The sequence below is a fragment of the Stegostoma tigrinum genome, chromosome 15 (genome assembly GCF_030684315.1).
Source record: "Stegostoma tigrinum isolate sSteTig4 chromosome 15, sSteTig4.hap1, whole genome shotgun sequence".
Lineage (NCBI taxonomy): Eukaryota > Metazoa > Chordata > Chondrichthyes > Orectolobiformes > Stegostomatidae > Stegostoma > Stegostoma tigrinum.
In genome coordinates, this window is record NC_081368.1 from 39,220,475 (window position 1) to 40,373,907 (window position 1,153,433).

General features: G+C 41.2%; 4 protein-coding genes and 3 long non-coding RNA genes across 18 annotated transcripts in view; 3 read left to right on the forward strand and 4 right to left on the reverse strand.

Annotated features, from left to right (window-relative positions):
• Positions 1-35,941: 35,941 nt before the first annotated feature.
• Positions 35,942-43,398, forward strand: LOC125458983 (uncharacterized). The gene is made up of 3 exons (XR_007248936.2): positions 35,942-35,986; positions 43,043-43,195; positions 43,305-43,398. It is a non-coding gene; the product is annotated as an uncharacterized LOC125458983 (long non-coding RNA).
• Positions 40,164-66,183, reverse strand: LOC125458982 (uncharacterized). Its single transcript, XR_007248935.1, has 3 exons — positions 65,952-66,183; positions 55,530-55,623; positions 40,164-40,356 (listed from the first exon to the last, which is right to left on the reverse strand). It is a non-coding gene; the product is annotated as an uncharacterized LOC125458982 (long non-coding RNA).
• A 273,312-nt stretch (positions 66,184-339,495) lies between these two features.
• LOC125458906 (P2Y purinoceptor 4-like) lies at positions 339,496-358,225 on the reverse strand. The gene is made up of 2 exons (XM_048544734.2): positions 357,927-358,225; positions 339,496-341,988 (listed from the first exon to the last, which is right to left on the reverse strand). The coding sequence occupies exon 2, from the start codon at positions 341,958-341,960 to the stop codon at positions 340,818-340,820; it is 1,143 nt and encodes a 380-aa protein (XP_048400691.2). The 5' UTR covers positions 341,961-341,988; positions 357,927-358,225; the 3' UTR covers positions 339,496-340,817.
• Positions 358,226-421,235: 63,010 nt separating this feature from the next.
• On the forward strand, positions 421,236-479,634 carry LOC125458927 (ras-related protein Rab-6A-like). 2 transcript variants are annotated; one of them, XM_048544774.1, is made up of 8 exons: positions 421,236-421,410; positions 432,868-432,926; positions 438,253-438,306; positions 446,908-447,013; positions 457,144-457,255; positions 459,126-459,219; positions 467,705-467,771; positions 476,606-479,634. In XM_048544774.1, exons 1-8 carry the CDS (start codon positions 421,338-421,340, stop codon positions 476,668-476,670), a joined length of 630 nt encoding a protein of 209 aa, XP_048400731.1. In that variant the 5' UTR covers positions 421,236-421,337; the 3' UTR covers positions 476,671-479,634. The 2 variants fall into 2 exon arrangements, with proteins under 2 accessions (XP_048400731.1, XP_048400730.1); XM_048544773.1 differs by lacking the exon at positions 446,908-447,013 and adding an exon at positions 448,352-448,457.
• Positions 459,129-488,479, reverse strand: LOC132210572 (uncharacterized). The gene is made up of 4 exons (XR_009446709.1): positions 488,270-488,479; positions 464,061-464,256; positions 459,886-459,964; positions 459,129-459,471 (listed from the first exon to the last, which is right to left on the reverse strand). It is a non-coding gene; the product is annotated as an uncharacterized LOC132210572 (long non-coding RNA).
• Positions 488,471-972,026, forward strand: dlg3 (discs, large homolog 3 (Drosophila)). 11 transcript variants are annotated; one of them, XM_059651426.1, is made up of 24 exons: positions 488,471-488,631; positions 501,701-501,832; positions 544,470-544,606; positions 580,746-580,904; positions 733,138-733,191; positions 748,152-748,202; positions 755,712-755,836; positions 761,344-761,513; positions 772,843-772,979; positions 777,216-777,360; positions 778,039-778,189; positions 861,674-861,830; positions 865,598-865,700; positions 928,757-928,871; positions 933,993-934,169; positions 941,882-941,957; positions 952,430-952,529; positions 955,162-955,203; positions 955,925-955,975; positions 956,961-957,062; positions 961,494-961,666; positions 964,338-964,447; positions 969,556-969,647; positions 971,346-972,026. In XM_059651426.1, the coding sequence occupies exons 1-24, from the start codon at positions 488,553-488,555 to the stop codon at positions 971,450-971,452; spliced, it is 2,745 nt and encodes a 914-aa protein (XP_059507409.1). In that variant the 5' UTR covers positions 488,471-488,552; the 3' UTR covers positions 971,453-972,026. The 11 variants fall into 11 exon arrangements, with proteins under 11 accessions (XP_059507409.1, XP_059507411.1, XP_059507410.1 ...); XM_059651428.1 differs by lacking the exon at positions 952,430-952,529 and adding an exon at positions 953,082-953,127; XM_059651427.1 differs by lacking the exon at positions 955,162-955,203.
• A 29,096-nt stretch (positions 972,027-1,001,122) lies between these two features.
• tex11 (testis expressed 11) overlaps positions 1,001,123-1,153,433 on the reverse strand; it is a 330,058-nt gene continuing 177,747 nt past the window's right edge. Inside the window, exons 7-28 of the mRNA XM_059651258.1 lie at positions 1,150,235-1,150,292; positions 1,141,435-1,141,530; positions 1,139,663-1,139,771; positions 1,124,139-1,124,190; positions 1,111,102-1,111,253; positions 1,106,339-1,106,424; positions 1,092,233-1,092,370; positions 1,089,132-1,089,234; positions 1,084,738-1,084,862; positions 1,081,132-1,081,217; positions 1,077,619-1,077,672; positions 1,076,925-1,076,965; positions 1,063,079-1,063,165; positions 1,061,415-1,061,485; positions 1,055,526-1,055,642; positions 1,049,663-1,049,741; positions 1,047,722-1,047,871; positions 1,033,743-1,033,851; positions 1,019,180-1,019,300; positions 1,006,955-1,007,138; positions 1,004,908-1,005,080; positions 1,001,123-1,001,233 (exon numbers count right to left, since the gene is read on the reverse strand). Of these exons, the coding sequence (XP_059507241.1) occupies positions 1,001,123-1,001,233; positions 1,004,908-1,005,080; positions 1,006,955-1,007,138; positions 1,019,180-1,019,300; positions 1,033,743-1,033,851; positions 1,047,722-1,047,871; positions 1,049,663-1,049,741; positions 1,055,526-1,055,642; positions 1,061,415-1,061,485; positions 1,063,079-1,063,165; positions 1,076,925-1,076,965; positions 1,077,619-1,077,672; positions 1,081,132-1,081,217; positions 1,084,738-1,084,862; positions 1,089,132-1,089,234; positions 1,092,233-1,092,370; positions 1,106,339-1,106,424; positions 1,111,102-1,111,253; positions 1,124,139-1,124,190; positions 1,139,663-1,139,771; positions 1,141,435-1,141,530; positions 1,150,235-1,150,292 (2,302 nt within the window). The remainder of the gene's footprint in view (positions 1,001,234-1,004,907; positions 1,005,081-1,006,954; positions 1,007,139-1,019,179; positions 1,019,301-1,033,742; positions 1,033,852-1,047,721; positions 1,047,872-1,049,662; positions 1,049,742-1,055,525; positions 1,055,643-1,061,414; positions 1,061,486-1,063,078; positions 1,063,166-1,076,924; positions 1,076,966-1,077,618; positions 1,077,673-1,081,131; positions 1,081,218-1,084,737; positions 1,084,863-1,089,131; positions 1,089,235-1,092,232; positions 1,092,371-1,106,338; positions 1,106,425-1,111,101; positions 1,111,254-1,124,138; positions 1,124,191-1,139,662; positions 1,139,772-1,141,434; positions 1,141,531-1,150,234; positions 1,150,293-1,153,433) is intronic.

Sequence of the window (1,153,433 nt, forward strand, 5' to 3'; positions counted from 1 at the left end):
AGGGCTGTACTTGATTGCAGTTTACACATTTTGGGGGTGGGGTGCAGGGCAGGATGGGGGAGTGGGGGTGAGGGTGAGTTGTTGAGTTGTGCTGTCGTTGTTTGAAATGTACAGAATCCTGAGAGGCCTTGACGGAGTGGACATGGCGAAGGTGCTTCCTCTAATAGGAGAGACTAGGAGTTGAGGACAGACCTTGGATGAAGGGGTGACCCTTTAGAACTGAAAGGAGGAATTTCTTTGGCCATAAGGAGGTGAATCTGTGAAACTTATTGCCACAGAAGGCTGTGGAGGCCAAGTCATTAAATGTATTGAAGACAGAGATAGATAAGTTCAAGATTGTTAGAATCTTAGAATCCCTAGAGTATGGAAGCAGGCCATTGAGTCCATACCAATCCTCAAAGAGCATCCCACACCCCAATCCTGTACCTGTAACCCTGCATTTCCCAATGCTGATCCACCTAGGCTGCTCATCCCTGGACACTATGGGGAAATTTAGCATGGCCAATCTATCTATCTGCATGTCTTTGGGCTGTGGGATGAAACTGGCGCTGCTGAAGGAAAACCATGCGGACACAGGGAGAATGTGCAAACTCCACACAGGCAGGCACCATTTTAGAGTTTCACTGAAGGGAATGCTGAAGGATTTCACTCTTCGAAATGAATGTTTAGAGTTTTATTGAAATAAGCAAATGTTCAGAATTTTGCAGAAGATCATCTGATTTGATTACAAATTTCCTCTGTAAAGGAGGAGCGTTGGTCGGCTCGGTGAAAAGGGAAACCAGGCAAGAATTATTTTTTTCACCTTGAACATCAATTGCCTGTGTCTAACAGTACAACAATTGAGTGCTCTTTATCCTCAATGGGCTTCATATATTCTTGCTAGCACATTTAACATAAATTCAAACATTGACTACAAGCCAAGATAATAACGCAAATATTCTTTTTTTCAAAATAACATGTGTTGCACTTTACAAATGACTACAGCATATAAAGAAGGTCAACAATTCATCTTTGTCACTGGCTCATATTCAATTTGAGGGTAGGTGCACATTTGTAATTGACTGCAACATCTGTTTGTCTGGATATAAAAGTATTAGAAAGCTTTGCAGTGAAATTGCGGCACTGAAGACTGTAATGATGAGGTGAGCAGTGAATGTGGAACTCCTTATCATTGGTACCATCATCTCCTCAGAGTGTTTTGCCCAGAGATGTCGGAATTCCCTCATCCCTGCCTTTATCATGTCACTAAGTATTTAAGTAGAACAGTTAATTAAGAAAATTATGATCATGACATTTGGTGATTTCTCTAAAAAGGAAAAGCTGGAGACTGATAATTAATGTTAAAGCTGCAGTGTTATGATAGCTGTAATTGTATGACCATTAGTAAAAGTAATGAGACTGATTGCTGTTCCAACACAGTTTAGGTTAAAGAAGGTCAAAATCTGGAATTTTCTAGGGAGCCTAAAGAAAACCTAGACTGTTTAACCCTTCAAACAAATATTGGAATTAATGGAATTGGATCAAAAATGTAGTGGTCCTCAATTTCCCTCTGAATTACTTTTCCTGCATTGAACTGGTCAGGTTTACAAATAATATAGTACATACAGTTTATAAAATATAATAGCCTATTTGGGTTTAATAGACTATGTCAGTGATAATACTCCTTCCAACTCTCTCCATCATTCTCTATAAGTATATGCTTTGAAACAAAGAGTAGTAGTGGCAGAAAGAATATCAAATGACCCACCGAGAGACTTAAATTTGCGAAGAGATAGGATACAAGTCAACTTCACTATAGACAAGTCCAAGGTACTAAACATAAATGGAAATTGAGAATTATTGGCATACTGGGGACTGGGAGCAATTAGTAAAAGGTGTTCTGATTGATTGATTTATTGCCACATGTACCAAAGTACAGTGAACAGCTGTGTTTACGAGCAGTATAGGCAGATCACAGTTGCAAAGGATGTACAAATCTGAAAGACTTAGACAGAGGGATACAGGTTATATTGCACAGGTCGTGTGCTAGGCAAGATCAACATTAGCAATATCAGTGTTATTTGAGTCAAGAGAGTCCATTCATCAGCCTGATAACAGCCAGGAAGAAGCTGCTGCTGCTGAACCTGCTCGTGCGTATGTTCAGGCTTTTGTATCTTCTGCCTGATAGAAGATGTAGTAGGAGAGCATTACCAGGGTGTGATGGGTCTTTGATGATGTTGGCATCTTTTCCATGGCAGTGAGCAGTGTAAAGAGTCCATGGATGGAAGGTTAGCTTTTGTGATGGTCTGGGCTGTGAATATCACCTTCTGTGGTTTCTTAAGATCCTGGGCAGAGCAATTGTCATACCAGGCCATTGTGCACCTGGACAGTATGCTTTCATTGGCGCATCTGTGGAAGTTGGTGTGGGACTTTACAGACAAGCTAAATTTCCTGAGCTGCCTGAGGAAGAAGAGGTGTGTGCCTTCTTGACTGTCATATTTCCATGACAAGTCCAGGACAGGTCATCAGTTATCATCACTCCAAGGAACTTGATGGTCTTCACACTTGTAGCCTCAGTTCCGCTGATGTAAGTGGGGGTGTTTTCTCCTCCTTTCTTTCTGAAGTCAATGATGAGTTCTTTAGTTTTGCTGATGCTGAGAAATAGATTGTCTTCATTGCATCTCGTTACAAAGCCCTTTATCTTTCTATTGTAGTTTGACTCATCATTAGTTAGCCATCCCACTATGGTGGTGTCGTCAGCGAACTTGTACATGGCATTCATTCGGAATTTGGCAACATAGTCGAAGGTGTACAGGGAGTACAGTAGGGGGCTGAGGGCGCATCCTTGGGGGGCTCCAGTGTTGCGTGTTATTGTGGAGGAGGTGCAGTTACCTATCCTCACCGATTGCAGCCTGTGGGTCAGAAAGCTGAGGATCCAGTTGCGGAGGGTCCGCATGACACCACGGTCATGGAGTTTTGAGATCAGTCTGGAGGGGTTAATGGTGTTGAAGGCAAAGCTGTTGTTGATGAACAGGAGTCTGACATTGATGTTTTTGTTGTCCAGATGTTGCAGGGATGAGTGCAGGGCTAGGGATATGGCATCCTCGGCGGACCTGCTATATCAGTAGGCAAATTGAAAGGGATTGAGATGGACTGAGATATTGGAATTGATGTGGGCCACATCCACCATCTCAAAGCACTTCATGATTATTGAGGTCAAAGCCACAGGTTGATCTTGAGAATGGGTGGAGAATATCATGTTCAACAAATATTGGATTGGATTTTCCAAACAGATATGTTTGAGAAGCATTATTTGAATCCCTCAGTTTCTTCATGCCCTCACTCCAGCTTAGACCTCAAGAGGCTAATTACATTATTTAACATGGTCTTGCAATATCATGAAATTAGCAGGCTTTTCAGATTAACAATTTCTGGCAAAATAATGTGGTCAGCAATCAAAGTTAATCTTGATTCTTTTCATCTTTAATTTTTTCAAGAGATTTCCCCCTCTAATTTACATTAGCTTCAATTTTACTGGAGTGTCTTGATGCCTCATTTGGTCAAATAATGACTTGCTTTCAAGGTCAGTCACTCTTAATTCACCTGTAGAATTCAGTTTCTTTGTCCAAATTTACTCATGGCTGTAATAAGGTCATGGGCTGAGTAACCCTGTCAGAACCCAAATCTAATCTCATTAAGTAGGTTATTGCCAAGTAGGTGCTGCTTGATAAAACTGACGACAACCCCTTTGATCACTTTACTGACAAATGGCTTGGATTTTTTATGTTTTTAATGGACAAAAATTCTCCACCCTGCGACATTCCATATGCTATGACATTAATACACCATTTGAGAAAGCAAGGCCAACATGCTGAATACTCCAAAAGCCCAGTGAAGTTAAGAGCCAGAAACTTCAAGAGTGTCCACTTTCTGATGGTGGCTGATGATAGGTTCACTATTAAATCTGGTATTTGAATTAATCCCAAATTGGAATTGAGGTTTGACAGTGAAAATTCATTATCTATCTAATCAATGATTGTTCTGAAACTAGGATCCTTTGCGGATCTTTTGTAGAAGAGGTTCATTCCTTGACTAATTTGTGCTCCACCTCACTTGAGTGTAAATCATGGGCATAGAATATATAGCACAGAAACAGGCCATTCAATTGAACGAGTCCATGATAGTCATGTTCAAGTGCCTCCATCTTTCCTAGCCTAAATCTATGATGTACCATCTGTTCCATTTCCCTCACATGTATTCAAACTCTAAGTTTCAATCAATCACAGTGATAGTGATCTCCACATTCTAAATAAATTTCTTGTGCATTCCTTCGTTGATTTCTCGGTGATTATAACAATAGCCCCTAGCTGAGTTCTTTCCCAGAAGAGGAACATTCCCCCACTAAAAATATTGCATAATTGGGTGTCCTCCCCTCAGTCTTTTTATTTCAAAGAGAGGTCAAATCTACCAATCTTTTACTGATAATGTACAACTGCATATTTCTGGTACCATCCTTATAAATCTCTGTAGGCCTCTAAATGGTGACTAGAATATCATGCAATACTCTAAGTGTGGTCTAACTAACGTACAGTATGATTTTAGCATAACTTCATTACATTTCACTTCTCTTCCTCTCAGTGGTTTACATGGTGCATGGTTTACCTTATGTGGCCTTGTTAACCCATGCCACAACTTCCAGAGATTTGAACAGAATTTTACAGAGTTGTAGAGACTCCGGGGCACCTATGAAAATGGGTTGGGATTTAACACAAGCCCCACTTCATTTCTAATAGCTCTCATTGCCACCTGTAGGTGAAAGGGACACCACTGGGGACCTCATTTGGAACATTTAAATTCAGCACACGGAGCAAATTGATCCGATTTTATTCTGGAAATAGCCTCAATTGAAATTGAGTGTTCTGCAGCTTCATGGTTGAAACATGAATACATGTGATGGCCACATTAGATAATGTACAGCTGCCAAACAGTTAAGATATTTAAATCATTTGCCCTTTAAATTTGGAAGAAAAAAGTACTTCCTTCTGTCTGCTTAAAAAGAAATGTACTTGCAATTTCATTAGTTCAGTATTGCTAGCCTTCAGGCTCATAACATTATCAGATTAATGCTGCTTAACTGCATCCACAACCTGTCATATATAAGTTGGGTTGATAATTTAATAGCTTCATTGGCAGTTCTAAGCAGCTTAGCAGTTTTGGATGTCACTTCATAAATTCAAATATTTGTTCATAGCGAAAATTGGTTACCTGAAAGGGTGGGACTACTAACATATTTGAAAACCTGAGATTTTATTATCAGGAACATGGAGTAAATGAACAAGGAGGTTATGATAAATTTATATAACACAGTAGCTTGTCCTAAACTGAAGTATTGCATCTAGTTTTGGTTGCAGCATTTTCAGAAGCAAATAAAGACATTGGAGAGGGTGCAGAGAAGATTCAGGAAAATTATTCCAGTGTTGAGAAACCTCTATTATGAAGATAGATTTGAGAAGTAAAGTCTTCTTTTCAACCTGTCAGCAAAGAAGACTGAGAGGAGATTTGATCAAGGTATTCAAAATCAAGAGGATTCTAGTATGTAGAAAGAAATTATTTCTGCTTGTGAAAGGTGTGAGAATGAGAGAGCTCAGATTAAAATCAATTGACAAAAGAAGCAAAAGCAATATGAGAATAAAACTTTCTCATGCTGTAATTGGTCAAGGTCTGGAATGGACTGCTCTACTGTGTAACAGGAACAGGTTCAATTGAACAATTAAAAATAGAATTAGATCATTCATCCAAAAAAGAAGAATGTACAGGGATATGAAGACAATGTGAGAGAATAATTGTAAGTAAATTGTTCATTTAGAGTGCTATACTGTACATATGATGGGCTGAATGGCCAACTTATGCACTGTAGAAATTCTGTGATATCAGCAACATATCAAACAAGGGTTCTATTAACATTTTCTATCATAAAGTGAAGGGAGTCAGAATTTTACTTCTCTCAGCATGACTCCTGAGGTCTTCTCCAAGTAGATACTAGGTATGTTTAAGGGTACAGGAAGGTGGTTAGGAAGCATTGTTTGGAATTATTTACATCAAGCTGGCATAGGAGCTATAAGGGTCCATAATGTGGGAGAGGCACAAGTTAGTACTGAATGTATGGGGCCATATGGGGAAGAAAAGGTGAATTGGTTGACAAGGAAGGTGGGGGCTGGAGGTGGGCATTGGTGTTGATGGGCATGGTTTGGTGACTTCATAGTGGGTTGTGAGGATGGAGAGCTATGGAGCCTCTTATATGACAACTGGCTGTGCTGCAGTAAGTTCCTTTGACTAGCTTCAAACTCTTTCCATGGTCAATTGGTTCAAGTGCAGCCCGCATTGTCTCCTCACAATGAAAATTGTACGCCCATATCCATTATTTTCTGAGGCAAGTGCAGGAGGAATAGAATTTTCCCACCTTCCAATCTCCTGAAACCGAAAATCTGGCTCTTGGACTCTGAGATTCCTTTGTTTCCGTACCTAACGTTAGCTTGCATCTTCAAACGTGATCTCCCTAATCTTCCTTCCACTGTGTAGTACCTCATGTTTATCTCTGTTCGCATTTGCCAATTATTTTCCCATTCTGTATGTTATTAATGGATTGCAGTAACTTGATGCAGTCCTTCTCAGTTTTGAGAGACTGTAATGACCTTACTCTGCATCTAATACATGATAGTCCTGAATTGCTGATATTTAATGATCGTTTGACTTCAAGAAAGGAATACATGATAAAAGTATAAATTGTGCAATTGACAGGGATGACCTGTGGGATCCTTTAGTTCATTCCATCTACTCTTTCTTCAAATCATTTTATTAACTCTCTGATACTAACGTTATTTTTGTATTCTACAAAGCTGAGTGAAATATTTCCAAAGGGTGTTGACTTACTTTTTTTGTTACCTTGCTCTTTGACAGAGCTTAGAATAATAGAAGCAAATGCAAGCTGACGGCACTGAAGAGGCACTTAGTTAAAATGTAATGGAACTGAGAAAAGGCTAATGTAATGTGTTCCATCATATATAAGAAAGTAAGTCTTTCTAGCAAATATTGAATTTGAATTGACAGGAGGCCTTTTGATGCATTCATTCACATTATCTAGACATAAACATTTTAGAATTAAATCTTACTATTGTTTGCTGAATGTTTGATACTGATCATCTATGGATGCATTGTTGAAAAGCCCAAATGCACTCCAATAAATGCTCTCACTGTAATTACCAATGTACAGCACCCTACACTCTGTGCTGCTTTTTGTGAACCTTCCACCCCAGATTGTAACATTTCCACCCCACTTTGATGCACACTGACATTTCATTATACATCCCACTTTAGCTCCCATTGATATCACCAAACCTTTCATGGTAACAAGACTCTGATAGAACATAAAACAGTGATGGTATTTTGTCTTTCTCCCTCTACTTTGTTTATTCATAGGTAAATTGAATTTTCTGTTGACAGATAGTGCTTCTATAATTCCAAATTACGTATTGTTGTACTTACAAGTAATTTTGGTGAATATTGCAGTGCAGTATAGGTGGTTCAGGATATAGTGATGAGTGTTTCAATGTTAATTAAGAATTATATCAAATAATGATACAATTTGAGGTTAAGATATAACAAAAATGACACAGCCAGTGGAGTGGATCAGAAATCATTTCAGTGAGAAAATCAATTTCCATCAATGATTAGAGGTGATGGGATGTATTGTAATTATGGTGAGATACGAGTTATATCATGAGATATGGCAATGAACAGTATAGGTTTTATCTTGAATATAGCGGTGATTGATATGAGATGTTGTTCAAGCGAGGAATGCGGGATGGCTCACAAAGTATTAAAGTGAGAGTTGTAAATGAATTGTAATTATATTTTACCTTAATAATTTGGATTAGATGTTGCTCATGTTGCCATGAGTACATTGTTGATCACTTTGAAACACTTAAAACCTTGAATTGTTGCTGAAGGCAAGTACATGCATTTTCCTGCAGTGCATTAGTATTTCCCTATTCTGCTGATTAGTGTAAGAAATGGCATGTAGCCAGATGAAATAGGAAATGACTCAGAAGGAGCATCTACAAGCCTGTGTTATTGGGAAGATGTGTAACAGATGTCATGTTATCTTTATTAGATGGTTTGTTGATTTCTTTCCAATTGCTGTGTTGCAAGCAGTGTCTACTGCCAGCTCTCATTGAAAGCTTTATCGTTCTTTTTGCCCTTGGAGTTTGCTAATCAGGATCCTGTCTTTATTTGCTGTCACTAATCGAATAGTGACTTTGTACCAAGCCTATGTTGAATATTTATGCCCAACACAAGGCAACTAAACCAGCACTGGAAGTAGCCATCAATTGCATCAGATGAGAAATCTTTATAATCTGTTAGCTGTACTTGCGGATTTCCTTTGCAATGAAGGATCAGCCCTTCAGGGTACAGCAGATGTGGCTGTATGTGAAGGATTTGGGTTGAGGAGCCAACAAATATTTCACATAATAGACAGCTGGGTACGTGAATGATAAGCATAGCCACTGGCTGCAAACAGTGTTGGAGTTAATACATGTACACGTACAGACACACACAAAGATATAGATGTGCACATGCAGACACTTGCAAACTTATATACACACATATGCATATGCACACAAGAAATAGTAATACAGCATTTCTTCACAATAGGATGATAACATTAAATCAGGTGAAGCTGTTTCTACCTTTGGGTATATTTATATATCTTTGCACCATAATTTCTTTTTCCTTCCTTTGGCTTAGTTTGGCTTCTGTGATATTTCAGAAACGATTTTATTGCAAAATTTCATGAGATGAGTGATAACACAAGCTTGGTTTCCACCCAAGACGGTGGGGAGTTCTGGAATTTGGATAGGCACTCTGTTATGTCATTTTAACTGGTTTTTAACAGCAAAAGGAATGAGTGTGCTATTAAACCAACTGCCAATATTCTAGCATTGTAGAGATTCACACAAAGGCATATAAATTGAATTGCTTTTCTTCAAGCTAACTGAAGTTTGTGAAACTACAGCTAGTTGGGCAAAAACTGGAAGCACTGTTCTAGTTGTGTGGGAAGAAATATCTAACAGACATGGCAACTGCTGCAACCCATCCTAAATATAGTAATGATCGCTTCCTGTGGATTTTGATGGATTCTCTGGCTTGTGGATAAGACCACCAGGAATTTTCCCATACGTACAGTAAAACAGGGTCTCAGGAACATTCTGCCCCCTGAATATGGAGCCACACTCCCGAATTTAATGTTACTTACAGCCAGAATTCTTCAAAATATCTCAAATAAAATCTAATACATGTGTAAAAGCCTTAGAAGCCCGTCATGCACTTCAAAAATGATACACAGATTCAAAATAATTTTAAAATGAGTAAAAGGAATTAAGTTATTTCATAATGGGTTTTTCCAATCTGGAGCCAAAGGTTTGCAAGCCATTGCAATTACTGTGTGCCTGACCTAATGGGCCCAAAAATCCATCAAACAATAATGCCAGTAGAGAAGGATTTCTGCCTGCTGATGAATTGCGTTACTGACCCTGCTGTAATTCATGGGATCAGTTCATTACCATATCGAATGGCAGACCAGAATGGACCTGCTGGAATAAATTGCTCAGCTGTAGGGGAAATAAAACATCCTTCAAGTTTAAAAATCTGCAGCGACTTATGTTGTTTGAGAGTTTCTGGAGGCACATCAGGCAAATGATATGCTTTCTTCTTTTGCTATTGGGAGGATGATTGACAGCAGTGATTTATTGTCAAAGGATTGTTCCTTTAGTTTTCTAATACTGCATCATGACTTCACCCTTATTTGATTTATTCAAGTTATTGTAGCAAGGCTAGCATTTACTGCTCATTTCCAGTTGTCCTCAGGAAGGTGGCAATGAGCTGCTTTCTTTAACCATTGCCATCAGGGTTGGAATCCAGAATTCCGACGATGTGATTATGCTATTTAGAGGGAACTTATAGTGTTCCCTTGTACCTTCTGCCCTTATCCTCTTAAATTTTGAGATTACGTATTTTGGAGCTATTGTCGCAAAAGCAGTACTAATCCAATCTGCCAATTATAGCCCCATCACTCAACATTCAATCACAAGCTAAATGGCGATAGGTATAATTAAGACTGCTACTATATTGCACTTACTCACCAATAACGTGGTCACCAAGGCTACATCAGGACAACTATCTTTCAGACTTCATTCCAGCCTTGATCCAAAAACAATTGCTTTCCGGAAATTATGTGACAGTGAAAGCCCTTGACAATGAAGTAGTATTTGACCAAATGCGGCATCATAAGGAGATAATGTGAACTGCAGATGCTGGAGAATCCAAGATAACAAAGTGTGAAGCTGGATGAACACAACAGGCCAAGCAGCATTTCAAGGACACAAAAGCTGACGTTTCGGGCCTAGACCCTTCCTTGGAAGGAGGTTAGGCATCCTTGGAAGAGGCTTTGCAGTGAGGTTAAAATCGTGATCAGCGATAATGGGAACTGCAGATGCTGGAGAATCCAAGATAACAAAGTGTGAAGCTGGATAAACACAGCAGGCCCAGCAGCATCTCAGGAGAACAAAAGCTGACGTTTCAGGCCTAGCCCCTTCTGAAATGCTGCTTGGCCTGCTGTGTTCATCCAGCTTCACACTTTGTTATCGTGGCTTCACTAGGATGCTAGTTAAGTTGAAGTCAATGAAAATCAACAAAAACTTGCCCTAATCATGCATATAGAAAAAAGAAGACGATCTTGGTTGCTGTAGGCCAATCAATTCAATTGGGCATTGTTGTCAGCTGCCATTAAGACAGTGTCCTAACCCAAACATCTTCAGTTGCTTCCCCGATGACAGTTCTTCTGTAATGAAGTCAAAAATAGGAATGCTCATGAATGACTGCAAAGCCCAGTTTCATTCAACATTGTTTCTGATAATGTGGCAGACCACATGCAGCAACACGTAATGTCGTGGCTTGGGCTCATAAATGGTAAGTACACTTGCAACAAACAAGTTGTAGACAATTACTGTCTCCTGCAAACCAAAAAGAGCGTAACCATATTTCCTTGGCATTCAGTATATTACCTTTCAAATCCCCACCATCAATAACATGGGTGTCACCTCAGGCCAGAAACTGAACTAGATTAATGACATAAATGTTATGGCTATAAGAGCAGGTTTTGGGTGAGTATTTTGCAGTGAGTGCCTCACTTTTTGAATCCCTAGAACATCCAAATGAGACAGGTCAGGAGTATGACCAGATAGTTGCCACCCGACTAGATTAGTGGAACGTCACTAACACTCAAGAAATTCAAAATCAATTTTTGTGCAACACACGATCGCCACCGGATCCTTTCGGGCTTACGACACAATATTCAAAATTCAGCAAGTGGCCCGTTCTGCAAGGAGCTATTCCTCCAATCAGAGGCTGCTTCTCTCCACTGCTTATTGTTGATAGGCTTATTACTGGACTTATCAGCAGAAAATGCCAGAGAGAAAGAGCCTATAATTGGAAAACCAGAGAACAATGAATGGTGTGGTTGATGTCAGTTACAGTAAGTTTGCTGGTGGAGGGGAGAAGTGTGATAAGAGACTGACAGTTGCGGGAATGGGAAAGTGAGCTCACCTGCTGAAGTGGGGAAGGGAGGCTGTCTGCCTTACTTGACACAAAGATAGGTGGAGGGACAGGTCATGTGGAGGAGAGAGGAGACTACAGAAGGACTTGGACAGGCAAAGAGAATGAACAAAATAATACCATATGGAGTATAATGTGGAAAAGTTTGAGGTTATGCATTTTGGTCAGAAGAATAGAAGCATAGACTAATTACTGAACGTGGAAAGTTTTTGGAAATCCGAATCACAAAGGGACTTGGGGGACTCAGTTTAGGGTTTTCTTCAAGTTAACATGCAGGTTCAGTTGACATTAAGAAGGCAAATGCAAAGTTAGCATTCATTTCAAGAGGGCTAGAATACAAGAGCAGACAAGTATGTACAGCTGAGGCTTTGGCCAGATTACATTTGGAATACTGTGAGCAGTTTTAGGCCCCATATCTAAGGAAGGATGTGCTTGTGTTGGAGGAGGTCCATAAGAGGGTTACAAGAGTGATCACAGGGATGAAGGATTTGTCCTACGAGGAGCAGTTGAACACCCTGGGTCTATACTCAATGGAGTTTAGAAGAATGAGGGACGAATCTGATTGGAACTTAAAGATTAAAGGTTATAGGGAGAAGGAAGAGAATGGCGTTGAGAAACATATCAACCATAATCAACTAGATTTAGACTTCATGGACTGAATGGCCTAATCCTGCTCTATGTTTTATGGTTTTATGATGGGTGGGCTTTGCCAAGGGAATTAGGAAGTAAAGGCTGCCTGCCAGGGGTGAAGGGAGCTGCTTGATGAGGCTGGGGAGATGAGCAGCTACCCACTTAGTGGATGGGAAGGAATGAGAGCTGTCTCTGACTGCCAGGGGCTAGGAGGAAGGGGGAAGAGGGGCTGAAGACAAAACATAAAAGGTTGCTTTAAGGAATCAAGCTGCAGTGTTAGGCAGGATGGAGGTGCATCTTGGTACCTTCACAACCATCACAAACTTCTCCTCATTGTATTAATCTCAATCAATTCCAGGCTTTAAAAGTGGTTGAGACTCAGTGTGAGTAGGCACAATATGAAAGCGGATTTTTTGTGAGTGTGAGAAAATGTGTGTGTGTGTGTGTGTGTGTGTGTGTGTGTGTGTGTGTGTCAGTGAGATTGTCTATGTGTGAGAATGAGAGAGAGTGGCCAACCTATTTCCAGTCTAGGAGCCTTAGCATCAGTAAACACTAGCACTCACACACCCAAAGTGATTGTGAGTTCATGAGTGAGTGACAGTGAATGAGCAAAAACCTTTTGACTGGGCAAGAGAGTGAGAGAGAGAGGGACATACACTGACACATACACACTCACAGACACACATTCTCTTCTTATTAACCCTCCATCACAAAACAACTTATCCATACAGTTCATATGTTAAGAGGCAGCCCTGCTTCTGATTCCCCTTCTGTATGAATTCTGTTAAAGCCAGTTTGGAATGAATGCCAGCAGAGACGTTTTCAAGGTCAGCATTAGTTTAACCCAGCTCTTTAGCTCAGCTCCGATTATCGAAGTCATTCTTGGTGATCAGAACATTGGGGCCTAATCTGTTTCTCTCTAGGTTTGCTTCTTAAACTAAAAATGGTTATATTAATTAGATGTCTTGTCTGGCACTTCTTAATGGTCGTGTTTGTTAATTACTTAGTGTTTTTGTTGCTTTGACATGCATTTTTCTCGCTAAGCAAGTTGTTCTCATTTATTTCATACATCAACATTTTAAAAAATTCATGTCTAATATTGTGGCAAACCTTATCTTTCTGAAATTTCCTCATTTGCCTGTTAGTAAGAAAAATGTTGAAATGTAGCCTCCTCACATGAGAAGGTTGGACATCCCTGGTCAATACCATTGAACACAATACAGATTGTCACCTCATCCACTAACCCAAATTTTAACTTCTTCCAACATGGATATACCCTGGTTATATCTTTTATCAGCCACCAGATACAATGCCTGGACAATACTAGATCAGCTTGACTAGAAGCAGAGCTAGTTCTGGAGAACTGGGCTTTAGCACCACAGTTGTCATGTTGTCATAGCCTTTGTTATATGTGGTTAGCTCAGCCTTTCTAGATGGTGTTTGGACTGAGTCTGGAGGAGATTACCATTGTTCCTGTCTCACTCCATGGCTTGCAGCATTAAAAATAACATTTTATATAATACTTTATATAATGACTAATTAAATGTCTTATTATCTTAAATATCTTATCGATATCAAGTTTTAAACATAAAGATCTATCAACTAAATTTCTAAACTAATATCTTCATGGGTTTATTATAAAAACAAAATTATTCAATAAAAAATGCAATAATTGGTTAACATACACAGTCAGTAATATACTTGTGAAAATACTTGCTTGTATAAATATCCCCAAAGTACATACACATATAACACCACATTTTTGACAAGAAAGGAAAGAATGTCTCTGCAGAGATGGAGTTTGTTTAAAAAAAACACTTTGACTAATAGGTTATTCTTGAATTAAAAAGATAAAGTGTTATGTCTATTCACCAATCATGCATAATTGTCTCTGAAGTCTTGTAGACACAGCTTGCTCAGGAAATACAATTTTGAGATGTTCTCTCAAACACTGTTTCAAACAAAAACAAAGAGGTTTCACATTGAACTGACAGAGAGGATTTTATTTTCAGAAATGGGAGTTCACAGCAAGCTTCCCTCCAACTCAGCTGGTTCTTGGCATGCTTTCCTCCAGCACATCGGCATAAAAACAAGAACCCCTCTTGTTCACTGTTCAATTCAGCCCAGCAGGGTCTCAGCAAAGCAAGCAGCTACACCAGTCATGTGGTTCCTAGCAAGTCGCGTTTAAAAGACTCTCCACTGTCCACTGTGAACTCTCAATGACCCCTTTTAAAGAAACCGCTCTAGGTACGACCACATAACTAGAAATATATTTATTTTCTACCAAACTTCTAAATGTAAGTCATCCAAGTGACCGTAAATATAAAACATTGTTGTAACTATATCATGTGAAGTTACTCAAAGACTGGCTTCTGTGATAGAGAATACCTCAGCAACAGCTTGAATTATATCCTCCATTTGGTATTTCTGGCTGAAGATGGTTGTAAATCTCTCACCCTTATTTTTCACACTGAGATGTTGAAGATGTAATGTTAAAGGTATCTTTTTCTCTGGTTAGTTGTATAGTTCATCACCATGAATAATACTGGATGCGGCAGGACTGGACAACTTTTTCCCAATCTGTTAGCTGCTGTATCACTTTGCCTTGCTTCGCTAGGAATGTCTGCCAGAAGGATTGTTAACAGTTGATTGACAATTAAGTTAACTTCTCATATTCATTAATGAAACTTTATGATACTTTGGTGACAAATTAATCCCCCTAACCTCAAAGAAACCTGCCGACAGGCAATAAACAAGTCATTGTATAGGATTTTGAATGCTAATTAAAGGCATTTTAATGCTCGCTTTCTGTCTGAAGTTTAAAAAGTATGAGAACATAGAACATAGAACAATACAGCGCAGAATAGGCCCTTCGGCCCTCGATGTTGCGCCGGCCTGTGAGCTAATCCAAGCCCATCCCCCTACACTATCCCATCATCATCCATATGCTTATCCAAGAACTGTTTAAATGTCCCTAATGTGGCTGTGTTAACTACATTGGCAGCAGGGCGTTCCACGCCCTTACCACTCTCTGAGTAAAGAACCTGCCTCTGACATCTGTCTTAAATCTATCACCCCTCAATTTGTAGCTATGCTCCCTCGTACAAGCTGAAATCATCATCCTCGGAAAAAAGTCTCTCACTGTCCACCTTATCTAATCCTCTGATCATCTTGTATATCTCTATTAAATCCCCTCTTAACCTTCTTGTCTCCAATAAGAACAGACCCAAGTCCCTCAGCCTTTCTTCATAAGACCTTCGCTCCAAACCAGGCAACATCCTGGTAAATCTCCCCTGCACCTTTTCCAATGCTTCCACGTCCTTCCTGTAATGGGGCGACCAGAACTGCAGGCAATATTCCAAGTGAGGCCACACTAGCGCTTTGTACAGTTGCAGCATCACATCAGGGCACCGGAACTCAATCCCTCTACCAATAAAACCTAACACACCATAAGCTGCCTTAACAGCACTATCAACCTGGGTCGCAAATTTCAATAATCTATGTACATGGACACCAAGATCCCCCTGAACATCTACACTACTGAGAACCTTTCCATTGACCCGGTATTCTGCCTTCCTATTATTCCTCCCAAAGTGAATCACCTCACATTTATCTGCATTGAACTCCATTTGCCACCTTTCAGCCCAATTCTGCAGTTTATCCGAGTCTCCCTGCAACCTGCAACATTCTTCCACACTGTCCACCACTCCACCGACTTTAGTGTCATCTGCAAACTTACTAACCCATCCACCTATGCCTGCATCCAAGTCATTTATAAAAATGACAAACAGCAGTGGCCCCAAAACACATCCTTGAGGCGCACCACGAGTAACCGGACTCCAGGCTGAATACTTTCCATCAACCACCACTCGTTGGCTTCTGACAGAAAGCCAGTTTCTAATTCAAACTGCTAAATCTCCCTCAATCCCATGCCTCTGTATTTTCTTCAATAGTCTACTTTGTGGAACCTTATCAAAGGCTTTACTGAAGTCCATGTACACCATGTCAACTGCCCTACCTTCATCCACATGCTTGGTCACCTTCTCAAAAAACTCAATGAGGTTAGTGAGACATGATGATGAATCTATGTTGACTATCGCCAATCAAATTGTTGCTTGCTAGATGATTATAAATCCTTTCCGTTATAATCCTTTCCAAAACTTTTCCTACAACAGACATAAGGCTCTTTATTCTTATAACACTTTCTGGGACTGTTTGTCAAGATTTCAATAAAAGTCTATCAGATCATACGACAGAAATCCGAGAACTTCATCTAGAAAGTGTGAGTTTCTTTGCCAATATACTCTATTTGATAACTTATCAGATGAGAGGACAGGAAAAACAGAAGAATCACTGGACTCAAAACATTATCTCTGTTTTCGCTCCACAGATGCTGCCAGACCTGCTGAGTTATCTCAACAATTACTGTTTTTATTTCTGATTTCCAGCATTGACAGTTCTTTGAGTTTTTTTTGTTTGCTTAGGGTAAGAGGAGTTCTTGATTCCATGTATTTTGCTAAGAATCCTGAACTGAAAACAAAAATTACTAGAAATCACTGCAGGTCACGCAACATCCATGAAGAGAGACCAAGCTAACATTTCGCCTCTAGATGAGTCTTCATCAGAATCCTCACTGGCCTGCAGGAATGAGGCAGAGTAATACCAATTCCCTGTTCCCTGCTTGAGAACCTTTGAACTATTATCCTGAACTTTTACCTTTATTTCTTTATTTTTCTAATTTGTACCTTGGATTTTGTACCTCGGAATCTTTGACCCTAAGAATGCACCAGGAATGGGGACTTTGTACACTACACTGCATTCATATATCCCCGCACTTGACTACATGTGACAATAAACCTAATACTAATTTTGAAACTGCTGGAGGACAGTGACAGCCAGGATAGGACAATAGGTTAGGCAGGACAGAATCTTGAATGTCCTGAAGGTAAAAAACATCTTGTGTCTTTCACCTCCAGTATTACATCCGAGAACCTGTGCACCCTCTGAATCAGTCCCTGACTTATCCTCAAAAGAGAAAAGGTGAAAATGTGCTGTCAGAGGGAGGCAACAAAATGATTGACTTGTAAGCATTCATCTCTTCTCTCTAAGTTAGAGAACTACTCTTTTTTTTAAACCAGAATTTTAAAGAGAGACACAGCAGAGATCCAGTGTGGAGTTTAATAAGACCAAGAGCAAATGGCCAAATCTGAGAGCATTGGTGACTGACTCTGAATTCTAAACAATATCACTCATCAGGGAGTCATCGGGGCAATTACTCCACTAAGTTTTTTCATTCAATCTAAATTAATCAAATCTAAAGTAAACCCAAATTAATTGATTGACTAAGTGCAAATATTAAAAACTAAAGCCAATATTATATTTGGTCATGTAATTAAAATTATAATTATAATCACTACTGAATCCATTGATCACATCTTGAAGGTAAAGTTAGAGTCAAATAACAGGAGACAGTAATATTAAAGTGTTCTGGACCTTACAGTGAATTAAAAACTAAGTTTTCTATGCAGTAAGATTTGAGTAAAACAATTTATTTAGCTTCCCATTAAATCTTATTCAAAATGCTACAAAAGGGAAGTGGATAACTGTTGAGTAGCTGATGAATCTTTAGTTATTCATGAAGTTTTGCTGTCCAAGAAAGTAGTGTCAAGTCAATCGAGTCAGGTGGGCCTGGACCCATGGAGTGTCATGGTTCTCATGCCCTGGACCATAAAATCTCCTGGAAATGTTGCCCGCATTTCTGCTTCAAACTCTGGGTTTCAGAGCTTGAGATGTATTTCACCTCACTGCAGCCCACCCATGAGGTTGGGAGCTTTGTGGATGGCATGTGTTTATTTGTGATTGCTGCATGGATTGCAAGTTCGCAAGGAAAGAAGAAATAGATAACCGCCAGCCAGTCAAGACATATCAGGCAAGGGGTACAGGTCCTCTGAGTGCATTTCACTCTCTAATCATCTGAATGATTCATCTAGGAAGAGCAGTTAGAACCAAGGCCATGGCAAAGTGGCTGTCTCAGCTGTGCTGGGATGCAGACAAAAAGACTTGAGAAGTTACAATGATTGGGGATTCAATGGCTTGGGGAACAGTTAGTGTTTTTTTACAGCCGTAAATTTGAGTCCAGGATGACATGTTGTCTCCCTGGTGTCAGGCTCAAGAATGTAACTGAACAGCTGCAGAGCACTCTCAGAGAGAAGGGTGAATAGCCAACTTTTGAGCACTATGGCAATAGCAACAACATAATTAGAAAGTAGGATGTGATCTTGTTCAGGGAGCTAAGAAGTAAACAAGCAAGTATGATTTTAAAGACAGTAATGTCCAGATTCTCCCTAAATTATTCACAAATCATGCCCATCGAATCTGGACTGACCCTCCAAAGAGCATTCCACCCAAACCCACCCCCTTATTCAATCCCTGTAACCTTGCATTTACCATGGCTAACATATTACTGTGCATCCTTAGTTTTACAGACAATTTTACATGGCCAATCCACCTAACCTGCATATCTTTTATCCCTGCAGTCTGGATAGACTATGATGACTTTACTTTTACCTTTTATATCACATAGGCATGCAGACCGAACCACTAATTAGGTAATATTCACTGGCTCTCTCCCATTTTATGTTGCCAATCTTCTAAGATGACCTGGCCACGACACTTCTTCCTCATTTACAGGTGAGAGCTCACCACCTGGCAGGACTACACAAGTTCATCAAGTGCCCATGCATCCATGCCCATCACACATTTTCCTTCATTGCAGGCAGAAGAGGTTTCAGACTGGCAGAGGTGTTCCTGGTTTCACTACAATGTGAGCTTTTTGCCCAAGAGGTGATAAGGTGGTGACAGTAGATATCCACCAGGAGGAGGATCAACAGACAGACATCCTGGGAGTTTCACCTCAGGACATTACAGAAGTGCTGTTTCTCTGACAGTGACCATTTTTCCTGCAGTAGGAGGGTGCACCTGTGCAGGAGAGTCTCACCAGCTTGGGATCTTCGAGATCCTAAGGCCACAGATGGAACCTGCTAAAATCTTCTCAGACACAATGTCACACCAGTCAGCAGATTGTCTCCTTTATAGATGTCAGACCTGCATTAATGTATTGTGTTTGCTCAAGTAGGTGCTGGTGCGTTGATAAAATCCCAAATCTAATAATCAAGAAACACAAGCTAATGCGTTCAATGGCAATTTCACAATGGCAGATGGATAAAACTAGATTCAATAAAAATCTGTAATTTAGAAAACTTATCTAATGGTGACTGGTTGTTGTAAAAGTTCACCTAGTCTGGTCTACATGTAACGCCACAACTACAGCGATATTGTAGACTCTCAAATATACTCAAAGGGATGCATAATAAATACTAAGCTAACCAGTGATGCCAACAGCTTATCAGCAAATAGAAAAAAAATTCTTTTGCAAGTAATCAGTGGCATGAGTGATTAATTGATGCACATAAATGTAACACATGTATGCGTGTGTGCATGTGTATATGTAATACACTTATATATTCACTTTCACATTTATGTGTCTTGCTTCCCCACCTACGTGGTCATTTGAACTGAAAGGAGAGAAACCTATTCCCCATTACGAGGAGATGCTGCATTTCCTTTAGAATGCCTTTGAATGTCTCATTGCATCAGCAATTACATGCTCGTACACTCACATTAATCCCAGCAACATGTTCTTTGCATTTGCGGGTGCACTCACAGCCACATAGATAGCATTCAGGGGCACACTGTTTGTCCCATCAGTTCAGATGCAGGATATTGGGCCTGGAACAACAACATAATGGCCCTTGCACAATTAATTTGTGAAAGACATGCTGAGTTGTGATTAGCCATGGTTGGAATACTTGCAAGTAGGCTAGGTATTCCCAGAGTGTGAAAAAAACAAAACAAACCTGAGAGTTGATTCACATTATTCCTTACTGGAGATGATGAGAAGATGTTGGTAGAAGGTGCTGGTAACGGAGAGTGTGCTCCAATTGCACTGGTACAATGCAAAATTCCAACATTCTACAGGACTGTGGGAGAGGGAGGGCAGAATTGACTTAATGGAATCCGGTAGGAATTGTCAGACCTGTGGAGCCATGCTCAGGATCTCTCATCTGTCTTTTCTTTAATGGAGAAGTGCTCCAGAATAATGCAGCTCTTTGTGAGCTCCTGTCTGTGGCGGTACCTTGTGTTGCAGCTACAGATGTGCACAGTTAGCGCAGAGCCTAAATGTCTCTCATCTAGGCATTTACTTGGGCAGTGGTGACCAAAAGGCAGATAAATAGCAGGAAGGCAGTGCAGGTGTCCCCTGCGGTCATCTCCCTCCGAAACAGGTATACCGTTATGGATACTGTTGGAGGAGATGGCTCACCAGGGGAAGGCAACAGTAGCCAGGTTCATGGCACTGTGGCTGGCTCTGCCCTACGGAAGGGCTGGAAAAAAGTGGAAGGGCGATAGTCATTGGGGATTCAATTGTAAGGGGAGGAGATAGGCGGTTCTGTGGTCGAAAATGAGACTCCCAAATGGTATGTTGCCTCCCAGTTGCACGGGTCAGAGATGTCTCTGATCGGCTGCAGAACATTCTGAAGGGGAAGGGCGAAGAGCCAGTTGTCGTGGTACATATACGCATCTGAGCTAGGTAGAAAATGGGATGAAGTCCTACAAGCAGAATTTAGAGAGTTAGGAGCCAAGTTAAAAACTAGGACCTCAAAGGTAGTAACCTCAGGATTGCGACCAGTGCCACATGCTAGTCAGTGCAGAAATGAAAGAATAGCCAGGATGAATGCGTGGCTTGAGAGATGGTGCAGGAGGGAGGGGTTCAGATTTTTGTGACATTGGAACCGATTCTGGGGAAGGTGGGACTATTACAAATTGGACGGTCTACATCTGGGGCGGACTGGATGCAATGTCCTTGGGGGTGTTTTTGCTAATGCTGTGGGGGAAGGTTTAAACTAATGTGGCAGGGGGATGGGAATCAAATATTGGACAGAAAGGAGGTGGTAACTAAAGCCTGTAGGGAATTAGATAATGGAGTCAGCTTGACTTAAGGGAATAGTAGTCGGGGAGCAGATGATGAACACAAAGGGACAGGTGGTCTGAGGTGCATTTGTTTTAATGCTAGAAGTGTAGTAGGTAAGGCAGATGAGCTTAGGGCTTGGATCAGTACCTGGGAGTACGATGTTATTGCTATTACTGAGACTTGGTTGAGGGAAGGGCATGACTGGCAACTCGTTGTCCCAGGATATCGACGCTTCAGGTGGGATAGAGAGGGAGGTAAAAGGGGTGGAGGAGTTGCAATACTGACCGAAGATGATATCACAGCTGTGCTGAAGGAAGGCACTATGGAGGGCTTGCGCAGTGAGTCAATATGGGTAGAACTCAGAAATAGGAAAGGTGCAGTAACAATGTTGGGGCTGTGCTACAGGCCTCCCAACAGTGAGCATGAGATAAAAGTACAAATATACATACAGATTATGGAAAGGTGTACGAGCAACAGGGTGGTGCTGATGGGAGATTTTAGTTTTCCCAACATTGCCTGGGATTCACTCAGTGTTAGGGGTCAAGACGTAGCAGAATTCATAAGGATCGTCGAGGAGGGTTTTCTAGAGCAGTATGTATGTAGCCCAACTCGGGGAGGGGCCACACTGGACCTGCTGTTGGGGAATGAGCCTGGCCAGGTGGTTGAAATTACAGTAGGGGACTACTTTGGAAGTAGTGACCACAATTCCATAAGTTTTACAATACTCATGGACAAAGATGAGAGTGGTCGTAAAGGAAGAGTTCTAAACTGGGGAAGGCCAACTATCCCAAAATTCGGCAGGATCTGGGGAACTTAGTTTGGGAGAAACTGTTTGAAGGTAAATTCACATTTGATATATGGGAGGCTTTTAAAGAGAGGCTGATTAGCATGCAGGAGAGACATGTTCCTGTGAAAATGAGGGATAGAAATGGCAACATTAGGGAACCATGGATGACAGGTGAAATTGTGAGACTAGTTAAGAGGAAAAAGGAAACACACATAAGGTATAGGCGACTGAAGGCAGATGAATCTTTGGAAGAATATTGGGAATATAGGGCAAATCTGAAACGAGGAATTAAGAGGGCTAAGAGGAGGCATGAGATATTATTAGCAAACATGGTTAGGGAAAATTCCAAAGCCTTTTATTCATATATAAAGAGCAAGAGGGTAACTAGAGAAAGGATTGGCCCACTTAAGGACAAAGAAGGAAAGTTATGCGTTGAGTCAGAGAAAATGGGTGACATTCTTAACGAGTACTTTGCATCAATATTCACCAAGGAGAGGGACATGACAGATGCTGAGGTTAGGGATGGATGTTTGATTACTCTAGGTCAAGTCAGCATAAGGAGGGAGGAAGTGTTGGGTATCCTAAAAGGCACTAAGGTGGACAAGTTCCCAGGTCCGGATGGGATCTATCCCAGGTTACTAAGGGAAGCGAGTGAGGAAATAACCAAGGCCTTAACAGATATCTTTGCAGCATCCTTAGACACAGGTGAGGTCCCGGAGGACTGGAGACTTGCTAATGTTGTGACCTTGTTTAAGAAGGGTAGCAAGGATAATCCACGTAATTATCGACCGGTGAGCCTGACGTCAGTTTGTAGGGAAGCTGCTGGAGAAGATACTGAGGGTTCGGATCTATTCCCATTTGGAAGAAAATGGGCTTATCAGTGATAGGCAACATGGTTTTGTGCAGGGAAGTCATGTCTTACCAACTTAATGGAATTCTTTGAGGACGTGACAAAGTTGATTGATGAGGGAAAGGCTGTAGATGTCATATATATGGACTTCAGTAAGGCGTTTCATAAGGTTCCCCGTGGAAGGCTAATGGAGAAAGTGAAGTCGCATGGGGTCCAGGGTGTGCTAGCTAGATGGATAAAAAACTGGCTGGGCAACAGTTGTAGTGGAAGGGGAATTCTCAAATTGGAGACCTGTGACCAGTGGTGTTCCACAGGGATCTGTGCTGGGACGACTGTTGTTTGCGATAAACGTAAATGATTTGGAGGAAGGTATAGATGGTCTGATTAGCAAGTTTGCAGATGACACTAAGATTGGTGGAGTAGCTGATAGTGAAGGGGACTGTCGGAGATTACAGCAGAATGTAGATAGATTGGAGAGTTGGGCAGATAAATTGCAGATGGAGTTCAATCCAGGCAAATGCGAGGTGTTGCATTTTGGAACATCTAATTCAAGAGCAAACTATACAGTAAATGGAAAAGCCCTCGGGAAAAATGAGGGACAGAGAGATCTGGATGTTCAGGTCCATTGTTCCCTGAAGGTGGCAACACAGGTCAATAGGATGGTCAAGAAGGCATATGGCATGCTTTCCTTCATCGGACAGGGTATTGAATACAAGAGTTGGCAGGTCATGTTATAGTTGTGTAAGACTTTGGTTCGACCACATTTGGAATACTGCATACAGTTCTGGTCGCCACATTACCAAAAGGATGGCGATGCTTTGGAGAGGGTGCAGAGGAGGTTCACCAGGGTGTTGCCTGGTATGGAGGGTGCTAGCTATGAAGAAAGGTTGAGTAGATTAGGCTATTTTCATTAGAAAGATGGAGATTGAGGGTGGACCTGATTGAGGTCTACAAAATCATGGGGGGCATAGACAAGGTGGATAGCAAGAAGCTTTTTTCCCAGAGTGAGGGACTCAATTACTAGGGGTCATGAGTTCAAAGTGAGAGGAGGAAAGTTTATGGGAGATATGCGAGGAAAGTTCTTTACACAGAGGGTGGTGGGTGCCTGGATCGCATTGCCAGCGGAGGTGGTAGACGCAGACACGTTAGTGTCTTTTATGATGGATCTGGACAGGTACATGGATGGGCAGGGATCAAAGGGATACAGAGCCTTAGAAAATAGATGATAGGCTTAGACAGAGGATCTTGATTGAAGAAGGTTGGAGGGCTGAGGGGTCTCTTCCTGTGCTGTAATTTTCTTTGTTCTTTGTTCTTAGGCTTTCTGCCCCAGAGTTGCATATCGCAACCAGATAGAAGAAGAATGTTGCTTTTATTTCCAACAATAGAGTGAAGTTAAATACTTCTCAGTCAATAAGGCATATTGAATAGAAGTTGCAGCGGACACCACAGTCAACAGAACTATAAAATAAACATGGCCATGTAGCTCAGTCCACATGGATGCTGGTGGCTATGAGGTTGTCACATGTCTCTCTGGCTCATTGGACCATAGTCCTGTCATAATGGTGTCTGTGAGGGCTCTCCTGAGGGCCACCTCAACATTCTCGGGATGTGCACCCCCCCAAGAGGAGAACTCCCACTCCTACACGTTGCCTTGTAACAAGAGACCTCCCCCTTTTTAAGACAGGTTATGGTGGTTACAGCAAAGGAGTTTGATATGAAATAATTGGTCGGGGATGTACTTCATTGCATCGTATGACCAGCGTAGACATTCAAATCTCATCTTAGACGACCCATGGCCTACTTTGTAATAGCATTTGTAGAAGCTTGTGCAGTGTTGTACCACTGCTCAGTGAAATGCTGTGGATTACTGGCAGGTGTCAGAAGTCATTGCTGGAGGGTTAGCTCTTATTGCTGGCTACTCACTGTGAGGGAGGCTGAAAGGTGCAGGGATCAGTGAGTGTTCAAGGATATAGACACCATAATGGCTCCTTGGATGATGAGCTCAGAGCTGTGTTATCTGCTGCTGTGGTCACCAACGCTCTGCACAATAATGGAGTGGCAACCTTTCCTTTCCCTGAGCACTGCTGGTTGATGAGAGGGCATTTCAATGGCTCTGTGGGTATATTCAATTGCACCCTGTGTCTGTGAAATTCCTGCAATGGCAGAAAAGCTGACAACTATAGCCACCTGACTCCCGGCATCCAATGGGAAATTAATAAAGAACTCCGCCTGAGGAAACAGAGCATCAGTGCCCTCCCACATGCACTTATGAGCGATGCTTGTGAAATTCTGCAGAGGTCTACAGTGGAACCCCGAAATGATCAAATGATATATTAAATGAAGGCTTCTCCTACCTGTAAGGCAACTGGGTTGGAATTCCTCTTGGCCCATGAAATTGTAGGTATTTATTCAGAAGCTGACAAATACAGAAGCTTGGAGCATACAGAGATGTCATTGCCTTGTGTAGGTGGCTGCATTGAACCCTGCAGAGCCAGTTTTGGACCAATGCTTGCCTTCGTTGTGAAGCCTGTTGTGCAGGCTGTTGGGCCTCTGCAGGCTGGTCTGTACATAGCCAGTACTGGCTCCACCACTGTCGTCACTGGAGTGGATGACACCTTTGGTTTCATCTCAGCAATAAGACAGCCAGACGACTAACAGGGTTAATCTGTGCTAACATTATGATACTTTCAGTAGCTCTGTGGAGGCAGCAATGCCAGACAGACATTTGCTCTGGCAGCCTGTACTATCGTGTCAAGCAGAGTCTGCCACTTGCAATGTTTTTCACCCAGCCTCCACTCCAATCCTGCATTCCATGGGAAGCTGCATCCTGTGCGACTCTAAGGACAAGTCATTGCAAGCTACATGACATTCATATGGTGGCAGCATGCCTTGCCTTGGTAGTGAAAGTCTGGCCAGTGCATCTTCCGATACACAATAGCCAGTTGCCTTCAGGGAGGTTCAGTCTGGCCTTGGCATAATTCAGCATCAGTCCCCGTCCTGCTTAACCTCCAGGTATTCCCAACCTTCACCCATTGTTTTTGTGAAGTATCAGAGACTTGAATATAAAACTGTTTAGCCATTACTGGTTGAAGGGTGTTTGCCGTATGATTTCTTGCACACAAGTTCAAGAGATCAAAGAAAAGTTGTTTTCCCCACTGTTTACAAATGTCAACTGACTTTTTGAAAAGAGTGCCCAGCAAACCTTTTAAGAAAAGGCAAGAGATGGATTTATGGCTTAAGTGTTAGAAAAGCATGCTTGGAAAATCTCATGCACGTGTCCTGAAATAACATCAACTTCCGAGCTAAAGTTGCTTTTTCAGCACAGATGTGACAGCTATGGAAGAGACTTGCAAGGAGAAGCAGTGCTGTCTCTTTCAGTCAGTAAGAGAAAAGTCCTTAAGGAAAAGTCAGCTAAAAAGTTATTTCTCTCTAAGTGAAGTAAATTGGAACAAAAATGAAAACACTTTGATAATCAGAAGTGTTTCCCAACTGAATCAGTAACCTGCCCTGAAGACCTCCCATCATTCTACAGCTGTCCACAATCAAATCTCTTTGGGAGGAAAGCAAAGAAACTGTAAAAATTCAACCATCCCATCTTCTACATTCAAGCCTACAGGGGTGATATTTCATTTTTGGCTATTTTTTCAAATCCGTAATAACTATGCAGAGTTGTCTTGTCTTGTCTGTGTGTAGGATTAGCAGGAGATCTTTTAAGTAGCATATTTATGACAGAGGTGAGGAAACTTTTTTTTTCCTTTTGGAGGGTTGAGAAACTTTTGATTGCCTTCCTCAAAAGGCAGTGGATGCAGAAACTAAAGCAGAGGTAGATATATTTTTATTAGCAAGAGGATGAAAGATTGTCAGGCATAAGCAGGAATGTAACACAAAGAACAAAGAACAAAGAAAATTACAGCACAGGAACAGGGCCTTCGGCCCTCCAAGCCTGCGCCGATCCAGATCCTCTATCTAAACCTGTCGCCTATTTTCCAAAGATCTGTATCCTTCTGCTCTCTGCCCATTAATGTATTTGTCTAGATACATCTTAAATGGCACTACTGTGCCCACTTCTACCACCTTCGCTGGCAACACGTTCCAGCCACCCACCACCATCTGCGTAAAGAACTTTCCACGCATATCTCCCCTAAACTTTTCCCCTCTCACCTTGAAATCGTGAACCCTAGTAATTGAGTTCCCCACTCTGGGAAAAAGCTTCTTGCTATCTACCCTGTCTATACCTCTCATGTTGTAGACCTCCATCTCTCTAATGTAAATAATCCTAATCTATTCAACCTTTCTTCATAGCTAGCACCCTCTATACCCCTGGTGAACCTCCTCTGCACCCTCTCCAAAGCATCCACATCCTTTTGGTAATGTGGCAACCAGAACTGTACGCAGTATTCCAAATGTGGTCGAATTAAAGTCCTACACAATTGTAACATGACCTGCCAATTCTTGTACTCAATACCGTAGAGTTAAGGTTAAAATCAGTTCATTAGACATAGGAGCATAATAAGACCTTCAGCCCATTGAGTCAATCTGCCAAACAATCATACCTTCTCCCCATAATCTTTGATGCCCTTGCTATTCAAGAACCCATCCATCTCAGTTTTAAATACACTTACTAACTTGGCCTCCATGGCCCTCTGCGGCAATTATTTCCACAGAATCACCACCTTCTGACTGAAGAAATTTCTCCTTATTTCAGTTTCAAAGGATTGTCCCTTGATGCTGTACCCTCAGATCTTAGTCTGTCTTACCAGTGGAAACATTTTCTCCACATCCATTCTGTCCAGGCCTCTCAGTATTCTGTAAGTTTCTATGAGATTCTGCCTGATCTTTCTAAACTTGATTGAGTACAGACCCAGAGCCCTGAACCGTTCCTCATATGACAAGACCCTCATCCTGAGATTGTTCTTGTAAACCTCTTAGGGACCCCTCTGATGCCAACACATCTTTCTGAGATCCAGGCGTAAAGCTGCTTACAATACTCGAAATATGACTTGACCAGAGTCTTGTACAACCTCAGAAATAAACCTCTGCTCTTGTTTTCTAGCTCTTGAAATGAATGCCAACATTGCACTTGCCTTCCTAACCTTAAGAGAACCTAAACTAGGACTCCTAAGTTCCTTTGTGTTTCAGATTTCTGAATCCTTTCCCCATTTAGAAAATAGTCTACATCTTTATTGCTCATACCAAGGTGTATAACCTCTCACTTTTCCACATTGTATCCTATCTGCAAATTCTTTGCCCATTCTCCTTGTTTGTCCGAGTCCTTAAGCAGCTATTTCACTTCCCCAATAATACCTGTCCCTCCACCTATCTTTGTGAAACCTACAAACCTAACAACAATGTCTTCAGTTCCTTCATCCAGATCATTTATGAATAACGTGAATAGTTGTGGTCCCCACACAGACCCCTCTGGAGCTTCACTCTTTATCTTCCTGAAAAAGACATTTCCATCCCTATTCTCTTCCTGCTGCCAGTCAGGTAATCCTCTATCTATGCCAGTACCTTGCAAAGCCATGGGCTCTTGTCCTATTTAGCAGCCTCCTGTCTGGCACCTTGTCAAAGGCCTTCTGGAAATTCAAGTAGGTCATTCTAACACATTTGTCAGGCATGAGTCCCTTTGATGAAGCAATGTTGACTTTGCGTGATTTTACCATGCACTTCCAAGTACTCCACAAGCTCATCCTTAATAATGGACTCTAAAATCTTACTAAGGACCCAGGTCAGGCCAGCCAGCCTACAGTTTCCTGACTTCTGCCTCCCTCTTCTCTTAAAAAAGGATATTAAATTCACCAATTTTCACTCCTTTGGGGCTCCCTCTGACCCAAGAGATTCCTGCAAGATCACCACCAATGTCTTTACAATCTCCTGTGCTATCTCCTTCAGAACTCTGGAGCCTAGTCTAGCCACTTGGGTGATTTATCCTCCTCATGATTTTTCAGATTCCCCAGCAGTTTCTCCTTCGTGATGGCCACCTATACTCACCTCTGGCCCCTGACTATCTTGACACTCTGCTGGTGTCTTCCACTGTGAAGACTGATGCAAAGTAACTATCTGGTTCCTTTTGCTTTTTCTTTGTTCCCCGTTACTAGTTCTCCAGCCCCATTTTCCAGCAACCCAATGTCCATCCTTGCCTCTCTCCTACCTTTTAGGCATCAAAAAATATCTCTTGCAATCTTCTTTTATACTACCAGCTATTTGACTCCGTTATTTTATTCTAGCTTACTCTCAAGCAATGATCTTATTGAATGGCAGTGTACCATTGAAGGACCGAGTGGCCTTGTTCCTTCTTCATACATTCTGCATTGTAGTTAGTTAATAACTTTTCTTTTACCAGTTATCTAATGAGTCAGTTTGTTCTTAATATAGAAGTTATTTTTGAATGTATTGAATGAACAAATGAACATGATAAGTCTCTTTGGTTCAGACAATAGTAGTGAAGAGAAACAAATTGACCAAGATTAAGCAAAACATACACTTTTGGTACAGATCATGCAGTAGTTGGCTTGATTTCTGGCAGACTTCACCCATCAGCATCATTACATAAGCAAGGCAGCAAGGAATGGAAATGCAAAGTAGGAGCTACCCTCTTAGCATAGGCCAACCATCAGAAGCACTACATATTGTGGGGAAAAAATGCCAAAAGAACTGCGGATGCTGTAAATCAGGAACAAAAACAAAGTTGCTGGAAAAGCCCAGCAGGTCTAGCAGCATCTGTGAAGGGAAAAACAGAGTTAATGTTTTGGGTCCGGTGAACCTTCCTGAGAACTCACTACATATTGTGGATCCACTTAAAAATGTGAACAGTACTTGGAAAAGTAACAGCACAAATGACAGTGAGCATTATTTAAAGCTCACTTACTATTAGAACACACCAACAATTACTTGTAGACCAAAGGGTTTGATTCAACAGGTTCAGCAAATACTCTCTTTCATTTTTCTGTATTTTTAATTGCTGATTGAAACGAGAAACAAAAACTGCTGGAGGATTGCTTAACATTTTGAAAGCAAATATCCTGACACTGATTTATACCACAAACACAGTTGCTTGTTTGGGTAGTGGTTAAAATGTAGTTGTTAAAATGGAATTGAGAGGTTATGTGCAGATGGAGCTTTGGTTGGTAGCAGTCGCTGATTGGTCTGTAGACGAGTGACCAATTATCAATGACAAAAGCCTTCTGCCTGCCACCAATGATGTGATTGTTTCTCAGCTAGCTGAACAACTTGTCTGTGAACAAATGCAGAAAAGGTGTCTGATCTCCAACATCTGAGTGGCTCTCTCTGCTGTCTGCAGTAGAAGCTACTTAAGGCCTGAAAGAAACCAGTTTTTCTTTATTTTGGCAGTGGCTTTTAATTAATATTGTCTGAGATCTTTTATTAGTAAACCAACTGCACTTCACCTCTTTCAAAGCAATAAAAGCAACCAGGGAGGAATGACCAAGAGGTGGTATTCTAACCAGCACAAGGATTATAGAAATCATCGTAGAAATCTTTGAATTACCTTGCCAACCTTTCTGTCTGTCTAGAACACTCATGGTTTGTTCCACTATCTCTCTGTGTGTGCGTGTGCGTGTGTGTGTGTACATAGCGGGAGTTGATAAGGGGATTAGTTAGTAAAATTACAGCCAATGCTCCCTAATTGTTTTGCCTGTAGCTAGAGTCTAACTATTGTAATAAATAGTACATTTTGTTAAGTCTCAAAATCTGGTCTGTGATTTCTGTCCATCTGGGTCTGAAATTCACGTAAATTGGAGAATCTGAGTACTTCTTTAAAAAGTTAACTTTTGTGATGGCTCCAGAAATGGAGGGGCTTAATTTCCAGCATTCTACTCCAATAAGGCTTGACATGGAGATATTTACTGTCTGTTCTCTGAAGTGTGAGTTTCTCAATTGAATGGAAATTGATTGTTAAGACAAATTTAATTCCAGTAAATTGTGAGAGAATTGAGAGTCAAACATGTGCACTTGGGCTTCACTCCACCTGTTTGTTGACATGCTCGACCTGCCACCTCAATGCAGAGAACTGAAATGTTGAAGCTTTTCCTTAGACTTCTGATTTGATTTTTGGCTTCTGCCCCAGTTGAAATAACTTGCCCATTATTTGAAGAGAACAATTATAGACCTTAAAGTGAAAACAAAGAGGAAAGAGATTTGAGAAATTGCACTCACAGAGAGCCGGTGCTCTTACAACAGGTTGAATGGCTTCCTTCCATGCTGTGACCGTTCTGTGATAACTAAAATCTACCACTGTGCTGTTCAGCCTACTCCACACCTTCAGCAGAAGAAGATGAGAGTTCTGCAAAATCAGTGCTGAGGTACTGAACTGGAATTTATCTGATTTCAGTCAGCAAGTTGAAAAATTCAAAAGAAACAAGCCATTTTACTACAATTTCAGTGTGGCCAGGAAGCAACTGAACGCAGGTCATATTAAAGCCATGGAGCTATTTGCCCCTTCCATTACTGTGGCACATGTAAAACACTTTTGGATTTTAGGATGCAATTACCCCACCCTCCACCTCACGTTGCCTGTGAGAATAAGTCAGTGAGGATGAAATTCATCTCAGGTGGCTATCCATTATGATCAATTGCAAATGGGCAGCCTAGTTTCCAATCAACTCAATGCTGTATTCCATGAGAAAGAGAATTAGGCCTGGTGTAAAACAGGCTGCTGATATACCCCACTTTGTGCTAGTGCCCAAGTTGAATTTCAGCATCAGAATGTGTGTGCTTATGTATAAAGCTACACATGTGTCTGTGTCTGTACAAGAGTCCATCAGTACAATACCACACAGCTGGTAGCTGTTTTCAGTATCACAGTAAGGGAGACAAGTGATGTAAATGGAATCCAGGTTAATATCAGCCAGGTGGCAGTTTCACCACTACATCTGGGAACCATTCATCATTATAATTAGTCAGTGCTGTCATTAGCATGAAGCTGAGACCAGCTGCTACCTCATTCTGCAAATGCTTCGTTAACTCTTCAGCACTGTGGAGATGGGCGTGTTTAGCATTTGACTCTCAGAATGTGAGTTCTGTTCAATGATAATAAATGATGTTGAGGCTGTTAAAGAGACAGAGTCTGCACAGAATGAATGCCCAGATTAAGGTGCAAGGGCAATATGATTGGTCCAATGATGGACCAATATACTGAATAGATGAGCAGTAATTTCAAATAAACTTATTTCAGCTTGGAGTTTGCAACTAGGATCATTGTACAAGATGTTGGAGTAATAATATTCTGTCCACAGACATAGGAGGTTTAAGACCATGATCAGTATTCTGCTTATGCATACAGTATGGGATCTCAGTAGAGAGATACTCATTGAAAAAGATGGATAATTCAGAAAGAGAGTTTGAGAGCTTTCATCAGCACCACAGCACAATTTAACATTGTGCAGCTCAGCTCAGGGCAGAGGCTGGAGCAACAGTATTCATATCATCATCTGGGTAGAGAGGCTGAGATCTCAAATAAACAATTGAAAACCAAGCAGACAGATGGTCACTCTACAAATAAAACAGCCTTCTGCATATAATTAGGTTCACTCTAAAAATCCAAGGTCAAAAATGAAGTTGTGAAATTGATCTTGTAAAAAACTCCGAGTTTCATGAGAACACAAAATGGCTCTTAAATTATGGAGTTTTCTTGAGTTCAACCTCATTAAGCAAGCACATTAATCTTGCATAAAACCATTGCTGCGGAGGTGCTGGTGTTGGGCAAGGTCAAAAATCACACAAAACCAAGTCAGAGTTCAACTGGTTTATTTGAAAATGTTAGCTTTCAGAGCTATACCCAAGGAAGAAGAAACGCTCCAAAAGTTAGTGATTTCAAATAAACCTGCTGGGCCATAACCCAGTGCCGTGTGATTTTTGACCTTGTAAAACCTTTGCATTCGACACATTATGAAGCGTCAAATAACAACAACTAATCTTCAACAAAACCTAAAATATAACCATGACAATTAACAATTGGCTGCAGATAATGAATTAACTCACACCTTGGCTTCCTGAGTATGTAAGAGCTCAGCTCTAAAACTTGTTAAATTACAATGAACAGGCTGTGCTTTGAATTTCTAACATGTCTAATTGGTTGTAAACAATAAAAGATCAGCAGGCAATGTGCTAATCTTCAAGCTAATGTGAATTTTAAAGAATATCAACATCTGATTTAGAGTGGGAACCAAGCAATTTCCCATGAATGACTGAATTCTTAATACCAGACGAATCTTTGGTGTGAGATGTAAACTTTGCCTGGAAGCATAAACACGGTTAAAGAGTACTACATCTCTCAAATGAGTCACAGAAGATGGCCAAATAATGTCAGTAGCTTTTAACTTCTCTTATTTTTCCTTTCGAGGCCCTCACTCCCCTTTTCCATACATGCTTATGCTATTTTCTTGTCTTACCCATGTTAATAGCCCCTTTCACTTGTCATCTTTTGTCCTTTTGTTGATTTTTGATACTGCAATCATCAATTTCTTTCAAACTATACAACCTCACCATTCCAGTCCTCTTTCGGTGCACTGGCTAAATCATAAGATCGTCATTTCTGCTGTGCCTTTAAATGGAAAAGTGAAAATGTTCTTTCATTCAATTCTTCATTGATACAGCAGAGTGGGTTTTCTAGCTGGCAGGATTGCTTCCTCTCAATGTGGAAGTGATGTGCAGGGACTGGAAAATCAGGCTGGAATACATTTTTGACACATTACTGCTTAACTTGGAATGACGTGATCAATTGGCATAATTGTGAAACTAATGTAAAATACTTCCACACATTTTGTGAAATAGCTTAATTATGTGTAATTGAATGGAAATAATTTGCACTATTTCCTATTTAAGATAGAATATAATTGTGTGCTCAGGTGTGGAAGAAAGGATCTATGTGATAAATAATTTTTTATAATGGCAGGACTTTTTCATTTTATTTTATCTTTAGCTTTCTAAGTTTTCAGATATTTAGGCATGTAGAACCAAAAACCGAATATTGGAAAACCAACAGTAAATGAAGCAATTACAGTAATTTAGCAAGTTAGAATATCATAAAAAAGGGGTATGAAAATTACTCATAGAAGTCATACTTTGACTGCAGTTCAGAGAGCAAGAAAACATCAAATAAAAATACTCTAGAAGTCCCATGTTGATTAACAATTGAAGATAAAGTAGAATATTGAAGGAAAGTGTAAAGGTAGTTTGTAGCACAATGATAGCCGAAGAAAGAAACAGAAAGAACAGCCAGACAACTAGAACCTGTCCTTATGCCATCAGCTGTCTATTTGCAAACAGATGAATATCTGACACTAATCAAGGAGAACTACTTTGGGTTCTCACTATCTGGGAGCTGTGCTATCTGTTCTTCGAACACCTGCAGGTAATATAATGGACTGTCAAAAAGAGCCAGGCCACCATCATTCTGAACTTTTCTGCTTCTGTCTTATTCCAGATAAGGCAAGGGATATTCTGAAGGATGAAGATATGTCAAATGGATAAATGGTAGGCCTGGTCAACATTGAAATTGATTGCAGCTGTCAAAATTGACAGAATCTTTTGCTTGATTCTGTTCCCACTCTGGTCTCTGGCTTCACTACTTACTTCTGTCTTGTGTACTGTAACTGACCTGTTGTTACCTATTCAATATGCAACTGGGATGGTGCTAAAAAACATTGACTTGCAGTGCAAGATGACTTCTGATAGGCTAGACTTGCAGATCTGCAATCACAGAAAAGGAACAGATCTTAGAATGCTGACTCAGATATACTTTGGATTTGATTCCCTACAGTGTGGAAACAGGCCCTTCGGCCCAACAAGTCCACACTGCTCCTTGAAGCATCCCACCCAGACCCATCCCCCTATAACCCACACACCCCTGAACACTACAGGCAATTTAGCATGGCCAATCCACCTAGCCTGCACTTCTTTGGACTGTGGGAGGAAACCGATGCAGACACGGGGAGAATGTGCAAACTCCACACAGACAGTCGCCCAAGGTTGGAATCAAACCTGGGTCCCTGGTGCTGTGATGCTGCAGTGCTAACCACTGAGCCACCGTGCTGCCCCTATGCAATATCTTGTCTATACAATATGCTGACTACTGTTTTGTGGTAATGTATGCTCTTATAAATGATCAAAATGAGGAACAAGACATTATGGAGTAGTAGTTTATGGCCCTCAGATTGAAGAAAATCTTATCTCATTTTTCTCCTCCCACTTCTTCAATGCACCTAAAGGCAAAATATCCAAAATGGTGTTCACAAAAGAAGTCAAGGATGTTTAATTTCAAGATTATGCTTTACTTTGGACCTGTCCTATCATATTATTTGCCATCTTAGCATGTCAGTGGATAAGCAGCCTGTAAATATTGCTCAGAAAAGGTCAACATTCAATATTTTGAAGATCAGGATTATTGTTCTTCTTACACATCCACAAAAAAATCTGAATACAGCTTTACTTTCTACTATCCCCTCCTCATCTCTTTTAGTGGCACACTGCCAGCTCAGATTTGTTTGTAAGCCCTAGGATTTTCCATCCATTCTTTCTGCCAGCTTCTTATCAGTATCAGATATGCATGAGCAACTTGTCTATTCCATGAAAATAAGACTTGACCAGCAAATGGTTACAGCATTCTCACAGGTGACATTGGCTAGGCTTTGCAATTGCTGTAGCCAATACCTGCCTGTTAAATGCTACGAATAAAAATCTCACCACAATGTCCGAAAAATAACTTGCTATAGCCTACTCTTCCAACTTAAGTGACTTATTAAATTATATTTATTATCTTTAATTGGCCTAGGCTTGTTTTTAATATAGAGTAAAGAATGTATGGAAACAAAACCTGCTTTGACTGATGTGGTCGTCAAAAGAAATGTCCAATATCAGATTGACATGAATGATTCTCATAGCAAGTAATATGCTATTCAGTATGTCTTCTCCAGGCTTTTGCATGACATCATTTACTATTAATACATCATTTAAATATCCTTGTCCATTTTAGGATCGACAGCAGCAAAAGCAGAAGCGATATCAAGAAATTATGCTGTGAAAAGTAAGTTGAGATCTCAATATAAAGTACTTTGCAACATTTTCTGAATCATCAGGCCTGGGTATTACAAGAAAATTTAAAAATCAATGAAAGATCTGTTTAAAATATTGTTTCGTAATTCTAAAAACAGTTGGGTGATTATCTGGTTTGTGACTGAATTAAGGGATGCAAAGGTGAATAGTGACATGCATTAGCAAATGTTCCATAGAACTTTTTTAGTTTCTGAGTTGGAAGCATGACTGCAGTTTTTCTAGCATCTGGTAGTGGGAAGACCAGAGTAGAGTGGTGGACTAGGAAACCATTCACCTAGTTTACAAGAGTCAGCTATCATTTATGGAATTTTCCGCTGGAAATTGGCATATGCAAACAAAGATGCTAATTCTGTGAGATTGTTAATTTGGTTTTCCATCATTAATTTCCTAATAACCCGAGGACCCGAGAATGCTGCTGTTTCCTGGTATCTAGCATTGCTAACATGGCTGGTTGCTTAAAAATTAAATTATCAAGATAAATTGATAATGACTGCAGGGTGATTTATTGTGGTTTAAAAGCAGAGAGATTAAAAAGAATGAAAGCATGTTTGTTTTTCTTCTTTTCTTCAGCTGGCAAGATGCCAAAACTACATCCCTATTATACCTGTCTCAGGTACGATGGTATTAATGCAAATAGATGTGAGAACCTACACCCATTAAAATTCAGTCAGGGTCTCTACATTTTGTAACCAACAGATATGAAGTCCATTCCATAACTGAGTAGAATGTCCTTGAATCTGAAAATTCAGCCTTTCCTGTTAAGGGAAGAAATGCTTCAAGGATATGTAGGTTGATCTTTGTTTGGAATATTTAGTATTGTATACAGCAGGGTACCTTAGCTATGAATGGATATTTCTTTTTCCAAATATGGAAGAAGTATTAAAACTCAATTCTCACACTTTGATTAAAATGAATTTACTGTTGTAAGAAATGGAGTTAGAAATAAATACCATGTAATGTAAATAAAACATAAATGTCAACAAACGTTAACATACCATTAAGAAGAGACGGCATTTCATTTAACAGATGATCCTCAGTGTTCTGAAATAATGTCAGCATTTATAAATGTATTTTGTTAAATGTCAATGATCCAAACTAACTTTCTCCAGATCCTATGCTACAGTAAAGAATGAATAAACAATTTTCTGCAGTAACTTGTTTCCTTCCCCCCCATTCTAGAGAAACCTACCAACCTTACCACACAACCAGTGAATGTAGCTATTTGATTTTCTATTACAATATGATGAGTTGTTTTTGTTTAGTTTTCAGAGTTAATTTGAGTTCATATTGTAAGGAACAATGCATGGAATAATTTCACATGATGGCAACTTAGCAACTCAAAGAGGGCAGGAACTCATCACCTCAATCTATTAGCAGGAAGAAAGGACTTAGAGAGAGCAATCAAGCCATTTACAGCTTGGACACCAGTGAGTTACAGAATTTCAACGCTTAAGAATGTCTAATAGTGCCCAATGGAAAGTGCATGCATGGCTGAAGGCATTAATGTCTCCATGGAAACCATGGTCTAAAATAGACTAATGTTAATCTCTGTGGCCCAGATAGTTTAAATAGATTGGTGCTCTGCAGCAAATACTAACATTTCAGTAACACTATCCCTCTGACATGCATACAGTTCTTATCTCATTCAAAAAGCTTAAGTTTTATATTAGGTTTAAAAATAACCAAAACCATTGCATTACAATGTTCAACTCCTTCCACTGTTCAATGCTTTCATGAACTCCCCATCCTCCACCCATTTCCCACCCTCTGACAATTGCGTTGAGCAGACTTCATTTTCCCTCTGAGGCTTACAATTTGCCTGATCTCACAACCAGCAATTTCTTACCAACAGTATCAAGTTTAAAAACAATGGGGTTTGGGATAAATTGCCTATCTTCTTCCTTGTTTATGTTCTGTTCATAACAACCCCACCCACTGATTTTAAAGATCAACTGTAAAACAAATGAGGTTTCCTGTTGCCATTCTCATCACCAGTGAATTTTGTCAGGCTGGATCCATGAAACTGCCTGATTCACAAATAAGTCTAATTAAGTTAGTTAAAAGGCTGATAAAGAGACAATTCAAGATTTGACGGGATGGCATGAGCTGTAAAATGGATTAGGGGAAGGAAGATGAAGGTGGTAACACACCAGGAAATCAGTAATTATTTCAAGAACTTCAGTGGTTCTGTGAAAGAGAGAACACGCAACTATTGTTACACACTTGCCACTTGTTGTACAGAGATTACAGTGAAAGTGTTGGCAATAAGCTTAGGTAATTCAGGGGTTTGTTACCCTCCTGACATTGTAGGTACTTAAGAGGAGGCACTATACTCCTAAATGTTATTAGGAGTGCAGCTAAATGCAAGGAAAGCAGCAGTTGGCAATGAAAGCACACCCTTCAGATTTTGAGTCCAGTGGTGTTGAGGATCAATATCCTTTCCACATAGGACTGAGCCCCAGATATGAGGACAGTAGTGAGGACAAGCACCAACAAGGCCACAAAAGCCATTTCCACAATATAGTGTCTCCTGATGAAGGAAGATGACTGAAAGAAAACCAGTGCCGCAGGAGTCTACAACTATCTAGACCAATGGTCACAAAGATTTGTGTCCTTGAGCCACTTCGCAGCATTTGTTGCTATGCCCTACCAGCTGTTGTTAAAGTGGCCATGAACATCCTTGTTGCTGGCTCCTTCCAAAGGTCTGGTAGTATCTTACACGTGGCTGCACACCACTTCATTATCTTTCCCTACAGGATTTGACATTTTATCAAATTCCAGATAGGTGCAATCTTGCTGGCATAGAGGGCATGAGTTTCTTTTCAATCACCCAATTTCCCCAGATGCAAGGCATTATCGACTACACTTTTGTAGCCACCAGGGCATCTAGTGACCGGCCATTGAGATTCATAAACAAAAGACGTTTCACTCTTCAACAATTAACTGACCTGTGATCACAACAAGAGCTTCCTGCTTTAAGCACTTGCTTTCCAGCATCCACAGTTCTCTGTGTTATTAATTGCTTTCCTAGTAGCTTCAATAACTCCTTCATCCTTTTTATTCTTTATTCTTTCATGTGATGTGGGTGTTGCTGACAAAGTCAGTATTTGCTACCCATCTCTAATTGCCCTAGAAATGAAAGACTTAATAGATTGGTTTAGAGGATAAATAACTGTCAACATATTGCTGTTGGTCTGCAGTCATAATTAAACCAGACTAAATAAGGAGGCAGATTTTCAACCTAAAGTATATTAGTGAATGAGATGGGGCTTTTTCAAAAATCAACAACAACTTCATGGCATCAATATTAAGACTAGTTTTCAATTACAAATTCATTAATCAAATTTAAATTCTATCAGTAGCTGTGATGGAATTTGAACCCCAATGCCCTGAACATTAATCTGGGCTTTTTCTACCATTCCAGGGTACTGTAGCTCTTCACTCCACCTAGGTGTTTGTTGCTGATTTCTAGGGAACCATGGTTTCTTTAATGATGTCTTTCCAGACATCTATGAAAGGTCAAGGCAGTGGCACAGTGATAACACAATCACAGTCATCTACTCACAATTATCATCACTATTTGAAGAATTTGGAATTTGAAGATTCAGTTCCAGTGCATGGACCATTTGAGGGAGGCCCTACTGTATGTTCCTGCAATGACCTTGCTCATTGCTGTGCTGCATTATCCATCATATAGTTTTCCACAGAGAAGTGCACTTTGAAGATGATGATGACCTGGTTCGAGAAATTCCATTAGAGGAAAAGGATGATGATGACACAGAAGAGATGGAAGAGAAAGGGAAGAAGGAAATACAGAGCATAGAGACACCTTGGCTGAGTAGAAACGTGATAAATGACTTAATATCTCATCAGGACACTGACAATGTCAGTGATGAACTGACCAAGGGTTATTTCACTTTAGCCCACATAACTCAAGTAGGCCATGGAATAGAATTCACTTTTAGCTGCTTTTCAGAAAACTTTCATTGGAAAAGAAACATGGAAGAACTCTATTCTTACCATCAAAGAGGGACACATATCAGTCCAAAGATCACATTGCCCCCCCACCCTTGCTTCTCTTCATTACCTTCACCCTCTTTTTCTGTCTTGTCATTAAATATTCAAAGCTCACACATCATGCCCCAATATTTACTTTTATTGAAAAAGAGATATGAGACGAGCCCCGATGGTACATAATGTGGTGACTCCTTTTCTCAGCCACTTCAATGCAATGCTCCGTACATGGCCTCAGATGATGTGAAGGTAGCCGGCTCAAATGTAACAGCTTGCAGTTGCTCCATGAGAGGCACTCCCTTCATTCTCCTCATTGACTGCCGCAGTCTAAGGAAGACCACAACACATTAAAAGAAGACATTAATACTAATATACATTCAAACATATGATTTGGAGCAGAGTGGGAATATGACTGGCAAACGAATTTCAACACATCAGGATACTTAACAGGGTCACATATTACTTGGAAAATAAGAATTTAATGGGATGAAGCAATTGGATCTGGTAGTACAAATAAAGAAAGTACAGAAAGTAGCAGCACAAGTTAATAATACTATTAAAAAAGGAAACTCAGCACTGGGCTCCATTTCCAGAAGGAAAAAATTGAAAAGTGGAGAAATTATGTTAAATCTCTGTCAGACCATGGTTAAATCATATATGGTGTACTGTGTATCATTTAAATCAACACATTATAGAATTATATAAATGCACTGGAAAAGAGGCATGTCTTGTGTCTTCTACTCTAATTTTCTTTTTCCCTGAACGGTATCTGACAAATAAAATCATAGGCATTTTCTCATGCTGCACAGAAGGCTCATGGGATTGAGACAATCCTTAATGTGCAGGAGCTAGTTCCTAATATGGAACCAATGCTGGCTGAATCCTTCAAAGATCTTGCAAGACAGGCTATTCTCACCTTTCCATTGACATGGTACTCTGCAAATAAAGGGTAGGATTCTGGCTTTCTGCTACTGTCCTCAAGTAAGACAACATTATGGTGTTGACCTCCAACCACCACCATATACTGTACCAGAATCTGTGGCCACATTAATTGATGGAGTTGTTGGATTGATATTGATCTTTGATATTAATATTTGATTCTGAAAATCCCGAAGTCATGCAGTTATACAGGTTTGCCAAATGCATGACAATCTGTCATCTATTGTGTAAGGACAGGGTTAACATACTGGCTATGAGCTGTGACCAGTTTTGTGTGTGGTACAGTTACAGCAGTCAAGCTGAAGAGAAAAGCAAATCACACTGAACAGAACAATTTACGTTCAATAGGACAATTTACAGTGAAATAGAACAGTTAGTTGTAGGAATAGCTAGTCAAAGCGAACTGATTGAAACCAGCCAGGTAATCACAGCAGGACAGGAAGTCCTTATATGGCTAAGACAAGGCAGGACAATTTGGGAATGTGGTAACCAACCAACAGCTGATATGCACACAACCAGCCAAAGTGCATCCTGAAGGGATAGTGAATGTGCTGTTGCACAAGCTGGATTCTACATGTTAAATTGGTTAATCCACATTGTGTGTTGCTAACACATTAAAGATCTGTGCACATGCAGTGGTCAGTGCTTGTGTACAGCCTTCCATAGTCCTGACACCAGTGACTCAGGACTGCCGTGTCACTCTGCCAATGCACTAATGACATTGTTATACACTGTCAAAAGTGATCAAACCTGCCTAACATACTCCTCCCAAGCCCACTGTCATGAAGGCAGATTATTAGACACGCAATTTAGGTCATCAACACAGTACAGACTATAGGGGTTATAACTTGAAATGTAATGATTTGTATAACTGTGCCCAGCAAACTTTACATTCATGCATTTATCCTTGCTGCTTGTCAGAGGTTATTAAATATTTTCTCTTGTTTCTCACATTCTCAGGTTAATTTTCAATGCAATTATATCTGAAGAATTTGATGCTCAAAAGCCATAGGTATCTGGCTCCTGTAGGCTCTGATTTTTTTTAATGCATCGTTTCTAAAATGCATCAAACCTTGTGTCCTGACACACAGCTCATGGATTTTATTACCATTATCCTACATTTACTGTCAGCATGGAGTGAGCCATATGTATTAATAAAACCTAAGAGCATAAAAACGTAAAAAAAAGCAAGGACAATAAAAGAACTTCCTGTTGGTTTAAGGTCATCCCTTTAGAGGCCTTAAATGATTCATTTTTGATGGATAGGCTGTTGTAAATAATACTCATGGGGCTGACTCTTATGTTTTTGGCTAAGCCTGAGTTGCATCAATTTATTTTCAACACAAAAACCAATAAATTTTCTCGTTGCATTGTTCCAAGCCTGGTTGTATTAATTAAACATTCACTCCAATGGGGCTCATCATGTCTGATTCCAGCCCCATCTTACCAGACCCCATTCCTGCAGCAACTTGTCATTCAATGTAGGTCTGCTGAAAGACCAGCATCATTTGTGTCTGCACCATCTTTAAAAGGTGGCTGTGTACTCAGTAGGTACTGGCATTACAAAGCTGTCCTGCTTAGTCAAAGACAGAGTCTGAACATGCAGGGGAAGGGATACATGGTCCCATGATTCTCCAGCAGAGGCCTACATGTCCTCATTGATGTTATGGTGCAAAGGAGGTGAGTCCATTTCTCCAAGGACCTGGCAGCCTGGCCCAAGGTTGCCACTTGGGTCGATACATTCTTCAGAATGCCAGCAGTATTGAACGAAATTCAATGCCTTTCTCTGATGTGCCAGGATAATTGCCACATGCTTTTCTTAGCCACTCACATTCATTTCATCTCTGTTACTGCACCCACATCACAGCAAGGCTCATGCTCTTCCGCTTCTTCTGCTGCCTGCAGCATCTTCCATCATTCACTCTTGCATCCTCATCCCTAACTCCCCACTACCCATGTCATTAACCCTTCAAGTCCTCTGAGCTGCCTACTCACTTCCTTGGAATGCCTTGCTACCTTTCCAGCACTAACAGCTGTACCACTCACATTCATCTCATTCAATCTTTCATTTCAGGAGAAGATGATCCATTGCAGGCTCATGTGAGGCTTATAGGTGAGAGAAGTGTGCTTGAAATTTGGAAATTTGGCTTCTCACCCCCTACAAGGAGAAAATTCTGGTCCTCATAGGAGAATACAGGGATGCACAAACATCTATGTCCTGAACTGAGTAAGTAGCACTCTTCATTTCATGGTATTTCTCACATTAACTCCTCTTCATTCACTTTCCATCACTTTTAACCATTGCCATGACGCATTCTCTTTCTTCTGCCTTGCAGGTACAGCTTGGATCTCTACCACCTCCATAATGAAATCCAGAGCTCCCACAGGCCTCTGAAGACAAAAGTACCAAGGCAGAGGAAGAATAAGCAGGGCTGTCTCCTGTACCTAGATTCAGCTTAGATATTGACACCATAGTTAGAATGCTAGGCTTTGAGAGTGTGGGACCACAATTTGGTGAGCACCTCGCTGTGACAGTTCCTTAGCTGGCCAAGTAGAAAATGTCCCTGGGCCTTGGCAATCAGAGGACTGCCAGCGAATAGGCATCTGCTCAGCTCCAACAAGAGAAGACCTTGCGGTGTCAACAGTCAGGGATTTCATCCACATGCACAGGGAAGAACAGGAGTAGCAGACAAGCATGCAAGATGCAATATTTCTCATGGCCCAAAAGCTGCAGCAGGGTAGCGAATCTTGCGACTGTTTTGTCTACCTCAGTTGACAGGTTGGAGGCTGTATGGAGAGCTAGGTACAGCACCCTTATGGTACATACCTCCATTGCCCTAGTTATTGATTCTCAGGAGCCAAGGTATGGAGGCAACCTGCTGCTTTTTGTAGAAACCCTGTCTTCACAAGGAGACAGAGTAGTGCCAGAGGTACCAGCAAGAGGAAGAGCCACATGCAGACCCCTCTGAAGTCTTCACATAGGGCACTCCAGAGGTGGCCTGGTCCTCCACCTCCACTATGCTCTGACTCTTGGAAGTTTGATTTAATTTGATTTGATTTATTGTGGCCTCATGTATCTAAGTACAGAGAAAAGCTTTGTTTTGCGAGCAGTGGAGGCAGATCATAACAAATAAGGACATATAGATCATAGGGAGCTTATAGAGAGTGAGGCATACAAGGTTGCCATCGCACAGCATGTATACAAAGCAAGATGAACGTTAGCAAGATCAACATAATTTGAAGCTAGAGAGGTCCATTCGATGGTCTAATAACAATCAAGGAGAGTCAACTTGGTTCTGGCTGGAAGCCCCTCAGCATTCCTGGCCCTTCTAGATGCAAGCACCCTGGGGTAATCCGATCCTCCAAGATCAATGGGCTCTACTGCTGAGCAGAGTCCCCCAGCCTAGCTGCAGAACCAGGGAATATACTAAGATCTACTGTGAGGAAAAGAGAGAGAGAGAGAGAAAGAAAGAGAGAGAGAGAGAGAGAGAGAGAGAGAGAGAGCTTCCCAAATCATGGTCTGTGCCATTAATCCTCTCTTTCCAGTGGTAGCATGTGCATTTGGCAAATGGTCTGGGCAACAATCCCTTTCCAACCTCTCCAAGGTGACCTTCCATAACATAAATGGACTGTCTTCTTGTAGGCTGCCTAGTAGAATTCTCCATTATTCCCAAACTTCAGCCTGTGGGTTTGGTTATCTTATTCAAAACACCTGGTTTATGAGCCAGTTACTGGTGAGAAACCTTCATCTTCTTTCACCCACTTGAATCATGGCCATCATGTGGCCAGGCTCAGGCTTGATGTCCAAGACTTCAAGGTCAGTAGAATTTGGCTTCCAAGGTTATAGGAACACTTCTAATCAAAGTGATGCAAGGAATGCCAAATATTTCCTGTGAAATATTCTGTACAGACACTTTAAGCAATTTGTTACTCATAAAGCATGTTTACCCAGGTGCCCTTACTGTCAGAGACAAACAAAGGTCATTGGCTGCAACTTAGCTTTGTTAAAACACTTACAAACTTAAAAAACAAATCTGACATAAATTACTTTAACTCTTCCCAAATTAAGCTGACTGCCTGAAAAACATAAGTAGTATTGGGATCAACCAAGCCATTTCAGCAGCAAGTACCATATGCTCTGGTGAACTTGAACTGGATCCAATTTACTGAGCTCCATGAACAGGACACTCAATGTCTTCTTAGTATGAAGGTGGTTTTCACATGGAGTCTTTGCCAGCTGAATCTTCACTGAGGGAATGGATGCCAAGTGTTGCTTCTGGAATGTTCTATGAATTCAGCCAGTGGTGTCACAGAGCATGGGTCACAGTGCTCATGAGGTTAGACTAGCTCATCCTAGGTGTACTCAACCCTTTCATGATGTGATTACTCCATGGTGCCAAGGCCTCTAACCAAATAACAAACATAGTGTTTCTCCCTGTTGTCCTGGCTGCATACAGCTGAATGAGTTTTAGGTCATAATGACTCTCCCATTGCTCAACATGCAGTAGAGGCATGGGCTGATCCTTGTTTGCTTTTGAACTGTGGTAACCTTGGCCAAAATACAGTACTGAGGAAATGATGTTCAAACTAACTGTTCAAAAATTCCTTTCTGACCTTGTAAAATAAACAAGTCACTTTCATAGAATTATCACTAAAAATCCCATTTATCTCTGCCTTAAAACCTAGATTCTCAATTGGTAATAATGCATTATAAAGCTTCAGTGTAGTACATACAATGCATCTTCTGCCTACACTGCTTCATTGGTCATAATCTGTCACTGTTTACATTTCATTCAGAGTACCAAGCACAATAAACTGCTCTGTGATTGGATATTAAAGCCTTCTAACTGTTGCCATGATAATTTGATTTTTTTTGTGTAGGGGTCTTTTGATAGATTTTGAATTGTCATGGTGACCTTGTGTCTTTTCATCGCTTTCCACCTGTGTTTCCGATTGTGTGTTATGTGGTATTCCATGTGCTTCTGCAAAAACATTTCAATGTTTACCTTTCTTTGAAGGACTCCACATTAATTTAGAGTGTTAAACAACATTTGTTTTTGCATTCACGGATCAATCAAGGACAAAATGGAAGGCTGGATGTGGCCAGTAATGAAACAGGATAATTATCTACACAACGAGTCCCTGTTTGAATAACATCTGAGTAGTAAAGCTGTGAGTTCTTTTCAATTTCTCAAGAGTGAAGATATTTATTACATCTTGGGGAATTGTGTTCATGGAGAAAAGATAACAGCCAAGATTCATTTTTCTTTTATACAGCTACTGAGCAGCCATCGGATCACCAGTATTTTATCTACTCTCTATTATATAATTGCATAATACTTAACCACGCAAAAAATATCATTAGCCCATAAGGCCAAACAAGACAAAATCTTTGTCTCAGATGTTCGAACATTGATTGTTTCCCTTTGAAGAAATAAACATATAAGTATTTGGAATTTGCTTACACTGATCTCTTATTCCAGAACTCTGTTACTCTTTGGGTGAAACAATCCATTCAACTTCCCTTCTTACCCCAAACACCCCTTTTATGTTACATCTTACAGTCACTATGCCAGTATACCTTCCAGAGACAGGCTAACGATATCATCACTGCATCACAGTATGTGACTTGAGGGCATAAAAATCTTAATGTTGCAGCTGTACAAAACTCTGGTGTGGCCGCACTTGGGGTATTGCGTATAGTTCTGGTCGCCGCATTATAGAAAGGATGTGGCAACACTGGAAAGGGTGCAGAGGAGATTTACCAGGATGTTGCCTAGTATGGAGGGAAAGTCTTATGAGGAAGGGCTGAAGGACTTGAGGCCGTTTTCGTTAGAGAGAAGAAGGTTAAGAGGTGACTTAATAGAGACATACAAGATGATCAGAGGATTAGACAGGGTGGACAGTGAGAGCCTTTTTCCTCGGATGGAGATGGCTAGCATGAGAGGACTTTGCTTTAAATTGATGGGTGATGATGTAAGTCACCTCATGAATATTCATTTTACTACCTTACCAAGCTCACTAAACAATCCAGACTTTCAGTAAACTCAACATGGACATCAGAGCAAATACCTGCTGGATTTAGTTTGCTATGAGTGACCTCCATGTTGCGTAGAAACAAACTGCAGCTTAGGGCATCATCCACCGGCACCAGCTACCACACTCCTCAATTAATGTCCTATATTTACCAAATGCTCAGAACCATCACAACACTTCTCTGATACATCAGCAGTGTGTTATGGATACACAGACCTGATTACAGTGTACATTGGCAACTAGCTGTGAAAAGCTGCAACAAGAACACTTTGCATGTATGGGCTTCCAACTGAAGGATTGGGCCAGGCTGCAATGCAGAGCTGCTTGCTTGTTCTCAAAGCACTGTTGTTACGTCCTCCCAGATGGTCACAACATCCAGGCCTTGTGTTGCCAACTGGTGCAGCCACATAAACATGAAGCTTGCCTTGTTGGTCAGCAATCTTTAGTCAAGGGGGTGTATAGTTTTCTGTACAGCACAGTATTAGTGGTATAACACTGCAAATTTTCCAGACTTTGAATAATTAGAGAAGTGATCATATAGATTTCTCTAGACTGGAGCAGCATTGTCAAGTCTAAGTTGAAGCATTAAACAGACAAAATGGATTCATATTGGGCAGGGAAGTGGCAGGAATAGATAAAACTGGGAATATGGTTAAGAGTTTGCTAATCAACATGTAACACAGACTATAGAGAATTGTAATGTCTAATATTTTCAGTTTTTGCCTTTTATAGCAGGTTTCTGATGTTAAGTTACATACATATAGGAAAAACCAGCATGAGTTAAAGTAATAAAATGTGAGGCTGGATGAACACAGCAGGCCAAGCAGCATCTCAGGAGCACAAAAGCTGACGTTTCGGGCCTAGACCCTTCATCAGAGAGGGGGATGGGGAGAGGGAACTGGAATAAATAGGGAGAGAGGGGGAGGTGGACCGAAGATGGAGAGTAAAGAAGATAGGTGGAGAGAGTATAGGTGGGGAGGTAGGGAGGGGATAGGTCAGTCCAGGGAAGACGGACAGGTCAAGGAGGTGGGATGAGGTTAGTAGGTGGATGGGAGTGCGGCTTGGGGTGGGAGGAAGGGATGGGTGAGAGGAAGAACCGGTTAGGGAGGCAGAGACAGGTTGGACTGGTTTTGGGATGCAGTGGGTGGGGGGGAAGAGCTGGGCTGGTTGTGTGGTGCAGTGGGGGGAGGAGACGAACTGGGCTGGTTTAGGGATGCAGTAGGGGAAGGGGAGATTTTGAAACTGGTGAAGTCCACATTGATACCATTAGGCTGCAGGGTTCCCAGGCGGAATATGAGTTGCTGTTCCTGCAACCTTCGGGTGGCATCATTGTGGCAGTGCAGGAGGCCCATGATGGACATGTCATCTAGAGAATGGGAGGGGGAGTGGAAATGGTTTGCGACTGGGAGGTGCAGTTGTTTGTTGCGAACTGAGCGGAGGTGTTCTGCAAAGCGGTCCCCAAGCCTCCACTTGGTTTCCCCAATGTAGAGGAAGCCGCACCGGGTACAGTGGATGCAGTATACCACATTGGCAGATGTGCAGGTGAACCTCTGCTTAATGTGGAAAGTCATCTTGGGGCCTGGGATAGGGGTGAGGGAGGAGGTGTGGGGGCAAGTGGAGCATTTCCTGCGGTTGCAGGGGAAGGTGCCGGGTGTGGTGGGGTTGGAGGGCAGTGTGGAGCGAACAAGGGAGTCACGGAGAGAGTGGTCTCTCCGGAAAGCAGACAGGGGTGGGGATGGAAAAATGTCTTGGGTGGTGGGGTCGGATTGTAAATGGCGGAAGTGTCAGAGGATGATGCGTTGTATCCGGAGGTTGGTAGGGTGGTGTGTGAGAACGAGGGGGATCCTCTTAGGGCGGTTTTGGCGGGGGCGGGGTGTGAGGGATGTGTTGCAGGAAATATGGGAGACGCGGTCAAGGGCGTTCTCGATCACTGTGGGGGGAAAGTTGCGGTCCTTGAAGAACTTGGACATCTGGGATGTGCAGGAGAGGAATGTCTTATCGTGGGAGCAGATGCGGCGGAGGCGGAGGAATTGGGAATAGGGGATGGAATTTTTGCAGGAGGGTGGGTGGGAGGAGGTGTATTCTAGGTAGCTGTGGGAGTCGGTGGGCTTGAAATGGACATCAGTTACAAGCTGGTTGCCTGAGATGGAGACTGAGAGGTCCAGGAAGGTGAGGGATGTGCTGGAGATGGCCCAGGTGAACTGAAGGTTGGGGTGGAAGGTGTTGGTGAAGTGGATGAACTATTCGAGCTCCTCTGGGGAGCATGAGGCGGCGCCGATACAGTCATCAATGTACCGGAGGAAGAGGTGGGGTTTGGGGCCTGTGTAGGTGCGGAAGAGGGACTGTTCCACGTAACCTACAAAGAGGCAGGCATAGCTGGGGCCCATGCAGGTGCCCATGGCCACCCCCTTAGTCTGTAGGAAGTGGGAAGAGTCAAAAGAGAAGTTGTTGAGGGTGAGGACGAGTTCAGCTAGGCGGATGAGAGTGTCGGTGGAGGGGGACTGGTCAGGTCTGCTGGACAGGAAGAAGCGGAGGGCCTTGAGGCCATCTGCATGCGGAATACAGGTGTATAGGGACTGGACGTCCATGGTGAATATGAGGTGTTGGGGGCCAGGGAATTGGAAGTCCTGGAGGAGGTGGAGGGCGTGGGTGGTGTCACGGACGTAGGTGGGGAGTTCCTGGACCAAAGGGGAGAAAATGGTGTCCAGATAGGTGGAGATGAGTTCGGTGGGGCAGGAGCAGGCTGAGACGATGGGTCGACCAGGGCAGGCAGGTTTGTGGATTTTGGAAGGAGATAGAAGCGGGCCGTGCGGGGTTGGGGAACAATGAGGTTGGAGGCTGTGAGTGGGAGGTCCCCTGATGTGATGAGGCCGTGAATGGTGTTGGAGATGATGGTTTGATGCTCGGGTGTGGAGTCATGATCGAGAGAGCGGTAGGAGGTGGTGTCGGAGAGTTGGCCTCTGGCCTCGGCAATGTAGAGGTCAGTGCGCCATACTACCACTGTGCCACCCTTGTCTGTGGGTTTGATGGTGAGGTTGGGGTTGGAGCGGAGGGAGCGGAGGGCTGCCCGTTCTGCGGGGGAGAGGTTGGAGTGGGTGAGTGCAGCCTAATGGTATCAATGTGGACTTCACCAGTTTCAAAATCTCCCCTTCCCCTGCTGCATCCCTAAACCAGCCCAGTTCATCCCCTCCCCCCACTGCACCACACAACCAGCCCAGCTCTTCCCCCCCACCCACTGCATCCCAAAACCAGTCCAACCTGTCTCTGCCTCCCTAACCGGTTCTTCCTCTCACCCATCCCTTCCTCCCACCACAAGCCGCACCCCCATCCACCTACTAACCTCATCCCACCTCCTTGACCTGTCCGTCTTCCCTGGACTGACCTACCCCCTCCCTACCTCCCCACTATACTCTCTCCACCTATCTTCTTTACTCTCCATCTTCGGTCCGCCTCCCCCTCTCTCCCTATTTATTCCAGTTCCCTCTCCCCATCCCCCTCTCTGATGAAGGGTCCAGGCCCGAAACGTCAGCTTTTGTGCTCCTGAGATGCTGCTTGGCCTGCTGTGTTCATCCAGCCTCACATTTTATTATCTTGGAATTCTCCAGCATCTGCAGTTCCCATTATCTATGAGTTAAAGTAACATCATAGGAGATTGTGGGGTTGGGAGAATGTGAAGTCAGGTGGGTGGAATTGTGGCATATATGGTAGAACATTGCACATTAACAACAGGCAATTCAGAACAGGAAATAAAATAAAAGGGACAGCTGGAGGGAAGAACACAAAGAAGGGAAAAAAGAAAAGGAGGATTGAGGAGAGAATGTTAGGAATGAAAAAAATATAACATGGCAGATTTTCCAGCCTCTGAATAATTAGAGACTTGATATAACCTGAAAGATGCACCTTAGAAACTCTCAGAAGAATCTCAACTCTAAGTGAGAATTGATGACTTATGAGTGTTCCTACTAATTTATTTTAAATGTTAGATAGGATGAGTTGGAGAGGAATTGACAGCATGCTCTAACCCCTTGCTAACTAAAGAACAGATCCTTGCATCACTCACATTGACACTGTTCCCCCCAGTAACGTACATTAAAACCCCACCTCTAAAACAGCTGATCTGCCCACTCACTGGACAGTACTTGGCAGTCACTTCACACTCGCGCCTTTGATACCTAATCCTCACCCCAACATTTGTCATCAACCTCTCCTCCAATCTGCTACTCTACTGCTCACCTACTCATCTATCATCCCACTGCTTTACCCACCTGGCACTCTACCACTCTCTTACCTACCTGTCAACTTATTACATCACCCATAGCCTTCACAATATTCACTTGCCATTTCTGGATAACACGTGGATTGAATTGAACTGGCTGAAGACTTGTGTTGGGTACTTTTGGAGGAGACCAAGATGGATCATTTACTCAGTACTTCTGGCTGAAGGTTGTTGCAAATGCTCCAATGTTATCTTTTGTACTGATGCACTCAACTCACCCAATCAATATTTGTGGAGCCTGTTCCTCTAGTGAATTCATTAACTGATCATCACAATTCCCAATGAGATGTGGCCAGACTCCATAGTTTAGACCTGATCTGTTGGTGATGGAATCACTTAGCCGTGCCTATGACTTGCACGTTTGGAATGCAAGAAATACAGTTTTATTTTATTTTACCAGGTTGACGCCTTACTTTTAGCTATGCATGTTGCTGCTCCTGGGTATGGTCTCCTGCCTTCTTCTTTGAGCGGGGTTGATCCCCTGGCTTGATGGTAGTGCTTGAGTGGAGGAAATTTCAGGTCATGAGGTTGGCATACAATTCTGCTGTTGCCCAGAGCACTTCACAGATGCTCAGTCTTAACTTGTTAGATTTGTTTGAAGTCTAGCCTATTTAACACTTTGGTAGTGTCAGACAATAGAATAGAGGATATTCTCAATGATGACAAGCAGTTCAGTGAAGATGAGATAAGTATGTATTTCACTACTAATGGTTCCTTCATCACTCCTGCAGACTCATTGTAGTAGTTATGTCATTTGGAACTTGATCAGCTCAGTCATCTGTGGTGCTGCCAAGACACTCTTGGTGATGCACATTGATGTTCCCAGTGCTTTCCAATGTGGTAAAAACTGAAAGAACTGTGGATGCTGTAAATCAGGAACAAAAACAGAAGTTGCTGGAAAAGCTCAGCAGGTCTGGCAGCATCTGTGAACAAAAAAATCAGAGCTAACATTTCAGGTCTGGTGACAATTCCTTAGAACTCAGAGTTAACGCTGACTTTTTCTTCACAGATGCTGACAGACCTGCTGAGTTTCCTATGTAGTGTTCAACATGGAGTAGTACTGATTCATCAGCTGAGAGTCTGTGGTACATGGTAATCAACAGGACTTTTCTTTGACCATGATGTCTTGTGATTTCATGGGATCTACAGTCAACGTTGAGGACTCCTAAGAGCACCTCCTACTTTGCTGTTTACCACTGTGCTGCTACCTCTGCCAGGTCTGTCTTGATGGTGGGCCAGACATACCCAGTGGTGGGGATGGTCTTGTTTGAGCCATGACTCTGCCTGTCTTTAGCTTGACTAGTTTGTGAGACAGCATCCCAATTTTGGCACTAACACCTGTTGATAAGAAGGATTTTTCAGGATCAGCTTTTCCATTGTCATTTGCCAGGCCTCAGACAATTCCAGGTGGTCAATCTGGTTTCGTTCGTATTGATTTTTTAATGATATTGATATAAGTGAATGCCTTGCCAGGCCATTTAAGAGGGCAGTTAAGAATGAATAATGTTGCTGTAGATCTGGAGTTAAGTATACTCCAGATGGGATAGGACGGCAGTTTACCTTCCTAAAAACCATTAATGAACCAGATGAATCTTCACAACAATTGACAATGGACAATAACTTCATAGTTATCATTTGATTTTTAATTCCAGATTTTTATTATATTCACTTCCACCATCTGCTGGTTCTCTGGATTGCAAGTCTAGCAACAATTCAATACACCACTACCTCTTCCCTTCAGTCACAGAAAACAGTTTCAAGAGCAGTTGTGCATCTGGAAATTATTTGAAGAATCCTTCATTTAACCATGAGCTAGGAACGTAAGAAAAGGAGTAGGCCTTGAAATAGGAACACAAGATATAGAAATTAGGTGTGAGAGTAGGCAATTTAGTCCTTCAAGCCCACTCTGCTATTTAACATTATCATGGCTGATCTTATCCTATTCTCACCTCTATTTTCCAGCCTGCTACCCTTCGCTCTATATCCTGCTTTCCAGCAGAAACATATCCATTTCTTTTTTGAATCTGTTGATTGATCCTGCCTCCCCCACACTCTGGGACAGGAGTTTGACAGATTCACAACCCTCTGAGAGATGTAGTTTCTCCTCACCTCAGTTTTGAACCTGCCTCCTCTCACTCTGTATCTATGATCTCTTGTTCGAGACTATCCCACAAGAGGGAGCATCTGTTTAATGTACACCTAATCAGTCTCCTTTAGCATTTTATATACCTCAGTCAGAAACCTCCCTCATTCTTCTGAACGCTGGTGAGTATAAGCCCAAGCTATTCAACCACTCCTCATATGACAACCCTTCCATTCCTGGAATCAGGTGAACCTCCTCTGAACTGACTCCAGCGCCAGCACATCACTCCTCAAGTAAGGAGACCAAAACTAGACACATTAATCCAGGTGTCTCACCAATGTTTTTATATAATTGTAACAACACTTCTGTGCTTCTATAATCCAGTCCTTTTGCAAAAAATGCCAGGATTCCATTTGTCTTTCTTATTATATGCTGCACCTGCATACCTACTGTCTGTGCTTCAAGCACAAAGATGCCCAGATCCCTGTGCACTGATGCACTTTGAATCTGCTTCCCATTTAATTAATAATTTGCTCTTTTATTTTTTTCATCCAAAATGGACAATTTGTGTTTATCCACATTATAAGTCACTGCCAGAATCTGATCCATTCTCTTTGCTTATATTATCCATCTACAAACTCTTTACCTCATCATCATAGCCTGCTTTCCCACCTGTTATAGTATCATCCATGAATTTTGCTATGTTACACTCTATCCTTGCTTACAGATCCTATATGAAGATTGTAAATAGTTGAAGTCTGAGAACAATGGCATCCCACTAGCTATAGTTCGCTATCCAGAAAAAGGACTCATTTATTCTGAGATAACAAAGTGTGGAGCTGGATGAACACAGCAGGCCAAGTAGCATCTCAGGAGCACAAAAGCTGACGTTTCGGGCCTAGACCCTTCATCAGAGAGGGAGATGGGGAGAGGGAACTGGAATAAATAGGGAGAGAGGGGGAGGCGGACCGAAGATGGAGAGAAAAGAAGATAGGTAGAGAGGAGAGTATAGGTGAGGAGGTAGGGAGGGGATAGGTCAGTCCAGGGAAGATGGACAGTTCAAGGAGCCGGGATGAGGTGGTAGGTAGTCTTTTATGTGGCACTTTGTCAAGTGCCTTCTGCAAGTCTAAATATACCACATTCACTGAATCCCCATTATCCACCAGGCTAGTTTCATCTTCAAACAACTCCAACAAGTATGTCAAGCACAACATGCCATTCATGAAACTGTGCTGACACTAATGAATTGTTCTTCCAAGTGTTCATTTATCTTCTCCTTTATGATTGATGCCAGCAACTTCTACATTGCAGAGGTCAAACTAACTGGTCTTTAGTTTCCCAGTTGTTGCCTATCTCCTTTCTTTGAATAAAGCTGTCAAATTAGCATGTTTCCAATCCATTGGCCCTTTCCAGAATCCAGGGAATTTTGGAGTATCATAACTAATGCATCCACAATCCCTACTGCCACCTCCTGTAATAGTCTATGGTGCAGGCCATCAAGCCCCAGGGACTTATCTGCCTTTAATCCCATCAATTTACTTAATACCTACTCCCTAGTTATATTAATTTCACCATTTTCTCTATAGTAACCACAAGTTTTTTTAGAAGAAATTACCATCCTCCACTGAGAAAACATAGACAAAATATTGGTTTAGTGCCCCTGTCATTTCTGAGTTTCCTATTATTACCTCGTCATTTTCATCTTCGAAAGGGCCAACATTTACTTTCACTTTTCTCTTCCTTTTTGTATACTTATACAAGCTTTTGGTATCAGTGCTTAGAGTTCTGGTAGTTTTCTTTTGTAATTTTCTTTGAGTTTATACCATCATTCAATGAGGTCTTGGTTGATCTGATGCTAACTCTATCAAGCTGACTTGGTTCCTTACCACCTGAAGTCCTTGACTAGACCATGCAAGGATGGAGAAGTGTAATATGAAGCTAAACAAATGAAGGAAGGAGTCCCAATATCTCTGAAGGAAGGAGTAGTTGGGTAAAATTATTGAGGCTACTATTGACACAAATTTTAGAAATAATTACCTTTCAAGCAATCTGCTAATGGTCAATTTGCTCATTTATATATATGGTTTTCTGATTTATTTGGTAAATTAGATAGGCGTTGCAATGATTTATGCCAATAATCCTTCAATAAGAAAAATGATAGCCAACCTCAAAGCTCCTGGTATCCAACCTCAATGTTCCAAACCTTTCTCTATGTCCTCAGACCTAAATGGATAATGTTTTTAGCTCTTTTCTTGCAATTCTGTCATAAGGTAAAAAGAAAAGATGCTCAGGTAATGAAGAAAATGTTGAGAATCAACTGCTGCATGATATTGTCATCTCTAAAACCAGGTCCATAAACACAAGAAAATCTGAGTGACATTATTACATTTTTACATGTTCCAGAAATTTTTCAACATGGAAGATATCTTACATCATTGTATCACAGTGGGGAAACATGCTGCATAACACAAAGAAATTCAGTTCCATGAATTTACCATTAATGAATATTATGGTAATGACAATGGTGGATAATATAGCAACTTGATCTGTTGGTTCTGAAACTGGACATGTGAATTTCTTGAATCTGACATTGGCTCCTTGGGCAGCTGGCTCTGAAACGGTCCTGAATGTGTAGAAGCTGGTATTTTCTCTCTGCCTTGTTGGTTCTGTTACCAAGTTTTAGGGTATTTTGTGTATCATATTGGATTTTTATGTTAGTGGCAGTTTAGATGAGTGATATTGATGTTGACTCCTTATGTTCATGGCTATGAATTTTGTCTGTTTTTCTATTTGTCACACAATTGCAGTAATTGGTGAAAATTCATGCACAGATCTGATACCCTGCACTTAAACATTTGCATTTCAGTCTATGACTTGACTTCTTCTTTCTTAGTTTTGCTGGCATCTGCTGTTGCAATCAAATATCAGGGGAGTTTAATGTGATTATTTAATATTCAAAGTCATGAGAGCCCTCATTTACAGAATGAACAGGGCCCGTCTTTGATGAGGTGCATTGCTCAATCATTGTACTTACACTAGAGACATTCATTTCCCTCTGTGCTGTTTTTTGTTGCCATGGTTCTGTCTTGTGGGCGTGAGATTTTTGCATTATATATTTTCCAAGGCAGAATCTAACTCACGTTATTCTCACTGTTGCTAAGGTTCTGTGCAGGCACTCTCTTGTCTGTCTCCAAGTCACAGAAGTACAGCCCAATGATATATGGACATAATCAGAAACCTCACAGTGCAGCATTTAAGACAGTCCATTCTTTTTAGCCCATTTGGCTCCTTTCCAGAAATGTGTTTCCCCTCGTTCAATTGTCAGTAATGATCAGAATGGGGAGACACTGTGAATAGGAATTGGCTGCAAGTTTACTCTACAGCCATGGTTCCTCACTTTTGATCCACCAGTCAATCAGCAACATTTTTCTGATTTTGTTGACGGATCAAATTGATGTCTTACCGAATCTCAAGTCTTTCCTCCTTTTTCCTTGGATTTCCTGAACCAATAGAATATAGCTTATGCATTGAACACTGGAGCAGGAATGTGTATTTGAAAACTGAACAAAATGCCTGCTAAGTCACAACTAGAGCACAGCATACCGTCTGGTCACAAAGTCGCTGGAAGATTGGAATTGCAACAGGGAGGTTGCATAAGCTATTGCCAGGAATTAAATGTTTTGGAAATGAAGAAAGATTGGATAGGCTGGGGTTGCTTGCATCAGATGAGACTGAAGGAACATCCAATTAAGTATACAAACTTATGGACAGCTGGATTCAAGTCTTTTGATAATTCCCACATGGGAGACAGACAGCAAAGGTGAAAGCCCATGGAACCCAAGGAAATTTGATTAATTGGATCCGCAGTTGGTTAAATGGCAGAAGTAAAAGGTGATGGTCAAGGGATGTCTTTTCATGACTGGAAGTCTGTGTTCAATAGGCCTCCGCAAGGATCAATGTTGAGGCCATTGCTACTGTAGTATGTCTAAATTATTTAGACGTAAATGTTGAAGTGTTGATCAGTAAGTTCATGGCTGAAACAAAAATTGGTGAGATGCAAAGTAGTGAGAATAGCCTTAGATCATAGGAGGATATAAATGGGTTAGTCAGATGGGCTGATCAGTAGCAAATGGAGCGGCACAGTGGCTCAGTGGCTAGCCCTGCAGCCTCACAGAGCCAGGGACCCGAGTTTGATTCCACCCTTGGGTGACTGTCTGTGCGGAATTTGCACATTCTTCCTGTGTCTGTGTGGGTTTCCTCCAGGTGCTCCCACAGTCCAAAGATGTGCAGTTCAGGTGGATTGGCAATGCTAAATTGCCTGTAGTGTTTAGAGGTGTGTGGGTTATATAGGGATGGATCTGAGTGGGATGCTATAAGGGCCGGTGTGGACTTGTTGGGCTAAAGGCCCTGTTTCCACACTGTAGGGATTCTATGGAAAGAGGATTTACCTATGAAAACAAATGGAATTCAATCCAGGTAAGTGCAAGATGATACTTTGGACAAGACAAACAAGACAAGAGAATATATAATGAATAGTAGAATCTTGGGAATCATCAAGGATCCGTGCATCCCCATTGGCCCCTTAATTTAGCAGGAAAAGTTGTTATGGAGATATATAGGATATGCGACTTTGTGAGTCAAGACTTAGAGTTAACAAGGTTGTGGACAAACTATATTATAGGAACTGCAAATGCTGGAGAATCCGAGATAGCAAGGTGTGGAGCTGAATGAACACAGCAGGCCAAGCAGCATCTTAGGAGCAGGAAAGCTTTCTAAAATGTTTCCTGGAGTGGAGTGTTTAGTTTTGAAGACAGCTTGGTTAGACTGGGGTTGTTTTCCTTGGAACAGAGGAGATTAAGAGAGGACATGATTGAGTTGTATAAAATTTTGTGGAGCATAGATAGGGTGGACAGGAAGGATCTTTTCCCTGTGGCAAAGAGATTAATGACTGGGGGCATAGATTTAATGTAAGGGGCTGATGTATAGTGGGGAGTGAGATTATTTTATTTTCACTCAGAGAGTGGTGGATTTGGAGAATTTGGAGCTCACTGTTTCTTAAGATGGTAGAGGCAGAAAGCTTCATAACATTCAAGAAGTTTTGAGATAAGCAATTGCAATGCCAAAGCATACAAGGCAAAGACCAAGTGCTAGAGAATGGAATTAGAATAGTTAGGTTTTTATTTATTTTGACTGCACAAACTCAACGGGCCAAAGGGCCTTTCTCTGAGCTGTAGACCTCTATGATTCTATGAGCGCACACAAAAGATCTATTTCCATTACTGGAAAAACCAGAGGAGGATTAGAGCAACTGGGGATAATTCAAGAAGAATATTTTTCATTGAGGTGCTGGTAGGCATGAGAAATAACAGCTCAAAACTTACATATCCTAAATACTTCCATAAACCACTTTATCTACCTGCCCTGCTAAGTTAAATGGCCAGTGGGTATGCACTGATCCTTGGTGATTCCCAGGATCCTACCATTCATTATGTAATCCCTTGTCTTGCTTGTCCTATCCAAAGCATCATCTCACACTGATCTGGATTGAATTCCATTTAGAACATAGAACAAAGAACAATACAACGCAGAACAGGCCCTTCGGCTCTCAATGTTGCGCCAACCTGTGAACTAATCTAAGCCCATCCCCCTACACTATCCCATCATCATCCATTTGCTTATCCAAGGACTGTTTAAATGCCCCTAATGTGGCTGCGTCAACTACATTGGCAGGCAGGGCATTCCACGCCCTTGCCACTCTCTGAGTAAAGAACCTGCCTCTGATACCTGTCTTAAATCTATCACCCCTCAATTTGTAGCTATGCCCCCTTGTACAAGCTGACATCATCATCCTCAGGAAAAGAGTCTCACTGTCCACCCTATCTAATCCTCTGATCATCTTGTACGTCTCTATTAGATCCCTTCTTAGCCTCCTTCTCTCCAATGAGAACAGACCCAAGTCCCTCAGCCTTTCTTCATAGGGCCTGCGCTCCAGACCAGGCAACATCCTGGTAAATCTCCTCTGCACCTTTTCCAATGCTTCCACATCCTTCCTGTAATGGGGTGACCAGAACTGCACGCAATATTCCAAGCGATGCCGCACTAGCGTTTTGTACAGTTGCAGCTTGAAAATATGCTCCATATCTGACAGAGTTGCAGACTGAACACTTGATTAGTCAGATATCTTAGAACTCATGGAAACAACTTAAGAATTAATAAAATTCCAAACTGTATTACCAACAGCCAGCATTATATACTCTGCCAATATTGCTTCCCTTATCAAATTCCAAAAGTCTCCATGTCCCAAAGCATTAATTTCGAAACGCTCACCATAATTTATAAATTCTTTATTTGCCTCACCCAATTTTCTTCCAGCAAGCTGCTCGGGCCTATAACTCTGCTCAACTAGATTTTTGAATTCTGGTGTTATGTGTACCCCTCCGTTATTGGCGATCATGTCATCATCCACACTCTTTCCCTCTGAAGGTCACTCGCTACATTTCTCTCAGCTTTAAAACTCTCAAACTCTCAACAACCCATATTTCGAAGTTTCTTTCTGATCAGATCCTCAACATATTTCTTTGACATGAAGCTCCCAATGGGGTTACCAATGTCACTACAAACAAAAGCAAGTTATTTTGAAAGGCAGCTTCATATGATGGATATGTTATTTCTGTGTGAGTTACATGACTATTTGTTTTACACTTTGCATTTATGTAAAGTCTTTAAAATAGTAAAGCACCACTAGATGTATCCATAAAAGATTGATAACTGTATTATCTAGTTCATGTTAATGCATACGGCATGAAGTTGATCTTGGGAGAAATGGGTGTGGAAATAGTCTTTATGGGAAAACGTGGGAAACACTGAGTTGGGCTTGGCATTTCCTTCTGAGAGTGGTGAACAGGATTCTGTTTGGCACATTCATTCTTTTAGTTTTCCAGAGAACTTTTGGGATTTCAATTCATAAGGCAAATTTTAATATGCTTGAAGCAATAGGTTAATCTATGCTGCAAGAGGATCTTAAGGTGGTTCTTGATGTTTCTATATTGTAAGAACATAAGAACTCGGAGCAGGACTAGGCCATCTGGCTCCTCAAGCCTGCCCCACCAATTAAGATCGTGGCTGATCTTTTTGAGACTCACCTCCACTTATCCACCCACTCACCATAACCTTAATTGCTTTACTTTTCAAAAATTTATTCAGCCTTGCCTTAAAAACATTCAGTGAGGTAGATTCAACTGCTTCACTGGGCAGGGAATTCCACAGATTCACAACCCTTTGGGTGAAGAAGTTCCTCCTGGCCTCAGTTCTCTATCTGGTTCCCCTTATTTTGAGGTGATGCCCTCTAGTCCTAGTGTCACCTGCTAGGGGAAACAACCTCCCTGCCTCCACCTTATCTATTCCCTTCATAATCTTATATGTTTCTCTAAGATCTCCCCTCATTCTTCCGAATTACAATGAGTATAATCCCAGTCTACTCAGTCTCACCTCATAATCCAACCCTCTCAACTCTGGAATCAACTGAGTGAATCTCCTCTGCACCCCCTCCAGTGCTAGTATATCTCTTCTCAAGTAAGGAGACCAAAACTGCACACAGTACTCAAGGTGTGGCCTCACCAGGACCCTACACAGCTGCAGCATAGCCTCCCTGTTTTTAAACTCCATCCCTCTAGCAATGGTAGACAAAATTCCATTTGCCTTTTTAATTACCTGCTGCACCTGCAATCCCACCTTCAGCGATTTATGCACAAGGACTCACAAATCCCTCTGCACAGCAGCGTGCTGCAATTTTTTACCATTTAAAATATAGTCCATTTTGCTGTTGTTCCTACCAAAATGGATGACCTCACACTTACCAACATTGTACTCAATCTGCCAGACCTTTGCCCACTCACTTTGAATATCTATATCCCTCTGCAGGCTTTCAGAGCCTTTGCACACTTTGCTCTACCACTCACCTTAGCGTCATGTGCAAATTTTGACACACCACACTTAGTCCCCAACTCCCAAGTCATGTATGTAAATTGTAAACAATTGTGGTCCCAACATTGATACCTGAGGCACACCACTAGCCACTGACTGCCAAACAGAAAAACACCCATTTACCCCTTCTCTTTGTTTTCTACTGGTCAACCAATCCTCTATCCAACCCAATACATTACCTGTAATACCATGCAACTTTATGTTATGTAGCAGCTTTTGGTGTGGCACCTTGTCAGGTGCCTTCTGGAAATTCAGATACACCACATCTACAGGTTCCCCATTGACCACCATGCAAGTAATGTCCTCAAAGAATTCCACCAAATTAGTTAAACATGACCTACACTTCATGAACCCATGCTGGGTGTTCCCAATGGGACAATTTATACCCAGATGTCTTCTTATTTTTTCCTTAATGATAGATTCAAGCGTTTTCCCCCACTACCGAAGTTAAGCTAACTGGCCTATAGTTACTTGCTTTTTGTCTACTTCCTTTTTTAAACAGAGTCATCATACTGGCTGTTTTCCAATCTGTGGGAACCACCTCAAGGTCCAGTGAATTTTGGTAAATAATTACTAGTGCATTTGCTATTTTCCCCATCACCTCTTTTAGTACCCTGGGATGCAATTCATCAGGGCCAAGAGACTTGTCTACCGTTAGCCACATTAGCTTGCCCAGCACTTCGTCCTAGTGATAATGATAGTTTCTAGGTCCTCACCTGCCATAACCTTCTTGACATTAGTTTTCGGCATGTTATGTGTTTCTTCCACTGTGAAGATCGACACAAAATAACTGTTTAATATCTCGGCTATTTCCTCATTCCCAGTTATTAAATTGGCCTTCTCATTCTCTAAAGGACCAACGTTTACCTTCATCACTCTTTTACGATTTACACATTTATAGAAATTTTGCTGCCTGTTTATATATTCTGAGCTATTTTCTCTCATAATCTATCTTACTTTTCATTATAACTTTTTGTGGCTTTCTACTGGCCTTTAAAGATTTCCCAGTATACTAGTTTCCCACTACTCTTTGCTTTTACATATGTGTTTTATTTCAATCTGATACTTTCCTTTATTCTCTTAGACATCTATGGCTGGCTCTTGCTTTTCCTACAGTTCTTCCTTATCACTGGAATAAACTTCTGCTCAGCACTGTGAAAAATTGTTTTGGAAGTCCTCCACTGTTCCTCAATTGACCCACCATGTAGTTTTTTCTCCCATTCTACGTAAGCTAACTCCTTCCTCCTTTGATAACAAAGTGTGGAACTGGATGAACACAGCAGGCCAAGCAGCATCTCAGGAGCACAAAAGCTTTGTTACTGATCAACCTATCTGACTACCCCATTTATATCCTTCCATGGCCCAAGGCTATTCTCACTACTTACCATCTCACCAATTTTTATATCATCCATGTACTTATTGATCAATGCTTTAGCATCCAAGTCTAAATCATTTAGACATTCTACAATAGAAATGGCTTCAACATTGTTCCCTGCAGAGCCCTACTGAACACAGACTTCTGAAGAAGTCTTACCATACCATGCTTCTGATCTGTTTTCCCCAGTGACCCTGTGTATTGCTTCTATTCAAATAATCATCGAATGAATGACCTTTGAATGCTTGTTTGGGGGTCAGTTTAGCTCAGTTGGCCGGATGGTTGGTGTGTGATGCCAACTGCATATGTTCAATTCCTGCACCAGCTGAGATTTCTAATGAAGGACCCTCCTTCTCAACCTGTCCCTTCGCTTGAGGCGTGGTAGCCTTCAAGTTAAATTGCCACCAATCATCTAACTTGAATGCTTGATTCAGCTTGCTCAACCACACTTCCAGACAGTGAATTCCACACCCTAGCTACTCATTGTGTGGAAAAACATTTATTTTGCCTCTTGCAACTTGTTTTGAACCTGTCCTCAATCTTTTCATCAGTGGAAATAATTTTTATCTATTTACTCTGCCCAGGCCCCTTATGATTTTAAAAGATTCTTTCAAATCTTCTCTTAGCCTTCTCCCCTCCAAAGAATACTATACCAACTTGTCCTATTTATCTTCAAAACTGAAGATTTCTCATTCCTGGAACCATTGTAATGAATTTCTGAACTCACTCCAATATTGCTCATATCTTTCCTGATAGCAAACATCCAGGATCACACACAATAATCCAGCTGAGATGAAACTAGTGTCTGATAAAAGACCTGTGATAATGGGAACTGCAGATGCTGGAGAATCCAAGATAACAAAGTGTGAAGCTGGATGACCACAGCAGGCCAAGCAGCATCTCAGGAGCATGCTGCTTGGCCTGTTGTGTTCATCCAGCTTCACACTTTGTTATGTCTGATAAAAGACCCTCTTGGTCTTGTACTCAATGCCTCCACTTCTAAAGCCTAAGGTATTGTATCCTTTATGAGCCACCTTCTCTACATGTCCTGCCACCTTTAATGACTGGTACACATGCACACGAATGTCTGTCTACTCCGCACTCTCTTTAGATAGCCCTCCCTATTTTACAATGAGCCTGTCTATATTCATTCTACCAAAATGTACCACCTCACTATTCTCTTCATTGAAATTCATCTACCACATATCCTCCCACATCACAAAATGTCTATGTCCTTTTGAAGTTCTCCATTGGCCTCACTGTTTACAATGTTTCCACAGCTTGTATTGTCTGCAAACTTGAAATTCTCTGCTGTACTCTGGATCATTAAGCACTCAATACCAACTCCTGAGGAACTTCACAACAAACATTTGTCTAGCCTAAAAAAAATCCAGTAACTATTGCTCTCTGTTTCCTATCACCTGTCCAATTTTGCATCGATGCCCAGGCAGTGTTGATACTGTCTTCTTTATTCCATGAGCTTTTAAATTTGCTGGTAGGACTGATGTGAGGTTGGGTAACTCTTTTTCAACTGGCAGTTACAATGGCCTAAATAACCTCCTTCCCTGCTTTAAATATGTATGATACAATGATTCTAATGAGGAAAACGTCATGCATATCTCAAATAAATATGGTTGACTGAATAGGGCAAATGTTGTTCAAGATAGCAGTAGAGTAGAAGGGCTGCATCCACTCCCATCTACTTTCTTTCTTTCAGAGATGATGGGACCAGCCCAGCTCATCCCCGCCTGCCTAACCTGTTCTTCCTCTCACCTATCTCCTCCTCCCACCTCAAGCTACACCTCCATTTCCCACCTAATAACCTCATCCCGCCCCCTTGACCTGTTCATTCTCCCCAGACTGACCTATCCCCTCCCCACCTCCCCACCCATACTCTCCTCTCCACCTATCTTCTCCTCTATCCATCTTCGGTCCGCCTCCCCCTCTCTCTCTATTTATTCCAGAACCCTCTCCCCATCCCCCTCTCTGATGAAGGGTCTAGGCCCGAAACATCAGCTTTTGTGCTCCTGAGATGCTACCTGGCATGCTGTGTTCATCCAGCTCCACAATTAGTTGTCTACTTTCTTTCTTCCTTCCTTTTTACTTCGACTTTTTCTTTCTTTTCTTTCATTGTTTTGCGCATTTTATATTTCTTTTGTGGCTGACGAATGGGCAGCAACAGCACGGCAGTGAGAGCAGGCCACACACGGAAGCCTCCCAGCAGTTGTAGGGCAGTTACAGCAGTGGGGGCAGATCTCCTTCAGCAATCAGCGGCAAAGGACTTTTCAAAATGGCGCCGCCGGCCAGGTAACTTTTCAGAGGCAGAGCGGGATTCTTGGCAAGGTAGCAGCGGCCTGGCCTGGCGCTGGAGCCAGAGACTCCTGGTTGCAGTAGGCCCAAAGAGTGGACTCCTGGTGTTGGTGAGACGGTTATCAGCGAGACAGCAGCAGCAGCGGGGTCAGGGGCGTAACCCCTGGTTACGGGACAAGTACGGGTTCAGCATGGGACCTGGCAATGGCGGCAGCGTAGGTGAGGCAGGCCCAGCGGCAAAGAGATGGTGCAAGAAGATTGGCAAGTCCTACATTGGCAAGTAAAGTGCAGGTGGCACCGAGGTAGTGGTGGAGGCGCAGGTGTCATTGGTGAACTGGCTCAGGGCTCGGTACACATGGCAGTGGCACATAGAGTCTCTTTCAGTTATATCTTTTTGTTCTTAAATTATTCAAAACAGTGCTGGATTGTGGCAACAATTGAAAATTTTCACTGTCTTTTACTGTATTATTCATTGTAAAATGCAGATGATAATAAATGATTCAATTCTATTCAATCTGTAACAAATAAATGTAAAATTAGGATGTGCTAAGCCCAAAACAGGAAGGAAGAAGAGAAAACTTCAGGCATGATTCCCTGTCCATTGTTATTGCAATGTTTACCATCCTTTCAGTTTGAAAGATTTTTCTACAAATTTAAACTGAATTCACTTTTTGCTCATTTATCTAGTAGGTTTTTCAACGTTAGAAGCATATCGACCGAACAATTTGCTGCCCAAAGGTCCTTGCCAATGTATTGACATGTTGCTGCTGTTCTATTTAATTGAGTAGGATGGAGAATAAGACAGGATAAATCTATTAATCTTATACAGGGGTCAGAACCTCAACTTCTTCCTCATCCAGGGCTTATTAAAATACACAAAGAATTTGTTTGAAAGGAATCTAAGAATGAAAGATACTGACCTCCTCCAGTAGACAACATCTCGCTCTTAGTTTGGGGTTACCTTCTCTTGCAAAGAAAAATAATTCATCCATTATATGCCATGGAATCTCCCAAAACCAGTATATGATATGCAGAGGAATTCCAGTGTGGGAGAAAGCATTTAAGGATTATAATAGTTTGAACAGCTCCTAAATTTAATCTGAGACTGTAGACCGTTATGTTGCTCGTTGTCAGGTCCCTGAATTTCTTCCAGCATCATTTTCTCATTCCCTGCACATTCCCATTTACATTGAGATGCCCGTCATTTCCTGTAAAGAATATTATCCCACACTTGTCTTGACAGCTACTTCAAAAGTTATTGGACTGGTAACAAGGGTTACCGTAATGTCCAGTATTTTACTTATCTTGGAATGAATTGTCAGAATAGAATGATTACAAGACTAAGTACAAGACATTAATTTTAAAAACTTTATCCTCATACTTGTATTTAAGAGATGAATATGAATTGCTTGTATTGTCATTCATCTGGGAGTTTATTCCCCAACCCCTGACCCCTACAGCAAGTAAATACTTCCTTTATAAATATTTCTGAATTTACCGTGTTACATTTCTAGCCGAGTGTCTGTGAATTGAGCTGCCTACAAAGGGTTAATGACCTGGATTAGTGTGCCTCTACACAGGACAGACACTGGGCTGTGAAGCTGCAGCTGAAAGGCCTGCATCTGATTTATTACAGGAGTAAATGGAATGAGTGCCATGCAACAAAGCTCATAAGTCCTTGGGGAATGCAAGTGCTGTGGAGAGAGTCTGATTGCTGGATCTGTTATTGCCTTTATCGCCATAAATAATACAGATGAATAAAAATGATAATCAGTACTGTGGTAAACTCCTAACATTTTTATAAATCTTTGACCTTTAGTGGAGTTTGAAAGTCACATTTCTCCAAGGACAGTAGATGTCGAGATTTTGATTAATGGTGCTTGGTTTAGGAAGATATGGGGCATTCTCGTTTATCACTTACTCTTGCCTGAAACATAGGGTGTATGACAGACTAGATACACTGGGTAGACATTGCACATCTGTATGCTTAACCCAGTATCCATCTGTGATCCTACCTGAGGCTTTGCTTCATAATTAGACAAACAAGAGGGTTTTTTAGGGCTATCATACTTAGGTGGCCTCTTATTGTTTAAAACTATCTCACTTCTGAATTCAAAATTGGGGAACTCTCAATAATTTGATTAAAATCTTTAACTCTCTTTCAGACCCAGGAGTAGTGGGGGTTGAGTATCAGCTCACTTTTCCATTTGGACAGTAGCAATTACCACCAATGTTATGTACAAACAATATAGTTTGAAGTTTCCCCTCCCCAGTTGTCACATGGACGATGGGAGAACGTTGATAAAATATGGGGAGAATAGATAAATAAGCCTCTTATTGACATCAAGATGAAGTTTTACAATGTTCCCTTAAGCTTTAACTGGCAACTTCAGACTCTCCCCATTGACTGTGACTACCTTATTTACTGGCATTTGAATCTCATTCGTCGTCCAAGCTCACCTTATTTCTATCTCGCATCCAACTTGTCTCTCCTTCCCTAAGAAACTAGACAGCCAAATTCTCAACATTGAAGTCACATTGGTTAGTGGACGGTTGCAGGTCACTGAATGCTTGTACTGGCCATCATACAACTGTGTATGTAGCATAATGTCCCTCAATACTCCATGGTTACCGTCCTCCTTAACAAATCCATGCAAATCAGTCTCAACAAATGACCAGCCTCACCACCTCATCATGGCTGCTCTTAACCCAACTCTCACCCCACTTTATCCCTTCAACAACTGACTTTGGATCTCATGGAAACCAAAAACACACATAAATCAAAAACAGAAGCTGCTGGAAAAGCTCAGCAAAAATCAGAGTTAACCTTCAGGTCCAGCGGCCCTTCCACAGAACTGTTTTGAGGAAGGGTCACCGACCTGAAATGTTAACTCTGACTACTTTCTTCACAGATGCTGCCAGACCTGCTGAGCTTTTCCAGCAACTTCTGTTTTTGTTCCTGATTTACAGCATCCACAGTTCTTTTGGTTTCCTATAACATATGTGCTTCTGTCAGGTCGCTTTGCACATAGTGACAAACATGCATCCCATGCATCTGGACAGACAGCATCTTCTGGCTGTTAGTTTGCATTCTTAGTGTTCAAAGTCATATCCCTGTACCTTGCAAAGTGGGAAGCTAGAAATGTGACGAAGGACTTATTTGTGGTTTGCAGGTTATCATGTCTAATGACTTAGGGCCATTTTCAACTGTGAATTTCTTGCCAAACATATATTTTTAAAACAACATGATGCCAAATACCAGAGCTAGTGTCGCCTGCGCTTTATTGTAATAGCTGGTTTGAGCAGATGGCATGGTTTAGACAGCAAAAACAGTGTGTGTCTTACCTTGCAAAAGACAATGAGGCATTTCGCCATGCATCCACTTCAATAATCATGAAATTCTTAGGGCCTAATCATTGTAGTAAGTAAGATTTTTCTGACCAACTTGCTTGCAGAAATCAAAGATGCACATAGTGGACGTTGACAGCTAGCCTCTCTGTGAAGATACTTTGTCCACAAAGTTAGGAATTAATAGAAAGAGGACATTTTAAAAATACCAGGCAACATGGCAAATCTTCTTCATCTTGCAGGGTCAGCATTTGATCATTATGTTTGAATATGCCTGGATTAGGACAGACTCTACAGTTATAGCAAATAGGGCCAAAGTAGTTCATCTGCCACATGTTAGCCCTGGCATTTGCCCTGGCACTTGGTGCTGTTAAATACCAATCTTTGTCACAATGCTGCTGTCATTATTCAGTGATGTTTGGGTCATGTTCTGCCCTTATCTTATGCATGAATGTGACATCATCAGATATACAAATGCAACCAGCTACATTCTCACTAATATCATCCTTGAGCTGCTAGAATATGTTTCGGCTAACTTAATGTTTAGATGGTTACTATCCCTCACAGTAACGTAAATTGGCATCCTAAATATCTTGTGTGTCTTCTGCTAAATATACAGGCTGATATCCATGCTTCACTAGCTATACTAGCTTGGAAAAGAATCTTCCTCCAGCCAAGTTAGCAGTAAATTCTTCCAGCATTGCTATCTTGCGTGGACAGGTGAAAGTATGAACCATGTTGGATTTAGGCATACTCTTATGATGTCATCTTTCTTTCAAATGCACATGATGGAACTACATCACTATGCGGCAGTCAACCTTCCAAAGTATAAAATTTTGCTCCATATATTTCAGTTCCACTTGAAGCTTCTCCTGAATGTACACACTGCACTTCATAAAGGATCAATAAATGGGATTGTATTACACTTAGAACGCAATATTGCATCACCCTTAACATAGTTCATTGTATGAAAGGTGTGTTGGTAGAGGTATTTGAGATAGCTACCTAATTTTAGTTATCACACATGGCCTGTTCTACAACATGAATGTGCTTTGAAAGCCATGAATTATGACAATAATGAGATCTGTTCTGTTAGTCCCGCCACAGTTAGACAATTGGTCGAAAAATACCATGTGGAAGATTTTAGGAAGCAAAGATGAGCTTGTGTATTAGCACAATCACACTACAGTACCAATGCACAGAGCTGGTGATCGATTATGTACCGTAAGATGGCCTCTCATAAGTTGTACCATCTAGTGCCACTTGCTGAGGTACATATCCTCAGGCAATATTGTGGCACAAGTTCCTGTGTCAATCTTAGTTTAAAGCATGTGTTGCCCTGCTGTTTCAAGACATATTATACTAAAGATTATCGTTTCTGATCACTTCATGCCATCAATATTGTGTATGAAATGAGGAGTGTGGAAAGCTTGGTCATTATCTGAAATTTGCTTTTCACTTGATTGACTCTAAGTCTTGTTGATGTGTTGGTATTTACAACTTAATACTTCATAATACTTTACTTAGTGCCAGCATTGTGATGTTATACTGTCTTGCTGATCATCTTTGTTTTGTCCTGGAATTTTGGCATGCCTATGGAACCAGATTTCCAACGGACACATGCCCAACATCCCTTGGCACAGATATTAAGAAAAGCTAGGCAGGAATTGGATAGGTGTGACGCACTGCATCAGTCTAGATTTTAGTGAGTGGTTGTGCTTTGCTAACCCTGGTAGGAGTGTTGACTACACCTAAACCATTTAAACATGAATTGTTGTAGATATGGCCACAATGGCTTTTTCAAATGCATCAAACCTCAAGTAGCGCTTCAATGATATGGCAAGTTTTCTTGCCCAAAAGAATCTTCATAAAGGCTTTAATTGTAGAGATGATCAATGAGTCTCTCCAATAGTACCTGTGTGGAAAACTTAGACTCATGTCTTATGCTGTAGCTTCTTAGACCAGAAGAAATAGGAATATGTGCAAGCCATTTAGCCGCTTGAACCTGCTTCACCATTCAATGGGATTGTGGCTAATCCGACACTCCTCATTCTCACTTGCCTGCCCTTTCCCCATAATCCTTGATTCCCCTACTGATCAAGAATTTATCTATCACAGCATTATATATACTCAAGGAGTCTGTCCCTGCAGATCTCTGCTGCAAGGAGTTTTGAAGACTCACAATCTTCTTAGCGAAGAAATTCCTTCTCATCTCAGTTTTAAATTGGCACGTTTTTACTCTAAGACTAAGTTGTCAAAAGGCTTCTGTGGTTGCTGTCTCCTTAACGTGGGCTGTGAGCATTTATTATTATGATATGGCAATTTCTAGAGTGCTCACACATACTGAAAACTACTCCCTGTTTGCTTCTCCTTACAAACTTTGCTATACTATTATCTTACTGATGGACTCAACATTGAAATCCATATATGGTTCTAATACTTAACCATAGTTACACTTTAAATGCATCAGAAAAAAAGTAGGGCTGGTGCATTCACATGAAGGTGAGGTGAGAGCAACTGTTCATGACATCGCACAGCGTTTTACCTAACGTGGCATCAAAGAACCCCAATAAATCTGAAGTCAATGACAACCAAGGGGAAAATTCTCCTCTGTTTGGAATCATATATAACAGAAAGGAAGGTAGTTGTGGTTTAGGGACTGAAGGGTTAACTATTCTATCTATAATAACTATTGAACAAGTGAATGAGAAGCTGCCATAGTTACATCAGATCAGATAGACCTAGAACCAGAATATGTTGGTTTCCAGAGATCTCTGTTCTTACCATCTTTTAAATATGTAATTGAATATAGGTGAAGGGAAGCAGGTTCAAGTTAGATTGATTAAGGTTCATATCTGTTCAAATTAGATAAATACTCAGGGAAAGAAACCAGGCAAGGAACAAGTTTGGGACGCAGACAGTAGTAGGACTGATTGGATTTCTCTTCAGAAGCACAGATGCAGACTCAATGGACTGAATGGTCTTATTCAGTGCCACACTATTCTCTTGGTCTTGGACACAAAATGCATCACAAGACACTCAGCAGAAATTGTCAAGGGTTGAAAGGGAGGCAGGAATATGGCGGGGAGGAGGTACAGGAAATGTACATGGGCCAATGATTTCTCTCCATTATCCTGGTACTCTGCTATGGAACCAGTTCTCAAATCAAACAGACTCATTCTAAGTAACAAGGTGTAGAGCTGGATGAACACAGCAGATCAAGCAGCATCAGAGGAGCAGGAAGGCTGACCTTTCGGACCTTCCTGTGCCTCTGATGCTGCTTGGCCTGCTATGTTCATCTAGCTCTACACCTTGTTATCTCAGATCCTCCAGCATCTGCAGTTCCTACTATCTCTGAGACTCTTTCAAATATGTGTTAATTTAGCATATTTGAAAAAGTAACCATAAAAGAGATATATCTAACGGCATCAGTAGACAGGAGTCTAAATGCTTGCAAGTAACACGATCTTCACCATCCTGGGTATGAACAGTGACATCTTATCACTTTAAAGAAGCTATACAAATGTAAGTTGTTATTGTATAATTCAATAAAATTCCAATAATCCAATGACCACGTAAGGAAAAGGGAAAATTCAGAATTAACTCTTCCAGGTCAAATCCAGCCATTCATGATATCAAACAGTATGCATTACACTCTTTAATTCTCTTCAAAACTTGTACCTAAACAATACTGCACATAATAGCCGCATTGCACCAATAGTGGAGAAATAGTTAATGATTGCAATACACTGGTTGAGAAGATTAAATTGAGTTTTGAGAAGATTTGTAGCTCAGGTTGAGGTTCTGGATGTGAGATTGCTCGCTGAGCTGGAAGGTTAGTTTTCAGACGTTTCGTCACCATTCTAGGTAACATCATCAGTGAGCCTCCGACGAAGCGCTGGTATTATGTCCCGCTTTCTATTTATCTTGAACGTCTGAAAACTAACCTTCCAGCTCAGCGAGCAATCTCACATCCAAGATTAAATTGAATTAGACTTACTGTGAGCATAGTAGCGATACCCATCCAAGTGGATGGTGAGTAATTCATCATAAGCACAACTTGAAACTGTAAAATGGATAGATTTGAAACAGTTAATGCATCAACCAGCCTCGTTGCTTCTCTTTTGGCCACAATATTGAGGCTGCATTTCACATTAAGTCTCTGGTAAACAGTAATGTTGGTTGGAGAATCATCAGAGTTGATACTGGTGACAGGCTTGTTGGATATGACTGCCCATTTTCTTAGCATAAATGTTATATGTCACTTCTCAGCCCAAAACTTGATATTATTCAAGTTCCTGTCCTGATCTCATTATCAGAGGACTTGTCAACAGAGCAAATTGTCAGTGAACAGCTCCACCTGGTGATGAACATTAATGAAGCAGCTGGACCAAGGACCAAACTGGATCAGTGGGTGATATCCAAGATTGACCTGGACATGAGACTTTCAGAGAATCTGGAACCAATTTTGAGTACAGCCATACCATTCACACCTAACAATGTACTATTGTTCCCTCATCATCGGTTGAATCAAAAGACAGATTAAAAAATGGTGAAGACAGTGTCTCGGCTTTGACTGTTGAATACCATTTAGTGACTATTGTTATGGTAGTGATAAAAACAAATATCTCATTTTAATTTCCATTGTCTTAATGTTATAGCTGAGACCATTTATGGGATAAAGTGATTTTTACAAGGAAGGCTGCAGGGACCGTCTAATAACAGATTGAGAGATAATAGGAACTGCAGATGCTGAAGAATCCAAGATAATAAAATGTGAGGCTGGATGAACACAGCAGGCCAAGCAGCATCTCAGGAGCACAAAAGCTGACGTTTCGGGCCTAGACCCGGGTCTAGGCCCGAAACATCAGCTTTTGTGCTCCTGAGATGCTGCTTGGCCTGCTGTGTTCATCCAGCCTCACATTTTATTATCTAATAACAGATTGAGGCAAGTTTCATGGTACCCATGAGAAATAAACAAAGCTATCTTCACTGGAATTACCATTTTTTTTATCTAAATCAAAAACAACCAACTAAGTCATCATCAGAAATTGACATCTCCATATTGATTCACACCGATGTGCTATGTACAAATTCTATTGCTCATAAAGACTCAAGAAACTGTGAAACGGATTTTAGAATAAACATCTCAAAAACTCTAAAGCATGTTTAACTGTGTAAGCCTTACTTTCTCTATCCACATCAGGCACTCTCACTCATAAATTTACTACTGTGTTGGTGTGTACGTCTGTGCATATTTTACATTGTTTTTATATCATTCTTTTCTCAGGATTAGTAGACAATAAAATTCCTCTTTCTTTCAGTTAAGAAAGTCTTGGTAACTGGCTTCTTTGATTTCCAATGAACTACATTTTAAATGAAGTACAGCAGCTATATGCAAAAAAGACATAATCAAATAAAATGGAATTAAAAAGCAGGGAACCAATTTCTTAATACATTTCTTTGGCTGCCTGAGGGAAAGGGTGTTTGAGGACAAAAACATCAGATCTGATACCAAGATCATAGTCACAGAGCTATGGTGGTTCCCACCATCCTTTATGGATCTGAGATGCAAACTGTCTATAGCAGACACCTCAATGTATTGGAGCAGTACCACCAATGCTGCCTGCACAAGATCCTACGAGCCGGGAAGAAAAGCATTCTTGACCAAGCCAATATCCCCAGCACTGAGACACTGACCATCCCTTGGCCAGCTGCAATGAGCTGGGCACATTGTCTGCATGACTGACATGAGGTTTTCCAAGCAGATGCTTTATTCCCAACTTCCAGTGGCAAGCAAACCTGAGGTAGACAGAGGAAGTGACTCAAGGCCTCACTGGTGAAGGGACACCTGGGAAGCACTGGCCCAAGGCTGTCCAAAGTGGAGGAGGAGCGTCCAGGAAGACATGAGCACCTCGAGACTTGCTGTTGGGAAAAAGTGGAAGCTGGGCAAAAACAGTGAAAGGAGCATACTGCCACACCAATGCACTACACCCTCCTTCCTGTGACCACCTTCTGCCCAAAGTCTAACACAGCCTGCTGTAGATGCATGTACTATGAACTCACCCTGAGAAGAAAGCATCATCATCTATAAGGGACTGTAAATGATGATGATGACATTCCAAGGAGGCATGTCCTTTTTGTACCATTGATAGAACTTATGTCTGCTTTGTTTTCCTGTGCCTCCCTAACTAAAGACTCCTTAGGTATTAGTCTTATTGCAATTGGTTTTGAATTTAATATCCATCAAATAATTACAATGAAAGCATGTTAATTTCTTTACATCACTTTTGGTTCCAGCCTTTCTCCTTTATTACTTTGATGTCTTTTAGTCTGGAGCCTAAGACAAATTCCTCTTCCAGTCACTGATTTTCAGTTGCTCTAATTTCCCCGTGGATTCCATATGACCAGAGATTTTCTATTTTTCTGATTTCATTGTGGATTCCATATGACCATTTCCCCACTTGTAATTGTCTGCGTAAAATATCATTGCCATCTGCCAAAATTGCTGCTTCTCTGATCTGTAATACTTGATGCTTATCTGAATAAGTTTTTAAATTAGCAGGAATGCTATTTCTGAATTCTTCCAGGATCATAATAACCCTACAATCTCAAATTTTTTCCCTGGCTTGCATGTTCTATATCACTGATCCTACAGCGATTCTTTCTTCCTTGCAAATCCATAAATGTCTGATTAGGTTTCTCTCTTGTAGTCCTAAACTTCAGTTGATAAGCTTCAGATACAAGCTCATATGCATTGGATATTGTTTCTTTTACAATATTATACCCTGCAAATAGTTCTTTTGACAAGCTGGCATATGCAGTCTTACCTGTACCTGTCAAAACAGTCTGTAATATTAAAATTCAAACCTTGCTTTGCCACTTCATTTGTCCAGCTACCTTTTTAAATAAGATAACCTTTCAACTCTATCCTTATTAAATTTAGCCACTAAGCATTGGTTCTTTGCTAAATCAAATCTTTCATTGAAAATAGAACCGGTGTCCAAGGTACTACCTCTTTCTTTCTTCTTTATTTCTGTTTTTCATTTGTTAATTCACTCTCTAATTTCTTTAACTCTTTGCAATTCAAATTCACTTAATCCCTTTCTTTCTGCGTTTCTCTCTCCTCAATTTCAAGTTTATTATTTTTATCTTTTCCCTGTCCAAGTCCAGATCATAGAATCCCTACAGTCATCCCTATGACATCCTGATTTTATTTCTGCCTTCTATGTATCTGCTAAAATTTAGTCAATTTCTTTAAAATAATGAATTTCTATCTTTTCCTTTTCCAGAAAACTCTTAGCAACCCGTGAAGTTGCCTTCAAATTTTCTGCAATAAATGTCATCACAACTTAGCCACCCTGTGGTCCAGGAGCACTCTGTAACTGAAAAATTTAACAAGGCATATACAGATCCCTCTTAAATCTAGTGAATTCAAAAATCTGCACTAGTGGGTCAGCAGCAAGCTTTAACACAAAGGATCTCAGTGGTTTCTTCCCATTTTGATTTTGGGCCCCTTAGTCAAGGATCGATTGCAACCATCTGGTTGGGAGCGCAGACACAATAATATCAGGGTTTGTTTGCCATATTTCTGACAAAGTGAGCAGTATGCAGCTGGATCAAAACAGCGGTGGAGGGATTCGGCCTTAACTGGGCATTAATCATCACTTACCATCTCAATTTGCCATGGAATGGGAAAGACTTCCTACATCTGACGTAATTGGGGTGAAGGTGACACTGTGGTAGAGCTGAACCTGCCACTCTCCCAACTGTTAAAATGTAACACTTGCAATCAGTCTCACCATGGAGGAGAAATGGGATTGCTTTTGTTGAAAGAAATGTTAATTCACTTAGTTTAAATTGTCTTAAGTCTTGATATCACAAATTAACATTGCTTGACGATGCCTCCTTGGAGAACTAGCCAGTGCACAATGTACAACTGCAGTTCTCTAAACACTGAGAGAGGGCTCTCAATCAAAAGTACAAAGCGCTAGGCTTTCTGAAATCAACTGCTGTTCTGCTAATACGTAACAAACAATCTACAAGAACTAATGAGAGGCAAGAACCTACATTTTCTCTCTATCCACAAGTCTTGCAGATCTGCTGAGTCCATTTGCACATGACAATACCAATTATTTTATAGCAGAAACCATCATAGTTGTTGGATCTGACTGTGTGGCTTTAAACACTTTACTTTGGAAAGACAAATCTGCGAGAATACCATGCTTGCAATGGTAATGGAGGGTGATCTAATTTCAATCTTCATATAAAAGTTTTACCCTTATTTTCAATCCTTGTATCTGTATTTTCATGAATAATTTTTACTTAATAACATGTAGCAACACTGTGTGATAAACTAACCCATTATCTTGTTTCAAGCATGCAGCCGGACTGCTGCTTATTTCACAACTGAAATGCTTAAAAAAGCTAAAATAGAGGATATAAGTAATCCAAAGAAATTTGTCATTCATGGGCAACTCTGAGGACTTGCTGGTGTGATCATGACACATAGGCACAGCTAATTTTAACAGTGAATGTGAATGCTCTGGTTTGTGCATAACAACATATATAAAAGCAGAGATAGTGTACATAAAATTTAGATAGTATGCCTAAAATTTAAATACAGCCTTTTCATTGAATGTTTCTTCAGAAGCAACACTGATCAAGTATTGGTAAGGTTAGAATAATTATTAGTCGAGAAGGTCATTGAACAGGAATATTTTTATGAAATATTTTTCTCTCCACAACTGCCCTGCCAAGTATTTCCTGCACTTTTCATTTTTATTTCAGATTTCTGGCCTCTATGGTACTTTGCTTTAGTAATCATTAGTCTAGTTAACTTTACGGTTAACTTTTCTGTGGCTTGCTGGTTAGCACTGCAGCCTCACAGCACCAAGGACCCAGGTTCGATTCCACCCTTGGGTGACTGTCTGTGTGGAATTTGCACATTCTCCTCATTTCTGCATGGGTTTCCTCCAGGTGCTCCGGTTTCCTCCCACAGTCCAAAGATGTGCAGGCTAGGTGGATTGGCCATGCTAAAGTGCCCATCGTCTTCAGTGAGGTGTAGATTAGCTGGGCTGTAGGGGGTTGGGTCTGGGTGAGATGCTCCAGGGGTCAGTGTGGACTTGATGGGCTGATGGGTCTGCTTCCACACTGTAGGGAATCCATTAAAAAAATGTAACCAACAGTGTTTACAGGCCTTGTTACACAATGATCATGGGGAACTGTCTTCACAGACTGCAGATCAGCAGAGAGTAAGACATAACTGTACTAAATGTTGCAAGGCCACGTGGAACAAACCTGCTGCAAATGCTTGGCATTGTTAGTAGCAATAGCTGTCAGCTGCAGTCTCTAACATGACTTCATCACTTTCCATGCAATTCAGTAATGCTACTGTGTAGAGGTGGTACAATAGGATGTCAAGCAGAACTGGTAACCTTACAAAAAACTTGAGTCAATGCCTTCTCCACGGAGTTTTTGGCTGTTCTGCCTGTAGACTTAATTTCATATTTTCGTATTGAATTTCCATTCATTTCAACCTGCCTATCATTTTTTCTTCCCTGTTCTCCTTTTAGTCTTGGCCAAACCTACCAATCCATTCACATCCCCCTACATTTCATTTTGTAACATATCTACCTCCCTGAACATAACCAAGGCATATATTGAAAATATGAATAATTACAAAAGCAAAGTACTGAAGATACTGGAAATCTGGAGCAAGAGAGCTTTATAACTATTACAGCACAGAAAGAGCCAACTGGCCTGTTATGTCCATGTTAACTCCTTGAAAGAACAATTCACCTCGTCCGACTCCCCACCTTTTTCCTATAACTCTGCAAGCTCGTTTATCAATTTTACAAATTAGAAAAATACCCAATTTCATTTCAGAAGCTGTGATTGTTGTTCTAACAAACTCAAAGGCAATGTGTTCCACATGCTAATTACATGCAGTGTAAAAATGTTTTTCCTCATGTCACCATTGCTTCTTTTTGCAATCACCTTAAATCTGTGTCATTTCACTTCATCTACCCTGTATAGCTCCGTCATGATTTTGGACACATTTTTCAAATCTCTTTGTAATCTTTTTAAGGAAAACAGAATCAACTTCTCCAATGTATCTACATAACCAAAGTTCATCTGAAGTTAACTGAAGAAATCCATGTCATATGTAGCAATATCTAAGCTTGGGCTAATAATTGGCAAATGATATTTGTGTCGCACAACTTTGAGTCAATAACCCTCTTCAACAACAGAAATCTGACCATCACTCCTTGACATTCAACAGCATTACTTTTACTGAAACACCTATTCACCAGAACCAGAGTTGAACTAGCTGTAGATACTGTGGCCACAAGGGCAGGTGAGAGGCTAGAAATTCTGAGGCAAGTAACGGTACTTTAGATTACTCAGCACCTGTTCACCAACTATGTCTGATGGAATAACAATACTCATAAAGCTCAACGCACCCAGGACAAAGCATGCAGCATGATTGATTCACCAGACAATATTTGTGTTTTATCTTTCTAGGGAGATACAAAAAAGGGGTTAATACAATTATGTTTCCTGGGCCTTTTATGCTCAGAGCCTGACTTTTCTGATGAAGAGTCACTTGACTCAAAATGTAACTCTGCTTTCTTTTCAAGGGGCTGCCAGTTCTGCTGAGTTTCTCCAACACTTGCTGTTTTTGTATTGATAGTATATGGACTAATGTGCAGTAAAGGTCGCAACAAGAACGGTTATTAGACACCCCTGCACTGCAGGTAAAAGAAGAGTATTAGTCAATCACTCTGAGTTGATTGCTACCCACATCTGAGAGGAACCAAGATAAAATAATGTCAATCAATATGCAAAGTCAAGAATCTCAAATTTGATTGCTCAACTGCCAATGTTAATAGTACTAGTAATGTTCAATGTAACAGCTCTAACTTTCTATGACATACTTTTCACAAACAACTCAGAGACAGACCCACATATCTTAATTAACTTGACTTTTTGGGGGCTCACTTCATATTCCTAACCTGTGCATATTTGTGTTGTGTTATTATTTCTTCTTACATTTAATAACTGATAAAGTCACTCATTTGTTTACTTACGAAAGTCTGGATAAATTGGCTCCTTTTAAAAACACACATTTGTTTGGTGCGGGAGAAAGATATCTAAAAAAATCCTTTTGTTAAATTAACCATGTGTTGTCTTGATTTTTAAATAATCAACTGCCCCAGAATGAGAATATATTTTTACAACTCTTTAATTGAAGCAACACAAGGAGAGATTTGCCTCAGTAATTAACTGAAACAAGTCTCAAAAACATACTGAGAGCAGATTGTCTTTGTAGTATAGCATTCTTTTATCCACATCCCAATCTTACCGAACAAATAAAACAGACGTTCCTCTGTCAAAAGTTAATGTGTTATGGTCTCTTTCATCCATCCAGCATTTAAACAATCAATCTTGTCTTGAATATTGTCATATGTTCCTTTATCAATGTCTACCCTACACTACATCCTCCCCTGTCATTCTTTGAATGTTTCCATTGACACTATCTACAGTTTACAGATTCCCATGAACACAAGACTCCAAGCTGCATAAAGTTCACTCCATACAAAATTAAAACTGCCTCTTACTTCTAAGATGGATGTATCATTTAACCCTTAAAGTCTAGGAATCTAAGATTTCCCTAAACACTTGTTTCAGCCAATTGTGGGGAAGAGCGAAGTCCCAAGAGACGCCAATTCATCCCTCCACATCCGGGAGTTTTACAATTCAAGATTTACCAGTATGTTCACCTAACATGGCTCCTCTCCCTATGGTGTTAATTTGTGATATTTCCATTCTTCTCACTCACTGCTGCATTCTCTCACTCAGCTTTGCTGCTCTATTTTTAAAGCTCCTGATGTGTTTTGATGCTCTTTTTTCTGGATTATTAAACTGTAACAAATTGGAAAGCTACATTCAGGGACTGATCATAACACAGTTCACCCAAACTTCTCTGTCTTCTGAAGCCACTCAGAGACATTCTCGAATCTGTAGTGAGCATCCTTCAACCATAAGTGTGCTTGCAGAATGCTCGAATGTTGTTCTATTATAGAATCTCATATTATTGCTTTTGGAGACAGAAAGTACTGAAGATGATAGAGAATCTGAGATAACAAGGCGTAGAGCTGGATGGAGCCAGTAAAGTAGAGTGTAGGTGGAGAATTAGGGAGGCGATAGGTCAGTCCAGGAAGGATGGACAGGTCGGGGGGCGGGATGAGGTTAATAGGTAGGAGATGGGAGTAGGGCTTGAGATGTGAGGAGGGGATGGGGGAGGAAGGATAGGTTAGGGAGGCGGGGGCGAGCTGGGCTGGTTTTGGGATGCTGTAGGGGGAGGGGAGATTTTGAAGCTTGTGAAGTCCACATTAATACCATTGGACTGTAGAGTTACCAAGCGGAATATGAGGTACCGTCCCACCTACCTCCAGATCCAACACATCATCCTCCAACACTTCTGCCATCAGCCATCCGACTCCACCACCAAAGACCTTTTCCCTCCCCACCCTTATCTGCTTTCCAGAGGGACAACTCTCTCCGTGACTCCCTTGTCCGCTCCACACTCCCCTCCAGCCCCACCACACCCAGCACTTTTCCCTGCAACCGCAGGAAGTGCTACACTTTCCCTCATACCTCCTCCCTCACCCCTATCCCAGGCCCCAAGAAGACTTTCCATATGAAGCAGATGTTCACCTGCACATCTGCTAATGTGTTATACTGTATCCGCTGTTCCTGTTGTGACCTCCTCTACAGCAGGGAAACTAAGCGGAGGCTTGGGGGCAGATTTGTAGAACACCTACGTTCAGTTTGCACTAAACAACTGCACTTCCCAGTCATGAACCATTTCAACTACCCCCGTTTTCCTCAGACAACATGTCCATCTTCCTCTCTCATCCACTTCAACCTCTCCCCCACAGAAATGCAGCCCTTCGCACACTCCACTCCAATCCCGACGTCACCATAAAACCAGTGGACAAGGGAGGCGCAGTTGTAGTATGGCGCACTGACCTCTACATCACCGAGGCCAGGTGCCAACTCTCCGACACCTCCACCTACCGCCCCCTTGATCATGATACTTCCTCCAACCACCAAGCCATCATCTCCCAAACCATCCACAACCTCATCACCTCAGGTGACCTCCCACCCACAGCCTCCAACCTCAACATTCCCCAAACCCACACCGCCCACTTCTATCTCCTTCCCAAAATTGACAAACCAGACAGCCCTGGTCAACCCGTTGTCTCTGCCTGCCCCTGCCTCATCGAACTTATCTCCACCTATCTCGACACCATTTTCTCCCCCTTGGTCCAGGAACTCCCTACCTACATCCATGCCCTTCACCTCCTCCAAATCTTCCAATTCCCTGGTACTCAACACCTCGTCTTTACCATGGACACCCAGCCCCTATACATCTGCATTCCACATGCAGATGGCCTCAAGGCCCTCCGTTTCTTCCCGTCCTGCAAGCCTGATCAGTCCCCCTCCACTGACACCCTCATCCACTTAACCAAACTCATCCTCACCCTTAACAACTTCTCTTTCAATTCCTCCCACTTCCTACAGACAAAGGGGGTGGCCATGCGTACCTGCATGGGCCCAAGCTATGCCTGCCTCTTTGTAGGTTACGCAGAACAATCCTTCTTCCATAGCTACACTGACCTAAAACCCCACCTCTACCTCCATTACATCGATGACTGTCTTGTGCTCCCACAAGGAGTGCGAACAGTTCATCTACTTCACCAACATCTTCCACCCCAACCTTAAGTTCACCTGGATCATCTCCAACACCTCTCTCTCCTTCCTGGACGTCTCTGCTTCTATCTTTGGCAACCACCTGGAAACCGATATCCATTTCAAGCCCACCGACTCCCACAGCTACCTTGAATACACCTCCTCCCACCCACCTTCCTGCAAAAATGACATCCCCATTCCCAATTCCTTCACATCCACCATATCTGCTCCCAGGATGAGGCATTCCACTCCCGTAAATCTCAGATGTCTTCGTTTTTCAAGGACCGCAACTCCCCGTCCAGTGGTCAAGAGCGCCCTCGACTGTGTCTCCCACATTTCCTGCAACTCATCCCTCACACTCCCTCCCCACAAGAACAATCAAAACAGAATCCCCCTCGTCCTCACGTACCACCCCACCAACATCCCCACCCTATCTGCTTTCTGGAGGGACCAGTCTCTCTGGGACTCCCTTGTCCGCTCCACACTCCCCTCCAGCCCCACCACACCCGGCACCTTTCCCTGCAACCGCAGGAAGTACTACACCTGCCCCCACACCTCCTCCCTCACCCCCATCCGAGGGCCCAAGAAGACTTTCCATATCAAGCAGACGCTCACCTGCACATCTGCCAATGTGATATACTGCATCTGCTGTACTCATTGTGGCCTCCGCTACATCGGGGAAACCAAGTGGAAGCTTGGGGACTGCTTTGCAGAACACACCTCGCTTGGTTCACATTAAACAACTGCCCCTCCCAGTCACGAACCATTTCAACTCCCTCTCGCATTCCTCAGAAGACATGTCCATCCTGGGCCTCCTGCAGTGCCACAATGATGCCACCCAAAAGTTGCAGAACAGCATCTCATACTCCGCTTGGGAACCCTGAAGCCCAAGGGTTTCGATGTGGACTTCACAAGCTTAAAATCTCACCTCCCCCAACCGCACTCCCAAATCAGCCTAGCTCTTCCCCTCCTCCCTAACCTGTCCTTCCTCCCACCTATCCCCTCCTCCCACCTCAAGCTGCACCCACATTTCCTACCTACTAACTTCATCCCACCCCCTTGACCTGTCCGACCTCCCTGGACTGACCTATCCACTCCCTAATTCTCCACCTACGCTCACCTTTACTGGCTCCATCCCCACCTCTTTAACCTGTTTGTCTCCTCCCCACCTATCTTCTCCTCTATCCATCTCCTATCCACCTCCCCGTCTCTCCCTATTTATTTCAGAACCCCCTTCCCCTCCCCCATTTCTGAAGAAGGGTCTCGACCTGAAATATCAGCATTCCTGCTCCTCTGATGCTGCTTGGCTTGCTGTGTTCATCCAGCTCTACACCTTGTTACTCTTAATTACTGCTTTTTCCAGTTTTCTTCCGGATCGTCCTAGTACAATTGAATTACTGCGCCATACACGGTCCTAAAAGCCATCACTCTCACCAATATTTCAGGAGAGAATACTGGTTGGAGGGAGAGATACGCTCAGGAGATGCCTACATTATCTCTGTATGGCCTAACAGCAACCCATTCCATCTCTACCTATATTCCTTTAAACCCTGCAGTGACTATAATTTATCAATATAACGCTATTCATGGAAATCTCATGGATGTTCAATTAACACCAGCTGCATCTCAAGCTTCGCAATCCAGAGCTCAAGCTGCTGCGGTTGACAACACTTTCTGAAAATATGATTGTTCAGGCTACATTAAATGTCTTGGAGTTTTGACATGGACAGAATATATACTCCGTTGTCCTGAAATGCCCTGCCATGCCGCCATGTATTAGATTATTAAACTAAAAAGTTAAATAAATAGAGATTCAACAGGTACCCACTGATTAGCTGCAATCGCTTAGGCTAACATCAATTTATTTCATAGCCTAGTGAACTGAAATTTTTTTTGCTTAATTTTATTTTCTAAACCCCATGGATTTTACTTACTTTAAATTTAACAGTCCTTTGTGTTACTACCTCCTTGAATTTACTTTTACTTTATCCCATCAGCTTGATTAATTAATTATACATTTGTGTAAATTATCAATTTTTCCTTAATCATATGCTAATTAACTAACTTAGGTTAATTTAAATAAAATTATATTAAAATTAAAATTCAAAATTTACCAGTATGTTGACCCTACATGGCTCCTCACCCTATCAAGTTAATTTGTGATGTTTCCATGCTTGTCACTCACTGCTGCATTCTCTCGCTCAGCTTTGCTGCTCTATTTTTAAAGCTCCTTGCACCTACTGTGTTTTGCTGCTCTTTTCTCTGGGTCGTTAAAGACTTCTCTTTTTCATGTGCTTTGTTGCGTTACCATTGCAATTGTTCTCCAGATATTTTAAAAGCCTCGTCTCACCTGATGATGCTGTTGCCATTGGTCCCTGCATTGTCAATGAAGCCTCATCTGTTTGGCAGTGCCTTGCTGCTCAGCATGTCTGAGGAAAGGTCACAGGCATGAAGCATTAACGCTGCTTCTCACTGCAGATGCTTCCCCAGTGTGTTGAGTATTTCTAGCATTTTCTACCTTTAGTGTTATTATTAATTTCTCCAATTAATTGGCCACAGTAAATTTCATGGTATTAGTTAATTCATTTTTGACTGGTTCTGTGCAAGTTATAGTTAATCAGGATTTAACATTTACTAAAATGCAATAATCTACCTCACTGACATTTTCTGATTTTTATTTTCTTTCTCAGAGCTTTAGAAAATGTCAAAATGATCATGGAATGATCATTTGCAGACTTTTCCATGGTTGATAGCATTGCAGATATTGAACACACAATTTTGGATTATGATCTGAAGTTACTGATTTCAGAAGTGACTCCATACTTTTTGTTAATAGTGTCTCCTTATAATGTTGTTTTGCCCAATTCCATCAGTTAATGAATAATTCACAGATACTCAAAATACATTATTGCAAATTGCTTTAATATCTTTTTCTACCTGTTGCTGTGCTGAAGCTGATAAATGTAACCCCTTGTTAAGGAAAAAATCATTACTTACTTACACAGCTCTTTTGGATTATCTTTTTCCCCAGTTATTGAAACATTGCCAAAAGAATTACATGAAACTATTTCAAAATCTAATAGTTTAATTTTTATTCTTATGGTTTTAGGTATTTGATTTGATTTATTACTGCCGCATGTACCTAGATACAGTGAAATATTTGTTTTGCATGCAGTACAGGCAGATCATACCATATAAAGTGCATTAGGGTAATATAACAGAGCGAAAAATACAGTGTTATGGCAGGAGAGAAGGTACAGAAAGAGCGAGATCAATATTAAATTTAAAATTTGAGAAGTCCATTCATAAGTCTAATAACAGCAGGGGAGGAAGCCATTCTTGAATCTGTTGGTGCATTTAAGCTTCTTTATCCTCTGCCCAATGGAAGAGGTTGGAAGACATTATAATCAGGATGGGAGAGGCTTTGATTATGTTGGCTGCCTTTCTGAGGTAGTGAGAAGTGTAGATGGAGTCAATGGATGGAACGTTGGTTTGCGTGATGGACTGGGCTGTGTTCACAACTATCTGTAGTTTCTTACGATCTTGGGCAGAGTGGTTGCCACACCAGGCTGTGATACATCCAGCTAGAATGTTTTCTTTGGTACATCTATAAAAGCTGGTAAGAGTCTTTACGAACATGCCGAATTTCCTTAAGCTGCTGAGGAAGTAGAGGCATTGAGCTTTCTTGATCATCCCATCAACATGGCTATACCAGGACAGATTGTTGGTGATCATCACTCCTAGGACTGTGATGCTGTTGACCATCTCCATCTCAGCACCATTAATTTTGATAGGGCTGTACCCTCCACTCTGTTTCCTGAAGACAATGACCAGCTATTTGCTTTTGCTGACATTGAGGGAGAAGCTGTGATCTTTATACTATGCCACCAAGCACTTCATCTCTTTCCTGTAATTTATCTTGTCATTGCTTGAGTCCCAGCCTATAACAGTGGTGTTGTCAATGAGCTTGGAGATGGATTTAGGATGAAATTTAGCCACGCAGTTATAAATATATAGTGAGTACAGTAAGGGGCTGATTATACAATCTTGTGGGGCACCTGTATTGAGAATTATCATGCATTATCGTACCAGTGTCTGTGAGAAATTGGACATGAACATGACTTTTCTGGGAAGGTGATCTTCATGCTTATTGATAGTTACAGTTCAGGTGTGAACCGTAAACACCTTGTCTTATGGAATTCACAAAATAGTTACTGGTATTAGCTTTGCAGCACTGATGCATCTAGCCAAAGAATGATACCTTTCTGATCGTTCAGTATTACTGGCGTATTCATCTGTTCATTCATTGTTTAGCCTGGTTTTTCTAAGTACTGTGATGGATAGACCTTGTAGATGGAATACTTTGTCACCCGTTTGGACTAAAAATATAATCAAAGAAGCATGTCTATAAGGTTCAACTTCTAATACATACAAGAGCACCTCAATCTGTACTTTAGGCACAATAAAAATTTGCAGTCAATAGAGATTTTGGGTGAGTCAATCCAAAGCTGAAGTAGAATCAAAAAATTTATTCATAAAAATTACTAAATTAGCCTTCCTCCATCATCTACATTGCATATATTCATATTATTCTACGTTTCATCATTACTGTTGGTGTCTTGCGCAGACATGTACTCAAAAATCTATCCACAACCATTTATATTTATATAGTGCCTTTAATGTGATATAATATTGCAGGGCTTTTTGCTGGAGCACTATAAAACAAAACATGGCATCAAGACACATAAGTAGATATTAGGACAGATGATTTAAAGCTTGAGCAAAATGGTAGTTTTCAAAGAGTGTATGACAGGATGAATGTGAGGGATAGTGCAGAGAGAATTCCAGACCTTTGCAACAGTGGGTGTGATCATCAGTGATGGAATGGTTATATTCGACAATGCACAAGAGCCATGAATCAGAGGAATGAAGAGACCTGGAGAGTCATGTAGGTTGAAGAAATTGCAGAGAACTGGTGGAACAGAACCATGGCGAAATTTAAAAGCAAGGATGAAAATTTTCCAGGCAAGAGTTGCTCGACGAAGAGCTTGTATAGGTTAGCAAACACAGGGGTGAAAATTGAGTGAGATGGATGGGAAGTTAAGGCAAAGCCATCAAGGTTCTGGATCAAGGTGTAGAGCTGGATGAACACAGCAGGCCAAGTAGCATCAGAGGAGCAGGAAAGCTGACGTTTCTGGTGGAGACCCTTCATCAGAAATGGGGGAGGGGAAGGGGATTCTGAAATAAATAAGGAGAGCGGGGGAATGGATAGAAAATGGATAAAGGAGAATATAGGTGGAGAGGAAAGAGACAAGTCAAAGAGGCGGGGACGGAGCCAGTAAAGGTGAATGTAAGTGGGGAGTTAGGGAGGGGATAGGTCGGTCCAGAGAGGACGGACAGGTCAAAGGGGCGAGATGAGATTAGAGGGTAGGTGATGGGGTGGAGCTTGAGGTGGGAGGAATAGTTAGGGAGGAGGGGACGAGCTGGGCTGAATTTGGGATGCGGTCGGGGAGGGGAGATTTTGAAGATTGTGAAGTCCACATTGATACCATTGGATAGGCAGGGTTCCCAAGCGGAATATGAGTTGCTGTTCCTGCATCTTTCGGGTGGCATCATTGTGGCAATGCAGGAGGTCCAGGATCGACATGTCGTCCAAGGAGTGGGAGCGGAAGTTGAAATGGTTCGCAACTGGGAGGTGCAGTTGTTTGTTGCGAACCGAGCATAGGCGCTCCGCAACGCAGTCCCCAAACCTCACTTGGTTTCCCCGATGTAGAGGAAGGCACAATGGGGACAGTGGATACAGTATACCACATTAGCAGATGTGCAAGTGAACATCAAAGCTACACTTGCCCTAAGCCCCACCTCTTCCTCTGTTACATTGATGACTGTGTCAGCGCCGCCTCGTGCTTCCACGAACAGCTCATCCACTTCACTGATACCTTCCACCCTAACGTTAAGTTCACTTGGGCCATCTCTGATACCTCTCTCTCCTTCCTGGACCTCTCTGTCTCCATTTCTGGCATCCACCTGGAAACCAAGATCCATTTTAAGCCTACCAACTCCGACAGCTACCTAGAATACACCTCCTCTCACCCAACTTCCTGCAAAAAGGCCACCTCCTTTTCCCAATTTCTTTGCGTCTGCTGCATCTGCTCCCGAGATTAGGCATTCCACTCCCAGACATTCCAGAAGCCCTTGTTTTCAAGGACCGCAGCTTCCCTACCACTGTGGTCGACCGTATCTCTTGCATTTCCTGCTACTCATCCCTCACAATACCTCCCCACAATAAAGGCCAGAACAGAATTCCCATCATCCTCACGCACCATCCCGCCAGACTGCAGATTCAACGCATCATCCTCCAACACTTCCACCATCTGCATTCTGACTCCACCATCAAAGACATTTTTCCTTCCGCACCCTTATCTCCTTTCCAGCTGGACCACTCTCTCCATGGTTCCGTTGTCCGCTCCATTAGGACTAACCCTGGCACTTTTCCCTGCAACCTGAGCAAGTTGCCCCTACACCTGCCCCTATACCTCCCCCCACACCCCCATCCCAGGCCCTAAGAAGACCTTGTACATCAAACAGATGTTCGCCTGCACATCTGCTTATTTGATATCCTGCATCCACTGTTTCCATTGTGTCCTCCTCTACATCAGGGAAACCAAGCAGAGGTTTGGGAACCACTTTGCGGAACGCCGATGCTCGGTTCACAATAATGAGCTGCACCTTCCATTCGCAAACCATGTCAACTCCCCCTTCCACTCCTTGGACAACATGTCCATCCTGGGCCTCCTGCATTGCCACAATGATGTCACCTTAAAGCTGCAGGAACAGCATCTCATATTTCGCTTGGGAACCCTGCAACCCAAGGGTATCAATGTGGACTTCACAATCTTCAAAATCTTGCCCTCCCACCCCGACCACATCCCAAAACCAGCCCAGCTTGTCTCTGCCTCCCTAACCTGTCCTTCCACCTCATGCCCCATCCCCCTCTCCTACCACTAACCTCATCCCGCTTCCTTGGCCTGTCCGTCCTCCCTGGACTCACCAATCCCCTCCCTACCTCCCTACCTATATTTACCTTTACTGGCTCCAACCCACCTCTTTGACCTGTCTGTCTCCTCTCCACCTATCTTCTCCTTTATCCATCTTCTATCTGCCTCCCCTGCTCTTCCTATTTATTTCAGAATTCCCTTCCCCTCCCTCATTTCTGAAGAAGCGTCTTGACTTGAAACGTCAGCTTTCCTGCTCCACTGATGCTCCTTGGCCTGCTGTGTTCATCCAGCTCTCCACCTTGTTATCTCAGATTCTCCAGCACCGGCAGTTCCTACTATCTCCTTAAGGTTCTGGATTACTACAAATTTATGGGCAGTAGAATTTGGAAGACAAACCAGGATTACATTGGATTTGTCATGTCTAGATGTAATGAAGACATGAATGAGATAAGATTTTTTGGCATGTATAACTAAAAAGTGTTTGCTTATTGTTTCAATGTCAACTAATATGGTGACAGAAGATACAGCCATAAAATATTTCGATTAGGGATGGGTAATAATTGTTGGCCCAGCCAATAACACCCATATCCAATGAATGAATGGATAAAGCCAGAGCTTGACATTTTCAATTGACTTGATAGTTTCTCATCGCTGACTACAAATCTCTGAGTGAGAAGTTCTAGTAAAAACTGAGGAATGAGAATTAGTAGGTGGGCTTCATTGTAAGGTTGTATCAAAATTAAGTTGTAAATTGGATGTAATTTTCTAACAACATTATGCAGGGAAGAGCTATGTCCATCAGCAAGTAAGCTGAGAAATTGTGATGTGCTGCCCAAAATATTTAGTTGATGACAGATTGTGGGTGGTGCATCCTTTTTTTAAAAAATTGTGACAAGTGGAGAAAGTTCCTCATTTGTTTTGCTGTTCAAATAATCCTCCAGATGAAACATTTATTATTCTGGATAATGCCATTTTAAATTAGTCATGAAGTCAGAGATGTACAGCATGGAAACAGACTCTTTCGTCCAACTCATCCGTCCAACTGATCAGATATCCTAAAGAAATCCAGTCCCACTTGCCAGCATTTGGCCTGCATCACTCTAAACCCTTTCAATTCATATATCCATCCAGATAGCTTTAATATGGGGGAGGCGACAGCCTAGTTGTATTATCATTGGACTGTTAATCCAGAGACCCAGATGCTGTTCTGGGGATCTAGGTTTGAATCCCACTATTGCAGATGGTGGAACTTGAATTCAATAAATATCTGGAATTAAGAGCCTAATGATGGCTTTGAATCCATTGACGATTCTTGGGGGAAAAAGCCATGTGGTTCACTGATGTCCTTTAGGGAAGGAAACTGCCATCCTTGCCTGGTCTGACCTACATGTGACTCCAGACCCACAGCAATATGGCTGACTCTTAACTGCCCTCTGGGCAATTAAGGATGGAGAATAAATGCTGACTTGCTAATGATGCTCTCATCCCATGAATGAATAAAAAAAAACAGCCTCCGCCACTTCCCCGGCAGCTCATTTCCGTGCACAAAGCATCCTTTGTGTGAAAAGTTGCCCTTTAGGTTCCTCTTAACCCTTTCCCCTCTCACCTTAAACCTATACGCTCTGGTTTTCGACTCCCCCACCATGGGGAAAAGACCTTGTTTATTCACCCTGTCCATGCCCCTTATGATTTTATAAACCTCCATACCGTCACACGTTAGCCTCTGACGCTCCAGGGAATATAGCCCCAGTCTATTCAGCCTCTCCCTATAGCAGAAAACCTCCAACCCTGGCAACATCCTTGTAAATGTTTTCTGAAACGTTTCAAGTTTCATGTCATCCTTCTAAATTGTGTCTGTGCTAGAAGTGGAAGATTTTGCCTGAATTTCCAGAATCTGTTAATGATGGGAATGGGCTTGACTAACAGTTGAAAATACACTTGCCAAATGTCATGTTGACTCTTCAATCAGAGATCATGGGAGCTGCAGATGCTGGAGAATCCAAGATAATAAAGTGTGAAGCTGGATGAACACAGCACGCCAAGCAGCATCTCAGGAGCACAAAAGCTGACATTTCAGGCCTAGACCCTTGGCCCGAAATGTCAACTTTTGTGCTCCTGAGATGCTGCTTGGCCTGCTGCGTTCATCCAGCTTCACACTTTGTTAACTCGACTTTTAGATATTGTTTTGGCAGTGGCCATATTCAATGGAGTGGTTAAGGAGCAGGCTTTTCACCTCATTTGATTCCTAATTAAGACCTCATCAACAGGTTGAGGAAGCCATTAAGAGCTCATTAAAGCAGATGCAGAGATTTTCTTGAGAACATATATCTGCATGCGTTGTTGGAGGTAAGCCATGTCAAGGGAGGCAGAAACACAGTGTGGAATCTGTTCAGCTCCTAAACTACATGGATCATGTTGAATAAGTTATGAAAATCACACGAGACGACTGGTGAGCAGCTTTCCAACTTGACGCAAATGTCAGTGATCATCTTTTGCTGAATGTTTCAAATAAGGACCTATGACCCAGAAGAAACAACATGACATGGATTTCATTCTGAGATGCCGATGCTATCTCTTCAATTGGGAATGCAACCCAGAACATGTGAGCACGTACCACCGGTGAAGGATACGCATGTGCTGAGAGGTTTTGACATCACTATTGATGAAACCCTTATTTCCTCCACTAGTTCATACCATTTTTGTCAGCATGTTATCAATAAACGGAGTATCAAACATATCTGGCTTCAAGTGTCATTATTTATATGGAATTCATGAAGATAAACAAGGTGCAGTTACAGGAAAATGAGATGCCAGTGAACATAGTGGTAATCCTCTTTTCGGTGACATCCATGGGAAAATTTCCAGAGACTAGGCTACCCCTGTCATTAAGTTCCACTGTGCAGAAGCTCCGTACATCAGAGGAGCTGAGGGTATCAAAGATAATGGTGGTGCCCAGTGCCATTTATTGGTGTCATGATCTTTAGGCAGGGATAGCTCTCCATCAGTCGCAGTCCGCTCCTGAGCATTATGGAACCTACTTTTCCTACAAGGACCAGAGGACTGCTGTCCTCTCTGCTGGCAGCTGCTCAAAGTCATTGGAAGCTATCCGTTTCTGTAGTGATAGGACCTGCACAACTATGGCTTTAAGCTATTCTGAAAGCTATGTTTGAAATCTATACACACAACTTCCCACATTTAGGAGAAGTATGAACTCTGAGGCTACTCTGCTGTGTTGGAGGGTGAATGCCCAGTTCTGAGGCTTGAGGGTAGCACTCAGCTTGCCAGATCTATGAGATGATTCAACCATTTCCAGTCATGGATCCCAAACCTTCCTATGTAGCTTCTGGCACCAAAAGTGCGGTGATAATCACCCATCCCTATTAACTTTGTGAGGGTGGCATCATCCAGCTAATCCTGTGGGAATGGGACCTCTGTCTCTCCCTTATAGCTTGCAACATCCCAATATTGAGGGAATGGTCCCCCACTGAAACACACACACACGCGCGCGCGCACACACACACACACACTCCCTCTCTTCCCTACCACCATTCCGCCTTGCCCACCCTTCAGCCCCACTCCTGTGTGCACCCCACTTTGGCTGCCCTGGGACATTATGGCAATGAGATTTTGTGAGTCTTCAGTTTCCAGTCACAGCAAAGAAATGACAGTGGTGAGTTTAAGTCAGATCTGCATTTAAAGGGTGTCACCTCCAGTCCCACTCCCTACTTATTTCCATAGAGATCATCCCCACAAAATCTGTCCAGTTTTGCTCTACACCCACCTCTCCCAAGAACAGGTTCACAGCCTGAAAATGGTCCCAATTTCTATTTCCCACACTTGCAGTGAAAATCCACAGCCTTGTCTAAACTGACTGTGAAGTGTACCTTTAGAAGAATCAAATTTTGCCTTTAAATTTTAATGTTGAAAGTTTCAGTCTTTGCTGTGTAAATGATGTCATCCTGTCTTCTGAGTTAATTATGATTCGAGATTTTTTGCTAGATCACCTGAGGGTTAATTTGATTTAGTGCATACTATGCTTTCAATATAAATTCTGCCTCAGGTAATGAAAGATTGTTTCTCAGAGAGTCAGCACACTCGTCTGTCTTGCAAACAAAAAGCCTGGAGCCACTGAAACTAAGAGTGGTTCAGAATTTTGATGAACTCACTTAAAACAAACAGGTTAACCATTAACATTTATCTATCACAGATGAGACAGAGTACATTCTAATACCAACTAGAAAAATCAGCACTTGTACTGCTGTGCAGGTTTCATTCATCAATTCCAGAAAGTGACTAATCTCAGCAGACAGTCCAGATAAGGAGGATCCTCAATGCAGTTAACAGTTTTGATTAGCAAGTGTTGACTCAGAGCTGTAGGAGAAATTAAACAAATGGATTGTTGCCTTTGTGAGAATGTTGCATAACTGGAGCAGAGCAACTTGAGAAACAAAGGAGAACGTTGCACTTTCCTCCCCATTCAGAACATGCTGTTAAGAGATTCCAGGCTTGAGCAGAATTTATACAGGCTACAACAGAAAAGGCTTGAGCTAGGGATCAGGGATTGGCAGCAAGTACAAGTCAACCCATGAAGCAATAGTTAGAACAGAATGCTTCAGCTAATCACATTGAAGTCAATTTTAGCACAGTATTCCTTTTGAAGTTGTTGAAGGATTGTGTATTCTAAACTCCTCTGAGGGTCTTCATTTCTTGTCTCTATCATTAGTGGTTATGTTGTTTCATGAACACCCTAGCCTCAGAGATGTCCAGAAATTATGAATTTGTACAAATTTGTTTAGAACCCCTTTTTAGTTTTCAAGTGTCTCAATTTTAAAAATAACCAGTGGGACAACAATAGGCCATAAACAAGGTAAAGGATTAGTTTATTTCACAACTATTCCTGGAAATGATTTAAGTAAAAAACGGATAAAGGTATTAGCTTTATCATAGACACGAAGACTTAAAGTAAGTAAAATTGGAAGTTATGCACCAAGGTAAAGGAGAAATCAGTTTCAACTACTGTTGCGGGCTTGGCATACCTGACTATTCCATTTCTAAAATGGAGTTGTTGAAGTTGCATTCAACAGCTCCGACGGCTTCTGTAGTCTAATAGTTGGAGTTTACTCTCATGGGTGGACTGAGCAGGACTGGTCCTGGGAACGAATGAAGATTCCTTTGATTCACATTTATTGCACTGCAAGGCGTGGCTTTGGTAGCCTAGTTCATAAAACATAGAACATAGAACATTACAGCACAGTACAGGCCCTTCGGCCCTCGATGTTGTGCCGACCTGTCATACCGATCTGAAGCCCATCTAACCTACACTATTCCATGTATGTCCATATGCTTGTCCAATGATGACTTAAATGTGCTTAAAGTTGGCAAATCTACTACCGTTGCAGGCAAAGTGTTCCATTCCATTCCTACTCTCTGAGTAAAGAAACTACTTCTGACATCTGTCCTATATCTTTCACCCCTCAATTTAAAGCTATGCCCCCTCGTGCTCGCCGTCACCATCCTAGGAAAAAGGCTCTCCCTATCCACCCTATCTAACCATCTGATTATCTTATATGTCTCAATTAAGTCACCTCTCAACCTTCTTCTCTCTAACGAAAACAGCCTCAAGTCCCTCAGCCTTTCCTCGTAAGACCTTCCCTCCATACCAGGCAACATCCTAGTAAATCTCCTCTGCACCCTTTCCAAAGCTTCCACATCCTTCTTATAATGCGGTGACCAGAACTGTACACAATACTCCAAGTGCGGCCGCACCAGAGTTTTGTACAGCTTCACCATAACCTCTTGGTTCCGGAACTCGATCCCTCTATTAATAAAAGCTAAAACACTGTATGCCTTCCTAACAGCCCTGTCAACCTGGGTGGCAACTTTCAGGGATCTGTGTACATGGGCACCGAAATCTCTCTGCTCATCTACACTACCAAGAATCTTACCATTAGCCCAGTACTTTGCATTCTGGTTATTCCTACCGAAGTGCATAACCTCACACTTGTCTGCATTAAACTCCATTTGCCACCTCTCAGCCCAGCTCTGCAGATTATCTATGTCTCTCTGTAACCTACAACATCCTTCGTCACTATCCACAACTCCACCGATCTTAGTGTCGTCTGCAAATTTACTAACCCATCCTTCTACGCCCTCATCCAGGTCATTTATGAAAATGACAAACAGCAGTGGACCCAACACCGACCCTTGCGGTACACCACTAGTAACTGGTCTCCAGGATGAACATTTCCCATCAACTACCACCCTCTGTCTTCTTTCAGTAAGTTTCAGTACAGTTGTCCTGGATACTGTGTTCCTGTTCAGAAACAGTGACTGTTTCAAAATGTTTCCTTTATGATGTCTGTAAAAGATGTTTGCTCATGGCCAGACGTTTCTGGAGAAAGAAATCTTAAATGGTTGCTATCCCAAAACTGCTTTGATTTCCAACTGGTGCATTCTCCATGGGCATGCCCCTGCTCATCAGACTCCAAATGCCAACCTACGAGCATTCGCCTCTCAAATAATATCAATGTTGTTTTCCCTTTACATTGTTTTTTCCTGCAAATTATCCTCACGAGTGCAAAACAAGAGCTTCAAAAAATTGTGTCTTTTTCTCAAGTTCTACATTACCAAGGAAGTAGTATATGTTTTCCAAGAAAGCTAATTTGTCTTTGAAATCGATGCAGAAGATCTTAGTGAAGGGATTCCAGAAATCACATCATTACTTAATGGATTAAGATGGTATTGTTTTGTCTCAAGAAGAAATCAGACAACATCTTTTGAATTCCGAGGTACAGTGAAAAGGTATTGGCTTTACAAGCAGAACGTCCTGTACAAGCGCATCAGGGTAACAGAACAGAGCTCAAGGTGCAGTGTTACAGCTGCCAAAAAGGTCCAGAAAGAGACCTATATTAACATCACATTAACATTAACAAGAGGTCCATTCAAAAGTCTGATGTTTCTTTGGGCTTGCGGTTCCAGTTTCTGTAATTGGTCCTCGTTGACTGGAGGATCCTGAGACCTGCAAGTAGATTTAAGAGAACATTGTTCATAATTTTGACAAACTTTCAATTGAGTTTTACAAGACCAGAGTAATTATAAGCATTGGAAGAATAAGATCTGCTGAATATCACTCACAATGAGTTGTTATGCTCTGGCACCATCTTGGTCATTGAGTGACTTGAAAAAGCATTAAAATATGCTTCCATACAGACATTTGATTAGTCTAAATTTGGGGCAAAGATCCTTCCATTGTTTGTTAGCTGAAATAATCAACTTTTTAACTGTCTTAGCATTAGCTTAATACTTCTAATTTGATCAGGTTTTGGCGAATTAGGAGCTACTATTCATGTCTCCAGGGGAACAATTGTTAGGAGTGGAATTCAAATACAGGTAGTTGCAAAAGTTGTCTTCTAATTTCTTCCACAAACAAGAACAGTTTGCCCCACCACCAGCTTAATTCACAAGGATAATTATGTGACTCCTGGGAGCCCTTTTCTGAGAACTTTTGTGTTTATTTTAAAGACAGATCAGCTCCCTTGACAAATATATTCTACTTGTTTGGGAACGTAGGCCTTGAGAAAAAGACACAATTTGTTGAAGCTCTTGTTTTGCACTCATGAGGATAATTTGCATGAAAAACAAAACAGAGGTAAAACAACATTTACTCTACGAGAGTTGAGTGCTGATAGGTTGGGATCTGAAATCTGATTGCCAGAGGCAAGCCATGGAGAATGCATCAGCTGGTTAAGGTTAAAACTGCCATTGCCTTCCCAGACTGTATACAGCTCGCTCAGGTGAAAGAGATGATTGCTGGTGATGTAACCTGAGGGTCACCATGCCTCAGGTGAGGGAAGGTTAAGAAAAAGAATCCTTCATGGTAACATCAGCTGGTGTGGGAATAGAACCCATGCTGTTGGTATCACTCCATGTTAACAATCAGCTGTCCAGGCAACTGAGCATCCCACTGTTTTCCTGCCCCAACTTAGATAATAGCTGATAGTTAACTACCAACATTTGTTTAAGTTTTAAACCAAGCAAGTTGATAATGATTGGTTGAAGCATTGTCTCAAGAAATGCTTCCAGGAGCAGCACCAGGCATACCTTCAACCTGGTGAAGTAATCAAACAGGACTACTATATGCCAAGCAGCATAAGTAGCATGTTATAGATAGAGCTAAGTGAGCCCACATCCAGTAGATCAGATTGAAGCTCTACATTCCCATCACATCCAGTTGTGAATGGTAGGGGACAATTAAATAATTCGCTGGAGGCTCCATAAATATCCCCATCCTCAATGATGGCAGAGCCAAACACAACAGAGTAAAAGATAAGGCTGAAGCATTCTCTGCAATCTACAGCCAGAAGTGTCGTGTAGATGATCCAACACATCCTGGTTTTGTCACGACATGAGTTGCTTACAGCACTGCCAACCCGTTCTCACCTACTCTTATTCCTATTGTCGCATTACATGGGTTGCTTTCAACGCAGCCTATTCATTCTCTCCTATTCTTAACTATCATTATTGCTTATTCAGCTTCTATTCTCTAATGGCTTGCTATCAACAATCCAAGATAACAAAATGTGAGGCTGGATGAACACAGCAGGCCAAGCAGCATCTCAGGAGCGCAAAAGCTGACGTTTCGGGCCTGGACCCTTCATCAGAGAGGGGGATGGGGAGAGGGAACTGGAATAAATAGGGAGAGAGGGGGAGGCGGACCGAAGATGGAGAGTAAAGAAGATAGGTGGAGAGAGTATAGGTGGGGAGGTAGGGAGGGGATAGGTCAGTCCAGGGAAGACGGACAGGTCAAGGAGGTGGGATGAGGTTAGTAGGTAGCTGGGGGTGCGGCTTGGGGTGGGAGGAAGGGATGGGTGATAGGAAGAACCGGTTAGGGAGGCAGAGACAGGTTGGACTGGTTTTGGGATGCAGTGGGTGGGGGGGAAGAGCTGGGCTGGTTGTGTGGTGCAGTGGGGGGAGGGGACGAACTGGGCTGGTTTAGGGATGCAGTGGGGGAAGGGGAGATTTTGAAACTGGTGAAGTCCACATTGATACCATACGGCTGCAGGGTTCCCAGGCGGAATATGAGTTGCTGTTCCTGCAACCTTCGGGTGGCATCATTGTGGCAGTGCAGGAGGCCCATGATGGACATGTCATCTAGAGAATGGGAGGGGGAGTGGAAATGGTTGGCGACTGGGAGGTGCAGTTGTTTGTTGCGAACTGAGCGGAGGTGTTCTGCAAAGCGGTCCCCAAGCCTCCGCTTGGTTTCCCCAATGTAGAGGAAGCCGCACCGGGTACAATGGATGCAGTATACCACATTGGCAGATGTGCAGGTGAACCTCTGCTTAATGTGGAATGTCATCTTGGGGCCTGGGATAGGGGTGAGGGAGGAGGTGTGTGGACAAGTGTAGCATTTCCTGCGGTCCAACCTGTCTCTGCCTCCCTAACCGGTTCTTCCTATCACCCATCCCTTCCTCCCACCCCAAGCCGCACCCCCAGCTACCTACTAACCTCATCCCACCTCCTTGACCTGTCCGTCTTCCCTGGACTGACCTATCCCCCCCCTACCTCCCCACCTATACTCTCTCCACCTATCTTCTTTACTCTCCATCTTCGGTCCGCCTCCCCCTCTCTCCCTATTCATTCCAGTTCCCTCTCCCCATCCCCCTCTCTGATGAAGGGTCTAGGCCCCGAAACGTCAGCTTTTGTGCTCCTGAGATGCTGCTTGGCCTGCTGTGTTCATCCAGCCTCACATTTTGTTATCTTGGAATTCTTCAGCATCTGCAGTTCCCATTATCTCTGATGCTATCAACAATCCTCTTGTTTACCAACTATTTTCAGTATCTCACTCTCTGGGCTCTGTCTCCACTTATCTGCCTCCCTCTTCCCCGGACCCCTACCCTAGCTTCATTATATACACCACTTTTTCTGAGCCACTATCAGTTCTGATGAAGGGTCATCAGACATCTTTTCAAAAAATTCCACCAGATTTATTAGGTATGACCTCTCTCTGACAAAGCCATGATAACTATCCCTGATCAAACCTTGTTTCTCTAAATGTAGATTAATTCTCTCCTTTGGAATTTTCTCCCAGAGTTTATCGACCACTGATGTGAGACTCCGGCAAGGGAGGACGTCCCTGAAATCCTACACATTCAGGTGCTTGTTACTTGAAATCTGATGCTCCTTAAGAACATTCTCAGCTGTGATTACAGTTGACCCTTTATTCTACATTATGAAGAAAAGGTGAACCAGTATTCATGGCATTTAGAAGATTGTGAGGTGTTCTTATACCCTTTCCTGAAAAGAGGTTTTACCTTATGAGAGACAGTGGAACTAGGGGTCACATTTTAAAATAATGGGTCTGTCATTTAAGATGGAGATGAGGAGAAATATTTTTCTTCAGGATCTTTAGTCTGTGAACTCCCTTCCCCAGAATGCATTAGATACAGGGTCATGGTATATGACTATGTCAGATTGATGAGGGAGTTAAAAGGACTCAGGATACAAAGGAGAAATAGAGTTGAGGTCAGAAACAGGTCAGCCATGAGCCTATCAAATGATAGGACATACTTGAGGGACAAATGTCTTACTCCTTTTCCTAACATGTGTTCAAATATTTTCATAGCTCTGGATTACCTAGTTGTGCACACAAACCAAATAGTACAGAGTGGCACAATGGTTAACACTGCTGCCTCACAGCGTCAGGTACCCAGGTTTCATTCCAACCTCAGGCGACGTCTGTGTGGCATTTGCACATCCTCCCCATGTCTGCATGGGTTTCCGCGGGTGCTCTGGTTTCCTCCTACAGTCCAGTGGAGTGTAGGTTAGGTGAATTAGCCATGGGAAATGCAAGGTTACGGGGTAGGGATGTGGGTCTGGGTCGGATGCTCTTTGGAAGGTTGGTGTGGATTTGATGACGCAAATGGCCTGCTTCCTCACTCAAGGGATTCTATGGCACAGATACTGGAAATCTGAAATAAAAACTGAAAATACTGGAAATAGTAGGTGTGGTATCAAATAGGAAAGAGAAGATGAGTCGACAGGCAGAACTTTTCAAGCAAACCTTCGTCAGAACTTTAATCCACCAAGATTGGCCTGTGTCCATGTGTTGCAGGGTGAAAAGATTAGATTAGATTCGATTCCTTACAGTCTGGAAACAGGCCCTTCGGCCCAACAAGTCCACACTGCCTCTTGGGCATCCCAGCCAGACCCATCCCCCTGTAACCCACACATCCCTGAACACTGTGGGCAGTTTAGCAAGGCCAATTCACTTAGCCCGCCCATCTTTGGACTGTGGGAAGAAGCCAGAGCAAACCCATGCAGACGCGGGGAGAATGTGCAAACACCACGCAGACAGTTGCCTGAGGCTGGAATTGAACCCGGGTCCCTGGCGCTGTGAGGCTGCAGTGCTAACCACTGAGCCACCGTTCAAGAAAATGCTGAAACTGGCTGACATTTGCATTTAACTCCTATCTGCTCATTAGAACTGAAGGAAGCCCCATGGGACATCTGCTACTTTCATTGTTTAAAGACACAGCTTTAGCCGTGGATTCTGTTTTTTGCTGTCTGAACCCAGGCTCCCTGAAACTCACCAGGCAAAATCAAGTGGCTGAAATTGGGTGAAGATCACTGTATCTCTGAAGCTGGAAAACCTCTAAATATTTAAACGTTTCAGCTGTTTCTTTACCCAAATAAAAGATTTTGTTCACAGGACTTTTCTTTTATTGCTTTATTGGTGATTCCCAATACCTTGAAGGTCATCTCTGCCACTTTGGAACTGTTTGCCATTGATGTGCTTTTCTCATTCGCATTGAAGCAGCTCACTCAGCTTGGATTTCATAAGACAAACAAGGGCAGCATCATCAGCAACACCAGTGATAGTAGTAGCAGCAGTAACAGCCTTCCCTTCAGACTTCTACCAGGACAGAGTAATGAACACAGAGCCTCAGCTCACAGGCAGCAATACCTTAGTGCAGGGATTCGATTTCAGAGGATTAGATTTCTGAATGCAAATGAGTATCAGTGATTTAAGTAAGAGGTTCAAGCTTTCACACAATTATTGACATTCGCAGCCTCTTGAAAGTCGAATTACTGGTTTTTGAGGTCTAAGTTCTAGCACCTTTTCTTGTGGCCATAAAGTATGGACAAGGCACAGCTATAAAATCAAGGAAGTCAAAAAGTTTTATCTTCAATACTTGCAGGGCATTCAGGATATCTCACAGAAGGACAAAGGCTCAACAGCAGCAGTTCTCTCAAAAGCAAGTCTCCTAGACATGTTGACATCAGGCAGAGGTTGGTTCGAAGGCAAATATATAACCAAAGGTTTACTGCATGGTGAGCTAGCTAAAAGCGTCTAGCTTGATCAGCCACCATTATTTAATACATCTTTCCCAACAATTTCAGGGATAGCTAAAGAAAATTGAGTCAGGATATTAACTGTATAAATCTCTTCCTGCTTATTTGCGTGATCTGAAATCAGAACATGGGGATGAGATTTTGTATGCTGATTAGGACCATGGGCAATGTCATACAGCTGGATAGCTTCAAAGACATTGGTCAAGATCAAAGATTGAAATGTTCAACATAAAGTTTTCCTGGAACCATATTGTTCATGTCATGCAGTCTTATCTACTGGAGCTGGTTTATGTTATGTCTTATTTTAATAAATGTCTAGTATCCATATGGTTTGACATATTTATTTGTTCAACATACCTTTCCCATACAGAAGTAATCTTATTTAATACAATATTAATTGTCCTGATTATTTCAAATTAGTACTGCTCTGTTTACCCTTCTTTCGATGGATCAAATAGTTCTACAGGAAAGGATTTGTGGTATGCTAGAAGAAATGCCAATTTTTTTTACAATCTTTATGAGTCAGGTGCTTGCTGCTGACCTTAGCAAATTGCTTCAAGCATGGCATTTTTCTCCAACTGTTCCAAATCTTGTTGGTTTTATACTTAGCTTTTTGACTTTCTGCTTTTCTCTCTCATTCTGGGTAGCAATTCATTCCATAAATGTTGTTCTTATTTCTCTCCTCATGTTTCCAACTTTACCAGTGCCATTTTAAGTGCCAGGAAACTTGTTTTTCTTTACTGGCTGATTCATTGTTGGGAACATTGCTTTTTGGGAACACTGAGAAATCTTGACTGACAAATTTACATTTTTTAGGGGAGGTAACAAGCAGAATAAATAAAGGAGAATTAATGGATGTATTTGAATTTTCAGAAGGCATTTGGTAACTTACCACACATTAAACTACTTAATAAGTAAGAGCATATTATATTGTTGGAAGTATATTAGCATGGATAGAAGATTCGCTACCTAATAAAAGACAGACAACTGAGATAATTGAGTATTTGCAGGATGGCAGCCTGTAGCTAGTGGTGTGCCATAGGGATCAGTGATGGGGCTACAGTTATTTACAGTAAATGTTAATGATTTGTATCAGAAAAGTGAACGTACTGCAACCAGGTTTGCAAATGACACAAAATAGGTGGGAAAGTAAATGGTGAGGATCATTCAAAGAGTCTGCAGTATGACATTGACTGGTTAAGTGAGTTGATAAAAACCTGACAGGTGAAATATTATGTGAGGAGATGTGAGATTATGCATTTTGGCAGGAAGAGTGGAGGAGCTGAATTTTATTTAACTGGAGAAAGCCTGCAGAAAGCTAGAGAATGAAGTGATTTGGAGTCCTTATACATGAATCATAATAAGTTAGCATCTATGTCCAGCAGGTATAAATGAGGCAATAGAATGTTGGCCTTTATTTAAAAAGGGAAAAAAATATAAAGAATGTTTTGCTAAAACTATAAAATGCACTAGTCAAAATACAACTGTATTACTGTGTTTTGGGCCTCTTATCTAAAGAAAAATGCACTGGCATTAGGGGCAGTTCAAAGATGCTTCATTAGATTGCTACCAGATATGGCCATAATTGTTAATGCAGTTATCGTTTTTTTTGTTCAAACATCTATTATTAAAAAGCATTGAGAAAAATTTTGCTGTCCATAAAGGAAGTTCATTATGCCTTTGGCAGCAAAACATCCAAGGGTTATTTATGTTACTCAGGACATTTCAAGACAGCAGCAACTGTCAGTGATTTGAGTGCTTGTAGATCAATAAACAGCGACTTGCTGTGATCACTCTACCACAGGCAATGTCAGTCACATAGACCAACTTCAGTCTCTAATCACGTCATTCAGCATGCTGAAGTTTTTCATTGATACATTTCAATTATTGCCAGGAAGTATTTATCAGCCCTTCATTAAGCTTTGGCCTTAATAGAATTCAAGTCAACTGAGAGCTAGTCTGAGTCCAGCTAAGTTCTTAAAAAGGATCCGTGTCTGTTTGGAAAGAATTGTTTTGAAATTCATGCATATCATGAGGATGGAAATGATCACCTCACTCTGATAACAGTAAGAGAGGAGACATCAATCTGGAATGAGGATGTGAAGAGACAGGTCTTTGACACTACACTAGAGAGCAGTATTTGATAACCTATAATGTGCGGATGGAAATAAAGAATTGCTACAGTACGATTGAAGAGCCTTGTTTAGGAAAAGAGGAAGCAACCTCAGGGATAGCAAGCATCCATAGCTCAGAGATATTCCATCCAATATTTCAGGTGCAGGTAGCAGCATCACCCCAAAGCCAGAATCAAAAGCTCAAGCAGAATCTAAGGGACACAACTAAAAAGGGAAGACTCTGAAGGCAGCGTTAGAACTTTACAAACTTTGCAGATGTAACTGAATAAAAAGCTGGAAGGTTCCAAAGGGCAGTTTGTGACCTTGGAAGCTCAGCCATGAACTGCCAATAGATTGGGGAGTAGACACATAGCATTGGCACTCTTTACCAGTAAGAAAGAAAGATCCAAGTGCTCTTCCAGGTCAGATGGAAATGGAAGCCTGTAGAGATGGAAGATCTGATTAAAGACCTTTCTGTTATATAACCTGTTTGTTAATGTAGAAAGCCAAAAATGAGGCCTGAAGTGGGATCCCTGGAAATTTCTGTCAGGTGTGCATTTGGTATCTTTTCCAATGTAGGTAAATAATCTAAGTACTTTTGCTAATGATCATGGTTGCTCCATTCCATAGACATTTTTGCATGTGTGACCACAAGAAATTTCATTGTTCTTAAAGTTATTTCTTCACATCGTCAGGAAGCCATGTACATTTTAACAAATATATAGCATTCCTTCTTTGTGGCATTGTCTGTGCCTGTGAGGCCTTCTTGTCAAATGTGCTGACACCTCACTTAGCATTTGCTTTTCATTTATTTTCTATGTTGGCTTGTCACATGCCACTTCAGAGTGTCCATATGTTCCAAAATTAATAGAATGTTGTTCCCCTGAGGAAGGGTTATTCTCCTCATCTCAACATCGGTCTGAGTGTTTTTCTGGTCTTATTTTTCAGTCTTATTTGAATTGTTTTCTGCCTTGTTAAATCTTCCTTGGACAGAAGGAATTTACATTAAGAACTTACATTAAGAATTCCAACAATAATTCTGGTCTCTTATGAGTTCTGATTTGAAAACACAGCAACATTCCACTTGTGTATAAAAGTCATTAATGAAATTGTTCATGGATTCCTGTGGAAATTGAACCCTTCTGTGCTTTAATTAAAATAATTATCAAAATGTTTTAGGACACTATTAAATGGTATCAGCTTTTCTTTAATATTCTACTGATTAAAAGCATTATGCACAATGGGAGGTATTGAATAGAATAACGTATCAATTTGCTCAACTCCAGACTATGTGTTTAATTTTCAGGCAGTGCTGTATCTCAAGAACTGTCATCTCCAAGATGTCCAATGTACAATATGGTGTATCTCTGACCTTGGAACTTTTTCTCTCGTCTCAATTCTGAATTCTATATCCCAGCATTTCATTGCTGCTTGTAACCTCTGCAATCTGCTGTTCTTTATGCTCTTAAGCTTGTACTCAATGCTATTTTAAATTCTGTTGCCGTCATGTTTGCTAGAGTGCATACTACGACAGTGATACTACATTTTTTCCTTAGTTTGCCAGTCTTTCTAAAATCTGTACTGCTGCAATACTTTGTTATATCCTCTCAACAAAGCTTTTAGAATGCTGTTCTGTCATGATTTTCTTTATTTCAAGCTTGCATTGCCAAATGTCTGCACTGCTTACTGGATTTTCCAACCTGTTCCCAATCAAAATGATGTCTAGTCGCCTTTTCCAGAGTTTTTCTGCCCTCTGGAAGGAAGAAGGGGTTATACCACTTCTCTTCAGGCAAAAAGTGAACATTTTCTTGCCTTGCCTGATTCAAAACACATTGCACGTCTTTTTGAATAATTCTTTTTGAATAGTTCTTTTCCTGAACTCTTAATAAATCATCCTGCCAAAATTATAGTTTGTTATTGATTTGTGGTTCTTTTAAATTTCAAGTTTCTTCTCACTTTTCTTGTTCTCTGGACTCTTCCCCCAAATTCAAGTAACAATTTATTTATCTAACTCCAACAGTGAACAATTTAATTAAACTATTAACAAACCAAATAAACCCCTTCTAAGTATTAACTATTCCTGAATGAAACAAGATTCCAATAGAAATCTGTTACGATAAACACAAGCCCTACTTAATATAATTTTTATTTATTTAGTTGTGCCATTGGTACCTTTGATGTTTAGATGGCGCTTTCTCTAAGACTGATAGGAGTCTGTGAGAGCAAATGATTCTCTCTTGAGAGCTGAGAGCTGTTAACTCTGGCAGATGGCAGCTAGTTCTCCTGTCTTTGTCCAACTGACCTCTTGTTTTAGACCCCTAATGACATATCAATTTCTTACCATCAGATTTGGTCCTAGGTTGTCAAAACCATCAAATTCTAATTTGATAGGTTATTGGAATCTAAGTGCCAAGTTCAAATTGGTTGGCTTAATACAAAAACCTGTTGCCTCGGGAAGATTGCTGCTTGGCCTGATAATGGAATGGCCTTTTGATACAAATGTTTCAACTCAGGTGCTCGCTGAACTTGCAAACTTTCAAGCTGCTCACAGACAGCAAGCATCGACAAAGCACAATCTTTTAAAGAGACCATGCAATACTTTTACCATAACATTTTACAAACACCAAATTCTAACACCCTGCCTCCAATCCACAAATACTCCACCCAACTTTGCAACAGAACCTACTTGTGACAGCTTCAATGCTTATTTTGAGCAGGACAAACTCTTCTATACTCTGAGATAATGGGAACTGCAGATGCTGGAGAATTCCAAGATAATAAAATGTGAGGCTGGATGAACACAGCAGGCCAAGCAGCATCTCAGGAGCACAAAAGCTGACGTTTCGGGCCTAGACCCTTCATCAGAGAGGGGGATGGGGGGAGGGAGCTGGAATAAATAGGGAGAGAGGGGGAGGCGGACCGAAGATGGAGAGTAAAGAAGATAGGTGGAGAGAGTGTAGGTGGGTTTCTGGGTGTAGAGGTGGTCACGGTTGGGGCCAAATTGGGAAGGCTGAAATGTGGACTGTAGTCCCTTTGGGATGATCTGGTGCTCCTGAGATGCTGCTCTGCCTTCTGTGTTCATCCAGCCTCACATTTTATTATGCTGAGGAAGGTGATGTGGCCCACCTACACTCTCTCCACCTATCTTCTTTACTCTCCATCTTCGGTCCGCCTCCCCCTCTCTCCCTATTTATTCCAGCTCCCTCCCCCCATCCCCCTCTCTGATGAAGGGTCTAGGCCCGAAACGTCAGCTTTTGTGCTCCTGAGATGCTGCTTGGCCTGCTGTGTTCATCCAGCCTCACATTTTATTATCTTCTATACTCTCTTGTCTTCCCTTCCTTCGCGCTTACTTCATAACATTTTACTCATGGATAACTAACTTTACACCTGGAGCCTTTACTTACTCCCCATAAAGCCTCCTTTGCTCAGGCTAGGTAGCTGGTTTATGAGCAGAGTGACAGCAACACCATGGGCTCAATTCTGTACTGGCTGAGATTACCATGAAGGTCTCAGCTTCTCAACCTCTCCTCACCTACAAACAAATACCTTGGCATAGGTCTAATTAACCTACAAAATAATATCACAAATATTTATAGTACAGACAAAGACCACTGGTCTGAATGGTCATGCTGATTTTATGCTCTGCAAAAGTCTCCTCCCACTCTTTAACCCATAAATACATTTAACTTTTAACTTCATTAATATATCCTTTCATTCTCCCTTGTATAATTATGAGGATTCCTCTTAAATGCATCGATGTTACTCATCCCAATTGTTGTAAAACTTCTTAAATTCTAAATAATCACTGTTAAAGAAAACATTTTCCTGAATTTCCAGCCACATTTATTCGTGATGATCTCACATTTAAGCCCTAGCTTTGATGGCATTTACAACTGGAAACTACTTCTTTGCAGATCCCTTCAGAATTCTGTCAGGTCACCCTTCATCTTCCTTTTAACCCAGCCCATGCAGTTCTTTCTTGCTTGCTATAACCTTTCACTTCAGTATCAGCCCAATAGAAATTTTGTAATTGAATAAAAGCTAGTGAACTGCTCATTTGGCTGCCCCATGTCAAATCCAGTTGAACTGAATCTTTTGTGCAGAAGACAGCGTTACTTCACTTCTGAACAAGTTAACAGTAAATTGACCAGGCATGGAGATTGTAAGCTGTAGCCCACTGAAATGAGCTAACAGCCAAAATTATTAAACAGGGTAGTGATTACCAGAATAACAGTACCTTTACTGTGAAAGCTTTCTTATCTCCAGTTGGTTAATGAAGAGCTGTTCCTGAACTATGGCAAGGAGCCATGGTCTCCTTAAATCCTGATGCCTTGCCATCTGGACAAGAGTCCTGTCCTTTCAATTTATTAGACCGGCCTTCTGACTTCTTCTGCAATGCACCATAAAGAAGGAAATTCTCAACAAGAAATCCACACTCCATCTAGCAAGTACCTTTCAGGGTAATTCCTCTGCATCCACCCACCCTCCAAAAACAGGATGCTTCTGAAAGAAGCTAGAAACCTTAACTGCAGTTTTTTGATGAAAGATCATTCCAAAGTAGGCTCAGATGCTCAGCGTAATAACACGGTGCGACAAAGCATTTACATCTAAAATTCCATTGGTCTTTCATAGCCCCAGTTAAAATTGAAAAACGTCTTATTTACTCCACTGCAGTTAGACCTTCAGTTTATAGGAGAGAAATGGCACAATTCAAAATGATGTCATCTCTAGTACAAGTCCATCATCTTCCTGACTGCACTCTTGCTCGAGTAGGCATGCACTACACTTTCTCTCACTTCAAGTAGAATTCAGATCTGAACTGAAATAAGGTATAGAACTATCAGACAGCTCCCCGTTTCCAAAATTCCTCCCTTTCCCAGTTTTATATATGGCCAAATCATTGGCATACATAAAACATTTAGAAATATTCCAGAAGAATTATTATTGACTTAAAAGGATGAACGTAATAGCACTTAAAGTGTGAAAAATTACTCTTCATATTAAAAAAATCAATTTTTTTCTGGGGCATGGAAGTGACATTGCTTTTAATTGTGTTGGAAGTCTGTGCAGGATTTAACGTTTACTGTCCCTGCAAATTTTATTTGCATGGTCACACTTATATGTTAATTCAAAGGGGTGTACTTGCATTCACACTGCTAGGAGCTGTCACATTTCTGTCTACTTGTGCAACTATGCAAATAAAGGGAACACTGCATGGAAGAGCATTGTCAGGCACCCCTTCAAATTCATTTTATCTATTCGAAAATTTTCTAACTCTGCCAATGCAGAATCTTACTTTTGAACAATTGAAGTAACAATTTTAACTCCTCCATCTGGCGAACATCAAGACAACACAGGAGTTAAATATCAATACGGCCAATTACTTGATTTATTTTCATCCCATGATTTTTCTACAAACATGGCTTTGGCCTAGTGACAGGAGTTAGCCTTCAAGCTCTAGTGGAGGGGCCAAAACACAAAGCAACACTGCCCTGCCTTGCCATTTTGAGCACCTACGTGGCAAAAAATGAGTGGGCATTAAGAGAGAAATTGATGAGCCCTGAAGTGGAGGCTGGTCCAGTTCATGCACGCAAATTGTTCTTGCATCAGCATTGCAATGCTCGCTGTTGATGTATTCATAAGAATAAATACTGTGAACTGTATTGTAGGTGAGTTTGAGAGAGAGTCATGGAGATGTACATCATGGAATCAGACCCTTCCATCCAACTGAGCAGATGTCCTAATTAAATCTAGTCCCATTTGCCAGCATTTGGCCCATTTCCCTTCAAACCCTTCCTATCCATATACCCACCCAAATGCCTCTTAAATATTGCAATTGCTGCAGCCTCCACCACTTCCTCTGGCAGCTCATTGCAGACATGCATGACCCTCTGTGTGAAAAATGTTCCCCTTAGATCCCTTTTAAATCTTTTCCCTGTCACCTTAAACCTATACCCTCTAGTTTTGGACTCTGCCACACTGGGAAATAGACCTTGTTTCTTTACCCTATCCATGCCCATCATGATTTTACGAGCTTCTATAAAGGTCACCCCTCAGCCTCTGACACTCCAGGAAAATTAGCCCCTGCCTATTCAGCCTCTCCCTTTAGCTCAAACCCTCCAACACCAGCAACATCTTTGTAAATCTTTTCTGAACTCTTTCAAGTTTCATAACATCCTTTCGATAGCAGGGAGACCAGAATCGCATGCAATATTCCAAAAGTGACCTAACCAATGCCCTGTAAAGCCAAAAGATGACCTCCCAACTCCTATATTCAATGTACTGACCTATAAAGACAAACATTCCAAGCAACTTATTCACTATCCCATCTAATTGCGACTCCACTTTCAAGGAACTATGAACCTGCACTCCAAGGTCTCTTTGTTCAGCAACACTGCCCAGAACTTATACACTGAATGGTAAAATCCTGCCCTGATTTGCCTTTGCAAAATGTAGCACCTCACATTTATCAAACTTAAACTCCATCTGCGTCTCTTTAGCTCATTGGCCCATCTGATCAAGGTCCCACTGTAATTTGAGGTAACCTTCTTCACTATCACCTACACCTCCAATTTTAGTGTCATCTGCAAACATATTAACCATACCTCCTATGTTCACATCTAAATCATTTATATAAATGACAAAAATCAATGGACCTAGCACTGAACCTTGTGCCACACCATTGGTCTTTGGCCTCTAGCCTAATAAGCAACTCTCTACCACCATCCTGTGACTTCTACCTTTAAGCCAGTTCTGTATCCAAATGGCTAATTCTCCCTGCATTCTATGTGATCTAGCCTTGCTACCAGTCGACCATGAGGAACCTTGTCAAATGCCTTCTTGAATTCCATAGAAATTATGTCCACCTCTCTGTCCTCCATATTAGCCAACCTCCAGTCTTCCAGCACCTCACCTGTGGTTATCAATGATACATATATCTCAGCAAGGGGCCCAGCAAACACTTCTAGCTTCTCACAGAGTTCTAGGATGCACCTGATCAGATCCCAGGGATTCATCCACCTTTGTGTGTTTTAAGCCATTTAGCACTACCTCCTCTGTAATATGGACATTTTTCAAGATGTTGCTGTTTATTTCTCCATTTTCTATCTTGCATATTCTTCTCCACAGTGAACGCTGATACAAAATACTCATTTAGTATCTCCCCCATTTCCTGCAGTTCAACACATATGTAGCCTTGCTGATCATTAAAGGGCCTATTCCCTCCCTCGCTACCCTTTTGTCCTTAAATGTATTTGTAGAATCCCTTTGGCAAATAGGGTTAAGGAGAATCCAAAGCTATCTCATGTCCCCTTTTTGCCCTTCTGATTTCCCTCAAGTCTACTCCTTTATACTCTTCTAGCAATTCACACGATCCCTACTGTCTATATGTGAGGTATGCTTCCTTCTTTTTCTTGGCCAAACCTCAATTTCTCTAGTCATCCAGCATTTACTGCACTTACTAGCTTTGCCCTTCACCCCAGCAGGAACATAATATCTCTAGACTCTTGTTATCTCATTTTGAAGGCTTCCCATTTTCGAGCAGTCCCCTTACCTGCAAACATCTACCACCAATCAACTTTTGGAAGTTCTTGCGTAATATTATCAAAATTGGCCTTCCTCCAATTTAGGACATTAATTCTTAGATCCAGTCTATCCTTTTCTATCACTATTTTAAAATTAATAGAATTATGGTCATTGGCTCCAAAGTGCTCCCCCACTGACACCTCAGGCACCTGCCGTGCCTTATTTCCCAAGAGTAGGTTAAGTTTTGCGCTCTCTCGTAAGTACATCCACATACTGAATCAGAAAATTTTCTTGTACACACTTAAATTCCTTATGCAATGATGATATGATGAGGCTGGCATATGTCCAACTAGACAAATTCATGGTGGAAAAAAAATCAGACTTCTTTTTCCTTGATGTCAAGAATCTAATTTTTTTGATTTCATCATGTCTTCCCCAGTTAACTAACTATTCACCAATTGATCAAGGGCTGGGAAAATTTAACCCCATGTTCCATGTGGTGTGCTCAATTCATTCTGCAGAGAAAACCAAAGTCACATGACTAAGGCAAGTCAAAAGTGTATACTTACAAATGCATTTCTCCAAACAGACAGGACCTCCAATGAGCAGCTCCACTCCCCTGTTGCCTTCTCACTGGCTTAACTGATGTTCATTGCTGATATTGTAGACATTGTTCTGCTTTCCATTCCAGTGAAATTGGCAGTGATAGCAGTCATTAGTCAATACCAAAATAAGTAGATTAAAAATTATGAGACAAAAGAGGTTTAGAAGCTGAAAACTATGCCAGCAATCCAAATATCATGCTTATTTGCAGATGATTATTTCCTTAAATACTGTTTCAGTTATTTTGAGGGACATATCCAAGTTAGTTTACCCGGGAACTAGTCTGATTGTTTCAGAGGTCTCCAAGCTACACATGTTTGCAAAGGTGCTCCTCCCTTCGATGATTTATAAAGCAACATTGTCAGAAAAGGGGAATGGTGAGAGGATTCTGAAATAAGTAGGGAGAAAGGGGGAGGTGGACTGAAGATGGATAGAGGAGAGGATAGGTGGAGAGGTGGGTGTGAGTGGGGAGGTAGGGAGGGGATAGGTCAGTCTGGGTAGGACGGACAGGTCAAGGGGGAGAGATGAGGTTAGTAGGTAGGAAATGGAGGTGTGGCTTGAGGTGGGAGGAGGGTATAGGTGAAAGGAAGAACAGGCTAGGCAGGAGGGGATGAGCTGGGTTGGTTTTGGGATGCAGTGGGGGAAGGGGAGATTTTGAAGCTGGTGAAATCCACCATTGGGCTGCAGGGTTCCCAAGCGGAATATGAGTTGCTGTTCCTGCAACCCGTGGGTGGCATCATTATGGCACTGCAGGAGGCCCAGAATGGACATGTCGTCTAAGGAAAGGGAGGTGATGTTAAAATGGTGCGTGACTGGGAGGTGCAGTTGTTTGCTGCGAACCGAGTGTAGGTATTCTGCTAGGTGGTGCCCAAGTCTCCAATGTAGAGGAAGCCACACCGGGTACAGTGGATGCAGTATACCACATTGGTAGATGTTCAGGTGAACATCTGCTTGATGTGGAAAGTCATCTTGGGGCCTGGGATGGGGTGTGGAGGAGGTGGGGGCAGGTGTAGCACTTCCTGCAGTTGCAGGGGAAAGTGCTGGGTGTGGTGGGGTTGGAGGGGAGTGTGGAGCGGACAAGGGAGTTGTGGAGAGAGTGGTCTCTCCAGAAGGCAGACAAGGGTGGGGTTGGAAAATTGTCCTTAGTGGTACGGCCAGATTGTAGATGGTGGAAGTGTCGGAGGATGATGCGTTGTATCCGGAGGTTGGTGGGGTGGTATGTGAGGACGAGGGGGGGTTCTCATTTGGCGGTTATTGTGGGGGCGGGGTGTGAGGGATGAGGTGCGGGAAATGCGGGAGACACGGTTGAGGGCATTCTCGACCACTGCGGGGGGGGAAGTTGCGATCCTTGAAGAACGAGGGCATCTGGGATGTGCGGGAGTGGAATGCCTCATTCTGGGAGCAGATGCGGCGGAGGCGAAGGAATTGGGAATGGGGGATGGAATTTTTGCAGGAAGGTGGGTGGGAGGAGGTGTATTCCAGGTAGCTGTGGGAGTGGGTGGGCTTGAAATGGACATCGGTTTGTAGATGGTTGGCTGAGATGGAGACAGAAAGGCCCAGGAAGGTGAGGGATGTGTTGGAGATGGTCCAGGTGAACTGAAGATTGGGGTGGAAGGTGTCGGTGAAATGGATGAACTATTTGAGCACCTCTTGGGAGCATGAGGCAGTGCTGATACAGTCATCAATGTAACGGAGAAAGAGGTGGGGTTTATGGCCAGTGTAGGTGCGAAAGAGGGACTGTTCCACATAACCTAGAAAGAGGCAGGCATATTTTGGGCCCATGTGGGTACCCATGGCCACCCCCTTTGTCTGTAGGAAGTGGGAGGAATCGAAAGAGAAGTTGTTGAGGGTGAGGACACGTTCGGCTAGGCTGATGAGGGTGTCGGTGGAGGGGGACTGGTCAGGTCTGTGGGATAGGAAGAAGCAGAGGGCCTGTAGGCCATCTGCATGTGGAATGCAAGTGTATAGGGACTGGTTGTCCATGGTGAAAATGTGGTGTTGGGGGCCAGGGAATTGGAAGTTCTGGAGGAGGTGGAGGGCGTGGGTGGTGTCACGGACGTAGGTAGGGAGTTCTCCGTAGGCAGGTTCTGAGGAAGGTGATGTGGCTGTGGTACCTGGTTTGCTTCAGAACATGGTTGCGCAGTTTCAAGGCCGAAGAGACGACAAGAGAGTTGTGATGGATAGATAGCCCCTGAGGTTGGTCCGGAGGGAGGAGGGTAACAGTGTTTAGAGATGTTGTCTTTTGGATGAGGCAGTAAGTTGAGGATCTCTTAACCTGTTTAACTGAATATAAAGGATTCACTGATACTAATTTGAAGATTGGGTGAGTTATCTTTGGTGTACTGTTCAATAATTATCTCTTATATGAACAGATTGTCTGGTCATTATCACAATGCTGTTTCTGAGAAGTTGATGTATGCAACTTGCCAAGTTTTTGGCATTGCTGCAGTATGCTCCAGATACATTTCATGTCTGTCTACTGCTTTGAGATGTTTGCAGATAAATGCTACATGAACGTAATTTTTCTTTCCTTCCTGAACGCTAACATTCTGACAATGTTGCTTTATAAATCATCGAAGGCAGGAGCACCTTTGCAAATAATGTCAATAATGAGGTGAGTAAGAGAAACCTCACTTCAGCCTTGTGGCATAAAAAGCCTCAAAAATTATATATATAATGCAACCCACATTTAGCCAAAAAGAAGTCAGTCCATAATTACAAATGTGATAACCTAATTGCAATGAAGTGTTACCTGTGCCAATGTACCACAGTAATTGATTTGTAATTGTTTGACAATTGGTATTGCTTTTGTGTAAATGAATATAATTGAAACTGTTTTATTCACTCCCTCCAGTGCTACACTAATGCATAGTACAACAATGCTGCAAGATGTCAAGTTTTAGTTTTTAGTGGACAGTTTGTGGGCACTTAACATAAAATCTAAGCATGATAGCAGACTTGTCAAATCCATTTCAATTCAATCTATCTACATTGCCTGTATTGTACTTGAACTGAACTCCATTAGAAATTTTCAGATGAAACATAGGGTCACATTTTGAATTCTACTCAAAAGAACTGATTAAGTGAGTTGAAACGCGCAGAGAGGATTACGCTGTACAAAGTTCAGGTGAGAACATAAGGAATAAATTCCAGGCATTGGCACAACTTTAATTATGAAAGAAGAAATATTTCATCATTACTCTCACAAATCCTGCAGCTATTTCTTTATCATCAACATGACAGGACTGGGAGTTATCGGTCGAATTAAAGAATGGGAATAACTGAATCCAAATGAGATAATTATTGATTTGCATTGCAGACAAAATACTTTTTATGTGTGAGACAAAGCTACTAATAATTTTAGGCTGAGAAATTACAGAATCATATATTACAGAAAGAAATTATTTTTCTCATTGATTACGCACAGGTTCTTATGAAGGGCAATCTAATTGTTTCTAACCCACTTTTAGTATATATCTCTGCAATCTGGTCTCCTTCAAGTATGTATTTTATTCCTGAAGGCTACTGTTGAATGCATACCCTCAATAGATCCCAAAAATTAATTACACAAAAAATGTTTCTTTCATGACTTTTCTCATTCTTTTTCCATTTACTTTAAATTAACATAATTTTCTTATCTATTCAGTCCTCTCTGTTCAGGTACCTATCTAATATCCAATTACAGTTATTCCTGATTTTATTTGCGTCCTTCATGCCCTTACCAGAGAAGCATTGTAATTTGTATTAGTGTTGATGTTTTCACTCATTGGTGACCTTTGGTCCTTGAGCTGTCTCTCACTATTCTATGTACATTTGATTTGCAGTTGAATTTTTGAGATCGTTTTTTATTTCAGGCTAAATGTCAGAGAGTTGACTTTCACAAGGAAAATGCTTTTTGGGAACTGGCATGCATGTTTCATTTGAGTACAAATAAAGTAAGTTGCAAAGTAAAAGAAAAAGTTAATAATTTTCTAACATATAATTATCTTATGACATTATAAACTATACACACACACACACACACACACACACACACACACACACACACACACACACACACACATACACACACACACAAAATAAACTATAACGCTTCCTGTTACATTTCAACATCACTCTGATCACCATCTGTATCACTATGCAATTTGTCCCAATTGCTGGTGGTATGACATTAACATATAGATCTTTCCTAATTTCTTTTTCATCATCGTCATTGTTTGTACCAGTATTGTCAGCATTTTCCATAAGTAATCTTGCTCTGTATCATTGAGCGCATTCAATATTCGGTAATGGCTCCACCACATTCAAATCTTTGTATAAGAGCTATTTCAACTGTTGTCGCTCTGTACCTATCCTACTTTAGTACATCAACTGGAAGTGAGTTATAACTTTACAAATTTCACCACGTCTTTTCATAGTCTGGCTTTCCTTGTGCCTGTGAGGCCTTTTGATTTTGTGGGCTGATACTGACTCTTAGTTTCACTTGATATAACCCTGTGTTAGCTCATCATTTGTGTCTTTAGAATGTTTACACCTTATAATGTGGATACGTTCCGTTGCTCTCCTGTGACAAGGTTGACTTTGTCCTCTCAGAACCATTACAACACCATTACTGGATGGAAAATTTGTAAGCAAATGGAGATTGAAGGACATTATAAAAGTCGGTTGATGAACCGTCAAATAACATTGTAGAAGATAAAAGATTTCAAATTAATGCACTGGTTAGTGGAGAGCCAGCATGGGGTACGAGAGGCAGATAATCAGTGAACAGGGATTAATATAGGACAAAGTATAACTAGCGGAACTTTGGATATATTGGGGTTTACGGGTGGGTAGATGTCTACTTTATGAATGATGCCACCCAATATTTGGTGCATTCATGTGTAAGCAGAAAGTGAGCTTCTATAATTTGGACTGGATCTTCATTTCTTATTGTTTTAAACACATCTGGGGTGGGGGTGCAAGAGGGCAGAGTTAATGCTGGATGTAACTCTTTTTATTTTTTAGTGAGATAAAATAGAATGCCCGTCCTTATCTCCAATCCTTGGCTATGAACCTAAAGATATGTTACATTCTTCAATCTAACAATTAATCATTTGCTTCTTTCCAATATGTATCAATGTTCACTTAGGAATGCATTAGTTATCTTTCTCTAATGCCAATGGCTCAATCACATTAGCATCTTAGAATGTGTAGCTATTTTACTTTTTAATGCTCTGTAATTGCATCCTATCTCTACATATCTTCCTGAAGTGACTAAAAGTTTTACAAACATATTATCATCAGCATTACCTGTCTAAGCTCAAAATAATTGCCACAACAATTAATTCATGATCTCAAAACTGAATTTAAGTTATGCAGGCAAGTTACATAAGTTTTGATAATATTCCCCTGAGTTTAGAAACTTGAGGGCTGATCTGGTGCTTAAAATTATAAAAGTATACAATATATTTCGTAGATGAATAGAAATGGTTTCCTCTGTTGAAAGCAAAAAAAACATAGGCCGATCATAATTTGATCAGAGCTTGGCACATTTAAGGTAAAATCAAGAAGCTTTCCTCTTCAAAGAGCCAGCATCTGGAAATTCCTCAGCTGCCCCTTTTTCCAAATGACTATGGTTCAATGAAAACTTCACCATCTGCATTAATAGATTTTTTTTCATGAATGATCTTGAAGTGCTGTATATGGTGACATGAAAGTTGGAAAAGTCCTCTAAGAAATATTTAATAAGGTCAGAAATCAAACCTGAATTCTTCCCTTCCCATGCGAATCTGAGACAATTTTTAAAAGAAATAGCGCAGCCTTTTACCTGGGATTCTCCTCTATACATTTCACCAGTCTGTAGGAAAAAATACTTCTAGTAATCAACTTTTTTTTGGAATTCATCCTCATACTTTTAATTGTATCCTGTGATTAATCAGTTGATAATATTGGTACAGGAAGTCTCCAAAGTTGTAGATGGATGGTATAGCTAAACAGGTAATCCTGGCAAACCAATCCACAGGGAAAAGCGTTCGCAATTATGTTCCTACTTCCTTTTCTAGCATTGTGACCTCATTGTAATGCTCCTGTGACGTGTAGGAGATGAACACTAAAGAGGCTAAAAGTTCAGCTATAGGGAATACACTCCCAACCCGTCATTTGCACATTTGTCACTGGTTTTAAATATAGTAGCAGTCGATGAGAAGTGGAACACTTTATTATTATATTATAATCTGGCACTCACTGCACCATTGCAAATGCAATTGAAAGTTCAATTAGTAATTCTCAATCTTCTAGGGGCTGGGAAACACAGCTGTGAAAGGGATTTTGGAACTATTAGCCCAAAAAGATAAACATTACTTCCCACAATTTTTGTGGGGCAGGAATGCTCTCCCCAGCCCGTCAGGCAAGCTTACAAAATTATGTCATCTTCTGGTTTAGATGGCAAGGGATCTCATTGTCTCTTAAATTACTCTGCTGTAATGACTGGACATTAAACAATAATTTTTTTATACACATTATTTATGCAGAGAGTGGAATTTTATTGTGGCCTGAACAACATGGGCTATGACAAGAAATGTGGCAGAATTGTATGGGAATTTGGGTGAGATCTATCTTGAAACAAGTTGCTGCATTTTTAAATAAGTTCCAGATGTCAAAGAAAGTTTTTCACTTGGCAGTGGGGCATTGCCTGTCAAGGGGGATTATAGCCTGTCAATGACCTTAGTAATAGCACATCTCACCTCCTTAATATGTAGCCTCCCACGCTACCACCTGCCATGAGCAAACTAGATGACCAGAAATCTTGAATGTTGGAGCAGGTACCAAGCAACTTCAGCTCAATGCCTTCTCCAAAGAACATCTATGTAGGACACCAGGCACCAACAGTGCAGGGCACAATCCATGGGCACCGATCACATGCACCCCAATTCTCAAATATTGGCTCTGTCACCCTCTAAGAATCACCATGGCACTTCTCCAACCCATTTACAGGATGTTTCTGTACTTCAATGCTGCAGTTCTGGAAACAGCAGCAACTATCATTGTAATGCTGCATTCGGGGCACAGAGAGCTTATTGACAGGGCTAGGCTGTATCTCTGGGTTGGCCACATGCTCTCTTAATGCTCGCTCATTTTGAACTTACCTGCATTGTCTGGACTTGGCTTGCCTTACGTCTCAACCAGAAATTCCTACTGTATTAATGTACTATTTACCACAGACAAGGTCAGGAAGCTTTCTATAACTGTCAGCATTCCTCCGTCAAGTCAAGGAAGATAGCCTTCTCTCAGGTAGACCCAGCGCAATCAGTCAACCACATCCTCTGATACCATCTGGGAAGTTTGAATCAAGCCAGTCAACAACTTGAAAGAATCAAGATCAGGGTCCAACCCTCACAAGGTTTGAAGAGGCCAAAATTCAGGCAGCCACCACTGGTCTTGAACCTTTCTGCCATATAGTATACCATTTTCTTTCCTGGAATAGGAGAGAGGCAGATATTAAGGGAAATGAAAGTTGCTGGCCCAGCTTGTACTTTTGGTGCAGGTGGAAATGTATGACGAGCAAGTGAATACAGACCACAGAGGACATACAGGGTTCATGGCATCAGGATTTCAGTGGCTAACAGTGAGTGGAGGAAAATATTGAAAGAATTAGTGACAGTGGTAGAGCATAAACCTTTGTGGGAGATGAGTACAGTAGCAGTGACAATGTGTCTGTGAGGTAGTGGAAAGCAGATAGTGGCAATTATGTTTGCAGAATGGAGACCTTCATCCTACATTGCACTGTGCATTTGTGAACATGGCTGAGACTATACTAACCTGGGTGGCATGGTCTGATGTTGTGGACTCTACTGGTGCTCCTGGAGGAAAATGATATCCAGCCTCTAAGTCTGATCGCCTACAATTGATGTTAATGTTAGGGATGGGATAGATACCACATTTATACATCGTGGCTGGGTGGCTCAGTTGTTAGCACTGCAGCCTCACAGCACCAGGGACCCGGGTTCGATTCCAGCCTCAGGTAACTGTCTGTGCGGAGTTTGCACATTCTCCCTGTATCTGCGTGGGTTTCCTCCAGGTGGTCTGGTTTCCTCCCACAGTCCAAAAATGTGCAGGGCAGGTGGATTGGCCATGCTGAATTGCCTGTAGTGTTCAGGGGTGAGTGGGTTATAGGGGGATGGGTTTGGGTGGGATGCTCCAAAGGGTGGTGTGGACTTTTTGGGCCGAAGGGCCTGTTTCCACACTGTAGGGAATCTAATCTAATCTAATCTACAATTTAGGGCTTGAGTTGCAGTTTAGTGTATATGTTGCAGAATAGGACTCTGGTATTAAAATGTACAAATTCTTTAAATTCAGAACATGAGAGAAAAAAAGGAAATAACAGTGGACTAAATTTTCCCAGCCACTGAGTAATGTGAGAAATGAGTCAGTTGAAAAGATGTGGCAAAAATCAGAAAAATTAGATTCTTGACAATGAGGAAAATAAATTAGAATTTCCAACCAATTTTTGAATAGCAAGATGAGAATTTCAATAGTGAGTGGAAAGAGTTCCATTTACATGCAATAACATCTCAGTATTATCTTTTCTAGTGTCATCTACATGCAGCCCTCCCACGCAGTGGAGAGAATCTATGTGGTGACAATTCCTGACGTGAAAGCCTGAGTGGATACCTGGTCGCTATAGTTCATCATTTAGCCCTCCAGGCCTCCATCTCGGCCAGCTGTCCCTAACACCTCTGGGCATGCTCCATGTGTAATGCCCATTTCAGACAAACACCACCCTTACCACAGCATAATAGCACATCTTTGATCAACTTGCAAGACAGTTCTACACTTCATTGCTGCACCACAAATCATACTAGCACCTCTCATTTACTGCTGCCATAAAGCCACTTTGCTTGTAGGGGCAGCCACCCATCTCGTGGATTGAAGTTAAATGCATCTGAAGGCACTTACATCTCTTAGCAATAATTCACGTTGTGCCGATTTGAATGCTCACAGCATCTCTGTCTTGTGTTGCTTTTTGAATTTAGGCACCGCATTCAGAACTTACAGTCCAACATTACTTCTTTTTTGCTGCAGATACAAAGCCAAGCTCATTTTCACATGTACCAGCAAAGATCAGTCAAATGGGTGAGGAAGATTGATTGCTGAATAACATTATGGTACATTAATGTCACATCTGCAGCATCTGCCAGCAACTTACGTGGCAAATGCACCTTATGACCTTCAACTAAATAACCACATCTCAAACCCTCAGGGGAGTAACTGTCAGCCAAAGTTAAATGGGGGAAATTGTCAGTAAGGGGGTGCCACTGCATAGTTAAGGGAATGATCCAGCATGTCGGAAATGGTCAGTTGGGAATTTGGGTTGATCAGAGCCAGGAGTCATATCTTTACAGTCCAGGAAAATTCCACCCAAAGTGAATTCTCTTTCTCATGTTAATTTCCAAACCAACTTTTAATATTTTAATCCAAATACTCTGCACTGCACCTGAAGATTCCCCCGATGTGAAGAATGGAAAAGTAAAATCTTGCTAATAAAAGAGGATTAGTGCAGAGTAACAATTATATTCCTCTTCTGCAATATACCATGTGGATCTGACCAGTCAGCAAAACCAGGCTAGAACCATGGAGAATAAGCCCTGAATCAGTCTAATGAAATGTGGAGCTTTGTGTATTGTGATTAATGGTTTGCTAAGTAGTAGAGATTACAATTAATTATGCCATTATGCATTATGTAGAACAGCATATTACCATTAATGAACATATACTAGTTTTATTATAGCTCCTTGGTTCAGGAATTAAGTTGCAGTGAGCAAAGTTATGCCATATTACTAATTATCTATGAGTTCACCACAGGCAATTCACCCAAGAAATTTCACCGTGGATCCACCCACAGGAATTGTGCAGTGCAGCTCCAAACTGACAGTGCTTGTCTTTGAGTACGGCTGTGTTTGAAATATCTCACTGGTGCCAGGGATGCCTGTAAATTCCAGGATGTCTTGTGAGTTGCAAGTTGCTCTAGGAATGAAGCTTAGTGAAATAGGGTGGAAATTGGAAGTGGTCTTCACATAAAGCATTCAGACATCAATTACAGCAGTGTATTTGGTAAGATATGATGACAAAACATATTTGGATTAGCTGTGAGAATCATCCAATGAATATCTCTATCTGCCAAAAGACCACAATATTCAACCTGCATTTATTGAACCCAGTTCTTTCAGTACAGATAGTAAAATGAGATTATTTACCCGAGTTTCACTTTCATTACCACCTTCAAGGTTACGCTCATCTCAAAATGTATTATGTACAACCATCTTCAGCAATAATGTTCCCCCTATCATAGGGTCAAAAGTGGGGATGTTCAATGCTGATCGCACAATATCAACAGGAACATGCATCTGCTGAAGTTGCCCTTCTGGCTGGTGGAGAGTGTAGGTTTGGAAGGAGCTGTCAAAGCAATCTTGGTGAGTTAGTGCAATTCACCTTATAGATGGTGCACGTTGCTGTCTGTATGTGTCAGTTGTGAAGGAAGTGAATGCAGAAAGTGATGGAGAGGGTAACAATCAATTGGGCAGCTTTGTCCTAAATGGTGTCAAACTTCTTGAGTGTTGCTGGTGCTGCTCCAATCCAGGCAAGTGGGCAATATTCCATCACACATGATGTCTGTCTTGCAGCTGGTGGATAGGTATGAGGGAGATGAGATGAGAGCTTGCTGCAAAATTCTTAGCCTCTAAAATTTCTCTTCTAGCCTATAATGACTTAACTTAAGAGCATGTCAATATTCAAGCCCCACTGTTTCACAAGCCATTACCAAGGTTGGAATGGGTAGCCGTGTGGCTGTGGTCACTGTTGTTTCCCTTTAAAAAGGCCACAATTGGTCATTGTACCCAGAGCCTACCTTCCAGGTTGAGTCACTTACCCCGCCCACTCCCAGTGTACTCTCAGCCATTTTCTTCCCCGTTGTCTATATTTGATTTCCAACATGATGGATCGTAACAGTGTGCACTTCTCTTCCAGTGGCTCCCAGCCACAGCCTGACTGTGCCAATGATCCCCCAAACATCCACATTCTTTTCCTGTCAGCCCATCATATAAAAGCCTCAGCCTCACACTTCGCCAAGTTCCCAGCAGCCCCCCACTTTCCACATGGGGTTACACCTGCCCACTGCATCCACACAGACCCTGGTATGTACAGTGACCATGATTGGTGCAGTCAAACAGTGCTCCCCATAACTCACTGAAAACAGGATGCTCTTGGCCATGGACAAACCCCAAGCCACATCCTCTCAAACTTTACTGCTGCCCTCCTTCACAACTGTTATGACCTTTTACCCAGAGCATAAAAGTTCCCAGTTCTGAATTGTAACCAGCTGAAACTCAGTCTCACATTAACTGCCACCCTTGACCCACCACCCTCCTCTCCTCAATTTCTGCATTTGGATCTGATGGACTCATTGTGGCCCACTTTCTTGACTGACACGACCAGACAGCCCCTGGCTACTCAGCCCAGATCCCTGACAGACAGACAATTCTCCAGGTGGATTAGCCTCCAGACTGTCTGCTATGGAGCTTAAAGACTGACCATGATCCACTCGCTGGACTGAAGAGGCACAGACCCCTGACTGATAAAACCCTGACCAGATGCTTGGCCATGGCCAGTGTTCTGGACTGGTATTGGGCACAGCCTGGCTTAAATTTACTGCGCTGGGATCCCCTGACTGGTTGGTTCCTATATGAACTTCAGTGTGGACTACACCCCTAAAACTTTGAGACATGGCTGTATGCTGCAGTTGCAGTATGGTCGCCCTGTAAGCTGCTGACACATGGTACAGGTGTGAGATTGATGCACATTGCAAGCTGCTTGTTTATGTGAGTGTATAAATTGGCAAAAAGCAGGACAAGGCATGACAGGGATTCTGTGAACATGCAGATAGATGCGAAGTGAGCAAGCACTAGACGAGCAACAAAGAGACCTGAGAGGCAGCCTGGCTCAGTCTATGAGCTGGGTGCCTGTGCGCAAAGTATCTCTGTGGCAATCTTTTGATGCTAGTTGTTAGTACACTCTGCAATGCAAGTCTGCACTTCCAGAGCACCGGAGAACTGTCAGGATAGTCATGATGGGGTGACAGATGCTGGATGCTAATGTCCAAGATGAAAGATGCATGTGATTAGTGCCTACCATTTCATCGTAGGCAACCTGGACGTTTTTGGAATAAACGGTGAATTGAATCAGTCAAGTATGTACTTTGGCTTCCTTGCCAAGTTTTCTTGATGCTGAGTTTATTGGCAAGTTTGGAAAGATGAGAGGCTGAATATTATTGAGGAGACTTGAGCTATTAATAAGGTGGTTAATGAGTATTAATCCTGGTCAACTGGCATTTGCTACTTCCTAGCCAGAATCTCACCATGTCACTTGTGAAAAACCTAAAAGATGGAATGAATAGTTCTTGATGTTTTGAGAGAATTTACCATGTTTGCCATCTGATTCTGGCACACGTCTCACCACAGCCAATGTTGTACACACCCTTTCATATTCCACCCAGAGTCAGCTTTTTGATTCTTTATTATTCTGGTTCCTTCACATGAAAAAGGTCTCTTGTGTCTTGAAGAAGAGAACTGGATATATTAATTAAGTAGTGTTTTAATCACAGCAAGGTATGTTTTAACCAGGGCTCTATCTTACTTTATATTATTCTGGCTATGTATTTGTAAACTCTATTGATTTTGTCAATTACTGCTGTGCATTAATTTATTTTGTTCAATCTACTCAGACCCTTGGCTACATTAATCTCTCATTACTTCAATATCATTAATGAAGTATATGTTTCATATTTTCCTTCCAAAATGCAATGCAATTCACTTGTACATATAAATCTTAATTTATTATTGTTCTTCACTCTTGCACATCTTTTCCAATTGATTCTATAAAACACTTGACCTGCTTCAGGCGATCTCACTGACCCTTGTAGTTTCATATGATCTGTAACTCTCATCAATTTGCTTTTCTGAATCAAAGTTGCTGATATAAATCCAAAGCAATAATTCTCTCACCATGGATTCCTGATCTGGCATCACAAATGGTACTTATCCCAACCTTGTAATAAATCTCTCAAAGAATATTCACACTTCACACAGTGTTATGGTCAGATCAAGGCAAGGTTCCACAATTTTTTTTGTCTCCAAGTGGAATACTCCAATTTGTTAAAGTCCCGGGTGAGGAACGATGAACTGGCATTACTTGGTTATTTACCTTCCGACGGCCCCACCCGCCCCTTTGTTGGGCACAGCAAGACTAATTTAAAAGCAATCCCTTCACTTGTGGATACATTTCTCCCAAACACTAACGAAATTATATTTTAAAATGTCGATTTTGTGACTGGACAATTATGTCCAGTGGTGTAGTATAGGATTTAGTGCTGTGACCTTTACTGTTTGTGGTGTACTTAATAATTTAGATATTAATGGAGGAGATTTGATCAGTACATTCACAGACGACATGAAAATTGTTGCTGTAAGACTAACGAAGAGGAAAGTCTTATACTACAATGTGTGGGGATCTGGAATTCATCATCTGAAAATAAAGTCAGAACTATGAATACATTTAAGAAGTACTTAGGTGAACTGTTGAAATACAAAAGCATATTAGTACTGAAAAATGGGACTAGATTTGATAGATGCTTGATGATTAGTGTAGATATAATGGATCAAAAGGATCTCTTACTGTGCTGTAAATCTCAATAACTATATGACTCCAATTAGCGAGGCTTTCTTGAATTAACAAAAAGAGTGAGATGAATGTGAGATGAAGTAACAAAACAACCCACTTAAATGCAGAGTAACAGCTAACATATTTTACACAAACTGAAATTGGTCTGTAGCTCTCTGTCCAATTATTAGCCATTTTGAAAATAAATGCTCGATTTTCCTGTTTGGCACTTTTGTAGCAACCTGTACTCCCCTCACAATGCTGTCTATACCTTGCAAATGTAATCATTAATCCTCTTGAAAGATTGGGATAAATGCTCCAATATCAATGGAAATTGTTTTAATCCCTTTTTAGTTTGCCTTCCATCTTTATCTACATCTTCAGTTATTAATTTTGCTTAGATTAACTCGAACACTTGCAATCCACTGAGAACATTGGTTAAATACAGAATAAATCTTTTTGCACACTGCCCTAGCAAACACTATCAGATTAGACACTAAGAAGATACTTTAGAAAGAAAAAAAACCCATCTAATTTCACTTCATAGTGTCTTGAGTGTCAAACAAACATTTGTAGCCTAATGGTGAAACATATTTCCAAAACCTACTACATCCTGTAATCTGAGTAAGACTCCTGGCATAAATCAGTCCAGGTTCTGATTATTTATTGATGGCTGTTGGCTGGAAAAAAGATGCTGAAAATCTCAAATGTTAATTCTGTTTCTCCCCATCAATGCTGAGTTTCTTCAGCATTTTTTTAATTCTATTTCTGATCCCCAACATTGCTTTTTTTTGTTGAAGATGTGCCTTTGTTTAACTGTAAAAGTTATTTTATTTGCACAGAAATACATTGTCACTTAATCAATGGTCATGACTCTATGCACCTGGGGCTATTCCAATACTTTCTTTCAACACAGTCCAGAAACTCATAAAAGTTTTATCCTGACATTATAGACACGCTGTCAGAGACTTCAGTGTGTTGTGTACTCACTTCCATTGGATACAAGCCAGGCAACGATTAGTCCTCTTAACCTGGTCCTCAAACAAAAGTGCATGCCTAAGTATTGAATGACACTCATCCTGATATTCATTGATTGCACCCTGTTCTTACTGAAGTTAGACCATAACTCAATGTCTCCTAACCTTCCCTCAATCTCCCTCAACTTGGCCTTAATTAGGCCCCCTCCCTCAGACACCATTGGTCTTCTCTAGGTCAGCCTCAACCTGCCCCTCAAAGCTTCTAATAAGACTCCATAATAATCTCCTTCCTTAGAACAAGCTCTTGCAAGATTGATGAAGGCCATCAGCTCATCCAGCTTCCACCTCGAAGGCTACCTCGTCAGTTCTGTATCAATTTTAACTAGTTACGAAAGTGAAGGTCCAGTTCACCTCCAATGTAATCACTAAGGTAAGAATGAAATGCATCCTATGTTTCAATTGTGTTTTAATGAGAATGTATTGTATGCAACCCATCACAGCCAGCCTTCTGCCACAGACCATCAGAACTTCCACGAACTGTTGGGAGAATTTGGCGCATGACATCCTGACATCAGTATTTTAAAACATGGTTTCCCACCCAATGATTCCATGCAAGATAACAAAGTGTGAAGCTGGATGAACACAGCAGGCCAAGCAGCATCTCAGGAGCACAAAAGCTGACGTTTCGGGGCTAGACCCTTCATCAGAGGATTGAATCCCCTCAACTGATTTAGTAAGAATTAAACTCCTGTCTCTGGAGTATGAGTTCAGGTGTTTAGATTACTCATGTTATCACTAGACTTCTGTTCACCTGCAAATCTCTGCGCTAGAATCTGAAGATAGTCTTCAGAACAGACATTGCACTGTCAAAGCCAACTAAGATCACTGCCAGCTTATTTTAATATTTACCTTGGGATCTACTGAACCATGAAAAGGCAACAGGCACATTTGTCAGTCAGCTGTGGATCATTTCCCGTGATTTTAACAGGCATGGATTGGATTGCTGGGAAGAGTGCGCTGCTGGTGTTGTCTGATTCATTGGTACAAACCATCAGCCCATTATAGAAGGACTGATTCAATATGTAAAGGGGAAATGACAGTTTACAAATCCACTGTAAGCAGCAATTCATTACAGGATAGAAATGCAACATTGATAAAAATCATGGGGAGTGGTAAAACTTAGAATCTCTGTGACACGAGGAGGAATCTGAAAAAAATTCAAATCTGTAAATAAGATGTCAGGAGAGTAGTGAAGCCTGAGAAACTACAGCAAATGATTGATTTAATTTATGACTGACTCAAGTGCATAGTTTATCATGTAATGAAGCAGAGTGTTTAATGAATTAATCAGACCTAAGGAGAGTAAAATTAAAAATAACTCATTACAGGAAACTAACAAAGTGTTCTGAATTTTTATTAGATTATAATACGGCATGTAAATAACAAATAAGTGATAAGTAAATAACAATGCCAGGAACAGTTTAAAAAGATGCCCTAATTTAACTTAATTTTCATTAAATAGCCAAATAAATAAAACAAGGTTATTTGTGGATGACAGTACAGGTGCAGTGTTTTCACCTGTAGTGTGAGTGTTTCTGATGATCATTGTTATTCCAAACAACCACATCTGTGGTATCTGCATATAAAAAACTTCAGCTCAGCTATTAAACTAGAATCTGAGGCACAGACATTGTGAGTCAGAGAGGAGGAGCATTGTTTGGACACTTTGATCCAAGAGGCAGTCACCCCCCTTAAATTCAGGAGTGTTGGAGGGTCTACTCAGTTGTCAGGAATGGAAGACTGCACATTTGAGCCAAGCAAATAAAACGACATCATGTGCTGGAATAAGGTGTTTTTATCTAATCATTACAGGATCCTGCACCTGCAGGATGGTCAAGCAAACTGCCAATGGCACCATGATAAAGTGGCCATTCAAGTGGAGGAAGTGATAAGGCAATTACAAACATCACGAGGCTTTGGAGAAGGTACCTTCGAGATTTATTAGGGTGGTTTCAGTAATGTAGGATCATAAATGTGTAAATTGACTCAGTAAACTAGGGTTATTCCCCTTCCAGGAGAAAACATTTAAAGGAGACATACGTCTAAAATCATAGATTTTAGAATAGGTAAAGTTTTCACATAAAAAGATAAAAGAAAACTCACAGAATTAGAGATCCATGTGAATATGGAGAATGAGCAGCTAAAGTAAATTGATATTAATAAAAAGGTAGTACCAGAGAAATTAATGGAACTGCAATTTGAAAAGTCCTTGGGATTTGATAGTCGACATCCCAGAGTTTTTTAAGAGGTGGCTGTAGAGATTGTCAATGTATTGGTAACCATCTTTCAAAGTTGCATAAATTCTAGTATGTTTCCCAGAGATGGGAGGCTTGTAAATGTCACTCTAATATTTAAGAAAGGAATAAGAGAAAGAAACAATCTGTAGGAATGTCAGCCTTACATTAGTAACAGGAAAATGCCAAAATCATTAAAAGACATTTTAAATAGATACTTGGCCAAAGATTGAGTATAGTCAGCATGGATTTGCAAGTAGAAAATTGTGTTTGACAAACTTGTTAGAGTTTGTTGAAGGTATTGCTAACAAAATAGAGAAAAGGGAGTCCATGGGCTTAATTTAATTAGATTTTCAGAAGGCTTTCTGTAAAGTCCACAAGTAGGTCAGTTATTAAAATTAATGCATATGGTACAGGAGGTAATTTACTAGCATGGATTAATGATTCACTCACAGACAGAAAACAGATCAGGAAAAATGGATCATTTTTGCATTGATAGCTGTGACCAACGGAATAATGCATGGATCCATTCTTGAGTCCTAGCTATTCACAGTTAAAAAATCAAATATTTGGATGTGGGAATCAAAGATAATATTTTCAAATTTGCAAAGTTTACAATGCGTGTTGTGAGTAAGACCTAAATTCTTTTCAGGGGCATCATTCAGGGGATTTTGACAAGCTGAGTGATTGGGCAAGAATATGGCAGATGGGCTGAAATTTGGAAAAATGTGAGGTTATCCACCTTGTGGGAAAAACAGATGTGCAGACTATTTCTTAAATGATGCGAAATGGAAAGTGTAGATATTCAAAGGGATCTCAGTGTCCTTTTTGATAAATCGTTGAAGACTAACGTGCAGCTGCAGTAAACTGTTAAGAGGGGCAAGTGGAATATTAGCCTTTATTCCAAGAGATTTGAGTACAGAAGTAATGAAGACTTGCTGCAATTCTGCATGAACTTGGTTACACCACACAAAGAATCCTGTCTGCAGTTTTGGACTCCATATCTCAGGAAAGATTTTGTTGCCAAGGATGAAGTGCAATTTAGGTACCCCAGGCATGTACCTTGGGTGATCGCACCATCCTATGTAGGGATACTCAGGAAAACTGGGCTTGTATTCCATAGCGTTTTGAAGAATGAGAGGAGCTCACATCAGAGAATACAAAATACTTAAAAAGATAGATAGGGTAGATGCAGGTTAGGTGTTTCCCTGGTTGGAGAGTCCAGAACCAGGGCATAATTTAAAAATAAGAAATTAGTCATTTAGAACTGGGTCAGAAAGCACACAGCACCAGGTTAAGTTCCAACAGGCTTATTTGAAAGCACAAACTTTTGGAGTTTTACTCCTTCTTCAGATGTCAGTGAGAGACTTAGAATTAAACACAGGAGGTATAAGCTAAAGATCAAACGGTCACACCACTAATCAGGATGTACTAATAAAACCTAAGATGCTGTTAAGTCTTTAATCAGTCAAAAGGCTTTAATTGTTTAATATGTATATCACTGAATTCCTTTCAAGCCACGGTCCTGAGAGAACCAAAGGTTTCATCAGCATAAAGAAGAGGGGACATTTTAGGTCAGACATTGTATGTTAGGTGTGAGGCCTTGTTTAGAATCTGTTTGTGTTTTAGTTTGCAGTCAGACTGGTTTTATTTCTAATGTAGGAATTTATAAAACGCTGCATTGACTGACTGCCTTTTAATTATGTGCTTTTTGAACAAAATAGAATGCATTTGCAAATACAAATTCACCTCACAGATTTGTGTGTGTGTGTGTGTTTGTGTGTGTGTGTGTGTGTGTGTGTGAGAGAGAGCATGTGTGAATGTGAGCATATGTATGAGAGTGTACAGTGTGGTGGGCTCACCTGTAGTGCGATATGAATCCAAGATCCTGTTTGAGGCCGTCTTCATAGGCACTGAACTTGGCTAGCGGCCTCTGCTCAGTGACACTGCATTGTTGTGTGTCCCAAAGTCCACCTTGGAATATGTTTATCCAAAGATCCAAGGCCGAATATCCTTGACTACTGAAGTGTTCTCCCACTGAGAGGGAATATTCCTGTCTGGAGATTGTTGCACATAGTGTGCATTCATCCGTTGTCATAGCGTCTGCATGGTTTTGCCAATGCACCATCCCTTGGGCATCCTTGCCTGCAGCGTATGAGATAGACAATTGGCCGAGTCACATGATATTGCTGTGCACGTGGGGGTGGTGTTCCCACGTGTTATGGTAGTGTACATGTCATGGATCTGACATGTCTTGCAGAATATGCAATGACAGGATTGTGTATAGTACTGTGGTCAATGTTGTCCTGAAGGCTGGGAAGTTTGCAACAAACAGTGGTGTGCTCAAGGTTTGGCAATTGTTTGTGGCGGCACAGTGGCTCAGTGGTTAGCACTGCAGCTTCACAGCGCCAGGGACCCAGGTTCAATTCCAGCCTCGGGCAACTGTCTGTGTGGAGTTTGCACGTTCTCCCCGTGTCTGCGTGGGTTTTCTCCGGGTGCTCCGGTTTCCTCCCACAGTCCAAAGATGTGCAGGCTAGGCGGATTGGCCATGCTAATTTGCCTGTAGTGTTCAGGGTGTGTGGGTTATAGGGGGATGGGTCTGGGTGGGACACTTCAAGGGGTGGTGTGGACTTGTTGGGCCGAAGGGCCTGTTTTCACACTGTAAGGAATCTAATCTAAATAGATTAGAAGGGGGGGAAGATCTTGGTGAGGTGTTCAACATAATCCATAATGTGTTGAGGTGGAATATGAGGTGTTGCTCCTCCAGTTTGCAGGTGGTGTCATTTTGACACTAGAGGAGGCCCAGGATGGACATGACACTCAGGGGGTTGGGGGGAGGGGGTGGTGTTTAAAATGGTTGACAACTGGAAGGTGTTGTCATTTGTCATGCACAGAGCGCAGATGCTCAACGAAATGGTCTCTATACTTGGTGTCATCGACTTAGAGGAGGCCACATCAGGTGCAGCAGATGCAGTATACCAAGTTGATGGATGTGCAGGTGAATGCCTGTCTGCTACGAAAAGTTTGCTTTGGGCTTTGAATGGAGGTGAGGAGGTGGGAGGTGTAGGGTCAGGTGTAGCACTTCCTGTGAGAACTTCCCCAAAAATCACATGGGCCATCCCTGATACGTCCCTCACAGTGCTGGACCTCTCTGTCTGCATCTCTAGTGACTGCCTCGAAACCGACGTCTATTTCAAGCCCACCAACTCCCACAGCTACCGAGACCATACCTCCTCTCACCCACCCTCCTGCAAGAATGTGATCGTCTACTCCCAACTCCTCTGCCTCTGCCGCAGCTGCTCCCAAGATGGAGTGTTCCACTCCTGAACATCCCAGATATTGTCCTATTTCAAGAACTGTAACTTGCCCCCGAGGTGATTGAAAATTCCCTCAATTGCATCTCACGCATTTCATGCACTTCTGTCCTCACACCCCTCTCCCCAACAAAAATAAAGACAGAATCCCCCTCATCCTCACATATCACCATACCAATCTCTGCATCCAGAATATCATTCTCCACCATTTCTGCCACCTATAATCTGACGCCACAACCAAAGATATACTTCCCTCCCCACCCCATCTGCTTTTAGTAAGGACCGCTCACTCCATGACTCCCTCATCCGCTCCACACCTCCCACTAACCCTGCCACCGCTGGCATCTTTCCCTGCAACCACAGGAAGTGCTACACCTGCCCCTACATCACTCACCTCACCTCCACCCGAGATTCAAAACAAACCTTATATATCAGACAGGGAGTCACCTGCACATCCATCAACATTGTCCACCATATCCATTACTCCTGATGTGAACTCCTCTTCATTGGTGAGACTAAGTGCAGACCTAGAGACTGTTTCACAGCGCACCTGTGCTCTGTTTGCAAAAAATGACAACACCTTCCAGTTTATAGCCATTTTAATTCCCCCCTCCCACACCCTGCGTGACATGTCCATCCTGGGCCTCCTCCAGTGTCACAATGATGCCACCCACAAACTGGAGAAGCAACACCTCAAATTCCGCCTCAGGAGCCCACAACCCAAAGGCCTAAATACGGATTTCACCAGTTTTAAAATCTCCCACCCCTGGCCTCACCCCATGTCCAACCCTCCCTCTCATTCCCGCCTCCTTGACCTGACACAACCTGTCCACCTTCCCTCCCACCTATCCACCTGCCCACCCCACTGACCAATCTCCACCACTCCCTACCTGCACTCACCTATCACCATCCCACCTACCTTCCCCAGCCCCACCTTACTCTCTCTACTTATTTCATAGCTCTTGTCCCCCTCCCCATTTCTGAAGAAGTGCCACTACCTGAAATGTGAACTTTCCTGCTCCTCTGATGCTGCCTGGCCTGCTGTGTTCCTTCAGCTCCACGCTGTGTTGTCTCTGACTCCAGCATCTGCAGTTCTTGCTATCTCGTGAAAACATGTTTGGTTCATTAATGCCCTAAAGGAAGGTGGCTTTACCTGGTCTGCTCTATGTGTAATTCCAGCCCTATGGGAATGTGATTATCTCTAAAATATCTTTGGAAATAGGTGAGCTAGCTATTCAGTTTGGAATCACATGTAGGCCAGACCAGGTACGGATGGCTATTTCCTTCCCTTAAAGGCATTAGGAACCAAATGGGCTTTTACAACAATCGATGGGTTCATGACCATCATTAGGCTCTTAATTACAGATTTTTTAATTGAATTCAAATTTCACCATCTGTCATGGCAGATTCAAACCCAGGTCCACAGAATATTTCCTGAGTGTCTAGATTAACAGTGCGGCAAAAATACCACTGGGCTGTCGCATCCCCTATTGTGACTGACAGGAGAAATGCAATGGAAACCAAGCTTTGCTGCTCCATGGGCTGTACCAAAAGTTTAAATGTTATATTTAATCAATAACAGGGTACAATTGTTTATAATTATTACTGTTATCAAGAGCAAAAGAAAGTTTTACCAGGTTTCTTCAGTATACACAAAATAACTCATTTTTTAAAGAAACAAAACAATTCTTTAAAAAGATAACTGAACCGGTTATCAACTAAACTAATGTACAGAATTATACTGATTCCCCTATTCCCAAACATTCACACGTTCAAACACAGATGCACCGAGGTGGCATGGCTCTACAGGGATATGATGGGTTTGGGAAAAAAAGGCAAATAAAATGAACAACACGTCTGTAAATCGAGAATACAAATTGAGAAAATAGAATGGGTTGACTTTTTTTTACAGTTCCTTTGATTTCTTGCCAATTAGATCAAATAACCAACATTCACAGAATGATGGAAGATTTTCAGATTCTGATGGGAAACAGTTCAGAGCTCAGACTTTTTAATCTTTATGAGGATTGCAAACTACATCAACTAGACGCAGATTTAAGCTTGTTTTTAGTTTTTAAGTTTTGTCTCTTACTGACTGAGACAGAATTGCTCTCTGCTGCAAATGTCTTCAATAACTAATCACATCGCAGGTCTATGAAAACAACTTGACCATCAAGGCTGTTGCTAGGCAATGATTAACAGATCCAAGACTTTGCTGAATCTGTTTGTCCTTCAATTAAACCAAAAATCAATCCTTCTTTAAAGCTTTTAATGTAATATTTCTCCAAAATGTCCTTCCTTTTCTGGTAAACAAGCAAATAATCCTCAGTTCTCCATGACATTTTATCTTTTTCTTTCAAAGAATTCATAAGGTAAAGCTTCTTCAAGCTGGAAACATCCAAACAGTCCCATATCCTAGATTCTCATAGATTCTTTTTTAACAATACCAGGTGCTTTTTTTTTGTCTACCACGCCAGACACAGCAGGCTCTGTCAATTCCTACCAGGAAACAAGATGGTAGCAGTAAATCTGCCAGATAGATGTTACACAATGCTGAACTATTGTGAGAATTAATCTTACACCTGTATTTCAGATAAAAATAAGCACAGTGAGTCAAAGGGATTAATGTGGCTAATGGAAGTATAGGGAAAAATAGAGAAAAGAGGAAGCTAAAGGCACTGTATTGATATGAAATATTTTCTTTAAGTTACTGTATTAACAACATTTTTAGAATTGAATGTATCTGATATAATGGATCTAATTACGAGTATTTTATTGCAAAGTGATTGAGGTTGAGAACTAACCATTGTAGAATAATTGGTGTACCGAAGCAATATGCAATCTGGAAATGGGGCGGAGAGGTAAAAATAACTCAGATTTTGAAGGATGGGAGAAGGACAGCAGAGAGATGAGAAGGCATAGAATGGATCTAAGAAACAAGAAAGGCAGAAAACTTGGTGGCAACCATTTATAAATACCTAACAATAGTTAATGTGCTATGCAGAGAATAAATCAGGAAATTAAAATTTCACTTAATCAGGGCTATAGATTAATCATGGAGAACTTCAATCTAAATATTGTCTGGACAAATCAAATTTGCAGTATTTTGGTGAAGGACGTGTTCAGGAAATGAATACAAACAAATACAATGTTTTCTAGATCAACTCAGGAATAAAGTATTTTAGACTTATTTTTATACAATGAAATTATGATTAATAATGAATGTAGTGCAAAAGAGGCCTCCAGAGAGGTGGGGTCATAATTTACTGGATTTTGAAATTGTGTTCCAAAGTGATTTAGCCAAGTTCAGTTAGGCTGCGAATCTGAACAAAGGAAACTATATGTATGAAAGGGTGAGATGGCTAGAGTAGACTGGGATGATAATGACAATTATTTACAGAATTATTTTTTATTTTGTAACAATACACATTCCCTTGACAAATTGATTGCCCCAAAGGAAAAATGGTGTAGTTGTGGCTGACAAGAAAATTTTTTAAAAAAAGAAAGAAAAGACTTATGATGCTGCCAAGACAAACAGTAAACCTGAGGGCTGAAGGAATTTTATATTTCAGTAAAGAAACGCCAAAACACCACAAGCAAAATAGTAAAATGACAGTAAATTCACAAAACCCATAAAACAGACTGTAAAAGCTTTTGTGGGAAGGAATTTGTGGTAGTAAATGTGGGTCAATTGGAGAAAAAGCCAGGATAAACTATAACGGAAAATACAGACGTGACATCGATATTACATCTATATAGCTTTGCACCTGTCCTCATGGTGAAAGGCAGAAAGAACACTCTGGAAATAATGGGAAAGCAAGGCTCCTGCATGACTAATGAACTTCAGGAAATTATAATATCAAAAAAACTACAGAATTTATTGGACAAAAATTCAATATCCCAGGATCTGATGGCCTGCATCATAAGGTCAAAAGAGAGTCACACAGATTGTGAATGTATTGGTTTTAAAATAACTCCACAGAGGCCAGTATCCTACCATCAAGTCACCCTTTGTTTATAAGTGCATAGTTCTTGGCACTGGTCTGGCCTCCTCAGAGCCAACTCATAGAGTGAACGGAACCTCCGACACTCTTGTATATATCTGTCAGCCAGGGCTCCTTATTGAATCAGGCTAACAGCCCCAATCAAGGAACTCATATTCTATGAGATCCACCTGGCAGATCTTGTTACAATCGCTACCAGGTTTGTCCTCCTGGAATTGTTTGGCTTCCGGAATAGTGTCCATAGATTGAACACTTGGCCATAACTGTGCTATTGAACAACGGAGTGAGAGAGGAGGCAGGAATTAGAAGAGGCAGTCTTATGTCAGTGCTACAGATAATGCTATAAATTGCTTATAGGAATGTGGCTACAGAACTTAGAAAATCACAATATGGTTAATTAAAGTCAAAATGAATTTATATATGTGAAATCATAATTGACAAATTTGTTAAGATTTGCTTTGAGATTGTAAACATCAGGGTAGTTAAAGAAGATGGATGTTGGACCAAATGGATAATTTGTATTTAGATTTTCAAAAAACATTCAATAATATGCTGCACAAGAGTTTATGACACAGCATTGGGACCCATGAGGTTATATATTTAGATTAATTAAGGATTAGTTAAACAGTGGACAGAAATAAACAGGACATTTTGTTTATGGAGCCTAATTTCTCAGACAATACAAGGATTGGTGCTTTAGCATTAGCCATTTACAAACTATACCAATTATTTAGATGATGAGTCCAGGTGTAATAAATTCTAGTTTGCTGATGAGTCAAAGCTTAATGGGCAAGTAAGTTGTAAAGGCCACATGAGGAAGCTGCAAAGAGATATAGGCAGATTAAGTACTTGGCAAATGGAATATAATGCGACAAAGTGCAAAGCTATCTACTTTGCGCATATATTTAAAGGGTAAAGATCTTGGTGCCCAAATACATGAACAATAAAGTTAATATGCCAAGCAATTGGGATGGGAAATGTTATGTTTGCCTTTATTAAACAGGAATGTAAATATAATTGCAAAGTAGTCTTAATTTAATTATATAGGGCTTTAGTAAAATCACCACTGAAATACTGTATATAGTTTTATCCTCCTTACTTTAAGAAGTACATAATTACCTTGGAGAGGGAGTGTAACCACAATTTGCAAGGCTGATTCCTGAAAAGAGATTTCTATCTGAGGAAGGATTGAAAAGCTGCTTTGTAAGGTAGATGTTGCAAAGATGTTTCCCCTGGCTGGGAAGTTAAAGCCTTAGCATTTGGGTTAGCCATTGAAGACAGAACTGAGGAAATATTTCGTCACTCATACGGTTACAAATCTGAGGAATCTTCTACGCTGAGTTTTGAAATGTTAGTTCCTACATGTATTCAAGATGTAGATCAATTAATTATTGTGTATAGTGGAAATTAGAAAATATGAGAATTTATGAACATGGAGTTGAGGTAGATCAGTGACAATCTTAACGAATAGTGGAGCAGATTCAAAAAGCCAAACGACTTATCCTGGGGTAGTAGGAACTGCCAATGCTGGAGATTCTGAGATAACAAGGTATAGAGCCAGATGAACACAACAGGGCAAGCAGCATCAGAGGAGCAGGAAAGTTGCTTTTTTGGGTTGACACCCTTCTTCAACAATTTTATCCTGGGTCCTACTTTTTATTTGAAATTGAGGTATTTCATTGGAAATCAGTTTATCAGTACATGCTCTTACTTTATTTCCCATTTTTCTACACTGAACTGCATTTGGCAACAGTCTTTTAACTTTACCAATCTGCTTCCCTTATTTCTGCCAAACCCTTAATTTATTGCAATGATTGAATTTTGATATGTTCATCTAATTGTCTGTATGCAATCATTCATATGTGAAAAACAATTGGGTGCACATTCAAGGTTGGTGTCTACTTTGTGTCCCCATTATTTCTCTGTCTGAACAGTTTCATTCCCTTTAATACAATTTGCATTCACTTTCAGAACATAGCATTTATGTGACACTTTCACAAATTTCCCCTGAAAATTCATTCATGCTGTATAGTTTGCATTCTATTCATTCATTTACTTTAGGTTTCCTCAAAAATTCAATTTAATTGATCAAGCATGACCTTTCTCTTACAAATTCATTCTGACTGTCTCTGATTAAACATAGAAACGTAGAAGATAGGAGCGGGAGGAGACCATTCGGCCCTTTGAGCCTGCTCTGTCATTCTTCACAATCATGGCTGATCATCCAACTCAATAGCCTAATCCTGATTTCTCCCCATTACCTTTGATCCCATTTGCCCTTAGTGCTATAACTATCCGCCTCTTGAACACATCCAATATTAAGGCATCAACTACTTCCTGTGGTAATGATTTCCACAGGCTCACCGCTCTTTGGGTGAAGAAACATCTCCTCATCTCTGTTCTAAAAAGTCTACACCGAATCCTCAGACTGAGACCCCTGGTTTCTGGACACACCCACCATTGAGAATGTCCTCCCTGCATCTACCCTGTCTAGCCCAATTAGAATTTTATGAGTCTCTATGGGATCACCCTCCCTCATTCATCTGAACTCCAGCAAAAACAATCCTAACCTAATCAATCTCTCCTCATACATCAGGTCTGCCATCTCCGGAATCAGCCTGGTAAACCTTCGCTGCACTCCCTCAAGAGCAAGAGCATCCTTCCTCGGAAAAGGAGACCAAAACCGCACATAGTATTCTAGGTGTGGCCTCACCAAGGTCCTGTATAACTGCTGCAACACATCCCTGCTCCTACACTCAAGACTTCTCGCAATGAAGGCCAATATACCATTTGCCTTCTTTACCACCTGCTGCACCTGCATGCTTACATTCAGCGACTGATGCACAAGACCACTCAGGTCCTGCTGCACACTCCCCTCTCCCAATTTACAGCCATTCAGGTAGTAATCTGCCGCCTTGTTTTAGCTTCCAAAGTGAATAACCTCACATTTATCCAAATTAAACTGCATCTGCCATTGATTTGTCCACTTATCCAACCTGTTCAGATCATGCTGAAGGATCTCTGCATTCTCGTCACAGTTCACCCTTCCACCCAACTTGGTATCACCTGCAAACTTTGAGATGTTACATTTTGTTCCCTCATCCAAATCATGAATATATAATAAACATGTCCATTCTTCTTTAAGTATTCAGTGATTTCAGGTAATATCATAGAATTTAAAAGTTGATCTCAACAGATACAAGACTGACTGTGGCCTGTAATTTGTGCCCAGTCCTTTTCATGCTTCTTTAACATGAGTACGGCAAATGTCATTTCCTAGTCCATTTTTTAAAAATCTGTTTCTTTGTTCAAGGTATCAGTCACCTGTCCTAATATCTCATTTTTTAAACCTATTTTTAAACTTCTTTTAAAATCCTATGCCCTTTTATAAAAATATGTAAAAAGACCTTACAAGTTTGGAAATAGCGCTTACATGGCAACTGTGTAATCTAAGTCACATGCAGGGCCCCTGTGTTACATAAAAGTCTTTGCTATTTCCCTTAATGTTAATTGTCATTAATGCCTCTTCTCAAACCTTCCTATTCACTCTTTTCAGTCCTTTCTATACTTAATCTCAGTTTAACTTCTCAGATTCATTCCTCCAACTTAGTAAGAGACTTTTTTTTAAAGTTATTAATGATCTAATTTCTTTTTTTGATCCAGGGAGCCTTGAAGTATTCTTTTTATAAACATTTGGAATGTTTCCATTCTGGACCTTATCCATTTCTTATTAAATATATTAATGATCTTTGTTTGATCAGCCAATTTTGAAAACAATTAACCTGAGCTATGACCCATTTCATCTACTAAAATTAACTAGTCTATAATCCAACATTTTTATCTTCGCAGAAGTAAAAGACCGTAGATGCTAGAAATCTGAAATAACAACAAAGTGTAGAAACACTCAACAGATCAGACAACGCCTGTTGAGAGACTAAGATATTTCATCTATTTTCAGTTTAAACCTGATCTGGTTATGATCACTATTTCATGAGGGTCTACCAGCCTTCTATCTCTTATCTCTTATCTGCTTAATAACTGGAGCTGGACAAAACATTATAACATTATAACATTCTTGTTATGAATTGAAGTATATCGAAGAGGAAAGCATCTCTGGTGAATTCAAAAACTCTTTATTCATTTTAAACACAAACCTCTGTCTTATCTGAAGCTATTTTATAATAATTAAAGTAACTGAAAAAGAAATGGAGATTTTAAAATGGGCCTACAATTGGAAAGGATGCTAGCTTTGTAATGTAATGGCAACAATTGTAGTTTAGAAGGATGTTAAGGACACGTGAAGCAAGCAGAAATCAAGCAACTAAAATCTGAGAATGCTAGAAATACGCAAGAGAGACAATATGTATAATGAAATAAAGATGGAGTTGACTTTTCACTGGAACTGGAAAATGTCACAAAGTTAATGGGTCTTAAACAAGCAAAGCCAGAAGATAGCGTGAGGAGACAAAAGAACATTTGGGAAGGTGTGTATGGACCAAAAGGCTGAGTTAAATACCAAATTCTATCTTCTACTCCCACTCTGACCTCCCTGACTTCAGCCTCCTACTTTGTTGCAATAGAATCATAGATCAGAACAGCATATAAGGAAGACAGTTGGTCTATAAAATCTATCTTTTAAGGGGAAACAATGGCTTAGTGGTATTATTGCTGGACTATTAATCCAGAGAGCAGACAATATTCTGGGGACCTAATAGTGCAGTGATGGCCATGAAATCGTTGTCAATTGTTGGAAAAATCCATCCTATAGGGGAACATCCCATCCGGAAAGAAACTGCCATGTTTACTCAGTCTGGCCTACATGTGTGAAGAAATGTAGCTGACTTTTAACTGCCCTCCAGCAATTAGGAATGGGCAATAAATGTTGGCCTAAACAGTGACACCCACATCCTGACAGAGAAAAAGTTCTGGTTCTTCTGAAAATCAATCCAACTAGAAGCAGTCACTTGACCTTTCTTCATATCCAAAGGCATTGATTCCTTTAAACATTTATCCAATTCCTTTACAATATCTGCTTTTAAAATCTTTATCACCACCTATCAGACAGTACTTTCTAATCCTAGTTGTTTGTTTTCATTACAGTGCCTCTATTGGAATTCTTTACACAGAGGGTGGTGGGCGCCTGGAACACGTTGGAGTGGAGGTGGTAGATGCAGACACGTTAGTGTCTTTTAAGATACATTTGGACAGGTACATGGATGGGCAGGGAGCAAATGGACACAGACCATTCGAAAATAGATGACAGATTAGACAGAGGATCTTGATCGGTGCAGGCTTGGAGGGCCGAAGGGCCTGTTCCTGTGCTGTAGATTTCTTTGTTTCTTTGTTTCTTTTGTAAAGAGCTATGATTGGGGGTGTGGGGAACAAAGCAGCTACAGAAAGGGCGAAGCATCTGAGAGTTGGTGCTTAGTATCTGCCAGGAAGAGGTCAGCATGCCATTTAACAACAGCAGGTTTGAAAGCAAAACATTAGAAATAGAGCCAAGACAGGAAGAAATAAGTTAGTGACGCAGTAATGGGCTGAAACGTAAGCAGGTTTGATAACTTTGGTCCTAGCATCCTCCTTGCCACCACGGATGTGCATCCTTCTACATATCCAGAATGATCAGAAGGATCTCCACTTCTTCCTTGAAAGGATGCTTAGACAGTCTTCATCCACCACCACTCTCCTTCATCTTGCAGAGTTTGTTCTCATTTTGAATAACTTCTTCTTTAACTCATTTTCTCCAAGTTACAAATGTGCCCACGGGTACCCACATGGTCCCAGGTACATCTGTCTCTTGAAGGGGTATGGGGAACATTCCTTGTTCCAGTCCAACCTGGAACCTTACTTTGTACTTTAATGTGTACAATACCAAGACTACAAGCAATAGCCAATGATAGTGGTCGGACCTGCCACATTCACATTTATTCTCACCTGTGAGAGAAAGTATGAATCAGTGGTCTGTGCAGGCAATGCTGCATTCTATCTCAGCTTTACAAGGGCTTGCACAGCTATTCAATGCTCAGAGTGTAAAAAAAAATTCATTAAATCACTAGGCTCTACTTGCCATCTAACCAGCAGGAAGTAACTTAATATAAGGAAATCTGAATTCAGCTCATTCATCCTGGAAGCATGCCTCAATGAGGATCAGCCGAGCCTCTTGAGCTCGACAATGCATATCTCTATCATGGCCTATTACCTCTCCAAATCACTATCCCAATCCTCATCAAAAGAGGATTTCTCTTAATCTTCCAGTTTGTCTGCAAGTAGGACATCCCACCCTTTGATAAATCCAGTTGTGAAGAGTACAGTACACCACAATAATGCAGCAATTTTTTTCTGGGTTACATTACAAAGTCCCATTGGAGCAGTTCAGCGATCAAAACCTCATAATAGAGCCTGCTGCATTATGGGCCTGGTAGAACCATGGACAGTGCTGTATTGCCATTTTGTGCCACTTTGAGGATTTTGTAAAGGGGTCATCAGCCAAATATGGGTAGCCTTCGTCTCTCTACAGCCACCCACATGTGGCCTGAAAACCTTGAAATGAAACAAGAAGCTGTGAGGTCTCCAGTCTATGTGCATCTATGGTAGCTCCCAGAATATCTGGGTGCACAACTCCAGAATCTGGCATTGATGGTCACAGATAAACTGAATATCGATGGAGCAGAAACCTGTTCTGTTGATGAACTCTGCAACTTGGCGAAAGGTCACTCTCAAAGCTTTATGGACACAATCTAGGAGAATCACTGCCCAAGTCATTTGACACTCTTGTCACAGAGGTAAGTTAAAAGCGGGCGTATTTGGGTATAAATGGTATCCACAACTTTGAGGATGCCTTTATGGAATTAAAGATTGAAAGATGTCACAAAACATTCCAGTTGCTCCAAGGAATGATCCAATGGCTTAAGCTATGACCTTGACAGTCACCAGATTGGGATGGTCATCCATTCTTTCTGAGTGCAAGTCATGCTCCAACAGAGGCACAATGATGCTGATGCAGATCTGGAACATTCTTAATGTGTGCCCCCATTGCATTTCCAACTGCTGCAAAATATGTTGGAGGTGTGGTATATTCAGGCTCTGGTAATTCTTCTATTCAGGGAATCTTCAGCTCCTGGTTCTCTCTGGAAGCTGTGCGACAGCTGTTTGAGGTTTCTGTTGTTGCTAAGCTTGGTGATGAAATCCTCATCAATATCTCCCTCAATGCTGATATCATATTGTCATCAATGGCATAGAGTATCCTCCAACTACTGGTTCATCTCAGAAGAGTAATCAAATAATCTGTGGGGAATGTCAGAATAAAAAAGCATATCAGTATCAGTACTCCTGATTCTTCGATCTAAATGAGGCAGTATCTTATGGCCTAATACACTGTGATATGGGAGTCAAAGTTATGATTTAATATAGAGACTTGTAACCATATTACAAACATACATTGCAGAATCAAGATGCCAATACTACATTGGTCAGTAAAATAAAGACCATGATAGCGCCATTTCCCAAAATGTGCCCCCTCCCCACCTCAAACATTATGGAATGTGTCATTGTATACTTTGGTGTGGAATGTTTGCAGCACCGTTACAATTATCTTTAAGTGTCAGTATAAACATTCATGCAGAAATTTCCAAACTAGGCCAGATTTTTTAAGTTTTCATCTGTATAGCTTTACATACCTGACATGGCAGGAGCTGAATGATGCTAAGAATATAATGGCCACCATTATTTGAGGCCATGCTTTGTAAATATTCATGGCTGCCAAAAGAATGAACTTCCACTAAAATTTGATTTGAGGCAAGGGGGTGACATGACAGAATCAGTGAATGGATAATTCATGCAATTGCCCATATCAGGGTCACACATGTCAATCAATGGGCCCTAGTCCCGAAAAGACAAACAGTAACCTACACTCTACCCACTGTGCATGCAATGGCAGCCATTTGTTTTTCTCCTTCTTGCATGCTGAGTTTCGTGGAAAGATAACAAAGTTTCAATCTTATGCCCTCATGAGTGAGTTGCAGGCTCTGCCTGAGACTGGTAATGAAATCCACAAGTCCTCCATCTTCCTTTTTCCTTGACTGTCTTTGCATCCCAAGTGACCATTCAGTCTCCCTCCGCACCCAGCTTCCATTCAGCCCCTTTATATAACAGTTAATGCTCTCCTTTCACCTCCTGGGGCCATGGCTTCGTGGTTTCTCATACTCATGTTGGCCATTGACTTTCCCCTTATTTAAGCTTGGGTGGTTGTGAATTATGCAAAAGCTTCTCCTACCGCTTCCTATTTGCTCCTATGTTGTTTGAAATTGCATCTTCTTTAATCTGAAATCACTCACTTTATTTATCAGTCTTCCCCCAATAACACAGTTTAAAGAACTTCAACCCAGATTTCAGCATCCCAATTTTCCAGGAGTCCATGGACTGCTCTTGATGAGCCCTCTGAACATTAATACTCAAACCATTAGTATTGACCATGACCCACCATGCTGCCTGATTTACAAGCACAACCTACCCTCCAAATGGATAGCTCCATAGCACCCCCACAAATGTACCAGCAATCCCTGAACCTGCAAGTCTGACCATAGCCCAATCCTTGTACCACAAGGTCATTAGCCTCCAGATTGTGGTGAATCCAAGAGTCTGACTGATTGTGTCCAATCCCCCGGACTGAGATCAAACAAGACCTTTGGCTGATGTGACAGCACTCCCAGAACAGTGCTCCTTCACACTAGTAAGTACTGGTCTCCATTGACTTGCAAACACAGCCATTGGCTTGAAGCTAAGTGCAGTGTGTTTCCCACTTTAGTTGCTGACCCACGCTGTAGGTGTGACATTGAAACAGCCTAGTTCCACAGCAGCATGTCTGTACCCTTGACTGTTCAATGGGCTGGATTGTGACAAGCTGCATGCCTCTCCACCTGCATTTAAAAGCAATGCAAGTCAGACAGTATGGCAACCTCAAAGTCAGTGTAAGGAGAGTGGTAAGAAGGGATGCTAAGAAATGCAAGATGCATCATGGGAAGGCAATGGCCTGATGGTTTTAATGCTGGACCGTTAATCCAGAGATTCAGATAACATTCTGGGACCCAGGTTCAAATTCTGCCACAGCAGATGGTGGGATTTAAAATCAATACAAACCTGGAATTAAGAATCTCATGATGACTGTGAATCCACTGTCAATTGCTGGAAAAACCCATCTGGTTTACTAATGTCCTTTAGGGAAAGAAACTGCCATCCCTATCTGGTCTGGCCTACATGTGACTCCAGAACCACAGCAATGTAGTTGACTCTTAACTGCCCCCTGGGCAATTAGAGATAAGCAATAAATACAGCCTAGCCAGTGACACCCTCATCCCATGTATGAATAAAGGAAAAAAATCATGTGCTGAAGTGTAAGTCTGTGTCCCTGAAACTAAAATGACTTGCCAGAAGTACACAAGGCCTAAATATCTGTAAACTTCAAAGTGAAGTCCTGAGGAGTTGAGCTGATATGCGTATTGATCCAAAAGCAGCCATGATGATATGGTCAGGCTCATGTCTCAGCAATGCCAAGTTGTGCGGAGAATGAGTGGAAAAGGATGGTGGCCATATGGAGTCATTGTAGTGAGGCCATTGCAGGATAAAGGGCTGGAGAGGCAAGTGGTAAACTGCGCTGCAATGAAACGACTCTGACTTTCATGTTGGAAATCGGCATCATTTGGTTTCTCAGGGAAACAAGGGGGAATGAAGAGTTGCTTCAAATTGAGGTGATATTAGTGAATAATGAGACGCAGTTGCATGGATATAAGCTAATTACTGCTAATTAGCAAGATTCATAATTCACCATTTTAAAGATCCAGAGGAAAATTAGAAAATTGTGTGGCTATTTGCATGTGGCTGGGAAAATCTCACCCACAGAAAACATAGTAACGTAAGAAAAATACAACTTTGTGGAACATTTGTTCCAACATATCAATGCCAACTGAGAAAGCTATTCAGCTTAATCCTACTTTTCAGCTGTTGGTTCATAGGCCATTACACTACAGCACTTGAAGCCTTTCTAAGTAACTATTTACTGCAATGAATGTTGCTGCTTCTATCAATCATTCAGCTAGTCAGCTCCAGATCCTCACCACCCTGTGCATGAAAACATTTTTCAACAATTCCCCCTCATACTTCTGTCATTTACTTTAAATCTATGATATCTCTGTGATAACAGAAATAGGTCTTTTCCATCCATTCTATTGAAACTTGTCACAGGTTAAAACATAAATCATCTTTCAACCTTCTCTCTACACACAGGTTCAGTTGGCAGTTCAGAAAGTAAATGTAATGTAAACATTCATTTTAAGAGGGGAGAGTACAATAACAGGGATGTACTGTTGAGGTTGTGTCAGGCTTTTGTCAGACCATATTTTGAATATTGTATCTTAGGAATGATGTACTGACCTTGGATTGAGTCCAAAGAAGGGTTGCAATCCTGGATGAAGGACTTGTCATATGAGGAGCAGCTGAGAATTCTGGGTCTGTACTCGCTGGAGTTTATTTGGATAATGGGGGAATCTTATTGAAATTTATAGAATACTAGGAGGTATGGATGTTGTGGGTGTGGAGAAGATGTTTCCACTGGTAGGGGAGACTAGGATCCAACGGCACCACGATGGAGTGAAGAGACGACACTTTAGAACTGAGATGAGGAATTTCTTCAGTTGGGTGATGGTGAATCTGTGGAACTCATTGCCACAGAGGGCTGTGGAGGCCAAGTTATTGAGTATATTTAAGATAGAGATAGATTAAGTAAACAGTGAATAAATAGAGTAAATACCACCAACAATCTGTTCTGGTCCATCCATATTAATGCTACCGTCAAGAAAGCACACCAATGCCACTACTTCCTCAGAGGTCTAAGAAAATCCAGCATGTTCACAATGACTCTTACCAATTTTTTATTGATGAACCATAGAATGCATCTTATCCAAATGCATCATAGCATGGTTTGGCAAATACTCTGTCCAAGATGGCAAAAAATTACAGAAAGTTGTGAACGCAGGCCAGTTCATCGTGACAACCAGCCTTCCTTTCATTGACTCTACCTACACTTCCTGCTGTCTCGGGAAAGCAGCCAACATAATCAAAGATCACTCCCACCTTGGTTATATTCTCCTTCACCCTCTTCCATCAAGCAGAAGATACAAAAGTTTGAAAATACATACCAACAGATTCAAGAACAGCTTCTTCCCCACTGTTATCAGGCTTATGAACAAACCTCACATATTAGAATCGATCTTTCTTTGCACCTTCTCTGTAGCTGTAACACTATATTCACAATATTCTGCATTCTATTACCTTGATGTACTTGTGTAAAATATGATTTGTCCAATTAGCACATACACACAATCCTTTACACTGTATCTAGGTTCATGGCAATAATAAAGCAAATCAAATAGGGTTGTGTTTAGTCAGGGGTTCAAAGGTTGTATGGAGAAGGCAGGAGAATGGGGTTGAGAAGCACATCAGCCATGATCAAATGGTGGAACAGATTTGGTCAGCTGAATGGTTCCATCTGCTACTAATCATATGATCTATGGTCACTTTGAAAGATAACTTATTAATTTTTCTTCATGACTAAAATTCTCTAGTTCTAGAAACATTCTCTTATGGCTCCGTTTTTCCTTCATATCCTCCCTGTAATACAATAACTGGAATCATAAGAGGGTTCTGGTTGGCTCTAATTACTGTGCTACTCAGTTCAGCATAACGTTCCAGCTTTTATCTGTTACCTTTTGGCTAAAAACATTCCAAATGCTTTTAACCACCTAATATATCTGCCATATTTCCATATGTGATCAATGGAATGGACTCCAAGGTTTGGCTCTTCATCAAAACCACGCAATACCCTGTCATCTATTACATATTCTCTTTCTTTATTTGCCCTCAAGTGCATTTCTGCCAACTTGTCTGTTTTGTTTTTTTTATCATTTTACTGCCCACTTATCTGGGCCATTGATACCTTCCAGCAGCCTATTGCTTTTATCACGTGGTCAATTTTTAGATCATTCGCTAACAGCTCAAATAACTCAACCTAGATCATTGATTTATTTCACAGAAAAGCAAGGGGCCTAATGTTAAGTTCTGTAACTGCCAATGGAAATAGCTTTCAGTCAAAACAAAAGTCTGTCAATTATTCCCTTTTCCTTTTCTGCCACTGAGCCAGTTTAAATTGCCACTTGCCCTTGGATTACGAGCTATTTTTTGACCAGTCTGCATGTGTGACCATGTTCAAAGCCTTGTTCAAGTCCATTTGACTAAATAATCTGCTACCCTCAGAAAGTTGATTAAAGTTAATTTAGTATGTCCTTCTCCTAACAAATCCCTGATAACTTATCTTGGCTTGTGCTTTTTGAAATTGTGACTAATATTATCACTCAGAACTTCTTTCAGTAATTTGCATGTTATTGAGTTTAAGTTGATTGGCTTGTCGTTTTACGTCTCTCCCCTTTTACAAAACATCAGCGCAATGTTTCCAATCCTCCAGCATTGTAAATGTCACCAGAAAGGATGAGGAAATTATGGCCAGAGCTTTCACTGTTTCCTCCCTTGTTTTACGCAATGGCATGGGATAATACATGTTATCCAGGACTGATGTTTTATCTACTTGCAGAACTGTGAAACCTCATAATACTTCATCTCATTATCACATCGAATATTTCACATTCCTCCTCCCTAACTATATTATTCAATAATATTGTCATTTGTGATGACAAACAGAAAATTTTGACTAAGAACAGTGCCTACCTCTTGTTTCAAAACCACAATATCAATTTTTAATCTCTTCTCACACACTCTTTGTGGAGCGTGCCTTACCCCAAAGGGAACACTTATATATCTGGGAGATGCTGAAGATATACATATTGAATGTTATATTAACAGAATTTCTTCAAATACCTTTCATAAAATGAATACCATATTCATTGCTTTAACAAGTGAAAGAGTTGCAGCAGGCAGATACGACTCGCCTTATTTTTCTGGCTTGTCAAGCTGATGGGCAACATTTCTCATTTTCTGGAAGTGTTTTTTTGTGTGGTGATTCTCTTGCCCTATCTCACCAAATGCACGCCATTAAGTATTTACCACACACCTATGGTGTTTCTCATGTTCAATTTTTGACCTATCGTACCACATACTATTCCCAGAAAAATTTGCCACCCACAAGATAACCACCCAAAATCTGACAACGAATGTGACTGTACAATTTTTGAAAGGCTGCTCATTTCTGGACAAGCGTAGCAATCCATTGTTTCCCCTCACCAGTAATTTAGGGACAAAGTAACCACAAAACTGTGCTGACAACTGCACACAGCTGACACAGCCAATTCTCTTTTGCACATACAACCCCAACCTCTCACCTTAGTGACTGTATAACCACCACACCACATGCTTTACCAGTCCTTAGCCATATCCCCTTTAAACAACCTCTAAGTCACCATTACTTTGCCCCCAGTGTCCATTGTAGACCCACATCTTGTCATTATCCAGTAGGGGAGCATCACATAAAAGCAAGCATTTGTAAAATTCCAAACACAAATGTGAACTTTCATTTGCAGAGTTCAAAAGGGAGCAGAAACAAAGCAAAAGAATGCTGAATATTCCTCCATATTGCCAAACAGAATTAGGCATTCTGATCTGGAAATTTAACAGTCAATAATTGTCTGCTGCACCCAGCTGTCTTCCATTGGAAGATGGGTATCAAAGAGATTCCGTTTGACTTATAGTGTCTGTCACAGCTCAGCTGTAATGGGCAACAACAGCTTCCTCCACCCCAACGTCCAAATGCTCCTCCTCGGAAGACTACTTCTGATCTCCCAATTCCTCTGCATCCAGGATGTCTCCCTGTTATCTGATCCAAATGTGCGGGCACAGAACACCGGGATAATCAAAGAATCCCTACAGTGTGGAAACAGGCCCTTCAGCCCAACAAGTCTACACTGACACTCAAAGCATCCCACCCAGACCCATCACCCTAATCTACACATCCCTGAACACAATGGGCAATTTAGCACGGCCAACCCACCTAGCCTGCACATCTTTGGACTGTGGGAGGAAACCAGAGCACCCTAAGGAAACCCACGCAGGCACAGGGAGTATGTACAAACTCCACACAGATAGTCACCCGAGGGTGGATCTCTGGTGCTGTGAGGCAACAGTGCTAACCACTGAGGCACTCAGTCTGGACTAAAATGGAGGCCCACCCCCAGAACAGTCCAAGCATCAGAACTGCATCTCCAACAGCCCTTGCCTTGCAACATTATGGCCGTGGCTGCAGCTTGCACAGCATTATACCTGCATTCTATCAATCACGGAGTTACACAATGGTATCATGAGCCAAGTAACACACCTTGTGAAGTACCTGTGTCCTCACATGCACCAGTACACGAGGGTGCACCAGGGTATAGGACCATGACAGGGTAGCAGGCACTCAACCTCAGGAAGTGGCAACAGTGACCACAGATCATCTGGCTATATATCTAGTGGATCCCCTTCCTATTGATGAATTCCATTGTGATGTGATTCTGCTCTGTCAGACCAACTTGTGTACAATTAGTGGCAATCTGCACCTGGGGAAACCCAACTATGTTTCCAAATCGTACTCCTCAGGCTGCAACACCAACTTCATCATGGGGAATCGGTGTGACATTACACAAATGTCATGGGTCACTAACCTGATACGTTTGTGATGCATTGCTGAGAGAGACCACATGGGTCACACTTTACTCCCTGCAAGGAGCCAGTGACATAGGTGTTCACTGTGGAACCCGACCTTTACAGTCACTGGGTGATGATGGTCTCCCACTTCTGCAGGGCCCTGGCCCACTCCAGCATCCAGCATGGTTTCACCACCATTTTGGTGGTCAGGTCCGATGATCAGACCCTGGAAATAATTAACCAGACTCCTGACAGTTGTGTTCACAATTCTCCGATGCACAATGATGCACAATTCCCCCGATTGCTTGTGATGACCTTACAGGGATGACCATTCAATACTCCTCAGGCTATACTGGAGCCACCCAGAAGTGGAAACTTTAGCAGATACTTTTCCATCTTTAATGTTAAATTTCACCCTTATACTGTACTCAAAATGTAGATGTTTCATTACAGCAATTAGTTCTAAAACATCAAAACTTGCATCTAGTTTTATTTGCATATTCAGCCAATTGAGTTATCTAACCAGATGTTGCGGCTGCTCCATTTCAGTTTTGAAGAATCTGCACGTTTTGGTGAGAAGCTAACATGAGATTAACCATCGTGGGGTAAGCACTCCCCAAGTATGATTGCTGATTTCATATAGAACGATCTTAACTGATATTCTTATTGGACAAATCAGATTCCAGAATGATTCTGGATTGATTTTTTTTTTAATTTAACAGGGCAGTCCTTCACTGAAACATAAGCACAGAAGACTGCAGATCTGATTTTAACAATAAAACAGTAGGTTATTATACGAAAAATAAAATTATAATAAAATAAGCAAAGCAATCAAATCTAACACTTTGTGAAATATTTTAAATACCTGGTAATACAAAATTGCATCTAGTCCTCAAACCCATCTCTTTACACTTAATCAAGACTCAGATATATTTTAATTCCATATCGAATCTGTACATTATAGGTCTTTATCCAAGTCCCACTTCATTGCTGTTTTTTCTCACCTTCTCAGTTTAATTGTTCTTTCATTTCCCTTTATCTCATTTTTCCCTTCTGACAGAAGTCTTTTCATTTCTAATTTTCCCTAGCTAATGCTAGATTTGACATTTCACAGCTAAATTGAAGGTCACTTTAAGTGTTTCCTCCTTGTGATACTCCACTTTTTACTTCAACCTTTACTTTATCTGCTGGATCTCTCACTTTAGCCTTGATCAAATAATTCACTATAGTATCACCTAATCCCAAAATCTCAGCAACTTTCAAAACTGTTCTGAAAAACTATCAATCAATTTCACCACAACACAGCTCTTTTGTATGCAGCAACACGATTTAAGTATTTATCTGTTTTAATTAACAGGTATATGTCACTGTAAGATTTAATGAGCTCAGATCCTGCAGGAGCCCCCCAATATTATGATCCTAGTTGTTGTTACTACTGGACAAGTTCAATCCCTGAATGAAAATGGTGTGCTCCCTTTCCTTAATTTAATGTGACAGTTTTTCACTGAAACATAAGCAGAACAGGCTACATGTAGGATTTCAACAATAAAACCAAAGTTTATTACACAAAAGGAAAAAAAACCAAAATTAAACAAGCTGTCAACACAATTTAAAAGATTTCAAACACCGGGTAAAACAAAGTTGTATCAATTCCTCAACACTAGCACTTTACAGTTAATCAAAATCCAGATATGTTTTGCTTCCCTATCAAATATGTATGTTGACTTAACTGCTTCTTTTCAGCTTCAATCTTTGAGTTATGAACCTTTTTTATGAAACCTCACACAAGCAAGATCTTAGCCTTTCTTCGTTTCCAGTGACAAATGCAAATTTCTAATTAAACAGAGATAGTAGGAACGACCGATGCTGGAGAATCTGAGATAACATGGTGTGAAGGTGGATGAACACAGCAGACCAAGCAACATCAGAGGACCAGGAAAGCTTGATATTTTGGGACTGCTTGGTCTGCTGTGTTCATCCAGCTTCACACCGTGTTATTTCCAATTAAACACTCTTGTTTTGGAAGTTCCAAGGTAACTTATTCCCTTAATGGCTCTGAAAATATTTTTTTCTCTAGGATAACAGCACAGTGGCTCAGTGGTTATCACTGCTGCTTCACAGTGCCAGGGACCTGGGTTTGATCCCACCCTTGGGCAACTGTCTATGTGGAGTTTGAACATTCTCCCTTTGAGTGTGTGGATTTCAGCTGATTTCCTTTCACAGTCCAAAGATGTGCAAGTTAGGTAGATTGGCCATGCTAAATTGCCTACTGTGTTCAGGGATGGGCAGGCTAGGTGAGTTAGCCAAGGGAAATGTAGGGTAGGGGATGAGTATGGCCAGGATTCTCTTCAGAAGGATTGTATAGACCCGTTGGGCCAAATGGCCCATTTCTGGACTGTAGGAATTCTAAACCATTTTGCATCTGATTTCAATCAGATCTCCCTAGAATTGCCTTCACAAATTTTAATTTAGAAACAAAACATTTTTTCATTCTTGTTTCTGCTAAGCTCATGGATTCATGCTTTCTTCTCTCTCCTCTGGTCATAACCCAACAATATAAACAAATTTCCATTATATCTCTAGGGAGTCTTCAGTAACCTGCGCTCTGACACACAATCATTTCACGTCATGGTCCTAAAAGGACTGACTGACTAAATCCCCTCACACAAAAATAGACCAATGCTGTATGTCACGAGTTTTAAATCCAAACTCTAAAAACAATGATGATCATATATAAAAATAGCACACCATTCATCCAAACAGTAACATCCAAACTCTTTTGCTTTATTCCCAACTCAATATATTTAAAGACACAGATGCTCCTTTACCAAGCATAAGTTCTGAGCTCATCTTGTTAATAACATTTTTTCAAACTTGCTAGAATTACTCTATAAGAAGTCATCAACATGAAAATTAAAAATACTCGAGTTTCTCATCATGATACCAATAAAATATGAAAGGATTTATTTTAAGTTTGGTACAGCCGAACATCAACAATATTGACCTTTATTGTTTTTAAGTCACTCATGGGATACAAGTGTTACTGGCTGGGCCAGTATTTAATGCCTAACCCTAGTTGCCCTTGACAAGGTAGTGGTGACTTGCCTTCTTATACTGCTGCAGTCCATGAGCTGTATGTGGAGCCATAATGTTATTAGAGAGGGAATTCTAAGATTTTGATGTAGTGACACTGAAGGAATGCGATATATTTCCAAGTTAGGATGGTGAGTGGCTTGGAGGGGAACTATCAGATGATGGTGTTCCTATGTAATCGCTGTCCTTGTTCTTCAAGATGGAAGTGGCCATGGGTTTGGCGAGTACTGCCTCAGAACCTTTAGTGAATTTTTACAGTGCATCTTGTAGATGGTGTACATTGCTGCTACTGAGCACCAGTGATGACAGAATTGGATGTTAATAGATGTGGTGCCAATCAAGCAGGACGTTTTGTCCTGGATGGTGCCAAGTTTCTTGAATGTGGCTGGAGCCACAATTATCCAGGCAAGTGGGGAGCCAGGAGGAGACTTACTCTCTGCATGTTTCCTCGTCTCTGACCTGCTCTTTTAGCCATTATGTTTATATGGCTATTCCAGTTCAAGTAAATGCTAAATTCAATTGAAAAATATCATTCCTTGCAGTCATTGTTGAAAGCACAGATACATTTATGTAATTCCAAAAATTTCTTCTTTATCTGGTATCTCTCAGATATTGGCAAAACCTGTCTCTCTGAAGCTGATCTGCTGTAGAAATGTAGCTTTTATAACTATCAAATTAAACAGCCAAAAAACACACTAAAAGAGAGGCAGTCATTTTCAAAATGACTTCTCTCACGATGGGGCAGCCTAAATAAAGCCCAAAAGATCTGTGGATGCTGTAAATCGGGAACTAAAACAGAAGTTGCTGGAAAAGTTCAGCAGGTCTGGCAGCATTTGTGAAGAAAAAAAAACCAGAGTCAACTTCTCAGGTCCGGTGAGCCTTCTTCAGAACTGGGGCAACATGTACCTTCTAAACACTCTTCAATATCCTAGGCTTTAATCTAGCTTCAGGCCTTACAAATTCAAACCTTTCTTGTGCAGATGCATCTAAGTGATAATGCTAACTAATCTCTATCCAGAATCTCTGAACGCATGCCTGAACTCTCTAATTTTCTCATTCTTCCATTTTAGCCTCCCATTTAGCTATATCTACTAATCCGTTTGCAGCTACAAAAACATCTTCATTATCAAGACCCCTACTTCACTTATTTTGTCAAGGAGCTTCTGCTTTCTCTATTCTACCGTGTCATCATTACAGACTGTGATTTTTCCCCACACATTGAAACCTTTCCAGACTAATAATAGATTCATCATATACCTGATCTTTCCATGATGCATGAGTTCCCCTCAATCAGAATTTTTCTCCCACGCCATTACTCAAATTTAAGCTACACTTCCTTATTTTCCATTCTTGTGTGCTATTCTGCCAGGGCAAGGCCCTCACTGTTTTTGCATAATCCTTGACATTGAACCCTTTTTTTATATATGTTTTCCAGCATACTTTCCTGTTTGACCTACTATTATGACGCCCTCCCAGATATTTATCCTTCTGGGTGGTATGTCTCCCAGGCAAACAATTTGGACAGTTTGTCTGCAGATAAAATGGATGTTTCCTGTTCATCATGACCATTATATCCACTGACAACTAACTCTTGATCTACCATATCCTGTCCCTCTGTCTCTGCCCATAAGCTATGACTATGCAATACACAAGGTGCCTCATGATACTCTACTGCATTTTCTGTATCCAAAAAAAATTGTAATTTATCCTGATTATCCAGAGGAATGGTATTTTTTAATTTGAATCTGGTGTTGTCGAGCCATTGTTTACCAATCACATCTATTAGCTTTCCACTCCCTACGCTCCTTTCTCATAATTAACCAGACCACCAGAAATAATGCACTAAACCAAAGTTGCTGGAAAAGTTCAGCAGGTCTGGCAGTTTCTGTGAAGGAGAAAAAACAGAGTTAATGCTTCAGGTCTGGTGACTTGTTGACTTCAAAAGATCTTATGTGAATTTACAAATTCTTCCCAAACATTTAGCCTAGATAAAATCTTTCCTGCTTTCATGAAATGCATTCAAATAGGACAGAGGAAATTTAATGCATGGTAGTTATTTCTAAGCCAGTGCAATAATTACAAAGCACATAGGGCAAACTTTAGATTCCTTCCCTGTTCTAATTGGAAAGAGCTTTATCTCCCAACAGTTTCTGCAAAAGAATTCTTAATATGAACCACCCATGTCAGAGCTGTTGGCAACTTGCAAATCAGTTGGCCTGCCAGTCTTAGATGTCCTGTCTTCATTTACTACGTAATTTCTCATACATAAACTGCTGATGAATGGACCTTACAGTAACCATGAAAACAATATTCTAATTCTCATCCATGTCCAGAAATTCATCATTTGTGAATCCTCCTCCATTGTCCATGAAAAAACATTATATCTGTAACAGTCGTCAAGGTCATGGGTCACTTGACCATACTCACTTTATTTGGGACTTTATATGCCTTGTCTGGCCTCTCCAAATGCATCAGCTCACGCTTCTCTGAGTTGAATTCTATTTCAATTTTCTACCCACCTGACTAGTTCATTGATATCTTTCTGCACTCTGTAGCTGTCTTTCTCACTGTCGGCCACGCGAATAATTTTTGCATTGACCTCAAATTGATTATGCCACCACAGTTATGTAAACAATAATACACACTACATAAAGCAGGGTAACTAGTTAAGTCCTACAGAACCTTACTGCAACACAGTTCCAGTCACAAAATCATCCATGAGAAAAAGATATTTTATTTCCTGCCACTGGGTCAATTTTGTGTTTAGATTGCTACATTCCCCGGGATCCCATTTATTATTTTTTTTAACCAATCTGCCATGTGGACCTTATCAAAAACCTTGCTAAAATCCATCTAGACCACATCAAATACAATAAGTCAGTCCATCAATCCTCCTTTTAACTTGCTTAAATCATTCAATCAAGTTAGCCAGACATGATCTTTCCTTAACAATTCCATGTTCACTATCCTTGATTAATATATACCTTTCTAGGTGACAAGTAATCTGTTGTGATAATCCCTGCAAGGCCCATGGGGAATTTCTAATTAATCTCCTTGTGCAGTTCATTGAATATGAGTTCCCTTGGGAGCAGACAATGGCCTTCCCAACTGGAAATCATCAACTGAAACCTTTATGAAGCTATCCCAGGGATGGGTCCGCAGAACTCTGCCCTGGGCCATGGCTAGCCTTTGTATTCCATAAGTAGCAACTTTATTTAGTGTTCAACGCAAAGAAATGTTCCTTTCCTGTTTATCTTCCTGACTTATTACATCTGTCTTAGTCTAGCTGAGGTTAAACTAACTGGCCTACAATTATTTAGTTTAATCCTCACTCCATTTTTAATCAGAAATATAACATGAACAGCCCTTCAACCCTCCAGCACTATACCTGTAGACAGTGAGAATTGGAAAATGATTTGCAGACCTTTGCCATTTCCTTCCAGGGTTCTTTTAATAGCCTGGCATACATTTCATCTGCCTCAGTGATTTATGAACCTTCAAGGAAGCTATTCTCATGACTACTTCCACTCTCATTATGTTTATCACATTCAATTCTTATCACTTGTCTTCCTTAACTATGATATCCATGTTGCCCCTATTGGTGAAGACAGATGCAAAGTATTCATTAAGAACCATTTCAACGTAATTTGCCTCTAAGCTTCAGTTACCTTCTTTCAACATCTGAGACCCCCCACTCTTAACTTAGATTTATTTTAATGTGCTGGTAAATATCCTTGCGTTCATCTTGACTTTACTTAACTATGTGCTTTCATGCCTTCTCTTTGTTTTCCTTGTTTCATTTTTGATTTCACACCTCCACCTTCTATATTCCTCCTTCTTTAACAGCACTGTGTTAGCTTTCGCTGATACTGAAATCTCAGTGTAGGACATAAGCTTTTGTTTTTCTGTCTGATCTTACGCTGTAACCACCTTGACAACCAATGGTCACTTTATCTGGCTGTATTAAACTCACTTTATTTGGGAGTTTACGTGCCTTGTTTGACCTCTGCAAATGCATCAGCTCACGCTTCTCTGAGTTGAATTCTATTTCAATTTTCTGCCCACCTGACAAGCTCATTGATATCTTTCTGCACTCTGTAGCTGTCCTTTGTGGGAACATGTTTACCCTGCATCATTTGTATCTTCCCTTTGAATTCCTCCCAATGCTTTGGCACAGATTTAACATCAAGTGGCTGCATCCAGGTCATTTGCTAAATCACATCAAAACTTAGTAAAATGGGTTTTGGCCTAGCATAAAGTCTTAGCTCCTGTTTTGTCTCTGTGCTGTTATGTATTTAAATCTAACTGAGTTATGACCTCTGCCACCAACTTACTCTCATTACCTTCCATCTACTTAGTTTAATTTAGCAAAGCTAAGCCCAGATCTGTGACCTCTGTTGCTGGACATACTGCATACCAGCCAAAAGAGTTCTCCTGAATATACCTCAAAAATTTAACTTCCTTCATTCATTTCACATGGAAACAATCCTAGTTAATACGGAGGTAGTTCAAATTGCCTATGGCTGCTCTATTGCTTTTGCACTTATCAGAGATTGTCCTAAGTATTTGCAAATATCCCTCTCATTACGTAGGGGCCTATAGACACACTCAACAGTGAGGCCATCACTTTTATTGTTCCTTTGGTCAATCCATATGGCCTCATTTAATGACCCTCCTATCATATTGCCCCCTCCTCATAGTAGTAATCGTTTCTTTAACCAAAACTGTCACCTTTCTTTTATCCCTCTGCCAATGTCATCCCAATATGGAGGTGCTGGTGTTGGACTGGGGTGGACAAGGTCAGAAATCACACAATTCAAGAAATCCTTCTTCAGGTATTAGACTGAAGCTCCGAAAGCTTGTGTTTTCAAATAAATCTATTGGACTATAACCTGGTACTAAGTGATTTTTGACCTTATTTCATCTGAAAATCATATAACCAGGAACATTGAAACAGGAACATTCCTGTCCCTTCTCAAGCTATGCTCTTCTAATTGCTATGATTCTATTTCACAATTCTACTCTTAACCTTAGCATGTCTGCTTTATTTGTTACATTTCTTATTTCAGATTATTACTTGCCACAGACTGCACCTAAAGGCACATACAGCAAGGGTAAAGGCCATGTAACTATAGCAAGCCAACCTGAACACTACGAACAATTGTGTTTCTCCAAACACAAAGGATGTTCTCAGCCAAAGAGAATGTAAAGAGAAAGACACACAGGTATCAACTGCTGTTTAGCAAAAATAGTCTAGGTAATTTAAAAATGCTTTAACTGTGAAAATAAGAAACTTATTTTCTCTCTCTCCCAAATCCTCTGGCCAAAATTTTATTGAGAAAGTTAAACATTTACATTCTGACTTTCCAACACTCAGGCCTGTTATTGAATTGACAGTTTTATTAAAGTGAAGTGTAGCTTTATGTCATTTCAAATTGATTTTGTCACTCCCAACTGTTATTACTTCTGACTTCAGCAGATGCTTTTTGTTATTAAGTGTCATTGAGTACAACATGTCATTAGTCTTTAGACTGGATTACTTTCCAAGTCTTCAGGAGAACTGTTTTTCCATTCAAGGATTGCCTTGAGCAAATAAAAGGAAGATGCTGGAAATTTGAAATAAAAACAAAGCACTGGAGAACTCAACAGGTTTCGCAGTATATGTGGAGAGGAAGAACAATCATACTGAACTCCAAACATTAACTTGCTGCTTCGTTCCACAGATGCTGCCAGACCTGCTGGTTTTCTCTAACACTTTCTGTATTTAATGCCTTATGCAAATCTGTGCTGGTTTTGCTTAATTTATTTATGATTCTTTTACTGATTTTCACTTCCACCTCAGCCTTTCCATTTGACTGAAGATAATGCAGAAAATAATAGGGTATAATTTCCCAATCGTTCATGATGGCACTGACTTCTCCACTTATGAATTCAGGGCCACAGTCACACATCACAATGTCTGCAATGCTGTAATGGCAATAGTGTGCATTTTTCAGCCTCACTGGTAATCATTGACATCAGCTGGTCTAACACCCGATGGTGAGAATAGTAATCAATGGCGACAAAATAATCTGTTCCTTTGAGAGTGAAGGGATCTACTCCTAGTTTCATCCATGCTCTGTCTAACACATCGTATGTCGTAAGCAGCCCTTTAGCTTGCTTCATGTAGTATTTTCTACAATCACCGCACTGACTCATGTGGCCCTTATTTCCATTCTCATGTTTGGCAAGTACATCAGTTCTCTTATCTCTATCAGACTGGATTTAATTCATTGATGACTTGCATTGATATGCTTCAGCATCTCTTTTTCTGATATCCTTATACATAATGAGTCTGTTTCTTTCATACAAAGGTCATAGTTGACTATCACTTCATGTGCATGGCCAATACACTGATGACAATGAAGGTGTCCTTGAAGCTTTCAGGCTGTATTTTCATTGTTGCTTTCTGCAGCACTTGGAGAATCCTACACTGTTGTATAGTCTGCATGATTTGAGCAAGAAACTTGTCTTAAATACACAATATCTCTGCTGAAGGTCATTGCTTGTGTCATGCTGAATATGTCTTGCCCTGAGGCAGGTGCAGCCTCCTCAGTTTGACATCCCACAGGACAGAAGGTGGCAGGAAAGGTAAAGGTAGAAGGCCAAGGCACCTCTAGAGTGTCCTAAAAGGAGACCTCTAGAGAGCAATACGTGCTTTCTCTGCCAGCTGGGGGAAGGACCACCTGGAGTGAGGCCTATCTCCCTGTTGCCTTGCTGTTGGCACTAAGCTCCATTGGCTGCATGGATGGATTGCAAGTCTGTGAGCATATTCAGCAGATTCTGAAAGTGCTGTACCTTGGTCTCCAATGACAACTGCCTAACTGACAACGGAGACAGCCAGACACTTGCATATCAGAGGCAGCAGGATTTTTAAAAAGTGTTCATCACTGACTATGCTAATATTTATTACCCATCCCTAATTGCCCAAAGGGCAGCTAAGAGCCAACCACATTGCTGTGAGTCTGCAGCCACCAGGTAATAATGACAGGTAAAATTAAGGGCATTAGTGAAACAAATGATTTTTTTTAACAGCAAGCAGACAGTAGTTGCCTGGTTGCCACTAGGGTAGATTCCAGATTTTTATTGACTTCTGTTTACACGTTCTGCCATCATGGGATTCAATTTCATTCCCCAAGAACAATAGTCTAGGGTTCTGAATTATTAGTCCAGTGACATTACCACTGTACTACTGCCTCCCAATAACAATCACATTGCTGCAGTTCACCTACAATGTTAGGTTCCCCAGTGCCCAGAAAAGCTTGTCTACTTCTCCAGTGTCAGTGAATATATGTTAATGAAGTCATGAATAGCTGACACCTTGGGTCCCTTCCTGCCTGGGGATGAGCAGATGCCTGGTCTCTGGCCATCCACATTGTACCAGTGGCCTGGGATGTTTCTGCCTCAGCCAGCCACAAAGATGTGGTTAGCATTACCCCCTCACAGCACTAGGGTCCCAGGTTTGATTCCACTCTCAGGTGATTGTCTGTGTGGAGTTTGCACATTCTCCCCACGTCTGCGTGGGTTTCCTTGGGGTGCTCTGGTTTCCTCCCACAGCCCAAGGATGTGCAGGCTAGGTGGGTTGGCTATGCTAAATTGCCCATACTGTTCAGGGATGAGTAGATTATGTGGGTTCCTGGGGGATGCGTCTGGTTGAGATGCTCTGAGCATCAATGTAGACTTTTTGGGCTGAAGCGGCTGTTTCCACACTGTAGGGATTCTATGAACTGGAGGATGACTGGTTGTTTGGAACAGTGATGTTTTGAGTTTAATAAAAAAAGACCTCTAGACTAAATTGACTTATTCCTGGGTAATAATGTGGCTAAAATGAAAATTATAGCTTCACCTATATTCACAGGATATGAAAGGAAGTAGAACAGTTACAGGAATGAGTTTCAGGTATTCATCTATAGTGTGTGGCGACAGGCTAATGTTAAATATAGTCCATCATCAGAGGTCAAAGTAACATCTCAAGAAGATGTGGAACCCAGCAGGCCAGGAATCATCAGAGGAGTAGGAAAGTTGGCATTTCAGGTTGGGACCCTTCTCCATACTGTGTTGACTACAGTTGGAGTTCACTTGTGATATTAGTCCTAAAACAGATGGATTAACTACAGTCACTATAGAATACAGTACAGTAAATGCAGTAATGAAAACTGATTTATACCCACTTCCTTGGTTAGAAGTTAATATTTCTAAGGTTGGGAGTGATTCATTTTAAGATTGGTCATTTAAGGTTTATTGGCAAGTAGCATTGGCCTCAGAGTTAAAGAAACACTAGTCTTTGTTGCCCCATGTAAAAATCATATAAAACAATTAGAAGAACTGCTTAAGCCATATCAGTTTTCTGCCCTAGTAATAAAACTCACCAAGAGTGAATTCACAAAAGCAAGGGCAAACTACTTTGGACACTTTGTAGGCCAAGGTCAAGAACAGCAAAAGTGAGGACTTTGATCAAATTCCTCATTCTTGAAACTAAAAAGGAAATCATAAGATTTCTAGACTGTTTGAGTTTTGTGAGGAATTTGTGCCTTGCTTCATCGCAACAGCTTTAAAAGATTTGTTACAAAAAACAGGCAAAGGTGGTATTGTTAGTAGATTACAAAGCAATCTTTGAGAAGCACGAAGCAATCCTAATAAATGGACTCATGTTAGCCATCCCTAACTTTATAAATCCTTCTAAAATGGCAACTGAAGTAAGTGACTCTAGGATAGGCAGAGTCTTATTGAAAATTGATGAATCAAAGATAGACAAAGCAGTGGGATGCATTTCTAAGGAAGTACACCTATATCAGGGAATGTTCTCTACAGTGAGAAAGGAGGCTTTGGGATTCTAAAGGTTTGTTGATATTTTAATGTATACATCTGTCACGGTGGCAAAGAAACATTCATGTACACTGACCGTAAATTCCTCAACAAAAGATAAGAATTAAGACTCAAAATATTAGGTTGTCTAATAAAAATTGTTAATTCAACCATTTAATGCAATGAATCTGGTTGACCCAGCATATTGCTGGAAAAGGTAATGTAGAAGTTAACTCATTTTCAAGGATAGAATTGTTTTAAGAATTATCTATTTACAGAATGAGGGCACCACTGGCCAGACGAATATTTATTTCCCTTCCTGGGGATCGTTAAGAGTCATCCAATTTGCCGTGGGTCTGGAGTCACATGTAATCCAGACCAGGTAAGGATGGCAGTTTCCTTCCCTAAAGGACATTAATAAATCAGAGGGGCTTTTCTAACCATTGATAATGGATTCCTGGTCATCATTAGACTCTTAATTCCAGATTTTTATTGAATTCAATTCTGTCATCTGCCATGGCAGGATTTGAACCTGAGACTCCAGAATATTACTTGTTCTGCTGGACTGGCAGTCTCGTGATAACACAAGTAGGTTATTACCTCCCCAAAAAATATCGCTTACCACTTTACCCTCAAAGTTTTTCTTCTCCATTTTTTTTGGATGTCCTTTGTTGGTTTTTACAATTTTCTCAATCCCCTGCATTACCACTAATCTTTTCAACATTATATACTTCTTTCTTTCAAAGTGATGCTATCCTTAACTTCGCAGATTTGTAGGTGCAGTACAAACAGAGATCCTAACGGCTGGCAAATAGCAATGATCTTTCTGTCTTCTCTCAGTGTCAGTGAAAAGACAGGAAGCCAAACAAGTTTTAAAAACATTTCACATAATAGAAGGCTTTTGTTCACTGGATCAGCTCCTGAAGTGAACAATGACTTTATACACTTTATCACTTTACAGGCAAAAATGGATGAAGCAGTAAGACTTGAAAATTGACAATGTTGTGATGTTTGTATTAAACTTATAATTTTGCAGTTCCTCAAGATAGATCTTTTTATTCTTATTCTAATATAGAGACAGCAAAAGATTGGCTATATCAGGATTGGCTATATCAGGAACCTGGTAAAATAATTAAATTTAAATTTTGTGACCCATGGAATAGTAGGATAGTGCACTCTACTCATTTTGATCACATCAATTTCCGCAGCAGCTGGGAGAGGATAATGCACAGCAATTTTGACTCAGCCAGTAATTCAAATTTGCAGACAGCTTTGGTTTTGTTTTACTTCTTCCTTGCAGTTTCTTCCAGTAAATGCCTCTCTTAATGTTCTGAAAATTCACACATTTTCAAGTGGACATCCCTTGTTTCTTTTTTACAGTAGTTGGCTTTCCTATAGCTCTGAAAATCCATACACTTTCAGCTGCATCATTCTGGACACCTCTGTTTCAAGTGATATGTTTAATGTCTGCTATAGACTGCACTTAAAAAGGTACTTATAGCAGAGTGGGATATCACATGATAGCGACAAGCCAGTCAACACACTAAATACAATGGCATTTCTCCAAACATTCCATGCATCGAAGTAGATACTTCTGATCCAAAAATTATTCAACCATGTATATGCCCTTTAGCGAATTACCTGTCACAAACCTGCAGTTTAATGTTGAATAGTTGAAGGCACATGCAACATTTGGATCTCCACCACACACTAAACAAACATGAAATTCCCACACAGTGCAAGAATTGCATCCGAAGGGCTGTGATAGTGAAACTCTACCGAAGCTCAGGGCACGGAACTCGTTTCTTTCCATTTAGGCATTTTGCAGCCAAGCTGACTCAACATTGTTTACATAAATTTTAAACCATAATCACTACTCCTATTCATTTGATTTTTCAGGCAACAGATGTTGATTCTGTAATGATTCTGCATTTGTCATCTGCAGCTCATCTGGTTGATCTTTTGTTTCATTGTTCGCCCAATTAGCAAAGCTGATTTTGTATTGCCGTATCATCTATTTTGTCATTGATCCTCTTCTCTGCCTTCCACCCTATTATCAGGTTTCCCTTCTTCTTTTTCCATCCACCCTATTATACACCTTTTAGAGGACCTTATGCCTGCTCAGAGACATCCTTGACCCTGAAACCAGGGAGGCAACACACACCATCGTGGACTCTTACTTGCAGCCACAGTAACGCCTACCTGTCCCCCTGACTAAACAGCCCCTTATCACTACCGCTTACCTATAGTTTGACCCTTCCTGTGTACAACAGAGCCAATCGTGGCACTCATATTTCTTGTGTTCTTGTACTCAAGGCTGTGGACGCATGGGCAAGGCAATTCTTTGTTGCTTTTTTCAAAGTGGCAGTAATTCACTTTCTTGAGTCACTGTAGCCTGCGTATACATGTATTGCCGCAATTATGTTTGGTAGAGTTTAAGAATTTTGACCCAACAATGATTCAGAAAAATGTTATAGTTCTACTTCAAGACTTTACATGACTTTGAGGGAACTTGGACGTGATGGTGTTCCCATGACTTTCATGATTCTAGTGTTAACTGTGAAACTTGCTTTATTTCATGACTTGATATGAATTCAGAGTCTGTTTTGCATTATATTGACTTTCACAATACTTAACAAGACAATTTCAGATACTACAGTCGAGTCACTATCTATAAACCTCTTTGACACTGAATCATAATAATAGATTTTGTGAATGCAGACACAAGCTAACAGCTCATTTACTGTATGGCACCAAGATGTATGTGTTTCACATTTTGATTCGTATATAAATTGCTTTTTGAGAAATGCAGACTATCTAACTGTAAATCTCCAGGATGCAGGTATCAAATCTACTGGACTGATGCCCTGTGGCTTAATTCTTAGGCTGGAATTTTTCACTTCCAATGAGCAGATTACTGCTTACACTAGCAGACCTCTCCCTACACTGCTGATTTACTCCTTGCGCCTGTATAACATACTTTAGCCTGAGAATCACATCTTGAACCGGGGATTTTATCCTTAAATTTGAAAATTACTTCTTTCATTGATAAATCACTTTACAATGCTATAAATTATGCTTTATGCAGGTTAATTAAAACAAAAGCAATTTAAGGCACAGGAAGAGGATTAGATTACCTGGTCCCTTAGCCATCAGCATTCAGTGAGATCATGATTGATCTTCTACTTCAATTTCACCTTCCCACTTTGCTCCTATAGCATGTGATTCCCTTATTCACCGTAAATGTTTCAATCTCAGTGTTGAATATAGTTCATGAATGTGTACCAACTCCCTATGGGAGACAATGCCAAATTTCACAATACTTTAAGAAAGTTATGTTTATCTCAGTCCTAAATATTTTACAATAATTCTTATTTTCAGTCTTTCCAATCAGGATAAACAATCTCTCTAAGTTAATCATCTCACGTTCTCAAGAATCTTAAATGTTTTGATGAGTCAACTTTGCACTCTTCCATCATTTAAAGAATTCAGGTCTACTCTGTTCAAATTCTTATCACGAAATGACCCAGTGAAGAAGACAAAGGGTGAATTGGTAGTGACAGGAGACTATATAGTCAGGGGCACATATAGGCATTTCTGTTGCCACGAACACTCCAGGATGGTGTGCGTTGTCTCCCTGGTGTTAGAATCAAGGATTTCTCTGAGCGGGCAGAGAACATTCTGTGTGTATGGTAGGGTGGACAGACAAATAAAAAGAAAGGCCTGATGTAGATTGAAAGTAGCAAAGTGGTTCAAGGCCAAAAGAGAGGGTGAGCAGCCAGAGGTCATGGTCCATATTGTAACTAATGATGTAAGCAGGAAGAGAGTTGAGATCCTGTAAAGGGAAATTATAGAGTTAGGTCAGAAGTTGAAAAGCAGGGCCTCTAGGATTATAATCATGGGATTATTCTCTGTGCCATGTGCTAGTGAGGACTGAGACAGGAAGATAACACAGTTGAACGTATGGCTAAAGAATTAGTGCAGGAGAGAGTGTTTCAAATATCTGGATCATTGGAATGTCTTCCAGGACAGGAGGGATCTGTATAAGAAGGATGAGTTGCACCTAAACTGGAGGGGCACCAAATATCCTTGCAGGAAAGTTTGCTGGTGTTGCTCAGCAGGATCTAAATTAGCGTGGCAGGGAGAGTGGAGGCCAGTGCAGTAGGTGAATATGTGGAGTGATTGAGGAGAAGGTAGAGGTTAAGTTAATTTGTGCCTAATAAGAGCAACAGGCACAGCCGGGTTAATGAGCATTGTGGGTCTGACAGTGTGAAGTATATTGATTTTAATACAAGATTAATAGATAAGGCAGATGAGTTTAGAGTCTGGGTTAGTACATGGAGCTACAATATTGTAGCCATTACAAAAACTTGATTGAGGGAAAGACAGGAATGGCAACTAAATGTTCCAGGGTCTAGATGTTTCAGGCACGATAGACAGGGATATAGAAGGGGTGGTAGTGTTGCTGATTAAGGACAATGTTATGACTGCTGTAAGAGAGAAGATCTTGGAGGGCTCATCCAGTGATACTATATTGGTCAAAGTTAGGAATAAGAAAGGTACAATAATTACAATACAGTTATACCATCAGCCTCCTAATTACCTTTGGGAGATAGAGGAATGGATATGTAGACAGGTCATGGAAAGTTGTAAAAGCAACTGGATTGTTGTAGTGGACGATTTTAGTTTCCCCAGTATTGCCTGGTACTCCCTTAGTGCCAGGGTCTAGATGGGGCAGAATTTATTAGATACATCCAGGCGGTTTTCTTGAAACAATATTTAGATAGTCCGACTAGGGAAAGGACCATACAGGACCTTGTGCTGGGGGATGTGCTCTGAGGTGATTGAGGTTTCAGTGGGGGGCACTTTGGGAACAGTGATCATAATTCCATACGTTTTAAGAGAGCTATGTATAAGAATAAAATTAGTCCTTGGGTGGAAGTGCGAAACTGAGGGAAGGCCAATTATAGCATTGTTAGGCAGGAACTAGAAAAATTAGAATGGAGATGGCTGTTTAAGGGTAAGCCCAGACATGACCTATGGGAGTATTTTAAAGGCCAGTTGATCAGAGTTCAGGACTAGCATGTCCCCGTGAGGATGAATGATAAGGATGGGCAGATTCAGGAACTGTGGGTGATGAGAGAAATTGTGAGCTCAGTCAAAAAGAAAAATGATGCTTTTTTAAGATTTGGGAAACAGAAGACAAACAGAGCACTCAAAGAATTTAAGGAAATCAGGAAAGAATTTAATCTAGGAGCTAGGAAGGCTAAAAAGGGCCATGTAATGTCCTTCACAAGTATGATCAAGGATAATCCCAAGGCTTTTCATATTAGGAGCAAGAGGATAGCTAGAGAAAGGATAGGTCCACTCAAAGGTAAAGGATGGAATTTATGCATTGAACCAGAGCAAATAGGTGAGGTAAATGTGTATTTGGTGTCAGTATTCACCATGGATAATAACAAAATTAGGGAGTGATATGTTAATATTCTAGGGCATGTCAATATTAAGAAGGAGTTGTTATTAGGTGTCTTGACAAACATTGAGATTGACAAATCCCCAAAACCTGATGGGATCTATCTCAGGATACTGAGGGAGGCAATAGAGGAGATTTCTGGGACCTGGACAGAGATCTTTATTTTCTCTTTAGTCACAGATGATCTCCCAGATGACTGGAGAATATTTAGTGTTTTTCTTTTGTTTAGAAAGGGCACCAGTGATAACCCAGGAAATTACAGGCCGGTGAGCCTTAAATTAGTCATGAGGAAATTTTTGGAGAAGATTGTTTAGGACAGAATTTACTCACATTTGAAAAAGAATGAGTTTATTAGGGTTTTACGCAGGGGAGACTTGCAAACTTGATTGAGTTTTTTGAGGAAGTAATGAAAATTATTGATAAGGGTAAGGCATTGAATGTTGTCTACATGGGCTTTGCTAAAGCATTTGACAAAGTCCATCATGGTAGGCTGGTCCAGAAGATTAAGTCACATGGGATTCACAGTGAATTGTTAAGTTTGACGCAAAATTGACTTGTTCAGAGAAGACAGAGGTGGTTATGGAGGGGTGTTTCTCTGACTGGAGACCTATGACCGGTGCTGAGACCTTTGCTGTTTGTAATATACAGTCAGTTCTGATATAATGTGATAACTCCATCCTCGTGTGATCTTGTGTTATAAGACAATTATGCGATAACCATAACTTTTAAAGTGATGGGGATGGAATTGTGTTATAGCTGCTATAGATGAAGAAAGTTCACATTCTACATATAGCGTTCTATAATTCTTCAATCACTTTAAAATCAATCTGTGTTGAAGAAACATGCATTTTATCAGAACTTACTGTATATAAAAATGATTTGGATGAAAATGTAGGTGGTCTGATCAGCAATTTCGTAAATAACACAAAATTGATGGAATTACAGATTGTAAGGAAGGTTGTCAAAAGATATAGTAGGATATTGATCAGTTAGGCAATTGGGCAGAGAATTGGTGCATGGAGTTTAAACTGGCTTAAGTGTGATGTGGTGCATTTTGAGTGGTCAAAAGCAAGAAGAAACTCAACAGAATATGTGAGGACTCTTAGATGCATTTATATACAGAGGGATCTTGGGGTGCAGGCCTATAGTTATCTGAAGGTGGCGACACTAGTGGATTAGATGGTAAACAAGGTGTATAGCATGGTTGCCTTCATCAGTTGGGATTTTGAGTATAAATCTTGGCAAGCCATGTTGCACCTGTACAAAACTTTGTTAGGCCACATTCGGAGTGCTGCATGCAGTTCTGGTCACCACACAAAAGAAAAAATGTGAGGCTTTTGGAGAGTGTGTGAAAGAGGTTTAGCAGGATGTTTCCTGGACTGGGCTGCATTAGCTATAAGGAAAGGTTGGACAAACTTGATTGTTTTTGCTAGTGTGTCATGGGGAGAGGGGTGGCCTGATAGAAGGATATAAAATTATGAAAGGCATGGATACAGTAGATAGTTGAAGTCCTTTTCCCAGGGAGGAAATGCCAAATACTAGGGAGTATAGGTTTAAAGCGAGACAGTATAAGTTTAAAGATAATGTGCGGGACAGGTTTTTTTACACAGAAGATAGAAGATACTGGAACATGCTGCCAGAAGAGTTGGTAGAAACATACACAATAGCAATGTTTAAGAGATATTGAGACAGATACATGGACAGGCAGGGAAATGAGGGATATGGATGATATGCAGGCAAATGGGATTTATTTGGAATGGTACCATAGCCGGCACAAATGTGGTGGGCTGAAGGGCCTGTTCCTGTGATGTACTGATCTAAGTACAAATAGAGTAGACCACACAGCCTATCAAATCAGCTCAACAACTGAGTATGATTATTCTGGTAGTAGGCTTCAACTTCTTCTCATCCAATCCAAATTCCCTTCATTTACAGAGAAATCCGTAATCTTTATAATGTAGCCTTATCCTCCTGGGGTAGAGAATTCCATAAATTCACAATTCTTTGAGTGGAGCAATTTTTCCTCCTCTTAGTCTTAAATGATGGACCTCTTATCCTAAGACTGCTGCTTTAGATTTCCTGATCAATGGAAACAATCTTTTTATTTTTCATGGCCTTTTAGACATTGTATATCTCAACAAGAGTGCCTCTAATTCTTTTAAACCCCCAAAAATACAGGCCAATTTACTCAGTCTCACATTATAGAGAGGTCGCTTCATCCAAGAAACTATGTTAATGAACCTTCATAGAGTACAATGCAAGAATATCATTTTGTAGTGCAGACCAAAACTGCATATAGTACTCCGGATATGTTGTCATCGAAAGCATGTAAATTTTAGCAAGATTTCTCTATGCCTATCTTCTAAAGACCTTCCAATAAAGGCCAAAACATCATTTGTCTCCTTAGTGGCTTGCTGGATAAATGTTGCCTTTCTCAGTTCCTTGTACAAGCACACCCAAGCATGTTTGAGCATCAGTACTTACAACTTCCACAACTTTTACAAAATATATTGCTTTTCTACACTTAACGATCAAAATGAATAACAACATGACACTACATTATAAGCCATTTTCCATCTTATGGCCAACTATATAACCTGTCTTTACAACCTCTGTCCATACTTGCGCAGCTTAACTTTCCACCTAATATTGTGCAAACAATTCCTTGTTCTTACAGTAGAAATTGCTCTTGTTGAAGAGATTCACTAATCAAGTGCAAGAGGGGCCAGGCTCATAGATAATGGGTCAAAAAAGCCCTATTTCTGACTTGTATTGTTCTTGAATGAACTTTATAAAGTTAACATCACAGGATTTACTATATCTTTGATTGTGGACTAAATTAGGAAAAGGCCTGTTTTATGGCAAATGATTAAGGAAGAAATGGTTATACTTTTAAGAAGCAAGTTTCGGAAACTCATCATAGTGTTTAAACTGCAGCTTTGTTCAGCTGTGGGTGAAGATGTTTGTAGATGGGCTGGCTCCAGGGATTTGATCACAAGGTGAGATTTGGCTGGCAAGCAGCTGCTGATTAGTTTGTGGTGTCGTGACCAGTTTTTCTTGCAAAGGCCCCCGACCAGACAGTAATTATGTGGTTAGCTTCTAAATAACTGGAAAACTGGTAAATGAATCCTTTGGCCAGCTCAAAGAGCAGATGGTATTTTTCTCAAGGAGATGCCTAAAGCCTGCAGAAATTCAGACTATTTTCTCCAACTATTTTCTGTGAGCCATTTCTTTTCAGCAATAAGTCAGAGACTTTGTAATTTGTGTGTCAATTGCTCTGTGCCTCTTATGAAAAAGTGACGGAACTGAAAGACCAGAGAATTGAAGGACTTAGGAAACAAAAGGAACACTTCATTGAATCAATATAGTGTGGAGCTAGAGGTACACAGCAGGCCAGGCAACGTCAGAGGAGCAGGAAAATCGATGTTTCATGTTTACACACTTCATCAGGATTAGGGAGGGGGAAGGGAGATCAGAAATAAATGGAGGACCGGGGCTCAGGGAAGGTAGGTGGGATTGTGATAAGTGGATGCAGGTCAGGCGTAGTGGAGTTTGGTCAGTGGGAAGTGTGAGGCAGATAGTTGAGAAAGAAGATGGATAGGTTGTGCCCAGTCAAGGACGCAGGGATGAGAGGCAGAGTTAGACATGGGATGAGGCTGAGGATGGGGAGATTTTGAAACTGGTGGATTCTATGTTGAGGCCAACAGGCTGTAATGTCCTGAGGCGGAATGGGAGGTGTTATTCTTCTAGTTTGCATTTGGCGTCATTGTGAAATTGGAGGAGGCCTAGGATAGACTTCTCACTGAGGGGATGAGAAGGGGAGTTAAAAAGGTTGGCAAATGGAAAGTGTTGTTGATTATAGTGTACAGAGCACAAATGCCCTGCAAAGTGGTCACAGAGTCGAAGCTTACTCCAGGCTCCAATCATTTTATTGAACCTTGAGGACTGGAGCTGTTAAACTGCTTCTCAGTAAGTTTTTATTTTCCCTACACACATAATGCCAATTATTTTTTGTATATAAGTTTATACAGCAGGGTTGTGGAAGAGGTTTAGATTTTTACCTAGTAGAATTATATCTCAACAGTTCATAGATGATTGCAATGGATACAAATAATTTATTTGTAATAAACTACATTCTTATTTGGTACAAAACGTGGACTGTATTTTCTGTTTACCTGTCTGACAGGTAAAATGAGGTCCTTGTGAACTTTAATGAAATCTTATCATTCGTGATAATTCTAAAAAAGCAGGGCTTAGGATATGTGGCTACTTCTTTGCCCCTTTGCTGAAGGCAATGGATTAAGAAACTCCTCAGAGACAGTAAGAGTTGCCAACGCTGGAATCAGAAATAACACAGCGTGGTGCTGGATTAACACAGCCGGCCAGACAGCATCAGAGGAGCAGGAACGTTGATGTTTCGGGTTGGGACCCTTCCCGATGTGAAACGTCAGCTTTCCTGCTCCTCTGATGCTGCCTGGCCTGCTGTGCTCCTCCAGCTCCACTCTGTGTTATTTCTGGTAGAAGAAACTACACAACTTTTCATCCAAAGGACACCATCTTTAACAAGGCATTCCCTTCATATTGCATGTAGGAACTCCACTGGGAGATGACAAAAATACCACTTTAATTTTGATAACTAATAGTAATAAACTGGATCAACTATGTGATTGTAAAACAAAGATAATTCCTGATCCGTTACATTAAGAGTAGAATAGCTGCTGAGGAGAGAAGCATTGACCTTTCTTTCCATTGTAAATGTCTCTAATAACCCCTTCTGTGTAAGGAACACTATAAAAGTTATTGTTGGCTTTTGGGTTGTTTTATGCTAATTACTCAAGTTGTTCCAATTTCAGCAATGCTGCAAAATAAGTTATACTAAGGCATAAACTTATTTTTGCAAAGTCTTTTGATTTACTTTTCATTGAAGTCAATGGTAATATTGGACTAAGTACAGAAATAGTGGCTGCCTCACTTTTGCTTGTTTTGTTTGACTATCCAAGTCAAATTTTCTACCTCATACAACTGACTGAGCTCTGAAATGATCAGGACTGAAATTTTGTGTAACAGAAATGTCATTCTGATCTGCCTGGAAGCTGACAGCCAGTTTAGGTACATTGGTTCCTACTATATAAAGCTCTAGAAAATGTTCTGTTTTATTGAATTGTCAGCTCTCATATTAAAAAACATCACAAATAAAATCAATGTCAATTGAACATGTAGCAAATGATGACAAGATCTGCACACCTTGGCTGTGCAGCACATACCAGCTGTCACTATTGATCAATCATAACAAATATTTTAGGAGCCGTGTTATGTTTCCATCAAGCAGCCAAGACAGATTCTTGGTATATAGGATGGGCTGAAGGACTAACAGGTAATGATGATATTCGACAGCTGCATGGGAAAATAGATTGTAAAGGATGGGGAAGTAGGCTGGCAAGTTTAGAATGATGCTTGATAATCTGTATGGCCTTGAATGAGTCCTGTGAACACTCATTTATGAGCTGAAGACGACTCCCGCAGCTTGTTTCCCCATCCTGTTTTCTGTATCAGCCAGCAGTTTTGTCTTTCTGTATCTGCTTTCTTTGTGCTGGCTGTTTGTTACACTGTATGAGAGAGAGAGAGTTACATTCCAAGGATGGACTTCGCCTTGACTAGGAATCATGAAAGGTGCCAGGAATGAACCAAAATCCCCAGACCAGCCATCAATTGGGGAGGGTGGTGATTTGGTAAGGTGTCAGGCAGGAGTGTGTGAAACTTGTTGCTTTTTCTAAAAGGGCATGAAACGTTGCTTTTTTCTTTCTTTTACCTTCATTTATTATTACTTAATAAACATTCAAATTAAAGCAAACTGCTGAGGTCGAGCCTTCTCTTTGCTATATTTACCTGAATCTGAGAAGTGCCACTTGGATAAAAGCTGTGATCCAAGACACTTAGAATAGACAATTTCTCCTCAAAGAGTCTCAGTAGGAAACCTATTAGAATGACACCCAGCTTTATGTCACTGTATCCAAGGCTGTCACTATACATTCTTTTTTTTGGTCCAACATTAATATGCAATGAGACAAAACTTTGTTCAATTGAGCCTTTACAAAACAGGAACTATACACTCAACTTCAACTGAAAGATAACAGGCCTGAAAAAACTAACTCTGCTTTACTGTCTCTATAGATACTGGCCTTGACTACTGCATATTTTGAGCATTTTCCTGCTTTTATTTGATGTGCTTTTCATTGCTACATTTGTCCAACTCAGTAACTTCACTACATCTGAGTGCTGATTGAACTTTAGTTACAATTCCCTCTTACCCTGAAACAAACAGTAGTGTTGGTGAAGGCCACTGGACTCTAAACATTAACTTGGTTCTCTCTCCACAGATGTTGTCAGACCTACTGTGTTTCATTAACATTCTGATTTTGTTTCAGATTTCCAGAGCCAGCAGTTCTTTGTTTTTAATCCCTCTAACCCTGCCTACATTCTGTTTTCAAATGTCGCTATTAAAATTTACGACACCATTTTTCAAAATGTCTGCCCATGGCCAAGATCTTAATTAATAGCTTTATCATCTTGACATTTAATTTCTACTGTGATTCCCTACTCCACAAGGTGCAGTAATATAAAAATTATATACTACATAAGTTGAAAATCTGAAATAGACAAAGAGAAAATGCTGGAGAGGCTTATCAGGTATGGTAGCTTCTGTGGAGGCAGCAGCAAACAAAACATTTTTTGAAGTAGATCAAATTGGACTTGAAGCTCAAAATGATCAAGCAAGCATATACTGAGCTGTAAATGGCACATGGGGACAGGCAGGCTGGCAGGTGCCTTATCCCTCTGTATTATGCAGAATAAGTCAGGAGTGGGCTGATCACCCTCTATATTTTACATGCCCCACCTGCTGTAAACATGCCTGGTGAAGTGAGACGTAACCTGGCCGTTGAAATCTTATCTCAAGCCTTTAACTCCTGATTGTGCTCATCTTTTATCCTGAGCTTGGCTTCTTCGACAACGCTACAATTCTTTCTCATTTGAGCAGCCCATACAACCACTTTTAATTCAAAGGCTGCAAAAAGACTTGGTGGATTGGCAGATTTTTTATTGATCACATTGACTTGTTTTGGAAGGATGGGCTTCTGACTTTTTGGCCACATGCTTTTTAGAATAATTATTTGGGAGTAAAAACATTGAAGATTTTGCGACATCTATTTTGTTCAAAGATTGGGGTGAACATCTGCCTGCAGAGCTGAATCCTGATTTAGTTATATTCACACTGTGAGTACATTCCCCAATTAAATAGAGGCTGTTTCAGTTTCTGGCAAATGGTGTTCAAATTGTACAGTGAATCTAAATTTGGCCTGTAGAGATCAAGTTATTTACAAATTATATTTAGTTTTGTGTAAAATAGGCCAAATCTGGTTTTAATATCTGTCAATATACATCAACTTCGAAGACTTCATTATTGGATTCAAATTTAACAATTTTTGTGTTCATGAATTAACTATTCAGGAGACATTAATAGCAAGGTCATAATTACCAAACGAAAAGTGAGTTGGATCAGCAAGAACAGTATGATTCAGTCTCGATTTAGTGAAAAAAAGGGCCAAATTCAAGCCGGTAAGTGGTTGCTCCCAAATGCTAATGAGAAGCCCAAAAGTAAGTCACTGAATAAGCTCATAAAATTTGTATTAGCATTTTTTAAAGCTGCATATACTTTAAACATATACAAAAATTACATTCTCAAAGCAGACCGACCAGTGCATTTCAGTGATATCAAGGTGTAGGGCTGGATGAACACAGCAGGCCAAGCAGCATTAGAGGAGCAGGAAAGCTGACGTTTCGGGCCTAGACCCTTCTTCACACTGCTTTTCAGTGTTTATTCTTCACATGTGAACATGTTTCTTATCTGATTTCTCCATTTACATCCAGAGCTTCACTTTTTTATCCTCATCCATTCAGTCTTCCATGTACTTTGAATCAACCTGTTCCCGTGTGTATTACACATTTCCAGGGTCATTGTCCTTGATAATCATTTGTTAATGAGTATGGCTGTCCAACTTGGAAACTCCATGTCACTGATCATGTGTTCTGTGGGTCCGTGCACAGCTGATGAGCCCAATCCTAGAGGTGCACCTCCAACTACCCATTTAGCAGCTGTTTCTGAAGGCAGAATTGGTCCTTGGCCTCAAGATTGATGGCACTCCATTCTCTGATTCACATTTCCTCTTGCCGATAGGTTTTCTCGAAAAATTATGTCCCATCCTACAGGAGTTCCCTCTGATTCAGTTTTTACTAAATAAGGGCTGCTAAGGCATTGTATTTCTTTAGATAAGCCTTCAGGGAGTCTTTGAAGCACTTATTTGGTCTTTTTGTCGTCCAGGCACCTGCACTAAGCTGAGCGAAGGTTTGCTTTTGCAGTCAGAACTAAGGCAGCCTGAGCACATGGCCAACCCAGCCATGTTGGTTTCCAATGATCATGGCCTCAGTGCTGGTGCTATTGTCTCTTTCAAGGACACTGATGTCCTCCTAGCTAAGGCAAAGAATCTGCCTTGAACTAAGACCTTTGGGCCAGGACAGGAACACTACCACTCTGTCACAGAAGTCCAAATTGAGCAAGTTTTTATGTTGGCTTAATTGCTGCACAAGTACCATTTGCACCATAAAAGGCAACAGCCTTCCCCAAAAAGGAAGAATTCCAAACACCCCCTTTGATGCACAGCAGCATTTCCACCATCAATATCGTGGGAGTTACGACTTAAAATATTTTTTCTTCACCAGCCATATGAATGAAGTAGTTACAAAATGAGGCCAGAATGATTTCATGAATGATTCATCGCTTGAATCCTCAAAACATTTCCCAAGTGAACAATATACAAATCTGGAGTGTAATGAAGTACTTTCCATTTGCCTGGATGTGCATGGATCTAGTACTACTTTAGAAAAAAGACACCATATCCAGCACCTTAATTACTTACAAAATATCAAAACCAAGAGCAAGAATAGGCACTCAGCCATCTGAGCCTTCTCTGCTATTCCATCTGACCATGACTGATCTTTTGTCTCAATGCCATATTTCTGCTTTCTACCCATATTCCATTGATGCCTTTAAAATCCAAACAAAATGCTATCTCGTTCTTAAATATATTCAGTGACTTCACCTCTGCAACCTTCTGCGTTAGGGAATTCAATAGATGCGCTACCATTTGAGGAAAGAAACCTTCCCTTATCTTAGTCCTAAATGGCTTATAGTTCCTTCCAGCTCAGCATCACTGCCACATGCCTGCTGTGCAGTCAACTGTTGTATCCTGAAATGTAAAGATCAGGAGCGGGTGCCAGGTAAGTTTGGGGCACGCTGCCAGCTGTGTAGGGTAACTGGTGGATAGATTGCAATGGGAACAAGGAATGCCAAGTGGGTAGGGTGCCAGGGTGCAAGGTAGCAAGGAGGTAGGTAAGTGATGTCACGTTTAGAGTAGGTTGAGCTGGACGGGAGAAATTGGACCAGCAGGGGTGGAGTTCAGGCCTCAGGGGGTTCGGATTCACAAGTGAGTGTGACTGTTGGGCCAGGTCAGCTGCAGTGATGGAAATCATTGTCATGTGCAGTGGGTTGGGGCTGGAGATTGTTGGAGAGAGAGTTAGGTTGGGTTCTGTGGGGTGAGGGGGAGGACTGAGCAGGGTCAGTAGCCAAGGAGTCATGTCTGACACCGAGACGGGGATTGGATGGGGTGGGTTTGACTGGGGTGCAGAAGAAAGGGTCTTAGATCTGTTCTTGGGGCAAGATGGATTGGGTCCAGTGCAAGAAAGGAAGGTTTAAAAAATTCTGCTGAGTGCAAGAGAGGACCAGGTCCTGCTTGGGAGGAAGCAAGGTCGCATCTAAGGAACGTAAAGCATCTGGGAGAAGATGTGGTTGTGGGTATGTGAGGAAAGTATGGGGCCAGTTTACTAGTTATCAGGAGTTACACTGTGTATTTAACAGTCTAACATTTCATGAGTAATTATTTTGCTAAATTTCATCTAAACTATCCAAAGTCTCCAATTTTAAATGTAGATTTTGGAGGGATCCCGGCATAGAGGAATTGCCCAACAGCATTTTCTATTACAAATCCAGAAATTGCAGGAGAGACTCAGCAGCTCTGACTGCATTTGTGGGAAGAAAACAGAGTTAATGTTTCAAGTCCAGTGACTTTTCATCAGAACTCAATTCTGCTTTTGTTTCAGACCTCCTGCATCTCCAACTTTTTGTTCTGTTATGAAAAATGCTATTACTTTGTCAATTCATTCACAGTGTACAGGGATTCTGAGGGTCCTGTGCAAATCTTCTATCTATGCTGACATAACACTGTCTGCCCCTTTTTACTTTTAAAGTTACCACAATGTCCAGCCTATTTCTACTGTTTTCAGAATCTCTCCATCATCATGTGATCTAGTACATTGTGGCTGCCATCGCTCCCTATTTACCTAGTCAGGTGTTAACAATTGCTTCATCTATACTGTGTCAAAAGCCTGGAATTTTCCTCATCTGAGAATTCTGGCTGGCTCTTCACAACATAGACTGTAGTAGTTCAACCATGTTTCTCACCACTGGCTCTACAAGTGCAATTAGAAATGGACAATCAGTGGTGACCTTTCATTGATACCCGCTTTCCTTGAATTTTGTTTTAAAAAAATACAATGTATGTTCTGCCCCTTAGCAATGTTGCAATCCATAGCTGTTCTCTCCCTTGAACTGAGATAAGTACTTAATGGCATGGTCCAAGCTTTTAGCTACACTTTGTAAATCCAAGCTTTAGAAATGGAAACTGAGTCAGTACACATGCAAGGTACAATTGGATGACCACTGTTCAATATTTCTATACCCCAAAGACGACCCTTCCCCAAATTTACCTGCATAACTGATGAGAATTGTTTTAGGAAGAGGTCAGAGGTAGTTCCTTTACTCAGAGAGTAGTAAGGGAATGGAACGCTTTGCCTGCAACGGTAGTAGATTCGCCAACTTTAGGTACATTTAAGTCGTCATTGGATAAGCATATGGATGTACATGAAATAGTGTAGGTTAGATGGGCTTGAGATCAGTATGACAGGTCGGCACAACATCGAGGGCCGAAGGGCCTGTACTGTGCTGTAATGTTCTATGCCTATGTCTAAACTGCAATAGGTTATCAATGCACATGTTAGGGCAGCCAAATGTAAATACACCAAATAGAGGACAGTTATTATCATTCAGAATTCAGCCCCACAGTAAAAATGTACAAATCTCAAGAAATTGTCAGTAGTAAAAATAACATCACAAATCACTTGGGCAATAAGCTTTTAGTGAGTCCTTAGAAAGTACGGTTTGGTCACTTTTTTGTTGTGCCTAGCAACGCTGACAGCTAAGTTAATATGGGCATGATTACTGCTTATACAGCTGAAATGACAGAAAAATTCAGATGTAAGATGTCACAGCTTTAATATTTCCTTATTTAGGTCTGCTCATCCAGTTAGAATTGATTCTTTAATGTCCACAGGACATACTGGTAGCAGATCTGCTCCCCACTGCAATTTCTGTCTCAGCTCCGAGAATATTCCCTAAAATTATGTAATAGTCACTGAGAATTCCTGATTGCTGAATCACCTAGATCTCTTTCAATCCCACCTTTAGCTACTTCTGCACCAGTGATTGATGATGCATGTCTTTTATTTTCCATTAATCTTTACTTTGCACTTATATCTAAATAAATTTCCGTCTCTCTCCTTGCTACTAATGTATAAAATGTATAACATTATATGTTTGTGAAACAAAATCATTACAGCATAGAAAGAAGCTAATTAGCCTGGTGTGTTCATGCTGGCCCCTCTTCACACGAGCAACTTTATTGATTCCACTCACCTCCTCTTTTCTTCCAGTGTCTGTTTTTCAGATAATTATCTAACTCCCTTTTGAAAATCACAATTGAATCTGACTTCAAATTTTTATGCATTCCAGATCCTGATTATTTTGACATCAATGTTCTCTGATTCTCAATCTTTCCACAACAAGATATGTTTCTTCCTATCTATTCTGTTTAGATCCACTCCCACCCTGATTTTGAGCAACTTACTCAAATATTGTCATCTCCTTTTCTCAGTTTGGAGAATACTAACTATTCCAAACTATACTTATAACTGAAAACTGTTTTTCCCAGATTCATTTGTGTCAACATTTCTGTCCATTCTCTAAAATCCTTACAACCTTTCTAAAATGTGATGCCTTGGACTGGACATAGTAGCCCAGCAATTGTTCATCATAACTTGATTTTGTATTCCATGTACATATAAGGTCTAGAATTTCGTATAATTACTTTCTTAACCTAATCAAACACTTCCAAAAAATTTTGCTGTTACACCCTGCAGGTCTCTCCACTCCTCATTAGAACCGTTCTGTTTGAATTATAAGGCCTCTGTCCATTCTTCCCATTTAATTGTACTACTTTATACTTCTTTGTATTCAATTTAAACTGTCACATGTCTGTCCATTGTACCAGCTTTTCTAGCTCACAACAATTACAATTTTTGCATCATCTGTAAGTTTTTAAAACTGTGCCCTACACGCACAACATTAAACATTAATATTTATCAATAAAAGGAGGGATCCTAATGCCATCCTTGGGAAACTCAGCTGTACAGGTTTCCTCACACTGAAAAAAACCAAGCATTCAGAACTAATCTGTGTTCCCTGTCACACAGCCAACTTTGAATCCAAGCTGACACAGTCCATTTTATTCCATGCATTTCAGTTTTGCTGGTAAGTGTGTTACATGGCATTTATGAAAAGCGTTTTGGAAGTATGTGTATATCACATTAACTGTATTATCCTTGCAAATCCTTTTTGTCACAAATAAAGAACACCTCTATTTTTTGGACTGTGGACTCAAAAATGAGAAAAAAGTAACTGTTTCATACTAAGGGACTGTGAAAGAAGATTTTGCAGATATAAAAACAAACGAGTTCTGGAACCTATTCTTGCTATGTCCAAGGAGGCTTTTTTTCAAGCAGTGAGTGAGGATGTTAGACACCCTGGCTCCACGGTTATTTGTCCATAGCCACTTCTGTCCAGTTACAGAGTTTTGGTTGGTTTTTCAACCCAGTTGCATATGTTCGGGAGAACTCAAATTAGTAATAGCTTATTGTTTGGTTTCTGGATGACTGGCCATAGCCTTGTGCTTGGACAAAACAGCAGATATATTCAGCTTTTGAAAGAAAACAAATCTCTGTCCCTCATTTCCTGCTGGGAGTGGAGAAGTAAAAGAATAATCCAACCAGCTATTAACTCTCACTCTCATTCTCACTCTCTCGTTCTCTCTCCTTGCAAATTCACTCCTTGAAAGGAAAAAGGGACAAACCACCTTCAGATACACTGAAAAAATTGAATCGTCAACCACTGAAAGAAGGGTTGAAATTGATGACATATCAAGCAATGGTTGTTTGCTTGTACAGAAACTGAATGTTTTCTTTTAACCTGGAGCTATCAGTCAGGTAGATTGGGAAATTTGGATAGGTTGATTTAATTTTTTGTCATTTGGGGTGACTTTGATTGTGGGGCTAGATTTCTAATACATTGCCCCAAAGAGTCATGATATATTCATCAAAAAAATCAATCAAGGTAGTTAAATAGAATTTGCCTTTAACAAAGTTGGGTAGGAGGGTAAACTATGAGGGAGATACAGAGATGCTTCAGTGTGATTTACAAGTAGAAATATAGAAAATTGGAGCAGAAATAGGCCATTTTGCTCTTTGAGCCTGCTCCACCATTCAACAATGTCTTAGCTGATGACCATGAGTCCAAAACCAGGTGTCACTGTTTTGTGATATGATTAAGGACTGGACCAGGTGAAATTTCTTCACCCTGTGGTATTGTTTGCCACAGAAAGCAATTGAGGCCAAAACAGAGAATTTTTTCAAGAAGGAGTTAGCTATAGTTCTCAGGCCTGAAATGATCAAAGGCAAAGGGAGAAATGTGGGAACAGGATACTGAGTTGGATGATCAGTTATATTATAAACATCTTAAATGGCAGAAAGGGCTCAAAGGGCCAATTAGAGGTATGAAACAGAGAAAATACTTGCAGGAGTTGGCCATCCTGTCCTTCAACCCTGCATCACCAATTAATATAATCATGGCTGATCATGTAATTTCAGTATCTCACCCCTGCTTTCTCTCTATGTGCCTTGATCCCTTCGGCTGCCAGGACCATGTCTTGCTCCCTCTTGGAAATATTTAACAAACTGGCCCCACCAGCTTCCTGTGGTAGAGAATTCCACAGGTTGACAACTCTTTGAGTAAAGAAATTCTTCCACATCTCAGCCCTGAGTGGCTTATGACTTAGTCTTAAACTGTGAGCCCTGGTTCTGGACTCCCCAAACATCGGGAACCTGCTTCCCACATTTAGCCTGTCTATCAGGATTTTATATGTTTCTATGAGATTTCCCCCACAATTCTTCTAAATTCCAGTGAGTACAAGCCTCGTTAGTCCAATCTTTCCACATACTTGCCAAATGCTTGCCCACTCAGCTAGCCTGTCTGAGTCACCCTGCAGCCTCTTAGCATCCTCCTCATAGCACACACTGCCACCTGGCTTAGTGTTATCTGCAAATTTGGAGACATTGTATATTGCCAACAGCTGGGGCACCAGCACTGAGCCCTGTGGCACCCCACTCATCCCTGCCTGCCACTCTGAAAAGGACCGGCTTATTCCAAATTTCTGCTACCTGTGTGCCAACTAATTCTCTATCCACGTCAATACATTGTGTCTGATATCATGAACTTTAATTTTGCTTACTAATTTCTTGTATAGGACCGTGTCAGAAGTATTTTGAATTTCCAGACCAGCATCCACTGATTCACCCTTGTCCACTTTACTAGTGACATCCTCAAAATATTCCAGAAGATTTGTCAAGCATGATTTCCATTTAATGAATCATGCTGACCTGGACCTAAGACTGGTTTCCGAATTCTCAGTTATTGACTCCAGCATTTTCCCCACCACAGATGCCATGCTAACTGGCCCATAATTCCCTGTTTTCTCTCTCCTTCCTTTAAAAAATATGGGGTTATATTCGCTACCCTCTCGTTCTGTGGAACTCTCCCTGCGTCTTTAGAATGCTGGAAAATGATGACTAATGCATCCACTACTAGGGCCACTTCCTTAAATACTCCAGTATGCAGAGCATCAGGCCCAGGGACTTATCATGTTATAATCCCAGTGTGGAGGAAGCTAAGATGTCATTTAATCAAGATTTACAAAATAATGAGAATCTTGGATAGAATGGACAGCAAAGATTTAATTTTCCTCGCAGCAAGATCAATTACAGGTTTAAATTGATTGTAGGAAAATTACAATGGACACATGGAAAGACCTTTCATCTGAACTTTGCCTGGTGGTTGTCTGGAATTCACTGCCCACTTTGGCAATTAAGTTGAAATGTTTAAACTGAATTAAAAGGAATGTTGTAAAGACTGCCTCTTTCCAGTTCTCTGTATTTTTGATTGTAGACTCAAATAGGAAAAAAACTGATTTAAAACCAAGGACTATGGAGTAGCTGCTGCTGTTCTAAAAACTAGTTCTGAAGCTCAATTGTGAGTTGTGTTCAGGCCACTGCTTTACAGGTAATGTGAGAGCTGAGATAGGATGTTACAGCACAGAGTGTTTGCACAGAGAGATTCAGCCAGCTGCATATCATTGATTGTTTTATACAGTTGCACCCAATTGTGGATGCCAAATGTCATCCGCCTCAGTGATGATTGTTGATTGGTTCCTGGGCTGCTGAACGAGTTTGTTTGTGAATGATGTGGTGGTCGGCAATTTTCAGTCTGGAAGAAGCACTGTCTGTCTTTATGTCTCTCTGCAACCAAGTAATTCAAACCCAAAGACAGTTACTTTCTCCCACCATTTGCTACAAGCTATTGCATCTAACCAGCGATTGTGAAATAACTGAACAATTAATGTGCTTTTCCCTAGAGATAATAGGAACTGCAGATGCTGGAGAATCTGAGATAACAAGGTGCAGAGCTGGATGAACACATCAGGCTAAGTAGCGTCAGAGGAGCAGGAAAGCTGACATTTCGGACCTAGACCCTTCTTCAGAAAAAAAAAAGGGTCTTTCTTCAGAAAAAAAGACTCTTTTTCTGAAGAAGCAGCATTTTGGTTTAGTAAAAACACTGAAAAGACCAGACTCCCTAGGTAGTGAAACATTACGATCAGGTAATATTGAGTTACATTAAAGCATTTGGAGAAGAAGGGAAAGATTTTTAAAAAGTGCCCAAAGACAAAGAAGCAAGAAATGCATGTGATTCCAAAGAGTGGAAAAAGGACATAGAAAAACTGGAAAAAGACAACAGTGTTAAAGAATTAAAGGAAAAAAGCATAAAATGGAAGTGAGAAAACTAGGATTCGAATTGCAGAAGGAAAGGAAGAGAGAGAGAAATCAGAATTTGAAGCTTAAAATGTTGCAATTGAGAAAAAAATACATCAAATGCTGATGCATTCTTCAATGAGGATAATCCAAGTCATAACCTAAAGTCAATAATAAAAGTTTCAGTTTGTACAGACCCTACCAACATTTATGGGAAAAGATGTGAAGGCATTATTTATGTAAATATATTATATTGATAAAATACTGAGACAACTGAATTGGCCAGAAGAAACTTGAAAATTTCCCATGCAGGATCATCAGGCAGATAATCCGCAGAAAATTAACATTTCACTTTCATGAATGAAGCTGTAAAAAGAGCTATTTTGGCTGCATATGCATTGCTGCCTGAGCATTGTAAGCAAAGGTTTTGGATTTTAAGAGAACAGAATGATAAAACCTACATTGGATTTGAAAGGAATTAAGCAAAATAATGTTGACAGGTTGGTACATGCATTAAAAGCTGAAATCCAGTATGTAGCCCTCAGAGACTATTCTCTTACAAGGACTTAGAAACTTCTGTAATTAGAATCCACGTTGAGGACGAAAGGGTGCTAAGGAAGGGTTACTTAATTCGAAATGTTAACTTTGATTTCTCTCCACAGATGCTGCCAAAAATGCTGAGATGTTCCAGCAATTTCTGCCTTGGTTGGATCATAACTATAAGTCTGATAGCAACAATAGTTGACAATTATAAGCTGATCCGTAAAACTTAACATTTCTTCCATTGCCTTCAGAAATCCAAAAGAGACAGAAAGTGGGAAAATGGAAGGAAAACAAGTAGCCAGTGTAAAAAATGGATAGTTGGGAATGCCCTGACATCTCCTCTTCAGATCAGAGAAGAAAGTTCTGAAAATAGAGGTGAAAATCAAAAAGCAAAGTGTTTCAATAGAAAGAAAGTGGGATGCACTCATTCATAATGTTGGAAAATGCAAGAGAAGTCCATGGGACTTATTAGGGTTCATAAGAATTTAAAAGGAAAATGCCAGGGATCAAATTATAGCTTTAACTACAACTTGGAGGTAAATGTTGCTGAGAGTGCATAAGAAGTACATAGGACAGACAAGATATTTGAACAGATTTTGTCATGGAGGAAAGATAACCCCTTTCTTCATCAAATAAGGCAGTCAAGCCCTTAACTATACAATGGAATACAGGAGAATTTCAAACTTTTTTTGCCGGAGTAGGATTTAGCTTTTCCTCCAAAGAGTTCAATGAAAGCCAGTGTTGGTAAAGCCGAATTGGGGAGTGCCTTAGCTGGACTAACGGAGTCAGAGTTTAAGGAATTATTCATGGAACAGAGTTGATATGCTCCTAAGGAATGACTTGGCTATTGAGAAAGTTGTAAGTTCACCATTAATCACAGAAAATGCACAATGGAGCTAGCTTTTGTAAGTTCTTTAATTCAAAAGCTGAGTTCTGATGAGGAAGTGGAGATACCCTCACACACATGTCTTGGAGGAAGGGATGGTTGTTCGTCAAATTGTGATACGACCCAGGCATGACAAGGAGACAATGCGAGTAGCACATGAAATTCCTGTGACAGGAATGGAATATGGAAAATACGGTAGATATTTTACATAGCCAAATTTTCATAAAGGCATTGCCCAGTCTGTAATATCTGTCATATATGTTGGGTAGTGGAAATATCTCAACATTTGATACCCATTGCACTTTTGGAGAGATATTTACTTGAGTGTTAATCGATTGTGTTGGGCATTTACCAGAAATGAAAGCATGACATCAGTATATCCTTACCGTTATGCATGTGACAACCTAATTACCAGAAGTTATTTCTTTCAGGGCAATTGCGCCTAAGCTAGTAGCGGAAAACTTAACTCAGATTTTTATAACCTGTTAAGGATTATCAGTTGAGAAAAAGTTCGAACCCCGCTCAAACTATACATCTAAAATCTTCCAGGATTATCAGCAGTTTGGATGTAAAACAATCAAATCTATTACCTATCATCTGCAAATACAGGGTGTTTTGGAACGATCCGATCAGATTCTCTAAATCACATAGAGTACATAATCACATAGATTAGCACATAGTGTCACAAATACTCACAGGATTTGGACTGAGGATTGTATTTCTTAGTATTTGCCACCAGAGCTACCACAAATGAATCTGCTGGGTTTTATCCATTTGAATTGATTGATAGCCATGAGATTAGAGGTCATTGTAACTTGATAAGAGTTCAGACAAAAGGAAAAAATCCTCAACGTTGGATTATATGACCATATTTTTAGAAAGGCTCATTGGAGAATGTAAGGTAGCACAAGAGAATTTTAAGGCTCCAAGAGTTAAAATGAAAAAAATGGGCAAGTAGGTATACAATGACTTTGGAAAATCAAACCAAGGCAGGACTTATGCAGTAAATGGTAAGGTTCTGAGGGGTGTTGTGGTACTGAGGGACCTAGGAGTTTAGGCACATAATTCATTGAAAGTGGGGTCACAGGTGGACAGGGTGGTGAATAAGGCATTTAGCATGCTGGCCTTCATTGGTTGAGGCATTGAGTATATGAATTGGGGCATTACGTTACACTTGCATGAACTGTTGGTGAGGCTGCACTTGGAGTATTGTATACAATTTTGGCAACCCTGTTATAGGAAAGACATAGTTAAGCTGGAAAGTGTGCAAAGAAGATATACGAGGATGTTACCAGGATTAGTAGGCCTGAGTTATAGGGAGAGGTTGGCTGGGTTAGGACTTTATCCCTTGGAATGTAGGAGAATGAGGGGTGACCTTATTGAGGCATATAAAACCATGTGGGACATAATTAGGATGAACGCATATTGTCTTTTTCCCAGGGATGGGTAATTGAAAACTATCGGCCATCGGTTTAAGGTGAGAGAGGATAGATTGAAGGACCTGACAGCAACTCCTTCATGTAGAGAGTGATGCATAAATGGAATGAGCTGCTGGAAAAGTGGTTGAGGCAGGTACAACAGCAACATTTAAAAAATCATTTAGATAGATTAATGGATGAGAGGGGTTTAGAGAGATATGGGCCAAGTATGGGCAATTGGAACTAGCTGAATTGGCACCATGGTCAGCATGGACCTGTTTCAGCCAAAGAGCCTGTTTCCATGTTGTATGACTCTACAACTAGAAATTTTCATGCAGGAGATGAAGCATTGGTATCTCCCCTTCCCCCACTGCATCCCCAAACCAGCCCAGTTCATCCCCTCCCCCCACTGCACCACACAACCAGCCCAGCTCTTCCCCCCCACCCACTGCATCCCAAAACCAGTCCAACCTGTCTCTGCCTCCCTAACCGGTTCTTCCTCTCACCCATCCCTTCCTCCCACCCCAAGCCGCACCCCCAGCTACCTACTAACCTCATCCCACCTCCTTGACCTGTCCGTCTTCCCCGGACTGACCTATCCCCTCCCTACCTCCCCACCTACACCCTCTCCACCTATCTTCTTTACTCTCCATCTTCGGTCCGCCTCCCCCTCTCTCCCTATTTATTCCAGTTCCCTCCCCCCATCCCCCTCTCTGATGAAGGGTCTAGGCCCGAAACGTCAGCTTTTGTGCTCCTGAGATGCTGCTTGGCCTGCTGTGTTCATCCAGCCTCACATTTTATTATCTTGGAATCTCCAGCATCTGCAGTTCCCATTATCTCTGAAGCATTGGTATTGTTGCTTTTGGGAGGTGAACTCTCAAAATGCCCCATAAATTACAGTTGTGTTACTCACTTTCATCTTCCTTGATATTCTCTCATTCTGGAAGGAAAAGAGCCCACAATAAAACAGAAAGAGCCAAAACGACTGGTGAGCTGCCTGATATTTAGGTTGTCACCCCATATGTGGACTGTATCCTGATTCTGACTCTGCTGAGCTGCTGACTGACTGTATCGAAGCCTCTGGAATGCTACTAGAAGCCACTATTGAACTTTGCCTGACCCCAATCTCCCACCCTGAGCAAAAGTTGTTCACTTGATTGTACGCTGTTGACAATTATGACAAACTTCCTGGTTTTGTGTCAGTGCTAAATAGTAAGCCATTACAGCGGCACTGTAAGCCTGATACTCTGGTTTAGGGAACAAAGAAAGAAAAGGCAAGTAGACAGTGCTAGGCAAGGATGCTGTGAATATCCAGGTAAGAGCTGAATGAGTGAGTAGAAGTGAACAGGCTGGAGGTGAAACATTGTCCAGTCCACAAAGTTGGTGCCTGTCCATGTGGCTACAATGTTCTTGCTTCCACATTATGATGAAAGTTGCTGGTGCTGCCCAAAATGCAGCACTGAAGTGCAAAAGTGTACGAATAAGATGTTTAACAAACAATAGTCCCCTTTAAATAGAAATTGACTTAAGTCTAGTGAGAAACTCACCTCACCGCACTGCAAATGCATAAAAGATGTAGCAAGTTGTTCCTTGCATCTAGATAGACTTCCCCAAATTCTTATGCAATTCTGCCATGTATCATACCATAACCAATGTTGTATGGGTACTTATAAGATTCCACTCTGTGCTCTCATACTTAAAGGAAGGACAGCTAAAGGATCTTGTAAGATTACTGGGTAAGTAAAGTAAATGGTAGCCTGTGGAGGTAAGCCTGGATGTATTATGCTAGCTAAGCAAAATGTAGACAAATGACAGTTGGTGTGAATGAAACAGCATCAATATCAGTTGAGAAATAGTAAGAACTGCCGATGCTGAGTCAGAGATAACACCGTGTGGAGCTAGAAGAACCCAGGAGGCCAGGCAGCATCGGAGGAGCAGGAAAGTTAACTTTTGGGGTCAGACCCCTTCTCCAGAAAGCCAATGTCAGCTTTCCTGCTCCTCCGATGCTGCCTGGTCTCCTGTGCTCCCCCAGGTCCAAACTGTGTTATCACAACGTCAATTGAGCAGAGTAAAAAAAAGTTCAAAAGAAAATGAAGATTCAATAGATGTTGGAAAATGACTTGATTCAACCTCATCGAAGCAGCTGGAGTTCATTGCTAGTGTTAGTGCCCAAACTGGATGTATCAAGTAGTTTCTATATTGATTATAGCAAGGCAAAAGCAGCCATGGAAACATATTTGTATTCAATTCCATTTTTAGAAGATTTGTTTTGTTAAGGTTGGCAGTGCCAATTTTTTATCAAGATGAATTTAATGAAGGAGAGGTTCTGAATGCCGTTAACATCAAAGGTTACTGTGGTATTCACTTTTGTCACACCAAATAGGTTGTATCAATTTTGAGTTATGCTGTTTGGATTAAAGAATGTCCCAGCTACATTGAGAAATGCTGAAAGATTGTATAGGGTTACATAATGAGGAGGAAGGGTGAAGAGATGTAAATTTCATGCTTTGTTGTTTATGTGCCATTACCACAGTGATGAAATGCATTTTTTAAATAGTGCTTAACCTCTTATAAATATGGAGACATGTAAAGACTGCCTTTTTATTATTCTGCATCTTTGATCATGGACTAAAATGCGAAAATAGTTGTTCTAAAACTGTGAAGGATTTATAGCACTTTCAAAAACAATTTCCTGGAACTCTTAGTAGGAGCAAATTATTGCAGATGCTGGAATCTGTACTAAAAATAAGAAATAATGGAGGATTACAGCAGGTCAGGCAGCATCCATGGAGAGAAAGCAAGTTAAAGTTTCAAGTCTAGATAACTCTTCATCGGATCTTTATCAGCTCTGTCATCCAGACCCAAAATGTTAGCTTGTTTTCTCTCCACGGATGATTCCGGACCTGCTGCGATCCTCCAGCATTCCTTGTTTTAAGTACTGGAACTCTTTGTGAGTTGTGTATACACAGGTGCTTTGCAAGCAATGGAGAAGGATAACGCAGAGCAAGATTTGTGTGCAGAGTGTGATTTGGCCAGCAGAACGTAGCTGATTGGTTAGTGCAATTGTGACCAGTTGAGGATAGCAGAGGTCATTAGCCTGACAACAACTTGCTGATTGGTTCCTAAGCAGCTGAACAAATTGGCAAACATTTAAATAAAAACAAAGAATTGTGGATCTCAAAATCTAAAACAAAAATAAAAAAGTGCTGGTTTTCAGTTCTGACCAAGGGTGACAGGGCTCAAAATATTCAATCAGTCTTTCTCTCTACTGATGCTGACAGGCTTGTTGAGTTTGTCTAGCACTCCCTGTTTTTTTTTTGCCAGTGACAATCATTTTCCAGACTGTAAGAATCATCGTCACTCTGCAACTAAGTATTTCAAGCCTGAATACAGTCAGTTATTTCTCCCACCATTACCAAGAAGCTGTTGCTTCTCACCAGTGAACAACTGATGTGTTATTCCCCTGTGGCTTTGGCAAAGAACTGAGGAAAAGAAATGAACACCTCATCTAAACCTGTGAGTTAGTGCTATTGAACTGCATAATTCTCCAGTATTTTTCCCTGCATCCAGAGCTACATGTTTTATCTGTCTATAAGTGTGCATGGGAATTATAAAAGGGGTTAAAGTTTTAATTAGTAGAATTATGTGTTGATTAATTATTGCTGTTTACCTGTGGTTTGAATTTATTTATTTCTAATACAGTTGTTTCTGCTATATGGTGTGTTCCATCAACGCAAATTGGCTGTGACTCGATTGGTGAATAGGGGAATGCTATATCTAAAATGCAACCTTGTGTTGGCTATAACGTGATCCATCAGTGCACAGAGGAGTATGCATCAACATCATTTCACAGGTTTTGTTGTGAATATGTACAATGTTAGTGCCAAAAGAGTCTCTGCTGACATCACATGATCATTTCACAGGTTTTGTTGTGAAGCGCTTCCTGTGAGAGGTACAATACAGCCTCCTCCCCCATCAAGTCACCTTGACATTTTTTCCAGGTAGTGTTAAATTTACTTTTATTTCATTGCAAGATATGAATTAAACATTTATTCAAATTGTGTTATCCTTTGTGTTAGGCTTTTCAGTGATATAAAGTGACTTTTTTAGATGGCCTACCCCAACCCCAGTTTTGGCCCCATTACTTCTATGACATGACTTTCTATAATGTGATGTTGCACAGGAACACAACTATCATGTTCCAGCATAACTAACTGTAAAAGAACATTTCCTGTCAAGTCCAGGAGACTGATCAGTGTTTTCTAGGAAACTGATTAAATCAGACAAGTAAATTAGTGACTTCCCATACACGGATTGAATCATTAATTTTTGTCGTGACCTCAGGAACAGTGGTGCTCAAGAATCAATACAGCTTCCCAAATAGTGTATAAGAACATGGATTTGCAGCTGAATTGCAGTAACCTGTAGTGCTATGGACCCAATGCTGGGAAGTGAATTAAAGTGGGCTGATGCTTCATTCAGATATGATGGTCTGAATGCCCTCTTTCAGTACTGGAACATTTTGTTGGCTCTAATCTAGATAAGAAGGGTGATTGTGCAGACAACAGGCTGCTACTCAGAGCTGTGAGAATGAGGAGGGAGTATGGGATTGTGGGTCATTTTGGTCATTTCTCAAATTCAGGAGAGTCATGAGCTCTCGGATAAAGTGGGCAAATTAATGGTAATATGAAGGACTCAATAGAAATGGAGGGAGGCTGAAATGTCTTAGAGGTCACAGCAGCACAAAAGGGATGCTGAAGGATGAAGACATTATCCTGTGCATCAGTCAGAACCTGAAAATCACTCATACGAGCATTACATTGTTACCTTGCCAGCTCAGAGCAAAACTTCAATACACAATAACTGCACAAAACGGCTGACACTGCAGGTAGAGTCAACAGAGTACATTTCTTTTATTTTTCTTCAGGGCAGAGTGAAACTTCTGGAATGTAAGGCCCTGCCTTGCATAATTGCAACGGTAATGACTGCAGTGATTCAACAAAGCCACTCACCTTCCTTCAATTTACACCTCAGCAGTATATCAAAGAATACAAATTTGGAATTATGGCTTTATACAATCATGAGCATTACATGGTGTGGGCTAATTGTCTCCTTGTCTTCTCAGTGAAGCAAATATAATCAGACATAACAAAATCATGGTATGGTCACTTTCCTATTGGATCTTTCACAATAAGGTTATTAATTAGCCCTTTCTCAGTATACAGCATATGATCTAAAATATTCCAACCCTTAATTGGCTTCTCAACATACTGACTCAGAAGCCTATCTTGTACAAACTCCACAAATTCGTCCTCCACAACATTAGCACTGACTCAGTTAACCTCGATGAAATAACTCCACTGAAGCTAGTATCCCATCACCAAGTAACCCTTTATTTAACACGTGGCAGGTCCTTGGCTCTGATCCAGCTCCCTCAGAGCCAGCTCTCGGAGTGATCAGAAACTCGGACACTCCCTTTTATAAATGGTAGCCAGGGCTCCCTGATTGGACCAGATTAAAAGCCCCAGTCAGGGAACTCATATTCTATGATGTCCCCCGCCTCTGCCACATCTGCTCCCAGGATGAGGCTTTCCACTCCTGCACATCCCAGATGTCCACGTTCTTCAAGGACCGCAACTTTCCCCCCGCAGTGGTCGAGAACGCCCTTAACCGCGTCTCCCGCATTTCCCGCAACACATCCCTCACACCCCGCCCCCGCCACAACCGCCCTAAGAGGATCCCCCTCGTTCTCACACACCACCCCACCAACCTCCGGATACAACGCATCATCCTTCGACACTTCCGCCATCTACAATCCGACCCCACCACGCAAGACATTTTTCCATCCCCACCCTTGTCTGCCTTCCGGAGAGACCACTCTCTCCGTGACTCCCTTGTTCGCTCCACACTGCCCTCCAACCCCACCACACCCGGCACCTTCCCCTGCAAGCGCAGGAAGTGCTACACTTGCCCCCACACCTCTTCCCTCACCCCCATCCCAGGCCCTAAGATGACTTTCCATATTCAGCAGAGGTTCACCTGCACATCTGCCAATGTGGTATACTGTATCCATTGTACCCGGTGTGGCTTCCTCTACATTGGGGAAACCAAGCAGAGGCTTGGGGACCGCCGCTTTGCAGAACACCTCCGCTCAGTTTGCAACAAACAACTGCACCTCCCAGTCGCAAACCATTTCCACTCCCCCTCCCATTCCTCAGACGACATGTCCATCATGGGCCTCCTGCAGTGCCACAATGATGCCACCCGAAGATTGCAAGAACAGCAACTCATATTCCGCTTGGGAACCCTGAAGCCCCATGGTATCAATGTGGACTTCACAAGCTTCAAAATCTCCCCTTCCCCCACTGCATCCCAAAATCAGCCCAGTTCTTCCCCTCCCGCCACTGCATCACAAAACCAGCCCAGTTCATCCCCTCCCCCCACTGCATCCCAAAACCAGCCCAGCCTGTCTCCGCTTCCCTAACCTGTTCTTCCTCTCACCCATCCCTTCCTCCCACCTCAAGCCACACCTCCATTTCCTACCTACCACCTCATCCCACCTCCTTGACCTGTCCGTCTTCCCTGGACTGACCTATCGCCTCCCTACCTCCTCACCTATACTCTCCTCTCTACCTATCTTGTTTTTTTCTCCATCTTCGGTCCACCTCCCCCTCTCTCCCTATTTATTCCAGTTCCCTCTCCCCATCCCCCTCTCTGATGAAGGGTCTAGGCCCGAAACATCAGCTTTTGTGCTCCTGAGATGCTGCTTGGCCTGCCGTGTTCATCCAGCTTCACACTTTATTATCTTGGATTATCCAGCATCTGCAGTTCCCGTTATCTCTGATACAATTCTATGATATCCATCTGGCTGACCTCATTATCATCACTACATTCCTCCTCCTTTGAGTCTGAGACATAGGCCAGTCCTTTTTCTTTGCAGCTCCTCCTGGGGCCAGGTACCTCCAACCCCACTGTTTCTGATACTGGCAGGGTGTAACACACAATAGCTCACCTCATGTGCTCAGAGTGTCTTGGAAGAAATTCATTCTCTTTTTCATGTGTCAAAGGCATCGACATCCGCTGTGTCTATCTCAGATTATGAGGTATCTTCACTGCTTGATGGAGTGGGAGAACCCACATGTTCCAGAACATTTGGAAAGGCAGTTGAGGAGCCAAACATGTTTTGCTCCCACACCTCAACTGAGTTTGCAGCTTTTATATGATGCACGTGTCAATTCAAGACCATCACACATACCCAAGCTTTATATGTCACTGGGCATGACCTTGCACCGACCATGTCTCTCACCCATACAGGGCCATTCCCATGGTTCCTATACCTAACTTTATTCCCGGAAGTAAACTGCCAATGTCGCATAAGAGTCTGGTGTCTGGTATTGACATTTCAGAGGCCACTGCAACCCCCACCCCCGAGGTCTGGAAAGATCAGGTATGGCCTGGTGTGGAGTCTTCTTCAGATTAACAACTATGTTGGAGCTATTCCTGCAGTTGCATAAGGGATAGTCCAATTATCAATTAGAAGCCAGGGCAGTTTGGGATCTATTGAAAGTGTAGGCTGTTTCTTTCATTCTACCTTCAGAATTTGGACTGCTTTTTCTGACGGACTATTGGATGATGAATGGTGTGGAGCTGTCCTTATACGACAAATACCATTCAACTTTCAGAAATATTCAAATTCCCTGCTGGTAAAAAACAATGGCCATTGTCTGTGGCCAACACTTCCAGGGCTCCATGTATTTCAAAAGATGTTCACAGTTTTTCTATCATCATCCCTGTGTTTGATGAATGAGCTCTTTACACATCCAGCCATTTTGAATGGGCATCCACAAGGACTAAGAACATTGCGCCCATGAAAGGACCATCAAAGTTGACATGTAACCAAGTCCAGGGTTTACCCAGCCATTTCAGTAAATGTGGGATGCTGGTAATTTCTGTCCTGTTGGCACTCTGGACACTGCCTCAACAACACAGCTATGTGTACATCCAATCCTGGCCAACAAAATAACTTCTCATCAATATCTTCTTTTTGGAAACCCCTGGATGACCCTGGTGGAGCTCAGCCAGTATCTGGTGGTAACCTTTGCTCAGGATAATCAATCTTTCTCCCCACAAGAATATCCAATCTTTTACTGGGGTCTGGTGTCTCTGCATCCAAACATGTTCCAGTTCAGGTAGTGATAGCTCATCACCATGAGCTATTTCAGTTTTGCTTGGACCAGGTCTTCCTGCGTCTAAAGTTTGATACTGCCAACTGTGACTAGAAGTGCGCCCAGAAAAGTTAATACTATTACAGAGCCTTTTAGTTGCAGTACCACTGGTGGTGTATCTACCAGTGGGAGGTGGCCCAATGCACCTGCATTTGCTACTTGGCCTCCCAGACAATGTTCTAATTTGTAATTAAATACACTTTGTATTGGAGCCCACCACTGAATTTAGCCTGATGCTATGGTCAGCATTGCTTTGCCCTCCTGAAGTAGACATAGCAAGGGTTTTTGGTCCATTATTATTACAAATTTATGACCATGAAGGTATCGAGGGGACTTCCTGATTCCAAAATTGAACTCCAAACCTTCCTTCTCTATCTGGATATATTTGTGCTGTGCATTAGCCAACGTCCAGGATGCATAGCACAGGCATTAATGGGCAAGCAATGCAGCACAGCACCATGAAGCATACTGTATTTTGCCCAGGTGCATTGGTGCTTTTCTCCAGCCAAATTGAGCATTATCTCCTCAAAAGGATTGAGGAGCCTTTTATCTGTCACAGTCCCACTGGTCTTAGATCTCTTGGCCAGGGCAGAGACCAATTGTTCTTGCAATGACGTGAAGGGAGAGATTCAGCATAATGGAAGTGGAATAGAAAGTGCAGGATCAAGAAAGATAGTGAGGTGTCTCCAGTGATTGAATAGGTGTTCACAGCAAGTGAATAGGAAACACCAAGGACAGAAATGGTCGCTAGTAGAAGGCAAAGCTGACTCACTTAGCTGAATGGCCTAATACTACTTCTGTATTTTATGCTCTATGGTATTTCAGGAGGATGGGAGCCTTTGACTGGACATCATACGTGCAATGTCGACTGAGCAACACTAAAACAAACCACTATCTGTGCCCACATTGGCTGTGTTTGGTTACATAATTGCCTTTGACAGTCCATAGGAAAAAGAATGGCCCTGCTCTTTGCAAACCCTTCTGCCAGCAGTACTACATCCTTTACGCAAAACATGGAGCAAACTTGCTTTTCTAGGCCATTTTCCTGAGGATTACAGTATGAAACCATAGTGTGAGGACCAATTTCTTCCCTGCAGCAAGAGAACAGTTGTCGATAGTTGGAACTGCCAGTGCTGGAGTCTGAGATAACAAGGTGTAGAGCTGGATGAACACAGCAGGCCAAGCAGCATCAGAAGAGCAGGAAGCTGACATTATGGGTTTGGGCCCTTCTTCAGAAATCACTTCAGAAGTGCAATAGCGGATACAGTGCATCACATTAACAGATGGGCAGGTCAACATCTGTTTGATGTGAAAAGTCCTCTTAGGGCCTGGAATGGGGGTGAGAGGGAAAAGTATAGGGGCAGGTGTAGCGTTCGCTTTGGTCGCAGGGAGACGTGCTGGGGGTGGTGGGGCTGCCAAAATGCCCTCGACTGTGTCACCCACATTTCCCACAACTCATTCCTCACACCCCCTGTCTGCAATAATAACCAAAGCAGAATCCCTCTCATCCTCACGTACCATCCCACCAACCTCCAAATCCAACGCATCATCCTCCAACATTTCCACCATCTGCAATCTGACCCCACCACCAAAGACATTTTTCCCTCCCCACCCTTATGCGCTTTCCGGAGAGGCCACTCTCTCAGTGACTCCCTTGTCCGCTCCACACTCCCCTCCAGCCCCACCCCCTCCGGCACCTTTCCCTGCAACCATAGGAAGTGCTACACCTGCCCCTATACCTCCCCCTTCACCCCTATCCTAGGCCCTAAGAAGACTTTTCACATCAAACAGATGTTCACCTGCACATCTGCTAATGTGGTATACTGCATCCACTGTTCCTGTTGTGGCCTCCTCTACATCGAGGAAACCAAGCGGAGGCTTGGGGACCGCTTTGCGGAACACCTACATTCAGTTTGCAACAAACAACTACACCTCCCAGTCGCGAACCATTTCAACTACGCCCCCTGCCCAACTTCTCAGACGACATGTCCATCCTGGGCCTCCGGCATTGCCACAATGACACCACCCGAAAGATGCAGGAACAGCATCTCATATTTCTCTTGGGAGCGCTTCTACCCAATGGTAGCAATGTGGATTCACAAGCTTCAAAATCTCCCCTCCGCAGGCCACATCCCAAAACCAGCCCAGCTAGTCCCCGCCTCCCTAACCATTCCTCCCACCTCAAGCCCCACCCCCATCTCCTCCCCACTAACCTCATACTGCATCTTTGACCTGTTCGTCCACCCTGGACTGACCTATCTCACCCCTAACTCCCCATCAACACTCACCTTCACTGGCTCCATCCCCGATTCTTTGACCTGTCTGTCTCCTCTCACCCTATCTTCTCCTTTATCCATCTTGTATCCGCCTCCCCCTGTCTCCCTATTTATTTCAGAATCCCATTCCCCTCCCCCATTTCTGAAGAAGGGTCCCGACCCGAAATGTCAAACTTTCCTTCTCCTCTGATACTGCTTGGTCTGCTGTGTTCATCCAGCTTCACACCGTGTTATCTCAGATTCTCCAGCATCGGTCGACCGACTATCTCTGTAACATATTTAGTATCAGGTCTACACTTCTTCCAGCCCGGTGCTTGACATCATATTTCTATATGATTTTCTGCAAATGTAGTTCAACAACCGTTGTCACCTCACTTCATGTGCCTTCATGCATACACTGTAAACTGAACTATTCCTTATTCTCGTGCTCACTTCTTGCGCATTACATCACATACCTTTTCTCTCATAGGCTACATCTTTGGGACCATTCTGCTGAGTTAAATTCTGTCTACCAACACCCAAAAACTGTCCTATGACAACATTCCCCAGTTTTGTCCAGGTTCAAACCCTGTGCAGCATTCAAATCCCACAGCCTCCAAAAATGATCCCAATATCCCAGTAATGTGAAGAGCATCTACCTGCGCCATCTTTCTTGCCATACTTTCATCTGCCCTGCTTTCCTATTTCTATATTTAAGTGGCATCAGGTTTTATTATCTTTATTTTACTGCTTGCTAGTCTCTTTCCTAGCTCTCTATAATCTGCTTGCAGGACTTCAGCCCTTTTTCCAGCTATGTCATTGTTAGCAGTACGAAGCTTCTGGCTGCTTACCTTGCCACTCCCTCAGAGAGTTCTGCAGTGCTCAGTGTCCATGAACCCTAGCCTGCACAGACAACAAAAATAACTGCCTCACCCAATTATTGTCAAACTCCCTTGTAATATTAATTTTTTAATCTTCGTCTTGCCCCTCTGCACAAGTGAGCCACGCACTTGGCTCTAACTGTAGTCTCCAGAGGAAGTATCACTCTCACAAACATTCAGAACTGAATACTAGTTGGACAGTGTAGTGTAATCAATGGACTTCTATACTGCATGCCTGGTTCTCCTTGACTTCTGGCCATAACCTATTCTCTAACTGCCTGCACTTTCCTGAGCTGTGTTGTGACTGTATCCAGAATCATGCTCTCCATAACTTTCAATTTCACAGATGCATGGCAATGATGTAGGCTGCAGAACAAGCTCTGAAACCTAGAGTTTGAACTGGCCTGGCTGCTGACTGTAACTGTATGTGGTATTGCTTATGACATGAGAAGTGCCCCGGGATTCCCACAAGAAGTTTTGCACTTTAGGAGATGGATGTGCCCTGGCAAGCCTCTATTCATTCAACTAACTAACCAGTAAGAAAATAAACAAAGAAATTCCATTTAACTCTTTTTACAAGATTACAGGAGGTGTCCTCTGATGACTCTCTCCATCTCACCGCCCTAAAAAACATACTGTTTGCTTACTTTCAGCCAATTTCTTTGTTATTTCAATGCTTGTTTTGAATTCCACTACAATTTACTTAACAGCCTTTTACAATGAACTTTGTTTATGTAAATCTCGGTAAACCCAAACACCAAAGTTTTCAATGTCAATTTAGGATCAGACTTGATTTAAAAAGATTAAATTAGATGGGAACACTCCATACTTTTTGAAGTCATCTTGATGACTATACAGATAATACAGAAGTCTACTTAATCTATTCCATCATGTATCCAGTTATTGCTGTATTTCATATCAGTCTGAAGTTTCCTGAATTAAATTTATCACTGTTCTTGAGTGAAGATGCAACTCTTGTTCATCTGCAATCCAGCAAAATCTCTGATTCCAAGCTCAGTCTTTTCAGCAGGGCATATTCCCAGGGGTTATGGTTAATATTTCGATGCGTCTGAAGCCATAAATGTACCTGTGTAAAAGTGATAAACATATCACTATATGACACCTTAATAGCATGCTTGATTCACTCTGATTGATATCCTAATAAGCAGCCGATAGCAAAACACAGCACGTTAATACAAAGAAAATGGTCAACCAGTTATTTCTGTTACTGTCTTACTATTGTGCCCCATACTTATTCTGTTTTTATTTTGTCTGATTATATATGCATATACTTGATAGGGTGAGATATTGATTGATAGTGTGAGTGTTAATAGCAGGCAGCATTGCAAGTCTAATTACTTAATTACCTTTTAAAAAGCTGTGTTGCTGGTTTGATTTGTTTCACATTTTTCAGAATCATATTATACCTTTCATGGAGAACCCTTACAGTGGAGTGGTCGTGTCCTGATGTTGGAGCTGGAAGGCCTGGGTTCAAGGCTCACCTGTACCAAAGGTGTACTATAACATCTCTGAACAGGTTGTTAAAAAATACCTAAAGGATTAGAAAGTAACTGTTGTGTGACTCTCTATACCAGGGTGTCACTGGAATCATGTACCCAGAGACTAATGTATCAATCTACTGGCCACATGCAGAGATGCAGCACGTACCATACCTTTCCTGGAGGGCTCTTGTGGTGCAGTGGCAACATCGCTATCTCTGAGCCAGGAGATCCGGATTCAAGTCTTGTCTCTTGCCAGGCAGAACTCAAAGTTTTCAATAAACTTTATTTTTTCTTCAATACTAGGAAAAGGTGGAAAGTCAGAGGAAATAAAAAGAGTGCTGATACTTAGAGGAAGAAAACATTCTGCTCCTGGGTCCGAAATTGAAAGGTGACACCACTCCGGTCAGCAGCAGGACCTGGGACATCTCTTTGCTGCTGGCAACCAATTCCACTTGGCTACTATCCCTGTTATAGAAGGCTGGCCACCTCCAAGAGCTGCTCACAAAATTTAAGAGCCAGCAGCTCTGCAGTGCCAATCCCAACAATGGTCTTTAGCTTGGGCTACGCCTGGGGGCGGACAGTGTATCAATGGCCATTGACTACGGAGAAAGGTAAGGCACAGGGCCAAGCATGTGGCAGGATGGGAATTACTGAGGCCAGTGGAAGGGGGAGGGTCGGTTTAGCTCAATTGACTGGATGGTTGATTTGTGAAACACTGATGCCAACAACATGCATTCAATTACCATCACTGCCTGAGGCTACCGTGATCAATTTTCCTTCTCAGTGTCTCCCCTTGCCTGAGGTGTGGTGGCCCTCAGGTTAAACCACCACCAGTCATCTCTCTAATGAGACAGCAGACTTTGGTGACATGACACAACACAACACTGTCTGCAAACAGTGCTTTTGCCATGAGCAAACAATTCCCGCCAGTGGTCCCTCCATGGGTCATGAAGTGTCCAAAATGGCCAGGAATCCCCACTCTCAAAACCCTCTGTGAAGCTACCAATTTTACAGTGGGATGCCCACATGTTGAACCATACCCTCAACGGCTGACCATATCCCCAAGGAAAATGGAAACAAAGGCAGTAACACAGAGTAATAAAGATAAAGATACAGTTAGAGAAAAAGAAGGGAAAATGGAGAAAGTATGGCAGAAGAAGAGCAAGCAATAATCAAGACAGGGAGAGAGAGGCACACAGACTCTGGCAGAGACATAAACTCTGAGAGGGAAAACTTGCAACTCAAGCACAACAAACATATGAGAGAGGAAGAAACAGTCTATTAAAGTCAGGGAGCAAGCAAAAACAAAATGGCAGATGAAGCAATAAAATGACAGAAAATCAAAAAGGCAGTAAAACATTGGGAAGTGAAAGAAAGGAAAGAAATAAAGATTGAATACAATGACAAAAATAAGCTGGAATTCCATGTAGACACAGAAGAGAAATGATGCCAAGGTAAACAGAAATCAATATAGCTAAGAAGAGTGAGCAAACCTAAAGGAAAAAGATATTGTGAGTAAAGGGAAAGGTACCTCTCAGAAATGTGAGCCTACCTGAGGGATTAATGAGCTGTAATATAAGTAAGAAAGCTATATTTCATAACTGGATTAGTGCTTTCAAATCTCCTCTGAACTTGACTTTATTTTTTTCTAAACGAATGGTTCCATGCCCTTGTTGAATCAAAATATTGGCCTCTTTAATGCCTCAGGCTGTCCTATGACCCTGGTGAGGTTGGTGAATTGAGGTGCCCAATATCAGTTGTTGTCCAATATCTTGGAAAATTGTGTATTTCTGGTTGGATATGCATCTTGAATTGCCTTCCCGTGGTTGAGATCAAATTTTTGAACCAGGACCAAATAACACAGATAGTAGGAGATAACAAGGTGTGGAGCTTGTGCAGCTAGCTGTGTGTGTGCACAGCGGGCCAAGCAGCATCAGAGGAGCAGGAAGGCTGATGTTTCAGATCTGGACCCTTCTTCAGAAAAGGGGGGAGGGGAAAGGGGCTCTGAAATAAATAGAGAGAGGGAGAGGCAGTGATAGAAGGTGGATAGTGGAACAAATAGGTGTAGACAAGACAGACAGGTCAAGGAGGTGGTCACATGAAGCTAGTAAAGGTAAGTGCAGGAAGAGAGTTGGAAGGGAGGGACGGGTAGGTGGGAGGGAAGACAGACAGGTCAAGGAGGTTGGCATGAAGCTAGTAGGTGAGTGTGGGTAGGAAGTCAGGATGGGGGTTGGTCAGTGAGGTGGGTGGAGCAGATAGGTGGGAGAGAAGACAGACAGGTCAAGTAGGTAGGGACAAGAGGGGGTCTGGTCTTGGGATGAGGTTTGGTTGGTGAGATTTTGAAGCTTGTAAATTTTACATTAAGACCATTGGGTTGGACGGTTCCAAGGCGGAATATGAAGTGCTGTTCTGCCAGTTTTCAGGTGGCATTGTTGTCGTACTGGAGGAGGCCCAGGTTGGACATGTCATCCAAGGAGTGGGAGGGGGAGTTGAAGTGATTCGCAACTGGGAGGTGTTGTCATTTCTCGTGAACTAAGCGTAGGTGTTCCACAAAGTGGTCTCCGAGCCTCCGCTTGGTCTCCCCATTGTAGAAGAGGCCACATCGGGAACAACGGATACAATAGACCATATTAGCGGATGTGCAGGTGAACATCTGTCTGATGTAGAAAGTTTTCTTGGGGCCTGGGATGCAGATGAGGGGTGAAGTGTAGGGGCAGGTGTATCATTGCTGTGGTTGCAGAGAAAGGTGCCTGAGGTGGTGGGGCTAGTGGGGAGTGAGGAGCAGACGAGGGAGTCACGGAGCGAGCGACTCTTCCGAAAGGCAGATAAGGATGGGGAGCAAAATATATCCTTTGCAGTGGGGTCAGATTGCAGGTGGCAGAAGTGGTGGAGAATGTTGGGGTGGATTGCAGGTGGTGGAAGTGGCAAATCACACAGAAGCATGTACAAGTAATTGGCGATAAGTAAAAAGAAAGTTGCAAACACTAGGTAACACTGTCTGCTTTCTTTGTGCAAAGGGAGTTCTATTTTCTTCCTGGTATGAGATACCCCATCTTTCTTTAGCTTAATGGGTTCTTAATGGGTTCCCGATGTATTTTTCATGAGGCTATAACACAATTGTAAAATCCATAAAATATTCACAGGAAAAACCTGTTTCTTACTAAAATAGTTCTTTAAAAAGCATGTTACGCATTTCTGGAAGCAGCCATCCATCACATACCTCTATCCCTCTTAATCATTTAACTCCTCAGCTGCTCCAATTCAAGACAAAGGCAAAAGCTTTGTATCATCCTAGAACTTAGTACACATACCAACAAAAAGGCATATTGAAAGAAGTAACAACTCGAGTTACCTACTGCAGAATCTGGCATCTATATCACTACACCAGGTCATACCTGGAGTACAATCTAAATCCTACTCTCGGGATAGTAGGTGGGTGTGGAGGTAATAGCATAGTGGTGTTACCACTGGACTAATAACCTAGAGACTTAGGTAATACTCTGGGAATCTGAGTTTGAATTCCACCAGAGCAGATGGTAGAAATTGAATTTAATAAAGTATGGAATTAAAACTCTAATGTTGACCATGAAACCATTGTCAATTGTCACAAAAGCCCAAATTGTTCACTAATACGCTTTCAGGAGGGAAATCTTTTGTTCTTCCCTTGTTTGCACATGTGACTCCAGACTCCACAGCAATCTTAACAGCCTATTGAAATGTCTTAGCTAATCTCTGATGCAGTGATTGTAACGAGGTCAACCAGGTGGGCATCATAGAATCCAAATTCCCTGATTGGAGCTGTTAATCTGTTCCAAACAGGGGCCCTTTCTGACAGATATAAACAAGAATGTCAGTAGGTCTGTTTACTCTGAGAGCTGGTGCTGAGGGAGATGGATCATTGTTGAGGATGTGCCTTGTAGAAATAAAAGGTGACTTGGTGATGCAGTACTGGCCTCTGAGGAGTTATTATAGTGGTGACAAAAGAAAAACAAGCTCTTGAGGAAATTCATTTGCAATTGTCATCTTTGACTTGAGGGTAAGTGTTTCTGAATCATGCTGCTATTTGGGAAGATGGGTCATTAGATCCTGCCATTGAAGACTGGGCCCAGTATGTGGAAAGAATGCCTTATTTTTCCAGGCAAATAGTATTGGGACAGATGAAATGCAATGAGTAATTCTGACAGCTTGTGGACCCACAGCTTTTTTGGTTATTAGGAGCCTAACATTCCATGAGCACCAGGTGATAATTATTTTCAAGAATTGATGGTTTTACTTTAGGAATATTTTGACCCTAAGTTTCTTCCAGTTGAGATGCTATCAGTTGGGCTTCAAACAGCCATTACAACTGGCTTTGGGCCTCATGGCCCCCCAGAAATTGCCCCTCAGCATGTTCCAAAAGTATCCCAAGTCCTCAACCTCCACCCTGCCTGCCACTCTCAACCCAGTGGGAGCTCAAGTTTAGGAGGTTGAACCTACACCTGGGGAGAGCACATTCCAAGATGCCTGCACTCTCTAGTTACAAATGCCCACAGGTTTCTTGCCCAAAACTTCCAAATCAACAGGCTTCAGTACAGGGGTGATCCCTCCATCTGATGTGTGGACCTCAGGATTGCACCTAGAAGTAGTGGTAGGGAATAGAAAAAGAAGACTTTATGAAGGGACACTGGCATTGGTGGCACTCTTGTTAATGCATTATCTTATTTGTAAATAATTCTTCACCTTTCTTCATCAGTTGTGAGCTAATGTCATTTTAGCTGCAACTACAAGAATGAAGACTGAGAATCTAGCCATATTTACCCCTGCACAATGTTCTAACCCTGTCTCGGTGATGGCAGCATCTTTTCCTTAGCACCAAACCAGCATGAAACTTTGCTATTAGTAAATGAGGGAGCATCAGATGTTGTAAAGCCTTCAATCTATTTATAAGGTTTGGTTTCATTAAACAGCTTGAATGATATTAAAAAAAATCAAAACATTAAGCTGCACTTCTGGGATTACACAAGGGATGCTGGTGTCAGCAGCATCAAACCATTTACCATCAGTGGAAAAATGACTTCAAGTAACACAGGTCTGTCAAATGAGGCTCAAAAAGTTGTGCCTATATTGCTTTAGCTGATGCTGCTGTGCTGAAGGTGTATTCTGTCTTAAAGATGTCCTCCTCTTTGTTTCTATAGTCTCAGTGAATCCACCAGTTGTCTGGAGCAGAGTTTCTGAGGATCCAGACATAACTTGCATGGAAAGCTGTTGTGGAGGGCCATCCCATGACTCTTGGCCCCAGTTAAAGATGGTGTTGCAATTACACTGGACAGCATGACATGGCAATCTGACCACTACCTGGAAGTTGATGCTGGCTCTAAACTGGGTATATGTTCCTCATACTTTCTCACAGCAGCCACAGAGACAAACTTTGTTTTTAGGTGGAGTGCGCTAGTGACACTGCATCAGAAATAAAACAACAAATGATTTGGGATGTAAATGCTCCAGACAGGGTGCACCTATATGGGCATTGTACTTTTGTTGCCTTATTCAGACATCATCTTTTTTCAAGTCTTTTATTACACCAGCAGTGGGAAATGAAACATGTGGCTACAATCTTGAGGACTTCCCCCACGTTCTATCCATTCAGTATCCAAGGAAAGCAACATGCCACACCAGATGATATGGACATTTTATTGTGACAGCTCCTGCACCTGGGCAGACTATGGGGCTCTGGAAAGTGATTGTGACTTTGGCAAATGAGGTGAATCTTTCTTTCCAGATCAGAAGCCATTGCTGTCTATATCACTGCTATTAGTAGGATTGATTTGTAATGTTGAATGATGTAGTCAACTGTGCTTATGGCCAGACTTTTAATCAGCACAGCAATGGGTGAGGTCCACTTCCAACATTGTGATAACAAAAAAATAGACATGGCTGCAGAAACTCAGCAGGTTTGGCAGCATCTGTGGAGAGAAAAACAACGTCAATGCTTTGAATCCACTGGCCCTTAATCAGAACTGAAAGCAGATGGGAAATTTTATTATTTATACTGATAATGGAGAGTGGGAAAGGAATGAGGCAAATAGATAAAGATGGTGCCCTGAAAAAATAGACAGATATGGAAATTAAAGGGGAAACAGACAGAGGGGTTGCTGATGATAAGCTAAGGCAAAGATCAATGCTGAATGGGTGCAAACAGTAAGTGTGAAAGTTGATTTGATTTATTATTGCCACATGTACCAAGATACAATAAAATGTATTGTTTTGAGTGCTAATCAGAAAAACTGTACTTTACACAAGCACATCAGGGTAATGTAACAAGAATACAGAAAATAGCATTACAGCTGCAGAGAAAAATCAATTCCAATAAATAAGGGGTTCATTCATTAGTCTGATAACAGTGGGGAAAGATCTGTTCTTGAATCTGTTTGTACAAATTTTGAAAATTTGTATCCTCTCTCTCCAATGGAAGAGGGTGCAAAAGAGTAAAACTGAGGTAGAGGTGTCTTTGATTATATTGGTTGCTCTCCCAAGGCAGCAGGAAACAGTCAATGGATGGAAGGCTGGTTTTCCTGATGGGCTGGGTTCACGACTTCCTGTAATTTCTTGTGGTCATGGGCAGAGTGGTTGCTATAACAAGCTGTGATACATCTTGATATGATGGTTTCTATGGCACATCTATAAAAATTTGTAAGAGTTCTTGTGGACATGCTAATTTTCTTAGCATTCTGAGGAGGTAGGCCATTGTTGTGCTTTCTTGATTGTAGCATCGACGTAGATGGATCAGGACAGATTGCTGGTGGTATTTACTCCTAAAGAACTTGAAGGTCTTGACCACCTCCGCCTCTGCACCATTGATACAGACAGAGGCATGCCCTCCACTCTACTTCCTGAGGTTTTGCTGACATTGAGAAAAAGATTGTCTTTATACCACACAAATAAGCTCTCTATCTCTTTTCTGTTCTCTGCCATCTCATTGTTTGAGATCCAATCCACTACACTGGTGTCATCAGCAAATTTGTAAATGGAATTAGAGCTGAATTTGCTCACACGGTTGAGTGTATAAGGACTATAGTAAGGGGCTGACTACACAGTCTACAACATTGGTGCCCGCACGGCTATTGTGGAAGAGGTGTTGCCTATCCATACTGAATGCAAAGGTGGGATCAGACTCCTAGGTCTAGTTTGGAGATGAGATTGGTTAGAATTATGGTGTTGAAGGCAGAGCTAAAGTCAATACATAGGAACAAAAATTGCTGGAAAAACTGTCGGCCTGGCAGCATCTGTGGAAATAAATCAGTTAATATTTTTGGTCCAGTAAGCCTTCCTTGAAATGGACAGTAGGTAGCAAAATGTTTTTTATGCAGAAGATAAGGTGGAGGCAGGAGGTAAGGAGTGGATAACAATCTGCCTGAGAGAATGAATAAATACTGACTGGAACAATTAGTGGCTAGGAATGGCTAATGTGTAATAGCAGACCATGTGATAACAAGGTCTGGTGTGTGGGTGCAGGTGTATGGGCATGGGAGAAGATGCTTCAAGCCATAAAATTGTTGAACTCTCTTTTGAGTCCAGAAAGCTATAGAGTTCCCAAGAAGAAAATGAGGTGCTGAGCTGTACTGGAGCACTGCAGCAAGCCTGAGACAGATGTTGACCAGGGATACAGTGGTGTTGAAGTGACAAGCAACTGGAAGCTCAGGGTCTTTTTGCGGACAGAATACTTCTGCAAAGTGTTCACCAAGTCTACACTTCATTACCCTACTGTAGAGGAGACAACATTATGAACAGCAAATGCAGTAGGCTAGAATGCGTGAAGTGCAGGTAAGGTGCTGCTTCACCTGGAAGGTGTTTGGGCCCTTGGATGCTGAAAAGGAAGTAAGTAAATGGACAGGTGTTACAAATTCTGCTGTTGCAGGGGAAGGTGACATGGGGCTATAGGGGCTGTTGGGAGTGAAGGAGGAGTGGACCAGGGTATCCTGGAGGGAATGGTCCTGATGGAAGTCCAAAGGCAGGGAGGTGAATATACATCAATAAACAGGTGTCTAACATAGGTGTGAGAGATAATGGGAACTGCAGATGCTGGAGATTCCAAGATAATAAAATGTGAGGCTGGATGAACACAGCAGGCCAAGCAGCATCTCAGGAGCACATCCTCCCTCACCCCCATCCCAGGCCCCAAGATGACATTCCACATTAAGCAGAGGTTCACCTGCACATCTGCCAATGTGATATACTGCATCCACTGTACCCGGTGCGGCTTTCTCTACATTGGGGAAACCAAGCGGAGGCTTGGGGACCGCTTTGCAGAACACCTCCGCTCAGTTCGCAACAAACAACTGCACCTCCCAGTCGCAAGCCATTTCCACTCCCCCCTCCCAGTCTCTTGATGACATGTCCATCATGGGCCTCCTGCACTGCCACAATGATGCCACCCGAAGGTTGCAGGAACAGCAACTCATATTCCGCCTGGGAACCCTGCAGCCATATGGTATCAATGTGGACTTCACCAGTTTCAAAATCTCCCCTTCCCCCACTGCATCCCTAAACCAGCCCAGTTCATCCCCCCCCCCCCCCACTGCACCACACAACCAGCCCAGCTCTTTCCCCCCCCCCACCCACTGCATCCCAAAACCAGTCCAACCTGTCTCTGCCTCCCTAACCGGTTCTTCCTCTCACCCATCCCTTCCTCCCACCCCAAGCCGCACCCCCATCTACCTACTAACCTCATCCCACCTCCTTGACCTGTCCGTCTTCCCTGGACTGACCTATCCCCTCCCTACCTCCCCACCTACACCCTCTCCACCTATCTTCTTTACTCTCCATCTTCGGTCCGCCTCCCCCTCTCTCCCTATTTATTCCAGTTCCCTCCCCCCATCCCCCTCTCTGATGAAGGGTCTAGGCCCGAAACGTCAGCTTTTGTGCTCCTGAGATGCTGCTTGGCCTGCTGTGTTCATCCAGCCTCACATTTTATTATCTAACATAGGTGTCTTTGTTATCCAGGCTTTCCAGGAATCTCTGTACCAGCAGGAGATGCCACTTGCCATGGACCAGTTGTGACAGTAGACCAATTGTATAGATTGAGGCAGTCTGGAAGGTTGGAGTTGATGTGTGCCATCACTAACCTCCAAATCAATACTGACCACTATCAGCAAGAGCCCCACCACCAAGCCCTGCAGAACTCTACTGGAAAGATTTCCATTCACAGAAATATTCCTCTAACATTAGTCTTTGTTTCTAGAATTTCAGACAACTTTTGGAGCCGAGGTGTCACGTTTTCTTGGACACCATGGGGTCTTACTTTCTGACCTTCTGCCATTAGGGACCTTAACAAAATCCTTGCTAAAGTCATGTAGGCCATGTCAATCAAAAACCCACACCAGTAATCTAGCTTATCATCTCTGAAATTATATCAAATTTCTCAAACATCATCTTTACAAATCCATGCTGGCCATTCCCGATTAAAGTGAAACACACAAAGCTAGGAAACATTCTATGAGAACTATTTTGAATAACTTCCCCACTCCCAAGTTTAGACTGACTGGCCTGCAATTTCCCGATCTATCCCTTCCTTTTCTAAATAATAGAAATGTTAGCAGCCCTCCAGTCCTCTGGCACCTCAATTGTAGCCAGAGAGGACTTGGAAATTACTATCAGGGCCCTAGCATTTAGCCTCCCTTGCCATCTACAGTGCCATTACTTTGGCTCTGCCTGGTCTCCACAAGAAGCCGGCACTCTGTTTTCCAAAACAAAAACATGGATCGTACTTGGTGGATTCTGTCACTACCCTTCTCGCCTCCTTCTGTCCAGTGGTTACACATTCCAGAGTGTGTGTTGCTCCTACACTTGTGGTCATCCAAGCATGTTTAGGATATCAGATACTGCAGGATGTGCAAATCATGGGTCTGATCTCCCCTGCTTTAACTCTATAGAATAGAATATGGAACCTTGCTTTTATTCCACCCTTATTCTTACTGAAGTATAAGCAAGAAAAAGCTTCTTGTTTCCATCAAGCAAACAGCCAGGACCCCTTAACTTTATCAAGTCAATAAAATAACTTTTGAAGCTCTAAAATAATAATATCTCTATAATCTGCTGTTTCTAGGGCCACTTCCTCAAACTGTCTGGAATGAGGCTGATCAGGCTTTGGGTATTTATCTGCTTTTAATCGCATTAGTTTCCCCAACACCATTTTCCTAATTTATTTCAATTCTTCCTTTACATTTGGCCCTGTGTTTCCCCATGTTCTTAAATTGCTATTTGTACCTTCTTTTATAAAGCCAGAAACAAAGTATGTTTTTAATTAGTCTGCCATCTTTTTGCTCCCAGTTATAAATTCCCTGTTTCTGACAATAGGGGACTCATTCATCTTACTAGATAAGTGTGGAGCTGGATGAACAGCAGGCCAAGCAGCATCAGAGGAGCAGGAAAGCTGATGTTTCGGGCCTAGACCCATCATCAGAGATGGGGAGAGGGAACTAGAATAAATAGGGAGAGAGGGGGAGGCTGACCGAAGATGGAGAGAAAAGAAGATAGGTAGAGAGGACAGTATAGATGAGGAGGTAGGGAGGGGATAGGTCCATCTAGGGAAGATGGACAGATCAAGGAGATAGGATGAGGTGGTAGGTAGGAAATGGAGGTGCAGTTTGAGGTGGGAGGAAGGGATGGGTGAGAGGAAGAACAGGTTAGGGAAGCAGAGCGGACAAGAGAGTCATGGAGAGTGGTCTCTCCGGAAAGCAGACAAGGGTGGGGATGGAAAAATAGCTTGGGTGGTGGGGTCGGATTGTAGATGGCGGAAGTGGCGGAGGATGATACATTATATCTGGAGGTTGATGGGGTGGTATGTGAGAACGAGGGGGATCCTCTGGGGGCGATTGGGGCGGGGTGTGAGGAACGTGTTGCAGGAGACACAGCCAAGGGCATTCTCGAAGTCTTTACTAGTCTTTTCTCTCCATGTACCTATAGAAGCTCTTGCTATATGTTTGTACATTCCTGTGAGCTGACTCTCACTCTGTTTTCCCCCCTCTTAATCAGTTTCTTTGCAACCTGTTGCTGAAATACAAACTTTTCTCAATCCTGAAACCTGTTTTTTTATTTGGCCAATTGTATACCTCTTCCTTGGATTTAATACTATCTCTAATTTCCCTTGTTAGCCCAGATGTGAGCATGTTTCTCATTTTGTTTTTATGCCAGACTGTGGTGAATAACTTTGGCAGGTTATCAAGGCGCTCTTTAAATATTTGGCACTGCCTCTCTGCTGTTATCATTTTAAATAGCAACACCTCCATTGTTTATGATTGCCCCTATTATTCACATTTCCATCAGCATTTGGCAGCATCACTTCCTTCCTTCGCTTCCCTGATGTCATGTTGTAATAGCTGCACCTTGAGCCACCTGGTGCTGGGGTTCACTAAAAATGCAGTGTAAAACTCTTGCTTAAAGCAATCAGCAGAAAATGCTCACTGCTGCTTTGTCATTCGTTCCCAATGGACTTCCTCCTGTGGAGGGATTATGCCAAATGTAATATGGCCACGGCAATCTGACCAACGACCTCACCTGGCCACAACAGGTTATACTGCAGGAAACATCTTGTCATTTGCCAATAATATCACTTCTTCTATCTGCAACCTGCAGAAAAAGATGGAAAGTTTAAAAAAGCAAATAATTTAAAATTTACTTAAATATTACTTCAGTTTCAGTTTAAACATAAGAACATGCAAGATTATAAGTATGAGCTTAATCATACTTGATCTTTAACCTCAAGTACATTTTTCTGACTGCTCCTCACATCCCTTGCTGACTTGACAGGCTAAAAATGTCTTTCTTTGATTTAAATATATTCAACATTGCGTTATCCATAATTTCTAGAGTAGCCAATTACAATGTTTGACATTGTAGCAATAAAATTCTCATCTCAGTCTTAAATGCTCAGCTCCACGCCGCGCACACATGATCTAGATTCTTCAACTAGTGAAGCAACATCCTAGTGTCTACCAAATGCCTTCAGAATACTAACATAGAAAGTAGCACCAGGAATAGGCCACTGAGACCCCAACCTTGTGTGCCATACAATAACATCATGGCTGATCTGATGACTCCAAATTCTTGCTTGCCTCTAATCTTCCACCAAGAATCTATCTATCTGTACCCTAAAAATATTCAAGGATTCTACTTTGATTGCCTTTTGAAAAGGAGTACCACAGACTCTCAACCTCTAAGAAAATGCTCCTCTTTATTCTCCTCTTTGTTTCAAATAGTGACCACTAGCACTAGGTTCTCCCACAAGTAGAAACATGTGGGCCACATCCACCCTCTCAGGACCTTGTGTTTCAGTCAAGTCACCTCTTACCTTTCGAAACTCTAGCACTTGCTTGTCCAGCCTATCCAACCTGCCTAATTAGACAATCCAGCCATTCCAGGTATTAGTTTTAGAAAAAGCAAAACAATGTAGATGTTAAACATCTGAAATAAAAACAAAAAAATCCTGGAGAATCTCAGCAGATCTGGCACCATCTGTGGGGAGAAATGGAATTAATGTTTTGAGTATCGAGGCTCTTCTTTGAAATCCAAAGAGACTTTGGAATCAAAACAGAAACTGTTTCTCTCTGTACTCATGCTGTCAGGCCTGCTGAGTTTCCACAGCATTTTCTTTATCACTTTTTAGTTTTAGTAAACCTTCTTTAAACAGCTTCCAATGCATTTATATCATTTCATAAGTTTAAAAAATGTCTAGCATCTGTACATATTCCAGAAGTTGTGCACCTAACACCCTTCATAACTGAAGAATCATTTTGTATTCAGTTTCTCTTATAGTAAATTACAAGACAATAAAACGTCAAAGTAGAAATAGGCCAATCAGCCCATTAAGTCTGTTCTGCTGTTCAATGAGATTATGGCTGATTTGATAATTCTCAACTTGATTTTCCTACCTTTTCCCCACAACTGTTGATACTCTTATTGACTAAAAAGCTGTCTATCTTAACCTTAAACATATTTAACTAGTCAGCCATGATAGCCTAATCCACAGATTCCCTTTGATAGAAGAAATTCCTCCTCATCTCTGCTAAAAATGTGAGATTCATGATTCATTATTCTGAGACAATGATGTCTAGTCCTAGACTCTACCACAAGGAGAAACAACCTTTCCACATCTACCTTGACAAAGTCCCCCCAGGAATTCCCCCCCCAGGAACCTTGTATGTTTCAATAAGGTCATCTTTCATTTTTATGTATTCCAATGAGTATGGACACAACAGGCTGAACCTCTCCTCATAAGACAGTCACTCCATACTGGGTATCAACTTCGTGAAGCTTCTCTGGATCATCTACGGTACCAATACATCTTTCCTTAGATAATGGATCCAAAACTATTCACAGTATTCCAACTGTGAACTTCGTGGTGTCTTGTATAGATCTAGTAAAACTCCCTACTTAATTTACTTTGTTTATTGTGATATGGATTTTGTTACAAAACAGTGAAAAGGCTTGCATAGTGTCTCCACTCTCTGGTACCATTTTAAAACACAGAAAAATAAACCAAAACATAGAACATAAAGGCTACCATTGTGTCACAAGAGCCCTATACCCTTCCCAAACTTATTTTTCTAATCAATCTATTCAAAAATATTATCACACCATCTTGAACAGGTGAGACTTGAACCTGGGCCCCTCGGTTTAGATATCGGTATGCTATCACTGCCACAAATTCTTCCTAAATATGGAGATGAAAAATGCACAACAGATGTGTTCTCAACAAAGCCCTGTAGAATTATAATAAGACATGTTATTAGGCTAAAACTCTGTTGCATTAATGGGTGGCATAATGGGTAGCACTGCTTCTTCACAGTACCAGGGACCTGGATTCGATTCCAGCCTGTGTGGAATTTGCACATTCTCCTGTCTGCATGGATTTCTTCTCGGTACTCCAGTTTCCTCACACAGACCAAAGATGTGCAAGTTAGGTGGAATTGGCCATGCTAAATTGCCCCATAGTGTCCAGGGATAACCCACCAGAGGTGGGTTAGTGATGGGATATGACAATAGGTGGCTGGTCAGGGTGTGATGCTCTTCAGAGTTGGTGCAAACTCAATCGACCAAATCATCTCTATCTGCACTGTAAGGGTTCTATTCTATTCCAAAAGGAGAAACATGCAATTTGCCTTCCCAATTGTTATCATTGCAGGTACATGAAGCATTCTCTAATTATTTTAAGAATTATTTCTGAGCCTCAACAATCAGAAGTTTTATGTTTTATTTTTAAAAATTTTTGCTTTCTTGTCCTTATTACCAACAAGGATAACCTCACATTTCCTGATTTTGTACTTCACCTGCTACCTGTTACTCACTCACCTAACCTAGCAAGATCTCTTTACAGAGATAGTAGGAGCTGCCGATGCTGGAGAATCTGAGATAACAAGGTGTAGAGCTGGATGAACACAGCAGGCCAAGCAGGATCAGAGAAGGATCGAGACCCTTCTACAGAAATGGGAATGGGGAAGGGGATTCTGAAATAAATAAGGAGAGAGGGGAAGGCGGATATAAGATGGATAAAGGAGAACATAGTTGGAAGGAGACAGACACGTCAAAGCGGTGGGGTTGGAGCCAGTAAAGGTGAATGTAGGTGGGGAGTTAGGGAAGGGATAGGTGGGTCCAGGGAGGACGGACAGGTCAAGGAGGCGGGATGAGGTTAGTGGGTGGGAGAGGGCGGTGGGGCTTGAGGTCGGAGGAGGGGATAGGTGGGGGAATGGTTAGGGAGGCGGGAACAAGCTGGGCTGGTTTTGGGATGCGGTCAGGGGAGGGGAGATTTTGAAGCTTGTGAACTTCTTTACAACCTTTCTGACCTCCTCACAGTTCACATTCATGACTAGCTTTAGACCTTCAGTAAACTTAGATATGTTATTCACAGTTTATTTATCCAAACAATTAATATACTAATAAAGCTGAAACCCCAGTATTAGTCCAGTTGTAATTCACTAGTTACTGATCGTCAACTTCAAACTACCCTGTTTTGTCCTGCTGCCTGCTTCCTGCCCTTTAAACAGTTCTTCCTCCATGCTATTCAATTACACTCGACTCCATCAGCCTGAATCTTGTGTATGAATCTTTTTGTTTGCCATCTTATTAAACAAAATAAGAGTTTGATAAGTCTTTTGGCTGGTACTTTATTGAATACCCTTTGGAAATTCAAGTATTCTACATCTATTGGCATGACTTTGTTAAACCTACCAGTTGTATCCTCAAAAAAAAAACATTTTTCTTTTGTAAAATCGTTTTGACATTGATCAGATCATGGTGTTCTAACCAAAAAGCTGAAAATGCTTGATTATAGCTGATAGCTCGACATCAATCATTGAGAGAATGCTAACAGACAGCAGTTCCCCTATTTCTTGAACCTTCTTTCTTAAACAGAGGTATTACGTTTGCCAACTTCCAATTCACTAGGACCATTTCAGAACCTGAGGGATTTTAGAAAATCAAAATAATGCACCAACCACCTCCGTAATTATCTCTTTTTAGAACTCTAGAATGTAGTCACGGTAAACAGTAGGCTATCATATCTTAGGATCTATTCACTGTTTGTCCTCTTCTTACTGGAGTAAATCTTTCTGCTGATATTAATCATCTTAATTTCCTCGTTTTTATTAGCCTTTTTAACTACCTATTTATGCTACATAATTTTATTTTGTAAAGGCAAGTGTAAAATATTTGTTCAATATCTGTCAGTTCACAATCCTCATAATAATGTCTCCTGTCCCTGCCTCGAAGGAATTAAAATTACTGTACCTATTCTCCTTCCTTTTATACACTTGTAAAGGTCTTACAACCTGGGTTTATTTTCATACTTGTTTATGCTCAATTGTCATAATTTTTATCACTATCAACTTTTTGATAACTCTTAAGCTGCTTCTAAACCTCTGTTTTATGACTATTATATGCTTCAAGCCTCTCATTTGTAACTTAATGCTACCATTAATACGCCCAGCATTTCTTCCTTGCTTTATCAGAGATAGTAAGAACTATTGACGCTAGAGTCAGTGATAACAATATGGAGCTGTAGGAACACAACAGGCCAGGCAGCATCAGAGGAGCAGGAAAATTTGATGTTTCAGATCAGGGCCCTTATTCCGAAATTTGTTTTGCAATTTGTAGGGGTTCTGGTTTGACATCAAGAATTTGCTGATTTTTAGGTGGTTTGAATCATTCCCAGATTCCTGGTTCTGACACTGGACTGACTTAGGGAATGTGAAATGAAGAAGGCACTAGACAGGTGTTTCGGGGCTGAATATTGATTGAAGTTGAATGTCATATATCTGAAGAGGTTCCATAATATCTGGGTTGGGAAAACCCGAAGGGTAAAAGTCAGTTTAGAGTTAGTTCTGGTTAATTGTTCTTTTAGAATCGAGGTTTGAATTGGAGTTTTAGGATGAACTATGCTTCCAACCAGTTAGCGTTGTCTGTGAATGATCCCAAGCATAGCTTTTTTAAACTTATAAGTTATTTGCAAAAAGTCCAGAATTTTGATCCAGTATTTCAGAATGTGGGGATTTTTGCTCACTCCAACATTTTGAATTTCATTTTGTTGAACATTTTGAATATTTTTTAAAGATGTTTATTTACTGCTGCATTATTTAACATATTTACCTAAACAATGCATGTCACATCTACCCTCATATCTATGTAATTAACTTTGTTCAAATTCCTTTCCGAGATTGGAGTGTGTCATCTTTGATCATTTGCTATAATCCATAGTAAAGTTTATTCTTCAACAGATCATTTTCACATGCCTTTGGAGTCCACTGGTACATTGTTCTAATGGAAGGAATGACCTTCTTCTTAAGGGGCTTTGTGACTTCAGTGTTTCTACATTGGCTGAATCTCTCATGTGACCACTTGACACAGTCACACCTCATTAGGGTAGCATGTTGGAAGTTAAACCCCACTGTTCCCAGAGCCATTACAAAAGGTAAAGATTTTATCAAATTGCCCAATTTATCATTTCTAATGCTTGTTTACAGAAAGCAAGCAGAAGCTTTTTGTATTTAACAATAATTACTATTTATTTGTAATAAATATATCCTAGCTGTGGCTAAATAACATCAGAACAAGGGGCAAGAGTAGACCATTTTGTCCTTCAAGTCTGCTCTGCCATTCAATAAGATCATGGCTGATCTGATTTTAATCTCAACCCAAGTACCTGCACATCCCTGATAATCTTTCATCTCCTTGGTAATCTACCTTTGCCTTAAAAAAAATTAAAGATTGCATATCCACTATTTTTGTGGGAAAAATTAAGATTCTCACCACTCCAAAAGGAAAATTCCTCATCTATCTTAAATGGGTAATTTTTCCTTATAAACTATGACCCCTAGTTCTCAATTCACCCACAAGAAGAAACATCACTTCAACATCCACCTGGTCAAGTACCTTCAGGATCCTAGAGAAGACAAGAAATGCTGGCCCTAAAGATTCCACTTTTGGATAAATATATTGCTTGCAATGCAGAGTAATGCCAATAGCATGGGTTCAATCCCCTTACTGGCTTGTTACCATGAAATACTCTCCTTTTCAACCTCTCCCCTCACCTGTGGCATGGTGACCCTTAGGCAAAACTACTAACAGTAAGCTCTCTCTGAGTTCAGTCCCATTGTCCAATAGGATTATGGCAGTTTTACTTTTATTACTAAGTCAGCCAAATGTAATTTTTAAAACAGGTCTACTACTTGCCTAACATCATCTCCCCATGTATTACGATATGGCACAATATTAAAATGAACAATAGTCATGGAGCTTAGCTGCAACTTGATTCATAAACCCTTGGAATAGATCTGGGGGTGTCTCTAACCTAAATGTATTAACTCAATATTGATATAACGTAGATAATAGGAACCGCAGATGCTGAAGAATCCGAGATAAAAGTGTAAAGCTGGATGAACACAGCAGGCCAAACAGCATCTTAGGAGCACAAAAGCTGATGTAACACTTTTGGCACAATAAAGCGAATATTTCTTTTGCAGTTGATGTTAATGGCAATCCTTCAATAGATAAATCATAGAAAGGTATGTGGCATGGCTAACCCCATCAATATGGCCTTCTAGCTGCAGGATTGGTTATGGAAAAGTTTGCATGTCTGAGCAAGTATTTCTGCTATAATACATGTTTCATTAACACATATTGGCTGTAATGCGATTGAATAGTGGATGCTGTGTGGATAACACAACTTTCTACTGTATAACGTAATGATTTTTTTGTGGCAATTTCCCAATAGTGCAATTTTCTGTGGTGATTTTCTACAATGTGATGTTGCACAGGAAGAGAACTATTGTGCTGTAGGACAACCGCCTGTAATTGCCTTTCTATAATCTGCTGAGAATCTGCTTGATCTCTCCTGTTTAGGAATTAACACTGTCACTGAACTCCAGCAGTTTCAATTATGTTCCATCAAGTGATTTTCCAGCATATATTAAATCATTGTTTCCACTGGATCTTATTTCTGCACTCAACCAATATGGATACTCTCTTATTAGCCCTGACCCACTTACATCCACATTATACCTATCTTATATTATGCATCCAGGTAAATCTTTACAGATTAGACTTTCTCAGTAATAGAACAAGATCATCCCACCGTCCTTCATCTCAATATTAGAACAGATTATCTAACTATTGCAGTATGTCTGTTAGCTAGTTAAAATGTGAACATTTACTTCGAGAAATGTCTGCTTCACGCTCTACATCACTCTTATTGTCTTTGTCATCTTCCACTACTCCTGCCACCAGACATGCTTGTTCCTCATTATCATCTTCCCTACAATAACTCTTTTGCAACATGTTTGTGACATAACAGATTTCTTCCTACAATCAGGAGTATGTATCTGATAAGCCACTTTACTAATCCTGCTAATTATTTTACAAGGGCCACTGAATTTTGCTTTCAGAGGTTCACTTTGCAAATACAATAATAACAATACTTTGTCTCCCACCTAAAAATCTCATTGTTGCGGAATATTTGTCTGCCCATTCTCTCTCCAGTTTTGCTTGTAAAACTTTCAGATATTCTTGCGCTACCTTACATGCTGCTGTGAATCTTTCAAGAAATATGGACATGTAACCCATTATTCGTCTGTTTGGTTCAATATCTTTTAGTAGACCTCTAAACCCAAGACCATAAATCAATACAAATGGATCAAATAAAGTAGATTCATTTGGGGACTCTCCAGTAGCAAATGGTAAGAAATCTAAACCTTTGTCCCAATCCTGTGGGTATTCATGGCAGTGCACTTTAATCATGACTTTCAGTCTGACAGCATGTTTCCAAAGCTCCCTGTATTTGCAATAGATTTCAGTTTTATACTCAAGCTGCTAATGATTTGCTGGAAAACTTTAGGTATATGGTTAGAACCTCAATCAGGTTGTATCTCAAATGATAGCTCATAACTAGTAATAAAACTGAGTTACCTTTTCCCTAGTACTATCTTATAGTACTTTTCTCTAGTACTATCCTAGCTGCCATTGAACTTAAAGCAATAGCTTTTGCAAATCAGATTGTCATATCTATAATCATAAGGTTATACTGATTGCCTGCTTTCATTTTTGGAAATGGTCCCATACAATCTGTTAATACTCAATTGAATGTTCTTCAGAAACCAGTATTTGTATCTAAGAGAATAAAATGTGAGGCTGGATGAACACAGCAGGCCAAGCAGCATCTCAGGAGCACAAAAGCTGACGTTTCGGGCCTAGACCCTTCATCAGAGAGTATCTAAGATGTTGTTTTAATAAGATTGCCCTCTGCCTATGAGTTGGGTTTACAGATTAATAATCAAACTATTTGGTCACATTATGAATGCAGCTTCTATAACCATAAAGCCCTGAAGTGGAACTCAAATATGAAGCCTTGGTCTGTTATCCACTGTGCCTCAAGAGCATCTTGAGAAGATTATGTTGAGAGGAAATTTGGTAGAGCTGTTTAAATCGAGGGATCTAGAGTGGAATGAAGCAGAATTGGAAACAGGTTAGATATATTTACATAATTTCATCAATTTTGAATATAGTTCCAATGTCCAATATACTGTTTTGAGCCATTTCACTGCACTAAACTTCTGTGTGTGCCATTCGAAGCATAAAATATGTAAAACAAGCAGTTTGCTTCCATGGCAACAAATCACCCCTAAGATTAATTGCCAGGCAGAAAGTAGCCTTTAGTCTTCATTGTTCTATCTGCCATAAAGTTTGGATTCTCACAAGCAGTTATATGGATGTATGTTTTATCAAGAGGTGGAACTGGCAGAATTTTGGGAAGCTGATGTCACATTACTATAGCAATTAGGATTAAACACCAATCACCTGTACTCTCCTGACTGGGAGTATCATAATTGAGTCAGCACTTAATGAAGGAGACGGGGGCTTTGGGGGAAGAGGTGAGTTTTTTTTTCCACTGCTGACTCTGCACTAATGCTGTAAAAAGAAACAGTCACCCTGGGTTAAAGCAGCCTTATTCCAGTTTCTGCTTCCACCTACCTAGCTAGCAGCTCAAATGTACCTAAGGCATCACAAATGTTTGGTGTCTATATTTGCAAATGGCAACTCAATCACTTTTCCTCTGGAAAGAAACAGAAATTTAAACAAGATAAGGGGCCTCGATTAAATGACACTATTCCTTTGAGTGCAGGATACCAAAAATATCACCTTTTAAGGATCTCTGGGTCCTCATAACAACACCATAGTTTCAAATGAACAGAGAATCACTTATATTATCTAAAGCTATGACTGTTCATCCTGTGTTGAACCTGCTTATCAAAAGCTCTTTTGTGCATGGTGCTCTGTGGTTTGCACTGATACTTCACAGCACCAAGGACCCGGGTTCAATTCCACCCTAGGATGATTGTCTGTGTGGAGCTTGCACATTCACCCCATGTCTGTGTGGGTTTCCTCTAGGTGCTCCTGTTTCTTCTGACAGTCCAAAGATGTGCAGGCTAGGTGGATTGGCCATGCTAAATTCTCTGTAGCGTTCAGAGATGTGTACATGAGGTGGGTTATAGGGGGATGGGTCTGGGTGGGATGCTGTGTGAGTTGGTGTGGACTTTATTGGGTCGAAGGATCTGTTTCCACACTGTAGGGATTCTATGATAAAATCAGTTCTTGTGTGGCATATTATAAGATCTGCTTATTATTTATTCAGTAAGCATATATTCTATTATCATCTTCTCAGTCACTCCTATTCTGCTAATTATTAATCAAAGTGACAGCATCTTATCACCCATGTGGGGAAGAGATTCTAGTTCATTTTATAACTGAAGATCACAATGAAGGAAAGCACAATGGTGGAACTAGGTTCAGCCTACTTTGGTAACTGAACTTGAAAATTTCATTATTTCCTCTTCCCCATTGTTCTTCAAAAGACCTAGTCCACTGGAACAAATATATTTCTCTAGCCTGAGTCGGATATGCTGGTATTTCATGATTTCACTTCCTTGTAAAGCAAATATCTTTTCTCATGCCAGTTCAGATTCTCCACTAGACATAACTGAATTGCAGTGCAACTGTCCAGTTGATGCCAGAACATAGTTTCAAAAAAGGATCTTCGTACTTTGAATAGTGTTGCGGTAATGGATATTCACAGATGGCTAACATAATGGTTCAGATTTCATAAAACTGTGCTACTATTATGTAAGAAAACGACATGCATCTACCAATGATTTCTTGAGTAAAACTTGTGTAGACTGCATTTGCACTTTCTCAAAATGGACTGCGTACTATCACCAAGGAATTAGTTCCATTGCTGTGTCCAAAGTTGGGAGCCAATTGCATATCGGTCTACAGCACAAACCTGGGACAATATTTTCGCAGTAGAGCAAATGAAGAGGCCATTTCCAGGACTGCCATCCAAATGAGGAATGTGACTTGCTTTCTAGAGCTACTAAGCCAATTAGAAGGCTAGCAACTCAACAGTCTTGGCAGTGCCATTGTTAACGGTAAATAATGCTGTCTCTGTAGTGTCAGCGACAGTTTACTTCTTTGTTGAGGGTTGTCAAAAACGAGGTACATTCTTTGAACAAAGTTCTAGTATACCCCAGCAATTTGACAGGCATCTGTGCCTTCTAGCAGTGGTACTAAATCCATAACAGCAGTGTTGATGCTGATCCCACACAATGGGCCATGGAGTATCCATAAATAAGTGACTACTGTAATAATGTTTCTGTTGCCAGGTTTCAGTGGGGACAAAGATGGTGGGCCTTCTGTCACCATTTCACCAGCAGACTCCATAGGGCAGGCAAAATTCGGCCCATGTATTACTAAATGGTAATGCTTTCTGTTGAGAGCACGGCTTAACAAACTCAATGCATAGAGCCTACAATTTGACAATATTGTGCGCTGATGGTGTTCAAGAAATATGGACTGAGTAATAAAATACCCTTGTGGCTCGATTTTTGAATGTGAAATAGCAACACCCAGATACAAACAGGCTATTTAGCAATAAAATTCCAAGTAATGCCTTCCAGCCCAGATAATATGGGGTGCAGAGGGTTTAATAAATTAAAAGGCAGAGGATTGCATAATGTACTAATTGCTCACATGGCTAAAATTGTCATCTTCAGTCACAGGTTTTACTATTAATGAATTGTGATTGATCAAATATAATTGACAGATGCTGTTTCTTCATGCATTTCCAGTTATTTTTGCGCAGGTCATCCTGCAGCTTACCAAACTTCCAAAAAGTGCAGTTTATAAGAGTTTCAATTTTGTAGACTGTAACCAAAGTGTCTCTTTTTTTTTTGCCAGCCAGTGGAAGAACTGAACTTTTGCTTAACAAATACATTTGCTGTGGAAAAGGATTTAAGTTTATGCTTGAAAACCTCTAGATGCTGCTGAGAATTTCTGCCACCAATTGTTCCAATCTTAATTTGAAGCAAGAAATGAGCATGGGACTGACAGGGTGAGGATAAAATCAGGACTTTGTTTTCTGCTTTTTTGAAAAGTGAAAATCCTCTAACTGAAGGAACATTGCTCATTACATTTGTAGTGGATTCAGACTTTTTACACAATCCAATAGGCCTATTGATCCCATCTCCATGGTAACACAGTTTCTGAAATATTGCAGGCTCTTTCCACTTTGTATTCCCATAGCAACAGCAACACTTGGATAGGTCTTGTGGAGTTGAATAATCACAAAATATCTGATAAAGCTACTCACAAAGAGATCAGTCAATGTGGTCACTTCAATGATAAGCAGAAGGGACAAAAGACACAGACTGTCAATGATAGATCTACTGCTTTGGCCTCAGAATCCATTTCTGTCCACAAGAAATCCCAAGACTCCTTATTATTTTAATCTCAATGTGGGAGACCCTACATCACATAAGTAACAAGGGGTGGGGAAATCTTTTTCTACCAAATAATAAATATATCAATAACTATGAAAATTAAGTCCATGAATTATTTATTGTATGTATATTTTTTTCAACCATAGTCATCACTTTTTTTAACTTCCATCCTGAAGAAATTGGTATCCTGTTTAAATATGATTTTTTTTTTTCTTTTGACAGACCTTTTTGGGGCAAGTATAACTTGTCATAAATGTGTAGCTGTGATTTTATAAGACATGGTAATCTCCTTTTTTAAAAGCAGATGCAAAGGAGCTCCCAAATGTCTCCTGATTTCTCTTTGTGGATGTAATTGTGATTAGCCAGCTGGAGGAAACATACTGTGTATTTATTTCATGAAGGACACAAAAGACAACTGAAATTGAATTCATTTCCATAAGGGTAAACAGAAATTTGTGGACAATGCTTTCCCTGGAAGTATGAATAGCTCTTTCCTATTTTACCATACCTGGAAGAATAAGATAATCATGTGATTTAGAAAATTGAAACAAAAATGCCCCACAACCAGGAGCCCCTGGCTCGGCTGCCAGGCTAGGCCGTTGCCATAGTCTCACTAAAAGCCCCTCTGGCCACCGTCCTCTGAAATGTCACCTTGCCAGTGCTAACATCTTGGAATGTCTGCTGCCACTACGTCCAATCTCACTGGAGGAGCTTTGCCCCTGCTGCCCCACCAGCCCCGAATGCTGGGACGATGTCCCTGCTGTGCCACCGCCTCCAGTTGCCATAAGAATCTGCATCTGCCATTACTTCCGAATACTCCAGGAGGAGCTGTCACTCTACACACGCCTCGCTCTTGTTGTCCAAGTTGATTTCAATGACTAACCCACTGCAAAAGACACCAAAGAAAAGAAAAACAAAATCAAAAAATGAAAGAGAGACAGCAGAAGTAGAAAGAAAGAAAGCATGTAGGAGGAGCTGAGACCCAAGCAAAAGTCCACATGCAGGTCTGCTACTCCACGACCATCTTGACTCACTTTTGTGTAGAGTTCTCACCAAAACCTGTAAAGATAGGTCTAGGCACTGCCCCAACTAAACCGTGAGCATCACGTGAGGTGTAGTGAAGAGCCGACTATTCCAGCTGATGTTACTGTATGAGGTAGATTCCAGACTGAAGTCTGACTTGATGGATCACATTTTTAATTTAATTTAATTTGGCAATCTTTCATTGAACACAGGCATGCAATGTCACAGATTTGGCTTAAACAATAAATTACAAGTTTATTATGTAAAAGAAAATATGACAATAGGATAAATCAGACTAACCACACATAACCAAATATTAAATATTTTGAAACATATAATGAAATATAATATAAACATAATGAATAATTGCTGTATTTCCACAGCAATACTCAACATTTACAATATTCAAACATTAGAGAGTTCCATTCTGTATCATATTTATTAAGTTTGACTTAATTGTGGCTTTCCATTCCCAGCCTTGAGAGTTTGAAAGCATCTTCCTTGAATAGTCACACAACTGAGCTTAGACTTTGAGATTCAAACAACTCCTGAAAGGTTATAACCAAACATTTCTGGCCTGAAATTTCAAACTAAGTTCAAATCATCAAGGCAACCTATTTTCCAACAATTCTAAAGTTTCTCCTTTCTTCAGCAGAACCTATCTATAATGTAACTTCCACCAGGACTCCGACAAACTGAAACCAAAAATCATTCTAAGCTATAAGTATTTCCCTCTAAGCCAACAAAAAAATCAATTCTGGATTCTTCTAACTGGAAAATAAATAGATTGTGATGTAAATGCTGCCCCATTGCAAACAAATTCCCATTATACTCCAGGAACTATTACTCATACACAATTTTAAAACAAAAGATATGGCTCTTGGAAGCCAGACAAGATAATCATTTAAATGCCTTCATAGAGATAAACCAAAATCTAGAAATTCCAAACTCCAAAATAAATAATATTGAAATGTATATGAATGACACACCTTATATCACAAGTCATACTCAATCCATCTCTGCCTCATTTTAGGAAAAATTGGTCTATGACTGGGCCAAGAGGGCCAAGCTGGGGAGATCGGGGGTATTTTAACCTCCTCTCCTATGAGGAGAATATTCTGCAGTTAGTTGAAGAACAGCATAAGTGGTCATTTGGAACTGGAGAGATATCAGTGGCCAAGCAAATCAATAAAGTTCATCGTGCTGTGCTGCACCACAATCCATTACCACCACCAGTATAACTCATCCCTACTCTGCGCAAGCTTTGATCCCTCTTATATAACTAATCCTCTCCTTTCTATTAGGGTACTAACTGCACTCAGAAAAACTCCATGAAGAAGCCAGCACCTGAGAATCTTAACTTCAACTCTGAAGAAGAAGCTACTGGACCCTCAAAGGGTGCACTACTGAGGTGTTCTCTAGTTCAGAGATTCATCTCCGTGGGTACACTTTCTAGGTTAGATTCAGAAGTAAAATCTTATGGGCAATATCACTCAAATGTCTCTCAAGCTGGTTGAGGAAGAAATGTCCCAGGTCTCTGGAACTCAGATGATGATCAGAGATGAGGCATCTGCTCAGCTTCAGACAGAGGATGATCCCGTACTTTTGTCCATTAATGACTTTGTTGCACAGATAGGAGCAGCAGACATGTTTGATAGAGACAGTCTGTAAGCTGGATCAAAGGTCTGAACAGTCCATCAACACTATCAGGAGCACATGTCTGGCAGTCTCCATGGGCAGATTGGTGAGCACCGTTGCCAGCCAGGAAAGCACTCTCAGTGCCTGCTGGCTATATGCAGAGACTTGCACTCAATTTTCCTTCCCATGGGTGCGCAGCATCGGTGGCAATGTGAGAGGGAGACAAGAGAACTTGCCTTCACTCTGGTGTTCCTTCCTCTCAAAGAGATAGCATGATGCTACAGGATCCAAAGGAAAAAGGAGCCATGCACAGGATCTAAATGCTTCTTCCCCAGGCACTTCAGAGGTGCCTAGTCCTCCACCATTCCTTGCCTGTGATTGTACAGCCTGCAGGATTTCAAGCCGAGATGGGTGATCCTGCAATTGGGCAGGAGGCTAAGTGGACCCGGACATCAATGGGTGCTCTTGTATGTCAGGCTAAGTACCAACTCTCGAGCACTTCCTCCAATCTCCTCCTGTACCATGACCTCACCATGAACATTAAGCTGTTATATCCAGGACTGTCACTGACTTCATCTCCCCTTTGTGAGATCTCACCTCCACATCTTCCTACCTCCTTGCCTAATCTAATCTAACTCCATACTGACAGGACTACCCTGGCAGACCCATTGTTTCAGCCTGTTCCTGCTGAACGCTGAACTTATTTCTTGCTGTCTTAAGTCAATTTTGTTCACCCTTTGTTTTGCCTCTTCCCACGTACAATTGTAATTCTTCTAATGTTTTATATTTGTTCCACAACTTGCAATTTTTTTGGCCCCAACCACCTTCTCTTCTTCATGGATGCACCACCCTTTACACATCCATCCCCGATCGGGATACACCAAATTCTTTCTGCTTCTTCCTTGAAACAAAACCTGAACAGTTCCCATCCACTATGACCCTTTCCTGCCTGGCTGAGTTGTTCTTAATTTGAACAACTTCCCCCTTAACTGGTCTCACTTTCCTTAGGCCAAAGGTTTAGCTATGAATACCCACACAGATTCTAGTTTTGCCTGTCTGTATGTGGGCATATAGAACACTTCTAATCTTACTCAGACCTCTCCCACCACTCGGTCTCAAGTACTGATAGTGTCATCAGTGCTGCTCTTGTTCGGAATTGGAAGAATTAATCAATTTTGCTTCCGCTTTCCATCCCTTTCTCACCCTCACCTAGTCCTTCTCTGATTCTTCACTTCCCTGCCTTGACATCACTGTTTGACTGTCCACCAGCATGTGTGATTCATATGGATACTGGGTCTCTCATCATTAGACATTCCTTTCTGCAATGCCTCCATTCCATTCTCCCCATCTCTGTCTCCGGAGACAATTTGGTGAACTTTGGACAAGGATATGCTGTTTTCTTTTCCTTTTTTTTAACCGTCAATCAGTAGTTGGTGCTTACTTGCATACAGGAGAAGATGATGATTTGTAAGTAACTGCTGAGTTATAGAAATCAGTTATTGAAGGTAACTGCAACTGACATCAAGGTAACATTTGATTGAGTGTAACATCAAGCAAAACTGAAGTCAGTCATAATCAGGGACAACTCTCCACTTGTTTGAGTCATAATTGGCACACAGAAAGATGATTGTGCTTGTTGCAATTGGTTACCTCAGTTCCAGGAGAAACCTGCAAGAGTTTTTCAGGGAGTGTCCTAGGTCTAATAATCTTCAGCTGCTTCAACAATGACCTCCCCTCAATTATAAGGTCAGAAGTGAGGATATTTTTTGATGATAGCGCAACGTTCAGCAATATTCATGACTCCTCAGATATTGAAGAACTCCGCCTTCAAATGTAATAAGACCTGGACAACATCCAGTCTTTGATTGATAAGTGGCAAGTAACTTTCACACCACATGGGTACCAGTTCGTGACTATCTCCAATAAGAGAAAATCCAACCATTACTCCTTCACATTCAATGGCATTACCGCCACTGAATCACACACAATCAACATCCTGAGAGTTACCATTGACCAGAATTAGACTAGCCATATCAATATTGTGGCCATAACAACAGGTCAAATGTTGCAATGAATAATTCACTCTCTGTCTCCTCAAAGATGTCCATCATCTAAAAGTCAGGAGTATAATTGAATATGCTGCACTTGCCTGGATAATACTCAAGAAATTCAACACCATCAGGACAGAACAGCTTGCTTGATTTGCATCATTTGCATCCCATCTAATTCCTTCAACATTCACTCCTTAACCAATGACACACTCTCCCTAATGGCATTGTAGGTCAACTGATAGCAGGTGGACTGCAGCAATTCAAGAAGGCAGATCACGGCCGTCTTCTCGAGGGCAACTAGGAAAAGACAAAAATTGCTAGCCAACCAGCAATATCCACAGCCCACAAATAAATAAAAAAATACAGAGAGGCAGCAGTATGTACCATGTACAACATCCAGTATAACAACACACCGGGACTCCTTGGACAGCACCTTTCAAAACCATGAAATCTACCACTCAGAAGGACAAGGGTGGCTGACATATGGGAACACATCATCTGCAAGTTCCTTTGCAAACTACATGACATCCTGACTTAGAACTGTGTGACCTTTATCTTACTATAGCTAGCTCAAAAACTTGGAACTCCCTCATTAATAGTGTTGTAGGTATAATTACACATCTTGTCTGCAGCAGTTGAAGAAAGCAACTCTTCTCGTGGAAAATTAGGAATGGACATAAATGCCAATCTAGCCAGCAATGCTCCTTTTAAATGAATTTAAAAACCAATAACGTGAGAGCTATGGTAACTCAAACCAATGTAGTCAGACACCTATCTATGGTACCATGGGTGGCACAAATGCAGGACAGGAGTAGAAGAGTGAAAGAGCAAGACTAATTAAGTGATTTATTTGTTACGTAAACAGAGAAGTATTCTTGTGTCTGTGATTTTAGGATGGCATGTTGCCTCCCTGGTGCCAAGATCAACAATGTCACAGAATGGTTGCAGGGACATTCTCCTGGGGAGGCCATGCTCAACATTAGTACCAATGACAATAGGTAAGGAGAGGAACGAGATCCTGAAAGCAGAGTTTTGGGATTTAAGAGTAGACCACAAAGGAGGACCTCACAAGAAGTAATCTCAGGATTACTCCTGGTAACATGTATTAATGAACATGTATGTAGAATGATTGAACATTTGAACATGCAGCAGGAGGGTTGGCAAAGACGCGAGACCTTCAGATTTCTCATGTAATGAAACAAGTCCTGGAGGAGGTAGGACCTGTACAAGAAGGATGGGTGGCATATTAGTAGGACTAAGACTAATATCCTTGCAGGGAGATTTGCTAGTGCTATGGTGGAGGATCTTAAATTAGAATCACAGAATCCCTAAAGAGCAGAAGGCAGCAATTTGGCCTATCAAGTCCACACCAACCCTCTGAGGACCATCCCACCCAGACCCACCCCGATATGAGACTTCCCACCTGAGACCCTATGGGCAATTTAGCACAGCTAATCCACCTAACCAGCACAACTTTGGAGTGTGGGAGAAAACTACAATACCTGGAGGAAATGCATGCAGACACAGGGAGAATGTGCCAACTCCACACAGACAGTTGCTTGAGGCTGGAATTGAACCCTAGTTCCTGGCGCTGTGAAGCAGTAGTGCTGACCACTGAGCCACTGTGCCACTCCAGAGAAGGAACACAGACAGAACGGGAGCAAAACTGGTGAAAACAAATAGAAAAATGGCAAGTAAAATTTGAATTTAGATGAAATGAAGGCAAGCACCGAATAGAATCAGTATGGAATATATGGTATGAACTAATTGCCATTATGGAGATATGTTTAGATGAGAACAAAGAATAGAAACTGAATATTCAGGCATGGTCATCATTTAAGAAGGAAAAAGGAAAAACAGATGGAATATTTCTCTTACAAGGAATAAAATTAGTAAAATATTGAGGGTGAAACTTACATTGAAGATATGGAATTGGATTGAACAGAGCTAAGAAACAGCAATTGTTAGCAGTTGTTTATAGGCCAGCAAATGGTAGTGATAATATTGGGCATGAGATGAATCAAGAAATTAGAGGTGCATTTTACATGAGTAATGGAGTAGTAACAGGCATCTTTCATTTACATTTAGACTGATTAAACCTAATCAGCTTGAATGCAGTGAAAACAGAATTCTTGGACTAAGAATGAGTTGGATATCTGAAGTAGTACACTGAAGAAGCATTTAGGGAGTGGACTATTTTAGATTTAGTATGATTTAACGTGAAAGGGCTAATTAATAAACTTATTGTAAAGAAAGCTTTGGGAAATATTGACCATAATACAATAGAATTCAACATTAAGTTTGAAAATGGTACAATTCATTCTGAAATAATGGCCTTAATCTGAGCAAAAGAAACCAGGAAAATGTGAGGTTTCTGGAGATCTAAAACAAAAACAGAAAAATGCTGGAGAAATGCCGGAAGTCTTGTAACATCTGTGGGGAGAAAAACAGAATCAATGTTTTCAGTCCAATAATCCTTCATCAGTTGTCCTATAATGGGTTGCCATTGCCTTGTGCAGATCACTGACCAGAAGTTATTCCCTTGCTTATCACCTGCCTATGGCATCTGTTGAAAGTAGTTACAAGCTAACAGTTAACTAGTTAAGCCATATTATGAATGAATCTTCCTTGGCCATCATGCTGTGGAATGGTTCTGGATTGGAAATTCTGGCTCAGAAGTAGCAGCACTATCCATTCCATCAGAAGACCTCCCCAATCAATAAAAGAATGCCAAAAAGCAGAAATTGCTGAGAAATCTTAGAACAGAAAAGGTTCAGAAGAAAGGACACTGGATCTAAAATGTTAACTCTACTTCCTCTCTATAGATGCTGCCAGACCTGCTGAGCTCCCACTGCAATTTCTGTTTGGTTTTAGATTTCCACCATCTACAAGTTCTCTGGGTTTTTTTTTTGTTGTTCAATAGAATTACGCACTCTGTAGTAACCATCCACTCAACTATCAAATCATGGACCATGGAGAAAGCAATATAAAAAGATCAGAAGTCAGACGAACAAGCCAAAAGCAACTTACTACAGATTATCTAATAATTTATCCACACAATTTAATCACATGCAATTAATTCAACTATCCATCTTTCCACCAATGAATTGCTTTATCAATCCATTCATTTGGGCAGGGAGGTGGCAAATGGAGTTTAATGCAGAAAAGTGTGAGGTGATTCACTTTGGAAGGAGTAACAGGAATACAGTGTACTGGGCTAATGGTAAGATCCTTGGTAGTGTGGATGAGCGGAGAGATCTCGGTGTCCATGTATATAGATCCCTGAAAGTTGCCACCCAGGTTGATAAGGTTGTTAAGAAGGCGCTCGGTATGTTAGGTTTTATTGGTAGAGGGATTGAGTTTCGGAGCCATGACATCATGTTACAGCTGTACAAAACTCTGGTGCCGTCCTGGTACGGAGGGAAGGTCTAATGAAGAAAGGCTGAGGGACTTGAGGCTGTTTTCGTTAGAGAGAAGAAGGCTAAGAGGTGACTTAATAGAGACATACAAGATGATCAGAGGATTATATAGGGTGGACAGTGAGAGCCTTTTTCCTCAGATGGTGATGGCTAGCATGCAGGGACATAGCTTTAAATTGAGGGGTGATAGATATAGGACAGATGTCAGTGGAAGGTTCTTTACTCAGAGAGTAGTAAGGGCATGGAATGCCTTGCCTGCAACAGTAGTAGATTCACAAAGTTTAAGGGCATTTAAATGGTCATTGGATAAACATATGGATGATCATGGAATAGAGTAGGTTCAATGGGCTTCAGATTGGTTTCATAGGTCGGCGCAACATCAAAGGCTGAAGGGCCTGTGCTGCACAGTAATGTTCTATGTTCTATTCCTCCAGCCAACAAACAGCCCCGAACTCTACTAATACATTCTTCTTTTCTTTTCAATATTGTTCATCCATCCACCAGCATGACAAATGTCTGTCAATTTATTCATCTACCAAACCTTCTCCTAAATAACCCATCCACTAATCTTATCCATTCATATACCATCTATCCAACAAACTATCCATTTATTATTCTACCAATCTACCCATTTCTCAATGATGAAGTGGAATGATAAAATGAAACACTGAACACCCAGTTCCACCTCAGGCATCAATGATAATGGGAACTGCAGATGCTGGAGAATTCCAAGATAATAAAATGTGAGGCTGGATGAACACAGCAGGCCAAGCAGCATCTCAGGAGCACAAAAGCTGACGTTTCGGGCCTAGGCCCGAAATGTCAGCTTTTGTGCTTCAGGCATCAATGAGTTTATTTTATCCTGGTGAGGAAAGAGCCTCTTGGAAGCCCAGGGACTTCTCTGAACCAAGGAAAACATGCAGTTTACTCAACCCATTTCAGCTGGTTATCATCTAACTACTCATGCAGTTACCTGGGGGTGTTAACATCATGTGACTATGTGATCACTGCGTGGTCAGACCATTCCTTTCAATACCAAGATGAATACCAGGCTTTGAACCAGTCTGGTACAAAGGCTTCTATCAGCATTCCTCAATGGCATTCCTCATTTAACAGCCTCTACATAAACTGCAACATCTGCTTCTGTTCCACAGGGTCTATTGCATACATTTCACAAAATCCTACGTGTGTTATTTTAATCTCGTTACCTTAGATATACTCCTTCTTTGAAAACCTCTAATTACCTTAATTTATAGTTTAACTTCAAACATCAGACAATGGAAGCTGCTGTTTCAGCTATAAATCTTCCTCAGTCACCTTATGACTGAGAATCACTTTCAGTCATTTTATACAGCTTCAGCTGTGGGCAGTCTCAACACCACAAATCCAGACATCCACAAATATATTCTCCCAACTGCTCATCCAGTGGACTCATTGTGATATTGTTTTCTACAAGTTTTGAAATGATTCCAACTCACTGCATGAGATACAGAGCTGATACAAAACATTATTGGGCATTATTGTTTTACATCTGTATTGTGCTTGCAGATAGTGAAAACATCAAAAAAGAATAAAATTGATTTGACTAGTTATCATGCCACTCCTTGTATCCATATAATAAATAACTTCAAGGATGAGAAGTGGTTCTCACACAAAAATATGGGCAACTTGCACCCAAAGATCTGAATCACTGGAATTTGAGCCTCAGAGTCCACAAAATAATATTTGTTCGATACACACTCTTGCACTTGCCACGCTGTGTGTTTAGCCCATATATCCCACAGAGGACTGTCAGTCAACTCTTAATAGTTATATGAAATGGTCTTTATTGGTTCTAACACAATTAATACTATAAGAATGATCATGCTACAGACTAACAATTAATGTGATTAATCTGACTATTAATACTGTTACTCTAGTCCGTATCTTGTACTTTAACTTAACTTGGAATGATCAAATACCACTGCATCAGACCTTGGCCTTGGTTCACACGGTCGACTGGCCACCCTCTCCCGGTGGTCCCTGGGCACATCTTCTTACTGTGGTTAGTCTCGAGTTACCACTTCTGAGGATGCCGTTGCAGTGACGTTTATCCTTGGAAGCTTCCATATCCCTTTGGGAGGCTTTTCGATTCCCACCAATGGATTGATCCAGAATCAATTACCCTGATTGATTACACCCAATCAGGCAGTGCCATGAGGATGGTGGGTGGTCTTTGGTCCTCCATTTCTGAAAGTGTCAGGAGCATATAAGTCAGGTAGGCTTCCCAGATAAGAGTGTCCCTTTGTTCCGGAAACAACTTCATGTTTCCTATTCTCCTGGTAAATTGGCTTAGTCAATTGTATATTGTGCTTTCTGCTGCTGCAGCCTGCCTACCTGGGTCTGCAGCTTGTTTATTTCAGTACCTTTGCTCAGATACTTTGGCCAATGCTTGGTTTGATTTCCCAGCATGCTTGATGTGTTATCCACTTCTGCCATTTTGAGTGGTCTGCCTGGCTGCACTCCCTCCTCTTGATCCTGAATGCAAAGCATGATGGATCACACGATCACAGACCAGTTCCTGTGTGGTGACTATATGATCATTCAAACTCAAACAACTAAACTCCTACAGATAACATGTTAGGAAATGACACCAAGCTGAGATCAAGCAACATCATCAGACTTTACATAAATAGAACATTGAAACTCAAATTTAACAACTAATCAAGCAAGTGTGGTAAACTAGGAATAAATAAGACATCAGGAATTCGAAGTGATGATTCAAAATTAGGGTCATATACATATATATCAGAAGTGATTAAACAATGTTCATACCCATGAACATATAATCCATAGGATGAAGAAATGTTAGACCTCTTATCTTTATGTAGAGAATGCTAGAGACACAAAAATAGTAGGCCTACATGATTTAACTAAGTTGGGAACTGTATACACACTCAACAAAGTAGAGAGAGAACAGTAAACTGAGTGCCACAGCTGGGCCTCGGGATTTCGCTCACTATTAAAACTGAGAGTCACAGCTGAGTCTTAGGATTTTACTGTCATCGCCAGCTCACTCATTCATTCATTCAATTTCACGGAAGCACTATTTGATTCAGTGAATTGTCAAGACCACGGTTCTATGAATAGATTAATGGAATGCAGTAATAGTAAACGTAGGGCGCTGGTGCGTGGGTGATAAAGTTATGAATGAACCAGAACACAGTATTATTAGTAAATGTAGAATGCGTGTGAATGGATGGTTAGTAAAGGTTATGAATGAACAAGATTGCAGTAATAGTAGAAAATATAGAGCGTTTGTCTGTCCTGTTGCTTTGGAATAAAAGGGCCAGCGGGATGGTTTGCTGTTATTATTTGGCAGCTATGTGAGTATCCCCCATAATTTAGGTGATCGGCTAGGAAGGTGAGCACCTTGGAACATTTGACCATTATGTCTCAACCTTGAAGCAGCACGGTCCATTGTGTGGCTCTGGTCTGGCTCACTGAGCCGTCTCTGATTCGGCCATCCAGCAGGAGTTAGAGTGGGCGTGCTCCGTTAACACAGCCAGGGACTTAAACCAACAATGTATCAAAGTACAGGACTGCCCAAAAGACCGCAAGGGGATGCCGTTCACACATGGAAAACCCTTTTTCTATGGGCTACAGGACTCTAGAAGCATAAGCCATTGGGTATAAGCATTGGGCCTAGCCTACCATGCTGTTCCTGTAGCAGAATGGCAGCTATCTTATGGTCTGTGGCGGCAACTTCAAGGGCATATGGTAAGACATGGTTGGGAACTAGCTGGTGCTGTTGCAAGGGCATGCTTTAAATCAGTTACTGTTTTTGTATGTTAGGATGTCCAGTTCCAAGCAGCGTTCCTTTTTAGCAATTCTGTGAGTGGGGCCGCTTTGGAGTCAAAGCTATCGATTTGGTTCCTGCATTATCCCACTCGACCCAAGAAAGATCAGAGTGCACTAACATCTTGGGGAAGCAGGAGTTGCACTACAGAGTCTGTTCGCTTTTGGTCTATCTCTCTTTTCCTATAGGTGACTCTTGTTCCCAAGTACGTAACCATATGCTGTAGAGTGTGTGCCTTTTTTGGGTTTATTTTACAACATGTAACATGCAAGAGGTTGAGTAATTCATCTAGGAGTTGGATGTGTTCCTCCTTTGTTTCAGCTTGCAAAAGTAGGTTGTCTACATATTGTATTAGGCAATCAGGCTGGGAAAAATTTACTGATGTCTTGGCTAATCATCTTTGGAAAATCGAGGGTGAGTTATGGAACACTTGGGGTAAACAGGTTCAGGTATACTGTTGTTCCTGGAAGGTAAATGCAAATTTATACTGACCAGACTGATGTAAGGGTGCGGACCAGAAACCATTACTAATATCAAGTACTATGAAGTACATTTTGCTTGCAGCACGTGATTCATTATTGTGGCTGGGCTGGTGGCTACTGCTAATGCAGTGAGGAGGGTGAGTTTATTGAGTTCCTGGTAGTCAATAGTTAACTGCTACAAACCATCTGGCTTCCTGACAGACCAAATTGGAGCATTATTAGTGGGGGCTACAGGTCACAGCATTCCTTGTTGTAAAAGACTGTCAATCACCTTGGCTACATACCCCTCTACCATCTGGGGAAACTGTATTGTTTTTGTCATTTCGGATTTGGCCCCTCGACTATCACCTCACCCGATATACACTCAGAATTATGTTTATGCTGGGCGAATACCCCTGTGTGTTTCATAATCAGTGCTTGCATAGCCAGATCCTTGGTAATTGTTAGGGGATTGAACCAAAACTCTCCTATTGTACTAATCCAATCAACATAATTTCCTGTTGAGCTGATAGGTGGTGCCTGGTGAATTGGGGGCAGGAATTTACTGGGTCAACAGGAGGGTTACACCTAGTCACGAAATCAACTCTGAGGATGTGTTCTGTATCTTGGGGACGATTAACTAAGATAGCAGGGTGGTGACATGTAATCAGAGATAGTAAGAACAGTCGATGCTGGAGTCTGAGATAACACAGTATGGAGCACTTCACACTCTGCCTTGGAAGCCTACAACCGAATTGTCTCAACATAGACTTTACTAGCTCCAAAATCTCACCACCCCCAGCCTCATCCCAAGACCAACAGTTCCACTCATCCCTGCCTCATTGACCTATCTGTCTTCTCTCCCACTTATCTGCACCTCCCACCTCATTGACCAAACTCCACCACTACCTACCTGCTATCACTATCCCACCTACCTTCCCCAGTCCAACCCCCTCAACGCTGTTTATTTCAGAGCCCCCTTTCCCTCCCTCTCCCCGATTTCTGAAGAAGGGTCCCAACCCAAAACGTCAGCTTTCATAATCTTCTGATGCTGCCTGGCCTGCTGTGTTTCTCCAGCTCCATACAATGGTGGCATGTAGTGTTGCCAAGTTTAAATTCTGTAGGCCCAGTAATGTATGCCTCCAGTGCATGGCCAGTAATTCCACTTAAAATAATAGCCCCTGTGGGTCCGCCAGGATAGATTATTAAATTTCAAGGTGTTTAGTGTTGTGCGGGAACCTCCGGTATCCCAAAGAAATTCTGCATGGCAGCCTCCTACCTTACCATTGACTAGCAGTCTACCTCCTGTGTCCCACTCCATGTCACAATCCCATGTTGGGGAGGTAGGGGCTTGACATTGTCATATGGATACTTCTTAATTAGGAGGTGGAGATTGGTTAATGTCCCTGGAATGGGCCACAGCCTGCCAAATTGGACTTGCTAACGGGAGTTGGTGCCTCCCTCTATTATTCCTTGTTCCTGTCATGTTCAAAGAACAAAGAACAAAGAAAATTACAGCACAGGGACAGGTCCTTCGGCCCTCCAAACCTGTGCCGATCCAGATCCTCTATCTAAACCTGTCGCCTATTTTCCAAAGATCTGTATCCTTCTGCTCCCTGCCCATTCATGTATCTGTCTAGATACATCTTAAATGACACTATCGTGCCTGCCTCTACCACCTCTACTGGCAACACATTCCAGGCACCCACCACCCTCTGTGTAAAGAACCTTCCACACATATCTCCTTAAAACTTTTCTCCTCTCACCTTGAAATCGTGACTACTAGTAATTGAGTCCCCAACTCTGGGGAGAAAGCTTCCTGCTATCCACCCTGTCTATACCTCTCATGATTTTGTAGACCTCAATCAGGTCCAGACTCAACCTCCATCTGTCCAATGAAAATAATCCTGATCTACTCAACCTTCCTTCATAGCTAGCACCCTCCATACCAGGCAACATCCTGATGAACCTCCTCTGCACCCTGTCCAAAGCATCCACATCCTTTTGGTAATGTGGTGACCAGAACTGTATGCAGTACTCCAAATGTGGTCGACCCAAAGTCCTATACAACTGCAACATGACCTGCCAACTCTTGTACTCCACACCCCCGTCTGATGAATGAAAGCATGCCGTATGCCCTCTTGACCACTCTATCCACCTGCGTTGCCACCTTCAGAATACAATGGACCTGAACACCCAGATCTCCCTTTGGATAAGTTTTCCCCAGGGCTTTTCCATTTACCGTATAGTTCACTCTTGAATTGGATCTTCCAAAATGCATCACCTCGCATTTGCCTGGATTGAACTTCATCTGCCATTTCTCCGCCCAACTCTCCAATGTATCTCTATTCTGTTGCATTCCCTGACAGTCCCATTCACTATCAGCTACTCCACCAACCTTACTGTCATCTGCAAACTTGCTAATCAGACTATCTATACCTTCCTCCAGGTCATTTATGTATACCACAAACAACAGTCGTCCCAACACAGATCCCTGTGGAACAACACTGGTCACAATTCTCCATTTTGAGAAACTCCCTTCCACTACAACTATCTGTCTCCTGTTGCCCAGCCAGTTCTCTATCCATCTAGCTAGTCCACCCTGGATCCCATACAACTTCACTTTCTCCATCAGCCTACCATGGGGAATCTTATCAAACGCTTCACTGAAGTCCATGTATATGACATCTACAGCCCTTCCCTCATCTATCAACTTTATCACTTCCTCTAAGAATTCTATCAAGTTGGGAAGGGTTCAAACAAATGTGGCAGGGGGATGGGATCCACATGAGGAGGCTAGTGGACAGTAAGGAGGTAGTAACTAAAGCCTATAAGGAACTAGATAATGAAGTCAGTGTAACTAAGGGGAAGATCTGGCAGAGAGCAGATGATGACCGCAGAGAGGCGGGTGATCTGAGGTGCATTTGTTTTAATGCGAGAAGTGTAGTAGGTAAGGTAGATGAACTCAGGGCTTGGATTAGTACCTGGGAGTATGATGTTATTGCTATTACTGAGACTTGGTTGAGGGAAGGGCAAGGTTGGCAACTAAATATCCCAGGATATAGATGCTTCAGGTGGGATAGCGAAGGAAGTAAAAGGGGTAGAGGAGTTGCATTACGGGTCAAAAAAGATATCACAGCTGTGCTGAAGGAGGGCACTATGGATGGCTCATGTAGTGAGGCAATATGGGCAGAGTTCAGAAATAGGAAGGGTGTCATTACAATGTTGGGGCTGTACTACAGGCCTCCTAACAGCGAGCATGAGATAGAAGCACAAATATGTTGACAGATTATGGAAAAATGTAGGAGCAACAAGGTGGTGGTGATGGGAGATTTTAATTTTTCCAACATTGACTGAGATTCACTTAGTGTTAGGGATTTAGATGGAGCAGAATTAGTAAGGAGCATCCAGGAGGGTTTTCTAGAGCAGTATGTAAATAGTCCAACTCGGGAAGGGGCCATACTGGACCTGGTGTTGGGAATGAGCCCAGCCAGGTGGTTGAAGTTTCAGTAGGGGATTACTTTGGGAATAATGATCACAATTCCGTAAGTTTTAGAATACAGGTGGACAAAGACGAGAGCAGTCCTAAAGAAAGAGTGCTGAATTGGCAAAAGGCCAACTATAGCAAAGTTCGACTGGAGCTGAGGAATGTGGATTGGGAGTAGCTGTTTGAGGGAAAATCCACATTTGATGTGTTGGAGGCTTTTAAAGAGAGGTTGATTAGAGTGCAGAACAGACATGTCCCTGCAGATAGAAAGGGCAAGATTAGGGAACCATGGATGATAGGTGAAATTGTGACACTAGCAAAGAGGAAAAAGGAAGCATACATGAAGTCTAGGTGACTGAAAACAGACGAAGCTTTGGAAGAATATCAGGAAAGTAGGACCAATCTGAAACGGGGAATAAAGAGGGCTAAAAGGGGTCACGAAATATCTTTAGCAAACAGGGTTAAGGAAAATCCCAAAGCCTCTTATTCATACATAAGGAGCAAGAGGGTAACTAGAGAAAGGGTTGGCTCACTCAAAGACAAATGAGTTATGAAGTTATGCGAGGAGTCAGAGAAAATGAGTGAGATTCTTAATGAGTACTCTGTGTCGGTATTCACCGAGGAGAGGGACATGACGGATGTTGAGGTTAGGAATAGATGTTTGATTACCCTAGGTCAAGTCAGCATGAGGAGGGGGGAAGAGTTGGGTATTCTAAAAGGCATTAGGGTGTACAAGTCCCCTGGTCCTGATGGGATCTATCCCAGGTTACTGAGGGAAGCAAGAGAGGAAATAGCTGGGGCCTTAACAGATATCTTTGCAGCACCCTTGAGCACGGGTGAGGTCCCAGAGGACTGGAGAATTGCTAATGTTCCGTGGTCCCTGTGATTGCAAATGCAACTGTGCAGGGGGCCTATATTCTCACACATATTGTCCTGGGCACACTCAGTGGTGGCAATGCACTGGCTCCCATGTGTTGCTCTGCAGTGCTCTCCTCTCTCTCCCTGTGGCTGTGTGAGGTGAAATTGGGTTCCTTTGATAAAGAGTACCTTCTCTTTCTTCATTCCTCCACACTGGAGGCTGGTTGGAGGCTCAGAAAGGAAACATTATCCCTCCTTTCTCTGTTTTATTTTTGTTTAGTTCACAGACATCTTTTCCCCACACGCGGGACATTCTCCTCTGAACTCATGCCTCATTGTGAGTTGGTTCTGTGGGATTGAATTTCTCACATGCCTTCGCACTCTCTCTGGTGGCACGTGAAACTAAATTCCGAGCCCACTTATCTGTGTCAGCCTCGGATAACTGGCCTTTGTTTAAACCTCCAAAGACACACGTAAAATGTGCCCATATACAATCTGCAAAGGCAGTCGGGTGTTCTCCCTTCTTTTTCCGAAACTTGTTAAGTCCATCTACGGGGTGTCCTTTATTGCCTCTTCCGTATCAGCTAGAGTGGTTTGCCCCTACATTTCAAGAGTCTGGGATTGCAGACTACATTGACTGGCTCAAACGCATTACAATGTCTCTCTCATCCAGCCCATGCAAAACCTTTTGTTGTCTGACCCAATTGAAAAATAAATATGGGTCTGTTGATGGTTCAGAATCTGGGATAATTTTAGTGATTCCTGCTAATTGTGCTACTGTAAATGAGGTAGGGTATGTTACTGTTGGGGCATATCCAACTCGTCTTTCATTAGTAATCAGGGTCCTCACAGCGTGGAGTCTCTGCAGGGGTGGGGGTGGTGGTGATCAGTGGGTGGGGGGTGTGCACTGAAGGTGCTGATTCCCCTAGGAATGGTGGTGGCAGATCCCAATCCTCTGTGCACATGGCATACTGCTGCACGTCTTCTCTGAGCTCATCCCAGTCCATTTGCTGTTCCTTTTCCCTTATAATATCCCCATATGTGCATATTATTCTGTTGCAGATTGAGATTTGGGATTTTAATTTCCCAATCTCCTGCAGGCACTCAGTGTGGTCTACGAATGTCTGTTTCTTTTTCTTGTCAAACTGGTCAATTACTCTTCCTGCTGCTTGTAGATTTGCACATTTACTTTTTAACTGGCTGACTTCACTCTCAGCACCCTCTTTAGCTGGATACTATGCGCTGGATGTCTTGGTACGCCTTCTCACATTGGATTTGGAATTGTCCCATGTGTCATAGGTTGGCCTCATTCCTTTGGTCCTGCTCTGTGCTTTTCCGTTATAACTCTGCTATTACTTTCTTTGCATCCTCTAATTCTTTATGAACGTTTTTCAGTTCCCACTCAGTTCCTAACAATTATCCCAGACACACCACTTCCACCGATGATGCCAACATCACCCCGCTCACAGCCGACGCCACTCCACCCACTGCCAGCGTCGCCCTAACTCCACCCCCACAACCACCAGATCTACAGCCTACTCCAGCCTAAAAGCCCTCCACTTCTTCCTGTACCGCAGGCCTGACCAGTCCCCCTCCAACAACACCCTCATCCGCTTGACCAAACTCGCCCTTACCCTTAACAACTTCTCTTTCAACTTCTCCCACTTCCTACAGACAAATGGGGTGGCCATGGGAGCCCACATAGGCCCAACCTATGCCTGCCTCTTCCTAGGATATGTGGAATAGTCCCTCTTTCACAGCTACTCTGGCACTATCCCTCACCTGTTCTTTCACTACATCAATGACTGTATTGGCACTGCCTCGTGCTCCCATGAGGAGCTTGAGCAGTTCATCAACTTTACTAAAACCTTTCACCCCAACCTCAAGTTCACCTAGAGCATCCCTGATACCTCTCTCTCCTTTCTGGACCTCTCTGTCTACATCTCTGGTGACTACCTCAAAACCGATATCTATTTCAAGCCCACCGACTCCCACAGCTACCTCGGCTATATCTCCTCTCACCCAACTTCCTGCAAGAACGCAATCCCCGACTCCCAATTCCTCCACCTCTGCCGCATCTGCTCTCAACATAGAGCATTTTACTCCTGAACATCCCAGATGTCCTCATATTTCAAGGTCCACAATTACAGCCCCCTTCAGTGGTCAAAACTGCTCTTGGCCATATCGCTAGCATTTCTCTGCCCTCACACCCCTTCCTCCCGACAAAAACAAAGACAGAATCCCCCTTATCCTCACGTATCATCCTACTAGCCTATCTAATCAACATGTCATTCTCCGCCACTTCCACCACCTGCAATATGACCCCATACCAAAGATATAGTTCCCTCCCCACCCCTATCTGCCTTACACAGGGACCACTCTCTCTGCGACTCCCTCATCCGCCCCACACTCCCCACTAGTCCCACCAACACTGGCACCTTTCCCTGCAATCACAGGAAGTGCTACACCTACCCCTACACATTACCCTCACCTCCATCCAAGGAATCAAAAAAACCTTCCAAATCAGGCAGATCTTCACCCACACATCCACTGATGTGGTCTGTTGCATCCGCTGTTCCCAAATGTGACCTCCTCTACATCGGGGAAACCAAGCGTTGGCTCGGAAGCCGTTTTATAGAGCACTGTGCTCTGTTCATGACTAATGACAACACCTTCCAGTTGGGAACCGTTTCAACTCCCCCTCCCACAATCTGGGCAATATGTCCTTCCTGGGCCTCCTCCAGTGTCACAACGACACCATATGGAAACTGGAGAAGCAGCATCTCATGTTCTGCCTCAGGAGCCTACAGCTCAATGATCTCAATGTGGACTTTACCAGTTTCATAATTTCCCCACCTCCAGCCTCATCCAATGGCCAACCCTCCCTCCCATCCCCAACTCCTTAACCCGACAGAACCTGTCCATATTCCATCCGCACCTATCCGTTCCTCCCACCTTACTGACCAATCCCCACCACTGCCTACCTACACTCAGCTATCACCATCACATCTACCTTCCCCAGCCCAATCCTACTCTCTCTATTTATTTCTGAGCTCCCTTCCCCCCTCCCCGAAACATCAACTTTCCTGCTCCTCTGCTGCCTGGCCTACTGTGTTCCTCCAGCTCCACACTGTGTTATCTCTGACTCCAGCATCAGCAGTTCTTGTTATCTCTGAGCATATTATCGCTGTGGGTTTTTCAAGTTTGGAAGCCTGTCTCCCTTGAATTTTCCTCAAATCTTCCCATTGGTCCCATTTCATCATTACAGCAGAATTCTGTTCAGATGGGCCACGTAAAGTCAGGTAGGCTTCCTAGATAAGAGTGTGAGGTATCCCTTTGTTCTGGAAACAGCTCGATGTTTCCTATTGTGCTGGTAAATTGCCTTAGTCAAATGCATATTGAGCTGTTTGCAGCTGCAGCCTCTCAGTTTGGATCTGCAGCTTGTTTATTTCAGTATCTTTGCGCAAATACTTTGGCCAATGGTTGGTTTGGTTTCCCTGCATGCTTGGTGTATTATCTGATTCTGCCATTTTGAGTGGCCCATCCGGTTACGATGCCAGTCAGAAATCCCTGTGCAGTTTGCCAATCAAGACCCTGGAAACTGAGCAAAGACAGGCAACAGCTACCTTCCTGAGAAATAGTAAGAACTGCCGATGCTGGAGTCAGAGTTAACACAGTGTGGAACTGCAGGAACACAGCAGGCCAGTCAGCATCAGAGGAGCAGGAAAGTTGATTTTTTGGGTTGGACCCTTCTTCAGAAAAGGCTACATTCCTCAGTTCTGCATTAAGTAATCTAAAAAAAACAAAGTCTTATTTGCTCTGCAGCATCCACCAACATTCCTTTTAAGGATTGTTAACTGGGAACTTACAGATCCATAAAAACTGTGAGGATCAGGCACAGAGATAATGGGAACTGCAGATGCTGGAGAATCCAAGGTAACAAAGTGTGAAGCTGGATGAACACAGCAGGCCAAGCAGCATCTCAGGAGTACAAAAGAGTCAGCTTTTGTGCTCCTGAGATGCTGCTTGGCCTGCTGTGTTCATCAAGCTCCACATTTTGTTATCTAGGATCAGGCACAGCACTTGTTTCTCCCAGTGTTGGAAAATCTTCACATCAGGATCTTGAAACTGACATCAAGCCCCTGTCGAAGATATCCAAGCACTGTATTGATTGTTTTAGGCAAGAACTGTGAGGTTACCAGCTGCTTCTAACTTCCCAACATCTATTCACAATGCTGTTGGGCTCAACAGGGATCAATTTGCCCCCTGCAGATTTTTAACCCAACAAGTATTAAGATAAATATTAAGTACCAGCAACATGCTGTTCTGTGATAGATCCAATTAAATTTTATTCTGCTTAATAAATATCAGCTGTAAACGGATAGCATTGCAAATAATCCTCAATATGTTTAAATTACAGCTACTTAAACAAGTAAAATTGAGTGATTTTTGTCTGATGGAATGAAGATTATCTCTCACAGCAAGTCAATAAATAATGATTAACCACTTATGCACTGCTATACACAATCTCAAGCATAAAGTACTTGAGGAATGGTTGGGATAAAATATGCTTTAATGTCTAGAAAGAAAATCGCAGAGGATGAGAGCATCGGTAATGGTGTGATAATTCATTTTCTCCATCATTTATAAATAAAGTTAACAACAAGTCATATAAAAATAAACACATACAAAACTCAACTTGTCAGACTTTAAATTTTTCGGGAAGATTTGTAACGCGGGTTGTGGATGAGGTTGTAGACATGCTCGCCGAGCCAGTGTGTTTGATTGCAGACATTTCATAACCCTGCTAGGTAACATTGTCAGTGCACATCGGTGAAGCATTGGTGTTCTGCCCAGCTTGTTATTTTTATGCCTCAGTTTGCTGGGATGGTTGGCATCACTTCCAGTTTTGTTTTTTTTGGTGGTTTGTACACAGGGTCTAATTCAATGTGATTATTGATGGAGTACCAGTTAGAATATCAGGCCTCCAGCAATTCCTTGGCAAGTCTCTGTTTGGCTTCTGTGATTATAAATGTGTTGTCCCAGTCGAATTCGTGTCCCTCTTTGTCTGTATGTAGTGAGACAAGCGACAACTGACCATGTCTCTTGGTTGGCTAGTTGGCGTTCGTGAATCTGTATTGTCAGTTTTCTTCCGGTTTGGCCTATGTAATGTTTCTCACAGTCCTTGCATGGTATTTTGTATATTACACCAATTTTGCTGGCTTTGGGTGTGGGATCTGTTATGTTCATCAGTAGCTGTCGTAGGGCAGTTTTTGGTTGTGGGAAATGTCCTTGAAGTTCTTTAGAGTGATTAGTGAGTCTGGTCATTTTGTGTCTTCCTGTTGTGGTCTGTCTGAAAGGTAACAGCGGATTGTGCTTTTTGGATATCCATTCCTTCTGAAGACTGCATATAAGTGCTCCTGTTCTGCTTTTTGTAGTTCCAGGTTGCTGCAATGTGTTTTGGCTCATTTAAATAGTGTCCTGATGTAGCTCCGTTTGTAGTCGTTGGGGTGGATGTTAGTGTAATTGGTCCATATGTGTTGTCTTTCTACATATGCTAGTCTGGAGATTCCCACTGTTTTGCGTTATACCATTCTGTGCAGAAAGGATAGTCAGTTGTTGTTCTCATCTTTGTTTATGAATTTTATCCCAGTGAGGATGTTATATGTTGATGGGTTTCTTCTACTTTTATGCATTTGATAACCACAAAGGTGACATCTACATATCGCACCCAAAGTTTGGGTTGGATAGTGGGTTCACTGTCTGTTCTAGCCTTTGCATTGCTGCGTCTGCAATCAGTCCTGATATGAGTTCTCAGCTGGAGCCTTGTTCATTTGTCATCGCTCCTTATTTCTAAGTACAAAACACTTTTCAGTCTAACTAGCTAACATGTATCAATTCCACAGAGTCATGTGGGTTTAAACTGTTATATGTTAAACCTTACATAATATCTCCCAACTTGGACCTCATCTAATAAACAGCTTGCAAATGTCATCGTATTTTTAAGACACAAACTGCCATTTCTAAATTTGCACTGAGCAGTCCTCATATTAAACGCTAACAGCCCATAAATTGATGTGATGCATTTTTACTATAACTGAGATTGAGCTAATTGCACACAGTTCTTAAATTCAATTTTCACTTAGTTTGAACATTTCTTGTTCTCCACTGTTAGCTAAAATCTCATTACCTAAATTACATTTGCAAAATATTGAATGGGATTTCACGTATTAAAGCAGAATGAATTTTCCAGGCCTCAAACTACAGATTGTATTGGCATCTGCCCATGTTACCATAACACTTCTGAGATGTGTTTCCCTTTCATGCTGGAATCCTTTCACTCTCCATCATTCTTGACATTTGTTGGTCATAACCTTACATCCTGAACCAAAATTCTAGATCTGGAGGTAAATTATTTTGCCTATATTGAAGAGCCAGGTAGAATACCGCACTGGAGCAGAGCAGTAGCAACATGGTTAGAGAATTTGCTTCTTGAAAAGCAATTGCAAAATTGGATCTTAAATTTCCCTACAGAGTAAGTTCTGGTCTTTGTGCTTGTTGAGTTTCGAGTTCTATGGTGTCACTTAGAGAATTTCCTTCTCTGTACTTTGAAACCCTCATCCAATAAACAAAACTAATAGATGATGAAGGTGGTAGTTGATTGTATCATCCACAGCTTTGAATAAACAGTGGATGTGACAAGCCACATTAAAGGTGATATCTTAGGGGAAATTTTCAAGATAAAGAAAAACATGTTGCAAGTAATATTCAAAATACATAGGTCCCCAGGCTGCATTTGCTTGGAAGGTACATATTTATAATTATCATATCAGATGTGGGTTTGATGGAAGTACATAAATTAGTGATATCTTCTGCTCCCTACCTGAAATCTCAAAGGATGATCACTTCACAATGAAACCAGGGTGAATTAATTTTTCAGAACTGAAAATAAAATGTTGACACTTTCAAACTTTACAACCAGGGAGTGGGGATGAAATTATGACTGTATAGCCATTACATGTTCCTCCTAGCAAAGGTGTCAGTCTATCAGTGATGAATAAAAGGAGTGTCGCGTGGAAAAGTATCATACACATGGAATGTTATTTTGCTAGTCATCTGTTTTCCAAAACAGAAAGTTAATGTTGGTCTTCAACAGCTGTTTAATTTGTATTTCATATTTTAGTACAAATTGCAACCTGTTCTTGCACCTGCCCAATCAAGTTCAATTAAAAGGGAAAAAAATCAGTCATTTTATTTTTATTTTAATAGCCCACCATCAATTTATCAACTCCTCCAATTAACAAGTTACCAACATTGCCCACCAGGGACAAATGGCAATGGGCATCAGCTGCTGTCTTATCTCTGGAACACGCCCGGGTCATTCTTAAAGACACTGTAATTTGTAACAATGTCATAGTATTCCCAATCCAGGCTATTACCAAAAACAGTTGTGAGGTTTTAGATGTTCCCTTGTGTACTTTCCCTCTGTGCTGGCAGAATCTAGTAAAATACTGAAGCAATGTTGTGGGAAGTATGATCAAACGTGACTCAGTTGGAAAATAAGAACATAAGAAACAGAAGCAGGTGTAGTCCATTTAATCTCCCAAGCCGGCTCCATTATTCAACGAGATGATGGCTGTTCTGTCCCAGTCCTTAACTCTTCTTTTATGCCAGCTCATCTTAGCCCTTGGCTCCCTGACATTTCAACCTACTTAATTTTTTAATCCCTTCAATGATCTGGCCCCCATAACCCTCTCAGATAGAGATTTACCAACATTCACTATCATCTGGAAGAAATTCATATGCATCTCATATTTCAATAAATGTCCCTTCATTTTGTAATGATGTGCCCTGCTTTGAGCTACCTCCCATAGTGGAAACATCTTATCAATATCTACCCTGTCAAGTCCCCACAGAACCTTGCATGTTTCGGTCAGATCACCCCTCATTCTTCTAAACTGCAATGAATAAAGGCCAAGCCTATATAGATGTTCGTGACAAGTCAACCCCTTCATCCCAGGAATCTGCCAAGCAAATCACTTTTCAACAATCCACTGTCCCAGTACATCCTTTCTTCAATGCACGGACCAAAACTGTGCAAAGTACATTAGGTGCAGTGTCACCAGTTTCTGGTATAAAAATAGCAAGTGCACACCAAAACTACTACTTCATTAGCTATAGTTCACTTTGAGCTATCCTGTCCTGTAAATAACGAAAGATGTTAAACTTACCCCAAGTCTTCCTTTCCACACAGCAATCTTTCTTGGAATAACCATACAACATTCTCTCTGGAGCACACACGAGTGATCACTTGAACATAATATTAGAAAGCAATGTAGTGTGAAGCCCATCAAAAATCTTTAGAAGTGAGGGGAAGAGAACATTGATAAGTGAATTGTTGCTGCATTTCAATTTTACATATTCAGCATCAAAATTGAACAGAAGAGCTTTTTACACAAGGCACAGCAAAAATGCATTTTTAGTTAGGAAGAAAAGAGAGAACTCAGTACTCAAGTGGATCATCCAAATAATGTGATTCTTGCTGTGCAGCTGGAGGTGAAATTATCAGAAGCTGCCAGTGACATACGTACTATTATCATTTCACCAGCACCTGCCTGGTTGCTATCGTTAGTAGCAATATTTTGATAAGTTTTGGAAGGTGGCTGTCAAACAATTTCTTAGTTCTCAAAGAAAATGGCAGTGACATGCATATAGTTGTTACTTGAATTGATGTCTGCAGCATTTGTGCAAGATCTAGTTACTAGTTAAATGTAAGCAGTTTAATTTTCTGTACTGTTATTTTTAGCACATTCGTTAATGTGTTTTAATTCAATTCCAGGCTGCATCATTTAACATAGTTTCTAAAATAAATGCACAGAGAAAATTAAGCACTGGCAAAGGAGTTTGATTTAAGTGAACACTCCAGTAGGCTACAGGACACATTCTTCTAGGCAGATGCAAACAGAAACTCAGCATTTTCCACGAAGCATACTAAACAATTGTGCAGATACCAGAAATCTAAAGCATAATAAATATGACACATTATTTGGTAATAAACAGATTCTTGTCTGCAAAGTTGACCATTTCTAGCTTTACGAATCTCTGCTCCATGAATCTCCCTTCATTTATAGAGTCATAGAATTGTACAGCACAGAAACAGGCCCTACCGCCCAACTGATCCATGCTGAACACTTGTCCTAAATTAATCTAGTTCCATTTGCCAGTGTTTGACCCATAGCCCTCTAAGCCCTTCCCATTCATGTGCCTATTCAGATGTCTTTTTAATGTTGATGCTTCCACCACTTCCTCTGGTAGCTCATTCCATATGCACACCATCCTCTGTGTGAAAATGTTACCCTTTTGGTCCCTTTTAAATCTTTCTCTTTTCACCTTAAACCTACAGGCTCTAGTTTTAGACTCCCCTACCCTGGGAAAAAGACCTTCATTATTTGCCATAGCTATGCCCTTCTTGGTTTTATAAACCTCTACAAGGTCACCCCTCAGCCTCCAATGCTCCAGGGAAAATAACACCAGCCTATTCAGCCTTGCCCTATAGCTCAAATCCTCCAACCCGGGCACTTACGAGGAGAGGTTGAATAGGTTGGACCGGTGTTCATTGGGAGTTTAGATGAATGAGAAGTGACCTGATTGAAACATGCAAGTTTCTAATGGAACTTAGAGTAGGATAAGGGGTCTCACATCTAAGAAAGAGATTAAGAGGAATTTCTTTGCTCAGAGGGCAGTGAATCTGTGGAATGCTTTACTGCAGAGATCAGTAAAGGTTGAATGCATTCATCACTGAGATTTTTGATCACAAGGGGAGTCAAGGGCTCTTGGGAAAAAGCAGGAAGATGGAGTTGTGGGGCCTAATTTTCCCCTCGTATGTCTTATGGTCTTATGGGGCGTACCTTGCATTCTTGTGACTGTACCCTGGACCATCCCTGTATGTAATACTGCTCACTTGTGCAAAGTGTTTGGCCACTTGCTCTAGCTCACTCAATAAGCCAGATAGGTTATAAGGCTTTTTGCCTGTACGGGGCAGTAAGCAATAAGTGGTGAATGAATACCTTTTCTTGCAGGATAAACATAAATTGAACTGATATTTTGTGTAAGTCTACATTGGACAGGATATATGCAACATGCTGATAATAAATGTAAATCGGGAATTGGAGGGAGAGAGGAACTCAAGAAAATTACATTTTACAGGGAAGTAGCACTGATTAACTGTTGGAATTACAAGTTGGCAAGTCCCCAGGTTCTGATAGATTTTATCATAGGGTGCTAAAAGAAGTAGATAGTAAGATAGTTGATGAATTGGTTTTAATTTTTCTAATCTCATTAGATTCATGGAAGCTTCCTTTAGACTGCAAAATAGCTAATGTAACTCCTTTATTCAAAAAGGCACAAAGAAAGAAAGCAGGACGCCACAGGCCAGTTAGCTTAACACATGTGATAATGAAAGTGCGAGAAGCTATAATGAAAGATGTTACAACAGGAATTTTGGGTAAGTTACAGGTAATCGGACAGAGCCAACGTGGTTATGGAAAATCAAACTTAATTATCGAGATCTTTGAAGAAGTAACCTGTACTGTAGATAAAGTAGAACTAGTGGATGTACTGTACCTAGATTTCCAGAAGACATTTCATAAGTTGCATCATCAAAAGAAAATAAAAGTTCATGATATGGGGGTAATATATCAGCATGGTTAGGAAGTTAGCTGGTTAATAGGAAGCAGAAAGTATGGGAATATTTCTGACTGAGAGGGGTCATGAGATGTGTGTCACAGGGGTTGATGCCAGGACATCAAACATTTATAATTTATATAAATTGTTTCTTACAATCATAGAATCCCAACATTTGTCCATTGAGTCTACACTGACCCTTCGAAGAGCATCCCGTCCAGATCTGTAACCCTGCATTTCCCATGGCTAATCCACCTAACCTGCACATCCTTGGATACTGAGGTATCCTTAACCTGAACATGTTTGGACAGTGGGAGGAAACCAGGGCACCTGGAGGGAACCAATGCCGATAATAGGAAAAATGTACAAACTCCACACAGACAGTTACCCAAGGGTGGAATCAAAACTGGGTCCCTGGGGTTGTGAGGTAGCAAAGCTAACCACAATTTGGATGAAGGGGCCAAAGGTATGGTAACTATTTTTGCTGGTGACACAAAAACATATAATACAGTGAGTTGTAAAGTGCACATTAGGAGCCCAGAAAAAGGTGTATATATAGCTTATGTGAGTGTGCAAAGATCTAAGCAAGTAGAGTACAACATGGGAAAGTGGGAAACTGTCCATTTTGCAGCGCAATAAAAAAGTACATCATTAACTGAATGACAAGAGGTTGCAGAACTTTGAGATGCAGAAATGTGTGGGTGAGCTACTACATGAATTAGAGAAGGTTACTGTGCAGATGCAGCAAGTAATCAGGGAAGCTGACAAGAGGTTATGGTTTATTGTGATAGCAATTGAATGCTAGAATATGGAGGCTATGCTCCACTTACGCAGGGCATTGGTAAAACCACATCTGGAGAACTGTGTACAGTATTGGTTACTGTACATATGGAAGGATTCTAATGTGTTGGTAGCAACTCAGAGAAGGTTTATTAGATGATTGCCTGCAATGAGCAGGATGCTTAGTTTCAGAGAGGATCCAGAAGTAACTTGATTAAAACATTTAAGATCCTGAGGGGACTTGACTGGGTGGATGTCCAAAGGATATTTCCTCTTGTGGAAGAATCTAGAACCATGTGTTATTGTTTAAAACAGAAGTGAGGAAACACTTTTTTTTCCTCCCAGTGATAATGGGAACTGCAAATGCTGGAGAATCCAAGATAAAGTGCGGAGCTGGATGAACACAGCAGGCCGAGCAGCATCTCAGGAGTACAAAAGCTGACGTCCCGAAACGTGCTCCTGAGATGCAGCTTGGCCTGCTGTGTTCATCCAGCTCCACACTTTTTTTCTCCCACAGAGTTGTGAGTCTTTGGAATTACTAACCTCAAAAGGCAGTGGATGCAGAATCTTTAAATTATTTTAAGGCAAAGGTAGTTAAATTCTTAATTACCGGGGGATAAAAGATTACTGAAGAGTTTGAAGGAATTGGAGAAGTTAAAATCAGATCAGCCATGATCTTATTGAATGGCAATCATTGTCAAAAGGGTGAGTAGCCCACTCTAATTCCTTGTTTGTATGTTCATATGTTTGAATGAGGTTATCTCTCACTTATATAACTTCCTTAGTGTAATCTCATCTCTGTTAAAAACAGAAATGATATTTCCCATTTGCGATCAGAATCATATGACTATAACACCATAAAATGTCAAAGCAGAAGTAAACCTTTTATGCCACTATTCAATTCAATGTGATAACCTTCAACTCCACTTTCCTGCCCTTCCCTGTAACTCTTGATTCCTTACTGATCAAAAGTTTGTCTATCTCAATCTTAAATATACAGTTAATGACACAGCCTCTACAGCCCTCTGAAGTAAAGAATTCCACAAACTCACAGTTCTGAGAGAAGAAATTCCTCCTCAATTCTGTTGTAAATGTGTAACCTTATTCTAAGATTATACCCTCTGGTCCTAAACTTTCACGTGAGGAGAATCAAATTTTCCACATCTATTGTTTCAAGTCCCTTAAGAATCTTGTCTGTTTCAATAAGGTCTCTTCATTCTTCTAAATTCCAATGAGTACTGGCTCGACCTATTCAACATTTCCTCATAAAATCAATCTAACGTAACTTCTCTGGACTGCTTCCAATGTCAGTATATCTTTTCTTCGGTAAGAAGCCCAAAACTGTTCACACTATTCTAGGTGTGGCCTGTCTGTGCATTGAACGGTTTTAGCAAAACTTCCTTATTTTCTCACTCAATTCCCTTTGAAATGAAAGCCAATATTTCATTGGCCTTCTCTAATGCCTATTGAACTTGAGTGCTAGTTCTTTGTGAGGACTCTCAAATCCCTCTGTTCAGTAGCTTTCTCAGAGTTTCTCCTTTTAAACAGTACTTAGCTTTTCCAGTCTTCCTGCCAGTCTGCATAACTTTGAATTTTCCCACATTATAATCCACTTTTCTCCCAATCACTTAACCTGTCTACATCCTCTGCAGATGCATTGTGTTATCCTTACCACATATCTTCCCATTTACTTTGTGTCATCTGCAAATTCAGGTATAGTGCATTTACTTAGCTCATCGAAATCATTAATATATATTGCAAATAATCTTGGTTCCAGTTTTGATCTACATGGCACTCCGCGAACTACAAAATCATCATAGAGAATCATTATCATAGAATCCCCTCAGTGTGGAAACAGGCCCTTTGGCCCAACAAGTCCACACTGACCTTCAGAACATCCCACCCAGAACCATCCCCCTATAACCCACCTAAGCTACACATCCCTGAACATTATGGGCAATTTAGCATGGCCAATCCACCCTGTACATCTTTGGACTGTGGGAGGAAAATGGAGTACCCGGCGGAAATCCACGCAGATATGGGGAGAATGTGCAAACTCCACACAGACGGTCGCCCAAGGTTGGAATCAAACCTGGGTCCCTGGTGCTGTTAGGCAGCAGTGCTAACACTGACCCATATCCCAACTCTCTGTCCTACAGTGGTTTATTGATTAGACTGAAAGGCAATGTTAGATTAAGATATATCTTATTCTTTTACAACCAGTCACTGAGCAATATAGATTCACTGATTCATTGCAACTCCTGACAGGATATTTATAGGGAGGAAATTAATAAATTAGAAAGGGGCAGGAAAGATTTACTAGGATTTTGTCAGGACTGGAGGATTTACATTGTAAGGAGAGTTTGGATAGGCTGGGATTTTATTGACTGGAGTATAGGAGGTTGCAGTGTGACCTGAGAGAAATTTATAAAATCGTAAGGGACATAGATAAGGTGAATAGCAAAAATCATTTCCCTCAGGTAAGGAAATTCAAAAATAAAGGGCATAGGTTTAAGGTAAAAGTAGAAAGATTTAAAAGGGACCTGGTGGGCAACTTTTCACACAGAGGATAGTGCTTTTATGGAATGAACTGCCAGAGGAAATGGTAGATGCATGTACAGTTACAACATTTAGAACACATTTGGACAGGTACCTAAAAAAGAAAGATTTAGGGTGATATGGGCCAAATGCAAGCATATCCCCTCCGTTGGTTACAACAAAGGAGGATTTTCAAGAAAAGGTAAAGACGTAAAGGAGTGTGAACTAAGACAATTTCAGGTAAGGAGCAGAAACTCTACTATATCTCATAAAGACCCTAATAGCTGAGACTTGAGGGTGGAGGCAACTCAGTTTTCTCATTTAATTCTTAGGTTTAAGGAGGCAAAGTTAAAAAGCTTCCTTTAGTTCTTTTGAATACATGACACAGAAGTTAAAATGACCAGTCCAACAATGGTCCTTAGTATACAGGGTAAGCTTTTGGAGGAAGTGCACAGACCTATTTTTTCTTGCCTAAGGGAATCAGTGCCACTGATTATGAAAGAGTAAAAAGAGTTCTTGTACATGTATACCAGCTAACTGGAGGCAAACTATTAAAAGTTCTATACCCTCAAAAAGTGGACTGATCAGACATCTTTGCAATTTGAAAGGCTTAAAAAAACTTATGTTTGACCAGTAAGTACTGGTGTTTAAAACAGAAGCCAGTTACAAAAATGTGCAAGGAACGTGGGCAATTTTTCATATTGTTAGACAGATAAAAGTGTTGTAGCTGTTATGGAATAACTTGTTGAGGGGCACAGAAAAATCTGGAGCACAGGTCTTAAAACTATTATCCAAATAGTGTCAGAGCCCACACATTTTGTATTATCCTGTGTCTTCAACCATTTCATGATGTCACATAAAGTGAATCAAATTGGTTGAAGGCTGGCATCTGATGCTCCCCGAGGAAGCCAAGATGGATCATCCACTTGGCATTTCCAGCTAAAGATCATTTTGAATGCTTCGGCCTTTGCACCAATGAGCTGGGCTCTGTCATTTTAAAAGATGGTGAAATCTGTGCAGCTTTCTCCATCAGTGAGTTTTTTTAATTGTCCACCAACATTCTTAGCTGCAGAGCTTAGATTGGGTCAGTTCATTATGGATTGACTTAGGCCTGTCTACCACTTGATGCTTGTGTTATTTGGCACAAAATACGCCCTGTGTTGCAGTTTCATCAGGTTGATGTCTCATTTATAAGTATGCCTGGTGCTGCACCTGGAATGTTGCCCTGAACTCTTCACTAAACCATGTTTCAGACTTGGCTTAATGGTAATCGTAGGGTTGATGATATATAGGGTGAAAGATTGTGTTGGCCTACAGTTCTGCCATTGTCAATGGCACAGTGCCACAATCAATGTCCAATCTTCAGCTGCTAGATCAGTTTGAAATCTATCCCATTCAGCATAGTGGTATTACTGTAAAACATAATGTCCTCACTGTAAAGAAGGGATTTCATCTCATTATGTGGTAATCACTCCTGCTGACACTGTCATAAATAGGTGCACTTGTAGCAGGTAGGTTGGTAAGGATGCAGTGAAGTATGTTTTTCTCTCTTGTTGGTTCTCTCACCACCTGTTACGGACAAAGTTTAACAGTCCATGCCTTTTACGACTTGAACAGCTTTGTGGTGGAGCGGTGCTGTCAAGCTTCTCTTTCCCATGGACATTGGAATCCCCAACCCAGGACTAATATGGCGCCTTGCCGCACTTAGTGGTTCCTCCAACTGCTTTTCCCCCTGGAAGAGTACTGATTCACCAGTCGAGATTTGTGGTGGTAGTGGTATTTCGCAGGATATTTTGTTGTCCATGTTTGACCTGATATCATGAAACATTTTGGCATCCAGAGTCAATATTGAGTACTTCCAGATCATCTCCTCCCCATTGTATACAACTGTGCTGCCATCTCTGCTGGATCTGTCTTAACAGGTGAGACAGATGCCTGGGACATTGTCTGTAAGTTATGGTACCATGAGCATGACTAAATCAAGATGTTAATTGACTATCCTGTGAGACAGATCTCTCAGCTTCGTCACTAGCTCTTAGATGTTAGTAAGGAAGACATTACAGTGTTGACAAGGCTGAATATGCTTTTTTAAATTATAATTTATGACTTCTGCCATATAGGCACTGTGGTAGGCTGACTTTTAAAATTTTTTAATGTATTCTTCATGTAAAAGAACATATGACAATAAATTCTAATCTAATAGACCAGATCACTAGAAACAAAGTCTGGTGGAAATTTTACAATGCTTTCTGAAACTTTATTCAAAATAAAAGCTTTTCTGTATTGACATAATGTATTTACATTGGCAGGGAAAATTAAACTGATGCCAGTTTGCACTAGGGCATGGAGACCACCATAGAGTTCAAAAGACAAATTCATTTATATACTTGTTAGTACAGTCTCTGGGATCAGTTAGCTGGGCATTTTGTTTGCAATGTTGAGTGATGCCAACAGTGTGGGTTCAGTTCCCATACTCGATAAGATTACCATGAAGGACATCCTTCTCAATATCCTCCCTTGCATGAGATGTGGTGACACTCTCGTTAATCCACCATCAGTCGTTTCTTTCTGATGAGACAGCAGCCCTATGGTCCTGTAGGACTATGACAGCTTTACTGCCCAACTGTTTGCCACGGCTCTTTACTATGCATCACTCACGCTAGAACTGTTGGCAACTTCAATTCTGTTTATCAGCTTGTATCTTACAAAGCATCTTGTCAAGTGCTGTGGCTTTCTCTCATGTAAACCATTTCTGAAAGGGTTTTGTGCTGTGATGCTCAAAGCTACAAATTCCAAATTCTCACTCATATCCCAAGATCATTTGCAAAATTGCCTTTGTTACACATCAAAAAAGTTTGTTGCCATTCCGAGTCCCGTATGAACCCATTTGTTACTGACCTCCCCTCATTATGGTGTGTTTGTCCTTGCCATTTATCATAATAGATAGGCTAAATCCAATTGCCATATCTGCAGTAGCTCAAAACATGCACCATATTTTTAGGTCTAGTTTTCCAGCCGGCCTGCTTTTTACACAAATATCATATTCAGATTTAATTTGCTCCAGAGAGATTTCATATTCTCTAACAATTGTTGTGGCAGCCTTCAGCAAATCCTTCAATTCCTATGGCAAATGTTATGCAAGTTGTCTATGTAACTTCCAAATAATTCATTTCCTATCAACCAGATTCCTGTCCACTGTAGTCACCAAAACTGCCTGTACTTTAACAATAATTTAACAAACCATTTAACAATGGTTTTTGCAGTGGTGTGAAATAATAGCTTGATCAAGTGAAATGTAAATCCACAGGTTTGCGGATTTTCATTTACCACATCTAGTTCGACCTCTCCCTCTTTCATGGAGGGCTTGCTCCACAATAATCATATCTGACTGAGACCATATCAGTGCTAATGAAGTGACTTATTACAGTTACTTTGCATGGTACAACCACGCTTTTTAAGCTTTTAATGTAGTATCATTCCCAAACCAAAAGAAAATGAAGATTTAATATTTTTGAACCTTATGTTAACTTGCCTTGTCAAGCAATTAGAAGTAATCTACCCAACACACTATTCAGGTGCAACCACTATCACCACAGAATGAATCAAAGACCAAGATCTCATCAGCCAACTAAAGTTTTCAGTAGCTGATGCGCTGCCTTCAGATTGCTGATTTAAATTGTCCTAATTGTCAAGAGTATCTACGACGTACATAACTTCACAGGCCCTGCACTTTGAATAGTCCCTTTCATAATGACATTTAGGCATAAGGAAAATGTTAGTCCACAACCTGTCTAGAGTTGATATACCTTCAGTTGCTAGCCCAGTCCTGCTTTCTGTCTTGATCTACAAGTGAATAAAACAACAACCCTCCTCAGGGCACCTATTAGCAGCTCACATTTGTCCTGACACACAGTTTTCAGGTGGCTTTTACTTATTAGTCCCAATCTTTGCATCATTGTAATTGCCTACTTTTTTAGTGATAATGGGAACTGCAGATGCTGGAGAATTCCAAGATAATAAAATGTGAGGCTGGATGAACACAGCAGGCCAAGCAGCATCTCAGGAGCACAAAAGCTGACGTTTCGGGCCTAGACCCTTCATCAGAGAGGGGGATGGGGAGAGGGAACTGGAATAAATAGGGAGAGAGGGGGAGGCGGACCGAAGATGGAGAGTAAAGAAGATAGGTGGAGAGAGTATAGGTGGGGAGGTAGGGAGGGGATAGGTCAGTCCAGGGAAGACGGACAGGTCAAGGAGGTGGGATGAGGTTAGTAGGTAGGAGATGGAGGTGCAGCTTGGGGTGGGAGGAAGGGATGGGTGAGAGGAAGAACAGGTTAGGGAGGCAGAGACAGGTTGGACTGGTTTTGGAATGCAGTGGGTGGGGGGGAAGAGCTGGGCTGGTTGTGTGGTGCAGTGGGGGGAGGGGACGAACTGGGCTGGTTTAGGGATGCAGTAGGGGAAGGGGAGATTTTGAAACTGGTGAAGTCCACATTGATACCATTAGGCTGCAGGTTTCCCAGGCGGAATATGAGTTGCTGTTCCTGCAACCTTCGGGTGGCATCATTGTGGCACTGCAGGAGGCCCATGATGGACATGTCATCTAGAGAATGGGAGGGGGAGTGGAAATGGTTTGCGACTGGGAGGTGCAGTTGTTTGTTGCGAACTGAGCGGAGGTGTTCTGCAAAGCGGTCTCCAAGCCTCCGCTTGGTTTCCCCAATGTAGAGGAAGCCGCACCGGGTACAGTGGATGCAGTATACCACATTGGCAGATGTGCAGGTGAACCTCTGCTTAATGTGGAAAGTCATCTTGGGGCCTGGGATAGGGGTGAGGGAGGAGGTGTGGGGGCAAGTGTAAGTGTGGAGCTGGATGAACACAGCAGGCCAAGCTGCATCTCAGGAGCACAAAAGCTGATGTTTCGGGCCTAGACCCTTCATCAGAGAGGGGGATGGGAAGAGGGAACTGGAATAAATAGTTTTCTCTCCATCTTCGGTCCGCCTCCCCCTCTCTCCCTATTTATTCCAGTTCCCTCTCCCCATCCCCCTCTCTGACGAAGGGTCTCGGCCCGAAACGTCAGCTTTTGTGCTCCTGAGATGCTGCTTGGCCTGCTGTGTTCATCCAGCTCCACACTTTGTTATCTTGCCTACTTTTTTAGATTAGATTGCCTACAGTGCGGAAACAGGCCCTTCGGCCCAACAAGTCCACACTGCCTCTTAGAGCTTCCCACGCAGTCCCATCCCCCTATAACCCACACACCCCTGAACACTACGGGCAATTTAGCATGCCCGATCCACCTATCCTGCACATCTTTGGGCTGTGGGACGAAACCGGAGCACCCGGAGGAAACCCACGCAGACACGGGGAGAATGTGCAAACTCCACACAGACAGTCACCCAAGGCTGGAATTGAACCCAGGTCCCTGGTGCTGTGAGGCTGCAGTGCTAACCACTGAGCCACCGTGCTGCCCTTTTTGACATGATGGCACTGGAGATAACGGTTTTCCCAAAAATAAAATGGCTTATGGTAGCACAATTAAATTTATCCATTTCCAGCCTCCAAAATACTTGCAATCATACTAGTAACAAAACCAAAGTCAAACCTTTCTCGTTCTCGAGACCTATCAAAGCAACCTAATCTATATTTCCATGTCATGTTTTCACTGCTCATCAAAATAAGATGAGGCCATTCAGCCCCTCCAGCTGGTTCCACCATCAATTAGACCATGGCTGAACTACCTCAAAGAACAAAGAGAACAAGCAGAACTCTACGGTGCAAGAACAGGCCCCTCAGCCTTCCAAGACCGCACCAAACATGATGCCCATCTAAAACTAAAATCTGCTTACCTCTACATTGTCCATATCCGTCTATTCCCTACTTATTCATGTAACTTTCTAAAAGCTTCTTAAATGTTTCCCCAATCTTTGTGCTGTCGGTAAACTTACTAATCATGCCACCTACTTTCTCCTGCAATGTATACATACATAAAACACAGATCCCAGCATTGGTCCCTTCAGAACACCACTGGTCACAGATCTTCATTCAGCAAAGCACCCTTCCACACTACTCCCTTTCTTCTGTGAAAAGCCAGCTCTGTATCCATCTGCACCAGCTCACTGCAATCACTTGACTTCACCTTTTGTCGCAGCATTCCATGAGGGGGATCTTGTCAAAGGCCTTACTAAAATCCACATAGACATCATCCACTGCCTTCATCCATCATCTTTGTCACTTCCTCAAAAGACTCAATCAAATTTGTGAGACATGACCTTTCCCGTACAAAACTACATTGCTGCCTATCACTAATAGGGCCAATTTTTTTCCAAATGCGAATTAATCCTATCCCTAAGAATCTTCTCCAATAATTTCCCTACCACTGACACAAGTCTTGCTGGCCTGTAATTTCCCAAATTTTTCCTGTTGCCCTTCTTAAACAAAGGAACAATGTTGGCTATGCTTCAGCTATCTGGGACCTCCCCTGTGACTACAGGGGATACAAAGACTTCGTACAAGGCCCTTCCAGTTCCCTTACCTCCCTCTGTCAGCATTCAGAGATAGATCACATCAGGTTCTAGGGATTTTCTACCTTAATATTTTTCAAAACACCACACACTACCTCCTTTTTCATACCAACATGCACTAGAATATCAACATACCCCTCCTGAGACTTACCATCAACCATTCTTCTCCATTGTGAATACTGTTGCAAAATATTCATTAAGGACCTCACCCATTTCCTCTGGCTCCGCACATAAATTCCCTCCTTTATCCTTGAGTAGACCTACCTTTTCCCTAGCTACTCTCTTATTCCTTATGCATGTTTAAAAAGCTTTGGGATTTTCCATCATCCTATTTTCCAAAAAATCTCATGGCCTCTTTTAGCTCTCCTAGGTCTTTGTTTGAGGTCTTTCCTGCTATCCTTGTACTCTTTGAGGGATCTGACAGTCTTCAGTTTCCTAAACTTTACCTATGTTTCCTTTTTCTTTTTGACTAACCTCTCAGTTTCTCTTGTCATGCAAGCTTTCCAAATCTTACCATGCTTAACATTCACTTTCGCAGGAACATGCTGGCCCTGAATTCTAATCAACTGGCCAATAAAAGATTCCCACACAACAGATCTGGATTTACCCTCAATCAGCAGCCACTAATCTACATTCCCCAGTTCCCGTTTAATATTGTCATAATTAGCCTTCCTCCAGTTTAATACATTCACCCAAGAACTACTCTTATCCTTATGCATAAGTAACGTAAAGCTTACAGAATTATGGTCACTGTTCCCGAAATGCTTTCCCGCTGAAACTTCAATCACCTAGCCGAGCTGATTCCCCAATATTAGATTGAGTATGGTCCCTTCCATTTTTGGACTATTCACACATTGTTTGCAAAAAACCATCCTCGATACAATTAACAAATAGCCTCCATTGAAGCCCCTGGTGCTACAGGAGTCCCTGTCAATTTAAGGGGAAGTCAAAATCATACACAACAACAATCCTGGATAACAAAGTGTGGAGCTGGATGAACACAGCAGGCCAAGCAGCATCTCAGGAGCACAAAAGCTGACGGTTCGGGCCTAGAGCTCGCTGATGAAGGGTCTTGGCCGGAAACATCAGCTTTTGTGCTCCTGAGATGCTGCTTGGCCTCTTGTGTTCATCCAGCTCCACACTTTGTTATCTTGGATTCTCCAGCATCTGCAGTTCCCATTATCACCACAACAATCCTGTTGTTTTTACATTTTTTCATAATCTGTCCACAAATCTGGTTCTCTATCACCCGTTGGCTGTTGAGAGGCAGGCCTGTAGTGCAATCCTCAACGCTACTTTCCCTCATTATCATCATATCCCTTGATATAATTACTATCCAGAAATCTAATGATTTCTGCTCTGCTCATTTGGTTCAGACTCCCAAAAAAATTGATAATAAAAATCGGCAACCTTACCTCAAGATTCAACTATTTCATATCAGATGTTGCCTGGAACAAGATTTTGTCACAAAAAAATCCTTTATTCTGCTTCCTATCTGAAAAGATCATAGCTATTTGTCTGCTACCATGCTAATCTGTTAAAAGATCCATCTGACAATGGGAAAAAATGGAGATAGCCTGCCTTTCAGGTCAATTTATCCATAAAACCCAGTACAGCATAAGTGCAGAGTGCAGTTCTCTTCCACAGACCAGCCATATCCAAAGAGAAAATTGTTCTTACCCATGCACCCCCACCTTTCCCCAATTAATATCAGCTGCTCTGACTCACAACTAGAGCACACACATTTACACACAAAGGTTTTGTCATGCTGTGGTAAGATCCTACCTCTAGGCCAGAAGATCCAGGTTGAAGTCGTGTGTGGAGTTGTGTCAAAGCATATCTAAGCAAATTGATTCAGGTAACTGCACATATACAAACTCAACTGACACAGCATTTGCAGCATTAACACTAGCTGAATCTGATCATTAGCAGATAAGACATTGTGAACAGCATTCTCAAAACATGCAGCAACCATCCCCACCCTTGTCTGCCTTCCGGAGAGACCACTCTCTCCGCGACTCCCTTGTCCTCTCCACACTCCCCTCCAACCCCACCACACCTGGCACCTTCCCCTGCAAGCGCAGGAAGTGCTACACTTGCCCCCACACCTCCTCCCTCACCCCTATCCAAGGTCCCAAGATGATTTTCCATATCAAGCAGATATTCACCTGCACATCTGCCAATGTGGTATATTGTATCCATTGTACCCGGTGTGGCTTCCTCTACATTGGGGAAACCAAGCGGAGGCTTGGGGACCGCTTTGCAGAACACCTCCGCTCGGTTCACAATAAACAACTGCACCTCCCAGTCGCAAACTATTTCAACTCCCCCTCCCATTCTTTAGATGACACGTCCATCATGGGCCTCCTGCAGTGCCACAATGATGCCACCTGAAGGTTGCAGGAACAGCAACTCATATTCCGCTTGAGAACCCTGCAGCCTAATGGTATCAATGTGGACTTCACAAGCTTCAAAATCTCCCCCTCCCCCACTGCATCCCAAAACCAGCCCAGTTCTTTCCCTCCCCCCACTGCATCCCAAAACCAGCCCAGCCTGTCTCCGCTTCCCTAACCTGTTCTTCCTCTCACCCATCCCTTCCTCCCACCTCAAGCCGCACCTCCATTTCCTACTTACCACCTCATCCTGCCTCCTTGACCTGTCCGTCTTCCTTGGACTGACCTACCCCCACCCTGCCTCCTCACCTATACTCTCCTCTCTACCTATCTTCTTTTCTCTCCATCTTCGGTCCACCTCCCCCTCTCTCCCTACTTATTCCAGTTCCCTCTCTCCAACCCCTCTCTGATGAAGGGTCTAGGCCTGAAATGTCAGCTTTTGTGCTCCTGAGGTGCTGCTTGGCCTGCTGTGTTCATCCAGCTCCACACTTTGTTAACAAGTGCTGACTGAGTTTGCTGCAGGATTAGACTGCTAATCTCTATTTTTTTCATTGAAAGCAGAAACGGCATCCTCATAAAAACATTAGATATGTTGCCTGAGACAGTAAGAACTGCCGATGCTGGAGAATCTGAGATAACAAGGTGTAGAGCTGGATGAACACAGCAGGCCAAGTAGCAACAGATGAGCAGGAAAGCATCCTCTCTGATGAAGGGTCTAGGCCCAAAATGTCAGCTTTTGTGCTCCTGAGATGCTGCTTGGCCTGCTGCGTTCATCGAGCTTCACACTTTGTTATCTTTGCTTCAGATCTAGACTCATCTTCAGAAATGGGGTAGGGGAAGGGGGTTCCTAAATAAATAGGGAGAAAGGGGGAGGCAGATAGAAGATGAATAAAGGAGAAGGTAGGTGGAGAGGAGACAGACAGGTCAAGGAGGCGGGGTTGGAGCCAGTAAAGGTGAGTTAGGGAGGGGATAGGTTGGTCCAGGGAGAACGGACAGGTCCAGGGGGTGAGATGAGACTAGTAGGGTGGAGATGGGGGTGGTGCTTGAGGTGGGAGGAGTGGATAGGTGGGAGGACAGGTTAGGGAGGCAGGTTCGAGCTGGGCTGGTTTTGGGATACGGTCAGGGGAGAGGAGATTTTGAAGCTTGTGAAGTCCACATTGATACCATTGGGCTGCAGAGTTTCACGCGAAATATGAGATGCTGTTCCTGCAACCTGCAGGAAGCCCTGGATGGACATGCAGAGCAAATGTTCCTCTACATTGGGGAAACCAAACAGGGGCTTGGGAACTGCTTTGTGGAACACGTATGATTGGTTCGCAACAAACAACTGCACCTTCCAGTCACAAACTATTTCAACTCCCCCTCCCACTCCTTGAACGATATGTCCAGTTTATAATAGAGTGTACCAGTGATTACTGGCTACAATTTTGCTAGAATATCTTGACACCCTTTGATGCAGGTAACACTAGTAGATGTGTGAAGGGATCAAAAGACAACAGCAAAGCAAGTGGCTTCATTGAAAGACATCAATTGCAATACACAGAACAATTGGTGTAATACTATCTGGAATGTTATTGATTCATTTCCCATCGTCAGAGCTCTTGTCGAAGTCATACTGCTTGAAAATATCAAACACAGAAACTGGTACTTCAGCATGTACACAAATTCCACAGTCTCTGTTAGACAGGGTGGAAAGTGCCTCGCTACACGAAGATTCATCATTATTGCAGTCACTCACAGATGAGGATGACTGTCTTCCACTCTCAGGGTGAATTCACAGGTGGCTGTACAGACCAATGCAGCTACTACAGGCTCTGTTACACTTAGGGCAGGTGGTGGTCATGGAAGGGGTGTTTGAGGCATTAGTGTGGCAGTGCACTCCTTTTGTTCTTTGTACCTGGCTTCCATTCTTTTGTAAAGATTATGACCTTGTACAAGAACAAAAGTGACTGTAGCAATTGCAATATGTATCACTGCATCACCTTGCAATGTTGGAAAGGTATTTGCCCATGTTTTGCCTTCATCTCACTAACACCACCATTATAAGTTTTACTCTAAGCACATGTAATTCACATTTTATCTCACATGGAATCATTTGGATGTATTGTGTGGTAATGAAAGGATAAAAGTGATGTCTCAGAATGGCTTAGCCTAGTGATTTATGGGTTGTAGGAAGTTAGTCAGGAATGAGAGACAGATGGAAATGCTTAATTAGAGTGTCCTTGTATGATAGAGGAGAGATGTTTGGTCAGGGATGCATTGAGTTCAAGGCAGTTAATTTGAGCATCAGTAAGCGACCAGCTGAAGGTGGTTAAGCAAGTATTTTAGTGAATGAAAGATTCAAAGATGAAATAGTTGCAGATATCCATGAATAATAGGTTGGAATATTGTGTGACAGATTAATATTGTATCTCCTTGCTGTGAAAACATATCACCAATAACTAGAATAAAGGTGGATAAATCCCTGGAACCTGATCAGGTGCATCCTAGAACTCAGCGGGAAGCTTGGGAAGAGATTGCTGGGCCCCTTGCTAAGATAGTTGTATCATTGATAGCCACAGGTGAGGTGCCAAAAGACTGGAGGTTGGCTAACATGGTGCCAATATTTTTTAAAAGTGGTAAGGAAAGCCATAAAACTATAGACCAGTGAGCCTGACATCAGTGGTGAGCAAGGTGTTGGAAGGGTTCCTGACAGGCAAGATTAATGTGTATTTGAAAAGGCAGGTACTGATTAGGGACAGTCAACATGGCTTTGTGTGTGCAAGAAATTGTGTCTCACTAAACTGAGTTTTTTTCAAGAAGTAACCAAGAGGATCGATGAGAGCAGAGTGATGGATGCAATCTGTATGGATTTCTCCTCCTCTCTCCCTGCTCCCCGCCCCACCACCCAACAGTAAGCATTCAACAAGGGTCCTCATGGTAGACTGGATTACAGGAAGTACTAGCCTTTTAGTTACAAGCATCCTGAATGTCCACCTTCTTCAAACAACACTTTTCTCCCCCCTCTGTCATCCAGACAGCCTTCCACCATGCTTCTTCCATCCCCACTCCACAACTCTTAACCACCATCCCCCCAAACATAATAAAGATAGGGCCCCTCGGTCCTCACTTTCCATCCCACCAGCTTCTACATCCAATCTATCATTCTCAAACACTTCTGCCAATTCAATTAGACAACACCACCCAAACATCTTCCACTCCCCACCCCTCTCTGCCTTCCACAAGGACCATTCCCTTCGCCACTCCTTAGTTCGTGCCACAGTCCCCTCCAACCTCTCCAACCCACCCCATACCTTCCCCTGTAACTGTAAAAGATGCAACACCTGCTCACACACTACCTCCTCATCTCTATTCAGGGCCATAAACAGTCTTTCCAGATGAGACAGAGCTTCACCTGCATGTCCTCCAATTTAGTCTACTGCATCTGGTGCTCCTATGAGCTCTTCTCTATGTCGGTGAGACCAAACGTAGACAAGGTGATCGTTTCACCAAGCATCTTCACCTGGCCTGTAATGGCCAACCTAACTTCCCAGTCACTACCCATTTCAACTTTGCCCCCCACTCCCCCTCTGGCACATCCAACTTCGGCCTCCTCCAATGTTGCAGTGGTTCAGAATGCAAATTTGAGGAACAAATCCTTATCTTCCGCCTGGGCACTTATAGCCTGGAGGACACAGCATTGAGTTCTCCAATTTCAAATAAGCTTCCCACCTACCTCCTGCCACCCTGCCCAATGCGGTTCCTCCCTTCCATTCCACCTTCTGACCCTCCAGCCACCAAGTGGATTCATCCCTCCCATCAACCAACCAGGTTGTACCTACTACCGACGTCCACCTATCACCACCATTCCGCTACACCCCCTGCCCCACTTTATCTGCAGCTCTCCCTAACCCCATATCCAGTCCTGAAACTTCTCCTTTCCTCCTGGTGCTACCTGGCTTGTTGAGTTCTTCCAGCCTCCACTTTGTCTACCTTTGGATACAGAACTGGCTCAAAGATAGAAGACAGAGGGTTGTGGTAGACAGTTGCTTTTCAGACTGGAGGCCTATGGCCAATGGTGTGCCAAAAGGATTGGTGCTGGGTCCACTGCTTTTTGTCATTTATATCAATGATTTGGATGTGAACATGAGAAGTATGGTTAGTAAGTTTGCAAAATGGCACAAAAATTGGTGGTGTAGTGGACAGTGAAGAAGGTTACCTTAGAGTACAACAGAACCTTGATCAGATGGGCTGATGAGTCGAGGATTTGCAGAAGAAGTTTAATAATAAATGTGAGGAACGGCATTTTGGAAAGGCAAATCAGGGCAGTACTTATGCAGTTAATGGTAAGGTCTTCGAGACTGTTGCTGAACAAAGAGACCTCAGAGTGCAGGTTCATAGCTCCTTGAAAGTAGACAGGATAGTGAAGAAGGCATTTGGTATGCTTGCCTTTATCAGACAGTGCATTAAGTATAGGAGCTGGGAGGTCATGTCGCGGCTGTGCAGGACATTGGTCAGGCCACATTTGGAATTCTGTGTTCAGTTCTGGTCTCCCTGCTATAGGAAGGATGTTGTGAAACTTGAAAGGGTTCAGAAATGATTTACAGCAATGTTGCCAGGATTAGAGCATTTGAGCTATAGGGAGAAGCTGAATAGACCAGAGCTTTCTTCCCTAGAGCATCGGAGGCTGTGGAGTGACCTTATAGGGGTTAATAAAATCATGAGGGGCATGGATAGGGTAGACCAAGTCTTTTCCCCAGTGCAGCAGAGTCTAAAACTAGAGGGCATAGTTTTAAGATGAGAGGGGAAAGATTTAAAAGGGACCTAATCTGCAACATTTTCACACAGAGGGTGGTGCATGTATGGAATGAACTGCCAGAGTAAGTAATGGGTGCTGGTAAAATTGCAACATGTAAAGGCGTCTGGATCGGTATATGAATAGAAATGGTTTAGAGGGGACATGGGCCAAATGCTGGCAAATGGGACTAGATTAATTTAGGATATCTGGTCAGCAAGGACAAATTGCACCAAAGGGTCTGCTTCATGCTGTACAGCTCTATGACTCTAATTAAACTGAAATATTGTTTCTTGTTACACCTTGGAAAGTATGAATGGTGTGATAATGCTTTCAGATGAAAAAGTTGGTCTGGTTTAACTGGAATCCCCTAGGAGAGTAACTGGCGAGAGATTATTACTGCTTATTTTTACACTTGTAATTACACATGAATTCAATATGATTATGTATAATCATTGCCTACAGAAAATAAAGATCTGATGGTATAAAGGCAATCAAAATGTTTGTATCATTGATGTGAACTGGGATATATCCCTGTACATAGAAATAGTAAACATAAGGACTCCAAGGCAATTAAACATCCCCAAGACATACTTAAAAAGCAGTTCCAAATAGAGACTAATCAAGAAAATCATTTCTGGACAAATAGTTTGAGGTGAACTGTGTTTTATTTGCCAAGGGAAGAAATGAATTTCATAAGGCGTTCAGAACAACCCACCTATCAGTGAATGACGCATGAAGGAATATATAAAAGAAAGATACTGCCCAAGCTGGAAGTCATACAGTGTGGAAGCAGGCCATTTGGCCCATCGGGTCTGCACCAACCATCTGAAGAATATCCCACCCAGATATACATCCAAACTATCCCCACCACCCTGCATTTCCCATAGCTAATCCACCTAACCTGCACATCCCTGGACACTATGGATAATATAACATGACCTAACATCTTTGGACTATGGGAGGAAACCAAAGCATTCAGAAGAAATCCATGCAGACACAGGGAAAATGTGCAAACTCCACACAGACAGTCACCTGAGGCTGGAATTGAACCCGGGTGCCTCGTGCTGTGAAGCAGCAATGCTAACCATTGAACCACGGTGCCACCCAAGTCTGAAATGAAAATTGTAAAACATTCACCAGTTCACGCAGCAGACAACCAGAGTTATATTTTAGTCCAATGAGCCCCCACCTGCTTCAAGAAAACTACCATCATCCAGGTACTAAAGAAAACACATGCAACATGCCTCAATGACTGCTGCCCAGTGGCTCTGATCTCCATAATTAGGAAATTCTTTGAGACATTAACTATGACTCACATCAACTCTAGCCTCCCAGCCTACCTTGATCTCTTGCAATTTGCCTACCAGTGCAACAGGTTCACTGCCGACGCCATCTCCCTCGCCCTACACTCATTTCCGAACAACTAGGTAATAAAAATACCTACGTCAGGCTTCTCCCTATTGATTGTAGCTTCACCTTCAACACGATAATCACAACCAAATTAATCTTCAAATTCTGAGACTTAATCTCTGCTCCATTCTCTGCAACTAGATCCATTGACCACAACTAGTGATGATAGACATGACTGTATGGCCAAATTTCATCCAAACTCTATCTACAGTTGGATGAAGATACCTCTGTTGTAAGGCGGATATCAAACGATGATGAGACAGAATAAGGAAGAAGATAGAATTGATCCCTCAATGTCAGCAAAACTAAAGTGCTGATCATTGACTTTAGGAAGCAAGGAGGAGGACTCTCCCCTATCTGCATCAATGGAGCTGAGGTGAAGATGGCTGACAGCTTCAAGTTCCTAAGAGTGACAATCACCAATAATTTATCCTGGACCACCCAGGTTGATGCGGTGGCCAAGAAAACACAACAAAACCTCTTTTTCCTCAGGAGGCTAAGGAAATTTAACAAATCCATAAGGACACTCACCAACTTTTATGGATGCACCATAGAAAGCATTCTATCTGGGTGCATCACGACTTGGTATGGCAACTGCTCTGCCCAATACCATAAGAAACTGTAGAAAGTTGCCCGCAGCCCAGACCATCATGCAAGCCAACCTCCCATCCATTGATTCCATCCACACTCTTGTCGCTGCAGAAAGGCAGGAACATTGTCAAAGACACCTCCGTGATTGGTTATAATCTCTTCCAACTTCTTCCATCAGGCAGAAGATACAAAAACTTAAACGCACATACCAGCTGGTTCAAGAACAGTTTCTTCCCTCCTGCTATTAGACTGCTGAATGGACCTCTCAAACTCAAATCCAAAGGTAATCCTGTTGTTTATACACCTTCTGTGCAGCAGTAACTTTGAATGCCTTGATCTGTTCGATTACCCTGTGATCGGTATGTCCTTGTATGTTATGATCTGCCTGCAAACTGCACACAAAGCAAAACTTTTATCTGTACTCAGGTATGTGACAATAATAAATCAAATCAAGTCAAGATTCTTTAATTGTGAGAAATGAGGAGTTAAAAAAGCTGGCATTGCATCCCCTAATCTTGCCTGTAAAGCTGCTGTCAGAAAGGAGGAGGGCTTTGGAGATGACTGTGTGATAGACCAGAATGTCTTACCAGGAATTTTAAATGTGAAAAGGGAAGATGATGGAAAGATTTGTTTGATAGTGTCATCATGCTGGAGCTGGAAAAATGGTGGAGAATGATCCATTAAATGCATCGGTTGGTGACATCTCCTGTTATAATTTAGCACCAAAAACAAACCTACATTCTGTGACTCCTGCCACTATTTACAGAGTTTTGGCCCTCTACTCTGCTGATAATCTACTCCAAGTGTTCATCAGTCTTTGCATGAAGAAAGCTTTCTTGATATTAGCGTTCGAGTTACATTGTTCTCGTTGGAATTGGTGTCCTCTTAGTCACATCTACAAGTTAGTTTAAAGTTCAAATTCAGTCGTCATCTCCAGCCAAGGATGGTATACTGCAATCCTGTGTGGATAGAATATTAGGGTAGCAAACAAGGTAAATCTGCTCAAGGAAATTATGCAGCACAGACACTACTTTAGTAGCTGAGGAATAGAGAGCCAGGTGCAGACCCTTCATTTGCCTGCAACTCTATTGACTTAAGTCCTGAGTTTTACTCCCGGTAACTTCAATTTATTTCCTGTCCTTCAACCTTGGCAAAGTTCAATAAAGGATTAATTTGGAAATATTGTATCCTGAACATTTTGGGGCCTTGGAAGTAACTTGGAAGCAAGGCTGGTAAGTTGTTGACCAGTGCAGCAATTTGCTATTGACAGAAAGCAGATTACCTTGACTCATTCTTACACGTCATTGTTTCATAGACACTGAACAATTCTCACGTTCCATGATGAACAGTGAAATTCAACAAATCACCACAACAATGAATATATGGATCTAGTTGTGATAAATGGAGTTTTCACCATGCCACTCTCTTAGTTCATTGCTAGATTGCAGTTTCTAAAAGGCTATTAAATCCTCATTAGTTGCATTCTATATCTATGTTTTTCTGTGTAAGTGTAAGAATCTTATTCGTATGCCAACTCACATGTTACGTTTTTAATGTAAACAAAGTACTTTATCATTTATCCATAGCCATTGTGTAGAGGGTAAAATTATTTGTGCAAAACTTAAAAAAATGAAATAGTGCAAAAAAGAAAGAATATGAATAGGTATAATATATAATAAATTAAATGAAGTTAGTCCATAAAGTAATAATACATCCTTTTCTGAAAACTGGTTGCAATTTCTGGACAAGGTTGTTTTTTTTGTTCAGCTGTTGGCATGAGATGCAAGCCATAAAAGACATAAATAGCAAACACAAGTACAGACCACTAGTTAAGGTTTGCCAATTAATATATATTAATATTTTTCAAGGCAGTGCTGTCAATCAAGTACAATTCATGAGAATAATAGAAGGAATATTAAGGAGAAAACAAATACACAGCTGCAGAGACCTTTGGCTTTATGGCATGTAAGGCAAAGATGTTAATCATGATCTTTTTGAGACACGTAAACAGGAAACTGTAGAAAAAGTCCATTGGAGTAAAATATTTAACACCATATGCAGATGCTGTGAAAGATGCAGATAAAGAAATGCTATGTTTGAAGAAATCTGGACATACATCATGTATCAGATAACAAGGTGTGGAGCTGGAGGAACACAGCAGACCAGGTAGCATCAGAGGAGCAGGAAAGCTGACATTTCCAGTCTGGAAGTTTCTTCATCCAGTCCCGAAACGTCAGCTTTCCTGCTCCTCTGATGTTGCCTGGCCTGCTGTGTTCCTCCAGCTCCACACCTTGTTATCTCAAACTCCACACTCAGCAGTTCCTGCTACCTCTACCTCATGTATCAACCAGACATCTCAGGATTGTATTCCACAAAATGGTGTCTGTCGATCTTTCCACATTTACTACTTATCCACAATGTCAAATTTTCAAACAAATATTGCAGCATTTTATCTCTGAAATTTTAATTGTGCCTCTCCACAAATGCCACTAGAGTATTTCCAACATTTTTTGTTATTATCTCAACTTTCCAACATCTGCAGAAATTTAATTTGGAATCTGTCAGGGGTGTCATTTAGGCCAAATTATTTTGAACACACCTAAATCTGGTATCTTACAATGCACATTTTTGTACACCATTCCTGGTTGTCATAATGGGAAGACATTGAAATCATATCTAAGAAGTTTGCACTTAAATTTAAAATGGGTTGCATTCAATATTATCAAAACATCTGTATCTCCCGCACCAATTCAAGGCAATAAATTTCATTGACACCACTGTGACCCAACCCTTGACACAGAGAGTAAGAAAGGTGGAATATCTCTACCTGCCCCTGCCTCTTCTAATCCTCCTGTCTATTTTTCACTTTTGTTCTTTCAGGCAAATTCAGTCCAATTCTATATAAACAAAAGTCAAAAGAACTGCAGACTCTGTAAATTAGAAATTTCCTCAGTTCTGAGGAAGGCTCAGTCGACCAGAAACATTAACTATGATTTCTCTGAGCTTGCCAGAAATTTCTCTTTCTGTTTTGTTTTTGTTTTTGTTTTGCTGATGTTTTTGGTTTTGTTTCTGTTTTTGATTCTATTTAAACATGGCTGACTTCATAAATGCCAGAGTGAGTGGTTGAGAGTCTTATTAGATCATTACTTTAAGTTGCCCCTTATTTAATGTCGTGTTTTTAACAGTGTTTTTAGCATAGTGTATTCTTGTTAACATCATTTCATGCCAGGTGCCATTTTGCAGCAAGCTCTCCCAAGGCCAATATTTCAGACATTGCCAGTTCTCCTGTTCACCACCTTGTAACCACATCCTGTAAAATCATAACTGTTATTAGTCCATTGGTTACGTCCCGTCCCTAAGCATTCATCTCCCTTGCACTCACTCACTGCAATAGTTTCAAAGATGAAAATGGCAAGCAGGTGATTTGAAAACAGAAGGGTTAGGAGAAAGAGACTCATGCAGGGAGATGATTAGCCATCAGGAAGATCAGTTGCTCAGAGAAAAAAACAACAGCAGGTTAGGAGCATGAGATTCAATGTGTTTCAATTAGCTAGACAGATGTTCAGAGGATGAAATCAAAATGAAGGTCAGAGACAAACAAATGAACCAAAGAGGCAATGTGTGAGCCAAAGAGAGTCAAAAAGCGGGAGAGGGAAGGCATGGATGATGCATTTAGTTGGAAAGGCAGTGAGTACAAGTTAAATAGAAGGGGTCAGCATATTTTGTTTCATTTTTAATTGCACTTTATTTCACACATCATTTTGTTTAAGAATATAGTAATTTAGCAATTTACAGTATTTTATTCATGTGAAATACCAGTTTGTTCAGATTCTAAATTATCTTATCTCACTCAAGTTCTTTTCGTAGAGTTATAGAGTCATAAAGCCATGTAGAATGGAAACACTGCCTTCAGTCCAACTCGGCCATGCCAACCAAGCTTCCAAGGTAAACCTGTCCCACTTGCCTGCATTTGGCCTCTGTCCCTCTAAACCTTTCCTAATTGTGTACCTGTCCAAATGTCTTTTAAATGTTAAAATTGTACTCACAACTATCATTTCTTCCGGCAGTTCATCCCACAAATGAACCACTGTCTATGAAAAAATTGCCTCCCTGTTCTCATTTAAACCTTCCTTCTCTCACCTTAAAACTATATGCCCTTGAGTTTTCAGCTCTCCCACTCTCGGGAAAAGACCTTTGCTATTCACTTTATCTATTCCTCTCATGATTTTATAAACCTCTGTAAGGTCACCTCTCAACCTCCTAAGTTCCGGTGGAAAATGTCCCAGTCTACCTACATCACATCTTCTAAGCAAGTTAGGAAAAATCATTTGGTAAAACATATGAAACAAACCTGCATTTGGGACACCCATCTCACAGACATATTCCTAAGCTTGCAAGGCTGGCCCTATGAAATTCCTGTAGCACAAGTGGTAGTGTTCCTACCTCAGGGCCAGTAGGCCTTTATTCGCTACTAAACTTCATTGTTTATAATTGAGCAGTTGCAAACTGAAATGTATAGCACATTAAGGAATCCCTTCCAGAGAAACGAGAATGTTACTGGTCTTTAATTACCATTCAGAATGTATTGAGAACAGTATCTTCAATGTGATGAAACAATTTATGAAAAGCGACCCTATCACAACATGCTTTTATTAACACCGATTCCTCATGATATTTAAAAATATTGTGCAATGAAGCTCCATCATATTCTCTGCCTGAATCGCTGGGATGCAATTGGATCAACAAAAAGATGTGCATAGAGCTGGAAGAAAGTAATTTTCCACTTCCTACTTGCAAAATTGTCTGGTCTTATTATTAAAAGATTGTAAACCAATTTCTAAAGAATTGCATTACAATTTTGTTACACATAGTGCACAGAGGAAATATTTGCCCTAGTACTACTAAATATTTTCCACTAGAAGCATTCATACAATGCTTAGTCACTTCTAAAAGGGCTCTGTACTCAGAGCTCATTCTTTCTGTTAATCTTATTGTGAACTAATTAAATAGTTGGCACAGTGGGAGTGTTGTTTGAGGTTTATAACCAACACTTGAAATGGAGCATTACTTATCTCATGTTTCCATCTGAATATGATTGACGTTTCATCTTCTTCTGATGTGATACTTGTGAAGTGATTATTTAGGAAACAGTTACATGAATTTCATCCAAAATGCTCTGTGTGTTACAAAGCAGAGAACATGAATGGAATTTTGACAGCTAAGGATTAATGGAGGTTGGTGGCTGAAAGATAAAACCAAAGATTGGACACAACAAGTCCATTTCTAGTTTTAAGAGAGGCAGGTAAGAAGGTAAGTAAATTACCTACTCTCCAGAGAGTGGTCAATTATTAAAGTATTGCAGTCTGGCAGGCTGCTGAAGATTGTTGTCTGGGTTTTAAGTTACTTCACTTTAAATGCATAGCATGTGGGAAGCAGTCGGGTCGAGGCAAGGAACTTGGGAGTCAGAGCTCTCTAATGTGTGCTTGAGTTTTTCATCAATGGAGTGGGAGAAAGAGTCAATCAAGAAGGGAAGTGTTCAATTGACTGTGGGAAAGGTGTTCAATTAGAGAGGGGATTCAACTGGCAGACAGAGATTGCTTGGATTGGAGTGGGCACAAGTATCTTCAAAGATGCACAACAAACAATGAGGAGCCCACTTCAAGGTTCAGGTGATGTGCAATGATCCAAAATGCATCATACATGTCTATAGCAGTATAGTGCAGCAGACATTCTGCAGCATTCTGAAGTGTTATCAACATTCCCGCCATTGTGAGAAGGTAAGGGTGGATGCTAGATGACAAGGGCTGTCTGCTGATGACAAACATAATTTAGTACTCCAGTGCACAACCTATTTAGGCATGTACAGCATGCATTAACAAGAGTCATAATATCTTAACAAAATGTCAATGAATAAACCATTAGGCTGCTTACTGTTTTCATTCTTCCACTACTATGGAAATATACCACATTATTCTCCAGAGTGAGTGTCACATTTCATTGTGGCCTGCTGCATCCTGTGCAATTATTGGATTATAATCCTTGCTTTCAGGTGTATAGCAAGCAATTGAAAAGGTAAAAGGGGAGTCAAAAAGTAACCAATATAGCCCCTTCCAGCCAAATGGTATGTGTTCAGCTCATCCAATTGCAATATCACAATCCTAAAACCCCATTCAAGTTCCCACATTCAATCACTCCGTGAATACTCTTACTACAATATTGAAACAAAGATGGCATAAAACAGTTCCAAACTCATTTTGTAAAATGAATCATTTAATATTCCATTAAAGATCCAACTAATCAGTTATTTGCATTCCCCTAATTCTTGTCATGTGGGAGTTTTTGTCTTCATCTACACAGCCAGGACGTTCATTATGAAGTACTGCAGACAGTCTTGCAGCATGATCTCCAGGACTAAGATGCCACTTTAAGGTTACTCCGGATCTGCATTGGCAGCAGCTGTTAAGTGGCTGCCTGACAAGGTCCAGTTCGGCTTTGTCTGTCCGTAAAACATTAAAGCCACTTTTAGAATGGCTTCCAGCATCTTATCCAATCAAAACAGACTCCCACCACCTCCTACCTCTTTTAAGAGGGGGAGGTTGCTTTAGGTGATTTAAGTTTTCTTAGATTCATGCTACATTAAATGATTTTGTATTCGCTGCTTAACTATGCAGTGACACGATAACCTGCTTAGTTAGGATTTCAAGGAACATTTTATTAATCATAGAATCCCTACTGTGCGGAAGGAGGCCATTCAACCCCATTGAGTCTTCACCAACCCTTTGAACAGCATACCATCTGGAGCCAACCCTATCCCATAACCCCACATATACTATGGCAGATCTACATAGCCTGCACATCCCTTGTCACTACAGGCAACTTAGCATTGTTAATCCACCTAACTTGCAAATCTTCGGACTGTGGGCAGAAACCAGGGCACCCAGCAGAAACCCATGCAGACATAGGAGAACTTGCAAACTCCACACAGTCACCTGAGGGCAGAAATGAACCCAAGTCCCTGCCACTGTGAGGCAGAGGTGCTAACCATTGTGTAGCCCGTTAACAATTTTGTATTTCAGACATAACACATCACTTTTATTGAAACATATTTCCAAATGTTTGCACATCGCATCAAAGTTTTCCATTGTAGTGTTAAAGTCTTTCACAATGAGAAGTGTCGATGCTTTTATGGGAATCCTAGAACTTGGAGCAGGCAGTTGGAGACACAATCACTAATATTAGAGGCCTTTCAGCCCATTGAGACAGTGAGTGATGATCGAGCGACTGAAACAGAGTTGATCATAGATCATACAACCTCTACAGTGTGGAAACGGTCTCTGCAGCCCAACAAGTCCACACCAATCCTTAGAGCATTCCACCCAAACCCATCCCTCTATAACCCACCTAATCCACACATTCCTGAACATTACGGGCAATTTAGCATGGCCAATCCATCTAGCCTGCACATCTTTGGACTGTGGGAGGAAACCCACACGGACACAGGGAAAATGTGCAAACTCCACACAGGGAGTTGAGCAAGGGTGGAATTGAAATGTCCCTGGTGCTATGAGGCAACAGTGCTAACCACTGAGCCACTGTGGCCCCAAAGTTATTCAAGAGGTCAGGAGCAGCAATTATCCTGGGTGAGAGAAGATTTCAATTTAGGGTTAAACAAGGCCACAACAGGCTGAATCAACCTGTGGGTGTGTGCCTGTTGGACTAACCTATTAGCTGTTGTGGGGTTCCTTTGACTGATGACACCACAGCCTAAAGACTCTTTTCTGTGTTTCAGGCCATCACCAGAGGAAGACTAAGGTCTCGTGATGAATCTTGGCACATGGAGTGTTTTGTGCGTAAGACGTATTGGAAACAGCTTGGTAGTCAGTGATTCACTGCCCACAAGAACATTCTCTATTGAGTCAACTGCTACAATAACTTCATTGCCAAGAAGTGTGGTGTTTGTCACAAGCCTGTGACTGTTGAGTTACAGTGCGTTGCCACTTTACTCTTTAAATCGTATTGTAAAAAAGAGATGACTTTGTTGAAGGATGCCAGTATCCACCTTTGTGAATCCATCCCTTACCCAAACAGCAATCATTACTCGTGCAGCCACAAGGGGGAGCCTCAGTGCATCCACCAGCCTCCAGCATCCCATCAGAACATGGAACTTCCTTTCATGCGTTCAGTCATCCTTTCCCTCCTGCATTGCACCCTTTGACAGAAAACAAACATCCTCCAACAAATCCTCCCAGTGGGCCTTCTCGATGCAGTTTCCTTCATACATTCTACCCCACGCTCCCTCGGCAGGCTGTTCAAGCATCTCTGGCAACAGTGTCTCTGTCTGCTGTTCCCTCTCGCAAACTCAGTTCTTTCTCTTGATTATAGCGTAGAGAGCAGGTCAGATCCCCCAGGTATGTCAGCTACTCAGCTTTACAGAGTGGAAAGTATGATAAGCGGAGAGGGTGACAGCTGGGGAGAGTGAGTGGCTGGTAATGTTGTTATAGGCTGGATTGGAAATGAGGTTTGCGGTTTGGGGAACTGTTGGAGCATCAGGAGGGGAATCAGTGGGTCAACAAGTCAGGCAACACCTTTGATAGCATTCACTGATGATCAAGAGTGCACTGATGGAGCCACAATTCTTTGATTTTACCTTTCTTTTACTTTCCACAACACACCTGGACAATTCTCTACATTGCCAACTCTATTCCAGTATCGCACCTATACTGAAAAAGTATGGGTAAAAACGTGGTTAACTCGTGCACATCAATCATCTGTAGTACAACTGGAATGTTGTCAGGGCCCTTAGTTTTTATTGTATTGAATGTCTTCAACTATTTCCTAGTATTAATCAAAGTGCATATATTAGTAAATACCTCAGGAGAAGATCAAATGAACAACCACTCAACACCCCTGACTGATGCTGATTGAAAATGCTTCAGCTTATCCTTTATGCTGACGTTCTGGGCTCCCCGATCAGTGACGATGGGGTTGTCCTTGGAGCCTTCATCTCTAGTTAATTGTTCAATTGTCAATCACTTTTCACAATTGGCTGAGATGGGATGGCAGAACATTTTTATGACTGGTTATGCAATTGCTTTGCTCTGTCTGTTTCAGACCTCTTCTGCTGCTGGTCATGCATGTAGTCATGCAATGTAGCTTCATCATGGTCACATCTCGTTTTTAGGTATAGGTACATGCTCTACCACAATCCTCATTGAATCGGAGTTGGTTCCCATGCATGATGTTAATGGTTGAGTAAGGGGCATGTTGGTCACAAGGTTACAGATTACGTTTGAATATAATTCGTATGATGCACACAACACCTCATGGATGCACAGTGTTGAGCTGCTAATTCAGTTCTGAATCTATCCTTTTTATTACAGTATAACACAAGGACTGAATGGGGTCTCTTCTATCATCATACAGCCAAACGCATCTGTCTGGTGAGAACATCATGTTTGACCTGATGGCATGAACCTTCATGGACTTTGGAATCAACTTTGAGATTCCTCAGTACTGATTGTTAACCATTACAAGTTCATTAGACCTTTTGACGTAGGAGCAGAAGTAATTATTCAGCTCATCAAGTCTTCTCAGTCAATAAGATCATAGCTGATCTGACAATCTCCAATTCCACTTTCCTGTCTTTTCCCCATAAAGCTTGATTCCCTTATCAATTAAAAAATTGTCTATCTCACCTTTGAACATACTTAACAACAGGCATTTGCAGCCCTCTGTGGTAAAGAATGCCACAGATTTACTACCTTCTGCATGAAGAAATTCTTCCTATTTCTGGACTGTGTGACCCCGTACTCTGCAATTATATTCTTGTCTAGTCCTAGACTGTCCCACAACCTCTCTGCATTTATACTGTAAAGTCCCCTAAGAAACCTACATGTTTCAAAAAGTCACTTCTCATGCTTCGAAAGCTCCAATGAGTATATGCCCAACCTTCTCAATATCCCTTCATAAGACAATCTCTTCACTCCTGGGATCAACTTCGTGAACCTTCTCTGGAATGCCTCTAATGGCAATATATCTTTCCTTAGACAAGGACAACAAAACAGTTTGCAGTATTGCAGCAGCGTTTTGATTATTGCTTTGTTTGGTTTTATCACAACTTCTGCAGACCCAAGACACTTGTAACAGAGTCCAAATCATCTAAACCGGTAAACCTGTTGGGTGAAAATTGATAAGTATGATTATGTTGAACAGTTGCTTGTCTGATTTGTGTGACATCTCTGTCAATTTTTTTCCAATTGCTAGTGAGAAGCATTTTGCAAATTTAATTGGGTTGGGTATGCCACTGTTTTCTCTGGTGTTTAAGTATCCAGTAATTTAAGAGATTGAAAACGAGTCTGCTTTTGCAGCATTGGACATAAAAACAAATGATAAAACTGAGTTAAATAGGCTTATCTCTGAGTCAAACTTACATGGACTGTATCTTTGGCTTCTTGTCAATTGTTTATACTGTAAGCAGAAGGAAACAATTATCATATCCTGTAGAAAGAAACCCATCAAGTCTCAAAATGCCATGTCTGAGGTCTGACATAGGAGAGACTTGAAAAATCACACAAAAAGCACAGATTGAACTCAACAAATGATCTCTTTTCTCATTAAAATTACTCCCTCTAACTTTGAGGTAATGCATCCAGAAGCACAAAGCAATCTCCTCAGTGTTTGCTTTCACATTTTCCCCATGAAGGATTATAAGAGATTGTGCAGCTGTCAGTGTGTGGGTCAATTGTTCCCATTACCAAAGATGGCCACTGGAACCATCAGATGTGCACATGGAGTCTCTTGATATCAGTCAGCTACTAGGAGGCCTGTTGTAGTAGTAAGATTCTGTGTGCATTGGGAGCACCGAAAAACATTGCAAAAGCCATGACGTCTGAGAAGGCAGTCGTGAAGAAATGCAAGACCCACAAGAAGATGGAAAACCGGAAGGCAAAAACTAAGTCAAAATTAGCTCATACAAAGATGGCAGCTGCCAAGCGGAAATAAAGGCAAAGAGTACTCCATGTAAAAATCTGAAACCAAGTGCACTCCTCAGAGCCAAAGTGTCCATCTAAACAGGGCTGAAACTGCAATAACATTATCCCAGCCCAGCAGGGATTAACATCAACATTTGTTAAATCCCCCCTTTCTTTTACTACTAGATTCAGTGTGACACTGCAACATTGGTGGGTAAATACCATGCTTCAACTTCATTTTTAACACAGGAGGTTCTAAAACAGCTGCAAGAAAATGCTTGTAAACTGCTGGAGCCGTCTGTGTATCAGGATGGTGGCATCACTGAAGGCACTTCTTCCCATAGAATGCACTGTGTTCAGGTCAAATGTTATTGACTGCTCATTGTTAGGGAACTGAGTTGTGTGAATACAAGGTCAGCACCATCTTTGTGACAGGCAGGTGTTATTCTCGCACTTGACAGTGGCAAAAAATGGCAACACTCTGTACATTTGGGCTAATTACACCACCTAGCAGTGGCATTGATAATAAGCACAGCCTTCTGAAAAATGGTTACCATATGTTATCACTTCAGAGTCTCTTTAGGCCTAGCAACATCGTGAATATATTGGGCATGACGTTCCCCTACTTGGGTGAATAAGGGTCACTGTGAGGACTTAACCAGATTCCTGCCATTGAGAAAATCTCTCATATTATTTCTTAAAACGTGTGATTAAATTCTCACTGTCATGTGATGAGTTTCCATTCACACATATTTGCGTCACATTAAGTACACAACTCAACCTATTAACTTCCTGTTCCTGATTAACTTCTCCCCAGTTGAGAAATATGAGGCTTCAAAATCTCAACACTAAAGTCTGAGTTTGTTGTGTCATTCCTCAGCATCAAGTCTTGATAAGATCAAAGCTACTTTCACAGAACCGTTGCACCTGAAGCAATTGCCTTCTTAATTAATGGTTCTGATCTCCCGTGGAATTTTCCAACCGTACAGCTGGGCAAAGACAACTAAACTGCAGGCTACTTGTCATTGAAAAGACTCAGACATTACATGTTAACTTAGAGGCAACATTAGCTTGACAGGCATCTTCTGGCTTTTAACTTTTGTTTTACCTCAGATATACAGCTGGGTATCTTCTGGTTTACAGATAGTGCAGAGGGAGGGACAGCAACTTGTGGATCTAGGAAGCAGTAAATAAAACAGCTAAATATTCTAAAGAGGGTGACCATTGTTACTGTATGGTACAGTGCTGAGGCAATGTTTGAAGTACACCATGTGCCAGCAGCTCATAGGGCAAACACAGCATATGCTTGAAGAGAATGATAGTGAAAGGAAATCAAAGCAGAGTACAGTTTAGTGGGTGAAGATGAACTCTAGCCAGTCGGGGTATCATCACGGTCTGTGCAGTGTCTGGGGTATAATAGATTTGGTCACAATCAGTCCTTGAAGTCAAGTAAAAGCTGTTAGCACCTTGCAAGGTTGGTCCATTAGGATGTTGTTGAAAAAGCAGCCTTGGAGATGAGCTGCAATCAGTCAGGTTGTCCTACCAACTCAAGTCTGAGGATCAATCAAAACCAGTCAGAGGGGGTGGGCCACAAAGACTGCTGGGGCTTTTCAAAGATTAAATGCTACAAGGCTGCAAGCAACTCGATCTAGGGATTGATCTCATCGCACTGGTTGCTAAGGCAATGGCGGCACAGGAAATTGCTGGCAGTTGAGTTGTGCCAAGTAGTAGTGTATCAGAGGGGACTGAGCAGTCTCAAAGAGAAGATTAAAGCACTTTATGGTCATTCTTGCTTCAATTCTGGGAGGATGCAGGGCCACTAAGAGCACTGGAATCTCTGGAGCCATGGGTTCCAGAGGTAAAGAGGGCCCATTAATTGTAATGTAAAGGGACACAAACGAAATTGGGAGAGGGTGAAGAATCATTAGTGAAGTGCCACAGGATAGCAGTGGAAAAGAGGACATGAAGAATGGAGGGTAAACAGGCACAACTTGCAATCCACAAACCTGCCTGCCCTGGTCGACCCATCGTCTCAGCCTGCTCCTGCCCCACCGAACTCATCTCCACCTATCTGGACTCCATTTTCTCCCCTTTGGTCCAGGAACTCCCCACCAATGTCCGTGACACCACCCACGCCCTCCACCTCCTCCAGGACTTCCAATTCCCTGGCCCCCAACACCTCATATTCACCATGGACGTCCAGTCCCTGTACACCTGCATTCCGCATGGAGATGGCCTCAAGGCCCTCCGCTTCTTCCTGTCCCGTAGGCCCGACCAGTCCCCCTCCACTGACACTCTCATCCGCCTAGCCGAACTCGTCCTCACCCTCAACAACTTCGCTTTTGACTCCTCCCACTTCCTACAGACTAAGGGGGTGGCCATGGGCACCTGCATGGGCCGCAGCTATGCCTGCCTCTTTGTAGGTTACGTGGAACAGCGGAGGCTTGGGGACCGCCTTGCAGAACACCTCCGCTCGGTTCGCAACAAACAACTGCACCTCCCAGTCGCAAACCATTTCCACTCCCCCTCCCATTCTCTAGATGACATGTCCATCATGGGCCTCCTGCAGTGCCACAATGATGCCACCCGAAGGTTGCAGAAACAGCAACTCATATTCCGCTCGGGAACTCTGCAGCCTAATGGTATCAATGTGGACTTCACCAGCTTCAAAATCTCCCCTTCCCCCACCGCATCCCAAAACCAGCCCAGTTCTTCCCCTCCCCCGACTGCACCACACAACCAGCCCAGCTCTTCCCCTCCACCCACTGCATCCCAAAACCAGTCCAACCTGTCTCTGCCTCCCTAACCTGTTCTTCCTCTCACCCATCCCTTCCTCCCACCCCAAGCTGCACCTCCATCTCCTACCTACTAACCTCATCCCACCTCCTTGACATGACCGTCTTCCCTGGACTGACCTATCCCCTCCCTACCTCCCCACCTATACTCTCTCCACCTATCTTCTTTTCTCTCCATCTTTGGTCCGCCTCCCCCTTTCTCCCTATTTATTCCAGAACCCTCACCCCATCCCCCTCTCTGATGAAGGGTCTAGGCCCGAAATGTCAGCTTTTGTGCTCCTGAGATGCTGCTTGGCCTGCTGTGTTCATCCAGCCTCACATTTCATTATCACAGTTACATCTTGAACTTGTTTTCTAATTAACCTGCTGAGAGATGTTGTTTTGCATACTCTGCAAACTGACTGAACTTGTTGAGTATTGAGATAACTAGGACTCCTAAGCCTTCCATCTAACACCTCTCCTACAAAGCTGTGGTGCTATCATCTCATTGTTTATTGTTCTTCACAGCTGCTGTATTATCATGTTCATGAATGTGCAGTGTCAGATGTTGACAGTGAGTGAAATAAACTCACAGCCTAGTCAATAGCTCTATCTGTTTAAGGATTATGAAGTGAACGCTTTATAGGGTATATTTCATGCTCTCCATCCCGCTCTGAGGTGCAAATTTTCAGGGTGTTGAAATAACTCCAGAACCATTTAAATTTGTTCAGAAATGATTCTGAAACCAACTAACATAATCAAAAACCCCTATGCTCTCTTTCACTCTCTTGCACCAGACAGAAGATATAAAAGTTTGAATATACAAACGAAAGATTCAAGGACAGCTTCTTCCAGCTGTCATCAGACTTTTGAATGTACCTCTCAAACGTTAATGTTGGTCTCTCTCTCTCTGCCTATACCTTCTCTGCAGCAATAACACTGCACTCTGCATTGTGTTCTGCTACCTGATGCTCTTTGTATGGTCGGTTTAGCACGCATGCTAAATGATTTTGAAATTTCTGCCTCCATTAACAGTGCCCCCACATTTCACTGGCAAAGGTGCAGGTAGCAAGCTTAAACCTTACATTCTGGATCTGACTGGTTCCATTTTGGGTATAAGCATCTCTTCTACCCCCACAGTATTCTTGCAACCAGATCAATTTCTTGATGACTTGTGATTCATTGTCCCTCAGATTTTGACGTTGATTTGATTTATTGTTGTCACATGTACAGAGATACAGTGATGAGTGTTGTTCTGCGTGCTAAACCGACCATACAAAGAGCATCAGGTAGCAGAACACTATGCAGAGTGCAGTGTTATTGCTGCAGAGAAGGTATAGGCAGAGAGAGAGAGACCAACATTAACGTTTGAGAGGTACATTCAAAAGTCTGATGACAGCTGGAAGAAGCTGTCCTTGAATCTTTCGTTTGTATATTCAAACTTTTATATCTTCTGTCTGACGCAAGAGAGTGAAAGAGAGCATAGCTGGGTGAAAGGGGTTTTTGATTATGTTAGCTGGTTTCCCAAGGCACTGCAAAGTATAGGTGGAGTCAATAGATGGTAAGCTGCATGATGGACTGGGCTGTGTCCACAGCTGTCTGTAGTTTCTTGTGGTCTTGAGAACAGCAGTTGCCAGACCAAGCTCTGAGGTATCCACATAGGATGATGTCTATGGTATATCCAAAAAAATTGGTAAGACTCTGTGTGGACATGGCAAATTTCCTTAACCTCCTGAGTAAATTGAGTAATTGTTGTGCTTTCTTGATCGTTGCATCAACACGCATGGACCAGGGCAGATTGTGTGAACCATTTGGATCTGTGAAGCTTTTGAATGGTAAGTTAAAAATTCTGGCTAATAGTTTTCCAAGCTTCCACTATGTTAATTTAAGTCAACTCATGTCTACATTCAAAGTCAAGGTGCCTTACATCCCCAAAGAAATTCATGTCAGTACATGCCTCCACAATCCCGAACGGTCTCTCATGGCCTGTTTATCCAGTCATGGCCCTTCCAGATGCATTCACTCTGTATATGTTATTGCTAGAATATTGAGCCACATGGTAACAGCAGCATGTGTGGAACTGATCAGAAGAGAAAATCTTTCCACACGTCTTCTTTGCAAACAAAGCCTGCTGTTAACACAACTATATCAATCATCTAGATCACTAACATTTCATAGTACAGGCTTCCAGCTTTAACATCTCTGAATACTGAACAAATAAACATTGACACATTGATAAATGAAATCACAGAAAGAAACGTTCACTTTCATAGAATTTAGCTTGCAAGCAAGCCATTTGGTCCACACTGACCCTCTAAAGGGCATCCTACCCAGGCCCTCCCTATCCCTGTAACCCTACATTTTTGATGACTAATTCTCCAAGCCCACACATCCCTGGACTCTATGGGCAATTTAACATGACCATTCCAACTAATTTGAACATTTTGGATTGTGGGAAGAAAACAGAGCACCTGGATGAAACCTACGCAGACATGGGGAGAATGTATAAACTCCCCACAGACGGTTGCTTGAGGCTGGAATTGAACCGATGTCCCTGGTGCTGTGAGCATCCTTGCCACCCCATTATAATCACTTAAATATGCAGTCAAAGTCAAAAATTCCTTCCAGCTATCAAAACAGAATGCCGTGTTGAAACAATCATTATATGTGCATTGATTGTCAGCCAAGCATAAGTAATAATGACATGTATAATAAACCTTTCAGCAGAACTTGTTAAAATACTAGTTAAAATACTTTTAAACAGGCTACCTCAGCATTTGTCTGACCCTGTGACTTCCACTGATTTGCTACATTGGCAGCAGGTCTAATGCTATCCTGTTCCTGCCATTCGCTCCTAATTCTGAGTGAAACTTAGTTCGAGCACCTTTTTAACTGACAAGTCAGAACATTTCCTGATGCAAACTATCTGTCTCTGAAGTGAAAATTCAGGACTATGTTTCATGGACACCATAAAATATGTCAACCATCAAGCATGTATTTTGGTTGTAATTTTGGCAAAGATGAACCAAAATGATTATAAATTTTAACAGGCCCCAGATCTATCAGATGTACTCTTCTTCTGGAATCCAGAGTTGTTTGGGGAGTAGCTTACAGCCAAATGAAATTGTCAGCATAAGGTGTTTGGGGCCAGAATGGGCTGAATTTCATGTTTTGTTGGATTGGTAAGAAGACAAATGGAACACAATACTAATTTGGACATTACTTCTGTCAGAGACATAATCTTTGAGCAATTCATTAGCTTAGTTACTTTCAATTTGTTTAGTTTTGATCAAATCTTACACTCAGAATAAATAATGAAATCACTGTAACTCTATTTGTTGTTATACTGCTGAATGCGATTAGGGAATTAAAGCTGATATGTGGCCCGCTCCAAATTAAGTAAATATTCAATCAATTAATTATGTGATAAGAGCTTATTATATTTTGCACCTATTAAATGTAATATAAAATGACATTGCAGACTTATTCAAATAAATTTAAGGGATTTACCCATCTTTCAAGGATGTGGCCATACCCTATTCCAACAACAATGCTCTGATCCATTTATTAGTGAATTCTCAGGATGGCAAATGCTGGAAGTTACCAAAGTATGCAGACCATGATCTCAAACTTGGGCCTCCAAAGAATAAGATGGGTTTAAAACCATCAAATCAACATTACCACAGGATTAAAGTATCTCATGGGAGGACCCTAAAACCTTTCCTCAATACTCCCTTACCCTTGTCTGGGACCAGCATCATCAACCATAGATGTGTAGTTTGAAAACAAGGCATGCACCCAAAATGCACATAAAGTTGTGTTAGAATGACTGGTACTAAAATTAAAGCATTGCTTTTAATCCTATAAACTTTGAGGTGGTGGAGGTTCGAGTTTATGACAGGCAGTGAAGATATCATGCAGGAACATAGAAACTTGGACAGTAGGGCTAAGAGCAGGCCAGTTAACTTAATGAGTCGACTCCACCATTCAACGTGATCATGGCTGATCTGCTATCTCAACACCATACTCACACGCTCTCCCTGTACTCATTGAGACCTTTAGCCTGTAGAAATCTATTTCTTTCTGAACATTATTCAGAGGGCTGAATTTTTCCTTCTGCGCCACTAAATCACTAATTCTCAGTAAATTACTGATTTGCTTGCAAAACCCATCAGGCAATGTATGGAAATCAAAGCAGAGTACAGTTTAGTGGGTGAAGGTGAACTCTAGCCAGTCAGGGTACCATTTCTGGTGTCATTGCGCATGTTGGAGTGTCATTCCAACATTCCAGCACCTCATTCCATCTTTGAAGAAAACAGCACTAACTCCTCCCCTTTGCAAACAGCTCATTCTAGTTTCGTACTTAATTGTGCACTTGAGTTTCTAATCAATACGTTGAGGTTGTAACTTTGCACTCATGTGACTGACTTGCAAGTTGTAAGATAATAAAATGTGAGGCTGGATGAACACAGCAGGCCAAGCAGAATCTCAGGAGCACAAAAGCTGACGTTTTGGGCCTAGACCCTTCATCAGAGAGGAGGATGGGGTGAGGGCTCTGGAATAAATAGGGAGAGAGGGGGAGGCGGACCGAAGATGGAGAGTAAAGGAGATAGGTGGAGAGAGTATAGATGGGGAGGTAGGGAGGGGATAGGTCAGTCCAGGGAAGACGGACAGGTCAAGGAGGTGGGATGAGGTTAGTAGGTAGATGGGGGTGCGGCTTGAGGTGGGAGGAAGGGATGGGTGAGAGGAAGAACAGGTTAGGGAGGCAGAGACAGGTTGGACTTGTTTTGGGATGCAGTGGGTGGAGGGGAAGAGCTGGGCTGGATGTGTGGTGTAGTAGGGGGAGGGGACGAACTGGGCCGGTTTTGGGATGCGGTGGGGGAAGGGGAGATTTTGAAGCTGGTGAAGTCCACATTGATACCATTAGGCTGCAGGGTTCCCAAGCGGAATATGAGTTGCTGTTCCTGCAACCTTCGGGTGGCATCATTGTGGCACTGCAGGAGGCCCATGATGGACATGTCATCTAAAGAATGGGAGGGGGAGTGGAAATGGTTTGCGACTGGGAGGTGCAGTTGTTTGTTGCGAACTGAGCGGAGGTGTTCTGCAAAGCGGTCCCCAAGCCTCCGCTTGGTTTCCCCAATGTAGAGGAGGCCACACCGGGTACAGTGGATGCAGTATACCACATTGGCAGATGTGCAGGTGAACCTCTGCTTAATGTGGAACGTCAACTTGGGGCCTGGGATAGGGGTGAGTGAGGAGGTGTGGGGGCAAGTGTAGCATTTCCTGCAGTTGCAGTGGAAGGTGCCGGGTGTGGTGGGGTTGGAGGGCAGTGTGGAGCGAACAAGGGAGTCACGGAGAGAGTGATCTCTCCGGAAAGCAGACAGGGGTGGGGATGGAAAAATGTCTTGGGTGGTGGGGTCGGACTGTAGATGGTGGAAGTGTCGGAGGACGATGCATTGTATGCGGAGGTTGGTGGGGTGGTGTATGAGAACGAGGGGGATCCTGTTTGGGCGGTTGTGGCGGGGGCGGGGTATAAGGGATGTGTTGCGGGAAATGCGGGAGACGCGGTCAAGGGCGTTCTAGATTTTTCCATCCCCACCCCTGTCTTCTTTCCAGAGAGACCACTCTCTCCGTGACTCCCTTGTTCGCTCCACACTGCCCTCCAACCCCACCACACCCGGCACCTTCCCCTGCAACCGCAGGAAATGCTACACTTGCCCCCACACCTCCTCCCTCACCCCTATCCCAGGCCCCAAGATGACTTTCCACATTAAGCAGAGGTTCACCTGCACATCTGCCAATTTGGTATACTGCATCCACTGTACCCGGTGTGGCCTCCTCTACATTGGGGAAACCAAGCGGAGGCTTGGGGACCGCTTGCAGAACACCTCCGCTCGGTTCGCAATAAACAACTGCACCTCCCAGTCGCAAACCATTTCCACTCCCCCTCCCATTCTTTAGATGACATGTGCATCATGGGCCTCCTGCAGTGCCACAATGATGCCACCCGAAGGTTGCAGGAACAGCAACTCATATTCCGCTTGGGAACCCTGCAGCCCAATGGTATCAATGTGGACTTCACCAGCTTCAAAATCTCCCCTTCCCCCACCGCATCCCAAAACCAGCCCAGTTCGTCCCCTCCCCCCATTGCACCACACAACCAGCCCAGCTCTTCCCCTCCACCCACTGCATCCCAAAACCAGTCCAACCTGTCTCTGCCTCCCTAACCTGTTCTTCCTCTCACCCATCCCTTCCTTCCACCCCAAGCCGCACCCCCACCTCCTACCTACTAACCTCATCCCACCTCCTTGACCTGACCGTCTTCCCTGGACTGACCTATCCCCTCCCTACCGCCCCACCTATACTCTCTCCACCTATCTTCTTTTCTCTCCATCTTCGGTCCACCTCCGCCTCTCTCCCTATTTATTCCAGAACCCTCACCCCATCCCCCTCTCTGATGAAGGGTCTAGGCCCGAAACGTCAGCTTTTGTGCTCCTGAGATGCTGCTTGGCCTGCTGTGTTCATCCAGCCTCCATTTCATTATCTTGGATTCTCCAGCATCTGCAGTTCCCATTATCTCAAGATGTAACTGTACCCAGTTACCTTGTATACTGATCAGCAAAGAAAAGGGTAACATCCAAGTGGTAAAGGCAGTGCAGAGAAGAAGCTAATCTACATAGTCCACAAATTGAAATTTGAGTAAAGCATCAAGAAACCTTGCCTGAGAAGTAATCTTAAAATACTTAAAATAGGAACTATATAATGAATTTTTGTGCAAAGAATAATAAAACATATTATGTGTTTCCAGTTATAGTAGCAGAAGCAAAACTCCTAATCTAATTTAGGAAACAATTAAAATAGCAATGGGGAGGAAAAGGGAGGGAGAAGAAGTGCAGGTTTGGTGGGTTGTTCTGCATGGATTTGTTAAGTCCTAATAGATGCCTGCCAGAATCTTAGATAACAAAGTGTGGAGCTAGATGAACACAGCAGGCCAAGCAGCATCTTAGGAGCACAAAAGCTGATGTTTTGGGCCTAAATCTGATGAAGGGTCTAGGCCCGAAATGTCAGCTTTTGTGCTCCTAAGATGCTGTTTGGCCTGCTTCGTTCATCCAGCTCCACACTTTGTTAACTGCGAGAATCTTACTATCTTCTGATGTGCCCATATGTTTTCGGTCATTTCCAATGCCAGAAAGTACTACACCGCTAAATACCTTGTTTGGTTAAACAGCTATCCAAATGAGCTTATTGATAAAATAATTAGCTGAAGGTGAAACACTGGACAAAATGCACAACCAAACACAGACATTGCAATAAACCACAATGTACCATTGAAAATAATTTTGAATCCTTCCAGTTTCTTTGAAAATTACTGAACAGCTTACAATTTCACAATGGACTGTACATCCTATTGGAGAAGTAATTTCATTAACATTGTTTTCAGGTTGAAAGTGGGAACTGCAGATGCTGGAGAATCCGAGATAACAAAGTGTAGAGCTGGATGAACACAGCAGGCCAAGCAGTATCTTTGTGCTCCTAAGATGCTACTTGGCCTGCTGTGTTCATCTATACTATGACATTGTTTCCCAACACCTCAAACTTAAAATTCTTAACTTTGTACTTCAATCCCTCCATGACCTTCTCCTTTTATCGTTCTATATGTGCCCAGCCCTAAAAATTGCAAAGTTATTGTTAATAATGAAAATGTGTTATATCAAGGTGCAATTTTAATCCTGCTTCTGCCACTGAGAAAGGCAAATAAAATTCCTCTTGGGACTTTACCCATCAATAACACCAGAAACCAGTTTGGTTCTTTTTAAAATATGCAGATCAAGTTACATTGATATCACTGAATCTCACCATGAACTTGAGGATATAAGCCACTTCAATTGTTGTAGAGAAATTTAGAATCCATTTTAGAGTGGATTTGCTAACACATTAAGAAACAGATCTAACAAGAAATCCGCCTAGCCAAACTCGTCCTCACCCTCAACAACTTCTCTTTCGATTCCTCCCACTTCCTACAAACTAAGGGGGTGGCCATGGGCACCCGCATGGGCCCCGGCTATGCCTGCCTCTTTGTAGGTTACGTGGAACAGTCCCTCCTCCGCACCTACACTGGCCCCAAACCCCACCTCTTCCTCTGGTACATTGATGACTGTATCGGCGCCGCCTCTTGCTCCCCAGAGGAGCTCGAACAGTTCATCCACTTCACCAATATCTTCCACCCCAACCTTCAGTTCACCTGGGCCATCTCCAGCTCATCCCTCACCTTCCTGGACCTCTCAGTCTCCATCTCAGGCAACCAGCTTGTAACTGATGTCCATTTCAAGCCCACCGACTCCCACAGCCACCTAGAATACACCTCCTCCCACCCACCCTCCTGCAAAAATTCCATCCCCTATTCCCAATTCCTCCGCCTCCGCCGCATCTGCTCCCACGATGAGGCATTCCACTCCCGCACATCCCAGATATCCAAGTTCTTCAAGGGCCGCAACTTTCCCCCCACAGTCGTCGAGAATGCCCTTGACCGCGTCTCCCGCATTTCCCGCAACACATCCCTCATGCCCCACCCCCGCCACAACCGCCCAAAGAGGATCCCCCTCGTTCTCACACACCACCCTACCAACCTCCGGATACAACACATCATCCTCCGACACTTCCGCCATCTACAATCCGACCCCACCACCCAAGACATTTTTCCATCCCCACCCTTGTCTGCTTTCCGGAGAGACCACTCTCTCCGTGACTCCCTTGTTCGCTCCACACTGCCCTCCAACCCCACCACACCCGGCACCTTCCCCTGCAACTGCAGGAAATGCTACACTTGTGGGGGCAACACACCTCCTCCCTCACCCCTATCCCAGGCCCCAAGTTGACTTTCCACATTAAGCAGAGGTTCACCTGCACATCTGCCAATGTGGTATACTGCATCCACTGTACCCGGTGTGGCCTCCTCTACATTGGGGAAACCAAGCGGAGGCTTGGGGACTGCTTGCAGAACACCTCCGCTCGGTTCGCAATAAACAACTGCACCTCCCAGTCGCAAACCATTTCCACTCCCCCTCCCATTCTTTAGATGACATGTCCATCATGGGCCTCCTGCAGTGCCACAATGATGCCACCCGAAGGTTGCAGGAACAGCAACTCATATTCCGCTTGGGAACCCTGCAGCCCAATGGTATCAATGTGGACTTCACCAGCTTCAAAATCTCCCCTTCCCCCACCGCATCCCAAAACAAGCCCAGTTCGTCCCCTCCCCCCACTGCACCACACAACCAGCCCAGTTCTTCCCCTCCACCCACTGCATCCCAAAACCAGTCCAACCTGTCTCTGCCTCCCTAACCTGTTCTTCTTCTCACCCAACCCTTCCTCCCACCTCAAGCCGCACCTCCATCTCCTACCTACTAACCTCATCCCACCTCCTTGACCTGACCGTCTTCCCTGAACTGACCTATCCCCTCCCTACCTCCCCACCTATACTCTCCTCTCCACCTATCTTCTTTACTCTCCATCTTCGGTCCACCTCCCCCTCTCTCCCTATTTATTCCAGAACCCTCACCCCAACTCCCTCTCTGATGAAGGGTCTAGGCCCGAAACGTCAGCTTTTGTGCTCCTGAGATGCTGCTGGGCCTGCTGTGTTCATCCAGCCTCACATTTCATTAACAAGAAAATGATTTTTTTTCTTCAACTGTATATGTTTGGTGAATAGGTAATACTTCACATTCCAGAATTGCTGAAAGAAGGCATAACGAAGATACGATGTATTTCACTGCCGTGTGTTGATTAAGTATGTTCTCAAATTTGGCCGGGTCAATATCTATCAGAAGCCCTTTAAAATGGTAGTTCAGTGATTCATGCCCCCATTTATGTCTCCGGCATTTTTCAGTGGTATAGGTAAAAAATGCGAACAGTCAGCCCAAACATAGCAGATGTCCCCTTGCTGGTTTCACTGCCTATAAAACCACAAGACATAGAAGCAGAAGTAGACAATTCAGCCCATTAAGTTCACTCCATTATTCAATGATACCATGGCTGCTATAATAAATCTCAACTCCACTTTCCTGTCTTTTCCCCATAATCTTTGATTCTCTTACTGATTAAAAATCCATCTGTGTCAACCTTGAATATATGTATTGACCCAGCCTATAGTCCTCTGTGAATTCCACAGATTCAGCATTCCCAGAGAGAAGAAACTCCACCTCATCTCTCTCTTAAATGGATGACCCCTTACACTGAAATTATGTCCTCTGGTTATAGACTCTCCCTCAATGTTAAATGCTATTTCTCATCTATTCTATCAAGCTCCTTAAGAAACTCATGTTTCAGTAAGATATCCTCTCATTCTCTGAAACTCCAATGAATACAAGCCCAACCTACTTAATCTCTCCGCATAAGAAAATCCCTCCATAACTGGGATCAGCCTAGTGAGCCTGCTCAAAATTAACTTCAATGCCAGTATACCTTGTATTAGATAAGGGGATAGCAACAGTTCACAGTATTCCAGCTTTGGTGTGACTAGAGCTCTGTATAGTTTTAGCAAGACCTGCCTGTTCATTGCTTGGCCATTTCTGACAAAACATCCAGATTTTTAATGTCTCTGAGCCATATTTTGGACCTTTTTAGCCATTTCATATGGAACCTCCAAGAACTCCTGAGTCCTTTTCTACTAAATAGTAACACTGACCTCTTACTGAGAAAAGAATTACCTTGTCTCTAAGGTTTTACCTTACTAACAACCTCAGAAAAATAGTATATACCCCAACACACTCAGCAACCTTACATCAGGAACACATCTGAACTGACCGCAATACTCCTACAATCACTGGGCATCAGAGTAACACACAAACCCAAATCCATCCTACGCCAACTGCTCACCCGGACCAAAGATCCATTACCCACTATGGACCGGACCAATGTCATTGACAAGATTCCCTGCAAAGACTGTGACAAACACTACACAAGACAAACAGAAAGGAAATTAACAAGGGTATATGAACATCATTTGTCTATAAAAAGACACAACCAATACGCACTCATCTCTATCCACAAGGATAAGGAGAACCACCAATTCGACTGGGACAACACCAAGATCCTGGGACAAGCAAAGCAGAGACAAGCACGGGAGTTCCTAGAAGCTTGGTACTCCACAAAGAAAGCCATCAACAAACACATAGAGCTCGACCCACATAAACTCCACCGTGAAAGAAACCCAGAATTGAAGTAATCCAGCCCAACGGACTCCAATAAAAGGCAGAAAAACACAACAGCACTTCATCAGAGGCTGCGCTGATGATGTTACCCAGCAGGGTAATGAAATGTCTGCGGAAAAACAATGAACCAACTCAGCAAGCCAAGCAGCTACAATTACCTTGTCTCCTCTCAACTTATTACTGAAAATGTCAAATCCCGGACAGGAACACATTTTATTTGTTTTGTTTCCTCCGTCTTTTTTTTAGTTGAAACATAAATTACACAATGCTGCAGGTTTTGTTTTCACAAGTAAATGGAAGCTTATTACAAAGGGAAGAAAGAAAAATGTTAAAAATTAAATAATCTGAATTTTTGACTAATAATACAGGACCCAAAAAATACTGCTTATATAATACTAGTATCAGAATCCCTGTATCTAACACCTTGGTGGGTGTCCCTTGTTTCTCTTATGCTTAAAAATATCCTAGATTCCAGAATACTTTGAGACCCCGTTATTTACCATGCTGGGTCGCAAACCCTTTAAAATAAATGAGTATATAATTGCACGTATCCATTCACTCAACAGAAAAGCTCCAAAAAACATTTCTAAAGTAAATTACCATGGTTCTAGAAATACTTACAAGTTAACTACTAACTACAGATGCACAAAAACCCATCAGTTAATAGCTCAAAAACCAGACCCAAAGTCAACAAATAACATTTTAAAAACATACATAAATCCCACAATTTACGTGTAGGCACAATATTTCCAATAGGATTATGTAGCAGGAACACAGAGTAATTTTTTCACTCCCTAGTTTAGGGACATTGAAGTCAATTATAGTGACAAATTGTTTTAGCCAAAATTGACTCATTCAACAGAAGAACGATTTGACTTGGTTACGTTAAGACCTATATGTTTCTGTACTACAAAAACTGTGTCATTATTCAATAACCCTGAGAAGGGCTCCCAACTGAATATTAGTGCGTTAACTGCAGTATCAAAAATAATGACATTGGCTGGATGGTGATCAAATTCAGCAAGAGAAATTCCTCTGATTCATCTATAGAAACAATGTTAACCATGTTAACCTCCGAGCATTTTTGCTGCACTACTTAACTAGTGTTAAATAGTATTGCTAGAATTACGGTGAGGAGAAAATGAATTCAGATATGCATTTGTGTCATGTGTTGTAAACTGCTAATGAAAATGGAATCGGAGGACAATGTATTTACTGAATTGTTTGTCCCGTTTCTTCAATGTTGGTCTTTCCTGAGGTTGTTGACTTGCTTGCCGAGCTGGCTTGTTTTCATTCGGACGTTTCATCACAGTGCTGTGTGACATCATCAGTGAGGCCGCCGATGAAATGATGTTGTCCTACTCCATTTGGAACTTATACTCTCGAGTCCGTTATGGTCAGTACTGTCATTTCCAGTTTTGTTTTGTATGGATTTGTATATGGGGTCCAATTCTATATGTTTGTTGATTGCATTATGGGTTGAGAACCATGTCTCCAGGAATTCCCGTGCATGTCCATGTTTGGTTTGGGCTACTATGGTTACATTGTCCCAGTTAAATTGATGGCCTTCATTGTCTGTGAATACTGATATTAAGGAAAGTTTGATGTGTCATTTTGCTGCTAGCTGAAGTTTGTGTATTCTGATGGCTAGCTTCCTTCCTGTGCCCAATGTAATTCTTACGGTAACTGTTGCATGGTATTTTGTAAACTACATTGGTTCTGCATGTTTTGGGGATGGGATCTTTAATTCTTGTAAGTGTTTGTCACAGAGGGGCTGTGGGTTTGTGCGCTACCATGATTCCTAGTGGACATAGGAGCTTCATTTTCAGTTCTGATATAGGGCAGTGTGGCCAGCGTGTTAGAGCGTACTGTGTACTCTTGCTGTTGTCTATTTACTAAGCACCTGGTATTTTGTTTTTTACGTTGATTTTATCTGCCATTACCTCTGCAACAGGCCACAAGACGACACAAGATGGCCAGACTCACTTGTCACCCTACTGTATATCAGAGGTATATCAGAGATGACCACAAGACTACTCAGAAACCTTGGTATCAGGGTAGCCCATAAACCTACGACAGATACTGACAAAGATAAAGGATCCCATATGCACAACCAATAAAACCAGCATAATATACAAAATACCGTACAAGGACTGTGAGAAACATTACATAGGGCAAACTGGAAGAAAACTGATAATAGGTACACAAACACCAACTAACCACCAAGCGACCCAACCAGTTCTCATTGGTCTCAATACACTTGGACAATGAAGGACACAAATTCGACTGGGATAACACATCCATAAAAGCTTAAGCCAAACAGAGACATGCCAGGGAATTCCTGGAGGCCTGGCATTCCAACCAGAACTCCATCAACAATTACATTGAACTGGACCCAATATACAAACAGCTGAAAAACAGAACCGGAAGTGATGCCAACCAGCCCAGCAAAGTGAGACACATAAATAACAAGCGTGATAGATTGCCGACGCTTCACTGGGGGCGCACTGACGATGTTACCTAGCAGGGTGGCAAAACGTCTGCAATCAAATACATCGGCTCAGCGAGCGCGTCTATAACCTCATCCGCAAACCGAGCTACCAATCTTCTCAAAAACTTTGAACACCTCTGGGTGCAATACCTTTAAACTGGCCCACAGATGGGAGACAAATGCCATCTGTCTGAGCACGAAACATGAACAACTAGACTTCCTGCACTAATGCCTCAGAAAACAATTACTGCCACAAAGTTTAAAAGAAAAACCACATATCAACAATCCACAGGCACAAAGAACAGCTGAACTGAATGCCCACAAAATGCTAAGAGTTATGATCAATGATGCCCACAAATATGAGTGGGAAATTGTGTGCGAAAAAAATTTTGTAGCCCAAAGCAACTGACCAAGAATGGACAGCCACACTGGACCATGCCATCACCATACAACAGAAGACCAGAACACAGAAAAAATTAGTCCTACAAGGAAAACTATTCAAAATCACCCACAACGATGACATGGACAACACAGAAACATGGATGGAGAACATCTCAGATTGACCACTTACAAACACTGAGAAGACTGTCCTTGTACTCCGACGTCAATAAAACTGACTTTCTGCCTACACTGGAATCGACACTAAAGGGCAACAGACTCACGGAGGAAATACAACAAACCATCAGACAGGCGATAGCACTGAGCAGAAAAGATAAGTGGTACACATTCAACACAGAACAGAAGAAAGCCCTGGAAAGACTCACAAAAGAATAAAAACATTGTACTCTTACCAGCAGACAAATGACACATGACAGTTACCCTTAATAGAGCACAATACATCGAGCAAGCGAATGCACTACTGGCAGATACCAACACCTACCAACAGATGGCGGTAAACACAATACTATAATCAGAGAGAAAAAAAACAAAAGAACTGTAGATGCTGTAAATCAGGAACAAAAACAAAGTTGCTGGAAAAGCTCAGCGGGTCAGGCAGCATCTGTATAGGAGAAAACAGAGTTAACGTTTCAGGCCCGGTAACGCTTCCACAGAACAGACCCTTCCTATAATTAGAAAATCAGATTTCAGCAACCCTGAAGAAATTATACAACTCAGGAGAAATCAGCAACGCAGATTACCAAAAAATGAATCTGGAGGAATCCAACACGCTCCGCTGCTATGGACTCCCAGGTACACAAGCCAGGATTCCCCTTCAGTCCTCTTGTCTCACTACCAGGTAGGGCAGCATGTACACTAGCCAAAGAACCACAACAGAAACTGAAATACTTAGTTGACAACACTACCCACTCTATCCACTCCTCCCAAGAATTCCTCAACATCATCAAGGACACCAGAATAGAAGAGGATGGGATAATGATGTCCTTCTACATAACAGCACTACGTACATCCATAAACATTGACTGAGCCAAAAAGACAATTGCCACACTGCTGGACGAATCAGGAAGGTAGAAGGAAATTGGAATAACTCATTAAGTACCAAATCAATTTTAGTGTTCAGAGTGAAATCACTTCCCTCCTGATCTGTTCACTCTGTGAAATTAATGTGTCAATACCAATTGGAGAATTAGCAGGAACCAGGGTAAATATTCTTATTGTTTTACCTCAAACATAGAGCAATGGTATGATTACTCATGGCAGACTACCATTTTCCATTTATTAATTTTAGTCAATCAGCACCTAATGTGCAATTTTGTGATCTTCTCTTCCAACCTGTGATACTCTGCTTCAGGTATGTATGATTACACAACTTATTCAGAGGCAAGGAGAGATTGAACAATTTAAATTTAGACAGGGAAAGGATTAGTGTAGACCTTTTTACTCCACATTGGAAGTACAATGTATTTTACACAGGAACAATGGAACAATGATACATTTATGGGAAACATGAAACATAGAACATAGAACAATACAGCGCAGAGCAGGACCTTCGGCCCTCGATATTGTGCCGACCTGTGAACTAATCTAAGCCCCTCCCCTACACTATCCCATCATTATCCATACGCTTATCCAAGGACTGTTTAAATGCCCCTAATGTGGCTGAGTTAACTACATTGGCAGGCAGGGCGTTCCACACCCTTACCACTCTCTGAGTGAAGAACCTGCCTCTGACATCTATCTTTAATCTATCACCCCTCACTTTGTAGCTATGCCCCCTCATACAAGCTGACATCATCATCCTAGGAAAAAGACTCTCACTGTCCACCCTATCTAATCCTCTGATCTAAAACATATAGCAAGTTTTATTCTGCAGGGAAATCAAGCTATTGCTGACCTGAGAGCGCACAATAGAGATTTTGCTGTAGATCTTGTTCTGTAGCACCTTGAAAATTAATACGTACAAATCAAATAAGCACAACTATTGTGAAACTAAATATGAAAATTCTACAAAGGTGGATGTGAGTGATTTCCTAAGTACATTTCATATTCTTTATTAGCATTAAAATATAATTTTTCACTTTGAACTCAAACATTATTCACTTGCAATTCTAACCTCTCCAGGGGATTCAAAACCAAATTAAACTAACCTTCTTAAAGGAAACTTCACAGTTATCAAGGAATCAGCAAAATTCCCTCAGCCATGTTATATGCTACTTAAGTGAGAGAAATTGATGTCTCATGCTCTGAACGATGGACAGCATTTTCCAGACAACATGGCAGAAATGTGATCCTTGACAGATTTGAAAGCAGCTGTTACTATGAATGAGATTTAAATTGCTACCTTGGTTATACACAGGAACCATACCATTCCAAACTGCAGTAATTAACTCCAGCTTTGAATCTATGTGATTTCAGCACAGGCTCAGATTGAAATGGTAAATCGCAGCTTTACTTTTACCCAATGCATGAAAATAGGCTTTCTCGGAATTAAATACAGCCACTTCCACCTCAAAATTGCAACTGAGCTCAGGTGTTACAGTCAAATGGCGTAAAGGATCCTGAGTGTATTAGATACAATAGTGTTTCTTTATTGAAATAAAAACTCATTTAAGTGAAGAAAAATAAATTGGGAAGGCTCACAAGAGCTCCAATACTCCCAAAGAGGAAATTATGAGTACAGTGCAGACTGACATCCACTTTCATTGCTGACAATCATACAAAGATTTCAAGAGGCTATTTGCTCCCATCTATTCAATACAAAGGGGTTATACTCCAAGCGACTCCAAAATTGTTTTGACATCCTTATAATTATTTCCGACTTTACATTAATTGAATCAACAGTTTGTGAATAATAATAGGTGACTGATTGCAATACCACCTTTGTGCTGCCAAAAATGTAATGAAGGTCTTCTGAACGAAATATCGGATGAAATGTGATTTATTCCTCAGGTAATTTCATGCCTTAATAAATTCATTTAGATTCCATTTATTCTGGATTTCAGAGATATGATCTTTGAAAGGGCTCTCATGATGCAGCAGTAGTGTCTCTGCCTGTAGGTCAGAAGGCCTAGGTCCAAGTTCCACCTGCTCCAGATATACATCATAATATGTCTGAACTGCTTGATTAAAAGGTATCAGGAGCTTCGAGCCTATAGTCTGGAACCCATTCGTATGTTGGATTTTGATGACAATGATTTGGAAAAAATGCTATTTCATAGTGGCAATTTTTAACTTCTGGATAATCTGTTGCTGAGAAGTTGTCTGTACATTGTATAAGGAAAACATTGTGAAGAGGCAACCTGAAGCCTGGGAAATTTAGAATGCAATTCAGATTTAGGATTTGGGATGAGTGCATGTGGGAAGCTGAAAGCGGACGTGGTGGGGTGTCAGCACTTTGATGGCATCTTGAACAAAGAGCAAAGAACAATACAGCTTAGCAACAGGCCCTTTGGCCCTGCAAGCCTGCCCTTCCATACTAAATCTATCTTCACTTACAGGATCTGTATCTGCCTATTCCCTTCTTATTCATGTATTTGTACAGGTGCTCCTTGGAAGCTGCTATTGTATCTGCTTCCACCACCTCCTCTGGCAGCACTCACCACCCTTTGTGTGAAAAATCTGTCTCGCACATCTGTTTTAAACTACCCCACACTTTGAACCTGTGTCCCCTACTAATTGAGTCCTCCACGCTAGGAAAAAGCCTCAGACTTTCCACTCTATCCCTGCCATGCACAATCTTCTTAACATCTATCAGGTCAACCCTCAATCTCTTGTGTTCCACTGAAAACAAACCCGGTCTACCCAAACTTTCTTCTTCATAGCCAAAATCCCTGGTATCAGGCAACATTCTGGTAAACCTTTTCTGTACTCTCTCGAAAGCATCCACATCCTTCAGGTAGTGTGGTGACCAGAACTGTACACAGTATTCCAAGTGTGGCCTAACTAAAGTTCTATAAAGCTGCAGCACAACTGCCTACATTTATACTTGATGCCCCTTTCATGAAAGGCAAGCATGCCACAGAGATAACAAGGTGTAGAGCTGGATGAACACAGCAGGCCAAGCAGCATCATAGGCAGAGGAAAGCTGAAGACCCACAGGCCTTTTTTACTACCCTATCTACTTGCGCTGCCACCTTCAGTGATCTGTGGGCCTAAAAACCCAGTTCCCTGTTCATATCAATACTCCTAAGGATTCTGCTATTCACTGTATAATTTCCACCAGGACTTGACTTTCCAAAATGCATCACCTCATGTTGGTCCGGATTAAAATCCATCTGCCATCTTTCTGCCCATACCTCCAACTGATCTATAGCCTGCTGTCTCCTCTGGCAATCCTTCTCAATCTTTGTACCATCCACAAACTTAATAATATAACAGCCACATTTTCCTTCAAATCATTTATGTAGACCATGAACAGCAGAGGTCCCAGCACTGATCCCTTGGAATAGCTCTAGTCACAACCCTCCATTCCAAAAAACAATCTTCCACAGCTACCCTCTGATTCCTATGACTCTGTTTCCATCTTGCTAGCTCATCTCAATACCATGTGACTTCACCTATTGCACCAGTCTGCCATGAGGGACCTAATCAAGTGTTTTACTGAAGTCCATGTAGACACCATCAATTGCTTTTCCCTCATCAATCATCTTCATTGCCTCGCCAAAAAAACTCAATTAATTTAGTGAGGCACAATATCTACCACTCAAAACCATGCTGTCTATCACTAATAAATACATTTACTTCTCAATGTATTTAGATCTTGTTTTTGAGAATCTTTTCCAATAATTTCCCTACCACTGATGTGAGGCTTAAAGGACTGTAATTTCCTGGATTGTCCCTGTTACCCTTCATAATCAATGGAATAACATCGGCTATTCTGTTGCCCTCTGGGAGTCACCTGTGGCCAAATAGGATACAAATATGTCTGTCAATGCTCCAGCAATTTGTTCTCTTTCCTTCCTCAATATTCTGGGATGGATCCAATCAGGACCCAGGGACTTATCTACCTTAATACTTTTTCAGACTCTCAACACTTCTTCCTTTTTAATAGCAACCTGGCTTAGAAATTCCACATTCCCTTCCCCGAGATCATCCACCACCAGTTCCTTTTGTTTAGTAAATACAGACACAAAGTATTCACTTAGAACCTCACCTGCCTCTTCTGGCTCCGCACATAGATCCGTTCTTTTTCCTTGAGTGGACCACCCTTCTCCATACACACCCTCTTGCTTTCTATATGTGTATGAAAAGCCTTTGGATTCTCCTTATTCCTGTTTGCTAGTGACTTTTCATAACCCCTTTTACCTTTTCTAATTTGTTGTTCTAGTTCTTTCCTATTTCATTTATATATTTCAAGGGCCTCATCAGTTCCCATCTTCCTAGGCCTTACAAACCCTTCCTTTTTCTTTTTGATCAAGGTCATAACATCCCTGGTCATCCTAGGTTCACTAACTTGCCGTACCTATCTATCAATCTCGCAGGAACATGCTACTCCCAATCTCTTATCAACTGCTGTTTGAAATACTCCCACATGCCCAAAGTGGATTTGCCCTCAAACAGTTACCTCGAATCAAAATTCTCCAGTTCCTACTCCAGTTGTACTTCATCTTCCCCCAATTTAGAACCTTCACCGGAGGACTGCTTTTATCCTAATTCATGTTTACCTTAAAACTCATTGTATTATGATCACTATTCCCAAAATGCTCCCCCCCTGAAACTGGACAGACTAATGTTCCAAAACCAGGTCCAGTATAACCCCTTAGAACAAGGTGTGTAGCTGGATGAACACGGCAGGCCGAGCAGCATGTTGGGAGCAGGAAAGCTGATGTTTCGGGCCTTGACTCTTCATTGGAAAATTGTTTACATACTGTGTCAAGAAACCTTCCTGAATGGTCCTTACAAATTCTGTCCCAGCCAAGCCTCTAGCATGAAGGTGAGTCTTATACCTTGGAGAATTTGGAGACAATTTCATAATTATAATCCCAGGATTTGGTAGCAGTGAGAGAGGATCCCAAGTTCCAGTAGAATGATGAAGCAAATCTCAAATCATGGAACATTAGGAGGAAACTGCATTTCTGAATACTTGGAAACATTGGCCAGAATCTGCAGGAAGGGCCGGTTCTAGATTTTCGATGTATTGTTCTGAGATTGAAGGCTCAAAGAGGAGATAGAGAAAAGTTTATCTGCCTTCTAGCCAATTTTAGGTAATCAGCTAATTTTCCTACTTTTTTTGACCATCAGTTTTCCAGTTTATTCAAAGCATTTAGTGTGCTGCTATACATTTTCCAACTCTGAATGTCTAGGCATTCGTAGAAATTTAGAAATATTCCCAAAGTAAATTTCATTCTGTTTTGATAAACATTTTAGTATACAAAATTTGCATTTTAAAAATTTTACAGAACCTTTTTTCAGATGTGTCCATTGTGCTGCAAGGAAATTAAACTAACATACTGTGTTCCGAGAGAGTCAGCAAGTGGCAGAAGTTGAAGAAATCAAGAATATCAGTGCGAGGATAAACTAAGGTCCAGACTTGGGATTTATCATTACTGAAGGAGGGAATCTGAAACTGGAGCTGACAGGGGCATATTAGAGTTTAAAAGACTGTAAAGTCAGAAATCCATCAAGATATTGAGGGTTGTTTGGCTGAGTTTCCCCTTTCTCCAAAGATAGGGAGCTAGTCTCAGTAGGTAGAAAATTAAAATATATATTAAAAGTGATGAAGGTGAAATAAAATATTCAGTTAGCTTCCTGATATTAAATTGTATCAACAGACAGGACCTGAGGAGCTGGTGAGCCCATCTCTCTTGTTAAGCAGTAAGGATTAATGATAGCAGAAAGATTTATTTTCTTTTCCAAACTTTGGAATATAAACAAATATGAGCAAAAACTAAGAACTGTGAGGCTGAAAATCTGAAACAAAAACAGAAATTGCTGTAGATACACAGCAGCATCTGTGGAGAGAAAGCAGAGTTAGCATTTCCAGTGGCCTTTCATCAGAGCAATGGACCCAAAATGTTGACTCTACTTTATCTTCACAAGATGCTTTATTTTCACAAGATGCTGCACGACCTGCTAAACTTCAGGGTAGTCAGAGAATATCCACAGCTGTCTGGAAAACTCCTGCAAGATGGTCAAAGGGCATAGAGGTAGAATTTGCAATCTCAAGGAAGAAAGACAGCTAAAAGGGGACTGTAATGAATCAAACTCACTAAGATTTCTAATCATCAATGAAACCACAGAAGCTGACTTTCTTCAGTGCTGTATAATGTTAGAACCAAATCTGAATGGGTGCTAAACTTGTCTATTGTCTGTTTGAACAAGTTTTCATTCTTGAATGTGGCAGCAGGCTGGGCAAAGAAGTCATTAACCGTGGTTGAAAAGGATAGCCCTTGTCTCGCAGCAGCCATCCATTTATGGCATTTAACACTGAGAATGAGGCTGGAACGGGAGAGTTTTCAAAAATATGCGCGCCGTGGCCCCTTCCAAGATACCTAGCATGGAACTCTAATATCAGGTGGCTATGATCACGTATGAGATGGATAGTGATCAAATAGAAACTTCTACTGTAAATGAATTCAGGCATGTTATAATATTCTCTCAATACAATGTGTCTAAGTCCTCACCACTCCACACCCAGGGGAACCTAGTGATGCTAGAAAATTCTACTGCCTCTGGGCTGTAGTGCTGACTTCATCACAGGGAAAGAGATGAAGTGGTGTGATCTTGCAGAAAATACATTTATAACATCTTCGATGCATTTGTGAGTTGAGAATTGGAAAATTCCACACAAATCTCCAGCGGAATGAGCCAGTCACATAAAATTAAGTGTGACTGTTACCTGATAGCTAATGGTACAGGATGGCCATTTGCTCCTTCACAGCACAAATCTTACTGCAGCAAATGACATAATTTCATTATGGGGTCCTGGGACATCATCAATCTGCTCCAGCACTGAGCTTCATTCATCTTGAGGAAATAACAGCACAGCAAATTCTGGCCTCCAACACCTCTGCCATATCCTGTGGAAAACTTCTGCAGCAGTTTGGAGTATATTTGGGCACCACGAGAGATTGCTATTGGTCCTGAACTTGCTGACACATTCAGACGTACACATTTCTTCTTTGCATTTTTTTAATGACTGCAACTGCGACTATAACATTGCCCATTGCTGAATCCATTCAGGGTAGGTGTAATGAACCTTTGTGGGGAATATCAGAAACAGAACAGCTTCTTAGTGATCTGATCCTTGACCAGTCATACCAAACAGAAATGAGTCTTTACGATTGGCCATTGATACAGTAGAACTTGGAAGTGTCCGAGAAAAAGGCCCATAAAATGTTTCTACATGGACTTCTGAGATGTTATAACTTATGCAGGTGGTAGGAGTACTCCCTCCTTGCTTCTACACATAAACAAATGCATTAAGAGCTCATTGTGAGAAGAAAGCAGCCCTGAGCCCTTGTGCAGCTATCAAACCTTTGGAATGTGTTTGTGCATTGGTAACCATAGGTGATATTTTTGACATTTTATTCATTCATTCATGGGATGTGGGCATCAGTGCGTGGGCCAACATTTATTGCTCGTTCCCTGTTGACCTTGAGAAGATGGTAGTGAGGTGCCATCTTGAACTTCTGCAGTACATTTTGCATGGGCTGCCTCTTAATAGGTATCATTGTCATTTTCTGCCCAAACCCCAGGATGACAGTGGCTATACCCCCAGAACAACCTTTCAGGGCAGTCGCAACTGAGAATGGCCCAGGTGACTGATTGGTGGTTCTACAATTCCCAAACCTACTCACCTGTACTCCCTGGACTTGTCAGTCCAGACCTGCAGGATTAACCAAGGTGATTGCTGGACTGTAGCGATACAGATGCCCAAATCATGATTGCAGCAGAACCTAGCTAACCGTGGTCAATCCCTTGGACTGATGTTGGACGGTGCCCTTAACAGAGTGTGCTGGCACCCCTGATTATTGTAACCATTCAGTTCACTGTGAACTACTTGTAAAATAGAAACAGAATAATAAAAGGGCATTGATTGACAGTGATGCACAAAAGAAGCAAGGGTGAAGTGAGTAAAAAATGTTTTCACTCAGTGACAAGTTAGGGTACGAAACAGTCTGCCTGGGAAGTGTGGTGGAAACAGCTTCAATTGAGGCATTCAAGAAGGCATTGATGGTTACTTAGAGATAAATCGTGTTCAGGAATATGGGGAATTGGCACCAGACAATAGGACGTTAACAGGCACAAGGGTTGAATGTCCTCCTTTTGCACTGCAACAATTCTGTGATTCTGTCTCTTCGACTTTCAAATATAGCCATTTGATTGAAGCACATGCTTTGTGCTTGCCAAAGAAACAGTTGTCACATTGCTGTGGGTGTGATATTGATGTAACATGTTAACAAGTACTAACATGTCCACCCCATATCTGTTCATTGCTTGCAAACCATGAAAAATTGCTTGGTTTTCTGTCTGAGCTAAAGGCAAAACAAGGCATAGATTCTAAGGTGTCCAAGTAAGTCTAAAGTGAGCAAAAGCTAAGAAAGGGCAAGTATAGAGCCCTGTAATGCACAGATCAATCTGGAAGGCATTTTGCGATGTAAGATATCTGTGAGCTATAAAGTATGATAGGTAAAGTGTTGAAATGTCTTCTGAGGTAGTTCAAGATCGGCCATGATGCTGCGGTGATGCTTGCGTTTGACCAATGCTGACTTCTGTGAATGAAGAATGGGTGCAGTCACTGCTGATTAGCTAAACCATGAGATGTTGGAGAATGAAGTTGAACATAGAGGCTCAGAAAAGCAATCAGTGAGTTCAATTTGCCAGATAAGCACTTACAATTTCAAATGAGAGCTTGCGCACCTAGTTTTTCATCAGTGATTGGGAGAATCATGCAATGCTTAGAAAAGAAGCAGGGTTAGACAGAAATGACAAGCAAATGCAAGGAAATGGGTTCCTTACCACTTACTAGTGTGATTCCCATCTAACTATTGAAAACTCAAGGAGAACATCAGTACTTTTCATCTCAACATCAAGAATCCCATTTTTCCAGTTTTTTTCCCCATATTCCCCCAAATTTCTCATCATTACCCACACCCTCAGAGGAAAATTCTACAAAATGTTTCAACTCGGTCTGGCAATTAGCCTGCTATAGGTCTGCAGGCAGCAAACATAGACATCATTTGTTTTGCTGTTTGCCTGCTTTGTGACTTATGTGTTTTATTGTTTTAAATAAGCAGAGTTAGTGAATCACTGATCAGCAATTAGTTCTTAGACCATTATCATTAACACAAGAAAAGCTAAAATGAAAAGGAAAAGATGCAAATGTAACTGGGTTATCACTAAGACAATTAAAAATAGCCGTGGTGGATATATAAATTTGGACAGTTGTAGAAGTGGAGGTTAGAAGGAGTAAAAGGAAAAATGAAGAAGGATTGCATTTAATTTAAATAAATAAATTGTAATAGTTCTGATAAATGTAAAATATGAAGGAATAATTGAAGACAAATAGAAATATCCAAGTTAATTGAAAAAGACAGTTTGTATAGAATAAGCACATAGTGGAGATATTTATATATATCGCAAAGATATTGCAAATAATAATTGTATTGCAAACCATAGGAAGATATGGAACAATTGGTAGACCTAACAGCAAAAAGGAATTTGGTTTACTTTATAGATAAATTAACAAGTTCTCATAACCTACCTCTTAGGCTGTTGAAATAATTCAGACTGAAGCAAATAAAGGACTATTATGATTTTTCAATCTCCACCCAACATACAGATTTTGCCATTGAATGGAAAATAACTAATCTTGTTCCAGTTCTCAAGAGGGAGAAAAGGATAAATTGGGTAATTACAAATTTATTCAGCTAAAATCAAACTCTTAAGGGCTAACAGTAAGTCATTCTTCTGGTTAGCAGCTCAAAACTTTATGGCATTTGTTTATTTTATGCCATTCTACCATAACTACTTTGCTGGAGGCATTTATATAGATTGGCAATGAGCTTTATTAAAAGATTTCAATATATTTCTATATTGAATAGCACTGAAATACCATTTTTAAGGAAAAAGGAGAACCATTTGGTTGTGTGAATAAAAAATGGCATTTGGGAGCAATATTTAATGGAGCACTTAGCTGCAAGTACTTAAATCATTATATCGATTCATCTGGCCAGGTCCGTGCCTTAGAAATTGAGGTTTTCCACTTCCTTCACTTCAAAATGTTTAAGAAGCTCCAGAAAGGATTGCTCAGTATCATCAGTGGTATCAGGTTGCAAAAGCTTAGGGAACTGCTGTAGAGTGCTAAAGAAACCAGAAAAGGAAAAGGTAACTCACAAATGTTCTTCCACTGCCCACAAGGCTTTAACTCAGAGACTTTCCTGAGGAGCAGTGTGTCAGGAGTTTGCAAATCTACAGGAAGGCTGTCGAAGACACAGATGACTGATCTTCAACCCATTTTCCCTGATACCCATGCGTTGCCTATAAGTCTGAAATTAAAAATAGTTCTCATTTTCAATCTCGGGCTGTTATTTTTAGCTGTGGCCGGTCATATTAGTCAGTCTACAATCCACATTTGCCTCAAGTAAGTCTCTGATACTTTCTATTTCAAGGACAAACAACTGTAAATTTCTTCATGGCTGCCAGCAGCCAGTCAAAAAGTACTGTATCATTTTGTGCAGGAGAGGCTAATAAATGCCATCACTATTTAACCATGACTTTCTAATCATCATAATATTAACAAATCCTAACATTTGTTTACTAGTGATGAGGAAATCAAATAAGGTTGAGACAGTCAGAAGGATGGAGGTTAAAAATATTTTATCATGAGGCAAAGAATTATGTAAATACAAGTTATAAAGGCAGCATAATAAAATTCAGTCTACAACTAATATCTGGAGAGGTGTTGGGAAAGAGTGAGACTTTTTTTGTTTCTTCACATCATATACACATGTTTGCAATATTACAAGTTGTTTTATTTTTCACAGCTAATAAAATTATCATTGCCACATACAGGGATTATTCCACACTGTTCTACAGGAATTGAAATCAATTTCACAAAGGCACAGTGGAAAATAAAATTCTGTTTCAGTTCCCTCAAAATTTCAGGATGAAGAAAACTTAAAGGATATGTTTGTTGCCTTATGATTTATCACATTTTCTAAGTGGAAGTTGCTGAGATGAAAAGCTCCAGATTGTGAATAGTGTTCACTGAACTATGTAGATATTGCTTAGTGAGAATGTATCCATATTTGTTTGGTAGACAACAAACTCAGGGAGTTGGGTAACAGGTAGTCCCATTAGACAGCAGCAATGCCATCATCATTACTATGTTTAGAGATCAACAAGATCAGATACAGGTGTGGCTGTGCCTTTTCCTATATTTTCTGCCTGTGTGTACAATCGGCAGTGATCTCTAATACACCTAAGATAACAAGGTGCAGAACTGGACGAACACAGCAGGCCAAGCAGCATCAGAGGAGCAAGAAAGCTGACATTTCAGGCCTAGACCCGAAACATCAGCTTTCCTGCTCCTCTGATGCTGCTTGGCCTGCTGTGTTTGTCCAGTTCTACACCTTGTTATCTCAGATTCTCCAGCATCTGCAGTATCTCTAATATACCTAATGCACCTTGTAGATCCAGCTCTACACCTTGTATTCTCTATTGTAGCTCCTATGTTTCTTTTTGCTATGTAACAGTGCCCTCTTGTGGCATAATGATTTCTACTCCAGCTGCTCGCAGAAGAGAATCTGTCCTTAATGTGGTACTTTCCTAATTGATCACTCCAGAAGTTTTGTGTTATTTGTTACCTTGGCCAATATATTGCACCAGATAAGGGTTGGTTCAGGTAGTTCACTGCCACCAATCATCTTCTATCTTTATTTTGCTTTGGATTTACCTAGAGATTTGAGGTAAAAGATACACCATAATAGAGTATTCACAGAAGAGGATAAAAGGTGTATTGTCTGACAGCAATATATACAGCAGTGGCTATATTTATTTAGGTATAGTTATTAGGATTTTACGGAACTGGTAGAGATACATCTACTCTCTGAAAAAGTTGGAGTAGAACTCTTTGTCTCCACTGTTGTACTATATATGATATCAATAGAATGTTTGAAGCCATTGCAAAATGAGCATTAACTCCTTTGAACCAATAACTTATACAACATCTTCCCCCAAGCTTTTATCCTCTTAGTTAAACCACTGTTCATCATCAGCAATCACTTGCTAACAAGTATGATTGTCCACTGAGGAAATTTGTTTCATTAGCCATTGGTTCTATGCATCCATACATTGCCGATGATCCTGATCCAAAAGCTGCATCTCTGTCCACACATCTGGCAGTTTGCAAGCGGTGGAAATGGTTCTTGGCATTAAGTTCATTAGCATTTCTTTTTCCAATTCATTTCCACAATTCAGCATACTGATGGCTGTTCTCAAGGAATTATGTCCATTCATACAAGAGTTTCTTCCATGTCAGTTTTCTTTGAATGAGAATCTCCCATGGATTGGCATCTATGTTGCATATCTTGAGAGAAGCTTTCAGAGAGTGTTTGAAATGGTATCCATGTGCTCACCTCATTTAAGTGCCTGCTTTGAACTGGACAAAGATGATTTGCTTTGATAGTCAGGTATTAAGCATCCTAAGCACATGGCTGGCCCCAGTGGAGTTGTTTTCAGATGATCATGGTCTTAATGCTGGTTCTATTAGCTGCTTCAAGGATGCTAGTGTTAGTACTCCTGTCCTCCCAGCTGATGTGGAGAATCCATCTCAAACAACATTGTTGATACTTCTCATGGGTCTTGAGGTGGCAAATTTCAGAGCCAAAAAGAAGTGTCAGAAGAATTATTGCTTTATACAAAAGGATCTTGGTATCAGTGCAGAACATCACAGTCATCAAAGATTCTCATCCATAAATGTGTGAAGGCACCGCTTGCAGATTGGATGTGATTTTGAATCTCCACATAAATGTGGATGATAGGTTTCATCTAGGTAGGGGAAATGTTCCATGCTTTGGAGTATTTATGCATTAATCTTACTTGAGGAATTATCTGAAATTTGCCCTGGAATGGATTGATAAAAGATTTACGTCTTCTTGAAAAGTTCTTCAGTCTGCTTCTGTGAAGTCACTAAGTGAGGCTTGAAGATTCTCTTCTGACAGAACAGAGATGATGTTATCACCCATATGCTGAAGTTCCACAAGCGAAGCCAGTGTCATTTTCTTCTAAGGTTTCAGCTACTTGAGTTTGATTAGGTTTCCATCCAACCTGCAGACAATGTCCACACCACTGGGAAACTTGATCTTGACTAGGTGAGAATAATGGTGATGAAAATGGAGAAAAGGGTGGCAGTGATGACACATTCCTGCATGACTTGTATCTTGATTTCAAATGATTCTATCATTTTACTATCAGCGAAGATCATCACCAACATCTTGTTGTGTAGCATAGCCACCACCTCTTCCCGCAGCTGACCGGCATCTGTTCTTAAAGTATCCCTGCAGGGCAGTGATATCAGTTTGGAAGTGCCTAACTTAACAGACAACAACAACAGTTCTTCATTATGGATAATTATTTTGCTGGTGTTCCATGTGAGTTCGTACATTCCAGGTTTTGAGATTGAGTTTGATTTTGGTTTTCAGGCCACAGTAGATGAACCCACTGGATGCAGATTTCTAGTCAGGCTGGTAAAAGAAGAGATAACAAGGTGTAGAGCTGGATGAACACAGCAGGCCAAGCAGCAACAGAGGAACAGGAAGGTTGATGTTTCGGGCCTAGACCCTTATTCAGAAATGGGGGAGGGGAAGGAGGATTCTGAACTAAATAAGGAGAGAGGGAGAGGCGGATAGAAAATGGAGAGAGGAGAAGAGGGGTGGAGCGGAGACAGACAGGTCAAAGAGGCAGGGATGGAGCCAAATAAGGTGAGTATAGGTGGTGAGTTAGGGAGGAGATAGGTCAGTCCAGTGAGGACAGACAGGCCAAGGGGGCAGGATGAGGTTAGCAGGTAGGGATTGGGGGTTGAGGTGGGAGGAGGGGATAGGTGGGAGGAAGGACAGGTTAGGGAGGCAGGGATGAGCCTGGCTGGTTTTGCGATGCGGTATGGGGAGGGGAGATTTTGAAGCTAGTGAAGTCCACATTGATGTCATTGAGCTGCAGGGTTCCCAAGTGGAATATGATTGCTGTTCCTGCAACCTTTGGGTAGCATCATTGTGGCACTGCAGGAGGCCCAGGATGGGCATGTCATTGGAGGTAATGGGAATTGTAGATGCTTGGGAATCCTAGATAACAAAGCATGGAGCTGGATGAACACAGCAGGCCAAGCAGCACCTTAGGAGCACAAAAGCTGATGTTTCGGGCCTAGACCCTATGCCCAAAACATCAGCTTTTGTGCTCCTAAGATGCTGCCTGGCCTGCTGTGCTCATCCAGCTCTATGCTTTGTTATGCTGTCAGAGGAATGGGAGGGACAGTTGAAATAGATCGCAACTGGGAGGAACAATTGTTTATTGCAAACCAAGCGTAGGTGTTCTGCAAAGTGGTCCTCAAGCCTCCGCTTGGTTTCCCCGATGTAGAGGACGCCACAATGGTAACAGCGGATGCAGTATACCACATTGGCAGATGTGCAGCTGAACATCTGCTTGATGTGGAAAGCCTTCTTGGGGCCTGGTATGGGGGTGAGGGAGGAGGTGTGGGGCAGGTGTAGCATTTCCTGTGGTTGCAGGGAAAAGTGACGGGTGTGCGGAGCAGATAAGGGAGTCACAGAGAGAGTGGTCCCTCCAGACAGCAGATAAGGGTGGGGAGGGAAAAATGTCTTTGGTGATGGGGTCGAATTGCAGATCGCAGAAGTGTCAGAGGATGATGCGTTGGATCCGGAGGTTGGTGGGGTGGTGCATGAGGACGAGGGGGATTCTCTTTTGGTTGTTATTGCGGGGACGGGGTGTGATGGATGAGTTGTGGGAAATGTGGGAGACATGGTCGAGGGCATTCTCAACCACTAGGGTGAGGAAGATGCGGTCCTTGAAAAACGCGGGCATCTGAGATGTACAGGAGTGGAATGCCTCATCCTGGGAGCAGATGCAGTGGAGGTGAAGGAATTGGGAAAAGGGGATGGCCATTTTTGCAGGAAGATGGGTGGGAGGAGGTGTATTCAAGGTAGCTGTGGGAGTCAGTAGGCTTGAAATGGATATCGATTTCTGGGTGGCCAAAGATGGAAACAGAGAGGTCCAGGAAGGAGAGACAGGTATTAGGGATGGTCCAGGTGAACTTAAGGTTGGGGTGGAAGATGTTGGTGAAGTGGATGAACTGATCGAGCCCCTCATTGGAGAACGAGGCTGCGCTGATACAGTCATCGATGTAATACAGATAGAGTTGGAGTTTGGGGCCTGTGTAGGTGCGGAAGAGGGACTGTTCCACATAACTTACAAAGAGGCAGGCATATCTTGGGCTCGTGCGGGTACCCATGGCCACCCACTTTGTCTGTAGGCAATGGGAGGAATTGAAAGCGAAGTTGTTGAGGGTGAGGACGAGTTTGGCTAAGCAGATGACGGTGTCAGTGGAGGGGGTCTGGTCGGCCCTGCGGGACAGGAAGAAGCAGAGGGCGTTTAGACTATCTGCATGGGGAATGCAGGTGTATAGGGATTGGATGTCCATAGTAAAAATAGGTGTTGGGGACCAAGGAGTTGGAAGTTCTGGAGGAGGTGGAGGGCATGGATGTAGGTAGGGGTAGGTAGGACAATGGGTTGACAAGGGCAGTCAGGTTTGTGGATTTTGGGAAGGAGATTGAAGCGGGCAGAGTGGGGTTGGGAAACGATGAGGTTGGAGGCTGTGAGTGGGAGGTCCCCTGAGGTGATGAGGTAGTAGATGGTTTGGGAGATGATGGTTTGGTGGTTGTGGGCGGGGTCATGATCAAGGGGGCGTTAGGTGGTGTTGGAGAGTTGGCGCCTGGCCTCAGCGATGTATAGGTCAATGCGCCATACTACAAATGCGCCTCCCTTGTCTGTGGGTTTTATGGTGAGGTTGGGATTGGAGCAGAGGGAGTGGAGGGCTGCACGTTCTGCAGGGAAGAGGTTGGAGTGGATAAGAGGGGTGGAGAGGTTGTGGCGATTGATGTCTCAACAGCAGTTGAAACATCAGTTTTCCTGCTCCTCTGATGTTGCTTGGCCTGCTGTGTTCATCCAGCTCTACACCGTATTATCTCAGATTCTCCAGCATCTGCAGTTCCTACTGTCTCTGGTAAAGGAACAGACTCGTTTTAGGGCATCTTGTCCAGACCTTGAGCAGAATGGATTCTGAAGAGGGCTGCTCAGTTGCGAAGAAAGTTGTTGAAATGCTCTCTTGCAAATCTCAAACTCCACTGCCTATGTTGCTGTTTGTTGTGTTTGTAATTCACTGGAACCTGAAATAAACATCAGTTAGACAGGAGATAACCTTGAATTGATCTTAATTATACATCATCCCAGCTCCACAGCTGGTCCTAGACTGTTTCCTAATCCCTGTGCTGGGTCACTCGACCCAATCTATTAAGGGGCACCATGCATTTGGCTAGATATGTGACACTTGTCTGAAGCTCGGGACTTCCAGATCTCACAAACCTGTCCCTGTCACCTCACACCAATGGACTGGGAGTTTGTGCTGTGTGCTGAGGGTATTTGAAGTCCTCTGGATAGATGCCATGTGCAGGACATCTTTAACATGGAAATGCCGTTGCACATAAGCAGGCACATGGTCCTTGACAGAGGTAGCTCCAGTTCCATTGGGAAGGAAATCTCAACAGCCGGAAATCTCCTCACTGCAGCATCCTTCATCTGCCATCCCAGCCATTGATATCATATAAATATCCGGATCATTATTGAAGACTTGTTTTGGATTGTGCTTTGTCTGGCTCTTCCCTCAACTTTACCGTCATGGGTGGCCCTGCCAGGAGTTGAGAAATCCCAGCAGTATCCCTCACGGAATCATGAGAACACTCAAGCCTCCACCACAGCAAGGTGGCAATCCACAGAAAGCATCATTATATACAATCTTATGCATAACACCACTACAGTTGGCACAACCCATTTCCCCTGTGTCTCTAGGACAAATGCAGGTGATCTGGACATTTCAGAATCCTCTTAGAATGCACTGTTTTTGATTAGAAAAATGGAAGGCCTTTCACTTGAGGACTGCTAACCTAAGCTATGATAAAAGGATCATTTCTCTGCTGGAGTCTCCATATATTCCAGGACACTGTGATGGAATTATGTTGGATGCTAGAACAGGACCAGAGGAATGCTCTAGTGGGGAGCCATCTTTTTCTGGTGGCTGTGAAATTGACAACCAGTTTAAATATTTATGCAACTGACTCCTTCCAGGAAGCAATGGGTAAACTGTTTGAAGTCATGCACTCACAAATGCAACAGAATAATGACCAGCGCCATCTGCGCAAGACCTTTCTAGTTTCACATTAATCACTTTGTTTCCAGATGATGAGGTCAGTGGTAAATCCTGTGCAGTATGATTAAGAAACATTTGGCTTCCTAAAGGTATAGCGTACTATCAACTGTGCACAAGTGGCACTGCGAGGGCCCCATTGCAACACTAGAAGAATTCATCAACAGGAAGTGTTTCCATTCCATTAAGGTCCAGGCCATCCGTAATTACCATTTGTACTTCCTGGAGGCATGAGTCCACTTCCCTGGCAGCTGCCACATCTCCTACATCATGGAGTACTGTAGGGTACCTGGTGTGTTTGTGAGTCCAAAAGCCTTACAAGGCTAGTTATTGGAGACAAGGGCTACCCACTATAACCATGGCTCGTGATACCACAACCCCTAATTGATGCAGTGCACAGGTATAATGCTATCGATACTTCACCTAGGGCTATGGTGGAGCAGGAGAGATCTGTTGAAATTGCCATTCTGCTGTTTGAGCCAGTGACCTTCAGCATAGTCTGGACAAAGTGTGCTCCATTATCCCAGAGTGCTGTGCTCTGCACAATTGAAGAAGGCCACAAGATGGATGTGATGGATGCAGAGGAACAGGAAGAGGATGAGGTCACTGGGAGGAGGAAGCTCTCCCCATCCATGGCAGAGCTCTCAGCTGCTTTGGGAATCCAAGCCTTTGGTTTGCACTGTGGGAGCAAACTGCAACCTCTAATCAAGCGGTTTGTGTTCAGTTTTGATGACTGTAAATAAAAGGTGATGTTTGGAATTGTCCCATTGCTTGTCTGTAAGTGAGTAGCCCCTACCTGACAATGACAAACTGTGAGTCTATAGTGGACATTTGGGATGGGGTAGCGATGACTTGAAAAGGATGTATCTACGGAAAGTGAAAAGGTGTGGCCTGACAGTGACTAAGGTGAGAGAATGTGTGAAGACAGTGTCCGCCATGCCAGCTATGTGTTGTGAGCAACATGGTTTTGTGGTTGCCGTGCCATCACATTGCCAATGCCTTATCTGGGTGATTTTTTAAAGATAGCACAGGTACCAGCAATGCTGATCTTTCAGTGAGATGTTCTGGGAATGATGCATAGTAAAGGAGGCTCAAATAGAGTGAAAAGGATATCATAGGAGTGAGCTGAGTGGGTAATGATGTGAGTCATATTAGATACAGTGAGCAATCTCATCACAAAAACCCTTCAAGAAATTGACAGTCAATAAAATGTAAGATTCAGTCCTCAATCTTTGAGAATGTTTAAAATAGAGGTTGATAGATTGCTGATTGCAAATGACATGAGAGGCTATGGAGATAATTTGAGCAAAATACATTTAAGTATTTGATCAGCTATGATCAATTTTAATGGCAGGGTAGATTAAATGTCTGAGCAGCTTACTCCAGTTCCAATATATCTACGTTCCTTAGAATTTTCTGTGAACACCATCCCACACTGTAGACAATAATAACATGCTGCATTCTTGTCAAGGCAGATGTGGTATTTGGACAAGGAAGATATAGCTGCCAATTCACAGATGCAGGTTGGTAAAAATCATGCTCTTATTCCAGATCGAATATTGGATCTTACCTTGCTGTACTTGAAGTCAGATGAGTTGTCTAATTGTTCAATTGTATTTTGCTGTTGTATTTTCCTCTTGTTCAATAAGTTACTGAACATCATGGTTTCTGTAATTAACTAATTTTGCAATCGTGTCTCACTATCAATCCTTTGGATTTTCTTCTTTTCACAAGTTAAAATAGTCTTTTAATGTCAGTAATATGTTTACAATCCTCAAGCATCTCAACAATTCTCCCTGGTGGCTCATGAAGTTTATTCAATGAGTATTGGATCTTTAAAGACAAGGAAGATCCCAGTCCTGATTTGTGATCTGTGCTGTTGCGTGATTCCAGCTGGAATGGTATTTTCATCCATTCTTGGGGAAATACGAGGAATTTAGCAAGGTCCTGACTGCCATCTAATGTGTCCCGAACCAATTAGGTTTGACTGAGTGTGTGCTAAGATTAGCTATATGCTACCTTGTTCATTAAAGTAAACTGCTGCATTCTTGTCAAGGCAGATGTGGTATTTGGACAAGGAAGACATAGCTGCCAATTCACAGATGCAGGTTGGTAAAAATCAGGAGTGTGGGAGGGTGTAATTTTATAAAGAAAAATTGGAAAGAGAAAAAGAAAATCAGCCAAGTTATTTATTAGAATAACTTTTGTTTTTTTTGTTGTTCCTATTTTATACAAATTTTGTGGAATCTTGCTGCTGATAAGTTAATGTTAGTTAGCTTCTATGTTGACAGTTGATGATACTCTCGAGGATTATGCTCTTTGTCTTTCTGCCCTGGTGGTCCTTTTCTTGTCCTTTATCATGAATGGCCTTGTTCTCTTCTTCCAAGGTAATGTATTGTTGTCAAAATAAGTCTTGTTCAATTCCCTTCGAACCCTGCAGGATTAATTATGTGGTTCTTATAACATTGTGTGTTGAACTGTGGTTTAAAAGACTTGGGAGCTTCCCAAATGAGAGTCTTGCAAATGCTCCACAACACACTTCCCTTTTTGTTCATCTCTTTATCTGAGTCATCATGGAGGAAGTTGTTTTGACAAGTAAATTAGTTTCTTCTCACAATTACTTCTAATATTATCCTAGTAGCACACCATTATAGTGATTTATTCTGCATGATACAATAGGCATTGCAATTTGGTAAGAAGTTGGGTTCGAAATTTCTTCTTAGCTGCCAAAATTTCTATTAATGCCACTAATCAATGGATGTAAAATTGCTAATACATTCAGGAAAAAAATTGCTGCAACTTAACACATAAACAAATCCCAATTAGCATATCACAAATTAGATTTCCAACCACCTAAAGGAAAAGACTGCACTAATATCTGTATTTTTAACTGAGTGATGTGATGAATTCAACACTGTCACATGGCTTCTTTTTCCTGTTGTAAACATTTCCAAATTGACCTGTTTGGGCATGTTATACACCACTGGAGTAAGTAGGACTTGAACCCAGACTTTTCCATCTCCGAGGTAGGGACACAATCACATCACCCCAAAACCTCTCTACCTTTCTGTTGGTATTTTCCTGGAAAATATTGCACATGAATCAATATAAATGGGTCATTGGGAGAAACACTTTCATATTTTAATGGGTCTCTTGTTTCTACGTGAGCCTTTGACATTTTTTTTTACCCACAAGTGCTCTCACAGAGAACTGAGCAACTTTCCCACCACCAATGATTTTTTTGCATTATTTTAAGCTACTAACTATTGCCAGATAAAAACAATTGTGTAGCCAATTAAATGCTTACATGCAAAGCCCACTAAGGGCAATGAAAGCCATCAAAAGTGAGGGGGAAGGAGGAAGAAAGGGAAGGGGCTAAATCAAAACAGAGTTGGGGGGAAGATAAAACACTGTATAACCCACAGTGACCACCTCCCTCGAAAAGCATGGACCGTATTGATGGACACTGCATGCCCTCTCTCCAAGGTCACCCTGTATGAATGTAACCGGGGAAGGGGGCAGACACTTGGTGAAAATGACCCTCCTCCACAACCCGCAGCCTGGACCAGTTATAGCCACCCTGATCAGGCCCAGAAGCAGACCCAAAAGGAGGTCCTCCAACCTGCCTGCACACTTCCACACCAGGTGCCAAAAGATCAGGAACATAGGGCTGAAGTGCAAACAAAAATACAATGTTTTTTTTAAATCACTAAAAAGGGGTTGCAAATGCCCTCAACCAATATATATGTGGTCCATGGACTCCACAGTACAACAAAATTGAACGTTGGGCTGCGAGTCTATGCGCCACTGCAATCCATGATTACACAGAACTGCGGCATACAATACCGTCCACCCCATGCACCGGACGAAAATGGGAGGACTCCCAAATAGACAGCCCTCCACTTTCAAATAAGTGCACCAAGTCAAGGTGGAGAAAAGGCACATTGGGCTAAGCCAAGAGGCAGTTCAGGCAATGGAAGTTTCAGAACCCCACGGTTAATGTGAAATTCTGTCCGAGCAGGGGTATGCACAGACGGGATTCCACCACACACCTGAGCATCCTCCAACTGGTGCACAACATCAGGGCCAAGCATCACAATTTTCAGGCAACGGATGGCATTGCTGTAAGCTGTACGTCCACCATTACCCTGATTACCAATTCCTGTGGCAATATTCAGCCCAGGCCTCTGCCATCCAGCACGTCCCCGACTCTGGCCACCCACATAGCCATGGCCCTCGAACCCGCTATGGCAGCACAATGGATTCCTGAGCAGTGGCTCTCTGACAATAGTTGCTAATCCTGACAGCAGGATGGTACGGCCCTTTGGCATTGTTAAATCTCACTTCTAAATCATTTAATTAATTTCAAGGATTTGTTTTGACAGGTAAACACTGAAATCCTTTATTGAAAGTGAATTCCGATTGGTGTGTTACTCATTTGTTCACTGTCCTGAGTGTTAGTCGTCTGAATAACCAGTAAAAACAGAGTGCAACTTGTTACAACACAAACTAAAGGAAGGAGTCATGCACTGAAAGTTAATCCTACAGGCAGATAGAAGAATCAGGAAAATTCCTGCTTTAAGCTTCAGCCTCAGGAAAGTGTGGCTCTGGAGGTGTGATTGTAATTCTGGAGACGGATGCATGTTGATTTAGGGACTAACTCCTCTGAAAACAATTCAGAGGCAGCTGCCTGGGTTGCCCATAGAGGAGCACCATATCATTTTGGGCCTTTATCCTGGTTATGAGAAAAACATAATCAGGCCCTCTGGCCTCATCCCTGTGGGTGGAAGGGATTAGACAGCCTATGAAAAGAGGTTTTTAGGGTGGCCTGCAGAATTTGGAGGCCAGGTAAAGAAACACCCAAAGAAGGGAACAGTCTTGTAACCGATGCCTCAGGCAAGGTATTTACCAAAGGATTTATCTGTTTCCTGCATTTTTTTCACCAACATGAGTGAAAAATGGCCTTTCTACTCCCTCTGCCTTCCACTGCCCAGCACATAGTGACAGTGCCATAAGATTGAGGCCTTAAAAGACAATAATTGGACGCAAGGGCCTCAGTAGACTAGGAGTAGACAGCTTCTGTATTTTCGGGACCAAGGGGTACCTGGTGGCACAGTGCTAGCATCCCTACTTCTAGCCCAACCTGGGTTCAAATGCCACCTGCTGCAAAGGTGTGTAACCATGTCTCTGAACAAGTTGATCAAAAAATATTTGTTAGGGAGACCAAGTTAAGAATGCATGAGAAGGCCGCAAACCAGTCACCTGACATATGTCATGCGACTCCTGCTAAATACATACTCAGTGGGCTGCTGTACTATTGAGCCCATTAACTCTGTTTTGGTCTTCACAGATGCTACTCGATCTGTTAAGTATTTTCAGCTTTTCTCCGTTATTTTGTAAGACGGCAACAATGAGCTTGAATGCTTTTTTTTATCTCTTCTTATGACTGTAATTTCCTATATTCCCACGCACATATTCTCCAGTATTTCTTTTCATCTAACTCTTGTGATGGAATCCACTGATTGGAGACCTGTGGGAAAATGTTGTTTGCATAGATGAAGATGAATGCTTTGTTGGGCACGTTAACACAGATCTGCAATCATGATTATTTAAAATGCTCCTTAACTGAAAGAGAGACTAACGCCTGAATTTTCACTCCTGGATAGAGAGCACAGAGTCAGGACAGCTTGAGTTTTCGAACTGGGGAGACAGTTTTGTGAGAGTCATGGTGCTGCCCTCAGAAAAATGTTTAAAGACTGTTGTGTGCAAAATTGGTTTGAACAAAAGGAGAGCCTTCATTCTCTGATACCTTTTTTGGAGATGCAGCAAAGAATTTTAAAAATGCTGTTGAGCCCTCACTGCCTATAACCCTCCCAACTGCCATACACTTTCCATGCCCCATCCATGCCAGCCATGCCCATGATGGATCACACCCTCTGTGCTTATCTATGCTAAGGCTATTCGGGTGGGTTTAAAGTAATTCAGCAGGGGGATGGGCACCAAAATTGTAGTTTGACTATAGAAAAGGTTGAGAGTAGGGTGGTCCGAAATAAAGTTTCAGGGAAGCAAGATGGCACCGGCAAGCAAGAAGTTAGTTTGAAGTGTGTCTACTTCAATGCCAGGCGCGTCCGGAATAAGGTGGGTGAACTTGCAGCATGGGTTAGTACCTGGGACTTCAATGTTGTGGCCATTTCGGAGACATGGATTGAGCAGGGACAGGAATGGTTGTTGCAGGTTCCGGCATTTAGATGTTTCAGTAAGAACAGAGAAGATGGTAAAAGGGGCTGAGGTGTGGCATTGTTGGTCAAGGACAGTATTACAGTTGCAGAAAGGATGTTTGGGGACTCGTCAACTGAGGTAGTATGGGCTGAGGTTAGAAACAGGAAAGGAGAGGTCACCCTGTTGGGAGTTTTCTATAGGCCTCCGAATAGTTCCAGAGATGTAGAAGAAAGGATAGCAAAGATGATTCTCGATAGGAGTGAGAGAGACAGGGTAGTGGTCATGAAAGACTTCAACTTTCCAAATATTGACTGGGAACACTATAGTTCAAGTACTATAGATGGGTCAGTTTTTGTCCAGTGTGTGCAGGAGGGTTTCCTGACACAGTATGTAGATAGGCCAACAAGAGGCAAAGCCACATTCTGTTATGTTTACTTTAGTGATGGAAAGGGATAGGTGTATACCACTGGGAAAGAGTTATAGCTGGGGGAAAGGCAATTACAATGAGATTAGGCAAGATTTAGGGAGCATAGGATGGGGAAGGAAACTGCAGGGGATGGGCACAGTAGAAATGTGGAGCTTATTCAAGGGAAAGCTCCTGTGTGTCCTACATAAGTATATACCTGTCAGGCAGGGAGGAAGCTGTAGAGTGCGGGAGCCGTGGTTTACGAAAGAGGTGGAATCTCTGGTCAAGAGGAGGAAGAAGGCTTATGTTAGGATAAGATGTGAAGGCTCAGTTAGAGCACTTGAGGGCTACGACGTAGCCAGGAAAGACCTAAAGAGAGAGCTCAGAAGAGCCAGGAGGAGACATGAGAAGTTGTTGGCGGATAGGATCAAGGTAAACCCTAAGGCTTTCTATAGGTATTTAAGGAATAAAAGAATGACGAAAGTAAGATTAGGGCCAATCAAGGGTAGTAGTGGAAAGTTGTGTGTGGAGTCAGATGAGATAGGCGAAGCGCTAAATGAATATTTTTCAACAGTATTGACTCTAGAAAATGACAATGTTGTCGAGGAGAATACTGAGATACAGGCTACTAGACTAGGTGGAATTGAGGTTCACAAGGAAGAGGTATTAGAAATCCTACAGAGGGTGAAGATAGATAAGTCCCCTGGGCCGGATCGGATGTATCCTCGGATCCTCTGGAAAGCCAGGGAGGAGATTGCCGAGCCTTTGGCATTGATCTTTAACTCGTCATTGTCTACAGGAATAGTGCCAGATGACTGGAGGATAGCAAAAGTGGTTCCCCTGTTCAAGAAAGGGAGTAGAGACAACACTGGTAATTATAGACCAGTGAGCCTTACCTCAGTTGTTGGTAAAGTGTTGGAAAAGGTTATAAGGGATAGGATTTATAATCATCTAGAAAAGAATAAATTGATCAGGGATAGTCAGCACGGTTTTGTGAAGGGAAGGTCGTGCCTCACAAACCTTATTGAGTTCTTTGAGAAGGTGACCAAACAGATAGATGAGAGTAAACCGGTTGATGTGGTGTATATGGATTTCAGCAAGGCGTTCAATAAGGTTCCCCACAATAGGCTATTGTACAAAATGCAGAGGAATGGAATTGTGGGAGATATTGCAGTTTGGATCGGAAATTGGCTTGCTGAAAGAAGACAGAGGGTGGTGGTTGATGGGAAATGTTCATCCTGGAGACCAGTTACTAGTGGTGTACTGCAAGGGTCGGTGTTGGGTCCACTGCTGTTTGTCATTTTTATAAATGACCTGGATGAGGGCGTAGAAGGATGGGTCAGTAAATTTGCAGATGACACTAAGGTCGGTGGAGTTGTGGAAAGTGACGAAGGATGCTGTAGGTTGAGAGAGACATAGATAAGCTGCAGACCTGGGCTGAGAGGTGGCAAATGGAGTTTAATGCAGACAAGTGTGAGGTGATGCACTTTGGTAGGAATAACCGGAAGGCAAAATACAGGGTTAATGGTAAGATTCTTAGCAGTGTAGATGACCAGAGAGATCTCGGTATCCATGTACACAGATCTTTGAAAGTTGCCACCCAGGTTGACAGGGCTGTTAAGAAGGCATACAGTGTTTTAGCTTTTATTCATCGAGGGATCGAGTTCCAGAACCAAGAGGTTATAGTGAAGCTGTACAAAACTCTGGTGCAGCCGCACTTGGAGTATTGTGTACATTTCTGGTCACCGCATTACAAGAAGGATGTGGAAGCTTTGGAAAGGGTGCAGAGGAGATTTACTAGGATGTTGACTGGTATGGAGGGAAGGTCTTTCGAGGAAAGGCTGAGGGACTTGAGGCTGTTTTCATTAGAGAGAAGAAGGTTGAGAGGTGATTTAATTGAAACATATAAAATTCAGAGGGTTAGATAGGGTGGATAGGGAGAGCCTTTTTCCTAGGATGGTGACGGCAAGCACGAGGGGGCATAGCTTTAAATTGAGGGGTGAAAGACATAGGACAGATGTCAGAGGTAGTTTCTTTACTCAGAGAGTAGTAAGGGAATGGAACGCTTTTCCTGCAACGGTAGTAGATTCGCCAACTTTAGGTACATTTAAGTCATCATTGGACAAGCATATGGACATACATGGAATAGTGTAGGTTAGATGGGCTTGAGATCGGTATGACAGGTCGACACAACATCGAGGGCCAAAGGGCCTGTACTGTGCTGTAATGTTCTATGTTCTTTAAACACCCCAATATCCTCTCATGCCCTGCATGCCAATCTCACCCTCTGTGCACCTCATGGTCCCTTATATCTCCCAAGGCAACATATGCTCTATGCATTCCCCATGACTGCTCAAATCTTCTTGCCTGTACTTAACCCATAAATCTTCGTACCTTCATGCTAACATGTGCCCCTCCAACAACTTCTATTATGGGCATTGATGGTCCATATGTCAACTTATTTCCAACTCATGCCATGCCAACCTATGCCCCTATCCACCTTTCCATTTTTCATGCTAACTCACCTGATATTCACAATGAACTGATTTCAAAATCTGTGTCAAGATTAAATGAAGTTCATAAAGTGAATTCATTACAAAAAAATTGATAAAAATCTACCTGCAAATCCTTAATCCCACATCAAAACTTAATAATTTATATGAAATTATCAATGACACTGTGCACTGATAGGTACCGACATTTATTATAATAGGTTATGAAATTAGTCATTCAGCACCTAGCATGTAATGATAAATCTCTGACCTCATTCAACAGATTGAGCGAAAAAGCAATCACTGATTTTTGAACAACACTACAGAAAGATTTTTTTCCAAATGTTTGAAGGTTGAGAGATGTAAGTGTTTTGACAGCCTGGCAGCTCCATTTGCCAGCTCAATTTGACAGTCCCAATGAGTTTATCCAATTTTTAAATATTTTAATATTTGCATTAACTAGTTCCAAAGAACACATAATCACTCCTGAAGATGCCCTGAGGCCATAACCAATAACGCAATTTACCTCTCCAAAATAGTACACTACTGTCTCCAAAGAACTCTGATAGCTTCTGATGTTTTCCCACCAGAACTAATGTGCATAAGTCATGTTGTGAACATCCCACTCACAAATATTAGGCCTTACCGAAGGCTGTTGCTGTTTTGCATATGAAGCTGGTTCCATGGATGTCCAAAGTGTGACATATACAGCCTCCCCCCCTGTGAAAATATTAGGGGCTAGAGCCATGGGTAGAACTTCTAGATTCAGGCCTCTAGCACCATTTTCATGAAAAAATGGGCATTCTCAATCCATGTGAAAATTCATGCCTAAAACTTCAGGTTTCAAGGACCTGGACAGTGATATTAGGGACAAAAACAAAGTTGCTGGAAAAGCTCAGCAGTTCTGGCAGCATCTTGGAGGAAAAAACAGAGTTAATGTTTCGGGTCCGGTGATCCTTCGTCAGAACGCCCTCAGAACTGATAAACTTCCAGTTCTGAGGAAGGGTCACTGGACCCAAAATGTTAATTCTGTTTTCTCCTCCACAGATGCTTCCAGACCTGCTGAGATTTTCCAGCAACTTTGTTTTTGTTCCTGATTTATAGCATCTGCAGTTCTTTTGGTTTTTATTTAATGATATTAGGGATTCTGGTTGAATCTAGGAAATTTGACAGCCTTTTATGGACCAGACCAGATCTCCCAAAGCATATTATGGAAATAGCATAGGCCCTTTTTTTTTCTAAAAGGCAAGTGTAGCACCTTATATTCCAGATATGATTTGATTGGTCCACCACTAAGCTTTGCCAAAACAACACTTTATTCTTACAACTTACTTAAAATACAACAAAAAGAAGAATTGGAAATCTTTACTCTATTGAGATTCCTTACAAGATAATAAGTAATGAGTAATTTAAACACTAACCATCAACAGTTTCAATATAGGTACCATCTCATAAATACACCTTTTGGCAAAAGGTGCAATTCAGCAAAATAGTTATGACTCTCATGCACTGTCTCTCTCCAGTCCGGAAGAAAGAAACAATCTGCCCCCTTTGATTTTTACAAGGAAGTCTCACCGCCTACAATTTCACTTTAGCAACAGTGAATTCTAGCTTTTAGCTCCAGATCACCTCTCATATGTATCCTTTTCAGTCCAAACTTTGCATGTCTTCATTGCAGAACTATTTAACATTATAGATCACTCTTAATTGCAATGCATCCTTGAATATCAACCTTGTATTTTGAAGACTAGAATGTTCCAAATCACCTTCATGCCATTTAATGGTATTACAGTTGGGTCAGATATATACATGCCATTACTTCAAGAGGAAGTTGGAGACTCAATATTCTGTAGCAAGTAGATCATCTCCTGACTGCCCAAAGTTTCTTCACTACCCATTATTTCCAAACCTTGAATATGCTAGAATATTTTCCATTATTTTGATGTGTGCAGTGGGAATAACCCTCAAAATCTTTAAAACAATCCAGGATAAAGCAATACGTTTAATTGGCACCCCATTCACTAGCTTAAACATCCATTCCCTACACCATTCACATATGATAGTTGAAGTACGTACCAACTGAGGGACGAATGGCAGCAATTCATCAAACCTTTATCAATACCACACCCAAGTTGACAACCTCCACCAACTGGAAGGACAGGATCATCAGATTTCCAGGAACAGTCTCCAACTTGTATACCATCCAGATACAGACATATATCACTTTTGTGCTCCTAAGATGGTGCTTGGCCTGCTGTGTTCATCCAGCTCCACACTTTGTGATCTCGGATTCTCCAGCATCTGCAGCTCCCATTATCACTAGTCATTCCCATTGGTTCAATATCCTGGTACTCTCATTCATCAGCATTGTAGGAGTATTTTCATGGCACTATGTGCTATGATTCAAATACAAGGTTCACCATTTCCTTTAGAGCAGCTTGAAATGGGGAGCAAAGGACAGTTTTGCCAATAATATCTATGTCCAAATAATGACAAGGAAATAAAATTGCATGCAATACACAATATATAGTCTCAGCAGAATCCGCTCTATGGAAGGAACACCCTCATAATAGTATTTTACTGTCTTAACTTTCCAGCTTAACTTTTTATGAGTTGGTTCAGTGATGATCTACATTAGTTCTGGATGTTAAGTATCAAATCCACTAAAACTGTTTTATTTTGCTCTATGACTATTTCAACATTGTTGACTAATTTTTTGTGTCAATATGTTCTTCCTTATCTGCAATACTTTACACTTGCATGTACTAAAAACTTTATATGCCAATGTTCTGTTTGCTAAATTATGGCATCTGGCTCATTCCATACTTTCTGGTTTCTTCCTCCAATTCCTCTGCATATTATGGTGTGACATCATTTAAAATAGAAATGTTTTGTAATAAGCTTCTAAATTAACAACACTGATGTGATTTAGAAACAGCAATGATCCCAATGTCATTCCCTGAACAACTCAGCAAATACCCAGAAATCTCTTGACACTGACAGAACTTTCCTAAGTAAGTTTTCATTGTTTTATATCAAGTTAAACTTCAGGTAATTTCTTCCCTAATCCCAAGATTTTAATCTTTAATTAATTGAATTTAATTAATAGAATTTCATGTATAACCGTGAAAAATATTATAAATCAGGATACACAAAATGTTGTGGTTTTGTTTTGTCTAGTTATGTTGGCACTTCCTCAAATGAGTCAAGGAAATTGGTCAGTAGCGCCTTCCCTAATACAACCTGTGATAGCTGCTGTTCACTAGATTACTGTGTTTAGACAATCTTTGTATATATTTGATAATCAACTCTACTATTCCCACTTAAACAGAAGAGCACAGCCACCTATATTTTGACCTTTTTGAAAATGAGTATCATGTAATTCAGACTCTAATGATGAGATTCTTCAACAACCATGACATCCATGCTGGTAACAAGATCCTTGTGAACAAGGCAATCATCCTTCCGATTCCTCTCTTTGGTTCTGAAACATAGACTGTGTATACATGCCACCGCAAGACCCTTGAGAAGTACCATCGATGCTGTTTGAGGTGGATTCTCCACATTAGCTGGGAAGGACAGGCATACTTTCATCAGCATCTTGAATTAGCTAACAGCACCAGCATTGAAACCATAATCATCTGAAACTAGCGCTGGGCAGGCCGTGTGCTTAGAATATCTAAGTTCCAAATACCAAAGCAAATCTTCTTAACCAGATCAAGGAAGGTACGCAGAGGTCAAAGGAAATGTTTCGAAAACTCCCTCAAAGCTTCCGACAGGAAATGCAACATAGGTGTCAATGCATGGAAATTTCTTGTTCAGAAGAAGCCGATTTGGAAGAAACTCCTGAATGAAGGGATCCAATTCTCTGAGAACACCCATTGTCAAGAGGATATATGGAAAAAGAACCAAAGAAACGCCAATGAGTTCAAGAACAAGGGTCACTTCCACCTCCTGAAAACACCTGCCAATTGTGTAGTTAGAGATGCAGATCTAGAATCAGGGTCATCAACCACAAAAGTACATGCTGAACCCATGTCCAGTGATGGAATTTCCTGGGTATACAAACATACTTATTAGTGAGTGATTGTTGATGACAATGACCAATCAACTGGTACCTCATCACTTTCTAACCTCCCTGATAACTGCAGGCTGACAGCGTCTAGAAAATTGATATTGAAGTCCATTTGATATTTAAAAATCCAGGAAACAACGCTGGGGTACCTCTAATAATTAATGATGTTCTTAGCACAGTAGTAAGAGATGACTTTAGCACAAGATAGCAAGATGTAGAATCAGTTTGAATAGAGATATAAACAGAAGCACTCATGTGATACTTTATAGACTCCCTAAAAGTAACTACATTTTAGGACAAAGAAAACAGGAATAAATAAATGCCACCCGAAGGTTGCAGGAACAGCAACTCATATTCCGCTCGGGAACCCTGCAGCCCAATGGTATCAATGTGGACTTCACCAGCTTCAAAATCTCCCCTTCCCCCACCGCATCCCAAAACCAGCCCAGTTCGTCCCCTCCCCCCACTGCACCACACAACCAGCCCAGCTCTTCCCCTCCACCCACTGCATCTCAAAACCAGTCCAACCTGTCTCTGCCTCCCTAACCTGTTCTTCCTCTCACCCATCCCTTCCTCCCACCCCAAGCCGCACCTCCATCTCCTACCTACTAAGCTCATCCCACCTCCTTGACCTGTCCGTCTTCCCTGGACTGACCTATCCCCTCCCTACCTCTCCACCTATACGCTCCTCTCCACCTATCTTCTTTTCTCTCCATCTTCGGTCCGCCTCTCCCTCTCTCCCTATTTATTCCAGAACCCTCACCCCATCCCCTTCTCTGATGAAGGGTCCAGGCCTGAAACATCAGCTTTTGTGCTCCTGAGATGCTGCTGGGCCTGCTGTGTTCATCCAGCCTCACATTTTATTATCATAAATAAATGGGGCATGTGAGCAATACATCTCAACAATCAAAATGGCAAATACAATGTCAGAAATGAGTGCATAGTTTGTATTGTGGGCAATTTTTTCAGGAAACATATTCAAATGTGGGTTGTGGGGATAAATTGAGAGGGTGTATGTGTGGGGAATGCTGTTCAAAGGATCAGCGCAGACTTGTTTGGCTGAATGGCCTCCTTTTGCACCATAGTGACTCTGTGATTCTATGACCCCATGAACACATAATGAATGAGCAAGCTATTCTAGACCTGGTAATGGCAATGAGAAAAATTAATCAATAACCTCACATTAAAGGATCTTCTAGGTGATGATAGCAATTATAACTTGATTGGGCTTCACATTGAGTTTCAAAGGGATAAGTGTGGGTCCAAGGCTATTTTAAACCTGAATAAAGGTGATTATAAGGGCACAAGGGCAGGATAATTAGACCAAAATGTAATCTCTTTCTCTCCGCAGATACTGTCAGCCTTGATGTTTTTGATTTTGTAACTGAAGCGCTTGTTGGTCTTCTAGAGAGTGACCTAGGCTCAACCACCTTCAGCTAGTCATCAATGACCTTCTCTCCCCTGTAAGGTCAGGAGTGGGGATATTCGCTGATAATTGCACAATGTTCAGCACTGTGATCCTAAGATACTTAAGCAGTCTGTATCCAAATGTAGCAAGACCAAGACAACAGCCAGGCTTGGGCTGACAGTGACAAGTGATATCTGCTCCAAACAAGTTCTAGGAAATGATCTTCTCCAGCAAGACAGTATTCAACAACTACCCATTGACATTCAATGGCTTTACCAATGCTAATATCCCTCAGTATCAACATCCTGATGGGTACCTTGATTAGAAATGAAACTGAGCCAGTCATATAATATTGAGCAGATCAGAGAGTAGGAGTTCCGCAGCAAGTATCTCACTTGGCACCCCAATACCTATCTAGCATTTACAAAGCACATATCAAGATCTAATGGAATACTTTCAGCTTTCCTAGATGAGTGCTGTACAAACAACACTGACGAAAATGAATATGATCCAAGACAAATCAGCCAGCTTGTTTGGCATCCTATCCACTACCTGCAACATATACTCTCTTCACAACAGACACACAGTGGCAGCAATGTGTACCATGCACAGGGTTCTCAGCAGTGACACTGCAAGGCTCCTTCAACAGCAGCCTCTAAGTCTGCAACTTTTACCTCCTGGAAAAACAAGGGGAGCAGGTGTATGGGCACACAAGTTCCTATCATGAAGACAGACAAAAAATACATGGTCAACACTTCTGCCATTGTCTTGTCTTTCATTATCAATTTCCCAGTCAACATTTACTCATTCATGAGTTGGCTGCAACTCTGTCTAAGCCAGCATTCATTGACCAGTTCTAATTTTCATGGAGTGGTGGTGAGTTGCCCTCAAGTCTACAACTGCAGACCTTGGGGTATAGGGTTACTCATTGTCCTGTTAGGAAGGGAATTCTGAAAATTTGACCCAGTCACAGTGAAGGAATGTTGATATATGCTTCATGTTAGGATGGTGTGTGCCTTGGAGTGTCATTACAAAAGGCAGACAAAAAAATGCAGTTGAAATCATATGATCTTATCGAATGGTGAAGCAGGTTTGAAGCAGCAAATGCTCCTAAGTCCTGTGTTCCTATGTTCCAGTAATAATTACCATTTCATTGCACATTTCCTCTTGACGTAATCGTTACATTTTTGAATAAATACCATGTGTTGAGGATATTTAGAATCAATAATGTTGCAGTAAAACCAATGGCAAGATTTCCATTCACTAACAACGTGTACCACTTTATTAACCTTAGCTTATTGCCTCACTTATTGGTAGTCCAATAGTCCACTGCCTATGGTATATATAAGTAAGTGCTAGGGAATCAAGAAAGGAAGAATGTTGCTAGCAGTTTAAAACCTACAATAAATTTAATAGATAGCAGAATCCTCAACATGTCACATGTAAGTGATGAGTTGTTGTCAGTCTGCTTCTGACTAGAATGTCCAACGATAGGAACTTTTGCTTAAAGATTTTCATTTGCCCCCTGCTAGAGCGAGAGGTCATTTTTCTCACTTCTACTTATAGATCTTTCTCAATGTCATTTGCCAGAGGAAAGAACATCTCCTGGGATCAGAAGGAAGAAGGCCAATGTAGGCTCCTTGTAGCATTTCCCTGCACTGTAACATCAGTTGTCAACTGCTGAATGGGGGATTTCCTTGACATAATGCTGTTAATGGAGCTGCTTGTACACTATACCCAGAGCTACATGCTACCGATGGAGGAAATGTGGGTTTAAGGAGTCTCTTAGGTATTTAGGAAGCTGTCTTGTAAGAGGAGAAAAAGCCTTCCCAGTCAATGTTGGCAAAGTTGGTCAGCCAGTGTCATCGATACATGAGTGGATACAAAGTAGTACCTGAATCTTTTACAATAGTTTTCATTGTATTTCAAAATTCACTTTATCTTGCCAATTTTACCATCAGGCTGGTGAGTTACAAATGCAAATAATCAAATATGAATGTGATGTACAGGTAGTGGCAATAATGAAAACATGGTTTAAGCTTCCAAACTCACAATACCTACCACCTAGAAGGAAAAGGGCAGCAGAGGAGTATAAACACCAGCTGTTAGGTCACCTCCAAGCCAATCAACATTCTGACTTGTAGATACGCCACAATTCCTTCACCATCAAGATCAAGATCCTGAAACTCCCTTCCAAACAGCACTGCGGCTATAGCGATCACCAAGGACTTCAATTGTTCAAGAACGTAGCTCGCCTCCACCTTGTAGAGGTCAATTATGGATCGGTAATAGATGTTGGGCCAGGCAGCAATATAGTCTCTCATGAACACATAACTATTGAGCAAAAGTAATAATTATGCGACTGCAGGCAATGTACGGGCCTTTAAATTGTGAATGAGATAGAAGAGCAAATCTGCAGGGAAATCAGAGAGATATGCTGGACTTATAGAGTGATATTATTAGAGAGGCCTATTTCCTTGGGAACTCTCATGATCTTGCTTTGTTTTAAGACCTAAATGCCTAACATAGGTGGTTACTGGCAGACAAGGGATCCCCTCTGCAATCATGGCTAACGATCCTGTTACATAACCAACTGGCTGAGGCCAAACATAGATACAGTGCTACCCATTCTTTGACCAGTGCTACCGTGGATCAGACAACATTCCTCCCTGAAAACAACATTCAAATGCTTTGATCAGTCTTTGGTGGCAGGGGAAACACAAAATCCTCGCATGCCATTTTCTGCACAACTAGAGCAGGCAAAAAGGGGGTTTCAATCGATGCTGAACAGCTGGGAGGAAACTGAGGATATTGTGCAGCAGGACCATCACCTTCCGCGCGATAGAGTGTTGCAACATCATGTGCAATAATCCAGATGAGAATTAATTAACACCCAGTTCCAGTAGATAGTCACTCATTGACAATACATTTTGAGTTGCTTAAAAGGCAGGCAGTCCTGTCTGATCACAAAGGCAATTGCAGCTTATGTTTCAAAAACAGAGATTGCTAAAGAAGCTCAGCAAGTTTGGCAGCATCAGTTAACATTTTGAGTCCAATAACCATTCATCAGAACTGCAGCCTTTTTTTGTTTTCTTATTCTTAACTTTAGTTGTCATTAAAATTTATATTTTTAACTGTTTAAAAGCTTTCCAGTTTGTGATGATCCCACTGCGAGCAATGAGAAGATATTAGGACATGCTGCGTATTCAGGAAAGAGGAACTGTTCACAAGACAAAATTCTAAGATGAGATGAGGCTAAGGATAGATAAACTGCATAACTTGTGTCCTAAATAGCACAAGATTTTCAAATGTGCACTTGTATTTGCAATGAAGTGTTTGCTGTACCACCTACGAGTCCTGAGAAGCATTTATTTTTGTTTCTGCTCTGGTTACATGGACAGTGAAGGGCAATTCCTGGCTGACAGTGCTTGACCTGGTGCATGGGCAGTCTTTAAATATGGAACATAGCCAGGAATCTCAGGAAGTCCTGGCAGCGGTGAGTAGTTCTGCCTTAAGCAAGAGGAAAGATAGGTTGAGCAGGCCAGAATACAAACATGATGCATAGCTAATGAGTCAAGTTTCAGAAAGTAGTGTGGGAAATTTAAACAGGGTTTACAGAGAGAAAACTTTCATGAATCTCAGTAAAATTCACAATTTGCAGATTTCTGGCAAAATTCAACCTATGGTTTAATTTCTGTTGGCTTACTTTGAAACAGCTCAGCATAGGTGTTAACAAATTTTACATCTCTGATAGCTTTGATCCAACAGCACCAGCCATTTTGTAAAGACCACTTTTATGTTTTTGGACTCTAGTCTAAAAATGAGAAGAGATACTGCTTTAAACCAAGGAAACTATGTAGGAAGCTGTTCGCAGTTTTAAAAAACCTAAAGCTCATTATGAGTTGTATCTACAATCACATCTTATTGTGCAATGAGAGGGAAGTCCAGAAAAAATTAGTGCCACTTGTGTATGGTCAGAGCAATTCTGCCCAAAGACAGGGTTTTGATTCAATTTTCAGTTGACAACAGTTATTAAAGCCTCAGGTGATCTCAGCATAGTAACAATCTCTTGACTGGTTCCCAGGCAGGTGACCACAGCCTTAGTCTGGACAATACACCAATTCTCTCTTCTTTGTGAAGCAAAAGCAAATCTCAAGTAGCCACCTACTCTCCCCCATCTTTCCTTTGTAAGCTACCCTCTCTCTGCAAATATCCTGTTAAAACAGCAAAAGGAAAACAACCTTCAGAGAAACTACATTCTCGACAAGTGAATGAAAGACCAAGAACCGGCGTATCTACAACTCATTGTCACCTGTGTCTGAGCAGTATTTCACTAATACTTTTTATCCATCCACAATGCCATGTCATATATGTGTTTGTTTGTCTGTCTGTATGTGTGACTGGTGATTTTTAAAAGATGTAAAGTTTAAGTTATACAGTGTCATGCCTCACTGGGGTAGCTTGCTGGAAATAAAGTCCCACTGTTCCCAGAGTCGACACAAAAGTTAAAGATTTTAGCAGAGTTCATAAAGTTCCTGAATTTACCTGCCTTTTAAAGACTGAGAATAATAGAAAGGGTGAACTAGATTTCTGAACTTACCAAGAATTACTATTTATTAAAAATACATTGGTTTTACTTATAGATAAACAGCAATATACAGCACTACTGCTCAAACTCTTGACCCCTTATAAATGCACCACCCCCATACACAGATGCAGACAAGTTCAAAAGCTTCTATTCAAAATCAATGCCGCAATTGGAGGGAAAAAAACTGGGAAGACTGTTCAAAGCTCCTGGCCCCGAGATTCACTAAGATGACCCTTTTGGCTTCCCAGAACTCAAGGCTTTTTATTCTCTCTTGTCCAGGTACCTTCACTTGCCTGTGGTAGGCACAGGGCGATTGAATCACAATCTTAAAATTATCTACTTATTTGCTAAAAACCAATAGTCACAGCAACAAGAAAGAGAAAATAACCAGCCTTTCTTCAGGCTTTAGATAGTTTTTCCTTCAGGAATCCAAAGGCTTCTGGCTATATCATTTATACCCACAAGCTACCTGACAGCCAATCACAAAGCTGTTGACAGGCAAAAGGCCTTTGTCATTGGACAATTGGTCATTATTCCACAGACCAATCAACCTCTTGCAGCCAGATGAATCTCCCTTCATTTTCACCCTCTGGAGCCAATTCATCTGCGGTTTATCTTTTACCCCACCCCTGGTTGAACAAATAGGTATAAATGGCCTCTGCAGTAAGTGCAAATAGCTTGCTTTCAAAATCTGCAGCAAACCTTGGTTACTAAAGCTGTCCTATTCCCATTCCAATCCATGATCAAAAATGTAGAAAAATAAAAAGATATCATCTCTACAACAGTTATAGATTAGCAGTTCATCTGATCTACTTTTTATTGTTCGTTTAAAAAAGGTTTTGTTCCTGGAAATAGCTTTCCTTGTTAATAAGAAAAAAACGTTGTGTGCATATTCTTTAACCTGAATTAGACAGTAAAGTAGAATTGGACAATGTGGTGATTTAATCAATTTTTCACATTTGTGACAAATCTGAGAGAAGTGGAGCTTGATTTGCAGAACACGACCAAGCTGAGTCATAACAATTTTTGTAAGTAGCCCCCATGCCGTCTGTTCAGGCATATGCCTGAACTACCACATGATAGTATAACCCAGGTGTAAAATTATTGTATCGTTGAGTAATTTAACCTGAATATCAATTAGATGAATTCCCACAAACTGTCTCCAGTACATCAATCATGATTTTGGCAGGAAAATCAATTAAAATCTCCGGCAAAAAAAAACCCACTAGTCACTGATGTCTGATAAGTTTTATCCGTCAAACTATCACTAACTGTATTATTGGTTGTGGCACAACTGCCTATAAACAGTTATCATGAACAGTTTTTTCTATGTTTAGTCCTAGAGACAGACAATATAGTCCTCTGCTATCTGTAGCAATGACCAGTCACCATGCAATAGAGGCAATGACCTATTGGTATTATAGCTGGACTGTTAATCCAGAGACACAGACAATGTTCTGGAGACGCCAGTTTGAATCCTGCCATGGCAGGCAGTGGAATTTGAATTCAATATATATCTGGAATTAAAAATCCAATGATGACCATGAATCCATTGTTGAAAAAGCCAGTCTGGTTCATTAATGCCCATTAGAGAAGCAAACTGCCATCCTTAACTGGCCTGGCCTGCAGATTCATAGCAATGTGGTTGATTCTTAACTGTTGTCTGAGCAATACTCGGGTTCTTTTTCCCTTTCATTGTCCTTCCTTTTTTCTCCTTTCTTTTCTCTCCCTCTGTAGTAAGGAGTCAGGAAGGAGCCAGGTCACAATGGGAAACCATGTAGTGGGAGCTGAATGCACGGGTTCTGTCCTGCAGCAGTGGCAATCGAGCATGGGCCGGAACAACGGCAGCGAATCAAGAGTGGGCCGGAGGGAGCAGGCTGGTGAGGCAGCTGAGAGTGGCACACTGGCAGCAGCCAAGCATGGGCTGGAAAGCCTGGGGCAGAACTCTGACAGAGGCATGGCATGGTCTGGAAAACCTGGATCGGGACTCTGGCAGAAGCATGGCGAGGGCTGGAAAGCCCAGAGTGGGACTGTGACAGTGGAAAGGGAAGTGGACTCTCTTAAGTTATCTTTGTTTTTCTTAACTTATTCTAAGCTAATGTGAATGGAACCATGTATGTACAGTAAGGGTATACACTTTCCACTATATTTTTATATTGAACACACATGACAATAAATGATTCAATTCAATTCATTTCAAAATTCCAGGGTTGCTGCATTCAATGAAAGTAATCAACCTACTGATGTATAAAGTTTCATTCCACTTCCTTGTGTCATGCTGTAATGCTACCCATTGGGAATGGTATCACTGGATGATGCAGAGGACATCCTTCTTGCAGCTATCTCAGGCATACCATGTCTCATTCACCTCCCATCAAATTGATGCTGAGCTTCCCCATCACTTGTCTATCAACTCAACCTTGTACTTTAGGTTTTCATTTGCTTCATTTTTGTTTATTAATGTTGTAAGTTGCTCTCGAGGGTGTACACAAAGGCTTTCAAAATATTTTCACTTGATCGTAGCTTTCAATAACCCCAGAAGTACAATACATTTTAAAACTTTACTAAGGATGTCAAAATTGTGGTATTTTCTTAGTTTTCTATTTATCATCTCACAGAAATTAATAGTTTAAATTCAAGATTCATTAACAGATCTTAAACCAAATTATGTTAATTCAATTACTTTTTTTATTATTTTTCACAATGTGAAACACTTCCATTGTTGCTTTGTGAAGAAAAACTGAATTTCATTTTAACCCAATAGAAATTGGGCATCTCTGGCTAGGCCAGTATTAATTACCCACTATTATTTGCCCTCAGAAAAGCCATTTTAGAGGGCAGTTAAGTATCAACAATGTTGCTATGGATCTGGAGTCACATGTAGGCCAGATCAGGTAAAGACAGCAATTTCATTCCCTAAAGAACATAGTGAACCAGTTGCACTTTTACAACAATGGTTTCATGACCACTGGACTATTAATTCCAGATTTTCCTTTTATCTTGAATTCAAATTCTACGGTCTGCCATGGTGAGATTTGAACCCTGCTTGCCATGACATTATCCTGGATCTCTAGAATATCATTCTAGTGATGTTACCATTAGGTCATCACCTCCTGATAGCTGAGTGCAAAAAGATCAACGCATCCATTTAGAATGTGAATTGAATGACTTGAAATATGATCCATTCTTTTCCAAGAATAATCTTTAAAATTTGTGCAATCACTCTTGGCTCTGTGTCAATGATAGTTAGTTGCTGTAGTAAGTATTGGTTATTAATTCCTGGTTATTGGTTTCAGTTCAAAAGTGTTCACAGTTGAAAAATAGACGGATTTCATGAACATTCTGATAGGCAGGATCAACCTCCAGGAAAACAAATATGCATTTCATAGTCAATTTGTGATCCTTTGATTTTATAGCTGTTTAAAATACAAATCTACTTCAAAATTGTACATTGTGCAGGCACACAGCTGCAGCAAGTAATGCATACTGAAATACTCCCAGCTCTCACCATCAGTTTCGAGATAGATCTTCACCCAGGTAGTCACCTGACCTGTTTAGGCTGAGATGGTTGACACTCTCATCCCTACAACAGAAACTGAGAAGAGAGGAGGGGCTTCAACTAAATGCTATTGCATTGGTGGTCATCAGTGTTCTTCAGCAGGCTGGTTTAATTTTTGCAGAGGCAACATGGACAGCAAAAGTTAATTTTTTCACTATATTTTTGCCCTTTATTGCAACATTGACATAAATAAATCTAAAGAAAGCAAATTCAATCTATTCCAAAATGAAATTCACTACCAAACAAATGAGAAACAAAGCAAACAGACCAGGCTATACGTGAATATTAAAACAAAATTGAAAAAAATCTAAATAATGTCACTGTAGCTTCGACTCAGGGCATGAATCTAAGTCTGTTTCGAAATCAGCCCAAAAACCTGCAGTAAAAAGATTTAGTACAAAATATAGTCGAGCCATATTGAGCAGCAAATAGGAAGTATCAGGGAAAAAAAACCATTTAAAACACATGTAGCAGGCATTCTTATCAAAGAAGGAGTAAGAGACACAATGGGCAAGATTGTTGTAGCCCTGTGGGACAGCAACTGAGGCAGATGGGTGCATTATTCTGCACCACTGACCAGCTTGCCAGTGTACTGGCATCATCCTACTCAAACATTTTCTTTTCTGAAGGCCATTTTGAGTGCAGAACAGGTTAAAATATCACAATGTCATTGACCAAAGGATCACTAGGAGAGCATTGCATATACCTGGAGGAACTTCTTGATAGCAAAATGGGGTAAGAGGAGGCGAGAGGGTAATGCTTCTGGATCATCTGGAGTACCCCAGCCCAATCCACCTACCTGCCCATCACGGTGGCCACAGGGTACCCTGGAGCAAGCCCAACAAATGTGAGTATTGTTTATTTCAAAGCCTTTCAAAGCACAGAAGGCACAAAAGATTAAGATGACCTCAACTGTCCTTTCCTGTAAGTAACCTGTTGATCCTTCAGTTTTAACCAATCCACCATCTTCAATTGGATGATAAACACACCCTTCGGCTAATAACTGTTCAGTCCTGAAACCCTGACTTATTGGATTGCTACTCTCAACGTGGCAGATGGTAAGGACCTACATTTGATCCCAATGTCAGGTTAATGAACCAAAATGGAAACTATTGCCAAATGTGTTAAAATAAAATATCCCCTATAAAAGTTAAATTTTGACATGATGTAATGACTGGAAAATACAGTCTGCATTCTATTTTTTGTTCAGTTTTCCATAAATTATAATCCTGTCCAAATGTCATTCATTTTGGTGTTGACAACAATTGAGAAACCTACTTAGAGGTGTAAGAAATTTCTTTTTCTTTTAGATTATTCCTTGATGGGATGTGAGTGGCAAGGCCAGCATTTTTGTTGTCCAATGAAATTCCTCTCAGAATGGTGATGCTGAGCCACACTGCTATGATCCATATAGAGTAGGTAGACCTTCGGTGCTGTTAGGAAGTTTCAGGATAATAATCCAGGCTCAGGCTCAGTGAAGGAATGGTGATAGAGTTTTACAAATTAAGGTGATACGTGACCTGGAGAGGAATTTGCAATGGATGGTGTTCCTATGCATCTGTTGGTCTTGTCCTTCAAGAAGTCGTGGGTTTGAAAAGTGCTGTAGTAGGCACTTGAATAGGGATGTATTTACATTGATTTGCTTTTCTCAGCTGAACAAGTTGTTGTCTTCACATGATTGTCTTTGATCACTGCAGTAAGCAACGTTTGGCTTGGGCCACAACAGGTTAAGTCAGAACGTCGGTGATACCCAGACCCATTGGTCTGCATCAGTGAGGAAACTTCTATTTAGTGTGTTACCAATCATTTTGGGCCTTCCTGATGATTGTTGACCTAAAGGTTAAGAGACTTTCTTGATTGCATCAGCCTCACCTCTGATCCTGAGTGATGAAATAGACAGTACCAGTGTTAATCACTGACTTTTCATTCATTTTGCCTTCCATGTTTGATACAGTTCGGCGAACACAACCTTTTCTTTTAATCACAACATGCACGGTCTTTTTTCGATACATGTCTCCGGCCAGGTAGTACAAAATAGGGTCAATGCAGCTGTTGATACTGACCAGTGGTCTTGTGATCTTATATGTGAAGTTCACAATGTTAAGCGCATAACAGCTCTTATCAAGTATCCTGAAGGTGTAGTACATTGTCCTTGTGATATGGAAAGGTACAAAACACAAGGAAAAGACAAACAAAACGATGATGATCGTTTTAATGGATTTCTTTCTAACATTGTATGAAGTTCTACTCAATTTAGATACAGGGGCTTTGACCAATTCTTTGGTCATTAAACTGTAACAGATGACAATGATGAAGAATGGTATGATAAAGAGAATCACCATGGTAGCAGAACTGTATGAAACATACTGAGGAAAATCTTCCCTACGAGTTGTGTCATGACAGAGTGTGTCATCAGCCCGTTTACTTGTTGTGACAAAAAGCAAATTGGGAATGAGGCAGATGACGACGGTTGCCCAGACAAGCAGGCACACAACCCAGGCCCGCTTCACTTTAATCCACTTGAGAGATTGGAAAGGGTAACATATGCCTATGAATCTGTGCACACTGATGCAGGTAAGAAAAAGGATGCTGGAGTAAAGGTTGGCATAGAAAAGGAAGCGGGTTAACTTACATAGGGCCACACCAAATGGCCAATCATTCCGATTAGCGTAGTAATATGTGAGGAGTGGCAGAGATAGCACATATAGAAAGTCTGACAGGGCCAAGTTAAACATATAGGTTGTAGTGGCATTCCATGGTCTCAGCCTGCATATAAAGATCCACAGTGCACCAGCATTGAGAACAAGGCCAACCACAAATACCGTTCCATAGGACACTGGCAGTAAGATGAATTTGAATTCTTCATTGAAATGGCAACTGCTATCATTGCTACGAAAATTGCTGCCATTATCAAAGCTCATCTCCAGATGTGCAGAGTCACTATATCCAGCAGTTGAAGATTTTGGTAGAGTAGGGTCCAGACAATAGCTCAATAGTATTCTTGCTGCCATTTTATTCACTTCAAGGTCAGAGATATACCTGGGAAAATAACAACAAAAATGTTCAGGGATGTCTTATGAAGTATATATATAGTACCCATAACCCTCCTACCAACTTTACTATAAACTTAGCTTTACTACAGCACTCCAAACCCACACTCTAGTTGGGGGGAAAGTCTGTCTTGCATTTTTCAAATATATGAATTTTGATGGTAGCTTTTATTTTGCTTACTAACACTCCTGGAATTGGCAATCATCCTAAATTCCTCAAATATCGTTGGAAATGCCTAAGAGAAACATTCTCTATTTTGTTAGGTCAGAAAATCCCCCAAGTGTTTTGATCATTGGCCCAACAACTTCAAACACATTTGGATGCTGCTTGGCCTGCTGTGTTCATCCAGCTCCACACTTTGTTATCTCGGATTCTCCAGCATCTGCAGTTCCTATTATCTCTGATCACATTTCATAATGTAGCAGGTTTTAAGTCTTGTAATCTGATTCTTCACCCTGACATTTACTAATGCTAACAACCTCACATCCAACTCTCACAACCTCCACACACTTCCAGCTGTTCAACTATGCCAAGCACATCCAACAGGACTACATGATTCTCTCTTGCCAAACAAAGTGGCATAAATAAAGATAATATCATGAAGCATCATTTGAAGACATGCTGTATGAATGCTTTTTGTAGTTTATGCCTCCTGACCAGTTGGATTTTGTTAGCTGTCACAGATAAAGTGGTGACTTGGCTACTCCAGACCATGTACTATTTTATAGGATGAATGTTGAGCTTTGACTAGTATGTTCACACATGACACAAAAATTGGTGGTGTATTGAATGGCATAGTGGAAAGCCTTAGACTAGAGGGTGATACAGACAAAATGGTCAGATGGGCTGAGCAATGGGAAATGGAATTTAATCCTGAAAAGTATGAGATCATACCTTTTAGGAGGACTAACAAGTCAAGAGAGTACATGTTGAATGGTATTACCCTAGGAAGTACGGAGGGAGAAAGCGATCTTGGTGTGCATAGATCTTGGAAGGCAGCAGGGCAGGTGTGTAAGGAAAAGGTAAAATCATCATCGTCCTAGAGCTATATGGCTGTTCAGTAAGTAAGGTAGTTAAGAAGGCAAAGGGGATACTTGCCTTTATTCGTCAAGACCATGAAACCAAGAGCAAGGAGGTTATAATGAAGCTGCATATAACGCTAGATAGGCCGCAGCTGAAGTACAGTGTGCAGTTCTAGTCACCACGCTACAGGGAAGATGTGATTGCACTAATGAGGGTCCAGAAAATTCACCAGGAAGATGCCTTTGCTGCAATGATTCAGCTGTGAAGACAGAGTGGATAGGCTGGGCTGGTTGGCCTAAGAGCAAAAAAGGCCAAGGGGGGCCGGATTGAGGTGTGCAAAGTTCTGAGGGGCACAAACAGATCGATAGGGAGAAACCCTTTTCTTTAGCAGAGTGGTCAATAACCAATTTTAAGTTAAGTAGCAGAAGGTTTAGAGGGAATTTGATGAAAAATATTTTCACCAAGAGTGATTTGGGTATCCAGAATTCACTGCCTTAAAAGGTGGTAGAGGTGGGAACTCTCAAAAGATTAACAAATGTTTAGATAAACACTTGAAATACCTTGCGTACAAGGCTCTTGCCCAAGTGCTGGGAATAGATGGATATTTGATGACTGTCACAGAAATAATAAATTGAAGGGCCTTTTTCTGTGCTATGAAAACTCCATAACTCTAGTTTTATTAATCATCTCACATTAATTATATTCAGATTAATCAGGACCGTTTTAATGTTTGCCTGTGGTTAGCTGAAAAACAAACAAACCTTGTGCACAATTGTATTAGCTATAACGAACAACTACCAGACTCAAATTAGACTTTAAAACTTTCCAAGAATGTTTCTTCATCAATCTGCTTTGTCCTCTTCTCATATAAAGTTCCAAATGAACTTTACTCATGAGATTCTTCAGCCACTTACAACAGAATGACTTTTATCTTCAAGTTATCTCTTCCTACATCCATTGCAATAAAGCCTTCAACTTGTAATTGTCCATGGGCAAATAAATTGTCAATTCAATACCTTGATTGGTGCCCTGTTCACCTAAGATTCAATCCCAACATTTTTGGTTTATATGTCAATTACCAGCAATATAAAATATCAAACTCATTTCAAAAGTGCAAATTATCTTCTGTTGTGATGGTTCACTCTCCAGTTAATTACATAATAGTTGGTATTGAGTTGGCTATCGTTCTAGGCTAACAAGTTGTTGATTAAAACAGAGACGAGGAGGAATTACTTCTCTCAAAGAATTGTGAATCTGTGGAATTCACTACCCCCGAATACAGTGGATGCCAGTGCACTAAATAAATTTGAGGAGATAGACAGATCTTTAATTAGCAACTGTTTAGTGGGTTATGGGTGGGGGCAGGAAAGTGGAGATCGGCCATTATTGTATAAGTCACGGAGCAGGGTCACGGGGCTAAATTGCCTACTCATGCTCATAGTACTTATGTTCTTAATGTTCTTATTGAACAATGTTCCAGAATTTACTGAAAAATTAAAAAGCATGTAAATAACAAGGGTACTAATGGCCCAGTGGTATTATTGCTGGCCTGTTAATCCAGAGACCCTGGTAATGCCCTGGGGCCCCAGTTCAAATCCTGCCAAAGCAGATGGTAGAATTTGAATTCAATAAAAATCTGGAATTCAGAATCTAATGGCAACCATAAATGTCAGAAAAAAACCATCTGGTTCACTAATACCTTTTGAGGAAGGAAAGTGCCACCCTTACACTGTGACTCCAGACTCAGAGCAATGTGGTTTACTCTTAACTGCCCTCTGGACAATTAGTGATGGGCAATAAATGCTGGCCTAGCCAGTGACACCCTCATCTCAGGACGAATAACAAAAAAAGGCAACGTTTTAATGAAATCCACCAGAAACCTGTGGCAAGGAGGAGATACCACTTGTTAATGTATGTTGCTCCAAGTTGCTGGACACTTTGCATTGCTCCATTATTGGCTTCACATAAATGGTAACTTGCTCTTAAACTCCTCATAATTTTTGTGAAGCTGTGCTTTTTTACATTAATTCCCCATTAAGCTTTCCATAGAAAGTTAAATCTTGTAAATAACAGTAAAAATTATTTATTTCAATTACATGGTTATTATTAACATCTACCAAACAAAACATTTCACAGAAAGTGAACAATGAGGAGTGTTGAGAATTATCACCGAAGATTTTAATACTGTCATAATTTAAATTCATCCTTTTACCCAGTCCAAATTCCATCTCTTTCTCACAGCCTTTTAATCCAGAATTTCTTTCCTTCATTATTTTACTTGCAACACTTGATGTGAATTCACCCATCGAATTTATTCTCCACCTCAATCCTATTTTCAATATTTCTTAAAAGTCTATTTCAACACCTAAGGAGTACACATTTTGTCCTATTGTTCAGCAAGGTCCCAAATACTTTCTTGGCCTTGCTATGCTACTGTTAATTCACACTTCCAGCAGTGTTGTATGCAAAACAAATTGAAGCTTTAAACATGTACAAACAAGCCAAACAGAGCATGTTACAAAATGCCTCACACTGGATCCTATTTCTTGAACGTACAATAGCAATGTGATAGGTAGAGGAGCATTCAAGTGAGGGTCAGGGTTAGTCACTGCTAATATGGAGGTCAGCCCTGATTCTGTTGCCCGACAAGGGGTGCAGATGTAGGGGATTCCCAGTTTCCATAAATCTGACGTTTAAAAATGGCCACTGGCACTCCCTGCTTTCAGTCCTGGAGGGACCGACTGGATTGGCACTGGTCAGACAACCTGGGCAAAGTCGAAGAGGGGTGAATGGTGTGAGAGTGGAAAGAATGTTTCATGTTTTATATTTTGGATATGATGCTGCACCCCTGAGGCAAGCTATCTTCCCAGACCACCTCAGCAAGTGGCACCCTCATCAGATCTTCCTAGGTTGTCCGGCCACGACTTCCAATCTAGCTCATGCTCCCAACCAAAAATGGAGATCGTGAGTGCCACTTTTAATGATCCAACTTGTGGAGCCAAGAATTCCACAGCCTCTGTGCACCCAGCCCAGAAACAACACCTGGGGCTTACTGTCAATATTAACCTATAGAACAATGGTAGGATTCATGTTAGAGTTCAAGTCAATGGCATTGCTATAGCTCCCATTTAAACTCAGAAGGAAAATTAGGGCTTGCCCTAAAAACTATACCACATCATAGGCTACTCAGCTCAAATACTGTTCGTGTAGTTTTTACTGTTACAGTTAGTAGGGTAAATAATCATAAAAACACTTCAGCACAGCATAAACCTATCAAAAAAATTGTCCTCTGTTAAATGTTAATCCAAAATGACATAAACTACACAGGAGTGCCACCTGTTAACTAAATACCATAAATGTACGTTATTGGCCTGCACCATTACTTTCTGCATAGGGCTAAGAACATGTGAACTAAACATGTCTATTGAGGGCAGGAGCAATGATCCAGCCACGCATTTACCTGTTTAATGGGTTTTTTTTTGCTGAGGATTATGGTGTTAAGTTTGGGCCATTGGAGTTAGAGAGCTAGGAAGCGCAGAGTAAAGCTGTGGTATAGGAGGAAGAAATGGTCAGCGACAAGCAGTCAATTACTGATTGACAGATCTTTCACTGAAGTAATTCATGCATGTACAGTTCAATTTGATTAACCAAAATCCTATGCATCTAACAGTATCATACTTACAATCAACTATTTTTCAATTCCTGTAAATACCCCAACAACTCTTCACCCAACACCTTTAAATCCATCTTTTCAAAAGCATTCAAAACACAGTAAAAATTAAGTGCAACTATTTTATTTCTAGCTCAGTGTATGTGTTTGTTGTTTTTTCATAACACATAGCTCTGGCTTCCTAATCTACTGTTCTTTGTATAATTGTTATTTTAATGGCATATATATTTAGGATGATGGTGGCTGTGCCTCAGTGGGTATCTGAAGAATTTTCAATTTATACCAGCAATTACATATGAGTCTCAGTTTCAATATGTTGTCAACAATCAGTATTTCAACTTCCTCCTGACTCTGAAGGTGAATGTATTGGACAGGTCCCATTCCACCTCAGAATCCCAGAGTAACATAATATCCAGAGTTACTATGCCCATATAAAGCAAGCAGCACTCTCTTTAACACACAAGGGAAATCAGACTCACTTGTTTCCGAAATTGAAAGACAAAAAGAGAACAATTCTGGCTTATACCAATCTAAAATTAAATTTTGGTTTTGTCATTTCAACAAAATGGGCCCAAGTGTGCTTTGCAACGTTTAAATAGTATTTACAATGCAGAAACAGGCCATGCAAGGCAAGAACAGATAAATCAATACAAAAACAAGCCATTCAACCCAGCTGGTCTGTACAAGTGTATGGTCAGTCAACATAAGGTTGAACATTTGCTCCAGGGTTGAATTTACAGGATTGAGACATTTCCCCACTCCACAAACCTGATTCCGGAGAACCAAAAGAATTGCGGATGCTGTAAATCAGGAACAAAAACAAAGTTGTTGGAAAAGCTCAGCAGGCCTGGCAGTGCCTGTGGAGGAGAAAACAGAGAGTACAGTTCAGGTCTGGTGAACCTTCCTCAGAACTTCCTCAATTCTGCAGAAGGTCGCCAGACCCGGAACGTTAACTCTGTTTTCTCCTCCACAGATCCTGCCAGATCTGCTGAGCTTTTCCAATAACTTTGTTTTTGTTCCTGATTCAGGAGAAAGTAGCCTGGAGATTAAAATTTTCTATCCAGTGTGGAAAGCTTCTTTAGGAATCTGGCTGTGTGACCTGAGAATGAGGGATGGAAGAAATTTTTGGGGTTTAGGGTTTGTTTCCAAAATTTAAAAAGTAAGTCATGTATAAAACTTTTCTCCAGCCCTCACTCCTCACCACCCACACATTGCTCAAAGTTCCATCCATTCCAGCTCATGCCACCTCATTCCCCCATAACCCTTCTTACCTTTGAAGCTAACTGTCTCCCTTCACCCACCACATAACTTCTCAGACCCCCTACGTTGTCCTATACCCCATGTTTCATTACCTTTCAGCCCCTATATTGACTAAGCTAAACTTGTGCCATCTTGTGACACCCACTGGTCATTAACTTTTTCCTAATCATCTGCAAGTAGGTATAAACAAAAATATATAGGTTATATATATATATATAACCAGGTTAATCTGCACAATTCATGGTTTAAACAGACAGATCACAAAAATTGTCAAAGTGAAGGGAGCTGCTGATTTATATGGGCAAAAGAAAATGCCTGTAATTTCCATTAATGCATCATATTAAGCATCCATGCTGTTTACAATGCTATTAAAGTGTTAATTAATCTTCCCATTAATGGGTGAATGAATGCATCCACCCTGAATTCAGAGCTTTCATCTCCAGCCATTCATTCAGTCACAACATTACATACATTCATGTCCCAAAAGCCTTCTATAGAGTGTAACTGTTCACTACCATTACATGGTCCCATTCAGTTTTACTTCAAGTAATTAGGAACAGAGGGTAATACTGTTCACTTAAACAGCAGCAGATGGTGGACCTACCAACCTCTAACTTTTCAGTTTTCAAAGGCAAAACACAACAAATCATGATGAGAAGTATTTACACTGTATTGGAGAAATTTATTTAAAAAGGCTATATGCTTGCTTATTCTATGGTGTCCCATATTAACTGTCAGTAAATGTAACATTAAATGCTAATTCCACTCTTTCGACTGCAAGCAACATGAGAACACAACACATCAGGAAATGGTTATGATAACACTTCAAGATATCTCTGCAAAAGACACTGAGCTTTGTTAGTATTTCATGTGAAGTGCTGTTTCCTATGCCAACCCTCCCAACGCCAGCTCAGAAATGTCTCCAATAGAAATATTAGAAATTGTGCCACAGCATTGTACACTGGCTAACATATTGACCATGTGAGCAGGAGGTGCTGCTGATGGCCAATAAAAAGAAAAGCCAGGACGTCATGGAAGATAGACCAACGAAAATCTCTCACAGATTCTTCAATAATTAATATTTGGATTTTAATATGCAAGGAAGCTATGTTCTTGCAAACAGTATTATGAATAGGGTGGCACAGTGATTAGTACCACTGTGGCGCAGTGCCAGAGACCTGTATTCAATACCAACCTTGGGCAACTCTATGTGTGGAAACTTTGCTCGCTTCCCTATGTCTGCATGAGTTTCCTCCAGGTGTTCTAGTTTCCTCCCACAGTCCAATGATGTGCAGTTTAGGTGGATAGGTCATGTAAAATTGCCCCATAGCATTCAGAGGTATGCAGGTTAGGTGGATCATCCATGGTAATAGGGAAGGTGGGATGCTCTTTGGAGTGTCAATGCAGACTGGACAGGATAAATGGCCTCTTTCTGCATTTTAGGGATTATTTGATAAATTAATATGGAATGACACATGCTAGTGATCCAATAATAATTTTGCAGATACATCATTCTTTGCACTAAGTTCAGCTGTGACCATTGGCTTTTTCTTGTGAACATCTTCTACCAGTTACACAACCAAGACCAGCATGGTGGTACAACACATCACCTGACCTCTACTCCTTTGCCACTTTCTCCTATTTTGAGCATTCCAATTGTTCCACCCAATTCACTCAATGTCCTCCTAAGCATGCCAAGTACAACAAACATTTTCCTATCCCCTCCCTACCTCCCCACCTACACTCTCTCCACCTATCTTCTTTACTCTCCATCTTCGGTCCGCCTCCCCCTCTCTCCCTATTTATTCCAGTTCCCTCTCCCCATCCCCCTCTCTGATGAAGGGTCTAGGCCCGAAACGTCAGCTTTTGTGCTCCTGAGATGCTGCTTGGCCTGCTGTGTTCATCCAGCCTCACATTTTATTATCTTGGAATTCTCCAGCATCTGCAGTTCCCATTATCTCTGATACTATTTAAACTCATCTGCATGTTATTCTACTTCCCTAACAATTTACCTCACACATTCTCTGACTTTAATCACTTACCTCCTCTCCATAGATTTTCAAGGAAGCTGAAACGTTTTACTTACTAGAATGGGGCAAGGAACTGAGTGAAATTACAGCCATGATAGAAGTGGTACTAAGCGAACTGATGGAGCCACAGCCTAATAAATCTTTGGTATGACGGACTTCACCCTAGGGTCTTAAAAGAGGTGGTTACTGAATCATTGATCCATTTGAATTAATTTTACAAAAGCACATCAATTCATGAAAGATTCCATCAGACTGGAATGTATCAAATATAACCCTAATATTCAAGATGGGAGGGAGATAGAAGCAGGAAGCTGTATGCTAGTTAGTTTGACTGTCTGTCGTGGGAAAGGTGTTTGGATTAATCACTAAAGCGATTAAAACTGCATTCTTAGAAAAACTCAACGTAAGCAGAAAGACTCTCCTATAAGACCTTAAGAAATACGAACAGGAGTAAATCATTTGGTCCCTGAAGCCTGCTCCACCATTCAATAGGATCATAGCTAATCTAATATTCATGACATCCACGTTTCTGCCTTTTCCTGCAATCTTTTACTTCCCTACTGGTCAAGAATTTATCTATCTCAGTCTTAAATATACATGAGAACTCAGTCCCCAAAGCTTCTGTGGCACAGAGTTTCAAAGGTTCATATCCATTGAGAGAAGAAACTCTTCCTCATCTCAGTCTTAAATTGATGTCCCTTTATTCTGAGACTATTCCCTCTAGTCCTAGACATTCCAATGGAGAAACAACCTCACAGGATTTACCCTTTATGATCCTTTTTTTTTCATTTAGATCATGTCTCATTCCACTACACTCCACGTAGAATCCCAAACTCTTTATCCTTTGCTCAGAAGACAATCCATTCATGGCAGGAGTTATCCTAATGAATCTTCTTTGAAATGCCTCCAACAAACCAATATTTCTCCTTAAATAAGGAGACCAAAACTGCTCACAATATTCCAGAGTTATCTCACCAGCACCCTTGTACGTGTGCAGTCAGTCTTCCCTACTCTTGTACTTCAACCCCCTTGAAATAAGGTGTAACATTCCATTAGTCCTCCTGATTACCTGCAATACCTGTGTGCTGGCTTTCTGTGTTTCATGCAAAATACCCCCAAGCCCATTTGCAGTTTTTCTTCATTTAAATAACACTTCATTCTCTTGCTCTCTCTTCCAAATGAACAATGTCACATTTTCTCACATTGTGCTCCATTTCCAAGTTTTTGTCCACATGCTTAACCTATCAATATATCTATGTAAACTATGTGTATATCCTGTGCAACTTACCTTTCCACCTATTTTTGTGTCATCTGGAAATATGGCTATGGTCTGTTTGCTCCCTTCTTCCAAATCATTAATATATATTGTAAACAACTGTGGTCCCTGCACTGATCCCTATGGAAACCCACTGGTTACAGAATCTATTAGCCCCACTGGCTATTTACTGCTCATTAGCCAATTTTCTATCCATAGCAGTATGCTGCCTTCAACATGGTAGGTCTTATGACTTGTGACTTAGCCTTTTGTAAAGTATCTTATCGACTACCTTCTAGAAGTTCAAACACCACATTTACTAGTTCCCATTTATCAACTCTGGTTGAGACTTCCTTGAAAAACTAATAAATTAGCCAGACATGATCTTTCTTTCATAAAGCCATGCTGACTCTGCATGATTAAATTATGGTGTCCTTTCACCTGTTGTCCTTCCACTTGCTGTTCTTTCAACTGCTGCCCTTTTCATCAGAAGTCCTTTTCACCTGCTATCTTTTCAAATGCTTTCACCTGGAAGGTTCACTGGACCCAGAACTGGTTTCTCTTCACAGTTGCTGCCAGACCTCCTTGAGCTTTTGCAGTAATCTCTATTTCGGTTTTTGCTTTCACCTGTGCGGTGCACAAACATTTCCACAATCTGCTTAGATTTTATTAGCTAAGTCAAAGATAAACAGGCCATCTTATCAGAGCACTCCAGAATAGAAGGGTAAGGTGGCACAATAGAGTTCTGCAGACCAGAGGAAAGATACTTCCACTGCATTATTGATAATCAACAAATATCACTATCAAGCACTGGTGTGTAGTAGTTTGCAAGAAAGTCTGCATCATCCCATTTGAATGAAAAGTTGTAAATCCTGTCCTAATTATGTCTATCTTCAACATGTTCATCAAATAGGAGAATAAAAGGAAGTGCATGACAGCATGCTTGGATGGTGGAGTGATCTAATTCATAGCCCTGAAATTTTTCAAGATCTGATCCTTGATCTGGCCAGAATGGAAATGCTGTGGAGATGGAAATAGGAGTCCAAAATAAACAGGGAGAAAAGATCTGAATATATCCAAATTCAGGGCACGAATGTCAGTGTCACTCTACAGCAAGCTACCAAGTTATTATCACCCTTCATAGGCAGCTCTTCCCTTAAGGCTCTCTCAGGACCAGCTGTTCAGCGAGGAAAAGTTAGGACATTTCCAACCTGAGAATTCAATGGAAGAAAATATCTCAAAGCCCACACTATAATATCTCTCTTATTCACATCCATACACAGAAATCGACACCTTTTAAAAGTTTCGCCTCCATTTGTGATAGCCAGATTGCCAATGAGGTTCCTGATTTTATAAAAGTTCCAGATAGAATATTCCAAATTATTAAGATCCCAGGTGCGGAGGGATAGACTGGCTGTCCTTTATTTACTCCCTTTCTTAGTTGGTTACAACAAGGTTAATTTAGAAAGAAACCCTTCCCTTGTACATGCGTATCTTCCAGGCTGAATGAATTTATGTTTAAAAATCATCTGACTTTACCAGGCTGTCTTGAGGTAATAAAAGAGTGAGTTTATTAGTTAATAAACATGAAAAGAATAATAACACAGCACAGACAAATAGCTTAGAAAATTGAGGAGAGTGTGAAGAAAAGATAATATTTTAAAAAAGATACATAGATCTGGCTCTGAGTTCCAGGAAGAGTTAACTATGGGAGATTGCAGTATCTCAGATGTTTGTGGGTGTGCAGTTTTTGGTGCCTGGTTTTACAGGTCAGCTCAAATTCTTTTGTCCTGTTTCCTTTTGATGCTATCTGGTTATTAAGTACCACGAACTGAACTAACTGGTCCTGCATCCCATTCCTTACAAATAAAATTCAAAACTGTGCCTTTAAAGAGCTAAAAATGGCTCATGTCCAATGGAAAAAATATACAAACATCCTGTAGTATAGTATCAGAGGTATGTCTGAATGGAAGACTTAAAACCAAATGTTATATTCAGTTATGTACAGAGCTTGCCAATTGGATACATAATTAGCTTAATGACACAAAACAGACAGTAATGGCAGAGGTAACAAAAGTGTGGAGCTGGATGAACACGGCAGTCCAAGCAGCATCTCAGGAGCACAAAAGCTGACGTTTCGGGCCTAGACCCTTCATCAGAGAGATGAAGGGTCTAGGCCTGAAATGTCAGCTTTTGTGCTCCTGAGATGCTGCTTGGCCTGCTGTGTTCATCCAGCTCCACACTTTTGTTATCTTGGATTCTCCAGCATCTGCAGTTCCCATTATCACATCAATAATGAAAGAGGGTTGCTTTTCAGACTGGAGGCCTATTCCCAGTGGTGTTCCACAGGGATCGGTTCTGGGTCCTTTTTTTGTCATTTATATAAATGGTTTGGATGAGAAAATAGAAGGCATGGTTGGTAAGTTTGCGCATGACGCCAAAATTGGTGGTATAGTTTTGTTTTCTTTATTCATTCATGGGACAAGGGCATCATTGGCTAGGCAGCATTTATTGCCCATCCCTAATTTGCCCACAGGGCAGTTCAGAGCCAACACATTACTGTGGGTCTGGAGTCTCCTGTAGGCAGGACCTGGTAAGGATGGCAGTTTCCTTCCCGAAAGGACATTAGTGAACCAGATGGGTTTTTCCCACAATCGACATTGGATTCATGGTCATCTTTAGATTCTTAATTTCAGATGTTTTTTATTGAATTCAAATTCCACGATCTACCGTGGTGAGATCAAATCTGGGTTCCCAGAATGTTATATAGGTCTCTGGATTAATATTCCAGCGATAATACCACTAGGCTATTGCCTCCCCCTATAATGGACAGTGAAGAAGGTTTTCTAAGATTACAAAGGGGTCTTGATCAATTGGGTCAAATGGCTGAAAAATGGCAGATGGAGTTCAATCTGGATAAATGCAAGGTATTGCATTCTGGCACAACAAACAAGGGTAGGGCTTAAACAATTAATGGTAGGGCCTTGGATAGTGTCGTAGAATAAAGGGACCTAGGGGGTGAAGGCACATAATTTTGCATCACATAGAGACAGGATGGTTAAAAGGGCATTTGGTAGGCTTGCCTTCATGCTCAATCCTTTGAGTATAGGATTTGGGATGTTATGTTGACGTTGTACAGGACATTGGTGAGGCCTCTTCTGGAATACTGTGTCCAGTTCTGGTCACTCAGTTATTGGAAGGATATTATCAAGGTGTAGATGTTTCAGGGAAGATGTACCAGGATGTTGCCATTTATGAAATGTTTGAGTTGTAAGGAAAGGCTGGATAGGCTGGGAATAGTTTTCCACTGGGCTGTAGGAGGTTGAGAGGTGACCTGAAAGAAGTTTATAAAATAATGAGAGGTATAGATGGAGTTGATGGTAGTTGCCTTTTCCCTAAGATGGGGAATTTCAAGACTAGGAGCACATTTTTAAGGTGAGAGGAGAGAGATTTAAAAAAGAAATCAGGGGCAAATTTTTCACACAGGGGGTGGTTCGTGTATGAAACGAACTTCCTGATGAAATGGTGAATGGGGGTACGATTACAATGTTTAGAAGACATTTGGATGGATATACGAATAAGAAGGATTTGGAGGTATATGGGCCAGGAGCAGGCAAGTGGGTGTAGTTTGGGACTATGTTCAGCATGGAATTGTTGGACCAAAGGGTCTGTCTCCACGGTGTATGACTTTATGACTCCACGACTGTATGAGAAGATCTGGTACCAGTGTTTAAAATTATGAAAGGCAAATGGCTAAGAAAGATAATTTTCAATGCTCAGCTATTTAGAAATAAGATTGCATAAGTTTAGACTTAATATAAGAAGCAAGGAAGAGAAATGTTATTGGAAATAACGCATTAATTTCCAGCAGACTGAATGTTGGCTAATGTGGTGCCACTATTGAAGAAAGATGGTAAGGAAATGCCAGGGAACTACTTATCAGTGAGTCTGACATCGTTGGTGGGCAGGTTGTTTGAGGAAATCCTAAGGGACAGAATTTACATGTATTTGGAAAGGTAAGGACTGATTAGGGATGGTCAACATGGTTTTCTGCATGGGAAACCATGTTTCACTAACTCAATTGAGTATTTTGAAGAATTAACAAAATAATTGAAGAGGACAGAGCATGGAAGTAATCTATATGGACTTCAGGAAGGCATTTGACAAGCTTCCTCATGGAAGACTGATTAGCAAGGTTAGATCACATGGAATACGGGGAGAATTAACCACTTGGATACAGAACTGGCTCGAAGGTAGAAGACAGAGTGTGTTGGTGGAGGGTTACTTTTCAGATTAGAGACCTGTGACCAGTACTGTGCCAAAGGATTGGTGCTGGGTCCACTGCTTTTCATCATTTATATAAATGATTTGGATGTGAACATCAGAGGTATGGCTAGTAGGTTTATAGGCGACACCAAAATTAGAGGTGTAGCGGACAGCATAGAAGGTTACTTCGGAGTACAAAAAGATCTTAAGCAGACAGACCAATGGGCCAAGGAATGGCAGGTGGTGTTTAATTTAGATAAATGTGAAGTACTGCATTTTGGAAAGGCAAATCAGGGCAGGACTTATACACTTAATGGTAAAGTCCTAGGGAGTGTTGCTGAACAAAGAGAGACGTGGAGTTCCTTGAAAGCAGAGTCACAGGCATACAGGATAGTGAAAAAAGCATTTGGTATGCTTATCTTTATTGATCAATGCAGTGAGAATAGGACTTGGGAGGTCATGTTGTGGCTGTACAGGACATTGCTTAGACTACTTATGGAATTCTAGTCTTCCTGCTATAGGAAATATGTTATGAAACTTGAAAGGGTTCAGAAGAGATTTACAAGGATGTTTCCAGGGTTGGAGGATTTAAGCTATAGGAAGCTATGGGGAAATGCTGAATAGGCTAGGGCTATTTTCCTTGAGCATCAGGAGGTTTTGGAGGTTTATAAAATTGTGAGGCCCATGGATATGGTGGATAGCCAAGGTCTTTTCTCCAGGGTGGAGAAGTTCAAAGCTAGAGGGCATAGGTTTAAGGTGAGAGGGGAAAGAGTTAAAAGTGACCCAAGGGGCAACATCTTCACACAAAGTGTGATGCATGTGTGGAATGAGCTGCCAGAGGAAGTGGTGGAGGTTGCCACAATTACAAGTTGTACAATTCCATGCTGTATGACCCTATGACTCCACGACTCTGAGAAGATCGGGTACAGGTGTTCAAAATTACAAAAAACAAATGGCTAAGAAAGATCATTTTCAATGCTCAGTTATTTGGAAATAAGATTGCATAAGCTTAGGCTTAATACAAGAAGTTCAATTGCAACATTAAAAAGGCAACTACTTGGGTACATGAACAGGAAGACTTTAGAGAGGTATGGGCCAAATGCTGGCAGGCGGGACTAGATTAATTTAGGATATCTGGTCAGCATGAATGAGTTGGACTGAAGAGTGTGTTTCCGTCCTATACATCATTATGACTCTAATTATAATAATCAGAACAGCAATGACCTTACTGAATGATAGGGCAGGCTTGAGTGGCCTCCTTCTGTCTTTAATGCATGTGTTGATATGTCAATAAAAATGTGAGAACAGTTTTGAGCATAAAGTCATTAGAATATGCAATTCATTGCAACAATAGCTTTTTATAACAAACACTGTACACTTTTAAGAAAGATATTGAATAATCACCTGAGACAAAATATGACAGTTCCCTGTGAAAGAATAGGTTCAATTAAAACAGTGTATGTATTTGGGAGCAACATTTATTTGTTGGGCCAAATGACTGTCTTCTCAATTGAAATTTCTGTTTCTTTGCAGTTTATTCATAATGTTAATTGAGATTTTGTTATTCTCCTACACTTATGTACTGAACAAAAATGGGAAATTTAGCAATTCATGGTACGTATAAGTTGACTTCTGATTAGGGTCCTTACAACTTTGACCCTGACAACTGTAGAGCAATGGCAATGTTCCACCTCTGGACTAGCAGATCTGTGTCCAAGTTCCACCTGCCCTAGAGGTGTACCATGTCAAAACAGGTTGATTAAAATGACTTACAATTAAACATACAAGAAATGAATAATATGAGGTAAATATCAATCAGATTTGCATGTCAAATAATTCTCTGACTTTAAATGAATGATGTTTTCAGAAACCAAGACTATCTAAGTACTCCCACAGACTCTTATTCATATGTCACTTTCTTTCCATTCTACATTTCAAAACCCAACTCTAGGTATTAAATATCCTCAGTGAAATTTTTAAATCTAATATCATTAGCAGGCTGAAACATTGATGAGGGAATGTTTGTTCATCAGAGTAGCCATCTTTCAGGTAAAAATTTCAACTGGGTTCAATCAGATCCCTTAGGTATACATTAAAGATCCCATGACATTATCGGAAAGAAACAGTGCAGTTCTCCTAGTTTCCTTGTGCCTGAGTCCACACCTATACTTTGCGCCACAACACCAAAACCAAATTTTCTGATCCAATATCTCATTGCTTTTTGTAGGATCTTGTATGTAAAAAAAAACTTAAATTTTCCTAAATTACAATCACCAGGTTTTAAAATAATTCACGGGCTGTTGAAACGTGCAAAAGCTCTTTCCTTGTTTTATACAGAGGATAGTAACTAATCCAAAATATTTTAAGTTAATTCCGTTCTAATTTGCATAGAAGGAACAGCATATTTGAAAATTGAACTCACCAAACTGCAGTGTCTTCTGGTTTGTGAAATAGCTTTACTGCCAGCCTTGGATCTTCTCACAGCTAACGTCTGTATTTCACATACTAAACAACAAAGAGCGCGCTGACTGGGGAGGAATACAGTATCTTATATCCCACAGCTGCTCAACTAATTCACACATCCAGAGCAAGCTTTAAGTGCACAGTTCAGGCTTATACAGCACTCAACAGGAATCATTCTCAACGTTGCTAGAAGAGTAAAATGAAAGATGAACAAAATCAGTTCGTTATTTTGATGTAAAATGTCAAATTTCAGTCACTTAAATTGGAGAAAAGAGACTAAGGCACCAAAGCGTGGATTATATCAATTCAGATCCTTCTGAAATTTTATTGTGCACAAGTACAATTCAGTATGAGTCAGATCAATCATCATCCAATCAAGTGCTGGGGTTTAGATATATCAGCACATTCTACCAGTGACACAAAGGTCAGGATCATTTTAGAAGAGAAAAGCCAAAGCAATGTTAATAATCCAACTCATCACTTTACAAAAGGAACTTTGTAGTTGTGGGGGAGGTGCAGATTGTACATACGATTTTTATTTGCAGATACCACGTCAAATAATACTGAATTGCCAGTATAAAAATGGGTGGGAAAAGATATTCGTATCGTAATCCCTCCGTGGATAAAAAGTAATTGTAGACTTGATAACAAAACGACACGCCAATTTCCCTTCACTGACAGTACTAACATACTCTCAATACTCAATACTGTTGCTTATATTGCTCCCATGAAAGTGCTCAACCTATTTTCATTCCCTTGCTTCCCATTTTGAACATTTGGTCCCTAGATATCATGGGTGAAGCTAGGATGAGAGTTTTAATTAATTGGGTATGTTGCCTAAAATTTAGAAGATTAAAGGTAGTTGATGAAAATAATCAAGCTATAAGGGGAACAGATCAGATGGATAATAATTATTTCTGTGGATCTGGGAATCTGGGAATGGTGTCAAAAGATAATCACAAAATGACAATCAACAGTGAACCTAAAAGAACATTTCTTCATTAAGTTGTGAGTAGACATTTTTCTCTTCTTCTGAAAATGTAGGAAGAGTCTAGATGAACTGCTAATTTTGAAACTGGGTGTGGTAGAATTTTGTTGGCCAAAGTTATTAAGAGATGAAGAAGCAATCTTTTAGATCCAGGTTGACGGCAAACACAGATCCAGTTTCTGTACTTAACAAGAATAAATATTCCTGACAAATAAGTAGATTCTAGCTGTCGATAAATGTCTATGACTGTCAGCATGTAACTCTGTTAGTTAAAACTCTAGCTCCTTTATGAACACCCCTCTGCTAACACAAACAGACACACAAAATGAAGTGTTACAGGTGGAGGAAAAGACTGGGAAGGCAGTTCAGTGGGCCTTTTCCATGGGATTTGCTGAGGTGGTCCTTCTGATGATCAGAACACTGCTTGTTGGTCTTCCTTCTCCAGACACTTTCACTTGTTTGCAGGAGGCACAGAATAACTGATTCACACTTATAAAAGTTTTTGACTTGTCAATTTAAATACACAGTTTACACCAATCGGAGAGGAAAAATAAACTTACTATCTTCAAACTTGAAATGCTTTTAGTGCAGAACAAAATAGTCCCTTTTCTCCCACAGGTCTGGTGGGTTCTGTCAGACATTCATACGCGCTGAGCTGTTCACTACCTGAGAGCCAGTCACATAGGCAGCAGGTCCTTGTCGTCAATAATTTTCATAGTCGACAGACCCATCAACTACCTATTGTTGGCAGAAGTTCCATTCCCACTCTCCCTTTGGTTCCAGCTCATCTGAAAACAAAGTTTTAACTCTTGTCTGAATAAGCAGTTATGTAAACAGTATTTATAATGACTGGCTTAGGTATTAAGTCAATTATTTTTCTATTTCAGTCCATAATCAAAAATACAGAGAAATTAAAAGATACTGTGTTTACATATAGCAGCACTCAACTGGAGATGGATTTCTTACATTTTTCACCAATCATGTACAGTGTTTTGGAAATTCTAACAGAACCTTGTCAATGATGGTACATGCCTAAACTTTGCTTCTTTCCAGTGTACCGTCCTCTGCACTAGACAGGATTTCAATGACTGTAGGGCAGTGTCCTCTGCCTGCTACTGACGTTCTACTCTGTCTTCTCTTATAAAGGGAGAAAGAGGGGGCTTCTGAATGTGATGAATGGAATATGCTGGGACATTGGAAGAAAGTATTTGTGGTGAATAATTGTGAAGGATTGCATAAGATGGCAATAAAATTATGGTGAATATCAGCGCTAACTGTCCATATGTGGATGCACAGTGGTGCCATGAGTGAGAGGACAGGATGGAGCTACAAAGAGATGCAGTGCAGGCAAAGCAGGAGAGGTCAGACTGAGGGATTTGCACTTGAATGCATGTCACTCACCATTTCTATCCTGATGAATAAACTGAACATCTGTCTGCAATGTAACCATGACAGAGACCAGTCTCCCTGCCCTTCAGCCATTTTCATATATGTTACTTAGTTTTCAAAGCAGAATTTTCTCTTCAGCTGCTAAGATCAAAATGTTTCAATGGGCATCATTGAGGGGAGCCAGTGGCCTAGTGGTATTATTGTTGGTCTGTTCACCCAGAGGCCAGACGACATCTGGGGACCCAGGTTTGAATCCTGCCATGGCAAATGGTGGAATTTGAATTCAATAAATATCTGGAATTAAGAATCTAATGATCACCATGAATCCACTGTTGATTGTCAGAAAAACCCATCTGGTTCACTAATGTCCTTTAGGGAAGGAAACCGCCATCCTTACCTGGTCTGGCCTACATGTGACTCCATACCCACAGCAATGTGGTTGACTCTCAACTGCCCTCTGGGCAATTAGGGATGAGCAATAGATGCTGCCTAGCCAGTGAAGCCCACATCCCAGGAATGAATAAAGAAAAATATTTAGCCCACAATATGATCTTCAGCATTACCGCACACCGTACCCTTATTGATTTTGAGTCCCCACCACTCAAGTTGTCGTTTCTCAGTTGTTATTTGTAGAATGAACCCATACTGCCCTTCACCAATGACCTTTTAAATACAATACCATCATTCAGGTGCTTATCATAATCACGTCCACATTAGTAGGTCAGGAGTCCCAAAAGCAGGATGCAATTACCATTGATGAAGGGTCTAGGCCAGAAACGTCAGCTTTTGTGCTCCTGAGATGCAGTTTGGCCTGCTGTGTTCATCCAGCCTCACATTTTATTATCTTGGAATTCTCCAGCATCTGCAGTTCCCATTATCTCTGCAATTACCATAGCTATGCTAAAGGTCCACCAAAAAACATATTCTTCAGAGTTACAGGCTTTCAAATGAATAAATGAAAAAGTACGGCACAGAACAGGCCCTTCAGCCTTCAGCCATCATGCCCTGATAATCTAAAAACAAACCTGCCATTTTTCGATCTGTATCCCTCCATTTCCTCCATATTCTTATAGGTGCCTCTTAAATGTTGTCAATGTGCCCGCTTCCACCGTCTCTTCTGATAATGCGTTGCAGGCTGCTAGCACTCTCTATGTGAAAAAATTCCCTCACACATCTGCCTTAAACTTTCCCCCTCTGACCTTGAACTTGTGTGCCCTTGTAATTTAAACTTCAACCCTGGGAAAAAGCCTCTAACCATCCACTCTATCTATGCCTCTCATAATTTTGTAGACCTCCATCAGGTGTACTTTCAGCTGCCGTCTTTCCAGTGAAAACAATCCTAGGCTTTTTAACCTCTTAAAACCAGGCAACATTCCGGTGAACCTTCTCTGTACTCTCTCCAAAGCTTCCGTGTCCTTCTGGTAAAGTGAAGACCAAAACTGCGCACAATACTCCAAAAGTGCCCTAACAAGGGTTTTACATATCTGCAACATGGTTTGCCAACTCTTGTACTCCATGACCTGGTGATGACGGCAAGTATGCCATATACCTTCTTAATCACCTTAGCTAACTGTGTTGCCACTTTCAGGGAACTGGAACTGCACACCCAGATCAGTCTGAACGTTAATGTTCCTAAGGGTTCTGCAATTTACAGTATAATTCACACCTAAATTTGATCTTCCAAAATGCATCACTTCGCATTTGTCTGGATTAAACTCCATCTGCCATTTCTGTGCCCAAGTCGCCAATCTACCTGCATCCTGTTGTATATTTTCTCAATCGTTGGCACTATCAGCAACTCCACCAATCTTCATGTCAGCAGCAAACCTACTTATAGTCCACCCACATTTTCCTCCAGATCATTTATATATACAACGAACAACAGAGGATCTAAGACTGATCCCTGTGGAACACCACCAGTTACCAGTCTCCATTCTGAAAAAATTTCAGTTCACTACTGACCTGTTCCATTGCAAATGGAACCAAATTTTAAAATTCAAACTTGCACACAAAGGACAGAATGTATTCCAATTCCAATTGTGATTGTTCCTTCTTAAGTTAATGAGTGATATAATTTTGTTCCTAGGACAGTAGTGCACACACAATTGGCCCACTAAATTGCAAAATCTCTTAGTTACTAATTAGTTACAGCAACTGGCAAGGGGAAAAAAAACTGGCTTTCTTCAGGCTTCAGGTATTTAACTGGAGACAAAGATGTATCATCTGGCTTTGCAGCTGACTGAAGGCTTCTGCCAGCATCACTCACACCCATAAGCTGGTAAGCTTCCTAGGAGCCAATCAGATGTTGTTGTCAGGCTGATGGCTCTCATCACCCACAATTGGGCACAAATCCCCAAAGAAATTAATTATTTACTATTGGCTGGAATCTCTTTGCAGACACGGTGGAGCCTAGCCATCTCTCAATAGTGTCCCCTACTGCTTGAACAAAGCAGTAATGTAAACATGATTTACAATGCACTTCTGCCACACGCTTTTAAAGTGTAGAAACTACTTCGACAATCCTTAGCTTTAAAATAGTCTTTTCCTAATTTCAGTCCATCATAAAAGCAATAAAATTAAATTATACAGTCTTTACAAGTCTAAATGCAAATTTATTAAAACATGAACAAGTAATTACCTTGAAACTCTAGCAATGTAATGTAGTGCACTCAACAGGTTCCCCTCTAAGCTACTCACTATCCTGACCTGGAAAAATATCACTGTTCCTTTACTGTCGCTGGGTCAGAATCCTGGAATTCCCTCCCTAATGGCATTGTGGGTCAACCCACAACAGGTGGACTGCAGCGGTTCAAGAAGGCAGCTCACCACCACCTTCTCAAGGGCAACTAGGGATGGGCAAGAAATGCTGGCCAGCCAGTGACACCCACATCCAACAACTGAATAGAAAAAGAAATCCTCCAAGATTATCCATACAACAATACTTTGAATTTCTGAAATCTTTTGCTAAAATACCTTACACTAGATTACTTCATAAAATTGAATTTTGTGGTGCATGTAGACATGCTAGATTAAGAATTGACTCCAATGCACAATAATGAATTCTGGAAAATTGATGTGATTCAGCTTGGAGAATGCCACACATAGCCCCTACACTACCCACCCCCCCGCCCCAAAACCTGTCCTTCTCAGAGATTGGTCCCACAAACCCCACCATTCCTTAACATCTGTCTAAATAACCTTGTCAGTAGTGAGGGTTCTATTAGAAATAAGTTTACTGATGGCATCAAACCCATCCAAGGCTCACAATGGTAAAAACAAACACAAAATCCAAAAAAAATCTGAATGTGCTAGGGATAATGGGAACTGCAGATGCTGGAGATTCCAAGATAATAAAATGTGAGGCTGGATGAACACAGCAGGCCAAGCAGCATCTCAGGAGCACAAAAGCTGACGTTTCGGGTAGGCCCGAAACGTCAGCTTTTGTGCTCCTGAGATGCTGCTTGGCCTGCTGTGTTCATCCAGCCTCACATTTTATTATCTGAATGTGCTAGGAGATGGTCAACATAATGGCAAATGGCATCAGTTTTATAAGCTACAGTTATCTTAGTCTTGTCAGACATTAGGACTGCTCTCATTACAGAGTGTAGACAATGCACATCGGTTAGGCCAACACACGGTACACAAATCAACTGAAGGAGCAATATTGAGTAAGATCAGTCTAGCTTGTAGCAAAAGCAGAAATAGCATTTACATTTTATTGTTAGAACAGTTTGATAGAAGTTACAGCATGCAGTTCTGGCCCAGTGCAGGAACATGGCTGTAACCCAGCAGGGGGCGTGTCAGCAGCAGCCCAGCAGGGAGCATGGCAGCAGCAACCCAGCAGGGGGCGTGTCAGCAGCAGCCCAGCAGGGAGCATGGCAGCAGCAACCCAGCAGGGGGCGTGTCAGCAGCAGCCCAGCAGGGAGCATGGCAGCAGCAACCCTGCGGGGAGCATGGCGGCAGCAACCCAACAAGGAGGGTGTCAGCAGCCCAGAAGTCAGACCACATGGTGGCTCTCTATGTTGAGTTTGCTGCAGACAGCCTTTGGAGGGAGACTGTGATGTTTATTTTTTTAACTTTGCTTCTTGTCTTTCCGACCTATGGTCATACCATGTATAGCAGAATTTTACTTTTTCTTCCCTTCATTTCTCTATTCTGCAACCAATGATTGTACTTAGGTAGCTTTCTACCTAAGATGGTGCTGTGAGAAGTGACTTGTAAACTTTTCACTGTATTCATTTGAGTACATGTGACAATAAAACTAATTCAATTCATTGGTTAGACTAGAGTATTGTGCCTGGTTCTGTCATTCCCAAATTCTCATTACCACCTGAGATAACAAGGTGCGGAGCTGGATGAACACAGCAGGCCCAGCAGCATCAGAGGAGCGAAAGCTGACATTTCCAGCCTAGACCCTTCTTCAGAAATGGGGGAGGGGAAGGGGATTCTGAAATAAATAGGGAGAGAGGGGGAGGCAGATAGAAGGTGGATAACGGAGAAGATAGGTGGAGTGGAGACGGACAGGTCAAGGATGCGGGGATGGAGCCAGTAAAGATGAGTACAGGTGGGGAGTTAGGGAGGAGATAGGTCAGTCTAGGGAGGACGGACAGGTCAAGGGGGTGGGGTGAGGCTGGTAGGTAAGAGATGGGGGTGGGGCTTGAGGTGGGGAGAGGGAATAGGTGGGAGGAAGGACAAATTAGGGGGACAGGGACAAGCTGGACTGGTTTTGGGATGTTCCCTCCCCCGCACACCAATTTTCTGAAGAAGGGTCTAGGCCCAACATGTCAGCTTTCCTGCTCCTCTGATGCTGTGTGGCCTGCTGTGTTCACCCAGCTCTACACCTTGTTATCCAACAATGTACATGCAGGGGATTAGAATGTGAATCAGCAGAACCACCTGTTGAGCAATGGCCATTGTTCATAACCTGCTAAACTCATTAATGAGACCAGAAAAGTTAAACCTGCATCTGATAGCTGAGTTTCTGGATGACTCAGGAATTAAAAGTGATTTCTACAGCTGCTGATGAAAGATGGTGTAAAGCTTTCTTCCATTTGCAAACATTTATCCCATTGTACATTGCAGCCTGTAAACTTTGCAATGGATGCTCTCTGATGAAGGGTCTAGGCCCGAAACATCAGCTTTTGTGCTCCTGAGGTGCTGCTTGGCCTGCTGTGTTCATCCAGCTTCACACTTTGTTAACTTTGCAAGGGACAGTGAATTGTGGTTAATGCACTGATAGCTGTAGTACAAGAGGAAAGTTTTCAATGGTGCAGAGGAAACTCTGAATGTTTGCTGCCAATTTGCAACTTGTTCCCTTGAATAAGCTTCACAGTTTGATGGCTGAAACTGGTCACTCCAACTTGAAGGTGAGCTGTTGCCACAGTAGCCAATTTTCAGTGAATCAAGCCTTGATGTTCTCAGTACACAAGCGTAGCGTAATAGTACAACAATCCACACTTTGCCTTGCCCGAGAATAATGAGAAATAAAACCTTGTCCAAATAAAAACAAAATGAGATGTGTTGATTTAGCTTTGTAATCACTTTAGTGATTATAATGAGGTCATCGGCTGGACCTCATAGAATATGAGTTCCCTGATTGGGACTGTTAATCAGGGAAACCTAGCTGACATTTACTGCTGAACACCAGGGATATTGAGCTCTAAATGCCTCATTCGTTGAGAGGCAGTGCTACTGTCAAAGGCTACGTTTTTGTTAATAAAGGGTGATTGGTAATAGGATGCCAGCTCTGAAAAGCTATTTCAGGCAGCAAGAGTGGGATTTTATTCAAACATAAGCCATTTTTCACAGTTGGGTAAACACTCAATCCCTTGAAAAGAGGATTTGTACGCAAAACTGGCGGGAGGTTTGTCCTTCACAAAGCAGACATGGGCCACAATTACTTGCAATGCATTTAGACCAGGATTCTCAGATGTATGCTCCAATTAATACCCATAAAGGATTGTACAATATAAGAGACTGCCATTCAATGCATCGTCAGTCTGTTCAATATTGCAGTGGGCGATGAAGAGCGTTTTGCAAGGTCTGCCAAGGGGAAGGTGCTAAAAAAAACTAAATGGTCTGAAGGTGGATACATCACCAGGGCCAGATGGACTACACCCCAGACACCCGAAGAGATAGTGGAGGCATTAGTGGTGATCTTTCAGGAAGTGTTAGAGTCAGGGAGGGTCCCAAAGGACTGGAAAATCACTAACATGACAGCCCTGTTCAGAAAAGGAGTAAGGCAAAAGATGGAAAATTACAGGCTGATTAGCATAACCTCGGTCGTGGGTAAGATTTTAGAGTTGTGAAGGATGAGATTTCTGAATATTTGGAAGTGCATGGTAAAATAGGGCAAAATCAACATGGCTTCATCAAGGGAGGTCATACCTGACAAATCTGTTAGAATTCTGTGACGAAGTACCGAGTAAGCCAGACTATGAAGAGCCAATGGATGTTATCTACCTGGACTTCAAGAAGGCCTTTTATAAGGTGCCACACAAGAGGCTGCTGAGTAAGACAGGGCTCATAGTGTTATAGGCAAGGTGAGCAAAGAACTGGCAGATGGAGTACAATGTGGGAAAGTGTGAGGTCATGCACTTTGGTAAGAAGAATAGAAGCTGAAGTACGAAGAGACTTGGGAATTCTAGACCAGGATTCCCTCAAGGTAAACTTGCAGGTTGAGTCAGTAGTTAGGAAGTCAAATGCAACTTTGGCATTTATTTTGAGGAAACTTGAAAATAAAAGCAGGGATGTACTTCTGAGGCTCTATAAGGCTCTGGTCAAGGCACTTTTGGAATATTGTGGACAGTTTTGGGCCCCATATCTCAGGAGAGATGTACTGGCCTGGAAGTAGGTTCAGAGGAGGTTCTGGTCCCAGGGATGAAAAGATTAACTTATGATTGAGGATACTGGCTCTATACTCAATTGAGTTTAGTAGGATGAGGGGGGATCTACTTGAAACTTACAGTATATTAAATGGCCTGGACAGAGTGGATATCAGGAAGATGTTTCCATTGGTAGGAGAAACCAGGATCTGAACGTAAGCTTTAGATAAAGGGAAGATCTTTTAGAACCGAGATAAAGAGAAACTTCTTCGGCCAGAGAGTGTTGAATTTATGGAACTCATTGCCACAGAAGGCTGTGGAGGCCAGGTCATTGAGTATATTTAAGATGGAGATAGATAGGTTCTTGATTGTCAAGGGGATCAACGGTTATGGGGAGAAAGTGGGAGAATGGAGTTCAGAAATTTATCAGCCATGATTAAGTAACAGAGCAGACTCGATGGGCTGAATGGCCTAATATTGCTCTTATGTCTAATGGTCTTATGGCGTTATGGGATACAACTGCTAGAAAGGCAGCAGTCATAGCTGACAAGTAGGAGTTGATCCATTAAACTAAACGTATTGTCCATCTCCCTCAGTAGTTCAAAAGGGATTGAAAGTGGAAGAGTAAAAGGAAAGCATGTAGTCAAGGTAAAGAATGATAAGTGGGAATGCACTAATATCTCCTCCTTCGATCAGAAAAGAATGTAGTGGAAGTACCAGTGAAAATCAAAGGCCAAATTGTTTCCATTGTGGCAAATTTATTGAGCGTGTTCAAAGTTGTTATAAAAACCCATGGGACTTACTAGATGTCATAGTAATGAGTCTGAAAAATGAACTCAAAATAAAAATGTCATAGATCATGCAGTTTTAGTTAAGAGACTAGAGATAAACGATGCTGTAACTGTAAAAGCATAGAGAGTTGGTGAGAGTTATAAACGGTTTCTGAGAAAAAGGGAGTTAACTTTTTTCATATGAGGCAACCAAACCCATAACTATACACAGGGTTACAGGGAGCAAAACTGTTTTTCTTATTAGATTAGATTCCCTACAGTGTGGAAACAGGCCCTTCAGCCCAACAAGTCCACACCGGCCCTTGGAGCATCCCACCCAGACTCATCCCCCTATAACCCACACACCCCTGAACACTACGGGCAATTTAGCACGGGCAATCCACCTAGACTGCACATCTTTGGACTGTGGGAGGAAACCCGAAGCACCTGGAAGAAACCCACGCAGACACTGTGTGCAAACTCCACACAGACAGTTACCCGAGGCTGGAATTGAACCTGGGTCCCTGGCGCTGTAAGGCTGCAGTGCTACCCACTGAGCCACCGTGCCGTTTTGCTGAAGAAGTACTTAGTTTTCCATCAGGAAAGTTCAATGAAAGCCAAGGTGTTGGTACATGGGATAAGTGGAAATTATCTCCTGGTGCCATTATCTGGACCAGTGATAGTGAGGGAAGTTAAAAATTACCTGGTTGGCAGAGTTAATTTACTCCTGGGAATGATTTGGCTAGAGATACAGTTGTAGCTTTGCCTATAATCACAAAGACCAAGTGAAGTGAAAGACGGAGCTATTGCGGGAACGTGTTCTCAGAACAGAGGCATAGAATCCCTACAGTGTGGGGGCAAGCCATTCAGACCATCACACTGACCTTCTGAAGGCCATCCTTCCTAGACCCATCCCTACAACCCTGTAATTCCCATGACTAATCCACCTAGACACTATGAGCAATTTAGCATGGCCAATTCACCCAAACTGTACATCTTTGGATTGTGGGAGGAAAGCAGAGCACCTGGAGGAAACCCACACAGACAGAGGGACAGTTGCTTTTGCAATCTAACTACTGAAAGTGAAATTCTGTGGTGCCTAAAGGATAGTTAGAAGGGTTAATAATGTAGCTCATCCACTTTGAGCACCTGATTATAAGGCGAAGAATTGGTTGTATCATAAACATGTTGAAATATGTCATCGCAGGAAAGAGAATAACAGAGTGTCAGATGGTAAGAGTAGTAAAGGATGAAAGAAATAATAAGACTGTGGGAAATGTAAGAAGTTCTCAAAGCGAATCTCTGATGGTTGAATTTGCCAGCACGGAAATAAATGGAATTAGATTTGTAGACTCATAGAGCTATTGAGCTGTACAGCATGGAAACAGACCCTTTGGTCCAACTTGATGGGCTGACCAGATATCCTAAATTAATCTAGTCCCATTTGCCAGCATTTGGCCCATGTACCTGTAAACCCTTCCTATTCATATACCCATCCAGGTGCCTTTTAAATCTTCTAATTGCACCAGCTTCCACTACTTCCTGCGGCAGCTCATTCCATACATGCACCACCCTCTATGTGAAAAAGTTGCTCCTTTGGTCCCTTTTAAATTTTTCTCTGCTCACCTTAATCATATGCCCTCTAGTTTTGGACTCGCCTGCTCTATGGAAAAGACCTTAGCTATTCACCCTATCAGCGCCCCTCATGATTTTATAAACTTCTATAAGATCGCATCTCAGTGTCCAATGCTCCAGGAAAAGTAGCCCCTGCCTATTCAGCCTCTCCCTCTATTTCAAACCCTCCAACCCTGGCAACATTCTTGTAAATCTTTTCTGAACCCTTTCAAGTTTCACAACATCCTTCCTATAGCAGGGAGACCAAAACTGAACACAGTGTTCCAAAAGTAGCTGAAACAACATCCTGTACAGCTGCAACATGACCTCCCGATTCCTATACTTAATGTACTGACCAATAAAGGCAAACACTCCAAATACCTTCTTCACTATCCTATCTACTTGTGACTGTATTTTCAAGGAACTATAAACCTGCAGTCCAAAGTATCTTTGTTCTTCAGTACTCATCAAGACCTTACCATTAAGTGTATAAGTCCTCCCCTGATTTGCCTTTTCAATGCTGCACTTCACATTTATCTAAATTAAATTCCATCTGCCACTTCTTGACCTACTGGTCCCCTTGTACTCTCTCATAACCTTCTTCACTGTCCACTACACCACTAATTTTGATGTCATCTGAAAACTTAACAATCATACCTCCATTGTTCACATCTAAATCATTCATATAAATGTCAAAAAGCATTGAACCCAGCACCAATCCTCATGGCACACCTCTGGTCATAGCAGCCCTCCACCAAAACCCTCTGTTTCCTACCTTTAAGACAGTTCCATATCCAAATGATTCATTCTCCCCGTATTCTATGTGTCCTAACCCGGCTAACCGCTCTAGCATGAAGAACTTTTTGAATGCTTACCGGAGTACATATAGATCTCATCCACCACTCTGCCTTCATTGATCCTCTTTGTTACTTCTTCAAAAAACTCAATCAATTTAGTGACGCATGATTTCCCATCATAAAACCATGTTGACTATCCCTAATCAGTCCCTCCCTTTCCAAATACATGTAAATCCTGTCCTTCAGGATTCCCTCTAACAACTTGCCCACTACTAATGTCAGACTCACCGGTCTATAATTCCCTGGCTTTTCCTTACCACATTTTCTTAAATAGCGGCAGCACATTAGCCACCCTCCAATCTTCTGGCATTTCACCTGTGGCTATTGATGATGCAAATATCTCAGCAAGGAGCCCAGCAATCATTTCACTAGCTTCCCACAGAGTTCTAGGGTCCACCTGATTAGATCCTGGGGGTATATCCACTGTTATGTGTTTTAAGATGTCTAGCACCTCCTCCTTGATAATATGGGCATTTTTCACAATGTCACTATTTATTTCCCCAAGTTCTGAGCTTCCATATTCTTCTCCACAGTAAACACTGATGCAAAATACTCATGTAGTATCTCCCCCATCTCCTGCAGTGCCACATATAGGCGGCCTTGCTGATCTTTAGTGGTCCCTATTCTCTGCCTAGTTACCCTTTTGTCCTTAATGTGCTTGTCGACTCTATTTGGATTTTCCTTAACCCTATTTGCCAAAGTTATCTCAAGGTCCCCTTTTTGTCCTCCTGATTTCCCTCTTGAGCATACTCCTACTGCCTTTAAAGTCATCTAGGGATTTACTCAATCCCTGCTGTCTCTACCTGACATATGCTTCCTTCTTGTTCTTGGCCAAAACCTCAATATCACTAGTCATCCAGCATTCCCTACACCTACCAGCCTTGCCCTTCACTCTAACAGGAACATTCTGGACTCTTGTTATCTCATTTTTGAAGGGTTCCCACTTCCCAGTTATCCATTTACCTATGAATATCTGCCCAATATCCACCCGCAATCAACTTTTGAAAGTTCTTGCCTAATACTGTCAAAATTGGTCTTCCTCCAACTTTGAACTTTAACTTCTGGATCCACTCTATTCTTTTTCATTACTATTAGAAGTCTGTATCGATAGGTAATAACTCATTCCTTTCTATGGTTGACCTGTTGAGGAGTACTGGAAAGTGCCACTTACATCAAGGGCTAGTGAAATATCTGCTTCCGTCACACCAAATGGATTATAACCAATATAGGGTTCATAGATCATAGAATTCCTACAGTGTGGAAACAGACTCTTTGACCCAACAAGTCCACACCGATCCTTACAGCATCCCACCCAGACCGATCCTCCATAACACACGTAATCTATGGGCAATGTAGCATGGCCAATCCACCTAGCCAGTGGGAGGAACCGGAGCACCCGGAGGAAACCCACACAGACACAGGGAGAACATGCAAACTCCACACAGTCGCCTGAGGGTGGAATCAAACCTGAATCCCTGGCGCTGTGAGGTAGCAGTGCTAACCACTGAGCCACTGTGCCACCCTTTGTGCATCACCATACCATTTGGATTAAAGAATTTCACAGCTACAATCCCAACGCTTACAAATCAAGTCACACCTGAGGTATGTGACTTTAGACACTGAAATATCTAAGGATATAAGGGAAGAGACAATTAGAAGACCTATTCAAGCAATTACATCTGGCTGGCTTAGTAACAAAATAAAACAAAAGTTAAGTTGTGACAGCAAAAATAACTGACCTAGGATATACACTAGGACAAGGGCAAGTGTGGCCATGGGCAGTGAAACTGAAGACTCTGATAAAATTCCTTGTTCCTAAAACCAAATGGGACTTCATGCAATTTTTAGGTTTTACCAAACCTTTGTGTGTAACTTCAGCCCAATTGCTGTACCTTGAATGAATTGGTTAAGGAAACCAGCAACAGTGACATGGTCAGTGGAATGCCAGGCAGCCTTTAAAAAACTGAAGCCAATCCTAATGCATGAACCTGTATTGGCCACCCCTGATTTTTCTACACATTTCAAAATGGTGAATGATGTAAGTGACTTGGAGGTAAATGCAGTCTTGTTATAGGCTGAGAATAAAGGCCAGTGGTGTGGGCATTTCTAAGAAACTAAATCAACATCAGAAGAAGCATCCATTTATAGAAAGACTTTGGGATTATTATTGTCTCTAACTTTGAAGTTCATATCCAACAGGGTAACAAAAGAAACATGAATCTACACCGACGACTGATTCATTCATTTAGGCATTTATTGAAAAGTTTAAAACCTGAAATGTGAGTCTGTTGTTTCAAACACTTGCTGCAGAGATTTTTCACATTGCTGGAAAAGATAATGAGATCACAGATGCATTGCCCCAAGTGTAAACTGATGAAATAAATTAAAAGTGTAATATGTTTGGCTGTATAGACAGCATGAAGTGAAAGGAAGGATGAATGGATATAAGTTTCATGTTCTTTTTTATGTATCACATACCTCGTGATGAAACGCGTATTGGGAATGGCGTTTTACCTTTTCTAAAAGTGGAGTCATGTAAAAACTGTATCTTTTTATCCTTTCTTTATTTCTGATTGTGGGGTGAAATGGGAAAAACATGTTTTAAAGTCAAAGATTGTGGAAGGAATTGCTGTACTTTTGAAAACAAGCACCTGGAACTCTTTGTGAGTCATGCTTATACGGTTGCTTTGCAGGTGGTTGGGGAAATGAGATAATCCAAATGGTATGGTGATGCATTATGGGTGGCACATCACCAGGGTACATATACATAGAAAGATTCAGCTGACGACAGGTAGCTGTTTGTTTTCTGCACACGTCACCAATTGTGAATGCTGGAAGTCATCAGCCTGATGATAGCTCTCTGGGTCTTGGGCAGGTGAATTGCTTAGAAGTCCACAATAGAGGGAAAGAAGTAATTAGTGCACCAATTGTGCTTCCGGTGAAGAAGTGCAAGAACTTTAAAAAAAAGAAGACTGAAGAACAGTACATATTTGGAAACAAAAGGATTACTTTATCTGATCCAGTGGACTGGTGCTATTGAACTGATTTTCTTGCTTTTTTTTCCATCCACCCGTAAAACCTTTATCTTTCTTTCACTCTTGTCTGCCAGTAAGTAAAAATTTGAAAGCATGCTTTATGCTTTATTTTGATGCTTATGAAAGGAATGTACTTGTTTGTAATAACCAGTAATTCTTGGTGGATATAGGAAGCTAGGTTAGTTTTCTTCTGTTAACTAGATTCTGTCAGATTGGTAAATTGGGAACTTTGTGCGCTTTCAATAAATCATTACATTTGTGGCAATCCTAGAAGTAATGATGCTTGAGAATCATTGCACTTTCCCAGCTGGGTTATAACACTACTTAATTAGTTTTCTGCTCTTTCTCCATTTTTATTATACATTCTTTTGTCTCTGCCTGAAACACATCCATAGATTTTTTTTCTAAATCTTTCCTTTTTACAAACCTATAGCATGTGGTGCAATCCATTCTTATGTTTTTGTTTCTTCCTATTTTACATTCATAATGTTCAATTTGATGGAAACTATTAGGTGTAACAGAGGGCGAGCAAGTCCAGCAGATTGAATCAACTAATATTAACAAGTTTATCCCATACAAAAATAGTCTTTTGCATTGTCTGGTGGCAGAAGACAGACAAGAAGGCAATTTATCCACACTATTTTAATATTTTTGGACTATCTACCTTTAATATTATATTATTTTTATTATATTCCTTATTTTACCCCAAACATTTGTGCCATTGTTTGCATTTTAGAGTAAACAGGCCAATATCTGAGTTATTCTATAATTAAAGCATAACTTCCTCCTGTGAAATACTACCCCCTTTCACAGCTTTATGGCTTGAATTTTCAATTTATAGAAAACTTTACCTTTATGTTGTACCCAGTAATTAATAATGTTGGAAGAACTGAAGTGCAAAACGACAGGCAGACATTTCCCCACATCTCCACAACTTCAGATCAACCTCAGATAAGCAGGAGTTTTTTTTATTTTTGTTTCTAAGTCTGTAAGGTTTCATTTTACATCAACTTGCGGCATTTCTGGGTGGCATTTTGGTAGACTCAAGATTGAGGATGTCAGGGTCTTTGATGTCAATCATTCCTTTATAATCTGCCATAACTGTCTGGTTGAATTCTGCAAATAAAACTAAAATTTCAAGAAGGTCTGGAGGATAAAGAGTTATAGAGATTTGTGAACTTGTTAGAACTGTTCTGATCAGATTCCTCAGCTAATTGAAACTGAGCTTATAAATAGATGCATGACGATTAATTAGTCCCAATGTGTAGATATGATGTGAGAATGTGTGGTTGTGTGAATGTGAATGTCTTTCTGTGAAAGACAGAATGTTCCCAAAGTATTGATTCAGAATATAAGCAGTAATCAATTGACTAATGGGAAAACATGGTGAAAGAGGAATGATTATACCATCAGCTTGTGGATATACTGTTGAGTAATTAATTAGCCCTGACATGTAAGCACAGTATGTATGGAAAAATTAACCTCTTGTGTGTGAATACAGTGTGAATGGAATAAAAAGTCTTTCCAATTTAAGATGGCCCTTGATGAAATTCACTTAGAGAAGAGATACCATATGAGAAATGACTTGTCACCCCAGATAAATTGCCTCAAGTGATTAATCTTTCATGGGTGAATGTAATTAAAGATTTAATAGCCTATAGTTTGTGGACAGATCACGATTGTTTGATCATCCACAGACCATAGATGTTGCACAGGGTCCAGTTCTGTTGCCTATCATTCCATGGCTGATCTTGTTTATGGTCCTGGTGTACCTTTCCAGCACTATTACCAGGTGATTCTTTCACTCCCCCCTCCACTTCTTGCTGACTGCCCAGATTACTTTTATCTAAGTTTTCTAAATTCACATTTTATCTAAATTAGTCAAACTGAGGGTATTGACTGTGGACATTCCTGCTCAGTAAGCTGTTGCCAAATCATTCAGCATATCTCCTTTTTAACGGCCCACTGGCCAGGGACTAGCCTCCCCCATGTCGATGCCTGTTTTCTTTCCTACTAGCTGATGGGCCAAATACATGTATGATTCCTGAAGTTCAGAAGGGTACCTCTCTGGCAGCTGGGATCTGGGTATCCCCAACACCATCAACCCAATTCATAGTGTCTGGTGCCAAATAGGTTTTTCCTGTGTTTCAAAAGCACCCTATTTTGTGGCACTGGGGTAATTTTCAGATAAAAATGTAAGGTGCACTTCTAACTGTTTTTAGCTGATTTCTAATTTCATACAAGACATCGTTTCACCTTATGACTTTCTGGGCCATTGTTGCACAGTTTCTAGGCCTTAGTCTGGACCAGTAGCCAAACCATTTATGTTCATATATTTGTGGGAAAACCCTACCAGTCATCCATGAAGTCTGTACTCAGATAACAGCAATCTGAGCTTGCATTGGGTTTCCTATACTGAATTTGCTGGCGTTTGCAGGCAAGCATCATGGATTTGTTGGGATGGGCCCACAAAATGCCATCCTTGTGATCACCTGCCTCTGGTGGGACAGACCACATAGAGCTAGGATAGGTGTTAACTTGTCCAATTAGCTTTTCTGACAATCATATCTTAACATTCCAGCCAATATAGTTCAACAGGCTGTATGTCGTCATCCAGGAGAGGGGATGAAGGTGGCATCTGTTCTTAGATTTATGTAATATCTGACCAAGTTCAGGTATCTCCCCACCTTCTCTAACTGTGGAGACATTTTTCTAACCCTGTCTGATCGTGGACCATACTCAGTCAAACTCCCCCCAAAATCTGCTTTCATCAAATTCTCACAATTACCCTCTTGTCAGTCAATACTGTGTGTGTCGGTCTGACCCTGACCCAAAATGGAGGGTCAGAAGCAAGCCAGTGTGTTGGCATTGTCCAAGTTCTGGACAATTAAAATTTAAATGACAAGATGAAAAATGGGCAAAAGACAAAAATTATCTTTCATTTAAATAAGACAAAGATGAGACAATGAGAAATGGCCAAACGGTGAAGATAGCCTAAAAGACACAAAGATTAGGCATCACCATCAATCATACTGTATGGTGCTGTAGCCCTGCACAACCAGGACAGACTAACAGATTTGGGCTACGATGGTGGTAGAGGTTTATGTTCTTTTATGACCACTTGGATTAGCGGTGCATCAGGGTTGGCGTGTAATGAAGGATGTGTGAGAATCAGCCCCCTGCTGTTGCGCCTCCTTCATGTCTCAGTGGGAATATCAGAATGACTGCCTTCATAAACGGGTTCTCTTTGTTTCGGGGCTAGAGGGCTACATCAGACACATTCCCGTGAGGACTGTCTCTAATCATTCCTTTCACTCCATTGCTGCTGGCAGGAATTGGTGGGGCCAGCAGTGGTTCAGTCCCTGAGGTTAAGGCCTCAGGAGAGACAGTAACCAGGGCTGGACGAGGATCCTGGATCAGGATTGAAAGTTCACTTTGGGTCTAGATCAATAACTGGTTCAGGGTCTGGATGAAGACTTGGGTTAAGGTCTCCTTCCTCCAGTTCCCCAGAAGCACAGAATTGGTCGCCGTTGTTTTGGACTCCATTGGCCTTTAACTGATTAACTCAGTACCACCAGTTTTTCCCTTTGTCTAGCAAAATTCTGCGCAATGACATGCTGGCCTCATCCGCCACTGAGCAAGTATCTAAATATCTGAGGGACAGGAATGTTCCAGGCTGGGAAATTTGTGACACCCCCTCTCCACTGCCCTACCTCATAATCTATTGGGTTCACCTTCCCAAAGTACACCTTGCTCTGCTTTGTCCTTTACACCATTCTGAAGGCCACTGAATTACGTGCAGCCTGTACATTTCTAATAGCAGTTTTAGTTTTCTCATGGCAGAGGACTTCGACCTCTTTATGAGCATGAGAGCAAAGGGTAAAACTATGTTCCATGTTGAGGTATTTTGCTGGATGACCTCTCACAGCAACCCGTAAGGATGCGATTCATCCTCTTTTTAGTTCTGTTGATTTGAGGGCAGTAGGTAATATCGAACCTTTGGCTGACATCAAATACAGTCATCATTATCTGCACTGCCTAGGCTGTGGAATGGGTTCTCTGGTCCGAAACTATACAATGGGGAAGACCACATTTGGTGAAAACATGCTGAATAAAGATGTCTGCTGCAATTTATGTGGTGTTCTTTGGAGTGGGCAACACCTCGACCCATTTGCTGAAAAGGTCCACAACATCAGGATCTACTTGTGCCCTCCTTTTACAGGATGGTAGGAGGTCAACATAGTCTACTTAAAGATCAGTCCATGGTCCTGTTACTGGCCTAGTATGCCTTTATTGACATACTTGTCTGGGTTGTTCTGGGCACCAATGATACAGTTCTCAACAATACTTAACATGTCTTTTCATTTCTGGCCACAAACAGAATCTCTTAATTCTGTTAGTCACATCTATCCCATGATCACCCTAGACTTTGCAGCATTTACAAATCAAATGATTTCAGTCCTGGCTCAGTCCCAAGAACTGTCCATCTTTGAGAACAGGCCCATCCTCAGTACTTACCCTCCCACTTGTTTGGAGAGGATCATTTCCTCCTCTGCTTGCTTGAACTTGGCTTCACTACTCTGAGCCTGTATCGGATCTTTGACCTTGGCTTGAATCACAGCGTTACTATCTATTTGTTCCAGAAATAGTGGGTTTCATGGTTCACCTTCATGAGTACCCTGCTGAGCCTATTCATCAGCCCTTATGTTTCCAGTTGGGGAAGTTCGAGTGTGGGCTACAGCACCAATGATGCAGCGTTCATGGCCATAGGAAGTTTGGAGAATAAATTTGAGCAGGGGTGCAGCTGGTAATGGTTTCCCAACTGCCAGGACACATTCTCTACCTTCCCACTGCAGCAAGAAGTCAGTTAAACGATTGCTGACATACATGTTGACTGCTGGTGCAGGACATTTTTCAGAGCGGTTGGCCGCAGAGTCATCAGATGCTTGCCCAGCAATCTGAGCACTCATTTTGTTGGGGACTTTCAATGCTAATTCTATTAGGGTTTTGCCTCTGTCGTTTTCCATATTATATGCATATACCACACCCTGTCTCTCAATGTTCATCCTCCACCATAGAGGATTCATTTACGAATATTCTTACAAGGAGTTTCACTTCTGCTCCCCAGGTTCCCTTGGGTCTTCCCCATTTTATTCTGGTATACATGGTCCCCTGGGAATATGAGTTGCCACTCCTGGGATTCTCCTCTGTAGCTCACATTGTCAGCTGGATAAGTGGGCACTATGATACATTTGACCGTAATGTCACAGCTCTGTAACATTAAAGTCCAGCGCACTATGTAGTTTTGGCTGACCGTACCATCTTTAATCCTGCCGTCCAGCAAAAGTTGAATGGGTGTGTGCTCTGTCAGAATGGTTAGGAGACTCAGGTCAATAACATCGGCAAAATGTTGTACCACACAGAAAATGGTTTGCAGGTGCTCCTCACATATACAGAATCCCTGCTCTCCTGGTGAAAGTGTCCAGGAGGAATAGGCTACCCATTCGTGTTTATTGTGTCGATCTTGGAAAAGTACAGCTATCAGTCAGATATCCATGGCTACAAATTCCAAGGCAAAGGGAAATTTTGGGTCGGGTACCTGCAGTGTGGGAGCCTGCAGTAGGGTCTGCTGTAATTCAGCAACAGCATCTTTGTGCTGTCCAGTCCATTCCCATATGGCATTCCTTTTAAGGAAGTCAGAGAGTGGGGTGGTTTTACTGGTAAAACCATCAGTGTGCTACAAAGCCCCGGAAGGAAATAATAATCTCGCTTCCCTGGGGAGGGGCAAATGGGTTGTTGCCTTGGTGCACTTCTCTTCTATTTCATGTTTCCACTGAGATATCGTTTTCCCAACAATGAGACCAGGGATCTCATGATCTTTTAGTCCTAGGGCAGGGAGGAGAGTTAACAGTTCCTTTAACAGTGTCAAATGTTTGGCTCCTGTCTCTGTCTACAGGAGGATATCTTCCACATACTGTACCAAGCAGTCCAGTCAAGAAAACCTCTCCAATCCATTAGCCAACCTCTGCTGAAATATGAAGTAAAAACCGAAAGAACTGTGGATGCTATAAATCAAGAACAAAAACAAAAATTGTTGGAAAAAATCAGCACATCTGGCAGCATCTGTCGAGAGAAATCAGAGTTAATGTTTCAGGTCGAGTAACCCTTCCTCAGAACTGGAAGAACCGCCCCAGATCCAAGCAAGGGTCATTCGACCAGAAACATTAACTCTGATTTCTCGCCACAGATGCTGCTAGATCTGCTGTGCTTTTCCAGCAATTTCTGATTTTTTGTTATTTTGACGAAATATTTTTGGAGAACTGTAAAACCTGTAAGGCAAGTAGGTCCATGTATATTTCTGGCCCTGAAATGTGAAGGTAAATGTATATTGGTAGTGTTGGTAAACCAAAATCCATTACTAATGGCCAGTATGGTGAAATATTTTGCTATGGGCCCTACCTTCTCATGATTACTGAGCTAGTCTGGTGATTGGTTTAATTTAGTTCCCTATAATTGTTAGCAACCCACCAAAACCCATCCAGTTTCTTAACCAACCATAATGGCAAGTTAATGATAGTGGCTACAGGACATGGCTCCACCACACTTTGGGGACTGTATCAGCTCAGGGACGCAAAGAGTTGGACAATGGGATTTCCTCCACTAATGGCAGCACGATCTCCTCCCACAAAATTAACTTGCCTTTCCGGTCCTTCCAGCAGCATCGACCGGGGTCTTAACCCTTACTCCTGTGGCGGTGCTAACTACCTGGGGACCCTGAAGTCACTTGCAATGCAACTTGTGCTCCCACAGTCATAGCACTTCCTTTGCAGCAGTGCTAACTGCCTGGGTATCATGCAGTTCCTTGTGAAGTGACCTGTGCCTTGTTTTTGTAAGCCATACGAAAACTTGAGAATCTGACTGCAGCAGCCTGAGGTAGCTCTTCAGATGATCACAAGTCACATGAAATTTTCCCTGCTACCAATCATTAACTTCTCTGTAATACAGTTATATCTGTGCCGGCATATACTTGCTAATGTAATAGCTGTACGACTGTGAGATGCTCGATTGAGACTGCAAGCTGTGTTCTGACACCACTACTGTGTCTACTTACAGGAATGTAGAATGTTAACAAAGGAACACTTTGAAACTGTTTTAGACAGCAAGTATTTTATGAAAGTAGAACATAATGTACCTAAATACACAAGGGAATAAGGAAAAAAATAACTAAATATACGTGAATATATCCAGGAGATGGACAATTTAAGTATGTGTATATATATCATCTATTATGGAAGCGATAGCCTAGTGGTATTACTAATACCACTGTGGACTAATAATAGTGGACTGTTAATCCAGAGACCTAGATAACATTCTGGGGACCTGGGCTCATATCCTGCCATGGCAGAAGATGGAATTTGAATTCAATAAATATCTGGAATAAAGAATCTAATGATGACTGTGTATCCATTGTCAATTGTTGGAAAAACGCATCTGATTCACTAATGTCCTTTAGGGAAGGAAACTGCCATCCTTACCTGGTCTGGCCTACATGTGACTACATTCCCACAGCAATTTGGTAGACTCTTAACTGCCCTCTGGACAATTGGGGATGGGCAATAAATACTGCCTCGCCAGTGACGCCCTAATCCCATGAATGAATAAGTGGTATGTGTATACATATATGTAAAATATATCCATTGCCTCCTTTTTTGGATAATCCAAAGCAGTCTCATAATAAGAAAATGAGATGAAACCCCCATCTGTCTACCTTCATGTCAAGGATCCCTTGGTCTCGTTTATGTGTAGCAGGTGGTAGAATAGGAAGCTGAACATTAATGAGGTCAGATGTGCTGGTAATCAGGTTGTTAACAAGCAACAAGTCCCTTCAATAGGCAACTGTTCTCTTTGGCAGAAATATCACCTCAACAACAATCAATCTGGATTTTCTAAAATATGGAGTGAGTTAATTGCAAGATCAGGAAAGGCCTCACAGGACTTGCTATGAAGTTTTGTCACATTTCTCACTAGGACCACTTCTTTCAGGCCAGGATATAGTTACATCCATAGAAGTCTTATGGGGGTTAAGACCAAGATTTTTACCTAGGTTGCAGAGAGAGTTCTACAGCTAGCACTAACAGTGTTGATATGAAGTTCATTCTGGAATGGCATGACAGAAGCTGCTATTTGACATTTCTGGTACAGGAATAATTCCTCCAGTGCCGTGCCCCTAAGATTCTCAGGTCTTGGTTATACTGCACTGTTAGAAGCAGTTTAACACTAGGCACACATAACTTGATGAACATAGTCTTTAAGAGTTTAGAGTGCATACGCATTTACAACCATTCATAGCCTTGGTCAGTGTCAGTTGGTTATTATACCTGACGCAGTTATATTGTTTTACAATAATGCAAGGCATTATGTCTTATAATAATTGGAGCTTTGCATTATATATGACATCTATGAAGGAGCATCCTACCAAATTGCATTTGAGTGGCATGCATGAAGAGATTAATAAGAGTTTGGGTAAGGGACTGATAAATGTGGACTAAATTGTCTTGCAGTTGATTCTATGCAAGTTTGAATCATCCACTTGATATTTGATGCTGTCAGGTTATCTTATATTTTATGATTCCTGAAATAATTCTTATGCATTTGATCCCTGATCCTGTAGGCATTGAGTCTGTTCACCACCTGATACCAAGAACAATACAATGTTCCTAGCTACAAAGAGGGCACTGAAGTGTTCAAGATCTCTTTGAACAACCGCATGAGAAATACGCTTATTTCCTCAGTCATTAAACTGGAGTTCAGATACTGCATCAATATCATTTCATTTCAGAGTCCTATCTTTTTGTTTCCATTTCATGTTTGATTTCATTTTATTTACACACATCATTTCAAGCCCCCGATTATTAGCAAAGGCTGGCAAATATTGAACCCATATGTCGACCATTACCTTAAATACACATATCTATTTGATTTAGACAGTGACCATGTTTCCACATCACTTATTAAGCTTGCTCCCTGCACAAGGCTAAAGATGTACAATGAATAACCATTTAAATTAGCTGACCATGTGAAATGAGGGTAGTTAGCTCACAGATGTGCAGCCAAGCATCTAGGTCATAACATCTAGACTGATACCAATGATGATAAAATCTTCCTTTTAATAGAAATGGAACTGAATAGCTTCAAAATAAACAGCAGCAAAGCAGCACTCAACAATGCTAAAAGCTTTAATTCATGAGTCTAATAACTGTCTATGGTACATTTCAGGTATCTATAGTGGACCATTTACATTTGGAACCTATGACTAAATTTTTCGGAGGATGAAGGTCTCCCATCTAACTTAGACAACTGGATAAGTTCAATGGTTATCCAGACCAGAGGATGGAAATTCCACAACAAGTAGCTCACTGAACTTCCCAAAGCCTGGCCACCACCGACAGCACATTAGTCGGGAATGTGATGGAAAACTCCCACTTGTTTGGATAAGTGCAATCAACAAAAAACAGTCAAGGAGCTGGATACAACCTGCACACAAAAACTTACTCACATGTTTAAAGAAAATTAAGGCCTCCTCACTCCTACAGTATCTTTCTAATAGTTTTACATGAAGTGAAGTAGCAAGGCCACAGCTAAAGCTTATAAATGAAAGCTTTTTGCATTTTGTGATATGTTCTCCTGGTTTTGATTGCTAAAATCATTGAAACAAAATTTGTGAAGACAGAAGAACTCAGGGAACCAAACAAAGAAAAGTTGGAAATAAATTAACTGACTAAGACATTTACCGCCTGTGCCTCTAACTGCAGTTGAGTTGTTGCCTTCTAACCCAAGCCTGATGGCTCATTGCTTCATTTGTGGCTCAGTTCCACTCCATACTACTTCTTTCCAAGAACTTTAACTAGGGAAGGGGAAAGAAGCAGTCTGCACATGGCTAACTTGATGTTTGTTGAACCTGGCTACGTTACAGTGTTCTTCTTATTTGCTTTAAGTGGGTGAGAACCAGGTATGATTTCTTCCCTTTATTTGTACTTTGGCCATTTTGCCGACTATTTGGGTCCTACAGGTCTCATGAAGCTTGGGAATACAATAGTTCTCTTCGTATTTTTAACATCCAAGGAGATGTCTTTGATCAATGAGTAGTAGAGTCCAATGTAATTAAGAGCCAATAAACTTCTTGTCGTGCAGCAGACGTCATCCTTCACTGATCATCGTCAGATCAAAAGGTGGGTCAACGCCTATACCAGTGCCATCAACACTGCAGAAGGGATTGGGATTTGGGATAAATGCCAAAATAAAAATTCAATGACTTCCTAGGATTAGGAAAGTTATCGATCACGCTTCAATTTTATGCAGGAAGAGGTGGAAAGTTTAGGGTCAAACCGATGTTAAGCAAAAATTTCATTTTCAGCAGGAGGTACAAAATACAGCGAGGAATCATTGTCCAAGTATTCCACCAGAATTTTCTTTGTCTTTGCAAATATTCTTACGTGCAATTTTTTTTTGCTCCTTTCTTTCCATGCATATAATTTTATACCTATAGATGAACCGAAAGCCATTTTTAAAGAAATAAAATGGAAAAGCAGAATGTGAAAATTGTGAAACTGTTACTCTGGGAACATGGAAGAACTCTTTGGATAACCATTATAAAGGATGTGTAATTATTTCAGAGTAACATCTTTATTTTTCCGATAATATAAATGGGGTTGGCGGTGGTGGTTGGGGAGATTATTCGATAAAGAGAGTTGTTCATTATCTCGAACACTGTTCTTTTCGTATTTCTAGACAACCAATTTTTTATGTTCTTGTTTCAACTTAATAAAAAAGTCTAGTGGAAAAGGCAAGACATAGGCTTGGAGTGAAATCTGGAATAATGAGACCAAGACCTCAGAATACCTCTCTGACAGTTTATGACTGTATTTTCATTTTCCCTCAGATCGCAATAAATGCATGTGAATATCAGATTAGTGCTTATCAGCGTGTTGGATTACGAAAAGGTAACAGTTTCTACCAGTCATATTGGCAGTTAATATAGTAAACTAATCTCTGCATAAAACTATATTTGGATTCGCAACCTACCTGTTGATTTAGGGCTGGAATTTCCTTCTCAGGGCAGGTAGCGGAGTGGAGAAAATTTCCGGCTTCACACGTCTGCCTTAATACCAGCTTTAAAGGTACAGTCTTTATTAATTCATTACACTTCTGTGTTGTCTACATTCAGATCGATTGACCCCAGATATTGTTCGGACGCAGCCAGAGGAACTGCAGAATGCCGAGCAGGGCTATTAAAAAGAACTGCCTCATCACAGTGAGACAGCTGTGTAAAATAAACAGAACAAGTCTGTAGCCTTTCAACTTAAAAAAAAGTCTAATGGAAAAGGCAAGACATAGGCTTGGAGTGAAAGTGATAATGGGAACTGCAGATGCTGGAAAATCCAAGATAATAAAATGTGAGGCTGGATGAACACAGCAGGCCCAGCAGCATCTCAGGAGCACAAATGCTGACGTTTCGGGCCTAGACCCTTCATCAGAGAGCCTCACATTTTATTGGCTTGGAGTGAAATCAGGGATAATGAGACCAAGACCTCAGAAGACTTCTCTTTGACAGTTTATGACTTACAACCTTATGCTTCATATTGCCAGGATATGCCTCTCCCACTAGCCTCCCATGATACATCATGCCCCCAAACACCATGGAATGCCTGCATGGTGACGTATAGGACTTCTATGCTATATGATCACTGTACAATATATGGGAGAAAAAAATCTGTGGCGATTGAATTTGTTTTAAAAGAAATTTTATAAAAGATTACCGATACTGAGACTGGAAGGCTTGAGTTGCAATGAGAAGCTGGATAGGACTTTTTTCCCCAGGAGTGTGGGATGTTGAGGGGTGGCCTTTATAGAGGCTTATGAAATCATAAGGAGCATGGATAAGATGAATAGTCAAAGTCTTTCTACCAGGGTAGGGGAATACAAAATTAGAGGGCATAGATTTAAGGTGAGAAGGGAAAGATATAAAGGGGATCTGAGGGACAACTAGCAGGTGGCATAGTGGCTCATAGTGCCAGAGACTCGGGTTCAATTCCACCCTTGGTCCACTGTCTGTGTGGAGTTAACACATTCTCCCTGCATCTGTATGGGTTTCCTCCCACAATCCAAAAATGTGCGGGTTAGGTGGATTGGCCATGCTAAATTGCCCATAGTGTTCAGGGATGTGTTGATTAGGGGGATGGGTATGGGTGAGATGCTCTGAGTGTCAGTGTGGACTTGTTGGGCCAAAGGGCCTGTTTCTACCTTGTAGGGATTCTATGAAGATTCATTCATAAGGTTTCACTGTGTTTAAAAACCTAAGCCAGATTAAGTACTAGATTGTTGAACTGGCAGCACCTCAATTGAATTGACAGGACTAGCCGTTTATGTGAGGTTGAGTGGTTTCAGCTACTAAAATTTCTATAGGTTTAGATTTCTGACACTTCTGTTACATTGTAATAAAAAGCAATTATTTTGACAAACTGAAACGTTATGAATGAATCATGTTTAAAAAAAACCCGGAAATTCTCAAAACTCAGTAGATCTGCAGCTTTGTGGAGAGAGAAACAGAGTTAATGTTTGAAGTGTGATATAAGACCACAAGATATAGGAACAGACTTAAATCATTCAGCCCTTTAAATCTGCTCCATCTTTCAATCATGGATGATATGTTGCTCAACTACATTTTCCTATCTTCTCTCCATAACCCTTGATACCCCGACTAATCAAAAACCTATCTATTGCTATCTTAAACATAATCAATTACTTGGCTTCCACAATCTTCTGCGACAATGAGTTCCACAGATTCACCCTCTGGCTGAATAAATTCCCCTTCTTCTCAATTATTAATGGTTGTCCCTTCACTTTGAGGAGAACCTTCCTCATCCTTCTAAACTCCATCGAATACAGACCTGGAGTTCTTGACCACTCCTCATATGTCAAACCCTGCATCCCGGATAATTCTTGTAAACTCATCTGGACCTCCTCCCTACCCCAACCAAGACTAGCACATCCTTCCTTAGATATGCAGCCCGGACCTGTTCACAATATTCCAAATGCAGACTGTGCAGACCCTTATAAAGCCTCAAAAGTATATGCCTATTCTCGCAAACTAACCCTCTTCAAATGAATATCAACAGTTAATCTTAAGAGAATCCTGAACTAGGATACCTAAATCCTTTTGTGCTTCAGATTTCCAAAGCCTTTCCTCATTTAAAAATCAGTCGATACCTCTAACCTTCTGATCGATGTACGTAGCCCCACGCTTTCCCTCATTGTACTTCATTTGCTACTTCTTTGCCCACTCTCCTAGCTTGACCAAGTCAGCTTCCCAGCCTTCTCAACATTATGTCCCTCCACCCATATTTGTGTCATCTGCAAACTGAGCAACAATACTCTCAGTTCCTTCATCCAAACCAGTAGACAGAGAAGGAGGAGGAGTAAGTGGAACAAATTGTAAGGGTATTCAGAGCCAAAGGCAAAGAGGTCTCTAATGTTGGTGAAGGGATAATGGTACTTTCGCTCTGGCTGTAGGAGGGGCCTTGACTTTCTATTTCAATGAACCGCCTTGCTCAGTGCAAGTATTTCCATCCTGGAGCCTGATACTCACTGTTTCAACAAGTTTGTCACAAGTTAGAAGAGCAATACTTCATTTTCTGCTAAAGCACCTTCCAGCCTCTAGGACTCAACATTGAATTCCACAACTTCAGAACATAACCATGGTTTCCTCCAATCCCTCTCCACCGGGATTTTCTCAAATTTTCTTACTAGTTGTGCGGGTCTCCAAGTCAATGCCTGATTGATGTGCTGACACTGATCACCTTGTGGAGAACATTAGAATGGCTGCACATGCACACTGTTTAGGGGGAATGTTACTCCATACCTGTCTTCTCACACACACACACACACACACACACACACACACACACACACACACACACACACACACACACACACACACACAGTTGTGACTTGTTTGTGTTTTGTTGACTTGCTCTCAGCAGAGCAGGCTCATTTTCTCCTATTTTCATTTTAATTTATATCCTTTTTTTACACCTCTATCCTCCCTTCACTATCATAAACAACCATTGTGTCATTTGCTCCAAATCTCCTTAAAATTTGTCCCGTTTGCCCCTCTTTCATCAACAGTATAAAAAGACAATTTCCAAACTCCTTTCAGTTCTGAAGAAGAGTCAAATCAGACTCAATGTTATTTAAGATAACAAGTTGTGGAGCTGGATGAGCACAGCATGCCAAGCAGCATCTTAGGAGCAGGAAAGTTGACGTTTCTGGCCTAAGAGTCTAGGCCTGAAACGTCAGCTTTCCTGCTCGTCTGATGCTGGTTGGCCTGCTGTGTTCATCTAGCTCCACACCTTGTTATCTTGGATTCCCCAGCATCTATAGTTCCTATTATCTCAATGTTATTTGTTTCTATATCCACAGATGTTGCCAGATCACTGAGTTTCTCTAAAACTTTCTATCTTTATTTCAGAATTCTGTATCCACAGAACTTTGTTTTTTATCTTTTAAGTTTTTTTTTCACTCTCCCAACTGACACTGCAGGACCTGCTGCTTCCCTAATGGGCGTGGAAATGTCTTACATTTATGGTGGGATGACGAGGAGTCATCGGAGTTATTTTGGGGAGGATATTTTAGTTGGGGGGCATGAGGAAGATCATTTGAACTAATCTTTCCAAAGGTTTCTTTACAGAGATTACAGTCCATGATACTTTTAATATGCCATGAACCATAACCCTTTAAAAACCTGGCATAAATCTATGAAAATTGTGGACACATATCTGAACCTATGCACACTTAAAAGGCACTCTGGCCATATCACTGAGGAGTGGTCTATGGATTGGTACCCATGTCTACATCATTTTCACCCATTTTCTCATTTCTCCAATCTTATGTTGATAATTTCATCATGAGGAGAGAGTGGCACATGGTAATGCGACTGGACTTGTATTTCAAGGTCTACAACGAATGTCCTGGAGACATGGGTTTGAATCCCATCATAGCAGATCGTGAAATTTGAATTTCAGAAAAATCTTCAATCAAAAGCTGGCCTAATCAAAACTGCTGCTGGTTGTTGTAAAACTTACGCAATTCACTAATGTCCTTCGGAGAAGGATGTCTGCCATCCTTGCCTGCTCTGGCTTACATATAACTTCAGACCCACAAGAATGTCATTGACTCTTGTGCTGAGAGATGGCCTATCAAAGCACTCCATTTAAGGGCAACATGGGGTGGATGATAAATGTTGGTTCATATGCCATGCCTGTATAAAGAAAATGTATCAATACTAAATTAAAATTTCCAGAAATAGAAATCAAAAGAAATGTTCCCATATTTACAATATTGACTGTCCAAAAGGAATTAGTCTCTACTATTTTCAAAGTAAATCTTCAAAGATTTATTTCATGCTGATTAACAAATAGTTTATAAATGTTAGTTTTGTGCTCACAGTTGGAGGAAAGAACGTGTGTAATCTGTTTTGTTTACAAAGATGATTTATTTTACCAGTTTAACATTTCTTCTTTCTCTGACAATTATTATTATGCCATGGTTAGGCCCAGTTATAATATTCTTTGCTGTCACCACTAGACACCAGCTGAGTATTCTCCTGTGCAAATGTGAATTAGACTCCACAGGCAATTCAACTTTACTGAGCAATTAAACTTCAGTTGGTAGTAATACTGTGCTGGCTGGCTTGCCATGGTCATGTGAAGAACACCTCTGCTGCTGCGGAAATGAAAGTTAGTATGAAACCAAAATAAGTCTTTTTTTACCATTGTCAGTGACAAAACTATGAAATAACAAGAGATTTAATGTTATAAAACCTGAGCAAAAAACAGTTTTCCCTCTATTTTTCAGCTTCTGCATGGATAGCTGAGGTATCTGCACTGCAATGACTTCAAGAATTAGAAATTCTTTTACTTTTCTGCTATAAATTTATGTTCCTTTATTCTGTAGCCATGTTCCCTATTTGGATTTCCCCGCTAATTTGAAATACCTTTTCAACATCTACTCTGTCAAGCCACCTCAGAATCTTGTATATTTCACTAAGATAATTCTTTATTCTTCTAAACGCTGATGAATAAAGGCCTACCCTATTTAGCCATTCTTGTATGTCAATCCCTTCATCCCAAGTATTAGCCTCATGAATCTGTTTTGAACTGCTTCCAAAATGAGCGTATCTTTTCTTAAATGTAGGGACCAAAACTGAACACAGCACTCCAAGTGCAGCTTCACGAATACCCTGCGCAGTTGTAACAGGAATGCCATTTTTATATTACAACACCCAAGCAATACAAGCCAAAATTCCATTTATATTCTTAAAATTGTTTCCTGCACAATAATGTTCCTTGGAATCTTTCTCAATTTGAATAATAGCCTACCTTTTGATTTTTCCTGCCAAAGCCCATGGCTTCATAATTTTCTATATTAGACTTCATGTGGCAAGTTTTTGCTCACTCATTCTGTCCATATCCCATTGCAGGCTCCTATGTTCTTATTGCATTCCCACCTATTTTTGTATCATCAACAATTTTGGCCATCATATACTGTTCCATTAGTATCACCAGTACATAGATGAATCTTGAGGACTGATCCTTGTGGTACTTTCACTAGTAACATTCTTTCAACATGAAAAAGACCATCAATCCCAACGCTCTGTCTTCTGTATGTTAAACAACCCTCAATTCATGTCAATTATCCTTAAAAAAATGAGTTCCTCTGCTGTTGAATAACCTTTTATGTGGCACCTCATCAAATTCCTTCTGGAAATCTAAATACAAGACAGTTACTACTTTTTTTTACTACTCTGTTATATCTTCAAAATCATCTAGCAAATTTGTCAGACATAAATCCCCTTACACAAAACCAGTTGATGCTGTTTAATTATGGCCATGTTTTTTTTCAAAATGACTTGCTGTTTCTTCTTTAATAATGAATCTTAGCAAATTTAAGCTAACTGGCCAATGGTTTCTTGCTTTCTATCTGCACCCCTTATGGAAAAGGATGTCAATAATGTCCCCCACCATGGAGACTGATGCAAAATATTAGGTTACATTATGTGCCATTTTTCTGTTCCCCATTCTTAATTGCCCCAGTTGCATCTTCTAAGTGTCCCACACTTACTAATCTTATTATTCTTCTGTACCCGTAGGTCTCCTGTTATTTACTTTTATATTTCTTGTCAATTTACTTTTATAATAAACTTTCCCACTTTTTATTGACTCTTTAGTCCTCTGCTTCTGGTTCCTAAGATAATTCCAAATGCCTGGCTCACCACTAGTTTCTGTCACTTTCTATGCCATAGGTGTTGATTGAATGCTGTTCTTGACTGGCTTTGTTAACTATGAGTTCATCCTTCTCCTCAACTCCTTCTTTTTGACTGACATACTTTTTATCATGCTTTATGAAATATCTGTTTAAATGCCTGACACTGCTCATCTGCTGGCCTTCCCCTTAGTCTATTTTCCTAGCCAATTTTGACAATTCTTTTTTCATACCTGTGTAGTTGCCCTTATTCAAGTAGTGGACATTAGTTTGACAACAAGTTGCTCTCCCTTATACTGAATTTGAAATTCTACCATGTTGTGATAGCTATACTCCAGAGATCCTCAACTATATATCTCTTATTAATCCTACTGCATTACACATTACAAGATCTAAAGTAGCTGTTCTTGGGTAGGTTCATCAATATTCTGCTCCAAGAAACAATCCCTAATGGACTCTGCAATTTTGTCTTCCATGTTACTCTCGCTTATCTGATTTGACCAGACAATAGGCAGATAAAAGTTACCAATGACAATTACAATTCCTTTCTTACACATCTCAATTATTTCCACATTTATTCTTTGTCCTACAGTGAGGCAACTTTTTGAAGCCTTTAGACCAATCTCACCCATGATGTGTTTCCCTTATTATTCCTTAATTCCACCCAAACTGATGCTACATCATGATCTGTAGCTCCTATACCACTACTCATCAACATGTTGATCATTTCCTTTATTAATAAAGCTGCCCCATCTCCTTTTCTTTTTGCACAATTTTCGAGAATGTCAAGTGCCTTAGAAGATCAAGTTTCCAGTATTGGTCACCCTGCATCACATCTCTGAAACAGTTCTCTATTCTTTTGAATTTATTTCTATTGCATCAGCAATTCTTCTATCTTGTTGCAAGTACTGTGTATATTCCTATAAACAGTCATAGCCTTGACTTTTTACCAGAGAGTGATAAAGTTGCATAGCATGGAAACAGACCCTTTGGTCCATGCTGACCAGATATGTTAGATTAATCAAGTCCCATTTGCCAGCATTTGGCCCATATCCATCTAAAGCCTTCCTATTCATATACCATTTAAAATCATCTAAATGGTATAACTGTACCAGTCTCCACTACTTCCTCTGGGAGCTCCTTCCATACTTGCACCACACTCTGTGTGAAAAAGCTGCTCCTCGGGTCTCTTTTAAATCTTTACCCTCTCACTTTAAATCTATGCCCTCTAGTTTTAGACTCCTCCTGACCCAGGGAAAAGACCTTGGCTATTCATCCTGTCCATGCCCCTCATGATTTTATAAACTTCTATAAGTTTACGCCTCAGCCTCTGATGCTCTGGGAAAATAGGCCCAACCTATTCAGCCTCTCCCTATGGCTCATACTTTCCAACCCTGGCAACATCCTAGTAAATCTTCTCTGAATCTTTTCAAGTTTGACAACATCCTTCCAAACCAGGGAGACCGGAACTACATGCAGTATTCCAAAAGTGTTCGAGCCAATGTCCTGTACAGCTGTAAGATGAACCTCCAACTCTTATACTGAATGCATTGTCCTATAAAGGCAAGCATTCCAAATGCCTTCTTCACTATCCTATCTACCTGGGACTCCATTTTCAAGGGAATATGAACCTTCAGTCCAAGATCTGTTTGTTCAGAAACACTCCCCAGACCTTACCATTAAGTGTATAAGTCCTGCCCTGATTTGCCTTCCCAAAATGCAGCACCTTACATTTGTCTAAAGTAAACTCCATCAGACAGTCCTCAGCCCATTGGCCCATCTGATCAAGGCCCCATTGTACACTGAGGTAACCTTCGCCACTGTCCAATACGCCTCTAATTTTGGTGTCATCTGCAAGTTTACAATCCATACTTCCCATGTTCACATCCAAATCATCCATATTCTTAATAAAAGCCAGAAGAACTTCTGATGCTGTAAATAAGGATCAAAAACAAAATAGCTGGAAAAGCTCAGCAGTTCTGGCAGCATCTGTGCAGAAAAAAACAGAGTTAACATATCAGGTCCGGTGACCCATCAGTTCTGAGCAAGGGTCACTGGACCCAAAACGTTAACTCTATTTTCCTTCACAGGTGCTGCCAGACCTGCTGAGCTTTTCCAGCAACTTTGTTTTTGATCCATATTCTTACTCTGGTTCTAATTTCTGCTGCATTCTTCTGCATATGTTTTCCACCTCTTCCTGTCACACTTTAATTATTGCTCACTTTTTCACTGTTCTGCACTTCTACTCTCTTTCACCTCTTTATGATTTCCTTCTCCTCCAAGTAATCAGTATAAAGCTTTACCTATAACCCTAGTTCTATAATTTGCCTGGACAGTAGTCCCAGCATTGTTCACATGAAGTTGGTCCCAATGGAATTGCTCTCTCTTTCCCCAATACTGGTGGCCAGTATCCATGAAACAGAACCCCTTTCTCACATAACATTGAGATCTGCATCTGAACGTCACTACCTTTATGGTTCTGAATCTTAAATTAGCCCCAAGCTGCTCGTTATCATTCAGCAGGACCTCTTTTCTAGTCATTCCTATGCTGTTGGTATTTACATGGTCCACAACAACTGAATCCTTCCTCTCCCATTCCATTTACTCCTCCAGCCCAGAACAAATGTCCCAAACTTTGACACTGCATGGATAACACAGCCTTTTGGACTCTGTCATTGCTACAAAACCAGCACATATTGCCCTAACTATGCTATCAGCAATTACTATACATTTCTGTTTTCTCCCTCCACCCCCCCATTCAATGGCACTCTAGACCAAGGTGTTGTTGTCAGTCCATTCATCAACCCTTCAACCTCCTGTCTATTAGACAAGGGCACAAGCTGAGGTTCCTCCAGAACGAGGTTCTACATCCCCATCCCTGCCATTGACTAAATTTGAAGTAATGTTTCTAAAGGGTATAGCCTGCCTCCTGAAACAATTGTGAGATACCTTCCCCACTCCCTGATGAGTTGCAGTGTTTTCAGCTTGGACTCCAGCTCATCAAGCTCTGAACCACAGTTTTCCAAGCAGCCAACACTTCTTGAATCCATCACAAATCTATTGCTGCCACACACTGTCTGCCAGTTATCTCTACTCTATATAATTAATTCAGTTGGATATTGAATATGTTAAAAGTGCACTTCTTAAAGCTACTCTTCACTTGCAAGAAAATCCCTTGATTTAAATGATCTATCCAAACAAAAGTGGTACAGGAAAAATACCCAGCAATCACTATCTATTTTCCTGTAACATCACATCTCTCCCTTGAACGTAGGAACAAGTTGAAAGAGCTTTCTGTTGATGGCTTTCATCTCCTGTTGCTGTTGCCCTTCTCATATTGCCTCAATTCTCCAGTTGTGTGTGTAACAACTGACCTGGCTCACTCTCCTACTCTTTAGGGAGCTATCGTCCCTACTCTCTTTTCCACGGTTTCAGAAACATAGGGTTCTCGTCTCTTTAACTCTCACTTTTAAATGCTTGTGAAAGTCTCCAAGTTCTCTTCTCCCTTGCTCTTTTAGGTACTGATGATTATCTTTGGGTTCTCTGCCTCCCTCTCATATTAGATGGTGTGGGAAAAAAGCTTATGGGAACAGGGCAAGCACATGGGATGAGGATAGTGTAACACAACTGCCTTCAATCCAATGTGTACTGCAGATATTGTTGAATACACATCTCTTTGTACACTAGCTATAAAGAAAGTTGATTCAACTTTGCTGCCTAAAAGAGTCTCCACTCCGGCACAACATGATCGTTTCACAGACTTTGTCATGAAGCGCTTTCTGTGAGAGGTACAGTATTTCATAATTTTTTAACTTTTTTGCAAATTCTGCTGTATTATGCAAGGTCAAAGTGACAAGAATATTAGCAAGAAGTGTCCTAGTGATAAAATTGTGAGTAGTGAATGTAAAAGAAAGGCTATAACACTGGAAGAGAAGGTAGATGTTATAAAGTGTTTTGAGCTTAATGAAAGTACATATGATATAGTTTGCATAACAGGAATAAAGGAGCATGCCTTCTGCACCATTAGAGACAATACAGAAAAGATTAAAGCAAACCGTATTGCTGGAACAAGTCTGAGCACTACCAAATCTATGAGGTCATGGACAAAGGAACTTGAGGATATGTTGGTGACCATCAGTTCTTAGGAAGGGTCACCTCAATAAACCTCCCTTCACTACTCTGGCAGGCTCTGCATTCCAACCATGAACCTCTTGTGTGGATAATATTTTCTCACATAACCTTACTTATCTTGTAAACCATTGTAAACCTATGACTGCGTGTTTTCAATCCTTATACGAGTGGGAACAGTTTCTCCCAATCTACTCTATCCAGGCCCCTCATGATTTCAAAATCTTCGACTACGACTCCTGCCAATGTTGGAGCCTGAGATAACACAGCGTGGAGCTGGAGGAATACAGCAGGCCAGGCAGAATCAGAGGAGCAGGAAATCTGACCTTTCGGGTCCAGACCCTTCTTCGGAAATGGGGGAGCGGAAGGGGCTAAGAAACAAATAATTGGGGGGGCGTTCAGGCTGGGGAAGGTAGGTGAGATGGGGATAGGTGAGTGCAGGTAGGCACTGGTGGGGAATAATCAGTGAGTTGGGAGAGAAGACAGACAGATCAAGGAGGCAGGAATGAGAGGGAGGGTTGGTCATGGGATGAAGCCGGGGGTGGGGAGATTTTGAAGCTAATAAAGTCCACATTGAGACCATTGGGTTGTAGGCTCCCTCTTCTCAGTTTTCCACAAAGTCCTGGAAACACATGATCAGGTCTCGAGGATTTATTTACCTTTATGCATTTTGATTCCTCCAGCACCTCCTATTCTGTAATATTAAATTTTTTCAAGACATCACTTTTTATTTTTGCAAGCTTCCATGTCCTTCTTCACAGTAAATACTGATGCAAAACATTTCTTCATCCCCTGCCGTTCCTCGCATAGACGGCCACGTTGATCTTTAAGAGGCCCTATTCTCTCCCCAGTTACTCTTTTGCCTTGAATGTACTTATGGAATTTCTTTGGATTATCCTTAATTATACTTTTCAAAGCTATCTCGTGTCCCTTTTTTAGCCTGGTTTCCATGTTAAATGTACTCCTATTGCCCTTACACTCCTCTGGGGATTCATTCAATCCCACTGTCTATACCTGATATTTTTCTTGACCAGGGCCTCAATTTTTCTACCCATTTAGCATTCCCTATACTTACTGGCCTTGCCTATCACACTAACCAGACCATACTATCTCTGAACTCTCATTATCTCATTTTTGAAGACCCCCAATTTTCCAACCATCACTTTACCTGTGAATAGCTTCTTCCAATCAACTTTTGAAAGTTCCTGTCTAATACCATCAAAATTGGCCTTACTCCAATTTAGAACTTTAACTTTTTAATCAATTCCACCCTTTTCCATAACAATTTTAAATCTAATAGAATTATGATCACTTGCCTAAAGAGCAGCCCCACTGACACCTCAGTCACTTACCCTGCCTTATTTCCCAATAGAAGGTCAGGTTTTGCTCCTTCTCCAGTAGCTACTTACACATATTAAATAAGAATGTTTTCTTGTACAAATGTAACAAATCTCTCACCATCCGATCTGTGAACAGAATGACAGTCTATGTTTGGAAAGTTAAAATCCCTTACCATACAACACTATAATTCTTACAGATATCTGAGATCTCCTTCCATATTTGTTTTCCAATTTCCTGCTGACTACTGGGGACCTATAATACAATCCCAACAAGGTGATCATCCCTTTCATATTCCTCAGTTCAACCCATATAACTTGACTGGTTGATCTCCCAGTAATATTCTATGTAAGGTAGACAAACTGGAGGCTGGAAGAACACAGCAAGCCAAGCAGCATCTGGAGGAAAGGAACAAGAACAAAGAACAAAGAAACCTACAGCACAGGAACAGGCCCTTCGGCCCTCCAAGCCTGCGCCGATCAAGATCCTCTGTCTAACCTGTCATCTATTTTCTAACGGTCTGTGTCCATTTGCTCCCTGCCCATCCATGTACCTGTCCAAATATATCTTAAAAGACGCTAACGTGTCTGCGTCTACCACCTCCGCTGGCAACGCGTTCCAGGCACCCACCACCCTCTGTGTAAAGAACTTTCCACGCATATCTCCCTTAAACTTTCCTCCTCTCACTTTGAACTCATGACCTCTAGTAATTGAGTCCCCCACTCTGGGAAAAAAGCTTTTTGCTATCCACCCTGTCTATACCCCTCATGATTTTGTAGACCTCAATCAGGCCCACCCTCAATCTCCGTCTTTCTAATGAAAATAATCCTAATCTACTCAACCTCTCTTCATAGCTAGCACCCTCCATACCAGGCAACATCCTGGTGAACCTCCTCTGCACCATCTCCAAAGCATCCATATCCTTTTGGTAATGTGATGACCAGAACTGCATACAGTACTCCAAATGTGGCCGAACCAAAGTCCTATACAACTGCAACATGACCTGCCAACTCTTGTAGTCAATACCCCGCCCAATGAAGGAAAGCATGCCATATGCCTTTTTGACCACCCTATTGACCTGCATTGTCACCTTCAGGGAACAATGGACCTGAATACCCAGCTCCCTCTGTTCATCAATTTTACCTAGGACTTTTCCATTTACTGTATAGTTCGCCCTTGAATTTGATCTTCCAAAATGCATTACCTCGCATTTGCCTGGATTGAACTCCATCTGCCATTTATCTGCCCAACTCTCCAGTCTATCTATATTCTGCTGTAATCTCTGACAGTCCCCTTCACTATCAGCTACTCCACCAATCTTAGTATCATCAGCAAACTTGCCGATCAGACCACTTACACCTTCCTCCAGATCATTTACATATATCACAAACAACAGTGGTCCCAGCACAGATCCCTGTGGAACACCACTGATCACAGGTCTCCAATTTGAGAAACTCCCTTCTACTACTACCCTCTGTCTCCTGTTGCCCAGCCAGTTTTTTATCCATCTAGTTAGCACACCCTGGACCCCATGTGACTTCACTTTCTCCATCAGCCTGCCATGGGGAACATTATCAAACGCCTTACTGAAGTCCACATATATGACATCTACAGCCTTTCCCTCATCAATCAACTTTGTCACATCCTCAAAGAATTCTATTAAGTTGGGAAGACATGGCCTTCTCTGCACAAAACCATGTTGCCTATCACTGATAAGCCCATTTTCTTCCAACTGGGAATAGATCCTATCCGTCAGTATCTTTTCCAGTAGCTTCCCTACCACTGACGTCAGGCTCACCAGTTGATAATTATCTGGATTATTCTTGCTGCCCTTTTTAAACAAGGGGACAACATTAGCAAGTCTCCAGTCCTCTGGGACCTCACCTGTGTCTAAGGACGCTGCAAAGATATCTGTTAAGGCCCCGACTATTTCCTCTCTCACTTCACTCAGTAACCTGGGATAGATCCCATCCGGACTTGGGGACTTGACAACCTTAATGCCTTTTAGGATACCCAACACTTCCTCCTTCCTTATGTCAACTCAATTTAGAGTAAGCGAACAGTCAATGTTGTTGGTATAACCCTTCTTCAGGATTGGATGTGGGGGTAGGGGGAGCTGCAGATAAAGAGTGGTGGCAAGGGAGTAGGGAATGATGGTGATAGGTAGACATTGGTAGGAGGTGCAACCTGAATGGCCAATGGGAGGGATGAATCCAGTTGGCGGCTAGAATGGAAAGTCAGAAAGTGGAATGAAATAGAGGATGTGGGGCTGAAAGGGAAGCCAGGGCAGGGATGGAAAGGTTATTTGAAATTGAAGAGCTCAATGTTGTGATCTCTGGGCCACAGGGTGCCCAGGCAGTAGAAACCTGAGTTTCAAACTTGAATTTCCAATGGCTGCGACACTGGAAGAGGCAAAGGATGGACGTGTCGGAGGGGGATTGGGCCAGGAGTTGAATTGGGTGGTGACCAGAAGGTCAGGTTGGTTGTTATGGGCCAGGCAAAGATGTCAGCAAAATGGTCACCTAGTCTAGGTTTGATCTCACCAATGTAGAGAGGACCACATCACGAGTACTAAACAATGTAATAAACTAGGTTGAAGGAAATGCAGGTGAAACTCTGTCTCCCCTGGAAGGACTGTCTAGGGCCCTGAATGGAGGTGAGAGAGGTGGTGTGTGAGCAGGTGTTGCATCTTTTATCCTTACAGGATAATATACCGGGCAGGTTAGAGTAGTTGGTGGGGAGCATTGTGCACATTAAGGAATGGCGAAGGAAATGGTCCTTGTGGAAGGCAGAGAGGGATGGGGAGTGGAGATGTTCTGGGTAGTGCAGTCTAATTGAGTTGGCGGAAGGTTTTGAGGATGATACATTGGGATGCAGAGGCTGGTGGGGTGGAAAGTGAGAACATGGAGACCCTATCTTTGATATGTTTGGGGTGGTGGTTAACAGTTGTGGAGCAGGGAATTGAGGAGGCATGGTGGAGGGAAGTCTGGATGACAGAGGGGGGTAAAGAGCATTGTTTGATAAAGGCAGATATCTGGGATGCCTGGGAGTAGAACGTCTCCTTGTCAAAGCAGATGCAACGGAGACAGAGGAATTAGGAAAACAGGATATTGGGTGGGTGGAGGTGTAGTCGAGGTAACTATGGGAATCTGTGAGTTTATAGTAAATGTCAGACCACAAACTGTCACCAGAACTGGAAATGGAGAGGTCAAGAAAGGGGAGGGAGGCGTCTGAGAAAGACCAAATGAATTTGAGAGTGGAGTGGAAGTTGTTACCGAAATCGATTAACTACTCCAGTTCAGCCTGGGTGCAGGATGTAGCATCGACGCAGCTATCAATGTAATGGTGGGAGAGTTGGGGAACAGTAGCAGTGCACATACTGAACAGGGGCTGTTCAACGTAACCTACCTCCTTGAATACAGCCATGAACTCGAGCATCTCATTAAAGTTCAGCAATAACCTCCTTCCTTTTGTACTTTACTCAATGCCCCTATTAATAAAAAATGCGATACTGTATGCTTTATTAATTTTTCTGATCACCCATCTTGTCACCTTCACTGATCTGTGCACATATGCACCCAGGTTTCTCTGTTCTATTCCTGCATCCGCTTCTGAACAGCACCCTGTATTTTATGTTCCCTGTCTGGCTCTTCCTATCAAAATGCATCACCTTACACTCTCTGCTTTGAAATCCACCTACCACCAATCCACCACCCTACCATCGTATCCATGTCCTTTTGAAGTCTGGGGATTGTGAGTGAGATAGGTATTCAGGAGTTAGACTGTGTATCTAATAGTCTAACTTGCACTTTTACTCAATTTCAATGGAATCATCTAAATCTTGCACTTTTATAGACACTTTTTCACTGTTCCAGGTGAATGGAATTACCCAGTCAAAAACTCAATTTTCTGGTTAATTTATTTAGAAAGTGCTACGATTGGGATTCTGTAGTGTCATCATGTGTAACTCCGATCTATGCCTGCATAACCACTGACAAAAATAGAAATCGCTGGAAAAGTTCAGTAGGTCCAGCAGCACCTGTGGAGAGAAATCAGAGATAATGTTTGTGTCAAGTGATCCTTTCCCAGAACAGATGGTAGCTAGGAAAATGTTGGTTTATATGCAGAAGAAAGGGTGGGGGGAGAGAATAAGGAGTTAAACAATAGGTGGGGATAGAGCCCAAAGAGGGAGAAGATCAGTTGGAGACACAAAGGAGTGGATAACGATCTGGTTAGAGGGTGAATATCTGTTAATAGGGTCTGTTAGTGGCTGACAATGGGTGCTGTATAATAGCAGACTGTGTGGTAAGAATGCCTGGTTTGTGGGAGTTGGAGTTAGGACATAAGAGAGCTCAAACGCTGAAGTTATTGAACTCGATAATGAGTCCAGATGGCTGCAGGGTCTCCAGGTGGAAAATGAGGTGCTGTTCTTCCAGCTTGCGCTGAGCTGTGCTGGAGCTATGCAGGAAGCCTAAGACCGAGATGTTGGCAAGGGAACAGGGTGTTGAAGCGGCAGGCAACTGCAAGTTCAGGGGTAATGGGAACTGCAGATGCTGGAGAATCCAAGATAACAAAGTGTGGAGCTGGATGAACACAGCAGGCCAAGCAGCATCTCAGGAGCACAAAAGCTGACGTTTCGGGCCTAGACCCTCTCTGATGAAGGGTCTAGGCCCGAAACATCAGCTTTTGTGCTCCTGAGATGCTGCTTGGCCTGCTGTGTTCATCCAGCTCCACACTTTGTTATCTTGCAAGTTCAGGGGTCTGTTTTTGGCGAAATTCAAATTTTCTGCAAATCAGTCACCTAGACTACGCTTTATTTCCCCAGTGTACTGGAAACCATATTGTGAGCAGCAAATGTAGTAGACTAGATTGTGTGAAGTGCGAGTAAAGCACTGCTTCACCTGGAAGGTATATTTGGGCCCTTGGATAATGAAGAGGAAGGAAGTAAACAGACAGGGGTTACACCTTCTGCGGTTGCAGAGGAAGGTGCTATGAGACTGTGGGGCCGTGTGCGATTGAAGAAAGAGTGGATCAAGGTGTACCGGAGGGAACGGTTCCTGCACAAGGGAGGGAAAGGGAATGGAATACGTGTCTGATGGTGGCATCTCACTGGAGGTGATGGAAATGGCGGCTAATGATCCTCTGGATGTGGATGCTAGTGGAATGGTAGGTGAGGACAAGGGGGACCCTATCATTGTTGCAGGCGGGAAGACAGGGCGTGGGGACTGAAGTGCGGGATTTGGGTCAGACCTGACTGAGGCACCTGTCAACCACGGTGCTGAGGAATCCTTGGTTAAGGAAGAAGGTGGATATTTCAGAGGCTCCCTTGTCAAAGCTGGTTTCATCAGAACAAACGCAATTGAGATGGAGGAAATGGGAGAATGGAACAGAGTCTTTCTAGGAAGCAGGGTGCAAGGATGTATAGTCCAGCTAGCTGTGGGAGTTGGTGGACTTAGTGGATATTGGTGGCCAGTCTATCCCCAGAAATGGAAACAGAGATGTCGAGGATGTGAAGGGAGGAGTTGGAGATTGACCAGGTGAAGGTGAGAGCAGGGTGGAAATTGGAAGCGAAATTGATAAACTTTTCCAATTCCGGGTAAGAGACGTAGGCCGCACCAATGATATCATCAATATACCAGTGAAAGAGTTGTGGTAGGGGGCTAGAAAAGGATTGGAACAGGGAATCTTCCACGTACTGCTCAAAGAGACAGGCATAACTGGTGCCCATGTGGGTACCCATCGACAATCCTCTGACCTGAAGAAAATGACAGAAATTAAAATAAAATTTGCTCATGATGAGGACAAGCTTGGACAGGTGGAGGAGAGTGGTGGTGGATGCAGATGGTTCAGGCCTTTGTTCCAGGAAGAAGCGGAGAGCCCTGATACCATCCTGATGTGGCATGGATGTGTAAAGGAATTGCACGTCCATAGTGAAGACGGGGTGGCTGGAGCCCGCAAACTGGAAATTCCAAAACTGGTGTAAAGTGTCAGAGGAGTCATGGATGCAAGTTGGCAGGGACTGGACCGGGGAGAAAGGAATGAGTCAAGGTGGGAACAGCTGAGTTCTGTGGGACAGAAACAGGTAGAAACAATGGGTCTGCCCAGAGAGTCCCAGTTGTGGATTTTGAGAAAAGGGTAGAAGCGAGCTATGCATGTTTTGAGGGGTGGGGTGGGGGGACACTGTGATGAAATGAGGTTGGTGACAGTAGCTGACACGATGGCCTGATGTTCCATTGTGGAGTCATGGTCTAAGGGAGCGAGGAAGAGGTTTCTGAGAGCTGGCACTCAGCCTCTGCAATGTAGAAGTCGGTCTACCTGACTATAACAGCACTACCCTTATCTGCAGGCTTTGTTACAAAGTTAGGATTAGATCTGAGAGTACACAGTGATGATAGGTAGGAATAGGTAAAGTGGGGGGAGCAGAGAAACTGAGGCAACCGATGTCATATCAACATTTCTGAATGAACAGAAATCCTGTAAGAGAGAGGCATAGAAGTTCTTCAAAGTGTACTTGCCTAAAAGAGAAGTGGCCGTAAGTTAAGTACTAAACAAAAACCAAAAGAACTGTGAATGCTGTAAATCAGAGACAAAAACAGAAATTGCTGGAAAAGTTCAGCAGGTCTGATACCATCTATGGAGAGACACCTCCTGCATAATAATTGTCTGGCCAGCAGAACATCTGCCCAATATTAACTACAGAAATATAAAATTCTACTTCTATGTTGGGTAACTCACCTTACACAGGCTTTGTCATAAATTGAATTATATTCACACAGTTCAAACCTTTTTTCTTCTTTAATAACAATTCCAAACTTAAAAAAGGGACTTCACTTGACAACTTCAGCCTGACAAAGTTATCATAAAATACTCCATTTCTATACTTCAGATCTCCATAATGTCTCTAAATTCCCAAACATCCCAAATTTACACCTACCAAATTCTTAAAAGCAAATATTCCCATTAAACATCAATGCATTCAAATATTCTCATTAAGCCTTCACATCTGTATTCCAAATTTCAAATGACTTAGAAGAACCTGCAAGAGAGCTAGTAGAATCTTTAAATAAAAATTGACATGCCATGGTCTGAATATCCTCCATCATTTAAGCCTGAAGATTACATTTGATTTCTGTGACAGTGCTATGGTTTTAAGAGATGTATTTTGTTCTGGTTTTTCACAAAGAAACGTTGAGACAGAGGTGATGAGCAATTTGTTCCAAGCCAATAAAGTAAGCTGCTTGTGAGGCCTTGGGTTTTTTTTTAAGTTGGGGCAATAGAAGCAGCATGCAGTGGGATCAAACTCCCACAGAACCAGGATTTTAGTTCAACTTTCAGCAGCTATTGGGGTTTGGAAGCTGTCAAACATCTCTCTCTGCTACAGCAAAATGCTTGAATCCTCACTCTTACAGAGTTTTTTCTTGATGTTTTTTCCTCCTGGACTGGAGAATTGCATGTGAGGTAATCTATTTTGCTGAATTTGCCTTTGCCAAGGGTGTGATTTATAGAATGTTATTATATTGGAATATTTGCTGTTTAGTAGTTAAATAATCAATTACTCTGTTAAATTCTCCAATAGGGTTGTTATTCCAATTTTCTTTTGTTTGTATTATAATTATGGTGCAAGAAAAAGTCTGTGTGTTTTGCTTCATCGTGGTAGTTTGACCAATAGAATTACATTCGGAACGTAATGCCTTACACTTGCCTTTAAAAATAAGAAAACATTAGTGTCTTCTTAACATGTATTGAGGGGTTTGGTTTGGTCCATAACATTTCCCGTGTGTGACACAATGGGACAACAAGTTTAACTTTTAGGAGTTTATAGATTTTAGATGGTAATCAACACTACCATTTAAAGAACATTTTTAAAAAATCACTTCACAAAACTTGCAGTGCATTGGAATTCTTGCAGAGTAGAGTATATGCAATTCTATGATTTACATTTCATTTAAGTGTATAAGTAAGTAAAATGACCACAAAAAAATCAATATTGTAGTGTCTCCCGTATGTTACAAGATGTAATTGTCCAATATTCTCTCTGCTCTTCAATAGAATAACACAGGTTATGCATGGACCAATACTGCAGGGTCAGGGATGTGCCACAGTCCACGTTTACATATCTAAATTTCATTCCTCTTTGTCCTTGTCGTGCTTATGTTGATTTCTACACAATATCATTAATGCTGGTTGTCAGGTACTCATGAAAACCCCATTCCGCCTAAATTTATCACTTTACAAATTAAGCCAAAATTGAGGTTTCACCATTCACAGAGAATGCAGTCACTTTGGACTTGTAAAACTGGGATTGTTGGGTAGAAAACTTTTGCCTTTGATTCTCTCCTTGATAGGTCAGAGCCTCTAGGCCATTTACCGCAGGACATTTAAACTTTTGGATTCCCTTTGTGGAGAATCCCTTCCCACCTGGTATAGCCTATTTCCTCTTTACCGTATCTTGAATCATTGGATATTGATTCAGATTTTTACTTTCAAACTGTCTGTAGCTCTGTGCTGACCCACAAAGACTTCTTACACCGATCTTGGCTGAGTGGTTAGGCATTATTTATGCTCTTAGCCATTGCAATTTTGTTGAACCAACAAGTTTCCTTTCCAAACAAAAACTGAAAGAACTGCGGATGCTGTAAATCAGGAACAAAAACAAATTTGCTGGAAAAACTCAGCAGGTCTGGCAGCATCTGTGAAGCAAAAATCAGAGTTAATGAGTTTCTTTTCCACTTCTGCTATTTGAGGATTGCTTCTTGCTTGGCATGAGTGCTATCAGAGGTACTAATAGCTCTTCCTGGAATGATGTGTCAGATAATATGCTTGAACTTATCTCTTCCAAGTCTCCTCAATATCTAATATTGAAAATAATCTGTATTAGCTATTTGTTTGCCAAGCTTTGTTGCACTCAGAATTACATCAGTTATAAATTCATTAATTAGTTGGAGAGGGGGGTACGACAATCACACTGGCTATCTCACTGCTTGTGTTTACAAAAAACAATACAGCACAGGAACAGATGCTTTGGCCCTCCAAGTGTGTGCTGACACATTTTGCCCCTCCATACTAAAATTGTCTTCACTCACAGCATCCGTAGCCCTCTATTCCCTTTCTATTAAACTTATAGAATCCCTACAGTGTGGAAACAGGCCATTCAGCCCATTGAGTCCACACCAACTCTCCAAAGAACATCCCACCGAGGTCCATGCCTTTGCCTTATTCCTGCATTTGCCACCATAGACACAATGGGCAATTTAGAGGGGGCAATACAGCATAGCCAATCCACCTAAACTGCACATCTTTTGGACTGTGGAACAAAGTATGTGGGAGGAAACTCTGACATGGGGAGAATGTGCAAACTCCACACAGACAGTCTTCCAAGGCTAGAATGGAACCCTGACGCTATGAGGCAGCAGTACTAACCATTGAGCCACCAAGCAGCCCCATGTATTTGTTCAAGTGCTTCTTGAATGTTGTTATTGTATCTGCTTCCACCACCTCCTCCTGTGGCAGCACGTTCCAGGCACTCACCACCATTCGTGTGAAAATTTCTTTTAAATGAATAATTGCATCCTCCCCCCTCCCCCCACACCCTTGAACATCTGTCCCTTAGTAATTAACTTTCTACCCTGGCAAAAAGCCTCATATTTCCACTCTATACATGCCATTGACAATCTTCTAAACTTCTATCAGGCTACACCTCAAACTCCTGCATTCCAGTGAAAACAAACCCAGACTATCCAGCCTTTCGTCATAGCTAAAATCCCCCATACCAGGCAATGTCCTGGTGAACCTTTTCTATACTCCCTTAAAAGCACCCACATCTTTCTGCTTAGTATGGTGACCAGAGCCATATGCAATATCCCAAGCGTGGCCTAACTAAAGGTTTATAAAGCTACAGCATAACTTGCCTATCTTAATAGTCAACATCCCTTTCAATGAAGGCAAGCATGCGACAGGCCTTTTTTACTACCTTATCTACCTGTGCTGCCACCTTCAGTGATCTCTGGACCTGTACACCCAGATCCCTCTGCATATCAATACTCATAAGGGTTCTGCCATTCACTGTCTCATTTCCACCTGCAATTGACCTTCCAAAATGCATCACCTCACATTTGTCCGGATTAAACTCCATCTGCCATCATTCTGCTCATGCCTCCAGTTGAGCTATATCATGCTGAATACTCTGACAATCCTCCTCACAACCTGTATCTCCACCAACCTTTGTATCGTGCGCAAACTTACTAATTAGACCAGCCATGTCTTTCTACAAAATTTATGTGGACCGCGAACAGCAGAGGTCCCAGCACTGATCCCTGTGGAACACCACTAGTCAAAACCATCTATTCTAAAAAGTGTCCTTCCACTGCAATCCTGTCTCCTATCACTAAGCCAGTTCTGTATCCGTCTTGCCAGATCAGCCCGATACTATGTGATTTCACCTTTTGTACCAGTCTGCCATGAAGGACTTTGTCAAAGGCTTACTGAATCCATGTAGACGACATCAACCACTTTTCCCTTGTTAATCACCTTGGTTACCTCCTCAAAAAACTCAATCAAGTTAGTGGAGCACAACACCCCCTGCACAAAACCATGCTGTCCATCACTAGTAAGTCTATTTGCTTCTGAATATGTATAGATCTTGTCCCTGAGAATCTTTTCCAATAATTTCCCTCACAGGCTCTAATTTTCTGGATTATCCCTGCTACCCTTCTTAGACAATGGGATAACATTGGCTACTCTCCAGTCTTCCGGGACGTCACCTGTGAATTTTGGCAGGAGGGTGGGTGGGAGGAGGTGTATTCTAGGTAGCTGTGGGAGTTGGTGGGCTTGAAATGGACATCAGTTACAAGCTGGTTGCCTGAGATGGAGACTGAGAGGTCCAGGAAGGTGAGGGATGTGCTGGAGATGGCCCAGGTGAACTGAAGGTTGGGGTGGAAGGTGTTGGTGAAGTGGATGAACTGTTCGAGCTCCTCTGGGGAGCAAGAGGCGGCGCCGATACAGTCATCAATGTACCGGAGGAAGAGGTGGGGTTTGGGGCCTGTGTAGGTGCAGAAGAGGGACTGTTCCACGTAACCTACAAAGAGGCTGGCATAGCTGGGGCCCATGCGGGTGCCCATGGCCACCCTCTTAGTCTGTAGGAAGTGGGAGGAGTCAAAAGAGAAGTTGTTGAGTGTGAGGACGAGTTCAGCTAGGCGGATGAGAGTGTCGGTGGAGGGGGACTGGTCGGGCTTGCGGGACAGGAAGAAGCGGAGGGCCTTGAGGCCATCTCCATGCGGAATGCAGGTGTACAGGGACTGGACGTCCATGGTGAATATGAGGTGTTGGGGGCCAGGGAATTGGAAGTCCTGGAGGAGGTGGAGGGCGTGGGTGGTGTCACGGACGTAGGTGGGGAGTTCCTGGACCAAAGGAGAGAAAATGGAGTCCAGATACGTGGAGATGAGTTCGGTGGGGCAGGAGCAGGCTGAGACGATGGGTCGACCAGGGCGGGCAGGTTTGTGGATTCCATCCCCTAATCCCAATTCCTCCGCCTCCGCCGCATCTGCTCCCACGATAAGACATTCCACTCCCGCACATCCCAGATGTCCAAGTTCTTTAAGGACCACAACTTTCCCCCCACAGTCATCGAGAACGCCCTTGACCGCGTCTCCCGTATTTCCCGCAACACATCCCTCACACCTCGCCCCCGCCACAACCGCCCTAAGAGGATCCCCCTCGTTCTCACACACCACCCTACCAACCTCCGGATACAACGCATCATCCTCCAACACTTCCACCATTTACAATCCGACCCCACCACCCAAGACATTTTTCCATCCCCTCCCCTGTCTGCTTTCCGGAGGGACCACTCTCTCCGTGACTCCCTTGTTCGCTCCACACTGCCCTCCAACCCCACCACACCCGGCACCTTCCCCTGCAACCGCAGGAAATGCTACACTTGTCCCCACTCCTCCTCCCTCACCCCTATCCCAGGCCCCAAGATGACATTCCACATTAAGCAGAGGTTCACCTGCACATCTGCCAATGTGGTATACTGCATCCATTGTACCCGGTGCGGCTTCCTCTACATTGGGGAAACCAAGCGGAGGCTTGGGGACCGCTTTGCAGAACACCTCCGCTCAGTTCGCAACAAACAACTGCACCTCCCAGTTGCAAACCATTTCCACTCCCCCTCCCATTCTCTAGATGACATGTCCATCATGGGCCTCCTGCACTGCCACAATGATGCCACCCGAAGGTTGCAGGAACAGCAACTCATATTCCGCCTGGGAACCCTGCAGCCATATGGTATCAATGTGGACTTCACCAGTTTCAAAATCTCCCCTTCCCCTACTGCATCCCTAAACCAGCCTAGTTCGTCCCCTCCCCCCACTGCACCACACAACCAGCCCAGCTCTTCCCCCCCACCCACTGCATCCCAAAACCAGTCCAACCTGTCTCTGCCTCCCTAACCGGCTCTTCCTCTCACCCATCCCTTCCTCCCACCCCAAGCCGCACCCCCAGCTACCTACTAACCTCATCCCACCTCCTTGACCTGTCCGTCTTCCCTGGACTGACCTATCCCCTCCCAACCTCCCCACCTATACTCTCTCCACCTATCTTCTTTACTCTCCATCTTCGGTCCGCCTCCCCCTCTCTCCCTATTTATTCCAGTTCCCTCTCCCCATCCCCCTCTCTGATGAAGGGTCTAGGCCCGAAACGTCAGCTTTTGTGCTCCTGAGATGCTGCTTGGCCTGCTGTGTTCATCCAGCCTCACATTTTATAATCTTGGAATTCTCCAGCATCTGCAGTTCCCATTATCTCAGATCACAATGATTGTCTATTGCTGCTGGCAAAGTTAACATGGCAACAAAGGCAGATTCCTACCTAATTTTATTATGGGAGGATTGCATTAAGAAGGCCGGACAATCATGGTTTGTTACAAAAATTGACTTATTAGAAGATATAGGCAAGTTCCATTGACCAATGGAGTAAAAAAAAACATATTTTGCAGCACTAGCTGGCCTTAATAAACATGAAGTTATGCTACTTAGAGTTAAAGATTCACCAGTAACCTTTCAATAATTAACAAAGACATTGAAGGTTTATCCAACTGTGTGGTATTCATAAAAAGCTTAGCTGTATTCAGCCAAACCTAAGGAGGGCTGAATATAAAAATGTTACATGTCGTGCGTCCTCTTTCCAAGAGAATCTGTTAGTGCTGCTGCTGCTTGTAGCTACTGCTCAGAGATCTGCTATCAGGGCATAATTGTCTATCTTGTGCTGTCCTCATTCATCCACATTAGCTCATCTGCAACATCAATGATCCAAAGTATCTTCCTTCTTTTACCATAGACTTTTTGCAATGGGATCATTAATGAATTAACCAATATCATTACACATTTCCAATTCTAATATAGCTTGTACACTAGCTGGTACCTGAATAGTTTATTTTAGGCACTATCCAAAGATACTCTATGCACTCAACCTCAAGGCTTCCTTAGCCAATTTGACGTGCCTAACCTATAAGATTAAAATCATCTGTAATTATTGCAGTATCTTTTTGACATGTCTTCATTATTTCTTGGTATTTGTTTTCTTACGTGATAATAACTACTATTCAGGGCCAATAAACTACTGCCACTAAAAATTAATTTCCCTTGCTATTTAATTCCTCCCAAAGTTATTCTAGATCTTGATTATTAACAAAACAATGTAACCTAACTTTTTTTCTCTCAACTTTTCTGGAATGTTAAATAGCATTGATTATTGAGTTCACAGCCTCAGTTACTGTACATCTTCGATCCGTAATACAAATCATATAGAACATAGAACATAGAACATAGAACAGTACAGCACAGAACAGGCCCTTCAGCCTACAATGTTGTGCCGACCATTGATCCTCATGTATGCACCCTCAAATTTCTGTGACCATATGCATGTCCAGCAGTCTCTTAAATGACGCCAATGACCTTGCTTCCACAACTGCTGCTGGCAACGCATTCCATGCTCTCACAACTCTCTGTGTAAAGAACCCGCCTCTGACATCCCCTCTATACTTTCCACCAACCAGCTTAAAACTATGACCCCTCGTGCTAGCCATTTCTGCCCTGGGAAATAGTCTCTGGCTATCAACTCTATCTATGCCTCTCATTATCTTGTATACCTCAATTAGGTCCCCTCTCCTCCTCCTTTTCTCCAATGAAAAGAGACGAAGCTCAGTCAACCTCTCTTCATAAGATAAGCCCTCCAGTCCAGGCAGCATCCTGGTAAACCTCCTCTGAAGCCTCTCCAAAGCATCCACATCTTTCCTATAATACGGCGACCAGAACTGGACGCAGTATTCCAAGTGCGGTCTAACCAAAGCTTTATAGAGCTGCAACAAGATTTCACGACTCTTAAACTCAATCCCCCTGTTAATGAAAGCCAAAACACCATATGCTTTCTTAACAACCCTGTCCACTTGGGTGGCCATTTTAAGGGATCTATGTATCTGCACACCAAGATCCCTCTGTTCCTCCACACTGCCAAGAATCCTATCCTTAATCCTGTACTCAGCTTTCAAATTCGACCTTCCAAAATGCATCACCTCGCATTTATCCAGGTTGAACTCCATCTGCCACCTCTCATAAACATTTATTTCAATTTTTGCTAGTAATTTATTAATCTTGCCAGGAATGTTTATGCTTTCAAACAAACAGCCTTTAATTCAGAGATTTTACCATTTTTCCCAACACTGATGGTGCACTCATATGTTCGCATGTTCTATTCTTTCCCATCACATTCTGGTCACCAACCATACCCACTTTGAATTGAAATCCATTTCATTCAATCTTTCAGCCAACTTTACAACTATACCCTAAACCATATTTGAGGCTTAGGTAGATTATTGGCTTTTTTAAAAAAAAGTCACTCGCTTCGCATATTATTTTCTTTATAGAATCACACAAGCTATTTGTTCCATTTTGTCAGTAACAACTCTCAGAAGGAGCTGTTTGCAGTTTTTCTCCATTTAAGTAATATTTAGCCCTGCTATTCTTCTGGCTAAAGTGCGTAATCTCACATTTTATCACTTTAGATTCCATCTGCCAAGATTTTGCCCATTCGCTTAACCTCGATATATCCCTCTCTAGATACTTTGTACCATCCTCACCCATTGCTTCCCCACCTATTCATGTGTCAACTGCAATAGGGCATTCACTCCCCTCATCCAAGTCATTTATATAAATTTAAAATATTGTGGTCTGAGTACTCATTCCAGTGTCACTCCACTATTACAGGTTGTCATTCTGAAAATGCCATCTCTATCATACCTCTCTGTTTTCTGATAGTTACCAGTCTTCTAATATTCTAGCAGGGGTCAGTTAGCTGTATGCTGGTTTGTGATGCAGACTGATGCCAACAGCATGTTTTCAATGCCCACATGAGCTGAGGTCACCATGAAGGACTCTCCTTCTCAACACTTGCCTTGCTTGAGGCGCCTTGACCCTCACATTAAGTGACCACCTGCCCTGTTGCTCTTAGAGACAGTTGCAAAGGCTATGGTGACTTTACAATACTCTATGTATGTTGATATACTACCTCCAATATCTTGTCTTATTAAATAGCCTCTTGTGTAGTACCTTGTCAAACACCTCTTGAAAATCCAAAATCCTCTTGTATCTACACTGCATGTAACCTCCTCAAAAATTTCTAATTGATTTGTCAGGCACAATTTCCCTTTCACTAAAATCATGTTTACTCTGCTTGATTTCTTATGTATCTTTGAATGATCGGCTGATGCATCCTTTTTAATACAGATTTTATGGATTAACATTTTCCCAATCACAGATATTAAGCTAACTGGCCTATTGTTTTTTGTCTTCCTCCTTTTTCAAATAAGGGTGCTATATTGATGTTTCCAATCCCCTGGGACTTTGCTAGAATTGAAAGATTCTTGGAAGATTACCATTGCATCCAACACCTCCATAGTTATTTCCTATAATATCCTTTGATGCAACTCTATCAGGTACAAGGGGCTTATCAACCTATAGCTTCATTATCTTCCCTAGTACACTAATAAAAGAAGTTGTATTTATTTCCTCCCCTACTTTTGTCCCCTGATTTAATTAGTATTTTTGCAATATTGTTGGTACCTTCAACTGTGAAGATGCAAAGAATTTAATTAACTCACCTGCCATTTCCTGGTTCTTCTTTATCATTTCCCCAGTCTCATTCTCTAAGGAGTCAATTTTGGCTTTGCATTCTTCTTTCTTGTATATATTTTAAAAAGATCTTCTGTTCGTTTTTTACATTATGCACTAGATTATTAGATTAGATTCCCTACAGTGTGGAAACAGGCCCTGTGGCCCAACAAGTTCACACCGCATCTTGAGGTATCCCACCCAGGCCCATCCCCCCATAACCCACACACCCCTGAACACTACAGGCAATTTAGCATGGCCAATCCACCTAGCCTGCATATCTTTGGACTGTGGGAGGAAACTGGAGCACCCGGAGGAAACCCACGCAGACATGGGAGAATGTGCAAACTCCACACAGACAGTTGCCCGAGGCTGGAATTGAACCCGGGTCCCTGATGCTGTGAGGCTGCAGTACCAACCACTGAGCCACCGTGCCACCCTACTACAACGCCCATATGGCCACACCCTGGCGGCAATAGAACACGTTGCCACAGGCAGTTTGTAGTAAATAACTATCAGCATTAAGAGGCCCGTTATAATAATTGAGATTCTGGAACTGAACTCGCAGGCAACCTCACTTTCCTAGTAACACTTTTCGTGGAACGTGGAATGTTTCTATGTCTTCATTGTCTCATACTGGGAGATATATTGTCTTGCAAATAGTTTCAGTAGTGTAACCTTAGCAACACTCGATAATTTATTGTAGCCCATAAACTATGCTCAGTGATGTTTGATTTTCCTTCGTGAATTAAGTCTTGTAGTATAATTCAAAAATGTCAGAGTGCACTAGATCTGAACATTGTGGTTTCAAAGTCTCGCTGAACACACATTATCTTCAAAGTTAATTTTCTCCCTTTTTCACGATCTTTTAAAGTTTATGAAACATTTCTGATCCTCTGGCTTACAAATAATCTATTCCACATTGTATCCTGAGATACTGCTTGGCCTGTTGTGCTCATCCAGGTCCACACTTTGTTATTCCACATTGTGTTTTATTCTTTCAAATTGATACTATCCTTAACTTCCTTGGTTCAGCCTGGTTGGTTTATCCCTTTCTTTGAATACAGGGATTAGTCTTCATTGTGAGTTGATACTACTTTCTTAAGTGTCTGGCATTTTTGATTTACAGTCTTTTCTGCAAAATTTCTTTCCCAGCCCACTTCAGGTGACTCTGCCTTCATTTCTTTATCACTACCTTAATTAAGTTTAGCACAATGGTTTATGAACTAATTTTCTCACTCCCAAATTGAACATTAAATTCTACTATTTCATGGTCATGGTTTCCTAGGGAATCTTTTCCTCTTGAGACAATTTATCAATCTTGCTGCATTACTCATTTCCTAATCCATAATAATAATTATAATAAATCCAATCCCTGATTGGATCCACAACATATTGTTCTAGGAAACTGTCTCGAATATGCTATGAATTCATTGTGGCTACCTCTCCCAATTTGATTTTCTCAACCTGTATGAAATTTAGAGTGACCCATAATTAATGTACTAATTATTTTTAATGTACCATAATTGTCTCCTTGTTTATTCCCTTAAGGTATGGCAGGCCACCTATAGACTGCTCTTAGTGCCTTCTTCATTCTTATTTCTTACCTGAACCCATATTATTCTACACCTTCCAATCCAAGATAATTTCCTGCTACTGTACATATTCTTCTCTACAAACAAATATTCAAAACATGTGTAGGCCACTTGCTGTTCAAGCCTGTTCTGCTGTTCAACAAGATCATGGCTAATCTTATTTTAACCTTAACTCCATATGTCTGCATACTCTCAAAAATCTTTCACTCCACCACCCTTACTTCCTGCCTGTCCTTTCAGAAAGTTTCATACTGTTGAATATTTAGTTCTCAGCTTTGATCTCCTTGTAACCACATCTCCTTAATAGCAATAAGATCATACCCAATACCTCAATTTTGGGAAGTTAATTCTTTCATTTTGTTCGTAATACTATGCACATTCAAGTAAACAGCTCATAGGTTTTGCCTTTTTTTGCCATCATTTTCTCAATTTGATCCTATTTGCTTCTTTTTATGTTAGTTCTCTGTCCCTTCCTTTAGCACGCTGGGTATCATTACCTAATTGTTATTTAGACACAAAGTTCAGTGCTGGGGCATCAACTATTCACAATTTACGTTAATGACTTGGATAAAGGAACCAAATACATGGTTAATGACATAGTAGGTAGGAAAGCAAGTTCTTAAGGGGACAAAGAATCTACAAAGGGATATTGATAGGTTAGTGAGTGGGCAAAATATTGGCAGATGCAAGTTATTATCTCAAATGTTGGAAGCAGTATGGTTCACTCGACACCCTGCAGCATTGTCTGCTTGTATTTCAGTGAAAGACAATCTCACTTAAAAAAAGCTATGACCTTTCAAGCCAGATTTCAGCCTGGGACTTGATTTGACCATAAATAACATAATACTGAAAATCTCTTTTCATTGGCATTATTGAGAGAAAGAGGGCACAGATTTCACGTAATGGACAAAACAAAAAGCAATGATGACACGAGGAAAACTTCTTTTTTAAATGCAGTAGTGATTAGCAACTGGTAAGGAGTGTTGAAGGCAGATTCAATTGAGGTATTCAAGAGGGAATTGGATTATCACCTGCAAAAGTAAAATATGCAGTTACATGGAGATGGTACAGACATTATCTCATTCAATGGGCCAAATGACCTACTTCTGCTTCCACATCTTATGTGGTACTTTTCCAAATGCCCTCTGAAACTCCAAACACAGCACATGCACAAACTACATTTACCATATTGCTTGTTACATCACATTGTCAAATCTCTAATAAGTTGGTCAAACTTAATTTCCCCTTCACAAAGTCACATTGATGGCACATGATTGCACTTAGATTTTCAACTGCTTTATTAAATTCTCCTGAAGATTTCAGCATTTTCTCTATAAGAGATGTTAATCTGTGGTTTCTTGCTTTGTCTCCCTAACCTCCAGAGGGAAGTCATATTTGTTATTTCCCAATCTGATTGACCTTTCCAGAATGAAGGGAATTTTAGAAAATTAATAAGAATTAATCGACTTTTTTTGCAACTACTCCTTCTAAGAGCCTACGGTGAAATCATCGGGATCTGGGGATTCGTCAGTTTTTAGTTCTAATTTCTTTTTCAGTACCCTTTACATGGTAATTCTAACTGTTTTAAGTTCCTCCCTGTCACCTACTAGTTCACAATTACTTCTGTCATGTCATTTGTATTTAATAATAATGAAGGCTGATGCAAAATGTCTGTTCACTTCTTTTGCCAATTCCTTATTTTGCATTATTCCCCAGACTCCTTCTATAGGGAATCAACACGCATTTAACATATTCCTTTCAGTACCTGCCTAAAACTGTTTTTACATTTCAAACCTATTTTCTTACTGAAATGTGCCCATTCCTACCTTTTTAAAGTATCTCCTTAAATTTCTACCACCTCATCTCAACTGATCTGTCCCGTAACTTTCCAATTCACCTTAACCAACTGTTTTTGTGGCCTTATATATAAGTTCAAAACAGTGATCTTGGACCCATTCCTTATCATGGGCCTTTGTTCTTACGTTCCCTCAAACTGAATGTGGTATTCAATCATATTATGATCACCGCTAATGATGACTTCACTATGATATAATTTATTACTCCTGTCTCTTTGCATATTATCAAATTTAATAGAGCCAGCTCTCTGGATGGCTCTACAACATGCTGCTCTTAGAAACTTTCCTGTAAACACTCCAGGAAATCATTGTTTAGACTGCGTTTTCCAATCGGACTCATCCAATCTATCTGTAGATTAAAATAATTCATAGTTATCACTGTAACTTTCTCACAGGTCCTATTATTTCTTCCTGTAAACCACATTTTAAAGCATAGTTACCTTGAGGCCTCTTTATCACTCTCACAAGTGAGTACTTATCATCAAGATTTCTCATCTGTACCAAATCTGATTCTACATCTTGATCTCCAGAACTAAGTTCACCCTGCCCTATTGTAAAATGTCATCTGTAATTAATAGAGCTACCCCTCCACCTTTTCCCGGCTCCCTTCCTTCCTAAATGGCATATACCCTTGAACATTTAGGTCCAAGCCTTTGTCAGCTTGCAGACACATCTGTAACGGCAACATATAATACATATTTATTTCTACATTTGTATATTTTTTTCTACATGCGTTGATGTTTCATTGTTTCATTACAAGTAGCATGTGTATTCAAGTGCAGAGCCTTTCAGTTTTGACATTTTTCAATTTTTGAACCTCTGACCTTATCTGCCAGATGTGGAGGTGCTGGTGTTGGTCTGGGGTGCACAAAGTCAGAGGGCACACAACGCCAGCTTATAAATCAACAAGTTTATTTGAAATCACAAGGTTTTGGAGCAGGGCTCCTTTGTCAGGTGAGGCACCTGATGTTACAGCATCACTCTTTGACTCAGCATTCTGTCAGCCAAATTCTTCTCTTGTGCCCAGCTCCTAACTTGATTTTGTAAGATCATGATATGGGAGAACAAATAGGCCAATAAGCCTATTGAGTCTGTTCCACCATTCAATCATGGCTGATATGTTATTGATAATGGGAACTGCAGATGCTGGAGAATCCAAGATAATAAAGTGTGAAGCTGGATGAACACAGCAGGCCAAGCAGCATCTCAGGAGCACAAAAGCTGACATTTCGGGCCTAGACCCTTCATCTGATATGTTGTTTAACCCCGTTCTCCTTCCTTCTCCCTGTAACCTTTGATCCCCTTACTAATCAAGACTGTATCCATCTCTGTTTTAAATACACTCAATGGCTTGGTCTCCACAATTTTATTCTGTGGCGATGAGTTCTACAGATTGAGCAGACTCTGGCTGAAGAATCCTACTCATCTCAGTTCTAAAGAGTCATACCTTCATTCTGACACTGAGTCTTTGGGCACTTTTTCCAAGATGGTGGAAGAATAGCTCATGCTATTACTGCCTGGAGCCCACCTGGTCTGTCCACTTTTACTTCTTTTCCCTTCCTTCGCAGTTTTTTTGTATTAATCTACTCACCTTCTACGGAGAGATCATGTCAGCATGGGGAACAGTGAAATACCATGGTGGAGAATGAACCCAAAGTGAAGAATAGAAGGCAGCATTCAGGACAGTAAGACAGTGAGCCCAGCATGGCGAGATTGAGCCCAGTTCAGAAGCAGTAGCTTTCCCCAGGCATCTGCGGCAGCAGCAAGAGCAGGCAGCCTAAGGTCTCCTGACAACTGCAGTGACAAGAACGAGCAACCCGATGTCTCTCAGCATTTGCAGCAATGTTGAGTACAGAAGAGATCAAACTGTTTTGGGCAGTGTGAGTCCAGCATAGCTAAGCACTTAACAATGACTGCAATGTTGAACGTTTGACTTTATTTCTTTAATTTTCTACTTTATGCTAAGAATTAATTTAGTGTTGAATTTTTAACAATATTTCCTTACTTTTCTACATTGTGCCTAAGATTTTGTACCCAGGTACCTTTGTACCTAAGATGGCAGTAGGTTTGGCGGCATTGTACGCTTTTCACTATACTCCTGTACTCCCTGTACTTGAGTACATGTGACAATAAAACCTAATTCTCTGAAATCTAATTCTATAGTGTCTCCTACTACTGGAAACAACTTCTCCATTTCCAACCTATTCAGGCCTCTCAGTATTCTGTCATTCCACTGAAATCCCCCCTCAACCTTTTAAATTCCTAGTACAGGCCCACATCCTCAACCACTCCTCACATAGCAAGACCTTCATCCCTGGAATCATTCTCTTAAACCTCCTCTTGACCCCCTCCAATGCCAGTACATCCTTCCTTAAATACAGGGTCCAAAACTGTTCTCAATGTTCCAAACACAGTCTGACCAGAGCTTTATACAGTCTTAGCAGTACATCCCTGACCCTCTTGAAATGAATGCAAATATTGCATTTGCCTTCCTAACTGCCAAATGAACCTGCACGTTAACAGAATCCTAAACTAGGACTCTCAAATCCCTTTGTGTCTCAGATTTCAGATGCCTTTCCCCAGTTATAAATAGTTTATGCTTCTATTCTTCCTACCATAGTACATAAACTTACACTTTCCTACATTGTATTCCATCATTCATCAAAGAATTCATCATCAGCACTTCACTGCCAATTCTCCTAGCTCATCCAAGTTCTTCTGCAGCCTCCGTTTCCTCAACACTACCTGTTACTCTACGTATCTTTATGTCATCTGAAAACTTCGCAACAATGCCCACAGTTTCTTCATCAGGATCGCTAATGTTTAACATGAACAGTTGCGTCCTAACATTGACCTCTGTGGAACGCCACTAGTCAAAGTCTACCACCCTGAAAAGACCCCTCTATCCCTACTCTCTGCCTTCTGCCAAACAGTCAATCTCCGACCCATGCTAATACCTCGGCTCTTGTCTTATTCCACAGCCTCCTGGAGCAGCGCCTTGTCAAAGCCCTTCTGGAAATGCAAATCGATCATATTCACTGGCTCTGCTTGTCTAACTTGCCTGTTACTTCCTCAAAAAATTCTAACAAATTTATCAAGCATGATCTGCACTTGATGAAGTCATGTTGGCTCAGCCCTATTTTACCAAGTACTTCAAGATACTCCACAAACGCATCCCTGACAATGGGCTCTACAATGTTACCAATGATCAAGGTCAGGATTACCAAACTATAGTTTCCCACCTTCTGCCTTCTTAACTGTTACATTAAACATTTTCCTCTATCTCAAGTCAACTGGGAGCCATCCCTGACTCCAGTGATTCCTGAATGATTACCACCAATGCCACCACAATCTCCTTAGATATATCTCCTTCAGAACTCCAGGGTGTGGTCCATCTGGTCCAGGTAATTTATCCACCTTCAGACCTTTCAGCTTCCCCACTTTAGTGTTGTACACTACACTCACATCTGCCCCCTTACATTCCTGAAGTTCTGGTCTGTTATTGGTTTTCCACTGTGAAGATTGTTTGTCTGTTATTGGTTTTCCACTGTGAAGATTGTTTCTAAGTACCTATTCAGTTCCTCTGCCATTTCTTTGTTCCTCATTACTACTTCTCCTGCCTCATGTCCCAGCAGTCTCATGTTCACTCTTGCCTTTATTAATCTGATAAAGGTTTTTGCAATCTTCTTTTATAATACTAGCTAGCTTACCCTTTTGTTTTATCTTCTACTCTCTGATGGCTTTTTTAGTTGTACCCTGCTGGTTTTTGAATGGTTTTCCAATCCATTGGCTTCCCTTGAATCTTCGATACATTTTTAGTCTCAGATTGTTCCCCTAAATGCTGTAATCTGGCCCTTCATCAAGCCCATCAGTGCACAAACAATTTAAAAGCAGGAAGTAAAATGGTAATGCATTTGTGTGTTTACATGTCACTACCAGGAGTGTTGAACTTGATTTCCTCCACGAGACGTCTCGTTCCACTTTCTCTACTCCCAGAGGTTTCCACAGATGCTGAATATTTCTAGTAATTTTTTGTTTTTATTTCAGATTCCAACATTCACCACAGGGTGGCATGGGGCAGGGATCTAGGTTCCGTTCCCGCCTTGGGCAACTGTGGGAAATTTGCAAGGGTCCAGACCTAAAACATCAGCTTTCCTGCTCCTCTGATGCTGCCTGGCCTGCTGTGCTCATCCAGCTTCAAACCTTGTTATCTTCTGTGTATGGGGGGGTTCTATTCAGGTGTTCTGGTTTCCTCCCACAATCCAAAGATGAGCAAACTAAGTAGATTGGCTATGCTAACTTGCCCTTTGTCCAGGGACATATAATCTAGGTGGATTAGCCATGGCAAGTGCAGTGTTACAGGGATGGGGTAGGGGTGATAGTTTCAAAGTTATGCTCTTCAGAGGGTCAATGTGTACTCAATGGATCGAATGGTCTGTTTCTACACTGTACAGATTCTATGATTAATCACAGAACTTGTTTTTGTCACAAATTAAAAATGGAGTCCTTGCTGGGCTGGGAGGACAGAGGGCAGCACAGTTTTGGCGGAACTTGATTTTTTTTTAATTAGCCGAAATAGGATGAGAAGGGTTCTCCGATAACCGCGGCAGCCATATGGTATCAATGTGGACTTCACCAGTTTCAAAATCTCCCCTTCCCCTACCGCATCCCTAAACCAGCCCAGTTCGTCCCCTCCCCCCACTGCACCACACAACCAGCCCAGCTCTTCCCCTCCACCCACTGCATCCCAAAACCAATCCAACCTGTCTCTGCCTCCCTAACCTGTTCTTCTTCTCACCCATCCCTTCCTCCCACCTCATGCCGCACCTCCATTTCCTTCCTACTAACCTCATCCCGCCTCCTTGACCTGACCGTCTTCCCTGGACTGACCTATCCCCTCCCCACCTACACTCTCTCCACCTATCTTCTTTACTCTCCATCTTCGGTCCGCCTCCCCCTCTCTCCCTATTTATTCCAGTTCCCTCCCCCCATCCCCCTCTCTGATGAAGGGTCTAGGCCCGAAACGGCAGCTTTTGTGCTCCTGAGATGCTGCTTGGCCTGCTGTGTTCATCCAGCCTCACATTTTATTATCTTGGAATTCTCCAGCATCTGCAGTTCCCATTATCATTGTTAAGTACAGCCCAGTTACAGGTTAGCTACTCGGGTTTGCTCTCTATGGGAGTGGCCATTCTCCAGTCCCTTAAATTTTCCTCGCCTCATGCACTACAAAGATTACTTGCATGAGTGCAGTACCTCCCAAGGCACTTCACAAAATTACAATCACGAAAAATCCTTCCTTGCTGCCCTTTAAAACACCAAGATCCTTAACGCCACCTCAGCAGTAAAGCTGCCTACCACGTGACCTCGCCTGGTCGCCATAGCAACGTGACGGACAGGGGCGGGTCAGTCGGAAGTGACGCACCTGTCGCTGCGGTGACGGTTGCCTTGCAGTTCGGACGGTTTCGCTCGTCTTCCTTTTGTTTTTAGCAGCATCATTATGTCCGGTGGCGGCGGAGAGTTCGGAAATCCTTTGCGCAAGTTTAAGCTCGTCTTTTTAGGCGAACAGAGTGGTGAGTGACCAGCGTAGGCCTGGAGATCGAGCTTCGGGCTGTCGTCACCGAAAGGCTGCCTTGCGGCAGGATCATCCGGGCCTTTCAGTCAGGCCCCGAGGCTGCGGTCTTTGCTGTGACTGAAAGGCCCTGTTACTGCTAGAATAGCTTGAACCAGGAAGCCGCCGTAATGAGCCCCCGATCTGACAGCACTGGCCTCACCGAAAAAAATCGTGCCCTCCCCCGTCGCCCTTCACTCAGCTGGAAACTTAAGCGTGATGAACCTGATTGAGAAATATCTGGAGCGCCTATCCTGGTTTTCCCTTGTTTCCTTTTTTTCATAAATGCTGCTTACTTAAAGCGGCTGGCACCCGTCTGTTCTATCGATTGTTTAGGGCTTTCCTTCGGGGCTTTAGAGAAAAGGCCTACATTGTGTTTCACTTTCCAAAGGATGTCACATTCCACGTCAGTTTTGATTAAGGTGCTGGAGTCATTTTCTATACAAAGATGCATAAACATCGACTGAGTTGGACAGATTTATCGGGTGCATCCATCTTTTTGAGAATTTTCAAAAAAATTTTGTTGAACTATGTGTTGCAGAGTTAGGTTCTGGATCTCTCATTTGGTCTATTGCAAGTTTAGGAATTCTAAGCATGTTTTTTGGCCTTTAAAGTCAAGAATGTGCCATTATATGTAATGATTATTTGAGCTGCACATCTCTGGTAGTGGGGTGTTCTGACAGGCTCTCAGGACCAAACACAAACACTGCTTCTGTCAGTGATAGCAAGAACTGCAGGTGCTGGAGTCAGAAACAATGCAGTATGGAGGAGCAGGAAAGTTGATACTTTGGGTTGGGACCTTTCTTCAGAAATGGGAAAGGGAGCTCAGAAATAAAGAGGGAGGAGAGGTGGGGCTGGAGAAAGTAGGTGGGATGGTGATAGGTGAATGGTGGGGATTGGTCATTGGGGTAGGTCGCAGAGAAGGTGGACAAACTGCATCAGGTGAAGGAGGTGGGGATGAGGGGGAGCTTTGGACATGGAGTGGGGAGATTTTTAAATCTGGTAAATTCCATGTTTAGACCATTGGGCTATAGCCTTCCAAGGTGGAAAATGAGGTGTTATTCCTCCAATTTGTGGGAGGTTTCGTGACACTGGAGGAGGCCCAGGATGGACATGTCACCCAGGGAGTGGGAGTTAACATGGTTGGTGACCGCAAGGTGGTGTTGTTTGTTACGTACAGAGCACAGATGCTGTACAAAACGCTCTGAGTCTACACTTGGTCTCTCCGATGTTAAGGTGGCCACAGCGGGAGCAATGGATACAGCTGACCAACTTGTTGGATGTGCAGATGAACCCCTGTCTGATATGAAAGGTTTGTTTTGGGCCTTGAATGGAGTGGAGGGGGGGGTAAGTGTAGCACTTCCTGTGGTTGTCGTGAAAGGTGCTGGGTGTGGTGGGGTTACCGGGGAATGTGGAGCATACAAGGGAGTCGCAGAGAGAACGGTCCCTTTGAAAGACAGATATGGGTGGGGAGGAAAATATCTCTTTAGTTGTGGGATCAGATTATATGTGGTGGAAGTGGCGAAGAATGATACATTGGAAGTGGAGGTTGATGGGTTGGTGTGAGGACAAGTGGGATTCTGTCTTTATTTTTGTAGTGGTAGGGATTGTGAAGGCAGAAGTGCATGAATTAAGAGATGCAGGTGAAGGTATTTTCGATCAACTGAGGGGGAGGTTACGGCCCTTCCAAATGGGCAACATCTAGGATTGTGTTCTTGCCCAGAATAAGCCTTTCACATCAGATAGGGGCTCTGTGTCTGTCAGGCCTGCTCAGTTACTTGAGCACTTTGTTTTTGTTTCACATCTCCAGAGCCTGTAGTTCTTTGTTTTATTCATGAACCTTACTTACTACCATCATCTCTTACTTCACAAGAGACGTCTATTTGCAGCTTTCACAAATCTCTGCTGCTGTTCTGGATTGAGATTATTAATCTTCCTTTCCAAATCTTTTAACTATGAGCTCTTGTTTTTAGGCATCAAGTATCAATTGATCTGTGACGTTAGTTCATGTTTGTCCCAACATTTCAGCAGAAATTCAAGAAAAGACTTCTTGATCTTGAAGTTCTCTTATAATTTGCAGATTAGTTGATTTTTTGATGAGCTTTTGCAGGAGTTTGCAGAAATGCTGCTCTTTTTTAAAAAGGGCAGATCAGCAAGTTCTAAACTAGCTGATAGGTTAGCTACTATGATGTTGACGGGACTAAAGTTGGTTCATGATGTCCAGAAGCAGCCTACTGCCTGATTGTGTTGAGTGGGTGCCTTTTGTAGTTTGCTGCATCCTTTTTATTTCAGTGTCCTTTGTATCTGTTGGGAGAGGCAGAAGTGATTTTCAGTTTTTAAACTCATATTCCCACTCACAGGGTTTCTGAGTAAGCTGTTCCATGAGTTCTCTGCTGTCGTTACGCATGCTGTCTGCACTAGCACTGCACTTGCCACTAGAGGAACCCTTCTTGGGTGTGACTGTTCGCCTAGAATGGCATAACATTTTGTCATTGTTCGTAAAACTTTTTTTCTTATGGTACCAAAAGAAGAGTGGGGTGGGGTGGGGTGGGGTGGGGGTGGGGGGAGAAGAAGCTGCCTGCCTTTTAAGTTTAAAAATTCAGTCAGTATGATCAGTTTTCCCAATTCAGATTGGCCAAAAGCAGGTATCAATTAAGTCCTGTCTGAAACTGCACTGAAATGATATACTTCCCTTATCAAGGTCACCCTGTTACTCCCCAGACGAATGCTGCTGCTGCTCGGCAAACTTTTTAGCACTGATTGCATCCCCTCTTTGCCTGTTCAGATTGTGCAGAATGCAGCAGACAAGGATCATGCTGTGCACTCTGCACAGTATTGCAGTGCCCCGCACAAAATGATACAAGCATCAGAATCTCTTCTTCTGCGCCATAGTGACCCTGGTTGAAGAACAGGCATTATTGTACCTGCCCTGTGCCTGTTTGGGAGTTGTATCATGAAGTTGTCAGTCATTGCGGTGGATAGCTCACACGGTAGTAACTGTTGATTTATGTAAAGTAGGACAATGGGTGTTCAAGGATGTAGGTGCCATAGCAGCTCCTACAGTACCTGATGTAGACTTTTAAGATGTGGTACCGATCATCATTGCAGTGTGTGTTGGCAGTGCTCAAAGCAACATGTATGCATAATTTTGTATTAATAGTGTTCTGCACCTGTGGTGAGCCAGCAGATTGGCAAAGCTTCTGCAATAGTACTGACCCTGCCATGGGGAAACTAGATGTTGCAATGGGCATTCCCAACACCCTTGATAGATTTGTGGGTTGAGGATTGAGATCCCATACAGGTTTCCAATGAATCCTTGGAAGTAGCCATCTGCATTTTTTTAAAAACTCCAACAGCTATTACCTTGGCTACTGGGGTAGGGTGCATATCCAACCTTTCAGGTCATAAGTCCCACTTCAGCAAATGGCACAGTTACATTATCGTGTCCTGGCCCATCCTCCATCTGTGACAGCAATGCACCTTACTCATCCAATGGAAATGACATTGAGGATGTAGATTGAGTTTTCTGTACCATCACTCCATCCTGATGGAGACCTTCAACTGTGACATCTTATTGAGACTGTTTGGTAGTCACCGGAGATTGCTGGTCCTGGGCTTTCTGGTGCAGTTGGTCCTCAATTTCTTTGCTGTTTCATTAGACTGTGGCCACAGTGGTGATAACCAATGGTTCCAGCCACAGAAGGGCTTATTGTAACAATAACCTTTGTGGAATATGTAAAAAGGCCCTTAGAAATGTGAACAGTTGGCATTAATGTCACAAACAAATAACAGTTCAACAGTTCACTTGTCCCTAGTTGGACATATTCAATATGGAGGGCCATGGAATGCCTCTACATGGAACGTCTTGACAGTTAGCCTGAATTTTGACATATGCCACACAAATACAGTAGGATTAAATGCAGTAGGATCACTGAAACTTTGTCTCCCAAGCCCAGCCCACTCCCCTCAATCAGCCAAGGAAAGCAGCATTGCATTGGAGCATGTTGGCCATAACTTACTGTACGAGGTTCACTTCACTTCATGACTTTGTCCATTTTGAGAGACCTTTTAATTGTCGTTGTGAAATACGGCCTACAGGCATTACATTTAGGTCTTCTATGATTACGTCTCCTTCATGAAGATGATAAAGGCCACTTTGTAATGACCAGTGACATGGTTGAGATTGCTTGTGCCTTTGATTGTTATCCCACACAGTTAGAATCTGCATGTAAAACACATGCAATGACCATGATTACAGAAGCCTTTTAGGGACCCTCTGAGAATGGTAGTGTCCCTACACCTGAACTGAGGCCTGGGTTTAAGATATGCCTGCTCCAGAGAGGGGTGTGATTGTCTCTGAACAGGTTGATTTTTTAAAAAGTTGTTCATCAGAAAACATATTTTCTAATGTCTTTAATTTGGACTGTTCCAGTGACTGATGAGGTCCTTCAAGAAGCAAGGACAATAAGTCACTCAAGTGGAGCTTGTCTCTTCTGTGGCAGTCGTCTTTGATTAAACTGAGCGCTACTTACTTGCACTTTCATTCGTGATATTTAGTTGCAGTATATTGTTTGCTTTGTAAGCTACCGGCACATGCTGTAAGTGTGACACTGATTAAGCATAGCACCGTACAGTGACATGTGCAAGGCATTATAATATTGCTGCTGCAGCATTCTGAAGTGCAATGTTAAAGTGGATGTCTGTATTTTAAATGCATTGGAGATGTGCCATGACATGGTGTGGCTAGTGCATTCCTAATGCCAACCGTCATGGAGAGGAAGCATGATGGGGTGGTGCAGGTAGTTACCCATAGAGTGTGCCCTGAGATGTTGCACTGCTGGTCAAAATGGAGGGCCACCCCTCTGCTTCACCCTAAGAGTTGTAAGCGGCAAGATGTAACCACCCTGTTTGAAATTTTTCCATTAGACGAAGCATCCTCTCCACTACCACCATGGCAAGACCCTTCAAGACCTTGATTCAATTCAGTTGCCACTTCCTGTTCTAAACCAGATACAAGCCTAATCTGACCAGCCTTTCTTTATTGGATAACCCACCTGCTTCAAGTATTACTCTGTAGATGTTTGAATTTCAATGCACTGGAAGGAGTTCAAAACAGTGACCAATACAATACCAGAACCTGGTCTTGCCTCTATCCTATATAATAGGCATAACTTACCTAGTTCTCTCTTGAGTTCTCCTTGTAATAAATAATATTAGATTAGCTTTCTCATTACTTGCTGTGTCCGCACAGGCCTCTTGTAATTAGTACACAAGAGCACTGAGATCCCTATACGTTGCAAAGCTTTGAAATCTCTCTTGTTTTGATGTTAATATTTTCTAATCAAAACTGCCAATTGTAAATTTTCCCACAATATTTTCCATTTGCCTGATTTTTGCCCACTCACCTATCTCTTTGTAGCCTCCTTATGTCTTCTTCACAACCTTACTTTCTTGCCTATCTTTGTGTGATCAGCAAACTTGGCAGCCATCTTGTCATCTAAGTCATTTATGCAAATTGTAAACAGTTAAGATCTTCACACTGATCCTTGATCCTTGCACCACATCTTGCCAAGCAGAAAAAATCCTGCTAGCCTGTTTCCTAACCTGCCAATCTTCTATATTTGCCAGTATGCTATCTCCTGCCTCATGATCTTTGGTACTGTTCAATAATTTTTTTTGATATGGCACTCTATCAAATGTTATCTTGTCATCCAAGTACAGTGCATTCACGAGTTCACGTTTATCCTTGGCCCATCCTTACTCGGTGTGGCATTAAATGTGATTTTTCCTTTCAGTCAACCAAATTGATTTGCTTGATTAATTGAACAATGGGAAGGATGTTATTAAACTGTGAAGGGTGCAAAAAAAAGGTTTACAAGGATGTTACTGAGATGGAAGGCTTAAGTTGTACGGAGAGGCTGGAGAGGCTGGGACTTTTTCCCCAAGAAGTGTGGGATGTTGAGGGGTGGCCTTTATAGAGGCTTATAAAATCATAAGGTGAATAGTCAAGGTCTTTTTACCAACATAGAGGGCATAGATTTAAGGTGAGAAGGGAAAGATTTAAAAGGGATCTGAGGGATAACTAGCAGGCAGCATGGTGGCTCAGTGGTTAGCACTGCTGCTTCACAGTGCCAGGGACCTGTCTTCAATTCCACCTTTGGGCCACTGTGTGGAGTTTGCACGTTCTGTGGCAGTTTCCTCTGGCTGCTCTGGTTTCCTCCCACAACCCAAAGATGTGCAGGTTAGGTGGCTTGGCCATGCTAAATTGCCATAGTGTGAAGAAATGTTTAGGTTAAGTGGGTTAAACTTGGGGAAATACAGGGGTAGGGGGTTAGGTCTGGATGGGATGTGCTTCAGAGTGGCTGTGTGAACTTGTTGGGCCAAATGGCCTGTTTCTCCACTGCAGGTCTTCAAAGAGTAGAGATGGGCACAATTACACCAGTTAAAATACATTTGCACAAGTACACATAGTAAAGGTTTGGAAGGATATAGGCCAAAACCGGCACATAGGATTAGCTGAATTTAGGAAGCTGGTTGGCATGGAAGAGTTGGGCTGAAGGACCTTTTTCTATGCTGTATGACTCTAATTTTTCTAACTTGCCTTTATTGGTCAATGCATTGAGTATAGGAGTTAGGACATCACGTTGTGGCTGTACAGAACACTGGTTGGTACACTTTTGGAATACTGTGTGTTCAATTCTGCTCTGCATGCTGTAGGAATGATGTGAAACTTGAAAGGGTTCAGAAAAGGCTTACAAGGAAGTTGCTTGGGTTGGAGGATGCATGCTATAGGGAGACGCTGAACAGACTGGAGTGTCAGAGGCTGAGGGGTGAGCTTTATAGAGATTTATAAAATAGGGTGAATAGCCAAGGTCTCTTTCCAGGGTCGGGGTGGCCAAAACAAGAGGCCGTAGATTTAAGATTAGAGGAGACAGATCTAAATGGGACCGAAGGATCAACAATTTCACACAGATGATGTATGTGCATGTATAGAATGAGTAGCCAGAGGAAGTGGTGGAGGCTGATACAGTAGCAATGTTTAAAAGGCGTACAAATGGATCTGTGAATAGGTAGGGTTAAGGAGGATATGGGACTAGATTAATTTAGGGTATCTGGTGGGCATGGATGACTTGGACTGATGGGTCTATTTCCATGCTGCACAATTCTGACTCTAAGTGCCATGCTATGTCTTTTTTTAAAATAGTTTTTACGAGTTTTCTCTATTACGTATATTGAGTTAACAGGCTTATAGTTTCTTGTGTTCTATTTTGTTTTGTTTGAATAGTTTTTTTCTCCATCAAATGGAATCTTCCCCAAATCAAGGAACTTTGTAAAATTAAAGCCTATGCATCGACTATTTTACTTGCCAATTCTTTTAAGATCCAGGGTGAATAACAGGGCTCAGGACTTTCCAACCTGCAGCTCCAGCAAGTTACTCAGTGCCACTTCTCTTGTGATTTATAATTTGTGCTTCTTTCTGATTTCTAGTTGCTTTTGGCATGTTACTCAATTTGTACAATAAAGACTGAGGCAAAATGCCTGTGCAGTTAAAATGCTGTATCAGCTTATTTTCCACTATTAGATTCCCCAGACTCCCTTTCAATGGGATAAATGCTAACTTTGTTAACTGTTATTGATAGTCTCTTATTGTCTTTTATTTCTGGCAAACTTTCTCTCATACAGTAAATTTGCCTCTTCCGTCAATTTTTTTTGTCCAATCCTCTAACTTGCCACTTGTCTTTGCACAATTGCATGCATTTTATTATCTTAAACTTTTCTAGTTAACCACAGTGGTGGTTCCAGCCTTGAAATTCTTACTTGTTGAAATATATCACTACTGTGTAAACCTGAAATATCCCCTTAAATGTCTGCCATTGCTTTTCTATTGACCCATCCATGAGCCTAAATTGCAAATTCACTTTAACCAGCTCTGCTTTCATATCCTTACTATTGTCCTTTGCAAAACTTTTGAAAAAGTCAGATCCATTCCTCTCCCTCAAATGAATGGAAAATACATACATATAATCATTGCTGTTACATTATATTATCATTTAATTAATCCTGTGTCATTACACAACATCAGGCATAGGATAGCCTGCTGTCTATCTGGCTCTAGAGCACATTTAGGATTTTCTCTGACCAGGACTGCAGAGATATCTCGTAAATAGATCATTTCCTCTTTTTCATTGCAAATCTGCATCTAGTTCTTTAGAATTTTAACCCTGCAGGCAAGTTGTGTGGATCTTCACATTCAACTTGATGCAGCCAGCTCCTCAATATTGCCTTCGTCTCTTGGTAACTTCAGTTTTTTTCTAAAATTCTGTATGCAGTGGTGTTTGGCCCAGACTCTAATGGTCCTGTTTTTCTGCCAAATATATAATAGGTATCATACTACATTGTCTGATTCCTTAGTTAAATATTGTCATTAACATGCACCAGTACTCTGGATGTGAGTTTGCTCGCTGAGCTGGAAGGTTAGTTTTCAGACGTTTCGTCACCATTCTAGGTGACATCCTCAGTGAGCCTCCAACGAAGCGCTGGTGTTATGTCTGGCTTTCTATTTATCTGTTTAGGTTTCCTTGGGTTGGTGATGTCATTTCCTGCTCTTTTTCTCAGAGGATGGTAGATGGGCTCCAAATCAATGTGTTTGTTGATGGAGTTCCAGTTGGAATGCCACGCTTCTAGGAATTCTCGTGCGTGTCTCTGTTTGGCTTGTCCTAGGATGGATGTGTTGTCCCAATCAAAGTGGTGTCCTTCCTCATTTGTATGTAAGAATACTAGTGATAGTGGGTCATGCCATTTTGTGGCTAGTTGATGTTCATGTATCCTGGTGGCTAGCTTTCTGCATTGTATATGCTCTGAAGAATTAAAACTACAACAGACTGCAGAAAGAAATTAGATTGATTTTTAGTGTGTTCCTGGGGGGATTAAAAAAAACTAGCTCTTATTTTGTGTATTTAGTATTTTACCCAGGTACTTTTTTGATGCTTTCATAAATTAATCTATTGAGAAAGTTTGTTTGAGATAAGGCTTTCTCATCTGCATGGTCATCAATTGTGCAATGGTTGCAATACTGTGTGTTTGTCTGGTCTTCTCTCAAGCTTTCTCTGTGCTGTTCATATGTCTGAAAAATTTAATATTTCTTGAACTCTTTAAAAAGCATATGTTAAAGGTACAAGATAGTAGTATAAACTTTTTAAACCGCTTCATCAAAATACTCTTCAGGACCTGTATATCTGAATTCCTCCATGGGTGCTCTTTTTATGTTTAATGTGTATTTTCTCTGTTTTATCCCTTGCTCCCTAAATGTATAACCACATCTTTTTTTCTGCATTAAATTTTGTTTGATATTCATTAACCGCCTTGAATGAAATCCTTTTCAATCCTTTTTGCAGTTAGCCAGTTAGTGAACTTTTTTTAAAGTGCCTTGAAATTTCGTTTTCTCCCTGTATTCAAGCCCTTACTAGTTGTTTTTAATTTATGGATTCACGGAATGGTTTTGGGCTAATTGGCCTTTGAAGTCTTGGAGAACAGGTCTTGCTGGATATGGTAACATATTTTAATAGTTTATGTGGCCTTTAATATATGCTGAGATTAAATTCTCATCTACTATTCAGTTCTTCGAGTATGGTTGTTGGTTATTGGTGCCTATTGCTAATTTCATGTTCATTGGTTATTGACTTTAAATAGAATATTTTGATTGTCTGTGGACATTTTCTAAATAATTGACCAGCACCTTCAATATTGTCAGATTAATTTAGTGGATTACCAAGTTACTTGGAAGTTAATTCTTAATTTTAATCTTGTGTAATTATTGTCAAATAATTGTGTATTACTCTCTGCCAAGGTTACTACTTAACCTGAATGATAAAGTCGAAGTGCTTCCCCAAAATCACCGAGTCTATAATTGATCTTTTTTCCCCATTGTTCAATGTATGAAATCCTCTTTCGTTTTCAATTTTACTGAGATGTGGGCATGCAGAGAGATTCTTCAGGAATGCACCTCCCTTTTCAGTAATTTGACCCCCATTCCAGATTTTCCAAATGCCATGACAGAAGCAGCTTCTTAGGCTGATTATTTGGTAACAAGCTGCGCACCACTGTACTCCCTTGAGTTTCATTGAGGCTCAGAGTCTTTTATATAAAGGAGCAATATATATCAATCGTGAAGATTTTTAATCATTTTCCAAAACAAAACAGGTAGGTTGGTGTTTTTTTAAATTTTTTTACTTCTATCACTTCATGAAAAAGCCTGTATTGAACTGTTCCTTCAGTCCACACAGAAAATGTAGAATAGTGTATCTCGATTTTGAAGATGCCAGTTGATTCTGAAGACTGTATAAACCCAGGCTAAAAGTCATTGGAGTCATCTTTCATCTTGGGGCCTCAGTTTGAATTCAGCTTAGGCTAGTTGCTGTCTTGGACAAGGGGTAAGGTTACATTGCACGGAAAACGCATATTGAAAGAATTGTGTTTCTAATACAATGGACAAGGCATTGCACGGAGACCTGGTAATTGCTGTACGTTTGTAACTATTTTGCAACCTTAAAATTTTAAGGTTCACACTTTGACCAGACAAAGGGTAAGAGTAAACATTACTTCAAAAAGACCATTTGGTATTTGGTAGTGAATACTAATGCAACATAATGTCTATTGTGTCTAATATGGTATAATGCCCTGTCCAGTCTCACGCTAAGTCGTGTTGGATCACTTGCTGTTTGTAGTGTACAGCAATGATCTAGACATTACTGTAGGGGGTTTGATCAATAAAATTGCAAACATGAATTTGTGTAAGTAGTGAGAAAGATGGCTTAACGTACAGGATAATCTCAGCAGGCTGATCAGATGGGTAGAACACTGACAAATTGAATTTAGCGTGTGATAGATTTTGGCAGGACTAACAAGGTGAGGGACGAATTGTAGGTCCCTGGGAAGTAGGCGATCTATGTATATGTCTGCAGATCCTTGAAGGAAGCAGGACAAGTGGTTAAGGATAATTGAAAGCTGAAGAGGAACAGAAAGAAATTTCTTACTTAGCACAGGGATCAATAACCAGAAGTCATGACCTTAATGTAAAGGGCAGAAGATGTAGAGGGGATTTAAGGAAGAATGTGTTTTGCCCTGAGACTAGTGGGTACCTGCTTGAAAGAGCAGTAGAGGCAGGAACTGTCAACATTTATGAAGCAGTTAGGTGAAATGCCATTCCATGCAAGCTAAGAAACAAATGCTTTTATGCATCCATACTGTAAGAAAAAGTTTTTACTTTGCAACTGAGATTATCTACAATCTTCTCCATTTAGTTTCTGAGCAGATCTGATAGCTTTTTTTTAACGTGTCATCTTTGTTCCTTCTGTGAATTATCTACCTTTTTAAGCTATAAAAATATGTTTACTAATTTGAGATGTTCTTTCTATTGTAGTTGGGAAAACATCACTGATAACAAGGTTCATGTATGACAGTTTTGACAACACTTACCAGGTGAGTGACATATTAGACCAGTAGCTCTCAAAAATAAGGAGGTCTGAGCTTTGTGCTTCTCTCTAATGTGCTTCATGTAGTAATGAGACATCCGGTCTTGTCAATGAACAACAGGTTTTATTAAAACTAACACTATATACACAGGATAATAAGAGAGAACATCTCCCTTGTAGCCTAACAGACCCCAGCTTCAGTTCCATGTGATCTGATTTCACTGAGAGAATTCTTTTTGCACACGCTTATACATGTAGTTTGGATATATCATAAAAACACTACTAGGGCAGGTGGAACTTGAACCTGGACCACCATAAGATCTTTGCTTGTTATATCTGAATACGATATATTCTATTGGTCTATGCCGAATTTCTGTTTTTACTTGCACAGACTACAGAAGGGAAATGGGGAAATATCAAAATCTTTTATGAGTAGGCTAGAGATTGTTCCTATGTGTGTTGTTTTTACCATTCTTTCTGGGATGTGGGTGTCACTGACTGATAATGAATTATGACACTATCTCTAATTGCCCTTGAACTGAGTAATTTGCTGAATGTTTTCAGAGGATAATTAACAGTCAACCACATGATATAGATCTGAAGTCATATATACAGGCCAGACCAAGAATAGTAGATTTCTTTTCCCAGAGGGCATTAGTTAGGTTTTTGTAAAAACCTATCATGATTTCGTGGTCACGTTTTCTTAGGTGAGCTTTCATTTCCCAGTTTTATTAATTTGAATTTCAACTTCAAATAAAACTGATAGCAAAACACTAAAAGACGTTTGAGACAAGTGTGCAAAATGTCCATCAAAGAGGTTTTAAAGATAGAAAGGAATTAAGTAATTTCAGAAGGAAATTTGAGTTTGGACTGAGCATGGTATTGTAGTTCCTGAGGGTGAAATTAAGAAAATCAGCAAAGACACAGGCCAAAATTAGGAAATGCACATATCTTGGAATGATTTGGAAGTAGGTTTGTTTGCTCCTATTTCTTGATGAAGTTATGACTTTGATTAGCCATGAGAATTTTCCATGATATAGTTGAGACCAGGGGAGGTATTTAAGGTAATAAGCAACAAACTCACTGATCTTGCTTTTTGCGCATCTTCTTTGCAGTTGTATTCCTTGCTTTATGATCTTTGTTATGATCTGCCTATACTACGTGCAAAACAAAACTTCTAATGTACTTAGGTTCATGTGACAATAATAGATCAAAAAGTTAGATTCAGAAAACTTTTTGTCATGGGAAAATCTCCAAAGATACTTCATTTAATGTCCTGGCACAAATGAAAAGGGGAAGTGGACAGCCATGTATTGAAAGTTCAGCTTGAAAGTAAAGAAACAGATATTTTACTCTCTCCCTGTTAGAAAACAAACTAGAGGCAATAAAAAAAAATTGCTTGTTTGAGCCCTACATTTGATTCTTTGGGCGTTGAGTAAGCTCAGACCTCCAAAACCATTTTTTTGTGGTGGAAATGATCTGCTTTGAGTAAATTGTTTTTGGTATTGGTAGTTGCAGGAAATGGAAGTTGGAGATATGTAAAACAGACAGATCAAAATATCGCAAGCTGTACAATACTGATTTGATGTCAGTGGCGTCATTTTGAATCTGTCATCCAGCTTAATGCCCTCTTATAACATCAGACAACTGAATGTACAGAAGAAATCACAGCAGAACAACTCCCCACAAAAGCTAATTAAAAAGATAATCAGCTAATTTTAAGATCATAAGACATAGGAGTGGAAATAAGGCCATTCAGCCCATCGAGTCTACTCTGCCATTTAATCATGGCTGATGGGCATTTCAACTCCACTTACCCGTACTCTCCCTGTACCCCTTAATTCCTTGTGAGATTAGTTACAAGTCAGCTGCTAGTTGACTTCTTTGGGATGTCACTTTGTTTATACAATATTTAGTTGTGAAACTTTACAGGGAGAGCCACAGCCTGTGCTGAGAAGTTAGTCTTGATTTCTAGGTTTCTGCACAAACTAATTATTTAAGAGCTGTACAATAGCAGGCATTTCCCTTGATTACAGCAGTGTTCAGATGAACAGAGGGAAAGCAGAGCAAGACAGGCAGCTAGAATAAAAAGAGAAGGGTTCTCAGGAGACAACTCCAACTGCCCAAGGTATTCATGAAGCAACTGCCATTGCAAGTCTCAGCAAAGAATACCGCACAAAATACCTGCATTTCAGTAAGGACAGCGTCAACAGAACTTGCTACGTGTTGCAGCCACAACTAAAACCTTAGCAGGGCCTCCGTGACCAATTAGTGGTGTAAGACAAGAGACAAAAGAGCCATGCAGTTTAATGCTTTGCTTATTCCCAGTAATCAGTTTTACCAGCTACAGTATTTAACCCACAAACTAAAGGGTGGTGGGTGGGAGACAGTAACTCCAATGCCCAACCCATGCATGTGTCAAATGCTAGACTGCTACACAAGCAAATCATTGAAGACTTGAAATGATGCTTCTGCTGCTCTCATCATTAAATGCAGGATAATTTTAAATATTATAAAGGCTGTCTTTGCCAGCCACAATGGGGTGGGGGTAGGGGGAGTAACCTAGACTGCTGTTTTCATTCAAGTATGACACTAGTAACTACAGCCCCAATTCTCTGCTCACCAACATTCCAAAATCTTCCCTTTCCAGTGATTAAACATTACAGCATTACTTTGCCACAATGCAAAAATAAAGGCTGACAAAAAAATTCTGCATCAAGTTTCAATACCATCTTTCAAAGGGTATAATCATTTCTCTTGAGCCTTTATTTCCTGCACTAGTACATATACCCATTGCACTGTAGCATAGTTGATGGCTTCCAGTGCAGATGGTAGATGACTTAATAGATTAACATTGCCCAGTTGTGTGTTTAGAAGCCCAGCTGTGGGCTAAATGGGTGGCAATGCCGCAGCAATCTTTATATTCTGTTCAATAAGAATTTGCTGGATTGCTGAAAGACCCTACAAACCTTACTGAACACTAATCCAGTTAGGGCAACCACAGAGAATTTCCACTACGTACTGCACAAAACCCTTAGCCAATGTGGTGCAGTCCCCACCATGCACCTTGATGTTGACTGCAGGTTTCTTACACCCCACCCAACCCCCATCGACTTCCCAATGCACCAAGCAATGCTTTGTATACATCCGTTAGTATTCTATGGTAAACATCACCAAAGTGCTCATCGACATCGCTGACAGCAGGGCCCATCTGTGAAGTCTCCCTCAGTTAACCAGCACCTGTGCTATCCCTGCATCAGTTTAAGGCCACTTGAGCCAAGTGTTTCCCCCACATGCAGATGTCACCTCTATACTAAACAGTGTGAATATCTGAGCTGTTGTTTGAGACTGCAATTGAATTCTGATGCATCTTCATCACAGTTTCCTAACGTCCACCGCCAGCTGGCTTGCACCTCTAGTATCTGAAAGGAGGAGGTGTGCAAGTGCAGATTGCAGAGTGGACAGCAGGTTGAACAATGAATAACTTCCTGAACATCAGACAAGATCATGGAGTGAGGGAGAGGTGAGATATAAAGAGAAGGATTGGTAGGAGGATTTAATTCCTGCTATAAGCCATGACAGCATTGTCTTCCTATGGGGAGTTGCAACATTCAAGCCTGCTTGGATTCATCTGGTGAGGAGTCTTTGTCTGCAACATAGGGAGCATTCCAGTCTGTGCTGTGCGATCTGATTGGCTGATGTTGCTGTCATGGCTGAGTAGCTGGTAACATGGGCAAGCTTCAAGATGTAGGTGCAAGACTTGCCCCAGTATTAAAATATGTGAAGGTGCAGTGCAGGATCTGAATGCCAGATGAGCTAGGTAAATAGACATTGTTTTAGGAAAAAGTGATAGAAGCATGAATGTAGCAGTGCTTAAAGCTAGTGGTACAACTGATGGGAACACTACAGCTGAAGGAGTTGAATTCACTGACCTGAACCACTCGAGATGACTGAGCAACTTTCAGCACTGCTTCCAAATCTAGGCATTGACCTCCACGTTGAATTTTGAACAGGTCTTCTTTCCATCTCCTTCACAAAAACATTGTGTAGAGTCCAAATACCTTGGAGACTGCTGCATCAAACATTGTGCCGTTCTTCAATGATTGAGGTGACAGTCAGATCCTGCATGACTGCCAACACATTCTCTATTTGGAAAGCACCTCAGTTTAAGTTAGCGTTAAGTGATGTGAATCACTCAAAGTTAGCCTCTTGCTGATAGACCCAGCTAATCAACAACATAGTTCTGGCAGGACACTGAAAGCATTGAAGTGATAAGTCCACATGTAGTTAATCTGCTACCAGAATCACAATAAATTGACATGGGTTAAATCAGGAAGTCTGATCTTTGTATGCTGACAAAACTTAGTCCCCTTAAGAGTTTTACGATAAGGGTGTAGATGTTGCATAATGGAATTACATATGGATTGATTTGAGAGATCAAATGGTTATTTCTTTACATGGGTCTTTACAAAATATGGTAACTTGGTAGTACAGGAGTTGAGTAATACTGAAAAAGAGATACGCTGAATCATAGCTTACTGGCTGACTGCTTCCAATAAACCACCAGCAACCACTCACCTCCAGAGTCAGATACTGCCAAACATTTAATGGGAAATTGGGGAGAACTGCTATCTGTCCCAAGTTGCCAACTTTACCAAGCAGTAGTTCACTCGAGCAGGGACTGACTATGAAACTGTATTACTAATCAATGCTTACTTGGAAACAGAGAAGACTATGACTCAATGTAACACATTTCAAAGCTCAGGAGACTTTAGGATGAGGGTTGGGCCAACAAGCTCGCTCCCTTTCAGTTGTGGAAAGTTTCATCATGAATGTATGATTACATAGTCATTAGGCTCCAGAAATAGTGTGTTAAAAAAGAGCTCAGTAAACTTAATGAGCTTTCATAAAGCAAAGTAAGTCAAAAGGCTCCTAGATCAAAGAACATGCCTTCAGAATCAAAAACACTTCATAAGTGATTACAGTCCAGGACTGATCAAGAATATAGATACTTAAAACAGCTGGTTTTAATTTCAATTGCAAATTTCATTTAAAGACTTAAAAACCCAATGGCACCTATACCCGAGAGAGATCATGCAATCAAAAGCCATTACAACTGGAATCATTCAAACATTGATAAATCAGAGTTTTAATTGGGAATTTGAGAGGTCCACTCAAAATCTAATAATGGGAACTCAGATTTAGTGGCAGTGGGCAGAGCAGAGACCCAGGTCTCAAATGTATTTGAGCCCTACATTTTGCACTTGCGATAGTTTGTCCTGTGATAAGTGTATGTATTTTTGCTTTCTCCTAATATGGTGTTCTGTTCCCAGGCAACAATTGGAATTGATTTCCTATCAAAAACAATGTATTTGGAAGATCGGACGGTGAGTATGATCATATTTACAAATAAGAATTTTTGTATCTTAAACCAGTGCTATCATTTTGTGAACCCATTTGTTTCAGGTTGGTGGAAGGGCATTGAATAATTGTGCAGCGGGTGCTGATTGGAAGATTTTGGATTTATGACTAGTCAGCAGAATGGAAATAAAACTAAAATTTGTGTGGTCTTTTATGCCGCAGGATAAAGCAACTGCTTCAATCCTGAATCTACTAGGTTGAAACACGTTTTGCTTTATGTCCTCTAGTATGCTGAATTATGCCAAAAGCTGTTTATATTTCAAAAGATAAGTAATAAAATTGAAACAGTTTACTGGCTGTGAGCTGGTGTTTGGTGCTAGTGAGTATTTCTTAATTAATTTTGATTTGGTTGTTGAGACATATTGCATGGATTGGATTAAGTCTGCAAAATAGCTTTGGAGTATGACAACTGGATTCCTATACTGAAGAGCAGTTATGTTTTCACTACTTGTGTTACAGTTTCTAGTTATCAGAGCAGTTGAACCTTTGCAATTAGTGGACTGTAAATTTTACAGAATGCCCATGTCTCAAAACCATAACATCTGCCTTAGTTTTCTTTCTCCTGAAGATGTTATCCCATCCTGGTATATGATTTCATTAACACAGGTTCCTTTTGAGTATCTTGTTCAATTAGGGTCCAAAATGAAACATGCCTAAATGGTGAGTAGGCTATTCACATAAAGTGAAATCTTGAGTTTGATGTTCTCACTTAATTTTGAGGCGTTAATACAAATAATGGGAATGTGAGCTGCAGTTTATTTGGCATGTTTTCTCCTCACTCCCTCTTGACCACTGCTCACCAGCTACTGAGCCTAATCTTGTCACATTTGCTATAATCCTGGTTAAAATGAGTTAATTCAGAATAGATTAATCAATTGCCATATCGTATTTATGCATCTCATCAAATTAATCATATATCCAAAAATTCATTCTACTTCCCAATGTTTGTAGCAGGTAACTGTTTGTGAAATGTACTGTTCAGATGTTCTGAAAATGCTCCAGCCTTGCTACTGTTCTCCATAATCCCATTTATTATGTGCAGTTAGAGAAAGCATGTTGGTAAGGGGTATTAAAGTAATCAGGAACTTTGCATTCACAGCAAAATCAGGAGTAAATATCAGCCTGAGACTAAAGTTGGTTACTGATAAAGCAATTGAATTTGTTAACCAGGTCCATTCACTTCCATCTCTCAGGCCTTATTGATTTAATCTGGACACAATTTCAATTAATGGCTCAGATTGTAGGAGACTAAGGGAATCCCTTTAGTTCACTTGAAATTGTCTGGCTAAGTAACAGTTGATTTTGAGCAGATTGCATCAATGTATAGAGCATGAAGTGTTGCTAAGTATCACCGTTAAAGTTTCATTGTTTACAGCTTACCTTCTTGCACTTCTTTTCACTTTCCTTTTCTTGTAAGTAGAAAACAAGCTCCCAGCAAACAACCCTGGGGAACACTGTCTGTAACTCTAAAGTTATACAGTTATATCTACTGTCTCTTTGTTCCCTTTTGTTTCATTCATGCTGCTACTGATGCTTTACTATCTTAGAGTTTGAGCAGTTCTCTTAAGATTTGCTTAAAGCTTCGTAAGTCTCAAGACACAAACAGCATCCCAAGAATAATAGAAAACCAGGGAGCATGAGGTCAGAAGAATTTAAACCAATCACTATAACTAGAAGAAAAGGTACTATGAAAACCAATGGGTTAGAGACGCATACTTTCCCTGGACCTGATAGTCTGTATCTCTCATTTTAAATGGAAGTGGCTGCAAAGACAGTGGATGTGTTGGTTGTAATTTTCCAAAATTCCTTAAATTCTGGAAAGGTTGCAGTAAGTTGGTAAGCTGCAAATGTGATATCACCTTTCAAGGAAATGGGAAACTTTAGAACCTGTATGTCAAACGCCTGCCACTGGGGGGGGAAAAAATGTTAGGTTCCATTATTAGGAAGATAGTAAGAATTTTAGAAAATCATAACACAATTAGATGGAATTAGCATTATTTTGAGAAAAATTTGTCACATTTTCTATCAGAGTTCATAGAGGATGTAACAAGCATGGTCAGTAAAGGGGAACCAGTACAGGTAGTGTTTGGATTTCCAAGAAAATACTTGATAAGGCCACATAAAAGGTTATTGCAGAAGACAGAGATCATGGTGTCATGAAGAATCTGTTATCACAGAGGATTTGACTAACTAGGGGGAAAAAGAAAATTGGGATAAACCAGTCATTTTCAGATTGGCAAACTGATTAGTTGCTTTGCTTGAGTTGCAATTGTTTAAAATCTGTACTAGTGGCTTGGGCATAGGGAATATTTGCACTGTATTCAGACTTGATACAAAGAAGTAGGAAAAAGGAAATTGAGGAGAACTTGGTCTGCAAAAAAATATAGCAAGAGAGTAAAATCTGGCAGATGTCGAGTTTAATGTGGGGGAAATATGAAGTCATCCACTTTGGCAAAAAAACAGAAGAAGAATAATCACTTAAAATGAGAGACTGCAGAATATTGCAGTACGTAAAGGGCTCTTAGGTGATCTTGTACGTGAATCTCCAAGGTGTTAGTATGTAGGGTTAGCAAGTAATTAGGTAAGTGGAATGTTGGTTTTTATTGCGAGTGGAATGGAGAATAAGAACACAGATGTCTCGCTGCATTGTGCAGGATATTGGTGTCCTTACTTAAGGAAAGATATCTGTTAAGTTTGTTCAGAGAATGTTTACCAAGTTGTTTCCAGGGTTGAAGGGGGTGTTCTGAGAGAAATTTCGAGCAAGTTGGAAATAAGCTTGTTTGAGTTTGGAAGAATGAGGTGACCACTTTGAAACACAACATTGAAGGAATTTGTCAGAATAGATTCTGCATGTTTCATCTTTGGGGGAAGTCTAACAAGCAGCACAGTTTTAATGCTAAAAGATATTCCATTCGTGACTGGAATCACTCAGGAAATAGAGGAATCCACTCCTATGGAGTTACTTCAGTGTCAACAAGAGAAAGTCACACTCCTGAAGAAATTTGCTGTCAACAATTGTCTTTGAGTTGGGTTAAACACTTTTTGACATCCCATTTATTTGGGAAGCTTGACTCACTTGATTCTACCATCAAAGACTGGGCGCAGTATGTGGGAAGAATGTTTATTTTTGTTCTCTGGGCAAATTGCTTTTCATCTGCCCCAAAGTAATGAGTCAGTCATAATGATTTGGGTCTACAAGCTTCAATTATTTGGAGCCTAACTTTCCCTGAGGCACCAGATGATAAATCCTTTCAAGAGTTGACAGATTTAGAGGAGTGTTACAACCCCAAGCCACCTCCACATTTTCAAATGTGTTAAGCGTAGCTTTTGAGTTGCAGGGTATTCTGATGGAAGTGGACACCGTTGCCGGTCTGACTGAGCTTGGGGAACACCACTTGAGCCTAGGCAATTGCACAGCCTCACTCGGGACACATCCTGAACAGATGCCAGCCCACCACAAAACCCCAAACCAAAACTAAGCTCCAGCCAAACAGTTAAAATTTTCTTCAGGATCCTGGCTAGCCAGCCATCATGGTAGCTGCCAATATGCAGACTTGATTACAAAAGTGTAACTAGACCTAAATTCAGTCAGACAACTTATAAACCAGTATCTTGGAAAGTGCACACCCTGGAAAGTTCACCAACTTCTGGTTTGGAACAGTTGAATTGCTGCATGAGATCCAAATCAGAACCAACCAGAATAGACATCTAATTAAATGGTTTCCTGGTTCTAATGGAGGTTAATATTGGTGTGGCCATTTCAGCGATAACAGAGCCAGTCTTCATCAAAATTTGCTCTGGTCTTCAACTCTTAAGTTTGTGCAAAACTTCAGCTAGACTGAGAACCTATACTGGGGAACTGTTGCAGATTGAGGGAACAACTTTGGTTCTAGTCTCTTATGAGAAGCAACTGGTTCAGTTACCACTGATTGTAGTAGAAGCCCCAAGCTTGATGGAGTGAAATTGGTTGAAAAAGATTAACTTAGAGTGACTCAATTTTTTTTTGTTTGTAAACGGCTGCCTGAGTGAAGTCCTAATTAAATAGAAGTTTTTCAGGAAAGTCTAGGGACTATCAAAGGAGCTGAGGCCACCTTGCATGTTGACCAGGAAGCAATTCCATGATTCTGCAAGGCCCACCCAGTGTCATTTTACCTTTTTGTGGGCAAAAGTAGAGGCAGTAATCAGAAGGCTGGAAAGTGAAAGAATCATCAAACCCAGTCCAATTGAAACCCAATGGGTTGGTTCACCTTTTGTAAGGATTTTAAACAAACGGTTAACTGCTTTTTGCAACAAGATAAATGATCAGTCCTTTAGAGGATTTATAAGCAAAGCTGGCAGGAGGGCTGTCCTTCATGAAGCTGAACATGAGCCATGCAAACTTGCAGTTGCGATTGGATGGTGATTTCCAGAAGTATGCTGCAATTAATACCTGTAAGGGATGTCAGACTGTGCAGTTTTTTCAACGGATGATGGAGGACATTTTACAAGGTCTGTCCGAGGTCGCTGCTTCACTAGATATGCTAGCGACAATGAAGACCAATAAGGAGCACTTGGAGAACTTGAACATCACCTTTAGACATTTCTCCCAGGTGAGTATACAGCTCAGAAGGGAAATACGTGTGCTCTAGGCACCCCAAGTGACCTACTTGGTCTGTAGGCTCAACAAGACAAGGTTACACCCATTGGAAGATAGTAAGGATGATCAAAGGTGGCCAGACTCTCATCAGTACCGGAGTTCAGGTCTTTCCACAGGCTGGTGAATTATTAAAGAAAGTTCATTCATAACCTGGCCTCTATCCTGCTACCTTTACATCAACTCTTAGAAGTTCAGCCTTGGAATTTGACTCTTACCCAAGTCACAGCTTTCCAGGAAATAAAGAAACAGCTATCATCCTCAAAGGTATATGCATGCCTTAATCCCAAGCAAGACCTGGTATTGATATGCGGTACCTATGGCATTGGGGTGATATTAACTCATAGGTGGCCCAGTGGAGTGGAACACCATACAGCTTATGCATCCAAGACTTGAGATGGACATGGCAGATTTTGCCACCTAAAGAGGAGAATGAATTCCTTTGAGGCGCTCTGTGCAAAAGGCTAGCTAGTGTGCGTAACAACACGTTTGCCTATCTCGGAGGCAGAGTTCGAGGATGCTGACCCAATGCTAAAACACCCCAGGACCAGCTACAAAAATAACTGGCCTATGTCCTCTGACTCGGAGGGCGAGGGGTGTAGTGATTTGCAACAATGTCAACCCTGGCTGACAGATTTAAATAGGTGTGTCAGACGTCCTGTTCACTCAGAACTGGATCAATGTCAAGGAATCTACACGTGTAGATGAAAGGTGATGGAAACCAGCCTCTTTGAAATTATTTCCGTTTGTTTTTTAACTTCTCACTGTAGAAGACAATTTTTCAGGTTCAATTAATAAGCATATTTCAAGGGTGAGATTGTGTCTTTCAAAAATCTGTCAAATGGAGTTAAGGATCATGGAAACTAGATTGGCAAGAAAGTGAAATTAAGGCTACAATCATGATCTTGTTGAATGGTGAAGCAGGGTCAATGGGCTAAATGGCCTATTGCTCTTTTTAGAATGATTAAATGACATGTCCAATTCTTTCTTTTTTTGAAACACACCTATTTCCTCAAATCCAGTTGTTTGCAAAATACAACCCGTATTTCACAAATCCAGGCTGCTGATTAACCACTTCTGATCCCTGCCTTTAGAAAGGTTCATTAATTTCGGGCCATATAACACAAGCCAATTGCAAATCCCTGCTACAAATGTAACACATGATTCAAGTGAGGTTTAGACAGGGTCTCTACATGGCAGCAGGTACTGCAAGCTCCACTTGGAATTAATGCAGAGCTGCACTTGGTCACCCTGTGAAGCTATCTGTTTGCACTGAAAGTCAGCAGCATCCTGCCAGCCAGGAATCGGGCCTACTCGTATGGCTAATCATTGGCATCCACTTGGATGGTCTGCAAGTTGATACTCAACCTGGTGGCTGCATTATGGATACACTTTTTTTTGGCTGCCATGGAATGGGACTTTAACCCAGAGCATTTGGCTCGGGCAGGTATGCCACATTTTACCGCAAAAACTTTCTCAATTGTATTAACTATTGGAAGTAAATTTGAAGATGATCAGCAATTTCATTGAAACATCATATGTTGAATATTATTTGTTTTGGTTTTCAGGTTTCTTGCCAATATTGAAGACTCTTGTCATAGGTCCTTGCAGCATCTGGGCCAAATAAATTGCCAAGTTAATTTCACTCAGGTGTTGAGATAGTAGGGACTGCAGATGCTGGACAATCTGAGATAACAAGGTGTAGAGCTGGATGAATGCAGCAGGCCAAGCAACGTCAGCTTGCCTGCTGCGTTCATCCAGTTCTACACCTTGTTATCTCTTCACTCGGGTGCAGTTATGATTGGATGCTGCTGTATAGCCAGCTAGCAAAATCTGCTCAGGTTCACAAAGTGTAATCCTTAGAGACTTAATTTTCTGTTCTCAGTTAAAGCATCTGGTCCCCACATTATACTCAAGATCCCTATCCAAGGGAGCCATAAATGGCGAAGTCAACATAGCCTGTAATTAACCACCCCCTTCCCTAAATCACCAGCAAAGTTTGCTCAACCTGACTGCAATTATTTTTCTGCCAGCTAATGAAATGTGAGCTATTCCTCATCTGTTGCAGACCGAAGCATTTGTCATTTTAAAATTGATGAAATTGATTGGCCTTGCAGGGAGCCAGCAGAGTTCAGACTTCCCAGTTATTTCAGAAAATAGGTTTGTTATGAGAATGTCCTCCTTGTCCAAGAATAGGAGTTTGGCAACAAATCTGTCTTAAATATGTTATGGTAATTTTGTGTTATTCTCCAAGATCTGGTGTTTTGAGCTGTTGTTAGTGATTAAATTGGAAATGAGCAGCCTACAATTAGCGCTTTGGTCATTCTGCTTGTTATATTGCTGATGTTTAGCACAGAGGATTGAAATTACTCGTTTTACTTCCATTTCAGTTCCAAATCTGAGCTATCCCAAAAAAAGCTATAAATTAGAATCTATTATGATTTTACCTTGTCAGCAACCACTTGAACACTGAGCAGTAGGGAAGAGGGTAATGTCAAGACCTGGTAGCACTATTAGTTTTGGTAGGCTACAAGAGTGCTTACAATTTGTGTATAGGAAAAACACTGGAAATGAGTGCTCCTTATTATTCTGCACACACTCTCTCTGAAGTGGTGCTTTGCCTTATTCAGTTTGAGCCCCATGTGTGATATGAAGATAAAGGTAATAACTTTGTCATTGGTCTCATACAGTGAACAAGCATTCCATAATGGGAGAACTGAAAAAGCTGCAATTTTCTACGTGATTAATGTTGAATGATCGTTAATGGGAGTGGAGTTCAAATGAGGACAGAATTTGAGCTTTGTTTCCTTTATGATAATGCATGGTGAATTTAATCCAGACTCCTATACGAAGAATGTACCTTGTCAGTTACCAAAGATTAGCCAGCATATGTGGAATTGTACCCCAGCATGCGTGTACATCTTCAGGGGAGGATAAGAGAAAGCTCTAATATACTAGTGATGCTTCTATTGAAGCTTTAGCCAGGCATCTAATACTCATTGACTGGGTGCATGTTGCAGTGAATCATGTTCTGCTTCCTGTGTGTTCATGTGATGATTATGGAGAGGACGTCCAAGTTTTTAAATGAAAACATTAAATTCTGGAGATCACAGTGGTTCAGACAGCATCCATGGATAGAGAGAGCGAGTGAGCGAGCTAACATTTCGAGTCTGGGTGGCTCTTCATTGGAGCTCTCATGAAGTGTGGATGGGACAGCATTTATGTTGTAGTTTGGGGGGAGGGGTGTCAGTGGTTGTGGAGTGCTGGGAGAAAAAAGGATGTTGAGAGTTCAGATTGTGATTGGAATGTGAGAATGGCAAACAATGGTGTATCTAATTGCCAGACTGAAAGAACAGACAGTCCCATTGGGTGGGACAGGGATGGGTGAGATGACACGGTAACAGACAATATAACAAGTAAAGCTAAAAGAAGAGGAAGGGATGTGAGTTGGTTCACAGTTAGAAGGTGTTGAGCTCAGTCAGTCCAGAAGGGTGTAAAGTGCCTAGTCCAAAGATGAGATGTTGTTCCTCCAGTTTACACCGTGATTCACTGGAACACTGCAGCCTGCCGAGGAAAGACGATTGGATATGTGAGCATCTTCGCATTCTGCACACCTAGGCTCGAGGCATTAGCTTGCTGTCTCTTTGCATGGATGCTGCCCGACCTGCTAGGATTTCCAGCATTTATAGTTTACAGTACAGATTCCAGCATCTGCAGTAATTTGCTCCATGTTTTTAATCATGCTTTTTGTATTTGTATCTGAGAAATGAGATTATCGCAATGGTTACAAAGCGTCTGGCAGGTTTGTAAAATACCATTCTGCTTTTAAGTTTTTAGGTTCCCTGCATTCTTCATTTTATTTACTTTGCCGTTCAGTGTATTTTTCCTGTGTTGTTTTCCCATTTGGTTTTTCCCCTCTGCTCCTCCACCCCAGATCAGACTCCAGCTGTGGGACACCGCAGGCCAGGAGCGATTCCGCAGCCTCATTCCCAGCTACATTCGTGACTCGGCTGCTGCTGTTGTAGTGTTTGATATTGCAAGTAGGTATTCGGTGTATGTGTTTTGATTTCAGTACAATCAGTTCTCTTTATGAAAATATTATAGACTATCTGGCAATTAGCCTACCTTGGCTCTTGAGGAAGCTTGAATAAGATATCTCTTTCACCTGTGGCTACATACTGGTTTTACTGACTTAACAAACCTTTCCTTGGTTATTAGGTGAAAGTTAATGAACTGAAACATTTCACTTGCACCTTTAGACTTCATCAGGCTACCTCCAATAACCCAGGGCAGAACTTTCTTTGAATTTCTTCTGGAGCTTTGTCTATTATGACATAGATTTATCTGCCATGAATTCCTGTATACTATTGATAATGTACCACTCGTTTCATGCTGGTGTATCTGTTCCATCTGCATACAACAGAGTCAGATTTTTCAAATCATCCTGAATTGAAAGTATGTATTTATGAGTTAGCTGCAGTGTTCGAGTATTGCAGCCCCCTTTATCTAATACTACTCTTAACAACACTTCCAGCTATTAAAGAGAAAGGAGTTGGTTCTAGCACTCAACTGTAATCTCAATATAACACTTGAACACTCCCCTTTTGGGGTATTGCTGCTTCTGTAAATTCTAAAATCATTGAGCTTTGGATGAGGAGAGGGTTGAAGTTGAAATATCTCATTTGTATTATCAAATGACATTGTGCAAAGGGTCACTTACACTAGGATGCATTTCAATCCTCTAGAAAATTGACAGGAATGTGATCTTAAGAGGTGGACTGTTTTAAAGTGTATAGTTAAAGATATATTCAAGATTTTCACAACACTTGCACAATTGAATGGTTCAAAGGTTGGTGGGGTCTGAACCTTACAAGGTGTAATGTATGTTGATCTAGCTTATGACTGTCTGTTATCCTGAACTTTCCACACTTTGTACAAGGCACAGCTCTAGCTGCAGAGGTTTCAAAGTTGAACTTAATGCAATGCACCATAAATTGACAGATTTTCTGGTATTACAGAGGTGCCCACAGAATTATGTTCCCTCGTTGTATAATTTATATACTCGACATCTGATAAGTCAAATCTCTGAATTTCAGGAAAGTTATCAGGATATTGCATTGAATTGTCATTGGATGCAGATGCCAGTTTCATTCTGCAGGCCTGAGATGAAATTGATGTAAAATGTTTGCTGAGCGTTTCAGACTTTCTCATTGTTTAAATTTGCGACTAAATCAGATTATCACGAAACCCAATAGTGGAGATTCTGACCTCTTCCCTTTAAGTGGCATTCTGCTGTGCTGATTGAGATTGTTCCTTGATCCTGTCATTTTCCCCTTGCCTTTTCTCTTTCTCTGCTGTTCTGGACCTGGTCTCTGCAGGTTCGACTGCAGCTCTGGGACACAGCCGGCCAGGAGCGGTTCCGCAGTCTGATTCCCAGCTACATCCGTGACTCCACTATTGCTGTTGTAGTCTATGATATTACAAGTGAGTGCAAATTCCTGCTAGTTCTTTCTCTTGCTCCTGGTTCTGTGCATGACATGTTTCTATTTCCATTTTCTCACAGGAATAGCTTTTCTTATGCATAGTTGGCTGCAGTTAATCATTTCTCCATGTTCCTGACTATGTAGTTAACGTAGTGATGCAATTAGTGAAAGTAGTACCACTGTTGAGAATAGCAGTGCATTCAGACAGTTACTTAATTATTTATTTTGATTCCTAAATATAACAATTGGTAACTTTTTATTCATTCATGAGATGTGGGTTGCACGGGTGAGGTCAGCATTGATTACCCGTTCAGTTAAGAGTCAACCAAATTGCTTTGTCACTTTTAAAACATGATTAAAAGTTTGTTTTTTTTCTCCCCCAAGAATAATCCTGGTATCTTTACTGGCTCCAATGTCAAAGGAAATCTGTGTTTGAAACCAGGCATCCTGAAAATAAAACTTAGCGTGTTAAAAAACCAATCCACGGTCTGTTTACAAAAGATTTGGAACCTCCCATTTGTCCATTGCATTCTTGATCTTGCACCATAAATATTGATTTGGATTTCTGATTTGCTTGGGGTTAAGAACTAACAACTAAAAGGTATTACACCTGGCAAGCCATTCCTTTTTCGATTCAAGCCTAATATGTGACCCGCCCACCCCCAATTGCAAGAAATATCTAATTGCTTTTTTGAAGCTATTTGTCAATTTCATTTGGTTTCCCTGGTAACATTCAAATTGATTATGACATTTTCACCAAAAAAGTACAGATTTTACCCCGCACCCCCCACTCCTAACTTCAAAGCAATTATTCCTTTGTACGAATCATTTGTCATGATAAAGAATGTGCTTTATTTGGTCTTGCTTTCTTTCCTAATCTCTCTCGCTTCCTTTTTTTCACTATCTAGATGTTATAATCAAATCACTTTCAGGCTGAGCCACGGCTGCCAATGCACTGGGACTATGTTATTCACTTTTGGGATTTAAGATAACAAGGTGTAGAGCTGTATGAACACAGCAGGCCAGGTAGCATCAGAGGAGAAGGAAAGCTGTTGGGTCCAGCAGAAGGGCCCAGACCCGAAATATCACCTTTCCTGCTCCGCTGCTGCCTGGCCTGCTGTGTTCATCCAGCTCTACACCTTGTTATCTCAGACTGCAGCATTCCTACTACCTCTTCTTATTTAAGAGATGCTTCAGAAATGGATTCAAAATATTAAAGCATTTTCTGATTGTGTAACTCCTTCACATTCAGCTGCTGAATGAATAAATACAGGGATGGTAGAGGTCACGTTAACATGATACAGGGCTGAGAGTCAGTGGGAAAGCAGCCTGTACATTCTTGAAAGTTGGATAAAGCAGTAAATAGTTGATATTTACAGGACGAAAGGAAATGCAGGAAACTGACACTAATGGTCTAACTGTAAAAATAAGTATGTGAAAAAAAATCTAGTTGAAATAAATAGCCTACCAGCAGGGAATGAAGCAGAGAATGCTGTTGTTAGTCTTGATGAGCGCAGAAGGTTTCCATTTTGCTTTTCTTCCTGTGTAAATTGTTCATAGATTAATAATAAATGGAGAAAAATCTGAAAATATTCAGCAAATCTGACCATGTCTGTCGTAAGTGAAGAACAGTTAATGATTAATTTGTTTCAAAAATGGAAAATGTTGAAGATGCAACAAAATTTAAATAAGTATGGAGGAAGGGAAAGTGAAAGTGAAGGCCCATAATGGTGCCGGAAGCTATGATGGTTGAAGACCAAATTTCATGTTAATCGGGCTAATAGCCACACAAGATGGGTCTCCTGGAAGTGTGAATTAGAAGAGCAGAACCATCCTAGATTGTTGATTATGCCGTTCTCCATACACAATCTGTGGCCCCTTCAGAAAAGTGACCATAATATAGTAGAATTTTTTAAGTTCGAAATTGACACGATAGAGCCTGGGACTAAAATCCCTGAGTCTAAAAGGAAACTGCGGTGGTATGAGGCACAAGCTGGCTTTAATAAATTGGGGAGTGTTACTTAAAGGGATGACAGTGGATAAGCAATTGCAAACACTCAGAGTACATGGAAGAACTGCAGTAATTGTTCATTCTTGTCTAATATAAAAATAAAACAGGAAAGGTGGCCCAACCTTGGCTGAGAGGGAGTTCAGGGATTGTCTTAGATACAAAAAAAATCTGCATACACAGGAATGGGAGTAGTTTATTTCAGCAGGGGAGGACAAAGATTGGTTTAATAATGGTTAAGTAAAATATGAGATTAAGCTTGACTGTAAACGCTTGTGTGGGTGTGGGAACAGAAGATCATTTTAGGCCTCTTACAGTCAGAAATGAAGGAGGTTATAAAGAGAAAGAGGTGGCAAACCAATATGACTTATATTCTGGTCCTATCTTCACAAAGGACAACGTGGTTAATTACCCAAAAATTGTTGGGGAACATGGGGTCTAGTGTGAGGGACGACCTGAGGGGAATTAGCATTGGTAGGGAAATTGATAGGATTAAAGACCGATAAAACCCCTTGTCGTGATAATTTATGTCTCTGAATACTTAAGCGACCCTGGAAATAGTGGAAGCATTGGTGGTCATCTTTCAAGATTCTCTATACTGTGGACTGCTAGGTACCTAATACAAATCACTTTTTTTTAAAACTGGAGGGAAAGAGAAGACAGGAACTGTAGATCAGTTTGACTGATATTGGTAGTGAGGAAATTGCTAGAGTCCATCTGACAGATTATACAACGGACCACTTGGAAAACAGTGACAGGACTGGACAGTCAGAATGGTTTTGTAAAAGAGAAATTGTGCTTGACAAATGCAGTGGATTTTTTTTTGAGGTAACTAGTTGAATTGTGATGGATGAGCAGTGGATGTGGTTTGTTTCGGCTATCGGGAGGGTTTGGATAAAGTTTGACATAATCGATTAGTATGCAAAATTAAAATGAATGGGATTGAGCATGGTTGCTTACATGGACAGGAAACAACAGGAATAATTAGGTTTACTTTTTCGCCAAGTAGCAGGTAGTGGCCAGTTTGGTGCTGGTGGAATCTGTATTTGGACTCCAGCTGTTCATTAGAAATTAATGATTTAGATGAGGGAACTAAATATAATATCTCCAAGTTTGTAGATCGGAGGGGCTTTAGTGAAATTTAGACAAGTTGAGGAAGTGGGCAATTTGTGGCAGATGCAGTAAATGAGATTATCCAATCCTGGTTGTTTTTAAAAAAAAGAGGGCCTATTTATTGTCTAAATGGTATATAGGGAAAAGAGGAGGTGCCATAAGATGTGAATATGCTTGTACATCTGTAGCTGAATGTAAACATTCAGCAGACAGTGAAGAAGGTAAACTGTAATGAAAGCGAGGGTTCAAGTACAGGAGCAGGGATGGTTTGCTTTAATTGTATAGGGCTTTGTTGAGACGACAGCTGCAGTATTGAATGCAGTTTTGGCCTCTTTTATCTGTGGAAAGATGTTTTGTCTGTGGAAGGATTTTAACTAAGATTTGGCAGGATGGGTGTATTGAGAGAGGCTGAATTGGTTAGGACAGTATTCACAAGAGTTTAGAAGTATGAAAATCCTGATCAGAAACCTGTAAATTTCCACCAGGACTAGACAGGATAAACACAATGAAAATGTTCTCTCTCTGGGGAGTCCAGAATCAAAGATCACAGTTTAAGGAAATGGGCTGGGCCAGTTGAAGCCAAGATGCGGAGAAAAATCTTCACTTGGAGAATAGTGGGATTGTGAAACTATCTGCCACAGATAGTGGAGCAAGCGGGAATAGGATACGGAGTTTAATAATCAGTTATAGAGTCACAGCTGTACAGCATGAAAACAGATGCTTTGGTCCACGCTGACCAGATATTCAAAATTAATCTAGTCCCATATCCCTCCTAAACCACCCTCATTCATATGCCCATCTGGGTGCTTTTTTAAATGGTGTTGTACCAGCCTCCTCCTCTTTCTCTGGCAGCTCATTCCATACATGCACAAAAAGCTGTCCCTTTTTTATATCATTCACCTCTCACCTTAAACCTATGCCCTCTATTTTTGGATTCCCCCACCCAAGGGAAAAGACCTTGGCTATTCACCCTACCCATGCCCATTGTGATTTTATAAAACCCCATAAGATCATCCTCAACCTCTGATGCTCCAGAAAAAATAGTCCTAACCTATTCAGCGTCTCCCTTTTAGCTCAAACCCGCCAACCCTAACAATGTTCTTAAATCTCTTCTTAGCCCTTTCAAGTTTCATAACATCTCTCCTATAGTAGGGTGACCAGAACTGAACACAGTATTTCAAAAGAGACCTAACCAATGTCCTGAATAACTACATGAGCAAACTCCATACTTGATGCACTGACCAATAAAGGCAAGCTACCAAATGCTGCCTTCACTAACCTATCTACCTTTGACCCTAATTTAGAGGAACAATGAACCTGCACTCCAGGGTCACTTACTCAACAGCACTCACCAAGACCTTACCATTAAGTGTATAAGTCCTGCCTTGATTTGCCTTTCCAAAATGCAGCACCTCACATTTATCTGAATTAAACTCCATCTGCTACTCTTTGGCCCATCTGATCAAGGTCCCATTTGCTCTGGTGTAACCTTCTTAGCTGTAGACAACACCTGCATTATTGGGTGTGGTCTGCAAACTTACTAACCATGCCTTCTATGTTTACATCCAAATCATTTATATAAAATGACGAAAAGCAGTAGATCCAGCACTGATCTTCGTGGCACACTGGCCACAGGCCTCCAGTCTGAAAGCATCTCTCCATCACCACCATCTCTAACCTTTTGAGCCAGTTCTATATCTTAATGGCTAGTCATCACTGTATTCCACGAGATCTAACCTTGCTACTCGGTCTACCATGAGGAACCTTGTCAAACATATTACTGAACTCCGTATAGATCACATACACTGCCCTCATCAATCCTGTTTGTTACTTTTTCAATCAAGTTAGTGAGACACGCTTTACCCCACAGACAGCCATGTTGACTATCCCTAATCAGTCCTTGCCTTTTCATACACATGTATATCCTGTCCTCAGGATTCCCTCCAACAACTTGCCCACCACTGATGTCAGGCTGATTAGTCTTTAGATCCCAGGCTTTCACTTACCACCTTTCTTAAATAGTGAAATCACGTTAGCCAACTGCTGGTTTTCTGGCACCTCACCTGTGACTACCACTGATACAAATATCTAAGCAAAGGGCTTAGCAATCACTTGCCTAGCTTCCCAGAGTTTGAGGCGCCACCTGATTTGTCCACTTTTATGCTTTTTCAGATGTCAAGCACCACCTCTGATATGAACATTTTTCACAATGTTGCTATTTGTTGCCCCAAATTCTGTATCTTCCATGTCCCCCTCCACAGTAAACACTGATGCAAAATACTAGTTTAATATTTCCTCCATCTTCCGCAATATAGGCGGCCTTGCAGATCTTTAATGGGCCCTATTCTCTCCCTAGTTACTCCTTTTTTTTTGTCCTTAATATGTTTGCCGACTCCATTTGGATTCTTTCCCTCTTTGCCAAAGCTCTTTCATGTCACTTTTTTGCCCTCCTGATTTCCCTCTTAAATATACTCCTTTTTGCTTTCATATTCTTCTAGGGATTCACTCGTTCTCTCCTGTCTATACCTGACACATGCCGCCTCCTTTTGACCAAAATGTCAATTTCTCTAGACACCCAGCCTTCCCCTTCATCCTAACAAGAACGTACAGTCTCTGGACTCTTGTTTTTTTTTTCCAAGGCTTTCCATTTTCCAGTGGTCCCTTTTAACCTTGCCCCCAATCAACTTTGGCAAGTTCTTGCCTAATGCCATCAAAATTGGCCTCCCTCCAAATTAGAATTTTAACTCTGAGACTGGATCTATCTTCTTGCATCACTACTTTGAAATGAACAGAATTATGGTCACTGGCCCCCAAAGTGCTACCCCACTAACATCTTGGCCACCCACCCTGCCTTATTCTCAAGAGTAAGTCAAGTTTTGCACCTTCCCCAGTAGGTAAATCCACATACTGGATCAGAAAATTTTCTTGGCACACTTAACAAATTCCTGTCTATCTAAGCCTTTAACTCTATGGCAGTGCTGGGCTATGATTGGAAAGTTAAAGTCCCCCATAGTCCTTACAAATAACAATGTTCACATTGAATGATGGAGCAGGCTTGAAGGGCCAAATGGCTTGCTCCTACTCCAGTTTTGTGTTTCTGTGTCACCATGCTGTCCAGGAAAAAAAACTTCTGGATCCCTACTTTATGATCTGAAATTCTGAACTTGATTTACAGAGTAACAATTTATGAAGTGCCTAATCAAAAGCTGTTCCCTAAGCTTATGTTGAGCTTCATTTGAACAGCTTAGGAGGCTGAGAACAAAGAGACCAGTGAAATGGATGAAGAATTGAAATCGGTTGCAGTTGGAAGCTGTGGGTCAAACAGGTGAACTGATCAGAGGCTGTCTGGAATGTAGTCACAGAATCTGAATTTGATCTTTCTAATGTAGAGAAAACTTTGGTCAAATACTGTATTGAGGTAAGTATGCATAATTCACTGCTTCACTTGGAAGCAGTGACTGAGACTTTGGGTATTGAGAAGACAGGTGATTAAAAAGGACAGATGTTGCATATCCTGTGCTTGCATAAAGATGAAGTTTAGAAGATATGGGAGGTGACGGGTTGGATGGGGTATTCTAGAGGGAATGGGGTCTTCATGCTGAAAGGGGAATGTAAGATGTGTTTGGAATCATGCTGGTTTAATGCAAAGCCAGATGTGGTGATGGGTGAAGGTGAGGGGAACCCAATCATGGATCTGGGTGTGCTGGGAAGACAGAAGTGTAGGATTGAAGAGAATGTCCTAACACTTGATTTAATTCATTCCCTACTTTCTCCCAAACCCCCTGAAGATTAGTTATTTCTATTTTCTTCCTTTTTTGTTTTCAATGCAAATCACTCTCCATATCAACATGCTATTTTACTTAAATTGCAGGTTCTAAAATGGGCAAGTTAGGAAATAGGAGCAGGCTATGGCTGTTCAGCAATTTGAGCCTGCTCCAACATTCAGTGTGAACATGGCTGAGCATCCAACTGTATACCCTGTTCCTGCTTTGATCCCTTTAGGCCTAAGAAATATTTCTAAACTCTTGAACATTCAGTGTTTTGGCCTCAATCATATTCTGTGGCAAAGAATTTCTTGGCCTTACCACCCTCTGGATGAAGAGATTTTTCCCTCCTGTCAGTAGACATGGGTGTCCCTATTAGTAGAAAATGCAACAAGGAGGTTAAGCCTAAAATGCTAGTCCACAAACGGCAGATCATTTTGATCAGTCCTTCTCCCTAATCTTGGATGCAGTATGCGCCTCTCTTGCATCCAAAGGTCCACTTCGAACTTCTGAGTTCAAATCCTGGTGCCTCCTGTCGTCCATAGTATCAGAAACAATTGCAAAGATAAAATCTGAGAGAGTGCAAGAAAAAACAGAATGGTGAGGGAGTGAGGTGGGTGGGAATTTCCTTGTAGAGAAAGGAGAGGGATATGGCTGAAGAAAAGGGTGAAATGGAGAGAAATTGAAGGAAGGTTTGCATGGAAGAGGGTTTTAAGAAGGGTGGAGAAAGAAATAAGCTGGTGAATAAATGAAAGGGCATAGAACACAAGGCACAAGAAATCTTCATGTCCTTGTAATATTCCAAAAGGCTTCACAGCCAATTAACATGATGACAAGGACAGTGGACAATTTGTGTACAGGCTTCGTGTCAATTAAGTGAGTGACTATTCATAATTGATGATTTTACTGAGATGTTTTCCAGGACTCAAGACAAAACCTCTTGTCTTTGAAAATGGTATACTTTGGAATCTCTTGGAAAAACTACTTTGAGCTTCAGTTTGACAACTTATTGTCAGTTGTGCCATCTTATCATGTGATAATCCTTCAGAATGGCATTGACATGCTAACATAGATTATATTACAGCCTTGTAGGGCTTTAACCTGAAAACTTGTCCACTCCATTCATTACTCACCAAGTTTGAACTAATATATGGAAGATTTGCAGTAGAGGTGGCTGTAGAATGTGAAGAAGAAAGCAAAGAACCTGTGGGATAGATATGTAGGGTGAGAAGAGGTCTGCTTTATCACTCAACGTAACTGTTCCAGTTATAGTCATAATTTTTGTCACATTATGCCGTGTTTGCCTGAAATTAGGATCAGCACCTAAATATGAAATATGGAGGCATTATTTGCAAAATCAGCCTTTAATATAAAATCAGCAGCAAGGTTTTTTTGCTTAAACATGAACTTGTGCATGAGAAAAGAAACAGTTGAACCTCCCCATCATAAACGAGGCTGTAAACCATTTGATCTCAACTTCTATGACTTTACAAGTTTCTGGAGCATGTCCAAGAAACCTATTCCTGCAAGATCTCGAGCTTATTAGTCATTGAGGAAACTAATTTCTGCAATAAAATCTTAAATCACCATTTACCAAATTAAATTCATTGAAGGCAGGAAGTGGACATCATTGTATGGATCTTCAAGATGAGAAATGTGTCCCACATAAAGTTACACCGACTGCATCTACTGTTAATTTTTACTAACAGCCCGTTGCAGTGAAAATAACCACCTAAGTTGCTTCACTATGTTCTCAGATTGTCTTTGTCTTTTTCTGTTTGCCCTGTCCCCACGACCTCCAGATTTGAACTCTTTTCAACAGACTTCCAAATGGATTGATGATGTACGGACAGAAAGAGGAAGTGATGTCATCATTATGCTGGTTGGGAATAAAACGGATTTGGCTGACAAAAGGTAACCAGCTTAAATGGGTATTTCATGTCAATGTTTTTTCTCATTCAATTTTTAAAAAATTGATATTAGTAGCCTTAGTTGAAGTGAGCTGTATTTCTTATAATTCCCCCGTTAAGTCAGGTGATTAATAAATTATGCCGTGGATGCCTCAGGTATGTTTCTCATGGAATGTGCACTAAATGTCTGTGCCATTTACTTTGGGGTCTCACTTGTGAGAATTTGGATCTCAAAGCATCAGTTTCTGTGTCGAGAAAAGCAGGAGGGAATTGATGACAAACTGTCAGTACTTGCCATCGTTAACAGCATTCTTGGTGATCACATTTTTGTAGATTATAGGTAAGTGTGAGACCACATCTTAAAAAAAAGAATTTGAACATTCATAAGTGATAATTATTTAGGGACCAATTTATGTGGTCAGTTGGTTAAATTTTTGGCATTGCAATATGGCATGAAGCTTAGTGGAAAAATGTGGTTATTACCTCTGAACCAAATTCAAATTCAGGATTTCGGGCATATCTAGATAACTGTTGGATCGTACATTTAACACTTCTTTTGTGTTCTCAAGTTCAGTACTTTTGTTTCTCTACTAATCATAAAATTATGGGCCATTGTCTCCAAAGCAGACTTAAACGGGTCTTGATTCTCAGCTTCCTCGTTTTTTTTTTTAAAACTTTCAGCAGTTCACCATGCACTGAGAAGATGACAGTGGTGGCTACAGGTTTATTTTGTAGTGGAAGTTTGTTACTCTACATGCCAGATGGATAACTATTAAATTTTAGGTACTATACAAATTAAAAGATTCCAAAGTGTTTCATATGAAGACTGTAGCAAAATTAGGCACTGAGTCAGAAGGCAATATATTGGAAGAGAAGGGTTAAACTGGATAAAATAATAGGTTTTAAGACGCATCTTAAAAGATTCAAGCTCTTTGGAAGGATCCTTGCTGTGGCTAATCTATGAAGAAGAAGAGAATTTCAAAAGTGAGGGGGAAAACATGCAAAATGATTGCTTCTGGTCATGCAATGTAGGTCAGCAAGTACAGGGCAAGGGTGTGGACGGAGTTAAAATAATGAAGTTTTCTTGACTGCAAAAAGAACTCTAGGATTATTGAAACTCTGCATTCGGGCGAATCTTCAAGGACAGTGTTGAGAACTTCTGCCCTGCAGGCAAGTTTCCCAAGAACCATGAGATATTTTGCACTATGGTAAAATACTTAGACTGTTTAGACAATATAAATGTGAAGAGCTGCTGCTCCTGCCAGTTATGATTTCATGCTCTTATTTGCCAGTTACACCCTCTACAGAAATACAAGATGGCACTGACACCAGATGACCCCTTGTGAGCTCCTATGGCAGATCTAACACTAACGTTTCTTACCACCATTCTATACTTTAAAATTTTAAAATTATAAATCTGTAACCTGTATGCTTCTAAGTTTTTTTGATCTGCACACCCATTGCTTGCTGTGATCTGCCTGTACTGCTCATAAACAAAGCTTTTCACTGTATCTCAGTACAATCAATCAATCACTCCTTGAAAGTTAGATCTTGATTGATCTTGTAAATTTCCACTTGCCAAAGTGAGGAAGAATGTGCCATTCTTCAGTTTTCTTCTTTTCTCAGTTCTTAAGATTAAAAAAAAATCATTTATATATGTGAATCTTTTAAATAAATAGGTTCAAGAGATTGACAGTTTCTTATTCAAGAATGTATGGTGTGAGCAAAGTAGGAAAGAAATAATTTAATGTCCTTAGAACTATTGATGGCTGGATGTTGTTACTTGTATAATTTCTGAACTAGAATACGTTAATACCATGGTTCTGTTTCTCGTTTTGATCACGTGCTGATATTTTGCCACATTTTAATTAAAGGCAGGTTTCGATGGAGGAAGGAGAGCGGAAAGCCAGGGAACTGAATGTAATGTATATTGAAACTAGCGCTAAAGCCGGATATAATGTCAAGCAGGTATGTTCGTGTGTACAGACATGTTTATTTAAAAAAACAAGTTCTGAGGAAGGGTTACTGGAGGGGTCTAGGCCCGAAACGTCAGCTTTTGTGCTCCTGAGATGCTGCTTGGCCTGCTGTGTTGATCCAGCTTCACACTTTGTTATCATCAATATTAACTCTGTTTTCTTTCCATAGATGCTGCCAGACCTTGAGTTTCTCCAACAATTTATTTTTGTTTGGTACAGGTTTCCAGCATCTGCACTTCTTTATCTTGTATAAAAATAAAATTGGAAATGCAAAATTCATCTGAGGCTTGAATTACTGAGCTGTTTCTACCTTGAATTCACAAATTGATTCCTGTAAAGTAGGCCAAGTTGATGTGCAGAGAGTTATGCCTTAAAATTTTACACAAGATAAATATTTAAAAATGTTTGGTACTATTAAATATATTGATTCAAATTATTTCTAGTTATTATCACATTTAGCCTTTGTTAATTATCTCTACTGTACCTTTTAATCATTTCACACATTTCTTTTATGCAAGTATCTGCAAGTATCTTTTCTCATTCAATATTTATAGAATTCAAAAGGAAATGGAATGGTTATATCTGCCTTCTTTATCCTTTTCAGGTACTGCATTCCAACTATAATCACGTAGTAAAACAACAAAAATTCTCACATTACCTTTGATTCTTTTGCCAATCGCTTTAAATCTGTCTTCTCTGGTGCTCAACCCTTGCTTCACTTCAGTCACCTTATTTTCCTAGAATCAGATCCAGCAAAGTTATTTTCCTCATTGAGCTGGAAACGTACTAATCAAATTAGTTCACTTGAACACACTACCAATGTTCTACCTTTCTAATTTGTCTTAGGATAATTGAAGTCCTCCATTATTGCTGTACTATAACTCTTCTCCCACTGCAGAAAGTAGTAGTAATCCATTGTAATAATAATATCTTTTCATTTTCTGTTTTTAATCGTGAACTGAAATGGGAAAGGAACTTTTTCTTTAAAGACTGGGTTTATTGAAGGATTGTTTTAAAATAAGTAAACTCCTACTCACTGTAGGCACAATTTACACAGCTGCTTACTCAAAAAGTGGTATAAAGTGTATTGCACATGAGCTGGAGCCAAATGTACGTACAAATGGAAATTCACTGAGCAAAAAGTAACTCTTTATTCTGTGAGCTAGTTGTCGACAATATGACCTTCTACCTGCTAACAACTATGCTGAATGAATCAGCTTAAGTAGCTCAGCAGCCTGTGTCTGTGAACAAGACAGAAAGAAGTCATCTGATCTCCTCCAGCTCAGGAGTCCTCTCTATTCTCTGCAGTACAAGTCACTTTAAGTCTGAGATAAACCAGTTTCTTCCTTCAGCTTCTGTAACCTGTGACTTTTACTAACTCAGACACCTTTTTATAAGAGTGGAACAGCCACTCCTGTGGACCAGCGAAAGTTTTCAAAAAAGAAAAATCTTGGAAGCAGCATTCTGATTGTACATGAATGATCTCAGCAGATCCTCTGAATGGGGACTACTGAACTATCTTTCCAGTTTCCCGTGCCCATAAAAGCTACCTTTGTCAGTCCATGTGTGTGTGTTTAGAGGGGAGTTTTTTAGAGGATTTTAGAGTACTTACAAGTGGAGTTACATGCCAATGGTTTGTAACTGTTTACCTACAGCTACTCGTAATAAGTAGTAATGGTTAAATGAAGTAACCTGGTCCATGCTTTGTTAACCTGAGTCTGTAAATTGTGGAATTTGTGTACTGGTTTCAAAATATTTAAACTTCTGTGACTGTTCTGGAGATTAGTCAGGCATGATACAAGCGAGGTTCTTTCTTTCTAAAATACCCTTTCTGGAACTGGTGTCCTAAACGTTTAATTTGGTGAAGAGAGTTTTCCAAGCTCTTTCAATATAAAAGCATATTGTGCCATTTGGATGCCCAATTCTGAGAACTTTTACTAATTTTAAAAAAAATTTTCAAATAAACAGCATTTTTATTTTTGATGCTAGGCTTGTAATAACCCCATTAACATTGTCATCGTAATTTATTTTGCACGTACCACTATTTACTGATGAGCCTGGTACTTGGAACTGGGTCCAGTTTAATTCTTGCTGCTTTGAGAAAGGTCAGATATTTTGCAAAGGAGGGGTTCTCTGAATGATAACTTTCTGCGTCTGTTTTGCCGTTTAGATAATTCCCCCTTGCCCCCCCCCCCCCCCCCCACCAAAAATCGTACTGTGGTACAGAATAAAATTTCCTTAACTGCTGTTGTGTTTCATACACATGCAACCCTCATCAGTTAAATTATGGAGGATCAGTGGTAAATCTGAGGCCTTTCACCCCTCCCCTCCCCCAGAAACATACCACAACCAATCAAAAAATCCATCTACGTTGCTTTCCTCTCTTTAAAACACTGCTGGCTTTTTAAAAAAAATTCATCTAACATCAACTGAATCTTGGCAGATGTTATGGCTTTCTCAATTTGACTCTTACTTTTTTTTTGAGTTGTGATATATACTTGCAGTTAGTGATATTCCTGTAAGTGAATTTATCACTCCAGAATCTATCCAAACATATCCAATCTCTGGATAATCAACATGAAACCAAAGGAATTAATAGAGAGCTCTTGCCTTGTATGTGAAATGAGAACTAACCTCTGGCAACCACCTAGAAACCGATATCCATTTCAAGCCCACCAACTCCCACAGCTATCTAGAATACACCTCCTTCCACCCACCTTCCTGTAAAAATGCCATCCCCTATTCCCAATTCCTTCGCCTCTGCCACATCTGCTCCTAGCATGAAGCGTTCTACTCCCGTACATCTCAGCTGTCCTCGTTCTTAAAGGACCGCAACTTCACCCCCACAGTGGTCGAGGACGTTCTCTACCACGTCTCCTGCATTTCCCACAACTCATCCGTCATACCCCGTCCCTGCAATAACCGCCAAAAGAGAACTCCCCCTTGTCCTCACATACTACCCCACCAACCTCCGCATCATCCTCCGACACTTCTGCCATCTACAATCCGACCCCACCACCAAAGACATTTTTCCATCCCCACCCTTGTCTGCTTTCCGGAGAGACCAATCTCTCCGTGACTCCCTTGTCCACTCCACACTGCCCTCCAACCCCACCACGCCCGGCACTTTCCCCTGCAACCACAGGAAGTGCGACACTTGCCCCCACACCACTTCCCTCACCTCTGTCCCAGGCCCTAAGAAGACCTTCCACATCAAGCAGATGTTCACCTGCACATCTGCTAATGTGGTATACTGCATCCGCTGTTCCCGTTGTGGCCTCTTCTACATCAGGGAAACCAAGCGGAGGCTTGGGGACCACTTTGCAGAACACCTACGCTCGGTTCGCAGTAATCAACTGCACCTCCCAGTCGCAAACCACTTCAACTCCCCCTCCCATTCCTTAGACGATATGTCCATCCTGGGCCTCCTGCTGTGCCACAACGATGCCACCCAAAGGTTGCAGGAACAGCAACTCCTATTCCGCTTGGGAACCTGCAGTCCAATGGTATCAATGTGGATTTCACAAGCTTCAAAATCTCCCCTCTTCCCCCCCCCCCCCCCCCACCTCTCTTCCCCCCCCCCTCCCCCACTGCATCCCAAAACCAGCCCAACTTGACCCTGCCTCCTTGACCTGTTCTTCCTCTCACCTATACCCCCCCCACCTCAAGCTGCACCTCCATTTCTTACCTACTAACCTCGTCCCGCACCCCCTTGACCTGTCCGTTCACCCCAGACTGACCTATCCCCTCCCAACTCCCCACCTACATTCACCTCTACAGGCTCCATCCCCGCCCCTTCGACTTGTCTGTCTCCTCCCCACCTATCATCTCCTCTATCCGTTTTCGATCCACCTCCACCCCTCTCTGCGTATTTCAGAACCCTCTCCCCATCCCCCTTTTCTGATGAAGGGGCTAGGCCCGAAACATCAGCTTTTGTGCTCCTAAGATGCTGCTTGGCCTGCGGTGTTCATCTAGCTTCACACGTTGTTATCTAGGTTCCCTAGTTTCTGAATATGGACAGTTTTTTTTCTAGAGAAGACTAGTGCAAATTTCTTTTGGATGTTATGTCAAATCATATTTGGAGTTCTGTGTAAACTGCGACAAGACATGCAGGGAGATGTACCTCCCAATTTTTGCAATTGGTGTCCTAAAGCTGTTTAATTTTTTGCTTTCTGTATTCACGAGGTGGTGTTGGACTGTAGCAAGACTGCATTCTCCTTCTAGAATGACATTACTTTCTTCATTATTTGAAAACTTCAATCCACTCCACCTTTAATCTCATTATTTCAGGTTTCATACCTTAGGTTTACCCCTTCCAATTTTGTTCTTAACATACTCCAGATTATTTTACACTCAGGCCCAGCACAAAAGACCACTTATACAAATAAGCTCATGCTTTCTATGAACCAAATGATTTTTAACTGTGCTGTAATCTGGGCAGTATTGTGTTCAGCAGGGCAATAAATCTGTGAACATTGATAGATATAAAAGATACAGTTGTCCTGGATGCACTGGAAAATAATTAACAAAAAGGTTGTATATCTCATGCTGCAGTTATGAACCAGCTTTATTAAAGAAACAAAATTCAAATAAATGTAAATTAGAATGGTTCATTTAACTCTGTTTCGCCCCGGTTTTCTATTGTTGTTTGCCTGTCTGGTACTCTTCATTTAGATTTAACTTTAGGATTTCATGTATTAACTTTAACTCAATGTCACCGCAGTTTTAAACAACCTTTTCATCTTGTGTATCCCTATCTAAAATCATCTTAAATCAGCATGTGTATATTTCTGATGGGATTTATGAAAAAAATTATCCTTGTATTGTGCTTACCTGTTTTTGAGTTGTATTTAATTTGAGTTGAAGTTAGCCCCCATGGAGTTATTTCTTCCACTTGTGCTTCCAGGCATTTCCATTTCTTACAAAGTTTACACAAATATTAGCCTTGTCTATCCTGCTAATTTCGACATTTCAGCTGGCAACAGCTATGTGATCTGACGAGTCAACCGGTTTTGAATTTTTTCGATTCCTAATAGATGATTGAAAACAAAGATTTACTATGTAGATTAAAATCATGAATTTTAGAGAAGTATTGTTATCTCCTCCTTAAAACATCCATGATCCATGTCTAATTAGTTCAGACTAAGAAAATGTTTTTCTCACTAGCCATTACTGTTCAGTTTCAGCTTTGGATTAGTAAATGTCTTGCCAGATTCAAGATGGCGTTCAAGAATGAGTATTTAATATACTTCATACTGTAAACCTTTTGAAATCTCCAGTACAAAAGGAAGTCATCAGTTCGCACTACTGCTTTCTTTTTATCTTGACCTGGGAGCAGAAGTGTCCAAAGACCTTTCAATCTAAAATATATCCTTGAACCCATCTTTAATTTCACATTGGAAACTATTAAATTTTGTGGTTTAAAAGGACAGGCTGAATAAACAAAGATCCAATTTAGCAGATGAATAAACCACTTGCTAACATGGTTTAATGCTATCGTTATTAAATGTCTTGTACAACTGGAGAATATTGGAATCCTTATAAATGACTTGGATGGAGGGAAAAGTCCAAGGAGCTATTGTTGATTGAGATTGAATGGCAGCTTATCGTAGTTCTCTTCACTGTTAGAAAGTTTGAAGCCCAACTTGAATATTAGATTGACAATGTTTTCTGACTATTGAATAGTGTATATTGTAGAGGAGCAGAAATATTTAAAGTCCAAGTTAAGAAAAAGTGCTGGGGACACAACAATGTTAAAAAATAAATGGAATATTGATATTGATCCCAAGGGAGCTGGAATACAATGGGGTAAGACTTTATATTCTAATTGTATAAGGTCCTTGTTACATATCATTTTAAATATTAAGATTCGTTCTCAAAGGATATATGAGCCTTACGGCAGCACAGATTTACTGGAATGATCAGATATGTTGAGAGGATGGATTCTTTAGAAGCTCGTATTCTTTCGTTAAGAGAATGTCCTCTAGAATGGACTAACCTAGTGTTTTAAGATGATTTGAAGGGTTGATGTAGCAGATGAAAAGAAACTATTTAGTGGTAACATTAGTAAGAATTTCCTTTTGTAGAAAAATTGTGGAAATATGGAATGCTCTTCCCCAGTGCAGGTGATGTTTGTTAAACCGAACTTTTAAAAATTTGGTGCTTTGCTAGATCAGGATGCTCAGGAATAAAGAATTGAGGCAGGCTCATGGATTTAAATTGGAGAGCAGCCAGGAACTAATTGAATGGTGGAACAGGCACATGGAATTAAATGGTCTACTCTTGCTCCTACAAAAGATGTTTATCATAAGAATTTGATCAGATGTTTATATATTGTTCCTCACTTTTGTCTGAATTTATTTGAAGATAAGTGAAGAAAATGTTAATTTTCATTACTTACATTATTGGGATGTTGCCTTTTTTCATGAAACTGTCTCATCTCCACTGCACTAACTAATGAATATGCAGTTTCGAGTTATTTCGCCGTGTCCTGAGAATGTTCAAAAGTTAGTATTATTTGGGTAAATTTTGCTATAAGGTTCCATGGGCAATGAATGAATTAACAGATCAATCAATTACCTATTTCTTTTGGGGAAGAAATGTTGTGCCACAGACCGGAACACACACACTCTTGTTTGAACAATACCACAATTTTTCGAACAGGCAGATGAAGCCTTAGTTTAACATCTTGTTGGAAGGACTGTCTCTGAAAAGGCATACATTCATAACTGTATTTCATTGTAGTTAAGCATTCAACAATCAAGAATTGCATACAGGTCTGCTTAGTATTTCGAACATTAGTATTTTCATCACACTGCCTTCTTAATTTAAAAACTATCATTCACTAATAGTGACAGCTCTGCCAAAAGACCAACCTTGACAATTAAACTAAAATGGCTCAAAAATATTTGTAGATATGAGCTCACAAAGACAAATATTCTGGGTTTTGTTATCAGTGTAGAGTCCCTACATTAAAGACTCCTGTTAAGACATGGGAATTGTAGTGTATGTTGGTGTTGAGTACCAGTTTAAATTCTTAACCAGGAGAATGTGAGTTGCTTTATGGGATGTTGTCTGGGTCTCAAATTGACTTTGGTAAACTGTGTTTTTAAGCCTTGACTAGCTTCTTATAAAGCACGACTGTTATCAAATTTGGGTAGGGAATTGTTTCAGTTCTCTTCCCCATTTTGGGTTACCACGTGATTCTTAAGGTTCCTATTTGTGAAAGTTGTGTATTTATGTAGATACTCAACATGACATGTTATATAATTATCCAAATTCCTAAATATTTGTTGGTCTAAATATCTATGCAAAAATTATAATCGAGCTGGGAGGAGTTACTGAAAAGCAAGGTAGCTGGATTTAAATCAATGGGTACAATAAGGATAAGGTTGAAGGCTGGGAGGAAAGAAATACAAAGCTCAGTCAGTACTAGGAAACTGGATTATATCAATGGAAGTACACAATTGAAGTACTGCTGTAATGGTCATCAGTTTTTCTTTGTCGGACATTCCCCTTTTTATTTTCCACTCTTCTTGAAACATTTACAATTAAACGTAATCCTCCTTTCTTAAAGGAGGAATTGGGTCCTGTAGTAAAATCATGCTCTCTGCTGTTGCTATCTGTCAATGAATTCAATCAAAAGTCTTTGTCACTATATTTGGTGTGTCAGGTCTTTGCCCTGCTATATTTCTGAAAGCCCCTCCAACCTTCCATATCCTCCTGAGGCCATTTTTTCAACTGGCCCTTTAGTCACACTTTCAAGCCACTGCAAAGGCAGTGACATACCCTGCTTTCTCAGTTGAGCATGTTGGGATGTTATTTTGAGAAAAGTGCAATGTAAATTGAAGTTATTGATTTTGTGCTTGTGTAATAGGCAGTAAGCCTTTTTAGCTATTCAGTTTCTGTATTGGCCATTTCCGTGCAATACATCTCTTCTCGATAATGGCAATAAGGTTGGTTTGCCATAACTTGGTTCATGATTCTAGCCAAGTGGTCATTTGTAGCTGAGTGACCCCAAATTGGCGTATTCATCTTTCAGTTACTGCAAGCAAATTCATAAAGAACAAAAACGCTAACAAATGAGGATAATTAGTTGTTCGACTTTGGAAAGCACAATTTGTTGATTGTAAACCCTGCAAAAATACATCGTCCAGAGTGTGTCTGTTCTGCTAGCGTAGTTTGTCTTTTTGTTTAGGAGATAGTAGGAACTGCAGATGCTGGAAAATCTGACACTACAAGGTGTAGAGCTGGATGAACACAGCAGGCCAAGCAGCATCAGAGGAGCAGGAAGGCTGACGTTTCATGCCTAGACCCTCCAGAAAATCCTGAACGCTTTCTGAAGAAGGGTCTAGGCCTGAAACGTCAGCCTTCCTGCTCCTCTGCTGCTTAGCCTGCTGTGTTCATCCAGCTGTACACTTGATTGTCTTTTGTTTAAACTAGTTGCGCATCATTAACTTCAAATTTGTTTCTTCCAGCTTTTCCGACGTGTAGCAGCTGCTCTGCCTGGTATGGACAATGCACCCGAAAAGAGTAAAGAAGACAGTATCCTTCACTGTACTTTCCCATTAATTTTTTCTGACTATCTAACTAACTCAGAGGAAAAACCATAATTATGGTAGCACTAGCGATGTAGGATGACAGTGTAAAAACTCAGTATACAGCATATGACTGGTCAGTTTGTTTTTGTTGTAATTGAAATATTAAACATCACTGTTATTTGCTTTTTATTTTACTGGTTTGAAATACAGCATGGGTTCAGTTTCCTTGCGTACGGTAACTGGTATGATAAGTAGGAATAGTACCTTTTTTCTGTTTATACATGGGCTATTACAGATGTGCCAGCAATACTTTGAAACCATTCCATTCCCAGTTTTTGGAAAATTTATTTTCTTTGTTCAAGGACAAACCATGCAATATTAATACAGCCAATTTAGATGGATAAAGTGATACTATTCCATTCTCATGGAGAAAGATGGGAGAAATTAACATTTCATTCATTCCGCTTTACTATTCACTTCGCTTTTGACCACCTAAATGAGATTTGAGACACAAAAAATTAAAGATCGAGTTAAGGGAGGGGGAGCAACTGTAAATGTGGAAACCAAGGCTATGCCAAAAGCATTGGAAATGGCTAATGGGAGGCAAAAATGTCTTAGTTACTGAACAAGCTGGTGTCAGCCAGGGTGTGAATGCTACGCTTGAATTTTCCAGGGTTGGAAAAATTCACCAAAGTACTTGATTGTCGAATTTATTGCTGCTGAGAATTCCATTTAAGTGAGAAAGTTCTTTGCTTCAGGTAGGGACATAAATCATTCTGTGAATCCAGAGTTATCAATCTATCGTCCAAATATTCAAAGAACGTAGAACATAGAACATAGAAAAGTATAGCACAGTACAGGCCCTTCGGCCCACCATGTTGTGCCGTGGAATAATCCCAATCCAAAAATAACCTAACCTAATTTACATTCCCCTCAATTCACTGCTGTCCATGTGCATGTCCAGCAGTCGCTTAAATGTCACTAATGGCTCTGCTTCCACCACTACCACTGGCAAAGTATTCCATGCACTCTCAACTCTCTGGGTGAAGAACCTCCCTCTGACATCTCCTCTATACCTTCCTCCTAACACCTTAAAACTATGCCTCGCGGCAGTCAATCCTGCCCTGGGGAAAAGTCTCTGGCTATCAACTCTATCCATTCCTCTCATTACCTTGTACACCTTGAGCAGGTCACCTCTCTTCCTCCTTCTCTCCAGAGAGCAAAGTCCAAGCTCAGTCAACCTTCTCAACCTGGTAAACCTCCTTTGCACCCTCTCCAAAGCCTCCACATCTTTCCTATAATAGGGCAACCGGGACTGGACACAATATTCCAGTGTGGTCTCACCAGGGTTTTGTAGAGCTGCAGCATAACCTCGCGGCACTTAAACTCGATCCCCCTGTTAATGAAAGCCAAAACACCATATGCTTTCTTAACAACCTTATCCACTTGTGTGGCAACTTGGAGGGAGCTATGCACTTGAACACCAAGATCCTGCTGTTTCTCCACAGTGCCGAGCATCTGCCTTTAATCCTAGATTCAGCATCTAAATTCGACCTTCCAAAATGCATCACCTCGCATTTATCCAGGTTGAACTCCATCTGCCATTTCTCAGCCCACCTCTGCATACTGTCAATGTCTCACTGAAGCCTGCAATAGCCCTCAATACTATCAACGGCACCTCCAACCTTTGTGTCAGCAGCAAACATACTAACCTACCCCTCAACCTCCACATCCAAGTCATTTCTAAAAACTACAAAGAGCAGAGGCCCAAGAACAGAGCCCAGCGGGTCACCACTCAGCACTGACCTCCAGGCAGAATATTTACCATCTACAACCACTCTCTGCCTCCTGTCAGCCAACCAATTCTGAATCCAGACAGCCAAGTCACCCTGATTTCCATACCTCCTGACTTTATGAAAGTGCCTGCCGTGGGGAACCTTATCACATGCTTTGATGAAGTCCATGTACACCACATCCACTGCTCGCCCCTCGTCAACCTGTCTCATGACCTCCTCAAAGAACTCAATCAGATTTGTAAGGCATGACCCGCCCGTCACAAAGCCATGCTGACTCCCTTTAATCACGCTCTGAGCATGTGCAACAGCACATCCACATGAAATTTGACAGGGCAGGTCCTCGTCTTCCTGAAACAAATTTTCTGCTGTCTGGATAACTGGTGAGGCTTCCAGCGCTTGGCAGGGGTAGCAATTGACAGAGTTGCATGATTGGGACTACAGTAGATGAAAATAAAGGCATCACCTACTCACTAACACTCAGTTGGGTTTCTACCAGGGCCACCCAGCTCCTGGCCTCATTGATGCCCTGGTTCAAAAATGGACGAGAGCATGTGATACATGTAGAACTGGATCTCAAAGGGTACTTAGGAAAGATAAATGGAAAGAAATGATGTAAAAGGATTTATGCGAGAGAGAAAATAAACAGGTGGATATGGAAGTGACTATGATATTCTTTTATTGTTTTAGGCAGGTAGAAAAGCAGCGTGATAGCTTTAACAAATAGGCAAGATTTTAGATCATGTTCCAGTGCTGCTTTTTGAATTTTGCATTTTGTGTTGATTGATCATGTAGTCCTTTTTAAGGAGAGTCATCTGGCCTAGCAAAAAGGATAATGCTTATTTTATTTTTGTGGAAATGCTGTTCCAAATAATTGTTGAGGTTTCTGGACTTTTCCCAGCTGATAATTGGAAGAATGCATGTTAAGGAGGATTACAAAAACAACAGTAAAAATTGAAATAAAATTGGTGACAGGTGTTGCAAAGGACTGATAATTCAATCCATGATGCCCTTCAGTAATCTGTCAATCTTACTAATTGTGTTTTTATTGGGTATTACATTTTAAGAGTTCATTCAAATTACAGCTAACTCCTCTGTACTCAAGTGCATCTATTTATCAGTTAGTAAAAGATACTAAGATACTGAATCAACTGAACATAACACTTGGATTTCAACATCAGCTAATGTGAGGCCCTCTATTTGGACATTAAAAAGATAGAGTAACTGAAATGGTGAAACTAAAACTGAAGATGCAGAGAGACCAAAGATCCAAATGTATAGTGCACTGAAATGCCTAACAGGTACAGAAAATAAGCAAAAAGGCAAATCAAATACTGATCTTTAGATCATGAACAGAATACACGAAAGTTAAAGCTAATACTTTGGCAATTTGAAGTCTTGGCTGGACCTCCTTGAGTTTTGGGCATTAAACCTTGGGTTATATTAATCCTTGGGGAAAATGCAGATTAGAATTACTAAAATGATACCGTCACTCCAAGATTTAAGTTGGAACAACTGAATGACAAATCCCAGTCCTTCTGAGGTATTAAAGGAAATAGGGGAGCAGATTATAAATTCTCTAACAGTCATTTGAGCTCCCTATATTCAGGAGTTAGCCCTCTGGATTGGAAGAACGCCAGGGGATTACAGACAAGTTAGCATATCGTTCACAGTTGAAAAGTTGTTGGGATCTATAAATCTGGATAGAATAACTGAACACCTCAAATTTTCAGTTTATCATGGAGAGCCAGCATGGATTCATGAGTGGTACATCGTGCTTGACAAACCTCATTGAGTTTTGAGAAGATCCGTAGCTCAGGTTGAGGTTCTGGATGTGAGTTTGCTCGCTGAGCTGGAAGGTTAGTTTTCAGACATTTCGTCACCATTCTAGGTAACATCATCAGTGAGCCTCTGACGAAGCGCTGGTGTTATGTCCCACTTTCTATTTATCTGTTTAGGTTTCCTGGTGTTGGTGGTGTCATTTCCTGGTGTTGGTGGTGTCATTTCCTGTTTTTTTCTCAGAGGATGGTAGATGGGCTCCAAATCAATGTGTTTGTTGATGGAGTTCCACTTGGAATGCCATGCTTCTAGGAATTCTCGTGTGTGTCTGTTTGGCTTGTCCGAGGATGGATGTGTTGTCCCAATCAAAGTGGCGTCCTTCCTCATCTGTATGTAAGGATACGAGTGATTGTGGGTCACGTCGTTTTGTGGCTAGTTTGTTACCTAGAATAGTGACGAAACGTCTGAAAACTAAACTTCCAGCTCAGCGAACAAACTCACATCCAAAACCTGATTAGATTACTTGAAGGGATGACTAAGATAGTGGGGAGGGGAATGTCTATGGATGTTATGTATATGAACTTCCAGAAGATATTTGATAAAATTCCACATTAGAGACTTAACAAAGGAAGAAGTACATGGAATTGAGCACAAATTACTGACGTGGTTGGGAAATCGGTTTGCAGGTAACAAGAAGTAGGGATTACAGGAAGGCACTCCAGTTAGGATGTGACTGGTAATGTCCTACGAGTATCTGTGCAAGGGCCTCAGTTCTTAACATTCATGAGTTGGATAATGGCAGAGCAAGTTATATATTTAAATTTGCTGCTGACACAAATGTAGGGGGCATTGTAGATTGTGCAGATGATGAATACATAAAGTTACAAAGGCACATTGACTAGGTGAATAGGTAAAAATGGGGCAGATGAATTTCAGTGTAATTATGTGAGAGGTTGTACATTTTGGACCAAAAAAGGATAGATCAGGGTATGTTCAACATGTTACGAAGTTGAATACAGTGGATATCTAAAGAGACTTAGGATTCGGATGCATACATCTGTAAAATATTACTAACAGGTGCAGAAAATAAAGAATGCGAATGGAGGTCTGGCATATCAGGATGTGGAAGTTATGCAGCAGTTATGAGACCCTGATTAGATCCCACTTCGAGCACCGAGTGTAGATCTGGATACCACACCTTGGGAAGATGTAGAGGCCTTGGAGGGAGCACTATGTAGGTTTACAAGAATAATAACCCCAGAAGTCCATTTATGAGAGATTATTCAAGTTAAGTCTGTTTTCTCTGGCATTCAGGAGATTAAGGGGAAATCTGACATCTTCAAGATATTAAAGGGGGAAAAAAAACTGGGTAGATAAAAATAAACCATTTACTCTGGAGCTTCTCAAAGTAGGGATACAAGTCTAAAATTAGGGCCTGGAGAGATGTTAAATGGTTCTACACACAGTAGTGGTTTGAAGTCCTCTTCTGTGAACAGTAATTGATGCTAGATCAATTGTTTAATTTTAAATCTGAGATGGTAAATATTTGTTCAGCAAAAGTATTGAAGATATGGGCCAAAGGCAGGTATATAGTTAGGCCACAGATCAGTCATGATCTCTGGCTGAATGGCCTACTCCTACATCCCTGTAAGTTGTGACAAGAGAATATTCCAGCTAATACAAACCTAAATTAGAGTCATACAATTGTACAGCATGAAAAAGGATCATTTGGTCCAACTTGCCCATGCCAACCAGATATCCTAAATTAACCTAATCCTATTTGCTAGCATTTGGCACATATCCCTCTAAACTGTTCCTAGTCATATACCCTCTGTGTAAAAACATTGCCTGTTGGGTCCCTTTTTTTAAAAACCTTCCCCTCTTTCACCCTAAACCTATGCCCTCTAGTTTTGGGGACACACACACACACACCCACCCACCCCCCCCCCCCCCCCCAGAGGTTGGGGGGGGGGTGTGTGTGTTGTGTGGTTGTGGTGGACCTTGTCTCTTCACTCTTTCCATGTCCATCATGATTTTTGTAAACCTCTATAAGGTCACTACTCGGCTTCCGATGCTCCAGGAAAAATAACCGTAGCCTATTCAGCCTCTCCATATAGCTCAAACCATCCAACCCTGGCAACATTCTTGTAAATCTTTCAAGTTTAATGACATCCTTCCTCTAGCAGGGAGACCAGAATTGAATTTAGTATTCCAAAAGTGGCCTAACCGATGTCCTGTACAGCTGCAACATCACCTCCAAGCTCCATACTTGATGCGCTGATCAATAATGGGGATAAGGCAGGAACAGGATACTGATTGTGGATGATCAGCCATGATCGTAATGAACGGTAGTGCTGGCTCAAAGGGCCGAATGGCCTACTCCAGCCCCTATTGTCTATAATGAAGGCAAACATATCTAATGCCTTCATTATACTATCCACCTGGAGCTCCACTTTCATGGAACTGTGAACCTGCACTCCAAGGTCTCTTTGCTCAGCAACACTCCCCAGGACCTTACCATTAAGTATATAAGACCTGCCCTGATTTGCCTTTCCAAAAAGCAGCACCTCACATTTTTTTTAAATTAAACTCCATCTGCTACTGCTCAGCCCATTGGCTTGTTGTACTGAGGTAACCACTGTCACAGTCCACTGCACGTCCAATTTTGGTGTCATCTGCAACTCACTAACCATATTTCCTATCTTTACATCTAGGTCATTGACATAAATGATGAAAAGCAGTGGACCCAGCACCGATCCTTGTGGCTAACTTTAACTTTTCAAACTATTGACTGGAATAGTTTAGAACATAGAACATTACAGCACAGTACAGGCCCCTCGGCCCTCAATGTTGTGCCGACCTGTCATACCGATCTCAAGCCCATCTAACCTACACTATTCCATGTACGTCCATATGCTTATCCAATGACACCTTAAATGTACCCAAAGTTGGCGAATCTACTACTGTTGCAGGCAAAGCGTTCCATTCCCTTACTACTCTCTGAGTAAAGAAACTACCTCTGACATCTGTCCTATATCTTTCACCCCTCAATTTAAAGCTATGCCCCCTTGTGCTCGCCGTCACCATCCTAGGAGAAAGGCTCTCCCTATCCACTCTATCTAATCCTCCAATTATTTTGTATGTTTCAATTAAGTCACCTCTCAACCTTCTCCTCTCTAATGAAAACAGCCTCAAGTCCCTCAGCCTATCCTCGTAAGACCTTCCCACCATACCAGGCAACATCTTAGTAAATCTCCTCTGCACCCTTTCCTTAAACTCCATTTGCCACCTCTCAGCCCAGCTCTGCAGCTTATCTATGTCTCTCTGCAACCCGTAGCATCCTTCGTCACTATCCACAACTCCACCGACCTTAGTGTCGTCTGCAAATTTACTAACCCATCCTTCTACGCCCTCATCCAGTTCATTTATAAAAATGACAAACAGCAGTGGACCCAACACCAACCCTTGCGGTACACCACTAGTAACTGGTCTCCGGGATGAATATTTCCCATCTACTACCACCCTCTGTCTTCTTTCAGCAAGCCAATTTCCGATCCAAACTGCTATATCTCCCACAATTCCATTCCTCCACAATCATCCAGGTGATTTGGAAGAAAAAGAATACCAATCCCTTGTTTTCTGCAACATGACAAATTGTAGCTACCTTCAAGAATGGAGATAAATTGTGATGTAGAAACTATTGAGGTGTTTCACTTTTGTCCATGGCAGAAAAAATCTGGGTACACATTGTCCTAAATCACCAACCTCCTGTAATGAAGAAAACCAAAGACACAGTACGGCTTTAGACCTAACTAAGAAACCTCTGGTCTTTGTTGCTAGACAAATCCTAAAAAGATGTTGAGAACAACAACAGGAACTCTTCCCCTGACCAAATCATTTGACCCAGTAAATCACAAAGCTCTGTGATTATTCTTCAGAGATTTGGATGTCTAAAAACTTCCTCACAATTCTACAACTTGTCCCTGATGATATAACTGCAACTGTCTTGAGTGGGAGACATGAAAGAAACACCTTCAAATTCTGGCCAGTACCAGTCAAAGCAGTGTGATATCCCCAGTGTTATTTACATTCTACCTGATGATCATTATTCACTTCATCAAAGACTGACTGTCCTCTACTGTCAGTGTTAAGTACTGACTGGAAGAAAAATTCTAACCTCAGTCACTTCCATCTCAAAAGTAAACTGACCACCAAAGATGTACGTGACCTGCAGTATTTGAATGACTGCCATTTTGGTGGCCATTCTGCACCCAATTTGCAAGTCTCTCTCAACATCTTCAATTCTCTGCACAGTTTAGGAGAGAATCCCAGTATTTAGGGGTGTCGGACTAGGATGCAAAGTATTAAAAATTGCAACCAAATCTCTCCTGAGTGAAATTAAAAAAACATCCTTTCACACAGAGTACTGAAGATTTTGAACTGTCTTCTGCAGGCGTCTGATGCCAGACATGTTGTCAGGTTTAAAACTGAGATTGACAGGTTTTTGGTAACTGAAGGTATTGAGTTGTGGGGCAATGAATCCCTTGATCTAGTGTCTGCTACTGTATGCTTCTATTAGCTATAAGTCAGATGGTTGTGATTTCATTACCACTCCAGGATCGGAGCATAAAAATAAAGGCTAACACTCTCTTGTGCAAGGAATGAATGCTTCACTGTCAAAGATGACATCTTTTAGATGAAATCTTGAAATGAAGGGGAGGTTGACTCTCGGGTATGTCAAAACTCTGGCATTACTCAACGAAGCACTGGGAATAATCCCCATGTCTTGGCTGATATTTTAACCCTTGATCAACATTACAAAAGCAGATCCTGTTCGTTATCTACGTCACTATCAGATGTCTATTTGTGGGAGTTTGTGCACAAGTTGATTGCTACCATTTTATTTATTACGGCTGTAACCACACTTCACTTCAGTACTCAATTGGTTGTAAATGTCTGGAATTCTTGATCCTAGAAAGCTGTGGAGGCCAGATCACTGCAAGTATTTAAAGACGAAGTAGGTAAGTTGTTTTTAAATATTTTTGAGTTGAGGGCTGTAACAAACTGGCATGAAAGAGGAGCTGAGGCTTGAGGTAGATCTGTCATGAATATAGAATAGTGAGGCAAACTTCAGGGATCAATTGTCTACTCCTGCTCCCATTTTTTATGTTCTAAAGCACTTAAATGTTGTGAAAGGTACTATATAAATGTAAGTCTCTCTTTTTTTCCATTCAAAAAGGTGAAATTTCCTTAACTCCATTCACAGTGATTGATATCAAGCTGGAGAAACCACCAGAACCACCAATCAATGAGGGTGGCTGCTCCTGTTAATATTGGCACAATCAAACTGTTCCCTATTGGCCAGCATCACCAACTGCATTACAGTCATTGACTATCCACCTTGCTCCTTTTTTTGGTGGTGTGCTGGCTCAGTAATGTGTGAACGTGCTGCTGTAATCACACCAGGAGCTTCTTCATTCAGAAAATTCAATTTCATTTCCTTCAGCTGCATGGTTTATTTAAGATCAGAGATCAAGTTTGATTTAATTATGTTATGTATTGCACTCTTAACACTGAGCGATGCAGTCCTTTACATTGTACAGAAATGTGTGCACGATGTAAAATGTTTGTGTGAATATGCAAAGATGTTGCTGTGTCAGGTTATCAAAAAAAGGATAAATTGCCTATGATGTCTTGATGTGGGTCTGAGCTGAGGTTTAGATGCTGCTTTGACCAGTGGGAATGTTTTTGTAATTGGGAAAGAAGGGAAGCACCATTGTATCCAACAAAATACTTCTGTCTGAGTAATGTCTTAATATGCTGTCTTGGGTGGTCTTTGTTGGCGTGGGGCAGCATTCTTGCTATTGTGTGGTGCTAGAACAGCATTGATTTTCTACAGTTGAAGTAAGCTTCTAAAGCTATATTCCTTTGCTGTCCATGGATGTATGTCTTGGCTCATTTGTGCAGCCATTTAAAGTTCAAGTGCCCTAGTGTAGTGTCTGTTTCATTTAAGGTTGGAAGTTAACTGTTCATCACTGGGGAGAGTATCTGAAGGTTTTGCTGAGTAGCCACTTAGTCCCCTTTCCAAGTAGATGATTGGCACAAGTAGATAGCATCCAGTTTCAATACCCCTGAAATAAGTTAAATAACTTAACCATGCTTTAATTCATCTGTGGTGCAGGATGTGAAGACTGATAAGTAGTGTCATGTCTTGACAGTTGCTGCTTCCTGAATCTTCAGCCAATATTCTTGTGAACAGTAGCCCTTTTAAATGGTCCCTGCAACTTTCAGGTTCAAAATTAATTAGTGCTTTTCTAATCTATTTTTTTCAGTTATGCTAACTCTAAAATGGTGTTTCTTGTGACAGTGGCAAAAAAAAGTAATATTCACTTTCTAGTTGCTCTTGGTGAACAGCATTACATTCCTGGAATTATCTTTTGTTTGGAAAACTGTGGAGAGATACTTCGGAATTTTATTCATAAATCAGGAAGAATGCTTGATTGTAATTTTGGATATGTGATCACACTTCCCTATGTTTCAGATTAATTGGAGTATTTGAGTAATTTAGCTGCAACTAAAAGAAAGTCACAATCTCTGAATAAAGAGTCTGTATTAGTACTAGTCGCAGCTTCTTATGCCAGACTCTTTCATGAGCTAGTAGTTTACAGGAACTATCTTACAGTTAAGCCACAGTTAGTTTTCAAAGCCCCCGAGTATTGTGTTCCGCTGTACAGTCTCTGTACATGCAGTTTCAGAAATGCTGTAATGTGTAATTGGTGCTTTGGATTCAGAAGTAAATTTGTTGCTTTGTGAGCACGTGTAATCTGTGTCTGTTAGCAAGATAAATTCTGGGGTTAGCAAACTCTGTTAACATCAACATATTTATGCAAGTCCTTATTTTTAATGGAACATGTAAAAACCCTCAAATTTATTGGAAAGAGCTTTTTGGTTCATTGGCAGTTTGAACAAACACCAGTAACACAATTGTTGATTAAAACTGTTTGCTGTAAAAATGTGACCTTATTACTGCCAGATTAAATTTTCACATGTTCATAACATCAACATGAACTGATTTATTGCATTACCGCTATTTGTAGACTTTTAAAGTAGCATTTTATACCAGAGTCTTACCCAGAAATGCATGTTAAGCATACTTGGAGCAATGCAGTTTGTTCATATGAACTTCTGTTTAGATTGAAATGTCAACTAAATGGGAACGTATTAAAATAGTGATGGTTGCTGCTAACTCATTAACAAAATCTAAAACTAACACTCTCTATATCCAGTTTTAAAAATGTTTTGTACCAATAAATGTGAAGTCCTATTACTATCCTTTTTATTTTGAAGGACTTGTAATACTTGACAGGACTGATGACTACTGCAAGGATACCTGATTCTGTAAAATTCCCCATATTTTTCTCCACTTTTGAGAATTGACTAGAATGGACAAACCAGAAATTAAAAGCTGAACTCTAAAGTTTAGAAGAAGTCAGGCATTTAGTGATTCTGACTGGGTTTTTTTTAAAAATCAACAGCATCTCACTGTGGCTCACTTTAAAACATGTCTTTCATTTCTAATCATGCTTTTAAAATCAAGTGTACCTTTTTTGTTCTGAAAAATACCAGCATGCATGTGGGCTTAGGTTTGTTGCTCAGTGAAATATCCCATTTGAACTTTGCCATGTCTAATCAGCTTCATTTTGAGGGTGAGTGTATGCAAGGTTGAAGTAACTAATACCAAGTGTGGCTTTCCTGTTTGTGATTACAATAATTGGTATTTTAATGCAGCCTGTGGAGACCAGTAATGAAGGATGCTGTGTTGAATAATTTGGAAGAAAAAAAATCAGCCTATTACAATGGAACTATTTGCAAACAAGTACTGGAGCCTCCTCCATCAGTGATTGTGTTTTTCTTTTTGAATATTTAAGTCTTTGTTGTAAATACTTGACAGTTGTAATGTTCTCATGTCTGTTTGTGTGTATGCATTTAGATTATGATCTTTGGAAAGGCAGTAAGACACTAAACCACTTGCCTGTACTGAAGTTTATACTATTTATCAAATTAGATTAGCTCAGCCTGTGTACCAGTGTCTCAAGTCTTTTGCAAAGATAAATATCCTGTCTCTCAAACCATTCACTGACACATCTGTTTAATAAAGAAAATATTTGTCTTCAGATTCCACTAATTAATGATCTCACTAGCTAGTTGTTAGAATATTTGTGTTAAGGTACCACCTCCTGTTGTAAAGTATCCTCCTTGTATTACACACAATAAAATGAGCCATTTCACAACCAATTTTGTAATGGATTTGTCATGTGTAGTCATCAGACTGTCAAAGTAAAAAGGAGTCAGTTTGGTGTTGAGTTGTTCCTTTGGATTCTGAGAGAGAATTTCTCTATCTTAAAAGGAATACCCCTTATTGAACAAAATGCATAGTTCTACTTTCTCTGCATGTGGAAACATTCTCCCAGTATCTACCTTACCAAACCTTGTATCTTATTGTAACAACAGAGGTGAAAAGATTGTACTGTCTTTAGTTCTGGTGTTCCACAGGTCAGAACATAAAATTAATTGATCCACCTGGTTCCTAATATGACTTTCTGTATATTAGTTTATGGCTCTTGTTACTTAAGTTTAAGTTTCTTTTTATAATAACCAATTTTGTATTTGTTAAAAGAAAATTTCAGTGGTGCTGTAAATCTTGTAAACTCCATTTCTAATATGAAATTTTATTTTTTCCCTTCTAAATATCCCAAACTGCAAACAAGGTAGAGGGAAAAGAAATCAATTTCTCTAGTTCTGGAATACGAAAAGTTTGCCATGTTCAGATGTCTGTCATTCAAAATTTCTAACCTGTTTAGGTGGAGGTAGTTGTGTCAAATCTTTATAAATATAGCTTACTTAGGAAACAGTGCCACCAAATCTTTTAATCGCACTTCAAGAGGACAATCAGAATGCCCACTAACCTGGCAAAATGGTGTATTAATTACTCCTGTGCAAACTTGAAATATTTTCCCTTTAAATCCAAATATGTACAGACTTATTGCCAAAAAGAGGCAGCCAGTTTGCATGAATGTCCTGTATGGAAAATGTAAGCAAAAAATAGTCTATAGATCAAAAGTTCAAACCACAAGGAGAGATGAGGTGACTTTATCCCTCTTAAAATAGAAATTAATGCATTTTTTTGTCATATCCTTCTGATTTACAGTGATCCTCAATTCAAAAATCAGTCATTTGGACTCTACAAATGGAAATACTCCATGAAGTCAGTGAGAGTTTTGAGGTTTGAGCCCTACTTGGTATCATTGTGGCAGAGAATGCATACTCGGAAATAACCTGCTCCCTGATGCCCAGTTTGTGTTCCACCAGAGCCACACAACTCCTGACTTCATTACAGCCTTGGCTCAAAATGTGGACCAAGAGCTGAATTCCAAAGGAGAGGTGAATAACATCAAGGCTGCACTGACAATTTGTGGCATTACCGAGCTGTAGCTAAACTGGAGTGATTTTGAATTGGGGAAGTCTTTCCACTGACACACTGAAGATGGTTGTTGGAGGTCAGTGATCTTGGTAGGAATCCCAAGAACAAAGAAAATTACAAGGCCTGTTCCTATGCTTCAGCCCTCCAAGCCTGCACCAACATGCTACCCATCACAGCTAAAACCCTCTACTGTCCTAGGATTGTATCGCTCTACTCCTGTCCTATTCATGTATTTGTCAAAATGCCATTTAAAAGTCACTATTGTATCTGCTTTGGGGGGGGGGGAGAAAAAAACTTCTCGTACATCACCTTTTAAACCTTGTCCCTTGCACCTTAAACCTATGGCCTTCCACTCTGGGGAAAGAACTTCTGACTGTCCACTCTGTCTGTGCCCTTCATAAATTTGTAGACCTCTATCAGGTTGCCCCTCTGTCATTCTAGTGAGAACAACTCAAGTTTCTCCAACCCCTCCTCCATAGCTAATGCCTTCCATACCAGGCAATATCCTGGTGAATCTTTTCTGTACCTGCTCCAAAGCCACCACATCCTTCTGGTAGTATGGTGACCAAAATTGAACATAATATTTCAGATGCAGCCTAAGGTTCTATGACGTTGCAACATTACCTGCCAGTTTTTGAACTCTGGGCCCTGGCTGATGAAAGCAAGCATGCCATAGGACTTATTGACAATGTTCTCCATCTGCATTACCGCTTTCAGTGACCTATATACCTGTACACCCAAATCCCCATTCCTCACCCAATTCCTCAAGGTAGGGTCTTTGCCTCAACCATCTTTAACTACTACATCAATGACCTTCCCTCTCTTATAAATGTGCAGTCGTTAGCAAACATCTCCACTTCTGACAATGTTCAGCACCATTCATGACTTCCTGATACTAAAACAGCCTATGTCATTTGTAACAAGACCTCATCAATATCCATGCTTGGGCTCTTGTGGCAGGTAATGTTCACGCCTCACAGTGACTACCTCCAACAATCCCTTGAGATTCAGTAGCATTACTATCACTGAAACCCCCTATTACCATGCTAGGGATGATGATGTGGAGGTGCTGGTATTAGACTGGGGTGGTCAAGATCAGAAATCTCACACTACCAGCTTATAGTCTAATAGGTTTATTTGAAAACACAAGCTTTTGGAGTCTTAGTCCAAAATGCTGAAGATGAGTTAAAGATTTAACAGTTTCTTCAGTTTGTTTATACTTCCTCATCAGTGGTGTGATCCTTTGATCTTTTTACTTAAAAATTCTGTGTCTGATACTGCTTCTCTTGCTAACACATGAAGAAAGAATAAAACTCCGAAAGCTTGTGTTTTCAAGTAAACCTGTAAGACTATAACTGGTGTTGTGTGATTTCTGATCTCATCCTGGGAGTTACCATTAACCAGAAACTCAACAGGGCATTCCATATAAATAGCATGGCTACAAGCATACTGCAGAAGTAAATTATCTCTTCCCCATCCTACCCAGTCTGTCCACCATCTACAAGGCTTGGGTTGGGAATGTGTTAGCATACTGTCCACTGTCCTGGATGAATGCACTGAAGAACCTAAACACTATCCAAGCCAAAGCAGCTATTTAATTGATCGTTTGTGGATGTGGTGGCATTCAGTCACTCCATTGCTGATGCTCAATTACAGTGTATACAATACACAATACAATGCAGAAATCCAAAGATTATGAGATGTTACAATCCAAACCCACGTTCTGTAGAAGGACAAGGGCAGCAGGTACATGTGACCAAGTTCACCTCCAAGCCATTCATCCTGACTTGGAAATAGATTACCTTCAGTAGTGTCAGGTCAAAGTTGTGGAACTGCCTCCCTCACAACATTGTGAATATACCTATAGCAGATGGACTGCAGATCATAAAGACACCTCACTAACTTTTCAAGGGCAACTACGGATAGGTGATACATGTTGGCCCAGCCAGTGACACCCTGGTCCCATGAGTGAATGAAAAAAACAACTGTAAACACTCCCTTTCATATGATTCCAGGTATTAGGTCACACACTAGGGAGAAGTGATATCTGATACAGTATAGGTAGATGTTTACTGCCAATAATGTTCACTAAAGCCTTAGGTATTCATGCAAATCCCTCATGGAAAAGCCATGACTTTCTCTTTAGCCAGGAAAAGAGTTTGGATGGCTCCCAGAACTTTTAACTACAAGCATAACTTGCCTCTTGAGAATTAAGTAATTGTTTTTTCTCTTTTTCCAGGCTCTCAGTTATATTTCTACTTTAGTTTTACATTGGCAGTCAAAGTTACAGCTGAATTTGTTGTACTCTCAGTCAAAGCTCCCCTGTCTGCACTGACCTTGTCCATCTAGATAAATCCCATGGATTTACTCTGCCACTCTAGCAATCTGCACAACACTGTCACCTTGTGACAATGGAAACATTTGGGCCTTTGGACATTACTTCTGCTCTTACTATTTTCCTTTCTCACCTGAAGAGGAGATCTGGGCATTACCAGCTCTCCCTTCTCACCCCTGATCATTTTCACTCTTCCCTGTGTTCACTGCTATCAATGTCATGCCCTCTACACTGGGGAGACGAAACATAGACTGGATGACCGCTTTGCAAAACGCCGATGTTCTGTTTGCAAAAATTACCTTGACGATACTATTGTCCACTACTTCAACACATCACTGTGTTCCCATGCCAGCAACTCTGTCTTGGGCTTGCTGCAGTGTCGTAGCGAAGAGCAGCACCTCACTTACTGCTTGGAATCTTTGGAGTTTTCAGGCTTCAATGTCAAGTTCAATGATTTTAGGGCTTGACTACTTTCACGCATGTCCTTAGCCCAAACTCCCTGCAGCAGGCCTTGTCATCATATTGATAGTTTCCACAAACAACCCATTGTTGGTCGGCCACTAATGGTCCCCATTAGCAGCTAGTGATTCTCCCAGGCTTACTTTACCCATTCCTTGATCTGCCCAACTTTTTTTTCCTCTCTCTGTCGCGCTCTCTCTCTCTCTCTCAGCTCCATCTCTACCTATAGTTTATTCCAGTTCCCCTACACTCCACCCCCCCCGCCCACCATCCTTTTTGCAGCATATATACTAACCTTTCCTAACTACAATCTGTTCTGAGAAGGGTCTTTGCGCCTGAAATATTAATTCTGATTTGTCTCCATAACTGCTGTTAGATATGCTGAGTTTTTCCAGCAATTTCTGTTCATTAGTAATTGCAATGTTCATTTTGATGGGGTTATTTCATAATGCAGAACCTGATTATTGCTGAAAAAAGACTTTTTTTTTCAGGAGGAAAGGGTCAAACGTTTCAACCCGAAACATTAGCTCTGATTTCTCTTCACAGATGCTGCCAGACCTGGTGAACTTTTCCAGCAACTTCTGTTTTATTCCCATTTTGTACAAGGTTTTCATCTTGTACTTGGGCTAATGAAGAAATGCCAATGTAAAGGGAAACAATGTTTATACTGTATGAGAGGAGAATGTTGATCATTTGACAAATCTTGCAATAACAGCAATGCATAACATTTGAAGACTGATCACAATGTTTTCACAGATGACCACAAAACTTTGATATAGGAAAGGAGTTGAAGGCGAAATTGGTAGCAGACTGCAGAAAGTAGCAAAAACTGAGTAGATTTGCAAAATAGAAGAATAACCCATCCTATGCTATAGAGTATGCAATGAATTTGCAGAGTTTGTTGACAACTGTAATGCATGTAGAACTCAAGTGGTTATTCCCAAAGATCTGTGGCAACATGTATTGCATATTGCCCATCTGAAAAGGTCACCTTGGTGATGTGAAAATGAAGGAACTACCTTGTGATCTGGTGGTTACAAACAGATTGCCATATAAAAGCATTTATTTTAAAATGTGTAGTTTGTATTCATTTTACTCTATCTGTTCAAACACGTTATGACACACATCAAAGGCAGTCAGGACTTGAGCCTACAATTTCTGACAGGCACCACTACAGTTGGAAGCTACATATGAAAGGGTACACCTGCGTTTGAGCCAGAGGCCTCATGATCTTCAGTTAAATATTGTACCACTGTTATTTTTAAATCAACCTGCTCAGGAATGTTATGATAAATATCTGAGGCAGGTGGGACTTGAACCTTCTAGTTCTGAAGTAGGGACATACTTTCTGTTAGTTTGCCACAATTTTACATGTAGAATTATGTCCCACACCTCTACAACTGAATGCAGGCCCAACAGAAACTTGACAATGACTCAGAGTAGATACTTTCAGCAAAGTGCTAGCAGCCACTAGTATTCCAAGATTTTTGCTTGTGATTCATGATCAATATAGCAATTGCCAGGAAACTGCTGTAACAAATTTGATAATAACTAATGACTGAAGTGATTTTTCTGGACAAATTGTTTACGAAATGGGGTTTGCTACAGTCCATCACAACAGACAATGGCCCATAGTTTATTTACAGTTTAGTGAGTTCCAACAAGCCACAAAGTTCACCACAATTGAATGGTGGCATCAGGTATTCAACAGAGTGATCGAGGACATTGAGAGTCATAATGTCAAGAGAGGAGAACATTTGACCAATCCATTTATGTTCTGTTCACACAGCGATCTACACCACACTGAGTGAAAAGACACTGCTGAACTTAGAACTGCTCATAACTTTTGCATTCCATTGACAACTCCAAAATCATAAACGTTATCCAGCAGGAATTTCAGGGCAAAAGCAGGAAAAAAAATTACAAAGTAATAAAGTAAAGCAAAAGCATACTTTGACAAGCAAGCTGGGAATGATTATTTGAAATTAGAGATTGACTTTGCATCAAATGGTGAAATCACAATTGCAAACTTGCATCATCTCTGTCATATCCAAAACACATCACATAGTTGTTTGGTACTGACACTTGTGGGTGACAACAAAAAATAGAACGAAACATTCTGATTGCAGACTAGAACACTTCAAGGTCAGTGGCTATGACATCATTTCTTTTTACAATGAGCAACTGTGACATTCAAGACAATAAGGACTGCAGATGCTGGAAGCCAGAGTGTATAGGTGTGAGCTGGAAAAGCGCAGCAGGTCAGACAGCATCAGAAGAGCAGGAAAGTCAACATTTCCGGTTGAAACATTTTGGTAGTGAATTTCACAGATTCAACATCGTATCAGAGAAACAATTCTGCCCTGTCGGTTTAAATCTGCTGCTACTTATCTTAAAACCATGGCCTCTTGTTCTGGATTGCTCCTCAAGAGGAGTCTATTTTGTCAATCCCTTTAATATCTTATAAACCTCAATTAGATTTCTCATTCTCCAAAACAATGAACCGTTTAGGTCTAAACCGCTCAATCTCTCTTCATAAGTCAAATCCCTCATCTCTGGAATCAATCTGTGAAATTCCTCTGAACTACTTCCAATATAACTGTATCCTTCCTCAAGTGAGGGGACCAAAAATGTGTACAATACTTAGATGCAATTTCACTAATGCCTTGACCAATTGCAGCAACATTTACACTTTATTCCTTCAGCAATAAATACCAAAATTCCACTTGCCTTTCCTATTATCTGCTGTACCCACAATTTAGTTTTCTGTGATTTATGCAGGAGGGTGCCTAGATCTCTCTGTACTGAAGCACTCTGAAGTTTCTCTCCATTTTGATAAATTGTCTTTCTATGCTGCTGACTGTAATCTCTTACTTATCCATGTTAAACACAATCTGCCAGATTTTGGCCAATTTACTTAACCTATTCATTTTCTTTTTAATTTCACTGTTGCAACTTACTTTACCAATTATTTTAGTGTTATCTGCAAATTCGGCTATCGAACCTTCCATCCCTGCATCCAAGGCATAAACATAGATTGTTAATCGTTACAGCCCGAGGACCAAACACCAAGGTTCCTGCTAGTTACATCTTGCCAACCAGAAAAAGCCCCATTTATCCCAAATTTTTGCTTCCTGTTGGAAAGCAAACCCTCTATCCAAACTGATAAATTACCCTAACTCCATCTGATTCCAAATGTCTTGTTATTACTTCCTTAATAATGGATTCTAACAATTTCCCATTAACTGATGTTAAACTAATTGGTATATAGTTTCCTACTGTTTACCACCCTCCCTTTTTTTAATACGGGTGTTATATAAGCATTTTTTCCCCCAATGCACTGGAAGCTTTCTAGCATTCAGGGAATTTTGGATTCTTAGTGACAATATCTCAAAAGTCACCTTCATATCTTAAAGGTTATTGCTATGCACAGTGAAAGTGGCCAAGGTGAATCTAAAAGAATGACGTACACTTTTTTCCTTAGGGTGGTTTAATTTGATATAGGACTTTAGTTTAACAAATGGGAGAAGCAATAATGTTCCATTTTTCTACTTTAATTATATATCTATTGATTTATTTCTGTACTGTGACTGATTAGTTAAGCTTGGATGTGGTGACTGGAGATTAAAAAAATGACTAAAATGAGTCAAGTTGCTGTCAGCATCTCAGCAGACATTTTCAATCATTGAATGAAACATCTGTTACACACATACAAACCAGTGTATCATTTCTAAATATCTCTGAGGAATAAACCGAACACATGAATGCAGCAGATTGGTGGAATCATTTTGGAATTACTCTTCAAGTATTCTAGGTGGGAGCACAAACATGCAAAGGCAAATTAATAGACTGATTGATTAAGACAAACTTTGGCAGAGGTAGCTTAATCTGAGGATGTCTGAGACCATCTGCATGGGATTTTTGAAAATTCACTGTGTCTTTCTTAACATTGAAAGCCTACAAACTGTGAAGAAACAGGATACATGTGTAAAATCTCCAAATAGTACTGAACAGGCACAAAAATCTAATATATAATCTCATCTTTGAACTCAGGGATGTTGGAGTTCAAAATTGAAGAATTTATCACACAGAATCTTAGTCAAACAGCAACTGGGAGCCCAGCATTATGTTTAATTTTGGACACTTGAAAGTTCAGAAACTATATATTGTTCTTTGAAGGGTGTACCATACACACTCAGCAGGAAGATTACAGGGCGTAAAGAGTTAAAAAAATGAAGACCAGTTGCATAAGCTGGCATTGAATTCTAAGTTTAAAAATCAAGTGGTTATAAAATTGAAACATTTAAAGCCTGCATGCATAACAAAATATTTTCCCTTAGTGGGAAATCAAGAATAAATAGGCAAAGTGTTAAAACATAGGATTTTCAGGAGTGAAATTAGGAAACACTTTGCCATTTAAAGGGTTATGAGATATTAGCTTTTCTCTCATATGTTCTCCGTGTACGTGTTAATACTATTCCTCATCTTTCTATCTGGGCCTCTTGTCTGTTTAACTCCCCTGACTATTTATCTCCGTTCTTTTTCACTTTTTAATCTCTCTTTCTTGCTCCGTTTCTCACTTTATCGCCATCTCAGTCTCTTTCAAATCCGTCAATTTACTGTTTTTTCTACCTGTCAGCATGTTTTTCTCTTACTTTTCCCAATTCCTTTGTCTTCCTGCGCCCTGTCTTGATCTTCTTTCATTCACACAACACTTCTCTCTGATTCTCTGTCTGAATGCACGGAATTTGCCAGATGGCAGTCTGAGTCCGGTTCTGTTTTTGCTGGAATGTCTTGAATGGAGCAGTCGCGGGTTTGCCAACGGAATTAAATCTGAACAGCACAGCAGCAGCAGCGCCATTGGGAGCAGGAAGGAGACGATAGCAAAGCGCCGAATGAAAATTCTCACAAATCCTGTCGATTGCAAAGTACCGCTCGATGAATGCAGTCACTCCTTGGTATAATGGGGTAGGAGTGTGGAGATTTAAAGGAAACTCAACAATGGTTCACAGAGAAGGTGCAGTGTAGCATCTTTATAAAATACAGTACTTGATGTTTATTTTCTCTTGGACTCTCCCTGCCACGTGTGTTTTGTTAGTTTGCACGAAATGTACAACTCGGCGTGAGTAACCGTTTGTTTTAACACTTTTTAACCAATGAGAACAAAATCGGACTCTTCACTCGTCAAATCTCTAATCTTAGCGTCCTGATTTTTGAGGCTAATTAATACACAAGGTCAACCATCTGTGAATATTGACGGAGGTTGCTAGTTACCATGATTGTGCTTGGCATTTTTAAATCTGTTTGCAAGTTAGACACGAGCGGACATAACTTGTTTGATACTTGGGTGTAAGATTTCTGATAATTTTCTCCCAGCTGTTAACATACGGAAAGGCAGAGCAACAACTCGCGAGTAGAAGTTTGGGAATATTTTTATTGTGTGCAAATTTTTTTTTGTTTCTCACATGCATTTAATATTTATTGTTGAAAGCCCACGTGCTCCACAGATTATGTTTCTCCGTTGTGGAGAATACATTTTGAGTAAACTAGCAAGATTAAGTTTGGCCTGGACACATGATAAATTGTTGTTAACACAGCTGAAGGGAGAAACAAATTATGTTTTATTGATGTTTTGCCTTTTTATAGATAGGCTAATCTCACTTGAAGTATGGTTGTTGACTAATTAACTTGGATTGGGTTTTACAGCTCAGGCTGCGTATATAATCGATCCATAAAGCTTGTGTGTTTTAATAGAAAATGTAATTATAGTAGTATAAATCAGGACAGCGTAATGCTATGATTCCAGTGCAATGAATTTCCATGTTGGCCTTTAAACTAGGACAGGTGCTAAACAAAAACTAAGAGTTTAGTTTCCTCACACGCTCCCCCCCCCCTCCCCAGCCCTCAGCGTAGTATCTTTCCAACCCAATCCTTCCTATGTGCTACTTTTATGTATTATTTTATGTCCCGTTTATAATATTTTATTGGTCAAGGGGTTACATTTGCCTTTGAGTGATAATCTACTAGAATCCATAACATGGGTTGATATTACCTTCCTTTAATGAAAGGTGAGGTAATCGTGAACACTCGACAAAGAATATTAAAATTAATGCGATTCCCGATTCGTACGAAATTATTTGAAGAAAGATGATTTGTTTGACTTTTTTCAAGTGATTTCTGCCAAAAATTAATGTAAATGGAATTAAGGTGGTCATTGGCAAGAATAGAGAGCTGGTGGACAACAAATAACGAGTCGGGAGAAAAGGAAGTTTCTCAGACTGAAAAAATTGTTGTTGATGGAGTTCCTTTGGAACTCTGTTGAAGAGTTAGAGCTGACTCCTTACAGTGTGGAAACAGACGCTTCAGCCCAAGTCCGCACCAACTCTTCAGCATCCCCCTGTAACCCACATAATCTACACATCCCTGAGCACTATAGTATAGCCACTCAACCTAACCTGCACATCTTTGGACTGTGGAAGGAATCCGGTGCACCCGGAGGAAACCCACGCAGACACGGGGAGACAATGTGCAAACTCCACACAGACAGTCACCCAAGGGTGGAACCAAACCCAGGTCGCTGCTGCTGTGAGGCTGCAGTGTTAGTCACTGTGCCACTACTTCCATTCGATAAAATAACGAATGATAGACACATTGAAATTTGACAAATCTACCAAATTGGGAGATTTTGCAAATTGTAATAAGGATTGTGAAAGATAGTAGAGACACAATTAGCTATCAGATGGGCAGATATACAACAGATGCAATTTAGTGTATCAGACACTATGTAGTTTTGAAATAAGAATGGAGAAATAGGCATGTGGACCAAGTCAGCCTTTTATGGAGTTGTAGAGTACTGCAGCATGGAGATAGGCCCTTTGACCCTAACTGGTCTATGCTGACCAAAATGTCCATCCAAACTAACCCCATTTCCCTACACTTGGTCCATATCATTCCAAACCTTTTCTATCCACATCTAAATGCCTTCTAAATGTTGTTAATGCACCTGCCTCAGCCACTTCTGCTGGCAGCCTATTCCATATGCGTACCACCCTCTGTGTAAAAGAGTTGCCCCTCAGGTTTCCATGTATTCTTTCCTCTCTCACCTTAAACTGATGCCCTCTGGTCCTTGATTCCCCAATCCTGGGAAAAGGACTGAGTGTGTTCACCCTATCCATGCCTCTCGTGATCTTATGCACTCCTATAGATCCCCCTTCAGTCTCCTCCACTGTGAAGAAAAATGTCCTAGCTTGTCCAACCTCTCCCGATAACTCAGTCCCTTGAATCCTGGAAACATCCTTGTAAATTTCTTCTGCACTCTTTCCAGTTTAATAACATCATTCTTATAGCAAGGAGACCAAAACTAAACAGAATACTCCAAGTGTGGCCTCACCGATGTCCTATAGAACTGCAACATAACTTCTTAACTGTATACTCAGTGCCTTGACTGATGAAGGCCATTGTGCCAAAAGCCATCTTACTGCCCTGTCTACCTGTGACTCCACTTTCTGAGTTCTGAGGAAGGGTCACCAGACCAGAAACGTTAACTCTGTTTTCTTCTCCACAGATGCTGCCAGACCTGCTGAGCTTTCCCAGCAACTTTGTTTTTGTTCCTACTGTATGGAACCTTATCAAAGGCCTTACTGACATCCATATAGACTACATCTACTGCCCTCCCCTCATCAATCTTCCTGGTCACTTCATCAAAGAGCTCTAACAATTTGTGAAGCATGATCTCCCACACACAAAGCTGTGCTGACTACTCTTAATCAAACACTGTCTTTCCAAATGCAACAACCATCTTCTGAACACCTTCAGAGGATTACGTATGTCAGTGCACTATGTCCTTCTTCCATACCCAGCTAGGAATGAAAAATTGGTGTTGCTACAGTATAAAGAATTTGTTCGTCAAATGCTTTCTGAAGTTGTCCCAGGTGTGCTTTAAAAAAACCAGACTGCAGTCTTTGTTTCTGTTGTTAGATCCAGAAAAGCCTGCACTTTGCATTAATGATCACAGCGTGGGATTTACAGCACATATTTACACAGTGAGATCAAAAATGACTCTTGTGCTCCTCTGGACTTGATTTTTCAAAGTAATTGGGGGAAACTGTTTTCCTAGCAAAAGGGTTGCAGGAATTTTCTTAAACCAATTCACCAACTGGAGAATTATTTTTGGTGAAAATTGGTAGGAAACAATCTTAAAGCTTCTTGCTTATCACCCTAAGTTGATAACAAACCAAAAATTTGGAATCAGAATTTAGTGCTATGTATATTAATTTATAAAGCATTTAAAATAAAACTGTAGATTAATAAGTATTAATAACTATCAATAATGATTAATGTTGTTATTGTTTGCATTTAAATAGGACTGAGAACCTAATCCCACTTTTTAGGATAGATGAGAAGAAAGGGAAAGAGAATAACTATAGTGCTAGAAATTGAGGATACCTTAATGTTAAGATATAATAAATGTTGATAGAGTTAAGAACAAGATAGTACAAATCATGGTTCATATTACTGAGATAGAAAGGTCTTAATCAGTTTCAAAAGCTATGTGAGAAAAATAGGAAAACTGTCGGATGGCAGGAAAGACTGGAATAAAATTCATAGTGATAATGGGAACTGCAGATGCTGGAGAATCCAAGATAATAAAGTGTTAAGCTGGATGAACACAGCAGGCCAAGCAGCATCTCAGGAGCACAAAAGCTGACGTTTCAGGCCTAGACCCTTCATCAGAGAGGGGGATGGGGAGAAGGTTCTGGAAAAAATAGGGAGAGAGGGGGAGGCGGACCGAAGATGGAGAGAAAAGAAGATAGGTGGAGAGGAGAGTATAGGTGGGGAGGTAGGGAGGGGATAGGTCAGTCCAGGGAAGACGGACAGGTCAAGGAGGTGGGATGAGGTTAGTAGGTAGGAAATGGAGGTGCAGCTTGGGGTGGGAGGTAGGGATGGGTGAGAGGAAGAACAGGTTAGGGAGGCAGAGGCAGGCTGGGCTGGTTTTGGGATGCAGTGGGTGGAGGGGAAGAGCTGGGCTGGTTGTGTGGTGCAGTGGGGGGAGGGGACAAACTGGGCTGGTTTAGGGATGCGGTGGGGGAAGGAGAGATTTTGAAGCTGGTGAAGTCCACATTGATACCATTGGGCTGCAGGGTTCCCAAGCGGAATATGAGTTGCTGTTCCTGCAACCTTCATGTGGCATCATTGTGGCACTGCAGGAGGCCCATGATGGACATGTCATCTAAAGAATGGGAGGGGGAGTTGAAATGGTTTGCGACTGGGAGGTGCAGTTGTTTATTGCGAACCGAGTGGAGGTGTTCTGCAAAGCTGTCCCCAAGTCTCCGCTTGGTTTCCCCAATGTAGAGGAAGCCACACTGGGTACAATGGATACAGTATACCACATTGGCAGATGTGCAGGTGAACATCTGCTTAATGTGGAAAGTCATCTTGGGGCCTGGGATAGGGGTGCAGGAGGAGGTGTGGGGGCAAGTGTAGCATTTCGTGCAGTTGCAGTGGAAGGTGCCGGGTGTGGTGGGGTTGGAGGGCAGTGTGGAGCGACCAAGGGAGTCACGGAGAGAGTGTTCTCTCCGGAAAGCAGACAAGGGTGGGGATGGAAAAATGTCTTGGGTGGTGGGGTCGGATTGTAGATGGCGGAAGTGTCAGAGGATGATGCGTTGTATCCGGAGGTTGGTGGGGTGGTGTGTGAGAACGAGGGGGATCCTGTTTGGGCGGTGGTGGTGGGGGCGGGGTGTGAGGGATGTGTTGCAGGAAATGCGGGAGACGCGGTCAAGGACGTTCTCGACCACTGTGGGGGGAGATTTGCGATCCTTGAAGAACTTGGACATCTGGGATGTGCGGGAGTGGAATGCCTCATTGTGGGACCAGATGCGGTGGAGGCGGAGGAATTGGGAATAGGGGATGGAATTTACATTCTTTACACACATATTCACTTCCTCCACTACACAGTGCACAGTAGCAGACATTGTGACATCTGAGATGAAGCACTGCAACAATTTGCCTAGGCTGCTTTGACAGACTTTCCAAACTCCTGAACTCTTCCATCTAGAAGGGCAAGGGCAGCAGAAATTTGGGAGCACCACCAGAACCAAGTTCCCCTCCAAGCTACACACCAACCTGAAATGAAACTGTTGTGGTTGTTTTTCGTCACAGAGTCAAAACTTGCAATTCTCTTAATAATAGAGAGGGATATTGGGAGGTCTACACTACTTGCACTGCAGATATTCGAGGCAGCAGTTCACCACAACCATCTGTAGTAAAAGTAAGGATGAGCTACCCTTTGAATGATAAACATCCCCCATGAATGAATTTTAAAAGCCTTCCAGTCACTGGGACTTCACTGTAACTTCTATGATTTAAATTAGCCTCTTTCTCTCAGGTGGTGACCTTCATATGCAGGCAAAATTAGTGAGAGACATGAAAGCATAAACCCCTACCATCTTCAACCTCTGTCAGCCCTGTAGTTTTTGGTCCAACAAGTTAAAATGCATTACTTGATTTAATTCTTGGAAATTAAGTATGGACAATAACTAATGAGAGAGCTGGGAATAAATTTGAATAGTACTCATAAAATATTCAAATTCAAGATAAGAATAGAAAATATTCATGAAATGTCAGCTATAAATTGTGGTAAGCCATAAGGAGCCAAGAGAGATAACAAGGAACCAGGTCTAAATCAAATGAACAGGAAACTTAGCAAAGACAGACTTTCAATTATCTAGTGCTTTTCATTACCTTAAGTTATCCTGAAATGTTTTACAGCCTAATAAGCCCTATGGAAGTGTAATCACTGTTTTTGTAAAAGAAATGCAGTCAGTTTGCTCACAGCATGCTCCTAGAAAACAGTTATATGATAATGAACAAATAATCTGATTTAGTGACATTGTTTAAGAGATAAATATTATCCAGGACAGTGGTAAAAACTCCCCTGTTGCTCTACATGTGGTCTGTCATAACCACTTGAGAGGGAAAGCATTAACAGTGGAAAATTCTTCAAATATGAATTGGATGGAAAACAAGATAAATATATTTTTATAAAGTGTAAAATGGGGGATTTAAAAAAGTTACTAGAGTCTGTAAGTAAAATAGACCTTGAAGAGAAGGGCAGATGATAAATTTTGAGCTAAAATTGTTATTGTACAAGGGCTTGTGTATACAAAGATTTTACCACTACTAGTTTCTTCAAAGCATTATATACTTCGGGGCTCTTATTTATGCATCATTGGCCGTACATTCTATGCTGTTGTAAAGTGGTTTGAATTATTTAATATCAACTTAATCATACATGTTATAATGTATCTTTGGGGTAGGCGGGGCTAAATTCTGACCTTCTGGGTCAGAGGAATGGACGCTACCATTATGGTTTATGTGCAGTCTCCATATATCTGATGGTTCACTGCAAATCTAATGTGGTGACATTAGATATGAATTTGATATAAATTCAAATTCTCTAAATTTGTCATAATCAATAATGAAAGTAGCTTGATGCTGGATTTTGGCGATCCACATGGATTCTGGAAGGATAAATTGGTCACCTTCTGATGGTGCACAATGGGGAACAGCAAGTAAAGAAGTATGGATATACATTATGCAGATTTAACAAAGGTAGACAGGTATAAAGAAGGAGATGGCCAACATAATTTTGGAGTAAATGTCAAAGGCTTAATTGGCCAATTCTGCAATCGTTTTCACTAACATAGTGTGTTACGGGATCTTCAAAACTATCTGCAAGTTAGAACAAGACACTCAAAAATATGATCTAAATGAAACAACCAGTGGAAATCAAACTGGACAGGTTAACAAGAACACAGTACTTCATGGGAGATAGTAAGAATTGTCGATGTTGGAGTTAGAGATAACACAGTGTGGAGCTGGAGGAAGCCAGCAGGCCAGGCAACATCAGAGGAACAGGAAAGTAGACGTTTCAGGTCAGGACCCTTCTTCAGAAATTTCTGAAGAAGGGTCCCGACCCGAAATGTCAGCTTTCCTGTTCCTCTGATGCTGCCTGGCCTGCTGTGTTCCTCCAGCTCCACACTGTATTATCACCGTACTTCATGGATTGTTTAAAAGTACCGATGTAATTATAACGAATGTAAAAAGTGGAATGAAGGTGAAAAGCTCATTAGAAACAATATGAAAATAAACTAGCAGAAATTATGAAGTAGGTAGAAGGGATTTTTACAAATATATTAGAAAAAGAAGTATAGTTCTGGAAAAATGAGGTCCATCTGTAAAATACCAATTATAGATAAAGAAGATATGTTGGAAAATGTAAATATTTGTCACCTGCTTTTACAACTGATGGTTGAAGTGAGGCTAGATGGGGGAGGGCACGGAACTACCGGGAGAAAAAAACTAGATACCTAATTTTGCTTTGAAAAACAGTATAGAACTTGAAATGGGAGAATCTTTGAATCTGGGCCAAAAGGAATACTATTTGCAAATTTTCAACATGGGAACCACATTGTGGGATTACAGAACAAGGATCGGTGCTGGCTCCACCAGATTTTTTGTCATTTATATCAACGATTTGAATATGAATATAGGAGGAATAGTTCATAAGTTTTCAGATGACATCAAAATTGGTGGTGTAGTGGACAGTGAAGAAGATTATCTCGAAGTACAATAGGACCTTGATCAGAAGAGACAATGGACTGAGGAGTGGCAGATGGAATTTAGTTTAGATAAATGTAGGGTGTTGCCTTTTAATAAGGCAAATTAATGGTAGGGCACTGGGGAGTGTTGCCAAACAAAGAGACCTTGGAGTGCAGATTCATAGTTTCTTGAAAGTGGAGTCGCAGGTAGATAGAATAGTAAAGATGTGTTTGGTATGCTTGCCTTTATAGATCAGTGAATTGAGTACAGGACTTGGAAATGTCATGCAGATGTACAGGACATTGGTTAGGCTGCTTTTGGAATACTACGTTCAGTTCTGGTCTCCCTGATATAGGAAAGACGTAGTTAAACTTGAAAGTATGCTGAAAAGATTTGCAAAGATGTTATCAGGGTTGGAAAGTTTGAGCGCTTAAGAGAGAGGCTGAATCAGCTGGTGCTATTTTCCCTGGAACATTGGAAGTTGAGGGGCTTTACCATGAGAAGCATGGATAGGATGAATAGCCAGAGTCATTTTCCCAGGGTAGATTCAAAATAAAAAGGGCATAAGTTCAAGTTGAGAGTGGGAAAATATAAAAAGCACCTAAGGGGCAATTCTTTCACACAGAGGGTGGTGCGTGTATGGATGAGTTGCCACAGGACGTGTTGGAGACTGGTGCAATAACAGCATTTAAAAGGCATCTGGATGGGTATATGAATAGGAATAGAGAATATGGCCCACATGCAGGCAAATAGGACTAGATTAATTTAGGATATCTGTTTGGCATGGATGATTCAGACTGAAGGCTCTGTTTCTCCACTGTGTATCTCCATGACTCTACAACTGCTAATGAAGATTGATCTAATGTTAGTTATGGAGAAATTCCTGTGGCTGCATTCCCTCTTTACCTCCTTCCTTTAAATTCCTCTTGAATTGTACCTATGACCAAATTCTTGATCAAAATAATCTCCTTTGCTTCAATTGCTTTTTATAACAGCAATACTGCAAATCGTGTGATTCTTTTCTAAACTGAAATGTTCTACATGCATGCAACTGATTTTATTCCCTTCAAAAGATTTCACTTGAAAGACTCTCCAAAAGGTCAGGGTTTACACTGATATTTTTGCCCAAGGCCACTTCTGCATTTGGATTGTGCAGTCTGAGCGCGTGCAGGTTATAATTTCCCAGAATGCAGCAGCTCCAGTCAGTCAGGAGCTTTCTAGCAGTTTCAGCTTAACTGTTGCTGTAAGGAAACCCGGAAGACAACTTTACAATTTTTTATTCAGGTAGAAGTTTGATTACATAGCTATTATAATTTTTGCTTATGGTCCACAAAGTCCAGAAACTGCATTAAGCTCAGCAACAGATGGTGTTTTTCATCATAATTGAGTTTACTTGAAACAATCAGCTTGCAATTAACTTCACTAGTTATCACCTGGTATATTGCAAGATAACAACATTCTCATTTTTACAGGTGTCGACTGTCGTCACTTTTCATTTTATTCATTTGGTTACAGTTAGACAAAAATGGATTTTCAAAAATCTCTAGTTGCAGCCTGTATTTTGTTACAGTATTTGGAGTTAGTTTTTAGATATTTTTGGCAATGAAAGACTGCTGAGGGATACAGGTGAATGTAGACACACACATGATCAGCCGGCAGAGCAAATACTGTGTTCATGAAGATCCCTTAAAGTCACAGGCTATGGATATCATACACACAATTTGCCAAATTCTCCTCTTCACACCTTTGTCCACAATGCAGTCAGAGTCATACTTCCTTGATCCCATAACTGCAGACAGACAACAGGTGATTATATGAATGTCACACTGCAAGGAACCATCCTGTCAGTGTTATTTGATAGTTGGTTAAGATATCCTTATCTCTTGCACTACACTTCCCAATCTGCCATAAGTGCAGCCTGTTTGGCCTCTGAGTAAAGATTTCTTTTCCCTGTCAGTGCCTTATGGGAATGATTGACTATTTTAAATTTCTGCTTAATTTGGTCTTCTCTGTGATGTGTTTTGGTTAGTATGTCAATTTGTTGGTTAAATAAGGATAATAATTTGAATATATTTTTATGTAAATATAATAAATCACAAGGAGTGATATATCAACTGTTAGGGCCATATCATCATAGAGATTTACAACACAGAAAACAGCTTATCAACTCTGTGCCAGTCTAAGACAAGCACCTAACCACTATAATCCATTTTTTAGTGCTCGGCCCATAATCCAAATGCATACGTAAATACTTCTTAAAGTTTGAGGATTTGTGCTTCTACCACCCTAACAGACAGGGAGTTCCAAATCCCCACCACCCTCTGGGTTACATTGTCTTCCTCATGTTCCCTCTGGACATCCTGCCCCTTATGTTAAATCTATGCCCCCAGTCATTGATCCCTCCACCAAGAGGAAAAGTTTCCTCATATCTACCTTATAGATGCCCCTCAAGTTTATACAACTCAATTATGTCCTCTCTCAATTTCATATGCTGCAAAAGGGAAACAACTGTAGTCTATCCAAACTGTCTTCATAGCCAGGCAACGTCCTGGTAAAGATAACCAAGTATGAAGCTGGATGAAATTTATTTCAGAACCCTCTCCCCATCCCCCTTTTCTGATGAAGGGTCTAGGCCCGAAACGTCAGCTTTTGTGCTCCTGAGATGCTGTTTGGCCTGCTGTGTTCATCCAGCCCCACACTTTGTTATCTTGGATTCTCCAGCTTCTGCAGTTCCCATTATCTCTGATCACAATTTTAAACTTCCTGGTAAATCTCTATTGCACCCTCTCGAGCATAATCATATCCCTCCTATAATGTGGATTCTAGAATGGCACACAAATCCCCAGCTGTGGCCCAACCAACATTTTACACAGTTCCAGCCTTACTTCCCTTCCCTTAAACTCTGTGCCTTTGCTGATAAAGGCAAGAACCCACATGTTGTGTTATCCACTTTACCTGCTACCTTAAAGGACTAGTGCTCATTCACACCAAGGCCCCTCTGATCTTCAGTGCTTCCCAAAATCCTACTATTTGTCATTATTTCCTCGCCTTGCTTGTCCTGCCCAACTGCCCTACCTTGCACTTATCCAAATTGAAATCCGTTCAAAAGAAGAAAAGAACAAGGAACAATACATCAGGAAGGAGAAGGTCTTTAGGCCCAGCAAGCCTGCACCAATGCATGGCACCTTTTATAGACTAAAGGCTTTGGCACCACGTGGTCCATATCCCTCAGATCACTGCTCAGTGCTGATTAGGCAGCACTTTAACTATAAAGCACACCATTCAGAAGCTGAGAAAGACAAGATACTTGGCAATTCCTCTAGCTCTTCCATGCGCCATGTACAATCAGTTGAATCATGTCTTCAATACTATAATCCAAAGAAAATTACAACACTAGAAGTAGACATGTCACAAATATGCCTTAGTACATGCCTTCTTCTAAATGACAAACCTGTTAGATCAAAAATATCTATTGACCATGCAGGCAAATTATTTCATTACCAAGTGTGAAACTCTCCTATTCGTCTTCAGGATCACAAAGTTCCATACATGCTTATTCAATAAATTGTTTACTGTTGAGAGAGACCATTAGCCTTTGGAAATTATCTGGCCAAAGCTACTTACAAAGGTATTTTCTCAACTCAAAGATTACTCATTAAAATGTAAAGTTATAACTGTGACATCAGGTAGAAAGGTAAAAGCCAGGCTGATGAAGTGTATGTAAGCTTAGAGGATGTAGAGAATGTCTAACAGATTGATCTGAAGTGTATTGGTCATCATCTGGAAAAAATTGGCAAGCTAGTGAAGACTCAAGCGACATGTCGGGAACAAACCAGATGTGCCGCTATTACAACAAATATTCTGTTCTGTCCACCAAAGAATTTGGATTTGTGTTGAGAAAGAGTGTTTGGGAGAAATGGACATTGGATTAGCTAAAGTAGAACTTTATCAATGAAGGCCTGTGTCATTTCCCATCCTTTCTGCTAGCTTCTGCTGACATATCACCATTTAGCTTTCCAAAGCTAATCTGCCTGCTGGCTGGGTCACAGCTGTGATGCATGACGGAATGGAAGTTGCAGTACAAATTGCATGGGACTTGCAGATACATACTACGAATGAGCCGCATATGTTCTGTGCAATTGTGGCATCACTTATCGCCAAAATACTCCATTGCACAGAACTGTTGTAATAAGTAATTGTTGTAATTGAGTTGTGTTGTAAGTGTATTTGAGCTTTTTTTAAAAATCGTAAATAATCTCTTAAAACAGACAGGTTAGCTCCATCGAGAATAATTTTGCACATTCTAATTGAGTTAACTTCAAACATGAAGGCTATTTATGTGAATTGACAGGACATCCTCAGTCATAGGCTGTATTCAAATAGGCAAACATTTTCCCACAGGCGACTGTTTCTACAGTGATTAAACGCACATTGAACTACTGAGATGGAATTTAACCTCCTACGTACATGACTCATCATTATGAAGGTTTTGAATGTAATCTTCTGATTTGCATCCTAAGTATATGATGTCACTATTTCTAAGTCTTTCTGGATGTAACTGTGGTTAAGGTTAGATTGGTGTTCTGGCCCAAAAAGACAGAAAAAAAAATACACCATGTCTGTTAGTATCTGAAGAGTTAAACGTTTCTAGTGCAGACCTTTCTTCTGAGTTACAGGTTACGTGACAAGTATCTAGAACATTACAATACAGATGCATGCTATTTTTCTCTGCAAACCTGTGCTGGCCTTTTTCTCTATGTCAGCCACCTGGTCAAATTCCATTTTTCTACTTAGTCTCCAAACCTGCTAATGTTCCTTTATAAAGCAATTGGTTAATTACCCCCAAAAAGAATTTAGTTTAAACATTTCACATCCTAGTGTATCTAAGGAGTTTTTCTTACTCTCTGATTTATTTACTTTTGTTATGATATCATCTTTTATTGTTCTTACTCTTGTCTCAATGATCAATGGAAATACAAAATTTTTACCAGGTAATCCTGAAGACCTCTCTCAAGTTATTCCTTAATATCCTCAGTTCCAAATTGAATTGCCTAAACTTTACATTTCTTTAACCTGGTTATGTAACAAAATATTTGCACCTGAAATGATAACCAATTTTTCTCCTCTTGACAGCTATCAAACTTAGAACAAATTTCCTCAAACCAACTATTTCTTAATACAGCATAGGTAGGTTCTTTATGAAGAAAATACTGTGGCTTAAGGCTACTGCTACAGATATTAGTATCCTTAATAAGGATTGCTGTAAGTATGTTTTGTTCAATAAAAAGGCCTTCACACTATGCGTATTTAAATTAGATTTTACTATGGTAAATAGTTGTAGAAAGTGTTCCAGTTTTTTATGGGATAAGATGTTCCAGATTGTCTGAATGATTTATTTCTCAATATTTTACCATTACCTAATGTCCTCTGAATATACTGGATAAATGAAATTACCTAGAGCATCCTATTTTGCTTTTTTTTTGTAGATACTGAGCGTGCAGTGCAATTACTTGCAAAGTATGGCATGAATCTTCCAGAACTAGAGGAAGAGCAACTCCGAGTGGCAATTGAGAAAGTCACAGACATTTTAAGAAGTGACTTGTTCCGAGCACTGTTAGGTAATTCTTCTTCTTATATATTAAAGTTAACTAATAATTAGAACTTTATGACAAGCACAGCAATTTGCAAATTTTCAGGAATTAGATCAAATAAAAATTTCAATGAGTAGCATTTATTTTTTGGGAACAGTGTGGTACCTTAGAGGCTACCATGATGTTTGCAGCATTTATGTGCATTTTTCATGTTGAGTTTCATGTGATGACAGTCGACGAGGATGTTAATGGGCTTTGGAAGAAGTTGAAACATGATGTCAATCAGGGTGTAATGCTGAATATGCATTCTGTAGCAGCAAATACCCAACAACATCTAACTACCCACCTATCTACCCCATTCTTCCACCAGCTGTATTTAAAAAAACTCAAGTACTTTCAGATAGATTGTTCTTCAGCAATTCCTCAATGAACTTTCCTTCATCATAAGGTCAGACATGGAGATGGTTGCAATATGTTCAACACCATTTGGCACTCCTCAGGTTTTGTAGCAACCTATATCCAAATGCAGCAACTCTTGGCAATATCCAGGCTGTGGAAAGTAATATTTAAGTCCCATGGATGCCAGGCAGTGGCCAGCTCTAACAAGTGAGGATCTAACCATTGTTTTTTGATATTCAACAGCATTACCATTGTGGAATCCCCCTACTTTCAACATCCTGTGGGTTACTGTTGATCAGAGGCTGAAGTGGACAGTAATTTTTTTCTGAAAATCTAACTGTTCGACACCTTAACAGTGTAAAACAATTTAAAGGCAAGCACTCAGTTGGGAACCTCCAAAAAAGAATTTCTGGTGTTGCATATTGTCTGCAAAATTCTATTATATAGTCTTCTAAAGAATACGCATCTTACTTCCTAAAATTTATTGAAATTTCATAACATTTTTCCTTATTAACGAGATGAGAGTGCCACTGGCTAGGCAGCATTTATTGTCCATCCCTCGTTGCCCAGAGGGCAGTTCAGAGTCAACCACATTGCTGTGGGGAGAGAGAGAGAGAGAGAGAGAGAGAGAGAGATAATGGGAACTGCAGATGCTGGAGAATTCCAAGATAATAAAATGTGAGGCTGGATGAACACAGCAGGCCAAGCAGCATCTCAGGAGCACAAAAGCTGACGTTTCGGGCCTAGACCCTTCATCAGAGAGGACTGTTAGGTAATTCTTCTTATATATTAAAGTTAACTAATAGTTAGAACTTTATGACAAGCACAGCAATTTGCAAATTTTCAGGAATTAGATCAAATAAAAGTTTCAATGAGTATTCATCATTGCTGTGGGTCTGGAGTCACATGTAGGCCAGACCAGATAAGGATGGCAGTTTCTTTCACTAAAGGACATCAGTAAACCAAATGGGTTTTTCTGACAATTGACAGTGGATTTATAGTCATCAATAGACTCTTAATTCCAGATATTTTTATTGAATGCAAATTCCACCATCTGCCATGGCAGGATTTGAACCCAGGTCCCCAAAATGTTATCTGGGTCTCTGGATTAACAGTCCAGCGATAATACCAATAGACCATTGCATATAAATGCCTGAGTTGCATGTATAGATTATCTTTCCTATAAGGGTTTTCCGTAGAACATTTAATACAATTTGTAAACCATCCTCAGTGTCCAGTTGTTGAGGTTCTAGCTGTGAGAATACTTTATATCTGATCTTGCTTTTTATAGGCGGTGACAGTTCCAAGACTATATCTGGCTATTCTTTTAAAATATAACTGGTGTCCACATACCCATTGATCATACCTTCATAGAACCTCAGTGCCAAATCATATCTAAACACTTTTCACTTGGTTTCAACCATTTTTCATCAAAAGTAACTGTACTTTGCAATCTTCTTTCTGAGCACTTTGTGCCATTGTTTATCTTCGGGCAGCCTTCCTCTGCTACCGCTGTCAATCTAGGCCCAAGCCAGTTCCTAAAATAAAAACCAAGACACCTTTCTTTATGGTTAGAGTTTAATAACTGTTCAATCTTACAACTACTTCCACACTCACTAGCCCCATCAGTTCCCACCTCATACACACACAATTAATCCATTAATACCAGTCACTGTCTAACTACCTGTTATAATGTCAGTAATCAATCAGTGTATTTAGAAGCAATTCCCATATCCAAGTCTAAGGTAGAATTGATGTGCAAGACATGTATGCTTCACAAAGAATGTCCTGGCTGAAATCTGCCACCCGCAGCATCCTCACCTCAGGACAGTGGCTGGATCCCTATTGACCATAATGGTGATTGTGGTAATAGACTTTTATTCATGTATGTCCTTCCAGGCTGGTGCTGGGGATAACTGCAACTTCTTTGATAACCACTCAATGCAGTATAAGGGAAGACATTGAGGTTTTCTGTTAACAGAGAGTTGACTATATTTTGTCCCCTCTTGTTTGGGAGCAGCAGGTGGAATAAGCATTTGGTTTCATTCAGGCTGCAAACTTGTTTCTGGTGCATGGTGCCACTGAGTACATGCACATTGCTTTCTGAGCTCAGGATGTCAAATCTGAACTATACTGCAACAAATCAAAAAGTAGTCTTTAGAAAACAAGATCTATCCTCTGACCAAGATAATAAAATGTGAGGCTGGATGAACACAGCTTGGCCTGCTGTGTTCATCCAGCCTCACATTTTATTATCTTGGAATCTCCAGCATCTGCAGTTCCCATTATCTCTATCCTCTGACCATGTGGTTGATAACCCCAGTGTTGCAAATCATAAATATGAGGGTGCCATAGATACAGTGGAAGTCATACTGCTACATACAATGTCATAGAGCAGGTATTAGCTAAATTAGGCTGGTCTCGTAACCAGTCTTGTAACCTGACACTAGCTTAATGAAATAAATCCTCTATGGGGTCCTCAAGTCCTGGCCGCATTCTCATGACAGCCAGAGGAAGTGCTTCAAGAACGTTCTGAAGGCTTCATGTAGGAGATTTATATCAAATTTGAGTCCTGGGAAAAACTCACCCAGAATTGTTGCACCTGATGAAATAAAATAAAAACGACATACACCATCCTTCGAAATTAAGTGAAAGAATATCCTGAACTAGCCGCTCGTTCAGAATATGACCTCTTTGTGCAGATCAACTTTAGCAGTTACCTAATTACTGAGCAAACCCTGCCAAACTCTCTAGATGATGAGCATGTTCGTCTTTGCCTTGAAGAAAGTACAAGACCCCAAGGAGGCCTGGCCTGATCAGGACTGAAGGCAAAAGCAAAGTTGCTGGAAAAGCTCAGCAGGTCTGGCTGCATCTGTGGAGTGAAAAACAGAATTAATGTTTTGGGAGTGGTGACCTTTCCTCAGAACTGATGGTGGCTGGGAAAAAGTCAGTTTATATGCAGGAAATAGGGAGGTGGGTGGGGTAGGGAGTACACGACAGGGTAGTGCCCAAAGAGAGAGAAAGACAGATGGGCAGACAAAGGAGTGATAACGATCAGCCTGGGAGGGTGAATAGTTGTTAATGGGTACTGTCGTGACTAGCAACAGGGGTGTGTAATGGCAGGCTATGTGGTAACAAGGCCTGATGTGTGGGGTAGGGGGCTGGGATATGGGGGAGTTTAGGCCCTAAAATTATTGACCTCAATATTAAGTCTGAAGGGCTGTTGGGTCCCCAAGCAGAAAATGAGGTGTTGTTCCTCCAGTTTGCTTTGGGCTTTGCTGGAACACTGCAGCAAGCCAGAGACAGAGATGTTGGCCAGAGAACAGGGTGGTGCATTAATGTGGCAGGCAACAAATAGTTCAGGGTCCTTTTTGCGAGCAGGGCATAAATGTCCTTCGAAGCAGTCGCCAAGTCTACGATTCATTTCCCCAATGTAGGGGAGACCACATTGTGAGCAGTGAATGCAGTAGACTAGATTCTGGGAAGTGCAAGTGAAGTGTTGCTTAACCTGGAAGGTATGTTTGGGCCCTTGGATATTGAGGAGGGAGGAGGTAAATGGGCAATTGTTCCACCGTCGCCAGTTATAGGGAAAGGTGCCAAAGGGCTGTGGGGGGTGTTGGTGGTGAAGAAAGTGTGGTCCAGGGTGTCCCAGAGGGAACGGCCCCTGGGGAAGGTGGACAAGGGAGGGGAGGGGAATATGTGTCTGGAGGTGGCGGAAATGGTATCTGATGATCTTCTGGATGTGGATGCTGGTGGCTTGGTAGGTGAGGATAAGGGGAATCCTATTGCTCATATGGGAGGGAAGAGAAGGGGTGAGGGTTGTAGCTTGGGAGATGGTTTAGACCTGGTGAGGGTCCTGTCGACAACCGAGCTGGGGAATCCTCAGTTGAGGAAGAAGGTGGACATTGCGGAGGCTGCCTTGTTGAATTTGGCCTCATTTGAACATTTGCAACAGAGATGAAGGAACTAAGAGAATGGAATGGAGTCTTTACAGGAAGTGGGTGTGAGGATGTCTAGTCCAGGTAGCTGTGGGAGTCAGTGGGTTTGTTATGGATATTAGTGGCCAGTCTGTCCCCAGAAATGGAAACTGAAATGTCGAGGAACAGAAGGGAGGAGTTAGAGATAGACCAGGTGAAAGCGAGGGCAGGGTGGATTTTGGAAGCGAAATTGATGAAGTTTTCCAATTCCAGATGAGAGAGGGAAGCAGCACCGATGATAGCATTGATGTATTGATGAAAGAGTTGTGGATGGGGCCAGACTAGGACTGGAACAAAGAATATTCCACATGCCTCATGAAGAGACAGACATAACTAGGGCCCGTGCAGGTAACTATGGAAACCCCTCTTACCTGAAGAAAATCAGTGAGGTTAAAAAATAATAAAGTGTGAACTTTATTATCTTGGATTCTCCAGCATCTGCAGTTCCCATTATCACTGATACAAGGTTAAAAAATAAGCTGTTGAGTGTGAGGACAAGCTTGGCCAAGTGGAGGAGGGTGGCGGTGGTTGGGGATGGTTCAGTTAGTTGCTCCAGGAAGAAGCGGAGAGCCCTAAGACCCTCCTGGTGTTAAATGTGCGTGTAAAGGGATTGCACATCCGTGGTAAAGAGAAGAGGGCTGGAACCGACAAACTGGAAGTTTTGGAAGCAGCTTAAGGCATCAGAGGAATCATGGATGTACGTGGGCAGGGATTCAATCAGGGAAGAGCAGACTGAGCCAATGTAGGAAGAGATGAGTTCTGTGGGGAAGGAGCAGGCTGAAGCAATGGGTCTGCTTGGACAGTCCTGTTTGTGGATTTTTGGGAGGAGGTAGAAACGAGCTGTGCAGGGTTCGGGGACTATCAGGTTGGAAGCAGAGCTGGGGAGACCACCAGATGAAATGAGATCAGTAACCATAGTGGATATAGTGGCCTGATGTATCATGGTGCGGTCATGGTCCAGGGGAAGTTGGAGGAGGTATCGAGAGTTGGTGCTCAGCCTCTGCATGGTAGAGGTCAGTACGCCAGACTACAACAGCACCAACCTTATCGGCAGGCTTGATAACAAAGTCAGGGTTAGATCTGGGTGCGTGGAATGCAGAGATTTTGGAAGGAGATGGATTCGATTTGGTGAGAGGGGCAGTGAATTTGAGACGACTAGTGTCACGTCGACAGTTCTCAATAAACAGATCGAATGCAGGTAAAAGGCCGGAGGGAGGGGTTCCAGGAGGAAGGAGAGTGTTAGAACTGGGCAAAAGGGTCAATGGGACGGGGAGAGGACCCTTGTCCAAAGAAAGGGGCACGGAGGTGAAGATGGCAGAAGAAGAGTTTGATGCCATGTCATGCCCAAAATTCATTAAGGTGTGGATGCAGTGGAATAAAGCTGAGGCCTTTGCTGAGTACAGAGCAGTCGGCATCGGAGAGCAGAAGGTTAGGAGGGATAGTGAATACCTGACAGAAGGTGGGGTTGGGAGTGAAGTGGAGTCAGAGGGAAGGGGAGGAGGCTTCCAGAAGGCCATGGGTATCTTTGAGTTGTTGCATCTCACGGGCCTTGATGTCTGAAAGGAAAAGAAAAAGTTTCTTGTTAGCATGACGAATGAGCCAGATGATGAAGTGGAACTGTGGAGTGGTACAGCCCTGAGCCAATATGTTGCGATGCTGTTGGAGAGAGAGGTCGAGAGTGCGCATATGGTGCTACATGGTACTGAGTGTGGATCTCAGGATGCGGCGAGAGCAGCTGTCTGTGGAATGATGATCAGGACCGACTCACTTATCTGCATGAGCAGAAGACTCACACCACTGACACCTAGGACTGTGCCCAGGAACGAAAATCCTACCACTGTGACCCATCCCTGGGGAGACCAGACCAGCTCAGGCGCGACTGATAACCATGGCGCCTCCTGTCCTGGGGATCCTGTCATTCTCAACTGTGCCCTCCAAGCTGATGGGTTCTCCGTATGTTGCATGGACTGCATGGCGTCCTTGGGAAGGCAAAGGGCTGTGAGGCATGCTTTCTGATCAACTCCTGGTGCTTAGACGTAGTGACCCTGGCAAGCCACTGCTCCCCGGACCTCGAATACATTACAGTAAAATGTCGTCCCTACTATCTGCCCGGAGAGTTCACCTGCGCCATCCTGATAGCAGTCTACATTCTACCCCATGGAGTGAGATGCGTTTCTCCAGCAATTTCTATTTCAGATTTCCACCATCCACAGTTCCTTTTTGTTTAGTACAGATAAATATAAGTCTCTACAGTCAGGAAGAAAGGAATTTATAATATGCACTAAAAAGACAGCAGACCAATTAATACATATTTTTAGCTTTATACGCAAAGGAAGACACAAATAATTTTGCTAATGTTGATCTTGCTTTGTGCACCTCTTGAGCAGTTGTAACTTTGTATGCCTTGCTTTGTACTACTTGCAAAACAAAGCTTGTCACTGTACTTAGGTACATGTGACTGCAATAAATCAAATCAAATCAATGATATTTTCTCTTGCTTGAGAAAGTTGATAAGTGGCCAAAGAACTCCAGGACTCTTGTGCTACATGGTATACTGACCAGTAAAACAGTGAGTGTTTTCTTCTTTTTCTGAAGATTAGTCCTCAGGTTATGAAACAGTTAAAACTGCAGTTCTTGACTTGTTCCTGGAGCTTACCAATGAATGTTTAGGACAGTAAAGGAGAAATCCAATTGGACATTTATTCAATTAGCTTCGGGAAAAGTAACTACTGTGGGATTAATGGTTTTGTTCATTGAAATTAAAGCAAGTTTTAAAAATGTGAGGGAAATTGAGCTTATGGAAAAATTCAAGAATAGTATTTCAGTGACAATTTAGTCCTATTTGGATGAGTATGAGATACCTAAAGTCTGTGGGCAGGAGTTGTTGCAGATGCTTATGTTTTGTTGAGCCATCTAAGTGTTTGTAAGCAGTCATATGGTTACCAACATAATAACTGGAGGAATAGACAAGAATATGGCTTCCAGGAGAAGGAAGTAGAGGTTTCAGTTTATTAAAAGGATAATATAGAGAATGAAAGTAATGATCATAAATCAGCATGTTTTCATTGCCATAAAACAAGGCATATTAAAGCAAACATTAGAAACATAATAGTAGATTGCTACAAGTAATAGGAACACTTAGTGTAGTGATTAAGTGAGGTCAGTCAGCTGGACTTCACAGAATATGAATTCCTTGATAGGGGCTGTTTATCTGGTCCTATCAGGGAGCCCTGGCTGACAGATGTAAACAGAAATGTCAGAGATTCTGGAACTCTGAGAACTGACTCTGAAGAGGAAGTTCAAGAGTCAGTGTCTCTTCATGTGTAATTAAAAGGTGACTTGGTAATGGGATAATGGCCTCTCTGGAGTTATTTTTACTAAAAGTCTTCAAAAAGGTAGTAACAATAAATTAGGTGGATGTTAAACCAGTTAAATAGGTGCAAATGACAGGATAAGTCATATCAGAAAGTAAAACTTGGAAGAAACACATTGCATCTAATATTTTTATAGTAGGAATAGATAAGGGGAGCCAACAATTATAAGGGATTTGCAATTGAAGACCAAGAAAGCCTGAAATCATTCTAACCCTGAGAGATACTCATTTGTGAATTGTGTGGGAGGCTAAAAGTGTTCAAAAGTAATGTTATGAAGGAGAGGTTGATCCCACTCTGATAACTAAAGCCAAAACATCCAGAGGAACTCGCCTTGCCTCGTAATCTGTTAAAGGAAGTCTGAAAAGTATTATAACCTGCCTCTCAACAGACTCCACCCCAATCTGTTATAAAGTAGTGATTAAATGAAAGAAATCCCTGATACTCATTTTATAATCAACAAGTAACAACTGATTTATCCAACAGTAAACAAATTAACAGAAGACTCTCTGATGAAGGGTCTAGGCCCGAAACGTCAGCTTTTGTGCTCCTGAGATGCTGCTTGGTCTGCTGTGTTCATCCAGCTCCACACTTTGTTATCTTGAATTCTCCCTTAAGTAGTAGTTATTCTCGGATAAACAAAATTCTAATGGTATGCTGTTCCAATAAATATAAGCCCCACTTACATAAACCAAAGTAAAAAGAGAAATAAATTAAAACTTAGTCTCTCGAAATTACAGCCAGGATGAGTCTTCCGGAAAACTCCATACCCTCTCCATTGATCCATAGTCAGGAACGCATTTCTCCTTTAAATTACTATGTCAGGAATATTAGCTAAGATTGCCATTGTACCTTTAGTTTAGATGATGGTTTTCTGAGAGCTTGGAGAGTCAGTGATTCTTTCTTTTATAGCTGAGAGCTATTCTCTTGGCAGATGACAGTTGACTCTCACCCGATTTTTGAATACCCGCTTCTTTTATACCCTTGATGACCTATTAATTTTTTGCAATAGGTTTGATCCTAGGTTGTCAAAGCTATTAGCTTTAAATTTAATTGGGTTTTGGTATCTAGGGCCTGGTTGAAATTAATGGGCTAAGTTCAAAAGCCTGTTGTCTTGGCTAAAAATGTTGCTTTGTCTTCTAATAGTGTCGCATTTTGCTACAATGTTTCAATTTCAAGGACTCAGTGCATCTGCTGCTGCCTGCAGACTTTTTTTTATCTCCAAGCCTAAAAAAACATCTTTTAAAGGGACCACACACTCTTCCCCCTTAACAAACATTAAAACAGTCTACCTAGCTTCATAATAGTAAATTCAAAACTAAGTATAGTGAAGCCATGGATGTTGCTCAGAAAGAATTAAATAAGGCATGTTTGAAATGTAATCAGGGGAAAGTAAATTATATTAAAGTGTGCAGAGATCAAATACAGGAAAGCAACACACTTGTATTGAAACACAGAATGTATCTTAATATCCTCAAAAAATGCAGTAAGAGGTTTTAATTCTGAAAGGACAAAGGACTGTCACATTAAAAAAAGCAATTTTAACCTTGTTGTCAATATTCTGATTGAGTTTGGAAAATTAACTTAAAGACAGCATTATGTATATATACAGCTGATGAAAAGAATGATCAGAGATAATGGGAACTGAAAATGCTGGAGAATCTGAGATAACAAAGTGTGAAGCTAGGTGAACACAGCAGGCCAAGCAGCATCGTAGGAGCACAAAAGCTGACGTTTCAGGCCTAGACCCTTCATCAGAGGCCCGAAACGTCAGCTTTTGTGCTCCTAAGATGCTGCTTGGCCTGCTGTGTTCATCCAGCTTCACACTTTGTTATCTATGATGAAAAGAATGATGCCTGGATTGTCAACTTGCCTGAAATTTTCTTCACACAGTTAAAGAAGGACGTAACAAAAACATTGTCACTAAGTTATCTAAATATCATGATTCCCATATCCTGCAAATTCTACTTGTATTCTTACTTCTGTTTGTTTCAATTACGTTTTAAAATTTTTATAAATCTGCTCTATGAGAATGAAAGGCACAAGCTCAAATTCATTTATGGGATGTGGGCATTGTTCACAGAGTCAGCGTTTATTGTCAGTCCCTAATTGCCTCCTGAGACGAATGGTGGATAAGGCCTTTTTGTGACTGAAGTTAGAAGACCAAAACTGTTGCGAATGTAGAGTCATATGTAGCTCAGACCAGGTAGGAAAGGCAGATATTTTCTCTAAAGAACATTAGTGATTCAGGCTTGGGTTTACAACAATCAACAACAGTTACATAATCACAATTAGGCTAGTTTTTATTTAATCCGCATTTTTATCAAATTCAAGTTTCACCATCTGCCATGCTAGGATTCAAACCTATGACTCTTGGGCATTATCCTGGATCTCTGGATTATCAGTTAAATAGTGGTATAGACAAAATGATACTTTCTTTCCTCCAAGAGAAAAGGTGTGATGAAATTTAATTTCAACATTGTATAAGAATGTAAAATTCACAGAATACCGAGTTCCAAAGTCATTAGGTGGCAACATTCAATTCTCTCCACAATCCTGGAGGTGCTTATTACATTGGCTTTAATAGGTCACTCGCCTTACTTCAAAGACAGTTCCGGCTCTCAGTTCAGTTGGACAGAAATAGGGGAATGCCGTGTATTTGGAGTGCTGAGTTTTAGCAGTCTTGCTGGCAAGGAATCAAGAATATTTAATTAATTCTGTGTAGTCAGGATTCTGAAGAAGTCCTGGAAAGTAGAGAAACTGGGGATGTCACTGTATCTGTGTTGGTGGAGGACTCTGGGAGGAGCTCGGGGCGGGGGGGAAGTTACCTACAGCATGAATACGTGAAAGAGTGGGCTTTGAAAACCCTGTAAGCAGCAATTGCTTCATGCAACTAAGCAAGCATAGGAGATCTACCACCAGTAAATAAAATGAAATAGTTAACAGGCTGTTCCCTCAAATGCCTAGCTCTTGAAAATAATATGCACGTAAAAAAAATATAATAGCATCAGAATTTAACTGGCCATTTTATGATATTTAATGCTTAAAGAATGAGATTAACACAGCTTTTTCAAAACTACCAGTGAAAATGTCAGTACAGTACATTGGAATTTTATTGACATTGTACAATATGATAACGTTCAAGGCTGAAGAGTGACTTGTGAACTTAAAGACTGACTCCATCTGGGGTTTATTAGCAATTTGGAGACATTTGTTAGGAAAGAAAATAATAATTGAAAAGCCACACAGATTAACATGACCCACGTATGTGTATTTGCGTTATTAACCCTAATGAATAGGTGCTATATTATCAGTAAAAAGGTCTTAACTTGTTATAAATAATCCAGAATATCAGAAGACTTTACATATTTCTTACTATTGAAATTGTACATGCAACAGACCCTGTAAGGTAGTTGACATAAATGTGAATTAAGTGAATTAAATTGATTAATTGTGAATTTTTCAATGCTTTCTTCAGATAAGACTCATTGTCATTCATCAATAAGTGCTGGCCATTGAGTAAATGCTGGTCAGCCAAGGACGCCCATGTCCCACAAGTGAATTTTAAAAACTCACTATGGCCTCCCAATTGGCCTAATTTACCAGATCAAAAGTCCTGAATGAGAACTGGAGTAAATGGTGAATATCTGTCTGAAAATATGAGCAGTGACTAGTGCACTTTATGGTTTTCTATACTTCAGTTTGCGCAACATTTATACCGCAGAGAATTAGGTTCTTGTTGAAACAAATAGTTTGACATTTATTAAAAATGCTATTTACCAGCTATAATATCAGAGACTTACACACAGTCTGATTCTGTTGTAACTTCTATTACTGTATATTACACACATGGGTGTTTGACAGAACTCACAACACTGACTCCATCTGAAATAATGTTGCTATTGTCCCAGAGGACCAAAGGCTGCTCTCTCATTATAGAGAAATGATTGATAATGAGTATAACCTGAGAGTCACCACGTCTCAGGTGAAGGGCGGGGTTGAGAACAGGACCTTCATGATGAACTCAGCCAGTACAGGAACTGCACCTGCGCTGTTATTGTTCACTCCACATTGCAAACCCAACCATCCAGCCAACTGAGCTACCTGATCTCCTTATTGACTCCATGACACAAAGAATGATTGCAGGTGAGGCCCATAACCTTTATAGAACATAGAACATAGAAAAGTACAGCACAGTACACGCCCTTCGGCGCACGATGTTGTGCCGTGGAATAATCCGAATCCAAAAATAAAATAACCTAACCTACATTCCCCTCAATTCACTGCTGCCCATGTGCATGTCCAGCAGTCGCTTAAATGTCACTAATGGCTCTGCTTCCTCGACTACCACTGGCAAAGTATTCCATGCGCTCATAACTGTCTGGGTGAAGAACCTCCCTCTGACGTCTCCTCTACATCTTCCTCCTAACACCTTAAACCTATGACCCGTCGTGGCAGTCAGTTCTGCCCTGGGGAAAAGCCTCTGGCTATCGACTCTATTCATGCCTCTCATTACCTTGTACACCTTGATCAGGCCACCTCTCTTCCTCCTTCTCTCCAGAGAGAAAAATCCGAGGTCAGCCAACCTCTCCTCGTAAGACAAGCCCTCCAGTCCAGTCAGCATCCTAGTAAACCTCTTTGCACCCTCTCCAAAGCCTCCACATCTTTCCTATAATAGGGTGACCAGAACTGGACACAATATTCCAAGTGTGGTCTCACCAGGGTTTTGTAGAGCTGCAGCAAAACCCCGTGGCTCTTAAACTGGATCCCCCTGTTAATGAAAGCCAAAACACCATGTGCTTTCTTAACAACCTTATCCACATGGGTGGCAACTTTGAGGGAGCTATGCACTTGAACGCCAAGATCCGGCTGTTGTACTGGAACATCACATGTCATAATCTCATAATTATACAAGGCATGTCATGATACAAGATCCCATTCATGGCAACCAGTGTTCCCTGCCCACTGCATAGGACTTCGTACCTTCAATGCCAACTATTCCTTTCTAGCCACCTTACAACTCCTCCTGTGCACTATGACAAAATGTTCCCTCTACGTTTCCACTCCTCCCCGTGATCCTTCAAAACCTCGAAGGTAACGTCATTACCAACCCAGCAACCCACCCCAAAAACCTTCACTCTTGCACCTACCATACCAATGTCTGCAATGACCAGACCTTAGATCCATACTAAAACTAAATAAATAGTTTTAAGTATCTATTACAGACTTCATTTTTGTGAAACTCAAACTCATTCAATAATATAATCTCTTTATCAGAACAAATATGTTTTTAACTGTGTAATTCCTTATAAAGAAAATCACTGGAATTTATCATCCCACCTCAAAGGTCCCAAAACCAGTTGGAGCTCTCAATCTTTATCCTTCCATGGGATGTAAGTGTTGCTGGTAGGCCATCATTTTATGCCTACCCTTAATTGCACTTTTCAAATTTCTGATGAGTTTGACAATTATGAGTTTATGCACTTATTTACATGTCCCTTTTAACAATCGAAAAGGTACTTTATCTCTCCCTTGACCTTGCCAAAGGGTGCTTGACCTTCCGCAAAGATGTCCTGGAATGACGGTAACAGAAAATGATCATTGTCAATCTTGACCTTTGTCTACACTTTCCTGCCAGGTCCTCAAATCCCTTGAGAGTTGAGACACTAAACATTTATCTCTCCCAACCCGCAATGTATTCAATGATAGTTATAGTAAAGGTTATCCCATCTCTTCAAAGGACTCTTTAAAGTTCAGACCCGCTCCTACCAGATCTAATCTATGCCTCTTGTGCTTTGTGCACCTTGATTACAAAAATCAGAAATGGGTGGATGCACTGATATGCCTCTATGAAATCTGCATCTGTGAAAAGTGACCCTGCTCCATTCCTGTTCCAACAAAAATGGTAGGTAGCTTGTTTGGAGGCATGTATTCCAACTTTCAGCCTCCCCTGCCATTTACGCAGTAACAGAGAGGCACTCTATGTTATGAAAATAGTATTTGTGGCTATTATACTTATATTTTAATGAAGGCCACAGATAATGATTTTTATTTCCAGTAAAATAAATCTTGTAACAAATTTAAAGAGTGGCATGTTATAATCGCCAGCAGCAGTTTCTAGTCAGAGTGATAAGCCATTTAACATGCCTCTGACCACTGTTTTTGTGGTGAGTGTTAATCTACTTTATTTTCATGAAAAGTTACAATAAAATAAATCTGCAGATTTGTATGCAGTACAGTTATTCTTCACGTACAGTGCTGAGCCATCCAAAAGATCTGTGGCAAATGTAGTATCACTTGCAACATTGGATGGTCAAATTGAAAAAAAATTGCATCACAACTACTAACTGTCCCAAAGTGTTTTAGACCATCAAAATTACATTTCAACTGTAATTAATATTATAAAGTGTCAAATGCAGCTGATGCTTGCAAGCAATAAGTAACCACAAACAATGTAATAATAACCTGATAAACTGTTGTGCTGTTGTTTGGGAAATGTATATTAGCCAGGATGTGCTATTTCTGTTTTGTGTTCTCGTGTTTACTGAAAATTATTTCAGCTTCCTTTTCTTTGTCGTGGCTGAACTTGTAGTCAAGTGTTTGTGTAATTTACATATGTTTGAAGTTTCGGTTATACATCGCTGAACTTTTTATACATGTATTAGGCCTCAAATTTTCCCAAGGTCAACAGGCTTACCAGTTTCTTTGAATGTGTTTATGATGAACCTAATTTAATTCTACATATCTAGCCAAAGCCAAAAATAACAGAACAGTTCACAGATTAGTCCTTTGAGACACTTTTTCCACCCAAAGAGATTATTTATGATGAAGATGTGATGAACCATCTGCTTAGTATGTATTCCTTTATAAACACTGAATATTTAAAGGCAAGTAGACACTGTTATTGTCGGTACTCCGCCAAGTACGGTGATCCATTAAGTGAAGAACTGCTTGTATGTTGTCTCCAATTTTAATTATCAAGTGGATTTTGTATAACTTTTATTGTAGTAAAACAGAAATATGCATGTATTCTAGTATTGAATTATCCTGTACTTGATTGTTCTGCCCTACATATACCATAATTCTACAGTACTAGTAGTTTATATAGATTGCCTTGTGCAATTTAAAGTAAAATATTATTCTGAAATACCTTGAGACAAATGGCCTCCTGGCTGCTAACCAGTGACTGTAGTATTAGTTCTCTGTGTGTTCCATTAGCAAGTATTGTTTGAAACTGCTTTGTGAATGAATTATGAAGTGAAGTAGTGAATATTTAATTTTTAAGAGTGATCAGTAGCAAAATGCCATACAAGGTTGTGGGAGAATGTGCAGAAAAGTTAGCATTTATTATCTGCATGGTAATTATCTACCAGCTTAAAGTAGGAGGGAATGGTTTTTACACCTCTTAAGTAACCATTCTATAAACTCCAAAGAATTTGATGATGCAGCTTGCAGTATGAAATCTTAATTTATTTGCATTCAGCTAGTTCTCATTTGTTCAACTCAATATATGCATTATATCTGCATAATTGAAATTACGTGACAATGCCAAGTTTTTGGTGTCTGATTGTCAGCCTAATTGACAGGCAAATAGAAGTAGCAGACATAGTTAATCATTTGTTGTTTTGTGCATTCTCACTTGGATAAATGCATTCAAGTTCTTTCAGTTACTGAAAATGGTTGATTGCTAAGTCATGACCTAAACTGATTTGGAAAATAATACAGAATAATATGCCACATCTATGAAACTGAAATAGCAGTGCATGATGATCTTGGACAATTCCACTCTCTCTTTTACCAAAATTAGCATTCATTTGAAAATGAAGTAATTTGTTGATGTCAGTTGATTTGTAGAATTACGTTTTACTATCTTCAACCCCATCTTAATACCGAGTTCAGGCACAAAAGTAGGTCAGCACATCGAGGTTAACAATACCTCATGTAGTCCGAATAGGAAATAGTAAAATATCCACATTGTTTCAGGTAAGTGCAATAACAGGTTGAGTTGCCCTATTTTACAAAGAAGAGGAATTGTGTTTCTTGTAGGGTGTCTGAATGGTAGAGATAAATGAAATAGGATTTTGTAACCCTTTCTTTGAATATTAAAGGTTTGTAAAACTGGCAGGGATGGAATTAACCTCAAAAAATGAAGCAAATATAGAAAAAAAATTGATATGTTTTTGTTAGATCATTAAAAATTGCAAAAAAATTCAGATTGTTTTACAGTGGATACAGTAAGTTGGTTGGATTAGAACTTTTCATGAGTCCACAAATCTATTTCTGACTGAGGTCAAGAATTTCAATTAGTTAAATGAAACTCAGTGTTTTCCCATTTTGCTCCTATTTAGTATTTATAAAATGTAGCTTTAAATGCACATTAATCCATAATGAGTGTGGTATTCTTAAATTTCATTTTCATTGTGGCGAATAAAATGAACAACACATGGGCTTAGATGACGGCCAAATAAGAACATAAGAACACAAGAACACAAGAACTAGGAGCAGGAGTGGGCCATCCGGCCCCTCAAGCCTGCCCTGCCATTTATTAAGATCATGGCTGATCTTTTTGAGACTCAGCTCCACTTACTCGCTCACTCACCATAACCTTAATTCCTTTACTGTTCAAAAATGTATTTATCTTTGCCTTAAAAACATTCAGCGAGGTAGCTTCAATCACTTCACTGAGCAGGGAATTCCACAAATTCGCAAATAGATAACAGTATTTCACTTGTAGAATTTTACTCACTTACTATGCACATTAATTGTGAAGGATGGAAGGAGGAATATTACTCAAATGATAAACCCATAAGAGAACAAGTAAGGGATTAAAGGACATCATCTTCATAAAAGAAAAAGGTAGATTTTATTTATCGGAAAGCAACATGACCATTGAAGAAAAGTAATTTACCTATAAAAGAAATTAATGCAAAAGTTTAGACCCTGAAATAGTTCACACCACTCGATCCAAGATTTTGTAGTATGAAGTATTGATGACATATACCTTATAGATCATGAATTATGTATATCACAGTTGCAATTCACTTTCAATTTGGGAGATTCTTTCCACCATGTTAGGCAGATTGGGGCTTTTAAGAAAATCATGCTAAAATAAATCAGCAAATTTATGGTGCAATTGGAAAAAAAATCTTATGGTAAATAAATGTAGAGTTTTAAAAAAATTGCCATTCATTCTGAAGCACAAACATATAGCTCTGATTTTGTTGGAGTAAATACAACAAAACTGTCAGCATTCACTTTGCTATGCCTTTGAAACTGACAACAATGTCTCAGCTCACACAGGCACAGTTAAATGCAGAATTTCAGAAGTAGCTTTCACTCATTCTGTGCTTATCTACATAGCAGAATGTCGCTGTCCCCAACACCTCTCCGTCGGCATCCACCACCCATCCAGACCAACTGTACTGATTAAATTTCGTACTTTCAATGTCTAGATCTTCTGTAAGAAACCCTAAAAAAAGCTAAACTTGTTGAATGACCTCTGAGATCCTTGTTTAATGGCATCACTCACCCTGAGAGTGTAATATATATGTTGACTGTTTGATTCTCCAATGCAATTAAATTCAACGACTTTCCTTTTATTAAAAAAGTTTGCTATCTTTATTTTAGCTACTATTTGAATTCAAACATAACTGATTTATTACATGGAAATTTAAATTAATGGTGAAGAATATTGAATACTTTTAACTTACTATAAAAACATAACATTGCAGATGCTGGAAATTCAAACTGAAAATGTTAAAAATACTCAGTAAATCAGGCAGCACCTGCAAAGAGAGAAGCAAAATTAACATTAATATTGTTTCTCTCACTGTAGATTTAAAAGATTTCTAGTATTTTCTGGTTTTATTTCTTTTAGTTCCTGGTTTGCTGTGTGCGAACACGTTGATGTGATTGTTTGCTTCCTCTGCTTGCTGACATCCCTGCTGCTTCTTGCCAAGAAGTCCCCGAAACTTGATGTCAGGTTTAAGCAGCAATTGGAAAAAGGACTACATCTTTGTGGGCAACTTAGATCAAGATCTGCTCCAAGTGCCCTTGCTTCACAGTTTCCCATAAATCTGGGACAGAACATGAATAATTTGAGACAAGACATATGGGAAATATGGCATATTTGGGTGTAATATGTGGCTTTGGATGTGCTCCAAAGCGTTTCACTACTGAGATATTTGTCATGTAATGTGTGGGCCTGTTCCAGTCTAATCCTTCGAAATTGATCAGTATGGTTAATAATTCTCCCCCTTATTGGGAAATGTGACAAACAGTAACATAGAAGATGAACGGGGTGTTTTACATCACTTATCGATTCTTGCGAAACATTTAACTCCTTCAAGTCTTAGCTATAATGATTCATACATGCTGTAAGATTTTTTTAACAGAATGAAATTTGTAACATTGAATTTGACCTTGCTATTCATAATCAGACTCACTCTTTTCAGCAATTAAAACTTCATTTTTCTCAATAATACCTTTTCTCTTGTAACGTACATGCTCAATTCTCAAGTTTAAAGTCAACTAATCACTATTTTCTGATTTATCTAACCTTCATTCCTGATTATTTTGACTGTGGTGTTTCATCTTTCGTTCTTAGACATAGATGTAACATTTTGCAAATACTTGTCATTGTGACAAATCCAAGGTAGGTGCAGAAAACAGCATACAAGGCTGCCTTCAATCTCACAAAGGGCCTTGACTCTGTACACCGTGAGGGATTTTGGGATATCCTCTGCAAATTTGGCCGTCCGCAGAAATTTATCCCCACTTCACAAAAACATGTAAGCCATGTTCTTCACCAATGGATCGGACCTAATATAAATGCAAACTGAGGCAAGGAGGGTTGCACCCTCAATGCTGTAGAGAAGGTCTTCTCTGCACACCACCCATCTCCATGAAACTACCCTCTGGAGTGAACCAAACCTACAGGACGAGTGGAAAACTGTTCAATCTTTACCACTTCCAGGCTTGAACCAAGACCACCCCAACTTCTATCAGGCGACACCTGCATGTCTGCTCACTGAGAGGCCAAGCTACAAACCATTGTCGATATATTCACCAAAGCATTCAGGAGGCTAAACCTCAGACTAAACATCCAGAAAACAAAGCTCTGTAAAGCCCAATCCAACCACAGAACACTGCTGCAGCCATCAAAATTCACGGCTAGCCTCTGGACAATATTGATCATTTCCCATACCTCAGTTGCCTCCTCTCAGTACAAGCAGACATTGACAAACAAATCTAACATTGCCTTCACTGCACCAATGCAGCCTTTGGACACCTGGGGAACAGAGTATTCAAAGACTGAGAGCTCAAGCCCAGCACTAAGCTCTGGATTTACAGAGTTGCTGTGGTCCCCACACTGCTGTATGCATCAGAAGCATAGACTATACATAGCAGGGACTTCAAATCCCTGGAGAGCTATCACCAGCACTGCCTTTGCAAAATCCTGAAATCCACTGGCGGGGTAGTCATACCAACATGGGTGTCCACTCTCAGGCCAATATCCCCATTATTGGTCATGCACAACTAGCTGTGATGGATGGATAATATTGTTTGCAATGCCAAACACAAAGCTCCCTGAAAAAGTGCTGTATTTCAAGTTCTGCAATGGTAAGCGATCACAGGAAGGGCAGAGGAAGCACTACAAGTACATCCTGAAAGCCTCTCTAAACAGATGCAACATTCCCATTGACATGTAGCAGTCATTTATCCTAGAATGCATAAACTGGAAAAACATCTGCAGAAATGCCAACCACTTTAAGCATCACTAAGTGGAACATGTGGAGGTCAAGGAGAAATAGCACACAAAACCTAGAACATTCCACCACTTATCAAACACAACCTGCCCCACCTAAGGCAGAGTCAAGTAGCTCCAGGATTGGTCTATTCAGCCATGACAGAAACTGACACCCCCACCTTTCCACACACCCCGAATAGTAGCAATTCATTCTTGACCCTGAGGGACTGCTAAAATAAGACTATTTTCTGATTTATCTAATCTTCTCTTCCAATTATATCAGCTGCCTGTTTCACCTTCAACCTTAGACATAGATTTAACATTTGAAAATGTTTGTCACAGTGTCAAACTGTAGCTATTGAACTGTTGACAACAAGGTGCAGAGCTGGATTAACACAGCAGGCCAAGCAGCATTAGGAGAGCAGGAAGGCTGATGTTTTGGGCCTAGACCCTTTTTCAGAAAATAACTGTTGACAAGTTTAAATTGTAATTATCTTTAACTTTCTGTAGAGTAATTTTCACTATCTTTACTTTTTCACTGTTCTCTAGTACTGAAGTGGATAGTTCATATGTTCTGCTTACATCCAGTGTGGCTACGTCTCTTTATTGGAATTTATCAATTTAGTAATTGTAAAATCCTTGTTCATTTTCATGATGTAGATGAATGTCCGTGCTTCCTGCACATTTAAAGCACTAAGACAAATCTAACACTGAGAAAAGACTTGTATCGTGCTTTGCATAACTTCAGAGTGACAAAATGGTTTACAGTCATTGAGGTAGACCTGAAGTCTGGTCACTATAAAAATGTAATTTTGGTGGATGGAGTGGAAGATGGGGAATTGGAGCTCAGGTAGTAATGAAGAATTGGAACTCAGTGATGGAGGGAAATTAATATCCTTGAATGGGTTTGGGAAATGGAACCTGAAGGTAAAGAGGTCTTGGTGTTCCTTCTTTGCTTGTTCAAGGTAGCTTCTCAATATCTAGCATAAAAACTATAACCAAAGATAAAGAACTCAATTTCTCCAAGGTAAATGCAGTAGCATCTATGTACATTATGAGGTCAAAATATTGCATTCAAATCTCAATCATATTTACTTCTGACTTTGTAATAAAATGAGCAAATGAGCAACTCTGATGTACTTTAAAATATTGAAGAGATTTGATTGCCCTGTCTAACCATTGTTTCTTTGAGCTCGTCCATGTGAAAAATAAAAATTACTGCTTCAGATTCCTGACATGCCTTACTATTGCACTTGTGGACCAAGAGAGAAATAAAAAGATTATGCATCAAACAGGCCAGATTTCCAAATAAGATCAAAAATCAATAATTGGATTCCAATCAATGTCGTGGTTCTCTTTGTCCATGTGGATTGAGATGAGTGAGCTTTTTGTAGCCACCAACTGGCTACAAAAAGCTCACTCATCTCAATCCACATGGACAAGGAGAACCTCGACTTTGACTGGGACAACACCAAGATCCTGGGACAGGCTAGGCAGAGACAAGCACGAGAATTCCTGGAAGCAAGGCACTCCTCGAAGCAGGCTTTTAATAAACACATTGAACTCAACCCCATATACATTCCACTACGGAGGAAACCCGGAAGTGAGGCAATCCATCGCAACGGACCCCAGAGTTTAAAAACCAGGTGGGAAAACACACCGACGCTTAATCAGAGACTGCACTGAGGATGTTACCAAGCACGGTAACGAAACATCTGCGGAACAACAAACCAGCTCGGCGAGCCAACCAACATCAAAACCTTTCAAGCAGCAGCAGGTTGAAGTGAATTATAGATTTTAACTTTTAGGCCTAATTTAAATCAGATGCATTTCCTGGATAACTTCTGTCTGCTGAATTCAACTCAGTCAATTGCACAAACACAACCTTAGGATTGACACGCCTGTTCCAAAGATGAAGAAGCTGTCTGAGATTGCTAACTTCCTCCCAATAACCTGCTTAATTTTAATAAGCCTATGTTATAAACATTCTATGCTATAAAAATGCTATAAACATTCCAGATACTTTAAGAGTCCAGGATTTCTCTGTCTAGAATATATATTTCTCACTTAAAGAATATGTAGAGAGTATCAATTGTAACAGAAAAACTTAAATTGGATGTCTTACTAATTTTATTCTTCCTCTTCTTTTACCCACCTGCCAATCACTCATCATGTTGAGACTAATCATATTTTATTCACACAAAAGCCACAATGTATTCCTCCTTACGGTGCAGAGAAAGTAATTCACCTGCTCCCACCATGGACTCCGACGTGCTGTTGGACCCTATGATTGCTGGCCTTGTTGATGTCTCCATCTGGAATTCCTTGAGCAAACAGTATGATCTCTTCTTGTCTTTGGCTCAGAACAACATTACCTGCTGTTCCAGTGCAGCTTGGAGGAAAATGTCCAGAGAATTGTCATTGAACCACTGTTCCACTAGTTTTCTGCCCTGCAATATTTTTCTGATAATAAACAGCTGGTTTGCTTTGTGGACTGAGCTGTGAAGATGTGGGATTGAAAGCCGTTGATCTGGCTGATGATCTTGCAAGTGAACAATTTACATTTTGCAGATTAATGACCTAGATCTAGAAAATTTCTGGTTTGTGCCTTGGAGATTAATTCTGTTGATTTGTTCTTGAATCTGGGTCCTTGCAGTGGTTCCCACAATGCTGCAGAATACTTTGATATACTGTAAAAGTTTCTGGCTTCCTTTTATAAATGGCACCAGCAACTCTGCTCCCTTACACCACAAACAGCACCTTCCTTCCTGGTTGTGACATTTGAACCTCCATCTTTAAATTGACCAGCCAACAACAGATTGCATTCAGGAACAAAAACAGAAGTTGCTAGGAAAGCTCGGAAGGTCTGGCAGCGTCTGTGAAGGCAAATCAGAGTTAATGTTTCAGGCCCAGTGACCCTTCCTCAGATTGTATTCAGCTGGTCACTGTCACCCCAAAAGATCAAACTGTCCCTAAGTCCACCGCTGTGACCGACGCAATTGGCATTAAATTCCAACTGATATGTGAAATTCATTACTCCACATTAGAGATGTGAATGCATTAGGGATGGTACAGAAAAGATTTGTGAAAATTGTTCCACTTATGAGGTATTTCACTTAGAGAATAGTTAGAAGCTGGGCTTATTCTCCTTGGGTTAAAATGAGATTTGATACAGCTTTTAAAATATCGAACTGTCTAGACAGTGTAGATAGAGAGGGAGAGAGAGCATTCCTGTTGATAGAAGGGTTGCGAATCGGAGGATACTGATTTAAAATGATTGCCAAAGGAACTAATGGAGACATGAGAAATAACCTTTTAAAATACTTATTGGCTAGAATCTAGACTTCAGTATCTTAAATTCTAAAGGGGATTTGATAATTACCTAAAAGGGTCAAAATGTCATGGGGATTAGGAAAGACATCAGCGCTCGCTAGCCGAATTGCTCCTCCAGAGCCAGCATTGTTGAGTGGCCTTCTGTGTTGTCACCATTTGTCATGTTGTTATATGATTCTGTAAGGTAACTTAGTTGTATAACACCTTGGGTCATTGTACATTATTCCACTATATTTGTGCTCACATAGTGTGTGGAGTTACACTTATTTGCCTTTTATATAGTTTACAAAAGCACAGTACTATGGCTCAGATTTTTCAGTGTGCTGTGGACATTCTGTACTATGCATCCATAATGCAGCAATTGAACAATGCATGCCATTGAGCAGAAGCAACTGTACTTCCAACATCCGAAGCAAAATTGGAGTGAAGATCATTTTTAAGACTCTGACTAACAATGTGTATGAAACAAAATAACGTCTCCTAAATTTTTACTAAAAAGGAGCGGAACAATCAGCCATGCTTTTAGAGAGCAAACTGAAATTTCAGTTCACAGAACAAGAAGAATAACAACTTGGCTTTTCGATCACTAGAACAGCAAAAACACATGGATGTTGCAGCAAATGTATTTTGGGAAAAAGACCAAGTGGATACCCTTAAGATTTTATCTGATGAAACATTCTTACTCTGCTTTTGTTCTTTGTTCTTTCATTCCTTTGATGAATATGAGCACAATGACCTTTGCCAGAAAAAAATCATCTATTGCCTTGGAAGTATAATAAAAGTATTTAGTAATGTCCTTTTATTATAGGGTCCAATGTTGTATGACTTCTGAGCTTCCTTCAGATAATTATTTCATCTTATTTAATTTTGACTGTGATTGCATTTGGCAATCTAAACAATTTTGTAGTTGCATTGAATGCAATGCTGTTTCATTTTGGATTAAAGCATTCGTACAATAAACTATTGTGGTTTAATTAGCATTCAATTAATACCAAGTTTTGAATCAATGAATATTTTATGCCCTGTGTTAATGCATTGCTGTTAAATGAAATATGAAATCACACACATTTTATGCCTATTTGTGGAGTCACTCTGGTATTGATCATGGCTCGCTTGCCTGGACCACTGGTTTCCAAATCTGAGTGACGCCAACAGCGGACCAGCTGAGGTCACCATGAAGTCCATGCCATCTTTATCTCATCACAATCACTGATTGGAGTTGTTCTTACATCACCACTCATTAATGATGGGCACCTCCAATGTGGCAATAAATTATTGAGGAAGCTGTTCTCAAAGATCCCTGGTAACTTAACAGGAAACTACCCATTTGTGAGGTGGAGAAAGTGACAGAGAACACTGAGTGTCAAAGACGAATGCTTAAAGTTGAGATCATCTGATTTTTGAGAGTAACTTGTGGGATCCTGTAAGCTTTTATTCCTCCCTTTCTTGGTCTCTCAAGTTTATTCTGGATATCATTAGGCTCTGAACAGATTGAGCAACTGAAGACGGGGTGTTTACGAGGCATTGTAGGCCATCAGCAGTTGCTGAATTGTACTCAAATACAATGTGCAACCTCACAGCCAGCAGATCTACCATTTCCATCAACCCTAGTTCAATGAAGACTGTAGGAGAGCATATCATGAGCAGCAACCATCATTTCCAACAATGAGGTGTCAACCTGCTACAGCTACAAAGCAGGACTACTTGTGTACCAAATAGCATGAGCAGAAAGTGAGAGACAGCCATGTGACTCTACAATGAGCAGATCAGATCTAATCTCTGCAATCCTGCCGCATCCAGTCATGAGTGGGGTGGTGGACAAGTAAACAACTCACTGGAGGAGGAGGCTCCATAAACATCTCCATCTTCAGTAATGGGGCAGTGAAGCACATCAGTGCAAAAGATAAGCTTGAAGTGTTTGCAACAATCTACAATCAGAAGTACAGAGTGTATGGCAGCCTAAACACTTCTCACTTTTCTTTGTAAAAAATACAACTGAAAATAAATTAGTATTATATTCTATTTCACCTTGGCCTTCTTCAGAGGTCCCCAGCAACACAGATGCCAATCTTTGGCAATTTTGATTCACTCCATGTCACATCAAGAAACGGTTGGAGGTACCGGATACTGCACCTTGACAATATTCTGGCAATAGTACTGAAGACTGGTGCTCCAGAGCCTGTCGTACACCTGGCTAAGTTACGACACTAGTATCTACCCAACAGTGTGGAAAATTACCCAAGTATGACCTGCCTGGCCAATTTCTGCTTATCAGTCTACTCTCAATCATTTGTAAAGCAATGGAAGGTCTCATCAGCAGTGCCATAAAGCAGCACTGTTTAGCAATAACCTTCTGATTGATGCTCAGTTTAGGTTCTGACTGAGCCAATGAGCTCCTGCCTTCATTACAGCCTCGGTCCAAACATGGAAAAAAACGACTGAATTACAAAGGTTAGCTGCAAGTGTCTGCCCTTGAAATCAAAGCCATATTTTACTGAGTATGCCATCATGAGGCTCTCATGAAAGTGCAGTCAATGGAATCAGGCAGAAAACTCTGCCGGTTGGAGTTCTATCTCAAAAAAAGGGAGATGGTGTAACTGTTGGAGCTCAGTCATCTTAAACCCAAGACATCTCTGCAGGAGATCATCAGGGTAGTGCTCATGAACCAGTAGTCTTCAGCTGCTTCATTAATGACCTTCACTCCATCATAAGGTCAGAGTTGGGGATAGTCACTGATGACTACATTATATTCAGTACTATATGTGATTCTTTAGGCACTGAAGCAGCCCATGTCCAATGCAACAAGATCTGGCCAATGTCCGGGCTTGGACTGACAAGCGGCATTTAATATTCCTAACAGACAAATGGAAGGTAATGATCATCTTCATCATGAGAGAATCTAACCATCACTGCTTAACCATCAGTGGTAGCACCATCACTGAATCCCCCATTATCAACTATCTTTCAGGTTTCCATTAACCACAAACTGAACTGAACTGGACTACTAGCCATCCAAACCACTGTGGTGGTTCGTTACAGTAGCATTCGCTACATTTTCCCCAGTAGAGTGGCTCTTGAAGTTATGTAGCTTTTAGTTAAGACATCTGTTATCCATTTACATGGAATCAGTTAGCTCAGTTAGTTCAGGTTTTCCTGGTACTCAGCCAGGAGAGCTTTCATAGATTTGAACATTCCTGTCTCCTCTGCTGGCTCCTTTATCCCACCTTGCAACCTTCCTCTACACCTCCCTGTAGTCTTTTTCTCCGCTGAACTTGTAGCTTACTTCTCCTCCCAGTGTTTTTCTACCCCTTCCTCTTGCAGCTTCTATTTCTACCCACTCCCTTTGCAGCCTCCTATTACCCCGGCACCCATCTTGCCACGTCCTTCTCCTGCACTCCTCTTGGATCTCATCCCTCATGCAAATGTCTTCTTCACCAAGCCCCCACAAGCAGACATCTCACCCCTACTATGAACTGAGCAGACAGAACTCCTGGCCTCGGCAGAGACAACACCCAATCTTGGCAAAATGCATCCTCAGCAATGGCCACCCAGTGCTTTGGCCCTGGCAAGGGCTTATGCTGGCAACTCCCTCATTACTAGCACTTACTTTCCTAACTGCTTGTTTATTTTCTCCAATCACAGCCTTACTAGCAACAAACATGGGAAAGAAATGCAAAACGATTCCTCGGATTTTCTGTTTGTGGAGATTAATTTTTCCTGATTGGTTGCCCAGTGATTGATTTTTTTTTTCTGGGCATTTTGGGGAATTGGGTCAAATTTACTATTGTCCCTGTGTATTTTAAGTTCTATATGACTGCAAGTGGTGCATTACATAAATGAGTAACTCAGCTGGTACATGTCCTTTCCAAACCGTTTCCTTACTACAACAAAATCAATGGCCCCCTCAAGCTCAAATGAAGAGTGTTTTGCATCAAACTTATACATGACTGGTAACTGTATACCAGCCTGAGATATAGCTGTCTCACACGTGTAATATTCAGACTTGTTCTCTAACCAGGTGCCTATATAACTGCATTTCATGCACAGCCTCACCCTTGGGTGTACACATTTAAATATATTCAGATAAAAATGCCTAAAGTGGAAAGGATATCCGATTGTGAAGGAAAGGAGGAGAAAACACTATACAGTGTTTTACTTTACAGGGACATTTCAGCAGTAAGCATAATTTACTCCGAGAAAAGGGAACTGCAGATGCTGGAGAATCCAAGATAACAAAGTGTGAAGCTGGATGAACACAGCAGGCCAAGCAGCATCTCAGGTGCACAAAAGCTGACGTTTTGGGCCTAGACCCTTCATCAGAGAAGGGGATGGGGAGTGGGTTCTGAAATAACTAAGGAGAGAGGGGGAGGCAGACTGAAGATGGAGAGAAAAGAGAGAAGGTGGAGAGGAGAGTATAGGTGGGGAGGTAGGGAGGGGATAGGTCAGTCCAGGTAGGACGGACAGGTCAAGGAGGCGGGATGAAGTTAGTAGGTAGGAAATGGAGGTGCAGCTTGAGGTGGGAGAAAGGGATAGGTGAGATGAAGAACAGGTTAGGGAGGCGGGGACAAGCTGGGCTGGTTTCACAAGCTTCAAAATCAATGTGGACTTCACAAGCTTCAAAATCTCCCCCTCCCCCACTGCATCCCAAAACTAGCCCAGCTCATCCCCTCTCCCCACTGCATCCCAAACCCAGCCCAGCTTGTCCCCGCCTCCCTAACCTGTTCTTCATCTCACCTATCCTCTCCTCCCATCTCAAGCCGCACCCCCATTTCCTACCTACTAACCTCATCCCGCCTCCTTGACCTGTCCGTCCTCCCACCTCCCACCTATACTCTCCTCTCCACCTATCTTCTTTTCTCTCCATCTTCGGTCTGCCTCCCCCTCTCTCCCTATTTATTTCAGAACCCACTTCCCATCCCCCTCTCTGAAGAAGGGTCTAGGCCCGAAACGTCAGCTTTTGTGCTCCTGAGATGCTGCTGGGCCTGCTGTGTTCATCCAGCTTCACACTGTTAGCATAATTTACTCAACAGGTAACAGTTTGTGATTGCAAGGTGTAGAGCTGGATGAACACAGCAGGCCAAGCAGCATCAAAGGAGCAGGAAAGCTGACGCTTCGGGCTGAGACCCTTTTGGTTTTTGGTGAATGGGACATTTGATTCGATCAACATGCTTTTCAAGGCCATTTTCCAGATCTATTTTCAAGATTCTGTGGACATTTCTGCTTGTTGATTTCCATTGGATATAAAACTTTAATTATATAACTATCTATAAATACCTATTCTTGGCCCATCAAATTTAATTTACTATCTATAGTGCAGTTATCAATTGAAACTCTTATTTTGTTATATTGTACACTCACATTACCAGTAGTTAGATAAATCAAATTCAGTTAGAAGCGTGTTTCTAAAAATATGCATCATATCAGTATGTTGTAAATCAGGAACATTAATAATAAGACAGCAGTCTGATAAAATTAAGTGACTGGGTCCTTAATTTATAGGTTTATTCGGTGTAGTATATTGCATGCTTAAAAATAGTTTTCTTAGAACACAGGAACTACTGCCACTCCTTTGGCTCTGCTTCCAATGAAGCCAGTAAATCTATAGTTATTAGATAGAAACATGGATCTTTCTAGTCAACATGATTTCTTAAAAATCTAAGCGTTTGAGAAAAATATATTAGGAATACATAACATGCATTTCTGGGTAAACAGTCAACATCACTATGTTGCTTGCACAGTTGCTGCAGTGGTTCTTGAAAAGGCTCTTGTATCTGTGTTAATGAGAATAGAATCTATTGCGCAACTGATTGCCTTAGATTTGCAAATTGGCTTCTCACAAGGCACGACTGTACTTCAAAGAGTGTGACAAATGTAAATTTCAGGCGTTTCAATCAATCCAGTTAATTTTAATTTTTACAAACCATAATAGAAATGGAGATAAAAAATGCAGTTTATGTGGGAGGAATAACAATATAATTCAAAATGTGACAGCAGCTGGTGGGGAGTAGACTGCTACTTAACAACACAACACAGCCAGCAAACTTTTACATGAAAACTCTTCAAAGGAAAACTAGTCAAAGGAAGTCAATGGACTCTGGATAACAAAGTGTGGGGCTGGTTGAACACAGCAGGCCAAGCAGCATCTTAGGAGCACAAAAGCTGACGTTTCGGGCCTAGACCTGCAAAACATCAGCTGTTGTGCTCCTAAGATGCTGCTTGGCCTCCTGTGTTCATCCAGCTCTACACTTTGTTATTTTGGATTCTCCAGCATCTGCAGTTCCCATTATCTCTGAAGTCAATGAACTCTATTTAGCCTTTTAAAAGAGTCACTTCCTTCCCTCGTATTTGCCCAAGAGCTGGTAACATTTTCTAGCTTTGATGAAGGGCATCAAGTTGAAGTCATGTGATACTCATTTTTCGGCAAAGTGTCATCTTTTGTCGAATTTTGAGAGAGTTTTCTACTGCACAGTCTACTGGGAACACTTGGCCTACCTTACCAAACTCACCTCATTAATGATTTGAGATAACAAAGTGTGGAACTGCTCCACACTTTGTTATCTCGGATTCTCCAGCACCTGCAGTTCCCATTATCGCTGATCATTAATGATTTGCCCCACATCAGCAGTGCCCTTCTCACCTGGTGCCAATTTTTCATTTCCAGAAGAACTTGCCATTCACCACACATGTAGCAGAAGACTGACATCCCTGGCACCCATGTCATGTTTGAAAGGCCGCTGTCACCCAGACAAGTGTTGACAATCCACCATTGCCTTTCTCCAGCAACATAGTGGCTCATCAACCTCAAAGCCACACTGTCCACAGCACATATCTTGCATGGCTGGCACTCCTTTGCACATTTAACCTGATTCTCTCACCTTAGTCACTGTTCAAACACCAGGCCACAGTTTGTCTGTCTTTAGCTACATCTCATCTGAAATGTCTCATTAGTTCTCTGTCATCAATGCCCACTGTAGTCCCAGGTCTTGTCATTGTCCAGTAGGGAAGTATCATATTGCAAGCTTGAGGATAATTCCAAAGATTAGCTTTTATTTTCAGTCAGCAAAAAGACAACAAAATGATTAGACGCTGCAGTTTGCCATCATGATACAAACCAAATTCTGGCATGATGACCAACAACTATTTAATATTCCACGATTTTCTACTCATCTAGATTTCATCCACTGAAGCGGATGTCAATCAAGTTGTGCTTAACACAGCTGAACTTTGTCATACACAGGGAGAGCTTCTCTCTCTCCAGGTTCTGATCTTTCTCCTCAGAAGGTTGCTGTCATTCTCCGAGTCCTGCAGCATCCATTGCCTCATTGTCTCCTCCAACTGTGCAGAGCACAGCATGACAGGATGATGCAGCACACTTTGTCTGGACTTTTCTGTAGGGCCCACCCTCAGACCAATCCAGGCAGCACAGTCATATCTTTAGGAGGTCTACTATTTCCTCCACTTTCTAAGGTCGCAGCATGTGTACTAACATGGTGAAGGTGCCATACCATCTGAGTGTCCAATATGTTAGATCAAAAACAGAGTGCCTGTTGTGCTCCACCCACTTTCTCATTCCAGACCCACATCAAACATTCAGCTTTTCATTACATGCAGTGAAGATCTTCTTAATACTTCCACAGATCCTCAGAATCCCTCCAGCGTGGCAACAGACCATTTGGCCCAAAAAGTCTGAAGGGCATCCCATCCAGACTCACCCTCTGTCCTACAACCCTGCATTGCCCATGGCCAATCCAGCTAACCCACACATTCCCTGGTCACTATGGACAATATAGCAAGACCAATCTACCTAACCTTTAAGGGAAGGCAATGGCCTAGTGGTATTATCACTGGACTATTAATTCAGAGACCCGGAGACTGTGCTGGGGACCTGGGTTCGAATACCACCATGGCAGATGGTGGAATTTGCATTCAATAAAAATATCTGGAATTAAGAGCCTCCTGATGACTATGAAGCCATTGTCAATTGTCGGAAGAGCCCATTTGGCTCACTAATGTCCTTTAGGGAAGGAAACTGTCATCCTTACCTGATCTGGCCTACGTGTGACTCCAGACCCAAGCAATGTAGTTGACTCTTAATTACCCTCTGGGCAATAAATATTGCCTGACCAGTGTTGCCCTCATCCTGTGAATGAATAAAAAAACCTACACATCTTTGGACTGTGGGAAGAAACGAGAGTGCCCAGAGGAAACCGAAAGCAGCTACAGGGAGAATGTGCAAACTCCACACATCCAGTCATCCAAGGCTAGAATTGAACCCGAGTCCCTGGTGCTGTGAGGCAGCAGTGCTAACCAATGAACTGACTGTGACCATGAAACTATGTACATTAAGTTTGTTATGCACAAGGAAAAAGATGGTCTGTATAAAATGATTTTGCAGTGGTGGAAGGGAGATTTTATGAAATAAGGCGGGTCTGGCCAAAGTAGACTGGAAACAGCTACTTCTGGGTAAATTTACTGCAGAACAGTGTGGGCATTCAGTTGTCATTATCAAGAGTACAGGCTCAACATGTTCCCTGTGGGGTGAAACCTAGGAGTAAAAAGCCCAGAGAAGCCTGGATACCCAGGAGTGTTCAGAATTGAGAAAAAGGAGGAGAGGCTTTAAACATGTACAAAGGGAGTTAATCAATGCAGGCACTGGAAGAGAATAGCAAGTGCAGTGAGTACTTACGAAAGCAGTTAGAGAGCAAAGAGTAGAAACACTGGCGGAAAAAGTTAGAGAGATTTCCAAGATATTCAGTAAGTATATCAAGGGAACGAGGACCACCAGGAAAAGAGTCGGGCTCAGTGGGGTCTGAGGGGGCACTCTGTGTGTGGGGTCCAAGGATTTTGGCAAGGCCATACAGTCATAGAGCTGTCCAGTATGGAAACAGACCCATCAGCCCAATATATCCATGCTGACCAGATATCCTAAATCAATCCAGTTCCATTTGTCAACATTTGGCCGATATCCTTCTAAGCCCCTCCTATTCATGTATCTATCCACGTGCATTTTAAATGTTGTAATTGTACCAGCCTCCACCACTTCCTCTGGCAGCTCATTCCATACACACCAGCCTAAGCATGAAAATGTTGCTCCTTAAGTCCCTTTTAAATTTTTCCCTCTCACCCTAAACCAATGCCCTCTATATTTGGACTCCCTTACCTATGAGAAAAGACATTGCCTATTCACCTTATCTGCGCCCTTTATGATTCTATAAACTTCTATAAAGTTACGCCTCAGCCCCCATTGTTCTAGGAAAAATAGCCCCAGCCTAATTAGCCTCTCCCTATACCTCAAAAACTTCAACCCTGGCAACATACTTGCAAATCTTTTCTGAACCCTCTTAAGTTTTACAACAACTTTCCTGTAGCAGGACAGCAAGAACTGAACGCAATATTCCAAGAGTGGCCTAACCAATTTCCTGTACAGCAGCAACATGATGCCCAACTCCTAAACCTAATGTACTCCCCAGTAAAGGCAAGCATAGCAAAGGCCTTCTTTACTATCCAGTCTACCTGCAACTCTACTTTTGGGGAACTGTGAACCTGTACTCCAAGGTCCCTTTGTTCAGCAACACTCCCCTGGATCTTACCTTTAACTGTATATGTCTCACCCTGATTTGCCTTTCCAAAATACAACACCTCACATTTATCTAAAAATCAGTGTGCCACTCCTTAGCACACCAGCTGAGTATTTGACATTTGTTTTTACTTTGGAGAAGAAAGATGTAGTTACAGAATTTGGGAAGAGGGTCTGAGAGACTCTTGAGCATTTTGATATAGGGAGTTAGGTATTGAAGGTTTTGGCGGGCGTAAAAGTGGATGAATTACCAGGTCCAGATGGGTTTTATCCCAGGCTGCTATAAGAGATGAGGGATGAAAATACAGTGACTCAGAGTCCAATTTTTAATTCCTCTCTGGCATTTTTCCTCATTATCAGCCCCCACCCAGTCGATCCTTGTGTCAACTGCAAACTTACTTATCATCCCTCCCACATACTAATCTGTATCATTTGTATATCTCATGCACAATAAGGGGATCAGCACTGATCCCTGTGGTAGGTTGAACTGCAGCAGAGGGCATGTTAGGCCACAAAGTGGAGAGAGGTTATTGGTAATGACTTCAGTAGTGTCCATAGCTGGACATAGAGGACCAAGGTGGGTAACGTTAATGTGAAATGTCATAACTCAAGGGCAGGAGGAAAGTTACAGGCAATATTCAATGTGGTGGATCTCCACAAGGGTTGATGAGTGGAACTGTACTGTTGGCATAGTACAAGGTGAAAGGGCACATGGAAGCCTGGGGAATGCTTCCAGGCAACACGGTGCTGATGGTGTCCACTGTGAGCTCAGGTGTGAGCCATCATTTGCAGCCCTCTAGATGTTAACTAGAATTGAAAGATGCCTGGTCAATGCTGTCACTGGATAGATCTGTGTCACCTTGAAGGACAAAAGTATATTAGTCACGTCATGAAAGACAATGAAGGGGCAAACATGTGAAGCATGCAGTTCCAAATTGCAGCTACATTTCAGTTGCAATTATATCTTTGTTCATTTCCATTGTATGCAGAGAGAATGTGTTTAGGTTTCAAATGCTGTCCAAAAGCCAGTAGTGTTTGAAAATTGAACACTGGTATCTTAATTTCGCCAAAGTTTGTCACAATGACTTAAAAAGAACTGAATACTGGCAAAAATGACCCATTATTTTTGAAATTTCCAAGGATGCTGTGAGAGGCAGAGAATATCAACTCTTCATCTGTCAGAGAACACTATAGTACACAAAGGCCCATTGAATCGAGACACCAGAATCTACTCTAGATCTACACTAATCACACGTTCTAACACTTGTCCCAAACCCTTGAATGTTATGACATTTAAAGTGTCCACCAAATACCTTTTTAAAGGTTGTGAAGTTTCCAGCCTTGACTGCCCTCTTTGACAGTGAATTCCAGATTCCCGCCACCATTTGAGAATGAGAAGTTTCTTTGAAATCCTCTGTAAACCTCCTGTCATTCATCTTTAATTTATACCTACCTAATTGACCCTTCAATTAAAGGGAACAGCTGCTTTCTGTCCACCCAATCCATGCCGCTCATAATCTTACACAACTCAGTTAGGTCCCCTCCCAGTCTTCTCCGCACCAAAGAAAACAACCCAAGCATGCCCACCCACTCGTTTTGTGTCTTGAAAAATATAGTTCATATGTCTGCAGGGCCTGATGGTGTGAGGGATAGCAGGAAATTTGTCAGAAGATACTACAGGAGAGAAATCAGTGGAGGAGCCACACACCTTCAACAGAGGCAGTCATGCACACGTTTGCCAGAGCCAGCTTGGTAGAGATTAAGTGGGTGGCCTCCTTCATATTTTCCTCTGGCCTACTTTGTGCCTGTGACAAACCTGACTGTTTTACTTGTGCTTGTTTGTGTGTCATTAATGGCCGTGGGATTATCTTTTGACGAGAGCTGAGCAGGTGCCTGGTCCATAGCAGTCCTTTGAGTGTCAAAGACCTCTGGTGTGCTTCTTCCACGAAGGAGAAGTTGTGACGATGTGCCAGTGATGTGTTCATCAGATTGTGTTCACAGGTCTCATCTAGGTGAAAATGTCTATGCTGGTGAAGGGTGCAGGTGAAATCCTCTGTACCATCTGAAAGTCCAATGCATTCACTGGAGTTGAATGTCTCTGGCTGTGGCTCTAGCCTCTTGTCAGTGCACCTTTGCTGTATACCACAAATGTCTAAATGTGAGAACAGAGGGAATTAGTCGTCTATGAGGGATAGAAACTTGTGCAGATTAAGATTGAATTAGCACTAGTGTTAATGGAAGACCAATGTTGGACAGCAGAATAAATATACTAGATTGGCTGACTATTGAGGCCCCCCTGTCTCCACATAATTAGTCATGGTCTTCTCCAGCATATCTTATATTTTCTCTTGAGATAACAAGGTGGGGAGCTGGATGAACACAGCAGGCCAAGCAGCATCAGAGGAGCAGGAAAGCTGACATTTCAGGTCAAATTTGAGGAGCATTGAACTAAATAGAGGCCAGAATACATGATGCATGATCAGTATAGGTGATTAGGTGTTCATGGCAAGCAAGTACAAAGTGTAATGGCATTGTGGGTCTATCTATACCAAATGGATCACATCAGTTCGCAAAAGCAGCTCACTGCCATCTTCTCAAGGGCAACTAGGGATGGGCAATAAATGCTGGGCTAGCCAGTGACGCCCAAGACTGTGAACTAATAAAACATTGGATAGGAACAGTGAGTAGTTTGGAAGGATGAAGATGGGTGCAATACATTGAGTGGATATGATGCTTGCAATACTGAGAGCTGTAGTCCATGAGCTTTGGTAAAATTTATGTGCTCTTCTCAGGTTGGAATGAGTGGTACCCCTGTATGCATGAGGTAGCAATGAGAAGATTGTGGCAGTTAACCTTGAAGAGCACAGAAGTACACTTACCATCATCTTGCTCTGCTGGACATTGTGTTGCACCCAAAATGCATCACTATCATAGGCTGTTATCTCAATCCGGGCTAGTTTAGTATGGTTACATGGCCTTCTGCAGTCATCAGCAGGCTAAAGAATGGACTTCTTCCATCCACCAGTCCTGGTCCCTCACAAAATGAGCTGCGAATTTTCTTTTCTGTATCATATTGTCCAGCACTATAAGGTAAAGGTCAGCTCCTGGGTTTAACATCTGAAGTAGTGTGTAGCTAGGCTTTAGATACGGCACTTGTAGTGTAAACATCACAAAAAGGTTGGCACTGGCAAGCATTTCTGCTCTATCGCTGCACATTTCCACAAAAATACCAATGAAGAACCTGGTTTCACAATTGAACAGGTGAAGAATGGGAGTTTATGTGAGAAAAATCACTCCAAGCCATGGCAGACCAGGTATCTCACTTGACAACGTACTTTAATAGCAAATGGGAAAATTCGGCTGTGTTACTGAATGAATTTCAAATAAGTTAAACTTATTCCTTAGACCTTGGATTGCCTTTTCATCAACATTGACTTTTCTGAGTAAAGCAACACTTAACTGGATTTCCCATGATGAATTAATACAGATTCCGTGCACCAAACAGCTGGATTTCTGCGTTTTGTCATTCACGCCTAATAAGTAGTACTTGGCTTTTGAATGAATGATTTTATATACAGTGCGAAATAATGTAAAATATCATGAAAAGCTTCCATTTGTCATCACAATACAACACCACTTCAATAGTTTAAGAAAAAGAAGGAAAGGAAAAGATATAGCTTAAAGAGAAGTCCATCTCCATTTGAGTTCTGAGCTGGCTCAGAACCACTATCCTATCACCACCTCCCGCACCAGGCTGTCAGAGTGAAAGGAAAAAGATTATAGGTGTTTCATGACTACACAACTCTCTTCATTGTGACTGCACAATTCCCTTTACTGTGACCGCACAATTCTCTTCTGTTTGCAAACTGCCACTTTTACTTAGAGCCTTTAACATGTCTAAAATCTGAGCAAGATAACGCTTGCCTCACACAAGGTGGAAAGTTATAACGTTTTTTGCAATGATTTGCTAACCTCTCCTTTATGGATGTAATTGAGACTGACATCGTTGATTTTTTCTCTCCAAAGTATATTGGAGATGTGAGAAAATATTCATTCTAACAGCTGTTCATAATTCCCGGAAAGATGTGTATCATGTTGTAACATCTGTTCGTTGGTATTGATATAGCTTTGAGGTGAACAGTCGCAGTGAAGCAGGAGTCACAATTTTGACCTCATTTTCAAGGCAGCAAGTGGGCAGCTGGTTGAATTAAGGCTGCCCAAACTAGGTCCCTTTTGTCATCAACAAGTGCAAAGATGATGGGAGAAAGTCACAAGTGCAGTTAGAGTTGCCAAGTTGAAGTGGTCTGGTTTATATTAATTGATTATACACATATAGGCTTTATCCTTTCGCCCCAATGTGCCAGCACAGGTGGCAGTGAGGCAGCTGGCTCAGAACCTGAACGTAGATGGACTTTTGGTTAAGCTGGAGATAGTGAGAAATGCCGATGCTGAAGTCAGAGATAATAGTGTGGAGCTGGAGGAACACAGCAGGCCAGGCAGCATCAGAGGAACAGGAAAGTTGACATTTTGGGTCAGGACCCTTCCTCAGACCTGAAACGTCAACTTTCTAGCTCCTGGCCTGCTGCGTTCCTCCACCTCCACGGTGTGTTATCTCTATTTTTGATAAAGCTTTATCTTTTTCTTTGCTTCTGAAAGAGATTTTAAAATTTTCTTGATGCCACAGAAGTATTAGTTTGAATTTTGAAGAAAGCTTCCTGCAAAGGTGTGCCAACATCTCTGGGTAGGATTTCACCTTTCCTGACTGACATTGTACTGACATTACTTCGAATCTACTGCTCAGTAATTGTTCAGTAACAATTGTTCATGATGTTACCAAGAGGGCTAATAGTCTAAAAACATTGAGGAATTCTCAAATAGCAAACCTGGAAATTACTGAACTAAGTTATGCTTTTTATAAATTTTTCAGAGTATTAATAGAAGCTAAAATATCAGATTCAAAGATTTAAAAAATGTTCACAAGAAAAAAATCCTTGAATGTAAAAAGTTGGCATTACATCAATGTTTTCTAGTTTTCTAGGGCCAAGAAAATTCCGCAGTGGTAGTTATGACCTGATATGAGTTGCTAAAAACCCAGTTACACCCGATTAACATGATAACGTTTTGGGGAGGCTTTTTAACAGTGATATTACACTCTAAAAAGGAGATGTTTCTGTGTTTCAGTGATTCATACTTACTTTCAATGTGCAGGGGACAGTGCACCCTATGGAGAAGCCTGGGATTCTTAACAGTCATTTTTGGATTTCTGCATACAGAAGAATAATGACAAAGATTGATAATGGATGTGCTGTCATTAATATCACAAAGCCTCAACCAATAAAAACTTGCCCAAGCCAGATCTCTGTAGCATCATTGCCCCCAAAAATGATCAGTAAATGAATGGTGTATTTCTGATAATTAGAGTGGCACAGTGGCTTAATGGTTAGCACTGCTGCTTCACAGCACGAGCAACCCAGCTTCGATTCTATCCTCGGGCAACTGTGTGGAGTTTGCACATTATCCCCATATCTGTGTGGGTTTTTTCCGGGTGCTCCAGTTACCTCCCACAGTCCAAAATGTGCAGATTAGGTGGATTGGCCATACTAAATTGCCCATAGTGTCCAAGGATGTGTAGGTTAGGTGCATTAGCCATGGGAAATGCAGGCTTACGAGGATAGGGTAAGGGGATGGGTCATGTGGGATGCTCTTCGGAGGATTGGCGTAGACTTGGTGGGCGGAAAGGCCTGTTTCCATGCTGTGGAGATTCTGAGGAGTTGAGACGCCTTGTTGCAGTCATACAGGATATTGGTGAAGCCACTTTTGGAGTACTGTGTACAGTTTGGGTTGCCCTGATATTGGAAGGATATTGTTAAATTAGAGTGGGTTCAGAAAAAATTTTACCAGAATGTTGCCAGGATTGGAGAGTTTGAGTTCTAAGGGTAGCCTGAGACTTTTTTCACATGAGCGTAGTAAATGATATTAATATGAAATGATATAAAATGTTTATAAAATGATGAGAGGCATAGATAAGGTGAATAACAAAGGTCTTTCCCCGAGTGTGGGCGAGTTCAAAACTAGGGGGCGCATTTTTAAGGTGAGAAGAGAAGGATTTAAAAGGGACCTGACGGGCAAGTTTTTCATGCGGAAGGCTGTTGGTATATGGAATGAACTGCCAGAGGGAGCAGTAGATGCAGGTACATTTACAGCATTTAAACGACATTTGGACAGGTACGCGAAGGGGAAGGATTTAGAGGGATATGGGCCATGCACAGGCAAGTGGGACTGGTTTAGTTTGGGAAATTCGGTCTGCATGCATGAGTTGGACCGAAGGGCCTGCTTCTGTGCTGTATGTCTTTGTGGCTCTGATACAGAAGATGGAACACTAGGATCCCAGTTTTCACATTGAAATAGATGAACACTATTCTTTTTCACTCCATAGTACTGGATCCATTTCAAAATGTTTCATTGTCATGATTAGTACAGCCTAGAGGAACCATATTGTGTTCCTACTACCTCTGTTAATGATGCATGGAGCTCATGGAAACTGGTTTATAATTGACTGAGTGATTTACACTTGAACACTAAGCATTCTCAGAAGGTCAACCTCAAGATTAGTGTATTTCACAAAGCCAGTATTTGGAATTGTTTTACATTATATTTCCCTGAACATCCCAAGTTTATAGTGCCCAGAGCCTCTTTGACCCTTATTCAAAATCTGTTGTTGGTGCTGTCGCATTGAATGCCCACATGATGGCGCCACATGACAGAAATAAGTTTTGTTCTGGTGAGTAAATATAATTCAATCATTTATGCAGGTTTAAAAAAATGCAGTTAAAGCTAGCATTATTTATTACTAGCAAGTAGACTGATACCAGAAACAAACACAGAAAATGCTGGAGAAACACAGCAAGTCTGGTAGCATCTGTGGAGAGAGATACAGAGCTAGTTTTCGAATTTGTTGTGGACCAGATAACACTCCCTCAAGATATATTAAGAAGATAGTTTAGACTGTAACTTTTTCTAGTTTTAAAGGTAGGTGTAAGGTGTTGCATTCCTAATGTGATTTGATTGGTGAAACTAAGCAAAACACAAGGACTGGATTTGAGCGGACTGCTCAATATCTTTGTCTCAACCTTTCTTCATCAAAAACAAAGGACAAAATACACCTCTTAACCTCACAGTATTGTCACAAATCCAATATTGTCTCTTCTTCAGATCTGACCTGAAAGTAAGTTCCAGTTCATGGGACACTGACATCAATAATGAAATGTTGTGGTTACTGAAGAGTAGAGCCAAGACCAAAGAAAAATAAAAATGGAAATTATATGCAGACCCTGCCTGGAAGCTATAGAGAGTACAAATCTTAGAAGAAACCAATAAATAAGATTAGAATTTGCAAAAAAAATTTAAAATAGTAAACCTAAAGAGTCTGGGTCGAATCTTACTAGGCCTGTGCAACATGGGCTATGGTGAGATTTATGGCAGAATCATGCAGTCTGGCAAAGTCTATCTCACTCCATCTTTTATGCACTTGCCAAGCAGTGAGGCAAATTTCTCACGAGACGACAGCAATTTTCAAATTAAGAAGTATTATAGCTTGTTAAGTGCCTTATTAAATCCACAACTCACCTTATTAATATTCAACTTCCTATTTTCCCAAATGCACTGAGCAAACTGGACATTGGGAATGCTCACAGCTGGCTGCAAGGAGCCTCCATTTTGCTCAGCACCTAACAGCATCTTAGGACATAATCTGTGGTCACCAACCACATGCAACTTCTCATATATGGAATTTGGCATTCGACATATGTCAAAGTCTCCCAACCATCTTGGCATCTCTCACATCAACTTAGGATGCTTAAGAAGCAGAGACTTCCATTGCAGAGTACACCAATAACTAGCATTGAAAGGCCACTGCAAGAACACTACTGCAGGGTAGTCACCTAGCTCTCAGAATGGACCACGGTGCAACTCAGGTCTGTCCGCTTAGTGCTTTCATTTAGCGTGTACTTGCATACTTGCAGCACCCATGCAAATTAATTAAACAGGTATTTTGCATTGGTATGCTCTATAGTGGACGCAAGTAACATCCCAGAAGCAGTTTTAAGTTAGGAAACTGAAGACGCAAAAATTACAGTCACCACAGAAATTTATAGAATAAAATGTTGGGGCTGTTGGTTAATAACTGCCCATATCCTGATGGATTTCATGCTAGGGTCTTAATCGTGGTTGTGAATTTGACATAACTTGGCAAAACTTCCCTGATTTGGGGAAAGACCCTCTAGATTGGAAGAAAGCAGCCTAGTATCATTATTCAAAAGGAAGGAAAGCAGATAGCAGGAATCGACAGACCAGTTAGCTCAACATCTGTCATTGGGAAAATGATGGAAGCTATTTTTAAAGTTGTTAAAGCAGGAATATTTGGGTAAGTTCAAGATAATCAGGTGGATCATTACTATTTTGTGAAAGGGAAATCATTTTGAATCAGACGATTGGAGTTCTTTGAGGAGATAATGGGTGGGAATAAAGGATGACCAGTGAATGTACTGTGGTTAGATTTCCAGAAAGCATTTGAGCAAGTATCATGTTAGAAGTCATTTATGAAAGTAAAAGTCCATGGTGTAGTTGGTGGAATATTTGTGGAAGTAAATGACTGGATGGCAAGCAGGAAGTGTATGAATAAATGGTCCTTTTTCATTTTGGCAGGAAGTAAGGAATGGTGTGTCAGGAATTGGTACTGAGACCTCAACTTCTTATGTTTTATATAAATGAGGTGGATGGAGGAGTGGAAGGTTTGGCTGCCATATTTGCTGATGACACAAGGATAGGTAGGTTGTGTGACTACCACATGCAAGTTAAGCAATTTCATAGATCCCAAGTATAGAAGTTATATTAGTGAGGCACTTCTCATCTTAGAGAAGCATCCTGGAATGCAGTATATTTTAGAGATCCTTCAACTCCTGCGCTCCTAAGTGCAGCCAAGACACAGCACTTTAATGTGGAGATAACTGGCTCCCAAGGTAATGTGAGCACTTTGTAGTAGGGTCATGCCTCCACTCATGTCCCATACTTTTGGCTATCTTGTGTGTTTTTAGGATATAATCATTCACGGGTGCACACTTCTTTGAATGCAAAGGTTTGTTATAGCTTTGCACTGAGCGAAGGAGTACAGACTCATTCAAGTATTGGTGATAATCAAAACTCACCTACCACCCAAGGCCAGCCTCTTGGCAGAAACATATGCATGATACTTCAGCAGACCAAAAACGCTAATACTTACTTCTCTTCAAGTGAATGTGCTGATATGAACATTTCTTCCTTTTTGTGCATTTGAAGTTTGAAGTCTGGTTGAAAATTGCACACTTTCCATGTCATGTTCCAATGAGTGAGTTCCAGGCTCCACCAATAATCAAGGTTCTTCACCCATCAGTCCCTTTATGTACCTTCATGTACCATTTGTACTGCTGTCTTTGTCAACCCCATCAGCATTCAGGCCCCTCACATTCCTTTTAATAATCAATCTCCGTAATCCTCCTCCTCACCTGTTGGCTTGCCATATTATAATGCGGTTTCTTATCTGACTTTGATATCAGAACGCTATTGGCAGTTGCTGTGGTGAGTCTATGTTTGGCATGAGAATGAGAGACGCTAAAATGTGCAAGTATTTCTAAAGTGCATTTTAAATGCCTCTGTGTCAGCATTTGATCTTACTTCCAGTTTCAAAAATTATTTGAATGACTTAATCCTTTCTCATTTTAGTTCCGCGAGAAATGCAGGACGAGGAGGATTGTTGCAGATGTCATCTGTACTAGCACCAAAGGCAACCTTTGACCAATGTCTGCAAGTCTCCACACCTCCTCATCTGAAATGTTGTGAACCAAATTCTTAAAGCGAAACAATATCTTTCCAGCTCCTACACCACTTGACTTTCCATCTCAATGTACTAAAACACCCTCCATCACACCCACAAAGGGGAAGATTATCTATAGCAGATACAAATAACATTGGGAGTCCATTGTGAATATATATGTGTTCAATGTGCACCGAAGAAAGTTGAGTTTGTTTTGTGAGGAGCTACATTGATTGATAAGATGTAGTTCAATGCAAGTTTAGCACAAAATTCACCACCAGGATATCTAGATATCTAGATATTTTTAAATTTAGGGATAGTAAGAGTTTACTGCATAAAGCTTCAAGTGAGATAATTGGACTTTAAGATTTTTAAGTATTTTTAATGGTTTATTTTGTTTCCTTCTGGTAGATATTCGGGAATTTTATGAAGTGACTTTAACTGCTGCGCTCAAACCTACTGATCATAATCTTCTAGCAAGCAATCTATTTTCAACTGAGATGGGGAAGAATTCAACACTTACGAGGATTGAATTTCTCAGTTTGGAGGTGAATAACATAATTGTCCACACAAAAACAATAAAATTGCAAGTTCCGGGAATCCCAAACAAGAACAGGGAATTGAAAACATTTAACTGGTCAGGTTACATCTGTGAAGTATAGTTAGATATTGTCTTAGGGCCAGAAGGTTTAAAGGATTTGAGGAGAAAGTGGGAACACGGTACTGAGATGGATGATCAGCCATGATCATATTGAATGGCAAAGCAGACTTAAAGGGTTGAATGGCCGACTCCTCATATTTTCTATGTTGCTATGTTGTACATGGATTAACGTTTCAAGTGTAAAGACATCATCAAAAATCAATTGATCAAAATGTACATTATTTAAAAGGCGGAAAAAAGTCCATCTAGATTTTTTAAATGAAGGTATTATGCTGAATCCTTAGTGTCTCTGCCGTGACACACAGAAACATTAAAAAAAAAGGTGGACAGGAAATTATCAGGTGTGGCTAGAGTACTAATAAGCAACATGATCCCAATATTTCACAGTTGCCAGCAGCTATGCATTCTAAAGGGAGATGCCAAAAAAGGTGGGTGGGGGATAAACGAAATAACTTTCCAACCCCCATTGTCAAGTGCACCAACATCTCCATAAGACCATAAGATATAGGAGCAGAAATTAGGCCTTACGGCCCATCGAGTCTGCTCCGCCATTCAGTCATGGCTGATAAGTTCCTCAACCTCGTTCTCCTGCTTTCTCCCTGTAACCCTTGATCCCCTTGATAATTAAGAACCTACCTATCTCAGTCTTAAATGTATTCAATGACCTGGCCTCCACAGCTATCTGTGGCATCTCCTAGTAGGACTGGTGTCTGAACATTCATGCCATACGAGTGCCAGGCTGTGACAATCTCCAGTAAGACAAAATCACTTGACATTCAGGATGATTACAGTTGCTGAAGTGCCCGTTGTAAACTTTATGGGAATAATCCATTTCATTCTTACTTATTTCATGGAATGTAGCTGATGCTGGCAAGGACAGCATTCATTGCCCTTCCCCAGTTGCCTTTGAACTGACTGGCTAATAAAGCAGGATAGTTAAGAGTCAACCACATTGATCTGGATCTGGAATTGCATGTTGGCCAGTTAAAGATAGCAGTTTAGCTTGTCTAAAGAATATTTGTGAACCAGATGGGTTTTTGAAGCAATCCAATAACTTGGCTGTCTCTTTTGCTGAGACTGACAGATCTTTAAATTTCCATGAGGTGGTATGGTCGTATGGCAACTTATCTCAGTAGAGAGCCAATAAGGCCTTTTACTGGAGTCCAGCTGGAACTTTCTGCTTAGTCTCTAAGTTTTTGGAGGTGCCAGGGAACAGTGAAATACCTGGAAGCAGCTTCCCAGTAGTAGACCTGTGTGGTGTATGGTGTGTCACTCCAGATGGACGTGCTAGGTCTTCCTGACTGCCTGGTTTCAGCTGCAATTGGAGGCTGCCTTCTGCTGAGGTTGTTATTTTAATTTAAAGTTAAAAATATTGAAGAGAGGGTGCTTCACTCAGTTTCCTGGAGAAGCAGCTTGCTGCATTTTCAGCGCTGGGTGGTCCTCAAAGACCCACAGCTTTCAGAGCAAACCCACTCAGCTTAATTTGGTGGCATGCCCACCCATTAGCCATCAATTGGCCAGTTCAGAGAAAGTCAAAGCTAGCTGACTGTCACTCACATAGTGAACGCTTTTAACTCCCATTTGATCACAGCAGCAAGGTTCTGAAGCCGGCAGAGAAGATCCTGCCCACTATCTTTTAGTCCTTTTACTACCCACCCCTTGCTTAAAACCTATTACATCTGTAACTTCTGTCAGTTCTGATGAATGGATGCTGACCTGAAATATTATCTCTACTTCTCTGTCCACATTGATGCTTCTGTTTTTATCATTGATCACTGATGTTTGGGATAATATTGATGTTTGGGGTAATGACAAATAACATTATTAGGGACAGCTGCTAGAAATCACATCAGTTATGTGAAGCAAACGGAGATTTTGTGACAGTCATAATAAATAATATGAAAACAAATTTTACTGTTTTTCTTGGATCTTAGACATGCATTTCTTTCACATCCATGTGAGGTATCACAAGATTAGACAGGAAAGATAGATTATTTACTTCAATGTTGTAGTAATTGTCTCTGAAGCTCATTTGAGGTTTGCATGAATGAATTCACAATATAGTGCTCAATAGAGAATGATGTCAGGCACAGGGGGAGGCAATGGCCTAAGTGGTATTGTCACTGGACTGTCAATCCAGAGGCCTAGATAATATTCTGAGGATAACGAAATGTGAGGCTGGGTGAACACAGCAGGCCCAGCAGCATCTCAGGAGCACAAAAGCTGACGTTTTGGGCCTAGACCCTTCATCAGAGAGGGGGATGGGGTGAGGGTTCTGGAATAAATAGGGAGAGAGGGGGAGGCGGACCGAAGATGGAGAGAAAAGAAGATAGGTGGAGAGGAGAGTATAGGTGGGGAGGTAGGGAGGGGATAGGTCAGTCCAGGGAAGACGGACAGGTCAAGGAGGTGGGATGAGGTAAGTAGGTAGGAGATGGAGGTGCGGCTTGGGGTGGGAGGAAGGGATGGGTGAGAGGAAGAACAGGTTAGGGAGGCAGAGACAGGTTGGACTGGTTTTGGGATGCAGTGGGTGGGGGGGAAGAGCTGGGCTGGTTGTGTGGTGCAGTGGGGGGAGGGGACGAACTGGGCTGGTTTAGGGATGCGGTGGGGGAAGGGGAGATTTTGAAGCTGGTGAAGTCCACATTGATACCATTAGGCTGCAGGGTTCCCGAGCGGAATATGAGTTGCTGTTCCTGCAACCTTTGGGTGGCATCATTGTGGCACTGCAGGAGGCCCATGATGAACATGTCATCTAAAGAATGGGAGGGGGAGTGGAAATGGTTTGCGACTGGGAGGTGCAGTTGTTTGTTGCCCACCGAGCGGAGGTGTTCTGCAAAGCGGTCCCCAAGCCTCCGCTTGGTTTCCCCAGTGTAGAGTAAGCCACACCGGGTACAGTGGATGCGGTATATCACATTGGCAGATGTGCAGGTGAACCTCTGCTTAATGTGGAAAGTCATCTTGGGGCCTGGGATAGGGGTGAGGGAGGAGGTGTGGGGGCAAGTGTAGCATTTCCTGCGGTTGCAGGGGAAGGTCCCGGGTGTGGTGGGGTTGGAGGGCAGTGTGGAACGAACAAGGGAGTCACAGAGAGAGTGATCTCTCCGGAAAGCAGACAGGGGTGGGGATGGAAAAATGTCTTGGGTGGTGGGGTCGGATTGTAAATGGCAGAAGTGTCGGAGGATGATGCGTTGTATCCGGAGGTTGGTGGGGTGGTGTGTGAGAATGCAAACCATTTCCATTTCCACTCCCCCTCCCATTCTTTAGATGACATGTCCATCATGGGCCTCCTGCAGTGCCACAATGATGCCTCCCGAAGGTTGCAGGAACAGCAACTCATATTCCGCTTGGGAACCCTGCAGCCCAATGGTATCAATGTGGACTTCACCAACTTCAAAATCTCCCCTTCCCCCACTGCATCCCAAAACCAGCCCAGTTCGTCCCCTCCCCCCACTGCACCACACAACCAGCCCAGCTCTTCCCCTCCACCCACTGCACCCCAAAACCAGTCCAACCTGTCTCTGCCTCCCTAACCTGTTCTTCCTCTCACCCATCCCTTCCTCCCACCCCAAGCCACACCTCCATCTCTTACCTACTAACCTCATCCCACCTCCTTGACCTGTCCGTCTTCCCTGGACTGACCTATCCCCTCCCTACCTCCCCACTTATACTCTCCTCTCCACCTATCTTCTTTTCTCTCCATCTTCAGTCCGCCTCCCCCTCTCTCCCTATTTATTCCAGAACCCTCACCCCATCCCCCTCTCTGATGAAGGGTCTAGGCCCGAAACGTCAGCTTTTGTGCTCCTGAGATGCTGCTGGGCCTGCTGTGTTCATCCAGCCTCACATTTCGTTATCTTGGATTCTCCAGCATCTGCAGTTCCCATTATCACTAATATTCTGGGGACCTGGGTTTGAATCCTGCCATGGCAGATGGTGGTATTTGAATTTAATAAATATCTGAAACGAAGAATCTAACAGTGACCACTAATCCATTGTTGATTGCCAGGAAAAACCCATCGGGTTCACTAATGTCCTTTAGGGAAGGAAACTGAAATCCTTACCTGGTCTGACCTACCTGTGACCCAAGACATAGCAATGTGGTTGACTCTTAACTGTCATCCGGGCAATTAGGGACAGGCATTAAATGCTGCCTAGCCAGCGATGTCCTCATCCCATGACTGAATAAGGAAAAAATAACTTAAATGGCTTTGCAAATATAGGACCAGTCAATCTTGGAATTACAGTACATAATGCATGAATGGCATGGACTGGTCCATTATTAATTTCTTAAATATGTTGTTTTCAGTTGCATTTATCTGTAATACCAGTTTTTTTTTAAGATGATATAGATTTAGGAGGAAAAGAAGTATTTGAAACTTTCAATATTTTTAGATTGTTTCAAATAATGGACTCAATAATTAACTAAGTAGTTGTAACATTACTCCATGGAATTTCCACATAGTCTTGTCTTCACATCTTCAGAACAATTGCAGTAAAAATATTCAAATTGCATTTTAATTTAATGCTACATTTCCTACTATTTGTCACCCTGGCAGCCAAGTTATGGATGTTATGTTGTATTTTAAAATTCATAATTAGGACATCAGTAATGACTTGCAGGTAATGTGACCCTAGCACAACTCTAGATTTTAGGTCCAGTTCACATTGAACAATCTTAGCATAAAAATGTTTAGATTAAAATCACGTGTTCAAATCACATGATATACTAGAAAAAAAAGTGAGCAGAAGTGTGGTATCCTTATCAGGTTTGGGTAAAACTATCCATCAGTGTTTACCTAATTGCTGGAAAATATGCGGTGCAACTGCAGTGAGTTGTCACTACAGGAGCTTTCCTGTAGAGATGAACTAAATAAGTATGATGACATTTGTGATTTTTCAATGTGATATTCTCCTAGAGAAATGAGTATGAAGTTCTAGTTCTGGAGCAGTACTGGTGGACTCAAAGGTTGAAAACCAGATAGATATTTTGATTTTTGTTTTGCACTTTCATAGAAGTGGAGACATGCTGGCTGTGGCTATGCGCACCTCTGCATTAGCCAGGAATGATCACGGATTAGACTTCTGACTGGACCAAAAATATTCAAACCTGTCTGTAATTTTCATGCTTACAGCTAAAGGGTACCATCTGTGAAGTGAATTTTTTAAATTAATAAGTAAGGAACTAATTTGTTACTGTTAAACATTACAAATTCTGAAAGATAGGCTACTGATTTATTGTTCTTTATTTTTTACTGTGGCATTATGTTCATCAAGATAAACAACTGGAGAAAGATATATTTCTGCCCAGTCAGTGAAGCTGACATCTGCTGAGTAAATTAAGGAAAAGAACTGGTTTGAGCAGTTCGAAACAGCTCTGACTGGAGTAAAGCTTCCTCTAGTTGGCCTAAAAGCCAACAATTTTTAAAATTTATTCTTGCATTTGATGTGAACATCAATGCCTTGGTCAATATTTGTTGCCTTTTCTTAATTACCCTTTAGAAGATGGTTGTGAACCACTTTCCTGAACCCAATGCAGACCTTAGGGTGTACCAGCAGCGCTACTAGAAAGGGAGTTCCAAGATTTTGACTCAATGAGAGTGAAGGAATGTGATGTTGTTGCAAGTCAGAATGGTCTGAGGTTGCTGTCAATATCCTTGAGTTTTATTGGAGCTATACTCCATCACACAGTAGATTTATGCCTTATAGGTTGTGGACAGGCATTGTGGAATCTATAGGTGAGATACTCCCACACAATTCACAGTGTCTGATCTGATCTTTTAACTCCAGTATTTCTATTGTTGATCCAGTTCAATTTATGGTAAGTTGTAAACCCCAGCGTGGTGTTAATAGGGGTTCGGCGATGCTAATACCATTGAATACTAAGATGAGATGATTAGACTTTTTGGAGATGGTCATTGCAATGCACTCTTGTGGTATTAATATCGCATACTATTCATTATGCCAAGGCTAAATGTTCTTCTAATATTGCATTAGAACGTGGGTTGCTTCAAAATCTGAGCAGTCATAAATAGTTCTGAACATTGTGTGATCATCATTGAACATCAGCGATCTTCTGATGGAGGCTGTAGTGATTGGAATGACGTTCAGAAGGATCTCATTGAGAATGAGATCCCTGATTGGCCCAGGTTAACAAGCCAATCAGAGAGTCCTGGCTGTCAGATATAAACAGGAATCTCAGAGATTCTCTTCATTCTAGGACTGACTCTGAACTGGCAGGTCAGAATCCATGTACAGTGCATGTGTAAATAAAGGGGGACCTTGGTGATACCGACCTCTGTGGAGTTACTTCAGTCAGACTGAGGACACTACCCCGACGAACTCCAGTGATGTTCTGGGACTGAAGTTATTAACAACAATCATCTTTCTTCTGTGTGAGGTATCATTCCGCACATTGGAGAGCCTACTCCTAACTGCACTTTTAAAAGAAGAACTAATTCTACGAAAGTATAATCGCAGCCATCCTTGTGACTCTTCATATTTAGACTTTAAGTTTACTGATAGTTTGTGTTAAGCTTTGGGCAACGTTGTGCCGTGCATCTACTCCCCAGGGAAAGTAGAAGGCCATTGCCAAACTCATGCCGTGCCTGAATATTACGTTTGTCTGAAGGACCACTTATTGAAAATGAGAAGAACTGCAGATGTTGGAAATCAGAAACAAAAACAAAGTTGCTGGAAAAGTTCAGCAGGTGGGGCAGCATCTGTGAAGAAAAAGTCAGAGTTAATGTTTCAGGTCCAGTGACCCTTCCTCAGAACAGTTCCGGGGAAGGGACACTGGACCTGAAACGTTAACTCTGATTTTTTTTCTTCACAGATGCTGCCAGACCTGCTGAACTTTTCCAGCAACTTTGTTTTTGTTTCTTCATTTAATGAGTCAGTCCTATAGGCAAAAGAACAGCACATTAGCTGCATGTGGTGCTCATCATATGTGGTGGGCAGATAAATATCATAAATCGAATCACTTGGTAAAACAGCTCCAATATTCCTCTTTGATTAGTCCAAATGATTAAACAGTTGTGTTTTATCAGAGGTGGAAAATGTTGAATTTAGATGGGTGAGACAGTATAGTTTAGAATATAATCATTTTGGATGAATCTTGATGCCAGATTAATTGTATGCTTCTGGGTTTCTTTTTCTTTTCTTTTCATACAGCTTTGTCTGGCAATAGAATATTGAAATGATTCCTAAAGTTTTCCTGATGAATCAGCAATACATTGCCATTTACACAAAGTTTGTAAAGGGAATTAAATGCAAAAGACTGAACATGATCACAATGTAGAATTGAATGCTTCAATGCATTTGTTGGGTGCATTTTAAAAAGGATGAGTTGATAAGCTGTTACATAGCAACAGCATAGAGGGCTGCTAATGCAGCAAAAGGTGTAATAGTTTGCAAATTGGCACCAGCTTCAAGTGTTTCTTCGTTTGTTGCTTTTTTTATGTCTGTAATTGAGATAATCAAAGCAACAACTTAAGACTTTGTTAATATGAGTGTATGATTTTTGAAATATTTTGTTAGGCGAATGTATAACACATTCTTTATTATTTCACTACACTTACTCAAAAGCACCACTGTTCTGTACCTTGTAATCAACCACTTCAGAGATGTTATTAAGTACCTCTGAAGGAGGTGGCACTTGAACCTATGCTTCCTGGCTCAGGGGTAGGGATATTACCACTGCACCATGAACATCCCTAACACATTCTTCACATCTGTTCAACAGGTAAGAAATATCTGTCATTCAGTCATCGCAAATAATTGTGAAATGAAGTGGGCAACTATTCAACCATTAACATTCAAGGAGATTTAGAATGAGCCACAGTGCTGTAGTTCAGGTGTCCCCTACACAGTTAGTATAATGTTTAACTCAGGCTGAAGGGTTTTGTGGTACAATGGTAGTGCCTTTACATCTGGGTCAGAAGGCTTGGGTTCAAATCCTACCTAATTGAAATGTCTGAGCAAGTTGATTTGAAAAAAAAATGCTTCAACACAGTCTGGAATCCTTCAGAGGTACTTTAGGTGACGACTGGAACAGACAACATTGGAGAGTATTGTCAATGTCCAACCCTCTGAAACAATAATGGGAACAATGCTGGAGTTAATTAGCATCCAAGGGTTACTTTTAAACCAGAGTGACTTTTGGACAGACATGGTAGTAGAGAAGGGAAAAAAAAACATCTTTTAGCCTAAGTTTCAGATTTTGCCTTCTGACCCTGGTGGCAGTGCTCCAGGTGGGACAGGCTGCAGAGTAGCTGACTTTGTCATTCACTTGGTTTCCAAGTAAAGTAGCAAGAAGGAATTCTCAGTGGGGTGCTTTAGGAGGGCAAATGGTAGAGATCCCAAGCAGATGATGCTGTAACTTTTTTTATGGGTACTAAAAGAGATTTTCGGACTCTATAATAAGTGTTGAACTAGCCAGGAGGCTTTCTTTCATCCTCCCATTGACTGATAGGAAATGTGCAATGGTTTCCCTGCTCAGTTAAAGTGCCAAAGGATTCTATTGAAGTCAGGGAATCTGAATGTATATCTATGCACGAGGCTCGCACCTGAACTGGCAGGCGCCTTACACACTGCCCAAGCTAACAGTGTTAAAAGTATAGGTTGGCACCATCAGAGAAGAAATAGATCTGCTTCATTTAAACTGGACACTGTTATTTCTCAGCAGGGAGAATGAAAGGCCCTCCCCAGCGATACAGCCCCCACACTGACTCTCATACGTGGCTGGGTAGTTGCTAGTCCATATGAGTTTAGATATCTTCAGAGTGACTGCACCTTACACCCAGTTGTCATCTTAAACATATCAGTACAGCGAAGAGTAAGCGTACTTATTTTGTAGTGGAACATAGGACCTCTGTCAGTCTTAAAACATGTGAATTGTTTGTCACCGTCAACCTTATGCTGCAATGGGGAAACCCAAGTTTGCCAGAGCCATACCTGGACAAGAACCATACTTGTACCAAAACATTCGTGAAGTGCTCCATGCTGTTTATTCACACCTCTGCATATGTTAAGATAAAACATTAAAATGAGCTTACAGTATTAAAAACAAGGCATGCATTTTATGATAGTGTATAATGCTGAATGTTTAGAAGAAATCAGTCACCAAACTTATCATTCAAACCACAAGTGGTTTTTTTATAAGTCATCATGTGTTGCTTGTATTTTTGTTCATGCTTGTTGTCGTGATGTTTTCACAATATTTAATACATCTGCATCTGTAAAAACCTTTAACAACTATTTTATGCACTCTGAATTTGACAAATGCTGCATTAAACTGTTCAGAATGGTAATTCTTACATCAGTAAAATTCAAATAGTATGCTTTCATTTTCAGTTGTAACACCACCTACAGGTTGTGACGCTAAGCATGAATGTAGAACATTGCATATTCTTTTCATTAAAATTGAATAGAATTTTTTTGAATTACAACACATTGTAACTACTGCTGTGCAGCAAACAATTGTGTCCTTAATTGTTCCAAAGTGATTGTAGGAGCGTCTTACCTGACCCGGGACAAAGACTCAGGAAGCAGGCAGGATTCAGGCGAGTGGAAAATATTTATTAAAGCAGAAACTGGTTTATGCAGGGAGAGGGCCAAAGGATCTTCCCTGAATCTGGCTTTGGAAGATAGATCAATGACACACTCTGCTTTTACAAAGAAATATAGCATTTTTATACGTTTTATGTTACAGTTATCAAATAAAATACAGTCATTGTCCTTCCCCTTAAATCAAACACCCAATTCTTTGGGACACTTAATCAGTGATGAGCACTTCCATGGACAGCCCCAGGTTCCCATGATCTTATGGTATTAGCTAGACATTGTAATCCCTAGGCCTTAGGATCTCCCCGTGCATCCTATTCATTCACATTCCAAAACGTTTAATGGCTACAGTCCTTTGGGTCTTTCTCAGGCTAGTTTATCTATAAGGAAGCTCAAGTTCTATTACCCATTGTATTTTGATGCTGTCTTTATCACATTCACTTTCTTTTTTTTACTTACCCACTGTCCCAATTACATAATGTAAAAATAAAAAGACATTTAGTTTACACTGATAATGGGAACTGCAGATGCTGGAGAATCCAAGATAACGAAATGTGAGGTTGGATGAACACAGCAGGCCCAGCAGCATCTCAGGAGCACAAAAGCTGACGTTTCGGGCCTAGACCCTTCATCAGAGAGGTCTAGGCCCGAAACATCAGCTTTTGTGCTCCTGAGATGCTGCTGGGCCTGCTGTGTTCGTCCAGCCTCACATTTAGTTTACACTAATTGCTGTAAGGTTAACTTCTGTTTCAAGTTAATTATGAATGTAACGTCATACAACTACTTTGACTGTCAGCATTTTGTAATTTATGGGCTGTGATCAATCTATCTTGCTCAGGTTAGAGAAGGTGTCTTCTCAGGCTAGTTAATCTTTATATCTAAGGTTAAATTTTTTTTAAGGCTTGTAGTAAGCCCTGGTTATGTGCTGTAACCAACTTCTATGATTCTAGCATTTTTAGCTATAAACTATTTAATATTGCTGGTAGCTTTAAAGAGGCAACTATTTACTACAAAATAACTTTAGCTGTTATCCTTGCAGCTGCTTGCGGACCTAATCTAGCACCTGACATTATTCATTTACTGGGACAAGCATCCTTTCATTAATAAAGCTGGAATTGGACATGCATCTGTCCTAGATCATCCTTTTATCAAACTGTCTCAGATGGGAACATACAGCATTCTTTTACTGACCTTCTAGCAGTTCTGTTCAAAGATACTATTGTATTTCACTGTGTGAGCAGGCTGCTTGGTTTTGCTTAGCTTCTGTTTGCCATCTTGTAAGCAGGCATGGGCTGCTTAGTGTGTTCAGGTACAAGCCACCTTACATGGCCAGGTACAGGTCACCATTACAGATCCCCCCCCCTTTGGCCCTCAGCTAAGTTATATCTTCAGGGCCACTATTAATTCATGCAGTCCAAATCAGAGTTCAAACATCCAAATCAATTTCCAGGAGTATTCTTTACCTAATTATGTTGCATCCAAGATCCCCTTGCCATTGTTCAATGAGGTGGTCTTCCCTGTTCCACTAGTCTGTTGGCTTGATGGTGCATAGTGCGGCCACCCCCTTGGTCCGTGGCTCCTCTTCAGCCACCTTCTTCATTATCGTGGTCATAATGCTTTTTAGAAGGTGTAAGTAATGTAACATAAGAACAATGCTACAACAAACATTACTATGGTCTGTGCGATGGATGTCCCAAGGGATCCCAGCCACCCTTTTGCACTACTCCATTGGGTCGAAGAGGGAGGTTGTTTGAGGCTATTCACTTCTTTTCAGATATAGTCGGCCAGATCAGTAATTGCTTCTGAGTTATTGGGGATGTATGTGCAGCATTCCTTGCTGATGTGTACACATGTATCCCCTTTCTTGGCTAACATCATGTTGAGGGCAGTTCAGTTCTGTAAAGTTGTGGTTCGTGTGGCGACCATTTCTGTATTTATTTTGTTCAAAGCTCCTGCGGTGTCGTTGGCCACTTTATCTAAGATTGTAATCAAATTGATAGGTTCTCTGGATAACGTTTCTATGCCGTACGAGGGTAAAAATATGGAGAGGAGCCTATCTGCTCCTGAAATTGCAAGTTTGTGTTGTTCTGTCATCATCCATAGGAGGGACACAGTGTGGTGTATAAACGGTACCTCATAGGTCTAGTAACATGAACCTGTCCAGGTTGGGGATAGCCAGGCATAGGCTCTGTGTCCACATACAAAATAGGTGCCATTGGACGGGATGGATAATAATCCCGCAGTACCAGCATTGTTGGAACCTCACTTCTGTTACTAGTGAGGTTCCTGAAGATCAGGAGGCTAGGGCTGCTGTGCATGAGGAGAGATGCATTTATGGGTCCCATGGTCAGGAAAAGTGCCCTGATGGGTCCTGGAAGAGGGTATGTGGAAGTGTTAAAACTCCGGGTGCAGTTGCTAAATCCCATGGGTGTTCCTTCTCCTTGGTTTTCAATTCTTGTTAGGCATATCAAGCAATCAGGTCTTCCTATCCCTAATGTGTTAACCAGTGTGATGAAGGGGGTTGTTCGTGAGGTCATGTAGTTGGATTGCTATCATCCTGTAAAGCTGTTCAGGTTATACCCAGCTAATTTCCATTGTGACTTACCTAGGTCAGTATTTACTGGGCCCATCTCTCTCTCCCTGTTTTGAGCTATTCTATCTTAATACCCATTCAGTTAATTCTGAGACATTAAAGGGAATGGGTCACATTGGTATCCCTCCCTTAGACTGTTTGGGGTCATGGGTGCAGACCCAGCAATTGGAGACATTATGTTCTCTAGCATACACATAATAAATACAAAAACGTATTAACATTCAAATTCCTCTTCTCAACTCACCTGTCAGCTTCTGATGGGATCAAAAGTAAGCCAAACCCACAGATGATTAGCATTTTCATACTCACAGTAATTTGAGCGATGTTCTTAGTTACAGTCTTTACAGCGCAGCTGCGTCACATATACTTACATATGACCTTAATCTGTTCTGATTGTTGTCCTGGGATTGAGGATCCTGTTCCTGCGGTTTTTTGGTGCACAGAGATGAGGGTCTTCTAAAACGTGCAACGTTGCTGGGGTGGGGGGGGGCATGGTTTCCGGTGGGAGAGAGAAAGAGAGCATACCAGACTAGCAAGCTGGACAGTCATCCATTAATAATTATACACTCTTAGCTGTGTAGGATTGCTCCATTTACCAATTTCACTTTCATTAATAAGTGCACTTCTGTTACTTGTTAATATTAGCTCATGAGGTCTGTCCCACTGGGGGTGCAAGGCTCCCCTGCTTGGGGTTATTTTTACCAGAACCTTTTGTCCTGGGCCTGGCATTTCTGTTCGTCCTGGGTACCCTTTGAACTCCCAGTCCTTGACAAGCTACTGGTTTCTTGCCTGTCCATGAATTATGTGTGGATGCTTACTGAGGGATTTCATGTAATCCTAGATTTGTCCTTTGCTGTTATTCAGTTCTGCTCCCCCTGTGATTAAATCCTGGGTGAGTGTCATTGCTCATCCTGTCATGTGTTTATAGGATGTTAGCCCAGTGGTCCTAGAGGGCATTGCTGTCTCGGCCATCAGAGTAGCTGTTAGGGAAAGGGTCCATTTAACCCCTTCTCCAATTATTGTCTTGGTCAGAACATTTTTTCAGTGTTCTGTTCATCTTCTCTACCATGCCCGAGCTCTGTGGATAGTAGGGGATATGATACCTTTGTGTTATTCCAATTAGTTTACATGTTTCCTTCAGGTACTTGACAGTGAAGTGGGTCCCTTGGCCTGAATATAGGGGACTACCCCACTGAGGTATTATTTCTGCTGCCAGTATTTTTGCCACTGGCATTGCAGTATAGTCTTTTTTAGGGAAAGCTTCTACCCATCTGGTAAATTGGTCAACCATGACCAGACAGAATTTTTTATTCTGACTTTGTGGGAATGCCCCTATGAAATCTATTTGAGGGTGTTCCCATGGTCCACTTGAATGGGGCTGATGGCTCATTTTAATTTTAATTCCCTGTCCTGGTTCTACCTGTGCACATGCAGTGCATCTTTGACAAACTTTGGCTATGTCTCTCCCCACTCCTCTCCACCACCAGCAGTTAGATATCAGCTGTGTCATTTTATTTTTCCCTATGTGTGCTAATCCATGGCAAACATTGCATAATGTCGGCTGGTAAAATGTGGGGTCTGTCACTTTGCCTCCTTTTCTCCAAATATCATCTGCTCCAAATGTTGCCCCGTCTTTTATCCATTCCGCTTTTTCTTCTGAACTGGCCGCTGCTTGTAAGTTTAAAATATTCCATTTGTCTCTGCTTTCATGCTGCCTCACAGCTGATATCGTTATCACTTCCTGTTCTAACATTGCTTTTGCTGCATTATCTGTGTAACTATTGCCTCTGCGCTGGTGTTCGAATTTTCCTGTGTGCATTTATTTTAATTACTGCTGCTTCTTTTGGTTCAGTAGCTGCAGTCACTAGGTCCTTGACTAGGTTCTCGTGCTGGATTACACTACCATTTTAAGTAACATAACCTCACCTTGCCCATGCCATCATGTAGTCATGGACTACACTGTCTGTGTTGATGTTAACCCCTTGTCCTCTTCCTAACTTCAGGGTCACAATAAGTGTTTTTAGTTCAGCTACCTGGGCAGAGTGATATCTTCTATTCTCTCTCCTGCTAAAAGCTCCTCTTTCAAACTACGGCCCACTCTGTCAGGACCTCACCATCATAATACCACCTTGCCCCAGCTACAAACATGCATTTCACATTTGGCCCCTCTAATGGCTCGTCCTTAACTTGCCTCTGTTTTTCCTCTCCCAGCTCCAAAGAGGAGGATACAATCATGTCTCTCTCCTTGTGTCTCCAAATTTTTCACTGTCTCTTTAAGTGCCTCAACAGCTTGAGTTCTGATGGGGTGTTGCTTTTTAGGTCGTTGTACATTTCCCAGTATTTCAATCGGTTTTATATCTCATCTTCCGAACTCTGTTTTGGTAGTTGCCCATAATTTGGGACACATCAGTTACTAATTTATGATAGGGATTCTGCAGATCCCATTCCCAACTGTGGGCAGCACAGATGCTCTTAAGGAAGCAAGCAATCCTTTAAATTTAAACTGGCAATCCTAATCAATTTTCGCTTCTCATTTATTAATTATAGCTCTAAATTGTTCCAGCAAATCCATTCCTAATATACTACCTTCAGCATTTTTACACACAGAAGTACAAGCATTGATCACATAATCTGCAATTTTTATTTCAGTCTGTGGGCTGAGGGTGGCTGGTTGAGTACTGCTACCCACACTCTGTAACAACTGCTGCTACTTTCTCATTATCCCCTTGGTCATTTTATGCTTTCATAGCTATTTGATTACTTTATTAATTTGAGTTTTTATTTAACCCTCCAGTTCTCTATCCACAGATTCACTCAGTGGCAGTAAAATATCATCATACATTGGTTAAAATTTCTAAGAAAGTATCTGTCTATCCCATGTCAAGCAGAATGCGTTTATTAGTACTGAACCACCTCCTCTAATAAGATTGCCTTTTCTAATTCAGTTATCAGCTTTCTCAGATTTTAAAATATATCAGAATTTTGCTCAAAGAGAATTGCATTCCTAAGATTCCAAATTTCCTACTATTTGCATATTTTCACATCACAATACCTTTACAATAAGCAAATCATCTGCCTTCAAGGCAGAGATCGACAAATTCTTGATCTCACAAGGAATCAAGGGCTACGGGGAGGGTGCAGGGAAGTGGAGTTGAAATGCCCATCAGCCATGATTTAAACAGCGGAGTGGACTTGATGGGCCGAATGGCCTTACTTCCACTCCTATGTCTTATGGCCTTATAGTTAAAGGTTCACTCGTGTTAAAACAGTTGTTGGTCTTGCATTTCTAGCCAGTAAATGAAATTCCAAAAATGGTAATTTCTGAAATTAAAATTTACCCAAAGCCCAAACACTGTATAGAGCCAATTCTAAAAGATGAATTCTTACTGAGCTTTACAAACTAACCTTTTAAATCAACATTTTGCTGTAGACTTCTGCGTCACACAACCACTCAGAGTTTCTTAACTGGACATAACATTAATCATAACCAGGACATAATACAAGCCTTGGTATGTCTCATACTTACACAGGCACACCACGCATTCCCAAACTGCAAACTAGCTTCAAAGCATCTTGATGGTCTAGGCAACAAAAAAACACAAATTACAAAAGACAATATTTAGCAATCAACAAACAAAGGTGCATTCAAACCAAACCATGAAGAGTTAACACCTCTACAGTATTCAATGATCTAGCAGAGAGCCGTTTTGCTCTCTCTCTTTTGTTACTTATGAACACTATAGCTATTTCAGCATGTTTCTGCACGGTTTTTTAAACACAGTCTGCAAAATGGACTAATCTGGACTGTAGCCCATTTTCCCACAATCCTTCCCTGCCACTTCCCCAGACCCTCTCACAACTGTGGCTGCTTCTATTTTACTGTTTTATTATTTCCCAGAGCCTTGTTCTTTCCTACCTTGCACTTCTCTCATGCCAGAGATTTCTGGTCTTTTTTGTGATAATGGGAACTGCAGATGCTGGAGAATCCAAGATAATAAAATGTGAGGCTGGATGAACACAGCAGGCCCAGCAGCATCCCAGGAGCACTGGTCTTTTTTGTGTTTATTTTTGTCTCTTATTTTACTTCTTTTTTCCTCTTACTTTGTTTTTGTAACTACTGTCTGCTCAATTTTTCACTTATTTTATCTTCTGAATTCACCCTTTTCTTCTCCTTTTTCTGTGCATGATAGCGCTGGGACTTACAGCCCCCATCTTTTCCTCCTATTTTGTGCACCGGGACTCTCAACCCCCTCTTCTTACACATATTCTCACATTATTTCATGCGCTCTCACGCTGGGCGCCCACTGCCACTATGCCTGATTCTGCGTCTCATATTCTCTCCAAGGTTCCAATGATTTTATGGTGTTAGCTAGAGGGTGTATTCTCTCAGCCTTAGGATCTCCCCATGCATCCTATTCATTTGCATTCCAAAACATTTAATGGCTATACACCTTTGGGTTTTTCTCAGGTTTATTCATCTGTCAGGACAGATCGAATTCTATTATCCAAATGTATTTTGGTGCTGTCTTCTATCATATTCAGTTGCTCCTTTTATTTTCCCACTGTTACAATTACATAATGTAAAAATAAAGAGTCATTTAGTTTTAACTAATTGCTGTAAGGTTAACTTCTGTTATAAAGTTAATTATGAATGTAACGTCATACAACTACTTTACTGTCAGCATTTTGTAATTTATGGGTTGTGAACAATCTATCTTGCTCAGGGTATGAAAAGGTGTCTTCTCAGGCTAGTTAAACTTTATATCTAAGGTTAAATTTTTTTAAGGCTTGTATTATGTCCTGGTTATGTGTTGTAACCAACTTCTATGATTCTAGCATTTTTAGCTATAAACTATTTAATTTTGCTGGTAGCTTTAAAGAGGCAACTATTTACTACAAAATAACTTTAGCTGTTATCCTTGCAGCTGCTTGCAGACCCAATCTAGCACCTGACATTATTCATTTACTGGGACAAGCATCCTTTCATTAATAAAGCTGGAATTTGTCTTTTATTTGTCCTAGGGCATCTTTTTATCAGAACTGTCTCAGATGGGAACATACAGTATTCTTTTACTGACCTTCTAGCAGTTCTGTTCAAGTAGGCTGCTTAGTTTTGCTTAGCTTCTGTCTGCCATCTTGTAAGCAGGCACGGGTTACTTAGTGTGTTCAGGTACAAGCCACCTGACAATGATGACAAAGGCATTGATCGTCACCACAACTGCATTTTGATGGGTGGTGCCATATTGATTAAAGAGACTGGGCACTGGAACTCTCAATGAATGTAATGAAGGAGGGTAGTTCTCAAGCTCAATGTTTCAAATACTAATGCAGCAAAATTTGCACATATATCGGGATTACTGTGTTTTTATAACATCCTAAATATTGACCATGTTCAAAGTTGGACAGAAATTTTAATTAACAAAACTGCATTATTGTGCCAGACTTAAGGCTTGTTGATGAACATTTTTTTCATACTTTATCTATTATACTTTGTGTGGTAACCAGTCAACGGCACTTTTAAAGTGATTGTTGAATTTGGTGTGCTTTGTAAATGCATTTCAGTATTTTTGTTTTCAAAGGTACAGTATCCACATTATTTTTTTTATTGCTCAGATTTTGTGATTAGAGGCAAACAAATGGTGCTTGTTGGTCATTATATTTGGAACTGCCAATGACATTTTCTGTGTTTTAATATGGCAATTTATGGTAATTCAAGATAAGTGTTAGCATGATGCTCTTGACAGGGTTTCTGTGATTTGCGTGAATAAGAAAACCTCAGTAGTTGCTTCCAACTAATCAGTTTGAACATCTCTTAATGAGACATGTAGAATCTAAAGCAGAAATTGTACACTAGAAAATTGAATTGATAGTAAAATTACAGACAGCAAAAGAAAATGAAATTAAGAGAGAATGTTAAGAAACTGAGAGAAAAAGATTTTGAAAAGCAACTACCCTATTACTCTAACAATAACTAAAAACCTGAGGAAACAAGATTGTGTGTCAGCTCATGATTTGTCATTTGATTCTTTATATTTATCAGGTTTTTCTCGGGGTCTGTTCTCTTTCCCACTTGGTTCAATCTTCAAGCCAATGAGTAATTTTGCAACATGCATTAACTTCCATATTTACTGGTTATTCCATAATATAATCACTAACTTCATTCCTTGAAATGTCAGACTACAAGTGTTCACAATCTGTTATCCTCTTCTTGTCTGACACTGAAACATTTGAATCATTACAATGAGCAGTTTTATGCATCTTTGGCAGAGAAAAATGTTCCTACTTTACAAAACATTAAAACAAAAAGAAATGGGCAGCAAAACATGATGAAAGAATTAAATGTGACCAAAACATGGCCGAAAAGATGTGGATAGAGACGTACATGGGTTTAAAGGAAAGAGATGGGGTTTTCCCAAAGTCTCCTGCCAATGCATGTTGTAGCAACCCCGATACTCATTTCCTTTTGAAGATGAACATTCACTTGCAACCTTTACCACACAGACGCCTCATGACCCCCGCAGCCACTGCCATTGTGTCATAAAATCAGTTTGGCCAGACTTGCTTGGCAGCAGCCAATGTGCAACAACTTGCAGTCAGGCCCTCACAGTTTGAAGCCCTGTACGTGAGCAATTTGAGGATTTACAAAGGAGGAACACCATTTCTGCACTAATGGCACAAGGAATGCCTTAAATGTAGAGGCATCATTGAGTTATGATTCCTGTTATCTTTGATTTCAAGGCACTGATGTAGCTCTCCTTCCACTGCTTTGTCATCTCTTTCCCCAAACTTCTCCTTTTCTGTAATAGTTGCCACTGCTCCTGCCACATATTGTTGTGTAATATGCAGCAGACCAAATTCAATTTCACTGAGTTTTTTGAGGATTTCCCTCAGTGAGATCTGGCAAGACAATCCACATTGCTTACCTCATTATACGTAAACTCCTTTGCTAAGTGTAAGTGGAAGTACTTGCCAAGACTTTAAAGATTTTCTCTGCTGGTGAGTAGTTAAAGCCAAGCTATTCTACCAGGCAGGAATAGCACTTTACAGTAAATGTAGTTTGAGGGAAACAATGAGAAAAATTCCTGAGAGCACATTAGTGGTATGGGTAACGCTTCATTGGAAATAAAATATCACATTTGTAAATGAATTGACCTTATACGTGACTGCACACATGCTTTTTATGAACTAACTTGGTAATTTAGTCAAGCAAATTCTTGATCAAATCACCTTTCCAGAGTAAGATAATAAAATGTGAGACTGGATGAACACAGCAGGCCCAGCAGCATCTCAGGAGCACAAAAGCTGACGTTTCGGACCCAGACCCTTCATCAGAGAGGGGGATGGGGTGAGGGTTCTGGAATAAATAGGGAGAGAGGGGGAGGCGGACCGAAGATGGAGAGAAAAGAAGATAGGTGGAGAGAGTATAGGTGGGGAGGTAGGGAGGGGATAGGCCAGTCCAGGGAAGACGGACAGGTCAAGGAGGTGGGATGAGGTTAGTAGGTAGATGGGGGTGCAGCTTGGGGTGGGAGGAAGGGGTGGGTGAGAGGAAGAACAGGTTAGGGAGGCAGAGACAGGTTGGACTGGTTTTGGGGTGCAGTGGGTGGAGGGGAAGAGCTGAGCTGGTTGTGTGGTGCAGTGGGGGGAGGGGACGAACTGGGCTGGTTTAGGGATGCGGTGGGGGAAGGGGAGATTTTGAAGCTGGTGAAGTCCACATTGATACCATTAGGCTGCAGGGTTCCCAAGCGGAATATGAGTTGCTGTTCCTGCAATCTACGGGTGGCATCATTGTGGCACTGCAGGAGGCCCATGATGGACATGTCATCTAAAGAATGGGAGGGGGAGTGGAAATGGTTTGCGACTGGGAGGTGCAGTTGTTTGTTGCGAACTGAGCGGAGGTGTTCTGCAAAGCGGTCCCCAAGCCTCCGCTTGGTTTCCCCAGTGTAGAGGAAGCCACACCGGGTACAGTGGATGCAGTATACCACATTGGCAGATGTGCAGGTGAACCTCTGCTTAATGTGGTATACTGCATCCACTGTACCCGGTGTGGCTTCCTCTACATTGGAGAAACCAAGCGGAGGCTTGGGGACCGCTTTGCAGAACACCTCCGCTCAGTTCGCAACAAACAACTGCACCTCCCAGTCGCAAACCATTTCCACTCCCCCTCCCATTCTTTAGATGGCATGTCCATCATGGGCCTCCTGCAGTGCCACAATGATGCCACCCGTAGGTTGCAGGAACAGCAACTCATATTCCGCCTGGGAATCCTGCAGCCTAATGGTATCAATGTGGACTTCACCAGTTTCAAAATCTCCCCTTCCCCCACCGCATCCCTAAACCAGCCCAGTTCGTCCCCTCCCCCCACTGCACCACACAACCAGCCCAGCTCTTCCCCTCCACCCACTGCACCCCAAAACCAGTCCAACCTGTCTCTGCCTCCCTAACCTGTTCTTCCTCTCACCCATCCCTTCCTCCCACCCCAAGCCGCACCCCCATCTACCTACTAACCTCATCCCACCTCCTTGACCTGTCCGTCTTCCCTGGACTGACCTATCCCCTCCCTACCTCCCCACCTATACTCTCTCCACCTATCTTCTTTTCTCTCCATCTTCGGTCCGCCTCCCCCTTTCTCCCTATTTATTCCAGAACCCTCACCCCATCCCCCTCTCTGATGAAGGGTCTAGGCCCGAAACATCAGCTTTTGTGCTCCTGAGATGCTGCTTGGCCTGCTGTGTTCATTCAGCCTCACATTTTATTATCTTGGATTCTCCAGCATCTGCAGTGCCCATTATCTCTGATACCTTTCCAGGGTATTGTGTTATGTTATCTTGTGTAGCTAAAGCTGTAACAATGTTTTCTGGTTTCTGACTGTGGTTGTTAATCTAATACTTTGAAAGTTTTCCAGTCCCTACTGCATGATAGTTAATTTGGTCAAGGTAGAGCTATATTTTTGTTTTAGTGCCCCCAGTTGATGACTCAGGAAAATGTGCCAAAATTTTCTCTGCAATGGACAAAAGGGAAACAACTCAATAGATTCCACAGTGCAGTTGTATAGAAAGTTATAATTGTCACATTCATGAAATGAGTGAGGCTCATAAGGAATTCTTTCTTCTCCTAAATCAGTAGGATGAGTGCATGGAGTCATGATGTAAGCTGTGGATCATCACGTTGATATGGTGAAAAGGCTTAGCATCACTCAGGAACTGTTACCTATTACGAGTTTCTTGCTCCTTGTGTGGGAGCAGGCCCCAAAGAAGAGTAGCTAATGGAGGTTAGACATCAGGTACATCCAGGATATAGGCAGGGCCTAGCTGGAAGGTTGAGAGCAATTGTTGGCCATTGATGAGTGTGAAGAGAAGGTTTAAAGAGTGTGTGTGACTTTGTAGGTATAGAAATGTTTCTGATGAGCACAGGTGGTTCCAAAATTTTCTTAAAAACTGAAAGAACTGCAGATGCTATAAATCAGGAACAAAAACAGAAGTTGCTGGAAAAGCTCAGGTCTGGCAGAACCTGTGAAGAAAAATCCGCATTAATATTTCGGGTCCGGTGACCCTTCCTCTATTCTTAGGACAGATGCTGCCAGACCTGCTGAGCTTTTCCAGAAACTCTTGTTTTTTCCCCAAATTTTCTTGCCCAACACCACCTTCCATGGATAAAACTACCAGGCTATTCACCTGTAGGTCTGACCCTGCCTTGAGCAACATGGTAGACATAACTGCAAGTTACTGCATTAATTGGCCTCTTAATGACCTCAAGAGCAGGTGGGCCACCCAGCTCCTCCACTAGTCCCTCATAAATGGAAGACAGGTTGGGTAGGTAGCAGGTAGACCACATCCTGAGCTCTGAGCCCCAACCAGCTCCTAATCTACCAGAGGTATACTGTAAAATATTGCTCAAAGTGTGAATTGCAGAAATGGTAGATTTTTTTCTGGTTAAGCATTTTCTGAGTGCATACTTATATTTGCAATGCCCCTTGACCATACCTCTATAAACATATTATGATTGTTATAAATTATTTGCAATAAAGCTGTTGTGTTCTCCAAATAATAATTATTTTCTGGTAGATCAGCATTTATGCCAGTGGTAAAACCCACAATGCTAAAGAGAGTTTACAACAATATTTGTCATATAATAGTAAATATAATTGTTTGAAAAGCAAGATACAAATTCATTAAAGTCTTAAATTCTTGAGTATTTTGATTGTTACAAGATGGCTTAACCAGATGGCCATGGTCGAACGAGTAAATGATCTAGTTTATTCCACAGAATTAACATTTTACAGTAAAGCAAAATTTAAGCATATAGACAGCCTGATGATCAAGAAACAGGGATTCTTTATTCTGCTGGCCCAGCCTTGCAAGCATGAAGGAAAATGAATGTTAAACTATAAAAACAGTGGATTTACATTGAATTAAGTCTGTAATATCTGGTTAAAGAACTTCTTTGTGTGTTTCTTCTTTCTAAGAAACTTCTTTCTGATAACAATATCCGTTCTGTAGAGAGGGCCCATGTGACTGCTTCAGCTCCTGGCTCAGTACACTCCCTCACAATCACCTGCTGTTGTTGAACACCCCATTATTCACTTCCCTACATGACGCATTTAGTCCCTGCAACTACGTATAGCACATAATGGCCGTTTACTAAGCAGTTATGTAATCAGCATGTTTGATTCCACCAATATCGCTTGAATGATTGGATCCACATTATTGGTGGCAGCACTGTCTTATTGCATCACTGATCTAGGCAAGTCATAAGAGTTGGTGTGATAGCCAGCATCAGGTTGAGTGCTTACATGTGTTATTAATTCCATGGATTCAAGCCAAGGGGCCTTGTCAGGGTACGGGTCAGTCAGGTGTCCAAAAGCATCTGATTGGCAGTATGTGTTGCCTCATTTGCTGTGCCTTAACCAGCTGGAGGGCAGCTTCAGAAAATGATTCACAGATGTGAGTCGCTTGAGGGCAAAAGTTTGGTTGAACTAGAGTTGGATAGCAATGAGGAATCCTGGATTGACTTGAGCGTTGTGAATTCTGAGGGTGCAGCCAAGATAGCACCATCTTTCTTGTCTGAACAGACCTTTCTATACAGGATGCACCCTCAGAATTCACAACGCTCAAGTCAATCCAGGATTCCTCATTGCTATCCAACTCTAGTTCAACCAAACTTTTGCCCTCAAGCGACTCACATCTGTGAATCGTTTTCTGAAGCTGCCCTCCAGCTGGTTAACGCACAGCAAATGAGGCAACACATACTGCCAATCAGATGCTTTTGGACACCTGACTGACCCGTACCCTGACAAGGCCCCTTGGCAAACTCGGTATGATGACTTTGTGTGTTTCAAAGCACCAGACGCCCTGTACCTTATTCCAACCCCTGATGTTCTGATTTTGGAGGTATACCCCTGCACTGATCAGCAATTCTGTCCTTTCAGCATCATCATTATTCAAAATTTTACTTCTTCCTGCGTCTCTCATTGTTCTCTTGGATATCATCTCGAATGCCTGGCTTAACCAAATGTGATTTGTCTACAACCACCTACCGGGAAATGTTCTGTTGTTGGCTGTTGTTTCAGGTCGGATTCCCCAAATTGTTATGTTCTCAGGTGAGCAGGAGTGAACTGGCCATACTTCTTTATTCACTCACCCCCTCAGTTACCTGTAACACAGTTAATTTATAAAGGATCCTTCTCCTATTAATTCTGTTTCTCCCAGACAATTGAACTTACGTTTCAAAAAGAGCCAATTTCACCAGATTTTCTTGAATTAACACAACTAATGAGTTTATTATTTACTACACATGAGAAGAAATACTAAAGCAGCATACTTACTCAAGTTCTACTTGGTCCACCTCATTCCCATGGACTAAGTCAAACAGTGCCACATTTTTTGTTGGATTACCCACTTACTGCTGTAGGAAATTCTCCTGAACACAATTTAGAAGTGCTTGTCTCTCAGTGCCCCTTACACTACCACTAGTCCAGCCAACATACAGGCAATTAAAATCCCCATTATAATTACTGTATAATGTTTATACCTGACGGTAATTCCCTTGCAGATTTGTTTCTCAATGTCCTTCCCACTAGCTGGTAGTCGATATATTACATCAAGCAATTTATTGAAACCTACTTATTTTTTAGATCTACCCAAATTGATTGTGTTCTTGAACCCTCTGAAACATCCTGTTTCCATCCTGCAATGTCCTCCTTAATCATGGCTTCTTTTTTTTATCTTTTCTATCTTTTGTGAGTACATTGTAACCAGGAATATTTAGCAATAAGACCTGCTCTTCCTAGAGATGCGTCTTCGTTATTTCCATAACCCCATAAATTAATCTTGTAAGCGCTTGTAACTCCCAATCTTATTAATTATTCTCCAAGTATTCATGCATTTTCACTGTTACCCTATTTAGGCTCCAAAAGCTTCTCCCCTATTCTGATTCCACCTATTAACTTGTAAATCTTTATTTTAATGTTACCTGCCTCTCATAGCATTTCGTTCACCCTGATATTACTTTTGAATATTCCTTCTTGGTTCCCACACCTCCACTGAGTTAGTTAAAACTGTCCCCCAACAGCACTAGCAAAACGCTGTGCAAAGCATTCATTCCCCGTTCTGATCAGGTGCACCTGTTCAAATTGTCCAGATGCCATCTCCTCCAGAGCCAGTCCCAATGTCCCAGAAATCTGAGGCCCACCTTTGCATCATTTTTCCAGTTTGCCATCATTATTCTTATCTTCCCATTTCTGAACTTATTTGATGTGGCAATAGAAGTAATCCAGAGATTACTACTTTAGAAACCCTGCTTTCTGACTTTCTACTTAGATCCCTAAATTCTGATTGCAGAACCACGTCCCCATTCCAATCTATGTCATTAGTACCAACATAGAGCATAACCACTGACTGTTTTCTGTCCCCCAGAAGAATTTCTAGCAGCCATCTTGACCCTAACACGAGGGAGTCACCAAACCATTTTAGAGTCATTTTGATGGTTGTAGAAATGCCATTTGTTCCCTTAACTAAAGACTCACCTATTAGTATTATCCTTCCACTCAGCTTCCTCCAATCCTGAACAGCTGGGCTACCTATGGTCCCACAGGCTTGGTTCTTGCTGCATTTCTTCATGTATCCTTTGGTGCACAGATGTCCAGAAAGGAAAACAGTTACCAAACAGGACTTCTGGAGACTCCTGCATGACCTTTAGCAGCCAGTCGTCCTTATGTGCCTGCTTGTCCCTAACATTTAGTGTGACCAACTCTCTCTATGTGCTATCTATGTAGCTCTCTACCTTACAGATGTCCCTCAGAAACTCTAGACATTTCTGATGATCTGAAACCTAGAGTTAAAGCCTTAATATGGGCTTCTGTAGGTCATGAGAATTGTCCATCCACTTTGCTGAGTTGTTCTGTCAAAACTCAACTTATACGTTTTTAAGTTGAAAGTTACTTACTGTAACTTTAATTACTAAACTTACTTTAACCTTACTGTTTAGTACTAACTAAAATCTGGATATTGGTGGGAAATAGAACTTTCACGACATTCCCGCAATGGCACTCTTACACATGTTTCTTCTTCTCCTTTTGCTGTTCTCACTGGCATCTGCTAGTCTCTCTCTCGTACGGAGATTGTCTCCGTATTGTTGCGGTTGCTTGGCAACCAGTGTTCCCAAGCAACAGGGCAAGTCACTTCTCCATTTTAGCCAAAGAAACATCTCACAGCTTCCTTGAAGTTTCTGTCTTCCCTCCCACCGATCCGCTCCACCATCTACCTGCTATCACCGCGCCCCCCTCTATTTATTTCAGAGCCGCCCTCTCCTCCCTCATTTCTGAAGAAGGATCCCGACCTGAAATGTCAGCTTTCCTGCTCCTCTGATGCTGCCTGGCCTGTTGTGTTTGTCCAGCTCCACACTGTGTTATCACAGTTTTGATTGTTGTCAACAATAGCCATTCCTTTGCGTGACGCCCTGTTTGATCATGAGCTGCTATCAACACCTGAGGCAGTAAGGAACGATGAGTTGCATCACCTCTCACTTGTTATCATAACAAGCCAAAAGAGAACTCTTTCCTCCTCCCTGATCCTCTTACGACACCTGAACAGCTTCCGTGCCTATTTGGGACATAGACATAGTGCCAGCCACAACACTTTCAAACAGAGAGGGGTGTGTACTATCCCATAGTCGGCCTTCCAACTAAAGTAAGCATTTGCATTACTCTGGAATGCACTGCCTGGAAGTGTGATGGAGGCAAGTTCAACTGAATTACTCTTGAAGATATTGAATGATTATTTAAATAGGAACAATGTGCAGTTCATAAGGAGAAGACAGGAAATTGGCTTTAAGTTAAAGTATTCAGAAGCTGGTGCAGACATGATGGGTTGATTGGCCTCTTTCTACACTGTAACACTCAGTGATTCAATGACTTTTGCCTGACCTATACCAGATCTGGATTTAAAACTAGCAAGTTAAATAACGCATTGTTTCTTTGTTGTTCCAAGCTCGGCACATGTTTGAAATTTGTGGAATGGTTTGTTGTATGTAAACACTTCAAACTCTACACAGATTAGAACGTCACTGAACTTCTAGGAAATACCCACCTTTATATAAGCAATTCAAGTTTCATAGTCGAGTAATCTTACATATCCCCTCAATTGGTTTGACAATCCAACTGCTCTTAAATCTGTGACAGCACCATTCTTAGGCCAAGAAAACTGATGTTGGTTTACAGTTTGAAAGGGAAACGGAATTCCAGATAGCCAAGAAGAGGCGATAAGATGAGCAAAGTGAAAGTGCAAAAGGAGTCTTCACATGTTGGCGTTCAACATAGTGCAGTGTTTTATGAAGTATCAGTTCTTGAACATACCTTCCTTCTCTGATTTCCTGTCTCTAACCTCTTAAAGTGCAAGCTCATTTTTGAATTCAAGTGCGACTCACGATTTACCCCAAAGAAAATGTCGAATAAACAGTTTATTTCGGTGCTATATAAATCTAAAATCATATATCTATATAATTATTCATTTGGTCCTTTACTCACCTCGTCTTGGTGTGCTACTGCATATAATCTGCCAGTGCCTGAAGTCTGGGTTGTAGACCAATATATTTTCTCCTATGTGCATGGGGACTTGTGGATTTGTTTTATTCATCCTTGGGATAAAAGATCTCTGCTAGGCCATTATCTATTAGGCATATCTATTTACCCTGGAGAGTCTGATGGTGATCTGCTTTCTTGAACTGCTCAGCAGCCCTTGTGTAGCCACAGCACAGTGCTGTTAGTTTGGGAGTTCTAGGGTTTTGACCTAGCAAAAATGAAGGAACAGTGTTACATTCCAAGTCAGGATGGTGTTTGGTTTAGAGGGCAATTTGCAGATGGTGGCATTTCCATGTATCAGTTGTTCTTGTCCTTCTGGATGATAGAATTGACAAATTTTGAAAGTATTGTTCAAGGTGCCTCAGTGAGTTGTTGCAGTGCATCTTATGAAAGGTACACACTGCTGCCATTGTGCACTGATGTTAGATCATTCAATGTTGAAAGTGTTAGATAAGACAGGCTTTTAGTGCTCAAATGTGTCAAACTTCTTAAGTGTTGTTAGTACTGCATTTGTCCAGGATATCCTGTTGGCATGGTAATTGAAAGGGGTTGGGGTAGTATTGACCTAAGTTTGTACAAGTTTATGATGGACCGGGGGATGGGCAGAGGGTATGAAGTGATATGTGTCGAGCTTAGAAAATCTGTTGGGTGTGGGGGTGTGATCGAGTGAGGAGTGAGTACTGCATGAATGTTATATGATTTTCACTTTTTGGAGAGGTAAACTATCCTTTTTGATCTGGTCCTGGGAAACTGTTGATGGAGGTAATCCCTTTGGGGTCATAAAAAAGCATACTTGTTTATAAAATATGCACGAACCCGATGTGACTTGCAAAGCTTTCAAGAAAATTTCCAAAAAAATCTGCACAATTTAAAATAAATACTGCTAGGGTATTTTCCAAGTGCCTGACTATATAAAACTATTTTGTGATTTGTATTGCATGTTAGTTTATTTTCATAAGTTAAATGTTTAAGATAAGTCAATGAAATGTTTATTTTCTTAATTAATTTGTTCTTGTAATTTCACTATTTTGAATGTATGTTTTGTATCAACGAGCATAGGTATTTTCCAATCATTCTGTTCAGGCATTCACCTCTGGACCATGTGGAACTTAAACCCAGGTCTCTTGGCTCAGTGGTAGGCACATTACCATTGCGCCACAAGAGGCCTTATCAATTAATGTATGCTTTCATTGCTAAAACTGACATTACCATTAGATTGGTAACTTTATTTGTGTCCTGATATCGCCTGATTATTGCCCATACTGAAAAGTGATTTGGGAAGGAAAAGGCAACGCGTGATGGTTGAGAGATGAGTTAGCGTAGGGGCTATAAAATGCCTTGGGGATGATTGGGGAAATATGATGTTTGAGGTATCATGAGCTATGAGCATACATTGGCCTAGATGTATGAGGGGCTATGGGATAGACTGACATAGATTGGCATGTGGAGACTGAAGGAGTATGGGAGTGGCTGCAAGCGTTTGGATTGGCTCAGACAGGGAATAGAGAATAAGACAGATGAGGGCAGAATGAATATTTTCAGTTTAAATCTTTATTTTATTTTAAAAATTTTTCATACAATCACAGAATCCACAGGCAGGCTCTCTGCAAGCTAACATAATAAAGCAGATAGATTATTATGCTCTTCCTGGATTATCTGGCCCACCTCCCAGTCCAGTCACATCTCCAGACTGCAAGTCCTAAATTGCAAGTGGTCATTTTTAAAGGTAGAGATCCAGAAAGCCAGGTTTTCTCCTGACCCTGCACACCCAGCCCAGGAATGGAAATTAGGGGTATGATCTGAAGGTTTCTACTAACTCACTTTGCAGAGCATCATGACTCATTGGGGTACTGCATCAAGTCAGGCCCCACTACTGAGTTACCTAATTTTACATACCTGCCAACGTTAGGTAAAAAAAATAGATACACCAAATTCTTGTCATTAATAAGGAAATCATTCTTGTTATAATCAAATTTTTCTTATCTAATGGCAAGAAAGAAACAATAATTGCAAACTTATAATTCCATAACCTTCACCTCTACCCCTTTTAAAAGTTCACAAACACTTACAGGCACACAAATAGAAAACAAGACACAAATTTTGTGGATGGGGAAGGAACAAAGAGACTTAGGAACATTCTGTTGACAGTCTAGCTGTTTCTTTGTTTTATTTTCCACATGCAGGGATGTAGCCACTTGTCCAGGAACCAACCAAGGAGTTGTTGCCATGCTGAGCCATGCTGATTTTAAAAACCAATTAAAGGACTATCACCGAGCAAAACTGCCTTGAACACACACCCATGGAGCTGAGATGTCTAGCATTCCCTCCCACTGCTCGGAAAAGGCAACATTGTAGATGCAACTCAGAATGGGGTCCAGTAACTTTTCTTTTAAAAGATGCAACAACATCGTCCACGATTTCTTTGGTTTAAAGCAGTATCTATTCCAACTTATTACTCCACCATCCAAAAAATAGAAGTGTTAATTTTATGAGAACAAGTATAAATTGCATTGAATTATGAACAAGTAGATACAGAAAGTACTGAAAGAGTGTTGGTTTTTATGGAACATACCATTGCATGACACTAATAACTTCACAAAAGAAAGGAATGAAAGTTGGGACGGTGGGGAAATAGGCTGATATAGAGGTGTTGCCTGTCAGGTTACCAAGCGGATTCATTATCTATGCGGATCATAGGAATTGCAGATGCTGGAGAATCTGAGATAACAAGATGTGGAGCTGGAGGAACACAGCAGGCCAGGTAGCATCTTAGGAGCAGGAAAGCTAAATTTCATTGAGGGGGCATGCTGCTTGGCCTGCTGTGTTCATCCAGCTCCACACCTTGTTATCTACAGGTGTAGCTACTGTCAGGCTGAGGAAATTAAGCAATGGCATGAATACAAAGATCCTTGTTATTTGAATTATTCATTGCTTTTCATCTATATATATGGCAAGGCTGTGAATAATTAACTCTGTAATTTTCTTAATGGGTGTTCATTCTGGTTAGAGAATGTCACTAACTGAGATAATGCTCTGAGGAATTTTGATCAGAACTCATTCACCTATCCACAGATCTTATTATAAAGTATGATACATCAAAAGAATAGAATATTTTAAAGGAAGAACATAGTTTATAGAAAGAATAAGGAGCTGTGCAGGATTTATCATCAAAAATCCAAGAAACATGGTCATATTTTAGACAAAGCTTAAACAATAGAGCAATGTGTTTGTAAGAAATACGAGGATGTTTTGCTAAGGTGAACGGTCTGCTGTGACAAAAATATAGGAAGAAAGTAGAAGCCCTGAGTGACTCTCATTTTCCTGGAGATGGGTTTTAGGGTGTTCCATAACTTGTGATGTGCAGTTCCAGGAGGCACTTGGACATTTAAATTGTCTTAAATTATCTCGGATTTTGGAATGCTTGAGATGTAGTACTTGCGTGTGTAGATTAGAGCAGGTAAGAGCCTGCCAGTTCTCAAAATATTTCTTTTGAACAGCTAGTGTACAATGTTGCAGAGGTATGGTACCCCTTTGGATACCTTGACACTTTTGGGGGAGTTAAGGTATCCTATTGGAGAGGGAGTGCACTCTTCAGTGGGCAGGTCATCATTGAGAACATTCTGCTTAATAGCATTGTTGGTGACTCCGCCTATCACTTTCCTGATGACTGAAATGATAATCGGGACTGCTAAAGCTATAAATGAACTGCCCAAAAATAATATTTGGAATTAAAGTGCCAGCTGCTTCAGTGTTTCAGTTGACATTTTAGGATCTGTGCTCCAAGACTGTGTTTCCTTTAAAGTTCACTTTAGCTAGCATTTCTTTCATCCCTTCATAATTGCCCATATTTAGGTTTAAAATTCTTGGATCCCATCTTCTCTCCCTTAAACTGAATGCAAAATTAAGATTTACTATGATCACTACTACCTAATGGTGCCTTCACTTCAAGATATTCCTTTTTCCTTGAACAATACCAGATCTGCTATAGCCTGCTCTCTTCTCTCTAGGACATGCTTTTCTAAGCAAAATTATCTTGAAAAATTCTATGAACTCTTTAGATAGGTTATGTTTCGATATTGAATTTTTCCATTCTGTATGTAGATTGAAATCCCCCATGATTATCTTTCAGATAGTCTTCCAGTATTTCTTCCTTTGTACTCCTTCCGACTATGTGGCTACTGGTAAAGTTAGACAACTCTCCATACCAGGAATCATCCAAGTGAACCTTCTTTGAATTGCCTTCAATGAAATGATATGTTTTCTTGAATAGGGGATCAAAATTGGTCATAACACTCCAGATGCGTCTCAACAGCAGTTGCAGTAAGACTTCCATACTCTTGTACTCCGACCACCTTGAAATAGGGCCAATTTTCCATTAGTCTTCCTCATTACTTGCTGCACCTATGTGCTAGCATTCTGTGTTTTGTGCACAAGTACCTCAAGTCCATTTGCTCTGTAACTTCCTTCAGTTTTTCTCCATTTAATTATAACAATTTTTTCTCCCCCTCCAAATCGAACAAATTCATATTTTCCCACATTATACTCCATCATTCAACTTTTTGCCCACTTACTTAGCTTCTCAATATTTGATTTGATTTATTGTCGTCACATGTATCTAAGTACAGTGAAAAGCTTTGTTTTGCGAGTAGTACAGGCAGGCCATAGCAAACAAGGACATACAGATCATAAAGTACTTAGAGCGAGGCAAACAAGGTTACAGCTACACAAAGAACGATAAGCATTAGCACAATCAACATTATTTGAAGTTAGATAGGTCCATTCAGCAGTCCAGTAACAGCAGGGAAGAAGAGATAATGGGAACTGCAGATGCTGGAGAATTCTAAGATAATAAAATGTGAGGCTGGATGAACACAGCAGGCCAAGCAGCATCTCAGGAGCACAAAAGCTGACGTTTCGGGCCTAGACCCTTCATCAGGGAGGGTCTCTGATGAAGGGTCTAGGCCCGAAACGTCAGCTTTTGTGCTCCTGAGATGCTGCTTGGCCTGCTGTGTTCATCCAGCCTCACATTTTATTATCACAGCAGGGAAGAAGCTGTTTTTGAACCTGTTGGTGCGTGAGATCAAACTACTGTATCTTCTGCCTGACGGGACTGTAGACTCTTTGTATCACTCTTACAACCTGCCTTTCCACTTAATTTTGTGTTGTCTGCAAATTTACACACAGTACATTCACCTTGCTCCAAGTCATTAATAGATATTGTAAACAGTTGCAGTGCCAATCTGAGAAAGAACCCCTTGCTCCTACTTGCTTTCTCCTGCTCATTAACCTCTGTATCCGTGTTGATATACTGCCTCCAATACTGTGGGTCCTAATCTTATGACTTAACCTTTTGTGACATACCTTGTCAAACGCCTTGTGGAGGTCCAGGTACAATACATCTACTGGTTCCCGTCTATTTGCTGTGGTTCAGACTTACACAAGAAACTCTAATAAATTAATCAGACACAATTTCCCTTTTATGAAGCCATGCTGACTCTGTTTGAATAGAATTTAAATTTCCAAATGTTTTGCTATTATTTCCTTAATAATTGATTCTGGTACTTTTCTAATAATAGGTGTTAAGCTAAAGGGCCTATAGTTACCTGTTTTTGGCTCCTTCCCTTTGGAAATAGGGGTGTCATATTGGCAGTTTTTCAAATCCTCTGGTACTTCTCCAGAATCCAAGGATTTTGGGAAAATTACAACTAATGTCTCCACTGTCTCTGTAGCTACTTCTGGTAGGACCTCAGGATGCAAGCCATCAGGGACAGGCACTTAACTGCCTTTAGCCCCACCAGTTTCTGTAATACTGTTTCTTCAGTGATGGTGATGATAACAGGGCTCATGGGTTTAAACTACAATGACAGCTTGTTTTAACTTTAGTACATAAGATTGAGGGATGATCTAACCAAAGTATTTAAAGTGATGAAAAGTTTGATAGCTTCTGTTGATTTATCCTATTTCCTTTGATGAGCAAATCCAGAATGGATTTATAACTTCCAAGTAAGAGTTGAAAATTTCAATGATGCTGAGCTACCTTATGAGCTTTGGTGCTAAGTATTTAAAGTGCTTACTATGATAGGAAGAACTGATTGCAAAGACAGAACTTGCTTAACTATTGTTCATTGTTACATGATACGACTAGTGGGGGATCAATGCTTGTAACCCAGCTATTTATAACATATATTAATGATTTAGATGTGTGAACTAAATGTAATATTGCCAAGTTTGCAGATGATGTGAGTCAGCATAATATTGTAAAGGACCCAGGACAGCAAGAGTTCAGCCATCTTACAATTTAAGGGAGTAAGATGAGGCCAGATATCTTCTCCTTAAATACCAGGAGTATTATAGGTAAGACAGATGAGGTAACATGAGGTAAGATGAGGTGAGTTGAACGGTGATTTTGTCACCACCACAGAGTCTTGCTTGAATGAGGGTAGGATTGCCACCCCAATATTCCGCGGAAAAGGACCTTCAGCAGTGTTGCATTATTACTTAAGGAGTCTGCTATTATATTCGGGAGGGACAATGTCTTGAAAGGGTTTTCCTTCATAGGTAGAGTTTAAGAGTAAAAAGAGTACTACCACATTGCTGGCAGTGCATTGTAAGTCCTTACACAGTCAATGGACAATAGAGGAGCAGATATGTCGACAATTCACTGAGGTGTGTAATAACAATCGGATAATTATATTCAAAGATTTTAACTTCCTAAATGTTAATTGGGATAGTCAACATGTAAGGGCTTTTCAGGGACAGATTTCGTGAAATATATTCAGGAGATCTTTTTATGTCAACACAAAGAAGGCCCAATACAGGATAGCATAATGCTGGACCTAGTTTTAGTGATCAAATCTGGACAGGTGATTAAGGCTGTAGTAGGGGAGCATTTTATTGATAGCAATCGCAAAACTGTATCTTTCAAGTTTATTATGGAAAAGCAAAGTGATGGTCTGCAAATAATGGTTTTGGATGGAGCGCAGGAAAATTTTATTAAAATATGGCAGCATCTGGCCAACGTGGACTGCGAATAGCCACTTGTGAGAAAATCTACAGCAGAACTGCATGGTGTGTTCAAAAAGGAAATGCAGAGAGTACAGGCCCAACATGTTCCTTTTAAGGTGATATGGATGTCTAGGAATATTGGGTGCATTAAGAGTGCTGTCAAGCAGCACCTGACTCATCAATTACTTGCTCAGTGACACCCAGTTTGGATTCCACTAGGGCCACTCAGCCCCTGACCTCATTACAGCTTTGGTTCAAATATGGACGCGTGGGCTGAATTCCAGAGATGACAGTGACAGCGTTTGGCTTTAATATTGCATTCAAAAACAGGAATACTGATTATTATCTGAATGGTGATAAATTGTGAAAAGAACAGGTGCAATGACACCTGGGTCTTCCTTTACACCTGTTGCTGAAATTAGGCATGCAGGTGCAGCAGGTGCTGAAGAAGGCAAATGATACATTGGGCTTCACAGCAAGAGGATTCAAGTACAGGAACAGGAATGTCTTGCTACAATTGTATATGGCCTCGGCGAGACCACATCTCCTGGAGTATAGTGTGCAGTTTTGGTTTCCTTATCTGATGAAAGATGTCCTGGGTATTGAGAGAATGTAACAATGGTTTACCAGTCTGATTCCTGGGGTGGCAAGACTGATGTATGAGGACACATTGGATTGGTTAGGACTATATTTACTTGCGTTTCGATGAATGAGAAGAAATCTTGTAAAAACCTGTAAAATTCTAACAGGACTAGACAGGATAAATGGAGGAAGAATGTTGGGATACAATGGGTCACATCCTAAGGAATTAGGGTAGGCCATTTTGAATGGAGATGAGGAGAAATTTCTTCACTCAGGGAGTGGAATTCTTTGTTACAGAATGTGGTCGAGACCAAAGTAGTGAACATTTTCAAGAAGTAGTTGGATATGGCTCTTAGTATGAAAAAGATCCAAGAGTATAGAACTAAAGGGGGAGCTGGGTACTAAGGTCAATGAGCAGTCATGATCGTATTGAATGATGGAGCTGGCTTGAGGGGCTACATAGCCAAGCCTGCTCCTATTTTCTATATTTCTGTCTGGCAGGCTCGTACCTTGATTTGATTAGGTAATACGGTTCCATATTATCATATTTCTGTTTAAAGTAGAAAAATAAAGTTAAAAATTAACATTATATTCCTTCCTAGTATCAAGTGAAAAAATAAAGGAATAATGGTAACAGTTCAATAGCCTTTCTTAAGTGCTGTCCCTTCAAGGGCTCAGCCTTCTTCACTTTGGTCTACTCTTCAGGGAACCTCAGGTTTCCTGCTTCCAATGCCACAGATGCCAAAGGACCTCCCTCACCAACACTCTGGGCTTGCTTTAGCCACGTAGGGCTCAGGCCCACAGCTGCTTCCCCACACTGGACCTCTAGCCGACACTGCTACAGGTCCCCAGCCATTCCAAGCACTGGAACTCTAGCTGACACTGCACAGGACCCATGGGCACAGCCATCGTCTCCATGATGCATTTCTAATACTTAAGCAAGAGATTATACAAAATCAACAGTTATGATGTAGAAAACCTCACTTTCTGTAGAGTTACTTTTTAAATGGCTCGTTTAAATTCAATGAGAACTTTCTACTTTCAGCTTCATGGTGAAACCAACTTATAACTGTAAAAGTGCTCTTTGTCTGGCTTAAAGACTAATTTTTTTGTTCAAAGTATTGGTATTTTGTTGAAAGTTTTGGCCTTATATCTCAAAATATTAAGGTTTTCATATTACCAGAATCTAATAAACAATGATGTGTTTGTATTGTTTTATAGAGATGTAACTACTATGATGATGACATCCTCAACCGTCATCCTCTTAACCAGACTCCCAGCGAGAATATGCCCGTGCTCGTACAGATAAAGGAGACAAATACAGTTGAAGTTGAGAACATTTGTAGTTATGTATCCCCCATCCATACCTCCTGTCCAGAGGTCAGTGTCACCTTTTCTTTTATGTATGTACCATTATCAAATGTTAGAGTGTGACGTGGGACATGGCTGTACAGTGGTAAGAGACTATTCTTTTACCAGTTGGACTTAGGTTCACTGCAACCCACGTGCAAGGGTTGAAGTCTTCGTAACATGTCTCTTTGGTACAAGTCTCAACCTGAATTCCCTAGAGGGATCAAAATTATTGCATTGCAGCAGTAAAAGATTGTGTTAATGGCACCGGTTTAACCAGAGTAAACTTTATTCTGAATCTTTACCATCTGTGTCTTACCCAAGACAATGTTTAAGAGACTTTGCCTAAGGACATATGATACATCAAGGACCAGAAAAGGTCACTGGGTTCATTGAAGCTCACCCCTCAAGTAAATTTAATACAAGTTTGCATCCAACATTGTTCTGAGCATGTTAGACTTGTTGCCCACAATATTCTACTGGCAGATTATCGCAAATAATTTTCAGTTTTTAAGTTGTTACTATGTAATTCATTTTTTAAATTTAAATTTAACCTGGTCCCAGCATCTTTTTTCACATTCTCATTTCTAGGCATTGGATTGGTAAATTTCCATGAGATTAGTTGATGCTTATGCGCAAAATGTTGCAATGGTTTGCTGATCAGAAGACTCTCCTGTGCTTATCACCTTCTAGCAGATGTAATGGAAGGATTTTCGCAATAACGTCAACCTGTTTGGCTATGTTACAAAGTCAGCAAGAACTGGCGTGCACTCAAACCTGGAAAATCTGGTTGAGATATATAGATGGTACCACTTTGTCATTAGACGTCAGCATGGTTCTAATTTCTAGGAGTATTTTAGGTTTACCATGTTTTTATTCAGATCTTGCGCTATTGAATCTTGAGACAAGATACTATTCAGAAAGAGTTGCAATAATTGTTTAGCTGATTGCAATTAAGTTGATACTTTGTAACCAAAATACCTGCTTTAAAATGTGTTATTATAACATTGATTTAGAAAATGGGAGGCACATGTGATTTATTGTTCAGATTGCTGGGCAATATTGATCAATCATGATCCTCATGCAGCAATCTATATTTTCACGCAAAAGTTTTGAAATGAAAAGTATCAAAGTTCCTTCTGAGTTTGAATGAGAAAGCTGAAAAATCTAACGTTTATGGAATGTTGTAATGATTTTGATCCTTAATGTGACTTTGTATCAACTATATGTGTAAATTAAGAATGTGTTTCAAACTCTAAGGTTTTGGAGTAGCTTTGTAGCTTGGGTTGTGGGTGTTGAGGTCGGTTGGCTCGCTGAGCTGGTTTGTTGTTCCGCAGACGTTTTATTCTTGTGCTTGGTAACATCCTCAGTGCAGCCTCTGATGATGCGTTGGTGTGTTTTCCCGCCTGGGGTTTCTAAACTCTGGGGTCCGTTGCGATGGATTGCCTCACTTCTGGGTTTCTTCCGTAGTGGAATGTATATGGGGTTGAGTTCAATGTGTTTATTAATAGCCTGCTTTGTGGAGTGCCATGCTTCCAGGAATTTTCATGCTTGTCTCTGCCTAGCCTGTCCCAGGATCTTGGTGTTGTCCCAATCGAAGTCGTGGTTCTCTTTTTCCATATTTCAAACTATTTTGAGAAATACCCACTCCAAGGCATTTAACACAAAAAAAGTGACAGTTTTTCTTTAAAACTGTAGAAATCCCAGTGTGTTTCTTGCGTACTACGCATCTGTGACTGCTTGATGCAAATCAGTAGTCATCATGACTTTACAGGTGGTCCCTTTGGAATGCTGGAGAACTTCCATTCACAGTTAGCCAGTCACCAGTAAAGTTGCTTGTGGCTGTTGCCCTTTAGAACCATCTGCTGGCAGGATCTGTGAATTAAACACAAAATCAAGACTAAAACAAATTAAGTAATAAAACCTGCAGAATATCTAGAAAATATTGCTGTGAAGCTGCAATGTCTAGGACCAGAAAGGCCACAGTAATCGATGTGACTGGTAGTCCCATAGTTCAAAAGGTTCAATGTACAAATGTTATGAATATCCACTCCACTGGTAGGATCTCACACACAGATAACACATATAAAAAGCTGCAAGTGTAATGTTATATTTTCTGATGTAACATGGAGGAAAATTTACAGGTTGGGTAACATAATTTTGACTTATGCATAGCTGATGCAAATTGTCCTGCAAGCGACACGGTTCTTTGCAAAATTTAACCTTATCTCTTGCAATCCTCAATTTCCTTTCACAAAGAATCTTTCTAGTTCCTTCCTGAACTTGTCAACATTTTCTGCTCCCATATAAATATGCAGCATTCATGTCGGGTGATCCGGCCCTGTACAGAAAATCTATACAAAATGAAACACTAAGATGGAGGACAAAGACACATCCCTCCCTGACACACTCAATGCCCAAAGTTTGAACAGAATACTAACAGCATGACATCACCTGCCCCGACATCCCCGGACACACCTGTTTCCTCAGTCACCACTTCAGACATCAGATCAGTCTTACTGGGAATCGACCCAACAAAAGAGGTGGGCCCAGACAGTGTTGCTGGCCGAGGACTTAAATCCTGTGTGGACCAAGCAGCAAACATATTCACCAACATCTTCAACCTCTCCCTCCTCCAAGCCCAGGTCCCCACCTGCTTTAAGAAGACCAGCATCATTCTTGTACCCAAGAAAACACTCGCAGTGTGCCTTAATGACTACCACCCAATAGCTCTGACTTTCAATAATCATGAGGTGCTTTGAGAGGCTGGTCATGACTCATGTCAACTCCAGTTTCCCAGACCATCTCGATCCTCTACAGTTTGCCCACTGACGTAACAGGTCCACAGAGGATGCCATATATCTGACCCTGCTCTCATTCCTGGAACATCTGGCTATCAAAAACACCTAAGCCAGACTCCTGCACGTTGTCTACAGCTCCGCCTTCAACACCATTATCCCCTCCAGACTGATCTCAAAACTGTGTGATCTCTGCAATTGGATCCTCAGCTTTCTGACCCATAGGCAGCCATCAGTGAGGATGGGTAACTGCATCTCCCCCACAATAACACTCAACACTGGACCCCCTTCTGTACTCTCTGTATACCAATGACTGTGTTGCTAAATTCTGAACAAATGCCATCTACAAGTTCGCTGATGACACTACCATAGTGGGACAGATATCTAACAATGACAAGTTAAAATACAGAAGGGAGATAGAGGGCTTGGTGATGTGGTGCAATGAAAACAATCTGTCTCTCAGCACGAGCCATCTAAAGGTCTGATCATCGACTTCAGAAAGAAAGGAGGAGGACGCAACCCCATGTATATCAATGGAACTGAGGTTGAGAGAACGAAGAGCATCAAGTTCCTCGGAGTGATGATAACCGACAACCTGTCCTGGACTTCCCATGTAGATGTGATTGTCAAGAAGGCACAATAATACCTCTTCTTCCTCAGGTGGCTCAGGAAATCTGGCATGTCTGTAATGTCCCTCACCAACTTCTACAGATGTGCTATTGAAAACAGAGATAACAAAGTGTGGAGCTGGATGAACACAGCAGGCCAAGCAGCATCTTAGGAGCGTAAAAGCTGATGTTTTGGGCCTAGACCCTTCATCAGAAAAGCCATTGAAAGCATACTGTCGGGGTGCATAATGCCCTGGTATGGCAACTGTTCTGCCCAGGACCGTAATAAACTACGGAAGGTTATGTGCACAGTCCCATCATGGATTCCATTTACCTGGCTCGCTACTACAAAAAGGCTGCCAACATTATCAAAGACCCATCACACCCTGGTAATAACCTCCTACAACCTCTTCCGTCAGACAAAAGATACAGAAGCCTGAGCACATGCACAAGCAGGTACAGAAACAGCTTTTTACCAGCCATTATCAGACTGCTGAATTGACTCTAGCCTCAAATAATATAATCTGCATGTTACCTGTATGCACCTAAGTCTTTCTGATTTGTACATCCTTTCCTTGCTGTGATCTGCCTGTACCGCTAGTAAACACAATTTTTCACTGTATTTCTGTACACGTGACAATAAATCAATCAATCGGTAAACTACTTCTTCAATTCCTTCTTTTTAGTATTCCACATTCTCTGCATAGTTTGTATTGACCCTAACAAACCTGTTTGCCAGTTCTAAATCTACATCAACTATTTGCCTCACTTAATATCTGTATTAAATTATGAATTTTCTCAGCCAGAATTAGTTTTGTTTTCTGATGATCTACCGCGTATATCCACAGATTGTGAAGCAAATACATCGTTTAATCATTAATCTTGCAAAGACTTCCGAAATTTGTAGTTCTGTTCTGACTATCCAAGCTGCTAATCTGTTTTACTCCTTATTTTTGTCTTCCATTACTTTAAAGATATGCATCATGTTCTGTCATGCTTTATTGCATGAAAATAATTTCAAGCCCTTTAGTCTTTTTTCATAATGCAGTTCTGAAGGATTGGTATAATTCTTGTTACTCTTTTGTGAAATTCTTTTCAGTAAGTCATTTTCAGATTGGTTGATAAAATGATACGTCAAATGTCTGAATCAGCGTAATCACAATCAATGTCATTCAGATTTGTCATGATACAATCTGTGCTTTATTAACTTGCAAAGATACTTTTAATGTAAATTCAGTCAGCACATGGAATTGTTTTCCCTTTTTCAAGATACCCTTTTATGGTATACACATGTAAATCATATACTGTTTGATATATGTGCATTAACTTGTTCATCGAGTTTCATCACTCATAAGCCCCAGCACTTCAGTTACGAGGTATTGCAACAGCAGAGAAGAAAATAAAGAAGTAAATCCTGTATTCTGGATCCCAGTACCTTTTGGAAATTGAGCTGCATGTGCCCAAAGACAAAGGGATTGCGTATTGTCATGTTCAGTCATGTGATGACCCATAATAGAAGCCTCCACTTGACTAGATGTCATCCTCAAATCAAAGGCCAGACAATGGCTACCTTATCTAAAACAGCCTCATTAAATTATATGAAAACAAAGGAACAGGAACATGCCGTAGAATGATAGGTGATAAATGGTGGCCTAGTCAGTAATCCCCACTTCACTTAAGTAATTTTTTTTAGAAAGCCCCTCAAACCTGTTCTACCATTCATTGAAATCTTGGTTGATCGGCATTCTGCCTCCGTATATGTGTTTTCGCCCAATCACATAAAGCCTTTGATTAACAACAAACTATCAATCCCACATTTAAAGTGAACAATTGATCTACCATCAGTTGCCATTTGTTAATGGTAGTTTCAAACTTAAAACTTTTTGTACAGAAGTGTATCCAAATTTTATTCCTGAAAAGTCTAACTTTTAAACTGTGTTCCTTAGTGCTAAACTTGCCAAGCAATGAAAATGTTTACTCCCTACCCTATCTGTTCCTCCTACTATCTTAAAGTTTGATCAAATCATTCCTTAGCCTTCTAAATTCCAGAAAATACAGTTCTAGTTTGCTTCACCTCTCTTTGTTGATTAACCCTTGACTCTCAGTATTATTCTTGTAAATCATCCCTGCACTCTCATGGTGGGAGTACATCTTTCCTAAGATGCAGTACTTAAAATTATTCTCAGTCATGTAGATGTATTCAGTTCAGGACTTTGGAAAGCTCAAACATGACTTCTAACCCTTTGTGTCTAGCTATCTAGATATAAAGATTTAGAGATATTCCATAAGTCTTTTTTGAACATTTTCAGCAGTTGTTCATTACAGTTTAGTTAACCAAGTACTTGGACCTGACTGGTTTCTTCCTTTTCACCTTTTAAGATAGTTCCAAGAATAGCTCACTGGCAGCAATTGCAATCTTAGTTCAAGATACTCACAAGCCACATCAAATTTAGGGCTGGGAAGTGACGTGAAGGGGAGAAATATGGTTGTCGGATTTTTGGTAATGACAAAATTATTACAAAGGGAGTTTGATGAGTTTGCACCTTGGTTCAGGCTAAACCTGCAGCAGTGAATTTTGAAGGAGACCTGCAAATGTCAGTTGACATGCTTACGAGGCCCATATAGGAGATAACAATTAACAAAACAAATAGAAGGCTTGATAGTGTTTCCAAATGAGTGAACTTCAAATCAAGAAAAGTGAATCTGAAGCTACATATCATAATCTTATTTACTTTCTTATGGGTAATGGGCTGAAATAACTGCACAGAGGCCGGTATCCCATCTCCAAGTCACCCTTTATTTACTTGTGCACAGTACGGCTCGGAGACAGGCCCCTGAGCTAAGGAGATTCTAAATCTCCTGTTTATACACATACTTTTCTTTTTTTTCTATACATTTTTTCTCTAGCACTCGTGTGTGTGCAGGTGAGAGACACAGTTAATAAAAAACACCAGGTGTGCAAATAACTTTATTAACATACCACCACTAGGAAAAACACCCATGTGACCAAAGAATCAGTATCAAGCAGAGCCCCTAGGGGCAATGCCTATGTGAAAGAAACCTCCTGTTTATATTGGTTGACCAGGGCTTTCAGATTAGTTCAGGTTAACAACCCCAATCAGGGACCTCATCATCAAGAAGGTCCACCTGGTTCCAGTCACTATGAGGAAATTACAAGAAAGGCCAGTACTTTTTTGCTCATGTCTAACTGCTCTTTAAGTAAGTAGCATGCTCTACCATTTCAGAGAACAGTGAAGAGTCAACCACATTGCTTAGGGCAGGAATAAATGGCAGATTTTCTTCCCTAAAGGGTGTCAGTCAACCAGAAGGGCCTTCACAACAACAGTAGTTTCATGATCACCATTACTGAGACTTACAGGCAGTCCCTGGGTTGCTCTGGAATCCATTTGCAAATCGATTTGTATGCAAGTCAGAATACAACGCAGGACAGTGTAAAGCAGCCATGCGTAAGTAAAGGAAATATTTGTATACTGGGTCTTTAAAATGACACCTCTATATGAGAACCCCTTCATAAGAGTAAGCATTCATAAGCCAGACGTTCATAAATTGGGGACACCCTGTACTTTCAATTCCTAATTTTATTAATTGTATTTGAATTCCACCAGCTGCTATGCTGGTAAGGCTACTTATGGACTGTCGTGTACATTCTTATCACTGAAACACACAGAAACTATCTAGATCTAAACTAGTCTCTAGATGTTGTTCAGAAGAAGGTAACAAAACTAATTCATATGTCAGTGAATAGCTGAGCTTTAACAATCAGATAAAACTTATAAGTTCACAAAAATAAATGCTCAGTGGAGTTCTTGTAGAGGCACTTTATAAGCGTAACTGTAAAGAAGATATAGCACAAAATAATATTTTCAGAGATGTCCGGATAATGAGAAATGCCAGCACATGTTCAGCTTTCAAAGGGCAAATGTCTGATGTCAGTCATTATTTATTGACATAGAAGTGAGCAGCTGGAATAAGTTGCATAGAAGGATGTGTGAGGCCAGGACGGGCTGAATTTGTTACTCAGATACCAAGGGAACTATTGATGTGATCTGACCTTGCCTGCTAAGGGTGATTGACTAATTTCTTACACATCTGGCACGAAACAGAGTGAGGCCAGGACAGAGGACTTCACAGTTAGCTAAATGCTCTGATGGCAGAACAGTCTGGTTGTTTCTCTAGTAGAATAGACTTGACATATTTTCTTGTACAATAATCTAAAGAAACAAAAGATAAAGTCAAGCAGCCCATCATGAAATAATCAATGCCTTTCAGTTCAGAGAAAAAGTATGTGAACTAGTATTTGAACTCTCTTTTAGTGAGTGAAAGCTGTTGCAAAGGCAGATTATTATGTGTTATGCTGGAGGAACACAGCAGGTCAGGCATCATCAGAGGAACAGGAATGTTGAAGTTTCAGTTGAAGAAGGTTCCCGACCTGAAACATCGACTCTCGTGCTCCTCTGATACTGCCTGACCTGCTGTGTTCCTCCAGCTCCACACTGTGTTGTCTTTGACTCCAGCATCTGCCATTCTTGCTATCTCTTAGGTGTTATAGTGTTAGGTGGGGCATTTGGAAAATGGATTGGGGTGAGTGGCTGCTTACATTTGCAAGGGTATGCATTTAATTAAAATATTCCCAGCGTTTTCTTTGGCAAGAGGTTTTCTATGCCATTGCCAATGATGGACTAGCCACATTTTCTCTGTCACTATATTGGATTAACATCTGGAAAACACACAAAACTAATTTATTGTCTGGCCTATTAAATTGTAGTAATGATCTAATTGTATGGAAATTGCATGAACTGCGTGGATATAGAGAATTAGTTCACGAGAAAGCAGTGGACTTTTCTATTGTTTTCTACATGTCATTTACCTTAGCGCTGAAGATATTCTTGCAAAATTGGATTTGCAGCTTCAAAACTGATAGTAAGGGGCAGTTAAATGTGATTCTTCCATTGTTTTGCAGATTACATTGTTTAGATAGCATCTTATTGTAGTCTGAGTCCTTGCTGCATGCATAGGTATTTCCCTCTTCAATGGGCGGCATGTATGAAAGTACAGCTTGGATCTCTGCCTCAGCACTGGTGACATAAAGTGCATCCAATACTATGATAGTGCAGAATGTACTTACTCTTGTTTGCTGTTTTCTAGTTCTATTTGCAGGTTTTCTCAGTTAAGAGGGCAGTCTTGGTACTTTTCAATAATGTTGTCCCTGAAAATACTGAAATACTCAAATTCTAACCTGTGCTCCTTTCAATCATTAAAATGCACAGGGAGCGTACTAGCATTGAACTAGCCAGTACAATACTTCAAGAAATTTTACAAAAAATCCAGGTTCTCATGGGAATGTGAAGAGGTCAGTAATATGAACCAAAGGCACCCAATTGCAGGAAAGACACTGGTATTTTCTTGTCAAGTAATAGGAAGCCAAAAATCTTTAGGAAGGTTGGAGAAACTCTAAACTGGTAAATTAGGAGTTTTTTTAATTGCACCCTCCCTAGCATGCTTAGAGTTTATCAAAGCCATTCCAATGGGCAATAGGACAATGCAGAAACTGATTCCCTGAAGAGAGCTTGTGGTGACAATAGTGGTAAAATATCAATTTTCAAATGGTTTCATGTGATTTAATACCTGACACCTTTCAGGAACTAAAATGTTTTTTAAAAAAAGGAATAAACACTTAGGATGGGCCACATTGAATGCCTAACCAGGTGGAACCAAACTCTTTAAAATAAAGAGGGGTCGAGGCCGAAAATGTCAGCTTCCTTGCTCCTCTGATGCTGCTTGGCCTGCTATGTTCATCCAGCTCTACACCTTGTTATCTCAGATTCACCAGCTTCTGCAGTTCCTACTATCTCTGAAACTAAAGAGGGATAAACAAATGCACTCTGAGTTAAGTTAACATTTTATCAAAAAGTACCAAAACTCAGCCAGGTGTGAAGAAACTCTAGCCTTGTATTTATGATTTACACTTTTCTGTAAGTTTCACATATTAGATGAAAGTCATCTGCAGATTATCTAGCTTGTAAACATGATGAAGTCATGTTTGGAAGTGCGTAATGCATTTCAGGAAAAGAGCTTTTGAGCAAAGGAGAGAATGAAAATAGATTTGCAACACTGAAGGGGAAGACTCTTATGTCTCTGTGTTGCCTCCCTGATCCTTTAGCAGTGCAAAATGCACTTGGTGATGAGGCAAATTACAGAAACATATATTCACTGATAATTCTAGGATACTCACAATTTTGCCACTACTGCAGATACAAGATGTCAGTTAAACAACTGTTGCCTCAGGCTCAAATCCTCAAGGAATTTTTAATCCAAGCATTCCTTTTGTACCAGATGTACTCCTTATAAGCTTTACACCTATGTGTATTTGATATTGCATTTCATTGTTTTTCTTTGGTTGAATAATCAATAAAACATCTGTTATTTGAAAAGACCCCATTATGGGCTGTGTTTTAATTGAAATAAGGTATTGCCATATGCTAACAAACATTAAAATGTATATTATGGCCAACAAAGGATATTAAAAAAAAGGATCCAATTTGCCCTTCCTCAACGGACCATAGCACATCACAAGTGTTAAAGCATTAGATATTAGCTTCAGTGTTGTTTGTTCTTGTTTCATGATAGTAATATGCATAATACAAAACAAGAGCAGCTTTTAATTTCTACAGAAGTTATAAGTAGTACCCATCTCTATTTCTACAGCCTCTTCAAGATTGATCAAACATCTGTTCTCGCATATATAATTCCTACTATAATTATAATTATACAATTATAATTAATTAGCTATAGTTCCTGTTAATCAATAAGGCCACCTATAGAGAGATTACACAAAGAGACTATAAGTAGTATCCAATTGCAAAGAAGACTAGCTATGTTTACCTTGAGCGCACTTTCTCCAAATTGCTTCTGAGTATGGTGATTGCGGTTTCTAGGCATGTATGCACGTTCCTCAAAAATTATTAACCTGTATTTACGACTTCAAGTGCATTTATGATAGCAGCTTAACAATCATGCATTTCTACTATATCTTACACTGCAAAATAATGTAGTGCCAAAATAGATTCTGTACCCTTCTTGATTTTCATTATATGAAGGCAGATCTACTGTCATGAAGCCTACCTTGATTATTTTGAAGGGATGGCAATTACTGAAAGAATCAACCACTATTTTTAAAGAGTTGTGTAATGTACCTTATTTGACACAATTATCTGGCCCCGATGAACCATTATCCTAAATGTTGTGTGCGTAAAAAAAAAATAGAAACAATATTGCTTACTAACATAGGTCTTAGGAGCAGGAGTAGATCATCCAATCATCCCAAACTGCTTTATCATTCAATAAGGTCACGGGCTGATCTCGGTATGGTCTGAACGCTATTTTCCATCCTGCCCATAACCTTGTCTCGCTTGTATATCAAAACACATGCAGCTCAGCCTCAAATAAATCCAATGATTCAGCCTTCAATGTTTTCTGAGCAAAAGAACAAATGACTTCTTTCTGCTTAAAAGTGAGACCTCGTATTCTTAAATGGCATCACCCAGTTCTGGTTCCTTTGAGGAGTATCGTCCTCTAAGAACCCACACCAGTTAGTCCCATGAGGTTCTTAAATGTTTCGGTAAGATCATCTTTCATTCTTCTCTTCTCCAATGGGTAAAGCCCCAACCTATTCTAATTTCCATCATAAGATAACACCCTCAACCCAGGGGTGAGTCCAATGAATTTTCTGTGAACTGCTTCCCGTGCATATATATCTTTTCTCAAAGGCTGCTATGCTAACTTATAGAAGCTTGCGCACTAGCAGCAGTATGTCTCAAATATAATTCAACAAAGAATGAGAAATACCTAACAAAAGTAAATAAAAGAATGTATTGTGTAAGAAAATTAAAGTGTTAAACTTAATGAGATTTTTATTTTAATCTTTAAAAGTAACCTTAATATTGCATGTGTGGACATGTGTGCTTTTGATTTTGATTGATTTATTGTCACATGTACCTAAACACAGGTAAGAGCTTTGTTTACGAGCAGATCACAGTATGCAAGGACATACAGATCATAAGGTAAACTAAAGCTAGAGAGAGACATACAGTTACATAGTACAGGGCGTGCGCTAGGCAAGGTCAACATTATTTGAAGTTAGAGAGTCTAATAATGGCAGAGAAGAAGCTGTTCTTGAACCTGCTGGTTCATATGTTCAAGCTTCTGTATCTTCTGTCTGATGGAAGAGGTAGTAGGAAAGCATTACAAGGGTGTGATGGGTCTTTGATGATGTTGGTACTCTTTCCGTGGCAGCGAGCCATGTAAATGGAGTCAATGGAATGAAGGTTGGCTTCTATGAATGTCTGGGCTGGACACACAACCTTCTCTAGTTTCTTACGGTGCTGGGCGGAGCAGTTATCAAACCAGGTCATAACGCACCCAGATAGTATGCTTTCAATGGTGCGTCAGTAAAAGTTGGTGAGGCACCTTGTGTACATGCCAAATTTCCTGAGCCGCCTGAGGAAGAAGAGGCATTGTTGTGTCTTATTGGCGGTCACGGTTATGTGAGAAGTCCAGAACAAGTTGACAATTGTCATCACTCCTAGGAACTTGATGCTGTCCACCCTCTCAACCTCAGCTCCATTGATGTAGATGGAGGCATGTTCTCCTCCCTTCTTTCAAATTCAACGACCAGTTCTTTAATTTTGCCGACATTGAGAGAGAGTTTGTTCTTGTTGCACCACCTCACCTAGCCCTGTATCTCCTTTCTGTATTCTGACTTGTTGTTTGATACCTGCCCTACTGTGGTGGCGTCGTCAGCAACTGGTAGATGGAAATAATTGGCAGTGAGCATGTACGTTTGTTGGATCATTGGTGTCAGGAAATATATGATCTTTCAAATACAAATAATTGCACAAACTGATACTCTGTATAACCACAGTTTAACTTCCCTACTTGCATCTCCCATTCCCCTTGCAATAAGTGATAATATTCGATTTGTCTTCCTAATCACTTTCAGTACGTGCAAACTAACTTTTTGTGATTAGTTTGCCATCCACTGAGATTACTCTATACCTCCAACTTCAGCAATCATTCGCTAATCAAATAATATACTGATGGTTTTTATTCTTTCTACCAAAACAGCATGTTCATGGCTTCACGCATTATAATCCGTTTGCTGGATTTTGCCCACTTGCTTACCCTATATATGTGTCCCCTTGCTTCATTAATTACTTTCTTACCCTTCCTAATGGCATTGTGTGTCAACCCACAGTAGCTGGACTGCAGCGGTTCAAGAAGGCAGCTCACCACCACCTTCTCAAGGGCAACTAGAGATGGGCAAGAAATGCTGGCCAGCCAGTGACACCCACAATCCACAAATGAATTTTAAAAAACCTAACTTTCTATCATCGACAAATTTAATAACTATACTCTTGACCTGCAAATCTAGTGCATTAATTTGATTGTTAACGAACATGTAAAGCACAAAATAATTGTTTTCAAATTTCACCTTTCGGACAATATCATTCAAATGTAAGCCTCCAGTAATCTTGATTTATGAACCATATAGCAGATTATGGGTATGTAATATAAATGAATCAAATAGTTTGAGCTATCCATTTACAATGACTACCAATAGAATGGGCTAGACAAAACAAACAGAGGTAAAGATCAGGAGACACCATTGATCCCTTCATCAGAGGCCTCCATTGATTAAGAGAAAATCGTGCATACGACAGTTTAAGTACTAAGTAATATGGGGCTGCGCAGTCATCAGTGTGACGTGAAGCACAGGCAGATTTTTTTTACAGGCAAGGAAGGACATTAAGCTGGCAAAGGCAGTAAAGTTTGCGAGGAGCTCTCAGATCTGGAGGCAAAACCAAGAGAAAGTTCAAGGGGAGACCACGCTATGTAGAGGAGGTCAAGCAAGTCAGTGTGGTATGTACGCCCCAAATCAGAAAGTGCACCACAATGAAAACCTACCAAGAGTACTGAAAACATACCAAAGCCAGTTTCAAAGACTGTAGATGGAGCAGGGAAAACGCATGTCAGTGAAATGATTGCTCAGCAGGGGGAGTTAAATATAACAGTTGTAAATGTGATCATTTTAAGAAATAGTTGCAAGGAATTAAATGACAGAATTTAAAGCACAACTAGATCCCAGATGTAGAAGAGTCACAGCCACAGAGGTTAGTCATTCCAGGAGAAATCAATGGCCCAGACAGTAAATATTGGTTGCTAATTTTTGATGTTGAGATACATTCCACTGAGTTTTAACAAGTCACCAGCACAGGAGTTAGTATATTTTCCAATAAAGTTAAAATGGTTAAAACAGATTAAGTTAAAACCCTCTTCATTAAACTGCAAAACTCAGTGAAATAAGTTTGTCAAAAGTTAGATCATGGCAAGGTTTAACAGCTCAATTATGTCCCACCAACTTATTGCAGAGGTGACCAAAATGTAAGATGAAGGCAAAGTGATACATGTTGTCTACAAGGTGTCGCATTTTGGTTAGACAGTCCAGGCCAGGCTTTACACAGTTAATGGTGGGTCCCTGGGCTGTGTTATTGATTAGAGAGGCCTGGGGATGCATGTATATAGTCCCTTGAAAATGACATCACAGGTAGACAGGCTAGTGAAGAAGGCATTTGGCACACTTGCCTTCATCAGTCAGAGCATTGAATACAGGAGTTAGGACATTATGTTATGACAGTACAGACATTGGCCAGGCTGCATTTGGAGTACTACATACAGTTTTGGTCACCTGCTATAGGAAGGATGTTATAAAACTAGGAAGGTTGCAAAAAAGATTTACAAGGACGTCACTGAGACTAGAGGGTTTGATTTATAAGGAGAGGCTAGATAGGCTGGGACTTTGCTCCCTGGAGCTTCAGAGGCTGAGGGCTGACCTTAAAGAGGTTTATAAAATCGTTTGGTACTTAAGTAAGGTGAATAGCCGAGGCTTTTCCTCAGGGTAGTAATGAGCATAGGTTTAAGGTGAGAGGGGAAAGATTTAAAAGGCACCTGAGGGACAACATTTTCAAACAAAGGGTGGTGCGTGTATGGAATGAGCTGCCAGATGAAGTGATAGAGGCAAGTACAATTGCAACATTTAAAAGCCTTTTGGACAGGTACATGGATAGGAAGGGTTGAGAGGTATATGGACCAAATACAGGTAGATGGGAGTTCAGTTTAGCAACTCTGGTCAACATGGATGAATGGGGCTGAAAATTCTGTTTCCATGCTGAATGACTCTATGATGCCAAGTATTAAGCCAGAGAAATAACTGAACCAATTCATATATCATATAGTTTTACTCTCAAATGGTCGGCATGGCAAAAAATTAGTGGTTGACAAGATCAGGTGCATTGCGTGGTTTCTGGCAAATAACTTTAGAGCTGGAATCAAAATTATTAAAAATTTTTATAATGCCTTTTGGTTGATGCTGTTTTAATAGACTGCCATTTGGAATAGTGTAAGCACCTGAAATAACCCAGAAGCCAATGTACAATATACTTCAAGGACAGGAAGAAATAATATGATGTATAGACATTACACAGTTCAACAAAGGGAGAACACAGATGCAGAGTTAAGGCCATTCTGAAAATATTACAGGAGGCAGATCTGGCAGTAATTGACAAACGTGAATTTGCAAAGCTATGATCAAGTTCTTCGACCACCTATTGTAAGTCACAAGAATGTTCAGAAAATCAAGCAAGGTCAGAGAATTATTTCAATCTATGAACTTAACAGAATTGCAAAGATGTCTAGATATTATCAATCAGGCAGGAAATTTCACTCCTAACCTAACAGCAATCTACAAGCAACTGAAAGAACTGCTGAGGTAAGACCAACAGTGATGCTTGAATGTTGAACAAATAAATTATTTTGAAAATATATTGTCCATTTATTCCGAGATATTATCATGTTACAATCTACGGTCATTAATGATAACTGCAGAAAATGCATCTTTCACTGGACTGGGTGTGGTTTTACAAGTCCGGGAAGATGATAAAATGTAGACCAGTTTATTTTGCTGCAGGGTTTAATAGAATTTTAAGAAAAGGTATGTCACAGTTGAAATAGGAGACCTATTTATGGAAAATATTCAGCCTGGAGTTCAGTTACTAGTGGTGTGCCTCAAGGATCTGTTTTGGGACCATTGCTGTTTGTCATTTTTATAAATGACTTGGACGCAGGCATAGGTGGATGGGTTAGTAAGTTTGCAGATGACACTAAAGTCGGTGGAGTGGTGGACAGTGTGGAAGAATGTTGCAGGTTGCAGCGAGACTTGGATAAACCGCAGAATTGGGCCAAAAGGTGGCAAATGCAGTTTAATACGGATAAATGTGAGGTGATTCACTTCGGGAGGAATAATAGGAAGGCAGAATACTGGGTCAATGGAAAGATTCTTGGTAGTGTAGATGTGAAGAGGAATCTTGGTGTCCATGTACATAGATCCCTGAAAGTTGCCACCCAGGTTGATAGTGCCGTTAAGAAGGCTTACGGTGTTTTAGGTTTTATTGGTAGAGGGATTGAGTTCCGGAGCCGTGATGTCATGCTGCAACTGTACATAACGCTAGTGCGGCCTCATTTGGAATATTGCTTGCAGTTCTGGTCACCCCATTACAGGAAGGATGTGGAAGCATTGGAAAAGGTGCAGAGGAGATTTACCAGGATGTTGCCTGGTCTGGAGTGCAGGCCCTATGAAGAAAGGCTGAGGGACTTGGGTCTGTCCTCACTGGAGAGAAGGAGGCTAAGAGGGGATTCAATAGAGACATACAAGATGATCAGAGGATTAGATAGGGTGGACAGTGAGAGTCTTTTTCCGAGGATGATGACTTCAGCTTGTACGAGGGGGCATAGCTACAAATTGAGGGGTGATAGATTTAAGACAGATGTCAGAGGCAGGTTCTTTACTCAGAGAATGGTAAGGGCGCGGAATGCCCTGCCTGCCAATGTAGTTAACTCAGCCACATTAGGGGCATTTAAACAGTCCTTGGATAAGCGTATGGATAATGATGGGATAGTGTAGGGGGAGGGGTTTAGATTAGTTCACAGGTTGGCGCAATATCGAGGGCCGAAGGGCCTTGTTCTGCGCTGTATTGTTCTATGTTCTAGACTTGAGAGGTTTTCAAAATATGTTGTGGGGATAAGATTTAAGAGTGAAACAGATCATTAACCTTCAAATTCTCTTGTCAGTAACAAAACAGTTGCAAAGATGCAATCTTTATTTCGCGTTTCAGAATGTGTTTGAACTGCTGAGTGTAGCTAATGTAAATGTCTAACATGGCTGACACTTTATTCAGAACACTAGTTGCAGAGATCAACAAACAAGATTTAGACTTGATAGCAGAGGTAGAAAGTTATACATTGTTTTTAACAGGAAAGTTACCATTACCAGGGAAGAAATTGCAGCAAATCAGAGTCACTCAAAGCAGACATTGAATTTATCTGGAGGTTAGAAGATATTATCAGAAAAGATAGCCAGCATAAATCTCTAGTAACCCTATATTGAGATGACACTATGAACAATGGAAGCATTTCTCAAACTAGTAGATGTTTTATTGATATTTGATAAAACATTGGTAATAGCTAGAAGAGAGAGAGATAATGGGAACTGCAGATGCTGGAGATTCCAAGATAATAAAATGTGAGGCTGGACGAACACAGCAGGCCAAGCAGCATCTCAGGAGCACAAAAGCTGACGTTTCGGGCCTAGACCCTTCATCAGAGAGCATCTGATGAAGGGTAATAGCTAGAATGCTCAGCAGTGATATTCTCCCAATATTACATCAAGGCCATCTTGTAATTTCAAAATACTGAGCAAGAGTCCAACAGTCAGTTTGATAGCCTGGAATGAATCAATCAATTGAAGAGACAATGGCAAACTTCAGGATTTGCACAATCCACAGTCAAGAATAGCATCAACGTTAACATCAATATTCTGATCAATATCTTGGGAAAGGTTAGGAATGGACTTGTTTGTGTTTTAAAGGATGGTTTATATTGTTGGTTATTACTCAAGATAAATTCCATTGAAAAATGTCTAGTCAACTCATGGTATTCTAAACATGATTGTATCTGAAAACGTACTGCAGTTCACAAATAAGCAAGCTACAGGATTTTCCAATGCATATGCATTAATTTTCATTACCTGGCAGTGAATGATGAAGCAGAACAAGGAGGCAGAATCATAAAAGCAACGCTGAAGAAGAATAACAATATTGATTTGACTTTATGAAACTATAGATCATCACATTGCCAAATGAATAGCCACCATCAGAAATATTAACTGGGAGAAGCCTGCAATCACAGATTCCATCAATGTGTAAAAGGTTAAGCCCTCACATTACCATAGAAGAACATGATGGAGTGAGGTACACACACAAGTCTAAACAGAGAAATAAATGAGGAACTTCAGTCATTGACATTGAGCAACAGAAATGTCAGTTCTTCAGTATAGATCTGTGCGTCCTTACTTATTATAACAATGAAATCAGAGTCTAATGCATCTATAATTGCCGTGTGTGTAGCAGTGGTTAATGTGGAATCATACAATGCAGAAGAGGCCCTTCAGGCTATCAGATCTGTATCACCACACGAGAAGCACCTTTAATCTAATCCCATTTACCAGTGCATAGCCCATTGCCTTAAATGTCATGATGTGCCAAGTGCTCATGTGGGTACACTTTGAAAGATGTGAGGTATCCTGCCTCTAACACCCTCCCGGACAGCGCATTAAAGACCATCGCCACCATCGGGGTAAAAATGTTTTGCCTCAGATTCCCTGTAAACTTCCTGCCCCTCACCTTGAACCTGTGTCCCTTTATGACTGACCCTTCAACTAAGGGGAACAGCTACTCCTTATTCATTCTATTCATACCCCTCATAATCTTGTAGATCTCAATCAGTTTGCCCCCTCAATCTTTACTGCTCCAGTGAAAACAACCCATGTCTTTCCAACCTTTCCTCAATTTAAATTTTCCATCCCAGGCAGCATCCTGGTGAATCTTGTCTGCACCCCCTCCACAGTAACCACATTCTTCCTGTAATATGAGGACCAGAACTGCGCATAGTACTCTAGCTGTGGTCTCACCTTGTTCTATACAACTCCAACATGACCTCTGAGATAACAAGGTGTGGATCTGGATGAACACAGCAGGCCAAGCAGCATCAGAGGAGCAGGAAAGCTGATGTTTCGGGTCTGGACCCTTCTCCAGAAAAAGGGGCCAGACCGAAAACATCAGCTTTCCTGCTCCTCTGATGCTGCTTGGCCTGCTGGGTTCATCCAGATCCACACCTTGTTATCTCAGATTCTCCAGCATCGGCAGTTCCTACTACCTCCGACCTGACCTCCCTGCTTTTGTAATTTACACCTCAGTTGATAAAAGCAACTGCCCCAATGCCTTTTTCACCACCTTACTAACATGCTCTTCCACCTTTTAGAGATCTATGAAGAAACTTACCAAGGTCCTTTTGTTTCACAGAACTTCCTAGTGTCATACCGCTCATTGAATAGTTCCTTGTCAAATTACTCCTTCCAAAGCGTGTGACCGCACACTTTTAACGGCTGAATTCCATCTGCCACATATCTGCTCATTTGTCCTCTTGTAGCCTAAGTCACTCAACCTCGCTGTTAACTACCTCACCAATTTTTGAGCCAGCAGCAAACTTACTAATCTAACTCAAACAATCATCAATGTCATTTATATAAATGATGAATAAGAGTGGTCCGGGGGGGGTGGGGGGGCGTGGTCAGCATGGTCTCCTGTATTATACCACTGAATACTGGCTACCTGTCACTAAAGCAGCCCTTCGGCAACACCTTCTGTCTCCTCTGACTGAGCCAATTTTGAATCCACTTTATGAAATTACTCAGTATCCCATATACATTTGCCTTATTGATGATTCTTCAATGTGAGAACTTGTCAAAGGCTTTGCTGAAATTCATATAATTGACATCAACTGCACTACTCTAATCTACATGCTTGGCCACGTCTCAGAAAATTCAATCAAATTTGTCAGAAAGGCCTCCCTCTGACAAAGCCATGCAGACTATCTCTGATAAAGCCTCACCTCTCCGAGTGGAGATAGATGCTCTGCTTCAGAGTTTTCTGCGATTGTTTCCCTAGCATTGACATGTGACTCACTGGTCTGTAGTTTTCTGGCTTATCTCTACAACCCTTAGAATCATAGAGATGTACAGCATGGAAGCAGATCTGTCCGTCCAACTTATCCATGTTGACCAAATATTCTAAATAAACCTAGTCCCATATCCTTGTAGACCCTTCCTATTCACATACCCGTCCAAATGCCTTTTGAATGTTATAGTTGTACCAGCCTCCAGCAGTTCCTCTGGCAGCTCATTGCATACATGCAACATATTCTTCATGAAAAAGTTGCCCTGTAGGTCTCTTTTAAATCTTTTCTCCCTACCTTAAACCTATGCTCTCTAGTTTTGGATTCCCCCATCCCAGGGAAAAGACCTGGTGTATTTACCCTATCAATGCCCCTCATGATTTTATAAACATCTATAAGCGCCTCTGACGCTTCAGGGAAAATAGCTCCAGTCTATTCAGCCTCTCCCTATAGCTCAAATCCTCCAACCTCGGCAACATCCTTGTGAATCTTTTCTGAACCCTTTCAAGTTTCGTAACATCCTTCCTATAGCAGGGAGACCAGATTGGCACACAGCATTGCAAAAGTGGCTTAACCAATGTCCTGTACAGCCACTCTTGACCTCACAACTCCTAAAGGCAATGCACTGACCAGTAAAAGCAAGCATACCAAATGCCTTCTTCACTTTCCTACTTAGCTGTGACTTCACTTTCAAGGAGCTATGAATCTGCACTCCAAGGTCTCTTTGTTTAGCAACACTCCCCAGGAATTTACCATTAAACCTGCTTAAATATTGGGACCATATTAGCTGTTCTCCAGTCCTATGCCATCTCCCTGTGGGCAGAGAGGAATTAAAATGTGGGTCTGTGCCTCTGTAATTTCCTTCCTTGCTTTCCACAGCAGCCTGGGATGCAATTCATCTAGGCCTGGAGATCACACCACCTTTAAGTTTACCAACACCTCCAGTATCTTGTCCTTCCCTATCTATGTCAGTTTGTCAGGCACCTCACAATCTCTCCCCCTGTGTTCTGTACCTTTATCCTCTTTCTTTTGGGTAAAGATAGATGTGAAGTATTGGTTCAGCACTCTACCAATGTCTTTTGGCCCCATCCACAGGCCTTGGTCCTTAATGGGCTGTACACTTTCCCTGGTTATTGTCTTCCCAATAATATACTTGTAAAATATCTTGGGACTTTCCCTACTTTCACTTGGTAGTGCTTTCTCATATCCCCTCTTTGCTTTCCTGATTGCTTTCATAGGCTCCACCCTTTACTTTCTGTACACCACTAATACCTTCGTTAATTTGTTTCCCTTGTACCTGCCAAAAGTCTCTCATTTCTTTCTCATTGTATCCTGAATATCTCCGGTCATCTGTGGTCCCCAGGCTTGTTATTCCTTCCTATCACTGTAGAGGGAAATTAATGGGCTTGTACTCTCCCCATTTCCTTTTTGAATGTCCTGCACTGCTCTTCTGTAGATTTCCCCACCAGTAGCTATTCCCAGACTACTTTGACTAGATCCTGCCTTATTTTACTAAAATCTGCTTTCTCCCAACCCAAAACTTTTTTTTGCAACTCCTCTGTTTCTTTGTTCAAAATAAGCTTAAGTTGTGCCATGTTGTGATTGCAATCACTGAAATGCTCCCTCACCACCACCTCGACCACCTGCCTGGCTTCATTCCCCAGAATTGGGTCCAGAATAGCCCTGTCCCTTGCTGGACCCTCTACATATTGGCCTATAAATTTCTTCTGTACACATTTCAAGAAATCAACTTATCCATCCAAGCCCTTAACAGTGTGTCTATATCCCAGTTAATATTGTGAACGTTGAAATCACTTACTGTAATTATCCTTTGTTATTTCATTTGATTTATTGCTGTCACATATACAGATATATTGTGAAAAGCATTGCCTTATGTGCTTTACAGGCAAATCAAACTATACAAATACATCAGGGTAACAGAACAGAGTGCAGGATATCATGTTAGAGCTGCTGAGAAGGTGCAGAGAGAGATCAACATTAACATTAAAGAAGTCCATTCAAAAATCTGATAACAGCGGGAAGAAATTGTCCTTGAGTCTGCTCATATGTGTATACAAACTTTTATATCTTCTACCTGATGGAAGTTGGTGGAAGAGAGTATGACTGGGGTGGGAGGGGTCTTTGGTTGTGTTGGTTGCTGTCCTGATACAGAGGGAAATATAAATGAAGTTAGTGGATGGGAGGCTGATTTGCATGATGAATTGGGCCATGTTCACAACTCTCTTCTTTCTTTTGGTCTTTCAGCCATACCATGCTATGATGCATCCAGATAGAATGCTTTCAATGGTGCATCTATAAATGTTTGTAAGAGTCTTTTATGGACATGCCGAATTTCCTTTGATCCTGAGGGAGCAGAGGCATTGCTGTGCTTTCTTGACCGAGGTGTCAACGTGAAGATCTATAACAAACACGTAACAATATAACTGTCCCTTTTTTATTCCGAAGCTATACCCGCACAGCTTCATTTAATACCTCCTCTAAGATGTCATCTTTCCTTGCTGCAGTAACTGTGTCCCTAACTAATAATAAAATCCCTCCTTTTTACTTACCCCTCTCTGTCTTGCTTGAAGATTTCATATGCTAGAATGTTGAGTTGCCAATCTTGCCCCTCTATCACTTTAGTTTTACTTTAAAATCTAAGGTTGAAAACAGCTCTTGATTTTGCCAAAGATAGTAGGAACTGCAGATGCTGGAGAATCTGAGATAACAAGGTGTAGTGCTGGATGAACACAGCAGGCTAAAGCAGCTTCATAGGAGCAGGAAGGCTGACGTTTCGGGCCTAGACCCTTAGGCCTGAAATGTCAGCTTTCCTGCTCCTATGATGCTGCTTTGGCCTGCTGTGTTCATCCAGCGCTACAACTTGTTATCTTGATTTTGCCTTCTGTTCAACCAGTTTGTCTTGAATTCAACTGATAGGGCTGAGTCTTATAATTTGTTGACTAATGTCATTTTCGTTAAGTGTCAAAGAGGGTGTCTCTCCATGACACCAAAGGGGTTTACTGGTGTGACCATTTAAAATCTGCCTCATTAATGAGCATCCCTGCCCCCCGGCACCCCATCCCACCCAATGCTAGCTTCTTTCTCCCACTTGTCAAAACTGGAAAATATTAAATCTGGGATATTTGGGAATAGACCACCATCTCTAATGTCAGCACAATTTTTGAAGGCCCAGCCATGCACTAGGTAAAGCGCAGTAGTTCAAATTGACCCTCACCATCAAGGTAGTGGCACAACCAGCCTCCTCACAGCGCAAAAGCAGTACAACTGGTAGTGACCTGTACATGTAAGTGTACACACCACCCAATTGCTGTTTCAGCACCAGGCCACACACTTCACTGATCCAGAACCACATTCCACCTCACAATCCTTTCGATATCACTACTTTGCTGTGGTTTAATAACTCAATGATTATCCTCTGTCCCAATGCCCCTTGGAGTGCAGCAGCTCATCACTGTCCACCATGGGGTTATCATAGTCAGGAAGGCCTTCAAATATTGTAGAACTTTCAGCTAAAGAATCCAAAAGCAGACAGAAATCAAACCAACAGAGGCAGAATTCCCCTCAGAATTCAACAGAACTGCTGCATCTTCAACAAGTATTTCACAGTCGATGTGTCAGTGCTGAACCCTGCCCCCATCTACTGAAAGTGGGCATCAATTATGTCCTGTCTGGCATGTAATGCCTGATGCAGCTGTACTCTGTCATGCACAAAGGGATTTTCCCCATGATCAATGTCCTCATCCTCCTCAGAAGACAGTTCTCATTCTCCCAGTTTCTCAGCATTCATCATATTCCTTTGTTGCCTGCCCCTGTTATTAGGCTTATGCGGCACACTCCGTCCAGAGTACACTGAAGGGCCAATTCAAATATGTCTAAGCAGTGGAATCTGAGCTTCAGCAGATTTATTGTCTGTTGCACCATAGCCCGGTTTCTATTTCCACTCCATCTCAGTCAAGGGTTGAGTAATAAAGCCATCGGCCATATTTAAAAATGTAGCCCTTGTCCTGCAGTAAAAGTTTTGCAATGCAACTTGACCTTCAAATGCTGAAGGAACATTAGCGTTCTCAAGTATGTAGGAGTCATAGCAGTTCCTACATTACCAGGATCAAACCTTTCAGAAGTGGTACCGCTGATCATTGATCACTCGCACATATATGGAGTTGAACCCATTCTCTTGGTGAACTCTTTAGTGTTGTGATATGGGCCTCAACGTGCAATGTGTGTACTGTCTACCGCATTGTGTATCTGCAATAAGCCAGCAATGTTGCTGAATCTCATGGGCCAGGGTCGCTGCACCAATCTTGTCCCAGAGAAATGAGATGAAGGGGTATAGTTGTGCACAGAAGATACTGGCCACAGGATTAATGTGTTTGTGGTGAACAATTGAGAGATATTGCACAGCTCTCTGGAAGGAACTTGCTGTATTAAAATTCAATATAACTGTCACGTTGATGGTGACCAGGAGAGAGTGACTATCCACTGCAGTTTCAGCAGTCAGCATAATTAAGTCAACTGTCGCAGGACATATGTAGCCTACAGTGGCATTGTGTGTGTCTGAATCAGAAAAAATGGCATAATTGATGAAACTGATCCTCCGTTCACTCTGGTACATCCTGACGGCCCTTAGGTTGTGACCTGTAATCGTGATGGACACTGTTTGATTTCCACTCCAGATGGCTCCTGCTCCCATTCTTTCTCCATTCCTCCAGTACCTCCCTCCATTATTGTTGCATGGCAACAATAACAATGATCACACGGGCTATAGCTGGGTCCTTTGGTCACACTGACAATGTACCTGCCTTGGGAAAGTAGGGAACAGAAGAGAACCTTAGTAATGGGAATGGTCAACACACCTTCACGAATTCCACTCATGAAATGAGACACATTGTATTCCAATGAGGGGAGGCTTGGAATGATGATAACTAGCAAGTATGATGACACTAAACAGCTCTTTTCACTGTATTCATGTCAAATATAAGCGACAATAAATGAATCAAATCAAATCAACCAGTCTGGCTTTGTGCTATACAACATTGGAAGATAAATCAAAAGTAATCTGAGCACTTAAAACATACCTGAGGGGGAAAAGCACTGAAAGGGAATGTAGGGTAGGGATACTGTGAATATCCAGGTATCCACTAAGTGAGCAAGCATTAAAAGAGCAAGCAAGCAGCATTAAGGTACAGCCCATAAATTGGGTTCCTGTCTGTGCCCTCAAAATGTCCTTGGAGCAGCATTGCAATAGTACTTGCCTGTGAACACCAGAGTGGAGCATGGCAGTGTGGAAGTGCCTTGATGGTACTGAGTGTCTGGCGTGAGCCCGATGCCAAAGTCCATGGATCTGCATGTGTGTGGCTGTTGCCTGGCGGTGTGCCCTGAGATTTTGATGTTGGATTTCCAAGGAGGAGCAAATGGAAAGCAGGAGTCACCAAGTACTTTGATGTCAGGCCTTTTCGAAATTATTTCTATTTGAATTTTAGAATAGCAACCTGCATATTAATGAGGTGAGACTTGGTTGGAATGAGCATGATAGTGAGCAATAATCCACACTAAATCGGCGTCTTGCCGTACCCCAGGGAGAATCTTGTCTCAATATCAAGGACTCCGCTGAAAAATGTGAGTTGTTCCCTATGTCCTTGAAAAAGACCACACAGGATTTCAGGTGCAATTCTCGCTGATTTCTTGCCACAGCCTATGATGTTCACAACCCGAAATGATTCTGCTGCTAGTGAGTCAGGAAATTACATGATAAAGTATGTTGGCAATAGCAGGAATTACTGCCTAGAAAACCGTAGCAGTAGTAAGAATCAGGAAACAGAGCTGAAATCATTTGGCGAAGGGTGGAATTCGCAAATTTTTTTTTCAAGAAATTGCCAATACATCTTTAACAGCAGCTACGAAATGTGTCTGAACAGAAATTCCTCCTGAGAAAGCAATAGGGTACTGTGTCAAAAATCTTTTTCCTATGGGGAAAAAAGTATTTAAAATAGCAGTGAGTTCAGTAAAACTCAATAGCAACTAAGGGGACAAATCTGCATTGAGTACTGATGTGGATTAATAATTCCTCAAGGGAAAAGTCAAAAATGGTTAGTTTCTACCCATGACTAGACTGAGGAGCACAGGTAAGACCTCTGGCAGTGAGTTAACAAACATCTGAACTCAAAGGTAATCAGAGCAACTGAATATAATTCTTCAGATCTGGGCTTAAATAACATCATTTAAAAAAGGGAAAAATTTAGGAATAATAATCATCACCGCAATTCAAGGCATTTGAGCCCTAACAGCAGAGTGAATTAAGTCTTTATTATTTGAATAATTTGAACAATGGATTCAAAGTTTCAAGAAAGAACCAAAAGAACTGCAGATGCTGTAAATCAGGAGCAAAAACAAAGTTGCTGGAAAAACTCAGCAGGTCTGGCAGCATCTGCGGAAGAGAAAACAGAGTTAACGTTTCGGATCCGGTGACCATTCCTCAGAACTGTTTGAATTCAAAGCTTTATTTGGCAAGTAACAAGTTCAATTGATTTATTACCTAAAATATGAAAATTTAAAAAAGAGAAAAGTGCACCGATCTGATCATTTTGTGGAATCGTTGCAAAATTGCCTGGGATGTAGAAAAAATCAGCGCAAACAGCCTCATGGCAGACACCTTTGACACAGTCAAACGATTATTGAGTCTTATTAAATGAAGTCATTTTGAGAATGTTCTGTCCACAGACCTTTGGTAAATCCTTCAAATCTTGGAAAAGGAATATCCTTACTCAACTCTGTGATCCTGCCGTAAATGTAAAGGAAGTTAACCTTTGCATTGAAAATGATATTTAAATTGTCTAAAACTATCAGCAAAGTTTTCTTTTGTTTTTAATTTTTAGTTTCTAATTTTCAGCTTCTAGTTTTGGTACTGCAACAACAAACTTTATAAGAACAAATATTCAACAGCAACTTTAGTCAACTAAGAATACCCGTACAAATCCAGAAATCCGTTTAATAGATTGATGAATTAGAAAATGTGGAAAGCACAATTCCTAAAATTTCATACAGTTCCTGGACTGGATGTCAAATCAAAATCTGAATAGGTTAGCGCATTTTTCTACTACATGGGAAGAACATCAGATCATGTGTTGCACAAGCAACGGATTGATAAGAAACAAATTATGTTTGACAACCTTCTAACAGGTTTTCTCAATATTTTACTTCCAGAACAAACATACAACTGATGATATGATGCTTTAATAGCAGGAATCAACTCCTCTGAGTATCTGTAGATAATTTTAATTATGACCTACCTGAATGCAGCTATGGAAATTTACAACAAAGTCTCACTTACAACGGAATCATCACTGGTCTCTTAGATAAATCAATGACTGAATTTCTTCAGTTAGAAGAGGATTGAACTAGAATGAACAGGGCAAGTATTGATGGATACAGAGTATAGAAGATTGTTCAAGAAGCATTATACAGTAAAGGTTCCATTTAATGCAGAACGTTCGACAGAGTGTGCTGACTATTTAAAGCACAATAAACCGTAGGAGACTGACCGCTCATCTGAACAATATAACGCATTTCACAACAATAATACAAAACCCTAGGTAACCTAACACTGCAGTATCTTGTCACAGGTGTGATTCCAAAACCCCACATCAGTAAAGACAAAGCTGGCCCGCCCTCTGCAAACAATATACTCATTGTCGCAAAAGAGGCTGCTTTTAAAGATGTGCTACATCTTTAAAAAGAACATACCAAGCAACGAATCAGATTGTTCCCAATCCAAAATGTACATTTAAATTCCATAGAACAGAACTTTGAAATGCATGTCAATCCTGCAAATGAACAAGCTTCATTACAAGAAGAGCAGCCAGTTAGGAAAAAACTTTATTTCTCTTCACAGGAAAAAATACAGTCGCCTGATGTACAGTTGACAGAAGCCATCTATATAAATGGTTATACAACCAAATTTAGACTAGGTACTGGTATCGGTATCAAGTTTTTATCTTGGATTACACCCCGTGATTAGTGGACATGAACGGTTTATGATCTATTTCGGGCTGCTTGCAGCTGGAGGTTCTATACATACACTTAAAGGGATGTTGTACTGACATTCAAAGAGCACATTTATGTGGAGAAAGCATACATCACCAATGACCAACTTTTTTTTATTCATTCATGGGATGTGAGAATCACTGGCTGGCCAGTATTTATTGCATGCCCCTAGTGGCCCTTGAGATCTTCATTATTGGGTGAGAAGACACAATTTTCCCTCAATGACGTGCACAGAGTCTAGGAACTCTCCCAGGCTGCAAAATTTGTCTTTCAGCACCATAATCCCTAATTATTTGCTGGACTGGGAAAGCTGGAAAACCCTTATTAAATCATTTTGAAAACTGATACCAATCAAATATGTATTTTTACACGTAATAAAACCCCACATGCACTATCAGAAAAAGTGAAGAAATGATTGAAGGACATGATCAATACAAGTGTTGACTCCTCAGTGACTAAACCTATGGAATGGTGCTGGCATATGGTCACATTTCCCAAATGCAGTGGTTCCATATGAATTTGTGTCAATCTCCCACACCTCAATGAAAAAGTTATGAGATTAAAAACCATCCTCTGTCATCAGGTGATGCAAATTTTGCTAAGTTTTCCACCAGTGTGATATTTACCAAGCTAGATACCAATAGCAGTTTTAGCCATTCCTTTTACACACAGCATTTCGAATCCTCACTATCTTCATTACTTCTTTTTGTCAATATTGTTTCAATAGATTACTCTTTGGTGTTGCTTCTGTTCCAGAGATTTTGCAACACACTGAGAATTCAATGGGTCAAATGCACATGGATGACATATTAATACATGCTGTAACTACCCAGCACTATGATAGGAGATTATATTATGTCCTGAACCTGAAATATTTACAAACAGCAAGCTGAATGACAAATGTGCATTTTTTAGAGATTCCATTTGTTTTCTAGGTCACATCATCAGCAAAGATGAGATAAAACCTGACTCCTAGAAAATCAAAGCGATCAAATATTCACTGATCCAAAGTTGGTGCCAAATCCGCAACAGTTTCTGGTTATGGTGAATATGTTGCCTTTGTTACAGGAAACTTGAGAACTTTCATATAGAAGTCATAAACATTGTAGTGGGATGCAACGCAACAGAAAATTAAGAACGTACTGTCCTCCAGTCATATCTTAGCCCATTTCAATCATATGCCATGATTATTGCTGTGGATTCCTTGGCACAGGCATTGGGATTGTCCTTTTTCAAGAAAGTCAGAGGATGTTAAAAACCCCAATTTATGCTTCAAGAACATTTATCGGATAAAGCCTCCAGTTAACTCCATAATCAGGAAAGAGGCTTGAGCAGGTAGATAGGCCTGTTTAAAATATTCTTATTACATTCTAGACTCAAAGTCATGATTGAGACCACTCTTAAGCATTTCGTCCCCTCGCTGGATAAAAAATTTAGCAAAATTTCAACACTTCCATCTCAGACTTATGAGCAACAATGCCTCTGAACAGTTCATTTGATTCAGCACATGGCAATTAGCATGGCCATTGACTTCCAATTCCAGAAATCACTGCTGTACACTGGTCTCTGAGATCCATGCAAAAGAAGAACAAAGAGGGAATGAGATTTTCATACAAGACCCAGTTATGTCTGAGCAAAGTCTCAAGTGTAAACAGATACTCGTTACAGAATCATAGTTGATGCTATAGGAAGAGGCTGAATAACCTGGGGCTATTTTTGTTGGAGTGTCAAAGGCTGACGTGTGACTTTGTAGAAGTTTGTAAAATCATGAAAGGCATGGATTGGGTAGATAGACAAGGTCTTTTCCCTGGGGTGGGGGAATCAAAAACTAGAGGGCATACATATAAGGTGAGAGGGGAAAGATTTAAAAGGGGCCTAAGAGGCAACTTCTTTACGCAGAGGGTGGTGCATGTACGGAATGAACTGCCAGAGGAAGTGGTGGAGGCTGGTACAATTACAACATTAAAAAGACATCTGGATGAGCATATGAATAGAAAGAGTTTAGAAGAATATGGGTCCAATGCTGGCAAATGGGACCAAATTTATCCAGGGTATCTGGTCGGCATGGATGAATTGGACCGAAGGGTCTGCTTCCATGCCATACATTGCTATGACTCTATGACATGCTCACATATGATAATGATGCTTTAAGGGCTGAAGTGTGTTACACTCAGGCACCCATGTTATTTTCGCCAACCTCAAGGAACAAACTTAATCTCATCAGGCACAAAAGGATGACCCTGAGTATATTGTTGTCTGCAAATATTGAACCTAGAAATGCTTTGGAATTCGGTTCGCTGACTTAGCAATGAGGTTTACTTTGAATATAGGTGGCACTTCTCTATTGCTGAGTATTTATTGGGTTTTAGTTCTTTTCTGGTAGTCCCCTGTTTATTGTGGAATGATTTTCTTCAGCTGTTCCATCAGGGCAGTTAGGTATAAGGCCATGATCCCGAGGGTAACATGCTGCAAAGAAACCCCTCTATGCATTGAGTCATCACAAATGTTAATGTTTTTAAAAGAAATACACAAATCCCTAAATTACCTGATTTTCAGACCCAGTTTGGTGGAAAGCACGAGCGGGTTTCTCGTGTTAACTCTATTACTATTTATTATAGGTCATTAGATTCTAACTACACATAAACTAAATTAAGTAACTCATCAAATTAGAACTCTAAACCCATTATAAACTTCCCCCTTACATACAGCCAGGCCGACAAACAACAATAAACAGGGAAAAAACACAGAAGGGCAGAGAAAATACTAGCAAGATAGTTCTGTAGTTTTCGGTCACAAGATCTGTTGGCTTAGTTCTTACTGATCCGAAGGTTTCTCCTTGACCTTTTTGTAAATGCTTACACTTTTTTGAAAGAGGTACAGGGTGGCAGTTTCCCTTAAGACCTTTGACTTATTCAATTCAAATTTACAACTTGAAGCATCTACTGAAGGTAAGATAAGATGATCTCCTTTAGGTTTAAAGTGGTTTACTGTAGAGAATTGGCAGAGAGATTTCTTTAGCTGCTACAGACCTGATTTCAGGTCTGACCTTTCTAATTCTACTTTGCTCATAACCCAACCTGTTCAGCTACCTGACCATTAATTACTGTGTTAGCAGTCAGAGGACTTTTGTCACTGTTGATTGTTCCCTTTTTTCACAGACCAATCAACTGCACTTATAAATGATTGTTCTGTTCTAATTAATCTGCACATTACTGGAACCCACAGCTGCACAGACAGAGTTCATAATTGGTATCAAATTCCTTACTTTCAAAATATGCAGCAATCCTTGTAAATCCTGTGTTTCAAATCGTTATTCCTCATTTGGGGATGTAACTAATAGACTCGATTGGGAAGCCAGTGGATGTGGTTTATTTAGATTTCCAGAAGGCTTTCAACAAAGTCTTACATAAGAGATTAATGTGTAAACTTAAAGCACGTAGGATTGGGGTAATGTCTTGGGATGGATAGAAAACAATGGGTTAGAGTGCACGGGTCTTTTCTAGAATGGCAGGCAGTAACTAGCTGGTACCGCAGGGACCAGTAATAAAACCCTAGCTATTCACAATGTATGCCAATGATTTAGATAAGGGAACTAACTGTAATATTTCAAAATTTGCAGATGACACGGTGAGCTGAGAAAGGTGCAGAGGTGTTGCAGTGTGAATTGGACAGGCTGAGTAAGTGGGCAAATGCATGGCAGATGCAGAATAAGGTGGATAAATGTAACGTTAACTACTTTGATAGCAAAAATAGGAAGGCAGATCATTATTTAAATGACAGTAAATTGAGAGAGGAGAATGTTCAACGAAACTTGGATGCCCTAGTTCATCAATCGCTGAAAGGAAGTGTACAGGTGCAACAGGCAGTAAGAAGGCAGACTGTGAGTTGGCCCTCCATAGCAAAAGGACTGAAGTACAGGAACAAGGATGTCTTGCTGCATTTACAAGGGGCTTCAGTGAGGCCACACCTGGAATATTTCATGCCGTTTTAGCCTTCTTATCTGAGGGAGGATATTCTTGCTATGGAGGGTGTGGTGAAGATTTACCAGATTGATTTGTGGGATGGCAGGAGTGATAAAAGAGGAGCAGTTGAGTCAGTTAGGATTGAATTCACTGGAGTTTAGAAGAATGGCAGGATCTCATAGAAGCCTATAAAGTTCAATCAGAATTAGACTTTTTTAATGCATTCATGGGATATGGGTAATACTGGCTGGAATAGAATTTATTACCCATCCCTAATTGCCCAGAGGGCAGTTGAGAATCAACCATTTAACTGTGGGTCTGGAGTCACATGTAAGCCAGACTAGGTACGGATGGCAGATTTTGTTGCCTAAAGAACATTAGGGCACCAAATGTCATTGCCCCTAATAATTGGCAATAGTTTCAGGGTCACCATTAGGCTCTTATTTCCAGACTATTGTTGAATTCAAATTCCACTATTTGCCAAGGCAAGATTCAAATCCACGTCCCCAGGACATTATCTAGATCTTTAGATTAATAGTCAAGTGATAATACCACAAGGCCATCAACTACCCAAAGGTTAGATGCAAGAAGGATGTCTTTGATAGTAGAGAAGTTGAGAACCAGGGGCTTTAGTCTAAGATTAAGGGTGAATCTTTTAGGACTGAGCTGAGAAGAAATTTCTTCACCCAGAGAGTGATGACCCTGCGAAATTCACTACCACAGAAAGTGGCTGAGGCCAAAATATTATGTGTTTTCAAGAAAGATGTAGATCTAGCTCAAGTGGCTAAAGAGATCAAGGAATCTGGGAGAGAGGGTTAGGTTATTGAACTCGACAATCAGCTACGATCTCATTGAATGTTGGAGCCAGCTGAAGTTGTCAAAAGACCTCGCCCTGTTCCTTTTGTCTGTTTCAGTCCACAGTTTCAGAAACACAAAAATAAAAAAACAGTCTTTGCAATAACCAGGGTGCAGAACAAGAGCTCCTAGGGAAGTTTGGTGGCCAGGGACCTTGAAACAGGTCAAGTACCTCATTGTCAATTATAATATGCGTTCTTTATATCATAATAAATGATGGGGACTTCTTACTACTACAGAACTTCATGATAATCCTTGGGCTCATTTGGGCATGGATTTCTTCATGTATGAAAGTTATTTCTGTTTTATTTTGGTCAATTACCATTCAAGATGGTTTGAAGTTAGGAAAAACTGACATCCACAGCCACTGAAACTGTTGTGAAAACATTCTTGGAATCACTGCCACCAACCATATTCCGGATGTTTGTAACAATGGCGCAAAGTTTGCTAAAAGGTGTATTTGCAACCACAGTTCACTTCCATCATGTCACATTATGAAGTTTTCCTTGAATTCCTCAGTTCAATAGAAATACAAAACAAGTGGTTCGAACAGCAAAAAATCTGCTGAAGGAAAGCCAGATTCTCATATTGCTCTGCCCATTTATTGTTCCGTCGTGCTTTCCCAGGATTGTCTCCCTCAGAACAGCTGCTGCCACGCAGATTTAACACGAAACTCTTGACTTTGCCAAGTAATCTGTATCCAAGAGAAAATAGTAGGACTTTTCAAATTACTTGCCAGAAGGAGCTTCAATTCTGGAGTATGCAAGTACAGAACTATAATAAACATGACCAAACTAAAATGCTGCCTTCACTGGTAGATTATAAAACAGTCTGCATAAGGGACCTTCATAATAAGGAAACCTCTATAGACCAACTGCATAAGTAGAATCCGTTGAAGGCTCTATGCTTCACAACCATCACCATCTCATCTCATTGTTCCAACCACCCAGTTACCACCCTTACTGTAAGAACCACTGGTTCAACTAGACAAAATCAGACATCAGCAGCAATGTGCCACAAAGTACCTCTGACTTATCACTTGGTTCATGCTACCCATTCAGGACCATGTGGTCAGACTTCCAGATCAGTTGAATTTTTGACACAAAGGAAGCCATAAAGGAAGAATGAGTAAAATAATCATCTATGTGTTCTTTGGTAGCTTATTTCATACTTTCCTGATCCACCAATGAAAACAGATGGGTAGGAGAGATAAAGAAAAATGATCAGTGAATGTTATGAACCTGAGTAACTCATCTGAGAATGCATATAACTGTTAACTAATATTTATGACTGGGGAGAAAAGCTTGAGTGAGTTGTTATTTAAGGGCTTCAGGACCCTGGAGTGACCATCATGGAGCTGTGCATCAATGCGTACAGTGTGGCCAAAGTTATACCATTCTACACCAGACTATACTGAGCATAGAAACATAGAAGACAGGAGCAGGAGGAAGCCATTTGGCCCTTTGAGCCTGCTGTGCCATTCTTCATGGTCATGGCTGATCATCCAACTCAGTAGCCTAATCCTGCTTTCTCCCCATTCGCCCCAAGTGCTATACGTAGTCACCTCTTGAATACATGCAATGTTTTGGCATCAGCTACTTCCTGTGGTAATGAATTCCACAGTCTCATCGCTCTTTGGATGAAGAAATATCCCCTCATCTCCATCCTAAATAGTCTACCCCAAAACCTCATACTGTGACCCCTGTTTCTGGACACACCCACCATTGAGAACATCCTCGCTGCATCTACCCTGTCCAGCCCTGTTAAAATTTTATAAGTCTCTGTAAGATTCTGCTCATACAACTCTAATGAAAACATTCCCAACCTAGTCAATCTCTCCTCATATGTCAGACCAGCCATCCCCAGAATCAGCATGGTAAACTTTCACAGCACTCCCGCAACAGCAAAAGCATCCTTCTTCAGAAAAGGAAACCAACACAAGACTAGAAAACCCTAGAATGAGAGAGTCTTGAGAGTGCATTGACATGAATACACAAAGAAGACAGATTAATTGTCCCACTGTGCTAGGAACCCACATTTGATTCCAGCCTTGGGCCACTGTCTGTGTGCAGTTTGCACATTCTCCTTGTGTCTGCATGGGTTTCCACCATGTGCTGTGGTTTCCTCCCCCAGTCTAGAGATGTGCAGGTTAAGTGGATTGGCCATTGCTGAGTTTGTCCCATAGTGTCCAGGGATGTGCAGGCTAAGTGGGTTATCATTAGCAAATGTGGGGTTATGAGGATAAGTGCAGACTTGATGGGCTGAATGGCCTCTCTCTGCACTTTAGGAATTCTGTGATTTTACGAAAGTCTAGATTTTGCCTCTCTTTAACCAGTCTGTCTTGACTGTACTCTCATAGTGTGGCATGAAACCACATGATAAAAGGACATCACTTCCTTCACATCCCATATGATCTGACATGTTTGATGATACGATCTGGCTATTAGCATATTGCTATTAATTAACAAATGGAAACGATTGCTGAGCATAAAATACTGGGAGTTATAATGAAAAGTCATGGCCTGAAACATTAATTCTCTTCCTTTCTCCACAAATGTCGCTGTGAAATATCCAACAATCCAAAATTTTCTGCTTTCTCATGCATGAGAAAAGTGAAAGTCTTTCTTTTTAAAAATGAGTTACTGTATAGAAAGAAGGCTGGAGAACGCTACACAGACCGACGCCACATCTGGTTCGCAGGATGGCCCTTTTTTTTTAAACTGCCTTTCCAGTTTTGTAAGTATTGCTTTATTACAGTGACACAATGGCTTTGTGAGCTTTATGACTTTGTGCCATTCTCCTGCCTTTTCTAGATAACCCGCAATATTGTTTTTATTTAAATGACCATCTAATGCCCTCTTGAATACTTCAATTCCACCACACATTTAGGCAATGAGTTCCAGAACCCAACTGCTCACTGTGCACAAACGTTTTTTCCTCCCATCGCATTTGCTTCTTTTGCCAATTACTTTATATCCATGTCCTCTCGTTCTCGATCCTTTTGTGAGAGGGGATGGATTCCCATGAATTTAGTCTCCTTCTCTTGAAGGAAAACAAATCCAACTTCTCCACCTTACCTTCATAATTGAAGTTTCTAATTTCAGGGCCATTTATGTAAACAACTTGCACAATGTATCCAGCGCACTTGAATCATTCCTCCTGTGTAGGATTCAGAACTGTACACAATACTCCAGCTGAGGTCTAATTAGTAGCAAGATTAATGAATGCAGATATGTACTGAATAGGGTGAACAAAAATGTCTGAGTTGGATAGTATGTAGCAGTGTGCAGCCTGAAGCTAATCTGAAACAAATGTACTTCTTACAATTTGAGATTCCAATTTGTCCTCCTCTTAATCCTTCAAAAATAGAGTTAACAGTTTGCCATCAATTAAATCAGAAACTGCTGAGAATGCTTGAAATGGTATTAAATGATCTGAACAAAAAGTAAGGAAATTAAACATTTGAAGCTGTATTTTGCTGTGTGCCAGAGAGAAGGTTCAGCAGAGCTGAAACACTGAAGAATGACAGAAGACTGTAATTACAGCTTAGAACTTTCATTCAAAATCATTCATTGCGTGTATAAATGCAAAACATTAAAAACACGGCCTCTATCTGAAAACTAACAAAGCGTTATTTTTTGTATGTCGACTTTAACAGATTGAACAGTTCTTTGTGTTTTATTTGTATATGCTTCCTGGCAAATAACAAATTGTAAAGCCAAAAATACTTTGACCATGTGCTGGCCTGCTGTCAAATTAAATGCCTCTCCATACTGTATGATGAAACACAGGGGACTGATAGCTGATTCAGGGTGGTTGAATCTGTCTCTCAGTGTACATTGTTACAACCCAGTCACACAGAGATTACCAGCAGTACAATGCTAATCTGAGCCAGGGAGGACAGTGCTGTCTTTACATCTATTCCATTTTTCTTTGTTGGGAACTCAGCAGACAATTCGTAACTATGCATAGAGAGAAACTCTAGTTAGAAATAAGGCAGGATGAAAAACATTATTGCTTTGGTTATAGTATTTGAAGAATGATTTGAATTCATTCTTGTCTTTTTCAGATTTATCTGGAAGCCCAATGAATTTGCAGATACCATGATCACATTTGAATGTCAGGTCTGTGTGTTCCTTAATATTTCAGCATGGAGCACATTCACTAAAATGCTCTAGATGCTGAACTAACTAAAATTTCAAAACAGAGGTTGTGAGAATTATGTTAGGTGAGAGTATCTGTCAAGGAGTATTGAAAAAAAGATAGTTAATGAACTAATGTGCAGACAGACCATGATCTAATTGAAGGCCAGCACAGGTACAAAGGCCAGATTTAACAATTCCTCGCCCTTGTTTATCATATGTTAGATTAACTTCAATCTCACACAAAACATGAAGAAAGTTTATCATCTGGTTACTTAAATCTTCTGTTACTAGCTCAGACATCTGCCTTTCACAATTTTAGTTAAGTTTCCTTTATTTTACTAATAAAACGTGCTCAGTTTTTCTCTGCATTTTCCTTAAGTGTCTTTCTATTACAAATGTGTGGCACTGTAAGCTTATTTGCAGTGTATATAATCTTACATTTCAGAAAATTATTATATACTTGTTTTAATATCCTTAATTTATTCGAACTATCCTTTGGTCTACAACTTCCAGGCTTTAAAACTCAAGTTTGGTATCACTTAACCACCACTTCTAGATTGGCTGTCTACTAAATGTTCATTCAATTCTCTCAACCATGCCCTGCATTCAAAATTATGGCCATGCTCAACTTATCATTTGTCCTTGCTTTCACACAGCTAACTAAAGATGACTTAAAAATGCAATTCCTCACTCTCAGTCTGCTTGAAATCCACATAAAGATTCTTATTTGTAAACTCTTGCATTCTGCCTTTTGTTCAATTTCCTCCACTCTATTTGATAACCTATAAAGTGGTTTTAATATCTGGCTTGTGCCAGTGATGGTGAGCATTTACCATGGGTGGAATGGAAACTCAAAGGAAAAGCAATCTGTGAATTAATTTATGTCTGCTTTCTAGCTACATAGTTTGAGTAGCAGTGATAGAGGCCTGGAAGCAGTGACCCACCTGCTTTCCTACCCTCAGGTGGTCAAGGGTATTAACCAGGTAACAAAGGGATTTATATTTTCAGTAAAACATTTATGGCTGATTTTAACAGGTTCAAATCTCCTCATCAGTGAAGACAAGAAGGCCATCTGTCAGAAACGAGCAATGTCCTCTGAAATATGCACAGGACACTAGGTTCGAATGTTATTTTAACCTAAGCAGAGCAACGTTTGTGGATTTAGTGCCGGCCCAAGCTAATGAAAAGCAATCGAGAAGCACAAGATGAGAAGGAAAATGAGTTCTTCTCTGAGTACCATTGTTAAAGTCTCCCATGCCATGGGCTATCCTTCTGATTGCATGGCCATCCTGAAACACTTTCTCCCACAGATGTACCGACATGTTCTTTTGATTCCTGGGTTCTGTCTCCTAATGCTTAACATTGCAAATGGCCCAACTGTTCTTTCAAATTGGTTTTGATAAGGCAACTGCCCAGAAGCACGGAGAGGATGTTAAAGTGTTCAGATTCCCCAGCCTCATTCAGCAAAGGTCAGAATGGATTTCCGTACTCCTTGACCACCCACCCATCCAATTTCCAGTCTAAATTAAAATAGTACAAACACTGTCCTGTTTCTGACTGTATTCTCAGGGTTAGATAAACTTAGTATTCACCCTGCTGTTCAAAAACTGCTATTGTAATCTGTATGGTTGTAACAATTATAATAATGTACTGAGCTGTCCACATCCATGTGATATTATCGTAGAGGATGCTCCTTATCACATTAACCCCTCAGAATTAATCTCTCTATAGCATCTCCATCTCACACCAATGTGGAGATTCCTCACAGTTTTCATGCATTTATTTGGCACTTATTTTGGTTTAGTAAGAAGCTTGGGAAATGCACAATACTCCCCTTTTTTTAGAGGAGCCAGCGTTGTGAAATGTTACACCTTTGACGGTTGGTGATGGAAGATGAAGGCACTGGAAATTTTTATCAGTCGGAAGTGTAGATTGTTGATACCTAGCAAATTTAGTGAATGGGGTGCATTTCCAATCATTCTCCATTGATAGAATTGAAGTAAGCCACAGTATTATTGTATGTATGCATATTTACACTAATTCTCAATTCTGGAACAGTTGTATTGGTGAATATTACAGTACAGCCTGTTCCTCAGATCTCAACTTACTGACATTCTGTTAATGCAGCTGGTTTCCTGCCTCTTACTTCACACCTTGTAAATTAGAGAAAAAAAGAAGAAATTCAACTTATTACAACCCAGTGTGTTTGTTTTTTAAGAATGTTTAAAGGGACAATTTTGCTGAAAGAAAATAAACTAGAACATACTAATCAATTAGTAGAAATTTTATTAACATTGCACTCGTTTACACAGTGAATCAGTACTAACAACATAAAACACGTACTTATATTTTGTTACTGGAATATGATGAACTTTATAAAGGATACTTAACCATAATGGTCAAAGCTAGCACAGTTTCCTCATGCATTATAGAGCAACAATTTGGCAATTCACAGTCATTATTATTTTGACTCAAAGCACTAAACTCTGAAATTCCCTGCTTGCATTTCCAACTTCTGCTTCTTGTTTTCTTTTCTTTGAGACACTCATTAAACCTGCCATTTTGTCCATGCATTTGTTTTTGTGGCCTACTATCATGTGTGGCTTGCTGAGGCTTTTTAGGAGTTTTTATTAAGTTAAAAGTGATACATAAAACTAAGTGGCAGTTGTATCAATTCAGTGTCATTGACAAGACGATTTAATTTATAACCGATGGGCATGGTTTGTTACGTTTGCAAGTTGCATTTCATCAACTCCTATTATCTATAAGTATTGTCTAGTTGGCTTAGTCAGATTGCTTGTATTGTATATGCAGTTGTACGAAGTCTCCACCCCATGATGAGTTAGATTTACTGTTACCATTCTTTTAAATGACGGGATCTACAAGGCTAGCTTGGTCTTACATGATACAGGAAAACCACTCCTGGTCCAACTAGAAGATGCTCTTGAATTGAACAAGAACTAGGGTATTGCACATTAGCAATTAGTCACAGGTCACAATAATATGCTGGATGTTTGGCAGAATCTTCCCAGACCCTGAACACTGGGTATTGGCAAAAAAGTTGGGAAAATAGGATAAGATTAACAGAGATAACACGGTGTGAACCTGAATGAACACAGCAGGACAAGCAGCATCAGAGGAGCAGGAAAGCTGAATTTCAGATTGAGATCCTTTTTCACAAATGGGGGAGGGGAAGGGGATTCTGAAATAAATAGCGAGAGAGGGGGAGGCGGATTGAAGATGGATAAAGGAAAAGATAGGGTGAGAGGAGACAGACAGGTCAAAGAGGCGGGGATGGAGCCAGTGAAGGTGAATGTAGGTGGGGAGTTAGGAAGGGGATAGATTGGTCCAGGGAGGACGTGCAGGTCAGGGGCGCAGGATGAGGTTAGTGGGTAGGAGATGGGGGTGGGACTGAAGGTGGGAGGAATGGTTAGGGAGGCGGGGACTAGCTGGGGTGGTTTTGGCATGTGGTCAGGGGAGGGCAAGATTTTGAAGCTTGTGAAGTCCACATTGACACCCTTGGGCTGCAAGGTTCCCAAGCGAAATATGAGATGCTGTTCTTGTATCTTTCGGGTGGCATCATTGTGGCAAGGCAGGAGGCCCAGGATGGACAGTCGTCCGAGTTGTGGGGGATTGAGTTGAAATGGTTTGCGACTGGGAGGTGTAGTTCTTTGTTGTGAACTGAGTGTAGGTGTTCCTCATCACCTTAGGTGACCTCCCACCCACAGCCTCTATCCTCATCGTTCCCCAACCCTGCACTGCCTGCTTCTATCTGCTTCCCAAAATCCACAAACCTGACTGCCCTGGTCGACCCATTTTCTCTGCCTGCTCCTGCCCCACTGAACTTATCCCCACCAATCTGGACTCCATTTTCTCCCCCTTGGTCCAGGAACTCCCTGCTTACATCTGTGACACCACCCACGCTCTCCACCTCCTCCAGAACTTTCAATTCCCCGGTTGCCAACACCTGTTTTCACTCTGGACATCCTGTCCCTATACACCTGCATTCACCATGCAGATGCCTAAAGGCCCTCCACTTCTTTCTGTCCTGCAGGCCCAACCAGTCCCCCTCCACTGACACCCTCATCCGCTTATCCGAACTCGTCCTCACCCTCAACAACTTCTCCTTTAATTCCTCCCACTTCCTACAGACAAAGGGGGTGGCAATGGGTACCCGCTTGGCCCAAGCCATGCCTGCCTCTTTGTAGGTTACGTGGAACAATCCCTCTTCCAAAGCCACACTGGCCCTATCCCCCATCTCTTCCTCCGTTACATTGATGACTGCTTCGGCACTGCCTCGTGTTACCATGAGGAGCTCAAACAGTTCATCCACTTCACTAACACCCTTCCACTCCAACCTTAAGTTTACCTGGACCATCTCTGACACCTCCCTCTCCTTTGTCTGTCTCTGTTTCCATCTCTGGCATCCACCTGGAAACCGATATCCATTTTAAGCCTACCGACTCCCACAACTACCCAGAATATTCGTCCTCTCACCCACCTTCCTGTAAAAAGGCCATCCCCTATTCCCAATTCCTTCGCCTCCGCTGCATCTGCTCCCGAGATGAGGCATTCCACTCCCAAACATCCCAGATGTCCTCTTTTTTTCAAAAACCACAACTTCCCCTCCACAGTGATCGAAAATGCCCTCGACCATGTCTCCCACATTTCCCACAACTCATTCCTCACACCCCCTGTCCGCAATAATAACCAAAACAGAAGCCCCCTCATCCTCACGTACCACCCGACCAACCTCCAAATCCAACGTATCATCCTCCGACATTTCCACCATCTGCAATGTGACCCCACCACCAAAGACATTTTTCCCTCCACATCCTTATGCGCTTTCCGGAGAGACCACTTTCTCAGTGACTCCCTTGTCCGCTCCACACTCCCTCCACCACCCCCGGCACCTTTCCCTGCAACCTAAGCAAGTGCTACACCTGCCCCTATACCTCCCACCTCATCCTCATCCCAGGCCCTAAGAAAATTTTTCACATCAAACAGATGTTCACCTGCGCATCTATCAATGTTATATACTGTATCTGCTGTTCCCGTTGTGGCCTCCTGTACATCGGGGAAACCAAGGCTTGAGGACCGCTTTGCGGAACACCTATGCTCTGTTCACAACAAACAACTGTACCTCCGAGTCGCAAACCATTTCAACTCTCCCCCCCAACTCCTCAGACGACATGTCCATCCTAGGCCTCCTGCATTGCCACAGTGACGCCACCTGAAAGATGCAGAAACAGCATCTCATATTTCGCTTGGGAACCTTGCAGCCCAAGGGTATCAATGTGGACTTCACATGTTTCAAAATCTCCCCTCCCCTGACTACATAACAAAACCACCCCAGCTAGTCCCTGCCTCCCTAACCATTCCTCCCACCTCCAGCCCCACCCCCATCTCCTACCCACTAACCTCATCCCACGCCCCTGACCTGCCCGTCCTCTCTGGACTGACCTATCCCCTCTCTAACACCCCACCTACATTCACCTTCACTGGCTCTAACCCTGCCTCTTTGACCTGTCTATCTCCTCTCACCTTATCTTCTCCTTTATCCACCTTCTATCTGCCTCGTCTGTCTCCCTATTTATTTCAGAATCCCCTTCCCTTCCCCCATTTCTGAAAAAGGGTCCCGACCCGAAACGTCAAACTTTCCTGCTCCTCTGACGCTGCTTGTCCTGCTGTGTTCATCCAGCTTCACACCTTGTTATCTCAGATTCTCCAGCATCGGCAGTTCCTACTATCTCTGTAAGATTAACAAAATTGAATGTTTCAACAGTAAAATCAAGTTGTCTGATTCTCCAATCAAGTGTTGAACAACAAAACAAGAATCGCACGAGTGAATGGCGAGAGGCCGATGCCTGTCATTATGACTTAATTTTGTCTCATTAAGCAGTTTTTTTTCATTCTTCCACCTAATGGAGTCCTGATTCCCTGGGGGTATTGCACCAGAAATCAGACCTTACTCTTCATGGAGTTGTCATGATTGTGAAAATCTGTTTATGCCCGCAAATTGCCAATTTTACAGAACTGTCTAATTCAGGTTACAGCATGTGACGCTTTTGTCATTAAAAAGAAAGTCATTATTGTAATCAAATATTTTTAAGCAATGGCAAGGAAGAAACATCAGATGTTATTTTATAGCTCTATAAGTCTACCCTTTTAAAAAATACATATACAAATAGATAGCCAAAGATAAGGCATAGATATTATGGGTGGGAAGGAACAAAAATGTTGGTAAAGCACAGTTTTGGAACAAGTCCAGATTACAAGTGCCCCTGAGTTGTTTTCCTTCAATTCCTTTTCAATTCCTTTTGACTTTTTGATGAGGGCACGTTGATTGTTGATTGGATACATTGATTGCCAGTCTTTCATTCGCTGGTTGTAGATTTGCCTTTTCAGTGTCTTTGAAAATGTTCTGTCCTCTTTCCTTTCAAGAAGGGAACTTGCAAAGAAAGGGAGGTGCTCAGAATTTTCTTTTATCTCTAAAATCACAGCAGGAAGAGAGAGAGATAGGAAGAGAAAGACGAAGATGTTTTTTCCTTCACAACCTGGATGTTTCTTCTGAATTGTTCAAGCACAAAGTTGTAGCCTTTCATCCAGGAACCATTCAAGAATTGCTACAATGTCGTACACACCTGAACAGAGGCACAACTGGTCCGGTTTGAAAAAGCAATCAAGAGTCTATCACAGGGCAAAGCTCTCCTGAGATAAAACTGACCTTTACACTGAGATAACAAGGTGCAGAGTTAGATGAACACAGCAGGCCAAGCAGCATCAGAGGAGCAGTAAAGCTGATGTTTCAGGCCTAGACCCTTCTTCAGAAAGAAGGGCCTGAAGAGGGGTCTCGGCCCGAAACATCAGCTTTCCTGTTCCTCTGATGCTGCTTGGCCTGCTGTGTTCATCTAACTCTGCACCTTGTTATCTCAGATTCTCTAGCATCTGCACTTCCTACTATCTCTGATCTTTACACTGGATAGAAACTAGATGGCGATAAGTCCTGTCGTGAAAATCAGAGCAGGTACCTGGTCAGTCACGCTCACTATATTTTTCTCTGGCCCTCCACCTTGGATATCAGGTGTCAATGTCTCTGGGCATCTCCCCAGGCAGTAAACACTCACACCCCCTCTCTCTGGAAATGTGCCAGCCTCACTGTACCCTCAGCACATCTGTGACCCACTTACAATACATTTCTGAACTTCATTGCTGCACTTTTAATCAAAATGGCATCTTACATGTGATGCTGCTGCCAGGACAGTATTCATGCAGGGACAGGTATCAAACTCATGGAGGCATCAGGGTGCAGCTAACAGGTCCTCACTTACTCCCTTAGTGCTTGCTCACCTTACTCCTACTGCAGTGCTTGTAGCATCTCTGTGTCATCTTGCCTCGTTGCACTTTGTCCCCTCAGCCATAATTTAAAGGCTTATAATACTTTAGTTGTGCCTTACTTTTCAGTACAGCTATAAAGCCAAGCAAGGTTGTCAGCAGTGATCAGTCAAGGGGGTTAAAGTTTTGTTATCAGGCACTGTGCTAAGCCCGGTCAGGCCAAGGGCGACAGTCTTCACTGAGAATGTGCTATCACTATAAATTGATTCATCAACTGCTATCAGTCCAGGGTTTGGAGACAGTCCTTGGGCTGCTCGGAGTTGTCACAGTCAGGGGATCCGTACTTTGTGATCCATAGATTGGCACATGGTCAGTCCTGCATGTCTGGTGCTCCCAGTCTGAGAAGTCATGATAAATCAGTCGGGGAGCTACACAGACATCAATCAGGGGTCTGGCCAGTCATCAGTCAGGGCTGTTCATGTAGGTCAGTCAGGGGAGTGGACCACAATCCTCCTGCAGATCAGCACAATAAAAGCAAGGGTGTTTATCAGGGGCCACTGCCGTGGTATGGAAGTTGGGGTAGTCAGTTGTGGAGTTTGAGGCAGCATGCTGGGATGCAGAGCGGACAATCATTGTGAAGGAGCGACTCAACAGGGGGAAATAATAGTGCATTAGAGGATATTGTTACGGCAAGAGGCGTGGCATGGAAGGTCATTAATGGTCACAACAACCCATCAAAAAATACAAAGATAGTGCATCATCATTGACATGATTAAGCTGTAGGCTGTAATAGGTATCGGGAGAAGAATAGCACTCCCGTGGACAAGTTCTAAGATGAGATGAGGCTAAGGGCAGGTGGAATGTGCAGCTTGGTTTTTAAATAACATTGCATTAATGAATGTGCAATTGTATTTGCAATGAAATATCAGTGGTGCCACCTTTGTATCCTGAAAATGATTTGTTTTTGCCCCACCCCTAGTCCCCAGGGCAACTACTGGAGAAACCCTCCATGAATCTCGCCAAAATTCACATCTATTTCTGGTAAAATAATCCTTTCAGACTCTTACCACCTCATCGGACATGCATCATTGCACTTCTATAGCATATGGCTATTTTATTGGCGGCAGTTCAGAAATGTGAAAAGAACTGACATAAATTACCAAAAAACTGAGAGAAACACTTGTTAGAGCTGCTAGAAAGCACAGTTATATCCATTAATATTGACCCCAAGTAATATCAAATGCACAACACTACATATACAATAATAATAAAGAAGTTGGACCCAATTCAAGTTTCTCTTTTTTGATGTTTGTTGTAGTGAATCGTACCAAACATTAGAAGTCATTACTGAATTCCATAATATATTAACCTAAAAATTTGCAATGCTAGTATACAATGCCTAATTTGTCAGGTGACATTCTCTCCTAAGTAAACAATAAAAATGACAAAAAGAGGATTGTAATACAGTCCATTACGGGCTTGTAGACTATTTTAGGCAGTTGAGTTAAGTGCCAGAGTTGACGATGCTTATGGTGTGAATCATTCTCTGTGAATGAAATGTGACCTTGTTCAGATGGTGCGATTTGCTTGGTCTAATTGTGAATTCAGTATACCATGAAGCTTATAATGATACAGCACTGATGCCTTCTTGACTTGATGGCATGTTACGCATACTTAATTAGATGCACACTTGAATAGAAATGAATGTACAGCAGAGTGGGTTGGTTCCTTTTAACTCATCTTTTCATCATATCTCTTCACTCTCTTTAAAAACACACTTAATTGTCTAATTTTTTTTAAATCCACTTCAATGACCTTTACAGCTGTTGTAAACTTGAAGTGAGAAATTGCTTCTGAACTCTTTTTCATTCTCTTAATTTATTTTAAACAGTGTCCTCATTTATTCTGAGTTCTTCAATACAATATTGTGAAAAATTTGTTGGATAAACTTTACAAAATAATTTCACTGTCTTTTTTAGGTTTTCTAATTTCCAAAGTCAATAAACTCATTTTCCTTAAGCTTTCCTTGAAGATTCCCATAGTTATTTCCAAAGACTTTTCAACAGCAATAATTCATTTGGTAGTACAGACTTGAGTATTATTGAAATCACATTTTGTCAGAGTATTCTGTCCTGCACTCATCTGTCCAAATCGCAGGAAATATTGTTTCCCTTTACTTCAATGTTGTTTTGCTCCAAAATTGGATGAGGTGATGGCTAGCGGTAGTCTGTAAATCCAGAGACCCAGATAATGTTCTGGAGACACAGGTTCAAATCCCACTGTAGCAGATGGTGAAATTTGAATTCAGTAAAAACAGACAAGAATTAAGATTCTAATGATAACGAAGATGCCATTCGTATTGTCAGAAAAACCCATATTGTCCACTAGGAAGGAAACTGCTACCCTTACCTGGTCTATCCTCCATGTGTCTTCAGACCGACAGCATTGTGGTTGACTCTTAACAGCTCTCTGAAATGGCCTAACAAAACATTCAGCTGCAAGAAAGGAGGAAAGGAATAAAAATGGACATAAAACACATGGACTGCAGAGGTTGAAGAAGACAGCTCATCACCAATTTCTCAAAAGCAACCAGGGACTTGTGATAAATTTTGGCTAAGCCAGCATTACCTATGTCCCATTAGTGAATTTTTTAAAAAGTTACCCTGATGAGTTTAAGGTGAAAAACTTCAACACAAAATGCCTTTTTATCAGTAAGATAATTATTTTCCTGCTTAAGTAAAGATTTTTGAAAAAACGTTATGTATCCACATGAGGTGTGCATGAATTATTGAGGATATTTGTTTTAAATTCAAGCGCAAGTTTTACATTTTTGTCCTGCTGAGTAGCATAATGAGAAGCACCACATTTCTCTCAGCAGCCATGGGATAAGATTAATTAGCTCTATCCTAATTGTCTGTATAATGAGTTCCCTGATTGGGGCTGTTAATCTCATCCAATCACGGAGTCCTGGCTAACAAATATAAACTCAAGTGTCAGAGATTCTGTTCACTCTGAGAGCTCTCTGAACCGGATCAGTGTCAAGGACTCTTCACATATTTATAAAGGGTGCTTTGGTGACAGGATACCAACCTCTGTGGAATTATTTTAGTCTTCATGCTTACTTTTATATATATTTTATGTTTTAGGCTCATTATCTTCCATATCACTTGCAGTTGCTACCATATGGCATATGCTTGGAACTGTTAGATCAGGCTGTTAGATTGTTTGACAATTTTGCTTAAAATTAGCTTTTTGGGGTAACCTACAAGCGCAGGGTGGAATTGAAACTATTGTTAGAGAGTTGCTGGCAACAATTCAGAAATAAGAGCAAAATCAAGTGAGATAAATTGCTTAACAACTAAAGAAATGTATTTAAGGAAAATAGTGCTAACAGTGTGAAAGGTTATGAAGATGTCAAGGAGTGATAGTATTACTTGACTACAGTGGAGTGGTTGGAATATCTGTAATCCATCTGCCTATTGTAAAATTCATTTCTTAAGGCAATGACTTCCTTACAACGTAACCTTACTTTTTATGTCAGAATTTTTGCATCATGACTTTTTATGTCATTGTTTATATTGGCAATGGTCATTATAAGCTTTTGTATTTCATGTGCTAATTGAAATTCTCCCATTATGAAGTAGTAATATTGCTCCTTACTATTGCATTGCATGCCTTCTGTTTTCGGACCCTTTTAAGATCCTGCATCCCCGTTTGTCCCATAGTCAGTCTCCAATGTCTGTATCCACAATTTTTTGATATCATAAATCTGCTTATTTTGTTCAAGAACTCCCATTATGTTGCTCATGTGCCTCCATTTCCACTCCACAGTTTGAGGTTTCAACACGTCTATAGCCATCAGCTGTCATATTAATTCCTGTGAAGCTCTGTCTTCCTATGCCTGTTGGAAAGCAAAAAGGCTAAGTACACAATTCAGTGATGTTCGACTGTCAGTCGATAGACTTTTTAACCTTTGTATTCAACATTTTTTTCTGGTAAAGCGAAATAACAAAAAAAATCTTTTTTAGTATTCTTAAGATTTTTCTTCAGAGTTGCACATTGCAGTGTCCTAGAGCTTGATCTTCAGTTCCAGCACACTCCAGACCAATTCTGGGTATTGCCAGCACTATATGTCATCGCTTCTGTTGTCAGAGAGCTTGATCCTGCTTGTTCCATTTCTGTGTTCAAAAGTTTTGGTATATATTGATATATTTTAAATTTGCTTGTTGAAGGAACTCCAGTGACTTAAACTGCTATTTCTAAAAAGGCCAGAACTAAAGCACTCAGGACACCGAATTCCCACTCTTGCATTCCCTCTGTATAAAACCTGCATAGCCTTCAAACTTTTCAAGCCCCAGCTGTCTGCTTTTGGACAATGCTATCAATGCCCAGCCTTGCCATGAAAATCAAAAATCAGGGCATTAATGAAGAGATAAAACAGTGGATGAGAAATGGGAGGGTTTCAGAGACAATAGTATAGTGCAAACTAGGTACATATCCACGAGAAATAAATATGGGGTATCCAAAACTAGAGTACCCTGAATGGCCAAGGATATTGATGAGAAAATTAGGAGGAAAAAGGAGACATATGGTGCATAGTGCAATAATAATAGCAATAGAAATCAGGAAGAGTATTTCATATTCAGGAGAGAGGCTAGGCTGGAAGAATGAATGCTAAAGAGAAGCATGAGGAAAGGATGGCAGACAGTGTTAAAAGAAAGAGTAAAAGGTTCTTCAAAGATATTAAAAGTAGAAGATTAATGAAGAACAGAAATTGCAACACGAGTGGCAAATGTAGAGATTATGAATTAGAGATTAGAAATTAAGGCTACCAAAGTAGATGAATTAAAATTGGATCAACTGATCATTCGCACCGGAATTCCAACAAAAGGAAGTGGAAAGAGAATTCTGACAATGAGAAGAAGAGTAAGGATGAGAGACAGAAGAGAATGGAAAAAAATTAGAATTCCAGGAAAGGGAAAGGAAGCTGCTCACACTAAGAAGGGAGAATCTATATGAAGGTCATTCTGGTGAGGATCCACACCTAACTTAGACTTAAGGGCTAAAGGTAAGTTCATCCATTTAATTCCAAAGATCTGGTTAACACATTTATGGTAAATTTACAGGAGGTCAGAGAACTGTTCAGATGGGCCAAGAAAAAGTAGAGGCAAAGCCTCCATTTCTGGAAGAGGTGCCTTGGAGTATTACAAAAGCTGAACATCCACCTGATGACTGTGTATTCAAAGGAAGGTGAAACAGTTTAAGGGAAACTCCATTCCAAAAATGAAGCAAGAAAGGGAAATGAACATGACCCATGGCAGACACCACTGTTGAAGACACCAGTGTAGATAAATTACATTTAGATAATACATGAATAGGAAAGATTTACAGGAATATGGGCAAAATGCAAGTAAGACTAGTCTAGTTTGAGAAACTTGGTCAATATGAATGAGTTGGATCGAAGGGTCTGTTTCTGTGCAGTACAACTCTATGACTCTGTAAGTAAAACCAAGGACTGAATTTTCCCAAAATGTGGTTAATTTTACTCTGCTCACATCAGTATGTATACAACCCACCTGAACAGCTGCACTTTCGTGCAATTTTGTGCTGAACAATAATGTAGTACTCACCTGTGTGTTTGATCTTATGGCAATTCAAACCACTGGTGCCATATTTAAACCTAGCTGTGCACCAATTCAATTGCAGCCAGCATGATCTGAAGTAACGACCCTGCCAAGTGCAGTGTTCAGCAGTGCCACAAGAAGGTTAATGATGGTACAGAGGTTAAGAAATGGGCAGTGAAGGGCTAAAACTTGGAATGGTCGTGTCAGCTCAGGGAACAAATCTGCCTACCATTCCCAAAGCAGATTTTGAATACTGGTTAGAACAAAGAAAATGAATACAGATTGTGTGTGTTGTCTTCCCGATTTTTGTACTGTTATTTCATTCCAAACTTATAAAGCAACATTCATTGTAAACAAAAGGGAAAGTATTGTTCACATTTGTTCCTCACCGTTGAGGGGTGTTGTGGTCATGGTAAAAATTGATTCATCAGTTTTGACTTTAATCATCTGATATTTAATGCCTATGACTTTTCATAGATTAAAATCATTTTAATAAAGTAAAAACATTGACTTACGTTGGCAAGAGCAGTCAACTGACATCAGGTTTGACTAGTTCAAGTAACTATCAGTAAGGAAAATCATTCTGAACAGATCTTGTTGGACAGTTCCAAAGGGTTTATACAATATTTACATGCAATCTTTTCTGCAGTTAACAGTACAAAGAACAACAGATACCGCCCATGTCATGCAAACAAGTGAAACCAGTCACACAGATCTGCAACTCTGATTTGATTTACACTTTTCTGAAAATTTTACATAATGGAATAACAGTCGCCTGCAGATTATGCTGTTGGGCAGAAATTGAAACTGGACAGAGGACATTTTTGAAAGAGGTAAGATGCCATTTAGTGGAAATTTGGCACCTTTTCGGATTTTGAAAAAGCATACTTCTGTTTAAAAAGTACATAAACTCATTGGGACTTGTGGAGTTGGCGATAACTGTCCACAAATGTGGAATTAAAAGAACAATGCTAAGCATTTGAGATTGCCAGATTACATAAAACCATTATGACATTTGAGCTGCATAACTGATATCCTAAACTGCCATTTTTATAACAAGGCCCTTGTTGGTGGGCATTTCAGTTTGCTTATTGAATGAAAATGGTTGTTGGCATATGGTTTCATGTACTTAAGTAAAATGTTTGCTGCATAAGTCAGGGGCATTCAAATGAAATACTTGTTTCCACAATGTATTTGTTCTTGCAATTTTACTATGTTAGATGTTTGTTTTGCATCAAATGAAGATACTTATTTTTCAATAGTGACATAATCAATAGACTAGTAACTTCATTTTCCATCATAATGTCTCCTGATTAATGCCCATGTTACATAACAGGTGAGTTGGAGAAGAATGGCAAAGAGTGGATAGCTTCTGCTTTAATATTTATTTATAAGCTTTTCATACAGACCCAAGCGCCTTGACTAGCTGAATGCCCTGACTACCTCAGGAACCAGGCAGCCTCATAGTCTGTTTATGGATCACCTGGCCCAATTTCTAGTCCAGCCTAGCCCACGTCCCTGAACCAAAAATCCCAAATGTAGGCAGGCAGTTTTAAATATCAGGTTCATAGATATCTCTTCTAATTCTGCAGTCTCAACTCCGGAAAGCAAAACTGGAACCTAAGGACTTTCTTTTGTCAAATCTTGACCTTCCTTTTTGTACTAGATGCACTCCCTTTTTCCACTTTGCTGTTGTGTTTGTGTCCGTGCTGGACTTCATGTTTTGTTACTTTACAAAGACTTAGGAAATAAAATCTCTTTCTGTTATTGAAGCAAACCTTATAATTGACTCCTTTTGGACACAAGTATGTCCCACATTTGCCTGTAAGAATAAGTGATGGCCTTCAAAGTAATTAATTGGCTGCAAAACAAGTTGAGAGGACAGCATGGAGGAGGGTATTTAATGAAGGTGATGTAGATCTCTATACCTGGAAGACGTCCTTCTCAAGTATTTAACTGGACAGGTTCAAGGACTCTAGGGGCAAAGTCTCACTACTTTAGACATTCCTTAATTAGTCAGTGGATATGACAAGTGGCTGATCGACTATCACCCATCTGACAGGACTGGCTTTAAGTATTTCCTCAGATATCTTTTATATAGCATGTCACACATTACTTATAATTATTCTACCATTAAAACAGTCTATTTACCAAGGTACTTTGTTTCTTCAAGCAATTGAAAATCCACCATTGGTTAAAAATTCTTATGCACTTTTCATCCCAACTCCCTCCCTAGGCCCACTCCCTTCCTAAATTGTTCCTTGTTAGGGGACAGCTCTTTGAGTAGATCACATCCTCTGGTACATCATCATATGGTTATAATTTGTATCTGAGTCTCAATAGTGAATGTAGCAAATTAGATTGTCTAGTTACATGAAGCAGCAGACTTAATTCTGTTCTTTCTTGACATCTTGCATATGCTCTCTTCTAGCCGAGTTACTCAAACATATCAGATCAATTTCCAAATCGATCTGTATGGATATTCTTAAATTGCATGGAATTGCATCTAATGTAAAGAAGCTTATAACTGGCAAAAGTCTTGAAGTGTGATGAACATAAATTTCAGACTGATCATAAATAAAAAGTTTGAAGCATTAATGGAATATTTTAACTTATGTTCTGCTGATTTTCTAAATGTGCCTTCCAGTGGAAGTTACCTATGGAGATAATTATTAGTTAAGCCATGAGCCATCATTGCTGTTCCTGTGTTTCCCATCCTCTAAGCTGAAAATAGATACAACTCCTTAAAAGCTGCTTTTATTTTGCTTTGATCTGCATTGAATTGTTACTGATAAACTGGCAAGTCCCACGGATAGAATATGATTGATTTTGCTGCAAATCTGGTCAGTCAGATTTTGCTATCCCGACATGGGACAAACATTGAACAAAAACAGTAATTGTTGATTTTCAGTATCCACAGTTCTTTCAGTTTTTATGGGACAAACTACCTTGGCCAGAGGATCCAAAATTTTGACCTCTTGGTTTACAGAACAGTTGCCACCATGTAGTGAGATCTGGGCTGTGTATATCAGTAAAACATGAAAATCCAAGAGAAATTCCGCCACCAATGCTTTCACTGTATTCTTCTGACTCATTGGGAAAATCATTGAACCATCATTAGTATCTATCTTGAAGCCAACTCTGCAATCATTTGGAAAGGGTGATGAAGAAGGCATGCTTGCCTTCATTGAATATAGGAATTGGGAGGTCATGTTGCAGCTGCACAGGACATTTGTGAGGGCACTTTTATAGTACTGCATTCAATTCAGGTCTCCCTGCTACAGGAAAATGTTGTTAAACTTGAAAGGGTTCAGAAAAAATTTACTAGGTCGTTGCTAGGATTGGAGCATTTGAGCTGTAGGGAAAGGCCAAATAAGCTCGGGCTTTTCTCCATTGGAGGCTGAGGGATGACCTCATAGAGGTTTATCAAATCATGAGAGGCATGGATAGGGTATATAGTCAAGGTTGTTTTCCCAGGGTAGGAGGTGTCCAAAAGCATAGGGCATCCACAAGTAGAGGGAGCATTTTTAAGGTGAGATGGGAAAGATTTAAAAGTACCTAAGAAGCAACTTTTTAACGCAGAGGGTGTTGTGTATATGCAATGAGCTTCCAGGTGAAGTGGTGGAGGCTGGTACAATTACAACATTTAAAACGCATCTGGAAGGGTACATGATAGGAAGGGTTTGGAGGGATATGGGCCAAATGCTGGCAAATGGGACTAGATCAGTGTAGATATCTAGTCAGCATGGTCGAGTTGGAATGTAGGGTCTGTTTCCATGCTGTACAGCTGTATGACTACAGCTCCTGCACAACCAACATCCATGAATCGGACACTATTTACGGATAGCCCAAAAACTGTCCCTCTTGCTAGGTCCTGTTACTCACCTCAAAAATAGCCAGAATTCAAGGGAGAGAAAAAAAAACTTCAAAAACACTGTGAAGTTGTCCCTGAAGTCCACAAGGATTTACTTAAATAATGGGGAGGAGCTTGTGACCAAATCTTCAGACGACTTCTCCTAGCTGCATCATGCTTTGAATTACAGTATTGGAATGATCAGGTGGAGTTATTTTGAAGAAGGAAAGAGAAGAAGCAAATCCAGTGTTCCTGATCCCAGTGCCTGATTGTATGTTCTGCCACATATATCCACTGCCTACTCAATGACTTGAAAATTCATGGCAGATACTATGACCCCAATTAACTTTCATCCTCGAATTGAGAAACAGCTGCCACCAACAACATAGCAGAAAAGTGAGTGGGTGGGAAGTGCAGCTGCAGTTTGTCATGCAGAATGTGTTAGGTGAGAAAGAGATAAGAAAGGAAAAGAGAATAAGGTGTACAAACCTGCACAACATCCCTTTAAGCATTGCCGCTTTCAACAGACAAAGCTTACTCCTGCCTATAATAAAAGCAAAGCACTGCAAATACTGGTGATCAGAAATGAAAACAGAAAGTGCTGTAGAGACTCAGCAGGCCTGTCTGTAACGACCAGCAGAAGTTTCCCACAGAAGAAATGATGTATAAGTCAGTTTAGCTTCCTCTGATTGCCAGCTTTTGGTATATGTTGTGCATGGCCGCATACAAGAAAAGAGGGTGTGGTTAGCAATGCTGTGAAATATTTTGAGAATATCTCTGCGACAATTGAGCAATTTGTGTATTGTGTGGAACTTATATGGCTAAGTGAAGGTGCATTCGTAACAGGAATAAGTGGTACAGTGCGTAGGCCAAATACAATCCAACCAATTACCACCTCATCAATCTTCTCTCAATTATTGACAAATGGTGGAAGCTGTTGTTGATATTGCTATGATGTGACACTTACTCAGCAATAACTTACACACCAATGCTTGGTTTAGATTCTGCAAGTCGGTACAGGCAACATTGTAGCCTTAACTCAAATAAAAACAAAAGAGACATTATATGAATGAGGTGAAAGTGACTGCCTTGGATTGCATTTGATGTTGGAATACAAGTCAGAAGTGGAATAGGTTTCACTTAATTAGATGAGTACAGCTCCAGAAATGCTTACATCATCATGAACAAAGCGCCAGTTTGGTCAGCACCACATCCGCCACATTAAACAGTCAATTTCCCCACGATGGGCAGCTTTTTTGTTTCATGGTGTACTATCTTTTGTCTGGGGTCTAAACAAGTTAGTACTGAGATATGTTCTTGATACCACCCACAATGATGATTTGATGTGGACTTGTGAAGGGAAAGCTTACGATATCAAAGGAACAAGACCAAACATCTGGTGCTTTTCAAACTCTCAGAAATAATGTCCATCGTGTCAATGTAACCTGTAACTAGTGGCTAACATGCAATAAACTATTAATGATAAGACATTCTTCCAATTACAGAAGGAATTGCTTTTCTCTACGACACCAGACAAAGCAGACCTTATAGTTTCACACATTTAAAGGTGATGATAGCCAACAACTTTCAACACGAGCAACATCTCAACCAGTGTCCTGGCAAGCCATGTAACATGGTAGACAGTAGCACAGATTTGATTTGACTGCTTATATAATATATGGTGAGCAGAACTGTGAGACTTTCAGAGTCAGTTTTAAGTAGTCTGCTCAATCCGTTCAGTTAGTAGGAGGAAAGAGTTGAAGATTTAAAAGCCCGATGGAAGTAACCCGGGTGAAATTCATGACAAGGAGTAATACACTAGTGAATGATAAAACTATTTCAGCTGTAGTAAGAGACACACTCGAACAGGAGAGTTAGCGGTTTCCTGGAGAAGGAAAATCAGCCTTGGGCATATGTCTGTGTGGAGTTTGCGCATTCTCCCATGTCTGCACAAGTTTCCTCCAGGTGTTGTGGTTTCCTCCCACAGACCAAGAAAATCCAGGCTAGATGGATTGGCCATGTGTGATTACCCTTTAGTGTTCAGGGATGTACACGTAAGGTGGATTAACAATGGGAAATGTGGGGTTATGGAGATAGGATGGGATGCTATATGTAGGGTTGGTGCAGAGTTGATGGGCCAAATGGCCTGTATCTAGACTGGAAGGATTCTATTTCTAAATATGAGTTAATGCATTTGTGGTAGGCAAGCAAAACTGGGCAATAAACTGAAGTATATTGAGGGGGGAGGAGGAACTGAGAGACCTCGGAGTACACATCCACAAGTCCTTGAATGTGACAGTATTAGTAGTAACGTAGTAAAGAAAAAATTTGGAATGCTTTCACTTATTCAATCAAGTTTAGAATACAAAAGCAGAGGTGCAGTATTGAAACTGTGTAAAATACTGGTTAGGCTGGAATTTTGTGTTCTGTTCTGGCTGTCATAATATAGGAAGGACATAATTGTTCTGGAGAGGAGATGTGTAAGAATATTGTCTGGGCTTGAAAAAATGCACTTATATGGGAAGATTAAGCAAGCTAAATTGTTTTCCTTAGAAGAGAAGAGGGTGTGGGTGACTTAATTGTAACCTACAAAGTTAAGAGGTGCCTAGATAGGAAGGATCTGTTCCCATAGTGGAGAGATCTGTTGGCAGAGGATATGAGAAAAAAACCTCCACTCATGAGTGTTTTGTATTTGCTGCCTTTTTTGATGGTAGAGGCAGAAATTATCAACTCATTTAAAATGTACCTGCATCTGTATTTGAAATTTTGTAACCTAAAAGGCTATGGTCCAGGTGCAGCAAGGCAGAATTAGAATGGGCTGCTAGTTATTATTTTCTCAGTAGGCGCAGTCACAGTGGGCTGAATGGCCTCCCCTGTGTGTGAGAGATAGTTGGAAGCTAACTTTTCTATCATGCTAAAGAAATATCCATCTGAGGAAGTCTGGAATTATTTAAAGTGAGAAATGCCTTGATTAACGCTGCAATCATTTATAATATCTGCAAACAGAGATATTCAAGCAGAAAATATTTCAGCTTGTACAAGGGGGCATAGCTACAAATTGAGGGGTGATAGATTTAAGACAGATGTCAGAGGCAGGTTCTTTACTCAGAGAGTGGTAAGGGTGTGGAACGCCCTGCCTGCCAATGTAGTTAACACAGCCACATTAGGGACATTTAAACAGTTCTTGAATAAGCATATGGATGATGATGGGATAGTGTAGGGGGATGGGCTAGATTAGTTCACAGGTTGGCGCAACATCAAGGGCCGAAGGGCCTGTTCTGCGCTGTATTGTTTTATGTTCTAAAAGCCAGAAGAAATGTGGGAATTGTAAATTTTACTCCATTTCAATTGGCCTCAAATGCAGAAAAAATATTTCTCCAGTACACAGCAAAGAGTAGTAGAACTGCAGTACTGCACAATAAAAGTCACCTCAGAAAGCAAAATATATAAACATATTATAAAGCCGGCATCGGATGTAGTATTGTCAGTAAGACTCAATTTCAGAGATGGGCCAAATAGAACATGGAGTTGCAAAAATCAGTTAGAGAAAACAATTTCTGTGAAGTCAAAAGCTGTCCAGATTAGATACCAAATTAGAGGCTGAGCCTGGAATAAAAACCTAGTCTAATAACTGTCATGTGACCATTATGGATTGTTATAAATTTTGTCTGGTTTGCTAATGCTTTAGGAAAGGATATCGACCATCCATACCTAGGACTCCAGATCGATAGCAATGTGGTTGACTCTAAACTGCCAATTTGGGATAGGCAATGAATGTTAACCAAGGCAGTCACACATATTTTCCATGAACAAATGTATGTGAAAAAATATACTTTAGAACAATGAAGCACAGCATCATGAAAGACCATACACCCATCATACCTGTTCAGCTATGCTAGATCATGACAAATCATCTCTTCAATTCACTTTTCCACCCTATCTCCATTTCCCTTAATGCCAATGGTCTCCAAGAAGCTATGATTTCTCTCTTGAATTTGCTGAATGATTGAGCTTCTACAGCTTTCTGAGGCAGAGAATTTCAAAGATTCATGACTTCAATTTTGGAATTAATAAAAATGTAAGGAGCATGTTTTAACAGAGGAGTTCAGCATCAGGGGTATCCATAGATGATTTCATTAACAATCTCTACAGATTAGTGGAGAAATGGGACTATAGTGACTTCAAATCAGATTTGTAAAAATGGAATTGTTATAGGAATTGCTGATGAATCTTTGTCGGATTTATTACAATCCAAAGAAGACCTGACTCTAGGGAATATCATTCAGATGGTGAGTGAAAAGCCTAGAAGTAACACATCAATGCTAAGAGGAGATTCAGAAAATTAGCAGAGTCATTTAAATTCTTCGCACATGACAGGCAATACACATGAAAAATTAATACAGAAGTCTGGACAGGCACCAAACATTAAAATTCCTTGTTTGCAGAATGAAGCAAAGAAATCTCACAGGCACAGGCAGCGCCCAGCTATTAAAAGAGAGTGCGTTGTCTGTCACACAATAAGTCACTTTCAGAAATTATGCAGAAGCAGAACATAATTTCAGAAAAACAAGAAATCAAATAGTTACCCATATAAAGAGCTTAATGAGGTAGAACAGTTTACAACCAAAGAAAAGCATAAAGTGTTCCAATGGAAAATAGGTGACCCAGAATATACATTTTGAAAAGCTAATATTTCTATCAATGGCCATCTCATGAATTTCAAGTACGTCTCTGAGGTGAGTGTGACTACATACTAGATGAAGAGCCACAGTTAAGAAAACACTGTCTACAGTTGTCAACAGTGCACTTCATGGTCCTGGAGGCATAGCACTTCAGATTCAAGGTAAGCAACAAATAACTCTAATGTAGGGCACAAATTGAAGAAAGCCTATCAAATCTTCTCATACTTGAATAGTAAAGTATGCCTTGAGCTCAATCACCTGTACATGGTGGAAAGAGTTAAAATATATAAAGTTAAGAAACAACTGATCAAAGGACAACCAGTAGATTTCATATGGCTCCCTAGACTTGTGGCAGAACCTAAACACAAAGCCAAATTCGTAGCTATGTTGGCATAAGAACTGTGCTCATATTCTCAATGAGATAGGAACTTGTGACAATACTGGATTGCACAAATGTTGTCCTATGTTGTCAATATTGAAGAGCCCTCAGACTGCAAGAAAGGTAAAGTTTAAAAGGGAAAATAAGCAATGAGATGACCAATGAATGGCATACCACACTCCTGTCAAGTGATGAATGTATAACTGATTTAATTCAGAATACAACACTGAATAAGTAATTATGATTGATTAAATTATGGTGTTAAATGCTGAGTTGACTCAAAAGAGACAAGTTCAAGCAGTATATTTGACTTTCTTATCTTCTCAGGAAACATTCTCAGCAGCAGTTGTTATAGCCTTTGCTGATTTTTCAATAGTTTTATTTCATTCTTTTATCAGTTTTGAGTTTGGTACTGTGAACTGGGAACTGTGAATGAAAGATGACTTTTGAACTGTGTTAAGAGGAAAACAAACCAAAAACCCTTTTGTTTATTTGTGAGGCCAGGCTGTGAAGGTAATTGCGGGTTGGTTCCTGATAAAAGTTCAGCAGATACTTCACCACGGAGGAAGAGTGTAATGTTTAAACAGTTAGCAGAAGTTGCTTATTAATGCCGTCAGTACCCAGGAACTGGTTCCAGCAAGTCTGGAAAAAGCCTTATGTTCAAACAGATAGCAGATGTTGAATGGCAACTGGGACCTAATGGAGGAGACAGTTTGTCAGGAAGTGGCTAGACTCTGAATTGGGTTTTGAACTGTGCCTTTGAGAAGAAAACTGGCTGTTGATGTTACAACATAAAGATTTGAGAGCTCCCTATTTAACCACCTTCATCAACTATTGAAAGTTTGGTGAATAGAGAAGCAAGTTATAAATATTATTTCTTTTACCTGAGTGAATATTAGAAATGATCCCAATCAACATCTTCAGAAAATCAACCAAGCAACCATCATCTATGCATGTGGAATAATGCATCATGAAAAACATCTAGGCAATCTAGCCACAACACAGTGTGGAGCTGGAGGAACACAGCAGGCCAGGCAGCATCAGAGGAGCAAGAAAGCTGATGTTTTGGGTCAGGACCCTTCTTCAGAAGTCTTTTGTTTAAATACAAGCCAGTATCTCAAATTGATTGTTTGCAAAGTCTGTAAATAATTATTTAAAAGTCTGTTAAAGAACCATTTGGCTAAAGAGCCAATTTTGAGGGTCTTTGAGGATTTTAATTTTACAGTGTTGCGATGATAGAGGTACAAAGGCTGATTTGGTCTGTCCATATGTGATGACATAGTAATGTAGATCTTGCCAAATGAGAAAATATCCTCAACTAGCAAAACTGGGGAAATGATCAAGGTAGTTTCACTAATAATATAATCACCTGAGGATGAATGAGAAAATCCAAAACAATCCACATGTCAAAATCAAAACAAAAACAAAAACAAAGTTGCTGGAAAAGCTCAGCGGGTCAGGTAGCATCTGTGAAGGAAAGAACAGAGTTAACTTTTTGGGTCTGGTGACCCTTCCTCAGAACGAATTGTCAAAATAAGAAGTTTATCTGCTTGAATATAATCTACAGATGTATTGTGAATAAAAATCAGCTGACACAGATGAAGATGTGATGTATGCAACTCCATGAACGCAACTGCCAAGGATGGACAAACAGCATCCAATAATTCAAACAACCCCAAAGGAGAAGTTGCTTATTTCATAGATGCAGGATAGTGCAAATTAGAAATTACCAGTTTCAGCAGAGAAGACATCTCAAGGACGAAATCCAAGTGATTTAAAATCCTGTTTAATGGCACCCACAGATAACAGACTATCAGAACAGTCAGAGACGGTGGTCTTCCACCCATCGAACTATTAATCTTCCACACCAAAAAGAACATCTTCTGGGAGACTACCATACACTCAACTGCCTGAATTTGTAAAGTTAGACACTTTGCTGGGGATGGAGAAGGAATGGGATGGTGTTAATATAAATATATCCATCAGTGTATAATGTGAATAATAATCTAAAAATTGTTAGGAGGAGATATTGTGTTTTGGTCTGACAGAATCTGAAAGTGTTCATGCTGAGGAGTGCCATAAAAACCACCCACAACAGTGATATGGTTGGATGTGTTGACAGGACAGCTTGGAATCTCAATGGAATGAGACTTAATGACTGTTCCTCTTCAAAAATCTCTGTAATATTACCTATTATGTCGAAGAAACCTGTAATAGTTGCAAAGGTATAATAAAATATATTTTGTTAACTGCAAGAGAAACTCTTCTAGTTAAACAAAAATGTGGTATTCCTCTACCCCACCAGTCCAAATGGGCCCAATAGTCCACTTAAAAGAGAATGGGGCAGCAACTTTCATCATAAGCAGTATCTCATACCACATACTGAGCTGACAAACCCATACAATGTCATCTAAATGAGTCACTGAAGCAACACAACAAACTTGATTAACAAACAAATAGAAAATTGCCGCTGTCACTTAGGAGGACAAAGGCAGCAGGGGTATTGGAAAATCATCACCTTCAAGTTCCATCCAAGTTAAACACCTGATTTGAAAATATATTTCGCCTTTCTTTTTTAATTACTGCATTATAATCCTGGAACTCCCTGCCTAACAACAGTATGGGAGCATCTTTACCACCACTTTCTTAAGTGTAATTGGAGATAGGAAATAAATGCTAACCTTGTCAGTGATGTTCACATACAGTCACTAAAGATTTAATTGAGAAGTTGAGGAAGTGGAGTGCATTGTTACACAATAGTTAAAGGAGAATGAAGTGCAAAGTGTCTCGTGAATATTGTGAATAGTATGACTTGTGAGAAAAGGACATTCAGGTGAGGTGGTTCAGTGGTTAGCTGCCTCACAGCGCCAGGGACCCAGGTTCAGTTCCAGCCTTGGGTGACTGTCTGTGTGGAGTTTGCCCATTCACCCATGTCTGCATGGGTTTCGCCCATGCTCCAGTTTCCTCTCACATTCCAAAGATGTGAAGGTTAGGTGTGTTGGCCATGCTAAATTGCCCATAGTGCCAAGGGATGTGCAGACTGGGTGGATTAGCCATGGGAAATGCAGGGTGACAAGGATAGGGAAGTTGGTGGGGGACAGGTGGAATGCTGTTTGTGGAGACAGTATGGACTTGTTGGGCCGAATGGCCTGTTTCCGTGCTGTAGGGATTCTATGGATTGACAACACTGAAAGTCATTGAATATTTTTATGCTTTGCACAATTCACCTGGAGTTAAGCTGCCAGCACTAAGCTCCATATTGTCTGCTTACTGATCATAGCATAGATGCCTGGAAGACTTTCTAACCATCTGTCATGCAATGAAGCTCTGTGTGATAAAAATAAAATACTACAGCTGATGGAAACTTGAAATAAAAAGCAGAAAATGCTGGAAATACTCAGCATGTCATACTGCTTCTGTGGAAAGCAAAACAGAATTGAAGCTCTGGATTTAACACCAAGACTGGAGCTCCCCATTTCCTCACATAAATTCCATAGCAAGTGTGCCCCCACTTGGTCATCACCCTGCTTAAATCATTTGGGCAATAGCCCTTGAAATAATATGAAATGGGGTTTCCATTTATTTCCATAGGGAATCCCTGTCTCATCAATATGCTGATCAATCAGAGGCGAACAGCTCTGAACTACACCAGAATTAGTGGCAACTGTTGGTATTGTCAGAGGGCCGGAGAAGAGGAAATATGGCTATACCCACTCCCAGATACATCCTGTGGTCTTGCAAAGTCTGGACCAGGAGGATGGAAGTTCATGTTGAACAGGACAGGGTGGTGGGGTGCACTTGAGGAGACAAATCTAAGGGTCAGCCTCCAATTGCCACAAGAGTCCTGGAATGAAAGCATACTTCATTGTTATTCTTTTTTTCAAAACATACTTTCATTGATCAGTGGCCAAAAAAAATAGTTCACAGGCCTTTTCCACAACCCATTAAATTGTAGCAATGGTAAGCTGAGGCCTTTGATTGGATATGAATTGCATACTTGAGAGTCAGAAATCATCCACAGGCAGGCAGCATTTCTAAGTCCTCCACCAGAGCCCATAAAATCATTATGCAGCAGGATGGCATATTGCCAATGGCATAGTGCTTCAATTTACAGGTTTGCCAAGTTGATCTCATGGCTTCAGGTGCCTGCAACATTCAGCTCAATGCTTCAACCAATGACCCAATTAAAATTGCTGGAAATAGCAGCATCTAAAGAGAGATACAGGATGGCATGCTTTGGAGGCCTGAATGACATGGGCAATGGCGAGATTTGGACCATAATGGCCTATATCAACATTGGGAGCACCTTGGCGTAAATTCTATGCTTTTGACAAATGGCATGACAACTTCCTTGTTAAGCAGCAGCAGGTTTTCAGTTAAGTAGGATAATTGCTTTTTAAATGCCTTCTTAATTGTCTAGCTCACCTTCAATCTTACCAAATGTACCAAACAAGATAGACGTCAAGAAAGCTCAACATGGAAACCAGAGTGGGTACCTGAAAGATTGAGCTTGTGTTTGCTCCAAAACACTTCCATCATGGCACCTCTCCAATACACTGGCAGGGTGTCGTGGAAGTACAGATTTGTGTTGCAGGGTGCACCAGCAACTACCATTGAAAGGCTGCTGCAAGGATACTTTGTGCACACAGATAAGCACCCACCTTTTGGATTGGACAGGCTACATCTTAGGGCTGCTCCTTTGCTCTCATCACTTGCAAACTTAATTCCCACCTGCACACTAACACCATCTATGCCTTGCCTTGCCGTGCCAATAGGCACAGTCACACAACCAGGCACCTTGCCTTGCTGGTCAGAAGTCCACAGTCAAGGGGACATACATCTTACTGTACAGTAGTGATCTCCATTAATCTCACACCTGCTCCATGTACCAGCTGCACAGGTATAAAATACACTGCATGTGCAGCAAGCAAGCAAGTAGCCGTGCCTCAAAACCTTAGACTCCTTACCAAAGTCCATGGAGGTGCTTATCAGTCAGGGAGTCCTGGCACAATAAATGAAGGGTAATGTCCCATACCGGACATCAGAATTAGTCACCGTCAGGTGTCCGGTTGGAGTGATCTTGGTTAGGTGTCTGTGCTTCCACAACCTAGGGAGTGGGTCATGGTCAAGGCCTGTGGTTCCATAGTACCTGGCCTGTGTAAAGTTAACACGATCAGAACTCTGAGAACTCCTTATCCAGAGATGTGCAGTTAGTTTGCTTTGGGGCTGGTCTACATTCAGTCTGTTGGTTCCGTCCACAGAAATTAAGGAGAAAGAAGGTTCAAACAGACACAAGAGCAGCCATTGCCATGGGAAGGAGACTCTGCAAAGGTATTATTCTGAAATAGAGGCTGTAAGCTGGGAGTTGGGATGGATGACAATTGGGGGGGGGCGGGTGCGGCAATGATATAAGGCAAGGAGTTATGAATGGGAAGATGGTGATGCTGGAGGGGGCTTTATCCATAGTTCAGGAACACTGGGGCTTGGACAGAGTGGGTGGGGGAGGGACGAATACAATCAATGGCCACACTTGGCATGGTCAACTCATATTCAAGTGGTTGGAGGGGAAAAATGTACAGGTGTGGACTAATTTAAAAAGGTTGGATGAGGACCTGGGCTATTGCGAAGCATGAGGATTTAAGGGATGGGCTACTCGTAAGAGGATTCAGATGTTTAGGCACTCAGAAACACGTTCATTCAGAGGCTGCAAGCCACTGGCCAAAGGGTGCTCACCGTCACTTTCCATTGCACGGACAATCGTTGCAGTGCAATGGGTAAGAAAATGATTACATCCACAGTCAGAAGGGTTGGGCTAAGTGACTCGATCTGTGAGGGAGGGGTCTGAAACACTGCCCAATGTTAGGGCTTTTAAAAAGGAGAAAGAACCATACAGCACAGGAACGAACCCTTCGGCTCTCCAACCTGTGCTGACACATTTTGCTTTTCCATACTAAAACTGTCTTCATTTACAGGATTTATATCCCTCTATTTCCTTCCTATTCATGTTTTCGTCAAAGTGCTTCTTGAAAGCTGCTATGGCGTCTGCTTCCACCACCTCCTCTGGCAGCCCATTCCAGGTACTCACCACCCTTTGTGTGGAAAAACTTGGTCCACACATCTCTTTTAAGCTTCCCCACACCTCGTACCTGTGTCCCCTATTAATTGACCCCTCCACTCTGGGGGAAAAAGCCTCATACTTTCTGCTCTGTCAATGCCATTCACAATCTTATTAACTTCTATCACATCGCCCTCCAATCTCCTGCGTTCCAGTGAAAACAAAGCCAGTATCTCCAACCTTTCTTCATAGCTAAAATCCCCCATACTAGGCAACATCCTGGTAAACCTTTTCTGTACTCTCTTCAAAGCACCCTCATCCTTCTGGGAATGTGGTGACCAGAACTGTACACAATATTCCAAGCGTGGACTAACTATAGTTGTATAAAGCTGAAGCATAACTTGTCTATCCTTATACTTAAGGCCCCTTGCAATGAAGGCAAGTATGCAATAGGCCTTTTTTACTACCTTATCCACCTGCGCTGCCACCTTCAGTGACCTGTGGCCCTGCACACCCAGATCTCTCTGCATATCAATACTCCTGAGAGTTCTGCCATTCACTGTATAATTTCAGCCTGTACATGGCCTTCCAAAATGCATCACCTCATATTTACCGAGCCATGGAGCCGTACAGCATGGAAACAGACTCTTCGGCCCAACTCATGCATGCTGACCAGATATCCTAAATTAACCTAGTCCCATTTGCTAACATTTAGCCCATATCCCTCCAAACCATTCCTATTCATATAGCCATTCAAATGCCTTTTAAATGTAATAATTGTACCAACCTTTACCATTTCTTCTGGCAGTGCACTCCATATACACACCTCCCTCTGTGTGAAAAAGTTGTCCCTTAGGTCCCTTTTAAGTCTTTCCCCTCTCACCTTAAACCTATGTCCTTTAGTTTAGGACTCCCCCACCCAGGGAAAAGACCTTGGCTGCCCATGCCCCTCATGATTTTATAAACCTCTTTAAGGCCACCCTTCAGCCTCTGACGCTCGAGGCAATATAGCCCCATTCTATTCAGTCTATCCGCATAGCTTAAATATTTGTCTGGATTAAACTCCACCTGACATTGTTCTTCCCATGCCTGCAGTTGATCTATAGGCTTCTGTATCCTCTGACAACCCTCCTCACTAACTGCAACTCCACCAATCTTTGTAGCGTCTGCAAACTTACTAATTAGACCAGCCACATTTTCCTCCACATCATTTATATAGACCACAAACAGCGAAATGAAAGAACATTGCACTCAGATCTATTTACTGTAAATGATACAGAATTGTGCGGTCCCTAATCCATTGACATCCTAACACATTGTCTCCTCTGTGTGTTGCATCTCCCCAACATGGAGATTGCAAAGCATTTCATTCACGCCTTCATGTTTGGACAGAGAGGCTGCAATAAGGTAGGGATATTGTAGCTGGAGAGCCAAAAGTGTCAGAAGTACCCTTACCCCTCAAACCTCTTGTTTCCAGTTGATGTAGGAGTCTTTTAGCACAGATCTCCCAATCCCCTGTGAAGATAACAACTCTCCTCTGAATCTCAGTGCTATCATCCCATTTTCATGTTCAAGCTCTGTCCTTGACCAAGCAGGGCAGCTTTAGAATGTCAGTGCTGACATGGTGCATAGCAAACTCTTAAAGATGGTGTGGCGGCAAAGGATGCTGGCCTTTTGCTAGATGTCTACCTTGTGGCAAGTCATTCCGGGATCAGCATGTAGTGAAATGAGGCCAGAATCAGATGTGAAGGATGTCAGGTGTCTTGGTAGGTAGTTAATGCAGTGAGTTTGGTAAGATACAGTGAGAAAGGCCTTGTTGCAGAAATCATTCAGCAATATATATGTACTGGCTGCAAGCCTAACTCTCAATAATGATTTAGTGGGCAATTTTTTAGTGACCCGGGTGATCTTTGCCCCCTTCCAATCCATCCATACCACATCCAATTTCATGACAATCAAATTTCTAGATCTCTGTTTCCCTTTGTCTCTCTCACCAGGTCTCTCCCTTCCACATTCAGAGCTCTGCCTATGTCTTCATTGTTTACCTCTGCGTAACCAACCTTGTTTCTCCCTATGTGTCCCTTTCGTTCTGTGTGTGTATGTCTTATTCTCTAGCTTGTAGACGAGTTCAATGTTAACAGCGGGTCGTCTGTGCATGGAGATGTTGTACACGTGTCCATGTTTGCAAGCTGTGGTTGGATTGGAATGATCAGAGATTACAGAGTGTTTGATCTTTTTCTGTCTGAAAGCTGTTTATTATTCAAACTGCCTCCTGTGTATGTACAGCAGCTGCATGTTAAAAATTTGGTTACAGCAATTGTTTGAATGCACATACAGTAAGTTTGTGATAACCTAGCCTCAGGACACTAGAAATATACTTGTTATGAAGAACTAAATGTGGGTATTTGAAGAGCAAGAAATATGCTAAATAAAACCGAGATTTGGAGATCTGATTAATAGTGTTAATGCACTGTGGATAACTGACGTTTACATTTAATCCTGCACTTAATATGTGGCTGAGGCAGTAAATACATCTAAATGGCATCATACTGCTTTTACACCAAATATCTTAATATAAGTATTCTGCATTTGATAAGTATCTGTCATGATCTACTTGTAGCTACATCAAATAAAAACAAAATAAATATCTGGTTTTGACTTTTATTTCACATGAATACTGTCTATGGTAGGAAACTTAAAATTCTCTGATCCGCCTCTCCAGTGGCAAAAATAAATGCATTTGACTTATGAATGTGAAATAATCTCCATTCTGTGGCAAGCGGTATAACGTTTGTAGCTGAAAAATGTATGTTTTGACATTTAAAATTGACTCTTGTTCACATATGCACAGTAATGTTGAATTCAGGAACATTTGCTCATAATCTGATCAATTGTATGTGCAATGTCGCCCTTGAGATCATCCTATTGCCAAACAACCCGACATGTAATCTTATGCACTGTTTCAAGTATCTCTCAACACCCTCGCATTCCCTGTTAGTACAAGCTTTACCCACCCACCAAACATAAATCAGATGGATGCTTACAATTTCTTTGCCATCATCCTGCTGATGCTATGGAAACAGCCAGAAAGCTAACACCACCTCCTTCCAAAGAGCCCACTCACTGCTGTACTTCTCCCTGCTGCTTTCTTTGCACATCTTACAACATGATAGGTGCCGTGGCTGTGGCTATGACTGTATTACTTGATCCAGTCTGTAACATGGCAGCATGCTTCAGCAGTAATGTAGCCCATAGCATACTGATGGAACCAGTGACAAAATAGCTACTTCAATGCAAATTAATCCATATTTCAAGTAAATCACTTCATAAAAAGAAACACACAACAAATTTGTGCGCATGTCCATGGTGCCATCTGTCATCTGCAGCTAAATTTACCTCAACTTTTCAAACCAAACACTGAATGCTGTATTTTATTGGAACAAACTAAAAGTGCTTCAGCGGTCTTGGTGTTTTAAGATCAATACTTCATGAATGACTGTGCAGAAAAAGCTGGCAATTTGCTAAAACAGGATTCTTATAGCTCCCCTTCTCACAGTTGTCATCCGTTTTTACTAGCGTTGTGACAAACCTCGAGCCTAAACATTTTCCTCAAAGCTGGCTCGTGTTGTGATAATGGCAGATGTGGTCTCAGCCGTGGCAGGAAAAGAGTACAGAAATTGTACTAAGAAGGTGACTACGTCGGTAGTTTTCCAACATTATCCTGTGGAAACCCTAGTAATGTCAAAAAGGAAATTCTGTTATTTTTTGAATAATACATTTCTCCAAGCTGCAAAATAAGGAATACCTTTACAAAACACTCATCTCATCCCTTGTGGGACCATACCCTAAGGTGGGTCCTTTGTCCCACTGGTGATTGGATGTTCCTGAGCATCTCTTGTTACGTAGCGTAAAAATTGAGCATTTTGTGTTCCTGTTGTTTGTTCAGCAGATGTTAATAAAGTCATCATGGCTGTTTACAGAGCATATGGGCTGAAATTTACATTGTTTTGGCTAAGGCCAAGTTGCGTTGAGCGATTTTGAAAGGATAGGCACTGTGAGGCACAGCGTGTTTTCTCACCATTTCCTATCAAACTACCTCATTATCTATGGCATCCATCTTGTCCAACTCTGGTTCCATGTTACCAAGCACCATTCCTGGAATAACTTTCCACTCAGCAGATATGCATTGAAGGACCAGCATCCCTTGTAGCAGTGCCATCTTAAAAATTCAGTTGTGTACATGGATGAGCAGTGATTTGCTGAAGCTGCCTTGCTTATTGACATAAGGAACCTGAACATGTTGGAGAAGGAGAAAACGGCACTACAGTTCCCTGACAGGCACATGGATGAGGAGATGGTGCAAAGGATAGGAATTCTGTTCTTGAAAGGATTGGCAAAGAAGGCCATGGCAACAGAAACTAACAGCCTGCTCTAAAGCCACCAACCAGATATCAGACATCTGATTTGAGGTTTCCAACTGGGTCACTGCCACCTGTATGGTGCAAAGGAGCAGCCAGTTGTGATCAAAGAAGGCCAATGACTTTCTGTGCTGCACCAAATACCACACTCTTTTCTTAGAACCCTCTATCTCTGTTACTGTATCAGCCTCTCACCAAAGCTTGTGTTCTGTGTCTCTCAGTAATGACTGCAACATCTTCCCTCACTCATTCTCACGCCTTCCCCACAAACCTCCTACATCACAAACTGTTCATAGTCTCCATTCTGCCTACTCACTCCCTCAGGATCCCTTGACACATCTGCAGTAGGACTGACTAACAGCCGAGCCACCCACTTTCAGCTTGATCAATCATTTCCGTTCTCTTATTACAGGAGAAGAGAGCCCATGACAGGGCACGCAGGCCCTGTATGGGCAAAACATTAAGCTCCTTGTGAGGAGAAACTCCTGAACCTCACAGGACAACGCTATGACTGCTTTGTGAGATGATGTTTCAGCTAACTGTGTAAGTCTCTTTTTTTCATTCCACTGCAACCCTCACATTAACTCTGCTCTCAGTGTCATTTATTGCACGCCACTTATAACCACAGTCTGCAACACCTTCTATCTCTTTTCTTGTAGCTACTGGCAGCACATCTACCACCTGTGTGGTGAAACGACTGAGCCCCCCCCCACCACCGAGTCCTCCATCTCGACCTTTGATGTCTGTTGTAATGCAGTGACAGTGTCCCTACCTCTGGCCTAGGAGACTTGGATTCGAGTACTGCCTTCTCCAGCAATGTGTAATAACATCTCTAAGTAGGTTGATGAGAAAATATCTGTAGAGGCCCCACATCACAGATACTGACAACTCAGTGGAAGCATTAGGCTTAGAAAACCACAACCTGGTGAATAGTCAAAAGAAATGCCCCAGGTCAATGCACTCAATGGAAGAGGAGGCCAGTCATCTGCTTAGCCCCAGACATGGTGGACCTAGTATTCTTGGCAATCAGGAACTTTGTCCACATGTACAGGGAGGAACAGAAGCAACAGGCAACTTTGTGGGATGGAATTGCCTCTATTGCCCAGAATTTATAAAAGTGCAGAGTCATGTAACCATCTGGCTGCCTCCATGGATAGGTTGATAGCTGCTATGAAGAAACAGATTCAGTGTCCTCATAGCCTGCTGAAGAGATGCACATATCTGAATGCCAATGTCGCAGAAGAGGCAGGAAACTTCCCTCACAGGGAGACAAGGTGCTGCTAGCTGACACCCAGCCGGAGAACCATACACTGCTCACTGAGAAGTCTCCACTCAGGACAGTCCAGAGGTGACTGAGCTCTCCATCTCCACACTGCCTGACCCCACCAACCTTTAAAGTTGCATGTGGCAAGAAGGCCATCAGAACGTTTAGCCGATCCTTGAGCCCCTGGTTGATTGGCCCTCTGTGAACTTTGGGGATTACACCCTAAGATTGACTTGGCTTTCCACTTACTTAACATGTATTATATTTGTCACATAAGCTGCTGGCACATGTAAGATTTTTGTAGCACACTGCCATGTGGCAAAATGCCTGCCCCCTTGATGGAAGACTGTTGACCAGCAAGACAAGCCACCTAGTTGCAAGACTGCACAAATTGGCATGGCACGACAAGGCATGGATACTGCGAATACGCAGGTAAGTGCTAAGAGAGCAAGTGAGCACAGTCGGGTCACAGTCAAGCACACTGAGATACAGTCGGGTCCAAACTGTGCGTTGGATGCTTGTCCCTGTGTGTGAAGTGTCCCTACAACATCTATTCAATGTTAGCTGCTGGTATGCCCTGTGATGTAAGCCTGTGTCTCCCGAGAGGCCATCCATGATGGTGGTGAGTGGATGATAAATGCCAGACATCAATGTTCATAGATGTGGGGTGCATGAGGCTGTTTTGTCCTGTACACCACAGATGTCCTTTGGAATAAGTGATAAACTGAAGCCTTGTGTTGAAATTTTTCAACATCTAACTTGTTTGATGTGTTTGTAAGACAAGAAGCTGAATATTAATGAGCTGATTGAGCCATTAACAAAGCACTTAACAACCTAGAATCCCCTTTAATTGGCAACTCGACGTGCCACTTCTTAACAGCTTATAAGGAATATGGTGCTTTATTTCCTCCTCCCAGTCTATTTTGATTTAGCCCCTACCCTCTCTCCTACTACCTTCGATAGTGTACATTGCCCATAATAGGCTTTGCTTGAATATCTAATTGGCTGCATGGATATTTTATTGATTGGTGGTTAAAAGTTTTTAAAAAACAAAAAAAAAGTCACGGTGATTTGCTGGCAGGAAAGTCGTTCAGTTGTATGTGATAGCACTTCTGGTTAAAAGAAAAAAGCTTGAAAGCTGATGCAAAATGCTCCTGTCATTGAAATCGGCCTTGCTGGAATTTTTGTCTGACTCTGCCACAAATATTACCAGAGCCCATATTGCTCAAACCCTCTATAACATTTGTCCTGTGTGCTTTTCTCAGTGTAGCACACAACAAAATAAAATAGCAACTGGGCTAAAATGGAATTAATTTTTACATTTCAGTTGGAAAGTTCGAGACTGAAAAGCATTGTCTCTTTCTTTCAAAATCTAACATTGGTTTTGAAGGATCTTAAGCGTCTAGAAAGATTGTTGCTTGTGCATATGCTCATGTTCAGGTCAGTGAATCAGCATTGTTTGTAACTGAGTGAAAGAAGGCTCATTAGGCACTTTTTTGGAATGAATAGGAATTCAACCCTCACAAAAAAGACCAGTGTAGTTATAAACTAGAGATTTTCCCACTTAGCTAAAAGCACATAAAATTGGCAAGGCGGATAATAGCGATTGGTGCAAGGTCTGCCAAGTGGATCTCATTGAATATGAGTTCCCTTATTGAGGCTGTTAGCTTGATCCAATCATGGAGCCCTGGCTGACGTAAGCAGGAGTGTCAGAGATTCTGTTCAGTCTAGGAGCCATTTGTGAGCTGGCTGTGTCAGTGTCATGTACTATACACATGTAAGTAAGGGTGAGTTGCAGACGGGATACTGGCCTTCGTGGAGTTACTTCACAAACAGTGCTTTCCAATTGATCCCAGTATTATGAAATAATCTAAAATTAATCCATTACTGGATTCCTGTTATGGTGCGAAGTGAAATTGCACTAAGAATTTTATTCCATCAAATGAAACACTTGCCAAGTGAGAGTGCAGCAGGTTACATTCTAAAGTGAAGGGTACTTTCTCACTAATTTAGTAATTAACCTTAGGGATACTTTTGTAAAAGACCTAAAGCATGCTGAACTCCAAGACTAAATTTTAAGAATGGGCAATGAGCTGACATGAAGAAGGCCAAGGATGAGTCAAAGGCCATGGAGATGACTGAAGGAAAATTGCAAGGGAGATCCTTCGCTGAGCTGGCAGGAAATGTTCACTGGATTACAATGAGATCCAAGCCACAGCAACCAAATTCAAAGCCTGTATCAAAAATTGAGATGTAGTCACGACCCATCTAAATGTTTAATTTGGAATGAAAGAGCTATGTCTCTGGTAAAGTCCGTCACATCTAGATGGAGTGCAGGTGTGAAGGAAGCAGCAGAGCTCTAGGTCACAGCTATGCAATAGATGAAAGTTCAATCTAGAGCTGAGTTATGAAGTCCTCAGATGCATAAATGATGTTGTTGAGTAGAAAGATCAAGAGTTGTATTCAGTTAGAGGGTAAGAAAAACAGCACAACAGAGATGAATATAATCAGACTGAAAAGATAATTCCTGTGCATATAGTAGACATGATACTTGGAAATTCATAGCTTACTTTGTTCATTGAGACAGCTGTAGCAGTGTCTATTACATTGGAAGAAAAGTCCAAGCAATCCCTCTCTTAAGTTCCTTTTTGCAAAACTGACAAGTTACCCCAATAGAGATAACAAGGTGCAGAGCTGGATGAACACAGCAGGCCAAGCAGCATCAGAGGAGCAGGAAAGCTGACATTTCAGGCCTAGACCCTTCTTCAGAATATCCCAATAACAATATTTCAGCGTAGGTTGATTTAGTTTTAGGGTGAAATATAACGATGAATAAATTATATACCATTGCTTATAGTTAAAGGAAACAAAGTGTCACTGATGGGAAGTTATTGACTGAACAAATTACAGATAAACTGGACTGAGTTACTTTATTTGAGGATTTAATAAGACTACATCTGACATTCAGAAAGTTCTAAGGGAGTATAAAGTGGGGCTTTGAGCAAGAAGAACTAAAAAAATTAAACATCACAAGGCTGAAGAGAAGATAAAAGGTGATATGCAGTTGACATTTTGCAAGTCTGAGTAAAAGCCTAATGCACAGTTAGAAGCATGAAATAATGAATTGGCTAGATTGTAAAGAACAGGAACAACTAAAAAGCAGTGAATAGTGGTAGAAAAAGCAATCAAGTCTGTTCAGATTTGTGGAGATTATAAGTAAATTGTAAATAATGTGAACAAGAATGATACTTATCCATTGCCTATCAGTGAAAATTTGATTTATAATTTGACTGATGAAAAGGTATTCAGTAAGATACATCTGTCAAATAGATTTTATAACAGAATTAACTAAACAGAGCAAGAAATCGCTTATCATTCATACATGCAAATGGTTGTACCTCTCATTATGTTACCATTTGGGTGACTACTTTACCTGCCGTATGGATCAGGCAATAGATAGAATGAAAACAGTGTGTCGCTTTTTAGTTGACATTCTAACTAACAATAAGCCAGAGAAAGAGTACAAAGTATAATCGAATGAAGCCCTTGATACATTTCAAGGGAATAGCCATGAAGCTAAAAAGCTAATTGTCACTTTCTGGTGTTAAAATGTAACATACCTGTGACGCCAAATAGATGGTGAAGGTATACACCCAGTGCAGGAGAAGATTGATGAGATTTGAAAGAGACCAGAGAACAAAGGAAAATATAAAACATTCATATGAATTTTTGTTTATTGTTCGAAGTTCATTCCTCCTTTGCAAATACATTTGCTCCACAGTATCAGCTGTTCAAAGATTTAATAGTTTGAGAGCTGTCTGTTCAAGTATTTGTAGACCTTGGTTCACTCATGCCTCTTTTCAACTTGTGAGTAATTTTGCCCTGGCTTCTGATGCATTAAATAACTCCACACCTGACCCTTGTGGTTACACATCACAGGTTAAAACAAGTTACTTTGTTGGCTCATAGTCGATCAAAACAGTGTCATTAGTCAGTATTTCTTCCACTTGCTCAAATGACAGAAAGCATTTAGTTATTGAATTTCATGTAAATTACACAAATCACATGGCAGCGTCTGATAGAGAAATTAATTTTACAAATCACCAGGATGTGCTGCTCAGTAAAGTTCTCAATTATGTCATGAATGGTTGGCCTGACCAATAGAATGATGCGAAAGCAGGAATATTTCATATGTGGGATTGTCTGAATGTGGATCAGTGCTGCCTTCTTTGAAGTTAGAGTTATTATTCTGCTAAGGTATAGAGAGAAGTTAAGGAATGTTATTAAGAGAATGCATGGATAAGCAGTAGGGAGAAGCTATGTTTGGTATCCAAAGGTAGTTAGATTGAGATATTGTTGAAAAGTTCTGAAGTGTTTTCTCAAAAGAAGAATGATTCTGAATGAAATTCCTTTAGTTCTTTGGTCAAGTACCACTAGTGGTATTTTTGCAAGTCTGTTAATCCAGAGACCCAATTAATGTCTGGGGACCCAGGTCTGCCGTGGCAGATGATGCATTTGAATTCAATAAAAATCTGGAGCCTGATGACCATGAAACCATCGTGGGGAAATTCCATCCAGTTCACTAATGTTTTTTAGGAAAGGAAACTGCAGTTCTTTACTGCTCCACACCTACAGCAATAGGTTGACTCTTAACAGCTCTGAAATGGCCTAGCAAGTCACTAAGTTGTATCAATCATTAGAAAGTCTCGAAAAGAAATGAAATTGGCGAGACTACCCGGCATCAAGCTATGCACCAGAAACAACAACAGCAGTGACTATCCAACACAAGTCCTCTTCCTGGACACCACCCCCAGGCCTCCTACCCTCCCTTGACCTCTTCATCTCCAACTGCAGTCGAGACATCCCATTTCCTACCTATCACCTCATCCCGCCTCCTTGACCTGTCCGTCTTCCCTGGACTGACCTATCCCCTCCCTACCTCCTCACCTGTACTCTCCTCTCCACCTATCTTCGCTCCATCTTCGGTCCGCCTCCCCCTATTTATTCCAGAACCCTCACCCCATCCCCCTCTCTGATGAAGGGTCTAGGCCCAAAACGTCAGCTTTTGTGCTCCTGAGATGCTGCTTGGCCTGCTGTGTTCATCCAGCTCCACACTTTGTTATCTTGGATTTTCCAGCACCTGCAGTTCCCATTATCACTTATCAATGACTATCCTGTTGACTGTGCAAAGTGTTCAAGGGGGGTGCGGTGCTGGAAGTGGGAGTGCTATCTCACAGACTAGTCAGTCAACAGACTGCTGTAGTCATACTTGCAGGATCATACTTTATAAACAATGTCCCAGACATCCCCAGCACCATCCCTAGATATGTCCTGTCCTGTCGGCAGGATTGACCCAGCAGAGGTGATGACCCAGTGGTAATACAGCTGGGAGTGAGTTTCCCTGGGACTCCTCAAAATTAGCTTCGGGCTATATGAGGACTCATGGCACAAGATCAAACGTGGGCAAGGAAACTTCCCTTCATGCTGATTACCACGTATTGTCCTCTTTCAGCTGATGAATAAGTGCTCCTCCATGTTGAACAGCACTTGGAGGAAGCACTGAGGGTGAAGGAGTACACAGAATGTATACAGGGTGGGAGATACAACTGTGGCAGCTATGCAACAAAATGGAAAAGTGATGGTAGTTGCCATCAACAGTGCTAGCAAACAGCACCTACTCAGCAATAACCTGCTCGGTGATGCCCACTTTGGGCTCAGCTAGGGCCACTCAGCTCTTGATCTGCGTTCAAATATGGACTGAAGAACTTACTTCCAGTAGTAAGGTGAGAATGATTGACCTCAACATCAAAGCCATTTGACCGAGTGTGGCATCAAGCAGCCGTAGCAAAACTGGAGTCAATAGGAATCAGAGGAAAAACTGCTGTTTGGAGTCATACCTGGCACAAAGGAAGATGAGTGTGTTTTTTGGAGGTGAGTTATCTCAGCTTCAGGATATCTCTGCAGGTCTTAGAATATAAATTTCCTAATCAATGTGTTCAGAGATGTTATTACACTCCTCTGGAGTAGGTGGGATTTGAACCTAAGTCACCTGGACCAGAGGGAGCGACACTACCACTGTACCACAAAAATCCTCCATTTCTCAAATTAGTGTATTAGGCCCAATTATCTTCAGCTGCTTTATCAACTAACTTCTCTCCATAATAAAGTCAAAAGTGAGGATGCTCATCATTGACTGCACTATGCTCTGCACCATTCACAACTCCTCAAATACTGAAGGTGTTCATGTTCTAATGCAGCAAGACCTAGACAATATCCGTGCTTGGTCAGAAAAGTATTGAGTAACATTTGCACCGTACAAATGCCAGGTAATAACTGACTCCAATAAGAGATGATCTTACCCATTGCCCTTTGAAATTCAATGGTGTCACCATGACTGAATCCCTCATTATCAACATATTTGGGATTACCATTAACCAGAAACTCAATTGGGCTAAACATATAAATACTATGGCTACAAGAGCAGGTCAGGGTCTAAGAACCTCCTGACTCCCCACAGTCTGTCTGCCATCCACAAGGCACAGCTCAGGAGTTTGATGGGATACTCCCCATTTTCCTAGATGAGTGCAGCTCCAACAATACTCAAGAAGCTTTACAAATTCAGGTCACAGCAGCCCCTTGGGTCAGCACAACATACACCAAATCCGTAATCTCCATCACACAGGTTCTGTAGATTTTTGAGAATGGATAAGTGTTCAGTTTATTCATAAGTCCTCAATTTCTAAAAATGTTGATCTTTTGAGAAGTTGGTTTATGATTAATGGATTTCCAGAGGTGTTAGTGTCAAAATGCGGTTCAGACTTTGTTTAAATTTCAAACTGGGCAGAATTGCTCTGATTGCTCAGGGTACTTTGTGAGAAATAAGCCAGAGAGTGCCTGTTTCCAGTTTTGTTGGTGAATCCATGTGTATGTTTCTGCATGTGTGTGTGTTCATGTTCTATCTGTCTGCAAGGAACTAGGCCCTGTTTATTAATATATGTAATATATTAATATATTATAATATAATTGTAATTAGATATATTATAAGTTTAGAGGTAGGAGCACTATAGCTACCCCAACCTAAGTTAAATGGCTATGATCACCAGTAATTCTGTTTTATTGGTGTGAAAGAAAGCAAAAGGATGGTTTAATTTTTTTATTGCACATAATCTATAGATGCATAATTTTGACAAATAAGGTGTTAAGTGAATATCTAATTTTAAAATGGATGGCACTGTAGGACCGGAGGTACTATAGAGGGGTCCTTGCAAAAGGGAAATGGCAAACCAGGCTGGATCGCATTACATAGGTCTCTTCACAATTGTTGGAAGGAACCCTCTTATATCTCCAGGAGATAACCTCCTTTCCAATACTATTCTATCAATACTTATATACCATAGGGCCCCCTACACTTTTTTAATTCTTACCTCTAATCCTACATTTACTAAAACTCAGAGATTCTTGAAATTTCACTGTACAGCTACAATATCTTCGTACCCCACTCAGTTGCTCAACCTTTCAGGAAACATCATCCCAGCCACTCTTGTACTCCAGATATTGATATTGATCTCCTCAACTGTGCGATATTTTGAAACTTTCTGTTCAAGTGTTTAATAATATATCAGAAAGCGTTCATGTGGAGAATATATTCTTTAATATATTGACTTTTAATTTCTAATAAAAAAAACTAAAGCTAACTTTTGGCACCTTATAAGTATATTCTTTTCACACTACCATGGTATGAAAATCAATTGATCATGAATTTTATTGATCCAATTATTTATTCTCCCACAAGATTTCTCTTTCCATCCCACAATCTTAGCAAAGATTACTTAAGCAAGTTGCCGCAATATCTAATCTTATACTTTTGCATCCTTGAATAGTCTCCTTCATTGACTGGATATTTCTAAAGTTTCATCAGTTCAGACATCATCAGGTAACCACAATAAGACAGGTCAGCAGTATCCTGCCTTAATGAAGCTGCAGTTCTCGAGCTGTATTTGTGTTAGTTTGGATTTATATCCCATTTTCAAAATGTATAGGCAACAAATTTGCACAGAACTTCTCCTGTTCATCAGCCAGAAAAATCCTGTTAACATGGTGCCAACACAATGTACGCAATTTTTCTGGGGTTTTGGTGGCCTTTTTAGTAAAGTGGCAGCTGGTGATTGAGAGACATCTAACAGATATCACTCCTTTTGCCTATTTTATAAAGACAGTTGTCCTATGTTAGCCAATTTTACAGATGTTTTATAAAATGAATCATTCACGTTATGACAATTAAGTTACAATAGCTCAAATAGCACATTGTGCCAAAAATAATGATTGCCAGTGTCCCATGTTACTTTATTTATTGTATGTAGAGGAAATATCAAGTCTGATTCCTTGATTAAATTCTTCTGACAAGCAGTGATTACTTGCATGAAGAGCTAGCCTGAAAATTATGAGCCAGTGAGCATTATGGCTGAAATTTTCACTGGCATTGGCATGCTATGCAAGTGTAGAATCCAGTGGCAAGCTATAGGGTGCTATGCCCATTGTCTGCCTGCTGCCACTAGTGTTTTCCTACTGGTGGGTTAAATGATGGGCATTAAATGGCCAATTAATAGCCAACTGAGAGTATCCTCCCCATTGCTGCAGGTATTTTATAGTAGTTAAGGGTCAGCAAGGTGCTGGGTCACATGGCATGGTGAGATGCATCCCTGGTGCCTGAATGTGGGCTCATGGAAGTAGTGAATCTGGTCCCTCCTGTTCAGAAAACCATAGAAAATCGCAGCAGGAATAGGCTTTTCAGTCCTGTTCCACCATTCAAAATGATCAATACTGATCCTTCAACTAAGTACTCTACCTTTCAATCCCTTTACCACTAAGAGCTATATCTTGAAATCATTTGATATTTTGGTCTTAGTTGCTTTCTATGTCAAAGAATTCCACAGGCTCTTCTGGGTGAAGAAATTTCTCTATATGTCAGTCCCTTTATCCTTAGACTGTGACTCATGGTCTGGATACACCAATCATCCTGCATTTACCCTGTTATAGTCCTGTTAAAATATTAATGCTTTCCATGAGATCCTCTCTCGTTCTTCAAAAACTCCAGTGAATATAGTCCTAACCAATCCAGTCTCTCTTCATACCTCAGTCCTGCCATCCCAGGAATCAGTCTGATAAATCTTCGTTACACATGCTCCATACCCAGAACACCCTTCCCTTGATAAGGAGATGAAAACTGCACGCAATACAACAGAAGATGTGATCTTACTGTGTCCCTGTACAATTGCAACAAGACATCCCAGCTTCTGTACTGGATTTCTCTCGCTGTGAAGGCCAACATAACCTTTGCCATTTTCACTTTTTGCTTCACCTGCATTCTCAGTTTCAGTAACTGCTTCACAAGGTCACCCAGGCGTCATCACACCTCCCTCCTCTCCAATCCTATACCATTCAGATAATAATCTGCTTCAATTTTTATTAACAAAGTGGACAACATCACATTTACCTACATTGTACTTCATCTGCAGTGCACATGCCAGCTCACTCAACTTGTCCAAGTCACACTGAAACATCCATGCATCCTCCTCACTGTTCACTGTCCCACCCATCTTTGTGTTGTCGTAAACTTGGAAATATTGAGTTTAGTTCCCTCTATCTAGATCATTAACATATATTATGAATAACTGGAGTCCAAGCACTGACCCCAAACGTAACCCACTAGTCACTGGCTGCCACTCAGAAAACAACCCATTTATTTCCTTTTCTTGTTTCCTGTCTGCCAAGTAGTTCTCTATCCATTGTCAGTACATCACTCCCATGCATTTAGTTTCACATGAAAACCATCTTCATGGGAACTTATCAAAAGCCTTCTGAAAGTCCAAGTAAATGATATCCACTGGCTCTCCCTTCTTCCCTCCACTAGTTACATCCTCAAAAAATTCCAGTAGAATTGTCAAACATGATTTCCCTTTTTGTAAGTTCATGCTGACTGATCCTATCACTGCTTTCCGAGTGCTGTGCTATTAAATATTTTATTATGGACTCTAGCATTTTGCCTATTACTAATGTTAGCTAACCAGTCTACAATTCCCTGTTTTCTTTCTATTTTTAACAGCAAGGGTACATTAGCTGCCCTCCAACGCAAAGGAACTGGTCTGGAATCTATAGAATTTTGAAAAATAACCACTCATGCATCCACTAATTTCTGGGTGGCTGTATGCACAGCACCCATCCCAACCAACCTGTTCAGCAGGGTCAGCCTGATTTGTCGCTATGAGTCTGCCCGACTTATATTTACTCCAGGCCTCTATCACTGCTCCTGATTCAATGCCAATTGCACTCCTAATAGGGGCCACCACTCCAGATGGCACTTTCAGTCTTGACAGTGCCACCCTCTGTTTAGTTATCAGAAAACCAAAGAACTGCAGATGCCGAAAATCAGAAACAAAATCATAAATTGCTGGAAGGTCTGGCAGCATCTATGGGAAGAAAGCAGAGTTAACATTTTAGGTCCAATGACTGAAGAAGGGCCACTGGAAATATTAACTCTGCTTGAGTTTTTTACAGTAATTTCTGATTTTGTTTCTTTCTTTAGTAGGTCTTGCACAATTTAACAGAAAGAAATGTCTATTATTCCTATAATGCAAAGTTTTCTTTTCCTGTTTGAAGCAGCAGTAATACTTTACATTTTTTGTAGTTGACCAGACACAAGTCACAAAATGTTACTCCTACTTTAAAATAAGAAACAAATTGTGTATTTCTTGAGTATTTCCTTTAGTTAGTTATTCTATCAAAATTATGAAAATAAATGTGAAACATTTAACCATAATTTATATTTGAAAGAACCATTCCTAAAACTACACGTGAGAGGCTTTCCCTTTCCTTTGTACATATGGGTGGCATTAGATATGGAAGGATAGCATGGAACTGTTTGATGGTTTGTTTCATTTTAGAGTCATTTTGTACAATATATCAGAGATGAGGTCTGCTTCACAGTTTTCTGGAGAAATTCATAATGTATATTATGGCTGCTTGTCAACATTGTACATCAAAATATCAGCAAGAATACCATCACCCAAAGCTACTGCAGGAATCACTATTTCAGCCAAGGGATTGTCTCTCAGTTTCATCAGCTGTAACTCAGCCACTTATATGTGGAGTTCATGCACAGCTAATCATCAATCACTACACCCATGTTTTTGAGGTAAGCATTAAGTCATTACTAACTACTGCTATCAAAGGGCAATTTCTTTCGATTTTAACCATACTCCAAAAAGCCAAGAAACACAATTTTAAGGGACATATGCCCCAGTCACAGACATCACCAGATGTGCATTATGATGTTACCAAATGCACAACCCTCTTCTGGCAAGCCTTGTCTGTTGCTGTAGCAACAGATAATTATTCAATTTAGCTTTATTTACATAAGCACATTCCAATTTTCAGTAATGGGGGAAAAACCATTAGGCCTTGCAAGTTAACCACTGTAAATTAACATCATTGTAAGTCAACCCCACCTACGCTCCTCATCATATCTCTGCACGCATTTTCTGCCTGGAAGCACTTACAGTTGTTCCTTGAACACATTTCTCTTATCCTTTTCAATAACATTTCCTGTAACAGTGCAGCAATGTCATAATCTTTGAGTGAATGCCTTATGGTTCCCATTCTTACCTCCTGACATTTTGTTTGAAAACTTTCAATCGGAGTCTTCACGAAATCAAACAATTTGTCTTGATCAAATTTGTCAGTTTTCTTGAGAGTTTCAAATCAGTCATCTTGTAGTGTCCCATTTGCAATAACACCTCTCAAATTCTTGATATCCATAATCATCTTCATTAATTGCCTTTTCGTTTATTAAAGCCAACAATTATTTCTTAAAATTGGATAATCAAAACTACGTTTCTTTCGGACTTGCCCAATGCCTTGTACAACTCCAGTAGCAGTACCATGTCTTTAATTTGTGACCATATATGTTATTCTTCGCTAATGGAACCCAGGATCTTTTCACCCTTTTCTATTATGGCATTTTATTGACAATTTCATAGCCTTATCCAGTATAGGCATCGATTTATTTCCTAATCCGCACAATATGCAATGCTGTGCTGCAAGCAGAATGAATGGCTTCAGGGACATAGCTTTATTTGTAACACAAACACGAAGAGGGCATCAGGAAGCATATATCTTAACATGCTGTGTTAATTCAATGTCATTAAAATCAAGCAACACTTCCTTCAGGCTTTCTCTGCCTGATTAATATTGCATAACTAATAACCTGAAAAACAAAATATTTTTAATACGAGATCCTACCTTACTTCGGAGGCTTCAGGCCAATCCTCATCCAGTAATGTCCTTTGAAAAATCTGCTCATTGTTTAACACGATGGCAAAAGCAAATGAAACAACCCACAACATTTCAAAAAAATATTAATTCTCACCATCTCCCAGTATTCATGAAACCTTTGAAAAATTTCCAGGATCCATAGCTGGACTTAAATCTTTGCAAAAGGTAACTCTACATTAAGCCATACTTGATACAAAATACAAAGCTACATTGGAATGTGGCTTTTAATTTTTGAGAATGAATTGTTTATGATTAGACGAATAGACATGTTTGGAAATATTACCTTTCCCCCCCTTCAGTGGCAGGTGGTAACATAGAGGAGCTGAGCTAAAGCTTCAAATAAATGATAGCAAATAGAAATATTTAAGTCAATTTTCTAATGCACTGTTTTCTTTCGAACTGGTTGTGTCTGTCTTTCAAATTTGCTTTATCCCCATTCAAATTTACTGTTCCTAACTAAATTGCTCGGCATTGAGAATTCCCTGCACTATTCCCTGGCAGAAAGTTTAAACTGGTCAGCATTTTATCCTGCACTCCTTGCCTGAGAGACTGTAAACCTTTACTTCTCATAGGACAGTTACTTGAGAATGAAATTCAGAGATTTACATATACAAATTAATAAATTAAAACCTTCTAACTGATTAAAGATTTAACAGCATCTTAGGTTTGTTTAGTAAATCCTCTTCAGAGTTTAGTGCATCCTCATCAGTGGTATGACCTTTTGATCTTTTACTTTATAAATTCTGTGCCTGATACTACCTTTCTCACTAACACCTGAAGAAGGACTGAGACTCTGAAAGTTTGTGTTTTCAAACAAACCTGTTGGACAGTAATCTGGTGTTGTGTGATTTCTGACATTGTCCACCCCAGTCCAAGACCAGCATGTCCACATCATGAGACACGCTAAGTCAGTGATTCATAATGGGAGTTGGTGACTTGTGATAAGGCTTTTGAAACTAACAAGGAACGTAGAAAGGTAAAGGAAGGTGATAAGATATTGACTGATTAAGACAATAGACCTGTTGACTGCAGCATTTATCATTTCCTAATCAAGAGATTGATACCAACGGCATCTGTCTGCAACAGTCTGTAAATAAGCAGTGCCATGTTGTTATGGACCCAGGCTTCTGAAGTAATATTCTTGAATCAACTGTTAGAAATACACAAACATAAGAATTGCGAGTAGATGTAGGCCATTCGGTGCTGTGAGCCTGCTCCACCACTCAATATAATCATGGCTGATCTGTTTGAGTTCCAGTTTTTACATTCCCATCTATCCCCAGTAACCTGATTCCCTTGTCAAAAGAATCAATCACTGCCTTGAAAAATTTCAATTACCTTGGTTTCCACCATCTTCTGAGGCAGATTAGTCAAAACTCATATAGCACTCTGAAAGCAAATAAAAATCCCCTCATCTCTGTCCAAAAAGGGCAACCCTAATTTTAAAACAGTGTCCTCTAGTTCTGGCCTCACCCCAAGAATGAACATCCTTTTCATGTCCAAAATTATGAAGGAACTTCTCTATTTGGAGTTAAAGTGGCTTTGTTGAGTAAAATTAATGGCACCCAGTCCAAGTGGCTCAGACTGTGAACACCTTTAAATCCATTAAGGATTGCTCTACTTTGATTTTCATACTTGCTTTTTACTTAGAAAAGTGTGCTTACCACGTAAACTGGTAGCACACACTGCAGTTCTGAATTTGACATAGAATGTTGTCACATACGTCCACCCCCTATCTGACTGTTAGATTAACTGGTCAGTGCTCTCTACTCACAAGCGGTCTCCTTGTCCCTCTGTGCTAAAAAGCAATGTGAGACAGAGACTAGCAGCCTGTGACTGAGCACTAAAGACTGTGTGTGCTCAGAAAACAATATGAGCCACAGAGAAGGTGGGAACCTGTAAATTGGTGCTGAAGTCAATGAGTGTATACTCAGAAAACAGTATGAAGTGTGCAGAGGTCAGCAAACTTCAAGTCAGCTGTAAAGTGGGGGAGCATTAAGGAAGTATAGAATCAAAGAATTTTACAATACAGAAGGAAACCCTTCAGCCAATTGTGTCAGCACTGGCTCCCAAAAGTGCTACACAGCTAGTTCCATTGTTCAGTCCTACCTCCGTGGCCCTCTAAATTAATCACTTTCAAATATATGTCCAGCTGTCTTTTGAAACCTCATATGGAATCAGCCTCCACCACTCTCCCAGGCAGTGCATTCCAAATCCTAACAACTCTGACGTAAGAAGTTTCTTTTCATAGCACTCCTAGATCTTTTGCTCAGAATCTTAAAATTTTAACTCCCAGCTATTGACATACCAACTATTGGATCCAGACTATCTTTCTTTACCCTATCAAAATTGTTTGTAATTTTGAACACCTCAATAAGGTCACCACTTAATCTTCTCTGGTCCAAAGATAATAATCTTTGTAATCTTTCCTTGTATTTAAAATCCGTCAGTCCTGGTATCATTCTAGTAAATATCCTTTGAATCCTCTCCAGTACTTTAACATCCTTTCTTAAATAAGGTGCCCAGAATTGAACACAATGATACAAACGTGGTCTGACCAATGATTTGTAGAGGTGTAGCATCACTTCCTTGCTTTTATATTCTGTGCCTCTATTTATAAACCCAAATATTCTATAATCCTTCTTAGCAACTGTTTCAGCTTGCCTGGTCACCTTCAGAGAACCATGCATGTGAACCCCAAGGTCCTTCTGCTGCTGTCCTCCCCTCAAATTGTACCATTGAGCCTGCATTGTCTCTTTTCCTCTCCTGTTCCTCCTTCCCTCCATTCTACCATCAATTTGCATATCTGCTGTATTGTCTCACACTGTGCAGAAATACATTCATATCTCATCTGCAAACTATTTATGTCAACATTAATTTGAAAATGAGAAATTTGCTTAATTTCTCACTGTCTGAAATCTAGATCTCCTGAGGTTGTCAGGTGAAATCAATGTGCTTTGTCTCTGACTTTCACTCAGTGCATGTGAAGCAGTTATTTACCATTAAACATGAAATGGGATTATTATTCAAATTGTGAAACAGGCCATTTGCAATCAAGTTAAAGAATTATTTAATAAGTTTTATTTTATTTACTCAAGAAATGTAGGCATCGCTGGCTGGCCAACGTTTATTGCTGGAGGTTAGTCATCTCAGCTCCAGGATATATCTGCAGGCGTTCCCCACAGTAGTGTCCGTGGCCCAACTATCTTCAACTTCATTGAAGGAACGGCGATATATTTTCAAGTCAAGATGGTGAGTGACTTGGAGAAGAACATGCATGTAGTAGTACTCCCATGTATCTGTTGGCCTTGTTCTTCTAGATTGAAGTGTAGTTGTGGGTTTGGAAGGTGCTGCTAAGGATTTTGGTGAATTTCTGCAGGGCATCTTATAGGTAGTACACTTTGTGTTGCAAACAGCAACAAGTGGAGAAAGCGGATGCGGTGTTAATCAAGCAGGCTGCTTTGTCCTGGACAAGGCCCTTAAGTGTTTTCAGAGCTGCACCCACCCAGGCAAGTGAAGAATATTCCATTGCATTCCTGACTTATGCCTTGTCATTTGTGGGGAGTCAGGAGTTGAGTTACTTGCTGCAATATTTCTAGCCTCTGCCCTGCACTTGTATCTACTTTATTTATGTGGCAAGTCCAGGTGAGTTTCTGTTCAGTGGTAACCCCTAGGATGATGATAGTGGGGATTCAGTGATGGTAACACCATTGATTTGAGGTGCATGGTTAGATTGTCTCTTGTTGGAAATGGCTATTGCCTGGCATTTGAGTGGTGCAAGTGTTACTTGCCACTTGTTAGCCCAAGCCTGGATATTATCCAGGTCTTGTTGCATTTGACCATGGACCGCTTCAGTAATTGAAGAGTCGTGTATGGTGTTGAACATTTCTACCTCTGACCTTATAATAGAGGAAGGTCATTAGTGAAGCAGCTGAAGATGGTTGGGCCGAGGACACTACCCAGAGGATCTCCTACAGAAATTGTGCAGTGATACATCACTAGAGGGAATTACTGATTTGCAGTGTTTGAAATGATGCACAGTCTGAGTTTAGACAATGGCACCAGCAGCATAATACTGGAAGGTACTGGCATTGGTGAGCACTTCTGCAGCTGCTGGGCATAAGGTAATGTGTGCGCTGTGCTGTGGAGGTAGGTGCTTAATTTACAAAATGAGCAGTGTAAGAGTGCTTGAGAAAAGTTGCCAGAGGTTCACAGAAGAAACCGTTCATGAGACTCCCCAAAATATGGGAAAATACACCCTTATCTTTAAACTTTATAAAGCAGCAAGTGATAGACAGGTCTAAGTGGTCTCACAACAAATGGATCAAATCAAAGCTCTGCAGTCCTGCAACATCTAGTTGTGAATGGTGGTGGACAATTAAACAATTCAGTAGAGGAAGAAGCTCTACAAATATCCCCAGCCTCAATGATGGAAGAGCCCAACTCATTAGTGCTAAAGATAAGGTCAAAGCATTTGCAGCAAACTTTAGGCAGAAGTGCTGATTAGATTATCAATCTCGGTCTCCTCCTATGGTCCCTAGCATCACAGATATCGTTCTTCAGTCAATTTGAATCACTCCACTTGATATCAAGAAATGGTTGTGTACACTGAATATTGCAAAGACAATGGGCCCTGACAATACTCCAACAACAGTCCTGAAGACTTGTGCTCTACAGCTTGCCTAACCAAGCTCTTCCAGTATGGTTACAACACTGGCACCTACCTGACAACATGGAAATTTGGCTAGTGTGTCTTGTACATAAACAGCAGGACAAAGCTAACCTGGTCAATTACTGCTAAATCAGTCTACTCCCAATCATCAATAAAGTAATGGAAGATCATCAACAGTGCTATAAAGCAATCCTGGCTCAGCAATAACCTGCTCACTGACACCAGGTTTGCATTCCACCAGAGCTACTCACCTCCCTACTTCACTACAGCTTTGGTTCAAACATGGACAAGAGTTTAAACCCAAGGATTAAGTGAGAATGACAGTATGTAACATCAAGGCCGCATTTGACCAAATGTGATATCAAGGAGCCCTAGTAAAACTGAAAGCAATGTGCATTTGGGGAAAAATCTCCACTGATTGGAGACATACCTGGCAGGTAAGAAGATGCTTGTGGTTATTGGAGGTCAATTATCTGCACCAGTCACAACCGGATGTTGCAGGACTGCAGAGCTTGTATTGACCCATTTGTTGTGGGATCGCTTAGCTCTGTCTATCACTTGCTGCTTTTTTAAAGTTTAAAGATAAGAATATATTTTCCCATATTTTAGGGAGTTTTATGAACGGCTTCTTCTGTGAACCTCTGGCAACTTTTCTCAAGCACTCTTACACTGCTCATTTTGTAAAGTAAGCACTAATCTCCACAGCACAGCGCACACATTACTTTATGCCCAGCAGCTGCAGAAGTGCTCACCAATGCCAGTACCTTCCAGTATTATGCTGCTGGTGCCATTGTCTAAACCCAGACTGTGCATCATTTCAAACACTGCAAATCAGTAATTCCCTCTAGTGATGTGTCACTGCACAATTCCAAAGAAGTTGCCTGAGAAAGGCAAATTTGTAGCCCACTTTGCTGACAGGGACATTGCTTGCTGCTGGATGGAGTGTTGGGGCGGAGAGTCACCCTTTTTTCCCTGGGGCAGCAAGAACAAAGGTAAGTGCCATCATCTTCTCACTGCTATCTACCATTATAACTCCAGTGTCGCACCCACCTCCCACCAAGGCTCGTTGTCTATCACTGTCCTGACTGCATTGATATGGTAGAATTGCTTCTACCCAGAATTTGTAATCTACATAGTTGGTTAATACATGAGTTAAGTGCGCAAGTGGCTGATTGACTGGAGTGAACTGAGATGGATGTTGCCCTTGACTGACTGTGGTGAGATCACCTGACTGACCATAGCCCCCTAAACTGGACCAAGGCCTACTCCCTTAGACGTTCAGACTTGGCTAATGGGTTAAAGCACACACATCTTGCTTGTCATTAACCAGTGGTAACGCATGCTGTGGATATAACACTAATATAGCACAGGGTGTAAAACAACATGTCTCTCCCCTTGACAGTTCAGTGCTGGCCAACAAGATGCTCGGCTTTATGACTGCGCCAAAAGACGAGGGAATGCAGGAAATCTGTGAGCATCCAATAAAGCACAAATTAAGTGAGCACACAGAAAACAAATGGAAAAGCCCAAAAATGCAGCCCCCCCCAGTTCTGATGCCTGAGATTGGTGCCTGGCAGTTACTTTGAAATGTGAAGTGTCAGTGAACTCCAAACTGCAATATTGAAGTGTTGTATGGGATTGTAAGGTATACGCTGACTTAAACCTCCCCTGATGTTCTATTTCTGTTAAAGTCAGTGGAAACAAAAATCAAGACTGATATACGGCAATCAGTTGATTCTCTATCACCTTTTGTTAACGCTTCACACAAAGTTATATTTACTCCCATTGTCTATATGTATACATGACACATATTGTGAAACCACTGGCAACTGGTCACTAAGCAGAAATCCCACAAAGTGGTTTAAAAATAACAAATGTGATCTCTCAGAGTAACTAAGACAAATAGGTTACTAAATAGCTCACATTATAACGCAGGACCCACAGGTAGTTTCAAAATTGTTGCGTTTTGATAATTAGTCAGGAGGAAGATTTTATGTTAGTTTGCTTCGAATTAGATATCACTCTTCCTTCATCTGGCATATCATTATGGTGCTTTACTAGTACTGACTACCATGGATGGATGATGCAAGTCGTGCTGGCCATAGAGAATTCCCTGATGTATTAGAGAATGCTGGCCAACATAAATGCCTGGGAAAGGCACTAGTGGGCTGCAACCACCAGGTAAACATTTTGACTTTCAAAATAGGAATTAGCATCATCTTGTTTCTCACCAGCACCTGGGAAAACAGTAACCTGCATATAAATGAGATAAGATTAATAATTAGAAATTAATTAATGCAGATAGGCCCCTCATCCCTCACCTAGTGAGATTCTCATCTTTAAATGGAAAATCTGAATTTTTTTCTCGCTGTCGAGAGTCTCATTTTTCATTCTTGTCATATTTACCTAACTTTCTAACTGTAGCCAACATCATTCAGATTCTGAGAAAATTCCACCCAAAATTATGAATATTTGCAAAGAATAAGGACTGTTTCATATTATTTGTATAACACAGCTGTGCAAGGTGCTATATGATGCAAGTCTTTCTTGATTTAGAACAGCTTGACTGCGTATTGGAGAGTGAATATTTTGATAAATATGCTATACATTGAATATTCAACAAAATATTGTAACAATTCATCTTTAATATTGTTCTTTAAACTTTCAAAAAGTGTTTGCAGGTCGGATGTAGTTTCCATTCCTCCTCAGAATCAATGGGCAAAATTAATTTTGCATTTCTGACAGTGACAGAAATTATTTATGCATGTTTGGAAAATATACTTTTTAGTAATTAAGTATTTATTTTTGCTAAAGGGATTTATATTTTTATTTGGAGATAGTAGGAACTGCCGATGCTAGAGAATCTGAGATTACAAGGTATAGAGCTGGATGAACACAGCAGGCCAAGCAGCATCAGAGGAGCGGGAAAGCTGACATTTCAGGCCTAGACCCTTCATCAGAAATCTGCATCAGCAAGAAGCAGCAAAAGAATTGATTTGTTTTCTGATGAAGGGTCTAGGTCCGAAACGTCAGCCTTCCTGCTCCTATGATGCTGCTTGGCCTGCTGTGTTCATCCAGCTCTACACCTCGTTATCTACATTTTTATTTAATTTCTTTTTAAAAATTAGACAGGTGATATAAAGGTATACACTCAGCTAAGGATGGCTGGGGCTTGCTTTTCATTCTGAAGGATGGCTTAACTGCACAGTGTGCACAAGTTTCTGTAAATTATGACAATAAACCTCAGAAAATTAGCAAGTGAGTATCCACTAAGCTTGTTTGGCAAAAGTACAATTTCAAGGGCATCATTTTGAATCAGAAGTGTAAAACCAGAGACACTGAACTGTTGCCCTACTTTAAACCTCCCCTGATGTTCTATTTCTGTTAAAGTCAATGGAAACAAAAATCAAGACTGATGTAAGACAATCTGTTGATTCTCTATCACCTTTTTTAACGCTTCACACAAAGTTATACTTACTCCCATTGTCTATATGTATACATGACACATATTGTGAAACCCGCTGGCAACTCATCACGAAGCAGAAATCCAACAAAGTGGTTTAAAAATAACAAATGTGATCTCTCAGAGTAACTAAGACAAATAGGTTACTAAATAGCTCACATTATAATGCAGGACCTAAAGGTAGTTTCAAAATTGTTGTGTTTTGATAATTAGTCAGGAGGAAGATTTTAAGTTAGTTTGCTTCGAATTAGACATCACTCTCCCTTCGTTTGGCATATCATTATGATAGCCCTAGCAAGCTTTTAAAAGGTCCTGATATTGAGCAACTAGGATGTACTAATCAAGTCCTGAGCATACTCATCAAAGCACATTCATCAATGCAGATGACGTTTCATAGCAGTGAAGGGACTAAAGGCAACAATTCCAATCCCTAAGGTCATCATGAAAGTGCTCCTTAATATCAGTGCTGCATTCGTTCATAGTGGTGTTATTGGATTTCTAACAGCAGCATATACTGAAATGATGCATGCTACTGATGCTGCGGCTCACAGAGCTAGGTATCTGAATGGTGTTCTGTGCAGCATATTGATTGGTGCTGTCTGAGAGAAGGTTGCTGGAGGGATGCTTGCATCCTCAAGTCTATCACTGGCCAGCATCGAGCGCTCTGCAGTTCCAGCTTTCGCCTCCACTGGCAAGGTCTGCCATTAACAGCAAGAAGCAGCAAATCGAAGAAAGAAGGGACAAAGAACAAGGACTATTTCTTTCTGGATTGAAAATAAAGAAAAATAATTGATTTGTTTCCTCTGACTCCAAAGGTGGAAAAAGTATTTGAACGATAGTGTTGGTCATGAAAGCAAATCTACACAAGAACCATCATTGCTGCAAGTGCCCAGAGTGCTATGAGGCAACCAGGATGGCAGCTCTCCGACGGATGGAACCACAGAATTACTCTGAATGGCAGCACGAACCATATGGATATGGTGGTTTCAGCTCACAGACGCTGCCATCTTCATCCGGAGCTGCTGCCAGGAATAAAACCAAGCTCATCCCGACCTCCCGTGATAGTGGACCGATTAAAAGCCAGAATAAGAGTGCACCTAAGGTGAATGGTAACAGTAGTGGATGGTGGCCGGAGTGTACATGTTCTACACGTGACTGGTATGAACAGGTATGGCCCGTAATATTTTTTCACTTAAACCCTTTTGAGCCCTGTGTAGCAAGGGATACAGCCTAGATGCAGCAGTGGAGTTTGGTGCATCTATCTGCTTGAATGATTTTTATGATTGTGAAATATGCCATCAATAATAGCTATGTGCATTCTCTGCACAGTGGAATTGTAAATTTTCCCAGTGAATGAATAATTTGAATTTCTATTGTTCAGACCCTGTAATGGTATGTGCCATCCTGCTGCAAATCATCAAAAGGCTTTAGTTGCTTTTTTGTAGGTTTATATTTGTCATTTTTGTGTAACCTGTTATCATGGGTTAGTAATATATTGATGGAATATAAATGCCAGCTCCACTTTCTATCCTGACCTAATCCTAAGCAGTGGAGAAAGCTAGGAAAAATAATAGTGTGAAATAAAATGGAGACTGAAAAATCATTCACTGTACAATATGAATAGGAGCTATTATGAGCAGTTGATCAAAAGATTTTCATTGGGACTGCTGCTAGGATACAGTGAGATTTTTTTAATACATGCTGAAACATATGTATGACATAGATTCACATAGTGATTCGCCTGTTGAATTTATTATGAAATAATTCTGAGAAAGATTTTGATGTTTAGCTGCATTTTTTTGTTTCATTATTTATAATAAATTGTGACATTTCCACTATAATTTGAATTATAGTCTGAATAGATTCTATGCTTTAGATATTGTTCCTAGAGACCACCCCCCGCCACCTCCCCCAAAGAACTAACACGGCTGATTGCATTAGACTTACATCAAGCACAAATGTTTGTGCAGGGCTGCACCATCCAGGAGGAGTGGGGAAGGAAGCAATGGACAAACAGTATTCTGGTTCTGAGAGCTATTATTGTTGTTGCTTAAAGCTCAATATTGTCGACATGCCTACTCTGACAGGCAGTGCACGAACAGGAATGTGATCATTTTGTAAATGCCATCCCATGTCTCTTCTTCTCTGTACTCCACTTTCAAAATTGCATACTCCATCCTGAATTCTTTAAGAATAATAAAAAAAAACGACGCCGGCTCTGATGTGAGATGTGGAGTCGCTCATCTGTGCTGTGTGATGTCACTGCTGAGCACATCATACATACAAAAACCAAACTTTAACCCTTTGAGTGCCGCTTTATTTAGATGATCCTTGTAGATCCAAAATTGATATTATATTAATAAGTATTCACACTGAGGTACTTTAAATACATTAATCCTCTGCTGTAAATGTGGAGAGACACTTTATATAAATTAATACATTTATGAATAAAAGAGGAATGCCAGGTAATCTGGGATGAGATTGGCATCTGAATAATCAGTTTTAGGACAATGTTGATCTTGAAGATTTGTTATATTTTAAGTAATGTAGGAATTAAGTAAATATTAAGGACCAGAGGCAGCATGTTACAAGGATTTGTGCATTGCAAATTATGATGTTCTCAGCTATCAGGGAATGACGTCTACATCTGAATAATATTCCTCTTCGCACGTTTTGAAAGAAGCGTATGCATTTTCCAGTCAGGTTTAGCAAATCTTAATGGGCACTGTTTTTGTAAGATTCATGAAATCATACAGAAGTAAAGTGTGACCTTTATGCTTATGGTAGCTCTTCAAGAGAGGACTCTAATTTATCAGAGATAATGGGAACTGCAGATGCTGGAGAATCCAAGATCATAAAATGTGAGGCTGGATGAACACAGCAGGCCCAGCAGCATCTCAGGAGCACAAAAGCTGACGTTTCGGGCCTAGACCTTTCATCAGAGAGGGGGATGGGGTGAGGGTTCTGGAATAAACAGGGAGAGAGGGGGAGGCGGACTGAAGATGGAGAGAAAAGAAGACAGGTGGAAAGGAGAGTATAGGTGGGGAGGTAGGCAGGGGATAGTTCAGTCCAGGGAAGACGGACAGGTCAAGGAGGTGGGATGAGGTTAGTAGGTAGGAGATGGAGGTGTGGCTTGGGGTGGGAGGAAGGGATGGGTGAGAGGAAGAACAGGTTAGGGAGGCAGAGACAGGCTGGACTGGTTTGGGGATGCAGTGGGTGGAGGGGAAGAGCTGGGCTGGTTGTGTGGTGCAGTGGGGGGAGGGGACGAACTGGGCTGGTTTTGGGATGCGGTGGGGGAAGGGGAGATTTTGAAGCTGGTGAAGTCCACATTGATACCATTGGGCTGCAGGGTTCCCAAGCGGAATGTGAGTTGCTGTTCCTGCAACCTTCAGGTGGCATCATTGTGGCACTGCAGAAGGCCCATGATGGACATGTCATCTAAAGAATGGGAGGGGAAGTGGAAATGGTTCGCGGCTGGGAAGTGCAGTTGTTTATTGCAAACCGAGCGGAGGTGTTCTCCAAAGCTGTCCCCAAGCCTCCGCTTGGTTTCCCCAATTTAGAGGATGCCACACCGGGTACAATGGATACAGTATACCACATTGGCAGATGTGCAGGTGAACCTCTGCTTAATATGGAAATTCATCTTGGGGCCTGGGATAGGGGTGAGGGAGGAGGTGTGGGGGCAAGTGTAGCATCTCCTGCGGTTGCAGGGGAAGGTGCCGGGTGTGGTGGGCACCTTCCCCTGCAACCGCAAGAGATGCTACACTTGCCCCCACACCTCCTCCCTCACCCCTATCCCAGGCCCCAAGATGACTTACCATATTAAGCAGAGGTTCACCTGCACATCTGCCAATGTGGTATACTGTATCCATTGTACCCGGTGTGGCTTCCTCTACATTGGGGAACCAATCAGAGGCTTGGGGACAGCTTTGCAGAACACCTCCGCTCGTCTCGCAATAAACAACTGCACCTCCCAGTCGCGAACCATTTCCACTCCCCCTCCCATTCTTTAGATGACATGTCCATCATGGGCCTCCTGTAGTGCCACAATGATGCCACCCGAAGGTTGCAGGAACAGCAACTCATATTCCGCTTGGGAACGCTGCAGCCCAATGGTATCAATGTGGACTTCACCAGCTTCAAAACCTCCCCTTCCCCCCCGCGTCCCAAAACCAACCCAGTTCGTCCCCTCCCCCCACTGCACCACACAACCAGCCCAGCTCTTCCCCTCCACCCACTGCATCCCAAAACCAGTCCAGCCTGTCTCCGCCTCCCTAACCTGTTCTTCCTCTCACCCATCCTTTCCTCCCACCCCAAGCCGCACCTCCTTCTCCTACCTACCACCTCATCCCACCTCCTTGACCTGTCCATCTTCCAAGGACTGACCTATCCCCTCCCTACCTCCCCACCTATACTCTCCTCTCCACCTATCTTCTTTTCTCTCCATCTTCGGTCCGCCTCCTCCTCTCTCCCTGTTTATTCCAGCACCCTCACCCCATCTCCCTCTCTGATGAAGGGTCCAGGCCCGAAACGTCAGCTTTTGTGCTCCTGAGATGCTGCTGGGCCTGCTGTGTTCATCCAGCCTCACATTTTATTAACTCTAATTTATCGCTTCCCAAAAGCTCAGCAATCATTTTCCTTTTTCACATTTTTGTCTAGTTTCCATATGAATTGACGTTTAATACTCTTTTCAGACAGCGCATTGTGCAGCAAAAGCTTACAGCAAAAAAAATTCTCCACCCCTCCATTGATTCCTTTGCCCATTACCTTAAATCTGTTCCTTTTGGTTACCAAAAAACAGTTAACAAGTGCAAACAGTTAACATTTTGTGTATTCTATCCAAACAACTCAAAATGTTGCCATCTCCATTAAATCTGTCTTTAACTTTCTCTTCTAAGGGACATGATCCTTAGTGAAATGGCTCAACAAAGGCCAACATCCCATCACCAGTCCATCCTTTATTTACATGTGGAGAGTCCACGACAGTCATCCAGCTCCCTTAGAGCCGGCTCACAATGTGAACAAGATGTCCGACATTCCTGTTCTTATCTGTTAGCTAGGGCTCCCTGATTGAACCAGATTAACTGGCCCATAAAGGAACTCTTACTCTATGAGAAAAAATATATAGTTTGCTGGAAAATGTCAGCAGGTCTGGCGGCGTCTGTGGAGAGAAATCAGAATTCACGTATTGGATCAAGTGACCCTTCTTTGGAACTGATGGTAGCTAGGAAAATGACAGTTTGTACATAGAAGATGGTGTGGGGGCCGGGGGTGAGGAGTAAATGATAGATGGGAATAAAGCCCAGAGAAAGAGAAGAGCAGCTGGACAGACAAACGAGCGGATAATGATCTGGCCAGAAGGGTACATAGCTATTAATGCAAATTGTTAATGGCAAGCAATGGTTGCGTGTAGTAGCAGACTATGTGATAACAAGGCCTGGTGTGTGGGATTTGGGTAAGGACATGGGAGAGCTGAAGCCCTAAAGTTATTGAACACAATATTGAGTCTGGAAGGCTACAAGATACCTAAGTGGAAAATGTGGTGCTGTTCTTCCAGCTTGTGCTGAGCTTCTCTGGAGCACCACAGCAAATCTGAGACAGAGATGTTGGCCAGGGAACATGGTGGTGTATTCAAGTGGCAGGCAACTGGAAGTTCTGGGTCTTTTTTGCAGACAGATCACAAGTGTTCTGCGAAACAGTTAGCCAGTTTATGCTTCGTTTCCCCAATATTGAGAAGACTACATTGTGAGCAGCGATTGTGTGAAGTTAAATTCTATGAGGTCCACCTGGCTGCTCTCTTTATTATCGCTTCTCAAGTCTTGACATAATTGAAACACCTCAAACCTGTTGCTTTTTTTTGAAAATTTCCTTTAGCTTTTGTTCTCTAACATTTATTAGAATTTTGTTACCATATCATTTATGCAATGTGGGCAAGCTCAAAACCCATATTTACTTAGGTGCAAGAAATCTACTATGATTTGAATGGTGACTGCGAATTGTGATACTTACAAGGCATTTGTTAAAAAATTATTAGGTGGGTAGCTAAATTTGAAGATCAACATTTTCTTTGCAATTGTAAAACATGCTAAATATTTTCAGTATGTATTTAGACCTTTGTAATCCTTTTCTTCTACAAAATAAAGATTTCTTACAAAGTCAATGACTTGCAATATAAATTAGGAGTAAGAATGTGAATGTGATCTTGTGATAGTGCGATGTAGCACTCCAACCCCAAGCAGTTTTGTGTCTAATCACTTGTGGTGTCAGAAAACAGGTTGCTATTTTGCACATAGTAACTGAGACAATGATTCTGTTATGTGGCCACGAGTTGTGCACGGTCCGGAAGGAGAGATCACATCTGGAATGCAACACAGCCTGAGTGAGTGTACAGTTTGAGGAATTTGGAGGCAGTGTGGGAATAGAACTGGTAATTATTTGCTTTCTCCATTTTAGAAGTTTAAAATTTAGAACTCTCGTTACAAGGTTAATAAATTAGCTGACTCAGCTATTTGAGGGACAGTTATCAGCCAGTCACCTGAAACATGAATAGGACCTCAATAAGTGTTGATTGCTATTGAAGCTTAACTAAATAAGTCATCTCAATTCACCTTAGCTCTATTTAAAACAGGGCCAGTTGAATGTGTATGATCAGATAGCTGCACACACTTAGGAAGGAGAGATCACATCTGTAGTGAGATGCAGTTTGGGAGAAAATATCAGTGAATTTGGAGCAGAGCAGAAGAGTTGCTTTTTGCTTGCTTTTTTGGCTCAAAGTTTGTAACATTTATTTTTAAGTGGGATAAATTGAGGTCTAGGATTGAGAGCCCAGCACAAGAGGCTATGACATCACAGAAAAATCATATGTTCATTGGTTGGTAATAGCTATTAATTTGACTTTCCTTTATTGACTACTTTTAGAGTGAAAGGAAATGGGGCAAATGTTTACAGGTTATAAACAAAATGCCAACAGGAAAATTTTTAAAAATTGAATTCATAACTAATTAAATAAACTAGAGATACAGATCATGCAATGTGTTGTGCTGGTGTGATGTGAGAACCGTTGGACCTCATTGTGGTTTGTAATTACCACATCTGTAGCAGGTATTGATTGCTTGAGGAACTCCAGCTCAGAGCTGATGAGATGGAGTATGAGGTTTGAAACTGTGACACATCAGGGAGGGGGACAGTTACTTAGACACTGTCGCAGGAGACACACACGCCCACTTTGAGTAACTACCACTAATTTGGTCAGGGACAGGAGGATGTGGCTATGAGTGAGGCAGGCAGAGGGATCCAGGAAGTGACTTCAGTCTTTGAGCATGTCTAACAAGCTTGAGATTCCTGTTCCTTGTGTGAATGAGAGCAGGAGCTGTAAAGGAGATGAGCAAACTGATCATAGCATCGTGATACAGGGAGCCATTCAAGATTGGGGGAAGAAAGAAAGCTATGGTTGTAACGGAGTAGTATAGCCAGGGAAATAGTCACTGTTCCTTATCAGCAATGAGAATCCTGGAGGCAGTGTTGTGTACCTGGTAGCCATGTTCGGGATGTCTCATCTGGGCTGCCGAGGAAATTGGAGTGGGAGGGGAAAGATCTAATTGTCATGTTCAACCATGGTCCGATGGTATCAGCAGAGAGAGGAAAGAGGTTTTGATCAGCGAATATGAGCAGCTAGGCGCACAATTAGAAAGAGGAACCAAAAAGGTAACAATGTCCAGTTTAATATCTAAGGTAAGAGCCAATTGGCACAGGGTCAACATGATTAAAACAGCAAACGTGGTTGAAAGATTGGTATGGAAGGAACAGATTTGAATCCATAAGACACTGGCACAGTACTGGAGAAAAGTGAACTGTTCTGATGGGACAGCTCCACCTGAATCATGCTGGGACTAGATTCCCAAAGCTAAGGTTATGGATAGGATTTTAAACTGGATTCAGTTGCATGGGAAACTATGGAAAAGGTTAAAATTGGGGAGGGCTCAGGTCATTAAAGTATCCAGAACAAGTAATAACACAGAGTCAGGAATCTAACTTCAGGCACAATGGATGAAGGGATGTCTATGAGAAGGGAGGTAATCAATGTAGGACTGAGGATGTTGTACTTAAATGCATGTAATATATGAAACAACAAGGCAACTGAGCCTTTAGTGCAGATTGAAATTAGTAGGTATGATATAGTGGGCATTACAGAGGTGGCTGCAAGGGAATCAGGGCTGAGAACTAAATACCCATGGATTTGTGTTCTGTCAAAAGTGCAGGAAGTTGGGCAAGGTGAGGTTGCCTTGCTATTAAGAAATGAAATTAAATTGATAGGAAGAAGTGATATAGAGTTGGAAGTCATAGAATCTGAAGGTAGAGCTGAGAAGCTACAAAAAAAATGATCCTACTGTGAGTTGTGTACAGGCCTCTGAGCAGTAGTCAGCATGTGTGACAGAAAGCAAATCAGGAGATCAAAAAGGCATGTGAGGAAGGCACTATTACAATCATTGTAGGGGACTTCGCTATGCAGGTGGACTGTGAAAAATCACATTGGTAGCAGATCCTAAGAAAAGGAAATTGTGGAATATTTACATGATGGGTTTTATGGAGTGGTTTATGATTAGAGCCTAACTGGGAACAGACAGGATGGATTTGGTGATGTGCAATGAGATAGGCTTGATTAGGAAGCTTCAAGGTGAAGGAACCCCTGGGGACGTTGACCACAATATGTTGGAATTCACCTTGCAGTTTGAGAGGGAGAAACTGGAATCAGATGTTATGGTATTATGATTAAGTAAAGATAACTACAAAGACAGTCATAGAGTAATACCAGCATGGAAACAGGCTCTTCGACACAACCTGGTCCATGCTGACATTGATGCCTATTCAGCCAGTTCCAACTGCCTGCATTTGGTCCATATCCTTTAAACCCTTGCCATCCATGTACCTATCTAAATGTTTTTTTTTAATGTTGCTGTACCTGTCTTAACCACTTTCTCTGGAAGCCTATTCCATATACGTACTACTCTCTACATGAAGAAGTTGCCCCTCAGGTCCATCTTCAATCTTTCCCCTCTTACCTTAAACCTATGCCCTCTAGTTTTCAAATGCCCGTCCCTGGGAATTAAAAAAAAGCTACATGCATTCATTCTATCTATGCCCTTGCTGATTTTATACACCTCAATAATGTCACTCCTCTTTCTCCTACGTGAGAGAGGACCCTGGCAGGTAGAATGGTGGAGCAGCAATAGCAGGAGTTTCTGGGACAATTTGGGAGGCACAGCAGAAATTCATCCCAAGGAAGAAGAAACGTATTAAGAGGCATCCATGGCTGACAAGGGAAGTAAGAGACAACATAAAAGCTAAAGAAAAAGCATGCAATTTGGTGAAGATTAATGGAAAAGTAGAGGATTGGAAGCCTTTAAAAAAAAACCAACAGGAGATAACTTTTTAAAAAGAATGGGGGAGAAGATGAAATGTGAGGGTAAGCTTGCTAGTAATATAAAAGGAGATTACAAGAGTTTTTTTTTAAATATAAACAAAGTAAGTTAAAAACAAGGGTAGATATTGGATTGCTGGAAAATGAGGCTGGATAATTAATAATGGAGAACAAAGAAATGACAGAGGAACCAAATAGATGCTTTGCATCAATCTTCACTGTAGAAGGCACCAGTAGCAACCGGAACTTCAAAGAGAGTTGGGGGTATAGTTAAGTGTAGTGGTGATCACAAAGGAAAAATTGTTGAGAAAGCTGACAGATCTGAAGGTAGATAAAACACCCAGACCAGATGAACTGCATTCCAGTGTTCTGAAGGAGATAGCTGAGGAGATTGTGGAGGCATTAGTGGTGATCTTTCAAGAATAACTGGAGTCAGCGAGCGTCCCAGAGAACTGGAAACTGGCTAATGTAACACTCCTGTTTAAGTAGGGAGGGAGGCAGAAGGCAGATCATTTTTGGCCAGTTAACCTGACTTTGACCATTTGAAAGATTTTAGAGTCTGTTATTGAAGATGAGATTGCAGAGTATTTGGAAGTTTATGGTAAAATAGGGCTGGGTCAGCACGGCTTCATCAATCCTATTTGGATTTCCAGAAGGCCTTTGACAAGGTGCCACCTAGGAGGCTGCTAAATAAGATAGGATCCCTGGTGTTAGGGGCAAAGTAGCATAGGATTGGTTGATTGGCAGAAGACCGGGATCTTTTTCAAGATGGGAGCTGGTGACTGGTGATGTTCCGCAGGGTCAATGTTGGAACCACAACCAATCACAATATACATTAATTATCTGGATGAAGGAAGTGAAGGCATTTTTTGCTAAATTTGCAGCTGGCACAAAAATGCGTGGAGGATCAGGTAGTATTGAGGAAGCAGAGAGGCTGCACAAGGATTTGGATAGGCTAGGATAGCAGGCAAAGAAGTGGTGGATGGAATACAATGTGTGAAAGTATGCACAAATTTCTAAATGGGGAGAGGCTTCAGAAATCTGAAGCACGTCAGGACTTAAGAGAATCCTGAACTAGGACTCTTAAGGTTAACAAGCAAGTTCAGTTGGCAGATAGAAAAGCAAATGCAATGTTAGAATTAGTTTCAAGAAGCTAGAATACAAGAGCAGAGATATATTACAAAGACTGTATAAATCTCTGTTCGGACTGCATTTAGAATATTTTGAGCAGTTTTGTGCCTCATATCTAAGGAAGGATGTACTGGGATTAGAAGAGGTCAAGAGGAGATTCACAAGAACAATCCTGGTTGCTCACCCTAGGTCTGTAATCAATGGAGTTGAAAAGGATGAGGGAGTGGATCTAATTGAAACTTATAGAATACCGGAAGCTTGGGTAGTGTGGACATGTAGAAGATGTTTCCACTTGCAGACACTAGGACCTGAGGGCACAGCCTCCGAGTGAAGGGACAAACTTTTAGAAACAAGATAAGGAGGAATTTCTTCAGCCAGAGAGTTGTAATTCCGTGGAATTAATTGCCACAGAGGGCTATGGAATGCCAAGTCATTGAGTGTATTTAAGACAGAGCTGGATAGGTTCCTGCATCGTAAAGGAATCAAGGATTATGGGAGAAGGTAAGAGAATGGGCATGAGAAATATATCAGCCATGATTGAATGATTGAGCAGACAATGAGCTAATTCTGCTCCTATATCTTGTGGTCTTATGTTTGAAGGATAGCTTTTGGGTAGTTCATTTGGAAAATGCCTAATTTTTTTTATTTTTGAATATCACTGTGAAACTTCTGCAACCATCTGAAGAATTGAGAGAAATCCTGTAATCAGCAGGTCTGGTTAAAGTTTTGCAATACTGCTATGTCCAGTCAAGAGTAGTACTGATCAATTAATTATAGGAGATCCAGCTCCATGAAATTTGCATTCTCAATGTTGATAGGAGCTCAGCATGTGAATGTAAAAGACAAGACTGAAGCATTTGCAAATGTCTTCATCCGAAAGTGCCTTCTTAACCTTCTTCTGATATTGCCATTATCATAGCAATCTTCACTCAATTCATTTAACTTCATGTGATATCATAAACCATTAAAGCTCTGGATGAAGCAGGAGCTTTGAGTCCTGATGACATCCCAACTGTAGTATTAAAGACCAGTGCTCCAGAACTAATTGTTCTGCGCCTCAAGCTAAGCTGTGCTAAATTATCCAGTACTTGTTTATCAACCAACTCTTAATTATCAACAAGGTGATTGACAGTGTCATCAACAATATTATCAGGCAACATTTACACATAAATAACTTTCTCACTGATGCTCATTTGGGTTCTCAGACCACTTGTCTCCAGAACTCATTACAGCCTTGGTCAAAATGTAAACCCAAGCTGAATTCACAAATAGGTTTTGCGAGTACTTTTATAACATCAAGGCAATATTCAACTGCTTATTTGAACCAGAGTTCCCGGTTGCACAGAAATCAAAGGCAATGAGGGGAAAATAATTCTTACTGGTGAATATACTGTCTGAGTTCCAATTTCAGTTCCTCAGATTATGAAATTGTTTATGCCCATGTTCAACATGACCTGGACAGTAATCAAACTTGGATGATCAGTGACAAATAAGACTTATGCAAAAATGCCAGGCAGTTCCAGTTCGGGGGAAGAAAAGGTCTACTGACAGCCCCTTAACATTCAGTAGGGTTACCATTACTACTATCAGCATTCAAAGGATCATCATCAACCAGAAACTCAACAGATTTAGCCACATAAGGTACTGCCTAATGGAGTAAATCAGAGGTTGAATATTCTAGAAACATGGAGATGTCGAAAATAGGAACAGATGCAGGCCATTTGGCCCCTCAAGCCTGCTTCACTATTCCATATGGTCATGGCTGATTATCCAACTCAATATCCTGTTCCTGATTTTGCCCCATACCTTTTGATCCCTTTTGTCCTAGGACCATATCTCCTTTGTAAAAAAAAAATTCAATGTTTTGGCCTCAACTGATATTTACCACCTCTATGAATTATGGCTCACATTTGAGCCCCAAAGCCTTTCATCACCCGTAAGACACAAGATAGATGTGTGATCCTTCAGTTGCCTGGATGGGTGCAGCTACAACAGCACTGAAGAAGCTTGAAACTGTCCGGGGCAAAGTAGATTTCTTAATTAGCACCCCCATCCTCCGTCTTGTTACCATGTACAATGATTGCAGAATATACTAGCCAAAAGACGCTCCTCAGTCAGTGGCTGAGACTTATTCAACAATGGCTTCCAAACTGATTATATCTGTTACCTAGAGCAGCAAAAGCAACGGGTGCTGCTCGAAAATCTTTGACATGTTACATACTATCCTAACTTGGACGCATACTGCTATACCTTTATCGCCACTGGATCACAATCTAGGACAGCATTGTGGGGTTAACTTCATTGTAAAGACTGCAAAGGTTTGTGCAGGCTTTAAAATTCTTTCAGCAGCAATTAGGGATTGACAAAAAGATAGCTTTTTCCGGAAAACCACCCATCTAGTGATCAAGAAAACAAAAGTATGCACGATTAGGTGTGATAAACAGCAAAGAGAAGCTGCAGCACAGATTATCTTGTCCGTGCCCATCAGCAAGTTCTCTATTCATAGTGAATGAGAATATATGAAGCCCATGTTAACAAATTGTTTAAGTTTGGCTTTAAAATATTAACCAGAATCGTCATTCAGCTGAGCAAAAAATCTGCACTATATTGTCCATAATTATCATGGAAAATTAACATGAATATTTCTACCATGAAGTGATTACACTTGCATTCAAGGATTCTGCAAAGACAGAACTGTTCAGTCAGAGCCTCACAGTTAAAGTAACAGAACTCAATGAAGAGGAGCCATAGAATATTCACAGTGCCTGATCTGCTTTTAGATCCATCATAAACAGCACCTGCAGGGAAAGTCTTTGTTTCTCAATCAGAAAACATTAAGACTGGTTTGATGAGAATAACCTGGAAATCCAGGAACTACTAACATGGAAGCATAAGATGGTTCTGACTGGAAACACCACCAAAGCTCTCAGGAAAGAAAGCAATTCTATAAACAAATCAAAACAAGACCCAACAAAACAAAAACCATAATCTGAAGAAAGATGGTCACAGGAAGGAGAGCAGATAAACCTGCAATTTTCTGACATTCGTCACATGCATTGATTGTTCAGCACAGTTAAGATCTTCCATAGTCCATGTGCCTACCGATCTACCCCACTGAGAGCTAAAAACAAAGTGACACTTATCAAGGACAAAGAGGCATTCAGACCTCAATGGAAGGACTACTTGAAGGATCTCCTTAGTTCTCATAATGAGTGTCCTTTACATCAGCCAACAGCATACAATTCTACCGCCAGCACAATGCACATGACGTGGAAAGACTATCCAATGGCGAAGAGTGCTGGCACAGACAGAATCCCATCAAAATACTGAAATATAGCAAAGAAGCATTCTTAGCATGAATACATGATCTCATCTGTAAACAAAAGAACAGGCCAAGTGATCTCCAAGATATCGTAATAGTGACCATCCTCAAGGGAAGCAATAAAACTGATTGCAGTAGCTGTGAAGAGGTTTCCTGCCATCTGCTGAAGAAACATCATAACAAAGTTCCTCCTCAATAATCTCTCCCACCGTGTGCACTCCATCCATGAAGAGACACAGCAGATACGATCTTTACAGCAATATAATTTGAAGAAAAGTTCAGAAAGCAGAAGCCATCTTTGACCTCACAAAGATCTTTAACTCTCAATCAGGAGGGATAATGAAATGTCCTAATCATATTTGACTATCTGCAAAAAGTCTTCACTATTCTGTTTGCTGCATGCAAATAATGAGCCTCACCAACAAATCAATACAAGGCAAATAGGGTCAAATAAGGCTGTCATCACATCAGTTTATTTCTTCATCTTCTTTGCTGCAGCCCTCCATCCCATATCCATGAAGCTTCCAGCTGGAGTGGAACATTTCTGTGTGAAGAGCAGAAAACTATTTAACTTCTGATACAATCCAGTTCAGAACCAAGAACATTTCAACATTTGTCATTGAAATGTAGTTGGCTTACATGTGCACTCACTCAGAGGCCAAACTGCATTCGTGGAGGCCCTTGAGAGAATGGGTCTTAGGCTAAACATCTTTGAGGCAAAGCTCTTTTACCAACTATTTAACACCACCCCCTGGCTGTCAAGATCCATTGCAAACCACTAGACGATTTGGATCAATTCTCAAATCTTGGGATCATATTTTCAGCCTGTTGGGCTATAACCTGCCACCATGTGATTTCTGACCTTCAGCAAAGGCAAGCCTTGGTGATGAAACACAGCAACTCCACTAGTGCATCCATGCAGATTTTGGCTTTATGAAGAATGGAGTATTTGACATCAGAGACCTCAAACTTACAATCAAGTTTATGATCTACAGGATAGCAATGTTACCTGCTCTCTTGCACACATCAGAGACATGGACCATGTACAAAAGGCACCTCTAATCCCTCAAGAAATATTATGATGCCTCCTCAAAATCCTGCAAATCCAAAGGCTGCAATTTCAGAATCAAATTCAGAATTTGATACATCCCTAGTATCAAAGGTCTTGTTATGGACAACCAGCTGCATTGGCCAGGCAACATCATTCACAAACCTGACTCACAACTACTAAAACTCTGAAGTCTGTGACAGCAGGTAGTGATGAGGAGCCAGAAAAGATGCTCCCATAGCCATCAGAGCCTCCCTCGGAAAATGTAACATCACCATCATAGGATTCTCTTTCCCAAGTCCACCAAACTGGAGATGAAACATCCATGAAGCTGTCAACCATTTCAAGCATCTTTATCTGGTGCAGGTGGAGACTAAATGCAAACAGCAGAAGGACCATGTGGAAACCCAAGGATCCCATTCATGTACCTTATCAAATACCAACCAATATTGCTCTTCCCGGTGGTTGGCAAAATGAATTCAGAATTGGACTGCTTTATCACCTCAGGAGCCACAACACTGGAAGGCAAGGAAGTCATCTAAGGGTTAGGGAAACCTCAGAAGAACGCACAAAAACACAAAACGTTAGAACAGAAACATGCGCTTCATCTGGTTTAGTGATCTGTAATGAGGTAAACTTTAACACCATATGACCAGTTCCTAGCAGTGAAGTTGAAAGCACTAAGACTCTCAGGGGACAGCAACATTTGTGCACTCAGCCTGATCACTTTCTTGTGAAAAAACCTGGATGGAGCACAGTGTAATTGTATAATGCAGAAATAATTTGTTCAGACTCACCTATATGTAAGCAATTGCAGTTCTCCCTGCATGAAGTGGCAAAGTGCATGCTCACAAGTGGATGATATTTTCAGCAACTGACATCTACAAGGCCTGTCTTTTAGCAATTTTAGTAGATAAGGCAGCATCCTAATTTCTGGATACCATATTATTGCACTGTAATTGCCTGGATGGCTTCGAGAAAAAGAAGAGTGATAGGAGATTTAAGGTCTGAATCAAGATGGAAAACATGGTTTATTTCTTTTTTTTAAACTCCAATGTACCTCCTCTCACAATATTATAGTTCTGTGATTCCATGTGCTACAAGCAGTTTCTCAAATGCTGCTTGAATAACCCAGAGAATGTTATCCATCGTTTCAGTACATTCCTTCCCTTTCACAAACAGGATTCAAAGCATTTTCTTGACAATATCCATTACCACATTTTTTACTTGGTACATCATGAAATCTTCATTTGTTTAATCTCCCATGCCTCCAACCTACCACAGACTTTTTTTTCTTGTCCCCATTACTCCTTCACTGGCTTAAAAACTCTAACATTTCTATCTTTCTTCAATTCTGATGAAAGGTGATCAGCCTGAAACCTTAATACACCTGAACTCGGTTAAGGAAGGACCTTAACTCGGTCCTTCTCCATTGCTACTGCCTGACCTGTTGAGCTTATATATCTTTTTTTCTATTTTTCAGATTTCCATCATCTACAGTAGTTTGCTTTTCATCTTCACAGCATCAGGCCTACTTCAGCATTTGTAACTATGTCATTGTGAACTATAAAATGATCTGTTTAACAGTCTTGCATTCTGAAAAGATTTCTTGGTAATTAACTTGATTGAAATGTCTTTAGCTATTTAAATTTTTGTTTCAAGCTCCATGTTTATTTATGCATTGTGCATTTACACCTGGTTATATGCTAGTGCTGTAGGATGCAATGTGTTGTTGTCAAAATGAAACACTGCCTGGGTCTTGGTGATGCAGAGACTCTGGCACAAGAGAGCTTTGCGTTCAGTTTCTTCTTTGAGTAATTAACCAGTGGCAGTGCATCACACAACTACCCATGATACCAAACTACTGACACACAGGGCATCTTAGCCCCGGGAGAGAGCTAATTTGCAGGCCCTTGGTTATGAATATCTATCAATGAGGTCCCAATGTATGGCTCAGGAGAGTCAAAGACATCAGAATGGCGTCCTGTAGTTAGCTGGTGATCTCTGCCAATGAACATCTTCTAGCAATTACAACAACCAAGTGGGTTCCAGAGGTAGTGGCCACCACCTTTCCTTCACTTCCATAATCTGAGATCAAGAGGGAGACACAGATGCTAAGCAAGTCTGTTTCTCTAAATCTTGTGCAACCAAGAAACAAAGGAAGAAGGAACTTCATCCATTCTCTTACCAGCACTAACCATAAGTATGTGCTTGATTTCTCAAACTTTAAAAAGCCACTAGCTTCCTTTTATCAAATAATGTACGTGGAAATGACAGAGTAAAAACTATGACTAAGTATATAAAGCCCCTGCTGCTTCCAAACTTCCATGATCTCTTCTAACTTTGCTGGAAAGAAGCCTCTATCCTACGGGATATATGTGATGCATCTGTCAACATATTATGCAAGACCATAGGTAATTGTGGTTGCAGTAAATGTCAGTACATGTCGCTTTTCATTGTCACTGGGAGGGTCTTTGCCAGAGTCTTTCTAACATGGTTTCATTGGCCAGTTAATGGAATGCAGCTATAAGCACAACTTAGCTTCAGAGTAGGCAGATCCAATTTAAGATTGTGATTTATGGGTATTTTAATATTGTTTAGTTTAGAATTTGACTTTTGAAAGAATGGCATGTGAGTTTGACCTGTGTCCATGAATGAATTTAATGATTAACTTGTAATTATTTCTGTAGCCGTGGTGATTTCTCTTAAAGCAAAGAATGAGCGAGAGACTTTCTAGAGAGTAATACCATTGAGGTTCTAAGCTTCTTTTTAACACCCTCGTAATAAAGCCTAGAATACTGAAATGCTTTAACAGCTTTCCATCCTGGTACTTTTAATGAATTACACATATGTACATTCAAGTCTGTTTGTTCTGCAAACCCTTCAGAGTGGTGCCATTTCTTTTATACTGCCTCTTCATGTTCTTTGTACCAATGTACATTTGCACCTCATACTTCTCTGCAACTTCATCTGCCACCTATCTGCCCACTCCATCAACTTATTAATTTATTTTCAAATTTCTACACTTCCCTCCTTACAATTTGCAATTCTTCCAAGTAGCATGATATATTGAAGTCTGCAGCTATTACACTGTAGGATGTATGGTAGCCCTCGTTTCATAAGGATGAGACATGGGTCACATAGTACTGAAGAATCCAATGAATATTTATCACAGTTTCTAATATTTACATATGTTTATGGCATTTATAAGCTTTTGGGCTCAAGCTAAGTGATTCAGACACAGTATAATATTCTTTCCACAGCAACGTATGTTACAAGATGACTGAACTCAGTTCGATGGAGACAGCCTTTTATGCCAAAAATATACCATGATATAATGATGACATCATGAGCCTGTCCCTTAAAGGTATATCGCATATGTGCCGTGATACATAACACACCAACTTTTTTCCAAAGAAAATAAAGCCAACCAGATATATATATAATTATAGATAGGTACATCTTGTCAATTCAACAAGTTTACATAAATGTTAGGCACAGAGTTCACAAGATTAAACATTCAGATTTTAATTTTTATTTCTGGAGGTTTATGATTTTTCTGATCTAGTGATCATACATCCACCTGGAGAGATACTTGCTATTCTCAGTTGATCTTGATTGACGGCTTTGTTGTCACGCAATCATCATCAAAGCTTTCTTCTTCACTCACTATGTATATGACTAGCATGTTGCACATGGGTTTGAGCTGACTTCTGTTCATTTGCAATTTAGCACCATGATTGGTAATGATCAGCTATTGTGTATTGGTGAAATATTTTCTGGTCTCCAGGTATTTTTGATGGAATTTCTGAATCACACTCTCAACCTGGGATGTAGTTGCAGTTCTCGACTTGCTCACTCATGATGTATCTGTCTGTTTCATTCATCTGTGCCTTTGAGAGGGAAATTCTTTGACTCTTTCATTCTCACTACCATGGACATGGTTTGAATTTCATGAATGGTTACGTTGGTGAGATCGGTGCATTTGTTAGTCCTGCCACTACTGAACATTGGATTTTAGGAATTCAAGCAGAACTTGCACATTGGCACTGCAGTGTGATTTGTAGGAGTACCAGGAAGCACCACCTGTTGAGGTGCGTGTCTTTTAAGATATTTGGTCGTGGTGTGTTGGCATTAGCTCCTGTATCTATTTTGGCATCCAAAGTGTGTTGACCTGCCTACTGGGAACGTCTGATATTGACGGTCATGAAAGCCTCTTCTCACCTTATATCATTGACATAGGTGTGTGAATTTATCAATGTGAAACACTTTGTCATCTTCCATGAGTTGAGTTTCAGTTTGTTGATTGTTCACTTCATTGGTGTTTTTATATGGCTTTGGATAAAGTTCTGTGCTGCTAGTGAGGTCGTGATAGAATACCTTGTGGGTCACCAGGATCTTGTTCTGGGCTGTAGTTTGGCTTTACAAACCAGACGTTTTGCACGTGTGCCCAGTGCCCTTCCATGCCACATTCTTTGCAGATGTGAAGAAATACAAAAGAATTTTTGAGTAACTGTGTCAAACTACATCAATGATTGATCTTGCTGCTTGACACAATTTGATGACCATAGTAATAGTGTTATCTACAGCAAAATCATGTGATCAACATTGATCTGCCGGTACATCTTCATGTTGGCATCTTCCACCAAATTGCCTATGGTACAGCCCTTTGTGTTGTCCAGGGAATCTTTTTCAGAAAATCTGATCAAGGTAGAGATGATTACCAACTTGATTAGCCACTCTGTGAGTCCTTTATCAGAAAAATCACACTCATGACCATTGCTGAGGCATCTCACAGTAAGATTGTTGATAGACAGTTGGGGGTTCTTTTTGAATCACGTAAGTCAGAGTGTGTATTTGCCTTGAGTACTCTCCATATCGTCACTGGATCTTTTTTAATTGTCTGTAAAGTCTCTTGCAATAATTTATGGTTTGATCTGCAAAGTAAAGCTGCCTATGTTGATTAAATAGTTGCAGTTTGGTGACGACATCACTCACTGCTGAATTAGTCAAAATGGTTGACTTCCATTTGTTACAGTTTGTGGCTTTTTGTCTTTTTGAAGTGGATTGCAGGGTTTGTTTATTCCTTTCTTTTACTTGTTTTGCTGTTCTAACATTTTATGTTTGTTTTCCCATTCACTTCCATTTCACTTTATTTTTCTAGGCTGAGGCCTGTTCAGAAAGTGGTAAATGTAAGTCTGCGTCTTGAAAAGATAAAGGCTTACAGCAGCAGGTATTGGTCATTAGAGTGACTCCGCACCAAATAAAGATTGATTACATCACAGCAGCTTTGACTACATATTAAAGGAAACATTATGGCAAACCAACCAAATGGTGCATAAAGGTCAGCTTCCCTCGGTGAAAAAAATCACTTATTAGTGCTTAATAGGTCTTAGACTATAAGTAAAAGCAGGTAATTCTACCCTTCACCATTAAAGTTGGAATCCTGTACTCAGGTAAACTTACTGCAGCTTGTCATTGAAATGCTTTATGACCGGGGCTTTCTAACCCTCAGTGAGGATTTCTTTCCTCAGTGATGAGGTTGATTATTACCAGAAGATGAAAGGAAGGAACAGAGAATGTGAACATCATATTTCACCAAGGAATCATTCAAGAATAGGGAAAATTGATAATAGGACAAATATAAGTGTATTTGAAAGCACATAACTTTCAGAGTAAAATTAATGAGTTAATAAGTGCAAATCAGACAAATAGCCATGATTTGGCAATGATTACTGAGACGTAGCTACAGGGAGAGCAGGACTGGGAACTGAATATCCAAAGGTGCTCATTATTTTGGAAGGATAGACAGAAAGGAAAAGGAGGTAGCTTAGTTTTGTTAGTAAAGGAAAAAATTAACACTGTAGCAAGAAATGCTTTTGGCATTTGGAAATGAAGATGTAGAATTGATCTGGATAGAAATGTGAAATAGCAAAGGAAAGAAGTACCAGGTGTGAGTAGTATGTAGGTCCCCTAACAATTGTTCCATAGCAGGACATAGTATAAACTAGGAAATATTAGGATCTTGCAAGAAAGGTATGACAATAATTGTGGGTGATTTCAATATCCATATAAGACAATAGGACATAGGAGTGGAAGTAAGGCCATTTGGCCCATCGAGTCCACTCCGCCATTTAAGTCATGGCTGATGGGCATTTCAACTCCACTTCCCTGCACTTTCCCCGTAGCACTTGATTCCTTGTGAGATCAAGAATTTATCGATCTCTGCCTTGAAGGCATCTAACGTCCCGGCCTCCGCTGCACTCCGTGGCAAATATAGATTTGATTAATCAAACTGACAAAAGTAGCCCTGAGGAAGACTTCATAGAGTATATTAGAAACTGTTTCGTAAAGCAATATACTGGGGAACCAACCAAGGAGTGGGCTATTTTGGATTTAGCATTGTGTAATGAGATAGGATTAATTAATGATTTCCTAGTAAAGGATCCAGAAAGGGAAGAGTGATTATTGCATGTTGGAATTTTAAATTAAGTTTTAGGATGAGAAACCTGAGTCCCATACCCTTGTTTTCTGATGTTAAACAGAGGTAAGTATGTAGGCATGAGGACAGATTTGGCCTAGTAAACTGGATGGAATGAATGAAGGATGGTTGTTGATCAGCGGCAGACACTCAAGGATGTATGCAGTTCCTCCTAACTAAAATGTATTCCAGAGAGGAAGAAAAATTGTCAAGGAGGAACCAGCTGGATCTTTTGTTGACTGTGAGATCCTTGATTTGGGCTATTGACTTGGACCAATCAGGAAAGCCCTGGCTGACCAATATAACCTAGAGATTTTGAATCTCCTCAGTTCAGGGGACTGACTCCGAGCTGACTGGCTGCAGTCAGTGTGCTGTGTACAAGTAAATAAAGTGTGACTTGGTGACAGGATACTGGTGTCTGTGCAGTTATTTCAATGGCTAAGCAAGAAAGTTAAGGATAACATAAGCGCATAAGTTAAGGCATGACAAATTGCAAAGGTCTGCAGCCGGTTGGAGGATTGGAAAACAAAGAATTGCCAAAAAATATTGAAAATTACAAATGTTAATTATGAGAGAAGGCAAATGCAAATCATAAAAATATATAGCAAAATTTTCTATAAGTATCAAAAGAGAAGAGATTAGCTAACGTGACTGTTTGTCCCTTAGAGGATAAGTCTAGGGAGTGGGGAAATACCGAAATGGCAAAGAGACTAAATCAATATTTTGCCTCAAATTTCATGGTGGAAAACATTGAAACATTCCCAAAACCAGGTAATGGAAAGGTGATAGAAAAGTAGGAACTGAAAACAGTTGCCATCACTAGGGGAACAGTATTGATCAAGCTACTGGGGTAAAAGTGTCCCCAGTGGCCTACAATTTAAGGTCTAGAAGGAAGTGGCAGCAGAGACAGTGAATGCATTGGTTCCAATATTCCAACATTCCCCAGATTCTGAAAAGTTTCCAATAAATTGGAAAATGCAAATGTGACACTTATTAAAAAAAAGGAAGGAGGCAGAAGTTAGGAAACTATGGACCAGTTAGTTTAAAATTTGTCAGTGGGACGTTGTTGGGACACCTTATTAAGGAAATAGTAACAAGACATTTGGAAAGTCAAAATGCAATCCATCAAAGTCAGAAATAACACAGTGTGGAACTAGAAGAACACAGCAGGCCAGGCAGCATCAGAAGAACAGTCTCCTCTGATGCTGCCTGGTCTGCTCAGATCCTCCAGCTCCATACTCTATTATCTCTGATGCCAGCATCAGCTGTTCTTACTATGCATCAGAGCCAGCGTGGTTTCATGACTAATTTGCTCGAGTTATTTGAAGATGTAACAAGTATAATGTGGATCACAAGGATAATGGGGATCCTGTAGATGTAGTATATCTGTATATCTGGACTTCCAGAACGCATTTGATATGGGACTGCACAGAAGATTAATACTCAAGATATGATCACGTACTCTTAGAGAGTTGGCCAACCAACGAAAAATGGAGAGTCAGGATAAGTGAGTCTTTTTCTGCTTGGCAGACTGTGACTTGTGGGTTGCCGCAGGGTTGGTCCTCAGGCCCCATCTATTGGCAATCTAAATTAATGACTTGGATACAGAGATGGAGTGTATTACAGCCAAATTTGCAGATAACACTAAATTACGTAGGAAAGTAAGTTGCAATAGAGAAATAAGAAATGTATAAATAGATAGGGATAGTTTATTTTAATAAGCCAAATTTGGCAGATGAAGTTTAATGTAGATAAATATGAGGTTATCCATTTTGATTAGAAAAATGTAAAGACAACTTATTATCTAAATTGAGAGAAACTTCAGAATGCTTTGGTGCAGATGGATCTGGTTGGTATTCTGAAATATTTGCAGAAAGCAAAAGCAGAATGCATGTACAGCATGAAATAAGGAGACCAAATGGAGTCTTAGCATTTATTGCTAAAGGAATGGAGTATAAAAGTAGAGAAGTGATATCACACTGAACAAAAAAAAACAAAGAACTGTGGATGCTAGAAATCACATTCGAAAGCAGAAATTGCAATTTTAAAACAATTACAAAACAGAAATAGTTATAGGTCTAAAGAAGGTTTACTGGACCCAGAACATTAACACTGCCTTCTTTCCACAGATGCTGCCAAATCTGCTGAATTTTTCTAGCAATTTCTGTTTTTGTTTCTGAAGTGTCATTACAATTGTACAAATCAGCGGTGAGACTGCACGTGGAGTCCTATGCACACTTATATTCCTTTTACTTGAGGAAGGATATAATTGCATTGGAAACGATTCAGAGACGGTTCACTGATTTAATTCCAGAGTCAAAAGTCTTGTCTTATGAGGAGAGATTGAGCAGTTTATGCTTATACACGCGCAAATTTAGAAGAATGAGAGGAGATCTAATTGAGGTATTTAAGATGCTAAAGAGGATTGACAAAGTAGGTGAACAGTAGATATTACCTCTTGTGGGACAATCTAAAATGAGAGGTCATTTTCTTTGCCTAAGGGGTGGCAGATTTAAATCAGAAGTGAGGAGAAATTATTTCTGTCAAAATGTTGTATATCTGTGGAATTCGCTATCTCAGTGTGTGGTGGATGCCAAATCACTAAATAAATTCACGAAGGAAAGAAACAAGAAAACTGCAGATGCTGAAACCCAAGATAGACAAACAGGAGGCCGGAAGAACACAGCAGGCCAGGCAGCATCTGGAGAAAAGGAGAAGTTAACATTTTGGGTATTATCCTTCTTTAGTACTTGATAGGAGGAGGAGATAGATTCTTAATTAGTACTGGGTTGAAGGATTATGGGGAGTAGCGTAGGGAAACAGAATTAAGCTTGAAATGAAACTAACTGTGATAGTATTAAGTGGCAGAGCAGACTCAAAGGACTGAATTGCCCACTCCAGGTCCTAATCCTCAGGTTTGTCTGTTTTTAAGCCATTACTGGTGCTTAATACCATGCTGCCTCCATAACGTGAGGCAACATGATATTCTGACAATCTTCAGCTATCATGCTGTGGCACTTTTGTCATCTCCTGTGCCAAATGGACAAAATGAGAATCCAATGAGCTTTATTACAGCTGCTGGTACTTAAGTTTCTACACTATTAACTGAGGCCTGTCCACGTGACTGGGCTCAAGCTAAACAATTCTGTGTCGTCTTGCTGGAAGAGGAAAGAGCTCAGTAAAATGGAGACTGAGAGATTTATATTTTTAAGACACAAGTCATGTTCTTGATGCCAGCATCATATCATGAAGACCACATTTGCTGCAAGGTATAACACAACAAAATCTATTCAACAATGTGGAAAATTTCTCAAATATATTCTGTGGACAAAAGTAAGACAGTTCCAATCATGTCAGTTACATGTCATTGGGCTATGCTTTTTCACTGGAAAATGCAAAACAGTGGAAGATGTCATCAATCAAGCTTCACCTCTGCCTACTTATAACCCGCTCTCCAGTGTTCAAACAAAAGTAAAATTCTGCAGATGCTGGAAATCTTTAATATAAACATAAGTTTCTCAAGAAACTAAGCAGATCTGGTAGCATTTGTGTAGAGAGAAAATGAATATTTTCTGTCCAATATAACTCTTCTTCAGAACTTGAATTTATGACCACCAACTTCTCAATGGAAGTAATAGATGAGGATTTAATGCTAGCAGTATTCAAGTGCCTGAATGAATTGGGAAAAAAAACCTTAATCCAATCCTGAGTCACTGGTACCTGCATTCCATGACACAATTTTAATTTTAGGCCTATAGTTTCCAATTGTAGAAATTGCTGGAGAAATTGAATGGTGTTCTAAAGAAAGGTCACTGAACCCAAAACATTAACTCTGCTTACCCTTCAATGATGCCACCAGACCTTCTGGGTTACTTAAGCAATTTCTATTTTTGTTTCAAATCTTCAGCATCCACAGCTCTTTGTTTTATTTCAACATTTCCAAATATCATTGCTTCCCACTGACCTCTCAGCTCATGTAATTAGTTAGTCAACAGTACATATGGTAATGAGACCTGACCATTAAATTCACCCAGATCTTAACAGCATTCTAGATTTTGATTTTGTCACCAGTTTGGAGTTTATATTTGTCAGTCCCACTGTTCCTTTAAAACTGGGAGCTTGCTGATCAGTGTCCACATTTTCAATTAGCTGCCCAATAAGCTTTTAAATTTTGCATATTTTTTCCTCAGCACCCCCCTAAACAGTCTGTTCTGTATATTTATTAATTTGTGTGTAAAGTTGTGAAATCTAACTGACTGTTCAGCATTTTCTTCTAAATTTGAGCAGCTGGCCTTAAAATTTGGCAAATTCAAAAACATTCTGTGTTTAAATGTGTTTGAATTTTGAACACTCAAATAGCTACTGCCAATTTCAACCAATCTCTTTTTCAGTCTAAATCTTATATTCTTCAATCTATCCTTACAACTCAGATGTCATAAACTAAGTGTGTGATTGATTACTGTTTTATGCATAAGCTAATGAATTGTCTGAATTCTGTTACTATAGTATGGCAAAGAAAATTGTAAATATTTTTAAATAATCTGTTCAGACACATGAGGACACACGTCTGGGCAGGTGAGACTTGAACCAAAACCTCTGGCCCAGAGGTGGGCAAACTAATATTGGTCCACAAGGTGCCTAAGTAAACAACATTACAGTCATTCATGTGCATATTTATTTCATTGCTCTGGAACAGCTGTGTTTCATTACACCTGATCTTTTATTGGAACTTGAGTGTTCTTGTGGCACAGAGGTAATGCCCCCTATCTCTGAGTCAGGAGGCCCAGGTTCAAGCCCCTACCTGAATAGATCAATTAAAACTATCTATTGGGATTTGTATTTCAGTTCACGACAGTACTAGATCCAGTCACATAAAGCAAAGAGCTATGGATGCTGAGCGTCTGAGACAAAAGCAGAAACTGCTAGAGAATTTCAGCAGATCTGACAACAGCTGTGGAGAGAAAGCAGATCCAGTGAACTTACTTTTCAAGCTCTGCACACTTAATCATTGTCCTTACTGAACCAGTGCCTCAGATTCCTATCATCTGTGGAATTCTGTAGTCTGGAGCCACAGTTTATAGATCTCTAGTTTATTTCCCTCATGTAACATTATTCCTTTGCAAATGTCTATATTAAATATCATTTGCCAGCTTATTTGGATCTTCTACATTTGACTTGCCTGTTCTCAATTGTTTCGGAAATTCTCCAACCTTATTTAGTTAAACCTGCATTTTTTTTTCTGTTCATTTAGATGTACTATCAGCAACGGTGTCTTCTAAACTGATCTCTGTGATGTTTTATTATTGGCCTGTTATACTTCAACTTAGCACCATCCACAGCCTTTCTTTGTTATCTCCAGTTTAGCTATTTACACAAACTTTTCTCTAAGTGTATCTCTTCCTAGCTTTTGGATTACTTGGGTTTCACTCTATCAAAAGGTTTTCTGATATCTAAACAGATCACATCCAAGTATATTCAATTTGTTGAAGAATTTCTGCAAATTTGTTAGGCAAATCCATGGTGTTCTTACTGTAAATATCTACGTGTTTCACTCTCAAATCTATCAGGATGCCTTCTGCCACTTCCCAGTAAATCGCAGGCTCACTGACTTGTAGTCACCTGGATCTTTCCTATAATACGAGGTATTCCTTTTTAGAGGTAGTGGTTATTTTAGTTACTTGACCAGCTTTGGCAATAATCTCATTAAATGATGTCTTAAAGATAGTGGCAAGGATAAGAACAATTTTGATAAGGAAATCACTAAATATCTTTGGTGAAAATCCATCTGGGATAAATGTCTTTCCTTACTTTAACTTAGTCAGGTTACTGGTGATTAGTGATCACCTAATGAAATTTCTGTTTCATCTAACCACTTCAGAAAGTGAACTTCTTGGAGCCTTCTTGACCATTGCTTAATGTCTGGAGCTGTTGGTCCAGCTAAGCTATTCCTGACCGAAGTAGCATGCACCTATGAACCTTTTGGTGGCCTTTGTATTCTCAGGATTTAAGGAAAGAGGAATCAGAGGAGTTGTGCTGGACAGTAGGTTTTTAGACTTGGAAACACCTTTCAGACATCACCTTACCCCAACAGTCATGTATAAAACTGAGTTGTTACATCTGGGCCTATCTGAAGATACCAAACAGCAGAAACGAAGGATGGAAAACATAACCAGGACAAAACTGCACATTTCTACAAACTGATTCCATCACAGGTGCAGAGATAGCAGGAACTGCAGGTGCTGGAGAACCTGAGATACAAGGTGTAGAGCTGGATGAACACAACAGGCCAAGCAGCATCAAAGGAGCAGGAAGGCTGATACTTCAGGCCTAGATCCTTCTTCAGACATGGTGGAGGAGAAGGGGGTTCTGAAATAAATAAGGAGAGAGGGGGAGGCAGATAGAAGATGGACAGAGGAGAAGATAGGTGGAGAGGAGACAGACAGATCAAAGAGGCGGGGATGGAGCCAGTAAAGATGAGTGTAGGTGGGGAGTTAGAGTGGAGATAGGTCAGTCCAAGGAGGACAGACAGATCAAGGAGGCGGGATGAGGTTAGTAGGTAGGAGATGGGGGTGGGGGGAAGGGGATAAGTGGAAGGAAGGGCGAGCTGGGCTGGTTTTGGGATGCAGTGGGGGAGGGGAGATTTTGAAGCTTGTGAAATCCACATTGATACCATTGGGCTGCAGGGTTCTCAAGCGGAATATGAGTTGCTGTTCCTGCAAACTCCGGGTGGCAATATTGTGGCACTGCAGGAGGCCCAGGATGGACATGTTCTCTGAGGAATGGGAGAGGGAGTGGAAATGGTTCACGACTGGGAGGTGCAGTTGTTAAGTGTGACCGAGCGTAGGTGTTCTGTAAAGCGGTCCCCAAGGCTCAGGTGCAGCTTTGTTTGTAGCTGTCATTTGAACTTTATATGATGATGAAGTGCAGAAGATGCTCACAACCTCTGAAACTTCTTGATGTATCTATATCAAGCTTTCCAGTTCCAGGGGTTTTATTATTTTATCCTGAACAGTCCCTTTAAATTGCAACAGGACATAACTGCAAGGAACTGGAGGAAATTGTGGCCACATGTACAGAGCAGAATTGGCTGCATTCTTGTATCCTGAATAGTCCCATTACCAACGCATCTCGATTTCTGAATAGAAGGGCAAACTAATCAGTAAACATGCAGATCCTCTGGAACCATAGGAGTAGAATCGTGTACATCAGTGCTTGTTACCATAGCAGCTGCTCAATTCCTTCATCTCGTGGCAGTCAATCGTGCCAGCATTATTTATCTCCATGGGTGACAGTTGGAGAATGAAGAATATATATATTTGCAGCCATTGCTCATACACCACTGCAACACACAAGTAAAAGACTGGGAGAGATCAAAAAGGTATGATAATATTTAAGCTAGAAAGCACAGAATTAGTTTGTAATCTAATCAGAGAGGATAGAACTTCTTAAATGGATGGATTGCAATTAAAAATTAGAGAAGTGACAGCAAAATCACGATTGTATGTATATATAATTAGAAAAGGCAACATTGCTGGAGAACTGTCAGACAGCTAGTTCATTGGATTGGCCTAACAAGAGAGTAGTCAGGACATGAAAAGCAGAAACAAACAGAACTGGAAAACAAGACCCACTGCTTCCATTACAATAATGAGCTTCTCAGCAGAACACAGTTAACAGACAGAGCCCAATCAATCAAACTTAATTTAATACCTTTTACTGCACACCCAGAAAAATGTTTTCATGTGCCCAATATTCTGTCCAAGTAAATCATTTCAGCTTTTCAGCTGAGCTGTATATCAACACGCATGAATGCTACATCATTTCCTGCCAAAAATCAATATTTCCCATCTGATGTAACAGATAGTGTGAAACAGCACATTTTTTCTCTCTGCAACCTCCATGAATAAAAGCAAGCAACTATTTGCTACACTGCTACCCCCTAGGTGATTCGACATGCATTTCTTTTACCTTGTGCTAATACAAGTGGAACTCAGGACTTGTATTACAAGGAGTGATTTGTTTATCTTGTGATTCAGGGGAGCATTTGGAACATGAGTGGTCTTTTTCTCACAACAGATTTGTCCTACAGGGAGTGGCTGCATTTTGCATTGTAGGAGTTAAGAGTCATAGAGCCATAGAGATGTACAGCACGGAAACAAACCCTTTAGTCCAACTCACCCATGCCAACCAGATATCCTAAATTAATCTAATCCCATTTGCCTGCATTTGGCCCTTTGTTAAGGACCAGATCGCATTAGAAACATTGGAACAGGAGTGGTCATTCAGCCCATTGAGCTTGTTCCTCCATTCAATATGATCATGACTGATTGAACATTTCAATGCATTCTAAGTACATTATCCTTATAACTCTGTACACACTGGTAATCAGAAACCTATCAATCTCTACCTTAACTATACTCCACAACCCTCTGTGGCAGAGAGTTCCAAAGGTTCACAACCCTCTGAGTATAGAATTTCTCCTTAACTCAAACTTAAGTGGAAACTCATTATTTTTAAGTTGTGCTCCATTTCTAATCTCCCCAACAAGAGGAGACATCTTAACTGCACCTACCCTGCCTACCCCTTCAAGTATTTTGTAGATTTCAATTAAATCACCTCACATTCTTCAACATTCTATAGAATACAAATCTTGTTTAGCAATCTCTTTTCAGAGGACAGTCCTGCCATTCAGGTAACAAGTCTGGTGAACACTTGTTATTGCACTCCCTGTGTAGTAAGATAAAGAGACTAAAACTGCACACAATACTCTGTGTGCTTTCTAAACAAGCTTCTATAAAATTAAAGATTTTACTACTCCTGTTTTCAAATCCTCTTGCAATAAAGGCTAAAATTCCGTTCACCTTCCCAATAGCTTGCTGCATAGCTTGTTGGCTTTTAGTGACTTATCAGCCAGGATACCTCGATCCCTTCATACATCTACATTTTCCAACCTCATCATTTAAGAAATTGTCTACACGTCTCCTTCCAAAGTGGATAACTTTAGATTATTCCACATTACAGTTCACCTGCCATGTTCTTGCCCATTCACTGAGTCTGTCCAGTTCCTCCTGATGCTACTTTACGTTTCTCTTACAACCAGCATTGGCTCTTTTTTTATCCCCTCTTCTGTGTGGACCTCCAAGGACCATGAGCTGTAGCAACTTGCAAAAACTGAAGTCAGCACTGTGATTTGCGTATCGATGTGCTGCTCATCGTGGATGGAATGTTACAGTAGCAGCTGAGAGGAAACATTACTTACAGCAACACATTTCCACTTACCTTTGTATCATCCACAAATTTGGAAATGCTTCATTTGGTCCCCATCTCCAAATCATTGATATAGATTGTGAACAGTTGGAGACCAAGCCCTGATCCTTGTAGTACCCAACTAGTGACAGCTTGCAAATATGAGAATAATCATTTATTTCTACTCTGTGTTTTCTGTCTATTAACCAATCTCTAATCCATGTCAGTTCATTACGTCTTATCGTATGTGCTTTAATTTTTCTATCCAGATTCCTGTAGGGGTCTTTACCAAAAGCCTTCTGACTATTTAAGTATATAATTTTGTCAGTAGCATCTTCAAAAAACTACATAAGTTCATCAAACACAATTTTCCATTCACAAACCCATCCTGATTATGCCTTGTCAGATCATGAACCTGGTGTTTATTTATCTCATTCTTTTTAATAGATTCTATCATTTTTTTCCTACTACTAAGCTTCCAAGCTGAAGGAATCAATCCAGAATCTTTAGAATTTTAGAAGATAATCATCAATGCATCAACACATTAATACATCAATGCATCATCAATGCATTTAGAAGATAATCAACAATGCATTTCTATGGCCACCTTCTTCCACATTCTGATATGTAGATCGTTGGGTGCTTGGGACTTATCAACTTTCAGCTCCATTAATTTCTCCAATATAATCTCCTTACTAATGCTAATTTTCTTCAACTCCTCATTCTCCCTAGCCACTTAGGTCAATATTTTCTGGTGTCTTCCTCAGTGAAAACAGGCAAAAATAATCATTTAACTTCTCTGCCATTTCACTGTTCTCCATTATAAATTTGCCTGACTCTTTCTGCAATGGACCCACCAACAAAATCACTGGTGTTACTGTAAATGACGGCTGAAAACTCAAGGGTCACACCTGTTTGATGTTGCGTTCTTTGCATTCTTCTTCACCACGTGGATGAGATTTGAATCTGAAGACATAGGCGGCCCTTGCCTCAGCTTCTGCTTCGTGCTCAGTGAATCATCACATGCCGCATCATTCCTAACAGTATTTAACTGTCAGCGTCTGCATGAGAGAAAGGTGTGAGATGTGAACAAACAAATGTGAGTCCTAAGAATTGAGTTGAAATTCTAAGTGCACAAGGTTTTACACTGATATCGATGCTGTTTAAGGGAGTAGCCATGTCTGATTGTCTCTCAAGGCACTTCCTTTGTCATGCTGTCTGACCCTGATCCTCTTTCACCTGATATAGTTCCATACCACTGAGAAACCCACATAACAGCAATTGATTTTAAACTAATTGCACCTTGGATACCAAGTTTCAAAAGATTAATGAAGTGTTCCGCCTCTTCATGATTAAGCATTCAGCCAGTTTGCTGCCTGACACTGTACAAAAGACATGTTCCCACACGTGCATCCATAATACATCCCGCAATCCCACTACTGACTTTCCAGAGCTGTTTGCCACCCGTTGAAGTTGTGGATGGATGTGGGGAGAGGGATGTTAACAACAAGGCCTATGCCTCTGACCTTACAGCCTTCCACAGCACGAGTAGATTGCATGTTGTGTTTCTTGGGCTGTGGGTTCTTAGTTTGGGATAACCTCTTTGACACCGTGTACTGGGATCCATTTTAAGCAACGTATGAATTAGGAGGACAGAAGTAGAGTGTCTCCCAGATAATATGGAAAAGTGGAAATGAGATGTGGTGATACCATTCCATTAAATTGGAAAAATGATTTAAAAGATCTGATAGTGAAGGCACCCTCGAAATGATCTGACAGTGAAGGTGACCCTAACCTGCAGTGATCATAATGTGTGTGAGCTTTGCATTTAGTTTGAGGGAGAGAGGAGACCAATTTTTAAAATTTACATAAGCAAACTTATGAAGAGATGAAAACAGAGCTGGCTAAGTGAATTGGTGAATTAGTTTAAAGGATACGTCAATAACGTTGCAGTAGCAGACATTTAAGGGATGTGTCAGAATACACAGAACAAATACATTCCAATAATTAAAAATAATTTCAAGGGGCAGACCCATCATCCATGGGTAACTGGGAATGTTAAATATTGCATCAAACTTAAAGCAAAAGCATGTAATTGTGCAAAGTTAGCAGGTCAGAAGATTAAACAGAATATAGAAACAGCAAAGAATGACCAAATATTAAAGAGGGAAAAATTGGAATGCAAGAGAAAGTAGTCAGTAATGAAAAAAATTAATAGGTGTTTCTATAAAACACTAAAGATAAAAAGAGCTATCAAAGCAAATGTAGATCCTGTAGGAATTAAGACTGGAGAAATAAGAAATTCGTGAAATGGCAGATAAATTGATCAGGTATTTTACATCTGTCTTTACAATGGAGAATATATGTACGACACCACAAACAGTAATGTCAGGAAAGGAATGAGGAACTCAGGAAAAGTGCTTGGGTTCTGATTGATTTTATTGTACCATTTTCAAAGAAATAGTTAGAGAGATAATTGATGCATTGGTTTTAATTTCCCTAAACTCTCTTGTTTTGGGACAGTCCTATTAGATTACAAGATAGTAAATACAACTCCTTCATTTAAAAAGAGAGGGAGAAAGAACACTGGAAGCGACAAGCCAGTTAGCTTAACACTTGTCACAGAGAAACTGTCAAAGCTATTATGGAAGAAGCTTTAACAGGGCACTTGGATAAGTTCAAAGTAACAAGGTAAGGGCCAACATTGTTTTGTAAAATGGAAATTATGTTTGACCAAACTATTGGAGTTTTTTGAGGAAGTATCATGTGCTGTGGCTAAAGGAGAACTGGTAGATGTACTGTGCTTTCCAGATAGCATTTGATAAAGTGCCACACTAATAAAAACTTGTGGTGTAGATGATAGCAAATGGGCATGGATAGAAGATTGTGATCAGAGATAATGGGAACTGCAGATGCTGGAGAATCCAAGATAACAAAGTGTGAAGCTGGATGAACACAGCAGGCCAAGCAGCTTCTCAGGGACACAAAAGCTGACATTTCAGGCCTAGACCCCGATGAAGAGTCTAGGCCTGAAACGTCAGCTTTTGTGCTCCTGAGAAGCCGCTTGGCCTGCTGTGTTCATCCAGCTTCACACTTTGTTATCTTGGATAGAAGATTGGCTGGTTATCAGGAAACAGCGAGTATATGTAAGTAGGTCTTTTTCGAGTCAGCAAGATGGAACAAGAAGTGTACCAGATGAGTCAGTGCTGGAAGCTGAACTATTTACAATTTATGTAAATACCTTGGATGAAAGGATTGAAGGTATGGTTGCCAAATTTGTTGATGACACAAAGTTGGTGAGAAATTGCGTTGTGAAGAGGACATGAAGAAAAAATATATATCTATAGGTAGGTTAAGAGAGTGGGTAAGATGTGGCAAATGGAATGTAATATGGAAAAATGTGGAGTTGAGATGAGATAGATCCACCATAATCTTACTGAATAGTGGAGCAAGCTCAAAAAGGCTGAATGGTCTACTGTTGCCCCGGTTTGCATGTTCATGTATAAAGATGGCAGTGCAAGTTAATAATATTAGGGGAATTAGATTGCTAAGGAAAAGGTTGAAACTTCCAGTTTAGCACATTCTGACTAATGTGGGTTGTGAAGAATTTGTTGCACAATTATAACATTTAGATTGTAACCATGCGTTCTTGTTTAACAGGGAAGCCCAGCTGCAAAGTTGTAATTGGCAGGAGTATTACTTTGTATGTTCTAGTTAGGTCATTGAATATATTGTAACACTGGCCTGTAGTCATTAGGGTTAGAGAATGAACACTCGGTGAAGCCTCCCTCCACATACCATAAGTGTTGTTTCTTGTTAGTTCCCCCCGGATTTCAGCCTCTGACACCATTTCCTAACATTCTTTAAAAGTGACGCAAAAGTATTCATGAGACAGCTGACTGAGTAAGCCAAATGCTTCACCGTTTACCTCCTGTTATACAGTCTGTTGATGGAATCTTTGCCAGAATTATCCTTTTAAAAGTGACAGTCTAATTTCCAACCACTCTGCTACACATAATTCCTATCTACACAAGATTTACACCAATAACTTTTCCAAAGGTATGCAAATCAGTGGACCTGCAAAATACTGGGACAGATAGTTGCGCAATTGGTAGGCACATCTGTTACTGTCTTGGCAGTAATGGGACACAACTCACTGCATGTAATTTCATGGCCCATCTGTTTGCTTGAAATTGTACGTTTCTATTTGTTTCTGTTACACGGTAAGAGCGCAACAGTGATGCTAATATCAGTTTAAAGTATACTGTCTAGAAATTACTGCTGATTGTATAAAGAACCATTTAACACGTTCTTAGGATATTCTTCTGCCAGTTGCCTAACAGAGGTGTTAACTTGTTTACTTTAAATGGAATGTTATAACGCCGTATTAAGTGCTGGTAGACAAATATTGTCAACAGTAATTTCTACCATTATAAGGGATTTGTTGAACATATTTCAAATAATTACAATAGTAATATGGTACCATAGCAAACAAAGCATGATTTTCAAAGCTGAATGTCTGATTGGTTCAAAATTTACCTTTCTAATCATGAATCTTTGAAATCCTATCCAAGCAGAAATCGTATAGCCACTATGCATTTAGAAGTGCTTAACATTTAAATTAAACTGGCAGTGTTGAATGGTGTTCTGCATTCAGTGTTTTTGCTGTTTGCATTTGTATGTAGTCTGAGCAAAAATGAGTGAATAACTTAAAAGCCTAAACACTGGCCGTCAGCTCCTGATCCAGCAAAAGCTCCAACAAAGGAGGATCCTGAAATTTCCAATTCCTACACCTGCTGATCACAATGACTGCATTACCAATGTTCAATGCTACCATCTTAATTGATTATGTTGACAATTATGGCAAAGGACATCTAGGGCACTGAAAAAAATTGCAATTATATCATGCTGTTATAATTTGTTATCTCGCCTCAGGTATTCTCTTGACAGTAGTCATTGACATATATCATAGAATCACAGAATACATTATCCCTGCATACTATTTCAATCCAAATAATCATTAACCCTTTTGAATGTTTCATTGAACATGCCTCCACCACATTTTAAGCCAGTCCACTGTATCCCCTAACGACTCACTGTGTGATAATTTGTTTTCACATCACCCCTGCTTCTCTTGATCTGCTCTGCCCAGCCCACTCACATCTTGACAACTTTGCCATTTTGCAAATTGGCACTCAGTATTCTTCTCTCTAACAAAAACAGTCCCAAATTCTTCAATCTATCCTCATAACGGAAGTTTCTCACTCCTGGAACCATTCTTCTAAATCACTTCTACATTCTCTCCAATGCTTTCCTACTATATGGCACCCACAACCATACATGGTACTCTCACTGGTATCTTGTGTTTTGTACAAGTTAACATCACTTCCTTCAAATTGAACTCTTTACCCTTAATATTTAGGACATCAACTTCTAATTGGGCCACTTAATTTTCTGTTCCAGTGAAGAATTCTATCGTGTGTGGTCACTCTTCCTTCAAAGTCCTCGCACAACATGGTTATTAATGAACCCCTTCTCATTGCACTATACAAATCTGGGATTGTCTGCTCCCTAGTTTGTTCCATAACAACCTGGCCTCTATCACTCTATTATTGTACATGGTTTAACCAGTCTATGTGGAGATTAAAATTGTAGATGATTCCATACCTATCTAATTTCCTTTGTTACCTATGCCATTTGGAAACCCACAGTATTTTCTATCTCCCATTGGTTCTTAGCTCCACCAGATTCAATTCTTAGAAGTTTCAAATCAGTAACTTTTCTCATTCTTCTATGGATGCTGTCTGATCCGCTGTGATCTCCAGTATTTGTTATTTTCAGTAATTTTTCTCTCGCCATTGCACTTATTTCATCCGTCATGCCTTTGGATATTCAGTTCCCAGCCCCGGTTACCCTGCAGCCACGTCATAGTCATAAAGTCATAGAGCTGTATAGCAAGGAAACAGATCCTTCATTCCAACTCATCCATATGGACCAGATACACTAAATGAATCTAGTCCCATTTGCCAGCATTTAACCCATATCCCTCTAATCCTTCCTACTCATATACCCATCCAGATTCCTTTTAAATGTTGTTATTGTACCAGCTTCCATCATTTCCTCTGGTAACTCATTCCATACACGCTGCACCCTCTGCGTTAAAAAGTTACACCTTATTTACCTTTTAAATGTTACCCCTTTCATCTTAAAACTATGCCCACTAGTTGTGAACACTCACACCCTGGGGAAAAGTCCTTATCCATTTACCCTACCCATACCCCTCATGATTTTACAAACCTCTATAAGGTCGTGCCTCAGCCTCCGACACTGTAGTGAAAATAGCCCCAAACTATCAGCCTATCCTAACAGCTCAAGCCCTCCAACCCTGATAACATCCTTGCAAATCTTTTCCAAACCCTTTCAAGTTTCACAACATCCTTCCTATAGCAGAGAGACCAGAATTGGATGCAGTATTCCAAAATTGGCCTAACCAATGTCTGTACAGCCACAACATGACCTCCTAACTCCTACATTCAATTCCTTGATCAATAAAGGCAAACATACTGGGGAGCCCCTAAAAATGGCAAGGGAGAGTTCCTGTTTGACAAGCTTACCCTGAGCTGATTGGGAATCTTGGTCATAATTGTAAATGACTTGTTGCTAATTCTCCAGATTTTTTTCTCCAGGTGCTGCTGTAGAAATAAAATTTTCAATCACAATTAATGTTGTCTAATTCTGATGTGATTATTGATCATGTTAAAGCTGTTTTCTGCCAATATATAACAGAAATGGGACGGCACTTTAGCTCAGTGATCAGCACTGCCGCCTCACAGCGCCAGGGATCTGGGTTCAATTCCACCCTCAGGTGACTATCTGTGTGCAGTTTGCACATTCTCTCCCCACATCTGTGTGGGTTTCCCCTGGGTGCTCCAGTTTCCTCCCACAGTCCAAAGACAGGTGGATTGACCATGCTAAATTGCTTGAACATTGAGGGGTGTGTAGATTAGGTGGGTTACAGGGGAATGGATCTGAGTGGGATGCTCTGAGACTTGGTGTGGGCTTGTTGGGCTGAAGGGCCTCTTTCCACACTGTAGGGATTCTATGACTTCAATGACTATACCAAGTTCCTTCTTTACATTGCAGAGGCTGAGTGCCAGGACTCCTCCTAACTTCCCCTGACCATTGCCCTAACGTGGCAGATCAGGCCATTGTATCCACCACAGTCACTGACCTCATTTAATCTGGTGATGTCCCTCTCACTGTCTCCAAGCTGATAGTCCCCCAGCCTCACACAGCTCACTTCTACCTCCTTTTGAAGATCCACAAACAGGACTGCCCAGGCAGACCTATTTTTCAGCCTGCTCCTGCCCCACAGATCTCATTTCTCCGTATCTTTACTCAGACTTCTCTGGTTCAGTCCCTGCCCACGTACAATCATGATTCCTGTGATGCTTTACGCCAGTTTCCGAATTTCCAGTTTTCTGGCTCCAACCGCCTCCTCTTTACCATGGCATCTGAAATCCCTTTATATGTCCATTGCCCACCAAGATGGTCTCAGGTTCTCCACTTCTCCCTGGAGCAAAAGCCTGAACCAGCCCCACTCACCACTCCCTCCTCTGCTTGGCCGAGCCTGTCCTCACCCTCAACAACTACTCTTTTAAATCCTCTCATTTTTTTAAGGCCAGAGGGCTGGCCATAGGTACTTGCATGGCTCCCAGTCATGCCTGTTTCTTCATGGAGTATGTGGAATATTCATTGTTCCAGTCCTATTCCAGCCCCCACCCACAACCCATTCTCCGACATATCGATCATATCATCGGTGCTGCTTCCCTCTCTCGTCTGGAATTGGAAAAGTTTATCGATTTCACTTCCCACTTCCACCCTGTCTTCCCTTCCTCAACATCGCTGACTCCATTTCTGGGGATAGACTGGCCACTAATATCCACTATACACCCACTGACTCGCACAGCTACTTGGACTATACATCAGTGCACCCTGCTTCCTGTAAAGATTCCATCCTCTCAGCTCCATCACATATCTTCTGGTGAGACCATCTTCAACTAAGGATCCTCTGAAATGTCCACCTTCTTCCCCAACTGAGGAATCCCCAGCACTATTATCAACAGGGCCCTCAACTGGGTCTGACCCATCTCCCACACTTCCGCCCATCCCCCTTCTCTTCCCTCCCGCAACAGCAATAGGGCTCCCCTTGTACTTACCTACCATCCCACCAGCAAACACATCCAAAAGATCATCAGCCACCACTTCCGCCACCTCCGGTTGAGATGCCACTACCAGGCAGTTACTCCCCTTCCCTTCCTTGTCAGCCTCCCACAGGGACCGTTTCCAGCAAGATACCCTGGTCGACTCTTCTTTCACCCTCAACATACCCTCTCAACCCCTCGGTACCTTCCCCTGCAACCGCCAAAGGTGTAACATGTGCCTATTTCCCTCATCCCTTAGTATTTAACGTCCCAAACATACTTTCCAGATGATGCAGCACTTGATCTGCACTTCTCACAATCTAGTCTATTGCATTCATTGCTCACAATGCCATCTCCTTTTACATTGGTAAAACAAAGCAGACTGGGTGACTGTTTTGCAGAACATCTACAATCTACCCTCAAAAAAGACCCTGAGCCTCCAGTTGCCCGCTACTTTAACACACCACCCTGTTGCCTGACCAGCATCTCTGTGTCAGATTTGCTGCAGTGTTCCAGCAAAGCTCAGTGCAAGCTGAAAGAACAACACCTCATTTTCCACTTGGGGCCCCTGCAGCCCTCTAGACTCAATATCATATTCAATAATTTTAGGAGCTGACCTTTCCCATGTCCTAACCCCCTACCCCACAAACCAGACCTTGTTATCATCACGTAGTCACCCATTACACACTACCTATTGTTAGTCTCTTAACATTCTCCATTAACAGCTATTCGCCTCTTAAACAGATTGTTATCCACTCCTTTGTCTGCCCAACTGTTCTTCTCTCTCTTTGAGCTCCCTCCCCACCTATCATCTACACCTGACCCCTACCCCCACCCTGCATATCCCAATGTTTTCCTAGCTACCATTAGTTCTGAGGAAGGGTCACCAGACCCAAAAACGTTAACTCTAGTTTCTCTTCACAGATTCTGCCAGACCTGCTGAGATTAACAAGAATTTTTTTTGTGCCTTCTTTACTATCCTGATTACCTGCAACTCCACTTTCAAGGAACTATGAACCTGTACTGCAAGGTCTGTTTGTTCAGCAACACTCCCCAGGACCTTACCATTAAGTGTGTAAGTCCTGCCCTGATTTGTCTTATCAAAATGCAGCACCTCACATTTATCTAAATCAAACCCCATTTGCCCATTTATCCCATCTGATCAAGGTCCCCTTGAACTCTGAGGCAACTTTTTTTGCTGGTCACTACGCCTCTAATATAGGTATCATATGCAAACTTACTTACCATACCTTCCATGTTCATATCCAAATCATTCGTATAATTGATGAAAAGTAGTAGACCCGATCCTTGTGGCACACCATTGGTCACAGACCTGCAGTCTGAAAAGCAACTCTCCACCAACATCCTCTGTCTTCTACCTTTAAAAAAGTTCTGTATCCAAATGGCTAGTTTACCCTGTATTCCACGTGTTCTTACCTTGCTAACCATTCTACCGAGAGGAACCTTGTTGAACACCTTACTGAACTCCATATTGATCACGTCCACCATTCTGCCCTCATTAATCCTCTTCGTTACTTCTTTAAAAAACTCAATCAACTTGGTGAGACATGATTTCTCATGCACAAAGTTACATTGACTATCCCTAATCAGTCCTTTCCTTTCCATATATTTGTAATTCCTGTCCCTCAGGATTTCCTCCAACAACCTACTCACCACCGACATCAGACTCACTGGTCTGTAGGTCCTTGGCTTTTCCTTCCCACCTTTCTTAAATTTAGCACCACATTAGCCAACCTCCAGTCTTCCAGCAACTACACAGTAAGCATTCATACAAAATACTTGTCTAACATCTCCTCTGTCTCCTGTGGTTCTACACATAAGCAGCCTTGCTGATCTTTAAGATGCCCTATTCTCTCACTAGTTACTCTTTTGTCCTTAATGTATTTACAGAATCCCTTTGGATTCTCTTTACCCTACTTGCCAAAGCTGTCTCATGTCCCCTTTTTGCCCTCCTGATTTCCCTCTTAAGTATACTCCTTCTGCCTTCATACTCTTCTAGGGATTCACTCGTCCTTTTCTATCTATAGCTGATGTATGCTTCCTTCTTACTCTTGACCAAAACCTCAATATCTCTAGTTATCCAGCATTCCCTACACCTAACAGCCTTGCCCTTCACCCTAACAGGAACATACCGTCTCTGTACTCTTTCATTTTTGAAGGCTTCCCACTTCCCCAGCTGTCCCTTTATCTGCAAATATCCTCCTTCAATCAACTTTTGAAAGTTCTTGACTAATACCATCAAAATTGGCCTTCGTCCAAATTAGAATTGTAACTTTTAGGTCCAGTCTCTCCTTTTTCATCGCTACTTTAAAACTAATAGAATTACGGTCACTGGCCCCAAAGTGCCCCCACACTGACACCTCAGTCACCTGCCCTGCCATATTTCCCAAGAGTAGGTCAAGCTTTGCACATTTTCTAAAAGGTACATCACATACTGGATCAGAAAATTTTCTTGTACGCACTTAAGAAATTCCTCTTCCTCCAAGCCCTTAACACTGGTAGTTCCAGTCTGTGTTTGGAAAGTTGAAATCCCCTACCATCACCATCCTGTTATTATTACAGGTAACTGAGATCTCCTTACAAATTTGTTTCTCAAATTCCCACTGACTACTTGGGTATTTATATCACAATCCCAATAAGGTGATCATCCCTTTCTTATTTCTCAGTTTCACCTTACCTGCATGTATTCCCTACGTAAAGTTGTAATGTTATCCCTAATCAAAAATGTTACTCCCCTCCTCTCTTGCCACTTCCCCTCCCCCATACATCCTTCGTATACCATCTATACCCTGGAACATTAAGCTGCCAGATGTGCCTATCCCTGAGCCACATCTCTGTAGTCACTATGAAATCTCAGTTCTTAATCATGCCCTGAGCATACCTGCCTTACCTGTTAGGCCTCTTGCATTGAAATAAATGAAATTTAATTTATCAGGCCTACCTTGTTCTCTGCTTTGTTCCTGCTTGCCCTGACGTGCTCCTTCTCCCAATGGCACTTATCTGAAACTGATCGCTTTCCTCACTATCTCCCTGTGTCCCCTGTCACTAATTTAAATCCTCCCGAGCAGTTCTAGCAAATCTCCTGGCCAGTATACGGTCCCCTTCCAATTCAGGTGCACCCTTCTTAAACAGGTCACTCCAACCCCAGAAGAGATTTCAATGATCCAAAAATGTGAATCCTTCTCCCCTGCACCAGCTTCTCACCTCACATTCATCTGTTCTCTCCTCCTGTTCCTACTTTCACTAGCTCATGGCACTAAGGGTACTTATTACTACCCTCAAGGGCCTGCTTTTTAAATTGCTACCTAACTTCCTACATCTCTCCTCAGAATCTCATGCTTTTCTCTTCCCATGTCATTCGTTCCAACATGTACAATCACCTCCTGCTGGCCCCTCTCCCATTTGAGAATATTCTGTACCCTGTCTGAAATATCTTTGATCGTGACACCAGGGAGGCAACACAACAATCTGTGGGCTGCAGAAATGTCTGTCTGTGTCTTTGAAATTGCAATCACATCATACCTGTTTACAATAATTCACATTGTTAATTCATCCATCTTATAGTGCATGCCTTATGATTTCAGATGTGACATCTTTAAATTTTTAGTCTTTTTAGCATTTTACATATTTTTTGTACTATGACTTTGATTTCCCACATGACTGTTGAAGCCCTCTGTGAGGATATTGATCCCAGTCCTGCTGGGTTGCATCCTGTCCAGCTTGTGTAAGTTCTACCTTCCCCAGAATTGGCCGAATGCCACAGGAACTAAATCCTTTCCTCCTGGACAATCTCTTCAGCCATGCATTCATCCAGTCTATTCTCCTATTCCTGATCTCGCCAGCAAATGGTATCGATATTGCTACCTTGTGCTTACTACCTTATGCTTTGTAATTTAGTGCCTGGTTCCCTGTATTCCACTGCAGCACCTCATCCCTCTTTTTGCCAATGTCACTGGTTCCAAAGTAGACCACAAGCTCTGGCTGTTTACCCTTCCTATTTAGAATGTCCTGCAGCCATTCACTGATACCTTTAAGTCTTGCACCAGGGAAACAACATGGCTTCCCTGTGTCATGTCTGTTGCTGTAGTAATGCCCACCTGTCTCACCATCACTATTGCTGTTCCATTTTTTTCCTCCCATCCTGTGCAGCTGAGCCACTCATGGTGCCACAACTTGACTTTTGCTTCATTTCCCTGAGAAACGGTCTTCTTGTTAGAGAGAGAAATTGACCCTGGAGACTTCAGCACTACTTGCCTTGTCCTTTTACTCTGCTTCATGTTCACTCATTCCCTTTCTGCCTGTGCACTCTCTAACTGCAATGTGACTACTTACCTGTAATTACTTAGCTATGAAGATGCCAGCCTTGCAGATCCTCAGCTACTGCAGATCTGAAATGTGGATTTCGAGTGGCTGCAGCTGGAGACACCTACCACACATATTGTCACCCAGGACATTGGAAGTGTCCCTGACTTCCCTCATTGCATAAAAGATACATTCTACCTGGCTAACCTGCCCTGTCATGACTTACCCTTAAATTACTCCTTTCATGTTTACTTCATGTAGTTTAAAACATAATGAATATGTACTTGAGACCTTGCTTTACCTTTTATATCTTAAACTATATTTAACCTAAACAGGAAACCAACTTTTAACTTTAAAGACTATACAATGGAAGTACTCACCTGTGTGCTGGTGATTGCTTGTCTTGGGACCCTGTGCTCTCTTACTCTTTGAGCAATGAAGTTGTGGTTTTCTTGAGAGGTCACTGTTTGAATTTTTTTCACCAAGTTCGGCCTTCTCCCAAGTAAATGTGTTTCCCGTGGACCCAACTGTCTCTGCTCACAAAGAGATGTTGTCTCCAGGTACTCCCTTCCACTGCTCTTCTAGATGATCCTGACTGTTCCTTGTTCCTCTGTTCCCCCATTCTTCTAGAAGATGCTGATCATATCTGGGTGGTTATGTCATCCACTGAGCACTCTCAAAATCTGAAGACCCCACCCTAAGAGGAATGACACCTCCCAAGTACAAATATCCAGGTAATTTCCCTTGTCCCCAGGGTGCTGCATTGTCTCTAGTTCAATGTCTGGTTCCTAAACACTGAACCTAAATGGCTCAAACTTCCGACACTTGCTGCTAATCTGTTTGCCCTAGACCAAACTAGCATCCAAGAGCTGCTAGATGATGCAGCAATGGCACATTACCCACTCAGACATTCTTAATGATCTCTAAATAGCTATTTAATTATTTTATTCAAGTATATGTATTTACTTATGCTCTTATGTGTTTTATCAAACTTACCACGTATTGCTAAGCTATTTTTGAATCTTAGGAACAGAATAAAGCTTAATCATTCACCAGAGGCTCACCAAAAAATTAACTTCTCCTGTGGAAGTTTTTAAGAATCACTTCCTTGAGGCTGAGAAGTTTAGAACAGGTAAAAAAGAACCAATTTCCCTTCCTTACTTGATTATCCAACTCCAGTGCTCTACTCAGAAACAAAAACAGAAATTGCTAGAAAAGCTCAGCAGGTTTGGCAGTACCAATGAAGAGAAATCAGTGTTAATATTTTGGTTCTAATGACCCTTCCTCAGAACTTGTGCTCTAATGTAAGTCACGTTCAAGTGCTGAGTCACACTAACTTCTCTAGACTGTTTTATGTTTCTAACACAAAAGACTTATCTGACCCAGTTACAGTGGATCCATGGGATCACAGAGTTCCTCCAGTGCAGAAGAGTGAATTTGGCCTGTGGCATCTGCATGATCTTCCAAAGAGCATCCCACACTGACACCCTCCCATCATATCCCTTGTAACCCCACATTTACCTGACCTGCATATTCCTGGACCCCTCAGGGCAACTTAGCATGGTCAATCCACCCAACCTGCAGATCTTTGGGCTGTGGGAGCAAACTTGAACACTTGGCAGAAACTCACACAGACACTGGGAGAACGTGCAAACTCCACACAGAGAGTTGCCTGAGGTTAGAATCAAACCTGAGTCACAAGTACTGTGAGGCAGCAGTACTAATTGCCATACCACTCTGGTTTCAGCTGCTTCTCAAATAGGTTAAGCCCAACTGTGCTTCCAGTGGACGCCTTGTGAAAGGTTGGGAATTTAAACCATAGATTTTATTTAATTACTACCTGTAAACAAAAATAAATTTGTATACAAATATTAAGGCTTTTTAATTTAGCGTACTTTTCTAATCAACTTGCAAAGGTGTTACTACGCACTGCTGGAGCAGGTGTTTCTTGAACCCAGGCCTCTTGGTCCAGGGGAGGGACACTACCATAGCAACACAAGTCAGCCACAAATCCAAGCAGTCCAGTTCTCGTCAAATACCATGAGTCGGACAAAATTTGAACATGCAGCCCCCTGACTTGGAGTCAGGCATTTTGTCATTGCTTTTTTACCAATTGACTGCCAGCACTCATGGTAGAACAGACCAGGCCTTACATTAGCTTGATCAGTACTTCCAGCCTAAAGGAGAGAACACTCACAGACAAAGGGAAGGATGCAAGTACTGCAAAAGACATCACACAAAGGAAAATCAGGCATTGTCAGTGAGAAGAAAGCAGAATTTTCACAGCATTTTTTACAAAAGATTGTGGCTATAAACATTATGGCACTGAAAGAGATCATTCAGCCCATCGCCAGTCGAATTAACAATTATCTGCCCGTTTCAGTCCCACTTTCCAGTACTTGATCCACAGCCTTATAGGCATTGCAGGTGGAGATCCAGGTTCCTTTTGAATCAGGCGAGTGTTTCAGCCACATTCACCAAACAGACCTGGAGCAAATTGCAGAAACACACCAGCCTCTGGGTTAAAATGATTTTCTTTCTGCCTACTGTAATGCCTTCACCAATCCACTCACTTTGAATTTGCGCCTCCAGGATAATTGATCTCTCCACAAATGGAAACAGGTCTTCCCTTTACATGAAAGAATTGCAACAAGCAAGGTGGAGAGCTATCAACTAAAGATTCTGACGCCTGCCTCTACCATTATGCAGCAGGCTGGTTCAGTCACGACAATAGGTGGGACATGGTTTGTGACTGTCGGATGATAATGACAGAAAAATAACTTCAGGTAAACAAAAAGTTTCTTACAAACACTATTAAGTAATACATCATCATGGCCTTCACAGATCTGTGTGAAGTGGCTCAACTTGACAATCAACAAAAGAAGCCCTCAAAATTGATGTTGAGGCTTTTCAATGACAGCATACTTGTACTGAGGAGATCAATTACTTTAGAAGCCCTTGCAATGACATGATGAAGATCTGGAGTTTCAGATCACAAACATCAAGCACAAACTGCTCTCTCAAACTACAGCAACTCTAACGTTTGGACTGGTAACCTTCAATGTACCAAAACAGAATCTCGACAAGTTGTAGCATGCTAAATTGTCGACTACAGAACAGACCCTACAGCTCCACAATGTCTTTGCAGGGTTAGGATATCATTTCAAAGTAGAGGATGGTGTGAGACTCGTTTAGCATCTGCTGAGGAAAGTTCCACTGCTCTCAAGTCCAACCTGAAAATCAATGTAGAAGAGCTGGGAAAAAATGGAGTAATAAAATGACAACTCTTACAGAATGCATTAAGCAGGATGTCAGCAGTGAAACACCAAGGTAAGCTGAAGTATACATTGAGTAAAAGGATTTTATAAAAACTCTGAAAAGATTCCGCTACCCACATGCTGACCATGAAAGAAGTTTTGCCTCAACATAAAAAGAAAAAAATTGCCATTACCCTAGATGTGAAGGGTGGTTACTAGCAACTAAAGCTGGATTAAAGCAACAGCTTTCTAATTACATTCTGGGCAACCTTCTGAAGTTACATATGGTTCCACATGCTCTTTTGAATGATGATGCAAACCTGTTGGGCTGAATGGCCTAATTCTACTCCAAATCTTATGGCCCTGTGGTCTTATGCCATATGCATAGCTCCACAGGAATCTTAATGCAGACAAAGTGAGATAGTTAATATTTAAACTTAGGCTATGGACTGATAGCAAAATAACTGGCCAGATCCTAAAAAGGTGAAAGCTACAATAGTGATGTTGCAACCAACAGATGTAAAAGCAGTGCAATGATTATTAGATGCATCAACTATTTAGAAAAATTCTACCCTAACTTGATATTGGAGTGTGAACCATTACATCACCTCACTGCCAAGGACATGTAATGCTATTGGTATTAGAAAAAGAAGCATCATTTACTAAATTCAACCAAGTAGACATGGCAATGGCAGTGCTGAAATACATCAATGCTGACATAAATGAAGAAGTATCCTTGCAATGTCTTGGAGTAACCTTAATGCATCAAGGATATCTGGTTGCATTTACATCCAGGACGTTAATAGAAATGGAATGGTGCTATGCTGAGTTCAAGAATGGGTGCCTGTCTATTGCCTGTGCTTACGAACATTTTGAAACTATACTTACTTTGAAGAGACAAAGCAACGGTTCAGGTGTGATCCACATGCTACTTCAAAGCATTTTTCTCAAGCCACCACTATTGGCTCCTAAGATTCTTCAAAGAATCTTCCCTTGATTTCAGAGCAACTACCTTGATGTGACACACAAGCAAGGGAAGCATATGTATGTTCAGGAAATGCTGTTGAGACCGGCATTCTCAATGAAGAAAGCAAACGGTGCTGCAACACACTGTGAGATGTACCAACCCCAAGATGAAATAACAGCTTAATGTACTCAGGAAGCCATCAGCCCAGCAATGACAATATGAAATATATTTAAACTTTATCTCTGATAAAAATGCAAAATAGTAAAAGTTAAGAGCTGATATCACTGAACTGTTCTTTATGCAGCAAAACTAACATCTGGAATAGATTTGCTGGAATAGAAGTGGTAACAAAAAGGCATATTTTCCTAAAACATAGAAAATAGGAGCTGAAACAGGTCTTTCAGCCTTTTGAGCCTGCTATGTTCAATACCTTCATGTCTGATCATCCAACTCAATACCCTGTTCTCATTTTGTCGCTACACCCTTTGACACCTTTAACTCAAAGAACCATATCTAACTACTACTTGAAAACATTCAATGTTTTGGCCTCAACTATTTATGTGGCAGAGAGTCTCACCACTGTACGGGCAATGAGATTTCTCCTCATCTGAGTCCAAAAAGGCCGACCTCATATCCTGAGACAGTGATCCCTAGTTCTGGACTTCACAGTCATTGGGAGCATCCTTCCTGCATTTACCCGCTCTAGTCCTGTTAGAATTTTGTAGGTTTCTATGAAACACGCCATGCTTCTAAATTCCAGTGAATATAGTCCTACCCAATTCAACCTCTCTTCGCGCAGTAATCTTGCCATCCCAGAAAGTAATTTGATAAACCTTCGCTGCATTTTGGGTCTCAGATACTGGGACATTTTAGTTGATGAAGTAGCCAGACCTCACAGATGTTGCAGTCAAAGTAAGCACAGCAGGCCACTTCAGATAACAAAGTGTGAAGCTGAATGAACACAGCAGGCCAAGCTGCATCTCAGGAGCACAAAAGCTGACGTTTCTGGCCTAGATCCTTCATCAGAGAGGGGGATGGGTAGAGGGTTCTGAAATAAATAGGGAGAGAAGGGGAGGCGGACCGAAGATGGAGAGAAAAGAAGATAGGTGGAGAGGAGAGTATACGTGGGGAGGTAGGGAGGGGATAGGTCAGTCCAGGGAGGATGGACAGGTCAAGGAGGCGGGATGAGGTTAGTAGGTAGGAAATGGAGGTGCGGCTTGAGGTGGGAAGAGGGGATAGGTGAGAGGAAGAACAGGTTAGGGAGGCGGGGACAAGATGGGCTGGTTTTGGGATGCAGTGGGGGGAGGGGACGAGCTGGGCTGGTTTTGGGATGCAGTGGGGGAAGGGTAGATTTTGAAGCTTGTGAAGTCCACATTGATACCATTGGGCTGCATGGTTCCCAAGCGGAATATGAGTTGCTGTTTCTCAACCTTCGGGTGGCATCATTGTGGCACTGCAGGAGGCCCATGATGGACATGTCGCCTAAGGAATGGGAGGGGGAGTTAAAATGGTTCGCGACTGGGAGGTGCAGTTGTTTATTGCGAACTGAGCGGAGGTGTTCAGCAAAGCAGTCCCCAAGCCTTCGCTTGGTTTCCCCGATGTAGAGGAAGCCACACCGGGTACAGTGGATACAGTATACCACTTTGGCAGATGTGCAGATGAACATCTGCTTAATATGGAAAGTCATCTTGGGGCCTGGGATGGGGGTGAGGAGGAGGTGTGGGGGCAAGTGTAGCACTTCCTGCAGTTGCAGGGGAAGGTGCCGGGTGTGGTGGAGTTGGAGAGGAGTGTGGACCGGACAAGGGAGTCACAGAGAGAGTGGTCTCTCCGGAAAGCAGACAAGGGTGGGGATGGAAAAATGTCTTGCGTGGTGGGGTCGGATTGTAGATGGCAGAAGTGTTGGAGGATGATGTGTTGTATCCGGAGCTTGGTGTGGTGGTGTGTGAGAACGAGGGGGATCCTCTTTGGGCGCTTGTGGCGGGGGCGGGGTGTGAGGGATATGTTGCGGGTAATGCGGGAGACGCGGTCAAGGGCGTTCTCGACCACTGTGGGGGGAAAGTGCGGTCCTTGAAGAACGTGGACATCTGAGAGGTGCGGGAGTGGAATGCCTCATTCTGGGAGCAGATGCGGCGGAGGCGGAGGAATTGGGAATAGGGGATGGAACTTTTGCAGGAGGGTGGGTGGGAGGAGGTGTTTTCTAGGTAGCTGTGGGAGTCGGCGGGCTTGAAATGGACATCAGTTTCTAGCTGGTTTTTGTTTTCTTCATTTGCATCTACTTTAACATGCCTCCCAGGAAATGGAAAAGCAATTAAATGACATGGGAGACAGTGAACATTCCTTCATCCTTATTAGCATAACTTTGACTGGTCTGTGTTGACTGATGTACTTCGTGGTCAATTGACATCACGGGATGAGTTCCGCCCAATAAGACCTAACAGTTTTATACTGTACTGGTTCAGTTATCAAAGCTGCATGTAAGGGTTATAAATTTTTTTCTCAAGTTGAGCCTAATGTCTCTCACAAGAAAGCATCAAGTGTTTCAGGTGTAATGTAACTAGCTATTAAGTAATATATAATAAATCTATTTACTGTTCATCATGATTGAACCTGTTTTCTGCTGCAGATTTGTGTGGGCATCCCTTCCATTCTAATAGTTTATGAGGATATATCTGTCATGTGCAACACAAAATAAATTTCAGAAAATTAAATTATATCCTTCAGCATTTTATTAATTTATGGGCTCAAACACGATTTGATGAGAAGAAAGTTACAAAAAAGATTATGTGAATGCAGCAATTAGTAGAAATTCCAGATTACATGTTCATTAAATTGTTTCAATATTCTACAAAACCCTGAAATAAACTCTTGGACTCTGAAATTATACCCTGGATACCGGAATGAACAGTATTTAATATACTTGTCTAAAAAACTACATTTCTATATGATGGTGAAATGTTAGTCTGTTTAAAATAACCTATATTATACAAATTACTTATACTTGTCCTGAAATAATGTTAAGAGAAATTCCAGTTATTGCATTATGTTATTTGTCCTGGGGTTTGCAATCCAAGATGTTTATTGTGGTCTCCAGATTTCACTATAACAACTGTCAGGATCCTGAGTTGTGCTGCTCTGGGTAACACATTTACCATCAGGTATCAAATTATCATACTGCAGACCCTTCTACTTGGTCTCTCACTGGTTGTTTGGGCATCATAATATAAGTTTCTATTACTTTCTCACGTCTGCATTGCTGAAATCCAACCCACATATATTATGTGATGATTCCCTATATTTTCTCTATCTTACCCAAATTTTGCTCTCTCTCCTGCTGGCTTTTAATTTTGATTTTGTGCTATAGTTTAAAAAAGTAAGGGTACAAGTTGGCAGACCCTGTCCTGGTGTAGTCAATGGAAATGAAAGTCAGCTAGTTTATAAAATGTGCCATCAGTTGCAAATGATGGTGTATCTCCTGCCATTGTACTTGAAGGGGAAGTTAGTGGCATTGACATCATTGATAATGGGACCACAACTTTCCCCCCACAGTGACCGAGAATGCCCTTGACCGCGTCTCCCGCATTACCCGCAACACATCCCTCACATCCCACCCCCGCCACAAGCGCCCTAAGAGGATCCCCCTCGTTCTCACACACCACCCCACCAAGCTCCGGATACAACGCATCATCCTCCAACACTTCTGCCATCTACAATCCGACCCCACCACCCAAGACATTTTTCCATCCCCACCCTTGTCTGCTTTCCGGAGAGACCACTCTCTCCATGACTCCCTTGGTCGCTCCACACTGCCCTCCAACCCCACCACACCCGGCACCTTCCACTGCAACCGCAGGAAATGCTACACTTGCCCCCACACCTCCTTCCTCACCCCTATCCCAGGCCCCAAGATGACTTTCCATATTAAGCAGATGTTCACCTGCACATCTGCCAATGTGGTATACTGCATCCACTGTACCTGGTGTGGCATCCTCTACATTGGGGAAACCAAGCGGAGGCTTGGGGACAGCTTTGCAGAACACCTCCGCTCGGTTCGCAATAAACAACTGCAGCTCCCAGTCGCAAACCATTTCCACTCCCCCTCCCATTCTTTAGATGAAATATGCATCATGGGCCTCCTGCAGTGCCACAATGATGCCACCCGAAGGTTGCAGGAACAGCAACTCAGATTCCGCTTGGGAACCCTGCAGCCCAATGGTATCAATGTGGACTTCACAAGCTTCAAAATCTCCCCTTCCCCCACTGCATCCCAAAACCAGCCCAGTTCATCCCCTCCCCCCACTGCACCACATGACCAGCCCAGCTCTTCCCCCCCACCCACTGCATCCTAAAACCAGTCCATCTTGTCTCTGCTTCCCTAACCCATTCTTCCTCTCACCCATCCCTTCCTCCCACCCCAAGCCATACCTCTATTTCCTACCTACTAACCTCATCCCACCTCCTTGACCTGTCCGTCTTCCCTGGACTGACCTATCCCGTCCCTTCCTCCCCACCTATACTCTCCTCTCCACCTATCTTCTTTTCTCTCCATCTTCGGTCCGCCTCCCCCTCTCTCCCTATTTATTCCAGAACCCTCACCCCATCCCCCTGTCTGATGAAGGGTCTGGGCCCAAAACATCAGCTTTTGTGCTCCTGAGATGCTGCTTGGCCTGCTGTGTTCATCCAGCCTCACATTTTATTATAAGGCATTGACATCATCATTGCATTCCTGTGCCACACTGTAACAGGAAATATGTAGCTTTTGTTGATTCCTCTCCCTTGCCCACCTAATGGTGGCCCCCTCAGCACTAACCACACTCCCAACAATGCAGCTGGCCATCCTATTGTTGCTGGTCTCCTTCCTTACTGTTCCTCTCACAGCCTGGCTTGCCTCTTTGTTGTGGGTGTATCATAATGAGTAAAGTGGTGTGTAAGGCACCAAGGGCTCTTTCTGATTGCTTCTTTGAGTCAATGGTTTTGTACATCATTTCAGGCCACCAGACGACTAAATGAAACAAACTGGAAGTATGTAGCTCTTGCCAAGTCCTGCGGCATCGTTGGCCATGACTTCATATGCATTGTGACTGTATAAACTCTGAGGGTGTCCTCTGCCATTGTGATGTCACAAACACAGCTTCTACATTATTGCTTAAACTCGATTATCTCTCCATCCTTCCTGTTGCCTTCACTTGTAGATTCTCTACTCAATCACTATTCTCTTCAATTGTGGATTCCCTAATCACTCACTGTTCCCAGCTGTTCGGTTTTGACTTTTCACTGCTTTATAATTACTAGATTCACCACATCCAAGATTGTTTTGGTTGCTGGGTGAACTTAATTTTAACCTACTTATCCAGTTAAACTGTTCAGAAATGTTGTTACACACCTCTGGAGCAAGTGCAACTTGAACCTGGTATCCCAGTCCAGGGGTAGGGACACTACCACTGTGCCACAAAAGCAAATTAATTGTAATGACTGCAACATTTCCAAAATTGCACCATCATTAGTGCTACTAAGAAATTAAGTTCCAGTTTGGGCACATGAATGCAGAATGCAAGCCTTGTGCTCATATCTCTGTAAAATTTTAACATTGTACTATGAAAATACTGACAGGCTGATACTTGCAATTACTTACATTTAAAAAATACTTTTCTTTGACAATAACAAAATTTTATTTCCAAATTACATGCTGTGGATACTCAAGGTGCATAGACAGCCTGTCCCGGAAACCATCTGCACCTCAAAGCCTTCTCGAGCAGCTGTTGATAAAGCAGCAGTTTCACTGCTTTCTGAAACCTGTATATTTCCATCAACACAACTCTGAATTCCAGAGAAGAATTAGAACTTCATATTTGCACTAGCTATTACGATGGTATGGGAGTAGAACTTTTCATATTTCAGTATTTGTCAAACATCCTTACTTTATGTATGACAAGTACAGTATGGGGACAATGTTAGATATGGAATGCAAATAGAATTCAGTGTCAGATGGGTTAAGTAATTCAAGTGCTTTGGAATAAATTTGTTCCGTTGGCATCTTACGTCATGTAAGGTTAGATGTGGGAGGTTCTAGCTGTCTTTTTAAAAGCATATAATGTCAGGAGAATCTGGAAAGAAAAGTGGAAGCTATAATTATGCGACCCTGTGACCGTCAAAAAATGATGTGAATTTGCATTTGTGATGCGGTAATCTCTGAGGCTTACAATGTTCATTCCCACACTCCCCAAGCAATTACCATTAGATTGTGAAGCAGACAGTCTTATCTATTCTAGTTCTGTTGTGAACATGCCTCAAGAGTAGGCCCAAGATAAAAAGATGCTCTCTGCTCAATAGCAAGAGCTGAAGGCTACAGAAATATCTCCTGATGTAAAAGGTTTATATTATGAGAAATATTTTCCTTGTAAATCTTATTCTGCAGTTTGATTCCTTAATTCTATATTTTGCATTTTGCATTTGAATTGTATCTACTTGCTCTTAGCACTGTTGGGAAACTTTATTGGGGATACTGGGAGCAGGATCCCAGATCCTGAAGCACATACAAGACTTATACTCATAATATTAACACATTTGTATTTAGATAATGCCTTGAATGTAAGAAAACATACCAGGAGACATCAGATTCTGGAGAAATGAAAAAAAAAGCTGGAACTGCCAGAAAAACTCAGCAGATATGGCACCATCTTAGCGTACAAAATGTTAACGCTGTTTTTCGGTCCACAGGTGCTACCAGAACCTGCTGAGTTTCTCTGGCACTTTCAGTTTCTATTTCAGATCACCAGCACTCACTTCAATTTGAGTGTTTCTTTCAGTGCCACTTCTCTTCCTGGTGTTCCCATTTCCAATAAATTCTGCTCCTCGTTCCAACAGAATTCTGTTGTTGTCATGCAGCTTGTACACTTTCATTGTTTTCTATTTCACTCCTAATAGTTCACAAGGTTTTTACCACAACTCATTTTCACACCTATATCTTCCTCAGTGACCGTTTTGGGCTTCTCCTTAACCCATGTGGATTCCAATTGAAACTCCATCTTTCATGTTTTGAATCCATCTAGGATATTTGTGTAACGCACAATGCATGTTGGATAGCTGTTCTTGCCATATCCTGAGATCCACAGATTGCCATGCTCCACCATATGCATACTCTTGACCTCTGTCCCCAAAAGCACCTCTTCGTGCTGTCTCAAAACTGTCCTGGTTCCCAGTTCCATTTTATTCAAGGCCTTCACAAGGAACTTTTTCTCTATTTTTCAAGTGTCAAGGAATGCATTTTTTTCTGAACAGTCACATTAAACTCAAAAATTTAATTCTGTTTCTCTCTCCACAGATGCTACCAGGCGAAATGAGTTTCTCCAGCATTTTTTCTTTTGTATTTTAAAAATACAGAGAGAGCAGATGGCAGGGTAGATCTGAGAGATTAGGAAGATGGTCTAAAGCTTGTTTGAAGAGAGAGATCCTGAGGTGATCCTTGAAAGAGGAAGAGGTTTGCAAAGAGACAGCTGAATCAGCCTAATACACTTGTACCAATAGTGAGATGAAGGGAGCTAAGAAACACTGGGACATAGCAAAAGGACCAGATATTTCAAGAGAATATAGAAAATAAACAAGTATCAGAGATAATGGGAACTGCAGATGCTGGAGAATCCAAGATAATAAAATGTGAGGCTGGATGAACACAGCAGGCCAAGCAGCATCTCAGGAGCACAAAAGCTGACGTTTCGGGCCTAGACTCTTCATCAGAGAGACTCTCTGATAATAATAGAATAATAGAATAATAGAAAATGCTAAAGAAATGCAACAGGCAGCCAAAGGGGTTAGCCAAAGGGGAGAAATGTAGTCTTGTAACACAGTGCCTTGAATACAATGGCTGAAATGCAAAGGAATGGGAGTGGAAACAAAAACAGAAACTGCTGGCAAAATTCAGCAGGTTTGGCAGCGTCTGCAGGAAAGAGTTAATATTTCGAATCCAGTGACCCCCCCAGATCTCCAACGTCCACAGCTGTTTTATTTTAATAAAAAGAGAACTTCATTTTGAACTATTTCCTCAGAAAGACTAATATTCAGGTTAAAAGCTGGCATGTAGCTGCAAAATTCAGGAGAAAAGCACAATGGATTGAGCATTATGCCAAAAAGTCATTTTATTTGAAAAAACATCATGGAGAACGATACATTACTTTTCATTTCTTGGTTCCAGTGTCAGTAACAACTACTTCCTGAATGTTAAATCTGGAACAGAGATTTTTTTAATAGAAGTGAAAGTTACCATAAAGAAAATTTTTGCTGTATTACTGCAGACTGTCATTTTTTTGTTACTTTCATGGGATGTGAGTGTCACTAGTAAGGCCAGCATTTATTACCCAGAGATTAGTTAAGAGTTGATCTGGAATCACACAGACCAGACCAGGTAAGGATATAAAATTTTATTCCATAAAGGTCATTGGTGAACCAAACATGTTTTAATTTAAAACAATGGTTAATAGTCACCTCTAGGCCAGGACCTGGTAGAAGACACACCCACAACCAACCCAATACTGCTGTAAGCTTCTTCAGGACAAGAAGAGCCCCAGTAATGTAAATTTTAAAAATTTATACAATGTTTTCTTGTCGGCCAAGAGAAGGCAAACTCCAGGACCAAAAAGGAAACATTGGGCCTTCTAGAACATAGAACATAGAACATAGAACAGTACAGCACAGAACAGGCCCTTCAGCCCACAATGTTGTGCCGACCATTGATCCTCATGTATGCACCCTCAAATTTCTGTGACCATATACATGCCAGCAGTCTCTTAAATGACCCCAATGACCTTGCTTCCACAACTGCTGCTGGTAACGCATTCCATGCTCTCACAACTCTCTGCGTAAAGAACCTGCCTCTGACATCCCCTCTATACTTTCCACCAACCAGCTTAAAACTATGACCCCTCGTGCTAGCCATTTCTGCCCTGGGAAATAGTCTCTGGCTGTCAACTCTATCTATGCCTCTCATTATCTTGTATACCTCAATTAGGTCCCCTCTCCTCCTCCTTTTCTCCAATGAAAAGAGACCGAGCTCAGTCAACCTCTCTTCATAAGATAAGCCCTCCAGTCCAGGCAGCATCCTGGTAAACCTCCTCTGAACCCTCTCCAAAGCATCCACATCTTTCCTATAATAGGGCGCCCAGAACTGGACGCAGTATTCCAAGTGCGGTCTAACCAAAGTTTTATAGAGCTGCAACAAGATCTCACGACTCTTAAACTCAATCCCCCTGTTAATGAAAGCCAAAACACCATATGCTTTCTTAACAACCCTGTCCACTTGGGTGGCCATTTTAAGGGATCTATGTATCTGCACACCAAGATCCCTCTGTTCCTCCACGCTGCCAAGAATCCTATCCTTAATCCTGTACTCAGCTTTCAAATTCGACCTTCCAAAATGCATCACCTCGCATTTATCCAGGTTGAACTCCATCTGCCACCTCTCAGCCCATCTCTGCATCCTGTCAATGTCCCGCTGCAGCCTACAACAGCCCTCTACACTGTCAACGACACCTCCGACCTTTGTGTCGTCTGCAAACTTGCTGACCCATCCTTCAATTCCCTCGTCCAAGTCATTAATAAAAATTACAAACAGTAGAGGCCCAAGGACAGAGCCCTGTGGAACTCCACTCACCACTGACTTCCAGGCAGAATATTTTCCTTCTACTACCACTCGCTGTCTTCTGTTGGCCAGCCAATTCTGTATCCAAGCAGCTAAGTTCCCCTGTATCCCATTCCTCCTGACCTTCTGAATGAGCCTACCATGGGGAACCTTATCAAATGCCTTACTGAAGTCCATATACACCACATCCACAGCTCGACCCTCATCAACTTTTCTAGTCACATCCTCAAAAAACTCGATAAGGTTTGTAAGGCATGACCTACCCCTCACAAAGCCGTGTTGACTGTATTTGATCAAGCCATGCTCTTCCAGATGGTCATAAATCTTATCCCTCAGAATCCTTTCTAACACCTTGCAGACGACAGACGTAAGACTTACCGGTCTATAATTGCCGGGGATTTCCCTATTTCCTTTCTTGAAGAGAGGAATTACATTTGCCTCTCTCCTCTTCTGTACCTAGACATTCCCTTTTAACTAGCTATGACTCCGCTTAAGAACATTTATTTAATAGTTTGCCTGTAGGTTCTGCCACTGCAAGTTCCCAAAGGTGGCATCAGAACTGCCTAATTTAATCACCCAATCGCTAACTTCCATCTGGGAAATTGCAAGTAACCAGCCGATGAGAGCTGGTCAATAAAATCTATCCTCTGGCAGAGTTAATCATTGACCTGTCCCTGGATTTATATTCAGTCTCTATATTTACATGGGGAGAAATCTTGGTCATTTGTTGAGACCTTCAATATTTTGATTTTATTTCCTATAATTTTTGTTTTGGAGCTTGAGCCAAGAACTGAAGTTGACTTATTGGACTTCAAGCACCAGCTTGATTCAAAAGACGGAACAAACAAACTGGTATTTGTTCATGAGGCAAAGTCTGGAAATTAATTGCAGGTTAAATCTTGCTCAGAGAAAACTTGAGATATTTTGGTTCCAAAAATGAATTATGCTCAGACGGCAGATCTTTGAACGTTAATAATTTCATAGGGAGACAACCAGTCCAACAAAGAGAAACCAAAGCTTGAACAGGTTTTTGAAGTGTACTTAAGTCAGAAGGATTATGCCTTTGAAAACTACAGAATGGAGGTTTGATTGCTCCCCGGCTATCCTCACATGAACAACTCATTGTGAGTTCAGAAAAATAGAGTATCAGTTATAGCTATCAAAAATATTCATCAGAACCAACTGGAAGTTATGGTATGTATCGATGTCTTCAGAAACCAAGCATGATACAATCCTTTGTCCCTGTGATACAGATTAAGGAATCAGTTTAAGTGAACTGGTCAGATATAATGGGAACTGCAGATGCTGGAGAATCCAAGATAACAAAGTGTGGAGCTGGATGAACACAGCAGGCCCAGCAGCACCTCAGGAGCACAAAAGCTGACGTTTCGGGCCTAGACCCTACATCAGAGAGGGGGATGAGGCGAGGGTTCTGGAATAAATAGGGAGAGAGGGGGAGGCGGACCGAAGATGGAGAGAAAAGAAGATAGGTGGAGAGGAGAGTATAGGTGGGGAGGTAGGGAGGGGATAGGTCAGTCCAGGGAAGATAGATGGGTCAAGGAGGTGGGATGAGGTTAGTAGGTAGGAAATAGAGGTGTGGCTTGAGGTGAGAGGAAGAACAGGTTAGGGAGGCAGAGACAGGCTGGGCTGGTTTTGGGATGCAGTGGGTGGAGGGGAGGAGCTGGGATAGTTGTGTGATACAATGGGGGGACCCCCACACCACCTCCCTCACCCCATCCCAGGCCCCAAGATGACTTTCCATGTTAAGCAGAGGTTCACCTGCACATCTGCCAATGTGGTATACTGTATCCATTGTACCCGGTGTGGCTTCCTCTACATTGGGGAAACCAAGCAGAGGCTTGGGGACCGCTTAGCACAACACCTCCACTCGGTTCGCAATAAACAACTGCACCTCCCAGTCGCGAACCATTTCAACTCCCCCTCCCATTCTTTAGATGACATGTCCACCCGGCACCTTCCCCTGCAACTGCAGGAAGTGCTACACTTGCCCCCACACCTCCTCCCTCACCCCCATCCTAGGCCCCAAGATGACTTTCCATATTAAGCAGAGGTTCACCTGCACATCTGCCAATGTGGTATACTGTATCCATTGTACCCGGTGTGGCTTCCTCTAAATTGGGGAAACCAAGCGGAGGCTTGGGGACCGCTTTGCAGAACACCTTCGCTCGGTTCGCAATAAACAACTGCACCTCCCAGTCGTGAACCATTTCAACTCACCCTCCCATTCTTTAGATGACATGTCCATCATGGGCCTCCTGTAACGCCACAATGATGCCACCCGAAGGTTGCAGGAACAGCAACTTATATTCCGCTTGGGAACCCTGCAGCCCAATGGTATCAATGTGAACTTCACCAGCTTCAAAATCTCCCCTTCCCCAACCGCATCCCAAAACCGACCCAGTTCGTCCCCTCCTCCCACTGCATCCCAAAACCAGCCCAGCCTGTCTCTGCCTCCCTAACCTGTTCTTCCTCTCACCTCAAGCCATACCTCTATTTCCTACCTACTAACCTCATCCCACCTCCTTGACCTGTCCGTCTTCCCTGGACTGACCTATCCCCTCCCCACCTATACTCTCCTCTCCACCTATCTTCTTTTCTCTCCATCTTCGGTCCGCCTCCCCCTCTCTCCCTATTTATTCCAGAACCCTCTCCCCATCCCCCTCTCTGATGAAGGGTCTAGGCCTGAAACGTCAGCTTTAGTGCCCCTGAGATGCTGCTTGGCCTGCTGTGTTCAGCCAGGTTCACACTTTATTATCTTAAGTGAACTGGTCAGTTGCATTTATTTCATTCCTTTTTACATTTAATTTTAACTGTGACTGTGTTTGACGTCTGCCTTGTGTGAGTGGGATTTAGAATCAAAGAAAATTGGGTTTTAATCATAGTCATGTATTCGATTACCTTGTAGTTTAACTTTGCTTGTGTATAGCTACTGTATTACCGATAAATTGTTAAACTTTCACTTAAGCTATAAACCTGAAGTCTGGTACTAATTATTCAAAAGGTCTGGTGAGAAACCATTAGGTCAATTTGAGGTTCATTGAATGTTTTAATTTTACTGTATTTTGAATACAAGAATAGGGAGGCTGATTTGATTTGGTTGTCTGTCTCCATATTGTAATACATTGCCTTGATTGAAAATAGGCTTTACTCAGACAAAGCACAGACAGAATTTTCAAAACCTAGCAAGGGATGTGTAAGAGTAATAAAAGTAAATAATGGATTCCAGGAGATGAAAACAGAAAGTTATTACAACAATGAAAATCAGTTAAAAACTAGTATGACTTGGAAGGAAAGTTATTGACCTGAACTGGAATTCCTTTTTCATACATGCAAAATGTAGTTAAACCAGTTCTTTCCAGGCTTTTCTGTTTTCTTCCCTAAACAAAAATTAAACTTAGAGTCAAAAATTAGAAATGAAGTATGACTATTGCAAATTAAAAACAACATTTTGATCACTATTTTATCGTTTCAATGCAGGTATAACACAAGTTAAATGAATAGTGAAAGCCACTTAGCAGTATCCCAAAAAAACCCCAAACTTCAACTTCACAGAAGCAATTGCTACTTATCAGTGTGACCTTCATTCATTTCATGCACCGCTCAAACATATGGGTCATAATCTTATAAGGGCCTGAACAATGTGGCTAAGGTGAGGAATGTAGCAGAATCACGTGAGAACTCTGATGAGACTTATCTCAATGTTGGGAGCGACTTGCTACATCTTTTATAATCTACCAGGCAGCAAGGCAACATTCACGCTAGGCAGTGGCAAGTTGACATAAAGAAGGGGATTAATGCCTATTAATTATCTCATTAATGGCATAACTCACCTAATTAATGTTCAGTTTCCTATCTTAGCAAACATACATGGTTTTGTGGCAGATCTGTCATTATGTTGCCAGTGAGGGAGAAAGCCAGATTACCAACCCTTGCCCATTGGCACAATAGCCTTTGAAGATGATTAAGCATCAAGGATGCCGGTCTTTTGATAGATATGTGCTGAATGGTGAGTTGTTCTGGGAATGGTGTGTGGTAAGCTGGTGCTAGAATCAGAAAGGGAAGATCCATAAGCTAGACAGTTAATGCAATCAGTTTGGTAAGACACAGCAAGAAATCTCATTTGGCCTTGCAGGGGAAATCTCTCCAAAAAAACCAACAACAACTGGCACTTAGCCAAAAAAGAAAGTGAAACTGACAGTGTAGTGCCAAATTATGTGTTATTTTGTGCTGTGGGTTCCTGTCCAGTTAAGAACTGATTGTGATTGATGATGTATGTATCCTTGTAAGCCATTACAGCCAGCAGATAGAAGAAGCTTGCATACTATTATGCTTTACTGGATTCAAAACATTAGCTTTGCTTTGCCTACAGATGCTGTCAAACTTGCTGAGTTTCTCCACGTTTTGCTTGTTTGCCTGGTTAGTTTGATGCCTCATTTGCTGTACAATTCAGCACTAAATGCATTACCAATGTGGCTTGCTTTCTTAGGCAACTGATTGGAATTCTATTTATTTGCAATCACCTGATGTAGAGCAGAAATCATTAAAATTGTTATGTTTGTTACTTTTACAGGCAAACCCTCCGCCCATTATTGTAAACACCGATTCTCTGGATTCTGGGCCTTACGTAAGTACTTTACGTGATTTGCTGCTTAAAATTCACTGCGAAGGAGATGGTCTGAGTGCCCTGAAAACAGGTTGAGGAAGTGATTTTTGTCTCATCATCTTCTGTCATTGGATTGGTTTCTCAGCGTCTCTAGTGTGACTTGAGAGGAGCCTGCGCATGGTTCACTCTCTGGTTGTGTGCCTGGTCGCCAACAGTCCTCCAAATCCTCCAAAGACAGTGGCTGGAGCTGTTTCTTCCTTGGCCAGTTGTGGAGTTATCACTGTGAAGTGCTCATCAGATTGCGTATGCATACTCGCTGCCAAAGGCTCACCCAAAGTGTCAGTATCTGAGCTGGTAGATGGTGCAGGAGGAAGATTTGCCAATTCTGCCTCTGAGCACCCTTCTCCTCAGACATCAACGATGTGGTTTCTGTAGGAATAGGCTGTTTCTCTGTGTTGCCAGTGGTGGAGATGCTGGTGGAACCAGTGAGACGAAACACCAAGAAGGTATCAGAAGCTAGAGGTTAGAGATAGTAAGAACTGCCAATGCTGGAGTCAGAGATAATGCACTGTGGAGCTGGATGAACACAGCAGGGCAGGCAACATCAGAGGAGCAGGAAAGTTGACGTTTCAGATCGGGACCCTTCTTCAAAAATTCGGAAAAAGGGTCCTGACCCGAGACATCAACTTCCCTGTTCTTCTGATGCTACCTGGCCTGCTGTGTTCCTCCAGCTCCACACTGTGTTATAACAGCCAGAGGTTAGTAGTGGTGTGCAATGATTGAGAGTAACAGTGGGGGTCACTGCGAGAGTTGCAGTGAAATGCGAAGTGAGATTCACTCTCTTGGCAGTACATGGATGTCTCAGCATCCCCACAGGAGCAGATCCCGTCTTTCCAAGAGTCAAGATTCTTGCCTCCTTGGGGCTGAGGAGCTGAATGACTGGTATCTCTCTGCTCATCCAGGCTGTTTCTGCCCTATTCCCCTGGAATGAAAGAAAAGGCGAAATTCAGTGAGGTGAAAGTGGGTAACACAGTTATTAGTGCTGATTAAATTCATGTGCCAAGTGAATAGGTAGCTCAGAGGCCATGCTGTGTTCATGATGTGTGAAGTTAGTAGGTGTGAGTTGAGAGTGGGTGAGGGAAGATGTTGCAGATGTATGTCAAGTGGCAGTACATTAGCCTTGGTCGAAAGCACATTCAACCCATCAAGTCCACACTGACCTCAGAAGAGCATCCTACCTGGACCCACCCTCCAACCTATCCCTGCATATCCCATGGCTAGTCCACTTAGCCTGGACATCCCTAGATACTATGGACAATTTAGCACAGCCAATCCACCTGACTGCATATCTTTTTGAAGTGTGGGAGGAAACCGGAGCACCCAGAGGAAACCCATGCAGGCAGGGGGAGAATGTGCAAACTCCACACAGACAGTCACCTGAGGTTGGAATCAAACCCAGGTCCCTGGCACTGTGAGGCAGCAGTGCTAATCACTGTGCCACTGTGCCTTGGACCTGGAGCTCAAATGATAGTCCATTAAGCTGTATGATAGCTATAAAAATAGCCCATTGTCAGTGTCGGTAACTGTACTACAGATTCAAAGGCCATATCGAGAGACATATGTAAGTCACCTTTTGAAAATCTAATTACTGAACTCTTAATGGAGGCACACTCCTCTCCAATCTGATGCCCACAACAAATATGGCAGCAGTTACAGCTGCAGTGCCAGATGCAACTAAGTTAACATCCGTTCCTCTGGTTGAAGGACTTCACTTGCAGATTGTTTTACAGGTACTGTACATTTATAAATTGACTGCAGAGTTGCACACACATTCATCAGAGTGTCTCAAAAACAGCTTACCCCTGTGCCACAGCAGGCATTTGATGACTCTATAAAACCTTTGAAAAGGAGATTCCTCTCTTGATTGATGTGTCTGACTTTCCAGCAGCAAATACCCTTAGCTTCTATCTCTAGCTCCTCTGGTCCCTGTTACACAGGACATCATCCTATGTATTACACTCAACTTTCCCTACTTCACCTGAGTTGATGTCTGGGGAAGGAAAGATCTGTTGATAATCCTGTAGAAAGGTGATGAAGAAGAGAGGAGGCATTCCTCTTGATGCTCTTCCCAGTGTCCTTCTGCTAGTGTACAATGGTCTGGCATATTCAACCAAATTTTGATCTGACACATACTTAGTGTATTGTGAATAATTTCAGCTGAGCAGCAGAAACTTAGTAGACATAGAAGGGAAATATCCTATCCAATTTCTGTTATATCCCTATCTGCATTGTTTTCTCTTCTACTTTCAAAACTTCTTCCTTTAAGGGATGAGTAGGGAACTTCCCTCACTTGGATTTTAGGATATTTTAGGATGAAAGTATTAATGTTTGCAATCTTATGAAATAAACCCTTGGGCCAAAGTACTCCCTAATGTGATTGTAACTGATACTGGAAACAAATAAACATATATAGCTTGTGCCTCATTTGTTATTAGGCTATGAAGTAAGAGTATTTTCAGGGAATGGAAAAAGCTGTGAAGATTGTTCTTGTACCTTATAAACATTATAGGACAGATATGGTGTTAATCACAAAGAAGGCAAGCACTATGATAAATGTGTTTATTCCAATTAATTTTCATGAGGTGTGATTGTCTAATTGTGTCATGGCTAACCTGGTAAAGCTGCTAAACTACTGAGTAGCCTAGCTGGCTGACATTGCAAGTGCAGTCACTGCTATCACCAATTTCTTTCCGTCTTGTCTGACAGCCCCCCTTTTTTTGGCCTCTTTCCTTCACTGCCAATACCTGCTTCCTCCTTTGCCTTGTTTTGGATGAAATCTATATGGACAATTAAAAAAAACTAGGAGCTTTTGGCCCTATTTCTTTTATATTGTCTGGGTTCCTTATCCTAGATAATTGCTGGCCTAGCTTTTCAAGTGCTGTCAGTACCATACTTTTATCTTCTCCCACCTCCACCACTACCACTCCACCCTCCACAGAACTCAGTGCAAATTGTTCTGGCGTCCTCAATGTTACAAATAATTCTATTTCGGCAAGTTTCACAAGGCCAATGCCAAATCATTTCATTTGGGAGACATCCCATCCTCTTGAATGAGCCACTGTCGATCAACCACAATAAAGTGTTGTCCCAGAGCAATGAATGTAATGAGCTCAGATTGATTGTTCAAATCCAACTACTATTAAAAGAAGCACATATTCAAATACAAATTAAGGACATTTTCTTTTAAGAAATGTTACTGTAAGCTTGTATACATCATTGATCAGGCAATATTTGAACCTCTTCGTTTAAACATGATTCTCAATGGAATGTTAGTACACTAAAGTGAATTGAAAGAATTAAGCATTTAGGTTATGAGTTTAATTGAAGAAGAGGATCACATCAATCAAAGGTATAGTGGTGAAAATTGTTAAATAACATGAAGGAGATGAGTTGTAACATGGATTTTTGATGTAGAACTGTAAAAACATAAGAAAACAAAAAAGTATCGTTACTCCCAAAAATAGGTGAATATTTGGAATGCATTCCCGTTAAAAGTACTTGTTGTCATCCCAGTTAGAATCTTAAATGCATGTTGAATGGTTATCTATCATGAGTAGAATTATGAAATGTAAGAATATATATTGATGAAGATGATCGAATGCTTCATGCAATAAGATTGTTGTTGAAATGTTAATACTATAGCAATCTAAGTTCAAGTGATTGTTAATGTCCACCACGGAATACAATTGTGTAGGGCTGCAAATTATTTGGTCCTTTTTTATGTCTCTAGAAAATGATTCACTACCTCCGCAACCTTCACTACCAGGATTCAAATAGATGAAATAAAATGCAAACGTTATTTGTCTACCTCATCTGAATAATTGTGGCATTGGCCCACGTGGCTCCTATGCTGCTGTCAGCTCCTGCCAGTTGTTTGCAGACTTGACATGCAACAGGACAGCACAGAGACTTGTGTACAGATCACCATAGTACCAATAACCTGCTCTTCTTTAAAACAGGCTTTATCTAGAACACAAGCTACAGTAAACAATATTGCTGCTATGTAAGTTATGGCTAAGTAAATATCAGGTTAGAGTAAGGGATCCATAGTGAAGAGTTGAAGCTGTTAGCATGGGTAATGCAGCTGGACAAGAGGAGAAACACTGTGGGCTGGATGCTCAATTTGCCAATAGGGCTGAGCGTCTTTGTGGAGAGGCATTGCAAAGCGCACTCCTGAAGAGCGCCACCAGATTCTAATTCCCCAAAATATGACAGTTTTCAAATGTGGAAGACTATGCACTTCCAGCAAACAGACTGTTGAGCTCCTTAGATAATAAAGTGTGAAGCTGGATGAACACAGCAGGCCAAGCAGCATCTCAGGAGCACAAAAGCTGACATTTCAGGCCTAGTCCCTTCATCAGTGATGAAGCAATATTGTTTACTGTAGCTTGTGTTCTAGATAAAGCCTGTTTTAAAGAAGAGCAGGTTATTGGTACTATGGTGATCTGGACACAAGTCTCTGTGCTGCCCTGTTGCATGTAAAGTCTGCAAACAACTAGCAGGAGCTGACAGCAGAATAGGAGGCACATGGGCCAATGCCACAATTATTCAGATGAGGTAGACAAATAACATTTGCATTTTATTTCATCTATTTTAATCCTGGTAGTGAAGATTGCGGAGGTAGTGAATCATTTTCCAGAGACATAAAAAAGGACCAAATAATTTGCAGCCCTACACAATTGTATTCCGTGGTGGACATTAACAATCACTTGAACTTAGATTGCTATAGTATTAACATTTCAACAACAATCTTATTGCATGAAGCATTCGATCATCTTCATCGACATTTATTATCTTGGATTCTCCAGCATCTGCAGTTCCCATTATCACTGTTGAGCTCCTTAACCAACTTCAGAGGAGTAGTTTGAAATTTTCATTGGCAGGCACCAAGAAAACACAATGTCTGGGTCACATCAGTGTGCAACTGTCATAAACACAGCAACAAGCCATGCGAGCTACAAGTCAGCATACTTAAGAGAATAATGCTCATTTGATCAACCAATGACACAGAGTTGTGACTGCTAGCACTGCGAAACTTACTCTTTTTGAGCAGTGAGTAGTGAAACTCCCAAGAGTGACATGAACTTGCTGGTATTACTTGAGCAACAGAGACCGCCAGAAGAAACCCTGGTAAACAAATAGTGCCAATTATGAGTGTTGAATTGGGAGTTGGCTGCTCCAACAGTGGAGAAAGCAACAGTAAGGGCTGCAGTAGACCATTCTCCAGATCAACGCGGAGCAGAGGAACACAAAGACGGATTGCAAGAGGAAAAAGATGTAACCAAGACATTAAATCTACAACCTAAGAGATGCAGGTGAAAGAACACCAGTGTCATATGATATTGTATCTAACCAGGCAGTTTGTCTTGGACACACTGGGCCACAATGACCTGAAGTTTTGCAGATCTCATTATGGTTACCCTACCTACAACTGTCAAGTCTGTAGCACTTAACTTCTGTGCTTCTGGATTGTTTCAAGGATCAGATGCAGACCTAGCTGGCATCTCAAACTTGAATGTTCGTCATGCCCTCAGGCAGGTCACAGATGCCTTAATCCAAAATCACTTTGAACAGGTGGGCCTGCTTTGAGGTCTTTGGGGTTAACTGTCATGAGTGGATTATCTCAGATAAATCTTACAGGGGGCTGAGTGACATAGACAATGGTGATGTGTGGCAGAATTGAACAAGAAATATGACAAGGCCCATTTCAACATCAGGAGCAACTTGTGCAATCTTTCATGCTTCTCACAAGACATGGCAAGATTCTTACTAGATAGTGATGAGATTCCAATGCAGTTAAATGCCATGTTAAGACTACAACTTGCCATATTAATATTCAGCTTGCCATCTTACCATGGTCAAAGTCAAGTAAACTTGACAAGGAAACAGAATATATTTCAGAATAATGAGGCGTACAAAAAGATCAGAGGTATAGATAGAGTGGATAGCCAGAGACTTTTTCCTAGGGTGGAGGTAGCTATTACGAGGGGACATAGTTTTAAAGTGAGTGGAGGTAGATGTAGGGGAGACGTAAGAGTTAGGTTCTTTACTCAGAGAGTGGTCGTGACGTGGAATGCATTGCCAGAGAGAGTAGTGGAGTCAGCCTCATTAGGGACATTTAAGTGGCTATTTGGATGATAATATAAGGTAGAGGTGGAGGTTAGGTTAACCTTAGGTTGAGGGTAAAGGTTCAGCACAACATCTTGGGCCAAAGGTCCTGTACTGTTCTATGGTCTATGTTTTTTTAATATATTTCTGAAGGATTCAGCTCACTGCTTGCTCTGAATGATTTCCACATTGCTTGCGCAGCACAGGAAATGATCATTAGTGCTGGCCACACAGTTTCTCCACAGAAGTTGGCATATGGCATCCAGCAGACCCTCGTGACGATCCTAAAACTTCTCCAGTGCACTAGCATTGCCGTCTGGAAACACAGACTGGTAATGAACGGTAGCTTGGCAACTAGCAGCAAAAAGCCGAAGTGAATTTCTTTGCAAATAGGCACGTACACCCAGCCCACAGACTGTACTATGTTTCGTCTCAGGGCTACTCAGGTTGCATCTCAAGGCTGCTGGCTTGCTGTCTTAGTGCTCACCCACTTAACACCTTATCTGCATACTCACAGCATCACTGCCTCACCTTGCCTTGCTGTGCCAATGAGAACAGTCACAAAAACACACAGCTTGTTTTGCTGCTAAGCAATTCTCAGTCAAAGGGCTTATAGAACCTTTGTGCACTACATGAATATCACAAGTACTCTATGTGCCAGCAACCCATGCAGCAAGCAAGCAGCCAAGCATGCAACACTTAGGAGCATAAACCTCAATAGAGTCCATGGAAGCACCGTCAGTCGGGGGTGGGGTGAGGCTAGACACAGTAAGTCAAGGGCAGGTATCATCCAATACATGTCCAAAACATTGGCCACGGTCGAGTATCCAGTCAGATGTTTTATTGGTCAGTGATCTGTGCCTCTGCTGTTCGGGAAGTGGGTAATGGTCATTCCATTGCCTCAGTGGTAGACAGTCCATGAAGTAGGGCTAATGCAGTAAGAGTGACATATTGACACCATTCAGGGTCTAGGTAAGCCTCACCCAATCATGTTGATTGTGGGGTGGACCAGGGTTAGTCTGTCAGGCTTATCCATAAAAGCTTAGGGGGAAGGGGCCAAGTGGAGCCATTGCTCTGGGACTTCAGGTCAGCAGGTTACTTGGCAATAATAAGACCTCCAGGGCCTTAGGAAGGGCGCAATACAGTTGCAAAGGGAAATGTTAGGATTTGCGGTGGGGGAAAAGGCATGATTGGAAGGATGTAATGTGGGTAGAGCGCTTCCACTACTGGAATCGCTCTGGCTTGAAAGGGGCAGTGGGGAGCTTATGACCACACCGGGTATGGTCACCTTGCACACCAGGGCCTGTGTGATGGGGTAGGTTCATGTAGACAGGTGGGGTGGAGACTTGGGAGAAGACTGAAGGCTGGGTGGATTTACAGGGTGTGCTACTAGGGAGTGATGTGGATGTTTAGGGACTCATTGGCATTTTCAGGCTGTGACCCCACCAGAAGAGGAGCACTCGTTGTCACCTTCCATCAAAGTGCAGATTGAAATTTGTGCCATAATGAAGAAAATAGCCGAAGTACACATGGAGTGGGTGGGGTAGGTGACTCAACCCTTAAGGGGGACACTGCAGCAATCACCAATCCCAGGGCTTTTAAAGAGCAACAACATTGGTCACAGACTTATAAATGGTACAGCACTCAGGCATGCAGGCTTGCCATTCCCTAGCCATCCTACAACATTGACTGTCTCTGTCTGTTGCACCTCGCTGGCACATCTGATTGGTAACTCATTCATAGATTCATCTTTCCACACAGAGGGAACAAACCATTAGGAATATTAAACTAGGAAAGTCAAATGTATTGGTAAGACCCAATGCTGTATGTACACATCACTCTCCCCACTTCTGGTTGGTTCAGTAGGCTCTATGTACAGACTTCCATTCATTGAGCTTGATCTATGGCCATGGTCGTTTGCCACATGGTGTGAAAATGCATTTAGCTTCCGCAGTGAGGTGCTCACCTGACTGTGTACCCTCACTTACTATGCTTAAAGTTACCCTTGAGATATCGGTATTTGAGCTTGCAAGGGCTGAGGAGACAGCCTTGCCAATGCTTCCTCTGAGGCTTCGGCACTCCCATCCTTGGAATCCCTGGAGGGCACATCTGGCGGAGACAAGTATTTCTGACAGAGGTCGTGAGAAGGCAAGCAAAAACTGCAAGACAGAAGAGGTATAGCGCCGCAGCCAATGATTAGATGTGACGTGCAATGATTGAGACTGACAGCAAAGTTAACGGGAGAGTGGCATTGGAATGAAGAAAGGTACATACTCGCTTGGTGGACCATGGAAGTTTTGGCAACCTTGCAAGGGTGAGAATATTGTCCTCATAAGTGGTGAGGATGCTGATTTGAAGCAACTCATCCCACCTGTACAGGCTTGCTCTGCCCTGCCTTGGACTGTCTTGTAACACCAGAAATTGGGGAAATTAGTCAGATAACAGTGGGTGACACGGTTGGTAGTGCTGGTGCTTGTGAGGGAAAGGCGTTCAAGTATTCCAAAATACTGAGGAGGCAGTGCAGAGAGAATGCAGAATTAGTAGTGTGGGAGGTTGTGGGGGAAATGGGCTGAGTGTGACTGAGGGATGGCGTTGAACGCAGTAGTGAGAGTGGCTAGTATGAAAATTAGTGGGAGATGGTTGCCATTGCTCAGACTGAGGGAGTATGAGATAATGGAATGCAGAGGGTTGTTCTGCCAGCATGTGCTGAGCTTTACTGGAATACTGCAGCAGGTCCAAAACAGAGATGTTGGCCAGCGAACACGATGGTATGTTGAAATGACAGACAACTGAAAGCTCAGGGTCATTTTGCAGACAGAACCTACAAAGAACTCACAACTCTGTTCTAAAAAGCAGTCACCCAGTCTGCGCTACATCTCCCAAGTGTAGAGGAGACCACATTGTGAGCAGGAAATATAGTAGATTAGATTGAGTGAAGTGCTGGTAAATTGCTGCTTCATCTGGAAGATGTGTCTGGGACCTTGGATAGTGAAGAGGGAGAAAATAAACAGGCAGATATTACACCTTCTGTGGTTGGATGTTAAGGTGCTGTCGGTTGTGGGGAAATGTTGGGAATGGTGCAGAAGTAGACTAAGGTGTCGTAGAGGCAGTGGTCTCTGCAGAAGGCTGACAAGGGAGGGGAGGGAAGGGGAGGCAAACATGTGTCTGGTGCTGGCATTCCACTGGAGGCAGTAGAAATGGCAGCTAATGTCCCTTTGGAACTGGATGCTGGCGGGATGGTAGGTGAAGACATGGGAGACCCAATCGCTCTTGTGAGAGGAAAGAGAGGGGTTGAGAGCTGAAGTACAGGAAATGGGGTGGTTGCAGCTGAGGGGTTTGTCAACCAAGGTGCTGGGGAATCCTTGGCTGAGGAAGAAAATGAACAATTCTGAGACCCCCTCATTGAAGTTTGCACCATTATAACAGATGCAATGGATATGGAGGAAGCAGGGAGTGAGGATATATTGTCAAGATAACTGTAGGAGTTCATGTGTTTGTAGTGGATATGAGTGGCCATCCTAACCCTAGAAGTGGAAATATCAAGAAAGGGAAGGGAGGAATCAGAGGTGGACCAGGTCAAGGTGAGAGCGGGGTGGAAATTAGAAGCAAAATTGATAAACTTTTCCAACTCCAAACAAGAGAGAGAAACCGTACTGATGATTTCATCGATATACTGGAGTAAGAGTTGAGGGTAGGGGCTGGAACAGGACAGGAACAGGGAGCGTTCCACCAATCCCTCAAAGAGATAGGCATAACTGGAGACCATGCAGGTATCCATTGCCAACCCTTTGACCTGAAGAAAGTAGGAGGAGTTAAAGGAGAAGTTGTTCAAAGCAAGAATGAGCTTTCCCAGGTGGATGAAAACAGTTCAAGCCTGTTTTCCAGGAAGAAATGGAGAGTCCTGAGACAATTCTGATGAGGGATGGATATGTAAAAGGCTTGCGTGTCCATAGCATAGAGGAGGTGGCTAGAACCCATGAACTGGAAATTCTGAAGCTGACATCAGAAGAATCACAGATTTATGTGGACAAAGGGAGAGAAAAAAAAAATCAAGCCAAGGTAGGAAGAGGTGAGTTCTGTGGGGCAGGAGCAAGCAGAATCGATGAGTCTGCCTGGGCAGTGCTGTTTGTGGATTTTAGGAAGAAGATAGAAACAGGCTGTTTGGGGTTTGGGAAGTATGAGCTTGGAGGCAGACCCAAACCTGTCTTTATAATCACACCTGCCACAAGGGTGCCACTGTTGTTGCCTGACAGGCTGAGCTCTACATCTCAGATACCTCCTCCTATCTCCCCTAGACCATGACCCCACCATGGAACAACTGGCTATTTTGTCCACAAATGTTACTAATCTCATTTCATCTGGTGATTTTACTCCCACCTCCAAGCTCAGAGACCCCAAACGTGCATTTGATCTCCTGGCATCTGGTGTCACTGAGGATATTAAGGAAGATAATCAGCTCATGGTGTATGACTCTTCTCAACTCTGAACTCACCTTCATCTTGCAGTCCAATCTTAACTATCCTCCACATTGATCTAGTGCTCAGATCCACCAGCTCAGCACATACATTGATTGGTGTAGAGTTCAGATCAACATTAGAGGTGGTTCAGACGAGTTTTATTCAAATGATACCCAGAATGAGCAGGTTGTCTTATGCAAATAAAACAGTTGAGTAGACTGGGCTTGTTTCCACTGGAGTTTTGAAGAGTGACATGTGATTTTATTGAATTAAATAAGATCCTGATCAGCCTTGACAGTGTGGACATAGAAAGGCTGTTTCTTGTAGCTCACTTGTGGCTCAGTCCAAAATTAAAGGCTGCTGTTCAAATGTAGACATTTTCCTTTTTAGGTAGAGATGAGGAGAGTTTTTTTTCTGTTCGAGGATTGTGTGACATTGAAACTGACTCCCTCAGAAGGCGGTGGAGGCAGGTTCATGAATTTTTTTTTCATGCAGAGTGAGATAGATTCTTATGAGACAAGGGAATGAAAGTTTACCAGAGGTGCTTGGGGACATGGAATCCAAAACACAAACAGATCAGCTGTGATCCTATTGAATGGTGGAGCAGGCTTGAGGGGCTGAATGGTCTACTTCTGTTCCAATTTCGTATGTCTATATCAGGTGATCCATCTGCACAAGATTGTGCTGCAGCCAGCACTCAGATAAAGGTTGGTACATTTGGCAGCTCGTGGCAGGGCGAGATGGCAAATGCATATCACTGCATAGGACTTGTATGAGAACCTCAATAGGATATCATAGGGGAGAATACTGAATGGGTGTACACAGCAAGATGTTGGTGGCACTGGCCAGAAACTGCCTGCCACTGTCAAGAAACATTCAAGACTGATACTTCAATTTGGCAGGAAAGATGCCTTGAAACCAGCCCTCTCCGTAATCTCTACTCCATCTCAATGAAGACGCAGAATCAATACAATCACTGCCTGCCCACCTGTGGCATAGTCTGCATTAACAGGTCACTTATTCCTTTGCTTACTTTCTGAAGGTGTGGCAACCCTCTCCCATGCATTGAAGAACCCACCAAAACAACTCCAAACACACTTCAGGCATTTTTTAAAAAAGTTTAATTCTTTCATGGAATGAGGGCACTGCTGGCTAGGCAGCATTTATTGCCCATTCCTAACTTCCCATAGGGTAGCTGAGAGTCAACCACATTGCTGTGGATCTGGATTCACATATAGGCCAGACCAGGTAAGGACAGCGTTTTCCTTCCCTACAGCACATTCTGAACCACATGGGGTTTTCCTAACAATCACAATGATTTGATAGTAGTTGTTAGATTCTTAAATACAGACTTTTATTAAATTCAAATTCTACCATCTGCTGTGGTGGGTTTTGAACTCAAATTCCCCAGAATGTTACCTTGATCTCTGGATTAACTGTCCAGCTATAATATCATTAGGCCATTTCCTCCCCTATTTCTGATGGAAAATTTTGCAGAAGTTACTTAGCAATAATCAGCGTATCTGGGCGACGTGGTGGCTCAGTGGTTGGCACTGCTACCTCACAGCGCCAGGGACCTGGGTTCAACTCCAACCTCAGGCGATTTCATGTGTGGAGTTTGCACATTCTCCCCATGTTTGCATGAGTTTCTTCTGGGTGTTCTGGTTTCCTCCCACTGTCGAAAGATGTGCAAGTTAGCTGGATTGGCCATGCTAAATTGCCCATGGTGTTCAAGGCTGTGCAGGATTGTTGAGGTTACAGGGTTAGGGTGAACTGTGTGGAATGTCTTTGGAGGGGTTGGTATGGAGTTGATGAGCTGAATGGCCTGTTTTCACACTGTAGAGATTCTATGATTCTATGACCCTTTAAATAATGGCACTATGTTGGTTCATCTTACAATTTCATGCTTATTTTTCTCTTGAATAAACAATGCAGACTCTCTATATTCATTGCCCAAATTTAGGATTCTGGTATCGCATCAGCCAGATGGGGTTTATATTGTCAGGATAGTGCTGAATCACAAATTTCCCCTGCATGTGAAAGAAACACCCACATGGATTCATATCTTCACAGAATGTCATGCAGACTGAGCAGGAAGCAGCTGGTGGCAACAGGTGGACACTGAGCGTGGTGCATGGCATCTAAAATGCTGCTACATATATGAGGCAAATTTTCATTCAGAAAGCTTTACTGGATTTAAGTGCAGAAATCAAGAAGAGAGTTTGCAGAAACTTCACAGGAGGCTAAATTAATAGGATAGCATGCATGTTGGATTAGATGGATAAAGCTTATAATTAGTTGATGACAAAAAGTGTGCCTATACAACATAATGGCTTTGTGTCTTGCATAACAAAAATGCCTGACACGAAAAATGAGAAAGGCATGGCTAACAAGGGAAGTGTATTAGGTCAAAGGAGAAGACTTATAAAGTTCCAGGAGAAAAAACCTTGTAAGCTTTAGGGTTTAGAGAAGTTTAAAATTCAGCAAAGGAGGACCATGAAATTGATAAAGAATATGAATGTAAAATAGCAAGGAATACAAAAACAGATTTGTGAAAGCTTCTGTAAGGATGTAAAAAGGAAAAGATTAGCAAAGACAAATGTGAGATCTTTTGCAGGCAAATAAAGTGAAACCAAATAAGTACTTTGTACCATTCTTTACAAACATAAGAATTTTCCCTTAAATAATTAAGATCCAAGTGTTTAGTCAATGTGTGTAACTGAAATAAACTGGTATTAGAAAATAAAGTAGCACTGCTGAAATCAATGGGTCCAGAAGTTGACCCGGAACCCAGTAACCTTCACCCTAAAATGTTGAAAAGGATGGCTGCAGAGACGGTGGATGCAATGCTGATCATATTTCAAAATCCTAATAATTCTGTAACAGTATCTACAGATTAGATGGTTGCAAATCTGACGACAGTATTTAAGAAAGCATGAAGCGAGAAAATGGAACCAAAGATCTGTTCACCTTACATTAATAGTTGGGAAAATACTAGAATCTATTATAAAAGATGTGATTGCAGATTATTTAGAATTTAATTGTCTAATTTATCAGAGTCAACTTGTAAGGAGAATTCATGTTTGACAAACCTGACAGAGTATTTTGCAGAAATGGTGAAGGGTCTAGGCCCGAAACGTCAGCTTTTGTGCTCCTGAGATGCTGCTTGGCCTGCTGCGTTCGTCCAGCCTCACATTTTATTATCTTGGATTTTCCAGCATCTGCAGTTCCCATTATCTCTGAGAGTATTTTGCAGATGTTATTAACAAATTAATAAGAAGGAACCATCAGATGTGTTCTCTTTGGATTTTCAGAAGGTTTTTGAATAAGTCCCCCAAAAGAAATTAGTAAACAAAATTAAAACACATAGAATTAGGAAATAATATACTAACATGGATTGAGCTTTGGCTAACAAGCAGAAAGCAGTGCATGGGAATAAATCAGTCATTCTGAGGTTGGCAGGTTGTGACAAGTGAGGTACCGCAAGGATTGTTAGCCTTTATCACAAGAGAATTTGAACAAAGAAATATTGTTTAACTTGGTTAAGAACATAGTGAGACCACACTGGAGTATTGTGTGCTTTTCTGGTCCCCTTTTCTAGGGAAAGATATACTTGCCATAGAGGGAGTTCAGCAGTGGTTCACCAGACTGATTTGTGGGAGGAGAGGTTAAGAAGAACTGAGGCTATCATCTCTGGAATTTAAAAGATTCAAAGATGATATCATGGCAGCATCCAAAATTCTTAAAGAGATAGGCAGAATAGATGCAGCAAGGGTGTTACTCCTAACTGTATATTCTATAACCAGAAAACACAATCTCAGAATTAAAGGCAAGCCATTTAGCACTGAACTATAGAAGAAATTCTTCACTCAGATGATGGTGAACCTTTGGATTCTCTACCTTAGAAAGCTGTGGAAGCTCACTAATTAAGTTAGTTAAAGAAGAATGTGATGGATTTCTAATAGCACCAAGGACTATGAGGATAGCAGGAATATAGCATTGACGTGGAAGAAACCATTAGTTCCTGTCTTGAAAGCAAAGGTGCAATTCAACCCTCCCCGAAGTTCAGAAAAAAAAAGAGATTTTGGTAATGCGTCCTTCACCTTTACAGGATCAACCACATCTCTATTGAATTCCACTTTTAATATTCAAGCATAACTGAAAAGTTCAGCACTGCCCAGTACTTGATTTCTAATTTGCTACATTCCTATCGAATGAGCAAGTTAAGAAGCGTCTCTTTCTGGGAAAAATGAGATTCTCCACAGATTTTTTAACCATGATTTTGAACAAGAAAGAAATTTAGGTATGTAACTCATCATTTGTTTGAAATAATGAAATTTACTTTTTTTTCCCTAGGCTAATGGGAGTGATGGAATGTACAAATATGAAGAGATAATCCTGGAACGTGTGAGTAGAGTGGTTTGTCTTTCCACGAGGGTGTGTAATGGTAATTGTATTTCCCCAGTTGGATTGTTAATGGCAGTATTCTGTCCAGAGGGATTGTCTTAATGCTGTTCACCCAGCAGAATCCAGGCAGATAAAATAAACTGTTCACTTGTCTAATGAGATCCCAGCCCTAATTCTTACATGAAAGCTTGCTGCTCAATATTTGCCTGCTGCAACTGCTTTTGAACCTGTTTACATCCATTCTAGATGGACATAGACCAACCACATATATATAAAATGAGGCTCAGGGATTAAAATGAGTATTGTTGTAGAGTATTGTTTGCTCAAATACATGACCCATTAGCAATTATTTTGACTCCAGGTCTGGCATGTTCATTATTGATTCTCCAGTAAGTGAAGCCATGTGATTTTTAAGTTATAGTAGCCATTAATGTATACCTCTATTGATAGATAGGAGCATATTACTCGCCCTCAGATTTAATCAATGTAACTACGTGCATTCATTTGCTAACCTATTGGCTTTTGGAAACCAAAACAAACCCCTTAGTCTCCCTTTATCATGCTGCCAAAGGAAAGTAATGATTATTCAGTGGAGGTGAGATCAATTGTTCAATTTTTAAATGTCAGACTTTAAACATAACTGAAATCTGGAGACCCCTCGCTGGTATTTAGCATTCAGAGTGTCCTCATCTCTGGGTATTTGCTGAAAATTTACACTGTTGTCAATGAAAACGAGAATGGACCCTGCAGGAGGATTCACTCTCCATCTTTTAGAAATGGCTAAATGCCCTTACATCTGTAATCATTCACCTGGAAAGGTTAATAGATCAATTCCAAGATCAAAGAAAGGTCTCTGTTATAGGAAGCTCACAATTACAAATGCTGCAGGTTGGTGATGCAGAGAAATCAACATTATTTATTGTTGTATTTCTGGATGATCCTTCACAACATCGCCTAGGTATGGTCTACTTACAATGATTATTTTCTTCATGATTCAATATTAAATTTTACACTGCATCCCTCCCATCATTACTGAACTCATGGGGTAGAATTTTCCAGACCTTTGGGGACAGATTCAGGTCTAGCAGGTTATGAAAGTCTTGGCAAGTGACATGAGGACTGGATCCTGATGAGATCTCACCTCTTCCAGCTTTCCCCAGGCAGAGCACTGAAGGTGAGCAAGAACTCCCTTGATTCTGTTAGATAAATAATTAGATTTATACTGAGATTAGATTTATCTATTTGTCACATGTACCACGTGTAGAAATATGTAAACACGGCAAAGAGTGAACAAAGTTGCCATTCACTGGTGCTGACTTGGTTACAAAAACCAGCACTAAAAGATTTAACAGAGCCAAAATGTAAGCAAGAAAAAAAAGTCCACATCTCAGAGTCCCAAGTCCCATTTCCACAATAGTGCAGGTGCCAGTCCAATCACTAGGACACCCAGGAGGTGCCACTATGCCACCATGCGAAAGGCCCACTCTTACCACCAAAAGCTGCTGCCTTACAGACCCGCTCTCACCGCTTTACCGACCCGTCTCACTGCCTTACCCACCTGTCTCACTGCCTTACTGACCCGCTCTCACCGCCTAACCGACCTGTCTCACCGCCTTACCGACCCGCTGTCACTGCCATACCGACCCACTCTCACCGCCTAACCGACCCGTCTCACCGCCTTACCGATCCACTCTCACCGGCTTACCGACCCGCTCTCACTGCCGTACCGGCCCACTCCCACCACCGTACCAACCCACTCTCACCGCCTTACCGACCCACTCTCACCACCTTACCGACCCATTCTCACCACCTTACCGACCCGCTGACTGCCATACCGGCCCACCCCCACCGCCTTACCGAACCATTCTCACCACCTTACCGACCCGCTGTCACTGCCATACCGGCCCACTCCCACCGCCTTACCGACCTGTCTCGCTGCCTTACCGACCTGTCTCACTGCCGTACCGACCCACTCTCACCGCCTTACCGACCTGTCTCACTGCCCTACCGACCCACTCTCACCGCCTTACCGACCCATTCTCACCACCTTACCGACCCGCTCTCACCGCCATACTGGCCCACTCCCACCGCCTTACCAACCTCTCTCGCCGCTTTACTGACCCACTGTCACCGTCTTGCCGACCCATTCTCACCACCTTACTGACCCACTCTCACCGCCTTCCTGACCTGTCTCACAGCCGTACTGACCCACTCTCACTGCCTTACCGACCCATTCTCACCACCTTACCGACCCGCTCTCACTGCCATACCGGCCCACTCCCACCGCCTTACCGACCTCTCTCGCTGCCTTACCAACCTCTCTCGCCGCCTTACTGACCCACTGTCCCCGCCTTATCGACCTGTCTCGCCGCCGTACCGACCTGTCTCACCGCCTTAGCGACCTGTCTCACCGCCTTACCAACCTGTCTCGCCGCCTTACCGACCCGTCTCACCGCCGTACCGGCTCACTCTCACCACCTTACCAACCTGTCTCACCGCCTTAGTGACCTGTCTCATCGCCTTACCGACCCACTCTCACTGCTTTACCAACCCGCTCTCGCCGCCTTACCGGCCTGTCTCACTGCCTTACCAGCCTATTTCACCGCCTTAGCAACCTGTCTCACTGCTGTACTGACCTCTCTCACCGCCTTACCGACCTGCTTTCACCGCCGTACCTACCTGTCTCACTGCCATACTGACCTGTCTCACCGCCTTACCAGCCTATCTTGCCGCCTTACCGACCTGTCTCACCACCGACTGCTGCCGCCTCATTGGCCTGCGTTCACTGCCACCTGCTGCCGCCTTACCAACCTGCTTTCACTGCCGCTTCAGCCACCCTCAATCCGCTATGGCTGCAGACACAGCCTGCACATTCAGCACCTGCCATACGGTTCCTGGTTGCGATCCAACTCTTCAGGTTGATAGGTAAAAGAGCAGGGAGTGCGGCTGGGAAGGATAGAATTACTGCAGAGAGGAGTGAGAAAAAGAAAAGAAAAGGGAATTGGCAAGCTGAATGGAGCAACTTACCCTTCCTAATAATTAAAAGGTTGTTGAGGATCTTATCAAGCCAATTATGGGGTCTTTAAATCCTGAATACTGAATAACACTCATTTCTCAACTGTTCAGCATTACTGCAGTGGAAAGAGCTTCTCTCATGAAATTGACAAGCTAGGAATGCTTTGGTCAGCAAAGTTGAGTAGCTGTAAATATGGCCATTGAAAGACAGCTGTGCAAAGCACTTCTGTTCACTAGTGTTTTCACTGCTTAATGATAATGACCAACTTCTTATAAAGTGCTCCAACTCAGGCAGACAGAAGAACAGTGCTTTGAAATTTTCTGAGCACCATGCCTCTGGGGATCGTAACAGGTTGCTGCTGACATCTGCAGTCTGCCAGAGCAAGACCTCCTTTCCAATGGACCCAGGGGGCACACACTGTCAATGGTCAACAGGTGCCTGCCTTTGGATTCCCACTCAGGTCTCTGCATCTCACCAAGTAGTGAGGCTTCATCTCCTGGAGGAAGAGGGAGAGAAAGTACTTAGGTGTGACTATTGGCTTGAAAGAAAGATATCATTTGTGGAGAATGACCATGAAGTTTGTGTGTAAGAGAGCAATAGGCTCTGAGTGAATGTGGGTGAAAGGGGAAGTGAAATGCCTGTAGCAAAAGGAATGACTGCAACTGTAAATTGTATTATTTTGAAGAGTACCGTTGAGAAGAATGCATTTTGACTCAGAGTGTGCCATTCCACTCGTCTTCAATGACGTTCTGAGGTTTTGGATCCTTTTGGTGCACTCTCTCTAGATTAAAGGGACCACTAAATGGAAGAGCAGTTGACATGTTAGAACACATCCATGCATACCCACATAGTTGGAGAGGTTATCTCTCCATCCCAGTCATGGCTTACACTTCAATGTGTGACATCCCTCACTAATGCCCCTCTATGCAAGAAAGAAAGACCTACAGGTTTAGCCATCTCAGATCACCTCATCATTCTAATGGTCCTGAGGCCTGAAATCTACAAGTGCTAGTGATACTTTCTGAAACATGTGTGGACCTTTCTTCATCCGAATGGATGTATCATCCCACATTCCCACCCAGTTGTTCAGGAAGCTGGAAGTGGGACTGTTAAATGCTCTGAGATAACAAAGTGTGGAGCTGGATGAACACAGCAGGCCAAACAGCATCTTAGGAGCACAACAGCTGACATTCTGGGCCTGGACCCTTTGTTGTCTAGGATTCTCCAGTATCTGCAGTTCCCATTATCTCTGTTAAATACTTTGCTCTGGTAAAGAATAACTGACAGGTGTGCTGTGCCTTGAGTAAAGCTCCAACTTGAAAATTGAACTTGCTTTGCACCAGGAATTAAACAGGTAAAATTCTGCCCATAATCCTGAAAGCATACCTTCCTTTCTCAGATTTTAGAACATACATGAGTGATCAACTGCATAACTAATAAAATAAAGTGTGTAGTTCTTCGAAGTCAGGCACAAGGGACAGAATTTTAGAGAGGTCTGAGAGGCGTGGACCATTGATAGATTTGTGGCAAAATTGGACAAGTGAGGGACAGGGATTTAGAGTGGTACTTACTCAGAATGTGAAACATAGATGTCTCAGCATCTCTACAGAAGTGGTCCAGCCTTCTCCTATGTGAGCCTGGACTCTTCTCGGAGTTGCTGATGAATTGAATACTGGCCCCACCCAGGCCTTTCCACTCTAGTCTGGGCTGTCTTCTCCTGCAGGGAAAGAAAGAGATTGATTGACATGAAATGGGTGACAAGGTTGTTAGTTTTGGTGCAGATGATCAAAAGCTGATGAGATGACTTGGGTGTGAGAGTTGGGGCAGATATTGCAGGCAATAGTGGGAGTGGTAAAGCATGATCCTTGTTTGGAGGTGAATGTAGTGGTAGAAATAGAGTGAGTGTGAGATAACAGAGAGAAGAGTATTGCACTTACCCTGCCAGAACAGAACAGATCATTGACCTTCTTATGGCATTGTTACCTGCACCAATGAGATGGCAGTGACCCGGGTGGTGACCTCAAGTGGTGGTGTGGCCTCCTCTGCCGGAAGAGGATTCCTCTCCTTTGCACCACTCCCTCATCCAGTTTCCTTTTAGGGAATTATGGTGCCATCTTCCCCATCTCTGATATGTTCAGACTCTATCCTTGACCAAGGAAGGCAGCTTCAGAACGTCAGTGCTCATCTGGGTGTATTGCACTCTTTAAAATATGAAGTCATTGCAAGGGATGCAGGTCTTGCAGCTGATAACTGGTGAGAGTTGTTCCAGGAACATTCTGTGATAAAATGAAGGTAGAATCAGATGTGAGCGATACCAAAGTGTCCGGGTAGGTAGTTAAAAAGGTGCGTGTGGTAAGATAGGCCAAGAAATCTTGTTGGTCAAAAGGAGTAATATTCAGCCCATTATGTTAAATAGAGCACTTTAATGGCCTCATTCAAACATTGTGTCTTTCACCATAATATGGCAGTTACCACATACATGATACAGATACTTAGGGCAAGATGTTTCAGATGGTGCAGTCTCCTATCCTGCCACTTAAAGAGTCAACATATCACCCACATCCCATGAATAAATAAATACATTTGAAATAAATGTACTTCTGTCCTGGTACACCTGAAATACCTTGTTCACATGTTGATCGAATATCTGACTTGGTGTTCTTCAGACATAAGATAGACAAAAAAACAGAGATCTTTTGCACCGCACACAATGTGGAGGATTTCCTTGGACTTCCCCATTCAATGCACCTCAACTGCTGGTATTTTAAAAGGCTGTAGGAGGTATCATTTCATTTGGCCTACTTTCTAGATATCTTGTAAGAGAGCATCTGTAGATAAATCAGCCGATAGTTAGCTATCCCTGGAAATCTGCTAGTTGAAGTGTCACAAATCTACTGGAGACAGGCTGGACAGGCATAAAGTTTGTACTTTTTTGTACCTTTCCTGGATTGACATGTGGCACTTAGATCTTCTGGCTACTGGTTTCAATTATTGGCCAAGAGATCCCAACCTTGGAAGGCTGATGCAGAGCCTCAGAAATCTGCAGTTTGGTTTTGTTTTAGGCACAAGGCCCAACCTAGGGACAGGTCTGCACAAATAGCCAAGGAAGGAAATGTCCTTGCATTTTCATGTTCATGATACAACACTTCCGAGGTACACTGTATTGTCTAATAGGAGTATCTGTCCTAATAAGCCAGATGCCACTCCTGAAAAAAAAACGAGAGCCAGTCTTTCATGATGAAACAGTAAATTCAACAATTCGTTATGACGAACCTCAGGCCAAAGCAACTGGTTTATAATTAAAATTACTGATTAATTTGCAGCATAATGGAGCTTTGCGTCCATCACTTTAGAAAATTTTAAAATGTTCAACTTTGAATGTTGTGGATGTAATCTATAAAGTAAGAAGGTCTGCAGCTAAAAGAACCAGCCTTGGTTTCACAAAAAGGAGTGAACAATTTCTGAGGCTACATGCTTAACACAGTTATACAAGGACATTTCATTGTGATGAAGTACATCTGTTGCATTACACTTGAAAGCTCCATGACAATATGTGAGTCAAAATTTTTCTTCTCAAAGGCATCTCATTTAGAAGCTAAAGTTGCAGTTTGTATTGGCTCTGTCACCTTTGACTTTAACTTGAAATTCCTTGATGTCAATGCTATTGTTTAGCACAACAGCTTTAATATGATATCAGCAAGTCAGTGCTCTGCAGAGTTGCTCAGGCACCCATATTTCTGACAGCAACTGAGACTGATGACATAACATACAAACATTTGAGAATAACGTAATGGATTACAGAATTATAAAGTTCAGGATGCCAAAACACTCTACTACCTATTTATAATCATTGCAAACTGCACGTTTAGAAGAACTTGCTTCTGTACATCAGCTAACTTTTTCCAACATTGATTCACCATGCTCCATAATGAATATATTATGTTCAAAATTACAGAGTTAAGCATAATCCATTGGAAAAATTATTTGTATAATTCTGGACTTCTGTGAGCTTGAGTGTCTGAGTGTGTTTCTGGTTGGGTGTAGGTATAAGTGTGAGTACAGTGTTTTGGGTGAGTGACAGGATACAACTTGGTGGATTTTGAGTGAATTAACATTAACTGGGGGGGGAAGTGCATAGATATTTTCTAAACAACCTGGTCAAAGATGCTATCAAACACCTTTGGAGTAGTCAGAATTTGAACTTGAGTCTCCTGGCTCAGCGGTTAAGGTTTCAACAAAATTATATTGAAGTGTGAGCCTTACTATTTTAGTAGCAAGGTATAAGACTTTGTTAATTTGTAGTATATGAAGGCTGAATGTTAATTTAACGAGAACGAGCCCTGGACTACAGTGAATTGGCAATAATTGAAGTCTGTTCCCTATAATAACCAAGACATGAATTTAATTTTAACAGAATGATTTGATATGTCGCAAGATGGTAGATTGCTGGAGTTCGAGTTGAATCTAATAATTGATTGATTTTGTCCTTACAGGGTAATTCAGGCCTTGGATTTAGTATTGCTGGAGGAATCGATAATCCTCATGTTCCAGATGATCCTGGGATTTTTATTACCAAAATTATTCCTGGTGGAGCCGCTGCAATGGATGGACGACTTGGGTAACTAACTAGTAATTTGCAGAAAAGACATTGTGCAATATGAAATTGCATGTGTTCTTACACAGCAAGGTGTGTTCACCACTAGTGACTAACCTTTTGTGATGCACTCTCCATTCATCAAGCAGGTTGACTGTTAGTAGTGGTAGGAGCTGGGTGCTGAAGAAATTATTTGTAGCATTTATAGATGTGTTGTTGGTGACCCAGCTGAAGTGGTGGAGCAGTCAAATCCCTCAATCTGTCAGAATACAGGAACCTGTTAATTTCTACACTAATCGTGTTGGAGAACATCCATCTCAATTGGATTTGATCATCCTTACATTGGAATTGCTTAATTTTTCCTCCACAGGAATTCTCTCTCCCTTCATGCACTTCACAGCTCAAATTACACTGGATCCATTATTTGTCAAATAATTACCTTTTGACTATGACTTCAGAGCATATGAGCAGGAATTATTCATATCTGAATTGTTGAAGTGTATGATGCTGTCCATGCTGTCCTTTATTTCTACTGGATAATTGAATGCGTTTGAATCATGAGCAATTTGTTTCTGCTACTTTTTTGCATGGTATGAACCATTATCATATGTGATCATTCCCATTTCTATGTTGCAAACATGATAGATATCTTTGGACAATGAACAGAGTGATAACCTCATATCCGCACTCTGCAAAGTAAATCTCTGCCATGTACTATATGTGGTCCCATTGGAAATAAATATAGTAATATTTTCCCCCAAGGATTGTAAATTCTGTACATTTCTTTGCATTGCCAAGATGCTGGGGCTGTCATTTCCCCCATCATCAGTTTTGATCAATTGTTTTCACTTTTTAAGTTCAGACAGTAGATTTTTTTCTGGGCAATCTGTCAAGTGCTAGTTAAAGAGAGGATACATTGATCTCTGAAAGAAGAGGAAACCTCATTCCTGTCTGCGTGACCATGAAATGAGTGCCAGTAACTGTTTGGCCTTTCAGGCTAACAGCAGAATTGTTGCTATCCAGATCAATGTGGAGGCACTATGTTTCAAAAGATTCTTCATAAGTATGTTGAAGAGCCTTAGGTTACAGAACACTTACGTTACGGGCCCAGGTTATTTTGCAAAACGATGTTCCTTAATGTAGAGATGACAACATTGAGTATCTACAGACAAAAAAACAATGTATCTGTCGCATTAACGAGCAATAGAAGCAAAAATGAGAAACAGTAAGTTGCGTATGCCACCTGGAGTGCAAAGTCATTCAAGAGCATTAAAATAATCTCATTTTTTTTTCTAAACTCTATTTCCCTTTTCTATATTTCTAAGATTTGTGTGAATTTCTCATTTCCTTCTTTCATTTGACAGTTGGGGAAGATCTGGTGCAGCAACTTATATATAACTAGCATAACCTGGCAAAAAATAAATGATCAAATAAAATAGATATTCAGATAATGTTCTTAACTGCTTGGTCTTACTGAATAGGACAATGAATGAAAGAATAGAGCACAGAGGTCCAAATGCCAGATTTGCAACACTCCCAAATTTCAGGTCATTGAAATTCAGCACAGAAAAGAAGTGTTAAAAATTAAGCAAAACGGAGCAATGGATACTTCAAAATACAGTCACATGAACAAGTGCTGCATCACAAAAATGTAACATGTGCTGAATTTATCCAATTATCTATAGTTTTACTTGAGTTTCATTCAACAAGTTAAATTTCCAGCATTGCTGTACTAATATTTCATGGCCAGATGGCTCTCTTTGCCGTTCTCTTTGTCTAAGCACATCATTGGGATCACGCCTCTTCACTAAACAAGTGGCATCAGTTAGTGTTGGTTTTACTTTGTAAACAGGGTCACCAAAATTTTAAAAAAGGAAATTGCTAAATCACTTGGAATATTGTGTTTAATTTTAATTGTATATCTTACAAAAATATATGGCATTCACCTTGGAATAAAAATACCTGAGATAATAGGATTAGCTAAGATGCAAGATTTATAAGGTTATATTACATACATGAAAAGGTTAAACGATGATTTAATCACGTTTTAGATATTTGAACAGATACTCACCTTTAGTCAGAGAATCAAGAACAAGATTACATATCATGGAATTTGAGATAAAGTGGTTCAAAGGAATTCCAAGAAAAAAATAAATACTTTTGACTTATGAGAATGTGCCCCAGAAAGTTGTAAATATAAAGTTCCTGGGACATTTGAAAAGCAGATATTTCCATGGTATCAGTCATATCAGTCTCAGGACATTACTGCAAGAGTTCCTCAGGTTAGTACCATGGGCATCAGAGGGTCAGAGGTCGGAATGCTCCCTGTTGATTGCACAATGTTAAGACTATAAGACCAGAAGAAGGAGGAATGGACTGTTCAGTCCTTCGAGCCTGTTCCGTCGTTCAACAGGATCGTGGCTGATCTGACAATTCTCATGTTTACTTGCCTGCATTTTCTTAGTAATCCTTGATTCCTGTACTAGCCAAGATCAATCTATCTCACCCTCAAAATGTATACAAGGACTCTGCTCTTAGATCTTTCTTTGGCAATGAGTTCCAAAAACTCTTAACCCTTTGAGAGGAAAAAATCCTCTTTATTTCAGACTTAAACTGGTGCTCCTTTATTCTGAGACTATGTCCTCTGGTCCTAGATTCTCCCATGATGGGATATCCTTTTAGCTTACCTTGTCAAGGTTGTTAGGAATCCTATGTGTTTCAATGAGATCACCTCTCATTCTTCTAAATTCTAATGAGTGGAGCCCCAACCTGTTTATCCTTTACTCATAGGACAATCCCATCGTACGAGGGATCGTCCTAGTGAAGCTTCTCTGAACTGCCTCCAATGAAGTTATATCCTTCCTTAAATAAAGGGACCAAAATTGCCCGCAGTACTCCACTACTCACCAGCACCTTACACATTTGTACAAAGACTTTCCTACTGTTATGCTCCAGCCCTGTTCAAGTAATGTCCAATGTTCAGTCACCCTTCCTGATTACCTGCTGCACCTGTATGCTGGCTTTCTGTGTTTTGTGCACAAGTAACCCCAAGTCCCTCTGCGTTGCAGCTTTCTGCAGTTTTTCTTCAATTAAATAATGCTGTATTGTTTTGTTTTTCTTACCAGAATGAACAACTCAACATTTTCCCACATAATACTCCATTTGCCCATTTACTTAATCTGTCAAAAGCCCTCTGTAAACTATTTGTCTCCTTCTCACAGCTTGCTTTTCCACCTATTTTTGTGTCACCTGCAAATTTGTCTTCAGTATTTTCACTTCTTTCCTCCCAGTCATTAAAGTAAATTTAGCAACATTCCTCACTCCCCAAATATTTAGGCAACTCATGTCTAACAGCAGTGAGACTTGGACAACAATTAGGCTTGAGCCAATAATTGGTAAGTAACACTTCTGTACACAAGTGTCAGGCAATGACAAATTTTAACAAGAGATTCTCACAATCTACTTTTGATATTTAAGAACATTACCATTGCACAATTCCCCACAATTACCATCCTGGGGGTTACCATTAAGCAGAAACTGAACTGAATGAGTCATATAAATGCAATGACAAGAAGAACAGGTTTGAGGCTAGAAATTCTGCTGTGTGTAACTCACCTCTAGCTTCCCCGAAGCCTGTCCGCTGTTTATATGACACGAATCAGGAATAGGATGGAGAATTCTCCAATTTCCCAGATGTGTGCCTCTTTAACAGCATTTAAGAAGCTTGACCCCATCCAGTTCTTGGCAGCTTGCTTAATAGGCTTTCTACCTAATGCCTTCAGCATTAATTCCCCTCACTACCACAGTGGCAACAGTCCACACCATCTACAACATACACTGCAACAACTCACTGTAGTTCCAGAGACAGCATCTTCTAAACTGTGACCACTAACATTTAGAAGGACCAGGACAGCAGATACGTAGGTATACTACCTCCTCAAAATTCTCCTCCAAGTCACACACCACACTGGCTTGGAATTATATCACCATTCCTAAACTGTTGCAAGGTAAAATCCTGAAACTCCCTTCCATTGTGTGAATACCCACACACATGGATTGGAGTAGTTCAAAAAGGCAGATCATCATCACCTTCTCAGGGACAGTTATAAATAGAGAGCAAAATCTGGCCAAGCCAGCAACGTCCACATGCTGTGAATGATTTCTTATAAAAGTAATTTGTTGAGGAATTAGAAGATTTATTCTGGAAACTATGCAGCCTGTGTTGAAACTTATGGGAAGTGCAATCAGATGTTGGATTACCACACCACTGCCCTAATTCTCAAAAATTGCTGATATTCTCATTTAAAGAGAAAGCAGGATGTTACCATTAAAATGGTGGCACAGTTGTTAATAAAATGGTGATCAAGACTGATAAATAAAATTACCTACTTCTGATCATGTAGGATGAATTATCTAATTATGCATTTCCAATGTACAGCCTTATCCTGAGGGAGTGCATATTGAGAAGTTGTGCAAGTGTAGTTTAAAGCTTCCTTTTCTATTATAGTAATAAAATTAAAGTCCATGCAGATATGATTACAGAAAGTGCATTCTGGAGAGTGTGGCTGTATGTGGGAGAATGCCACTGTAAATTTTAACTCTATTTCTATGTTCCTGTAGTGAATAACATATATGTACAACATAAGGATTCAAGATGTACCACAGCCTCTGAGCAGTCCAAACCTATTCACACCACAAGCTAAATTCAATTGACCACCGCAATCTGCTTGTTGGAGACCTCCACTGCTGCCATTTTCACAGACCCCTACAGGAGTAAATGCTAATTAGGCAGTTAATTTCATGCTCTTAAAGCTGAAGGTCCTGCTTCCATAGCCGCCAATCAGAGGTATGGCACTTTTCAGTCCCACACTGATATTGTAACTGACCTAGGAACATGATGGAGGCTCTATGACACATAAACACATTGGCACATTCAGTCAGTAACACAGACCTTCGTGTTGGGTGGTGTGTTGGTTTGTGGAGAGCAAATGTCCTCTTTTAGTGTTACTGGGTTTTACTGCTGAGGGCCACAGATTACCCAATTCCACCTCCTCAAGGATGCTCCCAGTTTTTATTGGGAAGCATCCACATGTGGTATATGGAGCTACTCCCCTCATCTCCACTGTCTACTGCCAATGGTAGAATACAACTTGTGACATGATAATACCTTAAGGTCACCTCAGTTGGCTACCAGATGGAAAATCCATCATCAAAACTTCCACACCTGAATCTGTTCCCTTAATGCATCTCCCAGCCAGCTCAGGGAAAGAGGAATTAAATTCTGCCCCCTATTTGTGTATTCCTCATGCTTAAACCTGCAGTATTTTGTTGCATCTCATTCAAATGTGCGTTTTAATTTTCATCATCTCAGTCTTCCCAATTTTATCATCATTTGCACCCCTATTACACTTTCAATTCTGTTTAATAATTTCAGAATCAAATTCTTTTTTTGGATGAAGTGAAACATGTCTATTTTGCAAGAAATATCCACTGCTGGAGCCCTCAACCTTGATTGCTTTTGGTGTTTTCAGGGTCAATGACTGTGTGCTGCGAGTCAATGATGTGGATGTTTCAGAAGTCGTTCACAGTAAAGCAGTGGAGGCACTGAAGGAGGCAGGACCTGTTGTTCGACTGTTAGTTCGTAGAAGACAGCCAGCCACAGAGGCTATATTAGAAGTGAATCTTTTGAAAGGACCTAAAGGTAACTTGTTAATGACTGACGATAATGCTGATCTATCTGTGCCATTATTACCAGTGCAAGGAAAGGAAAGGAAGATAAAACTACCTGCCTATCAATCCTGAGAACTCAGTCCTTAGTTTTCTTGTTCTGTTGCTAACCCTTCTTCCAATGTTAAAGCAGTATCAGTAAAGTATATGTTTCTTTCCAAACTATGGATGTAAGCAATAACTTCTGATTACGCAACACAAACCTTGACTCAATTATCTAGTGAAACAGCTGGCTTTCTGAATCTTAGTAACTCAAATATTCACAGACTCAATAACAGCAGCTGCACTTTCACACACTCAGAAGTATTCAGTGCCTGCATTCCAGGTCTCAGAAAACACAGAACCTGATTACTCAAAGTCCCAGGAAAACACAGTGCCTACCATTCCCAAACTCAGGAGTATACAGGGTTTTAAAAGCAGAAGTGAAGTTTGGAAAGTGGTCATAGAATAATGAGAATACATATGCTAACAATGATGATGGTCTGGCACGTGCAGTTGAGATGTTAAGAGAGGAATGGATAACTTAACTATAGAATTGTATTGCAAAGATCAGTATTCTGTATAGCAGTATGTAAGTAAAATAGTTTACTAGAACTGCTGAGAGTCAAGCAGTAGTCACTTTTAGAGACAGAGATGCAGTAGACTTAAAATACAGACAGTCCAGCATTAGAAAGTAGCCTCAAGAGTATAGTATAGGTACGCAAAGAACCAGGACAGGGGCACAACAACTGGGACCTCTGGTACTCAGGTCAGAAAGTAGGGTTGCTATGCTTCAGTCAGGCAAAAGGGCTGCTATGCTTTGGTCAGACTTGAGGTGCTCAGGTTGAGGGCTGGTGCTGCTGTGCTCAGATCAGAGACAGGGTCGCTGCACACTGTTTGGATCCAATGTGTTTGGGTCAAGGTCGGGGTTGTAGTGTTCAGGTTAGGGACAGGAGCTGTGTGCAAGTCTGAGGACACAGGGATGCAGCCAGGACATCAGTCCAGAGGCAGCATCAGGGCCTGTGATTTTTGCCCCTGCCCCATCAGCTAGACCTCATGGAAGTCAGAATCTATGAAGAAAGAACAACATGAGATTGATCCATGGAAGCAGCTCAGCCCAATGAGTTCATTTCTGGATTGCAAATCCATCTCTAGCAGGAAGGAAACAAAACTTCTGATCTTTGTGATGGCAATGGTTAATTAAGGAGAAGTCAGAAGTTGTGGGCTTAAGTGGGATTGGAGGCAGACAGTGTAGAGGTGTACTTCCTTTTGGCCTGATTGTGCAGTCATTGCACATATTTTGAAAATTTTACCAATGGCCAAGGTCAGGCTAACTGGCCTATAATTTTGCCTCCCTTCCTTCTTAAACAGGGGAGTTACATTAGCCATTTTCCAGTCCTCTCGAACCCTCAGCTTTCCCAGACTTATAAAGGCTGACAAATCCAACTGCAGTGGAGTCAGTGAAGTGCCTGGTCTGCCTAAATCTAGCTTAGAGTGTCATGTAAAATACAGGGACTTACATGATGCAATCAGTACTAGCTGCATATTGGTGGAGCGATACTCTTTTCTGGTGAAGAACGTTGCTATCTCATGTTGCTAATGGTAGCCAACCACAAACTACACCTTCTCTTGATTGCGGAGGCAGTAGGGAATATGATTTATTGCCCAAACTTGGGAATAAGAGCATTGGTCGCATCTTTATTGCCACTGATGTCCCCGATTACATACTTACACAAGACAGTGGTGTATGCATTCTGAGCTGTGAAGAATTTGGGGGTTACTAATTTGGCACAACCACCTTTCTTAGCATGCAGCTTGTCCTGCTGCAGGATATTGATGCATCTTTGTTACAGCCTGCCTTAAGAAACACTGCGTCCTCCGGCACTTGTTCTCAGTTGAAGCACGATGAGCCTTGGCCTGTGGACAGAGTGTATTGGGTGCAGCGTCATGTATTAAGCCTTTCCACCCCACCCTGATCTAACCTGAGCAGTGCTGCTGGTTGATTGATTGTTAGTGAACCTGCTGTTTCTGCTCCCAGTTGAGCTGCCTTAAGAAGAATCAATTCTATAAAAACAAGAATCCAGGTTTAAATTATTGTTGGGTAGCAAAAGTATAGAAATTGTAATATGGACATTATAAATACTGGCAATCCAAGCAGCAAAATATCCCATAACCCAATGAGCTACAGCGGCAACCGAAAGACCCTTTATCCTGCTTCAGGTAGTCTGACTAATTTAACAAAACTTTACAGTGGAAAAGAGGTTAGATGTTTCCAGCATTTTTTTTGCTCATTTCAATGGGTAGAGTAAATTCCCGTGACTTTATCATTGCCAGCATCAGTTCAGTTCCTGCACCAGCTGAGGTTAACATGAAGGACTCTCCTTCTCAACCTCACCCCTCATCTGAAGTGTGGTGACCCTCAGGTTAAACTACCACCAGTCATCTTTCTGTCTAATGAAAGAGCAGCCCTGTGGTCCAACTAATCCTGGGCTACTTTAGCTTTACTTTTTCCTGATTTGGCACAAATGTCATCTAGTGGCAGAAATCTGCTAGTACAGACCTTTGTTTCTTAAAGGCACATCTAAGGTTATTAAAGTCCAGTAAGGGAGTAGCAAAAGCCAAAAGCAAAGTGCAACAACAGCACAAAGGGGAAAATAAAGAGAAAATCAAAACAAGTAGAAGAAAGGATGGAAGGAACAAAACCTGCACTCCACTTCTGAAAAAGAAGACAATATTGCCTTTTTCTGAATTACAGCTATTCAAGCAACGTATGTAGCTTTATTTTATAAATAAAGTGATGAATGATCCCAAGAACAGATCTCTGAAAATCTTACTTGTCATCGTCAAAAGGGCCTTCACAGAATTAATATAACCAACCATTCTGTGGAAGACCAATAAAAGATCCTGAAAAATTCTGGAGGGTCCTCAAAGAACAACTCCATAGAAGAAATAAGTTCAGCATTAACAGCTTCCAAGTCATATCATACAGACTGCAATTTAAAGAGTTTACTGAACAGCTTGCTGCAAGACGCTGCAGCAAAGGGAAAGAAGCTCATCAAATTCGTAACTACATCTATATCACTTAAAGCCTTTGGGAAGGATCTGCTGGACAAGAAAAAAGGCCATATCATTGATGCATTACTTGAAGATAAACACAAGCATGAAGCGATGGTGGCAGGCCAAGCTCAATAGATGCTTTATGGGCAGACAACGGTATTGCTATGGTAATCAAATTCCATCAAAGCAAAAAAGCTCTGTGATAGATACAGTTTGTCTCACATATTCAAAAGCTGTCTAGCATTTCTTTACATCTGCATAGCATATGGCACCAAAAGACATTAGGCATGCATAAGTAGGAAATCTGGTTCTGACAGCCAACCCAGAACAGAACAGAGTGACCAGCAAGACAGTACATACCACCAGATGAGCAGCAACAAAAATCTAAGACTCTACACAATTTCAAACACTTGGATGAAGTGCAAAGTCAGCTGAGCAAAAGGTTTGGAAGATCATCAAGTTTTCCCAGTTATAATCTCATATATCATGCTATCAGTACAACGCAATCGGAAGCATTTATAACCATCAATATATTTCTTGAAAACACAGCACAAAACAACTGGAATGATAAGAGTTGACAAGAATTGTCACATTAAAACCGAAAGAACTGCGGACGCTGTAAATCAGGAACAGAAACAATGTTGCTGAAAAAGTTCAGCAGGTCTGGCAGCATCTGTGAAGGAGAAAACCGAATTAATGTTTTGGATCTGGTTCTAAGGAAGGGTTACCAGACCCAAAACGTTAACTCTGTTTTCTCCTTCACAGATGCTGCTAGACCTGCTGAGCTTTTCCAGCGACTTTGCTTTTGCTCGAGCTAATGCCAACCTATTACCACTATGCATCTTAAAAGACAAGTATCCCTGTAAGTGGAGCTCCATGGTATGGCCTTACAAGTTATAGAATTATATACAGCATGGAAACAGGCCTTTTGGTTCAACTCATCCACATCAAACCGACATCCCAGTCTGACCTGGTCACATTGGCCAGGATTTGGCCCATATCCCGCTAAACCCTTCCTATTCTTAAACTCATCCAGAAACCTTTAAATATTGTAATTGTACCTGCCTCCACTACTTCCTGCGGCCGCTCATGCCATACACTCACTAACCACTCCATGAAAAATCTAGCCATCAAGTCCCTTTAATTTCCTTTTGTTCTCACCCTATACCCGTGTCCTCTGGTTTTGGATTCCCTGACTAGGAAAAAAAAATTGCTCAACTATTCACCCTATTCATGCCCTTCACGATTTTATAAACCTCGATACGGCCACCCCTTATTCTCTGATGTCTGACAGAAAAAAGGTCCCAGCCAATTCAGCCTCTCCCCATATCTCAAACCTCCAATCCCAGCAACATCCTTGTAATTTTTTTCTGAATCCTCTCAAGTTTAATGGCATCCTTCTAAAGAAGGGTGACCAAAATTGTGCACTGTATTCTAAAAGTACCTTCACCAATGACCTGTAATCTGGACAATGACATTCCAACTCCCATACTCAATATTCTGACCAATGCCAAAGGTCTTCTTTATTATCCTATCTACTTGTGACTCCACTTTCAGGGAACTATGCACCTGCATCCCTAGGTCTCTTCATTCAGCAACACACCTCAGGGCCTATCATTAAGTGTATAAATTCTGTCCTAGTTTGCCTTACCAAAATATAATATCTCACATTTATCTAAATTAGATTTTATCTGCCACTCCTTAGCCCATTGACCCATCTGATCAAGGTCCCATTGTACTTTTGAGATAATCTTCTTCGCTGTCGACATCAGCAATTTTGGTGCCATCTGCAAACTTACTAACCATTCCTCCTATATTCACATCCAAATTATTTACATAAATGATGAAAAGCAGTGGACTCGGCACTGATCCTGGTAGTAGACCGCTGATCACTGGCCTCTAACCAAAAATCAAACCCTCCACCACCACTCTCTGTCTCCTACCTTCAAGTCAATTTTGTATCCAATTGGCTAATTCAATCTGGATCCCATGTAATCTAACCTTGCTCACAAGTCTACAATGAAGAATCTTATCAAATACTTTGCTAAAGTCCATATAGCCAATGCCTACTGCTAAGACTGTCTCTTGGATTATACGAATCACCAATTTTAAGCATTGGCAGAATTACACTATAGTATGAATATGCATTCACATATGGCTTTCTAAAAATCTTCTACCTATTAAGATACTACTGGTCCAGCGGTGGCAGGACTACCATTATGCACAGATAGTGATATGGTCACAATCCATGAGATTTAACCCATACCCGCTCAAATCAGCTGAGTTTGAAGACATTCTGATGGTAGATTTGATATATTTTGGCCATGCCAGTGTGAATTGTTTTTTTCTATTCATTCAGGGGATGTGGGTTTTACCACCTGGGCTAGCAATCATCGCCCATCCCTAACTGCCCTTGAGAAGGTGGTTCTTGAACTGCTGCAAACCATTTGCTGTAGGTAAATCCAAGATGCCTTTCAATATCACTGTCTCACATTTAGTTCTTATGTTATGGGTGCTAACATAAGCATTGTTGCATCACATACAGCCTGCTGGAGCAAAGGCCACACCACAGTGGAAGATTGATATTGGACAAACAGCCTGAAACAGAGCAGCTAAAATGCTGAGGGTGAGGGAATGATGCAATAATTGTGTGGAGTAGTGATAAACTCAATTCTGAATGGAGCTTACTTGGTTTAGTCCCAGACTCAAGGATGACACCATGTTTTCGGTTGGGAACCCAATTTCTTATCGATCAAGCTTTTCTGAGGCTTCTTCCCAAAGCCATGGTATTAGCATCCCACCTCCAGGCACCCTGACTAATTGGGATCATACACCCATTCTGTCAAAGGATTTCTAGTTAACAGGACCAACCATAAATTCTCCCTTTTTAATTGCTGAGACCAGTGGGAATGTTATGTATTGTTTCACACTGGCAATTAGAACATTGGTCATCACTTTTATCACTGGGATATACAAACATTGTACCTCCCAGCTTCTCCTTGCAGGAGAATAGAGCATTTAAAATGATTAGAACCAGTCACTCAAGGAACTCGGGATGTAGCCCTCCACTGATGACACTTTGCTGATCAATGGCAAGGCATGTCAACCAGGAAAGGACATTGGCAGCAGATATTAACAGTTACTTGTTGCTGCTGCTAAGTAAGGCACTAATGCTGACATATCAAGAAGTGCTGTTTCTCTGCCTGTAGATTGTGGGCTTGGAACTTCGTCTCCTTCCAGCTGAATCTCAGTGTTTGTCTCTGTGATAGAGATGTGGTTGAGGAGAAAGCAGCTGATGATTAGCTCCTGCTGGAGTTGTTAGTGCTAGTGTGGCACCTGCCTTTGTCCCTTGGGAGGCTGCATAAGATTTTCCCAGGTTGCAGTGAAGCATAGTAACATAAAAGAGTAGCTGAAAGAGAATGAAGTGCTAAGCAGCTAAAGCAACTTTCAAGGGATTGATAATCAGTGAGAGAAATGCTTTGAACACCAGCCATATCTGGAGCTCCTCATTGCAAATGGTCAAAGATATCCCAGTTTGCCAGTTTCTGTGGAGAAGCGTTTCTCCGTGTGCATTCACTTCAGTGATGCTGGCAAGGTGCATACATAGCACGGAAACCATGCACTATTGGGATAGAAGGATTTTAGATTTCAAAGATTCTTAATTTCCTCCATAATCTCCTCAGTTATTTGCCCATCTGAATTTGGAACCCACACTGGGGAAAGCTAGAAGAGATTGCAATGACATTCAGATCCTGATCTCATATGATTTTATGGAACTATCACATCCTGCACACACCAAACATTGCCTCTTCCTGGCAGTGAAATTTCTGTCTGTAACCCCTGTTTAATCACAGTGTTACTGATGGATGTAGATGCTGTTACAACCATGGGCAGCTGTGATTAAGCACAATAACCTGTAATGTATAGTTCAAACCATAGCCAAATCAAAGTAACCAATTGAGGTTAAATTGATGGATGTGTAAGAAAAACAGGTTTACAAAAACTGGCTAACTGACCCAGTAAAATATACAAAAGCATGGCAAAAAATAAATATGTTTTCCTAAGAAAAAAAGTTAACAGCGAGAAAACAGGTGATGTAAATATTATCCTGGAGTTATGTGTTGGTGTAATAATCAACATTTAGCTAAGTGATACTTTATGTTTTTGAGCATCATAAACACTTGTTATCCATGCTTCAGTAAAACAGACATAGTGACAATGCTATCTAGTGAAATGACCAGAATCAAAGAGAAAATTTGATAAGATCTAAGACTGCTAGTTGGCTCATCTCACACTGTGCTTAAATAGCATTAAAATGATTATATATTCTTGAATAAATGCCTAGTTATATAGCCAGATCACTGAAGTTGAAATTCTCAGTACTGCAGTTGCCTGGTCAGGCTGCATCTGAATTACTGTCTACTGTTCTGTTGTTAGTGATATAAAGAATTCCTGGAGGCAATGAACAGAGAAAAGAGAAATGGGTTGATTTCAGCTGTTAAATGAGCAATTGGATGTGCCATTTGATAGGCTATGGCTCTTCAGCCTTAAATGCACAGAGGAAAGCTTTTGTATGTTTATGAGACAATTAACAAAATAGAGAAGATAATCCCAAAACAATTTTAATCAGATATGCTCATGTAGTAGGACCAGAGATCACAGTTTCATGATTATAGAGAATAACATTAAAATTGAAATCAAGAAACATTAATGTGCACATTTGAATGATTAACAGCAGCAGAATGCCAGCTATAATGGCTGTAGCTGGAACATTGCATTTATTTGTGACATAAATAGTTTAAAAACTAGAGTATTCTGAAAGTGTACGATTATTCAGACTAAATGATCTTCCCTATCATGGTTGTTTTCTGGTTGATAACTTGTAATGAGTGGTGAGCCTTAGTAAGTCAGTGGTAGGACCTTACTTTTTTACAATTTGGATGAAGGGAATGGAAGTGTTGTTGCTAAATTTGCTGATAACACAAAGGTAGGTAGGAAAATAAGTTGTGAAAAGGGCAAAAGGAAACTATAATGGATTACAAGATAATAAAGCGTGAAGCTGGATGAACACAGCATCTCAGGAGCACAAAAGCTGACGTTTTGGGCCTCAACCCTTCATCAGAGAGGGGGATGGGGAGAGGGTTCTGGAATAAATGTAATGGAATACAGATAGGTTAAGTGAGGAGCAAAGATCTTGTAAATGGAATGGGAAAATGGGAATTTATCTAGTTTGTAGGAAAATTATATCTAAGCATTATATCTAAATGGTCAGATGTTGTAGGGCTCTGAAATGCAGTGGAATCAGGGTGTCCTAGTGCAGAAATTGTGAAGTATTAGTGTGTAGGTACAGCACATAGTTAGGAAACCTGTTTGAATATTATCATTTCATACAAGAGGAATTAAATACAGATGTAAGGATGTTTTGCTCAAATTGTACAGAGCATTGGTGAGCACTGTGCACAGTACAGTATTAATCTTATTTAAGAAATGATGGAAATGGCTTGAAAAAAGTTCAGAGAAGGCCAACTAGACTATTACTTGGAATGAATGTGTTGTTTTATGATGAAGATTGGACAGTCTAAGCTTGTAGCCACTGGAGTTCAGAAGAGTAAGAGGTGACTTGATTGAAACATAAGATCCTGAGGGGCTTTGATTAGGAGTATCTGGACAGAATGTTTCCTCTTGTCAGAAAATCTGGAACTAGAGGTAATTCTATTAAAATAAAGGACTGCCCATCAATGAAAGCGAGCAGGAGAAAATACTTCATCCATTGGGGCATCGGTCTTCGGACACCTCTTCTTCAAAGGTACTGGAAGTGCAATCCTTGAATATATTTAATGCCGAGGAAGATAGATACATTCTTGATAACCCAAAAGGTGAAAGGCTTTTGGAGGCAGGTGGGAATGTAGAGCAATGAGATCAACCATGAGCTACTTGAGCCACCTCAAGGGACCAAGTGGCTTACTCCTGCACCTAATTCATACATTTGTACAAACAGTTGAGACTGTTCTCAATACCATTTTTCACCAAGCTAAGCTTTCTTCGGAGTTCTGTTACTTTAATCCTGAATGCACCCTTTTCACCAGTTCATCTTTCACCTACCTTCATGCCCTCTCTGCCACACCTCATACGCGAAACTCACCTCCTCCTTCATTCACCACATTACCAGCAACCTACTGATAACACAGTTGCAGTATTAGCTGCCATAGTAATTTATTTCCATTCCCAGGCAATGTACCCTTCTCTTTCAAGACCACTGTATTCACCTTGCCTTTCACCTTCAGTTGGGAAATACTATCATCTCAGATCACTGCTTTCTTTCCAAAGCTCTTGAACATGTTGTCACCTCCAACTTCCCAGCAACTCCTTGTTTGGATTTTTTCATCAGGGGAATCTTTCCATCAGCAGATATGTGATCAGCTACAACGTATATTGGCTACATTTGTATCAGGTTTCTCATTGTCTCCCTCAACACTTGTAGTATCTGGATTGTCAGACTGCTTGACCAGTATCTAGCTTTGGATCACACACAATTTCTTCCAACTAGACATTGATAAGATCTGTCATAAATTCTAGAATCATCTTTCATGCTATTCATCTACAACGCGAATCTCCGTGGTACGATGGCCTCTACCCTTGGCATAGTCCATTTACTGCTGAAACCATCATCTGCATCTTCACCTCCAGTTTATTTTTAACAATTCTAGTAATGGTGAGAAAGGGACAAAAGGAGGTTAAAGTCTTTACAGGAAGTAATGAGTTAGAAACACAACTCATGGAACTGTGAGGGCTGCAAAATAGTTACACAGACAAAGAATTTGGCTAGATTTCATGAGAGAATTGGCATCTCGCATTAGAATATTTTTATCTCACTGTTTTTTAGACAAAGCAGGGAAGTAATGAGATACATTTTTTAAAGAGAAAGCCTACTATTGAAGGCCTAACACATTTTCAAATGGATTTCTCCTCAACCATCATTAGTCCTTTATTGTTTTTGGAATCTAGGGTGTACTTTGCAATGCAATTTTGTATTTCATCTTGTAAGCATGTAGTTCATGTATTTTGCACCAGAACTAAATGCTATGACAAATCAAAACTCCTTCAGGGGACTGTTTGAGACCATTCCAAATAAGCGTACATTATTTAAGTAATTATTTTAGTGAGACCAGGAGAAGCATGAATTGTCCTGCCTACTACTGATTTCTCCACAGTCTCCAATTCATCATCTGACCCACTGCTGCATGTTTCTCTGGCTCATCATGAAGGAGGATTTATCAATTTATCCACAGCCTACCACTTTCCATTCAGGTGCTTTCTGCTCACATTAGTACAATTCTGGCAGCTCACCAGTTTTATTATTTTGGGCCTCTTCACCAAAAAAATGTTAGTCTTTCAGTTAAATGCATCAGGGAGATTGGACAGTTGTCAAGCCCATTGCTCTCCTAAATCAAAAATCTTCCCCCCCCCCGGCCACATCTGACAATGGCTTTCCACAGACGTTTCATGTAATATCCTCAGTACTGTGTTCAATTGTTAAATTTTTTAATTGTCCAGTTTTGCCTTCTTCTGAACTCCCACATTCTGATGTGCTTAAAGCACTTGTTACTTAAATCCTATAAGCTTTCAAAGTATTGAGGCACACAGTTTGAAACCACTCAAAGCATTGGAATATTCACCTTTCTAGTAATTGTTGCAGTTATTGTGGATTCTCTCTCTTTGCTTCTGTCAGTCTTTCAAAGAAAAGTACCTGCTGATGTATCAAATTGAAGAAATATCTATCCACTGAGAACGCAGCGGTATCTAAACTGTTGCTGCTGCTGAAGATTTAAACTTAATACCTCAAAGACTTGAGACTTTTTTTTATAATTGCATTTACTTCATCATCCTTTTTGTGTTTGATGTCCCATTTTATTATTTTTTCTTGGGGTTAGAAATTAATATCATTCTTTCTTTCAATCGAAAAACCTTGTAATTGTGTCTTTAATTTTGTTTTTTTATCATGTTTTAATTGAAGTGTGATAAAGTTGCATTTTAAAAGTAGTTTAAAATCTTTATTGAGGCCAACCCAAAGGCTTAAAAGAGGGAAATTGATTCTCCACTCCTTTTCTGGTTGTAATACCAGTCAAATCTAGAAGTCTGACATATTCTTCAATTGTTAAAACCCTTATAATTAGGTACATCCGTCTTCATCACAGCCTGCTTAGGCCCTCCTTTAGAATTGCAGTATCGCAAAGAAGTAACATTGTTTCTCATACTTTGTCTCTTAGGTCTCGGATTCAGTATTGCTGGAGGAATTGGGAATCAGCACATTCCAGGAGATAACAGTATCTATATTACTAAAATCATTGAAGGGGGTGCAGCCCAGAAAGATGGTAGACTGCAGACAGGAGATCGGCTGCTTGCTGTAAGCTCTGTTTTATATTCATACTGTCATTTGTGTTTGATGAGCTTTCTGTTTTTGAATGTGAAACTCATCAGTATAGCAATAGTAAATTGCACATGAACAAATTTAAAAACAGGATCAGCACTTAAAAGCATATTTGTTTGCAACTGCATGAAGTAACTGAGAGGTTAATTTGGACCCTGATTTATGCTGTGTATTTGAACTTCCAAAGGCAATTTGCAAGAAGCATTACGTGGTACTCTTGTTGATAAAATGAAAGCTCATGGTCTAAAAAGGCAGTGATTGTGTGAACGGGACATTTGCTAAGAGACATAAAGCAGGAAATCATAATGAGCAGTTGTTTTTCTTCGGTTTGAAGGAAACTGAACAGCAGTGTCCCACAGAGGTTGGTTTTACAGTGGTGTTTTTGACACACATGATTGAGCTTGTTCAGAGCACAATTTCCAGATTTGTAGATAGCACAAAACTCTGAAGTGAGGATGGTAATAACAGACTTGAGGAGGACAGAGATTAGTGAAATAGGAAAACATATGTCACATTAAATTTTCGTAGAGCACCTCATTTTAGGAGGAAGAATGACAGAGGCATCATTAATTAAATTGATTAAGTTAAGTTTAAACTGGTTTGGCTTGAGGATGGGGTACAGAGTAGCTATAAAGTCAGGAGCAAGGCCCAATTAGAGACAGAAAGAATGCTAGGACAGTCAAGTAGGCTAAGAAGACATAAGCAGCATAAGGCACATGGAGAAAGGTCCAGAAGGTTAAATTGTATCTATTTCAATCCAAAGACCTTGACTTCTAAAGCAATGAACTTAAGAGCATTGGTCATCACGTGGAAATATGATATTGCTGCAATCACAGAGACATGGTTGAACGATGGAGAGGGCTGGCAGCTGAACATCCCAAGGTATAAAAATTTCAGGCATGATAGTGGGGAAAGAAAGAGAGGTAGGGGTATAGTTATATTGATAAAGGAACCATCACTGCAATAATGAGAGAGGACATTGTAGAAGGGTGTCCAAATGAGGCCATTGTGTAGATTTAGAAACAAAAAAAGGGGTGATTACCTTACTGGGTTTATACTACAGGTCTCCCAAAAGTTAGAGAAAGATAGAGAAGCAGATATATAGGCAAATCATTGAAAGACATGAGAAAACAGGATTTATAGTTTCAGGGGTCTTTAGTTTGGCTAACATTAACTGGGATCACCTCAGTGTGAAAGGATCAAACGATGTGGAATTTTTAAAGTGCATCCAGGAGATCTTTTTGTTAGAGCACATAAATAGCCCTACTGGAGATGTGGCAGTACTAGACCTAATCCTGGGGAATGAAGCTGATCGAATTGTTGAAGTTTGAGTGAGCAAGCATTTTGGGGATAGTGACCATGCCTGTGTAAATTTCAAAGCTATTAAGGAAAGAGATAAGATTTTGCAGAAGTTATGTGTCTAACCTAGGGAAAGGCCTTTTCCAATATTACTAATCATGATCTGGCAAACGTAGACTGGGAGCAGCTACTTGTGAGTATATCTATATTTGGAAAGTGGGAGTCTTTCAAAAGAAGTAAACTGAGAATTCAGGGCCATTGTGTTCCTCTAAAAGTGAAGGGCAAGGGCAGCAAGTCCAAGGAACCCTGGATATCAAGGGATGTCAAGAGTTTTAAAGAAAAAGCGGGAAGGATATGCAAAGCACAGCAAATTAAAAATAGAGGAAGACCTTCAAAGGTGTAGAGATTGTCGGAGGTTCCTTAAAATTGAAATTAGGAAGGCAAAGAGATGCCATGAAATATCATTGGCAGATGGGATAAAAAAAACCCAAGGCTTTTATGTGTATTAAGAGAAAGAAGGAAAGAATGGGACCTACAAGAGACCAAAGGGATATCCTGTCATGGAGCCAGTGGACAAGGGTGAGGTCTTAAATGAATACTTCTCTTCTGTATTCACAGAGGAAAATGACATTATAGCTGGGAATTTCAGCTGGGATGACGAGGCTCTAGAACATGTTAACAAGGGTTCCTTTGCTCGAGAAGGGCAGCAAGGAAAGTAAGGTAATTACAGACTAGTTAGTCTGACATCGCTGGGAGGGAAATTATTGGAGAAAACTCTGCAGGACAGGATTAATCAGTACTTGGAGAGGCAGGGATTGATTAAAGATAGTCAGCACAAATTTGTTAGAAGGATATCATGTCTGACTAATTTAATTGGACTTTTCTGAAAAGACGATTAAATATATATATGACGGTAGTGCAGTTGATATGGTTTACATGGACCTCAGTAAAGCTATTGACAAAGTCCCACATGGAAGGTTGGTCCAAAGGTAACACCTCGTGGGGCCCAAGGTAAGTTGGCAGACTGGATGCAAAATTGGCTTACAAATAGGAGGCAAAATGTGATGGTGCAGAGTTGTTTTTGTAATTAGAAGCCTGTGATCAATGACATACCACAGGGTTCAGTGCTGAGACCTTTGCGTTCTTGAATGTGAACGTAAAAGGTTTAATTAATAAGATTGCAAATGACATGAACATCATGGCTTTTGTTGATAATGATAAGGCTGGTCTCAGGCTACAGTCTGATATTGATCAGCTGGTGAATTGGGCAGAGCAGTGGCAGATCAACTTTTAACCCGATAAGTCCGAGGTGATGCATTTCGGGAATAATATTGGGAATGATATCACTTAAGAGAATGACATATGCAATGAATGGTAGGACCGTAGGGAGTAGTGAGAAACAAAGGGACTTTGGTCTTTAAGTCCATAGATCCTAAAGATATCAGCACAGATAGGCGTAATGATGAAGGGGGGATGCTTGTCTTCTTTAGGCAGAGAATTGAATTCCTTTTAATGGGGATGTTTTGCTACAACTTTATAAAACATTGGTTAGGGCACAGATGGAATATTGTGCGCAGTCCTGTTTGCCACACAATTGGAAGTGCATGATTACACTGGAAAGGGTGCAGAGGAGATTCACCAGGATGTTGACTGGGATGAAAAGTCTCAGTTATGAGGGGAAATTGGATAGGCTGGGTTTGTTTTCCTTGGAGCAAAAGAAGCGAAGAGGTTATTTGATTGAGGAATACAAAAAATATTTATAAAATAATAATAAAGATATTTTTTAAATAAAAGAGATTTATTGCAGTGTAGGTTGTGAGAATCTCTTCCCCATGACAAATGTGACTAAGACCAGAAAGCATAAGTTTAACATGAGGAACAAGTGGTTTAGAAAAGATCTGAGATTTCTTTTCACCTAAGGGTGATAGATGTATGTAATGTGCTGCCTGATAGGGTGGTAGAGGCAGGCACACTGACAACATTTAAGAAGCATCTGGACATGTACTTGAAATGGCAGGGCATTATAAGCTATGGACAAGGTGCAAGTAAATGGGATCTGTACAGTTTGTGTTTGTTGGTTGGCATAGATTTGTAGGCTAAAAGGTCTGTTTCTATGCTGTCTGACTGGATGACTCTATAGTCCTAAATTATCCAATTTTAATGTAGATGCAGGAAGACTGAGCCCTAGTTATTTGCATAAACACATCTTTGATGCTGCCAAGTCAAGCTAACCGGGCTTTTCTTCAGCTTTATTAATGGAAGCATAAAGTACAAAAGCAAGGAACCTAAGTTAAATAATAATAAATCAATGGTTATGTCATTGTTGGAATTTTCTGCCCATTTCTGGCCACTGCAATTTAGAAAAGTGTCAAACTTTTGAAGATGGTGTGGAAGATATTTATTGCAGTGTTACCAGGGAAATAGAACTTCCATTTACATGAAGATACTGTAGAAGGAGAGAATGTCCTCCTTAGAGCAGAAACAATTAAGAGAGAAAACTTGAGGTTTGAACGGTTGTTATGGTCACTTTTTTCACTAGCAGGAGAATCAATAGTCAAAGAGCACAGATTTAACCAATTAACAAAAAGACCAAAGGGAAGATTAGAATTTAAATTACACAATTTATTGTGAGCTGGAATGCATTGCTTGAAAGGTTGGTGCAAATAGATTCAATGATAACTTTTAAAAGAGAATTGGATAAATATTTGGAATGGTAAAGAAAGTTTGAACTGTGAAGAAGGAGCAGAAAAGTGGGATTAATCTTTTAAATAGCTTCCCCAGATGTGATGAGCAAAAAAGCCTTCTGCGCTTCATGATCCTAAATGTTAAAATGGAACTGTATGACTTACAACACTGTAGCGGTACTTGTTTGGAAGGTTTAAATGTAAAAGCCTTGTTCTTTGTGCTGGACAGGTGAATAACATCAGTCTGCAGGAGGTGCGGCATGAAGAGGCTGTGGCTGCTCTCAAGAATACTTCAGATATGGTTTATTTGAAAGTGGCTAAACCTGGTGGCAGCCACCTCAATGACATATATGCCCCTCCTGACTATGCAAGCAGTAAGTTAACAATGTTATCTTACTCAGTGACATTATTTATTATGTGGCGATTGTGTAATAGCTCATTCAGGTTAATTCTGTCCTCATTTTGAAACTGGAAGCTAATATCTCACCTAGGCATTTTCTGCAGTTTGTCCCTCCAACAGCAAAGTGCGCACATTGTTCTCAGAGATTCCAGATTGAGACTACCACCTGATATAAACCAGATGTACTTTTCATGCTAGTGTCCTCTATGTCTTGATATGTTTCTGCCTTGCTTGGACCACATTGTTGATCTGGCCAGCTGTCTGAGCTGACATAGTCCAGAGTATGTTATTATTACCGTGATCAGTCTGAAATTTCAGTAATTCCTGCTATTTTCCAGAGTGGGTAGCAGGGGTGGTGGGGTTGTGGGGGTTGGTGGGTGTGTGTGGGAGGTGGTGGTGGTGGTTGGGGTGGGGTGGGGTGGGGTGGGGAGTTGGTGGGTGTGGGGAGGTAGAAACGTTTCCTTTGCAAGGTAATAGTGAGGTTATTTCTAGAGATCGGGGGTAGGTCCATTTCCAAATTTTCAAGAAGAACACTTTAATGTCCCAATACATTCTAGCCCTGAGCACCCTTAAAAAAGAAATTCTGGCTGGCATGTTTTGTTTAGCTTTGAGTAGTTGCTTCTAATTAATTGCATTTATCTTTCTGATGCAGCATTTTCTGCCCTGACTGATAATCATGTGAATTCTGGTATGAGCTATATGGGTGGTGTTGAGAATAAACCAACGTATCCGATGCCAGCAATCACTTCAGGGCGATATTCTCCAGTCCCTCGGCATGTGCTTGGAGATGAAGACTTCACAAGGTTAGTTTCTACTGGTATATTGCAACAGAATGCTGGGCTATCACTTTAAGATGAAAAAAATTTATGTGTCAACTATAAATTTTTCTTAGGACACAGATATAGGAGGTTTTGACTATTTGGCAGTTTTCATGATTGAAGAGAGATCACTTGTGAACAAAATCTCATTTATCATGTGAAGAAATGAGGACCTTGGACAATGGAAACTAAATAAAAGTTATGGATTTACATTTCAGCTTTGGATATGGTATATCACACAAAGCTTGATTGTCAACGTTGAAAGACATGGAATGGAATAAAGTACTGAACTTAGCTTAACTCAGTGTGGAATCATGATAAACTAGTTGTTTCAGAGAACAGTGCTTATGAAGTAATGCAAAAAATGACAGGGTACATCTGCAGCACTGTTAGAGAGAGAATGATTGGAGGATGAATGCTGTCGTGCTAAGAAAGGTAATCAGCTTTGTGCTCCATTGTGTCAGTGTCATTTGCTCAAGGCAGCTCCTCAGCAATCCAAGGAATGCATTGCAGGGTAATTTCTGAACTGCTATAGGATTCTGCAGTGTCCTTTTAAACTATACAAGCTGAAATTGTTGCCAATATAATTTGTGTCTAATGAAGCCTTCAACCACTGAGTAGCTGCTATTTGAACTATAATGGAAGGTGTGACATGGGTTATCAGATACTGCTTTATGGCTGGTTCCACAATTATGCTGAGGGAGTTAGCCACCACATTTACCTTGGAAGGAATGGCATTCGAGTTCTGTGCAGAGTTCATATTGGACTTGGATAAATATGTGAATATGTTATAGCCAAATTTGTTGATGACAAAAGTAGGGATTAGAGGAATAATGTCAGAGTAATGGATCAACCAGTTAGGGCAGAAATTAGGAAAACATATTTCTTTCAGACAGTAGTGAATCTGTGGAATCCTTTACCTTAGAGGGCTGTAGAGGTTAGGTTAAGTATATTCAACGCTAAACCAGACAATTTTTTATCAGTAAGGGAATTAAGGGTATTGGGGAAAAGGCCGGAAAGTGGTGTTGAGGATTATCAGATCAGCCACGATCACATTGAATGGCAGAGCAAACTCAATAGACAAAATAACCTGCTTCTGCTGCAATGTCTTATGGTCTTACTATGGTCCTCCATGCTCCTCAACAGTGACCACTGGCTTTCAAACAACATACAACAGGTATTTCATTGGGTGTACATTTCAGTCTTTTAAGGTCAGCTGTTCCATTGAATTCATCATCTGACTCCTCTGCAACAAACTCATGTGACCTCGCCCTCTGCCGAACTGGAACCTGTGCTACATTGTTCTTCTGGCTTGGCTTCAGACCACTTCTGCCTGGTGTTTCATCGTGTGCCGATTGCATTTCTAAGCTACACTAAAGTACACAGAATTCCTACAACTCTAAACCCTAAGTCTGAGAGTGTGAAAGCAAAAGACATTGGTTTTTCATCATCAGACTCTTTCTCTTCTGTTTCTTGCTTGACCATCACTGCCTGGCAAGATCTTGAGTATCAGACAAGACAAACGCACAAAGGTACAGTTGCTAGGTGTTGAGTGGGGTAAAGCAAGAAGTGTGTGTTTAGATGACTTACAGCTTGCAAATCAAAGAGATTGTCAGAGATATGCAAAACTTATAGAGTAATTTGTAAATTATCTGCAACCGATCTTCTTTAAATCTGCATTGCCATTCCATCCTTCCTGTGTCAGTCCTATAATGTTATGCCAAACTATTCATTTCTCTTACATCGTACCATCTCATCTTTTACCCTACTTCTTCTTCCTAAGCCATCAATAACCCCCATTTCACACCTCGCTAGTATTTCCTAACCCTTTTCACGTCCCCACGCTGTCCATTCCTTCTCCAAATACCTCCCATGTAATCGAAGTCTTTGCTTTCCTAGACATCCTATTCTTTTCTATGCCTCCCTCTCATCTAGTCCAGTCTTCCCGTGAAATTCCTTATTCCAAGTACTCTCCTCACTACATTTCCTCCCACATTTTCCCGCCTATGCTACAACATGTAACTGAGGCCAGTGAGCAGCAATAGCTAGAGTACTGAAGACCCAATAACCAAGGATGTGGGCCTGAAACCAGGTAACCAATAATAGAAGCAATGAAAGGTGAGGTCCAGTAATCAAAAACAACTTATGCAGACAGATGAAAACTTTTATTTTGATAGATTATGGGATAAAAGGGAAATGGATATGAGGTGGAGGATCAGGTATGAACATAGTGCCATCTCCAATGATTTCTGCTCTGCTGCAGAGCATGGTCTTAGGCATGGTCACCGTGACGTTGAATAGTGTTCCTTCCATCAGTGTAAAAATTTACATTATGTCTGTGCCCCATTACTTGTGAATGTGTAACACCTTGTCCTGTTGTAGAGATAGGAAAATATGTAAGTGAGTGTGGCACAATGTGCTTGGATGAAGTGCCTGTCATGATTGACTAGCTGCCAGTGCGTGAAAGCTATGAGGTTAGGGTGTGTGATTTGTAGTGATGCCAAGTATGGAAGGGTGAGGTGAAGTTATGAATGACAAATGAGTCATTGTTACGTTTAAAAAAAGTTGGTGAATGTGTGAAGAGTTAGTGGCAAATTGAGCAGTGTGTGAGGCTAATAAAGCTATCGGCGAAATAGTCTATTTTAAGATGCGTTCACGATTTTGGCCACTCGTGTCATTATATTTCTTGTATCATAACAGCCAGGCACACGGATCACTGCAACAAAGACACCAATGAATATTAGTTCCCATGACCTATCACTCTGCAGGGCCTTCTGGTACTTTGTGCATGAAGGTCTTCTTTCCTTCTGCACACCTCTTGCCCAAAGGCTTCCAGTGTTGCAGGGAATCTTGGAGCTTGCTCCCTGCCATTTCTGTATCTCTTCCAAGCCAAATATGCATTTAAAATGATTTTCAGCATCTGCTTCATGCAATGGATGTCCTCTTCATAATATAAGGCCTTATAGCACAGATCAGTTAAAAGTTCATGCTAGCCTTTTGAAATTTCTGTTATCTTCTTAGGCCTGTATTCCGTCAGTGTATTTAATCAGCTGCACTCAATACTCATTTAAATGAGCAGGCAATACAAAGTTTGCATTTTTATACATCATTTATTTTCAGTCAGTCATTGTTGAAAATTTCAACTGTTTCCTGAGGTCAACGGCCTCTATTTGCACATCTACTGGAGATATTAAAATCAGTATCTATATCTGTGCTAATATATTTCTCTAACCTGATCTGTCTCTCCCCTCTGTATTGTGCTGAATATCTCTACCTCTTTGGACCGATGTATTTGTTGTCCTTATGACTGTGCTGTAGGATTGGATTGCAGTCCACCTGTAGGTGGAGTGATTGATTTTGCAGCAACCAATTGTATTGCAAAAATTAAAATCAAGGAATTCACAGTGTGGATTGAAAATCGTAGCTATCATGGCTCAAGACTTTCAACATCGACAGGTTAAGTGAGTACTGCACTATTCTATGGTGGTTTTCAGAACAATGATAAATTACGTGGTGCTTGAAAATATAATAAAAGGTAGAAAACATTTACTTTCAGAGAACTGTTAATTTGCACCTTCAAAGTACTTCCTGGTTATTTAGCTTATTTAGCAGGCTGCAAATCCCTTACTTTGGGTGTTACACTGTACAGAAAGCAGCAAAGCACAGAGCCTACATATCAATCATTTCAATTTAGCACGGCTTTCTCACAGGCCTTGTGTTGGATTTAAATACCTGACAACTGTACTGTGTAACATTTAAATGTTTAGTTGTTACTACTGAAGTGGAAGGAGTGCAATTATAAGTTGAAACTTGTTGATGTAATCCTGTATAACTTGAAAGTCCACATTTTTAGTATCCTGTGGAATTTCAGGCAACCAACCTTGAAAATCATATTGATGTATTGTAAAATCCTAGAAGAATGATCAGAGATGACACGTCAAAACCATAAACTGTAGAAATGGACTGTTGGAACTCCCAGTAAAGTAGCACTGCCCTAGTGTTTCATTGATTTTAGGGTAACTTTTTCAAGGCCTTGCAACATCAGTGAGGCCTTGGACATGTCCAGAAAATTTTAGAATATTGTTGCCTGGCTAGCTGTGCATTGCTGTTTGGTTTTATGAATACGTTCTTGGGATTTTTATTTTTGTAATGCATATTTTCCAACATTTGGTGACTGTAGGATAAATATGTTCCTATATGGCCAACGTCCTGATATGGGACACAAATGTAAGCTTTTCACTTTGAAGCAAGAGAGAGTGTTATGACTTGTGGTGGGAGAGCATTTTGGTGATAGTGACCATAACACTCTCTCATTCTACATAGCTATGGATAAGGAGAGGATTAGGCAGAATGGGAGGATATTTAATTGGGGAAGAGGAAACTATGATGCGATTAGACACGAGTTAGGAAGCATGGACTGGGAGCAGTTGTTCCATGGTAAGGGAACTATAGACATGTGGAGATGGTTTAAGGAACAGTTGTTGGGAGTGATGAGTAAATATGTCCCTCTGAGACAGGCAAGAAGGGGTAAGATAAAGGAACCTTGGATGACGAGAGCGGTGGAGCTTCTAGTGAAAAGGAAGAAGGTAGCTTACATAAGGTGGAGGAAGCTAGGGTCAAGTTCAGCTAGAGAGGATTACATGCAGGCAAGGAAGGAGCTCAAAAATGGTCTGAGGAGAGCTAGGAGGGGGCACGAGAAAGGCTTGGCAGAAGGAATCCGGGAAAACACAAAGGCATTTTACACTTACGTGAGGAATAAGAGAATGGTCAAAGAAAGAGTAGGGCCGATCAGGGATAGCATAGGGAACTTGTGTGTGGAGCCTGAGGAGGTAGGGGAAGCCCTAAATGAGTTTTTTGCTTCTGTCTTTACGAAAGAAACGAACTGTGTAGTGAATGAAACCTTTGAAGAGCAGGTGTGCATGCTGGAATGGATAGAGATAGAGGAAGCTGATGTACTGAAAATTTTGTCAAACATTAAGATTGACAAGTCGCCAGGCCCGGATCAGATTTGTCCTCGGCTGCTTTGGGAAGCGAGAAATGCAATTGCTTCGCCACTTGCGAAGATCTTTGCATCCTCGCTCTCCACTGGAGTCGTACCTGAGGACTGGAGAGAGGCAAATGTAATTCCTCTCTTCAAGAAAGGAAATAGGGAAATCCCCGGCAATTATAGACCGGTAAGTCTCACGTCTGTTGTCTGCAAGGTGTTAGAAAGGATTCTGAGGGATAAGATTTATGACCATCTGGAAGAGCATGGCTTGATCAAATACAGTCAACACGGCTTTGTGAGGGGTAGGTCATGCCTTACAAACCTTATCGAGTTTTTTGAGGATGTGACTAGTAAGGTTGATGAGGGTCGAGCTGTGGATGTGGTGTATATGGACTTCAGTAAGGCATTTGATAAGGTTCCCCATGGAAGGCTCATTCAGAAGGTCAGGAGGAATGGGATACAGGGGAACTTAGCTGCTTGGATACAGAATTGGCTGGCCAACAGAAGACAGCGTGTGGTAGTAGAAGGAAAATATTCTGCCTGGAAGTCAGTGGTGAGTGGGGTTCCACAGGGCTCTGTCCTTGGGCCTCTACTGTTTGTAATTTTTATTAATGACTTGGACGAGGGAATTGAAGGATGGGTCAGCAAGTTTGCAGACGACACAAAGGTCGGAGGTGTCGTTGACAGTGTAGAGGGCTGTTGTAGGCTGCAGCGGGACATTGACAGGATGCAGAGATGGGCTGAGAGGTGGCAGATGGAGTTCAACCTGGATAAATGCGAGGTGATGCATTTTGGAAGGTCGAATTTGAAAGCTGAGTACAGGATTAAGGATAGGATTCTTGGCAGCGTGGAGGAACAGAGGGATCTTGGTGTGCAGATACATAGATCCCTTAAAATGGCCACCCAAGTGGACAGGGTTGTTAAGAAAGCATATGGTGTTTTGGCTTTCATTAACAGGGGGATTGAGTTTAAGAGTCATGAGATCTTGTTGCAGCTCTATAAAACTTTGGTTAGACCGCACTTGGAATACTGCGTCCAGTTCTGGGCGCCCTATTATAGGAAAGATGTGGATGCTTTGGAGAGGGTTCAGAGGAGGTTTACCAGGATGCTGCCTGGACTGGAGGGCTTATCTTATGAAGAGAGGTTGACTGAGCTCGGTCTCTTTTCATTGGAGAAAAGGAGGAGGAGAGGGGACCTAATTGAGGTATACAAGATAATGAGAGGCATAGATAGAGTCGATAGCCAGAGACTATTTCCCAGGGCAGAAATGGCTAGCACGAGGGGTCATAGTTTTAAGCTGGTTGGTGGAAAGTATAGAGGGGATGTCAGAGGCAGGTTCTTTACGCAGAGAGTTGTGAGAGCATGGAATGCGTTGCCAGCAGCAGTTGTGGAAGCAAGGTCATTGGGGTCATTTAAGAGACTGCTGGACATGCATATGGTCACAGAAATTTGAGGGTGCATCCATGAGGATCAATGGTCGGCACAACATTGTGGGCTGAAGGGCCTGTTCTGTGCTGTACTGTTCTATGTTCTATGTTCTATGTTCTAAACTAGCTTAATATTTGCAGAAATCTTGATTGCTTCAGGAGGAGGAGTGTCAATACATTAGTGCGAGATAGAACAATTTCTCATTCAGCACTGTTATTGGAAAACTTTAATAATTGTGCCAATTCAAAAGTGCTCAGCATTTGAGATTTAATGCCTGTTTTCAGAGTGCTGTATAAAGGAGGAACTAAGTTTTGAAAAATACATTTTACTTCAAAAAAACTCCAAGCACTGGTATCAGTGCTGGGGTAACAATTGAGAAATTGTGCTAAGGTAGTAGAATTACCAGTGACTGGATGTTATGGTTCTTGTAATTTTAAATATCAGTTCCAGTTTTGCTAATGCACTCTGCCTATAAGCCAACACCACTTCTCTTAGCAATCACAAACTTCAGGTTGGTCTTCGTTCCTTGATTTTAATGAATAGAATCTGATAATTGCCCAAATTTTCTGATAATTTAGTAGATTCTGAACTGGGGTGGGGGAGGGGAGGAGTGCATAAGTCAGTGAAGTGTTTTGGATTGTTTTCTGTTATTGTGCATCATGGAACTTACATGTCAGAAAAGTGCCTTTTGGCCTGACTGGTGCATTCTGGTGCTTATTGACTAGACTTTCCTTCAGCCAGATACAGTTGTTAATCCAGCATTGAATGAATGTGCAGATGGGATCCTGCAGAGTCCCCATTATGGCATACTGCAAAAGAAAAGCCTAGGAAATTAAATTTTGCACTGGACCATTCTAGGCTGGAACCCTTTAAAATTTTCATTTTAAAGCAGAGACTTGAGGGTTCTAACAAAATTAAGTAAAATAGTTACTCAGGCAAAGTTAAACAATTAAATACAAAGCCTAACTCAATAGCTTTTGAAACAGACCCTGTACTTTCCTCCCATACTCAACTAAACCTCCTCAAGACTCCTTATGTCCCCAGACCCTGAACAAACACCTCTCCCCAGGGGCCTGACCCACCTACCTCCTTGGAGACAATGCAGACTTGACAAGGCCTTCCCTGCACCAGCTGCACACACCACTCTCCCATGGGTGCAATGGGAGCTGATCCCTCACATCCTAGGCTCCAGCACCTGGCTGCTGTGAAAGGGGACGTGGTTCACCTGACAGTTCCATTACAGGAGAATTGTCAGTACGATATAGAAATACAGCTCTGCATTTGAGGGAGCATGAGCAGACCTTCAAAAAAATGCAGAGCTCCCTTCATTCAAAAAAGTGAAGTGGCAGTCAGTGACACAGGGAGTCTCCCCGTCTTAGCCTTTTAGCATATGCTTCTATTCCTTTTATTCTCTTGTACTGTAATAGGAACGCAAGTGCTTACAGACCTATTGAATATTTAATTTCAACATTTGTTTCAAAAAGAAAACACAATTCAGGCTGTAAATTCAGTGGTTGTCTGGGAAGGAATCTTGAAATATACAGTGTGAAGGGTTTAGAGGGTGCATAATTCTTAAATGCATCCAGGACAACTTTTTAAACCAGTACATAGCATATGCTACAAGAGGAAGGGTGGTCCTGGACCTAATTTTAAGTAATGAAGCCAGGCAAGCAGTTGAAGTGTCAGTGGGGAACATTTTGCAGACAGGGACTCAGTCTGTTAGATTCAAGATTGTTCTGGAAGAGGATGAGAATAGGCCTAAAATCAAAGTTCTAAACTTTTGTGGGGAGTTTGGGGGAAAATGCTGATTTTAATATGATCAGATACGGTTTAGCCATATTGGACTAGGAGCAGATACTTTTAACTAAGTCTGCAAAGCAGTGGAATGCATTCAAGAAAGAAATAGGGAGCACTCTGGCTATTGAAGATAGAGGAGATTAGATAAAAACAGAAAAGGTAGGCTTACAGTAGATACCAAGGGCTCAAAACAGCAGAAACCCTAAGAGTGCAGTGTAGGTTATTGGGAAATTTAAAGGAAATTGGGAGACCAAAAAGGTTCTAGAGAAAAAAACCAATGAAAATCCTAAGTTTCTTTGCAAGCTTGCTAGGGGTAAAGGGTTAACTAGGATAAGAGTGGGGCCCATTAATGACCACAGTGGTAATTTATGCTTGGAGTTGGTGGTGGTAAGTAGGGTTCTAAATTAATACTTTCTGGCAGTTTACATGAGCAAGAGGGATTATGTTGGTACAGAAATCAGGGAGAAGGACAATGATTTAGTTAAAGAAATTAGCATAGACAGTGAGGATGTTCTGAATGTTCTGACAAGCTTAAAAGTAGATAAACTGGCGGGACTGAATGAAATGTATCCCAGGCTGTTGAATGGGGTAAAGGAAGAAATAGTAAGGATGCAGCAAATAATTTTCAAATCTTCTCTGGCCACAGGAGCGGTGTTAGAGGACTGGAGGACAGCTAATATGATACCATTATTCAAGAAGGGACCAAGTGATAAACCAGTAAACCACAGGCCAGTCAGTCTAACCTCAGTGGTGGGGAAACTATTGGAAGCAATTCTGAGGGTCATAACTAATTTGCACTTGAAGAGGCAGGATTAACCAAGAACAGTCAACTAGTTTTAAGGGGCAGCCAACTTGATCATGGGCAACACAGTGGCTAGTATTGCTGCCTCAATGCCAGAGACCTAGGTTTGATTCCAACCTTGGGCAACTGTATGTGTTAAGTTTGCACATTCTCCCATGGCTGGGTGGGCTTCCTCCCACAGTCCAAATATGTGCATGCTAGGTGGATTTGCCATGCTATGCTCATAGTGTCCAGAGGTGTGTAGGTTAGGTGCATTTGCGATGGGGAGTGCAGGGGTTGGGAAAGGGGACAGGTCTGGGTGGGATTCTCTGCAGAGGGTTGGTGTCGATTTGTTGGGACAAATAGCCTGTTACCACACTGTAGAGATTCCATGAATTTTTTAGAGGGGTGTCCAGGTGTGTAGATAAGGGCAATGTATTAGATGTAGTCTACTTAGATTTCAGGGCTTTTGATAAAGTCACACATTGGAGACTGATAGCAAAGGTGAGAACTTAAGGGATCTCCAAGGAAATTTAGTTAATTGGATCCAGAATTGGGTGTGTGACTGGCAGAGGGTATCGTCAAGAGGTGTTCTTCTGACTGGAAGTCTGTATCCAGTGGGGTTCTGCAGTTATAGATGATTGATTTACACTTAAAAGTGAAGTTGATCAATAAGTTTGTGGATGTTGTAAAAATTAGTGGAATAATAAATCAAGAAAATGGTCTTTAGATGACAGAAGAATATACTTGGACTGAAGTGGGAGGTGATGCACTTGGGCAGGACAAACAAGACAAGAGAATGCATGAAGGAGTCTAGGCCCCTGGGAAGCACTGAGAATCAAGGACACCTTGGCACGCATCTTCCAGTCCCTTAAGGTAATTGGACAGTTAGATAAAGTTGTTAAGAAATCATTTATCGTTATTAGCCCAGACACAGTTTAAGAGCAGGGAGGTGATGCTGCTACTGTATAAAAATGTTAGGTCATAGCTGGAGTGTTGTTTGCTGTTCTGGAATCCACATTATAGGAGGGACCTGATAGCACTGGAGAGGGTGCAGAGGAGATTTAGCAAGCCTTGGTTGGAGAGTTTTTAAATTATGAAGAGACATTGAATAGACTGGGTGTTTTCTTTGAAGCAGGAAATTGAGCGGGGAACATGTATACAACTCATGAAGGGCACAGATAGGAAAGACAAAAGGAATATTTCCCTTTTGAGGGAAAAATGACTGGGGTCATAGATTTAAGGTTAGGGCAAGATGTTGAGAGGAAAGATTATTTTCCACTCTGGTAGGAATCTGAAACTCGCTGTCTAAGGGTGGTAGAGGCAGATACCTTCATAATATTTAATTAGTATTTAGATGTGCACTTGCAATACAAATGTTTACAGTTCAAGTGGTGGAAAATAGGCATTTGCTTTTGACTGGTGTAGACTCAGCCTTTTCCTGTGCTGTAGATCCATTTCTCTGACCTGGAGGTGCCAAGAGAATAAACAGTAACTCTTCATGGGGAGATAGGCAAGTCAAAACAAACTGACCCTTGTGTCTCCAGTGATAAGAAGGAGTTAACTATAATCCCATGCCCCATATCCAACCAACAAAAAGCCATGTTCTGCAGATGATCCAAGCTGCAGATATTTGTGTTCTTCCCTTTGAAAAATACAGACAGGTGTTAAAATAGATATTACGACCTAGTCTGGGGATGCTAGTGGGTGAACATGTTTGCTGGGAAGGTCACACTTGAGAAACTGAAGTCATCCCAGTACTGCAGGCAAGAAAGGTAGTCTTTTTTTAAGCTAAAGCCAGAAAAGTGAAACTGCAGGTGAAAAGAAACAAGACAAACCTTCCAACTGACTTATTAAACCAAGCATCTCAGAAGAAGTCACTTGCCTACCAACAGTGGCACACTATCACCCAGTGTAACAGCCAAAACATCCTGTTATCTACTCTTCAATGAAGTCAGAGTCTGATCTGTATATCAGATTTTTGTTTCTTTTATTTCTAAAGTGTGCTTCTTTTCACATTTAGTAACTAATAAATTCCCCTCCTTTGTTATCACAAAAGTCTGGTCCGATTGGCTCCTTTTAAACAAATATTTAGTCTGAGAGAAAGGCATCCATGAGTGAAGAGATCCTTTATCAATTAACCTTGCTGCAAACAACTGAGGAGGCAAGTGAATAAAGAAGGCAAACCATTTCATCCCTCACCAGGGCACTTAGTTTGGGGTATCTCATCCAAAAGAGTGGTAAATTAGGAAACTCACTGAGGACTTGATCACAATAGTGATCTTCCTCTTAGATATCTATGTGCTATTTGCCTCAGCTAGTCAGTATTATAGCATGTTCCAGTTCTTCACTGAGTAGTCAATTACAGGCATTTAGGGATATTTTTGCTTCGTTCCTCCAATGTGTAGTTTGTTGTTTGCACTGACAGAATGCCAAGAATTCAGTGACTGGGGCTGAGGGGGAAGTGGAATCTCCCTGGTTAGTTCCTTGATGGAAGATGCATTAAAGCCTCAATAACTTGTGCCTGAATTCTCCAAAAAGGAATAAGGCTGGGATAGGACATTAAATCATATTGGAAGTACTGTGTTAAGTCCCTGACATCTGGAAAAGAGTACTAGGTTCTCCTGATGGGGTGGGGGGGGGGTGCGGTGAGAAGCAATATCAACAGCCCAGGATAGAGTGTTTTGCATGTAATGAATACATACTAAAAACACAACTTATGCAAACTGCTTTTGCAGTTAACTTGAAGACAAATTCAAATCAAGAGCCTTCACTCTGGTTAAAATATATAATGAGCAGTGAGGCACATATTGAAGTGGAAAAGGCCAGTGGTTAGCACCAGGAACCCAGGTTTGATTCCAGCCTCAGGCAACCATCTATATGGAGTTTGCACATTCTCGCCACATCTGCAGGGGTTTCCTCCAGGTCCTCCAGTTTCTTCCCACATGTGTAGGCTGGGTGGATTATCCATAGTGTTCAGGGATGTGTAAATTATAGGGATATTGGTCTGGGTGGGATGCTGAGGGTCACTGTGGACTTGTTGGACCAAAGGGCTTGTTTCCACACTGTGGAGATTGTGATCTAGGAATCAGATGGAATTCTTGCCATTACAGAAGTTTGGTTGAAATAGGGGAATAGGAAGCAGTGGGGAGTAGGTTGGAGCTTGAGAATCACTTGTGAGTGTAGGAAGCAATCAGAATGAGCTTTTGCATTATTATAGGAGCAAGGATAGCCCATTAGATAGTAGTGCCTACACAAACAGTTAATAAGACATTGGTTGATCTTGTCTATTCTTCTGTTTAGCCCCCAGATTTTTGCTGGACAAGTCAAGAGCATATCTAACTCAGCCTGTGGTAAATTTAATGACTTAGTCTCCCCTGCTTTCTAGTGAGGAAAATTTTATTCAGTGGGAAAGACGCTTACACCCCTGCCTTAAAAGAAAGTCCTCTTATTCTTAAACTGGATCTTCTATGCCTAGTCTCTCCTACAAGATGAAACGTCCTGTCAGCACCAGTCCAATCAGTTCATCTCAAAATATTGTATCTTTCATGAACAATGAAAGTTTGACTAAGACAAAAATGAGCTCAGGATCTTGGAACTTTGCTTGTAGAATAAGCAAAAATCTTTGCAGACTAGGTCAGTATGCAAGAACATATCATTGACAAGAGTCTGACTGCTGTGGAGTTTTTGGTGGAGAAGAAGCTGAACTTTATCCAGTCAAATGTGGTCAGACAACCAAAAAAGGTACTTTGCAGTGGGCCCAGATGTGGAGGACAGCAAGGAGAAAGCCATTCAGGATCCAGTCCAACACATGTCAATAGAATGTCCCTAATAGGATCTGTTGTTCGGACCATTTTAGCAGCACTCACTATTTGGCACCTCAAAAGGATCTCGAGGATTATAGAGATGTACTGCATGCCAGATGGAGGAGACCTTGCCAACTATAGGCCTGCAAGGGCCACACTCCCAACTTGAAGAGGAGAATGGATCAAATTAGGCTAGAAATTAGGTTCCAGCACCTAGTGCCAGGTGGTATGCCAATCTGACAGACCTTAATTCTCAACAGATAACAAATGACAATGCATTTGAGAAGTCATCAGCTTCAGATCTTACATCCACAGGACCACTACATCTCCAACTGACATCAATCTGCTTATCTTTTGACATGTCACTCCAGCCTGGTTACCTCTATCACTGAGATGTCAATACTCTGCCTTTACCTACAAAGGTCCCACTGCTTATTCTGTAAGTGATCTTACTGTTAACCAGGCAACTATAATAAAACCATCTGCCTGACAAGAAAATCATCAAGTCTACTTAATCGCATTTTGCTGTCTATGTTAGTGATGTATCATTTGAAACCCCTTGTGCCTTAATACTATTTCCTTTATGCTTAGTCACTAAATATGGTGCAACTGTAAGTCTGCAGAGTTTAGAAACAGGCTGCTCACTGATGCCCTGTTGCCCAAGATTACTTTGGCAGCTGCAGCCTGGATGCTTGATGCCTGGGTACCCCAACATGCCAAGGGTCTCCTGTGACTGTTTCGGGTGCTGCAGTACAGAGGTCACTGAGAGGTGCTTGGAAGCAGCTGCCACCCTCAGTTCAGAGGTGTCCAGAGATGGCAAGTGAGCCCTTCTCCCTCTTGGCGCATGATAGTATCTCCTGAACAAACAGAGAAGGACGATGCTGGGTAGGTTGTTGAGATGCCTCTTTTCCCCTGTTCCTGGGAACTGTTGTATACTGTGGATGCATCAGGGATTGCATTCAGATTCATTCATATTGTGGCCACTGATTAGTCTGCTAAATCTCAATCTCCATGTTTGTGGTCAGCCTCACCATGGAGGAAACCAAATACTTGCACACTTGAGACACTACATACATTGAAGGGACATGACATTGGCTTAATTGTCTGTGCCTATGTACAGTGCCTCTGGCAGGTCTACCAGATTTTACCATACCTGTCACTGTATCTCCAGATGGTACAGTGTAGCCATATTAAGTTGGGACTCAACATGAGCTTCACCCCAGCAGTCTTCAGAGTCAGATCCTTAGGCTGTCTCAGCTTCAATCACCTGCTCCAGTAAGTGATGTTCTCACCACACTGAGCGCTCAGGTTCTAACGTTGATTGCATCCAAAGTGATGGATTCTGCACCAGGGGTGTGTGGGGGAAACGGACATGGCGATACACCCTGAGGTTTCGACATCCTCCCCCTTGGATAGACCAGGACACAAATACCTGCAATGGAGAACAAAGAATTAAGTTCATGATTAAAACTCCTTCCTTCCCCTCCCTCTCTAACACATACTCCTTTCTGCCCAGTGGTGGACACTAAGTTTGCAGTCTCCTCACTCTCCTCTCTGCACCTCTGCTTTGTTGTCACTGATCTTCCAGCCACCCTAATCCTTAACCAATTGCACAGCCTCTTCCCATACCAGTCAAATGTCAGGCATTCCTTTGTCTGTCTTTGTAGTGCTTTGGCAATACAGGTATTTTTCCACTCTGAAGGGGCAAATAAGTCTTAGCTTGACTAAATAACTAACGCACAAAACTTCTCTCCTTTGCCCATTTCAGTGTACAGGGGAAGGTGCACCATCAGGACCTGTGCCAGGATGACTAAATCCTATCATTGTTGCAAGTGTCTCAGAACTACAGGAGACAGATGGTGGTAAGCCCCAGGAGCATTTTATTGCATTTTACAGACACTTAGCTACTGCAGGCCAGAGATTCAATGTTCTTTTGACTAATATCTTTAATTTTTTTGCTGATATTAGAATATCAAACAGTTGATCTCACCTGAGAGGTGGCGAACATACTTAGACAAACAGTATTAGTTTACAAATGCTGGAATTATGAAATAACAGCAGAAAATGCTGAAGACACTCAGCAGGCTGGCAGCTTCCATGCTTTTAAATAAAATTGGAGATGCAAACAGTGCACAGTTTTCTTATCATTCCAATGTTTGATAGATGAACTCTATGCACATCCAACCACTGAGTGGGCATCTACAGTGACTAAGAACATTGCCTACATAGATCCTTTCATGGGCTTAATGTACAAGTGAGACCAGGGTCCACCTGGCTATTCACACAAGTGTCAGGGGAGCTGCTGACAGCAATTTTTGTCCTTGGTTGCACTCTGGGAACTGCCCCACTAATATGGTTATGACTGCATCCAAGCCTGGCCACCAGACAGAATTTCACCAAATATCTTAATTTTGAAATCCAGTGGCAGTACCACATTGAGTCTCTGTTTAGGATATGTCCCAAGTGTGGACATACAGGTACCTTCACTCAAGTGCCAGTCGGGCTGGCAAGTGTGTCCACTTCCATCAGAATAACTTGCAACTCATATGGTCCACTTGCTACATTTTCCAGTAATAAAGCCAATTGTAGCACTTGAAGTTCATTTTTGCATGGTTATCTCATTAATCCCACATAGCAACCAATTTCTTAACATCTCATTGAGAGTTAAACCAAAGTCACATGTCTCTCACAGTCATCTTAACCTAGTCGAAACTCCCAATATGGCTTTCCCTGGTAACAAACAAAATTAGAGGCAGCTTATTCCCTAAATAAACCTATCAGCTCTTGAAACATTTTAGTATCTGGTGCCTCAGGGAAAGTTAGGCTTCTAATAACCACAAAAACTACAGACCAACAAGCTGTCAGGAATATTATTCTTTGTCTGTCATCTGCCTCATTGTCATTTGCCCAGAAAAAAAACACATTCTTTCCACATACCAGACCCAGTCTTCAACAGCACATCAAACAAACCAACTTCCTAAATACTGGCATGATGCCAGAAATGCTTACCCCAAATCAAAGACAACTGTTCTGAGTTTCTTCAGAAATGTGATTTACTGTCATCACAATTGGAATAACTCCAGAGGCCAGTATCCTATCACCCTTTATTTGCACATGGAGAGCTTAATACCATGCCAGCTCTTTTTATCTGCCAGCCAGGAGTCCCTGATCGGGCTGTTAATCTGGCCCAATCAGGGAATTCATACTCCATGAGGTCCACTTGGCTGATCTCATTCCAATCCCTACACTGTTATCTACACGTCCAATACTGTCCTGCATCTTATCAATAAAGTACATGCGGATGAAGTTAAAGTAATCAGTCTTCACATATTTGGCTTAAACATCAAAATCTTTTAATTAGTCCAAACATTTTAGTGGTTATTAAATTGCAAATTTATTTGTCCTTCATAAATGTTCCTCTATATTTAAATTAATTTATACTCAGAACCGTAATCCATAAAATGCAATTATGTACAAATATGCATGTCTAATTGTCAACAATCGAATGCTGTTGTGCACCAAGGGCCATTCTCAAGCCTTTGAGTCCTACTTTACCTGTGATACACCTCTGAGAAAAAATTAGGGGTTCAGCTTGAAATGCCATTTTCTATGTAGAAACCCAGAAGAACCTCCACTTCAAAATCTCTAACTAAAGGGATTAAATGTATCAATTTTCTGAAGTATTGGTGGTCTGATTGCAAAAGAGTTTAAGATATCTTTCAGTCACAGTTTTGTCAATCACCCTTGATTTGACTAGGAATTGTCTGAAATGGGAAGTTACTCTTATGTATGGAGTTGTGAGAAATTCAAGAGAACCATCATGGTTCATTTTGTATTACTCTTGTTTGAGAGAATTCTGGGTCTAAATTCAAATCCTTACAGTCTCACCTGGAACCTAGATCCTTGCTCTTGAGATTCTGAGTGCAAGTGGCTGTCTTATGCTCATGGACATTCCCTATCTGACATGTTAAAGAAAACAATTTCTTGGTTACTGATCTAACTTATCATGAGGTCTGTCTGATCTAGCCTGGCTAACTAAATTATGAGTTTCCAAGAAAACAGTCTGGCCTGTACAGTGACTCTACTGAAACTGTTATAAGGGCATTCAGATCCCTCTTTGTGGAGGGCACGTGACCACAACAAGCCAACTGAAAATTTTGGTACAATATTCCATTTTGTTTCAACTATCTCCATTTTCATACAAGAAACAAGCATGAAAGGTATTTGGATTCATTACAACTTACGTTTTGAGTAGCTAATTTATTCGCAATGCGTGCAACTGTTCTCATGTGCAGGCAGTTGGGTTATTCTCATCAATCTTTGCATGTGCATTGGGTAGTAGCATTTAAATAATGCCAATTCCTTAATATTACATCTTAACGACATGTTGTCATTGGCTGTTCCCCTGGGTGATGTTCCTTCTCCAGGTATGTTCCCATGTCACATGTTGCTGCAGAACCTGTTGTAGTTCCATTTCTGTTCATTGTGGTGATGTAGACCACAAGGACTGATGTTTGATGTGTCAGTTCATTTTTTCTGATCTTGCAGTTGAGGAACAGCAACGCCAGTTGTGCATATGTGCCTGTGATTGCAGTTGTATCCCTGAGTTTTCACATGTATCCTGTACGATCAGGGTGACAGTGCTCTGCACAGCCCCAATTTGTTACTTGGATTAATTGTTGTTGACAGCATTGAAGTTTTGTACTTTGCCTGGTTCTCCAATGTTTACCTCTGGCAGTTTGAAAGTCTTGTTAAAATGAAATTTGGCTTTCTACCTTTTTACCTTGATTTTGAAACTCATGTTTGTTACTACTCTGGCTTCAGTAGCTTATTTGCAATTGCAAGTCAGGTGTGGGTGTGGCACAATATCTGGAATGCTTTATTGATTGAAGTGTGCTTTCAGGCATTCTACAGTCTCACTGTTAGTCATTGCAGTCAACTGGTCCACCTTCAGTAGTCAGAATACTAATCTATATTGTCAAGATATTCAGTGCTTGCAAAAGTGAGAAGCTCAAATCTCAGCTTCATCCATGGTTTTGCCTGGAATCTCATGTGTGGCTTGATACCTTGCTTAGCCTAGTATTTATTATAAGCACTGCACTTGATTTCATTGCTTATGTTTAGTCAATAGAACACAACTCTTGCCTTCCTCAGGCTTTACTCACTTCCTTGGTGATTTGCATGAATATGTTTTAACCTCTCTCCTGTCAACCTCTTGGGGATAAAGACTGTCTTTCCTCTGTACAGTATGCCATCTTGGTCTGAGAATTCCTTCTGTATGCATAATATGCAGCAACAGATGTGTCCTTGATGGTTTTTAAGGCATTCTTTTATCACTACTAGCAACACTTGAAGAGTGTAAGACAGCTACCTACATTCAGGAGATAGGTTCCAGGTGAGGCTGTAAGGATTTGATTTAGACCCAGACTTCTCTCAAACAACAGTGATACAAAATGAACCATGGATGATTCTCTTGGTTTGGTCACAACACCATCCATAGGAATAACTTACGATTCCAGTTCATTTTATTTGAGTGATGCGTCGTCTATTAGATTCAATTTCTGTGCTAGATGATGACTTTCAAAGGATGCTGAGCTGCAGCTTCTCATTGGAACTGAAGAACTTCACATTGTGTTGTAGCATTCTCTGCTTTGTTCATTGGGAGTGCTGCCCTTGATGTCAGTGATGTCCATCACTTTCCCTTGCTTTTATTTCATGTCCAGATGTTGTTTCTGGAACTGAAGTAACATTTTTTGCGGATGCTTTGGAGCAGATAGTAACAGCTTGAGGAAAATGTTTTGAAGTGATTTGTGGTCAGATTCATCTGTCACTTTGTCATTTCCAAGGAAATATTGACGGAAGTGCTCAAAGGCAAAGCAGTTGCACTCGATTGTGATTGTAGTGAGCAAAGATTTTTTTTAATGTGCCTCTACAACAACAAATCAGTGAAATATCTACAGTAGCTTTTACTCTGAAAAAGTTATTAACTATCTCATGTTGTATGCGTTGACACTCCTCTGAAGCTGTGGAGATGCCAAAAAGCACATGCAACCACGTTTATCTCCAAAGGGCGTTCAGAATTTAGTTAGAAAGCCAGTGCTTTCATTCAGCTTCACTTGCCAGTAACCACTAATTACATCTGAGGGAGTGAAAGTTATTACCCTGTGCAAATTGTGGTAGAATTCTTTCCATTGAGATATTACCATGAGATTTAGGAGTAGAATTAGCATTCAGCCCAATGAGTCTTCCCTGCCATTCAATAACAGCTGATATGTTTCTCAGCCCCATTCTTCTGCCTTCACCCTGTAATGCTTGATCCCCTTACTAAGCAAGAACCCATCTATATCTGTATTAAAGACACAATGATTTGGCCTCAACAGACTTCTGTTGCAGCAAGTTCCATAGATTCACCACACTCTAGCTGAAGCAATTCCTCCTCAGTTCTGTTCTAACGAGTCATATCTTCACTCTGAGGCTGCACCCTTGGGTCCTAGTCTTTCCTACTAATGGAAACATCTTCTCTGCATCCACATTGTCCAGGCCTTTCAGGATTCTGTAAGTTTCAACTAGATCCTCCCTCATTCCCCCTCATCCTTCTAAACTCCATAGAGGCAGAGACCTCAACCCTCCTTACATGACAAGCTCTTCATTCCCGGCTCATTTTTGAGAACCTCCTGCAAGGCCAGAACATCCTTCCTTACATATGGGGCCCAAACCACTTTTTTTAGAAAGATGCAGTTCCAGTTTGCATGGTCGTTAGCCTTGGAGTCTTTCCTTCTCTGCTGTCACCGACCGTCCCATCAAACTCAGGTATCACACAGGTCAGACTCGCAGCTTATTCTGGTTCAAACAATGTGCCCTTGCTTCCAGCCTCAGAAAACCACTTCTTCCCCCTTCCTCCTGTTCTGAATGAGTACTGCATCACTCTATCACTATTCCATAACCATCCTATAGACTGCTATAGTATTCCAAATGTGGTCTGTCAAGAGCCTTATGTAGCCTCAGCAGTAAATCCATGCTGTTGTATTCTAGCCTTCTCACAATGAGTGCTATTATTGCATTTGCCTTCCTAACTGCTAATTGAACCTGCTTGTTAACCTTAAGAGAATCCTGAACTAAGATTCTTTTAGTTTCCTTTGTGTTTCAGAGTTTTAAAGCTTTTAGTTCATGCCCTCATTCTTTCTACCAAAGTGCATAACATCACACTTACCCAGATTGAATTCCGTTTGCCATTTCTTTACCCAGTATCCTTGCCTGTCCAAATCCTTTTGTAGAACAGAGTTGAGGAGAAACTTCTTCACCCAGAGAGTGGTGGATATGTGGAATGTTCTGCCCCAGAAGGCAATGGAGGCTAAGTCTCTGGATAGTTTCAAGAAAGTGATAGATAGAGCTCTTAAAGATAGTGGAATCAAGGTTTATGGGGATAAGGCAGGAACAGGATACTGATTGTGGATGATCAGCCATGATCATAACGAATGATGGTGCTGGCTTGTAGGGCCGAATGGCCTACTCTGCACCTATTGTCTATTGTCTATTGTCCTCACTTCCTCAAAACTGCCTGTCCCTCCACCTATCTTTGTGTCATCTGCAAACTTAACAATAATGTCTTTGTTTCCTTTGTCTATATTGTTAATGTATACTGTGAATAGTTGTGGTCCCAACAGTGATCCTTGTGGAATCTCTCTAATCACTGGCTGCTATCTTGAAAAAGATCCCTTTATCCCCAATCTCTGCTTTCTTCCAGTCAGCAAATCATCTATCCATGCCAGTACTTTGCCCTTAACACCATGGGCTCTTATCTTATTTAGCAATCTTCTGTGTAGCACCTTGTTGAAGCTTTTCTAGAAATCCAAATAGATCTGGATATGAGATTGCTCGCTGAGCTGGAAAGTTAGTTTTCAGACATTTCGTCACCATTCCAGGTAACATCATCAGTGAGCCTCCGACAAAGCGCTGGTGTTATGTCCCGCTTTCTATTTATCTGGTTCGGGTTCCTTGGGTTGGAAATGTCATTTCCTGCGTTGGTGATGTCATTTCCTGTTCTTTTTCTTAGGGGATGGTAGATTGGCTCCAAATGTTGAGCAATCTCACATCCAGAACCTCTACCTGAGCTACAAATCTTCTCAAAATTCGCTATCCAAATAGATCAAGTTCACTGGCTCCGCTTTCTTCTAACTTGCTTGTTAACTTCTCAAACAATTCCAACAGATTTGTAAGGTGTGACCTCTCCTTGACAAACCCATGCTGACTAATCCCTATTTTACCATACCCTTACAAGTACTTCACAATCTCATCCTTAATAATGGACTCTAAATACTTAACAATAACCAATGTCAGGCTAGCCAACCTATAATTTTCCTTCTTTAACAGGGCTGTTACATTTTCCATTCCTCTGATTCCGTCTCTGACTCGAGTGATTCCTAAAAGATCACCACCAATGCCTCCACAATCTCCTCAGCTATCTCCTTCTAAACTTTGGGGAATCATCGATCTGGTCTGGTGATTTATCCGCCTTTTAGTTTCTCCAGTACCTTCTCCTCAGTGGTGGCCACTACACTCTGCCTCCTGGCTCTCTTGAAGTTCTGGTATGCTACTACAATCTCCTACCATGAAGACTGAAGCAAAATACCCATTCAGTTCCTCTGTCATTTCTTTATTCATAGTTCCTACTTCTGCCAGCAGTCCAATGTCCACAGTTGCCTCTCTCTTAGCTTTTAGATATCCAAAAACCCTCTTGTAATTTTTTTTATATTACTCGTTAACTTACCGTCATATTTCATCGTCTTCACCTTATTGCTTTTTTTAGTAGTCCTCTGCTGGTTTTTAAAAGCTCCCCAATCCTCTAGCTTCCCTGTAATCTTCACCATATGCCATGTTTTACTTTCGATTTTCTGCTGTCCCTGACATCTGTTGTCAGCATGGTTGCCTCGCCCTCCCTTTAGCATGTTTCTTCTTCTTTCTTCAGGGGATGACTTTCTCCTGTGCCTCCCAAAATACCCCCAGAAACTCCTGTCATTGCTGCTCCATTGTCTTCCCTGCTAGGCACCCCTTTCTATCAACTCCGGCCAGCTGCTCCCTCATGTCTTTATAGTTACCATTATGTCTGATTTCAGCTTCTCTCTCTCAAACTGCAAAGTGAATTCTATCATATTATGGCCACTGCCCACTAGGAAATCCTTTACCTTAGGCGCCCTAAGCTCATTACACATCACCCACGCCAGAATAGCCTGTTCCCTAGTAGGCTGTCCCCCATACTGCTCCATAAAACCATCTCAAGACATTCCGCAAATTCCTTTTCCTGGGATCTGTTACCAACCTCCTGTTCCCCATTCAACCTGCACATTGAAGCCCTTCCTGATGATTTTAATAGTGCCTTTCTTACGTGCCTTTTCTATCTCCTGGTTTGTTTACTGCCTCACATCCTGACTATTGCTAGAGAGTCTGTATACAATTCCCATCAGAGCCTTCTATCCTTTGCGGTTTCTCAACTCTACCTACACAGATTCTAAGCGTTCCAACTCTCTGTATCTTTTCTTGCTATTGATTTAATTTCATGGTTTGCTAACAAGGCAGTCCCGCCCCCTCTGCACATCTGCCTCTGTTTTTGATAGGACATATATCATAAAGTCATAGACGTTAAATATTAATTTTCCAGCCCTGACCACCTTGCAGCCATGTCTCTGCTGCCCCCAACAATGTAGCCACTGATTTCAATCTACCTATTAAGCTCAGTTATCTTGTTTCATATCCTGCAGCATTCAAATACAATGCCCTGAGTCCTGCATTGATCCAACTCCCTTCTCATAGTTTTCCTCTTATCTGCTGTGCCTGATGTTAGATTCCTGGCCTTTTCCATACTTTGTCCTGTTACTTGTTCTGAAAAATCTAATAAGCCCCACTGAGCATCCCTGACCCTGCAAGTAGTTTAAAGTCTGTGTGACCTCTTTATTAAGCCCTATTTAAACTTTCAGTAGTTGTCATGGGATGTGAAGTCAGGTTGTCAAAGTGGAGGCAGGGAGGTTGTTTCCACTAGCAGGTGTAACTAGGACTAGAGGGCATTGCCTCAAAATAAGGGGAAGCAGATGTAGGACTGAGATCAGGAGGAACTTCTTCACCCAAAGGGTTGTGAATCTGTGGAATTCCCTGCCCAGTGAAGTGGTTGAAGCTACCTCACTGAATGGTTTTAAGGCAAGGCTAGATAATTTTTGAACAGTAAAGGAATTAAGGGTTATGGTGAGTGGATGAGTAAGTAGAGCTGAGTGTCAAAGATCGGCCGTGATTTTATTAAATGGTAGGGCAGGATCAAGGGGCTCGATGGCCTACTCCTGCTCCTAGTTCTTATGTTCTTTCGATTGATGTATACTCTTAGCTAGCATTTTTTGTCAATCCATCTGTAGAAGGTGTCACTATCTTGGTGACTCCCATCCTTCTTGACTAGCTCTTCTATCTTGTCTTTCAGGCTGGTCTTCAGGGCTGCCAGAATTTTGGATCTAATATTGAACAAAACATTAGCATTCTGTCCTTTGTCCATGATTGTCTATCCTCTTGGCCTGAAAAGTGTATCAATTTAATGCAAGACCTGATCTATTCTGCTATGAATATACTTTAGCTGCTGCTTTATAACCTCAGTGTTCAGTTGGTATTCCATTCAAATTACTTCGCAATTACATTCTCCAGAAAGACATCCTCACACTGTAAATGCACTGGTGTATGTCATGTGATCAATAACTTAACATGCTGTGACGAGTTGCAAACCTCTTTTGGCACATTAACCATCACCAATCCACGTTTTAAGCAGGCTCCAGCTGTGTTTGCTGTATGTGATCTGGAACTCCAGATCTTTGTTCTTGCCATTGCATTGGGGTCTCAGAATAATCATCCATTCAATACAAGTATGGTGTAAGCAGATAGCCTCAACTTTACTTTGGAGGGCTTCAGTTTTAGATTCCTGTCTTGAAACATTTTGCACATTTCAGTGAGGTTGTCATGATGTTGCATGGCACATTGTTATTTACATGACATTTTGTGCTGACTTGATGCTGTCCTTCTAAGTTATTCTGCCAGTAGTCATAAACCATTTTGCATCTGTTGTCCTGACTGAACCAACTTGTTGAATGATGTAGAATGAATTTTCAGAATCCTCAGTTGCTCAATCTATCCTGGACCTGTTGTTGAGATTCCTTCCAACTAATATGTTTGTGGGTAAGATGATTCGGTGTAAAATCTTCTGAAACATTAGTATCGTGTTCTTTGTCCATGATTGTCTGTCCTCTTGGCCTGAACAATTTAATGCAAGACCTGATCTAATCTGTCACGATTTACTTTAGCTGTTGCTTTATAACCTCATCATATCAATTTACTTCCTGTGAGTGAGTTTCTCCTTTCTCAGTAAACATCCTCTCACTGTGGGATCTCTTATGCTTAATACAATCCTATCTTTCATTAGATTGCTTTTTAATTGCAGAAATTCACAGGATTCTGCAAGATATCATCACTCTGATTAATAGGCTATTTTTTTCATCTTTGGCCCTAATATTGAAACACATAGCATTCACAAGTTATGTTCACTTGAGTTTCAAAGCATGCCTTCAAGGCTTTCAAACTTATTGCCATCTGTTCTTCGGAGAGATTTATGGTGGAATACACGTTGAAACAATCTCTCTCAACGGTGATAAGAGTGTAACTATTCTTAGCTGTTCCTGCCTATTAAGCAGATCTCTCGCAATTTCATAATTCTGCCACTACATGTGGAAGGTAGACAGTCTTGTTTCAGATCACTTTCTTTTCAAGTACTGGGAGAGGAAACATTGCAGCCATTGTATCTTACCTCATGTTCCTGCAGTGACTTGCTTTTTTTGTTCGTTTTCAGTTTTTTTCACTCATATAAGTGCAGCTTTTCCAGCTGTGATCATTCCTGTGACTCCGTATCATTGTGCTTGTTTGCAACTCTTGAACACACAATTTCAGCTCTCCTCTTGATGCCATGTTATAAGATTTTAAGACAACAGTCTGATCAGTATTGTTATTTATTGAAACTAGTTTCAATGTGGATTCCCCAGTCAGTACTGTGTAGTGGAGGTCACATGACTATGTCATGCCAAGAAACATATTGATACAGTGTTGAATTTTAACCCAAAAAAAGACAGTGGATGGTGTGACACCTCTCTACAAGGCAGCACCTTCAGCTGTGTTTACAGAAGGGCCACCCACAAATTCTCTAAATGGTAAACAAAATTGCTGCTAAATGTCTCTGGCCTTGTCTTCCTCAATTTCTGTTGTTTGTACATTGTGTACTGCTCATTCCTCTTATTAAAAGAACACCCCAAGACACAAAGAAAATATAATCGTTACTCCATCCTCTTCCTTTTAAGAAGTCAAAAATGTCGAACCTTGATTTGCACAACATCTTTGTATTTCACAGCAGCAATATAAAAGATGTGTTCATATGGTCACATTATTTGTAATATAGGTATAATGTGTCCTGATTTCGTGGGCACCTTCTCACTCCTACTCTTGTTTACAAAAGGTGTGTGTTGAAGTTAAAGCTACCCTCAATATGTTTGCTGGCACTGCTGCTCCTTGTTTAGCCAAGAAAGACAACATTTAATTCCTTTCCTATGGTAAGTTTGGTGATGGGATTATTTAATCAAATGTGAGGATTGCTGATGGGGACACTGCCACCTTTCTTCCTCTGCTGTGATATGATATCAAGGGGTTTGGTGAGGTGGTAGTAGCCACTTGTTGAAAGACGCGTAGGACTTGATTGAGGATCTTGCATTGGGAAGGGATGGGAGCAGAGCTGTACCCATACCCTCATAGTCTCCATCCCATGCCTCTTCTCCTATCATCACTCACCTGAGGTTTATCAATAATTCTAGGCTTCAGGTGGATGTAGTACCTGCTGCAACTGCTCCCCAGTGGCACAGCCATACAAATAAAGCTGCTTGACCCAATTGGTCAACGGTTGGGGCTTCTGCTCCCAATGTCTTTGATCCAAAAAAATGGCCACCATTGACCAGTTAAGTGCTTGAGCAGCTCTTCCTTAAGTGATGCAATGCAGAAAACATCATCTCTAGTGTATGATATTCCAGAGTCTTGCCTGATCAACATTAATGAACATAATGGCACACAACACTTCAGCTGTATTCCTGCTCCATCAGCCATTTCCTGATAGGCCTGATCGGCTTTCTTTGAAGAGAAGAGTGTACACAAGTGTGTCTCCTGCATGGCCTGGAAGACCTTGATTTGGCATTGTCTGGCCATTGCACAGCCTGGTATGATATGATGCCAGGATTCCAAATTTGGACAACAAATGGGCAGACAACACATACTTTATTCTCTCAAGAAAATCAATCATGATGCTGCAAAATACACCTTGGTTGCCGTCTTTTTTTTAAACTTTGTATATCACAGTGTCTGGAAGGACTCTGGAGTGCTTTTGGAGGCACTGTGGTAAGCCCCTGGATTTTCCAGGATCTGTTGTGGGACTTTGCAGAACAAGGCTAAATGATTTAGTAACCTGTTCACACAAAGACTTCAGTGGTTATCGGGGTAGCAGTAGCAGTGCTACAATATTGTCTCGTGGCGAGTTAGGAAAGGAACCATCCTTTCCACTAATCCTAGTCATAAACCACTCATGCATAAATGACTCAGTATGTATAACCGTCAGCTCTGTACTTGCCTCCAAGGAATGTGCAGTGCTAATATCTGAGTTGGTAACTCCAAGTCAGATGATGTCATCCGGCCTCTTTAGTGCTGTATTGTTACTCACTTCCTTATTTTTGAGCCTGTTATAGCTGAGCAGTCTGAAAACTCAGAAGGGAAATATTGGCATCAGGGAGATATCATAGCAGGTTGCTCGTTATTCCATGTAGCAAAATAAAGATGTTGGAGGACTGAGAGGAATCATAAAGCAGGAACATGCATTCCTCCTTAATTGTTCTTAATAATGTCAGATGCCGTGAGCCCCATCATAGCCATAAGAGCTATCTCCTCAGTCGGCTCAGGAGACAGAAGCATCCTCGTCTCCTGTCAGTTCTGCTTCGTTCTCTATCGTTGTGTGTCACCTTGTCCTGTGTTACGGTTGTGAGATTTATAATTTTATTATGCTATGGTAAATGAAAGAGGTCATGTGAAAGAATTCAAAAAAGATTTACATGCATGTTCCTGGTTTGGACGGTTTGAGCCCGAGGGAGAGGCAGAATAGGTTGGCTTTGTTTTTCCCTGGAGTGTCGGACTCTGAGGGGTGACATAATAGAGATTTATAAAACCATGAGGGCAATGGATTGATAAGTCATTTTCCCATGGTAGGGGAGTCCAAAACTAGAGGTATACATTTAAGGTGAGGGGAAAGATTTAAAAGAGACCTCAGGGACAACTTTTTCACATAGAGGATGGTGTTTGTATGCAACAAGCTGCCAGAGGAGGTGGTGGAGGTGGGTATATGAATAGGAAGGGCTTAGAGGGAAATAGGCCAAATGCTGACAGACGTGTTTAGGTCAGATTGGGATGTCTCGTTGGCATGGACGTGGATCGAAGGGTATGTTTCCATGCTATATGAAGGTATTACTGTATGACTATGACTGGTTTTGAAGTCTGCCAGACAATAAGCTTGAGTGCTTTGATTGTTAGCAATCAAATGAAGGTTTCTGTTGTTTTATGGGAAGAAGTCGTGAGATATTTGTCCTTTGAGGCAATGACAGTAGTCTCTGAGTTTATAATGAATTGATCCTGAGCCTCTCAAATCCCAGAAAGTTACTGTAGATATTGGGATATAAACAGTTGTCCTGTAAACCAAATTTACTTCTAAGTTGAAATTGGTCAGAACAAGGATAGCTTGTATCTAGGTAGAAATGCTGACGTATTTCACATTCTTGGGGGAACAAAATATATGAAATCACCTTTGAAATGAATTTATAAACTTGCCTGTAAATCAATGAATATCTCAGACAGATAGCAGTTCTGTGTGGTCAGCAGCAAGGAAAGGCAGCTTGATTTTGTGAGTCAACAGAATACCACTCTAGTTAAAGAGACACATCCTAAACCTTTCTATGGATTCTAAGAGATCTGTTTTAGCATGGTCAGATGAGAAAAATTATTGGAAAATACTTTACAATTTGTGGTGAAGTTTTGAAACTATTTGTGAACAGAGGAAAAGGCCTAGAGATAGATAATTACTCAAAGATTTTATTTGTCAAAATATGGAAATGGCATCCCATTGGAAACTAGGAATAACTGTAGACTAAATAAAAACCAAAAAAGAACTGCAGATGCAGTAATTCAGGGACAAAAACAAAAGTTGCTGGAAAAGCTCAGCAAGACTGTGAAGAAAATATCATAGTTAATGCTTCAGGTCCAGTGACCCTTCCTCAGAACTGAATGGTTTCTGAGGAAGGATCACTGGATCTAAAACTTCAACTCTGATTTTTTCTTCACAGATGCTACCAGACCTGCTGAGCTTTTCCAACAACTTCTGTTTTTGTAACTGTAGACTGTCGACTATAAGGAATGTATTTGTACGAGGTGTGTGATGTGTGATATGTAAAGACGGGAAATGTTTCTTTTATAGATTAAGTATGAGTTGCCTGGTAAGACAAAATAGTGCTTAGTCAAGCACGTTTTAATCATTTGCTACTGTGAAAGTTTAAAATTGTAAAATCTTGCTATGTTAATTTTTTGCTTAATAATTAAAAGTTCAAATCTCCTTCTGAAAGTTAGTGTTCTGGGATTGTTACACCTGCAGTTGAAACTACAGAATATTTGCTTTATTGCACTGTGTTGGTTGTCATGGCTGGTGTATGTGGAGACAGTAAGAGAAATGTGTAAAGCTGATGGCATTCGTCAGCATATGAAGATAAATTGTAGTGTTTGAATGGAGGCTTTAGTCCTCAGTACTATGCTCCTGTTTAAGTGATGACTGGTGCTTTGTGGAATGTGAGAGGTTGGTGAAAAAACAGGTAAGCGATGTAATGGAAGGTTGCATTCATTTACCACATGTAAGGTCATTTGACCTCTTATGGTTTGGGTGTCAGATTCTTACATTAAAATTCCAGGGGTTAACCTTGCTGGAAACCTGCTGCCGATTGATTTTGAGGGTAATCCTTGATGGTTTTGCAGCCCCTACAGAATCATAGCATCTCTAACTCTACCTATCTGCACCACCAATACCTCTAGGGCACATTCATTACTTTGGAACCCTCTGTCCTGGTGTTCACTTGACAATTACTTGCATTACACTAATACTTCTGTGCAGCTTTCCTTTTGAGGTACAGCTTTCCTTTAAGAGAGCATGTAAGCTGAAACAAGTGATTGGCAAGCAATGCCTCCGGGATCCCTGCTGCACATAGGCAGCATGGAGAACAAAGGAGAATGAGGTACCCACTTAGCCTAATGTAACAATCAATCAAATAAGGCAGATAGACAGAGATTTTGTCCTGCCCACCTCTAGTTGTCATGGGTTGCTCATGCATCACAATCAAATACCCAAAATCAGTGCAAACTAAATTCTAGCACATAATATTCATTTTACAATTTTCAAAATTTTCAAAATTTTTTGTTCCATGCATTCTTGGACTGTATTCTATTGAGGTATTTTCTAATGAAACTGTTCAGAATGTTGTGAATGTTGCTCATCACCCACTTCTGGAACAAGTGAGACTTGAATCTGAAGTAGGGAAGCTGCCACTGTTCCACAAAAGCATGCAATCTTGCAGATATTTTCCTAATCAACCAGTTCAGAGATGTTATTACATTCATCTGAAGCAGATGGGACTTGAACCCATCATCCTGGTTCAGAGATAGGACCACAACTCACTGCACCACTAGACCCCCCCACCTCATCTTGTATTCTGACATTCTTATGGATACACCCAACATTGTTGAGCATGATTCAAGAAAAGGGCTGCAGTAATTGCAGGATTATCTCATCTGACAGTCATTCTGCAGAACTTCCTTGTCCTGCTAGTTTGTAGTGTCCTCAACTGTATGTTTGCTGCAAATTGTATGCTGCTCTTTACCAAAATGTTTCACACATTGTTAGTAGACTTGGAGCAGTTTAATTAAGCTAGGATGTCTACATCATCTGATGTTTTAACTCACTACATCACAGGCAGGTTTCTACTAGCCAACTCCAGCCATTGGAGTTTTCCCTCTAATTGTCATTGTCTTCATTTTTACTTGGGCTCCTTGCTGCCTTGATAGTTAGGGAAGCCTCACCTTCTCCCCTTGAGTTCAGCTTTTTCATTTATTTTTGACCAAAACTGTAACAAGATCAGGCCCTCACTTCAAAACTGAGTGGTTATTACTCTGTCAGTGTCATGTTATAATGTGCATTTTATTGCTTTTCTGAAAATTGAACTCATGTGGCAACATTTGGCCAATTTGGATTTGTTTTATTTCTGTGGACAGAGCATAATCTGGGCAACTATTGGGATCATGAAGCGTTGTTGCCATCCTGAACAGATTAGTTATGGACGTGGCTAGATTTTAAACATAAGTTTTCAGTGTTTCAGTTCCACTAGCCTTTGTAGTGTCCAGCGGTTTTATCAATTTCTTGATGTCCCGTGGAATAACTGGCGGCTTTGTGAGAGAGTGGCAGCATCCCTATTTCTGGACCAGGTGATGCATGTTCAAGTCCTACCTTCACTAGAGATATGTGACAACATCCCTACACAGGTTGAATAGGAATATACCAACCCTTAGAAACTCCTGCAGTCATTCCCTGTGGCTGAGATGGTTGATCTCCAACTACCACAACCATTTCTCTTTGTGCTAGATCTGATTCCAAGCAGCAAAGAATTTTCCCTGATTCCCAGTGACTCCAGTTTTGCTTGAACTCCGTAATGCCACTCAGGTTAATGCTGCCTTGATCTCAATAATGCGTATCCCCATGTTGAGATTGCATGACTTTAAGAGGTGTATTTTGCCCTTTTTCATGAAGAAAGGTTAAGACAGAGATGTAGAGCAGTCTGTTCAAAGACAATAAAGTAAACAGCTTGTAAGACCTTGGCATTTGTTTTGAAGTTGGAACAATACAAGTTGTCTGAATGAGTAGGGTCAAGCTCCTGCAGAACCTGAATTTTCAGCTATAGTTTTCAACAGTTGCTCAGGTCTTGAAACTGGATGTGGAAGCTCTTAGTCCTCTCTCTGTTCCAGCTAAAAGCTGGGGTTCTCTTCCTGCTGCTAGAATTGTATGTGAGAATATCTATTTTACTGAATTGGCTTTTGCCAATAGTGTGTTTATGGGATGTTACTACATTGGAACAGTTAATTATTAGTAGTTAATGTATGTATTATTTTGTTAAGCATTTGGGTAGAGTCACAGTTATGCCACATCTTTTCTCTTTATTTTGTCTATATTTTAACTGCAGTGTAAAAATTAAGTGTGTTTTACTTAAAATCAAGCAGCTTGACCAATTGAATTGTATTTGGAATACAATGCCCTACATACACTTATAAAATAAGAAAAAAAGTGTTTAGACTATCTTAACATATTTTGAGATCCGTAACACCTTCTCATCCCCACATGAACAGAACTGTTCAGAGGAAGAGTCACCAGACCCAAAACATTGACTCTGGTTTTTCTTCACAGATGCTGACAGACCTGCTGAGCTTTTCCAACAACTGCTTTTGTTCAAAGGCTGAATAGTCTGGGCAGAACTTCAACTGAGTTGTGAGCAGATTATTGTTGAGTACATGCTGCTTTGATAACACAATTAATCACAACATCCATTACTTTGATGATGGAGAGTAGGCTGTTGTTGTGGTAGTTGGCCAGGATGGACTTGACCTGGCTTTGTTGGCAGGGCATATGTGGGCAATTTACCACATTGTTGGTAAATGCCAGTGTAACAACAGTACTGGAACAGCTAGGCTAGTGACATGGCTAACTCTGGGCACAAGTTTTCAGTACAATCGCTTGAATATTGTCAGTGCCCATAGCCTTTGCAGAATCCATTGTCTTCAGCTATTTATTGCTCTTGTGTCAAGTGAATTGAATTGGCTGAAGGCAGCCATCTGTGATACTTCGTACCTTAGAAACAGGCCAAGATGGATTGTTCACTCTACACTTCCGCCTGAAGGCTGTAATTTGGCTTTAACTTTTGCACTGATGTGCTGTGCTTCTCCAAAATTGAAGATGGGAATATTTATTGACAATCCTCCCTCTCCTCTAGTGAGTTGTTTAATTGTCCTCTATCATTCATGACTGAATGTATTAGGAGTCCAAAGCTTAGATGTAATCCATTGTTTGTGAATCACTGAGCTCTGTCTATATTTTGCGCCCCATGTTATTTGCTATGCAGGTTGACAGTTCGTGTTTTGGTATGCCCCGTACTGCTCTCAGTGTTAGTAGGAGCTGCTGATGCTGGAGAATCTGAGATAACAAGGTGTAGAACTGGATGAATACAGCAGGCCAAGCAGCATCAGAGGAGCAAGAAGGCTGACGTTTTGGGCCTAGACCCTTCTTCAGAAATGGAGAAATGGCTCTCAGTGTGTCCTTTTGCGTACATTATTGGGCCAGGGTTGATCCCCTGGCTTGGTGGATTATTGGTACAGTGGCAAAATCTGCTGGGCCATGAGATTACAGATTATGGTTGAACACAATTCTGCCGCTGAAGGCCCACAGTGTCTCGTGGATGCCCGGTGTTGAGATGCTAGATCTGTTTGAAATCTATCCACTACAGCTTGTCAATAATGCCATACAACATTGAGGTTATCCTCAACAAGGACTGTGTGGTTATCACTTTTACCAATACTGACCGTATTGAAGCATCTATTACAATTAGATTGGTGAGGATGACATCATGTACATTTTCCGCCTTATTTGGTCTAGAAAAACCTGCTGCAAACCCCATCCACCAGCTGTATCCTTTTGAATGACTTGGTTGGTCTGTTGTGGTGCTACTAAGTCATTCTTGATGATGTTCATTGAAGTATCCACCCAGAGTTCCTTCTGTGCTATTGCTACTGTCAATGTGTCCTGACAGTGGTGTTCAACATAGAGGCCTGATTCATCAGCAAAGGGAGAGTGCAACAGGTGGTAATCAGAAGGTTTCCTTTTTTATGATTGACCTGAAGCCATGAGGTCCAGAGTCAATATTAAGAACACTCAGGGCAACTCTTCTCCCAACTGTATAACACTGTGCCACCAACCCTGGTGAGTCTGTTCTGCCGGTGGTGATGGTGGTGTCTGGGATATTGTGTGTAAGATATGACTCCATGAGAATCACTCTGTGGGCTTTGCCTGGACTTGTCCGTGGCCCAGCTGCACTTATTTCAGCACAAACAGCCAGATATTAGAGAGAAGGATATTGCAGCATCTACAGCGCTGGGTTGTTGCCGTTTCTGCTGACTAGGTTGATGCTGGATGGTCTGTCTAGTTTCATTCCTTTTATAATGTTACCATTATTGCAACTGAGTAGATTGCTGAGACAATCTCCACATTGCTCTGGATCTGGAGTCACATATAGGCCAGACCCAATGAGGATGGCAAAATTTCTTCGCTGAAGGACATTTGTGCACCAGGTGGATTTTATAACAATTGGCAATGTTTTTGCTGTTACTATTGGCTAGCTCTTGATTCCAGACGTTTTATTAATTGAATTCAAATTTTGCATCTTCCTGGCGAGATTCAAACCCATGTCCTCAGACCATCAGCGTAGATCTCGGAACTAGTGCAGCAACAATATCACTATGCCAATCTGTACAGGTTTTAGCACTTGTTTATAGATAGAATGTTGGTATAATTGAACAGATGCCATGGTAATTTCCTAGAACCATACCAAGATTGAAGGAATGCGGTTATAATGATACACATAAGAAACAGAATTGTTTTGGAGATCTGATTGAAGATTTTACAATTTTGAGGGTAACGTATCAAGGATTAATTTTACTGCTTTGTGAATCAATAACACAGGGCATAAATTAAGGACCAACATAAGATTATGAGGTTAAAGTTTTTTTTGCACTAGAGAACACTATGTTATAGAATGGACAGACTCATATGCCCACTGAAACTCAATTTCTCACAGTCTGCAAGATAAATGAGGAAAAGGATACATATTCCATGGTATGGAGAAAGTCAAGGGAAATGGTAATTCTGGCTCGAAGCTTTCTGTGGGAGAAAGAAACATGAGTCAAGTGGCTTCTTTCATGATCAAATTTCCATAATTACACTTTTGGTACTTGTGTGCAGTGACCTCTGTGGATACGGTATCAGGTGTGGGAGTACCATCATCATGTTCACTCTTGCTGTGCATCACAATCTTATCTCAGTGATTCTTTCTGTATTTACTAGGCCTGAACCTGTTTACAGCACGGTGATCAAACAGAGTGGCCTACCTGAGCCACCTCCAACTCCTAAGGTGTATACCAGTATAACTCGTATCATGCATCCTTGTCTCTCATCTGGTCTCACTCGCAACGTTGTCAGCCAGGGAGTTGGTATAATCTCCAGCAGGTACTAACATTGCTTCAAAAGCTTCAGCATATGCAACCCGCTTGTGCCTAACACAGAATGGTGTGCTGATTAATACCTGCGCCATGGCTGCAGTCTAGCCGAATGTTACCAGCTGGCATGCTTTCACTTTTCAAATTCTGAACAATGAAGTAAAACCAATTGCCATTAAAAAAAATACAGATATGAGAATTACATGAATGTGGTTCCCAGTCCCTTCTCCTCCTCAATGTGCAGGAAATTAGCACATTTCAACCTAACACTTCCCTTGCAATTTGTATAGTGGGTGCAGCACAAACTATTTCCCAACTGGTTCAGTGAATTGATTTAAGGATCAAGCTGCAATGAGAGTAGTATCTGAACATTTGTCTTCAATACATTTTTCCTCACCCACCTCCGACTGCAAGGGAAATACATTTGGAAAATATTAGTTATGATGTAATAGGACTGAAGCTGATCATTGAAGTTATTTGTTCAATCATTGTCACACATCGCATGAATTTGCACCTGTGTATGGATTGTGTGGTAAATCTCAGCATTTCTTTTACTTTCTTCCACTGGAGAGAGAGAACGAAAGCGAATCCTATGGAAGAGGGGGCTCCCCCAGTGTCCATCATGGTAATGAAAGCTCTTTATTAAAACTTAGTAGTGCTTGAATGCTACGTGAATACTGCCACTGTGCCATACTCCTGCTTTCACTGTTGCATAACAAAATTCATGAGGGAATCCAGGCAAATTTCACTGTCAGACAAGTTGTGAACGGCAAAGAGGATATTAAAATGAGATTAAAAATTGATGCCATCTTACTAGCAGGCTCAGTGACCCATAGCATCTGAAGTACATTTCTAAAAAAGCTTCTATGCTTGTATCTATTGTGTCATTCTCTTAGACGTCGCCCCCCCCCGTCAAAATTGTCGTAATTATTTTTCATGAAACCTACCCACAGCTCCAATGTCCTCCAACTATTCCCTTAATTCTAGTTTTTCCAGATCAATGCCCATCTCTTCTGCAACTCCCCATTTGAATCCTTCCACTTAATTTCTGTCCTTCTAGCAGCAATTAGCAGCTGTTGCCAAAAAGTAACAAATTACATTTAATATGATTGCATAGATATGAGCTTTTTTTTTATGTGTGGTATCTTTCCTTTCCACATCCTACAAGATCATCAATCCCTATATTCTCTTCTCAAAATTTTTCTCTGTTGTCCAGCATTCTTACCAATTTAATCCCAGACAGTCTCCAACAATGGTGCCTCTTTCCATTTGCACATTGTCACATCACCTTAGAAGTTCCTTCAAGAATCTATCCTTCTTGACCTCCTCCTTTGCTGCTTCACAGGCACAGAATGGAATTCCCGTTATACACTTGTGTCTCTCAGCTCAGTACTTCCATTACCTCTGAATTGTCATCTGTCTTGGAGAAGATTCAGTTTTGTCCAGCCAAACATCGGATGACCAAAGCCGAAATGTTCAGCCCTCACTTTAATCTACATCCTTGAAAATAAAACCATATCCCAAAATGAACCAGAGTACTCATAACCTTAAACCCTAAGTTAAGTTTCTGAAATAAATAATAAAGATTTACCAATATAGCCTTAGCATTCATAATTAATTCTTCAGTCAACATTAATGAAGAACTTAAAAAGGAAACTTATGAACTGTTAACAATTTAATATCAGATAAGAGTTACATTAACCACTTAACCTTACTACCAACCACAGTGTAAATTCTACAGATGTATTTATGCTAACAACTGTGGCTATATTTCAAAAGTACTTTGTTGACAGAAATGCCCTGAGGTTGTGAAAGGCATTATATAAATTCTTTCTTCTCATTAATAGTAGTTTGTTATAATTTATCATACCAAGATTACAAAATGCTTCCTTTCAAATCCTGTTTGTACATTTTAATGCAAGTTTACAAACAGTTTTTTTATACTTGTGATTACTTAAAATTTTAATTTCTGATCCCAAAATAGCTTTTCTTCTTTTTACGTTATTAAAATTGCTGTGACCCGTGTTGCTTTGATCATGCCACATCAGGTGAACACAGGTCATCCGGTTTCATGATTTATGTAATCTCTTATGGTACTAAAAAGGCACTTACATTCCAGGTTTTCATTCCCTTAGGGCATTTTTCTTAAATCCACTTAAATGCTTTTGAAGTGTAGTCAGCATGTGCATATATAGCAGCAAACACACACATACACAAAATAACCTCATGAACAGCAAATGAAACAAATGGTCAGTCTTTTGATAATCATGTTAAAGAAGAAATGCTTGTCAGGAAATCAGAAGATCAGCACAACTTCAGCTAAGGCTGGTGAAAAATTTCCTCCAACTGAAAAAGTATTTTGAGATAACTCAGGAGCAGTTATCTTCTTACCTAAAATGATAAAATAGCAGTGAAAACAGGTGACTGGAAGTTGAGTCTGAATGACCAGTACTGCATGTATTAAAGTGCTCTATCCATGAGGAATGCACCACTTCAGCCATACTATTAAACATGCAAGCCATGAACACTTCAGATGCCTGTGATTTGGTCCCAAGCAACTTGCACTGGCTTCCCTAGACCTTGCATGTGATAAATTTTGTTAGCAGTATCATTGTGTTCCCTGGTGTGGGAGGGAAAGATGTCGGTGGGGCCTTGCTTGAGTTAAATCAGCATTGTAGTGAAGCTCCATAGCCAAACAATTAAAATGTCTGTTGTTGACTAAGCACAGAGCAGCATTGCTATAAAAATTATGGCAAAATTTCTAACTTGCATCTATGCTTTCCCAAAAAAAGCACTTTCTAGCATGACTTCCTAGAGCAAATTGAGCAGAGGACAGATGGCAATAATGAAAATGATGTTGCACTAATAAGCAAATAAAGTATTAGATTAAAATGCATATCAAAAGATGTTGTATTGTTGAGTGCAATATGTAAGCAGATCCATTTGAGATTCTGTATGTAGTCTAATTACCTAAGCGTTGGGAAAAATCATGTCTTTTCAATAGTGAAAAGTAACCAAAAAAAATTCCATCCAAACATTTTTCATTTGTGAGCCAAATTATTCACAATTGGACTGTCAATGAGTTCCAGTTCATAGGCAGTGAGAACCTGAGTATCTCCAATTCCCTGGCTACGGCTATGCCTCATATTATTTGGCAATAATGCAAAACATTTAATGCTATGTTGAAGATGTTTCACTATTGTATCATGTTAATTATTTGATTCAGACTATTTGCATTTTGGATAGTTGTCAGGGCAAATGAATCCCAACTATCCATCAAAAATATATGGCACTAGAACAAGTGATTTTTTTTCAAATGAATTACAAAACTGGTGATTCAATATAAGCAGTTATTTTCTTTGTGGCATAACTTTACAAGAATGGGAAAATGTATTTTTGATCTTGGGACATTCATCAAATTTTTTTGCTTTTAAAAGTTGAACTGTTCTGAAGGATTTTAGATTTAAAACAAGTAGATAAATTACGTAGAACATGCTAATTAGTACAAATCTTGAACAGCTATAACATGAACAGATGTTACAGAAAATGTTTCTGATTTTTTCCAAAATGTCTCCCTGCTGCATCTGTTCTGTTCTCGTCATACCAAGTTTGTCTCCCGTAAGGCTTCGGGTTCTAATTTGGTCACTTTCTCAGAAATCTCAATTTCAGGTCTTTTGAAGATTGGAATTGTGAAAGAAATAATGAGCCAGGTAACTTTTGGAATACAATGGAGAGGGTTCCAACAAGGAAGGGTGGGTAACAGAGGCACTTCACTGAAGGTTTTGATAGAGTGACTATGGAGAGAATGTTGTGGGGAAAACATAACTAGAAACTATTGATATATAATAACCACCAAAAGATCAAATAGAGGATTCAGAAGGCAGTGCTTTATCCACAAAGTTTTCCGAACTGCTAAATAATATGGGGTATCATTAGAAATTTTGTAAGATTGGGTGAAATGTTGAGCAAAACCCAAGACCATAAAGTCACGTTTTTCAACCAAGGCCCAGGTGTTGAGAGGAGATTCTCAAATAGTGAGTATGAGAAGCCTATTAACATGGATTATTGCTCATTTTCTTCATTGTGACCTAATATCACCTCATTAATGTGCAGGCTGTCATTTTTTCATGCTCCACAAAGAATTTAAATGCCAGGAATTCTTGACATACAAGTCTGAGTGGATACGTAATGAATCCAGCTTACTGCTTGCTCCTCTGGATCTCAGTCTAGGACATCAGTCACAAACATCTCAGAGCACAATCTATGAGTAGAGTCTCCCCAACAACACGACATGTTCCTGATCCACTTCGAATCTGGTTGTGCACATCAACCATTACTTTGGAATGCATCAAAAACTATAATTGGAATGTTGCTGCAAGGTCATTGTGCATGCAGGTAAAAAGAAGCCGGCTCACAGATTAGATCAGGTCGCATCTCATAGCTGCCCACTCTGTCCCTTAGCAGTCACTCACTTTGTGCCTACCTTTTCGGCCTTGTTGTTGTGCCTCACCTAGCATTTTCTGCATTTGTTCCTCAACCAGACCTTAAAGGCTTTCAGTATTTCTCTCTTGCTTTGCTGTTTGATGTAGACACAACGCCAGGCAGCATGTTTTAGTTATCAGCAGACAGAATGATGGATATGTTGGTGTGAAAGTTGCAGCAGCTGCATACACACCAAACATATTGCACATGCATTAATCAAATGGCATGTTTCAAATTCCACGGGGAGTAGTCCTCAGTAAAGTCAAGGGAGACACCCTTCAGGCAATGGGTGCTAGTTTTTAAGTGAAAGGCAGCCCTTATATTAGCCCAGGGGCTTGGTCATGGTCAGTCAGCCATTTGGGATGGTTGGGGTAATGTCTCCTCTAAACTGTGTAGCTGCACATGTATGCAATCCTTCCAACATTATGTGCACACAATCTGTGTGCTGACGTGGATCACAGCATTGACTTCAGATTCCAAATGTTGCTGCTGCATGAACTTCAAAGTTCACACCAAAATACTGGTCAGGGGCTTCAAGATTCTATAGTCCAGGTAGTAGTCCATGGTCATCCCTGTGAATCCATTGCAAACAATGTAATGGAGTGTTATTGATATCAGTTGAGGATTTGGTCTGTAGTGGTTCAGAGCTGTCTTGCTACGTTGTTCCAGAGTTCAGTCCTGGGGTTTGGCTACTAAAAGTCGAGAGTAGGTTCAGCAGGGAAGCTATGGAACTTAATTTTAGAGAATTGGTGGCAAACTGCTAGGATGCAGAGTTAATAACGATATTGTAGGAGCGTAATTCTGTATATAAAGGAACGGGCAAGAGATGAAAGGGTAAGACTTGATGCAGGACAGTGGATCATCAACTATCAGCAGCGCCTCGGCTTCAATGGGGTCATTGGGCTACTAGAACTAGCATGTGTACTCAGTGCACCTGGGCCTGGATGTGTAAAGTGGGCAGGTAAAAATGGATAGGGCGGGGACCTGAGGAAGTTCAAAGCCTGTGGGCTGATGGACAGGGCTACCAGAAGGGAATATTTACATTTAGTGTGGTGTCACCAATAAAGGATGCTGAAACTCACTACTTGAGGAATTACCGGAGTTTCCTTCTGTCTGGTGGAAATTACTTAGTGTGCCATGAAGATGAAAATAGATTACCACATCCACAGTCAGTGGGGTAAATTAGGTTTAGATATATTAGATTTAGACTTAATTAATTTCGTCACTTGTACCTAGGAACAGTGAAGAGTGAATAATGTTCTGATGCAAGTGTTTCATTCTTTGAGGGGCCTTCAAAGTTTAGCATTGAGAGGCCTTTTAGCAGGCAATGTCATCACACTGAAAACTGAAACATGCCTGCAAGTGATACACGCTTTGCGATGTTTAGGTATTAACTTAACGTGTACAGTACAAGCCCTTGCCCCAAGTACTGTTGACTGTGTCATGTGCATGAACAAAACCAGAGGTTTCTGGAAAAGCTCAGCAGGTCTGGCAGCATCAGTGGAAAAGAAAATCAGAATTAACATTTAGGGTCTGGCGTCCTTTCCTCAGCCTACAGCTGTTGCAGAAATTGCTCACTTCACACTGGCCCAACAAATAATGTGTAACACTAAGGATGACTCTTGATTTTATTGTTGCAGCAAGCCACACGCTTGCACATACAAAGTGAACGTTTGTTTACAAACATGATAATTATTTTACATCCGTGCCACCTATATGCTGTCAGAGCCTCTTTTTTCTTTCCCTTATAATATGTCTCAGTGCTTCCACATGTTGCAGCTGGGGTGGTGAACACATCCTGCTGTAGTGCCCTCTAGCATTGGAGATTCATAGAATCACAGAATCCCTACAGTGTCAAAAAGCCACTTGACCCATCAAGCTCACACCAGCCCTCTGAAGAGCATCCCACTCAGACCCAACCCTCATCCTATCCATGTAACCCTGCATTCCCAATAGGCCATCCACCTAGCCAGCACATCCCTGGACACTATGGGGCAATTTAGCGTGGCCAACTTACCTAACCTTCACATCTTTGGACTGTGGGAGGAAACCGGAGCACCCTGAGAAAACCCACTCAAACACTGGAAGAATATGCAAACTCCCCACAGACAGTCACCTGAGGCTGAAATCGAACCTGGGTCCCTGGTGCTGTGAGGCAGCAGTGCTGACCACTGAACTGTCATGCCACCCATTTTAAAAAAAATACGTATCAGATAAGGTAAATGAAATTTGCCGAGTAGAGCAGACTTGTGACCCCGGGGCATTTGTACAGAGAGGGCTCAGGCACTGAGTGTGTCCAGCCCAGAGACAGGTGCACCCTCCTTGTCTTGAACTCGCACAGGGCTGAGTGTGGCATGCAAGATAGAATGGAAGGGTTGACCAGCTCTAGAGTGCCCTAAGAGAAGACTTCTAGGAGACCTGCAGCTGAGTGCATAATGCCTCGTCCCTTATTGAGGAAGAAGCATGTGGAATGAGTTCGAGATTCCTCACCCCTGCCCCTGTCATCTTACAGTTGATATTAAGCTCTAGTGACTTGGATGTGACTGACCACTAGACTATGCAGTGGTGTGCTCATTTTCAGTAAACTCTGAGACTGCTGGAGCTAGCTCTCCATGGCTCCTGCCAACCTATCCATGGAGGTAGCCAGACAATTTCATTTCTGAGGCAGCAGGATCCCAAACATCTTGCTACAGAGCGCAGCCTTTGTGTCAGGTTGTCCAGTGCCCCTGATAGCCCTGCCTGTTGCTCCTGTGTCCATGTGTACCTGTCAATGAAGTCAGAAATAGCTAACACAATGGCTCCTCTGCCTGGCTCTGAACAGGTGCCTATTCACCAACATCCTCCAAGTGTCAAAAACCTAGGTGTTTCTTCCTCGGTGAATTGCAGGGTCAGGAAAGTGAAGTGCTTACCAGCAAGTGCTTACTAAATCTAGCTAGCATACCCACGTAGGCAATAATGCCTGAGCTGATGGATAGTGCAGCCGGCAGCCTTGTCTTGCTTCCCTTGAGACAGGTGTGCTCTCTACCTCAGAGGTTCAGGTGGGGTATCTTGTGGCACTGTCCTCTTAACAATAGAGACCAAGAAGTAGAGGTTGTGGCAATGTTAATAATACATTCACTGAAGGGGTAATGAGAAAACAATATTTGGTTGGTGGGACATGGAAGTTTCAGCATCTTCACAGATCTGGTTCTGGACCTTGTTGCCGTCATGGACCAGGACTCTCTCATTATAGAGGGTGAGGAGCCGAATGCTGGGCACCCTGCCACCTAACCGAACTCTTTCAACCAGTGCTGGTTCAGGTGGGTATCCGGAGTGAGGGAGCAAGCAGGATAGGTAGGATAGAAAAGTTGAAAGAGAAGGAAGATGTTGCTTGCAATAGTGAGAGTGAAAGAGCAGAGACTTGGAGAGATGTGTGAGCGGCATCAAAGATAGAGTGAGTGTGAGGTAGCAGAGAAAAGATAATTTCATCAAAAACAAAGTTGCTGGAAAAGCTCAGCAGGTCTGGCAGTACCTGTGAGGGAAAAATCAGAGTTAATGTTTCAGGTCCAGTGACACTGAGTTCTGAGGAAGCATCACTGGACCTGAAAGGTTAACTCTGGTTTTTCCATCACAAATGCTGCCAGACCTACTGAGCTTTTCCAGCAACTTTGCTTTTGTTCCTGATTTACAGCATCTGCAGTTCTTTTTTGGTTTTTAAAGATAATTGCATGTTCCCTGGTGGAGAAGGTCATTGAACCTTTGCCAATGCAATGCAGTTCTCCATATCATGGAGACTGCACTAACCCAGGTGGTAGCTTCGGACCAGGCTAGCAGTGTGTGGTGACTTGGCTTCCTCTGCCAGTTCTGGGAAGAGTACCTCCTTCCTTTACACCATCTGGCCCATCAAGATCTTCCAAGTCCTGTCAACAGAGCAGGGCACCAATTTCTCCCTCGTATGTGTATCTGGAACAAATGTCTCCAACCATGTAGCGCATCTCTGGACTATCAACACTTGACCAGGTGCACAACTGCTATTTAAATATGGTGTTGCCACCAGCAATCCTAGGGTATCCCAACACTACTGAACACTTCTGCCTCCGACAATTTGGAAAATTGAGCTAGCATTGGATGAGAAGGGTGATATAGGTGGTTTGTTTTTAATGAGGTGAGATTGAGATGAGAGTACGAGAAAACCTACTAGGCCTCGCACTACAAGAAGCTCAATGAAAATCACACTAAGCTGATTTCTGGTAGCATTCAGACCAGCAAGATGTTGAAGTGAAAAGTTAGATACGTTTAAGTAATAGTGAAACAAGTGTTGAGAAGTAGGGAATAAAGGTTTAAGCAGATAAAATTTATTTGCAAAAGGACAGGATGCCCGTGTGGAGTATAAAACCAGCAGTTTAGTTGGGTCAAATGTCCTGTACTGTATATCCCATGAAATTCTTTTCACTGTAACAATGGTCTGTTCAGTTCTGAACAGTTAATACTGTCAGAAGGCCCAAGTACAAGATTGGGTCCAAGTTTCATTCCACAATTTAAGAGGATAAACCAGGTTGATACTCAGTACAGTGCTTCCCCTCCCCCCACTGCATCACAAAACCAGCCCAGCTCGTCCCCTCCCCCCACTGCATCCCAAAACCAGCCCAGCCTGTCTCCGCTTCCCTAACGTGCTCTTTCTCTCACCCATCCCTTACTCCCACGTCAAGCCACACCTCCATTTCCTACCTACTACCTCATCCCACCTCCTTGACCTGTCCATCTTCCTTGGACTGACCTGTCCCCTCCCTACCTCCCCACCTATACTTTCCTCTCCACTTATCTTCTTTTCTCTCCATCTTCGGTCCGCCTTCCCCTCTCTCCCTATTTCTTCCAGAACCTTCACCCCATCCCCCTCTCTGATGAAGGGTCGAGGCCCGAAACGTCAGCTTTTGTGCTCCTGAGATGCTGCTTGACCTGCTGTGTTCATCCAGCTTCACACTTTGTTATCTTTGATACTCAGTACAGTACTGAGTGAATGCTGTACTGCCAGAGACATAAATATTCAAATCAAATGTTAAATTGAGATTGAATCCGGTTACTTTAAGGGACATATCCAGTGTTGCCTTTCAAAAAATGACGTCGCTGTTCTCTTGATTTTCTCTATGACATTTATATCACAGCCAACACCATTAAAACTGGTTCTATTTACTAATTTTTGTCGGACTTTCTTTGCACATTTGCCACGTAGCAACAATGACTACCTCTGAAAATTAACTAACTGGCTGTGATGTGGTACTAGGAATTCTGAAATTGTGGAAGATGCCATATTTCATTCGTTTGTAATTTCACAATTGATGTGAGTGTCATGGTAAGGTTTCCTCACTTCATGGACTTTTCTTTTCATTGGTGTTAATAGCTACATAGAATGTTGGTATACTTGTTTCCAAGAAGCCAGTCTACATCCTGGACTTGACTTTGAAATAAAGTAAGCATCACTGGATTATTATAGGATAAAAGGACTATGGCAGTTCCCAATGTACAGTTATGGACATGCAAAAGCCTAGGACTGTAGTTGCAAGCTAATTTGGACATTGAAGGAGTGAAATTGCAGTTATGTAATGTTCTGAATTGAACGTTGGGGCTCAATTGGACAATTGAATGGCAGTCTATAACTCCAAGCAATTATAGGTGAGATTATGGTATACTGGTAATGTTGCTGGACTGGTAATCCAGACTAATCTTCTCATGCCCACATAGAAAAGAGCATGATTGTAGCATAGTGGTACTGTCCCTACCGTTGGGTTAGAGGTCTGAATTCGAGTCCAAACTGCTTGAGTGGCGTGCCATTACATGTTTTTACAGGTTGATTAAAAAATACCCATAACTCCAAGTCATCAAACAAATCTTGCGATTTGATAAAAATTACTTGCTCAGCAGTTTGTTTCACTCCTCAATTATATGTAATCAAACTGACTGCCCTGGCAAATTTGCATTGTGCAGCAATTCACAGCAGCTTGACTGTCATATCGAACTCAAAACATTAACGCTGTTTGTCTCTCCTCAGGTGCTGCCAGACCTGCTGAGTTTCTCCAGCATTCTCTGTGTCTGTTTCTGATGAATTCCCCTGTCGATCTTGGAAATTAAGTGCTGTAGTAATGAGCTGTGGAAATGTTATTTACTTTCAGGGTTCCTGCACAAGAAGTGTGGACAATGTGGTAAAAAGTGCAAATATCAAGTGGATTGGCATTAGGGAGAATTCTGCTCCTGTCTTGCTGTCTCAGAAATTAAGTTTTGGGCCAGGGAACCATGGTCAATCTTCCAGATCTGTTGTCAGTTAAAGGCCCTGAAGTGTTCAATTAGAGATCCTCATCCCACCTGGGTTTCAAATAACTTAGACTCAGGAAAGACAAGAGCTGGGGCAAGGAGACCTGTATTCAAGTCCCACATGCTGCAGTGGTGTGTCATGCCATCTCTGCACAGGTTGATTAGAAAATATCCATGTTGTAATTTGAGAAAAGCTCAACCATATTAGCCATATGTGGGGGTACTTCTGTAGGGCAGTGATAATGCCCCTATATCAGGACCAGGAGGTCTGGGGTGAAGTCTTACTTGTTCCAGAGGTATGTAATAACATCTCAGAACAGGTTGTTTAGAAAATATCCAACAATAAAGAGCTGGCCTACCTAATTGGCAAACCAGTGCAGCAAGCTATCAGTTTGAGGAGAGAGTCCCTTGATTTTCATTAATTTATTACCAGGAATAATGAGGCAGGCTCTGACAGCTTCCCTCCATTAGTTATCACTTCCAAACCCGATACCACTCACTTCCTGTGACCCCAATCTTAGAATACTATCATCCTGTCTCCTGATCTGTGGAACACTTACTTTTCCCACCTCTGATCCTCCATGTGGGGATTGATGAGTGGTGTCCTGGCAGAAAACTGTCAAGTTCTGGAAATGCCAGCCCTGGCAGTTCCAGGTGTTGAGATTTCCTGGTTCTGGCTTCAGAATTTTGTCAGAAAGCCTGCTGACAGCCAATCAACAGCCTTTTGATGTAAGATCTGGCACAGTTCTTGGATGCGATACACTCTTTACAAAATATTCCCACCAAAACAGGAACGTTCTGCCTACAGTGTCCGAGACTATAAATTGGACAGATTGAACTCAGATGTTTTGAGTCTGTGCCCTGTATTTAAAGAGGATGTGGATCTCCTCTTAGATGTTGTTTTGGGTTCTTTGCTGTTCCCATTCTTTTCCCTTTATATTGCAAAGACAGCAAGCCACATTAAGAAATGTTTCAAATGTATTTAGGATCACTTTTCAAACACTATTCAGCCTTAGAGGTAGAATTCCAAATAGAGTTTGGAGCTTCTAAAATTAAAAGCCAAACAATATTGACAAAAGGCCATTGTAAAGTAAGTTGTGAGTCTCTGTAAAACAATAATGAGCCATAGAAAATCACTGTTAAAATAGAGTGGATTCTCAAGTTCACCTGGGCCATCTCCAACACATCCCTCACCTTCCTGGACCTCTCAGTCTCCATGTCAGGCAACCAGCTTGTAACTGATGTCCATTTCAAGCCCACTGACTCCCACAGCTACCTAGAATACACCTCCTCCCACCCACCCTCCTGCAAAAATTCCATCCCCTATTCCCAATTCCTCCACCTCCGCCGCATTTGCTCCCAGGATGAGGCATTCCACTCCTGCACATCCCAGATGTCCAAGTTCTTCAAGGACTGCAACTTTCCCCCCACAGTGGTCGAGAACGCCCTTGACCGCGTCTCCCGCATTTCCCGCAACACATCCCTCACGCCCTGCCCCCGCCACAACCGCCCAAAGAGGATCCCCCTCGTTCTCACACACCACCCCACCAACCTCCGGATACAACGCATCATCCTCCGACACTTCCGCCATCTACAATCCGACCCCAACACCCAAGACATTTTTCCATCCTCACCCTTGTCTGCTTTCCAGAGAGACCACTCTCTCCGTGACTCCCTTGTTCACTCCACACTGCCCTCCAACCCCACCACACCCAGCACCTTCCCCTGCAACCGCAGGAAGTGCTACACTTGCCTCCACACCTCCTCCCTCACCCCTATCCCAGGCCCCAAGATGACTTTCCATATTAAGCAGAGGTTCACCTGCATATCTGCCAATGTGGTATACTCAATCCATTGTACCCGGTGTGGCTTCCTCTACATTGGGGAAACCAAGCGGAGGCTTGGGGACCGCTTTGCAGAACACCTCTGCTCGGTTCGCAATAAACAACTGCACCTCCCAGTCGCAAACCATTTCCACTCCCCCTCCCATTCTTTAGATGACATGTCCATCATGGGCCTCCTGCAGTGCCACAATGATGCCACCCGAAGGTTGCAGGAACAGCAACTCATATTCCGCTTGGGAACCCTGCAGCCCAATGGTATCAATGTGGACTTCACCAGCTTCAAAATCTCCCCTCCCCCCACTGCATCCCAAAACCAGCCCAGCTCTTCCCCTCCCCCCACTGCATCCCCAAACCAGCCCATCCTGTCTCTGCCTCCCTAACCTGTTCTTCGTCTCACCCATCCCTTCCTCCCACCTCAAGCCGCACCTCATTTCCTGCCTACTAACCTCATCCCACCTCCTTGACCTGTCCGTCTTCCCTGGACTGACCTATCCCCTCCCCACGTATACTCTCCTCTCTACCTATCTTCTTTTCTCTCCATCTTCGATCCGCCTCCCCCTCGCTCCCTATTTATTCCAGAACCCTCACCCCATCCCTCTCTCTGATGAAGGGTCTAGGCCTGAAACGTCAGCTTTTGTGTTCCTGAGATGCTGCTTGGTCTGCTGTGTTCATCCAGCTTCACACTTTGTTATCTTGGATACTCCAGCATCTGCAGTTCCCATTATCTCTGGATTCTTCAACTGTCAGGCTGTTCTGTGGTGGCATCTGCCAAACTGGTGGTTGTTAGGGCATGAATGATAAATTCATGTGACATTATGTTGACGTAAATCCATCTTTTTTCTGCTGCACTGTTGCCGGGGGGGTGCAATTCATACTGTTTCAAATCTGGCAGAATTAAAGAGTTCATAACTCAATGGGCTTATGTCCCAAACCAGCCCTGCATGAGTCTGCTATTTCATGCAATGACCAAACAGTTTAGAATTCTGTTTTACATTACTCTAAGTCTTCAATAATCTAGTACATGATTACAATCTGGACCATGTAGTTGTAATTGAAGATGCTGGAAAACCACTTTTCATGGAGCATTTCCATCTGAAATGTGACAAACTCTTCCTAGGCAGAGGTGAAGGGGATTCTCAATGGAGTGCTTTGTTCATACGCTCAATGCCAGTTTCGGAGGAGTGGATGAAGACTCCAGCCTGTACAGTACCTCACAGTAACACTTGCGGAGTCTTCAGGCTTTTATACCCCATCTTTGTCTGACTTATGACAGAGTTTGTCATAACTGTTGACATTTTCAGCTCCTGTTCTTTGTATGTGTGACAGTTATTTCAAACCTTAATTTGCTAAAACCAAGGGATCCCTTTGTTTTATAACTTTCTCTCTGATTTGCATTCTCTGGCAAACAACTGACCTGCCCTCAACATTGTTAAATATTGAAAAGACAATGTTTTTTAAATGCATGTTCCCAGTACTCACCAGTTTAGTCATTGAAACTTTGTAAATATAGATGCATTTGTGCTGCTGCCCAAAGCAGACTGAGATTATAACAGATAACAAGGTATAGAGCTGGTTGAACACAGCAGGCCAAGCAGCATCAGAAGAGCAGGAAACTGACCTTTCAGGCCTAGACCCTTCTTCAGGCCCAAAACGTCAGCCTACCTGCTCCTATAATGCTGCTTGGCCTGCTGTGTTCATCCAGCTCTACACCTTGTTATCTCAGATTCTCCAGCATCTGCAGTTCCTACAATCTCTGAGTTTATTATAGCACAGGTTTTAAGAGGCTGTTCAGAGATTAGGAGAATTATGGAGCTATTAAATCTCATGACACTTTTCTAAACATGAACTTGGATGACACTAAGTGTGGAGCCTGCAGCACGTTCATAACATACCATACAAGCAGCAGAGAAAGGCAGAGTGAAGAACAAGAGTACCAGAGGGGTTTCAGTGAACAACCATGTTTACAGTCAATGTTTCTTCATCCATGACGATCACTCAAAATTCAACAGTGAAATGGCAAGGATGTCAGAAAGTCCAAAGGAAAATACATCCTGTAAGGTAATGTGATGTTGAAACCTTCTTATTTAAGTTACTATATATTCATTCAAAGAAATGCCTTATTTATTTAATTCACTTCCCTCAAGCACAACTGACGATTTATGCACTCTCACATATTGTGTAAGAATTTGCATGGTCTAAAAGCACTGACATTTTGTTCAATAAATTAAAAATTCTATCAGAATTACTGTAAGATTTTGCATTCTTCCTTTTAAGGGATCGGTTGACTTTAAAAGAGAGTCAGTTCTATTTGCTGCAAGATTTGAACATGCCATTTATGTAAATCTTCAAAATAAGGGACTTACTCCCGTATCGGTTCTAAATCTGAGATTGTTTCCAGTACTAAATATGTGTGTTCAAGATAACTCCACAAATGAAAAACAGTATTCACAAACGATGTATTTATTTTTTGGAAAGAAATCAATTTGTTGATTAGAGTAAACCGGGGAAAGTTACTGCACAAGTCAATTTGAAGGGATGGATGAAATCAGGGCTACTAGTGAAAGTTACATTTCTGGTGACTTCCCAGTTCTGAGAATATTCAAGCACATAGCAATTGGAGTCAAAACCAAATCTAATGCTCTTTTTTTCTTGTAAGGAAAACTGTCCTTGTGTAGCTGGTATTGAATCAGTAGCGTAGGTTTCATGTTTTGTCCAGATAAAGTCATAGTGTCTTAGAGTTGTACAGCATGGAACCAGACCCTTGGGTCTAATTCGTCCATGCCGACCAGATATGCTAAATTAATCTAATCCCATTTGCCAGTATTTTTCCCATATGTCTCTAAACCCTTACTATTCATATACCCATACAGATGCCTTTCCCTTTAGCGGAAACCCTCCAACCCTGGCAACATCCTTGTAAATCTTTCCTGATGTTCAAATACTATTTCAAAGAATCATGTGTCTTCACATATGGCACATTCTAAATAGTGTATCAACTGTAAACTATTCTTTCCAGGTTTTTCTTGTAATTATGAAATTTACTAAATGCCTTTTGTATCAAGTTTATTGCAGCTACCAAATTGAAAACTAACACAATGTTAAAATATCCTCAGAACCTCTGTTGATAAAAGTGCTGAAGTGGGCTAAACAAGAAAACTGATTAAAGCAGCATTCGTACATTATTGCATCAATTAAGTATCTGGTATTTTTGACCTCACTAATTTTAATCGAAAAAAGCATGAATTAAAAAAAGGAGGAAAATGTGCGTGAAGTACAAATAAATTTATCATCATTATTTAAGGTTATTCAGCATGCTAATATCCATGTAAAATTAGATTGACTAGAATTGGTTTAAAGGAAGGAGAAAAGGCTTATTAATATTTCTTAAGAGTGTGTTATCTTAATTAATGAAGAACTGGTTAATATTTAAAGTTTTGGCAAAGATCTATAGCTCGGGTTGAGGCTGAGATTGTTGACTTCTCACCAAGCTGGCTTGTTCTTGTTCAGATGTTTCATCATCAGTGGAGCCTCCGATGAAGCGATGTTATTCTACTCCACTTGGAATTTATACTGTCTGGTCTGTTATGGTGAGTAGTGAAATTTCTGGTATTGATCTGTTTGGGTTTGTACATGGGGTCCAATTCTATATGTTTGTTGATTTGCATTATGGATGGAGGACCAAGCCTCTAGGAATTCCCAAGCAAATATCCCCGCAACTTCATCAGCAAATGCTTACTAAACAGACAACAACAGGAGGACACAGGATGCCCTAACACATTGGTCACACTGTCCTACGTCAAGAACATATCAGAACTGATAATGCGACTCCTAAGACCACTAGGTATCATGGTGGCACACAGCCCACAGCCACTCTATGACAAACACTCGCAAGAATTAAAAACTCCATTCCCACAACAAGCAGAACCGACATGGTTCACAAAATACCATGCAACGACTGCCACAAACATTATATCGGACAGATAGGAAGGAAAGTAGCCACCAGAATACATGAACATCAGCTAGCAGTAAAACGGCATGACAAACTCTCTTTAATATCGGTATACTCAGACAATGGAGGCCGTCAGTTTAACTGGGACAAGGTAACCGTAGTAGCCCAAGCCAAACATAGACACGTATGGGAATTCCCAGAGGCATGGTTCTCCACCCATAAAGCAATCAACAAACATATAGAATTGGACCCCATATACAAACTCATATGGAACAAAAGTGGAAATGACAGTACTCACCATAATAGACCAGACAGTCTAAATTCGAAGCAGAGTAGAACAACATCGCTTTATCAGAAGCTCCACTGATGATGTCACCTAGCATGGTGATGAAACGTCTGAACAAAAACAAGCCAGCTCAGCGAGCAAGTCAACAACCTCACTGGTGTAATATTCCGCACCAATATTGACAAACTGAAACCTTGCCGAGGATTGGAGGTTAATAGGCTGGGGTTATTTTTCCTGGACCATGGAGGCTGAGGGGTGACCTTGTAAAAGTTTATAAAGTCATGAGGGACAACGATAGGATGAATAGTTAAAATCTTTTTCCACAGTAGGGAAATTCAATACTAGGGGGCATAGGTTTAAGGTGAGAGGGGAAAGATATAAAAGGGACCTAAGGTGCAACAACCTTTTTGCGCAGAGGGTAGTGCATGTATGGAATTAGCTGCTAGATGAAGGGGTGGAGGCTGGTACAATTGCAACTTTTAAAAGGCACATGGATAGGTATATGAATAGAAAGGGTTTGGAGCGATATAGGCCAATAACTGGCAAGTGGGACTAAATTAATTTCGGATATCTGGTCGACATGGACGAGTTCGACCAAAGGTCTGTCTCCATGCTGTGTATCTACTAGAGATTTTCTTTTTAAAAAGAACAATTTTGATTTAAGTGTAGCAGTGAGAAAACAAAAGTGACCTCTTGTTAACTTCCAGTGTCAGTGTAGTTCAGTGAGTAGCACTCCTGTCTCTGAGCCAGGTGATCATGGATTCATGTCCTGTTGTAGACTTACATTCCAGTAGGTGTTTTGTCTTTAAGGTAACATGTTAAGTCCAGGCCCAATTTGCCATTCACATGGACAGAAAATACCCCATGTCACAATTTCAAAGAAAATGCAGGGTTTTTTTTCCCCCAAGGCTGATCACTTTTTATCCCTCAATGAACTTCTGTAAAACAGGTTCTCTGGTGATTGTCAAGTTGCTGTTTATGAGACCTAGCTGTGCATAAATTGTTGCATTTTGCACTTTGCAGTAGTGGCTGCACTTAAAAGTGTTTAATTCACTGGGAAGCAGTTTGTGATACTCTTTTCTTTTTATTGTTGTTATACAGCAATAGAGGAGAGAATGGATCAAATGTGCAAGACTAAGACGCACATGACATGTTAACAAACACTATCATTCTGCTGTAGTGGTCTGGCTGCTAGGCCCCATCTTTGTTATTCTACTGACTCAATTGCAACTTGTACTTTCCAAGACCAAACTTGTGTAGTTTTCCTGATACCAGTTACTGTTCCGACCCACTGTTACTACAACGAAAATTGTCATGTATAATCGATGATAAGGAATTGTGGGTGTACTACAATACATTGTAGCATATGTGCTACTTTTGTACTTAGATGTAAAGGGGATGAGGTTTGAGAGAGGATAACTTGGCTCATGGAATTCTTTCCAGTAGCATATTCTCTTTCTCATTCTTGCATACATAATACAGAACAATCTTCTTCATCCTTCAGTTGTTGCCCCTTTTTGTATTTCTTGTAACAATGGAATATTAACGTCACTTCAATTTTCATGTATTTACAACTGCAAGACAACTGTATTTACACTTTATATAGAACTCACTGAGACTTCCAGAGCCTTGCCAACCACTTTTCACCAAGCTCAGTTCTAAACTCCTTATTGCCAGGTCTTTCACTCACCACAACTCCATTGATTTGCTCAGCCAGATTCACTTTTCATCTTTGTTGTCATCATCAGCAAAACCTTCACCACCATACTTTATGGTTGTTACAAGTATCTGCAGACAAGGCACTCAGTCCCCACTATCTATTTAAGATCCAAGCCACCTGTCTATCTTCAACTTGTTCCAACAATATATCCATCTAATCTCTTCTCCCTCATTTGTTTATCCAACTTCCAGTTAAATGTTTCTAGACTATTCGCTTCTACTATCTTGTGGCAATGAGTTCCACATGATGGGCTTAATCATATTTTCTTTTGGCTAAGCATCAGTTGTGTCAAGTTTCTTGGAGTGTTTCTTCCCAGGAGGCTGAGCAAATTTACTCATTGTATCTCACTAAAATAGCATCATTATCCATCTATCCATCCCAATAACATACCACTCGTCCAATTTGAGCCCTATTCTACCGCGCACTGTTCTTGAAACACCTGGGATGGCCCTGAATGGACAGGTACCCCTGGTCAACACAGTATGGAGCTGGAGGGACACAACAGATCAGGCAGCATCAGAAGAGCGGAAAGTCAATGTTTCAGGTTTACAGCCTTCATCGGGATTCCGAAGTACCCCTGGTACCACCACTATGTTTAAAAAAGATTGTTGTGCTTCTAGATAAGCGCTATCAGTTTGAAGTTGCTCTGCACAGTTCCTGACATTCACCCAGTATATGGCAGAGAATGGGACAGTTGCAGTCTGCATTGTGGACAAGGATCTGAAGGTCCTGGTTAGTGGGGTGGTGTGGAAGCAGGACATCCTGTTCCTCCAGTATAAAAATATCTTGGACCTCTATTTCTTCTTATCATCTAATAGATTGGCCTTTATTTCAAAGGAAACAGACCACAGCTAGAATACAGTGAACAGTTTGGGCATCTTATCAAAGGAAAGCTATACTGGCATCAAAAGCATTCCAGAGAAAGTTCAATGGAGTGATACCAGGTATAGAGGGACTGTTTTATGAGGAGACATTGAGTAGATTAGGCCTGTATTTATTGGAAAGTAGGAGAATAAGAAGCAACTTTTTTGAAACATACAAGATACTTAGGACACTTGACAGATGCCGAAGATTGTTTCCCCCTTGGGAGAGTATAGAACTGAAGAGCATAATCTCAGAATAAAGAGTCACACATTTAAGGCAAGAGATGAGAAAGAATTTCTTCTCCCAGAGGATCAGACATCTATGGAATTCTTTTTCAGTGGGCTGTTGAGGCTGGGTTGTTAACTATAGTCAATCTGAGATGGCAGATATTTCATCAATAAGGGAATCAAGGTTTATGCGCAAAAAGGAGGACTTGAAAATTATCATATCAGCCATGATCTCATTGAATGGCAGAGCAGATTCAAAGGGCTGATTGGCCTACTTCTGTTCCTACATCTTAAATTGGGTCTGGCAGGGATGTCAATTTTTTTCTACGTCTAGAAGTGCTATCTCACACAACCAAATGGCTATTTCCACCATCAAATCACCTGGCAAATTTCTCTTATCGCCATTAAACCACCAGTGTTCGAAAGTTGGAAGAGCAGGGGTATATAAGACCAAATGGAACTAAGGAATGGCAATAATCATAAACTGGTCCCCATTTAGACCAGCTTTTTATTCCAGACTTTTTATCAAATTCAGTTTCCACATTCTGCCGTGGTAAGATTCAAACCCATGTGTTCAGAGCAACAACCTGGAGTTCGAGGTGACTAGTCCAGTGGTATTATCACAATGGCACTACTCCCTGGAGTCTATGGAGTGAATGTAGGATTCAATTTCTAGCCAAAAAAGCATATGCTTGAATCCAGATGAACTTTTGTATTAACAATTCTAGCCCCATGTCCATCCTAATTCTGTGTAATTGCTCCGTTATTTGCAGCTGTGCCTTAACTTGTATTTGCCCCAATCTTTGAAATTACCTCCCTATACCTTTCCACCTTACCTTTTAAATAAAACACAATAAGATCAAAGGCAGATTTTTCATTATCTTTAGAATCTGTCAAATCTCCCCAGCACCATCCTATCCTATTGTTATAAAGTGGAGGTTGACCCACCCTCTGAGAAGTAAAACCGAAACACCCAAAGAGGAGCACCTCGCCCTGTAATCTGTAAAAGGAGTGTGAAAAGTGGTCTAACCTGCTTTTCAGCAACTTCAAGTGGTTAAATAAAATAAATTCCTGACGCTCACTTTAAAACCAACAAGTGACAATTTATTTATCTAAAAGTGAACAAATTAACTAAACTATTAACAAACTGAATAGATCCCTTCTAACTACTAACTATTCCTGAATAAGGCGAGATTCTAACGGTGTGCTGTTCCAATGAATACAGGTCCCACATGTATATTAAAAGTAGAATTTAGTCTCTTGAAATTACAGCCAGGCTACATGTCTTGTAGAAAGTTCTGTGCCTTATCTGTCAATTCTTCTGTCAGGAATATTAACTAGTTGTGTCATTGGTACTGTTGTTATTTAGATGGTGGTTTCTGTAAGACATGGAGGCGGCTGTGAGACCCAGCGATTCTCTGTTGAGAGCTAAGGGCCATTAGCTCTGGTGGATGACAGCTAGTTCTGGGGTCTTTGTCCGCAACTACCCCTTCTTTTATACCCTTGATGACATATCAGCATTTCTTACAATAAGATTGGTTCTATGTTGTCAAAATCGTCAGATGTAGATATCAAAGACCTATTGAATTTAAGTAGCTGATTCAAATTGATTGGCTAAATTTAAAACTTGCAGTCTTGGTAAAAACTGCTACTTGGCCTGCTAACTGTATGGCCTTTTGATACAAATGTTTCAATTTGGGTGCTGTCTATGTACTTGCAAACTTTCAACCTGCTGTTCAGGGACATACATTTTAAATCTTTAAGCTCAGAAAAATCACATGATCTTTTAAAGGGACTACACAACGCTTTCCACCCCTAGCTTTTTAAAAACACCAAATTCTAACGTCCTACCTCCCAATCCATAAGTACTCTATACAACTTCACAATACTTCCCCCGCTTAAGAAAAAAACAAATCATCCTTACGAAAAGATGGCTTTTCTCTTTTTTTTAAACCTCAACTCTATTATATTACTAGATCCATAGCTCATTAATCTAGAGCTACACATTTATACAGATTCTATGTATGTATAACATTGAACACTGCTGTTGCTATGTTATTGAGGCATCTGCAATAATAATTTCATGACCCACAACATGTACAGTCTAAATTAAATGCTTGTTATTTGAGACTCCAACAAAATGATCTGATGTCCTTCAGTTTTTCCAGAAATGTCAAAGGATTGTGATTGGTATACATAATCGTCTCCAATGCATTGTTTGCAATGTAAACATTAAAATGTTGTGAGGCCGTCACCAAACTCAATAACTCTTTTTTCAATGGTTGAGTTTTTTTGGTGGATATTGAGTGTTTTTGAAAAATAACCGATTGGCCTTTCAATTGCACAATCATTCTCCTGTAACAACACAGCTCCAACCCCTACATCCTCCTGTAACAACACAGCTCCAACCCCCACATCCTCCTGAAACAACACAGCTCCAATCCCCACATCCTCCTGTAACAACACAGCTCCAATCCCCACATCCTCCTGTAACAACACAGCTCCAATCCCTACATCTTCCTGAAACAACACAGCTCCAACCGCCACATCTTCCTGAAACAACACAGCTCTAACCCCCACATGCTCCTGTAAAAACACAGCTCCAATCCCCACATCCTCCTGTAACAACACAGCTCCAACCCATACATCCACTTGTAACAACACAGCTCCAACCCTCACATCTTCCTGAAACAACACAGCTCCAAACCCCACGTCCTCCTGTAAAAACACAGCTCCAACCCTCACATCTTCCTGAAACAACACAGCTCCAAACCCCACATCCTCCTGAAACCACACAGCTCCAACCCCCACATCCTTCTGTAAAAACACAGCTCCAACCCCCACATCCTCCTGTAAAAACACAGCTCCAATCCCCACATCCTCCTGTAACAACACAGCTCCAACCCATACATCCACCTGTAACAACACAGCTCCAATCCCTACATCTTCCTGAAACCACACAGCTCCAACCCCCACATCCTCCTGTAAAAACACAGCTCCAACCCTCACATCTTCCTGAAACAACACAGCTCCAAACCCCACATCCTCCTGTAACAACACAGCTCCAACCCCCACATCTCCTGTAAAAACACAGCTCCAACCCACACATCCTCCTGTAACAACACAGCTCCAACCCCCCACATCCTCCTGTAACAACGCAGCTCCAATCCACACATCCTCCTGAAACCACACAGCTCCAACCCCCACATCCTCCTGAAACAACGCAGCTCCAACCCCTACATCCTCCTGTAACAACACAGCTCCAACCCCCACATCCTCCTGAAACAACACAGCTCCAACCCCCACATCCTCCTGTAAAAACACAGCTCCAATCCCCACATCCTCCTGTAACAACACAGCTCCAACCCATACATCCACCTTTAACAACACAGCTCCAATCCCTACATCTTCCTGAAACCACACAGCTCCAACCCCCACATCCTCCTGTAAAAACACAGCTCCAACCCCCACATCCTCCTGTAAAAACACAGCTCCAACCCACACATCCTCCTGTAACAACACAGCTCCAACCCCCCACATCCTTCTGAAACAACACAGCTCTAACCCCCACATGCTCCTGTAAAAACACAGCTCCAATCCCCACATCCTCCTGTAACAACACAGCTCCAACCCATACATCCACTTGTAACAACACAGCTCCAACCCTCACATCTTCCTGAAACAACACAGCTCCAAACCCCACATCCTCCTGTAAAAACACAGCTCCAACCCTCACATCTTCCTGAAACAACACAGCTCCAAACCCCACATCCTCCTGAAACCACACAGCTCCAACCCCCACATCCTCCTGTAAAAACACAGCTCCAATCCCCACATCCTCCTGTAACAACACAGCTCCAACCCATACATCCACCTGTGACAACACAGCTCCAATCCCTACATCTTCCTGAAACCACACAGCTCCAACCCCCACATCCTCCTGTAAAAACACAGCTCCAACCCTCACATCTTCCTGAAACAACACAGCTCCAAACCCCACATCCTCCTGTAACAACACAGCTCCAACCCCCACATCTCCTGTAAAAACACAGCTCCAACCCACACATCCTCCTGTAACAACACAGCTCCAACCCCCCACATCCTCCTGTAACAACACAGCTCCAATCCACACATCCTCCTGAAACCACACAGCTCCAACCCCCACATCCTCCTGTAAAAACACAGCTCCAATCCCCACATCCTCCTATAACAACACAGCTCCAACCCATACATCCACCTTTAACAACACAGCTCCAATCCCTACATCTTCCTGAAACCACACAGCTCCAACCCCCACATCCTCCTGTAAAAACACAGCTCCAACCCTCACATCTTTCTGAAACAACACAGCTCCAAACCCCACATCCTCCTGTAACAACACAGCTCCAACCCCCACATCCTCCTGTAAAAACACAGCTCCAACCCACACATCCTCCTGTAACAACACAGCTCCAACCCCCCACATCCTCCTGTAACAACGCAGCTCCAATCCACACATCCTCCTGTAACAACACAGCTCCAACCCCCACATCGTCCTGTAACAACGCAGCTCCAACCCACACATCCTCCTGTAACAACACAGCTCCAACCCCCACATCCTACTGTAACAACACAGCTCCAATGCCTACCTCGCTTGCGTCGATGGCAATTTTAAAGAGTTTCAAGAAATTTGGCATGGCTAAAACTGGTCCGGTGATAAGCACTACTTTTAAATTCTCAAAGGTATCTTGGCATTGGTCTGTCCACCGGAATTTCATGTTTTTTATAACAAATCTGTCAGCTGTGCCACTATGCTGTTAACGTGTGGTACAAATTTCCTGTAGAATTTGCTCAATCCTAAAAATCTTAGAACTTGCTTCTTAGAGGATGGTCTAGGAAATTCCTTGATCGCCTTTGTCTCCGTGTTTGTCTGTATCATCCGTCCATGCCCGATGTTGTGCCCTAATAATGTCATTTCGGCCTTCACAAGTTCTGTTTTTGCCAAGTTTATGATCAACTTTGCTTCTGTAGTCTCCATGTGATCTTTTCACAAATGGCTAAAGATCACTAAGTTATCTATGTAGATGGCACAATTAGTCAAGCATACAACAACTCTGTAAATAAGCCTTTGCAAAGAGGCCATTTTATTTTCTTCCAACGAGCAATACTTTAAATTGATATAGCCCATTTTGGGATTACAAAAGCAGAAACTTCTTTCACTGTCTCCAACAAAGGTACTTGCTAGTAACCACCAAGTAAGTCCAACTTTGTGATGTAAGTGGCTTGTCCTGCTTTTCCACACAATCCTCCAACATTGGAATTGGGTATGAGTCAGGTTTCATCATGGTGTTGACTTTCTAATAATCTACACAGAATCATTGAGTACCATCAGGTTTGGGAACCAATATGTTCGGCAAACTCCACTCACTTTGACTTGTCTACATGATGTCTTCTTGGACCATTGATTCCACTTCCTTCTGAACCTACTCTGCTTCGAGAGGATTAAACCTATAAGGGTGTTGTTTTATCAGAACAGCATTCCCTTTGTCAATGTCCTGTACTATCCTGTAGTCCACCCCTTTCTATTTCTACATATGTTCTCATAGCATCGCAACACTTCTTTCACTTCAGTTCTCTCTTCCGGAGACAGATAGCTCACTACCCTATCCCATTCCTTAAGGATTTCCTCATTATTCAATTTATTCTGAGGCATATCAAAATCCAAATCATCTGAATTTGATTCTCCTCTCTGAGTGACAGTTAACTAATACCTGTTTCTCTGGTTCTCCTTCCCTGTCATAATAAGGTTTCAGCACGTTCACACGACATACCCGATAATATTTTCCAATCTGGCACCTTTACCAGATAATTCACCTGACTTAACTTCTCAGTCTGACAGGGACCATTAAACCTTGCTTTGAAGGGATCTCCTAGGATTGGTAACAGCACCAATGCTTTATCTCCACAGGCAAAAACATGAATTTTAGATTTCTTATCTGCTTCTTGCTTCATTAGGTTCTGTGCCACCTTCAAATGTTGTGTTGTTAATTTACCTACACTGTTTAATCCTTCTGTCACCTCAGATACATAATCCAACTGTGAAATCTCTGATTTTGAACCTATCAACTTTTTGTCATTTAATTTTGAAGGCCCTCTTACTTCGTGTCCAAATATCAATTCAAATAGAGTGAACTAAGTTGATTCATTTGTAGCATCTCTAATAGCAAATAATATAAATGGGATATCTTTATTCCAATCAGTTGGGTAATCCTGTCTTTAAGCCCTCAACATTGTCTCTGGAGTCTGATGCCACCTTTCCAGTGCTCCCTGGGATTCAGGATGGTACGCACTTGATTTAAAGTGTTTGATGCCTGAACTATTCATGACCTCCTTAAATAATTTGGCAGCAAAATTGGATCCTTGGTCTGACTGAATCTACCTGGCAATCCATGATGGGTAAAGAAAACAAGCAATTCCACCACAACCATTTTTTCCTTGAAATTCCATAATGGAATTGCTTCCGCAAACCTGGTAGACGCATCCATTACAGTTAGCAAATACTGGTTCCCACTTTCAGTTTTACAGAGGGTACCTACGTGTACAATTATAACCTGCGTAAAAGGTTCTTCAAATATCGGAATTGGCATCAGTGGCACTGGTGTTATCACTGCTTGTGGCTTTCCTACTAACTGACATGTATGACAGGTACAGCAAAATTCAACCACGCCTTAACGTAATCCAGGCCAATAGAAATGCTTCTGTATTTTAGCCTGAGTCTTCGTCACTCCTAGATGACCTGCTACATGTAATTCGTGTGCTGTTCTCAATACCTCCTGTCTGTATTCTACACAATCTAGTGAACATCCTCCTCCTTCTCATCCCTGCACTAACCTGCCACAGTCTCCATTTCCGCCTTAAGATTTTATCCTTAAGGTAAGAACATTTTGGAATACGTTTTGATTCCTTTTCTAGATAGGCTTTATTGATATAAATCCTTTATTGTCTTACCTTTTTGTTGTAACTCCATTTATCTTTCTTAATCTTTTAGAGCTAAATACCTCTGCCAGATCCCGTACCTGCGTAGGTTTTTCCTTTACCATCTCACCAAACAGAGTGTCAGCTAACTAGGCCTTGACTCCTTCATTTTTCTCTTTTGTTTCCCCTTCTTGTTTTAACTTTTGGCTGCGGAATCTTGTCACCACACAGTCTGGAAAAGTTCAAGAATATTTCTCTTTTAACTCCTCAGTTCCCTGATTTGCTTTTGACTTTTTCACGACAATGGGCATCAGTCCCACCTGTGATCCAGCTATATTGTTTCTGAGAATAAACTGTATTCCTAGAATAGCCAATTTTTCTATCACTCCTGCTATCACTTCCCCAGTCTTGACTGGACTTTCTAGCCTTATCTTACACAGGACAACATGACTCTTCTCTCCATTTTTTTCTCAGATTACCACTCTCCAGGCAATATTTCTAAAGGAGTGTACAAATATTTTCATCTCTTACTATCAGATAGCTCCCATGTCTCTGAATATTTTTAACTACTTTACCTTTTCCTGCTGTTTTTCCTAGGTAAACCTTACCCACAGAGATGAAGTCTTTGAAAAGATCAGGCGCTATCTTACTATCCAGCCGGTGACTAGGCTGTGCACTGTCCTGCAGCTCCTTGACTTCTCTTGGGATTTCCTTCACTGCCTTAAATAATCCCACTGGTTTAGCCTCTTTACCCACATCCATTTTCCCAGTGTCCTTCTTAAGCAACCAGCACAGCGACTTTATGTGTCCCACTATATTGCAGTGAAAACACCTGAGGTTTTTTACTTCTTTTCCACACTCTTGGGTTTCTTTTTTTTCCACATATGGTAAACTGTTCCCAGCGTGAGCTACTTTTTGTTTGTCATTGAAGGATCTCCCTCTTTCCCAATTTCTATCCGTCACAGAATGAAATTGCTGTCAGAAGCTAGATTATGATTTATGCACTAATGCATATTCACCTGACATCCCTGCAGCTCCTCTTGCTGATTTACCTTTCTATTCCTCAACATGAGTCCTCATCACTTCTGGAAGTGAGTTTTTAAACTACTCCGGCAGAATAATATCTCTAAGAGTCTCATATGTCTTTTGTATCTTCAGTGCTCTCACCCATCTATCAAAGTTGCTCTGTTTAATTCTTTTCTGTTTAATTCTTTCAAATTTGATATAACTCTGACCTAGTTCCTTTCTTACATTTCTGAACCATTGTTATTTGCTTCTGGTACAAATTCATAGACAGTCAAACCAGCCTGTTTTACTTCTTCATACACTCCTGACACCACCTCATTAAGCCCTGCCTGTAACTTGCTCTGAATTAACATTACCTACACAGTATCTGGCCAGCCCATCTGTTTAGCCAATTTCTCAAAGGAAATGAAAAAGGCTTCTACATCATTCTCATTGAATTTTGGTCATGTTTGAACATATTTCGATATATCCCTACCAGGCTATTGGATATGATGAGTTTGCCCATCATCACTGTATCTTGTACGTTTACTTCTGTTATTTGAAGTCTTTTTGCTTCAAGTTCCAACTTCATCTTTTCCAACTCAAACATCCTTTCACTTTCTCCCTCTTTTGCCAGGGCTATCCTTTGCTTTTCTTCAGCTACAACTTTTATTTTGCTTTCTTTCTCTTCAGCTAGGGCTGTTCCTTCCTGTTCTTTATCCACTATCTCTAGCCTTTTAAGTTCACTTCTTAACTCCAATTGTCTTATTTGCAATTTAATTTTTTCTAACTCCACTGCACTTGACTGTTTCTCTGATATACCTAAATGCTTGGTTAACTCTGTTACAATGTCAGTTTTCTTACTATCGCTAATTAAACACAATTTTAGTCTGATTGCCGTTTCTAAAAATGTCAACATCTTCTGTATTTCTAAGCTTTGTTCACAAAATCGGGAAGCATCTTCAACCCCAGAGCCTCGTTAGCAATGTTAAGTGCCATTTCCCCACTTTTGATTTAACCAACAACAACTGAAATTAAATAGGTTTTTCATTTCTCACTTAAGTTTTATTTAAAGATCTGGGACAGTAGTTCCCCAGTCTGTTTAAATCTACTGGGACTTTCATACCCAACGTCTGTTCAAATCTGTCCAAATCCTGGATAATGAGCTCCCAATCTGTTATAAAGCGGAGGTTGACCCACCCTCTGAGAAGTAAAACCGAAACACCCAAAGAGGAGGACCTCGCCCTGTAATCTGTAAAAGGAGTGTGAAAAGTGGTGTAACCTGCTTTCCAGCAACTTCAAGTGCTTAAACAAAATAAATCCTTGACACTCACTTTAAAATCAATAAGTAACAATTTATTTAGCTAACTCTAACAGTGAATGAATTAATTAAACTATGAACAAACTGAATAAATCCCTTCTAACTACTAACTATTCCCAAATAAAGCAAGATTCTGGTAGGTACGCTGTTCCAATAAATACAAGCCCCACATATATATAAGGAAAAAAATTAGTTTCTTAAAATTATGGACGAGTTACATGCCTGACTAAATATTCTGTGCCTTCTCCGTTGATTCCTCTGTTAGGAGTGCCTTCTCTGTGAGTTCTGACAGGAATATTAACCAGTTGTGCCGTTGATACTATCATTATTTGGATGGTGGTTTCTGTAAGACATAGAGGAGGCTTTGAGACCCAGCAAATCTCTCTTGAGAGCTGAAGGTCATTAGCTCTAGTGGATGGCAGCTAGCAGTGGGGTCTTTGTCCAGTTGCCCCTTCTTTTATATCCTAGATGATGTATCAACATTTCTTACATTAAGATTGTTGTTAAAATCATCAGACTTAGATACCAAAAACCTATTAAATTTAAGTAGCTGGTTCAAATTGATTGGCTAAATTCAAAAGCCTGTTGTCTTGGTAAAAACTGCTGCTTGGCCTGCTAACTGTATGGCTTTTTGATATAAATGTTTCAATTCGGGTGCTGTCTGTGTACTTGCAAATATTTGAGCTGCTACTCACAGACACCATTTTAAATCTCTTAGCACAGAAAAAGCACATGATCTTTTAAAGAGACTGCATAATGCTTTCCCCCCAGCCTTTTTCAAACACCAAATTTCTAATGTCCTACCTCCCAATCCAAAAGTACTGTACCCAACTTCACAACACTTAAAACCATCTCTTATGACTCCTGACGACTCAATTAATTTTCATAGCATTTAGTTTAGATAATTTTGGAAATTATTTTATATACTTAGAAATTGTCAATTTTCCATTTCTTCCCCTTCCAAATCCATCAATTTCACTCATTTTTTCTGAAAGAACAAATTCAGCCATAACCCATCAGATCTTACCCAACCTCCAAACTCCTCTCTCCAAGATTGTTAAAAAAAAGTTGCTTTACAGTTCCATGCACATCTCTTCCACAACTAACTGTCACAATACTTCCAACCAGATATCATCCCACTTCCATGGAAGAGAAGTGCAGCTGACTTGATTTAAATCGACTTACAAATGGCACGAAGCTAATATTCTTTGTCACACCTTGTTTATAACATCTCTTACTACTTTTATATGATCGTCTTCCTACCACAACATCTATTCTTGGATGTCTCCTCTTTCTTCATCTTAATGCTGCTCCTTGATTAAACCCATACACAGTCAAGATTTGAGGAGCTGAACGTCACATTAACTTTGAGGAACAATTGCCTTTTCAGATAAAAGTGAATAATAATGGAAATAGTTAGTGGTTCAGTCAGTATCTGTGGAGAGAGAAACAGAGTTAACATTTCAGGTTGATGGTCATTCATTTGAACAGGGAAGATGTAATAGGTTTTCAGTAAGGGATTGGTGGGACAAGAATGAAAGGAAGGTTTGATGTAGTTGGAAGATAGAAGAGATTGAATGACAAAGATGGTCTTATAGATCCATAGTGAGTTGTGATGGATAAATCAAAGAAACAAAGAGATGGATTTTATGGCCTTCTACTGGATGTGTTTTTGACAAGGTGGCACATAAAGTAAAGATGCTGCCAGCCTACTGCTCTCCACAATGGTTGTAGGCAGTGAGGTGTCAAAATTGGCAACTCACCTACCAATATTTTTTGGAGTGACAATGAAATTGAGCTTATTAAACAAGCCAATTGGCCCAAATTACACATTGCCCACACCACAAATGTGTTGGCAAGGGCAAGCAGATGTGATTCAAAAACGTTTTTACTTCAAAAAAATCATTGTCAAAAAGGCAGGAAGGAAGAGTGTGTATCTTTTTTTGGGCAGGGTCCTCTTTGGGCTTTGGGAAACACCCCACCATCCATCCCCATCCATTCCCCAAGATGTCACTCTCGACCCCTTCTGTTCTTTCTGAGCTAGCATTCAAACCTAAACTCCTACTCCTTCGTCCACCCATACTATTTCTGAGGGACCTACCTTAATCCAAAATCTGTTGCTTTTCTTCCCAGAGCCTCTTTGCAGTTCCAGCTGCCTAAAACAAAACACAAGTGGAGCAAGTAAGGATTATCCACCTGAAATGTTAACTTTGATTCTTTCTCTGCAGATGTGACATGACCTGCTGAGTATTTCCAAAATTTTCTGTTATTTGTACGTTTAAGCATCTGCTGTATTCTGCCTTTTAAGTAGTCATTTCAATCTTCTCAATAATGGCATTCTCCATGAATTATTTCTCCCATCCAAGTGGGATGAATGTAGTTGTTTGGTTCCTTCAGTTGGAATGCTATTTGAATGGTATCCAAATTTATTCAAATTTACTGGAGTAGATTTTTGCAATTATCTGTCATATTTATTTATTTCATCACTCCATATATGTATGTATCATAAAAATATCTTCACTTGCTCTGGTCATGCTCAGATTAGGTAAACTTGAATTCCATCACTTTCAATGCTTACTGACAAAGAATTCATTTTCCTTGTCTCATGATTATGTTTTAAATTTTGTACAGTACCATTGGTTGGGATCTTTTGCCCAGGAGTACAAGTTCGGAGGCAGGCTTGGAAGTGACCATTACTTGTACTTGAAAGTGAATTGGCTTTTCTCATACAATTACATGGTTGTCAGCTAATTGGATCCACTTGTGGAAGAAACATGGCAATTCTTGCAACAGGGCTGACAGGAGTCTGACACACCTCTTGTTACTTTGTGGGGTCAAAGAGTCTGGCGCTGTATTTACAGATACCTGGACAGACGTTCATTCACTGCCAGTCAGGAGCATCACTAAGTGCACTTACTGCAGCTAAACATATTAGCCACCCTCTCCTGATCAACCAATCCCCTCCCTCGGCAGACTTCCTTCCGTAACCAGCCTCCAATCCATTGACTTAGTCCATACTTCCTGCTGCCTTGGGAAAGCAGCAAACATGATCAAAGAACCCTCCCACCCCAGCTATGTTCTCTTCCACCCTCTTCTATTGGGCAGAAAATACAAAAGTTTGAAAACTTATCAACAGACTCAAGAACAGCTTTCTCCCTGCTGTTTTCACACTTTTGAACTGAACTCTCATCTCTTAAAGTTGGTCTTTCTCTGCACCTTTTCTGCAGTGTAATGTTATATTCTGCATTCTGTTATATTATCCTGATGAACACATATGAGGTATGATTTACCTGGATTTCATACAAAACAATACTTTGAGATGTGACATTTATAAATCAAATTAAATCAAACTTCCACCCTTGGGCCAGGCAAACTACTATTTTGTTACATCTCCCAGTTAGTATGCAGTATACATTTATCAGTCTTATGACATGATCTCCATTGTCACAACATGTCATCTGGGAGAATAAAGGTCTCACACTCTATCTTAATTGGAGCTACATTAGAACATGACAAGTTGAAAGCATTACTGCTTGTAATCAAATAGATTAATAATAGCCCAGACATTGAAGTGTGAGTGACAGTGTATCAGGAGCCAAAATAAACATCTATTGACTCTTTAAATGCATATAAAGGAACTAACATAACTAGATTGCCACATCTGGTGTAAGTTCCCAGCTGGAGGCAAAACCCACACCACAGTGGTACGTTTGTAATCACCCTTGGTCAAATCAACCTTCTGAGCCCATGTAATTACACTCCAGCCTCCTGCTTATCCCCTGTACAATGCAAAAGCCAATACTTGACTTTCTCTAATTTTCAGAGAATTTAATGCTTCTTTCAATTTGCTGTTAAAAATCTGATATTTGGCCCCTCTCCCAATTAAATTCTCCCAACCACCTTGCTTTCTACTTGCAGGAGCAGCATAGAAATCCACCTGTTATAATTAAGGGCATGTTATGAGGGAAAGCATTACAGTGTGATGCTCAGTTTTTAACCATGTATTACTGCTGCAACAAAGATAGGATTGATACATGAAAATCCTTCAGCCACATAAATCTGTGCATAATAGTCAACAGAGATCCTTTCTGTTTTATATGAATAGGATTTCTTATTTTCCAGAATGCAGCACAAAGGTTAATTTGGTACAGTTACCCTGTAAAACAAGGGAAATTGAATATTACTAAATAATTCAGACTCAGATCTCTAGCAAAGGTAGGAATTGTTCTTGGTTCCATTGTATCCTTCGTGGTTCATAAATAGGCTTCATAGGTACAAATATAGGCATTCAGGGGCTAGAATGTTCTCATATGTAGGATTGCATGATGTAACTAAGAGGATGATAAAGTGCAATGAAATATTTAAACACCCATACCATATACTTGTTCTGCTAAACCTCAGTTATACTGGTTATCCAAACAAACAATCAGTCAATACATTCTTGTACATGCTGGAAACATTTATTTCAGAAGATTTCAGAAGTTATTCTGTAAGGTTTGGAAATTATGTTCTTTGAAACATAACACACAAAACATAATGCTGCAGATTCTGGAGATCTGAAATCCGTCAAATTAGACTTGAAATGTTAACTGTTTCTTGTCCACAGATCTTGTCAGATCTGTTGACTTTCTCTAGCACTTCTCTTTTCTCTATCTCCTTTCTCAACACTATGAAATATGTGAGCTTCTGCTAGAATCAAATGCACATTAATTTACAAATGTACATTGGTACTTAAGGAAAATAAGTTGCACTCCATGAGCCATGTATCTAACTGTCAGTTTTATTTTGCAACACCGTTCTATCATTCCTTTGTTCAAAGTTTATAATAGAAAGGAACTATACACAGAAGGAGAGCAGGTGTTCTCCCAGAGCTCTTCACCAACATAAACCATGGCTTCTGAAGAGGATGAGAAGCGTGTGTCAAGGATTTTGCTGGATTAGCCCATCTTTATTGCTCCAAACTAGCTGATACAAATTACTTCAGTATTGTCCTTTCAACTACAGGACAATAGTTTAACTCACAAGACAACCAAAATCCAAGTGCTAAGCTGTGTAACTAATAGCACTTATTTAGTACTTGTGGCTGATCTTGATCCTCTGTGACCTTCTGTAGTGTGCATTTTACCATTCCCAATGTTAATTCTGTTCTCATATCAGATGTGGAGAATCTTCACTGTGCAACACGGACATTATTAAGCAAGCCAAGGACTTACCATGTTGAAGGAACCTCATCTGGATAGTCATCTAATAGAGAACAAAATAACAATTGAATTGTATGTATGTGATTAGGTGTGTCAGTCTTACCTTGGGGTTTTGTTTTCATCGTAGTGGCAAGATTTGACACTCAAACATGTGCTTTTTTTTAGGGCCACAGAGGTTGTTCCTCAATAATTCTGACCTAGTATGCCATTAAATTCCCAGTTACAACTCTTGCATAGAGGCATATCATCTTCAAATATTTTACAATGTTACTAAGCACTAAAATTGAAAATTCACATTAAACCAAGTATTAGCACCCCCGTCCATGAGGATTTAGCAGTGCAGTCAGTGGAGAAGCAGGAAAATACCAACAGCACCCTTTTGATTTTTGTGTTTAATTACAGATGAGTGAATGTCAGAAGTTGCCTTTGGCTTCTCAGTGAAATGACACCACATACTTAAATGTTTCACCAGAATTGCAACTGCACAACAGGGCATAGGGGAGTGTTAAGGTGATTCAAAGTGAATTTATTTCTGTCAATTGGAAATGAAAACTTACCGATAGACTTACAGTACAGTCTTTCAACAACATCTTGCATTTATTTAGCACTTTTCACATACAAACCGTTCTAGCATTTACTGAGTGGTAGTTGTGGGATGAATTGAAAACTGAGCTACAAGTGATTTCAGATAACAATTGAAGGATGGTCGAAAGGTGAATTTATGCTAGCCTTTAGAGGAAGAGTGAGAAATATGGAGTTTGAGTATTCCAATGCGGGGTCTACATGGTTAAATGGCATGAACGATGGCTACAGTTATAAAGCCAAAGAAAGTGATTGGGGTCACAAACACAAAGATACTGAAGTTCATTTTAAGTCAGGCTGTGAGAGAAATTAAAGACAAAACGGAGGAATTTAAATTTACAGTGTTGGTGAATGAAGAACCATCTTGAAGTCTTGAGGGTTAATGGGTCAGTGGAGCTTAATGCAGGAAGGAATATGGACAACGTATTCTGAACAATTCCAAATTTACAGAACATGGGTGAAGGAAGGAAGGGGAGGAGTGTCTTGATGTGGATAAAGATATGGGAATAGATATTGGTAGTTTAAAAAAAACTGATGTAAGGTAAAGGCAAACAACATTGTGCAAGTGATTCAGAGGATGCCAGATTGAAACATTAGCTGAAACTAAAACAGAAATATAGTCCTGTTCAACAGATAGTAGGAACTGCAGATGCTGGAGAATCTGAGATAACAAGGTGTAGAGCTGGATAAACACAGCAGGCCAAGCAGCATCAGAGGAGCAGGAAGGCTGACGTTTTGGGTCTAGTCCCTTCTTCAACATGAGTGGCAAGGAATGGTTAGAGTTGTTGTGAGGGAAATTATATATCTGATAATACTCATCTTAGGATACTCAAAGACATAATAACCAACATAATGGATACATTTTATTTTTTATTTCAGGGTTCCCGAAATTTTAGAACAGATCTTACAAATTGAAAGGCAGAGTATAACACCACTATTCAAAAAAAAAGAGGGAGAAAGGAAATAGAGTCAGTTCTCCTGTCCTTGGTAATAAGAAAATGATAGAATCAATTATTAAGGATGTAGTTACAGATCACTTAGAAAATCATAAATCTGTGTTAACCCAACCAGTTACATTTCGAAAGGAAAATGGTGTTTGACAAAGTTAGTATATTGTGGTTCCATCCAGCATTATAGATAGGGGAGGCAAATGGAATTTCAGAAAGTATTCAATGATGTGCCACACTAGGGGCAGTTACAAAAATGTTAGGATTCATGGGATCGTCGTAATACATAGTATGAATAGATAGATAGCAAAGAGGAAATAAAAATGAAGTGATCATTTTCGGGTTAGCAAGCTGTAACAATTGGGGTATAAGTAAGATCATTGTTTGTGTTTGAGGTACTTACAATCTACGTCAATAACTTAGATAAGGTTGTTGATAACTTCACACATCCAGGCTGCACAGCCATTAGCATTTTGTCAAGTGATGCAAATTCAACATGTGCTTTGGAAAGGCTTGTATTTAGGTCTGAACTGAATAAGACCAGGTAGACCAACAATCTCTTGCCAAAGAGATCAAAATGTGAGTCTGCTAAGCCTGCGTTCTCAGTGCACTGCGCTACAGTATTGAGACTTGAATAAATAATACAAAAAGGAGAAAAGGCAGGACAGTTTCCATTTTCAGTGTCTCATGTATCTTTGGTCAGGAGAAGATCAGTAACTTGGACAGCCTTGCTAATTACCAAGCCAATGATATCTGCAATGTCTGGCTCACATTCAGGAAGGTGATGGTCAAATACCCAAAGTCACAATGCTGGATTGAGGCTCCTTATCGACACAGGATGATACTGAATACACGATAGACCACTGAAGTAAAAACCATTATATCGTGAGGCAGACAGCTGACTGACAGGATTTTGAGCATATTTTCAAGTTAACTGACAACACAAAGCTGATTTGGAAGGTAGCTTGTGAAGACAGCACAGAAAGGCTACAAATTGCTATAAATAAGTGAGGTGAGTGTGACAGATGTATTATTATGTGGAAAAATATGAAGTTATGTCAAATTTGTTCGAAAAAATTGAGAATAATACTTTTTTAAAAGTTGAAAGAATGGAAAATGGTATATCTACATGGATTTGGGGATATTTGTGCACAAATCACAAGCTAGCAGCAAGTACAGTGAAGAGATAGAAATACTAATGAAATATTCGATAACAAGGTTAGAGCTGTGAAGGTATAGAGCCAGATGATCCAGCTCTTGTTATCTCATTCTCCAGCATCAGCAGTTCCGACTATCTCTGAATGAAATATTTGCCTTTGCTACAATAGAATTGGAGTACAAATGGTAAGAAGTTACTGCAGTTATCTTGGGCATGAATGAGAACAACCCAGAGTTCAGAGTAGTTTTGGTCTCCTTACCTGATTAGATTACCTACAGTGTGGAAACAGGCCCTTTGGCCCAACAAGTCCACACTGCCCCTTGAAGCATCCCACCCAGACCCATTCCCCTACAACCCACACACCCCTGAACACTACGGGCAATTTAGCATCACCAATCCACCTAACCTGCACATCTTTGGATTGTGGGAGGAAACTGGAGCACCCAGAGGAAAGCCACGCAGACACGGGGAGAATGTGCAACTCCATACAGGCAGTTGCCCCAGGCTGGAGTTGAACCTGGGTCCCTGACGCTGTGAGGCTGCAGTGCTAACCACTGAGCCACCGTGCCGCCCCTAAGGATGGATATACTTGCAATGACGATATACTAAACTGGTTTCTGGGAATGGGGTGATTTTCTTATTAAGAGTGTTTTGAGTAAACTCTGCCTATGTTCTGTAGAAGTGATCTCATTGAAATACGAGAAAAATTCTTAAGGAGCTTCACGTTCTGGATCCCAAGAAGTTGCTTCTCTGTCTTGCAAGTCTAACTGGGGCTCAGAGTCTCAGGGATTAGCTTTGTATGACTAAAGTAAAGTTAAATTTCTTCATTCAAAATATTATGACCTTTCATTGTTCTCTACCATAGAATGTTGTGGGTGTTCTGTCATTATGTGTATTTAGGATAGACATTGATAGATGCATGCAATCTAAAGGAATCAGATCTGTGGATAGACTGAAAATTAGTCTAAACAACATGCAGTTACCAGGTTAAAGTCTTGCTTCGTATCGTAAAATTTTCAAATAAAGGCAACAAAATAAATCTGCAAAATTGCAAATACATGTTCAGCAATCAATGCAAAGTCAAGCCACAACGTTAATAATTTGTATAAGGAAAGATTAGAAAATCACATTCTCTGCCTTAAAATGAGAGAACTTTATGAAGTTTTATAAGATATTAAATATAATTCTTAAGTTTAATTTGGAGCATGTAGGGAAAACTTGCTGGGTAATATGTTGAAAGCTTTAAGGAGAGCAATACAGGAAAAACAGAAGGTATACTGAATAGTTAATGCCAGAGAATATCTCATGTTCAATAACACAGTACTAGATCAAGCACAATAACTTGGAGATTTTGAATTTATTCCCTTTTTTAAATTTTTGTCCAATGGAAATTATATGTAGCTTCCTTCAAGAATAAGGCATCCAACCTCAGTTACAGTTTCCTACACAATCCCTATATCCCTCATTCCCTTAATATCTAAAATCCACCATTCTCTGATTAAAATGATCTAGAATATATGAAGCTTTGGAACATAAAAAGGAGTTTGGGGACAACAAATCACTCAGCAGTCTGCCTTCCCCACACTACTGAACACATTCTTTCTCCAGAAATGCATCATACTGTCTCTTGAGCGTGTGTGATCTCTATTTAGTGGTCACCGTCTCCTTCCTCCACGATACCTGATAACTTAGTTTGACACGTTGAGCCTGGACAATACTGAAGTGTGGTGGACAGCCATCAACAATTTTATTTAAACATAAATCAAGTGTACTTTTGACTGCCTTTTAAATGAAAATGTGAAGTGCAGGTTTTTGATTACTGCACCTTTTGAAGAGTATAAAATGTTGCATTCTAGTCAGTCGCACCCAGATATCAAGTTCACATAAGTTTATCACTTCCTTTGCCACAAGAATTAGATCACAAAGGTCTTGTAGATGGTTTAGCTGGTGAATGAACCATGTTGGCTACAGAGGCAGGCATCAAACTGTATGACTGTGATAGCTGGATTTTCTTCGTCATGCCAAATTAATTTTGTGGACTGACAACATAGAATAATGAAATATTTTGACAGAGGGGGCCTCCCTTCACTGTCCTAACTGGGTTTTTTTCATTGTGCCCACCCCTGCTGAAAACACTGTTGGTCTCTTTTACCCCCAAGGCATAAAAATTCTAGGGATAAACCCTATGGCCCAAACAGATTTTCCCTTATCTGCCTAACTTACTTTATTTTCTATGGACAATATTAGCAAGGGGTGATTATGACTTTTGGTTACTTTTTATTCATGTTATGGGGAGTCAGGAAGTGAGTTATTCGCTGTGGTATTCCTAGCCTCTGACTGCTCTTGTGGTGACTATATGTATATAATGAGTCCAGTTGAATTTCAGGTCAATAATAATCCCCTAATGAATGTGGGTGTCACTGGCTGACCAGCATTTATTGCTCATTCCTAGTTGCCCTTGAGAAGGTCGTATGAGCTGCCTTCTTGAACTACTGCCCTCCATGTGCTGTAGATAGACCCACAATGCCCTTAGGGAGGGAATTCCAGGATTTTGACCAAACAACAGTGAATGAGCGCAATATATTTCCCAGTCACAATGGTGAATGACTTGGGGTGGAACTTGCAGGTGATGGTGTTTCAATGTACCTGCTGCCCTTGTCCTTCTAGATGGAAGTGGTATTTCATTTAGAAGGTGCTACTTAATGATCTTTGGTGAATTACTGTAGTGCATCTTGTAGATAGTAAACACTGCTGCAACTGAGCATTGGAGGTGGAGGGAATGGATGCCTGTGGATGTGGTGTCATTCAAGTGGTTGCTTTGTCCAGGATGGCGTCAAGCTTCTTGGGTGTTGTTGGGGCTGCACTCATCGAGGTGAGTGGGTATTATTTCAACACAATCCTTACCTGTGCCACATTAGATAGTGGACAGACTATGGAGAGTCAGGAGGTGAGTTACTCGCTGTGGTATTCCTAGCCTCTGACCTGCTCTTGTATATAATGAGTCCAGTTGAATTCCAGGTCAATAATAATTCCCTAATAGAGGAAGATGGTTTTGAAACAGTCTCTTCTCTCCTTTCATTTCAATGTCACTTAGAAACTTCAAAACTGTCCAGACTACCTTTGACTGTTGGAATTGCTCTTCAAACTATTATAATCCATCCCTGTAAGAAAGTAATTCTCCAACTGTGACAGAAGGCCATTGTCTACTTACACATCCTAACCAATGAAGAGTGTCTCAGACTGTGATTGTCTTAAATATATTAACCTATTATACTGCAGTGCATTAGATGTTTCATAATTGGCTTATACTGTTACAATAACCAACTGAAAGTGCAGTCTTGGGAATTCATTTGTAGGTCATTAATAATTAGTTGGTAAAATGAGTTTACCTGCTAGTTTTCTTTATAGTATAGCAATGTTGCTAGGATCCCATTTGATGAAAATGTCTGTAATTAGTCTGACTGCCACTGCAAGGGCTTCATTAAAAGAAGAATAGTTTGTTCCATTGACCTCAAACACATCAGTAATGATGTGGGAACACTCATCCTGTAAAGAGAAAATGCAACACCTGTGCTAGGAACCTGAAATCGATAAATAAAATGCTGAAACTGTCAGTGTCTCTAAAATGAACAATTGTGTAAACGTTTTATGCAGGAGTGGTTATAAGCATTCAAAATTATGATGAGTATTGTTAACTATGATATTATATATTTTCCTCTTCTAGTTTGTCATCAACAGTATTTTAATATATTTAATTTTTATTTAACACTCACCCATTTTGGCACGTTCCCACCATATTTGGTATTTTTAGGTTGTTTCGAGAAATTTCTTCAGATAAATTCATTTATTTAATGCTGAAATCCACAAAAAAACGTTGGTCAGGTATCTGGTGAGGTGGAGAAAGCTGGTTTAACCAAGAATATCTATTTGTCAGCAACCTTGTTTCACCATTTCTGTGAATTTTAAAGCCTGTGATCTTAATAAGTAGATTGATATAATGACCCCTATCTGAAATCCTAGCAGTTCTGCCTTTCCTGCTTAACTCAGAATACCATGAAGTTTAGTATACCAATGTCAGGATGGAAACCTAATGCCTGGCTTCTCATTTCCACTGATCTAAAAGCAATTAATTATCACTGATTGTGGCATGAGGAGAGCTTCTTTAAAAAAAACTCCCAACTTGAACTACCTGTTTCTCTACAAAATAGGGTTCAATGACATTTTTCCACCAAGATAGGTTTACTCTGGAAACTAATTTTTCAAGGATAGTTTGATAAATATTGGTATGTATGAATAATAGCTTGTGTTTAGAAATCTAAAAAATACGAACCTTTGGAAATTGATTTGTAACCTTGTGTGGGTGAACGAATTATGAGTGAACTAAAATTGGGCCCATGATATGTCCCAATATGAAGCATTTGTGTCATTGAATAATCTTTTAGTGCAAAATTGTCGCCTAACTGTGGTAATACTAAAAACCAATCAAGGTGAAGTGGGCTTCTAACTATCCCATAGCATCTGGAATAAAAGAGAAATAAAACTTAGATTAATATATCTTTTTTATATTCTTAGGGCACCCTAAAGCACATCACTTCCAATTAAATACTTTTGAAGTGTTGCTGTATTTGTAAATGTGGCAGTTTCTTTGTGCATAGCCGAGTTCTGCATATAGCCATGAGAAAGATGATGAGATTGTATGTTTTAACAGTATTGGTTGAAGCTAAGTGTTAGTTAGGGCATGGGAAAAATGAAACAATTATTCAAAAAGTGTCATAAAATTTTACTTGAACATTTTAAATAAAACAAAATAAAACTAAATTACAATATTGTTACATCTTCCAGAGTGAGCAGTTTAATGTCTCATGCGAAAGATGGCACCTGCCACAGTGCAGCACTTCCACAGTATTGAAGTGTTAGTTTAGGTCATGTTCACAGGTGTCTGGAGTGGGCCTTGAAAGCACAAACTTCTGACTCAGAGCTAACACACTATCATCAAGGCTGACAGCTTGATAAAATCAGCACAAACAAAACCTTCCAGAAAGGACAGTAGTTGCAAGGCTTCCTAATAATTGTGTAAAGCTGAGCATAAATTAACTGATTTAAGTGTTTCACTTGCTGAAATGTGACAGCTTGTCACATTGACATTGACATTGCAAAACATCATTCTTCCTTTACTACTTTTGAATTTGGAAAGACTGAAGCAGATTGCATTACTGACTATGGGAAGAAGGTGGAGTAATATTTAAACTTGTAACTTGTTCCATTCCAGTATAATTCTGCACAGGTGCAGCTAAACTCAAGTTATAGTGCATTCACTCACATTCATTCACCACTTTCTTCCCATATGATGCAGAACTCATACTCTGTGCATGCCCTTTCTCAGTCCTGTGTTTCAGCATGACGATCCTCAGCTGCACATCCTCATTCTCCAGCCACTTCATTGTGATACAAGTTGGGCACCTGAGGACCAACTATTTTTTGAACAAAGATAGTTTTGGTTTTTGGATGCACTTACATATCACTTACATATAGGTCTGTTGGATCAAGCAAAGATTTTACCAAAGGGCCTGCTCTCGGCATGTCCACTTGTCCATTCAAGTCACTTCTGTAAAAACCTTCAGTTTTTAGGTCTTTTCGACTATGTGTATCTACACTCCTACTTTCTTCTCAATGCTGATTCTTACCCTCACAAAAAAATCTAATTAGATCACAGGAGTGCAAATGTTTTATCAATTTGGTCTGTGGACTGAATTTTGTGTAGCTGGAACAGAGTTTGGGAGGCATGGGCAATGACACATTAAGTGCAATAAGCTTAACTGGGTTTTACCAGCAACAGAAAAACTCCAGGGCAATTTTGCTGCCAATACAAAGGGACTGCATGAAGAATGACTAAGCATGTGTGACTAAGGGTCAGTGTGGACTCGATGGACCAAATGGCATGCTTCTGCACTGTATGGATTGGATGATGATTCTAAGCAGATAATTAATCATGAACCAGTGGTGCTCACTGCATCTTATGGGAGATTTCAGATATTATTTGTGGCACAGGCAGATCACATGTTTTCTGGTTCACACCTGATGAAAAGCGGTGGTAATGAGGAAAGACCTCTGTTAATCCAGGAAGGTGGCCAGGCAGTGCTCAGGATGAAAGCAGGAAGGGGAGCAGAGGACTGAATAAACAGTGGTGCTTCACTGATAGCAAAGCTGGTTACTCCAAGAGGATGCTGCATACATGGGAAGGGTAGTGAGGAGGGTCCATCAGCATGTTCTCAGAGGATCTGAGTGGCAAGATGATGACTCAAAGATAATGTCCTATTTCAAAGAGTCATTGCAAGAGATGGGGAAGGAGTATAGGGCAAGGGATTTGCACACCCAATATTCATTGATGTACATGTTAGTAGTAGAGGTTCAAAAAAAGGCAAAGTCACAGGCCATCTAGGAAAGTCAGTGACCCCACATCATAGCAGCCTTCAGAGTCAAACAAGAGTACACCAAACTCATCTTTACTATCTTTAAAATACCAATGGTGATAATGCAGCATCTCGAGAATGCTGCTGCCAATTATGCTAGACTTCAGGATGTGCTGAGATCCAAGAGCTTTGAAAGGCACCCAAGGCCTGCAATCTTGACGATCACCATAGCATTCAATTTGTTTACAGCAAGATCTTCTCAACAACCCAATGGGAATGTGTGTGGCGTTCCCAGGTAGCAACGACAGCCACATCAAAGAGGTGACAGAAATCTTTTTAAGGAAAGCTAGTGATTAATTGTACTACTGGACAGCCAGGAAGAGTGAACCATTGGCTTTGGAGTCATTGCTGAATTTCCATCCATGCAAAGTGCCATAGACTGTGTGCATGTGGCCTTGGAGACTGTCATGAGGTAGCCAAATGCCTTCCATCATACAAAAGGATTGCCATTTCATTCATGTGCAACTCATCAGCAACCATTGAAAACATAACTTGCAATTAGGTGCACTGGGAAGAAGCAATGATGTACATATATTCAGCATTCTTAGGCAGCACGGCTTTCACAACCCACTGCTGTCACTAAGGATGGATTCTTGGTGACATGGGTGATCCATTGAGGACAGGATCTGCTTGTGCCTGTGAGGAAACCTCACTCTGCAGTGGATGAAGAATACAATACCTGCCATGTGTCCAATTCAGCAGCCACAAAGTAGAACATTGGGCTACTGAAAATGTTGTCCAATGCCTTAGTCAATCTGAAAGAGCCCTCCAGTATGACCCAACAAACATGCCATGCACTGTGATGACCTTCTGTGCTATCCACACTTTGGAATTGCAAAGTGGTTATGCCTTGCATCAGGAAAGTATAATTGATGCTAAGCTGGTAATTCATAATCAGGAAGTCTTGACTGGATATGAGGGACACTGAAAAACATGCAGTGGAAGAATGAGACAACCTAATACATATCTGGTTTCTTAACGATGGTCTTTCCCGCTGAATTTAATGAAGTATGAACTAAATGTATACTCCTGTCCACATCTTACTATTATTATCATAGCACTGATTTCTCAAGTCATGAAATTCATTCAGTGTTGAGTCTATGCAAGCATGGCCAACCCCTACATTGACAAACCATTGATGTCCTGAGGATGAGGATGGAGGATGAGGACGGCTTCTGCCAAGGAATGAACAGAAGCATTATAGATTGTCCACAATGAAATTGACCTCCTTGAATTAAGTTACATTAAAAACAAGATCAAATTTGTTAAATCTATGAAACAGAGATAAATATTCTTCACATAAAGGAGGCTGCTGAGAGTACAGTCCCATGACCTGGGATGACATTGAAAGAGGTCATCTGGCAACCTAAGACCTGGAGGACCTGAGTGGTTGAGAAACAGGAACCTCTGTAATAATCTCTGATAGTGGAGCTGGGGTCACTGGCAGACGGCCAAGGTGTTACCGTTTGATCCAGAGCACCCTAATAGGCGTCTGCAAATGTGGAGGGCAGCCAGTCTTCATCCCATTCAAATCTGATGAACCTTCCTCCTGAGCAAAGAAGAGTTAGGACCTGAGGAGATAAAGCACCTTGCCTCTGCACCGCCCCCCCCAACCCGTTCATGTTGACATTCCTGTGTGGAACTAAGGGACTAGGCAATGGTGTGCAAGTCAGCACATCCTTGCTGAATCTGTCTAATCAGTCTGTCCATGGGGCTTGACATCTTCTCAGTAGAGGAGGGCATGTGCTCATCTACTTGAGACATTATGCCAATCAAAACCAACAGGACTCCTCTACTGTCTTCTTATGATTGCCAGATATTCTTGCACACCTCCCTGTAACTCCAGAAATTTCCATCTAGAGGTTCGTTGTCAGCTTTGCTCTCAGTATATTCATGGCCTCCCATAGATCTCCGATAGTTATTGATCTTGCTTGTACAATCTTGGAGAGCCAAATTGTAACCAACAATCTAAGACTGACTGTGACCCACTGAGGTGACAGTATTTGCACTGGATACTGAATACATTGGAATGGTGTTGAAAACATTGGGATGGTGCACTCTCTGATATCTTTAACACCTCCAAATGACCTGGACAGTGTAGCTGAAACCATTCCCCTGGATTTCCACAGCCTGTATTTTAAAAAAAATTGGGAAAAGCAATGTTTGAGGCGGCCTATACTAACTGCATATTCTGCAAGACCCTAGAAAGCCAATGCTGCACATGTGAACACAACAGGTTGGATTTTATGCTCCCCTGCCAGCAGGTTTGATGGCAGGGAGTGTATATAAACTCAATAAGCAACTGTCCACCACCTGTCCATCTGCTCCTTCCGGACGGCAACTTTAAGGTGGTAGTGGGGAATAAACATCAGGTGAACCTAGTGATTAATGTGGACTTGCAGGTCCCCTCCCACTGCCAATGAAATTTAACTGATGGTGGGAAAAGCAGTGGATCCCCTTCAGCAGGCCCCTGAGACTATTGGAAGGTGATGTCGGGAGCTCAAGTCCCTTTCCTCCACTATAGCCTCTCAAACGCACTTCACCGTGTCCCACAGAGGTCCCCAAACACTTAAACACAAAATCCTGATCCAGGGCCAAATGTCTCCTTATGCGCTTAATACCAGCAGAGGACACTGCTCCCAGTGGTAATGCTTCTACTAGAGAGCTGCAGGGTTGGTTGACCACATCTCTGAGGTGGGGCTTTCTGACCCTAAGGGGCATTTCAAATTGATTAATGGCCAACTGGTTGATAAATGGATATGGGGGAAAAAAAACGTTCTTTTGCTACTCGCTCACTCACTCAAGGCCCCCTGCCCCTGTATTATAACAGAATGGTTCCATGCCTTGTTAAGGCTAAATGACCAACTGCTGCATGATTGCAGTCAGCCGTCTGGATTTCTGGGAAATGATGACACATACCTGCTTTCAGTGCTGCTGCTGGATCCCACACCAATGACTTGGAGGCCAGCAATGCTTAAACATGCAGTCCATAACGTTAGCCAGTTAGAATAACTTGGCATGTGAATTTATCGTTTAGTATATTTTTCTGAGAATTTAAATTTTTTTGGGCAAGTAGCTGTTAATAGGAGGCAAGTAGCCATGAACGGGAGGTTGCGTAGGGGGCCAAAAAATGACTAATTTTTAAAATCATAGAAATCAGTCTCTTGTATGCTGAAGAGTTGAAAGCCATGCTGGAGGAGTTGCACAAAAGGAAGGTGGCCCTTCCAAGAATTGAACATCACTCTGCAGTAAATAAATAGCAGTCACGCAGTCTTTTATTTTTGGCTGAAAATGAGAACAATATGTTCTAAAACCAGGATGCTCCTCACCACTGTATTTTTATTTTGTGTGAGCTGGTCAACCATTGCAAAACCTGACAGGATTTCTGTACTCTATATGAGGTATCATCTGAAGCTTGTATACAAACTTTATTATCATACAAACTTTGTTCCTCTTTTATTGCACATGATACAGTTGAAGGTAGAAGGCAGTCAGGAACAATATAAGGATGCTGAGGTGTCCAGGCAAGATCTTCCTCTGCTATTCAAATTCAAAATTATTATCCTTATAAATAAGTCTGCTCATCACTTACCTTTCTCCAGTGCTGTGCCCTGTTAGCACTGTTCCGTGGAATGACTGTGGCCTCCCACGAATTACACTGTCCCTTCATTTCATCAGCCTTCAGCCATTTAACCTTATTTTTGGAGTTACATTTCTACTGCCATCCAATGTGCTCTGCTATCTTGTAAAAGCTACTCAAAACTGTCCATTACAACTTTTCCTTTGACTACTTCCAGCTGATTCCTCTTGCTGGTGCCTGCCCAATCTGTCTTTCTGTAGGATTCTTTCCTGTCTTTTAAAAAAACACACTCTTGTAGTTCTTTTGACTTGTTATTACAGGAAAATAAATTGACCCACTCAAAAGATGGTTATGCTTAATTGGGTTAGTTTGTTTGTAACTAAGATTACAGATTTTAACATGAACATTGATGTGCAATGGTTACAGAGAAATTAGAACATTAATGGATCCAGATTTTACAGATTGAGAAAGGAAAAAAAACGGCAGCTATTTTGTTACTTTGCTTCCAATAATTCAGCCTTTCAGTACTATCAAGTGCCATAATGCTCAAATACATTTACTTACAGCAAGCAAACACTTCACTGATATCAAGCTCAAATATACTTATAACCAAGGTCATTTATACACCAGAAGTAACTAGCTCCTCTGGTTCTAGATTCTTTTAATGATCAGTGATACTTCTCCCTTCTCTCTTTCTCTGTCTCTCCTTTTGACGTTCCCTTCTGTCAACTTTCAGAAACTTCTTTCTTCGATTGCAGTACAGATCATCAATGTATTCCACCTTTTAAATCCTTTATCAAGATATGGAGTTAGTTTATGATACTGACTAGCCATATCACTCAATGAATTAGGAAGCCTTGTGATTCAATGGGTAAGTCCCTTGTGTCTGAGGCTGCAGCTCGAAGTTTGAGTTCCCACCAATGACTCCACCTAGGAATGGATGGCCAAGGAAAGTATGTTAATAACACAAGATAACAAGTTGATTATCCTGATCAATCATGTGCTCGAAGGCAAGTTGCAACTTCAACCATCATTATCCCAAAATATAGTGTACTCCAACAATCATGTTAAAAGTATATGTTCCTGCAACAACTCAGCCTCTGAGTGACCTGTAACACACCACCACTGTCCAATTGTTCAACTTCAACACATAATTATGTTCTGCAGCGTCAGTTTAAATGTGACTTGTACCTGTACAAAGTAACTTATCTTAAGCAAAGCCCTTTATAGTCAGTTTTCCAGGAAAAGAGGTTTATGTTTTGCTGGAATTTCTTATCTCAATTCAAGGCCTAGTTTTCATGGCTAAAACACTAGTGTTTCTGGCTGGGCTATGTTATCTCTCTTATTTCCCTTGATGTCATTTGTTTTGGCCTCTTAACAAGTTTAATTTTAAAAGACTGACAAATAAGTTTCTCTTCAATGCTACTTTTCTAGTTTTGCAAGGTATGCTAATTCAATGCCAAGTTTGCAAAATAAAAGATTTTTTTGTCCTCTATTTCTGAAGTGCTTTGGGATATTCCCCTCTATTGGTATAAGAATATAAGCTGCCTTTATAGCAAAGGAACTGTTCATGAAGCAATGGAGTTCTGTGCTTATAATTTTAACTCATCCCATTTAAATGTTTGGAATTCCACTCTCAATTTATGTAAAATATTTTCTCAAATCCTTGTATTTTTTGTGATGCATGTATAAAATTAGTTTTCACAAGATGTTCTGCATTACTGTAATTTAACTCCTGAAATAATGGTGGTGAATGTGATGCTGGCTGCTTATGTTTCTTACTGTCCTGATTGCTGTTTTGGAATATTGTGTGTAAAGTGCTTTGTAAAGGATTATTTTCAGATGACTTTGCAATTTTGGATTATCATAGCCTTTGACGGCAGTAGTACTGCATTGAAAACTCGATGGAGTAAAGTGTAAAAACGCAGTGAAACTAGTTTCTGGCCCAAATAGCCAGGGACCCTTGATAAGACAATCTTACAATGCATTTCTTAGTTTTGCAAAATTAAATAATGAAGCAAAAGATACAGAATCTTTGTAAATTGTTCTTATAGACTGAGTGTAGACTAAACTGAGGATATAGAAACCTGTTTGTTTCTATAGGCTGAATTTATTTTCTTCTCTTTTACTGTGGCTTTGAGCCTCGCATCAGTTACATTGAGAATTTCACTTAGCTCAAATACTCTGTCATGTGGTTAATCATTTGAAATATCTTTTCAAATGTTCTTGTCCATCTCAATGACAGAATTCAGTGGAGCCATTTTCCTGCGATAGGGATACAATTTTTTACAAGAGTTGGGGCTTGTTGCTTTTTGTTTTACTAATACTGCCCTTGTTTTTATTTCAGAGAACCAAGAAAGATTGTCCTTCACAAAGGATCCACAGGATTAGGCTTTAACATTGTCGGTGGAGAAGATGGTGAAGGGATTTTCGTATCATTCATCTTGGCGGGTGGACCAGCAGACCTCAGTGGAGAGCTACGAAGAGGAGATCGGATTTTATCAGTGAGTGATAAGTGTGTTTACTGAAGATGAGGAAATTCCCTTAGGAGTTTAAGTTGATATCAAGTGTAACATCATTGCTTGAGGCAAGCCCCCTGTTGAATCTAATCAGCTTTTGGAAATTACATTTTACAAAATGAAGAGGAGTTAATCAGCAAGATTTTGTCGTGTACAGAGTGATCAAGCAGCAGTGTGGGCTACCATAAAATAATTGTTAAGTAATCAATACCATGCATGATCTTCACTGTGTACCAAGAGTGTTAAGGGCGTGGAACGCCCTGCTTGTCAATGTAATTAACTCAGCCACATTAGGAGCATTTAAACAGTCCTTGGATAAGCATATGGATGATGATGGGATAGTGTAAGGGGAGGGGCTTAGATTAGTTCACAGGTCGGTGCAACATTGAGGGCCAAAGGCCCTGTTCTGCGCTGTATTGTTCGATGTTCCATGTTCTATGTTGCCAGTTCCAACCTCACAATTAGGAAGTAATATCAAAATGAGGGAGGTACCTCTACGTAAGAAGGAAGCAGGGATCTTGAAGTACATTTTCATAAACTGAAGAGAGCTTTATAGAAGTTAGGATGTGCCATTAAATGACAGAAGTAACTATACACAGGTGGGTGCCGTTATATGATTTGCACAGCTGAAGCAAATACGTGGTTGTATAGATCACAGGAAGCAGATTTTGATAAGTGGAGCATGAGTTGCAATTTAAATTTCCTGAGCGTCAAATGAACTCAGCTTCTAGCAGTAAGTCTTTTATTCGCTGAGGCCATGGAAATGATGAATATGCAAGATGAAAATGACAGTGCTGCATGCAGGTGGCATCCTGAGAAAAGGATTAATTTACCAAATGAACATACAATTTCAGAGTAGGAGAAACTGCTTATCACCATCTTTGAACACAAAAATACTGTTCTTCAGTGAGATGATTTCTAAAGCTTTGTTGACTACCTGTCTGCCTCCTTTCTTCTGACTGGGAATCAGAAGATTCCTTCCCTGACTGCTCTTACTCAGGCAATGGGGTGACCACGTCTAAAAATGTGCTAGCCTCATGGCTGCCCTCCAATGCCCCCACCCAGCATTCAAGCTTGAAAACTTTGTGCTCAAAAGTGGATCAACTAGTGGTGTTTATTGCAGATGTAATCATCCAGACTGATAGGAGTATCTAAGATTTCCTACATACTGCAAGCCATACAATACACATGATTGAGTTCCTCTACCATATCTATACTTCAGAAACATGCTTACCCTAAATTAAACCAAGTAGAAAATTAATTAAATTGTCTTTTAAAAATAAGTTAGAAGTTAACTTTCCCAAGTGCAACTTTAAAATGGACAAAGACAGCTTATCCACTACCTCCCACTCAGCTCACTATCTTGTGCTGATGTCAGCCTTTTTGAATTCTAGTGGGGTCCCTGCTTCTCCATCTGAGCTTCACCCAAAAACCTTTCACAAGGAAGCTCCTCTGCCACCATTCAACTCCAGGTTCCCATGCTGCCACTCTGACTGGCTCCTCTTCAAGCCTATAGACTAGAAAGTCTTATCCTTTTTAATGTCCTGGGTTCAGTTCAGATCCCACTCTGTCTGCTTCACAGTGATGCTGACTTGTTGCCCATTCCTCCCAGCCTACTTCACACTGTGTCTGTTCTGTGCACATTCCTGTAACCTTAGTGCGATTTCCATCTGCCATCACCTTCCTACTTTATTAATACCTCAGATTATAGTTGCACAGTGATATTTGTTGGGGCCAAGGAGAAGGGTGATATATGTATGCAGTTTCTATCTTGTGCTGCGCTTAATCCTGGAGTGTTTGTGAGGGCAATATTCATTGCATAAATTTACTCTGCATTTTAACCAATACTACTTGATCTAAGCCTGCTGGAAATTGGAATTTATTTCACCTCTGGTCTGTAATACACCTGACCGGATAACTTCGTATGTCAACAATGTGAAGTGGAAAAACCATGAGAGATAGAGAATGTTTCACTTTTCTTTGCTGATGGTCTCTGCCTTTGTGAAAACAAAATTGCATAACATTCTCTTGGAAATTTAAACATGTGAAATGCCAGGAATAAACTTTTGGTGTTGCATAGAAAGCAATTACAAAAAATTCATATAACATAATCTGATTATCTTGACTCACCGACTAGTTACAGACATTAAGCCTGTTTATGTCTTACATGAATAATAAACTCTGTTTATACAGTTCATTCTCTTATAGCTTTCTAAAGATAGTAGCTGCATGACTCAATTTTTCCTTCAACACTGCCTCCATGTAGATTGTTCTGGAGTAAAACAGCAGCAGTATTTGTATGATATAAATTAATTCCTACCCTTTAATACAGGATGGCGGAGCACAATCTGCCCAGTACCAATTCATAATTTGCTGAGATGTTTTGGTATATGTCTCTAAGATTCTTCTTTTATGACTGTGGCCACTGCCCCTTTAGCAGAGACTCTGCCAGTTCATTCAAATGGTGTATATTTGTGATGTAGATTCAAATAAGTACAAGGTTTTATGAAAATATAAATAAATTTTATATGTTAGATGTGATCAGCCGTTCCTCTACAACTCATCATTACTTTTCATTGTAAGGATGTCACCAGCCTGCTGCTGCTTTGAGAGGCAGCTAAGAATTATGCAACTCAGAATCAGAAACATATTGCTATGGTTAAGTTGATTATAACAAGGTCAGCCAGGTGGATCTCATAGAATATCAGCTCCCTAATTGGGGCTGTTAACCTGGTTGAATCAGGGAGCCTTGGCTGACAGATATAAATGTAAGTGTCAGCAGTTCTGTTCACTCTGAGAGCTGGCTCTGAGGAGGCTGAATCAAGGACTCTTTATGTGTAAATAAACGATGACCAGGCGTCTATGGAGTTATTTCAAATGGTAACTACCCCAGTTGAGGTTATTGTCACAATCATATGTAGCCTGTATACATTGACACTCTTCTGATCCACCATAATCAAGAACTAAGTATGCTGTAATATTATTCACTATTTATTCCAACAACTCCCTCAAAATGTTTGTGGTTGGAATTCTGTTACTCAAATGTTTGTTCCTTAGGTTAGTGCCCACCTTGATGCCTATATGCCAGATTACTTGCTTTATTAGCATTTCCTCATTCCAAGATGCTTTCCTGCCACCAGCAGGTCATTGGCAAAGCCCTGGTCCTGAGGCAAGAGGGTGGTTGGTGACACCTTACAGTCAAGAGCAAAGATATATTGCAAAGGATTGATCACTTCCAACATATGAAATCATGGTATTTTCATTAGCTATACCTATTTTAATTGATCATAAATACGTTTTATTTCCCTGTTGCATCAATGTAAATGCAACTGTAAAAAATCTTGCCTTCTACCATTCTGGTAGTTGCACAATGGAATGAGAATGGATTTGTTGACTAATCGGCATTTTTAAAATCTATCAATTAATCTAAAACAGACACACACCTGACACAACAAAGATGCCATTGGTTGACATGCATTAGTAAATATATACAAGTTATTTTTTTCCTGTCAAGTACATCATGTTTACCGTGACACATTTTCTTTCAATTACTCAGATACAAATCCCAAAATATTATTTTTAGAAGAGATTTACCTAATTTGGTTATTTCTGGACAAGGTGCAGGAAAGCAGTTTTTTCAGTCTACTTTGTCAGTGGGCACTTAATAAGTAAGTCTGCATCACCACTAGAAATTGCCAATAACAAAATGGGAACTTAATTCTGTTTTAAACAATCCATCTGACTTGTTTCAGGTGAATGGTGTAAATCTTCGGAGTGCTACCCATGAGCAGGCTGCAGCAGCACTGAAAAGAGCTGGTCAGACCGTGACCATTGTTGCCCAGTACAGACCAGAAGGTAAGCATGTGTGCTGTACTAAAACTGATTTTGAGTGAGAAGCTTCAGTGTTTCTGGTGATGATTAGGGAAAGCCAGATGTGGCAAGTTATAATATTCCTCTCTTTTTTTACTGAAGAATGTTTGATGGTTTAATACAATTCTTACATCTCAAAACGTTATACATTATCCCCTCCACAGTCAGTTTTTCCACACTGATGCTTAAACAATGCCTAATATGTAGTCCAACCTGATTGTTGTACTTGATTATAAAATAATTTAAATAATTACTATTTCAAGTTGAACACTATACCTGAGAGTAAGTCTCAAAGGTGACTTCATATTCCATTTTTCTTTTGCTCTGCCAGTGTATTATGTCCATTTCAAGGTAGTTTTAATCTGCCTTTGAGTTTTGGGAAGAAACTTGAAACAGACCCTACACTACATGTGAAGCACTACATAAATGCAATATGTAGATTTTGTTTGAGTGATAATGGGAACTGCAGATGCTGGAGAATCCGAGATAATAAAATGTGAGGCTGGATGAGCACAGCAGCATCTCAGGAGCACAAAAGCTGACGTTTCGGGCCTAGACCCTTCATCAGAGAGGGGGATGGGGTGAGGGTTCTGGAATAAATAGGGAGAGATGGGGAGGCGGACCGAAGATGGAGAGAAAAGAAGATAGGTGAGAGGAGAGTATAGGTGGGGAGGTAGGGAGGGGATAGGTCAGTCCAGGGAAGATGGACAGGTCAAGGAGGTGGGATGAGGTTAGTAGGTTGGAGATGGATGTGTGGCTTGGGGTGGGAGGAAGGGATGGGTGAGAGGAAGAACAGGTTAGGGAGGCAGAGACAGGTTGGACTGGTTTTGGGATGCAGTAGGTGGAGGGGAAGAGCTGGGCTGGTCGTGTGGTGCAGTGGGGGAAGGGGATGAACTGGGCTGGTTTTGGGATGCGGTGGGGGAAGGGGAGATTTTGAAGCTGGTGAAGTCCACATTGATACCATTGGGCTGCAGGGTTCCCAAGCGGAATATGAGTTGCTGTTCCTGCAACCTTCGGGTGGCATCATTGTGGCACTGCAGGAGGCCCATGATGGACATGTCATCTAAAGAATGGGAGGGGGAGTGGAAGTGGTTTGCGACTGGGAGGTGCAGTTGTTTATTGCGAACCGAGCGGAGGTGTACTGCAAAGCGGTCCCCAAGCCTCCGCTTGGTTTCCCCAATGTAGAGGAAGCCACACCGGGTACAATGGATGCAGTATACCACATAGGCAGATGTGCAGGTGAACCTCTGCTTAATATGGAAAGTCCTCCCTAACCTGTTCTTCCTCTCACCCATCCCTTCCTCCCACACCAAGCCGCACCTCCATCTCCTACCTACTAACCTCATCCCAATGTGGTATACTGCATCCATTGTACCCGGTGTGGCTTCCTCTACATTGGGGAAACCAAGCGGAGGCTTGGGGACCGCTTTGCAGAACACCTCCGCTCGGTTCGCAATAAACAACTGCGCCTCCCAGTCGCAAATCATTTCCACTCCCCCTCCCATTCTTTAGATGACATGTCCATCATGGGCCTCCTGCAGTGCCACAATGATGCCACCCGAAGGTTGCAGGAACAGCAACTGATATTCTGCTTGGGAACCCTGCAGCCCAATGGTATCAATGTGGACTTCACCAGCTTCAAAATCTCCCCTTCCCCCACCGCATCCCAAAACCAGCCCAGTTCGTCCCCTCCCCCCACTGCACCACACAACCAGCCCAGCCTGTCTCTGCCTCCCTAACCTGTTCTTCCTCTCACCCATCCCTTCCTCCCACCCCAAGCCGCACCTCCATTTCCTACCTACTAACCTCATCTCACCTCCTTGACCTGTCCGTCTTCCCTGGACTGACCTATCCTCTCCCTACCTCCCCACCTATACTCTCTCCACCTATCTTCTTTTCTCTCCATCCTCGGTCCGCCTCCCCCTCTCTCCCTATTTATTCCAGAACCCTCACCCCATCCCCCTCTCTGATGAAGGGTCTAGGCCCGAAACGTCAGCTTTTGTGCTCCTGAGATGCTGCTGGGCCTGCTGTGTTCATCCAGCCTCACATTTTATTATGTAGATTTTTTTCATTTGGATGGAACTACTGAAGCCTTTATGTGTTACCTCAAGGGGGCCTCAGTGAGCTATAAAAGCACAAACTGCTTGAGAAGAGATTCAAAGACAATTCAATTTCCTTATCAAAAGAGCAAAACAATACTGTCATATATCAGCGACATAGAACAATACAGCGCAGAACAGGCCCTTTGGCCCTCGATGTTGCGCCGACCTGTGAACTAATCTAAGCCCCTCTCCCTACACTATCCCATCATCATACATATATTTATCCGAGGACTCTTTAAATGCCCCTAATGTGGCTGAGTTAATTACATTGGCAGGCAGGGCATTCCACGCCCTTACCACTCTTGGTACACAGTGAAGATCATGCATGGTATTGATTACTTAATCCTCTGATCCAACCCTAAAGGAACACTTAATTTGTCAGGACCAGCAGTTAATATGGTCAAATGGACAGCCAAAACTGTTGGAACAGTTAGCTTACACCGTTCTTCATGGTGAAGAAAGACGACAAATTTGCAAATTATAATCTCTAATTTTTCAAAAATATTCCCGTGGACTTCCTATGCAATTATTTACTTGCTACGGAGTCACAGCTGCACTGTAGCTAAAGTCCACAGGCATACAAAGCAAGTGACAGTCTGTATTCAGAGATAGTGGGAACTGCAGATGCTGGAGAATCCAAGATAACAAAGTGTGAAGCTGGATGAACACAGCAGGCCCAGCAGCATCTCAGGAGCACAAAAGCTGACGTTTTGGGCCTAGACCCATCAGAGAGGGGAAGGGGAGAGGGTTCTGAAATAAATAGGGAGAGAGGGGGAGGCGGACCGAAGATGGATAGAGAAGAAGACAGGTGGAGAGAGTTGCAGTGGGAGAGAGATTCCCTGAGGTTTGTCCGGAGAGAGGAGGGTAACTTCTTCAGGTTAGGCATCCCTGGAAGAGGCTTTGCAGTGAGGTTAAAATTGTGATCAGAGATAATGGGAACTGCAGATGCTGGAGAAAGCCTGCATTTGTTTTTTTTAAGGGTTTCTCCTTTAGACAGATAAGATGGCATGAATACCAAGGACTGCACACACATTAATAAATCTTTTAATTTGGAATCTATAAATACGATATTTTTGTGAGATTAATATAAATAAATCTTATGTACCCCACCATTTTATCAAAATGAGTATTTAAATTAATAACATGGAAAAAGAATGCAACATTAATGCTGAGTTGCAAGGAATTATTATTTCTGGACCCAGGAAAAATATAATTTGTGAATTGTTTCCCGAAAACCTTCATAAAAATTGAATGCAGGATACTGGCTATCATCTGGGTAAACAATTTATAGATTATCTATTGCATTTTCCACTGTGCGTCTATTCGTAAAAATAAGTGTAAAGCCTCAGTTACCCTGATTGCCTTTCCACTACTGAAAGTTCTCCTGTATGCCCTATCCGCACTACAGATTAAGTCTGATAACAAAGTGTGAAGCTGGATAAACTCAGCAGGCCAAGCAGCATCTCGGGAGCACAAAAGCTGACGTTTCGGGCTTAGACCCTTCATCAGAGAGGGAGATGGGGAGAGGGTTCTCCCTCTCTGATGAAGGGTCTAGGCCCGAAACGTCAGCTTTTGTGCTCCTGAGATGCTGCTTGGCCTGCTGAGTTTATCCAGCTTCACACTTTGTTATCTTGGATTCTCCAGCATCTGCAGTTCCCATTATCTCTGATTAAGTCTGATGATTAGTTATAAACTCTAATAAATGTGATCAACACTTGGGCTTCTCAAAATCTTGAAGAAGAATAAAGAAGTAAAATAATTGTAAATGATAGGTGTGAAAGCAGAAAATGGATTAACTCTGCTGTGAGAAAAGACAAGACACCACAAGATATGGTCAGCAGAAGGTGCCATGCAGGGGGAAGCAAGGAAGTGTTAGGCATGGTGGAGGAACGGACTAGGGAAGGAACAGCCCATGTGGAATGCTGACAATGGAGGAGCGACTGTTTTTGCTGGTGATATCCTGCTGGAGATGGTGAAAATGGGAAGGGATCCTTTGAATGCAGAGACTTGTGCAGTGGAAGGTGAGGACAAGGAGACCCCATCATCACTCTAGGAGGGAGGGGGAAGGAATGAGGGCAGAAGTACAGGAAATGCGTCAGACACAGAAGAGAAGCTTGTCAACCACAGTGGAAAAGTTTCCTTGGTTGAGGTGTAAGAAAGGCGTGTCAGGTGTACTTTGATGCAAAATGGCATAATTGGAACAGGTGAGACCGAGGCAGATAAATTGAGAGAATGAAATGGAATCCTTCAGGAAGCGGGGTGTGAGAAATTATTTGGTCAAGGTAACTTTGGGAGGCTGTGGGTTTGAAATGAATATTAATGGATAGCCTATTCCTAGAAATAGAAAAGGAAGGGGAAGGAGGAATCTGATGGAACTGGGAAGTTGAGAGAGGAATAGACATTGGAAACAAAACATTAATTATTTTCCAATTCTAGGTGAAAATGGGAAACAGCGTCAATTACATCATTGATGTATAAGAGAAAAAGTTGTGGATGGGGGTCCAAATTGAACTGGGACAAGGAATATTCCACATATCCCACAAAAAGAGGCAGGTGTAGCTGAGACTGACACACTCTTAAAGCCATATGGGTAAATAGTCACAGTTGGATAAAGTGGGACAAGTTAACAGAGAATTTGTTCAAAGTGAGAACAAAATACCAGATAAAGGAGGGTGGTGGTGACAGATGGGAACTGCAGATGGGAACTGATCAGATCTCCTTTCAACAAAGAAGCAACGGGCCTTCAGACCATCCTGATGTTGAATGGACATGTTGAGAGTTGGACACATATGATGAAGAAGGGGCGGCTGGGCAAGAAAAGTGGAAATTGTGGAATCGTTTAACGCATCAGAAGAGCCATAAAAGGGAAGATGTTGATCAAAATGGAAAATATACATCAAAATAGGAAGAAATAAGTTAGTGGGACAGGAATGGGCTGAAATGATGGATCTGACAGGGCAGTCTTGTTAGTGACTTTGAAAAGAGGATAGAAGCAGGGCTGGAGATCAATGAGGTAGGAAGCTAAGAGGGGATAGAGTGGTAGGGCCATGATCCAGGGGAAATAGGAGTAAGTGTTTGACAGTTGGGACTCAGTGCAAGGTAGACAACAGCAGCACCACCCCTATCAACTGGTTTGAAAGTAGGTTAGATCTGAGAGAACAGAGAGCAGATAGTTCAGAGGGTTGTAGATTAGAGTGGGTAAGAAGAGCAGAAAATTTAATATGGGCAATGTCACATCAACAGTTCTCGATGCTGAAATCAAATGCAAATAAGTGACCACAGGAAGGGGTCCAGGTGGAGGGGGAGTATAGTACTGGAAATGGGTGAAAAGATCTTTGGAGCAGGGAGACATCTCCTGTCTGAACAGGTTGGCACATAAGCAAAGGCAAAAGGAAGATGAGTTAAACAATACGTCATGCCTGAAATGTATTGAGGTGGCGACGTAGAGGGATACCAAGTCACTTGCTGAACACACATCGTTCAGTATCGGAAGATCAGAGGACATGGTGAATAGGCACCATGAGGAGGGAAGGGAAGGGGAGGAAGAATTCAGAAGAATGTTGGTATCTGATGAAGAAGATAATCAGTTGCTACCTGTTAATTCGTTGGATGGATACAGATTCACGTAGATGCAAGGATCTTCTCATCGGTAGTATGGTAAGCAGCACAGTTGACCCATAAATTTTAGTGTACAGCTACCGAGCTGTTTACCACAATGAATATCTCTGATACGCATGCTTGTCTCACTGCAATGTGGTTGTATTAGAAGAGCTATGTCATCAGCATATATTCTCATTTCCAGTCAAGTGAACAACTGACGAGCAGTGGTCCTCTCCTAGACCCTGGCAGACACAGTAAACTGAAGGATAACTCTTTCTTATAAGGTCTAGAAGTTTCATTTGCCACTTTTGTTGCTTTGAGAAAATAGTAATTTATTGGTGTACAGTCAACCACACATGTGGAATGGAGTCACAGGTAGACCAAAGCAGCTAGTAATAAAGGGTATTTTCTTCCTCTGAAAGACATTACTTAACCATTTCACCAGCTCCCAGATTACTTGAATCCAGTTTGAAATGATGAAATTTGAATGTGTAATGACTAGTACCAATACCTTAACCCTTTCATTAACATATCTGACTGATGCTTGAATGTGCACCCTTTGATTTGGAGGGTAGTTTCCTAATACTTGTGAGCTTATACTTAACATCATAAAGATTTTCACAAATATTTACTCTGGTTTGTTAAAATGGCAAAATAAGCCCATTCTTTCCGAACAGGTTAATAATTTTGCAGAAATGCACCTGAAAAAATGAATAGAAATGTCCATGTAATGTTGTTAAATACATCAACAAAGAAAAACAGTTGGAAGCTTACAAGCCCCTGACTGGTATGAAATAGGGTGAAAAATCTGAGGGAGTTGCCTTTCCCTGATGTCAGGAATAACTAGATGTATTTTCCAACCAAGGCATGATGTCGACTTGAGATTCTTGCTAGGCAGTGGCAAGATGCACATTGAGAGGGATTATAACTTGTTATTGACCTCATTAACTGCACTTCTTGTCTAACTAAAAATATTCAGCCAGGAAGTGCCAAGTGGATGGTCCATTTTGCCTCCTCCAAGGTCCCCTGTATTACAGATGCCAGTCTTGAACCAACTCAATTTACTTCACATGTAATCAAGAAACCACTGAAGGCACTGGTTACTGTAAAGGTCCTGACAACATTCCAGTAGTATTCTAGAAAACCTGTGTTCCAGAATATTCCACACCCCAAGCCAATTATTCGAGTACAGGTACAGCACAGATGTTGTAAACTGAAATTGAAAGATCTGATTATGTAGCTCCTTGTCCTCCCACACCCTGTGAGGAAATTAAACACTTAAGAATTTCAGGAAAGCAAGTCAAAACGGGTACCTAGTGACTCCGTCCTGGTCACCAGGAAACATCTCAGGGAACTGACCACACCCAAACTCTATGCATGGACGCTGATGTCACACCTGCCAGCCTCTCTAGACTCTCATGGCTCCTTACCAGTCCTCTTACAGGATGCTTCTGCACTTTAAACCTGCATTAATTATGCCTTGTGCTTAAAGGCATTATACAAATTTGACCAGGCTGCACCTGAGTTTGCTCACTTGCTCTCTTAATACTCAGTCACCAACAGCAACCCACTTGGGATGCTCGCAGCTTCCCTGCCTTGCCTTTTGTTGCTTTCCCTTGACATTTCCTGTTTTTCATCCCCAAGTTAGAGTTACTAGAATCATAACACTTCTGTCTTATCAGGAAGCTTGTCATGGTTGTAAGTAATCCTTAGGTAAGTCAAAGGAGACAGTCTTCAGTAGGGGTGGGTTGCAGCACATGAAGTCAAGGAAACCATTAATATTAGTCCAGAGGCTTGGCCATAGTCAGTCGGCCACTCAGGGCAGTCACAGTCAGGCTCGTCACTTCTCTGGGGCTGAGGAGCTGAATGTCAGGCTGCTCACCAGCTGTCTTGGCTCTTTCTGCTCTATTGTGGGCTGTTTCTCCTGGAATAAGAGAAAGGGAAGTATTGAGTGAGATGAATGTGGGTGGCACAGCTGTTCGTGGTTAGTGTTGATAATGGTGGAGGAAAAGTATTGAGTTATCCAGAGCCAGTGAGTCGGAAGTTCAGAGGCTATGCTGAGTTAGGAGGGAGGGCAATTGAGGTGGGTGAGATAGAGTGAGGAAAGATGTTGCTTTACCACTTTCATCATTGCATGCATGTGTTTTGATAGGAGGTATGTGCAATTGCCAAGATAGAGTGAGTGTGAGGTATCAGAGAGAAGATGGTGGCACTTAACTTGTCATGGACCATTTTCCTTCACTACTGGGCATTCCTGCAGACTGCTGAGAACACAATGACCTGGTTAGAAATCTCAGATCAGATTGACAACACATAACAGTATGGCCTCCTCTTCTGGACTTTGGGAAACAGGATGTTTTCCTCTGCATCACCCCATCAACTAAGACATTTAGGTGCCAGTCCACAAAGCAAAGTGCCAATTTCCCCATATCTGCCACATCAGGGACAAATGTCAGGAACCATGCAGGGCAACAATCAGGCTGACAGTGCTTGTCTGGGTACAAAACAATCTTTTCAAAATGATTCAGACGCCAAGAATGATAGTCTATTCTAGCAAGTCCCAGCAGTATTGGGTTCATACAGACACGGTCTAGCGTCCAATGTCGAGGTCATATAGGGGTAATGTGAGTGATTAATGAGATGACTTTATGACAAAAGTGCAAGAAAATAGGCTAGGCCTTGAGGAGAACGAACCTCCAAGAATCCCAACAAAATTGACACTAAGCCAAAAAAAATCAGTAAAACTTTGCCAAATTTGTTTACACAGAGGAGTAACTCACTTCCTAACTCCCAAAAGGCACAAGTCAGGAGTATGATGGAATACTCCCCACTTGCCTGGATGAATGCAGCCCCAACAACATTTAAGCTTGACACCAACCAGGACAAAGCAGCCCACTCGATTGGCACTGCATCCACAAGCATCCAATCCCTCTACCACCAACACTCAGTAGCATCAGTGTATACTATCTACCAGATGCACTGCAGAAATTCACCAAAGATCCTCAGACAGCACCTTCCAAAACCACGACCACTTCCATCTAGGACAAGGGCAGCAGATAGATGGGGACATCACCACCTTCAAGTTCCATTGCAAGCCGCTCACCATCCTGACTTGGAAATTTATCACTATCCTTCACTGTCAAAATCCTAGAAATCTCCCACAGCAAGTGGACTGCAGCGGTTCAAGAAGGCAGCTCACGACTACCTTCTCAAGGGCAAGCAGAGACAGGCAAGAAATGCTGACCAGCCAGTGATGCTGGCATTCCACAAAATTAATAAACAGAAAAAATTATAATATAATTTCTAAGCAGTCTATATGGGAAAATGATTTGTTGACCTAGGATGAACCTCTCATTAAAATGTTAATTTGACAGATTCCAGACTCAATTTTTAACCTTTTCCTGAATTCAAGTAAATCACACTTTACTGTGCTGATGAAGAATTTGCTTATACTGGAGCTTCTAAAACTGTTGGTGAAAGAATAGCATGGTACTTGTTGATCTACTCAAAAGGTATGCAAAATTACGATCACTGGTTCAACATTAACAGCAGAGACTAAAGGATAAGAAGATCTGAAGCACCTAGGGGAATGTTAAATTGAATTAACACTGAATGCTGGGCAGTAGAATGGAAGTAAAGGGGATGAATATGCTGGAAAGGGAAAAAGGAGTATGGGCTCAGCTGTAGAGTGTGAATAAATTATGAGAGCTGTTTCCTGAAAGGAGTACTCAAACCTTTTAGACAAAACACAGGAAGTCAACTCGGGCTTTAATTCAACAAACCTTTTTCTTTAAATTTAATTCTTTAGGTATCAATACTCCATATAAAACATACATAAATTGAACATTTGCTTTTTACTACAGCTAACTTCAGCTTGAACTCACTTCACCTGACTTCTCTTTATCTTACTTTTAACTTCAGTCATATTTAACTCTAACTTTAACCCTATAAATTTGGCTTCAATCATGCACTACCCTAACTCAAGTGAAGCAGCTAATTTTGCTCTTGATGTAGACCTTACCACATGGTTCTTTGCATTTTTTTGATAACTTTAGGCCTTGTGCTTCTCAGATGTTGGTCTCGAATTGTTACTCCTGCAAAACTGTTTGTGGTGGTAATTTTCATCCCAAAGTGTGCTCATTTTCCAGAAACGTTTCTCTGGCACTCAGCCAATGAATTGAACAAACCTGATCACAATGTTCAATCCCAGTCAATGGATTTTACTGGTAAACAGATGCCAAGCATTTATACTAAGCTGTAAAAAGCTACATTCCATACTCCGTATAAGTTCATTATGGTGCCAGTATGTCTGACAGACCACTATAAAAGCTCCCTTACTTGATCAACACAGGAAACTGCAGGTCACAGTTAACAGACAAGTCCCAATATATCCTGGCTGCAGTTTTAACCTAGGTCAGAGTTTAAATTAGCTTCACCAAAGTTCCTAGATCACTCGATTGTTGTTCTTAACCAGTCACATAGCCATTTCTGCTGCTGGCCATCTAACCACAGAGGACAGCAGTGTAGGAAGTTGGGAGTGGAGCGTTAAATTAAGCTTAATGCAGGGCATATTGTATGAACAATGACTATGAGCAGATGAAGAAGATGTTACTAGGAAGATGATAATTGATGCTTAACTGTCTAATAATGGGTACATAATTGCTACATGCAGTTTAAGTGCTGAATATTCAGTGGGTCACCATTCAACTTAGATAAAAGCCTTTATTAATGTATACAAATAACGTGAAAATCTTATGATCTTTCTAATACTAAACTCTGTCACAAAGTTAAATATTTTTCCATTACTTGGTGACAAAATTTAGAACAACTTAAAGATGTAAATCATTGCTTTAGCTCCATCCCTGTAAAACTTAGTTCTTAAATGTTGCCAAACAGCAGTGCAGCAGTTGAGAGTGGAGACGAGGGTATTTCCATCTGTGGTTTTTAAATTTGGTAATCAAAATATTACAAGCTACTTAGTCACAATCTGATCAATGGGAGAATAGCGGAAAGGTCATTGCACTCATTTGGAATTATTACTGGTTTGTGATTTCATTACACTGCAGTTAGCATTTGTAACATCCATTTAATTATGTTTTACTTCCAGAATTGAAATTATCTGGTGTATATTCTTCTGCCATAGTTTGTGGCATGATCACTAGATTAAAATTTAGTTATTCATTGAATCAGAAACTACTGGACGCCAGAACCTGAAAAATTTTCCAAAACTTTAGAAATCATTAATGTGAGGACAAGATCAGTGAAATTGAGTTTAGTTGCAATGTTAGAAAGCAAAAAATTCCAGTCCTTCTGTAGTAGTTTGGCAGATCCATTCTCTGAACAGTATCAACAATCACAGTCCCTCAGGTGAAACCCATAGAACAAATTTCAATCACACCCTGCTGTCTCTTAACAGCTTGTCTGTAGATAGTTATAAGTCACAATGATTTTTTTTATTTTCTCAATCCCTGTGCCTTTAGCTAGATTGCACATCACAGATATATTTAGATGACTACATTTTTGGATGCTATCCACAGTTAGAGTCTTTTGAATTGGCTTACTGCATTTCAATTTCTTTGATAGTTTCCATTTTTGTAGTCTTACAGAATGTATCCTCACAATCCCTGCCCTTCAGAAGGATCCTGCAATCCTATAGATGGTTTATTCAGAGAAATCCCATGATTCTAAATTTGTTGACATTTAAAATTTAGTTCCCAGTCTATTCTTGATGATTAGAAGAAAATATATACTCTATAGTGGATATGGGGAAGATATGTTTATTGAACAAATACAATAATTAAGCAGAAGATGGTTAGAGTGTGGTGTATGGTTTTTATATCTTTCCTAATTCTTTCCATCTTTCTGCCTCCTTTCAAACCCATATCAGAACTGATGTTGCCTCCTTGAGCTTAGGATTAGTTATTTTTGACCATGTCTCCGTGAAGCACTGGTAGATAATTTTCTACATTAAGGTGCTGTATGGTGTTGCTGTAGCTTGGATGAACAAAATTAATAGTTATTACAATCTTATTTAACAGAAGATAAAAATAGTGATTTACCTCTGATCAATTTGAGCTATCATGCAACATGTGTCCATATCCCTGATTAAATAGTAACTCTGTTCGCCTCATCATAACATACTGGGGTGTTTCTTACATCCTGAAGTCTGCAGCCTTTCACAGTAAGTTACTGTGTCCCCTGCAGTGGTCGAGAACGCCCTCGACCATGTCTACCATGTTTCCCGCAACACATCCCTCACCAACTCCCCCCCCAGTCCCGGCAATAACAACCCCGTGTCCTCACATACCACCCCACCAACCTCCGGATCCAAAGCATCATCCTCTGACACTTCCGCTGTCTACAATCCGACCCCACCACCAAAGACATTTTTCCCTCCCCGCCCTTGTCTGCTTTCTGGAGGGACCACTCTCTCCGCGACACCCTTGTCCGCTCCACACTCCCATCCAACCCCACCACACCCGGCACTTTCCCCTGCAATTGCAGGAAGTGCTACACCTGCCCCCACACCTCCCCACTCGCCCCCATTCCAGGCCCCAAGAAGACTTTCCACATCAAGCAGACATTCACCTGCACATCTGCCAATGTGGTATACTGCATCCGCTGTACCCGGTGTGGCCTCCTCTACATCAGGGGAACCAAGCAGAGGCTTGGGGACCACTTTGCTGATCACCTACGCTCAGGTTGCAATAAACAGCTGCACCCTCCAGTCGTGAACCATTTCAACTCGCCCTCCCATTCCTTAGACGACATGTCCATTCTGGGCCTTCTGCAGTGCCACAACGATACCACCCGAAGGTTTCAGGAACAACAACTCATATTCTGCTTGGGAACCCTGCAGCCCAGCGGTATCAATGTGAATTTCACAAGCTTCAAAGTCTCCCCTCCCACCACTGCATCGCAAAACCAGACCCCCATCCCCGCCTCCATAACCTGTTCTTCCTTTCACCTATACCCTCCTACCATCTCAAGCCGCACCCCCATTTCCTACCTACTAACCTCATCCCACCCCACCTCCTTGACCTGTCCGTCCGCCCTGGACTAACCTATCCCCTCCCTACCTCCCCACCTATACTCTCCTCTATAGGCTCCATCCCCGCCCCTTCAACTTTCTATCCATCTTCAATCCGCCTCCCCCTCTCTCCCTATTTATTTCAGAACCCTCTCCCCCTTCCCATTTCTGATAAAGGACCTAGGCCCAAGACATCAGCTTTCCTGCTTCTAAGATGCTGCTTGGCCTGCTGTGTTCATCCATCTCCACAGCTTGTTATCTTGGATTCTATGGCATCTGCAGTTCCTATTATCACAGCTTTTAATGAATCCATGCATGTCTTTCCAACATTTTTCTTTTTACATAAGCCTAGAAACTTTGTGTCAATTTTTATGTTTCCAATTTACATTCATATTCTATTCTCCATTTCTTCGTCGATTTCTTAGCTTTCCTTTGCTGAATTCTGATGTGCTGCTAACTCTCAGGCTTTTGACATACTTTGGCAAGTTCATTAACCTTCGCTTTTAAAGCAGTATTCTGCTTTTAACAGCAAGAAAAAGGGTACAGAATTTATCATGATCAAAGTAATTTGCACAGCCTCTCCCTTGTTTTGTGTTTTTTCTTCTGTATACAGAAGATTGCAATGATGGGAAATGGATTGTTCAGGGATGATGTAATGGTAAAATTTATAAAGGTTGAGACATCAGTGTGAGATGTCAATAAGATGCAGCTAAGTGTTTGTGTTGATTATTCAAGCTTTGTTTGTGCACTTTAGGAAATGCCAGAAGAGAAGTAAGTGTATGGAGATACGTGTTTTGCAGATCGGAGCATTCTATGCATGAGAATGCAGGGAAAGGTGGAATGTGAGGGTTTCCACCTGCAAATGAGTTGTTATCACAGTGTATAAGGAAATGGGAGATACACTGAAGAAATATTTGTGTTTGTCTTCACAGTGGAAGGCACAAATTAGAAGCCAGAATTGGAGAGTAACAAAGGGGCTAACATAAATGAGAAATTTAAGGTGATTATCACCAGAGAAAAAGAGTTGGAGAAATTTAAGTCACTAAAATCTGACTAATTTCCAAGGCTGAATGGAGTATATCTTAGCTTTTTAAAATCAGCTCAACAGATAACAGATGTGCTGGATGTGATTTTTCAAAATTCCAAAGACCCTAGAATAATCCAAGCAGATTAACGTAAGCAAATGTATCAATACTATTTACGAAAGGAGAGAGAAAAGAGGAAACTGCAGACCTGTTAGTTATCAGGAAAATTCTATTGTTAAGCAAATATTGTTGAGGAAAGACCCATTTTGTTGAAGTTTTTTGTCATGATTCAACTTTTCAATTTACAATGGCATGCAAAAGCAATGAGAAAATAACATTTCCACTCGAAGAGTGGAGAGTGCTGACTGGATCACTAGTGGACTGTGATTGATAACTGTCATGATAAATGCAACACTTCATTGCAGTTTACTACCAAACTCTGTTCAAATTTTAAACCAGACAGATTAACTTTGACTGGTCAAGGTATTGCTCTGAGAAATAAACTGGAGAATGTGACTTAATTTGTCAAGATAAACAGGTATAGTGTTTGTATGTTGTTAAACCAGCTGATGTAATCACAGATAACAAAGTGTGGGGCTGGATGAACACAGCAGGCCCAGCAGCATCTCAGGAGCACAAAAGCTGACGTTTCTGAAGAAGAGTCCAGACTCAAAACGTCAGCTTTCCTGCTCATCTGATGCTGCTTGGCCCCCTGTGTTCATCCAGATCTACACCTTGTTATCTAACTTCAAAGAGGATGTCCAATCTATGGGCTAGATAATAAAATGTGAGGCTGGATGAACACAGCAGGCCCAGCAGCATCCCAGGAGCACAAGATGCTGCTGGGCCTGCTGTGTTCACCCAGCCTCACATTTTATTATCTTGGATTCTCCAGCATCTGCAGTTCCCATTATCACTGGTCCAATCTATGGGCGTTGCCCCTAAGTAAAAGTAAAATTCCTCATCTTTCTAACTGAAAACAGCTTAATGCTATCCAGTGTTTATTCTGCCCACTCCTGAAACTCTGTCAATGTACATGCATTTCCATTAGTATCTAGGAACTACATCTCTCATATTAGTTTCATAAAAACCCATAGCTCCAAAAATATCAGCACGTTAGTAATTAAAGCCACTCATGCACACAGAGCAAAACTCACACGCCATTTGTTTAAAATCTAAACTCAACAAAAAATTTTTAAATTATATATGACATACTTTACCCCTCTCGGAGGAGATGTATCATTAAGAAATATTTTCATTATCTATCAAAAATTACCTTCATGCCATTTTTATGTCACATTAACAGTAGTAACATATTAGTGTTACACTTACAATGTGTTACTCACACCACCTAATTCCATGGTTAGCATATCACTTAACATCCCTTCATATGCTCTTTGCAAAGTGTCTGCTTTAACATTTTCTTTTTCAAATCCATAAACAATTTTCAAGTGATATGGCCAGAAAGTTAATCTCCACCAGAACGTTCATAAGGTATTGTCCTGAAATTGATCAAAGAAAATCAAAAAGCTTGCAGCCCATATAAATAATGGCTTCTAGCACATTTTTGGCAATACATATTTCAAAACAATATAGATTCAACACAAAATGCAATGTCTCTTTCTTAACAGTTGAATATTTTTGCTGACTTGGTCAGTTTCTTTAAAAACTGACTCGTGCCATTCAATTTTCAGTAAATTGTCATTTTGCAGTGAAACAGCCTTCACGCCAATGTCACTGACATCAATAGCTAATTAGATTAGCTTCTCATAGTTCAATGCTGTTTAAAAAATAGTACAGTTGTCAGTACACCTTTCAAATTTTCAGAGACACTGGTACTCTGGCATTCATTCAATTTTTCTTCCTTTCTTCAACAAAATAATTTGAGATCCAATGAAGGTGCTAAGCTCAGAAATAAAATTAATTCAGGCTAGCACAACCCAAAATTTCATATTTTGTCCTAAGCACAGGAAAAAGCCAAAATAGCCATTAATTCTCCAGGTGTTACTTGGCCTTGTCATCTTTCTTTTGACAAATTCACTCTTGGCCAGATTTAGAATCAAATTGGCTGTGTGCAGCCTTTCAAATAGTTATGTCAAGTGGTTTAAATGTTCTTTGAAAATTTCTCTAAAAACAGCCAAATCATCACTGTAAACTACACAATTACAGAGCCTTTCAAGTAATTTACTAATTAATCATTGCCGCAGGGCGAGTGCATTTTTAATTCGAGATGGCAGAACTTTGTATTGATAAAGTCCAGATGTTATAACAAAAGTTAATATTAATTTGGCTGTATCAGTTAATGGAACTTGCCAATATACTGTTAGCAAGTTAACTTTTGTAACAAATTGAGCATGCCCAATTTGGTCAATGTAATCTTCCAATCTTAGAATAGCACATCAGTCCACTTTTGTTATCATGTTGACTTTTGTGATAATCAATATTGAATCTTTGTGATCTATCTGGTTTTAGCTTGATAAGTGAGCTCCAGCCACAATTACCTGATTAGTTATGATCTTAATCTCTCCCTTCCCTTAATCTAATCACTCTGGGTTGAGTTCGTAAGGATACTGCTTTATAGATACCACATTTTCCACATTAACATGATGAATAATCAAAACTATTTTTCCTGGCCTATGCTCATAAATTGATTTATGATTCTTTAATAGCCCTAGTAAGTCACTTCCTTAGTTTTTGCATGATAAAACATGATGCAATTCAACATTTTAAGCACTTCCATATGTTTACTGGAAGATTAACTCAAATTTTCAATTTTTGGTAGTTGTTTACTTGGTCTGATATTTCTATTTCACTTCCTATTTCTTTCATCACATTAAGTTTTCTTTATTGCCTCCATCATAGTATCTCTTTAACATGTTAACATGACAAACTTACTGATTCTTTCTTTTATCTAGTGTATTAACTGCATAATACTCATCACTGAATTTCTTTTTGATTTGACGAAGTCCAGTGAACCTTGATTTTAGTGGTTCCCCAGAAACATAACAACATTAATATTGAATGTTGGCCTTTTAAATCTAGTTTTATTGTTTGCTGAGCACCCTTAAACTGATTTTTAGTCAATTCATAGGCTTTATTTAGGTTTTTTTCTGAAATTTGAAGAATAGGCTGGAAGAGTAGTATCTAGTTTTGCTTTAATCAATTTAAGTGACCCTCACAACTCCTGTCCATTTATTAGTTTAAAAAAAAGTAAATTCTGGGGACTTATTTGGAGCATCCCTACTGGCAGTTCATAACAAAGCAATTTCCTAACCCCAATCATTGGGACATTCTTCATAATACATGCTAATCATGGTTATTAAAGTTTGATGTTTCCAGTACAACTTGAGATTGTTAAGTGACATTATTTACAAACCAGTCATCATTTTTTAAAATATGTGCAATATCAACTTTGAATCTTGATCCGATTATATTCCTTTCATCATCCATATCTTATAACAAATTGAATTAAATATTTTACTACAATTTTTGGACTATTTTTTCCTGAAGGCATTATGAATTATTTTTTAAATTCACTCATAGGACATGGATGTCAGTGGCTGGCCAGTCTTTATTGCCTGTCCAGAATTGCCATCGAGAAGGTGGTGGAGAGTTGCCTTCCTGAACTATTGCAGTCCATGTGCTACAGGTAGACCCAGAGTACTGTTAGGGAGGAATTCCAGAATTTTGACTGAGTGGCAGTGGAGGACTGGTGGTATATTTGCAAGTCAAGATGGTGAGTGATTTTGAAAGGAACTTGCTGGGTGATGGTGTTCCCATGTATCTGTTGCCCTTGTCCTTCTAGATGGATGTGATTGTGGGTTTACAAGGACTTCTAAGGATCTTTGATGAATTTCTGCAGTGCATTTTGTAGATGGTACAGACTTCTCCTACTGAGTGTCAATACGAGAGGGAGTGCATACTTGTGCGAGTGGTGCAAATCAAGCAGGCTGCTCTGTCCTGGATGGTGTCAAGTTCCTTGAATGTTGTTGGAGTTGCATTCATTCAGGCAAGTGGGGAGCATTCCATCACACTCCTTGCTTATACCTTTTAAATTGTGGACAGGCTGTGGGGAGCCAGGGGGTGAATTACTAGCTGTAGTATTCCCAGCCTCTGACCTGCTGTTTTAGCCATTGTGTTTATATAGTAAGTCCAGTTGAATTTCTGGTCATTGTCATCCCAGGATGTTGATTGTGATAGTAATGCCATTGAATGTCATGGGGCAGTGGTTAGATTGTTTCTTATTGTTGATGGTTATTGCTTGCCATTTTTGTGGCATGAATATTATACCCATAATCAATAAAAGATACTGGTTCATATTCATGTTCTAGGTATGTGTCCTACATAATCTAAGACTTTGCTGAACAGTTCTTCAAAAGCTGGTGTCAGAATTACCATAGATTTTTCCAATACCTAAATGTGATCCATTTGTAAAAGTCTCAGACTGTTGAAGGTGGATGAGTGATCGGAGAGGGGATGTGGGCTGTAATTCGGAGGCTGGAGGAGTGGAAGGATGAGAGGAGAGAAAGTGCAAAGTGAAGTGTGTGTCCATGTCTACGCGTGTGTCTGTGTCTATCTGGACAGCAAAACAATGGCCCTAAATAGCACTGTCAGTGCTGTTCAAATATTGTTCTATCTCATGGCTTTGGGTTTACCTACAATGATTCAATGATTTTGCTAAAGTGCCCTCTGACAATATTCTTTAAATTGTATAGAACAGAAGTCCAGCTGAGCCTGCTAGTTCAACCATGCCTAAAAGTGGCAATTACACAGGCACTAATATGACCATTCAGTAAAGACTGAACAAGGATATTTTTCCATAACAGGAAATACACCTAACCCCTCTGTAAACATCAATGCGTGCCAACTGTAAGGCATGCCAGTACATGTACCTCTCAACAAATAACAGTATTGCACACATGAATAAAATGAAACCAAGTAATGTGGGTTACATAGAACATAGAACAGTACAGCACAGTACAGGCCCTTCGGCCCATGATGTTGTGCCGAACTTTTACCCTAAACCTAGGGCCTATCTAACTTCGCTACCTTACACTATCATCCATATGCCTATCTAATAGCTGCTTAAATGCCCCTAATGAGGCTAACTCCACTACCCTCTCTGGCAATGCATTCCACGCCCCTAGCACTCTCTGAGTAAAGAACCTACCTCTGACGTCTCCCCAATATCTACCTCCTTTCACTTTAAAACTATGCTCCCTCATAAAAGTTACCTCCACCCTAGGAAAACGTCTCTGGCTGTGTACTCTATCTATACCTCTGATCAATTGTACACCTCTAAAAAGTCACCTCTCATCCTTCATCATTCTAAGGAGAAAAGCCCTAGCTCTCTCAACCTGCCCTCGTAAGACCTTCCCTCCATTCCATGCAACACCCTGGTAAATCTCCCCTGCACCTTTTCTAATGCTTCCACATCTTTTCTGTAATGAGGTGACCAGAACTGGACACAGTACTCCAGATGTGGCCGAACCAGGCTTTTGTATAGCTGGAGCATAACTTCACAGCTCTTGAACTCAATGCCTCTATTAATGAAAGCTAACGCACCATACGCCCTCTTAATAACTCTATCCACCTGGTGGCAGCTCTCAGGGAACTGTGAACATGAACCCCAAGATCCATCTGCTCCTCCACACTGCCAAGAATCTTTCCATTAACCCTGCATTCTGCTTTCAAGTTTGTCCTTCCAAAATGAATCATTTCACACTTTTCAGGGTTAAACTCCATCTGTCACTTCTCAGCCCAGCTCTGCATTCTATCAATGTCCCTTAATAACCTAAAGCAGCCGTCCGCACTGTCCACGTGACCCACCTTCGTATCATCCGCGAACTTGCTAATCCACCCTTCCACTCCTTCATCCAAATCATTTATAAAAATCACAAACAGAAGAGGACTCAGAACAGATCCTTGTGGATCGTAACTGAGCACCATGTTGAATATTTTAGGTCCGCTACTTCCCTTTGTCTTCTAGGGGCCAACCAATTCTGAATCCAATCTGCCACATTTCCCCCTATCCCATGCTTCCTTACCTTCTGCATGAGCCTACCATGGGGAACTGTATCAAACGCCTTACTTAAATCCATGTGTACCACATCCGCTGTTCCACGTTCATCCACGTGTTTGGTTATCTCTTCAAAGAATTCGATAAGGCTTATGAGGCATGATCTACCCCTCACAAATCCATGTTGACTGTCACGAATGAAATTGTGCCTTTCCAAATGATCATAAATCCTGTCTCTCAGAGCCCTTTCCAATAATTTTCCCACCACTGATGTAAGACTAACTGGCCTGTAATTTCCGGGATTATCCCTGTTCCCTTTTTTGAACAGGAAATGACGTTTGCCTCTTTCCATCTTCCAGCGCCAAACTCATGGACAGTGTGGACAAAAAGATCATCGGCAAATGCCTTTCGATCTCGTCCCTTGCTTCCCATAAAATCCTTGGATAAATCCCATCATGCTCGAGGGACTTATCTATCTTCAACTTACTCAGAATTCCTAGTATATCTTCCTTACTAACATCGACCTCCTCTAGCCTGCCTGCCTGTGTCACAATGTCCTCCTCTACAACTACCTCCCTCTCAGTTATGAATGCTGACGAAAAGTATTCATTAAGGACTTCTCCTATTTCTTTAGGCTCTGTGCACAAATTGCCTTTACAATCCTTGATCAACCCTACCCTTTCTCTGGTCATCCTCTTGTTCTGCATATACATGTAAAAAGTGTTGGAGTTTTCCTTGATCCTATCCACCAAAGTTTTCTTATGTCCCCTTATAGCTCTCCTAAGCTCTTTCTTCAGCTCCTTCCTGGCTAACTTGTATCCCCCTAAAGCCTTTTCTGTTCTTCTTTTGCTAAACCTTACATAATTCTCCTTCTCCCTCTTAACCAGTCATTCGAACTCTCTTGAGAAACATGACTCCCTCACTCAGCCTCATCTTCTATGCCTGCTAGGGACAAACATATCGAGCATATGCAGTATGCATTCCTTAAACAATCTCCACACTTCTGTGGTGCTCTTCCCTGACAGCTTCTGTTCCCAATTTATGTTATCCAGTTCTTGACTAACTGAATTGTAATTACCCTTCCCCCAATTATAAACTTTACCCTGCCTTATGCACCTATCCTTATCCATGACTATTGTGAAAGAAACAGAGTTATGATCTCTACCGCCAAAATGTTCTCCTACCAACAGGTCTAACACTTGGCCCCGTTCATTGCCAAGCACCAAATCCAAAGTGGCCTCTCCTTGTGTTGGCCTATCTACATACTGTGTCAGGGATCCTTCTTGAACACACTGGGCAAAATCCGTTCCATCTAAACTATTACAACTAAAATGTTTCCAATCAATATTTGAAAAGTTGAAGTCACCCAGGACTACAACCCTGTGACTTCTGTGCCTTTCCAGCATCTGCCTCTCAATCCGCTCCTCTACTTCTTTACAACTATTAGGGGGTCTGTAAAAAAAAGCTAACAAAGTGACTGCTCCTTTCTTGTTCCTGACCTCAACCCAAACTGACTCTGAAGACATATCATTCTCGAACTGCTTTTCAGTAGCTGCTATACTCACCCTGACTAGCAATGCCACTCCCCCACCTCTTTTTCTACCCTGCCTATTTCTTTTATAACATCTAAATCCTGGAACTTCAACAACCATTTTGATCCCTGAGTTACCCAAGTTTCTGTAATGGCCACAACATCATAGTTCCAAGTGCCGATGCATGCCCTAAGTTCATTTGCTTTATTTCCGATACTTCAAGCATTGAAGTATACACACCTCAAACCATCTCGGTGTCCACAATTACGCTCCATCGACTGCATTTCTTTATAAACCACCTCACTCCCTGTTGTGACACTTGGAAGGCCGAATACCTCATCCTCTCAATTATAAATCCGGTTCCCCACCCCCTGCCAAATTAGGTTAAACCATCCTGTACAGCTCTAGCAAACCTCCCTCCCAGGATATTTGTGCCCTTCTGGTTCAGGTGTAGCCCATCCTGACTGTGCAGGTCCCACCTTCCCCAGAATGTGCTCCAATTATCCACATAATGGAAGCCCTCCCTCCTACACCAGCCCTGTAGCCACGTGTTTAGTTGCACTCTCTCCCTATTTCTTACTTCGTTATCACGTGGCACTGGTAGTAATCCAGAGATAACTACCCTGTTTGTCCTGGACTTCAGCTTCCAACCTAACTCCCTGTATTTGATTTTCACATTCTCAGTCATTTTTCTACCTATATCATTGGTAGCAATGTGTACCATGACTGCTGGCTGCTCATCCTCCCGCTTAAGGGTCTTGAAGACATGATCCGAGACATCATAGACCCTGGCACCCGGGCGGCAACATACCATCTGTTCATCTCGTTCGCGTCCACAGAACCGCCTGTCTGTGCCTCTTACTATTGAATCTCCCACTATAATTGCTCTCCTGTTCTGGCCCCTTTCCTTCTTTGCCACAGGTTCAGGCTCAGTGCCAGAAACCTGTCCACGATGGCCTTCCCCTGGTAGGTCATTCCCCCCCCCCGCAACAGTATCCAAAACGGGATACTTATTATTGAGGGGAATGGCCACAGGGGATCCCTGCACTGTCTGCCTATTCCCTTTCCCCTTCCTGACAGTCACCTAGGTATCTTTTTCCTGTACCTTGGGTGTGACCACCTCCTTATAACTCCTCTCTATCACCCCCTCAGCCTCCCGAGTGATCCACAGTTCATCCAGCTCCAGGTCCAGTTCCCTAACGTGGTTTGTGAGGAGCTGGAGTTGGGTGTACTTCCCGCAGGTGAAGTCAGAGGGGAAAGTGACCCTCACCTCCCAAATCCTGCAAGAGGAGCATGCACCTGCCCTAGCTTCCACTCCCACTACTCAAGATTTCCGGAAGAAGAATAAAATAAAGAAAAATAACTTCTTTACAAGTTAAGACTAAATTTGAAAAAAATGTGCCCCTCCTGCCTTGTTGCTATCTGAACTTCTTGAGCTAATGGCAGTTGAGTTGGGCAGGAGTGTTTTGGTCATGTTGCAGAATTTCCCTGTTTGATTAGGAAGCTCTCCTATAGCTCATATATAGCTGCAGCTTTGACAATTGACAATGTGGTTTTTTGATAGAAAAGTATTCTTTGTCATTGAATTACATATATCTCCTGTGTAATGCTTCATTCAGTTTTAACTAAATTAAAACTGTAATCTCATGGACAATGAGAAAAAGCAAGAGATTGGAAGTTGTACACATTTCTGGTTCTGTCAGTGTGGTGTGGCACTGTAGGAGTAGGAAAGGATACCTAGCAATGTTTCCTTACAAGTGATCTAATTTTTGTTTTTGGTGTGTTACGACCCATTTTGGGTAGTGTGATATAAATTGCGCCCCACTTTTTCTGGGGTTGAAGGCTTTTTTTTCCAAAATGTGCTAATTCCTCTAATATACCTGACTTTCAGATCAAGCATGACATAACGCATGAACCAGGTTTCTGTAATGAACAAGAATTATTATTTATTGTACATAATTAGACTATACCTACAAGTAAACAGATACAAGCATTGACATATAACACTACTAACTAAAACACTAATCCCCTTAAAACTCCTCCTGTCTCTCTCTCACAGACAGACAGACAAACAAACAACTAGGAAAAATAGATTATTGGCAGAGGTGGAGAAAGCCTGGAAAGTCAGTTCAGTGTTAGTGCGTTCCAGGCCTGCTCCACCTTCTGGCTGAAAAGGTTTTTGCTCAAATCTCCACTAAATCTCCTACTTTTCACCTCAAAGTTGTATGTTCTTGTTATTGACACTTTTACTAATGGGAAACAGCTTCTTTCTATTCACCCAGTCCATGGCTGTCACAATCTTATACCTCCCTGTCAGGTCCCCCCTCAACTTTCTTTACTCCAAAGAAAACAATCCAAGATACCAGGATAACAAAGTGTGGAGCTGGATGAACACAGCAGGCCATCCAGTATCTTAGCGGCTGCTTGGCCTGCTGTGTTCATCCAGCTCCACACTTTGTTATCTTGGATTCTCCAGCATCTGCAGTTCTCATTATCTTGAATCCAAGATACCCAGTCTCTCTGCATGACTGAAATGCTCCCTCCCAGACAACGTTCTTGTGAATCATGTAGCTGTGGCCTTAGTAAAGTTCATAGAATCCCTGCAGTGTGCAATCAGGCCATTTAGTCTATACCAACCCTCCAAAGAGCATCCCACCCAGACCCATTCCACTATCCTATCCACGTAATCTCGCAGTTCCCATGGTTAATCTACCTAGTCTGTACCTCCCTGAACACTATGGGCAATTTAGCATGGTCAATCCACCTAGCCTGCACATCTTTGGACTGTGGGAGGAAACTGGAGCACCCGGAGGAAACCCAGGAAGACACAGGGAGAATGTGCAAACTCCACATTACCTGAAGGTGGAATCGAACCCTGGGCCCTGGTGCTATGAGGCAATAGTGCTAACCACTGAGTCACTGTGTCACCTCCCCAAGTTCTGTACAGTTCCAACAAAACCCACTGCTCTTACAATCCTCATCGCGACTGATAAAGGTAAGTAGCCTGTATGCTGATGTAACTATGCTTTTAACCTGTCCTGCTGCCTTGACAGATCTATGGGCAAGCATCCCAAAATCCTGTTTCTCCAAGCACCCTAGGTCTTGCAATTCATTGAGTACTCCCTTGTCTGGTTTCTTCTCCAAAGTACATCCCCTCACATTTTTCAGAGTTAAATTCCATCTGCTACTGCCATCTGACCAATCTGATCAACCAGTACACAAGAACTGATTCACTTGGAAATGCCTTTGATTTATTAATTCAAAAATCACAGCTTGCAGCAACTGCTGCAGGGAAGATGACTCGTTTTAGTCAAATATAAACTAAATTTTTACTGCAAAGAATGGGCAGCTTTTGCTGGGGAGGATAAGAGCATGTCTTTCTGTCTCTCTTTCTCTCTCTCTCTCTGTCTCTCTGTTTTGCTCTCTCTCTCTCCCTCTGTCTCTCCTTCCCCTCTGTCTCCACCCCCCGACCCCCCTACCCCCCTCCCCCCACCCCTGCCCCCATCTGTGACTCTGTTACTTGTTTCCAGTTTCAGCCTCTGAGCTCAAAACCAGTCAGTTTCACATGTAAACAACTCATCAGTTCCTTCTGGCCCATGCATTACAGAGTTCACAATAGGCATCAGACTCCTTACTGCAAAATTATGCAACCCCCCTGGTAAATTCCTGTTCTTAAGGACAGTTATTTCTCCTTGCAGACAACAACTTTTAAGACATAAAAACAAGAAGACATGGTTCTTAGAAGTTCATGCTTGGTAAGAGCATGTCATATTCATATTTAAATTTAAATATTAAATATGCAACTTTCTGAAACTGCCTTTTATTTTAGAAATGGATATTAAAAATCTGCTGAGATGCCTGTCCAGGGTCACACCTCTGGAAGGTTTCTAATTGAATGACAATCGTAGACAATACGACATCCTTATGTCTCCAGTTGAAGTCAGCCAGTATAAAACTACACCTTGTGCTAACAAGAATTAAATCAACTACTTTTCTCATCTGCTGAAAAGCTTTCTCTGCAACTTTGAAATAAAAGGAGAAAACAGAGTTAATATTTGAGTCCAGTAACCATTCTTCAAAACCACAAGCAGCTAGGAACAAATGGTATTCATCCTGGCGATGGGGTATGTGGAGGAAAAAGAATGAGTGGATAGGTGGAGAGGGAGCCCAGAGAAAAAGAGAGAGAGAGAGCGAGAGAGAGAGAAAGGATAAGCAGACAAAGGGATTGTTGATAGTATCAACAGAGTTATTTGAAATCACAAGCTTTCAAAACGCTGCCTCTTCGTCAGGTGGAGTGAAGAAAAGCATACAGGCACAGAACTTATGGGCAGAGAAATCAAAAGATCATACAATCGGGAGAAGTGAGTGTCGACAGTCTGAATAATAACCTGTTGGACTATAACCAGGTGTCATGTAACTTCTGACCTTGTCCACCCCAATCCAAACCAGCACCTCCACGTCATTGTTGATAGTAAGCTGCAGAGAAAAGAAACTAGACAGGTCATAATGGGATCTATGACTAGTTGTAACTGGGTTGACTGTATTGCAAGCAAACTATTTCATGACAGTACTTAGAGCTTTGGGGATAGGTAAGAGACATGAAAGGATGTGTCATGTTCTCGAATTCTTCAACTCAGTATTGAACCCTGAAGGTTGTAAGGTACCAAAGTTGAATATGAGGTGTTGTTCCTCCAGTTTGCACTGAGTCTGGATGGAGTACAGCAGCATTGGATGGAGACACAATAGTTTGTTGAAGTGGCTGGCAACTGGAGGCTTGGCGTCATTTTTACAGACAGGTGCAGAAACCAATCAGTGTTTTGTCTCCCTATTATAGAAGAAACTGCACTGTGATTAGTGAATACAGGAGACTAGATTGAATGTAGTGAGGGTGAGTTGATATGTCATCTGGAGGTAAAATATCAAGTGTTGCACTTTAGAGTCATAGAATTATTCAGCATGGAAACAGACCCTTTGGTCCAACTCATCCATGCTGACTAGATATCCTAAATTAATCTAGTCTCATTTGCCAGCATTTGGCCCATATTCCTATGAACCTTTCTCTTCATATACCCATCTAGATGCCTTTTAAATGTTCTTATTGTGCCAGCCTCCAGCACTTCCTCTGGCAGTTTGTTCTCTGCATGCACCACCATCTGCATAAATAGTTTGCACCTTAGGTCCCTTCTAAATCTTCCTCTTCTCACCTTTATACCTATGCCCTCTAGTTTTGGAACACCTGTAGTTTTGGACTCCCCATTCTGGGAAAAAGACCTTGGCTATTCAGCTTATCCATGCCCCTCCTGATTTCACAAATCTTTGTGAGGTCACCTCTCAGCCTCCAATGGTCCAGGGAAAATAGCCCCAGCCTACTCAGCTTCCCCCTGTAGCTCAAACCCTCCTACCCTCCGACAAGGCAACCTCCTTGTAAATCTTTTCTGAACTCTTTCAAGTTTTACAACATCCTTTCTAGAGCAGGGAGATCAGAATTGCACATAGTATTCTAAAAGTAGTCTAACCAATGTCCTGTATAGCCACAACATGACCTCCCAACTCCTATAAATGCGCTGTCCAATAAAGGCAAGCATACCAAACGCCTCCTTCACAATTCTATCTGCCCGCAACTCCCCTTTCAAGGAACTGTGAACCTGCACTCCAAGGTCTCTTTGTTCAGCAACACTCCCCAGAACCTTACCAGTGAATGTATAAGTCCTGCCCTGATCTGCCTTTCCAAAATGCAGCACTGCACATTTAACTAAATTAAATTCCATCTGCCATTCCTCGGCCCATTGACTATCTAATCAAGATCCCAATGTACTCTGAGGTAACTTTCTTTGCCGTCCACCTCCATTTTCTGTGATTGTATGGGAAGATGCTGTAAGGGTGTGGAAAAGTGTTGAGAACAGAGGAGGAACAGAATAGCAAGCCAAAGGACAGTGGGTAAAAGATTTCATAAGGCTCACAAGACATATGGAAAAACGTAAACAAAAGAAAATCTATTGAGATTGATATTGGCATGAGAATTTTGTTTCATACTGTCAACATGATGGGAATCTGTGACTATAATAGATTAACACAAATGTTTTCCACTGCTATCAACTCTGAAGTGTGCTCAAACTGCAAAAACCAGCAAGGTTTGCTGGCAGAAACAAGCAAAAAGTAGCTAATGATTAGCATCCACATTGAAACAATTGTTAAAGCCATAACTACACTGGCATATCTCAATGTAGCACTGATTGGTGAACAAATAGCTATGACCGATTCAAGTCTGATGTTAGATGCTGAAGAGGCAAGTGCAAGCAGAATATTTGACTTCCTCTCTTTCCAGGAAGAATAGTTGGTAATTGTGACAGATATTGTGCTAAGTTTGAAGCAATCCTCAAATATAGAAACTGAGGAAATGAACATGTTGTTTTCACTAATAAAGCAGCCACTGCGGGCTGAGAATGCCCAAATCAGTCATTGTATTGATGCAAAATGTTTACTTAGTTCAGCATAAATCTACAAGTGAGTTAAGAATAAAAATCTGCTGACATAGATTGACAATGTGCTGCATACAACTCCGTAAGAGTCACCACTTAGAAGGGATGATCAATATCCAACAATTCAAGATATTGACAGGATAAATGGTCTGTTTCAGAGATACCGGATGCTCCAAAGAAGAAATTACCTGTTTCAGTAAAGAATACACTCTCCCTGAAGGAAAGACAAGTGATTAAATATCCTCCAGTTTTCATTTCTTCATTTCTGAAGAAGGGGCTAGGCCCGAAACGTCAGCTTTCCTGCGCCTCTGATGCTGCTTGGCCTGCTTTGTTCATCCAGCTTTACACCTTGTTATCTCAAATATTTCTAACAGTTCTTAAAAGTTTGTTGAGCTCCGTCATTTGAAATTAACAACAGGGAGCTCAGGACCTGCCTCAGTACCCATATTTTGTCTCCTCCCTACCCTATCCTCCCCTCCTCCAGCTCAACTTTAACCCCCACCCCACTCCTTCGCCACCAATTTCTGAAAAAGCAGCTAATAGACTGGAAAGAATTGGCCGTATCATTTCACATGAAAAAATTTGTAAAAGTTGCAGTGAAAGAAGCAAAGTTTTCTAATGAATGATCCCTGCAGCTTTAATTGGATGCTGATTGACATCATAATCTGTCTGATTTGCATACTTCCTGCAGACATTAACAGTGCAAACTCTTAAAGCCTTTGCCATTCAGAGACCTCCAAGACAGAACTGTGCATATATGCCAAGGTGCCCACTTTAAATCTGTAGAAGCATTTATAGCACCACAAAGAAAGGTGCTACTGAATCCAATTCTCATCCAAAGTTGATACAATGTGAGGCTGGATGAACACAGCAGGCCAAGCAGCATCTCAGGAGCACAAAAGCTGATGTTTCGGGCCTAGACCCTTCATCAGAGAGGGTCTAGGCCCGAAACATCAGCTTTTGTGCTCCTGAGATGCTGCTTGGCCTGCTGTGTTCATCCATCCTCACATTGTATCATCTTGGATTCTCCAGCATCTGCAGTTCACATTACCTCTCATCCAAAGTTACCTGTTTAACTAATGGATCCAGGAAAGAAAAGGTTAAAGAAAGAAAATAATGCCTATAAGTGTTGACTCCCATCTGCTAGATGATTGACTTTGTACACTGAGATAACAAGGTGTGGAGCTGGATGAACACAGCAGGCCAACACCTTGTTATCTCAGAATCTCCAGCATCTGCAGTTCCTATTATCTCTGACTTTGTACACTGTTTTGTCTAACCATGATTAGTTATAATTTTGGATTGGCCAACAAAGCAGAGTCTTGTGGCAATTTCAGCGGGAAAACCTATGGAAAATATCTTCGTACTCCACAATGGAAACAGAAGTTTTAGCAGCTTATATTGCATTTAACACAGCATTAGATAAACGCACTGAGCATCCAGATTTCAGTATCACATAATGTACTCTTTAATCAAAACTTCTCAGGTCACCACTCTCTAATTATGTTTGATTTCCTTAATTTTTCTCTGCAATCAGCCTGCTCTTCCAAGATTACAGGGTTTGTTGATGGATTACCTGAGCCCAGCTTCTCACTCTTCAGCCATTGCTCAGAGGTGTGCTGCAACAGGCTGTTTCTAATTTTCCTTATGCCAGATATCCAATCTTAATTGCTGCAACAGTCAAATGTGAGGTTAAGAGTGATTGTAAGTGAGAATTTTGAACTCCAATATGGCAATAATGGCATCAGTTTTGGGTAATAAAATGTGAGGCTGGATGAACACAGCAGGCCCAGCAGCATCTCAGGAGCACAAAAGCTGACGTTTCGGGCCGAGACCCTTCATCAGAGAGGGGGATGGGGTGAGGGTTCTGGAATAAATAGGGAGAGAGGGGGAGGCGGACTGAAGATGGAGAGAAAAGAAGATAGGTGGAGAGTATAGGTGGGGAGGTAGGGAGGGGATAGGTCAGTCCAGGGAAGACAGACAGGTCAAAGAGGTGGGATGAGGTTAGTAGGTAGGAGATGGAGGTGCGGCTTGGGGTGGGAGGAAGGGATGGGTGAGAGGAAGAACAGGTTAGGCAGGCAGAGACAGGTTGGACTGGTTTTGGGATGCAGTGGGTGGAGGGGAAGAGCTGGGCTGGTTGTGTGGTGCAGTGGGGGGGCGGGGACAAACTGGGCTGGTTTTGGGATGCGGTGGGGGAAGGGGAGATTTTGAAGCTGGTGAAGTCCACATTGATACCATTGGGCTGCAGGGTTCCCAAGCGGAATATGAGTTGCTGTTCCTGCAACCTTCGGGTGGCATCATTGTGGCACTGCAGGAGGCCCATGATGGACATGTCATCTAAAGAATGGGAGGGGGAGTGGAAATGGTTTGCGACTGGGAGGTGCAGTTGTTTATTGCGAACCGAGCGGAGGTGTTCTGCAAAGCGGTCCCCAAGCCTCCGCTTGGTTTCCCCAATGTAGATTGTCCGTCTTCCCTGGACTGACCTATCCCCTCCCTACCTCCCCACCTATACTCTCCTCTCCACCTATCTTCTTTTCTCTCTATCTTCGGTCCGCCTCCCCCTCTCTCCCTATTTATTCCAGAACGCTCACCCCATCCCCCTCTCTGATGAAGGGTCTAGGCCTGAAACGTCAGCTTTTGTGCCCCTGAGATGCTGCTGGGCCTGCTGTGTTCATCCAGCCTCACATTTTATTATCTTGGATTCTCCAGCATCTGCAGTTCCCATTATCACTGATATCAGTTTTGGGTGTTGTTTGATACTATTGTCTGCCTGCTGTGCATTGATCCTCAATAATGTCAACAGTGTGAGATTGAATATGATGTCATATGAGGCATGCTGTATCTCAAAAATATTTATGCATGCTACAGATGCTTGTCTTGCCTTTGTGAAAGAAATTAGCAGTGTTATTATGTACTGAAAAGATTATTGCTGCTTTTTTCTACCGCAATATTGCTGATGGCTGTGTGGTTAAGCTGAAAATGAGAATAATTCTTAAAAGATCTTGTAATGCATGCTGACAGACAATGCCATGCAATCTGAATATATGATGTTGAATCAACAACGAATGAGAACGTTATTGCACAAAGCTCAGTATTGGAAAAGGCTTTTAGCTAATTAAACACCAGTTTCTACATTACCTAATTACACTTTCAGGCAGAAAATGATCGCACCATCTATCCACAGCGCTCCCTAGAAATATTTCTAAAATCATTAAAACCTATTTGTTGACAAGAACTTACTTAATTTCTTCTTGAAACCTATTAATTTTTTTTGTTCTATTACTATTGCTTACAACCTATCTGACACAATTATCATCCTTTTCTCCTATTTTCGTTCACTATCCTTAATTGTTGAATATAGCCCCTTGTTCTCAAACTCTCTGTGTGGTAAGAAGAGTTGCTTTGATCCAGTTCATCGAAACCTCCCCTCTTAGAATTTCTTTAACCATGTCTCCCACCAGTGCCTTCAAGGCAGAAAAGATTCATTGTGGTCCATCTTTCCTCACACATGATCTGGAATCAGTCCATATGCTGTCTGATAACTCAATATATCATCAAGTAAGGAAACAAAAACTGCATGAAGTGCTACATATGTGGTCACACCAGTGTGAAATGTTCAACAAAGATCTCTCTTCGTATTTGTATGTTATAATTTTACTATACATTCCAACATTATGTTTATTTTACAAATAGCCTTTGATGGCATGTGAGCATCACTGACTAGTCTGAAGTGATTTTGCTTCCAGCACGGATTTTTCCCCAATTCAACAATGCTCATATTATTTTTCTTATATTAAAAAGAGAGTGCAGATATTGTGACATTGAAGAATCCAATAGAAAAATGTTAAATTTATTATACACAAACAGTGTTCCTCACACAGAGGTGCCAGGGCTGACACTAAGCATGTAATTTATAGCAGACAAACTTCTTCTATGAGTGTCTTATGCTTCAAGTGATCCAAATTAAGATAACTCTGAGCTGTTTATGTCCTCAGGTCACATGCTGTGATGTAGTTAAGATATCTTGAGCATGCCTCTTAAAGCTATATTGATATACTGACCATGAGACATAATACAACAAAGGCTAGCTTTTGTTCTTGAACTGAGTGGCTTGCTGGACCATTTCAGAGGACAGTCCAGAGTTAATCACACTGCCATGGATCTGGACTCATCTCAATGCCAGCCCAGGTAAACAAGGCAGGTTACCTTTTGAAAGGATGTTGGTGAAACAGTTGGGTTTTAATGACAATTTATGAAGGTTTCAAGCTCTCTGGACAGAAAGGTCTAACTTGATATTTTTTGAGTACTTGGGGATTTGCTTTGTTTATTCAAAACCATTTTTAAAGGAACTTGCAATTGAATTTAAATCTCTATCTTAGTTTTGTGTAAATTCCACATTGATACATCCCTGCAGCAAAAATTGGAAATGATGGGGAGTGGAGAGAAATGTACAGGCAATTCACAGAAGATTTAAGGATGCAATCTATGCTTTGAGAAAGTGGTTTGCTGTATTATCTGACCATAATCCAGATATCAATAGCAGTTGAAGGGAACAGTGTTTGGGCCTTCATCCCATAAAGAATTGAGTATTAATTGGTTATTTGCTTTTTTAAGGCTGCCAAAGAAATGGTCATTGCTTTCTCGAAACTTATTTCAGGCAAATGATACCATTGACCAAGAAAGATTATTTTCTGCTACAAACATCACAGACAATATCTGTAAGACACAGGATAGAAAATAGCAAAGATTGCGAAGGCAATGATTGGAAAAGAAAAATTGTTAAACACAAAATATAGACCATTATTAGCACTGAGTTTGATTCTGTGGGAACCTGAAGGCATGGAAGATGCCAGAGAGTTCAGTCCTGTATGTTTTGACAAAGTACTGCCTGATTGCCACGTTTTGAAGGGCCATTGTGCAGACATCCTCTGCATGTGCTGGAAACATATAATGTAGAGAGATTGTGACATCAATTAGTGTTCAACAGGTTGAGATGCACGGATAATATTGTCAGCATCTGATGAGGCATTACAGGAAATTCTTAACTAATGAAAGCAAGGAGCATGGAACATGTTTTAAGAATATATGTAATCACAATTGAGACAATGACAATAACTAGAGCCCTAACCCTAGAATGTGAAAAACTGAAGAAAATGGTAAAGTCTTGACAACGTTCACCTTGGGCAGATTATCACAGATGATGGGAGATGTGTTTGTGAGACCAGAAGGAGATTTGAGAAAGCTAAGACTAACATTGTTGGAACGAAGGACATGTTAACATGAAAGCAATGAAACTCTAATTGTGGAAAATTTGTTGAAGTACTGTGTTTTGTCATTTTATATGCTCATAGCCTATTCATATGTTGAATGCGCTCAAGACGTTGATGTATAGGAGGACATTCTTCACATCATATACAGAAGGAAAGACTAATGAAGTGCTGAATTGGCCAGAGAAAAGAGGAAATTTTGCATCCCATTCAAAGCGAAAGATAGTCACAGTTTTGGTCATTAGAGCAGTGGATGGATAGAGACTGACAGTTATTGGCAGGAAAGATCAAAAGAATACATAAAATGCAGTCCATCTGTGTGGGCAGCACCAGGCAGGTAGCAGGAGAGATATATGCCAGTCAACCTTCTGGGAAGAAAATGACACCAAGTGAATTAACAAATAAAGGTCTCCTTAGTGCTTACTCTGAGCTAGTGATTTTGTGAGCCAGAGCTTTACTCTTTCTTTTAGTTTTCATCCTGAGGCACCACTGATTGGTCTTCAGTATCTGAAAACATGAACACAAAGGTCAAGATGGGGCATAAATTGAAAGCAGGTGCAATGGTTACATTGTCTGCAGCTGGTACTTCATAGCAGATTAAAAGATGAGGATGATGAAATTTGGGAAATTGTGTGAGGCAGAATCATTCTGCCAGTTTGGATGGCTTCAGCTATGCTGTAGTCATGGCTGTAGGCCCAAACAACATGCCTGTCCTCTGCCAGTTCTTTCCTGCTGTTTCCTTTTACATGTTACCTGGTCCTGCTAAAGAGAAAGAAGAATGTGTTGAGTGGAGTGCAATGTGTTTGAATTATATGACTGTCATAACAGACGAGGTGGAAGTAAATGAAAGCTGTGGGACGTGGATGTGATTGCAATGGTAAGCATGTGTACGTTAAGTGGTTTATGTGAATGTCAAGCATGAGTCCTAAATGCCTAACATCTGTGATGGGGAAATTGTTCGGGTCAATAATCAAGGATAGAGTAGCTGATCATCTAAAAAAGTTATAGTTAATCAGGGAGAGTCAGCATAGATTTGTGAAGGGTAGGTCATGCCAGATAAAACTTAATTTAGACCTGATTCTATTGAGTTCTGTCTTAGCCTGATGTCATGAATAACTTAGTAGTTCTTATTTCTAGTGTTATCTTCCAATACTTTGTGCATATTAGTTTTTTCTCCCTAATGTCACTTTCAGGTGCTCATCTCCCTGTTCAAGGGTTAAATACTCCTCAAAAACATTAATAAACCAGCTCAGTTTCAATGTAAATCATTATGTGACTATGCATGTCCTATTCCTGTCCAGAATGGATTCCAAAGTCCTGCTGTGGAAAGCCATCTCTCCTTCTATCTTTCTTTTTCTCTGCCCTCCTGTTTCTCTACTCACCAGCCTGTTGGACTACTCTAAAGATTACATTATTTAACCCTGGAACAAAACTGTCATTAAATTTTGCCTATTGCATTTATAGTCTATGTACCATTTTACATGGGTATTTGTTTGAAATAAGTTAAGCTGTGTAAAAATTAACTTCACTGATTTTAAAAATTAATTTTGGAATGAATTATTTTCATTCACTACAGAGTGAATGTATGGGAAATGCTTCCAGTTAAAACAACTAACGTAATTAAAATTCAGCAAAGATTTGTATAATATTTTCTGAAAGTGTGATGAATGTGAGGATATGTGCAAAGACATGATCAAATACTCGTTGCAATATCTTCGTTCCGCTGAATGAGGACTGTGCTGGCGTCTTTGATTTGTAGTACGCAAATTCTAAGTAACTTTGAAAATTTTAAAGTTTGATAGTCAACACTTGTCATTACAAACGGACATAAGAATTAAGAGGAGTCGGTCTTTAAGCTATTAAATTGCTTACAATGACAGGTTGCCCTGAAATAATTTGGGGTGCAGAGGAGGTTCACTAGTTTGATTCCGGAGTTGACAGGGTTGGCATATGAGGAGAGACTGAGTAGATTGGGATTATATTCATTGGAATTCAGAAGATTGACGGGGGATCTTATAGAAACATAAAATTATTAAGAGAATAGATAAGATAGAAGTAGAGAGGATGTTTCCACTGGCAGGCGAAGCTAGGACAAGAGGGCATAATGAAATCAGAATTAAATAGCTGGCAAAAATTCTGTGTATGACTGATGGAGTGTAACACCTCAACATGTCGAAGTAACTTCAAACACACTGGATTGTGATCTCTTGCAACTACAAAGATAATGAGGAACTAATGACCTCAGCTCAACAGCAAACCATTTCACTGAACTGAAGTCACATTTTGTGTTTTTCCCTTTAAGGAATACATAAGGACAGCACATAAACCAGACAAAAGGAACAAGACAGGATAACAAAATAAATCTCTCACCCTGAATGCTGGAATTCAATTATGGTCAATCATTTGCAACAATCTTCAGCTTAAAGTATTCAGAGGATGGTCTGCCTCAGCCTCCTGCAGAGATCCCCAGCATCACAGATGCCAGTCTTCAGCCTGTTTGGTTCACACCATGTGATATCAAGAAAGGATTAGAGGCACTAGACACTGCAAAAGCAATGGGCACTGACAAAGTCTAGCAATAGTACTGAAGGCCTATACTTCAGAAGTGTTACATCCCTATCCAAGCTGTTCCAGTACAGCTATAACATTGTTGGATATATGACAATGTGCAAGAGGCCAGTTACTACCCTATCAATCTATTCTTGCTCATCAGCAAAATGGAATGTGTCATCAATAATGCTCTCAAGCAGCACTTGCTCAACAATAACCTGCTCAACAACACTCAGTTTAAGTTTCTCCAGGGCTCACAGTGCTAGGAACTTGAGTTCAATTCCAGCCTTGGGCGACCGTCTGTTTGGAGTTTGCATATTCTCTGTGTAGGCTTCTGCCAAATGCTCCGGTTGCTGCCTACATTCCGAAGATCTGCAAGTTAGGTGGATGAGCCATGGTAAATTTTGGGTTACAGGGATGGTTTAGGAGGGTGGGTCTGGGATGGAGGGGTTGCTTTTCAGAGGTTCAGCATAGACCTGATGCATTGAATGGCATCTACCTATACCGAAGGGATTCCATGACAACTATGAGAAATGGAGCAGACAACACAGGATTGCAAGTATTGCATTTAAATGCATGTAGTATACAAGACAAGGTAAATGAGCTTGTGGCACAGATTGAAATTGACAGGTACAATGTAGTGGGTATCACAGAGATGTGGCTGCAAGGGGATGAGGGCTAAGAACTAGATATCTAAGGGTATTCATCCTATCGAAGGGGCAGGCAGGTAGGCAGAGGGCGTGGGGTTTGCTTATTTGTAAGAAATGAAACTAAGTTGACAGTGAGAAGTGATATTGAGTCAGAAGTTGTAGAATCTATGTGGGTAGTATCAATTTACTGCAAAGATCCTGATGGGAGTTGTATACAGGCCTCCGAGTAGTCGTTAGGATGTGGGGAAGAAAGTAAATCAGGAGATAGAAATGGCATGTAAGAAAGCATGACTACAATAATTGTGGGTCCTCAATAAGCAGTTTGCTGGGAGAATCAGGTTATAGTGGATATCAAGAAAAGGAATTTGTGGAATGCCTATAAGATGTCTTTTTCAGAGCAGCTCATTGTAGAGCCCAATAGGAAACAGGTAATTCTGGATTTGCTGATGTATAATGTGGCAGACTTGATCAGGAAATTTAAAGCAAAGGGATCCCTAGTGGGCAGAGACCATAATATGATAGAATTCACCCTGCAGTTTGAAAGGGAGAATCTAGAATTAGATAAAATGATATTTCAACTGACTAAAGATAACTACAAAAACAGGGGGAGGAGCTGGCCAGAATTGATTGGAAGGGAAACCTAACAGCGAAGATGGAGCAGCATTGGCAGGTGTTTCTGGGGGTATTTTGAGAGGCACAAAATAAATTTGTCCCAAGGAAGAGGAAACATAGTAGGGGGAAGATTAGGCAGCCATGGCTGAGAAAGAAAGTCAGTGTTAGCATGGGGAGGCTAAAGAGAGTTTGGACAGACTGAGAGTGGAGAGAAAAGTGGTAAATGGAATAAAGTAGAGGCACAGACCATTTTCTAAATGGGGAAAGGCTTCAGAAATAAGAACAATGAACAAAGAGCAGTTCAGCACAGGACCAGGCCATCCAGCCCTCCAAGCCTGCGCTGACACATTTTGCCCTTCTGTACTTAAACTGTCTTCACTTACAGGGTCCAAAAAGTGTTAGGGCACGGCCATCTCCAACAAGAAAGAATCCAACCACTGTCCTATAACATTCAATGGCATTTCTCTCACCCATCCCTTCGTCCCACCCCAAGCCGCACCTCCATCTCCTACCTACTAACCTCATCCCACCTCCTTGACCTGTCCGTCTTCCCTGGACTGACCTATCCCCTCCCTGTTGATGGTGGGGGTTTACATGAACCAGACACTGACTAGACAAGCCATATAAATACCTTGACCACAAGAGTAGGTCAGAGGCCAGGAATCTTGCATTGGATAACTCACCTCCTGACTTCCTGAAGACTATCCGCTATCTACAGGAGACAAGTGAGGAACATGATAGAATACTCCGCATTTACCTGGACGAGTGCAGCTCCAACAACATTCATGACATTTGACTCTAGGACAAAGCAGCCCAGTTAACTAACTCCACATCCATAAATATTCAGTCCCTCAGATACCAATGCTCAGTAATAGCACTGTCTACTGTGTGCAAAATGCAACGCAGAAATTCACCAAAATTCCTTTGACAACACATTCCAAACCATGATAATGAAATGTGAGGCTGGATGAACACAGCAGGCCCAGCAGCATCTCAGGAGCACAAAAGCTGACGTTTCGGGCCTAGACCCTTCATCAGAGGGGGGGATGGGGTGAGGGTTCTGGAATAAATAGGGAGAGAGGGGGAGGCGGACCGAAGATGGAGAGAAAAGAAGATAGGTGGAGAGGAGAGTATAAGTGGGGAGGTAGGGAGGGGTTAGGTCAGGCCAGGGAAGACGGACAGGTCAAGGAGGTGGGATGAGGTTAGTAGGTAGGAGATGGAGGTGCGGCTTGGGGTGGGACGAAGGGATGGGTGAGAGAAAGAACAGGTTAGGGAGGCAGAGACAGGTTGGACTGGTTTTGGGATGCAGTGGGTGGAGGGGAAGAGCTGGGCTGGTTGTGTGGTGCAGTGGGGGGAGGGGACAAACTGGGCCCACTGCGTCCCAAAACCAGTCCAACCTGTCTCTGCTTCCCTAACCTGTTCTTTCTCTCACCCATCCCTTCCTCTCACCCCAAGCCGCACCTCCATCTCCTACCTACTAACCTCATCCCACCTCCTTGACCTGTCCGTCTTCCCTGGACTGACCTATCCCCTCCCTACCTCCCCACATATACTCTTCTCTCCACCTATCTTCTTTTCTCTCCATCTTCGGTCCGCCTCCCCCTCTCTCTCTATTTATTCCAGAACCCTCACCCCATCCCCCTCTCTGATGAAGGGTCTAGGCCCAAAACGTCAGTTTTTGTGCTCCTGAGATGCTGCTGGGCCTGCTGTGTTCATCCAGCCTCACATTTCATTATCTTGGATTCTCCAGCATTTGCAGTTCCCATTATCTCACATTCCAAACCATGACGGTTACAATCCAAATGTGCAAAGACAGCAAATACATGGGAACACCACCACCTGCAAATTCCCTCCAAGCCATCTTAACTTGGAAATGTATCGCCGACTCAAAATTTTGGAACTACCTCCTTAGCAGCATTGTGCATCTAGCTACACCTACTGCAGGGAAGTGGTTCAAGAAGGCAGCTCACCACCACCTTCTCTGGCCAAGCTAGAGAAGTACGTATTCAATGAATGAATAATAAAACTAAATTAACTTCTTAAACACTTTTCTTAATGACTGTTCACATTCCTGATATTCCAACAATGCTGCTTCTACAATCTTTATCAGAAGAAGCAAATGGAAACACACCAGTTTGTCAGAAACACCAGAGTCGATGACCAAATGGCATTTTGCTGTTTTATATTTTATTTAGCACTCACCTGTGCACTTGGCAGTAAGTGAGATTCTTACTGTAGTAGAATTAATGAAGTCTCTGTTTCATTCACTCCATTACTCATTAAGTAGATTGAAATTTAGCGTTATGATGAAATGCTATCACTCATTGATTAGGTTTAAAACATTGCTGTTAATTAACTTTTAAAACCTTTCTGCAATCAGTCTTGTGTTCTTGAATCAGTATTATATGTTCTTATGTTCTTTCGCAATTGCTTGGACCTATGGATTGATTTTGCAATGAACAAGTTGAATTATACTGTAAATATTTTTTATTTCTGGTGTCATTGAACCAGCATGAAAAATACCCATGGGGGAATGAAATTATAATGTATATGCACTTAGGCCTACAGAGGTCTTGCCTAATTAGCTCCACTCATCAGGTCCTGAATTGCCTGTTACTTAGTACAAAGCAGGTTATTTTTGCCAGATGCTAACTGCACAAGGTGAAAAGGCATTTATGTTATTAACTTGTGAAATAATGGAAGGTTGCTTTTTTTTATCAGATTTGTAATATTGAGTTGGGAAACTGCAATAAAAGTTGGAAAGGGGGCTATTTAAATTGGGAAGAAGAATAAAGAGACATGGTAAAATACAATACCAAATAGTTATAGAATTCACAACACCTTCCTGTTTTAGTAATTTATTCCCCTCAATTCAGCGTTAAAATATTAAATGTATGTATAATCTTAGGTGTACATTTGGCACTCTCTGCGCAAATGTGTTCTCCATTCAGCAAAAGAGACATTGAAGTACTGTAGAAAGTGCAGAAAAGCTTTACAAGGATGCTGCCAGATCTGAAAGCATAAACAAATGTCAAACTCAGGATTAATAGAAGACCTCAGAATTTTTCAGCATTATGAATGAGTTCTATTGAATGAATGTGAAGCAATTGTTTACACTTGTAGAGGAGGCATGAATATAAAATCGGTACTAACAGGTGAAACAAAGAATTAAATGAACATTCTCTGTGTGCAATGTGGTAGAATGTGAAACTCGCTGTCACATGGGATGCTTGAAACAGATGGTATGATACAGCTAGCTCCTGGGCAAGGTTTCTCAATTTATTTTTTTAGATGGAATGTTTGGAAAGTGATGAAGATGATTAATGAGGGTAAGGCAGTAGATGTTGTCGACGAGGCCTTTACTAAACCATTTCAGAAGATATTTCATGGTAGGCTGGTCCAGAAGATCAAATTGCATGGAACCTATGGTGAGTTGGCAAGTTAGATACAAAATTGGCGTGACCATAGAGACAGATGGTAGTTGGGAGGGGTGTTTTTCCAAATTGAGGTCTGTGGCTGTGGTGTTCTGAAAACATAAGTGCTAGGACCTCTGTTGTTTGTAATATATATAAATGATTTGGACGAAAATGTCAATAATTTGATAAGATTGCCGATGACATGAAAATTGGGGGAGTGTTGTAAAATGACGAAGGATATCAAAGGATGCAGCAGGATACAGATCAGCCTTCATCATTCGGGGCATTGAGTATAAAAGTTGAAAAGCCATGTTGCAACTGTATAAAACTTTAGTCAGGCCATATTTGAAGTACTGTGTACAATTCTGATCACTGTGCTATAGAAAGGAAATGGAGGCTTTGGAGGGGGTGTGGAAGAGATTTATCAAGATGTTGCCTGGAGTGTGTTCGCTATAAGGAGAAGTTGGGTGGGCTTGGATTGTTTCTACTGCAGCACCGGGAGCTGAGGAGTGACCTGATAGATATGAGAAGAATGGATTCGGTAGACAGTCAGAGTCTCTTTTCCAGAGTGAAAATGTCACATACTAGTGAGGGGCAAGGTTTAGGATGAGAGGGGGAAAGTTTAAAGATGTGTGAGGAAGGTTTCTTGCATTGCCCAGGGAGGTAGTAAAAGTAGAAATGTTAGCAAAATTTATTGGGCACTTAGACAGGAGAACAATTTTCTCTTTATTCACAGGATGAGGGTGTCGCAATTTAGGCAGCATTTATTACTCATGCAAGTTGCCCAGAGGGCAGTTGAAAGTCAGCCATGTAGCTATGGGTCTGGAGTCACGTGTAGGCCAGTCCAGGTTAGGATGGCAATTTCCTTCCCTAAAGGACATTAGTGAACCAAATGGGTTTTTTGGACAATCATCAACGGATTCACGGTCATCATTAGATCTTTAATTCCAGGTATATTTTTATTGAATTCAAATTCCACCATCTGCCAAGGTGGGATTTGAAGCCAGAACAGAGGGATATGTATGATTTGCAAATGGGATTAGTTTAGAATAGCATCATGGTTGGCACAGATATGGTAAGCTGAAAGGCCCATTCTGCTGTACTGTTCTATTTTCCAAGTTACTGGGTGATGTACTGACAAGGGGTGTATTGGCTTCCCTTTCTTTTTTTTACCCACCTGCTTCTGTTAGCTGCAACAAGGTTAAAGTAGAAGGGATTGCTTCCCTTGAGGATACCTTTCTCCCAAATCAAAGAATTTAAATTCTAATAGGAGCCAATTTATTAGGCTTTTTTGAATTAACAAGAGTAAGCTTATTCATTACTAAATGTGATAAGATATAATACAACATGTATAAATACAGATTACGACTAAGAAATGAGTCCAAAACAAAACATAAAATTTAAAAGTATATGTATGGATCAGTCTCTGAATCATTCATTTACCACATAGTAGCCCATTGTGGCTGTTACAGTTGGTGGTAGTTGAAAAGCTGATTCTGAGATTCTTAGCTTTGTTAGTTGATTGACATTTTTTTTCTTCCCTTGTTCCTTTTGATAGTGGCTGGTTTCCAGGGCACAGGCTGAAAGAATGTCTTTTCCTTTTCTTTACCTGTAGGGGTATTTAATTGCTGATCTAAAATTGCAACCTTCACGACACATACTGGGCCACTAAATGCCCAGAACAGGGCTGAATTTAATTTTGTACCTGATCTCACCCCCCCATTGATCCCTATAAGGGCAAAAGATAAAATGTGTTTTCTCCTGCTCAGAGGGGCTGGGTAATCAGATTCTCATTATTCCTTTCTCTTTTTTCTTTCTATTTGATGTTCTATGACTCTACAGGGGTGATAATCCAGGATTCCTCTCCAAACAGCTACTCATATTACAATTAAAAGATGAATGCCGCTGTCTTATTTTTAAAAGAACCATGTAATAATTAAACGTTCAGTATGTCCATTGGTGATCAGTGCTTGTGAAAAAGCACATATGCCTTTAATAGCAGACTTGATGCATATATAAGGAAGAACAAAATTGAGATGATAAAGGGACTGAGTGGGAAGAAGCAATTGTGGAATATAAACACTGCTATGGGTCAGATCGCCTGTGTTTTTGCGATGAAGTCCAGTTCTTATTTCAACATGAAGTGTAAATTGGGTAGGCATAATTGAGGCGCATGGTAAACTGTCTGTAGATGTGTGTGGCTTAGAAGACTTAAGCTCCCAAGCCTCATCTAAATGCTCTGGTGAGTTTCCGACCCAAAACTGGCAGGAAACAAAACATAGCCAATGGGGGAGCCATAGTGATGGCAAGAAAGAGATAGCTTCTGGTGACAGAAGAATAGTTGCCTGATATTCTGGTATGTTGAATACATGTGAAGGATCAGGGAAGCCTGAAACCTTTCATGTGGAAACCAGAAGCTGGTCCTGATGCTACAATTTGTGTTTTTTTTGAAAAGTAAGAGGATTTGCTTTCTTGGTTTTTGCAGAACACAATTCCTCTTTCTACTGGGTTAGCCTGATAGTCCCAATTGCTTTCCCATTCAAGCCTATGTTTAAAATATTAGTCAGCCCTCAATAAAATCATAAAAGTTGGATTTAAGCATTTCTAAAAGTTCCCATTGGCTTCCAGCAGGTGTATTTCTGAGTTGTTCAGATATTGTTAGAAATCACCATATTTGTCTTATGGGTGATTTTAAAATGCCCTGATGAGGTATCCTCTGGGTGCATAGGGTTTAAATTAGCCTTTTTGTCATTCTGCATAACAGCAATAGGCTTAATATATGGAACAACATGTGGGTCAATTTCCAGAAAACCTCAAACTGAAGCTTGAGAGACTTGTGAAGCTTTTCCACCAGCTTTGCTCAGCCTAATGGTTTGTAAGCAACACAGAAGCAGTAGAGTAACTGTGTTTACTCGCCTGATTCGAGAGCACAAAGGTCTGAGAACCCTGGGGAGAACTGCCGTCTCACGCTATTTTATTTTGAATCCACGCTCTATTACCATGATGAAGTTGAATTTTCTGGGAGATTCTTAAATTATAACAACCTATTTAAATGCTTTTGAAAGTATAGTCAGTAACACCTGTGTTCAAATGAATCACCTGGAACTACAACTCTATGTACTTTCACATCACAATTATGCGCTTAGATATCAAAGTGTGGAGCCGGATGAACACAGCAGGCCAAGCAGCATCTTAGGAGCACAAAAGCTGACGTTTCGGGCTTAGACCCTTCATCAGAGACGGGGATGGGGAGAGGGAACTGGAATAAATAGGGAGGGAGGGGGAGGCGGATCGAAGATGGATAGAGGAGAAGATAGGTGGAGAGGAGACAGACAAGTTGAAGGGGTGGGGAAGGAGCCTGTAGAGGTGAGTATAGGTGGGCAGGTAGGGAGGGGATAGGTCAGTCCGGGAGGATGGACAGGTTAAAGGGGTGGGATGAGGTGAGGAGGTAGGGAATGGAGGTCTGGCTTGAAGGTGGGAGGAGGGGTCAGGTGAGAGGAAGAACAGGTTAGGGAGGTGGGGATGAGCTGGACTGGTTTTGGGATGCAGTGGGGGCAGGGGAGATTTTGAAACTTGTGAAATCCACATTGATAAGCAGTTGTAGAATGGCACACTGACCTTTACATTTGTTGAGGCCAGATGCCAACTCTCCAACACCTCCTCCTGCAGCCCCCTGGATCACGACCCCACCCCCAAGCACCAAACCATCATCTCCCAAACCAACCACAACCTCATCACCTCAGGGGACCTCCCACCCACAGCCTCCAACCTCATTGTTTCCCAACCCCACTCTGCCCGCTTCTATCTCCTTCCCAAAATCCACAAACCTGCCTGCCCTGGTTGATCCATTGTCTCCGCCTGCTCCTGCCCCACCGAACACATCCCCACCTATCTGGACTCCATTTTCTCCCCGTTGGTCCAGGAACTCCCTATCTATGTCCATAACACCACCCATGTCCTCCACCTCCTCCAGAACTTCCAATTCACCAGTCCCCAACACCTCATTTTCACCATGGACGTTCAGTCCCTATATACCTGCATGCCCCATGCAGATGGGCTAAAGGCCCTCCACTTCTTCCTGTCCTGCAGGCCCGACCAGTCTCCCTTGTCCGACACCCTCATCCGCTTAGCCAGACTCGTCCTCACCCTCAACAACTTCTCTTTCGATTCCTCTCACGTCCTACAGACAAAGGCAGTGGCCATGGGTACCCGCACGGGCCCAAGCTATGCCTGCCTCTTTGTAGGTTATGTGGAACAGTCCCTCTTTCATACCTACACTGGCCCTAACCCCAACACTTCCTCCGTTACACTGATGACTGTATTGGCGCCGCCTCATGCTCCCAAGAGGAGCTCACACAGTTCATCCATTTCACCAACACCTTCCACCCCAACTTCAAGTTCACCTGGGCAATCTCAAACACATCCCTCCCCTTCCTGGGCCCCTCTGTTTCCATCTCAGGCAACCACCTGGCAATCGATATCCATTTCAAGCCCACCGACTCCCACAGCTACCTAGAATACACCTCCTCCCACCCACCCTTCTGCAAAAATTCCATCTCCTATTCCCGATTCCTTCGTCTCTGCCGCACCTGCTCCCAGGATGAGGCATTCCACTCCCATAGATCCCAGACGTCCTCGTTCTTCAAGGACCACAACTTTCCCCCCACAGTGGTCGAGAACGCTCTTGACTGTGTCTCCCGCATTTCCCGTAACTCATCCCTCACACCCCATCCCCGCAATAACCGCCAAAAGAGAATCCCCCTCGTCCTCACATCCCCTACCAACCTCCGGAAACAATGCATCATCCTCCGACACTTCCGCCATCTATAATCCGACCCCACCACCAAAGACATTTTTCCATCCCCACTCTTGTCTGCCTTCCAGAGGGACCACACTCTCCGGGACTCCCTTGTCCGCTCCACACTCCGATCCAGCCCCACTACACCTGGCACTTTCCCCTGCAACCACAGGAAGTGCTACACTTACCCCCACACCTCCTCCCTCGCCCCCATCCCAGGCCCGAAGATGACTTTCCATATTAAGCAGATGTTCACCTGCACATCCGCCAATGTGGTATACTGTATCCACTGTACCCGGTGTGGCTTCCTCTACATTGGGGAAACCAAGCGGAGGCTTGGGGACCACTTTGCAGAACACCTCCACTCGGTTTGCAACAAACAACTGCACCTCCCAGTCGCGAACCATTTCAACTCCCCCTCCCATTCCTTCAACAACATGTCTATCCTGGGCCTCCTGCAGTGCCACAACGATGCCACCCAAAGGTTGCAGGAACAGCAACTCATATTCCGCTTGGGAACCCTGCAGCCCAATGGTATCAATGTGGGCTTTACAAGCTTTAATATTTCCCCTCCCCCCACTGCATCCCAAAACCAGCCCAGCTCGTCCCTGCCTGCCTAACCTGTTCTTCCTCTCACCTATCCCCTCCCCCCACCTCCATTTCCCACCTACTAACCTCATCCCGCCTCCTTGACCTGTCCGTCCTCCCCAGACTGACCTATCCCCTCCCTACCAACCCACCTATACGCTCCTCTACAGGCTCCATCCCCACCCCTTCAACTTGTCTGTCTCCTCACCACCTATCCTCTATCCACTTTCGATCCCCCTCCCCCTCCCTCCCTGTTTATTTCAGAACCCTCTCCGCATCCCCCTTTTCTGATGAAGGGTCTAAGCCCGAAACGTCAGCTTTTGTGCTCCTAAGATGCTGCTTGGCCTGCTGTTGTTCATCCAGCCTCACACTTTGTTACCTCGGATTCTCCAGCATCGGCAGTTCCTATTATCTCTGATACAATTATGCACTTAGCAGGTTGGGATGTTCGTCTGTGTTCTAAGCCACTTTGAAATCTATTCAAAAATTTAAACTGTATGCATCAATTTGATGTGCGGCCACAGTGAATGGTGTTAGCTTTGAGGCAGAGGGAGACAGAGACTGACTCATGCTGTGTTAGAGGCGGGGCTAGTAATGGTAATAAACCACATGGCATGGTCTCCATTGGCTGGATGCGTTAAACCAGGTTGTGTCCCACTCTTTTGATTTTCACAAACCGGTTTAAGCCTCACCAAGCAGCAAGGTTAATGATTCATTCTTTTGACCTCGCCTTCTTCACTTCAATTACACACTGAGAAAGATTTTAAAGAGTCAGATTAAGTAGAGGAACTATTTCATTTACGAACTGATCACTACAGGAGGCGGCCTTAAGTTGATCACCGAGCTGCTTGTCTGTTTTTGTGCAAAAGCTGCGATCAGGCGAAGTCCTTTGAGCTCTGTTTGAGAAGTGTTTGCGTCACCGCAGGCTTAGGCAGGGCAGGTCAAAGCTGAGCCAGGGCAAAGTCGCAAACAGCACGCTTTTTATCCTTCTTCGAGCAGCTCAAATTCCATCATCCTGCCGGGGTGGGGGTGGGAGGGAAGAGGAAGTGATCGCAAAACCTGGGAACTCAATCTGGACTGATGTACGAATCTCTTCATTATCCCATCCTTGTGTATCATTGCATTTCAAACTTGCGGACAGTTCCATACTAACCGCAGCTTTACTGACACTCTGGAAGGTGGGTATTTCTTTTTCATGAATTTTGTGGGGGAGGCGCACTGTAGAGAATGAGGATCGTCTTCTCAGACGTATTAATCTTGTAGCAGCTGCTGGGGCCTTTGTTTTACGGATTTACCTCCAGATAGGGGCAGCGCGGCAAAACACGTATTCGGAAGTGTCGGTGATACTACAGACTTGACGTATCCCAACCGAAACGATGAGAAGTGCCATTTGCCCCAAGATTATTACATGGGTAGAGATGTGAATACGTCAGTATCTACACGGTATACAGGTTGCCTTTAAGTGAACGATTTAATTGAAGCTTAAATCATTTTGATATTTTTTTCATCCGCTGTTACCAATCTTCATACATGAATGATCAATTTATGCACTTTGTCGTGGTGTTTCTCCAAGCGCGATGGAGCCATGAACTTCATCGGGAGGTGCTCTCACTTCTTACGGTAGAGGTTCACATACAAGAACAACTGCCACTCCATTGGAAGTGTCGTTCTGGGCTCCCGCGTGTTCCCATGTATATATATGACTGAATGCAGCATTGCTGGGAATGAGAGGAAGCTCCTACCTGACTTCAGGTTGTGCAGTCTGGTGTGAAAGTCCCCGCTCACAACCGCAGGATGTGAACACTGTTGTTTTGTGCGAGACGTGGGGTGAGTGGTTGGTCGCTGAGGTATTAGTGGTTAGACACGATATTTGTATGTGGGAGTTTACATGTTGCCATATTTTCACCGTCTGCGTTTGTACCTCATCATGAATTCCGACCAATGATTATAGTCCAGTCAGTTTATTTATAAATACCCATGCCACACCTCAAATACCCCCTTGACTTTTTTAAGCGATAGCGTTTAGAATGTATTTAAATGGTTTGACAGCATTGTTGAAATATTGGAGAAAGGATTTGCACATACAGTTTTGTGTGTTCCCCCCCCCCTTAGGTGTAACATCAGGAGTTACATTGTTTCCTTCGGTTTATTTTGATGTGTTTGCATTATTTATACTTCATATTTTAACCATGCAAATCTAAAAAATAAATTCCTCTGTCCAATTTTAAATATATGGAGCAGAGACTGCACGTTTTGTCCCATAATATTAAGGTTTTTAGTTAAAACCTCCATATTAAAATGGTCCTACAACACGTGTTTTATTGCTCTGTTATCTGTGCTATATGAAATGTTTATGATACATGATAATGCAGTAAGGTGCTTTATTTTAAAACCTTTAAAACTTTACCGTACCCTCTGCCAAGAACAGAAGTAAGACCTCTAGTTTATCGGGAATAGGGCAGAGAAAGCAGAAGGTGATTATCATGGAGAAGATCAGCTTGGCGAGAGGGTATGAGGAGACATGGAGGAGAATTAGAGAATTAAGCAACTATGGATCTAGGGCAGGACGGAGCCTTAGCAGGCTTTAGATCAAGTAGACAGAAGACGGGTGGCACTGTGGCTAATGGTTGGTGCTGCAGCTTCACAGCACCAGGGACCCATGTTCAATTCCAGCTTCAGGCAATCATCTGTGTGGAGTTTGCACATTCTTCCCATGTCTGCATTGGTTTCCTCCAGTTTCTTCCCAGAGGTGGATTGGCCATGCTAAATTACCCATTGTGTCTAGGAATGTATAGATTAGGTGGATTAGACATGAGAAATGCAGGGTTACAGCAATAGGTAGGGGTGTGAGTGTGGGTGGGATGCTCTTCAGAGAGTTAGTGTGGATGTGTTCAGCCAGTTGGCCTGTTTTCACACTGTAGGTATTCTAAACAAGAAGAGGGAAGTAACAGAGATAGCTGATTGAATTATTTCCAGCTTGGTGACAGAAATCAACAAGCTCGTTGCATTTGGCACTTGTTGAGGTAATGGTAAAAGAGAAAAGAAGATAACTCAGAGTTAAGAAGTTGCTAATCACTTTTGCATTCTAGCATGACCTTGGAATAGTGAGTTTTCAGATGAGAATGGCACTCTATAGTACTTCATGTGGTCTTTTGTGTTATGTCTAATAGTCACTGTCAATATACCTTTAACAGGAATGCTCATGATATCATCACTTTATCACAGTGTGTGACCTGAGAGCATAAAGAGCTCATACTCCATCTTAGCCCAGGGATCACTTGAAGCATGCTGCTGAATTATGTGTTAATGTGTATAATAGGTGAAATAAATGTTTGTTGCATCCTTCAATATCATTATCCATGCCTAATTTTTTATGCTTTAAGAGATGACATAAGCAATGCCCTATTAGGTAAAATCTCCCATTGGAGACAAATTCATGTTATGGTTAGCAACAGCAACTATCAGTAAAGAAAACTCCAATATCTTGTTGGTAAATATTTGGAAAACTAATTGAAGACAACTTGGTCACAGCTTGGACATAAAAGAATTTGGACAATCAGCAGCATCAGTTTGTGTGAACACAGATAGCTGGACAGATTTGTTGATGAACAAGAAGACTGAACTAAATTCTTTTGATTCTAAGAGTACCTTATTTAAAAACAAAAATGTTAAATTTACAAAATCAGTCAAAACTAAAGACACTGGTCCTGTAATGAAGAATAGTGACCACTCTATCTCTTGTAAAAAGAAATGGCCTGTTGATAGAATTTTTTAAAAATTAAATGGTCCTGTATGCATAGCCCAAAAGTACTCCTAGAGGAAATTACAGCTCAAAACTTAAAAATAGGGGTTGTCTACATTAAATGTCCAGACCTCATTGAGTTCCACTGCTTTCTTCCTCCAAATCCATGTGAAATATAAGTTAATATGATGTCATGTTTTTCCTTTGTTCTTCCTCATGGCCTCCATCTAGAGGCAGCAGCTACTACAAGTCTGCAATTCTTAAAGCAACAAAGAGATCAAAGCCACTGGAACAGCAGTTTTAATTTACAGAGATAACAAGGTGTAGAGCTAGGTGAACACAGCAGGCCAAGCAACATCAGAGGAGCAGGAAAGCTAATGTTTCAGGCCTCAACCCTTCAGCATCTGAAGTTCTTACTATCACTGAAACGGTTTTAATTTACACATAGTTTAAAAAGGAAAGTGTAACATTTTTCAAGTAGATCGCTTAAACACAGTTATGAACTGGGCAACCAGTGACACCTTTGCTGAATTACAATTGTTCAAACAGCATAGGCAATTACATTCTACAGATCAAATGACTGATGTTCCCCAGAAGAGAGCTGTAAAAATCTTCTTTGTTATTGGCTAGAAGGAGCTTCACATAATTAACAAATACGGCCTCTTCATAAATGATCAGAAAGCTCTACAAAATATCTGGAAGGTTCTTGAGGACCAACTGACAGTAATAATTAACTTCAGGATTAATAGACAGCAGCCACCAGAATCCATTGATCAATTTGTTGGAAGATGCTGTAACAAAAAATATGAACATGACATTACCGAAGAGGAACTGTCAGAGAACCGCCTAGAGTTAATCTTGCCTGTACGACAACTAAAGCCTGTTGAAAGGATCTTTAAAAAAGGCCAGGCTGTACTATCTGAGGATGGATGCGAGTAAGCCACAGTGGCTGGTTAGCAACAGTCATGTGCTTTATGAAGAGGCAACATTACTGCTCCAGTCAGCAAAGTGCACCAAACATCCACATTTGTAATGGATGCGGCTTGTTGTACCTGCTTAAAAGCTGGGCAGCTTTTCTTGATACTTGTGAAGTACATGGCACTAAGGGACATTGAGCATGCACGTGCAGAAAATCTCGTTCCAAAGACTACGCTAGACCCCGGAACAAAACAGGATGACAGCACGATACCACAACACCGGTAACAAGGAAATTGTTGAAAATTTCCACAGCTGCAGGTTGGCAACTGCTAATAGTTACCAAACTAAAAGGGAAATTTTAGCAGATGACCAAGCTTTCCATATTGTGAGCTTCACACACCATCTTGGTTTCCCAAAATCTTCGATCTAGTGTGTACTGACAGTCCAACAGTGGCAAGAGTACTGATATGCACAGATCTCAGTATAGTAAGAATTTGTGAGAATTAAAATCACATCTCTTGTGGTGGAACAAACCATGTATTAAATAATCAAATGAGTCAATGACCTGCAAGGATATGACCTTGAAATGACATACAGGCTAGGTATCATACCTAAGATGCTGAGCAAATTACCCAGACCATATGAAGATCTAGACAGACTGTTGATTTACTTTTGTTGATGTCTTTGGCAGCTTATGAAGATAAGTTGCCAAGTAAACTTTGTTTCTGTCTCAACAGATGCTGACCAACCTGCTGTGTTTATTTCAGATTTCCAGATTCTGCGTATTTTGCATTTACTTCATTAATAGTGTCAGACAACTTTTGCAGTTACTTATCTTGTGCCACAGCAAATAAGTCTAAAAACAAAAAACATATTACACCGAGACATCGTGGCTGTACTACACCAGGGTCACATGGATAATGCACAAGACACCTGCAACGTGAATTGGTATACTGGCCAGGACTGTATCAGGATATTCAACAACTTGTGAATATTTCTAAGGCATGCCAACATTCTGTGCACGCAGCCTATATATCTACACAATGTTCCGTCCTCACCTCGGATGAAAGTAGGAACAGACATATTCAAAGTGCATGGTGAAGATTACATCCTTGTGTTGGATTACTTCTAAATTTTCAATTGTTTAACAACTTAGCAATACAGTAAGCCTGAGTGTTACTGACGCAGTGGGTGATAGTTTTTGTTTACAGGCATCCCCAATTCACGGATGTCTGACTTAGGAATGCTCATGCCTGTGAATCCAATCCTATACAGGGATATAATTTTAAAGATCCAAAATACAAATGTTTCCTGTACTTACAAAAGGCTGTTTTATATTCTTCTGCACTTTTGTCCAACCTGCATACAAATTGACTTGTGAATGTACTAAAGAACGGAACCATTCACAATTAGGAAACCTCTTGTACTTCCTGTAAGCAGGAGCAAATAGCATCTGCCAATAGGCACCAGTACACCAACAAACTGTTTTAAGACATGTGTACTAAATGCAGAGTGAGCCACAGTTCATTATCGTTTCACTATCCACGCTCAAATGATTTAGCAGAATGTATGGTATGTACTATCAAGTCAGTGATCACCGTTTCAAGCAACAAAGCAAGATTTTTGGATTGCTTTACTGCATTTTCATGCACCAGCAATTGAGAAGCAATCAGTTATCACCAGGCTGGAGGATGTTTAAAATTAAAAAAATCTATCAACCAGGTTTCTTGATGAACATAATTATGACCTTGTCGTGAAATGAAAATGTATTAATTAAATATGAAGCACTTGTTTAAAACGCAGTCAGTAACATAGAAGCATAAATGCTAAGCCATATAAATATTCCCAAATTACACAAGAAAGCACGTGCAGCAGCACATTCTTGAGAAAAAGAGAAGAAAAGGTTGAAGAGATTGTTTTGTGAAAATACTAGACAGCGTGAAATTTTTGAAGACAAAAGGATGAACTGTAGCATGTTCCAGAATTTGTTGCCTTGATTTGCTGACATATGCGAGAAAGTAACTAGCCATACACGGTTGCCTTTGAAGTCTGGCAGGCTCAGCTTGCTAAGGAAATATAGTATTGAAATGTTCTTTCATTTACTGTTTCAAAAGTACAGATAAGTTTTTCCCAAACTTTCTTCCAACTTAACTTATTTTTGCAGGCTTCCCTCCAACTTAGCTAGTTATTAGTAGACTTTTCTCCAACTGTGCCATACAAACAACAGCCTCTTCACACCAGTCACAGCTCAACAAATAGTCTTGGCAGGGCCTACAGCACAGCGAGTAGTTATCACCAATCACATACTGTACACAATACCATTTTTTTAAAAACGAAGCTATGTGCACTGTCAATGACCTCTTGATAAAAAACTTCAGGTATGCTCATCAATCCTGAAACAAGATTTTTTTTCCCTACAATCTTCAAAATCTAAGTCCTCCAAGCAAAATTTAAATATAAAGTGTCTTTGTAATATCATTAAAGTTTTCAAGAAGATTTGTAGCTTGGGTTGTGGATGAGATTGTGGATATGCACCCCGAGCCAGTGGCTTTGATTGCAAACGTTTCATCACCCTGCTAGGTAACATCATCAGTGCGCCTCTGGTGAGTCATCAGTGTTCTGTCCCACTTGTTATTTATACTCGTTCAACAAACACATTGAATTAGACCCTGTGTACAAATCACTGAGAAACAGAACTGGACGTGGTGCCAAACCACCCAACAAACCAAGGCATATAAATAACAAGGGACACCACACCAATGCTTCACCAGAGGAGCACTGATAATGTTACCTAGCAGGGCGACGAAATGTTTGCAACCAAACTCACTGGCTTGGTTTCATGTCTACAGCTTTGTAATATCGTTCGCGTTTGTGTTTTGACATGTGTTGTCAGTTTGATAATTATGCAATCATGTCTAATGTTTGGGATAGGTTTTTACTTTTGGAAGAAAAAGGGAAATATTGTATGTTTCGGTATAATTTTTTAAAGAAACATGTTGTATCATTACATATTACCTGTGGGTGTAAAGGTCTCATACTCCCATCGCTTGAAGCAGGACCTTCTACTGGAGGCATGCTACTCAATTGTAACGTTTATTGTTTTTGTATGTATATACTCATGGGACTTGGATGTTGCTGGCTTGCCAGCATTTACTGACCATCCCTAGACCCAGCCCTTGAACTGAATGGCTTGCTAGACTGTTTCAGAGGGTAGTTGAGACCATATTGCTGTATGTCTGGAGCCACATGTGGGCCAGACCAGATGAGGATGGCAGATTTCCTTCCTGGTAGGACATTAGTGAGCCAGACGGTTTTTCCAAGAATTGGCAGTGGTTTCATGGTAATCAGATGATTCTTAATTTCAAATTTAAAAAAAAATTCAGATTTCACCATTTGCTGTCTCCAGGACAGTAACTGAATTCCTGGATTAATAATTTAGCGATAATACCTCCTGGCCATCACCTCCCTAACAATGTGTAAGGTTAACTGTGAAAGATGCCTGTTGGAGTCGTAGACATCACAGTATCCATGCCCAGTTTCTTCTGTTACAGAAGATGACATAAAGATTACCACAAGAGGTTTAATACCCTATCATCTGCCATTTCATCTGTATCTCTTAGGCTTGAGAGAAGGGAGATGAGGACCAGGGTGAATTACAGCTTTCTGGGGACCAGGGTGTCACATGTAGAGCTGAGAGGGTAATTGAACAGATTGTCAGTTGTCTTGGTGAATGAAGAGTCAAATACCAATTAATTATGAAATTGAAATTGCAACTCTGTGAGAATGGGGAGAGTATTTCACCCAACATCGTACATGTAAGGGAGATGTGGATTATTTAGTTGGACTTAAATTAACTTCAAACTATTCCTGCATTTAACCTTACTAATTTGGCGAAAGATAATCATAGACCTTTCTATCTAAATTAAGCATCTGACTGTCAACGAATGTTTCTGTTTTTGTCTATCTTTTGAGGAGCAGTGTGCTTGCTGACTGCCTGAGGTGTGAAATGTATATCAATTACTGAGACAGTCTTAAAAAACACATTGTTTTCAGTTTTTGGGTATAACATCAAAACCAAGTGTGTTATAATAATTATCATTTAATCCAGGTGGAATACAAACTGGTTTCTGAGGGCAGCAAGGGTGAAGGTAGCAGACGCACTGACCACAAGATGTTCCATTCCTTCGTAGATGTAGGAATAATATCTTTCAAATGTTGTATTCCAAAAATGAGAGAGGGATATACCCTGTAAATATATTTTTAAAATTTATTTATGGAGGTTGATCAATCCAGTGTGAACGGTGGAAAAATTATTGGATGGATTGTCAGGGATAAAATTAATTCTTGCCTGGATGGTGTTAAATAAGGTATAGCCAGCATCAATTTGTTGAAAGCAAATCCTGCCTGACTTTCAAAAGGCATCTGATAAAGTACGGCATTAGAGAGTTATTCAGAAAATAGAATCACATTAGATTAAAGGGATGGTGGAATTTTAATTTGATTAGGAATAGAGCACGGGTCGTATGATGAAACGATACTTTTCTGATTAGAGAGGAATATATAGTTGTTCCCTTGATGGTCAAATTAGAACCACTGCTAATCATGTTGCATGTAAATAACACAGGCTTGGGTAAAAGAAGCAAGACTTCAAAGTTTAAAGATGCTGTGAAACTTGTGAACTAGTAATTTGTGAAAAGGATAGTAGCAGAGATCAGGAGGACATAGACTGATGAATTGGCCAGACACGTGCAGATGCCACTTAAGACAGATGAAAGGAAATGTGCAGTTTGGTAGAAACAGCATGGAGAAGTAATGCAATCTAAATGATATGTGTGAGTGGATGAGTGCATATTTACAAAACATTTGAATGAGGCGAGACAACCTGATGGTTAAGAAAGCACAAGGATGTTGAACTTCGTTTCAGTTACTAATAAAGCATCCATTGTAGGGCTGTGTACAATTCTGCCTCCGACACTTAGGAAATGTGGTGAGCCTTGAAAGATAGTACGGAGGAGTTTACCTGGTCACCAGAGATGGAGGAACTATCGTGTAGGGAGATTTGAGAAGTTGTGATTATACTTTGCAAATGGGAAACATGATTGGTGCACTCAATCTGGGGACTTTAATTAAGGAAGTAAGTTGAGAATGTTTGAAATGATGGCATAATTGACCAAATGGCATCCTTAAAAATAATATGTGAACGAACTTTGCAAAAAACTTTTCAGTGCATAAGTTTTTCAAACCCTCATTGAGAGGAAAATTAATTGTCAAGCAATTTGGTAACAGACACTCTGACTCTGACAGTGTTATGACCTTTAGTTATTATATTGCCCTTGGACATAGACACATAGATACAGAATGTGGGAATAGGCCATTCAGCCCTTGAGTCCTGCTCCAGTATTCAAGATGACCAGTGGCATGGTGGCTCAGTGGCTGGCACTGCTGCCTGACAGCACCAGGGAGGGGATTCAGTTCCACCCTCGAGTGATTGTGTGTGTGGTTGCACATTCTCCCTGTTTCCGTGTGGGTTTCCTCTGGGTGCTCCAGTATCTCCCCACAGCCCAAAGATGCGCAGGTTCAGTGGATTGCATATGCTAAATTGCCTGTAGTGTCCAGGGGTGTGTAGGTAATGTGGATTAGATATGGGAAAGGGTAGGGGAATGGTTCTGGGTGGGATGCTCTTCTCAGAGACAGTACGGACGTGGTGGACCAAATGGCATATTTCCACACTACAGGGATTCTATGAATTCCGTGGTTGATCGTCCAACTCAGTACCTCGATCCCATTTTCTCTCCATACCTTTTGATTCCTTTAGTTCGAAGTACTGTATCTACATCTTTCTTGAAAGCCTTCAATGCTTTGGCCTCAACAGTTTCCTGTGGCAAAGAATTCCACAGGCTCACCACTGTCTGGGTGAAGAAACTCCTTCTTCATCTCCGTTCTAAAGGCCTACTCCTTATTTTGAGATTGTGACACCTGGTTTTGGACTCCAAGGTTATTAAGAACATCCCTTGTGTACATACCCTCTTTAAAACCCTGTTGGAATTTAATAGGTTTCTATGAGACTCCCTTCATCCTGCTTTACATGCATGAATATAGAGAATTTGTTTGGAATGTCATCACTGACAGTGCAGATGTGGTGGGCTGAGGGGCCTGTACGTGTGCTGTGCTGCACTGTTCTGTGTTCTGTCTTCCAAACTCTTAGTGAATATATTCCTACTCAATCCAATCTTTGCCCATATTGTCAGCTCCACGATCCCAAGAATCATTCTGGTAATCGTACTTGGCACTGCTTTAATAGCCCCAATATCCTCCCTCAGATAAAGAGATCAGAGTTACACATCTTGTTCTAGGTGTGGTCTTATCGATGCCCTGCAGTTCCAGCAAGACATCCCTGCTCCTGTACTCAAATCCTATCCCTATGAAGGCCAACATATCACTTGCAAACTGTGGCAAATGTTTTTTGTTATAGGGTCCCACAATAAGCTTCACTCTGTTATAATGCTCCTCTTTGTAATTAGTTCTGGTATATGACTCTTAGTTATAACTCTGGCAGAGTAATAAAACTTTCATCTATAATCCTTGCTGTGTTATAACTCTCTTAACTAGTATGCTTGCTGTGTTGTAATGTTCTTGACTGTAACTCATGTTGTGTTATGCTTTTAGTTATTTTCATTCCTGTGTTTCTACATTTTTGGTTCTAACTCAGAAGGTTTTTAGTTGCACGGACACAATGCTCAGTGGTTGGTACAACAGCCTCACAGCGCCAGGGACCCAGGTTCAATTCCAGCCTCGGGCAACTGTCTGTGTGGAGTTTGCACATTCTTCCTGTGTCTGCATGGGTTTCTTCTGGATGCTCTTGTTTCAATTCTAAACCTTTCCTATCCATGCACCTGTCCAAATGTCTTTTAAATGTTGTAACATTACCAGCAGCTACCACTTCCTCTGGCAGTTCATGCCACATAAGCACCACCCTCTGTGTAAAAATGTTACCCTTTTAAATCTTTCCCCTCTCACCATAAGCCTATGCCCACTAGTCTTGTACTCCCCTACCCTAGGGAAAAGACCTTTGTTATTCACCCCATCTATGTCTCTCATGATTTTATAAACCTCTACATGGTCACTCTCAACCTTCTACGTTCCAGAGAATAAAGTCCCAGCCTATCCAGCTTCTCCTTATAATTCACATCCTCCAGCTCCAGTAACATACTTGTAAATCATTCTTCCACCCTTTCCAGTTTAATAATATCCTTACTATTGTAGGGTCACCAGAACTGTACACAGTAATCCAAAAGTGGCCTCACAGATGTCCTGTACATCCAGAATTCAGTGTCCCACTCTGACCAATGAAGGCAAGTATGCCAAATTCTGCTTTCACCACCCTGTCTACCTGTGATGCCACTTCTAAGGAACTATATGCATGGACCCTACGTCGCAGTGTTCGACAACACACCCTGCTCAAGGGTCTTGCATTAATTATGTAAGATCTGACCTGGTTTATTTTTCCAAAATATAGCACCTCACATTTATCTCAATTAAACTCCATCTGCTACTCAGTGCATTTCCCCATCTGATCAAGATTCCATTGCACTCTGAGATAGCCTTCACTGTCCACTACACCACTAATTTGGGTGTCATCTGCAAACTTACTAACCATACCTCCTATAATCATGTCCAAATTGTTTACATAAATGATAAACAATAGTTGACCCTGCAAAACACTGATGGTCATGGACCTCTAGACCCTATAACAAAATGTATTTGCCACAGTTTGCATGTGGTACGTTGCCTTTGTAGGGACAGGATTTGAGTACAGGAGCAGGGATGTCTTGCTGAAACTGCAGGGCATCGGTAAGACCACACCTAGAACAGGGTGTGTAACTCTGATCTCTTTATCTGAGGAAGGATATTGGGGCTAACAACCCCGAATCACCAAATAAAAACTGAAAGAACTGCTGATGCTGGTGGTACAGGGTCAAAAACAGAAGTTGCTGGAAAAGCTGAGCAGGTGAAGTAAAAATCAGAGTTAATGTTTCTGGTCCTTTCTGAGTAAGGGTCACCAGACCTGAAATGTTAACTGTGATTCTTTTTTCTTCACAGATGCTGCCAGACGTGCTAAACTTTTCCAGCAACTTCTGTTTTTGACCCTGTACCACCAGCCTCTGTCTCCTGCTATCAAGCCAATTTTGTATCCAGGCAGCTAGCTCTCCCTGGATCTCATGTGATCTAACTTTACTAATCAGTGCACCATACAGATCCTGTTGAAGGCCTTGCCAAAATCCACATAGACAACGTCTACCAGCCTGCTTTCATCTATCTTTTTCGTTATATCCTCAAATCAACTCCGTCAAGTTTGAGACATGATTTCCCATGCACAAACCCATGCTGACTGTCCCTATTCAGTCCTTGCCACTCCAAATGCTTGAAGGTCCTGTCTCAGAATCCCCTCCAACAGCTTACCCACCACTGATGTCAGGCTTACCACTCAACAGTTACCTGGCTTTTCCTTGCAGCCTTTCTTAAATAAAGGCACAACATTAGCCACCCTCCAATCTTTCGGCACCTCGCTCATGGATGTAGATGATACAAATGTCTCTGCTGGTTCCCACAATTTCTTCCCTAGCTTCCCACAATGCTCTGGGATACACGTGATCAGATCTTGGAAATTTAACTACCTTTATGCATTTTAAGACCTCCACCACTACCACCACCTCTTTTGTAATGTGGACTGTTTTCAAGACATCACTGTTTATTTCCCAAGTTCACTAGCTTCTATGTCTTTCTCCACAGCAAATACTAATGCAAAATAGTCCTTTAGTATCTCACACATCTACTGTGGTTCCACATATAGACTGTCTGATTGATTTTTAAGGGGCCCTATTCTCACCCTACATGCTGATTTGCCCGTGATATACTTTTACAATCTCTTATCTGCCAAAGCTACCTCAATCTATTTTTGCCCTCCTGATTCACCTAGTGATTCACTAGATCTTAGCCATCTGTACTTGACATATGCCTCCTCCTTTACCTTGACCAGAGCCTCCGTATCTCTAGTCATCCAGTGTTCCCTACTCCTACCAACATTGCCTTTCACTCTAATAGGAGCATACTGTCTCTGAACCCTCTCACTTTTAAAAGCCTCCTACTTACCACTTGTCCCTTTACCTGTGAACAGCACACCCCATTCAACTTGCTCAAAGTTCCTAATACCATTAAAATTGGTCTTGCTGCAGTTTAGAAGTTTAAACAAGGCCTATTCTTTCTAAAACGAATAGAATTGTGGTCACTGGTCCCAAAGTGCTCCCCCACTAACATCTCAGTTACCTGCCCTACTTTATTTCCCAAGAGAAGGTTGAGTTTTGCTCTTTCTCTGGTAGGTACGGCCACATATTGATGAAGAAAATTTTCTTGAATAAAATTAATAAATCCCTCCCCATTCCAAGCCCTTAACACTATAGCAGTCCCAGTCCATGTTTGGGAAGTTAAAATCTATTAGTATAATAACCCTTTTTTCTTACACATATCTGAGATTGTCCTATATATTTGCTCTTCAGTTTCTCCCTGACTGTTGAGGGGGGGCCTACAGAGGAATTTCACCAAGATGATCATCCCTTTCTTATTTCTCAGTTCCACCCATATAACTTCACTGAACGATTCCCCAGGAATTTCCTCACTGAGGACAGCAGTGATGATTGCTTTAATCAAACACACCATGCCCCCTCCTCTCACCTTCCTTTCTATCTCTCCTATAGCATCTATGCCCCACAACGTTGAGCTGACAGCTATGTTTCTGTAAAAGCTATGATACTTCAGTCCCATGTTCCCATACATGCCTCAAGCTCATCTGCATTACTTCTTAGACATCTTGCATTGAAATAAATGCAGTTTAGTTCTTCAGTTTTGCCTTGTTTCCTGCTGCGCTCGTGCCTATCTTGAATGTTTAACTTGCTCCCTTTAACTTCTGAACAGCCCTCAATATTGGTGCTTTTTTCACTTCCGTTCTCCATACCAATTTAAAGCCTACTGTGTAGCAAATCTCCAGAAACTATATTTAAAAATACATAATTGTCACATGTTTTCTGTTGTTCTAAAGTTGTGAAAGTTGTTTCATAAATGCATATTCTTTCTTCTTTGTGTCATTTCTTTACTGCTGTGTTTTAAAAATGCACCTACAGCTTAAAATCATTTCGTGACTTTTTTGTTGTTCTTTATGATGTTATGGATGATTAGAATAGTGCAGTTTGCTGTCATAGAACACTGCATTTTGGTATTGTGTTTGTTGCCCAGGAAGCACATTCATGGAAATGTGAAATCAAAGTATTGAAAGATGTAATCAATAATGCAATCATAACAGCTCCATAAAATACCTGGAACAACGAATAGTTACTGAGCTCTCCGGCACTTAACAAGACAACTTTATATAGTAGTAATATTTTTAAACTTCACCTCAATATATAGATGTATTGGAGAGCCTGAATTTATCCAAGTGCTGACTGTAAAGATGCTGTATGTCAAATTAAATATTAATATTTTTGTAACTGTTTTTTGTTCCTGAAATTGAAAGAAATGTGTTTATTGACATTCCCAAGTAAATGATCTTCGGCAGCAAGTTGTTAGAGCACCACCCACAGACCTGTTGATAAATAAGTTTGAACCAAAATTCTGTTGTATTTCAAGTTGATTGCTTTTAGAATATTATCATACAGCAAGCCATCTACCTTTGGTTAGCAGAAAATGTAAGTTTATTCCTTGTGAGACAGATTAGATTAACACCAATAATAATGGATGTTCATCTTCTCCAGAAAATACACCCAGCTGTGATATGACACTGATTGCAGCAAGGTTTGTTTAATGTGCTGCCAAAACTAACTTGTTCTATTCCCTGTAAGACGTGGCTAGTATCACTGCTGGTGAATGATTATGGTTTGCCGAGCTGTGTGCTGGGGCTGATCACTAAGCAGCTTGACAAACTAGTAGTGGAACTGATTGGTCCAGTTGTGGAACTCATCTAGCTGTAACTGATAGTAAGCACTGTCAGTAGTAGTAATGTTGTAACTGATCGGTACAATATTTGGCTTTAATCTTATATTGCTTATTTGGTAAGTGACTTCAATTTCCTCAATTCTACTCTGAAATTTCTGCGGAGAAACTTCCGCATTTCTTCTTTTTAAGCCATTACTTGCAACTCACCTCTTTGTCCAAGGATCTATATTATTATCTTAATCATTCATTGTTCTTATCAAATATTGTTTGATAATATTCCTATAACATGCCTTTAATACCTTTTTTCTCAACAGCAAAGGAACTTCATAAATGGAAGTTGTTCTGTGTTCTTTAATTTGCATTCCCCTGTGGATTTTCTGCGTATAAACAATACTCAGACTTAGTGAGGCTTATGCAGTTCAAAAGTGAGATAAAATTGCACTTGTATAGCATTTTGGCATGTCGGCACAATATATCTCAAAAATTATTCCCATAAAATGAATTTCTTTGAACAGTATTGACTCTGACATATAAACAAACATAGTAGATGAAATAAACAACAAAATAAAACTTCCGATAATCACAGGGCCACTACACACAGGAGGACTTTTGATGCCTTAAGAGGGCAACCAGTGATGCTTTGGAAGGAAAGGGTCTTGAATCAGGGACCCAAGTTCCCACTAAGGGGTGTTTTAGGTCTTTGTTCTTGGGGTATGGAGAAACCAATGGGGGGAAAAGAAAGCATTACTTCAGTTCCTCAAAAAAGCAAAGTTGAGATTCCATGAAGCCATTGAAACTGTTCAGGTGAGATTACCTTAAAAGATAATGACGATTTTCCCTCTCGCAACCCCAACCCAACTCTGCCTTGGCTCACTCAAACCACGTGTTGTGAATTAAAATACATAATTTGTGTTAGAATCAGATATTGATTCTCCTTCACTGGTTAGCATCTCAATTGGTGCTAGAGAACATGATGGACTGTGTTCTCATGAACAGATTTAAGACTATCTTATTTGCTTGATCATCTGTAACTTTTGGAAGCAATTTAAAAATCTAATAGTGTTGCCAAGGAACCCAAGTGACTGTATGATATCTGCCAAACTTTGCTTACCCATGTATAAAATTCATCACATCACAGTAGCAAGAGGATTTGATTCAGTCTTACGCAATCTGGCCAACCTTAAAAGTAGACATTATGAATAGACACTGCTGAAGGGATTGTTGACCTGCAAGCCTAAACTTTTCCTGTGAACCCCTGAGTACATAATTTCACATCTGGAATGGAATTCAAAGATTTGCCTTTTTGTATCATAATCTCTCGAACTGGGCGCTGAATTTATTGGTGTCAAGCAGTGATGAAGATTGGGAAGTGTTTTACAAACCAGAGTAACATTATGATTATACAGTCCCAGCAGTTCTGGACTGAATCCATTGGCTTGGTTCTTTGTAGTACATAACTGATGGAGATTTTTGCATGCCTGGTGCTGGTTGCCAGACAATCTGTATGACAAATCAAAGGCATTGGAGAGGTATCGCTGCTGGTAAAGCGGTTGTTGTCAGCACACATGTGGAATCTAAAGTCATTTCAGATAGACTCACTAAAGAGCACCATGTGAGAGTCTGAGAGGCCAAGGGAAGAATCTTGGAGGACCCCGTGAGTGTTGTCTTGTCTGTTTATTAATCAGTTCATATTGCTTCAGTTCTGCTGCAAATCTAATTTATTTTTACAGAGTACAGCCGTTTTGAGTCTAAAATCCATGACCTTCGGGAGCAGATGATGAACAGCAGTATGAGTTCTGGATCTGGCTCCCTGCGGACCAGTGAGAAACGCTCGCTTTATGTCCGGTAAGTTTGTTATTTTGGGGAGGAGGTAGATGCTCTCAAGCATCTCAAGTTAGCAAGAGGCAATACAGTAGTTGAATGAAGAAATGGGTATCTTGGTCATTTATCTCCTCCGAGAATAGTTGTTGTCAGATTGTTGCACTTATTACCATATTACTTGACACTAGACACGCCATTTCAAAATAATTTGTTTTTCAGTGCTTTGAGTCGTTTGGATGTGACCAGTTATTGAATAATTTTTATTATTAAATAAGTTAAACTTTTGTTTGCTGTGGAGTCTCAATTAATTATCAGTTTACACTATTACCATCATCCTAAAGGGGAAACTAGATATAACTGTTAGAATATTTGAGGAAAGCAATAGAAGCATGTCTGCTGTCTGATTCCTGGCTGCCTCAATGATTTACACTTTATCTATTCAGCTTCTTCCATGAGAAATTGAGAAATCAGTGTACTGTACAAACAAACATTTTAAAATTTACACCAGGCATCTATAGCTTACAGTAGAAAATAAAGGATTGAGAATTGCCATGTCAGTCCTGGGTACTGCTTTTAGACTCATGGTATTTGGTGGAACATGGGCAAGTAAATTTCCTGCTGATTACCATCTACTGCCCTACATGAATGATGAATCAGAACACCGCTTGGAGGAAGCATTGAGGATGGCAAGGGTGTTAAATGTACTCAGGGTTGCGCACCAAGTTAGCATGTTAGCACCACTACTGATGGAGGTCACTGAGCCCTAAGCAACATACGTAGATCAATGTCGGGTGACAAGTGAACCAAGAGGGAAAAACCTATTTGACTGTGTTCTCACTGGTTGTCACACATGCATATCTCCATGACAGTATTGGTAGCGTCACAGCTGCATAGTGTTTTTGGCAACAAAGTCCTGTATTCACATCCTTGTATTCAGTGATCATGTGGTGCTGCCCTCCCTCTACAGTAAATTGGAGAAATTTCAAACAGACCCAACAACTCGAGTTGGGCATCCATGAGGTGTTGTGGACCATAGGCAGCAGGATAATTGTGTTGAGCCACAATTGTAACCTGAAGACTTTACGTACATTCCAATCTACCATTACCATTAAGTTGCAGAACCAGCTTTGATCCCCAACAACGTGTCAATCAGGCAAAGCTAAACACACAATTACTTCCATGGCAAGCAGCAAAAACAGCATGTAACAGACAGGGGTAAATGACTCCATGGCCAATAGATCAGATCTCAGCTCTGCAATGTTTTGTTACATTCAGTGTGGACTGTAAAGCAACTACCAGGAGGAGGAAGCTATCTCAACATTCCCACCTTCAACGTTGAGGAGTCCAGTTCTTCAATGAAGAAGTCAATCCTAAAGCAATTGCAACCATTTTACCGGAGCTGCTGAGTGGCTGATCCATCCTGGCCTCTTCCTGAGGTCCTTAGCATTACAGATCACAGTCTTCAATCAAACTGATTTACTCCATGTGATATCAAGACACAGCCAAAATCACTGGATATTGACCATAAGACTTAATGAGTCCGTTCCACCATCGAGATCATAGCTGATCAGATAACCCTCAACTCAATTTTCCTCCCTTACCTCCATTACCCTTGATTCCTTCAATAATTAGAAATCTGTCTATCTCATCTCTGAAAATACTTAACTCATCCTTGACAGCCCTCTGCAGTAAAGAATTCCACAGATTCACCACCCTGTGAGAGGAAAAAACATCCTCCTCATCGCTGTCTTATATAGGTAACCTATTGATCAAGATTATGCTTCTGGCCTTCAACACTACCCCCAAGGAAAAACAATCTCTCTGAAACAACCATATCAAGCCCCTTAAGAATTGTCATTGTTTCACTAATGTCTTGTCTCATTCTTCTAAACTTCAATGAATACAAACTCATCCCCTCCTCATAAGAAAATCCCTACTTACCCAAGAACAACAAAGTGAATCTTCTCTGGACTGTATCCAATGCCAAGGGTTATGGATCCTGCCAGTGTTCTGCATTTGTACGGGTCATACGTGCCCAGAACTAACAGAACTTCTAACCAAGCTGTTTCAATGCAACTACAACACTCGCACCTGCTCACCAATATGGAAAATTGGCAGACAAACAGGAGGCTGGAAGAGCACAGCAGAACAAGCAATATCTGGAGGAAAGGAGCAGTCAATGTTTCGGGTTATTACCCTTCTTCAGAAAATTGGCCAAGTATCTGATGTACACAAAAAGCAAAACCCACTGACCCTGCCAGTTGATGCCCTGTCACTCTATTTTTGATCATCAGCAAAGTGATGGGCATGGCCCTCAATGGTGCCATCAAGCAGCACTGGCTTAACAGTAACTTGGCCACTGATATTCAGTTTGTATTCTGCCAAGCATGCTCAGCTCTTGACCTCATTGCAGCTTCGGTTCAAATAAGGATGGAACTGGTTTTTTTTCCTGTAGTGACTACCCTCATCATCAAGGCAGCATTTGAAGGACTGTGGCATTAAGGAGAACTAACAAAACTGGAGTCAATGACAGATGGGTTGGAATGCTGGTTGGAGACATAACCTTCATGAAGGATGATGGTGCTGGTCCCAGGACATCCCTGCAGGAGCTCCTCTTGGTAGAGTTGTAGGCCCAACCATCATCAGATGCTTCAGCAATGCCATTCCCTCAGTCATGAGGTTAGGAATGGTGATGTTTGCCGAGGCTTGCACAATATGTAGAACTATTTGTGATTCCTCAGACGCTGAACGAGGTTGCAGTCATAAGTGCAATTCGTGTTTGTACTACACAACAACCAAGAAATGATCTCCAACAAGGGAAAACCTAACGATTGCCCCTTGTGATTCAATGAATTTACTATCATTGAATCATTCATAATCAGAATTCTGGGAATTACCATTGGCTAGAAACTGAACTGGATCAACAAGAAAAACAGATCCGATGAGCAGGTCAGAGGCTGGGAATTATATGAGAAGTAGCTCACTTCCTAACAACCCTGTCCATTGCCTACAGGTGCTAGTCAAGAGCATGATCGAATATCTGAATTCACATAGTTCCAACAATACTCAAACTTGACACCATCCACGACAAAGCAGTCTGCTTTCTAGCACGCTATCTAAAAGCTAGAACATTCGCTCCTTCTGTGTAAATTGGCGGCAGTGTACGGTGTTTGCAACACACCCTGTAATGACTCATCAAACCGCCTTTGACAGCACTTTTTAGACCTGCCATCTCTACCATCTGGAAGGACAAGATCAACCTTTTTAACAGTCTTATGGGTCTACCTACACCAATAACTGCAGTGGTACAAGAAGGCAGCTCACCATTACCTTCTCAAGGGCAATTAGGGATGTGCAATAAACGCTGGCCTGGACAGTGGCACATAAATCCCAAATGAACAAAATGGATGTGTGCAGCCTAAGTAACCAAATAAATATTCAGACGACTGAGATTCCAGGGAACGTTCCATGAGACTGGAAAACAGCAAATACAATTCCTTTCTTCAAGAAGCGGGTTGAAAGCAGGAAGCTACAGGCTAGATAGCATAACATCTTCATGGGGAAGATGACAGAAGTTATGAGTAAAGAAACTATGGTTGGGCAATTAAAAAAAGATCCAAGGTAATCAGACAAAGTAAGTTTGAACTTGTGCAAGGGAAATCCTATTTAACCGATTTATTAAGCTTTTTGAGGAAGTGCTGTAAATAAAAAGTGACTGATGGATGTACTGCGTTTAAATTTAAAGAAAGTGTTTGTAAATTTGTCATACCAATGGTTATTGTGGAAAATAAAAGCTCATGGTATAGCTGGTAATATTAGCATGGGTGGAAGATTGGCTAGCTAATGAAACAAAGAGAAAGCATAATCAGTGCAGGAATCTCAAGTTTTTATATTTATATAAATTACTTGGATGAAAGGACTGAGGTTGTGGTTGCTAAATTTGTGATAGCAGAAAGATTGGTAGGAAAGTAAGTTGTGAGGAGGACATTTTAAGAAAGCCACAAAGGTATTATATGATGGGTCATGTGAGTGGGCAAAGAACTGGCAATGAAATATGATGTGGGAAAATGTGGAATTGTCCACTTTGGCAGGAAGAATTTTTAAAAAGACATGTTTATCTAAATGATAAGAGATTTCAAAGTTCTGCGATAAAGAGGGATTTGAGCAAATTGTGAAAATATAAAAATCTTTAGATGCATTAGATTAATTTAACCAGCCTGTGCTTGCAAAATTCAAAAACATAATGTCAAATTTTAGATGTGATTCCATGATTTAATAGCACTGACTAAAAATTACTAAGAAGTATTGACTGATTGGTCTTCATCTGTCAGTTTTGCCCATTCAGTATAGAAAAATGGATCTCAGAAGGATAAACAAGGTTGTTTTCTAAATGCCAAGAACCTGAAAACTGCATGCAGTTTTGGAGACACCTGTTGAGAGAGGTTTGATGCAGATTCACCAGAATTATATCATGGCTAAAAGGGGTGACTTATGAGGACAGGTTGCTTAAACATAGCTTATATTACCTTAAATGCAGAAGAGAAAGGGGTGCAATACTTGAAACATTTAAAATGATCAGAGGACTTTATTTTAAAAAAATCCTCTAGAGGAGAAGTTCAGAACAGGGAGGCAGAACTTTGATAGTTGGGAGAAATCAGGCATCAAGTCAGAAATCACTTCTTCACACAAAGTTAATGGAAATCTGGAGCTTACAGCCCATTCCTGCCCCGAAGGAGAGAAAAGGCTGATGAGGCTGTGTCAGTAGGAAATTGAACATTTGATTGTAAATCACTTTTTGTTACAGAAGAATATTGAGGGCTACAGACCAAAATGGATAAGCATAGGTAATACTGGTCAGCCATGGTCTAATTGAATGGCAGAGCAGACTGACCAGCCCATTGTTTTTCCTTTTAATTTCTCAGCCCAGTTATCCATATGTTTATTCAACGTGATCGATACCGACGCTGGAGCGTTTGGGAAGATAGTTCCCAGATCTCACTGTGCATCATTGCAGTGTGTGTGTGTGTGTGTGTGTGTGTGTGTGTGTGTGCGCGCATGCATTTGTGTAGTATCTGTCTCATCTCCCTGTAATAATTGTCAAAGTGTTCTGAGCTTACAGTATACCTTATGCCATTTGTTTTTCAGTGCTCTCTTTGACTATGATAGAACCAAGGACAGTTGTCTGCCAAGTCAAGGGCTGAGTTTCTTGTATGGTGATATTTTACATGTCATTAATGCCTCTGATGATGAATGGTGGCAAGCACGACTTGTTACCCCTCATGGCGAAAGTGAGCAGATTGGTGTCATACCAAGTAAGAAACGGTGAGTGAGAAACTTTTCTGCCAACACTTGAGTACATTGAATCATCCAGAAATGTTCTTATCTGCCCTGAAAAGGCAGTAAAGCATTTTGATGTCATCAATCCCCCAGCGAAGGCTTAATTTTCCAGGCACAAATCTAGTCAACTCACTGACACTGCCTTGAGGGCAAGTCAGATTGTTCACAGTCTTGGAATACTATATCCTAAAATAAACTTGCAATCGCTTAACCCTTGCATCACAAAAGATCTCAAACATCCACTTCTGTAACCTTGTTATCTCTGCCTTAGCTAGGTTTCTCTGTTGCTGAAATCATCATTCATGCTTTTCGTTAAGTCCACACTTGACTGTTCCCGTATTCTCTGTTATGTCTCTCACCTTCCAACCTCCATAAATGTGAACACGTCCAAAACTGTGCTCTCTGTTTTCTAATTAGACTGTCCGTCCTATACCATCTGAACTGCTGTGGCTCCCAGCTCAGCATTGCTTTACATTTGAAGTTCTCATCTTTATGTTCCCATTTTTCCATGGTCTCATCTCTCCCATCTCCTTTAGTCCTATAACTTGCACAGAACTATGCATTCCTCCAACTCTAACTGCTTGTAGATACCCTACTGCCTTCTCACCAGTAGTACCTCTACCTTGAGCTAGTTAGGCCCCAAGCTCTGTACTTTTCTCCCTAAAGCTCTCCACATTAACTCCTTTAATAAACCTATCTGTTGAATTATTCTTTTCACCACAATTTCCTAATATCTCAATTTTTTTAAGCTTGGTATCAATTTTTATCTGATTATATAATCCTCAAAAGTTTCTCAGGATTGTTTTTTTCCATGATGAAATTTGAATATAAATGTAAGTCATTGTTCTTGGTCCAGTGGATAAGTGGTTAGTATTGTGAAGTCGCCATTCTTCCTTTTTTCTTAATTGGGAAAAAAATAGGTTTCTCCATCTTTCTAATCACTGATATTGCACAATTTGCTCTGTAATAGATTTAATGGTGCTTGCTTACAGCAAATTCTTCTTTTGTGTACAAATCGTTTCATTTCAGTCCTTGCTTCAAAATAGTGAAATGGACTATTCTTCTATTAAAAAAAGTTCTCAAGAATAAGCCCAAGAAATGGCATTACTAAATTTATCTACTGCTCTGCTGGTAGTGCTGAACCAAAAAAGACATTCATTTCTATAGTACTTTTCAGGACCATTGGATATCTCAAAATATTTCACAGCTAAGGAATTACTTTTTAAAGTGTAGCCACTGTTAACAGTGTAGGAAGCGTGGCAGCAATTTCTTACAGACAGGAATGAGACTGATAGAATCGTTTTGGCCAAGATGTAAGAAAGGTGACAAGTAGTCCTAATAGCCACAGACCAGTTATTCTGACATTAATGATGGGCAAGATATTTGGAATCCTTAATTAGGAAAAATTACAAAAGGCTGACGTCATTCTTCTTGGAGCAGAGGAGACGAAGATGAGATTTGATATAGGTGAACAAAATCATGTTAGACTTAGTAAAGTAGACCAAGGAAGAACTCTTCGTATTGCTGATTTTAAAGAGACCAGGGGATACAGATTTCAGATTTTGAGAGGGGGAAAAACTGTTTTCTGTAGTAAATAGTAATGACTTGGAAGTCATTCCTCATGAGGATGGTGGATGTGGAAAGATTGATTTAGAAAGAAAATTGGATGGGCACTTGAAGGAAGTACACCTGCAGGGAAATAGGAAGTGAATCGGGATTGGAGGTCAATGCCATCTTCTGTCCTGAGGATTACATTATGATTCTAAGAATCCAAGGATAAATCCCCTGCTCTTTTTTAAAATAATGTCATGCAATCTTTAACATCAACTGAACAGACATCTGGGGCCTCATTTTAACATCTCATCCAAAGGATGGCACCTCAACTGTGCAGTAGTCCCTCAGCACTACAATGGAACGTCAGTCTAATATGTACAGTTGAGGCACGATGAGGGACGTGAGCTTAGGATCTTAAGGCTCAGGTGAAACTGTACGAATTGAGCCATGATTGGTAGACCCCATCTGGTGATGTTTTTAGCTTGTAGTGTCTGCTATATTGCCCTGTCAATCAAATCAAGAGTTGAGATTTGTGGAGAAGGAGAAACACTTGTGGCAAAAATAAATAGTAATAGATTAAGTCCCACTCTAAGTTTCATGACTATGAGTGAGGTGCCATGATCAGTATACACCTCGTCCATATAAGATAGGCACTTATATGCCCAACTGGCATAACTGCCTTTGCCTAATTGTTAAAGCATAGGTATTGAGGTTTCAGAGTATATGTAAATGTATTTTTTTCACATGCATTGCAATGAGATTTTGACAAATACTTTGACCCGTGTGTACTTACAGTTTAATGCTGACTGGTCAATCAATGCTGAATTATGTAACAAAATCATATGGATTGAATCTTTTTGACTGTTTTTGCTGATTTAAATTAATCAAATGAAGAGCTGCTCACAAGCATCTTAAGCTTGCAGTACATTTACACTTATCAATATTCATGCATGCATCTTAACAGGCAGGACACACTTCTACAGCAGAGAGCTGTCTGTGTGAGATTTGTTTTACTGCAAATTGACTCAATGACAACCTCAAGGTTCTCGCACAGTTGTGAAAGTCACAATGTTTGACCTGAGTATAACATTTTCTTTCCTGGACGCTATTGGAGAGAAGTCAGTCTGCAGTTTATACCTGGATACAGCAAATGACTAATACATATTGGGTCAGCAAAGCACTGTTAATACTTCCATATTGGAGAGGGCAGAGAAGTTTTAATTTTGCGGGTTTTCCAAGTGTACAGGACATTTTAGATGAAATCTGAGAAATTGGCTTAATGCACATGTTAACCGGAGAGGGCACTTAGAGCCATACAGCACGGAAACAGACCCTTCGGTTTATAATCCCAAACTAAATTAGCTCCACCTGCCTGCTCCTGGCCCATATCCCTACAGAACATTTCCTACTCATGTATCTATCCAAATGTCTTCTAAAAGTTGCAAATGTACCTGCATCCACCGCTTCCTCAGGAAGTTCATTCCACACGCGAGCCACCCTCTCTGTAAAAATTTCCCTCTCGTATCTTTTTAAAATCTCTGTCCTTTCACTTTAAAAATATGCCCCCCCCCTCCAATCTTGAAATCTCCCATCCTAGGGAAAAGATGACTACCATTAATTCTGTCTGTACCTTACATTATTTTATAAACTTCTTTCAGGTCGCCTTTCAACCTCCTACACTCCAGCGATAAAAAGTCCCAGCCTATCCAGCCTTTCTTAATAACTCAAACCTTCCATACCTGGCAACATTCTGGTGAATTTCATCTGAAGCCTTTCCAGCTTGATAATATCCTTCCCGTAACTGGGTAACCAGAACTGGATGCTGTATTCCAGAAGAAGCCCCACCAATGTTTTGTACAACCTCAATAAGAATTCCCGACTCCTGTACTCAAAGGACTGAGCAATGAAAGCAAGCATGCCAAATACCTTTGTAAACAGAAATAGTAGGAACTGCCGATTCTGGAGAATCTGGGATAACGACGTGTAGAGCTGAATGATTCGGCTTAGACCCGAAAAGTCAGCTTTCCTGCTCCTCTGATGCTGCTTGGCCTGCTGTGTTTATCCAGCTCTACACCTTGTTAATAAAATGTGAGGCTGGATGAACACAGCAGGCCAAGCAGCATTTCAGGAGCACAAAAGCTGACGTTTCGGGCCTAGACCCTTCATCAGAGAGGGGGATGGGGTGAGGGTTCTCCCGTATTTCCCACAACACATCCCTCACACCCCGCCCCCGCCACAACCGCCCAAAGAGGATCCCCCTCGTTCTCATACATCACCCCACCAACCTCCGGATACAACACATCATCCTCCGACACTTCCGCCATCTACAATCCGACCCCACCACCCAAGACATATTTCCATCCCCACCCCTGTCTGTTTCCGGAGATACCACTCTCTCCGTGACTCCCTTGTTCGCTCCACACTGCCCTCCAACCCCACCACACCCGGCACCTTCCCCTGCAACCGCAGGAAATGCTACACTTGCCCCCACACCTCCTCCCTCACCCCTATCCCAGGCCCCAAGATGACATTCCACTTTAAGCAGAGGTTCACCTGCACATCTGCCAATGTGGTACACTGCATCCACTGTAGCCGGTGTGGCTTCCTCTACATTGGGGAAACCAAGCGGAGGCTTGGGGACCGCTTTGCAGAACACCTCCGCTCAGTTCGCAACAAACAACTGCACCTCCCAGTCGCAAACCATTTCCACTCCCCCTCCCATTCTCTAGATGACATGTCCATCATGGGCCTCCTGCAGTGCCACAGTGATGCCACCCGAAGGTTGCAGGAACAGCAACTCATATTCCGCCTGGGAACCCTGCAGCCCAATGGTATCAATGTGGACTTCACCAGTTTCAAAATCTCCCCTTCCCCCACCGCATCCCTAAACCAGCCCAGTTCGTCCCCTCCCCCCACTGCACCACACAACCAGCCCAGCTCTTCCCCTCCACCCACTGCATCCCGAAACCAGTCCAACCTGTCTCTGCCTCCCTAACCTGTTCTTCCTCTCACCCCAAGCCGCACCCCCATCTACCTACTAACCTCATCCCACCTCCTTGACCTGTCCGTCTTCCCTGGACTGACCTATCCCCTCCCTACCTCCCCACCTATACTCTCTCCACCTATCTTCTTTTCTATCCATCTTCAGTCCGCCTCCCCCTCTCTCCCTATTTATTCCAGAACCCTCACCCCATCCCCCTCTCTGATGAAGGGTCTAGGCCCGAAATGTCAGCTTTTGTGCTCCTGAGATGCTGCTTGGCCTGCTGTGTTCATCCAGCCTCACATTTTATTATCTTGGAATTCTCCAGCATCTGCAGTTCCCATTATCTGTACACCTTGTTACCTTTTTAAACACCCTATTTATAGGTGATGTAAATTTCAAAAAGTTCGGTTCTTGCAAATCTTGCCCCCCCCCGCTCCGTTCTACAAAATGTTCTGGTGGTTTTTGGCGATAGAAATGGGACCCTTTGTTTTAGTACCTATTTGCTAGAGAACATTTTTTTTGATGGAGCTCTCCATTGTGTTATTTAAAGGACCTAACTGATGGATATCTAAGGGGAAATTGGGAAAGAAGAGGACCCAAAACCCTATGGAAAGCCTACTTTCAACAAATCTGATATTTTAACTCTAATTTCTTTCTCTTCCTAGCCAGCTTGTAATCCGATGTTTTACCCTTGAAATACCCATCTTCTTTCCATCCAGCCTGTATCCTCCTGTGTAATTAAAGCATCCTCTGACTCTACTTACAATATACAATACCATTTTCGACCTCTGATTTGAGGCCATGTCACAAATTCTGATTTGCTGAACAAACTGAGTTGTATTTCGTAGTGTCAGTTGTTCTTGCAGCTAACCCTTGGTTTGCATAAGAGTTGGCTTGCAATATCCTGTATCTACTGGTAAAACAGCAAAATCTGCACATGTAAAATTGGAATCTAAACCGGCTGTCTGTCCTTTGCATGCATTTTTACTTGTACATATTTCTTCAATCTTCATTGAGTTGTGCTCCCAGTGAGCAAGGCTTGCTCCAAATCATTAAGCAGCTTTACTCAATATTAAGATGAACTTGCAAAGGAATGATTATAGCCAAATTGATTCATCAAACTGGAAGCTTCTAACTCATTAGTCTGTGCATCAGTGTTATATTCCAAAGGAACTATATTTGCTCACCTCCTGTACTTTATTGCTGTTTTATTAACAAGGATTTCTGAAAATTATCAAACAAAGCTGCGCTTATTTTCTGTCTTTAATTCCTTGAGAACTTTAAAATGTACTCCATACAAGTTAAGAGCATTATTGACATTTATACCTCTGTTTCTGCACAGTGGTGTTCTTTGTGTATAGAGTTCTGGGTATTATGGATTATTTCTCCATTTAGTAGATGATTGGAGTTTGCTTACAATCTTCTGTTGTGAAAAAAAATGTGAAAAGACCGTTTAATATATCTGCTATATCATGATTATGTTGCTTTAACAAGTCAACTTGTACAATTATTCCTTCTGTCTAGGAAATCATGCCCCTAGTCCTATTGGTAGACTACACAAATAAAATTGTGTACGCACTTTCCATGTTAAAATAAGGGGATCTGAACTGGTGGCACCTGTGTATGTTGAGAATGCACAATGTCCCATCCTGCTAATAACTAAGTCACAGGCCCTGATTTTAATATGCTTACCTAACTTGGGTATTTTTTGCCATTCATTCAGTTAAGTTATCATAATTTCAGTTGTATTGCTAATGATAAAATAGTTACTTTCAGTCTTTGAACATTGGTGCAGTGTGATGTTTTGTAAGAGAATACTATATTAAATTTAAAATATTTATCTGCTTTCAACCAGTCTTGAGAAAGCACTTAAAAAAATTAGTCTGCAAGTTAAACCTCAAGGGTCAACTTAGCTCAGTTAATGCTATTATCTGCATCAGTAAAAATTAATTAAGTACATTGTCTAGGCTGAAGAGGACATGGTTAAGGCTGGCATCGCATCAGATCTTAAGGACGTGCTATATTGTTGGAAATGAAACTTGAAACTACTTACTGTACAAGTGGATGTTGAAGATTTCATACATCATAAAATGAAAGGCAGAAAGCTCATTTTCTGCAACCAGCACCATCTAATGAACTAGACATTTCATCACTGGTTCTGTTTATTGACTAAGGATTGACCATATTTATCAACATATAGGACTTTGTCTTACAAATAATTGCAGGTGAAGAGTTTTAGGATATTTCTGATTCTTTTTTCTGACATGACTTATCTAATTACATGATTGGAAGCCTAAGATTTAAATCGTTGTGTTCCTCTTTTTATTTATTTCAACCACACTTCTGTTTATTATTTTTTTTGCCATTTTATACTTTTCAACTAGTTTTGTAGTGTGGGTGCTTAGTTTATTTTAAAAAATGAATATTTATACTTCTTTGCTGTTTGGGAAGGTATTCAATTCCTTCTATGTTAAATCATTACTCGCCATCAGCACTCCTCATGATTGCAATTTTCTCAGTAGCTACGTCTCAGGAATAGGAATGGGCTGTATGCTTAGTTAATTTATTTTATTTATTATTAGTTGCAGAACATAAAGTTCATGTTCTTTTTTTAGTGTGACATCTCGAATATCCACCTGAACAGGCAGAAATCATTTTGCTTTAATGTTTCATCATCAACACTGCAGCACTTCTTTCATAACTGAACTGTAATGTCATCCCAGATGATGCCTTATCCCCAAGATTGATTATTTTACAGCATGAAGCTTGAATCAAAAAATGACGGTGCGACTGATATCATTAATAATGGCCTTAACCTGACTCGGTGAAAATACAATGCCTCGTGGACTTAACTGCAAATTCTGAATATAATATTGTGCTGCCTGAACAGGGGTTACAATTGCAGAAAGCTGTATTGAAATATGGGAAATTGCTTTCTTGTTTGATTTAATCTCCATTAGGCATGATAGACAGACATATCATTGGTCTGTACTGGCAAAGGTACAAAGATCCTATTTTACAAAGCTTACTCACTCAGCATTGCATATCTTCCTGTGTAATTTTCTGTACTGTAGACAAAGTGGTACTTGACTTAAGGGTAATAACCAGCCAGGTTCTATTATTGATTTATGTGTTTTCATTTTGTGTTTTTATTTCTCAGTGTTGAGAAGAAAGAACGAGCAAGATTAAAAACTGTAAAATTCCATGCCAGACCTGGAGTTATTGAAATGAAAGGGGTAAGTTTTAGAGTGGGGGAGAAAAAAATCTGTTTGGAAAAAACTAACATTTGAGAACAATACCAAGATTATTGATCCTTATTTCTTTTCGCCTTACTTGAAGCATGCAAAAATGTGAACCAGATAATTCACTCTTCTGTTGACCATATAACCATTTTTCTGATTAGTACAGTAGCGTCAAAAAGTGACTTTAACAGTATTTTGTAAGAGATATTGATTGTGATGAGGATGCCAGAAGAGACCTCATTTAATCTGAGATTCCACGTATTCTTTTTAAATTTTGTATATATAAAAAGAATCTGAATGTGACACAATGAACATTACTCGATTCTATGAGCAGAGATAAAGTAAGGCCTGAGTTTAAATTCTTTTTTTATCCCCTCTTCACATATGAATGGTGGAAGAAATATGAAAGCAAACTTCCACAGACAGTTATTTTTATTTTCACATAAATTGCACTTCCCGTGATACATATGCTCAGTAACGTTTTGTAGAAAAGTAATTACTTCTTGATCACATTGCCTTGTTTTCATTATGCTAAAGTTGAAAGCTAGAGTTGGATGATCCTGAGTCCAAACCTGTCTGGTTGATGCCCCTTTGTGACTCTGAGCATGGCATTGAGCTGACTAGTCTGGTTAGCAGCCTAGAACTGCTCTGGTCCAGCAGAATAAAAATACAAAAGTCTTGGTTTTCAGCTTTAGCACAATAATTATGCTTGAGAATGTCAACCCTTTGTTGGCTTATCCTGATGTGACTGACAATGCCCCAGATTGGTTTCAGTACACATGCATCAGATTGTAGCATTTCCACACCAAAAATAGGGCATTTGAGGACCATGTGCCTCAATTATAAAATTAAGCAGGTGGTGCATTTCCTCATGAACCTGAGGCCTGAAACTCTCTAAACTCAGACAAGTAATTAATCCATTTGTATTTACTGAAACTTAAACTACAGCTGGAAAAAAGATGCTGTGCTTATTAGCATTGAACTGCTCTTGCTTGTGATGCAGGAAGTCTATCTGTTGAATCAGTGAGATGGATATTTCTGACAGTTGGTGCTTATTTTAATTTATAGTCTTACAGTCACTCTTTCATGCAAATCCGTTCTCTCACACAATCACTCATTTACCCATGCTTGTTTGGGAATGTTCAAGATGGTGTGTTTTTTCACATATGCTTCTTCTCCAGTTTGGGCACTCTAGAACAAGAGATTCCCATGAGCTTTGGAAATACTGAATTTTTTTCCTGGAGGCTTTGAGGACATTGTCGAAACACTTTTATTGCTGTTTTGGTAGCCACTTGCTTTAACTGAACTTGGAGTAGAGAGCTTGCTTTGGAAATCTTGGGTCAAACATTAACAATATGGTCCACACGAGGAGCACAATGACAATAAGTATTGTCTTGAAACTGGGGATATTGTCCTGAAATAGGCCTCTGATACTGGAGCCCCTACCTTTCTACTGGATTTGCAGAAGCATTGGTGATGAATTTTTCTCTGAATTTGAAATTTGAAGTCAAAATATACATTGTCCATGTTGTTAGGAGAAACAAAGCCAAACATTGAGAATGTTTCATGACATCAAAAAGACAAAGTTAAGGGCACTCCATCTGAGTGCCCACAGCATTTACACCAAATTAGGTGATCCTAAGGTACAAGTGCGGATAGATGGATACAATCCAATTGCCATTATAGCTACAAGGCCCATAGTCACCAGGACTGGGAACTGACTATCCAAGGATGTTTGACATTTAGGAAGAACAGACAAGAAGGAAAAGGAGGTGGAGTCATGCTGATAGTAAAGGATGGAATCAGTACATTTGTATGAAGAACATATGGAATTTGTTTCCATTAGAACCAAGAAACTGCAAGGAGCAGCAGACATCAGTTGAAGTTATTTATAGGCCACCAGATATTAACAATAGTGTAGTGCTAGGAAGAGAAGTAAGAAGTATAGACAACATAGTTATTATGGTTGACTTCAGTCTGCATATAGACTCGGTAAGCTAACTGAGTACTAAGCTGTGGAGGAATGGAATATGTTAGGTAGGGATGGGTTTCTAGAGCAGTATGTTGACAAGCCAACTACAGGAAATGCTATTTTAGATCTAGTATTGTGTAATGAGAAAAGGGCTAATTGACAATCTTATTGTAAAAGAACCTTCAGGGATGAGTGACCTCAGTCTTTGATATTTAGAAATCTATTGATTTTTATTTTGAACATAATTGATGAGTCTCCACAGTCCTCTTGGGTATAGAATTCCAAAGAATCACCATTCAGTGACCTAAGAAATTCCTCCTCATCACAGCCCTAAACAGGAAAGATAGGGGAGTGGGTGGGTGCACTGCATATGGAGGGGGACGGCTGGTGTTAGGACACTTTCCTGCATTTACCCTGTGAAACCCTTCAAGAAATTAGTATATTTATATAAGATCATTTCATTCTTCTGAACTCTATAGAATGCAGGTCCAGTTTCTACATTCTGTAATTCTAAGAATCAGTCTGATCTACTTTTTTTGTACCCCTTCTATGACAAATATATCCCTCCTTAAGTAAGGAACCCAAATCCCTGACTCAAAACTGTATACAATATTTAAGTTGTGGTCTCGGCATACTTTTATACAGTTGAAGCATGGCCTCTTTACTCCTCTTAAATCTATTTGCAATAAAGGCCAATTTACCACTTACTTTCTCAATTGCTGCATGTGCATGTTTGCTTTTTGTGACATATGAACAGGGAAATGCATGATACTACGGACATCAACATTTCCCAATCTCTCCCTGTTTAATAACGTTTTGCACCTCTGTTCCTGTTATCAAAGTGGGTAACCTCACTTTATTTGCATCATATTCTGTTGGCCATATTCTTGCCTATTCACTTGGCATTTCTTAATCTTCTTGAAGCACTTTTGCATTCTCAGCATAACTTGCATTTTGTTATAAGTAAACTAATTATCTACCACTTTAATTGATGTTACAGTACATTCTTTTTAAACCTGAGAGGGAAGAACTTTTAAGATGTTTTCAAGTTCCTTTCTCATCAATCCTACTAGTTTGAGAGGGTGGTGAATAAGACAACCTGCATTGTTATAGTACTTATTGATATAATGAAATCTAGGCATTGCACAAGAGAGAATCAGTATGAAGAAATCAACCTGATTGAGAGAAGAACTTCTGTTCATGGGCTGACTAATAGTGCGAAATATAATTTTTTCAAAAATATTGGTTTTGAGAATACCTTTAAAAATGTAAATAAGTGTAGTAAGATTGGGAGATTGAGAAAGAGTTTGAGATTCCATAAGAGAAAGGGGCCCATCCAATGGGGAGAACAGGCCAGTGGAGAATGTCACACGGAACTCTGTGCAGGAGGAGATTGTAAATGTAAGGTAGGCTGTGAAGAGATTTTTAATGTTCCAAATCCTGTGATAAATAGGTTTGTGTAGATGCTTGTTCTAATCGAAATTTAGAGTATCTCCTATTAATTAGGCAGTTAAGAACTGGTATTTAGAGGGTTCTTGTACACAGTGATTTGTCCCTACCTTTGCACCGAGTAGGCTAGGGTTCAAGTCAAACCTTTGTCAAATGTATCTCATAATACACCTAGACAAGTGATTAGGAAACTTAAAAGAAAAAAAAGGTGCCAAGGGCTCTTGCAATATGGTGGTCATTTCCCGACTTCTAGGCCAGAAGGTCACGGTTCAAACATCACTGGCCCTAAATGTGTTGTAACATGCCTGAACAGGCTAATTTAAGAAAAATGAACTAGATTCCATAGTTTTAGAGGTGGCTAGTAGAACGGTACTAGTACTAGTATGTTGGAATTCAGAGGGGTGAACTCGTGGATTTCCCTGCCACAGCTTTCTACTGTTCTCAACAATTTTTACATTTAAAATGGGAAACTACGTACATGTTTTAACTGAGTGTCTCAAACAATCCAGTGAAGTTATTTACCAGTTAGTTTATTGAAAACAAAATTTGCTTAAGCAATGATATAAAGGAATGTTAACAAAAGATTTAAACTGGAAATATTTACAACTTCCCTTCTTGAACAATATACTCAAACTCCATGCCTGTGGGGAAAAAAAACAAATACTCTGCAGTGTTAGCTTAAAAACACATTGGCCGAGTAACAGTTAAAATCAGAAAAATATAACAGATGGTCCCAAATGCTTGTCTGTAACTGAAATCACTTTGCATGCAAGTTGCCAGCACTGGGACATATTCCTGGATCAGTTATGGCTGATCTGAAGTCAGTGTTGGTAGATTATAGAATTTTGTCTCTGATTTCTCAGTTGCAAACATAAAGTCCTTTTTTTGTGGTGATGATACCTTGCCAATATGTTTTCAACTCTTAAAATTTGATGAGAAGAGTTTCAGAGAAAAGAGAGAGAGAGAGGGGGCGAAGAGACTTCAGACTGTTTGAATCCAGTAGCTCTGTTATAACTGTCAACTAGATCATGAAAGTACTTCTTTGAAAAGCTTTGTAGACGAAATGATGCTAGTTCAGCGACTGGTGTCCTTTGCAAATGCAACTTTGTCCTTGCTGTAGCCAGTGTCCTCAGTTTGCAAAGTATTCTTTCCAATAGGTCCACAATATAGTAATATGTCCAGTCAATGATATTCTAAATTAGTATTTCCAATAACACATCTTCATAACAGTATATTGTGAGTAAATCGATGTAGAAAAAAAACTGGTTCCTACTTATACATTTTCCTGAATGAATATTTAATTAATTGATGATAATGATTTTGAAATGAATACATTGAGTTATGGTGATCTATCAAGCATAGGAAGAAGAATCGGCCATTCAGCCCCTCAAACCTGTTCCACCATTTAGTGAGATCATAGCTGGTCTGTGACCTAAGGTCACCATCACTGAATCCCCACAATGTTAACATTTTAGGGGTTACCACTGACCAGAAACTGAACTGGATTCAGCCACGTAAATAATGTGGCTACAGGAACCGGCCAGAGATAAGGAATCCTGCAATGAGAAACTGATCAGCTGACTGTAGAACCTGTTCACCATCTACAAGGCACAAGTCAGGTGTTTGATAGACCACTGACTAATTACCAAGATTAGTGCAGCTCCAACAACACTCGAGAAACTTGGCAGCATCAAAGCAGCCACTTGATTTGCACGACATGTACCCCCCCTCGTAGCAGTTATGTGAATCATTTGCAAGATGTGCTGCAGAAATTCACCAGGGCTTCTTAGATAGCATCATCCAAGTCGCAACCACTAAGGACAAGGGTAACAGGTACACGGGAACAGCACCACCTGTAAGTTCCCCTTCAGTCTACTCACTTGAAAATATATTGCCATTCCTTCACTTTCTGTAGCTTAAAATCCTGGAACTCCCACCCGAAGAGCATTGTGAGAATACCGACGCCGAACGTAGTGGTTCGAGAAGGCAGTTCACTGTCACCTTCTCAAGGGAAACAAGGAATGCACAATAATGCTGGTTTAGGCAGTGAAACTTGCATCCCTGAACGAATACAAAAATGACTTGCCCGTTGCTGCTGGAACTGGCCAGGCAGATTGACTGACAGTTGTCTGAGGGAGGAATTCTTCCTAATAAAAGGTGGAAGATCCATCAATGTATCGTTGTATGTCATCATATTGTTGCAAGTTGCCAGCTATATTTTTAACCTTAAGCACTATGACTTAATGCAGTATCCTAACATGGTTGCACATCTCTACATTGTTATGCTTTGCATGTTACCAACATTTTAACTGGCATTCATACACCATGTTTGAAATTCTGGGCATGTTTCCTTTTTTCAAAAAAAAAATGTTGTGGGCTGCATGTTTTTTCATTGACTAACTGTCACCCCACTGCTAAGAAAATGTTGCCCTATTTCCGATCAACACATTAAGACCTGATAGGTAATAATAGTTGAGTTTCCCAGCGGATCGGAGACATCGACACTGGTGTTCCAATCTAGAACAGTACAGCACAGGAACAGGTCTTTTGGCCCACTGTGTTTGTGCTGACTGTGATACCATTCTAAACTAATTCCATCTTGCATATGCTCTGTATTCCTTTATTCCCTACTGTTCATGTTTCTGTCTAAATGCCTATCAAACATTGCTATTGTATTTGCTTCTACTGTCTCCAGGCACCAAAAAACTCCTTTAAACTCACTTTCTCTCGACTTCTGTTAATCCTATGCCTCTAGTAATTGACATAGGAAGAAAGACTCTGACTGTCTATCCTATCTATGCCTCTCATAATTTTATATACTGTATCAGGTGCCCTCAGCCTCTGATGCTCCAGCAAAAACATTCCAGGTTTTTTCAACATCCCCTCATAGCTAATACACTTCATTCCAGGTAATATCCTGGTAAACCTCTCTTGCATCCTCTCCAAAGCCACCATATCCTTCCTATAGTGGGGTAACCAGAACTGCACACAGTACACCAAATGGGGTCTAACTAATACAGCTGCAACATGACTTGTCAACACTAATACTCGCTGCCCTGACCAATGAAGGCAAGCATGCTGTGTACCTTCTTTATCACCTTATCAACTTGTTTCATCGCTTTCAGGGAGCTATGGACTTGCATTTCAAGATCCCTCAGAAAATCAGTGCTCCTACAGGTCCATTTACTATATACTTGCCTCTTGCATTTGACCTCCCAAAATGCATCACCCTCAAACTTGTCTGAATTAAACTGCACTTGCCATTGATCCACCTAACTTTCCAATTTGTTTATATCCTGCTGTGTCGTTTGACAACCTTCCTCATTATCTAAAATACCACCAACTTTCCTATTCCAGTTCATTTATATACATATTACAACAACAGAGGTACCAGCACTAATCCTTGCAGAACACCACTGGTCACAGATTAACGGTCTCCATTCAGACAAACACCCTGCCATAACTACCCTAAATCTCTTATGACCAGGCCAATTTTGTATCCAAGTTACCAGCTCACAATGGATCCCACATGTCTTAATCTCCTGGATCAGCCTACCATGAGGGACCTTGTCAAATGCTTTAATAAAGTCCATGTAGACACATCCAGTGTCCTACCCTCATCGATCAAGTTTGTCACTTCCTCAAAAAACTAATCAACTTTGTGAACCAAGACCTCCCCTGCATATAACCACGTTAACAGTCCCTCCTAAGTTCATTCTTTTTCAAATGTGAGAAAAATCTTATCCCTAAGAACCTTGCCAGTAATTTCTTTACCACAGATATAAAGCTAACTTGTTTATGATTTCCTGGACTATCCCTGTTGCCCGTTTTAAACAAAGGAACAGTGCTGGCTATTCTCCAGTCTTCTGGGACCTTGCTTGTGACTGAAGAGGGTACAGAGATCTCTGTTAAGGCCCTAGCAATCTCTTTCCTTGCCTCCTTCAATATCCACGTTGTCAAAGGCTGGCAGCTTCAGATTTGGAAAAATTGGAGGCCCCTTGACACCTTGGTTTCCCAGTCAGGAAACAAGCAAACTTGCTTGCCTACTATGAAACCAGGTAGTTGGGAAGATGGTGAGTTGTGGCCATTAATTAACCACCTCAGTGCCTTGATGGGTGGTGAGTTGGCAAGGTTGACTATGGACTCTCCGGTCCAGAAATTTATTAGAAAGGTGGCAAGAAAGGGATAAATATCTTGTCAGGGTCAACTTGCCCATTATTTCTCATCAATACTTTTCTCCACACCACCAGGGAAGAGAAATTCTGCCCGCTGTATTGAAAAAAGTTCCTCTGTTCTCATATGCATAGATCACAAAATTAGTCCAATGCAATGTTTTTATTCTTATTTTTGAGGCTCAGATGAATAACTGTGTACTTACCAGGCTGCTAAAAGAGGGCTTATGTGTTTTGGTTCTGATTTCCAGCATCTGCAGCTTTTTGGTTTGCTTAGTGCTTATGTACAAAGCTGCTAACAGAGTGATAGTAGCTGCATTAATTCTGAGTTTGTATGTGTGGTTTTGCAACTCAGGTTATTGTGACCTTTGTCAAAAAGAATGGGTTGGATTTGCATCCAGGAAGTTGTCGTCATTACATTCAGCGAGAGTTGCACTGGATCTTGGCTCCAAAACTGTGCTTTACAGTCATATATCTGTGCTTTTATTTTGGTTTTTATTCAATCTGTCTTGTAACTCTTTTCAATACCAGAATTACAAGTCCTTACAACCAGTTACATTCTCTCAATTCTAGCCATTTATGCATCCTCCCTCTGCTTCACCACTGGGGACTGTTTTAGTAATTTGTATCTGAATGCTTGGGCCTTTCCTTTTCTGAAAATCCATATCTGACCAAGTTTTTTTGGATCATCTTTGCTTTCCATCCTTTTTTTTAATTTGGCATCCGTATTTATTGATGAAGCTTGTGAAATGGTCTGGAAATATTTTTTACATTTAGAGGTGATTCATAAATATAAGTTGTTGAGAAAATATTAGGGGTGCTGCAATCTAACAGAATATTTATTGCTAATAAGAAAGTTCCTTTAAAATGTCAGAATCACAGATCTACATTCCCAACAGTAAATAGTATTGCTGCCTCACATTCCCATCTGTCTGGTACCGGATTCCACGACTTAATATCTATTATTTTCAATTTTCTTCATCTTTAAATTATTTTTTTAAATTTAAAAGGTAAAATTTTTGTTTCTTTACAGACTAGCTAACCATAACAAAGGATAATAGATTCCATTAGGTCTCGAAATTGGGGAGGGGTGGAATTTGTTGGTTACAGAAATCGATTAGGATAAGGCTGTAAAAGGAGGTTTGGTGAGTGGTTTGGCACTTCATGTGTTATTGATTATTGTGGCATATACAGCTACGGGTATCAATAAAATAGAGGCATTTACACTATGATTGTTGCTGCAGGTAATATTAGTACTGTTGAGGTGGTGTGGGCAAGTTGTACACTCTTCTCAGATGTCACCACAGATTCTTTAGGGATCTTAATACTGTCTGGCCAGTTTTGACAAGGGCAGTTTGAGAGTGTACTTCTTAGATCATGTTAGTGCTATCTCCAGGAATTAATTCCCCATGTAATATGGGAATGGATTACTTTGGTTAGTATTAGTTGGAGAGGTGTACTTCCAGGCAGTATTATCACTGGGGTGGGGTAAAACTACTGAGATGTCAGTGGTGTGCTCTTTTAGGCTTGCAAATTTATTGTTAATATTACCACTTGGGGTGTGCATTCGATTTCCTTTCTTGATGTTTTCTGCCTCCTACGTTCGAACAATACCTGCTATTACAGCCTTTAATTTCAACCAGTGGGGAGAAGAAAAAGATTGAATGATGTCCTGTGTCTTCTGAGACCACAGTTTCTGTTATGGCTTTAAAGTAAATTGAAGAGTATGATTCAAACTAAACAGTGCTTCAGTTAAATGTGTTCAGCGATATCAGTCTAATACAATGCTGCCTCAAAGGCTGGAGTGTGTGTGGTTAGTCTAGGATAGTTTCATTTGTTATTTGTTATTTATTTTTTCCTATAACGTTATCATTTCAAACATTTCCCTTTACAAGTCGTAAACGTGGTGATGCAATGACTGTAAAATCCAAGGCGTCAATACATGGCATCCTCAAATAACAGTTTCTATTTAACTAATACTGCTGGGGATGGGCAGGTCTTGGCTGAGTTAGTCCTTCCCAGTTGGGGATCTTCGCACAGTCAATATTAGGGTTAGGATTATTGCAATCAATTTCAACATTTTAGTAAAGAATTCAACCTCTGCCCTTCTGCTATAGGATGTGAACATTTATATTTTGGAAACAGCATTCAGGTGAATATCTGGTCTCCAGCATTGTGATTTATGTGTCATTTCTCCAGATCCATGTGAACATCGTTATATTACTACAGAGATAATGTTCTTAGGGTAAATTTAATTCTGGATTAGTGGCAAGAAGTCTTGCCTACCAATAAGCACAGTTAGACATAGATAACAGTTTTTAATGGCACACTGGTAAAGTTCTGACAACAATTGAAAAATCCTAGTCAAGTGTGTGTTAGAAGTTCTGGCATGTGCTACCCGTTGATAAGGCCATCTGTAACCAGCATGAATGCATTAAATTATCCATAAATTCTGCCTCTAGACGCAAGCATCTAAGTTATTATCAGGATTCACTACAGTACTTGAACTGTTGATAGGTACAAATGTCTAGGCGGTAAATAGGCTCATCAGCCTTTAGTTTCATTACAGTCCATATCTTCAACATGAAGTACAGATTTTATTGCATGAGTAGTTAGGTAATGAATTAGTGCTGTTGGAGAGCAAAGAACGTCAATAGATAATGGGGAATTTTGGTTTAATACACTTGGCTGGTTGGTTGTGTGAAAGAATTTGGTTATTTAGAGGAGATGCCATAAAATGCAGTTAAGAAAAGCCTTGTTTACCTGATTTTGCTCGCCACGTCAATGCTGATCCACATTTACAATGTGTTTTGCATGACTGAAACATCCATTCATCCTCCTATGTCCTCCATCCATCCTCTTCTCCTTCACAGTCATCCAGAGCCAAGCGTAAAAAGAGCATCTTGTCTCGAAAGTTTACCTTCTACAGGAGCAAGGAGAATATTGTGCAGGAGCACACAGGTGATCATGGCCGTAAGTAACTGTAGGCTTACATGAAGTCTGATCAGAGGGAACAACATTCTGTAAACACTAACTCAGTGTGGTGCAAACACTAACATGTCAGTACAATGGTTCCAATGTTCCAAGCACTTTTCCATGGACTGTATCAAATGGGGCTTCAGCAGGTCCAGACTGAGGTATAATTTTGATGTTAGACAGTGAGCAGAGTGAGATCTGATATTAATGTCTTATGTTGCAGAATTAACACGTTGTAATTATTTCAGTAGCATTCGCAAAATTCATGTAATATCATGTCTGCTCAATCTGAGTTAACACTGAATATATTTAAAACAATTACAATTTAACAGACTAACAATTCTGCATGAATATTCCCTGGTCTCAATATCATGAAACAGTTAAAATCAATGAAATCCTCAGTAACTGCAGTGGCCCCAGTAGCAACTTCTATTCTGCTCTATCACTGTGCAGGAGTCCAGGTGCTAATTCACTCCTTTCCTCTGTTTCTATATCTCTTTTTGTTTCTGTGTTACTTCTAAATTTTTGCTGTCCGGTGATTGGATCCAGGAGTTCCCTGGATTAAGTGATGACTATTACGGGATGAAGAACCTGAGTAAGTGAGAGACCAACATTTGTGAATGTAGAAATCACAAACAACTACCTCTTGAACATCTGATCTCTCTTCACTTCTGTAACCCCAAGTAACTTTATTAGCATTGCCGGTGCTTCAAGTCCATTTTTACACTGGTTACTAAGGACTGCCTCTCTCCAATAATTTCAAAAATGACGACCTAGTGTTGCAAACTAAATTAAGTCACAAGTTAATGATTTATCAGTTTAATTGTACAACAAATTCTTAACCAACACTTAGTCATTAATGCAATATAAATCACATAACTCATCTATAATTTTGTGCACCGTTTAAAGGATTTGTGTCTAATTTGAGAGATTTTATGTGTTTATAATGCATATGGTTTATAAAAAGAGAATTGAAAAGGGATGATTTTAGTCTGTTTTGTTTATAGCTTTTGCAAATGATTAGTCCCAGCCTATCATAAAGCACATTGCAAAGTGCCCCTTTGGATGCTGCAGCTCAGGGTATCAGTGCTATCAACTAGGATGTAAATAGTTGGGGTTATAATTACCTGTTTAATCTGTCTCGATCAAACCTTTGCTTTTTGTTCCAATACTCCACAGTGGGAAGGTTTGTGGATCAAGTTTTTGTAGTATTTTTAGTAGTACCTTCTGATATTAATTTTCCATGAAAAGACAACTGCTTAAATCTCTTGCTTTGCCACTTTTTAACTTCATCCCTGACCTGTGCTGCTATAATGTATTATATTACTTGCTCACTACATATAACTAGCTAATAACTCACTCATGATGTATGAACATTTAATAAATCCTCAGTTTGGATCCTTTCTCAGACCTAGATCTTCTCATCTCCAGATAGCTAGAAAGCAGACATACCCTGTAAGGTACATTATGGATCTGTTAGAAATCCTGATGCAGTAATCGCTTGGGAAATTTAAGCTTCTGGTGGGCAGTTGCCCAGCGCTTGGAGCCCTCTGGATACTAACCTTGATAATAATTTCTAAAAATTTAGAGGAGTTTAAAATCACTCACTGTGACCCCTTCTCTGGGTATTCAATTGAATTCCTCCACATCACCCTGACCTGCAATTCCTGAGGCGTCCTGTTTAGCTGCTACCTGTACCCATTTAGCTGCTACCTGTATCCCTTCACTTACTTGCCCATCCTACCACCTTGCCTGTTTGTCACTGAACCTGTCATCCACCCTAGTCTCTCATCCACTTATATTACACATTTACCCTTTCTCCTTGTCAAAGAGGCTTTGGGCCGTTAAATATTGGAATATCTAAGTTACTGCTGTAAAGAGCAGGTGTATTGAGCCTCTAGCGTTGATCCAGCGCTGTGGTAGGAGGCTTCCTGAATAGTAACACTTTGCGTGTCTGAAGAAGCTCAAATCATGGAGCTGTGGAGCAGGCTAAGTGAAAAGGAGCAGTGGCAATTTGACTAATATTGCCACACCTCTTAAGAGTCAGTCCTTGGTTTCTTGATCTCACTTCTACCAGGGCTTTTTTCTGGCAGAATGGACGGACCCATCTGATGAAGATGCTGGATGAGTCAGGCAGCGCACAGGTGGTTGAAAGCTAACTTTTATATCCTATAAAAAATAATCACTGTTGCACTTGCTAAGATCTTGAACAGCATTGGAAAATGATGTGCGGGTGGGAAGTACATTTCATCAGTGTGATGCAACACAGAACAGACTAAGCATTCTGCAATTGAATACCAGCCTATGAGATCATCCTCACCATAGCGATAAAGGATAATAGCTGTGAATGCTCAGTAACTTTATATATTCAGACCTATTATTAGCAGCAGAATCACATCCCACAGGAAACAACAAATTGTTTTGTAGTAAACAAAAATCCAGTAAGAATCAGTGTAAGATTTTGATCAGCACATTTTTCCAAACGTACATTAAAATATTCAGTGTTAGTAATGTTCAGGAAGTTACTGTGCCAGTACATTGTAATCAGAAGCACGTACCGAAGGACAGTGCCCATCTGTTGTATGCTCCTTTTATAATCTGAAACTCTGGCACCTTGCTTTTTTTGCAGAGTGTATGACGTCCAACACCAGTGACAGTGAAAGCAGCTCCAGTAAGTAACCCCTTCGGGTTCCTTCATTTATTTTTCTTCTCCCTTTGCAGGTCATTTGTCTCCACAGGTCCTGTCCTCAGGTGGGACAAACGGTTGGGAACACTGACAACCTGCATAGCCTTATCATGAGGCCATCAACATATTCAATTGCTTTTTGGTTGGATAGTCAATCAGGACCTCAGCCCTAATCAGGACTAAAGAAGAGCTTGCAACCCAAGCTTCATTAGCTGTCACCACCTAGGATAGAGTTGGAGGCTTTAGCTTCAGTCTCTTTGAAATGAATCAAACAGTGCCATTTAAGCTGCATTTATCTAGTAGTGAGCAGGACAATCTGGGCTGCTCACCCCCACATATTCTGTGCTTGGGTCAATGTTGTGGTCTGGGAATTCACAAAGATGCAGTTCATTGTTGCTTTTTATTTGCTCCAGCCTTAGCCTGCTATAACACAGGATACACACCACAGGATACACACCAGACTTACCAGTAAGATGGATACCTTAATACAAATGATGAATTATCACCAAAACTGACTGACTTATAATTCCGTTTTGTATTCTACTTGTGTCTCAAATTAAATTCCTAGTGGATTAGATTTAAGCAAGCGCTGGCAGACTGGGCAGATGGAAATGCAGGAGCAAGAGGATGGTATGGGGTGAGTGGAGTTTAAATGTTGAGGAGGATTTCAGCTGATCATAATGTTTTCTATTTTCTTTCTTCATAGAGGGTCAGGATGATACTGTTCTATCTTATGAAGCAGTTACTCGCCTGGAGAGTAAGTAGATATTTTCAGATGGATGCTCTTTTGTAGGAAGTTATAATATTGTGTTTGGAAATATTCAGTTAGCAATGTGCAGGAAGATACTGTGCTATTACGTTGTAATCAGAAACCCTTACCCGATCACATAGAATTAGTGGACTTGCTATACAAGAGACCAAATGAGGTTTTTGTGCTATATCATTGTATTAAATCTAGATCTAAACCTAATATTTTTATGGTAACTTGAGTGCTATTCTATGGCAAATGCATGAGACTCCATCTGCTAACTCCAGTTCGAACTCCAGCATCTACACACTTTTGCTTTTATGCAACTCACTCTTCTTACTTAGTCATGTCACCATTTATTTTGCCCACTGATTTCAATTGTTGGAATTCACTTTGTAACAGTACAATGGTACTTTCACATCAGGAACTGCAGTAGTTCAAGGATAAATATTGCTCTTGCTAGCAACATACATCCTTTGTCTTAATTTTCTGTAAGGAATCCTCTGTAAAAGCCTGGAACCAAAGTGATGAGAGCTCTCTGTACTTCTGCAGTACTAACTCTATAACATCAGGTCTGTTTGAAGCAGATAACACCTCTGTAATCAATTAGAATGAGTTTGCTATTATATATTGGTTCTTAGAATAATTAGACAATCCACCTCTGGTCCAATTTGTTACCTTATTCTTTTGTCTTTTCCGTTACATGTAGTGAGATAGGAGCACTGAAACAGTCCTAAAACAATTGAAACTAGCACAGCTGTTGATCTGGTCTTCCCATGCACGTGTGCAAAACCTGTGATGGACGTCACAGCTTTAAAGGGTGCTGCTGAAATAAGTCTTGTTCAGTTGCTGCAGTGCATTTTTGTAGACAGTAAACAGTACGTTGACAGTCTGTAAACAGTTGAGGGATAGTGGGAGGGGTGCTACTTAGGCTATTTAATATGTTTGGTTCTATGTAATTGTTAATTCTCTTTTAATTGTTTTTAAATTTCAGTTCACTATGCTCGGCCAATAATAATTCTGGGGCCAATGAAGGACAGAATTAATGATGATTTGATTTCAGAGTTTCCAAACAAATTTGGTTCCTGTGTACCGCGTAAGTACTTCAAAAATATCATCTTATCCATGAAACATCTACTTTTGGATTCAAAATAATGACAAACCATTGTTCACTTGGGGAAAGTACATTGATACTCAAGCTTCACTATTCCTAGGCTTGCCACAAAAGTTAAAAGTTTGATTATATTACTGGAAGTGCCCAAGTTACATGTCTTATGGACTCGTGATAATAGAAAAAAAGCAGTGATCAGGTTTCTGTACTTGATATGAGCTACTATTTATTATAAATAAATGAATTCCAACCACAAGGAAACACAAACATGAATTATTAACATATAACTTGATTAGCTGAAACTGTAACCCTTTCTCAAACCTATACATACACATGCACACAAACAAATAATATGGATGTTAAGGGTGAAGGAAAAAGAATTGGGGAAACACCTTTCAATAGCAATGTCCATAGGATTCAGTGATATATCTCTTTTGCTTCATCCAAAGCCCTCTATCTCCATAGCCAAACCTTTTTGATTCTTTGCTAAAGACACAGGAAGAGGAGTTTGACACATTGTGTTCAGTTTTTCAGTCACTGAATAGGGGTGATGCTTACGGCAAATGGTGGGAAAGAATAGCAGCCTTTCCTTTTTGTTTACTTCACTGCAGAGACTTCACTGTCTACTGCAATCTGAAGATCTTCTGTCTTTGTCTGCACTGTTCACACAGAAGCTGTTCAGGAACCAGTCCAGGAGGTGTTCTGTTGATGATTCAGGATGAAGTTTTCTCTGATAACATGCATCTTGTCCTATTGTTTAAACAAACCAGTGGTGTAAATATAACTCAGTGATTTGTTTTTAAAAGTACAGCAACTCCTTCTGCAGTCCTTGGTTTAAAGTAGTCCTTTTCCCATTTTGATTTAGAATCCGAAATAAAGAAAATTGAAAGATGTGATCTTTACAGTTCTCTTCAATATATGACAGGCAATCACAGGGGATTCCTAGAAATAGTGATATTCTCCCAGAAATCCTATTCTGCAAAAGTGTCCATTATGCACACTATCATGGCATTTTATTGGTGTTTAATGATACACTATGATGCTGGCAAATAATAATATATAATATACAAAAATCCAATGATTTCAGGTACCTACTAAGCCCTTTAGTTTGAAGGCTCTGCTAACACCAAATATGAACCTGACGATGCATAAAGAGGTTGGGGGGGGGTGGTTGATTTATTTTTATTATTCATGATGAATGATTAGAATAATATGAATCTTAGACAGAAGCATAAATTCTCTAGTCATCAACTATGGATGGGTTCAATCTGAATTTAAATCAAAATCTAAGAATTTCCTTGGAGCTGGTCTTGCCTTGCTGCTATAAATCCATAAAATTCAGGGTAAAGTTGTTGATGTTTCCATAGTACTTCTGTTGAAATGACAGTGTCAAAATCAATCAAAACTGTTCTGAGCGAATTCCTGGCAAAAGATGATTAAGCAAACCAGAAGAGCCCCAATAAAACAGTGCATGCAGTATGAGAGGACATCTAGTGGTCAAATTACAACAGAATATTAGTAATTAATAATCTTTATAGAATTCTTTAGCATAGAGATTTTGTACAAGCTGTAGCTCGTGGACGGAGATCTCCATTCTCCTGACTGCCAATATCTGTTTTAAAATTCAAGTTTCTGTTTTCCTTTTAAAAGTTATCATGGATGGTAAGGTATTCCAAGTCTTAATCAGCCTCTGCCAAAAATATATTATTTTAATATCTCCAGTCATTCTTTTAGTGGCAGCATTTTCAAATAAATGTTGCCTCATGTCAAGCATGTCTACCTACACAGTTCTTGCATTTTTTGTGCCCTAATAAGGATTCAAGGCTGTTACCTGATCTAGAACCTAGAGACTCTGGATCGTGTGTAGAAGGAATTGCTTTTGCGTGTATGAGGAATCTCTAGCTTTTTATATTTGTTTCATGAGTGAAGGTTTAGTATTATTTAACTGTATGTGACTCACTCACAGGTTTAAATGTGTTTTCAGTCCTTGCCTCTTATCAAAAAGGGATTATTCCATAGAGTACTGAAAGTTTAGTTTCACAGCATTGCCAAATATCATGCTTGGGTACCTGTAGCAATACACTTCAGTAGGAGAAAGTATGGATTTCAATTGTATTGTGATCACAGCACTGCTACGTCATAGTACCGGGGACCTGGGTTCGATTCAATCCTTAGACAACTGTGTGGATTTCTGTCAGGTTCTGTGGTTTCCAGGCATACGCCAGAGATGTACATGGTGGATGGCTTGGCTATGCTGAGTTGCCCTGTAGTGTTGAAGAATGTGCAGGATAGGTGGATTAGTCATGGTAAATTCAGGGTTACAGGTGTTGAGGGGTCTGGGTGGGATGCTTTTCAGAGGCTTGGTGCAGACTCACATGGTCTCTTTCTGCACTGTAGCGATTCTTTGATTCTGAGAAATCAAATACAGGCAGTCCCTGAGTTGTGAATGAGTTTTGTTCTGGAGTCCATTCACAAGTCAATTTGTATGTAACTTGGCACATGATGCAGGACAATGTAAGGCAGCTGTTCATAATTAAAGGAAATGTTCATATGTCAGGTCTTTAAAATTACAGTCCTGGGATCAGGATTATAAGTCCAAGCGTTCTTAAGTTGGGTGTTTATGCATTGAGGATACAGTGTAAGTAATTAAAAAGAAATTTATTCCTCAAGATCAGTCATGAGAATTTGCTACTGCACAGGATAATTGAAGCAGCTAATGTCTGTATTTAAGGGCAAGCTCAAAAAACATTAGAGAGGAGAGGATAAAAGGTTACACTGTTAATAAGGTCCCAGCTGATATTATTACTGGACAAGTCAGATCCCAGAATTAAATCTGGCTTGGTAGATCATATTTTGTTGTTTTTAACATGGTCTTCCACTGAAAAGTAGGTATGCAATGCTGCAGATTTGGTTTTAACAATAAAATAGAATTTTATTGCCCAAAAGAAAATAATATAAAATAGAATAAGCAAGGCCATTTATACAAAATACAACTTGAAAAATTTAGATACATTAAACAGAAATAACAATCCCATCTGTCGTAACACCATCTTTGCACCAACACAGATAATTTCCTTTTGCAGTACATCTACATGGGTAATTTAACTAAAAACCAAAACATCTGCATATGCTGGAAATCAGAAACAAAAACAGAAATTGTTGGTCAGGCTCAGCAAGTCTGGAATCATCTGTGGAAAGAAATGAGCATTGGTTAACTCAACTGTTTCTTTCAGATTTAGTCTTGAGTTTGGTAACCTCTTCATTGATTAATCACACAACTGCGCTTAGTCTGTTGCAACTACTGAATAGTCCTTCAGGGTTAGAACATAGAACAATACTGTGCCGATCTATAATCCTACTAAGATCAATCTACCGTGTGTACCCTACATTTTACTGTCCTCCATGTGTCAATCCAAGAGTTGCTTATAAGTCTCTAAAGTATGTGACTCCGCTGCCACTGCTGGCAGTGCATTCCACAAGCCCACCACACTGTGTGAAGAACTACCTCTGACATCTCCCCTATACTTTACTCCAATCACATTAAAATTATGCCTCCTTGTAATAGTCATTTCTGTCTGGGAACATGTCTCTGATTATCCACTCTATCTATGCCTTTCATAATCTTGTACACCGCTATCAAGTCACCTCTTATCCTTCTTTGCTCCAATGAGCTGCAGCATAACCTCACAGCTCTTAAACTCAATTCCCCTGCCAATGAAAGCCAACAGAGACCATATGCCGTCTTTACAACCCTATCAACTTGGGTTGCAACTTTGAGGGATCTGTGGACATGGACACGAAGATCCCTCTGTTCTTCCACAATACCAAGGATCCTGCCTTTAACCCTGTATTCTGCATTCAAATTTCACCTTCCAAAATGAATCATATAATACTTCCAGTTCGGAATTTTAAAACTGAAGTCATTACACTTAGAGAGCCTATTTTCTAACAAATCTCCCTTCTTCAGTAGAAACTGTTTCGTGAGAATCTCTGTGAACTGAAAACCGAAAGGTTCGCAAGCTATTGACTTTACCCTAAACACAAATAAAAAGTTTCTCTGTTCTGAAAACTCTTACAATGCAAACATTGTCCATTATCACCCTAAGAACTCCTCTTTCATACTGTTTTATTTAAATCATAGCCCCAGAAATACTGGCAAGTTAATCGTTAAAACCCTTCATACCAAAACTCAGAAGCTACCATTTTAAAGTCTGAAATATAAAATAAATACTCTTAAAAGGTACACCTTACCTCTCAATAGTCAGGTGAGGAAAGGTTGGAGGAAGCTGAAGTAGGACACAAACACTAGCACACGTGGTTTGAGGCTAACTGGCCTGTTTCAGTGCTATAAATTCAACATAATTCATAACATATCAGATGAAATATAATTGAATCTTCTGCTTCCTTGCCTTGCAGACACCACCAGATCAAGACGTGAAAATGAAATTGATGGACAGGATTATCACTTTGTGACTTCCCGGGAGCAAATGGAGAAAGATATTCAGGACAATAAGTTCATTGAAGCTGGTCAATATAATGACAACCTATATGGGACCAGTATTCAATCTGTTAGAGCTGTTGCTGAGAGGGTAAGTACAGTTAAGGGTTACAAATAAAAATCTCGTTAAAGGGAAGGCTAACAACAAGTTGCGCCATGAATAGATAATGCATATTCCTATTATTAAATTGCTGGGCAAACTATATGTACGCTAAGACACTGTCCACCACCATAGTACATTCCCCATGAAAACGTTCTCTCTTGAGTTAAGATAATTTCTTTGTTGCCAAAATACACATTTGACACTGCGTGAAACAAATTGTGTTGAAAATACAGCCAAGTATTCTTAGTTAGCAATGGAAGAATTGTAAATGAGTCATAGAATTACACTTGGCATGGACAAGGTGGGTGGGAATGGGATTCACATTTTTTGTTATGAAGTGTATAAAACACTGGGAAGGGAAAGTCAGTGTTGTCTTCAGGAAATGCTATTTACATATTGATTGAAAGCAACCCTGAAAAATAGAATCAGAGATAATGGGAACTGCAGATGCTGGAGAATTCCAAGATAATAAAATGTGAGGCTGGATGAACACAGCAGGCCAAGCAGCATCTCAGGAGCACAAAAGCTGACGTTTCGGGCCTAGACCCTTCATCAGAGAGGGGGATGGGGAGAGGGAACTGGAATAAATAGGGAGAGAGGGGGAGGCGGACCGAAGATGGAGAGTAAAGAAGATAGGTGGGGAGGTAGGGAGGGGATAGGTCAGTCCAGGGAAGACGGACAGGTCAAGGAGGTGGGATGAGGTTAGTAGGTAGCTGGGGGTGCGGCTTGGGGTGGGAGGAAGGGATGGGTGAGAGGAAGAACCGGTGAGGGAGGCAGAGACAGGTTGGACTGGTTTTGGGATGCAGTGGGTGGGGGGGAAGAGCTGGGCTGGTTGTGTGGTGCAGTCGGGGAAGGGGAGATTTTGAAACTGGTGAAGTCCACACATTGATACCATATGGCTGCAGGCTTCCCAGGCGGAATATGAGTTGCTGTTCCTGCAACCTTCGGGTGGCATCATTGTGGCAGTGCAGGAGGCCCATGATGGACATGTCATCTAGAGAATGGGAGGGGGGGTGGAAATGGTTTGCGACTGGGAGGTGCAGTTGTTTGTTGCGAACTGAGCGGAGGTGTTCTGCAAAGTGGTCCCCAAGCCTCCGCTTGGTTTCCCCAATGTAGAGGAAGCCGCACCGGGTACAGTGGATGCAGTATACCACATTGGCAGATGTGCAGGTGAACCTCTGCTTAATGTGGAATGTCATCTTGGGGCCTGGGATAGGGGTGAGGGAGGAGGTGTGGGGGCAAGTGTAGCATTTCCTGCGGTTGCAGGAATTCCCAATTCCTATTCCCAATTCCTCCGCCTCTACCGCATCTGCTCCCACGATAAGACATTCCACTCCCGCACATCCCAGATGTCCAAGTTCTTTAAGGACCGCAACTTTCCCCCCACAGCGATCGAGAACGCCCTTGACCGCGTCTCCCATATTTCCCGCAACACATTCCTCACACCCCGCCCCCGCTACAACCGCCCTAAGAGGATCCCCCTCGTTCTCACACACCACCCTACCAACCTCCGGATACAACGCATCATCCTCCGACACTTCCGCCATTTACAATCTGACCCCACCACCCAAGACATTTTACCATCCCCTCCCCTGTCTGCTTTCCGGAGAGACCACTCTCTCCGTGACTCCCTTGTTCGCTCCACACTGCCCTCCAACCCCACCACACCCGGCACCTTCCCCTGCTCCAAAACAAAATTCAACACCCAATCCTCCCTTCCTAAGCTTTTCAAAAATATCCTTGAACCAGTCCTCTGGACGTTCTTATAGAATCACCTTGTGGGCCTGCCTACAGTACCAAGAATACCCATTACTTAGCTTGTGATATTGCCCAGTACTATTGGAGCTATCAACCAATCTGATCAACAGGCACATCCTGCTCCCTCACGAAAAGCATTAATCTTCACAGTGGGGTGGGTGGGCTTCTGATGGTTGTCAGCTTCCAGCTGAATTTTCAGGGTAACGTGGAAATAGTGTATCCTCTTCCCCACCCCCTCGCCACTGCCACCAACTTACCCAGTAATTTTCAATCCTTAAATATTGTAAGTTTTATAATTGAGGTTTAAAAGATATGCTTCTTGAAATCCCAAGAAGAACTGGCAGTATTTATAGTTTGGAGGCATGAACGCATGTCAGACAGGTACATCATTCTCTTTAAAATGTGTATGAAGATATGACACTGCTTAGGATGATGATGCTGAGCTTACCACGCCTGTTTGCCATCTGCTGTTGATTTTGTATGTTGACATGCATGCAATTCCAAGAAAGACTATGTTTTGATGATACATCGCTAAAGAGTTGATTTTGGCTGACACAGCAGTGATGTTTCTAGCTCTAGAGTGGAGCTGGAGGGCAGGAAAGGATATCGATTAGATGTAGCTCTTAAAAATTAACTGGTGATCCTTGCTGGCATGCCTTATGTGAGGCGGCAGCAAGTCAGGTTCTTTAGGATTCCATAATTTAATAGCCTTTCAGTGCTTACTGTTAGGATGTATATGTGGAGCTTTGACCCAGCAAGATTCATAGTATTTAGAAGACAGGACAATATATTCTTCATTGTGTGAACTGTTCTTATTTTCATAGCATATTATCTTAATTTTAAGAACTGCAGTTCATTTTTAATAGGTTTGTTGTTGAGGCTGTTGCTTCCATCTTTGCAGGGAAAACACTGCATACTTGATGTGTCTGGGAATGCTATCAAGAGGTTACAGCTTGCACTACTCTATTCTATTGCCATTTTCATCAAACCCAAATCTGTGCAATCCCTAATGTAAGTATTAACATTCTCTCTGTCTGGCTGCAAATGACATTTTTAGAAATTTACTTAGTAAATGTAAGTGTCGCTGGCCAGGCCAGCATTTATTGTCTGTCTTTAATTGACTGTGAACAGGTGGTGGTGAGTGGCTTTCTTGAACCACTGCAGTACTATCAGAAAATAGGTAGGTTTATTGACTATCATTCTACTGAATGATGCCATTGTGAATGTTTTTAGGGAAAAGCGGGTATTTGGATTTTTAAAGGTTTCTCTATGACTTTTTAAACCTAAATAAATGTAGTTTGAAAGTCAACATGGTACATAGTCCATGCTGTTGCATTTAAAAATAATGCTCTTTCAGAATTTTCTATTTCTTCCACAGTGGAAAATTTTGTTATTTACAAAGAAACACTATGATGTCCACAGGCAACTTACTAGTTTACTAGTGACACACTACATTAAATATTGCTGAGTATTTTTACTTGCTGTAGAACTGTGAATAATAACTCAGACTGCTCAGATGCCACTACCGCAACAAAAGTCATTCATCCATTTAACTTAGCAGAACAGCTTCCAGTAAACCTGTTGTTAGAGCTAAGAATATTATATTGCACCAGTTTATAAAAGGAATATTGAAATTATGTTCCCCTGAAAGATCATTTCCTCGTAAATCGAACACAAGTGATTGGCCTTGAACTTCAATGACAATGAACTAGATTTTCAGTTCAAACTGATCATCTGATGTCAAGTTTTGCTGATAGTGAGATTACGTTCAATCGGCACCGACAGTGCACTACACAACAAATTGGATTGGATTACTAAAACTTCCTTCAGAGTACGTGCAAGACATATGAAATATTTAAACAAGGCTTCTACGGTTGATATTACCTTGTATGGATGACTGATTCACACTATATTAGTCTTAACTAGCAATCTTTAGCATTAATGAGCAAAAAGGAATGTACACTATATAATTTAAGAGGGGCTTACTCTTTTTGACTTTTAAGAACAGTTTTAACTGAAAATGTTAAACAAATTTGCATACTTGAACTAAAATATGGTCCCGAATTCTTAAGTGCATACATGTGCTAAAAAAAAACAAACTTAAAAACAAGTAGGAGTTCTTTGTATACTGTTGGTATGTTTTGAACTATTTTTGGCTTTTTCTAACAAGGCAGTCAGTTGAATCACTAACAACCGAATACCCTGAAGAGCATGTGGATCAAGTGACTGTATTTTTATTGTCTACTTAATTGCCAACAACACTAATTTGACTGCCCATCAGTTAGAGGTATCTGAATAAATAGCAGCAATTTGTCCATAGTTGCTGAAGATATGAAAACTTCTATAGCTTTGGTCTAGATCTTGTGAAGAGGATTTCTCTTTCACACTTTGGCTTAATTTAAGGTATTTTTGGAACTGTGCAAAGTTTTGTTGTACTCAACTGACCTTACTGAGGTTAGTTTCTTATCATGCAAGCAAGAGGCCACATCAACAGCCTGTCTTTTTACAGTAGTCATCTTATATGAATATGTCAGCAGGGATGAGAAATTTCCACTGTTTGGTGGATTTCCATTTTAAACATTTGTCCTGTCTCAAATAGCAACATTGAGGAGCAGACATTTTGGGAGAAATGGAACTACTCCTCTAATTCTATATCCTGTCTTTCTCATCTTAGATCGTTTCTCCCAATCTTGCTGCTTCTTCAGAAACCAAAATCTGTAATTGGAGTGGCAGTTAAGAGTAGGAGAGGAACCTTGTGCTTGAAGGAATTGGAATGACCTGAACAGTTATTTTTTAGGGTAGGAAAGTGAGACAGGCAAATAATGTTGTTTTATTTTTGAGTGAGAAAGGAAGAAGATCCAACAGCTAGTGATTTTTTTTTAAAGCAGAAGACTAGAAGAGAAAAGGCATTTGGAACCAACCGATCATTCATTTTCCCTTTTGAGTGAAAAACCGCACAGAAGGAAATGTGCTTTGAGGATTGGTTATTGTGAAGATTCTGGAACTCAGTCCATCTTTGCTGGTCGCTGTAGCTCCTGAGCCTCTGCTGATACAGCCACCACCTCCCAGCTCCTTCCCTCATGACCCTTTAAAAACATGGCCTATGAAAACTGCAAATTCCATGTTGGAGGTGGTCAGAATCAGCCAGCGCTTTTGGAAGATCCTGGTGAAACATTGGCAAACCAAGGAATGGGGTCAGTAATGCTGGCCATCATTTTTGAATGGCTCCCATGTGATTTGACCACGAAAACCTGGCCATCCCTCTCTCACACCTCATCTGTTCACAATACCCTTCCCCTTTCTGTTATTTCCCTCTCCACTTCTCACCTCCTAGTAACACCGACTCTTGCCCTGCTCTTCTGGGTGTGTTGACACTTCAGTAAGATTTTTATTTTGTTCTTTTCATAATGAAATAACTGGAAAAATTCAGCAACTTAGCCAGCTCAGGTGACTGTAATATACGTTTTTGAGCTTTAAATCTAACTGCATTCATTTAGAATAGAATATAGAATATCCTTTATCATCACGTACTCAAATATGGAAGTACAGGAATACAATGAAAAGTTTACAATGTTGTCCCATATAGCACCATTTAGGTACAGATCTTAGATACAAAATACAGAAATATAGGGACAAAAGGGAAAAAACAAAAGTTACATTACTTACAGTTGTTCATAGTACAAGTTAAAAAATGAGAATAAAGTTTAGAAAAAGTAAGCATTACAGTCTTTCAAGTAGATCAGCACAGGGGACTTCTACATGTGGTCTGCCCAAGTTCACAAGCCGTTGAATGCCTGCACCAGTTCCCAGTCCAACAACCCTCTGGCTCTGCTCAGGCCTCTAGCCCACCATTGCTCAAAACACCAACAGCAGAAAAAAGGGAGAACAGGAAATAAAAAGGAGCAGAGGACCTCCAGTTGGAGCACCCTAATCCGTCACCATCTTGACTGAGAAAATAAGTACTCTTACAGTTCTGCCTTTTTGAAATGGACCAAAAGATTTGGCATATTGACAGAGTGCCATAATATCTCTTCACCCAGCGGTTTCTCTGTTGCAGAAATGTTTCAGATTTTTTTAATGACCATTTCATGCTGCTGAGGATTGACAGGTTGTGCACCTTTGCTTCAAAAAGGCTACACAAACCTAGGTTTGTGCGGCAAACACAATTTTGACCCTCACATTTGGGCATGGACAGTCTTTTCTATAACTGTCAATGTCATAATTTCTCTTACATTTCATTTAATCGGCCCAGTTAAATTACGGCCCTGAATTCTTTAATGCATACATATGCTAAAAAGCAAAACAAACTTAAAAACAAATAGGAATTCGATTTCTATTGACTAAACTAAAAACAAAGTTCTGGAGAAATTCACCTGGTCTGGCAACATCCGTGGAGAAGGAAATGGTGACTTTTACACTGTAGATGCGGGGAAAGTGCTCAGAGCAAAAGCCAAAATCAATGATAATGATGGAACAACAGATATTCTTACAGCTACCATTTGCACGTATTTTACATGAGGAAGAGTTTGATCTGTTGAGAGCAAAGGTAAACAAGGCACACACTGGGGTAGGTGGGCAGTGTAAGAAAAGTGGAGTACATATGTTGAAATTGTGAAGTTCATTTTTCCTAGCAGATGTCAAGTGCTTAAGTGGAAAATGAAGTGTTCATTTAGTTTACATTGATCTTCACTGGAACACTAGCAGGCTATAAGAAGGAAATGTTAGCATGAGAAAAAGTGGTTTTATTTAAATGGCAGGCAACTGGAAGGTTGGAGTAATTCCTACAGGCATACAGGGAAAGAGGATATCAGTGGCAAATCTTACAGATGTATCTTGAAACTCATAGGTTCCCTACAAATCAGTGAATATCACAGAGAGGTGAGAGAAAAAACTGCTCAATTTCCTGAACCACCATAGCCAGATGCAGGGTTCAGTGGTGGTTTGTTGAAACAATGCATCCTTTAGCTTCCTCTTGAATCTGGGAGAATTGTTCTGGCATGGCCTGAGCAAAGAATCAGTGGGTCAGATTTTGCTGCTCATCCCAGGAATGGAAAGCTCAACATATGAGGAACGCCCGAGGACTCTGGGTCTATACTCATTGGAGTTGAGAAGGATGAGGGGGATCTAATTGAAACTTACAGAATACTGAATGGCCTGGACAGAGTAGATGTTGGGAAGATGCTTCCAATGGTAGGAGAGACTAGGACCCTAGAGTACCTTACCCACCTTAGAGTAAAGGGAAGACCTTTTAGATTGGAGATAAGGAGAAACTTCTTTAGCCAGAAAGTGGTGAATCTCCGGAATTCAGTGCCACAGAAGGCTGTGCAGGCCAGATCATTGGGTACATTTAAGACTGAGATAGATAGGTTCTTTATTATCAAGAGTATCAAGGGTTACGGGGAGAAAGTAGGAGAATGGGGTTGAGGAACTTATCAGCTATGATTGAATGATGAAGTAGACTCAATGGGTCGAATGGCCTAATTTCTGCTCCTATGTCTATTGATCTAAATAACGGAGAACACTTTGGAGAGGCTCAGTCACAGTTAAACAGAACAGGGAAATGGGACTGCATGGAGTAACTTTTGACTGCTTGCTGCAAAGACTGAGGGGCTGGTAATTCTGAGGGGATGGCATGTGATAAAAAAGAAATGTTTGTTAGTTTTTGTATTTTAAGTTACAAGTTGCCTACAAGAAATATAGTTTTCAGTCAATAGTGCTTTTAGTCTTACATAAGTTTTAACACATCAAATCTTTATGCATCACCCTCTTAACACCACCATCTTCTAACTGGAAGCTTTTTTTTAAACATCATTGGGTTCCCTGAAGCTAGTGTTCACCTCCACTGTTAAGAGGTACAACTGGCTGTCTTTAATTATTATTGAAAAAGTCCAATTTTATGCTTCAACACTGCACCTTCAGCATTCGCCCAAACTGGCCTGCATTCCATGAATAGCACCGTGTGTATCGCAAAAACATAATGAAATTCTTCATTGTTCCTCTGACCACAAATGAGCATGAGATACATCCCACTATTAAAGTGTCACTGTTAAATCATTTGTTCAGTTACCTGTAAAGGAATTAAAAGCGGAATGCAAATCTTTTGACTTTTTTTTAAATAGGGAGATGAATAAACGACAAACTGAAGAGCAAGCAACCAAAGCCTTTGATAAAGCATTGAAGTTAGAGCAAGAATTTGGAGAGTTTTTCACAGGTAGGTGCATTGCACGTAATTTGATGCTTGCTAAGATCATTGGAAGGCAAATTCCTGCATTTTCGTGGTTTAACTGAGACTTGTACTCACAGAAATATTTGGAATTTAACTTAGATGAACTTGAAACAGTAGTAAGGATACTGTTAACTGGAGCTGGAATTATCTTCTCATTGTTTCAGGGCCTTTCATCCCTGTCCACAGCCGATTACCATTGGAATTCCTGTTGTAAAGGGAGAGAGCCCACATTTGGCCACTTGTAAAATCCATGGGAGAATATATCTATCTAAAAATGGCACTCCTAACTTATACCTCTCTGGTTATCAAAGATGCTAAGTATCAAAATAGAAGTACATTAGATGCAAGGAGCAACTTGATTTTTTGACAATTTCCGTAAAAGTCTTTAAAATATGAAGTACATTAGTAATAAAACAAGTACATAGTCAATTAGTCAGCAGTTTCGATTGCACCAACAACTATAATCCTCGGCTCAGCAAAAGGGTAGAGAGAAAAATGTATAAAGAAAATCTGAAGAACTTAAAATTTGGAAATTAAATGGTATGTTTTGTTGAGGACTAAACTTTCAAGGAATATAATGCAAGTGAATTTGGATATGAACCATTTTGCCAGCATCTTATTTAAATTTCTTACTAAATTTCAATCCTAATTTCTATCTCTCCTGCTACCTGATCCAAATTGTTGAGCTTAAAGAGGTGATGTCCAAATTGAAACTATCTACCAAGTCTTTGGAATGTATAACATATATACCTGGCATCAACTGCCACTGAAATTTATATACAATATTCATTTGTGTGATAAACAGAACATATTTTTGGGTGACATCAGCTTGTTAGTGGTGGACACTAGTTGGTTTGTATTGCAGCAACATGTAACAGTTGGTTTTACCTGTTGCTGAAAATATTGACTGCATGTGCGGATTTGTAATACTACCAACATGAGTATCTAACATTGGATGTGATTCTGTAATTTGACAATATTTACCAAATAATTCTGAGTGAGCAAGGAATTTAGGATTGTCCGTCAATGTTATACTTGTGCGTACTGGAAATTTCTTATTAACACAAAAGGCCTTTTTCTTTGCCGGCAGAAAGAATAACTACACATTGTGTCTGTCGTTTCAAATGAAAAAAAGTACAATTATTGGTTCAATTCTGAGGGAAATGCCTCGATCAATCAAGAGTCAGTTTTCCTGGTTTAAATTTTAAAAAGTGTCTGGCTGTTAACTATCTATCAATCAACTTCAGTGAGTGCATTCTCTGTGATAATGCCACTATCAATCAGCACACTCACTTCTTAAGCAGTGTAAATATTGGTTGTCCTCTTGAATTTGTAGATTTTTTATAATCAATCAATCTGTACAGTGAAGTTAGTACACACCTCTGGTGTAGGTTGGACTGCAACTTGGGCCCTCTGGCTTAGAGGTAGTAGAACAAACACTGCAAGCACCAAACCCTGAATTTATATTCTTGCAAATTTCCCAAGGACTGCAAGACAAAAAGCTTTGACAAAACGTGTCTTTTAGCAGTAAGTTCTGTACTACCAAGCAACTATTTAAAAGGTCAAATTTTCAGTGCTGATTGACACAGTGAATTTTTTAATAATTTCAAAATTTGTTGCACATTTCTAACACTTAGCTGTGTTTTACCTTTTATAAAGTAGCAGTGTTTTTCTTTTCAACAGCTATTGTACAGGGAGATTCATTAGAAGAGATCTACAACAAAATTAAACAGGTCATTGAAGAACAATCTGGTCCGTACATCTGGATTCCTTCATCTGAAAAACTCTAAACATGACCCAATGTTTAGAGGGAAGATATTGTTGGGGTGAAAGATCCTCCTTTTAAGATATGTTGCATATCGAGTTTTATCTTTCTCATTATGTTATGAATTCTCACCGTCGCTGTGGCTGTTTCCATTCTGCATGGTTTTTATGGAATTCCATCAAAGACATGGAAATGCACACCTGAATATTTTACAGAACATCTTCGGGAAACATGACCAGGATTGGTAATGAGTTTGTACGTTTGTATTACCTGAAGATCAGCTTGGAGAGTTTCATATCGACTAAGCAGTGGTTTTAAAGAACCAGTGTTCACAGGGGATTCTGTTGGTGCCAATCCTTTCGAAAAAAAATCTGTCTGAAATTTCCTAATACAGATAGGTTTGAAAAAAGAGAAAGCCACTTCTTCTGTGATCACACATGGCAGTGCTTTTAAAGACTGTACACAATTCCTCATTGCAGGAGGAGAATGAAGAGAATGAAAATCATAAAAGAATTTTAAATCATAATTATGGTACTGTAGATGAAAATATACAAATAATTTTCAACATATTAAATTGCACATTGTTTTACACATGAAAACATGGTTGTCTGCATGGACATTTTACATTTTTTTGCTTTTTTTTATAAAAAGTGATTCCAATCAGAACTGAGCAGATGAATGATAAGGAATGTGTCAGTTGCTCAGATTGATGATGTTGATGTTGCTTTGTATGAATGAAATGTATTTTTGTCTTTGCCTAAACCCTGTGTCTCCCATTTAGTGAAATTGATCATTCTTAAACAACTGGCTTTAATTTGAATTTGTAATGGTAAAGTAACCTGCTTTACCACCTCTCCACACTTCTATCATATAATCAGATCTATTTAATTTGTTGGTATACAATGCAAGTATTAGCTCCTTTCACGTATTGACATATATGTTGTACAATATTCCCCTTTAATTTAGGAACCATGATATCTGCATTTTAAGTATAACATTTGAACAGAATGAGGAAAATGTGTTATAACCTTGAAAGTCTTTACCAACTTAGTGAATTCTACCTAAAAAGCATAAGGGGGCTATAATAGTTTGACATTTTCAAAGACAATGTTCAATCCAAAAAAAACATGATATCCAAATTGAACAGTGAATACAAACCTTTGTAGTAATATTTTTACTCTTTTAAAGAAGAGTTCTGGATCTTTTATGTGGAGGGAGGGGGGTTAGGAGCAGGCAGCAGGGGAGAGAAAAATGAGGTTTACTTGTTACAGAACATGCCATTGATGTTTGTGATGCAGGATGTAATTTTTGAAATATGTTCAAACCACGTGTGTTCATCTTCATACATTCATGATCGTTGCTTTTAAATCAGTATGAAAGCAGATAGAGAGCTCTTTATTACCCGAGTTTCCCTTGCAAGAGGTTGGTCTGTTCATCTCTGGGGAAAAAGCTTTAATTACTTGCTCCTATCCTTCATTGGCTCTTGTTTATAAATCTTATTAGTGATCACGCTTGCACTCCATAAGATATCAATGTTGCATGAAAAACCAGTTCATACATATTTTTAGTGTAAATAGTCAAACACCTTTGATCAACAAACAAGTTATCCAGTAGGATACCCCACAAGGTGACTGTGTCAACACGTAAGTGCAGTTATCCCTGGCCTTTTATTATAGACTACTGTATTATGTATGGCTGTTTATCTATTATACTGCAAAAATGTTATTTTCTAATGGTAGTTGGAAGAGTATAGCACAACAGGGGGGCAGATAGAAAAATTGCTGAATGGATTGAGAGTAAGACAGGGAGCCTGTCCCATCTTTTTATTTATTTAGTCCAACTCTCATATAGCGACAATGTGTGGTAAATTTTTCATGTCAAGTTTTGGCAGAAGGGAAGATCAAGTGCCTATGTTGTAATACTTAAGGCCATTCTGCATTTGGATTCAATTTCCCTCTGTACTGTGGCACAGCACTGTGATCTTTTAAATGCTCCACTTGGTAGTTGGGTTTTGCTTCCTCCTAGATACACAAGTTACAGGAATGGGCTTTATATTTCAGGCTGTGATTTTACAATTAAGAATATTTTCAATTCTCAGGGTTTCCAATGGAGTACCTTTGATAATTAGCCCGAGCATGGTAAATAATTCCACTTGTGGGGTGGGGCTTGTGTGCCTGTTCTTAACTCGGCCAAGTCACTGTACATATACTAATAGCAATGAGATGAGATTGGAATGCTGACTTCCATTTCCATGAGTTGAAGAGTCTACTTGCCAAGATACTGCAGATGGACTCTACTTTTTCCATGCATTATTTCTGTAAATATTTTACTTTTTCCATCATAGAAATTAGTCTTTTATAGATAATTCTTCCCAAAGTGAACTAACAATCAAGCAAACTAACATTTTGATCAATTTCCACTGGGTTACTCAGAATTATGTTTGCTCAATTCAAACTAGCTCAACTTGAATATGTGAGCATTTTTGTCCAGCAAAATTACCCATGAAATTTTGAAGCATACTAGAAATAAATGTGGCAGGTAACATGCTGAGTTAAAGTTCTGCATTTAGCACAGATTAAACAGTGAAGTGACATGGTTTAATGTAACATACTCAAATCTGGAAACTGACAGAAATAGTTCTCAACCTTTACTTTAAGCAAATGATAAACCCATCTCAATATTCAATCAAAACTAAGCTTCATTTGTCACCCCTCTACATTTTTGTTTTTGCCCATGAAGGATCAGTTATGGTTGGATTTCTAGTGATGCTGATTTTTGAAAGTATTTGGTATGTTTAGTTGAAACTAGTATTCATTTTGTTCTCATTTTTAAAAGAGCCATAGCTTACATTAATATATCTCGATTAAGATTTTTTTCTTGCCACATTTAAATGTACAAGTTATATTTACCTGTCATTATATTCAAAACACATCATAATTTAACTGCATGTTACATGTCAAGATTTGAAAGTTACAATGACCGATTTTTTGCACAAGATTAATCCTTCAAGAATTATTAGAATTATCTATAATTCCACAATTTCTCATTTGAGTGGCATTTGCTTCTGTTGCAACACTCCCATGCATATCTGCAACATGCAGCCTAGTCTATTATATGATCACCAAGGCCTAGATTTTGCACTGCACTTAGTGTTTGAAAATTCTTTCTCCCACTGTTTTAACAAAAGTATTAACCTCATTATATTGGAAGCAATGCTGCAGTGTAATGTCTAAGATAAAATGTGCTGTATACCTGATGGCCTCTGCCACCTGATAAGGCTTATTTTCTTGTACGTGCATTAATGTAGAAAATTATAAACTTTAGCTGCCACAGTAGGAATACATTTAAACACCTTGGGCCAGTAATAATTTATTGTAAAAAATCAAATTAAATATCTAGAGCAGCGAGATTTAAACTAAACAGAACTTTGGGATAATGAGAAGATTGCCCTGTCTAGTTCAGTTTATTATACTTTGATCATTATTTACATTTCATATTGACATGAGAAGAAAATGCAGTCGTCAGAGAGCAATTTTTTTTTCTTTGTTGGAATTTCTAATCTTAAGTAATTTTATGGTGTTCTAAAGAATTATAGGATAAAGAAAATGCATGATTGAAGTCATGAGACATTTTTATGTGAACCACACACTAAAATATAAGCTGTGGAAAATCTATTTTAGATTTGAAACAGCTGTAAATATTCAAAGCAACATTTAAAATGTTTTAACTTGGTTAAGCACTGTGCAAGATATTTTTCTCATTTAAATTGAGGAAATTTTAACATTTTATTCTTATTAGACCAATAAATACACTGGGACCAGAGTATATTTGAAAAAATTCCATTTAAAAACTATTTTCATAGCTTGTAGCTTTCAAAACAAAATGGGTGGCGATTCATCTAATTTCTGTTATCAATACTGAATAATTTTAGCCGGCTAATAGTAAATGTAAGTAATTCAAAGGGCTAAATAAACTCTGTAGTCACAGCATCAATGAGCCGGATTTTCAACCACAAAGAGGCAAATTTTGGAAGAAAAAAATGATCAATTGAATTCCTAGCAATGAAATGCTTAAAATAATAGATTAAATTGTGACAAATTTTGAAATGTAGCCTATATAGACCATCCCTAGATGACATTTTTGCTCTGTATCATTGATGCCCCTAGGTTGTAAATAGTGTGGAATAATGTATCAGAAAACTTTGGACCCAACAAACCTCAACTGAAATTTGTATACAAGTGAGCATGAATTTATGCTATCCTGCTTCTGAGAATAACATGAGGTAAAACTCACAGACGTAGTTTTATTCAGGCTTTTTCATTATGTGCAGACCAACAGAAATCAACAAGGGCCTGAAAGTACAATGCAGAAATGTACTTATATAAGTAACATCACTTGGTAACTGTGATATTTTACTTACCTTTGGTTATAGTTGAAATGAAAATTCACAGCTTTTATTTTGTTGGTAAATAAAGAGGCAAAATAATAGTTGAATGGATTGGTATACGGCACACATCAGGATGAGGCACTCTCCTATGCATCATCAGTTCCATGTTTGCTATGTTCCGATCAGAAATATGAAAGACAACAAAGTTGATGTGGGATCACATTACTGTTGTGTTAATTTTTGTGCCTAGCAGAGTGAAGGCTGCCAAAAAAGTAGACTACAGCCTAGCATATCAGTCCTTGGATTATAAACGTTGTATATTCTGTTAAGAAACTGTAGCTGTAGGAGGGAATTTCCTGTGGTAGATGGGTTGTCCTGATGCAGCCATTCTTTGCTGCAGTGCAATATAAATGGATTATCTTTTCCTTTTTAAAAAAACTCCGTGGAGGGATGGTAAGAGGCCTTCTGGTTACAGATGTTGAAGAGTTTGTTATTTTCCTGATTACATTATGTGGAGTACCTACAGGTTTCCAACTATTGCTATAGTGGCAAATCAAAGGAATAAAATAATTCCCTTTTTTTTTAAATTGGCTCTGGCAATAAAAATAAAATCAGTTTACTTTATTTAAAATTGAGTAAAATTGTTGCCTATTTTCAAAACTTCCCATAATTAACTGAGTCCAGCATTACTTACGGGTTGTTATTTAAAAATATAAATCTAGCCTCCAACTCTTACCTCACCTAGTCAAAAGCAATTTTCCTGCTGAATAAAAATAAATCATCAACAGCAGGAGTGGGCAACTGATGACCCAACCCTCAATTCCTTGGCAAAGTTAGTGCTGGCTTTAATTCCTTACTAATTAGTTAATCCAACTTAAGTTTCTTTGAATCATTAGATTTTACAAAATGGCACTTTTGTGTTGTCATCTCATTGATGGATAAATAACAACTCTGAATTTTGAGTCTTGCTAGTATCAGCATTTTGAGGTCAATGTAAATTAATGACAACATTAAAGGCCATGCAACTTCCAATTACATAATGATTAAGTACCCCTACTTCTCAGTGCTTAAATGCATGCCAGATCCATTCAAGCTTACCAAGAAATTAAGGATACAGAGGGCTTATAATGTGGCAGAGCACAGTGCCAATTCTAACAACTGACACTATTATAGAAACCAGCAAAAAGGTCATCAAAGTTGATTTTAAAAAAGGGAGTAGAACAACAGAGTAAACTGAATAAAATTAAATTGTAAGCGCCTTTGTAAGTAGAGGTTAGCTAAAGTAAACTTCGTTCGAGGTGGAAATGGGAGGACATTGAACATTTTGTGTTCACAGGAGAAGACACAGGTTCGATACCAGGATCAGAAGGTAACTAAAATGCTAGCAAGTGTGAGGCATCTAAGGTAATTAAGTATCAGGAGGAAAAATGTGCCAGAGAACTTGGGACTAACAGCAATAAATCCACAGGACCTAACGGCCTACAGTTTAGCATTCCAGAAATAGTAGCTACTGGAATAGTGAATACATGGGTTGAGATTTTTCAGCAGATTGGAAGTTAGTAAACAAACCTCGTCTCTTGGAAGAATTGAGAGGAAAGAGAACTACATGCCAGTTAACCTGGCATCAGTCATCAGGGAAAATGCTGGAATTTCTTAGCAATCTCTAACAAAGCACTTCAAAAATGACAAATGTACTAAAACCTTTATGAAGTACGTGCAATTAGTAGGGGAAATTACAGATAAACTATAAAATGTAGTATACTTGGATATCCAAACGTCATTCTATAAGACAGGAGCTCACGGAGTAGGGTATTACATATTAGCATGAGTGGAGGATTGGTTAACAAACTGCAAACAGAAATTTGGGATAAGTAGGCATTTTTAAATTGGCTGGTTCTGCCTAGTGAAAGAATTAATGCTGGATGGAGCAACCACTGTTTACAATTTATATTAATGGCCTACACAAAGAGATTGATATATCTAGATTTGTTGACAAGACAAAGGTGGGTGAAAATATAAGTTCTGATGACACAGACTACCAAGAAATCTAGATAGATTAAAAAAAATGGACAACAAGGTGTCACATACCCTCCCCACTCTTGTCTGCTTTCCGGAGGGATCATTCTCTCCATGACTCCCTTGTCTGCTCCACACTCCCCTCCAGGCCTACCACACCTGGCACTTTTCCCTGCAACTGCAGAAATTGTTACACCTGCTCCCATACCTCCTCCCTCACCCACACCCCAGGCCCCAAGTAGACTTTCCACATCAAACACAGGTTCACTTGCTTTTCTGCTAATGTGTATACTGCATCTGCTGTACCCGTTGTGGCCTCCTCTACCTCGGGGAAACCAAGCAGAGGCTTGGGGACCGCTTTGCAGAACACCTATGCTCGGTTCACAATAAACAGCTACACCTCCCAGTCGCAAACCATTTCCATTCCCTGTCCCATTCCTCAGACAACATGTCCATCCTGGGCCTCCTGCAGTGCCACAACAATACCACCTGAAGATTGCAGTAACTGCAACTCATATTCCACTTGGGAACCCTGCAGCCCAATGGTATCAATGTGGATTTCACAAGCTTCAAAATCTCCCCTCCCCCACCGCATACCAAAACCAACCCAGCTTGTCCCTGCCTCCCTAACCTGTTCTTCCACTCACCTATCCCCTCCTCCCACCTCAAGCCACACCCCCATTTCCCACCTGCTAAACTCATCCCGCCCCCTTGACTTGTCCGTCGTCCCCGGACTGGCCTATCTCCTCCCTACCTCCCCACCTACATTCACCTTTACTGATTACATCCCTGCCTCTTTCACTTGTCTGTCTCCTGTCCACCTATCTTCTCCCCTATCCATCTTCAATCCACATGCCCCCTCTCCCTATTTATTTCAGAACCCTCTTCCCCTCCCCCATTTTGAAGAGGAGCCTTGGCCCTAAACATCAGCTTTCCTGCTCCTAAGATGCTGCTTGGCCTACTTTGTTTATCGAGCTCCACAACTTGTTACCTCAGATTTTCCAGCATCTGCAGTTCCTATTATCTCTGCCAGATATAGGGGAAGTGTAAGTTATCGCTTTGATCGACTGGAAATGTGATTCTTTTTTAAAAGGTGCAAAACTTGTAGATGTTGACTCTCAGAGGCATTTGGGCATACTTTTACAAGGAATACAAAGTTTGCATTTAAGTACAGCAAGCAATTAGGAAGATTTGTAAAGGGTTGTGCTGAGGCCACATCTTGAGTATTCTGGGCATTTTTAGCATGCTCAATTTACATTACAGTGAAGGTTCACATGACTGGTTCCTGAAATTAGTGCGCTGTCCTATGATAGGCTGAGTAAACTAGACCTTTATACTTAGGAAACTTAGAAAAATGACAAATGATATAATTGAAAAATGCAAGATTCTGAAATGGCTTGTCAGACGTAGCTTTTATCACTTCGCTTAGGAATCTAGAACACAGGATGTATTGTCTCCGCGTTAGAGACCAATCGTTTAGGAGTACAATGGGTAACTTTTTTTTCATTCAAAAGTGTCATGAGTTTTTGGTACTGTCTGTTTCAGAAGGTTGCGAATGTTCTATTATTAAACACATTTAAGGTGAAAACAGACAAAAAATTACTGAACAGGAATTCCTGCTTTTCTTGTAAAGTAGTCTCTATTGAAAAATGCATATTGGGTGTGAACTGGGCTGGGTTTGCACCTTCCATGCTTTTAGAGCCTGGTATTAAAGCCATGTGATCTTGTTTTCGAACAATCCTCTGCATCCAAGCTATGTTAGCTGACAGTTTAGAAGGTAACAGGGAGAATGGAGTCAGCGGTGTCAGGTATTTCCTGTATTTCAACAAAGTTACCATCTTGAAGAGTGTAGGAGAGGAGAGACATCAAGGGAAAAAAACCAAGCAGTAGGTATTTAGCACCATTTGATCACATTAATTTGCATCTGTGCTCTTTTCAAATTGCTACTTTTCAATTATCAACAAAACAACAGATTTGCCCTGAATATCAATATGCATCTTTATGGCACCTTTAGCTTAGTGAAATGTCTCAAAGCCCTCTCCGAAGTGTCATCAAACACAAATTGATAACAAGCTACAGGAGACAGTATGACAGGTGATTCAGTTTGTAACTGTAGAAAAAGGTGGAGAAGTTTATTAAGATAAGCCAGAGGCCTAGCTTTTTAACCATTCCATTTATTACCAACTCTTGTGCTGCTATGTCCTCAGTGTTGCTGTTTAATTATAACTTGTCTATGAAAAATAGTTTGGGGTGTTTATCAAAGATAGTTGGATAAAAGATAGATACTAGGTTTATTGAAAAATTTATCATGGCAGTAGGTGCTAAATTGTGGTGATGATACAAATAAAACAAGTGATCATTGTTAGAGAAAGTCATTGTAAATAAAAAAATGCACAATTATGTCAACGTAGATTGCAAAGTGCATGTCTCCTTTATTAAAAGAATATAAAGGAAATACCTACTGCACTATGCATTTTGTATTAAAGTCCATAAATTATATGTTGTCAGGTTGAGTTCATTAAATTCTCAGTCATTTGCATATTTTAAGTTTTTACAAACTAGGCATTGGACTGTCTCCTGGTCTATTTGCTCTATATTTCATTTAAAGTCTTGATACAAATGCAACTTGCTAGTCTTGCTTCAAAATGAAACTGATCATTTTCCTATACTGCTTTTATGTGGTCTACCATAATGTTAGTCAATAACTTCTCCTTCCGTACCTGTATAATCACTTCTCATGTATTCGGAGGTCCATTTTTAAGATTGGAGCTTCGAATCCCCATTTATAATTTGCCCCCTAGGATTACAGACATAGGGTCAGCTTTCATGTGTATGCCGTCGAACCTACATTTATAGATCTGCCGACCAAAAGCTAGCACTAGATGAATCAGAACTTTCTGAAGTTCAAGGATTCATTTATCATCAGTTATCATTAAGCTGGTAGTGCTCGTACTTCTCCGTTAGAAGACTGGAATATTTACATCCCAGTCCAAAGATTTGAGCACAGTAAACAAAGCGACAAACCAGTGAATATTGAAGAAGTGCTGACTGTCAGAGGAAATATTTTTTGGATAAAGCATCAAATTGAGACGCTTTTGTTGCTCTCAGAGGAATATGAAAGATCCAATGGTACTATGTTGAGGAGATGGAGTTGCCGGGGGGGCGGGGGGGGGGGGGTGTATATTTACTCCCTTGAATTGGGTCATTATTTAGCCCTCACATCAATCTCACAAAAAAATCTGCTCATTATCACATTTTTGTGGGAGTCTTGTGTGTGAATTGGTTGATACCTTTCCAACATTACAATATTAAACAAAATAGTACTTTATTGGGATGTAGGATACCTATCAACAGTGCTACATAAATACAACTTTATCCCTATTTGACATCTTATTTTCTCAAAGGGATTAGCTACAACTGCATTGTCTTTTTAGGAAATAACTGCATAAATGGAATTCATTTACTAAGATATGCACATTCACATACTTTCAATTATATACATATATATGTACACAATTATTCAGATTGATACTTCACCTCCATTCAGAAAAAAAGTTTGATCTTTGTGTGGGCTCTCGGAATGATACTTAAGAAGTGCCAGTAAAGATGCAGAGAAGTGCACGTTAGTGACCCAGAATACTGGCCTGAAGAGTATGATACATTGTGCCTTTGAGTTGATACGAATAAAATAAATATTGATATATTCTATATGCAAACAAATTGGCTCATTCCTGCCTAACAGTAATTCACCAGATAGACTGCAGTGATTCAAGAAGGCAGATCACCAAGACTCTTATCAAGCAATTATGGATGGGCAACTAATTTCCGGTCTTGTGAGCAATGCTTGTTAAACAGTCAGGGAAGTGCTCAGCATATTGATTTTAATTCAAAATATATGAAGGGACTAACAAAATTGGGTAGTTAGTTTCTCATGGCAGCTGGATTTTCACAAACTACAATGAAACTGTTACTGTAACTAGATTATGATCTCCCTGGCAACCAGAACAAATGAGGCAGTGTAATCTAATTGTGTCACTTTGCAGACACTGAATATTGGGGGTTCAACTCAACCCATATAGGTTGCTTACCTGAAAATGTCCAGATATGATTCTTACGATTTCACAAAGGTCAAAATGAATGCAACAAAATATCTGGAATTAAGAATCTAATGATGACTGTGAAACCATTGTCAACTGTCAGAAAAACCCATCTAGTTCACTAAAGTCCTTTAGGAAAGGGAACTGCCAGCCTTACCTGGTCTGGCCTACATGTAACTCTAGACCGACAGCAATGTGGTTGACTCTCAACTGCCCTCTACCTGGCCAGTGCGCCCTCATCCCGTAATACTCCTTCAAATTCAAAGTTTAGGATATCTTTGGGATGCTTGGTCTATGATGTCACTTTTACAGAGACAGCTAAGCAATTTGTGACAACTATCAGTCAATCAATAAAGGCTGATTTTATTTTAAAGGTGTCCGTTTACATAAAGTCATCTACAAAACACACTGCACACACTGACAGTCTGGCAACAAAACATTTCTGAAGGCTATTTTGTCTCATCATAAATTGTTAACATTTTCTGAACATGTCTGGAAATAACAGAACTGTTACAAATTTTTAATTCACAATCTAAAATATGACAAGCTATTCCCAGAATACCATCTCCTAAAGTATGTTTTTGTGGATATTACCCTACAGACAATTTGCATCACTTGTGAGGAATCTTGTGAACTGGAGATAAGTCAACATCTCTGACATTCTTTCAACTGAACCTACTGTAGTTTAGAACATGTATGATAATAATGTAAATTTGGTCAATTAAAAAATCTTAAAATAAGCAAACAAAATAAATAATAGGTAACACATATCTAAATTAAGAATTCACATCCCCACATTCCTGAAAGGAAATGCTTTACTTTCCTGTTATTCTTCAACAGGGAGTACCTTCTTCTCTCTATCCATTCTATCCAAAATTTCAGCGTAGAGACCTATCATCTGTCAAAACAATCAAATTAACATCTTCATCAAGCACACAAAAATTGTTTTATTGCACAAAACTGAAAGCTACAAAAAGATGTAAGTTCTGTTTATCCAAAATCCCAGGTTGTTGTAAATAATATGAAGCTGTCATTCAAAACTTGATCACAAGCCTGCATACCTTGAGAAATGAATAGTCATGTAAAAACCCCAGTTCAAAGTAATTATTCTACAAACTATAAAATATCCAAACATTATCAATTATTTTAATTGGACTAGAAAACACTATTTTGGAATGAACCAGTGTATCAAATGCTGAAACATAATAAAGAGCCAACATCAATAAAACTTTGTCCTCGTAAAATAGGCATGTGAGCAAATGGTTGTTTGTGTCATGAGGAGTGAAAAGATGGACCTTGTGGCCAAGAGTCTTGAATTAATCATTGTTGTAATAGGTAGATTCAAATCTTCTGGTCTCCAGATAACCAACAACTGGATAAACAGGGGATGATGCACATCAGGAGCCTGATCTCTGGATCAATGCAGAAATTGCCCAGGAAGCTGAATGGGCAATTTCTCTGCTGCCTGGGACCCGTGGAAATATATCCTATTCTGAATTAGAGCCAGAGACCTGATACAAATTTGTGCTTTTCGTCATTTCTGTAAATGATTTGGATGTGACTACTGGAGGTACTGCTAGCGAGTTTGCAGATGACAGCAAAATTGGTGTAGCAGTCAGTGATGCAAGTTATCTCAGAGTATGTTGGGACCTTGATCAGATGGGCCAATAGGCCAAGGAGTGGCAGGTGGAGTTTAATTTAGATAAATGTGAGGTGTTGCATTTTGGTAAGGCAAACCAGGGCAGGACTTATACAGTTAATGGGACAGCCCTGGAGAGTGTTGCTAAATAAAGGGGTGCAGTTACATAGTTCGTGGAGTCACAGGGTGGTGTAGAAGACATTTGGCATGCTTGCCTTCATTGGTCAGTGCATTCAGCACAAGAGTTGGGACGTCATCTTGTGGCTTTATAGGACATTAGTGAGGCCACTTTTATAATACTGTGTTCAATTCTGGTCTCCCCACAATAGGAAAGATGTAAAATTGACGTGGAGGTGTCAGTGTTAGACTGAGATGTTCAAAATCAGAAGTCACATGACACCAAGTTATAGTTCAACAGGTTTATTTGGAATCACAAGCTTTTGGAGCATTGCTCCTTCAACTGGAGCATTGGATGAAGGAGCAGCACTCCAAAATAAACCTGTTGGACTATAACCTGGTGTCATGTGACTTCTGTTGTTAAAATTGAAAAGGTTCAGAAAAAGTTAACAAGGATGTTGCCGGGAGCAGAGCATTTGAGCTATAGGGAGAGGCTGAATTGGCCGGGGCTATTTTCCCTGGAGGGTTGGAGGCTGAGGGGTGATCTTATAGAGGTTTATAAATTCACAAGGGGCATAGAAAGGGTGAATAACCAAGGCTTTTTCCCAGGGTAGGGGAGACCAAAACTAGATGGCATAGGTTTAAAGTGACAGGGGACCTGAGGGGCAACATTTCCATGCAGACGGTGGTGCATGTATAGAACGAGTTGCCAGAGGAAATGGTGGAGACAGGTACAGTTATGACATTTACAACATGAACAGAAAGTGTTTAGAAGGGTATGGGCTAAATACTAGGAAGTGGGGCTAAATCAGTTTAGGATATCTGGTCAACATGAATGAATTGGACCAAGGGACTGCTTCTGTGCTGTGTAATTGTGGCTCTCAAACTGATCATTCCCCAGAAAATGTAGGAAAAATTAAAACTGCACATAACAAATATGTATCTCCTCAACCACCTATCAATGTAACCCAATTAATCTCTATCTCCCCAACATGACTTGAATGCTACCTGATAAGACCAGACTACACTCACCAAGTACCCAACGACCATTCCCAATGACCACCCAATCCAACTCCACTACGTGCTGACCATCTCGGCACCCACTAACTGATGAACTACCTCCACTTGACTAGCCAAAGCCTTGTGCATCCAGCTGCACCCACCAAAACTGACAACCTCCATCCACCCAACCTGACTACTTTCCAACAATCCCCATAATCCTATCATCCCCACCCTGGACTAGACTTAATCAACCAAATGTGACAACCTTTTACCTGACCTAGGCAGTTCTGACTATCTTGCTAAACTGAACCATGAATGTTCCCACAAGCAAACCTGACTATGCCATAAGATCAGCATACACTCAAAAGATTTGCTTTTTATGGTACTTGAATGCTGCCTCGATAAGGGAGTGTGCTGTTTTACACTGATGGTAGTCTGCTTTTATATAGTTCCCTGGCAGGGACTGTACATTTCTTCCACAACTATGATCAGGGTGTCACAGAAGACACACGTAGCAGAATCAACTGGAAGAACATTCATGTGCATAGCACTATAGCTGCTCAGAGGATTTAACTCATGATTTGTAGCTCATCTTTGGGATTAGTATTTTCAAATTACTTATGATGAATACACAAGAAGACCCAAACAAATTAAGAGACTTGGATTTAGCAGTTCATTTGATGGTCAGCTTTCAGTTTCTATTTTGGATAATGCAATCCTTAAAGGAACAAATAAACCAAATGAAACTCCTTTTGTTTTGCTTCCTTTTCAGAAGCTGTGTTTTTATTTAATGGATAAAATGTGTGGTACATTCTGATAATTGTTGACCCAATGCTGGTACCAACTGCGTAAGTAATATATGAGAAGTCTATTGATTTATTGTTCAGAATTTTAGTTCCTGTACTGGCTGAAGTAGAATGAATATTAAATTCCAAGCAGATCTTTGAGAAAATGGAACTAAGTCAATAGCATAGAAACAGACCTACCGGACCACCATATCTATGCCCCAACAAACATCAAACTACACAAATCCTATTTGCTTGCACTTTGTCCAAAGCCTACTTTGCCCCAGCATTTTAAGTTCTTATCCAAATGCTTCTTAAATATTGAGAAAATACCTGCCTCCACCACCATCTCAGGCAGTACATTCCATCTAACTACCACCCTTTTACATGAAAATATATTTTCTTTCAAATCTTCTCTAAATCACTTGCTGTTCAGCTTAAATTTCCTCTGGTCTTAGATGTCTGTTGTGGACAAGAGGTTCTCACAATATACTCTTTCATAATTGTATATATCTCAATTAGATTACCCCTCAGCCTACCTAGACTCTCTTCGTAACTGAGACACTTCAGCCCAGACAATGTCCTGATGAAAATCCTCTGCACCTTCTGCACTGCAAGCACGTCCCTCCAACAGTGTAGCAATGAGGACTGCGTACAGAATTCCATCTGTGGTCTAGCCAATGTTTTACAAAGTTGTAACAGGACTTCTCTGCTTCTACACTTCAGCTCATGAGGACATGCATCCTGTACACCTTCTTCACTACCCTGTCATATGTGCTGACAGGTCATCTGTGCTAATGGCAGTTCCCAATAATCATGTTCTCAGAAAATAAATATGTTTTCAAGAGAGGCTACAACTGTTCTCATGGGGGAGAAAACACAACTGAAAGTAGATAATGATTCACGTTTATTGAAATCATGAAGAGAACTGGCAATAATGGCAGAAACATTTCTCTGCAGAACTGGGAGAAGAAATAAAAAAATCCAGTGAGACTAGTTTCCTATTCTTTGAGCTAATTTACATAAGAATTTGCTATTTATATATTAATAATAAATGTAAAGTTGCAGTAATCCTACCGGTTGACAGGGCTGCTCTCTCATTAAAGAATTTATGTTGTCCACATCTCAGGCAAAGGGAGAAGTTGAGAAGGGGAATCCTTCATTGTAACCTGTGAAGCAAATCTGATCTGGTACCAAAGCAGAACGATGAAGTGTCAACCAAAGTAGTCATCTGACATTAGGAGATATTGGAAAAACTATCATGCGTCATGAAAGGACTTCTGGGAATGAGCTGTTTGCACTGTGGTTGACTCCTAATTTGTTCTCAAACTGCTTAATGAGTCACTCAGTTGCATCAAACTGCTACAAACTTGAAACAAAGAAATGGCACTTTATAGACCATCTGGCATCAATCTAGGCACTAGAAATGACAATTGTTCAATTTCTTCCCAACATCTCGGGCTTGTGTTAATTTTGGAAAACTGTCCCACAGATCAGTCAGACACAGTCATACTTGTGGAATCATAGGTTATGAAGTTTTAAAAACCATCATCATCCTTGAGTACAGAGAGATAACAAGGTGTAGAACTGATGAACACAGCAGGCCAAGCAGCATCATAGGAGCAGGAAGGCTGCTGTTTCGGGCCTAGATCCTTCATCAGAAATGGGGGAGGGGAAGGCGTTTCTGAGATAAACAGGGAGACGGGGAGGCGGATCGAAGATGGATAGAGAAGACAGGTGGAGAGGAGACAGACAAGTCAGTGGGAGAGAGATCCCCCGAGGTTTGTCCGGAGAGAGGAGGGTAAATTCTTCAGGGGAGGCATCCTTAGAAGAGGCTTCGCGGTGGGGTTAAAATTGTATCAGAGATGATAGGAACTGCAGATGCTATGATGCAGACCTATGATGGTGCTTGGCCTGCTGTGTTCATCCAGCTCTACACCTTGTTATCTCGGATTTGACAGCATCTGCTGTTCCTATTATCTCTGATACATCATCCTTGGGTATGTCTGGTCTCGCTAGAGGTGGTGACACAATGCCAAATGCAGTGTAATGTGGAAAAGTGAAGTTGTTTACTATGGAAGGGAGAACAAAAGAACAGTATATTATTTAAATGGAGAAAAGCTGCAGAAAGCTCCAACACAAAGGTCTTGGGGTAGTTGTACATAAAACACAAAAAGCTACCACACAGATACAACAGGTAATTAGGAAGGCTAAAACACTGTTGGCCCATATTTCAAGGGGTTTGGAGTAAAAGTGTAGGAAAGTCTTACTGCAAAGTACTAGTGAGACCACATCTGGAGCACTGTGAACAGTTCTGGTCCCCTTACTTGAGATATAATTTCACTGGAGGCAATTCAGAGAAGGTTCACTCGGATGATTCCTGGTACGGAGTGATTGTCTTATGAGCAATGGTTAAATACGTTACGCTCGACTAACTGGAGTTCAGAAGAATGAGAGGTGACCTCGTTGAAACATAGAGAATTCTTCAGGGGCTGGACTGGGTAAATGCTAACAGGATGTTTTCCTTCCTGGGAGAATCTAGGATTGGAGGGCAATGTCTGAATAAAGGTATGCCAATTTAAGACTGAGATGAGGAGGAATTTCTTTTCTCAATTCTGTGAACTGTGTCAAGGAGTTCCAAAGACAGCTGTGGAGCCATTGTCCTTGTGTATGTTTAATGCTGAGACAGATGCTTGATCAGTAGGAGAATCAAAGGTTATGGGGAAAGGGCAAGATATGAAGAATGTCGGAACAGCCACAATTCTATTAATAGGTGGAGCAAGCTGAAGTGGCCAATGGTCTACTCCTGTTTCTATTTCTTATGGTCTCTAAAACCCGAGAACCCTCAGGGCATCAATTTAAACTTGGGCATGGAAATCTACTGATTATCAGGCTACAAACCATCACTAATAGGAGACAATCTAATCATCAACCTTTGACATTCAATGGTGTTTCCACCACTGAACCTCCACCATCAACATCCTGAGGCTTATCATTGACCAGAAACTCAACTAGATTCACCACATAAACACAGTGGCTATAACAGTAGGTCAGAGGGTAGGAATACTGCAGCGAGTAACTCACTGCTGGATTCCCCAAAGCCTGTCCATCATCTACAAGGCACAAGTTAGGAGTGCGATGGAATACTCCCCACTTGCCTGAATGGGTGCAGCTTCAACGATGAAGAAGCTTGACACCATTCAGGACAAATCAGCCCGTGTGACTAGCACTACATCTATAAGCATCAATTTCTGTAGTAAGGTCTGGAGATGAGTTGGCCTGTTAGAATCCAGAATGAACATCAGTAAGCAGGTCAATTTTTGAGTAAATATCACTGTCAGTAACATCTGGCATCGCTTTGCTGATGATTGAGAGTCCACCTCTAAAGCAGTAAAAAAAAATTAGTATTTTTCTGAAACAAAACCAGAAATTGCTGGAAAAACTCTGTTCTGAGGAAGGGTAACTTGACCCAAAACATTAACTCTGATTTCTCTCCAAAGATGCCACCAGACCTGCAGAGCTTTTCCAGCAATTTCCATTTTTGATTCTGATTAACAGTATCTGTAGATTTTTCAGTTTTTACTAAGTATTTTTCTGTTATTTTTGTGGAAAGGATATTTAGAAACAACATGCAGGGTTATAGGGAAAAAGCAGCATATTGGTAGTAAGATGCTCAAACACTGGTGCAGACAAGATGGACAAAGTGGCTTCCCTCTGCACATTACCAATTTTGAGATTCTGAAGATAGAACTGGGCAATATTTTACACTGTTGGTTAACACCAGATTTTTTAACTGTTCCGGAACAGCCTTGCCAGATGCCGAGTAGACGATGCGGCTCCATTTTAACTTACTATCATCTCCTTTAAGAAAGATTTCAAAAAAAGGCTGATCCTTTCAACAATGTCCACAATCCACACACAAATAGGAACATTTGTCCCTTCATGCCGATTTGGTCATGGCCTTAACATTACATTCCTGTTTGCCCCTCACAGCATTAGATTCTCTTCTGTTGACACAGTAATATCATTGTCGGAAAAACTCTTAAACATTTAGCTCACATACTGTAATGAAAAACTGGCTTTTTAGTTAAATATGAGCAGGAAATGTGAGTGCTCCTCAGATAAAGTGCTGTGATATCTTTTTATGGAAAATCCTGCTCACCATAACAGAATAGACAACAAGAGATTTTGTTCCGATAACTGGCCCAGGTGGAAATCAGACAGCAATGTAAGCTTATTGTTAACTGGAGATTGGGGCAAGTATTCAAGGTGTAACTAGTTTCACCACCCTTTCTTGCTCTCACCGAAATTTCAATGAGGGAAGAAGGACTCCTGATTCTCATATCAAGGGAGGAAGCACCATTACCGGAGTGATGTTAACAGAAGGAACTCAGGCTCTCATGCTTCAAAAAGAGCAATCAAGTACTATTCATAAACTTAAACATTTAATCTGCTTATCTGGTCTGATATATAAATGTCCTGGTTACCGTACAGCCACCTAACAGGCATTTCATCTACCATCCTAACCCTGGAACTGACCAGAATCCCATAGATTCCTAACTATTGTGCCCCTCCTGTTCCAAAACTGTGCCCCACCGCGCCCCAGCCCACCCCACCCGCCTCAACTCCCCACAGACACCTGACCATCCCAAACTGCCCAAGCACTAATGTATATACTTACCACTCTTTGATCCTGCCAACCTAATCCTACCCTACTGGTGCCTCTACCTCCCAACTAACTGGCACCCTTGCTCTTTCCCCAACTCTCACCTGTACCTCCCACCGAGCTGACATCATATTTCCCTTTCCTACTTCTAACATGCTCCCTCACCCACATGCCACCCTATGGCCTTATCGGCCAGCCACCATAGCCACTTACCCTGTTGGCATGCTACCCGCTTATCCCCATGCACCATCTGCTAACCCTTCATTTACTTGATACCCAATATTAATAGGGCTGGTACAGTCACACAGTGGTTAGCACTGCTGCCTAACAGCACGATGGACTGGTGTTTGATTTCAGCCTTGGGTGTCTGTCTGTGTAGGTTTTATGTGACAGTCATCAAGGGAAAAGGCATCACAGCTGACAAGACTGGAACTGGGAAGAAGGAATTAAATCAAACCTATAGTTTTGGTAGGAAAGTCATTTCTCTGGGAGGCTGGCATTATTACCCCACCTCTGACACCCAAACCCTCATCTCTCAGACCATTCAATAACTTCATCACCTCAGGGCACCTCCCACCTACAGCCTCCAAATTCATCGTTCCCCAAACTCACACCACCTGGTTCTATCTCCTTCCCAAAATCCACTAACCGGCTATTCCGGTTGACCCATCGTCTCCGCCTGTTCCTGCCCCACTGAACTCATCTCTGCTTTCTTCGACTCTGTCTTTTCCCTGCAATCCAGGAAATCCATACCTACTTTTAGGACACTACCCATGCCCTCCACCTCTTCCAAGACTTTCAATTCACTGGTCTCAAACATTATCCTCACAGTGGACATCCAATCCCTGTACACTTATACCCCCACGGAGACAGCCTAAAAGCCCTCCGCTTCTTCCTCTCCCGTAGGCCCAACCAGTCCCCCTCTACCAACACCCTCGTCTGCTTAACGTAACCTTTCCTTACCCTCAATAACTTTTCCTTTAACTCTTTCCACTTCCTACAAACTAAAGGGTTGGCTATGGGCACCCCTATGGGTCCAAACCATGCCTGCCTCTTTGTAGGATACATAGAACAATCCGTCTTTTAACGTTACACCAGCACCATCCCTCACCTCTTCCTCTGCTACACTGATGACTGTACTGGCGCTACCTTGTGCTCCCATGAGGAGTTTGAACAGTTCATCGACTTTACCAACACTTTCAGCCCAACCTCAAATTCACCTGGACAATCTCCGATACCTCCCTCCCCTTCCTGGAGCTCTCTGCCTCCAGGGCAGAAATGGCTAGCACGAGGGGTCATAGTTTTAAGCTAGTTGGTGGAAAGTATAGAGGGGATGTCAGAGGCAGGTTCTTTACGCAGAGAGTTGTGAGAGCATGGAATGCGTTGCCAGCAGCAGTTGTGGAAGCAAGGTCATTGGGGTCATTTAAGAGACTGCTGGACATGTATATGGTCACAGAAATTTGAGGGTGCATACATGAGGATCAATGGTCGGCACAACATTGTGGGCTGAAGGGCCTGTTCTGTGCTGTACTGTTCTATGTTCTATATCGAGTAACCGTCTCAACACCAACATCTATTGCAAACCCACCAAAACCCATTGCGACCTTGACTACACCTCCTCTCACTCACCCTCCTGCAAGAATGTGATCCCTTACTCCCAATTTTCTGCCTCCGCCATATCTGCTCCCAAGGCATCCCAGATGCCCTCCTACTTCAAGGATTGCAACATCCCCGTTTTCCCCCACCACCACTGATTGAAAATGCCCTCAACTACATCTCTTGCATTTCCCGCACTTCTGCCCTCAAACCTCTCCCTTCAACAAAAATAAAGACAGAGTCCCCCGGTCCTCACATACCACCCAACCAATCTCCAGATCTGGCACATCATCCTTTGCCATTTCCGCTACCTACAATCTGACCCCACCACCAAAGAGATACTTCTCCCCCCACCTGATGTGCCTTTTGTAGGGGCCGCTCACGCCATGACTCCCTTGTCTGCTCCACACTCCCCACCAACCCGACCCACCACACCCAGCATCTTTCTCTGCAACTGCAGGAGGTGCTCCACCTGCCCCTACACCTCCCCTCTCATCTCAATCCAAGGGCCAAGACAAACTTTCCGTATTCGTCAAGGGTTAACCTGTACATTCTCCAACCTGGTCTACTGTATCCGTTGCTCCCAAAGCAGTCTCCTCAGCATCGATCAGACCAAGTGCACACATGGTGACTAATTCGCGGAGCACTTGTGCTCTGAACGCTGTAATCAACTACAACTTCCTATTCCCAATGATTTTAATTCCCCATCCTACTGCCTTGGTGACATGTCCATCCTGAGCCTCCTCCAGTGTCACAATATTCCACTTGGGAGCTTACAGCCTGATTGTCTGAACATGGAATTCACCAGTTTCAAAATCTCCCCACCACCAGCCTCATCCCATGTCTAACCCTTCCTCTGATTCCCACCTCCTTGGCCTGACACAACCTGCCCATCTTCTTCTCCACTTATCCACCCTACCCTCCCACTGACCAACCCCCACTAGCCCTACCTGCATCCACCTATTGCCGTCCCACCTGTCTACCCCCAGCCCCACGCCCCTTCTATTTATTTCCCAGCTCCATTCCCCAGTATTGAAGGGTCCTGACCTGAAACATCGACTCTCCTGCTCCTCTGATGCTGCCTGACCAGTTGTTCCTCCAGGTCCACACTGTATTGACTATGAATCCAGCATCTCCAACACCATTCATGACCTCATCACCTCAGGAGACCTTCCACCCACAGCCTCCAACCTTATTATGCCACAATCCCGCACGGCCCATTTCTATCTCCTTCCCAAAATCCACAAACCTGCCTGCCCTGGTTGACCCATTGTCTCAGCCTGTTCCTGCCCCACCGAACTCATCTCCACCTATCTGGACTCCATTTTCTCCCCTTTGGTCCAGGAACTCCCTGACGACGTCCGTGACACCACCCACGCCCTCCACCTCCTCCAGAACTTCCAATTGCCTGGCCCCCAACACCTCATTTTCACCATGGACATCCAGTCCCTACACACCTGTATTCCGCATGCAGGTGGCCTCAAGGCCCTCCACTTCTTCCTGTCCCGCAGGCCCGACCAGTCCCCCTCCACCGACACCCTCATCCGCCTAGCCAAACTTGTCCTCACCCTCAACAACTTCTCTTTCAATTCCTCCCACTTCCTACAAAGGGGGTGGCCATGGGCACCCGCATGGGCCCCAGCTATGCCTGCCTCTTTGTAGGTTACGTGAAACAGTCCGTCTTCCGCACCTACACAGGGCCCAAACCCCACCTCTTCCTCCGTTACATTGATGACTGTATCAGCGCCGTCTCTTGCTCCTCAGAGGAGCTCGAACAGTTCATCCACTTCACCAACACCTTCCACCCCAACATCAAATTCACCTGGGCCATCTCCAACACATCCCTCACCTTCCTGGACCTCTCAGTCTCCATCTCAGGTAACCAGCTTGTAACTGATGTCCATTTCAAGCCCACCGACTCCCACTGCTACCTAGAATACACCTCCTCCCACCCACCCTCCTGCAAAAATTCCATCCTCTATTCACAATTCCTCCGCCGCATCTGCTCCCAGGATGAGGCATTCCACTCCTGCACATCCCAGATGTCCACGTTCTTCAAGGACAGCAACTCGCCTCCCACAGTGGTCGAGAACACCCTTGACCGCGTCTCCCACATTTCCCGCAACACATCCCTCACACCCCACCCCAACCGCCCAAAGAGGATCCCCGTCGTCCTCACACACCACCCCAACAACCTCCAGATACAACGCATCATCCTCCGACACTTCCGCCATCTACAATCTGACCCCACCACCCAAGACATTTTTCCATTCCCACCCTTGTCTGCTTTCCGGAGAGACCACTCTCTCCGTGAATCCCTTGTTCACTCCACACTGCCCTCCAACCCCACCACACCCGGCACCTTCCCCTGCAATCGCAGGAAGTGCTACACTTGCCCCCATACCTCCTCCCTCACCCCTATCCCAGGCCCCAAGATGACTTTCCACATTAAGCAGAGGTTCACATGCACATCTGCCAATGTGTTATACTGTATCCATTGTACCCAGTGTGGCTTCCTCTACATTGGGGAAACCAAGTGGAGGCTTAGGGATCGCTTTGCAGAACACCTCCGCTCGGTTCGCAATAAACAACTGGACCTCCCAGACACAAACCATTTCAACTCCCCCTCCCATTCTTTAGATGACATTTCCATCATGGGCCTCCTGCAGTGCCACAATTATGCCACCCGAAGGGTGCAGGAACAGCAACTCATATTCCACTTGGGAACCCTGCAGCCCAATGGTATCAATGTGGACTTCACCAGTTTCAAAATCTCCCCTCCCCCTACTGCATCCCAAAACCAGACCAGCTCTTCCCCTCCCCCGACTGCATCCCAAAACCAGTCCAACCTGTCTCTGCCTCCCTAACCTGTTCTTCCTCTCACCCATCCCTTCCTCCCACCCCAAGCCGCACCTCCATTTCCTACCTACTAACCTCATCCCACCTCCTTGACCTGTCCGTCTTCCCTGGACTGACCTATCCCCTCCCTACCTCCCCACCTATACTCTCCTCTCCACCTATCTTCTTTTCTCTCCATCTTCGGTCTGCATCCCCCTCTCTCCCTATTTATTCCAGAACCCTCACCTCATCCCCCTCTCTGATGAAGGGTCTAGGCCCGAAACATAAGCTTTTGTGCTCCTGAGATGCTGCTTGGCCTGCTGTGTTCATCCAGCTTCACACTTTATTACCTTGGATTCTCCAGCATCTGCAGTTCCCATTATCTCTCTCTACAGTTTTTGCTGTTTTTTTGATGCTGCCAAATAGTTGATGGGTTTTGGTTTGGTGCAAGTTTCAAAATCTTTAAAGTTGTGTCATATGTGATTGTTGTATGTGGCTTGGTTCATTCTTTTTGCATTTAAGCTGCAAACTTCAGATTGTTTTGAAAACCAAATCTGCAGCCTTGTGTAATTATGTTTCAGTGAAAAACCGCCATGTTCAATAAAGACAAAATTATATTCATCAAGTCAGATTTCATTCTGGGATCTGATCTGTCAGATATTCGTGGCAGTTAGGATAATAAATGGTAGAATCTGAGTTCATTGAATTTAAAATGGCTTTGTGTCTCCTTGAAAGAAATGGATAATTGGGCTGGACATAAAATTGCTATGCTGTGGGTAAACTTTATTGCACAGACTTTGAAGGTGGTTTTTAATGCTGCTAAGAGATTTCTTAAAATAGGAGAGGCAACAGTGGATCATTTGCAATCTTCACCTACAGTTAAACTGAGAAAGTGATCGGATACATTTCAGGTATAATTAAAAGTAGGATCTCGTAAGATGATGATGCAGGGTGTTTATCCAGCATTTGGAATTAGAATGGAAGTATGAAATTGAGACATTACATCTAGAATTCACTGGGATACAGTTATAAATGAAAAGATGGGAATTAGAAGAAAAATGAAAACACAGGAAAATGAGGAGAGAAAACAGATTAACAGAGGAGAAAGAAATTAAAAAGCTTGTATTCCAATATGGATAAGCAGACAATATGACCTGACCACTGAGAAGCTTAAAGTAAAAGGAGGAAACTGGAAGTTGTGGCTTGAAGATGATTTGGATTCCATTGAGTGATTTGATTTAATTTTTTTTTCTATTCATTTATACGATGTGGGATTCACTGGCTGGCCAGCATTTATTGCCTGTCCCTAGTTGTCCTTGAGAAGGTGGTAGTGAGCTGCCTTCTTAAATTGCTGCAGTCCACCTGTTGTGGGTTAACCCACAATGCCATTAGAGAGAGAATACCAGGATTTTGACCCAGTGACAATGAACAAATGGCGATATATTTCGAAGTCAGGATGAGGAGTAACTTGGAGGGGAATTTGAAAGTAGTAGTGTTCCCATATATCTGCTGCCCTTATCATTCTCGATGAAAGGGGTCATAAGACCATAAGACATAGGAGTGGAAGTAAGGCCATTCGGCCCATCAAGTCCACTCTACCATTTAAATCATGGCTGATGGGCACTTGAACTCCACTTCCCTGCACTCTCCCCGTAGCCCTTGATTCCTTTTGAGATCAAGAATTTGTCGATCTCTGCCTTGAAGGCATCCAGTGTCCCAGCCTCCACTGCACTCTGCAGCAATGAATTCCACAAGCCTACCATTCTCTGGCTGAAGAAATGTCGTCTCATTTCAGTTTTAAATTTACCCCCTTTAATTTTAAGGCTGTGCCCACGGGTCCTAGTCTCCCTGCCTAACGGAAACAACTTCCTAGCATCCACCCCTTCTAAACCATACATTATCTTATAAGTTTCTATTAGATCTCCCCATAACCTTCTAAACTCTAATGAGTACAATCCCATGATCCTTAGCCATTCATCATACGTTAAACCTACAATTCCAGGGATCATCTGTGTGAATCTCCGCTGGACACGCTCCAGGGCTAGTATGTCCTTCCTGAGGTGTGGGGCCCAAAATTGCACACACTATTCTAAATGGGGCCTAACTAGGGCCTTATACAGCCTCAGAAGCACATCGCTGCTTTTATATTCCAACCAAGATAAACGACATTACATTCGTTTTCTTTATTACGGACTCTACCTGCAAGTTAACCTTTAGAGAATCCTGGACCAACACTCCCAGATCCCTTTGCACTTCTGATGTGCAAATTTTCTCACCGTTTAGAAAATAGTCCATGAGTTGGAAGGCGTTGTCTGAGGACCTTTGGTGAATTTCTGCAGTGCATCTTGTAGATAGTAACACACTGCTGCTACTGAGTGTCAGTGGAGGAGGGAGAGGATGTAGTGTTAATCAAGCCAGCTGCTTTATCCTGAATAGTGTCAAACTTCTTGAGTGTTGTTGCAGTTGCATTCATGCAGGCAAGTGGGGTGTATTCCAACACACTTCTTACTAATGCCTTGTAGATGGCGGACAGGTTTTGCGGACTCAGGAGGTGAATTACTCGCTGCAGTATACCTAGCAACCTATGCTTCATGCTTAGAATTAAAACTATGAATGGAACAGAAGATATTTCACTGATTTGAGAAGGTAACTAGATAGATGAAGTGACCAAATGAAATGTGAATCTTCACGTTATAAAACTTTTTGACAGGTACAGTTATGACAGTGTATTTTACTCTCTCAGAAGAACAATCTGCAGAGTGTGAAGCATCAAATGAGTAATAGTCAATGCTATGAACTTGCACCTGTGTTTATCAATTAAAGTTAAGGACTATAAGAAATCAGACAGTTGCAGAATTTAAGGTAAAAATAAGTGCTGTAGAATTTAAATTTAATAAAATACTTAGAATTAAGATTCTAATGATGACCATAAATCAATTGTCAATGGTCAGAAAAATGCATCTGATTCACTAATGTCCTTAAAGCAAGGTAACTGCCATCCTTACCTGGTCTGGCCTACATGTGATATCAGACCCACAGCAATGTGGGTGACTCTGAACTGCCATCTGGGTAATTAGGGATGGGCAATAAATGCTGCCTAACCAATGAGCCCTCATCGCATGAATGAATAAAGACAAGAATTGGTGGTGGTGATAACTAAAGCTAGAAAAATTTTGACAAGGTGTTTGAAATTATGATTATGGAAGAATTCCTACAAACTTATAGAAGCAGAGTGTCTAGTATCAAAGATCAGAGAAGCATTTCACATGGACAGTTAAAGGTGGGGAGATGGTCAAATGGAAATCCACAAGGAAATTGACGAAAATTGGATTAAGTCAGTCAATGATGCTGGCTGATGATACTCTTTGGCTACCAGACGGGCTAATGGAACAGAAAGCATTAATTTGAAGTAAACAGAAAAGCTACAAAACTAGTCCACCTCTGTATAATGGGAGTAAACAGTGACGTAGAAAATGGAGAAGTTGGAGCTGGAGTTGTGAAAAATTCTTATAGGAGAAATTGATCTTGGGTGGTGACCTTGCTGTTTCAAAAATACTATCCTGACCAAGGGTGAGGAAGAAAAAAAAACCCTGTAATGTTCGAGGAAAAACCAGACTGTATTGTGATTAAATTTCAAGCCAAAAGAGATAGACAGGAAGAAGAGGAGTCTATGAAAGAGGCAGATGAATTGTAAATTTAACTATCAGATATAATCTTTTGAGAATTTAACCTAAAAGAATGATGATAAAGCGAACAAGGCTGGCATGTTTAGTCCATCTTCTTTAATAGAAATGCAACAAGCAGATCCTGAATTGAAAGAGTTATACTAAAGTGCCTACTCAGAAGTTGTGACAGAATTAATACCTAACTTTTATTACTTGAAAGACAAAGAAAATGGAAACCACTGGAAACCATCTCAAATATCAGTCAATGAGGAATGGGCAGTGGTCCATCAGGCAGTAGTTTCAGGATCAAAAACAAAGCTGCTAGAAAAGCTCAGGAGGTCTGGCAGCATCTGTGAAGAAAAAGTCAGAGTTAATGTTTCAGGTTCTGAGGAAGGGTCACAGATGCTGCCAAACCTGCAGAGCTTTTCCAGCAACTTTGTCTTTGTTCCTGATTTACAGCATCTGCATTTCTTTCAGTTTTTATTAGGCAGATATCTCATGTGAGCATCTGAATCAAATTACAATGGCATGTCATTTGGATATGTGGAAAACACAGATTAAAGTATTAATGTTTTTATTGGTCAAGATTACATAAAGATGCAGACACATTTTGCCAAACATATTGCACATGACAGATAAGGAAGAAATCCCAACCATTATTACACCTGCATCTTTAATTCTGATTCCAGCTTTTGAAGAACCATTTATCAGAACTTTAGTTGATTGTTCAGGATCACCATCTAAAACCAACAATGGGAATCAGCATTTTTTAATGATGATGAATATTTCCACAAGACTCCCTTAATCACTGGGTTTAGGTAAAATTACTTTAAATATGTTAGTGAAGAAGTTAGTTTAGTTTTTTCACAAAAATAGATTACCGAAAAAAAAATCAAGGTTCAAATATCATGTCGTAAATACTCAAAGAAATGATTAGTTTAAGAAGGAGACAAGTGACATCTTCAGCTTGTTACCCAGAATCAAGATACAAGACAATATCAAACTTTGAAGATCAAAATTATAATTTATTGCCAAGAATACACTTGGGCTAATGATTGGGCTTTAAAAATCCCCTCGGTAGTGTTTCCCACTAGAGTTGTGCACATGCAAATCAAAGCCTAACATACAGGCTGGCACCCATAAGACTGTAAGATCATAAGCACAAGAATAGGATATCTGACCGCTCAAGTCTGCACTAACAATCAAGAAAATGATGCCTAATCGGATTGTGGCCTTAATGTCACCTCCTTGCCTGCCCCTCATAATCCTTAAACGCTTGTAGATCAGATATTCAATGGCCCAACCTTCTACCACTCTCTGAATGAGAACGTCAAAGGCTAACAACTCTGAGGGAACAAATTCTTCATTTTTGTTTTAGATGGGGAATCCTTAACTTTCAAAATGTATCCCCAGATTCTAGATTTTTCCCATGAGAGGTAATATCCTTTCAGCATTTACTCAGTCACACCTCCTCAGAAGCTTAAATAATGTCAACATGATCAACTTTCATTCTTCAAAAGTCTAACGAGTAAAGGCCCAAACTACTCAACTTCTTTCGAATGTCAACCCTATACCACAGAAATCAGTTAGAAAACTTTCTTGCAATTGCTTCCAATTCAAGTATATCTTTTCTTCTTGGGAAACCAAAACTGTACATACTATCTAGGTGTAGCATCGACTAATCCCCTGTTCAGTTGTAGCAAGATGTCCCTTCATTTCTACTCCAAACTGCCATAAAAGCCAACATTCTATCTGCCTACTGAATGCTGACTGTACTTAAATATGAAATCTTTTGGGAATTATGTCCAAGAACACACTATCTCGTAGCGTGCAGAGTGCAGTACTGTCTCCATTTAAATAGTATTTGTATTTCTATTCCTCCTGCTTATGAGGACAACCTAACATCTTCCCATTTGATACACCAATTTCCGGTAGTTTGCCCACTTATTTGCCTAACTTAATATTGTTCCAGTTACTTTGTATTGTCCTCACAACATGTTCTCCTATCCATCTCTGGAGTAACAGCAAATTTGGCTGCAGCGCAGTCAGTCTCTTCATCCATGTCAATAATACAGATCACAAATAATTGAAGTACCACCATTAATTTCACCTCAATACAGACTATAAACTTGAAAAATGATCCATTTACGATCCCAACTCTCTGGTTCCAGTTAGTTAGCCTATTCACGTGAAGAGGTCATCACCAACAGCATGAATTGCAAGCTTGAGTAACTTTCTATGTACGTACCTATTGAAGGTCTTTTTGAAATCCAAATACACTTTTCCCCATTACCCACTCTCTTGATAAAAACTTCAAAGTAATTCTCAAACACTATTTCCTTTGCATGAAATCCTGTCGTTATTGTCTAAGTGCATTAGGATCCCACTACTGCTTCTGCAAGAACGGCTTTCCAATGCTCGCTTGCAATCAATTTTAAAATGTCACACTGGAAAAGTTGTATTCAGTACTAAGGCTATTGTGGTGATGCTGTCGTCGCGGGGGATGCTAGTGTAGACTGCTGAAACATTTATTGTGACAAGGAATGTTCTTGGTTTGACTGGTCTGTAGATGCTGTGTTTCTGCAAGAAATCTGCAGTGTCGCAACAGAAGCTGGGGGTTCCCTGTATAATGGGTTTTAAGATACCCTCAACATGGCCAGAGAGGTTCTCATATAGGGTCCCATTGCCTGATACAGTGTGGCATCCAGGTGTGTTGGCTGTGTACATCTTTGGAAGGCAGTAGAACTCTCCTAGATGGGAAGTACATAGGATGAGAGTTCACAGGATGCTCTGAAGGACTGGATCAAAAGTCTTGACCAGTCTGTTCAGTTGACGGGTGTTTCTTTGGTTGGATCGGCAGGTAGTCGTCTGTAGTGTTCCTGGTTGTTCAGCTGTTGGTACATCTCCTATTCTGTATTACAATGGTCCCCCCTTTGTCTGTTGGGTTGATGACAATGCTGCGATTGGTCTTGAGAGCACGGATGGCATTGCATTGTGCCTGGGTTACATGAGCACAGTTGACAAAAATCTGGCATTCACTCATTCTCTGATGGCTTCAGAATACCTGTCAAATCCTGGGCAATGACCCTCCGGAGAGTCCAATTTGACTCCACTAACACCTGAAGGAGGACTGAGGCTTCGAAAGCTTGTGTTTTCAAATAAAGCCGTTGATCTATAACCTGGTGTTGTGATTTCTGACTTTGTCCACCCCAGTCCAACACCTGCACCTTCACACCATGGAAAGATTGGGCAGAGGACAGGAAAGACAATCAGATTATCTTTACACTTTCTATCCCTTGCTTACAAGGAAGTAGTATAACTTTCTAATTGCAGCTCTTCACAACAGGTAACTGTGTGGAACGCCCAATTACTGTGGCCGCTTCACTTCTAAAACCGCAAATGTGAATGATGAATAAGATGTGTCATGCAAGGCTAAGTCAACCATTTATCATTGGAACATTTATCTGTAGTGCTGTCATCATGAAATGAGATTCATAACTCTTGCTGTAATTAGCTGGTCAGCTGCTCCTGTGTTTGTAGCTTCATGTATATATGTCCATTTCTTAAAAGAAGATCTTTACACGGGGTAACATTTGAATGAGTAAGGAAAGAAAATGGCTCACTTACATAAAAAACCTAGGCCATGAAAACACTTTCCACCAGCTATAGATAACAAGGTATAGGGCTGGATGAACACAGCAGGCCAAGCAGCAGCAGCAGAGGAGCAGGAAAGCTGACGTTTTGGGTCCAAACCTGAAACATCAGCTTTCCTGTTCCTCTGATGCTGCCTTGGCCTGTTGTGTTCATCCAGCTCTATGCCTTGTTACCTCAGATTCTCCAGCATCAGCAGTTCCTCCTATCACTTACACCAGCTACATTTGACTATAAAGAAATGCATGATATTTTTATCCTTACTTTATATTCCTAATGACTAATACTTTAAAACATACACACATTTTAACAAAATAGAGTTTTTCAATTTTGATCAAGGTACTACCATCTTGCTAAGTATTTAAGCAGTCAGTTTTAGAAATGAAATACATCCAGAGAAATTGCTTTTAAGGCCACAAGCTCTGATAATTAATGTTTTTATAATTGCTGTGATGATGGCACTGCTGAATGACACATAGCCATCTTGGAATGCTAACTGTTATTTCATGGAAGCTGGAAATAGCTGGGTGAACTAAAGCCATAACACATTCTGACTTACTTTTTCCATTAGGTTACCTAATGATTAAGATACTAAACAAGTGGTACAAAAAATTGAGTGTACAAATTTACACAAAAGAAAAATGGTCAAAGTGAAAGATATCGCTTCAATTGTGGGAAACAAGAAGGTATCACCTACCCCAACCAGATCTGGATTGAAACTGTAATTCCAATCTCATACTAGATGGTTGACTCGATGAACCAGATGTTCAGAGTTAGGAGGAATTTGCAGACCTTCAAATATCAATGTGGGGCCCAGATGTTGAATTCCTGGCCTATTTTCTAAAAATATGATGCTTGCCGGGAAGGGAAAGAGTTCAGGAAATAATCCACACAAATGAGGAAATCCAAACTCAGCAAGTTTGCTTGAACATTAGTATTGTGTTTACACCCTTTTGGATGGGTTCAAAGGCCTTAACTCATGCTGGTCAAATTTATGGAACAGGCAATAAATACTCTCAAAAGGCAAATTAGGTCTGTTAAAATGTCCTGATCTAAAGCTCTCAAAATTCCTTATTCAATACACTTGAAAAAATATAACTTCAAGGTTAATACTTAAAGCTGTCAGTAATGTTTTAAAACAAAAGCGTCGACCAGAATGCTTTGGTTTGACAGTTAATCTGATCCAGTTACAGTAAAGTCATTACCATACATTGTTCACTTTCAATACAGCTGGGTGGGAGAACTGAGAGGAAGATTCAGAGATGCTTTTCTGTTGTTTGTACAAATTGAGTGAGTAGGGACAATGTACGACGGATGAAGAATAATGTCAGTTAATTAAAGGTTATCTGCTTAGCTCATATAAACCGGAAGACAGATTATTATCAGAATGGCACAGATGGGAAAGGTGAAATGTAGAACATAGAACATTACAGCGCAGTACAGGCCCTTCGGCCCTCGGTGTTGAGCCGACCTGTGAAACCAATCTGAAGCCCATCTAACCTACACTATTCCATTATCATCTACGTATTTATCCAATGACTATTTAAATGCCCTTAAACTTGGCGAGTCTACTACTGTTGCAGGCAGGGCATTCCATGCCCTTACTATTGTCTGAGTAAAGAACCTCTGACATCTGTCCTATATTTATTACCTCTCAATTTAAAACTATGTCCCCTCGTACTAGCCATCACCATCCGAGGAAAAAGACTCTCACTGTCTGCCCTATTTAATCCTCTGATCATCTTGTATGTCTCTATTAGGTTGCCTCTTAACGGTCTTCTCTCTAACAAAAACAGCCTCAAGTCCCTCAGCCTTTCCTCGTAAGGCCTTCCCTCCATAACAGGCAAGATCCTGGTAAATCTCCTCTGCACCCTTTCCAATGCTTCCGCGTCCTTCCTATAATGCGGCCACCAAAACTGTACACAATACTCCAAGTGTGGCCGCACCAGAGTTTTGTACAGCTGCAACATGATCTCATGCTGGCCTTCATAGCAAGGGGACTCAAGTACAAGTGCAGGCTTGTCTTGCTACAATTGTACAGAGTATTGGTCATGCCTAGAGAACTGTATACAATTTTGGTCTCCTTATCTATGGATGGAGTGTAACAAAGGTTTACCACAATTTGTTCTGGTATAGCAGGACTGATATCTGAAGTGAAACTAGACAGTTGACTACATTCACTGACATTTAGAAAACTGAGGTGAGATCACATAGAAACCTGCTCAGTGATGCCCAGTTTGGGTTCTGCCAGAGCCACTCAGGTCCTGACCTCATTTGGTTTAAACATGGACAAAACAGCTGAATTCCAGGAGGTCTGGAGACAGTGAGAGCCCTTTACACTAAGACCACATTCGGCCGAGTAATCAAGGAGCCCTAGCAAAAGTGGGGTGCTTGCCAATGATTGCATAACTTTCAGCTCCAGTCCTGACTTCTTAGATACTGAAGCAGCCTATGTCCAAATGCTGCAAGACCTGACAATATCCAAGCAGTAATGACAAGTGGCAAGTAACATCGGTGCCACTAAGATGCCACATAAGGACCACCTCCAATAAAAAAAAATCACCACCCCTTGACATTCAATGATGTTACCATCAATGAATCCTCCATTATCAACATCCCTGAAATTAACATTGACTCATCTCAACTTACCACACAAACGCGGTAGCTGGAAAAGCAGGTCAGAAGCTAGGAATGCTTCAGCAATTAAGTCACCTTTGATCCCCCGGAAACTGTCCACTGTCTACAAGGCACAAGTCAGGAGTGTGATGGAATACTACCCACTTGCCTGGATGGGTCCAGCTCCAACAACACTCAAGAAACTTGGCACCATCCACAACAAAACAGCCTACTCGAATGGCAGTATATCCATGCCTCCACCACTGACACTCAGAAGCAGCAGTGCGCACCAACTACAAGATACAATGCAGAATATCACCAAAGATCCTCAGACAGCACTTTCCAAACCCTCGACCACTTCCATCTCAAAATACAAGGCCAGTTGATACATCAGAACACTATTACCTGCAAGTTCCCCAACAAGCTGCCCACCATCATGATTTGAAAATATAACTGCCGTTCCTTCGCTGCCACTGGGTCAAAATCCTGGGGGTTCTCTTCCTCAGGGCATTGTAGGTCTAACCAAGAGCATGCGAGCTGCCGTTCAAGAAGGCAGCTCACCAACTTCTCAAGGGTCACTAGGGATTGTCAATACATGCTGGTCAGTCAGCAATGCCCATGACCCACAAAGGAATATTAAAAAAAAACTTATTAAATTTGAACAGGACCAGACAAGGTAAACATAGGAAAAAGTCCCTGATGAACATGAGGCCCAGAACCAGGATCTCAGTCCAAGGATATGTAATATGCCATGAGGATTCACAGGAAAGCGAAGACCAAGATAGTGAATGTTTTCCGAAAAGGTGATTGATGTAATTCTTAGCTCTGAAGAGATCAAAGCATATGGGGAGAAAACGGGAATCAGGGACTGGGTTTGATGATTTATGTTGAATGGTGGAGCAGGCATGATATTTCCCAAATGATAGCTTCATGTCATTATGAATAAATGGTTGAATTTCAAAAGCTACAAATACCACAGTAAGAGGTTTGGAGTTCAGTTTGATTGAGAGTGTAAATGGCATATTAAAGTATTAGCTGTCTTTTATGTGAGTCTCAATGCAAGTTTATTTTAAGAGATTGAACACATGATTTAAAAGGTTCGCATGGGGGTCATGAATGGCATTTATTTTTCCACTGGCAAGTATGCATTAGTGACAGGAGTGCCGACATTTCAATATGTATACTTCTTCATTTGGCTTGTAATGTATGCTGAGGGCAAATATTGTGTCAGTCGCTAGTGAGACTTGACATGGGGGCTGTGACAACACAAACGTTTTAAGGGGTGTATTTTGTCCTGTGCTTTTGAAGAAGAGGTTGAGACAGAGATAAGGAGCGGTCTGTTCCAAGCCAATGAAGTTAACAGCTAGGGAGACCTTGGTTATTTTTTGAAATTGGAAGATTAGAGGCAGCATGAATGGGTGGGGTCAATCTCCCACGGAGCCAGGATTTTAGTTTAACTTTCAGTAGCTGTTGGGGTTTGGAAGCTGCTATACATCTCTCCCTGCTACAGCAAAATGCTTGAATTCTCTCTCTCGCTCAGTTTTCTCTTGATGCTCTTTCCTTCTGGACAGGAGAAACACTGCATGTGAGTCAACCTATTTAACTGAATTTGCCCTTGCCAATGATGTATTTTTGGGAGTTTATTATCTTGGAACAGCTAATCTGTGGTAGTTAACATATATGCCATCCTGTTAAACACTGTGATTAGAGTTATAGTCAAGCATTTTTTCAAAAACAATTCTTATTTTGTCTGTATTTTAACAGGAATGTAAGAATAAAGTGTGTTTTGCTTCAAGCCTCGTAGTTTGACCAACTGAACTGCATCCACAATGCAATGTCTTACAAATGCCTTTGAAAATCAGAAAAAAATTGCAGTCTAGGCTATCTTCTTAAAATATTTTGAGGGGGCTTGGTCTACTCCATAAGGTGAGCATATGAATGAGGTCAGAACACCGAGCAGCCTTTCAAACAACTAGGATAAAGCCTAGAGAATTAACTCAAGCCTTCTAACTAGGTCACTTAACCAGTGCCTACGGTTGCCTAGAACATGCCAAGTAAGAAAATTTCCTGACCTGCACTTCATAAAAATCCAGCCCAATGTGTTCAAGACAATCAGTAATGGATAATTAAAACTACCTTGCTTGTGGCTACTGACAACCATGCCTTTAGTCTGCTGTTCTCATACTCGCACTTCCCCATTAAACCTCTTTGCTGTTCCACCTCCCTGTTCCCCATTATGAGTTTACTCATAATCATGACCAAGGCTTTCATCAATCCTGCTATTATCTCACTCTTTAACTTGCATCAATTTCTTTTTCACTTGTAGATGGAAGTGCCTTGTAATTTTTTTATGCATTAAGGGCAATAAATGAATGCAATATTTTATATATGAAAGCTAATAACTAATTAGGCAATTAATTTTATACTTTTTCTATAAATGAGTAATTCTTACTGTGAATGGGTCTTACCTGACTTTCATAGCTGGCCTGGAGAGATCCCAGATATTTGAGGAAGCGCATTCCAAGCCCACACCATTTCTCTGCCTCAGCATATTTACCCAAACTATATAAGGAAGCCCCAGTGTTCCAAGCTCGAGTCATCAGCCAAAGCATTTCCGTCTCTGGGTATTCCTCTTGCTACACACAGAAAAGCAAAAGTTTAAGAGAGAGTAAGGCAGAATGTTCTCACTTTGACATAACAATCCTCAACACTTACAACGAAGTTAACGCTTTTGGTCTGGTGACCCTTTTCAGAACTCTGAGGAAGAGAGTCACTAGACCCAAAACATTAACTCTGATTTTTTATTCAGATGCTGCCAGACCTGCTGAGCTTTTCCAGCAACTTCTGTCTGTCTTCCCGATTCACGGCATCTGCAGTTCTTTTGGTTTTTACTCAATACTTAAAAGTCGGGTAGAAAGGGCCTTTGCTCTATTCTTAATTTCGGAAAGGAGTCTAGTGGTGAGTGATCTTCTTAAATCACTGTAATACACATGATATATGTTATCCAATTATGATTGGAGGTCAATACATGCCTATTTGGAAGTAGGTTCTCATTGAAAAGAACATAAGGACAGGATAGATACTCACAGATTGCCTTCCCTGACTAGAGAATCCAGAACACAAACAGTCACAGCATAAGGAGTCAATCATACAGGACTGAAATGTGTAGAAATTTCTTCATTCAAAGGGTTGTGAATCTTTGGAATTCTCTACCCAAAGGATAATGGATTATATAACACCATACTTGGGATAGGTGTTTGAACTCAATTCCCACTATTCCTGGGGTTGCGACAAATTTTCTGTTTGACTACATAAATGTTACGATTTTTTGAGTCATCAAAAGCTCCAATCTGCCTCTGACTGCTACCCTTGATAAAAGCAAACCACACCAAGTTCCTTCAGTCACAATAAAAGTATAACTACTTTTTATAATACTCTTAACTTTGACAAGAACAGTAAAAGAACAGAATTTCTAATTCACATTGCTTAAGCTTTCTCTCTTTTAATACTCCAACACATACACACAAAAACAAATACAAAGAAAAACAGACAAAACACAAATGTCATAAATGGGTTGGAAGAAAAATGTCAGGAAAATCAATTACTGCATTACCAGTCCAAAATCACAAAACTAGATAAGTTATTTCATATTCCTTTCAATTCTTTGATGATGCCTTAATGTTATTTGCACTGCCATGATCAATCTGTAATTCACTGGTTGTTTTATTGGACCTGATGTCTTTCTGGGTTGTATTTGGGTTATACTATTATTTCTTTCAATGTCACCAAACATAGCTCTTCTGCTCTTTTGACAGAAAATTTAAAACAACAGTTTTACAGAACATGGGAAAAGAGAAAAAACAATGTAGCTAACTTCATGGGGTAGATTCCTTACTTGTCTGTTTCATTGCCCTCAGAGTCTGTGTTAAATTGCAATCTGATTAATCAGAGGGCTGTACCTACACTGAGCTCTCCTGAACGCTTAACAAACAGTGCCAATTTGTGTGGACTTTGCTTCTCCAAAGCTAGCACTGTCTCATGAGCATTAGTTAGCTTCATTTGCTTTGCACATCTCTCTGTAATGTGCCCATTTAAGCACTGTCTATTTTTCTCACTTTTAATCCATATTCCAAAAATACTCCAATAATGAACATATAGCAGTCAAAATCACCTGACTGTTCTTATGTCAGACGTCATGTTTACAGCTTAAGGAGAAATTACAAATTCATTAGTACTGCAAGTAAAATAGAATTTCCACAGTCTTGCTCTCTCAATAGAGACAGAGATGGCTGGTGGTGGTTTATTCTGAGGGCCACCATGCCTAAGGAGAGGGTGGGGGTGGAGAAGCAGGATCCTTCATGGCAACCTCAGTCATTGTGGGAATTAAACCCTATTGAGATTCTTCTTGTAATGCAAACTGGAGCGAGACACAGAGAAACTATAAATTGGTTTTCGGTTGTCTTCATTTGGAGACCTTGCATGTTACAGGGTTCTGGGCTTAAGTTCGAAGTGGAACTCTCTCTCTCCCTCCTTCTCTTTTAGCCCCATTTCTTACACGCAGTAGATGTGGATTTTTTTATACCAGATTGTACCTGATACAAAGTACTACAGTATCACATGCTCAATATAATCAAGGACTTTGAGGTTATTTTGGACCACTGTTCAACCAATTTGGGGCCAGGAAGTTCATGAGAACCCATTTCCTAAAATCATATCAGGTTCTGTCTGTCAGTTTGCCATGTGCATCTATATCAGTTTCCTTATGGTGTTACTCTGCTCATATCCAACCAGTCACATCTGGGATAGGGACTCATGTCCTTCTTCCTCTCTGGGGTCAGAATCTGAGACAGGGACTAACGGGGTATTGGGTTTGCTTGGGGAATGATTATAAAGTAGAGGTGTGCAGGATATGGCCCTCTGCCTGATTTAAGGTGTTCTATTTCCTTTTGTGCCTTTGTCAGGGTCTGATAGTTTTTAATTCACTACAGACAATGGACAATTGATCTTTAAGGCAATCGGGTGGTCTGTCATGATTTGACTCAACAATGATTTCCTGTGTTTGTCTTAGTTGTTACATGACACACAGGGACTAAGGGACTCGTTTTTTAATACCTGAAACGGGCTGTTTATCCCCAGGCTCGCTTTATATCATCGAGGGACCATTGTCCCATAGAGGTTCCATATTTCTTTGAGATTTTGGCTAGGTGGGAAGAGAAGTCGAATTATCGCTCAATATATTCCTTTAGTTTTTGTAAAAGTTCCTTCTCCAGAATATCAGGTGGTGCCCAGCCACCCTTTACTGTAGTTGGTAGTTTCTCAGCCATTATTGCCACTCTCTTATTTACAAGAATTCACAGCCAAGAAACTTTTTTTTAGCAAATTACTGGTGGGGACGTCTCCCTCTAAGTAGAATTCACCGTAAATAGATTCGAGGTTTGTTTCAGATCACATTGTACGGTACTTTCCCAGTAAGGGTCTGGCCTTTTTGAAAAGATGCGCTCTTACCTCACTGTACAGCGAAGCAACAACTGTGTGGAAAGCAGACCCATTCCTGTGATCCTGCCAAATCTACCAAGCTGTTGAGGCTCTTCGTGTACAGCAAACCAGAGTGACAATAAAATGGCCTCCAGGTGTCTTTATTTGGAGAGTTGGCTGTTACATGGTTCGGGGTCGAAGCTCGAGCTGGATCTCTCTCTTACAGACAGTAGATGTGGCTTCTTTTTATACCACATTGTACCAGATACAAAGTACTACAGGTGTCAGATCTTCAATATAATCAATAGAGGCTTTCTTTTCTCTATTACAGGGTGTTATTATTGTAATTCTTTAACAACTAGTATCTGTTTCCCTTAAGGGGCTTGTTGTCTTGATACAATTAAGTTTCCCTGACACAATTAAGTTTCCCTTAACTCTTTCCTGCCCTGTGGGTTTCTGCTGAACCCCACAACCCCACTGTTGACATAACTTAGCCATTCAAGCAACTGAGCTAACCTGTCCCGCTTTAACTTTAGCGAAGCGGGAGTTAAAAACAAGGTAATCTAATTTATCTCTGATTTAAACCCAATTTTCTTGCTCATAGGCCCCGCTGATAAATACAGACAGACACAGTTAAGGGACAAATTAAAAGAAAAATAAAGAACTGTCATTTGCCACTTCAATGGTTTCACAATGGGTACCAGACGTTCCAAAATCTTTGGTAAATGGAATTATTCAGAGGCAAGTAAACTGTATGTCTTGCCTGAATTCCAAAATCACCTATTCGTGCAAACAGTTTCCACCAGGCTCCAAGGATTGCTCACTAATCTATTATAATCAGGGATTTATTTTTGAGAACTTTCATAAGTTGATCACTGGAGGATAACTAGAGAGAAACCAAATACTCTGTCCAGCAGCTTTCACTGTCATGCTGTCTTTTGTCAAACAAAAACCTGCTCAGTGTATAGCTTCTTTTTTGTAAAAACATTCTCTTTGATTGACAGGTCGGCACCGGCCTCCTTATGAAGACTTAACATCCAAGAATCTGCTAGTCCTTAGCATCTTAGGTCCAAAATACCTACAGTGTTCTTAAAACTATTTTCAAGGGCAGTTTTCATGAACAAATATCAGTTGATTGTTCTGAGATAATGGGAACTGCAGATGCTGGAGATTCCAAGATAATAAAATGTGAGGCTGGATGAACACAGCAGGCCAAGCAGCATCTCAGGAGCACAAAAGCTGACGTTTCGGGCCTAGACCCTCTCTGATGAAGGGTCTAGGCCCGAAACGTCAGCTTTTGTGCTCCTGAGATGCTGCTTGGCCTGCTGTGTTCATCCAGCCTCACATTTTATTATCAGTTGATTGTTCTTTCGTTTTAAAAAAAAAGTTGCTGCTCTAAGTCCAAAGGTCAACTCTGAACTACAGCTCATACTTCCAAACCAAAAATGCACAAAGCAAAGTAAAACAGTAATGGTCCCAACAATATAGTGAGCAGGCAAGAAAGTGAAGTTAATGATGAGAATTACCAATACGTCTCCTGAACGTTAGAACGGCCTTGACAGACAGCATAGCCCTCTCGTGCTTTTAACTTTTATTTTAAAGTATTGTTAAGAAGAGAGTTATGGGATATTGGCACAGGAAAAGTCAGGAAGGGTGCCTAACTTTGAGCTGAACTTGTAGATGGTGATGTCCTTTTATCTGCTGTCCTCATGCTAGGTGGACAACAATATGGGTTTGGAAGGTGCTATCAAATAAGGGGCTGGAGGAGGCCCCAGAACAAGGGCAGGGAAAGAGAGAGTGCCAACGGTGAAACTGAGGCTCCAAAGAAAGGAAGGGACTGAAGAAGGTTATTGAGGGAGAAAGCGAGCTGCAAAGTCAGGAGACAGGCTGCAATGAGGGAAAAGGAGCAGCAACTGAGTACTGATGTAAGTCAGAGGCAAATGAAATTCAATCCAGGTAAGAGTGAGGCAATGCATTTGGGCAGGATAAACAAGGCAAGGGAATAGATGATGAATGGTAGGACCCTGGGAGGCACAGCGGATGTAAGTGACATATACACTAGTTCCTTAAGGTTGCAGCACAGGTACAGACAGTGGTTAAGAAGGCATATGGGATGCTTGAATTTATTAGCTGAGGAATAGGTGATGCTGGAACTTTTCAAAAAATTAGTTAGGTCACAGGTAGAGTATTGTGGACATTTCTGGATTCCACATTATAAGAGGGATGTGATTGAACGGAGACAGTGCAGAGAAGATTGAGCAGGATGTTGCCTGGGCTGGAGAATTCAAATTATGATGAGATGCTGGGTGGACTGAGATTGATTTCCATTGAGTAGAGGAGACTGAAGGGGTCAGGATTAAGATGTATAAAATTACGAGGGGCATAGATAAGATAGACAGGAAGAAACATTTCCTTTTCATAGAGGGCTCAGTGAGTAGGGGAATGCATTTAAGGGGTGGAGCAGAAGGTTTACAGCAGATGAGTGGAAATTTTTTTCACCTACAGAGTGGTGGGAATCTGAAACTCACCGGCTGTAAGGTTGGTAAAAGCACAAATTCTGTTAACATTTAACAAGTATTTAGATGTACATTTGTGATGCCAAGGCATACAAGACTATGCGTCAAGTGCTGGAAAATAGGATTAGAATAGATATGCAGTTACTCTCGACTGTTGCACACTCAAAAGTGACCTTTTTCTCTGCTGGAGACCTCTATGACTCTATAAGAGATGAAAACAGGGAGAAGGCTACAAAGGTAGGACAGCAGCTATAAAGGGGAGTCTGGGCCTGTTAAGGAGACACGAGAGTCTGAAAAGGTGCAGGGAGTAGAAGAAAATCCACAAAAGGGAAGGGAACAATTTAAAAATTCTCAACAATGGAATACTCAGCCAACTGGGAATCAAGAAAATTGAAGTCACCCCTTTGAAAATGAAAGTGGAATCTTTAGTCTAGTTGAAGGCTGCAGATGTTCAGACCCTATCGTACGAGGAAAATTATTCGGTATTGATATAATAAACGCTGTTAATTGGATGATTTAATACCGAACAGTCTTCCTTCATAAAGTTTTCATTTATGGATTATCGCATCCCAAATCATTTCACATATTGCAAATTACTCAAGGTGCCACAATTATGCGGCCATTCTGCTATTATCTTACCAATTTTTGTAAAGTATGTTTAAGATGGTGACTTTTTGTGTGTCTATAGATCATAGGACATTACAGCGCAGTACAGGCCCTTCAGCCTTCAATGTTGCGCTGACCTGTGAAACCAATCTGAAGCCTATCTAACCTAGACTATTCCATTATCATCCACATGTTTATCCAATGACCATTTAAATGCCCTTAAACTTGGCGAGTCTACTACTGTTGCAGGCAGGGCCTTCCACGCCCTTACTACTCTCTGAGTAAAGAACCTACCTCTGACTTCTGTCCTATATCTATCACCCGTCAATTTAAAGCCATGTCCCCTCGTGCTAGCCATCACCATCCGAGGAAAAAGGCTCTCACCCTATCCAATCCTCTGATCATCTTGTGTGGAAATGTTTGCCTTTATTTGCAAAACTATTCATTGTTAACTAATGCCTCTTAACTTCTGCCAATTTAAATACTTGGGGGTTCAGAAAAGTCACAAATTCGTGTGTTAACAAAGTGTGGGGCTGGATGAACACAGCAGGCCAAGCAGCATCTTAGGAGCACAAAAGAAGCTGCTTGGCCTGCTGTGTTCATCCAGCCCCACACTTTGTTATCTTGGATTCTCCAGCATCTGCAGTTCCCATATTCTCTGTTACGCATTTGTGTGTGCTGTGACTTTTGGTTTAATGGAACAGTGATACGTTTTGAGAATACTGATTAGTTCTTCTAACTCTGTTTTTGTACAAGTCAAAATATTCCAAGTGGTAACTCAGTTCTGAAGAAAGGTCACTTGACCCAAAACGTTGACTCTACTTTATCTGCACAGATGCTTCATGACCAGATGCGTATCTCCAGCTATTTCTATTTCAGATTTCCACCATCCGCAGTTCCATTTTTGTTTATTAAAGATAAATATAGGTCACTAGGGTCAGGAAAAAAGGAATTTATAATGTGGAATAAAAAGACAGCAGATCAATTAATACATACTTTTAGCTTTATACACAAAGGAAGACACAAATAACATCCCAACGATATGGAGCAATATAGTGCTTAGTGGGAAGGAGGAATTGAAATAAAATTAATATTAATAGGGAAATGATGTTGGGAAAACTAATGTGTGAGTAAAAGGCAAGTAAATCCCCAGAGCCTGATAAGCTTCATGTCAGAGTACTTAAGGAAAATGGTGCCAGAGATAGCAGGTGTGGTAACAGTCATCTTCCCAATTTTTTAAAACTCTGGTATGGTTCCTATAGATTGGAGGACAGCTAACATAACCATATTATTTAATAAGAGAGGCAGAGAGAAAACAGAAAATTATAGACTAGTTAGCTTATATTGGTAGTGGGAAAATACCAGAGTCCATTATAAAAGATCTAACAGCAAAGCACTTGAAAGAAAGATTGTGACAAGACAGGCCAGAAATAGCATGAATTTATGAAGGGAAACTAGTGCTTGACAGATCTGTTGGAATTTGAGGATTTAACCAATAGAGTGGATAAGGGAAAGCCTGTGGATATGGTTTAGTTGGATTTTCAGAAGGCATTTGAAAAGATCCCACATACGAGAACAGCATACAACATTATAGCATATGGGACTGGAGAACAGTTTGGCAGACAAGGAACAATAAGTATAGATAAATGGGTCTCCTTCTCAATGGCAGGCAGTGCCTAGTGAGGAACCACAGTGACCAGTCCTTGGATCCCAAGTATTCACAATAACGATTTAGATGATGAAACTATGTGTAATATCTACAATTAGATAAATTAGATAAAGCAGATAAATCAAAGTTGGATGGGAAGTATGCTATGAAGATGATGCAATGTATCTTCAATGTCATTTAGGCAAGATACGCATCCAGGCAAATACATGGCAAATGCAGTATATTGCAGATATGTGAAGTTATCCACTTTGGTAACAAAAAATGCAAGCAGATTATTATCTGAATGGTGACAGCTTAGAAAGGAGAGAGTGCAATGAGTCCTGGGTGTCCTCGTATGTTAGTCACTAAAATTTAACATGCAGGTACAGCAGGCAATGAGCAGGTAAATGATATAACGGCCTTCATAGCAACAATATTCAAGTACAGGGGCAAGATGTCTTGCTGCAACTAGACAGGGCATTGGTAAGATCATACCTGGAGTACTGTATGCAGTTTTGGTCACCTTATTTGAAGAATGCTCTGGCTACAGAGGAAGAGCAACCAAGGTTTCCTAGACTGATTCCTGTGATAGTGAGACTATAGGGAGGAAGGTAGAGACAGTAGATGTATGGAATGCTCAATGACTAGAGAATTTGAGGTTTTGGGTAAAAATAAGAAGGAAACGTAGATCTGGTGTAGGCAGCAGAGATCAAGTGAATCCCTAGAAGAATATAAAGGCAGTAGAAGTATACTTTGATGGAAAATCAGGACGGCAAAAAGTGGACATGAGATAGCTTTGGCAAATATGGTTAAGGAGAATCCAAAAGGAATGCTACAAATACATTAAGGACAACAGAGTAATTGGGCAAACAATAGGGCCCCTTAAAGATCAGCAAGGCCACTTGTGTATGGAACTGCAGGAGATGGGGGAGAATACCAAACGAGTATTTTCCATCAGTGTTTACTGTGCAGAAGGATACGGAAGCTACAGAACTTGGGGAAATAAATAGTGACATCTTGAAAATGTCCATTTAACAGAGGTGGTCATTCTGGATGTCTTAAAACACAAAGATGGATATATCCTCAGAACTTGATCAGGTGTACTCTAGAACTCTGTAGGAAGCTAGGGATGTGATTGCTGGGCTGAGCTATCTGTATCATCAATAGCCATAGGTGAGGTGCCGGAAGACTGAACATTGGATAATGCTGTGCCACTATTTAAGAAAGGTGGTAAGGAAAAGTCAAGGATCTACAGACCAGTGAGCCTGACGTCAGTGATGGGTAAGTTGTTCAAAGGAATTCTGAAGGACAGAATTTACACCTATTTGGAGAAGTAAGGACTGATTAGGGATAGTCAACATGACTTTGTGCATGAGAAATGGTGTCTCACTAACAATTGAGTTTTCTGAAGTAGTAGCGAAAGGGATTGATGAAGGCAGAGTGGTGGACATGATTTACATGGATTTCACTTAGACGTCCAACAAGATACCACATGGTAGACTGGTTAGCAAGTTAAATCACATGGAATATTGGGAGAACTAGTCACTTGGATACAAAACTGGCTCAAAATATTGGAAGACAGTGGCTGGTGGTGCAGTGTTGCTTTTCAGACTGGAGGCCTGTGACCAGCTGCGTGCCACAAGGATCAGTACTGGGCCTACTGCTTACTGTCATTTATGTGACCATAGGAGGTATGGTTAGTAAGTTTGCAGAATACACCAAAATTGGTGGTGTGGTACAGTGGACAACCAAGAAGGTAACCTCAGAGTACAACGGGTCTTTGATCAGAGGGCCAATGAGCCGAGGAGTGGCAGATAGAGTTTCATTAGACAAATGTGAGGTGTTGCATTTTGGAAAGGCATCTTAGGGCGGGGAATTTCACACTTAAAGGTAAGGTCTGGGGAGCAATGCTTAACAAACAGACCTTGGAGTGCAGGTTCACTGAAAGTGGCATTGCAGGTAGATAGGATTGTGAAAAAGACATTTAGTATGCTTGCCTTTATTGCTCAGAGCATTGAGTATAAGAGTTGGGAGGTCACGTTGCGGCCATACAGGACATTGGTTAGGCCACTTTTGGAAAACTCTGTTCAGTTCTGGCCTCCATGCTATGGGAAGGATGTTGTGGAACTTGAAGAGTTCAGGGAAGGTTTACATAGATGTTGCCAGGGTTGGAGGGCTTGAGCTATAGGGAGAGGCTGAATAGGCTGGGGCTATTTTCCCCTGGAGTGTCGGAGGCGGAGGGGTGATCTTTTGGAGTTTATAAAATCATGAGAGGCATAGACAGGGTGAATAGCCAAGTTCTTTTCCCCAGGGTCAGCAAGTCCAAAACTAGAGGGCATAGGTTTAAGGTAAGAGGGGAAATATTTAAAAGGGACCTAAGGGGGCAACATTTTCAAGCAGAGGGTGGTGCGTGAATGCAATGAGCTGCCAGAGGAAGTGGTGGAGGCTGGTACAATTACAACATTTAAAATGCATCCGGATGGTCTGTGAATGTAGGAGGAATGTTTAGTAAGTCTGCAGATGACACCAAAATTGGTGGTGTCGTGGCCAGTGTAGGAGGTTATGTCAGAGTATGACAGGACCTTGATCAGATGGGAAAGGAGTAGCAGATACAGTTTAATTTAGTTGAATGTGAGGTGTTGCACTTTAGTGAGGCAAATCAGAGTAGGACTTACACACTTCATATGGTAGGGTCCTGGGGAGTACTGCTGAACAAAGAGACCTAAATGTGCAGGTTCACAGATCCTTGAAGGTGGAGTCACAGGTAGACAAGGTAGTGAAGTAAGCATTCGATACACTTGCCTTTATTGGTCAGTTTGTTGAATATAGGAGTTGGGATGTCATGTTAGAGCTGCACAGGACATTGGTTATGCTAGTTTTGGAATATTGTGTTCAATCCTGAGGGGTATGGATGGGATGAATAACCTAGGTCTTTTTCCCAGTGTAGGGGCATCTAAAGCTACAGGACACAGGTTTAAGATGAGAGGGAAAAATTATAAAGGCACCTAAGGGGCAACTTTTTCATGCAGGGGGTGGCACATGTATGGAATGACCTGCCAGAGGAAATGCTGGAGGGTGGTGCAATTACAACATTTAAAAAACATCTAGATGGCTACATGAACAGGACTGGTTTAGATGGATGTGGGTGAAATGCAGGCAAATGGGAGTAGATTAATTTAGGATATCTGGTTGGCACGGACAAGTTAGACTGAAGGGTGTTTTTCAGTGCTACACAACTCTATAATTCCATGATTAGACAGGATAGATGCAGGAAGGACTGGGGGGCGGTCAGATCTTCCTGCCTGTACAACCCCATTAGAATCACTGTTCAATTCACATGCATAATTAACAAGCAGAAGACTGCATGATCACAAAAAAAATCTACCCAAGCAGAAGTGAAGACTACTAACATGCCTGATGTCACACTTAATAACACAGGAACATGCCCTGTAAGTTTAACCACTGTTACTAGCCCAAAATCACAAAATAAAAGCCAGAGAAATGCATCATATCACAGGATTCCCAAAAATGTTGAAGCAGGCCATTTGGTTCATCCACCAAACCTGCACATTTTGACTTTTAGAGGAAACCACAGCACCTGGAGGAAACACACACAGACATGGGCAGAACACACAACTCCATTCAGACAATCGCTGAGGCTGGAATCTAACTGGGGACCTGGAGCTGTGAGACAGCTGTGCTTATCACTGAGCCGAAGGTTATCACACACCCGAAGGTTGCAGGAACAGCAACTCATATTCCGCCTGGGAACCCTGCAGCCATATGGTATCAATGTGGACTTCACCAGTTTCAAAATCTCCCCTTCCCCTACTGCATCCCTAAACCAGCCCAGTTCGTCCCCTCCCCCCACTGCACCAAACAACCAGCCCAGCTCTTCCCCCCCCACCCACTGCATCCCAAAACCAGTCCAACCTGTCTCTGCCTCCCTAACCGGTTCTTCCTCTCACCCATCCCTTCCTCCCACCCCAAGCCGCACCCCCAGCTACCTACTAACCTCATCCCACCTCCTTGACCTGTCCGTCTTCCCTGGACTGACCTATCCCCTCCCTACCTCCCCATCTATACTCTCCTCTCCACCTATCTTCTTTACTCTCCATCTTCGGTCCACCTCCCCCGCTCTCCCTATTTATTCCAGTTCCCTCTCCCCATCCCCCTCTCTGATGAAGGGTCTAGGCCCGAAACGTCAGCTTTTGTGCTCCTGAGATGCTGCTTGGCCTGCTGTGTTCATCCAGCCTCACATTTTATTATCTTGGAATTCTCCAGCATCTGCAGTTCCCATTATCTCTTATCACTGAGCCACTGTGTTGGCCCTTTCAGAACTGGATCCATCCAGAGGACAGAGTAATGGCTTTTTCAGATATACATTTTACTTATTCACTTTGACATCATTGCAATCTAGGCTAACACTCACCGAATTCTCAATCATAATGAGTGCTTCCTCATAGTAGCACCAGACCTCGTCAAGAACCCGAGGTTCAATTTCTGTTAATCCTGTCGGGAGTGAGATCTGGACCAGGCTGTGGAGCAATTTGCTGTCAAGAAAGGATGCACGTTAAGTGCCTAATGACTATTCTCCAAAACATTAAAAGAAGGCTTTGATTCCGTCCTGGCAACAGGCAAGTCTTTTAAAAAAAAAATCTGTTAATTTGATTAAAAGAAGCACACAACATTCTTTAAAAAAAACTAGATCGGGTAATATCTGTTGAGAAATAACCAGTTATTATTTCATCAAAATTGCTTTAGGCACAGTTTTAAATTTGCAAATATGGTACAATTAGTTTTTAATGCTGTATCAGTGAAAATGGAAACTGCAGATGCAAACGGCCCCCCCGGGGACTTGTTCACTTACCTTCCTTCCTTACTTACTTAATCTGCTTGCTGCTTCTCCAAAGGCTATTCTTCTCCCACATTTACTGCATGACTGCTTTGCATTTTACTTAATGGGATTGTGGGAGGTGATTTTTCTCAGGTTGGTCACCCGAGTGGTTGGATCTTTACGATGTTTTGGGAATTTATCTATCCTAGTATATGGAGTGGTGATCTGAATTATCCACCAAAAAGAAAAAGCACCTTGACACCCCACACCAGACAAGGACTTGTCTAGAGATTAGAGTGAAGTAGTACAGTACATCCTTAAGACACATTTCTAGCAATGCCCCAACAGCCATAGGAATATAGTTTGGTATCACAGTAAAGAAGCCATTTTGCATGCTGACATTGAATGTTGATATTATTTACTGGCCTACAGATACAGAACACTGCAACATGTCTGATAGGTTTTAAGTAAGCACGGAGATGGTGAGATTGCTACGCAAGTGTGAAGACCAACACCTGTAACTGGGTAGTAGAGAGTTTAAAAAAAATTCTATAACACAGAAAACTAATAAAGAGGCAGATAAGAAAACGAAGGATAAGTTCATAAGCGATCAGAAATTGCTAGAAAAACTCAGCAGACATGGGATACTTGCATCTGTGAAGAGAAAATAGAGTTAACATTTCAGGTCCAACAACCTTTCTTCATGACAGAAGTGGTAGAAACAGTGGAACGCTATCTGATGTTTGTGGAAGGAAAGCCAAGAACAAAGGAAATTCAATTGGGCTTCTAGGTCGGAAGGGAAGGAATTAGAACAAAAGTTCAGGAAACAGTACAGCATACAGATCCACAAAGTTAGTGCCTTCTGAAATGGCCAAAAAAAATGCACTTAGTAATATCAAGATACAACATAAAACCATACAGACCACCTGACATTGTTCTAGGCAATGAAAAAGACAACGGCACAGACAGCCCTCCCGACCTGCAAGGTCTTCTTACTCACATCTGGAACACTGTGCTAAATTTAAGAGAATTGTCCCACACATTAGTCAACTAACAGAGTCACAGAATCACTGCGTCCTTCAGCAAGATTACTATTAAGATGGACAGGGTTCAAAACAGATTTACCAGGAAGATTCTGGGTACGGAAGGTTTGAGTTATAAGGAAATTCTGGCTAACCTGGGCCTTTTTTCACTGCAGCATTGAAGGTTGGAAGATAACCTTACAGAAGTTTATAAAATCACGAAAGGTAAAGATAGGGTTAATGGCAGTTTTTTTTTGCTGGGATGGTGGATTTCAATAGTCGGGGGCATATTTTTAAGGGGAGAAGACAGAAATTTTAAGGATGTCATCAGGGCAACTTGTTTTCCCCAACGTAGAAAGTGTTTCGCAATGAAATGAATTTCCGAAGGAAGTGGTGGATATGGGCACAATTACAACATTTAAAGAGACACTTGGATAAGCACTTGAATAAGAAAGGTTTGGAAGGATATTGGCCAGGAGCACGCAGCTTAGTTTGGGATTAATGTTCGGCATGGACTGATTGGATCAAAGGGTCTGTTTTCATACTGTATCTTGGAATAATCACAAACACCATGTCATACCCTATGCACTGCTGGCACCACCATCATCCCACAGTATGTCCCGTCCCATCATAAGGGGCTGTGGAGTAGAATCAGAGACAGTTGCCCTGGGCGCCCTCAAAAATGACACCAGGCAAATAAACTCCCATTCACAGGACAAGCATGGGCAATAAAATCTCCTGTTGGTTACTAACTACTTCTCTGCCCCCAGCTGATGACTCAGTACTATTCCATATTAAAATCAACTGGAGGATGCACTGATGGTGGCAAGGCCACAGAACGTACATCAACGGCATCTCCAACAGCAAGAATACTGATCAAGCTGGCCAAATCCTGATAGACGTTTCTGACAGACTGCACCCACAGCTGGTGGTGACATATCAAGTGGGAAAACAACGCTAGACTTTCTCCTTATCAATCTATACTGTCGATGACAGTGTCAGTAGAACTGATCACAAGCAGTCCTTGTGAAGATGATGACTTCACAATTTCAGACAGAAGATACTCTCCAGCATATTGTGATGCTGCCTCACTATGCTAAATGGGTTAGATTCAGAACAGATTTAGAGGGTCAAAACTCGACATCTATTTGGTATAGAGTGTCATCAGTCATCAGTCATCTGCAGATGACATGACCTGGTGTATTCCTTATGCCACTATTACCATTAGGCAAAGGGATCAACTATGGTTCAATGGAAATTGCAGAAGGACTTGCCTGGAACAGCACTGGGCACACCAAAAACTGAAGTGTCAAACATTTGAAGCTACAACACAGAACTACTCACAAGCTAAACAGTAGCGTACGATAACAGAGTAACAAACAATCCCATGAGCAATAGATCAAATCAACTTTCTACAGTCTGGTTGCATCCAGTTATAAATTGTGGTGGACAATTAAACAACTAATTAAAGGAGGCTGTTCCAAAAATATCCATATCGCTAATGATGGGGGTGCCAAAGTTCACGTAAATGAGAAGGCTGAACAATGTGAAACCATCTTCAGCCTGAAGTGAGAGTGGGCAATCGATCTTAGCCTTCCTGAGGTCCCCAACATCACACATGCCAGTCTTCAACCAATATTGATATCACATGGAATGAATCAAAAACTGCTGAAAATATCAGAGACTGAAAATGCAGGGAACCTTGACAATATTCTGCTAATAGCACTGAAGACCTGGAATCCAGAACTTGTCACAGCCTAGCCAAGCCATTCGAGTTACAACATTGGTGCCTACCTGACAATGTGGAAAATTGTCCAGTTATGCACTAACCACAAAACCAGGACAAATCCGCGTTGATAATAAAATGTGAGGCTGGATGAACACAGCAGGCCAAGCAGCATCTCAGGAGCACAAAAGCTGACGTTTCGGGCCTAGACCCTTCATCAGAGAGGGGGATGGGGAGAGGGAACTGGAATAAATAGGGAGAGAGGGGGAGGCGGACCGAAGATGGAGAGTAAAGAAGATAGGTGGAGAGAGTACAGGTGGGGAGGTAGGGAGGGGATAGGTCAGTCCAGGGAAGACGGACAGGTCAAGGAGGTGAGATGAGGTTAGTAGGTAGATGGGGGTGCGGCTTGGGGTGGGAGGAAGGGATGGGTGAGAGGAAGAACCGGTTAGGGAGGCAGAGACAGGTTGGACTGGTTTTGGGATGCAGTGGGGGGGGGGGAGGAAGAGAGCTGGGCTGGTTGTGTGGTGCAGTGGGGGGAGGAGATGAACTGGGCTGGTTTAGGGATGCAGTAGGGGAAGGGGAGATTTTGAAACTGGTGAAGTCCACATTGATACCATTAGGCTGCAGGGTTCCCAGGCGGAATATGAGTTGCTGTTCCTGCAACCTTCGGGTGGCATCATTGTGGCAGTGGAGGAGGCCCATGATGGACATGTCATCTAGAGAATGGGAGGGGGAGTGGAAATGGTTTGCGACTGGGAGGGCAGTTGTTTGTTGCGAACCGAGCGGACCCTGTTGCGGCTTCTTCTACATTGGGGAAACCAAGCGGAGGCTTGGGGACCGCTTTGCAGAACACCTCCGCTCGGTTCGCAACAAACAACTGCACCTCCCAGTCGCAAACCATTTCCACTCCCCCTCCCATTCTCTAGATGACATGTCCATCATGGGCCTCCTGCACTGCCACAATGATGCCACCCGAAGGTTGCAGGAACAGCAACTCATATTCTGCTTGGGAACCCTGCAGCCATATGGTATCAATGTGGACTTCACCAGTTTCAAAATCTCCCCTTCCCCTACTGCATCCCTAAACCAGCCCAGTTCGTCCCCTCCCCCCACTGCACCACACAACCAGCCCAGCTCTTCCCCCCCACCCACTGCATCCCAAAACCAGTCCAACCTGTCTCTGCCTCCCTAACCGGTTCTTCCTATCACCCATCCCTTCCTCCCACCCCAAGCCGCACCCCCATCTACCTACTAACCTCATCCCACCTCCTTGACCTGTCCGTCTTCCCTGGACTGACCTATCCCCTCCCTACCTCCCCACCTATCTTCTTTACTCTCCATCTTCGGTCCGCCTCCCCCTCTCTCCCTATTTATTCCAGTTCCCTCTCCCCAACCCCCTCTCTGATGAAGGGTCTAGGCCCGAAACGTCAGCTCTTGTGCTCCTGAGATGCTGCTTGGCCTGCTGTGTTCATCCAGCCTCACATTTTATTATCTTGGAATTCTCCAGCATCTGCAGTTCCCATTATCACAAATCCGCGTTGGTTGCTTACTATGCCGTAAGCCTACTCTTAGTTATCAGGCAACAGGCAAAAAGTGTCTCTGGATGCTGTCAAGTAGTTCCTGTTCAGTGATGGAGATAATGGGAATTGCAGATGCTGGAGAATTTGAGATAACAAAGTGTGGAGCTGGATGAACATAGCAGGCCAAGCAGCATTTTAGGAGCACAAAAGTTAGGGCTCCTCAGTGCGGCGTTAATCCAAACAGACACTGAGAAACTGAACTCAAGAGGGGAAAAACATTGACTACACTTAACATCAATGCAATATTTGACCAAGTGTAGCATTAAGAAACCCTAGCAAAGCAGTTTACAGTTGGAATTGTGGCAGCAGTGGATACATTCAATGGGCACAACGTTCGATGTCACTCAAAATTTCTCAGTTACAATAGCAGTGCCTGCACAAATGCAGCAAGAATTGGGCAACATTCAGGGAGGTAACATTTTGGCTGAGGAGCTTTTGCATGACCGAGGTAGCAACCTTTCTGTAAGCTAATAACTGAGTTCAAGTCCAACTTTAGAACAGTGTATTCATAGAAGGTGTGTTTATAATGCACCAGAGAGGCTGATTATCATCTTTTATATCTTTCAAAGACATATGACAGGAGTAACAGCAAGTGACGCTTCAGGTCAGTCATGTTTGATGCAAAATGGCACCATCAAGAAGACTAGATTTCAGAGAAGATTTCAAAATCATGATGGGCTTGGAGAGTGTGCATAGGCTGAAATGTTCCCATGTGGAAAAGGATCCACCACCAGGGACACAGGTTTTGAAATGTTTTACAAAAGAAGCAAATGCAAGATAAGAAAGAAGATGCTTTTAAACAGTGAACAGTAGGATATGGAATGCATTGCCTAGACATATGGTGGAGTCAGGTTGAATTGAGATATTCAGGAGGGTCTCATTCATGAAATGATCAGTTAAATAGAAATAATGTACGAGGGAATGGGGAAAAGACAGTAAATCAAAATACTCAGACAGCCAGTACAGGCCACAACAGCCCAAATTGCCTTCTGCAGCATAACAACGGTGTGATTCACAGAAGTGTCAGGTTTACCATCTCCAACAAGAGAAAACATACCACTTCTTTGAAATTCAATGGCATTACCATGGATCAGCCATAATCATCATGGAACTTCCCACTGTCCAGAAATCGAATTGGATCAGCCATATAAATAATGTGGCTACAGAAGCCAATTGATGACTGGGAATTCAGTAGCCCCAAGTCGCCTCCTGACTGTCCAAGGTTGTCCAGTTTCTACAATGCACAAGTCAAGAGCATCATGGGACTCTTTGCTTGCTCAGATGACTGGAGCACCAACAATATTCAAGATGTTCAATATCATTCAGGATAAAGCAGCCCACTTGATAGCTTTTCAACCTTTGACTGAAAGATTTATCATTGGTGCAGAGTATGAATAAAGCATGCTATATGCCACAGCCACGAACCATATCTCCTTCAACCTCCTAAACCCATGCCCACTACTACACAGATGGTTGAGCACTAACTACATGGCAGCACCACCAAATCCAAGGTTTGTTTCAAGCCACACACCATCCTGACTTGAAGCTATGATGCTGCATCTTCATTGTTTCCTGGATTAAAATCTGGGACTCCTGTATTATGAAGAACCTGTAACAAATGAGCTGAAGTAGGTCAAGGCAATGGTCTTCCCAAAGACAATTATGAATGGGCATCAAATGTTGAACTTGCCAGCAACATTCACACCTCATTCAAGAGCTGAGGGCTATAGAGAGCTGAAAGCCTTACAGGAGGAAAAAGGTGAAAGTACCATAATCATCGAATATGGCAACATAGAAAGTGGCTATTCACATCTCCATACCTAGGCATGTAGACGGCTCTCCATAATCATGAAAATTCATCCTTTAAAATTAATCCAACTCTCATTTGAATGCCTCAATTAAAACTGTATCTACATTCTCAAGCACTGCATTCCAGATCTGAAACTTTTAAGGTGTAAAACTATTTTTCCTTCAATCACAAGAATTGCTGGAGAAACTCAGCAGGTCTGGCTGCATCAGTGGACAGAAAGCAGAGTTAATGCTTCAGGTCCAGTGACTCTTCTTTAAAATTCCAACAGTTTCAGATTTCCATTTCCTTCTATTACCATTGCTTCTTTATAAATTACATTAAATCCATGCCTTCTGGTCTACATTTCTTCAACTAATCAGAAAATATTTCTCCCCATTATTTGAGGTGTCTGAGGGAGGTCTTTGAGGCAAGTGGTCATAATTCAATTTCAAATGCAACAAGATCTGGACAATATCCATGCTTGGGCTGATGCTTTACTCCATTAACACTCAGCAGCAGCAGTGTGTACTATCTACATGATTCAATACAAAAGTTTACCAAAAATCTCTATACAGCACCTTCCAAACCTATGACTACTCCACCTAGAAGGGAAAGGGCAGCAGATACACGGTAACACTACCCACCTGCGAATTATCCTCCAACCCATTCACCACCCTGACATGGAAATATATTGCCACTCCATAACTGTTGCCAGGTCAAAATCTTTTAATTCTGCAACCACTCCCCCCACCCCACCTCCTAGCCAAGGGCACAGTGGGTCAAACTACAGCACACAAAGCAGTTCACGAAGGCAGCTCACCACCACTACCTCCTCACCAACCCATCCCACGAGTGAATAACAACAACTTCAATCAATGTTGTCTCTGGCACATTTATTCTGGTTGCCATGAGTTGAAATATGTCTTCCCATACTATATCGTCTCTCATTTGTATAGTGTAGGAAAATGGTCAAGTTTGTGCTACAAGGATTATTGGTTCCCAGCACTCACCAGTGGAGTAATGTCTCATCGACATTTCTGGGCCTTTTTGAAAAATATGGCATTTGGTCTTGTTCTTTCGTTGGAAAAGAATTTTCCGTTGTTTCCTCATTATCCACACTCTTTTGTCATGGGTGGCTTCAACAAATTAAAGCTGTGCATGAATAACGTCAAAGAACTTGGAGTGATGTTCCAGTACATTAGCAAAACTTTGCTCAGTTTTTTGAAATGTGATCCTTATGTGTCATCCTTAAGCAAAGTTTCATTGTCTGAACACACATTTCTGCCAAATCCTTTGTGACTGAGTGATAAGGAGTTGATCCGATACCTGTGAATTCCGTTCTGCTTTAGATAGTCCGTAAATTCATGCGATATTAATTGGGGACCATTATCCCTCACACTAAAATTTGCAAAGAACTCTCCCAAACTTTCAATGATTTTCTTCGATAGCAACCTCAGGCCATTTAGTATGTGCATCAGCCACTAAGAAAAACATCTGCCCTTTAAAAGGTTCAATGCAGTCAATGTGGATTGTTTTGGCCTTTCTGGAAATTCTGATGGGTGTAATGGTACTAATTGAGGTAGACCGTGTCCCCTTATGCAAGCTGCACATTTTCCTACCTTCTCCTCAATCTGAGGTTGGGTTTTGGCCACCAAAAACTGCTTCTGCTATCTCCTTCATTTTGACAATACCACAGTGACCTTGTGAGGCCGAGTTACCATATGTTTCTTCAAGCTAGACTTGATATAATGAGGACCCTTACTCTTCAAAAGAGATATCCTGCTTCTATGGATAATTCTAGCTTCCACATGACTTACAGCTTCACTTCTGGGGCTGTTCCTGTGATCTTGCTATAAAGTGCCATGTCCATCACGTGATTGACGTGATCATTTCTAGTGTACTTCTAAACTTATCCTGCCATACTAAAATGTTCTCTACTGGCTCAAGGTAGAAAATGTCTCCATAAGGACTGTTTGTATTCGATTCAGTTGACAAAGGTAATCTAGAGTGTCCATCAGCATTACCAGATAAATTGGGTTGTTTATATGTAATTTTATAAGTTTGAGCAGATAGCAACAACACCCATTTCTGCAAATAGCTTGCTGCTAAAGACTATATGAGGTCCTAATATTGCAGACAGTGGTCTGGGAACCAACAGCTGGGGACTTGTTAATTTAAAGTTCCAACTATTTACTAGGTACTACTTCCCCAGTAATTGCAATTTTGAGTTCCTCCCTGCCATTCAATTCCTAATTTACTGCTCTTTGCAGGATACCACTTGTATCTCATCCAGCAAAGACCATTACAAAACATCAATTCGATTCATCTGCCATCTTTTTATCTTCCATTACTAATTCCTCAAGCTCATTTTCTCAGGACGAACACTTGCTGAGTTGATTCTTTCCGTTTTAAGTATCTGAAGAAAGTTTTCCTACATGCTTTTACATTTTTGGCTAACTTTCTTTTGTATTCTAACTTTTCCCCCCACATTAATCTTCACATAATTATTTGCTATCTTCTATGTTGTGTCTAATCTTCTGACCTGCCACCCACCTTTGCACAACTATTTGTCTTTTCAAAAGAGAAAGAACTGCAGATGTTGTAAACCAGAGACAAAAACAGAAACTGCTGGAAAAGCACCACAGGTCTGGCAGCTTCTATGGACAGAAATCAGAATTAATATTTCTGATCAAGTTCTAAGGAAGGATCATCCAACCCAATGCGTTAAGTCTGATTTCACTTCACAGAAGCTGCCTGATCTGCTGAGCTTTTCTGGCAATTTCTATTTTTGTATATTTCCCTTCTTTTCAGTGTTATACTGTTTTTGACATTTTTAGATAGGAACATCCCCTTAATTTGTACTACTAGTTATCTGTTCATTTGGAATGCTATGTGCATTTAAATAAAATGCCCTAAGTTTTATACAATTTTATTTATTTAGATAAATTCTGTAATTTTGCAATCTCTAGTGGTATCTGATTTGCTCTTAGATCTGCATTCTCCATTCCTTTTGTCTCTTTATCATTTTCCACATTAATTCCTCCCTCTGTTGCAAATTCCCCACATTTTAATTCACTACAACTTCCCAAATTTAGTCCCTGTCCTCCTTTTTTAATTTAAAACCTGCTCTAATTCGCTAAGTATGCAGTCTGCAAGCATTGTTCAAGTATATACTGTTCAAATGGTACAAATTTCACATTTGTCACATTAGTATCAGTCTCCTACAAACTAGAACCTAGTTCTCCCATATCAGGCCTTTAACTACTATTCATCTTTCCAGAGGTACCAAGGTGCAGAGCTGGATGAACACAGCTGCAGAGGAGCAGGAAGGCTGAAGTTTCGGGCCTACAGCCCATTCAGAAATGGGGAAGGGGTTTCTGAAATAAATAGGGAGAGAGGGAGAGGCAGATAGAAGATGGATAGTGGAGAAGATAGATGGAGAGGAGACAGACAGATCAAAGGAGGTGTGGATGGAGCCAGTAAAGGTGTGTGCAGTTGGGGAGGAGATAGGTCAGTCCAGAGAGGATGGGCAGGTCAAGGGGGCGGGATGAGGTTAGTAGGTAGGAGGTGGGGGTGGGGCTTGAGGTGGGAGGAGGGGATAGGTAGGAGGGAGGGACAAGCTGGGCTAGTTTTGGATGCGGTCAAGGAAGGGGAGATTTTGAAGCTTGTGAAATCCACATTGATATCATTGGGCTGCAGAGTTCCCAAACGGAATATGAGATGCTGTTCCTGCAACCTTCAGGTGGCATTGTTTTGGCACTGCTGGAGGCCCAGGATGGACGTGTCCCGCAACTTATCCCTCACACCCACTCCCCGCAAATAACATGCAAAACAGAATCCACCTCATCCTCACACACCATCCCACCAACCTCCGGATCCAACACATTATCCTCCAACACTTATGCCATCTGCAATCCGACCCATCACCAAAGACATTTTCCCCTCCCCACCCTTATCTGCTTTCTGGAGGGACCACTCTCTCCAGGACTCCCTTGTCCACTCCACACTCCCCTCCAGCCCCACCACACCTGGCACTTTTCCCTGCAACCGCAGGATGTGCTACACCTGCCCCTACACCTTCCCCCCACTCATCCCATCCCAGGCCCCAAGATGACTTTCCACATCAAACACAGGTTTATCAGCACATCTGCTAATGTGGCATATTGTATCCGCTGTTCCCGTTGTGGCCTCCTCTACATCGGGGAAACCAAGCAGAGGCTTGGGGACCACTTTGCAGAACACCTATGCTCTGTTCGCACTAAACAACTGCACCTCCCAGTCGCAAACCATTTCAACTCCCTTTCACGTTCCTCCGATGACATATCCATTCTGGGCCTCCTGCAATGCCACAACGATGCCACCCGAAGGTTACAGGAACAGCGACTCATATTCCACTTGGGAACCCTGCAGCCCAGTGGGATCAATGTGGACTTCATAACCTTCAAAATCTCCCCTCCCCATACTGCATCTCAAAACCAGCCCAGCTTGTCCCCACATCCCTAACCTGTCCTTCCTCCCACCTATCTCCTCCTCCCACCTCAAGCCGCATCCCCATCTTCTACCTACTAACCTCATCGCATCCCCTTGACCTGTCCATCCTCCCTGGCCTGACCTATCTCCTCCCTAACTCCCCACCTACACTCACTTTACTGGCTCCAAGGCCACCTCTTTGATCTGTCTGTCTCCCCTCCACCTATCTTCTCCTCTATTCCTCTTATATCCGCCTCCCCCTCTCTCCCTATTTATTTCAGAAAACCCTCCTCTCCCCCATTTCTGAAGAAGGGTCTAGGCCTGAAACACCAGCTTTCCTGCTCCTCTGATGCTGCTTGGCCCGCTGTGCTCATCCAGCTCTACACCTTGGTATCTCAGATGCTCCTGCATCTGCAGTTCCTACTATCCCATTCATCTCTCTAACCTTGTTTATTACATGCCAATCTGCACATGGCTCAACTAATAATTCCTGTATTATTGCCACTAGGTTCTCCTTCTTAATTTGATGCCTAGCACCTCATATTGGATATGCAGAATCTCTTTCCTCATTTTGCCCAAGTCATTGGTGCTTACACAGGCCAAAACAACATAATCTCCCCCTTCCACTGCAATTTCTTCTTCAGCCAAGACCGGTTAATGACACAAGCACTTTGACGATCGCTCTTTGCTATGGAGAACAGTATCAATCACCCCTAACTATACTGCCCTGATTACATCCCTTTTGGCTCCCCCAACTTGGACAATTACCTCGTGACATGGTCATTTAGCTCATCTATCCCACAGCCCCTGCTCTCATCCAAGAGAATCTCAAACCTGTGGGACAATTGCAGAGTCTGGTACTCTTGTCCTGTGGGTCTATTTACCTGCCTCACCTACAATCACATGTTCCTATCCCTGACCATTGATCATATCAGAAGCCCCATCTTAAGAGGTGTGACAGCATCCTGGTATAAAGAACCCAGGTCCCCCAAACCTAGACCTCTAACTTTTATGCCATCTTTTCAGCCACCCCATTTATCAGGTTTCCTTGTTTTTATAACCACATGCAAGGTACTTAAAGTAACTGAAGATGACAATTTCTTTTCTGCTCTGCTTATTGATGTCTTCCTAGTTCCTTAAAATCTGATTGTAAGACTGCATTTCTTTGTCTACTTATGTTATTGGTACCAATGTGGACCATGACCCTTTGCTGTTCAACTACCTCCTCTTATGACACTCTGTGGAACATAACATTCTAACCTTAGCAGCAGAGAGGTAACTACCACCGTGGATTCACAGTGGTAGCTTCAAAATGCCTGTCTGATAGTCCTTCAAATTTCCTATCACCACTGTTCCTTTTGGTCTAGCTCTCCTGTATAACTGAGCTGGGCACTACGACATGAACATGACTTCAGCGGCACTCTTCAGATAACCATCCCTCTTGTTAGTGAGTCTTGGCTGTAAAGTGAGATGCACTGAAGGGCCTCCTGCACTATGTGACTTGTTTCTCCTTGACTGTCTAATGATCAACAATTCTGTCTCTTTTGACCTTAGATGCTGTGCTGTGACTGCATGTGTTAATATCATATCTATAAAGTTCTCCATCTCATAGCTAAATTACAATGATGTCAATGGGAAACCTGGAACTCAAACTGCTACAGCTGACAACATTTCTTGCACATGTAGTTATAGAGAACATGGAAGTGTCCAGAGCTAACACACAGCACAGGATGTGCGCTTGAGAAGTTAGTAACTATTAGATAACAAAATTGACTACTGTAAAAGACTCACTATCTACTAATTTCCATTCTGCTGACATCACTTAAGGAGAAGTTTACTTGGATGTTTTGCCTAATTAACATCTAAATAAAATGGAAATGTTGACTTCCCAGCTTCCTTAACAAAATTCTTAACTTTCAAGAAAAAAAAAGTAACAACACTCACCAGATAATCAATTCCTGGTCTTCCTGTAATGTTACTGGGTGACATTTTTTCCCTCATTTTTAAAAATTAAGCTTGCCCTATTCTGCTGTTGCTACTGTCTCCAATCAAGTCTGACCTGTTCTCTCCAAATAGGTCTGTCTAATAATATTGTAAAAAATGGTATTATCTGATGCAACAAAGCAGGAGAAAATGGTAGAATGCAACAAAATCTCAGATCTTATTTCACTCTCCTTTCAGTATTTTGAAATAAGCATTACCTCCATGACACCTGGGCCACCTTTCAATCATTCCACCAACTTCTCTCCTACCACGGCAGCTTCTCCTGCAAAGGCAGGAGATACAATATCTGCCTTTTTAAATCCTTCTCTCCAACCATCCAAGCACCAAACATTGCTACAAAGGTTAAAAAGATAATATTTGTGTTCACTGTTCACAATGCCATCTCCTCTATTAATGGAAGATGAAATACAAAATGGACAGCAGCTTTGTGAAATGCTTCTGTTCAGTTGAGAATGAGAAAGACAGAGGGGAGCCATGAAATTAAATTACGAAGGAGCATAAAGCAAGAGATAAATATTTTAGAACAGCATGAAACTGAAAAAAAGGATGGCTAAACTGAGATGAAAACATGACCAGTAAGGGACAGACAGGATAATGTCACAAGTGACAAAAGAGATCACAGAAATACTAAGTAATGATTTTGTTGTGGTAATTATCAGAGATAGATCAAGTGGACATGATGAAATGGATACACTTAGTTTATGCCTTATTTTGATTCTATCAGAGATTGAGGGGCCCCTGGTCCTTGGATATACAACCATAATGCATGTTAAAACAACCTACAACAGAGTTAGCAGAGGTGTCATGACACATTGCTAATCAATTATAAGAATAAAGTGTAGTTCCAAAGGAATCAAACACATTTGAATAAATACTGTATAGATTAAAAAAAACCTAACATGAGTAGCAAGAAAATTATAGAATCTGTATCAAAGGAGAGAATAATCCAGAAACCCAGTTAATGTTGTGGAGACCCTGGCTTGAATCCCACCACAGAGATGGTGGAATTTGAATTCAATAAAAATCTAGAAGAATCTAACAATGACCATAAAACTATTGCCGGTTTACCAGTGTCCTTTAGGGAAGGAAGCTGCCATCCTTATCTGATTTGGCCTACATGTGCCCCCAGATTCACATCAATGTGGCTGACACTTAACTGCCCTATGAGTAATTAGGGATGGACAATAAATGCTAGCCTAGCCAGCGACGTCCACGTCCCGTGAACAAATCAGAAGAATTCTTGTTTTCCAAATTTCCCTGGAGAGCACATTACCTTAGATGATTTAGGGCACATTTATGTTGCATAATACAAAATATGCTATAATAAAAGACTGTGTTGTGTGGATGGACCTGAATGGCTTCATCCGTCTGTTATTGTATCAACTGAACTTGGTAGTGGTGTCATAATGCAGTCAGATTCTTCAACAGATCAAAGAGAATTGTAACAACTATGTAAAGTATAAATCAATGAAATAGAGGCAATGCTTAACAATTTCAACTTTGGAGAAGGTTAAATTAGTTAATAGATTCAAATGTGATTGTATATTCCTCTGGCTTGGCTACTGACCTGCATCGTATCACATCTTTATCAGGCTGCTTCTTTTGAAGAGATAAGGCAATTTTCAAGGCCTTTTTACAAACTGATGGGAAGTGAGCAGGCGATTCCATGGCTAATGCTTTAATTTACAAGAAAATAAAAAGCAATTAACTTTTTCTAGTGGAGAGACAGTACATATCCAAAGACTGATGGCAATTTCATCTAAGGTACTATTCTATTTGTTTTCCAGATATAAGACCATAAGACATAGGAGTGGAAGTAAGGCCATTCGGCCCATTGAGACCACTCCGCCATTTAATCATGGCTGATGGGCATTTCAACTCCACTTACCCACACTCTTCCCGTAGCCCTTAATTCCTTGCAAGAGCAAGAATTTATCAATCTCTGCCTTGAAGACATTTAACGTCCCGGCCTCCACTGCGTTCCGTGGCAATGAATTCCACAGGCCCACCACTCTCTGGCTGAAGAAATGTCTCCTCATTTCCATTCTAAATTGACCCCCTCTAATTCTAAGGCTGTACCCACAGGTCCTAGTCTCCCTGCCTAACAGAAACAACTTCCCAGTGTCCACCCTTTCTAAGCCATGCATTATCTTGTAAGTTTCTATTAGATCTCCCCTCAACCTTCTAAACTCTAATGAACACAGTTCCAGGATCCTCAATCTACATCTATCTATAATATCTAGTAAATGGAGCGATATTGCATTAGTGACTTTGTATCACAGCAAATTAAGATATTCATTATTTAGCATGCTTATTTGGGTTTCTTAAAATAGATGTTCTAAACAAAAACACGCGAAATGAAAACAATTTTGCCATAAGATTGTATTTTTAAAAAATGGATTAACATTAACCTCATGATTGAACGCTGCTTAATGCCTTCCTCCCCATTCACTGCAAGAGCACTGGACATAACAAGTGTTAGGTGAAAAACTTCAACTGCAACTCACCCTACACCTCAGAAAAGAAGATGTCAGAACTTTCTTTTTAAAGGTGGGAGGGGCTACAGTGGCAAAAGCTGGCAGATGAGTTGTACTCGATCTGGGAGCATTTCTTTGCATTAGCAAGCCTGGCTAGCCCAGTGGTCGGTGTGGCATGAATCTAAACAGCCACACCCGAGAACCTGCACAGGGGATGGTCCAACCAGCTTCCAGCTGCTCCTTGCTGTCACTACTCATCCATTTTAACAATTTAGGTAGCCTGCCTCAGTTCAGGTGTGTGAGGTGCACTGGGCGTAGGTCCAGACTTGAAGGATTAACCTGGATATGGTGACCTAGTTGAATGAGGGAGTGGTTGGTAGGCTAGAATTCAGATAGATAGCTGACAGGTAAAGTGATCTAACCAGCTAACTGATAGAGCTATCATCACTATGGGGACTGGTTGCTCACCATGTACAGTACAATCTTTTATAAGATTTGTGGCTGTGAAAACTGAAAGCACATGAATTGAAAATAGAACTGAGAACATAGAAAAGTACAGCACAGTACATGCCCTTCGGCCCACAATGTTGTGCTGTGGAATAATCCTAATTCAAAAATTAAATAACCTAACCTACATTCCCCTCAATTCACTGCTGTCCATGTGCATGTCCAGCAGTCGCTTAGATGTCACTAATGACTCCGCTTCCATGGCTACCACTGGTAAACTATTCCATACGCTCGCAACTCTCTGGGTGAAGAATCTCCCTCTGACGTCTCCTCTATACCTTCCTCCTAACACCTTAAAACTACGACCCCTCGTGGCCCCTCAATCCTGCCCTGGGGAAAAGTCTCCGGCTATCGAATCTATCCATGCCTCTCATTACCTTGTACACCTCGATCAGGTCAGCTCTCTTCCTCCTCCTCTCCAGAGAGAAAAGTTCGAGCTCAGTCAACCTCTCCTCGTAAGACAAGCCCTCCAGTCCAGGCAGCATCCTGGTAAACCTCCTTTGCACCCTCTCCAAAGCCTCCACATCTTTCCTATAATAGGGCGACCAGAACTGGACACAATATTCCAAGTGTGGTCTCACCAGGGTTTTGAAGAGCTGCAGCATAACCTCGCGGCTCTTAAACTCAATCCCCCTGTTAATGAAAGCCAAAACACCATATGCTTTCTTAACAGCCTTATCCACCTGGGTGGCAACTTTGAGGGAGCTATGCACTTGAACACCAAGATCCCGCTGATCCTCCACACTGCCAAGAATCCTGCCTTTAACCCTATATTCAGCATTTAAGTTTGACCTTCCAAAATGCATCACTTCACATTTATCCAGGTTGAACTCCATCTGCCATTTCTCAGCCCAGCTCTGCATTCTGTCAATGTCTTGCTGAAGCCTGCAATAGCCCTCGATACTATCAACGGCACCTCCTACCTTTGTGTCAGCAGCAAACATACTAACCCACCCCTCAACCTCCTCATCCAAGTCATTTATAAAAACTACAAAGAGCAGAGGCCCAAGAACAGAGACCTGCGGGACACCACTCAGCACTGACCTCCAGGCAGAATACTTAACATGTACAACCACTCTCTGCCTCCTGTCAGACAACCAATTCTGTATCCAGACAGCCAAATCACCCTGTAGCCCATAGCTCCTGACTTTATGGATGAGCCTGCTGTGGGGAACCTTATCAAATGCCTTGCTGAAGTCCATGTACACCACATCCACTGCTCGACCTTAGTCAACTAAAGGCTGAACTTTTCCATTTTCTGACAGTTTTCTTTTGGTGCGGCCTGCCATAGTTCACTAAACTCTCCTTGTGCAATCTTCATTAGTTCAGCAACTGACTCTTACAATTGTGTTGTAATTGTGATGGAAATGTTTGCCACTGTCAGGGCATTGCAACATTCAGGCTGCTGGCACAAAGCTGCAAAGCACTTCACATACAGCAAGCCACGAACTGCTTTTCACAGTGTGCTGACAAACTCTCATCACAGAGAACGTGATCCAGAAAGGAAAGCTGGTAGCTAGAAGTTTTGCACGCAGAGACCTAGAGGTGTTAATGGTCAGAGTGGTCATGAGAAGGACAGTGCTGTTTCCTCCAGACCAAAGTAGGCCAACACCACCAGACAGAATCAGCCTGGACAGAGATAGCAGCCTAGGTCAATGTGGCATCAGGGTGAAAAGCAATATTCAGCAGTGCCAAAAAGGAGGTAAATGACCTTCTTGATTGGCAAGGCTAAGATGCTGCCATTTTTCCTGTTACTCTATACACATAGGTCCACCACTGCTCATTATCTCTACACGGTTTGGTAGTACACGCATCCACTTAGCGTCTTCAGGCCAACACGATCAACTATAAAGTAGGCTTCCTCCACACCATCTATAGATGTTGGGACAGCTCTTCAATATAGCGGGAGGAAAAGAAAGAGAGAAAAGAAAACATTTACTGAGGGTGCATAGGTGGTGCAGGTGATACTTCACTAAATAATCTTGTGCTTTTTAAACATACGATCACTTATACTCTTAAAATGTTTGCTCTAGTCTCTTCACAGCTGTAAGATCTGGAGAAGTCATATATGTTTGACATATGAGCAGCCTCTTTACTTATGGCAAGGAAGAAATAAGTTGTATGGCCAAATATTGCTCATCTCTCATCAGCAACTCATTCCTTACAGTAGATAGCATTGGATGTCATGAATCCTCGAACTATAACAGCATTGACTCTAGAAAAAGGCATTGCACTTTAATGCGGGCAACACCAAGTTTGGTATGGTAGGGTCCACCGTGTGTAGTGTATTCATTTATAACTACTTTTTGGGTGAGAGGACGGAATCAGTGATCAATCCACACATTGCTGTAGGCAAAGATTCATTTTATCAAAACAGCTTTTCAAGGATGTATAGCGTCACTTATAATGCAAGTCCACATGTCAATACTACATAAAACAACAGTGGCCGACTGCGTGAAGTTCCTCAAACAGCCATCTCTCTCAGATTAAACGCAGGACGCACAAGCGTTTAAGGGCAATCTAACAACTCATACAAACTCAAACAGCGATGGCCAGTCATGACTAAAGAGTGTAAAAGAGGTGCCTCACGACTGCTCTACACCTGCTGTCTATTATGAGGGACAGTAATGCACGGCACTCAGATTCCACATGCTGGCTGAAGCCTGAAAAAGCACCAAACAGCAGTACCATGCCGTGTTACTGCCCTGTCTCACTGACTGCTGCTGTCTCTCAAACAGAAAAATGCAGATGAAATCAACCAAATTTACATTGCTTACAATCATATAAATAAGAAAACATTTATCCATCAACAGAAAATCCTTTCCAAGTTGCTGGCAAAGTAGAATGCTTCAGCCAGACTTCGTCTGCTCTGTCTGTTTCTTTTTCTTTTCTTCTCTTTTGAGATTTTTTTCCTCTCTCTTCTTGGTGACATACCAAACTCCTGGCCTCCACGCAGACTGGGGCTCCCGGCCTCAACATGAGCACAGCAAGGTGACCTCTTGGCCCGACATAGTAGTTTCTCAGCCCAGCGTGGCAATCTCTCAGCAAGGCAGTGTCATGGTCTTTTGGAGGCCCACAGCAATCTTGGGATGCCCTTAGCGTGAACTTCTGGCCTTAAGTGAAGCCCAGCACAGTCTGGAGTCTGCTGAAGACTGGCTGCTAGGTACCAGTGTTGGGCTGGGTTGGAAGAACTGTTGCTCTGAAGCTTTTATGTCTGTGATTTCTAATTTGTTCCTACAAACTGTAATGCTGCATGTTTTATTTCTTTATTTTTCCAATTCTGTTTTCCTAAGAATTGGCACTGAAGAATCTATATCTTGTAATTAAATTGGTACCTTAGGTGACAACTTGTAAACTTTTCACTGTACTCATTTGCATTCATTTGAGTACAAACAACAATAAAGCTAATCCAATTCAATTCAAGGAGTGCAGAGATAAAGATTTCAAAAAATACAATGCATTGACTGGGGCTGCTCACCAGACATCATATAACTTTAGGGTAAAGACACTGTATTTAATAGTACTTCAAGAACTAAAGTTTTGAAGGATTGCAAAAAAGAGATTTATTCGAAGCTTGTTGTTCAAAGCTAAAATGGTTTAAAAGAGGCAATTGAAGGAATTCCTAAAAATATGATGGCTATTAACTGCTTTAGAAGTTGCTGTAGAACCCTGCTGTTTTGAACAGTGACTGGCTTGAAGTAATGCTAGAGCAAAGCTTGCTAAAAACGACTAGTTGGAGGAAACCCTACTAAGAATAAGCTGCATAGCTGAGCTCTCTTATGCTCAAAAATCAAAATGAAGAGAACATCTTATACTACTGCTGATATCTCTGGAAATTCCTTTAAGATTCATATAGGCTAAGAATTACTACTCAGCCCTTAAAATTGGTATCCATGATCGGCCGAGCTGGGACCTCCTACGCAAAAAAATTTCTTATGTGCCCAGCATTATAAAGGATCTGATATAACTCTGGCAACACAGAAAACAGGAGCAGGCACTGGCCATTTGAGGCTTCAAACCTACTCCGCCATTCATTATGATTACTCACTCAATAGCCTGTTCGCACATTTCCCCTATACCCTTTGAACCTTTTAGCCACAAGTACTACAACCAACTCCTTCTTGAAATCAAACAATGCTTTGGCCTTGACTACAGTCTGTGGTTACAAATGCCGTAGGCTCACCACTCTTTTAGATTTTATTAGATCTATTTTGTCAGATCTGCAATTATCATATTATTGCCATTTGCAGCATTGAGTCAAACTGCCAAGATTGGTGGATCATCACACATGCATGGACATAATAAGCAAAATACTCTTCTTCCTTGTCATGGTGACTATACCAAATGACAGAGAAACAATTTCCTGTTAGATTACAAGAGGCTTGGCAAGTTAGTAGTTCATTTTGTTGGCAAGGGGCTGCTCACATAAAAACAGCAGCTTGTGAACTGAAGTAACCCAAGTCTCAGCTGCTGGTTTATGCTGAGTGGAACCAGTTGGAACAAGAAGCAAGGGAAGTGACATAAGGTATATATCCTTATTTGGTAGAAGAATAATGAAGTTATGTTACCAGTGACCTTGGACTGCAGTGTCTAACAAAAGGACACAAGCTCAGATGAGCCAGAGCTAACGAAAGTAAGATATCACATTTTAGGAAGGAAAAAAATAAAAATGAAGGGTCTAGGGTGTGCAAGCAGTGAAAACTCTGGAGATCAATCTTCATCGAAGTAGAAACCCTACGTTGAAAGCGTGGACACTACACTGGGGACCTAAGGGATCACCTGACCAGCATGAAATCGTATTCGAGTATTTTGACAATTCAGGAAATGTCTCAGAAACCTAGTGGGTGTGCGCACAGAGCTTAGTCTTGTATGAATTACATGCCTGTTTTACTCTTTCTTAACAAAATGGTTTGAATTGTATGTCTTTTAACTAACCAATAAAGTCGATTGTTGATACAGGCTTGATTCTTTTCCTCGTTGTGCTGAGTCAATAACTGCTATTGAGGGCTGTAACCAGGCAACAACCTTATGCAGCACTTAACTAACAACCTTCTAACATTATAAATAACAATACTCTAAAGGAGGATAATAAAGTGTGGAGCTGGATGAACACAGCAGGCCAAGCAGCATCTCAGGAGCACAAAAGCTGACGTTTCGGGCCTAGACCCTTCATTCTCTGATGAAGGTTCTAGGCCCGAAACGTCAGCTTTTGTGCTCCTGAGATGCTGCTTGGCCTGCTGTGTTCATCCAGCTCCACACTTTATTATCTTGGATTCTCCAGCATCTGCAGTTCCCATTATCATTGATACTCTAAGGAGGATTCTGGGTAATCCAAGAAAGCTGACAGTACAAAATTGCGGCAGAACTTTGTGGTAAAAAAAAGAGATTAAGACAACGGCATTTTGAAAAGGAGCAAGAGAGACAAAGGCAATGACCACATGGGAACTGAATCAAAAGGAGAAATTAACCTATACTGCTATGTGATCCAGCAGCAAGCCTGCACAGCTAACGGCCTCTGCTGTTTGGTTTCAAGTACCTCTGGGCATTAGAATTTGTCTAAGGTAAATAAACAGTGAAATTCTCAGCTGATTTGGAGAAACCTGTGTGGGGGAGCACACAACAGGTGAGCAGTTAAGTAACTAGTTTTAAACAGGAAACTTACTGTTGCTTTTGTAATTCTACAATAGTACGTACAGTGGGTTGTTTTTTGATTGTATGTTTTTATTGAGATCTGTCTCTTGACCAAATTTTTAAAATGCAAAAACAGAGGTACTGAGTTAACCTGGAGCAGTGTTTTTTGAGCAGTTAAGACTTTGCTTCTTTCTAGGACTGTAGATTTTTAAGGTGCAAAGTTGGCCTTTAGTAGAATGATGTGCTCTTTTTGTTGGATATGGGAGTTAAGGAGTATTTCCATGTTACTGATGATTATGTCTGCAGGAAGTGTGCATTCTTGCAAATCCTATTGGATCGCAAGGATTGATCGAATCGACAGTTATAGGCAATGACAAATTTACAGGAGGGGCTGGAGGAACACAGTAGGCCAGTCAGCATCAGACCCTTATTTAGGTCCTAAACCAAAACGTCAACTTTCCTGCTTCTCTGATGCTGCCTGGCTTGCTGTGTTCCTCCAGCCTCACACGGTGTTATCTGTGACTCCAGCATCTGCATTTCTTACTATCTCAAGGAATTTACAGGAGCAAGGGGATGTGACAGATGACTGTTGCAGGAAGGGAGATAAGCTGAAGGTACAGTCAGAGAGACGGGTTACCTCAAGGAAAGGTAGGAGAGGGAGGCAGGTAGTGTAGGAGTCTCCTATGGCTATTCCCATCTCAAACACGTATGCTGTTTTGGAAACGTAGTGGGTGATGGGCTCTCAGGGGAATGCAGCACTGATAGCTAGGTTTCTAGTACTAAGACTGGCTCTCATACAATGAGGGATACTTCAGGCTCCAAGCAACGATTGTGACAGGGGACTCTCTAGTCAGATGCACAAACAGACGTTTCTGCGGCTGACAGTGAGACATGAGAAGGGTGTGTTGTCTCCCTGGTGCTAGGACCAAGGATATCTCAGAGAGGGTGCAGAATATTCTCAAAGGGGAGAGGGGCCAGTAAGAACGAACGACATAAGATGAAATTTAGAGGAAAGGATATAGTAGGTTAGGCAGGTATTTGAAAACGATGTTCTCGAGGGTAGTAATATCTCGATTATTCCTGATGCCACAAGCTAGTGAGGGTAGGAATAGGAGATAGGGTAGATGAATGCGTGACTGAGATGATGATGCAGGGGAGAAGGATTCACATTTTTGGATGATTGGAATGTCTCCTGGGGGAGAAGTGACCTGTATAAGAAGGAAGAATTTTATCTGAATTGGAAGGAAACTGATCTACTGGGGGGAGATTTGCGAGAGCTGTTTGGGAGAATTTCAACTAGCAAGATGTGGGGGGAGGTAGGGCTCAGGGACATAAATGGGGAACGAGATCAATCTGATACTGGTATAGTTGGGGAAAGGAGCAAGTCAACAGACAGCGCTGGCAGAAACAAGGCTGAGAACAAAGATAGGACTGAAATAAAACTGCATTTATTTCGATGCAAGAGGCCTAACAGGTAAGGCAGCTGGACTCAGGGCATGGTTGGAAACATGGGACTGAGACATCATAGCAATTATAGAGACATGGCTCGGGGATGGTCAAAATTGGCAGCTTAATGTTTCAGGGTATAGGTGTTATCGGAAGAATAGAAACAGGAGTAAAAGGAGGGGGAAAGTGGTGATTTTGATTAGGGATAACATTATGGCCGTACTTGAGGAGGCTATTCCTGGGAATATATCCAAGAATGTTATTTGGGTAGAACCGAGAAATGAAAAAGTAATGATCACCTTATTGGGATTGTGCTGTAGATCACCCATAGTCAGCAGGAAATTGAGAAACAAATTTGTAAGGAGATCTCAGTTATTTGTAAGAATTATAACATACTTATGGTAGAGAATTTTAACTTTCCAAGCACAGACTGGGGCTGCCATAGTGTTAAAGGCCTGGATGGAGACAACTTTGTTAAGTGAGTGCAGGAAAATTTTTCTGATTCAGTGTGCAGATGTATTTACTAGAAAAGGTGCAAAACTTTACCTACTCTTGGGAAGGCAGGTGACTGAAGTGTCAGTGGGGAAGCACTTTGGGGCCACTGACCATAATTCCAGTAGTTGGCTTTGGAAAGGCAAATCAGGGCAGGTCTTATACACTTAATGGTGGGGTCCTGGAGTCTTGCTCAACAGAGACCTTGGAGTGCAAGTTCACAGTTCATTGAAAGTGGAGATGGAGGTAGATAGGCTAGCAAAGAAGGTGTTAAAAAAAGTTGTAAAACTAGTGATGGGAAAGGATGGATTGGATCTAAAAGTTAAAGTTCTAAACTGGAGGAAGGCCAATTTTGATAGTATTAGGCAAGAATTTTCAAAAGTTGATTGGGGGTGGGTGTTTGCAGTTAAGGGGATGGTTGGAAAATGGGAAGTCTTCAAAAGTGAGATAACAAAGAGTCCAGAGGCAGTATACTCCTGTTAGGGTGAATGGCAAGGTTTGTAGGTTAAGAAATGCTGGATAACTACAGAAATTGGGGTTTTGGTCAAGAATTAGAAGGAAGCATATGTCAGATATAGACAGAGATTAAATGACTTCCCAAAAGAATATACAGGCAGGAGGATTATACTTAAAAGGGAAAATCAGGAGGGCAAAAAGCAGGCATGATATAGTTTTGGCAACAAGGGGTTAAGGAGAATCCAAAAGGGATTTTACAGACACGTTAAGGACAACATGTTAACTAGGGAGAGAATAGGGCCCCTTAAAAGATCAGCAAGGCCACCTATGTGTGGAACCACAAGAGATGACAGAGCTGCTAAACAATTGTTTTGCAAAAGTGTTTATGGTGGAGAAGGATATGGAAAATACAGAACAAGGACAAATAAATAGCAACATTTTAAAAACTGTCCAATAGTACAGAACAGGTGGTGGTGCTGGGCGCCTTAACATGCATAAAGATGGATAAATCCCCAGGACCTGATCGGGTGTACTCTAGAACTCGGTGGGAAGCTAGCGAAATGATTGCTGGGTCCCCTGCTGAGATATGTGCATCATCGATAGCCAGCAGATTGGAGGTTGGTTAATGCTGTGCCACTTTTTAAGGAAGGTGTTAAAGAAAAGCCAGAGAACTACAGACCGGTGAACCTGACATTAGTGATGGACAAATTGTTGGAGGGAATCCTGAGGGACAGGACTGACATGTATTTGGAAAGGTAAGGACTGATTAGGGAAAGTCAACATGGGTTTGTGCGTGGGAAATCGTGCCTCACTAACTTGATTAAGTTATTTGAAGATGTAACAAACAGAATTGGTGAGGACAGAGTGGTGGACGTGATCTATATGGACTTCAGTAAGGCATTCAACAAGGTTCCTCTTGATAGACTAGTTAACAATATTAACAATTAGTTAACAATTAGATCGCATGGAATACAATTAGCTACCTGGATACAGAACTGCCTCGAAGGTAGAAGGCAGAGGGTGGTGATGGAGATAATGGGAATTGCAGATGCTGGAGAATTCCAAGATAATAAAATGTGAGGCTGGATGAACACAGCAGGCCAAGCAGTATCTCAGGAGCACAAAAGCTGACGTTTCGGGCCTAGTGGTGATGGAGGGTTGCTTTTCAGACTGGAGGCCTGTCACCAGTTGTGTGCCACAAGGACTGGTGATTAATCCACTGCTTTACATCATTTATATAAATGATTTGGTCAGGAACATAGGAGACATGGTTAATAAGTTTGCAGATGACACCAAAATTGGAGATTTAATAGACAGCGAAGGAGGCTGCCTCAGTACAACAGGATCTCGATCAGATGGGCCAATGACTGCGGAATGGTAGATGGAGTTACATTTTAGATAATTGCTGTATTTTGGAAAGGCAAATCAGGACGAGTCTTATACACTTAATGGTAGGGTCCTGGGGAATCTTGCTGAACAAAGCAATCTTGGAGTGTAAGTTCATCGTTCATCATTCATTGCAAGTGGAAACGCAGGTAGATACAATAGTGAAGGTGGCACTTGGTATGCTTGCCGTTAGTTATCACTGCATTGAGTGTGAGGTTATGTTGTACCTGTACAGGGCATCGGTTAGGCTACTTCTGGAATACTGTGTTCAGTTCTGGTCTCCCTGTCATAGGAAGGATGTCGTGAGACTTGAAAAGTTTCGAAAATGATTTGAGAGGAATGTGCCAGGACGGTTTGAGCTACAATGACAGGCTGAACAGACAGAGGTTATTTTCCCTGGAGCATTGGAGGCTAAGGGATGACCTTATAGAGGTTTATAAAATCACGAAGGGCATGGATACTCTATGGGTTGCAACATAAACATAAAAATACTTCTTCAAGTTACTGTGATAACTAATTAAATACACTATCCACGTCAGATTTCAAACGAAGAGATCTGAGATTTCTTAATCAATACAATTATGGGCTGATTATCAAAACAAAACGTATTTAAGAACGATGCAATAATTGGATAACAATGTCAAATAATATGCAAATACAAATGCTTATCCCTTCAATTATCTCAAACTCATGTGCAAACACATGAATTCTATTCAAGGAAATAGAAATATATATTTCTCTGCAGAAACTGGCTTTCAGACAAAAAACAAGCACTTTGGCTAATGGGTTATTTTTGAAGCAAAAGGATAAACAAACGGATATTCTGAAGTCTGCTGCTCCAATGTTCGAGCACGTGTTGAAGATGTCTTCAAGACACAGTTTGCTCAGGAAATAAAATCTTGAGACTTTTTTCATACAGTCTTTCAATTTAATAAATAGGTTTCACCCTAGACTCTTTTAGAGAATTTCTATTTCAGAAATGAGAGAGATGAGCTGGGCACCTGTTCTCTCGAATTCAGTTGATTCTGAGCACATTTTTTTCCTGTTCAGCTTGATAATACCATCATTCTGCAGCCAGTCACACAGGGTCTGTAGCAAAGCATGCAATTACCCCTGTCATGTGACTTACAGGAAGCCTTGTTACAAAGAAGTATTCACTGTGAATTTTCAATTACGCCCTCTGAAGAAACCATTCCAGGAAGAAATGTATCCCAGGCTGTTTTGGGAGATGAGGGAGGAAATTACAGGGACCTTGGCCTAATTTTTAAAATCATTTCTGGGCACAGGTGAAGTACCAGAGGACTGGAGGACAACTAATGTGGTTCCAATTCATAAGAAGGGTGGTAGGGACACACTGGAGAACGACAGACTACTGAGTCTAACAACAGTGGTGGGGAAACTAGAATAGAATATCCTTTATTGTCAAGGAGGTGTAAATTAACTTCCATTCAGAGAGGGGCAAATTTGATCAGGGATAATCAGCATGGCTTTGGCAGAGAGAGGTCATGTCTAACATTGTAGAATCTAGCAGAAATTTTTGAGTTGGTGACCAAGTACTTGGATGAGGGTAGGTCAGCTGACATAGTTTAAATGCATTTCAGAAAGACTTCTGACAGGGTCCCACATGGGAAGCTGATAACGAAGGTAAAACGCGTGGGATCTAAGGTAACTTGGCAAGATGGACCCAAAATTGGTTTAGTGACAGGAGACAAAAGATGCTGCTTTATACTGTTTGTAAGACTGGACCCTGGTGTACAGTAATGTAACACAGGGCTGTGTCCATTATTGTTTGGGATATTTATAAATAATGTAGATGAGAAGAGGGAGGAATGATAAGCTTGCAGATGACACAAAGATTGACCAGGTTGTTGACAGTGTAAGATGCAAGGTGTTAGGTTATAGCAGAATATAAATGGGTTGATTAGATGGGCAGATCAATGACAGATTGAATTTAACCCTGATAAATGTCAGGTGAAGCACTTTGGAAGGAGGAACAAGACAAGACAGTACTCAATGAATAGCAAGACACTAGGACGCTCAGAGGAACACGGGAAGGATCTTAGATCACCTGTCCACAGATTCCTTAAGGTTGTAGAACAGTCAAAAGAATACTTCAGAAGGCATTTGGGATGCATGCTTTTATCAATCGTGGCACAGACTATAGGGGCAGGGAGTTCATGTTGGAAAGGTACATAACAACTAGCGCTGGAATAGTGTGCACAGTGTTGGTCATCACACTATATGAAGGATGTGATTACCAGGTCTTTGAAGCATTCCAACCATGAAGAGCAGAGAAGGTTGTTTGGGGTGGGGGGAGGATCCTAAAAGAGATATACATGATTATGAGGGGCATGGACAGGGTGAATAGAAAGCAGCAGTTCTCCTTAGTTGAAGGGTCAAAAACAAGGAGGTATAATTTTAAAGTGAAAGGCAGGAGGTTGAGAGGGAATTTGAAGAAAAACGTTTTCATTCAGAGAGTGGTGGGAGTCTAGAATGCATTGTTTGGTAGGGTAGGTGAGGTCGGGAACCTCATAACCCTTAAAAGGTTTAAACCTTTTAAACTCTGGATGAGCAGTGTCATAACATTCAGGGCAATGGACCTTGAGCAGGAAAGTGGGACAGGAAAGCGATAGCATATTAGGGCTTCCTCTGCGCTGCATAACTCTATATATGTCCACAAAAATCAAAATAAGTTTCTTTTATCACAATCCTTCAAAACTTAAGTTCTCCAGGCAATGTCAAATATGATGCATCTTCATAACAAGAGAGTTAATTATTTAGAAGAAGGCTATTACTCCCTGGATAAAATTGACAGAAACATCTGCATTACTTGTCTGACAAGTAACTATTACATCAGCCCAATAAAGGTTAATTCCTTCAGAGGTAGCCACTTAATAGACTAAATGCTGGAGGCTCGTGGGAGGCCTACATTATATTCAACTACACGAAGCTGTCAGAGAGTCACAGCATCACAGGAAATCATTTAGCCCACTAAATGTGTCGGTACTCCTCACAACAATCCAGTCAGTCCTGCTTGTGCACTGAAACCCACAACCGTGCACATTAATGTTCATTCATTACATAGAATTATTACTCCATCTTATGAAACTTAGCCAAAATATTCATCAGGGTTGAAATGCTTCATGCTTACATGCCAAGGTTTCCAGTGTTTTGGGCTCTATCTTTTGAAGGTGCAACACTTTCTCCAATACATTCTCTATCTTGGGATCATTCAGCTTAGCCCTGGCTTCAAACTCATACAGAAGTAAAAGGGTTTCCGTTGGGTCTTTTGAGACATCACCTGCAGAAAAACACATTCACAGCAGTCTCACATTAAATGGTCATAGTTAGGTACACATTGTTAAAATTAAATGATAATCTTGGTACATTTTAAAGTACACAGATCATCGGACTTAATTTTAATACTGCCACCTTGGCACTGAACACCAAATAGTGGAGCTTTAATTAGAACAACCAATGGAAAACTAAAGAAATACTACAATAAAAAGGAATATTCAGCACTGTAAGCACTGTAATGCAAGGAGCTTCCTTCATGATCACACATCTTCCACAGCCATCAAGTTATAAATGTGCCTTACACAGTGCCTTTGCAGAAACTACAGAAATTACAATATTAGATTCTTTCATTTAGATTGAAGATGTTGGAGAAATAAGTTCAAGGAATGACTCTTGGGTAAATTTCTGTCCACTACATGAATGGAAATCTGGTGGAAAGCATCTGTAGTCCATCATAGAACTCAGCAAATTCTCTTCAAATCAGCAGAATTAAACTGGACAGGTTTCCTAATAAAAACAGCTTGAGAAACCCACACATCTGGCAGTTTCTGTGGAGAGAAAAATGGAGTTAATGTTTCGAGTACAACATGACTTCTTTAGAGCTGAAGGGAATTTGAAAATGATGGTTATTATCCTGGTGTGAGAAAGGGACAAGCTGCAAGTAGAAAGATGGTGAAGGGGCACAGAGTAGACGACTCATTGTGCTAATTGTACTAAAGGAGAGGTAGAGATATAAAGTAGGTGTACATGCACATGGACAGCAGTGAATTGAGGGGAATGGAGGTTAGGTTATTTTATTTTTGGATTAGGATTATTCCACGGCACAACATCGTGGGCTGAAGGGCCTGTACTGTGCTGTACTGTACTTTTCTATGTTCTATGTAAGTGATTGGTGTAAAAATGAGAAAATGGCTCTGTCTACTCTGGTTCTGATCAACATTAAGTTTGTTTCTATCTCCATCGGTGCTGTCATACTTGCTGGATTTGGGTTTTTCAAACATTTTCTATTTTCTGGCATGTACAGTTGATATACCTGTACAAATGCCAGTATCCTATCACCAAGTCAACCTTTATTGTACATGGGGTCTGACCAGCCATCTCAGAGAGTCCCAAGATGAGGAGACTCTCTGATCCTTCTGTTTAAATCTGTCAACCAGGGCTTGCTGATTGGCGTGGGTTAACAACCCCAAATCAAGGATCTCATAGTCAATGATCCATTTAGCCCCTGTTCCAACCACCACAATAGTATTTCGTTTTTATCTGAGGTGACTGAACCGCTCCACCAGATTATTTTCCAGGTGATGAAGTTGGGAAATTATCCCATGGTTCACTACTGCACTTGGGAAAACTGTACACTCTATGAAGCCTATAACAACTAAAAGCATGGCAACAAATGGTGCAGCAATTAAAACTTGGATTGTACAGGAGGCTAGAATGAGAAGAGCATAAATGTCATGTAATTTTTTAGGACTGAAAGATATTTCAGAGAAAGGGAGAGGTATAATGAGACAGGACTTTGAAAGTAAGCATGGGAATTCTAAAATAAAATTTTTAATTCAGGTTGATCACAATTGTTAACTAGTACCTGAATGTCTAAATTCCTGCAAATTGCATTTTGTTCGCCATTACTCAATCTCAGGAAATAAACTGAATTATTGTACTTAGATATGTACATGAATGAATAATTCCCAAATACATCTATGAATAATACTTTCAGCAGTCAAAGCCTCTAATAGCAAGATTTGCTCTAATACATTATTTTGTCTGACATATCTGGCTTGTCCTGGTCACTTACCTCCTATTGTGGATTTCAGTGTTGTCCAAATGTCCCAACAAACCTGTATATGCTCCTGTGCCTGAGTCAGACTTTCAATCTAAGGAAAATAATAATTATGAAACAAAAGGCTGTGTGCATATGTTTAAATATTTTTAACCTGAGTGGAAGAAAGCATGACAAAAACGTATTTTTTGCGTATAAACAATGCATAGTTACCCAAACTTCACAGATCATAAGACTGCAGATGCTGGGTTTATGCCCATAATAGCATTCAAAGTCTTCATAAACAAAATGACCTCCAGTCTATTCAATCCAGACCAAAATCTTAATCTGTGCAAATTGATGTTGGTCAATCTTTATACAGTTGGTTTGGTAGATGGAATGGCAACTGTACCTGGACTCTTATGATGCAGATGCCGGGCAGCAACAGAAAGTTAACTGGAGGCTATTAGCCTGAAACCAGATACCATTACTTGTGCTAATGAGCTGACATAATTTTCCAGGAACAGCAGGTATTACTGCGAGTTCGAAAGATAAAAGGAGCGAGTGCTATAATGATAATAAAATGTGAGGCTGGATGAACACAGCAGGCCAAGCAGCATCTCAGGAGCACAAAAGCTGACGTTTCGGGCCTAGACCCTTCATCAGAGAGGGGGATGGGGTGAGGGTTCTGGAATAAATAGGGAGAGGGGGAGGTGGACCGAAGATGGAGAGAAAAGAAGATAGGTGGAGAGGAGAGTATAGGTGGGGAGGTAGGGAGGGGATTGGTCAGTCCAGGGAAGACGGACAGGTCAAGGAGGTGGGATGAGGTTATTAGGTAGGAGATGGAGGTGCGGCTTGAGGTGGGAGGAAGGGATGGGTGAGAGGAAGAACAGGTTAGGGAGGCAGAGACAGGTTGGAGTGGTTTTGGGATGCAGTGGGGGGAGGGGACGAACTGGGCTGGTTTTGGGATGTGGTGGGGGAAGGGGAGATTTTGAAGCTGGTGAAGTCCACATTGATACCATTGGGCTGCAGGGTTCCCAAGCGGAATGAGTTGCTGTTTTGTGCTCCTGAGATGCTGCTTGGCCTGCTGTGTTCATCCAGCCTCACATTTTATTATCTTGGATTCTCCAGCATCTGCAGTTCCCATTATCACGAAAATGACTATAATGAAGACTGTTGCGCTTATTGTACAGATAAGAGGGTTCTTGTTTTTTGAGAGGTCAGGAACAAAGTTGGCAAGGTGGGTAAGCAAATTATGCATTATGCATACAACAGGAAGACAATCAAATCAGTTGGTAGGAAGTTGGTTAGCTTAGGCAGCTGGACAGCTAGTTTGTGATGTCACCATAGAAGGTCCTGTCTTCTCAGCCTTGCTCCTTGCCTAAGATGTAGTAACCCTCAGTTTAAACCCATCACCAGCTGTCTCTCTCGAATAAGAGAGTAACCCTATGGTCCTCAGGGTCTCTGGCAACTTTACCTTTAGTGGGAAGGAGCAGGATACTGATTTCAGGAACTCACAGGTGTTAACTTCCAGATTGTTACCTGAGCCAAATGCGAAATGGCACACGGACAAATAGATTAGAATAATAAATGTTTAGTGAAACAGTAGTATAGCTATTAGGGGTTTCAAATCATGATGTCAATTCACAGGACATTAACATTAGTACTGTGGGAAAAGTTGCTCAATGGGTCAACTTCTACCTAAAACAGAAGATAATGGATGCTTTCTTTACACTCAAGAGTTCAATCTATTCACTCACTGGACTCTAAGAGAATTCTTGGATTGGAAAGCAGCAAATAAAATCCCATTATTCAGCAAAGGAAGCATAAAGAACATACTGAACAATAGGCTAGTTAGCTCCATCAGCAGTATGAAATATGCCAGAATTTATTAATGGGAAGGGATACCAGGTCAAAAACAGATAAGGGTGCATCTGCACTGTTTTATTATAAAGAAATCGTTTCTGACCAATCTGTTACATTTTTCAGCATGTAACTGTTTGAACTTAAAAGAGGACACCAGTGGATGCAGTGTATTTGAATTTTCAACAACACATTGGATAAGGTGCTACACAAAACACCAAAGAAAATAAGGGATCAGGCAATTAGGGAAATTTAAATAATACCCATGGAAAGACTGACAAGCTTGTGCCCACACCATATGTTAACGGCTGCTGAGCACCCAGGCAGGTGTTGGCGGTTCAATGTTGCTCCTCACTGGCAGGGGAAGGGCAAAGCAGCCACGAAGTCACAGACACACAGAGCACATAGCTGACACTCCCTTGCACATGCAAGCCCATTCTCTCACCCTAGTCGCTGTTCAAACATGCCACACACTCTACCTGCCCTTAGATACTTCCCATCTAAGCATCCTGTGAGTCCGCAGTCCCCACTGGCTACCTGTATCTCATTATTTTCCAGTAGTGGGACATTACATGCAAACAAGCAGTCAGACAAGTGCAAAAATGAGTTTTTATTTTCAGCCCGCAAAATGGTCCACAAAGGAAATCCAACTACAGTACATCAAATGGTCCCCCTATACCTACAGTATATATTAATAACTCAAAGAACTCCAACTGTTTGGCCAAATGTGATTTCCCTGAGCACTGCTACCTCACAGCGCCAGGGCCCCGGTTTAATTCCAGCCTCAGCTGACTGTGTGGAATTTCCACATTCTCTGCGTGCGTTTTCGCTGGGTGGTCCAGTTTCCTCCCACAGTTGAAAGATCTGCAAGCTAGGTGGATTGGCTGTGCTAAATTGTCCATAGTGTTCAAGGATGTGCCGGTTAGGTGTGTTAGCTATGGGAAATACAGGAATAGGGTTAAGGGCTGGGGTATAGTAGGGATGATCTTCAGAAGGTCTGTGTGGACTTGTTCGGCCTGCTTCCGCATTGTGGGGATTCTACGAAAACTATGCTGATGCTATCTGATTATCTTGAACCTCTCCAAGTGGTATACCACTTAATAGTATCTGCTAATATTTTCTCTGTGACAGCTGTTAGACTAACTAGTCTGTAGTTCTCTTCTTACTGACTCCTCCTCTTTCTGAAAGTGCTGTTTTCCAACCAATTGGGACCATCACTGAATCAGGGATCAGAGATTGGGAAAATTAAAGCCAATGAATTAACTAACTCACAAGCCATTACTTTTAAAACTCTAGGAATGAAGTCCATCAGAAGCCATACACTTATCAACCTGCAGTTCCACAATTTACAAAATATCACTCCTTTGGTGATTATGATTTTCCTGAGTTCGTCCCTTACTTCTATTTCCCATTCTAATGGTGCTTTCAGGATATTATTTGCATCCTCTATTGTGAAGGACAGCCATTTCCTTATTTTCCATTATTAATTCTACAGTCTCACTTTCTATAGCACCAAACTGTCACTTTGTTGTCTTCTTCTTAAAATACATATTTTAAAAAACACAATATGTCTTAATATTTCTATCTAGCTTTCTTTTTAACTCTAATTTTTCCTTATTTACTGAATCATACAGTTTTTCTCAGTTTGACACTATCTTTAACATTGCTAGTTAAGTGTGAATAGTGCATCTGTCCCCTCAAATTTTTTGTAACTCACTGGAAACATTCCCTCAAATATGTGTCACTGCATCACTTTTGATTATCCTTTAATCTACATTACCAATTCAAAGTGAAGGGAATTTTGAAGGGAATGCTGCAAAAGTATTTGGATAGGGTCAAAGGTGGAAAAGTACGTTTAACATGGTAGACAGAATAAAATGTGGGCAACTGTGAAGGTACCCACTCTGGCAGAAAGCATAAAGTTTATAAATGTTGGCAAACCAGGGGGGTGAATTTCTGGGCAAAGCATTTTTCTAGGTTAAATTCATGGTGGACAGTGCCATGGCCTGTGTTGACTAGCTCCTCAGATTCCCCCCACCCCAGGAACCTAGAAGGCCTGGTGAATGGGGTGGCAGGAAGAATGGCAGTGTTTTTGCCCACTGTCCAACAAAGGAGACCACACCATGAGACTCAGCCTGCCTAGACCAAGATGGCAGCCCAATGCATCGTAATCCCCTGGTGAAACACAACGTACAGCAGTGTAAAGAGAAGGTTAATAATCTCCTGCACTCTGTAAGAGTAGGTGCCTAATCTTCCTCGTACTCTCAGGCCACCAATGACTAAATCTGTCAACACATACGCATCTCTAAGTCTGAGAGACTTCGACCCATTATTCCATGCATTATTTCATATTAATTTCCTTTCATTCACCTCATCTTCCAAAACTATTAACTCAACCTGCCCTCTGCACTTCCATCCCACTCACAGCAGGCATGGTATTTCCTCTGCTGCTCAACCATAACCAATAATTATTCTTCCAACCATTTCCACCATAATAGATCCCTCAGTTTCCTGGCAGAAAAATTGGCCTAACCCGAACAAGAATCAGATGAACCCTCAACTAATTGCAGCGGGACCCCACGAATGATGACAATCGCTCTTAAGCCCACAAAGGAGTGGTTTCCTTTGATTTTCAGATGAGGACAATTACTTGATGCAGTGTATTTGCTGTCCAAGTTGCTGGCATATGCTATAGATATGACACTGATGTAGCAAAGTGCTTTACAGCAATGTGTCGAATCCATCCTAAAACTACGACAGAGTTCCCTTTGTGTTCAGATCCACACCAGGTGTCCGAATATTCAACAGATTATTTTCTGCCATTTCCTCCACTTTCAGCATAACGCAATCACCAAACACACCTTTCCTCCTCCTTTCAGGATTCCTTTCAGGATTCTGAAGTGACCATTCAATTTGTACGCGCTCTGCTCCTCAATTATCCGTAGCAGCCTGTCTCCTTCCATTGCACTTTTCCATGCAAACTGAGGTGCAGCACTTTTCCTTTTATCGACTAAACTTCTAAAGTCCTAAATGCTCGCTTCAGATGGAAAAGCAATTGAAATGTATTTTTTTCAACTGAGTCTATATACATTTAGAGTTTACAATGTGATCTCTCGACAGGGAAGAACAAACAAAGATTGGGTGATCGTTTTGCAAAGCACCTCAATTGAGAGCACAAATATTAAACTCCGAGCTACCAGCGGAGTCTTATTTTAATTCTTTACCTTGCTCTCACCCTGATATCTTTTTCCTTGGCCACTGCAGTGTTCCAGCATAGCTCACCATAAGCATGAGGGATAGCATTTCATCTTTCAGTCAGGTACATTCCAGCCTACTAGACTTAATATTGAGTTCAATAATTTGAGTGCAAACTCTGACTCCTGATTTTCTTTTCTTTTCTTCATTATTTTCTCTTATTTTCAAACGGCAGGATTTCTGCTCTTTCGCTTCTTTAGTTGCCCTATCATCATTCCCTTCGGCCCTTTAAGACTATTCTTTTGTCATTCATTCTCAAACTTTCCTTCTATTCTGGTTGCACCCATCCCTTGGTCAAAATCTATGATCATTTCCAATTTTAATGAAACATCATTAACCTGAAATTTCTGACTCTGTTTCTCTCTCTACAGTTGCTGCATGATTGGCTGAACATTTCTGGCACTTTATTTTTAATTCACGCATGCACAGTTTTCTGCTTATTGAAATTAAGTTCATTTGCCCATTACCTACCATTTTGAAAGTTTACAACAATCTTCCATATTTTATGAAGTTATTAGAAGAGTGCAAATCCCAATTTGGAGTCATCCACAAATTCAGAAACTAAACTGCATTTCTACTTGAAATCCCAATACTTTTTGTAAATAATTAATTACTTCTTTTATAGTCAGTTACGGTTGGGTTATTAAATCTCAGAAAATGGCACCTACTTCCTGATATTAATTGAGATAACTGATTAGTCTGGTAAATAGAATTTTTGCGGCTATTTTACAACTTACACTGCATCCATACAGCTACACTTTCAAATTTAAGCCTGTCTCACCTGGTCTGAGGTATTTGGTGCTTTTCGACTGATCTCCAGACTAGCCGCTGCAGCCATTAATAAACAAGTCTTTTGACCAATTAGAATGGCCTTGTCGGTTGAGACCATCTGTGAAAGCTAAACAGAAATATGCTGCACTTACATGCTCTGTTCAAAGATCAGAAATAACAAATATGCATTTGAAATTCAAATTTGGTGGTGGAATACTCATATTAGTCCAAAAATTGATAGAAGAAGAATAACAGGCTCCCCACTATACAATTCACCTTATTTTCTTTTCCATTGACTTAAAACTGTGTTTCCTTTCCACATACTTAAATAATCAACGACATGTGACAGTTTTCATCATGATGGTAAAAGCACTTAAAAATCTTACGGCTAGTATTTTTCGTCTCTTCCTCATTCACCATCCAATTTACTCATCTGTTCAAATCTTCTTTGATTAAAGAATTGCTGCAATTCCTAGCATACAGAAAATAGCTCACCCTTATCCAAAAACAAAAAGGTGAAAGTAAGTTGCTGGAGGGAAACTCTTGAAATTGAGAGATAAGTGAACCTCTTATTCAATTCACTCATAGGAAACAAATGTCACTGGAATTTGTTGTCCACGAGAAGTTGGGATGATCTGCGTTCTTGTATGTTACAGTCACATGCTGTAGGTAAGCACACAATATTGTTGGAAAAGATGTTCCAGGACTTTGACCTAGCAACTGTGAAGGAACAGCAATATGTTTCCAATTTAGGATGGTGAGCAGCTTGGAGGAGAGCTTGCATGGGAGCTCTTCAAAGGATTTGAAGAGTTTACACTCTTCCAATTGTATGAAGCATTTCAACACTAAGTGCTTATATTCCTCCACAATTAACAACGAGAGCTAGATCCTGAACTAGTTACTGGATAATTAGGAGCATTAGGTTGCTACTTCTAGTTTGTGGGCTCCAGCCACCTCCTCTTTACCCGTCCATCCCCAATCAGGATGTTCTCAGGGCTCTCTGCTTCTTCCTAGAGAAAACACCTGAACCGTCCCCATCCTCACTATCATCTCTGCCTGGCTGAGCTCTTCCTCACCCTAAACAACATTTAATACTTCTCACTTTTTCAAAGTCAAAGGGTGGCCACGAGTACCTGAATGGGCCCCAGTTATGTCTGTCTCTTTGTGGGGCAACTTTATCTCCAGTATGTTGGTGAATCATCAGTGCTGCTTTCCTCTCTAATTCAGATTTGGGAAAGTTTATCCATTTTGCTTCCAATATTCACTTCATTCTCGCCTTCACTAGGCCCAGTTCTGACTCCTTCCTTGATACTTCTGCTTCCATTTCTGGAAACATGCTGGCCAACAATATACACTACAAATCCACCAACTCCAACCGTAACCTTGCCTATGCTTCCTCACAATCTGCTTCCTTAAAGATTCTATTCCATTGCCCCAGATCCTCCAACTCTGTCGCATCTGATCTGCTGATACCAACTTCGACAATGAGCCCTCCAAAATGCCCACATTATTCCACAACTAAGAATTCCCCAGAACCTTTGTGAACACACCCTCACAGCCAGGTCCAATCCATCTCCTGCACTTCAGCCCTCATCTCGTCTATCCACTCCCACAATAGTCACAGAATCTCCCTTTCCTCACCTACCACCTAGCCACTATCCACATCCATAGGATCATTAGCCACCATTTCTGGTGACTCCAGTGGATGACCCCACCAGACACATTCTCCTCTCTCCCTTGTTAGGGTTCTGCAGGGATCATTCCCTCAGGGGCACCCTGGTCTTCAACCTCTCCTCCACTCCCAACACATCTCCATGTCAAGTTCGTTTTCGGAGACCCTCACGGACTTGCTGCAATAACAAGACACTGACCTGTTTAGAAAAACACAAATCCTTTTATTACCAAGCAAGTACAAGCTGTGGAGAATCACTGTGCTTAACCCAGCACAGAGTGCAGAGTCACGCAAGTAATTCTCCCCGAGCAGAGGACAGTCCCCGCTTTTTATACTTTACAAAAGATATGATACATAAAACGATTTCACAATTTACAATGGCATGATACATAAAACAATTACTACAACAGACAAAAACAGGACACTAAACAATTATTCCACAACAACGTAAAAGACCAGGATATAGTATTGATTGCTAGTGAAGTAGCTGCTAATGGCAGGAGGCAATTTCGAGTTGTTGTCCGGGACAGATTGTGATTTCAAGTTGCCAGTTTGTCTGGCTAGAACAAAGTCAGTGCCCTGGCCCCTTTGCCAGCAACAGAAGTTACATGCTTTAGAGGTTTCACACCTTTACAAATTTTCCCCACCTAACCCTATTTGAAACAGTTTGATTCTAATTTTAATTCAGACAGGAAGCTTAAGACAGTGCCTGCATACCTATGTGTGAGAAGATAAGGAGTTACAAAAGCTTTACACTGAATTCCTAGCTGGGCAGGAAGCTTCAGGGCAGTGCCTGCGTACTTACGTGTAGGTAGATAAGAGTTTACTTCTATAAACTGAAGTCTCTGCATAGGAATCAAATGCAGATAAAAGACTTTAATTTATATAAGTATAGAAATCAATGGGATGTTATCACATTAACATCTCATCCAGACCCCCAATACACATTGTCCTACAACTGCAGGTGTATCACCTGCCCCTTTACCTCCTCTCTCCTCACCAAAGCCCCAAACACACCTTCTTGAAGCAGCGCTCTGCCTGCACTTCACTCAATCTAGTCTACCGTATTTGCTGCTCATGATGTGGTCATCTCCACACTGAGCAGATTGGGTGACCGCTCCACAAAACATCTACGTTCTGTCCACAAAAATAATCCTTCCAGTTGCCTGCCATTTCGATGCTCCACCATGTTTCTTGACCAATGTCACTGTCTCATATATGCTGCAGTGCCCCAGAGTTCAGGACAAGGTGGAGAAACAGCACCTCACTTTCCACTTGGCAATTTGGACTCAATATCGATTTCAACAAATTTTAGGGTTTGGGCACCTTCCCCCATTCCCACGCTCCAGGTCATGTCATCACATGGGCTGGTACCACACATTACCCATTGTCAGCATCATCAGCTGCTATTCATTCTCCTGGGCTGACCTTTACAGCGAATTGTTTTTTCCTCACTCTTAGGGCTTTTCTCCACATATCATTTATTCCTTCCCTACCCCACCTTCTGCATGAATACCAACCTTTTCCTAGTTATCATCAGTTCTGAAGAAGTGACCCCAAATGTTAACTCTGCTTTCTCACCACAGATGCTACCAGGCCTGCTGAGCTTTTCCAGCAATTTCTGCTTTCGTTACTGAGTTAGGTTGCTATTGTTCAAAAATGGAATTACACATTTACACACGGGATGGCACGGTGGCTCAGTGGTTAGCACTGCAGCCACACAGCACCAGGGACCCGGGTTCAATCCCAGCCTCGGGCGACTGCCTGTGTGGAGTTTGCACATTCTCCCCGTGTCTGCGTGGGTTTCCTCCAGGTGCTCTGGTTTCCTCCCGCAGTCCAAAGATGTGCAGACTAGGTGGATCGGCCATGCTAAATCGCCCATTGTGTTCAGGGGTGTGTGGGTTACAGGGGGATGGTTCTGGGTGGGACGCTTCAAGGGGCGGTGTGGACTTGTTGGGCCGAAGGGCTGTTTCCACACTGTAGGGAATCTTAAAAAAAATTTATGAAGATTAGTGCATTGGTGTCCTTAAGTAGGTATCAATTTGCTAACTGGCTTTTCACGATGAGAAAATAAGCAAAAGTGACTCATATGGTGTTCTTTATTTCTCCCTCGTGATTCTCCGCCATTCTCAAAACATTTGGCTTCTTTTACCTGAAATTTTCAGTCTATTTTTAAAACGGCTCAAGGTCGACAGGAATTACAAAGTATTTTCAAAATTATGGCCCTTTTTCAGTCCTGTCTTTCAGCATAAATTATTTTTCTCCTGAATTTGTTCCGAGCTCCCCCTTACTTGGCCACAGATCCTGTACACCAAAAAACAAAACAGGCCCTTCAGCCTTCCAAACTTGCGCTGACACATTTTCCCTTCAAAATCAAAACAGCCTTCACTTGTAGGATCCTTTTCCCTCTATTCCCTTCCTATTTGTCCAGGTGCTTCTTGAAAGCTGCTATTATTTCTGCTTCCACCACTTCCTCTGGCAGCACGTTCCAGTCACTCACTGCCCTTTGTGCGAAAACCTGCCTTGCCACCATCACCCTGCCCCCCACCATCTCTGCACCTAGAACCTGTGTCCCCTCGTAATTGATCCCTACACGCTGAGAAAAAGCTTCATACTTTCCACTATATCTATTCCATTCAAAATATTATAAACTTCTACCAGGTTGCAAGGTATACAGCTGGGTGAACACAGAAGGCCAAGCAGCATCAGAGGAGGAGGAACGTTTTGGGTCTGGACCCTTCATCCTGCTCCTATGATGCTGCTTGGCCTGCTGCGTTCATTCAGCTCTATACATTGTTATCGGCAGTTCCCACTATCTCTCCCAGTCTATCCAACCTTTCTTCATAGTTAACATCCCCTATAACAGGCAATATCCTGGTAAACCTTTTCTGTACCCTCTCCAACATATCCACATCCTTTAGCCAGCGTGCTGAACAGAGCTGTATGCAATATTCCAAATGTGACCTAACTAAAGTTCTATAAAACTGCAGCATTACTTGTCTATCCTTATACGCAATGCCCCTTCCAATGAAGGTAAGCATGACACAGGCCTTTTTTACTACCTTATCCATTTGCACTGCCACCTTCAGTGATGTGTGGACCTGCACACCCAGATCTCTCTGCATATCAATACTCCTGAGGGTTCTGCCATTCACTGTATAATTTCCACCTGTACATGGCCTTCCAAAACGCATCACCTCACATTTGTTCGGAGATCATCTCATATTTGTCTGAACATTTTTGAAAAATGTGGCAGCTTTTCTACATCTTCCCAGTACTACTATTTAGAAAAACAAGGTTCAAAATGGTTCAGCTCTTCTACATCAATCCAACCCTGCTCCAAAATCATTTTACCTTCAAATTCTGTGTCCGTGCTCAGGTTTTATTTTGTTCTTTAAGCTTTTCCCAACAGCACTTTCTGATCTCAATTCCCATTAGCCACTTTATCACCACTTGCAGCAACAATTTATTTTCAGCATTCCTCACCCCAATCCCAGGGACAGCTTCATCCACTGTGGTTACTTTCAACTCTAATAGAAATGCTTCCTTCAGTTGCTAACATTCACTTCAATTATTTCTGCTGCTCCATTCCAAGTTCAACATTCACCCAACAGTAATCATATTATCACTGCCTGTCAGAGTTTAAGAGATATTTTACAATCCTGACCCCTTTTGCAATTCAATTTCACTTGCCCAGTCTTCTTCCTGATTTCCATTATCTCTCCATTCCAAGGAGAAACTCTCACTCAAACCCCATCAAACTCAAATCCTATTCAGCTCCCAAGACGTGTTAAAAGCTGAAAGAACTGCAGATCCTGTAAATCAGAGTCAAAACTGGAAACAGCTGGAAAAGCTCAGCAAGTCTGGCAGCATCTGTGGAGAGCAAATCCAGTCCTATCCACTGCTACTTCTGATGCTGATTCATGGTATGAAGGGAAGGAACATCTCTCCACTCTTCAGCTCAGATCTGTTGCAGTAAGTTTCAGCCCAAACCATAAATGAATATCTCAACCAACAATTTTTATGCACCTTATCCCCTGATTTACCATGGGAGATTAACAAATATTTCTATTGAAAGTTGTTGTAAGGGACTAGATTTTCCAGCTTGCATATCAAGAAAACAGGCATCTTTGCTGGCATTTTTGGAGCAGATTGTATCTTATGCATCCACTTTTTAGCTATCACAATGGCACACAACAAAAAACTTAAGATACAGCTTCAACTTACCTGATAAGAAAGAATGAAGAAGTCTCTCATTCTGCTTGGGCAGTTCTCACACTGCAGAGCTAAATTCCAGGCTTACAAACACAAAACACATCGGTATCATGTATAGGTTTGTAAAAGAAAAAAATCCAAATATTTACACGAGCTTTGTAGCTATAGTTAAAAACACTGGAACTTGTCACTCAATGAATTTATGATCAAATTAATTGGTTTTTTGAATCATAGCAAATTCTCAGCTCTTTTGCACATTTGTCAAAGATTTTCAAATCAATGCACTTACCATTTACAGTGCTACTGCCTCAAAAGGGCACAAGGTCCAAAATGCAGCTGGGGGGTAACCTTTGCATTTTGATTTTTGGGCCAAACTAAAACTGAATATTTTAACATTTTAAGGTACAGAATGCATCCAGTTTTGAAGCGTCAGGCCTTGCCTCAGGGCAGAGGTTGAATCCCATTGTAAGGTTAAAAAGGTACAGATTGGTCCAAGTAAAGAAGCTGAAGAGCTCTGCAAGAGACAGAAAATGCCTTTCGAAACTGTGGAAATAGTTGCTCAGATGATTGGGATTTCAGTACAGAGACCATCCCACTGGGTCAGGGTAGGTGGTTGTGGTTCATAAACTAGCCCATGAAAAGATTTTGCTGTAGCTGTCAATAGCTCTTTGCAGATGGGAAGCTGATTGCACATTCTAGCTGGTGAAACAGGAAGTGCTTTATTTTATCTCAACAAAATGCTGCCTGAATTGTTGAGTTTCTCCAGCACTTTTTGTTTCTATTTCAGATCTATAGCATTCCCGTGACTTTATGTTTATTTAGACAGGTTTGGACGCTGAAAATACAAACACCATCTTGGCAAGAAGTAGTCTAAAAAGAACGCTCAAGTAACAAAAAGAAAATTCAAACATGTTTTAAGATAAAAAGACATTTGTTTCATATATGTGTGCAAATAATGCTTCTTTCACAGACTGTAAAGAAAAAATGTCTTTAGCTCATTCAGAATCACTGTAATGCAGTTGATTCCCATTAAACAACGCTTTAATTAGCCAAGAAGTGACAGGGTCACAATGCAGCTTTTCTCTACCTCACCTTTAGTGAATGAAGTCAAGGTCAACAGCTTGGACTGAGGTCAGAAGACATTAAAAAAAATCATTTTATTAATTCCCTTGTGGGTCTGTTGATTCTCTTCCCTGAATTTCCCCAAGGAGATTAGCATCAGATGTTAAACCCACTGCTGCCAGTTAAAATTTAATCAGGATCTAAATTATTTAATTAGACACCAAATGCAAATTTCAATGACATTGCTTGCCTGTTTGTGTGAAGGGCTTGCATGCTATTTGAAACACATTTGTTTGAGGGTTTGGGTGTATGGGAATCATAGCAGTAAACTGACCACCAGCATTTCAGTCTATCTAATTTTCCTTTCTAATGCCTAACCAATGTTTAATTTTACCCCTTTCATCCTGTCCCAAGTCTAGTGCAACACACATACTAGTACAACATATTTGATGGAAACTTTAATCATAGTTACAAATGAGTTAAACACTGAATGTTCCAACAGTTGTTTGATCAAATAGTTCTGACATTGTTTAGGCCTGAGCCTTTGGACACTGAAGTTTTCCTAGTATGTAGACGTACATGCTTGCTAATATTTAACAAAAACTTTTCTTTACCTATTTTTCGAAACCAATTTGCTTCACTACTTCTCAGCTCAGCAGTTATCTTTCCTTCAGCTAGGTGAACTACTAGTTTTTCATGAGCTAAAAAAAATTGCATAAATAATTTTTATACAGCAAGAATTCTTGCATATGCTCTTTGTAACAGCAAGAAATTTGTTTACAATTCTTTTTGATCATTAATGAAGTTAAATATGTGAAAGTTACATGAAATAACCTTAAAAGAATTAAAACTGCCAAATCTGAATTTTCCGCATACAATTTCCCAAATTCAATACGCCATCAATTCTTCACAACGTCACATTAACTGTTAGCTAAACACAAGAATGTGAAGCCAAAACATAAAAGAAACAAACAACTTGACTGGTAAGTTAAAGGTTTTCATCAGGCTCTAAAGGAGTTGAAACAAAACTACTAAATTTACATGTTGCAGATAAAGACAAATCTTTGTTTTAACTAAACATCAGCAATTAACATCAGTTAACCGTTGTACAATTACAGCAATAAATGGTAAAACATAAAATATGAATATTTTGTGTATCAACATTATAAGTACCTTTTCAAAAAGTTTGATTGTAATGCAATGAGCCAAATTCCAAGTCAGCGACACAACCAAAGTGTAATATAACATGGCATTAGACAATTAATACAGCTGAGCATTTTAAGAATATGGCAGATAACATAGTAGATGGAAGTAAAAATCTAACAATATTTACTACTGCCCTCAAAATATAGGGAACCCTTAGTGGTGTTATGGTTGTTCTAAAGAAAAATCATGAGCTGGAAAATGTATTGTCAACAAGCAGATCTGAAGATTAAAAAGATATCAAAAAGATTTAATATTGAAGGTCAAGAAGCACAATTCAGGCTACTGATAAGATGATACTGGATCGAGGTAATGACAGACATTGCTGTAGGGGCAATAAGCCATTAAGCTTCATTGTGCTATGTTGCAATGCTCTCGTATTACTACCAATGCAAACTCATCCTTAATCTGCACAGGTTTTTACCCCTCTTATAGAGCTAAATATCTTTCTTCTCCTATGCAGATACTGGCAACAGCTAACAAATCTCCCCTAAGATTAAACAAACACAAGAGACTTTAAACGCCACTTACGGAGGAAGAAGTCACTAATTCTTATGAGGCTGCATCAATAATCAGCCAGGTTTTCATCCGCACCCTCCAACATCTCAGGGCGCTATAACTAAATTCGACTTGATGAGCAGATTGTTGACGTGATTCCGCTGATAGTTCAGCAAGAAATGCTCCAGGTCTCTGACACTCAGAACTACCAGAAATCAAGCACCTGCCCAAACCCAGGCAGTAGATGAAGCCACAATCTTGACCAGAGATATGTCTTTCACAATACACATAAAGACATGCAAGCAATAAACAAGCATGTCAAAAGTACTCAGTAGATTGCACCAAAGGATTGAGGAAACAATATCATCATCAGTACCCTGATAATTCGAACTTGCATTTGGCTGCCTCCATGGCAGGGTGATGGCCTCCATGGAAGGCCATGCCCATCATGATCAGTACCTACCAGATTTGCATTCAATGGCAAGGAGAGGGGCCTTGACCTCACTTTATAACACAATGTAGAGCTGATGGAACACAGCAGGCCAGGCAGCATCAGAGGAGCAGGAAAGCTGACATTTCGGGTTGGGACCCATCTTCAGAAATGGGGAGGGGGGGGGAGAAGGGAGCTCTGAAATAAATAGAGAAAGGAGGGGTGGAGTTGGGGATCCCACCTTTCCTCCTCCTCTGATGCTGCCTGGCCTGCCATATTCCTCCAACTCCACACTGTTACCTCTGACTCCAGCATCGGTAGTTCTTTCTATCTCTCATGGCCTTACTTCACGTGCGTCTTCCTTTCAGAGACAATACCCAAAGGGAAGAGGAGCAGTACACAATACTCACAGAAACATGTGCTCAGGGTACTCCAGAAATCATGGCTCTGGCCCCTTCCCTCGTCTACGATGTTAAACCTTACAACAGTTTCAGCAAACAGTCTGGGAAGGAGAATCTCAACAGATATGGCCCTCCAGGCACAGAAGATTGCAGCTAAGATGTTGCATTTTAATGCATACAACAACGAGCCTAAAAGGAATGTACAGAGAATGTGGTAGGGCGTGGCTTGCACACATCATGCACACTTTTATCTTTATTGTGTTGACAGCGTAGAAAAAGGGATGTTTCCACACATCACTGGAAGGGAAATTTTCAAGGAACAGTACTGCCATTCAAAACTAGAAGATACGCAATGGGTAGCTCACTTCATTCTCTCCCAGAGCAGAGTGGATAGTTGCAAAATCTCTACACAATGTACTGTCTTCCACTGGTTCGTTGATGTTTTAGGACAGGGCAACTGAATAAAATGTACAATCTGAAATATCAATGGGTTACAGATGATGAAAGGCTCGAAAAGACTGGATGGTACATGAACAGGAATGGCTTAGAGAGACATGGGCCAAATGCTGGCAAAAGGGACTAGATCAGTACAGAACTTCTGGTCAGCATGGCTAAACTGTACTAGAGGGTCTATTTCTGTACTGTGTAACTCTAATGACTCTATAAATTTCTGAGATTTTCTCCCTACCTATCAGCTATCATGACAGATGATATCCTGAGGGAAGCCTCAAGGACTCTTTAATCTTAACAGCACACAATATTAATGGTCAGTCTTACTGATTGTTGCTATCTCTCAACATTAAAGGACATGTAATTTGTCGTTACTTGAAAGTTATTTGTCGTTACTTTGACACCCAAAGACAAATCAGGAGTACAATGGAATACACTCGACTTGCCTGGACGAGTGCAGCTCTAACATTTAAGAAGTTTCACATTCAAATTCAGTCAATGCACCCCACATGATTGGCATGCCACCTACAAACATTCAATCCTTCCATGACTGATGCAGTAGCAGCTATATACAAGATGCATTGCAAAAATTCTCAGAGGTTCCTTATACAGCACTTTCCAAATGTGCGAATCTACCATTTAGGATACAAGGAGCATACATGGGAACACCACCAGCAGCAAGTTTTTCTCCAGGCCACTCAGTATCCTGGCTTGGGAAAACATCACCATTTTTCAGTGTCACTGGTTCCAAATTTTGGAATGCCTCTCTAATAGCATTGTGGGTATAACTATATCAAATTCAATTCCATTGGTTCAAATCAGTAGCTCACCACCATCTCAAGGATAACTAGGTTTGTTCAATAAACTAGCTGGAAAAACCAACATTCCATGAAGGAATAAACAAAAATGTTTAACCAGACGGTGAATAAGACATCCAGCAAAACAAAAGAAAGATCGAAGACCTCAAAAATGATAAGGTGCAGAATTGTTCTGCACTAAGCCAGGGCTGCTCACCAGAGTACCAACCAAATCTTAAATAGAGGTTCTGGACGTGAGTTTGCTCGCTGAGCTGGAAGGTTAGTTTTCAGACGTTTCATCACCATTCTAGGTAACATCATCGGTGAGCCTCCGACGAAGCGCTGGTGTTATGTCCCGCTTTCTATTTATCTGGTGAGGTTTCCTTGGGTTGGTGATGTCATTTCCTGCGTTGGTGATGTCATTTCCGGTTCTTTTTCTCAGGGGATGGTAGATTGATTTGGAGCCAATGTGTTTGTCGATGGAGTTCCGGTTGGAATGCCATGCTTCTAGGAATTCTCGTGCGTGTCTCTGTTTGGCTTGTCCTAGGATGGATGTGCTGTCCCAATCAAAGTGGTGTCTTTCCTCATCCGTGTGTAAGGATACGAGTGATAGTGGGTCATATCATTTTGTGGCTAGTTGATGTTCATGTATTCTGGTGGCTAGCTTTCTGCCAGTTTGTCCAATGTAGTGTTTGTCACAGTTCTTGCAAGGTATTTTGTAGATGACGTTTGTTTTGCTTGTTGTCTATATAGGGTCTTTTAAGTTCATTAGCTGCTGTTTTAGTGTGTTGGTGGGTTTGCGGGCTACCCTGATGCCAAGAGGTCTGAGTAGTCTGGCAGTCATTTCGGAAATGTCTTTGATGTAGGGGAGAGTGGTTATGGTTTCTGAGCCCGTTTTGTCTGTTTGTTTGAGTTTATTGCTGAGGAATCGGCGGACTGTGTTCCCTAGGGTACCCGTTCTTTTTGAATACGCTGTATAGGTGATATTCTTCTGCTCTTCGTAGTTCCTCTGTGCTGCAGTGTGTGGTGGCTCGTTGGAATAATGTTCTAATGCAGCTTCGTTTGTGGGTGTTGGGTTGGTTGCTCCTGTAGTTCAGTATTTGGTCCGTATGTGTTGTTTTCCTGTAGACACTGGTTTGAAACCAAAAAATGAAACCAGATGGATCCAACACACCACGCTTCTACGGACTACCAAAAATTCACAAACCAGGAGCCCCCCCTCAGACCCACAGTGTCGCTCCCTGGAACACCAACCTACAGATTAGCCAAGGAACTACACCAAAGACTAAAACACCTAGTAGAAGACTCACACCACTCCATTCGCTCCAACCAAGAATTCCTGAACACCAAAGACACCAAGATAGAAGAGGATGAAATAATGGTCTCCTTTGATGTAACAGCCCTGTTCACATCCATCAACATCAACCTGGCCAAAGAAACACTGACTACACTATTAGAAGAACCGAAGACACATACACCAGACACCACCAACCTCATCAGCAAGGACATCATCAAGCTAGTGGACCTATGCCTCACCACCCACTTCACTTTCAATAACAAAACCTACAGACAAACCAATGGTACACCCATGGGATCTCCGATATCAGGGTTCTTAGCAGAGGCAGTAATGCAGAGACTCGAACAAACAGCTCTGCCAATCATCCAACCCAAACTTTGGGTCCGCTATGTGGATAACACCTTTGTCATCACTAAACAAGGCAAATTAGAGGAAACCTTCAAGACCATCAATAATACCCTTACTGGCATAACATTCACAAAAGAGGAAGAAAACAACAACAAACTGCCATTCCTAGATGTCACAGTAGAGCGAACAGCCAATGGGGAACTTCAAACCAGCGTCTACAGGAAAACAACACATACGGACCAAACACTGAACTACAGGAGCAACCATCCCAACACCCACAAACGAAGCTGCATTAGAACATTATTCCAACGAGCGACCACACACTGCAGCACAGAGGAACTACGAAGAGCAGAAGAATATCACCTATACAGCGTATTCAAAAAGAACGGGTACCCTAGGGAACACAGTCCGCCGATTCCTCAGCAATAAACTCAAACAAACAGACAAAACGGGCTCAGAAACCATAACCACTCTCCCCTACATCAAAGACATTTCCGAAATGACTGCCAGACTACTCAGACCTCTTGGCATCAGGGTAGCCCGCAAACCCACCAACACACTAAAACAGCAGCTAATGAACTTAAAAGACCCTATATAGACAACAAACAAAACAAACGTCATCTACAAAATACCTTGCAAGAACTGTGACAAACACTACATTGGACAAACTGGCAGAAAGCTAGCCACCAGAATACATGAACATCAACTAGCCACAAAATGATATGACCCACTATCACTCGTATCCTTACACACAGATGAAGAAAGACACCGCTTTGATTGGGACAACACATCCATCCTAGGACAAGCCAAACAGAGACACGCACGAGAATTCCTAGAAGCATGGCAATCCAACCGGAACTCCATCAGCAAACACAGTGATTTGGAGCCAATCTACCATCCCCTGAGAAAAAGAACAGGAATTGACATCACCAACCCAAGGAAACCTAACCAGATAAATAGAAAGCGGGACATAACACCAGCGCTTCGTCAGAGGCTCACTGATGATGTTACCTAGAATGGTGATGAAACGTCTGAAAACTAACCTTCCAGCTCAGCGAGCAAACTCACATCCAAATCTTAAATAACTATATAAGGTCTTCAACCAGGTAATTTATTTTTAATCAGTTCTACTTTGCCCCAACATTTTAATGTTACATTGGAAATAGAATTCAGCCAATTCACCCCCATCACAAGACCTGATAAATAAAAGGCTCAATAGAACTGTGGATGCTGTAAATCAGGAACAAAAACAAAGTTGCTGGAGAAGCTCTGCAAGTCTGGCAGCATCTGTGACGGAAAAAACAAAGTTAATGTTTTGGGTCCGGTGACCCTTCCTCAGAACCTTCCTACAAGGGTCACCAGGCCCGAAACATTAACTCTTTTTTCCTTCACAGATGTTGCCAGACCTGCTGAGCTTTTCCAGCAAATAAAAGGCTTATGCTGCACCAAACCAATCTTCATACCCTGACACTATTTTTTCTTCCCTCGTACAGTTGTAATTCTTCTGCCACTTTAGATCAGTTCCAGAATGTTCAGTTTCCTGGTCGTGGCCACATTCTCTTCTCCACACACGTAGCTGAGCAATCACTCCATACATTTAACTTTATCAGGTTGCTCCTAAGGCTTTTTTCTTGAAAGGAGACCTGAACAGTCTCCATCACAGCCCTCCCATGCCTAAGCTCATTTTCACTTTGAACAACATCTCCATTAACTTATCCCACTTCTTCCAATTCAAAGGCGTGTGTGTGGGTCCCGTTATGCCTGTCTCTCTGTGGGGAATATGGAACATTCCTTTTGCCAATCCTCCTTGGCCTCCTTCCCACAACTCTTTCACTGGTACATCAATGAGGTCACTGGTGCTGCTTCCTGCTCTCATAAGGAATTGGAAAAGTTATACAGTCACAGAATGTACAGCATGGAAACAAACCCTTTGGTCCAACTTGTCTATACCAACCAGATGTCCTAAATGAAGCTAGTCCCATTTGCCAGCATTTGGCCAATATCCCTCCAAACCCTTCAGAATCATATACCCATCCAGAAGCCTTTTAAACGTTGTAACCATACCAGCCTTCTCCTCCTCTGGCAGCTCATTCAATACACGCACCACCGTCTGCATTCAAACATTGCCCCTCAGGTCCCTTTTAAATCTTCTCCCTCTCACTTTAAACCAATGCCCTCTAGTTTAATTCTTGCCTATCCCAAGGCAAGATCTTGGCTATTTACCTTATCCGTGTAACTCATGATTTTACAAACCTCAATAAAGGTCACCCCACAGCCTCTGACACCCCAGCAAAAACAGTCCCAGCCTATTCAGCCTCTCCCGACAGCTCAAACCCTCCAACTCTGATGTTGAGGTTCTTCTTGTAGCGCGAACCAGAGTAAGAGACAGAGAGATGGTAAAATGGCCTTCAGTTGACTTTATTTGGAGAACTTGCTGTTTTGTTATATGGTTCTGAGCTTTAAGCTCAAACTGGAACTCTCTCTCTCTCTTTTTTGTCTCTTCTCTTTTTCTACAGATAGTAGATTTAGCTTCCTTTTATACCAGATTGTACCAGATACAAAGAATTACAGTTATCAGATCCTCAATATAATTAGTAGAGGTTTCTTTTTTACAGTGTGCACTTATTACAGTGCTTTAACAACTAGTATCTGTTTCCCTTAAGGAATTTGTTTGTCCTATCAGGACATACCTGAAAATGACCTGTAACTAACTGCTGGAAACCTTAACCCTGATACAATTGTGTTTCTTTCACACAATTAAGTTTCTTTTAACTCTTTCCTGCCCTGTGGGTTTCTGCTGAATCCCACAATTGGCAACATCCTTTCTGAATTCTTTCAAGTTTCACAACATCCTTCCTATATCAGGGATACCAGAATTGAAAGCAGTATTGCAAAGGTGGCCTGAACAATGTCTTGTACAGCCACAACATGACCTCCAATTCCTATACTCAACACACTGACCAAATGTCTTCTTGACTATATTGTCCTCATGTGACTCCACTTTCAAGGAATTATGAACCTGCACTCCAAGTACAACTGAGATTGCAGCGGTATACAAAAACACCCTTGTCCAAATTAAAGTTAGAATTAACTCACTTTTCGTAGTTCCTTCAGTTTCCTATTCAGAAGATCAGCTGCTGTTTTTCACTAAGCACTGGGAGACCACTAGACCAGATTTCAGAATTAGATGGGAAACAACTATACTAATTAGATGCGAAACCATACTATATTGATATCTGAAAAGTGATCAGAATTTTTTTCCAAAACTACTTCAACAGGAAAAGAGCCTTTTAAAATGGTTTTATGTTCAAAATCTTTCTCTTACTGAGATAAAGAAAGACCTCTTCCTCTTCACCAGCTTTCCTCCAATTGCGAATTTTCAGAAGCGATTGTATTTGCTATTCACCTTGGAGTTTTCTAACTAACCAAAAGCAATTTACTAGAAGTCACAGAAACTTCAATTCAGAGACTGTTGCTACTAACAACAGGCCCCCTTCTCAGTGTACCTGTTCAGGAATTATGGCTCATAAAAGCAATCTCTAATCTCTTATAATTTTTTTCCCTAAATTCACTTGGCCTTTGTAAAGAGAAGATAGTTCCCAATTCTCTTTGGCCTTTTGAACTGAGTTCCAAAACAGTGCACAGTAAATCCTTGCAACCTCCTAATTACCCAACTCTTCCATCTTTCAATTTTCAATATTCCATAATTCCAAATGTTTCTAACGCTATACAGACTTGCACGTAATGCTGGGAGCAATCTGGAGACTAGCACTTTTCAGGTCCTGCTTGCTAAGTTCCTGCTGGCTCTTTAAATTCTGACTGCTGTTCAATAACATCATTGACTGTGGCTTTAGGCAGACAGCACAAAGCCATGGATTCACGTCTGCTGCTGCAAAAATGCCTGTCTGTTTTCCTAACTATACAAGTTCCTCTCACTACTACTCTTCCTTCATGGTCCATGTACAGTTGAAGCACCAATTGTGCCATGGACTTCAATCCAGCTGCACTCACCAGATAAAGCATCACTCTATTAGTATTAAGAATTAACTTGCCCACACTGCTTCACGGCACGGTTTCCCCATGTGCTCTAACCAGCAGAGGCAAAATGAGAGGGGCAAGGCACCAGGTGATTCCACCAGCAACTTATATATCATAGCTCAGCAGGGATATATAATGTGCCTAGAGAGGAGTTGTTGAGAGCAACTTCTCAGTTGCTTTGCCTGGGACATCTATGTCTCAAGCTGCTGTAGTGGCAGAAGGCCTCATCAGTATGCTGGCACTTTAAAGTTTTTGACAGTTAAAGGATAGGTGCAACGATATTTTGGGCCACAGGGCAGCAGGGTCAGGAGCAACTTGGAGTCAGGAGCTCTATTGGTGGGTAAGAAGATAACCACATATAAAACATAACTAAGAAAACATTTTAGATGCACTTTTTAAATTCATTCATGGGGTTTGGGTGTTGCAGTATAAATTGCCTATGAATAACATCACGAGAGAAGGGGTGAAGTTGCCTTCAGGAACCACTGCAGTTCCTGGGATAAGGCAACACCACTAATGCAGTTAAGCTGCTCTTGGATTTTCACCCAGTGCCAGTGAAGGAGAGGCAACATGGTTTCCAATGATGATGGTGCATGGCTTGGAGGGAATTTACACATGTTGTTGTTCCCAAGCATTTGCTGCCCTTTTTCTTCTGGGTGATAGAGGTAGCATGCTTGGTAGGTGCTGCCACAGAAGTTTGGAGAGTTACTGCAGTGCCTCTTGTAGAAGGTATATACTGATGTCACTGCCATTTGATAGTGAAGAGAATGAACGAAGGCTGTGAATGGGTAAAACTCAAGTGAACTGCTTTGGCCTGAATGGCATCAAGCCTCTTCAATATTGCTGAAGTTGCACTCAGCCAGTCAAGTGGGGAACATTCCACCACACTCCTGACTTGTGACTCATAGATGATGAATCTTGTAGCCACGGTATATTTATGTATTGTCCAGCTCAGTTTTTGGTCAAAGGTAGCCACCCCACCAGGATACTAATCAGTGATGGCGATGCCACTAAATAAAAGGGGTCAAAGTTCAATTCTTTCTTGTTGGAAATGTCATTGCTGCTACTTGGGTTGTGTGAATGTTACTTGTCAGTTGCCAGATCAAATTTACACGCAATCCAGACCGTTGCAATCTTACCAGAATTAAGCCATTTGGTCCGTCAAATGGGATCACGGCCAACTTCATAACCTCTTTCCTGGCTTTTCCACACAACTCTATTCCCTCATTGATTTTTATCTCAGCCTTAGATATACTTAATATAACCGCTACAGCCTTCTGTGGTGGTAAAAATAAAATCCAGAATGATTACCACTTGAAGAAATTCCTTTTAATCTCTGCAGCCAATCTGGTCAACCCCTTACCCTGAGAAGGCACTCTAGTCCTAGTCTCTCCAACAAGGTAAAATTACTTCCTACATCTACATTGTCAAATCCCTAGTCTGGTTTGCTGCAATTGCGACTGACTGCAATTGCATGAGGAGTTACGAATGGTGGATACTGTGCAGTCATCAGCAAACATCCCCATTCCTGACTTTATAACAGAGGGAAGATCATTGATGCAGCAACTGAAGAAAGTGGGGTCTAAGGCAGTACCTGTTTTTATTTGAACATGTTTATAATAAAGGATTATTTGTTTTCATTCTTTTAAATTCACTCAGGGGACATGGGTGTCATTGGATGCTAGTATTTATTGTTCACGACTAGTTTCTTTTAGGAAGGTAGTGAACAGCCACCTTCTTGAAATGCTGTACTCCATTTGGTGTGGGTTTACCACAATATTGTTAGACATCATGATGTTTCTGTTATTTGTTGGTGTACCTCTGGAGCTGGAGTACCAAAAACTACCCCCAAGGCATGTTTGGAAGATAATATACTGAGTTTGGCAGTCTTCAGAACTGCCAAATTGTACTAGGTGATGGAGAGTTGGCACTTTCGGAAGGGTCATCAAAATCACGCATGTCTGAGTGCATCTTGAGCCTCCCTTGTGCAGCTTTACATCATCTGAGAGCATCTTGAGTCTTCCTTGTACAGTTTTACAACATTGTCTGTATGACCTCAAATATTTCTGGGCTTTACAGCTCATCAGCAATTTCTGCATGTTCCTCTACAACGGAATGCACCTTGTTATCCAGGGTTTCTCCCCTCTGCACAACAAGGTTGTGCAAAGTGCAGCAGACCACTCCATCTTGGAGACCCACATTGGCGCATTCTGAACTTGCAAGCAGCTGAATGTAATCTTCAGGAGATTTATAGTTTGCTTTATGGTGCTGCAGGTTGCCCTGATTTGATTTGCCTTGTTCCTCTGCCTCTGTATCAGCAGCCATGTATGGTAGATATCCATTACTGGCAAGAATCCACCTTTAAGATACAAGGGAGGAATAAAAAAAACTAGGCCACTGATGAGTGTCAGAGCAAGATGGTGCTGTGACTGTCACAATGACTTGCACAACTGCAAGTGGTCACAACCAGTTTTACAATGATAGAATGGAACTGAATGCCTTCTTTAAATAAAGGCAGCAAGATGGTCTTTAGGGGTTTGGCTGGCCACATGCTTGCAGTCCATAACACCCTTTATTTGAGAAATTGAGAAATGGAGCCAAATCTATGGTTCTTTCTGATTGTCAGGATCAGTTCAATACAGGATGTGTTGATGGGATCCCCTACAAAAGGATCAGTCAACACCTTCAGATGTGTTACTGATTAGGAGACACTACATAGTCTCTAGTGGATGCCAGAGTGACTCTGAAGCACAGAAATTGATGCTTGTGGGGGCCTAGGGCGCCAAGCGCATTGGATGACTCGCAGTGGAATTAAAGTGCAGCTCTTCCTTCAACGTTGCATGAAGAACTGATGATATCTCACAAGTGTCATCTTAGAAATCTGATTGTAGCTCATTCTCCAAATGATTCTGCTGCAGGATACCTTCTCCTGCACACTGGAGCCTGTTTGTGGCTTTCTGCTGCTTTTCTATCCCAAAATTTCCCTTCAGTAGAATATGAAGTTGCTGCTACACAGTTCTACATAGCTGCGTCTGCCTCCCTTAGCATTAGCCACTGGCAGGATCTGAACGATCCCTCTGCCACTTGCTTCCTCAATATTGGTGAGCATATCTGCTCTCCAATTGTCCAGATGCTAAGAGCTGGATGAAGGCTTAAACCCAATGCCTAACATGTCAAGTCATCGAACAAAATTGCTCCAGTCATGAGATGAACTGAATGATCTCAGCTGTGGTCCTGTTGCCTTAAAAAATCTATTAGGCCTCTGATGCCCTAGATCACTGTGTAATAACCATCTCCAACAAGGTTGCATCCAACCATCACCACCTAACTTAGAATATTAACATTATTCTACACTATCAACATCCTTGGAGGCTTGTCACATTGGTCAGAAGTGGAACTTGATTAATTGTTTAAACACTTTCAGAGGGTGATAAATCTGAAGCAAGTAACTCACCTCCTGACACCCCAAAAGGCTATCCATCAACTTCAAGGAATAAATCACAAGTATAACTGAATACGCTCCATTTTCCTGATTAAACGCACCTCCAACAACATTAAAGAGGCTCAATACCTCTTGAACAACGTATCACTTTATTGTCTCCCTATCCACTACCTTCAACATGCATCTCCTCTAGTACCCATGCAGGGTGGCAGCACTGTGCACCATCTCCAAGATGAAACGTATCAACATCCCAAAGTTGCTTCAGCTGCATCTTCCAAACTTGCAACTTAGAAGGTCAAGGGCTACAAGTCCATTGGAAAAGCATCACCTGAAAATTCCTAGATAACAAAGTGTGAAGCTGGATGAACACAGCACTCTGACCTGAAAATTCCTTCCCATGTCAAAAGCCACCCTGCCTCGGAACTATATTTACATTCCTTCAAGTCACTGGGACAAAATTCAGCACCATGGACTTATCTATCATGCATGGATTGCAATGGTTCAAGGAAGTAGCTCATCACCACCTTCTAAAGGATAATTATGAATGCGAAATAAATGCTGGCTCAGCCAAGCATGTCCCCACCTTGAGAAAGAATAAATAAAATCCCTTAGTAAGATTCTAACAGGTGTAGGAAATGCTATTTAATTGAAAGTTTATTAAGTTTACAATTGCCAGGGCAAGCCCATTCACACTAGGCTTGCCATCTACTACTGGTAAATTAGAGATGGGATGCCTGACTTGAAAGTCAATGCTGATGCCCTATTTCAAACTGCCTCATCTGCTATGGGCCCCAAATGTCCAGGCCAATGTCTCTGTAATGGGAAATCAATTTTAACTTATTTATATTTATTTATGCCAATAATGCAGCTGAATTATAATGAATGCCTTGTGTACTCAAACAAGAACGTCATTTTAAACTACTACTCTTTTCATGGATGTTACATCTGAAGCATTATTGTTATTCCCTGTCTTAATATACTTGCCATTACCCACCTCCTCCATTAATTCAACTACAAAATATTCATATATCTTTTAACATAATTGAGAAAGTTCTAACTTTCCTAGGAGACATCACATTCAGAGATACATTGCATTGAAAGGAAAATAGCTTGCATATTTTACAGCACATGGCACAACCTCAGGACAACCCAAGCAACAACTTTTCAAGTACTGTCACTGTTGTTTGAAAGAAATGCAGCCACCAATTTTGAAACAGCAATCACCTGTAAGCAGCAATTACAAAAATGTTTTAATGAGTTGGTTGAAAGATAAACATTGGCCAGAGGAACAGACAATCTTTCCCTATATTTTTTTAAAACAGTACAACGTAAACTTTTACATTCATTCCAGCACACACAAGGTCATAATTTATTTTTTCAATGAAACACACAAAAAAAACCCAACATAAACTCACACCTATTGAAAAGGAACATCAAAGTTTCGAAATTATTCTGTCCAATATTAACTACTTCAAGCAACGTAACTGATATGGTTGGAAAAAAGGTGTTTTCAGTTACAATATCTTCAGAATATCAGATCTTCTTATTGGACCTACCAGCCTTTAAATATGATTTAAGAGAGTCCAGTCGCTCAAGTCTGCCAACAGAAACAAGACATTCACAGTTAGGTGTCGACAATAAAAAAAATAGGAAGTGCGGGTTACTCGCAAATAAGCAACACTTTGTATAATTTAGGTATACATAGTTCCAATCAGCAATGTTAAAATTTGTGCTGCAAAAAGGCTAAATCTGTATATCACAACTTATAAGTGACTTTCAAGATTTCTCCTGAGTGTTTTAATGAGAGATTATTTTGACTGCTTAGACTTCTACGCAGTAACAATAATCCACCTCTGTATCTTTAATATTTAACATCGTGTAGTATAGTTAACTTAGCTGTATGCTTTTGTATCCTTGTGTAGTTAGTGCTTACACTGATCAGCAATAAAGTTACAATTTTAGACTAAATTCAACTCGCATCTCCGACTCGTTTAGCTGATCATGCTCATTGTTGCCATAAAAGCCCTTGTTTTATGAACAATGTGTGGATGATCAAAGCTGTTATCCTGTGTACTCCATTTTAACTGTAAATGTCGGTAACCCTGCATTCTCTGCTGCAGCAAAATGAAGAGCTATGTTATGCTTCTTATTGCAAGAAGTATTCCTGCCTACCATAACAGATCTGTACCTATGGCAAAAGGATACAATTAGAACTGAAATTCGACCAGATTATAGTCCTTGTGAAGTTACCTGGTTTCTTGATCATCTGTGTTTGTAATGGATGGAACAAGGCGAATTAAACATCTGTTTAGGGTAAAAGGAAATCAAGTGAGAACGTTGAAAATACATGACAATTTCTGTAAATATCTGAAGTATAAGGTGTACAATTGGATAAACGGTAGTAACAGTGGTAATGTCAATAGACCAAGGCTTGTGTTCTGAGGACACGAGTTTGAATCCCACCATGGCAGATGGTAAAATCTGGCTTTAATAAAAAGCTACCCAAATGGCAACCGTAATGACCACTGCTAATTGTTATAAAAATCCATCTGGTTCAATAATGTCTCTCAGGAAAGGAAACCTGCCATCTTTACATGGTCTACCCTACATGTGACTCCAGACTCTCAGCAATGTAGATGACTCTTAACTGCCTTTTGGAAAATTGGGGATGGACAACAGATGCTTGCCTAGTCAATGATGCCATCCACCTAAGTTTTTTTTAAAAATTCTTCACATTTTTAAAAGCCTGTCATTCCTATAAGCATGACATTCAGAAATTTTAATATTAGGATCGCACTGAAATATTACAGAAGTATTTTCCTGTTGTTCTGGTAAAAATAAGGTCGTAAAAAGGCAAATTTTGTTGACATACGCTTATGCAGGATATTGTATGGAATTTCTTTTTGCAATGAGCCTTGACATCGGTTTCTGAATCGAACACTTCTGCAAACAGGATCAGGTTACATGTGATCAGAGATAATGGGAATTGCAGAATCCAAGATAACAAAGTGTGAAGCTGGATGAACACAGCAGGCCAAGTAGATGCTGCTTGGCCTGCTGTGTTCATCCAGTTTCAATGGGCTCTCTGATGAAGGGTCTAGGCCCGAAACGTCAGCTTTTGTGCTCCTGAGATGCTGCTTGGCCTGCTGTGTTCATCCAGCCTCACATTTTATTATCACACTTTGTTATGTCAGGTTACATGTGAGCTCCCTGTCTATTTCTTTTCTATGAAAATTAAGGTCTGTAAAAATACAGGAAATTTTCTTTGCCTAAGATAAACATTTTATAAATAACCTAATATGTAAAGGTTAGGTCAGTATAGTCCTATTGGACCACAAAGCTGCTCTCTTTTCAGAAGAAGATAACTGGTGGTGGTTTAAACTGAAGGTCACCAATGCAAAAGAAGAGGTTGAGAAGAACAACTCCTTGTGGTAACCTCAGTCAGTACAGGAATTGAACCCACACTGTTGCTATTAACCTGCAGCGTAAACCAACCACCCAGGCAACTGACTTAATTGACCATATACATAAACTATATCTTGACCTACAGAACACAAGAGTGAGGTCTGGTTACAATTAGACTTTTGGAGACACGACTATTGGAGTCCTATGTGTAGTTTTGATCTCCATATCAAAAGAGATATATACTTGAATTGGAGGCGATTTAACTAAGTTGCTTCCTGGGATGTGACAGCTGTGGTATGAGAACAGTAAATTTGTAATTTGGACTCATATTCTGTGAATAATAAACATATATAATAATTTGAATGGGCTTAAAAGAGGGCTGAAAAGCTGTTTCACCTGGCTACAGAATCTAGACGGAGAGAGAGCAGCTGTTGGAAGGTGTTCAAGGTGAAGTCACCGAGGAAGGGCTGTGGGTATCGTGCTCGGAGAGGTAGTCTGGTCCAACAGGATCCAGTTGGGCTGCAGCAGAGTGAAGGATTTTGGTGGGTGCGGCAAAACTCAATAACACCCCAGTCTGTTAGAATTACATTCATGGATATATTACCATTATGCAAAAATAGGAAGGACATGCTCATAAACCCGGCTTCACGTATGAGTGGACCCCTTGTGATAGACATCAGCTGAGAGTGCTCTGAGCAGAGGCAGATACAGAAGCAGTCTTTGAACGTCTCTACATTAAAAATGAGTTGATGAGCTCAAATACATTGAGCTATTTGTCTGAGCTGTGTACGGAGGGGCCATTGTTTATACTGACAAACCATTAACTTTCATGAAAAGCTTTTAAGACTCAGAACATCAGGTTATTCCATTGGAGTTTCTTCCACCTAGAAGTCATTGCCAGGAAATAAAAGTGAGATTGCAGGTGACAGATCCCAAATTTTAGAAAGACCCTGTTAGAACTGAAGAGATATAACTGACCGAGAATAAAACAATTCATGGGTATGTTTGTTATTTGATGTTAAAGGAGAAAAATAACTTAAAATCTGCAATCATACTGTTTTCATTCATTATGTGGGACAAGTGTCATGGTGTCAGATGATCATCTGTGGAGATAATGAATTTAAAAGAATGTGGTAGCTAAATGTGGATATACAGCTTTAAAAAAGGATCGAAAATGAAAATTCCGAGCAATGCAATTCAATGACTATCTGGACGGCCTGTGTGGGTTATTCTCTGACTTTAGGGAACCTTTGTAAGTCACACCCGATGGGTATCAAGAAAGCTTCAAAGAGTAGGACTTCAGAGGGAAAAATAAACTACAAACTGAACTTTAAGCTTGAGGGCAGCCATTAAATAACTTAGCATGGCAAGTGAAAAGGCAAATGTACTTTGTTGCTCTGAATTACTTATGTGAAGGCTCCAACATCCCATTGTCCATTCTTTATGAAACTCTCAAGTTTTATATTCCTTCGAATTCACTTATCATTTGTAATCCACTTGTATTTCTGTCAAATTATCATTTAGAGTAGTCACCAGTCACACAGAATGGAAGCAGGTCCATTGGTCTAACCAGTCCATGCTATCCATAATCTCAAACTAAACAAGTCCCATCTGCCTGCGCTTCACTCATTTCCTTCCAACTTTTTCTTTATTTATGTACTTCATTAAATGCCTTTTAGAAGTTGCAACTATACCTACATCACCACTTCCTTTGGAAGTTCATTTCAAACACACTCCACTCTTATGTGTAAAAAAAACTGTCCAAAGTGTCTATTTTCAAACCTTTCTACTCTTACCTCAAAAAATGACCCCTAGTCTTGAAATCCCCACTTCTTCTTACATTTAGTAACTAATAAAACTACTCTGTTTAACTTTTAAAAGCCTGGTTAACGAGGCCTATTTTTAAAACATAAATTTGTTTGGTCTGGGAGAAATGCATCCAACAGAGGGGATCCTTTTTCATTCATTTGTGACCTAAATTAAGGCACAAGTAAACAAAGAAGGGAAGCCAGGTTATCCCTCCACACCTGGGAGCAGATGAATTTGGGAAATCCTATTTGGAACCATTACAAATTGGGAACTTAGCCCTGGTTGCAACACTGGATACAAATGAGAGGGCCAAACATTTCAAGCAGTTGGACTGACCAACTCTGCCAATTTGCATCCTAAGGTAGTTTTTAAACCGGTTTACACTGAGCACTCAGAAGGTAGTCAGGTCACAAGCTGAGGAAAAACTCCTTCGGGCAGTGACTCAGACTCATTATGTAACCACAAGAAAGTGTTGTAGAAGTAATATGTCTTAGAATTATCAATGTAAGTCATAAGATCTTTCTGGCATAATCAAAAACAGTTCTATACCTGAGAGCTGCTAACAATTGACTACAGTCTTGGGAGTATTCACATAAATACTCAAATGCCTTTCTGGCAGCATCTTCCTGGTCATTCTGAAAAAACATAGACATGTAAGATTTCAAGGGTTAGATTGTCAATCATGTTTTAAATTTTGAAACATCACATTATACTTTTGGATATTTGTGAAGAAACACTATTTCACTATCCTTATTTTCAACTGCCACCAGAGTCCCAACAACAAAGCGGGCAAGGACAACAGTGCCAGTGGCTACCAAGCTCATCATAGTCCTCACTTTCTGCAGTAGTAGATCCTTTAGACTGAAGTATAACATTGCCAACATATCTTAGTTTGGCATCCACTATCACATTCAGACAGCCACTAACGCCCTGTAAAGCATAAAAAGAACATCATTGATTTCTTTCCAAGTAAAGTCATTTCTTATAATGCAGGGCGCTGATGAGACTGCAACTGTGGGTCTGCGTGTGCATATCAATAGAAACAACTGTCACAAGTGCAAAAGTTCTAATGGCCAAAAGTGCAGATGGCGTGAAACCATGTTCAGGACATCCTGGTGATCAAATTCCTGCTAGTCTAACAGCAATCATAATGACATCTTTTGATATCCAGAGTGTGCTGATAGGCCATTTAGCTTATCAAGTCCACACTGATCCTCCAAAAGGCATCCCACCTAAACTAACCCTCTACCCTATCCCTGTAATCTTGCATTTGCAATGGCTAATACATCCAGCTTGCACATGTTTGGAGACTATGGGCAATTTAGCATGGCCAATCCACCACAGTAGTTTCATTTTGTGTCAGTCAACAATCTGAGAGCCACCATAATGAACATGACCATGACTGCTCGAATGATAAAAATTTTTCACTATGCATGTTGTTGATGAACTCCAATAGCCATCTCACCACTAGTGGAGATCATGATTCCACAATGACACCCATGCAACAATTTGGAATGTTATGCAACAAAACAATGATCTCTATGAAATTCAATTGTCGTAAATGGCTTGTTTATCTAAGTGTATATTCTCTTAAATTATTTTAGGCAGCTGTGTGGACGTGTTGTTTCTCATAGGAGTAAATTAAGGGCATAGCCATACCATCATCATTTTGTTGATAATCCCAGAAAGAAAAAAAAGGACAGGGAGAAAATGTGGAGACATCTAGTAAGCCACTGCTCTGGACTGGCTGCATATGAGCATCTCAGACTCCAATTCGTCAGAAAGAATTCCCCAGATTACCATTACTTTACCTTTCCACCCTTCTGTTACAGATCAGTGTTCTCTAAAAAAATCCCAAAATAAAAGACACCTCAAAACAACAGAATAGGAGTACTTATCATGGAGAACAGGGAAATGGTGTTGAAACTAAACAATAACTTTGTAATTGCCTTCTCAAAATAAAGTGCGTAAAATTTTCCCCAGATACCAAGTGACCAAGGGAACTGTAAAACCGAGGCACTAAAAGAAATTAGTGAAAAGGTAGTTCTTGAGAAGTTAACTGAACTGAAGAATGGTATATACTCTTGACTAGATGAGTTTCATCTCAGAAAGCTAAAGAAGTTTGGAATCATAGTATCATTCAATACAGCACAGGCCCTCTGGCCTATTACTTCTGGACTAACAAAAAATATATACCAATTGCATTAGTCCCACCTTACCCAGAATGTTACGATACTTCAAGTGCTCATCCAACTACTTTCAAAAGGTTGTGAGATCTCCCACCACAACTGACATTATAAGCGGTGCATTCCAGACCCCACCACCCACAGGGTGAAAAGGATTTTCCTCAAGGTGCCCTCTAAGCATTCCGCCTTTCGCTTTATCGAGCCTTCTTTCACAGCTGAAATGCTCACTCTCAAGGCAACATCCAGTTTAATCCCCTTTTCACTATTCCAGCACAGTCACATCTTTCCAGCAGTGTGGCTACCGGAAATACTTCAGCTGTGACTTACCAAAGTTTTGTACAGCTACAACATGACCTTCCTGTTCTTACAATATATGCCATGACTGTTAAAGCAGAGCAACAGGTATGCCTTCTTAACTATACTATTAACCTGTCCTACTAGCTTTAGGATTTGTGGACAAGCATACCAAGATCCCTTTGTTCCTCTGAGCTTCTTAGTGTCTAGTCATTCATCAAGTACTCCCTTGTCTAGTTCTCTCTTCCAAAGTGCTCATTTAACTCTGAGTTAAATATTGCCTGCAACTGATCTGCCTCTCTGACCAATCCTGTAACCTAACACCTTCCTCCTCACTGCCAGCTTTAGTGTCAATTGCAAACTTGGATCTCATCCCCCTGCAATAATTTAACTATATCTTTTATGAATACCACAAACAATAAAGGGACCCAGCTGTGGCACTCCAATATTTACCAGGCTCCAGTCACACAAACCACCTTCTATCACCACTTTGTTTCCTGTTGCTTACCCAATTTTCGGTTCATCTTGCCAAATTACCCTTGTCCATGCTGACTATTTCTTATCAAACCTTGCCTCGCTAAATAGCGATTAATTTTCTTCCTCACTATTTTCCCCATTAGTTTCACCACTGATACTGGACTCATTGACCTATTGTTCCCTATTTTATTGTTATCACCCTTCTTGTAAAATGGAACCACGTTTGCCATTTTCCAGTCCTCTGGGATTTCCTGTGTGGCCCTATACAATTTAAAAATTGGTCAGGGCCTGTGTAATTTCTGCCCTCATCTCCCAAAGCAGCCAGTGGTACAACTCATTTCGGACTAGGGATTACTCCACTTCTAGAACTCCTCGCTTGAAACATCAATGTGCTCAAGAACTTCACAGTCCATAACCTCAAATTCTATATTTGCATCCTCCTTTACCCAAATGGGTTTCCTCTGAGTTCCTCCCACAATCCAAAAATGTGCAGATTAGGTAAACTGGCCATGCTAAATTGCCCATAGTCTTCAGGGATAGGCAGGCGAGGTGGATTAGGCATGGGAAACACAGGTTACAGCGATAGGGTAGGGGGAGGGGGTCTTGGTCAGATGCTCTTCAGAAGGGCCAGTGTGAACTTAATGGGATGAATGGCTTGCTTCCACATTGTGCGGTTTCTATGATCTTGATCATTGGCGTGAGGTCAGTGAACTTTTCGCTGCCCTGGATCCAAGTTTACTGGGTCAGACTCATGGAATTGGATTTCCATGGATATCTTCATCCACAGTCCTTTCAACATATCTTTGGATGGCCTGCTCTAAAGAATTGGCCTTGCTCATCTTTTCTATCCCCTGCAGTCCTCAGTACCTGCATTAGCCAGAATGCTCTTCCCCTTTAAAATACATGGGCCGATTTTAAGGATGGCAAACCAGTTATCACTGGTGCCAGCTTGCAATGAACTTGGGCCCTCCACTGAGTGTGCACCTAATCAGGAGTGCATTTTGTTTAGGGCTGCATACTAAAATTATGGAAATGACAGCAGGAACACAAACTTTGTGCACCGTCTGTAATATCCATCAAGCATGTGCTAATTGTGCACTGCAGTCTCAGCAACTATCATGCCAAATTTACCAAATTTTCTTCTCTAGTGAATTCAATTTCTAAGTTATGATATTGACCAACTCAATTACTTCATTACCTCCAAAGCAATATGTGCAGCAAGACTCAGAAAATCAGTCACTGAGATTCTATTGATTAGCATGTTATCTTCACACTCCACAGATTTTTCTGCCAGCGTTCCTATGATTTTAATTGCCTCCACAGCTAAAAAAACAGAAAAATCACCAGGAATTAATCTTTCCAGTCACATTCTGTAAATTGAATATTGAATTAATCCATCACATTGAATTAATACCAGTTTATTTAATTTGGGATGTAAATTTGCCACTTGAAAACAACTAGTTAAGGTACAGGATTGTTATCAGGAAAGATGTAGTGTATGATTTTTATCAATTTCATCTTGAATTATTACATGGTATATTCCTTTTAAATGCAGGAAAACAATTGGTAGTGATAAATCAGAGTTCATAGAACATAGAACAATACAGCGCAGAACAGGCCCTTCCGCCCTCGATGTTGCGCCGACCTGTGAACTAATCTAAGCCCCTCCCCCTACACTATCACATCATTATCCATACGCTTATCCAAGGACTGTTTAAATGCCCCTAACGTGGCTGAGTAAACTACATTGGCAGGCAGGGCGTTCCACGCCCTTACCACTCTCTGAGTAAAGAACCTGCCTCTGACATCTGTCTTAAATCTATTAACCCTAAATTTGTGGCTATGCCCCCTCGTACAAGCCGAAGTCATCATCCTCTGAAAAAGACTCTCACTGTCCACCCTACCTAATCCTCTGATCATCTTGTATGCCTCTATTAAATCCCCTCTTAGCCTCCTTCTCTCCAATGAGAACAGACTCAAGTCCCTCAGCCTTTCTTCATAGGGCCTGCGCTCCAGACCAGGCAACATCCTGGTAAATCTCCTCTGCACCTTTTCTAATGCTTCCACATCCTTCCTGTAATGGGGCAACCAGAACCGCACGCAATATTCCAAATGAGGCCGCACTAGCATTTTGTACAGTTTCAGCATGACATCACGGCTCCGGAACTCAATCCCTCTACCAATAAAACCTAACACACTGTAAGCCTTCTGAACAGCACTATCAACCTGGGTGGCCACTTTCAGGGATCTATGTACATGGACACCAAGATCCCTCTGCACATCCACACTACCAAGAATCTTTCCATTGACCCGGTATTCTGTCTTCCTATTATTCTTCCCAAAGTGAATCATCTCACATTTATCCGTATTAAACTCCATTTGTCACCTTTCCGCCCAATTCTGCAGTTTATCCAAGTCTCCCTGCAACATTTTTCCCCACACTGTCCACCACTCCACCGACTTTAGTGTCATCTGCAAACGTACTAACCCATCCACCTATGCCTGCATCCAAGTCATTTATAAAAATGCCGAACAGCAGTGGTCCCAAAACAGATCCTTGAGGCACACCACTAGTAACAGGACTGCAGGATGAATATTTTCCATCAACCACCACTCGTTGCCTTCTTACAGAGGCCAGTTTCTAATCCAAACTGCTAAATCTCCCTCATTCCCATGCCTCTGTATTTTCTCCAATAGTCTACCATGTGGAACCTTATCAAAGGCTTCACTGAAGTCCATGTACACCACGTCAACTGCCCTTCCCTCATCCACATGCTTAGTCACCTTCTCAAAAAACTCTGAGGTTTGTGAGACACAACCTGCCCTTGACGAATCTATGCAGACTATCTCCAATCAAATTGTTGCTTGCTAGATTATTATAAATCCTATCTCTTATAATCCTTTCCAAAATTTTTCCTACAACAGACATAAGGCTCACTGGTCTATAATTACCTGGGTCATCTCTACTGCCCTTTTTGAAGAAGGGCACAACATTTGCAATCCTCCAGTCCTCTGGTCCTAAACCTGTAGACAATGAGGACTCAAAGATCAAGGCCAAAGGCTCCGCCACCTCCTCCCTAGCTTCCCACACAATCCTCGGAAAAATCCCATCTGGCCCAGGGGATTTATCTACCTTCACACCTTCTAGAATTGATAACACCTCCTCCTTACTAACCTTCATCCTTTCAATTCTAGTAGCCCATAACTCAGTCATCTCTTCTACAATATTCTCCTGTTCCTCAGTGAAAACAGATGAGAAATAATCATTTAGCACCTCTCCAATCTCCACAGGGTCCCCACACAACTTCTAATTTCTGTCTTTGACTGGCCCTATTCCTACCCTAGTCATCCTCTCATTCCTCACATACCTGTAGAAAGATTTAGGGTTCTCTTTTATTCTATCTGCCAATGTCTGCTCATGTCCCCTCCTTGCTCTTCTTAACTCTCTCTTTAAATCCTTCCTTGCTAATTTGTAACTCTCCATCGCCTCATCTGAACCATCTCGTCTCATCATCACATAAGCCTCCCTCTTCTGCTTAAGAAGAGATACAATTTCTTTAGCAAACCATTCACGTCTATTAACAACTTTTAAAATTAACTGCATAAATCATTTCTATTAATCTATTAACCCATTAATTTGCAGTTATACTAAGTGCAATTTCCCTGTACTAGCCAGCGCCCCCATTCAAACAAATTTAGGGGCTCACTACCGTGTCAGGTTACAACGACTTCAATTTGCGGTTATACATTTGCAGTTATTCATAACGCACAATGTAAACAGCCCCATATAACAAGACCGTCATTCCATTCAATGGTACAGTCAGGTGCAATGGCTAACAAAATTGCACAGGCACTACAGGATGAAACTTTTTTGCACCCCCACACCAACAATAGTGTGGTTTGATATTAAAATTCAACTGTGAATAGGTGCTATTACTAAGCTGTTTATCATCTCCCTCCAGCTAGAGTAGCTCCAAGTATCAGTCAAGGATGATAATTAGATTAGCCCTCTTCCTTTAAAGTAAAATGTTACTTCCTGCAGACTTTTCCTGTATGTTATGTAACCAGGTACTAGTCCCAAGTTTTTATTCAACATGTATATAAAACCTTACCCCACCAATAAAACTAACAAACACTGTGTAGCATATGTCAGCATCCTTTAACGTACCAATAAAACTAACAGCGCTATGTCCAGACCCACGCAACCTTGACACTGACAGTATTACTACAACAGGTGTGACTACGAAACTGGACGGATGGATGGATGGATGGACGGACAGACAGACGGACGGACGGACGTAAATAGAACCCACAGATCAACGCAACCATGAAGCTAACTAAAAAAAAGCAAGAATAAATAAAAACCAGACAAGCAAAACTGTTGGGAACTCAGACGTGTGTTTAAAAAAAACACACAATGCCTTTTTCTAACTTTAAAATTCTAACCTTAAATAACAAGACTAACACCTTTGATATATACAAAGACAAACCAGACAGACACTCTAATCTCATTAAAATAACCATTAGTACTCAACAATAACCGCTAACATTTAGCACATGTTTAAACCATCTCCAATTTCCTGCAAAAGTTTTTTTAACAAAATATCTACTGCTTAACATTCAAATGTTAGAATGTTAACGTATGCTTGAATTCTGTATAAAATGGCTACTTTTGAGCAATGATTTTGGGATTCTATTTTGCCTTACATCTGTGAATATACAATAAAAACGCTATTTTTGCCACTCTCTGATCCTGGTCTCCTGGTTCTTTGAATGCGATCTCACAGTAGGAATCAATTTCTTTTTTCATTTCCATTTAATTGTGTCCATCTCCCTCCCACACAGCTTCTAATTTCCCCAAATGTTTTCCTTAAATCATGCTATTTGAGCACAAGTTACTAATCAAAACATTTACTAGCCTCAACTTCTCAATGAAGATTTGGCTCAGCTCATGATTTCCCTTCCTTAGTGAAATTTAGCAAATCAATGAATTTTATTGTCTCAACAATATCAAAGAACTCCTGGTTATTATTTAAGATGTGGATGCTTTGGAGAGGGTTCAGAGGAGGTTTACCAGGATGCTGCCTGGACTGGAGGGCTTATCTTATGAAGAGAGGTTGACTGAGCTCGGTCTCTTTTCATTGGAGAAAAGGAGGAGGAGAGGGGACCTAATTGAGGTATACAAGATAATGAGAGGCATAGATAGAGTTGATAGCCAGAGACTATTTCCCAGGGCAGAAATGGCTAGCACGAGGGGTCATAGTTTTAAGCTGGTTGGTGGAAAGTATAGAGGAGATGTCAGAGGCAGGTTCTTTACGCAGAGAGTTGTGAGAGCATGGACTGCGTTGCCAGCAGCAGTTGTGGAAGCAAGGTCATTGGGGTCATTTAAGAGACTGCTGGACATGTATATGGTCACAGAAATTTGAGGGTGCATACATGAGGATCAATGGTCGGCACAACATTGTGGGCTGAAGGGCCTGTTCTGTGCTGTACTGTTCTATGTTCTATTAGCAATATTATAACAACTTTATATAGCAAATGTACAGTTAACAGTTCATAAGATTTTTAATCTGCAAGTTAGTAATGTAGTACCTTTTTGCGTATCACTTTCCAAAATTGCAATTTTGTAGATAGTGAACTGAGTGAAGAAATTATCTGGGTCAATTTGTTCTGCATCTTTTATTGCCTCTTTTGCCTGGACAGAGAACATTTGAAGAAGGTTCAATAATTTAAAACAGCTTGTCCATTCTCTGTTGAAAATTCCAATAAAAAGTAAGCACAATTTAGGAAGGTTTCTCACAATTATTTCAGTATTCTGAAACATTACTGTGTACTGTTAACACAGTATCACTGGTTAAGAGAAAAATGTTGCTGGTGTATTTTAAGATTTTTTTTAATGAGCCTTAGCATTTGTCTGGGCTTATATTCACTATAGTAGAGAAGAATGAGAGGGGATCTACTGAAATGAATAAAATTACTTTAAATCTAGATATACAAGATGTAGGAAGGATGCTTCCCTTGGTGTAGGAGTCAAGAACTGGGTGTTACAGTCTTGGGGTATGGAGTAGGCCATTTAGGACTGAGGTGAGGGAACGTTTCTTCGTTCAGAAGGTGGTAAACCGGTAGAATTTTCTAGCACAGAAGGCTTTGGAGGCCAGGTCACTGAATGTATTCAAGAAGGAGATTGATTTTTTTTTAAGACAGTAAACGCATGAAGTTATATGGAGAGAAAAAAGGAATATGGTGTTGAGATAGGATCAGCTATGATCATACTGAATGGTGGAGTAGACCCAAAGTGCCAAATAGACTACTTCTAATCCGAGATTCTAATTTTCTTAATTGCAGGTACACAGTATGCTAACATGGATGGAACTCTTCAACATCAAGGATCTAACAAGGGCAATGAAACATACATTTTAAACAAATAGATTGTCTACAAATGGAAGTAGTGTGATGGAGAAGTTTTTTGCTAAAATGTGGGTACGTGTCCATAAAATAACATTTCCCACACAGGTAATTAAAAATAGTTCAAGAAATGGTTGAACTTCCAAATTTCTATCAATTCAGGAACTGTCCTCAGGAATGGAAACTTACCAATGCCCTCCACTATGTAAAGAGGTTCAGAAAGATAAGTTTGTAAATTATAAATCTAGTAACTTACTGTCAACTGTAATGAAGTTAGTAGAACTTGTTGGTACAGACATTGTGTCAGAAAAAAAACATTAGAATCTAACTTTTAAGTCATCTGTAAATTTGAAATTGTCTTGATCGTTATATATATCAAAGTAAGTAGGAATCTTAACACTGACACCTGGGAAACTCCATTGTTAAAGTTCCTCCATTCTAAGCAACAATTCACTACACTTTCTACAGTCATTCAATCAATCAATCTCGTACCATAGTTGACATTGTCCCTTTTATTCTTTCAGCACAAACTTCAAACTGTGTTTTGTGGTAATTCATCAATCCCTTGCCAATGTGCACATCAGCAATTGTACTACCCTCATCAACTCTAATACTGATCAAAAAGCTCCAGTGAATTAGTTCTGAGATAATGGGAACTGCAGATGCTGGAGATTCCAAGATAATAAAATGTGAGGCTGGATGAACACAGCAGGCCAAGCAGCATCTCAGGAGCACAAAAGCTGACGTTTCGGGCCTAGACCCTTCATCTGATGAAGGGTCTAGGCCCGAAACGTCAGCTTTTGTGCTCCTGAGATGCTGCTTGGCCTGCTGTGTTCATCCAGCCTCACATTTTATTATCAGTGAATTAGTTCTATTTAGTTTATGGCATCTCCTCCCATGCCAATTATTTGGGTGTTTCTTACAGCTATCTAAAAATCTTGAATTATATAGCAGTTGCTGAAGATTCAATGAAGCTCTGCCTTAACAACTTTGTATTTTTTAAAGAATTTCCCTGACTGGGAACCAGACGCCAAATCTCAGGTAAAACATTTAAAGTCACTGTCTGATATTAAATTTAGAATTGCAGAAGCATCACCAGACATCTACAGCTCCTCTGTTTTCTGCTGAGAACTGCTCATACGAACTGCAATTAAAATAATACATCATTCTCCCAAAAGGCTGCGAATAGTAAGATTTTGCTAAGGCATAATTTATAAGATTTTTGTTAGGTGAGACTATTAAGAGATACAGAAGAAAAATTCGTAAATTAAGTTTAAGGGCCAAGCAGTTGTCACCCTGTTAGACCGCAGAAGAAAACCAAAGGGCTAAAGGAACCACTCATTCCACATCAAGCAGATGTTCACCTGCACATCTGCCAATGTGGTATACTGCATCTGTTGTGGCTTCCTCTACATCGGGGAAACCAAGCGGAGGCTTGGGGATTGCTTTGCAGAACACCTACGCTCAGTTCACAATAAACAATCACAATAAACAACTGCACCTCCCAGTCGCGAACCATTTCAACTCCCCCTCGCATTCCTTAGACAACATGTCCATCCTGTGCCTCCTGCAGTGCCACAATGATGCCACCCGAAAGTTGCAGGAACAGCAACTCAAATTCCGCTTGGGAACCCTGCAGCCCAATAGTATCAATGTGGATTTCACAAGCTTCAAAATCTCCCCTCCCCCCACTGCAGCCCAGAACCAGCCCAGCTCGTCCCCGCCTCCCTAACCTGTTCTTCCTCTCAACTATCCCCCCTCCCACCTCAAGCTGCACCTCCATTTCCTACCTACTAATCTCATCCCGCCCCCTTGACCTATTCCCTCCCTACCTCAGCACCTACACAGGCTGCATCCCCACCCCTTTAACTTGTCTGTCTCCTCTCCACCTATCTTCTCCTCTATCCATCTTCGATCCACCTCCCCCCCTCTCCCTATTTATTTCAGAATCCTCTCCCCTTCCCCCTTTTCTGATGAAGGGTCTAGGCCCGAAACGTCTGCTTTTGTGCTCCTACAATGCTGCTTTGCCTGCTGTGCTCATCCAGCTCCACACTTTGTTAACAAAGGACCACTCATGTTCTGTTTAAGTTGACTGCTGCATTTTAAACTATACATTTAAAAGGTTCTTTCTCTCTATAATGATAACAAGACCATTGATACACTATCATTCCTTGCAATGCAACAAAATCTGCGCATTCACAGGGCACTGGTCTAACCATAGGAACTGAGAGGCATTATCTTCCCCACTTACACTCTCATATATTGATTCTAACAATAACAGATGGTACCTTTTCCAGCTGATTTAGATGCAGGTAGCATGACGCTCTGTTTCTTTGCAGTCTAGCCAGGTTCTGATCCAGTTGTCCATTAGAAAAGAAACTTAAGGAATAATTGTACCATTGGAGAGCCTCTGTATAATTCTGTACCTATACAGGGCAAAAAGAATGGTGAAAAAAATGGGATTCCCATGCACTAAAATTACCCTGATTCTTTAAAGTCAAGTTCTAGAGTTTGCAGAGATAATGGGAACTGCAGATGCTGAAGAATCCAAGAAGAATATTGCTTAGGGATTATCTCATTCCTGGTCCTTAGATAGTTCCATGGTGTTCAGTGGTGTATGGGTTATAGGGGGATGGGTCTGGGTGGGATGCTTCAACGGGCAGTGTGGACTTGTTGAGCTGAAGGGCCTGTTTCCCCACTGTAGGATACCTAATCTAAATCTAATCTATAACGAAGTGTAGGGCTGGATGAACACAGCAGGCCAAGCAGCATCTTAGGAGCACAAAAGCTGACGTTTCGGGCCTTGACCCTTCTTCAGAAAAGGGGGATGGGGAGAGGATTCTGAAATAAATAGGGAGAGATGGGGAGGCGAACTGAAGATGGATAGAGGAGAAGGTAGGTGGAGAGGAGAGTATGGGTGGGGAGGTAGGGAGGGGATAGGTCTGTCCGGGGAGGACAGGCAGGTCAAGGGGGTGGGATGAGTTTAGTAGGTAGGAAATGGGGGTGCCACTTCAGGTGGGAGGAGGGGATAGGTGAGAGGAAGAACAGGTTAGGCAGACAGGGACGAGCTGGGCTGGTTTTGGGATGCCGTGGGGGGAGGGGAGATTTTGAAGCTGGTGAAATCCCCATTGATACCATTGGGCTGGAGGAGTCCCAAGCGGAATACGAGTTGCTGTTCCTGAAACCTACGGGTGGCATCGTTATGGCACTGCAGGAGGCCCAGGATGGACATGTCGTCTAGGGAATGGGAGGGGGAGTTGAAATGGTTCACAACTGGGAGGTGCTGTCGTTTACTGCAAGCCAAGCATAGGTGTTCTGCAAAGCAGTTTCCCCAATGTCGAAGAAGCCACAACGTGTACAGCGGATGCAGTATCCGACATTGACAGATGTGCAGGTGAACATCTGCTTGATGTGGAAAGTCATCTTGGGGCGTGGGATGGGAGTGAGGGAGGTGGTGTGGGGGCAGGTGTAGCAGTTCCTGCGGTTGCAGGGGAAAGTGCCAGGTGTGGTGGGGTTGGATGGGAGCGTGGAGCGGACAAGTGAATCGCAGAGAGAGTGGTCTCTCCAAAAGGAAGACAAGGGTGGGGTGGGGAAAAATGTCTTTAGTGATGGGGTCAGATAGTAGATGGCGGAAGTGTCGGAGGATGATGCGTTGTATCCGGAGGTCGGAGACATGGTCGAGGTTGTTCTCGACCTCTGCGGGGCCGGGGGGGGGGGGGGGGGGGGGGGTGTAGTAGTTGCAGCCCTTGAACAATGAGGACATCTGGAATGTGCAGGAGTGGAATGCCTCATCCTGGGAGCAGGTGCGGCAGAGGCAAAGGAATTGGGAATAAGGGATTCAATTTTTGCAGAAATCTGGGTGGGAGGAGGTTTATTTCAGGTAGCTGTGGGATTCAGTGGGCTTGAAATGGACACGGATAGGTGGTTGCCTGAGATGGAGACAGAAAGGTAAGGGATGTGTTGGAGATGATCCAAGTGAACTTGACATTGGGGTGGAAGGTATTGGTGAAGTGGATGAACTGTTCGAGCTCCTCTGGGGAGCAAGAGGCAGCACCAATACAGTCGACGTAACAGAGGAAGAGGTGGTGTTTGGGGCCTGTGTAGGTGCAAAAGAGGGACTGTTCCACGTAACCTACAAAGAGGCAGGCATAGCTTGGGCCCATGTGGGTACGCATGGCCACCCCCTTAGTCTGGAGCAAGTGGGAGGAATTGAAAGAGAGGTTGTTGAGGGTGAGGACGAGTTTGGCTAGGTGGATGAGGGTGTCGGTGGAGGGAGACTGGTTGGGTCTGCGGGACAGGAAGAAGCAGAGGACCTTGAGGCCATCTGCATGGGGAATGCAGTTGTATAGGGACTGGGCGTCCATGGTGAAAGAGGTGTTGGGTACCGGGGAAGTGTAAGTTCTGGAGGAGATGGAGGGCATGGGTGGTGTCACGGACATAGGTAGGGACTTCCTGGACCAAGGGGGAGAAAATGGAGTCCAGATAGGTGGAGATGAGTTCGGTGTGGCCGGAGCAGGCGGAGACAATAGGTCAACCAGGGCAGCGGGTTTGTGTATTTTGGGAAGGAGATAGAAGCAGGCGGTGCCGGGTTGGGGAACAATGAGGTTGGTGGGTGTGGGCGGGAGGTCACCTGAGGTGATGAGGTCCTGGATGGTTTGGGAGATGATGGTTTGGTGCTCAGGGGTGGGGTCATGATCAAGGGGGCGGTGGGAGGTGGTGCTGGAGAGTTGGCATCTGGCCTCAGCAACGTAAAGGTCAGTGCGCCATACTACAACTGCGCCTCCCTTGTCTGCGGGTTTGATGGCGAGGTTGGGATTGGATCGGAGGGCTGCCTGTTCTGCAGGGGAGAGGTTGAGGCGGTTAATGTCTCGACGGCAGCTGGAAACGAAGAGGTCGACGGAGGGTAGGAGGCTTGGGGGTGGCGTCCTGGAGGAGGACTTGTGTTGGAGGCCGGAGAAAGGGTCAGTGGGAGGGAGGGTTAGGCTCAAGGTTACAGAAGCAAGCGTGGAGGCTGAGGCGGCAGAAAAACTGCTCAATGTCCAGACGTGGCTGGTACTCGTTGACATGTGGGTGGAGGGGAACAAAGGTGAGCCCCTTGCTGAGGACTGACCGTTCGATTTCCGTCAGTGGGAGGTCTGGGGAGAGGGTGAAGATTTGGCACGCCTCAGTGTGGCTGTCTTCTTGGGATAACTGGCTGCAGAGGCCGTGGGCAGAGCGATGTGGTCATCGGTTGTGGGTGGGGTAGCGGTGGGCGGAGAGTCGCTGGCATCAGCGGTGGGTGAAGTTCCGTTGGCGGTGGGCAGAGCTGCATCGGCGTTGGGCGGACTGGGGTGGACAGCAGCAGTGGTGATGGTGGTGTTTTTAGTGTAAGTAGTAGAGGCGAGGGCGGTGGCAGTGGCCCCAGCAGCGGTAGTGTTCGTGATCCCGGAAGTGGTGTGTCCATCGGTGGCGGATGTGACATCATCGGTGGGTTCACTGGCCATGTCCTCATGGCCAATGGCAGCTTGAACATTGTGGGGGAGGTGCAGGGTCAGGCTGGGGATGTGGGAGGTGGAGGAATCCTGTTTAAGGTGGCAGGAGCCAGTGAGTTTGTTGTACTTAGATTTTTGGTGTACAGTAAAGCTGAGTAGAACTGTGTGTTTATAGTCTGAGGATCCTGCGGAGGTTAAAAAACAGGAGAGGTCCTTTGCAGGTCAGGGAGAGGGAGGCTCTGAGCTGGGGCAGGCTGGGTTGCAGTGCCTGGAGATGTCGGCGCATGGCTGTGTGTGTGTGTTTCAGGGCTCACAGGGAGAAACGCTTCCGAAGGGTCTCGATGTTCTGGATGTAAATACGGTCACATTGGGAAGACTTGAATGTAGACTGTAGTCCATTCCCCCTCCCATTGCTTAGACGATACATCCATCCTGGGCCTCCTGCGGTGGCATAATGATGCCACCCGTAGGTTGCAGGAACAGCAACTCACATTTACTTGGGAACCCTGCAGCCTGATGGTATCAATGTGGATTTCAGCAGCTTCAAAATCTCCCCTTCCCCCACTGCAGCCCAAAACCAGCCCAGCTTGTCTCCGTCTGCCTAACCTGTTCTTCCTCTCACCTATCCCCTCCTCCCACCTCAAGCCGCACCCCCATTTCCTACCTACTAAACTCATCCCGGCCCCTTGGCCTGTCCGTCCTCCCCGGACTGACCTATCTCCTCCCTACCTCCCCACCCATACTCTCCTCTCCACCCATCTTCTCCTCTATCCATCTTCAGTCCACCTCCCCCTCTCTCCCTATTTATTTCAGAATCCTCTCCCCATGCCCCTTTTCTGATGAAGGGTCTAGGCCCAAAACGTCAGCTTTTGTGCTCCTAAGATGCTGCTTGGCCTGCTGTGTTCATCCAGCCCCACACTTTCTAGAGTTTGCACTCAAGTTATGCTGTTAACAAATCAGAATAAACTAAAATAACCTGTTTGGACAAAGGGCAGGAAATATTAGTACGAAGTCATTCAAGCACAGTGCAACAGAAATATCTTAGCAAAACATGTTCTCTCCAAACAACCAGATAACTGTTCAATCTCGGAAGAAGTTTAATGATCTGACTGGTTGAAACAAAGTCAGAGGACTAAGACACACCTTCCAATAATGTATACTGGCAACCAAATTTTAAATCTGTAACCACCTTCCTCTCACTTAGCTCAAATGCAGAAATGCTTCCCAATGTTCAAAGGTAGAAGTTAGGCTGATTAGAGTTATATGTATGTATCACATTCTTTAAAAAAGAGCAACCATGACCATACTGAATAGTGGAGCAAACCTGATGGACCAAATGGCCTATTTCTATTTCAGTCCTGTGAAGTAATAAGTGTTTAGTTGATATAGGTGGCATAAACAGACTATCATAGTCATGCTGTTAATAACTCAGTTTAAGTGAATCCTCTGAATGGACTGATATAGCATTAACTGGAAATTGTGGTACATTTACAATCCAGGCAAGGGGAACACTTCATGAGCACCATACATTTCTGTGGCCTCTAGGTTCCTGACAAAGGTTCACATCTCACGATGGAGGAAGGTGAAATTTGAATTCATTAAAAAGTCTGTAATTAAAAGCAAAGCTAGTGACAATCCTGTAACCATGTAACAGAGAGTGATGGAGGGTTGATTTTTTGGACTACAGACCTTGTGACTAGCAGTATTCCACAGGGTTCTGTGCAGTGTCTAATTTTGCTTGTCATTTGTATAAAAGATTTGAGAATACAGAGGGCGAGATGAGTAAGTTTTCGGATGACATCAAGATTGGTGGTCTAGTGGACAGTGATGAAGGTTATCTAAGACTACAAAGTGATCTTGATCAAATTTTGGGTCAATGGACTGATGAGTGGCAAATGGAGTTTAATTTGGATAAATACAAGGTATTGAGTTTTGGCAAAACTAACAAGGGCAGGAGTTATACAACTAAAAGTAGGGCATTGGGTAATCTTGTAGAACAGAGAGACCTAGGGGTTCATGTACATAGTTTTTTGAAGTTTGCATCACATGTACACAGAGTGGTTAAGAAGGTACTTAGCACACTTCCTTTCGCTGCTCAGACTTTTGAGTGCAGGAGTTGGGATGTTATGTTGAGGTGGTACAGGATGTTAGTTAGGCCTCTTCTGGAGTACTATGCCCAGTTCTGGTCACGCTGTTACAGAAAGGTTATTATTAAACTGGAGAGGATTCAGAAGTGATTTACCAGGATGTTGCCAGGAAAGGAGGGTTTGAGTTATAAGGGGAAGCTGGATAGATTGGAACATCTTTCACTAGAGGGTAGGTGGTTGAAGGGTGACCTTATAGAAATTTATAAAATCATGAGGGGTATGGATAAGGTGAATGGCAGATGTCTTTTCCTGAGGGTGGAGAATTTCAAGATTAGGAGCCCTATTTTTAAAGCGAGTCACAGAGTGGTTCACGTGTGGAATGAACTTCCACAGGAAGTAGTGGATAAGGATACAGTTACAACATTTAAAAAGACATTTAAGCAAGTATATGAATAAGAAATGTTTGGAGGGCTATGGGCCAAGAGCAGGCAAGTAGGACTAATTTAGTTTGGGATTATGGTCAGCATAAACCAGTTGGACCAAAGGATGTGTTTCTACACTGCATGACTCTACAACTGTTGTTTGTTTAAAAAAAAAACCCATCTGATTGAATAATGTCTTTTCTGCAAATGAAGTCCTGTCCTTACTTGATCTGATTATGTGACTCCAAAGGTGGACATTAAATACTGGCCTAGCACAGACACCTAAATCAACAAAATAAATTCAAAAACATCAGTTTTGATGATTGGGTGACCAAAAAAAAATGTAATTTAACTTAAGGAAAGCACTGAAGAAGTAATCAGTCGTGGAATATCTTCTGAAAACAAAAGATAAGAACTTTCAAAACATAACATGACCCTCAACCTATCTAACACGTGAGGTAGATCAATTGATCATACATTTTGAAGGGTTATCATTTTAATCCAAGGTATTCACTAGGGAAATTCAGTTCTGGAAAAAGGGATCCTGTTTAAAACAGAGCATAGACTTTGATACCAAGAACAGAAGTGGGAGCTTTTAAAATACTTAAGTAATGCCAATCCCACCTGGTCTTTTTCAGGGTGGCAAGGTGATGGCTGGAGGTCTGCAAGATCAGTGTTAGGACCATAACTGTTCACAAGATATATTAATGATCTGAATAAAGGAACTGAAGGCATTGTTGCTAAGCTTGCAGATGACACAAAGATAGGTGGAGGCATAGGTAGTGTTGAGGAGGTAGGAAGGCTGCAGAAAGTTTTAACTGACTGTGAGATTGGGCAAAGAAGCAGCAGATTGAATACAATGTTGGAAAGTGAGATTATGCCCTTTAGTAGGAAGAATAGATCATAGACTATTTTCTCAATGGCAGAAGACTTTGGAAATCTGAAGCACAAAGAGACTTAAGAGGCATTGCTCAGGGTTCTCTTGAGGTTGGCGTGTAGGTTCAGTTGAGTTAGGAATGCAAATGCAACATTAGCATTCATTTCGAGAGGTCTAGAATACAAAAGCAAGGATGCACTGCTGATGCTACATAAGGTTGTAGTCAGATCATGTTTAAAATTATGTAAGTAGTTTTGGGCCCTGTATCAAGGCAAAGCAATGATATACTCGTATGAAGGGGATCCAGAGGAGGTTTACGAGAATGATCCTGGGGATGAAGGGAATATCATATGAGGAGCAATAGAGGACTCTGGGTCTATAATCAATGCAGTTTAGAAGGACAATGGATTTCTCAATGAAACTTACAGAATACTGAGAAGCCTGGAAAGAGTGGACATGGAGATGTTTCTACAAGTAGTTGTTACTAAAAAGTTGAGGACACAGTCTCACAGCAAAGAGATGACCCTTCAGAACTGAGATGAGGAGGAATTTCTTCAGCCAGAAGATGATGAATCTGTGGAACTCACTGACACAGAAGACTGTGAAGGCCAAATCATTGAGTGCATTTAAGACAGAGATTGTTAGTGTCTTCATTAGTAAAGAGATCAAAGTTACAGGAAGAAGGAAAGACAATGGGGTTGAGAAACACATCAGCCATGATCAAATGGAGGAGACTTGATGGGTCAAACAGCCTAATTCTGCTCTACAACGTATGGTCTAAGAGAGACACTGATCATCTCATCACTGGCTCCAAGTATCTAGAGGGACAATGGCATCCACGGTTCAATATAAATCAAGGAGACAACGAAGCCCATAGGAAGGGAGTTCACACATCATATAAATATTCAGTTTAGCAGTTCCAATTATCCCACAATAGTTGATGAGCAGGAAGAAGTCTGCATTCAAACACAGCTTTCTTGCCAAGTGACATAACTGCACAAAAGCCAGTATCTCATCACCAAGTCAGCCTTTATTTACATGTACACCGTACATGGACTCTGACCAGCTATCTCAGAGCCAGTCCCTAGAATGACTAGAAATTCTGAGTGTTGTTTATATCTGTCAGCCAGGGCTCACTGATTGGCCTATGTCAACAACCACAGTCAGGGAACTCATATTTAATGAGATCCATCTGGCCCTCTTTCCAATCACTACACCAAAGGAACCCCACAAAACAAGGGCAGCCTCAACAAGGAATGGAGTGAGCCGTGGAAAACGGAGGAGAATTGAGGCGCCTAGCTCTACAAGGTCAGGGCATCACAGTCTCTCGCTCTCTCACTCTCTGTCTCACCAAGAACAAGTAAATCGTGTAGCCCAAGGAATAGGCACAGCTCTGAGAACGTCGGCTGGTAAAGGCATAACTCTGCAGCTGAAGCCAATAAGGATAACATTTCATCCATAGCCTACAGAATACTGAACACACTGTCATGCTGCCCCGCAACTAAAAGTAGGGCACTGGGTAACGGTGTAGCACAGAGGCCTAGGGGACTACCCTTAGGTAACTTTGAGAGTTTACCAACCATAAGTAAGGGAACCCAAGGGGCTTATTTCCATGATGTTTAAGGGGAAGAAATCTATTTTGTTGTTATTAGTCACTAAGGAATGTTACTTGAATCAATTGTGCCACTTTGAGATTAACTGTACATAATAATCAAGCTCTTATTCAAAATATGAAATCTGTATCCATTACATTACTCATCATCCTTCAGTGATTCAAAGGAAAGCGCACAGACTTCAATTACAAATAAGTGAATTCAGCTGTGCTCAGCAAGGGTGAACAACCATCACACAATCAGAAACACATTATAAGCACTTTTTAAAGAGTTTTATACTAGCCTCTTTTCCAGAAGTATTGTTGGGCACGAATATGCAGGTGGAAAGGGGTTACAATACAACAAGTACAAATCAATGATTCATGCTCATTTTATAAAGGCCCATGTTAGAAGTGCAACAATGTAGAACCTATGGCTATCAACTTCATACCTGACAACAGGGGAAATCAATTTTTTTGAACTATTCCTAAACGGACCTACAAACACATATGTAAAATATATGAAGCTTCAGTTTTTGCTCACAGCAACAAGATAGGCCAAGTAGTAAGATCAAAATATTAGAGGCCAAACACAAAACTGTCTGAAAATTTTAATGTCAAGAAATTATGTAATAATGAGTCTTTTTTATCTGTTGTAGGTTTATGTAAGAACTCTGTGTAAAGCATGTAAAAAGGGAGTATAAAAGAGGCTACTCTAAGAACTGTCCCTTGAATTCCATCACCACCTCAAACTGTGCTACCACGGATGCTGAATAAAAGAGGTTATCTTCACCACTTGCAATTTTCGGTCGTTATTAGGACACGATCCCACAGACTACAACAGCAGTCACCAACTATTTTCCAACAAAGGCGCCGGCTTTTGTGCTCCTGGGATGCTGTTTGGCCTGCTGTGTTCATCCAGCTCCACACTTTGTTATCTTGGATTCTCCAGCATCTGCAGTTCCCATTATCTCTGATACAATTTTAACCTCACTGCGAAGCCTCTTCCAGGGATGCCTAACCTGAAGAAGTTACCCTCATCCCTCTGGACAAACCTCAGGGGATCTCTCTCCCACTGCAACTCTCTTGTCCTCTCCATCTATCTTCTCCGATATCCATCTTCGGTCAGCCTCCCCTTCTCTCCCTATTTATTTCAGAACCCTCTCCCCCTCCCCCTTTTCTGATGAAGGGTCTAGGCCCGAAACATCAGCTTTTGTGCTCCTAAGATGCTGCTTGGCCTGCTGTGTTCATCCAGCTCCACACTTCGTTATCTCGGATTCTCCATCATTTGCAGTTCCTATTATCTCTAACAATCTGAGGACATGGGTTTGAATCCCACCATGGCAGGTAGTGGAATTTGAATTCAAAAAAATATTTTACAAATCTGGAATTAAGAATCTAATTGTCAGCAAAAATCTCATCTGGCTCACTTACGTCCTTTAGAAAAGGAAACTGAAATCCTTACCTGGTCTAGCCTACAGATGACTCCAGACCCACAGCAATGTGGTTGACTCTTAACTGCCCTCTGGGCAATTAAGAATGGGTAATAAATGCTGCCTGGTCAGTGACACCCTCATCCCATTAATGAGCAAAGGTAAAGGATGATCAAGGACCATTTTACTCTGACATACTCTTTTTTGCTGTCCATTACAAGTCCAATATTGGTGTCATCTGCAAGCTTACTAAGCATACTTACTGTGTTCACATCCAAATTATTTGTATAAATGATGAAAAGTAGTGGACCCAGCACCAATTCTTGTAGCACACTGCTGGTCACAGGCTTTCAGTCTGTAAAGCAATCCTCCACCACCGCCCTCTGTCTTCCACCTTTGAACCAGTTCTCTGTCCAAATGGCTAGTTCTCTCTGTTTTCCATGTCATCTGACAATAGTAACAAGTCAGCAGCTGATGGAAAAATGATCTTCAGGTGAAACCTTGTTTTAGTTTAGACTAAGTGAAATTAGTTTAGCTTGGGAAGCTTGGTTGGTATGAACAAGCTGGACAAACGGTCTGTTTCCACACCATATGACTCCATGACTCTAAGTGAAGATGAGGTCCTAGAAGTAGAGGTAGTAACACTCATGTGGGCTGGACTTTCTTGTGCAATTATGTGCAATTGTGCATTAAAATGACTAATTTATTGTCAAATAGGTTAGAAATTCCCCATTCCGCAGGATCTTCTGTGTTCCAAATTTTGGGTGCCATATTTAGTAAGTACCCAGACAGCACCCAAATCTCTGCAACTGAGGAGTATCACAGTAGCACTGACTACTCAGTGCTTCATGCCCTTATGAGTGTGAGTTAGCATTGTAAAGTTGACACTGAAGAGAACTGCCACACACAAGAATGGGAGCCAGGCATCTTATTAGGTGGCTAATGCCACCCAGGTTGATAGTGCTGTTAAGAAGGCTTACAGTGTGTTAGGTTTTATTGGCAGAGGGATTGAGTTCCGGAGCCATGATGTCATGCTGCAACTGTACAAAATGCTAGTGTGACCTCACCTGGAATATTGCTTGCAGTTCTGATCACCCCATTACAGGAAAGATGTGGAAGCATTGGAAAAGGTGCAGAGGAGATTTACCAGGATATTGCCTGGTCTGGAGAGACGGCCTTATGAAGAAAGGCTGAGGGACTTGGGTCTGTTCTCATTGGACAGAACAAGGCTAAGAAGGGATTTAATAGAGACATACAAGATGATCAGAGGATTAGATAGGGTGGACAGTGAGAGTCTTTTTTCGAGGATGATGACATCAGCTTGTACGAGGTGGCATAGCTACAAATTAAGGGGTGATAGATTTAAGACAGATGTCAGAGGCAGGTTCTTTACTCAGAGAGTGGTAAGGGTGTAGAACGCCCTGCCTGCCAATGTCTTTAACTCAGCCACATTAGGGACATTTAAACAGTCCTTGGATAAGCATATGGATGATGATGGGATAGTATGGGGGATGGGCTTAGATTAGTTCACAGGTCGGTGCAACATCGAGGGCGGAAGGGCCTGTTCTGTGCTGTATTGTTCTATGTTCTATAACTCACCAACAAGTTTTTACAGCAACTTGGAATAGGCTACAAAAACTGTTTTTGCCAGTGATGCCCATATCCCATGGTAATTACACATAGAAAATATAAACCTAAATGCCAATAACCAAAAAAGCAGCACAGTAACTTTCAGTGCAAGGGTATTAAAATATACTTTTGTATATGCAAATGGGTTCCAGCCAAGCTATCCATAGACCCTATTGGTAGAGGTCAGATGAAACTTCTCTCCTGCTTCTACAAACAACACCCTCCATATATTTCAGATAGCCAATTGGCCCCTACCTCATACATATGCCCTTCCCCACTCACAACAGCCTTTCTCTCCGGTCCCATTTTTTCAACTCATTTGTTCAGCAATCATTCTTCCTAAAACCCTTCTGCCCTTCTCATCAAACAGTCATTCTCTCCAACTCCCCTGTTCCAACACATGCACTTCACTCAGCCCCATCTTTCCCAAAAAGATATCCTACCAATTCACTTAGCAGACTATAGTGCATCCCTACCAACCTCAACAGACTCAGGCTCTAATGCCCCCATCCCTCTCCCACCACAGATCCAGCCAAGCACCATGGAGGATCAAAATCCACTGTTGTCCATCCCAAAGCCTACCAAACCTTGTGCCACGGGCAAGCAGCCAGGAGGTAAGTGTGTGCATCCATTAACATAAGTGAGGTAGCTAATTTATTTTATTCATTCACAGGATGTTGGTGTTGCTTGGCAGGCCAACATTTAGTGTCCATTTCTAATGGCCCAAAAGGACAGTTAAGGATCAAACACATTGTCTTGGGTGTGGACTTCTGTGTAGATCAGATCAAGTAAGAATGGCACATTACTGAAATATACAAAATACCGCAGATGCTAGAAATTTGAAATAATAAAAGAAATGTTGGAGAAACTCAAAAGAACTGGCAGCATCTATGGAGACAGAATCAGAATTAAAGTTGAGTCCAAAGAGTCGTCTTCTGGCTCAAGTGGGCAGGAAAATTATTCTTTTATGCTGTTGACAAAAGGGAGTGAACAGACGGTGAAGGGCCACAAACCAAAATAATCAGGGCGAGTGGTTGTAAAGGTAAGGAAGAGATGTACAATAGGTGTGAATCAGAGAAAATAGGCCTGCCCTGCTGAGAACAAAGGCAGAAAGGCAAAAACAAGATGCGCATGAGGAGAAGGGGAACAGTGTTGAATCCTGAAGCCTTTTAAGTACCTAACTAGAAAATGAGGTGTTGTTTGTCCAGCTGCTACAGCAGCCCCCAGTCAATAATGTTGGTATAGAAGCAAGATCCTTTATTGAAATGACAAGCAACCGGAAGGTGAGGGTCATTCCTAGTCAAAGCAAAGGCACTCAGCAAACAGTCATCACATCTGTGATAATGAAATGTGAGGCTGGATGAACACAGCAGGCCCAGCAGCATCTCAGGAGCACAAAAGCTGACATTTCAGGCCTAGACCCTTCATCAGAGAGGGGGAGGGGGAGAGATGGGGGAGGGGGAGAGATGGGGGGGGGGGAGGGGGAGAGATGGGGGGGGGGGGGGTGGAGAGAGGAGGGTTCTGGAATAAATAGGGAGAGAGGGGGAGGTGGACCGAAGATGGAGAGAAAAGAAGATAGGTGGAGAGGAGAGTATAGATGGGGAGGTAGGGAGGGGATAGGTCAGTCCAGGGAAGATGGACAGGTCAAGGAGGTGGGATGAGGTTAGTAGGTAGGAGATGGAGGTGCGGCTTGGGGTGGATTCATGATCACCATTAGGCCCCCACTTTATTCCAGATTTCATTTTGAATTCAAATTTCACCATTTGCCATGACAGTATTCAAACCATACCCCAGGACATTAGCCAGGGGTTGTGCTAGTCCAGCAACATACTAAGCCACCATCTCTTTGATACAAGGTTGAATGGACAGCATCACCAGGTCCTACTCATGGCCTTGTTATCGATGGTCAAACTTCCAGATTTAGATTCTCTTTCCAGTATGGCCACTTTGGAGTCGGCAGCAGTCAAAGGTTATATGTAGGGGTAAGGCGGGCTGTAGGTAGGAAATTAGATTCCAGGGAGTAGATTGCCAAGTGGTTGGATACCAAGTGGGAACAAGGTTGGGTGAATTATCCAAAACTCAGAATTCTGGCAAATGATAGAAGTCTTCTCATATGCTCAGTTAAGTTGCTTCTGTGGCTAATTTAGCTAAATTCAGCATGAAAGAGTAAAGAATTTTACATTGTATTACTTTACACTAGATTAAAAACATCATAACTTACCAACAACTGACTCGTTTGGGTGCAAGGGTGCTAATTAGAAGATTTTATAAAATGAGTATCATTTTTACTTTAGTTTTCCAAGGAACTAGCTCACAATGCTACGCCACGATATAACTATGAAATTTTTTTTAAAATAGTAATCTTCAATCTTTTAAAAACAGGATGTTCGGAGGTCATGGAATGACACTGAATTTGAATTTCGTTTGTAAGTTAAAACAATTTTCAGTAGAACGAAATCGGCTGCACCTAGTTACCATTCTAATATAGTGAAGGATATATTTACAGCAAGTATTAAAGTCTAGATTTTAAACTTGCCAAATCATGCTGATTCATCACATTGCAGATTTTGCATTTTTCTGGTTTGCAAACAGGTCTAGACAAAAATGCACGCTTTTAAAAATCAAATCAGTACAATTTACACTGTTTGAAGTGAAAATTCTACTCTGTACTACAAGAGCTGAATGAAGAGAGCACAATACAGAGTATCAAATTAAAGTTTTAAGGAGGACAAGTTAAATTTATTTCAACAATAAGCTCCATTTTCAACAGCACTTGAGGAAAAATAGCTGCAAAGGGGGAAATAACTTCCAGGTAAAGATGACTTAAGCACATAATGCATGACAGAGGTTTGAGTTTTGCAAAATTCTAGTACCTATGTCTCACCTCAAATTTCTTGGTTGCTCTTTCCCAGAGAACAATGTGGAATTGAGTCAGAATATGTGAAGAAAGTCGTTTCCCTGTGTAATGATCTAAAGATAGCAATCAGAAAAAAACTGACCACACAGAAAATAAATGCAGGTAACAACTGTGGAACAAAAACTTTGAAGGATATTACATTAGTGCTCAATATGAGTGATACATATACCTCTCAGCCCTCATACTGTGTGTCACAAAGGTAATTCTCAAGAATTTAATCCCCAGCAAATCAGCCAATGACACATGACTTCTGTAGTACTTTTAGATTGTCAACTCTAGTTGGGGTAATATCAAGTGAAGTTTCAAAAGATCTTAAAATCAGGTTGAACACAAGGAAGTGGAGAAAGGAATGAGAAATAAAGAGTGGCATTTCAATTACTGTCTCATTCCAGGGGGAAAAAAAGAATAATTCCAAACCAACCATTTAATGAGTAAGTAATAGAAAAATGTGCAGTCAAATGCACACAGCAGAAGAGGTAACCAATAATAAATCTTTTTGGTTAAGAAGCACAACTAAAGAGAGAAAATGATGATGTTCCAATTCCTGATCACCAGGGAAGAGGGTGGAGACCAGTCTGAGCAAAGGAGCTGAGGCACATCAGGCTTACTTGCTCACCAACACTGGTCCCCAGTCACTCATTCACCAACCAGTCATACACTCAATCTCTCACCTACCAGTTTCCACTTACTTACTCAATTGTCCATTCATCGTCCAATCACTCACTAAGCCAGCCACCAGTTACTTGATCATGCATCCATCCAGCCCTCCAATAACTCGCCTAATTCTCCTGCCATTCACTCAGTGAACAACACAACTAATTCTCCAGTTACTCATTCTCTCTCACTCACTCACACCTTCAACTACTCAGTCACTCAACCAAACTTCCTAATCACTCATCCCTCCACCCACTGCTGTACTCACTCACCTACCCGAGTCTTGAGTCACTTACTCGCTCAGCTAAGTGACAACCAGTCCAATCAATCACTCAACTACTTCTCATTCAGCCATGTGCCCACTCAATCAGTAAGCACCTTAATTCACTCACACATTCAGGACAAAGAAGTTTGCTGATTAATACTGCAAGCAGCAATACAAGTATCCCTAATGAGAGCACATCCTGGAATCCTCAATTAGTCAATTAGAACATTCTGACTCAATGACCAGTCAGGAGCACTGAAAGGCTAACCAATCAGGGTAGTGAAAAGATGGTTCAGTCCCAACAGCATGGTGAAGAAAACAGATCTCTGGGAAAGAAAAATGGATTGATGGCCTGCCTGGTACTTCCCCAACTTCCCAATGGCCTGTCTCTTACTCCACTAACCCTCCTACACCATGGGCCAATGATCATCCCACTCTATTTTCCTTCCCATCTACCCCTTGAACATCCAACTCTCACACCTCTCCTCAAATCAGTCACATCGAAAACCTATTTTGTGGGCTTACTGCTGTAGACCTAAGCATTAAACCAATTACATTGGCAAGTAGCACAATCTCAAACAGAATACTTCCCTCATTTAATGACAGTAAACCTATCAGCAACATAACTGGGAGAAAATCAGCCTTTGAATGCAAGAGCAGCTTCTTGCAAAATCATCTAGTCACATTGAACAACGAACAATTGCCTTGCAAGCCACTTGGATGCCTTGGTAAGCTGTACTGTGGTTTATGAGCCATTTGGTCCACAAGCAAGATCTAAAAGAACAATGCAATCAAGCAAATGGGAGCACTATCAACTGTAATTTCCTGCCTAAACATTTACCATCATGTCTTTGAAATGAATCACTATTCTTTCACAAACTCCTTCCCTAACAGGTGCACGAACAGCAATTTAAGTTGCTGGCTCATCACCACAGTTGAGGGGCAATTATGGATGTACAACAGCGACAGCTCTTGCCAGTGATGTCCACTTTCCATTAAGTATTTTGAAAATATACTTCCTCACAGATTAATCAATATATCAAACAAATTGAAGACAGGAGTAGAACCAAAATCTCTGGAAATTTTGACGAATCTAAATGTGTGATGCAGGATAAGGACTTAGATGAGATCTTTTTGTCATCTTTTATTACCCTCGAATGGATGAGCCAAATGATCTATCTGGAATCTTGAAAATCTTCCTAACTTAATTTTGTACTGTTCCCATTCTTTTAATTTTTGGGATTTCCTGCACTAAATGGAAGGAATTTAATGTCACGGCTGCTGGACTGGAGTGGATGGCATTGTTGCTCAGAAGTGGAGTCTGATGGACATGGCACAAGAACCGATGTCATTTTAAATAGTGGTCAAACATCTCTGGAAAGCTTCCTGCGATTGTCCAGGGGTAATTTTTTCACACGGCGGATGATGCATGTATGGGACCAGCATAGTCTAACTTAATCTAGTCCCATTTGCAAGCATTTGGCCCATATTGCTCTAAACTGTTCCTTTACATGCATCCATCCAGAAGCCTTTTAAATTTTGTAATTGTAAGAGCCTCCACCTCTTCCTGTGGCGGTTCATTCCATAAACGCACCACTCGCCACATGAAAAAAAGTGCCTCTTTTAAATCTTTCTCCTCTCGCCTTAGCCATATGCCCTCTAGTTTTGGACTCCTCTACCTTGGCTATTCACTCTATCCATACCCCTCATGATTTTATAAACGTCTATAAGCTCTCAGCCTCTGACATTCCAGGGAAAATAGCCCCAACCTATTCAACCTCTCTCTATACCCAAAGCTTCCAACCCTGGCAACATCCTTGAAAATCTCTTCTGCATTCTTTCAAGTTTAACAACATCCTTTCTATAGCAGGGAGACCAGAACTGAACACTATATTTCAAAAGTGGCTTAAACAATGTCCTGTATAGCTGCAACATGACATCCTAATTCCTATTCTCAAATGCATTCTTCACTCCCCTGTCTACTTGCTACTCCACTTTCGAGATAATATGAACCTGCACCCTTAGATCTCTTCATTCAGCAACACTCCCGATGACCCTTCCATAAGGCGTTTAGTCCTGTCCTGATTACTCTAAAATGCAACACCTCACATTTATTCGTATTAAGCTCCATCTGCCACTCCTTGGCCCATCAGCCCGTCTGATCAAGGTTCCATTCTGCTCTGAGGTCACCATCTTCACTGTCCACTACACCACCAGTTTTGGTATCATCTGCAAACTTACTAACTATTCCCCCATATTCACATTAAATCATTTATTGAATTGACAAAAAGCAGTGGATCCTTGTAGCACACTGCTGGTGAAAGTCCAATCCAGAAAACAGCCCTCCACCACAACACTCTGTCTCAAACTTTCAGGCCAATTTTCTATCGCAGTGGCTAGCTCTCCCCGGATTCCATGTGATCTAAACTTGCAAAACAGCCTACCATACCGAACCCTATCAAACGCCTTGCTGAAGTCCATATAGTCAACATCCACGCTCTGCCTTCATCAATCCTCTTCATGATGTCTTCAAAAAATCTCACTTAAGTTAGTGAAACATGGTTTCCCATGTAGAAAACCAAGTTGCTTAACCCGAGTCAGTTCTTGCCTTTCAAAATACATGTAAATCCTGCCCCTCAGAATCCCCTTCAACAACTTACCTACCAATGATGTCAGACTCACCAATCCATAGTTCCCTGCCTTTTCATTACCATCATTTCAAAACAGTAGCAACATTAGCCATCCTCCAGGACTCCAGTGCCTTACCCGTGACATTGATGATGCAAATATTTCAACAAGGGCCCCAGCATTCACTGCCCAACCTTCCCACAAAGTTCTAGGATACACCTGATCTAGTCCTGGGGATTTACCCACCTTTATGCACTTTAAGACATCCAAAATCACTTCCACTGTAACATGGACACTTGTGAAGATATTATTTATTTCTGCAAGTTCTCTAGCTTCCATATCCTTTTCCACAGTAAATATGACATGAAATATTCGTTTAGTATCATAATCTTCTCCTGTGGTTCCACACATAAGTGGCTCTGTTGATCTTTACAGGGGCCTATCTCTCCCTAGTTACTATTTTGCCCTTAAGATATTTGTAGAAGCTCTTTGGATTCTCCCTCACCCTAAAGTTATCTCATGTTCCCTTTTGGCCCTCCAGGATACAGCTACTGCCCTTGTGCTCCTGAAGGATTCACTTGTTCCCAGCTGTCTTCACCTGTCATATGCCTGCTTCTTTTTCTTGATCAGAACCTCAATCTTTCGTCATCTAGCATTTCTCACACCTACTAGCCTTGCTCTTCACACTAACAGGAACATACTGCCTCTGGACTCTCATTATCTCATTTTAGAAAGTGGTGGAGGCAGATCCAATTACCACATTTAAAAGGCATCTTGATGATTATATGAATAGGAAGGGTTCAGACAGATATGGAACAAATGCTGACAAATGGGAGCAGGTCAGATTGGGATGTTTGGTCGGCGCAGAAAAGCTGGATTGAACAGTCTGTTTCCATGCTTTATGACTCTATGGCTAGTGAAATATTGGAAAGTTCGGAGCTTGACACTTTACTAACTAAAATAAAACCTTGTCAGCTGGAAAATAATGGGTTAATAAATTAACACTTGCCTGGAATTTGCCTGGTTTTGTGATATTACACCATAAAATCCTATAAATGGGACCAATTTTGTCAGTCTGAACATTAGCCAAGTGTTCTTGATGGTAACCAGGCATCTGAGCAATGAATAACAAAACCAAGTATCGCCATAAAATAATTTCTTAATCCACTTCACCATCCCCTACCTGCTATAATGTCTTCAATCTTCTGCTTGGCAAGTACATCCTCTCCTCTTTGTAGCAGCTGCATAAGATGCATCAACAAAATCTTCCCAAGATCATGACTGGTTTCAAACTGCTTGGACAAAGTTGTCAAAAATTCAAAGCAGAGTCCATCCCTGTGGAACGCCATGATGTTAATGTTTTCAGCAATATGTACTCTTTATTGTTATCACAATCCAATACACAATATTATATAAGTATTAGACTTTTCCAAATTGACCTGTTCAGAGATGTTACGATACAAATCTGGGACAAGTGAGACTTGAACCCAGGTCTCCTGGCTCAGATGTAAGGACCCTAACATGACACAAGAGTCCACTTGCTCTCATTTATAGATCTTTTCACACGTCAGTCCAAACTGTTTCTCATTTATAGATATTTTCTAACCAACCTGCTCGAAGATGTTATTACACGCCTCTGGAGCAGGTGGGGCTTACACTACCACTCCACTACAAAAGGACCACTCTGCTTTCCCATGCTTTCTACAGTTGATTAATTAATTAATTGCATTTGCTTGCCTAATTCCTTATTAGATTAACAACTTGAGTGTTAATGTTTCTATTCATTTATCTGTTTTCAATTCCCTACTGAGTCTCTTCGACTATCCGTTATAGGTCAGGTATTGCGATGGTTTGGCAAGTCAACCTGAATATGTTCTCTGTTTCACTGGTGATGGTATAGTATTTTGCCACCCCACAGTGGGATATTTAAATCCAATAACAGTGTAGTCTGGTTGGAATCCTGATTATAAGCCAGGGTCCGACGGAATTTTTGAGCGTGGGAACTAGTGCTAATCTGTTTATCTTGAAATCCTATGTTTTGCGATGAACATTGTAGATTGTGGATTGGTACACACAGTAACAGTCTTCTTCTTCTCCTCCCCCTGTCTTGAAGCACACCTGAAGGCTATGTGGGAGAGGATGAAATGGAGTGCATTGTTTACGTTCCAACAGATGTTCTGATGAAGCTAGGTCATTATATAGTGCAGCAAAGTGATAGCTAAGTAATGCTAAGTTAACATTATTCTTTCTCAACAAAGACGTCATAACTCAGACATCCTTCTTGTCCTCCCTCATCAGCCACTGGGTATCTTGATGCATTAATGATGTGAGTAAAGCCATAGATCTTTGCAAAGCACTTAAAGCAGTTGTTCATGAACTGTTGTCAATTATCCAAAATGGATTAGACTGAGTTTTCATGAAAGATCACTGTGATTTATAACTACAGCTGAGGCTGACTACACAAATGTTCGACCTTCATCCATGATGGGTCATAATTAACTGCAATCAGAAATCTCTTCATCCCTGATTGCAAAAATTCGAATTCACAGTCTGGATCGGAATGAAAACACTATTAGCATTTATATATGGTCTTGAATATGATTGCAACAGGTAATGAAACAAAAAGCCTTTCTTCTAAAGGCTTCAGAGGTCTACGACCATCAAACCAGATTTCAGGCTCTGGGTTGACATTCAGCGCCATACAAATGCTCATAGTATAAGTACAAGGCCCTTGGCAAAATTTCTCTTTCATTGTAGATCAACAAAATAGCCACAGTGCTAAGGTATGGACTTTGTTCCAAGTACTATTTGAAAATACAACCATCAAGACCACAGAGATAGTAGGAACTGCCGATGCTGGAGAATCTGAGATAACAAGGTGTAGAGCTGGATGAAAACAGCAGGCCAAATAGCATCAGAGGAGCAGGAAAGCTGACGTATCGGGTCGAGGCCTATTTTCTGAAGAAAGGTCTCGAACCGAAACATCAGCTTTCCTGCTCCTCTGATGCTGCTTGGCCTGCTGTGTGCATCCAGCTCTACACCTTGTTATCATCAAGTCCATATACCAGCAAGACTTTGAGACAGTACTCCTGTAGCTAAACACTCTTCGCATCCACTTTCTCTACTGATTGAATTTCATTGGTGAGTCATAACCAGCTTAGATTGTGTGGTCACCTAAGTGCAGGATTCTACACTTTGGATTTTTTTTTTCTTTGTTAAATTAAGTTAGGGGATGTGGGATTCACTGTCTGGACCAGTATTTGTAGCCCATCCATAGCTGTCCTCAAACCATGGTAGTTGGTTTGCTGCAGGTACAAATATAATACCAAATTAATGGCACCAGTCAGGAACTCATATTCTATTATGCTTATCTGGCTGACCTTGTTACAATCATGACTTCCCTCCCTATCCGATTCTGTGGTTATAGGCCGGCCCTTTACTTTGGAGAGCTTTCTGAAGCATTGCAGCACCAGGTCAGATTCACATTTTTCAGCAACTGACATGGGTGGTATTTAACGCATGAGATCTCGCTTCTAGCGCCAAGAGTGCTGTGGTAGAATTTCACTCTACAAGCGGCAAAGGCGTTGAGGCGGCTACATGCATCACGTCTAATCCTGATTCAGAGGACTTGACAATGTTTGACGAGGGGGGACATTTCCAATTGTTCCAAGGAGAAGGATATGTTTTGCTCCTGTACAGTTTGAGAATATGCAGCTTCATATAGACCACACGTTTATTCAGGACAGTCGTATCAATCTGAATTTTTATATTCTGTGGATTCTATTAGGGTGAAAGTAGGACATTCGGCCCAGAGTCCATACAGACTGCCTGAAGAGCAGCCACGACGCCGCCACCACCCCCCCCAATTCTGTAACCTCACATTTCCCATGGCTAACCCAACTAATCAGCTCGTCCCTGGGCACTATCGGCAATTTAGGATGCCAATCCACCTAACCTGCACATCTTTGAACTGTGGGGGAGAAATGCAGAACCCGGAGGAAACCCATGCAGATACACAGAGAATGTGCAAACTCCACACAGACAGTGGCCTGATGCTGAAATTGAACTTGGGTCCCTGACGCTGTGAGGTAGCAGTGCTAATCACTGAGCCACCATACTGTCCTACTGGTCATACATCACTGGTCTTGATCTCGCGTAGACTATGTCTTGTCCCCATACAGAGTCATTTCAAGATTTTTAAACCAAACTATATCCCAAATCTCAAACTGTCTCTCTCACTTGATGGAGTCTTGGTCCAGCACTGGAGTTCCTAACGCTGTTTCATCTGACCCCTACTCCCCAGTTCAGAGAAAATCAGACTTAACCTGGTGCAGTCTTCTATACATCGCAAGTCTGTTGGTTCTATCCCCGCAGTTGCCTGTCCAATTGTCCTATAATCAAACGCAAAGTTTGACAGCTTAGTATCTATTGAAGCTGAAGCCTATTTCTCCAAACATACTTCAAAGTTTGGACCACTCTTTCCATCAGGCCATTGGATGATGAGTGGTATGAACTGTCCTAATACATCGAATCCCATTCAATTAAGAAAAAAAACTCCCTGCTGGTAAACGATGACCTGTTGTTATCTGAGACCAACACTTCCAGGACTTTTGTGTATTGAAAAAAATGCATGCAGTTTTCCGATCATCATCCCACTGTTTGATGAATGGACCCTATGCATGTCTACAATGACTAAGAACATTAAACCCATGAAAGCACTTGCACAGTCAATGTGCAACTGAGTCCAAGGTTTACCCGATCAATTCCATGAATGACCGGCGGTAGTTTTTGTCCTAGTTGATACACTGGGCATTGCCCCACCAACATGGCTATGTCTACATTATGTCTACTTAACTGCTTGACAACGTCTTCATTTTGGAGACTCCCAGATAGCCCTGTTGGGAGTTCAGCCACAACTTGACAGCAACCATTGCACAAGACAAATCACTTGTGCTCCCAATAACAATATGCTGTCCTCTGCTGTGAGCCAGTCTATCCCAGTCCAAGAGGGTTTCAATTCAAGCTGTGACAGCCCTTTGGTTTTCCCCATCAATACCAATTGTTTCAGTCTGGCAGGCACTTGATCTTTTGGTATCTGAAGTCCAATATTGATAACAGTGACTGGAAACATGTCCAGAAAATTTAATATCATTGCAGACTTTTCCATTGGGGGTAGCGCCAGTGATGTATCTGCTAATTGGAGATGACTCAACGCATCCACATTCACTACTCGGCCTCCCGGATGCTTAACAAACTTATAATTATAAGCACTTAGTATTAAAGCCTAGAGCAGAGCCAATTGGGATTTGTGATCCATGGTTATCACAAATTTTCATCGATTAAAGTATTGGTGGAACTTCCTGATTCCAAATGACTGCTAATCCTTCATTTTCTATCCGGGAGTACTTATACTCTGTACTAGGCAAAGTCCTGGATGCATAAGCTATTCAGTGTTCCTCTCCTTTGGACCACTTGTGAGCTAGTACCACCCCGAGGCCGTACAGGGAGGCATCACACATCAATACCAGATCTTTCTTAGGATCATTGTGTGCCAACACCTTACAGGATGATAGTTATTTCTTTCCTTCATTGAAAGCTAGGGCTTGAGTATGAGGCAGGTTACAAAGCTAGCCCTTTCTGAGCAGTTGATGCAACAATGCCAGGATAGATGCCTGGTTACGTATGAACTTTTCATAATAATTTGCCAGCCCCAGAAATAACCTAAGCTCCTGGGCAGTCAAGGGAGCCAGGACACCTTTGATCATCCTCATTTTATCTTCCAACAGATGTAACCAGATCTTGTCAACTCTGTAACCCAAGTCCATCACTTGGGGAGGCCTGGAGCACAAATTTTCCGTTTCTTAGGCATACACCTGTCTTGGATAAATGCCTTAGGTCTATATCCAAGTTCTCTAAGTGTTCCTTATTAGTTTGCCCTGTTATCAGGGTGTCATCTAGGTGAATTGCGACCTGAGGAAGACTTTGCAAATGTTCTCCATCATCCACTGAAAAACTGAACAGGCTGCAATGTCCCAAATGGCAATCTCATATATCGATAGAAGCCTTTATGGTATTAATTGCAGCATGCTTCTGGGAATGCTGGTCAAAATACAATTACAAGTAAGCATGACTCATATCCAACTTCATGAAGGCCAGCCTTCCTGCCAGCTTTGCATATAAATCCTCAATCCAAGGGTTTGGGTATTTATCCAGATGTAAAAAAAGGGTTTACTGTTTGTTTAAAATGCCCACAAAGGCAAACCAACCTATTGGCCTTTAAAAATCGGTACCATCAGTGCTGCCCATTCTGCAAATTGGATTGATTTGCTGATTCCTTCGCTTTCCAGGCTTTTCATTTCTGTATCTACTATGGCCTGTAAGGCATACAGCACTAAGCAGGCCTTGCAGAATTGCATCCTGGTTAAAATGCAAGATGGCCTTGGATCTTCTGATAGTCACTAGACCTTCCTGGAATACTTCTGGCAATTTAATTAGGAGTTCATCCAAGTAGCCACTTTCTAATTGAAAAATGTTGATCCAGTCTAGGTAAATCTCTCACAACCAATTTCACCCAATTAAGCTTGGCTGAAGGCTTTTATTACATCACAACAACAAAATTGCTGGAAAAGCTCAGCAGGTCTGGCAGCATCTGTGAAGGAGATAACAGAGTTAACATTTCAGGTCCAGTGACCCTTCATCAGAACTGATGGTGGCTGGGAAAATGTCAGTTTATATAAAGAAAATAGGGAGGTGGGTGGGGTTGGGATAGAACCCGCTAACAGAGAGACAGTTAGACAGACAAAGGCCATCTTGCATTTTAATGATCAGGCTGGTAGCGTGAGTAGTTATTAATGGGGACTGTTAGTGACTAACAACAGGGGGTGTGTAGTGGCAGGCTATGTGGTAACAGGGCATGGTGTGTGGGATAGAGGGCTGGGACATGGGAAAGTTTAGACACTAAAATTATTGAACTCAATATTGAGTCCGGAGGGCTGTAAGGTCCCCAAGCAGAAAATGAGGTGTTGTTCCTCCAGCTTGCGTTGGGCTTCACTGGAACACTGTAGCAAGCCAGAGACAGAGATGTTGGCCAGGGAACAGGGTGGTGCATTAAAGTGGCAGGCGACCGGTAGTTCAGAGTGTCTTTTGGCGAGCAGAACGTAGATGTTCTGCAAAGCGGTCACCGAGTCTAAACTTCGTTTCCCTAACGTAGGGGAGACCACATTGTGAGCAGTGAATGCAGAAGACTAGATTCTGGGAAGTGCAGGTGAAGTATTGCTTCACTTGGAAGGTATGGTTGAGCTCTTGGATATGGGAAGGGAGGAGGTAAATGGGCAGGTGTTGCACCTTCGCCAGTTATAGTGGAAGGTGCTGTAGGGCTGTGGGGAGATGTTGGGGTGAAGGAACTGTGGACCAGGGTGTCGAGGAGGGAACGGTCCCTGCGGAAGGCGGACAAAGGAGGGGAGGGGAATATGTGATTGGTGGTGGCATCTCACTGGAGACAGCAGAAAAGGCATCTGATGATCCTCTGGATGTGGATGCTGGTGGGATGGTAGGTGAGGATAAGGGGAACCCTATCGCTGTTGCAGGAGGGAAGAGAAGTGCTGAGGGGACAAGTGCGGGAGATGGGTTGGACCTGGTTGACGGCCCTGTCGACAACAGAGCTGGAAAATCCTCGGCTGAGGAAGAAGGTGGACAGTTTCGAGACTCCCTTATCAAAGTTGGCCTCACCTGAACATATGCGACGGAGACAAGGAACTGAGAGAATGGGATGGAGTTTTTACAGGAAGTGGGGTGTGAGGATGTATAGTCCAGGTAGCTGAGGGAGTCAGTGGCTTTGTAGTGGATATTAGTAGCCAGTCTATCCTCAGAAATGGAAACAGAAATGTCGAGGAAGGGAAGGTAGGAGTCAGAGATGGACCAAGTGAAAATACGGGCAAGGTGGAAACTGGAGGCGAAATTGATGAAGTTTTCCCAATTCCAGACGAGACAGGGAAGCAGCACTGATTATATCATCGTTGTATCAGAGAAATAGTTGTTGGGCTGGAATAAGGAATGTTCCACATAGCCCATGAAGAGACAGGCATAACTAGGGCCCATGCGTGTACCCACGGCAACCCCTCTTACCTAAAGAAAATGAGTGGAGTTGAAAGGAAGTTGTTGAGGGTGAGGCCTCGACTACTTCACTGGGCAGGGAATTCCACAGAATTACATCCCTTTGGGTGAAGATGTTCCTCTTCAATTCAGTCTTAAATCTGGTCCCCATAAGTTTGAGGTTATGCCCTCTTGTTCTAGTTTCACCCGCCAGGAGAAATATCTTCCCTGCTTCTCTCATATCTAGTCCCTTCATAATTTTATGTTTCTATAAGATCCCCCCTCATTCTTCCAAATTCCAATGAATATAATCCCAGCCTCCTCAGCTTCTCCTCATAAGCCAACCCTCTCAATTCCAGAATCAACCTAGCGAATGTCCTCTGCATCCTCTCCACTTCCAGAATATTCTTTCTCAAGTAAGGAGACAAAAACTGCACACAGTATTCCAGGTGTGGTCTCACCAGCATCCTATACAGTTGTAACGTAACCTCCCTAGTTTTAAAAATCAATCCCGCTAGCAACAAAGGAAAACAATTCCATTTGCCTTCTTAATTACCTGTTGCACTTGCAAACTAACGTTCTGTGATTCATGCACAAGGACAGCAGCATGCTGCAGTTTTTTTTACCATTATAATAATAATAATCGTGTTTACTGTTATTGTTCTGCATACTTTGCTCTACCACTCACCTCCGTGTCATCCGCAAACTTTGACACACATGTGGTCCCTAACTCCCAATCACATATGTAAATTATTATCAACTGCAGTCCCAACACTAATCCCTGAGGCACAACACTAGTCACTGATCGCCAACCAGAAAAGCACTCATTTATCCCTACTCTTTGCTTCTTGTTAGTTAACTAATCCTCTATCCATGCTAACACATTGCCCATAATGACGTGCACCTTTATCTTATGCGACAGCCTTTTGTTCAGCACCATGTCAAATGCCTTTTGGAAATCTAAATACGCCATATCTACTGGGTCCCCGTTGTCCACCGTGCTCGTCTGTCTTCATAGAATTCTAGTGAACTAGTTAAACATGGCTTGCCCTTCATGAACCCATGCTGCACTGTCCAATGACACAACTTCTATCTATGTGTGTTGGTATTTCTTCCTTGATGATAGATTCGAGCATTTTCCCCACCACAGAAGTTAAGCTAACTGGCCTTATATTCCCGCCTCCTTGACCTGTCCGTCTTCCCTAGACTGACCTATCCACTCCCTAACTCCCCACCTATACTCTCCTCTCCACCTATCTTCTTTTCTCTCCATCTTCGGTCCGCCTCCCCCTCTCTCCCTATTTATTCCAGTTCCCTCTCCCCAGCCCCCTCTCTGATGAAGGGTCTAGGCCTGAAACATCAGCTTTTGTGCTCCTGGGATGCTGCTTGGCCTGCTGTGTTGATCCGGATCCACACTTTGTTGTCTTGGATTCTCCAGCATCTGCAGTTCCCATTATCACTGGTCTTATATTCCCTATGTTTTGTCTACCTCCTTTTTTTAAACAGTGGCGTCACATTTGCTGTTTTCGAATCTGCTAGAACTGGCCCAGAGTCCAGCGAATTTTGGAAAATTACCATGAGGAAACAACAACATTAAACTTCAACAAGGGTAATTATATAGAAACGGGAGCAGAGTTGATTGGATTGGACTGAGCAAACAGTTTAGCAGAAAGACTGATGAGAATTTACGAAGGGGGTAAACTAAACATAGCTAACCAAGGAAGTAAAAGGATAATAACAAATTGATATAAAAACAAGCAGTGGGGGAAAGACCTGTGTTAAGCCAGAGAATTGGGAAATATTTAAAAGCTAACAAAAGGAGGCAGAAAGTCAGCTCTGGCGACAAACTAGCTATTAATAAGAAATAGGATAGCAAAAGCTTCCACTGATGTTTAAAGAGAAACAGAGCCACCAAACCGAACATAGCTTATCTGGAGAATGAGACTACAGGGAAAAAAACTGTGAACTGGCAATGATGAAGGAGTTAAATAAATAATTTGCATTAATCTTCACGGAAGGGCCACCTGTTATTCCAAATATACCAAATATTCCATGGACAAAAGGTAAGGACATGGGGGGAGCAAATACATACAGAAACAATCACAAGAGAAAATATGTTCAGGAAACTACTGGGACTTAAGGCTGACACAGTCTGGGGCTCTAATGATTGTATCTGAGGATCTTAAAGGAAGTAGCTACATAGATAGTGGATGCACTTATAATAATTTTCCAAGAATTCTTAGATTCGAGACATGTTCCCACATTTTAAAAAACAGCCAAAGTAACATCTTTACCCAAATGGAAAAGGAGCCAATCTGTAACAAGTGCCAAAGGGATCAATGCGAGGGCTTCAATTATTTACAATATATATAATGACTTGGACTTGAATGAGGGAAGCGAATGTACTAAGAATGCAGATGATACAAAAACAGGTGAGAAGACAAATAGTGAGAATGCCATAACGAGTCAATAAGGGGATACACACAGATTAAGCAAGTGGGCAAAAACTTGGCATATGAAATATGAAGTGAGAAAATATGAGGTCGGGCACTTCAATAGGAAGAATAAAGGGCTGATTACTATTTGAAAGGGAAATGACTGCAGAAAGCTGCAGCACAAAGAGTATTTACAGTCCTCATGCAAAAATCACAAATGCCAACACCAAAGTTCAGCAAGTAACATGGAAGGCTGTCTTTTATTTCAAAGGGAATGGAGCAAAACAATATGGACATCTTCCTAAAACTAGACAAAGGACTCATCAGGCTCTGGAATGCTGAAGTGATAATGGGAACTGCAGATGCTGGAGAATCCAAGATAACAAAGTGTGGAGATGGATGAACACAGCAGGCCAAGCAGCATCGCTCCTGATTCCAGATAACACTGTTTCTCCATTCTTGGAAACAACCTAATTAACCCTGTCAGGACTATTTCCTGTGTATCTTTGGTTCAGTAATGGGACAAAAACTGCTTTCAGGATTCCAGATAACGCTTTGTTATCTGGAATGCTGAAAGCAGTTTTTGTCCCATTACTCAACCAAAGATACGCAGGAAATAGTCCTAACAGGGTTAATTAGGTCGTTTCCAAGAATGGAGAAACATTTTTATGGGAGGTTAGTAGATGGGTATATATTCACAGAATCATGCAAAATAAGTGCAGGAGTAGGCCTTTCAGCCCTTCAAGCCGACACCACCACTCATTATGATCTTAGTTGATCATGTAATCTCAGTATCTCATTCCTAACACCGCCCCCCCGCCCCCCCCTCCTTGATACCTTTAGCCTCAAGGAGCATGTCCAGCTCCCTCCTGAATATGAAGAATGAACTGGCCCCAGCAGCTTCCTGTGGGACGGAATTCCAAAGGTTCACAACGCGAGTAAAGAAATTCTTCCTCATTTCAGTCCTGAATGGCTTTCCCCTTATTCTTAGACTCCCCTTATTCATTGGATTTCAGAAAAATGAGAGACGATCTGATCGAAAATTCTTCAGGGCTTGACAGTATGGGTGTGACTAGGTTAGTTCCTCTCACAGGACAGCCTAGGCCCTCAGTGTATAAACGCAAACTAAGGGTGACCAGTTTAAGATAGAGATGACGAAATATTATTTTCTCTCAGAGGGCAGTGAATCACTGATGTTTCTTTTAGAGCAGAGGGCTATGGTGGCTGAGATAGACAAGATATTTAATAAACAAGAGAATCAGGGGTTATGGGGATGAGGCAGAAAAGTGGAGTGGGGGTTAATTAGAGTAGTCATCAAATGGTGAAGCTAACTAGATGGGCCAAATTACCAACATTAGCTTCTACAACGGCATTTAACTTGGACATCCTACAGCAACATCTCAAGTCATATATTTTCACCCCAACCTTCGATGGACAACAACGTCCAACATAAACCCTCACTGCTTCATCACAGCACATCTCTGATTCATATAAAGTACGGTTGTCTCCACAATAGCAGATATTTCATTTTGAGCTCAACCACTTAAGGCAGTTGTGGTACTGCCAAGCCACTCTTGATGGTGTCTATTGAAGCTAACCCCAAAACACAGTCAACATCCTTAACATCCTCAGTTGCTTCCTTCAAATGGCATTCAACATGGAAGAGTGCTGATACATTAGCCAAAAGCATTGGGGGTTGGTAATCAGCATGATGTTTCTTTGCCCATATTAGACTTCATACAATGAGATCTTTTGGGTTCAGAATGAATGTTGAGGACTTCCAGAGCAACTCTGCCTGACTGTACACTATTGTGCTATCACCGGTAATGGGTCTATCCTGCCACTGGGACCGGACATTTAGAGTGGTAGTGTTAAATGGGATGAATAAGTTATGATTCCATGCTTATGATTGTTTCTTGCTTGAACAAAAACAGAGGTTGCTGGAAAAGCTCAGCAGGTGTGGAAGCATCTGTAAACAAAAAATCAGAGTTAATGTTTCAGGTCTAATGACCCTTCCTCAGAACCGATTTCAGAATCAATTTCTGCCCCACCACTAAAATGGACCCCATTGGTTTCGCAGTAGACACAGAAGAATGAGACTCTGGGAATTCTTTCAAGATGTCAGCAGCAATGAAACACCCAACAAACCATATCAGTCGACAAGCGCACACACACACATCCTCCCCCAACACACCTACCACCACCTCACACACTCGCTCCTCCACACAAACATACCGCCACAATCTTCCACAAGTTCACCTGTACTTCCAAGAATCTAGTCTACTGCATTCACTGCTCACAATGTGGTCTCCCCTACACTGGGGAAACGAAGCGTGGACTTGGTGACGACTTCGCAAAACATCTACATTCTGTTCGCCAAAAAGACCCTGAATAACCTGTTGCTTGGCACTTCAACGCACCACCTTGCTCCCTGGCCAACATCTCTGTCTCCAGCTTGCTACAGTGTTCCAGTGAAGCCCAACACAAGCTGGAGGAACAACACCTCATTTTCTGCTTGGGGATCCTACAGCCTTCTGGACTCAATATTGAGTTCAATAATTTCAGGGCCTAAACTGTCCCACGTCCCAGCACCTCAACCCACACACCATGCCTTGTTACCACATAGCCTGCCACTACACACCCCCTGTTGTTAGTCACTAACAGTCCCCATTAACAACTATTCATCCTCCGAGCTTGATCGTCAGCAACTCCTCTGTCTGTCCAACTGTCTTTCTCTCTCTTTGGGCACTATCCTATCGTTTACTCCCTACCCCACCCACCTCTCTATTTTCTGCATATAAACTGACATTTTCTCAGCCACCAGTTCTGAGGAAGGGTCATTGGGCCAGAAGCGTTAGCTCTGTTTTCTCCTTCACAGATGCTGCCAGCCCTGCTGAGCTTTTCCAGCAACTTTGTTTTTGCACCAGAATAACTTCTCAACTAAAACGGAAAACCAGAGATGCCAAAAATCTAAAGCAAAAACAGAAACTACTGGAGAAAGTCAGCAGGTCTGCCAGTAGCTGGAAGAGGAAAGTAGAGTTACGGTTTTCAGTCAAAAAATCTGAAGAAGGGTCACTGGACTCAGAATATTAACCCTGCTTTCTCTCCATATGCATTACTCGGCCTGTTGAGTTTCTCCAGTAATTTCTGTTTTAGCACCAGAACAACTACCCTGTTCTTCCTCAAACAATTCAAGGGGCTCTTTTACATTCACCTGAGCAAGGAGATGGTACTTCAGTTTAACATCTCACTTGGAAGTCAGTACTGCCAACAGTTGAGCATTCTTTACGCTGTCATCTTTAGTGAGTTCTATCGTCAATTCCAGGTGTGGGACCTCAACCCCAAACATTGTAATTCATTGAATCTCAGCTGCTACATTTGAAAACAGGTTCCAAGTGGCTCAATTGGTACATTATAAAACCTTCAAATTTAAACAGGAGCATGAGAGATAAAGTGTAGACTTATGAATTTGCAATAAGAACATTCCCGACACACTCACAAGCGACAGAACTGATAATTAAGGGTGAGGGTTACAAGCAGGGAGTTCAGTCTTAGTGCCATGCTTAGAATCAAGCATCACCTGAATGAAACTCAGAAGTGTAACAGGCTGACAGCAATGTCAGGTAATAAAACCAAAAACCCAATCAATGTTTATTAACTCCAACAAAGATTGCAATAAGGGGGTTTCACTGACCGGTCATGTTCCAACAGGAGTTTTGCAGCTTCAAGACAAACATCAAGCGTGACTTTTCCAAGAAGATCGCTGACTGCTAAAAATGAATCAAAATGACAAGAATTAAATGACAAACAGAAAATCATAATATGTCAGTTCCTGTAAATTAGGCTGTATCAAAATGTGCCAGTTATATTTGATTCCTGGAAAATACTGGATTATATCAAGTTAGTGTGTTGTTAAGGAATGAAAACAATAACACTGCAGATCACAGCAGGTCAAAGAGAAAGCAAGGTAACGTTTTCAGACTTGATGAGTCTTCATCAAGGAATGCTTTCCAAGGTTTGTCCAACCAGTCGCAACTGTCATGAGCTACAAGTGTTAACCTAATAACTTAGCAAGCACTCTGGTGACATGTCATTTGATTGCCTACTTCAGATGATCACAGAGATTACCTCTTAGAAGAGCATAAAAGAGGTACAACCAAATCTGAAAGTAATGATGGTATAAAAGGCAATGTGCAAAACATCATTCCATTCCAACAGTGCAATCCTGATAAAGGGTAATACCCAAAACACTGACTTCTCCATTCCTCCAGATGCTGCCCATATCATTAACCATCAAGCAAAAAGTCTGGAACCTAAGTTTTTTTACAATACATTTCTACTTTTTTTGCATTAATTAAAAGTTTTTAAAAAGCTGTAGGTCACATTTGAACTGAAAAACTCCAGATACTGAGGAATATAGAACACTTTGTTCCTAACCTGTGATACAAAATGAACTATTTCTCACAACAGATACAAAGTTTGTTTCTTAAAGAAGGAGAACCTTTGATTTCTAAGGAACTAGTCCTGGAGCACTTTTACTAACTTACCCTGATGCAAACGGATTTTAAAGATGAACCACTGATAGCAGAAATTGCATTATGGACTGGGCATTCAGTGATAAGTTTACCAAATCACAACAGTTCAAATATCAATTGTATCTTACAAATCAAATAACAGATGACACCAAGAACAGGCATATAAAACCTTGTTTACACAATTGCAAGGAGTGGTCTTACATCTGGACTTTCCATGGATGATCAGCAAGATCGAGAAATGTTCTTGGTGATTCATCAATGCTAAGAATTAACTTCAGGATTAATAGACACTAACATACATCATATAAAGCAACAACAATCATCTACTATATAATAAAATGTGAGGCTGGATGAACACAGCAGGCCAAGCAGCATCTCAGGAGCACAAAAGCTGACGTTTCGGGCCTAGACCCTTCATCAGAGAGAGCTTTTGTGCTCCTGAGATGCTGCTTGGCCTGCTGTGTTCATCCAGCCTCACATTTTATTATCTTGGAATCTCCAGCATCTGCAGTTCCCATTATCTCTGAAACAATCATCTACTGACTAGTTTGCCAGAAGATGTTGCAAAGGAATAAGTGTGACTGCTACAAAGATAGACTGTCAGACTTGCCTCTTCTAGACATTCCCACTCTTCAGCTGATTCAATTTACTCCAAAAGATTTCAAGAAACAGCTGGATAGAGTAAAGGCTTTGGTCCTGACAACATACTGGCAACACATCTGAACACATGTCCTCCAGAACTTGCAGCAACCCTCATGAAGCAGTGAGAATCTGAAACCTGGATACAGGCACAAGATGGCTTCTCAGTGCAAGTTAGCAACAAATGGCTTCTAGCCTGGGAACTGTAAATTCTGCTAAAGCTGCTCGCGCAGTAATGATAAGATAATGCAGTACTAACCATTCCAGCTGACCTTCAGTAGCAAATATTATGGTGCTATGTGGCGAGACAAAAAGTAATCTAAACATTGTGACGTAAGTTGTTTACCAGTTAATACTACTGGATTATGTAACCGTCAATGAAGCAATATTGTGTATTGATTGGTAATTGTTTGAATACACTATGCGATCACGCCATGTACCCTGCTTTAAGGAAAGTATAAATATGTTTTTGAATTAAGTTCTGTGTGCAGCTCCTCCGAGGAATACTGAAGTGCTCAACTTCTGTGTTTTCCGGATGATCTGTACCCGGCCGATTGAAGAAATAAAGAGTAAAGTCTTAAACAGCCAGACCGACTGCGAGTGTTCATTGACTGAGCACAGAATCGAGAGACCCCATCGCGGGTTGAGATTTACATCTGGTGCCATGACTCGGATTCGGTACGGCCAGATTGTGGACAGCGGTGTAAGAGCCTGGAGTCCTCCACTATTGAGTGTAGAGGAATCGGCCAGCCAGTGAGTATTTTCTCTATCTGGTTTTCCTCTCATTCAGGTAGCGGTGGACTCGACCCCGCTACCTATAGTCTGAGTCCAGCCTGAAAAAGCATCAGTCTGGTCATTTGGAGAGAGAAGAAAAAGGAGTAGAGGACTCCGTTCAGAGAATAAGGAGTAGAGGACTCCGTTCAGAGATTAAGGTGTAGAGGACTCAGTTCAGGAAACAAGGAGTAGTGGAGTCCGTATAAAAGTCGGATTGGGGATCCGAGACAAGTTAATTTAGGGAAAACAAGTAGAGGACTCCGTTTTAAAAGTCGGATTGGGAATCCAAGGCAAATCAGTTGTTGGGGAGTGAGAAATAAAATAGACAGATCAGGGACCTGAGTATTTAAGACCTTAAATGAATCAGGGACTTAAATCTGGTCAGATTGGCATTGTTTAAAGTGATTTCCAAATTAGTCTGTGAAAGACGACACTCGGGAGTATCGCAATATATTACAACAAGACTGTCAAGGTTTTAGAATGTTGTGAAGGTTTGTGAAAGTCGTTAGTTTGCTGTTCGTTGACAGGCTGTTGATTAGTGAAAGTTTTGGGTCGAGGTTAAAAAGGGAGTTTGTTTAAGATGGGTAACAGTGTAGATAAGACGGACGATCCGTCTTCTTTGCCAATGAAACTATGTGAAAAGTATCCGGATAAATTTGAAAGCCAGCATAAACTTTCTGGCGCCTTAAACAAGAAATTAGGTGATGAACAGTGGCCACTAGGCAGCCCCAAAAATAATTAATTGGATAAATCAGCTCAGCAATTGATTTGGCGATGAAACATGGGCTCAAAACAAAATGAAAGAATTGATTGGACTGTGGCGACAATTTTGTGAGGAAACCCACAAACAATCTGTATTAAATTCATGGCAGGATTCTGCCACCAAATTAGGAACTGAACTGACTGATAATGGTACCATCAAATTAATTGAGGTCCTCAAAAACAAATGTGCTCGAGTCAAATGTCAACAGAAACAAAAAGAAAAGTCACCGGTGATGATTGGTGTTCCTATCTGCGCCTCGCACCCCTAAGCAAGAAGTTGCTTTTAAAAGACCAGGAGGTCCGAGTTCCCCAGTGGCAGGAAAAGTAAAAATTCTGGAGGTTCGCAGGTAAAAAAAATTAAGTCTGGAGGGGTTAGTATAAAACTGGCAAAGCAGAATGAGTATTCGGCTATTAATATAGGATAAGCACAGTGTCTGCCTGTCTCAAACACCCTGCCTTAGACTGGCTGTTAAGAGGGAAAATCCCCCACGCGAAGGTCAGGACCCTCAAGTGGGTGTTGAGACAAAGGACACTGCTATAGTATATAGAAATAAGAAAAAAAAGTAAAAGCGCTAAAAATGGGTTAAACCTTGAAAAATTTTAATATCCACATGGAGAAAAACTGCTGAGGAAATAACGAACAAATCTAAACTGGCGAGTTGGGAGAATAATGCATGTCGAAGAGGGCTTAGAGTATGTGATCATGAGGGAAACCTTAAGTCGTGGGAGGCATTGAAGCGGCAGCATGGGGAGTAAAGCAAAACAGGAAAGACTGAGAAAGGAAATGCAGAATAAAGTATTAGGATTGAAACGCCAGGTTGAATTACCGTACGGAAAGAAGAAGGAGGTACCTCCTGACATATCTGGTTTGCCAATGTTGTTCCAAAGAAATGACATAAATGAGTAAGACAAGGAGGACTGGAGAAGGAAGTAAGCAACTTAAAATGAAATGTTACATGCAACGCAGATTATGTGAAACAGTAGAACATTCAGATTCCTAAAAAAATTCTACTGTTACCCAAGATCATGAGAGCATTGCATTCATATCTGTAAGAAATTCTGTTTGAAATTCAATTTGTTAATTTGGTCTTCCCTGCCCAATTTATATTTCTGCTGAAAGATCTAAAATATAAAGTAACATTTGGCTCGACTACAAATAAGGATGGGATTTAAAATCTTCTGGCAAACCTTACTGTAGAAACATTTACAAATTAAGAAATCTTGCAGAGATTCTGCCAATACTGAGTTGCAGATTTGGTTTAAACTCCCTGTTAACAATGCAGAGATTTAGCTGGGTTAGAAGTGCCTTATAATACAGCATCAAGGGCTATTTCCTAGCAGAAGTTATTGTAAAAGAATACAGTAACCTGCCTTTGGTTGCCCACATTGGGATACTAGAGGAATACAGTTTCTTCATGTAGTCATTTTCAGACTAAACATCAGTAATGCATTTGTACTGTTGTCTAGCACACCACATTTTAGGTACAAGCCATAAGATAAAGAATACAAACCCGCGGCTTGTACAGGCCCTATCACCTGTCGTACTAGGTCTAAAGCTAAACAGAGAAACAGGAAACAGAATAAGGAACAGACTGCTAGTGGACAAAAGCAGGCAGGTCAAGATTCTTTTAAAACTCACACGGGAGGCCTGAAAAAAACCTCCTCAGGTACACCCATCCAGAATTCCCTGTTATGTTAAAACCCTTCTCCAGACAATCCTCCCTAACCAATTGGCTATTATCAAATGCACTGCTCATGCCTCCAATGATTCTGTAGTTACTTAGGGTAACGCTCGGGTTGATCAGGCTGCCACAGATCAAACTTTTACCGTGCGCTCTATGAGCAAGCAGGTAATACATTGCTTGCCTCCTTCGAACACGACGGGCATGCCAGATATTGTCACTGTTCAGCGTTTACAGGGGGACACCCCTGACTCTGAAAAACGATTATGGAAGATGCATGGATGTTCGCATTCTGCGCCCTTAGGCCACTCCAGTTGGCCAAGTGTGTATACCTGATGCTTTATTACCAATGATTATTGACTGGTCAAGGACTGCGGTGCATAACTGGAAAACACTCTTGCCAGGTGGTCTATTTGAGTGCATTCAGCTTGATTTTATTGAATTGCTGTGTGTGCATTGCTATAAGTATTGTCTTGTTACTGTTGATGTATTTAGTAGATGGATTGAAGCCTTTCCAACCATTAATAATAAAACCTCGACAGTGCTTACTACTGACAGAAATCATACCAAGGTTCGGAGTACCTCAACAGGTTAGTTCAGACAATTGCCCCCACTTTGGGGATATTAATGATGAAATATGCTCTCATTTTGGGATCTGCCGCCAGCCTCATTGTGCGTATTGCCCTCAGGCTGCAGGGCTTGTAGAACGTTGTAACCAGACTTTGAAAACTAATCAGACTTTGAAAACTAAACTTGCCAAATTGACTTCTGCGACCGGTCACTCCTGGGTCCAGTTGTTGCCTCTGGTCTTATTCCACCTGCATTGTACTCCCGCAGGCAAACCCCAGCCAAAATCATTTACAGTTGAGTTCTCTGGGATTGATGCCCCTTCCCCGTTCATTTCCACCACATAACTGAGGACATGTCCTCCTATATTTTTACTTTGATTAAAATTTTGCGAGGTCTTCACTCCCAGGTCCATGCTGCTTGAGAGAAGCTCCCCTCCCTTGACACTGTTCGGACTGTGGAACCCAGCTCCTTCATTCTCATCAAGAATTGGACACGCTGCAGCCTCCAACCTCGATGGGAAGGGCCCTTCCAGGTTCTCCTCACCACCCCTACTGCTGCTAAGGTCACCGGGCGCTCCGCCTGAGTTAGCCTCCATCATTGCAAGGTCATCGGTGGAGGCCCTTCCGAAGGGGGAGATGAAGGAGATGGAGACGATGAGGAACTGGTGAAGGAACCGGAATCAGTTCGTAACAAACCAGACTCCTAAGATACAATCAAAACTGCATGTTTTGAATAGTAATTCTTCTTTTGTTTTAGATATCCTAATCCTTGCTCCAGGACGACCAGAAGGAATCTCCCGCCCATTCTAGATACTCCTGCAAACAACAACAGCAGCCAAAGTCCAGAGGACAGAGCCGCTGGATTCACCTGAGTGATTGCAAACGAAGGACCCCCACAAAAGGAGTAAAGACCGCTATTGGAGTTTCCATTGTCATGGCCGCCTTCACGGCATTAAGCCAAAAGGACAATTCGGTTTTTTTTAAGGCTCATATCCTTTTATATGGAAACCGCACAGTGTGTTACCCACTTGCCCTGTCAGTAGAGGCGTTATTTGTAGCCACCCCTGGATGGACCCCCTTTGACTTATACACAAGTGGCATGACTAACGCCTCATGCATATGCCAGACTGGTACATACCGACGAAGTATTCACGGGATAATGGGAACTGCAGATGCTGGAGAATCCAAGACAATAAAATGTGGGGCTGGATGAACACAGCAGGCCCAGCAGCATCTCAGGAGCACAAAAGCTGATGTTTCGGGCCTAGACCCTTCATGAGAGATGAAGGGTCTAGGCCCGAAACATCAGCTTTTGTGCTCCTGAGATGCTGCTGGGCCTGCTGTGTTCATCCAGCCTCACATTTTATTGTTAAGTATTCACGGGAGATGTGTAGCACTGATAAACTTAAACAGGACACAGTCCCCCAGTGTTCGAACCCGCTAAGTTACCCGCTTTGCTTTTCAGGACACGGATGGGGGTGCATATACACTCTAGTCCCCAATGACACCTCCTGTGTGCAGATGCAGTGCTCCCGCCAACACTGCCAAGTGAACCAAGGCCTGTTTACGTGCACTTGCAATGAACAAAGATATCTTAACATAACAGCCTGTAGACAGTTTATTTGTTGTCAATGTAATTGGACACATGTCAGTTCAGCCACCTGGATGTATCCATTTGATACATACCAACTGGTGGGATCAGGCAGAGACTCCAGCCAGCCAGAGAACTGGCGGTACAAACAATTCACGCAGAAAAATAATCAGGAGGTCAAATGCTATCAAGCTAAGAAAGGCTTTGTGTTCCTCCTTAATGGGGTATACACAACAGCCACCCCAAACCTTCCAATCCTCTTTGCCATTGGTACTATCGGACCATTACTGTCCAATGACCCATCAAGAACGTACCCGTAGGAAGATAGTGGCCCAAACCATTAGCGCACAATTTTGTGCAGTCTGGGAGGACCCCAGTCACATGGGGGATCAGCATGAGTCATTACTGTTAAAAGTAGAAGCTACCTTAGTTGTAGATTAACCATCCTCCTCCTTGGAGGCACAGCAGTTTTGGCAGGCTGTGGCGTCCATCTGCTTGGACTGACCTAATCTTTGCTCTCCCGCCCTATGTTGTGGTCATGGAATGACCAAAGTGGGGAAGTGAGAATCTGAAACTTGGATACAGGCACAAGATGGCTTCTCGGTGCAAGTTAGCAACAAAATGGCTTCTAGTCTGGGAGCTGTAAATTCTGCTAAAGCTGCTCTTTTAGCCTGGGAACTCTGATAAGATAATGCAGTACTAACCATTCCAGCTGACCTTCAGTAGCAAATATTATGGTGCTATATGGCGAGACAAAAAGTAATCTAAACATTGTGACATAAGTTGTTTACCTGTTAATACTATTGGATTATGTAACTGTCAATGAAATAATATCGTGTATTGATTGGTAATTGTTTGAATACACTATGCGATCACGCCATGTACCCTGCTTTAAGAAAAATATAAATACGTCTTTGTATTAAGTTCTGTGTGCAGCTCCTCCGAGGAATACAGAAGTGCTCAACGTCTGTGTTTTCCAGATGATCTGTACCCAGCCGATTGAAGAAATAAAGAGTAAAGTCTTAAACAGCCAGACCGACTGAGAGTGTTCATTGACTGAGCACTGAATCGAGAGACCCCGCCAGGGGTCGAGATTTACCGCTGTGCCAGTACAACTCCAGCACTTTAACACTAACACCAGGTGTCAATGTACAAAATTGCCCATGCATGTCCCATGCACAAAAGGTTGGCCAAACCTAATTACTGTCCCTTCAGTCTCCCCTTGATCATGAGCAAGCAGCACCTGCTAAGCAATAATCTGTTCAATGACACTCAGTTTAGGGTCTGGCACGGCCTCTCATTGCAAACTCATTACAGCACTGGTTTTAAACACAGATGAAAGAGCTGAAAGCCACAGGTGAAAAGGGAATTACTGATCTTGATATCAATTTGAGGAAGTGTAGCATTAAGGAGCCTCAGCAGAAGTATAATCAATGGGAATTAGAGGGAAAACTTTCAGTTTATGGTAATCATAGTAGTCACAAAAGAAGATGGTTTTGGTTATTGGAGGTCAGTCATCTTAGCTCCAGGATGTCTCTGCAGGTGTTTCTCAGAGTACATTCCTAGGGCCAACCATCCGCAGCTGCTTCTGATCTTTCCTCCATCATAAGGTCAGAAGCAGAGTTGTTTGCACAACATTTCAACGCTTGTATCTGAGACTCCTTAAATACTGATGCAGTCAATGTTCAAATGTTACAAGACATGGGCAATATGCAGGTTTGGAGTGACATTTGGACAACATTTGAGCCATTTAGGTGCTAGGCAATGATTCTCTCTAACAGGAGAGAATCTAACCATTGTCCATTGACTTTCAATGTCATTATCAGCACTGAATTAACTACTGTCAATGTCCTAGGGTTACCACTGACCAGAAACTGAACTGGATTAAACAAACAAATACAAGGGCTTTGAGAGCAGATTACAGGCTAGGAATCTTACACAAAGTAACTCTCATCCTGACTTCCCAAAGCCTGTCTTCACATAACACACAAGTCAAAAGAAGAATGCTATACTCACTACTCGTCTTAATGAGTGCATCTCCATCTACAACCAAGAAGATCGACACCATCCAGGTCAAAGCAACCACTTGATTAGCAATACATCCATAAACATTAACTCTCTCCACCACTGACACCATGACAGAAGACTCCCAAGAGTTACAGAAATATGAGTAGGCCATTCAGCCCCTTGAGCGTATTCTGCCACTTAATGAAATCATGGCTACTATATGGCCAACTCCATACATCTGCCTTTTACACATGTCCCTTAACACCTTCGCTTAACAAAAATATAACTATCTCAGATTTAAAATTAACAACTGATCTAGTATCTCCTGACATGTGTGGAAGAGAGTTTCAAACATCCACCATCTTTTTTGTGCAAAGATACTTCCTGACATCTCTCCCGAATGGTCCGGTCCTAAGTTTTCAACTCTGCCCCTGATTTTAGAATCTCCAACTAGTTGAAATAGTTTATCGTTACTGTGACAATACAATAGGCGTAGAAGGATGGGTTGCGGATGACACTAAAGTCGGTGGAGTTGTAGGCAGTGTTGTAGATAGTGCGGAAGAATGTTGCAGGTTACACAAGGACATAGATAAGCTGCAGAGCTGGGCTGAGAGGTGACAAATGGAGTTCAATGCGAAAATGTGTGAGGTGATTCACTCTGGAAGGAGTAACAGGAATACAGAGTACTGGGCTAATGGTAAAATTCTTGGTAGTGTGGACGAGCAGAGGGATCTCGGTGTCCATGTGCATAGATCCCTGCAAGTTGCCACCCAGGCTGTTAAGGCGGCATACAGTGTGTTAGGTTTTATTGGTAGAGGGATTGAGTTTTGGAGCCATGAGGTCATGTTGCAGTTGTACAAAACTCTGGTGCGGCCGCACTTAGAGTATTGCATAAAGTTCTGGTCGCCGCATTATAGGAAGGATTGGAAAGGGTACGGAGGAGATTTACCAGGATCTTGCCTGGTATGGAGGGAAGGTCTTATGTGGAAAAGCTGAGGGGCTTGAGGCTGTGTTCTTTAGAAAGAAGAAGGTTAAGAGATGATTTAATAAGAGACATACAAGATGATCAGAAGATTAGATAAGGTGGACAGTGAGTGCCTTTTTCCTTGGCTAGTGATGGATAGCACGAGGGGACATAGGTTTAAATTGAAGGGTGATAGGTTTAAATTGAAGGGTGATAGATACAGGACAGATGTCAGAGGTAGGTTCTTTACTCAGAGTAGTAAGGGCATGGAAAGCCCTGCCTGCAACAGTAATAGACTCGACAACCTTAGGGGCATTTAAATGGTCGTTGGATAAATATATGCGTGATAATGGAATAGTGTACGTTAGATGGGCTTCAGATTGGTTTCACAAGTCGGTGCAACATCAAGGGCCAAAGGGCCTATACTGCACTGTAATGTTCTATGTTCTAATGGCTTTAAGAGGTGCAATTTTACGTATGAAGAAAAGTTGAGGCAGAAGCAATGAGCAGCCTGCTGAAAGCCAAAAAAGTAAACAGCTTGTGAGGGCTTCAGTTTATTTTAATTTTAGAGTTAGAACAACAGAAGCAACTTGAATGGGTGGCGTCAAGCTCCCACAGGACCAGGATCTTTGTTTTAGCTTTCTGAAGTTCCTGGGGTCTTGAAACTGGGTGGGTAACTTCTTATTCCTTCTCTATTACAGCAAAAAGCTGGGGTTCTATGATTGCATATGGGAATCTACTTTACTGAATTTGCCTTTGCCAAGGGTATGTTTATGAGACATTACTATATTGGAGCTGTTAATTAGTACTAGTTTATATATATTATTTTGTTAAGCACTTCAACAGAATTACAGTTAAGCCGGTTCTTTTCTTTTATTGAGCCTATTTTAACTGTCGTATAAATTACGTGTGTTTTGCTTCAAGCTGATAGATTGTCCAATTAAATTGCATCCAGAACACAGTGCCTGGCATTTGCCTCTGAAATAAGAAAAAGTTAGGGTTGTCTCCTTGACATGTTTTGAGGGGGTTTGGTCTTGTCCATAACATTAACTACCCTGTCTTTTCCAGTTAAATCTTGAAGATATAAATCAGATCACCATTAACCTTCTAAACGGTCATTCCTCTTTGTATCATAACTCCTAAAGTCTAACTACCCTGTCTTTTCCAGTTAAATCTTGAAGATATAAATCAGATCACCCCTTAACCTTCTAAACTGTCATTCCTCTTTGTATCATAACTCCTAAAGTCTAAGTATCATTTCTATTCTTGTGGTGCCCAAATCTGTTTATAGTTATCCAAGTGTCCAGGGTTTTGTATAACTGCACATAACTTCTGCATTCTTGTATTCCAGCTATGGTCATAGAACATAGAACAGTACAGCATAGTACAGGCCCTTCAGCCCATGATGCTGTGCTGAGCTTTTACCCAAATCCTAAGGTCTATCTAACCTCCACCCCTACCTTTTACCATCATCTATATGCCTATCTAATAGCTGCTTAAATGCCCCTAATGAGGCTGACTCCACTACCCTCTCCGGAAATGCATTCCACGCCCCTAACACTCTCTGAGTAAAAAACCTACCTCTGAAGTCTCTCCGATATCTACCTCCACTCACTTTAAAACTAGGCCTCCTCATAAAGCTACCTTCACCCTCGGAAAAAGCCTCTGGCTGTCCACTCTATCTGTATCTCTGATCATTTTGTACACCTCTATCAAGTCACCTCTCATCCTTCATTGTTCTAAAGAGAAAAGCCCTCGCTGTCTCAACCTTTCCTCTTAAGACCTTCCCTCCACTCCAGGCAACATCCTGGTAAATCTCCTCTGCACCTTTTCTAGTGTTTCCACATCTTTCCTGTAATAAGGTGTCCAGAACTAGACACAATACTCCAGATGTGGTCGAACCAGGCTTTTGTATAGCTGGAGCATAACTTCAAGGCTCTTGAACTCGATCCCACTATTAATGAAAACTAACACACCATGCGCCTTAACAACTCTATCTACCTGGGTGACAGCTTTCAGGGAACTATGAACATGAACCCCAAGATCCTTCTGCTCCTCCACACTGCCAAGAATCTTTACGTTAATCCTATATTCTGCTTTCAAGTTTGTCCTTCCAAACTGAATCACCTCACACTTTTTAGGGTTAAATTCCATCTGCCACTTCTCAGCCCAGCTCTGCATTCTATCAATGTTCCTTTGTAACCTAAAACAGCCCTCCGCACTGTCCACAACGTGACCCACTTTCATATTGTCCGTGAACTTCCTAATCCACCCTTCCACGCCTTCATCCAAATCATTTACACAAATCACAAATAGAAGATGATCCAGGACAGATCCTTATGGTACACCACTTGTAACTAAGCACAATATTGAGTATTTTCCAGCCACTACCATCCTTTGTCTTCTAAGGGTCTGCCAATTCTGAATCCAGTCTGCCACATTTCCCCCTATCCCATGCCTCCTTACCTTCTGAATGAGGCCACCACAGGGAACCTTATCAAATGCCTTACTTAAATCCAGGTATACCACATCCACTGCTCTACCTTCATCCACACGTTTGGACACCTATTCGAAGAATTCAATAAAATTTGTGAGGCATGATCTATCCCTCACAAATCCATGCTGACTATAATGAATCAAAATGTGCCTTTCCAAGTGATCATAGATCCTATCTCTTAGAGCCCTTTCCAATAATTTGCCCACCAGTGAAGTAAGACTAACTGGCCTGTAATTTCCAGGACTATCCCTATTCTCTTTCTGAACAAGGGAATGACGTTTGCCTCTCTCCAATCTTCTGGCACTATACCCGTGGACTGTGAGGACAAAAAGATCATTGCCAAAGGCCCTGCAATCTCTTCCTTGCTTCCCATGGAATCCTTGGATAAATCCGATCAGGCCCGGGGGACTTATCTATCTTCAATTTCCTCAAAGTTCCTAGCGCATCTTCCTTTCAGGAAGATACAGGAAGGGCAACATTCCATTTAGTTTTCTGAATATTTTCTGCACCTGTTTGTGGCATTTTAAAGATCAACGTACCTGAACCCCTAATTCTCTTGGGACATGCACTGTCTTTCTTTGGTCAAAATGGATAGCCTTACGCTTGCCATAGTTTTACCCATTCACTTTGCCTATCAATATCCTTTTTTAATTTCATGCTATCAGCTACTTTGACTAGTGAGCTGCCTAACTTTCTGTCATCAGCAAGTTCAGATATACAACTTCCTATATCATTAACCAAGTCGTTAATTAAGGAGGTGAATAACATAGAGCCTTGTGAGATACCACTGGTCACATCCTACAATATCAGCAACCACCCCCATTTTCTGGTCCCTGCCACTCAACCAATTTTCCACTTGAATACTATTCTTCTTGCCAAAATGCATAATCTCACACTATCCCACAACATAATACATCTGCCAAATTTTTGCACACTTGCTTTACCTATCTAGATTTATCCATAGAGCCCATGTCATCCCACTACTTGTCTTCTTACTTTTTCATGTCATCTGCAAACTTGGCAGTAATACATTCACTTCTCTCACTCAAGTCATTAATATATACTGCAAATGAAACTGCCCTAGCACTGATACCTATGGGAGACCCAACTCTCTGCCTTTTATTAGATAGTCAATCCTCTTTGCATACTAAAATACTACCCCAACCTTATCTTATCGAGTAGCCTTATGTGTAAAGCCTTTTGGAAATTCAAATAAACTAAGTCTACTGCCTCCCCTTTATCTACTCTGTTTGTTAGCAGCTCAAAAGGACTGTATTACATTTGTACAGCATGATTCATTTTCAAGGCATCATCATTCCACTATCCATACGGTCTAACATGGTGCATACTACTGATTCAATAATCATTAACTGTCAAGCAATAAAGCAAGATTTTCACATTGTATTGCTGTATTTTCCTACAACAGTAACAATGAAAAACAGTCATCCCCCCTTACACACACATACACGCACACAGAGCACTACAGGCTCAGGTTCGATTCCACTCTTGGGCGATTGTCTGTGCGGAGTTTGCACATTCTCCCCGTGTGTGCGTGGGTTTCCTCCCAGTGCTCCGGTTTCCTCCCACAGTCCAAAGATGTGCAGGCTAGGAGGGCTGGTCATGCTAAAATTGCCCACAGTGTTCAGGGATGTGTAGATTAGGTGGATTTATATGGGAATGGGTCTGGGTGGAGTGCTCTATGGGTCAGTGAGGACTTGTTGAGCCGAAGGGCCCATTTCCACAGTGTAGGGATGCTATATCTATATATCTTAGCCTACAAGGCAAGTGTGAACAAACAGCTCCAGAAACAAATTGTCGAACCATTTAAAAGACACAGGACATGTTTCTTCAAAGACAGAGGAGAAAGAAAGGAACAGAGGCCAATTCAGGCCAATGCACAAAACGCCCACCCTGCGTAAACAAACTGAAGAAGATTCAGCGATGATTGTATAGTGATAGTGAGTGGCAGCAACCAGCAGGAAGCCACTCAAATTGCCAATACAAGTGCAACAGAGAGCAATGTGTACCTTTCCTAATGGGTATACTGTCACCAGGTCAAGATCAGTTATCAGATCATGAAAGTGTTATTTTTAAATTTGATCTATTAGTTGTAAACGCTGTTTGAATAACAATCAAATTGACACATGCTTATGCACAAACATGTATATCTATTTGGGACGTTTTTAATTTTTGAAAACAAGGGATTATTGTATGCTGTCTTGTGAACAGTATTTCAGGATAACTTTAAGAAACATGTGGATGACATGATAACTGCACCAGGGCATGTGACCTAAGGACATTACGAGCTCATACCTCATCATTTTTGATCACTACAAGCATGACAATTACTAATAAAGTGCTCCTCTGCTGTAATCAAATAGTTATTAGTTCAATATACAATGTTTTTGTATGATGTTTACTTGTAATACAGGTCTGCTGGATTCTTTAATATCACGATATCCAGGTACAGTTCATGAATAAGCATTGTCATATCAAGTAATACTTCCTGCTGGAGGCAACCTCACATCATCGTTATCACCTCATTTTTAAGTTTCTCATTTGATCACAGAGAACAGGAAACTCATCCACTTTCATATCACAATTATGAAGCAAAGGCTAAGCTACCAGAGACTGCAATTGTGCATCAACCAAAACTGCACTGCATATTACATGAATCTCTTTAGACACGATGAGTGTGGCCATACTCACTAAGAGAACTGCAGAGTTCCAATGTCATACCCAATTAGTTCATACAGACTAGAACTGAATGTTATTGGTCTAAATTAACAATGTGTCTAAAGGTGAGGGGCACTCACAAGACCATGATGGTGCAATGAGTATATATTAAAAATAGTTTACTGACATTACACTGGGTTCTAGACTTATGAACTTCATATCTGAATGTGTCACTTTTTAAATAAATCTAAAATTCAGTACAGATTGACTTCTGGTCTCTTCCTATGTCAACTGGCAATAAATGCTTCAGCAGTAAACTGTACAACACTTTGAGCCATCAAATGAACAATATACTGACTGGCCTATTTTCAGGGTTCCTGCATTTTGTGCTTTTAAGCTAAATAAGATTAGAGATAGTTCTAGCATCTGTTTAGCTGCATTACTTAAGTTGTGTGCTTTGACATCTTGCTGCTTTAAACTTTTTTTTTAAATCATGCATTTCAACACTTTCTGACTGGTGACCAACACAGTCTAAACTCTGTTTCTTACCTGCAGAAATGGCTGTTTCAGGAAAAATACCTTTCAAAAGGATTTTAATCTTCAAGAAGAGTCCAGCTGGATGGGGATTCTCCTGTAAAATTAAACAATTAGACCTGTTTACCACAAAACACTGAGATTTTATTTTAAATGGTGTTCAGACAAAAATGTAGGAACTGAGAAACTAAGAGTTGGCCATTTGGTCCTTCGAGCCCACTGTGCCATTCAATATGATCACTGCTTATTTCCTACTCAGATCTCTTTCCTGCTTTCTCCCCATACGCTTTGATCCCTTTGGAGCTCAGAACTATAACTCCTTCTTGAACACATTTAATGTTTTGATCTCAGCTGCATTCAGAGAATTGGCCGAGAATTCCACAGTATCATTGTTGTCTGGGTGAAGAACTTTCCACTCTTTTCAGTCCTAAATGGTCGACCCACATCCCTAAGCTGTGTTCAGAGATAATGGGAACTGCAGATGCTGGAGAATCCAAGATAACAAAGTGTGAAGCTGGATGAACACAGCATTGGCCTGCTGTGTTCATCCAGCTTCACACTTTGTTCCCTAAACTGTGTCCTTGGTTCTGTATTAGCCAGTCATTGGAAACATATTTCAAGTATATACACTTTCAAATTCTATTAAAATGTAAAGATTTCTGAGACTGCACCCTTCATTCTTCTACAATCCAATACAGTTCTAAGATTTAGTCCCTCCTCATATGTTAGTTCTGCTATCCTAGGAATCTCAGTCTGGTAAATCTTTCTTGCTTTCCTTCATAACCAAAGCAGCCTTTCTGAGTTAGGAAGGCCAAAACTGCACACAACACTCCAAGTATGGTCTCATCAAGACTCTGTACAACTGCAGCAAGGACATCCATGCTCCTGTATACAATCCCCTTGCTATAAATGGCAACACAACATTTATTTCTTCACTGTCTGTTGCACCTAAATACTTCTTTCAGCAATTGGTGTGCAACGGCACCCAGGTTTTGTTGCATATCCTGCCTTCCCAATCTATCGCATTTCAGATTATAATCTGCCTTGCTGCTTTTGCTACCAAAGTGAAACAAGATCACATTATACTAGTTAGATCCTCGAAAAGTTCAAGTAGATTTCTCAAGTATAATTTCCCTTTTGTAAATCCATGCTGACTCTGACAGATCCTACTACTCATGTGTGCCAAGTGCTCTGGTATTAAATCTTTCATAATGGATTCTAATATGTTCCCCACTACTAACATCGGGCCAACCAATCTATAATTTCCAGTTTTCTTCTCCCTTTTAAACATAGTAAGATTACAATAGCAACACGATCCATAGGATCTGATACAGAATCTTGAAAGATGACCACCAATGAATCTAAATTTCTAGGGCAACTGCCTTAAATACTCTGGGATGGCTGACTCTTAACTGCCCTCTAGGCAATAAATGCTGCCTAGCCAGCGATGCCGTCATTTCATGAATGAATAAACAAAAATTATCAGGCCTTCAGTTCCTCCCTCTCAGTGAGTTACCTAACATTTTTGAAACACTATTTGTGTCCAGTATAATTGAACATTTGTTCCAAAAATGCTTAGAATGAGACAAATAGGGATATAACAATGGGACTTTATAGAGGTATTCAACGATGAATTCTTTTTCACATTACTAAGAACAATATGAGACGGAAAAACAGAGACAGCAAACTTAGGTTACAGTAATGTTTTCACTTAATGTGACAGAGTTTGCATATTTATAGGACTGCATGAAATGTCTTACTTGATTTGCAAGAATGACAGCATTGAGAGCTCTCTCCTGGTATTGCTTAATGTCCCATTCAAGATAAACATTGGCTAGTAAACGCAAAACTTTTGCCTAAAACAGAACAACAATCAATTGTAAATGCCTCCAGACAGTATCTTCTAGTTCTTTCTATCTCTGCACCATCATCTTTTACAGGCCACTAATCATGGTATAACAATACAACAAATACACAAGGACATTAAGAAAGATTTGGCTCAGCAAAACTCTAACATGTCACGTGAAAATTCATCCAGTACAGAAGTTTTGTTATTCTGCATTCTCCAGGAACAGATGGTACTGGTTAATCATAATGCCAGCTAATAAGAACCAACAATACTCTGGAAACAAGGTGTTGTTCTGTTTTTGAAGACTAAGGGGAAGCAACTGAGCAGTCAAGGGCCGTAGCACAGCAGCATACCACTGTAAAACCAGAACCAAACAGATCAATGTCACAAATGAAGGTCAAGACAAACATAAACTCTCAAAGACGTGGACAAATCGCTCTGAGAACTGTACTTCCATGCTCACACAAACAGATTTGAAAATTAGAGCTGTTATTAGGGAATTATGAAATATCTGCCTTATTTGTGTAGTGCACACATAGATGAGAAATTTCTGTGAAATAATGGATTTTCAGACATCGGGGTTTTGGAAATTCAATCTTTGACTTGCTGTTTCTGACCTTGGATGAGCTTTCTTTTAAAGAAAGAGAAGAGTACAGTCACTCAATGTTAAATGCTGCTTCTGTCCTCCAGACAGCTTAGTGGGTTGCAAATAACTTCTAAAAAGCAAAATTCAGTTTGAGTATTATAGAAATTTCAGTTAATACAATATTCCAGGTGGCTTCATGCTTGCAAACACAAAGATTACTATGCAGGAATGGCCACATAAACTAAATACTAGAATTGTTTATCAAGAAAGTTTTGTCAGCAGTGCAACATTTCAACAAATGTATACTCTGGAGTGCTAAAACATCCAGTAAACTTATAATACCATTCATAAACCAATGAATGTTCAAGACAATTCTGAAGAAGGGTCACTGGGTCCAAAAAGTTAACTGTACTTTCTCTCCACAGATGTTAAGAGGCTTTCGAATAATTTTTGTTTTTGTTTCCGATTTCCAGCATCCACAGTCTTTTTTTGTTCCATGTTTCAAATAATGGCAGTTTATGCTGCAGAAATTAGTAGGTTATTCACAAAAGCTAAGCTATCTTCCAAAGGCTACTTAGGACTTTGGTGCTAACATTTCTGAAATAATTTGCTAATTCTACAATGCCAAAAAACTAGTTCTATTACCAGAAAAAAAATAGTTCAAATATTCATGAGTCTGAGATTCTTTATTCAATAGGATTTTATGAACATCAATATCAACAGTAAAGTATGAGGGACATAGAAACATCAGAGCAGGCACAGCCCATTCAACCCCAAGAGCCTGATCTGCCATTTTAGATCATCTACCTTAATGCTGTGCTTCCACAAACATCCTATATCACTTGATGTCATGAGTAACTAGATCTATCACTCTTGGTCTTGAATTTCCTTAATGGCTAAGCTTCTACAGCCCTCTGGAGTAAAGAATCTAATGATTTTCCACACTCTGAGTGAAGATACTCCTCAACTTAGTCCTAACTGGTTCTCCTTTTAATGGATGCATACCCTGGTTCGAGACCCTACCTCTTTATGAGTTTAATAAGTTTCTATGAAACTGCCTCTCATTTTGTAAATTCCAGAGAATACTGTGCCAATTGTCTCCTCAATTATTCCTCTTAGGACAGTCTTAACATCTCAGGGAAGAGTCTGATAACCTTTGCTGCATTTCCTCCATGACAAGTACATCTTTGTCGAGACAAAGATACCCAAACTGCGCATAATACTTCAGGTGCAGTCTCACCAATGGCTCAACAAAACCGAAGCATGACTTGTAATTAAATTCTCTTGCAATAAAGGCTAACATTCCAGTTAACTTCTGAATTACTTGCAATACCTGCATATTAGTTTTCAACAGGAACAAATCAGCCCTATTGCCTTCCAATCTCTCACCATTTAAGGGATACTCTGCGTAAAAGTGGATAAACTCACAATTGTCCACTTGTCCACATTATATGGCATCTGTTATATTATTGTCCACTCAGTCAGCCTAAGGCCCTTTGAAGCCCTTTTGCATACTCCTCACAACTTGTACTCTCATCGACAGATAGTAAGAACTGCTGATGCTGGAGTCAGAGATAACACAGTTTGGAGCTGGAGGAACACAGCAGGCCAGGCCTGCTATACCTCCCACAACCTAGACCATTCCTCCTCTCACCCACCTTCCTTCAAGAATGCGATCCCCTATTCCCAATTCCTCCGCCTCTGCTCCCAAGTTGAGGCGTTCCACTCTCGAGCGTCCCAGTGGTTGAAAACGCTCCAAACCAGTCATACTCTTGCATTTCCGGCACCTCAGCCCTCACATCGCCTCCCTGCAACAAAAACAAAGACAGAATCCCCCTTGTCCTCACGTATCGCCCCATTAACCTCCAGATTCAACCCATCATTCTCCACCACTTCCACCACCTGCAATCTGGCCCCACAACAAAAGCTATATTTGCCTCCCACCCCTACTTGCCTTCCATAGGGACCGCTCTCTCTGCAACTCCCTCATCCGCTCCACACTCCTCACTAGCCTCACCACCCCCAGCACCTTTCCCTGCAACTGCAGGAAGTGCCACACCTGCCCCGACACCACTACCCTCAACTCCATCCCAGGACCCAAAAAAAACCTTCCACATCAGACAGATGTTCACCTGCACATCCACCAATGCGGTCTATTGCATCCACTGCTCGTGATGTGGCCTCCTCTACATCGGTGAGGCCAAACAGAAGCTTGGAGACCGCTTTGGAGAGCATCTGCACTCGGTTCGTGACAAACAACACCACCTTCCAATCGCGAACCACTTCAACTCCCCAGCTCACTCCCTGGACGACATGTCCATCCTGGGCATCCTCCAGTGTCACAACAACACCACTCAGAAAGTGGAGAAGCAGCACCTCATCATCAGCCTTGGGAGCCTACAAACACAATGGTCTCAATGCAGACTTTACTAGCTTCAAAATCTCCCCACCCACAACATCAGCCCATGACCAACACTCCCTCTTATCTCCACCTCCTTGACGTATGCATCTTTTCTCCCACCTATCCACTCCTCCCACTTCACTGACCAATTCCCACCACTGCTTACCTGCACTCACCTATCACCATCCGTCACGGTGGCTCAGTGGTTGGCACTGCAGTCTCACAGTACTAGCGACCCAGGTTTCAATTCCAGCCTCAGGTGACTGTCTGTGTGGAGTTTGCACATTCTCCCCGTCTCTGCGTGGGTTTCCTCCAGGTGCTCCGGTTTCCTCCCACAGTCCAAAGATGTGCAGGCTAGGTGGATTGGCCATGTTAAAACTGCCCGTAGTGTTCAGGGGTGTGTGGGTAATAGGGGGATGGGTCTGGGTGGGATGCTTCAAGGGGCGTTGTGGACTTGTTGGGCTGAAGGACCTGTTTCCACACTGTAGGGAATCTAATCTAATCCCACCTACCTTCTCCAGGCCACCCCTCCTCTCTCTCTATTTATTTGAGCCCCCTTTTCCCGCTCCCATTTCTGAATAAAGTTCCTGACCCAACACGTCAGCTTTCCTACTTCTCTGATGCTGCCTGGCCTGCTGTGTTCCTCCAGCTCTACACTGTGCTATCTCTGTACTCTCACCAACTTCACAAATAGGAAGATAAAGCAGACAAAAGTATGGCTGAAAAGATGGTGCAGGAGTGCGGGCTTTAGACTCCTGGAAAACTGAGGCTGGCTCTGGGGAAGTTGGCACCTATACAATGTTGCACATGAACAGAGGTGGTATGAGTTCCTCACAGAACATTTTGTTCGTGTTATTGGGAAGGCTATAAATTGACTTACCAGGCTTGTAGCAATGAAAGGAAGTAGATGTTCACTGTAGACTTTAAGATACAACTGCCACTGGCTTATAAAAGAGCAAGTTAGTAGGTGAAGTCAGATAAAGAAAATAAGTCAAGTCTAAATCAAGGTTACTGTGCATGTACGTGAATTCTTGGTGTACAGTAACTAAGATTGGTAAGTTACAGGCACTCGGTGCCATGCTGAATTTCAATATCATGTTGCTATCAGAGATCTGAACAAGGGAAGGCCAAGACTGGGTGTTAACTATTCTGGGGAACAAGACAATCTGAAAATATAGAAAAGGAAAGAAAGGAGGAGTGACAGCACTAAGGAATGCACTGCAGTGCTGGAGAAAGAGGATATCTCAGAGGATTTAAGCACATAGTCAACATTGCTAGAACTTAGGACCAAAAATGGCATAATTACATTGCTTGGTTCAGTCTATAAACTACTAACCAGTGAAAAGGATACAGAAGAACAAATGTGCAAGAAATTATAGAATGATGCCAACATTACAAAGTAATTATAATGGGAGATTTCAATTACTCAGACAGATACTGAGATACTTATAGCTTGCAGGACCATAAGAGGCAAGTGTTCCTTGATTGCATACAGGAGCGCTTCCTATAGCAGTATGCTTTTCATTCAATAAGAAAGGATGCACTGTTAGAACTGGTTCTTGGAAACCATAGATCAGAATCACAGAATTCGTACACTGCAGATACAGACCATTTGGCCCATGAATTCTGCATCAACCCTCCAAACAGCATTCCACCCAGACCCCTGCTGCCACAAGTGGGCCAAGTGGAACAAATGCCTGTTGGGAAACATTTTTGATCATTACATCCTAAGATTCAGGATGATGGCGGAGAATGACGTGCAACAATCCAGAATTTATAAAGTAAATTCGTAGAGACAAGACTTCAATGGTGCATGAAAACAGCTGGGCACAAGTGACTTGAATGAGCACTTGGCAAGAAAAATAATAACTGAATAATAGAGATAACAAGGTGTAGAGCTGGATGAAGGCAGCCCATTATTCAGTTATAGTAGGAACTGCAGATGCTGGAGAATCTGAGATAACGAGGTGTAGAGCTGGATGTACACAGCAGGCCAAGCAGCATCAGAGGAGCAGGAAGGCTGACGTTTCGGGCCTAGATATTTCAGAATCTCTCCTAAAACGTATATAAAAGGTGAAATATTTGGTTAACTAATTGTCAAGTGACATGAGTTTTATTTGTCTTGTTTTCTGAAGAAGAGTCTAGGCCCGAAACGTCAGCCATCCTGCTCCTCTGATGCTGCTTGGCCTGCTGTGTACATCCAGCTCTACACCTCGTTATCTCAGATTCTCCAGCATCTGCAGTTCCTACTATAACTGAATAATGGGCTGCCTTCAAAAGAGAAGATAGTCCAGATGCAGTCAGGGAATATTCTCTCAAATGGAAATGGGAGAACAAACAAATCCAGAGGTCCCTGCAAGACAAAGAAGATGGAAATCAAGATAAGTAAAAGAGTGCTTATGACATGATTAAGGTAGAAAATAAAATTAAGAGCCAACAGGAATATCAAAGGTTCAGAGGGAGGTGAAAAGCAGATAAGAGAAGCAAAATGCATTCTGAGAAAAGATGCGGAGCTAACATAAAGAAGTGTCTCAAAGTCCTCTGAAGCCAAATAAATATGAAAGGAGTGACAAGATGACTGGAATTAATTAGGACCCAAAAATCAGATTTACAAACCGAAGTAGGGGGCATGGTTGAGGTGTTTACATGTTTATACCTGTCTTTACCAAAGAGAGAGAGAGAGACAGAGAGAGAGAGACAGAGACAGAGAGAGATACTCCCAAAGTTATGGTGCCAGAAGGGAGAAATCAGACACTAGAAAAACTCAAAATTGATTGGACAGAAGTGTTAGATAGACTGCTAGTATTTGAATTTGACAAGGCACCAGAACTGGATGTCATGCATCCAGAGTCTGAAGATATACAGTGTTAACTGCAGGGGCACTGGCCAAAACCTTTTTCTCAATAGACCTGGGGCAGGTGCCAGAATAATGGGAAATTGCAAATGTTAAAGCCTTGATCAATAAATACTTCAAGGAAAAGCCCAACAATTAACCACCAGTCAATTTAACTGTAGTGGTGAGCAAGTTTCTACAGATATTTATTAGATAGGATTAGTAGTTATATGGAAAAAAAGAGAATTGATTAGGGGGAAATCAGCCTGGAATTCTAAAGGAGGAAAACGTGTTTAACTAACTTACTGGAATTTTATGGAGATATTGCAGAAAGGTTTGATGAAGGCTATTGATGTGGTGCACATGAATTTTCAGAAGACACACTACAGACTTGAGAGGAAACAACAGACTTCCAGCAGCACAGTGGCACGGTGGTTAGCACTGCTGCATATAGCACCAGGGACCCGGGTTTGATTCCAGCCTCAGGTGACTGTCTGTGTGGAGTTTGTGCATTCTCCCTATATCTGCAACAGTTTCCTCCAGGTACTCTGGTTTCATCCCGCAGTCCAATTACGTGCAGGTTAGGTTGACTGGGCATGCTAAATTGCCCACAGTGTCAAGGGTGGGAAATGTAGTAATAGGGTAGGGGGTGGGTCTGGGTGGGATGCTCTTCGGAGAGTCGGTGTAACTCAATAGGCCAAATGGCCTGCTTCCACACTGTAGGGATTCTATGATTCTCTGAAAGGTATATGTCATCTAATACAAAGGTAAGTTGCAACATTAGCTGTGTGATGGGAAAGACAGTAATAATGGTCAATGAATATTTTTTGAGCTGGACAAGGCTTGTAATGAACTTCCCAGGAATTGCTAATAGGACCCATGCTTTTACATTTTAATGATCTAGATCTTGAAGTGCAGAGGGCAGTTTCAAATTTTGTAAATGACAGTTGAAGGAGCTACATATGTGAGGACAACAGTGTAGAACTCTAGAAGGGCACAGACAAGTTCGTGAAGTGGGCAGACAGATGCCAGGTAAGTTTCAATGCTGTAAAATGTGAGTTGATGGATTTTGGTAGGAAGGATATTGGAAGGCAATATAAAGTAGGAGGTAGAATTCAAAGGGGAGGGATACAGGAATACAGTGACCTAGGTGTACACATGCACAGATCATTGAAAGTGGAAGGACAGGTACAGAAAGCAATACAGCATTTTTAGCTTTATTAAAAGGGACAGATAGTCCAGGAGCAAGCAAGGAGGTGATGCTGAACACATATAAGATGTTTGTAAGACCTCAGCTGGAATATTGTATACAATTCTAGTAAGAATACAATGGCATTGGAGAGAGGATAGAAGCAGCTTACAAGAATGTTTTTGGGGCTAAGGAAATTCACTTGTGAGGACAGACTGAGGAAGTTCGGCCTGTTCTCCTTCAAGAGAAGAAGGCTAAGAGGACATCTGATGGAGATTTTCTCAATTCACAAACAGGCTGTATACAGTAAATTAAACTGCACCCACTTGGAAAAGAGCAAAGGACAAGAGGGCAGAGATTTCAAGTGATCTGCAGAAGAACAAGTGTGAACACTCCCTGGAATGGCTGTGGATATGTCATTATGCTCTTTTCTTTCCCACCATCACACATCCTTCATCTTGTCAAGATAAAGCTTTGGTCTGGCCATGGTCTCCAGGATACTTTTCAACCACAACCAACCGAAATCCAAGGTAACAACACTGACATTTTCACTGTACACTGAGGTTCCACAAGCAATGTTACTGCTGCTCTCTCAGAAGAAAATCTTCAAATTTTGTTTAACACTTTTGTAGATGTACACCAAAACAATGGCCTCAGCATCAATCCCGAGAAGATTCAAGTCCTCCACCAACACATCCTCGGCAAGTTCCAGTCGATCCTTCCTTTAGGGCCAACATAGAAATCCTCTAAAATGTAGAACATTCCCTGTACCTGGGAATGTACTTCTCATCTAAGGCTGCCATCAATGCATCTAATCTGTGAATGCTGCTTTCAGACACCTAAAATGGGAATCTTTGATGTCTGTGACATCTATACTGCCACCAAGAGCCCTGTTTATAAGGCAGTCATCCTTCCAATTATTCTACACAGCTCTGAAACTCAGACTATGTACAGAAGCCACCTCATGGTCCTGAAGTACCACCAATGCTATTTGAGAGAGATTCTCCACATCAGCTGCAAGGACAGGTATACTAATGTCAGTGACTTCAAAGGAGCCAATAGCACCAGCAGCAAGACCATAATCTCTAAAATCAACACCGCTTGGCCTGCCACATGCTTAGAATGTCCACATTCTAACTGCCAAAGCAAATCATTTCCCAGCTCGAGGACGGCTCTCAAATAAGAGGAGGGCCAATGATTCCCTGAAGGCTTACCTCAAGAAATACAACATAGATGCCAACAACTTGAAGAGCCCTCACTCAGAAGAACCTGACTTGGCAGTACCACCTGCATGAAGGGACACAATTCTTCGAGAACACTCATTGGCAAGAACAAGTACGAAGAATGAACAGAAAAAGGAATGCCAGCAATCTCAAGGCTGAGGACCAATTCGACCTCCTGGAAACACCCGTCAAAATGTGTGGTTGTAGGATCAGGTTCATTAGCAATGCAAGGACACACAGAACCCATAATCAGTGACGCACAACTTCCCAGGTGGACAATCGTACTAGTTAGTGAGCAATTGCCAATGTGACATACCTCATCACCTCATAATACTTTCCATGTCCAACCTCATAATAATTACATATTTCCACTTGCACTCTCTAAACTTTTACTCTTACATACATATGAAGATAAACTCAGTTATTTGCCAATGTCATTATATAAATTAACTTAACATTTATACTTAAACTGCACGTACTTGCACAGGAGAGCCAGGAGAATATCTTTTGTCTATTTTTCCAATGTCGTAGCTCTGACTGATAATGGAAAAACATTACAACATTAGCAATAGTATAAGTTAAAAATTATTTATGCTGTAGAGTTGAGTTACTTCTTCAAATCCCCTGTGTCATCTAGTCAGCAAGCTCACACATATAAGAAACAGTTAACAGTGCTATGGTTCAACACATCAATAATGGGCAAACACTAGGATGTGAAAACTTGATTCACTTGCCGCTGGAGATGGTAGTATGAAATCTTTAGTGTCACCAGCCAGCCACTTCATGTACACAAGAAGCTCATTCAGTTGGGAAGTCCCTGGATGTTTGGAACCAATTAGAGTTATCTCAGATTCAAACAACACTGCAATCGGATGTGATACTCACTGTCACATTTGGACCACATCCGTCAATTGGACAAATGTCAAGGCTATCTACAAAGATCATGCATTCAGCTGCAAAACAATCCCTGAACATGTGTTTGTTAAAGGACTATTAGCAAACTGTAGGCAAGGTGAATTAAGTTTACATTTGCTCAGGGCAAGTCTGTGGAAGCATTGAGCTTTGAGTTTTTTGGCAGTTGTGTATAGTTCAGGGAGAAGACTTATATGCAGGTAGGTGGTTAAATTGTTGCAGTGCCTCTTTGTCTGGTTCTAAAAACATGCAGCTGAAGGAAAGCTTTGTGAAGAGTGTGGGAAGAAGGGGAGAAGTGCACTACATACAAAGCCCAACCTCTGAGGACTTCCATGGAGTAGTTCTCCTAGGTTTCCTAATGCCGGAGCAATGACAAGTGTTCAGCAAGACAGAGGTCACAAAACTGAGCTAAATCCTGAAATCCAGCTTGTAGTTTCATATCAGGGCGAGAACAGTCCTTGCCATTGGTCCAAAAACTCACCCACCTTCTCAACACCACCCCTAGCTACATCTCCCCCTTTCATCTCTTACATTTCTCCAAAAAGGTAGCAATGAAAAACCTGGAAATAATGGGGGCCATATAGGTCAACCAACATGCTTCATCATCTTTTAGGAGGGGAGAACTGGATAAAAGGACATATTAATTTACAAGAACAGTAAGATTCACTGACAGTGCGACTTTCCACTGGAGAGCTTCTTTAAATATATGAAAAGGAAGACAGAGAAGTCAAACTGAATATTTGACCATTAGAAAGTGGATCTGGGAAGACGATTTGGGAACAGAGAAATGGCACAGGTCTTGAACAGATACTGTGTATCAATCTTTATGGTGAAAGCTTCTTTGATAATCCAATTAATACTCAAAGATAAGGTGGAGGAATTAAGTATAATCACTAGAGAAGCAGTATTTGACAAGAAAATGGGGCTAAAGGCAGTTAAGTCTGTCCCAGGATCCTGAAAGAGGGAGCTACAGATATAATTGATGCATTGGCTGCAATTTTCTAAAAAAATTATTGGATTCCGGACATTTACTAGAAGATTGGAAAATTGCTAATTTTTCCCTATTCAAAAAGGGACAGAAGCATAAAACAACTGGCTTAGCATCTATCAGTGAAAAAGTAACTGGAATTAATTATTAAGGAAGTAATAATGGGAAATTTGAAAAATCATAATCTAATCAAGCAGAGTCAGCATGGCTTCATGAAAGGGAAATTATGTCTAATTAATTTATTAGAGTTTTACAAAGAAGCCTCAACCAAAGTAGATAGACAGGAACCAGCAGAAGTGTTGTATTTGGACTTCCTGCAGTATTCGGCAAGATACCTCACAAAAATTTAAGTCATGGTAAGAGTCCACAGTGTTGACATAGCATAATGGCATGAATTGAGAACTGGTTAATGGGCAGAAAACACTGAATGGGCAAAAGGGGGATCTTTCTCAGGTTGGCAACCTGCAACTGGTTGGGTTCCACAGGGAACAGTGCTGGGACCACTACAGTTTACAATATATGCTAGTGACTTGGAAAGTGGAAGTAAATGTATTGCAGCCAAATTTACAGATGACAAAACCAGATAAAAAGGCAGGTTGCAAAAGGGATACAAGTACTTTACAGAGAACTATTGATAGGTTAAGTGGACAATAAGTTGGCAAATGAAGTATAATGTGGAATAATGTGAAGTTGACCATTTTGGAAAGGAGAACAGAAGAACATAGTATTACTTAAATAGAGAAAAATTGCAGAGCTGCACCACAAAGGACTTGGGGTAAATGTGCACAATACACAGAAAGCTATCAAACAGTGACACATTTCAGGAAAGCCAATGGAATATTGGCCCTTATTTCAAGGGGGTTGGAGTATAAGGCTAGGGAAGTCTTATTGCAAAGGTACAAGGTCCTGGGGAGACCATATCTTGAGTACTATGGGCATTTTTCATTCCTTTATTTAAGAAAATAATTCATTTCATTGGAGGCAGATCGGAGAAGGTTCACTAAGATGATCCCTGGTATAGAGGGATTGTCTTATGAGCAAAGGGTAATTAGGTTGGGATTCTACTCACTGGAGTTCAGGTGACCTCATTTGAAACATATAGAATTCTTAAGGGCTTTATAGGGTAAATGCTGAAAGGATGCTTCTCCTTAAGGGAGAGTCTAAAACCAGACAGCATACTGCCAGAATAAAGAGGCGTCAATTTAAGACCAAGATAAGGGGGTATTTCTTCTCTCAGAGGTTTGTGAATCTTTGAAACTCCATGCCACAGAGAGCTGTGGGGGTACAGCATGTGTGTATATTTAAGGCTGACAGAAATATAGTTCTTTGATCAAAAGGGGAATCAAGAGTTACAGGAAAATAAAAGAAAGTGGGCACAAGGAATGTCAGATCAGCCATAATCCTATTGAATGATGGAGAAGTCTCGAGGGGCAGAACAGCCTACTCCTGTTCCTAATTCTTATGGTTCTCCTACCCACATACTGTTAATATAAGGCATTACATACTTCACATCTTTTTGAAATATAAACAGAAATGGAAGTTTGATTGCTATAACTGAACTAGCAGGAGAGTTTCACAATGAGAAAAAAAATCAAGTGTTGCATGTATTATTGAGTTGTGCAATACAATTTTGTATTTTGGAAGCAGTAAGAGTGAGAATAAAAGATTGAGCAGCGCTTCAAATGTTTCAAGTTAAGGACATTCTGTCCGACAACAGCATTCTGATTAGCTGGGCTGCAGAGTATTAAAACGCTGTAAGTGCTAAGAGCGGCAGAATG

What these genes read in the sequence shown, in the direction of transcription:
- LOC125458906 (XM_048544734.2), bottom strand. Translation starts at nt 341,960, where the DNA reads ATGGCAGCAAGAATACTATTGAGCTATTGTCTGGACCCTACTCTACCA.
- LOC125458927 (XM_048544774.1), top strand. Translation starts at nt 421,338, where the DNA reads ATGTCCGGTGGCGGCGGAGAGTTCGGAAATCCTTTGCGCAAGTTTAAG. An exon ending in GTTTTGACAACACTTACCAG is followed by an intron (nt 432,927 to 438,252) that starts GTGAGTGACATA and finishes TTCTGTTCCCAG; the next exon opens with GCAACAATTGGAATTGATTT. An exon ending in CCGGATATAATGTCAAGCAG is followed by an intron (nt 459,220 to 467,704) that starts GTATGTTCGTGT and finishes TGTTTCTTCCAG; the next exon opens with CTTTTCCGACGTGTAGCAGC.
- dlg3 (XM_059651426.1), top strand. Translation starts at nt 488,553, where the DNA reads ATGAATGCAGTCACTCCTTGGTATAATGGGGTAGGAGTGTGGAGATTT. An exon ending in CTTGTTCCGAGCACTGTTAG is followed by an intron (nt 501,833 to 544,469) that starts GTAATTCTTCTT and finishes TCCTTCTGGTAG; the next exon opens with ATATTCGGGAATTTTATGAA. An exon ending in TGACAGTGAAAGCAGCTCCA is followed by an intron (nt 955,204 to 955,924) that starts GTAAGTAACCCC and finishes CTTTCTTCATAG; the next exon opens with AGGGTCAGGATGATACTGTT.